At 47.1% G+C, this 1153433-nt stretch overlaps 1 protein-coding gene across 9 annotated transcripts; it reads right to left on the reverse strand.

Annotated features, from left to right (window-relative positions):
• Positions 1-117416: 117416 nt before the first annotated feature.
• Positions 117417-784549, reverse strand: HAO2 (hydroxyacid oxidase 2). 9 transcript variants are annotated; one of them, XM_069635748.1, is made up of 10 exons: positions 723175-723294; positions 674534-674663; positions 457414-457567; positions 336931-337008; positions 260070-260221; positions 258217-258500; positions 246533-246751; positions 221175-221333; positions 199416-199485; positions 117417-117630 (listed from the first exon to the last, which is right to left on the reverse strand). In XM_069635748.1, exons 5-10 carry the CDS (start codon positions 260200-260202, stop codon positions 117575-117577), a joined length of 921 nt encoding a protein of 306 aa, XP_069491849.1. In that variant the 5' UTR covers positions 260203-260221; positions 336931-337008; positions 457414-457567; positions 674534-674663; positions 723175-723294; the 3' UTR covers positions 117417-117574. The 9 variants fall into 9 exon arrangements, with proteins under 9 accessions (XP_069491849.1, XP_069491842.1, XP_069491850.1 ...); XM_069635741.1 differs by lacking the exons at positions 336931-337008; positions 723175-723294 and adding an exon at positions 784421-784536; XM_069635749.1 differs by lacking the exon at positions 674534-674663 and having other exon boundaries at positions 723175-723297.
• Positions 784550-1153433: the final 368884 nt, after the last annotated feature.

The following is a 1153433-nucleotide window of genomic DNA, read 5'->3' on the forward strand; positions in this document are numbered from 1 at the left end:
GCGTGGAGTAGCCCAATGGATGTATACTGCACCAAATCACCGCTTTAATAGTATAAAATGCCCTGGGATTATGCGTGGAGTACCCCAATGGATGTACACTGCACCAAATCACCACCTTAATAGTATAAAATGCCCTGGGATTACGCGTGGAGTAGCCCAATGGATGTACACTGCACCAGATCACCACCTTAATAGTATAAAGTGCCCTGGGATTACACGTGGAGTAGCCCAATGGATGTATACTGCACCAAATCACCACCTTAATAGTATAAAATGCCCTGGGATTACACATGGAGTGGACCAATGGGTCCCCGCCACACGTATCCAGCCCTTAGTCTGTGTCTGCCCCTATTTTCCTCTCCCAAAAACTCTTCAAAACCAACTCGCCTTCGCTTACTCACATCGGCCGATCACCCCAAAATTGATGAGAACACTAGTGGGCGGGACGAGCTTCCCGTCATCGCCACTGAGAACTGGAACACTCCCCAGCGCTGAGATCAGAGCAATCCTACGGGACCTTTTGGAAACACCTAAAGGCACTGCTATTCTCCCAGGGCCCTTTGCAGGACTGATCAGCGACCCCTGACCTTTGACTCTATGTAACAGACTTTGTTGATTAACTTGTAACCAGTGCCTGGATGCCCACGGGTTTAGTGTGCTTTATAAATGCATAAATAAAATAAATAAGTAAAAATAAAGAAGGAATATGAACAAGGGGAAGATAAGAGGATGAGGAAGCGGGAAGTAGATGCTACAAACACAGGGAGGGAGGAGAGATGCAGCTGGGGAAGTATGCATTGTGATTGCATGGGTGCATGCCAGTCCTGTCAGATGGACTGCGGTTCAGCAGGGAAGGATCCATTGTGATAGCATGGGTGCGTGCCAGTCCTGTCAGGTGGACCGTGGTTCAGCAGGAGAAGAATGCTTTGTGATAGCATGGGTGCGTGCCAGTCCTGTCAGATGGCCCGCGGTTCAGCAGAAGAAGAATGCCTTTTGATAGCATGGGTGCGTGCCAGTCCTGTCAGATGGACCACTGCTCAGCAGGAGAAGAATGCTTTGTGATAGCATGGGTGCGTGCCAGTCCTGTCAGATGGCCCGCGGTTCAGCAGAAGAAGAATGCCTTTTGATAGCATGGGTGCGTGTCAGTCCTGTCAGGTGGACCACGGTTCAGCAGGGAAGGATCCATTGTGATAGCATGGGTGCAGGTCAGTCCTGTCAGGTGAACCGTGGTTCAGCAGGAGAAGAATGCAATGAGATAGCATGTGTGTGTGTCAGTCCTGTCAGGTGGACCGCGGTTCAGCAGAAGAAGAATGCCTTTTGATAGCATGGAGGCGTGTCAGTCCTGTCAGATGGACCGCAGATCGGCGGGAGAAGAATGCATTGTAATAGCATGGGTGCGTGCCAGTCCTGTCAGATGGACCACTGCTCAGCAGGAGAAGAATGCATTGTGATAGCATGGGTACGTGTCAGTCCTTTCAGGTGGACCGCAGCTCGGCGGGAGAAGAATGCATTGTGATAGCATGGGTGCGTGCCAGTCCTGTCAGATGGACCACTGCTCAGCAGGAGAAAAATGCATTGTGATAGCATGGGTACGTGTCAGTCCTGTCAGGTGGACCTCCGTTCAGCAGAAGAAGAATGCATTGTGATAGCATGGGTGCATGTCAGTCCTGTCAGGTGAACCGTGGTTCAGCAGGAGAAGAATGCAATGAGACAGCATGGGTACGTGTCAGTCCTGTCAGGTGGACCGCGGTTCAGCGGGAGAAGAATGCAATGAGATAGAATGGGGGCGTATCAGTCCTGTCAGGTGGACTGCGGTTCAGCGGAGAAGAATGCAATGAGATAGCATGGGGGCGTATCAGTCGTGTCAGGTGGACTGCGGTTCAGCGGAGAAGAATGCAATGAGATAGCATGGGGGCGTGTCAGTCCTGTCAGATGGACCGCGGCTCGGCGGGAGAAGAATGCATTGTGATAGCATGGGGGCGTGTCAGTCCTGTCAGATGGACCGCGGCTCGGCAGGAGAAGAATGCATTGTGATAGAATGGGTACGTGTCAGTCCTGTCAGGTGGACCGCCGTTCAGCGGGAGAAGAATGCATTGTGATAGCATGGGTGCGTGTCAGTCCTGTCAGGTGGACCGCCATTCAGCGGGAGAAGAATGCATTGTGATAGCATGGGTGCATGTCAGTCCTGTCAGGTGGACCACGGTTCAGCGGGAGAAGAATGCAATGAGATAGCATGGGTGCGTGTCAGTCCTGTCAGGTGGACCACGGTTCAGTGGGAGAAGAATGCAATGAGATAGTATGGGTATATGTCAGTCCTGTCAGGTGGACCGCGGTTCAGCGGGAGAAGAATGCAATGAGATAGAATGGGGGCGTATCAGTCCTGTCAGGTGGACTGCGGTTCAGCGGAGAAGAATTCAATGAGATAGCATGGGGGTGTGTCAGTCCTGTCAGATGGACCGCAGATCGGCGGGAGAAGAATGCATTGTGATAGCATGGGTGCGTGCCAGTCCTGTCAGATGGACCACAGCTCAGCAGGAGAAGAATGCATTGTGATAGCATGGGTACGTGTCAGTCCTGTCAGGTGGACTGCCGTTCAGCGGAAGAAGAATGCATTGTGATAGCATGGGTGCATGTCAGTCCTGTCGGTGGACCGCAGTTCAGCGGGAGAAGAATGCAATGAGATAGCATGGGTGCGTGTCAGTCCTGTCCGGTGGACCACGGTTCAGTGGGAGAAGAATGCAATGAGATAGCATGGGGGCGTGTCAGTCCTGTCAGTTGGACCACGGTTCAGTGGGAGAAGAATGCAATGAGATAGCATGGGTGCGTGTCATTCCTGTCAGATGGACGGCGGCTCAGCAGGAGAAGAATGCAATGTGATAGCACGGGTGCGAGTCAGTCCTGTCAGATGGACGGCGGCTCAGCGGGAGAAGAACGCAATGTGATAGCACGGGTTTCCTGTCAGTCCCGTCAGGTGGACCGCGGTTCAGTTGGAGAAGAATGCAATGAGATAGCATGGGTGCGTGTCAGTCCTGTCCGGTGGACCACGGTTCAGTGGGAAAAGAATGCAATGAGATAGCATGGGTGCGTGTCAGTCCTGTCCGGTGGACCATGGTTCAGTGGGAGAAGAATGCAATGTGATAGCACGGGTGCGTGTCAGTCCCGTCAGGTGGACCGCGGTTCAGTTGGAGAACAATGCAATGAGATAGCATGGGGGCGTGTCAGTCCTGTCAGATGGACCGTGGCTCAGCGGGAGAAGAATGCATTGTGATAGCATGGGGGCGTGCCAGTCCTGTCAGATGGACCGTAGCTCAGCAGGAGAAGAATGCATTGTGATAGCATGGGGGCGTGTCAGTCCTGTCAGATGGACCGCGGCTCGGCGGGAGAAGAATGCAATGAGATAGTATGGGTATGTGTCAGTCCTGTCAGGTGGACCGCCGTTCAGCGGGAGAAGAATGCTTTGTGATAGCATGGGTGCGTGTCAGTCCTGTCAGGTCGACCGCCGTTCAGCGGGAGAAGAATGCATTGTGATAGCATGGGTGCGTGTCAGTCCTGTCAGGTGGACCGCCGTTCAGCGGGAGAAGAATGCATTGTGATAGCATGGGTGCATGTCAGTCCTGTCAGGTGGACCACGGTTCAGCGGGAGAAGAATGCAATGAGATAGCATGGGTGCGTGTCAGTCCTGTCAGGTGGACCACGGTTCAGAGGGAGAAGAATGCAATGAGATAGCATGGGTGTGTGTCAGTCCTGTCAGGTGGACCGCGGTTCAGCGGGAGAAGAATGCAATGAGATAGAATGGGGGAGTATCAGTCCTGTCAGGTGGACTGCGGTTCAGCGGAGAAGAATTCAATGAGATAGCATGGGGGTGTGTCAGTCCTGTCAGATGGACCACAGATCGGCGGGAGAAGAATGCATTGTGATAGCATGGGTGCGTGCCAGTCCTGTCAGATGGACCACAGCTCAGCAGGAGAAGAATGCATTGTGATAGCATGGGTAAGTGTCAGTCCTGTCAGGTGGACCGCCGTTCAGCGGGAGAAGAATGCATTGTGATAGCATGGGTGCGTGTCAGTCCTGTCAGGTGGACCGCCGTTCAGCGGGAGAAGAATGCATTGTGATAGCATGGGTGCGTGTCAGTCCTGTCAGGTGGACCGCCGTTCAGCGGGAGAAGAATGCATTGTGATAGCATGGGTGCGTGTCAGTCCTGTCAGGTGGACCGCCGTTCAGCGGGAGAAGAATGCATTGTGATAGCATGGGTGCATGTCAGTCCTGTCCGGTGGACCACGGTTCAGTGGGAGAAGAATGCAATGAGATAGCATGGGTGCGAGTCAGTCCTGTCAGATGGACGGCGGTTCGGTGGGAGAAGAATGCATTGTGATAGCATGGGTAGACTGCAGTTCTGCAAAAGGGCAGATATGTCCTGAAGTGTAGAACATTGGGGTGTGTTTCCGACAAAGATTCGGAGAATTGTACGTTCCTACACATATAAAGCTGATGCGCAGATTTGGGCATGGCGTTGGTAATCGAGGGTAGTGAAAAAGGATGCAGAATTGCCACAGACTAAACTCGTACCTTTACCTAGTTCAAGCACCACTGGGAAGCTAATGCTGGCGGAAGATCTGGCGAGTGCGTTTGGACATTATCCCACTGCTAGCCAAACTGGTCAGGTTCCCCACACTCCCAGCCATCCATCAATGCTCTTCGAATTTACAGCCCCACCGACTGCTGTTGCACGCTTCTTGCTGGCTCATACATACGGTAGAACCACATGTGGAAGCCGCTCAGCAGGTCGAGCAACATGCAGTAAGAACTTTCAAGATACCTCCTCTGAAGCGCAGGGTCTCGACACAGCCATTGAAGCCAACAGGGTCTTGCATAATCACTGCCCAACAGTGCCTCCAGTGCCATCTTGAGTTTCGTCACCCCCTCACATCTGTGGCACTGCCCATCTTTGCACACAGCTGCTGCACTCGAATGAGGCTATCGAGTGTACGTTGATGCTGTTAGGCAGAATTATATGCAGTACCCATTGGGAACACCACATATAATTAAGACTACAAGTGACAGTACAAATTCACCTTTGGTACACGCCTGTATTACACAGTAAAGTGGTAGTGATGGCTGAGCAGCCAGACTTGTCTCAAGAGTAAAGTTAGCAGTATCAATAGTTACACAAAGGACAGCAAATACTATGGTTCAAACAAACACTGACTCAAGGTTTCTGAGTAAAAGAATGTACATTCATTTACACATCAGTTGTAAAACATTTCACTAAAGTAAAGTAGTTGAAAAATCACACTCTTAATACACTACACCACACCCAATAGATTCTGGACACATTAGGCTCAAAATGAAGTGTGAGCAAAATGGCACTCCAGCAATTTAAAAGGGAGGGAAGGAAAGTTAGGCAAGAATTGAATACACCAACAAGTAAGTAACCAGAGCAATCTAGAAAAAGGAACTACAGTGAGGAAATCATATTAAAACAGGGCCTGGCCCAAAGTAAAGGGGTCAGAGTTGTTTGCTCAAGATCACACGGTTCAGGGTAGTTCGCGGTTAAGTCTTTGGCAAGAGTTCAAGACGAAGTTGGTTGGCAGAAAAGTTCATTTAAAGGGTAGAGAAGGACAAGCCCTCGGATTGGCAAAAGGTTTCACACACTTTCACTGCAGCTGAATGAACCGGACAACCGGAATTTAACAGTACCTTAAATGGAGAAGGCGGCTGTAGCTGAGGTGGACGTTCCTGGCAGGTCCTGCAGGCTCACGGTTCCTGAAGCGACGGTCAGACTGACATTAAGTAGGAAGACTGGAGGGTCCTGCACTGCCAGGGAAGAAACCAGCAGCAGAGCAAAGCAATGAATAAAAGGTGCACTCCTTAAAACGCAAGCAGTGTCCGTTCCTCCTGGCTATCCGGTTCACTGTAGCTCTGTACAGTAAATTCGACCAGAGAAGGGAGACCTGACGAGCAGTTTGGTGAACTGGTTGTTCCCACCAGCTCAAGGGGAGAAGATTCCTTGAAGATCTTCCCTGTCGATGGAGTATGAAGATTGACACCTGTAGCAGGGCTTCACCGGGCGGTCAGTCGTTGTAGGGGCCCTCTTCTGTCAGCTCCTTTTCGGTTCTTTCGTTCCAGTGGTGACTCTGCCTTTCCAGACCCAGAGACCTGCTTTTTCTGCAGCTTTCCCCCATTCACACAGCCTGGATGTCATGCACACAGCAGGGTGGCTGTCCCGCTGGGACAGTCACCACAGCCAATCAGATCAGAGTGCGACATGGGTCTCCAAGGAGACCCTGAGCAGGGATTCCTAAACCCCTCCCTCACATCCTGTCCCCCCAGACATAGAGGCACCTAAGGAGGGCTTCTGTGTAGAAGCTCGCGAAAGGACGGTGAACAGGGGAACCAAACCTGGTTTGACACGCAGAGAAAAACATGAGAAAGACTTCCAAAAAGAAATGACAGATTAACCCAGCCGGAACTGTATAAAAACGTATATGGTCTAGCAGGTTTAAGTTCGAGGCTACCAAGATAGCCTAAAACAATACCAGGGCTATTTAATATAACCGCGGTAGGAAAAATAGGCTATTTACCACTGCCACCAGCCAAGTCTTAATGAAAAGGGAGCAAAACAATGCTCCAAGAGAAACAGACAAAAAGGGATAAGTATTAACCCTTTCCAGAACTCTATTTAAGATAGTTTGTACTGGGTCTGTGAGTTTTAAAAGATACTAATAAAGTCAATGGCAACTTTACATGTTCTGGGAGACAGTAGTCAGTCCCAGAAAATGGAGTCGGATTTGGGAAGCCAAAAAGACAACCCCGTGTCACTGCACTGAAGGTGCTGTGTAACACACAGATGAAAGGTGATGCCTATGGAGTAGGTGAGCTCCACAGTCTATGAACACAAGAACATGTTAAATACACACAGCAAAACACACGTAAGAGTGGGGAAAAAGGCGTACACTCTTACCAGGTGAAAAAATAAAATCCTTGAAATCCAGCAAAGCTGCTGAAGGACTCAGTAGGTAAGGGAAATTCTGAAGAATTCTCCCTAACACTTGCCCCCCCCACCCAGACTAAAGGACAGGAGGATTTAATCCACTCCTGGATGTATCTCTATGTTTAGTTGGTTAAAAACATCCCAGAGAGACCATCAGCATTTTGGTGGTGACATCCTTCTCTGTGCTCAATGGTGAAATCAAACCCTTGCAGGCAGATTGACCATCTCAGAGGTTTTGGGTTCTCCCCTTTCATTTGCATTAACCATCTCAAGGGTTGGTGGTCAGTTTGAATCACAAAAGTAGATCCATACAAGTATGGTCTAAACTACTTCAAAGACCACACAATGGCAAAACATTGACGCTCTATGGTTGCCCACCTTGTTTCTGGTTCCTTCAGTTTCCTACTGATGAAGCAAATGGGGTGTTCCCTACCTTTCTCATCCAGTTGACTAAGGACTGCACCTATACCTGTATTGGAGTCATCTGTCTGCACAATGAAGGGTTGGTGATAATCAGGAGCTCTTAGGACTGGAGCTTGACAAAGGGCTTTCTTCAGGATTTCAAAAGCTTGAGTGCACTCCTTATTCCATCTAAACTTTTTTGGGCATTTTGGAGAGGAGATCACATTCAAGGGAGAGGCTATGGTCCCATAGTTCTCTATGAAATTCCTGTAGTACCCAGTGAGACCTAGGAAAGCTCTGACTTGGGTTTGAGTAGTAGGGGTGGCCCAGTTTTGTACAGCTTGTACTTTGTTAGTCAATGGCCTTATTTCACCTCCTCCTACCTCCTGACGTCAGGTCAAATGTACTGAGGTACTTGGCTGGCCCAAGTCTATCCACCAGTTCATCTTTCCTAGACAAAGGATGGGAATCAGTCTTTGTAACTGCATTTAGGGCTCTATAGTCCACATTCCTTGGATTCTGCTTTTGGTACTAGAACAACTGGACTAGACCATGGACTTGAAGAGGGCTCTATAACCCCGAGAGCAAGCATCTTGTTGACCTCTCCTTTGATGTGGGATCTCACATGTTCTGACATTCTGTAACCTCTGCTTTTCACAGGTAGACAGTCAACAGTGAGAATGTCATGCTGGCCCCAAAGGGTCAGCCCTGGTGAAAGTGAAAACAGGGAGGCACTGATTTAACAGAACATTGCACTCCTCCTGCTGTTCAGATGTCAGTTGAGAAGTGAGATTGCCTCCTTCTATTCTCTCATCCAAATGCTGGCCTCGGAGGAGGTCAGGCAGAGGTTCACTCTCCTCCTCCTCTTGAGCTGAAGCTAGAAGCAAAGCTCCCACTTCTGGTCTCGAGACATATTCCTTCAAACGGTTGGTGTGAAAGACTCTGGGAGCCTCCTTAGGTCTGCCTAAATCCACCAAATAGTTCACCTCTCCAAGTTTGCCCACAACTTTGAAGGGTACTATCCATTTGTCCTGCAAGGCCCTCTGCCTTGTTGGCACAAAAATTAATAAAAGCTGGTCTTGAGTAAACTCAACCATGCTGGCCTTCTGGTAATGCCAATGTTTGACCAGAGCCTGACCTGCTTTTAAGTTATCACTAGCTTCTGCCATCATGTGTGACATTCTCCTCCAGAGACCTATCACATAGTCAGTAACTCTGATTGGCTTGGGGGAAGGAGCACTCTCTAACCCCTCCTTAATCAGGGCCAAAGGGCCTCTGACTGGATGGCCATAAAGAAGTCAAAGGGACTGTAACCAACTCCCTCCTGAGGGACTTCTCTATATGCAAAGAGAAGGCATGGCAGTAGAAGGTCCCACTTTCTTTTAAGGGTTTCCACTAAAGCACCTATCATGCTCTTCATAGTTTGATTAAACCTCTCTACCAGTCCATTGGTCTGTGGATGGTAGGCGGTAGAGAACGTGTAAGTGACACCACAGTTTTTTCACATGGCTTGCATGTAGTGGGACACAAAATTGGATCCCCTGTCGGATATCACTTCCTTTGGAAACCCTACTCTGGTAAAAATACCAATCAGAGCCTTAGCCACAGCTTGAGCCGTAACAGTCCTCATGGCTATTGCTTCTGGGTATCTTGTAGCATGGTCTCCTACAACCAGGATAAACCTGTTCCCTGGAGATGTGGGAGGGTCAAGGGGACCAACATTGTCAATGCCCACCCTCTCAAAAGGAACTCCCACCACTGGGAGAGGCACCAGGGGTGCCACATTCTTGGCTCCACTCTTGCCAGATACTTGGCAAGTGTGACTGCTCCTGCAGAATTTGTCAACTTCTGAACCCATCTTAGGCCAGTCGAAGTATAAGGAGAGGTTTTCCTTGGTCTTTTTGAAACTCAAATGACCATCCAAAGGTATCTCATGGGCCAACTCTATGAACTGGAGTCTGTTGGCAAGGGGCACTTCAATTCTTTTTCAGTCCCCAGGGATGACTCAGTCGGTTCACTGTAGAAGAGGCCATCTACCCAGCTTAACCTATGCTTTCCAACTTCTCGCTCATCAAGTTGGTTAGCAGCCTGTTGCCGAAGACCTTCGAGAGTAGGACACTCTCTTTGTCTTCTGCTAAAGCATGCCCTGTTGGATCCACCTTCTGCCAGTAAAGACTGCAGCTCAGGATGGTCAACAGGGTCAAGATCTCCAACCAAAACAGTGTCTTCCTCCAGGTCTGATTCCTCAGAAACTGGATCAACCACAAATGATGGTACGTCACACTCTGCCTCAGCAGGTGGAGGAGAAACAGTTGTGACTTTGGACAATATTGGGGATGTCCTTGTTGGTAGCACATGGGTGCTGTCTGACTTTTTCCTTGAGGTCGTGGGTTTCCCCTTTGCCTCTGACTTTCCAGAAATAGCAGTGAGCAACTCCTGTGGAGTGGGAGTGATCGTTTCCTCTATCAACTCCTCTGAGAGCCTCTTAATGTCCTCTGCTTTGCAGGCCTAGTGAGCTTCTGTTTCCTTTTACTGGGAGACCTGGGGGTGCTTGACACAACTCCAAGAGTGTTCAGGTCATTACCCAACAGGACTCTCCCAGGCACGTCACTCTGCACACTAACAGGTATCTTGACAGTCATATCATTACACTGGATGAGAGCTGGTAACTGGGGAAGCATTTGCACAGGGCCTCCAGCTAACCTGTTGAGGCATTTGGGTGCCTTAGCAACATCCTCCACCTTGAAAAATGATTCATCCACCACAATTATGCTGGCTCCAGTGTCTTGGATGGCAGGAGTCTCCTGGCCATTCACAAGAACACTATCTTTATAATACTCTTTAGTATTATCTGGGATGGAATTATAGACATCTAAATCTAAATTCTGTTGTTCCCATAAACCCAGGGACACTAAAGAAACACTAGTTGAGACTCTCATGGGTTCATCAGTCAGTAGGTGAAAGTTTCCACTTGCCATAGGTACTTCTTCCTCTGGGGAGAAGGCTAGGGAGATAGTGTGGACCCCTGAAGGTTTACCCTTACATCTGAGATCCCCTTTCACATGGTCAGTTGACCCACAAACATAACATTTCCCAAATGTCTTGATGAATGGGGTTTGTTTTGACCTCCATCTGGTTTGGGTCCAGGTGGTGCACTAGCCTGATTCGGTTTCCCTTGTGGTTTACCCTTATGTTGCTCTTTGTGGCCCTCTTTTGGATTGGAGGTATTAGAATTCTCCTTGTTATCTTTCTTGGGCTGCTTTCCCTCATCCTTCTTCTGAGTTGCCACAGAATCCTTGTGAGTAGCCCTGTTGGCAACCCACAAATCAGCAGCCTTTGCTAACTTCTTGGGATCCTTTGAATCAGCCAAATGCTGTCTGACTCAGGAGAGCAGGCATCATAAATTGACTCCAACATAACAAGATTTCTCATACCTTCATAAGTGTTCACTCTGTAACCCTTAACCCAACCATCTAACAGGGTAATTCATGGAGTTAATGTGCGCTGAAAAGGGGAGCGCAAGCGTGAAAATCGCAGCGCCTGCGTGCTAAAGCCACGCACGCCTCCATTTGTCGATTCATGGAATGCACTGCGCATGTGTTCCCCAGGATGTGCGCCAAATCTGTGGGTGGCACACACGAGCAAACACGTCACTAAACGCTGTGCGTGACGCGCACAGCGGAAGTGCACAACGTGTAGCGCACAGAACAAAAGGGGGCAGAACACGTGGCAGAACACACGGAATGGGGAACAACGCGTGAAAATGTGGGGGAAGTAAAGCAGCTGAATCCACGCAACACCCACATGCGCGCTAACAACACATATTCATGGAATCGAACAGGAGAAACCTGCGCGCCACAAAAGACTCGCTAATGCGGAAACATGTATGCCAGCAGGAAGCAGGCGTAAGTGGCCCCGCGCAGCATAAAATTGCGCGCAAAGAACAAACAAGCTCATATGCTACGATGAATATACCGTTCCTCGCAGCAGTTTTCGTGGGACACCGCAGGAGGAAGAGGATAGCCAGGCCCTGCATTTTTGTACCCAGGCCACGCCTTTTTGGGATGCCTGATGACCAGGTCTATGGGAGGCACAGGTTTCCACCACAAATAATCCTAGAACTGGTTGCTAAGTGGGAGGATGACATCACCCACCCTGTGCTCCCAAGCACTGAGTCCCTTGGAAAAGGTGTTCAATGTACTGCATTTCTTGGCTACTTGGTCATTTCAGCCGACAAGTGCCATAGTTGGGGGTGTCTCACAGGCCACGCATTCACGCTGCCTACACCAGGTGTTGGCGATCATGACTGCACGCCCCTCAGTCCGCAGGCACAAATACATGCCCAGAACACCTTCAGAAAGTCAGGCCATGGTCCAGGACTTTTACGGGGTGGCACACTTCCCCAAAATGCTAGGTGCCATTGATTGCACCCATGTAGCTCTACGCCTTCCCAGGGCCACTGAGCACATCTATCGAAACCGCAAGCACTGGCATTCCATCAACGTGCAGGTTGTATGTGATGCCAAGGGAATCATCACCTCAGTATATGCCAACTTTCCAGTGTCCAGCCATGATTGTTACATATTCAGAATGTCACCCCTAATTCGGGACCTGGAAGCTGGGAGGCATGGCGAAACATGGCTCATTGGTGAGTACAAATGCCTTTGCACATGCATGCATGTCAGACACTGAGAAATGGGAGAACCCAACTAATGATAACCATTATCACCTCCCCAGGGGACAGTGCCTACCCTCTGAGCACCTACATGATGATGCCAATACGGAACCCCACCACACCACCCGAGGTAAGATACAACACAGCCCATATTGCAACCCGGGGCATAGTGGAGCGCACACTCGGGGTGCTGAAGTCACGTTTTCGATCCCTTGACCACTCTGGTGGCCAGCTGCTATATGTGCCCCCAGTAGTGTGCAGGATCATTGTGGCAGCATGTGTCCTGCCCAACGTTGCAACCCAGTGGGGCATGTCAGTGGACATGGTGGTGTCCCCACATCCCCAACCACATGCACGCCCACTGCGCATGGGAGGGGAAAGGGCACATGGTAAGTCAGCCCGTACCCAGCTTGTGGCAAATTTCTTCACCCCACCCCTGCGGAGTGCACACAGGCCTGGCACATACCAGCTGACAAGTGACGATGATGATTACAAAAGGGACAGTCTACTGTCACAACCATACAACCCTGAGATTGTTTTCCTGGAAGTGCTACATTGTGTGCATCCCTAGCTACTTAAACAGACCCAATGCTGTGTCAGTAAAAGGCACACATTCATGCAGCATGAAGGACTACCCCCTTGAAAAATTTTACACCCAAATAGTGTCATGTCACCCAACCCCTCCCTAACCCCATCTCAGCTACCCAACATACCTTGGCATGGCATGCTATTTGAAAGCAACCGAATGAATGCACAACACATGACACAAGTGTCACAAATGCACCGTCCCAAATGGAAAGAGGCCAGAGACAATTCCCTCTCACTAATGAAAAAGAAACAGCACACATGAACAAATACTTACCAGCATGGCAATACATTAGTACAGGACCCAACAGTCACAAAGTATGACAGTAAAAAATGAAAATAGTGCAAGTGCCACAACCTGACAAAGGCAGCACATCGACCCCTTCCATCTCCAGTGTGTTGCTGGTATGTAAATGCAGCAGGGTACTGCATACAACATGAACTGCATCTGCAATGGAGACTGGCTTGTTAAGGCATGAAGAAGCTACATGCATATATGCAAAATGTCCTGCATGTAATACAATGTACAAATCAACCATGCAATGGAGAAATCATCACCAATCCCCACTAGGGGTGTATACCCAGTTTGGACTGCAGACTGCCCACACAACTCATGGGAGCCCAATGCCTCTGTGTAAGTTACTGTCACTTGGCCACACCCTTGTGAGCCCATGGAAAGGGGAAGCAGAAGTGGCATGTGTGTCAGGAACCCAAGTTTCAAACCCAAACACAGGACAAGCCTGTATGTGCCCAGCTGGAACACACAGTGGATGCCTACGGGAGCCACACAAAGCAACACATTGTACCATGAATTTTCAATCTGAAAGAAAATAGTTATCAACAAAAAAGGAAATACAAATTGAAAGAAATGAAATTAAAAATAAGAAAAAAATGAAAATGAAAAGTAAAAAAAACAAATCAAATAAAAAATAAAAAATCAAAATACTGATTAAATTAAAAAATAAAAAAATAATAAAAAAATGAAAAAATGAAATGAAACATGAAATGAAAATGAAAATAATAAACTGAAAAAATCAAAATAAAAAATCAAAATCCAAAAATGAAATTCTAATTGTAATTTACAATTCGTAATCAAATATGAAAAACCAAAAACAAAAATAAAAATAAAAAAAGTCAAAAAGAAAAATGAAAAATAAAAATAAAAAATGGCCATGTGTCGATTGAGGGGGGGGCGCAGCCAGGAGGAAGGAGGTGCAGGGTGCACCCCAACACCCACATGCGTGGATGTTGAGAAAAAAAACATCCCTCCATGGGCTCATGGCCTGCACGGCTACCCTATAGTGGGAGAACTGCCATCGCTGTCATCACCCTCTGGTGGTACATTAGAAGGTGCGTGTGGTATGTGATGCAGTCCATGCAAAGCCCTGGCATGCTCCTCCATGGCAGCAAGCATGCAGGTCTGAAAGGTTTGGTTCTGCAAGATGATGGTATGGAGATCCCCATGCAGCACCTCATGGGTAGCACGGTTTTCTGCCTGCAAGGCCTTGCGTGATGCCCGTATCTCCTCACGGGTTGTCTGGAGCTCAGCTGAGATTGTGCACGTTAGCTGCTCCAGCTGCTGTTCTGACCTTGTACTCTGGGACACCTCAAGTGCACCCAGAGTATCTCTGAGGGACCTGTGTTATAACCTCATGGCATCATCTCACATGATTCAGCCTGTTGTGCTGCAATAGTATAAATGGAGATCTCCCACACAGTATTGCCTGGTGGCGCACGGCCACTGCATTGGCAGGCACCACACCTGTTTGGGGCAAGGTGATGTGCACCTTGCTGTGCTGGCACTGCCTGAGGCTGCAGGACTGCATTTCTCCTTTGATCTGCTGGCCCAGGAACAGGAGCAAATATAGTGGAGTGTGACCCTGCATCCGTAACCGCCACAGGCGGACATTCCAACACTGAATGCCCCATAGAGGGGTCTACCCCCAATGCTGGTGGGTTGGACAGAACAGCATCCCTGCCAGAAACACTCACCTGCGACAGGACATTTGTCTCAATTTCAGATTCAGCACCTGAGGCATAGAGGTCTTCGGAGGTGTACCCAGAGACACCCGTGGACAGGATGGTCTGTAAGACTAATGGATTTTCATCCACCACCACCCCACGTCGTCCATTGGTGCCTGGTTGGGGCTGTGAGTATTCCTGCCCCTGCGCCATCTCCTCCTCAACAGCATCTAGTGCCTCATCACCTGCAAAAACATAAAACAAAAGTAATGAAGACAGGCATGAACAGCATAGCCCACACACATAGGCATCACAATCTACACATCGAATACATAAATGACACATGTCACACATGGCACTAACTCTGGCATGCATGCACTGGCAATGAAGTGGAAGGGGAGCCTAAAAGCAGACACTGAGGACTCCAAGATGGAAAAGAAACACATGTGCTACATGCTACATAGCACCTGCATCGCACATTAGCCTGTGAGTGGCATGGACAATCCACAACCTGACACATGCCAGCACACAGATGGCACATAGCATAGCCATGGCAGATTTGACAAGGACACCCAGATGGTATCAAATCAGTACCGTCCCCCATCCATGTGAGATGGACATCATGAAATAGAACATGCAAAAGAGTGTGACAAAACATGCATATGCCACACGATGCAACAAAGCCAGTGTTTACTAATACAGTGATGGCAGGCACATGGATACATCAATGGTTGGTCACTCGGGCATGACAGAAGTCAATTGTCATGTTGAACATTCAAACAGGGCCCCGAAGTGATTGTGTGCAGAGCATGTGTAAGTGCACAATAGTCAATCAGCCTGATTGATGAAATTATTCCCATAATAAGTAAACAAATGTGGGGCATTGTGGGGTGAAATCTATGTCTGAAGTATGGTGAATTTGGGCCAGAACGACACAAAAATGTGTGTTAATCATGCAAAGGATTCCATCAATCAGGCAGAATGAACAGGACAACAGTATCAACAATGTTGTGGCATGATGCCAGTTGAAGGGCAAGTGCAGTAATCAGGTGCAAATTGTTAACTGTGGTCAGAAGGGATACTGTGAAACCCAAACCCAAGGCCGGGGGATGGTTTGGAGGCACCACATGGGTGACCCATAGCAGTCATGACTACACAGCATCACCTGGCACTCAATCAGAACACATCACCCAAGCAACCTACACATGGTTTGCACACACATGAATGGCCACTCACCAGACATGGCCTCAAGATCTGGTAGGTCTCCCACGGCTTGGATCTGATCCTCTGTGATGAAGCCTCCAGTGATTGACTCTGTTCTGTGAGTACTTCCTCCTCTGGTGGAGACCCACTGCCAGTCACCAGAGTAGAGGCATGATTGGAAGCCAGCTTGTTTTTTGCTTTGCGTTTGAGGTCATTTCACCGCTTTCAGCAATCATCAGCTGTGCGCCTCACGAATCCAAGGGAACTAATTTGGTCCGCGATGCACTGCCAGTGGGCCCGACGTTGAGCAGCCATAGTCTTACACCCTGCAGTCACAAGCATTTCGCGGCCATGGGCCGACACGTAGCCTACAAGTGCGTCTAGTTCCACATCATTGAAACTCTGCTTCCTTGACGTGCCAGAGAGGTGAGCCGTGTCTGGGGTCCCAGCCTATTCCGCAAGAGCACAATTCTTCCACCTGAGAGGTGGTGCGGACCCTGAGTGGCTTATGCCGCTCTGGTCAGTAGGGGCTGAAGCGCAGGCGGACTGGGCACTGGAAGTAGGCAAAGGCACGATGACCAAAGGTCTCACTGAAGGCATTGACTGCTGGGTGCTGTTGGCAGGACCAACCTTGGTGTGATGGTCTGGGACCAACACTGTCCCGGCTGGGTGACTCAGAGCTGGGGTGGATTGAGCTGCAGCTGCCCCTGCAGCCTCCTCACCCTGGCTACTTGGGGCAGCAAATGACATTGCTGTCCCAGATCCACGTGTCCTCGTGACAGCAACTTTCACCGGCACATGTGGCATTGACTTTGTGACAGGGAAGTCGGCCTGTGAGTCATCCCGTGCCAGTTCGGTGAATAATATGGGCCGGGTTAACAGGGCCTGAGCTGGGATGGTGTCAGCTGCATCTCCCCGACCCATTGGGGGGGCATAGGTGTCCCTGATTGGTCATCCACACACTGGGCTCTTGGGCCACCCTGTACATCCTGGCCATGTCCCCTATCGCGGACACCTCTTGGAAGTCGGCCATCTTTGCCTCCCAACCATGGCACTGATGTTCTTGTGCGAATGGGAGGTGTAGTAGACAATTATCCTGAGCAATTGGAGTGAAGGGGGCAGGGTACTAGATGGAATACGTACCCCTGTACTCTAGCAAAGCTGCCTGTAACCCCTGGGGGAAGATGACGGGTCACGAAATGCTCAGGCACCCTGAAAACAAAATGTAATGTGCACACGACCTCTGGTAGCCCACGTGCATGCAATTAAGGACCCGCGCTACGCTATGGTACCCAGAAACACAAAAATAAGCGTACGCGTGGTACACGCAGGCTACAATGACCTCTGAATGGGTACGTGACACACGGGGGCAACCACAGTTGAAAAATGCGTGCGCGACTCACCGTCTGCCTGGAAAAAGAAAGTGAAAAAGACAGGCGTGGGCGCGTTGGCAACACCCCCGCCAAAAGAAGAATTGAACGCTGTCTGAGTAAACAAGGAGTACGAACTGCAACCGTTATGAAGTAATCGCGTGTGAACTGTCAAGAAGTACGAGAATCACTCGCTCGCTCTCCACAAAAAGCACGTACAAGAAAATGGCATCCTACACATACCTTTTAACCCTGCCCCATGTGCCATGTCGCTTACGCGCTCAGGGTCTTTCCTACAATTACACGCAGTGACACCCGGACATGCAGTTTTTGCACGTGTGGAATCAGTATGCACCCGTGTGGAGGGAAACGCCCGTGTGCGTTACGTCACAGAATCGCTTACGCACTAAGGGCCTTTCCTCGAATTACATGCTGGCGTGCTGTTTTTTCACATGCCAAATCACTCCATATCAAGCTGGCCACGCAACAACACACGGAAGACCATGCTCCTGCCCAGAAGGCCCTTTTCCTGCCCCGCAGAGCCCCGAGCCGACTCCCACCAGCCATCTGCTGCTGCCTGCCTTCTAGCCACGTTCCTTGCTATTTGGTGCCTGCATGTCAGCCATCTTCAGGGGTCCAGTTGCAGTGACAACCCCTGCTGGAACAGAAGACTCTCGACTGAAGTTCCAACGCTCCACAGCCCAGCACCAGGAACCAGTTGCCCACCCACACCTGCCTCGGGGTTGCCATGTCGGGGGAAACAACATCAGAGACCTCTGGCAACCCCCAGCCAGAGAGGCAGAAGACTACCAACTTCAGTGCCGCAGAAGTTGGTATCCTGGTTGAGCAAGTCCTGGTGCATTATGATGCCCTCTTTGGAAGACCACGTGCCGACAATGAAGGACGGAATAGGATCTGGAAGGACATTGTGGCTGCCATCAATGGGGAGGTGGGTGGCAGCCCCCGACATAGCATACGTCTGGCAGCGCTGGGAAGACTTCAGGTCCATGACCCTCAGCAAGGCCTGGCGCCTCTTGGAGGCAGCGCATACAGAGGGGTGTCGGGTCCACCTTACTGACAACCAGATGAGGGTCCTGGAAAGTATACGCCCAGCGCTCCACCTCCAGGTCCTTGAGAGGCAGACCCGTCTGGAGTCGAGCGGTAAGTGTCCATGTTTACTGATGGGACGCAGTGCATGTTGAGGTGTGCCAGGAGTGTGCAGCTTGGACATATGTCTGGAAAGGCCCATGTATGGATGTGTATGTGCAGGCAAATGAGCCTGCCACATGTGAGTCCAGTCATGTGTGGGGCACTTCAATGGTGTATGTGTTCTAATGCATGATGGCCAAATGGATATGGGGATTGCCACATGTTAGCATTTCTGTGTATATACTATGGCCTGGTTGGGGTGTGACACATGGATGCTGGTTCCACCTTCATGTACGTGCATGGTGTACACGTGCGTGTGTGTGTATTTGACATGTGTGCAACTGTGATACACCATGGATGCATGTGACACCGACATGTAGGAGGCTGATTGGCAGATGTGACATAGTTGCCGATGATTTCACTGTGACAGGTGGTGGAGATGTACAGATGCATGTATGTCTGGTGGCGTGTGTGCATGTGTTCGGCACCCCCCGTGTTGCATGTGACGTCAGGCTAACCTTCGGATGTTCATGATGTTGTATGTATATGGATGCTGCTGCCTGCTGCAACAGTCCTGTTAACCTGCACATGTGTGTGGGTTCAAATGATATGTGTGCTGGGGAGTGTGATGCCATCTGTGAAGTTTGACACTGCCACTCATGTGCAAATGTCATGTGTGTGTCAGACCATTGTACAGTGCCCTGATGCCTGTGTTCTGTCTCTCTCCCTGTCTGCAGCGTCAACTGATGAAGAGGGCGGAGACGGTGCTGTGGAGCATAGCGGCAGGGATCCCACCGCCAGCCGGAAACGCAAGGCCCAGCTCCCCTCCCAGGTTGACATCTCTTTGGGGAGTGAGGAGTCTGGTGCCGCATCCGCGGCAGCAGCTGCCGAGGGAAGGTCCAAGAGGTAGAGGTCGGAGGTGGACTCCTTGGCAGCAGAAGGGGCAGCTGAGCCCCCACAGGGGGCTATGGAGGTAGATGGCACGTAGTCATCCAGATTGGTGGGGGGTTCGGTTGAGGAGGAGGCCGTGGAAGGCCCACGCACGGGGCCTGGAGGGGGGGATTCCACTGGTGCTAGTGGTGCAGTCCAGGGGCAGGAGGCAGCACAGGCCGCCGCAGAGGTGCCTGTGTGTAATCCTGTCCCCGATCCTGTGACTGCATCATCCCACACCAGCAGGGATGCCTTCGTCCAGACCCGTTCTGAGTGAGGGGATACACAAACAACAACTGGCCTTCCTCTCCCTGCGGATGTGGCAATCCATGACCGGGTTGAGCCTGTCCTAGCTAGGGTGGCGTTGGGTCAACATGGTATTCGGGATGACGTGCGGACTTCTCGTGAGGTGAATGCACGTCATTTTGAATACCTCATTGACCGCGTCGACCAGGTCAGAAGAGCTGGGTTCCGTGTGCTGGATCTTCTACCAACCCCCTCCTCAACTGCACCCCCTATGCACCAGTCGTCCTCTGTGCCATCTAACTGCCCAATAATCACCTGGGAACCCTGTGGAGCTTCCCCTGACCTAGAAACCAGGATGGTGGAGGACACATCCCTGCCACAGTCGGGAGTGGCCACCCCAACAACTGGACCCCAGCAGGAGGAGGACGTGCAGGCATCGACAGGCAGGGCACATGCACGGCAGCAGCAGGGTCAAGGTGGGAGCGATGATGGCTCGGGGCCATCAACATCACAGGGACAGGAATCGGCCGGAGGGCAGGAGGACCCTGGATTGGGAGTGTCTTCCGTGTGGCAGCGGTTGGGCCAGCGAATAGATGCGGAGCAGCGGCGGGCGGAGGAGGCACGGCTCACTATGGTCAGGGCGGAGAACTCCATGTGCAGGGCATTGAGGTGGGCTGAGTGCCTCAAGGCATGTCGCAGGGAGTTTGAGACCGCCATGACTGCATCCCTGCGAGACCTTGAGGCCAGGGAAGAGGCCCACCTCCGGGACGTTGAAAAGGAGTTCGATGATGCCCTGGCCCGGAACATCAAAGAGTGAGCCATAGGACTTGCCAGCCGCCTTTGAACATAGTTCATTAGTGTTAGGTTTCCTTTGTTTTTTCTTTTTTTTTTGGAGTTAATGGACTTTGCTGTACTTTATGTATATAGTTTTTTCTTCCTAGGGCTTTGTGGTAGATTTCATTTGTTTTGGGGATCGTGGACCCTTTGGACTTGGTTTGTACATAGTTGAAGAGTTATATATACTTTCTTTATGGACTATTACCATGGATCAAGGGTTTTATTTTTTTGGGATTATGTTTTTCATATTGATATTGGCGATGGACAACTTTTCTTTTTTCATGCTGAGGATTTTTGTTTTTCATTGGATTTTCATTATTTTTTGTTAATATCTGTCATTATTTATCGATTTTCAAGTTTGATTTTCTTTATGTAATTTCATTGGGATCTTAATATATTCATTCCGAGTTCATGATTGGTGTTGTGTACTATCATTGGTTTTGTGCATGTCTCAATGAACATTGCCTCAGTCATGTGTGCCACTGTGTGGTTCTGTTGTGAATTTATGCATGGGCATGCTGGTTCTTTTAAGAGTGTCATGCCATGGGTCATTTGGGAGTGGGTGCTGTATAGGTTGCATGCTTGTACTGGGGGGGCAAGCGGGATTTGGGTTGGCATTAGGGCCATGGGTCTGTTTTGTTAGGACATGTTGTTTGGTGGGCCATGTGTCGGGGCCTGCTAGCAGGTGCCTGTCAATGGGGGTGGGGCGTGGGGGGACATGAGTCGGGGCCTGCTGGCAGGTGCCCATCAATGAGGGTGAGTGGGGGGTGGGTGGACATGAGTCGGGGCATGCTGACAGGTGCCCGTCAATGGGGGTGGGTGGGGGACATGAGTTGGGGCTCCCATGTGCATGGTGCCATGTGGCCTGCCTGCAGGGCATGGGCAGGGGTGATAGGCTGCCTGCGGGGCATGCCCCGGGTGATGGGCTGCCTGCGGGTCATGGACTGGGGTGTGGGCTGGACCCCTATGGTGTGGGCTGCCAGTGGGGCATAGGGTGGCACACCCGGTAGGGCACAGACAGCCAGATCTCGTGTTAAACTCCCCGGTACCCCCAGAATACACATACCCGGCTCACGCCAGGCCTATCGCGTGTGAAACTCCAGACGCACCCCCGAAATACATGTACCCCGCTCGCGCCCAGCCTATCGTGTGTAAAACTCCCCACATACCCCCAGAATACATGTAACCAACTCGCGCCACGCCTATCACGTGTGAAACTCCACGCGCACCCCAGAAATAGACGTACCCCGCTCGCTCCAGCCCTATCGTGTGTAAAATTCCCTGCGTACCCCCTGAATACAGGTACCCCACTCGCGCCAGGCCTATCGCGTGTAAGACTCCCCACGTACCCCCAGAATACACGTACCCGGCTCGCGCCAGGCCTATCGCGTATGAAACTCCAGGCGCACCCCCGAAATACATGTACCCGGCTCGCGCCAGGCCTATCGCGTGTGAAACTCCAGGCGCATCCCCGAAATATACATACCCCACTCGCGCCAGGCCTATCGCATGTAAAACTCCCCATGTACACCTGGAATACACGTACCCCGCTCGCATAAGGCCTATCGCATGTGAAATACACGTACTCCACACGCGACAGGCCTATTGCGTGTAAAACTCCCCACGTACCCCCGAAATACACGTACCCAGCTCGCACCAGGCCTATCGCATGTAAGACTCCCCACGTACCCCTGGAAAATGCGCAGGTAGCCCATCCACCCTTGGCATGCCCCGCAGGCAGCCCAGTCTCCCTCCCCATGCCCCGCAAGAAGCCCATCCACCCTGGCCATGCCCCACAGGCAACCCATCCACCCTGGGCATGCCCCACAGGCAGCCCATTCACCCTCCCCATGCCCCACAGGCAGCCATTCACCCTGGGCATGCCCACAGGCAGCCCACACCACATGGGGGACTTTTTCTATGCAATTTATCTGGCGTGAGCGGGGTACGTGTATTCTGGGGGTGCGCAGGGAGTTTTACATGCGATTTCACTGCATGAGCGGGCTATCCGTATTCTGAGGGGGTGCACTAGTACATTTTCCCATGTTTTGGCTGCGGTGAGCGGGGTACGTGCAGTATTTTCACACAATTACAGTATAGTGGCCCTGTTAGCTGGTCAGGGTTAGCGCGGCCCTTTGCGCCGTATTTGGGATTTCGATGGCTTTTCCTTGCGCAAGGAGCATTCTTGGGGGCGTAACTGGCGCTGCGGGATGTTCGCTGCGCCAGGGCTCAAAATGGCTTGGGAAATTTGTGAATACGCGGTGCGCCAGAATGCTGTTTAGCGCACACGGCTGGCGCATGCTGGCACATGCTCCCTCTCTGTGCTGCTTGCATGCGCTGCCTCTGCGCTGAAATCTATGAATTACCCCGCTAGTTTTTCAAACATTCACATACCCAGGTAGCCTAAGGGGTACCATCATGCTTTTTGAGGGTCCTAAACCTCTTACGGTACTGGGAAGGGGTCTTCCCAAATCTAGCAATTAAAGCTAGATTTACACACTCATAATCCCCATCCTATACACCTCCCCCAACTCCATCACAACATCAGCTGCAACAGTGGATAGCCTAGAGAAGAGCCAGGGAAGCAACTGATTCCCTGTAAGACCTTGAATCCCACGGTTATATTCAAACATTGCCAACCAATCCAAAATATCAAGCTTAAACTCATACATAACCACCATTTATTTAGGCATATGGGGTCTCTTGGGACTGGAAGACCTAGAAGACTCTGGGAGAGAAGGATTTTCAATAGACAATCTTTTCATTCCTAAGGCATGGTTCATCTCCATTTCTCTGAGCTTAAGTTCTTGATGCTTTTCTTAAGTTTGAGCATGTAAACGTTTATATTCCAATTAAAGCCTCATCTTTTCTAGAGCAATGAATTGAGGACTGAGTGTAGGACCTGTAGGGGTCCCAGTGGACAAAGGTTGAGGTTGCTGAGCAGGTAAGGGAGCAGTGAGGCCTACATTATGGGACCCACCTGCCTCATCTAACTCATCAATAAAAGACACATTATCATCCTCATCATTTTCCACATTTGCTGAGAGGTCAGGTATTTCAGACATTCCCTCCAAACTTTGTTTCTCCAACAATGTTTCAATCAATTCAGACTTCTTGCCTTTGGCAGAGAGATTCCTTTCTCTACACAGATCGTTCAGATAATCCACAGTGTAGCTAAGGAGGGTCACCTGACTGTAGCTTTCCATATCAGACATGATTAATATTGCATTTTCGTGACGTTTAGCCTTGTGGTTAGTTGATCCAAGGTAATAGCAGCACTCTAAGTGTAATCACTATACTTGATCCTCACCACTGTACACCAGTGTTAGGCAGAATTATATGCAGTACCCTTTGGGAACACCACACACAAGACTACAAGTGACAGTACAAATTCACCTTTGGTACAAGCCTGTACTACACAGTAAAGTGGTAGCGATGGCTGAGCAGCCAGACTTATCTCAAGAGTAAAGTGAGCAGTATCAATAGTTACACAAAGGACAGTAATTACTATGGTTCAGGCAAACACTGACTCAAGGTTTCTGGGTAAAAGAATACACATTCCTTTACATATCAGTTGTAAAGCATTTCACTAAAGTAAAACAGTTGACAAATCACACTCTTAATGCAGTACACTACACCCAATAGATTCTGGACAAGTTAGGCTCAAAATGAAGTGTGAGCAAAGTTCCACTCCAGCAATTTAAAAGGGAGGGAAAGACAAAGTTAGGCAAGAATTGAATACACCAACAAGTAAGTAAGCAGGGTAATCTAGAAAAAGGGACTACAGTGAGGAAATCATATTCAAACAGGGCCTGGCCCAAAGTCAAGGGGTCAGAGTTGTTTGCTCAAGATCACATGGTTCAGGGTAGTTTGCGGTTAAGTCATTGCCAAGAGCTCAAGACGGAGTTGGTCGGCAGAAAAGTTCATTTAAAGGGTGGAGAAAGACAAGCCCTTGGATTTGCAAAAGGTTTCACACACTTTCACCGTGGCTGGACAACCGGAATTGAACAGTACCTTAAATGGAGAAGAAGGCTGTAGCTGAGGCGGACATTCCTGGCAGGTCCTGCAGGCTCACGGTTCCTGAAGCGACGATCGGACTGACACAAAGTCGGAAGACTGGAGGGTCCGGCACTGCCCAGGGAAGAAACCAGCAGCAGAGCAAAGAAACAAATAAAAGGTGCTCTCCTTAAAATGCAAGCAGGGTCCGTTCCTCCTGGCTATCCGGTTCACTGTAGCTCTGTACAGTAAATTCGACCAGAGAAGGGAGACCTGATGAGCAGTTTGGTGAACTGGTTGTTCCCACCAGCTCAAGGGGAGAAGATTCCTTGAAGATCTTCCCTGTCCTTGGAGTATGAAGATTCGGACCTGTAGCAGGGCTTCACCGGGCAATTCAGTCATTGTAGGGGTCCTCTTCTGTCAGCTCCTCTTGGGTTCTTTCGTTCCAGTGGCGATTCTGCGATTCCAGACCCAGAGACTTGCTTTTTATCCAGCTTTCTCCCATTCACACAGCCTGGCTGTCAATCACACAGCAGGGTGGCTGTCCTGCCGGGACAGTCACCACAGCCAATCAGATCAGAGTGTGACATGGGTCTCCAAGGAGACCCTGTGCCGGGAGCCCTAAACCCCTCCCTCACATCCTGTCCCCCCAGACATACAGGCGCCTAAGGAGGGCTTCTGTGTAGAAGATTGCGAAAGGACGGTGAATAAAGGAACCAAAACTGGTTTGGCGTGCAGAGAAAAACACGAGAAAGACTTTTACAAAAAGAAATGGCGAATAAACCCAGCCGGAACCGTATAAAAAAGTATATGGTCTAGCGGGTTTAAGTTCGAGGCTACCAAGATAGCCTAAAACAATACTAGGGCTATTTAAAACAACCGCGGTAGGAAAAATAGGGTAGTTACCACTGCCACCAGCCAAGTGTTAATGAAAAAGGAGCGAAACAATGCTCCAAGAGAAACAGACAAAAAGGGATACGTATTAACCCTTTCCAGAACTCTAAGATAGTTTGTACTGGGTCTGTGAGTTTTAAAAGAGACTAATAAAGTCAATGGCAACTTTACATGTTTTGGGAGACGGTAGTCAGTCCCAGAAAATGGAGTCGGAGTTGGGAAGCCAGAAAGACAACCCTGTGTCACTGCACTGAAGGTGCTGTGTGACGCACAGTAAAAAGATGATGCCTATGGAGTAGGTGAGCTCCATAGTCTATGAACACAAGAAAATGTTAAATGCACACAGCAAAACACACGTAAGAGTGGGAAAAAGGCTTACACTCTTACCAGGTGAAAAAAATAAATCCTAGAAATCCAGCAAAGCTGCTGAGGGTCTCAGTAGGTAAGGGAAATGAGCCATTATGGAGAATTCTCCCTAACAGATGCGTCCCGGCATGACACTAACCCGCAGATTCACAATGTTCCACCATACAACAGCATGATAAAATGTCGCCATTCCATGTCATTGCCTTATGTTTGTGTCATAACATTATTTACTGACCCGGCCTGTTGAGTGAACCATACTCTAAGTCGGGGACAACCATTTCTACGCTAGATGGCCCAGTCCCTACAAACAGCTGAAGTTCAATGACAGACCAGCGTTGGGGTGTCAGGTGCCTATCGTGAAAAGGAAAAGACCTCAAAACGGAAATGTACCACTCCAAGACAAAGAAATGTCCAGTGTCTTAGAGGAAAAACCAAGTTCTTCTAATCTCTGAAGGTACTTTACTCTGATGTACAGTGGCGCCATTTCCTGCCCTTGCTGTGGACATTCTTTTGGGCGTTCAATAATAGCAGGATGAGCGGTACAGTAATCACATATTTCGATTTTTGAAATCCCAATTTGTTTTTTGCTGATCCATGAAGGGACATACACATCACAAATCCTCCCAGAGCCCTCGAACCTTCTACTCTTGCTTAGTGTACTGTGCCAGAGTTAATACTGTACCACAGTCATTAATATGCTGTGTGCTGTACCAGAAAAAAGGCTTGGAGGAGGAATTGCAGACTAAGACACTGAACGACACTATCGAGGGGGAGACAGTAAAGGGGTCACAACAGCATGAATAAGAAACTCCATGATGGTGCATAGGTGCAAGGAGTGCAGCAGGAGCAGGACACAGACACTGAGGAAGAGAGCGATTCCAATGCAGAAATGGGACTTCTGCGTACCTGCAAAAGAGCCCGGAACCGGCAGTTCTCCCCTACCATCTCAGCGCTACGGGTGCAAAGGACGCACAAGGACTTGGCCAGAAGCTGCATTTGCTCCTCCTGAGAAACAGTGTGTGCATCTTGATGGAGGGTTTGTGGTTTCTGGCAGGGGTAACCTCTTTTCATATCCATTGAATCATTGAGGGAGGACTGGGGTAAGGGCAACTCATGCCTCATACCCAAGCATCCATGTTTTCTTCCATAGCACCCTGATAGATCACTGCCAGTGATCCGAGTACTGCCTTATCCCCCACACCTTTGGCCGTATGGCACTCCTTTAATATACATCCACAGCCTGACCACACAACTCGATTGTGCAACCTGCTGGCATCAATGCAATAACCCCCGCAGCCCCAATCCCTTGACATGTCCTACACAGCACCAGCCTCCTGTGCTCTAGACTTGGCACGCTGTTAACTCAGATTCCTCCTTACAGCCCCCTGTCCTGGCTGCTGCCATGGTAGCACACATCCCTTGCCCCCTGCCCATGGCTCTAAGAAAGAAGGCATTGGTGCCCCATTGCCCAACAGCCCTTTGAGGGCCATTACTCTTGAGGGCGGGCAGGACATGGTTAGCATCTGCAAACGCTCTATGATAGGTCCTGATATCTTTATTTAATAGTTTTTTTTATAACACGCTTAGTTAGGTTTCTAAGCGCGGATTCGGGATTCGAACCTCTGTTGGTATGTGTGATCTTGCTTCCAAGACCAGCGCGTTGCCCCTGTTTTTGGTCACTTTCAAAGGCAATCGATAATAGCGGACAAACGTTAACTGTATGGATCGCACAACAGGGCCTCTTAATTTGAGGATGGCCGCTCTATGGGCCTCATTACACGGTAGGCGGTGAGCCATGGCGCTATTAGCGCCATGGCTCATGCCGGTAAAATACCGGCACCGCCTTGGCAGAAAGGGGATTTACTGCCCCATCCCAAGGTTGGAGGGCGGTAAATCCCCCTTCCGCCATTGCCCTTCCCCATTCCCATTTCTGCCCCATAGGGCTCTATGGGAATGGGGAAGGCGCTAATTACGACACCGCAATTTTGCGGTGCCGTAATTAGCTCCGAGGTCCCTTAGCGGGTTGGTATTTAACGCCTGCAAAAAGCAGGCGTTAAAACTCCAACCCGCTAAGGGACCTCGTAGTAAGGCGGCAGAGATTTACCGGTACCAGTATTTTACCGGTGCCGGTAAATCCCTACCGCCTACCGTGTAATGAGGCCCTATGTCTTGGAAACGTAAGATCATAAGTGACCACACAACCAGCAATAAAAAGATAAAACAAAGGGGCTCTTGGGGAAGGTAAGAGGTCATCCTTGCCACGGACTGCCCTACACCAGCCCACCGTCTTAGTCCAGCAAGATACTATCTCATCCACCGCCACCCCCCCCATCCAAACCCCTTACAAGCAACACACATGGCCAGGATTCTACACTGCCTCACACATGGCCAGGATTCTACACTGCCTCACACATGGCCAGGATTCTACACTGCCTCACACATGGCCAGGATTCTACACTGCACTGCCTCTTCAGAAACCTATTACTAGAAAACAAAGCAGCATTCCCCTAGCTGAAACCCAGGGATGTCATTTAGGGGTCGCCAGGGGGACCTCGTGTCATTTAGGGGTGGCCAGGGGGACCTCTCAGGTCTCCCTTGTGACCTCTGTTCTCTCCCTTGAGACCTACAGAAGTGGCTCTTTAATTCTGGAGTGGCTGGCTTTCTTGTTCAGGCCCCTTAAACCTTAAAAAAGAAGGAAAATAAGAACAGGAGTGACACAAGTCTAACACTTTCAGCACTGACCCTAAATAAGAAAGAATAGGAATACGTGTCTCTTTCTAGAATTCTATACAATAATTGCGAGACTCATTAAAGGTTTATTTCAGGCACACTTCAGGGAGTGAGTCACTGATTTAGTCTGTTCCTAAACACCTCAACTCAGCCTTTCATCCTTCTGTGGTCGATAAATTAGTACCAACAGAAGTTGGGTGATATTGGGTGTATATTTTTTCTATATAAAGCGCTTAAGCATAAGTGCTATATAATAACACATCATTACCATTTGGTCATGGACGTCTGCTTGCATTCACAGTAATTTGATAATATGGGCCTATACACACTGATCTTAACGCTACATAAGGCGATCCATTCTTGTATGAAATGTACATCACATTATAGTGATATCGTAACCATATTTTTCGTAGTGTACAATGCTATGTGATGGCACTTCATGTTTTGCCAACGGGTGAAAGGTCGTGTTCCATCCCTTCTCGCGATATCACTTAGGGGTGGGGTCAAATGACATCACTTCCTGTGATGTTGTCAAGGGTCATGTGATGTCACTTCCGCTACCCCTGGCATTTTGGTGAAATGACGTCCCTGCTGAAACCCCGCACTGACAAACTATTGCACAACCGTTATGTGAGGTGTTATGTATGGTAAAATTGATGTCTATTCAATAAAGGTACATAAAGTGTCAAAGAAATGATGAAATTGAGTGTTTACTCACACTTTCTGTGTGTATGAATACTTCAAGTCAGAATCAAATGGGGGCCGAACACTTGACATTAGATGTGGCCATCAAAATCCCTAATGATCTAAAGATGCAGTGCTCTGGCCAGACCCCTCCCTCGCGCCCCCCCCGCTCTGCGCCATCCATGCTACTTCCTGTAGACTACAGCAGTATCGTCTACATCCACACTTGACTGCTCTGAGTTCCCCGAACTCTATTACCGCCACCCCCAAAGTGTTACATGGATAAAGACTGTACACCCAGGTTCTAAGGATAATGGTAGACTAAGGATGTTGCTCATCATGAAAGGGACGGCTGGTGGGCAGATTTGCCTCCGGCCACCCACTCTGTGGAAGACTGATGTGTTTCTCAGCCAGAGATGTAAAAGTAACAACAGGAAGAGAACACATCACAAGTTATGAGAATGCTTCCTGTAAGAAACCCATGGTGGCAACAGTAAAAACAGACACAAGTGATCACAGTTCAAGGGTGTTTATTAAACTGAGTCTGCAGGTTGGATAAATGCCTAATCTAAACCTAAAGCTAAGACAGAAGCAAGCTACGTCCATCAAATGAAAAATAAGGAAGTCCTAGTGGCGTTGTGCCAAAATAAAAGGGCCTATACTAAGAAACACCTATTGACAATCCTTACACTAATACAAAAGGGTGTGGGATAAGATTTAAAAGAAAGAAAGAAGTGTTCATAAATGATAAGTCAGGATGTGTAGCCAGGGTCTTCCTTCTCCATGTTTTAAGCACAGGATAAGGTGGGACTTCTGAGCACAGCACACATTCCAGCTTTACCAGCACGAGAAAACAGTTCCGATTCAAGTATCAGGGATGTCAAGGGTCAAGTCTCTTTTCTCCTAAACGTCTCTTGCCTTCGAGGACATGAGGCAAAACAAATTTTAAAAAGTTCCTTCCAGACCGGTAAGGGGCACAGCACAAGATGGCTGCAGGCTATTGGAGCTCCAGCCAACCCGGGGACGGATCCGCTAAATCATGCCAGAAATCGCAAGATGACAGCAGCACAGATGAGAAGATTTTAAAATGCATCCTCACATGATCCAGAGGTCACAATCTGCAAGAAAATTGGTGCTCGGGAACCGAAGCTTCCAAGAGGTAACCCCGCCAAGTGGGAGGCTAAAGCAAAAGCCTGCCAAAGTCACCTTGCCCAATGGACAAGCGAAAGGGCCATCGGCAGCGTACCACAGTGACAAGGCACTGATATGCGGCGGCCGAGAGGAGCAGACTGCCAGCCCCATCTTCTAAACTGTTCGGGGCTCACCAGGCCACGTGGCTCACCCCCTCGATGAGCGATCAACCCATAGCAGCGCCGACAGCTGTAAGTCAGAGCGGGCAAATGCTGCAATAATCCCCCCGGACGAAAGCTGGGGGAAGAAGAGACACCGACCGCAACATAACCACACTGTGGAATCTCCCCGGTCTTCCACCACCGGGGCTGGAAGTGGAACGCCACCGCCAAACCACCTATGGAGCCGGCCAAAGCGCGCATCAGCCAAGTGTACGGACCAGCGATAGATGAGCCCACACAACGCACCAGCACAAGTCAGACCCTTCGAGCCACAAGTAAGCAGAGTTTGGGGGGTATCGGATCTGGCCAGTGAGGGACACCCTCGCTCCAAATATCAGTAAGGATGCTTACAAGCGTGCATAAGTGTGCTGCTCTCATACGCCACATGATCTCTCCCCTATATCCCTGCATGAAGACCAACATTGCACCGAGGGGGACCTGGGAGGGCAGCGCACCCAACAATCAAACTCCCCCAAGACAACTGCCCCCACAGATACTGCCCCGCCAGTAATGAACACACAGCCCATGAACCGGCACCCAATGTCAGAACGCAAATGAAATTAGCTGGGCAAACCTCACGAAACGCCAGGAAAGGTCGAGGGCCAGACAGGCCAAACCCGCCCAACTAAGGGCTGCAAACAAAGACCACCATCAGTGGACCCTACACAAACCACACACTGCGCAAGCACAGCGGAGAGAAATCACATAAAGCAATCAGCACGGCGCACTCCTGGTCCCAGCAAGTGCACTGATACCCCTGGCTAAGAGCATCTCCACCACCTCACAGTCGAAAAGGGAGAGACAGGACCCTTACACGGTGGCAAGTGCGCATTCACAAAGGCACCAGCCTAAAATCAACACGGAACCCTCCACCACCCACAACAACCTAAACTGAGATCAACTTTGATCGGGGAACAAGCCAATCCACGGACCATAACCGCGCAGCACATAGGGCGCCTGGCCCGCTTTGGAGCACAACACCCCCATGGCAGGTTCTCCTTCAGACTAACCCCCCCACCACAACCCGGAGGGCATTCACCCTCACAGTGGCGCGCTGAAACACAGTGGCACACAAGGAACACAACAATAAGTCTGCTACTCAGCAGACCTACATGCGCACACGGATCTCACCACAATCCCAGGACATATGTGCCAACAGACTAAGGGAGACGCAGGGGGAAGTACCACAAAAGACACCACATAAAAGGCGGCAAGGCCGCCCATCAACCCGAGGACCGGGGGAACGCACACCAGACAGGTACAACCGGAACCCACTATGACACTACAAACTATTAAAAAGTCTGGGCGGTCTGCACAGAGCATAGATGCAAGGCGCCCCGGGCCGACGACTCGACAAGCATTTCTAGGAAGAGCAGGAACAACAGACCGTATGGGTATGAAAAAGAAGGACGTGCCCCAAAAGCAGAAGAGTCAACGGACCTCGTACCATCCAGTCAGCCGCGGAGATCCAACCGCAACAAGGCAGAGATGGACGTCCAGTCGCAGCTAGAGGCCATCCTGGCAGAAATGAGGATCATCGGTCAAAGGACACAGGAAACAAATAACACTGTGCTGGACATTAAGCACAACCTTCAAGACGTTCAAACCTACCTGACCGCTCAGGTAGAGCGCATCACAGACAATGAATAGCAGATCCGCACACTTAAGGACAACCAGATCACAACGGAAAATTATTTAGACAGGGTCATCAGAGAGGTCCAAAGACTGGGGGAAAAAAATCGACGATCAAGAAAATCATTCCTGACGGAACAACCTACGGGTGGTGAGCCTACCTGAAAACATGGAGGGAGCGAACCTCGAGACATACCTATACAACTTCCTACGCGACACCCTCAAAATTGAGAACCCACGAGAACTTACAATTGAGAGCGTACACTGGGCACAATACCGAAACCAGCACTGGACCAGCACCCCCGAATTAAAACGATGTGCTTCCTCAACTTTCAGCACAAGATGGTGATCCTGAAAGACTACAGAGCGGTAAGCCCCATCATAGTACAATCAGGATACATTTGGATATACATTGATTACTTGATGGCAGTCTCCAGAAGACGCAAAGGGTTCAGCCCTTTCTTCGAAGCGCTGAAAACCTTGGACGTCCGCCACTACTTGAAATTCGCAGTGACATGGTACGTACAAATGGACAAACAATGGCACAACTTAGAGGACCCGGCAACAGCGTGGCGCTTCCTCCAGCAGTGTGACATAGTCACCACAGACTTTGAACAACCGCTGTCGGAATCCCAGCGTCCAGATCATCAGCCCCCCAACCAAGAAATATCAAACACAAGCGGGAAGTGGCATAAAAACAACCGACGCCCGAAAGGCTGGGGGCCAAAGTGCAGAAAGTAAAAGGCCATGCCACGCCAATGGGCCGCATAATGCCCTCACAAAACAAGCATGTATTTAGGCCCCATGATGGGCCAGACCCGCTACTAATCTCTGGATCAATGCGTACGGCGCAACAGAAATTTATTCATCAGACAATCTAGCAATCACTAATTTGACTCTTCAGCAACCGTCCCCGGCCAAAGGAGGCAAGTGGCTGCCTCGACAGGAACACATGGCAGCGAAAAGCACCCGATGCCAGGTGCAGCAAGAGGGGTGGGGGGGCCACCCCGAACACGGCTCTCCAAAACCTCTTGCCTGGGCACAAGTACCACCTGTTGGAGATAGGCGATTGGTTCAGCCTACCCAACGTTGGAATCAAGTTGTTTGGTTAAGGGTTGTTAACGGCTCATGTTGGAACCAGAATGAGTTTCTAATCCCCAGCATAACCCAGCGGTGGTCCTACCAAGCTACCAACACAGACACATACCCCTCACGGCAAACCAAATCACCTACCGGTAACATGCAAAGACACATACACACACATTATGGCCCTCGATATCACCCTAGTGACACTTAATATTCAGGGCCTGGGCCACCCTATAAAGCGCAGAAGAATGCTCAATAGCATAAAGGATCTCCAGGGGGACATCATATTCCTTCAAGAACCCCATGTAGGAACCGCAGAATCAGGTAAACTGCAGCAGGGATAGGTGGGTACTGCGATCCCCTCTCCATACCAAGGGAAAAGAGGTGTGTCCATACTGATTAACAAGCAGGTCCCATTCCAGGTCAAACAAACAATCACTGACAAGGAGGGCAGATACATACTCGCTCATGGCCAAATACACCAACACCCCATCACACTCCTCCACCTCAGACACTCCATCCTTTTTCACTAAGATGTTTGTGGCATGTGCGCAGTACATGGGCAATATCACACTCATAGGAGGCAACCTCAGTCTAGCCCTCGACTCCCTCCTTGACCGCCAATGCACGACAACAGGGGGCCCCTCCACATTAAATGAAGGACCCCCGCCTAGTCGACATATGGAGAAACCCACACAGGAAAAGTCAAGATTTTACATTTTACTCACACCCTCACGATAGCTACTCCCACCTGGACTACTGGCTAACCCCAGCGAACACACTCTATATGGTGTCAGAATGTACAATCCTCCTGACCACCCTTTCAGACCATGCCCCGGTCTGTCTATGCATCCCCCTCCCAGACACTGCACGCATCCCTAACCCCCATGGAGAATAGACCTGCGCATGCTCCAATACCCGGAACTCTTATATATCAGCTTGTTGCAGACACGGAGGGGTTCTGGGAAAACAAACTTGTGCAGAGTTGCACAGCCCAAAAGTGCTGGGATGCCTGCAAGCCTACATAATGGGACAATGTATCTCGCACTGGGAGTACAAGTGCAAAACGTGGGGGGAGGAAGTTGCTCGCCTAATGGTGGAACTGGATACATTTGAAAGGGACCACAAACGCTCCAGAAACCAATACCTAAAACAAGTTCAAAACAAACTTTGCGCCAAGATTGGCTAGATAACGGCTGACAGGGCACACAAATCATACACCAGCTGGTCTCAGTCATACTATATAGAAAGCGACAAGCCCCAAAGGTTGATGGCCCTGGCACTGAAACAAAGACAAGCTGCGCAAACAATAGCCACCATACGGGATAAGGAAAGAGAGCGGCTGGTGGGAGACGCACAGATCAATACATGATTTGCAGAATTCTATAGCGAGCTATATACGGCCTCAGACGCTTCCACCACCCAAGATATCCAACTCTTCCTAGACTCCATAGAGATCCCTAAAATCCCCTCTGAACAAAGAGCCGCCCTTGATGCTCGCATCACAGTGGCGGAAATATCAAACATCATAACCGCATTGTCAACAGGGAAAGCAGCAGGGCCCGACGGGATCCCAATAGATCTCTACAAAGAACTAGGAGAAGAATTAGCACCCCGGCTAGAGGAGGTTTTTAATGAAGTAATCTCCCGAGGCCGTCTCCCTCAATCCATGCTCGCTGCGAACATAATAGTCTTTCACAGGGGTGGGGGGCGGGATCCCGAAGTATGCAGCCCTTATAAGCCCGTTTCTCTTATAAATGCAGATGACAAAATTCTAGCCAAGTGCCTGGCCAGACATATTGAAAATAATCTCCCTAGCATCATCCATAAAGATCAAACTGGATTCACACGGCACAGACACTCTAGCGACATCATCAGACGACTGCTGCATATGGTAGCAGGAGATAGAGACCCAGAAGACCTAATACTGGCAGGAGATGCAGAAAAGACTTTCGACAAGGTGCAGTGGGAGTTTATATTTAGAGCCCTATCACACTACGGCTCCCCCCCTCACCTTGTCCAACTGATTAAGCTATTATACACGGGCCCTACCGCCACGGTCGTAGCCAAAGGCACTACCTCCCCCGCCTTCGAACTGCAATCAGGCACACGTCAGGGGTGCCTGCTGTCGCCTCTACCATATGCCCTCTTCATAATAATTTCATAGAAACTATCGCGATCAAGCTCCGGACAGACAAGGGATGGTCAGGCATTGTACAGGGGGGCGAGAAACACCACTTGTCCCTCGATGCAGATGACATGCTGCTTTACATTAGCAAAGGTCCCACATCCCTCCCACACATCCGAGTGCTACTACTTGACGTAGGCCCAATGGTGGGATACAAAATTAACTGGAGCAAATCTGAGGTCATGCCACTGCGCCCAGACATCCCATGGGATCCCGGGGGGTAGCCCCTTTCTCTTTACAAATGCTACATATCAAATATCTGGACATTAACATAGGCGCCTCATTCAATAACATCAGGGACCTAAATTATCCACAGAAAATAATGAGTATTTTCCAGAATCTCAAGAGATGGTATACCCTAACCCTCTCCCTGACTGGACAGATAAACGCCCTGAAAATGAGCTAACTTACGTAGCAATGATGATCCCAGTCAGCCTGTCACACAAGTACTTGACAGAGCTTGACAAAGCAATCGCTAAATTTATCTTGCAAGGCAAAAAGGCGAGAATCTGCCTACAATCCTTCAGGCCGCCAAGGCAAACAGCAGACTAACGGCCCCTTCACTCAAAGCATACTGCCAAGCAGCTCAGCTGTGCTGGATAAAACTCTGGCTAGACACATCAGGCGACCCCAGCTGGAGGACAATGAAACCACTCAACACAATGGAAATCAGGGCTAGCCCCCCAAACATGCTCCCGCCACACAAAGAAACACCCAGTAATAGTGCCCACAATCACCCAGTTGCACAAACTCAGGGCCGCTCAAGCGGTCCAAACCCAGTACGCACCACCATGGTCCAATATTGGGGTCCTATTGACCTACGGACTAACACAGACAATACACCACAAGTAAAACCAAGAATGGGCCAACATACGACAGAAGGATATATGCGACAATGGGAAACTACAGGCGTTCCAAGACGCACTCACAAAACTGAGCCTGAACAATGGCGACAGGCTTACATACCACACAATATGTACCACGATACGCCACCACACAACACAGCCCCCACACATACCAACTCCAGTCCCCTGTGAGATGGAGATGGAGCATCCCCTAGAATCATTCCCACACCTGTGTACATTCTACCAAATAGCAATACAGAATAACCATGGTCAGAAGAATACACTAGCATGCATCGGGTCTGAGGACCTAGGGGCCCAAATCGGGATATCAGACATCCAGGAATACTTCACGGCCATACCATTCATCTCCATGGACCTCAGAAACAGAGATCCAATTTAAAATTCTACAAAGATTATATTACACCCCCTCAACACTACATCGGATGGGTATCACACAATCAAACGAATGCTGGAGGAAATGCGGCGAAACAGGCACTATGGCACTGTCCCAAGATCTCCCCATACTGGAGGGAAGTGCATAGGCAGATAGGGGACATCAACAGGGCCACCGTCACCTTCACAACCGTGGTGATGCGACTGGGGGCCGAGCGCAACGACTGGCATGATGACATGGGCCTATTATTATTCACGGCAAGGAAACTCCTCACCATCCACTGGAAAGCCAAGACCCCTCAATCCCAGGCTGAGAGAACGGAACTCCTCTCAAAAGCTTGCAGAATGGAACTAGCGGCGATGACGAGAAAGCAGACATAATACCACAAGAGCAATACAATTCCGAGAACTAACAGACCCATACATATAAGGGGCATAAGAAGAAGGGTGACAACCGACCGCAGAATTAAGGAAGCAACACATGGAAGGTCTTACTGCTAAGGGGAAACCATACAGCAGGCATCAAGCCATGGAGGACAAACGCATGGGAGCAACTCACAGTTCGGGAGTAAGGGGGGGAACAACCGTTGTTGTAGTTAATGCAAGGGCATTATTAGGGGGAGGTATGGGGGGAGCAACAAAGAGAAGTGTGTGTAATGTTGTCAGACATCAATATAAGCAATCGTGATGCATGCAACATGAACTACACTCCAAGCACACACCATTTATGTGTAGCGCTCATTACTGCAATGTATTGTACTTGGCTCCAAGATGCTAATAAAAAGATGTTTTAAAAAAAAAACGTTCCATCCAAATCGATGAGGGCCGATTGCTTTTGACCCCCCGAATCACCCTCTTCACCCTCTTCTGGTTCTCAGATGCTAAATGAGTTCTAATCGCTATCAGAACCGTCAGTGGTTGACTTTCATACTTCCGAGGGCCTGATAGATTTTAATATAACAAACAAAAAGTTCCTTTTGGATTACTCTTGAGGTGATGATTCTTCACCCCTGGGTCCCCCTCTTCTGGAGACAGACCCCTCTTGAATATCGGCTTCCCTCCCATTGTGTTCACTCTGGTGGCTTATACTCAATAGTGCCTTTTAAAATGTACACTGGGTGATACCTTCATCCATGGGTCCGCCTCTTCCGGACGCAGACCCCTCTCGACTGTTCGTCTCCCTCTGTCAGATTCACTCATGCTTTTTCAAAGATATTTTTTCACCTTGCGTTCACAAATCTTAATGTCTTTTTAAACAGTTCTCTTGGACATCCCTCTGCCGGGTTCACCTTTGTCAAAACACTGTTTCTTGGGACTTTGGACTTTGCCCCTCTTTACTGGCACCCCTCCGCTGGGTTTACTCTTGCCACTTTACAATTCCTTTTGCTGTGAACAATTGAGGGATTCATTTCCCGTGCTTTCTCTTGTTGCGGAATTCACTTCCCTTGCTTTCTTAACAGTTTGTCGGCTCTCCTACAGCCTCTGGTATCAGTAGTTTCAATCAATATAGGATTACCCAGAGTTTCTCGAGACAGCAGCATGCATGCTGTTGCCCTCTGCAGCTGATCTTCCCTTAACAAATTTACAATTCTTTGAACTCTTCTCAATATGCCACTTTGCAGCTTTCATTCAACACAGTTCGGTTGATTATCGACTCTCCCCTCGTCTCACCGGCTGTGATGAACTTCTTGGCTTTCTCTTTGGAGTCAAGATTGGTACCACAGAGACAAGCGTCTCTCCCTGGCTTGGTTATCAGTGGAGGAGGGTCTCATGTACCATTGACATCTGCTGCAACACACGCTGGCTATTGTTTGCAGTCTTACAATTCCTTATGCAGAGGGTTCACAGGCCTTGGTCGGAAAGGGCAAGGTCGCTTCTCTCCTTGTCCTCCTACTCTTGAACTGCTCTGCTGAATTAGCTCTCATGTTGTGCAGTCTGCCTTGCTCGTACTGTGCTCTCTTGCTCCACCTTTTATCCCTGTGGGGAAGGGAAAGTGCCATCAGGTGTGTGTGATTTTGGTCAATTGCCTGACTTTGCCTGACCCTTGTATGGGACATGTCGGGTAAACGGCTGTGGTGTTAATCCGTTCTCTTTCGTGTTGTGCAGCAGTGTTCCTGTCGGAAAAGGGGGTGGCAGTGTTTTTGAATGTCCTACATAGTAGGAAGTGGAAAAGGTGTTGGAAGAAGGGGGATACCGCATCTCACCCATCGGTGTCCCACTCCCACTCCCCAAAGACCCCATGCAGGTGATCCTCCCTCATTTGTCCACCCCAGGAGCTGGTTCCAATAGCGATGGCCGTGTCCTGATGACAGATCCCCGGTGACTAGCTAGGGAGACACCTTCAAGTTTCTCACAATTGCAACTGGTACACTATCAGTCACAACTATGAAAAGATCAGACAGTTAAATACATTTTTTTCACAATACTGAGCACCCCCTTAAAGACGTGTGCACTTTACAGCAGACAAAGCATGTACTACCAAGTGAAAATGTCATGCTGGCGTAAATGCTGTCGCATTTGTATGTCGGAGGCAGTAGTGGAAAAAGTAATTCTGTTCCATGCCCTCTCTCGACCATTCAAATGGATGAAAATATGACGCGAAATAAAAAGCATTTTACACATTTTAAGCATGCTTTTTACCCATGGCTTTTACGCTATGCAACAGTGAACATCACCTCGCCCGCATTTTAGAATCCCAGCTGTTTTACCACTCCAGCAAATTCTGGTAAATATCGGCAAATGAGTTTGATGGTATTATGAAAGGTTATACCGTCAATTCCATAATCTGGATCTTCGTCTTCATTCCTGGTAAACAGGGCAATCTTTTCAAGTAGTAACCTTGTTGGCTGTGTAAATTCTGAAAACCATTTTACAAATGTACTATAAAACTCTGGCAGGCCCGGAGTTGATCTTGATTCTGGGGCTCCGGCATAGCTCTACCGGCCAACACCATGCTTTTTTGGTAACAAAGCATTTCCTATTATTAGATCTTACGTAGTCTACAGTACTTTGTTGACTGTGAACTTACACTTGCCTGCCTCTATGTTGAGACCTTTGCTGTGTAATCGTTTCTTCTAGCGCCCGCTTCAGTTTATTATCATATTTGCTGATGGTAGCATTGTAGATAAGCCTGCAGGCTTCAAAGCATTATTCCCTTCCACACTCTTGAACACAATTTGCATTAACATTTGAAACACAGATGCAGCTGAGGCAAAACCAAAGGACACACATATGTATTGAAAGAAAGGTGGCAAAGCAGCGCCTGCCTGCCTGCCACTCCACACGGCTGCATTCGGACAATCAGATGCTCGGTTCGCAGCATGACCACCATGTTAGAATCCACAAACTGCCTCTGCATTCAATTGCCTGCTTTCCTAGTGCAATTTTGGACCAAACTCATCCCATGTTTAGTTCCAGGTCTTGGGTTAATCTGCGAGGTACATTCTGGTAGAGGTATGCTTTCTAGGGGTCAAGGAGCTAGAGGAAAAACTTTAGTGCCTCAGGCTGTTCAGAAGTGCAGAGACTTGGCTTCAGTGCTCAACTGCTGTGGCTGAGCAATGGAGAGGTAAACTTGATTGCTCTCAGCTACCTCTGGTTGCAACCTGCCCGCCCTGGGTGGTGTGAGCTGGAAGGACCCTGTTAAGCGGCTTCACTTCAACACTACAGCTAAGTCAATGCCTAGTCTGGGATGCTGAGGGAAACCCTTATTGATATATTTTTAGGTCCAGTTCATGTACTCTGGATGACCACCCTTAAATAACACCCCTCTCTTAGAATCCCCCTGACCCCACTGAGCCAAGAAATAGTATAGAGGATGAGGTAGCTGAAATGCTTTATGGTTTCAAGGAAATGCAAGGTGGAATAAATGCAGTACAGAAAATAAACTGATATGGTTTCACAAGAGATAATATGTTCACTTTTCCCCTGGTGGCAATTCACCCCCCCTATATGCAATGCAAGGAGATGGAAGTAACACACACAGTCTTCAGGAATACAATCAAATACAATACGGAATTCAGTTCCCCCCAGCAAGCTTAGACAACAGGTATGCTTTTTAAAACACGGGCAAGAGTGCTTTGTAATGTGGTGGCAAGGAAGTGAAAAATGCTAAATTGCTTTTAATTCCCTCTAGAGATTCAGGGTGGGTGATATCTAGTTTATATTAGTTCAGGCTCACTTTAGCAATGCTCTATGAATGATTGTCAGGTTGCACACGAATTTCAGCAAGCAAAGCAAGGACAAATATTTTTACGCGTGGCTGAAATTGAGCAAAATGTCAAATCGCGGTAAAATTCGCGAGTGAGTGAATCGTGATTGCGGCAAAAGTTTAAGGAGTAGTAGGCTTGTTGGAAAGCTTAGATTCTAAGCTTTCAGAGGAAAGTTAAATCTCGTTCCTAGGACAAACGGTTCCAGAGATATGGCCGATTTAATAAAGGTAGATTTTCGGATTTAAAGTAAAAACTCAAAATGACAGGTGACAGTTTGCAGGGTTTAGAATGACAGATGACAGCTTGCAGCTTTAGAATGACAGATGACAGGATTACTAGGAGGCAGTTCTACTTAGGTTAAAATAGTTTGGATTAGATTATTTTAACTAAGCGATTGGGTTCTGGACAGTTCTGGCGGATAATCACTCCTAATTTTGAAATGAATGGGCCTCGTCACGGATCTGGTCAACACGTCCAGTGGCGGTTCTCTCTGCTCGGTGGGTCAATCAGGCACCGGTTCTGCTCACAGCGATCTGGATCTCTGGTTCTGCTCACAGCGGTCTGGGTCTGGTCTGCGGTTCCGGCGAAGGTTCTTGGCAAAGAATTCAAACAGCTCGCCCGGCTGTTGAATAGTTTGCAAAAGATTTTGAGGCCTGCTGACAAATACCGTTGCTTGCAGTGGGCCTTCTTGGTTCAAAGTTCTGTAGTTTCTGTTTAGCTTGGAAGTCTAAGTGTTGGATCTCTGGATGTGAAGTCGTCGGTCAGCATGCTCCGCAGCAAATGGAATTGAATGTCTACCTGTCCCAGCAGTCTCTTTTTATGTGTTTAGAAAGTGGGTGGAGAGGCTAGCTTCACTAAGCCTGCCCCTCTCTTAATTTGATAGGTCAATAGATTCTTTGGTCCCTGATTTGGGAAGGGATAGTGTGTCAGAGTGATGTCATTTTTATGACCTGCAGAAATGACACTCCCCTGGTCAATGTGCACACAAATCTATTTCTGATCCAAATACATATTTCCCAGGTACACAAGTGGTTGACATTACATGTACATATTACACTTTGCTTAAGGTAGTCTCTGTCCCGACTCTGTTGTTTCTAGGAGCTTGCATTCAAAAAAGGCAACTTATTTTCGATTTTAGTGGGTTTTGCAACATGGGATTTTCATCAAAAATTATACAAAGGTACATTTCCCTTCCACATATAGCTCAGTAACTTTCCATGTCTCTAGCTTAAATAAAGTGTCTACAATATTCATAATTAGCGGGGTTTTGTCCCAGGACATGGTACAAATTGGAGTTTGGACTCAAATCGTGAGGGCATTTTCCATACTAAGACTCTCAAAGTTGTACATTCCTGTCATTTGGTTACAATAAGTTATCACTGTTTCTATAAAATATATATTTGTTGCAATTCAACTCCCCAAACTGTTTGGGTCTGCCTCCAGAAGTCTGGGTGGGTCAGTGATCACATGTCTCTCCTGGCTGGCAGAGGGCTGTTGACAGGGAACACTCAAAATTAACATACCCCATTCAACTGAAAGGGGCTATTGTCTCTCTCCTCCAGGCTAAAGGGGAAACCCCCTCCCTCTCACTCAGAAGGGCCATGTGATATCCTGCCTCCTGTTGTGAGTCTCTGGGGTGTTAAGAGTTCTCAGCCTCTTGGCCTCTGGGAACAGCAGGTGGCTAAGACTTTTTTTAATTAACCCACAGGCTTTGAAGTCCAGTTGACTCAGGTCCCTTTGTCAGCCAGTTCTCCTGTCAGAGTTTAAACCGCTAGCGCCGCCTTGTGGAATTTGACGGTACTGCATTCATTTTTGAGTTGTCTTGAATTTGACAGGAGATTTTTGCTATTATTTTGATAGGCATCCATACATTAGAGTGGTTATGTGGAACCCCCCACAAGAAGGTTGTATCTTTGGAGTGGTCTTGTGCCAACTGCACAGTTCTCCTGGACTCTGGGATGGAATGATGGGCGGCGGCAGCTCATCCCCACATCTACCCAGTCTATTGATTCAGCATGGGTCAAAACCCTTCACAACCCCCCCGCCCGACTACGCTTTGATTCAAGTCGAGGGGAAGTCGGGTGCAAAGGATGTTTTGAGCCCTTGCGCTGTGATGTCCACATTATCTTCTTCCAATTCTGTAGATGGCACAGTTCAGCATCTTTTCCTCCACCCAGTTGGATCAATCAGTTCTCCTTGCTGGTCCTGATGGGAGGATTGGGCGGTACCCCGGGCCCCTCGGATCTTCGCTCCCGGTCCCCAGGTCGCCTTCCGTGGTCAGTCTCCATGGTTTCATCTCTCCTAGGATGATAAAGCAAAGCGGCAATACACATTCTTAGACATTTTTCCACCACTATTAATGGTCTGGCGAACATATACATTTTATAAATCAGAAGATATGAACATATACATTTTCTTTTTTAAATTAGGAGACAACAACATATATATATACAAGAATCACAGAATTTTATATGCTATATGTGGAATATTTTAGGGTTGGAACTGAATTACTCTGGAGCGGTCCCCTCTGGTATTGCAGAGGACTCCTCCAGTTGTTGCAGAGTGTGCCTGGGATGGCAACACTTCAGCTGATTTATATGTACCCACTTGTCTTCCCCTTCCGCCAAACTGCCTTTGGGGATGTGGATCTTGTACGCTACAGGGGAGATCTTGTCTATAATTTCAAACGGTCCCTTCCATGTAGCCAAACATTTTCGCTGTTTGTCCTGGTCCTTTGGAAATTGTATAGATAGACCCGGTCCCCCACAGTATATTCCTTCCTGGTGGTCTTCAGGTCGTAGTGGGTTTTCATGCTATCAGCTGATCTTTCTAGATTCCGCTGAGCATAGGCAAAAGCATGCTGAAGGTGTTTCCTTAAATTCTCCACATACTCATGAGTTGTGGAGGCATTTATCAGTGTCTGCTCTTGGGTCCCGTAGAGCAAATGCTGAGGAAGCACCATCTTGCGTCCGGTCATCAACTCAAATGGTGACATTTTAGTTGCAGATGAAGGGGTAGATCTGATGGCCATTAGGACCAGAGGTAGTCGGATATCCCAACTTGGCCCAGAATCTGCCACAAACCTTTTTAAGATTCTCACAATGGTTCAGTTGTATCTTTCTACTGCTCCAGAAGAAGCTGGCCTGTAAGCAATATGTAGCTTCCTTTTGACCCCCAGTATCGCCCACATCTTTGTCATTACTTCACTGGTAAAGTGGCTACCTCTGTCTGACTCAATCCTTTGAGGTAGACCAAAACGGGAAAAGATGTGATTGATCATCAGGGCAGCTGCTGTTTCTGCCTTGCAGTTTGGGGCTGGGAGACATTCCACCCACTTGGTAAACAAGCATGTAACGGTCAACATGTACTTGTTTCCTCTGGACGTGCGAATTACAGGGCCTACAAAGTCGATTTGCAAATCTGATCATGGCAGTGTCATCCCCCTCTTTTGGAGAGGCGCACAGTGTGTGAGGGATGATGGCTGAAATTGTGCACACACAAGACACCCCTTCAAGTATTGGTCGAGGTCCTGCCCCATGTGTGGCCAGTATGCAACCTCTCTTAAGATTTCCAGTTTTGTGTGAAACCCCCTATGACCGGCGGTGGCCGCATCATGGGCGTGACTTAACATCAGGCTTCGGAATGAGGTAGTGACCACCCACTGATCATGGCCAGCTTGGGATTTCCTTACCAACAAACCGTCTTGGATTCGGAACCTTTTTGGACATTTCATCAACACTCTTAGGTCCTCTTTCCCAATGTAATCGGTATCCGTCAGGGGAAAGTTCTCAGGGTCCTCAATGTGTTGGTAAAACTTACCAATTATTGGATCCCCCTTCTGAGCTGTAATCAAATCAGCATCAGGGGTCTCCTTTACTCTATTGTGCAGTTGAAAGATCATTGTGAGCATTTGTCTGGGACCTAGTGATAGCAGTGACCTGGATTTCCCCCAACAGGGACTCTATTTCGATTAGATCCCCTTGGATGGCCCCGGTTTTGACCAGCTGATCAGCTAAGTCATTTCCAGTTTTGTCTGGCCCCTCTACATTGGAATGACCCTTGATCTTTTTCCAGTAGATGGCCATCCCATTCGATGTGACCAGATCATCAATATTTTGGATTAACTTCCCATGTTTCAAGGGTTTGTTATTAGCACATAACATGCCTCTGGTTTTCCAATTAACCAGGTGCTCCACGAACCCGTTCCGTACCTAATCCGAGTCTGTGATTGTGACCAGTTCATGGAGTTGATGTTGGACAGCGGTGAGGATGGCCTGATGCACAGCCATCAACTCTGCCACCTGACTACTTCGGGGACCAATTTTGTATCCAGCGGAGGGTTCTGGAAACTCCTTCACCCATGCATTCCCTACGCCGGCCACCAGTTCTTTCTCCCTGTTGTTGTCAACATGGTAAGAGCATCCATCCACATAGACAGTGGGCATTCCCTCACACTTGTCTTCTTCAAAGACTTTGTGTGGGGAATTAAGGTATGCCTCCATGTTGTCCTTCATTTTTAGACTTTCGTCCTCGAGACAGTTTTCTCTGGCACAATCATGCAAGTCAGGCAGACCTTGCGCGAGGGGACTGTTCTTGTTTTGGCCATATCTGACCTCCACAGGAAAGCCTTGCATTGACAGAATCCAGGAAGTAATTTGGGAATTACTCACATTTCCCGCCCGGATTCTGTCACTTTGGAGGTAATGCAGAGGCTGGTGTGGAGTCTCCACTATGATGTGTTCCCCCTGGATGAACGGGTGGTAATTCCTCAATGCCCACACCGTTGCCAGGAGTGCCTTTTCACAATCGTTGAATTTTTCCTCCACAGAGGATAAAGTTTTGCTCGCATAGGAGATTACTTTATTGACCTTGTCATGCTTTTGGTATAATACTGCCATCAAGAACGTATTAGAGAACCCTGTCTCCAGGAAGAACTCCTTGTTTCTGACAGGGTAAGCTAGGCAAGGCGCTTGTGAGAGGCTTCTCTTGAGTTGTCTTACTGCCTCGGATTGTTCTGGACCCCATTCCCACTTGACCCACCCCTTCAAGAGATGAATCAGGGTTGTAGCCCTCAATGAACTTTCTGCTGTAATTAGTCAGTCCAAGGAGGCTCCTTAGTTCCCGCAGAGTTGTGGGATCCTTCAGTTTCTGGAGTGCTTCCACTTTCGTTTCCTGGGGACAGAGACCCTGAGGAGTAATCTCATGCCCCAAGAAATTAACACGGGTTCTACACCACTGTGCTTTCTGAAAGGAAAGTTTTGCTCCGGCGGCCCTCAACTGCGTCAGAACATAACGGATCTCCGCTATGTGTTCTTCCACAGATGAACTTTTGATGAGGACATCATCTACATAAGCCAGGTTACCCCTCGCACCCAGGTCGGGCATGGCCTTATGTAGGAAAATGTTGAATTCATTGCCGGAGTTGAGGTACCCGAAGGGAGTCCGGGTCCATTTGTACTGCTGGCCCCCAAAGGTAAAAGCCAGTTTGTATTGGTCCTCCCTACTGTACTGACAGGCACGGTCCTGTATCCATTGGTCAGGTCTATTGCTGTGAATACCTGTGACCCCTGAATCTGGGCCAGCCCTTGGTCAATGTAGGGCAGAGGCCATCGGGAAATATGGACCCGTTTGTTGAGCTCCTTAAGGTCGGCGCAGAGTCTCCACTGGCCGTTTGGCTTCAATATTCCCAGCACCGGATTATTGAAGGTGCTGTGTACTGGACGGATTATTCCCCGGGACTCAAGGTTCTTAATTATTTCAGTAAGGGACTCCATGGATGCGAGAGGCAAACGATATTGCTTCACAAACACTGGAGTCATTCCAGGGTCCTTGGGAATTGTTGTGGTGTGGATGTCGGTGCGACCACAGTCATATGAGTCTACCGCAAAGAGATCTTGGAAATCCAAGAAAACCTGTTTCAACTTTTGCTTCTGTTCCAGAGTCACGCAGGCATCAGCTAGGTTGACCCTCTCTTCCACCATCTGCCTGAAGGCTGGAAAGACTTCTGGTTTGGCTATCTCAGCGGCCTCCTCCAGCTGGGTGGAGAGGTCCCTGGTCAGAGTGTTGATTTGGACTGGAGGCTTCAGGTGGGAAAGGCAGCCCTCATGGACCTGGAAAATCACCTCATCCCTCCTGAAGTCACAAGTCACATCTTCCTTACCATAAGGGCAAGAAGTGTACACCAGGAAGTTCCCTCCATGCCGGGTGAAAATCCTGTCTGGTGTTGTATTGTTCTCACTGTCACTGTCAAAACAGTACTTGGGGATTGGTCCTAACAGTTAATTTCCTAAATCAATGGAGAAATGTCGGTCATCAACCGCCATTCCAATAATGGTGCCTGCGGCTAGAGTAATACTCCGTAAGTCGCTGTTATCCACCTCTATTGGAATGGTGTCATGTTCTATGTTGACTAATGGTGTTGGGGTTTACCCCTAACCCTTGCTGTTGGAGAGAAGCATTTAGATAAATATAAGCATCAGGGTTTTTCAATTTTTGTCCTCTTTTAACTTTCACTTCCAGGGAGAATTGTCGGGTCCTTTCTGGGATGGTGACTTCCTCTTTAAGCTGAATTTCAACTGCATAAGGTAGCAATTGAGCTGACCTAAATGATTTTTCTGGATCATCAAAGCCCATGGGATTATCCGCTAATCGGGACCAAGCTTTGAAGTTTATTAGGTCCAAACTAATGGCAAAGCGATTGAGAATGACACTGCCTAAGTAAAAGGCGGCAGTGACGTCTCGCACGACCCAACAATTATGGACTATGCTCTTGTTGCCAATGGAGATTTTGAGCATACACCTGCTGGGCAGGAGATGTTTGGAATTAGGTGCTTCCAGGTCCATTTCCCATTTGTCTATCAGTTTGAATGTGGGAATGGCTGGATCTTTTGGGAGTTGGCGGAACATGGCTTCGCTAATGAAGCTCTTACCGTTGTTCACACACACTCGAGCGAGAACAGAGTCCTTCCCATCATTTAACTGAACAGGGATGAACAACTGCTCTCCAATTTGCTGAATATCAGCCAGGCTCTGAGCTGATTTCACATCTTTCTGGACTATAGGAGTGGGAGTGTCTGATTGTGGATTGGTATAGAATTTCAGAGTGTTTCCTTCCAGTGTGGAATACCACCTTAAACTGGAAGGAAGGTTGATTTTCAGAAATAGAGAAGACCCCCCCACCACCAGTCTGTTGTCCTACTGCTATTACTGTCACGTCTGGAATTTGGTTGTTCTGGAAGTGAAATTCTACTTGGTCAGATTTTTGTTCAACCATGTGGCAGGTGCCATTTAAACTAACATGGTTGACACTCTGTTTTAATTTTATTGGTCGGCTAGTCTGGGTCCAGAGGACCTTGCTTTCACAATCTATTAGGGGTGACAATCTTCTCAGGAGGTCGTTCCCTAGTAAACAAAGGGTGCCCTCTGGAGTCACTACTATGACCGGGTGTTTCACCTTGTGTCACCCAATTTTGATGTCCAAATCTGCAGTCCCCTCGACAGGAATTTCCTTCCCGTCAAAGTTCTGCAGTTGTCCAGGAAGAGAGGTGAGAGGAATACGGTAATTCTCCCTCCTTCCTGCATTTAGTTCATCAAAGGCCCTTTTGGACAGAAGGGTAGCTTGGGATCCAGTGTCCACCAGTGCCAAAATTGTATCCTGCCCCTGTACTTGTACCGGGGCATAGTATCTTCCCTCCATCTCCTCAAGGGGGCACAGATAATGCACATTTTTTGGACAACTGGTGGGCTAATTTTCTGGTTTTGAACATGGCGAGAGAAGAGATTTGGGCAGAATTCTGTGGAGAGTCTTGGGAATCTGAAAGAAAAATTTGGCAACTGGAGATCAGAGCCATTGTTGGTTCCCCTGGTTCCGGTTCTGGGCCGCCCCCCCCCCTTTTTGGAGGCAGTCACCAAGATGGGTTTGAACCAGGGGATTTCGGTATTGTGGTTTCTGGGATGAGATGATGGGCGGCGGTAGCTCAGTCTCCATATCTTCCCAGTCTGGATTGGAATCCCTTGGGACCCATCTTTCCTTGGGAGGAGTTCCCCCATCTCTGAAGGAGACGATCCTTTTCCCAGGATCTTCTGAGGATCCCTCTCCCTCAAATTGGAAGACCTGTACCTCCTCCACAAAGTGGATCTGTTTGGGTCCTTTGTTTCTCCTACCCCCCCTCTGCTCCTTGGGAGGCAGGCTTTCAGGGGCAGGAGATTTTGTTTCCGGTTCCTGGTTTTCCAGGGGCTGTTTACAAGTTGGGAAGGAAGCTTCCTCCAAGGCTTTACACCCCCTTCCCCTTGTGCCTCCTCACTGGGAACCGGTGGGTTATCGGGGTGCTGCCCCCGTCATTGTTCTGGAGCACCAGGTCCAGAGTTTGGGGCATTCTGCGGTGGCATGCTCATCTGAGGGTTCTGTTGAGCCCTCAGTATGTGACCCAAATCTCGTGCCATATTTTGGACCTGGCGCTCAAGTTGTGAAACCCGCTCAGGCTGATACGGGGCTCTATTTTCTCCCCTGGGCTGATCCCCGGAAGGGTAGCTATCCCTTCTCTGGTAGTACCCCTGGTTGGGAAGATTTGGGTACCCCTCCACCCTTGGCCTCCCATCTCCCGGATTAGGTTGTCTGGGCTCAGGGAATTGGGGAAAGAAGGATGGATGGTTTTGGGGCTGGAAATTGGGTGGATACCTGGGGAAAAAGTTCTGCCCAGGATTTGGTGAATTTCTGCCATCCTGGGGGACGTTAGGAGGGACGTTCCCTGGGTCAGGTGCTTGGCTGGACCCCCCCTTGGGCTGGAGGAGTCCACACATAACCCAGGATGGGTCGGTTTCCCTTGTAGCGGGGACTTACATAGTCAGGGGAGCGGGGGACCCCATTTGTGGGACTACCTCCTCGACTCCCTGTCTATGACTGGCCCGAGGGCCTTCTGGGCTGTGGATTATTTGGTGCGGGCAGGTTTTTAGGCCCCCCCATCTCCAAATCTAAAATGGGGGCAACCTCTGCCACCTTGGCAGCAGTAGGGGTACTGTTGGTTTTGGGGTTTTTCTGCGCACTATTTTTATTTTCGATGGGCTTCTGCACCTCATAGATCCGGGTAGCCTGTTCAATGACCCAGTCTAAAGATCTTTTCTCATGAAAATCTCTCACGAGCTGGGTCATTATGTATTTGGGTAAGGCATGGAAAAACGTATTGATAAATTCTCTGCTATCCGTGCTTGTGGGCTGTGGCCTGATCCTCCCCACATTGCAAATTGTAGGCTGCCTTGCGAGCCTCTTGAGGATTTCTGTGCACAGAAAAATGTTTCAAGATCGCCACCCTGTATGTGGACCACCTTGAATGGTTTTGATCCTCCAGCCCTGCAAAGAAACTGGAGTATTCTGGTGAGAAGGTCCATTTGACGTACTGGATGCAGCTACTGCTGTCCTTCAAATGGAAAGTCTCCATCATTTGCTCATAGAGCTCCAAGTGTTCCCAAATAGAATACTTGCCGTTCTTATGATAAGGTGTGATGACACTCCTTATTGCCTTTATTTGTTTCAATGGGTCCTTAAGCAAGTCCCTTTTTGCCTTATTGGCCTTTTTGGTTCGGGTAACCCTGGTCCATTCATCCTCTGACTCAGAAGCACTGCTCCCAGAGGTGCCCGTCTGATCTTCCAGGTTATCCCGGATTCTGTGAGCCTGGGAATGGCTGGCAGAATGTGGGGACCTGGTCTCCTGTGTCCTGTAATGCTCAGAGGAGTCTTCAGATCCCTCCTTGCTGCCAGGATTTGATGGGTACCCCCCCACCGACATAACTGGGCAGAGGTTTTCAGGATGCCCTTAGTGGGCCTACTCTCCTGGGGTTCCCCACTAAATTGCACTGTACTTAGGTGCCCATACCCGGATGCCCGCCCATCCATTCCTGGGTGGTACTGGCCTATGAGCCCCAACCTTTTGGCTGGATAGTAATCTGCCATCCCTATGGCCCTGTGCTCATGTGCGCCATGGGACATGGGGGTGGCAGAATCCAGGGACTGGGAGAGATGAAGGCCTCTGGTACTAGGGCTCCTGAGGTTATGCTCAGGCGTTTCCCTTTCCCAGCGAACCTCATCTCTATCAGCCCCTGCTCCCTGTTGCAATGCAGGAGCCGGCGCTTTCAGTTCCTCAGTTAAGGCCTTACTAGACTCTATCAGTCTCTCCTGCATGGCTACCTGTTGTTGGAGCCTATCATTGTGCTGGCAGAGAGCCTCATTCTCTCTCTACGTTTCCTGATTGGTCCTGGAGCACTGGGCCAGTCTTTGCTGCAGGAGGGTTACCTCCTGAGCTGTGTCCCTATTGGCCTGCTCCTTTCTTGCCATGGCATCCTCCACCCTCCTGGTGTGCTCTAACAAGTTCTGGTGTTCTTTTTGGAGGTCACCCAGTCCCTGGAGGGCCAGGTGATTTTCTTCCATTTTCCTTTTTAAGTGGCAGACTTCCTGGCCTAAGGTGTCCCTTTCCTGACTAAGAGTCTGCATCTGTGCCGCCAGGTCATCCCTTTGCCTTTGGAAGGCACCAGCTTTCTGGCGCTCCTGGTCAAACTCTGCCTGGGTATCCAGGTCTTTCAAAATCAGTTTATTGCTCTCTGCCTTCTCCCTATCTAGGTGGCTTTGCAGGGTGACTACCTGCTCAGCACATGCCCTATTGAAATCTAATTGTTGCTCCAGCTTTTTCTGGCTCTGCAGTAGGGAGTCCAAACCTTCTTGGTACTCCTTCTGCAAGGCCAGAAATCGGGTATCCTGGTCAGCCTTTTCCTGTTGCAGCACATCCATATCCTCCTTTATTTTAGTGATGTACTGTCTGCTGTCATTTTCTGACTCCTGGCTCCTGAGCAGCCTCTGCTCAGAAGAGTCCAGATCAGATTGGGCCTTCTCTAACGCCATCTGTTGCCCATTTACCAGATCTTGCCTTCAGCACATTTATTCTGTATGGCTCCCATATATAGGTAAAAATATGCCGCTATCCTGGCAATCTTATTATGTTCATCTTTGGCTTTAGGGGCCATATATAGTTCACTCAGGGCCACATGTAGGGGACCCTGATCTCTCCATTTATCTGACCCTGTTTCAGTGACCTGTTGCGCGATTGCCTGCAACCAGACCGTTTGGTCCTGATGAGTCCACTCACCTCTCACAAATAGCTTATGTAAGAAGTGCTCTCTGGCTATTTTGATGTCTACCAGTGTCGTCATTCTGGAATTTGAGTTCCTTCCTGACTTACAGAAGTTTGTATTTTATTTTTGCAAAACAGACCGTTTCCTTAGAGCGTTCCTTTGAGGAGTGCTTTACAGCATAACACAGCGTGGTGATCCGACCGGATGTATGTCTCCTGTCAGTTAGCACACTGTATTAATCTGCACAAGTGATAGATCTAACCCAGAATCTCCGGCTACGAGCCCCCACTTTGTTAAGCGGCTTCACTTCAACACTACAGCTAAGTCAATGCCTAGTCTGGGATGCAGAGGGAAACCCTTATTGATATATTTTTAGGTCCAGTTCATGTACTCTGGATGACAACCCTTATATAACACCCCTCTCTTAGAATCTCCTTGACCCCACTGAGCCAAGAAGTAGTATAGAGGATGAGGTAGCTGAAATGCTTTATGGTTTCAAGGAAATGCAAGGTGGAATAAATGCAGTACAGAAAATAAACTGATATGGTTTCACAAGAGATAATATGTTCACTTTTCCCCTGGTGGCAATTCACCCCCCCTATATGCAATGCAAGGAGATGGAAGTAACACACACAGTCTTCAGGAATACAATCAAATACAATACGGAATTCAGTTCCCCCCCCAGCAAGCTTAGACAACAGGTATGCTTTTTAAAACACGGGCAAGAGTGCTTTGTAATGTGGTGGCAAGGAAGTGAAAAATGTTAAATTGCTTTTAATTCCCTCTAGAGATTCAGGGTGGGTGATATCTAGTTTATATTAGTTCAGGCTCACTTTAGCAATGCTCTATGAATGATTGTCAGGTTGCACACGAATTTCAGCAAGCAAAGCAAGGACAAATATTTTTACACGTGGCTGAAATTGAGCAAAATGTCAAATCGCGGTAAAATTTGCGAGTGCATGAATCGTGATTGCGACAAACGGTTCCAGAGATACGCACGATTTAATAAAGGTAGATTTTCGGATTTTAAGTAAAACTCAAAATGACAGGTGACAGTTTGCAGCTTTAGAATGACAGATGACAGCTCGCAGCTTTAGAATGACAGATGACAGGATTACTAGGAGGCAGTTCTACTTAGGTTAAAATAGTTTGGATTAGATTATTTTAACTAAGAGATTGGGTTCTGCACAGTTCTGGCGGATACTCACTCCTAATTTTGAAATGAATGGGCCTCGTCATGGATCTGGTCAACACGTCCAGCGTCGGTTCTCTCTGCTCGGCGGGTCAATCAGGCACCGGTTCTGCTCACAGCGATCTGGATCTCTGGTTCTGCTCACAGCGGTCTGGGTCTGGTCTGCGGTTCCGGAGAAAGTTCTTGGCAAAGAATACAAACAGCTCGCCCAGCTGTTGAATAGTTTGCAAAAGATTTTGAGGCCTGCTGACAAATACTTTTGCTTGCAGTGGGCCTTCTTGGTTCAAAGTTCTGTAGTCTCTGTTTAACTTGGAAGTCTAAGTGTTGGATCTCTGGATGTGAAGTCGTCGGTCAGCATGCTCCGCAGCAAATGGAATTGAATGTCTACCTGTCCCAGCAGTCTCTTTTTATGTGTTCAGAAAGTGGGTGGAGAGGCTAGCTTCACTAAGCCTGCCCCTCTCTTAATTTGATAGATCAATAGATTCTTTGGTCCCTGATTTGGGAAGGGATAGTGTGTCAGAGTGATGTCATTTTTATGACCTGCAGAAATGACACTCCCCTGGTCAATGTGCACACAAATCTATTTATGATCCAAATACATATTTCCCAGGTACACAAGTGGTTGACATTACATGTACATATTACACCTTGCTTAAGGTAGTCTCTGTCCCGACTCTGGCGTTTCTAGGAGCTTGCTTTCAAAAATGGCAACTTATTTTCGATGTTAGTGGGTTTTGCAACATGGGATTTTCATCAAAAATTATACAAAGGTACATTTCCCTTCCACATATATCCCAGTAACTTTCCATGTCTCTAGCTTAAATACAGTGTCTACAATATTCATAATTAGCAGGGTTTTGCCCCAGTACATGGTACAAATTGGAGTTTGGACTCAAATCGTGAGGGCATTTTCCATACTAAGACTCTCAAAGTTGTACATTCCTGTCATTTGGTTACAATAAGTTATCACTGTTTCTATAAAATATATATTTGTTGCAATTCAACTCCCCAAAGTGTTTGGGTCTGCCTCCAGAAGTCTGGGTGGGTCAGTGATCACATGTCTCTCCTTGCTGGCAGAGGGCTGTTGACAGGAAACACTCAAAATTAACATACCCCATTCAACTGAAAGGGGCTATTGTCTCTCTCCTCCAGGATGAAGGGGAAACCCCCTCCCTCTCACTCAGAAGGCCTTGTGATATCCTGACTCCTGTTGTGAGTCTCTGGGGTGTTAAGAGTTCTCAGCCTCTTGGCCTCTGGGAACAGAATGTGGCTAAGATGTTTTAATTAACCAACAGGCTTTGAAGTCCAGTTGACTCAGGTCCCTTTGTCAGCCAGTTCTCCTGTCAGAGTTTAGACCGCTAGCGCCGCCTTGTGGAATTTGTCGGTACTGCATCCATTTTTGAGTTGTCTTGAATTTGACAGGAGATTTTTGCTATTATTTGGATAGGCATCCTGACATTAGAGTGGTTATGTGGAACCCCCCACCAGAAGGTTGTATCTTTGGAGTGGTCTTGTGCCAACTGCGCAGTTCTCCTGGACTCTGGGATGGAATGATGGGCGGTGGCAGCTCATCCCCACATCTACCCAGTCTAAGGATTCAGCATGGGTCAAAACCCTTCACAACCCTCAGAAGCCCACTTGCACCAGTAGCAGTTGTTCTACCAACTGTCTTCACTTGAATTTCTAGATTTTTGCTCTTGTGGCCTAACCCGGCTCCAGGAATTTTCATCTGGGTGGGCCAGGTTTGTGATCAGGGTGGCCCACATTCCATTGGGTGTGGGTATAGGAGTACCCTGAACAAAGTGCTGGCGTTGATCCAGATTTCCCAGATCCGTGATCCAGCAAAAAATGTCAAAAATACATTTTCACCCCTCTATAAAAAACTGTAAATAGCAAAAGAGACGCACAGAAAATAGTGCTGCAACATCAATCTACCGATCTTCCCTTCCCATCTGCTCTCCCCTTTCTGTTATATCTGATCCGCCTTCACCTTTCACCCTCCAGTCACCTTCCTTCAGCTGCCCTAACCACCATTCCCAGTTACCTCCCCTCCCACCTATTCATACCAGCACCCAGCATGCCTTTCCTGGACTGGCTTGGAAGGATTGAGGGTGATGCCTCCTCCTCCTCCGCTAAGAAGAAATACTCCATAATGTCACCCTCATCTGTGCGCCCCCGCGGGGGCACACAAAATTCGGACTCCCTTTAGTGCCCCCAAGCAGAGCAGGGATTGCAGGGGTGGCCCCCCTCTCCTTGGGGGCAGTAACAGGAGTCAGCGGCTGCGGGGGTGTCCCCCGTTTACCATTGTGGTGAGCAGGGGGACAACAAAGTAAAAAAACAAAATGGCACCTGCAGCGTCAGCTCTGACCCACGCAAGTGGGAGGACCCGACGCTGCTGTGATAGCAGGGAGTCGGCGGCGCACACAGAAGTGTACCGCCATGAAGGTAAGTGGGGTGGGGAGGTGGGGTATGGGTATGCTGGGTGGGAGAAGTGGGTAAAGTGATCTATTTGATCACTGTGCCACGCCGTAAATGGTGTTGACACAGTTATGGGTGGCGCAGTGATCGCATAGATTGTTCTGAGAGGGCTAAGCAGTGAGGCCCCCAGTCTTTGTACATCGCAGAAGGTGTATGCTCAGCAATACCTTCCTGAGCACTGCAGCTACTCCCTGCAGGCCCCGGAGGAGATTCTTGTGGTCCCTCCATCTTGTTCTGAAAGATAGACCCCCGACCCAGAATATTGAAGCAAGGAATAGGAGATTTTGTTTCCTACAAAATTACATTTTTTTCAAACTTCTTTAAATTTCAAGAACAGAACATACCATGTCCAATCAATACAGGTAGTCTTGTTGATCTTAACAATATTTCGAGCACAACAACATATCCTCCAATAACATACACATGTATACAATCCTCCCTTAACCCACCCATTCCACAACCCCCTCCCGTCCTCCTTTCCAACTGAACCCCTACAGTAGTCCCATTATGAATGTCTCCCATCAATGTTTCATGTCCAAAATTACAATTTAATTTTATTTTTCATTGCATTTTTGCAGCACATTTTAATTGAGTTGAGAGTGCAAGGGAGTGCTAGTGCTGTAAGGTCTGCATCAGGAGGCAGACATTGCTGGTTGAGGGGTTTGTGGCCTCCTGGTATTTCTCCTGGTGGGGCGTGCCCCTGTACATCATTGTCTGGTACATACTGTTTATATACTGGTTATAATATGCAATTGTCCGAGATGACTCTTTGTTTGATGTGTGTACTTTGATTTGCTATTGAATGCCACAATTGTGTTCAATAAATGTGGCCTGGATATTTTCAAAGTTAGATGTGTGTGTGTCCTAATCCCTGTGCTGCCATCTATTAAACCATGAGTGAGGCTTTTTGGAATAGCATATAATGCGAAATTAATCACTTCTAGGGGCACCTAATTTTAACAGATAAGGCATAGAAAAATTTAAAAATATGCCCAGGGTCACACACATCGGTCAAGTGGTAAAGCCATAATTTGAGCCTAGCCTGAAATTTAGATACTTGACCACACATCTTCTGAGCTCAGGTTGGTACAAATATGTCTTGAACTTTGGCTTTGAATACCTAAAATAATACTAAATTATATACGTACTGTCAGGATGCCTGCTCCCGAGGAGCCAGGTCAGGCCCAGCGTCCCCGGAAGCAGACTTCATACTCACCAAGCAGGACCCAGCAAACCCCTATAGGGGCTCTTTGGACCTTGTCCTGGCGCCTTTGGCGCCAGGCTCATAAAAGGCATCTGTTCTGGCGCCATAGGCACCAGGCTCAACATGGCAGAACATATGGTAATGCTTGGGTGAACTCACCTGAGGCAGACCATGCTGCATACTCACCCGAGGCAGACCATGCTGTCTGAAGCTCCAAAACAACTAAGGCTGGGGAGGAACTATTTTCTTTCAGGAACTCTTTTCTTACTCGGGTGGGGCCAGTGGAAGAACACTCACCTGAAGCTCTTCCAAGGCTATTTAAACCACGCCCGGATGGCCACACGTGCTTCGCGTTATTCTGCATCTGCAGCAGGATGCTCACCGAGTCGGCTCCTGCATCCTGGCTCCTGTCACGCCCGCCAGCACCTGGAACACCTGCAAGGAGAGAAAGGCAAGCATTAGAACATTACCTACCTTCATCCAGCCTCCGGATTCTTCACTCTGTCGATCCTGCAAAAGAAAGTCAAGGGTTAGAAACGCATCTCATTGCTCGCTGCAGCGCCACTTCCACTTAACTTCACGTGGTGCTGTCTAGCTCTTCAGCGGTCATAGGCGACATCGGCCGCATCCCAGCACCTACGGAAAAGAAAGACAATAGTTAGAAGCGCTCTGCTTCTCACGCAGCCGCGCCGCTTCCACTTACCTTCACATGGCGCCGGCAACCTTTTCAGCACCCATAGGCGACATCGGTCGCATTCAAGACCTACGGAGAAAAAGGACAAAACAAGGTGAGCAACGAACTAATTGCAAAAGGACAGATTACTCACCTTAAGTCTTACCTGAATTTTGTTGGGACCTCAGTTCCCTTTTCGGGTCGGAGCGGCTTTTCTGGCTTTTCCGTACCCCGGCCCCTATGGGGAAATAAGACACACTCATTAAGGTGTCGGAGCAAACCACAACGGCACACCTTCATTAAAAGTACTCACCTGAGCTTACCTCGGCGAATCCATTCCTCCACACGGATTCCTCACCTAGTCCCTGAAAATTAAACAAAGGCCAAGGGACAAATAAGACTTGATCTTTTGAACTATATACTTACGGCAGCATTTTGGTAAAGGCAAGCAGACATCGAACCCTCGCCAAATCCGAGATCCAGTGAAGTAACTGGAAATCTACGCGCCCCTGCGTCAGAAGCAGGATGGAGAGCTCGTCCATACAGAAATTAAGGTGAGAGTCTGTGGAAGGCACAGCTAGGGTTCGAGGAGGGTGAGAAGGGGAAAAAGGGGGGAATCTCACACACAATATAGCAGACAGTTAACTCCCTTTTCCCATATACAGAAGGATTATTCTACGGGCCAGACAGATGAGGTTCGGGGGTCCCGTCCAGTCCATCTTCCAAGCACTACGCTTTACCGTGGAAGAAGTTGTAGCAGTCCAGAACGGGTCGGCGCCTCCATGGGAATCAGGTGAGCGTTACACATATCACTTTAAAAATGCACAAGTCACATGATAAACCAACCTGACAACATATTCATCATTGTAGAAACATGTTGATGAAAAGATTAAGGGGGGCATTTTGTTTTGAATCCTAAATTGCACATGTCGGAATTCTCCTATTTGTATTTTTTTGCAAAATGGGCCAGTCATTAATTTTAATTGTTTCCACCAAGTACTGGAAATGTAAAGAGTAAAACAGAGGCAAAAATTGCCTTTGCTCTTTGCTTTACCACTGCATGTCTGGAAAAGTTTAAATCACATCCACAATTAATAATTGTGGGAGCCATCCACAATGAATTCCTTTGGACTCTGTCTGCTTTTTCCAGGTGTAAAAGTCAGGCAGGTCCCATAATAATCTATTGGTTTTCCGCCAACGTAAAAATACATGCTGGTGGAATACCAATTGGCTTTGGCAGGGGGACCTTGTTAAGTCCGATCTGCCCTCCAAATTCACCTGTCAATTCATACAAAATCCTGCAGCTCTTAAAAAGTGGATCTACGTGCATTTAGCGCCACTTCTTCCACTCCACTTGACCTGGAAAATGATCCTCTATGACTGTAGCTTTATTTTCCCCATCCTGAATGAAAGCCTACAAGCTCCAGCATAGCAATTAATGAGAACTTACAAAAAATCTCATACAGACACAAAGTGAAATGAAATGCATGACAAGGTTATTGTTTCACACAGCTTGTTCTGTATCCCCTTACTTACTAATCACCCAACAATCACACTTACATAGCTTCTTAAAAACCCATATAATTTTATTTTTTATAATGGCCACAGCAATGTTCACTGCCTTTTTATCTTTTCTCATCTCTAATCACTTCCTATTGTAAATAATGTGCCTCTGAGGCACGTTAAAAAGATAAGATCTCACTGGTAGGGCCTGATCAGCCTGCTGTTTGTATTCGAGAAGAGAGGGGAGAGCAGGGGGGAGGCATTGGCATTTGCCCCTTGTTCAATCCACCTCTGATTGAATTCTTTAGAAAATATATAAATACTGCTTTTTAGTTATAAAAGATGTGACCTTTCATACTTTGCCCAAAACATTATAGAAAATGCTCTTCGTTTTTGTTATTTTACGGGGTATTAATGTTTCATTTTCAGCACTGCCTAAACACCCAGCACCCAGGATTTACATCATACTTTCCAATCAAGACGCACACTACATATGATGAATTCTGTTTACATGCAAACTCTGTAAAGTTACTCAAACAGAATGAGGTTATGAAGTTAATACTTATCAGTTTGAATCATGAAACATTCTGGCAGAGTAGACTAGGCTTCCAAACAAAGATACATTCTATTTTGGTCAGATCCCCACTAGTAAGTATGCATGAGAAGACCTGAAACTGGTCAATGCTTGACATCCTAGCCTTATCATGTTCAGTTATGGCCTTGTTGGACCAGCTCAGTGAGGTGCAGCTTGATTCCCTAGAGTAGCAAGCAAGACACCCACATATGGGCATATGCACTTTTACTTACGGAGACAAACGGAAGCCAACATGCATTGGCAAAGCCAACTGCTTGGGCTTTTTATCAGGCATGGATAGGCATTTGCTGGGCACTGCCATAAGGGTACCACCTGGCCATAAGATGGGAACAGCTGGAAAATGGTGCCTGTAACTGGGCATATGATGGCATTGCCTGGCAAATGTGTGCCAATACCTATATGCAAGCCAACACTGCTGGCTTTGTGATTACTTGTTCAAGACAAGACTTCAGTGCAAGTCACAGAGACATTGACAAATATATTGCTTAGAAAATCAACTGGCTGAAGACACACATTAAGAGAATTGTACTACACCAGGAGCTCATTTACAGAGGAAATGAGGTAATTAAACACTCAAAAGAATGCTTAGATGTAACACTGGCAGGCCCTATACAGCAACACTTTTGATGTTACTTTGTGATAGAGCTTGCTTAACGAGTTCTAGAAAGGTTAGGTTTTGGTGGTGAGGGATTGACATAGCCATGGCTAGTCGTTAGGTGGGTAAATGACCAGACACACACATTTTATTGCCATCCTATCTGTGTTCCACAGCATTTGTGCGTGTTGTACCTAATAGGTAAAAAGTCTCTGAATCAATTAGAACCACTGTCATTGCTCTGGCCAGCTTTCCATAGGAGTATTTGCAGATCAGCCTTGGCTCTGTTAATAATGTCAGAAGTCCTTCCCAAACTGCTAGACAACAGGGCCTACAAATGCATGTGGGTACTTGTGTTCCAGTGCAGATGAAACACAGCCTAGCAATTGAGACTGAACTGCACCTTTTTCTGCACGTCATTTGCTAATTCCTTGTCCCCTTCTCTAATGGCACAGACATACTACAACATTATGGCATGGAATGTTGTGCAGAGCAACAGTAGTGGTCATTTTTAATTCAAAGCCTTGCCTTTATCACTTTTTGATTTGACTACACTCTCCGCTCCAGAATTACATTGTTGTTACTACCAACCTTATCTTTTCATGTATACTCAAGTAGTTAATGCAGCAGAATATATATGTTGTATGTATTTTGTAAGAGCCCCCAGTCAGTTGATGTACATTCTGCAGAAATCTGTGTTCAAGCAACTTTACCTGTCATTTATTGTTTGAAATAGTTAACCATTTTATTAAGCATGATGTGAAAAACCACTATATTTCCACAAAACATAAACATACTTTAAATTACAGAAACCAAAATTGTGATTTTAGGTTTGAGGAAATAGTTGTAGGCAGCCTACTTGAGTAAGTGCTACCTCACCTTAGAGATGTGAATGGCCCTCCATCTCGCTGGTCATTTGTGCTTTCATGGGTGTAGGGCATAAATCGTTGTCTAGGGCAAGAAAACAAATCCTGGCCGGGCCTCCTGCAAATCAGCCTCTCAGAATGATGTCTCTGAGGTTGCTGCAGAATGTTTAGCGTGACATCCATCCCCCACTCCCTTGGTTACCAGTGGTGTATGAAACCACTGACATGGCCTCCTTTCTAGGGGGGGGCACGGGCTGGCCCTGGGGGGGGGGGCTGGCTCCCCTGGCCCCCCTGCTGGAGCCGGGCCTGCTTGTGGCCAGCATTTCCTAACCTTTGTATGAAATCCTGTATCTGCTACTTGAATCTGGGCTGCTTTGTGAAGAGGTGTGCCCTGTTTGTGGTTACAGCCAAGAGTTCCCTGTTGGCATTAGTGCTGCATTTCTGTCTGTCTTCAAACATTTTGTTTTTCTGTGAGCGTTCCAACCTCACAGAATCCCCTTGTTTTGCTAGTGCTGTTTCATGTGTTTTCCTCCCTCCATCCTATTTCTAGCGTTATTGTTGTTTAAGCTTTATTCGGAATAGTCCGTTAGCACAGTACAACACAATCACAGTTAATAGAGTCACTTTCAATTGCATTAAGTGCAATAAGACCACAAGCCTGTTTCTTACTTTGCTGTCATTTTCTCTTGTTTGCATATTTCACATATTTGGTGAGTTAGCAGCAGTCTTTTGTACTAAACGTTCATGTTTGTTTCTCGCTTTACTCCTAGACTTCTGTCTATAATGGAATGTGCCTGTTCTTCAGCGCTCTGAGTTACCTGATGATTTAATGTATTTGCTGAGTTGGCAGGGACCTAGTGCCTTGTCTGTGACTAGTGCCTTGTGTTTCCTGATACTCCTAGATGGATAGCATTAGGAGTTCCTGTGGCAGCTTTCCTTGCCTACCTCCCTGTTAGTTACTAATATCAGTTACTATTCTTAACCCATGATTTCCTGGTATAGCTCCTGTCTTTAGCCTCTGTCTACAGTTTTTCCATTTGGCTTCATTTCTCTGCTTATCATTCATCTGGTTATTTCTATCAACTCTGTTTTTTCACCTTCATAGAAAACTGGTCCACTGTTGTGCCTTAAATTGGTATGTGCATCCAGTGTAACTAATGGGCTAGTCTCTTATGAGATCAGATAAGGGAAAGAGCTCTGATGCTATCACCTAATCCTCTCTGGAATCATACCTGTCTTAGTGTACAGTCTCCAGCTTTACCCTTACAGTGAGTGCAGCAGTCTCTTCAGCACGTCCAAGTGAGGACTCTGCTATATGACAGGGAAGAGTAATCTTCTGGCATCCATTCTAAGAGTTTTCCCTAACCTCCCAGGAAACCCCGAATCACATTCCAGTTCACCCTTTATTCTGATCAATCCTTGTTGCTCAGTATATTTGCTTCCCTTCCCCTCTGTTTCCCTTTACTTACAGCAAGCTCCTGTCTTTGCACTTCCTATGATCGGCATAGATCAGCACGGGGCCTGCTGTATTTCTGCTGCATGTCGAAACCCTCTAACCTGCAGACTTACGGTAACATATGAGCTATTTCCCAATGCTCTCCTTACAGACTACTGACAGATTATTGCAAATGGTGTGAACATTGATTTGAAAAAGGTGTCCACAAATATAATGCTGTAAAGATCTTTTCTCCTTTATTGGGGCTGGAATATCACTCATGTTTGGTGAAGGAAACCTCTAGACCCCATACGTTGTTAGTGAAATCACATATGTCTATGCGAAGACATGGGCCTCACTACGAGGTTGATGGTAACCCACTGGTGCCACCTGCGGGTTGCCACCAACCCTGCAACACCGTTTCCACCACCTGACTTCCCGGTGCCACCGGTACATTACAAGACCTGGCGGCCCGGGAGTCAGATGGCAGAAAATGTTAGTCCCCATTCCCATGGAGTCCCATAAGGCTCCACGGGAATTGGGACTCGGAAGCACCGGAAGCGTTGCTAACAGTGCCGGTGCTTCCATGACAACTGTGCCTACTGGGGCCGCTGCGCTCGGCAGGTCAAACTTGCCGGGTGCAGAGGCCCCGGGAGGCACAGTTGTAGTCTGACGGTCCAGAATGGGTGCCGTTACGTTGCTACCGGCACCCTTCATTCCGGACTGGTAGACTTGTAATAAGGCCCAGAGTTTGCGATTGTCTTTCCTTGCAATGACAATAGGGTCTTAATTCACCATCAACCCTCTCGAGACAATCCTCCTTGGTGAGTGTAATTTCAGCCTCACATTCTCCTTTCCCAATAGGGGAAATGCCCTTGACTTGGCTGTAATTATCACTTCATCACTTGCTTAAAATTGTAATTACATATTCTCTGGGTCAAACTATTTTCCCTCGAAACAGTGAACAGCTTCGGAAATCATTTCCTTATCATGACCTGCCCCACTTACATTGCAATTGTCATTATTATCCTCTGGGACAGCTAGACCTCGCCTCATACCGTCTGCATCTAGTTTGATGTTGAGGGCTCTTTAGCCTCTCCATCACATAACTGGTGAGAATATTTGTGGCATAAAGCTCAAGAGTGGCCGTTTCTCCTTTGCACTCACATAGTACTTCAGTTTATACATCCATTATGATTTGGGACCCCCCTCTAAGGCACCCAACGGATTACCAGATGCTAGGAGTTGGTACAAAACCCCTTATGCGTATTAATTTCCACGTAGTGGAGGTCCCCATTTCAAAAGTATTATTTCATGCCAACTAAACTAAGGGAAACAAGCATGTTCCAAAAGGGATACTTCTGCGCCTATTTTTGCAATGCCATCTGGGATATCTCTGTTACTACTGTTCGCCGCCGGCATTTGTTGCTCTCCAAATCTCCTTACCACTCGATTCCCATATGCTCCAGATTTGTTTCACCTGTTTGCATACTTCGGAGAATTTGAAAGTGTTATGACAATTCTTGCATCTTCAATTGCTAACAGGATTTGTTTAAAATTAGCAAAATGTTTACTGCGATCACAACTATAATACTACACCTTAGGATTCTCAATACCTTCTGCTTCATAATCTTTGCTCCCCTTCGAGCTTCCTCGTTTATCACAAACGCCTTCTTTGCTCCCACCATCTTTTTTCATTTTGGCCTGGAATGATCTACTTTACAACAATAGTGTGACAATTCGCAAGGTGTCGTCACTTCTCCCAAAGGGGGGGCCCTTTTCCATGAAGGTAGGGAAGTGTGTCCGGTAGCCAATAGTCCCCGTAGGAGTGGTTTAATGCTGGAGGACCTCGTGGGGAGGGACTCCCGCTCTGGAGGCACGGATGATCACCTAGGGTACAGTCCTTTGAGCCACATCACTCCCTAACTTCCCTAGCCTCTCTTTCTATACCGAGCCATTTCATCACGGGGAAGCCCATGTATTTGTGCAGCACATGTGATATTATCAGAACAGAACATACTGATATGAGGAAGAACACAGCAACCATGAAGAGTAACCAACTCATAAATACTGCCACGAGGTGGCTCACCGGAGGCATGAGGAATGCCAAAGAGACATTGGGCCTCATTACAAGTGAGGCGGTAAGGGGTTAACAGCGCTGATAAAGGTGCCGGCACCATTAACCCCGTACCGCCGCATTATGAGGTGCCCTCGCGGGATGCGCTCTGGACGTCTGGTCAGACCAGACGTCCTTTACGGGTCCCGCTAGGGGACCAGCATGCTAACAATGGGCCCGTCATTAACGTCCCGTTGTTAGCATGCTCCCCATTCCCATTGAGCCCTATAGGGCTATGCAGAACATCAGATTGAAGTATCCAGGCGAGCTAGGGTGAGAGGGAAGAAATGGGTGCATTATGTGGAAGATTTGGGTTTTCATTTTGTTAAATGTGCTGATTCTACTCTCAAATACACATGGACCCATGGAGAGATGTACTCAATGATTTACTTTTTTTGCATATCTCAGTCACTTGAACATACAGTGAAGCCAGTGATTGTTCACAAGATCATGCATAGCGATCACGCATCTATAGAAATTACTATAGGTATACCGCACACGGAACACGTAGTTGATGCACTACTACAATTACCAGACATTGATTGTGCAAATGTATCCCTTAGATGGAATCTTGTCAAAGATTAGTAAATCGGGTCCATTCCAAACTAGAGGAAATTACTGATTTAATATCCCTTCCGGGATTCCCTTCTAATGAGAAGGAAGTGATTGTATCCAACATTGTCAACACAGCTTTATCTGAGCTTATTGCAAGGCAGAAACCACCTTGACCACTATTGAATTATTAGTTCGATCATAATGTTGTGTTTTTAAAGTGAGTTAGGATTAGAGCAAAGAGAACATTAAAATATGACAATCTGAGCATCCCCGAGTGTTTGTATAAAAAAAAAGCGTATTTTACAGGACTATAAAAATAAAATTAGAGGAATTAAGGTCGTAACTTCTAACAAAGTAAACTATGATTTAATAGGATTGATTTGTAAACACGACACGAGACGTATCTGATCATTCATTAGACATCCGGACTCTCGCACTAATGACTTCTCAGCAGATATAATTTCCCCTGAGGTCTGGGAATTGCATATTGCAAACAAGTTTCAACTACCGGCGCGCTTTGCGGAATGTAATTACCAGCCACTGATAGGCCTAGACCGGAACACATTCAACTGGTCAACACAGGATAAAGTGTGGGCTATTGCCAAAGCTAACCCACTCTAGAGCAGCAGGGCCCGACGGCATCCCGCCTTGTGTATATAAGACTGATCCGCTATTATGGGCAGGAATTCTTAAAATCAAATTGTACGCAATTCTGTGTACTCTTAAAATACCACAAACTTGGGTGATATCGATAATTGGACCTATTTTTAAAAAGGGGGACCCAGGAAAACCTGATAATTATCGCCCTATATCCCTTATGCATGCGGCTGCTAAGCTTTTCGCCATACTGATTTTGCACGATATGGAAAAGTATATTGCTCTTCATAACATCTACTCAAAATTACAAATTGTCTTCCGAAGAGGGATGAGCACTGTGCGAAACGCTACCACCCTATCTCACTTATTAGGAGGTACTAAAATAAAAAGAGCGTGCCCAGTCTACATGGTATGTATTGATATGTCCAAAGTATTTGACACTGTAGTAAGAGATATGCTATGGAGGAAGCCGTCTGCCCTCGGCATTCCGGCGTTCCTGATTTTTTGGATTGTTCAGCTCCACACAAACACTGTATATAAGATTAGATTAACACTAGTAGGTGCAATGACACAATCAGTGCCAACACAGCTTGGATTGAAGCAAGGCTGTAAGTTAGCTGCAGCCTTATTCAACCTTTACTTATGTGATTTAGAGAATATCTGGTCTGACTCAAGGGTGTTTGCAGCAAGAATTGGCACACTGAGGCACACTGAGGCTCCACTGGCTAGCATTTGCAGATGACATCATCTTGTTCGACCTCACACTGTCTGGGTTACAAATGAAGTTACATCTGTTTGAGAATTGTGCATATGCGCATAATATGAGACCTACTGCAACCAAAAAAAATGAAGATGGTCTTCGATGCTGGGAAAAAACTAAAACAGTATAGTTGGAAACTTAACGTAGTCTCCGTAGCACCATCTGTGAGAGATCATCTATCTCGGCTACTTTGTGACTAACGCATCATCTATCAGCCTATGGAATGACGGACTTAAGGAAAACAAGACCACTTTTGAGCCAAATGAAGTTCATCTTTTCCAAGTATTGCACATTTTCATTTGGTACTGTTGCTTGAATGTTTAAATCTTAAGGTTGAGCCAGTGATCTTGTATGCACTTGATATGCGTTTATATCATTTCATTAAAGTACTTGTCATACTGCAGGGGCGTTTAATGAACGCTGTTCTGCATCTCTCTTTAGCCATTCCGAACTGTATAATTATACACAAGTTCGGACTAGTGTCATTGTCATGTAGAGGGGAATGGCATGCGCCAACAAATTATGCCAAAATGCTGGACCCACCTAAGAACTCTCTCCATCAGGATTATCATGCAATCTTACTGAGTAATTGTACAGGTTCTGTTATACAGTACCATAGGAGGATGCATAGTATATTGACAGAACTGGAGGTGACGTCCAATGATTTATGTCTTAGACCTGTTTATGTTAAAAATAAAAATATTCAAAAGAAATTGGATTTGAACATTGGAAGGAATGACAAGATATTCTACGTATATTGAATATGCAAAGTTTATGCAGAAAAGAGACCTACGTGGCACATACATAGTTACGTTTGCTTGTCATTTGATGCGCATGTACTATATACAATTTAAATTGAACCAGTTTCACACCAGGGAACGGACTAAGTATTGGGGTGACTCAATGGGTAATAAACAAGAGTTAAAGTGTTGTTTCCCTGGCTGTGAGGAACCTAACTAAACTTTAAAGCACTTAGTGCTTGAATGCATGCTGTTTGAGGTTATCAGAACAATATTACTTGTGAAATTTGTTTACATTGAATTTGAGGATGCACTCAAATTTCTTTGGAATAGAATGATGCTAGGAAAACATATGTCATGAACCGGCGATATCAACCCTTCTGGTCTGCCTGGTCCCTCAGTCAATAACCACTACTCCGTTCACCTTCAACATGGCCGACGCCATGTTGAAGGTGTGGTCTAGTCTTCTGGGTGGGTCACATGCTCCCTTGAAAACAGACACGCCGCCACACCTCCGCGCGTCTCAACGATTTGCTTGCCTGCGCCTCATCCGGCAATTTGTGTTCTAGTGTCAAACTAGAAATTATATCGTGAATCCTATTGCTATGAATATATGTATATTGGCCTACGCCAAGCTGCTAACAAGCTGCTTATAAACTACATGTTAATAAACTCGCATTGCAAGGTCCTGACCTTAGAAACCATGTAAACTGTCATTTTGGGTCAAGCCGCCATTTTAGGTTTTCTTGCTCTATAAAGTCACCATGTGAGCTAAAATGGTAGCCTATGTTATTCAGAAAAGAACTTGATTGTCATGACCTCTGTACAGCCAATGTATAACTTGCCTGCAGGCCACTTGTTAGGGTCATGAGCTGAGACATTGTCCTTCTGCTGACCTGTGTGTAATGGATTACCTGTATCACCGAAACTGATCTATAATTGAATGAGAACACCTGCTTAACTATATTGTATAAATTAAGTCCCGCATTGTAATGTTAGGCCTAGAGCATACATTATTACCATTTCTTCTTGTTAATGTATAAACCTAAGATGAACTAGATTTGACCTGGCAAGGGACCCTAGAGCAGTAACTTATTTATGGAATGGTTAACCCAAAGGAGGGCTGAACAGCAGGCTTGAAATGTATAAAAGCCTGACTGTTTCAATGAATATTTGCACTCACTGAGCACACCGAACCACGCCGGAGTTCGCTGTGTTGTACTGAGGGTCGATAGCTATCTGAATTTTGTTCTGTTCTTTTGTAACTGGATTCAGTATAAAATAAAGTACTTTGTATGTTCCTTTGTAACCTGTGTTTGGTGTGTTTCATTTTTGGTTACCCTGCCTCATATTATTTCCTTGTTTTCACAGTTGGCGCCCGGAATAGGGACCCTCAAGATTGATGCCGGATTTTTGAAGGTTGACGCACGCTATCGGACCGGGATCGGACGGTGTGACATAATGGGCCCGACTGAACGAGACGCGACACCTCAACAGCGCTGCACGATCCGTTCCCTGGACGATAGCCGTGTGGTCTGAGACGGCATCTTGACGAGGGTCAATTTTTTGAGGCGGGCAGATTTGCCGAAATCACCATACACAAGGTAAAATTCGTTAGGTAAGTCCTTTGTAAACCGATCGGTCCTCCTTAGGTTTGGTCAGGTGAGTCGTTACCCGACTCTTAATTCAACCCTGACAATTTGAATTTGGCGCATTGTATCTGCAGACACAATTATTGACCAGGTAACACCGAGTATTTGAGAAATGCCTGGGAAATTGTCTAGCTGCTTTAGGGCATTATTCCGCAGCGATAGACAATCTTTGGAATTTAGCCGTCCGGCACCAGAGGAGGGGTCACCGGCATGTACTATGTACTGTAAGCATGGCATTGGAAGTGTAGTATTTAATAAAATTTGGCACAGACAAACCAGACATGCCTCTGAACTTCAGTGGCCAGTCAATGGTAGTTTTGAGATCCCTCGTATTGAATATTTAGAGTCAGTCTTGTTAAAAAAAGAAGGCCAGACCTGCAGCATTTGATGTTTTGCAAAATTGGAAAAGAGAAGCGTTGCAGCAGCTTAAAAGTAGGGAAAAACATGTGCGCCGTCATAAAACAAATGCTGAAAAGGCGTTGTTATATGATCAGGACAAACAGTCTGAGTCAGTTAGGAATATGGACAGGGCTTTCTCACTCGGTATTCAGAAAATCTATCCTTCTAAAGATCTTCATGTTTCTGATGAGTTTATCGACAAATTGTTAAATGAACGAAGGCCTGGTGCCTCTGCACCACCTCCGTATGTTCCTCTTCCTCCTGCTGTACCTCTTCCTGCAGTTATTCCTGCTCTTCCTGCTCAACCTGTTGCTCCTATTCCTCAGGTTGTTGTTCCTCCACCTGCTCCTCTGCCTCTTCCCATTGCACCGGTAATAGTACCTCTATTGAATTTGCCTGCACCCTCACTCCCAAGTAGTTCTGTACCGCTTGTAGTTGATCAGGGTGCGGGGTCGAGGATTGTTACTCGTAATACTGTTCCTACAGAAAAGAAACAGGATTTGTTTGCATGGGCTAAGCATTGTATGAAGAGAGATGATCGAGCTAATGTTCTTGCCACACTTTCTAATATGGATAATTTTCCTGAGAAAAATGTTTTCATTGAAGGTTTAGGGATTCATTTATGTGTAATGTGGGGTAAATTAAATAATGCAGACCTCTCACAAGGGTTGGGGGACCTGAATACTTTAGCGTTTTCAAGAGACACTGTGGAGAAGGTACATGAGCATGTTGAGAGGATATTTGAGTATAGAAAGGAGTTGGAAAGGTTACGGAATGAGGATGACGAAGAAGAAAGTATGTATGTACAGAAACGATTTCTTCCGTGTCGCAAATCGACATCTGAGGAGGCGCGAATTTGTACAAAAGATGCGATTAGATGGATTTCAGACATATCGATAACTCCAGTTGAGGTATATGACAAATACAGTCAATATACGCTAGAAATGCAGAGGAAAGTGATACAGGTAATGGTAGAGTACCTGCAGGATGAATGTTTAAAGAGAAAGGTTAGTTGTCCCACAGAGTTATTGAGCATTTATAAGAGAGCTTTTTCACTTGACACTTCTTCAACTGCTTTAGCGCTAGACTTAGCTCTGTTGCTTAGTAAGCGTTCGGAGTTGCCTACATCTCAGTTGCCTATGAGAGAGGTTCCTCCGACATTTGTCCCAAAGGTTGAGATTCCTGCTAATGCTGCAGCAGGTACACCTGCTGTGGACATTCCTGCACATTATGTATCGCAGTTTGTTCACGTCCCGTTTTCACGACAGGAAGTGAATACTATTAGACAAACTATTCCTGACATTAGGAAAAATCCGACAGGGTTCTATAAAGAGATAGAGTCCGTTTTGCAGTCCTCAGTCTTTACCCTAGGCGACATTGATTTGCTATTCCCTGTACTCCTGCCTGTAGATTTGTGGAAACAAGTTAGAACTATAGACCATGTACCAGGGTTGGGAGATACATGGGCTAACATAGTTAGGCTTGATGGGGAAAGGCCAGCTGGTGAGAGACCACCTCAGGTGATACTAACTTTGCCTGACAGAATCATTGCAAAACTGAAAACTATAATCCCCGAAAAGAGAATTATTTGGGACAAGCTTATGGCCTGTGTCCAAGGAAAATCTGAGGGTGCTACCGAGTTCTTTAATCGGTTCGAACAGGTATTCTCGGATTTCAGTGGACAAGACTTAGGCACAGAGTCTGGGAAAAGATTATTTGTGGACAAATTTGTACGTGGATTGCTGCCTGACATCCAGTCACAAATTATGTCTTCTGAGAGCGCTTGGCAGGTGAAATCCCAATCAGAAGTACTGCACATGGCTCAGTACTACGAGAACCATGTCAATAATGAAAAAGATAGAGTCGAGAAGAGAAAAGGTGATTTGAAGACTAAAGTATTGTTACAGCAAATTGTTATGGGCCCCAGAGGGGGTAGTTCGCAGATTAGAGGTCAGTATGTTCCACAAGGGAATGTGCCCTTGGGTCCTGTGAATATTAACCAGTGTGCCTATTGTCGCCAGGAGGGTCATTGGCGTGCACAATGCCCCATCCTTCGACAGAGGTCGAATAACACATTTGGAAATATGGGTAGACGATCCAGAGGTCGCCCGGGTGTAGGGGGCCCTGGTAGAGGCCAGTTTTCGCAGGATCCCCAACAACCTTTTTCACAGGATAATCAGACTTCGAGTGTGGATACTAGAAACATATTTGATCATCCTTCTGCTGCATATCTATCTGAAGAGCTTCCTTTTGATGATATTTTGTTTCGTTAGGATTGCCCGAAGCAGGGTTTGGAACCTACACCTATTCCTGTTAATCAGAAAGGTCCCTACGTTGAAATGGTAGTGGGAAATAGGAAACATCAATTTTTGATAGACACTGGAGCACAGAAGTGCTCCATTGATAATTCTCAGGTTCCAAACATTCCACTGTCAAGGCAAACCAATGTTTCTGTAGGGTTTTCTGGCACACCTGTTGTTTGTCCGGTTTCTTCACCGGTACCTATTTCTTTGGGTCCCTTCACGGACCACTGTCCATTTCTCTTGACTTCGAATTGTGGAGAGAATTTGCTGGGGTTGAATCTGTTGAAGGAATTAAATGCGGTAATTCATTGTTCTTCTGATGGAGTGCGTTTGACGATTTCACCACAGCAATATTCTGTTTCGCAATTCTTGACTAGACCTTTGCCGCCAGAATTCAGTAATGTACCAGAGTGTTTGTGGGCAGTTGATGACAATGATGTCGGTGTTTTGCAGATTGAGCCTGTTAAAATAGTTTTGAAACATGGAATTAAGCTGCCCCGTATTCCACAGTATAAGATCTCAGTTGAAGGCGAGCGAGCTTTGAAGAGCATTGTTTCCGATTTTGTGCATCGTGGGGTGATTGAGGAGATTGCAGGAAGTTTGTGCAATAGTCCGATTTTACCCGTGTACAAAAAAGGTGATAATGCAATTCCATTTCATTTTATAATTGATTTACGTGCCATTAATAAAGTCATCGCTCCGCAATTTCCAATTGTGCCTGATGTGACGACAATATTAACCATGATTCCAGCTACGGCTACTCACTTCAGTGTTGTGGACCTAAAGAATGCTTTCTTCAGTATTCCTATACATGAGGATAGTAGATACTTGTTCGCGTTCACCTTAGGGGGACGCTCATTCACATTTACTCGTGCACCTCAAGGTTATACTGAGAGTCCTAGTATTTATAGTAGGGCTTTGAAAGAGCAGCTTGATACCCTTGGATTGCCCCCTACTTGTACGTTGCTTCAATATGTTGATGATTTGCTTTTAGCCGCTGACTCTGAGAGCTCTTGTAAAGAGGGCACTGTGTTGTTGCTCATCCATCTAGCTAAGCATGGTCACAAAGCTTTGCTTAAAAAGTTTCAATATTGTTGCCAGGAGGTCGCCTATTTAGGCTATCTCCTGTCAAAGGAGGGAAGAAGATTGACACCTGAAAGAATAAAACACATTTCTGGCATGTCTGTCCCAAATACACAAAAGGAAGTTAGAGCCTTGATAGGTATGGCTTCTTACTTTAGGTTATGGATCCCAAACTTCTCACTAGTGATAAAACCGATGTTGGCCTTGACGAAGAAGGGTATTTCTTCGCCATTGCCATGGAATACGGAGCATCAACATTCATTCGAGTTGCTCAAGACTGCATTATGTTCGGCACAAGTTTTGGGCACACCGAACTAGGAGAAGGCCTTTGTGTTGTTTGTGCATGAATGTGATGGATGTGCTTTGGCTGTATTAACGCAGGAACATGGAGGGAAGAATATGCCATGCGGTTACTACTCTTCCGCCCTTGATCCTGTTGCATGCGCTTTGCCAAGATGTTTGCGCGCTGTCGCTGCTGCTGCTGCGTCTGTAAAACAGAGTGAGGGAATGGTCCTAGGCCATGATTTAACCCTGATGGTGCCTCACTCTGTAGATATTCTATTGAACAAAACCCAAACGCAACACCTCACTTCCGCACGACTGACAAGATATGAATTAATCTTGTTTGCTCCCCACATTCAAATTAGGAGGTGCTGCGTTCTTAATCCGGTTGAACTCCTACCTTTCCCGCAAAATACTGTTTGCGGTGACGAAGAGTCACATGACTGCCTGTATACTACTGAACAAGATACAAAAGGCAGAGTTGATTTGAGGGACACTCCTTTGGATAACCCACAAGGGGAGCTGTTTTGTGATGGCTCCGGCTTCAAACTCCTGGATGGTTCATCCACAGCTGCTTATGCAGTCACTACATTGAGTACGGTTGTGGAGACCAAGAGAATTACGCATAACTCTGCGCAGGCCGCAGAGATTATAGCATTGACTCGAGCTTGTGAGCTTTCCGAAGGGCTAACAGTAAACATATATACTGATAGCCAGTATGCCTTTGGGGTGGCTCACAACTTTGGGAGACTTTGGTCAGAGAGAGGGTTTTTAACTTCGCATGGCACCAAGATCCAACATCGCTCCCTGATAGTACAATTGCTTTCAGCGCTTGCGCTCCCTAGTCAGTTAGCAATCATTAAGTGCGCAGCACATCGCAAGATCATAGATGATGTAGGGAAAGGGAATGCTTTCGCTGATCAAATAGCTAGACAAACTGCCTCTGATCTCTTCACGGAGATGTATGTTTCAAGGGAGACTGTAGATGCCTATGCAATGGATGAGAGTGTTGTGTCTGTCCGGGATATCCAAACCGATGCCACATTAGAAGAATCCAAGAGGTGGGCTGAGGGCTTGGGGAAACTCGATGATGATGGGTGTTGGGTGGACATGGTTGAAGGGAAATGGTTGCTTCCTAATGGCTATATAGTAATGATGGTTACCATGGCACACGGTCCCACACATGTGTGCGCTCAACAGATCACGAGAATGTTAGAGAAAGTCTGGGTAAATGATAAGATTTCAAACATTGCCCAGCCTTATGTCCAAAATTGCATGATTTGCCTACAACACAATGTGGGAAAGGGGACAGCAACTCCAAGAGGTAGCTTTGGGCCTCCTTCTGTCCCGTTTGAAGTGATTCACTTTGACCTTATTGAAATGGAGCGATGTAACAATCTAAAATATGTCCTTGTGGTCATTTGCGCCTTTAGTAAGTGGGTTGAGGCTTTCCCTGTTAAAGACGCTACAGCCATGACCACTGCAAAGACCATGTTAAAGGAATTCTTCCCACGGTTCGGTTTGCAGAGAGTTATCTGGTCGGATAATGGTCCGCATTTTATCGCTGCTGTAATTCTACAGATATGTACGGCATTGCAAATTGACAAACGATTCCATTCGGCCAGACATGCTCAGAGCGCCGGATTAGTGGAAAGACATAATGGTATCTTAAAGAATAAGCTTGCAAAAACATGTGCCGATACCAAACTGAAATGGCCAGATGCCTTACCTATTGTATTATTGGCCATGAGTACCACACCTCAAACTAAGACTGGGCTTTCTCCATTTGAGGTGGTGATGGGGAGACCTGCTAACATTTGGGGTCTCCCAAAACCTAAAGCCCTGAGAGAGGTGGAAAATGTATTGCTTGTAGACTACTGTAACCAGTTAACTAAAAACCTGTATTTCATTTATCACCAGGTATATTCAACTTTACCTGTACGGTTCACGGGCCCAGGACACGATATACAGCCTGGAAGTTGGGTCCTAGTGAAGGCCTACGAAAGGTCTTCCTGTCTCGCTCCTCGTTGGAAGGGACCCTACCAGGTGCTGTTGGTCACCCGGACAGCAGTGCGGGTGGCTGGGAATAAACACGGGATCCACGCGACGCATGTCAAGAAACTTCCTCACCCGATGCCACACGTTACAGAAGAAGCAGATCCCCTCGTTGATGCTACAGTCCCTGATCTTGGAGTAGCAAATAGCGCTGTGAGTGCGTCAGAGAATTTCTCTGAGCCCGTGGAGCTTGGGGAACAGTCCATTTCGTCTCCGCACTCTTTTGAAAAATCACTTCCGGAAAACACTGTTTCAAGTTCTGCGACTTCCGTCGCCTCCGACACGTCGCTTCCCTCAGGAAGTGACGACGCCTTGTTTTCGGATCAAACAATCTTGGGTACCACCAGGTACAACCTTCGACGAAGAAAATAGAACTACGGCACGGGTTTTTCCGTGCATTTGGGAAAGAGAAGTGATTGAAAGTTTTCTTTTGTTTAAGAAAGTTTCTGTTGAACAACAGGAAGAAAAAGGGATTCTGCTGGCTAGGGTTGGGAAGGACTAAGAAATCGCGCGATCGTAGCGTCGCCAGCAACGAACATTGGGGTCGTCGATTGAGGAACTACAATGCCTGCCACCTCCACTGCTGCTCCCCGCACTGGACTTGTGAATAAGGGGGTGACAACTTGGACAATGAACAATGTGCCTGGGCCCCGAAAACGTATTGCTGTGTTTTGATAATGATAATTGTTATTTTTGCAATTACTGCTGTAGGACTTTGGTACTTTGAAGAAATCTATCCTCTAAAACCTCTACTACCGAGCGAGATTGTACCGACTGCTTTGACTCCCTCTGTACACCTTCACACTCTGTCCCCTAGAGACTCCCAACATAGACAAAAGTATCATAATAACACTCTACTTCTAATTATGAATGCTACCCATGCAATCTTTAACAGAACCAATTGTTGGATCTGCTCGCATTTACCGCAACATGGGGATAAGGGGCTAGGTTGGTATATTCACCCTTTACCTTTGACAACTGCTTTTTATGCTTCACTTAGAGCACTGTTCTTTGGCCGATGGAACGATAGCATCTTAGGGAACTTTGATGGCACTAATTTGAATAGTTTTGAGAAACGTGTTCTGACTCCCCTGGGATGCTCGCTTTTCGCAAATAGGAGTAAGCTTAATATTGCTTCTATAAGGCCTTCTGATAGACTGTCTCGTCCTTTCCAATCTTTGATTTCCTTTAAAATGGCTCCGATAGGCAATAAGGATGCCGTGCCTCCTTCTTATATTGTTAACCATAGCCCCGATTCAGTTTCTTTCTGCATACAGAGGAATGACACCCGGTCAATGGGAGATTTTAAAGGTTGTGCCAACGTTGCAAATTTGACTGGGGAAGACAGACCTTTGTATGTAGGCGAACCTATCTATTTTGTTTGCGGTAATGTGGCATTTCCATGGTTGCCCAGGGATTGGCAGGGAACTTGTTATCTAGGAATCCTGTTACCTGGGGTGTTTATAGCAAGTACTGTAGGGGTTTCGAAGGCTCGTCCACAGCGGGACGAGAATGGCGACACTCCAGCACAGGTTTTAGGAGATGTAAGGAGTATGTACTGAAAGGAAAGAGATCTTAGTAAAAGATCTAATGGCGATAGATATTTCTGACAGCTATTCAGGGTGTATGGACGATGACACATGGAGTTATTTGCACGGAGATCAGAAGTAGTTTAGCACTTGACATAGGCCAAAAGGAGGGTTTGTCAAACTAGAAATTATATCGTGGCTCCTATTGCTATGAATATATGTATATTGGCCTACGCCAAGCTGCTAACAAGCTGCTTATAAACTACATGTGAATAAACTCGCATTGCAAGGTCCTGACCTTAGAAACCATGTAAACTGTCATTTTGGGTCAAGCCGCCATTTTAGGTTTTCTCGCTCTATAAAGTCACCATGTGAGCTAAAATGGTAGCCTATGTTATTCAGAACAGAACTTGGTTGTCATGACCTCTGTACAGCCAATGTATAACTTGCCTGCAGGCCACTTGTTAGGGTCATGAGCTGAGACCTTGTCCTTCTGCTGACCTGTGTGTAATGGATTACCTGTATCACCGAAATTGATCTATAATTGAATGAGAACACCTGCTTAACTATATTGTATAAATTAAGTCCCGCATTGTAATGTTAGGCCTAGAGCATACATTATTTCCATTTCTTCTTGTTAATGTATAAACCTAAGATGAACTAGATTTGACCTGGCAAGGGACCCTAGAGAAGTAACTTATTTATGGAATGGTTAACCCAAAGGAGGGCTGAACAGCAGGCTTGAAATGTATAAAAGCCTGACTGTTTCAATGAATATTTGCACTCACTGAGCACACCGAACCACGCCGGAGTTCGCTGTGTTGTACTGAGGGTCGATAGCTATCTGAATTTTGTTCTGTTCTTTTGTAACTGGATTCAGTATAAAATAAAGTACTTTGTATGTTCCTTTGTAACCTGTGTTTGGTGTGTTTCCTTTTTGGTTACCCTGCCTCATATTATTTCCTTGTTTTCACACTAGTACCTAGCCCCCTTTTCTTCACGAATCCTGCTAACCATCCATCCTTCCTTCCTGGTCCCCCCTTCCTACTCCTTTCGCATGCTCTATTCGGATCCTAGTTGCCCTGTCTTCCTTATCCTGGTTCCGTCCTGGACCCATCCTGGAACATTGAACGTATCCCGAGCCCCGGCACCGCCGCGACCGGGAGTCACTGACCTGCACGCTCACTGAAGCCCAGCAGACTGGATTCAGAAGACTCTAGAGTTTACCTTTATAAGGCACGCTCGTTCAGGAAAAAGAAACCCGCAAACTCAAAGAAGAAATCCTCAAGAAGCAAACAGGTGAGTCACGAATCCGAGGACTCAGATTCTACCAGTTTGAGACACCAACAGACTACAACTGTTTCCGCCATGGAGGCAGCCGTTCAAGACCTAATGAGAGGTATGCAGGAACTCACTACTGAAGTGCAGAATCTTAAGGCTGAAAATGCTGCCTTAAAACAGCTTGTTTTATCCAGGGACTCAGCATATCAGGAAAGTGCATCAGTAGGAGGCATTGTCGAAAAGTTGTCAGGCTGAGAGGTCCTGTGTCCGCGGAAGCTGCTGAACCCCCAACGATCCCCCTGAAATGTAATTCCCAGAACTAGATTTCAATTCAGCTCTGTAAACTACACACCAAAGGGAAAGGGGGAAGTGGATAACAAAACAACACCAGGCAGACTGCGTCAAGGCTAACCAGAGCTGAACCTGCAGAGGATATAAGAAAAGCAGATACAATTCCTTTATTTACTTACTTAACCTTAGGAATGGGAAAGACTTTAAATCCTTAACTAATAATTAAGAATCATACCTGGCTCTTCTCTTGAAATTTCTTAGAGAAGCTTGTAAAGAAGCTGAAAATCTCTCTTACTTGAGACTCTTGAAATTCACAGCAACTTCTTACTTTGGGCAAATCTGGAAAGTTTAGTTCTTTGTCTCTTTTCCAAAATGCACTAGATGTCCAGTTAAATTGTCTTTATTTATTCTTTCCTTTTCTTTCAAACTTTTCTTTTGTTTTTTCAAACTATTTACAATTCAATTGAGTTTGTGAATTCTTGAAAAAACAAGTGTTAAACTCACACGCGGGTTATTTCCATACAGATGAAGTTCACGTTGAAAACTTCCTGCGTTGAAGAACACACGCACGGAAAGCAAAATCCACGCGCAGAAAACACATGCGCTTGCCTAACCGCGTAAAGTAGAATTCACGCGCAAACGAGAATCTACGCGCAAAAAAACACACCTGCTAAGAAATTTCTGTGTTGATGAACTACCGCGCCTATTCACAAGCGCCTTATAATCCACGCGCAATGAGTTCACTCGCGATCGAATACACGCATTTAAAAAGACACGCGCAAGAAACCATACGTGCAATTGAGTTCTAGTGCTGAAGCACGCGCGCTTGAAAACACACGCGCTATAAAGTTCTCACGCGGCAATCAGATTATCGCGTCAGGAAGCACACGCGCTGGAAACACACATGCTTTAAAGTTCTCGCGCGACGAATGAATCTCACGCTAGGAGCACCCGCGCTGGAAAACACACGCGCTCTTGAGTTCTCACGCGACGAACAGATTCTCGCGCTAAGGAGCACCCGCGCCTGAAAACACACGCGCTCTTGAATTCTAACGCGACAAACAGATTCTCGCGCTAAGGAGCACACGCGCTGGCAAACACACGCGCAGTTGAATACACTCGCACGCGCAAAGGTTCAACGATATTTTCAGATTACAAATAGTACGCGTATTTTCAAATAGCGTTCAAGCGCACTCAGGGAGTTCAATAGTACAAGTACAAAGATAACTTTTTACGAATTTTCAAGGAAATGTCATTAAGATGAACAGAGCTGCAGTACAAACAAAGTCACTTATCTCCAGAGCGAATTCATAAGGATCTTCAGAGTTTCCTGTCTTCAAAAACGAATTCCTGACAACTGATAGCTTCTCCAGAAACCCCCAAGAAAGTAGCCGCTCAACTGCTAACGCCTGAAGGATAAAATCCACCAAGCCCAAGTCTAAAGCAGGAGCAGCCACTAAACACGTCCTCTCAGCTGGGGTTTAGATGATGAAAGGCACAGAGTGACAGTTTAGAATGTTCATTGTTGTTCTGCAGTGTCTTCTAACCAATCAGAGCTGTCACTGTGAGACTCCATTTTGCCTTGGGTCAGAACCAGGATTCTGAATCAACAAGTTAAGGCCAAACCAACTACAATAGAAAAATTCCCACCCACATAAGGCTAATCTAAAAAGGATTAATAAAGAGAAATAATGAGAAGGAAACTTGAATAAGGGAAAATAGCCTGAATAGGGGAAGGAAACCTGACACAAGTATGATGGGAATCCAAAAACCTTGCGTTCTTTCCTGGACTCTTGCTTGGTTCATTTCACCTTTAAATCATACTACTTCTCTACCCCCAGAGCTAAGGTGGGGTTCATGATTTCTCATCTATCCGGCAACGCACTGGCCTGGGCTACTCCTTTAGTCTCCGCTGGGGATTCGGTACTTAACAATTATGATGAATTTGTTTCTGCCCTCAAGGTCATGTTCGACCGCCCCGAACAGGTGTATTCCGCCCAGGAGAAATTGTTAGAATTCCGGCAGGAAAATCAGGATATGTTGACATATGTTACCCATTTCAAACAATTGGCTAAGGATGCTAACTGGACTCCAGAAGCCTGTTTTACATTGTTCAGACGCGGATTAAGCGAAGAAGTCAAATACTTAGGGTTTGTATTCAGTCCTCAAGGGGTAGCCATGGATCCATCTAAAGTGGAAGCAATCCTTTCTTGGCCGGCCCCAACCACAGTGAAACAGGTGCAATAATTCATAGGGCTTGCTAATTTCTACAGGAAATTCATCCCTTCGTTCTCAGCTATTGTTCAACCCATCGTCCGTCTGCTAAAGAAAGATACTCTCTTCCAACGGACTGCCAGCCAAGAAACTGCCTTTCAGAAACTCAAACATCTGTTTATTAGCAAACCCATCCTGGCCCAACCAGAGTATACCAAACCCTTCCTGGTAGAAACTGATGCTTCCGAACATGCTATCAGGGCAGTCCTTAAGCAAGAAACCGAAGACGGATTGGAACACCCAATTGCTTATTTGTCAGCAATATTACAGCCTAGCGAATCTCATTACTCAGTCCTGGAGAAAGAACTACTTGCCATCAGACAAGCCTTCACAGATTGGCGCCACCTCCTTTTGGGCGCAAGATATCCGGTCGTGGTAAGGACCGACCATCAGAATCTCCAGGTTTCACAGGCCATGGAATGCCGCAACAGTTGCCAGGCAAGATGGGCCTACTTTTTTGCCCAATATCAATTCAGCATTCAACCTGTTCCTGCCAATGTAATAGCAGATGCTCTTGCCCAAAGATCGGATTACATAAAAGAGGATGTACCACTCCTTCCCAAGATGTTTCCCGACAAGGTGTTCATAGCACAGGCTAACTAACGCTTAGAATCGATACGTGAATGGACTGCAACATCGGACATTTGGAAGGAGTATATTACAGACAATCCCTGGACTCTCTCAATCAAGGATGGATACCTCTTTAAGGACAAGTGTTTGGTTGTTCCTACCAGAAATTTCAATCCAAGATTATGAGTCTCTGTCATGACACGTTTCATTCCGGGCACCGTGGCATCATGGCCACTTATCAGACAATCAGAAGAAACTTCTGGTGGCCTCAGATGCGCTCTGACTGACGTACGCGCCTATATACAAGCCTGTTCAGTCTGCAACCAGGAAGCCAGTAGGTTTGCTTCATCAACCAGAATTACCATCTCGATCATGGGAAATCATTGCCATGGACTTTATTGTGGACCTTCCTCCCTCCAGAGGATTTACCACCATAATGGTCACAATAGACCTCTTTTCCACATGGCTCATTTTACCCTTTTAACCAAACTACCTTCAGCGCCCGAGATGGCATGGATCTTTGTAACTCAAATATTCCGGTTGCATGGACTACCCTCCAAAATCATCTCTGATCGCAGATCACAACATGCTTCCAGGTTCTGGAAGCATCTATGTCGACAATTGGTTATTCAACGTGCATTGTCATCAGGTTACCATCCACAAACAAATGGAATTACTGAGAGAGTAAACCAAACCCTGGAACAGTATCTACGTTGTTTCACATCTAAGGTACAAGATGACTGGTCGCTCCTGATTCCTGTAGCTGAATTTGCCTACAATAATTCAGATCATTCCACGACAAGGATCAGTCCGTTTTTGTGTAACCAAGGGTTCCACCCTTCAGTATTACCCACACGCTTGCCACCACCCACATTGACTCCTTCAGTAGATGCTTGGATTGCTGAACTAATCTCCATTCACAAGCAAGTTAAGGACCATCTAGAAAAGGCCAGGATGGACATAAAGAGGTTTGCGGATACCAAAAGGCTTCCCGGGCCTTTTTACTCTGTCAGAGATAAAGTTTGGCTCTCATTGCATTATCTACCCAGACATCTGAGACCCAACAAGTTGGCTCCTCGTTTCTACGGACCCTTCACAGTAATAGAGATGATCAACCCAGTCGCCTTTCGACTCCAATTACCTGCCACTTGGAAAAAGATCCACCCTGTTTTTCCTACATCACTGCTGAAACCCTTCCACCAGTCAACCAAACCAAGTCCTCGACCTCCTCCACTCCTTCATGACAGTCAAATCGAGTTCGAAGTGTCCCGGATCTGTGATTCCAGATAAAGAAGGAGTCGTCACCAATATTTGGTGGAATGGAAGGGCTATCCACCTAGCGAACGAACTTGGGAACCAGTCTCCAATATGAATGCACCACGCCTATTGCAATGTTTTCATTGGGCTCATCCATGCAAGCCGAGTGGACTGGAGTTTAGGAGGAGGCATGCTGTCATGAATCAGCGATATCGACCCTTCTGGTCTCCCTGGTCCCTCAGTCAATAACCACTACTCCGCTCACCTTCAACATGGCCGACACCATGTCTTCGGTGCGGTCTGCTCTTCTGTGTGTGTCACATGCTCCCTTGAACACAGACACGCCCCCGTGCCTCCGCCCGTCAACGCTTTGCTTGCCTGCGCTTCTCTCGGCAAGTTGTGTTCTAGTACCTAGCCCACCTTTCTTCGCGAATCCTGGTAACCATCCATCCTTCCTTCCTGGTCCCCCACACCCTACTCCTTTCACGTGCTCTATTCAGAACCTAGTTGCTCTGTCTTCCTTATCCTGCTTCCGTCCTGGACCCTTCCTGGAACATTGAACGTATCCCGAGCGCCGGCGCCGCCGCGACCGGGAGCCACTGACCTGCGCGCTCACCGAAGCCCAGCAGACTGGATTCAGAAGACTAGAGCTTACCTTCATAAGGCACGCTCGTCCAGGAAAAAGAAATCCGCGAACTCAAAGAAGAAATCCTCAAGAAGCAAACAGGTGAGTTACGAATCTGAGGACTTGGATTCTGACAACATAATCCCTTGATTTTTTCATTGGTTCGTCTTTTAAAAGTAATAGAAGTCAAATTGGGGAAAGTATGACAGTTGAGTGATGGAGAACTATGTAAATTACAAATATGATGCAGTGTGACAGTACAGTACTGTTAGAATCTAGAACACATATATAGGTACTGTTCCATTGTGTAACAATGGTATACTTCCCAGATAACAACTCGGGTGAGATTGCAAACAACTTCATCGATATCTTTTAAACTGATCTTATTGTAAGACTGATTGTTTTAAGTGTCTTTTAAATGTAAATAAGGTAATTTTACACCACCATCTTGGATGAACTATTGAAAAGATTAATGTAATGTATTTTCTTTCTTTTTAACTGTGTATACAATGTGTATTTTGTAAGAATTTTGTAAAGGTTTTTTGGAAACCATGAAGAAAAAACAAAACAAAAAGTAGCTACTGGACACTGGAAGACTGAAGAGTGCATCAGAGAGCACTCCCTCATCCCAGTAGTAACAGAATAGCTACTCAACACTGGACGAGTGAACCAAGCATCCGAGGAGAACTTCATCGCAGTGGCAGCAATAAGTCCACTGGCTACCAGAGAAGGGTCTAGAACACTACCGAGAGTGAACCAAGCATGTAAGGAGAACTTTGTCCTCCCAGTGGCAGCAATAAGTCCACTGGCAACCAGAGAAGGGTCTGAGACCCTACCGAGAGGGAACCAAGCAGCCAAGGATAACTTCATCATCGTAGTGGCAGTAATAAGTATACTGACCACCAGAGAAGCGGTTGGGTCCCCAACAAAAAGGAACTGACCATCTGAGGAGGACTTCCTCGTTGCAGTGGCAACCACAAGCCCACTGACCACCAGAGAAGATTCTGGTACCCCAATACTAGAGATCAGAGAACCCTAGGAGAACTTCATCGGCTTAGTGGCAAAGATAAATCCATTGACTAGCAAAGAAGGGGTTTGCTTGTACTGAGAAAGAGTGGAAAAACATACAGCAAGTTGAAAGACACAAACATTTTTTTCAAATGCCAGGAGAAGCAAGTCATTCTCCTGGGGATAACATAAAAACTCACGGGACATAGTCAAAAGATGCCAGTGGAAGGTAGCCATTCCCCCTGGCCTTACTGTGAACTGTATAAACCAGTACAAAGAGAAGGGGGTAATTCTTCAGGTCCAGAACATGGAGTTGTGCAAAGATTATGTGGAACCTGCAAGTCAGGGGAAGGGAGTCATTCCCCTGACAACCTTTTTGCAAGAGAACATTCTTTTGAAAACCACCTGAATACCAGAAGGGAGTCATTCTCCTGAGGAAGGAACCTTCTGTTGGATTATAGTAGTCTTTAGTTCTACTGTAAGGGACAGAGGTAGGTTGTCACACAGGACGGTGGACTTTGATTTTGACGGGCATTCTGACTGATCCTTTAGTATTAGTTTGAGGCAGTGAAACCCCTCTTAGATAACAGGGATACTGAGGGTCTTTTTTCATAAATAAAAGTCTATAACTGCCACCATGCCACCTTTGTGTCAGCTTCCTTCTTCAACAACCTTACAATATATCATATATATGATACGATATTTTATGCATAGCGTGCCTTACACAAGTGTTTCACATTTCTATACAAATTTCTCTTTGATGAATCCTAATCCTAAGGCCTGTTCTCAGCCCTTTCATGGAGCTGGAGCTCCTTAGACCCCTGCAGGAGCAGTGGGCATCTGTGCCTCACCTTCGTGATGTCCTGCAACGTTGTGCGGAAGATCGCAGCACCTAAATTGAATTTTAGCGCATCCCGCAATTTTGACTGCACTTCCGACGACTTTGTGCCACAATTATCCTTTTGTGCTGAATAGCACTTTGTTTCCCTGCATGAGGCTCCGCTAGCCTACATTGGCAGGATTCACTACCTGTGTCCAGGTAACTCCATTACCCGACACGAGGAGGAAGGCTCCTCCAAGATGGCCACCCGCCGAGAGGCATAGCCATTTCCAGCCCATACGATTGCAGCAGGCTGCCGATTGGTCCCCAGGCTCCCCTTAAGAGCGTATCCCGTGAGCCGGCAGGCGAAGCCGGCCCACATCAGCAAGGCCGAGGAGACAGGGCTACCTCCTGTTCCCTTGCCTGTGGTGCATCCTGTCCTCAGCCCTTCCATGGAGCTGGAGCTCCTTAGACCCCTGCAGGAGCAGTGGGCATCTGTGCCTCACCTTCGTGATGTCCTGCAATGTTGTGCGGAAGATCGCAGCGCCTAAATTGAATTTTAGCGCATCCCGCAATTTTGACTGCACTTCCGACGACTTTGTGCCACAATTATCCTTTTGTGCTGAATAGCACTTTGTTTCCCTGCATGAGGCTCTGCTAGCCTACATTGGCAGGATTCACTACCTGTGTCCAGGTAACTCCATTACCCGACACGAGGAGGAAGACTCCTCCAAGATGGCCGCCCGCCGAGAGGCATAGCCATTTCCTGCCCATATGATCGCAGCAGGCCGCCGATTGGTCCCCAGGCTCCCCTTAAGAGCCTATCCCGTGAGCCGGCAGGCGAAGCTGGCCCACGTCAGCAAGGCCCAGGAGACAAGGCTACCTCCTGTTCACTTGCTTGTTACCTGCCGGAGCTGCCATCTGCCTGTCCCCCTGGCCCACACAGGCTAGCTCCAGCATGAAAGCCCATCGCGCGCCATCACCAACCAGCTCCTGAAGACCACGGGTAAGCTAACCAACAGCATACTATTTGCGCTAACCCTGCCCTCTGACTGCCGCCCCAGACACCCGATTGCCACTGGCCCTAGAGCCCACAAACGCCTCAGCAGTGCTTCCCTTGTACACACAGGGGCCCTGTTAGACCACTGAGCTCATAGTAGCGGCACCAGCCTCACGTGACTATTGTATTATATTATGAACTTACCACTAGCAGACTACATTTTGACTGCGCTGTGCCTTATGGTCTAGTAGACCACATTTAACTGTGTGGTGCCTTATGGTCATTAGTAGACCACATTTTAACTGTGTTGTGCCTTATGGTCACTAGTAGACCACATTCAACTGTGTTGTGGCTTATGGTCACTAGTAGACCACATTTAACTGTGTTGTGCCTTATGGTCACTAGTAGACCACACTCAACTGTGTTGTGCCTTATGGTCACTAGTAGACCACATTTAACTGTGTCGTGCCTTATGGTCACTAGTAGACCACATTCAACTGTGTTGTGCCTTATGGTCACCAGCAGACCACATTTAACTGTGTTGTGCCTTATGGTCACTAGTAGAATGGTCACTAGTAGACCACATTTAACTGTGTTGTGCCTTATGGTCACTAGTAGACCACATTCAACTGTGTTGTGCCATATGGTCACTAGTAGACCACATTTAACTGTGTTGTGCCTTATGGTCACTAGTAGACCACACTCAACTGTGTTGTGCCTTATGGTCACTAGTAGACCACATTTAACTGTGTCGTGCCTTATGGTCACTAGTAGACCACATTCAACTGTGTTGTGCCTTATGGTCACCAGCAGACCACATTTAACTGTGTTGTGCCTTATGGTCACTAGTAGAATGGTCACTAGTAGACCATATTTAACTGTGTTGTGCCTTATGGTCACTAGTAGACCACATTCAACTGTGTTGTGCCTTATGGTCACTAGTAGACCACATTTAACTGTGTTGTGCCTTATGGTCACTAGTAGACCACACTCAACTGTGTTGTGCCTTATGGTCACTAGTAGACCACATTTAACTGTGTCGTGCCTTATGGTCACTAGTAGACCACATTCAACTGTGTTGTGCCTTATGGTCACCAGCAGACCACATTTAACTGTGTTGTGCCTTATGGTCACTAGTAGAATGGTCACTAGTAGACCACATTTAACTGTGTTGTGCCTTATGGTCACTAGCAGACCACATTTAACTGTGTTGTGCCTTATGGTCACTAGTAGACCACACTCAACTGTGTTGTGCCTTATGGTCACTAGTAGACCACATTTAACTGTGTCGTGCCTTATGGTCACTAGTAGACCACATTCAACTGTGTTGTGCCTTATGGTCACCAGCAGACCACATTTAACTGTGTTGTGCCTTATGGTCACTAGTAGAATGGTCACTAGTAGACCACATTTAACTGTGTTGTGCCTTATGGTCACTAGCAGACCACATTTAACTGTGTCGTGCCTTATGGTCACTAGTAGACCACTTTTTAACTGTGTTGTGCCTTATGGTCACCAGTAGACCACATTTTGACTGTGTTGTGCCTTATGGTCACCAGTAGACTACATTTAACTGTGTTGTGCCTTATGGTCACTAGTAGACCACATTTAACTGTGTTGTGCCTTATGGTCACTAGTAGACCACTTTTAACTGTGTTGTGTCTTATGGTCACTAGTAGACCACATTTAACTGTGTTGTGCCTTATGGTCACCAGTAGACCACATTTTGACTGTGTTGTGCCTTATGGTCACCAGTAGACTACATTTTGACTGTGCTGTACCTTATGGTCACTAGCTAACATTAACATGCCTCATGCTATGCTTCGCCTAATGTTGCTGGCCATATCACGCTAGACACTCCCAGTTCTACCCACCTATCTGCTCCATTTAGTGGTAACGGAATCCCCCACCTCTGATACTTTACCATCCTGATACTGGAATTGGAAGGATGCTAAACTTAGCAATACTGCTCTGTACCATGGCTGTTGCCATACAGGTGGACTCTAGTAGCCAAGAATACATTGGTCAGTCACCAGTACCTACTTTAGACCTTAGCCTACTAACCCCTTCAAATACTGTGCAACCAAATCTCTCCATACACTACAAGGCCTGAGAGACAATACCCTACGCCTCTTTACCATGTGCCATGTCCAATAGAAATAACAGACTTCGCGCCAGACTAGCCAAATTATATGAACCACTGAGAAGAGCCCTTCCGGCCACCAACCTCAAAACTAATTACCAACCTAACCTACGACCGCCTAGCCACTCTAAGTTGCCTCCTCCAATGTCCATCTCGGACGCGAATACCCTTCGGCTCAATAACTATAAGACTAAAGTCTGCAATATCTCCAACAAACTTACCCAAGTCAACAAAACACCTGAGCCCCCCCCTCTCAAAGGAGCGCTTCTCAATGCAAGATCACTAGTCGCACACGCCACCGATATTGCCGACTTAATCACTGAAGGGAACCTGGATTTCCTCGCAATTACGGAAACTTGGCTCCATAATGCAGCAGGACCTGCTCTTATGCTAGCTGTCCCTGATGGCTACACCATAGTCAGACAAGACCGAGATAATGCCCAAGGTGGCGGTATTGCTATTATCTTTAAAACTGCTCTCGGCCTCAGACTAGTCCCTACCCAGCTATCACAATCAAGTGACACCATCACTGCCAAAATTCAGATAAATAACTCGCAATCCCTTACTATACACCTTATATATAGACCGCCTGGCCCTCTTGGTACCTTTGAGGAAGACCTGCAGAATATAATTATGAATAACCTTAAACCCACCACGCAACTACTCCTATTAGGTGACTTTAACCTAGGCTTTAATGACCAAATGGACAAAAACGCGACTGAAATAGCCAATACGATCAAAGCACTAGGCCTCACCCAAAAAGTCAATAAACCCACCCACCTTAAAAAGGGAGAATATTGGACTGGATAGCGGACCTTAACTGCTCAGCCACTATCTCATCCATCCTGCCATTAGCCTGGACAGACCATTCTCTGATCTCCTTTCACCTATCCACTATCAGACCTACTCCACTGGCTCAACCACGAGCGCCACCATGCCCAACCAGAAGCAATAAAAGTATCACGGTAGAGAGAGTTATCCCTGCCATTCTGCCCACACTTAACGCACTGCCTGAAAATCTTGACCCTACCAGCCTAGTTCAAGAATTTAACAACATTATGCTCACCAAACTGGATAAAATTGCTCCCATCAAACTTAGGCCTAGCAAACCAATAGCCCACTTGAAAAAATGGTTCACTCCACAACTTAAAGACCTCCGCACATTAAAGAAAAAAAGTGAAACTAATTGGAGACTTTGCCCTTCTAGCGAGAACAAAGCCAAATTAACCTCACTATCCTCACACTACAAGAAGAAAATCTGCCTGGCAAAACGCAATTCATACGACGAGCGTATTGCTAACTCAATTTCAAGTATGAAAGAACTCTTTTGCATACTCAAAGAATTAGAGTCCCCAATTGTTATTCCTGATGTCTGCACTAAGGACAAATCCTGGTGTACAGACATCCAACATGCCCTAGCGAATAAAATTGACACACTCCAGAATAAAGTTCAACAAAAAAAAGAAGCTCTGAACTTACAGCACCCGCCTGACACCCTCTTGTCTAACGAATCACCATCGGCACACAATACTACCTTATATTTTGCTAAAATGTCTACCCTAGAGGTAGAAAAAATTATCCTATCTTTGAAGCCCTCGAACTGTAAAGGCGATATTTGCCCAGCACAGCTAATAAAAGATGCTGCTAGAAAACTCTCCCCATTCATAACTAAACTGATAAATGCCTCATTTGCTACAGGTACCATACCTGCTAACCTCAAACAATCTTGGGTGTTACCCCTCCTCAAGAAACAGTCACTAGATCTGCTGATTCCCACTAACTACCGGCCCATTACCACGGTCCCATTTCTACTAAAAATATTGGATAAAGCCACTTACATTAAAATTCAAAAACACTTGGAATTGCATAAACTTCTAGGCAACAGACAATCTGGTTTCCGTCCACTACACGGAACAGAGACAGCCCTAATTGACCTAAAATCCCAAATAGACGAGCTGAGAGACAAAGGAAGGACAGTACTCTTGCTCCTACTTGACCTCTCTGCCGCATTTGATCTGGTCAACCACAAGGTCTTATGCCGGCACCTTGACTCTGCAGCCCACTTCTCCATGGGCGCCATCAAATGGATTGAGTCCTTCCTGAGCAAGAGAACCATGACAGTCTTCTCCCCTTCAGCAGCTGCCGACCCTACACCTATCCTATGCAGTGTTCCCCAAGGGTCCTGCGTCTCGCCCACCCTTTACAACATCTTCACTAAGCCACTGTTCGACGATCTGGACCAGCTGGGTATCACCTACACTAACTATTCAGATGATACTCAGATTCTCCTCCCACATTCCGGGGATTACGGTATGGACATGGGTTTAGTGAACAAAGTTTACGTTATCATCCAAGCATGGATGGCCACTCATGGCCTGTGCTTGAACGATGATAAGACTGAACTTATAATTCTGGGTTCGCAGGCTAATATCAAAAAACTGAGCCAAGAATTCTCATCATTCAATATTGACGGTAACACCATTAAAGTTTCCAAGGCAGTAAAAAACCTTGGATTCTGTTTGGATTCCACACTGTCCTTTGATAAACAGGTCAAATCCCTTACCTCTGCCACGGCTTACACCTGCAATTTACTCAGAGCTGGTAAACCATTCCTCTCCGACAATAGCTGTCTGATCCTGGCTAGAGCTCTAATACTCTCCAGAACCGACTACTGCAATGCCCTCTACAGTGGTGCCAATAAATCTACCATTCAAAAGCTTCAAACACTACAGAATAACGCCCTAAGAGCAGCCGTAGGCATAAATAAGAAAACTCACATCTCCTTGAGACGTCAACATAAATGGTTATCTACATCTAACAAAATACTACTAAAAACGCTCTCCTTGACACATAAAGCCCTTAACAACGCAGCCCCCAGCTACTCCATAGATAAACTCCAGAGAAGAACTTCTCTCAGACCTACCAGAACTGGGAATACAAATTGCCTGACTATCCCCAAATATAAGCTCACTACCATTGGAGGTAATAGCTTTACTGTTAAGACAGCTAAAAGTTGGAACTCATTGCCTCAGGAGCTGAGAGCAGACCAACCCTACTTACATTTCAGGAAAAATGTAATAAAACATATCACTGCTACGGATCCTTAGTCTCCCATTACCCTCAGAGGACTTGCCCACTCCCACAGAGACTTGGTAATCCTGCAGTAACAGCGGACTACCGTATTACTTCTGAGTTTTGCATTAATCTCTAAAGACCTCGTTCATTGTGATCCATTCGGGAGCCTAGTATTTTACAAAGGGCCCCACGTGGCACATTCATCCTTTGTACAGTGCCTATTGTTCATTTACTTAATTTCATTGGCTATTTTTTTTCTTCGCCCTATTTTGTACATTGTATATATCCTGTATTCATGTAAAAAACTGTATATTTTGCTATCATGTAAATATTGTAACATGTGGATACGAAACTATGTAAGTCTTGCATTTCCATTTTGCTGTGCCCTTTAACTCACGAGTCTGGTGCGCTTAACAAACAAACAAACAAACAAACCAACCTTCATCGAACTACTGCGGTGTGCTCTATAATCTGTTCCCGAATGTGTTCATCCAATTGAATTTCTGTGCCTAAATTACAAGAGATCTATAAGTTATCTAAGGCAGCTACATACATATCAATGCTTTGGTTTGCTTCCTGTTTTCTCAATTGAATGTTATGGTGCTTTTATATTCCCATTGGTTTGTGGAGTATATCATTTCTGAAGTTTGATATTAGCCGACACTTTTCCATCAAGGCTAGCTCCAAAGCTATTGGAACTGAGATCATCAAGTTACTCAAAGGCAGGGTGAGCAGCAAGGATCCCTTCTTCTAGGAAGAAAGAACTTATTTCTGCATAATCAGCTCACTCCACACCCTCCCAAACCCCGGTAGCGTGCCGACACTGAGGCAGGACTGCAGCTTTGCTCTGTGTGGCCAGGATCTAGTTGTTGAGACCTAGTAATATGTGGTAACAGAACTACAGGTGAATGATAACATGTGGGTGGAAATGTGGCAAACTACAGTTATACCAACAGTCATTATTTTACCTTAGATCAGCAGAGGGTGAGAAGAGGCAGCCCTTTAAAACCACTGCAGCTTAATAGTCCATGGATGCAGTGTGTGTGGTGTTTGCTTTGCGATATGCGTGTGGGGGGTCGTGCATCTATGACCCGGCGACGGTGCTCCTTAGAAAACCAGGAGATGTTTCTGCAGAATGAACCAACATACAGAGGTGCAGAAACTGTGTCAATAGGAACAAATATCATGTTGACGTGGAGCAGTGATGAGGATGCAGAAGCCGCAATACAAGTTAGTGTTGTTTCATGTATTGTACCACTAAAGGTCACGAACGCATCTAGCGCAGTGGTAGGCGGAGAGGTGGCTGCAGATGTGTTGGTTGGAATTACGAGTAAGGGAAACTGGATTATTGTGAAGAAGCTCTAGCAGACATGCCAGGCTGCTTGTCACCCTGCTTGAGCTATTGTGTCAATTTCTGTGCTCCTGATGAATTTCTCAAAATATATATATTTTTTATTAGCAAGTTTTTGATCCTAATACAGAAAAGAAGCATTTCTATAAGTCACATAAACAATGCAATTAGACACGGGTTAGGGTAAAGGTCAGAGAAAAGAACATTCTCAAAATTAACATCAGAGAAAGAAACATGTAAGAAAGTGCATGTTTTTATGCGCAGTATATATATATGTATCGAGGCTATGTAGCTAGTCAGAGAGGTAACATTGGTATGCATCGTGTACATATGTCTCTGTATGCAATTATGCCATGTAAAGTTTTGCTTGATAGGTGTATGCCAGGCCTGTTTATTTGTAACAGAATTATACAACATATCTGCATGCGCTATGCAATAAATGTGAGTGTTGAGTTGACAGTGAATAACTAGAGAATATGTGTGTGGTGGAACTGACTCCAATGTCGTTTATAAACTTCAGTAACACACTGCAGGGACCAAATAGAATTGAGTACCAACAATCCAGGTGCAGTAATGTCAAAACAAATCTTGGATGCAGTATAGTGCTGGTGTCCGTTGCATGGATCCTGGGTGCAGCAACATGAGGCGCCTTAATCCAATGCTAGTATTCCAATCTTCCGAGCAGCAGCCAAACAGAACACATTCCACACTGGACATGATGGAGGGCGAAAATTCCATTCAAACTCTGGGGTCGAAGCCTCCTGTCGGGAGATTGGCAGAGACATGGCAGTCCAAAACATTTGGACGCTTGCGTGCAAGAGGTCTGATGACACATTGCGGCCACATTTGATTTTGCAGCTGCAACACAGCATGTGCACTGAAGGCAACTGTTGTGGCAATAAGCCACGAGACTGCGGGCCAATGCCGCCCCAGGTAATGCCCCCGGGGCCCTAGTAAATGAAGCCCCGGGGGCATTACCACGGGCGGTATGGGCCCGCAGTCGAGGGGCTTATTGCCATTAGTACCCCGGCTCGTTAGACCGGGGTACTAATTGCTTTTTTTTTCTGTTCCGAAACACGTTTTGGAACAGAAAAAAAATAAAATAAATAAAAGTAAAAGAAAATGGCCGCCGGGAAAGGGAAAACGTAGTCCGTTTTTCCTTTCCATGGCGGACATCGGGAGCAGGCGCGCTGGGAACGCTCTGTTCCCAGCGCGTCCGCTCCCGAGAAAAAAAGAAAAAAGAAGGTAAGTGGGGTGGGGAAGGAAGAAAAAAAAAACGAACCGCGGCCTCCGGCAGGAGACAATGGCAGCCTCCAGCCATGTGGAGGCTTGGAGCGGGGATGGCCCCGCTTCGAGTCTCCACATGGCTGGAGGTTTCCATCATCCCCCACCGGAGACTTTGAGATAGAAGGTAAGTGGGGTGGGGTGGGAGGAGGGAGGAGGAAAGGGGAAACCAAAAAAAAATAATTCTTACCTGAGTCCCCGGAGGGGGAGGAGGGAAGGCTCCAGCCATGGGGAGGCTCGGAGCGGGGATTGCCCCATTTAAAGCCTCCTCATTGGCTGAGGGGCTGCCACGCCCCTTGCCAGGAACATTGTAGCCGGCACGCACTGCGTAAAAGGGAATACCGTGAGGTATGGCTCGCAAATGAGCCAATCACCACGCTGTATTCCCGTTGCGCCGCGCGTGCCGGGTACTAATGTAGGTGAAGGCAGGCAAAGTGATGACTCATGCAATAACTCAATACTTTAAATAAAACAAGGAGCCGGTATTTGTGCTTACAACTCTTTACTTATTCAAGCGCGAACTGTCTGGCGGGCGGTAGCTCTGCCCACCACTAACACGTGGGTCGTAGCCCCCTGAAACCAGAACATTAGAAAGGAGACTCAGCTCCTCACAACAAACAATAAGAAAGGAAATGGGACATCATATCTCCCCCTTCCTTAACATATGAACTGGGTTTGCTAGATCATCCCTTCTAGCCATCTTGATGGCTTGCGTATTGTCCTCCGCAACGGGTTGCATGCAGGCGGATGTTCACTTGTGTTTAGGTTGTCACTTTCATCAGCGTCTCTGTCCTCTTCTCTGTATTCAGAGTCTATATCTGAAGACTTGTCTGCCATGGTCAGTGCAGTACTTGCTGGTTCTCGGTCGCCTTCAAAAGTCTAGAAGAATGATGAGTGCCTTGTTGGCTTGCAGCAGTTATCATTGACCTGTGTATGTGAGTTGCGGTCATTGGCTCTGGCGTTAAAGCTGGGGTATCTTTGGCATTTTGGTTTTGTCGGACCAGGACCTGGTCACCTACTTGAACGTAGTTTGGTCTCGCTGGTCTCCGGAGGTCCGCATATTCTTTGTTTTACTTTCCTTGTCTTTCGCTCTTGCGGTGATGACATAGGTGTTGGGAAGAGTGGCATGGGGGTTGTGTGGTAGCGTAGTCCTTACTACTCGTCCAAACATCAGGGCTGACGGACATTCCCCTGTTGAGCTGTGAAGTGTGTTCCTGTATTCTCGTAATAGTGTGCAGATGGCCTTCATGAATGATCCGTTGGTGATGGAGCAAACTTGGAGGGCACATTTTAGATTGCTCTTGAATTTCTCTGCCATTCCATTCGCTTGTGGCCACAGTGGCGGGATCTTGTGATGCTGGAACCCCAGGTGTTCTGTGAACATGGCGAAATCATGTCTGCTAAATGGTGGGCCATTGTCCGATTTTACTATAGATGGGATCCCATAGTCTGCAAAGGTTTTGTCTAGGGCTGGTATTACTGCCTGTGCACTTGTGGAGTGGATGAGATGCACTTTGGGGAATCGAGACAGCTCGTCGACAATCACTAGCACGTACTTGTCATTTGTCAGGGGCCCAAACATGTCAATGACCACTTCGCCCCATACTTGCAAGGGCATTAATGATGTTTTGAGCAGCTCTGGGAATGTATGTGGGGCAACTGCCTAACATGCGAGGCACTTACCCAGTAGTTGTTCCACCTTTTCGTCCATCTGGGGAAACCACACTTTGGTCCCGAGTTGCTGTTTGGTCGACACTATTCCCATGTGTCCCAATCATGCAAGGGCTAGGACTTGTTCCTGCGGACTTGCTGGAATGACGATTCTGTTTTCTTTTAACAGAAGGCCTTCCGGTGATGTTGATAGTGTGATGAGTTTGACGGCGTGAAAGTGTTTTCTTCACTCAGAGATAAGAGTTTGTCCGTGATTGTGTCTGTCGTGCCACTGACCAGACCTCAGACACTCTTGTATAGTTTGGAGTAGTTGGTCTTTCTGTATGGCTTCTATTAATTGAGCTGTCGTTACGGATTTGGGGAGCATATTTCTTATCAGGTAGTTTATATATTGATTGACTTTGGCCGACTGACGTTCGTCGTGAGCTGGAAGTGGGTACCTGGATATAAAATCCGCCGGGTTGTTGTCCTTTCCCGGGTGATGTATGATTCTGAAGGAGTACTCTTGTAGCCTTAGTCCCCACCTGGCGATACGTGGTGCTATCTTGGCGGTTGGTTTGCCGTATATTGTACTGAGGGCCTGGTGGTCAGTGATGATTGTAAATGGGCGTCCATACAGAAATAGGTGGTAGTGTTCACATGCCCATACAACCGTTAGGCTTTGCTTCTCGGGTTGTGAATATGCACATTCAGTTGCTGAAAGACTGCAGCTTGCATAGGCTACAATGCGTCTCTGGGTGTCTGGTGACGCTCCTCGCTTGGATTATGCCATTATCGCTCCTAGCCCCTCTGGGCTGGCCTCTACCGTCAGTTCAGCGTCAAGGTCCGGATCATAGTAGGCCATGCACAATGATGATGCAACGCACTTTTTAATTTCCTGGAAGGCTTCCTCGCATGCGCTTGTCCAGTGGAATTCTTGGTGTTTCCCTGTGAGTAGTCTGAGAGGCGTGCTTACTGATGCAAAGTCTTGGATGTAGCACGTGCAGTAACTTGCCATTCCCAGGAACAAGCGTACTGCTGATACGGAGGTAGGCGTAGGGGCCTCCACCAGCGCTTGCACTTTTTCAGGATCAGGTTGTAGGCCTTTGCTCGAAAATATGTGTCCAAAGAAATTTAGCGTTGATTTACTGACACTTGTCTGGATTGAGCGTGAGATGAGCATTTTCAGCTTTCCCAAGTCCTTGAAGAGGACCGGAAACATTTTCTGTATTATGTAGCTGGTGGTGTATGCAGACACGATTAGATACATAATGTGAATGAGGCCCATTTGGATGGCGGGCTCCAAGCTCAGTATGCTTCCTCCTGGTACTTGACCTTCTATGACGTAGATTTTGACTCTTTGGATTTTATCTTTATATTGCCATGTGACTGTGAACATGCCTCGACAATTGAGGGGTTTCTTTGACCCGTAGAAGTAGATCAGGGTGCTGCTTCTTTTTACTCCTTTTTTAAGGCGAGAGATTTGTAGGTGTCGTCATTAATTACATTCACTGTTGCACCAGTGTCAATTAGAAATTCTTGACTTTGTCCGTTTAATTGTAGCAGTAATGTTGGACTATATCCTGTGGCTATGCTGTTACCAATGGAATGGACGTACCCTCTCTTGCGGCCCCAACTGGATGAGGATGAATGCAAGTCACGTCTCCGTCGTGGCGAATCATCCAGGTATCTAATTTTCTGTCTCGTTTTCCTTCTTTGGGAGTCATGCCTGCTCCTGTAGCGACTGGAACTGTCTCTCCTTTCCTCTTGCCATCTGTCATTGCGGGACGGCTCCCGTGATGTGCTAAGGGAATGGCGCCTGCTGGCAGTTGGTGATCGCCGCATGTGGGGTCATGGACTTTCCCGCCTTGAGTTGTGGCCATCTTGTCTCCAGGAGTCTCTGCCGGTTTCAGCTGATTGGAAGAATTTAATGTTCCTGCAAAAGGACTGGAAATGGTTTTCACCACCACATTTGTCACAATGATGTCCTATTGCTGGGCATGGACCAACATGGGGAAATGTGAATCCGCATCTATAGCATTTTTTTTGTTCCGCTGTGTCTCCTGTCGTGCGAATGGGGCACACCGTTGCTGCTGAGGTGGACTGTGTGATCTTAACGTTTCCGAGTGATTCAGTTTGTAATGCTAAGGCAGAGTCAGCTCTCGCTAGTTGTAAGATTTCTTCTAGCGCTCTGCTTTTCTGGAGAAGTTTCTTGCGGAATTCAGGGGATTCACAGCCAGCTAAGGCTGTGATTTGAGTGCTTCCTCTGCCGAGTATCGATCAAAGTTGCAATATTTTCCCGCTTTCTCAGTCTCATTATGGAATTACCCATGTTTCGGCCCTTTTCTTGTGTGGTTGTGTAAGATATGTCTTTCGTAATCTACATTTCTCAATGGTGGAAAATAGTTGTGTAATGAGTCAATTATGTCTTGAAATGTGTCTGTGTTGGTTTCTGGCATTTCAAATACCTAGTGAATGCATTAGAATACCTTCGTAGTCGGCATTCCTCTCGCACTCCTCATGCGTTGATGTAAATGTGCAATTCTTGGAGCCACCTGGCCCATCTGGGTGCCAGACTGCTGGTGTCTGAGATATCGAAATGCTGCATGGCTTGCAATCGTAGTGAGTCGGTGCCGCCGCCTTCTCTGGGTGTGGGGTGGCGCCGCATGGAGCAGGACTGCAGGCTCTGCATGCTGCTGTCAGCATTGCTTTCAGACATGATTGCACTGGTTTCCTTTAGCAGGTGATGTGATTGTCTGGCTGCTCACTGGCGCAGTGGTGGTGCCCTCGATTTCCCCCAGGCACTGTGGCCTTCTGTCCTTTGAATGAGATATTGTGTTGGGCTTGGCACACAGTACCGTGTGTAGAGGGGCTGGTGCTGTGCTGAGCAGCTATTGGTAGTTTCTCTGGTGCATGCTAGAGGTTGCAGGTATGAAAAGGCAGTGAGCAATGTTACGGCATATTACAGGTGATAATCGTGCACATGGCCGTGTTGAGGCACGTGTCATATAAGGTGCGCGTATGATGTGGATTGATGCAAGTTTCCTCCACGGCTGTGCTGCTTATTTTGGAATATTGCTGCGTTTCTTACTTGTGAATGCGTAGAGCGCCGGGAGGGTGTCCGCATTGGGTTCTGAGGTAGCACCGGCTTGGCAGGCCTCCGGCACCATGGCATCGTCAGAGTGGCCTGCGAGGCAATGGCAGCACGACTGTGTTCGGAGCGAAGGTGCTGCTTAAAATGGTCTTAATCCTCGTTGCCATTGTTGTAGATGAAGGCAGGCAAAGTGATGACTCATGCAATAACTCAATTCTTTAAATAAAACAAGGAGCCAGTATTTGTGCTTCCAACTCTTTACTTATTCAAGCGCAAACTGTCTGGCGGGCGGTAGCTCTGCCCACCTCTAACACGTGGGTCGCAGCCCCCTGAAAACAGAACAACATAAAGGAGACTCGGCTCCCCACAACAAACCATAACAACGGAAATGGGACATTACAGCAACCATGTCTGTAAAAAGTGCTTGCGCATGGGAGGCTGCCAGCATAATCATCAAAGTATCATGCATAAACACACACAAAGAAATCGGCCATGACCACAATCACCCCATGTACAAGGGAGAACACATGAAACACATGGGTCAAGTCCACCCTGGACTCTGTGACACATTCTGAGTATTTGTCCCTTCTCCCCAGGTGGGAGCCACCCCCTGTGAGGCTGGGGAGGTGAGCCTGCTTAGCAAGACCCTTCCTAGGGGTCTGGGCAAGTGGGACCTCACTGGGTCTAACTCTCTGCTAGCGGACATGACTCTCATTCCCACATGGAACGCTCTATGCAAGCAACACTATCTGCATATTGGGATTGCTTGTAATCACAAGTAATGTGCCTTCCTCTTCATTGGCTTCAGGTAATGCTGGATCAAATAAAACACTTGAAGGAAAACGGAATGCCCCTTTGAATGGGGACTTGTATGTAATAGCGACAAACCGGTTGAGAAAGGAGAGAGAGGGCCATACGCAGGGAAAGCCCCCTGACATAGTCACGTCTTGGAGGGGCCGAGCAGTGTGGAGCAGTGGAACCCGTGGTAACACACAAGGGATAGACTGCCAATGAAGGACGCCGGAGGTCCGGCATAACAAACAGTGGAGAAACCGCTCTCAGAACGAAGTCCCGTAGCCTATCCTTTGTGGTGGCGTGACCATAGGAAAGCCGTGGTGGGCCGGGGCTTGATGAACAATGCCAAAAAAAAGAAGGAATTGGAGGAACACAACTTATCAATGGCAGACCTATGCTGAGCATGCAGACACACGATACACCGCGAGCGACTCCGCGCTGGGGCTGAGAAATCAGAGACATAGCCTAGAGGAAGCAAATCTGTGAATCCATCCATGTCAACTGAAGGTACCACAGTAGAGAGGGGGAGGCAACAGGGGCTATATGTATTACATGAAAGGAACTGCAATATTGACTGTGGGTCATGGAGCAAGCACAAAACTATATTGTGAAGCACTAAGAAAGTTTCCAAGTATAACTGGTAAAGAACTCTAGAATCTATTAAAAGACTTTGAGAACCCCTCCGAATTAAGTTCAAGTACGAATCCCTGAGAATGAGAAGGGTAACCAGTGGAGATGCCCCCAAAGTGAGGGTACTACACCTTATGAACACTGGAATCTTTTACAGAGAGCCTTTTGAGAAACTCTCTGAAGGACCCATCCCAGAGAAAGTAAGAGGAACCCTAGAGACAAGGCCCCAGGAGTGGTGGCACAACACCTATAACAAGGGTATACTGAACCCCAACAGAGACAGAGCCAAATGGCAGAAAAAACCCAGAGCCTCCAACTCTTCTGAAGACAGTCTGACCATTGGAATACTTGGACTGACGCAGCTGCAAACTGCACTTGGGAAAGGTGCTGCACAGCAACCCAGTATGGGGGAGCTAGTGCAGTAGGACCTTTTGGCACACAAACTGTGGTGCTACTGCTACCTGAAAGCCGATTGTTTACATAGTTTTCCTTTACTGCTCACGGAAGCACCACTCAGAAGCTCTGAACCTGCTTGCTTAAGTGGAGTTAAGTTCTATGTTCATGCAAACAGAGTGTAGCAGCCCAGAAACTACTCGATAGTTTAGAATCACAAAGAACCGTAACCTTACAGACAACTGACAATTCACTGTGCCCTTTGAATATACAAGTGTTGCTTCAGTATCAGAGAGTAGCAGAACGATGTGCAGTGCACGCGCCATGGCTCCTAATTCCCAGAGACGGGGTGTTTCCATCCTACAGGCCATCGAAACCAAACATAAGGCAATCAGGATTATCGTAGTCTACCACACCAGGTGTTGGGAAGGATATCAACCTGGGTCTAGGTGCTGCCACTTTACAGCCCATCGAAACCAAACATAAGGCAATCAGGATTATCGTAGTCTACCACACTGGGTCTTGGGGAAGGATATGAACCTAGGTCCAGGTGCTTCCACATTACAGCCCATCGAAACATAAGGCAATCAGGATTATCGTAGTCTACCACACCAGGTGTTGGGAAGGATATGAAACTAGGTCCAGGTGCTTCCACATTACAGCCCATCGAAACATAAGGCAATCTAGATTATCGTAGTCTACCACACCAGGTGTTGGGAAGGATATGAACTTGGGTCTAGGTACTTCCACATTACAGCCCATCGAAACATAAGGCAATCAGGATTATCGCAGTCTACCACACCAGGTGTTGGGAAGGATATGAAACTAGGTCCAGGTGCTTCCACATTACAGCCCATCGAAACATAAGGCAATCTAGATTATCGTAGTCTACCACACTGGGTCTTGGGGAAGGATATGAACCTAGGTCCAGGTGCTTCCACATTACAGCCCATCGAAACATAAGGCAATCAGGATTATCGTAGTCTACCACACCAGGTGTTGGGAAGGATATGAAACTAGGTCCAGGTGCTTCCACATTACAGCCCATCGAAACATAAGGCAATCTAGATTATCGTAGTCTACCACACTGGGTCTTGGGGAAGGATATGAACCTAGGTCCAGGTGCTTCCGCATTGCAGCCCATCGAAACCAAACATAAGGCAATCAGGATTATCGTAGTCTCCCACACCAGGTTTTGGGGAAGGATATCAACCTAGGTCTATGTTCTCCCATTTTACAGCCCATCGAAACATAAGACAATCAGGATTATCGTAGTCTACCACACCAGGTGTTGGGAAGGATATGAACCTGGGTCTAGGTACTTCCGCATTACAGCCCATCGAAACATAAGGCAATCTAGATTATCGTAGTCTACCACACCAGGTGTTTGGAAGGATATGAACCTAGGTCCAGGTGCTTCCACATTACAGCCCATCGAAACATAAGGCAATCAGGATTATCGTAGTCTACCACACCAGGTGTTGGGAAGGATATGAACCTGGGTCTAGGTGCTTCCGCATTACAGCCCATCGAAACATGAGGCAATCTAGATTATCGTAGTCTACCACACCAGGTGTTGGGAAGGATAAGAACCTAGGTCCAGGTGCTTCCACATTACAGCCCATCAAAACATAAGGCAGTCAAGATTATCGTAGTCTACCACACCAGGTGTTGGGAAGGATATGAACCTAGGTCCAGGTGATTCCATATTACAGCCCATCGAAACATAAGGCAAGCAGGATTATCGTAGTCTACCACACCAGGTGTTGGGAAGGATATGAACCTAGGTCCAGGTGCTTCCGCATTGCAGCCCATCGAAACATAAGGCAATCAGGATTATCGTAGTCTACCACACCAGGTGATGGGAAGGATATGAACTTGGGTCTAGGTACTTCCGCATTACAGCCCATCGAAACATAAGACAATCTAGATTATCGTAGTCTACCACACCAGGTGTTGGGAAGGATATGAACCTGGGTCTAGGTACTTCCGCATTACAGCCCATCGAAACATAAGGCAATCTATATTATCATAGTCTACCACACCAGGTGTTGGGAAGGATATTAACATAGGTCCAGGTGCTTCCACATTACAGCCCATTGAAACATAAGGCAATCAGGATTATCGTAGTCTACCACACTGAGTTTTGGGGAAGGATATGAACTTAGGTCCAGGTGCTTCCACATTACAGCCCATCGAAACATAAGGCAATCTAGATTATCGTAGTCTACCACACCAGGTGTTGGGAAGGATATGAACCTAGGTCCAAGTGCTTCCACATTACAGTCCATCGAAACATAAGGCAATCAGGATTATCGTAGTCTACCACACCAGGTGTTAGGAAGGATATGAACCTGGGTCTAGGTGCTTCCGCATTACAGCCCATCGAAACATAAGGCAATCTAGATTATCGTAGTCTACCACACCAGGTGTTGGGAAGGATATGAACCTAGGTCCAGGTGCTTCCACATTACAGCCCATCAAAACATAAGGCAATCAAGTTTATCGTAGTCTACCACACCAGGTGTTGGGAAGGATATGAACCTAGGTCCAGGTGATTCCATATTACAGCCCATCGAAACATAAGGCAAGCAGGATTATCGTAGTCTACCACACCAGGTGTTGGGAAGGATATGAACCTAGGTCCAGGTGCTTCCGCATTGCAGCCCATCGAAACATAAGGCAATCAGGATTATCGTAGTCTACCACACCAGGTGATGGGAAGGATATGAACTTGGGTCTAGGTACTTCCGCATTACAGCCCATCGAAACATAAAACAATCTAGATTATCGTAGTCTACCACACCAGGTGTTGGGAAGGATATGAACCTGGGTCTAGGTACTTCCGCATTACAGCCCATCGAAACATAAGGCAATCTATATTATCATAGTCTACCACACCAGGTGTTGGGAAGGATATGAACATAGGTCCAGGTGCTTCCACATTACAGCCCATTGAAACATAAAGCAATCAGGATTATCGTAGTCTACCACACCGAGTTTTGGGGAAGGATATGAACCTAGGTCCAGGTGCTTCCACATTACAGCCCATCGAAACATAAGGCAATCTAGATTATCGTAGTCTACCACACCAGGTGTTGGGAAGGATATGAACCTAGGTCCAGGTGCTTCCACATTACAGTCCATCGAAACATAAGGCAATCAGGATTATCGTAGTCTACCACACCAGGTGTTAGGAAGGATATGAACCTGGGTCTAGGTGCTTCCGCATTACAGCCCATCGAAACATAAGGCAATCTAGATTATCGTAGTCTACCACACCAGGTGTTGGGAAGGATATGAACCTAGGTCCAGGTGCTTCCACATTACAGCCCATCGAAACATAAGGCAATCAAGTTTATCGTAGTCTACCACACCAGGTGTTGGGAAGGATATGAACCTAGGTCCAGGTGATTCCATATTACAGCCCATCGAAACATAAGGCAATCAGGATTATCGTAGTCTACCACACCAGGTGTTGGGAAGGATATGAACCTAGGTCCAGGTGCTTTCACATTACAGCCCATCGAAACATAAGGCGATCAAGATTATCGTAGTCTACCACACTGGGTCTTGGGGAAGGATATGAACCTAGGTCCAGGTGCTTCCACATTACAGCCCATCGAAACATAAGGCAATCAAGATTATCGTAGTCTACCACACTGGGTCTTGGGGAAGGATATGAACCTAGGTCCAGGTGCTTCCACATTACAGCCCATCGAAACATAAGGCAATCTAGATTATCGTAGTCTACCACACCAGGTGTTGGTAAGGATATGAACCTGGGTCTAGGTACTTCCGCATTACAGCCCATCGAAACATAAGGCAATCTAGATTATCGTAGTCTACCACACCAGGTGTTAGGAAGGATATGAACCTAGGTCCAGGTGCTTCCACATTACAGCCCATCGAAACATAAGGCAATCAGGATTATCGTAGTCTACCACACTGGGTCTTGGGGAAGGATATGAACCTAGGTCCAGGTGCTTCCACATTACAGCCCATCGAAACATAAGGCAATCTAGATTATCGTAGTCTACCACACCAGGTGTTGGGAAGGATATGAACCTGGGTCTAGGTGCTTCCGCATTACAGCCCATCGAAACATAAGGCAATCAAGATTATCATAGTCTACCACACCAGGTGTTGGGAAGGATATGAACCTAGGTCTAGGTGCTTCCACATTACAGCCCATCGAAACATAAGGCAATCAGGATTATCGTAGTCTACCACACCAGGTGTTGGGAAGGATATGAACCTAGGTCTAGGTGCTTCCGCATTACAGCCCATCGAAACATAAGGCAATCAAGATTATCGTAGTCTACCACACAAGGTGTTGGGAATGATATGAACCTAGGTCTAGGTGCTTCCGCATTACAGCCCATCGAAACATAAGGCAATCAAGATTATCGTAGTCTACCACACCAGGTGTTGGGAAGGATATGAACCTAGGTCTAGGTGCTTCCGCATTACAGCCCATCGAAACATAAGGCAATCAAGATTATCGTAGTCTACCACACAAGGTGTTGGGAAGGATATAAACCTAGGTCCAGGTGCTTTCACATTACAGCCCATCGAAACATAAGGCAATCAGGATTATCGCAGTCTACCACACCAGGTGTTGGGAAGGATATAAACCTAGGTCCAGGTGCTTTCACATTACAGCCCATCGAAACATAAGGCAATCTAGATTATCGTAGTCTACCACACCAGGTGTTGGTAAGGATATGAACCTGGGTCTAGGTACTTCCGCATTACAGCCCATCGAAACATAAGGCAATCTAGATTATCGTAGTCTACCACACCAGGTGTTGGGAAGGATATGAACCTAGGTCCAGGTGCTTCCACATTACAGCCCATCGAAACATAAGGCAATCAGGATTATCGTAGTCTACCACACTGGGTCTTGGGGAAGGATATGAACCTAGGTCCAGGTGCTTCCACATTACAGCCCATCGAAACATAAAACAATCTAGATTATCGTAGTCTACCACACCAGGTGTTGGGAAGGATATGAACCTGGGTCTAGGTGCTTCCGCATTACAGCCCATCGAAACATAAGGCAATCAAGATTATCATAGTCTACCACACCAGGTGTTGGGAAGGATATGAACCTAGGTCTAGGTGCTTCCACATTACAGCCCATCGAAACATAAGGCAATCAGGATTATCGTAGTCTACCACACCAGGTGTTGGGAAGGATATGAACCTAGGTCTAGGTGCTTCCGCATTACAGCCCATCGAAACATAAGGCAATCAAGATTATCGTAGTCTACCACACAAGGTGTTGGGAATGATATGAACCTAGGTCTAGGTGCTTCCGCATTACAGCCCATCGAAACATAAGGCAATCAAGATTATCGTAGTCTACCACACCAGGTGTTGGGAAGGATATGAACCTAGGTCTAGGTGCTTCCGCATTACAGCCCATCGAAACATAAGGCAATCAAGATTATCGTAGTCTACCACACAAGGTGTTGGGAAGGATATAAACCTAGGTCCAGGTGCTTTCACATTACAGCCCATCGAAACATAAGGCAATCAGGATTATCGCAGTCTACCACACCAGGTGTTGGGAAGGATATAAACCTAGGTCCAGGTGCTTTCACATTACAGCCCATCGAAACATAAGGCAATCAAGATTATCGTAGTCTACCACACTGGGTCTTGGGGAAGGATATGAACCTAGGTCCAGGTGCTTCCACATTACAGCCCATCGAAACATAAGGCAATCAAGATTATCGTAGTCTACCACACCAGGTGTTGGGAAGGATATCAATCTGCGTCTAGGTGCTTCCGCATTACAGCCCATCGAAACATAAGGCAATCAAGATTATTGTAGTCTACCACAGTGGGTCTTGGGGAAGGATAAGGACCTGGGCCTGAGAACAGATTTAACCTTCTTTTTCACAGTTGTACATCTACAACGGTGCAGCTATCTCTGTACCGCCCATGCCACCTTCCCACAGCACCCATTATAGTGCTGAGCGGTTGGTGACATTTTGGTGAGTGGAGACGAGAGGCTGATGATGCAATGCTTCTCCTGCAACCTATGGGGGCGACAGTGTCTTCTGCACTCTACACGCTGACCATGAACTGTGGCATGCACTCTGGCGCAACACCACCTATGCATGCTTTGCAAGTGATGTGTGGGGACCCACAAGGTAGGTGCTGCGGAAGGAGTGCTTGCGCAGCACACCCATAAACAATACAAGCATTTGGGGGATGCTTCACCCGCACCGTGTGAGTCCGGGAAGAGCATAGGTGCAAATCTCCCTGCAGTGCATAGCAAGCCAAGCTCATCCCTCACGTATTCATGGTGGCCTTGAATCATGCTGTGCCCGTCTATGACTTGAATCCTGGCTTTCACTTGTTCTCTTGCAACATTATGTGTTCAGTACTTACTCCGCAACTTGATGGGCTCTCCCCACTTTCTTTTCCATTCTATATCACTGTATTTACACTCAGCCTTCTCTTCCTCTCCCTATCTTTTTTCTCCCTCTCTCGTCTCCCCCTCCCCTTACTATTTTCTATGCATGTCAGACCTAGTACGATAGTAGCCTGTATGTTACTTCTCCTCCCGCACTTGTTTCTTCCTTACCTTCCCCCTCCAGCACTACCTGAAATGTCATCAGATCTAGTACGATAGTAGCCTGTATGTTACTTCCCCTCCCGCACTTGTTTCTTCCTTACCTTCCCCCTCTAGCACTACCTGAAATGTCGTCAGGCCTAGTATGATAGTAGCCTGTTTGTTACTTCCCCTCCCGCACTTGTTTCTTCCTTCCCTTCCCCCTCCAGCACTACCTGAAATGACGTCAGGCCTAGTACGATAGTAGCCTGTATGTTACTTCCCCTCCCGCACTCGTTCCTTCCTTCCCGTCCCCCTCCAGCACTACCTGAAATGTCGTCAGGCCTAGTACGATAGTAGCCTGTATGTTACTTCCCCTCCCACACTTGTTCCTTCCTTCCCGTCCCCCTCCAGCACTACCTGAAATGTCGTCAGGCCTAGTACGATAGTAGCCTGTTTGTAACTTCCCCTCCCACACTCGTTTCTTCCTTCCCTTCCCCCTCCAGCACTACCTGAAATGTCGTCAGGCCTAGTACGATAGTAGCCTGTTTGTTACTTCCCCTCCCGCACTCGTTCCTTCCTTCCCTTCCCCCTCCAGCACTACCTGAAATGTCATCAGGACTAGTACGATAGTAGCCTGTATGTTACTTCCCCTCCCGCACTTATTTTTTCCTTCCCTTCCCCCTCCAGCACTACCTGAAATGTCGTCAGGCCTAGTACGATAGTAGCCTGTATGTTACTTCCCCTCCCGCACTCGTTCCTTCCTTCCCGTCCCCCTCCAGCACTACCTGAAATGTCGTCAGGCCTAGTACGATAGTAGCCTGTATGTTACTTCCCCTCCCGCACTTGTTCCTTCCTTCCCTTCCCCCTCCAGCACTACCTGAAATGTCGTCAGGCCTAGTACGATAGTAGCCTGTATGTTACTTCCCCTCCCGCACTTGTTCCTTCCTTCCCTTCCCCCTCCAGCACTACCTGAAATGTCGTCAGGCCTAGTACGATAGTAGCCTGTATGTTACTTCCCCTCCCGCACTTATTTCTTCCTTCCCTTCCCCCTCCAGCACTACCTGAAATGTTGTCAGGCCCAGTACGATAGTAGCCTGTATGTTACTTCCCCTCCCGCACTTGTTCCTTCCTTCCCTTCCCCCTCCAGCACTACCTGAAATGTCGTCAGGCCTAGTACGATAGTAGCCTGTATGTTACTTCCCCTCCCGCACTTATTTCTTCCTTCCCTTCCCCCCCAGCACTACCTGAAATGTCATCAGGCCTAGTACGATAGTAGCCTATTTGTTACTTCCCCCTCCCGCACTTGTTCCTTCCTTCCCTTCCCCCTCCAGCACTACCTGAAATGTCGTCAGGCCTAGTACGATAGTAGCCTGCATGTTACTTCCCCTCCCGCACTTGTTCCTTCCTTCCCTTCCCCCTCCAGCACTACCTGAAATGTTGTCAGGCCCAGTACGATAGTAGCCTGTATGTTACTTGCCCTCCCGCACTTGTTCCTTCCTTCCCTTCCCCCTCCAGCACTACCTGAAATGTCGTCAGGCCTAGTATGATAGTAGCCTGTATGTTACTTCCCCTCCCGCACTTATTTCTTCCTTCCCTTCCCCCTCCAGCACTACCTGAAATGTCATCAGGCCTAGTACGATAGTAGCCTGTTTGTTACTTCCCCTCCCGCACTTGTTTCTTCCTTCCCTTCCCCCTCCAGCACTACCTGAAATGTCATCAGGCCTAGTACGATAGTAGCCTGTTTGTTACTTCCCCTCCCGCACTTGTTCCTTCCTTCCCTTCCCCCTCCAGCACTACCTGAAATGTCATCAGGCCTAGTACGATAGTAGCCTGTTTGTTACTTCCCCTCCCGCACTTGTTCCTTCCTTCCCTTCCCCCTCCAGCACTACCTGAAATGTCATCAGGCCTAGTACGATAGTAGCCTGTTTGTTACTTCCCCTCCCGCACTTGTTCCTTCCTTCCCTTCCCCCTCCAGCACTACCTGAAATGTCGTCAGGCCCAGTACGATAGTAATTTGCCTGTTCTCCTCTCATACCACCACTGCTTCCCTTCCTCATCATTGTGAAAGCTCTTACACTACCTGAGATGTCGCCTGACCTAGTACGATACTTACATTTCACATTCCTATTGTTTCATGGCATTGTATGAATGTCATTGTATTTTTCCTTGCTCCCTCCCTTGCCTTGGAGCGCTTTGAAAGATGTGTGTAGAGGCGCTATATAAATGCACTATCAATCAATACCTTTGTGAGTTTAGCTGGCAATTCATTGCAGGGGCGGGTGGGGGGGATACACCTGTTCCCTGTAAAGATAACCCAAGGGCGTGATAAGAAGGATTTTCAGGCTGCAGAAAGCAGTTGCAAGGATGGGAGGTTTCTCACCATCAGGCCAGAGGGGTGTTTGTGTGTGTGTGTGTGTGTGTGTGTGTGTTTATGCGTGGTGTGTGTGCAGTACCTTCTACAATATCTTTTGTGGAGTAACCTACCGTTGTGATGCTGTTTTGCTGGGTGACATTACTATTTGTTTAGGTTTCCTAAGCTACTGCATTTCTTGCTGTTTGTCTTTATTATGCCATCGTGTATATGCTCTGCCCTGCGTTGAACTACTACCCTCTCTTAGGTAGGATATGGTACACTGTGTTATTTAATGCTACGCCATGTTGTGTTTTGAAGGTTTAGAAACATGTTAGGTTTGCTGTTACGATCTGTGTGTTTTCTTGTTCTTCACTTGCGTTCTTATGCATTTTTTTCACCCCTTCTTTTTTGATCTTTTGGGACATGATGCCAGTTTCCGTTTATGACAGCTGGTAGGTCACGTTATACTATGAGATGTTTCATTATGTCATTTTGCATTAATATCTAATGTTGGAGCACCTTAAAGCAGCTGTAAGGTGGCAGGCAAGCACCTCCCAAAACATAAACACAGGAGTGTAAAGTAGACCTGGAAAGGCTACCTGGTAACCACACATACTGTTATATTCTTCGCCCCTAAGATTCCCCCCACTGCCCCCCAATACGAGACGAGACCCTGCACAAGAGGATTCCACCCAGACACACTGCTATTGCCACAGGATCCAGCAGTCCTCAAGAACCTCCAAGACGCCTGCTCCGGTGCTTTGCTTCCAGGGCCGCCATGGTTTTTTTGATTGATTGATTGATATTTTATTTATATCGCTCATACACAAGTGTTTCAGAGCGCGATAAGGCAAGGGAGGGGAACAGGGGAGAACAAAACAGCGATCTTACTAGGCCCAGTGACATTGAGAACGCGCAAGTGCATGGGAGAGGAGGAGGGGAAAAGTGCATGGAGTGAGAGAGAAGTGGAAAGTGCGAAGCAGAGGAGAAACAGATAAATAACAATAAATAAATAATAAAGGGAACAAACAGTGGTAATGCAGCCAGCAGTTTGCAAGTGCTAGGTTTAAGGCAGCAGACAGGGTAGGCCTGATAAGTGCAGGAAAAAAGGGGGTGGGGGCTGTCTGGGTAAAGATACAGACCCCAGTGCAAGGGGTGGCCCGGAGGCAGTGCGGGAGGGTGGCAGGGTGAGCAGGTACCTGGGCCCGAAGGGCAGAGGGTGGCCAGGTGCACAGAGAGAACAGAGAGAACAGATCAGCAGGGGAGAGGGTGAGCGAAGGCAGAAGAAAAGAGGAAGGTCTTGAGGTGCTTCCGGAACCGGAGATGGTTCTCCTCAAGTTGAAAACCCACCCTCATTTCAAAGTACACATGTTTCCTTCCATGTTTCCCGACAATAGATCCTGGATTTTTGGGACGTAGGACAGTAAGCAAAAGGGCTCCAGCCTCTGTGTTTTTTAGGCATGGCTTCAGCATGGCCAGGCTACGAATGACACCCTAGCATTGTCGTGGACTTAAAAGGCCGGCTACTGCCACACCAACGACCATATTCGGGCCCTGAAATGTTTTGCATGAAGGGAAAAGCCTATGTTGTTGTGCGACTATTGTGGCGGTGAAGTTATGTAGTAAAACATCTTTGGTGTTAACATAGCAGAAAGGGGAACAACATGCAAAAAGGGACAGCTTTGTCATATTCACAATTTGGCGTACAACTTCTCCCAAATGTTATCAAAAGAGTTTTCAGGTTTACAAGCTGCGCAGATCACGATTTCACTTGACTGTGCGACCGATTTGGGGCACTTTCACTTCTATTTCACATGAATTCTCCCCACTGTGGCTGGCTGATGGGCACCTCAATGCTGATGTCTGGGTGCACCGTAAATGCGCAGGATACTGGCCGACCTTCCATTGGGCCTCCCTGTTGAAACGCCATGTGTGACGTAATGCAATGCTCGCTTGAGCCTCCATCCCCTGTATAATAGCTGCATATCAAGGCCCACTGCGGCCAAGCCCAGGCAGGCTAAGGGTGCAATGTTGTGGGCTGCAGGTGTTAGGCGCTGATGGTTTGGCGCCTCAGAACTCCTCGCCTGGACACTGATGACCCTGACCTCACAGCACACTGTCAAATTCAACCAGATCACACGCAACTCCAGATCCCAGAACTGCCTTCAAGACCAGAGATGCCTGTCGTCGCCCACCTACACGAGCTAGGCCGACCGCCCTACAAGCCACTAAGGTATGTTAACACATCCACTTACGCCGTGTATCCCTCTTTACCCAATCCTCTTTCTAAACAACTGCGTTTGTTTCCCTGCATGCATCTGAAAACCTGTCTTTCTACTCGGGCTCCCCCCTGGGACGCTTCCCCATGAAGATGTTCCACCATTCCTACAATTGCAGACTCAATACCGCTCTAGGGACGCTACATCTCGCCAAACTAGACTCCGTTGCCCCGCACAGCCGATGTAGCCCTCAGCCCCACTGGATGAGGCTTTGTCGGCGTGCGCCCACTGCAAACTGTTCCACATTTTGCCACTGTGATCCCGCACGCCCCCTGTGCTAATATGGACCCAGTAAGCAGGGGAGGCCTCGATCGACTTTATTGGCTCTCATTGCACTTTCACGCCCTCTCTGTAACCTTCTTGTTACTGTGTAACTTACTATCCTTGTGTAATTGTACTACTTGTCCCCATCTGTATCTACATAACTCACAACCAACGGCAAGGCACAACTTGCTTCCATCAGGGCTACGTAATCTACAGCCTGTGTGTAAGGCTACAACTTGCCTCTGTCTGTTACTATGTAACTCGCAAGCTGTGTTTGTTCTCCATCTCCAATTACACAACTCGCAACCTGCGTTTACATTTTGCAACTCATCTCCGTCTGTAGCGACCTAATTCGCAACCTGCGTTGTTAATCATGTAACATCTCGATCTGTTACTATGTAACTCGCAACCGGTGAGATATTGGGCACCCGATATCCGTTCTGTAGCTACATAACTCGCAAGCTGCGGGTATACGTACAACTTCTCCATCTGTAATTTATGCAACTCGCATCCTGCGACGCCCACGGGTTAAATGTGCTATACAAATGTATAAATAAATAAATAAATAGCCTCATGGTGAGGGTGAAGGTCACAGGATAGTAAGATGACATGAGAGATGGATGCCAGTCTGTCACTTCATACAGAAGGAGACAGCTGGTCCTCCTCTCCCTACCCACCCTTTTTAGTCGCACATCCATCTCAGCTTTTCATATAGTCTAATGAATGCATTCTGCACAGGGACCTATAGTCAATAGAACCCTAAGTATTACTATACTTTGATAGTCTACTTTGAAGTAGGCCACCACTCTGTCTCACAGCAAATTATAATAAACTCTAGTAAAAGAGGTAGGGGCGCTACTCTGCGAGAATGAACACGGATATATGACCTGTTCTATGGGAAGGTACCCACTCGAGAGTCCGCAGCCACATATTAGCTCACTGTACCTTTCACAAAGGAGGAATATCCATTTGCACATCAGTCTTTGTCCTGCCCACTTGAACAGTCCAGCACCGAAGCGGTCGGCAATCCTCCTTTGAACAAGAGTACCACCAGCAACCCCAGACACGTGTTTCGGCCTAGTCAGGCCACATCAGTGAGGTGGAGCTTGGCCTCTCTGAGCACAGTGAGCATGGGGTGCAGGTCTGGGTAACCCTAGGTAACTTAGAGTGACCAACCCTAAGTTCCTTAACCATAGAAAAAGAGGCCACGCTAGAGTTTATTACAGAGAAAAGAGGCATGGGCGCCCCTCTGCAAGAACTAACACAGCTTAATTACGTGTTCTATGGTAAGGTGCCCACTCGAGCGTCTGCCGCCCCTGCTCTCAGGTGGGCACCTTCCCACAGAACAAGTCATTAAGTTGTGTTCGTTCTGCCAGAGGGGCGCCGTACCTCTTTTTTCTATAATAAACTCTAGCATGGTGTGAAGAAGAACAAACACTGAATAATAATTTATTTGACATCAAGGTGCCCAGGCCTTTGTACTATTATCGTGCCAGTTTGACCACTCCAATCCCTTACCTTCTGCTACCAACATCATTCACCTTCACAAACAGTCTATGTTTGACTGTGCCACTCTTGGCTCAGGCTTGGCAGTCACACGATTAACATTCTGCAGTTTGACCTGGGAGCACAAGGTATAGGGACGCAGGAGCAAATAAGCCACCACGCTTCCAGGATTGCTTCTGCACGCTTGCGAGCCCCTCATGCATCCAACATTACATTGTGCACTAGCTTACATTTCTGCAAACCTGCCTTGGAAACCCAATCCAATTATCAAAGCACTTAGATTATACCTGCTTTCGCCCTTTTGCAGAACTCTGGTCCACCTAACACGACTGACCTGCACCCATGTTCTCACACAACATTAGTTTAATGCTTTATCCCCGATACCAGTGTTTACAGCATGGAGTTTCCACTTGCCCATTCCCTTATTTTCCCCAGGCTCATTTCTCTTCTTCCAGCAGATGAAGCTCGGATGGAGGTACATGATGCCACCCTATAGACACGCTTGGGTGCTCTGATACTACTGCAACACTGATTTAAAACCATCTAAATATAACATAATGTACACCTTGTTGAGTCGTGTGCGCCCAACAAGCGATCAGAAGTAACATACGGCATCTGATTGGCTGGCAGCGTGGCTAAGCAATTATACACAAATATTCATTAGAAAAGCAATCATTTTGACTGTGCCAAATGAAAAAATATATTTTTATTTTGCAGTTAAGTTATTCATTTTGGGCAAGTGGCTGTGTCCAATTAAAAATCTGTGTCACGTTGCTGCAGCGGTAGTCATGTTCACAGGGGAACCTTGCACACATTGGTGGACATCTGTACAATGTGACATCTTTCAATTTTCAGGTGTGTTTTATTTTTCTTGTTGCATTGAATGGCTGATAAATCCTTCGCTGTTAGTTTTGCTGAACCAGATGAGCTGCAAGGAGCATTAATGGTAGCGGATGACGTTCCGTCGTCTTGATTGAGGAGGTGGCTCATATGGCCCCGCCCCCTCCTCGCGCCGCTCTGAAGTTCTGTGACGCGAGCAGTGCTTCAGGACATAGCGCAGTGAAAATAAAAAGGCATCTTAATGTATTATGTATTCTTCCCTTCCTGCTATGAAAGTCATGTAGCACATGTTTTATTTTATTTAAAACCTTCTGGCTTGCATAGCGGTCTGTTACTTTTGTATCAAAGTACAAGAACAAAAGTACCACCAGCAACCCCAGATATGTGTTACGGCCTCGTGGGGCTTCATCAGTGAGGTGAAGCTGAGCCTCTCTAAGCACAGTGAGCAAGGGGCCAAAACACGAGGGGATCCCCTCTCCATGAATGAACAATGGGACACCATCACACACCACACTCTGGTACAGGCAATCGATTAATCTCTCTCTACAGGCAAATCCCCATGGAAGGCTGGCTCGTGCACCCTACCCCAACACCCCTCTGTGTGAGCAGGGGTCATGAATGTCTGGAGCAAGATTATGGTTGGTGATACATGCTGCAGAGAAGAAAGTAACTGTTTTTTCCGCATCCAAGCTGGCTGACCTAGAAGGGTTTGCCATGGTATGATGCCATGAGTATGCTAAGGTAAAGTAAGGGTGGCGAGTGTGCATGGTGGGGGTGAAATGGGGCCGTACATACAAGTCATTTTCTAAAATATTATTGGTAGGGGATATAGTCAGGCATACAGTAAATGGTGCAAGAGGGATCATTAGAAGTAATTGTCTCTTGTGAAATGGGTGGGGTTAGTATTGTGTGGTGTATGAATGGGTGCTTCCTCAGTAAGGTGGTGGGGGGCAAGGATGTGACTGGTGCGTGAGGAGTACTTGGGAGTTGCTGAATGCTTCTGAGCACTGTGGTATGATGGAAACATCTGGATAATGAATGGGGGTAAATAATAGATGCACATCTGTTGAATAGGGTGCATCTTCGACGAGTGGGGCAACAGGGAGTTGAATCCATCAGGCCCTGAGTGGTGATCAAATATTTTGCCTTTTAGCGGAGGAGACGTTGCAATATCAGTCCAATGGTATTCTACAATTGCTTCGCAGAATATTTCAACAAAGCCCATTACATTGAATTTTCTTTTAACAAGCCAACCTCTCAGCAATTGGCTCTGTCTGTCAGGTGTCTCTTTGCCTCTGTCGTGGTTGCTACCTCTGCCTGTTCTCCATCCCTGCCTGAATGCAATCTGTAGTCATCCTGCACAGAGACCACTTGGGTAAGTAGTCTTAGGGCCTGTCTGATGCTTGGTGGGTGCCTTTCCTCGATTATGGTCGGTTTTTAGCTTGGTTTTGGGTGCCTTTTAGAGGGATTTGTATGCATTTTGCAATTTTTCTTTTAGCTAAAACTTTGTTTTCTGAGGGATTTATTTTGTGTTTTCTGAGCTGGTCAATTCCAGGAGTGGCCTGCCTTTGTGCTGGAGTCTTTTGTTGGTTTCTGGCTTTTCTCCTTCACCCAGCAATTGGCTCAAGCAGTCAGGTGTCTCTTTGCCTCTGTCCTGGCAGTTATCTCTGTCTGTTCCCCCCTCCCTTCTCCCATCGCTTTGAAACAGTATTTGCTTCCTGTATAAGCACCTAACAAGCAAACAATAAATAAATAAAATAAATAAATCCATCCTCTTACCCTCCCCTCCCCAATCCTCCCCACCAATTCTTTTGGTTCTCATTGGTTCATGCTCCCCGTGACTGGTACAGCAGCATTTCAGAGGCCCTTCCAGGGCAGTCTTGCCCAGGCAGCCACCGGCTAAGGGCCACAAAGCAAATGGCAGCTACTATCTAAGCAGCTCCACTACGTATTTGTCCATGTCCACCTGTGAAGCCTGCCACAGTCAACCAGCAGCTACTGATAAGGGAAGTGTGGTCTGGGCGGGGAGCACAGCCATTACTGTACTCCAGTAAAACCCCACCACTCTTACTACTGAATATCGTATACATATGCATTTGGTCCAAGTTGTAATAAGCATCCAAATCTTGCATTTAGGGGGCAGGAAATGTGTTACAATAGACACATTGCGAAGATTAGCATTGTGTCTCATTTAGATAGAATTCTGAGGTTTAGCCACAGAGGAGAACATTGAAAGTACCCAATCTACTAACCACCTTGCTACTGCTCCCCTCCTACACACACACCCCCCCCGGTACTATACACACCCATGGGCTAGCCAAACTACACCCAAACACACATCCAACATATCTAACAATTGCATATAACAATCCCATGCACTGGACCTTACCCCTACGGACACAACAAGCCAGCGCGCTCAACCACAACCTTAAATACCTGCCAATTTACATATAAAACACACAAACACACACCCAACAAAACAGACATTCACATACAACAAACAACCCAGGCATTGAGCCTTTTATGGATACAAGAAGCCAGTGCACACAATCAACCCACTGACAACTTAGAACACACAGATGCCAGTTTCTCCTGGTTCTGGACCTATCCTATCCCTCTAACCTCACTAACTTGCCCCGTCCTCTTTCTTGCAGAACCATGTGAGGGCCGGGAGCCTGCCCCTGGGTGGTAGCAGTGCACGGTACAAGTCAACATAACGTAATGTAGATGGGGGTTGGGTTACGGTATTAATTAAGGTGGGCGGGATGGGGGAGTTACAGGGAGTATCCCTGCATTGGTTTGTGGTAGAATGTGTTAAAAAAAAGAAAATTAGATGAAGTGGGCTTTGAGGAAATATTCTTGAAGCAATCACATAGCTCCAGTCCAAGTACCAGCATCAAGGCAGGGGTAGAATGTCTCTGGAGCAGAGGTAAGAGTTACTTTGGGAAAGTGATTTTGCTCAATGACCTATCAACGTAGGTGCCGGTTGTGGATGTCCGTGTGTTGAGGGTAGGCTACGTACAATACAGTTTGCACATTGGGGCGAGGTGCTACGTGTGGGTGGGTGATTGTGAAGCAGCGCCTTTGTGCTGTGCACGTAAATCAAGGCAGAAGTGGCTGATGCAGGGGTCCCTTCTATCGCAAGTAACCATGTTCCCCTCCATTTCTGTCAGATAGACACATTCCGAACACCAGGCATTCCACCAAGTACCAGAAGGCAGCTGCATCCTTCAGGAATGAGCTGCTCAAGGCCTGCATCATGCATGCATGCTACTCATGAACCAGCTTCACTGTGACACCTTGGAGACTTACAGTCCCCTCTTAGATGCGTGCAGTGCTCTGGTTATTTCTTCCTAGTAATGATGCGCAGCGAGCCACAGCTGTAGGAGGTGTCCATTTTATTGAGGAATAGCTAGCCCACTACCAGGGACACTCATGCACCATGCCTCTTTAGCATAGTGTGACACCTTGAAATAGGGAAGTGGAGCTATGGGCAAGCGACGCGGGTGGCCCCCGACATGCTGCCAGATTCCCCTGGAGGATCTGCACTCAACATCTTCCCATCATCAATTGGGTCTAACTGAAAAGACACCACGTGACTGGAGAGCTTTGGTAACATAAGTATCTTTACTTTGCTGAGGTCAGGTATCTTTGTACAGATTAAAAAGCAGTATGTGTAAATGCTGGGTACAGTATCCATTCTCCCCTTCTGACGCGGTTCCCTTTATCCTTGGCAATCTCGCTGGCAGCCCGACGGATTCTCTCTCTACAGCTTAGAGAACTGGATCAAGTTTCGGTTAATTTCTGAGATATTTTTGCAGCCTGAAAATAGATGCATTTTTGTTAGTTTTCTGTAAAGGTGTCTAGTTGTAGGCAATACAATACATATTCCACAGCAACACACAAGCATTACTGTGATATAACGTATACATCACGTATTTGTATTTATTTGTGTTTTATAAAGTGCCTTAAGCCAAGGCACTGTACAGAGAACAAGGAACAGTACAATAAAATGGATAAGCAAAAAATACAGAAAACAATCAATCAAGGATGTTGCACAAAATGAGACTTCAGTGACCTACGGAATAAAGAATAAAAAGAGATAGAACGAAGAGTGTAAGGAAGAGAGTTCCAGTGAAGAGGGACTAAAAGAGTGAAAGTACGAAAACGAGATTGACCACAAGGGGGACGAGGTGCCACCAATAGAAACTGAGAAGAAGAGCGGAGAGAGTGGAAAGGGGTACCGAAACATACCAGAGCAGAGAGATAGTCTGGAGCAAGACCATAGAGGCATTTAAAGACGAGGCAGAGACAATTAAATGCAAGTTGAGTGTGAAAGGATAACCAGCCAAGAGTGGTAAGAGAGGAGGAGATAGATTGAAAGGCTGCGCAACCCTGCAATGCCCCATGCAACAGGTGCGCCTCCCTATCGCGACCCTAGCATGCCATAGAGAGCCTCCTGCAACACTGCAATATCGCTTCCCACTGCCAAATATTTCTCATGAAATTCTGCATTTGACCAAACCACTTGCAATGGTTCTGTGTTGTACTACATGCATCAATCACTCTGAATATTGAATGGAGACTTAACTCCACTGCAGGGTAGTATTCAAACAATGTGACATTGAATTACCATAGGAAGTTTTTTTTATTATTATTTTCAAGCAGGCATCTTTCCCAGCGCTGCCAGAAATGCCCACATCTTGGCAACGGGTAAACATGGGAGTGTAATAACACTGCCACGAAAAACAATAATAGGCGATGTCGTCAATAAATCTGAACCACCCCAATTGGTTCGGAGTGTTTATAATGTAAGTGTCAGGTCAACTCTTACTATCAAGGCGTGCCAACACTTGATACAATGATGGTTTAAACACAAACAAGTTACCAACAAAGAACTATCAATAAAAACAAGCAGCTATTTAACACACATCTGCACACGCGTCCACATAATTCGATGTCCGAGTATAAAATAATCATCACTTTGAGCAACTCGCTATTCGCCGGTTCGGCAACTTTGGCACAGAGAGCTCTACAGTGGTTCATGTCACCGCTCTGTCAGTTCCGGGGGCTGAACCCCAAGTCTACTTTCTCTTGGGCTCATTGAGAGAAGTCACCCATACTCTACGCCTCCTCACCCCCTTATCAACATTTACATTCGCCAAACTCTGCAACACATTCCCAACTTAATGTAATCCTGGTTCCTACAAGGAAGTAGTTGGCGTATACAGGTCCCTTCTTTTAACAGGGTCCAGAATATTGTTTACTAAGTATACATTTGAAAACTGTCCCAATGTTGCTAGGACGTCTGATTCACTCGCTGGCGCACTGTATATCAGTTCATGCTAGTCTTGTCATTTCCTCCTAGCAAAGGTCCACAGCGGAGGAGGCGGGCGGATTCCTCTTCCCCCAGAGTCGTAGCTTTCCATTATTGCCCCCATCTGTCTTCCGGGCTTGCCATACCTACCACAACAGCCATGTCCTCAAGGATGCACCCATGAGGCCTGCCCAGGATTGTGTTCCCTATTGCAACCCCTTCATCCATTCTCTCACAGCGATCCGGTATTGCTTCAACAAAGGGCTCTCCCATAAAATGTGTAGGATGTCACAGTTTCTAGTGATAATAGAGAATACAACTACAGAGAATGCACTAACAGAGAAACATAGAAAAAACCTCGAGCATTTTTTAAAATAGATATGGGGGTAGGATAATGGGATGAAAAGGGTTGGAATGGGGTTGGTTTAAGCACATAGAGAAACGGGGCATTTGGGGAGGACCCCCAAAACAACAAAATAAAATGGGATGTTTTTTCACTGTGCTTGTTTTGGCAGACAACGCATGCTCTGTTATGTATTATCTGTAATCACATGGGACCGGACGTCGCAATCTCGTGCAGGGCAGTGCCATTATGTAGCCTCACCCGACAGTCCCGTCCTTTGGAACTTGTTTGGTGACCAGTGCCACCCATGGAGAACTTTTCCCAACATTATCCGTGATTCTTTCCCAGTTTCCATCAAGCAGGGATTCAATGAGGGTCATATTCAACCTGTGCGGAGTGGCCCACTGACCTGCCTCTGTGTAGAGTGAGTCTTTGCGAGTGGCTCACAGAGTTCAAACTAAACCCCAGTAATGCCCCCAACTAATGAGGCTCACAGCCACTGGGGGATGTTTGAGTTGAGATACACATTTGCACAGTTCAAGTTGTGTGTGAGGTGCATGCCTCGCCATATTTCTGAGGCTTTAAATTGTATATTCTTGAAGCGTCCTTAGACAACCCACCACCCCACCCAACTCTTTGCGGTGGATGGAAGAGGCACTGCCACTCCATGCTGCCAAACACCTTTTCAGCTTCTAATGATACGTCTACTGTGGGGTGTAAGCTGTCCTTTGCTGATCTTTTGGGCATAAACCCTACTTGGGAGCCATGTGCTATTACGGATACTGCTCCCACAAGGCCTCTTGGCTAGGATTTTGTTATCGACATTAATTACGTAGATGGGCTGAGGGTTGCCACAGTGAGTGAGGGTTCTGTGCCACTTTGCGGCTGATGGTTATGAGGGTCAGACTGAACTTTGCCTCGAGTGACCCAAACGTGGTCCACAGTATAACGTTTTGGTTACTAGAGTTGGCCCTCATATTCTATAAAACCCCACCCTGAATCCTTCGTCTTGGGGAAATTCTCTCTGCTTTCATCTCCCCAATCACATGATAGACATCTTGTTCCATGATCGGACTCCGGAAGGTCAATCTGTCTTCAGCCACCAACGTAGGACGCTGCAATTCGCTCACAATGGATTACTACATTTTTACATACTCCGGTTCTTTTGAAGTAGAAGTGTTCATAAAAATCCCTAAATTCCCAGGCTATAAGTGCAGGTTACACCACCATCCCATAACCCATTTTGCTCTGAAACGTTGCTATACCCATTGGATATTCTCGCCATTTTAATTGCGCTGCCAAAAGCCTACCCACTGGTTCGCCCTGCGTGTAATGCGGGGGTGGGTAGTCTGAATGAGGCATATTGAGCTTTTGGAGAGGATTAAAAGTGCAACCTGTATCTTGCATTCCTGAGTGCCCTGAGGTTGAGATCAGTCTCACACTTCAGATACTTACCTCTGCTGCCCTGGACTGCGGGCTCTTGGGGTCCTCTGTTCTCCAACCACAGGCTCACGGTATTATGATCCCTGTAAACGATACCTTGTCTGCGGCTCACTGACCCCCTTCTGTTTCCAATGAACTCTTGCTATGGGACAGGGGTGCCTTCATTTCACCCCTCAAGCTTTTCTTCATCATCTGTTTGCAGAAAAGTGTGTTATCGCCAGGTCCACCTCTAAGGATACAGGACAATGGGGATTATTCTGAGTCGGACGGTCCAGTAAAAAAGTGTAGGTATCCACGGATACTGGCACTTTACCGGACTACCCGACTATGGGTTTGCCGGTGGCACACCCTGGTTTACCTCCAGCTGAATGCTGGAGGTAACCCAGGTGCCCTACCGGCAATAAAAGCCCTCATTACTGCCACCAGCAATGCTACCCGCCAGACCGAGTGCTGGAAATGGTCACAGTCTTTGACAGTATCCTGGCAACTCTACTGCCTGGATACCGGCAAGGTTGTAATGATATCATATGGCATTTATAACGCGCCTATACACAAGTGTGTCAAGGTGCGACATGGCAAGGGAGGGGGAACAGAGGGAAGACAGACAACAATCCTACTAGGCCAGGTGTCATTCTGACCACGCAAGTGCATGGGAAAGGGAAGAGGGCAGTGCAGTACATGGCGAAAAAGAATAAATAACAATAAGTAACTGTAAGGCCAGCAGGTGGCAAGTGCAGGGGTAAGTGCAGGCATCAGGTGTCAAGTGCTGGTAGTGGGACTGTAGGATACAGAAAACAGTCCCCAAGTGCAGGGGTTGCCAGGAAGGCAGTGCAGGTGTGCGGCTGGCAGGGGAGGGGACCTGGGCACGGAGTTCAGAGGGTGGCCAGGTAACCAGTGCAGTTTCAGCCAAGAGGTCAGCAGGGGAGAGGAGGAGAAAAAGCAGAAGCAAAGAGAAAGGTTTTGAGGTGCTTCCGGAACCGGAGATGATTCTCCTCAATTTTCAGGGAGGCATGGAGGCTGTTCCAGAGGGAGGCCCCAACTGAGGAAAGAGCTCTCGCACCAACTCGTTGCTTAGAGAAGCGACTGACCCTGAGGGAGTTGGAGGCGGATGACCGAAGAGTTTGAGAAGGGAGATATTTAGGAAGAGAGAGTTGAAGGTATTGAGGCCCCAAAACCCAGAAGGCCTTGTGAACAATGCAGAGGGTTTAGAACTTGATCCTCGCAGCCACTGGGAGCCAGTGCAGAGATTTCAGTCCTGCAGAGATACAATCCCTGGGCTTGAGGCCAAGGACAAGTCTCGCAGTCCTGTTCTGGATGAGTTGCAGAGGGCGGAGAGTAGAAGCAGGCAGATTTAGAAAGAGGCTGTTGCAGGAGTCTAATCTAGAGAGAACCAGAGCTCTGGAGAGAGTGAGCTTCTGGGGGAAGGAGAGGAAAGGAAGAATCCCTCTGAGGAGGTGCAGCTGGTAGTGTGACTTCTTAGAGACGTCATAGATGTGAAGAGAAAAGGAGTGTGTGGAGTCGAAGATGACCATGAGGTTTTTTGCCTCACAGGTAGGAGCAGGAAGAGGGCTGAGAGAGGCCGGCCAGAGAGTGACAGGAAAGGAGGGAGCGGTTAATGATCGGAAATGCCTCCAAGGAGGCTGTCTCAGCCCAAGAGATTGCACAACATTGATGCAGAGGATGAAAGGAAGTCTCTTCTGGATTGCATTCCAAACACCCAGAAAGGTAAAGTGTCATCTCTGCCACTTGGCTGGCAAAGCCCCTGGGGATCAAGTAATCCCTAATCCACTTGGATAAAGCACCAATAAAAAGGAGATTGTGCTACACTTTCCCTCATCATTGCTCAGGCAGTTTTCTTGCAAGCCCCTCTTGTGAACTAACAACCACTAACCCTAACGTGGGGTAAAAGCCCCAACTAAGCTAAACCCCTCTTAAAGGTAGGTTACGGGAAAGAGTAGTCTGGCTGAACTCTCGGGAAGGGAAGTCACACAAAGGGCCACACACGTATCCTTAGAAAATGCACCACACTGGAACAATGGAAAACATACACAATTATCTTGTTACACATATAGACGTCAGTCAAAGTAAGTACTTTAGCAAGTAACACACATTTTATAAAAAATACTATACTCTTTATAATATATACTATATTATAAAGACAGTAAATGTGATGTGTGGACAGGCAGACAACATATACCGACATGGTGTGAGAGAACAAATGGAAGCAGACATTCAAACACACAGTTAAAAAATACCTAGTGCCAGCCCAAAAAACAGTACACTGTCCTACAAGACAGAACTCACTGGTATATTATATCATATGGCGGCGTGTTCCAGATCAGGGGGGGGACGCGCCCGGGACAGAAGTGTACCCACTGCGTCCACTCCCGAAAAGGAACAAAAAGGGGAATGTAAGTGGGGCGGGAGGGGGAGGGAAATCTGTGAAAAAAGGGGACTGAGGGAGGGAGGAGAGGGCACTTGGCTTGTTCCCCAGCAGTGAAGATGGAGGCCTCCAGCCCTGAGCAGGCTTCAAGCGGCGGGATTAACGTCTGGCAATGCCCCCGTTCCGAGCCTCCTCATTGGCTTGGATATCGCCAACCCCTCCCCCCTCGCAGGGTACTAATTGGCAACAAGCACACACAACATTTAAAAACAAGGGGTGGGAATATAAGTGAACCAGACATTAAAACATAGTAACAAAGTGATTAAACTACGCTAGTGCCAACACAAACAAGTCTGCAGTATTTCCTCCCCTCACCTCACACATCCCTGATACTGAAGGATTCAGAGGTGGGGGAGGGCGGCACTGCAAAGAACAGGCAAAAATCCAGATACATTTTAGGAAAAGTTACCAATGCAATTCCCTTCAGGGAAAATAGTTAGACTGTTATCAAGAAAAGACCCAGTACAAATGTGTACTCACAGGTAGAGAAGCAAAGAGCAGGACTTTAAAAATGCATTAAAAGTCTGGTAAGAACACTAATTCTTCTCCATCTTAAATTAGCTGGACCAAAACACGGTACAGGAAAATGTCCGGGGGCAGGTAACAAACTACCTCTAAGCCCACTTCAGGAGAATGTTAAGGCTGGTAAAGTGTTCAATTGAAACAAGTGGGACAAAGTTAGTAGGCAAATGCAGGTAAGTCCCAGTGGTACCCTATGGGTGCAGATATGGTACAGACAACCACAGTAGGACCAGAGGAGACCCCACATTCCAGAGGTGGATTTGAGATCTAAGAGCCCCAAAAGAAATGTCAGCACGGTAGGAAGACCCCCAGAATCATCCAATGGGAAATGGGACCAAAACCCTGTTCTGAAAAATCTCGACCATGGAGCAGCGGGGACCCCTGAGCGTGGGTGTCAAAACCCACCAGCACATAATCCAGAGGTTATTAGGGTACTCGCTGGATTTGCTTCTAGAAAGTCGGTTCTTGGAAGGCTTAGCAACACGGGGAGTACAAGGCTTCTTTTCTAGGGGTGGTTTGCAGAATCCAGTTGCCAGGAACCTGAACTCTGGGCCAATGATGGAAAAGAAAACTATGTGGCTTTGCCACGAGGGAGACCCTGAAGTCAGAAGATAAAGTGTTGTTAAGGAAGACTGTGGGACAATGGTCGAACTAAGGAAAGCCGGGTCCGACGACTCGACGGGCAGAAGGAAACAACATCCCAGCATAAGAAGGTCCCGGCACAGAGGACATGCTGGGGGTATCCCAGCCTGGTCCAAAGCGGGACATGAGGCAGGGCAATGGTGAGTCAATACCCTAGCAGGCGAAGACAGCAACCAGCACCAAGGTGGAGACCCTGCTGGTAACCAGCGGGAAGCAAAAGTAAAACAGCCTGAAGAAAGTCCAAGCAGCACAGAAGTGGGGTCACTAGGAGGAAAGAGGAGCCCCACCACAGAGGACATGCTGGGGGTATCCCAGCCTGGTCCAAAGCGGGACATGAGGCAGGGCAATGGTGAGTCAATACCCTAGCAGGCGAAGACAGCAACCAGCACCAAGGTGGAGACCCTGCTGGTAACCAGCGGGAAGCAACAGTAAAACAGCCTGAAGAAAGTCCAAGCAGCACAGAAGTGGGGTCACTAGGAGGAAAGAGGAGCCCCACCACAGAGGACATGCTGGGGGTATCCCAGCCTGGTCCAAAGCGGGACATGAGGTAGGGCAATGGTGAGTCAATACCCTAGCAGGCGAAGACAGCAACCAGCACCAAGGTGGAGACCCTGCTGGTAAAGAGCGGGAAGCAACAGTAAAACAGCCTGAAGAAAGTCCAAGCAGCACAGAAGTGGGGTCACTAGGAGGAAAGAGGAGCCCCACCACAGAGGACATGCTGGGGGTATCCCAGCCTGGTCCAAAGCGGGACATGAGGTAGGGCAATGGTGAGTCAATACCCTAGCAGGCGAAGACAGCAACCAGCACCAAGGTGGAGACCCTGCTGGTAAAGAGCGGGAAGCAACAGTAAAACAGCCTGAAGAAAGTCCAAGCAGCACAGAAGTGGGGTCACTAGGAGGAAAGAGGAGCCCCACCACAGAGGACATGCTGGGGGTATCCCAGCCTGGTCCAAAGCGGGACATGAGGCAGGGCAATGGTGAGTCAATACCCTAGCAGGCGAAGACAGCAACCAGCACCAAGGTGGAGACCCTGGTGGTAAAGAGCAGGAAGCAACAGTAAAACAGCCTGAAGAAAGTCCAAGCAGCACAGAAGTGGGGTCACTAGGAGGAAAGAGGAGCCCCACCACAGAAGTAAACCTGCTGCTCCAGAAATGTCAGCAACAAGAGAGGCTGTAGGTTCAGGGTTTCCCCTAAGTACCAACACTCACAAGGGCTCACCAAAGGGGTTAGGTGTCCAAATAATCTGGTGGGCCCCTAGAACTATCAAGCACCCCAGACTACCCCCACAGGATGTGATATGCACAGTCCAGGGCTATATCATTGTGTAAACCAGTCACACACAACATAGAGTCTGCCACGTGGGCTCACAAAGAGCTCACGTGTGCAGAACGACCATTTAAGACCTAACTCATGGTTCCTTAGTATAAAAGAAGCCCCAGAAACAACATGTCAGAGAGGACGACTTGTACCGGGAGGATAGCTCAGCAGCAACGTATTCACCTTGGAAGCAAAATGACACGGAGCGACACAGGTTCGATCCCCGGGTCCGCATTTAGAAACCTCTGGGTATTAAGCGTGTTATAAATAACCTATCATATCATGTCACAGAGGAGGACTTAAAACAATACAATAGTTCCACAATAGCTACCAAAACTGTACAATGCTACCAAGGTGGTAAAATGGCTTTCACCCTGCTGCTACCAGCCTACACCCTAAAATCAATTTAGGGAGGATATAATCGTCCTAGGGAACAAATTGGGAGGTAAATAAATACATCTGGAACTGGGAGCCTAATGGGCACCCCAGGACCATATACTCGTAATGAGGCAGATAGAGTTGCAGTGGCAGTGGGAGGTTCAGTAGAAGTCTCTCTGACCACCAAAGAAACAAACAAAAATTTAAGAGGCCCTGAAGAATGGCCCTAGAATCCCCAAAATGGAAATTCTGTCTCAACAATCATCCAGTTGTAAAATGGGCCAATATTCCTTCACAATGTTCCCAATCTGCGGTGCCCCCGGGGCATATGGTGTCTGACACCTATGGTGTTCAATACTTCTCATCAGGCTTCCCGTCTACGTAGGTCACTGAGTTTTTTATTAAGATACTGGTTACACCCGCTCTGAAGGCCCCCCTCAATGCATTCCTGTGACATTCCCTACATTTCTAACTTGATCAGTAAGACTGCATCTTGATCAGAGAAATTGAGAACATGGCAAAGAATAGCTTATCCATTTTGGATGTTGTGATGTTCTTACCAGTCTAGAATTGCGATCTGTGGTTTTTCTCTGGTATTTGAAAATTCTCTAGTATTGGAAAATTGGGCAATCACTTTATATTTGTATCCAAATGTGTGCATGTGTGTGATATGATATGTGTATCCAAATCGGATACGTTCTTTGGATCACGTGTAGCCTTCATGGATTACCAAACAAATGCAATAATGGGAGCACTCAAAGGCAACAACAATTTGCTATAACTGTGAATTCTGCAATCGGGGTTGAGTCCGCACCCTGAGATTTAGACCAGGAAGAGGTCTGGAGAAGTCGAAAGTGGTGGTTACTGCTGTTTTAATTAATGCAATCCTCTAAAGAGTGCCCGAGGGCCCTATCCTCATCAGTGCGGATTGTCTGCTCTTGACACACAAGGAAAGACATCAAAGGGAAGAGAAAGGCTACATTGAGACGCAGTCAGGACCCTCTAGAATGGAACCTGCACAGACTCTCTGACACCTCCAGACAGTAACTCTCAGCAAAGGGGAAATGGACTTCCAATTCCCAGATTGAGACCACGGTCTGGGATCATTTCTCTCGTCTTCGATCCACCATCCAGCATGAATGTCTGAACCACGCAACTCTGCTGCAAGAAGGGTGGCGTCAAGAGTGGAGATGGAGGTCAGCTAAGGGAGCAAGGGACCTCAGCTGCAAGAAGAGTGGTGTCAAGAGTGGAGATGGAGGTCAGCTAAGGGAGCAAGGGACCTCAGCTGCAAGAAGAGTGGAGATGGAGGTCAGCTAGGGGAGCAAGAGACCTCAGCTGCAAGAAGAGTGGCGTCAAGAGTGGAGATGGAGGTCAGCTAGGGGAGCAAGGGACCTCAGCTGCAAGAAGTGTGGCGTCAAGAGTGGAGATGGAGGTCAGCTAAGGGAGCAAGGGACTTCAGCTGCAAGAAGGGTGGCGTCAAGAGTGGAGATGGAGGTCAGCTAAGGGAGCAAGGGACCTCAGCTGCAAAAAGGGTGGCGTCAAGAGTGGAGATGGAGGTCAGCTAAGGGAGCAAGGGACCTCAGCTGCAAGAAGAGTGGCGTCAAGAGTGGAGATGGAGGTCAGCTAAGGGAGCAAGGAACCTCAGCTGCAAGAAGAGTGGAGATGGAGGTCAGCTAGGGGAGCAAGAGACCTCAGCTGCAAGAAGGGTGGTGTCAAGAGTGGAGTTGGAGGTCAGCTAAGGGAGCAAGAGACCTCAGCTGCAAGAAGAGTGGAGATGGAGGTCAGCTAAGGGAGCAAGGGACCTCAGCTGCAAGAAGGGTGGCGTCAAGAGTGGAGATGGAGGTCAGCTAAGGGAGCAAGGGACCTCAGCTGCAAGAAGGGTGGTGTCAAGAGTGGAGATGGAGGTCAGCTAAGGGAGCAAGAGACCTCAGCTGCAAGAAGAGTGGAGATGGAGGTCAGCTAGGGGAGCAAGGGACCTCAGCTGCAAGAAGAGTGGCATCAAGAGTGGAGATGGAGGTCAGCTAAGGGAGCAAGGGACCTCAGCTGCAAGAAGAGTGGAGATGGAGGTCAGCTAGGGGAGCAAGAGGCCTCAGCTGCAAGAAGAGTGGTGTCAAGAGTGGAGATGGAGGTCAGCTAAGGGAGCAAGGGAACTCAGCTGCAAGAAGAGTGGCGTCAAGAGTGGAGATGGAGGTCAGCTAAGGGAGCAAGGGACCTCAGCTGCAAGAAGAGTGGAGATGGAGGTCAGCTAGGGGAGCAAGAGATCTCAGCTGCAAGAAGAGTGGCGTCAAGAGTGGAGATGGAGGTCAGCTAAGGGAGCAAGAGACCTCAGCTGCAAGAAGAGTGGAGATGGAGGTCAGCTAGGGGAGCAAGGGACCTCAGCTGCAAGAAGAGTGGCGTCAAGAGTGGAGATGGAGGTCAGCTAAGGGAGCAATAGACCTCAGCTGCAAGAAGAGTGGAGATGGAGGTCAGCTAGGGGAGCAAGAGCCCTCAGCTGCAAGAAGAGTGGCGTCAAGAGTGGAGATGGAGGTCAGCTAAGGGAGCAAGGGACCTCAGCTGCAAGAAGGGTGGCGTCAAGAGTGGAGATGGAGGTCAGCTAAGGGAGCAAGAGACCTCAGCTGCAAGAAGAGTGGAGATGGAGGTCAGCTAAGGGAGCAAGAGACCTCATCTGCAAGAAGAGTGGAGTCAAGAGTGGAGATGGAGGTCAGCTAAGGCAGCAAGAGACCTCAGCTGCAAGAAGAGTGGCATCAAGAGTGGAGATGGAGATCATCTAAGGGAGCAAGAGACCTCAGCTGCAAGAAGAGTGGAGATGGAGGTCAGCTAGGGGAGCAAGAGGCCTCAGCTGCAAGAAGAGTGGCGTCAAGAGTGGAGATGGAGGTCAGCTAAGGGAGCAAGGGACCTCAGCTGCAATAAGAGTGGAGATGGAGGTCAGCTAGGGGAGCAAGAGACCTCAGCTGCAAGAAGAGTGGAGATGGAGGTCAGCTAGGGGAGCAAGAGGCCTCAGCTGCAAGAAGAGTGGCGTCAAGAGTGGAGATGGAGGTCAGCTAAGGGAGCAAGGGACCTCAGCTGCAAGAAGAGTGGAGATGGAGGTCAGCTAGGGGAGCAAAAGGCCTCAGCTGCAAGAAGAGTGGCGTCAAGAGTGGAGATGGAGGTCAGCTAAGAGAGCAAGGGACTTCATCTGCAAGAAGAGTGGCGTCAAGAGTGGAGATGGAGGTCAGCTAAGGGAGCAAGGGACCTCAGCTGCAAGAAGAGTGGAGATGGAGGTCAGCTAGGGGAGCAAGAGACCTCAGCTGCAAGAAGAGTGGCGTCAAGAGGAGATGGAGGTCAGCTAAGGGAGCAAGAGACCTCAGCTGCAAGAAGAGTGGAGATGGAGGTCAGCTAGGGGAGCAAGAGACCTCAGCTGCAAGAAGAGTGGCGTCAAGAGTGGAGATGGAGGTCAGCTAAGGGAGCAATAGACCTCAGCTGCAGGAAGAGTGGAGATGGAGGTCAGCTAGGGGAGTAAGAGACCTCAGCTGCAAGAAGAGTGGCATCAAGAGTGGAGATGGAGGTCATCTAGGGGAGCAAGAGACCTCAGCTGCAAGAAGAGTGGCGTCAAGCGTGGAGATGGAGGTCAGCTAAGGGAGCAAGGGACCTCAGCTGCAAGAAGAGTGGAGATGGAGGTCAGCTAGGGGAGCAAGAGACCTCAGCTGCAAGAAGAGTGGCGTCAAGAGTGGAGATGGAGGTCAGCTAAGGGAGCAAGGGACCTCAGCTGCAAGAAAGGTGGCGTCAAGATTGGAGATGGAGGTCAGCTAAGGGAGCAAGAGACCTCAGCTGCAAGAAGAGTGGAGATGGAGGTCAGCTAGGGGAGCAAGAGACCTCAGCTGCAAGAAGAGTGGCGTCAAGAGTGGAGATGGAGGTCAGCTAAGGGAGCAAGAGACCTCAGCTGCAAGAAGAGTGGAGATGGAGGTCAGCTAGGGGAGCAAGAGACCTCAGCTGCAAGAAGAGTGGAGATGGAGGTCAGCTAGGGGAGCAAGAGACCTCAGCTGCAAGAAGAGTGGAGATGGAGGTCAGCTAGGGGAGCAAGAGACCTCAGTTGCAAGAAGAGTGGCATCAAGAGTGGAGATGGAGGTCAGCTAGGGGAGCAAGAGACCTCAGCTGCAAGAAGAGTGGCGTCAAGAGTGGAGATGGAGGTCAGCTAAGGGAGCAAAGGACCTCAGCTGCAAGAAGAGTGGAGATGGAGGTCAGCTAGGGGAGCAAGAGACCTCAACTGCAAGAAGGGTGGCGTCAAGAGTGGAGATGGAGGTCAGCTAAGGGAGCAAGGGACCTCAGCTGCAAGAAGAGTGGCATCAAGAGTGGAGATGGAGGTCAGCTAAGGGAGCAAGGGACCTCAGCTCCAAGAAGAGTGGAGATGGAGGTCAGCTAGGGGAGCAAGAGACCTCAGCTGCAAGAAGAGTGGCATCAAGAGTGGAGATGGAGGTCAGCTAAGGGAGCAAGAGACCTCAGCTGCAAGAATAGTGGCGTCAACAGTGGAGATGGAGGTCAGCTAAGGGAGCAAGAGACCTCAGCTGCAAGAAGAGTGGCGTCAAGAGTGTAGATGGAGGTCAGCTAAGGGAGCAAGAGACCTCAGCTGCATGAAGAGTGGCGTCAAGAGTGGAGATGGAGGTCAGCTAAGTGAGCAAGAGACCTCAGCTGCAAGAAGAGTGGAGATGGAGGTCAGCTAAGGGAGCAAGAGACCTCAGCTGCAAGAAGAGTGGAGATGGAGGTCAGCTAGGGGAGCAAGAGACCTCAGCTGCAAGAAGGGTGGCGTCAAGAGTGGAGATGGAGGTCAGCTAGGGGAGCAAGAGACCTCAGCTGCAAGAAGAGTGGAGATGGAGGTCAGCTAGGGGAGCAATAGACCTCAGCTGCAAGAAGAGTGGAGATGGAGGTCAGCTAAGGGAGCAGGAGACCTCAGCTGCAAGAAGAGTGGCATCAAGAGTGGAGATGGAGGTCAGCTAAGGGAGCAAGAGACATCAGCTGCAAGAAGAGTGGCGTCAAGAGTGGAGATGGAGGTCAGCAAAGGGAGCAAGAGACCTCAGCTGCAAGAAGAGTGGCGTCAGGAGTGGAGATGGAGGTCAGCTAAGGGAGCAAGGGACCTCAGCTGCAAGAAGAGTGGCGTCAAGAGTGGAGATGGAGGTCAGGTAGGGGAGCAAGAGACCTCAGCTGCAAGAAGAGTGGAGATGGAGGTCAGCTAAGGGAGCAAGAGACCTCAGCTGCAAGAAGAGTGGAGATGGAGGTCAGCTAAGGGAGCAAGAGACCTCAGCTGCAAGAAGAGTGGAGATGGAGGTCAGCTAGGGGAGCAAGAGACCTCAGCTGCAAGAAGAGTGGCGTCAAGAGTGGAGATGGAGGTCAGCTAGGGGAGCAAGAGACCTCAGCTGCAAGAAGAGTGGAGATGGAGGTCAGCTAAGGGAGCAAGAGACCTCACCTGCAAGAAGAGTGGAGATGGAGGTCAGCTAAGGGAGCAAGAGACCTCAGCTGCAAGAAGGGTGACATCAAGAGTGGAGATGGAGGTCAGCTAGGGGAGCAAGAGACCTCAGCTGCAAGAAGAGTGGAGATGGAGGTCAGCTAGGGGAGCAATAGACCTCAGCTGCAAGAAGAGTGGAGATGGAGGTCAGCTAAGGGAGCAAGAGACCTCAGCTGCAAGAAGAGTGGCGTCAAGAGTGGAGATGGAGGTCAGCTAAGGGAGCAAGAGACCTCAGCTGCAAGAAGAGTGGCGTCAAGAGTGGAGATGGAGGTCAGCAAAGGGAGCAAGAGACCTCAGCTGCAAGAAGAGTGGCGTCAAGAGTGGAGATGGAGGTCAGGTAGGGGAGCAAGAGACCTCAGCTGCAAGAAGAGTGGAGATGGAGGTCAGCTAAGGGAGCAAGAGACCTCAGCTGCAAGAAGAGTGGCGTCAAGAGTGGAGATGGAGGTAAGCTAGGGGAGCAAGAGACCTCAGTTGCAAGAAGAGTGGAGATGGAGGTCAGCTAAGGGAGCAAGAGACCTCAGCTGCAAGAAGAGTGGAGATGGAGGTCAGCTAATGGAGTAAGGGACCTCAGCTGCAAGAAGAGTGGCGTCAAGAGTGTAGATGGAGGTCAGCTAAGGGAGCAAGAGACCTCAGCTGCAAGAAGAGTGGAGATGGAGGTCTGCTAAGGGAGCAAGAGACCTCAGCTGCAAGAAGAGTGGCGTCAAGAGTGGAGATGGAGGTCAGCTAAGGGAGCAAGGGACCTAAGCTGCAAGAAGAGTGGCGTCAAGAGTGGAGATGGAGGTCAGGTAGGGGAGCAAGAGACCTCAGCTGCAAGAAGAGTCGAGATGGAGGTCAGCTAAGGGAGCAAGAGACCTCAGCTGCAAGAAGAGTGGAGATGGAGGTCAGCTAAGGGAGCAAGGGACCTCAGCTGCAAGAAGAGTGGCGTCAAGAGTGGAGATGGAGGTCAGCTAAGGGAGCAAGAGACCTCAGCTGCAAGAAGAGTGGAGATGGAGGTCAGCTAGGGGAGCAAGAGACCTCAGCTGCAAGAAGAGTGGCGTCAAGAGTGGAGATGGAGGTCAGCTAAGGGAGCAAGGGACCTCAGCTGCAAGAAAGGTGGCGTCAAGAGTGGAGATGGAGGTCAGCTAAGGGAGCAAGAGACCTCAGCTGCAAGAAGAGTGGAGATGGAGGTCAGCTAGGGGAGCAAGAGACCTCAGCTGCAAGAAGAGTGGCGTCAAGAGTGGAGATGGAGGTCAGCTAGGGGAGCAAGAGACCTCAGCTGCAAGAAGAGTGGAGATGGAGGTCAGCTAGGGGAGCAAGAGACCTCAGCTGCAAGAAGAGTGGAGATGGAGGTCAGCTAGGGGAGCAAGAGACCTCAGCTGCAAGAAGAGTGGAGATGGAGGTCAGCTAGGGGAGCAAGAGACCTCAGTTGCAAGAAGAGTGGCATCAAGAGTGGAGATGGAGGTCAGCTAGGGGAGCAAGAGACCTCAGCTGCAAGAAGAGTGGCGTCAAGAGTGGAGATGGAGGTCAGCTAAGGGAGCAAAGGACCTCAGCTGCAAGAAGAGTGGAGATGGAGGTCAGCTAGGGGAGCAAGAGACCTCAACTGCAAGAAGGGTGGCGTCAAGAGTGGAGATGGAGGTCAGCTAAGGGAGCAAGGGACCTCAGCTGCAAGAAGAGTGGCATCAAGAGTGGAGATGGAGGTCAGCTAAGGGAGCAAGGGACCTCAGATCCAAGAAGAGTGGAGATGGAGGTCAGCTAGGGGAGCAAGAGACCTCAGCTGCAAGAAGAGTGGCATCAAGAGTGGAGATGGAGGTCAGCTAAGGGAGCAAGAGACCTCAGCTGCAAGAATAGTGGCGTCAACAGTGGAGATGGAGGTCAGCTAAGGGAGCAAGAGACCTCAGCTGCAAGAAGAGTGGCGTCAAGAGTGTAGATGGAGGTCAGCTAAGGGAGCAAGAGACCTCAGCTGCATGAAGAGTGGCGTCAAGAGTGGAGATGGAGGTCAGCTAAGTGAGCAAGAGACCTCAGCTGCAAGAAGAGTGGAGATGGAGGTCAGCTAAGGGAGCAAGAGACCTCAGCTGCAAGAAGAGTGGAGATGGAGGTCAGCTAGGGGAGCAAGAGACCTCAGCTGCAAGAAGGGTGGCGTCAAGAGTGGAGATGGAGGTCAGCTAGGGGAGCAAGAGACCTCAGCTGCAAGAAGAGTGGAGATGGAGGTCAGCTAGGGGAGCAATAGACCTCAGCTGCAAGAAGAGTGGAGATGGAGGTCAGCTAAGGGAGCAAGAGACATCAGCTGCAAGAAGAGTGGCGTCAAGAGTGGAGATGGAGGTCAGCAAAGGGAGCAAGAGACCTCAGCTGCAAGAAGAGTGGCGTCAGGAGTGGAGATGGAGGTCAGCTAAGGGAGCAAGGGACCTCAGCTGCAAATAGAGTGGCGTCAAGAGTGGAGATGGAGGTCAGGTAGGGGAGCAAGAGACCTCAGCTGCAAGAAGAGTGGAGATGGAGGTCAGCTAAGGGAGCAAGAGACCTCAGCTGCAAGAAGAGTGGAGATGGAGGTCAGCTAAGGGAGCAAGAGACCTCAGCTGCAAGAAGAGTGGAGATGGAGGTCAGCTAGGGGAGCAAGAGACCTCAGCTGCAAGAAGAGTGGCGTCAAGAGTGGAGATGGAGGTCAGCTAGGGGAGCAAGAGACCTCAGCTGCAAGAACAGTGGAGATGGAGGTCAGCTAAGGGAGCAAGGGACCTCAGCTGCAAGAAGAGTGGCGTAAAGAGTGGAGATGGAGGTCAGCTAAGGGAGCAAGAGACCTCAGCTGCAAGAAGAGTGGAGATGGAGGTCAGCTAAGGGAGCAAGAGACCTCACCTGCAAGAAGAGTGGAGATGGAGGTCAGCTAAGGGAGCAAGAGACCTCAGCTGCAAGAAGGGTGACATCAAGAGTGGAGATGGAGGTCAGCTAGGGGAGCAAGAGACCTCAGCTGCAAGAAGAGTGGAGATGGAGGTCAGCTAGGGGAGCAATAGACCTCAGCTGCAAGAAGAGTGGAGATGGAGGTCAGCTAAGGGAGCAAGAGACCTCAGCTGCAAGAAGAGTGGCGTCAAGAGTGGAGATGGAGGTCAGCTAAGGGAGCAAGAGACCTCAGCTGCAAGAAGAGTGGCGTCAAGAGTGGAGATGGAGGTCAGCAAAGGGAGCAAGAGACCTCAGCTGCAAGAAGAGTGGCGTCAAGAGTGGAGATGGAGGTCAGCTAAGGGAGCAAGGGACCTCAGCTGCAAGAAGAGTGGCATCAAGAGTGGAGATGGAGGTCAGGTAGGGGAGCAAGAGACCTCAGCTGCAAGAAGAGTGGAGATGGAGGTCAGCTAAGGGAGCAAGAGACCTCAGCTGCAAGAAGAGTGGCGTCAAGAGTGGAGATGGAGGTAAGCTAGGGGAGCAAGAGACCTCAGTTGCAAGAAGAGTGGAGATGGAGGTCAGCTAAGGGAGCAAGAGACCTCAGCTGCAAGAAGAGTGGAGATGGAGGTCAGCTAATGGAGTAAGGGACCTCAGCTGCAAGAAGAGTGGCGTCAAGAGTGTAGATGGAGGTCAGCTAAGGGAGCAAGAGACCTCAGCTGCAAGAAGAGTGGAGATGGAGGTCAGCTAAGGGAGCAAGAGACCTCAGCTGCAAGAAGAGTGGCGTCAAGAGTGGAGATGGAGGTCAGCTAAGGGAGCAAGGGACCTAAGCTGCAAGAAGAGTGGCGTCAAGAGTGGAGATGGAGGTCAGGTAGGGGAGCAAGAGACCTCAGCTGCAAGAAGAGTGGAGATGGAGGTCAGCTAAGGGAGCAAGAGACCTCAGCTGCAAGAAGAGTGGAGATGGAGGTCAGCTAAGGGAGCAAGGGACCTCAGCTGCAAGAAGAGTGGCGTCAAGAGTGGAGATGGAGGTCAGCTAAGGGAGCAAGAGACCTCAGCTGCAAGAAGAGTGGAGATGGAGGTCAGCTAGGGGAGCAAGAGACCTCAGCTGCAAGAAGAGTGGAGATGGAGGTCAGCTAAGGGAGCAAGGGACCTCAGCTGCAAGAAGAGTGGCATCAAGAGTGGAGATGGAGGTCAGCTAAGGGAGCAAGAGACCTCAGCTGCAAGAAGAGTGGAGATGGAGGTCAGCTAAGGGAGCAAGAGACCTCAGCTGCAAGAAGAGTGGCGTCAAGAGTGGAGATCAGCTAAGGGAGCAAGGGACCTCAGCTTCAAGAAGAGTGGCGTCAAGAGTGGAGATGGAGGTCAGGTAGGGGAGCAAGAGACCTCAGCTGCAAGAAGAGTGGAGATGGAGGTCAGCTAAGGGAGCAAGAGACCTCAAGCTGCAAGAAGAGTGAAGATGGAGGTCAGTTAAGGGAGCAAGGGACCTCAGCTGCAAGAAGAGTGGCGTCAAGAGTGGAGATGGAGGTCAGCTAAGGGAGCAAGAGACCTCAGCTGCAAGAAGAGTGGAGATGGAGGTCAGCTAGGGGAGCAAGAGACCTCATCTGCAAGAAGAGTGGCGTCAAGAGTGGAGATGGAGGTCAGCTAGGGGAGCAAGAGACCTCAGCTGCAAGAAGAGTGGAGATGGAGGTCAGCTAAGGGAGCAAGAGACCTCAGCTGCAAGAAGAGTGGAGATGGAGGTCAGCTAAGGGAGCAAGGGACCTCAGCTGCAAGAAGAGTGGCGTCAAGAGTGGAGATGGAGGTCAGCTAAGGGAGCAGGAGACCTCAGCTGCAAGAAGAGTGGCGTCAAGAGTGGAGATGGAGGTCAGCTAAGGGAGCAAGGGACCTCAGCTGCAAGAAGGGTGGTGTCAAGAGTGGAGATGGAGGTCAGCTAAGGGAGCAAGAGACCTCAGCTGCAAGAAGAGTGGAGATGGAGGTCAGCTAGGGGAGCAAGGGACCTCAGCTGCAAGAAGAGTGGCATCAAGAGTGGAGATGGAGGTCAGCTAAGGGAGCAAGGGACCTCAGCTGCAAGAAGAGTGGAGATGGAGGTCAGCTAGGGGAGCAAGAGGCCTCAGCTGCAAGAAGAGTGGTGTCAAGAATGGAGATGGAGGTCAGCTAAGGGAGCAAGGGACCTCAGCTGCAAGAAGAGTGGAGATGGAGGTCAGCTAGGGGAGCAAGAGACCTCAGCTGCAAGAAGAGTGGCGTCAAGAGTGGAGATGGAGGTCAGCTAAGGGAGCAAGAGACCTCAGCTGCAAGAAGAGTGGAGATGGAGGTCAGCTAGGGGAGCAAGGGACCTCAGCTGCAAGAAGAGTGGCGTCAAGAGTGGAGATGGAGGTCAGCTAAGGGAGCAATAGACCTCAGCTGCAAGAAGAGTGGAGATGGAGGTCAGCTAGGGGAGCAAGAGACCTCAGCTGCAAGAAGAGTGGCGTCAAGAGTGGAGATGGAGGTCAGCTAAGGGAGCAAGAGACCTCAGCTGCAAGAAGAGTGGAGATGGAGGTCAGCTAAGGGAGCAAGAGACCTCATCTGCAAGAAGAGTGGAGTCAAGAGTGGAGATGGAGGTCAGCTAAGGCAGCAAGAGACCTCAGCTACTAGAAGAGTGGCATCAAGAGTGGAGATGGAGGTCATCTAAGGGAGCAAGAGACCTCAGCTGCAAGAAGAGTGGAGATGGAGGTCAGCTAGGGGAGCAAGAGGCCTCAGCTGCAAGAAGAGTGGCATCAAGAGTGGAGATGGAGGTCAGCTAAGGGAGCAAGGGACCTCAGCTGCAAGAAGAGTGGAGATGGAGGTCAGCTAGGGGAGCAAAAGGCCTCAGCTGCAAGAAGAGTGGCGTCAAGAGTGGAGATGGAGGTCAGCTAAGAGAGCAAGGGACCTCAGCTGCAAGAAGAGTGGCGTCAAGAGTGGAGATGGAGGTCAGCTAAGGGAGCAAGGGACCTCAGCTGCAAGAAGAGTGGAGATGGAGGTCAGCTAGGGGAGCAAGAGACCTCAGCTGTAGGAAGAGTGGAGATGGAGGTCAGCTAAGGGAGTATTAGACCTCAGCTGCAAGAAGAGTGGCATCAAGAGTGGAGATGGAGGTCAGCTGGGGAGCAAGAGACCTCAGCTGCAAGAAGAGTGGAGATGGAGGTCAGCTAGGGGAGCAAGAGGCCTCAGCTGCAAGAAGAGTGGCATCAAGAGTGGAGATGGAGGTCAGCTAAGGGAGCAAGGGACCTCAGCTGCAAGAAGAGTGGAGATGGAGGTCAGCTAGGGAGCAAAAGGCCTCAGCTGCAAGAAGAGTGGCGTCAAGAGTGGAGATGGAGGTCAGCTAAGAGAGCAAGGGACCTCAGCTGCAAGAAGAGTGGCGTCAAGAGTGGAGATGGAGGTCAGCTAAGGGAGCAATAGACCTCAGCTGCAGGAAGAGTGGAGATGGAGGTCAGCTAGGGGAGTATTAGACCTCAGCTGCAAGAAGAGTGGCATCAAGAGTGGAGATGGAGGTCAGCTAGGGGAGCAAGGGAACTCAGCTGCAAGAAGAGTGGCGTCAAGAGTGGAGATGGAGGTCAGCTAAGGGAGCAAGGGACCTCAGCTGCAAGAAGAGTGGAGATGGAGGTCAGCTAGGGGAGCAAGAGATCTCAGCTGCAAGAAGAGTGGCGTCAAGAGTGGAGATGGAGGTCAGCTAAGGGAGCAAGAGACCTCAGCTGCAAGAAGAGTGGAGATGGAGGTCAGCTAGGGGAGCAAGGGACCTCAGCTGCAAGAAGAGTGGCGTCAAGAGTGGAGATGGAGGTCAGCTAAGGGAGCAATAGACCTCAGCTGCAAGAAGAGTGGAGGTGGAGGTCAGCTAGGGGAGCAAGAGACCTCAGCTGCAAGAAGAGTGGCGTCAAGAGTGGAGATGGAGGTCAGCTAAGGGAGCAAGGGACCTCAGCTGCAAGAAGGGTGGCGTCAAGAGTGGAGATGGAGGTCAGCTAAGGGAGCAAGAGACCTCAGCTGCAAGAAGAGTGGAGATGGAGGTCAGCTAAGGGAGCAAGAGACCTCATCTGCAAGAAGAGTGGAGTCAAGAGTGGAGATGGAGGTCAGCTAAGGCAGCAAGAGACCTCAGCTGCAAGAAGAGTGGCATCAAGAGTGGAGATGGAGATCATCTAAGGGAGCAAGAGACCTCAGCTGCAAGAAGAGTGGAGATGGAGGTCAGCTAGGGGAGCAAGAGGCCTCAGCTGCAAGAAGAGTGGCGTCAAGAGTGGAGATGGAGGTCAGCTAAGGGAGCAAGGGACCTCAGCTGCAATAAGAGTGGAGATGGAGGTCAGCTAGGGGAGCAAGAGACCTCAGCTGCAAGAAGAGTGGAGATGGAGGTCAGCTAGGGAAGCAAGAGGCCTCAGCTGCAAGAAGAGTGGCGTCAAGAGTGGAGATGGAGGTCAGCTAAGGGAGCAAGGGACCTCAGCTGCAAGAAGAGTGGAGATGGAGGTCAGCTAGGGGAGCAAAAGGCCTCAGCTGCAAGAAGAGTGGCGTCAAGAGTGGAGATGGAGGTCAGCTAAGAGAGCAAGGGACCTCATCTGCAAGAAGAGTGGCGTCAAGAGTGGAGATGGAGGTCAGCTAAGGGAGCAAGGGACCTCAGCTGCAAGAAGAGTGGAGATGGAGGTCAGCTAGGGGAGCAAGAGACCTCAGCTGCAAGAAGAGTGGCGTCAAGAGAGGAGATGGAGGTCAGCTAAGGGAGCAAGAGACCTCAGCTGCAAGAAGAGTGGAGATGGAGGTCAGCTAGGGGAGCAAGAGACCTCAGCTGCAAGAAGAGTGGCGTCAAGAGTGGAGATGGAGGTCAGCTAAGGGAGCAATAGACCTCAGCTGCAGGAAGAGTGGAGATGGAGGTCAGCTAGGGGAGTAAGAGACCTCAGCTGCAAGAAGAGTGGCATCAAGAGTGGAGATGGAGGTCATCTAGGGGAGCAAGAGACCTCAGCTGCAAGAAGAGTGGCGTCAAGCGTGGAGATGGAGGTCAGCTAAGGGAGCAAGGGACCTCAGCTGCAAGAAGAGTGGAGATGGAGGTCAGCTAGGGGAGCAAGAGACCTCAGCTGCAAGAAGAGTGGCGTCAAGAGTGGAGATGGAGGTCAGCTAAGGGAGCAAGGGACCTCAGCTGCAAGAAAGGTGGCGTCAAGAGTGGAGATGGAGGTCAGCTAAGGGAGCAAGAGACCTCAGCTGCAAGAAGAGTGGAGATGGAGGTCAGCTAGGGGAGCAAGAGAACTCAGCTGCAAGAAGAGTGGCGTCAAGAGTGGAGATGGAGGTCAGCTAGGGGAGCAAGAGACCTCAGCTGCAAGAAGAGTGGAGATGGAGGTCAGCTAGGGGAGCAAGAGACCTCAGCTGCAAGAAGAGTGGAGATGGAGGTCAGCTAGGGGAGCAAGAGACCTCAGCTGCAAGAAGAGTGGAGATGGAGGTCAGCTAGGGGAGCAAGAGACCTCAGTTGCAAGAAGAGTGGCATCAAGAGTGGAGATGGAGGTCAGCTAGGGGAGCAAGAGACCTCAGCTGCAAGAAGAGTGGCGTCAAGAGTGGAGATGGAGGTCAGCTAAGGGAGCAAAGGACCTCAGCTGCAAGAAGAGTGGAGATGGAGGTCAGCTAGGGGAGCAAGAGACCTCAACTGCAAGAAGGGTGGCGTCAAGAGTGGAGATGGAGGTCAGCTAAGGGAGCAAGGGACCTCAGCTGCAAGAAGAGTGGCATCAAGAGTGGAGATGGAGGTCAGCTAAGGGAGCAAGGGACCTCAGCTCCAAGAAGAGTGGAGATGGAGGTCAGCTAGGGGAGCAAGAGACCTCAGCTGCAAGAAGAGTGGCATCAAGAGTGGAGATGGAGGTCAGCTAAGGGAGCAAGAGACCTCAGCTGCAAGAATAGTGGCGTCAACAGTGGAGATGGAGGTCAGCTAAGGGAGCAAGAGACCTCAGCTGCAAGAAGAGTGGCGTCAAGAGTGTAGATGGAGGTCAGCTAAGGGAGCAAGAGACCTCAGCTGCATGAAGAGTGGCGTCAAGAGTGGAGATGGAGGTCAGCTAAGTGAGCAAGAGACCTCAGCTGCAAGAAGAGTGGAGATGGAGGTCAGCTAAGGGAGCAAGAGACCTCAGCTGCAAGAAGAGTGGAGATGGAGGTCAGCTAGGGGAGCAAGAGACCTCAGCTGCAAGAAGGGTGGCGTCAAGAGTGGAGATGGAGGTCAGCTAGGGGAGCAAGAGACCTCAGCTGCAAGAAGAGTGGAGATGGAGGTCAGCTAGGGGAGCAATAGACCTCAGCTGCAAGAAGAGTGGAGATGGAGGTCAGCTAAGGGAGCAGGAGACCTCAGCTGCAAGAAGAGTGGCATCAAGAGTGGAGATGGAGGTCAGCTAAGGGAGCAAGAGACATCAGCTGCAAGAAGAGTGGCGTCAAGAGTGGAGATGGAGGTCAGCAAAGGGAGCAAGAGACCTCAGCTGCAAGAAGAGTGGCGTCAGGAGTGGAGATGGAGGTCAGCTAAGGGAGCAAGGGACCTCAGCTGCAAGAAGAGTGGCGTCAAGAGTGGAGATGGAGGTCAGGTAGGGGAGCAAGAGACCTCAGCTGCAAGAAGAGTGGAGATGGAGGTCAGCTAAGGGAGCAAGAGACCTCAGCTGCAAGAAGAGTGGAGATGGAGGTCAGCTAAGGGAGCAAGAGACCTCAGCTGCAAGAAGAGTGGAGATGGAGGTCAGCTAGGGGAGCAAGAGACCTCAGCTGCAAGAAGAGTGGCATCAAGAGTGGAGATGGAGGTCAGCTAGGGGAGCAAGAGACCTCAGCTGCAAGAAGAGTGGAGATGGAGGTCAGCTAAGGGAGCAAGAGACCTCAGCTGCAAGAAGAGTGGCGTCAAGAGTGGAGATGGAGGTCAGGTAGGGGAGCAAGAGACCTCAGCTGCAAGAAGAGTGGAGATGGAGGTCAGCTAAGGGAGCAAGAGACCTCAGCTGCAAGAAGAGTGGAGATGGAGGTCAGCTAGGGGAGCAATAGACCTCAGCTGCAAGAAGAGTGGAGATGGAGGTCAGCTAAGGGAGCAAGAGACCTCAGCTGCAAGAAGAGTGGCGTCAAGAGTGGAGATGGAGGTCAGCTAAGGGAGCAAGAGACCTCAGCTGCAAGAAGAGTGGCGTCAAGAGTGGAGATGGAGGTCAGCAAAGGGAGCAAGAGACCTCAGCTGCAAGAAGAGTGGCGTCAAGAGTGGAGATGGAGGTCAGCTAAGGGAGCAAGGGACCTCAGCTGCAAGAAGAGTGGCATCAAGAGTGGAGATGGAGGTCAGGTAGGGGAGCAAGAGACCTCAGCTGCAAGAAGAGTGGAGATGGAGGTCAGCTAAGGGAGCAAGAGACCTCAGCTGCAAGAAGAGTGGCGTCAAGAGTGGAGATGGAGGTAAGCTAGGGGAGCAAGAGACCTCAGTTGCAAGAAGAGTGGAGATGGAGGTCAGCTAAGGGAGCAAGAGACCTCAGCTGCAAGAAGAGTGGAGATGGAGGTCAGCTAATGGAGTAAGGGACCTCAGCTGCAAGAAGAGTGGCATCAAGAGTGTAGATGGAGGTCAGCTAAGGGAGCAAGAGACCTCAGCTGCAAGAAGAGTGGAGATGGAGGTCTGCTAAGGGAGCAAGAGACCTCAGCTGCAAGAAGAGTGGCGTCAAGAGTGGAGATGGAGGTCAGCTAAGGGAGCAAGGGACCTAAGCTGCAAGAAGAGTGGCGTCAAGAGTGGAGATGGAGGTCAGGTAGGGGAGCAAGAGACCTCAGCTGCAAGAAGAGTGGAGATGGAGGTCAGCTAAGGGAGCAAGAGACCTCAGCTGCAAGAAGAGTGGAGATGGAGGTCAGCTAAGGGAGCAAGGGACCTCAGCTGCAAGAAGAGTGGCGTCAAGAGTGGAGATGGAGGTCAGCTAAGGGAGCAAGAGACCTCAGCTGCAAGAAGAGTGGAGATGGAGGTCAGCTAGGGGAGCAAGAGACCTCAGCTGCAAGAAGAGTGGCGTCAAGAGTGGAGATGGAGGTCAGCTAAGGGAGCAAGGGACCTCAGCTGCAAGAAAGGTGGCGTCAAGAGTGGAGATGGAGGTCAGCTAAGGGAGCAAGAGACCTCAGCTGCAAGAAGAGTGGAGATGGAGGTCAGCTAGGGGAGCAAGAGACCTCAGCTGCAAGAAGAGTGGCGTCAAGAGTGGAGATGGAGGTCAGCTAGGGGAGCAAGAGACCTCAGCTGCAAGAAGAGTGGAGATGGAGGTCAGCTAGGGGAGCAAGAGACCTCAGCTGCAAGAAGAGTGGAGATGGAGGTCAGCTAGGGGAGCAAGAGACCTCAGCTGCAAGAAGAGTGGAGATGGAGGTCAGCTAGGGGAGCAAGAGACCTCAGTTGCAAGAAGAGTGGCATCAAGAGTGGAGATGGAGGTCAGCTAGGGGAGCAAGAGACCTCAGCTGCAAGAAGAGTGGCGTCAAGAGTGGAGATGGAGGTCAGCTAAGGGAGCAAAGGACCTCAGCTGCAAGAAGAGTGGAGATGGAGGTCAGCTAGGGGAGCAAGAGACCTCAACTGCAAGAAGGGTGGCGTCAAGAGTGGAGATGGAGGTCAGCTAAGGGAGCAAGGGACCTCAGCTGCAAGAAGAGTGGCATCAAGAGTGGAGATGGAGGTCAGCTAAGGGAGCAAGGGACCTCAGCTCCAAGAAGAGTGGAGATGGAGGTCAGCTAGGGGAGCAAGAGACCTCAGCTGCAAGAAGAGTGGCATCAAGAGTGGAGATGGAGGTCAGCTAAGGGAGCAAGAGACCTCAGCTGCAAGAATAGTGGCGTCAACAGTGGAGATGGAGGTCAGCTAAGGGAGCAAGAGACCTCAGCTGCAAGAAGAGTGGCGTCAAGAGTGTAGATGGAGGTCAGCTAAGGGAGCAAGAGACCTCAGCTGCAAGAACAGTGGAGATGGAGGTCAGCTAAGGGAGCAAGGGACCTCAGCTGCAAGAAGAGTGGCGTAAAGAGTGGAGATGGAGGTCAGCTAAGGGAGCAAGAGACCTCAGCTGCAAGAAGAGTGGAGATGGAGGTCAGCTAAGGGAGCAAGAGACCTCACCTGCAAGAAGAGTGGAGATGGAGGTCAGCTAAGGGAGCAAGAGACCTCAGCTGCAAGAAGGGTGACATCAAGAGTGGAGATGGAGGTCAGCTAGGGGAGCAAGAGACCTCAGCTGCAAGAAGAGTGGAGATGGAGGTCAGCTAGGGGAGCAATAGACCTCAGCTGCAAGAAGAGTGGAGATGGAGGTCAGCTAAGGGAGCAAGAGACCTCAGCTGCAAGAAGAGTGGCGTCAAGAGTGGAGATGGAGGTCAGCTAAGGGAGCAAGAGACCTCAGCTGCAAGAAGAATGGCGTCAAGAGTGGAGATGGAGGTCAGCAAAGGGAGCAAGAGACCTCAGCTGCAAGAAGAGTGGCGTCAAGAGTGGAGATGGAGGTCAGCTAAGGGAGCAAGGGACCTCAGCTGCAAGAAGAGTGGCATCAAGAGTGGAGATGGAGGTCAGGTAGGGGAGCAAGAGACCTCAGCTGCAAGAAGAGTGGAGATGGAGGTCAGCTAAGGGAGCAAGAGACCTCAGCTGCAAGAAGAGTGGCGTCAAGAGTGGAGATGGAGGTAAGCTAGGGGAGCAAGAGACCTCAGTTGCAAGAAGAGTGGAGATGGAGGTCAGCTAAGGGAGCAAGAGACCTCAGCTGCAAGAAGAGTGGAGATGGAGGTCAGCTAATGGAGTAAGGGACCTCAGCTGCAAGAAGAGTGGCGTCAAGAGTGTAGATGGAGGTCAGCTAAGGGAGCAAGAGACCTCAGCTGCAAGAAGAGTGGAGATGGAGGTCAGCTAAGGGAGCAAGAGACCTCAGCTGCAAGAAGAGTGGCGTCAAGAGTGGAGATGGAGGTCAGCTAAGGGAGCAAGGGACCTAAGCTGCAAGAAGAGTGGCGTCAAGAGTGGAGATGGAGGTCAGGTAGGGGAGCAAGAGACCTCAGCTGCAAGAAGAGTGGAGATGGAGGTCAGCTAAGGGAGCAAGAGACCTCAGCTGCAAGAAGAGTGGAGATGGAGGTCAGCTAAGGGAGCAAGGGACCTCAGCTGCAAGAAGAGTGGCGTCAAGAGTGGAGATGGAGGTCAGCTAAGGGAGCAAGAGACCTCAGCTGCAAGAAGAGTGGAGATGGAGGTCAGCTAGGGGAGCAAGAGACCTCAGCTGCAAGAAGAGTGGAGATGGAGGTCAGCTAAGGGAGCAAGGGACCTCAGCTGCAAGAAGAGTGGCATCAAGAGTGGAGATGGAGGTCAGCTAAGGGAGCAAGAGACCTCAGCTGCAAGAAGAGTGGAGATGGAGGTCAGCTAAGGGAGCAAGAGACCTCAGCTGCAAGAAGAGTGGCGTCAAGAGTGGAGATCAGCTAAGGGAGCAAGGGACCTCAGCTTCAAGAAGAGTGGCGTCAAGAGTGGAGATGGAGGTCAGGTAGGGGAGCAAGAGACCTCAGCTGCAAGAAGAGTGGAGATGGAGGTCAGCTAAGGGAGCAAGAGACCTCAAGCTGCAAGAAGAGTGAAGATGGAGGTCAGTTAAGGGAGCAAGGGACCTCAGCTGCAAGAAGAGTGGCGTCAAGAGTGGAGATGGAGGTCAGCTAAGGGAGCAAGAGACCTCAGCTGCAAGAAGAGTGGAGATGGAGGTCAGCTAGGGGAGCAAGAGACCTCATCTGCAAGAAGAGTGGCGTCAAGAGTGGAGATGGAGGTCAGCTAGGGGAGCAAGAGACCTCAGCTGCAAGAAGAGTGGAGATGGAGGTCAGCTAAGGGAGCAAGAGACCTCAGCTGCAAGAAGAGTGGAGATGGAGGTCAGCTAAGGGAGCAAGGGACCTCAGCTGCAAGAAGAGTGGCGTCAAGAGTGGAGATGGAGGTCAGCTAAGGGAGCAGGAGACCTCAGCTGCAAGAAGAGTGGCGTCAAGAGTGGAGATGGAGGTCAGCTAAGGGAGCAAGGGACCTCAGCTGCAAGAAGGGTGGTGTCAAGAGTGGAGATGGAGGTCAGCTAAGGGAGCAAGAGACCTCAGCTGCAAGAAGAGTGGAGATGGAGGTCAGCTAGGGGAGCAAGGGACCTCAGCTGCAAGAAGAGTGGCATCAAGAGTGGAGATGGAGGTCAGCTAAGGGAGCAAGGGACCTCAGCTGCAAGAAGAGTGGAGATGGAGGTCAGCTAGGGGAGCAAGAGGCCTCAGCTGCAAGAAGAGTGGTGTCAAGAATGGAGATGGAGGTCAGCTAAGGGAGCAAGGGACCTCAGCTGCAAGAAGAGTGGAGATGGAGGTCAGCTAGGGGAGCAAGAGACCTCAGCTGCAAGAAGAGTGGCGTCAAGAGTGGAGATGGAGGTCAGCTAAGGGAGCAAGAGACCTCAGCTGCAAGAAGAGTGGAGATGGAGGTCAGCTAGGGGAGCAAGGGACCTCAGCTGCAAGAAGAGTGGCGTCAAGAGTGGAGATGGAGGTCAGCTAAGGGAGCAATAGACCTCAGCTGCAAGAAGAGTGGAGATGGAGGTCAGCTAGGGGAGCAAGAGACCTCAGCTGCAAGAAGAGTGGCGTCAAGAGTGGAGATGGAGGTCAGCTAAGGGAGCAAGAGACCTCAGCCGCAAGAAGGGTGGCGTCAAGAGTGGAGATGGAGGTCAGCTAAGGGAGCAAGAGACCTCAGCTGCAAGAAGAGTGGAGATGGAGGTCAGCTAAGGGAGCAAGAGACCTCATCTGCAAGAAGAGTGGAGTCAAGAGTGGAGATGGAGGTCAGCTAAGGCAGCAAGAGACCTCAGCTACTAGAAGAGTGGCATCAAGAGTGGAGATGGAGGTCATCTAAGGGAGCAAGAGACCTCAGCTGCAAGAAGAGTGGAGATGGAGGTCAGCTAGGGGAGCAAGAGGCCTCAGCTGCAAGAAGAGTGGATTAAAAGAGTGGAGATGGAGGTCAGCTAAGGGAGCAAGGGACCTCAGCTGCAAGAAGAGTGGAGATGAGGTCAGCTAGGGGAGCAAAAGGCCTCAGCTGCAAGAAGAGTGGCGTCAAGAGTGGAGATGGAGGTCAGCTAAGAGAGCAAGGGACCTCAGCTGCAAGAAGAGTGGCGTCAAGAGTGGAGATGGAGGTCAGCTAAGGGAGCAAGGGACCTCAGCTGCAAGAAGAGTGGAGATGGAGGTCAGCTAGGGGAGCAAGAGACCTCAGCTGCAGGAAGAGTGGAGATGGAGGTCAGCTAAGGGAGTATTAGACCTCAGCTGCAAGAAGAGTGGCATCAAGAGTGGAGATGGAGGTCAGCTGGGGAGCAAGAGACCTCAGCTGCAAGAAGAGTGGAGATGGAGGTCAGCTAGGGGAGCAAGAGGCCTCAGCTGCAAGAAGAGTGGCATCAAGAGTGGAGATGGAGGTCAGCTAAGGGAGCAAGGGACCTCAGCTGCAAGAAGAGTGGAGATGGAGGTCAGCTAGGGAGCAAAAGGCCTCAGCTGCAAGAAGAGTGGCGTCAAGAGTGGAGATGGAGGTCAGCTAAGAGAGCAAGGGACCTCAGCTGCAAGAAGAGTGGCGTCAAGAGTGGAGATGGAGGTCAGCTAAGGGAGCAATAGACCTCAGCTGCAGGAAGAGTGGAGATGGAGGTCAGCTAGGGGAGTATTAGACCTCAGCTGCAAGAAGAGTGGCATCAAGAGTGGAGATGGAGGTCAGCTAGGGGAGCAAGAGACCTCAGCTGCAAGAAGAGTGGCGTCAAGCGTGGAGATGGAGGTCAACTAAGGGAGCAAGGGACCTCAGCTGCAAGAAGAGTGGAGATGGAGGTCAGCTAGGGGAGCAAGGGAACTCAGCTGCAAGAAGAGTGGCGTCAAGAGTGGAGATGGAGGTCAGCTAAGGGAGCAAGGGACCTCAGCTGCAAGAAGAGTGGAGATGGAGGTCAGCTAGGGGAGCAAGAGATCTCAGCTGCAAGAAGAGTGGCGTCAAGAGTGGAGATGGAGGTCAGCTAAGGGAGCAAGAGACCTCAGCTGCAAGAAGAGTGGAGATGGAGGTCAGCTAGGGGAGCAAGGGACCTCAGCTGCAAGAAGAGTGGCATCAAGAGTGGAGATGGAGGTCAGCTAAGGGAGCAATAGACCTCAGCTGCAAGAAGAGTGGAGATGGAGGTCAGCTAGGGGAGCAAGAGACCTCAGCTGCAAGAAGAGTGGCGTCAAGAGTGGAGATGGAGGTCAGCTAAGGGAGCAAGGGACCTCAGCTGCAATAAGAGTGGAGATGGAGGTCAGCTAGGGGAGCAAGAGACCTCAGCTGCAAGAAGAGTGGAGATGGAGGTCAGCTAGGGGAGCAAGAGGCCTCAGCTGCAAGAAGAGTGGCGTCAAGAGTGGAGATGGAGGTCAGCTAAGGGAGCAAGGGACCTCAGCTGCAAGAAGAGTGGAGATGGAGGTCAGCTAGGGGAGCAAAAGGCCTCAGCTGCAAGAAGAGTGGCGTCAAGAGTGGAGATGGAGGTCAGCTAAGAGAGCAAGGGACCTCATCTGCAAGAAGAGTGGCGTCAAGAGTGGAGATGGAGGTCAGCTAAGGGAGCAAGGGACCTCAGCTGCAAGAAGAGTGGAGATGGAGGTCAGCTAGGGGAGCAAGAGACCTCAGCTGCAAGAAGAGTGGCGTCAAGAGAGGAGATGGAGGTCAGCTAAGGGAGCAAGAGACCTCAGCTGCAAGAAGAGTGGAGATGGAGGTCAGCTAGGGGAGCAAGAGACCTCAGCTGCAAGAAGAGTGGCGTCAAGAGTGGAGATGGAGGTCAGCTAAGGGAGCAATAGACCTCAGCTGCAGGAAGAGTGGAGATGGAGGTCAGCTAGGGGAGTAAGAGACCTCAGCTGCAAGAAGAGTGGCATCAAGAGTGGAGATGGAGGTCATCTAGGGGAGCAAGAGACCTCAGCTGCAAGAAGAGTGGCGTCAAGCGTGGAGATGGAGGTCAGCTAAGGGAGCAAGGGACCTCAGCTGCAAGAAGAGTGGAGATGGAGGTCAGCTAGGGGAGCAAGAGACCTCAGCTGCAAGAAGAGTGGCGTCAAGAGTGGAGATGGAGGTCAGCTAAGGGAGCAAGGGACCTCAGCTGCAAGAAAGGTGGCGTCAAGAGTGGAGATGGAGGTCAGCTAAGGGAGCAAGAGACCTCAGCTGCAAGAAGAGTGGAGATGGAGGTCAGCTAGGGGAGCAAGAGACCTCAGCTGCAAGAAGAGTGGCGTCAAGAGTGGAGATGGAGGTCAGCTAGGGGAGCAAGAGACCTCAGCTGCAAGAAGAGTGGAGATGGAGGTCAGCTAGGGGAGCAAGAGACCTCAGCTGCAAGAAGAGTGGAGATGGAGGTCAGCTAGGGGAGCAAGAGACCTCAGCTGCAAGAAGAGTGGAGATGGAGGTCAGCTAGGGGAGCAAGAGACCTCAGTTGCAAGAAGAGTGGCATCAAGAGTGGAGATGGAGGTCAGCTAGGGGAGCAAGAGACCTCAGCTGCAAGAAGAGTGGCGTCAAGAGTGGAGATGGAGGTCAGCTAAGGGAGCAAAGGACCTCAGCTGCAAGAACAGTGGAGATGGAGGTTAGCTAGGGGAGCAAGAGACCTCAACTGCAAGAAGGGTGGCGTCAAGAGTGGAGATGGAGGTCAGCTAAGAAGAGTGGAGATGGAGGTCAGCTAGGGGAGCAAGAGACCTCAGCTGCAAGAAGAGTGGCGTCAAGAGTGGAGATGGAGGTCAGCTAAGGGAGCAAGGGACCTCAGCTGCAAGAAAGGTGGCGTCAAGAGTGGAGATGGAGGTCAGCTAAGGGAGCAAGAGACCTCAGCTGCAAGAAGAGTGGAGATGGAGGTCAGCTAGGGGAGCAAGAGACCTCAGCTGCAAGAAGAGTGGCGTCAAGAGTGGAGATGGAGGTCAGCTAGGGGAGCAAGAGACCTCAGCTGCAAGAAGAGTGGAGATGGAGGTCAGCTAGGGGAGCAAGAGACCTCAGCTGCAAGAAGAGTGGAGATGGAGGTCAGCTAGGGGAGCAAGAGACCTCAGCTGCAAGAAGAGTGGAGATGGAGGTCAGCTAGGGGAGCAAGAGACCTCAGTTGCAAGAAGAGTGGCATCAAGAGTGGAGATGGAGGTCAGCTAGGGGAGCAAGAGACCTCAGCTGCAAGAAGAGTGGCGTCAAGAGTGGAGATGGAGGACAGCTAAGGGAGCAAAGGACCTCAGCTGCAAGAAGAGTGGAGATGGAGGTCAGCTAGGGGAGCAAGAGACCTCAACTGCAAGAAGGGTGGCGTCAAGAGTGGAGATGGAGGTCAGCTAAGGGAGCAAGGGACCTCAGCTGCAAGAAGAGTGGCATCAAGAGTGGAGATGGAGGTCAGCTAAGGGAGCAAGGGACCTCAGCTCCAAGAAGAGTGGAGATGGAGGTCAGCTAGGGGAGCAAGAGACCTCAGCTGCAAGAAGAGTGGCATCAAGAGTGGAGATGGAGGTCAGCTAAGGGAGCAAGAGACCTCAGCTGCAAGAATAGTGGCGTCAACAGTGGAGATGGAGGTCAGCTAAGGGAGCAAGAGACCTCAGCTGCAAGAAGAGTGGCGTCAAGAGTGTAGATGGAGGTCAGCTAAGGGAGCAAGAGACCTCAGCTGCATGAAGAGTGGCGTCAAGAGTGGAGATGGAGGTCAGCTAAGTGAGCAAGAGACCTCAGCTGCAAGAAGAGTGGAGATGGAGGTCAGCTAAGGGAGCAAGAGACCTCAGCTGCAAGAAGAGTGGAGATGGAGGTCAGCTATGGGAGCAAGAGACCTCAGCTGCAAGAAGGGTGGCGTCAAGAGTGGAGATGGAGGTCAGCTAGGGGAGCAAGAGACCTCAGCTGCAAGAAGAGTGGAGATGGAGGTCAGCTAGGGGAGCAATAGACCTCAGCTGCAAGAAGAGTGGAGATGGAGGTCAGCTAAGGGAGCAGGAGACCTCAGCTGCAAGAAGAGTGGCATCAAGAGTGGAGATGGAGGTCAGCTAAGGGAGCAAGAGACATCAGCTGCAAGAAGAGTGGCGTCAAGAGTGGAGATGGAGGTCAGCAAAGGGAGCAAGAGACCTCAGCTGCAAGAAGAGTGGCGTCAGGAGTGGAGATGGAGGTCAGCTAAGGGAGCAAGGGACCTCAGCTGCAAGAAGAGTGGCGTCAAGAGTGTAGATGGAGTTCAGGTAGGGGAGCAAGAGACCTCAGCTGCAAGAAGAGTGGAGATGGAGGTCAGCTAAGGGAGCAAGAGACCTCAGCTGCAAGAAGAGTGGAGATGGAGGTCAGCTAAGGGAGCAAGAGACCTCAGCTGCAAGAAGAGTGGAGATGGAGGTCAGCTAGGGGAGCAAGAGACCTCAGCTGCAAGAAGAGTGGCGTCAAGAGTGGAGATGGAGGTCAGCTAGGGGAGCAAGAGACCTCAGCTGCAAGAAGAGTGGAGATGGAGGTCAGCTAAGGGAGCAAGAGACCTCACCTGCAAGAAGAGTGGAGATGGAGGTCAGCTAAGGGAGCAAGAGACCTCAGCTGCAAGAAGGGTGACATCAAGAGTGGAGATGGAGGTCAGCTAGGGGAGCAAGAGACCTCAGCTGCAAGAAGAGTGGAGATGGAGGTCAGCTAGGGGAGCAATAGACCTCAGCTGCAAGAAGAGTGGAGATGGAGGTCAGCTAAGGGAGCAAGAGACCTCAGCTGCAAGAAGAGTGGCGTCAAGAGTGGAGATGGAGGTCAGCTAAGGGAGCAAGAGACCTCAGCTGCAAGAAGAGTGGCGTCAAGAGTGGAGATGGAGGTCAGCAAAGGGAGCAAGAGACCTCAGCTGCAAGAAGAGTGGCGTCAAGAGTGGAGATGGAGGTCAGCTAAGGGAGCAAGGGACCTCAGCTGCAAGAAGAGTGGCATCAAGAGTGGAGATGGAGGTCAGGTAGGGGAGCAAGAGACCTCAGCTGCAAGAAGAGTGGAGATGGAGGTCAGCTAAGGGAGCAAGAGACCTCAGCTGCAAGAAGAGTGGCGTCAAGAGTGGAGATGGAGGTAATCTAGGGGAGCAAGAGACCTCAGTTGCAAGAAGAGTGGAGATGGAGGTCAGCTAAGGGAGCAAGAGACCTCAGCTGCAAGAAGAGTGGAGATGGAGGTCAGCTAATGGAGTAAGGGACCTCAGCTGCAAGAAGAGTGGCGTCAAGAGTGTAGATGGAGGTCAGCTAAGGGAGCAAGAGACCTCAGCTGCAAGAAGAGTGGAGATGGAGGTCTGCTAAGGGAGCAAGAGACCTCAGCTGCAAGAAGAGTGGCGTCAAGAGTGGAGATGGAGGTCAGCTAAGGGAGCAAGGGACCTAAGCTGCAAGAAGAGTGGCGTCAAGAGTGGAGATGGAGGTCAGGTAGGGGAGCAAGAGACCTCAGCTGCAAGAAGAGTGGAGATGGAGGTCAGCTAAGGGAGCAAGAGACCTCAGCTGCAAGAAGAGTGGAGATGGAGGTCAGCTAAGGGAGCAAGGGACCTCAGCTGCAAGAAGAGTGGCGTCAAGAGTGGAGATGGAGGTCAGCTAAGGGAGCAAGAGACCTCAGCTGCAAGAAGAGTGGAGATGGAGGTCAGCTAGGGGAGCAAGAGACCTCAGCTGCAAGAAGAGTGGCGTCAAGAGTGGAGATGGAGGTCAGCTAAGGGAGCAAGGGACCTCAGCTGCAAGAAAGGTGGCGTCAAGAGTGGAGATGGAGGTCAGCTAAGGGAGCAAGAGACCTCAGCTGCAAGAAGAGTGGAGATGGAGGTCAGCTAGGGGAGCAAGAGACCTCAGCTGCAAGAAGAGTGGCGTCAAGAGTGGAGATGGAGGTCAGCTAGGGGAGCAAGAGACCTCAGCTGCAAGAAGAGTGGAGATGGAGGTCAGCTAGGGGAGCAAGAGACCTCAGCTGCAAGAAGAGTGGAGATGGAGGTCAGCTAGGGGAGCAAGAGACCTCAGCTGCAAGAAGAGTGGAGATGGAGGTCAGCTAGGGGAGCAAGAGACCTCAGTTGCAAGAAGAGTGGCATCAAGAGTGGAGATGGAGGTCAGCTAGGGGAGCAAGAGACCTCAGCTGCAAGAAGAGTGGCGTCAAGAGTGGAGATGGAGGTCAGCTAAGGGAGCAAAGGACCTCAGCTGCAAGAAGAGTGGAGATGGAGGTCAGCTAGGGGAGCAAGAGACCTCAACTGCAAGAAGGGTGGCGTCAAGAGTGGAGATGGAGGTCAGCTAAGGGAGCAAGGGACCTCAGCTGCAAGAAGAGTGGCATCAAGAGTGGAGATGGAGGTCAGCTAAGGGAGCAAGGGACCTCAGCTCCAAGAAGAGTGGAGATGGAGGTCAGCTAGGGGAGCAAGAGACCTCAGCTGCAAGAAGAGTGGCATCAAGAGTGGAGATGGAGGTCAGCTAAGGGAGCAAGAGACCTCAGCTGCAAGAATAGTGGCGTCAACAGTGGAGATGGAGGTCAGCTAAGGGAGCAAGAGACCTCAGCTGCAAGAAGAGTGGCGTCAAGAGTGTAGATGGAGGTCAGCTAAGGGAGCAAGAGACCTCAGCTGCATGAAGAGTGGCGTCAAGAGTGGAGATGGAGGTCAGCTAAGTGAGCAAGAGACCTCAGCTGCAAGAAGAGTGGAGATGGAGGTCAGCTAAGGGAGCAAGAGACCTCAGCTGCAAGAAGAGTGGAGATGGAGGTCAGCTAGGGGAGCAAGAGACCTCAGCTGCAAGAAGGGTGGCGTCAAGAGTGGAGATGGAGGTCAGCTAGGGGAGCAAGAGACCTCAGCTGCAAGAAGAGTGGAGATGGAGGTCAGCTAGGGGAGCAATAGACCTCAGCTGCAAGAAGAGTGGAGATGGAGGTCAGCTAAGGGAGCAGGAGACCTCAGCTGCAAGAAGAGTGGCATCAAGAGTGGAGATGGAGGTCAGCTAAGGGAGCAAGAGACATCAGCTGCAAGAAGAGTGGCGTCAAGAGTGGAGATGGAGGTCAGCAAAGGGAGCAAGAGACCTCAGCTGCAAGAAGAGTGGCGTCAGGAGTGGAGATGGAGGTCAGCTAAGGGAGCAAGGGACCTCAGCTGCAAATAGAGTGGCGTCAAGAGTGGAGATGGAGGTCAGGTAGGGGAGCAAGAGACCTCAGCTGCAAGAAGAGTGGAGATGGAGGTCAGCTAAGGGAGCAAGAGACCTCAGCTGCAAGAAGAGTGGAGATGGAGGTCAGCTAAGGGAGCAAGAGACCTCAGCTGCAAGAAGAGTGGAGATGGAGGTCAGCTAGGGGAGCAAGAGACCTCAGCTGCAAGAAGAGTGGCGTCAAGAGTGGAGATGGATGTCAGCTAGGGGAGCAAGAGACCTCAGCTGCAAGAACAGTGGAGATGGAGGTCAGCTAAGGGAGCAAGGGACCTCAGCTGCAAGAAGAGTGGCGTAAAGAGTGGAGATGGAGGTCAGCTAAGGGAGCAAGAGACCTCAGCTGCAAGAAGAGTGGAGATGGAGGTCAGCTAAGGGAGCAAGAGACCTCACCTGCAAGAAGAGTGGAGATGGAGGTCAGCTAAGGGAGCAAGAGACCTCAGCTGCAAGAAGGGTGACATCAAGAGTGGAGATGGAGGTCAGCTAGGGGAGCAAGAGACCTCAGCTGCAAGAAGAGTGGAGATGGAGGTCAGCTAGGGGAGCAATAGACATCAGCTGCAAGAAGAGTGGAGATGGAGGTCAGCTAAGGGAGCAAGAGACCTCAGCTGCAAGAAGAGTGGCGTCAAGAGTGGAGATGGAGGTCAGCTAAGGGAGCAAGAGACCTCAGCTGCAAGAAGAGTGGCGTCAAGAGTGGAGATGGAGGTCAGCAAAGGGAGCAAGAGACCTCAGCTGCAAGAAGAGTGGCGTCAAGAGTGGAGATGGAGGTCAGCTAAGGGAGCAAGGGACCTCAGCTGCAAGAAGAGTGGCATCAAGAGTGGAGATGGAGGTCAGGTAGGGGAGCAAGAGACCTCAGCTGCAAGAAGAGTGGAGATGGAGGTCAGCTAAGGGAGCAAGAGACCTCAGCTGCAAGAAGAGTGGCGTCAAGAGTGGAGATGGAGGTAAGCTAGGGGAGCAAGAGACCTCAGTTGCAAGAAGAGTGGAGATGGAGGTCAGCTAAGGGAGCAAGAGACCTCAGCTGCAAGAAGAGTGGAGATGGAGGTCAGCTAATGGAGTAAGGGACCTCAGCTGCAAGAAGAGTGGCGTCAAGAGTGTAGATGGAGGTCAGCTAAGGGAGCAAGAGACCTCAGCTGCAAGAAGAGTGGAGATGGAGGTCAGCTAAGGGAGCAAGAGACCTCAGCTGCAAGAAGAGTGGCGTCAAGAGTGGAGATGGAGGTCAGCTAAGGGAGCAAGGGACCTAAGCTGCAAGAAGAGTGGCGTCAAGATTGGAGATGGAGGTCAGGTAGGGGAGCAAGAGACCTCAGCTGCAAGAAGAGTGGAGATGGAGGTCAGCTAAGGGAGCAAGAGACCTCAGCTGCAAGAAGAGTGGAGATGGAGGTCAGCTAAGGGAGCAAGGGACCTCAGCTGCAAGAAGAGTGGCGTCAAGAGTGGAGATGGAGGTCAGCTAAGGGAGCAAGAGACCTCAGCTGCAAGAAGAGTGGAGATGGAGGTCAGCTAGGGGAGCAAGAGACCTCAGCTGCAAGAAGAGTGGAGATGGAGGTCAGCTAAGGGAGCAAGAGACCTCAGCTGCAAGAAGAGTGGAGATGGAGGTCAGCTAAGGGAGCAAGAGACCTCAGCTGCAAGAAGAGTGGCGTCAAGAGTGGAGATCAGCTAAGGGAGCAAGGGACCTCAGCTTCAAGAAGAGTGGCGTCAAGAGTGGAGATGGAGGTCAGGTAGGGGAGCAAGAGACCTCAGCTGCAAGAAGAGTGGAGATGGAGGTCAGCTAAGGGAGCAAGAGACCTCAAGCTGCAAGAAGAGTGAAGATGGAGGTCAGCTAAGGGAGCAAGAGACCTCAGCTGCAAGAAGAGTGGCGTCAAGAGGTAGGGGAGCAAGAGACCTCAGCTGCAAGAAGAGTGGAGATGGAGGTCAGCTAAGGGAGCAAGAGACCTCAAGCTGCAAGAAGAGTGAAGATGGAGGTCAGTTAAGGGAGCAAGGGACCTCAGCTGCAAGAAGAGTGGCGTCAAGAGTGGAGATGGAGGTCAGCTAAGGGAGCAAGAGACCTCAGCTGCAAGAAGAGTGGAGATGGAGGTCAGCTAGGGGAGCAAGAGACCTCATCTGCAAGAAGAGTGGCGTCAAGAGTGGAGATGGAGGTCAGCTAGGGGAGCAAGAGACCTCAGCTGCAAGAAGAGTGGAGATGGAGGTCAGCTAAGGGAGCAAGAGACCTCAGCTGCAAGAAGAGTGGAGATGGAGGTCAGCTAAGGGAGCAAGGGACCTCAGCTGCAAGAAGAGTGGCGTCAAGAGTGGAGATGGAGGTCAGCTAAGGGAGCAGGAGACCTCAGCTGCAAGAAGAGTGGCGTCAAGAGTGGAGATGGAGGTCAGCTAAGGGAGCAAGGGACCTCAGCTGCAAGAAGGGTGGTGTCAAGAGTGGAGATGGAGGTCAGCTAAGGGAGCAAGAGACCTCAGCTGCAAGAAGAGTGGAGATGGAGGTCAGCTAGGGGAGCAAGGGACCTCAGCTGCAAGAAGAGTGGGTTCAAGAGTGGAGATGGAGGTCAGCTAAGGGAGCAAGGGACCTCAGCTGCAAGAAGAGTGGAGATGGAGGTCAGCTAGGGGAGCAAGAGGCCTCAGCTGCAAGAAGAGTGGTGTCAAGAATGGAGATGGAGGTCAGCTAAGGGAGCAAGGGACCTCAGCTGCAAGAAGAGTGGAGATGGAGGTCAGCTAGGGGAGCAAGAGACCTCAGCTGCAAGAAGAGTGGCGTCAAGAGTGGAGATGGAGGTCAGCTAAGGGAGCAAGAGACCTCAGCTGCAAGAAGAGTGGAGATGGAGGTCAGCTAGGGGAGCAAGGGACCTCAGCTGCAAGAAGAGTGGCGTCAAGAGTGGAGATGGAGGTCAGCTAAGGGAGCAATAGACCTCAGCTGCAAGAAGAGTGGAGATGGAGGTCAGCTAGGGGAGCAAGAGACCTCAGCTGCAAGAAGAGTGGCGTCAAGAGTGGAGATGGAGGTCAGCTAAGGGAGCAAGAGACCTCAGCCGCAAGAAGGGTGGCGTCAAGAGTGGAGATGGAGGTCAGCTAAGGGAGCAAGAGACCTCAGCTGCAAGAAGAGTGGAGATGGAGGTCAGCTAAGGGAGCAAGAGACCTCATCTGCAAGAAGAGTGGAGTCAAGAGTGGAGATGGAGGTCAGCTAAGGCAGCAAGAGACCTCAGCTACTAGAAGAGTGGCATCAAGAGTGGAGATGGAGGTCATCTAAGGGAGCAAGAGACCTCAGCTGCAAGAAGAGTGGAGATGGAGGTCAGCTAGGGGAGCAAGAGGCCTCAGCTGCAAGAAGAGTGGCATCAAGAGTGGAGATGGAGGTCAGCTAAGGGAGCAAGGGACCTCAGCTGCAAGAAGAGTGGAGATGGAGGTCAGCTAGGGGAGCAAAAGGCCTCAGCTGCAAGAAGAGTGGCGTCAAGAGTGGAGATGGAGGTCAGCTAAGAGAGCAAGGGACCTCAGCTGCAAGAAGAGTGGCGTCAAGAGTGGAGATGGAGGTCAGCTAAGGGAGCAAGGGACCTCAGCTGCAAGAAGAGTGGAGATGGAGGTCAGCTAGGGGAGCAAGAGACCTCAGCTGCAGGAAGAGTGGAGATGGAGGTCAGCTAGGGGAGTATTAGACCTCAGCTGCAAGAAGAGTGGCATCAAGAGTGGAGATGGAGGTCAGCTGGGGAGCAAGAGACCTCAGCTGCAAGAAGAGTGGAGATGGAGGTCAGCTAGGGGAGCAAGAGGCCTCAGCTGCAAGAAGAGTGGCATCAAGAGTGGAGATGGAGGTCAGCTAAGGGAGCAAGGGACCTCAGCTGCAAGAAGAGTGGAGATGGAGGTCAGCTAGGGAGCAAAAGGCCTCAGCTGCAAGAAGAGTGGCGTCAAGAGTGGAGATGGAGGTCAGCTAAGGGAGCAAGGGACCTCAGCTGCAAGAAAGGTGGCGTCAAGAGTGGAGATGGAGGTCAGCTAAGGGAGCAAGAGACCTCAGCTGCAAGAAGAGTGGAGATGGAGGTCAGCTAGGGGAGTAAGAGACCTCAGCTGCAAGGAGAGTGGCGTCAAGAGTGGAGATGGAGGTCAGCTAGGGGAGCAAGAGACCTCAGCTGCAAGAAGAGTGGAGATGGAGGTCAGCTAGGGGAGTAAGAGACCTCAGCTGCAAGAAGAGTGGCGTCAAGAGTGGAGATGGAGGTCAGCTAGGGGAGTATTAGACCTCAGCTGCAAGAAGAGTGGCATCAAGAGTGGAGATGGAGGTCAGCTAGGGGAGCAAGAGACCTCAGCTGCAAGAAGAGTGGCGTCAAGCGTGGAGATGGAGGTCAGCTAAGGGAGCAAGGGACCTCAGCTGCAAGAAGAGTGGAGATGGAGGTCAGCTAGGGGAGCAAGAGACCTCAGCTGCAAGAAGAGTGGCGTCAAGAGTGGAGATGGATGTCAGCTAAGGGAGCAAGAGACCTCAGCTGCAAGAAGAGTGGAGATGGAGGTCAGCTAGGTGAGCAAGAGACCTCAGCTGCAAGAAGAGTGGCGTCAAGAGTGGAGATGGAGGTCAGCTAAGGGAGCAAGGGACCTCAGCTGCAAGAAAGGTGGCGTCAAGAGTGGAGATGGAGGTCAGCTAAGGGAGCAAGAGACCTCAGCTGCAAGAAGAGTGGAGATGGAGGTCAGCTAGGGGAGTAAGAGACCTCAGCTGCAAGAAGAGTGGCGTCAAGAGTGGAGATGGAGGTCAGCTAGGGGAGCAAGAGACCTCAGCTGCAAGAAGAGTGGAGATGGAGGTCAGCTAGGGGAGCAAGAGGCCTCAGCTGCAAGAAGAGTGGCATCAAGAGTGGAGATGGAGGTCAGCTAAGGGAGCAAGGGACCTCAGCTGCAAGAAGAGTGGAGATGGAGGTCAGCTAGGGAGCAAAAGGCCTCAGCTGCAAGAAGAGTGGCGTCAAGAGTGGAGATGGAGGTCAGCTAAGAGAGCAAGGGACCTCAGCTGCAAGAAGAGTGGCGTCAAGAGTGGAGATGGAGGTCAGTTAAGGGAGCAATAGACCTCAGCTCCAGGAAGAGTGGAGATGGAGGTCAGCTAGGGGAGTATTAGACCTCAGCTGCAAGAAGAGTGGCATCAAGAGTGGAGATGGAGGTCAGCTAGGGGAGCAAGAGACCTCAGCTGCAAGAAGAGTGGCGTCAAGCGTGGAGATGGAGGTCAGCTAAGGGAGCAAGGGACCTCAGCTGCAAGAAGAGTGGAGATGGAGGTCAGCTAGGGGAGCAAGAGACCTCAGCTGCAAGAAGAGTGGCGTCAAGAGTGGAGATGGATGTCAGCTAAGGGAGCAAGAGACCTCAGCTGCAAGAAGAGTGGAGATGGAGGTCAGCTAGGGGAGCAAGAGACCTCAGCTGCAAGAAGAGTGGCGTCAAGAGTGGAGATGGAGGTCAGCTAAGGGAGCAAGGGACCTCAGCTGCAAGAAAGGTGGCGTCAAGAGTGGAGATGGAGGTCAGCTAAGGGAGCAAGAGACCTCAGCTGCAAGAAGAGTGGAGATGGAGGTCAGCTAGGGGAGTAAGAGACCTCAGCTGCAAGGAGAGTGGCGTCAAGAGTGGAGATGGAGGTCAGCTAGGGGAGCAAGAGACCTCAGCTGCAAGAAGAGTGGAGATGGAGGTCAGCTAGGGGAGTAAGAGACCTCAGCTGCAAGAAGAGTGGCGTCAAGAGTGGAGATGGAGGTCAGCTAGGGGAGTATTAGACCTCAGCTGCAAGAAGAGTGGCATCAAGAGTGGAGATGGAGGTCAGCTAGGGGAGCAAGAGACCTCAGCTGCAAGAAGAGTGGCGTCAAGCGTGGAGATGGAGGTCAGCTAAGGGAGCAAGGGACCTCAGCTGCAAGAAGAGTGGAGATGGAGGTCAGCTAGGGGAGCAAGAGACCTCAGCTGCAAGAAGAGTGGCGTCAAGAGTGGAGATGGATGTCAGCTAAGGGAGCAAGAGACCTCAGCTGCAAGAAGAGTGGAGATGGAGGTCAGCTAGGGGAGCAAGAGACCTCAGCTGCAAGAAGAGTGGCGTCAAGAGTGGAGATGGAGGTCAGCTAAGCGAGCAAGGGACCTCAGCTGCAAGAAAGGTGGCGTCAAGAGTGGAGATGGAGGTCAGCTAAGGGAGCAAGAGACCTCAGCTGCAAGAAGAGTGGAGATGGAGGTCAGCTAATGGAGTAAGGGACCTCAGCTGCAAGAAGAGTGGCGTCAAGAGTGTAGATGGAGGTCAGCTAGGGGAGCAAGAGAACTCAGCTGCAAGAAGAGTGGAGATGGAGGTCAGCTAGGGGAGCAAGAGACCTCAGTTGCAAGAAGAGTGGCATCAAGAGTGGAGATGGAGGTCAGCTAGGGGAGCAAGAGACCTCAGCTGCAAGAAGAGTGGCGTCAAGAGTGGAGATGGAGGTCAGCTAAGGGAGCAAAGGACCTCAGCTGCAAGAAGAGTGGAGATGGAGGTCAGCTAGGGGAGCAAGAGACCTCAGCTGCAAGAAGGGTGGCGTCAAGAGTGGAGATGGAGGTCAGCTAAGGGAGCAAGGGACCTCAGCTGCAAGAAGAGTGGTGTCAAGAGTGGAGATGGAGGTCAGCTAAGGGAGCAAGGGACCTCAGCTCCAAGAAGAGTGGAGATGGAGGTCAGCTAGGGGAGCAAGAGACCTCAGCTGCAAGAAGAGTGGCATCAAGAGTGGAGATGGAGGTCAGCTAAGGGAGCAAGAGACCTCAGCTGCAAGAATAGTGGCGTCAACAGTGGAGATGGAGGTCAGCTAAGGGAGCAAGAGACCTCAGCTGCAAGAAGAGTGGCGTCAAGAGTGGAGATGGAGGTCAGCTAAGGGAGCAAGAGACCTCAGCTGCATGAAGAGTGGCGTCAAGAGTGGAGATGGAGGTCAGCTAAGTGAGCAAGAGACCTCAGCTGCAAGAAGAGTGGAGATGGAGGTCAGCTAAGGGAGCAAGAGACCTCAGCTGCAAGAAGAGTGGAGATGGAGGTCAGCTAAGGGAGCAAGAGACCTCAGCTGCAAGAAGGGTGGCGTCAAGAGTGGAGATGGAGGTCAGCTAGGGGAGCAAGAGACCTCAGCTGCAAGAAGAGTGGAGATGGAGGTCAGCTAGGGGAGCAATAGACCTCAGCTGCAAGAAGAGTGGAGATGGAGGTCAGCTAAGGGAGCAAGAGACCTCAGCTGCAAGAAGAGTGGCATCAAGAGTGGAGATGGAGGTCAGCTAAGGGAGCAAGAGACATCAGCTGCAAGAAGAGTGGCGTCAAGAGTGGAGATGGAGGTCAGCAAAGGGAGCAAGAGACCTCAGCTGCAAGAAGAGTGGCGTCAGGAGTGGAGATGGAGGTCAGCTAAGGGAGCAAGGGACCTCAGCTGCAAGAAGAGTGGCATCAAGAGTGGAGATGGAGGTCAGGTAGGGGAGTAAGAGACCTCAGCTGCAAGAAGAGTGGAGATGGAGGTCAGCTAAGGGAGCAAGAGACCTCAGCTGCAAGAAGAGTGGAGATGGAGGTCTGCTAAGGGAGCAAGAGACCTCAGCTGCAAGAAGAGTGGAGATGGAGGTCAGCTAGGGGAGCAAGAGACCTCAGCTGCAAGAAGAGTGGCGTCAAGAGTGGAGATGGAGGTCAGCTAGGGGAGCAAGAGACCTCAGCTGCAAGAACAGTGGAGATGGAGGTCAGCTAAGGGAGCAAGGGACCTCAGCTGCAAGAAGAGTGGCGTCAAGAGTGGAGATGGAGGTCAGCTAAGGGAGCAAGAGACCTCAACTGCAAGAAGAGTGGAGATGGAGGTCAGCTAAGGGAGCAAGAGACCTCAGCTGCAAGAAGAGTGGAGATGGAGGTCAGCTAAGGGAGCAAGAGACCTCAGCTGCAAGAAGGGTGACATCAAGAGTGGAGATGGAGGTCAGCTATCGAGCAAGAGACCTCAGCTGCAAGAAGAGTGGAGATGGAGGTCAGCTAGGGGAGCAATAGACCTCAGCTGCAAGAAGAGTGGAGATGGAGGTCAGCTAAGGGAGCAAGAGACCTCAGCTGCAAGAAGAGTGGCGTCAAGCGTGGAGATGGAGGTCAGCTAAGGGAGCAAGGGACCTCAGCTGCAAGAAGAGTGGAGATGGAGGTCAGCTAGGGGAGCAAGAGACCTCAGCTGCAAGAAGAGTGGCGTCAAGAGTGGAGATGGATGTCAGCTAAGGGAGCAAGAGACCTCAGCTGCAAGAAGAGTGGAGATGGAGGTCAGCTAGGGGAGCAAGAGACCTCAGCTGCAAGAAGAGTGGCGTCAAGAGTGGAGATGGAGGTCAGCTAAGCGAGCAAGGGACCTCAGCTGCAAGAAAGGTGGCGTCAAGAGTGGAGATGGAGGTCAGCTAAGGGAGCAAGAGACCTCAGCTGCAAGAAGAGTGGAGATGGAGGTCAGCTAATGGAGTAAGGGACCTCAGCTGCAAGAAGAGTGGCGTCAAGAGTGTAGATGGAGGTCAGCTAGGGGAGCAAGAGAACTCAGCTGCAAGAAGAGTGGAGATGGAGGTCAGCTAGGGGAGCAAGAGACCTCAGTTGCAAGAAGAGTGGCATCAAGAGTGGAGATGGAGGTCAGCTAGGGGAGCAAGAGACCTCAGCTGCAAGAAGAGTGGCGTCAAGAGTGGAGATGGAGGTCAGCTAAGGGAGCAAAGGACCTCAGCTGCAAGAAGAGTGGAGATGGAGGTCAGCTAGGGGAGCAAGAGACCTCAGCTGCAAGAAGGGTGGCGTCAAGAGTGGAGATGGAGGTCAGCTAAGGGAGCAAGGGACCTCAGCTGCAAGAAGAGTGGTGTCAAGAGTGGAGATGGAGGTCAGCTAAGGGAGCAAGGGACCTCAGCTCCAAGAAGAGTGGAGATGGAGGTCAGCTAGGGGAGCAAGAGACCTCAGCTGCAAGAAGAGTGGCATCAAGAGTGGAGATGGAGGTCAGCTAAGGGAGCAAGAGACCTCAGCTGCAAGAATAGTGGCGTCAACAGTGGAGATGGAGGTCAGCTAAGGGAGCAAGAGACCTCAGCTGCAAGAAGAGTGGCGTCAAGAGTGGAGATGGAGGTCAGCTAAGGGAGCAAGAGACCTCAGCTGCATGAAGAGTGGCGTCAAGAGTGGAGATGGAGGTCAGCTAAGTGAGCAAGAGACCTCAGCTGCAAGAAGAGTGGAGATGGAGGTCAGCTAAGGGAGCAAGAGACCTCAGCTGCAAGAAGAGTGGAGATGGAGGTCAGCTAAGGGAGCAAGAGACCTCAGCTGCAAGAAGGGTGGCGTCAAGAGTGGAGATGGAGGTCAGCTAGGGGAGCAAGAGACCTCAGCTGCAAGAAGAGTGGAGATGGAGGTCAGCTAGGGGAGCAATAGACCTCAGCTGCAAGAAGAGTGGAGATGGAGGTCAGCTAAGGGAGCAAGAGACCTCAGCTGCAAGAAGAGTGGCATCAAGAGTGGAGATGGAGGTCAGCTAAGGGAGCAAGAGACATCAGCTGCAAGAAGAGTGGCGTCAAGAGTGGAGATGGAGGTCAGCAAAGGGAGCAAGAGACCTCAGCTGCAAGAAGAGTGGCGTCAGGAGTGGAGATGGAGGTCAGCTAAGGGAGCAAGGGACCTCAGCTGCAAGAAGAGTGGCATCAAGAGTGGAGATGGAGGTCAGGTAGGGGAGTAAGAGACCTCAGCTGCAAGAAGAGTGGAGATGGAGGTCAGCTAAGGGAGCAAGAGACCTCAGCTGCAAGAAGAGTGGAGATGGAGGTCTGCTAAGGGAGCAAGAGACCTCAGCTGCAAGAAGAGTGGAGATGGAGGTCAGCTAGGGGAGCAAGAGACCTCAGCTGCAAGAAGAGTGGCGTCAAGAGTGGAGATGGAGGTCAGCTAGGGGAGCAAGAGACCTCAGCTGCAAGAACAGTGGAGATGGAGGTCAGCTAAGGGAGCAAGGGACCTCAGCTGCAAGAAGAGTGGCGTCAAGAGTGGAGATGGAGGTCAGCTAAGGGAGCAAGAGACCTCAACTGCAAGAAGAGTGGAGATGGAGGTCAGCTAAGGGAGCAAGAGACCTCAGCTGCAAGAAGAGTGGAGATGGAGGTCAGCTAAGGGAGCAAGAGACCTCAGCTGCAAGAAGGGTGACATCAAGAGTGGAGATGGAGGTCAGCTATCGAGCAAGAGACCTCAGCTGCAAGAAGAGTGGAGATGGAGGTCAGCTAGGGGAGCAATAGACCTCAGCTGCAAGAAGAGTGGAGATGGAGGTCAGCTAAGGGAGCAAGAGACCTCAGCTGCAAGAAGAGTGGCGTCAAGAGTGGAGATGGAGGTCAGCTAAGGGAGCAAGAGACCTCAGCTGCAAGAAGAGTGGCGTCAAGAGTGGAGATGGAGGTCAGCAAAGGGAGCAAGAGACCTCAGCTGCAAGAAGAGTGGCGTCAAGAGTGGAGATGGAGGTCAGCTAAGGGAGCAAGGGACCTCAGCTGCAAGAAGAGTGGCATCAAGAGTGGAGATGGAGGCCAGGTAGGGAAGCAAGAGACCTCAGCTGCAAGAAGAGTGGAGATGGAGGTCAGCTAAGGGAGCAAGAGACCTCAGCTGCAAGAAGAGTGGAGATGGAGGTCAGCTAAGGGAGCAAGGGACATCAGCTGCAAGAAGAGTGGCGTCAAGAGTGGAGATGGAGGTCAGCTAAGGGAGCAAGAGACCTCAGCTGCAAGAAGAGTGGAGATGGAGGTCAGCTAGGGGAGCAAGAGACCTCAGCTGCAAGAAGAGTGGCGTCAAGAGTGGAGATGGAGGTAAGCTAGGGGAGCAAGAGACCTCAGCTGCAAGAAGAGTGGAGATGGAGGTCAGCTAATGGAGTAAGGGACCTCAGCTGCAAGAAGAGTGGCGTCAAGAGTGTAGATGGAGGTCAGCTAAGGGAGCAAGAGACCTCAGCTGCAAGAAGAGTGGAGATGGAGGTCAGCTAAGGGAGCAAGAGACCTCAGCTGCAAGAAGAGTGGCGTCAAGAGTGGAGATGGAGGTCAGCTAAGGGAGCAAGGGACCTAAACTGCAAGAAGAGTGGCGTCAAGAGTGGAGATGGAGGTCAGGTAGGGGAGCAAGAGACCTCAGCTGCAAGAAGAGTGGAGATGGAGGTCAGCTAAGGGAGCAAGAGACCTCAGCTGCAAGAAGAGTGGAGATGGAGGTCAGCTAAGGGAGCAAGGGACCTCAGCTGCAAGAAGAGTGGCGTCAAGAGTGGAGATGGAGGTCAGCTAAGGGAGCAAGAGACCTCAGCTGCAAGAAGAGTGGAGATGGAGGTCAGCTAGGGGAGCAAGAGACCTCAGCTGCAAGAAGAGTGGCGTCAAGAGTGGAGATGGAGGTCAGCTAGGGGAGCAAGAGTCCTCAGCTGCAAGAAGAGTGGAGATGGAGGTCAGCTAAGGGAGCAAGAGACCTCAGCTGCAAGAAGAGTGGCGTCAAGAGTGGAGATGGAGGTCAGCTAAGGGAGCAAGGGACCTAAACTGCAAGAAGAGTGGCGTCAAGAGTGGAGATGGAGGTCAGCTAAGGGAGCAAGGGACCTAAACTGCAAGAAGAGTGGCGTCAAGAGTGGAGATGGAGGCCAGGTAGGGAAGCAAGAGACCTCAGCTGCAAGAAGAGTGGAGATGGAGGTCAGCTAAGGGAGCAAGAGACCTCAGCTGCAAGAAGAGTGGAGATGGAGGTCAGCTAAGGGAGCAAGGGACATCAGCTGCAAGAAGAGTGGCGTCAAGAGTGGAGATGGAGGTCAGCTAAGGGAGCAAGAGACCTCAGCTGCAAGAAGAGTGGAGATGGAGGTCAGCTAGGGGAGCAAGAGACCTCAGCTGCAAGAAGAGTGGCGTCAAGAGTGGAGATGGAGGTAAGCTAGGGGAGCAAGAGACCTCAGCTGCAAGAAGAGTGGAGATGGAGGTCAGCTAATGGAGTAAGGGACCTCAGCTGCAAGAAGAGTGGCGTCAAGAGTGTAGATGGAGGTCAGCTAAGGGAGCAAGAGACCTCAGCTGCAAGAAGAGTGGAGATGGAGGTCAGCTAAGGGAGCAAGAGACCTCAGCTGCAAGAAGAGTGGCGTCAAGAGTGGAGATGGAGGTCAGCTAAGGGAGCAAGGGACCTAAACTGCAAGAAGAGTGGCGTCAAGAGTGGAGATGGAGGTCAGGTAGGGGAGCAAGAGACCTCAGCTGCAAGAAGAGTGGAGATGGAGGTCAGCTAAGGGAGCAAGAGACCTCAGCTGCAAGAAGAGTGGAGATGGAGGTCAGCTAAGGGAGCAAGGGACCTCAGCTGCAAGAAGAGTGGCGTCAAGAGTGGAGATGGAGGTCAGCTAAGGGAGCAAGAGACCTCAGCTGCAAGAAGAGTGGAGATGGAGGTCAGCTAGGGGAGCAAGAGACCTCAGCTGCAAGAAGAGTGGCGTCAAGAGTGGAGATGGAGGTCAGCTAGGGGAGCAAGAGACCTCAGCTGCAAGAAGAGTGGCGTCAAGAGTGGAGATGGAGGTCAGCTAAGGGAGCAAAGGACCTCAGCTGCAAGAAGAGTGGAGATGGAGGTCAGCTAGGGGAGCAAGAGACCTCAACTGCAAGAAGGGTGGCGTCAAGAGTGGAGATGGAGGTCAGCTAAGGGAGCAAGGGACCTCAGCTGCAAGAAGAGTGGCATCAAGAGTGGAGATGGAGGTCAGCTAAGGGAGCAAGGGACCTCAGCTCCAAGAAGAGTGGAGATGGAGGTCAGCTAGGGGAGCAAGAGACCTCAGCTGCAAGAAGAGTGGCATCAAGAGTGGAGATGGAGGTCAGCTAAGGGAGCAAGAGACCTCAGCTGCAAGAATAGTGGCGTCAACAGTGGAGATGGAGGTCAGCTAAGGGAGCAAGAGACCTCAGCTGCAAGAAGAGTGGCGTCAAGAGTGTAGATGGAGGTCAGCTAAGGGAGCAAGAGACCTCAGCTGCATGAAGAGTGGCGTCAAGAGTGGAGATGGAGGTCAGCTAAGTGAGCAAGAGACCTCAGCTGCAAGAAGAGTGGAGATGGAGGTCAGCTAAGGGAGCAAGAGACCTCAGCTGCAAGAAGAGTGGAGATGGAGGTCAGCTAGGGGAGCAAGAGACCTCAGCTGCAAGAAGGGTGGCGTCAAGAGTGGAGATGGAGGTCAGCTAGGGGAGCAAGAGACCTCAGCTGCAAGAAGAGTGGAGATGGAGGTCAGCTAGGGGAGCAATAGACCTCAGCTGCAAGAAGAGTGGAGATGGAGGTCAGCTAAGGGAGCAGGAGACCTCAGCTGCAAGAAGAGTGGCATCAAGAGTGGAGATGGAGGTCAGCTAAGGGAGCAAGAGACATCAGCTGCAAGAAGAGTGGCGTCAAGAGTGGAGATGGAGGTCAGCAAAGGGAGCAAGAGACCTCAGCTGCAAGAAGAGTGGCGTCAGGAGTGGAGATGGAGGTCAGCTAAGGGAGCAAGGGACCTCAGCTGCAAATAGAGTGGCGTCAAGAGTGGAGATGGAGGTCAGGTAGGGGAGCAAGAGACCTCAGCTGCAAGAAGAGTGGAGATGGAGGTCAGCTAAGGGAGCAAGAGACCTCAGCTGCAAGAAGAGTGGAGATGGAGGTCAGCTAAGGGAGCAAGAGACCTCAGTTGCAAGAAGAGTGGAGATGGAGGTCAGCTAGGGGAGCAAGAGACCTCAGCTGCAAGAAGAGTGGCGTCAAGAGTGGAGATGGATGTCAGCTAGGGGAGCAAGAGACCTCAGCTGCAAGAACAGTGGAGATGGAGGTCAGCTAAGGGAGCAAGGGACCTCAGCTGCAAGAAGAGTGGCGTAAAGAGTGGAGATGGAGGTCAGCTAAGGGAGCAAGAGACCTCAGCTGCAAGAAGAGTGGAGATGGAGGTCAGCTAAGGGAGCAAGAGACCTCACCTGCAAGAAGAGTGGAGATGGAGGTCAGCTAAGGGAGCAAGAGACCTCAGCTGCAAGAAGGGTGACATCAAGAGTGGAGATGGAGGTCAGCTAGGGGAGCAATAGACATCAGCTGCAAGAAGAGTGGAGATGGAGGTCAGCTAAGGGAGCAAGAGACCTCAGCTGCAAGAAGAGTGGCGTCAAGAGTGGAGATGGAGGTCAGCTAAGGGAGCAAGAGACCTCAGCTGCAAGAAGAGTGGCGTCAAGAGTGGAGATGGAGGTCAGCAAAGGGAGCAAGAGACCTCAGCTGCAAGAAGAGTGGCGTCAAGAGTGGAGATGGAGGTCAGCTAAGGGAGCAAGGGACCTCAGCTGCAAGAAGAGTGGCATCAAGAGTGGAGATGGAGGTCAGGTAGGGGAGCAAGAGACCTCAGCTGCAAGAAGAGTGGAGATGGAGGTCAGCTAAGGGAGCAAGAGACCTCAGCTGCAAGAAGAGTGGCGTCAAGAGTGGAGATGGAGGTAAGCTAGGGGAGCAAGAGACCTCAGTTGCAAGAAGAGTGGAGATGGAGGTCAGCTAAGGGAGCAAGAGACCTCAGCTGCAAGAAGAGTGGAGATGGAGGTCAGCTAATGGAGTAAGGGACCTCAGCTGCAAGAAGAGTGGCGTCAAGAGTGTAGATGGAGGTCAGCTAAGGGAGCAAGAGACCTCAGCTGCAAGAAGAGTGGAGATGGAGGTCAGCTAAGGGAGCAAGAGACCTCAGCTGCAAGAAGAGTGGCGTCAAGAGTGGAGATGGAGGTCAGCTAAGGGAGCAAGGGACCTAAGCTGCAAGAAGAGTGGCGTCAAGATTGGAGATGGAGGTCAGGTAGGGGAGCAAGAGACCTCAGCTGCAAGAAGAGTGGAGATGGAGGTCAGCTAAGGGAGCAAGAGACCTCAGCTGCAAGAAGAGTGGAGATGGAGGTCAGTTAAGGGAGCAAGGGACCTCAGCTGCAAGAAGAGTGGCGTCAAGAGTGGAGATGGAGGTCAGCTAAGGGAGCAAGAGACCTCAGCTGCAAGAAGAGTGGAGATGGAGGTCAGCTAGGGGAGCAAGAGACCTCAGCTGCAAGAAGAGTGGAGATGGAGGTCAGCTAAGGGAGCAAGAGACCTCAGCTGCAAGAAGAGTGGAGATGGAGGTCAGCTAAGGGAGCAAGAGACCTCAGCTGCAAGAAGAGTGGCGTCAAGAGTGGAGATCAGCTAAGGGAGCAAGGGACCTCAGCTTCAAGAAGAGTGGCGTCAAGAGTGGAGATGGAGGTCAGGTAGGGGAGCAAGAGACCTCAGCTGCAAGAAGAGTGGAGATGGAGGTCAGCTAAGGGAGCAAGAGACCTCAAGCTGCAAGAAGAGTGAAGATGGAGGTCAGCTAAGGGAGCAAGAGACCTCAGCTGCAAGAAGAGTGGCGTCAGGAGGTAGGGGAGCAAGAGACCTCAGCTGCAAGAAGAGTGGAGATGGAGGTCAGCTAAGGGAGCAAGAGACCTCAAGCTGCAAGAAGAGTGAAGATGGAGGTCAGTTAAGGGAGCAAGGGACCTCAGCTGCAAGAAGAGTGGCGTCAAGAGTGGAGATGGAGGTCAGCTAAGGGAGCAAGAGACCTCAGCTGCAAGAAGAGTGGAGATGGAGGTCAGCTAGGGGAGCAAGAGACCTCATCTGCAAGAAGAGTGGCGTCAAGAGTGGAGATGGAGGTCAGCTAGGGGAGCAAGAGACCTCAGCTGCAAGAAGAGTGGAGATGGAGGTCAGCTAAGGGAGCAAGAGACCTCAGCTGCAAGAAGAGTGGAGATGGAGGTCAGCTAAGGGAGCAAGGGACCTCAGCTGCAAGAAGAGTGGCGTCAAGAGTGGAGATGGAGGTCAGCTAAGGGAGCAGGAGACCTCAGCTGCAAGAAGAGTGGCGTCAAGAGTGGAGATGGAGGTCAGCTAAGGGAGCAAGGGACCTCAGCTGCAAGAAGGGTGGTGTCAAGAGTGGAGATGGAGGTCAGCTAAGGGAGCAAGAGACCTCAGCTGCAAGAAGAGTGGAGATGGAGGTCAGCTAGGGGAGCAAGGGACCTCAGCTGCAAGAAGAGTGGGTTCAAGAGTGGAGATGGAGGTCAGCTAAGGGAGCAAGGGACCTCAGCTGCAAGAAGAGTGGAGATGGAGGTCAGCTAGGGGAGCAAGAGGCCTCAGCTGCAAGAAGAGTGGTGTCAAGAATGGAGATGGAGGTCAGCTAAGGGAGCAAGGGACCTCAGCTGCAAGAAGAGTGGAGATGGAGGTCAGCTAGGGGAGCAAGAGACCTCAGCTGCAAGAAGAGTGGCGTCAAGAGTGGAGATGGAGGTCAGCTAAGGGAGCAAGAGACCTCAGCTGCAAGAAGAGTGGAGATGGAGGTCAGCTAGGGGAGCAAGGGACCTCAGCTGCAAGAAGAGTGGCGTCAAGAGTGGAGATGGAGGTCAGCTAAGGGAGCAATAGACCTCAGCTGCAAGAAGAGTGGAGATGGAGGTCAGCTAGGGGAGCAAGAGACCTCAGCTGCAAGAAGAGTGGCGTCAAGAGTGGAGATGGAGGTCAGCTAAGGGAGCAAGAGACCTCAGCCGCAAGAAGGGTGGCGTCAAGAGTGGAGATGGAGGTCAGCTAAGGGAGCAAGAGACCTCAGCTGCAAGAAGAGTGGAGATGGAGGTCAGCTAAGGGAGCAAGAGACCTCATCTGCAAGAAGAGTGGAGTCAAGAGTGGAGATGGAGGTCAGCTAAGGCAGCAAGAGACCTCAGCTACTAGAAGAGTGGCATCAAGAGTGGAGATGGAGGTCATCTAAGGGAGCAAGAGACCTCAGCTGCAAGAAGAGTGGAGATGGAGGTCAGCTAGGGGAGCAAGAGGCCTCAGCTGCAAGAAGAGTGGCATCAAGAGTGGAGATGGAGGTCAGCTAAGGGAGCAAGGGACCTCAGCTGCAAGAAGAGTGGAGATGGAGGTCAGCTAGGGGAGCAAAAGGCCTCAGCTGCAAGAAGAGTGGCGTCAAGAGTGGAGATGGAGGTCAGCTAAGAGAGCAAGGGACCTCAGCTGCAAGAAGAGTGGCGTCAAGAGTGGAGATGGAGGTCAGCTAAGGGAGCAAGGGACCTCAGCTGCAAGAAGAGTGGAGATGGAGGTCAGCTAGGGGAGCAAGAGACCTCAGCTGCAGGAAGAGTGGAGATGGAGGTCAGCTAGGGGAGTATTAGACCTCAGCTGCAAGAAGAGTGGCATCAAGAGTGGAGATGGAGGTCAGCTGGGGAGCAAGAGACCTCAGCTGCAAGAAGAGTGGAGATGGAGGTCAGCTAGGGGAGCAAGAGGCCTCAGCTGCAAGAAGAGTGGCATCAAGAGTGGAGATGGAGGTCAGCTAAGGGAGCAAGGGACCTCAGCTGCAAGAAGAGTGGAGATGGAGGTCAGCTAGGGAGCAAAAGGCCTCAGCTGCAAGAAGAGTGGCGTCAAGAGTGGAGATGGAGGTCAGCTAAGAGAGCAAGGGACCTCAGCTGCAAGAAGAGTGGCGTCAAGAGTGGAGATGGAGGTCAGCTAAGGGAGCAATAGACCTCAGCTGCAGGAAGAGTGGAGATGGAGGTCAGATAGGGGAGTATTAGACCTCAGCTGCAAGAAGAGTGGCATCAAGAGTGGAGATGGAGGTCAGCTAGGGGAGCAAGAGACCTCAGCTGCAAGAAGAGTGGCGTCAAGCGTGGAGATGGAGGTCAGCTAAGGGAGCAAGGGACCTCAGCTGCAAGAAGAGTGGAGATGGAGGTCAGCTAGGGGAGCAAGAGACCTCAGCTGCAAGAAGAGTGGCGTCAAGAGTGGAGATGGATGTCAGCTAAGGGAGCAAGAGACCTCAGCTGCAAGAAGAGTGGAGATGGAGGTCAGCTAGGGGAGCAAGAGACCTCAGCTGCAAGAAGAGTGGCGTCAAGAGTGGAGATGGAGGTCAGCTAAGGGAGCAAGGGACCTCAGCTGCAAGAAAGGTGGCGTCAAGAGTGGAGATGGAGGTCAGCTAAGGGAGCAAGAGACCTCAGCTGCAAGAAGAGTGGAGATGGAGGTCAGCTAGGGGAGTAAGAGACCTCAGCTGCAAGAAGAGTGGCGTCAAGAGTGGAGATGGAGGTCAGCTAGGGGAGCAAGAGACCTCAGCTGCAAGAAGAGTGGAGATGGAGGTCAGCTAGGGGAGCAAGAGGCCTCAGCTGCAAGAAGAGTGGCATCAAGAGTGGAGATGGAGGTCAGCTAAGGGAGCAAGGGACCTCAGCTGCAAGAAGAGTGGAGATGGAGGTCAGCTAGGGAGCAAAAGGCCTCAGCTGCAAGAAGAGTGGCGTCAAGAGTGGAGATGGAGGTCAGCTAAGAGAGCAAGGGACCTCAGCTGCAAGAAGAGTGGCGTCAAGAGTGGAGATGGAGGTCAGTTAAGGAAGCAATAGACCTCAGCTCCAGGAAGAGTGGAGATGGAGGTCAGCTAGGGGAGTATTAGACCTCAGCTGCAAGAAGAGTGGCATCAAGAGTGGAGATGGAGGTCAGCTAGGGGAGCAAGAGACCTCAGCTGCAAGAAGAGTGGCGTCAAGCGTGGAGATGGAGGTCAGCTAAGGGAGCAAGGGACCTCAGCTGCAAGAAGAGTGGAGATGGAGGTCAGCTAGGGGAGCAAGAGACCTCAGCTGCAAGAAGAGTGGCGTCAAGAGTGGAGATGGATGTCAGCTAAGGGAGCAAGAGACCTCAGCTGCAAGAAGAGTGGAGATGGAGGTCAGCTAGGGGAGCAAGAGACCTCAGCTGCAAGAAGAGTGGCGTCAAGAGTGGAGATGGAGGTCAGCTAAGGGAGCAAGGGACCTCAGCTGCAAGAAAGGTGGCGTCAAGAGTGGAGATGGAGGTCAGCTAAGGGAGCAAGAGACCTCAGCTGCAAGAAGAGTGGAGATGGAGGTCAGCTAGGGGAGTAAGAGACCTCAGCTGCAAGGAGAGTGGCGTCAAGAGTGGAGATGGAGGTCAGCTAGGGGAGCAAGAGACCTCAGCTGCAAGAAGAGTGGAGATGGAGGTCAGCTAGGGGAGTAAGAGACCTCAGCTGCAAGAAGAGTGGCGTCAAGAGTGGAGATGGAGGTCAGCTAGGGGAGTATTAGACCTCAGCTGCAAGAAGAGTGGCATCAAGAGTGGAGATGGAGGTCAGCTAGGGGAGCAAGAGACCTCAGCTGCAAGAAGAGTGGCGTCAAGCGTGGAGATGGAGGTCAGCTAAGGGAGCAAGGGACCTCAGCTGCAAGAAGAGTGGAGATGGAGGTCAGCTAGGGGAGCAAGAGACCTCAGCTGCAAGAAGAGTGGCGTCAAGAGTGGAGATGGATGTCAGCTAAGGGAGCAAGAGACCTCAGCTGCAAGAAGAGTGGAGATGGAGGTCAGCTAGGGGAGCAAGAGACCTCAGCTGCAAGAAGAGTGGCGTCAAGAGTGGAGATGGAGGTCAGCTAAGCGAGCAAGGGACCTCAGCTGCAAGAAAGGTGGCGTCAAGAGTGGAGATGGAGGTCAGCTAAGGGAGCAAGAGACCTCAGCTGCAAGAAGAGTGGAGATGGAGGTCAGCTAATGGAGTAAGGGACCTCAGCTGCAAGAAGAGTGGCGTCAAGAGTGTAGATGGAGGTCAGCTAGGGGAGCAAGAGAACTCAGCTGCAAGAAGAGTGGAGATGGAGGTCAGCTAGGGGAGCAAGAGACCTCAGTTGCAAGAAGAGTGGCATCAAGAGTGGAGATGGAGGTCAGCTAGGGGAGCAAGAGACCTCAGCTGCAAGAAGAGTGGCGTCAAGAGTGGAGATGGAGGTCAGCTAAGGGAGCAAAGGACCTCAGCTGCAAGAAGAGTGGAGATGGAGGTCAGCTAGGGGAGCAAGAGACCTCAGCTGCAAGAAGGGTGGCGTCAAGAGTGGAGATGGAGGTCAGCTAAGGGAGCAAGGGACCTCAGCTGCAAGAAGAGTGGTGTCAAGAGTGGAGATGGAGGTCAGCTAAGGGAGCAAGGGACCTCAGCTCCAAGAAGAGTGGAGATGGAGGTCAGCTAGGGGAGCAAGAGACCTCAGCTGCAAGAAGAGTGGCATCAAGAGTGGAGATGGAGGTCAGCTAAGGGAGCAAGAGACCTCAGCTGCAAGAATAGTGGCGTCAACAGTGGAGATGGAGGTCAGCTAAGGGAGCAAGAGACCTCAGCTGCAAGAAGAGTGGCGTCAAGAGTGGAGATGGAGGTCAGCTAAGGGAGCAAGAGACCTCAGCTGCATGAAGAGTGGCGTCAAGAGTGGAGATGGAGGTCAGCTAAGTGAGCAAGAGACCTCAGCTGCAAGAAGAGTGGAGATGGAGGTCAGCTAAGGGAGCAAGAGACCTCAGCTGCAAGAAGAGTGGAGATGGAGGTCAGCTAAGGGAGCAAGAGACCTCAGCTGCAAGAAGGGTGGCGTCAAGAGTGGAGATGGAGGTCAGCTAGGGGAGCAAGAGACCTCAGCTGCAAGAAGAGTGGAGATGGAGGTCAGCTAGGGGAGCAATAGACCTCAGCTGCAAGAAGAGTGGAGATGGAGGTCAGCTAAGGGAGCAAGAGACCTCAGCTGCAAGAAGAGTGGCATCAAGAGTGGAGATGGAGGTCAGCTAAGGGAGCAAGAGACATCAGCTGCAAGAAGAGTGGCGTCAAGAGTGGAGATGGAGGTCAGCAAAGGGAGCAAGAGACCTCAGCTGCAAGAAGAGTGGCGTCAGGAGTGGAGATGGAGGTCAGCTAAGGGAGCAAGGGACCTCAGCTGCAAGAAGAGTGGCATCAAGAGTGGAGATGGAGGTCAGGTAGGGGAGCAAGAGACCTCAGCTGCAAGAAGAGTGGAGATGGAGGTCAGCTAAGGGAGCAAGAGACCTCAGCTGCAAGAAGAGTGGAGATGGAGGTCTGCTAAGGGAGCAAGAGACCTCAGCTGCAAGAAGAGTGGAGATGGAGGTCAGCTAGGGGAGCAAGAGACCTCAGCTGCAAGAAGAGTGGCGTCAAGAGTGGAGATGGAGGTCAGCTAGGGGAGCAAGAGACCTCAGCTGCAAGAACAGTGGAGATGGAGGTCAGCTAAGGGAGCAAGGGACCTCAGCTGCAAGAAGAGTGGCGTCAAGAGTGGAGATGGAGGTCAGCTAAGGGAGCAAGAGACCTCAACTGCAAGAAGAGTGGAGATGGAGGTCAGCTAAGGGAGCAAGAGACCTCAGCTGCAAGAAGAGTGGAGATGGAGGTCAGCTAAGGGAGCAAGAGACCTCAGCTGCAAGAAGGGTGACATCAAGAGTGGAGATGGAGGTCAGCTATCGAGCAAGAGACCTCAGCTGCAAGAAGAGTGGAGATGGAGGTCAGCTAGGGGAGCAATAGACCTCAGCTGCAAGAAGAGTGGAGATGGAGGTCAGCTAAGGGAGCAAGAGACCTCAGCTGCAAGAAGAGTGGCGTCAAGAGTGGAGATGGAGGTCAGCTAAGGGAGCAAGAGACCTCAGCTGCAAGAAGAGTGGCGTCAAGAGTGGAGATGGAGGTCAGCAAAGGGAGCAAGAGACCTCAGCTGCAAGAAGAGTGGCGTCAAGAGTGGAGATGGAGGTCAGCTAAGGGAGCAAGGGACCTCAGCTGCAAGAAGAGTGGCATCAAGAGTGGAGATGGAGGCCAGGTAGGGAAGCAAGAGACCTCAGCTGCAAGAAGAGTGGAGATGGAGGTCAGCTAAGGGAGCAAGAGACCTCAGCTGCAAGAAGAGTGGAGATGGAGGTCAGCTAAGGGAGCAAGGGACATCAGCTGCAAGAAGAGTGGCGTCAAGAGTGGAGATGGAGGTCAGCTAAGGGAGCAAGAGACCTCAGCTGCAAGAAGAGTGGAGATGGAGGTCAGCTAGGGGAGCAAGAGACCTCAGCTGCAAGAAGAGTGGCGTCAAGAGTGGAGATGGAGGTAAGCTAGGGGAGCAAGAGACCTCAGCTGCAAGAAGAGTGGAGATGGAGGTCAGCTAATGGAGTAAGGGACCTCAGCTGCAAGAAGAGTGGCGTCAAGAGTGTAGATGGAGTTCAGCTAAGGGAGCAAGAGACCTCAGCTGCAAGAAGAGTGGAGATGGAGGTCAGCTAAGGGAGCAAGAGACCTCAGCTGCAAGAAGAGTGGCGTCAAGAGTGGAGATGGAGGTCAGCTAAGGGAGCAAGGGACCTAAACTGCAAGAAGAGTGGCGTCAAGAGTGGAGATGGAGGTCAGGTAGGGGAGCAAGAGACCTCAGCTGCAAGAAGAGTGGAGATGGAGGTCAGCTAAGGGAGCAAGAGACCTCAGCTGCAAGAAGAGTGGAGATGGAGGTCAGCTAAGGGAGCAAGGGACCTCAGCTGCAAGAAGAGTGGCGTCAAGAGTGGAGATGGAGGTCAGCTAAGGGAGCAAGAGACCTCAGCTGCAAGAAGAGTGGAGATGGAGGTCAGCTAGGGGAGCAAGAGACCTCAGCTGCAAGAAGAGTGGCGTCAAGAGTGGAGATGGAGGTCAGCTAGGGGAGCAAGAGTCCTCAGCTGCAAGAAGAGTGGAGATGGAGGTCAGCTAAGGGAGCAAGAGACCTCAGCTGCAAGAAGAGTGGAGATGGAGGTCAGCTAAGGGAGCAAGGGACCTCAGCTGCAAGAAGAGTGGCATCAAGAGTGGAGATGGAGGTCAGCTAAGGGAGCAAGAGACCTCAGCTGCAAGAAGAGTGGAGATGGAGGTCAGCTAAGGGAGCAAGAGACCTCAGCTGCAAGAAGAGTGGCGTCAAGAGTGTAGATGGAGGTCAGCTAAGGGAGCAAGAGACCTCAGCTGCAAGAAGAGTGGAGATGGAGGTCAGCTAAGGGAGTAAGAGACCTCAGCTGCAAGAAGAGTGGCGTCAAGAGTGGAGATGGAGGTCAGCTAAGGGAGCAAGGGACCTAAGCTGCAAGAAGAGTGGCGTCAAGAGTGGAGATGGAGGTCAGGTAGGGGAGCAAGAGACCTCAGCTGCAAGAAGAGTGGAGATGGAGGTCAGCTAAGGGAGCAAGAGACCTCAGCTGCAAGAAGAGTGGAGATGGAGGTCAGCTAAGGGAGCAAGGGACCTCAGCTGCAAGAAGAGTGGCATCAAGAGTGGAGATGGAGGTCAGCTAAGGGAGCAAGAGACCTCAGCTGCAAGAAGAGTGGAGATGGAGGTCAGCTAGGGGAGCAAGAGACCTCAGCTGCAAGAAGAGTGGCGTCAAGAGTGGAGATGGAGGTCAGCTAGGGGAGCAAGAGTCCTCAGCTGCAAGAAGAGTGGAGATGGAGGTCAGCTAAGGGAGCAAGAGACCTCAGCTGCAAGAAGAGTGGAGATGGAGGTCAGCTAAGGGAGCAAGGGACCTCAGCTGCAAGAAGAGTGGCATCAAGAGTGGAGATGGAGGTCAGCTAAGGGAGCAAGAGACCTCAGCTGCAAGAAGAGTGGAGATGGAGGTCAGCTAAGGGAGCAAGAGACCTCAGCTGCAAGAAGAGTGGCGTCAAGAGTGGAGATCAGCTAAGGGAGCAAGGGACCTCAGCTTCAAGAAGAGTGGCGTCAAGAGTGGAGATGGGGGTCAGGTAGGGGAGCAAGAGACCTCAGCTGCAAGAAGAGTGGAGATGGAGGTCAGCTAAGGGAGCAAGAGACCTCAAGCTGCAAGAAGAGTGAAGATGGAGGTCAGTTAAGGGAGCAAGGGACCTCAGCTGCAAGAAGAGTGGCGTCAAGAGTGGAGATGGAGGTCAGCTAAGGGAGCAAGAGACCTCAGCTGCAAGAAGAGTGGAGATGGAGGTCAGCTAGGGGAGCAAGAGACCTCAGCTGCAAGAAGAGTGGCGTCAAGAGTGGAGATGGAGGTCAGCTAGGGGAGCAAGAGACCTCAGCTGCAAGAAGAGTGGAGATGGAGGTCAGCTAAGGGAGCAAGAGACCTCAGCTGCAAGAAGAGTGGAGATGGAGGTCAGCTAAGGGAGCAGGAGACCTCAGCTGCAAGAAGAGTGGCGTCAAGAGTGGAGATGGAGGTCAGCTAAGGGAGCAATAGACCTCAGCTGCAAAAAGCTCAACACATCTAACTGTACTTGCTGGCCCTAATGCGATGCGTACCCTCCTTACCGCAGTGACCTCAGCGAGTTAGGTGCTTGCCTCCAACAGTGGTAAAGGAGAAAGAGGTGGCAGATAAGATGAGCTCAAATCAGCACGCAATGACGTTGACAATACCAGCAGACTCGCCAACCTTCGCTTTTTTGACTTTTCAAAGAAATTGGAGGAGATTAAAATTGTGACTTTCCGAAGGTTCTTCAGATCAAATTGAACATGGCTAATGGGCCTTCAATAGCAGAGAGTTAGATGGTGAGATGGAAACAATGAGAAGAGTCGCAGAACAACAATCGCTTGCTTCCTAAGACGGCAAAAGGTTTGGTAAATGCTGGCGGTGCATAGGAAGAAATGACCTGGTACCAATACATCACTTGTTTGACAGTTCACGTGGTTTACAGTCTCAACTGTGCCTGTGGGAAGTCATACATCACCACTTAAACACCACAAAGCCACTAAACTAAGAACAACTGCCAACACAGAAAACGGACATAAGAACAGAAGGTCAGGTCAAGTGTAGCCAGACACTTCATGAAGGAGGAACACACAGTCAGGTAAGTGTCCAGGGCTGGAACAAGTGTCACCACAGCCGGGGAGGTGAGACGGGGGAGGGTGGTTGGGGGTCAAACTGAGAATCAGGAAGATTATTGGATGTGCGTTTTATGCACCTGTGAACCCCGGTGGTGAGGAGGTCGAGTGAGAGTTTGGCTTGGAACATTTCTTTGTCATGAAATTAAAGAACATTACTTTTTAAAACAAACGTGTTTCCATTATTATTATTTTTTTTAAATCTTCAGTCTAGCTCAATGCACAACACCCTTTTTGAGAAGATTTTCTGAACATAAAAAAGTTTTTATTTTTCATTTTCATGTGCTGCATACGAAAGAATAAAAAAAGTATTTTTCCAAACGTTCTTTAATACAGTTTGCAATATCAAGAGCGATCATTCTTTTAAGTATCAGAAGGTGTGTTTGTTCGAAGGCAATATTCTACTGCTTAAAGCAGAGATGAAAAACACCACCCCTTTTTATAATATTCTAGATCATTACATTAAGAAAAAAGTAAAATCCGTCAGTCCATACTAAGTAAGGGTCCCATTAACATGCTGAGTGGAGGCTTGAGAAATGCACACCGTTAGGAAGGCGCATTGTTTGAGGAGGTGGCCTTTTAATATAGTTTTAAACTCCTTTCATTACATAATATGTATCTTTTAAAATAATTTTAAAGAAGAATATGTTCATTCAAGGATATAGTAAAACAGAGTCAAACACAAATGTATACACAATGGATTTTTTAAATCATATATAACTTGTGGGTTCTAAGAAGCTATTTGTGCATTTCTCTTTTTCGTGACAGAGTAGAAGCTATTTGTGCGTTTCTCTTTTTTCGTGACAGAGTAGAAGCTATTTGTGCGTTTCTCTTTTTTCGTGACAGAGTAGAAGCTATTTGTGCGTTTCTCTTTTTTCGTGACAGAGTAGAAGCTATTTGTGCGTTTCTCTTTTTTCGTGACAGAGTACTAGTAAGAAGCTACTTTAGGGTCAGTATCAGTGTGTGGTACAGAGAAGTCATTAGGTAATGGCGAGTCTTTCCACACTTGCAATAAAGTCAGGCAAGTGGTAGGACAGAGATAACGGCTCAAGGTCAGGGGCGAAAAATGAGGATAACGGGTCATAGGGACTTCTGTCCATTATTCTGCTTTCAGGGGTTCGTGAGCGAAGTACAGACAAGGGTATCCCATTTTGGGTCCAAGGTATGATATGTGGCAGATCGCAGCATGTGGTTAATGGCGCAGGTTTCAGATACCACCAAGTTGAGCAAAAGTGAATTTGTGTTGAGAATTTAAAAAAGTGTGTTTAAAATACACTCCTCTGCCTTAATCCTTAGTAAATCTCACACAGCCACATGGCAGGACATAAAAAGCTCATTATTGTCATGACTATACGTCGAAGATATAAAGCCAGTGCTGTGTCAATTTCTGGGACAATTTATAGTTGAGTCTAGACAGGAAGTGTTGGGGGCCGCCGTATCTACAGTCTAGACTGAAAGTGCTGCAGACCACCTTATCTACAGTCTAGACCGGAAGTGCTGCAGGCCACCTTATCTAGAGTCTAGACCGGAAGTGCTGCAGCCCACCTTATCTAAAGTCTAGACTGGAAGTACTGCAGACCACCTTATCTAGAGTCTAGACTGGAAGTACTGCAGGCCACCTTATCTAGAGTCTAGACCGGAAGTGCTGTGGCCCACCTTACCTAGAGTCTAGACCGGAAGTGCTGTGGCCCACCTTATCTAAAGTCTAGACCGTACGTGCTGCGGGGCACCTTATCTACAGTTGTTGGGTGTCCTGACCCACGTTTGGACTATTAAGCTGCAACATTTGATGCTGTGGGCTTAGAAAATCCAAGATGGCGGAAAAGCCCACAGTTGCGCCAGAATCCGTGAAAACTGCGCAGTTTGTGCGCACACCAAAATGGTTGCCTAACCTGCCACCCACCAGTGCAAGCATGATGGGCCAGGAGTGCCATGAGTGAAATGTGTGCCAAAGGAAAAACAGCAGTGCCGGTTGGCTAAAAAAGCGCTTTAAAATCACCTTTGTTTCCCTGAATGCAAGCTCAAAATGCCTATTTCAAACATTGCAGGATATTCAAAAATCTTACTGAACACCAGCAGACATCTGGCAGAATGAAGTTTTGTGTGCATACAAAATCTGGAAAGAGAACGAGCCCAAAACAATGTTTATCACAAAACTGGCTGAGCTGTGGATGTCAGCAGCTTAACTGAAATTGGATTTAAAACCACTAAAATCGAAATGTTTAAATTAAATGAGTGACCTACTTTTGAGTGTCACATAGTTTGCAACTGTTAAATGTCATAGTTTTGAACTTAGAATCAGCATTCTAGCTGCATGTGTAAAAATTGTGAGTTTGATTTGAACGAAGAAAAACTGGGAACAAAAGTGACATTTAGCTGAAGCCTGGCTTAATGAAACTGGATTCTGTCTGACAACTACCCACGACAGGAGAGGGAATTCAGCAGCTGTGTTCCCAGGCCTGGCTGCATCCTGCTGCCCCTGCCAAAAGGAGATGACACCTCTCTGATTGAATTAGGAAGTGGTACCTGCAGACTGCAGGAAATTGAACAAAGCCCTGTCATGGACTCAGGCAAATGTTATATTGGGGGGGTCGTAAAATGGCTTCCTCTTGGGGAGAAACTGGGAGGGGCACTGCATCTGTGAGCAAGCTGAGCTTGGGGGAAGTGGATAAACCAGAAATTCCACCATGTGCTTTGGAAAACCACACCCCTTTGGGGCCAGAGCATAATTTTAAAAAGATGGATAATTCATAGTGCGGACTTGTAAAAATTATATAAATAACATCATCATTCTTGTGATTTTTCTGTGCACATTTTAAGAGGTGTTAGGACCCTGTGGTATGTTCTTGGGGATAGTAGCGGAAAAAAGGGTTATTACTCCAAATGTATGCATGTTAAAAATCGGACACTTTATCATCTGAAACCCATATCCCTGGTGCACATTTGGGTAAAATCTGGAAAGGTTTAGAGGTCGTGATCTGGATGAAAAGGGCAGAATTCTGTCATAAGTGGACACAACATCTTACAAAGACAGGGATCAGATGGTTTGGTGCTACAGAAAATATGTTAACTCGACGTATAATATTAGAAAAATGGTACATAGATAAATATGTATTCGGATCAGAAATAGATTTGTGTGCAATTTGACAAGGGGAGGATCCTCTGACCATAAACCTACCTCATCACTCTGACTCACAACCCAGTTCCCCCAATCAAGGAAGAGAGGAGGAACTGACCAATGATAAGTTGAGAGGGTTGGGCATGCAGAATTAGCAGACCCACCCACTTTCTAAACACATAAAAAGAGCCACTTGAAGCCAGATAGGACTTTCTTTTTCACTTTCTGCGGAGCATTTTGACTTCAGACTTCACATCCAGAGATCCAGACTTCACATCCATCAATCTCCAGAGACCAGAAATTAACTCCAGAATTTGTAGCAGAGAGGCCTGAATCCACAAGCTGAATACTATTTCAGCAGGTCTCCAAATCATTTGCAAACTATTCAACAGCCGGGCGAGCTGTTTGAATTTTTGCCAAGAACCTTTGTCAGAACCAGAGACCAGACCGCCGTGCAGTGCCGAGAACTTTTGTCAGAACCAGAGATCCAGATCGCTGTGCAGTGCCACTAGCAGAGCTGACCCAGAAGGTAGAATTATCCAGTGAGCAGAACCAGGCAGAGACCGTCCGTGGTGAGGGAACCGCAGTCCAATCCTGACCTGATCCGTGACAAAGTCGCATTCCTGTCCAAAATCAAGTGTGAGTACCCAGCTAGCACTGTGCCAAAACCAATCTCTTAGTTTAAAATAATCTAATCCAAACTATTTTAACCCATTTAGAACTGCCTCCTAGAATCGTGTCATTCTGTCATCTTTAAACCTGAAAACTGTCATCTGTCATTCTGAGCTTTGAAATTTCAAATCCGAAAAACTACCTTTACTAAATCGGCCGTATCTCCGGAAGCGTTTGTGATAGAAGCGAGACTTTTATTTTGAAGCTGAGATTCTAAGCTTTCCAACAAGCTCTAAACCGACTTGCTACTCCTCATACTCCCTCCGTAATTGCGATCAACGGACACGACTAAATTTGCAGCGATTTGACATTTTGCTTAATTTCAGCCACGTGTAAAAAGATTTGTCCTTGCTTTCCTTTGCTGAAATTCTTTTGCAACCTGACAATCATTCATAGAGCATTGCTAAAGTGATCCTGAACTAATTCAAAGTATCTATCAACTACCCTGAACCCCCTATAGGGAATTGAAAGCCTTTTTAGCATATTTTTCACTTAATTGCAACTACATCAAAGTATATTGCCTGTGTTTAAAACTCCTACCTGTTTTCCTCTAATCTTGCTAGGGGGGAACTGAATTATATTTGATTGCATTCCTGAGAACTGTGTGCTTTCCTTCCATCTCTTTACATTGCATAAATGGGGAGGGGGGTGAATTGTCAAAGAAAAGTGATTACATTGTCTTTTGTTGAAGTCACATCAAGTATATTTTCTGTACTGCATTTTCATTCATCATTGCATTGTCCTTGAAGCCATAAAATCATTCTCAGCTACTTTATCCTCTCTATATCACTTCTAAGCCATCAAAAAGAGTGTACCACTGTAACATTATCCATTGTTGATCACTATCATTTTCACAAGTGTGCTATCAAACATTAATTTATTATAAAAGTGTGATATATATATATATATATATATATTGTTTAATTTTCAAATAAACCTTATAATTTGCAAAACAAACCTACTTCTTGGCTCAGTGGGGTCAGGGGGATTCTAAGAGAGGGGTGTTATATAAGGGTTGTCATCCAGAGTAAACGAACTGGACATAAACATATATCAATAAGGGTTTCCCTCAGCATCCCAGAGTAGGCTTTGACTTAGCTGTAGTGTTGAATTGAATCCGCTTACAAAGTGGGGGCTCGGAGCCAGGATATTCTGGGTTAGTTTTACCACTTGTGCAGCTTAATACAGTGTGCCAACTGACCGGATACGCATATCCGGTTAGATCACCACGCTGTTTTACACTGTGAAAGCACCCCTCAAAGGAACGCTCTAGGAAACGGTCTGTTTTGCAAAATAAAATACAAACTTCTGTAAGTCAGGAAGGAACTCGAATTCCAGAATGACGACATTGGTAGACATCAAAATAGTAGAGAGCACTTCTTACATAAGCTATTTGTGAGAGGTGAATGGACTGAGCAGGGCCAGGATGCGTGGTTGCAGGCAATCACACAACAGGTCACTGCAACTGGGTTAGATACTGGAGAGATCAGGGTCCCTTACATGTGGCCCTGAGCGAACTATACACGGCTCCTAAAGCTAAATATGAACACGACAAGATGGTTAGGAAAGCGGCATATTTGTATCTATATATGGGAGCCATGCAGGACAAATGTGCTGAACGCCAAGATCTGGCAAGTAGGCAACTGTTGGCATTAGAGAAGGCCCAATCTGACCTGGTCTCTTCTGAGCGGAGGCTGCAGAGGAGCCAGGAGTCAGAAAATGACAGTAGGCAGTATATCACTAAAATAAAAGAGGACATGGATATACTGCAACAGGAAAAGACAGATCAGGATACCAGAATTCTGGCTTTGCAGAAGGAGCACCAAGACAGTTTGGACTCCTTACTGCAGAGCCAGAAAAAGCTGGAGCAACAGATCAATTTCAACAGGGCATGCACAGAGCAGGTAGCTCTGCAAATCCAACTAGACAGAGAGAAAGAGGAAAGCAATAAATTGATTTTGAAAGACCTGGATACCCAGGCAGAGTTTGATGAAGAACGGCAGAAAGCTGGTGCCTATCAAAGGCAGAGGGACGACCTGGCGTCACAAATGCAGGCTCTTGGTCAAGAAAGGGATACCTTAGGCCAGGAAGTCTGCCATTTAAAAAGAAAAACTGAAGAAAATCACTTGGCCCTCCAGGGGCTGGGTGACCTCCAAAAAGAGTATCAGAACTTGTTAGAGCACACCAGGAGGGTGGAAAAGGCTCTGGCAAGAAAGGAGCAGGCCAGTAGGGATGGGGCGCAGGAGGTAACCCTCCTGCAGCAAAGACTGGCCCAGTACTCCAGGACCAATCAGGAGGCACAGAGAGAGAATGAGGCTCTCTGCCAGCACAATGATAGGCTCCAGCAACAGGTAGCCATGCAGGAGAGACTGATAGAGTCTAGTAAGGCCTTAACTGAGGAACTGAAAGCGCAGGCTCCTGCATTGCAACAGGGAGCAGGGGCTGATAGAGATGAGGTTCGCTGTGAAAGGGAAACACCTGAGCATAACCTCAGGAGCCCTAGTACCAGAGGCCTTCATCTCTCCCAGTCCCTGGACTCTGCCACCCCCATGTCACATGGCGCACATGAGCACAGGGCCATAGGGATGGCAGATTACTATCCAGCCAAAAGGATGGGGCTCATAGGACAGTACCACCCAGGAATGGATGGGCGGGCATCCGGGTATGGGCACCTAAGTCAGTGCAATTTAGTGGGGAACCCCAGGAGAGTAGGCCCACTAAGGGCATCCTGAAAACCTCTGCCCAGTTACGTCAGTGGGGGGGTACCCATCAAATCCTGGTAGCAAGGAGGGATCTGAAGACTCCTCTGAGCATCACAGGACACATGAGACCAGGTCCCCACATTCTGCCAGCTATCCCCAGGCTCGCAGAATCCGGGAAAACCTGGAAGATCAGACGGGCACCTCTAGGAGCAGTGCTTCTGAAGCAGAGGATGAATGGACCAGGGTTACCCGAACCAAAAAGGCCAATAAGGTGAAAAGGGCCTTCCTTAAGGACCCCTTAAAACAGATTAAGGCAATCAGGAGTGTCATCACGCTTTATCAAAAGAATGCCAAGTATTATGTTTGAGAACACTTGGAGCTCTATGAGCAAATGATGGAGACTTTCCAGTTGAAGGACAGCAGTAGCTGCATCCAGTACGTCAAATGGACATTCTGCCCTGAATACTCCAGTTTCTTTGCGGGGCTGGAGGACCAAAACCATTCAAGATGGTCCACATATAGGGCTGCCATCTTGAAACATTTTTCTGTACATAGAAATCCCCAAGAGGCTCGCAAGGCAGCCTACAATTTGCAATGTGGGGAGGATCAGGCCCCACAAGAATTTGTGCAAGAATTGAAGCGTGCCTTTGCGCAGACCACCAGAAGGGTCGCACGGACAGCAGAGAATTCATCAACACATTTTTCCATGCTCTTCCCAAGTACATAATGACCCAGCTCGTGAGAGATTTTCACGAGAAAAGATCTTTAGCCTGGGTCATTGAGCAAGCCACCCGGATCTATGAGGTGCAGAAGCCCATAGAAAATAAAAGTAATGCGCAGAAAACCCCCCAAAACCAACAGCACCCCTGCTGCTGCCAAGGTGGCGGAGGTAAAGGTTGCCCCCGTTTTAGATTTGGAGATGGGGGGGGCCTAAAAACCTGCCTGCGCAGAATAACTCGAACACCAGAAGGCCCTCGGGCCAGTCACAGACAGGGAATCAAGGAGGTAGTCCCATAAATGGGGTCCCTCGCTCCCCTGATTATGTAAGTCCCCGCTACAAGGGAAACCGACCATCCTGGGTTATGTGTGGACTCCTCCAGCCCAAGGGGGGGGATCCAGTCAAGCACCTAACCCAGAGAACTTCCTTCCAAACTTCCACAGGAGGGCAGAAATTCACCAAACCCTGGGCTGAACTTTTTACCCAGGTATCCACAAGGTTTCCAGCCCCAAACTCATCCATCCTTCTTTCTCCAATTCCCTCAGCCCAGACCACCTAATCCGGGAGAGGGGAGGCCAAGGGTGGAGGGGTACCCAAATCTTCCCAACCAGGGGTATTACCAGAGAAGGGATAGCTACCCTTCCCGGGATCAGCCCAGGGGAGAAAATAGAGCCCCGTATCAGCCTGAGCGGGTGCCCCAACTTGAGCGCCAGGTCCAAAATATGGCACGGGATCTGGGTCACATACTGAGGGCTCAACAGAACCCTCAGATGAGCATGCCACCACAGAATGCCCCAAACTCTGGATCTGGTGCTCCAGAACAATGACGGGGCAGCACCCCGATAAGCCACCGGTTCCCAGGGAGGTGGCACAAGGGGAAGAGGGGTGTAAAACCTTGGAGGAAGCTTCCTTTCCAACTTGTAAACAGCCCCTGGAAAACCAGGAACCGGAAACAAAATCTCCTCCCCTGAAAGCCTGCCTCCCAAGGAGCAGAGGGGGGGTAGGAGAAACAAAGGACCCAAACAGACCCACTTTGTGGAGGAGGTACAGGTCTTCCAATTTGAGGGAGAGGGATCCTACAAGGATCCTGGGAAAAGGATCTTCTCCTTCAGAGATGGGGGAACTCCTCCCAAGGAAAAATGGGTCCCAAGAGATTCCAATCCAGACTGGGTAGATGTGGGGATTGAGCTGTCGCCGCCCATCATCCTATCCCAGAACCAACAAAACCAAAACCCCCTGTTTAAACACATCCTGGTGACTGCCTCCCAAAAGGCAGGGGCGGCCCAGATCTGGAACCAGGGGAACCTAAAACCGAAGCAATATACTGGGTAGATGTGGGGATTGAGCTGTCGCCGCCCATCATTCTATCCCAGAACCAACAATACCAAAATCCCATGGGTCAAACCCATCCTGATGACTGCCTCCAAAAAGGGGGGGTGGCCCAGAACCCGAAACCATTTCCAGTTGCCAACGTTTTCTTTCAGATTCCCCAGGCTCGTCACAGAATTCTGCCCAAATCTCTTCTCTCTCAATGTCCAAAACCAGAAAGTTAGCCCACCAGTTGTCCAAAAATGTGCATTATCTGTGCCCCCTTGAGGAGAAGGAGGGAATATACTATGCCCCGGTACAAGTACAGGGGTAGGGTACAATTTTGGCACTGGTGGACACTGGATCCCTAGCTACCTTTATGTCCAAAAGGGCCTTTGATGAACTAAATGCAGGAAGGGGGGAGAATTACCGAATTCCCCTCACCTCTCTTCCTGGACAACTGCAGAACTTTGACGGGAAGGAAATTCCCGTCGAGGGGACTGCAGATTTGGACATCAAAATTGGGCGACACAAGGTGAAACACCCGGTCATAGTAGTGACTCCAGAGGGCAACCCTTATTTACTAGGGAATGACCTCCTGAGAAGGTTGTCACCCCTAATAGATTGCGTAAAGAAGGTCCTCTGGACCCAGACTAGCCGACCAATAAAATTAAAACAGAGTGTCAACCATGTTAGTTTAAACGGCACCTGCCACATGGTTGAACAAAAATCTGACCAAGTAGAATTTTACTTCCAAAACCACCAAATTCCAGACGTGACAGTAATAGCAGTCGGACAACAGACTGGTGATGGGGGGTCCTCTCTATTTCTGAAAATCAACCATCCTTCCAGTTTAAGGTGGTATTCCACACTGGAAGGAAATACTATGAAATTCTTTACTAATCCACAATCAGACACTCCCACTCCTATAGTCCAGAAAGATGTGAAATCAGCTCAGATCCTGGCTGACATTCAGCAAATTGGAGAGCAGTTCTTCATCCCTGTTCAGTTAAATGATGGGAAGGACTCTGTTCTCGCTCGAGTGTGTGTGAACAACGGTAAGAGCTTCATCAGCGAAGCCATGTTCCGCCAACTCCCAAAAGATCCAGCCATTCCCACATTCAAACTGATAGACAAATGGGAAATGGATTTGGAAACACCCAATTCGAAACATCTCCTGCCAAGCAGGTGTATGCTCAAAATCTCCATTGGCAACAAGAGCATAGTCCATAATTGTTGGGTCGTGCGAGACGTCACTGCCGCCTTTTACTTAGGCAGTGACATTCTCAATCGCTTTGCCATTAGTTTGGACCTAATAAACTTCAAAGCCTGGTCCCGATTAGCGTATAATCCCATGGGCTTTGATGATCCAGAGAAAGCATTTAGGTCAGCTGAACTGCCACCTTATGCAGTTGAAATTCAGATTGGAGAGGAAGTCACCATCCCAGAAAGGACCCAACAATTCTCCCTGGAAGTGAAAGTTAAAAGAGGACAAAAATTGAAAAACCCTGATGCTTATATTCATCTAAATGTTTCTCTCCAACAACAAGGGTTAGGGGTAAACCCAACACCATTAGTCAACATAGAACATGACACCATTCCAATAGAGGTGGATAACAGCGACTTAAAGAGTATCACTCTAGCCGCAGGCACCATTATTGGAATGGCGGTTGATGACCGACATTTCTCCATTGATTTAGGAAATGAACTGTTAGGACCCATCCCCAAGGACTGTTTTGACAGTGACAGTGATGACAATACAACACCAGACAGGATCTTTACCCGGCATGGGGGGAACTTCCTGGTGTACACTTCTTGCCCTTATGGTAAGGAAGACATGACTTGTGACTTTAGAAGGGATGAGGTGATTTTCCAGGTCCATGAGGGCTGCCTTTCCCACCTGAAGCCTCCAGTCCAAATCAGCACTCTGACCAGGGACTTCTCCACCCAGATGGAGGAGGCAGCTGAGATAGCAAAGCCAGAAGTCTTTCCAGGCTTCAGGCAGATGGTGGAAGAGAGAGTCAACCTAGCTGATGCCTGTGTGACTCTGGAACAGAAGCAAAAGTTGAAACAAGTTTTCCTGGATTTCCAAGATCTCTTTGCGGTAGACTCATATGACTGTGGTCGCACCGACATCCACACAACAACAATTCCCATGGACCCTAGCATGACTCCAGTGTTTGTGAAGCAATATCGCTTGCCTCTCGCATCCATGGAGTCCCTTACTGAAATAATTAAGAACCTTGAGTCCCGGGGAATAATCCGTCCAGTCCACAGCACTTTCAATAATCCGGTGCTGGGAATATTGAAGACAAACGGCCAGTGGAGACTCTGTGCTGACCTTAGGGAGCTCAACAAACAAGTCCATACTTCCCAATGGCCTCTGCCCTACATTGACCAAGGGCTGGCCCAAATCCAGGGGTCACAGGTATTCACTGCAATAGACCTGTCCAATGGATACTGGATCGTGCCTGTCAGTAGGGAGGACCAATACAAACTGGCTTTTACCTTTGGGGGCCAGCAGTACACATGGACCCGGACTCCCTTTGGATACCTCAACTCCGGCAATTAATTCAACATTTTCCTACATAAGGCCATGCCCGACCTGGCTTATGTAGATGATGTCCTCATCAAAAGTTCATCTGTGGAAGAACACATAGCGGAGATCCGTTACGTTCTGATGCAGTTGAGGGCTGCCGGAGCAAAACTTTCCTTTCAGAAAGCACAGTGGTGTAGAACCCATGTTAATTTCTTGGGGCATGAGATTACTCCTCAGTGTCTCTGTCCCCAGGAAAAGAAAGTGGAAGCACTTCAGAAACTGAAGGATCCCACAACTCTGCGGGAACTAAGGAGCCTCCTTGGACTGACTAATTACAGCAGAAAGTTCATTGAGGGCTACGCAGAGATCACCAGACTCCTGATTCATCTCTTGAAGGGGGGGGGTCAAGTGGGAATGTGGTCCAGAACAATCCGAGGCAGTAAGACAACTCAAGAGAAGCCTCTCACAAGCGCCTTGCCTAGCTTCACTCCCCACCCCCCCTTTATGCAATGTAAAGAGATGGAAGGAAAGCACACAGTTCTCAGGAATGCAATCAAATATAATTCAGGAATGCAAACAAATATAATTCAGAAACAAGGAGTTCTTCCTGGAGACAGGGTTAATAATACGTGCTTGATGGCAGTATTATACCAAAAGCATGACAAGGTCAATAAAGTAATCTCCTATGCGAGCAATACTTTATCCTCTGTGGAGGAAAAATTCAACGATTGTGAGAAGGCACTCCTGGCAACGGTGTGGGCATTGAAGAATTACCGCCCGTTTATCCAGGGGGAACACATCATAGTGGGAGACTCCACACCAGCCTCTGCAATATCTCCAAAGTGACATAATCCGGGCTGGAAATGTGAGTAATTCCCGAATTACTTCCTGGATTCTGTCAATGCAAGGCTTTCCTGTAGAAGTCAGATATGGCCAAAACAAGAAGAGTCCCCTCGCGCAAGGTCTGGCTGACTTGCATGATTGTGCCAGAGAAAACTGTCTCGAGGGCGAACGTCTAAAAATCAAGTACAACATGGAAGCATACCTTAATTCCCCACACAAAGTCTTTGAAGAAGACAAGTGTGAGGGAATGCCCACTGTCTATGTGGATGGATGCTCTTACCATGTTGACAAGAACGGGGAAAAAGAACTGGTGGCCGGCGTAGGGAACGCATGGGTGAATGAGTCCCCAGAACCCTGTGCTGGATACAAAATTGGTCCCCGAAGTAGTCAGGTGGCAGAATTGATGGCTGTGCATCAAGCCATCCTCACTGCTGTCCAACATCAACTCCACAAACTGGTCATAATCACAGATTCGGATTATGTACGGAACGGGTTCGTGGAGCACCTGGTTAACTGGAAAACCAGAGGCATGCTATGTGCTAATAACAAGCCTTCGAAACATGGGAAGTTAATTCAAAACATTGATGATCTGGTCACCTCGAATGGGATGACCCTCTGCTGGAAGAAGATCAAGGGTCATTCCAAAGTAGAGGGACCAGGCAAAACTGGATATGACTTAGTTGATCAGCTGGCCAAAACCGGGGCCATCCAAGGGGATCTAATAGAAATAGAGTCCCTGTTGGGGGAAATCCAGGTCACTGCTATCACTAGGTCCCAGACAAATGCTCACAATGATCTTTCAACTGCACAATGGAGTAAGGAGACCCCTGATGCTGATTTGATTACAGCTCAGAAAGGGGATCCAATAATTGGTAAGTTTTACCAACACATTGAGGACCCTGAGAACTTTCCCCTGACGGATACCGATTACATTGGGAAGGAGGACCTTAGAGTGTTGATGAAATGTCCAAAGATGTTCCGGATCCAAGACGGTTTGTTGGTAAGGAAATCCCAAGCTGGCCATGATCAGTGGGTGGTCCCTACCTCATTCCGAAGCCTGATGTTAAGTCACGCCCATGATGCGGTCACGGCCGGTCATAGGGGGTTTCACACAACCCTTGAGATCTTAAGAGAGGTTACATACTGGCCACGCATGGGGCAGGACCTCGACCAATACTTGAAGGGGTGTCTTGTGTCTGCACAATTTCAGCCATCATCCCTCACACACCGTGCGCCTCTCCAAAAGAGGGTGATGACACTGCCATGGTCAGATTTGCAAATCGAGTTTGTAGGCCCTGTAATTCACTCGTCTAGAGGAAACAAGTACATGTTGACCGTCACATGCTTGTTTACCAAGTGGGTGGAATGTCTCCCGGCCCCAAACTGCAAGGCAGAAACAGCAGCTGCCCTGATGATTAACCACATCTTTTCCCGTTTTGGTCTACCTCAAAGGATTGAGTCAGACAGAGGTAGCCATTTCACCAGCGAGGTAATGACAAAGATGTGGGAGATACTCGGGGTCAAAAGGAAGCTACATATTGCTTACCGGCCAGCTTCTTCTGGAGCAGTAGAGATACAACCGAACCATTGTGAGCATATTAAAACAGTTTGTGGCAGATTCTGGGCCAAGATGGGATATACGATTACCTCTCGTCCTAATGGCCATCAGATTTACCCCTTCATCTGCAACTAAAATGTCACCATTTTAGTTGATGACCGGACGCAAGATGGTGCTTCCCTTGCATTTGCTCTACAGGACCCAAGAGCAGACATTGATAAATGCCTCCACAACTCATGAGTATGTGGAGAATTTAAGGAAACACCTTCAACATGCTTTTGCCTATGCTCAGCGGAATCTCGAAAGATCAGCTGATAGCATGAAAACCCACTACGACCTGAAGACTACCAGGAAGGAATCTACTGTGGGAGACCGGGTCTATCTATACAATTTCCAAAGAAACCAGGCCAAACAGCGAACATTTTTGCCTACGTGGAAGGGACCGTTTGAAATTATAGACAAAATCTCCCTTGTAGCCTATAAGATCCGCATCCCCAAAGGTAGTCTGGCGGAAGGGGAAGACAAGTGGGTCCATATTAATCAGCTAAAGTGTTGCCATCCCAGGCACACTCTGCAACAACTGGAGGAATCCTCTGGAATCCCAGAGGGGGTCGCCCCAGATCAATAAAAGCTCCAACCCCAAAATATTCCTTATACCAAAAATATAGTAACCTAATGTCAATATTTCCTGTTAGATCTTGTTCTTTTAAAATAATACTGCAAAATGTATTCGGATGTAAACCATGGACACCGACCAAGGAGGACGACCCAGGGACCGGGAGCAAAGATCCGAGGGGCCTGGGGTACCGCCCAATACTCCCATCAGGACAGGCGAGGAGAACTGATCGATCCAACTGGATGGAGGAAAAGATGCTGAACTGTGCCATCTACGGAATTGGAAGAAGATGATGCGGACATACCAGCGCGTGGATCAAAACATCCTATGCACCCGACTCCTCCTCGACTCGAAATCAAAGTGCAGTCGGGCGGGGGTGCTTGTTGAGTGTCCTGACCCACGTTTGGACTATTACGCTGCAACATTTGATGCTGTGGGCTTAGAAAATCCAAGATGGCGGAAAAGCCCACATTTGCACCAGAATCCAGGAAAACCGCGCAGTTTGTGTGCACACCAAAATGACTGCCTAACCTGCCACCTACCATTGCAAGCATGATGGGCCAGGAGTGCCATGATTGAAATGTGTGCTAAAGGAAAAACAGCAGTGCCGGTTGGCTAAAAAAGCACTTTAAAATCACCTTCGTTTCCCTGAATGCAAGCTCAAAATGCCTATTTCAAACATTGCAGGATATTCAAATATCTTACTGAACACCAGCAGACATCTGGCAGAATGAAGTTTTGTGTGCATACAAAATCTGGAAAGAGAAAGAGCCCAAAACAATGTTTATCACAAAACTGGCTGAGCTGTGAATGTCAGCAGCTTAACTGAAATTGGATTTAAAACCACTAAAATCGAAATGTTTAAATTAAATGAGTGACCTACCTTTGAGTGTCACATAGTTTGCAATTGTTAAATGTCATAGTTTTGAACTTAGAATCAGCATTCTAGCTGCATGTGTAAAAATTGTGAGTTTGATTTGAATGAAGAAAAACTGGGAACAAAAGTGACATTTAGCTGAAGCCTGGCTTAATGAAACTGGATTCTGCCTGACAACTACCCCAGACAGGAGAGGGAATTCAGCAGCTGTGTTCCCAGGCCTGGCTGCATCCTGCTGCCCCTGCCAAAAGGAGATGATACCTCTCTGATTGAATTAGGGGAGTGGTACCTGCAGACTGCAGGAAATTGAACAAGGCCCTGTCCTGGACTCAGGCAAATGTTATATTGGGGGGGTCGTAAAATGGCTTCCTCTTGGGGAGAAACTGGGAGGGGCACTGCATCTGTGAGCAAGCTGAGCTTGGGGGAAGTGGATAAGCCAAAAATTCCACCATGTGCTTTGGAAAACCACACCCCTTTGGGGCCAGAGCATAATTTTAAAAAGATGGATAATTCATAGTGCGGACTTGTAAAAATTATACAAATAACATCATCATTCTTGTGATTTTTCTGTGCACATTTTAAGAGGTGTTAGGACCCTGTGGTATGTTCTTGAGGATAGTAGCGGAAAAAAGGGTTGTTACTCCAAATGTATGCATGTTAAAAATTGGACACTTTATCATCTGAAACCCATATCCCTGGTGCATATTTGGGTAAAATCTGGAAAGGTTTAGAGGTTGTGATCTGGATGAAAAGGGCAGAATTCTGTCATAAGTGGACACAACATCTTACAAAGACGGGATCGGATGTTTTGGTGCTGCAGAAATATGTTAACTGGACGTATAATATTAGAAAAATGGTACATAGATAAATATGTATTTGGATCAGAAATAGATTTGTGTGCAATTTGACAAGGGGAGGATCCTCTGACCATAAACCTACCTCATCACTCTGACTCACAACCCAGTTCCCCCAATCAAGGAAGAGAGGAGGAACTGGCCAATGATAAGTTGAGAGGGTTGGGCATGCAGAATTAGCAGACCCACCCACTTTCTAAACACATAAAAAGAGCCACTGGAAGCCAGATAGGAATCTCTTTTTCACTTTTTGCGGAGCATTTTGACTTCAGACTTCACATCCAGAGATCCAGACTTCCAATCCATCAATCTCCAGAGACCAGAAATTAACTCCAGAATTTGTAGCAGAGAGGCCTGAATCCACAAGCTGAATCCTTTTTCAGCAGGTCTCCAAATCACTTGCAAACTATTCAACAGCCGGGCGAGCTGTTTGAATTTTTGCCAAGAACTTTTGGCAGAACCAGAGACCAGACCGCCGTGCAGTGCCGAGAACTTTTGTCAGAACCAGAGATCCAGACCGCTGTGCAGTGCCACTAGCAGAGCTGACCCAGAAGGTAGAATTACCCAGTGAGCAGAACCAGGCAGAGACCGTCCGTGGTGAGGGAACCGCAGTCCAATCCTGACCTGATCCGTGACGAAGTCACATTCCTGTCCAAAACCAAGTGCGAGTACCCAGCTAGCACTGTGCCAAAACCAATCTCTTAGTTTAAAATAATCTAATCCAAACTATTTTAACCTATTTAGAACTGCCTCCTAGAATCGTGTCATTCTGTCATCTTTAAACCTGAAAACTGTCATCTGTCATTCTGAGCTTTGAAATTTCAAATCCGAAAAACTACCTTTACTAAATAACACTGTATCTCCGGAACCGTTTGTGATAGAAGTGAGACTTTTATTTTGAAGCTGAGATTCTAAGCTTTCCAACAAGCTCTAAACCGACTTGCTACTCCTCATACTCCCTCCGTAATTGCGCTCTACGCACGCGACTAAATTTGCCGTGATTTGATATTTTGCTTAATTTCAGCCACGTGTAAAAAGATTTGTCCTTGCTTTCCTTTGCTGAAATTCGTTTGCAACCTGACAATCATTCATAGAGCATTGCTAAAGTGATCCTGAACTAATTCAAAGTATCTATCAACTACCCTGAATCCCCTATAGGGAATTGAAAGCCTTTTTAGCATATTTTTCACTTAATTGCAACCACATCAAAGTATATTGCCTGTGTTTAAAACTCCTACCTGTTTTCCTCTAAGCTTGTTAGGGGGGAACTGAATTATATTTGATTGCATTCCTGAAAACTGTGCGCTTTCCTTCCATATCTTTACATTGCATAAAGGGGTGGTGGGGGGTGAATTGTCAAAGAAAAGTGATTACATTGTCTTTTGTTGAAGTCACATCAAGTTTATTTTCTGTACTGCATTTTCATTCATCATTGCATTGTCCTTGAAGCCATAAAAGCATTCTCAGCTACTTTATCCTCTCTATATCACTTCTAAGCCATCAAAATGAGTGTACCACTGTAACATTATCCATTGTTGATCACTATCATCTTCACCCGTGTGCTATCAAACATTAATTTATTATAAAAGTGTGATATATATATATATTGTTTAATTTTCAAATAAACCTTTTAATTTGCAAAACAAACCTACTTCTTGGCTCAGTAGGGTCAGGGGGATTCTAAGAGAGGGGTGTTATATAAGGGTTGTCATCCAGAATAAACGAACTGGACATAAAAATATATCAATAAGGGTTTCCCTCAGCATCCCAGACTAGGCATTGACTTAGCTGTGGTGTTGAATTGAATCCGCTTACACAGTCTAGACCGGAAATGCTGCAGGCCACCTTATCTAGAGTCTAGACTGGAGTGCTGCAGGCCACCTTATCTAGAGTCTAGACTGGAGTGCTGCAGGCCACCTTATCTAGTGTCTAGACCAGAAGTGCTACGGGCCACCTTATCTACAGTCTAGACTGGAAGTGCTGCAGGCCACCTTATCTACAGTCTAGACCGGAAGTGCTGCGGGCCACCTTATCTACAGTCTAGACCGGAAGTGCTGAGGGCCACCTTATCTACAGTCTAGACCGGAAGTGCTGCAGGCCACCTTATCTAGAGTCTAGACTGGAAGTGCTGCAGGCCACCTTATCTAGAGTCTAGACTGGAGTGCTGCAGGCCACCTTATCTAGAGTCTAGACCGGAAGTGCTACGGGCCACCTTATCTACAGTCTAGACCGGAAGTGCTGCGGGCCACCTTATCTACAGTCTAGACCGGAAGTGCTGCGGGCCACCTTATCTACAGTCTAGACCGGAAGTGCTGAGGGCCACCTTATCTACAGTCTAGACCGGAAGTGCTGTGGCCCACCTTACCTAGAGTCTAGACTGGAAGTGCTGCAGACCACCTTATCTAGAGTCTAGACCACAAGTGCTGCGGGACACCTTATCTAGAGTTTAGACCAGAAGTGCTGCAGGCCACCTTTTCTACAGTCCAGATGGACATGCTGCAGTCCACCTTATCTAGAGTCTAGACTGTAAGTGCTGCAGGTCACCTTATCTAGAGTTTAGACGGGAAGTGCTGCAGGCCACCTTATCCAGAGTCTAGACCAGAAGTGCTGCAGGCCACCTTATCTAGAGTCTAGACCGGAAGTGCTGCAGGCCACTTTATCTAGAGTCTAGACCGGAAATGCTGCAGGCCACCTTATCTAGAAGTCGAGACCGGAAGTGCTGCAGGCCACCTTATTTAGAGTCTAGACTGGAAGTGCTTCAGGCCACCTTATCTAGAGTCTAGATTGGAAGTACTGCAGGCCACCCTATCTAGAGTCTAGACCAGAAGTGCTGCAGGCCACCTTATCTAGAGTTGAGATCGAAAGTGCTGCAGGCTACCTTATCTAGAGTCTAGACCGGAAGTGCTGAGGGCCACCTTATCTACAGTCTAGACCAGAATTGCTGCCGGCCACCTTATCTAGATTCTAGACTGGAAGTGCTGCAGACCACCTTATCTAGAGTCTAGACTGGAAATGTTGCGGGCCACCTTATCTACAGTCTAGACTGGAAGTACTGCAGGCCACCTTATCTAGAGTCTAGACCGGAAGTGCTGTGGCCCACCTTATCTAGAGTCTAGACTGGAAGTGTTGCGGGCCGCCTTATCTACAGTCTAGACTGAAAGTGCTGCAGGCCACCTTATTTAGAGTCTAGACCGGAAGTGCTGCAGACCATCTTATCTAGAGTCTAGACTGGAAGTGTTGTGGGCCACCTTATGTAGAGTCTAGACCGGAAGTGATCTGGCCCATCTTATCTAGAGTCTAGACTGGAAGTGCTGCAGGCCACCTTATCTAGAGTCTAGACCGGAAATGCTGCAGGCCACCTTATCTAGGAGTCGAGACCGGAAGTGCTGCAGGCCACCTTATCTAGAGTCTAGACCAAAAGTGCTGCAGGCCACCTTATCTAGAGTCTAGACTGGAAGTGCTGCAGGCCACCTTATCTAGAGTTTAGATTGGAAGTGCTGCAGGCCACCTTATCTAGAGTCTAGATTGGAAGTGCTGCAGGCCATCTTATCTAGAGTCTAGACTGGAAGTGCTGCAGGCCACTTTATCAAGAGTCTAGATTGGAAGTTCTGCAGGCCACCTTATCTAGAGTCTAGACCGGAAGTGCTGCAGGCCACCTTATCTAGAGTCTAGACCGGAAGTGCTGCAGGCCACCTTATCTAGAGTCTAGACTGGAAGTGCTGCAGGCCACCTTATCTGGAGTCTAGATTGGAAGTGCTGCAGGCCACCTTATCTAGAGTCTAGATTGGAAGTGCTGCAGGCCACCTTATCTAGAGTCTAGACTGGAAGTGCTGCAGGCCACCTTATCCAGAGTCTAGACCAGAAGTGCTGCAGGCCACCTTATCTAGAGTCTAAATTGGAAGTGCTGCAGGCCACCTTATCTAGAGTCTAGACTGGAAGTGCTGCATGCCACCTTATCTGGAGTATAGATTGGAAGTGCTGCAGGCTACGTTATCTAGAGTCAAGACCGAAAGTGCTGTGGGGCACCTTATTTAGAGTCTAGACCGGAAGTGCTGCAGGCCACCTTATCTAGAGTCTAGACCGGAAGTGCTGCAGGCCACCTTATCTAGAGTCTAGACTGGAAGTGCTGCAGGCCACCTTATCTAGAGTCTAGATTGGAAGTGCTGCAGGCCACCTTATCTAGAGTCTAAACCGGAAGTGTTGGGGGCCACCTTATCTCAAGTCTAGACCAGAAGTGCTGCAGGCCCCCTTACCTACAGATCAGATGGGAGTGCTGCAGTCTACCTTATCTAGAGTCTAGACCGGAAGTGCTGCAGGCCACCTTATCTAGAGTCTAGACCGGAAGTGCTGCAGGCTACCTTATCTAGAGTCTAGACTGGAAGTGCTGCAGGCCACCTTATCTAGAGTCTAGATTGGAAGTGCTGCAGGCCACCTTATCTAGAGTCGAGACCAAAAGTGCTGTGGGGGCCACCTTATCTAGAGTCTAGATCGGAAGTGTTGGGGGCCACCTTACCTAGAGTCTAGACAGGAAGTGTTGTGGGCCACCTTATAGTAGAGTCTAGACCGGTAGTGCTGCGGGCCACCTTATAGTAGAGTCTAGACTGGAAGTACTGTGGGCCACCTTATCTAGAGTCTAGATCGGCAATGCTACGGGCCACCTTATCTACAGTCTAGAACAGAAGTGCTGCAGACCACCTTATCTAGAGTCTAGACTGGAAGTGCTGCAGACCCCCCTTATCTAGAGTCTACACCGGAAGTGCTGCAGGCCACCTTATTTAGAGTCTAGACCGGAAGTGCTGCAGACCGGAGTCTAGACCGGAAGTGCTGCAGACCACCATATCTAGAGTCTAGACTGGAAGTGCTGCAGACCACCATATCTAGAGTCTAGCCTGGAAGTGCTGCAGACCCCCTTATCTAGAGTCTAGACCGGAAGTGCTGCAGACCGGAGTCTAGACCGGAAGTGCTGCAGTCCACCTTATCTAGAGTCTAGACTGGAAGTGCTGCAGGCCACCTTATCTAGCGTCTAGACTGGAAGTGTTGCAGGCCAGCTTATCTAGAGTCTAAACTGGAAGTGCTGCAGGCCACCTTATCAAGAGTCTAGACCGGAAGTGTTGGGGGCTGCCTTATCTAGAGTCTAGACCGGAAGTGTTTTGGGCCACCTTATCTAGAGTCTAGACCGGACGTGCTGCAGACCACCTTATCTAGAGTGTAGAATGGAAGGGTTGCGGGCCACCTTATCTAGGGTCTAGACCGGAAGTGCTGCAGGCCACCTTATCTAGAGTCTAGATTGGAAGTGCTGCAGGCCACCTTATCTAGAGTCTAGACCGGAAGTGTTGGGGGCCACCTTATCTAGAGTCTAGACCAGAAGTGCTGCAGGCCACCTTATCTACAGACCAGATGGGAGTGCTGCAGGCTACCTTATCTAGAGTCTAGATTGGAAGTGCTGCAGGCCACCTTATCTAGAATCTAGACCGGAAGTGCTGCAGGCCACCTTATCTAGAGTCTAGACTGGAAGTGCTGCAGGCCACCTTATCTAGAGTCTAGATTGGAAGTGCTGCAGACTACCTTATCTAGAGTCGAGACCAAAAGTGCTGTGGGGGCCACCTTATCTAGAGTCTAGACCGGAAGTGCTGCAGGCCACCTTATCTAGAGTCTAGACCGGAAGTGTTGGGGGCCACCTTATAGTAGAGTCTAGACCGGAAGTGCTGCGGGCCACCTTATCTAGAGTCTAGATCGGAAGTGCTGCAGGCCTGCTGTTTAGCTTGGACTATGCTGGGTATGTCTGATATCTTTGTGTCATGGTACAGACCGATTCCTTGGGCATGCTCCCATTTGCTCTAGGAGTACTAGTTATCTGAACAAAAAGACATGTTTTCTCTTACACAAACGCTTTCACAATGTTGCTACAGTGGCCAAACCAAGAAAGTCACCTTACCAGAAAGGGCCATGGAGAGGCGAAACTCGTCGGTTAAAATCTGCAGAACTCCACGTACGCCTTCTTCACCCTGTCAGGGAACAGGAAATACCTTAGATGGGGACTGAAGGCAAGAGAAACAGGGAGACATCATGCTATGGGCTCGCTCAACCATGCTGATTATGCATGTACACAAGGGTCTCCCGCTATCTCTGCAATGCTGATTGTGCACATATGGAAGGTATCCAACTATTACTGCAGCGCTGATTACACATCTGCAGTGAAAATAATGTATGCATACAAGGGCCTCTCTACCATGCCGATTACACAGGTACATGTGTGTATAACAGATGTACCCCAACTGTATTAATCTAACTTTGCTATGCTGATTAAACAGGTACCCCAGAGTCTTCCTTTTCCCCTTTCGTGTCTATTGCACATGTACAGAAGGGTCTCCCTCCACTCTGCCGAGCTGATTATTCATGCAGACAAGGGTCTCCCTCCACCTCTACAGAGCTGATTATTCATGCAGACAAGGGTCTCCCTCTTCCTCTGCTGTTCTGATCGCACATGTACCCAAGAGTCTCCCTCCACAGCCTAAGTGTAAGTTATGTGTGGTCAGAATGGTCTTCCTTCACCTCTGCGGTGTGTGTACAAGGGTCTCCTTGCGTCAGGGCAAGAATGTAGTGAGAATTGGTCTTGTATAGCTCACATCCACCATTGTGATGTGTGCTTTATTGCGGCACTGCAGGAAAAGAGGAAGCACTAGGGTGATAGTAGGATAGATCTGGAGGTAGGTAGGAGTATTGGTGAGTGCAGGCTGGAAGTGTCCGAGCCCTGAGGGCTGTTAGCATATTCTTGAATTGTGGCAGTGAGACTTGGGGGTGTGAGCCCAAGATCAATGGAGAGACAGTGCAGCGAGACCAGGGTAGCCTCTGGCATGCAGGGTGGTTGGAGAGCCAAACATGTATGCAGTGGCATTGGTCCGCCAAGGTTAATGTGACATTAGAAGGTGGTCTGTCTGAGCAGTGTAAGGTGGTCAGAGATGGAGAGGTGAGCCGAGGGTAAGAGAGCGTGGTTTGCAATTTGTGAGGACTTCCCTCAGTGGCACTGATTAAACACTCACCTCTGCAGTGCTGATTACACGTGTACAAAAGGATCTTCGTTCACCCCTGCCGTCCTGATTACACACGTGAAAAAGGTTTTCCTCTACACCTCTGCTGTGATGATTATTCATGTACATAAAGGACTCCCTGCATCAATGCAGTGCTGGTTTTACATTTGAACAAGGCCTTTCCTCTATCACTGCAGTGCTGATTATACAGGTGCACAAGGATTACCCTCTACCTTTGCAGCGTTCCCTCTATCCCTGCAGTGCTGATTATAAACCTACATTAGACATTCCCTCTATCCCTGCAGTGCCGATTACACATGTGCACAAGGCCTTCCCTCTATTCCTGCAGTGCTGATTATACACCTACACTAGACATTCCCTCAATCCCTAGAGTGATTATTACACATATGCCCAAGGCCTTCCCTCCATTCCTGCTGTGCTAATTATACACCAGCACTAGAACTTCCCTACAACCCTGCAATGCTGATTATACACATGCACTAGACCTTCTCTCTATCCATGCAGTGCTGATTACACATGTGCACAAGGCCTTCCCTCTATCCCTGCAGTGCTGCTTACACATGTGCCCAAGGCCTTCCCTCTATTCCTGCCGTGCTAATTATACACCAGTACTAGATCTTCCCTACAACCCTGCAATGCTGATTATACACATGCACTAGATCTTTTCTCTATCCATGCAGTGCCGATTACACATGTGCACAGGCCTTCCCTCTATTCCTGCAGTGCTGATTATGCGCCTACACTAGACATTCCCTCTATCCCTGCAGTGCTGATTTCACATGTGCACAAGGCCTTCCCTCTATCCCTGCAGTGCTGATTATACACCTGCACTAGACATTCCCTCAATCCCTGCAGTGCCGATTACACATGTGCACAAGGCCTTCCCTCTATTCCTGCTGTGCTGATTATACACCTACACTAGACATTCCCTCTATCCCTGCAGTTCTGATTACACATGTGCACAAGGCCTTCCCTCTATTCCTGCTGTGCTGATTATACACCTACACTAGACATTCCCTCTATCCCTGCAGTGCTGATTACACATGTGCACAAGGCCTTCCCTCTATTCCTGCTGTGCTGATTAAACACCTACACTAGACATTACCTCTATCCCTGCAGAGCTGATTACACATGTGCCCAAGGCCTTCCCTCTATTCCTGCCGTGCTAATTATACACCAGTACTAGATCTTCCCTACAACCCTGCAATGCTGATTATACACACACACTAGATCTTTTCTCTATCCATGCAGTGCTGATTACACATGTGTGCATGGCCATCTCTCTATTCCTGCCGTGCTAATTATACACCAGTACTAGATCTTCCCTACAACCCTGCAATGCTGATTATACACACACACACACACTAGATCTTTTCTCTATCCATGCAGTGCTGATTACACATGTGTGCATGGCCATCTCTCTATTCCTGCTGTAATGATTATACACCTACACTAGACATTCCCTCAATCCCTGCAGTGCCGATTACACATGTGCACAAGGCCTTCCCTCTATTCCTGCTGTGCTGATTATACACCTACACTAGACATTCCCTCTATCCCTGCAGTGCCAATTACACATGTGCACAAGGCCTTCCCTCTATTCCTGCTGTGCTGATTATACACCTACACTAGACATTCCCTCTATCCCTGCAGTTCTGATTACACATGTGCACAAGGCCTTCCCTCTATTCCTGCTGTGCTGATTATACACCTACACTAGACATTCCCTCTATCCCTGCAGTGCTGATTACACATGTGCACAAGGCCTTCCCTCTATTCCTGCTGTGCTGATTATACACCTACACTAGACATTCCCTCTATCCCTGCAGAGCTGATTACACATGTGCCCAAGGCCTTCCCTCTATTCCTGCCGTGCTAATTATACACCAGTACTAGATCTTCCCTACAACCCTGCAATGCTGATTATACACACACACTAGATCTTCTCTCTATTCATGCAGTGCTGATTACACATGTGCGCATGGCCTTCTCTCTATTCCTGACGTGCTGATTATACACCTACACTAGACATTCCCTCTAGCCTTGCAGTGCTGATTACACATGTGCCCAAGGCCTTCCCTCTATTCCTGCCGTGCTAATTATACACCAGTACTAGACCTTCCCTACAACCCTGCAATGCTGATTATACACACGCACTAAATCTTCTCTCTATCCCTCCAGTGCCGATTATACATGTGCACAGGCCTTCCCTCTATTCCTGCAGTGCTGATTATACACCTACACTAGACATTCCCTCTAGCCTTGCAGTGCTGATTACACATGTGCCCAAGGCCTTCCCTCTATTCCTGCCGTGCTAATTATACACCAGCACTAGACATTCTCTCTATCCATGCAGTGCTGATTGCACATGTGCCCAAGGCCTTCCCTCTATTCCTGCCGTGCTAATTATACACCAGCACTAGACCTTCCCAACAACCCTGCAATGCTGATTATACACACGCATTAGATCTTTTCTCTATCCATGCAGTGCTGATTACACATGTGCACATAGCCTTCTCTCTATTCCTGACGTGCTGATTATACACCAGCACTAGAACTTCCCTACAACCCTGCAATGCTGGTTATACGCATGCACTAGACCTTCTCTCTATCCAAGCAGTGCTGATTACACATGTGCACAAGGCTTTCCCTCTATCCCTGCAGTGCTGATTACACATGTGCCCAAGGCCTTCCCTCTATTCCTGCCGTGCTAATTATACACCAGCACTAGACCTTCCCTACAACCCTGCAATGCTGATTATACACACGCACTAGATCTTTTCTCTATCCATGCAGTGCTGATTACGCATGTGCGCATGGCCTTCTCTCTATTCCTGACTTGCAGATTATACACCAGCACTAGACCTTCCCTACAACCCTGCAATGCTGATTATACACACGCACTAGATCTTTTCTCTATCCATGCAGTGCTGATTACACATGTGCGCATGGCCTTCTCTCTATTCCTGACGTGCTGATTATACACCAGCACTAGAACTTCCCTACAACCCTGCAATGCTGATTATACACATGCACTAGACCTTCTCTCTATCCATGCAATGCTGATTACACATGTACACAAGGCCTTCCCTCTATCCCTGCAGTGCTGATTACACATGTGCCCAAGGCCTTCCCTCTATTCCTGCCGTGCTAATTATACACTAGCACTAGATCTTCCCTACAACCCTTCAATGCTGATTATACACACGCACTAGACCTTCTCTCTATTCATGCAGTGCTGATTACACATGTGCGCATGGCCTTCTCTCTATTCCTGACGTGCTGATTATACACCAGCACTAGACCTTCCCTACAACCCTGCAATGCTGATTATACACACGCACTAAATCTTCTCTCTATCCCTCCAGTGCCGATTATACATGTGCACAGGCCTTCCCTCTATTCCTGCAGTGCTGATTATACACCTACACTAGACATTCCCTCTAGCCTTGCAGTGCTGATTACACATGTGCCCAAGGCCTTCCCTCTATTCCTGCCGTGCTGATTATACACCAGCACTAGACCTTCCCTACAACCCTGCAATGCTGATTATACACACGCACTAAATCTTCTCTCTATCCCTCCAGTGCCGATTATACATGTGCACAGGCCTTCCCTCTATTCCTGCCGTGCTAATTATACACCAGCACTAGACATTCTCTCTATCCATGCAGTGCTGATTACACATGTGCCCAAGGCCTTCCCTCTATTCCTGCCGTGCTAATTATACAGCAGCACTAGACCTTCCCTACAACCCTGCAATGCTGATTATACACACGCACTAGATCTTTTCTCTATCCATGCAGTGCTGATTACACATGTGCGCATGGCCTTCTCTCTATTCCCGACGTGCTGATTATACACCAGCATGAGAACTTCCCTACAACCCTGCAATGCTGATTATACACATGCACTAGACCTTATCTCTATCCAAGCAGTGCTGATTACACATGTGCACAAGGCCTTCCCTCTATCCCTGCAGTGCTGATTATACACCTACAATAGACATTCCCTCTAGCCTTGCAGTGCTGATTACACATGTGCCCAAGGCCTTCCCTCTATTCCTGCCGTGCTAATTATACACCAGCACTAGACCTTCCCAACAACCCTGCAATGCTGATTATACACACGCATTAGATTTTTTCTCTATCCATGCAGTGCTGATTACACATGTGCACATAGCCTACTCTCTATTCTTGACGTGCTGATTATACACCAGCACTAGAACTTCCCTACAACCCTGCAATGCTGGTTATACGCATGCACTAGACCTTCTCTCTATCCAAGCAGTGCTGATTACACATGTGCACAAGGCCTTCCCTCTATCCCTGCAGTGCTGATTATACACCTACAATAGACATTCCCTCTATCCCTGCAGTGCTGATTACACATGTGCCCAAGGCCTTCCCTCTATTCCTGCCGTGCTAATTATACACCAGCACTAGACCTTCCCTACAACCCTGCAATGCTGATTATACACACGCACTAGATCTTTTCTCTATCCATGCAGTGCTGATTAGGCATGTGCGCATGGCCTTCTCTCTATTCCTGCTGTGCTGATTATACACCTACACTAGACATTCCCTCTATCCCTGCAGTTCTGATTACACATGTGCACAAGGCCTTCCCTCTATTCCTGCTGTGCTGATTATACACCTACACTAGACATTCCCTCTATCCCTGCAGTGCTGATTACACATGTGCACAAGGCCTTCCCTCTATTCCTGCTGTGCTGATTATACACCTACACTAGACATTACCTCTATCCCTGCAGAGCTGATTACACATGTGCCCAAGGCCTTCCCTCTATTCCTGCCGTGCTAATTATACACCAGTACTAGATCTTCCCTACAACCCTGCAATGCTGATTATACACACACACACACACTAGATCTTTTCTCTATCCATGCAGTGCTGATTACACATGTGTGCATGGCCATCTCTCTATTCCTGCCGTGCTAATTATACACCAGTACTAGATCTTCCCTACAACCCTGCAATGCTGATTATACACACACACACACACTAGATCTTTTCTCTATCCATGCAGTGCTGATTACACATGTGTGCATGGCCATCTCTCTATTCCTGCTGTAATGATTATACACCTACACTAGACATTCCCTCAATCCCTGCAGTGCCGATTACACATGTGCACAAGGCCTTCCCTCTATTCCTGCTGTGCTGATTATACACCTACACTAGACATTCCCTCTATCCCTGCAGTGCCAATTACACATGTGCACAAGGCCTTCCCTCTATTCCTGCTGTGCTGATTATACACCTACACTAGACATTCCCTCTATCCCTGCTGTTCTGATTACACATGTGCACAAGGCCTTCCCTCTATTCCTGCTGTGCTGATTATACACCTACACTAGACATTCCCTCTATCCCTGCAGTGCTGATTACACATGTGCACAAGGCCTTCCCTCTATTCCTGCTGTGCTGATTATACACCTACACTAGACATTCCCTCTATCCCTGCAGAGCTGATTACACATGTGCCCAAGGCCTTCCCTCTATTCCTGCCGTGCTAATTATACACCAGTACTAGATCTTCCCTACAACCCTGCAATGCTGATTATACACACACACTAGATCTTCTCTCTATTCATGCAGTGCTGATTACACATGTGCGCATGGCCTTCTCTCTATTCCTGACGTGCTAATTATACACCAGTACTAGATCTTCCCTACAACCCTGCAATGCTGATTATACACACACACTAGATCTTCTCTCTATTCATGCAGTGCTGATTACACATGTGCGCATGGCCTTCTCTCTATTCCTGACGTGCTGATTATACACCTACACTAGACATTCCCTCTAGCCTTGCAGTGCTGATTACACATGTGCCCAAGGCCTTCCCTCTATTCCTGCCGTGCTAATTATACACCAGTACTAGACCTTCCCTACAACCCTGCAATGCTGATTATACACACGCACTAAATCTTCTCTCTATCCCTCCAGTGCCGATTATACATGTGCACAGGCCTTCCCTCTATTCCTGCAGTGCTGATTATACACCTACACTAGACATTCCCTCTAGCCTTGCAGTGCTGATTACACATGTGCCCAAGGCCTTCCCTCTATTCCTGCCGTGCTAATTATACACCAGCACTAGACATTCTCTCTATCCATGCAGTGCTGATTGCACATGTGCCCAAGGCCTTCCCTCTATTCCTGCCGTGCTAATTATACACCAGCACTAGACCTTCCCAACAACCCTGCAATGCTGATTATACACACGCATTAGATCTTTTCTCTATCCATGCAGTGCTGATTACACATGTGCACATAGCCTTCTCTCTATTCCTGACGTGCTGATTATACACCAGCACTAGAACTTCCCTACAACCCTGCAATGCTGGTTATACGCATGCACTAGACCTTCTCTCTATCCAAGCAGTGCTGATTACACATGTGCACAAGGCTTTCCCTCTATCCCTGCAGTGCTGATTATACACCTACAATAGACATTCCCTCTATCCCTGCAGTGCTGATTACACATGTGCCCAAGGCCTTCCCTCTATTCCTGCCGTGCTAATTATACACCAGCACTAGACCTTCCCTACAACCCTGCAATGCTGATTATACACACGCACTAGATCTTTTCTCTATCCATGCAGTGCTGATTACGCATGTGCGCATGGCCTTCTCTCTATTCCTGACTTGCAGATTATACACCAGCACTAGACCTTCCCTACAACCCTGCAATGCTGATTATACACACGCACTAGATCTTTTCTCTATCCATGCAGTGCTGATTACACATGTGCGCATGGCCTTCTCTCTATTCCTGACGTGCTGATTATACACCAGCACTAGAACTTCCCTACAACCCTGCAATGCTGATTATACACATGCACTAGACCTTCTCTCTATCCATGCAATGCTGATTACACATGTGCCCAAGGCCTTCCCTCTATCCCTGCAGTGCTGATTACACATGTGCCCAAGGCCTTCCCTCTATTCCTGCCGTGCTAATTATACACTAGCACTAGATCTTCCCTACAACCCTTCAATGCTGATTATACACACGCACTAGACCTTCTCTCTATTCATGCAGTGCTGATTACACATGTGCGCATGGCCTTCTCTCTATTCCTGACGTGCTGATTATACACCAGCACTAGACCTTCCCTACAACCCTGCAATGCTGATTATACACACGCACTAAATCTTCTCTCTATCCCTCCAGTGCCGATTATACATGTGCACAGGCCTTCCCTCTATTCCTGCAGTGCTGATTATACACCTACACTAGACATTCCCTCTAGCCTTGCAGTGCTGATTACACATGTGCCCAAGGCCTTCCCTCTATTCCTGCCGTGCTAATTATACACCAGCACTAGACATTCTCTCTATCCATGCAGTGCTGATTACACATGTGCCCAAGGCCTTCCCTCTATTCCTGCCGTGCTAATTATACAGCAGCACTAGACCTTCCCTACAACCCTGCAATGCTGATTATACACACGCACTAGATCTTTTCTCTATCCATGCAGTGCTGATTACACATGTGCGCATGGCCTTCTCTCTATTCCCGACGTGCTGATTATACACCAGCATTAGAACTTCCCTACAACCCTGCAATGCTGATTATACACATGCACTAGACCTTATCTCTATCCAAGCAGTGCTGATTACACATGTGCACAAGGCCTTCCCTCTATCCCTGCAGTGCTGATTATACACCTACAATAGACATTCCCTCTAGCCTTGCAGTGCTGATTACACATGTGCCCAAGGCCTTCCCTCTATTCCTGCCGTGCTAATTATACACCAGCACTAGACCTTCCCAACAACCCTGCAATGCTGATTATACACACGCATTAGATCTTTTCTCTATCCATGCAGTGCTGATTACACATGTGCACATAGCCTACTCTCTATTCTTGACGTGCTGATTATACACCAGCACTAGAACTTCCCTACAACCCTGCAATGCTGGTTATACGCATGCACTAGACCTTCTCTCTATCCAAGCAGTGCTGATTACACATGTGCACAAGGCCTTCCCTCTATCCCTGCAGTGCTGATTATACACCTACAATAGACATTCCCTCTATCCCTGCAGTGCTGATTACACATGTGCCCAAGGCCTTCCCTCTATTCCTGCCGTGCTAATTATACACCAGCACTAGACCTTCCCTACAACCCTGCAATGCTGATTATACACACGCACTAGATCTTTTCTCTATCCATGCAGTGCTGATTACGCATGTGCGCATGGCCTTCTCTCTATTCCTGCTGTGCTGATTATACACCTACACTAGACATTCCCTCTATCCCTGCAGTTCTGATTACACATGTGCACAAGGCCTTCCCTCTATTCCTGCTGTGCTGATTATACACCTACACTAGACATTCCCTCTATCCCTGCAGTGCTGATTACACATGTGCACAAGGCCTTCCCTCTATTCCTGCTGTGCTGATTATACACCTACACTAGACATTACCTCTATCCCTGCAGAGCTGATTACACATGTGCCCAAGGCCTTCCCTCTATTCCTGCCGTGCTAATTATACACCAGTACTAGATCTTCCCTACAACCCTGCAATGCTGATTATACACACACACACACACTAGATCTTTTCTCTATCCATGCAGTGCTGATTACACATGTGTGCATGGCCATCTCTCTATTCCTGCCGTGCTAATTATACACCAGTACTAGATCTTCCCTACAACCCTGCAATGCTGATTATACACACACACACACACTAGATCTTTTCTCTATCCATGCAGTGCTGATTACACATGTGTGCATGGCCATCTCTCTATTCCTGCTGTAATGATTATACACCTACACTAGACATTCCCTCAATCCCTGCAGTGCCGATTACACATGTGCACAAGGCCTTCCCTCTATTCCTGCTGTGCTGATTATACACCTACACTAGACATTACCTCTATCCCTGCAGAGCTGATTACACATGTGCCCAAGGCCTTCCCTCTATTCCTGCCGTGCTAATTATACACCAGTACTAGATCTTCCCTACAACCCTGCAATGCTGATTATACACACACACACACACTAGATCTTTTCTCTATTCCTGCCGTGCTGATTACACATGTGTGCATGGCCATCTCTCTATTCCTGCCGTGCTAATTATACACCAGTACTAGATCTTCCCTACAACCCTGCAATGCTGATTATACACACACACACACACACTAGATCTTTTCTCTATCCATGCAGTGCTGATTACACATGTGTGCATGGCCATCTCTCTATTCCTGCTGTAATGATTATACACCTACACTAGACATTCCCTCAATCCCTGCAGTGCCGATTACACATGTGCACAAGGCCTTCCCTCTATTCCTGCTGTGCTGATTATACACCTACACTAGACATTCCCTCTATCCCTGCAGTGCCAATTACACATGTGCACAAGGCCTTCCCTCTATTCCTGCTGTGCTGATTATACACCTACACTAGACATTCCCTCTATCCCTGCAGTTCTGATTACACATGTGCACAAGGCCTTCCCTCTATTCCTGCTGTGCTGATTATACACCTACACTAGACATTCCCTCTATCCCTGCAGTGCTGATTACACATGTGCACAAGGCCTTCCCTCTATTCCTGCTGTGCTGATTATACACCTACACTAGACATTCCCTCTATCCCTGCAGAGCTGATTACACATGTGCCCAAGGCCTTCCCTCTATTCCTGCCGTGCTAATTATACACCAGTACTAGATCTTCCCTACAACCCTGCAATGCTGATTATACACACACACTAGATCTTCTCTCTATTCATGCAGTGCTGATTACACATGTGCGCATGGCCTTCTCTCTATTCCTGACGTGCTGATTATACACCAGCACTAGACCTTCCCTACAACCCTGCAATGCTGATTATACACACGCACTAAATCTTCTCTCTATCCCTCCAGTGCCCATTATACATGTGCACAGGCCTTCCCTCTATTCCTGCAGTGCTGATTATACACCTACACTAGACATTCCCTCTATCCATGCAGTGCTGATTGCACATGTGCCCAAGGCCTTCCCTCTATTCCTGCCGTGCTAATTATACACCAGCACTAGACCTTCCCAACAACCCTGCAATGCTGATTATACACACGCATTAGATCTTTTCTCTATCCATGCAGTGCTGATTACACATGTGCACATAGCCTTCTCTCTATTCCTGACGTGCTGATTATACACCAGCACTAGAACTTCCCTACAACCCTGCAATGCTGGTTATACGCATGCACTAGACCTTCTCTCTATCCAAGCAGTGCTGATTACACATGTGCACAAGGCTTTCCCTCTATCCCTGCAGTACTGATTATACACCTACAATAGACATTCCCTCTATCCCTGCAGTGCTGATTACACATGTGCCCAAGGCCTTCCCTCTATTCCTGCCGTGCTAATTATACACCAGCACTAGACCTTCCCTACAACCCTGCAATGCTGATTATACACACGCACTAGATCTTTTCTCTATCCATGCAGTGCTGATTACGCATGTGCGCATGGCCTTCTCTCTATTCCTGACTTGCAGATTATACACCAGCACTAGACCTTCCCTACAACCCTGCAATGCTGATTATACACACGCACTAGATCTTTTCTCTATCCATGCAGTGCTGATTACACATGTGCGCATGGCCTTCTCTCTATTCCTGACGTGCTGATTATACACCAGCACTAGAACTTCCCTACAACCCTGCAATGCTGATTATACACATGCACTAGACCTTCTCTCTATCCATGCAATGCTGATTACACATGTACACAAGGCCTTCCCTCTATCCCTGCAGTGCTGATTACACATGTGCCCAAGGCCTTCCCTCTATTCCTGCCGTGCTAATTATACACTAGCACTAGATCTTCCCTACAACCCTTCAATGCTGATTATACACACGCACTAGACCTTCTCTCTATTCATGCAGTGCTGATTACACATGTGCGCATGGCCTTCTCTCTATTCCTGACGTGCTGATTATACACCAGCACTAGACCTTCCCTACAACCCTGCAATGCTGATTATACACACGCACTAAATCTTCTCTCTATCCCTCCAGTGCCGATTATACATGTGCACAGGCCTTCCCTCTATTCCTGCAGTGCTGATTATACACCTACACTAGACATTCCCTCTAGCCTTGCAGTGCTGATTACACATGTGCCCAAGGCCTTCCCTCTATTCCTGCCGTGCTAATTATACACCAGCACTAGACATTCTCTCTATCCATGCAGTGCTGATTACACATGTGCCCAAGGCCTTCCCTCTATTCCTGCCGTGCTAATTATACACCAGCACTAGACCTTCCCTACAACCCTGCAATGCTGATTATACACACGCACTAGATCTTTTCTCTATCCATGCAGTGCTGATTACACATGTGCGCATGGCCTTCTCTCTATTCCCGACGTGCTGATTATACACCAGCATTAGAACTTCCCTACAACCCTGCAATGCTGATTATACACATGCACTAGACCTTATCTCTATCCAAGCAGTGCTGATTACACATGTGCACAAGGCCTTCCCTCTATCCCTGCAGTGCTGATTATACACCTACAATAGACATTCCCTCTAGCTTTGCAGTGCTGATTACACATGTGCCCAAGGCCTTCCCTCTATTCCTGCCGTGCTAATTATACACCAGCACTAGACCTTCCCAACAACCCTGCAATGCTGATTATACACACGCATTAGATCTTTTCTCTATCCATGCAGTGCTGATTACACATGTGCACATAGCCTACTCTCTATTCTTGACGTGCTGATTATACACCAGCACTAGAACTTCCCTACAACCCTGCAATGCTGGTTATACGCATGCACTAGACCTTCTCTCTATCCAAGCAGTGCTGATTACACATGTGCACAAGGCCTTCCCTCTATCCCTGCAGTGCTGATTATACACCTACAATAGACATTCCCTCTATCCCTGCAGTGCTGATTACACATGTGCCCAAGGCCTTCCCTCTATTCCTGCCGTGCTAATTATACACCAGCACTAGACCTTCCCTACAACCCTGCAATGCTGATTATACACACGCACTAGATCTTTTCTCTATCCATGCAGTGCTGATTACGCATGTGCGCATGGCCTTCTCTCTATTCCTGACTTGCGGATTATACACCAGCACTAGAACTTCCCTACAACCCTGCAATGCTGATTATACACATGCACTAGACCTTCTCTCTATCCCTCCAGTGTCGATTACACATGTGCACAGGCCTTCCCTCTATTCCTGCTGTGCTGATTATACACCTACACTAGACATTCCCTCTATCCCTGCAGAGCTGATCACACATGTGCCCAAGGCCTTCCCTCTATTCCTGCCGTGCTAATTATACACCAGTACTAGATCTTCCCTACAACCCTGCAATGCTGATTATACACACACACTAGATCTTTTCTCTATCCATGCAGTGCTGATTACACATGTGTGCATGGCCATCTCTCTATTCCTGACGTGCTGATTATACACCAACACTAGACCTTCGCTACAACCCTGCAATGCTGATTATTCATAACGCACTAGACCTTCTCTCTATCCCTCCAGTGTCGATTACACATGTGCACAGGCCTTCCCTCTATTCCTGCAGTGCTGATTATACACCTACACTAGACATTTCCCTCTAGCCTTGCAGTGCTGATTACACATGTGTGCATGGCCATCTCTCTATTCCTGACGTGCTGATTATACACCAACACTAGACCTTCCCTACAACCCTGCAATACTTATTATACACACGCACTAGACCTTCTCTCTATCCATGCAGTGCTGATTACACATGTGCCCAAGGCCTTCCCTCTATCCCTGCAGTGCTGATTACACATGTGCCCAAGGCCTTCCCTCTATTCCTGCTGTGCTGATTATACACCAGCACTAGACCTTCCCTACAACCCTGCAATGCTGATTACACACATGCACTAGACCTTCTCTCTATCCATGCAATGCTGATTACACATGTACACAAGGCCTTCCCTCTATCCCTGCAGTGCTGATTACACATGTGCCCAAGGCCTTCCCTCTATTCCTGCCGTGCTAATTATACACTAGCACTAGATCTTCCCTACAACCCTGCAATGCTGATTATACACACGCACTAGACCTTCTCTCTATTCATGCAGTGCTGATTACACATGTGCGCATGGCCTTCTCTCTATTCCTGACGTGCTGATTATACACCAGCACTAGACCTTCCCTACAACCCTGCGATGCTGATTATACACATGCACTAAATCTTCTCTCTATCCCTCCAGTGCCGATTATACATGTGCACAGGCCTTCCCTCTATTCCTGCAGTGCTGATTATACACCTACACTAGACATTCCCTCTAGCCTTGCAGTGCTGATTACACATGTGCACAAGGCCTTCCCTCTATTCCTGCTGTGCTGATTATACACCTACACTAGACATTCCCTCTATCCCTGCAGTTCTGATTACACATGTGCACAAGGCCTTCCCTCTATTCCTGCTGTGCTGATTATACACCTACACTAGACATTCCCTCTATCCCTGCAGTGCTGATTACACATGTGCACAAGGCCTTCCCTCTATTCCTGCTGTGCTGATTATACACCTACACTAGACATTCCCTCTATCCCTGCAGAGCTGATTACACATGTGCCCAAGGCCTTCCCTCTATTCCTGCCGTGCTAATTATACACCAGTACTAGATCTTCCCTACAACCCTGCAATGCTGATTATACACACACACTAGATCTTCTCTCTATTCATGCAGTGCTGATTACACATGTGCGCATGGCCTTCTCTCTATTCCTGACGTGCTGATTATACACCAGCACTAGACCTTCCCTACAACCCTGCAATGCTGATTATACACACGCACTAAATCTTCTCTCTATCCCTCCAGTGCCCATTATACATGTGCACAGGCCTTCCCTCTATTCCTGCAGTGCTGATTATACACCTACACTAGACATTCCCTCTATCCATGCAGTGCTGATTGCACATGTGCCCAAGGCCTTCCCTCTATTCCTGCCGTGCTAATTATACACCAGCACTAGACCTTCCCAACAACCCTGCAATGCTGATTATACACACGCATTAGATCTTTTCTCTATCCATGCAGTGCTGATTACACATGTGCACATAGCCTTCTCTCTATTCCTGACGTGCTGATTATACACCAGCACTAGAACTTCCCTACAACCCTGCAATGCTGGTTATACGCATGCACTAGACCTTCTCTCTATCCAAGCAGTGCTGATTACACATGTGCACAAGGCTTTCCCTCTATCCCTGCAGTGCTGATTATACACCTACAATAGACATTCCCTCTATCCCTGCAGTGCTGATTACACATGTGCCCAAGGCCTTCCCTCTATTCCTGCCGTGCTAATTATACACCAGCACTAGACCTTCCCTACAACCCTGCAATGCTGATTATACACACGCACTAGATCTTTTCTCTATCCATGCAGTGCTGATTACGCATGTGCGCATGGCCTTCTCTCTATTCCTGACTTGCAGATTATACACCAGCACTAGACCTTCCCTACAACCCTGCAATGCTGATTATACACACGCACTAGATCTTTTCTCTATCCATGCAGTGCTGATTACACATGTGCGCATGGCCTTCTCTCTATTCCTGACGTGCTGATTATACACCAGCACTAGAACTTCCCTACAACCATGCAATGCTGATTATACACATGCACTAGACCTTCTCTCTATCCATGCAATGCTGATTACACATGTACACAAGGCCTTCCCTCTATCCCTGCAGTGCTGATTACACATGTGCCCAAGGCCTTCCCTCTATTCCTGCCGTGCTAATTATACACTAGCACTAGATCTTCCCTACAACCCTTCAATGCTGATTATACACACGCACTAGACCTTCTCTCTATTCATGCAGTGCTGATTACACATGTGCGCATGGCCTTCTCTCTATTCCTGACGTGCTGATTATACACCAGCACTAGACCTTCCCTACAACCCTGCAATGCTGATTATACACACGCACTAAATCTTCTCTCTATCCCTCCAGTGCCGATTATACATGTGCACAGGCCTTCCCTCTATTCCTGCAGTGCTGATTATACACCTACACTAGACATTCCCTCTAGCCTTGCAGTGCTGATTACACATGTGCCCAAGGCCTTCCCTCTATTCCTGCCGTGCTAATTATACACCAGCACTAGACATTCTCTCTATCCATGCAGTGCTGATTACACATGTGCCCAAGGCCTTCCCTCTATTCCTGCCGTGCTAATTATACACCAGCACTAGACCTTCCCTACAACCCTGCAATGCTGATTATACACACGCACTAGATCTTTTCTCTATCCATGCAGTGCTGATTACACATGTGCGCATGGCCTTCTCTCTATTCCCGACGTGCTGATTATACACCAGCATTAGAACTTCCCTACAACCCTGCAATGCTGATTATACACATGCACTAGACCTTATCTCTATCCAAGCAGTGCTGATTACACATGTGCACAAGGCCTTCCCTCTATCCCTGCAGTGCTGATTATACACCTACAATAGACATTCCCTCTAGCTTTGCAGTGCTGATTACACATGTGCCCAAGGCCTTCCCTCTATTCCTGCCGTGCTAATTATACACCAGCACTAGACCTTCCCAACAACCCTGCAATGCTGATTATACACACGCATTAGATCTTTTCTCTATCCATGCAGTGCTGATTACACATGTGCACATAGCCTACTCTCTATTCTTGACGTGCTGATTATACACCAGCACTAGAACTTCCCTACAACCCTGCAATGCTGGTTATACGCATGCACTAGACCTTCTCTCTATCCAAGCAGTGCTGATTACACATGTGCACAAGGCCTTCCCTCTATCCCTGCAGTGCTGATTATACACCTACAATAGACATTCCCTCTATCCCTGCAGTGCTGATTACACATGTGCCCAAGGCCTTCCCTCTATTCCTGCCGTGCTAATTATACACCAGCACTAGACCTTCCCTACAACCCTGCAATGCTGATTATACACACGCACTAGATCTTTTCTCTATCCATGCAGTGCTGATTACGCATGTGCGCATGGCCTTCTCTCTATTCCTGACTTGCGGATTATACACCAGCACTAGACCTTCCCTACAACCCTGCAATGCTGATTATACACACGCACTAGATCTTTTCTCTATCCATGCAGTGCTGATTACACATGTGCGCATGGCCTTCTCTCTATTCCTGACGTGCTGATTATACACCAGCACTAGAACTTCCCTACAACCCTGCAATGCTGATTATACACATGCACTAGACCTTCTCTCTATCCCTCCAGTGTCGATTACACATGTGCACAGGCCTTCCCTCTATTCCTGCTGTGCTGATTATACACCTACACTAGACATTCCCTCTATCCCTGCAGAGCTGATCACACATGTGCCCAAGGCCTTCCCTCTATTCCTGCCGTGCTAATTATACACCAGTACTAGATCTTCCCTACAACCCTGCAATGCTGATTATACACACACACTAGATCTTTTCTCTATCCATGCAGTGCTGATTACACATGTGTGCATGGCCATCTCTCTATTCCTGACGTGCTGATTATACACCAACACTAGACCTTCGCTACAACCCTGCAATGCTGATTATTCATAACGCACTAGACCTTCTCTCTATCCCTCCAGTGTCGATTACACATGTGCACAGGCCTTCCCTCTATTCCTGCAGTGCTGATTATACACCTACACTAGACATTTCCCTCTAGCCTTGCAGTGCTGATTACACATGTGTGCATGGCCATCTCTCTATTCCTGACGTGCTGATTATACACCAACACTAGACCTTCCCTACAACCCTGCAATACTTATTATACACACGCACTAGACCTTCTCTCTATCCATGCAGTGCTGATTACACATGTGCCCAAGGCCTTCCCTCTATCCCTGCAGTGCTGATTACACATGTGCCCAAGGCCTTCCCTCTATTCCTGCTGTGCTGATTATACACCAGCACTAGACCTTCCCTACAACCCTGCAATGCTGATTACACACATGCACTAGACCTTCTCTCTATCCATGCAATGCTGATTACACATGTACACAAGGCCTTCCCTCTATCCCTGCCGTGCTGATTACACATGTGCCCAAGGCCTTCCCTCTATTCCTGCCGTGCTAATTATACACTAGCACTAGATCTTCCCTACAACCCTGCAATGCTGATTATACACACGCACTAGACCTCTCTATTCATGCAGTGCTGATTACACATGTGCGCATGGCCTTCTCTCTATTCCTGACGTGCTGATTATACACCAGCACTAGACCTTCCCTACAACCCTGCGATGCTGATTATACACATGCACTAAATCTTCTCTCTATCCCTCCAGTGCCGATTATACATGTGCACAGGCCTTCCCTCTATTCCTGCAGTGCTGATTATACACCTACACTAGACATTCCCTCTAGCCTTGCAGTGCTGATTACACATGTGCCCAAGGCCTTCCCTCTATTCCTGCCGTGCTATTTATACACCAGCACTAGACATTCTCTCTATCCCTGCAGTGCTGATTATACACCTACAATAGACATTCCCTCTAGCCTTGCAGTGCTGATTACACATGTGCCCAAGGCCTTCCCTCTATTCCTGCCGTGCTAATTATACACCAGCACTAGACCTTCCCAACAACCCTGCAATGCTGATTATACACACGCATTAGATCTTTTCTCTATCCATGCAGTGCTGATTACACATGTGCACAAGGCCTTCTCTCTATTCCTGACGTGCTGATTATACACCAGCACTAGAACTTCCCTACAACCCTGCAATGCTGGTTATACGCATGCACTAGACCTTCTCTCTATCCAAACAGTGCTGATTACACATGTGCACAAGGCCTTCCCTCTATCCCTGCAGTGCTGATTATACACCTACAATAGACATTCCCTCTATCCCTGCAGTGCTGATTACACATGTGCCCAAGGCCTTCCCTCTATTCCTGCCGTGCTAATTATACACCAGCACTAGACCTTCCCTACAACCCTGCAATGCTGATTATACACACGCACTAGATCTTTTCGCTATCCATGCAGTGCTGATTACGCATGTGCGCATGGCCTTCTCTCTATTCCTGACTTGCGGATTATACACCAGCACTAGACCTTCCCTACAACCCTGCAATGCTGATTATACACACGCACTAGATCTTTTCTCTATCCATGCAGTGCTGATTACACATGTGCGCATGGCCTTCTCTCTATTCCTGACGTGCTGATTATACACCAGCACTAGAACTTCCCTACAACCCTGCAATGCTGATTATACACATGCACTAGACCTTCTCTCTATCCATGCAATGCTGATTACACATGTACACAAGGCCTTCCCTCTATCCCTGCAGTGCTGATTACACATGTGCCCAAGGCCTTCCCTCTATTCCTGCCGTGCTAATTATACACTAGCACTAGATCTTCCCTACAACCCTGCAATGCTGATTATACACACACACTAGATCTTTTCTCTATCCATGCAGTGCTGATTACATATGTGCGCATGGCCTTCTTTCTATTCCTGACGTGCTGATTATACACCAACACTAGACCTTCCCTACAACCCTGCAATGCTGATTATACACACGCACTAGACCTTCTCTCTATCCCTCCAGTGCCGATTACACATGTGCACAGGCCTTCCCTCTATCCCTGCAGTGCTGATTATACACCTACACTAGACATTTCCCTCTAGCCTTGCAGTGCTGATTACACATGTGCCCAAGGCCTTCCCTCTATTCCTGCCGTGCTAATTATACACCAGCACTAGACCTTCCCTACAACCCTGCAATACTGATTATACACATGCACTAGACCTTCTCTCTATCCATGCAGTGCTGATTACACATGTGCCCAAGGCCTTTCCTCTATTCCTGCTGTGCTGATTATACACCAGGACTAGACCTTCCCTACAACCCTGCAATGCTGATTATACACACGCACTAGAACTCTCTATCCATGCAGTGCTGATTACACATGGGCACAAGGCCTTCCCTCTATTCCTGCAGTGCTGATTAAAAACCTACACTAGACATTCCCTCTATTCCTGCCGTGCCGATTACACATGTGCACAAGGCCTTCACTCTATCCTTGCAGTGCTGATTACACATGTACACAAGGCCTTCCCTCTATCCCTGCAGTGCTGATTACACATGTGCCCAAGGCCTTCCCTCGATTCCTGCCGTGCTAATTATACACTAGCACTAGATCTTCCCTACAACCCTGCAATACTGATTATACACACGCACTAGACATTCTCTCTATCCATGCAGTGCTGATTACACATGTGCACAAGGCCTTCCCTCTATTCCTGCAGTGCTGATTATACACCTACACTAGACATGCCCTCTATTCCTGCCGTGCCGATTACACATGTGCAGAAGGCCTTCACTCTATCCTTGCGGTGCTGATTACACTTGTACACGAGGCCTTCCCTCTATTCCTGCCGTGCTAATTATACACCAGCACTAGATCTTCCCTCTATCCATGCAGTGCTGATTAGACATATTACACATGTGCACAAGGCCTTTCCCTGTAGCCCTGCAGTGCCGATTATACACCTACACTAGACATTCCCTCTATCCCTGCAGTGCTGATTAGACATATTACACATGTGCACAAGGCCTTTCCCTGTAGCCCTGCAGTGCCGATTATACACCTACACTAGATCTTCCCTCTATCCATGCAGTGCTAATTACACATGTTCCAAGTTATCTTTGTATTGTCACACATATGCACATGATCGTCCTCTGTTCCTGTGAGGGGGGACATGCATATACCCAGAGTTTGATTGTGCTGCCATGAGAACGGGTGTGTGTGTGTGTGAGAGAGAAGGACCAAAGGTGCAGGATCTACTTTTCTCAAAAGAAGGCAAACAGGCGTCTGCCCTTCTCAAGACACACAATTAGATATAGAACTGCAGAACTGCCGAACTGCAGAACTGCCGAACTTCCGAACTGCAGATCTCACATGGTGCTTTTAGTCACCCATCCGGAAATCATGCCCTTGTTGCGCTATTCGACTGCCACTTGTAGCCTTCTATAATTTCACGTCAAGCGCTTGAATGAATGTCACCTCCTCTCTCCTTTTCACGTTGAAATCTAAAAGAAAGTGTCAGTCTGAGAAAAAGGCAGCCATGTCTAGCGCAGTTTGTCAAAGGAGAACAGAAGCGTTGACTCTCCTCTACCCTCGTGTACACTCCACCTGAGAACACACACACACTTCCGCATCAATAGGCAGAAGTTACACATGTGTGCAACAGCACGAGCAAGACACACTCCTCGTTGATCATAGTGTGGGGGTGCACCCACCCAGTCTTACCCATCACAGTGAGCCAATAAGCTCAGGACACAGCATACTTGGGCACCATCAACAATTTCAATTCAGAGGGCATTCATGGGGGGGGCGGTCTGGGGGGTCAAACTTTTTCATGGTGTGTCCATCTTGAGCCAAATTAATGCTGCCAGTGCCCCACCAAATGCTAGAACTGTTTAATTTGGCATTAAACGCAGTCACCCCCTCCTTTTTAAAAGAACCTGCACCCCAACCTTCCCACGGACATCCTGTAGGACCGGGGTGGCGTGTGGGGCAGTGCCAGACTTTTAAGATCTCTTGCGTACACTGATGTTCCTTCTTCACCCTACCTTGTAGGCAAGGCCCCATACGATAGGCCGGCCGATGAAGACGCACTTTGCCCCCAACGCCAGTGCCTTCAGGACGTCACTTCCTGTTCGAATGCCTCCGTCTATGTAGACTTCCATCCGGCCTTGGACGGCCTCCACTATCTCCGGCAGGGCGTCTATCTGGAGACGAAGAGAGCTGTTAACAGGGGCATGGGTAGAAACGCTGAGCTGGGATCCGTTTCTAGACATTCCTCACTTGTAAACTGCATAAACACACACTTGATATACTTTAATTTATATATGTCAAATTATAATCCTAAAACACATTGGATCAATTCAATATTATAGATCGCCGGTCCACGCTGCCCTAAATATTCAGTTAATCAGATTCACTTCAGTTTAAGGAAACAACCCTTTCTTAAAGACAAATAATCCTATTCCTCACAGAAAAAGGGCCAACACACAAAGCAGGTTCTGCTCTACAGAAACCATTTCACCAACAGATCTGTGACTCGTAGTGCCCATTTAGAATCCAGATACAGATAAAGTGGTATGTGCCGACTATAAAGTGCCTGAAGATGACTTACGCCTACCAAAACCTCATCAATTCCCATAATCTAAAGATGGCCAACAAAGATTTCAATATAGGGTCTTTACAGACAGGTGGTGCTATGTTTGTTAAGTACATGAACTTAATTAGATCTGCAAAATATTCTCATGCTCACGGGCCAGACAGCCTTAGTTTAGTTTAGTTTTTTATTTCTATAGCGCACTTAACACTCAGGTATCAAAGCGCCTTAGCTAGGTTACATAGTTACAGATACATAACAATTAACTGTTCGAGTAGTTACAGTGTATGGACAAGAGATTTACAAGGGCCATTAGCAAAAGAAAGTCAGTAAATATGCAATTACAGTAAACAATCAAAAAATGTACAAAGAACATGAGCTTTAAAACCAGTACCTAGGCAAGACAGTTTCCTGTGTAGTCAGTGTGCGTTCAATAGATTATTACAGAATATACAGTTACTGCTAGAGGTCTAGCGGAAAGCTTGAGTTGTAGTGCTAGTCAGAGGATCACGTAGAGAGGATCTGGTGGCAGTTAAAGGTATATTGCGGCCAGTCATGCAATTAGAGAGCTACAGTTGTTGGGAGAGGAGCCATGTTTTTACCCTAGATCTAAAGGTCCAGAAGAAGGTTTGGCTCAGATGTAGGTGGGGAGGGTGTTCCAACATTTGGCTGCAAGTACAGCGAAGCACGAGTCCCCTGCAGTTTTTAGATTATACTTAGGTATTTTGAGGCAGCGTAGGCAAGATGATCTAATGGGTCTGGTAGAGGAATGTCTGGAGAATTTGTTAGTTGGATATTGGGGGCTGTATTGGCCAAACATTTATGAGTAATGACGAGTGACCGTAGTTTGATTCTGTAATGTCTTGTTAAACAGTAATCCACAATGGTGGCCACAAGTCCTGCATACTCTCTGTACGTTCATTAGTCTTTGGGGTCCCTTCCCTTCTACTTTGGTGAAAGCATCTTTGTTCCCGTGTGCAATAAGAGCCCTCGTTCTAAACCCAAAAACTATCACATCTTGGCAATGATGGACGCCCCTTACAAAATATTTGCGCATGTTCTCTTGAAATAACTGAACTGTTGGGCCTCGTCTGCTAACATCGCACTGTATAATTGAACAGAGTTTCACAAGGGAACTGGGATATACGTTAACTTGTTGGCATTGGTATCTTTAGTATAATATTCCTGGGAAAACATACAGCAAACCTTCGATGCGGTCTATGCAGACTTCAGTTCTGCATTTGACACTAAGGTGGGACTTGCTCTGACAGAAATTGCTTGATTGGGGCATATCACGCGGCTTACTCAAAATTATCTTATCGCCAACACAAAGCTCTAATTCAGGGTCAGCATGAACAGCAAGGTCACTAAATCTATGTCTACGTATGTGGGCCTTAAGCACGGGTCCATTCTCACAGCTGCCTAGCTAAACTTGTACCTCACTGGCCTCAATGATCACATAACTAGACTTGCCTGCCCACCAGCTCAACTGTTTAGAGCAATATTCCAGGAAAAATGGCTTCACCATCAACATCTCCAAGACAAAGGTTGTGGTCTTTAACCCCCGCTAGGGGACAAATGCATGTGATAACGGTTTGTGGGATGATTCAACCCATTTGTTTCTCTGCCATGCGGCATCCCTGTGTTCTGATGGTGCCAGAAACATCAAAATGGCCGCAAAACCCTTGTGTGCGCCAAAACCTCTGAAAATCGCGCTTTGCAAAGCACAAAAAGATGGCTACCCAATCTGCCATGTATGTAGTCAGTGGTGGAACAGAGATCGCACTCCTGAAATATGTCACTGGGCTGCACAACATGAGAAGATGGAGTACAGAAGGAAAAGCAGTGCTTTGCTGAAGGAAACCCCAAAATCTTGCTTTAAATCATTTTTTCTTTGTTGCTGAAACTGCAGAATGCCGGTACAAAACACCCTCAAACATCCAGAATTTTTGCTGGGTGCTACAATTCACTTAGTGCAAGAAACCATTGTGAACTTACAATGTCCTGAAAAGCTGAAAGCATCAAGGGATATCCACAGCAAAAGTGGCTTTGTGGATCTGTCAAAATCTGGGCGCAGTACCCTCGGCCGCCTGAATGACAGCTGTCAGGGGCCTGCAGGATTAAAACTTTAAACATGTATAAACTAAAATCAAATGTTTGCAAGCTAAGAGGCCTGTTATTGAGAGTAACCCATCTTGTAATTATTTTGATTCCATGGTGAATCTTAAAGAAGTATTTAGCTGTGATTTGATCCCACAAGTTTGTTGTAAGCTAAGGAAAAATACAACAGAATTAACATTTAAATTTAAGCCTGGCTAAAGCAACCGAACTGGAATAACAGCTTTTCTCACAGAGGCAAGGCCTCCCCCTCCAGCTCTCTCCACCAGGAAATCACATCTAAATGATAATTATAGGGTGTGGGAAGAACCCGGTCTGCAGTGGGGAAGGAAACAATGAACAGCTGCAAAGCAGGAAAGGCTAGGTGTGAAGACCGTCGTAAAATGGCCTCTGCCAAGAGAACAGAGAGGAGACTACTTCTGAACTGCAGGGAGACAGAAGGAGGCGGGGACAAACAACCATCTGTGGTTAAACATTCACAAAGGACATTTTGTTTAAATACTTATAACTTGCCACTTAAAATTGTCAAAAACACAAAAATAACAATTGTAAATCTAATGTTTGGCTGCACATTTCAAGAGGCGGCAAAATCGTGTGACATAATTTAGAGGGAAATGGCAGAAAATGTGATTTTACACCAAATGTATTTCTGCTAGGAGTATGAAACTTTATACATGTATGCCCATTTTATACGCGCACACTTGTAGATATTTGCTGATAAATGGTACATTGTGTTCCTGATGAAAAGGGCGAAATTCTGGGAAAAGTAGACACAAGATCACACAGCTACAGGGTTTGGGGGAGTAGCTGTTGTACAAAATATGTAATCTGTACATGGGGTTGTTATAGAGGTTGCACATGTGGAAATATGTATTGTGTCAAAAGTAGATTTTGTGTTCAAGAGGCTAGGGGTGGACTCTAAGCCTCATAAACCCACATCATAAAGATGACACAGTGTTTTTCTCCTCCTATCAAGGCAGAGAGGAGATTCTGACCAATCCCTGTCAAAGGGGCGAGCTTCACACACACACACCCTTCATCATAGCATAAATACAGAAAGCAGAGGGCAGAAAAAGACAGACAGATTCACCCACTATCCGAATGCTTGCGGAGCACCGTGCTGCAGAACTTTCCATCTTCCTTGCTCCAGACTCCAGAAACTTGGCAAAGCAGAACCCATTGCATAGCTGAACCACTTTCAGCTAGGCCAGAATTTCCAGAACCAGAACCAACCCCACAAACCTAAAGGGAACTAAAATACAGCCGGGCTGCACTGTACTGCTTGCCTGCTAAAATAATTATCATCAGAACCAAAAAGGGCAGATCCAATCCAGTCCTGTGCCGTGCTGTGACCAGAGTGCATTGCAGATCAGATCCAGTCCTGTGCCGTTCGGTGTCCAGAGCGCCTTGACACTGCCCAAATCTGATGTCCCCAGTAGTCTGTCCTGACCAGAATCCCTGACCAGAATCCCGACGGTTCTGTTTGAAACATATCTAGTGAGTATCTATAGATAGAACTGTGTCACTAGCATATGTACCTTGCTTAGGTCAATCCCTATCTTAAATCCATCCTATCTTATCTTCGGAACCTGTGTTGTTAGAAATATTTTTGAATTGCCTGAACACTCTATCCGATCCCTCCCACCTTCCTCCTGTGCTAGTTTTGTTAAGACTATCTCTGCACTGATCTTTTCTCATCTGAAGAAGGCGGGACCACTGCAGGCAGTCGCCCTGATCAAGTGGCTGTGTTCCTGTGTGGTATTTGTTGTCTTCATAGTTATCCCCTAAGGTAAGAAATCCTTTGTCATTTTAAAAGTGCATTCCTGTTCTCCATTCTTGCGCCTATCTCAAAAAAACAACCTTCACTAAAACGTCCATAACTTCCTCTGTTTTTGTGCTAGAAACAAAATTCCAACTTCTGCTTGTAGCTAACCTCCACAACTTTAAATCACATATAAACCCGCATCCCAAATCCTTACATTTATCCCGTTATTGCAATTATCACGCAGTGAAAAGTTTGCAGCGAATTTCGTTTTAGGGAAATTCTGACATGGATAAAACAGATTATGATTGCTCCCGACCTTAATTTTAAGATTTCAAATTGTTTCTTGGTATTGGATCATTGCTAGTGTTTGTGTGCAACTATCCAAAGCGGCTCCCAAAAGAATAACAATTTCATCAATTTAAACCATATTTAGTGTTTTACCCAATCCATTCCCAGATAACTTTAAAACCATTTTGACAGTTTGCCAATCAGTTCTGTTTCTCTCTTGTGTTTGCTGGGGGGAAATTGGGATTGACATTTCGTTGAATTCTGCATTCCTGAAACCTGTTCTCTCTCCTCCTATCTCGTTACATTGCTTGTTGGGGGTTGAGGGATGTGCAGGGGGAAATAGTAATTATACTGCTATCTGTTCTGAACACACACAAACATATTATTTCTGTGCTGAATTATTTTGCTCATTATTACTCCTTGTGATTAAAGAGATTGCTTAATGCGACATCACCCCATTGGCGATTATTGTATAACCATTAAACATAGTGTAATTATATTGCAAACTACATAATACATATTTTAACTTTGCAGCCTGATTCCTGGTTTAGTGTGACCGGGGGGAGGGGGGGGTCGTTCCAGGAGAGGGGCGTGATATGAGTGGTACATAGTTCAGAATGAAATAACATTTAGGCAAAGATATATGAGGATTTCAGTTGTGCATTACATGCTAGGCATTGACTTGGGTGTGTGCCGGATTGAAATCACTTACAGGTTGGTGGTTTAGGACTAATAGAATAGAAGTTGTTAGCACCTACGATTATCCCAGGGTGACTATTGACAACAAATTGTCCTGGAAACCACAGATGGATGAGCTTGAGAGCAAAGCATTACAACATCTACGGGCTACACGTATGTTTGTAAAGAAGCACCGTGGTTACTCCTTAGGCACAGGTTTTCAAGTCTATAGAGCTATAATCCCTATGTTACTGCTTTATAGTGTGGATGCCTGGTAGACAAAACACATTGATTGTCTAAAGAAAATAGAGGGGATATCTCTCAAGCTCTAGGCGCGATGTCCTATTAGTCTTCCAGTAGAATATTTACGTAGTGAACTAGAAATTCCTAGTGAGTCTATACTGGAAGATGGGTAATGGCCAGGATACCTCCCTGTTGAGTATAAATTTTCCTGCAAGCTAAATCACTAAGTGAGGATCTGATAGTACAGTTCTAAAGACACAATTTCTAGAGTCAGAAAAAAGGCGCCTTAAATATTTGAAATGTCTTGAGATGCATCTTTAAAGCATATATCAGACGCCTTAGCTTCCTCATTACCAGCTGGGATTGGGCCTTTGACCATTGAGGGGCTCTATACTGAGGGGTGACGTTTGTGAAGCACTATCTGCCAACTCCTTTTGCACTGTAACTTGACAGACAGAGTCCACTTTGAATGGTATTTCCGCCACGGATGGACTAGGGAGCACGTCTGTATGAGAGGCCGAGCTCCCTCTAGCCAGATGTAAGTCCACCGCCCAGGCGCACAAAGCCTCCACCAGGACCCCTAGGTCAAAGGGGCTAGTGCATCGTAGCAGCTCTTTGGCAATATTCGCCATAAGAAGGGGCCAATGTTCTACTTGAGCGGGGGTAGGCAACACTGAAGGGGAGATTGACTCCACTGAGCCCACAGCATCCGCCATGCCAGATCCTCGTGTATTGCCATGTAAATCATCAGACTTTAAATTCCCCACCATAAGAGCAGTCACGCCACTTTTCTCACTCGTCTCACTTAAATATGTTAAAATCATGGCCTTTGATATGGATATACTATAGAGTTAGGGAACCTGGCACCTTTTGTCAACAGGTAAAACCAGGCTAGTTTCTGAACAATGGGTCTTTATGTGCAAAATTGCAACAACTAGTCCCCTTGTTTAATTTTATAAATATTAAAAAAAGGAAAGTTTGGTCTACGTGATGAACTGTACCTGGAAACAATGGAGGCTTTCAGTGGGCAATTGTTCTGTTTTCTAAATATTTTGTTTAGGAATGTTACCGTTAGTTGATTATGCAGGTAAGTGCTCAAAGATTCTGATGACAAAGGCAAGTTCTCTATTTCTCAGTGCAGGGATATTTGTCATTTTCTGGCCGCATTACGCATCTGTCAGAAGGAGTGGGCGTTTTCCTTTGTTTAAGAATAATGTAAGAATGGTGAAAGAGGCTGTAGCGAAGTAATGGTTTTATGACTTGAATTTTAATTATTTATGTATGTTGTTTTTTTAAATTATTTATTTTGTTCTTATGCTGAAATGAAACTATCAGCTACTGCTACTACTGTCTTCTGAATTATTTTTTAAAAATCCACACTATTACTATTGTAGGGGGAAAAAGAGCAATGTTACTAACCTCTGGTCCAGCAGTGATCTGGCCGTGCCTGAGGGTATAAGGCCTACTTTCAGCCGAAGACACTCGCGCATTCCGGACAGAGCAGGCATACGCAGCGTGATGACTGCTGTTGCGTGGCAAGGAGACCGCGATGAACTGAAAGACCCAGCCCTGGAGCCAAAATAGTGGTGATATGCCGTGGTCTGCCCACAATTTCAAGAGGGGAGAGCGGTTCACATTTTTTTGGGCAGGGGGGCAAGACTGCAGTTTTTCGAGAGCAAAATGGCACTTTGTGAAGCACTTGGTTGGAATAAAACGACAGGGTGATGGGTCATGCATAGGAGTTCTGCAATGTGTGTCGGTGAAGCAACTCCATTTTAGGTGGGAAAAATAGACCTGTGCAAACGTCACTCTCAGATAGACTACTGACTAACCAGAGCCTAAAGTCAGCCACTCACAATGGACTCCCTTATAGAGATGCACATTTTGGTGTCACATTTTGGTTTCAGAACATGGCACAACCACACCAAATCCCTTTTGAACTCTTGCACCTCAATGCTTCGTTGAGAGAGTGTCTTGAGCAAATTATGGAAAAGTCTCAAAATATACCGTAGCTCTTCTGGGAGCCATATAGCGCATCAAGCCCATGGCTCAATGTGACTCAAGCCCTAGTTCTCTCTAGACTTGACTACTGTAACAGCCTCCACCTGAACCTTCCTTCCTCCACTCTGCGACCCCTGCAGCTTATCCAGTATAGAGCAGCAAGACTCATCCTTGGCCTTAAGCCCAGGGACTGCATCTCTCCTGCACTAAAAAGTCTTCACTGCCTCCCGGTTGCTGCATGGATTAAATTCAAATCCCTCTGCATCATCCACAATGCTGTCTGGGCCCGGGATCCACACTATCTTCAACTTTACCTCTCTAAATACTCTCCCCCTAGACTACTTCCTTCCTGCATCTTCGGGGCCTTGACCCCCCCCACACCAAGTCCTCCCAGCTCCTGTCTTTCCACAATACTTTGCATCTGCACGGCCTCTGCTCCGGAGACTCACACTTACACCTCTTCTGCCCAGGACGTGTAGCACTCAACTTTCTCTCCTGCCTTTCAACAAGCTGGTAAGATAGATGAGCTGGTTGAGCAGCCCCTACTCGGATCTGTGTGTGATCTGCAGGTTGCAGGTTCGAATCCCAGCAAGGACAAAACATTCTTCAATCCTTCCACGATGGATAAATGTGTAACAACTTCGGGAGGGGATAATACTTGTATGTACATGTTCTCTGAACAGCACTATGGCGAAAGTGCTGTATACATGATACATTATATGAAGCAGCTGAAAAGCAGTGTTACAAATAAATAAATAAATGAAATTACCCAATCATGGAAAATGTTTGTCAAAAAACAACTAAGCACATTATGAGAAATGTCTTAAGGTGAGTTTATGGAAGACTCTGAGTGCCTGATGTACAAAAACATATTCAAAGAGAAAGCTCTTTAAAAAAACACTTTGTAAATTAGGGCCCGCACGTATAGTATGCACAGGGTCTTGTATAGAATTAGTACTGTAGGGGATAGCCATTAGGGACTTGTGTTTAGTCATATGGCAGTAATATAGATGCCACTTATTTATGACATGGGAATACGTGTAAATTGCTACATGGGTATATATCAAATATAACATTTTGATGCTGCTTTTGACCGAGTGGAAGAACCTATGTCTGGTCATTTAGGTGCAGTTAATTCTTTGACCCTAAACTCTTGAACCCAATGCTTACCCTTCTGCGCATGTAATATATGCAGACGGAGTGGAACGAACATGTCTGGGTGAGTTCCATAACAAGTGGTTGCAGGTTTTACTAAAAAACAAATTGCTACTAAGGTGGGGCACTGGCTTTTAGGCTGTAAAGTGACAAAATGACATTGGATGGGCTTGTTTTTAAACTAAGGCCACCGATTTATTTGTTGTTTTATAACACGCCTACTACCATACCTGAGCTCGGTTTCTAAGTGCGGATCCGGGATTCAAACCTCTGTTGCTCTGCGTGGTCTTGCTTCCAAGCATCTTGCCACCAGCGTTTTGTCCCTGTGCTATCCTCCTCCTTTTTCTGAAATGCCAGTCTTGTAAACCCTGATTCCATGCACATACGATATTTAGCACCCTCGGCTGTTCAACACCCGAACACTTGAACCATAGTGTTATACATTTCAAGCAGGGAACTTAAAATATACTATTCACCAAGGGTCAAATTGAGCAGGAACGGAGTTCTAGTGCTTTTATTTTTTCCTGAAAATAGTTCACCTATCAGTGAAAGGGGGGGGGCAATTGTGCATCCCCATTGTTGAGGCCTTTCTGAGGTGCTGAAATTAAGGCCCTCACACATAAGTAGGAGCCAGGACTTAGGGGGAGCTGTTGACCGACACCTCCCCCCTTGCATCCTACCTTCATAGTGCATGGGCCATCCCTGAGACCTGGAGGCGTGAAGTCCTGGGGTGGCTCACAGAGCAGATAAATAAACAAGTAATTCTATATGTGTATGTATGCATTCGCTAACGAGTGAGTCGCCCAGGATTTCAAGAGCAACATCCACCACCTGGATGATGGCTGTCTCGATGCTACACTTTGGGCGGACGTCTGACTGATAGTCATTAAGGAGTTGGAGTTGTTCGATTCTGGTGAGTAGTTGAGCAGCAAAGCCTCTTTCCAAGATTTTGCCAATAAACAGGAGGTTTGTAATGGGCCTGTAGGTAGCCATGTCGTCTGGATCTAGTTTTTTTTTTTTTTTAAAGAGTTCGTATGAGACCAGTCTGGAGGGTGGCCAGAAATGCAAGGAAGGCATTCATGATACTGAGGAGCGCCTTGAGCGTCGGGCCCGTCAACTGTTTAATGATGGAGGCTGGAATTATATTGTCAGAGTAAGAAGTAGGTTTATGAGAGGCAATTATTTTTCGAAGATCCGGAGGAAATAGAGGAGAGACATTGGTCCAGAGGGGCATTGTGCGTGCCGGGGTTCGGGGGATGCCAATGCTGTGAGAGGTTAATAGAATGGTCACTAGGACTTTGTCTATTTTTTCAATAATTAAACATTTGGGGATTCTGTCACATTTTTCCTGAGCTTTTGGTACCTCAGGGTGGAGTGAGAGTTTAGTACAATGCTTTACTACTTCAAAGAGGGAAACAAGGGGGGTTCTGGAAGTCCCTCTACCGGCACAAACATGGCCCATTGACCTGTTCTTGGGTGGAGAGTCTCAATCAGGTCTTTAGAACACTGTCCCTTTCACAGAGGAGAAATGTGCGTGACAAATACCGATGTGCAGGGATATCAGCAGTCCAGCAGCGAAATGCTAGGCAATTCCCCTCTGAAAAAGAGAACCAACAGCATCCCCATACACATGTTTCGGCCTAGTCGGGCCTCATCAGTGAGGTGGAGCTGTGCCTCTAACAACAGTGAGCAAGGAGTCCACATATGGATTCTCCTGGTAACTTAGGGTGAAACCCAAAAGTTAGTTAATACGCAAAACAAGGGGGGCTCTAGGAGTCCCTCTACCGGCATGAACACGGTCAAAGAGGGGTTTGCTCCCGTTAGTGGCTTCTGAAATGGTGCTGGAGTAGTAAGCAGCTATTGCCCCAGTAATCAGAATCTTTCTAACACATTTTAAAACTACAGTCTTTGACAGTGCTTGTTTTTTAATACATTTTATATGTCTAATTGGAGGTAGTAATTGCCAGTACAATCATTTATTTGTCAATGATCAACTAAATATGCCTAAACTATTGGTTAATCCAACAAATGTTATTTTGTGCATTTTTACGCAATTAATGGTTGCAGTAATTGATGCTTGAAGAATTTGTCAATGAACAACTCCAAATGGCAACCCTTTTGGCTTTTCCAATGCTTGTAATATCATATATTTGTACACAAGCGATTGTTCGTAGAATTTAAAACTTTGCTCATTTGTTTGTCAGTAAACAAAAATGGGAAAAATATTGAGTATTTTGAAATGCTTGTTTTTCATACTTTTTACAAAAGTGATGTGTCTTAGTCATTAAACCTATGACCATATGTTTGTCAATTAACAACTACAAACAGCAAAACTTCTGGCTATACCAATACTTGTCACTTCGTACATTTTTATATGAGTGATTGTATAAATTGAAGCTTTGACCATTTGTCACTGAACAACGACAAACAGTAAAATGAAAGGCATTGTCAATACTTGTTATTTCCTGCATGTTTACACAAGTTATATGTCATAGCAACCAAGCTACAACCATTTGTTTGTCAATGAACAACTACAATAGTCAAAACTATGAGCTGTGACAATGCTTGATATTTTGTACACTTTTACACAGTGATTGGTTATCGTAGTTGATTATATGACCATTTCTTTGTCAATGACCAACTACCACTGGCAACACCTTGGAAGTTGCCCGGGCTTATTTTGTACACTTTTACTCCCATGATTGTTTGCAGTATTGAAACTTCAAACATTTGTTTGTCAAATAAAAATTACAAACACAAAAACTATTGGCTGTGCCAATGTTTGTTCATTTAACAAAGTCATAGTAAATGACGCTAAAATCATTTCTTTGTCAATGAACAATTACAAACGGCAAAATTATTGGCCTTGTCAATGCTTGATATTTTGTGCTTTTTTCACTAGTGATTCACGAGTGATTTGTCAAAGTAATTAAAGCTGTGGCCATTTGTCAATGAACTGCTGTGCAGGGAAAAATATTTGGCTTTGCAAATGCTTATTTTGTACATTTACACACAAGTGATTTTATTCGTAGCAAATTGACGCATCGACAATAACATTTGTCAATGAACAACAACAAAAGGTAAAAGTATTGGCTTTACCAATTCTGATTTCATGAATTCTTTAGAATGTGACTGACCATAGTAATTGAATCTACAACCATTTGTCTGTTAATGGCAACTGGTCCCTGGTTTTTAGTGATCGAACCTTGTTGGTTGTGTCAAGTTACTGGTCCAGTAATTCAGTGTCCTTTTATTAAGAATAGACGTTTAGGTATTCAGAGTAGTCTAGTTAGGTAGTACTGCATATATATTTAGGGGGTAAGTCAGCAAACAATTATCAGCGGGATAACTTCAGGATGTCTTAACGCGATCACTAGCATATTAATACTCAATCGCTGGTACCCTTTGATATTTGAACTCAACTCATGGACACTACACTGGCTGGAAAAGAAAGCCATGACCAGTTAGCGCAAATGTACCAGGATCAGTTTTGGTGAAGATCCCAGAACAGGGAAAATGGTGAAGAGTCAGAACCATGGGGTCAAAGACTTCCTCATGCTTTTCTCTGAAGCAGTCAAAGGAAATTACCAAAGAGTTTTCAAACACATTTCCAAGAGAGCAAAAGACAACCTCGTAAATTCAAGGCTTCCTCGTAGCACATTGCATGAAATGTGCCGAAGAATAATTACTGAGAGACTGAGTGAATAATTCCTAGGAAGGTTGTGACTGCCCATTTTTTTATTTCTCGGGTCTCGGGAGCATAGCTCAGCGTCAACGTGCTCTCCTTGGAAGCAAGACGACACGGAGCAACACAGGTTCGATCCCTGGGTCCACGCTTAGAAACCTCTGGGTATTAAGCGCGTTATAAATAACCCATCATATCATATCGTATCATTTTATGTAGTCCCATTCCCCCTTGCCCCACCATTCATTGCAATGACACAGTTCTAAGAGATCCTAGGAACCGTGCTGTGGGGGACTGAGGGGACATAGCTAGAATCTTCCTGGTTTCTGGACATAGGGGTTGTCTAATGGACCAGAGGACCAGGATACATGGTCTACAATTGGATGTTTTGTTTTCTAGTGTTCGTTAATTATTCGTGCTTGGGCACACCATAAACAATGAGTGGGTTCTGAAGGCAGCACAGACAATTAAACATTGCCTTCCTGCTCACAGAATAAATATTGTTGGTTTTAATCTGCTCCTCACCCTTTCCCAGAATGAAGGACATTTTGAGAATCAAAATGCTGTGAATTCCTGGCAAAAGAAACGAATACAAGAGGAACATATTTAAGTGTACTTAAATTGCAAAGTGGCTCCTTTTAAGTTTTGCAATATTTATTTTTAAGGAACACATCCAGTATTTAGTATAGACATATTAATAACATTAGAGTTGTCTAACTGAACAAAGCACAGTATCAAAACCTAGAATAACCATGTACATTGTTTTCTGATAGAAAGATATCAGTCTGACACACTCTGATTGTACTCATGTAAAATACCCCTATGAGAAAGGAGGAGACAAAACAGCACCAACGAGGGCCCCAGGCTGTTTCGCATACAATTAACTACCATTTTGGAAACACAAGAATGACCACATATCTTTATATTTGGAAAATGTGTCTGTGATAAAAGGGTTGCATCCTTGAATAACTAAGCACATAACAGACACTGAGCATGGTGCTTATTCCATTTTTTACAACACTCTCACAAACACTGAACTGTTTATAACCATGAACCATATATACTCTAAGATAGCATCAGGAGTCAGACGGGAGGATAAAATGGCTGCAACATCAGTTACTCTTCCTAGGATTGCGAGCTTCACAGAATGTTAGTGTTTTTCACAAGCCCAGTCCCCAATGCACAGGGACCCTTCCTTTTTTTCAATATTGAAACAAAGACTGCTTTTTTATTTGTTATTCTGAATTGTTGTGGCTTGGTAAATCTATTTGCCAGCCTTAGGTCTAAGGCAGGGTTGCAGTGTCTGGACTCTTTTTGGAAGCAGGGGGTAAAATGAATAAAAACCTTTGTTTGATCTTGTAATGCCACCTCATTATGGCACTGTTTGTAGGAGTGCTTTTACCTCTGGACTAAGCAGCGTATGGTGCCGCTTCTGGATGCGTGATATCCTTGGTAGTATAATGTACAGAGAAATCGCACACAACACAGTAACCGCTTGTCAGGTCAAAACCCAGCAACCCTGAACCATGAATATCGCTGTACGACTGCTGCGCTTGCAGCTCGCCTGCATGCCGGCTACTCAATCGTACTATTGTACATTAGTTGAGCCTTTTGGATAGTTGCTCGAGTCTGTACAAGCCTGTATCCCCGGGTATTAACTTATGGAGTCATAGCAGGTTATCCTACTGTGCCTGGCCATGCCTACTAATGCATGCCTTTACATGTACTATGCATGCCTTGCATGCCACAGTGGATGCTATATTCTTGCCCCTGCAATGCATAGTCTTGCTCTCCTTGAATGTTGGCGCGTCAGTTGTGGGTGCACCGCTGCCACATCACTTTCGTGCAGTTGCTACCACCAGCAAGGAATCTTCTCACGGTTGTCCTATAATCTGGAGTATATCGTGGGGGGATGTTTCACATGCGCGGCTGCTGGTTGTGCCAGCATGGGCTTCTCTAGTTCTTTCTTAATAGAATCATAAAAGGTATACAGTGTGTGATTGGCTTTGGTTCATCCAGTGCCTCGCCAGTGAAATCTGCTACATCCTCCTCTTCCTGCGGGTGGATATTATACCGCGCTGCAGCATGATTGAGGACTGCAATGTACTTGCATTGGTCCTCTGGGAGGGTGGGGAGGTGCACCTTACTGGTTCCTTGTCCACTGGTGAACCCATGGGATGCTCCTGCCCGACGTAACCCAGATCTGGGGGGTCTTCCCCCAAGTCTTCTCCTCTAGTGACTGCTTCATCCCCTTGAGCATCGGCTGGATGCATGTTGGAGTGCAAGGCATCTTTCCTGGGGTTGTAAATAAGCCGATATGAATTTCCCACCCACCATCTTCGAAACGCGTTTCCCGGAACGCCCCTAACAGAGGCCGCCCAGGAAATGATGGCCAAAGAAGACAATGCTACATGAGGAGGGCCAACAGGGGGCATGGAGCGCAGTCAGGGGGGGGGGGTCGGAGGGTGGGGTGGATCACGGAAGATGAAGGTGGCCTGGAGGGGTAAAAGGAGGAAGGGGCATAACCTCAGAGGTTTCGGGAGGAGCATGACGAAGAGACGAGGAAGATAAAATGCAGTGGAAGGGGGCAGAGGTACTTGGCATGTGGGAGTGCAGGGGGGGATACCCCCGATGGGCATACATTCTGCCCACTAGTGCCCACAATTAGGGGGAATAAAAAAGGCGGTCTTTTGCAGCAGTGGCCTTCCTGTAGGCGGGATAAAGACATAGAACGGAATTTCCTCCTGGCTCTTCCTTTCACCCTTGGCGATCCTTAATCAGAAGATCCAGGTTCACCATTGCCTACGCGCAAACCCTGACATTTGGTGGGTTATTAGTTAATGGAGCTCCAATATCAGGAATGTCTGATTCTATAAATTCCTCTTCATCCTCCTCTCGTTGGGCCCCCTATGGAAGGTTGAGTCCCCTCTTTTCAGTGATCATGTGGGTCTTGGCAGTGGAGAGACCCAGTTCCAGTGTCCTGTGCTTCTGTTAATTCCTCTGGAAGGTCTTTGTGTATTTTGATGTTGTGGTAGGAGGGTAGCTATCTGCATGGCATGTCTGTGTGCCTTTTGCTGCGGGTTGGTGTCATGTTTTTTCAGCACCCGAGCTTCAGTTTGCCAGCAGCCTTTCTCTCAGTGTGTGATCTGGTGTTCTGGCTCTGGGCACCATCTTTTTTGGTGCGGTGTGATTCGGTGCTTTCCGAAGCTGAAGCTCCGGTGTTCGCTTTCTTTTGCCCCTGGTGCCCCGAGGCATTTGTGCCGGATGTACTGGTGGGCTTGAGCCTAACTCGCTTCTAGCTGTTCATCACCAATGTATGTTTCAGTGTGGGGCTGGCTTTTGCCACAGTCTTTTATTTATTTGACATTTGTATAGCGCACCCAACCCAGAGGCATCTAGGTGCTGTAATTGACATTGGTTACATAGTTACATCAGTGTTCTTGGTAATAATAGGTACTGTAGTTACAAAGGTACGCATATGCATTGAAAATTACCTTGAAATCGTAGCATTAAGCAGACATTTTAATTTAGACATTATAAAGGTGCAGAATGCTGAAGGACAGTTATTTTAGAAGTGCTTGTGTGAAGAGCCAGGTTTTCAGAAGTTTGCAAAAGGTCCAAAAGGAGGCTTCTGACCTTAGTGCGGCTGGTAGTGTGTTCCATTGTTGGGTAGCTACCACTGGGAAGATACTACGTCCAGCTTTCTGGAGCTTGCAGCGAGGGGTGGAGAGTAAGTGCGCATAGGCTGAACGTGTGGGCCTATTGGACTGTTTAGTAGTGAATTTATCTGCCAGTTATTTAGGTGCTGCCCTATGTAGGCATTTGTGGGTCATAGTGAGTGTTTGAAGAGGATTTGCTCCTGGATAGGAAGCCAGTGGGTGTCTCGTCTAATCGAGAAGATGTTCTTTTTGCTCTTATGCCACCTTTTGGGGATCCAACCAAAGGTGGGGTTCGACTGTGACAGAGCATCGGTGGAGCTGTGTGTGGGACCAGTGGGTTTTACTGCACGTGGGCCTTTTACCCATTTAGAAATCTCCCTATGGCCATTATACCCCCTTACCCAAGTGAGTTGAACTCTGATCTCGAGCTTGCCCCATGCGGGTGTCTGCTTTCCGGGCTCCACGGCATATGCTGCTGAGCGATGCGGTTTGTGAGTGTGTAGCCGGAACTGCCCACAAGTCCTGCACATGATCGTGTGGCAAACCATGGTTGCACACCGTGTGGATCCAGGTGAACTTTGTGTAACAGTGCACTATTAGAACAGAGTTTTATCCATACATCCTGTTGGCACCAGGGGCCTGAGACCATTAATCTCTATATGACCCTACACCCCTGCCGCTGAGCACCTCATATTATGTGAGCCTTACTCGTGTTAGTCTGGTGTAGGGGGCTGTTCTTTCCTTTACAACTATTCCTGGGGCATTGTGGGTACCTGTCCATAAGGGATAGCAATAATATGATCATACCAGGCTCGGACTGCCCTATGGGGCAATTGGGCAATGCCCGAACCAAAAATGCAAAATGCCAGTGTGGAACAGTTTTTTTGGGTCAAAATGGGCCACTTTTTTGGCCAATGTGGACCAGTTTGCAGCTAATAGTTTTGACCATTGTTGCTCAATAAATATTCTTTAAATATCACAATTTGCTTACAGTTTAACAAAAAAAAAACATTGGGAACTATTCAAACAGTCTGTCACTAAAGGAATGAATTGTCCTTTGCAACTGTGGGCAACTTGTTCATTAGTGCCTGAGACAGTATGCTCCAGTCCAAGGATTCTGATCTTTTACTTTTAAATATAGGACTTGTAATACTAAAAGATAACCACTAGATGGCAGTCTATGCATAGCACGTGAAACTACACCACCTTCCCAAGCCCTAGAAAACCAAATACACAGAGTAACAAGCATTGGCAATGCCAATAGTTTGGGCTTTTTGGTATTTTCAGGAAGTGTTTAAATATGATTGGATGCTGGGCACTTTAGCAGACCCTTGTCTGAAAAGACAGGATCAGCGCAATGCATGCAGCGTTAATTGAATCAGTGTCTCAACATTGCGCAACTGTCTACAGTTGAGGGATCAGCTGAACTGTAAATGTGGAGCACATGCATATGTACGTTTTTGCCTGCCTCCACTCCAGAGTCTCTCTAGTCAGATCCCGAACCCCATCCCTTGCGGTGGGCCTCATGAGGCAGCCAGTTCCCCTCTCTCTATTCCCGACCTGTTCTCTTCGTCAATTCACTGGCCCTGGGGAACATTCTTTTCTTAAGAGACTCCTCTGTTGTTGCAACACATCAGAACAAAGTGCCAATGTTGGGGCCCGTTCCACTTAAAGTGTTTTTGATGGGCCTTTAATTGCGGCGGCGGCGGCTAATACTTCAAGTGATAAACTTCACTGCATCTTTGGGAGAAATGTTTTTTTCGTCACACATTTAAACGCATTATCTCAAAGCAGAACGGTTAAGCCCACACGGACCAACGCGAACAGCTAAAGGGCACAGTTGCCAAGTGGCCCAATCTCACGAGGGCTACCGTTTTCCAACGCTGGCTGTTTAGCCGACATCGCTTTGCATGCTGGAACTCGTAGTTGTGATTTTTTATTCCATTAAAGATAATGGTTACGAGTGCAATAATAGAAAGTATTGGGGGCTAAAAGGTCAGAACTGGATAAAGGTGACCCTGGTGACGGGCTAATTACAACTGGCCAAAATGCCCAAGGGCTGCCTGCGCGCTATGCAACTCTGTAACACTTCCCCAGAGTCTTAGCCTGGCACATTAGAACAGTAAACCAGGAGTTTTGCTGTGGGTAGGGGTGGGGCGCAACTTGCTCTGGCTAAATTTCCACCTTAGAACCGATTTCTAGGCCCGGCGTTCCCACATGTGTGATCCTGAGGAAATAACTGTGCTTCATGTGACCATTGTCCCTGCTCTGGAAAAACGGTAAAAAGGATTAAATAGCCAAATATAAGAGCATATTTTCATACAATGAAAACATGTTTTACAGCCACAAGTAGCAAAAAGGTGTGAAGCAGGGACGTCATTTAGGGGTCTGCCTTGCGACCTCTGTGGTCTCACTTGCGACCTCTAAAAAAATAAAAAGCTTTTTGTTTTTTGTAATGCAAGCTCCTGGGCTGTGGCCAGCACCATGTGGCTCTTTACTCCTGGGGTGGCTGGCTTTCTTGTTCGGGCCCCTTAAAAAAGAAGACAAATAAGAACATGAGGGCCACAAGTCTAACACTTTCAGCACTGCCCCTAAATAAGAAAGAATAAGAATGCCAAAAAATGTGTCTTTCTGGAATTCTATACAATAATTGCTAGACTCATTAAAGGTTGATTTCAGGCACACTTCAGGGGTGAGTCAATGATTTAGCCTGTTCTTAAACACCTCAACTCAGACTTTCATCCTTCTGAGGTTGATAAATGAGTACCTACACAGGTTGGGTGATATTGGGGGTATATTTTTTCTATATAAAGCGCTTAAGCGTAAGTGCTATATAATAACACATCATTAGCATTTGGTCATGGGTCTCTGCTTGCATTCACAGTAATTTGGTAATATGGGCCTATACACACTGATCTTAACGATACATATGGCGATCCATTCTTGTATAAAATGTACCTCACATTATAGTGATATCGTAACAATATTTTTCGTAGTGTACAATGCTATGTGATGCCACTTCCTGTTTTGTCAACGGGTGAAAGGTTGTGTTCCATCACTTCCCGCGATATCACTTCAGGGTTGGATCAAATGACATCACTTCCGGTGATGTCATCAGGGGGGTCACGGGTCGTGTGATGTCACTTCCGCTACCCCTGGCATTTTGGTGAAATGACATCCCTGATGTCAAGCAATGCACGAGGTTCCAGCACGGGGACACTGGGCACATGAAGCGCGGGTTAAGTGCCAAGGGGGGCCCCCATGTCACTGTATAATTGTGACATCAGCAAATAGTGGTAGAAGAAAGCATGTCATTGGGTCAAAAGAGAGAAGACGGGGAGGGGTCGGTAGTGATTAAGTGTAATGTACAGGGGTTACGGGGGAGGCAGAGGGAGCGGAACAAAGGGGGTAGAAGGAAACAAGAGTGGAAAAGAGAGAGAGAGAGAGAGAGAGAGTATGAACAGGAAAGAAAGGGGGAGAAAGGTGTTAGAAAAGAGGAGGGGCAAAGGGAAGCAATGGAGACACCATGAAAGAGGAAAGGGGGAGACAGAATGAGAGAATAACAATGTGAAAATAAGAGCTAAACCGAGAGAAAGCGGTGAATGCGATAGAGAGGGAAGATAGGGACTATGAGGGAGCAGAAGAGGGGGGAAAAGGAGGTTGTGAGATTATTACAGTAAGGGAGTAGAGAATAGAAGAAAGAGAGCTGTTAGGAGGATGACAACCATATATAGAGGGAGGTTACTCTGTAGCTAGAGCAGGGGGCTGCAACCTGCGTCCAAAACATATGGACAGCCGCATGCTGCTCATTCCTGATGAGAGAGGCAAAAACAGGGGTGAGGATGAGGAGAGAGTGCCAAGAAAGGAGGGAGAATCAGACTGAGAAAGAGATGCTGGAATGGCTGCTTAAGGGAAAGGCTCCGACCATCATCTCACGCTGCACAAAATAGTTACTGGGAGAAGGATGAGGACTCCCCTTACCCCCCCGAGACAGAGCTAGATATGATGCCCAGTCAACTAGGGAGGTTCTGGGAGAAGAGATGAAAGCTTACCTGGACTGTCTCACATCCAGCGCCACTGTCATTTCAGGCCAGCTGCAGCGACGGTGGAAAGGGGACAGCACAGCACGAACCACTGCAGATAGTGCTGATGCAGGTGCAGCTCTTAGCCTTGGCGCACCCCTTGTCTTCCCTGGAGACAGAGTTCTGGTAAAAAAACTTTACGAGAAAGAAATGGGATGAGCCGAGGTTTAGCGGCCCCTTCATCGTAGAGGACTGCACCCCGTCCGCTGTCGAGCTTGTGGGCAGAAGAGCCTGGATCTTCCTGAACGACATAAAACCCTTTATAGGAGAGAGCACTCCTACTGCATCTATTGCCGGGGAATCCACAGACAACGGGGAAGGAGCGCAGCACGTGCAGACAAGGTCTATGGCGAGGAAGAAGGATGCACGAGCAGAAAACATAAACTAAGGAACTCGCTGTGAAAATTGTGGCTGTGCACTTAACTTCTCCTCCAGGCACTGAATGAGGTACAAGACCTTCAAACGAACGCAAAGTGCAGCTGAACTTGTAGGGTAAAGGAAAAAGTCACATACTGTGAACCTGCAGTGGCACTGATAGCTTGATCACGTTGAGCCACAAAGCATTGAACACGAACTCTCAGGCTCTGATAAACTGTAAAAACAGGACACTCTTGTAAACTAAAACTGGTATCCTGAAGCGTCCAGTATCAAGACTTTGTTCATGGACATATGGTTCAACCCAGCAGAAGTCTCAAGTGGGATGTGCTCACCTATTTTCAGCTAGTAGTACTGTCCTATTTGTCACTCATAGGGAGAGAAACAAGTGTCACAGAATATATTCAAGATCCAGAAAATAAGAAGGTAATCAGGCAACTACTGACTGGCATCGCAGAGGTCTTCGCCGAGTTGCCCGAGCACAGTGAACAAAAGACTAATACTCCCGCCTCAAGCAGTTATTGACGAAGTTACCTACACTTTATTCTTTTGAATCATTCAGGAGTGCCCACAGAACTTGTCGGGAGGACCACAGATACCCTGACTTTCATCAGAGATCTCCGAAATAATCACATCCTGAATCAAATATGGAGTAAACTGAACCATGTGGTAGCAGACCACGCAGGAGTAAAGTGCAAGACCTGTTCATGACAACAAAAAGACTTGTGATCAGGACCCAGCAAAACAAAGCAAATGTCCCTGTCCCCCGTAGACACGCAGCTAGCCCACAACGTCCTGATTAGACTGATTGCAGACTATCCAGAAATGGTGGGAAGGCCTGCTGATGTCGATGTTGCAACCTTCCTTAGAGATCCAGTCAATTTCCCACACATGAAGACCCTTCTCCATGGCATTATGCTCCAAGTGGAACTGTCCAACTTCAAGCGAGAATTCCTAAGGAGATTCCAGTGAGACTATTCGGCGAGGGACAGATCGAGGAGGCAAAGACTGATCACGCTGCATGAAAGGCCTGTGACCTAAGAGCCAAAGAGTCAGAGCAAATGTCATTAACACCCGAAGACAGTCGGTATGCGTTTCGTGTTTTCTTTCATCTCATTGAAAACATTCCAATTACTAGTGGGCAGACCCCACAACATTGATGTGCCCGCTTTTCTTAATGATCCAGCAAAAAATGCCCAATTGAATCAGCTCCTGAGGGCTTTTACATCACAACTAAGAAGCAATTATGGACATCCACTGCTAAGAAGAGCCTTAGAAGGGGGAGATCCAAGATAAAACTTTCCATCATCCCCCAGCTGGGGACAGAGCAAGGAAACAAAGACACAGTTCTTCATGCTTCCAACATAGAATGGACCAAAAAGGCGGAAACAAGGACAACGACATCTTGAACTTCTTTTCCTATTTTTCTTATTTTTTCTATTTTTGCATCATCGTTCCGCAGTGGAGTAAATGGAGGAGAGAGAGACTGTTCACCAACTCAACCTCGAAAGACCAAGTGAAAGGAACAGAGACACAAACTTCACTGCCGTGTTTACCTTTTTCAACCTTTTTCTTATTTTTACCTACCTTCTCATATGTTCACTTTCATTTTTATTTTTATTTTTTCAATATTTTCTTTTTGGGTGATGTGTAACGAATCCATCCTTTCATGGTGTCATGGCAAACAAATTCCTGTATGTCCCCAGGGCCAATGCGAGTTGGAAGAGTGCCCTGGGAATACGTTGGCCATACAAATACAGGATAATTATGATGTGCTGAAAACGATAGTCTAACCTTTTTCCATAGCCTAGCAAAGGAACTGTACTCCATACTCAGAGACTATCTTCATCATCACTCGTAAGAGGGGGGACATTGAACTTCACTTGTCACTTTAGTGTTTACTGAACTTTGAGCGACGAAAACAGAATAAGAAGAAAAATAACCTATTGACTGTGAACGTATTTGAAATGGGGGCCCAAAACAGTGACTTGGTCGTGCCACCAGTGGAAGGACGCCCACGGTTCCCTGGAAGGAGATGCTGCAAGCTGTCTTTCAAGGCCGTCATATGTATATGCACTGTGATTATTGTAGTATTTTTATCATAAACTATTAGAACTGCATTTTGTATTGGTGCACGAAGCATACCAATGTCTGTGCATCTACCCGGTAATGAACGTCTGGGGCCCACAAAAGCACGCAGACCTTATATTGTCACCCCTGTTCCACGAAAAACTGATGATAGAGCAAACGATTTACAGTTGAATGTAATTAGCAGTAATACGTATACACTTGAAGTAATGAATGGTGAGAAAGGCTGGAGACAGGGTCAGCACGGAATGAATGATAACATAGCACTGTCCACGGCACGCACCCATACACTGAGTGCACACGAACAAGGGCAAGTGCCAATGGCTACGAAACCGCAGGCCAAACCAACTGAAAGAAAGAAATCACCTGTGGAACAAGCAGCTCCAGAAAGCAGGGAGCAACGTGAGAAACCGAACCGAAGTGAAAGAGCAAAATCACTCAATAGAACTGAGGAAGCAACGAAAGAACTCACCGAGAAAACACATGTGGTAGTTGAGTATGTGTTTCCACTCACACTTAGAGCAATTAGCTGCATGAGGAGCTGAGCAGGACATCCACCACAACTGTGATAATGAGCACGACAGCTCCAATGCCAGAAGTAACTACCAAGCCTACGACACAGCCACGTGTTGGAAGGATGGTAAGTCAAATGTGGTGGTAGGAGGTCTACAAAAGAAGTCAGGAGGGAAGGAAAAGAAGCGGTACCCTCCCCCTATTACTGCAGGGCAGGAAATGAAATCTGCCCCTCCAAGGATAACACCCGAGAGTCTGCCTGAATGGAAGTACAGTACAGATGCATTCAGAGACATAGTGATAGCCAACTACAGAAAAACACTAAGGATCAAGAGAAGTCCATAAGAAACCGATAATGAGCTAAATGATTACTTGGACAGCACGGCCCATCTTGGAAATAACATATGGTACCAGCACATGAAGGAAGTTGGACGAAGACAATCAGAAGGAGAATGTTTCGTCTGTGCACTCCTGCCATACAGCAGGGACAAGTCCAAAATCTTTGTGGCTGTAGAAATAGATGTCTCCACAGCACACTGCATGTCACATGTGGCGATGTGCAACACCAAAGGACAATTCATGGGGAGAGACACCTCGTTGATATGGGCCAACGAAAAGGACTACCCTGATGAAGACAGATATGTCCAGGACATCAAAACAAGAAACAGGGCACACACCAAGAATCATGTGATTAGATATGAGAACCCTGATGTCAAAGGATCAGGAATAAGGTGGGAAATAAACTGAAGACTGAACGTCCAAGGGCAAACGGCAGAAGAAGCTCAAATATGGAAGAACCGAGGCCAAATGCAGATCTGGGGATCAGTAGTCTCCCCCCGACGGTTGGGAAGAAGGAGTTGTAATCTGCCGAGCTTGGATGGTGCTTGGAGCCTGCCAAGAAGCCATAGAAAACTCTCAAAGACTATGGCCAAAATTGGTAAAGCTGTTAACGTGGGTCGAAGACAGAGGAGGCCCCCTGCAAATAGTACCGCTGGAAAACCCGAAACTGTGCTTTAGTAGTAATGGCACGAGGAAAATGGGGGGAGAATCAAAACTGCGGGCGAATATACGAAGCCCCAGGGATGTCACAAGGGACCGCAGGCTTGATGGACGGATTAAATTCAAATCCCTCTGTATCATCCACAAGGCTGTCTGTGCCCGGGGACCACACTTTCTTCAACTTTGTCTTACTAAATACTCTCCCTCTAGACCACTATGTTCCTCTGGCACCAACTATTTGTGTGTAAAGCATTTCACTAAACAGAGGGTAGGTGGTTGATCACTTTCCTCAACTGGCTCCCTGCCTATGGAACAGCCTTCCCCTGCCTCTGTGACTTGAGCAGGCTTTCCTAAATTCTGGAAGCTCCTCAAGACTTTCCTCTTTACCTTCCCTTCCACTCTCCTCTGCTAATCCCACAGTTGATGTGATTGGTGTCCAGGGCCCTTATGCATCCTCAGTGCCCCTGATGTCTCACACCCAATCGGCCCAGCTTCTGTCTACCCTCAGCACTTGCATTGGCACACCCTCTGCCCTGCAGGTTCACATTTACTTCCAACGTGGCCCCAACCATGTAGCACTCAACAACCTAAGCACTTCATCTTGGCTCACCTATGAACTCGGACTCCCCAGCACAAACGTCCTCTGCCCTCTTCCTTGCTGCACTTGCACGCTCCTAGTATTCACAAGGCATAGTAGGATCGTCCTTTCTTACTTTTCCCTCCACTGCTCCTATTAAATATTGTGTTGTAATGTATTTCACTTCCTTGTTTCCTCCTCTCACCCTGTGGGCACTTTGAAACAGTATTTGACTTGCTGTATAAGTGCCTAACAAGCAAATAAATAAATAAAATAAGAAAGAGAAATGTAGGGATACGTATGGAGAAGCAACTAATTGACTACGTTATTCAGAAAAATCCAGTATGCTTGCAGCAACACAACCACCAGAAATCAGAAAAGACTGACCATTAGGATCAACAGTGATGACTGCACGTCACATGCCGTGGGCGACGTTCTTTCCTGTGAAAAGTGTTCAATGCTTTGCTTCCATCAATTTACCTGTCTACAGGCATCAGCGCGCTAAGCTAATGGGTCTGAATGTATGAAAAGGCGATATCACTGTGGAGCAGCGCTTCACCAGGTAGCTCCCGAGATGCACTTACTGTGGCAGTCTCCCCGTCCAGCTGTCGGCCGCCGTGGTTGGACACCACAATGGCCTGCACACCATGCTCCACAGCCAGCTCTGCATCCTCCTTGGTCAGAATCCCCTTGATGATGATCGGCAGATGGGTCAAGCTCTTCAGCCAAGCAATGTCCTTCCAGCTGACCGAGGCGTCCAGGGTATTCAGAGGAACCCCGTAGTTATCAGGGCCAGTGGCTTCCTACAGAAACAGGAGAGAGAACCAAGACTTGTCACAATCAAACTAGCAAGGTGGCCTACCAATCCCGACTGTCCCTCAATTCGAAGTACATTGATAGGGTTCCATGTGTTAATATCCCCCCAAAAATGTCACCATACAAGAATGGCGCTGTATTCTTGGAGCAATATTAATCCATTGAACCTGAGGGGGACACCCCTGCAACCCTCATATTATTTTAAAGGGAAAGGGGATGCCCCCGCAACCCCGCTCCCATTTACCCCAAAAATGATCCCCACTAATAATATTGCCTAGGGCCATTCCCGACGACCATATATATGGCAATTATTGGTGGGGGTAAGACTAGCTGATACCATGGATAGTTACTGAAGGAGTATCTCTACAACTTACTACAGATGAGATGGTTTTAATTTTTAGATTGTGTGTCCAATATGCTTTATGCTTTTGATTATGGACAATGCTTTAAATGAGAACGTGCAAAAGCAGAAATAGTATAACAGATTTTACAATAACTTGCTTTGCGGAAGTAGGTTTAGTTTTTCTTTTTATGCCACTGTAAGATCATGAACCAGTTAAGGGTTTAAATACGGTTTTATGACGTATGATTGGTCGATGAAAATTCAGAATCACCATGATATGGTGATGATGGCATGCACTGTTTGTATGAACATATATATTGTCACTACTAGAACTGAATTCACATGTGAATGCTCCGCCCGGACACACGTGCACGTTGAATTCTGCATTAGCAGGTAGGAGGGTGTGACTACAGTCATGGCTAGAGCAGGGACTCGTGATTTGAACTATGGAGACTTTGGAGGTCCCAAGAGGGGCGCCACAAGCACACTCCCCACGAGTATTCGGCTGTCAACATAAATGAGGCAAGAAAGGAGATACTAGATGCCTGGGGTGCCTGATAAGTCAGCATACAGCCTTCAGTGTAGACTTCTGCAGACATGTGGATCCAAGATGGCGGATCCGCATCTCAGAAGGGGTTACCTAGAAAGACAGAAGACCTACTAGTTTCCAACTCCAGCTAATCAGCTTAGCTCGCTAGAAGGAGGGAGTCCATGGAAGCAAACCAAAAGGTCACCTGCAGATTTGCAGGAAAGTCTCACAGACGAAAGCCTGGCAGACATGGTGTGTCCATGCACAGAAGCCGGCGAGGTGAACATACAAAGAGGAACAGAATTATTAGCTGCTATTGGCATGAACAAGCACCGGCAGCTTCAATAGGTGGACAGGGGACCCCACAAACTCTCTGGAGTCGGTCATGCATGACTTAATGCACGAAGAACGCAAGAACGCCAACGATCAAAAAAGAAACAAACAAGGCCTGCAGGAGGAACCACAAGTGTATTTCCCTAGGATGGGTTTTCTCAAACTGTCCATCTCACACAACATTTATTTCTATAATGATATGGTGCCCTATTCTGCAGAGGCTGGTCACACTACCCCGGTAAAGACTCAGAATAAGGACCGCCTATCCGCCATCAACAACGCAAGGTGCTAACCTGCTATTGGGCTTTGCTAATGTGGTCCTTTAAGTTCTGTAACTCTGCAGTGGGCGTGTCAGGGAATTGCAACCTTTAGACATTATAGTATTGTTTCTGGGCACAGGCTAAGCCTTTAATGTGGGAACTCATTACAAAGCATAGCCTGTATATTCATTTATTAGAACTAGTTTAGACCGGATTCTTGCCCAGATGAGGCCCTAACAAAGAATCTTCCATCAGCCCCATAACCAAGATAAAGTAATGTCACAATTGTCAAGATGTTAGGTAGAACGTATGGTGTTCTTTTTATTTAAACATCCCCCTAAAAATAGATCAGAAATATGATCATGGTTGCCAACCCAGAGGTGTATAACCCAAGCAATTAGTGCATGGGGAGAACCCATATACACAAAGAAATCTCGAAAGGAATGACATGACAAAAAGTGTGAAGAACTTTAAAAGAATGTAAACAAAACCGAGATACAAGAATCAGACAAGCACATGAACGAAGAATGGATGAGTGCAACATTTAGATCATAGACACCAATTAAGAATGAATTAAAATCATTAAATGAAAACCTGGAAGTGTTTATAAAGGTGCCTCTTATCTGGGAACTGATTGTCATGTGTGGACAAAGTTATTTTGTGCATGACATGACACATTTTTTTTACCCAAAAGTGTTGATCATGTGTCCCCAGTAGAAACCCACGGCCCATCACCAAATAATCCAGTAGGGAGGTAGGCGGCAAAGTCGGAGACCAGGTTGATTTCCATACAGCTCTGCAGGGAAATTGGCATTGTAGTATTCCCATCCCAAAGAATGGGGTACCCTGGGCACAGACACCTCGGAGTTTTATACAGTTTCACACAATCAGTTCCATACAGAAAAGTCAGTGTGCTAGATTTAGTCTGTTACATTAACAATGGACTGCCTACGGCTACACACTGGGTCATGGCATTAGGCGACCATCCGAGCTCGGTGCAATACTGCTTGGCCCACCCACATCATGTAGACCCCCCTCCTTTGCTGCAGCTGCCCATTACAATTAGCAGTACAATGGACTCAGCCTTCACGTGACTGGCGTAATGCACGGCCGGCCATACCCGCCCCTCGGAAGGAGACTCCTCAACAGGTGCAGGTCATGCCACAGCAACAACAGATTTACATGCAGCAGATCCCACATCAGATGCAGGTAATACCGCAGCAACAGCAATTACAAATACAGCCTGAACAAGCTCAGGGTGTTACTACCAAGGGACAAATACAAGCACAGAATGGGGAAATGACGGGAACACAAGGTACAGTGAGCGTACTTCAGACACCAGTAAAGATGCAGATATTGAAAGGGGTACCAATATTGGGGCAGAACAGCATACCCCAATGCACTGGAGTGACAATGGTGGGCGGTAACCCATTTGCATCATCCGCAAACACAATAAGGGTGCCCACAGGGGGTGCAAGTGTGTCCTGTTCTATCAGTAACTGAAGACCCAGAGGATGAACCTGAGGTAGCAGTTCAGATAGGACAGAGGGAATTTTCCCTATTTTACAGATACTGGGGCAATCAGATCGTGCATGAAGGAAGAAGAATTTCTATTATCTAACAACATATTGTAGTACCTCTGCTTTATTCAAAAGACACTCCCATCAATATTCTGGTGAGGGATCTAGTCAGCAAATTGACCGCCACAATTTCAATCTCAGAGAAGGGGATGTGTGCACCACACCCGGAATGTATCCAGCTCGGGTGGCAGTACCGATTCAGGCATACTATTTAGCACAATGCGAGGAATGCCCACACATATAGAGGAGTTTGTGTACAGAGGTCACTTGTTGTTGGGATAGTTCCCAGGTATTGAAGGGAAGGTGTTTTGACTGTCCAACAAGCTTTTGATCATGCCTCATTGTCCCTTCTCAGTTAGCTCAGGCAAACACACTCTACTGTACTTGGAGGAAGTAGTGGTATGAAAAGACATGATTATACTAGTTTCCACTGACGAGAACAACATGGAGTAGTGCAAAATATTATGTATCGATCCCACATTGTCGTTAACAGTAGTGAGACAGAGTTGTTTGCAACAAAAGACAATGAGGAATTAGAGGTAGAGTTCGAACTGAGCCTACCTTCTCCAGTACACATAACAGAAAGAGCGGTGCCCCAGATGATCCTGACAACAAAACAGAAAGAGTATTTGCAGGTAGATTTGGAAAAGGTGCCCAAGAATCTGTGGACAGCAGGACCCCATGATCTAGGAATACTTAAAGGGGCAGGGGTGGTACACATCAAGTTAAAAGAGGGAGCACTGTGGCCACAAGTGAAGCAGTATCCACTCTCAGGAGAAGCAGATGAGGGCATATATGGGACACTGCATGCCCTATGGCAGCAAGGCATAAACCAGTGAGCTCATCACCTTGCAACACAGCCATCCATCTGATTCAGAAAGCAAAGAGAGGGGTGCAGCATTTCATACAGGATCTACCCCCTCTGAACTACATTATTGAGACACAATATCAATTGGTTCGCACCCCTGTGAAAATTCTTTGCAGCATTCCTGCAGAAGCACACTATTTTACAGAGGTTGACTTAAAGAACGCCTTTTCTTCCATTGCACTACACCCAGACTCCAGGTTTCTCACCAGCTTTACGTAACGTGGGATGCAGTTTGAATATACTAGAATGCCTAAGGGTACTGCAAAGTGTCTAGGATCTTCAACAAAGTAATGCAAATGGATTTCAGCAATTTGCAGGTTGCTAGCACAGTAATACAGTATGTTGATTCTTTATTGGTGTGCAGAAAGACAGAAGAGTAGTACAGAGGGGACTCAGTGGCATTACTGACTTTATTAGCAGACAAAGGTTACAAAGTGGACAAAGAGAAGTAACAATAGTGTCAAAAAGAGGTGGTGTACTTTGTGTCAGCAGACAGGAGAAAAATAATGCCAGAGAGTCGAGGCCATACACAAGACCCCACGACCAAAAACAGATTAAGAGATGCAGCAATTTTTGAATTTGTGCAACTATTGCAGAGCACGGGTGTTTGACTACTCTACATATACCAGGCAAGCGCTAAAAGAAGTACAAAAAAAGAAAACACACATAAAATGGATTGGTGAAGCTTTTGATGAACTAAAACATGAGTTAGCACACGCACCAGTGTTAGCATCTCCCAATTACACGTTTCACCTGTTTTCACACTCAGATGGAAAAGTAACGACTGCAGTAATGACACAGAAAAAGGGACGGGGACACAAGCCACTTTTATATTACAGTGGGTCATTGGATGCAGTTATGCAGGAACACTTCCCATGTAGGCAGGTACTTGCTGCTGCATTCACTATTGATAAGCTTCCACAATAATCATGGGGTACCCAGTAGTTTTGTACATGGAGCATGCATTGTTTGCTGTACTGGAGAAAACAAAATCAACACTGACAACTCAGAGGTCTTCAGCGTACGAGGTAATACTTACTAACCCAACAAAAGAAGTGAGAGGTGCAGGACAGTAACCCAGCAGAGTTAATTGCAGAAAAAGGAGAAGAAGGAGACTATGTGCATGACTATGAAGCATGCATTGATAGGAGCGAAAGTAACCCCCTAGTTAAGGAAGAAGTGATTGAAGGGGGGACACATGCTTTTCATTGACAGGAGTTCCAACATTGATCAAACTATGAGGCAAAAGGCACTCAGGGTGCTTAGTGGTGGGGTATGGACAAGGAGTACAAAAAGGGGAGGAATTGATAGTGTACTCACAGACACGTCTACCAAACCATTACTCTGAACAAGCAGCAGAGCTAGTGGCATTGATTGAAGCACTAAACATGTCAGAAGGCCAAGCAGTGAACATCTTCTCTGATTTGGCCTATGTTGCATCTAGGGTGTACTCAGGACTAGCAAGGGGGGAAAGGAGAGGGTTCAAAAGAAGTGATGGCACTCGCGTCCAGCATGCAGCATTACTGAGTGAACTATTAGAAATGTTACACTCCCAGTAGAACTAGCATTAATTAAGTGCAAAGCCCACACAGGAGGGCAGGATGTTATCTCACTAGGAAATGAAAAAGCAGACAGAGCAGTGAAAGAAGCAGCATATATTCCAGAGGGATCACATGTGCTGTACCCTGGCAAGGAATACGAAATACCTCTAAAAGCAGTACTGAATGTGAGCAAAGAGAAAGATGCATTGTCATAATGTTTCAGTGCAATCCCCATATTGCAGATAATTGAGTTGCAGGGAGAAGCATAAGATGCTGAAAAGGAACCGTGTAAAAAGAGAGGATGTTCTCTGTCCCCAAATGATTTGGTTTGGCGACATGATAGCATAGGAAAGGTTGTCATGCCAAAGAAATGATTACAATTGGCATTAGAGCAGCTTCACTATCCTTCCCACATATCGAAAGAGCATGTGGCTGCAGGGATAAGTGAACACTGGTTTGTGCAAAACCTGTCTGAATGTTTTTCGGAGTACGTAATTGTATGATATGCCAAAAGGTTTTTTACCAGGTAACACAGTGTTGTACAGGGATCATTGCATTGACCGGAAGGCCCCTTTCAGAACTTGCATAATGATTACATTGATATGCAAGAGAGGTGTACTTCTTACAAGTACCTGCTTGGAGAGGTGTGTCCATTCACACATTGGCTTGAGGCAGGTCACTGTTCCCACAATGATTCCTGTTCTGTGGCCACTTTTCTGGTGAGGGAGGTGTTCTCGAGGTGGGGGATTCCAGAGGAAATTTGCTCTGATAATGAGCGACACTTCTCTAACGAATTAATAAAGGAAATAACAAGTATCCTGGGGCTAAAACATAACCTATGTACGGTTTACCATCCTCAAGCCAACGGTTTGGTAGAAAAGATGAATGGACTGCTAAAAATGTGATTGGGTAAGCTTATGCAAACACTTGAAAAATCCTGGGTGCACTGCTTGCCGCTTGCTTTATTTGCATTAACAAATACACCTGGGGGAGATCATCATTTGACTCCTCATGGGATTGGTACAGGGAGGAGAGTGCATGTGCCAATTCCACCATCGGGTACAATTTCTGATGCTCACTCTACTTCTGCTATTCTGGATGGGGAACTTGATCTGTATTTGAAAGAAATTACCAAGTCACTAAACAATATATCCTTGCAGAAGAGGCCTAAAAACAAAAGTGGACAATAAGGTGATCACAACGAAAATTTCCCACCAGCAACACCTCTTTTTCCGGGAGACCACCTCCTTGTGTGGACCCACATGAGGAACTGGAAGGAGGAGCATTTTACTGGCCCACATACTGTCATCTACTAGACACCAACTGCAGTGAAATTACAGGGACGGCACAAATGGGCCCACATTACAGATGTTCGCAAAGACAAATGTACTGTCTCGCAAAGCTCAACATGATGGGACGTATTAGCAAGTTTTCTTTTCATTTGCTAACTGTTTTGACATTTTATCAAAAACCAGCAAAAAAGGGAGTAGAAGAAGGTTGAACTGTAAAAAAAGATTACCAGGTAAAAGACATTTTCAGGTTTATGGAGCATTTTATTTTAGTATACTGCTTTTGTTTTATATGTTTTGCAAAGAAAAAAGAAAAACAAAATTGTATGCAAGAAGAATGGGGAGGTTATCCACCATGATGCAGAAGAAGAGCATAGTTCATTGACAGGCAATATCTGGTATGATGAAATGTGTGTGGAAATGGAGAGAATAAATGGCATATGCTACGTGTGTGCTCTCATTCCACACATAGTAGGAATGTCCAAGGTTCTTCTGCCCCAGGCTGTGTGCTATCAGGAGGCGGGATGCTATTGTCTATGTCTATTTGGGTGTGGGTAAGTTTACTTTAAGGGAACTGTAAGACAGGCATGGTATCAACAGTAAGACAGACACAAGTGACCACAGTTCAAGGGTGTTTATTGAACTTCAAAAAGGGGATGATAAACACCTATCTAGTCCTAAATCTACAGATGGGAGCAAGCAACGACCATCAAATAATAATAACGCAGTCCTAGTGGCGTCTTATCAAAAATAAAAAGGGCCAACACTAATAAACCTATTGCCAATCCTTACCTCTAAATACATATAGTGTGGGAAATGTGAGAAACCTGAAGGTGTCTCACCTGCTAGTCCCCGGAGATCTGTCATCCAGGTGGCCAGGACACGGCCATCACTATTGGATCCAGTTCCTGGGGGTGGACCAGTGAGGGAGGATCGCCTGGACGAGGGATCTTCGGGGAGTCGAAGAGGGACACCGAGGGTTGATATGCGATATCCCCTTCTCTGCAACACCTTTTCTCCATCCTACCATACAGGATATTTAGAAGCTCTAACCCCCACCCCCTTACCCGCACAAACACTTGCTTACACTGTAACAGACAGCAGACTAACACCAGAGCCATTTACATGACATGTCCCAACACACGGGTCAGGCCGTGTCAGGCCATTGACAATAACCATGCACACCTGATGGCCTTTTACCTTCCCCACAGGGATAAAAGGCGGAGCATGGAAGCACACTTCGAGCAAGGCCAAATGCACAAGGAGACAGCCACACCAAATCTGGCAGTTCAAAATGAGGAGAAAGGTGGCAAGACCAAGAAGGACGATGAAGGGGGAATTGCCCTTGCCCTTTCCAACTCAGACACGCGAAGCATCCGAAAGGGAGTTTATAAGACCGGGAGTTACAGCTGGCGCGCGGAGCAGCAGATGTCAAAGGTACACATGGGTTTCCTGTGTTGATAACACAGGCGGGGAGGCAACCTGGCAACCGCGGTACTATCCTTGACATCAGAGAAGCCAACGGGTTCAGCACAGCCAGTGAGTCGGAGGAAGCAGATAGAAAACCAAACTGTGCTGAGCCCTAGGTTGCAAGTAGAAACATTTTGAACTTTAAATAAAGGCCATTTGAGGTCCAGGTGCAGAGGGGTCTGGCGTCACGTGGGCACTCATTCAAAAAACTCTGACCAGGGGTCCTGTTTTGAAGCTACAAGAACTAGAAGGCCTTAGGAAAGGGTGGTGTGAGCTGTCATAGGGGGGGGGGGGCTGAGTTCCTAAGTATCCTAACTGGTAGGATGGGGTAAAGGTGTAACAGGGAAGGGGATAGCGTGTTTTGCCATTTTGTGTCCCACTTCCACTTCCTGACGTTCCTCATCCAGATGATCCTCCCACACTGGTCCACCCCCAGGAACTGGATCCAAAAACAACAGCTTTCCATGATCGCACAATACATTTGAAGGTAATTACCTTAGATGTGCTTTTCTTGCACATCAATTTAACCTTTTTTTCAATGTTTTTAAATCTAACAAGCACTCTGTTATGATTCAGAGACACAAAGGTCCATCTATTAGGGTATTGTGTTTTCCAAAGTTATCTTGCAAATGACTGTCACCATGAGCTGCAGCCATACTCTTTATTTTACCTTCTCTCTCTTCCACGGTTTTGCACACACTACATGAATTAATTCAGTATGTATCTAATTTTTGGATGCTGGATTCTGTTGATTTGACCTGAATGATAACGATGTAAAAGTACTTATTTTTACTTTACCTATGCATATAATGTAGTGCTCAGCCCTGAAGATGGACTTATACTCTGAAATGCATTGGCTATGAGCCTTTATCGCTAAGGAAGCTGTTTGCTTCCATTTTGATTCACCTTGTTCGATTACATATCTTTTTGCACAACTAATTCAAAGCATTGGATATTACGTTTACTATACTACAACTTGTCAAGAGAAGAAGGACAACTAAGTAGAACTTTAATGAATGTTTTTTTGAAATACCTATTTCAGCTTCCTTTAGAAGAGCAGTCGGTGAGCATCTGGTTTACTGCATAGTTTTACCCAGTTGTTCTTTTTCGTATCTTTTGGATCCCTGTGTCATAGGATCTTTTTTCACCAGATAGCTCCTACGTAACCTTTTTTTATATTCAATTTAACTGGAACCTGAGCAAGATCTGAACTATTGTGGTGCCCACCTTTTACCTCTCAGACTGAAAGACCACCACTAACACATTAATGATGCAATTTACCTACCAGGTTAAGAAAAATCAGCAACCAATCCCACAGACATGTCACAGATAGCTGCAGTTGGTCAAAACTGCACAAACCCCCCATCCCCCCAAGAAATACCACCCACAAAACTGCACAAAGTAAAATGGCATCCCTCATCTGGCAAAACTGCCAGTGAAAGGTAATCATTGGTCCAGTAAATCCACCTACGACTCACAAGCTATCCTGTCCGCCATAGTGCGGAGAAGTGTGAAGAATACCATTTCATTCCAATGGCCCCAAAACGTCAATTCAGCACCAAAGGAGTCAAACTGAGGACACATAGTGATCCAAAAGTCGATGTCAACCGTAAAAGACAAAACAACCCAGATTAGGACAACGGCAGGAATCTTATATTCTCAATGTACCCAGATGCGACCAAAGGTATGTTCTCAAAAACAAAACTAACATGTATCAAAGAAAAGCCAGGTGCAGGAATGATGTGGTGGCAAACCTCCAGAGTCTATAAAGTCTATATAGCACAGTTGGACCATAACGATCTGTCCAATCGTGTGCTGTGGAGAACAAAATCGTCCACGAACATTAAGGTAATGTGAACTTACTTTAATTTTACATATTTGTACGGTGCACATAGGGGCCTGGAGTCTTATGGCCGCAAGACAGATAACAAAAAGTATAGAGGCAGAGGAAAAGTACAGGCTTCGATAACATCATGCCAACAAAAATGCCAAACTATCTAAATAGCAAAGTCTGTAGTTTCTTCTTAAATATTTCAATATCAATTTCCTCTCTAAGATCTGGTGGGATTGCATTCCACACCTGGGGGCTGCAGCAAAGAAGGCACTCTTAGCAACTGGTGAAAGTATACATCTAGGCTCCTTCAACTGATGTGTATTGTTGAATCTCACAATCCTAACATTCACTTTGGCCGAAAGTGCCCCGCTCAAATAAACAGGACTTGAGCCTGCTAGGCGTGTATGCACAATAACAAGGAGACAAAACCTGGCAACCAATGAAATTCTCTCCGTGCTTTGGCGACATGGCCTCTCCGTCCTAACCCAGCACTCCAATTACACTTGTTTGGATCACCTGGAGTCTGGTGCAATCTGCCTTTTTAATGCCCACTAACAGACTATCACAGTAATCAATTAGATCCCACAATAGCTATTGCTATTATTTTGTAATTTTGCTTTGGAAAACTAGGGGCAAATTTGTGCTAGCAGCTTGAAATAATATGCTGATGTGGAGACTTTACTCACCTGTGCGTTCATATTTAAGTTTTGATCCAAATAAACTCCAAGAGTTTTAACTTTCTTTTTAGTTACTAAATCACCAGAAACATCCTGTACTCAGTTCCAAGCTTTATGATTTTTTTGTGCAGTTTCTACAATCATTAATTTGGTCTTAACCTTACTCAAGGCAAGACCATGTTCCATCATCGAAAAACACGTACAATAACAGGAAAACCCTCTAGCCTAGATGGGCATTTCCGGACCACATCACGTGCTTCCCATTCCTAGAGCCTTTGCCCACACTGCTTATTTTCCTTATGGGGGGTCTGACACAAACATAGTTTCTTTTATATTACACCTCTCACCCCCAGAAAGGTTACTTCCACTTTCGCTCACCCAACTTGGTTCATTCGGCGCATTCACCCAGTCCCTTCCTTCCCCTCTATCTCGCGTAATCCCGCTAAGCACTTACGTATGACGCTACATATGTGTTCGCATATGTCATTGTTATATTGTTTTATTCCGATCCCATCATGTTTTTAATAGATACTTATGTTCACTCTGATTCCGATTTTCTACAGGGAAGCAGTGGAAGTGTGTTAGGAAAACTGCAGTTTGGTGACTCTGAAACAGAGGGATTCTGTTACTCATTGTCCCTCCTTTGGTATAGCTGACCTACTCCTCTCTATCCTATTGTCCCTTCCATATAAAAACTTCTTTCCAAGCCCTTGTCTCTCAACACAAACCTCAAAGACGCCTTCAAAGTTCTTGACTTTCAGATGGGACGGTAGCCGGAAGTTGTTGCGGATGTCGCTCCTCCTCTTCCCAGTGTAAGGCACATCGACGGTGAGCACCAAGGCCTTGAATCCCAGGGCCTCCACCCGCTGCACCAGCTGCTCCGAGAGCTTCCTGTTCCGGTACACGTAGAGCTGGAACCAGCGGAAGCCATTGGGCGCTGTGGCCACAATCTCCTCCACAGAGCAGGTGGCGTAGGTGCTGGCGATGTAGCAAACGTCCATGGCTTCGGCCGCTGCCAGTGAAAGAAATGGAACACAGCAAGTTACTCAAAAGGAAGCAGAACAGAGCTTTCACAGGAACCCTTTTATTAACATGCAATCGTCGACTCATAGTAACAGGATTATTGCAGGCACAGGGCAGCAGAAAGTCCACATGTTTAGCAGATATAGGCACAATCATTCAGCTTGTTTGAATCTTTATATTCATAGGCGATTTATACAGTGCCAACTGCCAGGCAAAGTTACTCTGTGGCACCCTTTATTTGCAATAACTGCAGAAATGTGAGCATGCCAAGCAGAATGCCTGCACATGAGACTGCAGCAGTGGCAGGGGCAATCCCCGGGCATGAGGATAATATGGTGCAAGAGTAAGAGGAAGTGCATTACTTCATGGGGGGTCACAAAGGGGACACAGCCCGTCAGCACCTCCAATAGACGTAACAATGTTGCAGGAGAAACAGATGTTTACGGTAATTAGAGAGAGGGAGAGGAGGAGCTCAGAGGTGGAACTATGAGGTGGATGGGGGAGCTCTGCTGCTTTTAAGAGAGACACAATGGATTTGGAGGCAGAGATTTCAATTTCAGGGGATGGGTGCTCCAGTGAAAGGGGGAAATTGGGGCAACACAGTGGAAACAGAAGGCAGGAGCAGGCACGCGAGGAGCAAAGAGATCGAGTAATGCAATGGAGAGAAGGGTGCGGGTAAGGTCCAGACTATGCCCAGATTTAAAGACTAGGAGAAGACATTTGAAAAGTGATCGGTGGTGCCTCGCGAGTCAGCCAGCATAAGGACTGTGAGCCGAGGAGAAGTAGGAGAGGAGTGGAGTGGGGTTTTACAAAGTGGCTTCACCAGATCACCTCTGTCTCACTTCGTAACCTTTACGTAGATGTCTGTGGTATCACCAAGTCTCTTCCAGATCTCCCTTGTCTCACTTCTGCTCCTGGATGTGCACCCCTGTGGTATAACAATGCCTAGATGAGATTACCCCTGTATTTACACTATCAGATCTCCCCAGTCTCCCATGGACGCCTGGATGTGTACTCCAGTGGTAATGAAAAGTCTCTATCAGATGCTCTCTTCTGGATTCGCCTTCTGTATGTTTACCTAATGGTATTGCACTACCTTTCAGATCCCCTGCCTCACTTCTTCTGCTCCTGTGTTTTCCCCCCTCTGGTAATGAAATGTTCATTCAGATCGTTGCTCTTGCACATTACCTACTAAACTTTGACATCAGTGGTATAACAACGACGTCTCTTTTAGATCTTGCTGTCTCACATCTGTATTCATATCCCTGTCTTAATTAAATGTCTCTATCAGTTCTCTCCTGTATTACTAATCCACCTGTATTTATCATCTCAAAAATTTTAACCTGGAAATTCAGAAAAACCCTTAAAAATCTAGAAACATACTCTAAACCTTTAGAAACATTCCTGAAATGTTGAAGATATGCCAATATTTTATCGTGGTAGACCACCACCACTGGGCAGTTTCTTTCATCTTATGCCAATGGAGAAATAGTTGAGTCCTGTCAATGAACCCAGGTGGAGAATTTGAAGGCCAGGCCTAATGGTTTGCGTACTTCACCTCTAGCTGTGCTCAACTCCCCGTCAGGCCAGGCCAGGCAGTGGAAGGCAGTTGGGGCAATTCCTATGGGACAGCTGATTTCATTGCCCAGGACCGTGGTTCTGGTGTCTATCATGGACACATCGCGCAGCATCCGCGGCCGCAGACGGATTCTGTAATGAAAGGGAGCTCAAGCATCATCTTCACCTCTGACGAGTTAAAAGAGAACAGTGAATGTGAAGAGAAGAACATTTTCATTATTTCAATAATGGCCTTGATCAAAGTTAGCAAGTTTTGGATAAAAGGGTATAACTTTCCTTACTAATGAATCTAAGGAACTTACGTTTCGAAAGCATAACCAGTAACAATATGTTCATTTATAATAAGACACGCACACACACATCATATTCACAACAGTCAAAGGAAAGTAAACGTTCAGGTATAAGCAACAGAACCAATCAACCAAACTTTCCATGGCGCATTGTTCAGGTTTTGAGACATGGGTGGTTCAACTTGCTTGGCAGCAAAAGCGTATTTGCATAGTACAAAAGTAATCCTGTTTTACCAGAGAACCCAGTGCACCATCTGAAGGTTCTGCCTACAAACCGAATCTCTCTGGGCCTACAACACCCAGGTCCCTGCCTGCAAGTGTGGAGGCCATCTGGAACACTGTGTCTGGAGCCCCAGAGGGACACGTGACACACTGCCTCCCTTATTCCGCCTCCCTTGTGTGTCCAGCCCAGGCATCTACAGCCAAGGGCCAAAAGTAGCAAATGTCAGCTCCTAGTTTAGGCCTATGATGCCTGGAAAGGGACTCAAGCCAGAATCCCTGCTCAAACCAGGACTGCACCAAGCACACCACCCTCTCCCCGACTCCTGCTTCCATGCATAGGGATACTTCCACCAATTGACTATGCTTTAACTGCAGAGCTTCTGTTACCAAGGAACATTGCTGTGTTGGGCCTGTTAACTGTGTTTTGGTTAGCTATAGCTCCATTTTAGCCACACTCAGCACCTACACCTGCTTCTTCTCAGCCAACCATCCACCCCTTCCCTCACTTCTCGCTCACCTACCCTCCCGTCTCTCTTGGGCTGCACTCTTTCTTCATTGTGTTCACTTGCCTATTTCTTCTACCCTCCATCATGCAGCTTGATTTTGCCCCATTCCTCCTTCTGCTTCCCCTTCCCTTCTCCAATAGCCTTCAGGCTCAATTTAGACTAACTTCTGCATCTCTCTCTGGCCTCACCTTCTTCCTCCTTACCCAAGGCACCAGTGCCCATCAAATAAGACTCTGTTCCCAGGATCTGCCACTTCATCTATCCCCCTTGCACAACTATCAAGGAGGACGGAGCGCTGGCGCGCACTTGATCTTCATGACCGTTGAGCAGGAAATGCCACAGTGAGTGCTGGACCGGGATTACGCAAAGGTGATGATGAAGCGCCACCTTGCACCCGCCTACCGGGAACTCAGTCCGTTGGAGGCAAGAGGCAGGATAGCCATGAAAGGGCCCCAGATTAACATGGTCCAGGAACAGTGCGAGGCACTGTACTAGGGTGCAATAGATGGTAAGGCCACAGGAACACAGGCTGATATAGATAAGTTGACAATAGCAGATAATAAGGTGCAACAAAACAATAGACTTGAGCAGAGAAGGCAGGGGGACAGGGCAACGGAAAAGCCAAGGCAGAGAAGACAAAAGATAATAAGAGCAGACACACCCAGGGCAAGGACGTCAAGGGAGATAATAAGGACGTGAGACATAACAGACTGCTGCTACTTCCTGCCTTTATACTTGTGGATGGACGCGAGGTTGTTGATCATTAGTTGCCTGGAAACACCGTGCCGGGGTCTTGCATGCATGCACCAGGACAACCAGAGAAGTAGTGCCAGGATGCAGTCATTTTTACATTCTTTTTTTCCATGTACATCGTTTTGGAAAGAACATGGCAGCGTACAGCCTTATGGAACATCTGAAACCAGTAAACCCTGTTGTTTAGGCTCGAAGACAGAAAGACATGCTGCTGCAAGGTCAGAGGCAGAGAAGCCGCTAGACTGTAGGTAAGGATGATGGAATAGTGCACACCGCCATGGCAGATGCTAACAGGAATAGCTCTGGCAGGCTCCTGGACCTCGTCTGAAGACCTGTGATGTACACAGAAGTGTGACAACAACACCTGTTCCTCTCCCCCACCTCCTTTCACTCTTTCACTTAGTCTCTGAAATGCACAAACCTTATGCAACAAGTCTTTCTACATCACTGACCGCTTCGACTTTTATCACCCTATTGCAAAGGGCAGCAGTGTGGGATTCCTTGTCAATGAGGCCCTCAACACTGGCCCTCTATACCCATCTGACATCCACTCTTCCTTTTTTGATTAAGCCACTATTCAGCTCCTGCCACTTACTCCTCTCACTGTTCTGTCGACCCCTGGTCTTCTCGATTCATTCTTCCCTGATCTGACCCTTTTCCTTGAGTCACTTCCTACTGACAACCCTATTGTCATGCTGTGGGACTACAACCTCCCCAAGCCCTCTGCAGCCATCTGCCTTATACTTAAACCCCATCTATCTGGACCCTTCCTCTACTCCCTCCACAACCAGCCTACCGAACCTGGTGGGAACACTCTTGACCTTGTCTTTCTCCTTAATTAACTCTCCTCCTCTGACCTCTCCATTGGCCCCACTCCCTATGATCACTCCATTGTACACTTTAACATCTCGGTCCCTCCATCTTCACTCCTCATCTCCCCTCTCCAATGACTTTCAGGCAGGACTCTCTTGCCCCCTTACCTTGATGATGTGAGGACCTCTCTCCTGTCTCTTTCCCCAATTCATGCCTCCTCCTTTGTTCAGGCTTTCTCTGACTTTCACTATGCACTTATGTCTCAATTTGACCAACACTATTCTGCTCGCACATTCACAACTTCCCGTCCCAGTCCTCATTCCTTTGATCATCTCTGAAATGTAGACCCTCAAAACAAACATGTGCTGTGACCTATGAAGCTGGCACAAATTGCAGACAATTTCTCTACTCCTAGCCTACAAAAATTATTCCCTGGCTGCCCTAACCTTGCACTGAAAAATCATCATACTTCACCAGCCTAATCTCCTCCCTTCACAATCACCCCCACAAACTTTCATCTAGTCCCAATCTTGGCTTGCACCTCCCATGCCAATATCTAACACCTCCTCCCTTTCTGCTAATGACTTTTGCCACTTCTCTTCCTCTACAATTTCAAAAGTTGGTGTCACTCACAGCCCTCCTCTCTCTTCCCCAACCCTCATTCTGTACACTATCTCTCCCCTACCTCTTTTTTTATGCTTGGCCACCTCTACCATACCTCTCCTATTGTATTACCACCCATCCTTCACAGTGCCATCCCATCTTGTGCTCCTTTAAGCCGTTTGCTCCCCAAATGGTCAGACACTTAGTCTCAATCACTTGACCTCATCTCTCTGGGCTCTTTAATCCCTCTCTCTCCACTGGACACTTCCCTGCCTCCTTCAAATCTGCAACTGCCTTATCCATTACTGGAGAAACTCCCTGCTGACCCAAACACATTAGCAAACTATTGCCCAGTTTCTCTCCTTCCTCATTATTCAAAGGTCCATGAACGGGTGGTTTGCGACTGGTTCACTAAGTACCTTGTGGATAACGGCCTTGGCAATCCACTTCAATTTGACTTACATTGTAATCATTATCATCATTAAGTTTATTCGGATTTACATTAGAACAATCCATAAAACCATAACAGGATACATATAATTTATTAAATTAAAACATGCCATATCACGACATAAGGAGGATGGACAACAAAAGGGGAGAAGAGATAAAATTATAAATTCACTTCATCAGTCAGTATGTAAAAACACATTCACAGGATAATGTATCAACCAGTCGTTTCCTGTGACAGACATATGAAAGCAGTGACCAGCCAACTTGTGGTGTATTTTCCCAAAGCATACAAGTTAGGGCTGGCCTATATTGCACAACACCCAATTCCCTAAGAAGTGGTAGAATAAACCTTTTTCTCGCCTTCGCATATGCAGGGCTCCTCATATGGATCAAGATCTATCTGCCCCCCCACACCCCATCTCCGGCCCATGCTGCCACCACAGCTTTTAGAGGGATGCAGGTGAACCTTGCCCTAGATACAAGCACACGATACTTGGGGGATTCTGCCCACAACAAATAATGCTGAATACCCGGGGACATGATAGTCATCAAACCACGGTTGGTTGCCTTCATGATTTCACTGCTTTCCCTACCCAAATGCACTGTCTCGATGACAGAAGTAGTCCAACATTTGATTTCTCCCCTGGAATGCACACAGCTGCTTCCTGATAATAGCCAACCATGGGATCATACCACCGGTGTCCGTGGCTATCAGGAAGGTAATCAGGTGCTGGGTGAGTACCGCCCTGCTATGCCCCACAACCCGAGCCAGTGTAAGACTGGCTTCATTGAGATCATGTTGCTAGTTGGATTACAGCCCAGCTCCATCCATACTCCAAAGTTGGTGGCAGAAGTAGGGAACCGCAGCAAGTTTTTCAGAAATTGATTCTCCAAGGTTTGTACTGCGCCAATATTTGAATACCCCCACAACTATATTCCGAATTTAGCAACAGATGCTGCTTTTCCCTTGTATAGCTGGAGCAGAGGTGCTATTGGCTTTGCTTTAAACATATGCATAGCCCTGGACACCCCACCCAGAGCCTGCTTAAACTGCAGTGCCTGTTTGTTTACATGTGCCAACGCACCCATATTTGCAGAAAATCTGACTCCTTGATAGTCGAAGTGGTCAACCCGGGGGATGACAGCATTCCTACAGTACATAACCCTAAAATTGATCCTTCGATTATGCTTTCAGCAGGGCATCACTGCCGACTTTGCAGCATTTACCACCAGGTTCACATCCTCCAAAAAGGCGGCATATTCTGTAATAAGTGCCTGCAAGGCCCTGGAAGTACGGGCCATCAATAAGGTAATCGTCTGCATATACCAGGACCCGTAGCCGTCCACCCAGCTTTGGGACATTGGGGGTGGAATTTAATAGATATTTGTACAGACCATTTATATATAAGCAGAATAGGACATTCTTTGGAGACTGCGTTCATGCATGCCTCCAACTTTCTCTCCAATCCTCACCACTCCAAACTCTCTCCTATACTCATCCTTTTGGACCTTTCTACTGCTTTTGACACTGTCGACCACTCATCTCTTCTCACTCTCCAGAACATTGGGATTAGTAAATCTGCAGTTGCCTGAATCACCTCCTACCTGGAAGGTCGATCCTCTAAAATCTCTTAGAACTCACAAACCTCTGACCCCCACTCTACCCTCTCTGCATCCTCCAAGAATCTGCCCTTGGACCTCTGCTCTTCACCCTCTGTGCCTCTGCCTTGGGAAGACTTCTCATCATTTGGCTTTCGCAGGCACCTTTTTGCTGATGACATTCACAAATTTTACTCCTTTCCCACCTTCACCCCGGCCATCTCAGTACAGATTACAAACTGTCTCATTGCAATTCGTCACCGGGTGGCTTCCCGCTGCCTCATTCTGAACTCTCCAAAAACAGACGTCTTCTTTCTCCAAGATGCCAATGCCATCCCTCCCCTCCTCTCTCCTATGCCCTTTGCGCCTGACTCGCTTCCTGTCTCACCCAAGGCTCACAATATTGGGGTCCTCTTTGATAGTGACCTGCAACTGCAACAATTCCTCAATACCACTGCCTCTGCTGCTCACATTAATCTCCTCCACAGTTGGAAAATTCATCCTTTTCTTACAAACCACCCTACAAATGCTCCTCTCTAGTGCTCAGCAAACTGGACTACTGCTCAAGCCTATTCCTTGGCTTTCCTTTATACTCCTTCCTCCCTCTAGATCAAGTCCTCAACTTCGCTACCCGCATTCTCTACATCCTACCCAGACCCACCTCCACCTCGTGACACCATGTTGGTTGCCTCTCCATGCACAACCGCATTCTTTTCCAAGTTCCTTCTCCTAGTCTACAGAGCTGTGAAAGGTCTCGCTCCTCAGTACATGCCGGATTGCATCTTAAGTTTAGCACCATCTCGTATCCTCTGATCTTCTCTTCACTCAACCTCACCGTCTCATACCCGCCCTGTGCTTCTGCTGCTTCCGCTCCTTCTCCCTACTTGTGCCGTTCCCGTAGAACCAACTGCCCATAACAATGAAAGCCAGCCCAACTGTGGATCTCGTCAAAGCTCGGCTTAATCTACACTTAACTAGCTAAGGAGGGAGCTCACCCATTCTCTCTACCCGACGCCACCAATGCCTCCAGTGGAGCGCAATAATCTAATTTTGTATATCTAATAAGTACTCCTCAGTTTGAAGCAGTTTCCCCCTTAGGTTAATATTACCTTTGCAAGTTTTCTTATGTGCATGTTGTTTCTGCTTGTTTTATTCTCTCCTTGCTATATGTTGTGCTTCAGTTTGAAGCAGTTTCCCCCTTAGGTTAATATTACCTTTGCAAGTTTCCTTATGTGCATGTTGTTTCTGCTTGTTTTATTCTCTCCCTGCTATATGTTGTGCTTTTTTTACACCTTCATAAACCCGCTCACCACTTGTTCTCATCTTTGTGCATTGTACAGGCTCCTTTTGTGGGAATGCTTCCGCCACCTGCAAATGTGTTATTGTAAGTCATTTCTGATCAGAATTGACATCCCCGTTCTTCAAATAAATACAATTAGAAATAGAAACCACATAGGTGAAAAATACTCACAATAAATGTGTACTTTGAAGGATGCCTTATATATTTCTTGACATTGAGGAAGGCTCTGTGGAGTTGACATAGTGGGTTACAGAGTAGCTCCGAAATTGGTCATTTTTAGCTTTAGCTGATATGCACTGCTTAAGCACCACCGATAAGCCAAACTATTGCATTGAAGTACAGCTAGGAGGGTGATGACATGTGAGGAGGGACCAAAAGCTTGTGTGTTTAATTTTGGCTGTTAGGTGGCGCTTAAACGTCAGCTATAATCTAAAACTATTGCTTTGGAGTGCAGCTAGGAGGTAGATGACATGTGCGAAAGGGCACACAGCTTATGGGAGCTGTTTATTCATCCACCCAGTCACTGCCCATAGCCATGTTAATACTTTTTGCAATTTCCACCGCCTACCTGCCATGCCCTGTCTAAAACTGATGCTCCTGGGATCTGAGCTAGTTCTATCAAGCCGTAACATCAAACCTTGGCCTGCCACTGTTATGTCTAAGCAGTCTGGTGGCGGTTAATGGCTTAATTGCAGCTATAATGTATACATATGTTCCTTGCACTGAAGACCTATTAAAAAATTGACAAAGCCAACAGTTGTGGCTTGTGTATAAGTATTGGGAATGCCGAATCTGTGTGATCACAGCGTTGACTGTAACTGCGTGGACGAAAATGTCGACGCCAATTATGGTGCAGGCCAGCACTGTGTCTGCATCCTCTGGCCTTCATTTCCCTTCCCATCCCCCCCACCCCATTTACCTTTACAGCGACATACTTCTGTGTATGCCGCCTACATCCTGCTATCCCTGCGGCATCAGTTCCTCCCACTAATGTGGGTTATAGCTGATGCCGTAGGGTGCTTTTCTTTCTTTTTTCTTATTTCCTCTTTCTTGACCCCCGCTACTGCCATTACTGCGCCCAAGTAGAGTGGGGACACCCCCACAACCACCGCTCTGCTTTATCGCACTAAATGTCGCCCTCATTTTGTGCACCCCCAAAGTCGCAGAGACTGCGGGGACGCACAAATGAGAGCGACATTTCAGTATGTTTCCGGAATGCCTTATCATATGCCAGGTAAATAAACCCTTCTCCTGTTGTCCTATCATGGCCAGGCAGTTCCATTCTGGCAGTGCCTGGGGAATGCCGAGCCCATGCCTGCACAGATGCCTGGGCAGTTGGCTTTGCCAGTGTTTGTACTCGGTGGCATGCCCCAGTCCTTTGGGAGGTGCAACTTCAGTTCAGTGTCTTCTTTACATTCAGACACATATTGGTAGATGCACACAATGCCTTGATGGCCGTCAGACAATTACAGAATGGAAATAAACACAAAGCGGACTAAGCAACACTCAAACTGACATGGCGCTTGTTGGCATGCATGCAGTAGCACATATATGGCCCATGGAAAGTAAAATGCATGTGCGCAATCAGAACTTAGTGCCTAACCCAGTCGAGCAATTCCCCACCGTCACCCACCCACCCAATACAATCTATACAAAGCCCAGGACTGTTGTAAGGTGTGGCATTGAGGACATTTGTATATCCCTAATTGAAATACTTCTGGGAAACCTAAGCTGCCATTGCGTGAATAAGACGGAGCACTCAGCTGCAGGTAAAACGGCTGTAGAGACCTTTCAAAGACGACGGCTACTTGAGATCCTGGGCATGTAACCATAACATCCCTTTAACAAAGTTTTTTCACTAAATTTCATAGGTTTTTCTTAGTGCAACTTAACCATAATGTCCCTTTCACAATGTTTTTTCATTGAATATATATATATATATATCAGTGAAAACACTTTAATGGTAACAAAAACAAAAAAAATGTAACAAAAACCTATGAAATTCACTGAATAAACTTTGTTAAAGGGATTTTTATGGTCTCAAATAAAACTGAAAACCCAAAGAAATTTGCCAGTTATGGTAAGCTAAGCAACCATAACGCCCACCACCACCGTGGACTGCTAAGACTAACACCCGGGACATCAAAGATGACATCACAAATGTCACTGATGACATCACTGTTGACATCACATATCTAGGGCAATTGTTTTTGTTCACTGACATATTTAGGCCAGGTGTTTTTGGTCAGTGAAAGTCAGAATATGAAAATTCAAAAGGTGCTATATATCTAGACATTAACCTCGTCATATGTTCTTTGAGTACTTTCCTCAGGGTTTGGTCTCAGCTCATGGTGCACATACACAGGGCAATAAACAGGCCTCAAACACACAATTAATTTGCATACATGAAAATTAACTTTAATGTTATTGAAATTTTCTGGTGATATTGTTTGTTTTTCTGTTGTGCTTCTAATTTGTATGCATTGTGGGTCTTCATGTGTATTGTTTGTACTAACACAAGTGTGTAGTTAGTCTTGAATTGTTAGCTATTAATTCCATATTTAACATTACTTAAAACTCTGATAAGGTAACACTCATAATTTTACCATCCAAAATTACCAGATAAAAACATTGTACTTCTACGGGGCATGCTGCAGCCATTGCCTATGTGTATGTATGATTAAGTTCCTGTATTAACCACAACACTCCAATATATTGTTTTGTTTAGATGAGTACATTCTTTAATACTTTAAGTAGTTAATGATAAGTCTCCTGATCACCCGCGAATTCTTGTTACCAACATCATAAACACAATCCCTTGTAGGGAGTGTTCATCAAACTAATTTCATATGTGATGTCATCAGTGATGTCATCAATGATATTTGTGATGTCATCTTTGATGTTGTGGGTTTTAGTCTTAGGAGTGCATGGTGGTGGCGCAAATGATGTTTGCTTAATTTACCTTAACTGGCACATTTCTGGGAGGTTTGGTTTTACCTGTAACCATAACGTCCCTTTAACAATGTTTTTACACTGAATTTCATGGGTTTTTACAAGTGCAGCCTAATTTGCTACAAGTTCCTAATATCATACTTACCTCCAATATAGAAGCATTTTCAGCAGATGTAGAAATTTTGACATTAAAACTGTGCCATTCCCCACCTTCTACCAACATTTTTATAACTTCTAAAAGCTTTTTGCAAAATGTTCCACTGGTTTTTGTGTTCACTGATGTTCACGAATGTCTGACGCCATTGTCGACTTATGGACAGCGTCACGTGACCACATGCTCGTGCGCAGCATGATAATGTGCTGCACTTCACGAACGGGTCTGTGCTTTGTGAACAGTTTGAAGCTGCATTTTTAGCTGATTAGGAAGTTTCAAGCTATTTTTACTAATTAGCTATTTGCAATCTAGGACCGAGCACATGCTTGGAAAAATATTAACAGAACTGCTCTTTATGTTCAAAAATGGCATCAGCTATTGCCATCCCTTCTCTCCAGGAGCCACCACCAACACCACCACCAGCTGGAGGGCCTACAAAACAGAAGAACCGTAATCATGAGAAAACGATCAAGAGCAACAGGAATATGAAGTAGAGGAAATAGCTATCTCTAGCACCCAGAGAGAATCATAGGCCTGGCAGTTCTTTACCACCATTGGGGTTATACCAAAGGCTATGGCTAAGGCTACCAAGGTGAAATTAGCCCAGTGTTATACTCAGTCACGAGCAAACTGGCCAGTACTCCTACGGGACCACCTTCATGCACCCTCACACTAACTCCAACCACTGGAATGCTCTCGGAAAGTCTGTTCCTTTCTCAGGAGGTAGTAGGCTGTCTTCCTCTACTTCATCCTCCTCAACCAATACTACCACCGCACAGGCTACTCCTGTGGGGCAGAAAATCCCACCAGCTACCTTGCAAGCCATAAAGTTATTGATCCATGTCTATCCAAGACAGCAGTGCTATTTATATACTGCAACACACCACTCTGCAAAGCGGAGCTGTTCCTAAGTTCTTTTGAGGCTGTAATCAAGGAGCAAGAGAAACACTGCCCACTACCTTAAAATGAACGCACCCCTGACATCTCCCCCTGTCCACCTGCCCCTCTATATCTGTGGTTGGTGTGCTTTCCCTTATTTCCAATCCCCCAACTTACTTCCTAACCTGTCCTGCAAAAGAAAAAGTACAACATCAAAAAGCACAAAACAAAGGTTCCTTTTGGAACCACCTTTCACAGTTTAAAAATAGAAGTAAAAAATAAGCTGTAAGAGCCTATCTACTTTACATTTTTCAGAAAAGTAGTTAGATTCAATAAGATTCTCCAACATTCCCATTCATATTTTGTACTATGCTAATGGAAATAATGGACAATTGTATATTAGAGAAAAAGAAAAAAAGCACAGGATCTATACTCTGTCCCAAATACTTTTCTCTAGCATACAATAATGACCATAATCCATGGCCCTTCATGACTATCAGCAGCCCCTGCAGTCCCCTCTCTAGGGCATGCATTATTAAAAAATATGGATTGCACGTGCACACCATAGCACAAGACAGCCCTTCTACCCTTTTTACTGTTATGTTTGTAGCACTCCCTCATTGCCTGCTTTCAAACAGTCACACATACATCCACAAATCAATGAAAAAACCTCAAGATAACCCCAAGGTTTTTGGCCTTACAGGATGCTAAGAGTAGAGGGCCCAAAGACAGGGGTTAAAAAGTAAGAGAAAAACAGGGCACAGTTGTCACAGTAAGAAAGATCTCTGTCTTACTGGCATTGAGACACAACACATTGTTAGCCGCACACAATGCCTCAAATGTCGCCAGACAATTACAGATAAAAAACACAGACAACAAATTAGTTCAGGGAAGTTTAAGGAAACCTGTGTGTCATTAACAAAATGCTGGAAATGAGAAAAAAAGAAAAACTTCAGGTGAGCCAGAGGGACGAAATAGGTGTAAGGAAGGCATGGTATAAACAGTAACACATAGAAAAGTGACCACAGTTCAAGGGTGTTTATTGAAATTTCACAAGGGTGTGATAAACGCCCATCTAAACCTAAATCTACAGTTGGGAGCAATCTACGACCATCAAATAATAATAATAATAATGCAGTCCTAGTGGAGTCTTGTCAAAATAAAAGGGCCTATACTAAAAAGAAAACGATTGCCAATCCTTACTGCTAATTTACAAATAGGGTAGGGTAATGTTCATGAAAGAGAAATAAATGTTCACCAAATGAAATGTCCGTGTGGGGAAGTGTGATGGAAATCGGGTGTGTGTAATAATCAGTAATTGCCTGACCCTGCCTGACCATGGTATCGGGACATGTCAGGTCTACGGCTCAGGTGTTAGTCTGTTGTTGCTCACGGTGAACTGTCTGTGAGAAAATGTATGGGTCGGGAAAGGGGGGGTTGAGTTCCTAAGTATCCTACCAGGTAGGATGGGGAAAAGGTGTTACATGGAAGGGGAAACCACATCTCACCGTCTGGTGCCCCACTTCCACTAACCGAAGACCCCTCATCCAGGTGATCCTCCTGTACTTGTCCACCCCCAGGAACTGGAGTCAAAAGGGATGGCTGTGTCCTGGCCATCTAGATGACAGATCTCCGGTGCTGAGCCGCAATCATGGGATAAAACCCTGGGGTACTCTGAAGGTACACAGTGAGGTAGTGGAGTACAAAAAGCCCAGTTGCAGCTGGTAAGGGCAGTTAGTAAGGAAAACAAATATGCCAGTCCAATGCCCGGTCCATGATGCTAATGGTATCATGTAACCGTTTAATGAGGATACAATTGTTGACCGTGTGAAAGATGGAGGAGACATCAAGGAACACTGTCCTCAATTGTACTACAATCATAAATACCATATACACTTTAATTATATCATTCCACCATAGTACAAATACTGTATACTCCCACTACATTACCTATAATTACTATACACATATCTCTATTGTGTTTGTGGCCAGATTCTTGGGGCTATGGCCTACAGCCATGCCCCCAAGAATATGGTGACTGGCTACAACCACCACAATATAATTAAACCATTCAAACAATACACCTGCAAATAAGAAAACTCGCCCTAAACTCTCTGCAATCCAAATAATGTCAGCAGACACCAAAACTGACTGCAGACTCGGTGGCACAGGCACACCCATTTTTCACCTAAAGAAACAGCTTCATATAATCTTTACTCCACTCCCCCACTCTTTCCAGCCCCTCTTTCGACCACCAAATAACCCCAATTCTGTTTTCCAGACCTTTTCCTGACCACGCTATCCACAGACACATGCCGCAGTCTGCTGATCCAACATAGCAACTGTTTAAATAAATATGACACACCTCATGCCTCTTGCCATCCAATCACTATTTTACCTCTATAGTTGTGGACCCCCCCAAACCTTTTGCTTTTGTTCCAGCCTCCTGACCTGACTTTTGCCAGTGCAGCACAACCTTCAGCTGCAGCCCACTGTGCTTTTGCTTATCGTTATGGGGAAAGTGACATGCCCTTCAGAGAGTTAGTACTGACAAACTTTGTTTCTCTTAGTCTTTCCATTTTGTTGCCACTTTTGGCAACTGTATTTCATTTCAGGCTGGGGCCTCCCTCTGGAACAGCCTCCCTGAAACTTGAGGAGAACCATCTCCGATACCGGAAGCAACTCAAAACCTTTCTCTTTGCTTCTGCTTTTTCTCCTCCTCTCCCCGACTGACCTCCTGGCTGAAACTGAAACTGCACTCGTTACCTGGCCACCCTCTGATCTCGGGCCCAGGTCCCTCCCCCGCCAGTTGCACAAACCTGCACTGCCTGCCTGGCAACCCCCGCACTCAGAGACTGTTTCTGTATCCCTACAGTCCGACTACCAGCACTTGACACCTGATGTCTGCACTTACCTTGCACTTGCCACCTGCTGGCCGTTACTTTTACTTATTGTTATTATTCTATTCCCATGTACTGCACTGTCCCTTCCCCCCCGCACGTTCTCCTTCCCCATCCCATGCACTTGCGCGATCTGAATGACACCTGGCCTAGTAGGATCGTTGTCTGTCCTCCCTTGGGTACCCCTCCCTTGCCTGGTCGCGCCTTGATACACTTGTGTATAGGCACGTTATAAATGCCATATCCTATCATATCATATCACAAAGTAAATTACAGAACCATGCAATGGGGTCCTTGCGTTTTCGGGCCCTAGACATCCACTAAGGATTTTTTGGCAACTGGACAATGTGCCTAGGAGTAGACTGGTGGTGGCAGAAACTTTTTTCATGTATTTTTTAAAACATTTACCAAGCCATACCACAATTACCGTGTTTGGCTCATGACTGTGGCTAGTGTCCATCATGGATGTGCCACAAGGTCTTTTGTCTTCTCCTTTGGCCGTTTTGGGGTTCATCAGAAGTTGGCCGGCATCCCAGATGTAAATGCACAGGGATACTGCCCAACACTAATAGCGTTACCGCAACTTGATCCTGAGTTTCGGGGGGGGGGGTCAGGATGTGCCCATTCCCATTGGGTCCAATATATTTGGTGCAATTACTGCAGCGGTAATAGCGCTGCAAATGGTCGGTAACTTGTTCAAGCTGGAGGTAAAGCTGGCTGATTTACCATCCAACTCAAAGTTGGGCGGAGCGGTAATGTGTTACTGCTGCCTCCTTACCGCTCTGCCCAACTACTGATGAGGGCCTTTGTCCGTTGGCCTTCCTCCTGATCTTTGAGACCTGGGAAGTCAATATTTGGGCATGTATTCAACCCTCGAAAGCCGCTGCTTTTTGCGGGCTAATGCATGTCATGCGTGTAGATACCCAGGAAGTGGGCTGTGTAGGGAAGCATGGTATCACAAGTATGACACTGACACAATGGGTACAATTTGTAAAACCTTTATTGAAATTGTTGGGACTGGAAAAACTCCTACTTTGCCCTATTACTAAGATGGGAGTAGTATCGACCATCAAATAATTAATGCAGTACATCAAAATGGCCTATGCTAACAAAACCTAATGCCTACCCTACTCTTGTACACAAACTGTAAAAAAGGGAAATGTATGTAAAAGGAAAAATCAGTGATCAAATGAATAAATGTGGTTGAAACAGCTCGCCTCCCCACATTAGACCGCACGGAATAAGGCAGTCCTTGTAGGCAGGATGATACACTCTGGATCGGTTTCCAACACAATAAACAGTTGAAAAACTTGGACCGAGGCCCGTCTGTCCTTCCACTTTAAAGACTCTTTTCCTGACTTCCCGAATAATGTTTCAACAATAAGTTCACAAAGGCCCCCCTCTGTCAGGCTCAGATCGTTCACAACAAAGTTCATGTAGGTCCCCCTCTGTCGGGCTCAGACATCTCACAACAAAGTTCAACACAACTTGCAAGGGCCCCCACCCCCGCCCAAGCTTATTTTACTTCGGGTCTCCCTCACTTAGGCTCGGACCATTTTCGGATGTCGTAGACTTTCGAATGTGCGTGGCTTTCTTTACAGACCACCGCCGGACCATTGTGACTCAAACTTCACGGTTTAACTTTCACTCTCCCCTTCCCTATGAGTCAATCTTATTTTACTTCACTTTCGCTGTTCATTCGCTTTTTCGCTTCAAACAATGTACCATTCACAGAGATTCTTGAGTGGGTTATTTCCTTTCGTTGCACCACTCCGTTACTTAGTATTGCTGATTTCGCAGCTGTCCTTGCTTCAAAGTTCATTCACAGGTCTGCCTTTCCTCACATCTCATCCACACGTGTGCAGCCTTCACGTGTGATACAATGTTGCTACTTAAAACTTTAACACACACCACTCTCTCAGGCCGTTTGCCAACTCACTGGCTGTGTCTATTTTGTTTGGTTTTGCGATTTCCAATTCATAATTCAAGGTTAGTACCATAGGCATGGCCTCGCCTCCCCAACTCTGCCATTCATTCGGGAGCATCGCTGTCATCCTTGAAACACAATGCAGTCTTCACTTGTGGTATCTGGCCTTTTCCACAGGTCTTCCATGGGCTGTCTGAGTAAACAACCCCCAGTAGGGAACTCTTGGGGTGTTCGGCCCGCTGCTCTTGTCTCTTAGTCCGTCGCTCTGCTCCAGTAGCTTTACCTTCATCGCGGAAGCCCTGCTTGTACTCGTGTTCTGCCTTGCTCAAGAGTGTGTCTCTATGGTCTGCCTTTTATTTGTGTGAGGAGAGCTAATTGGGATCAGGTAAATGCACTTAGAAGTAAGTGCCTGACCTGATCAGCGGGACATGTCCAGTAAGATATGTGAAAGTTAATGTTACTCTCAGTCACCTTCTTCCTCTGCCCAGTTTTTGGCTAAGAAGGGGGCAGGGGTTTGGGATCTAGGAGGATCCTAAAAAATAGGATGGGTCAGATAAACAAAATGGGGGGAGCACCATGTCTCACCATCAGCTGCCTCACCCCCACTACCTGAAGACCCCTCACCCAGGTGATCCTCCCACACTGTTCCACCCCCAGGGTTTGGATCCAAAGGTGATGGCCGTGCCCTGGTTACCTGAGAGAGAGATCTCTGGGGACTAGTGGGTAAGACACCCTCTGGTTTCTCACAGCTGTCTGGTCCCAATCCACACTGTGATGCCAGGATGTCTGGTGTGCACGAGAGCATGAGAACTGCAGCGATTGGACTACTGCTGGCATGCATGAGTGGGGCAGATCTCATTGGCCAGCTGGGTAAGAGCACTTACTTGACCTGTGGATATGAGGAAGGGTCCTGAATGCAGACCCGCCGATCACCCATAGGTCCAAATTTACCTATACACAGAGCCAAGTATCCATAGAGGGAAGCAGACCCAGGGACTATTCGGAACCACGCAGAAAAAGTATTGGCACCCTGAGCCCACTGCTCTCCTGGTAGAGACCTTCTTTGAGCTCGATCTCTGAATGCCTGCAAAGGTGCTTCAACCCCTTGAAGTGGTGAGACCAATCATTCTCAACATCTTGTTGCCCTGCAAAAAAAACTTCTCGGAAATGTCAATGGGCCCTCCAGTGGACTGACCAGCTCGGAACTTGGCACCTGGGAAGGAGCGCTGTCTTGTTGAGTTTTTACCACAAGCTTTGGGCAAATCCTAGTTCGTACTGCAAAGCATCTTCTTGCCGAAATTCGCTGTCCCAGCTGCTTTGGGCCGTGAGAGAGAAGCGTGCGTCAGACCGCAAGACTTGGGTGCCCCCTGTGTGACAGTGGCATTGTTTTTGGTGACTCTCCTGCCTTTCATCAAGTGTCCTGAGACCAGTGGCATCAGTGCTTTCTTTGTCCTGCAATCGCGACGAGAGATACTGCATAAAGAGAAAAAAAGATCCAACAATAGGAAACCTCCTGTACCTCGGACACTGTCAACAATCCACCAGAGAGGTGGTAACTAGTTGTTGGTAAAGATATTCACATATAGAATAAGAGATTCAATGAGTACTGTTCCATGTATAGAGATAAAAGAAAGAATTGCATAAAACATGTATTCTATAAAATACACACATTTTTTTATCACAACATGTAATCATAGGCAAACATGTAATTCATAAGTCCAAGGTATAAGGTACTGTGGCTTTACGCGTTTCGAGGGTCATCCCTCTTCTTCAGAAGCCTAGCTTGAACTGTCGATGATTAGCAATGGATAATGAAGAGTTCAATTGCAAGAAAAAGGGAATAAATTGGCAAAACAATAAATTACCATATGTATCAAGTAAGCATATACTTAGAATAAATTACACTCTTACATTCGAAATGCACATGATTCAATCATCAGGTGGCCACAATGGACACAATCGCGACGAGAGATACTGCTCCAGTTGTAAACGGGACCCGCATCTGCACCGCAGCGCCTGTGCATTTTGACGCCTAACCAAGGGTGGGATTCCGTACTCCAGGCGATACCCTCTAGGCCTGCCACGTTTGGACCCGCAGTGAGCTAAGGGCGGTGATTAATCATATCACTTACCGATTGGCCACAAGTTCATCCATTCCATTTCTACGCACAAAGGATCCCTTGTGGCCCTTGCCCCTTGGATCGGATGGCCTCCGCTCCCTAAAGCCATCCGAAAGTTGGGAATCATTTTGTTCTCCACATCAGATCCTCCCCAGACTCTGGGAACCCGTTATCTACACTTCAGTATCCTATCTCTAACTTTTCCACCCCCGTAAACATTTTATTTTGTGTCTTTATGCACAACTGAGCACTTTTGCGCTCTCATCTGACACTGGGCAGAAGGCTTCAATATTCGTAGGGCTGGACTTATAAAGTTAGGGTTACTCTTATCTGAAGTTTTCCAATGTGTTAAAGTTTGACTGCTTTCCCTCCTTAAAGATTTTGGTGGGATTCCGTAATTTACTGCATTGACCAAAAGTGACTGTACATATATTTTACATAGTGTGTGTTTAAGTAGTGATATTACTGTGTTTGCCATTATTCACTTGTGTTTGTTCTGGGCAAAATAAATTGTATATTTTTGATATACTACTGTCTAAGGGTAATTCTTGTCATCCTACTGTCTGTGCCCATCCAAGACATCAGATCAGTCCCACTACTCCTGAGACTGCGCTCCAAGCTACCTGGATTTGTCCTGGCTAACTTCGCAGAAGTGTTTCCTGTTTCACTAACAAGGGTGGCCTCTTGAACGTCTATTCACCAGAGCAGAGTTTAGAAGTCCATTATAACAACCAGCAATCTCCAAAGGAAAGAGAAAAAAAAAAACATTTGCACCTCGGATAAACCCTTGGGTGAAAACAGCTTTCATGACCCCCGGCAGGGTTGCGGGGGTGGACATGGTCGGTAACGGCTCAGGATGGCGGCCTGTTGCTGGAGATTTCCGCCGCCTGCCGGGGTCATGAAGGCCATATACTTATACACAAGCCAAAACTGTTGGCTTTGCCCATGCTTATTTTTAACAGGACTTCAGTGATAGACACGTATAGTGCTTATGAATCGAGTGGCTGAAGGTTAAGCCATGTTTATTACATCAGTAGTGTTTTTGCAGCTCCAATTAAGACATTAACTCTCAGAAGAACGCTTTGAAAATAAAATGGAGGGCACTTTGAGTGCAAATTTTGAAGTCAAGGTTTGATTAAAGCAAGCTCAAAGAATTCACATGAGGAGGTGTTTGGGACGGGAGGGGCAGAAACTGGGTGGGAATGACCATAGGGATTAGCACAGCCATGGGCAGTCAATAGGTGGGGGCAAATAACCTAACACCACCTAGAAGCTCTGTGCCCCTCCTCATGTGCCATTTCTCACCATCTATAATGTAATGCAATACTTTCGGCTTATAGCAGGTACCAAAGCGTCACTTAATAGCTCAAACTAACAAAACAGGATACTTGCACTAACAGTGTGATTACTAACTACTAACAGTAGGTTGCTCAATGTGATTCAAGGATCAGACTATGTTAATCCCAATCATTTAAAAGATTCCCTAACTAGTATTTAGCAGACTTCTTTTTTCAACTCTTTATTTTTAATTTTTCATTAAATCATTAAATCCATGTAACAACCAAATACTGAGTTTGAACTATGTACAGATACAATAATAAATCATATACCGGTAATGTAGTCACAAAATCAGTTGAATATCCAATACACAAAAACCAAACCCAGATTCTCTAAGACACAACTGAACAGACCATAACAGACAACATAACAAGACAAGACGAAAGACAACAAAAACACCCATTTCCCAGCCCTCCCCCTCTCTTTTTAATAAAATTACACAACACAACCCAATAATCATTTATCAAATTCCATAGAATTCATTGAAAGGTCCCCAAAGTTCTTCATATACTGCTTCTCTATGCTGCTTACATAATGAACATTTCTCATATTTTGAAAGCATCCTCATATCATAAAGCCACTCATCAACCAGAGGCTTTTTTCTCGTTTTCCATACCTTTAACGCTTGCTTAATCACCACCAGTAAACCTCTGTTAATCCAATTTCTTGTTACATAGTCAACATTTCTGCCACATCTTGGAGATTTCCGAATCACAGATGAAGAGCTCCATGGAAAATTGATGCTCCAAATTGCATCAATTCTGTCCAGCACATCCCTCCAGTAGTCCATCACTCTATCACAGTTCCTTTTTCTTTCCAACAACCACAGCAGTAATCATTTTCTACCAATCCTATGCCACACATACGGAGAGGGGTCCAATAAACTCTACCCAACACTCTTTGGTGGATGTAACATCAGTTTAAGTCAATTTTAGCCTTAATCAGGACCTTCCAAAGTTGTTCCCATTACTGCACTGAAATGTCCTTGTCCAGCTCCTCAGACCAGATCATTCTCAGTTTCTCCCATGCGGTTAACCAATTACTCTCCAAAGGTATAAAATTCATGAAACTAGACACTTTCTGCTGCATTGCCGAGAATAACCCACACATTGATGGTTTCTTCGCAAATCATGTATTTAACATCTGTCGCCTTTCAGAAATCAAATCCTTCAATTTTCTATATCTTCCCAGTTCCCTCCCATTCAGCCCATTCTTGTTCCTCAAGCTCTCAAAGGAAACCATCTCATCATCCTCATTCCAGACATCACCAATCTCCAGAATACCTCTATTACGCCAACTCTTCCAAATCAACATATTATTCACCTGCAAACCTGGGTTACACCAGAGCGGTGGGTCTTTATACATATGCAACCCTTGACCGCTGTCCGTTATCATCTAAACTAGTGCATCCTTTGTAACAGCAATCGACTTCAGATTCATAGCTTGTCGGGGCAGTTTTCCAAGGGAGTACAAACTCTTTACATGGTATGGTTCCAACATTTTCTTTTCAATTTACACCCACCAATGCATCGAATCCAGATCATCGTTTGAGAAATTCTTTTTAACAGGAAACCTTTACAATAATTCCCTAGGATAGGATAACCAAATCCACCTTCTTGAACTTTTCGAATCATAATATATTGTGGAATCCTAGCCCTTTTTCCAACACACCACAGAAAATCTTGAGACTGTCAAAACGTCCTAGGACTTTCTTCGTGAACTTTAGAGGAATTGAATGTAAAAGATATAATACCTTCGGAACCAACCTCATTTTAATTACGTTAACTTTAGCCCAGATACTTAAGATAGTACAACAGCATTTCCTAATGTCTTTCTGGAGAATCTCAATTATTTTATTCACATTATATTCAACAAGTTTATTAACATCCCGAACCAAATAAATTCCCAGCTACTTCACACAATCACTTTCCCATTTACAATCCCAGTCTAACAAGCGATTAAAATTTGGAGTAACTCTCACTGGGAAAACAAACGACTAACTCCAATTGATCTTATAACCTGACAACCTCCCCACCTCTTCAATCATATTCTTCAACACAAGGCATCCTTCCACCGGGTTATTCAAGACTATCACAACATCATCCACGTATGCCAAGATCTTAACTTTATCACCTCCTATACATAACCCTCTTACATTAATATTCTGTCGGATATAGGCTGGCAGGGGTTCCAGTGCCAAATTAAAGAGTAGGGAAGATAAATGACAGCCCGGTCTTGTACCCCTATATAATAAAAAAAGAAACCAAACCCCCCCCACCCATTTACCCAGACCCTGGCTAGTATATCTGATTGCAGAGCCCCTATGGCATTAATAAACAGCGGCCCAAAACCCATCTTCAATAGAGTGTAATTCAGAAACGTCCAGTTTACTCTATCGAAAGTATTTAGCAGACTTCTTAACTTCATCATCCTCTCAGACATCTAGCAACCAGCAAACATCTTGATTTTGCCCACATTACTTATTTACCCCGACCCCTTGCCTTTGTGTATTTATCGGGTTCAGCTATCATCACCCTCCTTACCTAGGTAGCCCACCTGCATTTATGACAATATTGTTCACATACAGACACATTTAAGGAAATATTTCTTCCTCATTGTTTGGGTTTTTTAACAGACTATGATAATGTAATTCAATAACCAGTGGTGTGAATTTGTACCTACCCCTATGGGCCTTGCTGGGGGAACCCTTCCACCTGACCCCCCCCCCACCAACTCCAAGCTCCTCGATAAAGGATTCCAGGGTGCTGGAAGGCATGGCATTTTTACTGGCCTATGAAGTTGAATGTGACATGCCTGCCCCTCTTAGCTGGTTGTTTTGCAAACACTGAAATAGACACGTTCATGACTATTAATTTCAACAAGCCAGGGCCCCCGGACAGCCGGGCTCTAAACTACAAGGGCCTTCATGGAAGCTGGAAGGGTTTGATTGGACTTAAACCTCAGAGATTTGAGTCCAATCTCAGGTTATTGGGAGTATGGGTAAACCTTCTGATGGTCACTCATGTATATGCAAAATTCAACAACAAAAGTATAAATTTGGATCATATACATATGATATAGAGGCCCCGATTCATAGAATCCTGCTAGAAAAGGTGCTGCACGCCGAGTAGGAGCGTGTGCCAGCATTGCCGCACAGAAACAATTGGGCGGCATGCGTATTCATGGATTTCCGAAGGCATCAGTAGCCGTGGCGCAAGGAACATCAAGCTGTGCCAGTAACGCCCCCAACATGCCCCCACGCGCAGTAAAAAGCAAGTGAAATGCATAACATGGCGCAAGGCCCTGCGCCAACCCTGGCCCAGCATACAGCCCTCAAAAGCCAAATCACGTGAAAACCCTGTGCGATCCCCACCCCATCCCAGAGTAATCGTGCGAAAACACCTCACAATCCCCAGCCAAACCTCATTCAAATCATGTGAAAACTCTGCGCATACCCCGGTCGCACCCCAGCGTAATAATGTTAAAACTCAGTGCGTACCCCGGTTGCACCCCAGTGTAATCGCGTCAAAGCTCTGCCGTTATCCCAGTCACACCCCATCCAAATCGCGTGAAAACTCAGCACGTACCCCTGTCACACCCCAGCGTAATCACGTGAAAGGTCAGCTCGTACCCCATCCGCACTCCAGTCAAATTGCGTGAAAACTCTATGCGTACCCCAGCTGTACCCCATCCAAATAGTATGAAAAACTGCGTGTGCCCCAGCTGAACCCCAGCCAAATTACAGGAAGACTCAGCGCATACATCGGTCGCACCCCAGCGTAATCTCCCCAAAACACCCTGCGATCCCCGCAGCAATCGACTGGAAGCAGACCTCTCCTGACAGGACACTCACACCCCAGCCCCCATCACCCCACCCTGCAGGCAGCCCCCACCACATAGGATACCACCACCCCAACCCCCATCACCCATCACCCCACCCTGCAGGACGCTGCCTCCACATGGGACACCCCACCCCCATCACCTGTCACCCCATCCTGCATGCAGCCCCCACCACATGGGACACCCCAGTCCCTGTCACCCGTGATGCCACCCTGCAGGCAGCCCCCTCAACATGGGACACCCCAGCCCCCATCACCCATGATGCAACCCTGCAGGCAGCCCCCTCCACACGGGACACCCCAGACCCCATCACCCCACCCTGCAAGCAGCCCCCACCACATGGGACACTCCCACCCCAGCCCCCATCACCTGTCACCCCACCCTGCAGGCAGCCCCCTCCACACGGGACACCCCAGACCCCATCACCCCACCCTGCAAGCAGCCCCCACCACATGGGACACCCCCACCCCAGCCCCCATCACCTGTCACCCCACCCTGCAGGCAGCCCCGTCCACATGGCACACCCAAGTCCCCATCACCCGTGACGCTAACCTTCAGGCAGCCCCCTCCACATGGGACACCCCCACCATGGCCCCCATTACCGTCACCCCACCCTGCAAGCAGCCCCCATGACATGGGACACCCCCACCCCAGCCCCATCACTCATCACCCCACCAAGCAGGCAGTCCCCTTCACATGTAACACCCCAGCCCCATCACCCATGATGCCCCCAGCAGGAAGCCCCCTCCACATGGGATGCCCCATCACCCCACCATGCAGGCAGTCCCCTCTACATGGGACACCGTAGTCCCCATCACCCATAACACCACCCTGCAGGCAGCCCCCACCACATGGGATAGCCCAGCCCCATCACCCGTCACCCCAGCCTGCAGGCAGCCCCCTTCACATGCTACACCCCAACCCCAGCCCCCATCAACTGTCACCCCACCCTGCAGACAGCCCCCTCCACATGGGAAACCCATCACCTATGATGCCACCCTGCAGGCAGCCCCCTCCACATGAGACACCCCAGTCCTCGTCACCCGTGAAGCCAGCCTGCAGGCAGCCTCCTCCACATCGGATACCCCATCACCCATCACCCCAGCCTGCAGGCTGCCCCCTCCACATGGGACACCCCAGCACCCATCACCCGTGACGCCACCCTGCAGGCAGCCCCCTCCAGACCGGACATCACCTGTATGCTGGATGCTGACATAGTGACACATGATCACTCCATTGATGGCGTGTTGTGGGATTGGGGTTGTTTTACCATGGCGGAAAGGTCTGCGAGGGAAATGACTGCATGAGAAATGTACGTTATACATAAATGTTTGTATATTTCTCATGCGGACATTCCTTGTAAATCAACCCCAAAACCTAACCCCTGTACACACCCCCACCCCACTATTTACATTTCACCTCAATGCACTGTGTCCCTGGGACGCTGGTTCCCTTTCACTTCTATGATGAGAATCAGCGTTGCAGGGTCCTTTTCGTTTTAACATTTGTTCATTTCTTTTTGTTGCATGGCTGCGGGGGTGTCCCCCGTAACCCCCACACACTATACTGTATAGTATAGGGAGCAGAGAGTTGCGGGGGACACCACCGCAGCCTTAGTTTTCCTTTTTTTAACCTACCCCACCAAAATATACAAACCACAAAAGGGTCAAACATTTTGTAGTTCGAACCTTTGGTGGTATGTATTATAGGTCTTTTGGTGGGGTAGGTAAATTGGATTCGGTCATTTCGTCTAATTCCATGTCATGCACCTTGACCGCTGTGCAGTGACACCACCCTGAACATCCAGATCAAAATATAACCTGCAAACACAAACAAATGCATACACCTGGGCCACATCCTTGAGTGTGTCAGCTGCTCAAACACAATTGCTGTCTGCAACCTTCTCCCAACATACACATCAGTCAAGTTAATGGTAAAGTGAGGCCCTGCAGCCCATGTGACAAGTCAGGTCAATTATCCCCATGGAGAAATTGTCACACAGTGATGGAATTAAAAGCAGCCTCAACGTGTGCCACATGAACAGAAACTGCCCAGGCATGCCACGGCCTGAGCCTCAATGAGCTGCCATTACCAGAACAGATGACCTAATAAACACATCACTGTTCCTCCCATGTGTGAAGGACATGACGTGAAATCATATCAAATGACATGTCAATCATAATGCGCCCATACACAAGTGTACGAAGGTGCAAAGAGTCCGGGGAGGGGGATGACAGAGACAACAAACTTGGTAGGGCAGGTGACATTGAGATGGATCCAGTGCATGAGAAGCGTGGAAGGAGAAAAGTGATGGGGAAGGGGGGGGGGTGCAGTGCAGTACATGTGAAGGGCAACATAACAAATAAGAAATTAATCAAACTGCGGCCAGCTGGTGGCAAGTGCAAGTAGGGGGCTGTTGGCATACATAAAAACATTCCAAGTGCAGGGGATGCCAGGGAGGCAGTGCCAGTGCAGTGCTGGTGTGCAAGTGGCAGGCGTGGGACCTTGGCCCCAGTTCAGAGGGTAGTCAAGTGACCAGTCCAGATTCAGACAGGAGTTCAGCAGTGCAGAGGAGGACCGAAATCACAAGCAAGGAGGAATGACTTCAGTTCTGATTGAGTACATGGCAATCAGACAGTGCACTAGCCACCAAGACTGCTGCATTGGTCTGCCAGAGTGTAAAAACCAAGTAATGGCAACATTGCCTGCCAGTGCAAGATACATAACACCACCAGAGACAATGATAACTGCACAAACACATGCCGGTGAAGGTCAAATGCACACGTGCACATTTGTGTTACACAGCATCAAGCAAATCCTGGGCAAATATCATGTACATGTTACACTCCCACAGTCACCCCACCCACCTCCCTCACAAACATCTGTATCTTAGCACGTAGTGTATCTGTTTTCATATACAATGCATGTATCTCAATGTACAGTATATACCACTGAGTAAAGAATGCATGTAGGTCATCACGCAGTGTTTCTATTTCAATATAGAATAAATGTATCTCAGAAAACTGTAGATACATCTTAGTATACAATATGTACAATGTGTGCAATGTGTACAGTGCATATGCACACATACTTCAATATATCCTATGTGAATTCCACTATGAAGAATAGAACTCCCAGTACACAATGAACATATCTCAGCATGCAGTTATCTATTTCAATATATAATGCATGCATCTCAATATACAGTATATACCTCTCAGTATAGAATTTATCTCAGCACTGTATGTATCGCAGCATGCAGTGTGTTTATTTCAATATATAATGTATGCATCTCAATATACAGTATATACCTCTCAGTATAGAATGTATTCTCAGCATGCAGTCTGTCTATTTCAATATATAATGTATGCATCTCAATATACAGTATATACCTCTCAGTATAGAATTTATCTCAGCACTGTATGTATCGCAGCACGCAGTGTGTTTATTTCACTGTCTTGAAGCCGCACCTTTGTCTTGGTGTGTTGAGGTGAGTGATAGGAGTTCTGCCAGACTATGCAGCTTCAATCTAAGGTTGTTTGCGCAGGCGAAACAAGCCAGGAGGCGAATAAAAATGTTCTGTAAACATTAAAAAGGAAGACCAGTACCTAATTCACACAGTTCATACGGAGAGAATAACTGTGTCTCGCAAGCTCATCGGGAAGCTGTTTTTTTTCCAAAAGCATTATTTGTAAACAGCTTTCTGAAGACGCACACGCATAATTGAAAAGCCGGCGGCCCTCGTTTTGGGCATTCTGGGAAATGTATCCAGAAAGTGTGCATTTTAGGTATATAGCAGTAAATGAACATTATTACTTTTAAGGTTTTTCTTGAAAACTCATCCCTACCAAGTTGGAAGGCTAGCAATAGGTAGCAAGCTGTGAAGCAACTTAAGGGTTCATCAGTAAAGCAGCACTTGGAAACCCTACTTTTGGAACCAGATGAGATTTTTTGAGTTCTTTAAGTTAAAGGGTGACATTTGAAGAAAGACAGTTGTTTAAAGAAATGTAGAGTTTGAAAAGAGTGCAGAAGTATGAAAATTCCCATTTCCTCCATGCTTGTGGCGAAAGAGTCATAGGTATATTTCAGTTCTAAAATAGAATAGGAAGTGTTACTTTTGAGGTTTATGTCCTATTAGTACCCGGCGAGAGTCAAGCAGAATGCAACACGCATTCTGATTGGCTCTCGCCGGGTCCTTACCCAGCCGAGAATCCTTCGATTCTCCTTCGATTCTCGGCCGGTACTCCAGCTGCCTTGTCCTAGGCGAGGGGCGTGGCAGCCCCTCAGCCAATGAGGAGGCTCGAAGCAGGCCATCCACGCTCCAAGCCTCCCCACGGCTGAGAGGCTGCCTCCGCCCCCCGCTGGGGACTCGGGTAAGCTTTTTTTTCTTTTTTTTTTTGTCCCTTCCCTCCCTCCTCCCTACCCCACCCCACTTACCTTCTTGCTCCTGCGTCCCGGGTGGGGGACGATGGCAGCCTCCAGCAGTGTGGAGACTCCGCACCTCCACACAGCTGGAGGCTTCCATCGTCCCCTGGCAGGGACGAAGGTACGTTTTTTTCTTTTTTTTTTTCTCCCTCCTTCCCCTCCCTCCCGCCCTCCCAACCCCACTTACCTTCTGCTTCCTTTTTTTTCGGGAGCGGACGCTCATGAACTTGTGTTCCCAGCGTGTTCGCTCCCGAAGGCTGCCATGGAAAGAGAAATGGACTCCCGATTTCCCTTTCCCGGCGGCCATTTTCTTGGTCGCTTTTTTTTTTGTTTCTGTCCCAAAATGCTGCGGCATTTCGGGACAGAAAAAAATGCTTTTAGTGCCCCGGTCACGCATATAATGCGGGCCGGGTACTAATAGCAATATGACCCTCGCGGCGGGGGCATTACCGACTCAGGTAATGCCCCGGGGCCTTCATTAAGGCCCTCGCTTCGCTCGGGCCTATAACTATGGGCCCCGGGGCATTACCTGAGTTGGTAATGCCCCCGCCGCTCGGGTCATATTGCTTAATTGTGGTCTGAAACCTTTTAATTCCAATGCAGGAAAGAAGCAAGAAGAGCTCCTGTGTCATTTGTTGTTTTGTCTGATTCCCCTTTCCCACTCTATCTGATCTGGTCCACACTGCAAATCAAAAGTGAGGCACAGAACAGCTGGTGAGGGACTGTGGGGTTCATCAGCTCTTACAGAAGTTTAAACAGGAAGCTGAGAATTCTCAGCACGCACTCTATCTATTTCAATATAAAATGCATGCATCTCAATATACAGTATATACCTCTCAGTATAGAATCTCAGCAAGCAGTGTGTCTATTTCAATATATAATGCATGAATCTCAATGTACAGTACATACCTCAGTATAGAATGTATGTATCTCAGGACGCAGTGTATCTATTTATCATGAATGCATCTCAATATATAGTATATACCTCTCAGTATAGAAGGTATTCTCAGCATGCAGTTTTTCTATTTCAATATATAATGCATGCATAGCAATATATAGTATAAACCTCTCAGTATAGAATGTATATTATATCTCAGCATGCAGTGTATCCATTTCCATATATAATGCATTCATCTCAATGTACAGTACATACCTCTCAGTATAGAATGTAGTCTCAGCACGCAGGATATCTGTTTCAATATATACAGGGTAATCCATGGAATTATTGTGCGCTGAAATGTCTAGCGCAAGCGTGAGAAACGCAGCGCACATGTGCGAAACGCACGCGCGTGCCCATTTACCGATTCATGGAAGGCACTGCGCGTGGCTTACCTGGGAACTGCGCTGAATCCAAGCGTAGTGCACACGTCACTGCGACATCCCGAAAGCTGTGCGCGAGTCGCCCAGTGAAGGCACACAACATCCAGCGCACACACCTAAAAAGGGGGTGGAACACGCAAAATGGGGAACAAAACGCAAAAATGTGGGGGTAACGGGAGAGGTACAGCAGTGAAATCCTCGCAATGCCCACACGCGCACTAACAACAACTATTCATGGAATTGAATAGGGCAAACCCACGCATGCCAAAAGACACGCAAAGCCGGAAACTCGTCCGCCACGCGAAAGCAGGAGGAAGTGGCCTGGCACAGCATAAAAGTGCACAAACAACACGCAATCATATACAGCTACGATGAATGTCCCATTCCTCGCAGCAGTGATAGTGGATACCACAGGAGGAGGAGGAGGATAGCCAGGCCCCTCATTTTCTTGCCCATGACCAACCTTTTTGGGATGCCTGATAACCAGTTCTATGGCAGGTATCGGTTTCCATGTCATATCATCCTAGACCTCGTGACTGAGTGGGAGGATGACCTCACATTACCCACCTTGTGCTCCCAAGCACTGAGCCCCTTGGAAAAGGTGCTCAATGTCCCGCATTTTTGGCCACTGGGTCATTTCAGTGGACAACTGCCATAGTTGGGGGCGTCTCACAGGCCACGCAGTCACGCTGCCTATACCAGATGTTGGAAATCATGACTACACACCCCTCAGTCTGCAGACACATATATATGCCCAGAACATCTGCAGAAAGGCAGGCCCTGGTCCAGGACTTTTACGGGGTGGCACACTTCCCCAAAGTGCTCAGTGCCATTGATTGCACCTATGTGGCCCTACGTCCACCTAGGGCCACTGAGCACATCTATCACAACTGCAAGCACTGGCATTCCATCAACATGCAGGTTGTATGCGATGCCAAGGGAATCATCACATCTGTCTATGCAAAATATCCAGGGTCCACCCATGACAGTTTCATATTCAGAATGTCAGCCCTACACCGGGACCTAGAAGCTGGAAGGCATGGCAACACATGGCTCATTGGTGAGTACAAATGTCTGTGCACATGCATGCATGTCACACACAGACAAATACACAAACCCAACTAATGACAACCATTATCACCTCCCCAGGGGACATTGCCTACCCTCTGAGCACCCACATGATCACGCCAATACGGAACCCCACCACACCACCCCAGGTAAGATACAAAGCAGCCCATATTGCAACCCGGGGCATAGTGGAGCGCACATTCAGAGTGCTCAAGTCACGTTTCCGCTCCCTTAACGGCTCTGGTGGGCAGCTACTATATGTGCCCCCAGTAGTGTACAGGATCATTGTGGCAGTATGTGTCCTGCACAATGTTGGAAACTGGCAGGGCGTACCGGTGAACATGGTGGTGCCCCCACACCCCCAAACAAACGCACGGCCGCTGCATATGGGAGGGGAAAGGGCACGTGGCGAGGCAGCCTGTACCCGGCTTGTGGCTACATTCTTCACCTAAACTCCCCCCCCTGCGGAGTGCAGACAGGCCTGGCACATTCCAGGTGACAATCTATGATGACAAAGGGACAGTCAACTGTCACAACCTTAACACCCTGAGAATGTGTCCTTGGAATTGCAGCATTGTGTGCATCCCTATCCACTTAAACACAATCCTGTGTGACCAAAAGGCACACATGCAGGCTACAGATTCCACCCCAATGATATTGCAGAGTTTGTTTACCATTTTGTTATCTTTCGTATGGTCCCCACTCAGTTCCACTACCAGCTGAGTGTCATCAGCAAAGTTAGTGAAAAAGGCGTTTATGTTGTCTAGGGCTTCACACAGGAGGTGTAGATATAGATTGAAAAGTAGTGGGGAAAGAATAGCTCCCTGGGGAACACCACAGAAAATGTTGAACTCACTAGAGAATTTATCGCCCCAATGTACTCTAGAGATACATATGTGTCCAACCCAAGCCACAAACACAAACATGAGACAAGCCTGTATGGGCCCAGCCGGAACACACAGTGGATGCCATCGGATGCCACATAGCACCACACTGCAACATAAATACACAATAGACAAAAAATAAAAATGGCCATAGTGGACCCCAGGGTGTGGGGGGCCACCCAGGAGGGGGGAGGTGCAGGGTGTACCTCAACACCCACATGTATCGAGGTAGAGACTAAAAAAAGAAATTCCTCCATGGGCTCATGGTCTTCACGGCATGACCCGAGTGAGAAATAGGTTGTCATTGTTGTCGTCGTCACCCCCTGGTTGTACATCAGGAGGTATGCGTGGCACAGGTGCCTGACCACGCATACCCCAAGCAAGCCCCTCCACGGCAGCAAGCATGCAGGTCTGGTGAGCCTGGTTCTGCATGAATATGGCACGGAGGTCCCCATGCACCACCTCAAATGTTACACAGAGTTCTGCCAGGGAGGCCTCATGTGACAGATGGACCTCCTCCTGGCTTGCATGGAGTTGAGCCGAGAGGGTGCGTTCCAGCTGCACCATCCTCTGCTCTGCCTGTGTCTCCTGGGCCATGATGTAAGCAGCCAGAGTACTTCTGAGGGAAGTGTTATCTTCCCTAAGGGCTTCCCTGTTGGCCTGTGCGTCAGCAGAAATAGCGGAGGGCAGAGCCACCAGTTCAGCCCAGCGGGCCCTGTTGGACGCCGCCATGTCCAGCCTGAGTGAGCGGCACGTGGACTGCGTTGCCTGCTGCTGGAGCTCCACCTGGCTTTCAGGGGGGAGAAAAGAATCAGCCACTCATTCCATGCCTTGAGCCAACATCTCAATTGCTCCCCCTGTTGCTGTGCTCTGGCATACATGGCATTCTCCCACCCAGTCTTCCCTGGTGGCGCACAGCCACCACATTGCTGGGCACCATGCCTGTTGGGCCCAAGGAGACATGGTCCTTGCTGTGCCGGCACAGCCTGTGGCTGCAGGACTGCATTCCTCCATCGATCTGCTGCCCCAAGAACAGGAGCAACTGGTGTGGAGTATGACTCTGCACCCGTAACCACCACAGGCTGACATTCCAACACTGACTGGCCCCTTGAGGGGTCTACCCCCACTGCAGGTGCGGCAGACAGAACAGAATCCATTGCAGAATCACCCACCATCAACGGCATGGATTCATGAGCATCCGATTCAACATCAGAGTCAGAGAGATCCTCAGAGCCATACCCAGAGGCAGGCCTGGAAAGGTTGGCCTGGACCACTGAGCGATGTGCGTGGCTGACCACCCCACGACCACCACTGGTGCATGGTTGGTGACCTGAATCCTCCACCCTGTCTGCCATCTCCTCCTCCACTGCTTCCGGTGCATCATCAGCTGTAAAAAAAAAAATACATGAGTACACATGTCAGCAGCACATAATACACACATACACAATACAATATTGAGGGCCAACACATGAGGCATGCATGCAATGGCAATGAAATGGAAGGGGGCCCTGAAACCAGATATGGATGCGTGTCAAATGTGAAACCCACACATATACTGTATGTTGCATATCAACTGCATCACACGCAACCTTCTGGCAGGCATATATCTTAGCCAAAAATTAAAGATGTCAACAAAGAGATGGCACGTAGCATTCCCAAATAGCCACAGCGGTAAGTCAAATAGAAGTGTCCATGACACATGCAAAATGCATGTCAACATGCACTACAAGAATATTAATATCAATAAAAGCACACGTGTCACAGGATGCCTTGAAATCCAGTGAAGGGAGGAAAATGGATACATACATGGCAGGTCACTTTGACAACACACAAGTGAATAGGCATGTTGAAGGGTGAAACATGGCTCAGAAGTGCATGGGTGCAGTGCAGCACATGTGTATGCCCTCAACTATCAACAGAACCAGACATGTAGTGATTTCAATCTTGTGACATGACGGCACTGTAAGGGCAAGTGCAGTGCACCCCTAAACCGCCGGGGAATGGCAGGGAGCCAGTGCATGGCTCTGAATGGCTGACCACAGTACTGGGAAGTTGCAGACAGTGTTTGCAGGTGTCAATTGCATCATCAGTAGATGAGACGGGGACAGAAAGCAGGACACATGAGGAACCATCACAAGTACATCTATGCAGGCACAGTGTTAGGGAGAATTCTCAATATGTGCTAATTTCCCTTACCTTTTCAGACCCCCAGCAACTTTGCTGGATTTCAAGGATTTTATTTTTTTACTCTTCCATGTATTTTGATGTGTGTTTTACTTTTGTGTTCTTCAGTTATGGAGTCTTAAAGCAACTCCATAGGCATAATCTTTTTCTGTGTGTCACACAGCACCTTCAGTGCAGTGGCTCAGGGGTGTCTTTCAGACTCCCCAAGGGTTAAATTCCTTCTCTGGGACTGACTACCGTCTCCCAGAGCATATAAAGTTAAATTGACTTTACTAGTCACTTTAAATGTACTGACCCAGCACACACTATCTTAATTTAGAGAGCTGGAGGGGTTGCCTAGCTTCCCCTGAGTCAAAACCCTCATGTGACAATCAAATGTTACCCTTTCCTACTTTAAATGGCTGGTGGCAGTGGTTTTGATTAAACTACCATGATTTTTCCCGACCGCGAACAACGGTAGCTAAAAATCGGGTCAGCCATGTTTGTCAATATGGTGCCCAAGACCTATCTGTAAAAACAGACTCTGGTCGACTTTTTTCACCATTTCTTTTAGGAAAGGTCATGCTTGTGTTTGTCTCTGCGCGCCAAACCAGGTTTGGTCCCTTTGTTCGTTGGCCTTTGGTGGCATTCAGTGCTGAAGCCCACCTCTGGCGCCAGGGTGTATGGGGTCGGACAGGATGTGAGGGAGGTGCCCGAAACTCCCTGTGCTTAGTCTCCTAGGAGACCTGAATGCACTCTGGCATGATTGGCGGGCTGGCTGTGCGGCAAGGACAGCAACCCTGCTGTGTGAGTGACAGCCAGGCTGGAATGAATGGGGGCAAACTGTTTAAAAGCAGGTCTGTGGGACTTGGAAAGCAGAGTCAAACACTGAAATGAAAGTACCGAAGACGAGCTGAAGGTAGAGGACTGCTGCACCTCCTGGACGACCACTGAAGCCCTCTGCAGGTCTGAATTGCCTGAAACTCCATCGACAGAGAAGCCCTTCAAGGTTAATTTCTTCCCTTGAGTTTGGTGGGAACAACCAACTCGCAAGCCACCTGGACACTGTCCCCATCTGGTCGAATTTTCATCAGTGTGCTGTTGAAAACCGGATAGCCAGAGGGAAGGAAACTAGCTTGTGGACTTTCAGGCAATCACACCTTAAACCGACATTTGAGCCAAGCTTGTGTCCTCTTCCCTGGGCAGTGCAGGAACTTCCATGATGTCCTCTTTCTTGTCCCTACGACTGAAGCTCAGAACTGCGAGGTCTGCTCGAACTGCCAGGAACGACTGCCTCAGCTACAGCTCTTCTTCATTGAAAAGGTACTGTGCAAACGTGGTCCGGAAATCTTTTCGGCCATTGAGAAAGTTTGTGGAACTTGTTTCTTCTTTGAAGGCTTGTCCTTCCCTAAACATTCGTCAAACATTTTGCCCACTCTGCATCAAGCTGGCCACACGACAACACACAAAAGACCACGCTCCTGCCCAGAAGGCCATTTACCTGCCCCCCAGAGTCCCGAGCAGCCTCCTACGAGCCTTCTGCTGCTGCCAGCCTGCCTGCCTGCTGCCAACGTGCCCTGCTATTTGGTGCCTGCACATAAGCCATTGCCGGGGATCCTGTTCCTGAGACCACCTCTGCTGATGCAGAAGACTCACGACTGGTGTACCATAGCTCCACAGCCCACCCCAGGACCCAGTTGCCCACCCACACCTGCCTCAGGGGTTGCCATGTCAGACCAAACACCATCCGGGGCCAGTGGCAACCGCCCGGCAGACAGGCAGAGGGCTGTCATCTTCACTGCAAAAGAAGTTGGCATCCTGGTGGAGCAAGTCCTGGGGCATTATGATGCCCTCTTCACAACATCACGACTCAACAAGGAAGGACGGAGGAGGATCTGGTTGGACATTGTGGATGCCATCAATGCGTAGGGGGTGGCATCCCGCGACTACCAATGCATCCTGAAATGCTGGGAGGACTTCAGGTCCAGGACCCACAGCAATGCCCAGCGCCTCATTGCAGCTCGTGGGGAAGTGGGCCGCCGGGACCAGTTGACCAACATCCAGATGTGGGTCCTGGAGTGCACACGCCCAGTGCTTCACCACCAGGTCCTCGAGTTGCAGACCCGTCTGGAGTCGAGTGGTAAGTGTGCATGTGTTCTTGTCCAGCGTACTGGATGTTGAGGTGTGGCTGGAGTGTGCACGTTGGCCTCATGTCTAGCATGCCCCATGTATGTATGTCTGTGTGCAGGGCCATCACAGTGCTGCATGTGAGTCCACTGAAGCCTGTTCCACGTCAATGGTGTCTGTTGCAATGCATGATGTGCACCAGCATGTGACGACGCACACATGTTTGCATGCCTGTGTCTGGACTTGGCCATGTTTGGGGTGTGAGACATGGATGCTGATGTCATAGTCATGCATGGGGTGCATGTGCGTGTGTCTGAGTAGTGTGTGTGTGACTGGGAAACGGCATGGATGCATGACGCACGACCATCACAATGCGTTATGCGTTAATTGACTGATGTGGCCTAGTTGTCCATGAATCCACTGTGACGGGAGGTAGACATGGCCAGATGCATGACTGTACGGTGGTGTGCGTGCATGTGATCAGCATGTCCCATGATGCATGTGACGTTCAGCCCCCAATCAGATGTAGTAACAGCGTCTTGGTCATGGATGCAAATGTCTGCTGCACGTGTCATGCTTGTATGTGCATGTGTCTTGTTTGCACTGACCTGTGTGTTGTGGGTGGTGATGATGGAAGTGACGTTTGACAGTGCCACTCATGCGCAATTGCTTTGTGTCTAGCAGACTACTGTTCGGTACCCTGATGCTTGTGTTCAATCCCTCCCTATCTACAGCGGCGACTGAGGAAGAGGGCAGCGACTGCGTTGTGGAGCGGAGCGGCGGGGATGCATCCACCAGGCGGAGACGCATGGCCTGGTCACCCTCCCAGGACATGTCATCTTCTGGGAGCAAGGGAACTGGTGCTGCATCCATGGCCGGAGCTGCCAAGGGGATGCCCAAGAGGCCGAGGTTGGGCATGTGCTCCTCGGCAGCGGTAGGGGCAGGTGAGCCCCCACAGAGGCTGTCCAGAGTGTAAGACGGTGTGGAGGCATCCAGGTCGGTGGTGGGTGAAGAGGAGGAGGAGGCCACATTAGACCCACACATGGGGCCTGGTGGGGGTCATTCCACTGGTGCAAGTGGTGCAGTCCAGCAGGGGAAGGAGGCAGCACAGGTCACCGCGGAGGGTCCTGTGCCTAATCCTGTCCCTGATACTGAGACTGCATCACCATGCACTGGCAGGGATGCCCCGTCCCAGGCCTGTGCGCAGGTAGGGGGGAGTTCCACGTCAAATGACACTCCTCTACCTGCAGACGTGGCGGACCGTGACAGGGTTGAGCCCGTCTTAATCGGTATGGCGTTGTGCACTCTGCGATTCGTGATTATGTGCGTGCTTCCTGGGGGACCATGCACGTCATCACGAACAGGTGTGTGCCAACATGAACCGGTTAGGAGGGTTCATTGTTCATTGTCGTGGGTTTCCACCATGTGCTGGGCGCTCTTGGGACCTTCTCCTCCTTTACACACTATGCGCCAGTCGTACTCCATGCCGTCTTCCGGCCCACATGCCACCAGGGCCCACTGTGGACCTGCCCAAGCCACCACACCCAGGCTGGTGGAGATCCCATCCTTGCCACAGTCGGAGGTCCAGCAGAGGTGATCACCCAAGCAACTGGACCCCTGGCAATGGAGGTTGTGCAGGCACCATCAAGCAAGGCACGTGCACGACGGCCCCGGGTGTTGCCATCTTCCCAGATGCAGTCATGGTGGCACAGGCAGATGGCATCAAGGCGGCAGCAGGCTCAATGTGGGAGGCTTTAGATACAAGGGAAGGTAGGATTGAGGTAGTTGTCAACAGTTACTCTCTATCAAGAAGATTGCATACTTTCTTTACAAAATATATTTATTTTTTAATAGTTACTGAATAAAAATTTCATAAAAATAGAAACAGTTTTCATATTAAATGCATTCATCATAATACTCTAAAGATACAATCAGAAATGATAACAAAAAAACGCACAATCAATGTTTTAAAAAATAAAATTATACACATTAATTAATGGGTAAAACAGCCTATAGGAAAAAAGTCCCATTAGGTGAGGATGTTAGATCAATCACAATCTCTAATTATTTGTTATCACCAGTCTAGGATAATTCCTGGACTGTGAACTCAACATGTTTCAGTCCTCTAGGTGTTGGCGGGACTTTCCTCAGGAGTAGTTGTTAACAATATTAGAGTGATGAGAGTCTTCTTTTTTTGAAGTTATAATTCACTGTAAAAGGAGCAGCTGTTGACAAAAACCAGAATGGAAAAGAATCAGCATATCGCTAATATTCTTTAGACACTATTAAGGTATCAGGAACAATTCAAGGTTGCATATGTTACCTGAATTTCCAAGTGTAGTTGGTCCCTCTGAGGAGGAGAAACGTAGCCTTAATAAACAGGCAGTTATATCTTCTAGGGCGACCAGATCTTCCCCAAACTCCTATAATCAAATTAGAAAAATAGAGGGAGACTGTTAGGAAAGATTTCATGATTGTAGGTAATTTTCCTTCCATGTGGCAACCCCCAAACTTTTTGCTGTTGTTTTACATCCTGATCTAGACTTTGCCGGAGAAGCACAGCCTTCCGCCGCACTCCTCTGGGCTTTTGCTCCATTCTTACGGGGAAAGTGACATGCCCTTAAGACAGTCAGTACCGGGAGACTTTGTTTCCCTAAGTCCTTTCCTCATGTTGCAGCTTTTGAGCAACATGAAACAAGAGTGCACCGTAACTTACATTACCGCGCTCTTGGGTCTCTAGTCATTCCAATGGCCCTAGAAACTCTCGCTGGACTTATCATGAAATGTGCAAGTGTGTCACGGACGGGACTGGTGGCAGCTATCGTTTCTTTGTGTTTTGAACCCCTTTTTGCCATGTTAACCGCGCTTCCCGCGTTTGGCCCAAATGGGTTGCCTGGCCTTCAAAATGGTCATGCCACGAGGTTCTTTGTCCTGTCCGCTGACCGTCTTGCCCCTTCACCTTCCCCTAGGTCGAGCCGACCCGGGGCAGTCCTTATTTGGTCATGCACTTTCCTGCGAAACACAACACTTTCGCGGGCTTCTGCATGCCTTGTGTGTGCCTCCAGGATGTAGGCTGGGATGTGTACATCCTGGGTGCCAGGGATTCTAGAGTGTCCTGAATTCCTGGGACCACCGTGGTCCGTGATAGGTCCACGTATGGTGTGAGTGTTTTGTGAGCAGATCTCCCATTGGGTCCTCTCCGTTTTGGCGCGAAGGGAACTCTGGATAAGAGGAGGCTGGAAACACCACTACCAGGTCCATCTCCTGAGTTCTCACGAACAAAGATTAAGGAGCCAAGTATCCTGCAACTAAGAAGCTGAGTCGAGGAATCGCTGGTGACCCGCTGAAGGTTTGGCACCCTGCACTGCTGTCGTCCTGTGAGACCCCTCTGCCTCTGATCGAACCAGAAGGCCTGTACTGGCGCTTCGACCCTTTAGAATAGTGGGAACAACTATTCTCAGCATCTTCACCAAATCCTGTACGTAAGCCTTCGGAAGCATCCCTGGGCCATCCAGTGGACTGACCAGCCTACACAGGAACCTTGCTCTGTCACTGCCGTCTGGCTTACTGCTAATCCCATGTCCTCGGCACTCTCACACGATTCGTACACTTGGCATTCCCAGGTCTGAAGTGAGACGTGTGCTTTGGGACCGGAATACCTGCAGTTGCCGAGTTGCCCTGCTGTGGTAACAAACCTTTGTGTGTTCACTGCATGTGGGACACCCTCGAACCTGACTGTCGCGGAATCTACACGGCGTCGAGACATCCTGCTGATCGCATCTGAACCTGCCAGTACCGAAACGGAACCAGAGAACCCTGGGTCTGCCTGCATCGGGGACCGGTGAGTAGTCAATACCCTAACCGGTAGCCCCCCCGCAGGAGCCTGTGGCTTTCCATCACTGTTGTAAACAGCAACCCTTTTCCGCACTCGCGCCCTGCTTCTGCCCACAAGTGGAGGCTGCGCTTGAGTAGCAGGGAACTGTTCTTCATCGTTTTGTTCACCTCTCTGAACTGCCTGATTTTGCCTGAAGAGACTCTCCTTTGCCCGTTGGCACCCGCGTTTGCAGGTACTTTTGAGCACAAGGCTCCACTCTTCGTAGGGCTCGGACTTCCTTCTAGTTAGGTGACCTCTGATGTCGAACTGGGTCTAACGATTACTTGCACTGCCTGTTTTCCTCCCCATCTAGGTGGTCTGCATATTTTGTGCTTCTAACTCTTTAGACCCCTTGGTCTTGTATATATATTGTATTGCTTGTGATGTGTTGGTTTATTGGAGTTTAACCGTGATTCTTTACTATGGTCGATGTTACAAAGGCCTTGCAATAAATGTGTCTATATTTTTAATATAACACCTGTCTGGAGTAATTTGTAAGAGTCCTTGCTTTGTGTGCTCATTGCGGGCTTTCAGTAACCCTCACCCCTCTTAAGACCTAGTCTTGACCGCCGCCATCGCTACCCTGATTGGTCTGGCTTGTCCAGAGGTTACCCTGTTCCAAGAAACTGGGCTGGCCTTCTGAACCTCTGCCCCTCCAGGACAGAGTTCAGAAATCCATCTTAACAGTGACCATTAGAAATGGCCTTTCAACCCAAGAATCATGAATCAGACTGTGCTGATAGGTGAGTTAGTTATAAATGGGACATTCGGAAATGGCCTTTTCACTCGTTTAAAAAAACCTTTTCTTACCTCTATACTTCGAGGTGTAGTCTTGAGAGGTTGATTTCTGTAAATGATGTTGTCTTCAGCAGCTGAAGACAACATCATTTACAGAAATCAACCCCTCTCAGCAGATGCTGCAAATGCTCCGATTTCTGATCAACTTCGCTGCCATTTTAAGAACCATCCGCCATTTTGATTTCAACTCTTGCTTTGTGTCCTAAAATGGTGGACTGTGTTTTCAACTACAGCCAAGCCGAACGACCGCTGAGTTGTATCAACATTTAGGCTGACTGAGAGCAGACTGTTTGTTCTATGCAAAGAAACCTTGTGACTCGTATGAACTGTAATCCAAGTGTTGTCTGCGCTCACAAGTCTCATCCTCATATAAACAACGGAACAATGTAGAGCAAACTCAAACTGTGTGCTTTGGTCAGGGTGTCCCCCTTATATAAACAACGGAACAATGTAGAGCAAACTCAAACCATGTGCTTTGGTCAGGGTGGTCCCCTGTGGTGTGGGCTGCGTGCAGGGCATGGTCACGGGTGTGGGGGGGGTCCCCTGTGGTGTGACTGCCTGCGGGTCATGGAGAGAGGGTGAGGGGCCTCCTTACAGCCAAATCACGTGAAAAGTGCACTCGTGTATCACGGAATACACTAATCCTGCTCACTGCTGACAAATTGCGTGGAAAGCACACTCACGTACCCCAGAATACACGTACCCCCGCTCGCGCCAGCCAAATCGCGTGAAAAGCGCACTTGTGTACCCAGGAATACACGTACCCTGCTCACGCCAGCCAAATCAAGTGGGAAGCACACTCGCATACACCGGAATACACATACCCCACTCGCGCCAGCCAAATCGTGTGAAAAGCGCACTCGCATACCCCGGAATACACGTACAATGCTCGCACCAGTCAAATCGCGTGAAAAGCGCACTCGCGTACTCCGGAATACATGTACCCCGCTCGCACCTGCCAAATTGCGTGAGAAGCGCACTTGTGTACTCCCTGATTCTTGCACCTGTATGGTGAGGAGCCGCGTGCAACCTGTGCAGGCAGCCCACACCACAGGGGGCCCCCCCTACATCCCTGTTCATGCCCCACAGGCATCCCATCACCCCTGACCATGCCGTGCAGGCAGCCCACACCACAGAGGACCACCCATCACCCTTGACCATACCCCGCAGGCAGCGCATACCACAGGGGACACCCATCACCCCTGACCATGCCCCGCAGGCAGCTCACACCACAGGGGACCCCCCTAGACCCCTGCCCATGGCCCGCAGACAGCCCAAACTACAGGGGACCCCCGTACACCCCTTTCCATCCCCACAGGCAGCCCATCACCCCTGACCTTGCCCCGCAGGCAGCCCGCACCACAGGGGACCACCCATCACCCCTGACCATACCCCGCAGGTAGCCCACACCACAGGGGACAACCCATCACCCCTGACCATGCCCCGCACACAGCCCACACCATAGGGGATTCCCCATCACACATGACCATGGCCCACAGGTGACCCATCACCCGTCACCATGCCCCACAGGCAGCCCACACCACAGGGGGGACACCCCGACACCCTTCAACACACGCACAGCACTTTCCATGCGATTTGGCTGGCACAAGCGGGGTACGCATATTGAAGGGGGTGCGCAAGGAGATTTTCACACATTTTGGCTGCCGTGCGAAGGGTACGTGTATTCAAGGGTGTGCATGGATACATTTTCACACCTTTTGGCTGCAGCGAGCGGGGTACACGTATTCAAGGGTGTGCGCGAGAAGATTTTCACGTGTTTTTGCTGCTGCGAGTGGGGTACGCGTATTCAAGGGGTGCACGGGGAGATTTTCGCACGTTTTGGCTGACGCGAGAGTGGTACGCTCAGTTTTTCACACAATTATGGTGTAGGGGGGCTGTATGCTGGTCCAGGGTTAGCGCGGCCCATTGCGCCGTATTAGGGATTTCTGAGCCTTTTTTGGCGCAAGGGGCGTTCTTGTGGGCGTAACTGACACTGCTGGATATTCGCTGCACATTGGCTGCAAATGGCTAGGGAAATCTATGAATACGCGGTGCACCTAAATCCTGTTTGGCGCTGCGCCTGGCGCACACGCTCCCTCTCTGCGCTAGGCGCGTGTGCGATTTCTGCGCTGAATTCTATGAATTGGCCCCATACTGTATGCATCTCAATATACAGTATAGACCTCTCAGTATAGAATGTACGTATCTCAGCACGCAGTGTATCTATTGCAATATATAATGCATGCATCTCAATGTACAGTATATACCTCTCAGTATATAATGAATTATCTCAGCACGCAGTGTACCTATTTCAATATATAAAGTATTGTTAGGCAGAATCCTGTGCAGTTCCCTTAGGGAGCACTACAGAAGATTAAGACTACAGGTATGAGCAATAAATCCCCTTTGGTATCAGTCTGTACCACAAAGATTTAGTGGGTAGCTGTGGCTCAGCAGTCAGACTTATCTCAAGAGGGAGATGAGCAGTATTCAGGGTTTACACAATAGGTAGTACAGTACTATGATACAAGGAAACACTGACCAAAGCTTTGTGTTAAAAAGAATATATATATTTATTTTACACACTTCTAAGTTAAAACATTAATCACAGTTATTAAAGCAAGTTAAAATCAGTCAAGAAAAATATACACAACTCTCTAGTTAAATTGTAGACAAGTTTGAGTAAGAGTGAAAACTGAGCAAAACGTCACAGTGAAAACCAAACACAAATGGCAGTCTAGCAATTTCTCACAAGGGAGGGAAAGCACAAGTTATACAGGAATATATTCTTAGACACCCTAGCAACCATTCCCATAAGTTTGTGAACAAGTTTAGACAAGGCAGTACTTTAGCATGTATAATACTTGAAAACCGAGCAAAATGGCACTTCACAAGTTTTAAAAGTGGGAAGAAAAAGGTGGTTATAAGACGTAGGTGCACCAACACAGTTCTAGTTGAGAAGCAATCTAGAGAAGGCAGTTCTAACAAATTCAGCCAGTCAATAGAGCTGTGCCAGAGTCGGTGGTACAGGGCAAAGAGCCCAGGAACAAAAATGTTCTTGTAGCTGCTGTCAAGTCTTTGTTAAATAATTCGAAAAGGTGGATGCAGAAGGTGGATGACAATGTTAGAGGATAGGGGCGGCCAACCCAACAGGTAGGTAAAGGATTTTAAACACCTTTAGCACTCCCACGCAAAAAGGGCGGCCTGGCAGAACAAAGTACCTTAAAATGTAGAAGAGGCTCCTGCGGTGGCGGTTGTCCTGGCAGTTCCTGCAGTTCGGGAGATACAGCAGAGGAAGAGAGACTCTCGTCGTGGAAGAAGGTTCGAGTTACTGCACTGCCCAGGGATTAAACCAGCCTTGTTGCTGCCCAACGAATAAAAGGTACGCTCCTTTAAATCGCAGTCCACGTGGACGGGTGCCTGGCTATCCGGTCTCCGAGTGCAGGGCATTGGCGATTCTACCAAGGCAGGTCCAGGAAGGCGATTGGCAAACTGGTTGGCCCCACCAGCTCAAGGGAAGAAGGCTCTTGCAGATGAAGAACTTCTCTTGTTGTGTGGAGAAAAGTGGTGAGATGCTGCAGAAGGGCTTCACCGGTGGTTCAGTCGTTGCAGATGTCTTTGGCTTCTCTCTTCTTCGGCTTCTTAGTTCCAGTGGCGACGTCTTGCTCTTCCAGTCCTCAGGACCCTGCTTTTATGCAAAAAGATCTCCATTCATACAGCCTGGCTGTCACTCACACAGTGGAGTGGGCATCCTGGCGGGAGACCCTCCAGCCTATCAGGGCAAAGTGTGACCTGGGTTGCTGAGGCAACCCTGTCCAGGGGTCCTACTCCCCCTCCCACACAATGGATCCACCCCAGACTCAGTGGCGCCGAAAGGAGGGTTTCTTAGCAGAAGCCCACCAAAAGGACGAACAAAGGATCCCCAACCTGATTTAGGAGTTTAGAGAAAGAATTTATATGAAAGTTCTGGCAAATAAAACCTACTGGAGTAAAGTTAATATAAAAATAAACCGGCGGTATGTTAGAGGCTGTAAGTAAATGTGGTAGCCTCGAACAATGGGAAAATCTCATAGGGAAATATTCGCGATCGAATATTTTTGGTAGTAACCACTGCCACCAGCCAGAAACTTTTGAGAGAGGGACTGTACGGTATCCTCTCGAAAATGAACATAAGGGAAAAATTATCAACCCTTGCCAATACCTCCATAGTAAGTTGGGTTGTACTGGTTTTGTTCATAAAGATTGACTACTAAAGTCAAATGGGACTTTACATGCCCTGGGAGACAGTAGTCAGTCCCAGGGTATGGAGTCTATGTTTGGGGGTCGCTATGACACCCCTGTCTCACTGAACAGAGGGTGCTGTGTAACACATGTGGATAAAGACGGTTCCTATGGAGGTGAGATAAACCCCATAGACATTAAACACAAAAAATAGCCTAGAACACACATAGCAAATATGCCTAAGAGTGGGAAAAAGAGTCACACTCTTAGCAGGAGAAAAAAACAAACCCTTCAAATCCAGCAAAGCTGCTGGGGGACTCTATAGGTAAGGGTAATTAGCCATAGAATGAGAATTCTCCCTAGCACGTTTGCATCTCAATATACAGTATATACCTCTCAGTATAGAATGCATGTATGTCAGGACGCAGTGTATTTATATATCATGAATGCATCTCAATATATAGTATATACCTCTCAGTATATAATGTATTCTCAGCATGCAGTGTATCTATTTCAACATATAATGCATACATCTCAATGTACAGTACATACCTCAGTAAAAAATGTATATCTCAGCACGCATTTCTATTCAATATATAATGCATGCATCTCATTATACAGTATATGCTGCTCAGTATAGAATAATCGTATCACAGCATGCAGTGCATCTATTTCAAGATGTAATGTATGCATCTGAATATACAGTATATACCTGCCAGTATAGAATGCATGTTTCTCAGCATGCAGTGTATCAATTTCAATACACAATGCAGCATCTCAGTGTACAGCATACATCTTTCAGTACACAATGTATGTATCTCTGGACACAGTTTGTCTATTTCAATATACAATGTATGCATCTAAATATGCAGTATATACCTCTCAGTATAGAATGTATTATCTCAGCATGTAGTGAATCTATTTAAAAATATAATGCATGCACCTTGATGCAAAGTATATACCTCTCAGTATAGAATGAATGTTTCTCAGCATGCAGTGTATTTATTGCAATATATAATGCATGCATCTCAATATACAGTATATTGATATTGATATTTTATTTCTATCGTGCTCGTACACAAGTGTTTCAGAGCGTGACAAGGTAAGGGAGGGGAACAGGGGAGAAAAAAACAAACGATCTTACTAGGCCCAGTGACATTGAGAACGTGCAAGTGCATGGAAGGGGGGAGAAGTGGAAAGTGCAAAGCTAAGGAGAAACAGATAAATAATAATTAATAAATAAATTATAAGGGCAACAAACGGTGGTAGTGCAGCCAGCAATTGGCAAGTGCTAGGTTTAAGGGAGCTATTCCTCTCAGTATAGAATGCATGCATCTCAGCACACAGTTAGTCTATTTCAATATATAATGCATGCATCACAATATACAGTATATACCTCCCAGTATAGAATGCATGTATCTCAGCACGCTGTGTGTCTATTTCAATATATAATGAATGCATCTCGATAAACAGTATATACCTCCCAGTATAGAATGTATGTATTTCAGCACGCAGTATATCTATTTCAATATATAATGTATGCATTTCAATATACAGTATACACCTCTCAGTTTAGAATGCATGTATCTGAGCACGCTGTGTGTCTATTTCAATATATAATATACGCATCTCAATATACAGTATACACCTCTCAGTATAGAATGCATGTATCTGAGCACGCTGTGTGTCTATTTCAATATATAATGAATGCATCTCGATAAACAGTATATACCTCCCAGTATAGAATGTATGTATTTCAGCATGCAGTATATCTATTTCAATATATAATGTATGCATTTCAATATTACACAGCCACAGTAGTGGCTGTGTAGTTATGGTTAAGTTGCTGTTTCCATAGGAAGAGCACTTTTTGGGCGGCTTATAACTCCTGGACAAATCCTCACGAAACTTTGCAAAAAATGTATATGGCCCACTCTCAATTTCTTTGTAAAGTTTGGTTATGCTTGGTCCAGGGGGGGAAAAGTTGTAGGGTGGGGGTCCCAAAATGTCTTTTTTTCCCATAGACTGAATGGGGAAAAACTTTGAGCACACTTATAGGCCAAACCGCTGGATGGATCTTCACCAAGTTTGCGGCAGGGGCTTGGTCCCGAAAGCGTGCTTTTATAAATTTGGTGACAATCCGTCCAGTAGTTTCCTTTAAAACCATTGAAAAGTATGTCTCTAAAAATTAGTGATATCCATGTCCGCTCCACGGTCACACTTTCCTGTTCGCTCCGCGGACAGGATAAAGATTGGCTAAGGGGCTGACGTCTTGACCGTGGACAAGCAACGTCTCCGCCGATTGGCTGCAGTGAGCCGTGATTTGCATCAGGTTGTTTGGATGCGCCCAACATCTTGGATCCGCCGACAGCGCGGCTGCGACCAGAGATGAAATGTTGTTTCCGAAACTGTGTTCATGATGTATTCCCTATGCCCGCCTTGTCCGGAATGTTTTTAAGTACTGAAAATGAGGGGTCGCATATGGATAGTATTTCAGTCCATGCTGTGCGCGGGCAATGTTAGTGACTTCAATTCAGCACTCCAACTAAGTCAATGCCTTGTCTGGGATGCCGAAGGGAAGCCCTTATTTATATATTTCTATGACAAGTTCATAAACCTGGATGATAAACCCTTATATAACGCCCCTCTCTTTGAATCCCCCTGACCTCACTGAGCCAAGAAGTAGGTTTGTTTTGCAAATTAAAAGATGTATTGAAAAATTAAACAAGATATATATATCACACTTTTATGAATAAATTAATATTTGATAGCACACTTATGAATATAATGTTGATCAACAATAGATAATGTTACAATTGCACACTCTTTTCAATCAGTGAGGAGTTAGTATAGAAAGGATAAGGTAGCAGAGAACACTTTTATGGTTTCAAGGGAAAGCAATGATGGAAAGAATGCAGCACAGAAATAAACTGATATGGTTTCAACAAGAGATAATATGATCACTTTTCCTTGTGACAATTCACTCCCCCCGCCCCCCTATGCAATATAAAGAGATGGAAAAGAGCACACAGTTTTCAGGAATACAAACAAAATGCAATACAAATTCCAGTTCCCCCCAAGCAAGCCTAGAGCAACCGGTATGCTTTTAAACAGTCAAAAATACTTTTAAATGTGATTTGCAATGAAGCGAAAAATATGCTAAAAATCATTTTAATTCCCTATAGGAGATTCAGGGTAGGTGACAGCTACTTTGAATTAGTTCAGGTCAACACTATCAGTGATGGAATTCAGCAGTTGCAAGCAAAAGACAGCTATTTTTGACAGGTGGAAAAATTGAGTCAAATTGCAATTCGCAGCACTTTTTCCGAGTGCGTCGATCGCGATTACGGAAAAACTATAAGGAGTTGGAATGTTGTTCTGGATTTGGTGGAAAGCTTAGGATCTTGGCCAAAGACCATGCACCCAAGATGAAATTGATAGGTAGAGAAACTATAAGGCACTATGGGTGCGATATGCTGTGGTAGTTGTGGCCAGCACCTAGAGTCTTGGGTGCATGGCCGAAGGCCGTGCACCCAAGAACTAATTTAAAAGCAGTATAGTTATTAGCCACAAAGGTTTTCATACACTACACACCCACACCTTCAACTATTTATGCCCTTACACCGAAGCCTCTGCTGGGCGCAACCACTTCAGCATCTCACAGATACACCAGGCCATGCACCAAACAACAAAGTTATAAGCACAGCAATTATTTGCCACTGCACACCCATACATTAAAATATATATGGACATACACCCAAGACTCTAGGCCCTGGCAACAACCACTGCAGCATATCACAGCTATGCATACACCCGTATTATCGACCATCAAGGAGGTGGTTGTGGGAGGGACGTACAGTCTTGGATGCATGGCCAAAGGCCATGCACCCAAGACCAAACTTGTACGTCGTGCAGTTAAAAGACACATTTGGTGTGATATGCTGTGGTGGTTGCGGCCAGGACAGTCTTGAGTGCATGGCCAAACAAAGCTATAAGCACTGGAGTTATAGGCCACTATGGTTTTTACATACTGCACACCCATACATTGAAATATCTAAGGCTTTACACCCAAGACTGTAGTCTCTGGCCACAACCACTGCAGCATATTACACAGCCACAGTAGTGGCTGTGCAGTTACGGTTAAGTTGCTGCTTCCATAGAAACAGCACTTTTTGGGCGGCTTCAATGTCCACAGACATGTGGCCCTTTACTGATTGGTTGTGGAACAGCGTGAAGTGCGTCAGATTCTTTCGCTGCGGCCGCCATCTTTCGTTCGTGTTTTGGTGTACGCGGACATCGCCCCTAACACATACAAATGCAGCCAACATTGCACTTGTTACACTTATGCAACACTGTTTCAGAAGGTGAGCGTTACTGAGGCTGGGATGGGCTGTGGCAGCAGGAAGTCAAAAAGTGGTGATTTCATGTCACCAAAGTCATACGGTACACTGGCAGTAGATGCTCAATATACGGTGAAGAATCAGTCTGCCTGTCTTGCAACGCTTTAACAATACTATTGCTGTGAGACTGGCGTCCTACATTTTAAAATCTCAGACATTCACCTGCACTATTTGCTGACAACAGTGGTTCAGCACGTGTATGGAAGTAGCGGTTCTTATGAATGGTTTCTAATATGTTGTTGTAAAGTGAGAATGTATTTGCATTCTGAGTGAAGGTCACTTGCTTCGCTTTTTTTGGTTTCCAGCACAGTAGGGCCACGCATCCAACTGTACCCATAAGGGGCCATTGTTTTTTTACCTTGAGCTACAGCGAAAATCAGTAAGAACGAGGGAGTGAAAGTTTGCAACACATACCATTTGATAAGGTTATGTTTGACAAACGTTTGTAAGGCACATGAAATATCACTTCACGAAGATTCATTGAGCCAAAAACATTGCGGTCTGACTTCACCTAAACCAATGGAGGCGGTACATATCATGTAAGTTTAATTTTGACGACTGCACACCGCACTGAGTTTGAATTTTTATATTACCAGACCATTATTTTTGACAATATTACTGATGTATTACCTTTCTATGCAGTTGTTATTTTTCCCCCCTTACCAAGAGTGCAGATTGTCTGAATTCTCAGGCTATGCGTTCATTCACCCTTGTTGAACGCTAATATTTTCACTTTAAAATGTCATGTTTGGCCATATCAGTTGTTGTATCACTTTGCACGTTCAGTTAGTCTTTTCTGAGATCACTAGGAGGCATTTGCAAATGCTTGCACATTACTTTTGCCTTGGTACCTGCAATACTATCTTTGTGTGTAGTTGTCATTTTTTTACACTTATAGAGTGCAAATTGTTGGCATTTGTAGCCTGTCACTAACTATACCCATGTTGAAACCTAGTATTTACTTAACATTTTCTGTATGGAAACTTCGATTTGTGTCTTTGTTCCTACGTTCTTTTTGTCTTTTTTTAAATTGTTTGGTAAAGGTTGGTTATTGATACGTGTTTTCTTTACACTTTTCCGACCAGCTACTTCCTTCCATACTGTGCATGTCATGGTTTCTAGTTGCCGAGTGTTGGCTTCTTCAGCCGCCAAGTGTCTACTAGGAGTAACGTAACATCTTTTACCGTGGTGTAGCCGAAAGCTCATGGTGACGTTTTGGCAATCGTTGCGTAAACAAAGGGGTTGCTTTATCGAAAATGAATAATTTGTGTTTGGAAACAAAACAACGTGTGCTTCACCATTAACATTTTCGATGACGACCAAAGAAACAAATTTATTATGTGATTGACAATGGGATTACTCTGATGTTCTTGCATAGTTTATTGTGAAATAAATGTACTTTACAAATACAAAAATGTTACTGTTTCTTTTAAAAACTAGTTTATTACTTCACAATGTCACGTGCTACATTGTACGTTCCTGTGTGTTAATTTTCAGGTGCTGCGTCACGGCACGTAGGTACTTAAGAGCGCATTTGGCTATGCTGGAGAGGATCGTCAATGAGAAAGGTACTGCATATCACTGGGGTTGGTTATGTGAGGGTCCAGGGCGGCCATTATGCTTTATTGATGTCAGGGCCACTTATGTTAGCCACCTGCAGCAATGGCAAAGATTAGCACAGGATGAACGCGCTCTGCTGTCAGATTTAGTATGTTTGTCAAAGAGGAAAAATGAGGTAAGGTACACTGCAAATGTTTGTGCTACATCAACGTTTCTGCTAGCATACATGGTTGCATCCTCGGAACAATCATATCTTCTGACCTTTCCACCTGGGCACCTTATGAAAATATGTGTACCAAGGTGAGTGTTAATGCTCATGGGTTCAATATGTCTGCCATGATTGCGATTGAGGCCACAGAGTTTGTTGGGATTGTTTTCCACACGTAATGTGACAATTCATTTCGGCAGACATTTGACAGTTTTGGGGGAAAAAACTTGGTGCATTTACTGAAAATGTGTCTGCGGCAGATTGTTAATGCCCAAAAAGACTGGTGTAGCAGATGTTGCGGTGTTGAGGTGTTTGACAAGTGTCGCTCTTTCAATAAAAAACAACGCTACAACTTCAATGGATGAGGGGTAGGCTCTATGGGTAATGGCCACAGTGTTGGGGCCATGGTATAAGGTCATGATGTGCGCAATGTGGCTACTGGCCATGACCAGAACGGAGAACAGATAGCATTACAGTGGCAATGTCCACCTGGGACTGGCTTTGTGGTAAACCTGTTGCACATAACCATACATTTCAATGGGAATAAAAATGTGCTCATGGCAATATGGTCACACAGTTTCCATTTTTTTTTCAGACTGCAATGGAAAGCGAAGAAGGACTATGTATGCAACACCCGGCTTCCCTTTCTATAGTGGTCATTTTTTTTTCTTTTTTTTAAAATTGTTTTTAGTTAAATTAATTAACTTTTACAATCTTAATTTTTTACATAAAAAAAGAAATATAATTCACAAATTCATTTTTCACATTATATGTTAAAAACACACTTACAAAAATTTACAAAATTGCAAGATCAGTGCAAAATTAAATACATGGTTGACTGTGTTTTCATTTCATTTCCTACATGTCTAGTTACATTCACTCCCATAAGTATTATAGATTTAGAGCATTCAAAAAATGAACAGTGCAATTCTGATTCTCACTAGGCGGGCCGAGAAGATTATTTTCCATTGTAACTCTTGATTTACATCCTCAAGAAAACAATACAAGTTTGCAAAGTGTGTTATACTCAATGAAACCAACCGAGAGCATTCAATGATAAGATGTTTCATGGTTTCCTCCTTATCACTCAAATGATAAAATCGACAGATATTATCTGATTCTTTAATTATGCGTCTATCGGCTAGAACCTCCCTTGTTGGCCATAGGTTAAATCTTAGACGCATGATTGCCGATCGAACGGCCAAAGATAGACTTCTCACTAGGCATGGTGTCATGGTTTGGAACTTTTTGTCAATCATGCAGTTGCCATCAAAGCGTTTACAACGCTCTCTTGTTTGGATCCAATTATTGGTAAAGAGCTGCAATTTAGCTTTTACCGGATTTCTTACAAGGAAATCAATTGTTACATTTGCAGTGCCTAATATATGATATATACTTTGCAACCATCTCTTAGCAAAAACAAGATCAGATTAGAACAGGTAAGATGACAATGTCTTTAAAAGAGTTGTAGAATCATTGCATATAAGGCATTTCCTGAATAAAGCGCATAGGCACCGATGATATTGAGCAGCCAATGAAATCAGACCTAATTCGTAACGGATCCACACTACTGGAACCCCTTGAGGTAAGTGTAAACTCTGTCTCCAGAATAAGGCTTCTAGTTTATCCAAGGTATGATCCTCAATTAATTCCAACGCTTCCATACCATAAAGTAACACAGGGGTGCATTTTTGGGTGTAGTAGGTCCAAGCTGGCATGATGGAGAATTTGCTGTACTTCCTCATTATAATTTTGGTTTGGGATATTGATGTTTGCATTTTTTGTTGCAATTTTTCTAGATGGTTTTGATTGCGTTGGCTCATGTCAATAGTGATGCACAGATAAACATATTGGCTTACAACATCAATTTTGATATATTGTATGGTCCAAATCATTGTGTTACGAGTTGTTTTTTCCAGAGCATACATGACAATTTTAGTTTTTCCCAAATGTATGCTTAGGTGATTGATCTGTATGTACTGTGTCAATAGAGTTAGGAGGGTTTGTAGGCCCACCGGACTCTTGGAGCACAGGACTAGATCGTCTGTATAACAATGCTGCTATGGACCTACCATCCAATTTCGGTGCATCTGTTAGTTGATTTACAAATGTTTCTTTGATATCATGGATAAAGAAGCTGAACAACGCAGACGCCATTATGCATCCCTGTTTCAGGCCCTAGCAGTTTTAATTGCTGGAGAAAGTAGCCCTTCTGCGTTAAGTCTAATTTGTATGGAGGTGTGTGAATGTAGAGCATAGATAATGTCTTTAAGTGTGTCTGGGCAGTTTGCTGTTGATAATTTGGCCATTAATAATGGTTGTGATACCGAATCAAAGGCCACGTTAAAGTCAACAAAGGCCAAATAAATTGGCTGTTTGGTGGCTCATGCTTGGCTCTTGATGGCACTTATGCATGTCAGATTAATAGTAGTGCCCATACCCGATACAAACCCAGTTTGATTTGGGTCACGTTTTTGGCAGAATTTAGTCCAGGAGTTAAATTCTTGCAACACAATTCTTGCAAAGATCTTGCCCGGTGCATCTAGCAATGCAATGGGTCTGTAATTACAGGGCTTGAATCTATCGCCCTTTTCAAAGATGGGTACTACAATCGAAGTTTGCCAGGAATCAGGTATGCTTCTGTTGTGCACGGTGGCTCTAAAGATTTTATCAAGGATGATCACCCAAGCAGTTGGATTTGCTTTAAACATTGCATTGCTGAGACCATCAGGTCCTGCCGCTCTGGATCTACTTGATCGTTTTATCTGATCTTCTATTGATGTTAGAGAAAACTTTAAATTCCATATGGTTGCTTTGGGGAAGTCATAATTCAAATGTGATATACTTGTATCGCTGTAATGATCGGTGAAATGGTGTATCCATTGCCATTCCATGATTCCATTAATATGGCTGTGGCTTTGTTTGTCAAATTGCACGTTATTTAATAATGCCCATATTTATGCAGTGCTTTTGTTCTCAATGGTACGCTGCATACATTCACTGTCTGCCGGAAACATGAGGGCAGTTCTTCCACGAGTCCAATTTCTAATTTTGGTTTTAGCTCTTCTTATAGCTTGAGCTTGGTGTTCAATTGGAAGTGACTGAATTGTTCTTTTTTTCTCTTCACAGCTCAGCTTTACGATCTTTCATTTCTTGATTGAATTGATGTTTGTGGAAAAAGGCTAAACACCGTCCTGTATCTACTCATAACTCTTGCATAGGAAATACAGCTCATTTCATGCATGTCTAGATCATTTCCTAACATATATTGGGTCTTATCGGTCCACCTGAATCTGGTTTTTGCATTGTTGACCGTTACGCTTTGTATCATTCTTCTATTAGGATTAGCGGATTGCCATGTGGACCATGACCAGTTTAGCGAGAGCAGAGGATGGTCACGATTAGGTTGCTTCACGATTTTAAACTGGGTTGCTAGATTGAATAAGTTCCCATCTACATAGATATTTTCGTTAATATTACCCGTCTCTCCGCGATGCCAGGTATTATTAGGGGGCACATCCCCTGGGAGCGAACCATTGGCCAATCTGAAATTTCTCTCTGCCATGAACAGAATCCACCTTTCCACTTGCTCGTGACGGCTTTGTTTTTGATTGGAAATGCAATTGAGGTTAATGTCCCCTAGAACGATAGTGGATGAGATGTCTGTTGTGGCCAAAATGAAATCCAAAAGCGTTGTTAAGGCACCGTAGAATGCATCATCTGTGATGCCTGCTGGATTCCTATACATGTTAATTAGTGCAAAGGTCAAGTGTTGCAAGTTGAACCTTACCAGCTGTAGAAAATCATTTGGTGCAGCCCATGGCATGATGGTTAGCCCACTGTTTTGTTTGACTGCCACTAATCATCCGGAGGTGGGTCTGCCCTTTGATGCCTTGGCTGCTGGTAGCAAAGTGACCTCATGGTTATTCCAAAGAGGAGTGTTCCTCAGCCATGTTTATTTTAGGGCTATGATGTCATAGTCTTGCAAGCAATGACCTTTCTCGATCTGTAAGTGGGTATGTCCACGAGTATTCCATGAGGCAAGGCAGATATTCTGTGCCCGAGTAGCTGATTGTTATGCTCTGTAATGCATCGTGCTTTCTGGTGCAGATTTTGGATAGATTTGGGGCACGTGTTTAAGATCCTGGCTAGGTTGTTGATCTAGTTGTCCTTTGGCATGCGGATCTTGTGTGATAATAAATCCCAGCTTCAATATCTCCATCTTCCCTTTCCACAGTGCATTCAGCACAACTTTCGATGGCAACCATAATCGTACTATTGAAAGATCCTCGTCACTCAAGAATTCTATTTGGTCGATGTCTGTGGTTGATATGCCTTCAAAATCAGGAATGTCTCCAAATATGTTCAGAACACTTGTTCTGCACAAGTCGAATGTTGAGTACGGGGCTGCACGACATTTCATGATCAGTGAGTATCTCCTTTCAATTGCCTTGCTTGATGGTTCCTTGTTAATGGCTTTTGGATTACTCAATGTTTTGGCTCGATGATGCTGGTTCTTGTTATTCGTAACCTGTGCACTGTTCTCTTTTGGAGGAATAGAATTAGACCATTCTTCATGATCATGTTGTGTTTGTCGAGACGCATTATTAGTCACGAAAGCTATTGGATTATTCTGATAAGGGCCTTTGGGGCCACTTCTGGGCTCATTCTTCCGAAAGTAGGCATCCAAGAATGATTTTATTGACATTTCAATGTGTGTTTGTTCTTGTAGCAGATCTCTCGAGACTTGTGTTGGGGGGTGTCGAATCGCCCCTTCAGTCGGCGCAGAAATAAATCTCCTCTCTGCAATGAAGCAATCAGGCTGGGGACAAGACTCATTTGCTGAAGTCTTCTTTGTATCAGATTCAAGGTCTATAATCTCAATAGCTGAGTGCTGCTTTCTGATATTTTGTGTTCTAGATAAACTTGAGCCTGTGTTACCGTTGCATTGTGAGTACATTATGGCGGACTCACTTCTTTGTTGGGCGTTCATATGTGCATCACCTGCTTCCCAATAAGATTCTCTTTGTTGAACAAGTTGGGCTTCATTAGGCCTCATTGATGTTTCCCTTAGCATTGTTTTCACTTGATCAGCTGGTTGCAGCTCTTTACACCTTTCACTGTGATTGGGATTATTTTTCCCATTTGTATCACACAATGGGGACTGCTTCTTGCTCAGACATACTGCAAGAGGAGTATCTCTGTACGGCTCAGGCAGCAACAGGTTTGAGATGGTATTATCCTTTGCCTTCAGAATGTTTAAGTATGCTTCAACTTCTTTTCTGATGTCTTGCCTGCATTGCTCGTGAAACATGCCATCCTTAAGACCATTAATTCCTTTATTTCCCGTCACGGAATTCTCTGCAATCTTGTGTTCTTCGGGAGCTTTAAATAGGTTATTTTTTAGCTGCCATTGGAAGGCAATTACTCTCCTGTCCGGGGGGTTGTTCGCATTCATTTAATACATCGAGTAAATCATTTAGGGGAGGATGTGTTAACGTATGAGCTGCATGACGCATGATTAGAGCATTATCACTAGTGATTTCGCGACAGTCTTTGGTTGATTCGGGTTGGTTCACTTCAGCTCCATTTGACACTTATTATGATCATGTTTACCGCTGATAGGGTAATTTCTAACATAGTGGGGGCGTAGTAGTGGGCACTGGCGAAGTTTCATGTGGCTCTGGTCAAGGAGCAGTATTTCTACGTGGGGTAGGGTGCACGAAGGATACCGCTGGTGACCCTGAAATTGCAGAGCCATTTATGCTCAGCGTGGAGGCAGTTTGGACTTCAGAATTGCTTGAAAGATCATAGCCACCAGCATGTAATGATATATCTGGTATTACATAGCTGGTGTCTGGACTTTCATCTACAACTCCATGTGTCAGGATTTCTGCTGGAGGAGGTAATGTAGGGGAGGACTGGTCCAAGACGACCCCCCCTCGCCTGCACTTTCTCCCCAGGTGAGGACTATGGCTCTCTTGGGCGTCCCCTCATGCCACCCGGGCCCAGGTGGTGGAGGGCTCACCCACTCGAGACATTGCCCGCACGTATTAATTGCCCACACGTACTAAAATTTAGCTAGGCCTAGAAACCATTTTGTCTGGTAAAGATGGTGTGAGCTCAGCGCACTGTAGCGCGGCCCCCACCCGTGGAGGGTTTCAGTCATCCTTGTTGCCGCAGCACCCTGGTAGATCCGCTGCGAGCACGTTCCCACGAACCAGACGGACATGAGCTAGTGTAATACACTAACATTGTAACAGTTCACCTCCCGCAGTGTATCGTATCATCGCTCCCAGCATGACCCGGCCAGCAGGCCTAGGCAAATGAAAAGAACAGTAAAATGGTCGTCACATGCCAGACAATATTTGTATATTAATGTTGAGACTACTTGCAAGGAATGCTTTCCTCTCATAAAATCCCTTATATTACAGAAGCCTGTAAGATGTATAATTACAAGAGATCATGCCCCCATGATATAAGCGATGGGGAGCATGTACCATCGCAGTTGGGTACTAATAATAACGGCACGCACCAGGAATCTGGTTGTTACGTGCATGACTGGAAAACTTACACCCCATGGGCTCGTACCATAACTGAACTAATGCTGCTAGAGGAAACAAGAAAACGAATGTAACCATACAAAGAACCTATGTGAAGAATGCATGGGAAGGGCATGTCATGTGTGCATGTTCAGGCCGCACATGTGCCACCACCGTCACGAACAGTGGCGGGTTACTTTCTATGTTCTCCTCCAATCCTAACTCTACCTCACTTACTGCAAATATATATGCATATAACTAAATACTGTACTTGTTAAAACATAATGTATGAATAAGGTGTTCAGACTGGGTATAATCGAGACACATCCAGCAAAGCTTAAATGCATGTTTTGTATTACGCTGGATAAGTATTATAAGAGTGTTCAAATGTTTGTGATGTTTTTACCTAATTCGGCAACACACGAGGGAGATACCTTTGTGAAATACGTGCAAGGCCATTCCCCCTCCCACCCTGCGAAGGCTGCCAAGGCATGAGAGCTGAAGCCGCGCAGCACTGCTTTACCTCCCCCAACCAGACTGGAGCCGCTTCAAAGATTTGTAACCCCCTCTGTAGCACCCAAGGCCACCACCCGCCACCTGCATTATTTACAACACAGCCGTAAACCTCTGCCTGAACACACGCGCCCCCTCGTAAACCTCACAACCCACCGGACCATCACAGACTTATGGCCCTGTGCAATCAAGACACCCAACACTTTGATAACACACAGCGGAACATCCATAACAACTTCTAACAAGGCAGAAAGGCATGTACCGCCCGTCCCAGGCCCCGAAGCTTAGCCCCACGACCTATGGCCCCGGTCAACAGGACACTGGTAACCATGCCCTGACGTATTACCACCAGTCCCCTCACAAGGTGCATTCCTCCTGTGTTGCATTAACCTGTTGTATAACCTATCGAAAGATTTACTAAAGAAAATAATACCAGAATGTTTGGATGACTGCGGTGTGCACGGCTTAGGGCTAACAAGTCAGGAAAAGACATTCATCTCTGCCACTGGCCACGATGGCCCCACAACACCGCCTGGATGAACTCCGCCACCCGGCCAGGCCCAGCCCAACCCACGAGGCTGCCCAGTGACGTCTTCCAGCCAAAGCCAACCACATCACAGCAGCACCTATAGTTAGTCGTCGCCACCCAATCCCCATGAACTTGTGCCCCCTATAGTGTGTAGGTTCTTATGACGTTTTTTGTAAATATATACGCCTGTCTTTGCTATTGTCGGACAGAGCGCTCTCGGAGTTTGCAGAGTTCTTTGCATGCCCTATTCTGATTGATAAACTCCCATTTACGCTCACCCGCACTCTGTCTTGGCCTTATTCCCATCCTGGGAGAGTCCTTCATTGTCTCTCATTGCGGGGAGGATCGTGCTGTTTGGGGACGCTTGCCTTCAGTGGTGACCCCGATAGCATGATTTTATTTCTTCCTAAACCCATTATAACCGTCCCCTTTTTGGCACGAGAATCTCCGGTCGAAAAGGGATACGCACGGTGAGCCGGCTCCGGGAGGCTGCCCGCCAACGGCGACCGGTACACTAAGAAGTGCGCACTCAATAGAGAAAGGGTACGGGATCCCGGTTGAAAAATCCCCTTTGAGTACCGCTCGCCGGAGCCGGGGCTGACTGTTGAGCTGACGGCGACACTGCCTGGACGGACCCAGTTTCGGAGACTATCGGTTCAAGACGGGCACGTGAGTACTGAGTGTGAGCGATTGTAAAGGGAGCGGGGAGAGAAGTGTAGGACAGGGAACGAAAAGGGGATACGAAGAGACACTAAAAGATTATTATAAAATTTCCTTTCTTTTTCTTTGCATATGGCCATTAGGATTACGAGGTGAATAAGAGATAGAAGTGACGGGAACCTAGCTCCGAAAGGGGGTGGAAGGCGGCGCCGCATAGTGCTATATTGACTAGTGCTGGGAATATATGACGAAGTGAAATACAAGGTAAAAGTGTTCAGCAAAAGGGGGCACTGAGAATATATTAGTGATCGCTACTACTTCTTCTCTTTTTTCTTTAGGGGTAGGGGGAGAATAAAAACGGAATTAGCACGAACTTGGGAGAAAAGTTAGAGAACAAGGGTCCTACTAGAGGGGGGAGAGCAGGTTAAAACCTATAAATATATGCATATGTGCTAAGTAAGATAGACAGGGACAGCCGGCTAGGGAGGAAAGGGAGGGCAGCGTGAATGGTGTACTAAGTGTTACCAAGAGGTGTGTGCACCTCGTATGTGTCAAGGGATGACTTTGATGTTGTGAATGTGTAAAACGGCTATAAATGTATAATTGTTAAATGGTCATGGTAAGTGTGACCGGATAAAACTTCTTGAAGGCAACGTTGAGACAGTGACGTGAGTGGGTGCCTTTTGATTTCCGGGTTGATGTTGTCAAAATAAATGATGGGTTGCTGTTGTATGCGTCCCCCAAAGAGAACAAATTAGAAACTGTGTACAGTCTGTTCCGTGTTGTGCAGTAAAGGGAGGGAGAGCCCAACCGAGCATAACATTGAATGTGAAGTAGAATACTAAAAAATAATATCGATACTACATTCACATTGTGGCTGTAGACACACACAGCGACACATAAGCACTAGGAGGACACAGAGATGGGGGCTGAAACACCCTTATTACATATTTGTAAAAATCTTCCAGGGTACGCGGAGCGGATTAAGAAATATCACGACCAATGGGTAACCGAGTTGAAAGGAGAGGGGCTACCCCAGTTATGGCCAGAGGGAGGATCATTTGACAAAAGCATTCTAGATACGGTAATGACATGCATTTTCTTGAAGTACCGAGGGAAACAGCTGCAGAATAGGAGGGAAATATTAGATCTTTGGCGGTTATTTGAAGAGGTACCACTGCCTAAAGCGCCAGCATCAAATCCTGATCTCCCATCTACTACAGACAACCCACTGATGTTACAGAAAGATATCAAAGAATTGCCAGGTGTAGCGCCACCAGTAGAGGTAATAAGTTTATACCCGATATTAAAGAAACCCGTACCCGCGGAAGGATACAGTGATCCAACGTATGTACCTCCCCCGACAACTACTACACCCCACCGGCCCACTGCACCCCCACCATATGAAAGTACAAGGGAGCGAGGCCAGGCGGGTACACAAAGGGTGGACATAGAGAAGCTCACAGATGATCTAGAATCAAGACTGTCGATAGCAAAAGATGAGCTCTCGAGGATAAAAAACATATGCGAACGAACAGCACTGGATACAACTAGAGCTGGACGTACGTCTAGAGCATCGGATGAAAGCAGAAGGCCCGAAGAGGGGTGGAAAAAGGGCGAGATCCTGTTTAGGATTGAGGAAGAACCAACGCGAATAATAGAAGTAGGGACCCGAGAGGAAGATGGTGGTAACGAAGAAAGGCTTGGGGGACTTAGAGAGGAATTACTATGTGATATTAGAGAAGAGCTAGACGAAAGCGACAGGTTGAGTATGGCAATAGGAGGGGGAAGCGAGGGGGAGGAAGGTGCATGTTCTATGAGAACCCTAGATGATGAGTGGGCAGGGCGACTGAGGAACAGAGTGGGGAAGATGGCATCACTGGGAACATCAGCAGCCAAAACGGGTCCGGATGCAACAACGAAAGGAAAGCTACAGCTCCCGTTGATACATAGGGGAGGAGGGAGGCCTAACTATATCCCATGGGCACAGATGGATAAAGCTAATTTATTAAAGCTATTGCCCCCGTTATCAGGAGGGGCAAGTAAGTGGATATACGCCTTTGAAAAACATACAGCTGGGGTACCCCTAGCTGTAGGAGATGTGAAAAGTCTGCTCGTATCAGCGGTGGGCGACCAGGCTGAAAGAGTATGGGTTAAAGCCGGTTTCCCGGGAGTAACATTAGACTGTGACCGCCATGATGGGGCCTCCTTTAACACAGTACGGGCTAGGGTGTGGGACGCCTTACGCGACACATTTCCAGACACACCTGACTTACAGTCCGTGATGCAGTGTGCAATGAATGACGGGGAGGAGGCTATGGATTACATTTTTCGGGTCCAAGAGATGTGGAGAGCGGAAACGGGCACACCCTGGTATCAATCGACATCTCTATTTTACTTCATTATAAAAAGGGGGCTCCCAAAGGAAGTGCAGAAGGCGCTTGACAAAATAGCAGGTATAGAAGCAAAGGGATGGCCGGAAATTCAGAGCATAATAGTACACCATTGTAAACGAATAAAGGAAAGGGAGAAGGAGGTGGCGCAGAAAAGATTGGCAGACGAGGCGAAGTTGGTGCAGACAAAGTTAGTGAAGGTTGCAGCAGCAGTAGCCGCGCTCCCACACAGCAGGGAGGGAGAAGATGAGGAGGAGGGGCTAATAGCAATACAAGGAAGGATGGCAACTAATTGGGCGGGAACAGGACAGCGGCAGTGGTACGAGCAGGAGCAGGGTGGAGGTCCGCAGTGGCAAGAGTGGACCCCTCGAGGGGGACGAGGTGGGTACAGGAGCCGAAGAGGAGGTGGACCACAGGGGTACGGGGGAATGGGAGGAAGTGGATGGCAGGGTCCCAGGGGCCCTCAGGGGAGTTGCTGGAACTGTGGGCGATGGGGGCATTACTCCAGGGAGTGCAGAAGTAGACAAAACAACGGGTTCCAGGAGGTGGAACAGTATGGCCATCCCCACCCGGGAAGCCCATATGGCCTTCCGATGGGACAACAACAACTGAGAGACCCAAGCCAGGGTAACACGAGCCAGCAACAGGGACCCCAGTATAGAACACAGAACCACCCACAAAACATGCCTAACAACGACAGCATGCAATATACACCAGGCAACCCTTTCGCGACAGCAGCTAACGGGGCCCCCGCACCAGCACCTTACAACGGCATGTCAGTGGTCTCAGGTAACGTATTTAATGAAGGGGGGGCGATGAGACACCCCGCATAGGACAGCCCACAGAGAACACTTGCGTGTCCAGTTCTATCTACCACCCACAGTGCAGCAGAGGAACCATTGGTGGGGGCGCAGATAGGAGACAGGCAATTTATATTCATGGTTGATTCGGGAGCGGAGAAATCATGTGTCAGGAAGGGGCCGGTTCCCGTTATCTAACAGGAAGTTAGAGACGCAGGGGTTCTCTGGGGCTGTAATTGAAGTTCCTTACACAGAAGCTTTAGATGTAACCATAGGGGGCAAGACTGTAAAAGCACCCTTACTGTATTATGAACAGTCCCCGATAAATTTGCTGGGGAGGGACCTTATGAGTAAACTTAACATGACCATATCATTTACCGAAGGAGGAATAGTGTGTTCCACCCCCGGGATATGCCCCTTGCGTGCAATGTTGGTAGTGCAAGCCTACACAACCACACAGGAAATACGAGGGCTGCCACAAAAGGAAGAGATGTTTATTGCAGGGCTAAAGACTTTGGCCCTTATAGTCCCAGAGCTAAAAAACATGGATTGGAGGATTCCAGCAGAATTCCTCTTCCGCCCCATAGTGTGTCCAAATGCAGCACCAGGATCAGTGGTGTCGTTGGATTTGCACGCTGTGCAGGTATCAACGAAACGGATCGCTGTGATTGGAATGGACAGAGAAGGATGCGAGTGGCGCACCATACTGTGTACAAACGCAAACCTCGCCCTACGCGAAGTAACAGATGAGGATCTCTTTTTAGACACAGAAGCAGATGGTGAGATAGTAATGGAAATAGCGATGCCCTGTGACATTTTGATCCAAGCCAGAGAGATCCCCGTCCAATTAATGGCAGTGGTAGGAAAACCACCGTCATTTTTTGATGACGACATGAGGTTAATACCAAACAATTTATGGACAACAGGCCCCCATGATGTAGGGCTGTTGCATGGAGTACAACCTGTGATAATAAAACTAAAACAAGGAGCTATCTTACCCCGAGTCAAACAATATCCACTGTCCCGTGAGGCTGAAGAAGGGATAAAAGAAACTATAAATGCACTACTAGCACAAGGGATAATAGTGCCTTCAAACTCACCATGTAACACATGTATTTATCCAATCAAAAAAGCGAAAGGGGGGTCTTGGAGGATGATACAGGACTTACGCCCCCTCAATGATGTAGTACAGAAAGAGTTCCCTCTAGTCCCGAACCCTGCGTCAATACTATGCAGCATCCCAAAAGCAGCATCACATTTTACAGTAGTAGACCTGAAAAACGCATTTTTCTCAATACCCCTGGCTGAAGAGAGTAGATATCTTACAGCGTTCACACTGGGGGGAAGAAGATATGAACACTGCAGACTGCCACAGGGATACTGTGAGAGCCCGAGCATATTCAACCGCATATTGCATGAAGACTTGGGAAACCTATCAGTAGAGAGTACGATTATTCAGTACGTGGATGATTTATTGGTGTGTGCACAAGATGAAGCGACATGTAGAAAAGATTCAACAACGCTCCTGACTTTACTAGCCAACAAAGGATACAAGGTAGACAATGGGAAGCTACAGTATTGCTTGACTGAGGTCCTATACCTGGGACAGCTCATATCAAAAGATGGAAAGAGAATAATTCCTGACAGGGTGGAGGCAATAAGGTCAGTAGGAGAGCCCACGACAGTGAAAGACATGCAGAAATTTTTGGGGATGTGCAATTATTGCCGAGCATGGATACTAGACTATGCAGCATACACCAGGCCCCTCCTACAAGCACTCAAAGAAGCACAACAGGAGAATGGAAAAATAAAATGGTCAGAAGAAATGAGCATATCGTTTCAATCACTGAAAGAGCTAATTTCAAGCGCTCCAGTACTAGCAAACCCTGATTATGGACATGAATTTTACCTATTTTCCCATTGCAAAGGAACACTTATGACAGCAGTACTAACACAAAAAAACATCCTTAGGACACAAGCCCCTGGCGTACTATAGTGGTACTTTGGATGCCGTGATGCAAGGTCATTTCGCGTGCGAACAATCACTCGCAGCAGCCGCATTCGCGATTGAGAAAAGTGCCACAATAGTAATGGGATGTCCTGTGACATTGTTTGTGGAACACTCATTATTTGCAATACTTGAAAGATCGAAAAGCACACTGACCACACAGCGGGCAACAGCATACGAGATCATATTGTCCAGCGCCAACATCCACATAGTGAGATGTAAAACAGTGAACCCCGCCACATTCATTACAGAAGCGTGCACATTAGAGGATATGCAAAATCACGACTGCGCAACCCACACAGGAGAAGGAAGGGATGACACAATGGTGTGTGAAAGCGCTCTCAGCGAGGGGGAAGTGTACTTTGTGGATGGGTCCGCATCAATTGATATGGACACGGGAGAAAAACACGTCGGCATGGCGGTAGTGAGATTAGAGGAAGGTGAGTTTGAAACATTAGTACAGTACCGCCTCCCGTCGCATTACTCTGCACAGGCAGCAGAACTGATTGCGCTCATAGAAGCACTACATGCAGCGAAAGGCTGTGCAGTAACAATATACACAGACTCAGCGTACATGACAACGACAGTACATGGAGGTCTAGCAAGATGGGGCCGTAGGGGATTCAGACGGGCAGACGGAACACCAGTGCAGCATGCAGAATTGTTAAAAGAATTAATTGAGGCCCTACAAAACCCTACTGCTGTAGCAATAGTGAAGTGCCAGGCCCATACAGCCAACACAGACGTTGTGTCTTTAGGGAACGCGGCAGCGGACGCTGCCGCCAAGGAGGCTTCCTATTTTCAGAAATACGACACAGGTGAGTTTATGATCAAGACCACAACAACCGAAGAACTGTCAGAAGGGTACAACATGATGTCCTTATCACAAATACTAGAATTACAGCAAGGAGCGAGTGCAGAAGAAAAATTGACATGGACAAAACGGAGATGCAGCCAATCAGGGACAGACCTACTATGGCGGCAAAATAACTCAGGGAAAGTGGTAATGCCACTGCAGTTACTAGAAGTTGCATTTCAACAGTTACACTTCCCCGCACACAACACCAAGCAGCACATCGCAGCAGAGATACAGGAAGAATGGTTTGTACCCTGTCTCCAGGAGCATGTGTCTCGATTGGCAATGGAATGTACAACATGCCAAATATACAACTCAGGAATGACATTACGCACACTCCGGGGAACAATTCCCAAACCCATTGGCCCCTTCAGAGAACTGCATATAGATTATGTAGACATGGGGGAAAGGTGTAATGGCTCACGGTACATGATCGTGGTGGTGTGCCCATTTTCAAGGTGGGTGGAAGCGGGACCATGTGCGCGACCTGATGCCAAAAGCGCCGCCAAGTTCCTAGTAAGGGAAGTGTTTCCGCGCTGGGGAATTTGTGACGTAATTCGCTCAGACAACGGCTCTCACTTTGTGAATTAACTTTTCAAGGAAGTTACCACGTTATTGGGTATAAAACATAAATTGTGTTCGATTTATCATCCACAAAGTAATGGCGTAGTGGAAAAGATAAACGGCCTGTTAAAGGGCAGGTTATCAAAACTATGCTTCTCATTAAAGAAAAATTGGATTTACTGTCTACCCCTGGCACTATTTGAGTTGAGAAATCAACCAAGTAAAGACCACCACTTGTCCCCACACGAGATCGTGACTGGGAGACGAATGAACACAGCACACTCTCCACTGCGTGAACACTCAGATGCTCACAGAAGCGCCGCAATATTGGGAGATGAGTTCACAGACTACCTAAGGAAATTAACAAGGGCAGCGCGCGCAATATCGAAGCAACTCTCCCCACCCTTCACTAGAGAAGAGGGAAATGTAACAGGATCTGTCACGGAGCCAGAGCAACAGCTACAGCTAATGCCAGGCGACTCAATTTATGTCAGAAGCTTCGTGCGTCGGTGGAATGCACCACGATTCCATGGCCCATACGAAGTAATATTTTGCACGCCCACGGCAGTAAAGGTGAAAGGCTTGAGGTACTGGGTGCACTTGACCGACGTACGAAAAGCATACAGCGATGTACACGAGGAGATAGAGGAGGAGGCACAGACAACAGCAAACAATGCAAATGAGTAGGATGCCTAAATATCAACTTGCGTGAGTGTGTGTGTCAGCACTGGACCTGAATGGAATAATGTCAGCACTGGAATTGAATGAAATAATGACTGACAAGGATATTACAAAAAAAAAAAAAAAAAAGAGTGTGTGTGAGATTTCCTTTTTTCATATTGTTGAGTGGTATATAATTAATGAAATAATACTGTTACAACTTCTATATACCCTTGTCTGTGAATACCCCTCCCCCACATCCCCACCCGCTTCCATTCCCCGTCAAATGTATTGGCACAGATGGTGCCAACAAAACGTTCACATGCATGCACTTAATGCACTTTTATATCTCAAACAGGAGCTTCCATGGCATCTAACGAGCAGCCTGCAAAGGATAGAATTAGTAGAATGAGAGAATTAGTATATGAGAGATGTAGATATTCGTATGAGTGTGGATTATCAGTATGCATCACATTGTTTTTTATGATAATGTTTGGCCTGGTTACATATTGGTTTATAGCGTTCATCTCTATCGAGATGTACGAGGGGGGAGGGAGTAATAACACTACTAGACCAATTAACAGTACCACCGGGCCCGATACAACTGCAGGTGTCAATACCAGGGAAGGTGATTTTTTGGTATGGGACGGAACTAAACTTGTGTGGGGGTATCATACCACACCATCCAGTGTTGTGACCTCACAAAGAGAAAAGCCACAAGGTGGAATACAGAGCAACACAGTGTCTCCACCAGGGGTATCCACTTACAATGCCCACAGTCTCAATGACCGAAACCCGTCTGCCATATCATGGTTATATAACACCCCCACCAGCCAGCTTGCCCCCACCCCAGAAAACAATATGCCAGATAACGTCAGGAAAGAAGACGAAAAGCTACTAGAAATGCACGAAAAATTATATGATGAATGGGCCAAGGGGGGCGGGAATGAGAAAGGGGGGTCTAGTTTGTCCACTGCCCAGGGGGGTGGGAAGTACATGAGCAACAAGAACAACAGACGAAAGAGAGAAGCAGGGAGGAGAAAGTACGATGAGTACTATGGGCTAGGTCTAGATGAGATGGAAGACCCACGACACCCCCATCAAACAAATAAGTGGTATGCAGACATGAGTGCCACAGCTAAACAGACAACAAACGAGAGCTGTTATGTCTGCTCCCTCATCCCCCATGCATCAGGTACACCCAAAGTGTTGTTACCCAAAGAGTTGCCTATTGTGGATGCCCAATGTCTCCTTCATCTCACGCTGTGCAGGATTAAGAACACCTTCCAGGCACACGAAGTGACTTTTCAAATGCTGCAGAACGAGAAAACGTGTTACCCAAAAACGGCAGGAGTAGTATGTTTGAAAGAACCATTTTTTGTGATAGGAGGGACACTTTTTTCTGACAACAAGCGGAAGGATGAAGAAGTACTGTGCAAAGCGGAAGCACTAAGAGGTGTGGCACCGGATAAATTGCAGTGGATAGAGGAAACATGTACACCAGTATGAAGAGAACACATTTCTAAGCTAACTTGGGTAACTGCCATTGAAAAGCCGTTCAAACTGCAGAGCGAAATGGACTATAAACTATGCTTTAAAGGAGAAGGGAGAACCCCCATGGGAACAAACAAGAACTGCAACAAGACCCTCACCATCCCAGACCTAAGAAAAGGGACAGCGGCACTGATGGACACGTACTGGGTGTGCGGCAAACAGGCATACCTACACCTCCCCCAGTCATGGAGTGGCAGTTGCTCAATGGCCACTCTGCACTCAGCCCTAATGGTGATACCAGAAAGCCACGTCGATGGGACACAGGAACGCATGCAGAGTGTGGCTCAACCAACTGCAGAAACACAAATATATGTCCTGTCTTCTGGAAACAAGGAAGAAGTGCTGACCCGTAACAGGCGAGCGTCAAATTACATATCAAAGGCATCATCAGAACTATTGGCTCAGATCCCAGACAAATATCGATTATTCAGCTCAGCAGAAACATTTTTTGCCTCACTCGTCTCAAGTGTCCAAGCACGGGCAAACGCAAAATGGCTCCAGATAACACGCTGGGAATTGATTCAGCTGGCGAACGACACTGAAGAAGAATTCAATATTATCAAAGTTGAACTAAGAGCTTTACGACTAATGACCATGCAAAACAGGTATGTTCTGGACCTGTTGACAGCGATGGACGGTGGTGTTTGCCGAAAAATAGGAAGTGCCTGCTGCACTTTCGTACCTTCTGAAGACGCAGAGAATGGCTCCCTGTCCCATGTGATCGAAGCAGTCCACAACCTAGGAGAAAAAATGAAAATGGAAGGCGGAGCAGAAGCGAGTACATGGTTCGACAACATCTTCTCCTGGGTTCCCTCATGGCTTGGAACAACTGTGAAATTTTTAATACCAGCTGTTGTGTTCCTCCTTCTACTTTTTTGCCTGTGCCAGGTGGGTCTTCGAGTATGTGGTAACGCAGTACCAAATGGTGCAATGATGATGGTGACAATGGGCAACTCACACGGTACAATAAAAACAATGCAAGAAGCACAAGTACAAACAGGGATAGATAATTCGCCCAGGTACCAACTGGTGCCCATATACCACGATAAAGATATTGTAGATAAGTTGTGGCACACCACCATCAAAGAGCCCCGTATACTAGAATGGTATGAGGAAGTTTGGGTAGATTTAGAAGCAGATGGTGGGTGCATATATCTAACGTGTACCCCAGATGAATATGCCCGGAGAGGTGAGAGCTTAAGAGCAGTGTGCAGAGCATGGATGCCCATCAAAGGAACTCCGGCATGGGATGAGGCGGTGATGGACGAGGCAGAATGTAGGAGGATAGAAGATTTAAAGAATTCGTTACTTTAGTAACGAAAGGGGGGAAATGTAGGGGAGGACTGGTCCAAGACGACCCCCCCTCGCCTGCACTTTCTCCCCAGGTGAGGACTATGGCTCTCTTGGGCATCCCCTCATGCCACCCGGGCCCAGGTGGTGGAGGGCTCACCCACTCGAGACATTGCCCGCACGTATTAATTGCCCACACGTACTAAAATTTAGCTAGGCCTAGAAACCATTTTGTCTGGTAAAGATGGTGTGAGCTCAGCGCACTGTAGCGCGGCCCCCACCCGTGGAGGGTTTCAGTCATCCTTGTTGCCGCAGCACCCTGGTAGATCCGCTGCGAGCACGTTCCCACGAACCAGACGGACATGAGCTAGTGTAATACACTAACATTGTAACAGTTCACCTCCCGCAGTGTATCGTATCATCGCTCCCAGCATGACCCGGCCAGCAGGCCTAGGCAAATGAAAAGAACAGTAAAATGGTCGTCACATGCCAGACAATATTTGTATATTAATGTTGAGACTACTTGCAAGGAATGCTTTCCTCTCATAAAATCCCTTATATTACAGAAGCCTGTAAGATGTATAATTACAAGAGATCATGCCCCCATGATATAAGCGATGGGGAGCATGTACCATCGCAGTTGGGTACTAATAATAACGGCACGCACCAGGAATCTGGTTGTTACGTTACGTGCATGACTGGAAAACTTACACCCCATGGGCTCGTACCATAACTGAACTAATGCTGCTAGAGGACACAAGAAAACGAATGTAACCATACAAAGAACCTATGTGAAGAATGCATGGGAAGGGCATGTCATGTGTGCATGTTCAGGCCGCACATGTGCCACCACCGTCACGAACAGTGGCGGGTTACTTTCTATGTTCTCCTCCAATCCTAACTCTACCTCACTTACTGCAAATATATATGCATATAACTAAATACTGTACTTGTTAAAACATAATGTATGAATAAGGTGTTCAGACTGGGTATAATCGAGACACATCCAGCAAAGCTTAAATGCATGTTTTGTATTACGCTGGATAAGTATTATAAGAGTGTTCAAATGTTTGTGATGTTTTTACCTAATTCGGCAACACACGAGGGAGATACCTTTGTGAAATACGTGCAAGGCCATTCCCCCTCCCACCCTGCGAAGGCTGCCAAGGCATGAGAGCTGAAGCCGCGCAGCACTGCTTTACCTCCCCCAACCAGACTGGAGCCGCTTCAAAGATTTGTAACCCCCTCTGTAGCACCCAAGGCCACCACCCGCCACCTGCATTATTTACAACACAGCCGTAAACCTCTGCCTGAACACACGCGCCCCCTCGTAAACCTCACAACCCACCGGACCATCACAGACTTATGGCCCTGTGCAATCAAGACACCCAACACTTTGATAACACACAGCGGAACATCCATAACAACTTCTAACAAGGCAGAAAGGCATGTACCGCCCGTCCCAGGCCCCGAAGCTTAGCCCCACGACCTATGGCCCCGGTCAACAGGACACTGGTAACCATGCCCTGACGTATTACCACCAGTCCCCTCACAAGGTGCATTCCTCCTGTGTTGCATTAACCTGTTGTATAACCTATCGAAAGATTTACTAAAGAAAATAATACCAGAATGTTTGAATGACTGCGGTGTGCACGGCTTAGGGCTAACAAGTCAGGAAAAGACATTCATCTCTGCCACTGGCCACGATGGCCCCACAACACCGCCTGGATGAGCTCCGCCACCCGGCCAGGCCCAGCCCAACCCACGAGGCTGCCCAGTGACGTCTTCCAGCCAAAGCCAACCACATCACAGCAGCACCTATAGTTAGTCGTCGCCACCCAATCCCCATGAACTTGTGCCCCCTATAGTGTGTAGGTTCTTATGACGTTTTTTGTAAATATATACGCCTGTCTTTGCTATTGTCGGACAGAGCGCTCTCGGAGTTTGCAGAGTTCTTTGCATGCCCTATTCTGATTGATAAACTCCCATTTACGCTCACCCGCACTCTGTCTTGGCCTTATTCCCATCCTGGGAGAGTCCTTCATTGTCTCTCATTGCGGGGAGGATCGTGCTGTTTGGGGACGCTTGCCTTCAGTAACCAGGTGGTTCCTAACAAAGTTTCATCCGATACTACTGGTACTTTTTTAGTATCAGTTTCAGAGTCGTGTACATCAAAAACCTGTGACCCCGAAGCAAGGTTACAAGGGGGAACGGCTATTTGTTGGTTAGTGTTAAATGGAGGCACATTCAAGGTAGGTGCTGGTAAAAATGTCTATGAAATAAACTTACGAATGTCACGTGTTGGGGTGAGAGAGGAGCAGCGAGTCTCAGGTGTTAATGTTATTACTTCGCGAGAGACTCGCGTAGCACTACCTCCTTTTATTCCTCCCCCTCCCCTTCTTTGTGATAAGAGTAAGTCAGCTAGCATGTCTGTCTTGAGCGAGTATAAGCGCTGCAACATAAAGTCACCTTGATGTACAAATACTATTTAAGATTGAGCCGTGGTATGTAGCTCGCTTACACAAAGCAATTCTGCTGCTACCAATCACAAGCAAACGCCTATACGCAGCACTTCGACTAAAAATCAGTAACTCAGCATATAAAACAAATAAATATTTGAATGAGGTGCGGACAGAACTCACAAGCACACGACGCTGCAGCGAAGTGGCAAAGTGGTCCTTTCCGGTCCTTGCCTCGGTGCGCGCACGTTCCAAATTTATGGAAATGCAGAAAAAGGGGGCGTGGCCAATGACAATCAACCTTAAACAAGTGAATATAAGTAAATTAGTGACTCTTCTTATGTCTAATACATATATAACAATGGTAGAAGTCTTTTTATATCGTTCACCTCTGTACAGGGCAGCAAATGAGTCCAACAAAAGAAACGCTCAGAAGCAGATGGAAGAGTCGTCTGTGACAGAGTCGTCTGTGGCAAAGTGGTCCGTTCCGGTCCTTGCCTCGGTGCGCGCCATCTTGGAGGAGGATTTTATTTCCTAAAGCAGGACACCAGAGGCGGCCCGCATCAAGACACAAAATCATCTGTGTTTAATACCACGGGTTACTGCGTTGGAAATGTACATTGCAAATGGCTTGCATCCCCCATTTTAGGAGTGAAAGGGGGGGGGATAATGATCCAGAGACCTTGTTGTGCACTTTTGGTTCCATTGCCCTCATAAGTTAACCTGCTGGCACTTTCTCCACGCTCAAGTCCCTGGAACGGAGGATGAACACTACAATATTCCCATTAGCATAACAGAAACTATAAATGGAACTGTTTGAAAATCTTATTGCATCTATGTACTTTACTACGAAATATAAAGCAGATGCAGTGTATGCGTTTTTGTTTTTATTCCTTTTTGTGACTGTGAATGGTGGGTCACAAAGGAACATTTCTTTTGTGTATGTATGGCTTTTGTTTGGAAGGATAGCTAAGACCGAACGTTACGGACGGAACTGAGGAAAGAGGCAGCAAACAGTTATATGGAGGGGTAGGTGGAAGGTGGAAAATGTAATGGGTATGTCATTTGTGAGCTAGGGCCAGTGTTTTTACAGCTGTTTCTTCACAGCACTAGTGGTGTTTGTTTGGGGAGGAGGGATGGCTTTAGCTAATGTCGTTTTAAGATGAATAGCAGTTTTGTTAAAAGTATGTGCTGTGTACTACGTTGTTATAAGCTGTGTACAATTAGGTGTTGGAGTTCTGCATGGAAAATGTTGTGGTTGCATGTTCACAGAGCAGCACAAAATGTACTTCCACACTGTCCACGAGGCACACATCTTATTGTTAATTGTGTATGCGGTTTTCGGACACGTCACCATGCTGTGCGCCAGCATATGATCATGTGGCATTCTTCGGTAGATGTGCAGTGAAGGCAAATGTTCGTAACTGGTATGGTTACATGTCACTACTAGAAACCTATTGAATTCACTAGAAACATTTTGTACAAGGCACAATATGGGTCAGTTGTCCTACTAAAAACCTATGAAATTCAGTTAAAAAATAAACTTTGTTAAAGGGACGTTATGGTTAAGTTGCACTACTAAAAACCTATGAAATTTAGTAAAAAAATCTTTGTTAAGGGCACATTATGGTTCTAGGTAAAATCGAAAAACCCCTGAAATTCGCCAGTTAAGGTAGGCTAAGCAACCAAACCTGCCCGCACCACTGTGCACTGCTAACACTAACACCCAGGACATGAAAGATGGCATCACACATTTCATTGATGACATCACTGATGATATCACATGTGCAGGCCCTTTGTTTTTGTTCACTGCCATATGTATATTCAGTAAAAAAACTTTGTTAAAGGGACGTTATGGTTCAAAGTAAAACCGAAAAACCCTTGACATTCGCTAGTTATGGTGAGCTAAGCAACCATAACTCGGGCCACCTACGTGCACTGCTAAGACTACCACCCAGGACATCAAAGATGACATCACAAATGTCATTGATGACATCACTGATGACATGACATGTCTGGTTCCCTCTTTTTTCCTTTAGTGATATATCTTAGCCAGTAATACTTAGGAACAAAAATAATTCGAAAAGTACTATATTTGTAGACTTACACTTCAAATATTTTCTTACACTAATTCATTTGGGGTTCACTCATAGCATATGAAACATAAACATAGGGAGAATAAACACTTGAAAGATACCAATACTTTCTGTGTATGAAGACAATCAGTAAGGTTATGAACACTTTCTTAGTGGTCTGCTGTTTTTTTTATTACTGTACTTTCTCTGGATGTGCTCATATTTGTATTTGCATTACTTTCTTTAGGGTGCAGTCACATCATGTGATAGCTATTCATAGGGAAGTAGTAGGTTTGAAGCAGAACAATCATTTCTGTGCATAAAAATAATCAGGTAGGTTATGAACAATTTCTGGTTCTACTGCTGCTTTTTTGCGCACTTCAGTTTCACTGTATATACTCATATTTGTATTTGTTGTTATGTCTTTGTGTTTTGTATGTAATGATGAAATTATACAGGAAGTGGGTTTCATTAGCTACTTATAACATGTTGCACAGTACACAAAACTCTAATAAGAAAGCATTTACCATTTCACTATTTAACATGGGAAGATTATGAATATTGCACCTCCATCATGTATGCTGTACACAATGCTTATGTTTATACATGAGTACATTATTATACTGCAAAAAACTTCATAATAGAATGCTATTTATATCAATGCATTGCTTAATGCACCACATAGCTCATGTCATCTATTCCAATGATCCTTGACATTTTTTTATCAACATTATAATAAGACTCCCTTCTGCAGACTTTTCATGAAAAGTACATGCACATGTGATGTCATCAGCGATGTCATCAATGGCATTTGTGATGTCATCTTTGATATCCTGGGTGTCAGTCTTAGCAATGCACGTAGGTGGCGCGAGTTATGGTTGCTTAGCTTACCATAACTAGAGAATGTCAAGGGTTTTTCGGTTTTACTTTGAACCATAACGTCCCTTTAACAACATTTTTTTTACTGAATATACATATATATATATATATATATATATATATGGCAGTGAACAAAAACAAAGGGCCTACACATGTGCTATCATCAGTGATGTCATCAACGAAATTTGTGATGCCATCTTTCATGTCCTGGCTGTTAGTGTTAGCAGTGCACAGTGGTGCGGGCAGGTATGGTTGCTTAGCCTACCATAACTGGCCAATTTCAGGGGGTTTTCGATTTTACGTAGAACCAAAATGCGCCCTTAACAAAGTTCTTTTTTTTACTGAATTTCATAGGTTTTTAGTAGTGCAACTTAACCATAACGTCCCTTTAACACCTTTATTTTTACTGAATACAGTATATAACTCACAGTATAGAATGTATTATCTGAGCATGCAGTCTATCTATTTCAATAAATCATGTATGCATCTTAATATACAGTATATACCTCTCAGTATAGAATGTATGTATCCCAGGACGCAGAGTATCTATTTCAATATATAATGTATGTATCTCAATATACAGTTTATACCTCGCAGTATAGAATGTATGTATCCCAGGACGCAGAGTATCTATTTCAATATATAATGCATGTATCTCAATATACAGTTTATACCTCGCAGTATAGAATGTATGTATCCCAGGACGCAGAATATCTATTTCAATATATAATGCATGTATCTCAATATACAGTTTATACCTCTCAGTATAGAATGTATGTATCCCAGGACGCAGAGTATCTATTTCAATATATAATGCATGTATCTCAATATACAGTTTATACCTCGCAGTATAGAATGTAGGTATCCCAGGACGCAGAGTATCTATTTCAATATATAATGCATGTATCTCAATATACAGTTTATACCTCGCAGTATAGAATGTAGGTATCTCAGGATGCAATGCAACGCATACATTAGTTTCCAAAAATTGAATAGCAGAATTTTCTAAGAAAAATTATTTTGATTAGGAAATGAACTTATTTGATTAGCAATTGTGTACTCATATTTAATGTCAACAGAATTAGTTGTACCCCAAGACAGAGTTATCAAGAATGCAGAAATGATTTCTGTGTACCTCTTAAGTATAACATCAGTGAAATGTCTGTAAAATGTAAAGGTTTGCTGCATGAATGGCCAAACAAATAAATGATAAAGAAAGCTCTAAAAATAAATCAGTTCAAGGTTGTGTGGCTGGTTCAAGCAGTTAGTGTTGCAGCACGCACAGTGCTGTGTCCTTCATTTTGTTAACAAGACATCAATAAAGACTCAATAGTGAGGGCATGTGCAATTTAGCAAGTGTTGGCATAAACGGTCACAAGCAACTTTTACTGCTTGGTTTAAAATTGGGAAAACATTTGAAAATGAATTTGTAGGACTAGGAATCTGGGTCTTGAGGTGTCCTTGAAGTGCATCTGTTCTTTTTGGGGGGAGCTAGGTCTTAAGTCATCATCGGCAACACCGGAACGTCTTGGTTTCATGCAAAAAAATTAATCTACAGCCTTTTTGGATTTGAACTGTGCAGGAGAATGGCCCTGTTTCTTAATACGAATGAGTGTTTCAACAGACTCTTCTGATAGGGATGCCGTCCAGTCAGTTTTAACTTTGTTCATGCAGGAATAGCAGCGTTCTACAACTGCATTGGACACAGGGAAAACCCTCCATATGTTTATGAGCTTCACAAGCTGGAGATATGAAGTGCCATAAAGTTTCACCCAGATCTCTTTTGGTGTCAGTTTACAGATACCTCTTAATTTCAATAAAAAGAAAAAATGACCGGGTGCCCAAGAGATCAGAAATCTGTTCTCTGAACCCATCGGTGACTCCAGAGCATTGTGGGAAGTACCGAGTGGCAAGTTAGCAGCAAATTGTGCATTGTAATGTTTGTCTAGGCAACTCAGTGCTCGAGATAAGATTTGAACGTAGGAGTATTTTACTCCCTATTTTTTAAAGTCAGAGTAAACGTGGAATTCGAATTACCAATGACAGTATTTGATAAGTGAGGCATAATTTGTTTTACTGCAAAATTAAATTGTCTTAGTAATAATATTTCTTTGCACATAGTTATTCATGCTCAATCGCAGCTACAGCTCTACTTTTGATCAGGCTGTTATAACCATAGTTTCTTCCTCTGGTAGTACTTGCATTACTGTTCCAAACATAATATACATGGAGCTGTGTGGGTGAAAGCAGGGGTACACAGCCTTTTCCCATTTATTGTTGGGTGTATTTGCCTTTTTTTAAGGGAGTACAAGTGGCTAAAATACCCCTTATCTGCAGGGCTGAGGCCACTGATGTTGCCTATGGATAAAATGCTAATTTCTGTTCTTGCCAGCCCTGGTGTAGTTGGGTTGGGTCAAATGATTTGCACAGGATCACGTGATTTGATTAAGCAGTGAAGCCAGAATTGCTAGCAATTTAACTTACCTGCCACAAACTTCCAAGCTCTAATTAGCACACATTTGTTTTGGGTTTCAAGAACCACAATGGTCTTGTTTATTTGCAAAGTACACACAAAGCAACCTCCTTGGAGTATTTACACCACCCTGAACCGAAGACTACACATCCCACAATGCAAAAGCATGTTTGATCTCATGGATGAACTCGACTTTACAAAGAAATCGCTTTGAGACACTATCCGTGCAAACGTGGTGTTTAAGGCATCTAACTTCTTTACACGTTGTGGGACTCTTCACAGTTAGTTTTAATATTACATCGGCTTGAACTCTCGGGTCTCTCGTTTCCTCTTGCTTCCAAGCACTATTCTGATGCAAGCGCTAACATCCCATGATCACAAATCTATTATTGCAAGTCGTAGTTGCTGCTGACAAGTTTACTACAGTAATCGCTGGGCCTTTGTTATCTGTGCAGCAGCAACAGGAAAGAACAAATGATTTAGCCTTCTGCAGGCTTTGTTAACAGTGCAAAGCTGCGTCCTAGCAAAGGACTCTGGGACTAATATTTTGCCCACCCAATGCACACAGCCTTTCAATCTTAACACAGCCTGCTGGCAGAAAGCATTCTAATATTCATTAAATTGTGATTGAAAGAATATTTAAAAGGCTCTCTGCCAGCACGGCCGTGCTTTTAGTGTGGGACTGGGCGCAAGCAAGTGGCTGGTATTGCTATTTCTCCCACCCAAATGGGCGGGAGCAAATTAATTCCCAGCACGGCCACCTGCACCAATAACACATCCTGCTTGCAGAAGGCCTTTGAATAGTCTTCAATGCTCGTGATTAAAGTGCCACCTGTGGCACCAGACAAAAAAGATATTTTTAGAACAAAAAGGTGGGCTAGGCTTTGCTTACCTCTCAGGCCGGTGGTTATCAAAGTCACAGTGGGAAGGTCCTCTCTGCCTAATCTTCCTCTACACTGCAGACCAATTCCTACAAAACAGGCAAAAAGCAACTGATTACCCACAACAATGCACACTCACTATGGGGGGGGCTCGAGAATCGACAGGGCACCTCAGCACCTGCTATGGAGTGAACATAATATTTCTCCCACCTGAAAGGTTGGGAGAAATAATTGCCAGCACTGCCACTTGCTAACACCCAGCCCAACAATCGGGGACAGCATTGGGGCCTTTCGTCCTTTGTAAACAAAAGAGGCCTCGAGCCTATAGGGGTACGTGGGTCCATCAACTGCCCCCAATGTTTCCAGTCCGCAGTCACTTAAGCACAGCAAATAAAGTCTCAATTTTCTTTCTGGAACAAAATATGCACTTTGCAGTGCTCGCATTAAAGCTGTAGCTAGTTAGTGTAATGCTCCCTGCTGGATGGCTGCCTGCCTCGTGATATTTGGCAGCTATTAAACTCCATGCACCCCACAGGTGCCTTGCAATGTTTTCGCTCTCAGCAGGTGGGCTGGGGGTGTTAGGCAGAATACTATGCAGTTCCCTTAGAGAGCAATACAGAAGATTAGGACTACAGGTATATGCAATAAATACCCTTTTGGTATCAGTCTGTACCACAAAGATTTAGTTGGTAGCTGTGGCTGAGCAGTCAGACTTATCTCAAGAGGGAGATGAGCAGTATTCAGGGTTTACACAATAGGACTACAGTACTACGGGACGAGGAAACACTGACCAAAGCTTTGTATCAAAAATAATATATATATTTATTTTACACACTCTTAACTCAACACACAAATCACTATCATTAAAGCAAGTTAAAACAGTCAAGAAAAGCATACACAACTCCCTATTTAAATTGTAGACAAGTTTGAGCAAGAGTGAAAACTGAGCAAAATGGCACAGTGTAAACCAAGCAGAAATGGCACTCTAACAATTTCTTCAGAGGGAGGGAAAGGTCAAGTTATTCATGGTTAGACTTCTAAACACACCAGCAACACTTTCCAATTGGATTGTGAACAAGTTAGGCAATGTAGTACTTTAGAATAGGCAATACTTAGGCGAAAACCGAGTAAAATGGCACTTCAACAATATATAAAGGGGAAGGAAAGGTGGTTATAAGAGTTTAGGTGCACCAACACATTTCGTTATGAAAAGCAATCTAGAGAAGGCAGTTGTAACTGAAATAGCCCGAGTCAATAGGCCTGTGCCAGAGTCAATGGTATAAGGCAAGGTGCCCAGGATCAAACGGTTCTAGTAGCTGCAGTCAAGTCTTTGTTTAACGGTTGAAAAGGAGGGTGCAGAAGGTAAAAAGACAATGTTCGATGAAAGGGACGGCCAGCCCAGAAGGTACGTAAAGGATTTAAAACACCTTTAGCAGTACCCAACGAAACGGGAGGCCTGGCGGAACATTGTACCTTAAAAGTGGATGAGGCTCCTGCAGTGGCGGTAGTTCCTGGCAGTTCCTGTAGTTCGGGAGATCCAGCAGAGGAAGAGAGGCTCTCGTCGTGGAGGAAGGTTTGAGTCACTGCACTGCCCAGGGAAGAATCCGGCCGCAGTGATACCAAAACGGAATAAAAGGTACGCTCCTTCAAATCGCGGTCATGGTGGACGGGTAACTGGCTATCCGGTCTCCTAGTGCTTGCCACTGGCAATTCGACCAATGAAGGTCCGGGAAGGCGATTGGCGAACTGGTTGGCCCCACCAGCTCAAGGGAAGAAGGCTCTTGCAGGTGAAGATCTTCTCTTGTCGTTGGAGAAAAGTGGTGAGGATCTGCAGCAGGGCTTCACCGGTGGTTCAGTCGTGGCCGATGTCTTCGGCTTCTCTCCTCTTTGGATTTCTTAGGTCCAGTGGTGACGTCTTGTCTTCCAGTTCGCAGGTCCCTGCTTTTATGCCGAACCCCCCATTCATACAACCTCGCTGTCACTCACACAGCGGGGTGGTTATCCTGGCGGGATAACCCCGCAGCCTATCAGGGCAGAGTGCAACTTGGGTTGCATAGGCAACCCTGTCCAGGGTGCCTATTCCCCTTCCCACACATCCTGTCTACCCCAGACTCACTGGCGCCTGAAGGAGGGCTTCTGTCCAGAAACCCGCCAAAAGGATGAACAAAGGGGCCGACCTCGGTTTGGATTACAGAGAGAGACACGAGAAAGAAATATTATGAAAGATCTGGCAAAAAAAAATGACCGGAGTAAAGTTAATAATAAAATGACCCGGCGGGTTTGTTAAAGGCTATCATAAAAAGTGGTAGCCTCGAACAATTGGGAAAATCCCATAGGAAGATATTCACTGTATTAATGGTAGTAACCACTGCCACCAGCCAGAAACTTTGGAGAGAGGGACTGGACAGTACCCTCTCAAAAATGAACACCAGGGAAAATCTATTAACCCTTCCCAGTACCTCCATAGTAAGATGGTGTGTACTGGTTTTGTTTATAACTATTGACTAGCAAAGTCAATGGTAACTGTGCATGCCCTGGGAGACAGTAGTCAGTCCCAGGGTATGGAGTCTATGTTTGGAGGTCACTATGACACCCCTGTGTTATTGCACTGAGGGTGCTGTGTAACACACATAAATAAGACGATACCTATGGAGTGAGAAAAACTCCATAGCCCATAAGCACAAAAATAGCCTCAAACACACATCAAAAATATGTCTAAGAGTGGGAAAAAGAGTATCACTCTTAGCAGTAGAAAATAATAAACCCTTCAAATCCAGCAAAGCTCTATAGGTAAGGGAAATTAGCCTTATAAGAGAATTCTCCCTAACAGGGGGCACAAATCCTCAGCCGGGAATGTTTGCACATAACAGCCTGCTTGCGGAAGCACTTTTGAAAGGCCTTCTGCAAGCAGCAGGCTGTGTTATTACTGCGTGGCTTTGGTGTTAGAAAGTGGCTGGAAATAATATTCCTCCCACGATGCCACTTTCTAACACCCAGCCCTGCATTCAGGGACTGCATTAGGGCCTTTCTACCCTTACAAACAAAATAGGCCTCGATCCTCGGGGGGAGGTGGCCCAGCAACTGCCCCCATGTTTTCAGTCTGCAAGCACAGAAGAAAAAGTCACAATTTTTATTCTGGGGCTTTTAATAGGCACTTTGCAGTGCTCACATTAAAGTTATGGACAGTGCCTCCTGCTGGCTCTGGCTGCCTGCCTCGTGATGAATTTGTCAGCTAACCTCCATGCACCACTGCAGAGTCGGACTGGCCTATAGGGCAATAGGCACATGGCTTAACCAAAAATGCAAAATACTTTGTGTAGGCCCGTTTTTGGGTCAGAGTGGGCCACCTTTTGTGACAACGTTGGCCAGTTTGATGAGTTACTGGACTAGGTGGCTAATAGTTTTGGCCAGTGTTGCTGAATAAATATTCTTTAAAATGTACAATTTGCATCACATGTTATCAGAAACCTCCCTATTGGGTACTATTCAAACTGCATCACAAAGGAATGAATTCCCATTTGCAACTGTGGGGCACTTATTCGTTGGTGCCCAAGACGTATGCCCCAGTCTGACCCTACACCACTGTTTTCACTCTCAGCATTGGGGGATCAGGGGCCACACTACTTCAGCAGCGTCTGTTGCTGCTCACAGAAGACCTTCTGCACTGCAGGCCTGGGTGTTAGAGCTGCTGGCAATAATAATTCTCCCACCCGTTCGGGCGGGAGAAATATTATTGTCAGCCACATGCTACCCCCCCATCACCCGCAGTAATAACGCAGCCTGCCTGCAGAAGGCTTTAAATACTCTGTAATTCTCATGATAAAATATGTGCTTGTCATGAGAATGAAAGAATAAATCCTTCTACAAGCCCGAACGGGCGGGAGAAATATTTCTTCCCAAGACGGCCACTTGCAAACACCCAGTGCCCCAACAAACACATTTGCTGCAGAAGGGCTTCTCCGCCCAAACCTATCCTAAGCACTCCACCTTACCTCGGTAGAAGCCACAGCAGAGTGTGAGAGTGGGTCTGAGATCCTCCTCGCCACGTGATGACGCTGCATCAGGGATGGGCTCATAACATCGATAGAATGTTTTTAGCCCAGCCCCAGTGCTTCTGCCTCACCTGCAGGGCATACTGTGCACAGAGGCAGACTTTAAAGGCACTATCTTATTGTAATGAGCTGTGGAAATCATATCGCATTTGTTGCAACATGATTGTTTAAATACACAGCAAAAGAGCAGTATTATATCACAAATTGTGATGCGATACCACTTATTTTATGCCTTGCAGTGTAACTATTTCAATATATAATGCAAGCATCTCAATGTACAGTATATACCGCTCAGTATAGAATGTATTATCTCAACACGCAGTGTTTCTATTTCAATATATAATAGATCCATCTGAATATACATATTAACCTCTCAGTATAGAATTTATTCTCATCACGCAGCATATCTATTTCAATAGATATGCATGTATCTCAATGTACAGTATATACCTCTCAGTATAGAATGAGTTTCTCAGCACGCAGTGTATCTATTCCAATATATAACGTATGCATATCAATATACAGTGTATACCTCCCAGTATAGAATGTATGTATCTCTGCATGCAGTGCGTCTATTTCAATATATAATATACACTAACAAAAAAACCTTGTTAAAGGAAAGTTATGGTTAAGTTGCCCCACTACTTTATGGTTACAGGTAAAACCTAAAAATCCCAGAAATTCTCAAGTTATGGTATGCTATTCAACCAAAACCCGCGCTACTACTGTGCACTGCAAGGACTAACACCCATGACATCAAAGATGACATCACACATGTCTCACTCAGAAGCACCCACACTGTCACCACCAACACCTCCTTCTAAAAGTCCTCAACAAATGGACAAGCGTCATAATGGGGAGGTACATCGAAAAGGAAACAAGAGTAAAGTAGAAGGAATCCCCATTGCCTACAGCCAACGGCAATCCTGGGTGTGGAAACTGTTTAGGACCGTTGGAAATGTGCCTAAATTTGATGCTAACCAGGTGCAGTGCACATAACTCAGTTGCGGGAAACCTGGATTGTACAGCTATGGCACCAGTTCCATGCCGCGGCACCTTAAAGCGCACCACCAGGCAGCTATTTGGAGAGTTGTCCCCTTCCAAGCAGGCTGTACCTTATTGTCCACTACAACATGCTCCTCATCTGCTCCTACCACAACTAGAGAGACTCCAGTGGGCCACCGCATCCCACAAGCAACCTTGGAGGACACACACAATACCACAGACCCCTACCTTTCAAATGTCACTGTATTGTGCATATACTGCGACGCGGTACTGTGTAGGGGAGAATATTGTTGAGGTGTTTTTGAGTCAGCGGTCCGGGACCATGGCAAACACTGCATCCTACCCAAGTAAGGTGCACCTTACATCTTGAAATCTCCACTTACCATTTCTTATCCCTGTGCTTGCCGCGCTTTGCGAAATCTCCTTTCCACTGCTGTCTTTTTTGGCGTCTCTTAAAACAACAGGAAAAAAGCTATACAGCCAGAAAGCAGGGTGAACAAAAAGTCTCTTTTCAGAGCCACCTTCAGTGTTGAAAAATAGAACTTCAAATGAAGCATGCAGGCCGTGACGCAACCTATAAGCGCTGCATACAGAGATGGCAACAATTAGCAGTGAGGCGCCGTCAAAAGCACTGTATGCATTTCCACAAAAAAAAGTAGTGGCTCTGAAAAGAGCCTTTTTGCTACTATTTGTATTTTAAACGTTACAATTTGGGAAGGACCATTGGGAAAATGCATCCTACGCATGCAGGAAGCGCTGTATGGCATTTTGGATATTACGTAGAAAGATCTCATTGCCAGCATCAGTCAGATGAACTCCCTCTGAATGAAAAATGTTCCTACTATGAAAGGTTATGTTTTCATTGTGGAAGGAGAACATGCCAACTTTGAGGAGAAAAGTGCACACAGCCTTGTTTACATTGCACTGCACATTCTCCATTTGTGGACCACAGAAGGAAGAATGCAGCCACTTTTGCCTCTGGGCAATGCGAGAAAAGATTATGTGTGAATGTGGAATCATTTCCATTAGTTGGCAAAATGTCTCCTTCATTGCAAACTGCGGTGCAATGCCGATAACATGCCCTAAACTGTTCTCTCCACAATGAACAATAATGATGTCTGGATGAAGAGTCACCGAACTAGCACAAAAAGGACCACATGGACCCTCTGCATTCCACGTATTCCGTACCAGTGCACAGCAACATTATCGAAACCAAGGTGTATTGCTAGTGCACAACGCTCTGCGTAAAGTTGTACCCAATGTATTCAATCGTCGCCCAACACCCATATAGTCCACCTACTTAATGGCACACCCGTCCCCGTAGCTATGTCCACTCCTGTTGGCAAAGAAATGTTATGCCACAATCTGTTCCTACACACCACACCCACAAATTCATATTGACCAATCCCAACTCCTGCATAGTCCTATTTTCATTGCAGCCACTCTCACAATACCTGGATGTAGCACGTGCGCTCCCCCAAAAGGAGCAGCTTTCGCCAACATATTGCCCTGTGTACGGGGCTACAAAAGCACATTTGAAACGTAATAAAAAACCGGCGTCTTCGAAGAAGTTATGCAAAATGTTTATTTCTAATGTTGCTGAAGGGACGTGTCACGAAACACGTTCTTCTGTGCTCCTTGTTATGGGTTGCTCTTGGCTTGTCCTCCGTATAGTAGTACATTGCTAATTGCAATACAGCAACAACAACAAAAAAATCACTGCCACTAACAAACGTCACACTACAAACACTAGCGTTATCATGCCCACAAATCAAAGCCTACCATGGAACACAAAAGCATACATACACGTTAAATCGCTCTACCGTAGTCCCATTTCGATACCAAGCACGTTAAGAAGAACAACATTTAGCATGTGCGATTTCCCCTACTACCACGAGGGCCATGGCCCAGTAGAGCAGGGCCAGTCCTTTTTCCCTTTCAAGTAGTCTTTCAGCAGCACTCACTCATTGGCTACTGTTAAAGTATTACGTACGCATAAACCAATTACAACCAAGAAGTGTGCATTTAATTGTACCACATCTAATGAACAATGCGTAACAGCCATTACTGATGCAGAGGTGACATCTGTTCTAAATGAAAAGCACCTCCATGTGAAATTACCGGTGAACGATGTATGCGTTCTGCACCCACAAAAAATTACCATTGCTACCCATCGGCACACCCAGTAGATATTACCTCGCAAATCACACGCTTTTGGTGGGTGTCATCCGCCACTTATGCAGTTGTCTCACCCACCAAGCTCCCTAAATGGCCATAACAATCAAAGTGCTTTGAAATGCAATTACAACATGAGTTGTTTGCACCAGCCCAAGAGCCATGAAAGGTTGAGATCTATACACCATGCGTGGCACCAGCGTGCCTAGGTGTAAATCTCCATAACGTACTCAAGAAGTGTACTATTGTGCCTTCCATCACATACCATGAAATTGCTCCACTGTAGGTGGTGCCAAAGGTTCAATTTGGCCAAAACACGCATTGGTAGATGAAAAAAGTTACTGTGTTCTTTTGTTACATCTTTTTTACAATTGTTTCCCCCATTACACCACCTCCTAGCACTTTTGTAGAAATCGCAAACACAACTGTCAGGCAGCCTTTCTGACCAAACTATGCAAACGACATACATTTCAAGCATAACAACAGTTTCTACCCGTATGTCATCCATAACAACAGCAGTTAAGCACTAACGAAAGTTATCACCACGTTCAAAACAGTAACATACGTAAATGTACATATTCAAATTAAAACCTGTAATCAATCCCTGCACTCAGCTACTGGACATACATATGCACAGAACTGAATGCAAATGGACGCCCAAAAACATTGTACTTTCCACTCTGTTCATCTTTCCGCACCTTTGTCTCATCCTCCCACACTGCACAGTACTCCATTTGGCAAGTAAATAGGCTTACACTAATGCACACATGTTTTCCATAACGTGTCACACACTAAACTCCCAAGTAAGCCACCTACTCCCTTCACACATATGCTTTTACTCTCAACCGCCCTTAATATTGTAGACCTTCCATTTATACAAACACAGTCCGTCTTCCTACCAAGGCATCCCCCTACAGTTCTCAAAAATGTAATGTACAAATGTAAGCAGTATGTCATGAGCCAACATATTTTCTTACCACCTTCTTATACAGGAGCAATACCCACCAATCTCTGAGAAGCTACTGAAGTGTACACTTCAAAATACAGCCTAGAAGACAGCTACTCTCTGCACTCAACAAACTAAGTACAATAGCAGCATATTCTTCTTTGTCTTACTAAACCAGTGCAATAATATTCCACTGTAGCATATACATATGTGCCCATCCGACAGTATGTACTGCATTGTTACTAATCTCACCTCTACAGGTGGTAGGTGTTTCTCATGTCATCATCATTACAATAATACCCACATACTAACAGTGTCCCCAACCTAACCTCACACACCACTACACACCCACATCCTTGCACTTAAATAGTTGCCTACCCTCCCATTCACCCACTGACGCACATTGTACACATATGCATGTGAAAATGTGCACACCAACACTTCCCTTTCTTTGCCACGCAAGCTATAAATACAGAAAGTACCCACCCACTGCAATCTGAACGTAAACAGAAAGGTTCAGGAGAAGAGTTAATTAACACAGTAAGGAAAGCCAATCCATCCACAAGTAAAGACAGTGTAGGTGATCTGGCAAAATGTTAGAATGTACAGGAAACCACAAAATACAGTCCAACGCAGAGTACTCCTAAAAGATCACGTACAAATAGTAGTGTAATCACAAGCAAGCATTAAAGAAAACTAATTTTACCCAAAAAAATTCCACCACAGAGTCCTTCACAACCTTACAAGTAGATGACAGCAATCACATTCAACCCTCAAAACCTACCGCAGAAAAGTCATCCTGGAAGCTCTTGTAGACACTGCTATAAGTGTGAAGCGGAAATTGTTTATAATAACTTTAAAGAGAATGTAACCACTAACAAGATTAATTGGTAAATTACAAGCAGAACTACGAAACAAACACAATGTCACCATAGATACCTTTGGCCACATATGTGCAGGTGAGTGAAGTCACACCACCAACACAGAGCCATACTTCCATGAAGAATCCTACAAACAACTAACTAACCAAATTGCCTTACATCAGAGTGGACGAGGATATGAAAAGATAGCCAATACCACAATGGAAGAAGAAACGCTTCTTTCACAAATATCCCCATCAAACTTAGATGGCAGTCTCCAATTCATCAACCCAACACACCTCACCTACAAATGGCCTTGCAACGTTCACCCATGCCTAATAAAAAATGTGCAGCAGTTCCTCAATCAGTATGTCAAAGGCACCAACAAAAGAAAAATGAAAATACTACAAGTATGGACTGTCCAGTGCGCAAGTACACTGGTAAACACAGACATTTGTTAGCCTGTATTTGTGGAGCAGCTTGCAAAAGCACCTTCCACTGTATTAAAATGTTAGCAACCCACCATTTAGCATCCAGAAATCTAGTCTACAAACGGTACTATGCAAAAACTCCAGCTGTAGCACTCCAACATTTAAATGACATTCTCCTACACGGTACAGCCAAACAAGTGCGCGATGAAATTGAGCACATCCTAAGGAAATACTGTGAAACTGAAGAGCATCTATTCACTGCAACATTGTCAGCTAACAATACTGACAACAGTGCAGCTATCAACTTTTTTATCGACATACACAAAAGAAATACAAAAGTTCAAAAGCACTTCTGCTGAAATGCTAAATCAAGTATGTGTGTGTTGCCGTAGAACGTTCTATAAAAAGAGCACCAAAACGGTTGATATAATTCAGAATATAGAAGACAATGAGGAATCCCAATGGTAGAAATTAGCTCTGTACCTTGTAGCCGAAAACAAGTACGATATTACCAACACCTCCATACTGTGCACATACTGCACTTCAAAACCTGACAATAACCAAAGGCCTTTACGTGCAATTAGTAATAATTGTGCAATTAGTAATAATTTGGAACTGTTTCCAGGGCCAAACGCACTGCAGCAGCTTAATTTGCATGAGAGCATTATAATACAAACAGTTCACCCATTTTAAGCAATAATACATCTTCAATCAAAACTACACAATTACCTCCCAGCGAATTACTGAAAAGCAAGTAGTTGACTTACCATTAGATCTGAAAAAAAATGTAGACACTCTACGAGTGCAAAGGCCAATAAACGAATCTTCAATTATCCTGGTAAATGGTGTACCTACAGAAGACAAAAATATTTGGCAACACCTAGTGGACTTAACCAAATTCAGAGAGGCGTTGCAGTACCTTAAAGAGAACAATGAATACTACAAGGAAACAAACATAGAAGAAAACCTGAGAGAAACAACCAAAATAATACAGGACTCCTCAGCAAGTGGCCAATTTGAACGTCTAGATTGTAGTGCAGCCTGCAGTATTTTAGACAACTATACCATTCACCCGCTGCACTCCAGAGACACCATAGACGATGCACTAGAAACATATGAAATGCGGCAAGCCAAAGGATCCCCAATCAGTATATGGACAAAAAGTGTGGAAGCACCAGCCTTTCCTCTACTCTTCCCCACTGGAAAAGGTGGAAGATATGATGGAAGAAGCACACAAATAACAGCTTCCGAATACCGCTGTTTACGAATGTATGGTGAAGACCCAAGATTTAGACAGAACGCAGAGTACATATTCCACCTACTCTTTGAAAGTGAACTAGCAACCCTATGTTATGGAGGTGCCCACACATTAAAAACAGGTTCCCATTTCCAAAACATGTCTGCTACACAACTACTTGAAAAGGTGCAACAAAAGGACAGCGTTTTACAAAGTAGGGTTACAAATGTCTTGGCAAATATGTGTGGCAGCAAAGAGTACTGGTTCTTACAGCACACAGATGTACAGCGTATGCTACGCAACCTTGGCCCACCCACATCGTTTGTCACTTGAAGTTGTGCTGAGTATGCATGGGGAGACTTGCACACTTTCCTACGCATAGCAAGCAAAAACAAAACAGGTATAGACATGAAAACACCAGGAGGGCTGTGCTCTCTCGATCGAGTGAATGTTTCACGCTACTTTCATCATCGCTTCCTTGCGATGCTGGACTTCATTTGCAATAAAAAACTGCCTCCCCTTGGGGAAGTACAACACTTCTTTTGGAGAAAAGAATATGAAGCCAGAGGAGCACCACACATCCACATGCTTTTGTGGATTAAAAATGCTCCTAAATTTGGTGAGGAGAGTGATGAAACTGTTTTGGAGTTCATTCACAAATAAGTCACTTGCGAAATCCCTCCGGAAAGTACCCATAGTGACCTACGAAAGTACCCATAGTGACCTACGAGCACAACTTTTGCAATTCCAACAGAAGTGTGACAAGTATTGTCGATGCAAATACAAGAACAGAGGCAAATACTACACCAAATGCTGCTTTGGTTTCCCTAGACCAGTTTCAACAACAGGCCAACTAAACAGCTTCATGTCTTCAGTTTGACACAGTGTGAAAGGAAAATCTCCTAAAACACATACTACATAAAAAGGAGCGAAGCATCCAAGTACATCAATGATTACAATGCAATGATTTCCCTCTTATGGAATGCCAATGTTGATGTACAGTATATTGCAGATAATTCCACCACTGTTGCACGATATGTCACCGCCTACTTAACCAAATCAGAGAAAGCAGAGCTCAAAGACCTCTGGGATCATATATCATCTGATAAAACACTGGCACAAAAACTGTACAGCTTTGGCATTAAAATGCTCTCCCATAGAGAATGTGGGAGCTACGAATCCGCTGACCACTTAACCAGCACAGCCTTGTATGGGAAATCGGACAACATAGTGTGGCTAAGCCTTGGGCCTGCTGCATCCAGTACTTAAAATCACACGAAGGCACACAAAGAACAGCCAAAAGCAATCCCAACAGCCAGGACATTGTGAAGAACAACTTATTGGACACATACTACCCAAACAGGAGTACTACTTTAGAAACCTTGTCCTTGTACCAGTTAGCCCAAAACTTCTCATACAAAAACAACATTAAACCAACTGAGGAAAAAGGTAGATACAGAGTGGAAAGTTGTGAAGGCAGCCTCGTAACACTAACCAAACAAAGCCACATTAATCATTTGAAGTTGTCCTTAAAAACTCCTCAACACAGAGAACTGTGCTACATGGCTCTAGTGCAACTTTTTAAACTATGGAGAAAAGAAGTAGAATTATTAGCCACCTACACGTGCTATGAAGATGCTTTCAAAGCCACTGAAAGTACAATTACTGATGAAAACTTTACACGGTACAAAACCATATTGGACAGTGAATGCCAACAAGAAGAACAACTTCAAGTACAACTAAATGTGAACACTTCTGAAAGCAGTGAACCTTCGCAAACAGGCAGCCAAGAACCACTTGGAGAGCCACTCATAGCAAATGAAGCAGAATTAGCCATGACGGAGGTAACCACCACTATGCTTCAGTACGAGCACTCTACAGAAGAGTTTGGAGTACTGCAATCCCTACTAAACAATGAACAGCATACCATTTTTAGGTTATTTATAACGTGCTTAATACCCAGAGGTTTCTAAGCGTGGACCCGGGGATCAAACCCGTGATGCTCTGTGTCGTCTTGCTTCCAAGGCGAGCACGTTGCCCCTGAGCTATCCTCCTGAGATCAATGCTTCATCTAAGGTGAGAACTTGCGATTTATGATTAGTAACCCGGCGAGAGCCAATCTGAATGCAACAAGCATTCTGATTGGCTCTCGCCAGGTCCCTACCCGGCCGGGAATCCCTCCGTCGGGATTCCATAGCCTTTGTCCCCGGCGAGGGGCGTGGCAACCCCTCAGCCACAGAATAGGAGGCTCGAAGCGGGGCCATCCCCGCTCCGAGCCTCCCCACGGCTGAGAGGCTGCCTTCGCCCCCCGCCGGGGACTCGGGTAAGTCTTTTTTTTTTATTCCCTTAAAACTTACCTTCTTGGTCCTGCGTCCCTGGCGGGGGACGAGGGAAGCCTCCAGCCGTGTAGAGGCTTCCTGTCCCACTCCCGCCCTCCCAACCCCACTTACCTTCTTTTTAATCCTTTTTCGGGAGCAGACGCGCTGGCAGCCTTTACAAACGGGACACGGCAAACAGTTAGAATATGCCGCCTGGTATCTAACAGCAACCTGAATACCACAATGTTATTTGCAGCATCACAACTACCCAACTCAAACTTCAACTACTGTGCTACAAACATTGTATGGACCTCTTCCAAAGTATCAGCAGTTAGAGTACGCCAACAGGTACGTAACTACCGTGCAAAATCTGCAGTAGCAGGAACTCAACCAATCAAGTCCACTATACTGCATACATTAGAAAACAGTGTTCATGGTAGGAATGCAATGAAACTTCCATCAATACAAACCACATACTACCTACAAATCTTGGAAACGCCTACTTAATAATGTGAAACCAAACTTTACTCAGTGATGTACAAACCTACTATACCTTTCTCCCCAGCACCAAGCACTACCTTAATAAGTGGAGAAAAAATATTTTGGCTTCCACACTAGATGCCTAAAGCAACGTACCATACTGGAAAAACATTGATGAAATGCACTACAGTGTGTGTTGGACAATTTTATCCCCAATAAATCTAGGGGGTACAGTCTCGCAAACAGCACTAACACCCTCATATTATCTCCAAGGCACTCCCCATCCCCTACACAGTCTGCCTACAGTGACCAACATATCGTACTTCCCTGTGCAACAACCTACCAATCGAGTATGTCAATAGCTGTGGCATTGGTGCATATCTCCACAGTTTACTGGCAAACATTCCTTCTTTTTCTCCATGTTGTTATGCATTCTCGTGCACCAATGGTGTAAGCAAACTCGCCCGCCTACCTATTACCTCATTGCTCTCCCATGCATTCATACATTCAGTGTTACATTAGGGGGGGTTGTACCCAAGCCGTACGCGCTTTCTGCATGGCATGGGCATGCAGTATGAAGGCTATGCCTTACACAGACCCACTGCAAGCCAAGTTGAAGAAGCAGGTTAATATTTCCTCACAAACCCGCTGCAACAAAACAACTCAAACGCGTGACCGCAACGTAACCGGCAGCCGTCGACTACAGCAGAAAACTTTGTCAATATCTTTGCTGCCCCCTCTTTCACCCAGCCGATCATGCAAATCAGTCTTTCCAGCGCCTTTCGGTGCACAACTATCCTCTGATACTCCATGGCGGCGTCTTCCAAAAACTTTGACACACAGCACGCTTCCCTCCAGCCAACCATCAGCCGCGTCCACTGCTCGCGGACAGCACAGCGTACCGTGACCCAATCACACATTGGTCCGCGCAACGAACTGGGAAATGGGCCCGCGCAGCGGACCCAGAGATCACACATTTTTTGGACGTACATTTCAGTGTTTTGTAAAGAATGTCCGATTTCGACCAAACACACAAAAGCGCGATTTCGGGTCCAAGTCCTCGCTCCTAGCGCAAATTTGGTGAAAATCTATTCAGACGTTCGACCTGTAGCCATGCGCAAAGTTTCAGTCTATGGGGAAAAAAAATGTTGGGACCCTCTTATAACTCCCCCTCCCACATGAAACCTCGCCTAACTAAATTCTGAGCCACCCATATAGTTTTTTTTTGTTGCAAAGTTAGGTTAGGATTCCTCCAGGGGGAGCGAAGTTATAAGACACTGAAAAAGTGCTCTTCCTATGAGTTTAGCACATTAACCATAACTATATGGTCGCTACTGCGGGCCGTGTAATACATCTGAATATATGCATATACCTCTCAGTATAGAATGTATTCACAGCACACAGTGCATCTATTTCAATATATAATGACTACATCTCAATATACAGTATATACCTCTCAGTAAAGAATGAGTGGATCTCAGCACGCAGTGCGTCTATTTCAATATATAATGTATGCATCTCAACATACAGTAAATACCTCAATATAGAATGTAATAGAGCACAGTGTATCTATTTCAATGTATATGCATGTATCTCAATGTACAGTATATACACCTCTCATTATAGAATGTATTATCTCAGCACGGAATGTACCTATTTCAATGTACAATGCATGTATCTCAATGTACAGTATATACCTCTTAGTAAAGAATGTGTGTATCTCAGCATGCAGTATCTATTTTAAAATATAATGCATGCACCTTAATGTACAGTATATACCTCTCAGTATATAAAGTATTATCTCAGCACGCAGTGTATCTAATTCAATATAAAATACATGCATCTCGATATACGTATATGCCTCTCAGTATAGAATGTATTCTCAGCACGTGGTGTATCTATTTCAATATATAATGCATGCATCTCAATATACAGTGTATACCTCTCAATATAGAATTAATATATCTCAGCATGCAGTGTATTTATTTCAATATATAATGCATGCATCTCAATATACAGTATACACCTCCCAGTATAGCATGCATGTATCTCAGCACGCAGTGTATCAATTTCAATATATAATTAATGCATCTCAATATACAGTATATACCTCTCCGTATAGAATGTGTATATCACAGCAGCAGTGTATCTATTTCAATATATAATGCTTGCATCTCAATACACAGTGTAAACCTCTCAGTATAGAATGAATGTATCACAGCACGCAGTGTATCTATTTCAACATATAATGCAGCATCTAAATGTACAGTATTTACTTATAAGTATACAATGCATATATCTCAGCATGCAGTGTATCCATTTCAATATGTAATGTATGCACCTCAATATACAGTATATACCTCTCAGTATAGAATGAATGGATCTCAGCACGCACTGTGTCTATTTCAATATATAATGCATGCATCTGTATGGGAGCGAGGGGTCCTCAGGCCCCCTCGCGTCGTACGCTCCTCAGTACAGGGCTTGGACCACGTGCCTCCGGTAGTGGGATTGCCCCTTGCCCTTATGTGAAGTTAACCACGGCTGACTGCTACATAGATGGGACTACTGAGCAGGACATGGGGCATCCATCTTTTGTGCCCCCTTTCGACTCCATCTTGGGTAAACAGGCATTACTGCGATAGTACAGCAATGCTCAGCTCCCCTTCCACCGCAGCAGCCAAGGACAGACACACACACACAAGGCGTGCAGGCAGCTGGCTGGCCCCCACACTTGCACGCCCCCTGCAAAGGAAAGCTCTGCGCTTCCATTCTCACGCTGAAGCCGGAGAAAGTTGCAACAATCAATATGCTACAGTTTTCTTCCTTTGAGATCACTGTTCGGCTGAGAACCGGCATGTGAACCGGAATGAGCTAAGCACTTTCAGCTCGATTCGTCCTCATAAATGTGCAAGCCACCCACCCCCATTAGAACAATGTATTGCCATCCTGACCCTGCACCCCATGTAAGGTATTTCTTTCAAGTGCCAGACCCTTGCCTGTGCTGCGAAACCCACCCAACACACCCACTACTAACCTTAAGCATTTTTACTACTATATATGTTTTTACTTGTACTAATGAGTTTGAAACCTAGCAGACATGCGAAACACAGCCTGATTCTTCTACATGCACAATAAGGTCAAGGCCTCCAAATAAAGCCACAAATGACCCAATTGTACTGACAATAATCATTGTGTGTGACTTATGTAGAAATGTGACAAGTAGCATAAAATGTTTTAAATAATTTGTTATTTAGTGTGTAACATATTAGCTTAGGTAGTGACCACAGTGACCGGACCCTGACCTGCATGGAACACAAGATGTTTGACGTCCGTCAGCTACTCAGCCAACCAGGAGGAAGAGATGCCACCCACACCTACAGCACCCCACCGCCTGGCCAATCGGGTAAATTTAGCATTTTTTGTTAGAGTTACTTTAACTAATATAAATACGAGCATGATGTAATGAGAGAGTTAGAGTTTTTTGGGTTATTTCCTAGCTGGAGAAATAAACCATCCTTTGAACTCTTGCAGCAGGGTCTCAGTGCCTCTTTCCCCGACAAGGGGTTGTGTTTGCTATTTTATTTTTTCTCTCACATGTTGTAAGACGGGGAAAGGCACCTACATTTTTGGTAACCCCCGCGACGTGATTTAGAGTGGTGCCTTGAGGCCTGCGCCGCCCGGCAGCGAGATCCAGGGTGCCCCCCAGCAGAACCATCGCCTCCGCGGTTGACCAGACAGTGCACACCAAGAAGAAAGGGTCAAGGGTTCCCGGTTGACGAATACCCGATCGAAAAAGCTGCTCGCCAAGGCAGGCCACGGCTAGGTTGGGGGACGGACCTGAGCGAGGTCAGGCCGTGAGCGGCGACCCTCGGAGTACCTGACTGAACACGTGGAGTCCCGGTTGCAAAGACCCCAAAGGAAGGAAATCTGGGAAGAAGGGAATTAGCAACAAGAGGAAGGTAGACAATAATAGGGTCTGCGTCTTGTGGGATGTTTTTACCCATGCATCCAAGCCCTACCTCAAAAAACTGTGCAGTACTGACATGGAAAACATCATGATGGCCAGAGCTTCCCAGAAAATGCCCAGGGAAGTGCATGAAGAATAGGCTGCCACCCATTTTGCCGATGTTATGGGCACAGAAGGGCACTTCCTAAAACCACCATTGGGCTACACACACAGTAGCCTGAAACCATTGGGATTGGCAATGCTGATTGCCAAAAGCAACCCAGAACTGTGGGGAATTAATTTTCTTAATGTCAAAATGGATGCCATACTGGTGCTCACTACTATCAGAAAGCCGGCGTTTTAAAACCACCAGACTTTTGTGTAAAACTGAACAAATGAACCCAAACCAGGCCAAGGAAAGACTTGCTAAGAGGTGGATACAATGTAAAACTATATTCTGAAATGACGTGAAGGAAGTAATTATTTAATGTATATATAAAAAATAGCTGGGGATGTCAGCAGCTTAACTGAATTTGGGTTTAAAGCCACTAAAATCAAAATGTTTAGAATAAATGAGTGACCTACTTGTGAGTGTCACATAGGTTGAAATTGTTTAAATGTCATAGTTTTGAACTTAGAATCAGCATTCTAGCTGCATGTGCAAACATGTTAAGTTGGATTTGAATGTAGAAAACTGGGAACTAAAGTGACATTTAGCTGAATTCTGCCTGACAACTACCTCCGACAGGAGTTGAACTGGCTCAACAACTCTTCACAGGCCTGGCTGCATCCTGCTGCCTCTGCCAAAAGGAGATGACACCTCTCTGATTGGATTAGGGGAGGGGCACCTGGGGACTGCAGGAAGTTGAACAAAGCCCTGTCCTGGACTCAGGCAAATGTTATATTGGGGGGATCGTAAAATGGCTTCCTCTTGGGAGAAACTGGGAGGGGCAGTGCCTGTGGGAGCCAGCTGAGCTTGGGGGAAGTGGATAAACCAGAAATTCCACAATGTGCTTTGGAAAACCACACCCCTTTGGGGCCAGAGCATGATTTTAAAACGATGGATAATCCATAGTGCGGACTTGTCAAAATTATGTAAATAACATTATCATTCTTGTGATTTTTCTGTGCACATTTTAAGAGGTGTTAGGACCCTGTGGTATGTTCTTGGGGATAGTAGCGGAAAAAAGGTTGTTACTCCAAATGTATGCATGTTAAAAATCTGACACTTTATCATCTGAAACCCATATCCTTGGTGCACATTTGTGTAAAATCTGGAAAGGTTTAGAGGTTGTTATCTGGATGAAAAGGGGAGAATTCTGTCATAAGTGGACACAACATCGTACAAAGACAGGGATCGGATGGTTTGGTGCTACAGAAAATATGTTAACTGGAGCTATAATATTAGAAACATGGTACATAGATAAACATGTATTTGGGTCAGAAATATATTTGTGTGCAATTTGACAAGGGGAGGTTCCTCTGACCATAAAACCTACAGCATCACTCTGACACTCCATTTCTTTCCCCCAATCAAGGGAGAGAGGAAAGCTTGGCCAATGATAAGTGAGAGGGGCATGCTTAGCTAGGCCCAGGCACACACCCATTTTCACATAAAAGGAACATTGAAACCCAGGCAGAGACATTCACTTTCCACTTTCTTGCGGGACACTTTGCCGGGAGACTTCAGACTTCACATCCAGAGATCCAGACTTCAAATCCATCAATCTCCAGAGACCAGAAATTAACTCCAGAATTGTTAGCACAGAGGCCTGAATCCACAAGCTGAATCCTCTTCAGCAGGCCTCAAAACCAACCAAACTATTCAACAGCCGGGTGAGCTGTTTGAATTCTTTGCCAAGAACTTTTGCAAGAACCTGTAGCAGTATCCAGAAAGCAGTGCTGTAACCGGAACCAGAGAGAACCAGAGACCAGATCGCTGTGAAGAACCGCTAGCAGAAGTCCAGCCAATCCTGACCTTATCGGTGACGAAGTCGCATTCCTGTCCAAAATCTAGTGCGAGTACCCAGCTAGCACAGTGCCAAAACCAATCTCTTAGTTTAAAATAATCTAATCCAAACTATTTTAGCCTATTAGAACTGCCTCCTAGAATCGTCTCATTCTGTCATTTTTAAAACTGAAAACTGTCATCTGTCATTCTGAGCTTTCAAATTTCAAATCTGAAAAACTACCTTTAAATCGGCCGTATCTCCGGAACCGTTTGTGCTAGGAGCGAGTTTTAACTGTCATCTTAAAGCTCAGAATTTAAGCTTTCCAATGAGCCTAGAACCAACTTCCTTATAATGCCTCCGTAATTGCGCTCGACGCACGCGACTAAATTTGCCGCGATTTGACATTTTGCTTAATTTCAGCCATGTGTAAAAAATAATTGTCCTTGCTTTCCTTTGCTAAAATTCGTTTGCAACCTGACAATCATTCATAGAGCATTGCTAAAGTGATCCTGAACTAATACAAAGTAGCTGTCACCCACCCTGAACCTCTAGTGGGAATTAAAATAATTTTAGCATATTTTTCACTTCTTTGCATACCACCTTTAAAGTACTTTGCCTGTGTTAAAATCATCCCTTTTCCTCTAAGCTTGCTAGGGGGGAACTAAATTATATTTGATTGCATTCCTAAGAACTGTATGCTCTTCTTTTCATCTCCTTACCTTGCATAAAGGGGGGGGGTGAATTGTCAAAGAAAAGTGATTACATTGGGCCTCATTAGGACTCAGGCGGTAAGGGGTTTACGGCGGCGTAAACAGCGCCGACCCTTACCGCCTGATTCCGAGGTCCCTTAGCGCCATGTAGGATTTAACACCTGCTTTTAGCAGGTGTTAAAATCCATGGCGCTAAGGGACCTTGTTGTTAATTACGCCACCGTAATTTACAGTGGCGTAATTATCGCCTTCCCCACTCCCATTATGCCCTATGGGGCAAAAATGGGAATGGGGAAGGGTAAATGGGTTAATGGGGGCTTACCACCCCGCCAACCTCGGAATGGGGCGGTAAGTCTGCCAACCACCATGGCGTAAACGTAGTTTACGACATGGTGGTAAAGGTACGACCCAGGCGGTAACTTAACGCCTGGGTCGTAATGAGGCCCATTGTCTTTTGTTGAAGTCATATCAAGTTTATTTTCTGTACTGCATTTTCATTCATCATTGCATTGTCCTTGAAGCCATGAAAGCATTCTCAGCTACTTTATCCTCTCTATATCACTTCTAAGCCATCAAAAAGAGTGTACCACTGTAACATTATCCATTGTTGATCACTATCATCCTCACAAGTGTGCTATCAAATACTAATTTACTATAAAAGTGTGATAGATATATATTGTTTAATTTTCAAATAAACCTTTTACATTTGCAAAACAAACCTACTTCTTGGCTCAGCAGGGTCGGGGGGATTCTGAGAGAGGGGTGTTATATAAGGGTTGTCATCCAGAGTAAATGAACTGGACATAAAAATACATCAATAAGGGCTTCCATCAGCATCCCAGACTAGGCATTGACTTAGCTGTAGTGTTGAATTGAAGTCGCTTACAAAGTGGGGGCTCGTAGCCGGGATATTCTGGATTAGATTTACCACATGTGCAGCTTAATACAGTGTGTCAACTGACCGGATACACATATCCGGTTAGATCACCACGCTGTTTTACACTGTGAAAGCACCTCTCAAAGGAACGCTCTAAGGAAACGGTCTGTTTTGCAAAATAAAATACAAACTTCTGTAAGTCAGGAAGGAACTCAAATTCCAGAATGACGACACTGGTAGACATCAAAATAGCCAGAGAGCACTTCTTACATAAGCTATTTGTGAGAGGTGAATGGACTGAGCAGGGCCAGGATGCGTGGTTGCAGGCAACTGCAACTGGGTTAGATATCTGGAGAGATCAGGGTCCCTTACATGTGGCCCTGAGTGAACTATATATGGCTCCTAAAGCTAAAGATGAACATGACAAGATGGTTAGGATAGCGGCATATTTGTATCTATATATGGGAGCCATGCAGGACAAATGTGTGGAAAGGCCTAGATCTGGCAAATAGTCAACAGATTGGGTTAGAGAAGGCCCAATCTGACCTGGTCTCTTCTGAGCAGAGGATGCACAGAAGCCAAAAGTCAGAAAATGAGAGCAGACAGTATCTCATTAAAATCAAAGAGGACATGTGTATCCTGCAACAGGAAAAGTCTAACCAGGATACCAGATTTCTGGTCTTGCAGAAGGAGTACCAAGAACGTTTGGACTCCCTACTGCAGAGCCAGAAAAAGCTGGAGCAACAATTAGATTTCAATAGGGCATGTGCTGAGCAGGTAGTCACCCTGCAAAGCCACCTAGATAGGGAAAAGGCAGAGAGCAATAAACTGATCCTGAAAGACCTGGATACCCAGGCAGAGTTTGATCAGGAGCGCCAGAAAGCTGGTGCCCTTCAAAAGCAAAGGGACGACCTGGCGGCACAGATGCAGACTCTTAGTCAGGAAAGGGACACCTTAGGCCAGGAAGTCTGCCATTTAAAAAGAAAAACTGAAGAAAATCACTTGGCCCTCCAGGGGCTGGGTGATCTCCAAAAAGAGCATCAGAACCTGTTAGAGCACACCAATAGGGTGGAAGAGGCTCTGGCAAGAAAGGAGCAGGCCAGTAGGGATGGGACTCAGGAGGTAACCCTCCTGCAGCAAAGACTGGCCCAGTACTCCAGGACCAATCAGGAGGCACAGAGAGAGAATTAGGCTCTCTGCCAGCACAATGATAGACAAAAACAAAGAGGTGATGGCTGGAAGGTTTAGACTTAATCTTAACCACTGGCAATGCTCTGGGCAGCCCTCCAGACCACCGTTCTTCGCCTGCCAAGCCATTACAGAAGGGAAAGACCATATGCAAAACAGGCTTGGCCCCTCCCCAAAAGGGGCAGTCCAGCCCGAACTGCTAGGCCACATCCCTTCTGCACGAGACCACAAGCATCCCCAAACATGTTTCGCCCTTGTTGGGGCTCATCAGTGAGGAGTAGCTTGGGTCTCTAGGCCCAGCAGGCACGGGACCCACGTCTGGGCATACCCGTCCCACTCGGGGTGACATAGCAAAAACAAAGAGGTGATGGCTGGAAGGTTTAGACTTAATCTTAACCACTGGCAATGCTCTGGGCAACCCTCCAGACCACCGTTCTTCGCCTGCCAAGCCATTACAGAAGGGAAAGACCATATGCAAATCAGGCTTGGCCCCTCCCCAAAAGGGGCAGTCCAGCCCGAACTGCTAGGCCACATCCCTTCTGCACGAGACCACAAGCATCCCCAAACATGTTTCGCCCTTGTTGGGGCTCATCAGTGAGGAGTAGCTTGGGTCTCTAGGCCCAGCAGGCACGGGACCCACGTCTGGGCTTACCCGTCCCACTCGGGGTGACATAGCAAAAACAAAGAGGTGATGGCTGGAAGGTTTAGACTTAATCTTAACCACTGGCAATGCTCTGGGCAACCCTCCAGACCACCGTTCTTCGCCTGCCAAGCCATTACAGAAGGGAAAGACCATATGCAAATCAGGCTTGGCCCCTCCCCAAAAGGGGCAGTCCAGCCCGAACTGCTAGGCCACATCCCTTCTGCACGAGACCACAAGCATCCCCAAACATGTTTCGCCCTTGTTGGGGCTCATCAGTGAGGAGTAGCTTGGGTCTCTAGGCCCAGCAGGCACGGGACCCACGTCTGGGCATACCCGTCCCACTCGGGGTGACATAGCAAAAACAAAGAGGTGATGGCTGGAAGGTTTAGACTTAATCTTAACCACTGGCAATGCTCTGGGCAACCCTCCAGACCACCGTTCTTCGCCTGCCAAGCCATTACAGAAGGGAAAGACCATATGCAAATCAGGCTTGGCCCCTCCCCAAAAGGGGCAGTCCAGCCCGAACTGCTAGGCCACATCCCTTCTGCACGAGACCACAAGCATCCCCAAACATGTTTCGCCCTTGTTGGGGCTCATCAGTGAGGAGTAGCTTGGGTCTCTAGGCCCAGCAGGCACGGGACCCACGTCTGGGCATACCCGTCCCACTCGGGGTGACATAGCAAAAACAAAGAGGTGATGGCTGGAAGGTTTAGACTTAATCTTAACCACTGGCAATGCTCTGGGCAACCCTCCAGACCACCGTTCTTCGCCTGCCAAGCCATTACAGAAGGGAAAGACCATATGCAAATCAGGCTTGGCCCCTCCCCAAAAGGCTTGGCAGGCTGAAAAACGATGGGCTTGAGGGTTGCCCAGAGCTTTGCCCGTGGTTATGATGAATTCAAAACCTTCCAGCCATCAACTTTCTGTTTTGCTAAAGTCACCCCGAGTGGGACGGGTATGCCCAGACGTGGGTCCCGAGTCTGCCGGGCCTAGAGACCCAAGCTACTCCTCACTGATGACGCCCAACAAGGCTGAAACATGTCTGGGGATGCTTGTGGTCTCGTGCAGAAGGGATGTGACCTAGCAGTTCGGGCTGGACTGCCCCTTTTGGGGTAGGACCAAGCCTGATTTGCATATGGTTTTTCCCCTTCTGTAATGGCTTGGCAGGCTGAAAAACGATGGTCTGGAGGGTTGCCCAGAGCTTTGCCCGTGGTTATGATGAATTCAAAACCTTCCAGCCATCAACTTTCTGTTTTGCTAAAGTCACCCCGAGTGGGACGGGTATGCCCAGACGTGGGTCCCGAGTCTGCCGGGCCTAGAGACCCAAGCTACTCCTCACTGATGACGCCCAACAAGGCTGAAACATGTCTGGGGAAGCTTGTGGTCTCGTGCAGAAGGGATGTGACCTAGCAGTTCGGGCTGGACTGCCCCTTTTGGGGTAGGACCAAGCCTGATTTGCATATGGTTTTTCCCCTTCTGTAATGGCTTGGCAGGCTGAAAAACGATGGTCTGGAGGGTTGCCCAGAGCTTTGCCCGTGGTTATGATGAATTCAAAACCTTCCAGCCATCAACTTTCTGTTTAGCACAATGATAGACTCCAGCAACAGGTAGCCATGCAGGAGAGACTGATAGAGTCTAGTAAGGCCTTAACTGAGGAACTGAAAGCGCAGGCTCTTGCATTGCAACAGGGAGCAGGGGCTGATAGAGATGAAGTTCGCTGGGAAAGAGAAACTCCTGAGCATAACCTCAGGAGCCCTAGTACCAGAGGCCATCATCTCTCCCAGTCCCTGGACTCTGCCACCCCCATGTCTCCTGGCGCACATGAGCACAGGGCCATAGGGATGGCAGATTACTATCCAGCCAAAAGGATGCGGCTCATAGGCCAGTAGCACCCAGGAATGGATGGGCGGGCATCCGGGTATGGGCACCTAAGTACAGTGCAATTTAGTAGGGAACCCCAGGAGAGTAGGCCCACTAAGGGCATCCTGAAAACCTCTGCCCAGTTACGTCAGTGGGGGGTAGCCATTAAATCCTGGTAGCAAGGAGGGATCTGAAGACTCCTCTGAGCATCACAGGACACAGGAGACCAGGTCCCCACATTCTGCCAGCTATTCCCAGGCTCGCAGAATCCGGGAAAACCTGGAAGATCAGACGGGCACCTCTGGGAGCAGTGCTTCTGAGTCAGAGGATGAATGGACCAGGGTTACCCGAACCAAAAAGGCCAATAAGGTGAAAAGGGCCTTGCTTAAGGACCCCTTAAAACAGATTAAGGCAATCAGGAGTGTTATCATGCCTTATCATAAGAACGCCAAGTATTCTGTTTGGGAACACGTGGAGGTCTATGAGCAAATGATGGAGACTTTCCATTTGAAGGATAGCAGTAGCTGCATCCAGTATGTCAAATGGACATTCTCCCCTGAATACTCCAGTTTCTTTCCGGGGCTGGAGGACCAAAACCATTCAAGATGGTCCACATATAGGGCGGCCATCTTGAAACATTTTTCTGTACATAGAAATCCTCAAGAGGCTCGCAAGGCAGCCTTCAATATGCAATGTGGGGAGGATCAGGCCCCACAAGAATTAGTGCAAGAATTGAAGCGTGCCTTTGCGCAGACCTCTTCCCAAGTACATAATGACCCAGCTCGTGAGAGATTTTCACGAGAAAAGATCTTTAGCCTGGGTCATTGAGCAAGCCACCCGGATCTATGAGGTGCAGAAGCCCATAGAAAATAAAAGTAATGCACAGAAAACCCCCAAAACCAACAGCACCCTGCTGCTGCCAAGGTGGCAGAGGTAAAGGTTGCCCCCGTTTTAGATTTGGAGATGGGGGGGCCTAAAAACCTGCCTGCACCAAATAATTCACAGCCCAGAAGGCCCTCGGGTCCAGTCACAGAAAGGGAGTCGAGGAGGTAGTCCCACAAATGGGGTCCCTCGCTCCCCTGATTATGTAAGTCCCTGCTACAAGGGAAACCGACCCATCCTGGGTCATGTGTGGACTCCTCCAGCCCATGGGGGGATCCAGCCAAGCACCTGACCCAGGGAACTTCCCTCCTAACTTCCCACAGAAGGGCAGAAATTCCCCAAACCCTGGGCCAAACTTTTTTCCCAGGTATCCACAAGGTTTCCAGCCCCAAACCCATCCATCCTTCTTTCCCCAATTCCCTGAGCCCAGAAAACCTAATCCGGGAGAGGGGAGGCCAAGGGTGGAGGGGTACCCAAATCTTCCCAACCCGGGGTATTACCAGAGAAGGGATAGCTACCCTTCCCGGGATCAGCCCAGGTGAGAAAACAGAACCCCGTATCAACCTAAGCGGGTTTCCCAACTTGAGCGCCAGGTCCAAAATATGGCACGGGATCTGGGTCACATACTGAGGGCTCAACAGAACCCTCAGATGAGCATGCCACCGCAGAATACCCCAAACTCTGGACCTGGTGCTCCAGAACAATGACGGGGGCAGCACCCCGATAACCCACTGGTTCCCAGGGAGGAGGCACAAAGAGAAGGGGGGGTGTAAAGCCTTGGAGGAAGCTTCCTTCCCAACTTGTAAACAGCCCCTGGAAACCCAGGAACCAGAAACAAAATCTCCTACCCCTGAAGGTCTGCCACCCAAGGAGCAGAGGGGAGGTAGGAGAAACAAAGTACCCAAACAGACACATTTTGTGGAGGAGGTACAGGTCTTCCAATTTGAGGGAGAGGGATCCTCAGAGGATCCTGGGAAAAGGATCTTCTCCTTCAGAGATGGGGGAACTCCTCCCAAGTAAAAATGGGTCCCAAGGGATTCCAACCTAGACTGGGTAGATGTGGGGATTGAGCTGTCGCCGCCCATCATTCTATCCCAGAACCAACAATACCAAAATCCCATGGGTGAAACCCATCCTGATGACTGCCTCCAAAAAGTGGGGGGGGGGAGCGGCCCAGAACCTGAAACCATTTCCAGTTGCCAACTTTTTCTTTCAGATTCCCAAGGCTCTCCACAGAATTCTGCCCAAATCTCTTCTCTCACCATGTCCAAAACCAGAAAGTTAGCCCACGAGTTGTCCAAAAATGTGCATTATCTGTGCCCCCTTGAGGATAAGAAGGGAAGATACTATGCCCCGGTACAAGTACAGGGGCAGGGTACAATTTTGGCACTGGTGGACACTGGATCCCAAGCTACCCTTCTGTCCAAAAGGGCCTTTGATTAACTAAATGCAGGAAGGGGGGAGAATTACCAAATTCCTCTCACCTCTCTTCCTGGACAACTGCAGATCTTTGACGGGAAGGAAATTCCCGTCGAGGGGACTGCAGACTTGGACATTAAAATTGGGCGACACAAGGTGAAACACCCGGTCATAGTAATAACTCCAGAGGGCACCCCTTGTTTACTAGGGAATGACCTCCTGAGAAGGTTGTCACCCCTAATAGATTGTGTAAACAAGGTCCTCTGGACCCAGAGTAGCCGACCAATAAAATGAAAACAGAGTGTCAACCATGTTAGTTTAAACGGCACCTGCCACATGGTTGAACAAAATTCTGACCAAGTAGCATTTCACTTCCAGAACAACCAAATTCCAGACGTGACAGTAATAGCAGTAGGGCAACAGACTGGTGATGGGGGGTCCTCTCTATTTCTGAAAATCAACCTTGCTTCCAGTTTAAGGTGGTATTCCACACTGGAAGGAAACACTCTGAAATTCTTTACCAATCCACAATCAGACACTCCAACTCCTATAGTCCAGAAAGATGTGAAATCAGCTCAGAGCGTGGCTGATATTCAGCAAATTGGAGAGCAGTTGTTCATCCCTGTTCAGTTAAATGTTGGGAAGGACTCTGTTCTCGCTCAAGTGTGTGTGACAACGGTAAGAGCTTCATCAGCGAAGCCATGTTTCGCCAACTCCCAAAAGATCCAGCCATTCCCACATTCAAACTGATAGACAAATGGGAAATGGATCTGGAAACACCCAATTCCAAACATCTCCTGCCAAGCAGGTGTATGCTCAAAATCTCCATTGGCAACAAGAGTATAGTCCATAATTGTTGGGTCGTGCGAGACGTCACTGCCGCCTTTTACTTAGGCAGTGATATTCTCAATCGTTTTGCCATTAGTTTGGACCTAATAAACTTCAAAGTTTGGTCCCGATTAGCGGATAATCCCATGGGCTTTGATGATCAAGAAAAAGCATTTAGGTCAGCTCAATTGCTACCTTGTGCAGTTGAAATTCAGCTTAAAGAGGAAGTCACCATCCCAGAAAGGACCCGACAATTCTCCCTGGAAGTGAAAGTTAAAAGAGGACAAAAATTAAAAAACCCTGATGCTTATATTCATCGAAATGCTTCTATCCAACAGCAAAGGTTAGGGTTAAACCCAACACCATTAGTCAACACAGAACATGACACCATTCCAATAGAGGTGGATAACAGCGACTTACAGAGTATTACTCGAGCCGCAGGCACCATTATCGGAATGGCGGTTGATGACCGACATTTCTCCATTGATTTAGGAAATGAACTGTTAGGACCAATCCCCAAGGACTGTTTTGACATTGACAGTGATGACAATACAACACCATACAGGATCTTTACCCGGCATGTGGGAACTTCCTGGTGTACACTTCTTGCACTTATGGTAAGGAAGATGTGACTTGTGACTTCAGGAGGGATGAGGTGATTTTCCAGGTCCATGAGGGCTGCCTTTCCCACCTGAAGCCTCCAGTCCAAATCAGCACTCTGACCACGGACCTCTCCACCCAGCTGGAGGAGGCCGCTGAGATAGCAAAACCAGAAGTCTTTCCAGGCTTCAGGCAGATGGTGGAAGAGAGAGTCAACCTGGCTGATGCCTGTGTGACTCTGGAACAGAAGCAAAAGTTGAAACAAGTTTTCTTGGATTTCCAAGATCTCTTTGCGGACTCATATGACTGGTCGCACCGACATCCACACAACAACAATGCCCACGGACCCTGGCATGACTCCAGTGTTTGTGAAGCAATATCGCTTGCCTCTCGCATCCATAGAGTCCCTTACTGAAATAATTAAGAACCTTGAGTCCCGGGGAATAATCTGTCCAGTACACAGCACCTTCAATAATCCGGTGCTGGGAATATTGAAGCCAAATGGCAGTGGAGACTCTGTGCCGACCTTAGGGAGCTCAACAAATGGGTCCATACTTCCCGATGGCCTCTGCCCTACATTGACCAAGGGCTGGCCCAGATCCAGGGGTCACAGGTATTCACTGCAATAGACCTGACCAATGGATACTGGACCGTGCCTGTCAGTAGGGAGGACCAATACAAACTGGCTTTTACCTTTGGGGGCCAGCAGTACACATGGACCTGGACTCCCTTCAGATACCTCAACTCCGGCAATGCATTCAACATTTTCCTACATAAGGCCATGCCCGACCTGGGTGCGAGGGGTAACCTGGCTTATGTAGATGATGTCCTCATCAAAAGTTCATCTGTGGAGGAACACATAGCGGAGATCCGTTATGTTCTGACACAGTTGAGGGCCGCCGGAGTAAAACTTTCCTTTCAGAAAGCACAGTGGTGTAGAACCCGTGTTAATTTCTTGGGGCATGAGATTACTCCTCACGGTCTCTGTCCCCAAGAAAAGAAGGTGGAAGCACTCCAGAAACTGAAGGATCCCACAACTCTGCGGGAACTAAGGAGCCTCCTGGGACTGACTAATTACAGCAGAAAGTTCATTGAGGACTACGCAGAGATCACCAGAGCCCTGATTCATCTATTGAAGGGGGGGTCAAGTGGGAATGGGGTCCAGAACAATCTGAGGCAGTAAGACAACTCAAAAGAAGCCTCTCACAAGCACCTTGCCTAGCTTACCCTGTCAGAAACAAGGAGTTCTTCCTGGAGACAGTGTTTTCTAATACGTGCTTGACGGCAGTTTTATACCAAAAGCATGACAAGGTCAATAAAATAATCTATGCGAGCAAAACTTTATCCTCTGTGGAGGAAAAATTCAACGATTGTGAGAAGGCACTCCTGGCAACGGTGTGGGCATTGAAGAATTACTGCCCGTTTATCCAGGGGGAACACATCATAGTGGAGACTCCACACCAGCCTCTGCAATATCTCCAAAGTGACAGAATCCGGGCCGGAAATGTGAGTAATTCCCGAATTACTTCCTGGATTCTGTCAATGCAAGGCTTTCCTGTGGAGGTCAGATATGGCCAAAATAAGAAGAGTCACCTCGCGCAAGGTCTGGCTGACTTGCATGATTGTGCCAGAGAAAACTGTCTCGAGGACGAAAGTCTAAAAATCAAGGACAACATGGAGGCATACCTTAATTCCCCACACAAAGTTTTTGAAGAAGACAAGTGTGAGGGAATGCCCACTGTCTATGTGGATGGATGCTCTTACGATGTTGACAACAACGGGGAGAAAGAACTGGTGGCCGGCATAGGGAATGCATGGGTGAAGGAGTTTCCAGAACCCTCCGCTGGGTACAAAATTGGTCCCCGAAGTAGTCAGGTGGCAGAATTGATGGCTGTGCATCATGCCATCCTCACTGCTGTCCAACATCAACTCCACAAACTGGTCATAATCACAGATTCGGATTATGTGCGGAACGGGTTCGTGGAGCACCTGGTTAACTGGAAAACCAGAGGCATGCTATGTGCTAATAACAAACCTTTGAAACATGGGAAGTTAATTCAAAACATTGATGACCTGGTCACCTCGAATGGGATGACCATCTACTGGAAAAAGATCAAGGGTCATTCCAAAGTAGAGGGACCAGACAAAACTGGAAATGACTTAGCTGATCAGCTGGCCAAAACCGGGGCCATCCAAGGGGATCTAATAGAAATAGAGTCCCTGTTGGGGGAAATCCAGGTCACTGCTATTACTAGGTCCCAGACAAATGCTCACAATGATCTTTCAACTGCACAATGGAGTAAGGAGACCCCTGATGCTGATTTAATTACGGCTCAAAAGGAGGATCCAATAATTGGTACGTTTTACCAACACATTGAGGACCCGGAGAACTTTCCCCTGACGGATACCGATTACATTGGGAAGGAGGACCTTAGAGTGTTGATGAAATGTCCAAAGATGTTCCGAATCCAAGACGGTCTGTTGGTAAGGAAATCCCAAGCTGGCCATGATCAGTGGGTGGTCCCTACCTCATTCCGAAGCCTGATGTTAAGTCACGCCCATGATGCGGCCACCGCCGGTCATAGGGGGTTTCACACAACACTGGAAATCTTAAGAGAGGTTGCATACTGGCCACACCTGGGGCAGGACCTCGACCAATACTTGAAGGGGTGTCTTGTGTGTGCACAATTTCAGCCAGCATCCCTCACACACTGTGCGCCTCTCCAAAAGAGGGGGATGACACTGCCATGGTCAGATTTGCAAATCGACTTTGTAGGCCCTGTAAATCGCTCGTCTAGAGGAAACAAGTACATGTTGACCGTCACATGCTTGTTTACCAAGTGGGTGGAATGTCTCCCGGCCCCAAATTGCAAGGCGGAAACAGCAGCTGCCCTGATGATTAACCACATCTTTTCCCGTTTTGGTCTACCTCAAAGGATTGAGTCAGACAGAGGTAGCCACTTCACCAGTGATGTAATGACAAAGATGTGGGAGATACTGGGGGTTAAAAGGAAGCTACATATTGCTTACCGGCCAGCTTCTTCTGGAGCAGTAGAGAGATACAACCGAACCATTGCGAGCATATTAAAAAAGTTTGTGGCAGATTCTGGGCCAAGTTGGGATATCCGATTACTTCTGGTCCTAATGGCCATCAGATCTACCCCTTCATCTGCAACTAAAATGTCACCATTTCAGTTGATGACCGGACGCAAGATGGTGTTTCGCCGGCATTTGCTCTACAGGACCCAAGAGCAGACACTCATAAATGCCTCCACAACTCATGAGTGTGTGGAGAATTTAAGGAAACACCTTCAGCATGCTTTTGCCTATGCTCAGCGTAATCTAGAACGATCAGCTGATAGCATGAAGACCCACTACGACCTGAAGACCACCAGGAAGGAATATACTTTGGGAGACGGGGTCTATCTATACAATTTCCAAAGAAATCAGGCCAAACAGTGAACATTTTTGCCTACGTGGAAGGGACCATTTGAAATTATAGACAAAATCTCCCCTGTAGCCTATAAGATCTGCATCCCGAAAGGTAGTCTGGCGGAAGGGGGAAGACAAGTGGGTACATATAAATCAGATAAAGTGTTGCCATCCCAGGCACACTCTGCAGCAACTGGAGGAGTCCTCTGCAATACCAGAGGGGACCGCTCGAGATTAATTCAGTTCCCACCCTAAAATATCCCACATATGGTTGCTAAAATATGATGATTCTGGAAAGAAAATATTTTTCATGTTATATCTTGTTTTAAAATAAGACTGAGAAATGTATCCTGATGTATAAAATGTATATGCTGCCCCACTATATCAATAGTGGTGGAAAAATGTATACGAATGGGTATTGCCGCTTTTGCTTTATCATGCTAGGAGAGATGAAACCACGGAGACTGACCAAGGAAAACGACCCGGAGACCGGGAGCAAAGATCTGAGGGGCCCTGGGTACCGCCCAATATTCCCATCAGGACCAGCAAGGAGAACTGATTGATCGACTGGAGGGAGGAAAAGATGCTGAACTGTGCCATCTACGGAATTGGAAGTAGATGAGGCGAACATCCCAGATCTTGCGAGTTCCATCAGTGAAAGATCAGAATGGCCATTGCAAGAGGAGGGCTTGTGGGATGTTTTTACCCATTCATCCAAGCCCTACCATAAAACTGTGCATTACTGGCATTGAAAACATCATGATGGCCAGAACTCCCCAGAGAGTGCACAGGGAAAACATGAAGTATAGGCTGCCACCCATTTTTGCCTATGTTGTGAGCACAGGAGGGCGCTGCCTAAAACCACCATTGGGCTACACACACAGTAGCCTGAAACCATTGGGAATGGCAATGCTGATTGCCAAAAGCAACCCAGAACTGTGGGGAATTCATTTTCTTAATGTCAAAATGGATGCAATACTGGTGGTCACCACTATCAGAAAGCCGGCGTTAAAAAAACACCAGACTTTAGTGTAAAACTGAACAAATGAACCCAAACCAGGCCAAGGAAAGACTTGCTAAGAGGTGGATACAATGTAAAACTATATTCTGAAATGACTTGAAGGAAGTAATTATTTAATGTATATATAAAAAAATAGCTGGGGATGTCAGCAGCTTAAGTGAATTTGGATTTAAAGCCACTAAAATCGAAATGTTTAGAATAAATGAGTGACCTACTTGTGAGTGTCACATAGGTTGCAATTGTTTAAATGTCATAGTTTTGAGCTTAGAATCAGCATTCTAGCTGCATGTGCAAAAATGTTAAGTTGGATTTGAATGTAGAAAACTGGGAACTAAAGTGACATTTAGCTGAATTCTGCCTGACAACTACCCCCGACAGGAGTTGAACTGGCTCAACTACTCTTCACAGGCCTGGCTGCATCCTGCTGCCTCTGCCAAAAGGAGATGACACCTCTCTGATTGGATTAGGGGAGGGGCACCTGGGGACTGCAGGAAGTTGAACAAAGCCCTGTCCTGGACTCAGGCAAATGTTATATTGGGGGGGTCGTAAAATGGCTTCCTCTTGGGAGAAACTGGGAGGGGCAGTGCCTGTGGGAGCCAGCTGAGCTTGGGGGAAGTGGATAAACCAGAAATTCCACAATGTGCTTTGGAAAACCACACCCCTTTGGGGCCAGAGCATGATTTTAAAACGATGGATAATCCATAGTGCGGACTTGTCAAAATTATGTAAATAACATTATCATTCTTGTGATTTTTCTGTGCACATTTTAAGAGGTGTTAGGACCCTGTGGTATGTTCTTGGGGATAGTAGCGGAAAAAAGGTTGTTACTCCAAATGTATGCATGTTAAAAATCTGACACTTTATCATCTGAAACCCATATCCTTGGTGCACATTTGTGTAAAATCTGGAAAGGTTTAGAGGTTGTTATCTGGATGAAAAGGGGAGAATTCTGTCATAAGTGGACACAACATCGTACAAAGACAGGGATCGGATGGTTTGGTGCTACAGAAAATATGTTAACTGGAGCTATAATATTAGAAACATGGTACATAGATAAACATGTATTTGGGTCAGAAATATATTTGTGTGCAATTTGACAAGGGGAGGTTCCTCTGACCATAAAACCTACAGCATCACTCTGACACTCCATTTCTTTCCCCCAATCAAGGGAGAGAGGAAAGCTTGGCCAATGATAAGTGAGAGGGGCATGCTTAGCTAGGCCCAGGCACACACCCATTTTCACATAAAAGGAACATTGAAACCCAGGCAGAGACATTCACTTTCCACTTTCTTGCGGGACACTTTGCCGGGAGACTTCAGACTTCACATCCAGAGATCCAGACTTCAAATCCATCAATCTCCAGAGACCAGAAATTAACTCCAGAATTGTTAGCACAGAGGCCTGAATCCACAAGCTGAATCCTCTTCAGCAGGCCACAAAACCAACCAAACTATTCAACAGCCCGGTGAGCTCTTTGAATTCTTTGCCAAGAACTTTTGCAAGAACCTGTAGCAGTATCCAGAAAGCAGTGCTGTAACCGGAACCAGAGAGAACCAGAGACCAGATCGCTGTGAAGAACCGCTAGCAGAAGTCCAGCCAATCCTGACCTTATCAGTGACGAAGTCGCATTCCTGTCCAAAATCTAGTTTGAGTACCCAGCTAGCACTGTGCCAAAACCAATCTCTTAGTTTAAAATAATCTAATCCAAACTATTTTAGCCTATTACAACTGCCTCCTAGAATCGTGTTATTCTGTCAATTTTAAAACTGAAAACTGTCATCTGTCATTCTGAGCTTTAAAACTACCTTTACTAAATCGTCCGTATCTCCGGAACCGTTTGTGCTAGGATCGAGTTTTAACTGTCATCTTAAAGCTAAGACACATGCGACAAAATTTGCCGCGATTTGACATTTTGCTTAATTTCAGTCACGTGTAAAAAATATTTGTCCTTGCTTTCCTTTGCTAAAATTCGTTTGCAACCTGACAATCATTCATAGAGCATTGCTAAAGTGATCCTGAACTAATACAAAGTAGCTGTCACCCACCCTGAACCTCTAGATGGAATTAAAATCATTTTCGCATATTTTTCACTTCTTTGCATACCACCTTTAAAGTACTTTGCCTGTGTTAAAATCATCCCTTTTCCTCTAAGCTTGCTAGGGGGGAACTGAATTATATTTGATTGCATTCCTGAGAACTGTATGTTCTCCTTTTCATCTCCTTACCTTCATAAAGGGGGGGGGGAATTGTCAAAGAAAAGTGATTACATTGTCTTTTGTTGAAGTCATATCAAGTTTATTTTCTGTACTGCATTTTCATTCATCATTGCATTGTCCTTGAAGCCAGCTACTTTATCCTCTCTATATCACTTCTAAGCCATCAAAAAGAGTGTACCACTGTAACATTATCCATTGTTGATCACTATCATCCTCACAAGTGTGCTATCAAATACTAATTTACTATAAAAGTGTGATAGATATATATTGTTTAATTTTCAAATAAACCTTTTAAATTTGAAAAACAAACCTACTTCTTGGCTCAGCGGGGTCGGGGGGATTCTGAGAGAGGGGTGTTATATAAGGGTTCTCATCCAGAGTAAATGAACTGGACATAAAAATACATCAATAAGGGCTTCCATCAGCATCCCAGACTAGGCATTGACTTAGCTGTAGTGTTGAATTGAAGTCGCTTACAGACCTAGTATCAACACATTTGTTAGCGTGATACAAAGGGAAACAGTTACAGAACCAGAGAGAAGTGTTAGATCTATGGCGAATGTTTGAGGAAGTTGCCCCCACGGCAGAGGTAGGTTCCTAGCAGAAAAACCCTGAAGAAGTAGGCGGGACACCAAAAGGGGAATGCTCAATAACTACAACCAAAAATGAAGTAACAAAAATCTATCCCTTTATGACTAGGCCAGCGGTAGGGTTTAGTGAACCCCTGTATATACCACCCACAGCCACTGCCCAAGGCGGGGCAACAGCCCTCGAACCTCCACCATATGACAAAGGGGGCCTGTACGTCCCCACGAGCACGCCTCCTGTGGACATAGCACGTTTAACAGGTGATTTGAACCGTCGGCTAGCACACACACAAATGGAAATAACATGGTTAAGAGCTGTATGTGACAAAGGGCAAATGCTGCCAGGGGGAGGGGAGGCACCCCCGCTGTCACTGGCAGATCTCACACCTCCAATCGAAGCATCAAGCAATGCAACCCCAGCAGCTTCGGTATCAGGACAATCTATAGCATCACAAGGGACATCATCACAGCAAAGACAAGACCAAGAGTGGCAGTCAGGACAGTTCCTGTTCCAATTGAATAACAAGCCAGTGAGAATTATACGCCCAGATACACCAGAGAGTCAACAACGTGGAGACCAGGGTGAAAGACAAGGAAGTGAACCCAAGGAAAACTGGGAGGATAATAACGAGCTAGAGTCAGAAATAGAAGAAATATGGGACGATTTAGATGAATACGAAGAGGCAGCTGCTGCGCAGGGTTCCCCACTGCCAAACCGCCATTACCCAGACACACTATCGCCACCATTATGACAAGGTAGATTAAGACAACGAACAGGGAGGATAGGAAACATATTGGTAAGTAAAACAAAAAAGGGAAGACAAGCAGAACAGGAAAGAAACAAAAACTACAAATGCCACTGATACATAAAGGAGAAGGTAGGCCAAACTACATTCCGTGGGCCCAAATGGACAAAACCAACTTGTTAAAACTCCTCCCCCCGCTGACGGTAGGGAGGTAAGTGGATACATGTATTTGAGAAGAACACGGCAGGTGTGCCGTTAGCTATGGGCGATGTAAAAAGTCTATTAGTTTCAGCAAACGGGGACCAAGCAGACACAATCTGGGAAAGGGCAGGGTTCCCGGGAGTAACGATGAGCTGTGACCGACACGATGGATCACCATTTAACAATGTTCGAGCACAAGTGTGGGATGCATTGCAGCGTGCATTTCCAGACGTTCCAGATTTACATGCAGTGATGCAGTGCACGATGGAGGCGAACGAGGATCCTGCGCAATTCATTTTGCGAGTGCAAGATTGGATGGAGATGGAGAAGTGAAACTGGCACGGCATGGAATCAATCAACAGCTTTATTCTATTTTATCATTAAAAAGGTGTTGCCGACAGAGGTACAGAAGGCCTTGGACAAAATAGCTGGGATCGAAGCCAAAGGGTGGCCTGAAATTCAGAGCATAATTGTACACCACTGGAGGAGGATCAAAGAGAAGGAAAAGGAGGTCACGCAAAAGAGGCTGGATGACGAAGTAAAATTGGTACAGACGAAATTAGTCAAGGTCGCCGCCATTACTGCCAGTGCAACAGCAGACAGAGGAAACAAAGGAGAGGAAAACGCGGAAGGAAGGCCCGTTGGGATAGCAGTGCAGTGGGCTGGAGAGGACCAAGGACAGTGGAACGGAGAGGAACAGCCATGCCAAGGATCGCAGTGGCAGAACAGGCCGGCCCAAGGAAGAGGTGGGTACCGCGGGCAAAGGGGAGGATACGGAGGAATGGGAAACAGAGGGTATGGTGGGCAAGGACCAAGGGGAGGACAACAGGGGTCGTGTTGGAATTGTGGAAGATGGGGACATTATTCACGAGATTGTAGAATGCGACCATCAGGGTATTTTCAACAGCAACAACAACAGCCCATGAACAATGAACAGGGGTGGGGCTGCCCACACCCAGGTAGCCCTTGTGGAGCTCCAATGGGGAGGAGGGACAACAGGATCAATACTGCTATGACCCCCAAATGCAACACAGACAGCCAGCCCCACAACAGCAGCAACAGCAGCAGCAGCTACAACAGCAAAACGCACTACAGCCCATGGCGAGACAAAACCCAGTTGGAAACATAAACAATAACCCTTTTGCAGCGGCCGCAAATGGTGCCCCTGCACCATTTCGCGGCGTAACGGTCGTGGGTGATAACGTTTTTTCAATGCCAGGTCAGCAAAGATACCAAGACTAGGACAGACCGCAGGGAGCACTTGCGTGTCCAGTCCTATCCACCACACAGAGTGCAAATGAGGAACCACTAGTGGCGGCAGAGATAGGAAACAAGCAGTTTATCTTTATGGTAGACTCTGGAGCAGAAAAATCATGCCTCACAGAAGGGCGGTTTCAGCTCTCGGGAAGAAATTTGGAGATGCAGGTGTTCTCTGGGGCTATTTTAAAAGTTCCTTATACAAAAGATCTTGATGTAACAGTGGGGGGAAAACCAGTGCGTGCACCCTTATTGTATTACGAAGATGCGCCAATCAATTTGATGGGACGAGACTTGCTCAGTAAGTTAAACATAACCATAGCCTTTACTGAAAGAGAATAGTGTGCTCGATGCCAGGGGTATGCCCCGTTCGGGCACTCTTGATAATAAGCACGATTACAAAGGAAGTTGCAGTAAGAGGGATTCCCATTGACATGGACATGTTTGTCTATGGAATACAGGTATTAGCCCGAGTAGTGCCTGAAATAACACAAAAAGAGTGGAGAATACCATCCGACTTCATATTCCGCCCAATCACACCAACAGATGTAGTGCCAGGCACAATTATGTCTATAGACATTGAGGCAGTACAAGTTTCCAACAAGCGCATTGTGGTCATGGGCCTGGACACGCAAGGACGTGAGTGGAGAAGTGTGCTATGTATAGAGCCAAACATAATGCTAAAATATATTACTGATGAAGAATTGTTTACTGATTACGAAGGGGATGGAGAAATAATAATGGAAATAAGCATCCATGTGACATTAAGATTCAATACAGAGAAATACACAACCCACTCATGGCTAACATAAAGGCCCCACTGACAATATTTGAAGAAGACATGGCTAGGGTAGCACCTAAAATTTGGACTACAGGACCACACGATGTAGGATTGTTGCACGAGGTAACTCCCATAAAAATAAAACTGAAACTAGGTGCCTGCCACCCAGAGTGAAACAATACCCAATATCCAAAGAAGCAGAGGAAGGTATTAGAGAAACGGTGAATGCACTCCTAAGCCAATGTATCTTAGTGCCATCAACTTCCCCATGCAACACAGCGATTTTTCCGATTAAGAAAGCAAAAGGAGGGGCGTGGAGAATGGTCCAGGACCTCCGCCCACTCAATGACGTCATCCAAAAAGAGTTCCCTTTAGTGCCTTGCCCGTCATCAATATTGTGCAGTATACCAAAAGAATTAACTTGCTTCACTGTCATTGATCTGAAAAATGCCTTTTTCTCTCTGCCACTCGCACCAGAGTCGCAGTACCTTACAGCTTTTACATTAGGAAACAAGAGATATGAACATCGCAGACTCCCACAGGGGTATTGCGAGAGCCCAAACATTTTTAACAGAGTACTACGAGAAGACATTGGCAACATAGATGTAGGGAGCACCATTATACAGTACGTAGACGATTAACTCGTCTGCAGCAAAACAGAAGAAGAGTGTAGAGAAGACTCAATAACACTGCTTAACGTATTGGCTGCCAAAGGATACAAGGTGGACAAAGGAAAGTTACAATACTGCCTTGCTGACGTTGTGTATCTTGGCCAGCAAATATCTAAAGATGGAAAAAGAATACTACCAGACAGAGCAGCAGCCATTCGACATATTATCATACCAAAAACAGTGAAGGACATGCAGAAATTTCTTGGCATATGTAACTATTGCCGAGCGTGGATCCTCGATTACGCAGCATACACACGGCCAATGCTACAAGCACTGAAAGAAGCACAAAAGAACAGAGCCCCAATAAAATGGACACAGGAGACAATTGCCCAATTCTCTCGATTAAAAGACCTTATTTCAGACACCCCAGTCCTTGCAAATCCAGATTATGAAAGGGAATTTTTCCTGTTTTCACACAGCAATGGAACATTAATGACAGCAGTATTGACACAAAAGATATCACTAGGCCACAAACCATTGGCATACTACAGTGGAATATTAGACCCAGTAATGCAGGGACATTTCGCTTGCGAACAGGCCCTTGCTGCAGCGGCCTTCGCCATTGAGAAAAGTGCCAGAATCGTAAAGGGATGTTCAGTGACTCTATTTTCAGAACACTGGTTATTTGCTATCTTGGAAAGATCAAAATCTACCCTCACAACACAGAGAGCCTCTGCTTATGAAATAATAATATCCAGTCCAAATGTACATGTGGTCACATGCAAGACAGTGAACCCAGCCACCTTCATTACAGAGCCATGCACAACTGAGGATTTACAGGAACACGATTGTAGCACATATGAGGGAGAGGGCGATGACATTCCCAAAGCAAGCGAAAACGCCCTTACAGAAGGAGAAATTTATTTCATAGACGGGTCAGCATCCATAAACTCAGAGACAGGAGAGAAACATGTGGGGATGGCGGTAGTGTGCATGTAAGAAGACACATACGAAGTGATTGTTCAAAAACGCCTCCCCTCACACTACTCTGCACAAGCAGCCGAACTGACTGCACTAATCAGCGCGTTACACACAGCCAAAGATTGTGCCGTGACAATATATTCAGACTCAGCTTATGTCACCACCAAAGTTCACTCAGGACTATCACGTTGGCGAAGGAGAGGGTTCAGAAGAGCAGATGGGTCCCCTTTACAACATGCCACATTGCTAAATGAACTAATAGAAGCTTTAGCAGAACCATCGGTAGTAGCGGTGGTTAAATGCCAAGCCCATACCCATAACACAGGCGCCGTCTCATTGGGGAACGCAGCAGCCGACGCAGCAACGAAGGAGGCCTCGTACTTCAATAAGACACCAACATCAGAGTATATTGTGAAAACAACCACAGCAGAACAACCAGCAGAAGCATACAATAACACGCCCATAGCACAGTTGATAGAACTTCAGAGAAGGGCCCCACCGGAAGAGCAGGAGTTGTGGGGCAAACGAGGGTGTAAGCAATCATCCACAGATCTCATTTGGAGACAGGAAACGACAGGCAAGGTAGTGATGCCCATAGAATTATTAGAAGTAGCATTCCAACAACTGCATTTCCCAGCTCACGTTGCAAAAAAACACATTGCCTCAGATATTCAAGAGAATTGGTTTGTTCCTAATCTACACAAATATTTGTCTAAATTTGTGATTGAATGTACTACATGCCAAACTTACAATTCAGGAATGACATTACGAACCCTGCGCGGCACTTTGCCATGCCCTACAGGTCCATTTAGAGAACTACATATCGATTACGCCGATATGGGAGAAAGATGTAATGGAGCAAGATACTTGATTGTGGTGCTATGCCGTTTTTCACAGTGGGTAGAAGCGGGCCCCTGTCCCCATCCTGATGCAAAATGTGTTGCCAAGTTCCTTGTGCGAGAAGTATTCTCGCGGTGGGGAATATGTGACGTGATCCGTTCAGACAACGGCACGCACTTTGTGAATGACCTCTTCAAAGAAGTAACCTCCCATCTGGGGGTGAAACACAAACTATGTTCGATTTATCATCCAATGGCCAATGGAGTTGTGGAGAGGATCAACGGGCTGCTCAAAAGCAATTTATCGAAATTATGCAGCACGTTGAAAAATAATTGAGTATATTGTTTGCCCCTAGCACTGTTCCAACTCAGAAATCAACCATGCAAGGATCATAATTTAAACCCACACAAAATTGTGACGGGAAGGAGAATGCACACACCGCTCTCCCCTGTTAGGAGGGCGTCTGATGCGCACAGAGCTGCCACAGTGCTGGGAGAAGAGTTTAAGGAATACTTAACACATCTAACGCGCGCAGTACGCAGCATAGCAAAACAAATTGTTTCACCATTTACTGAAGATGTAGCAACAGACACCTCCATGCCGACAGCAGTCAGCCTGGAGGGGCCTTTAATGCCAGGGGAGCAGATTCTTGTTAGAAATTTTATAAGAAGGTGGAATTCACCAAGATTTCATGGTCCATACACAGTGGTGTACAGCACCCCAACTGCAGTTAAAGTTACAGGGTTAAAGTACTGGGTGCACCTCTCAGACGTGAGAAGGGCACACAGTGTTACACTTCCCCAAAATGAAACCGACTGTGTGGATGCCATCACTGGCACATGATGTGCACATCATGACATGATGAAAACTGCAACTTAGACAGGGAAAGTATAGGGGAAAAGCTAAGGTTTTACATATTTTGTCTCCCTCTCTCTTTCTTTTTTCCCTCATATAAATCGTGTTTTTTTTTCTATTTTTTCCTCATTATTTCCATGATGCAATGAAAAGGAATTATTAAATGCCTAACTGAGTAAAGAAATGAAAAAGAATGAACAAGTGCAATTATGTTTCTTTTCATATGACTTAACGAATTTGTCTCGCCCAGATAGGTTCAACATGAGCCAATGCGACAAAATGGCTGAGCAGGCTGAAATGTTAGATAGAAACAGGGATGCCACTAGGGCCAGTAGATTAAATAATTTGGAATGTGTTATAAAATATGCTGCCATACTATTTGCAATAATGATGTTTTATCTTATTTGGTATAATGTTGTTTTATATGTGGCAAATGAAATTAACAAAGGGGGGAGCGGAACTGATATGACAAAACCAGGGTCTAAACTAATATGGACTGAAGCAACGGCTATTTTGAAGGACACTTATAACATTGAATTGAATAGTAAAAATATAACGTGGCCCCTTGAACAATTGCACATAAACAAAACTGCTATTCCATTGTTGAATCATACTGAAGCCAAGCAAATAGAGCTTGGATGGAATGTAAATGATTACTACTATTGGTTAACTAATTCCAGAAATACAAGCATGCGTACACACACTGCACCAGAAACCACTACTGAACACACACATGTCACCATGAACAATATAGATGAAGCATTGTCTAGAATATTCCAACACACCCACTACTAACCTTAAGCATTTTTACTACTATATATGTTTTTACTTGTACTAATGAGTTTGAAACCCAGCAGATATGCGAAACACAGCCTGATTCTTCTACATGCACAATAAGGTCAAGCCCTCCAAATAAAGCCACGAATTACCCAATTGTGCTGACAATCATTGTGTGTGACTTACGTAGAAATGGGACAAGTAGCATAAAATGTTTTAAATAATTTGTTATTTAGTGTGTAACATATTAGCTTAGGTAGTGACCACAGTGACGGGACCCTGACCTGCATGGAGCACAAGATGTTTGACGTCCGTCAGCTACTCAGCCAACTAGGAGGAAGAGATGCACCCACATCTACAGCACCACACCGCCTGGCCAATTGGGTCCATTTAGAATTTTTTGTTAGAGTTACTTCAACTAATATAAATATGAGCATGATGTAATGAGAGAGTTAGAGTTTTTTGGGTTATTTCCTAGCTGGAGAAATAAACCATCCTTTGAACTCTTGCAGCCGGGTCTCAGTGCCTCTTTCCCCGACAAGGGGTTGTGTTTGCTATTTTATTTTTTCTCTCACACGTAGTAAGACGGGGAAAGGCACCTACACATCTCAATATACAGTATATAACATTCAGTATATGTCAGGGTGCCAACTAATGTGTGTAATGTAACAGGAGAGGGCTGGAAGGGAAGAAAGCCACAAACAAGGCTTTGGAACGGTTATAAGCCCTACAAAAGGCTTCTTTACCCTATTTACAGGAAGAAGCCTTTCCAGACTACAATACCCAGCAGCCCAAGGGGCAGAAACTACTTTCTACATGCCACTTTGGGAGTGGTAAGGCAACGCGCATGCACGAAGCTCCGAGTGCGGGGCTTGTGCTCATAACTCCAACGCGAGTGGTCGCATTCTTCGGAGCTCCAGCTTGAGGGGATTTAGCGAGGGGCCACGCCCCACAGAACACCCATTCCGGCACCTCACATCTCAAAGATAAGTGGCGCATGCTTGGCAGGGGAGCAAGGATGCATATTGCTGGGGTAAGGAGTCAAAGGGGAATCACGCACAGGGGGCAACGTCCCAGGTCCTAAACCCCCCTGCGCTCCGGAAAGATAAGTCAAACATATGTAGTGTTAAACCTGACTGTGCATCGCGTCTGGAGCTGGACCTACATTTTCTCACCTCGTGTGAAAGCCACGCATGTTTACACTAACGCTGCATGTTTTGACTACTAATTAGCCACATGCGGCTTCTGCATATTTCCCACTGCAGGGTTTGGGAAGTCGCAAGCCCCAAAACCACCTGCGGTTCATTGAAACGCTAGCCCAAGGCAAACATTGTGGGCAGCTGCAAGTCGAACCCATGTGCGGTTCATTTAAACGCACAAAAGCGAAAACATTGTGGATTGCTGCATGTAAATAAACACGTGCGGTTCTGGGGAGAAACGCACGTCAAGAGCCACGTGCGGCATGTGGAATTAACAGACACACTGTAGTGCATGAGATAGTTTTTTAGTGAATGAATGTATGTAAAACTGTGGTAAATCAGAACTATGTAGAGCATTCCTAACTTGGGCTCTTGTTGCAGCGTTTGACCGCTTCTGAGAAATACCGGACCTGGAGTGCGCAGGCAGGAGGCCAGCACTCAAACCCAAAGCTAAGCGCCTTTGATATTTTGTCTGGTTTGCTTTGCATGAGTGCATGAATGAGTGGAATAAGAATTTTACCTGCATAACAATTGTGTCTTGCCTAATTACCTATGTCCAATCCAAGACTGTCTCCTGAATCCTCTATCCGGTGTTCCTAATTCCCTGTACCCATCCAATCAACACTCCCTAACCATTTTCCCTGCTGGGGTTGCAGAAGCCTGTGTAAGCTTTTGCTTGCAGATACCATAACCTCAGAGGGGGTGGTTGGTTCCTACCACTCCTGCGCCTGGACTCTGGACGGTGTGACAGTATAGAATGTCTGTATCTCAGCATGCAGTGTATCTATTTCAATATATAATGCATGCATCACAATATATGGTATATAGCTCTCAGTATAAAATGTATCTCATAACGCAGTGTATATATTTCATTATATAATGTGTGCATCTCAATATACAGTATATACCTCTCAGTGTAGAATGTATTATCTCAACACGCAGTGTATCTATTTCAAAATATAATGCAGCATCTCAAGGCACAGTATACACCTCTCAATATGAAATGTATTCTCAGTGTGCAGTGTAGCTATTTCAATATATAATGCCTGCATCTCAATATACAGTATAAAACTCTCTGTATAGAATGTACTCAGCACGCAGTATATCCATACGATATATAATGTATGCATCTCAATATACAGTATATACCTCTGTGTAGAATGTATGTATTCTCAGCAGACAGTGCATCTATTTCAATATATAATGCAGTATCTCAATGCACAGTATAAACCTCTCAATACACAATATATGTATCTCAAGATGCAGTTTGTCTATTTCAATATATAATGCATGCATCACAGTATATGGTATATAGCTCTCAGTATAAAATGTATCTCATAACGCAGTGTATATATTTCATTATATAATGCGTGCATCTCAATATACAGTACACACCCCAGTATAGAATGTATACATCTCAGTATACAGTGTATCTATTTCAATATATAATACATGCATCTCAATATACAGTATATAACTCTCAGAATAGAATGTGTGTATCTCAGCACACAGTGTTTCTATTTCAATATATAATGCATACATCTCGATATACAGTACAGTATGTACCTCAGTATAGAATGTATGTATTACAGCATGCAGAGTTTCTATTTCAATATATAATGCATGCATCTCAATATACAGGTTATAGCTCTCATTATAAAATGTGTCTCAGAACGCAGTGCATCTATTTCAATATATAACGCATGCATGTCAATATGGAACAAGTTACTTACCTGTAACTTGTTCTCCAGCATGGGTCTGGCATGGATTCACATGCTCATGAATATCCCCTGTCCTCAGGCTGGGAATCCTCAGTAAAGAAAAAATCAGTTTTGGTTTTGTTTCTGAACTGTCTTTCTACTAATAACCAATCACTGGTCTCTGGGTCATACTGACCCCAGCCAATGACTGCCCTCCACCTAAGCCCCTCCTCTGGCAGCCATCTTCAGATTTGGTAGCAGTAAAGTGGCAGTATGACCAAGTGACGAGCCGCAGAGGGGTAGGAGGGAGGGTTCGCATGTGAATCCATGCCAGACCCATGCTGGAGAACAACAGTTACAGGTAAGTAACTTGTTCCTTCTCCAGCATGGGGTCTGGCATGGATTCACATGCTCATGAATACAAGAATACATAGCAGTACACACATGCACAACCACGGGAGGTAGCAAGGCTCAACCTTAAGCATTTCATCAACCCAACATTAAGTATCTCTTACCTTCTCACCAAGCTCACCTTCAAGCGAACAGGTTGGGCAGCACTACCTGGCCGACTCTGGACTCTTCCCTGGAATCCCGGTCGACGCAGTAGAATCTCGTGAAGGTGTGTGTTAACCTCCACGTAGCAGCCCTGCAGATGTCCAGAACACCAGACATGAATTGCGTAGTAGTAGTGATCGCTCTGGATGAATGGGCTCTTCGACGCCCGGCCAACGGTCGGTTTGCCAACCGGTGACAGTGCATGATGCAGCGGAGAGCCATCTGGAAATGGAAGCCTTCGAGAGGGCCGTCCCCTGGTTCACAGGTCCAAAGTTCACAAACAGCTGTGACGTTTTCCGAAAACTCTTTTTGCAGTCCACGTAGAACCTCAGCGCTCTAGCCACATCCAGCGAGTGCAAAGTCCTCTCAGCCAGCGACAAAGGTGATGGGAAGAAAACAGGTAATACCAATGGCTCGTTGAGATAGAAGTCCGACGGCACCTTGGGCATGAAGGAGGGGTGCGTCCTGAGCACTACCCTCATCTTGTGGAATGTCAGGGATGGAGGTTTACAGGAGAGGGCCGAATGCAAGGTCTCGAAAAGGGGGACTCATGAGCCTGGTCAGCACCACGTTGAACTCCCACGCCGGGGCCGGAGCCTTTACCGGCAGGAACGAGCGGAATAGTCCTTTCATGAACTCCTTCACCAGGCGGTGAGACCACAGCGACGACCGCCCCAGAGTTCTGGTGTAGCGGGAGATAACCGCTAGGTGGATCTTGATGGAGGCATGCGCTAGCCCCGTCTTGGCCAGCGACAGCAAGTACGGCAGCACTTGATGGGCCGTAATCCGAAGAGGGTTGATCTTCTGTGCACGGCTCCAGACAAAGAACCTCTTCCACTTAGGTCCATAGCACTTAAGAGTCACGGACGCCCTGGCCTTTGCCAGTACCTCCTTGCAGTCCACCGAGATGTCGTAGCCTCCAAACTTTAGTGCTGCAGGAGCCAGGCCTGCAGGTTCAGCGATCCCGGGTCGTGATGTAGGATGGCGCCTCCTTCCCTGGCGAGAAGATCCGCGTCTGTCCACAGTTTGACTGGGGGGACACTGACAAGCCCAGAAGGTCTGGGAACCATATTTGCCTCGGCCACGCTGGTGTGATGAGGATCATCCTGCACCCGGACCATCTGAGTTGACTGATGAGTCGTAGATGCAGAGGCAATGGAGGGAATGCATACAGGAACAGGCCGTCCCAGGGGAAGGAGAATGCATCGCCCATGCTCCCCGGCTGGGGAAACCTGCTGGCGAACTTCCGGCACTTGGTGTTCGCTGCCGTCGCAAACCGATCAATCTGGGGATTGCCACGCCATCAGAATAGGAGATCCACTTGATCCTGCTGAAGTTCCCACTCGTGGCAAGAGCGCAGCTCCCTGCTGAGTGAGTCGGCGACAGTATTTTTCACTCCTGCCAGATGAAAGGGTACCAGGAACATCCCTTGGGCTAACGCCCAGTGCCACAGATCGTGCGCTTCCCTGGATAGGGCTGGGGATCTGGTACCTCCCTGCTTCCGGATATAGAACATTGTGGTCGTGTTGTCGGTGAAGATCCGTACCAACAAGGCCCGGAGCTCTAGGGCGTTGTTGTGCAGGGACCTCTCCTCCAGGAGCCAGGGACCTCTTGCGTGGAGATGTCTAGTGTGTGCTGCCCATCCCTCCAGGGAGGCGTCCGTCGTCACAGTTTCCTGGTGCGCTGGAGTCTGGAAGTGCATGCCCACCACGAGATGCGCGCAGAAGCCCCACCACCGGATCGTTTGACAGAAAGTCTCATTGAGCGGGATCTTGTCTTCGAAGTTTCCTGTCGCTTGCATCCAACGGGTGTCGAGGAACTCCTGCAGTGGCCGCATCCGCAACATGCACAGATGCACTAGGAAGATGCAAGATGACATCATGCCAAGCAGGGATTTGATGGACCTCACCTTGGCTACCTCCATGGTCAACAGCCGTTGTACCTTGCCTAGGATGGCCTTCATCCTTTCCTCCAACAGCGAGGCCAACCGTGCCACCGTGTTGAGTTTGGCCCCCAGGAACAGGGCGTCCTGTGACAGTACCAGGTGGGATTTCGCAAAGTTGATCAAGAATCCCAGTTCCATGAGCAGGCGGACTGTCTTCTCCGTGTGGTCAATGGCAAGTCCTCTTGAATTTGCTCGGATGAGCCAATCGTCCAGGTAGGGGTATACATGGATCCCATGCAGACGCAGCCGCGCCCCACCAGTGCCAGGCACGTGGTAAAGAACCTTGGAGCCGACTTCAACCCAAAGGGCAGGGCTTTGAATTGGTAGTGCTGCCCTTGGACCACGAACTGTAGGAACTTTCAGTGTCCCTTGCGTATGGGGATGTGAAAGTAACCATCCTCCAAGTCCAGCGACAATAGAAAATCGCCTTCCTCCAGCGGTCCCAGCACGTGCTGAAGGGTAACCATCTGGATCTTCTGTGCTTTGATGTATTTGTTGAGACTTCAAAGGTCCAGGATGGACCGCCAGCCGCCGGTTTTCTTTCGGATGAGGAAGTGCCGCAAGTACACTCCAGAGCCCCGGTGCCTCTTTGGGACGAGTTCTATTGCGCCCTTTTTCAGCATGGCTCGTACCTCCAGAAGCAGCTGTGGAACGTGGTTTTCTTTCCTGGCCACAGGTGGGAAACATCCTTTGGAATTCCAGAGTGTGCCCGTGGGCCAGGGCATCTAGCACCCAACGGTTGGTGGAGATGGACTCGCACACGCTGATGAATTTCGCCAGCCGGCCTCCCATCTGGGTGCTTAGGTGGGGGCCCGACGCCACGGCCGTTTCAGTCCTGTTGTTTCGCCGAGGCCTTGCCACCCTGGGCTCCTTGGCGATGACAACGGTATCCACCGGTCTTGCTGCGGCCTCTGTAAGCTTCCTGCGACAAGGAACGGGCAGCTTGTCGGCACGACGATGCACTACCGCCAAATCGTTTGGAGGCACCTTGGGATTTGCCTCTGGAGGTCCGAAAGGATGGCCGTCATTGATGATGAGTGCCCAAAGCACGAGCCGTCTCAGTGTCTGCCTTGATGGCCTGCAGACTCTCGTCCACCGCCTTCCCGAACAGGTTGTTTCCGTCAAAGGGCATGTCCAGTACCCTGGTCTGCACATCTTGACGAAGTCGGTGGCCCTGAGCCAACCATGCCGGCGCTGGCAAATGCTGTTGCCCATCTGATGAAATCCGGTATCAGCGATGTCCGTGGCTAGCGTGATGGCGTGATCCGATGCCACCTCGCCTTCTTGAAGGATTTCCAGGGCATCCGCCCTCTTGTCATCCAGAGGGAAGTCCAGGATAGGGGCGATCTTAAACCACAGCTCCCTATCATAGCGGGCCACGAGCGCAAGGGCATTAGCCGCTTTAATGGTCGTTGCTGCCGACGAGATTACTAGGTCCTATGGCGTCTAACTTCTTTCCCTCGCTGTCCAGCGGGGAGGTGGGGAATGACGCCGTCGCCCCGACACTTTCTTCTTGGCTGCCACAGAGACTCCGGAATCCGGGGTCGGCTGCGCCCCGAGACACATAGGAGCAGAGTCCGGGACCCGGTACTTCTTCTCGTACCGGGCTCTCTTCGCAGGGGCCATGGACGGGTTCTTCAAAAGGGACAGTCCTTCGTCCCATATTTCACCCCACAGCGGGACAGAGTACCGTCTTCTTCTTGGCTTCCCGTCATTGTTAGAGAAATCCCTCCTTCTGTTCCTCGGGCACAGCTGGAAAAGCTCGGAGTTCCTGGCAATCATGGCGTGAAAGGAGCCAATTTCATCAGGTGGGGAAGCCCAGGGGGGAGGTGACGGGAGATCCATTACATTGTCGCCACCATCGTCAGTCCCCGTCGTCGCCATCTCTCTTCCCGTCTACGTCTCATCCCTCGGCGGAAGGGATGGGGTGAAGGCTGGAAGGGAGAGTGAGGATGGACTCGCCTCTGCTTGTTCAGCCGGCTCCCTGGCAGGCCAGGCGCCGCTGGATCGTCTGCTGGGGGTAAGGGCAGCCTTGTCCTTCTCTCCGTGCACAGGGTCTGCAAAGCCATGAGGATTGCTCCTGAGTTGTCCTGCGGTGTAGGCATTGGTTGAGACGGGAGTGTAAGCTGGGGTGGGGGGTCCCCCACCGCCCGCGGTTCCTCGTCGGCTCCATCGTCGCTCTCTATGTCTGCCTCGTCAGGATCCTTCCCGTAGGTCCTGGCCTCCTCGAACTTCTAGTCCAGGACAACTTTGACGCCAGCCAGCCCATCCTCAGAGGAGGTATCTGAGTCTGTTAGGGCCACCGTGCCCCCCCCCCCTTATCTTGACCTGGGATTTCGATGGGGTCTTCTTGATTGGCTGGAAAGATGATTCCCTCCGGGGTGGCAGGGAAACTCTAGGCCCGGAGATGGTCTCCACTGGGGTAGCTTCCATAGGCTTCGCCAGGGTCGCCAATCGAGGCCTTAGCCGGGTTAATCAGGGCCTTTACAACCTTGGGCATGTCCGAGGCCTTCACCTTCGGGGGAGGATCACCGCCTCACTCCCCCTTGGCTTTCTCCATTGGGATCGACCGGGGCTTCTCGAGAAGCTTACCCGGGTTCTCAGACTTTCTCTTCACCGAGCCAGAGCGTTGGCTCATGGATGATGGCGTCGGTGACATCGCGTCCTGCCTGGCAGCCGAGGAGCCCGCACCAACGGCGCTCCTGGTGCTTTGCCTTTAGTTGGGCTCCCATCACCAGAGCACCCTCAAAGGTCTTAGAAGACCACTCAGATTTCTTTTTCGCACCTGCTGCTGGGCTCTTTGCCTCCAGCCAGTGTACGATGGTCCTTCATGGTCCGGGTGGACATGTTCTTGCAGAAAGCACAGTCCTCCTACACGTACAACTTGTCAGCATGTAGGCAATAGAGGCACCGGGAGTGCTCGTCGTCCTTAAAGACGTTCTGCAGTCCACATCCAAGGCAGTGTTGGGTGTCCTGACCCACGTTTGGACTATTATGCTGCAACATTTGGTGCTGTGGGCTTAGGAAATCCAAGAGGGCGGAAAAGCCCACATTTGCGCCAGAATCCTAGAGAACCGTGCAGTTTTGCGCACACCAAAATGGTTGCCTAACCTGCCACCCACCAGTGCAAGCATGATGGGCCAGGAGGTCCATGGGTGAAATGTGTGCCAAAGAAAAAACAGCAGTGCCGGTTGGCTAAAAAAGCGCTTTAAAATCACCTTTGTTTCCCTGAATGCAAGCTCAAAATGCCTATTTTAAACGTCACAAGATATTCAAAAATCTCAATGAACACCAGCAGACATTTGGCAGAATGTATTCTTGTGTGCATACTAAATCTGGAAAGAGAAAGAGCCCAAAACAATGTTTATAACAAAACTGGCTGAGCTGTGGATGTCAGCAGCTGAAGTGAAATTGGACTGAAAGACACTAAAATCTGTGAGTTTGATTTGAATGAAGAAAAACTGGGAACAAAAGTGACATTTAGCTGAAGCCTGGCTTAATGAAACTGGATTCTGCCTGACAACTACCCCCGACAGGAGAGGGAATTCAGCAGCTGTGTTCCCAGACCTGGCTGCATCCTGCTGCCCCTGCCAAAAGGAGATGACACCTCTCTGATTGAATTAGGGGATTGGCACCTGGGGACCACAGGAAACTAAACAAAGCACTGTCCCTGGCTCAGGCAAATGTTATATTGGGGGGGTCGTAAAATGGCTTCCTCTTGGGAGAAACTGGGAGGGGCAGTGCCTGTGAGAGCAAGCTGAGCTTGGGGGAAGTGGATAAACCAGAAATTCCACCATGTGCTTTGGAAGACCACACCCCTTTGGGGCCAGAGCATGATTTTAAAAAGATGGATAATTCATAGTGCGGACTTGTAAAAATTATATAAATAACATCATCATTCTTGTGATTTTTCTGTGCACATTTTAAGAGGTGTTAGGACTCTGTGGTATGTTCTTGGGGATAGTAGCGGAAAAAAGGTTGTTACTCCAAATGTATGCATGTTAAAAATCTGACACTTTATCGTCTGAAACCCATATCCCTGGTGCACATTTGTGTAAAATCTGGAAAGGTTTAGAGGTCGTTATCTGGATGAAAAGGGGAGAATTCTGTCATAAGTGGACACAACATCTTACAAAGACAGGGATCAGATGGTTTGGTGCTACAGAAAATATGTTAACTGGACCTATAATATTAGAAAAATGGTGCATAGATAAATATGTATTTGGGTCAGAAATAGATTTGTGTGCAATTTGACAAGGGGAGGTTCCTCTGACCATAAAACCTACAGCATCACTGTGACACTCCATTTCCTTCCCCCAATCAAGGGAGAGAGGAAAGCTTGGCCAATGTTAAGTGAGAGGGGCAGGCTTAGCTAGGCCCAGGCACACACCCATTTTCAAAACAAATAAAAGGAACATTGAAACCCAGGTAGAGACATTCACTTTCCACTTTCTTGTGGGACGCTTTGCCCGGAGACTCCAGACTTCAAATCCAGAACTCCAGGGATCCAGAACTTTACTTTAGAACTTGTATCAGAGAGGCTAACCTGCAAGCTGAGTTCTCTTCAGCAGGCCTCAGAAATCATTTGCAAACTATTCAACCGCCGGGCTGTGCTGTTTGCTGCTTGCTAAGAATCCACTTGATCCAGACCCGCAGAACCAGAGACCGCTGTATCCGGAACTGCTAGCAGAACCGATAACAGAACCATAGACCCAGAGACCAGATCGCTGTGAAGAACCGCTAGCAGAAGTCCAGCCAATCCTGACCCGATTGGTGACGAAGTCGCATTCCTGTCCAAAATCTAGTGTGAGTACCCAGCACTGTGCCAAAACCAATCTCTTCGTTTAAAATAATCTAATCCAAACTATTTTAGCATATTAGCCTATTAGAACTGCCTCCTAAAATCGTGTCATTCTGTCATTTTTAAAACTGAAAACTGTCATCTGTCATTCTGAGCTTTAAAATTTCAAATCCGAAAAACTACCTTTACTAAATAGGCCGTATCTCTGGAACCGTTTGTGCTAGGAGCTAGTCATCTTAAAGCTAAGATTCTAAGCTTTCCAACGAGCCTAGAACCGACTTCCTACTCCTTATAGTGCCTCCGTAATTACGTTCGATGCACGCAATTAAATTTGCTGCGATTTGACATTTTGCTTAATTTCAGCCACGTGTAAAAATATTTGTCCTTGCTTTCCTTGCTGAAATTCGTGTGCAACCTGACAATCATTCATAGAGCATTGCTAAAGTGATCCTGAATTAATTTAAAGTATCTCTCACTCACCCTTAACCTCCTATAGGGAATTAAAAGCATTTTTAGCATATTTTTCACTTCTTTGCATACCACATCAAAGTATATTGCCTGTGTTTAAAACTCCTAACTGTTTTCCTCTAAGCTTGCTAGGGGGGAACTGAATTATATTTGATTGCATTCCTGAGAACTGTGTGCTTTCCTCCCATCTCTTTACCTTGCATAGAGGGGGGGGGGGTGAATTGTCAAATAAAAGTGATTACATTGTCTTTTGTTGAAGTCATATCAAGTTTATTTTCTGTACTGCATTTTCATTCATCCTTGCATTGTCCTTGAAGCCGAAAAAACATTCCCAGCTACTTTATCCTCTCTATATCACTTCTAAGCCATCAGAAAGAGTGTACCACTGTAACATTATCCATTGTTGATCACTATCATCTTCACAAGTGTGCTATCAAACATTAATTTATTATAAAATGTGATATATATATATATATATATAGTTTAATTTTCAAATAAACCTTTTAATTTGCAAAACAAATCTACTTCTTGGCTCAGTGGGGTCAGGGGGATTCTAAGAGAGGGGTGTTATATAAGGGTGTCATCCAGAGTAAACAAACTGGACATAAAGATATATCAATAAGGGTTTCCCTCAGCATCCCAGACTAGGCATTGACTTAGCTGTAGTGTTGAATTGAATCCGCTTACAGCAGTTCCTGAACAGTTTGTATCCAGTAGGCGTTGAATCTTCCTTGTCCTGGGCCATGTCCAAATCGGGGTAGGCCTCAAAGGTCTTCCGGAAATCTCCAAGAAGATGAATTTGATGAAATTCCCCCCTTGAGGGGCGTAGAAAATTCCAAAACAGGTCCCCGTTGATCGGAAGAAGAATCGGTGGAGCTCGAGGCTCGACTGACAGAAAAAATAAGAGTAAACTCTTTGGAAAAACGCAGTACACAGTTAAAGCTCGAGAGCTACAGCACGAGGACTCCCAACACTTAAACGTGCAGTAAAAATCAGAAGATGGCTGCCAGAGGAGGAGCTTAGATAGAGGGCAGGCATTGGCTGGGGGCAGTATGACCCAGAGACCAGTGATTGGTTATTAGTAGAAAGACAGTTCAGAAACAAAACTAAACAGATTTTTTCTTTACCGAGGATTCCCAGCCTGACGACGGGGAATATTCATGAGCATGTGAATCCATGCCAGACCCCATGCTGGAGAAACAGTATATACCTCTCAGTATAGAGTGAATGTATATCAGCATGCAGTGTGTTTATTTCAATATATAATGCATGCATTTCAATGTACAGTATACATCTCTCAGTATAGAATGTATGCATCTCAGCACACAATATTTATATATATATTCAGTAAAAAAACTTTGTTAAAGGGACGTTATGGTTAAGTTGCGCTACTAAAAACCTATGAAATGCGTTAAAAAAAACGTTGTTAAAGGAACGTTATGTTTCAAAGTAAAACCGAAACCCCCCTGAAATCGGCCATTTATGGTAAGCTAAGCAACCATAACTCACGCCACCACCGTGCACTGCTAAGACTACCACCCAGGACATCAAAGATGACATCACATGTCTGGCTCCCCCTTTTTTCCTTTACTGACATATCTAGGCCACACGGTTTTCTTCAGTAACAGTCAGGAACTAAAAATTGAAAAGGTACTATATTTGTAGACTTATCCTTCAAGTATGTTCTTACAGTAATTCCAGTCACATCATATGAAACATATACATAGGAGAAGACACAGGCTTGAAAGACAGCAATCCTTTCTGTGCATGAAGATAATCAGTAGAGTTATCAGCACTTTCTGATAGTTCTGTTTTTTATTACTGTACTTTCCCTGTATATGCTCATATTTGTATACATTGTACTCACACTACTTTGCTTAGGGTCTAGTCGCATCATGTGATACGTATACATAGGGTAAGTAGCAGCTTTGAAACAGAGCAATCATGTCTCTGCATTAAGATAATCAGTTAGGTTATTCGTGCCTTGAAACACTTGTGTATAGGCGCTTTACAAATGCCATATCATATCATATCATATCATGAACACGTTACTCTGCTACTACTGCTGCTTTTTTGCTTGCTTCACTTTCCCTGTATATACTCATATTTGTATGTGTTCTTTTCTCTTTGTGTTTTGTCTGTAATAATGCAATTATGTAGTAAGTGGGTTTTATTAGCTACTTATCACATGTTTCACAGTATGCAAAAGTCTAATAAGAAAACAGTTATCATTTCACTATTCAACATGGCAACATTATGAATATTCCACCTCCATCATGTATGCTGCACACAATGCCTATGTTTCTACATGAGTAGCATAGTATACCGGATATAACTTCTTAATAGAATGCTATTTATATCAATGCATTGCCCAATGCACTAATTAGCACATGATATCTATTCCAATAATCCTTGGCACTTTTTTTGTCAACATTATAATAAGAATCCCTTGCACAGAATGTTCATGAAAAGTAAATGCACATGTGATGTCATCAGTGATGTCATCAATGACATGTGTGATGTCATCTTTGATGTCCTGGGTGGTAGTCTTAGTAGTGCACGGTGGTGGCTCGAGTTATGGTTGCTTAGCTTACCATAACTGTCGAATTTTAGGGGTTTTCGGTTTTACTTGGAACCATAACGTCCCTTTATCAATGTTTTTTTACTGAATTTCATAGGTTTTTAGTAGTGCAACTTAGCCATAACATCTCTTTAACAAAGTTTTTTTTTTACTAAATATACATTTTCATAGTGTAAATTTGATAGATGTGTACTAGGGTTCCCTTACTTTATATACAATTAACTTATAACATACTGAACACCCCACTAATGATTTTGATGTCCGAGGACAGTCACGGACGACATCAACACTACCCAAACACGGAGGGGGTATCTGAAATTGTTCTATGATACCATATAAACACTACGCAAGTTAAAAAAGCAGCACATATACACATTATATATATTAATAAGCAGTGAAACCTACATATTTAACACATCAATCAGCCATTGAAGTACGATATGTAATAAAATGGATTATACCATAACAAAAAAGGTATACCTCCAACATAATGACCTCACAGAAACTGCAGACCTAGAAGCAACAGTAGACCTACACAACACAACGAATACAACTTACCAGAAACTAGTAAGTAAACTTCATTTTTTGTATATATTGCTCTACTTTTTTTATGAGGTACAGTATAATTAACATATTTTTGTTTTTCACACAGAAATGTGCAGTACTTTGGAGTGGCTGGAAGAACATTTTCCACATGAGGAAATGTCTGAAGACAGTGATAATAATGGTAGACCCTTGTCTATACAAGGAAATTAATAATCATTACCTAATGTGTACTTAACATATATATATTTATTTTTTACAGACCATAATACAAACATTGAAAATATTACTCCAAAAGACACAATGGAAAAGACTCTTGAACGCATTGAACAGAAAGTAGACATGCTGAAAGAAAATTTCAATAGTTTGAAACAACTAGTAGAGGACCACATCATAGAAAAAATTAAGTACCACTGTCCCACCTGTACCTGTGGCCCCTCTCCATGTCCCAGTGACCTATCCCCAAACCGTGAACAACAAGATAAACATTTTGATGAGACTTCCATCCCTTCATCTCCTCCCATCCATCCTCTCCAAACCCCTAATTCCCCTGTTTTTGCGTCAGTTTCTGCTTCCCCCTCTCTTTCATAATTTGTGTATATGTATATAATAAAAAAAATGTTATGTTTCTTGTAATGAAATTCTTTGTGTCTTATTTTTTTTCTTTTAAAGAAGTTAAAATGTCCGTGGGCAGCACGCCTGTCCGGCCTGTCCGTAATTAACAAAATGTGGATGTCCCAAGGACACTACACCTGTCCGTACCATTCGCAACCAAGATGGAACTGTTCTTAGAACACACCAGCTGTCCGGGATGTCCGTAAATCAACAAAATGGGGGTGTCCTAAGGACACTATACCTGTCCGTACCGTTCACAACCAAGATGAAACTGTCCGTAGAACAGACGCGGTGTCTGGGATGTCCGTAGGTAAACAAAATGGAGGTGTCCTAAGGACACTATACCTGGCAGTACAGTCTGCAGAACATCTACGCACATGCGCACCATACCTGTAAGTCCTGCGAACATCGCGCCTGTCCGTAACTGTCCGTCTCACTTGTGTCGCACTTTTAATTAGTTTCAGGACCCGAACACTGCCTGTAGAACACCCGCGCGCATGCGTACGACCGCTCTTGTGCATTTGCTGTCCTGCGGACACCTGCTCCCTTCGCGGACGTGTTCCCAGTGTCATCATGTGACCACACCCACGCTGAGCGTGTGTCCTAATTTGTGGACACTGTCCGGGTGCCCAACATTTAAAAAAAACTTATTTAGACAATCCAAATTATTTTACAGTAAAAAATCACCATTTCACATGTCCCAGAAAATGGCCCTGGCTTTCCACATATTTTTTGTAATTTTTTGAAGGCTTTTGAGTGTTCGATATGTTCTCGAGGCGCTCCCCTCCACACCTATAAAAGGCCACACCCTAGAGCTGATCTTCATTGTACTTCTGCCTATTGCAGATTGACTTTTGCTGCCTTTAGTGTTCTAGCTGAGATTACCTCATCAACCCTAATGGCATCCATGGCTGCTGTTGCTATATCAGCCTCAGCACCACCCCCAAACCCTCCATCACCACCACCTCCCCATGGGCCTGCAGAGGGGAACACGCGTGAGGATGTAGAGAACGAGGATGAAGAGAATGAGGTGGAGGAACGCCCTACTACCAGCACTCATCGGGAGTCTTGGGTGTGGCGGTTGTTTACCGTTAATGGTAACGTACCAAAAGCACGTGCAAACAGGGTCACCTGTAACAAATGCAAATTGGTGCTGAGTCGTGGGAGACGAGGTTCGTACAGCTTTTGTACGACATCCATGAAACGACACCTAACTTCGTTCCATGGTGCGGACATTCGCAAGGTTGTACCTTGTAATGAACGTAGTAGGTTGAGTTCCTCCACAACATCCTCCGTTTCCGCTCCTCTCACCACAATAGACACTCCTGTGGGAGAGCGCATCCCTCCAGCTGCTTCACAGGCCATTCGTGATGCTGTTGACCCTTACCTTTCGAGGGTCACAATATTGTGTATGTACTGCGATGCAGTACTCTGCAGGGGGGTGGGTCTTTGAAGTGCTTTCGAGACTACAGTCACGGACCACCAGAAGACCTGCTACCTAACTAAATAAGGCACACCCTACATCTTCCCCTCTCCACCTGCCCTTCCTTATCTCCGTGGTTGGTGTGCCTTCCTTACCCTCCTTGCCCCTCCTCTCCTAGTGTGTCATGTGTAAAAAAAACAAAAAACATATAAAACAAAAATCCCCCCCAGCAAAAAGGCTCTTTACATAGCCGCCTTTCTCAGTTTAAAAAAAGAACTACCAAATAAACAGTGCAGGTCCATGCGCATTTTTTAAAAGTCCGCGGACAGTCCTAGGACAGATAAAACTTTGGGGTGCTGCCCAAGCAAAACCAATGCACTTTTCTCTGGGAGTAAGTGGTGGCTCTGAAAAGAGCCTTTTGGTGGTGTTTTGTGTGTTTGAAAAACTTGGATTCGTCAACATCTAATGCAAAATAGATGACTAATTCCAAAAAAGGTCGCAATGCATTTTGTACATTTCTAAGAAAAATCTGATTGCCAGCATATGTAAGATGGACTCCATCTCTGCAAAAAATGAATGTGCTACGAAACATAATATTTTCATTGTGAAAAGAGGACATGCCAACATCTCTTAGAAAGGCACAAACAGCCTTATTGAAATTGTGCCTTGCTTCCTCCATTTGTGGACCAAATGAAGAAGAACGCAGCCACATTTGTCTTTGTGCAATACGAGAAAAAATTACTTGGGAATTTGGAAACATGTCCATGACCTTCTCAAGTCCTTATTTCATTGCAAATGGCAAAGAAATTCCAGACACATGTCCTAAACTGATCCCTCCACAATGAATTATAATTATGTCAGGATGACGCTCTGTCTGTAAAGTAGCACAGAGAGGTACCAAGTCCAGCCACTTTATTCCATGCACTCCATGCCAGTACACTTCCATATGAGGGAATCCAAGATCTGCAGATGCACCACTACATTCTGCAAGCACCTCCAACCAATGGATACATGAGTCTCCCAAAATCCAGATAATCGGTTTTCGAAAACACACAGCCATAGCTATCTGTTCTTCTCTCAGGAAAAAGACGTCCTCACTAAATCTCCCCTTACACAACACACCCACTAAACTTTACTGAACAATCCCTAGCTCCGCTCATTCTCATTTGCATGCCTCTCCACCCCAGAATCCCTGTATGCAATACGTGCTGTCCGCAGACTACCGCCATGTCCGCGGACATGTAGAAGATCTGAGTGTGGTGAATGTACATTTAAATAGTGTTCCCCATTTCCCCTTTAAGGTGGGCTCTGAAAAGAGCTGCTTTTTTTTTTTTGCAGATGCCTGACAGACACCTGTTATTTTGTATTTTTTGGGGGGTTTTTTCTTCTTATTTTACAACTAAAACCTTCACATAACCTGTTCCAAAGCAACCCTTACATTCCAAAAGAACATGGCATTTCCCAAAAAAAGCTAAAGAAACACAATCTGCTTCAAAATAAGCAGCATTACTCGAAACAATATTCTCGTTGTTACAGAAAAACATACCAGTTCTTAGCATGAATGCACGCATGCCTCGATTGTTTGCACACCTAGCAATATTTTGCTGAGGACAAAGAACAGAACTATTGTCCCATATTGCTCTAGGTAGTAATCCAGAAAAAAATACTTTCGCATTTGGAAGGATGTTGATTACTGCTTGAACCAACGGTTCCAAATCTGCCAACAAAGTAGGGGAACTCACATAGCCCAAATGGAAAGCAACATAGTGCAAAACTACCAGATGGGGACTGTTCATCCTACGCATATCTCTAGAAACTTGGAGAATTGCCTCTACATTGCAGTCAGTCACAGCGCTCCACACCACCTCCACTCCTCTAACATTGAAATTGTTTGCCACATGCCTGCATTGAGAATACTGCTGTAAACCATGGACAGACATATCTCCGAGCACCAACACCCAGACTTTCTCCACCTCTGCCATCTTCACTACACACACTCTCTTTCTACACAAATCAATAATGTCAACATCTGATTGGCTGATCCCTACAGTCCCCTTTCCATGTTGGATTTGCTGGAAAACCTTGTATGTGGCACGCCCTACCCACGGACAGCCGCGGTGTCCGCACGGCACGTAACTCTTAGCCAGCCCTTCTACACTTTCCACATCACTCTCGGTTCCATTCCCTCATTGGATACAGCTGAGCAGTCACACAACCATCCACCAATCACATCCAAGACCTCTACATCCAACTCCATCATTAGAGTTCCGCACTTCAAATGTACTGTTGATCACTATGAATACAAGTCTCATATCATTGGAAAACACCTACTATAAAAACTACTGTACAAGTCTCGAAGATTTCTACTTACAGCTCCATGCATATCCACATGCATGATTACAAAGTACAGATATGCACATTTTATTCAGAGTACATGCACAACTCTTATGATTCCATATAAACAGAGTAATGCCACTAAATCTGCACAGCCAATAGCTACATGCCAACATTCCCGATTTAAGCGCGAGACTCCTGATTTTTCATTGAAAAATCACACTATTTTTTAATGTCTCCTGCATAACCTATCCATACATGCCAACCCCCCCGATTTACGCACGAGACTCTTGATTTTTCATTGAAAAATGTCACCATTTGTTACTGTCTCCCACCTAAATTAATGCTAATCCCAATGCAATTCTTTGAGAAAAATAAATGTTCCCGATTGCTGTGGTGAAATATCCCTATCAGGTGCTCCCAATATTTTGCATGTCTAGTTATAATATGAAATTATTCAATTTTTTCCATCTACTATAATGAACTACCACTTCCAAACCTCTCTGCTATCTACAACACAGCTGTAAAAAAAACAAGTGAATATCATGAACTTAAAATTCTACTCATTTGCAAACCATGTTGAACTTACATACTGTAAATAACATATAAAGGCTGCACATAGTCAAATGAAATGCATGCATACACTATGTTCAGATATCAAACAAGAATACTACCACAAAAACATAAAAATCAATGTGTACATTAACATCAGTGCTATAAACACACACAATTACTAACTTCTTCCTTTTACAATTGCAGTGAAGACCACTCTTCTGAAAATCAGCAGGATCTAAACTACAAACAACATATCCGAAGAAACCTGCTAATTCCACAAATAAAGTAAGTACAATACTACCTATATATTCTTACTGTTCCTCAAAGACACTGTGTGGTTCATTCATGTAATTTGCGCACCAAAAAAACATCGATTTCTGACACATTCTGCCCACATATCCCAATTTATTAAACAGAGATTAACAGGCAGAATGGCACACAAATTCCTGTTTTTTTGGCACACAAATAACATAATCAACCCTTAGAATGTTAGTACTACAAAACAAAGAACTGTTTTAATTTTATACCATTACATTTACTGTTAATGCTTCTCCTCACCACTAGCTCACTTTCTACTCTCATCTGAACCGCAGTATAGTAACATACAAACAGAAGAATAGCCTTCCCAACTCATTGTAACTGCCCAATGCACAATCACACACCACCACATACATCTTTCCCATCAAACTCATAAACGCATGCACACAGCACACATACATTGCAAAATAGACCAGCCCATACCTTCTTTTTTTCAACAGACCCCAAAGAATGCCTACCAAAAAGCAAGTCCGTAGAAAGCAACTCAGAAATAGAGCAAATGAAAATAAAAGTGTCCAAAATAAGCATACATCTCTACCAGAGTTTGTACAAGACATTCAAACAAAACAGCTAATGCGGTCATTTAACAAAACAAAAGAAGCTTCTAGTACAGAAACTTTGCCTCCTCTATCAAAATGTAAAACGAAACAGAAAATGCTTAACAAGAATTCAGCTAGCATTACTGCCAAAACTGCTCCTATAAATCTTCATATACTAGCAAGTAACCATACCAAAAAAAGTATTTTAGCAAAAATGTTCTGCCACAGAGTCCTTCTGAATCTTATAAAAACAGGAGCGAAATCATGAAACCCTTAAAACCTACCGTAGAAAATTAATCCTAGAAGCTCTCGTAGACCGTGCAATCCTTCTGAAAAGGAAGTTATTTTATTTTTAAACAGGATGAAACCACTAACAAAACTAAGTACTAAACTGCAAAAAACGTATCAATAAACGCAATGTCAACAAAAAAAACTTCTTAAATAGCTGTGGAGGTGAATGGAGTCACACCACGACCACAGAACCATATTTTAATGAAGAAGCATACAAACAAAATCAAACAAACACAATTGCCATCCATAGCAGTGGACGAGGATATGAAAAAATGTATAATACCATCATGGAACAAGAAACACTGCTTACAAAAATATCCCCAGAAAACTCAGAATTACCTCTCCATTCGACTGAACCAGAACGTCCAGTATACAAATGGCCATGCACGTCAATGTGTAACATTCCCAACAAATCTTTCAAATCTTTACGCCAGTTCCTCAATCAGTATGTAAAAGGTAAAGACAAACTCAAAATGAAAGTGCTGCAAAATATGGATACCTGTCCAGTGCGCAAATACACAGGACTACAAGGACATTCATTAGCCTGCATTTCAAGACCTATTTGCAAAGCACCTTCCATGATATCAAAATGATATCAACACATCATTCAACTGTAAGAAATCTAGTCTATAAACTGTACTATGTGAAAAGTCCTTTGTTAGACCTAGCCAATTTAAATAACACTCTTCTACATGGTACACCCAAAGACCTACAAGAAGAAATCAACCGTATCCAGAGAAAATATTTTGGAAGTGAAAGCCACTTACAAAATGCAATAGCTTTAGAACAGACTAGCAACAATTCTGCCAATGGCAACCTTCTGCTACACACATGCAAAAAAGAAATACTAAAATTTAAAAGTACATCCGCTGAAGTACAATACCATGTGTGTGTGTTGCCGCAGAACTTTTTACAAAAGTAACACAAAAACTATAGACGTAACATACAAAATAGAAGACAATGAAGATTCCAAAAACAAATACGAAATAAGTGACCCCTTAATACTTTGCAGTTACTGCACTACGAAACCTGAAAACAACCAAACTCCTTCACGTGCTATCACAACTAACTTGGAATTATTCCCACTACCAAAACCTCTGCAACAACTCAATTTATATGAGAGCATCATAATTCAAACAATACACCCATTTCAAGCAATATTACGCCTTCAACCAAAAACAGCAAAATTACCTCCCTCTGAATTGGTGAAAGGCATTCGTGGCAAAGTAGTTTATTTACCATTAGATCTGACAGAATATGTGCACACTCTAGGAGTGCAACGTCCAATAGAGCAATCTTTAATTGTCTTAGTAAATGGTGTATCAACAAAAGACAAAATAATTTGGCAACAACTCGTGGACTTACATAAAAGTTAGACAAGCCTTGCAATATCTAAAAGACAATAATGAATACTACAAAGAAATAAATATTGAAGAAAACTTAAGGGAAACAACTGAAATGATTCAAGACTCACCAGAAACTGGTCAATTTGAACTTCTGGATCCTGCTGCAGTATCCAATATTTTAAACCATTATAAAATTCATCCATTACACTCTAATGACACCATAGATGATGCACTAGAAATGTACCAAATGTGACAAACCAAAGGATCACCAATGAGCATATGGGAAGAAATTATAGAAGCATATGCTTTTCCTCTGCTATTTCCTACTGGCAAAGGAGGAAGGTACGATGATAGACCCACTCAGATAACAGCATCAGAATACCGCTCATTAAGAATGTATTCTGAAGATCCCAAATTTAGACAACATGTGGAATACATATTCCACCTACTCTCTGAAAGTGAATTAGCAACTCTATGTTAGGGAGTTGCACACATATTGAAATCAGCAACCCACTTTCAAGATATGTCAGCTACGCAATTAATACAAAAAGTTCAAGAAAAAGATGAGGTTTTACAATCAACCATTACAAATCTGTTTGCAAACATGTGTGGTACGAAAGAATACTGTTTCCGACGTGACAGAGATGTACGTTGTATGATCAGAAACCGTGACCACCCACCTGGTTTGTTACATTAAGTTGTGCAGAATATGCATAGGAAGATTTACATGATTTCCTATGCATATCAAACAAAAACAAAACAAACATAGATATACTAACACCTGGAGAACTTTGCTCTCTAGATCCTGTAAATGTTTCAAGATATTTCCACCATCGTTTCATTGCTATGCTACACTTTATTTGTAATAAAACTGTTCCTCCCCTCGGAGAAGTGCAACACTTCTTTTGGAGAAAAGAATACCAAGCCAGAGGAACACCACATATCCTCATGCTTTTATGGATTAAAGATGCTCCTAAATTTGGTCAGGACAGTGATGTCACTGTTTTGCAGTTCATCCAGAAATATGTCACTTGCGAAATCCCTTCACAAATGAGACATAGTGATCTTCATGCACACATTTTACAATTTCAAAGACACAAATGTGGCAAATATTGTCGTCGCAAATACAAAAACAAAGGGAAATACGACACCAAATGCCGCTTTGGTTTCCCTAGACCAGTTACAGAAACATGTGAAGTGAACAACTTCAAGTCTTCAGTTAGACATAGTGTTAAAGGTAAATCACCTAAGAACACGAATTACATAAAAAGAACAGAAGAATCAAAATATATCAATGTTTACAATGCAATCATTGCCCTCTTATGGAATGCGTACATAGATGTGCAGTACATTGCAGACAATTCCACTGCAGTTGCACGATATGTTACAGCCTACATAACAAAAGCAGAAAAAACAGAGCTTCAAGACCTCTGGAATGACCTATCATCAGACAAAACACTGTCTCAGAAATTGTACAGCTTAGGCATAAAAATGCTCTCATAGAGAATGTGGTGCCTACGAAGCTGCAGATCATTTAACCGGTACTGCTTTGTATGTAAAATCTGAAAATATATTATGGCTAGATCTTGGTCCTGCTAAATCTGGAAAAAGAGTTCTCAAATCATATGAGGACATAAAAACAATAGCTAAAATGATCCCAACAGCCAAGACATTTTGAAAATCAATTTACAAGACACATACTACCCGAACAGGAGTACCACTTTGGAAACCATGTGTCTATACCACATAGTCCAAACTTTGCATACAAAAATAATATAAAACCTGATGGAAAAAAGGTAGATATAGAGTGAAAGATTGTGAAGGCAGCTTAGTGAAACTTACCAAACAAAGCTTAATTAATCATATCAAATTGTCATTAAAAACTCCTCACCCGAAAGAACTGTATTACATGTCCCTGCTACAACTTTTTAAACCATGGAGAAAAGAAGAAGAGATACTAGATAACTATGACTGCTATGAAGACACTTTCAAACCAAATGAAAGCACTATCACCGACGTGAACTTTACGCAGTACAAAAACACGAAGAACTCCAGGCCCAACTAGATAAGGACACTTCCGACAGTAGTCAACCTTCTGTAACAGGAAGCCACGAACCACTGGGACAGCCACTAATAGCAAATGAGGCAGAATTAGCTATGACAGCTATGACAGAAGTAGAAAACACCATGTGTCACTATGAAGAAGATACAAAAGACTTAACTGTACTACAATCAAAACTTAACAAAGACCAGAGCATCATTTTTGAAGAAGTAACAAAAGAAATTGCACATGGTGTACCACACGAAAATAAAGAATGCACCTGCCAAAATTACAAACCTATACTGCTATACGTCAGTGGTGACGCTGGTTCAGGCAAAACATTCTTAATCAAAATCATCAGCAAGTTCCTTCAACAATTCACAAACAACAAACTGTCAGCTGTTGTAACTGCCCCCACAGGTTTAGCTGCCTACAACATAGGCGGTGTCACTTTACACCGATTACTACTCCTTCCAGTAGAACACCAAAACAAATGAGACTATTACAAACTTCTACAGAAGCTGCAATGGAACTACGCACAGTATTAAAACAAATGAAAATGCTACAAATAGATGAAGTGAGCATGGTCTCCAACCTAATGTTGGCTTTGATTCACCTCAGATTGCAAGAAGTACTTAAAACAAACTACGACGAACTCTTTGGAGGAAAACATTTTTGTTTTCGGAGATCTTCTTCAATTGACACTAGTGAAAGGTGAACCTATTTTTAAAATCTTAGGACACAAACTCTGCTGTAAAACTGTCGCCAGCATAGGAAATGGCAACCTTTGGCAACATTTCCAATACAGAGAATTAACAGAAAACATGCGCCAATCTGCAGACCTCACCTACGCCAACATTTTAAAAAGTATTAGAGTTGGTGTACTATCTTAAGAAGCACAAGTAATATTAAAAACCCGGCACATCCATGCACTTTATGGCGATAACTCATGTGCTACTGATGTTATGGAACAATTAGCGCACAAAAATGTCAATTGTATGTTTTTAATGTCAACTCTTGCAAGCTGTTCCAAATTCAATGAAACAATGTTGAAAAAAGAAATGCAACCAATAATTGAAATTTGCTCCACTGGACGTACATGATATGACACTACCCATGTGTCAACAAGCCACAACAAGCCTAACTACCTTAGAAAATTCTATCTCCAACACAGCTGGGCTGGAGAAAATATTAAAATTATCCTTAAACTGTAGAGTAATGCTTAAACGTAACCTTGAAGTGGAGCAAGGACTAGTTAATGGAGCACTGGGTACAGTTGTTGGCTTTCAAACATACCCACGTGACAACAACATTCAGTTTGTCAATGTAAGAAGTAAAAAGGATAGGGCGCTCAACAGCTCGATTCCTTCTCTTCATAGACATGCATCTATGCAGAGAACAATTTTCTCTAACTCGTGCATATGCAGTCACCATTCATATATCCCAAGGTCTTACCCTAGACAAAGCATTGATAGATATTGGTAACACAGTCTTTAAAGAAGGCATGAGCTATGTAGCACTATCACGCGTACGTACACTTGATGGTCTAATTCTAATCAACTTTGATGCAAGTAAAGTAAACACTGATATTCCTTGCATTTTAAAATACAGTAGACTACGTTCACTATACACCCCCCATCTAAAATCATATCCTGTTCCACAAAAAGGAAAACGTTGTAAAAGAAAACTAATTCAAACTGAAATGAAAAAGAGAGTAAAAGAAGCTAATACTTCATCAATTACCACAACCAAAGAAGAACCTATTAGTCAAAGTAACTCAGGTACTTCTTCAAAGAAGCAACACACATTCCGAAAAAAATGACTTGGACACAGAATTATCTGGTCCATTCAAATTTTCTAATATAACTGGTGTAAATTGCTACCCAAATGTAGCAATGAACATTCTATTTCAATTGCCACCAATTGTTGACAACATTTACTTACACAGTACCAATTGTGTTTACAAATGTTAGTCCTTCATAGAAACGCAAACGACAATCCTGACAACACGTATAGTGTTCACGGAATAAGACAAGAATTGGACTACTGTGCTGGAATGGTGAAATTCACTATAAACTCACAAGAAGATCCACAAGAATTTCTAATGTACTTACTACAAGTACTGGAAAACAAAAACATACCTATAAAAGAAATCTTCCAGATTTCATACATGTGGAAAACATACATGCACTCTGCAATAATGTGACACGGGAAAAAATCCCTAATGAGCGCTTCGTGTATGTATCCATACCTAATTGTGAATCCATTCCATTTCAGCAACTTGTACAAAATGCAAACCATGGCAGATTATGTACTACCTGCAATTCAGATAATCTCTCCACCTTACTAATACAAACACATAGTAACTACGTAATACTAATGCTTCTATGTTACAATGCAGATGGTACCAAAAACAACTGCAAGCAGACTGGATTCACACACGGTCAAGTATCACTTGATAAGAAAACCTTCACAACAATAGGTATAATCTACCACGCAGGAGCCACAACCAATGCAGGTCACTACACTGCATATCTTAAAAAGAAATGTGGATGGGTCGAATGTAATGATAGTACCATTACTCTAAAGCAGAGATTACCAGCAAATCTTACAAATGCTTATTTAATCTTCTTAAAACCAAAATTTAATAACTAATCTGTACTTCAGCATTAACAAAAATTCAATTAAAAAACTATAAACAGTTGGAATACGCCAACAGGTATCTCTAACTGGCCCAAGATTCTATAACAACCAAACAGATAAATGAATACCACTAAATTGTAACAAAAAATAGACAGTTAGAATACACCAACAGGTATCTAACTGCTTCAAAAATCTGCAACAAGCCAACAGATAGAACATTAACCAGAAACAACAAGTGAACACTGAAAGCAAATAAACAAATAGACTGTAGCAAAACAAAAAAGGGTTTTTTAATCCGACAAGGATTTTCTTTTCCCACAGACCCAATGATTTGAAAAACAAACACAGAAACGGAACAAAATGCACAGTATTCTGGTTTGTAAACTAAATATGAGGGTTGAAAAAAAGCTACATGTCTATTATGCAATGTAATAAGTCTTTATAAAATACATACACTAACATGCTCTTTTCTTTTAACACAGAAATTGAAAAAGAATATTTCCTCCAGGTACCAAACTCATGTAAAAAATATATAAAATCTCAACAAATCAAATAGTAAGTATAATTTCAAACATTTGATAGATATTCAAATCTATAGGTGTTATTGATGGCTGCGATATGGTGCAGTGATTGTGGCCAGGGCCTAGAGTCTTGGGTGTATACCCTACAGCCTATGGCCTGCGGCCATGCACCCAAGACTCTAAGCCCTGGCCACAACCACCGCAGCATATCACAACCACAACCACTTTCCCAAGACTCTACGTCCTGCCCACAACCACCACAGTGGTTACCTCGAGTGCAGCCAGTGTAGTGCTGAGGGACGTATACTCTTCCCTCAGGACCTCCCTGTGGGCACAACCCTCTGCAACCAGGGATGCCTGCAGAGCCCCGAGTTCCGCCCATAGGCTCCTGTTCCTGGCCTCCATGTGCAGACTGTGTGAGTGGCATGTGGATCGCAATGCCTGCAGCTGGAGCTCCACCTGTCTATCTGGGGGGATCATGGAGTTGGCCACCCTTTCCATGCCCTGAGCCAACATCTCATAGGAAGCCCCCTGTTGCCGTGCAATACCATACATGGACTGCTCGCCCACAGTATTGCCAGCTGCTACACGGCCACCGCGTTGGCAGACCCCACGCCTGTGTGGCCCGGGGAAACCTGGTCCTTGATGTCATGGCCCCATCTGTGGCTGCAGGATTGCATCTCTCCCTTGATCAGCTGTCCCAGGACCAGGACCCAATACTGTGGAGCATGACCCTGCATCAGTAACCACCACAGACGGAGGTTCCAACACTGACTGGCCCTGTGAGGGGTCTTCCCCCCACTGCAGTCGTTTGGGGCACAACCGCACCCATAGGTGATGCACTCACCTTTGACAGTCCAGAGGATTCCATGTCTGGTTCAAAACCAGAGCCAAAGAACTCATCAGAGGCGGACTCATACTCATTCGTGGCCCGGATGGCCTGTAGCACCAGCGGATCTTCATCGGCCACCACACCATAACCTCCACTGGTGGATGGTTGTCGTTCAGTAACCTGGGCCTCCTCCACCTCCTCCTCCTCCTCTGCATCAAATGCCTCCTCACCTGCACATGGACAGAAAAGAACATGGAGACCCATGTAAATAGCATGCCCCCCACACACACACAATGTTGTCATGCAATTCATTAACCTTCCAGGTCAGTCATGGCTCAAAAACAACACATGTACGCAGTGCAAATATAAGTGAAGGGTAGTATTAATTCAGCAAATGACATGTGATCAAGGGCAGAACAACACATGTAGTGCATGGTGCAGAGCACCCGCTTCACACACAAGCACCTGACTGGCATTGTTAACTCAATACAAGATGCCACGTAGCATAGCCATGCCTGAACTGACAAACAGCATGAGATGTAACCTGATGTGTACTGTTCCAGAGCCATTAACAAAAGTAGGGCCATGACATAACATGGAATTTACGTAATCAAAAAACCCAAGTGTCACAATACGCAATGATTCCAGGGTGTCAGAATAGAGTGAAGCCAGTAACCCTGATACCATGAGGCAAGATCTCATTGATATCACGCCAGCGAACAGGCATGTCGAAGGGGATACCTGGGTTTGGAAGTGATAGGGGGCAGTGCAGTACATGTGAACGGCCTCAAATTAAAACATTACTATGTCACGAGGACTGTCATGGTGTGCAGCACATGTTTTGCATGCAGTCTGCAGGACAAGCACGTCTCAGTCCACCATGACATGGTTCACCCATGGCAGTCATGCAAATGCAGGCAGAACTGCCAGACAATCATAACACTCCATCCAAACAACATACACATGTCGTGGACGCACACGTATCTCCACTCACCGGACATCTCCTCATAATATGGCCGGTCTCCCACACCTTGGATCTGCTTCACATCAATCAGATCACCGACTTGCTCTTCATGTGGAGTAAGTTCCATCGTCCTCACGTGCTGACCCACCTCCAGTCACCATAGTTGAGGCGTATGCGGCACCCACCTCATCTTTGGCTCGGCGTCGAAGGTCATTTCACCACTTCACTAACTCAGAAGCTGTGCGCCTCTCATTGCACAAGGCGTTGATTAGATCTGTGACGCGCTGCCAGTGGGCCATACGCTGAGCAGGCGTATGTCTGCTACCTGCCCGCACAAGTATGTCAAGTTCATGTTTCTGCACGTAGTCCAGGATGATCTGGAATTCCTCATCACTGAAGCTCCTCTTCCTCGATGTGTGGGTCTCCTGTGTTGTGCCTTGGGTTGAAGCCTGTCCCGCTAAAGCACCATATGCCTTTTTGCAAGGTGGTGCAGACCCCGAGTGGTTGCAATCACTTGGGTCAGTAGGGGCAGGAGCACTGGTGGGCGGGCCATGGCATCACCCACCGATGTTTGGACAGCAGGTTGCCTTGCAGGTATCCATACCTGGGTGCTGGTGGCCGTAACTTTCCCGACACGTCCCTTTCCCTTGGAGACAGGGACATCTGCACCTGGGTCCCTGTGGACCTGTACCTGGAATACTATAGGCCTGGCTGTGTGACCCTGAGCCTTGGCGGCGGGTGCTGCAGTTGCCCCTGCAGCTTCCTGACCCAGGCTAGTGGGGACAGCAGATGACACTGCTGCCCTTGAATCCTGGGTGTTGGGGACGTCAGCTGCATCTCCCTGACCATGTTGGGTGGGTGGGCACAGCTCTCCCTGCATGGCCCTGGGTACCTTGGCCACGTTGCCCAGCTCGGCCACCTCGTCCAACATTCACACTTGTTGCCCTCCCACTCATGGCACTGATGTATTGGTGTAATGGGATGCACAGATATCAATTGTCTTGGCCAATTTCAGTGAGGGAGTCAGTGTACGTGATGTTAAACGTACCAGTGTGCTCCAGCAAGGCTCAATTTAACCACCGGAGAAAAAATAAATGGGCCGTGAAACGCACAGGCACCGCCAAAATGAAAAATATGTTTCCGCAACCCATCGGTAGCCCACGTGTAAAGAAAAAAGTTACGTAGTATGCTGTGGCACCCAGCAGCACAACAAATGCATACGCGAAGGACACGTAGAGTACTATGACCTCGAAAATGGGGGTACACGACATACAGGGGAACCCACAGTATGCAAAATATGCACGCGACTCACCGTCAGCCTCAAAAGCAAACATCTAAATACACACGCATGTGTGCAGAGGCAAATCCCCCACCAAAAGAAAAAGCTTGCACTGTCGCTGTAGGGAAGAGATCGAGAGGAAACGCTTGAATTGCAGAAGTCCACACGCCTGTCTGCTATCACCAGCACAAGCATGTGATGGTCTCTTATGCACTGATTTATCCCGATACTGTAGGTAGTGCCCAACATTCAGCGCGTGTCACGTAACTTACGTGCTTAGGACCTTTCCTCTGATTTCATGCTAACGCGCTGATTCCGCAAGTGCGAAGTCACTCTGTTTCCGGCTGCCCACACGAGTAACACGGAAGACCCATGTTCCTGCCTCCAATTGCCCCGAGAGGCCTCCTATGAGTCATCTGCTGCTGCTTGCCCACTGTGTGAGCCTGCTGCCCATGTGCCCTGCATTTTGGTGCCTGCTGTCCAGCCATTGCCAGTGTTCCTGTCATCAGACCTGTGACCACCTCTGCTGATCCAGAAGACTCCCGACATGTCATACCACTGCCCCACAGCCCAGCCCCAGGACCACCTTGCCCGCCCACACCTGCCTCGGGGGTTGCCATATCTGAAGCAACATCATCAGAGGCAAGTGGGAACCCCCCGGCAGCGAAGCAGAGGGCTGTCAGCTTCTCAGCCAGAGAAGTTGACATCTTGGTGGAGTAAGTCCTGGGGCAATATGATGCCCTCTTCCACGGACCATCGCAAGTCGGCAAGGAAGGACGGAGGAAGATCTGGGCGGACATCGTGGGTGCCATCAACACGGAGGGGGTGGCATCCCGCGACTACGACCATGTCCACAAGTGCTGGGAGGACTTCAAGGCCAAGACCCACGAGGCCCAGCGCTTCCTCCATGCTGGTGAGAACCAAGGGGGGCACCGGGGCCAGTTGAGCACTGACAACATTTGGGTCCTGGAGTGGTTCTACCCAATGCTGCATGCCCAGGTCATGGATTTGGATCTCCGTCTGGAGTCGACTGGTAAGTGTGCATGTGATGTTGTTCTCCATAGTGCATGATGATGTATTTTTGGAGTGTGCACCTTGGCCTTATGTCACGTATGCCTCTAGACAGTGCTGCATATGATTCCATTCAAGCATGTGTGGCAGCTACAGTGTTTGTATTGCAATGTGTGATGCGCGGCAGAATGCAACAATGTGCACATGGTTTCATACATGTGTCTGGACAAGGCCATGTGAGAGGTGTGTCACATAGCCGCTTATGGCAACATCATGGACATGCATGGTGTACATGTGCATGTGTCTGGGAGGTGAGTGTGTGACTGTCCAACACTCTGGGATAGATGTTACTTGAGCATTTGAATGTGTGATTGACTCATGCTGCAAAATTGACCTCGAGTTCACTCTGATGTGATGGCTCAATGTCCGGCTTCATGACTGTCAGCTGATGTGTGTGAATGAGATGTGTATGTCCCATTATGCATGTGAGGTGAAAGCACAATTTTGAGGTGTTGACAGTGCTTGTCCAAGGATGTGATTCTCTGTTAATGACAGATATGACTGTGCATGTGTGTTAATTGCACTAACGTGTGTTGTGGATGGTAATGATGGTTGTGACCGTCGACAGTGCCACTTATGTACATTTGCTTTGTGCAAAACAACATATTTTCAGTCCCCTGATGTTTGTGTTCTAGGTCTCCCTATCCACAGCGATGGTGGAAGAAGAGGGCGGAGGAGGCGCTGTTTAGCAGGGCAGCAGGGATACTTCCACCAGTGTCAGACGCAAGGCCCAGTCACACTCCCAGGTCATTTCATCTACGGGGAGTGAGGAGACTGGTGCCGCGTCAGAGACAATGGCCGCAGAGGCTGAGGGGAGGCCCAAGAGGGTGAAGTTGGTTGTGGGCTCCTCGGCAGTGGGGGGGACAGGTGAGGCAACACAGGGGCAATCAAAAGCAGAAGACGGTGGGGAGGCATCCAGGGGTTTTGCTGCACGTGGGGGCGTGTTGGGGGCATTACTGGTGCAGCTTGATGTTCCTTGCACCACGGCTACTGATGCCTTGGAAAATCCATGAATAAGCATGCTGCACAATTGTTTCTTTGCGCCACGGCTGGTGCAATCTCTTTCTCGGCACGCGGTGCATACATTCTTTGCTTTTTCTGCACTGGATTCTATGAATCAGGCCCATAAACATGGATCTCAAAATACAGTATATGTCTCCAGTATATAATCTATGCATCTCAGCACACAGTTTGTCTATTTCAATATATAATGAATGCATGCATCTCAATGTACGGTATATACCTCTCAGTATAGAATGTATTAATCTCAGAACACACTATCTATTTCACTATATAATGTATGCATCTCAATATACACTCTATACCTCAGTATATAATGTATTATCTCAACACTCAGAATATCTATTTCAATATTTAATGTATGCATCTCCATGTACAGTATACACTTCTAAGTACAAAATGCATGTATCCCAGGACACAGTTTGTCTATTTCAATATATAATGCATGCATCTCCATATACAATATATACGTCTCATTATAGAATGCATGCATCTTGTATCGCAGCATGCAGTGTTATCTATTTCAATATATAATGCATGCATCTCAATATACAGTGCATACCTCTCAGTATAGAATGTATGTATAGAATGTACTCTCAGTGCACAGTGTATCTATTTCAATACATATGCATGTATCTCAAAGTACAGTATATACCTTACAGCATAGATTGTATTATCTCAGCATGCAGTGCACCTATTTCAATATATAATGCATGCATCTGCATGTACAGTATATACCTCTCAGTACACAATGCATGTATTAGTCTCGGGAGGATAGCTTAGGGGCAACATGCCCGCCTCGGAAGCAAGACGACATGGAGCAACACAGGTTCGATACCCGATCCGCGCTTAGAAACCTCTGGGTATTAAGCGCGTTATTTATAACCTATCATATCATATCTCAGGACGCAGTTTGTCTATTTCAATACATAATGCATGCATCTCAATATACAGTATATACCTCTCAGTATAGAATGTATTCCCAGCACGCAGTGTATCTATTACAATATATGATGCAGCATCTAAACGTACAGTATTCACCTCTCAGTACACAATGTATGTATCTCAGGACGCAGTTTGTCTATTTCAATATATAATGCATGCTTCTCAATATACAGTATATACCTCTCATTAGTACCTAGCACGCGCGGCTGAACAGGAATACTGTGTGGTGATTGGCTCATTTGCGAGCCATACCACATGGTATTCCCGTCCACGCCGTGCGTGCCGGCTACTCTGTTCCCGGCGAAGGGCGTGGCAGCCCCTCAGCCAATGAGAAGGCTCGAAATGGGGCAATCCCCGCTCCGAGCCTCCCCATGGCTGGAGGCTTCCTTCGTCCCCTGCCGGGGACACAGGTAAGATTTTTTTCCCCCCCAGCCTTTCCTCCCTCCTCCCTCCCCACCCCACTTACCTTCTATCCCGCCGTCTCCGGCGGGGGACGATGGAAACCTCCAGCCGTGTGGAGACTTGGAGCGGGGCCATCCCCGCTCCAAGCCTCAACACGGCTGGAGTCTTCCATTATCCCCCGACGGAGACCGCAGTACTTTTTTTTTTCTTCCTCCTCATCCCCTCCCTTCTGCCCTCCTGATCCCACTTACCGTCTTTTTTCTTCTGGTCTCGTAAGCGAACACGCTGGGAACACTTCTGTTCCCAAAGTGTCCACTCCCGATGGCCGTCATGGAAAGAGAAAACGGGCTACGTTTTTCCTTTCCATGGCGGCGGCCATTTTTTAAAATTATTTATTTATTTTATTTTTTTCTGTTCCGAAACGTGTTTCGGAACAGAAAAAAAGCAATTAGTACCCCGGTCTAACAGGCCGTGGTACTAATGGCAATAAGCCACTCGGTGGTGGGCCAATTCCGCCCCGAGGTAATGCCCCCGGGGCACCGTTAAGCCCCTCGCTCTGGCCTATAACTCACCCCGGGGGCATTACGTAGGGCGGTATTGGCCCGCCACCTTGTGGCTTATTGCCACAGTATAGAATGCATGCATCTCAATATACAGTATATAACTCTCAGTATAGAATGCATGCATCTTGTATCTCAGCATGCAGTGTATCTATTTCAATATATCATGTATGCATCTCAATATACAGTATCTACCTCTCACTATAGAATGTATGTATCGCAGCACGCAGTGTTTCAATATATAATGCAGCATCTCAATGTACAGTATACACCTCAGTACACAATATATGTATCTCAGCATGCAGTATCTATTTCAATATATAATGTATGCATCTCAATATACAGTATATACCTCTCAGTATAGAAAGTATGTATCTCAGGACGCAGTGTATCTATTTCAATATATAATGCAGCATCTAAATGTACAGTATTCACCTCTCAGAACACAATGTATGTATCTCAAGACGCAGTGTATCTATTTCAATATATAATGCATGCATCTCAATATACAGTATATACTGCTCACTATAGAATGTATTCTCAGCACACTGTGTGTCCATTTCAATTTATAATGTGTGCATCTGAATATATAGTATATACCTCAGTATAGAATGTATTATCTCAACACGCAGTGTATCCATTGCAATATATAATGCATGCATCTCCATGTACAGTATAGACCTCTCAGTAAACAATGAATGCATCTCAGTACGCAGTTTGTCTATTTCAATATATAATGCATGCATCTCAATATACAGTATATACCTCTCAGTATAGAATGCATATACCTCAGCATGCAATAACTATTTCAATACATAATGTATGCACCTCAATATACAGTATATACCTCTCAGTATAGAGTGCATATATCTCAGCACGCAGTGTATCTATTTCAATATATATTGCAGCATCTCAATGCACAGTATACACCTCTCAGTACACAATATATGAATCTCAGGATACAGTGTATATATTTCAATATATATTGCAGCATCTCAATATACAGTATACACCCCTCAGTATAGAATGTATGTATTGCAGCATGCAGTATCTATTTCAATTACTAATGCATGCATCTCAATATACAGTATATACCTCTCAGTATAGAATGCATATATCTCAGCACGCAGTATCTATTTCAATATATAATGCACGCATCTCAATGTACAGTGTAAAACTCTCAGTATAGAATGTATTATCTCAGCACGCAGTGTACATATTTCAATATATAATGCATGCATCTCAGCATACAGTAAATACTGCTCAATATAGAATGTATTCTCAACGGACATTATCTATTTCAATATATGTATCTCAATGTACAGTATATACCTCTCAGTATAGAATGTATTATCTCAGCACACAGTGTATCTATTTCAATATATAGTGCATGCATCTCAATATACAGTATATACCTCTCTGTAAAAAATGTTATTTCAGAACACAGTGTATCTATTTCAATATATAATGTATCCATCTCAATATACAGTATGTACCTCTCATTATAGAATGCATTATCTCAGCACACAGTATGTCTATTTCAATATATAATGTATTCACTAAAAAAAAACTTTGTTAACGGGACGTTATGGTTCGCAGTAAAATCGAAAAACCCCTGAAATTTGCCAGTTATGGTAAGCTAAGCAACCATAACTCATGCGACCACCGTGCACTGCTAAGACTAACACCCAGGACATCAACGATGACATCATTGATGACATCACTGATGACATCACATGTCTAGCTCCCTTTTTTGTTTTGGTCACTGACATATCTAAGCCAGGTGGCTTTCTTCACTGTCAGTCAGGAATTTAAAAAAATAAAAAGTACTAGATTTGTAGACCTTACCCATCTCATATGCTCTTACAATACTTCCTTAGGGTTAAGTTACAACATATGATACATATACATAGCGAATGAAGGAATCCTGAAACACTAGAATCTTTTCTGTGCATGAAGTTAAATAATTTGGTTATGAACACTTTCTGGTAATACTGCAGTTTTTTTTGCTTACTTTATGTTCCCTGTATAAGCTTCTATTTGTATGCATTGTGGTCTTGTTATGTTTTGTGTGTAATAGGACAATTATGCAGTAAGGGAAGCATTTGTAGGTAATTACGTTTCACAGTATGAAAAATTCTGCAATGGAAGCATTTGTCATTTTACTATTCAACATGGCAAGATTTGGAATATTGCACCTCTATGGCTCATGCTGCAGACAATGCCTACGTTTCTTAATGAGGTCGTTCATGTACTGAAAGTACTCATTAATGCAATGGAATTTATATCAATGCATTGCTTAATGAACAATTTGGCATATACTTTTCTGCCAATATTATAATGACAATCCCTTGTGGAGGCTGTGCATGAAAACTAAATGCGCATGTGATGTCATCAGTGATGTCATCAATGACATTTGTGATGTAATCTTTGATATCCTGGGTGTTAGTCTTAGCAGTGCACAGTGGTGGCGCGAGTTATGGTTGCTTAGCTTACCATAACTGGTGAATTTTGGGGGTTTTTCGATTTTACTGCGAACCATAACGTCCCGTTAACAAGTTTTATTTAGTGAATTTCATAGGTTTTTAGTAGTGCAACTTAACCATAACGTCCCTTTAACAAAGTTTTTGTTTTACTGAATTTCAAAGTTTTTTAGTAGGGCAACTTAACCATACCGTCCCTTTAACAACGTTTTTTTTTTGTTAAAGGTCATCGTTTTTTAGTAGTGGCACGGAACCATAATATAAAGTAACTTCGGACTAAATTGCATACCTATTAGCTGTTCTTTAAAAAAAAAAAAGCCACCCTTAAACAAAGTAAATTTTCCTGTAACAACCACCTTTCACACTTTAAACATATAAAAAAAATCCCATACACTCCATCTACTTTATATTTCTCAGTAAAGGACATAGACACAATAAGATTTGCAATTAACAATCTAGATTTGCAAAGTAGTACTGTGTGCTACTAAAAAATAGGATTTCGCGTTATCAATCGGAAATCCTGTGGCGTCCGTATTTTAAAACAAAATCCTTTTCCAAGATGGCCACCATAGAAAGGGAAGGCGGCTGTTCCATACATGGCTCCTCTTCACTTTCCATGGCAGCCTGCAAAAAGCAAAACTTCGTGCTGTGACGCAGAACCTGAAAATGAACACACAGCGACGTACAATGTTGCACGTTACATTTTGAAATAATAAACTGCTTTCTAAAAGAAAACATTAACATTATAGATTTTGTAAAGTACTATGAGAACCACCTGTCACAGTGTAAACACATTTAAAAAAAAATTCCATACACTCCATCTACTTTATATTTGTCAGTAAAGGACATAGATGTAATAAGATTTGCCATTAACAATCTAGATTTGCAAAACAGTAACGTGTGGTACTAAAAAGTAGGATTTTGCTTTATAATTCGAGATGCCTGTGGTGTCCCATATTACAAAGCAAAATCCTTTTCCAAGATGGCCACCATAGAAAGAGAAGGCGGTTGTTCCATACATGGCCCCTCTTCGCTTTCCATGGCAGCTTGAAAAATGCAAAACTATGTGCCGTGACGCAGAACATGAGTAATTTTATTTCACAATAAACTGTTCGACACCATCTGACTATTCCCATTTTCAATCAATTAACTTTGTTTCTTGGGTCGTATTCGAAAATGTCAATTGTGATGCACACGTTGTTCTTTTCGCATGCGCAAAGTTTTTGCTTTCGATAAAGGAACCGCTTTGGTCGCACAGTGATTTCCAAGACATTGGCATGCACTTCGGCCTACAACACCATAAAACATGTTATGTTACTACTAATGGCCACTCCAGCGTATGGACAAATGGGTCCAGGCCTGTCGTCCCACAAAACCGTAACGGTTAGGCAGCCGGTCACGAGTACATGCATCTGGCGTGGAAAGAAACCATCACTTGGCATTTGGAATCCATGGCAATCACAGTACGGCAGAATGTAGCTATTCGGAAAATGTAACAGAAAATGCGTATCAATATCCAACCTTCATCATACAATTTAAAAAAAGATAAAAATAACGTGGAAACTGCTACACAAATCGATGTGGTCATACATGACATTTTAAAGAAGTGAACATGAGTTAACCTAGTGATGATAGTCTACAAATGGCGGGAATCTACACTCTCCATAAGTAAAAATAAAGAAAAAAAATGCCAACTACACAGAAAGATAATACCTCCGTTAAAAGAAAAATTATTGTTGTGGTAATAAAAAATTAAAACTTGCTTCGGTGTAGAGTCGTCAAAAATAAACGTACGCAATATTTACCATCTCCATTGTCTTTGTTAAACCCAGACAGCAATGTACGTGCACCAAAGATTCTTTTCAGAACTGATATTACATGAGTCTTACAAACGTTTTGAATATGTAACCTTATCAAATGCTATTTTTTCCAAACTTTCACTCCCTGCATTCTTACTGAATTTTCCCTCTGGTTCAAGGTCAAAAAACAATTGACCCTTATGGGTCCAGTCGCATGCGTGGGCCTACTGAGCTCGCAACCAAAAAAGCAAACCAAGTGACCTTCACTCAGAATGAAAATACATTCTGATTTTGTAACAGCATATCTGAATGCAGGCATGAGAACTGGTACTCCCATACACTTGCAGACCCGCTGTTTCCATCAAACAGTGCAGGTGGCTGCCTCAGATTTCAAACTCTAGGACGCCAGTCTGTCTGCAATATTATTATATTATTATTAATATTATTATACAGAATGTGTGTATCTCAGAAAGCAGTGTATCTATTTCAATATATAATACATTGTAACACAGACGCACTAATCCTTTGCCTGTACTTAGTGGACACTAAATGGAGCAGCAACTTCCAATTTACCATATGACTTTGGTGACAAAAAGCCCCACTTTTTGACTTCCTGCTGCCACACCCCATCCCAGCCTCATTAATCCTCACCTTCGGAAACAGTATTTCCTAAGGTTAACAAGTGCAATGGTGTGTTGTTTTATATGTGTTAGCGGAGGGGTCCGCTTACACCAAGACACAAATGAAAGATGGCGGGCGTAGCGAAAGAATCTGACGCCGTTCAACATTCAATCAGTGAAGGTGCCACATGTCCGTGGACATGATGCTATGGATTAGCCAATCGGTATCTGGTCCGCGGAGCAAACAGGGAAGTGTGTCCGCGGAGCGGACATAGATATCACTAATTTTTTTAGACACACTTTCTGGTCGTTTTAAAGAAAAATACTGGATGGATTGGCACCAAATTTACAAAAGCACGCTTTCGGGACAAAGCTGCTGCTCCTGCCGCAAATGTGTTGAAATTGCGTCCAGCGGTTTGGTCTGTAGGCGTGCGCAAAGTTTTTATCCCATTCAGTCTATGGAAAAAAAGACGTTTTGGGACCCCCCTATAAATTTTACCCCCCTGGACCAAACATCACCAAACCTTGCAAAAAATTTTACAGTGGGCCATATACTTTTTTTTGCAAGGTTTGGTGTGGATTCGTCCAGGGGGAGCGGAGTTATAAGCCACCCAAAAGTGCTCTTCCTATGGAAACAGCAACTTAACCATAACTACACAGCCACTTCTGTGGCTGTGTAATGCATTTCAATATACAGTATATACCTCTTAGTATAGAATGTATTATCTCAGCATGCAGTGTATCTATTTCAATATATAATGCATGCACCTCAGTATACAGTATATACCCTTCATTATACAATGTATGTATCGCAGCATTTCAATATATAATGCAATGTCTCAATGTACAGTATGCACCTCTCAGTACACAATGCATGCATCTCAATATACAGTATATACCTCTCAGTATAGAATGCATGCATCTTGTATCTCAGCATGCAGTGTATCTATTTCAATATATCATGTATGCATCTCAATATACAGTATCTACCTCTCACTATAGAATGTATGTATCGCAGCACGCAGTGTTTCAATATATAATGCAGCATCTCAATGTACAGTATACACCTCAGTACACAATATATGTATCTCAGAATGCAGTATCTATTTCAATATATCATGTATGCATCTGAATATACAGTATATACCTCAGTATACAATGTATTATCTCACCACACATTGTATTTATTTCAATATATAATGTATGCATATCAACATACTGTGAATACCTCTCAATATAGAATGTATATATAGAATGTATTCTCAGCGCACAGTGTATCTATTTCAATATATAATGCATGCATCTCAATGTACACTATATACCTCAGTACAGAATGTATGTATCTCAGGATGCAGTGTATCTATTTCAATATACAGTAAATACCTCTCAATATAGAATGTATTTCTAGCGCATAGTATATCTATTTCAATACATATGCATGTATATCAATGTACAGTATAAACCTCTCAGTATAGAATGTATTATCTCAGCACGCAGTGTACCTATTTCAATATATAATGCATGCATCTCAATATACAGTATATACCCCTCAGTATAGAATGTGTGTATTTCAGCACGCAGTGCATCTATTTCAATATGACATGCATTACTTACCGTAATAGCATTTCTGGTGATTGTATCTGCTTAGATTCACATGCTGTGCATATGGTCCGACATCCAGCGGTAACCGCAGATTATTGCATCTTGTCTTTCGGGGACCGAAAGGGGACGTCGGCATAGACGTGTCTGTAACACTATCCCTATTGTGATGTGTAGTGTACCCAAAATCCCTCAAGCACCGAGGTCCCTCTGATTGTGCCATTTCTGCCATGAGGAAGCCCAAGGCTATAGTGAGTGAGTACATAAAGAGAGAAAGTAGTATGAAGTCTATGTTCCTTCCACCCCGAGCAGGGAGGTAGGGAGGGCGCATGTGAATCTAAGCAGACATAATCATTACAAATGCTATTACGGTAAGTAATGCATGTCTTCTGCTGCTTGTTAATCTGCTTAGAATCACATGCTGTGCATAGACTAGCGAGCAGTACCCGGAGTTGGAGGTGGGTTGTGAGAAGGAACAGTAGAGAAAAGATGTCTTAGTACTGCTTGTCCCACCTGGGAATCAGACCTAGAATGAGTGTCTAGGCAATAGTGTTTTGTAAAGGTGTGTACAGAACTCCAGGTTGCCGCTTTGCAACTGGACTCAAGGGGAACATTTACAATGAATGCTATGGATGCCCCAGTGCCCAGAGTCGAATGTGCTCTAGGCTTGAAGGGCAGTTCTCTCTTAGCAAGAGTGTAACAGTGTGATGCATTTGACAATCCATCTTGAGATAGCTGATTTAGAGACAGGATCCCCTTCTCTACCAGCGGCCACTGAAACGAAGAATTGTTTTGTTTTCCTCAGTGGTTTAGTTCTTTCCAGGTAGAACATGACTGCCCTGCGCACATCTAGTGTGTGTAGGCTTCTTTCGGCCATGCTAGTAGGGTTCTGGAACAAAGTGGGTAGTTCGATTGATTGGTTCACATGGAACTTTGAGATGAATTAAGGCGCAAATCTGAGATGTGTGCGCAGAATTACCTTATCTTTGTGGACTGTAACAAAAGGGTCTAAAACAGAAAGTCCCTGTAGTTCGATAACCTTTCTGATAGAAGTGATGGCCACTAGGAAGGCCGTTTTATAAGTCAGGTCTTTCAGACTTGCTTTATGCGTAGGCTCAAAGGATGATCCCATGAGCCTGGTCAAAACCACATTTAGATCCCATCCAGGGGCCGGGTGAGAAATGGGAGGATAAATCCTCTTAACCCCTTCCATAAAAGCTTTAATCACCGGTATTTTCCACCACAACACTTTTTGTTGTGATGTGGTGTAGGCTGACAGAGCAGCCAGATGAACCTTTAGGGAATTGAAGACTAACCCCGAGTCCAACAGGTGGGTTAGATACAGTACGATGTGTGAGGGTGAGCAATCGATGGGATTGACACCCTTGGACTTACACCAGATGACAAAACGTTTCCATTTGCTGGCATATCAATAATGTGTGTTCGGTTTCCTAGCTTCCCTGAGTATGTCCATGCACCTCTGAGGGAGTTGTAGGTGCCCAAACTCTATGACCTCAGGAGCCATGCTGCTAAGTTCAGAGTTTGGCGGCATGGGTGTAGGGTCTCCACCCTGTCCTGAGACAACATTTTGTACAGGCGGGGTAGTTTCACTGGTGGGGAGAGGGACATTTCCATCAGGTGAGCGACCCAGGGTTGGCGCGGCCACCAGTATCATGGTAACTGGTTCCTGGTGCACTATCTTGTTGAGAAGGATAGTCGGGGGGGGAAAGCATAGATAAATTTCCCTGACCATGTTATCCAGGGACCGTTCCCCTTGGATCGGTTCTGGGGTACCTGGAGGCGTAGTCTTGGCATTGGGCGTTCTCCTGAGTTGCAAACAGGTCGATCTCTGGGAAGCCCCATTCTGCAAAGACGGTGGACACAATATCTTTGTGCAGCCTCCATTTGTATTCTTTGAGCACGTCTGCCAGAAGATTGAGTTCCCCTGGAACATGTTGGGACAACAGAAACATCTTGTGTTTGAGAGCCCATATCCAAATGTTTTGGGATAGCTTGGATAGCCCTGGAGAGTGATTGCCCCCCTGTTTGTTCAGGTAATACATGGCTGTAGTGCTGTTCATTAGAATCAGCACTGTCTTCCCTTGCACCTGCAGTTAAAAGGCCTTCAGAGCCTTGAACACCGCTAATAGCTCCAGAAGGTTTATATGGTTGGATGCTACTTGAGGGGACCAAACTCTATGGGCTGTCTGCTGAAGCAGGTGAGCCCCCCACCCTGTGAGAGATGCGCCTGTAGTGAGAGTGGCTTCCACTGCAGGGGTGGTGAAGGTCCTCCCCTTCAAGCGGTTTTCTCTTGACCACCACTGCAGAGAGAGAACCAGGGCTGGCCACACAACTACCAGATATTCCCACTGTCCGCTGTCCTGACACCACTGGCTGTTGAGCCACTCTTTCATGGGACGCATGCACAGCCGCGCGTGGGGAACCAAGTATATGCATGACGCCATCATTCCTAGCAAGCGCATGGCCTTGCGCAACGTCACCTCCTGACTGGCTACATATTGAGGGATCTGAAAAAGCATGTTCTGAACCCTCTCGTTGGGAGGTAAGACGTACCGTCCTTCGTCCGAATTAGAGCTCCCAGAAATTGTTTTATTTGACTGGGGACTAGACTGGATTTTTTTTCGTTGATTGAGAAACCCAGACTGAAGAGGAGAGCTACTGTTTTTTGGATGTTCGAAAAACATGGTCGAATGACTCCCACGTGATGAACTAGTCGTCGAGGTAAGGGTAAACTGGGACCGACAGTCTGTGCAGGTGTGCTGCAGCCACTGCCAGGACTTTGGTAAACACCCTTGGCGCTGAAGTGATGCCGAAGGGGAGTATCTTGAATTGGTAATGCCTGTCCTCGATCATGAACCTTAGATATTTCCTGTGCACTGGCAATATTGAAATATGAAAGTATGCATCTTTCATGTCCAATGTTGCCATGTAGTCCCCCTGTTTCAGCAATGGGATCACCTCTTGTAGTGTTAACATTTGAAACTTCTGGGGTTTTATAAACTTGTTTGCTGGGTGCAGGTCTAGAACAGGGCGCATGGTGAGATCCTTTTTGGGTACAAGGAAGTACACTGAATAGATACCCTTGTTTACCTGAAAAATAGGGACGGCTTCTATGGCGTCCTTTCCCGGCAGTGCTTCCACCTCTTGATTCAGGATCTGCAGATGGTCCGGTGAGAGGCGCCGTGAGCGCGGCGGTCTGAATTGTGGAGGTCAGGCGAATTCCATGCAGTACCCGTGGGCGACCGTCTTTTTGACCCACTGGTCTGAAGTTATCCCCTCCCATGCCATGAGGAAAGATGTTAATCGCCCTCCGACCAGGGTGTCATGGGAGGGGACCTGGATTTGGTGGTCATTTCTGACCAGAGGCTGTGGCTCCTCTGGGATTGGGGCCTCTACCTCTGCCTTTGCCGCGTTTCTGACCCCTTGAAGGTTAGTATGCGGGGCTTCCTGAAGTTTGTTCTGAGCTGAAGTTCCCCATGCCGCAGTTGTTTTGACCAGCACGGGCTTGCCCTTGAAAGGACCGCCGAGAGTTATTGCCCCTCTGGGGGGGAAGGTTTCTGTGTGATCTGCTGCAGAGACTTCAGCGTCTCATGCTCCTTCTTGGCAGTTTCCAGGGCTTCATTAACCGCTTTCCAAAGAGGTTAGATTCCTCAATGGGCTTATTGATGAGGGAGGCTTGGGTTTCCAGTTTAAAACCTGAGGTACGCAGCCAAGCGTGTCTTTTAAGTAGGGTCCTTGGGCAAGAGACCTGTCTGCTGTTTCCGCAGTGTTCAGGGTTTTTTGATCACATGCTGGTTAACTTGTCTTCCCTCCATTACAATGCAGAGAAGCTTTGATTTGGTGGGTACAGGAACCTCTTGGAGGCCTTCCTGGAGCAAGTTCCATTGAGCGTCGGCATAGCTTGCCAATAGTGTGGTATTATTAGCAATCCGCGTAGTGTATGCGGCCGCCGAAGTGACACGTTTGCCTAGAGCATACAGTCGCTTGGATTCCTTGTCTGGCGGTGATTCCCCTATGGCAAGGGGTACCCCTGCCCTTTTCTGAGTGGTAGTCATTAAAAAAGAATCTGGGACGGCGTGCCCTCTAATGTATAGTGGGTAAGAAGGGGAAGGGCGAAATAATTTTTCGACTCTTGGGTTCACTGCCCGAGTTTGAGCTGGTGATCCCAATGAGGGGCCTCCCTTCTCTTAATAGAATTAAGGAGGGGGATGGTCTGCCTAGATTGAGGCTTCTCCTTAAGGATATCCTCTACAAAATCCTGCTCAGGCACAGCCTCTTGAGTGGACATTTTAAAGTATTCAGCTGCTTTTTTCAACATGGAGTTGAATGCCATTTGGTCATCTACAGGTGAGGCCTGGTGAGCCGGAGTGGACGGAGGAGAATCCAGGCACAAAACATCAGTGTCCTGATCTTGCAGTGTCCATGGGTCCTGACCTTCCTGCTGTGTCCATGGGTCCTGACCTTCCTGCTGTGTCCATGGGTCCTGACCGTCCTGCTGTGTCCATGGGTCCTGACCGTCCTGCTGTGTCCATGGGTCCTGACCTTCCTGCTGGGTCCATGGGTCCTGACCTTCCTGCTGTGTCCATGGGTCCTGACCTTCCTGCTGTGTCCATGGGTCCTGACCTTCCTGCTGGGTCCATGGGTCCTGACCTTCCTGCTGGGTCCGTGGGTCCTGACCTTCCTGCTGGGTCCGTGGGTCCTGACCTTCCTGCTGGGTCCATGGGTCCTGACCTTCCTGCTGGGTCCGTGGGTCCTGACCTTCCTGCTGTGTCCGTGGGTCCTGACCTTCCTGCTGTGTCCGTGGGTCCTGACCTTCCTGCTGTGTCCGTGGGTCCTGACCTTCCTGCTGTGTCCGTGGGTCCTGACCTTCCTGCTGTGTCCATGGGTCCTGACCTTCCTGCTGTGTCCATGGGTCCTGACCTTCCTGCTGTGTCCATGGGTCCTGACCTTCCTGCTGTGTCCATGGGTCCTGACCTTCCTGCTGTGTCCATGGGTCCTGACCTTCCTGCTGTGTCCATGGGTCCTGACCTTCCTGCTGTGTCCATGGGTCCTGACCTTCCTGCTGTGTCCATGGGTCCTGACCTTCCTGCTGTGTCCATGGGTCCTGACCTTCCTGCTGTGTCCATGGGTCCTGACCTCCCTGCTGTGTCCATGGGTCCTGACCTTCCTGCTGTGTCCATGGGTCCTGACCTTCCTGCTGTGTCCATGGGTCCTGACCTTCCTGCTGTGTCCATGGGTCCTGACCTTCCTGCTGTGTCCATGGGTCCTGACCTTGCTGCTGGGTTTCTTCCCAGTTGTCCATAGTATCCTGTTGTTCTTCCTCATAACTTTGTAGAAATGAAGCTTCTTCCTCTTCATTATAAATGTCCCTATATGTGTCCGTGTGGACAATGTCTTCCTGCTGAACGAAGGCAGAAGACTGATCCTCTTGAATTTGAGAAGGAAATTGGAGGTTAGGGTTTACCCGAGACCTTTTTGGGGGAGGATGATCAGAAAATCTGATAATCTTCTCCAGCCGATCCATACACCCTTTGAACTTCTCTGTAGTCCATTTAGTGGACCCAATCGGGCCTACGGGTGGCAGAACAGCATTCTCCGCCCTTCGGCGTGGAAAAGAGTCTCTTAGGGTGTCGGAAAGAGGCTCTTGACTATCTTTGTAATTATCGTAAGAATCGGGATCCCAATCTGCATCTGAAACTTTTTCTGCGGCTTGCCCCATAACTTTAGGCGGAACCGGGTTAAGACCCACCGCCGCCATAATTCTTTTGATGCTTCTTTCGATAGTCGGCGAATCGGCGTGATACAGTAGTTCCAATGGTCTATCGGTAGGTGTACTACCTTCTGTGGTACTAGAGGGCCTAGCGGTTGGTTTTCAAGGTAGAGGCCCAGCCGTAGTTTTCGGGCATACCACGGCCTTCAGGACCATCGCAGCGTCGGATTTCTGCGCTTTGATGTGTGAAACTTTTGGAGTGGCGCCCTTACTTGATTTTGATTGCCCAGTCCCAAGACGCTGCTGCGGATACGGGGAAGGCTTTGGATCTGAACGATCCGAGGAAACCGGCGGCCCTGTTGGTGCTTTCACCTTTTTCAATGAAGACGTTGAAAACGGTGTGGGGGTTGTCTGCTTAGTGTGATGCGTTTGCACGCCCATGTCACCAGGTGTTGTACCTGTAGCGAGAACAGAGTCAGGCCTTAAAGGGTCGAGGACAGGCGTGGCGGACCTAGAAGTGTCCGCCTCGAGGTCTATAACATCAACAACGGATGTTTGGTCATCTGAGGTACCCCCGTCACTCTCAGCGGGTGTGGCGGTTGGGGAAGGAGGTTCCACCCGCGACATACCGTACGCAGCCCACCGCTTTACATGGCGCTCCTTAAGGTTCTTAGGCCGAAGGAGTTTTCAGGTCGCACACCGCTTCTCGTCGTGCTCTAGGGGGAGACAGGCGTTACACGTCCTGTGTTCGTCCTTCCAAGGATATCTGACCCTACACTTAGGGCAGAATCTAAAAGGAGTCCTTTCCATAGCTAAAGGGAAGGATGACCAGACCAAAAGGGAAAAGAGGGGAAAGGAGGAAAGACATACAGACAATATGGCCACCCCAACCCCACTCTCCCTACTGTATAGGTCGGCCAGAGGGCCCGACCACGTGGAAAATCCGGCCGCCGGATTTTAGGCGCCGAAATCCACAGCCATAGACCAATCCCCCGTAGTCTTCGTCGCAGATGTTCTTGTGATCGAAGTGACTTAACGGGGAATAACTGACAAGTCGGTAAAGATAAACACTGGCCCTCATTACAACCCAGGCGTTAAGGGGTTAACGCCGCCATAAAAGGTGGTGGCGCCGTTAAACCCTTAACGCCCGATTACGAGGTTCCTTTGCGGGTGGCACTAGCAGGCGTTAAAAAACCAACCCGCAAAGGGACCTTGGTGCTAAGTACGGTGCCGCAATTTGAGGCACCGTACTTAGCGCCTTCCCCATTTCCATTGAGCCCTATGGGGCAAAAATGGGAATGGGGAAGGGCCATGGCGGCATGGGGAATTACCGCCCCACCAACCTCGGAATGGGGTGGTAATTCCCCATTCCGCCATGGCGGAGTCGGTAAGTTATCGGCATGGACCATGGTTCTATTAGCACCATGGTCAAATGCCAGGGTCATAATGCGGGCCAATGTCTCTTGTAAGAGCTCCGCTATAGGGCGACTAGTTATCTGGGTGGAAAAAAACAATCTGAGGGACCTCGGCACGTGAGGGATTTTGGGTGCACTACACGTCACGATAGGGATAGTGTTACAGACACGCCTATGCCGACGTCCCCTTTCGGTCCCCAAAAGACAAGATGCAATACTCCTCGTTACCACTGGATGTCGGACCATATGCACAGCATGTGATTCTAAGCAGATTAACAAGTATCTGAAAAAATGCATGCATCTCAATATACAGTATATGCCTCTCTGTATAGAACGTGTGTATCTCAGCACGCAGTGTATCTATTTCAATATATAATGCATGCACCTCAATGTACACTACATACCTCAGTATAGAATATATGTATCTCAGGACACAGTGCGTCTATTTCAATACATAATGCATGATTTTCAACATACAGTAAATACCTCTCAATATAGAATGTATTCTCAGTGCACAGTATATCTATTTCAATACATATGCATGTATCTCAATGTACAGTATATACCTCTCAGTATAGAATGTATTATCTCAGCATGCAGTGTATCTATTTCAATATATAGTGCATGCATCTCAATATACAATATATACCACTCAGTATAAAATGTGTATATTTCAGCACACAGAGTATCCATTTCAATATATAATGCGTGCATCTCCATATACAGTATATACATCTCACTATAGAATGTATCTCAGCACGCAGTGTGTCTATTTCAATTCCTAATTGTTGCGGTTTATTATACGGTCACATGCAAGTCAGGGATCTCCTTCCCCTACAATGAATGTGGCGCACAATGAAATTGCTTTTATTTATATCATTCAGGTCCTTTTTGATAAGGCCTCCAACCCGTCTAACACACAACCCCAACAAATACCTGGTGCCACAATGGACTAGGAACCAGGCAGGTGTGTGTTAATAAGATATTTATTAATTAATGTTTTTAAGTCAAATTAAAAGAAAGGGATTAAATCAGCCACTAATGTGGCAACCACAAAAATGAAATAACCTTGGTAAATTATCCAGAAAGAGATAGCACTAGAATATGCAGTGACAATAGCTTCCTCTACATCACACCCGCCAATATCAGCAAAAACAGTTCAACGCGCACAATGAAAATCCATCCAAACCGGGCTATACTTTGGTCCCAACAGCCCTCACCCTCCAAACATCCACTAGGCTTGACTCCTTTGAAGGGAAGGCAGTGGCAGGGAGTGGGAGCGGAATGTGAAATCGGATTGAGGTATGATTCTCAGAAAGAATATGACAGGAAGAAAGGTAAGGGGAAGATGTGTTTTGCTGCGCTCGACAATAACACACAGGGTTTTAGGATTATGGTCAGAACAGAATGAGAAAATTGGTTTTAAATTACATAGCACAGTTGCAATGCGAAAGCATAGAAAGAAATGGGAAATTTGTTTTTGTTACACCTAACGACAACACACAGACCTTTAGGATTATGAATAGTACAGAATGGGAAAATCAGTTTTGGGTTGAGATGACAGATGCAATGCGAGAAACAAATCCAAAGGGAAATTTGTTTTTCAGAGCACAATGGGAACGCAGGGACAATTTCATTTTGCAGATCACAATGGACACACAGGGACAATTTTGTTTTGCAGATCACAATGGGAATAAAGGGACAATTCTTTGTTTTACCTTGCACAATGGGAACACACGTGGAAACAGGGCTTTTTGGGATTAATTATTTTGGCAACTCTTTATGACTATACCGGCTCACAAGACAATGGAAAAAGACTGTTGGTTTCAACTGCCAACAATACAGATCCTGTGAATGCAATTGGGGAATTAATTAATTTACTTAGAAATATGCTAAGGATCTTCACAGGCAAACAGAGGATTTTACAATGGGGAATAACTAAAACAATGCTAAAAGAAATGAGTGCTTTTACAATATATGGCTCTGGGTAGGTCTACTTACAGGAGAGGTCTGGACTGAGCATGAGGGAGCGTCAGGACACACTGCTAGGTCAGCCAAAGGGGTCAGTCAAGGGTCTCCTCTCTTTCCTCCAAAGGGCCCCAAACAGCTTCTATGTCTCCTGGCTCCTGGCTCCACTGCAAGGTTAGGCCTCTCTCTGCTGGGATGGTCATGCCAGATTTCGGCAGCAGGTCACCTTATGGAATTAGTGGGAGAACTCCAGCTCAGAGGCAAGCTGGCTTAGTTATAGGGCAAATGACATCATTAACTTGTCAAAATTCCCACAAAAGGGATTGGCTAGCCACCACTAACCCACTCCCACCTGTGTGCTGATAGAACAAGGGGATGGAGGAGTACGTTGGGACAGTTAGGGGAGGGAGAGCTTCTTCATCTAATTTAGACATGTGGGCTTAGTCTGCATTAAGATTGAAAAATCTCACTACATGGCAAATACCCTTAAATTTCACATCTTGACATTCATCAATACATTTTTTAGCACACTTTTTTTATTTGCATTTGTTAAACATTTGAAACAAACCTTAGGGCAGTCCCACCAGATATGTGACCAGTCCCCCACAACCCCTCCAGCATTCCTCTGATGAAGACCTGAACATCTTCTGCAGTTCACTGGGGGTGTAATTCCACTGAGTCATCATTTTGTACGATGCCTCACTGAGTTGTAAGGACTTCGTCAAATTTGGTATGTTCCTCCACAGTTCTACCCAGTGTTCCGGGGTTATGTCCCCACCCAATAGGTCCTCCCATGCCTCTTGATACGACCATTGTGTTGGGGCGTGGGGGAATTCTTGTAATAATCTGTATATAGCTGCCACTAGGTGTTTGTCCCCAGACTGAGAAGTAATGTATATCTCACATTTTGTCAATGGATTAATTGAAGCTTGGTAGGTCTCCTTCTGTCTCAACCAGTGTCTCAATTACGAGTATTCATATCTATCACCCTCCCCCGCCCACAGCTGTCTTTTTGCACTCTTCGAATGACATTACCGACCCCTCCAAGATCATATCTCTAATCTTTACGCATCCCACTTCCTTCCACCTTTTAAAGGATCCCTTTACCATTCCCGGGTGAAGTTGGGATTGTCAAAAATTGTAGTGAAGGGTGAGGGTATTGTGGATAGCTGCGATTTCTTACTCCTCCTGTCCCAGACATCACAAGTTGTGTGTCGAACCTTACTGCGCATGTCAGTCAGAGGTCTCTCATTCCCTCGCAGCCAAAGCAAGCCTGACAGGGGCATCCCAGCCACTGCTCTATCCACTGAAGCCCATATTTTGTCCGTACTTCCCGAGAACCGCTCCCTAACCACTCTAAGCTGGGATGCTTCATAGTATTGATATATATTAGGGAGCCCCGTTCCACCCTTGTGCCCATTGTTACTCTCGGGGGTTTGTTCTGCCATATGAACCTAGAGCGTAATGTGTTTAGTGAAGTAAAGAATGCCTTCGGAATCGCTATTGGGAGGGTGCGAATCCTATAGAGAACCCTCGGGAGGGTCACCATTTTCACTGTGTTTATCCAGCCTAGCCAGGAGATGCAGAGTGGGGACCACTTTGCAAAGTCAGTCTGCGATTTTTTGATTAGGTCTGGAAAATTAGCTTTATGAAGCCTAGCCACTGTACTAGTCAATTTTATACCCAAGTATGCTAAGCATGCCCTGGCTGACCCGAATGTGGAACTGTTCAGTACTCGACCGGCCACCTTCTTCGAGAGTCCCACCTCTAATATCTTGGATTTCCCCATGTTTATTTTCAAACCGGACAGCCCTTCCTGTTCTTTGAGGGTGGCCACCAACGCTGCAATAGACCTCTCCGGGTCCCCAAGTGTTAGTAGCATGTCGTCTGCATACGCAGCTGTTTTATGTATTTCCCTCCTGAAAGGGAATCTCTTGATGCCTTGATTCGGTCTGATTATTGCTAGCAGTGGTTCTAAGTAGATAACGTATACATGTGGAGATAATGGGCATCCCTGTCTCGTCCCCCGTTCTACCCATATTGCTTCCGAGGTTTGATTGTTAACGTCCAGGCAGATCAGTGGGTTAATGTAACTGGCCTTCACATGGGCATATATTTGGACCCAAAGCCCATTAGGGTCATCGTCTGAAACCGGTACGGCCACTCCACTATATCAAAAGCTTTCTCAGCGTCCAAAGAGACTGGAGTGGTTGGAATCTGCCTGATTTCTTATGTTTCCAATAGATGGAACACCCTTATGGTGTTGTCCAAGGTTTGCCTCCCTTTTATGAATGCTGAATGGTCTTTCCCAATGACCCGGGGGAGAACCTCTTTAATTTTATCAGCTGGTATCCCAGTTTAGATTTTAGCATCTGTATTCAATAGTGCAATAGGTCTGTAGGACCCGCAATTGGTGGAGTTCTTGTTTGGTTTCCAAATAATACCACTCTCTTCCGTCATTGAATCCGTCACCCTGTCCCCATCCCTAAATGTAATAAACAATTTGGTCAGGGGCCCTTTAACCGCTTTGCAAAAAGCCCTGTAGAAGCCCCCACTGAAGCCATCTGGCCCTGGAGCTTTGTTGATCGTCATGTTTTAATTCGCTCTTTCCACTTCTTCCCCTGTAATTCCCCTGTGCAGCCCATCACTTTCCTCAACTGTAATTTTTGTCAGTTCTACTCCTGCCAGGTAGATCATTATTTTTTGTGCATCTGGGTTCCCTGTAGAGTAAAGCTCCTTATAGTATTCTGTAAAAACTTGCGTTATCACGCCTGAATCCGTTATTCGCTCCCCATTCGCTAGTTTTATTCCCTCTACATGCTGTTGCCCCTTCTGTTGCTTCAAGAGCCTGGCCAGCAATTTGTCTGCCTTATTTGCAGCCACATAATATTGCTGTTTAAGCCTTAACAGGGCGGTCTCTGCCTTTGCAGTATTAAATAATCGCAGTTGCCTCTGTGCTTCCTTCACTTTATTATAGTTCTCTTTTGTCTTCTGGCCACTAGGAGATATTGTGCCTGGGTCCACGCTTCCTCTACATATTTCTCCATCCTATCTCTTTCTTTACGCCTTTGGGCTCTAATTGACATGAACTCTCCACTCAGTACTGCCTTAAAGGTGTCCCAGACAAACCTCAACGGGGCATCATTTGTGGAATTTAATTCAAAGTGTTCTATTATTTTGCCCCTCACCATACCCTGTATCACTGGGTTGCTCAAGAGGTCCCCTGGAAACCTCCATGGACATAAGTGTCAGGTGAGCACAACGGCAGTGAATATGGCAATAGAAATATGCACAAGATCACACAGTGAATAGCTTTGAGTCAAGCAACATGCACACAGGAACCAAGACACATGTATACTAAAACCCAGGAGTGCAAATAGAGTGTGACAACAATACAAATATATGAAAAGGGTTGTGGGGTAAGCGCTTAGAAGCTACTTATGAATGCAAGGAAAATCGGCAAGCGCCTTATCCCCAATTACTGTTACAGGTACTGACAGCGCTAAGCCCACGTAGAGGGCAAGCAACGACAGGGTCTGTAAGCTAACAATCTTGATGGTATTGAATAAGGAAACTTAAAACAGTACTCATGAAGACGAGAAATACCACTTGAATGTCAGCAAGCCCACGAACCCTGTTGATCAAACAGGGACCCAGAACGGCTATACCAGCAATGGGAGGATAACTAAATACATAAGACTCAAGACAAGGGGCAAGTAGGAATAGTGATTACAGAATAGTGAGGAAAACATAGGCATTCACACAGGAGCTAGCTACAACAGCACACCACACCTAATAATCAATGGGAAATAAATGCAGAAGTGCAAGGGAAAACATGGAATGGATTTCAAGAGAAAGTGAAGGAACAGGAGCAGGGAAAAACGAAATTACAAAGTCAAACTTCCCCCACCCATCCAAGGAAAAAGGCAGGAAGCGAAATCTATAAAGAGTAAGACTAAACCATCAAGGTTTACAGCAGCAAGGGATAAAGTCAAAGAAATATAGAACACAGGCAAACTGGGCTGCACCAAAAAGGAAAGCACTGACAAATGCTGCCTGCAAACAGAGGAACACAGAAAGGGAATCTAGGAAGCATAAATCAATTAAGCACATTAAATTCGAAATCCAGGGAAGAAGGAACAGGAAATAGAAACGAGGAACTAGGCACAAAGCTAAGAACCAGGAACAAGGGCCCAGTCACAAACAGGAACACTGCATCAATGACCAGCGCTCAACTGAAGCAAACTGAGGCTTTTAAAGCTGCTAAATGAGCACACGCCTCAGGTGTGCTGCTTGTTGCAACTGCAGCCACAGGTGTTGCCTATACTCCACCCTACATTGTCCTGCAAGGGTGGAGATGAAGCAGTGGCCCAGGCATTCTGGGAAGCATAGTCATTTGATTAAAGAAGCATGCTGGCTGCCAAAAACCTGGAATGGATCCGGAAGGGAAGTAGCTTGGAAAATAAGGATTTAGGGCTCCCAATTCATCACAGCACTGTAGCATAAGGTTCAGAAGGAAAGTCCAGTAGGGAATAAACCCCAAAACATGCCCCCAAGTGGTGGGAATGGGAGCAAAGGGAGCAAATCGTGACAATAAATGATTGCGTGGCTTTGGGTCCCCAAGTTGTAGCCTCATTGGCGCATGATCCGATATGGAGATTGGACCTAGTTCTCTATACTTTACCGTGCCTCGTCTTCCGGGGGTCCCCCATGCTAAATCTATTCTAGAGTTTGAAAGTATATGCGGTGCACATGTGAGAAGCATGTGTACCCCGTCTCCTGTCCCTTTCTCGCACTCCATAAGTCTTTTAACGCCAGGCCTTCCATTCTATCGCGCAATGTCGCTGATGGAAGTATGCCCCTGATCAGACTCTCTCCGCTCCTGTCAACCTTTAGGTCCCATGTCATATTGAAGTCTGCTGTGATTAAAATGTCCCCTTCGGCGAACTGCCCCAGTTTCCCCATAACTTGATTTAGAAAAGGGTATTTTCCTATGTTTGGGGTAGATATGGTGGCAAAGGTAATAACTCTTTCACCTATCTGTGCCTGATCAAAAACGTATCTCCCATTCCGGTCTACTAGCGTGTTAGTCATTCATGCACCCAGTGTGTTCTTCAATCCCAACATTATCCCTGCTGTCTTACTATGGGCATTTGCCTGGTACAATTATGTGAGTTTGGTATCTGTATCTTGTGTCTGTCCTCTTTCCTAATATGTGTTTCCTGTAGTAGGAGTATGTCCGCATTATATCTCTGTGATAACACCTTCTTCCAATTTATTGGGGTGTTCAGGCCCCGTACATTATGGGAGTAAATCCGCAATGACCTTGTCATTAGCCTTCTATCCTATTCCTCTCTCAGACCTTGTGTTCCTAGTATGAGCTACCCATTTCATTAGTGTACTTCCATGAATGTGGCTCCTCTTCCCCTCACCCTTCCCCCTATATCTACCCCCTACATCTACCCCCCCACCCTCATCCCCTTCCGGGTCTGACTCAGTATCCAAAGTTACTTCCCACCATCGTGGGCACCGACCCATGTTTCACCTGGACCCCAAGGTTAACCTAACCTTTTAGATTTCAAATGGAGCCTCCTCTCCTCCTGATAGGGCCTCAGTTTTAGAGGGATCAACTCTGTAATGGATGGAAATGCACTGTTACACTCCCTTCCGTACTCCGTGGGCTGCAGCCTTGTCTATTCCTTCTCCCACTTGAAAACCTCTTGTAGCGTAGATGGAACTCTGCTTCATTTCCTGGGTCTTGAGACTTTCAATTTCTCTCCCCTTGTCCCTTGTGCCATTGTCCATTCCCAGGGCTTGTGTCCTCCCCCTCGTGTGTCTCTGAATCCCTCCTCTAGGAGCACGACTTCTGCTCCCAGCCCAAGCACTGCCATTCCTTCATCGCATGATGTCACTCTCTGCTGTCTCCCTTTCCAGGGAGAAAAAGTAATCAGAAGGGAAATGTCAATTTATAGGGCACTTTCTTTTCTTGCAGTTTCCTTGTCAGCAGTCCCTTCACTCTCCTCTTTTGCAGGGTGGACATCGCCAGATCTTGAAATAGGCGTACCTCTGCACCATTTATTGCAATTGACTCTTGTCCTCTTGCCGCTCTTAGTATTTTTTCCTTCGCCTCATAGGAGGCTAGGGCTGCCAGGATGTCCCTGGGCCTGTTCCCTTCTCCACTCCTCTTCGGGCCCACTCTATGTACCCAGTCTATCCAAATCTATTCGGGTACGCTATTCGTCAGCAGGGTGGAAAAGTATTGTTGTACGGTAGATCTCAATTCTGTGTCTGGGTTTGCCTCCAGCAAGACTTTAATCCTGATGTTAGAACGTCTCAATCATTTTTCCAGGTACTATGTTTGTATTTCGAGGTTTTGTGTGGCAGAGGCAATGTTTTCAAGGACGCCCGAGTTCTGGCACACCTCCTTTTCATTTTCGGACAACCCTTGTTATGACACATCCTGAAGGAGTTAATACAGTCTATTATTTCTTTAAGTGAGCCCTTCAGTTCCTCCTTTAAACTTCCAATCTGCCGTGATTCTCTCCTCCATGCCGAGTAGGCACTTTTGCAGGTCTTCTTTATTTAAGACCATCGCCTCTGGGCCCCGTGTCTCTTCTGCGGCCCAATCTCCCTGACAAAGGTCTTCTTGACATGTCTCCATGGGGGCCTTTTCCAAGTATCTCTCCAATTGGCTTTTCTTGGGACTTTTCTTGGACGGCTGCTGGCCATGGGTGTGTTTACCCTTTGGGCCAGGCCTCTGCAAGTGGAGGCATTCCTCTATGTCTGTGTTCCCTTTGGTTCACCCGGCAATTCCTTTGCTGGTGCTTATGGGTTTTCCCCACCTCTCTCCCAGATTCAGCTCTATGTTCCAATCTTGGCTTGGCCTCCTATATTTCTAGCATTGCTCCCGGGGCGCAAACTTCCCCTCGGCCTGCTTCCAGCCAATCAGTCCCCCTCACGGGAGTCTGCCAGGCCTTTTCTACTTCTGGTTCCTTTCCTTTCCTTTTCTTTTTATTAGTCTTATTGCCTCAGTTCAACGTATGGGGCCCCTCCTCCCACTGCGCTGCTTAAGAGCATGACTGTCTCCTATATTGTCCAACGGGCCGACTGATTGTGTTATTCTTCCCCCAGGTTCCAGCTGATCTGTGTGTGCATGTTTATTCCCCATTATGTGTCCTCCTGACAAATCTGTTAATGGGGGAAATGCTAGCTGGCTTCCAATCATTGCCTTATATTTTTTGCCATGTCCGTGGCTTGTCCATGGCTCCATCGGCTTACCTCTGCCGGGGCCTCATTCAGGCACTCTACTGCTGGGCACACTGCAATGCTGTGTGTTGTGGATGTGGCCTGTCCCGTGCTACTCAGCTCTGTCTGCCTCCTTGATATTGCCGCGTGCTGTGGATGCAGCTTCACCAATGCTGCCTCTGACACTGCATGTCTCAGTGGGTTTCCCCCTGCAGTGCTTTGATGCCAGAGCTATGTTGGATCCCCAAAGGTCTGTGTCTCCCCCGGGGGTCCACCACACCATTCCAGCTTCTTTTCTGGATGTCCCCACCGTGGAGTTCCCCCTCGCTCTCATTTCTCGCGTCGCGACTTCTGGCAGTTTCCTCGCTGCTCCCCATTTACTATACCCAGCGATTCCTTCCGTCTGCCCCCTAAAGGGGTCCACTCTTCAGGCTGGGTTCTCCGTTCCTCTCTCCTGCTAGCCAGCTGCAGCACTGCACTGCTCTTGCCCAATCTCAGGTGGGTCCGTCGGGCACACTGTTCCTAGTCTCAGCTTCACCCCTCTGCAGCCAGCAACAGTCACACTTTCCACTGCTACTTCTTTCGTTTTGCTTCACACCTTGAACGTTTAGTATTTCAGGGTGTCTTTCCTGGCTATGTAGTCCACCTTGCCGAGAGCTCTCAGGAGTCACTACTCGGCTGCCATTTTGGTATGAGCACTACATTTGAACACAAATCAGATGAGACTAGTCAGAAGTCTGTATGTCATTCCTGTGCAGAGATACAGTTTTTCTTAATTTACTATGGAACCTTATCAGTGAAAAATATGCAGTTTTACAGGCATCATATCATTCATAATTGGCATGCTTTATCAACTTTTTCGCCTCTCTGGAAAACACAAGGAGGGCCACATCACATTTTCATGAATACCTTTAGCTGTGTTTAGCCCACAAAATCATTTTCGCATGGTTAGAAGGGATTAACTTTCACCTTTAATAAAATCCTAGAATTACTATTGAGCTAGGTACACTGTCCAATTTACACGATAATATACATGTCTCCCATTGAAAATCAATGTGCAGCTCCACCACTCATTTGCTTAGACCCCCACCTTTCTTTAAGTTTCACTCTGTTGTTCAGGCATATGAGGTCAAGAGAGGGATCTGTGTTTAGATTAGGCTACCCCTTCAAGGGCTAATGACTAAGCTAATGCACTTTTTATGAGACTAGTGACCTGCAGGTCACAAAGGCTGCAGAACAGACGCAGCCTTATCTGGTTCCACCGCATTTCCCATCTAAGAGTATATTATTTCCTGTATTTAGGCTTGTATTTTTAAGACATAGTTCTGATTGATGATGACACCCGAGGCCTGTCTTGAGGATAACAAAGGGGAGGTCCTGGAGCTCATGTTGGGAGAATCACAGTCCCTGAATCCTGCAGCAAATAGCATTTCACCTTGCACCTAATTGTAATTTTAAACAACAGCTATCTAGTTTCAACTATATGTGCATATTGTTTCTGAATGGAACATGTACATGAGAACACCATGCACAGGCTTGCAATTCTGGTGGGCATCCTGCTGAGCATATTATTAGTCTAGAGAGAAAAAACAAAATTACCTCACTTTATATAATGTACATGAAGAAAATGCTCCGATTCCCTGCAGCTGCTTGGGCACACAATTCTGGTATTTCCTTTAAGATACTGTGCACTGTGGTTTCATGGAATAGGAGTACAGCTCTACATGGACTTGTCCAAATGTTCTTTCTATGTATCTTTCACTTTCTTCATTAAAGGAATTGTGCATCTCAACATATTTTGCAATTTAGGCACCTTTTCCTTCCTTTTGATTAGAATGTACAAGGTCTTATGTCGGCCTTCATTTCTGTGCAGTCCTTGCATTTTGGTGAGTCCTCATAACTGACACTGGCCTCTTTATTTCTCGCATCCGGACTATTTCACCTCACAAGATTCATGCATGCATCTAATATACAGTATATACCTCTCAATATATAAGGCTTTGCATGTGCCCCCTTGGCAAATGCAAAGCCAAACCCAAAGCCCATATCAATCACTGGTTCACCTCAGAGCTTAAGAACATGTGCAATAGAAAAAGAAATGCAGAATCCAACTGGAAAAAAACCACAGCCACAACTACAAACTTCAATCTGCCACCTTAGCCTCAGAATATAAAGAAGCCATCTTTCAAGCTAAAAGCAACACATGCATCTTGAACGCCAAGTTTGGCACCAAAGAGCTAGTCTCTGTCCTGCGAGAATTAGAATCACCCCTCCTGGCCCCTGGCACTGTTATCAAAGATCAGGCGTGGTGCGAAAGCATACAAAAAGCACTCCTAGACAAAATCACATCCCTACAATAGAAGATTAACCTAAAATAACGGAAACTCACCACGTCAGCCCAACCACCTACCGCAGAACTCAACCCCCCAAAATCACACCCCAGGTTTGAATTCTCTCCTATTACGGTAGATGAGACCATCAAAATCATAAAAGGCAGGAAACCCTCAAAATGTCAAGGAGACATCTGCCCGGCCATGTTGATCAAAGACTGCGTCAACAACATAGCCCCATTTAACACATCTTTAACTAACAACTCCTTTACCTCCAGCAAAGTAACGGAAAACCTGAAGGAAGAGTGGGTACTTCCCCTATTGAAGAAAACCCAGTCTGGACCCTAATGTGCCAACCAACTATAGGCCCATCACCACAGTGCCCTTTCTATTACACATTTTAGATCACGTGGCTTATGTACAAATCCAGAACTATCTTGAAAAGCACAATCTTCTTGGCCTTCGCCAATCAGGATTTAGACCTGGCCATGGCACCGAAACAGCCTTGGTAGATCTTAAAATCCAAATAGATCCCTTCAGAGACAGAGGCAACCTTGCCATCCTCCTCTTACTGGACCTCTCGGCAGCCTTTGATTTGTTGATTCATAACATCTTATGCCGCCACCTAGCCAATGATGCCCACTTCTCAAACAATGCCATAAGCTGGATCGAATCATTCCTGTAAAATCGATCCATGACAGTCTTCTCCCCGACAGCGGCAGCACCCCTTTCCCCAGTCATGTGCAGAGTTCCACAAGGATCTTGAGCCTCCCCACGCTTTACAACGCATTCACGAAACCGCTCTTTGACCGACTAGACAAACTATGGTGACGACTCCCAGATACTCATACCTATCACAGGCAATTACGACGTTGACGCTGACGCCAAATCCCTGAACGTCATCTACTCTGCCATTCAAGCCTGGATGGCTCAAAATGAACTGTCTTAATGAAGATAAAACAGAGGCTGGTTAAAGAAGAGTGGGTCAGCACTAGGCCATGAATGCAGTTTAACTGAACTAGCAATGAAATCGAACAGCAGTGCTTTCTGTCAATACTTGTTTGACCAGGTCTTGAAACCTCAATACATTATGGCATAGCCAAGCCCAAAAAGACGTTGTCATTATTTGTTGATGAAGTTCAATGACAGCGAAGCGCTGGAACCAAAAGGTGTGCAGGGAGGCCTGCCTAGATCAATGCGTATGTGCCACTTATGCGGCAATGAGGTAGTGGAGTCCCTTGAACACTTGATGATGCAACGTGATAGCCTGTTGGAACTGCGATTAAAATATCTCAAATCCTTTGACAATATGTTAGATATTAATAACCTTTCCAATATATGACAAAATTGTATGAATGGCAATGATTGTAATTTGATTTATTTCATGGCGTTATTATATTTACGTATAGTGGATATTTTAACTGTTTTTAAAATGTGAAATTTTGTTTAACTGTTGTATGCCGAGACCCACGTGCTGATTTTGTACATGTGATGTCTAGGCTTAGAGTTTGAAAATGTTGATGTTGCCTAGAAATAGAATGTTGAAACTGCGATAGGAATGTCGCATACTCTTTGATATTATGCTAGATACTAATGATCTTTTTAACAATAGGTACAAAACCCATGAAAATGACTGCTTGTAAATTGAATTATTTTATGGAATTATTTTATGACGAATAACTGATACTATTAATCGTTTTAGCAATAGTCAATCCCTGACTAAAAGCTGGTATAACCAACCTTGCTCAAATTTATTGAGGTGTGTTGGTATTATAGAATGTCACGTAGCTACTCAGATTTGTGATCTCCTCGTACCGCATGAATTGAGAGAATGTAAAGATGTAATAATGTAGGGAATCTAATGTATGCAGGAGCATTGATGCATTTTGTTTTATCCAGTTGCAACCAGTAGGCATGGTATAGGCATGGTATAAATGGAATTTTAAAGAAATATTTATGTTGTCTTTGTAATGTTTTAATTGTTGTATATACACAGTGTTTATGGCTATTAAGTATATATATTAATAAACAAACAAACATAAAACTGAGATTCTGATAATACACAGTCCATCCAGGTTGAAGAACCTCCCATCCACTTGCATATCCTTTGACATTGACAGGAACAAAATCACATTGGCCAAAGAAGTCAAAAACTCTAGGGGTTTACCTAGACTCAGCAGTAATTCTTACCCGACGCCATAAAATCAGCCTCTGCATACAATGCAAAACGTATTACTGCATCCAAGCTTTTACTAACCGTAGAGAACCGCATCACACTTGCCAGAGCCTTCATCCTCTCCAGGATCGATTACTGTAACGCCCTCTTTGCAGGCTCCTCAGCTAAAATCACCACCAAACTTCAGATTGTCCAAAACAATGCTAGCCGAGTGGCACTCAACATCCATAAATCAGCTCACGTAACTACCACCAGAAGAAATATCCATTGGCTACCAGTCAGAGACCCCATCAAATTCAAAATACTCTCACTTACACACAAATGCATGTCCAACACTGCCCCTCGCTACCTCTCTAATTAAATAACTAAAGCACAACCATCTAGACCTACCAGATCAGCCTATCAGCCTATCTGGGTCAGCTGACCACACAGAGATACAAAAGACAAAAGGCTGGTGGCGCTACCTTTCTGGTTATCACAGCCAACTACTGGAATGCCATGCCCTCAGAGCTCAGGATCGACCCTTCACTTTGGTCATTCCGCAAAAAACCCAAAACATGGCTCTTCAACCAAGATATCAAAAACTACTGCTAGTCCATTCCGAATCCTTTGTTAGCCACCTCAGACGAGGCAAACCTAGGGTCCTAGAAAACCACTTTACTACGTAACTGCCACTGTACGCACATCTTGCTGTTCGACCAAGATGAATAAGCTTATGAATGTAACATCTATGTATTCGTACTCTGCATTTGACTAAGATTGTAAGTAAATGGATATAACCAATTCCGTATGCACAAGATTAAGACAAAGCTCGAAAGTAACTGGATGTAACCAATGTCTTTATGCACAAGACTAAACTGAAACAGACTGTAACCATTTTCTTAAGCTCGAGCGCCCAGATGCCCAAGGGTTAGGTGCGCTATATAAATGTAATAAATAAATAGAATGTATGTATCTCAGCATGCAGTCTGTCTATTTCAATATATAATGCAGCATCTCCATATACAGTATATACCTCCCAGTATAGAATGTATGTATCTCAGGACGCAGTGTGTCTATTTCGAACTATGCTGTGCCCTGTGGCCACTGCGTTTCATCTGCTCTGCCACATTTTCAAACTGTGCTGCGGCTAGTGACCATCGTGTTTTACCTGCTGTGCTTTCCCAATTTAGCTCTCTTTTTTGTCTCCTCTGCTTGCACCCCCTGTGTCTCCATTCCCCCCTCCTGTCTTCCCTCACTGCCCACTTACCCCCCCCCCCCCGCTCTCCACCTCCGCTGAACTTCAGTTATGGTGCTCTCTGTCTCTCCTATCTTTTCCAACTGTTTCTCTATCGACTCCCCTTCCCATCTCAATAAGTCTGGTAGGAAGACGTTCAAAAAGGATATCCTGGTCTCCAACCCAGGCCTTCCCATCACTGATACCTACACCAGCACTTCCTCCAGACAGACCCTCACTGACATCCTCTTGGCTTTTCCTTCACCAGACCTATGGACTCTTCATATGGTCTCTGTGCTCTCGCCTTACTTCTCCTCTCCCATTAATGGTGGCACATGGTGGGAGGCCCTCGTCTCCTTCCACTCCTCTAAGGTCATCATTAATGTTTACTTGTATGGCACCGTCTTGGTCCAAGGCCCCTAGGCCAACCTCCTCTTCTTAGATAGATGCTTCCCGCGCCTTATCAATTTTCTTCCCTCTCCCACTCTCCCTTCTCTCCCTTCTTTGGCTTCATTCCCTCCACCCTCTGTCACTTCTCTGGTGCCCTCTTCCTCCTCCTCAGCTACCTTTCCCTCTCCTCCTGCCTCATCTGCCCTCCCTCAGGTTCATTCTACACCTCTGCAGGGAGTACCTCGGATGTGTACCCCTCCCCAGAAGTCTTTCAAGTATGGCAACCTTCTCCACCTCGCCACTCTCATCTGTCGTTCAGCTGTCAAACACTCCTCTGACATCTGCTGTCTCCTGGAACAACTCAACCTTGATGTCCTTGGTACATATTTTATAAAGGATATATTTCCTTTTGAGAGAATGAAGGCTCTCGATAGCATAATGCAACTGGCTGTCATTAAGAAAGGTTTGCATGCATGTATCAACTTGCAAGTGTAGGCGGTTGCTGAGGCCGTAGTGTTGACTTGCTTATGCATGTTTAAGGCTGCGTCAGGGTAACAGCCCCGCATTTTGACCTCATTTGCCACTTTGATAACAATGCAGTCGATATTGAAAGACTGGAATTGCGTGCTAAGTTTAAGATTGGCAAGAGCTCCTAGAAGCAGCAGCTGAGTCTTTTCATCATGCAGACATAGGCCATGGGAGGCCATCCATGCCTGAATGATGACATAGATTTGATTGACCAGAGCCCTGTCTGTGTCATAATCACCAGTTAGGGGGATGAGGATATGGGTGTCATCTGCGTAATTAGTATAGTTGACACCCAGATCGTCTAGATCATCGAAAAGTGGCTTGGTGAAGATGTACATGGTGGGCGAAACACATGAGCCTTGCTAAACTCCACAGGTGATAGGTGTGGGATCCACTGACGCAGATGGTGAGATTACCCTCATAGACCGGTTATTAAAAAATGATTGGATCCAGGCCGATGCTTCAGAGAGAAATGGGCAGCTGTAGACAGATGCTTAAAAAGCACTTTGTGGTCTACCAGATCAAAGGCGTCTGAGAGGTCTAATAAGAGTAGAAGGGCCAGATTTCCCTTGTCCTTAAAATCGTCAAGTTGGTTCTTCAGGTCAATCAGGGAAGTTTCTGTCCCATGCCTGGGTCTAAAACCAGACTACATGTGTCCTAGTAGGTTATTGCACTCCATGTATGACTGTATCTGGAGGTATGCTGCTTTATACATTATTTTTAAGAGAAAGGGGACTGTAGTTATTGGTCTATAGTTAGTTGGGATATTTGGGTCAAGTGTGGGTTTCTTTAAGAGACGTCGGACCCCAGAATCCTTACGGTTGCCAGGGACAGTACATGATTTAAATGAGGAGTTAATGAGAGTGGTAATGAAAGGGGCTTCTTTAATAATCGGGCCGGACAGATATCACCCTGGCATCTGGAAGGTTTGAGTGAAGTTATAATGTCTACCACTTCTTGGGTGGAGAACTGCGCACATTTTAATTGCTGGAGAGGTTTATTGGGATGCGGTTGAATCCTTGGAATGGTAACAGTGTTGGGAAGGTTATGTTTCTTCACTTCTATTTTATTTTGCAGGAGAGTGATTTTATTTGATAGTGCATTTTGAGTATTAGTACACCAGGATTTGTCCTTGGTGCAAGTGTCCGCAGGAGGGACATGGGATTCCATTTCTCTAAGGATGACAAATAGTTCTCTGGTGCTAAGACTTGCTTTGTTCATCCTGTCATTGTATGTATCCCGTTTAGTTTGCAGGATCTCTGTTTTGTATTTGGCTGTGATTTTCAGTAGGTTCTCTTTGTTAAAGGCTGTAGGGCAATTTTTCCATCTGGCTTCTGGTTTCCTTTTTTCCGTCTGTATGGTTTTGAGGTTAAGGATAAACCATGAGTTAAGGTGAGTTTTGGTTTGCTTTTACGCATTTTTAGGGGTGTAATATTATCTAAGGCAAAGGTGATGGTAGTAACTAGTGACTAGTAACTCTGGGTCTGAGTTATCAGGCAATGGATTTAATTAAGGAATGAGATGAGGGAGTATCTTGTTCACAGTAATATTACGTTTATTCCTCGCGAGATGGATATTTTACTGTATATTGAGATGCATGCCTTATATATTGAAATAGACACACTGCGTGTTGAGATACATACATTATATACTGAGAGGTATATACTCTATGATATGATAGTTTATTTATATAGCGCCTATTCACAATGTGTTTCAAAGCGCTTCAAGGCAAGAGAGGGATGAAGGGAAAATACAACAACATTCTTACAGGCCATGAACAGTAAGGATGTGAAATTAACTATCGTACTCGGCCTGACGACATTTCAGATAGTGCAAGAGCTAAGACATAGATGAGGAAGGGAGGGGGAGAGTGGGAAGGAGATGGAAACAGACGGGCGACTACCGTACTAGGCCTGAGAACCTTTCTGGAAAAGGTGAGCGAGAGGGTGCAGGAAGGGAGGGGAGGAACAAAATAAGCGACTATAGTACTAGGACTGATGACATTTTAGACAATGCTGGAGGGGGGTCAATTAAGGGGAGGAGAGAGACGAGATTGCTATCATACTAGGTCCAGGGGCAATTCTGATAGAGTAATTATATAGAAGAAAGGAAGGGGAGGAGATAGGAAAAGCGAGAAAGGGTGAGGAGGTGAGAATGGTGATTAAGCAGTCAAAAAGAGTGGAGAAGCAAGAGGGGAGAGCAAATACAATTGCAGAAGTCAGTAGTAACACATAATGTTTCAAGCCAGGATACAAGATAACGATGGGAACAGCATGATTCAGGGCCACCATTAGTACAGAATGCAAAGGAAGTCCAGCATGAGAGTTGAGAAAGGGTGACACACCGTGAATAAGTATATTTATATTCATGCATTATATATTGAAATAGACACACTGCGTGCTGAGATACACACATTCTATACTGGGAGGTATGGACTGTATATTGAGAAGGATACATTATATATTGAAATAGATACTCTGTGCGCTGCCTGCGGGATAGAGAGGGAGCGATGGGAGGAAAGGAGAAAGTGATTGCTCCAGGAGAGAGGAGTGGTGAGAGGGTTAGAGAGGGGGAGGTCAGAGGAGATGGGCGCATGCAGAGTGAGTCTGACCAGAGGGAAGAATAGAAAGAGAGAGAGCATTGCGGAGGTTGCGAAAGAGTCCAGAGGAGTGACAGGAGGCATCCAAATATATCCTTATCTTACATAATAATGCACTAAGAATGGCACTAAATATTCCGAGAAGACAACATATCTCAGAGGCTAGATGTGACAACAAGTGGCTGTCAGTCAAGGACAGGATCCAGTTCAAAGTTGCATTCCTCACACAATAATCTTTAACTAACTCTGCCTCAGTTTATCTTATGAAGAAACTTGTCAAAAATTCTTCGACATGTCCCACTAGAACCCAACATTCTTTATTCTCCCTAGATATACCTTGAAAAAAGCAGGGTGTAGTAGCTTTCCAGTCATGGCAGCCAAGCTGTGGAACTCCTTGCCTACCACTCTAAGAGTTGACCAGTCCTTCTACAGCTTTAGGAAAAACACTAAGAAATGGCTCATTGCTAATGACCTATGACTTGCTCTAGCAGCCTTTTACTAGTACTAGCCAACATTTTACAATACTTGTATGTATGAAAAGTGATATGTATATTGTCTATGTATAATGCTGCTATCTGATGTGTATATTGTTTATGTCTAAAAATGTTGTTTTCACTGTGTTAACATTGTAAATAATGTAATGTAACTTTCACTCCCTGTACTATATGTAACTGATAACTGCAATACGTGTAGCGCCCAGATACCTCAAGGCATGGAGCGCTATATAAATAAATAAAAACAAACAGTAAATGCCTCTCAGTAGAGAATGAATGTATCTCAGCACGTGGTGTCTATTTCAATCTTGTGTGTGAAGATAGGGTTAATATTTGAAACATCCAGTTCAGCTTGTCAGAGTGCGTCTGAATTGTCGACTGCTGCCTGACACCTTTTCTACTTTGTGCTGGGCTATTGCGCCTTGATAGGCTTGTTTAGAAATGTACCATGCCTATTGTTTAATTCCTACAACTTGGCATTTAAATTGCTTACCATGCCAGACTAGAACATCTGAATTGATTTCTAGAATTGTAAGACACTTCGGAGGGAATTATCCCCTTTGTAATTCACTTTGTACCTTAGCAAGGTTGACTCTCACACTCGGGCATTTTGTAGTTCTGTAAACTACATTCCCCTGTGAGCGCGGGATCTATATTTTCATCTGACACATTTGGGCTGGCCTGGGATGTACTCTGTGAAGCGGTGCCAGGAACCCGACTCGCTCTAGGTAAGGCCAGTTTTTTACACACCATTTGTTGTTTCCCTGCCCTTCTTACATGTGTTTCCTCCACGGAAATATGCCTAATTCGGCAGTATGTGAATTACAAGGATCCACACTGCCTGCTGTAAAATCGATTCCTACAGCAATCAGCATTGCGATTATTAACATCCCGGAAGACAAGTTAGGAGCCCCTTGCTCAGCACCACACACCACTAATGCGAAACTAATGCCAGACAATCTAAAATTGCCCCTACTTAACACAAGGTCCCTACCTAAACATTCTTTGGACATACACAACTACATCCTTGAAAATAAGATGGACATATTATGTCTCACTGAGACTTGGCTGCAAGAAAGCAGTGGCCCCTGTATTGAACTAGAAACTCCACATGGCTACAAAATGATAAACAAAAACCGCTCAGAAGGAAAAGGGGGTGGAGTTGCTATTATTACTACAAAGGAAATTGGTATCTTTGAATGCGCAATCGAATGTTCGGGATGCGAAGCTCTCCAAACAACTGCATCAATATGTGCCTAATCTATAGGCCACCTACCGATGTGCCCTCATTTAACGATTTTTTTATTTTTATTATTTATTACGCATACCAAGTAGACTTAACTGCATTCGGGCGCAGCTGGTAACTATATTTCGCAATAATACTATCAGGTGTTACAACTGGTCTAACACTCGGTGAGTTCATGTGAGTTCATGTGAATAAGAACATTTTTAAAAGTTTTCTGAAACCCTTGAGCGATGGGCAAGCCCGGATTTCGACTGGTAACTAGTTCCACATTTTTTTTGGGGCCAAACACAGAACATCTTCTGTCACCTTTGGAAACCCGTGTTGTCCTGGGTACGCATATCAGCAGTTTCTCTCCAGACCGGACATCTCTTGTTGGCTGATGACAGCATACCCTGGCACTCAGGTATTCAGGTGCAAGATCATGAAAACATCTGTACATCAAACAGGCCACCTTAAATTGAACACAATCTTCCACCATAAGCCAGAGGAGAGATCTGCGGAGGGATGAAATATGGGCCCACTCCCTGAGGTGGGCAATCAGCCTAATCGCTGCATTCTGGGCCCTCTGAGGTCTCATCATCTGGTTGGCTGGGATCGCAGCCAAAAGCCTATTACAATAGTCAAGATGGGAATTGGTCAGGGCCCCTACTACCACTGCATGATCTTAAGTTGCAACAAATGGGAGCACATTCCTGAGCATGCATAGTGAGTAATACACTGATTTTACTTTAGCACCCACCTGGGCTTCACTGCCCAGGTTTTCCTGCCAAAAGCACCCAAGATTTTTGAGTTTCCTCGAGAACTGTAATTCCTCGCCCAGGATCAGAGGGGAGTGCTTTGTCTTTCACTCACCATTTTACTCCCTGGTCCAAATAAAATCACCTCGGTTTTCGCTGCATTAAGCTGTAACTGATTACAGGCCATCCACCTTTTAACTTCTTCCATACATTGGTTGATCTTCTCAAAAGCCTCAGCAATGTTCGCCGTCTCTATATAAATCTGAGTATCGTCAGCACAGGAGTGGAAACTTAGCCATGGCTTGTCAGAATATTAAGTAACTGATGATTATATAAATTGAAGATCAAAGGTGACAGTGCGGAGCTCTGTGGGACACCACACCTTAGCCAGAAAGAAAGCCTCCCAATGTCACCCATTGTGTCCTATCTTTCATGAAAGACCCAAAGCAGTCCACCACTGTCTTTGAGGCCCTCCCAACATTTTCAATTCATTGAGGATGATCTTATGATCCACTGTATCGAAGGCTTTGGCTAGATCTAGCATCAGCAATACGGTGGATCCCCTTTATCCACTGCCCCCAGTAGATCATCCTGGACCACCACTAAAGCTAACGAAGATCTCAGTCCCTTCCTTAATGCCTCAACCCGCCCAAGCTCCTCAATGATACTTCTAGGAGATTTAAACCGTTGGCAAGGGGATAGCAAGGATAATGAAGCCACTGAGCTAGAACAACGTCTCACAAATGCAGGATTAACTGTTCATAACAATAACACAACCAATATCGGAGGCCACATTTTAGATTGGGTTGCAACTCAAAACATCAATATATGTAACCTTTCTACTAACCCATGTATCTGGTCAGACCATTGTAAAATGGAATGTACAATCTCACTGCCTGTACCAAAAAAACTGTTTCGCGAACCACCCAAAAAATTCTTACATTGAAATTTCAATAAAATCAGATTTAGAAGTTTGTATGCAAACAATCATGAATAAATTCAGATTCAGACTCCCCAGACAGACTAGCAAATCCCGAATCTCCAAACTGTTCAAAGAATCTGCGCCATTAAAGTTAAAAAACATCAGTGATCGACCTAAACAGCAAATTGGTTTACCCCCCCGAGATAAAGATCCTAAAACAGGAAAAAAGACAACAGAATAAAATGGAAAACTATTGAAAGGGAATACAAGAAAACGATTCTAGAGGATAAAAGAATCTACTGTGCTTCACAAATTGAACAGGCAGGACACAACACTAAAAAGCTCTATGAGCTCTATAGATCTTGTGAAAAACCTAGTGCTGTCACTCAATGCATCACTCCTAATAGGGAAGACTGCGAAATTGTATAAAAAGCATTTTAAAAAAAGGTTGTACTAGCTCGTGACAAAATCAAAAAGTCACAAAACATGACCAAGAAACCTACAGATCAAGAGAAAGAAACCCTATAAGGAGAATACTAATACAAAGGTGAACTTCAGCTCTCAAGCGATAACCACGGGCGATACCTTGCTTATGCTTGCAAAGATCAGACCTACCTCCTGTATTGGAGACCCCCTTCCATCGAAGTTTATTCTTAAGCACAGCAGCATCTTTTCACCTTTTCTCCCACGTTTCATAAATTCCCCTTTGCTCCATAAGAACGTACAAATCTCTATAAAGGAGATGGCTGTTAGTCCTAATGTTAAAAAACCAGAGCACAGTGCTAAGGACCCTTCTAACTTACGGCCAATAACAAATACTCCTTTTCTATTAAAGATATTGGATAAGGCAGCTACTATCCAACTACAGACCCACTTTGAATCTGCCTTCGTGTTTTATCGCAAGCAATCTGGCTTCCGTAAAAATCACAGTACAGAGAGTGCATTGTTAGGTCTGCAGACGCAAATGCTAAGATGCATGGATGAGGGTCAAACGGGTCCCCTTATTTTATTGGATCTTTTGGCAGCGTTTGATCTTTTTGATCACGTCGGGTTACTGGAAACACTGGCTGACGTCGGAAAATGTGCAAGCCAGGCCATGGAATGGATTGGTTTGTTCTTGTGTGAAAGAACATCCAAGATATGTTGGGGTATGGAGTGCTCAGACCCTATTGCCATCAAATATGGGGTATCACAGGGGGCCTGTATTTCCCCTATTTTGTTTAACATCTACATAAGACTCCTATGCGACAAACTGGAGAGGATGGGCTTCCATTTCACTAACTACACCAATGATTTTCAACTGGTCATGGACCTTAGTGGTGACCATGCGAAAGACACAACAACTCTTAATCACATATATTCCATTATCCAGGAGTGGATGACTGAAAGCTGAATGGGTTTAAATAGCTCTAAGACAGAGCTCATGGTATTTGGATCTAGTCAGGACAGAAAAGAGCTGGACCAAACCTATACAAACTTCTCGATAGACTCCTGTACCATCAAGGTGGTTGAAAAGGTAAAAACCTTAGGCACTATATTCGAGGCCACCCTAAATGCGGACGCACATGTCAACTATGTGACAAAAGCACACACATTACTACCTTAAAGTCCAGAGACAGATTAATCTTTTGGTGTCACGCAAAAATTGCGAAACATTAGTTTGAGCTCTAATCATGCCCCGGCTGGACTACTGTAATGTCTTACTATGTGAAGGGAGTAAAAAGGACATCCAAAGGTTGCAGACAATCCAAAATGATGCCATTAAAATAATTCACAACGTAACTAGGAAGGTACATATTTCACACTATAGAAGGGAGCAGCATTGGTTGCCGATAGAAAAATGAATCAAATTCAAGACGATGGCTGTCACTCATAAATGCCTCTACGGAAAGGCTCCACACTACTTGAAGCAGACCTTAAGGAAATACGCTCCAAACAGGGGCTTGCGCTCAAGTGCCACACACCTCTTAACTATTCCTCATGCCAAAAGGAGCTTGAGGATCAGGAAGAGCTGCAAGTAACTGGAATAAACTACCTGCATCAACGCGATCAGAAAAGAGCTACACTCTATTCAGAAACAATCTGAAAACCACCCTGTTCTAATAAATCATTCTGCGGGCTATGGCGCAGTATAAATAAATAAACAATAATAAAATAATTCAACATATAATGCATGCATCTCAATATACAGTATATACCTCTCAGTATAGAATGAATGCATCTCAGCACACAGTGTGTCTTTTTCAATATATAATGCATGCTTCTCAAGGCACAGTATACACTTCTCAGTACACAATATATGCAACTCAGGATGCAGTTTGTCTATTTCAACATATAATGCATGCATCTCAATATACAGTATATACATCTCTCAGTATAGAATGTATGTATCTCATTGTACAGTGTGTACATTTCAATATGGAATGTATCCATCTCAGTATTGAGAGAAATCTGAAGGTACTCTCACATCTACTCCCGGGGATCTTCTGTTCAGGTGGCCAGGGCGGGGCCATCGCTTTTGGATCCCAACCCTGGGGGTGGACAAGCGAGGGAGGATCACCTGAGTTGCGGGTCTTTGGGCATTGGAGAGAGGGTGCCTGAAGCCGAGACATGGTATCCCCTCTTTCCTGATAGTGACCTACCATCACATCCCTTAACCTTTATGGGCTATTGCCAATCTCATCCCATCTTCCCTTGTATTATCCCTTTAAGTACTGGGAAGAAGAGGAAACAACTAGGAGTAGTACACCACTCTGGTACTGGGACAAAGAACATGGCATGTAGTAATAAAGATCAGTCATGTCACACAAATAGGCTTAAGCAGGGTCAGGCAATTGAGTATACCTTGTTACACCTGCATCCTGTTAGTAGTAGAGAACAGTATACAAGGTGGAAATCAGAAGCACCTGAGAGTTAAAGTTGCAGAAGGAACAGAGAACCGAGGAGTTGCTGTGCTGAGAATTGAGAAGCCGAAATGCCAACGGAGATCCTGAGAATCTTGCCGAGGTGACTCCACGAATGGGAACCCCTCTGAAGGAAGGTGTACAGCAGGAGCTGCCAGGGAGCAGAGGTGGAACCAGGCACGAAGGCCGGCATGTGCAGAGTGGAGCACCCGGCAAACTGGCGAGCTGGTTTTCCCGCTTGGGGAGAAGCCACCGAACAGAGGGGCAGACACCTGGTTAGTGTCGGGAGACACTAGGAATGCCAGAGCGCTCCAAGGCACCATGGAAATGGTTACAGTCCACAGAAGAAATGCAAAATAGCACTTTTTGAATACCGAACTAAATGAAAGTTGTTATTTACAAAACCTACAACTTAAAACTGCATTTACTAAGTACCGAACTGTATGTGCTAATAAAGCCTGCACTACTTAAACTGCATTTATTGAATATCAAACTAGATTAAAAGCGCTAAACAAGTCTGCACAACTCAAAACTACATTTATTAAATAGTGCGCTCAATGAAAGTGCTATTCAAGTCTGCACAACTCAAAACAGCATTTATGGAAAACTGAATTGAATGAAAGGTGTAATCCTGACAAATAAATGCAACATTGCATTTGCTGAATATTGGGCGATAGGAAAGTCGTCGTTTGAGTGAAACCAAGTAAATGCTGCAATTATGAAGAATTGAAGGAAAATAAAGTTGTTACTTGATCACACTATAAAATGCTAAAGACTACACAAACATTCTGGGACAATCAAGCGTATCAAGTAACACACTTCCAGAAAAAACACTTTAAGAATAATGGGCAAGACATATAAGGACATTGAAGAGTTGTCTTGAATATCACTGAACAATGACCTTTGGGGAAACCTATGGTTCCGTGACCTGTGATGGGTGGATCGTGTGGTCCGACAACCGCGTCTAGACCAGAAACCACTAAATATTGGAAAAGCAGCAAAGAGGTGTGTGTCTTTGGTGAAGCAAACCAAAGGACGAATCAAGTGAACCGTGTATTTGCTTGTAAACAGAGGAAACAAGTCAACTGCTCAGTGTCAGTCTTGGGGAAGGGAACCCGGAGTACCAAAGAACTGGACAGTGTTTATCGTGGGGAAGCGAGTCCCAAGATCACTGTATTGTACTAACTCGTTATATTTGAACTTGCGGAAGGGAAACCCAAGACCCTATTTTGATGTGAAATGTTATACCTGTGAATCTACAGGCGGTAGCTTCAGAATGCGATCAAACCACTTTGAAACGAAAATACGCTGGAACTGCATTGTAGTTGAACACTTATATTTGGTCGAGAACATTTCCCCCAACTGTTGTTGTAGTTAAGAGGAGAAGCATAGGTTTTGACACAGACAGTCTTTTGATCTGAACTTGTAGACACTGACGTACCTAAGATTTCTTTAGGAAGGGAAATCCCACCATAGCCTAGGGTTAGTTGGGCGCTACACCATCCGGATCATTAATAAAGGTTGGTTTAGAAATATATATCTGTTGTCTGTGTCATCTCTCATGATACCATGCCTGTCTCACATTATGTAATATATACATTTCAGTGTTCAGTATATACGTTTATCAAAACAAAGGGGGTTCTGGGAGTCTCTCAACCAGCACAAACACAGCCCATTGACCTGTTCTTGGGTGGATGGCCCCCAGGGGAGTCACAACCAATTCTTTAGCTCACTGTCCCTTTCACAGAGAAGAAACTTCCCTGTATATCAGTCTTTGCCCTGCCCAGGGGCAGTCCAGCACCGAAATGCTATGGCAATTCGCCTCTGAACAAGAGTAACAACAGAAACCCCATACAAGTGCTTCAGCCTTGTTGGGCATCATCAGTGAGGTGGAGCTGTGCCTCTCTGAGAACGATGAGCAAGGGGTCCACGTCTGGATTCCCCTGGTAACGTAGGGTGAGACCCAAAGATACTTAATATGCAAAACAAAGGGGTCTGGGAGTCTCTCAACCAGCACAAACAGAGCCCATTGACCTGTTCTTGGATGGATGCCCCCGGGAGAGTCTCAAACAATTCTTTAGCTTACTGTCCCTTTCAAAGAAGAAATATCCCTGCATATCAATCTTTGTCCTGCCCAGGGGCGGTCCAGCAACGAAATGCTAGGCAATTCTCCTCTGAACAAGAGTATTTTTTATATATTTATCAATCTTGAATTAGGTCCCAAACAGCCCTTGATGAGGAAGTTGTAATCTGCAAAGAACAAGGGCCAATACATCAGCCAGGGAGGCCTTTGAAATGTTGACACCACGGTTCCCAGTGTGAAGTTCTTCTTTGAGTGTTTACTTTTCATCAGTTCTCATCTGTTGAAATGTACTGTAGAGGAGCAGTTAAAGGCCTCTGCAGGAGATCCACCTCCCCTGCCTCCTATATTTTGGAAGTGTGAGATTGTGCCATGTTTGACACCACCAGCAGCTGTGCCAATACCGCACATTATATTCAAAAGAAGATACCCATTGAGACAACTCTATCGAGTGTAACCCCAAAGGGACGACAATCTCTGAGGGAGGAACTCCCTGAAGGAATATGAAAAAGAGCGAAGAGAGGAGCTAGTGACGTCAGAAAAGACATGTTTGATGTCTCGAGATACTGGCTGAAGAAGATGCATGGATCCAATGAAAAACGAATAATGAAGTAAAGAATCGAGAGAACTCAAATATGAAAAAGAAGATTACACATGGACGAAGTGCTGCAGAGAATCAACCGTTCAATAATTGTGCAGATGGTGATACGCAAGGTAGATTAAGTCATCATAAAAGCCGGCTGTATGTAGTGATAGATACAAGTAGAGCCACCAATGTCCAGGAGCTGGACATCGGTGGTATGAATTTAGTAAGCCAGGACCCATGAAGAGAAAAGGTCAGGATTTTGTCGCAGCAAGAATAAGCTGAAATCGGGGAGCTGCAGACTTAGAGAGGCACAGCTCCACCCTACTGATGAGGTCCAACCAGACTGAAACACATGTCGGCTAAGATTGGGCCTATATATCTCCTAAACTGTGTTGAATAAAATGGTTGGGCGAGATTGGGCTTCATTTGCTTTCATAATTATGATGAACTATCGTGTCTCTTTTGGTCAAGATTGACCCTATGTCATTCTCCAGTGTTATCAATGAACTATTATCTACTGCAAGCACTAACTGAGGTGGACAGTGCAATTCCTATATACATACCTAAGTCCATTTGCATGGTTAGGCTGTCTGGCCTGGTATCAAAGCTGAATCAGCCAAGGTCGGTTATCTATTCTTGAAAGCAGTGAATTTGCGAAGGATGAATCATCTCTTGTTAAGGTGCAAAGAAAAACACCAAAGGTGCCAAGTTTTATTCATGTAAGATATTTAAAAACCTGCAAATTTGAGCAAATTGTGGTCTCCTGTCACGTGAGCCAAGGATGAAAATAGAGTTGAACTTGGAGTCCTAGAACAACGATAGTGAGTTCCTGCACTCCCGTGTATTCCCAGAGACAAGGATACTTTTCAAGGCCAAGTTCAAAGACAATCTTCATGGCAGAAGGCATGGGCGATGGGCTAATTGGGTGAGGCGGTAGAGTCAGGCGCACCTCCTTGCATCTGGGTCTGGGCTTACGTGCTGCTAATTCAGCCAAATGTTCCAGACATGGCACAAGCGTGCCAACCAATTGTAGAATTCTGTATAACGAAGGACCTTATAGTTTGAAGACCAATTGAAAACAGTGTATTTAATGATTTTGAAGATGACATGTTTTAGAGGTAGGCATATATTGTCCACCTGACAGCGGGCAGCCAATCACAATCCCAGTCCCTATGTAATGTGTACTTAGATGTTCCCCTTACGCCAATTACAATCCCTAGTAGGTTTTTCATTATTTGCCACGTAGTATGACGTTACCTGTGATGTATTTTTAGTATAAATGTATGTTTTATGAAAAGATCGAGAGAGACTGAGCGAACGTCCATTGATGTTTGTTGTAATCTCCCTGTTTTAGATAATTGATAATAAAACAGTATCTTTGCCATCTTCCTGAGTTGGTTTGGTTATTTGGACTCAGAGTTATTCATTGTGTGCACATTCCTAAAACTCAAAGCTCAGTACCCATATTGTGTGTGTGGTGGATGCTTGCACAGCCTGCACTACAATGTAACAATTCCATGTGTATTGTGGAAGCTTGGGACAACTCCTTAATGACAGTCATGGGAACTTTGTTAGCTAGATCAAAACTAAATTTAACTAATGTAAACAAGCAAAACCTAACATGAAATGTTGCAAAGAGGCTTCCTTTGTTAGTCATTTCAGATGTCTAGCATGGAAGGACACTTAGAGCAGACATTGCCAGAGGAAATGTTTATCTTGCCCCGGGAGGATAGCTCAGCAGCAACGTGTTCGCCTTGGAAGCAAGACGAAACGAAGCAAAACAGGTTCGATCCCCGGGTCCGCGCTTAGCAACCTCTGGGTATTTAAGCGCATTATAAATACGCAACTAAGATACACACAAAAAAAATAAATACAATTACGTGTCTAAAAAAACAATACTTCCCATAACAGCGCCTCGATGCCCGCGGGCTATGTGAGCGCTTTAAAAATGCAAAAAATAAATAAAGTTCCTGCGCTGTCTTGAAAGAGAAAAACCTATGTATTACAATAGGAATGTTTTTACAACATCAGTTCCAGCTAATCTGATCTGATGTCTGTGTGCACCAGCCCCCTTTGTTGAGGGCACTTATGGTCTTAGCTGGGTCACACTGTGAGATGGGGCCACCATTGAAGCAGTGTTCACATGTTTAGGGTGGTTCCTGAGGGCAGAATATAGGGGAGGGGGGCTAGGCAGAGGGTCTGTAAAGGAAGGGTTTGGGGAGGGGGGGCTCCTTCCATCACTACGCGGTGAAGTTTGAGCCACGATTTGAAGAGTTCCACTGAAGAGATAGATTTTAAGGTCGGGGAAGGTCATTCCAGGGGAGTGGGGCAAGATGAGGGAAAGGAGCAAAGGTGCAAGGAAGCACAGGGGAAGTGGGGACTGATAGTTTGAGAAGAGACAAGGAGAAGAGAGTTTGGGAAGGAGAGTAAAGGGAGATGCAGTGAGAAGGGTCGTGGAGGGGCAAGACCATGGGTGGGGCCATCCAGCGTGGTGATGGTAGGCAGAGGTGGAAGAGGATCAGGGGAGGTTGTGAAGGGTGTGCATCACAAAGTTGAAGACGCTGAGGCAAGCAACAGATTAGAGCAGTAGCCCCATTTGCAAAGCGGGACGTTTTTTGGGGTCCCGAGAACTATTTTTTGTTCCAGTATGATCCAAACCGTCACTGATGCGGAGTGTCAAGGTATGAAAATCTCCTTTAGTCACAGTTTTTCTGTACATTGGGGAAGGCAGAGTCTTAAAGTGTTAAATGATTAAGATCAAATGTATCTATGTTGTTAAAGGGGTGCCATAAAGCAACAGAGGACTAAAAGACGTGCCTTCCTTCTAAGGGTTAGACGTGGAGGCGTGGCTGTGCATGCATACATTAGGGCAGGGGTCTGCAACTTGCACTAAGCTATGCAGACTCGCCATGTGTTTTGAGCAGATGGGAGTTGTAGTTCGACACATCTGTCGAACCAGAGGTTGCAGATCCCTACATTGGGGGCAGTGAAGGGAAGCCTCTGGCTGATGCAGTGGTCATTGCATACGTTGTTATGTATTTTTATTTCTCTTTCCTGTGTCACATCTTGAAGTGAAACTTAAAGCAAGCCTGCCTTCCCCACCTGCATTTCACCTACAGTGTTTTCGACCAAACCCTGGTATTCCTTTAGTGCCTTCCTTTGGCTTAATGCCCAGCTCATTCTTGGGTTTTAAGCCCATCTGAAAGCATGCTCAATACCTCTTGAAGGCCAGGAGGTTGTCATCCCGCGTGCAGCAGTCGTCTGCTCCTGCAGCATAGTACTCCCAGGTGGCCTTTGGGAGGTGGTCCTTGGCGTAGGCTTCGAAATCGGACAGGCATATCAAAGACATCGCAGAATGCTGCACGTGGACACCTGTAAAGACAAGAGAAGAGTGAGCAAGTAGCAGGACGGGTGAGCAAGGAGCAGGACGGGTGAGCAAGGAGCAGGACGGGTAAGCAAGGGGCACATCTGGTTGCTTCAAACTGTTCATTGTCAACTATAGGGATGGGTACGCTCTAACTGTCCAGGCAAAATATTCAAGGGAAATAAAATGCCCTCTAGATGTAGGGGCCGGTCCAGAGGGAGTTTCTGTCACTGATTGTAGGTGACATTTGGGCAAAGTGGTCTTTTTACTCACCCAAAACGGCTGTTTCGCAAACACATTTTGGCCCGATAAATATCCCAAGTGCAAGGTTGAAAGATGCGATATAAGGTTTTGCCACTATGTCTCCCTGTCATTCAACATGGCCTGCACATGCATGCTTTGTTCACAATACGCCCAGTAGTCTGGGGTTGCAAGAGGTGCACATGCTTTGAGGCAGGCGTCATGGCCAAAGCATTGGTGCATCATCGATTAACACACACACACACCTGGGAAGTGAGCATCTGCAGGAGATGTGGGTGTGATCTTCTCCACCAAGGATCTCATATCATTAAATCTCCTTCCCCATCATTAATTATAAGAATTCCTTAGCCAATATAAACACACATGCTGAGAGAGAGAGAGAGAGAGAGAGAGAGAGAGAGAGAGCGAGAGAGCGAGAGAGAGTGTGTGTGTGTGTGGAGATTCTCAAACTGTACTGTAAGACTGTAAGTAACTTAGTTTACTACCAAATGCAATATATACGCTTCTGTTTAGCGCAACCTGCACAATGTATTAACCCTAGCACTGCTGACCACTTCCTGAATTACTCATAAAATACCACTTTATAATGTTTGTCATCCTACCGTACTTGACTGCTCTTAGGCCTATGATGACCCTTGCGAGCCCACCCTCCCAAGACATGACCTCTAAAAATCATAACTGCATTACTGGACTGGACATGCCAACTCTAGGAAAGATACTGTATCCTAACCCTACTATAACCAATATTCCTTGTGGCCTCATACAAAGGAACTCCAAACTGCGCACAAGACTACCAAAAATATATAAACCATTAGCCAGGCACATTACTGGATGTACCTATATTAGAAGTCTTCAAAAGGACATAACCAAAAATCGCTCCTCACCAAGTGACCCCACTAACCATAATAAGCTAGCCAAACCGAATAGACCTGCCAAACCCATACTGCCCACAGACAGCCCTACCATCATAGGAACACTTATTAATACCAGGTCATAAATAGCTCATGCTACTGAAATTGACGACATTATTCAAACAGGCAACTATGATTTCCTAGCCATTACAGAGACTTGGCTACATCAAGCGGCTGGCCCAGCCCTGATGCTTGCAGTGCCGACCAACTACACCATCTTCAGAGAAGATAGAACTAATTCCCGCGGAGGAGGCCTAGCCCTCATCGCCAAAACTAATCTCTCTATATGTATAGAAGCACCTAGGCATACAGAATCATGTGAGTCCCTAATGGTCAAGCTCACAAATTATCAACTTAGACCTCATCTATCGACCACCAGGACCCATTGGTACCTTTGAGGAGGACATATCCACCATCGTCTCAGATGATCTAAAGAAACTCATCACAAGCCCTCTTATTAGGAGATTTGAACCTAGGCTTTCAATGATCACAAAGACGTACAAGCCACTAACATTGCCAATGTCCTATCAGAGCTCGGCTTCACCCAAAGAGTGACACAGCCGACCCATGAGAAAGGGCCGCACACTCGATTGGGTGGCGGACCACAATTGCAACACAACCATCACCTCCGCCTGCCCACAAGTGGTTATAGCTTTCTCAGTAAACGCTAAAATCCTCCAACCTCAAAATAATACTCTACCACCACCTACGCTAACAAGAAACAAATAAAATATAACAACAGACAGGCTATTACCACTAATCCTTCCAACTTTAAACTCACTGCCAGACACATTAGATCCCTTATCTCTAGTCAACAAATGTAATACTGTCATGGCCAATGCCCTGGACACCATCTCCCCACTAAAAATGAGAAACAGCAAACCTAGAACACACCAAAATGCCTGGTTTACCCCTCACCTAAAATCACTAAGGATAGAAAAACGCAAGTGCAAATCTGCCTGGAGGCTACTACCACTAGAGACCAATAAAGCCACCCTTATCAGCATCTCCACAAAATACAAACTTGAAATAAAACGTGCCAAAAAGGAAAGTTATGACAACAGAATAGCACAAGCTAAATCAGGAACTAAGGAGCTCTTTACAATATTGAAAGAGCTAGAGACATCCCAGCACCTGATAACTGTGACAAAAAAAAAAACATGGTGTTCTAACATTCAGAAGTCCCTTAGTGATAAAATTGCCACACTCCAATTCAAAATGGACAAGAAAAAACTAAATATTCCCTCGGCAACTAGCCAATCTAATAACTCACCTACCAACGCCAAACCTGAACAAAGATTTAACTTTACTAAAGTTTCCATACTGGAGGTAGAAAAAATAATCCTATCTTTGAAACATTCAAACTGCCGAGGTGACAACTGCCCGGCTCAAATAATAAAAGACGCGGCCAGAGACCTAGCCCCGGTCATCACGAAATGAATCAACTCCTCATTCACCTCAGGCACTACACCCAGAAACTTTAAGGAATCGTTGGTCCTTCCCTTCCTTAAGAAGCAAACACTGGATCCGGCGATACCAACAAATTACAGGCCGATCACTACAGTGTCCTTTTTACTAAAGATCCTAGATAAAGTGGCCTACCTACATGTCCAAAAATTCCTGGAGCTGCACCAATTCCTAGGTACTAGGTAGTCAGGTTTCAGACCGCAACACAGTACTGAAACAGCACTTATCGATCTCAAAGCCCAGGTCGATGAGCTGAGAGACCAAGGAAAACTGCCTTGCTCCTCCTTCTGGATCTCTCATCAGCATTTGACCTGGTGGATCACAGAGTGCTCTGCAAACATCTAGAATCAGCAGGACACTTTTTGACACAAGCCATGGCATGGATTAATTAATTCTTAAGCGAGAGAACAATGAGGGTCTTCTCTACTTCGGCAGCTGCTGACCCTGCGCCGATCACATGCGGCGTGCCCCTGGGATCGTGTGCGTCTCCCACCACGTATAACATTTTTACTAAGACCCTGTTTGATGATTTAGACTATCTGGGCGTCACCTACACTTACTATGCAGATGACACCCAGATTCTCATCTTTCTGGGGATTATAAACAGGATTTGTCCTTGGTGAACAAGATATACCTCATCATCCGGGCATGGATGGCACGTCGTGGTCTAATGCCTGAATTATGACAAAACGAGACTCATCATACTGGGGACTACACACAACATCAGGAAACTTAGTCAAGACTACTCATCCTTCATCATTGATGGCCACATCATTAAAGTGGCTAAGAAGGTAAGAACACTAGGTTTTTACCTCGACTCTAGCCTAACTTTAACAAAAACAAGTGAACGATATGGCTTCTTCCACAGCCTACACTTGTAAGCTAATCCGATCAGCTAAACCTTACCTGTCCTCAAACAGTTGCACCACGCTGGCACAAGCACTCGTGTTATCCAAACTGGATTATTGCAATGCTCTCTATCTAGGTGCTAATAAATACATCATGCAGAAAATCCAAATTCTACAAAATAATGCCCTTAGAGCGGCACTAGGAATCTCGAAAAGAGAAATATCACAACATTCAGCAAGCAATCCAACTGGTTACCCACAACTGACAGAAGTAAACTTAAAACTACTTCCCTTACATTTATAGGCCTTAATAACCTAGCACCTAGCTACCTCACTGAAAGGTTCAAATGAAGAACTACATTAAGACCCATGAGAGCAGCCTGCATGAAACTGCCTAGCTTTCCCCCCCATTCAAAATGACTACAACTGGAGGGAACAGCTTCTCTGTCAAAGCTGCACAATTGTGGAACTCCCCCCCACGAACACTAGACGGTCGGTACTTCAAGCCAGGTGTGCAGATTCTGGAAGGGCGACCATAGTCTACGAGAACTGGCTGAACCCTTAAGTCCCTACATTTACCCATGACCTTAACTAATGCTCACAGAGGACTGGAAAACCGAGGCACTATAATCCCTCAGCTGCACAAATGACAGCCCCAGTTCTATAAAAGTTAATGTTCTGCCCAAATGAACAATTTACCTTTCCTTTAATTTTGTGTTACTCTGCCTCTCTGGCCATTAGTAATGGGAAGATGGGGGTCAGCGGAGGCGGCGTGCACTTCTGGATACAATCCGTCCTTTGATCCTTTAAATGGTGTGCGGTATCCTAATGTCACCGGTGATCTTATCCTGACAGTTACTACAGCATATTTTGTAACTTTTATGGTGCTCCAAAACCTGGAAGTGCCAGAATAGACCTGGCAAACAGACGCAGGAACACAAGATGGGGGACAGTGGGCTGAGGTACGTGACCTGCTAGGAGGAGGAGTGGAACGGTACAAGTGCGGCAGCAGAGTAAAGGCCCCTGTGGTGCCTAGATCAAAGTAGGTGGTGGCGCCTGATCTCCCCCTCCTACCCCGACCAACACATTGTGATCTTAAAGGCAGAGTAGAGCTGCGGTAGGCTACGTTGGTGAAGGCAGTGGGACGCATGCTTGAAAGACGGCGGGTAGCACTGATCTCATTGTGCCAGGTCGGCTATTGACAGCGCTGTGTGGCGGGAGACCGGAGAGGCTTTTGGACGCGTTCATTGAGAGGATGGCCAGCTGCTACGTTGGATTGAGGCACACACGAGTACTGGATCAGCTATGTGGACCGCTATGATACAAGGGATGAAGGCTGGTGCAGCGGCCCATATACGCAATTGGTAAATTTGGTTACACGTGGGGCCCCTAGATGGTGTTAGATGTAGATTTGCCCCGGATGGTGTGTCCCTGAGAGTATGTACCAATGTTCCTCCTTTGGAAACCTGGAGAAGGGGTGGGATTTGAGCATATTTCTGACAATAACTATTACATCCAGGCTGAGATACCACAACAAGGAAAACCCTGTGCTGTTACTCTGTAACACAGTGATTGTATTCAAACACAGATTGAGACACTGAGCTTGGTGACAGACCATTTACAGTATTAAGGTATCCTGGTTGGCTCGGAAGATAGAACTGCGTGCACTGCGATTGGCATGTGACCTCTGGCCTCAACTCTCTCGCTCTCCCAGGGTGGACTCACCCGGAGGCTCGGCAAAGGATCAAGTCTCTTGACCTCTCTGGCGAGCATGCTCTCCACCAGCCGCAGGACTCTCTTCACTGGTCTGACTTCACTCCCATGCACCTGACTTGTCTGCCCCTGTCTTGCTGCTAGGACGCCTGGTGAGGTATTTTTTTCTCTCTCTCTCTCTCTCTCTCTCTTCTCTCTCTCTCCTCTCTCTCTCTCTCTCTCTCTCTCTCTCTCTCTCTCTCTTCTCTCTCTCTCTCTCTCTCTCTCTCTCTCTCTCTCTCTCTCTCTCTCTCTCTCTCTCTCTCTCTCTCTCTCTCTCTCTCTCTCTCTCTCTCTCTCTCTCTCTCTCTCTCTCTCTCTCTCTCTCTCTCTCTCTCTCTCTCTCTCTCTCTCTCTCTCTCTCTCTCTCTCTCTCTCTCTCTCTCTCTCTCCTCTCTCTCTCTCTCTCTCCTCCTCTCTCTCTCTCCTCTCTCTCTCTCTCTCTCTCTCTCTCTCTCTCTCTCTCTCTCTCTCTCTCTCTCTCTCTCCTCTCTCTCTCTCTCTCTCTCTTTCTCTCCCCTCCCCCCCCCCCCCCTTCATGGTGCTTACCATCTCCCCATCTACTCCTAACTGCTACTCTATCACCTATCCTATCTACTCTTCCTAAGTGTGGAAGGAAAAAGTTCGAGAAATATCTCCTTGTCTCCCGATCCAGACCAACCCATCGCTGACACCTATTGCATTGCTTCTTCCAGGCAGACTGTCACTGACATCCTCTGTCGTTCCCTCTCCGGACCTTTGGATTCCTCATATGGTTTCGGTCTCTTCCCCTTTCTCTTCTTCGCCCATTATAGGTGGAGCCTGATGGGAGGTACTCTTGGCGTAATTCCCATCCTCAAGAAGGACCTTTAGCCCAACCTCCTCCTTCCTGATAGGTATCTTCCGCCTCTCATCAAATCCCTCACTTCTGCTGCCACTCCTCCTTCTGCCACCCCTCTGGGCCCTTCGCCACCATGGCAGGCATGCCTTATTCCTGTACCCCTCATCAGAAGACCTTCAAAAGGTGGCAACCAGCTTCACTCTGGTTAAACACTCATCTGACATCTGTCACCTCCTTGAAGACTTCGTCTCACGAGATGTGGTTCACTGCTAGGCCTTTCCCTGTCTTTGACACACTCCTCCCAGAGGGATACAAGATCCTCTTTAAGCCCAGGCCTAACCGGGCTGGGGCCGAGGGGCCACAATCTTCCCTGAATGGGTTCCTTCTACTATCATACCCACTCAGACCTACTCTTCCTTCGACAGCCTCGTCTGCAGGCTTGGTGTCTCTCCAATCCTCTTGCTGACTTTTGCCACCATCTATAGGCCCCTTGTCCGGTTCTCCCTATTCCTTTCGGAGTGGTCAGATGGCACCTCTTCTCTTCTGGCCTGCACCCCCAAGCTTCTCTTCCTCAGCGACTTCAGAATTCACCTAGACTCTCTTGACATGGCCTCTGGTCTCTTCCACAACCTCTGGAACTCTCTTTTTCCTCACTATTATGCCCTCTGGTCCGACGCACTCAGCCCGACACACCTTGGATGGTCTCATCTCAGCAGACATCCCCATCTCTGACCCTCTCCTATAACCTCTCTCCTGGTCTGATCATGCACCTGTCCTCTCACCTGGATCTCTTGGGTCCCTGGCTAAGTCTCTGCCCGCCACTTTCATTCCCCCTTCCACTCTGGCCACTGACTCTCACTCTGACACAGCCGTTGCAAACCTTCACCTCTCCATCTCCAACACTCTCAGACATTCCTGCCCCTTCATGAGGATCCGCATATAACCTACCACCAAGTCCAACACCTGGTATGATTCTGACCTAGCCTCTCTGACAGGCAAGTGCAGAGGCCTGAGCCGGAACTGGCAGGCTTTGAGTACATCCTCTGACAGACTGGCCCACTGCCTGCTCCAAAGGCAATACAGACTCTCCATCTGCCCGAAGAAGAAGGACCATCTTCAAGACTGCATCTCTGAGGCCACCAACACGGCTGAAATGTTCAAAATCTGCAAGGAAACTGCCAATCCCCCTGCACTCTCCACTTCTCCTTTTGCCATCCCTGACCTTCTGCACGGCACTGGCCTCTCAATTCAAAGCCAAAACTCAGCACATCCTGTCCTCACTCTCCTCTACACCCCCTCCCTTCTCCCTCAACCTGCTATCAGGCCTCCCCTGGCCACCCTCTCCCTCCCTCCTTCCTCGCCTCTTTCACACCATAGCACCGGATAAGGTCTCCAGACAAGTCCTCTCTATGAAATTCTCCTCGAAACAGGTGCTCCCCGGCTCCTCAGAACTATCAAGGACGTCTTTGCCTCCTTCTCCAGCTTTGGCTGATATTTGCAATCACTCCTTTGCCACTGGCTCCTTCCCGCCTACCCCTCAAGCACTCCCTTGTGCATCCAGGTTCCTTCGGAGTCCTAAAGGGTACCAGGCCCTCCTCACCCAGTCTACCCCATCACCTCGGTCTCCCCTAACTCCTCATTCTGCATATGCCCTTCCGGGTTCCCCGCCCCTGTACTAGCCTGGAGGGAGGGCTGCACCGCTTCTGAGCCTGGTCCACCCCCTCCTTGCACTTAGCATGTGGACCTTCATTCCCTGCACTCTCCTGGCACTTGTCCACCCGGCCTCCCCTTAGCACTTGCATAGCCCAGGGGCCCTCTTTCCCCTCTCCTCCTCCCCCAGCACTTGTGCGCTCTCCACTCTGATCTGCACTTCCCTTCCCACCTTAGCCTTATCGCATTCCACTCTGACCTGCCCCCACTTCCCTGCCTTCTTATTAGTGCACTTGCATGGTCCGAATGACACAAGAGCTACTAGGACTGTGTTTTGTTATACTTCACCCCTGTTCCCCCCTTTTTGTCTTGTGGCACCTTGAAACACAATTTGCTGTATTGGCATATTATAAATGCACAATAAATAAAATAATTATTCTGTATGGGGCATAGTGGCCATGTGGCAATAGTGTATGATGTACTGGGATAATTTCACACCTGGTTGCATTGCATCGTTACTTTTAAGATGCAGGAAAGTAGTGAGAGAGGATAGGGTCAGACTCTTGACTATCTCTCACCCTAGACAGGCGTAATAATAGCACACCCTTGGGTTATCTTGCCCATCCAGAGAGATAGATAGAGACTCTTTACAGGGACAGTTCATTTGTAGGATTCAGAAAACAGGAATAACTTTATAATTAAACAGTTCTGTCTACATGGTGTTATGCATTGCAGTGTGCAATGAGACTGCACAGCGTGCATACATAGGACATGCAAGGTGATTCTGAAGGAATGACACTTGCCTGGATAGCGTGCACTGTCCCAAGGCGTCACGTGCAAGATAAGACCATGTGCAAATAGGCCATTTGCATTGGGGAAGGTTTGCCAACGGTGAAGCCCATTTCACTTCTCTGCAATTTGCCCCCATAATGCCTGGCCGGACTGCGGAGACTGATTGAAATGACGCGGGGATCGCCACAACCCACAATGCAGCATTGGACAGGCACCCCAGGCACTACGGACAAGGTTAGAGGAAAGTACTGTCTTATGGATTCCTATGGATAAAGTCAGGATCTCTGGTCAAAGGACAACCTCAAGGCTCAAATGTGCCCTCGCCACAGCCCCCTGGATAGAGACATCTGAATCCTGGCGAGTAAGAAATAGTGTGTGTGTGGAATTGAGGTGGCAAGTGACTTTTTATGTCTGGCTCGCAGCTTGCAACTTGAAATTCGTACCCCTGATTAAACTTGTAACTAGCTGCAATATTTGAAAAGAAACCTAACGCAGAGGAACGCATAGGATTGGGCCTGGGAGAACCACAGTGAGGCGCAAACCACCACAGGTATCCTTTCTGCGACACTGCAGTGAAAAGGGAAACCTCAGGGTCCAGAAATGAGGCCTGAGCAAAATGAGAGCAAACATAGCCTGTACCACATGCATGACTGCTGGCTAGTCACCACTTTAATATTATCTGGGACCCTTATGTCAAGTTGCAGAGAGCAAAGGCAGCCCTTGCTGCCTTTTGTAGGCAAAAACGGGTGATGTTTGCGTAGTGGAAGTGAATTAAAAGTAGTACATGACAGCAAAACAAGCAAAAACCAAATATTGAAAATAAATCTTTGCAAAGGAAGCGCAAGAAGCCACAAAAAAATGGAGTAGGGTAACACTCCAAAAGGCAGCCCAAATGTGACAGAAGATCACCTACAATTCAGAAAGCTAAGAATAAAATGGCTCTTTAACGCACCAAGCTGAAGTAAAACACCGGAGAGAGAAACCCCATCACAGCAAAGCAAGAAAACACTAGGAAACTGGAGCACCAAAACAAATACTCGACCATAAACCGAAAAGGAATAAAAGTAAGCCGCAGCATTAGCCCAACACAAAACACTGAAGCCACAGGCGCGCTACCAACTCTCCACCACACCCAACATGAAACACCCACACACAACCATCCACAAAACATCACAAACACGCCAATCCACATAACCATACCAGCACGCAGTGACCAGTGTGTCCGAACAGAAGCTACCAACAGCACATCAAAGTCACCTTTCAACCCTACTAACTGACTAACCATCGCAACCCCCTTCCTTTTCAGATCCGCCATAGCGCCTGGAGGCCACAGAAAATGGCAGCGGTGCGCGGTACAAGACACAATAACATAACATCTGGTGTCCGCCAGACCCGCAGCATAGGAACGGCTCAACTTGTACCTGCCAACACTATGTATCCAACAAGTTTCAATTCTAGTAATTGAGAGAAAGATATCATCAAATACAATGGCATAATGTAGCCATTGGCCATTTGATGACCTCACAGGACATGACATGTGACTGAGCAGATTACAGGAAATGAATGGCCGACCTCTGAGCCATCATGAGAAATGACACAAGCAACGGATCCTTCCTAAAAGAAATGTTAATCTTCATACGTACCTGCAACAATGATACAGCGGTCCAGATGTTTACTTGGACGTTTGTAAACACCTGGTAAGCGCGGTGTTACCCTACCAAACATAGTAAAATTATTTTATACTAAACCAGTGTATCCCTTTTCTTTTTTTAGAGCTGTAACATGGCCTGCATGTGGACACAGGTAAATGTGTCAAGTGTTAATTTCCCTCCTAGTGGCAATGTATAATTATTACCCAGGCTGGCGCCAGGGTGTCTTCTCACACTGGAGACGGAGCTGAACGCCGGAACCATCTCAGTGAAGAGACGACCCCAGCACACCATCTCACTGAAACCCAGGAGGGGCAAGAACGTACAGTCCCCTGGCTCAGAGGTGGAGTGTCCGCCATACTGCTCGGCAGCATAGTCAAACAAGTGCAGACACACGAGCCCAGCTGAACTGTGCACTTCCCACAAGACACCCGCTTTGCGCAGTGCTGGAAATTGACCACATTTACTGGGGGTCCCCTTAGTGCCCACAGGGGATGGGGGTATCAGGGGAGACAAGGGGTGGATTATCAGTGATGTGGGTGGGAGTAAGGGGTGGAGCTAGGTGTTGAATAATGTGGGTGCCCTGCATATAGGATGCTGGCTACTTTGCATAAAAACAAAGTGCATTTTGGGAACATAAGAATGACCACCAATGTATCAAACATGTCTGTGATAGTAATTGAAACGTGCATTCCCTTCTTAAGTTTCAATGCACACTTGCCCTGATGCTCATTTCCTGTCGGAATGGTCACCATGACAGTAGAATGTGTGCAGAACATGAGATGCATAAAGCTTTGACTTTCATTGTTGTGCTGGTGAGCAAAGGACGACTTTCAGATGCAGTTTGTGAAGTCATGGCACAGTGCCGCATGCATGGACACTGTCCAAATGCACAGTGCTCTAGAGAGTGCGGGGGCACTCGGGGGCAGAGAGCTTCCTCAACTTGGTGGGGCCTCAGGTCTACATGGAACAGTGTCCAGGGAAAACAGTTTTAGCAGGCGCACAGCTCCGTCTTGTTCCAGTCCAATTCCTTCCCTGGCTGTGTGTCGATCATTGAAGCTCCTTGGAGCTGGCAGTGGAGGGAGGGAATACGATATAGATAGGGTTTCCTGTTGTCATGGTTTGGTTGCCAAATTCCAGTCAGGTTTTCCCGTCTTTTACGCCAAAAAATGTGGACAACTGTATTTATACCAAAACACGGTGAGTTCATTGTTGCATCCATAATTCAAAAGCCCAGTAAAGCAAGCAGTGCTCGCAAACCCATGCCTGCCCACTTCTCACCTAAAGTCACCAAGCAGTGAAGCTGGGCTTTTAACACACTCTGCTAGTTATGCCCTTCACCGTATACCTTCCAAGATCAGGTTTGTACAAACATTTAAGTTGTTGCTTTCAAGAAGTACGATAATACTGTCTTTTAGAGGTTGCAGGAAAATCATATAGAAAACAATCTGACAAAATATAAATAAAAGCATATTAATCCAAATGAGTATGATTGTATCTTTATTTGACATATACTGAATGGAATGGAAGACTACAAGTCCCAGAATGCAAAGTTACTCTAGACCAGCAATTGGCCTCTTCTTGACATATACTGAATGGAATGGAAGACTACAAGTCACAGAACACAAAGTTACTCTAGACCAGCAATTGGCCTCTGCTTGACATATACTGAATGGAATGGAAGACTACAAGTCACAGAATACAAAGTTACTCTAGACCAGCAATTGGCCTCTGCTTGACATATACTGAATGGAATGGAAGACTACAAGTCACAGAATACAATGTTACTCTAGACCAGCAATTGGCCTCTGCTTGACATATACTGAATGGAATGGAAGACTACAAGTCACAGAATACAAAGTTACTCTAGACCAGCAATTGGCCTCTGCTTGACATATACTGAATGGAATGGAAGACTACAAGTCACAGAATACAAAGTTACTCTAGACCCCTGCCCGATTCCTGTGAGGGGGAATTCTCCTGTAAACCCCTATACCTGGCCTTGTTCATCTGGAGGTGGTGGCTAGGGGGTTCCAGCCGTCGCTGCCATAGCCCCTCTACCACTTACCACAATCACGACGTCTGTGCGCTGCATCCTCTCCAGCTGTGCCCACATGACGTCAATGCCCCCGAGTGTCCTGATGCACTTTTTGCACATGCGCACACACACGCACACACACACACACACACACACCATTGTCGCACTTATTTATTGTGCAATGATTCGTGTGTGGTAAAGACTGGCACCGCAATTTCTGCACAGTAAAGATGTGTCACCGACTAAATAGACTGTGTACTGTACATCATAAGACTACTACTGGGAGGGCCAATGGCCCCATACAGGTCCAGCTACACGCTCTAGTGAATAGGTCGTGCTGCACCAACCCCAGACCACCAAAGGTCATGGGTCTCATTACATATTTGCTTGTGCGGTACTAACGTGCTGGTAATACCGTTAATGGGCAAATTACCACACCGGCAAACTACAGGTTCGGTGGTGAGGTGGCTGGATTTACCTGCAGCTCAGAGCAGACGGTAATCCCGGCACCACACCACCAAAGAATTCTAGTATTACTGGCACCTGTATGGCCAGTTCCGGTAATACCAGCAATTCTCCCCCATGGAGTCCTCTCCATGGATTGGGGAATTCCAGTACTTAGTGGCACTTGGAATCTGCTGGTAATTCCGGCCGACCAAGTGCCTGTAATTCCACCCAACCAAGTGCCGGTAATGGCAATACCGTCTGGTGGTTTCCCACCGGATATTCCAGTGGGATATCATAGTCTGCGTCATCATTTGTGAACCGGAAACATAGTACGCTGGAGTGTTTCTAGGTCTGTCTGGGAACACAACTGATACATCGTCATGGAGAGGAAACCGCTCAGTAAAATAAGGGTGGGATTAAGATCGGAATACAAGCAGAAAATAGGCATTTAGTTATTCCTCCTAATGCAAAGCGCTATCATTCAAAAGGGTGTTGTGTGACATCTACACCACAAAAAAAGAGGGAACGGGGTCTATTGCTGGTGAAATGGGTCAGCCAGGGCAAAGAGAATAACCACGTTCTCTCTCCGGAAGCCCAGAGCTCCCATTAGGTTCCATCACTCAACATGGCTCATGGACAATAAAAGTACATCAGGCCAGATCCCTGTGATTGTAACGAAATTTGTAATGATGAAAAACCTTTTTACCATACCGATAATATTGAAAGAATACTGGATTTGTTATTTTTTATTTTATTTGGGGGTCCCCCCGCAAGCCACCCATTTCCCTAGGTTTAGAACCCCAACCGCTTCTGTTAGGCAGTATCACCTGCAGTACCCTTTGGGAACACTACAGGCAATTAAGACTATAAGTGTAAGCACAATTTCACCTTTGGTACAAGCCTGTACTACACAGTAAAGTGGTAGCGATGGCTGAGCAGCCAGACTTATCTCAAGAGTTTAAGTGAGCAGTAGAGCAAGTTACACAAAGGACCAACTAATACAGTGATTCAAACAAACACTCAAGGTTTCTTGGTAAAAGAATATACATTTCGGACCTGCAGCAGGGCATCACCGGTCGTCCAGGAGTTGCAGCAGTCGTCTTCCTTCAGCTCTTCTTCGGTTCTTTCGGTCCAGTCGTCGACTCTGCTTTCCAAGTCCCAGAGACCTGCTTTTAAACAGTTTTTCCCCATACATTCCAGCCTAGCTGTCATTCACCGAGCAGGGTGGCTGTCCTTGCCAGACAGTCAGCCGGCCAATCACGCCAGAGTGCATTCAGGTCTCCTCGGAGACTAAGCACAGGGAGTTTCGGGCACCTCCCTCATATCCTGTCCACCACAGACACTCATGCACCAGAGGAGGCCTTCAGCACTGAAGCCCGCAAAAGGCCAACGAACAAAGGGACCAAACCTGTTTTGACGCGCAGAGACAAACACAAGAAGGACTTTTCCTAAATGAAATGGCGAAAAAAGGTGACCAGAGTCTGTTTTTACAGATAGGTCTTGGGCGCCATACTTAAAAACATGGTTGACCCGATTTTTAGCTACCGTTGTTCGCAGTCGGGAAAAATCAAGGTAGTTGATCTAAACCACTCCCACCAGCCATGTAAAGTAGGAATAAGTAACATTTGACTGTTACATGACTGTTTAGACTCAGGGGATGCTAGGCAACCCCTCCTGCACTCTATAGGAAGATAGTGTGTGCTGGGCCAGTAAACTTACAAAGACTAGTAAAGCCAATTTAACTTTAAATGCTCTGGGGGATGGTAGTCAGTCCCAGAGAAGGTATTTAAACCTTGGGAAGTCTGAAAGACATCCCTGTGCCACTGCACTGAAGGTGCTGTGTGACACAGAAAAAGATGATGCCATGGAGTTGTTTTAAAACTCCATAAACAAAAAACACAAAAGTAAAACACACACAAAATGAAAAGTTCAAATCCCAAAATATAGCAAAAGAGCTGGAGGGCTCTAAGGTAGAGGGAATTTAGCACCTGTGTGTGAAATCTCCCTAACAGCTTCCCCACCCGATTTAATCCTTTACCCCACCCCCATACATGTTTTTACTAAAATATGCTGTATTTTTCAGTTTTTTGGGTTCGGTAAAAATGTATTTTGGTATTAGCTATTAGGTAATATTACTGGATACCCAGCAGGCCTTCAATATCTGTGTTATTTATGAACGGATTGCAATATGGACTCACTGGGAAGATGCGTGCAGGTTTATAAACGTGTTCCTAACAAAATGTACTCTTAACTCAATAGTGTGTCAAAAAGGCGTGTTACACATTTGTTGCCTCATTTTTTTCGGTGGCTAATTTTTATTATCTATTTCAGGCTGGACTGGCGTTAAGGACGGTGAAAATGCAGAAAGATCAACCATTCTCATCCAAACAAGAGCGCTCGAGTGGTGCAGGCTTTCCTCTGTGTTTATTGTGTCAATGACTGCAAAAGGAGTCTTTAGAAAACCTACTGAAAAACCGATTGATGGTGTAAGAATTTGAACCGAGAATGAATAATCCATCACCTGCATGTCAAAGGCCCTTTCAGGGGGTACGGTTGCCATAACTGCAGATGCTGAGTGACAGTACAAGGAAACCCGTCACTTGGAGTGGAAGACACGATCAAATGTCATCATATTTACATACTTGCATAAATACACAATCTTAAACCTCGCATCTTAAACATTCCTATGAATTAAATGAAGTCATCATATCACCAATTCATTATAGCAATCATACTCAGTCTAAAACCTATAACTCACATAACAGTCCACAAGTGTTCATTGTTATCCAAACATGATCCAATTTTTATAATCAAAATAAAATTGGTGTTTCGCCCTACGAATATGGCTTCAATCCTTCTCCACGCATTACACAGAGCAATAGTGATGTGGGTCACCCCCCCCAACACACATCATCCAGATGAATTCCTCCTTGATGTGTTTGGGAATGTGCTTAAGGGACATTTCAAGCTTCAGGGATCAGGCATGCCGGACACAAAGCTATATTTATGTTTATTTATTTATTTGTTTATTTCTAGCGCACCATAGCCTGCAGGCGTCACATGTTGCCTCTTATGAGGAAGTGAGATATGGACTAGAACCTGGAACTCCAGAGGTAGCTGCTGCCTGCCAAGTGTTGCCCAATGCCCAAGGGACGATTTTAGCTCGTGCTCATCAAATGCTTCTTTCGTTCAAGTGATGCGAAATTACATGGCAATTATGGAATCTTTGCAGTACATAATGAGGTTAATTTTGCTGCGGTGACTGGAATGCACACATTTCATCAGTGGTAGCAATCAGTGGGTGTTTCATTGCACTGAACTCTGGGACGATGACAGACTATCTCGCAGAGACGTGTGTTTTGAAAGAGACAGATCCTGCAATAGGGGGAAGAGCTTGAAAAGAGAAACCGGGTTGTGAGAAACACTCATGTTTCTTTCTGTGCTCTGGGAGCCAATGAAGTGCTTGACCATCAAAATGAAGCTCTGAAGGTTTAAGGAGGCTTAGTGGCCTGAAAGCAGCTCCTGGGAATCCGCATTAACCAGTCAGCAGGAGCTACCACTGGGAAACCAGAAGCTACTGCCTAGCGTTCCACACATCGAACTTCCACGTAAGATACAAACTTAGGATTCTGTCCTTTATTTAGGACCCCTTATGTTTTTAATATCAGATGTGTCCTCATGCTTATTTATAGATTGTCCCAAATGCACAAAGTTAATGTCGCATAGGTGTGTTTCTTTGGTAGCAGTTGGCTTGGGGGCCAAACGTAGCTCCTGGTAGCTGCGGGAGTCAGGCTAATCAGGCTCTTACAGGCTACAAACAGGACCTAATGGCTCATAGCTCTCCTCTATTTCGAGCCATGCTATGGCACGCACAGCACATTTTTTTTCTCAACACCAGTACTTGACCATACGTCTTAACTGGCATCCGGCAAGGCAGAGCAATCAGCAGTAATCAAACGACAGTATAATTTTAAAGAAGCAGGAAACAAGGACGATGTTGCAATAAATACTTTTCTTGTTGAAATAAACAGATTGAAAATCAATTTTTTCATTATGGTTCTGCAATTCGGTATATGAAAAATATATTCTGCGAAATCCACTAGATGGCAGCACTGACCTACACAACCTATGAAGAGTGCACACTGTGCTACACAAGTGATACCTTTCATCGGAGGTCCCATGGTAGGAGAGCATGTGTACGTTTGTGTAAGTTTCATGGGAGGAAAGGATGGGACTGGTCTTGCATCATCAGAAAGTACCAATAGATGAATAATTGACATTGTGCCACTCTGTGGGGTATGGCATGTAGGATTGAGGGCATCATTTATATGGCTGCCAGCGAAGTTCATAAACTCTTCAACATCTGCTATTTAGGCACAGATTGTAATTTCTAAGCTCTCCTCTGAAAGATCGAATTTTCGGACTAAAAAAGTAGTCCTAACAACGTTTACTTAGAAGTCGACGCCGGCTCAAATATTTCCATAGTCCTATTATAAGAACTCATTTGTACTTTGGAAGCTCCAGGGGAAATATAAACTATCAATATGATATTTGAGCAACGACTACTTTATTTTAACTTGTAAAATATGATTATATACTAGGACTTAACTGTTGGAATTACCTTGAAATAACGTAATTATATAGCATCTGTCAGTAAGTCACTCATTGCGATCAGTAACATTTTTAAAGAACTCCTCTCCAATGTCAGAGTCTGCTCATTTCCGTAAAGTGTGAGAATCATTGTCCCATAGTTCCTTGTGTTGCGCGCACACACACACGCAAACACGCAGCGTTTCTACGAGGTCAGGAGTTTGTTATACATTTATGTGGAGGACTGAATCTGTTAGTCACACATGAACATCTTCTAAATTGCAGAATGAAGTCTGGAGCACATGGCATTTCACAGAGAATGAGGGCCATTTCTCAGTCCTCCATGTTCTGATGGCATCCCACAAGAGATGAAATAGTTGGACATGGTTGGTCAATTTGATTCTAGATCATGACCTGATATTTCAGTCTCTTTACTGCAGCTATGAGCACGTAACTTGTAGCCTGTAATCCTCCCCAGCTCGCCCAGTTCTTGGAAAAACGTAATCCACCTCAACTCTGGAAGTTATGCAAATCTTTGTGATCACTGCGCCGCCCGTAACTGCGCTGATGAAAATTACGGCTGAGAGCAGTGATCAAATAAATCACTTTGTAGGGGTCTGCCAGCCTGCATTCCCTTAACAGAGCCCCCATCTCACTACCTTACTTCTGTGTGCGCCCCCGACTCCTCGCTATCCCTGCAGCGTTGGTTCCTCCCACTTACGTGGGTGGGAGCTGACGTTGCAGGGTGGTTTTTATTTTGTTTTTTTTACTTTCTTGTCGCTTACCACAATGGTAAGCGGGAGACACCCCCGAAACAACCGCCTCACGTTACTGCGCCCAAGCAGAGCGGGGGACACTGCTGCAACCCCTGCTCTGCTTTGGTGCAGTAATGGGAGTCCATATTTTGTGCTCCCCCAAAGTCACAGTGACACTCCGGACGCCGGATTTGCCACCGTGAATCAACCACATATTCACAAGCTGCTAATGCATCTAGTCAACAGCTCGTCTGTTAAGAGCAACCTCTGTTGATGAAGCAAACCTCCATTACCATCTACGAGGTTTCACCATTACAAGATGGCCGCCTGCCGAAATTGACGACCACCAGCACTCTGTTTACCAGTGCTATCAACCTTGTGCCTGCTGATTGGCTGCCGACCCGTTATTGCAGGCCAATTGGAACCAGGAGGCGAGAGCCGGCCCTTTCCACGAAGGCACGACCCACAAAGGCTCCCTGTCCCAAGCCTTCCTCGCCGTTCGCCCGGACTCTATGCCCTTTTTACCCCCTGCTACCTCGACTACCATCTGGATCATCGTGCACGGAGTTGTCACCAGTGTTGCCAGGTCCGCTTATTATAAGCGACTTTGGGCTTGTTTTTGCCCAAAGTCGCTTATAATATTTGGAGGTCGCTTGTCGTGGTTTTTGTCCGCTTGTTGGACCGTCTGTGCACGTGTAATTGGGCTTGTTTATTTGCAGTTAAGCCCATTACACGTCGCACAGAGCGTCCTGCACTGGGCTGCTGGCAGCACTTGACAGCAATTGCTGCTTTGTCTTGCTCTCGGGTGCGCCCTGTATTTTGCATATGCTTAGGTGTTTGGCACTGATGGGATCGTTACTTGCCCACCAGGTGGCCCATCAATGCCAAATGCCTAAACATATGTAAAAAGAAAGCGCACTTTAAAAGTTTTGTCATGCAGACAGACACACTGACATGTAAAGAAGGGGATTGTTTTAGTTTAGCAAGCGTCACTCTATAGCAATATTATCTTGGTGATATCCCTAGTGCTGACGCATTATCCACTAACATCCTTTATTTATTTATTTTTTAAAAACTTTTTTTGCAAGACTGGGTTAGAGGATTATTGGAATCTACATACAACATTTTCTCAGACAGATGTATTCAGGAAGGCCATGTTTCTTTTCAGCTTCCAATTGGCCATGTTAAGATATTATATAGCACCTTGGATTAAGGCGCTATATAAAACAATAAATACAAATACAAGATACAAATACAATGTATTTCAGGGCCGTATTATTTTGCAATCTGGGACTTCTAGTCACCATGCAATAAAATATTGTTGTTCTAACACACTATGTAGTGTTCTGTCTATGTATGTTTTTCTTGTTGTGTTATGTTTCTTACTTTTGAGACCTTTCCATAACTTTTTAGGTGCACGCTTGTTTCTTCAGTTTATTTGGATGGGAGTCAGCTTGTTTTGGGCTTGTTTTGGAAGGGCATTCAGCTTATTTTTTCCTTCCGACCTGGCAACACTGGTTGTCACCAAACTGGACTGCCCATTACTCATCAACTTGATCCTGAAACCGTAAGACTTTCTAACGCTCCAAGCATTGCTTACCTGCAGTTATATTACCTGTATGAATTGTTGCTTCCGGCCTTCCGATAGGAGCTATTCTCCTTGCGCCCCCCCACAGATGCTACGTATGCCTGCTCATGTCCTGCCCGCCCATTTACTGCGCATGATCGCGCCCTTCTCAGCCCCGTGCACATTGCAACGCTCACTGCACCATCCTGTATAACGGCCCATGTCTCCATGTCGTGCATTGCCTTGCTGTTGCACTGTTGGTAATACTCGCGGCCACGCTTCTTGCTTGGCCACATACACTTGTGATCTGCCTGACCCTTCCTCCTCACTGCCGTGCCTCCCTCCTCTCTTATTGTGCTGACTTTTGTATTTATGCCCGCGGATTAGCCAGTGTAGCATACTGTTTTTCTGCCGCATGTGTGCTCTGTGATCCATGCTCTGCCTGTCACCCCCACACTATTTTTAACCGGACCGGCTCAGCCCCTATAATGGTCTATGGTTCTTTCTGCTAAACGTGCTGACCCTATGATTATGCCTATTGTGTAGTCTTCCAAACATACTGTCCAATGTTTTTTTGCATGTATGCTTCGAGTACTGTGCCTAGCCTTTTCCTCCAATACTGTGCCTAGACTGCCCTCTTGTTTTAAAAAAAGAATCATTGCTCACCCTAGATGCTACTCCATCCTGCGCTCCTGATCCTCCTGATGGACTGCATAACTGATAGCTGACCTTCCCTAGCTAATTTATTCACGCAATACCACCTACCACTCTCCACAGGCTCGACACTGCAAGCCTCATCTACCTGCTTCTATGCTCGCCCAGAGTTCTTCCTTTGCCTGTTTCCAACTTGCACTATGTCTCACAGTTAAACTATCAGCACTGTTAGGACCACTATTACTCTGTTACAACACCCCTACCGCAGCCTCACCACTGACCTGCCCACACGTCTTCTCATCTTCCTGTGCTTCACAACTTGCACCCAACATGCATCCCACCCCTCACGTGCATTGCCTTAGCGACACTTCGCGTAGCACACAGCAGCAACACCTCACACTGTCGACTACAGTCGACCCTCCTGCCAACCCATACCTTAACTCTCCATCTCTTTGGCTCCAACACTTCGCCATGAAGCCCACACCCAACCAACCTTGCACTGTGCCCGTGAGAAATCTTAGACTAGGATCCAGACTCCCCCACATCTCCCACCGTCCCACTAACACCAACTTGCCAGCTAAACCATCTCGCACTAAGCCTACAGCATCTGCCCAACACCACGTACACACACCCATATTGGACTTCACTCCTGATTCGAGCACCCTACCGCTTAGCCCCACAACCTGTCTCAAGGCTGCATTGATTAACACTAGGTCACTCACGGCTCACGCACTCGACATGGCTGACATCCTCACCACTCATGACCTGGACTTCATAGCCGTTACTGAAACCTGGCTCCACGCTGCCTCAGGACCTCTTCTATCCCTAGCTTTCCCTGAAGGCTACACTATTATTAGAAGTGACTGTAATACTGATCAAACTAAAGGAGGTGGTGTTGCCATTATACACAAAACCTTGATCAATCTTTGCCTCACCGCTCCCTGCAAAATTACCTCAGCAGAATTACTCACAGCTAAGCTGGCCATCACCCCCAACCAGACTATCACACTCCACAATATATACAGACCTCCTGGCCCACTATCCACGTTTGCTGAGGACCTCTCCCACGTCCTCGCTGGCATTACCAAGACCAAGTCTCAAATCACTGTATTAGGTGATTTCAATCTAGGCTACCAAGACCCTAATGATGCCCCTGCCCACAAAGTCAACAACCTACTACTCACCCTAGGCTTCACACAACGGGTCACTACGCCAACTCACTCCAAGGGTAGGACTCTCGATTGGATAGCTGACTTAAATTGCGACGCTAATGTCAATTCCAATCAACCATGTGCATGGACCGACCATCACCTAATCACCTTCAGTATCCCCACTAAAATCATCCAATCTATCCCTAATATCGCACCCGCCACCACCACAAGAAATAAGCGCAACATAACCTGCGCCAAACTACTCCCACTCATCCTCCCCTCTCTCAATGATCTCTCTTCCTCATGCTCTGATCCCACAGTCTTGGTAGGCACACACAATCAGACCATGCTAAAAGCGCTTGATCTCATCGCGCCCTCCAAATTACGAAAACCCAAACCTCGGGCCCACCTCAACTCTTGGTTCATGGAAAAAAGGACTCTTGAAGCACGTTGGAAAACCCATCCAGGGGAAGCCGATAAAGCAAGTATTGCCTTAGCTACCCTAAATTACAAAGAAGCCATACTTTCTGCTAAAAAGAGACATACAATAAACGCATTGAACTAGCCCAATCCAACACCAAGGAGTTATTTTAAATTTTAAAGGAACTGGAATCCCTGCCACTCCCCCAGACACCTGCTCCAAAGACACCACCTGGTGTGCAAACATTCAAAAGGCCCACTTGGGAAAAATCGTAACCCTCCAAATTAATATTAATGCAAAAAAAAAATCTTGCACTCGAGTCTATCACATAATACCCCTCAGGCTAATATCAAATCCAACATTGAATCCTTGCAACCATTTAGCTTCTCACCACTCTCCATCAATGAAGTTGAACACATCATCAACAACCTTAAACCCTCCAATTGTCAGGGGGACCCATGCCCTGCCACCATTATTAAGGAGGCATCGCATAATTTAGCACCCTTCATCACCACACTCATAAACTCCCCCTTCATCTCTGGGATTTTCCCAGACAACCTCAAGGATGCCTGGGTTATTCCACTCCTGAAAAAACCCACCTTGGACACTAACATACCCTTTAACTACAGACCGATCACAACGGTCCCTTCTCTTCTAAAAATTCTTGATCGTGCTGCATACCTACAGATCCAAGAGTATTTGGAAACCAATAATCTCTTGGGATTGAGGCAATCTGGCTTCCGCCCACACTACGGTACAGAAACTGCACTTTTAAAGCTACTAAAAACTCAGATTGAAGACCTAAAAGATAAGGGGAAACTGGCCCTCTTACTCCTCTTAGATCTCTCTGCTCTGTGGCCTTCGATTTAGTAAATCACCAAATACTATGCCGCCACCTCAAAACTGCCGCCCATTTCTCGAACAAAGCTACACCTTGCATCACCTCCTTCCTGGATAATAGATCCATGAGGGTCTTCTCCCCCACTGCCACAGCCAAACCCTCTCCAGTCACTTGTGGAGTCCCTCAAGGATCATGTGTATCCCTGACACTTTACAATGTATTCACAAAACCCTTTTTTGACATCTTGGATCTATTGGGTGTCACGTATACCAACTACGCCGATGACAACCAGATACTTATCCCCATCACAGGAGACCACAAACCCGACTCTCTAGCCATCAACGCCATTTATCAAGTCATCGAGGCCTGGATGGCGCAGCACGAATTGTGCTTAAATGACGAACAGACTGAGCTCCTCATCCTTTGGTCCCACCAAAGACTTAACAAGCTTGACCCATCGTTTAAATCCTTCACCATTGATGGTAAAACCATCAACGTGGCTAAGGACACTAAAACGCTTGGGATCTACATAGATTCCACTCTCTCACTATCCAGGCAAACTAATGCAGTATCCTCGGCAGCATCTTACACCTGCAAGCTCATCACAGCATGCCGCCCTTTCCCATCACCAGCCAACTGCACCACACTAGCCAGGACCCTGGTCCTATCCAAAATTGATTATTGCAACACCCTCTATCTTGGCACCAACCAATGTAATATTAACAAGTTAGAAATCATTCAAAATAATGCCTTCAGAGCGGCTCTATACATCCCCAGGAACCTCCACATCTCCGACTCTAGACGGAGTCTTCGCTGACTCTCAATCTCCCAAAGAGTCTCTCTTAAAGCACATGCGCTCACACACAAAAGCCTTGCCAACCAAGCTCCTAGCTACCTAGCTAGCAGATTCACACTACATACCACTGCAAGACCACTCAGAAGTGCCCAAACCAACTTCCTCGCTATCCCGCATTTCAACCTCCAGAGATCTGGTGGACGTAGCTTCCCAGTCCTAGCAGCGAAGCTTTGGAACTCGCTACCTAATCCTCTTAGAGCTGAATCCTCCTTCCTGGCCTTCAAGCGTAAAGCCAAAGCCTGGTTGTCTGCCCATGACTTACCGTGACTCTGCCCCAGAGTCATAAGCTATAGCATTAACTGCCAATTGTTATAACCTGCTATTGTACATTTGTATATTTCCTGTTTAACTTGTATATTTATGTATATTCAATTCAAATGCTTTGCCTGTACCATGCCTGTAACTAAGTGATGCACCCGGATGCCCTTGGGCCTGGTGCGCTATATAAATAAAATAAATACAAAATACACACAAACGAGGGCGACATTTTTTGTAGGATTCCCGTTACGCTAGTCTCTTCCTGGGCTGATAGCCCTGCCAAATGAATGCTTCTAGTTTATCTAGTACCTGATTTGGATCAATTCCTTGTGTTCCAAGTGAATTAAGTGCCAAACGAATGCTTTCCGGTGTAACATTTTAGCTTTCCCTAACAATGTACCGGCGCAATCAGATCCAGACAAGGCATAAAATGAAGATAATGCAGATGCCTTCCAGGACACAGAAGAAACTGGCCAGCCTAAACTCAAACCATGTACAGGATACTGGATAACCCTACTTTACCAATGACTACACCAATTCTCCTACACGTAAGCAAAGTCTGCAGACCAACTCCCAACCAAGACCGCGCCCAAGTGAGACAAGACCGCAGAAGACATCATGCACATACTATCTTGTAAAGAGATACTTAAGGCCCATAGAAATATGCCCAACAACGCAAGCAGAGCAGAAATGGGGAGGAGACCCTTTTACTAACCATTAAAAAAAATCAATCAAACAAATTGTGTAGTAATCGCAAAGAAAAATGTTACATTGTATCACTGTACAGCAAATAATGAAGCAAACACCAGACAAAAGTAAACACACATAAACACAGCAAACAAACACATGCCACCTCAGTCTAAGGAACAACACACAATACTGTGAGGGGTCAGCAATGCGAGGTGGACAACTGTTTGATATGTGTTCAAAATGTGCCATTTTATTTGAATAGAATAGAAATAATATCAAAATGCCTCACTCGCCCTACTCTACTGTGGGTTTCTCTACCTGACAAAACTCAGGGGAAAAGTTCTTTCACAAGACTGTTGGCCCTCACACTAAACATCAAATACACAGATAAATATATGGCAATACAATCAACATAAACCAGGATAGGTACAGTCACTTGAAAACCTTTTCAGTAACCTGGGTGGTGCCCCTTCCCTGGGATTCAAGGTTAGTAAAGCTCCACTGTTCATCAAAAGAAAATAATCCATATATGTAGAAAAGTCTTCATTCCGTTCTTGAAATTCCAATAGCAAGGTAAAGGTTTGTTAACCAAAGTTCCAACACACAAGTTCTTCTTCCTTAGAATGGCATCAGTTATTCCCAGCCACAATGCATTTTCACCACTTCCAAGAAGACTTGATACAGTTCAAATGAAATACAACTTCTAGAAAGTTAGTGGAACATGAGTCTTGGTTGACAGTACTTATTCTTCGTTTCAAATTGTGATACAACCACAGATTCAGCACTTTGTGATACAAAGCTTCAGTCTTGTAACTTTGCAAGAGGTATATTTGTCAGGATGACTTCACAATGCTGCTACTTCACTCCAGCAGGGTTCACTATGAGGACATTCTCGCTTGACTCATAGCATTCCACTTCACTTGGGTCACAGAAGGTTTGCATCCACTGACAATCAGATATAACACAACTGCTTCAGTAGGAGTAAAGCTCAAGACAGATGTTGACAAGGCTCCCTTCATGGCACTTCAACACTTTAAGGCACTCTTTGTCTGAATTTTTCTCTTGAAAAGGGGTGGCCTATTTGCCTCTCTTGTCTGTCTACCACAGTACCAACCGAAGTTTGCCTTTATGACCCACTTCTCTCTCACAGTCTTTGGCAATATAGGTTGTGTCAACTTCAACAATCTTTATGAGCAGCAAGATCCCCCTCCCCAACTTTGCCTTCAATTTATGTGCCAACCGTTAGCCAAACAATTGCCCAAAGGGCTTAGTGCCACTATCTTGGCTTCAGGTAATGCTTGCACATTGATGCCTTAAACAGGATTGAACTTCTATTGGCCTCACAGTATGAATAAGATTGCGCTCTGGCTCTGAGAAAGGCTGCTTTCAGGGACAAAGAGGGACAATCTCTTGGCTTGGGCAATGCTTGCTCTTTTCCGTCAGCTGCATATGCAATGATACAATGTTTAACCACTTGACTTTCATGAGTTGCGATTGTTCATGTTAATAAAAGGTTATAGTTCAGTATGCCTTTGGAAATCAAAATTAGGCACGCAGGTCCACTTCTTAATAGGTTTGACAAAAGTTAAAGGTTCAACAATGTCTTTTGCAACATTACTCTGGATAATGGAAGACACGCAACCACTTCTTAATAACGCTCACAAGCTACAATGGTCTTGGTAATGTTTGCTCTCCACACGCGTGAAATGTAAATTACTCAATCACACACGAGTGCTACTTTCCCATTGTCTTCAACTCACTTTAGCTTTTACGCGCTTGAATATTAGAAGCGGATACTGTTGCTGGCAATGCTCACGCAAGGAATCAGAAGGCCAGGTTTGACTCACCGGCTTCTGTGATCCTTGTTCTGCGGATTGCCCAACATCTACGACATCAGGCATGACTTCTACTGCTTCTGGCTTCTCAGGAACCCGCACCCTTCCTCGCTGAAGGTGTCTTTGGTCCAGCCACTTGGATTTGGAGCCCCTCTCGCTCCTGAGACCTGCGACTCACCCACATCTACTCGCTTCGGTCTCTAACACAGCTCCTGCACAGCAATCACAGCAATCAGGCTCACATGAGGAAAGACACACCCCCTGCACTGTGCAGCCTCTGCACTTTAAAGTTTGGGAAAACAGGACCCTCTAAGGACAAGAAATTGAACTCTGCTGCATCCACATTCCGGCGTATCTCTGTTTCTCCCACTCCTGCTTGATTTGCCAGCACTGTGTCTTATTCCTTCTGCCTCTGCTACTACAGTGCTCACTCCAGCTCCCTCGCATTGCCTGCACCTGAGGGGGCCTTTTATGCCTCCCAGGTTCCTGCAGGTGTGGGCTGTTAGGGTTAATTGCCTTACTACTGCTACTGCATGCCTCTTCAGCCCTCTTCCTCGTCCAAGTATTCTTGGAATTATGGGATGTGTAGTCCCTAACAACAAAGTTAGTTCTTTTCACTTCTGCTGTTTGGCAAACAGCCATCAAAAGGGTAGAATTACGGGGAAAGTTAAACAGGGTGGTTTACCAGTCTTTCTGGTCTGTTCCCTCCCATTCCCATGTGATCCTCCCACAGTACACCACCCCGAGGGTCGGTATCAGGAAGCGTCTGCCTGTCGCTGGCCACACGAGAAGGATCCCAGATCAGGTTTCTGGGAGGACCCATCAACGATTCATCACAATACACTTGCAAACGCAGCGAGAGACTCAACAAAATGAAGAACTACTGAGCAGAGAATAAAACCTTGCAGAACAGTTAAAACAAGCAATACATACAAATAATGACCAGATACAGGGTATTCCAGCGCGGCTGGAGTTGAGGGCAAACTTGAAAAACAGAGAAAGACCATATCTGTAGCCTGTGCAGCATGTAACGTAGCAATGACAAAACCCACTTTCTCCTTCAATGCACGAAATGGGAAGAGAAAAGGTGTCATGTGGAGAGAGACTGATAATATGATCACAAACTTCCCAAAACTAAAAAGACAAAGAGTAAATTCAAATTCTCCTGGATGAAAATGGTGAGACTGTAGAAATAGCAGCTTAATACCTCAAAGGATGTCACAACACAAGACACCCAAATGCCTTAAACCATCCAGAAGGACCCGACACCAAGTGGATGCTTAGACCTTAATCAAACACATGGACACAATACAACCAAATCAGGTCAATTCAACTGCTAGTACTACTGTATTTGAACAATAGTCACCAAATATATGTTAGATATGCTTAATTTCAGGCAGTGTATGAGTGGTTTAAGAGGATGTAGATCTTCTGGACCACAATTTCTGCCTCATCAAGTGGAGGTGTGACGATTCACGGGATCTCGTCAATTCTCCCCAGGGGAGCCCTTCCCTGTGAGGCTATGGCGGTGAATCTCCTACCCAATAGTCCCTCTAGGGGGGGGGCAGTAAGCGGGAACTCACAGGGTGCAACTGCCCTCTTGGGGATAGGGACACCCTAATCCTCTTTCCTATGAGACCCTGAGGCCGTTATTTTCTCAAGACGTCCAACTGGAAGAAGCTACTGTTCGATATTGTAAGATCTCTTCTTTTACTCAGTCAAGACCTGAAACCACAGAGAAGAGGAAGAGTAAAAGACATGAAGAATGGCAAGAGGTTGAAACCAAATGGTTCTGAGAAGAAAAAGAGTGAAAGAGCAGTAACAACTACTCCTTCAGTGTAGCTAGCCAGTATTGGGAAGAGTTGGCCCCAAGGAGGCATAAAGAATACCTCTTGGAAGGACTCTGATCCTACGCTGGGGAGGATCCAGCAACAGGGGATAAGCTGACGTCAAGCCTGCACAGCCCAGGAAGCTCAAACCTGGGAACGTGAAGGTTGTCGAAAGAAGCTGGTCCTCAATTGAGGAGACGACATGGAACGGTTGGAGAAGTACTCCATGAGCCGACCAAAGAAAAAAAACATTTGGAACCTGGAAGTAGGCAAACGGTGACGTGACCTCTGGGAGGTGGACCGTGTGGTCCCTAAACTACGCCGACACCGACAAGCTAAAGGCTGTGCGGAGCCGCAGATGCACCCAAGAAAACAGAGAGAGAGAAACGCTGGGAGCGTTTACCGAGAACGAACCAGCCTGCAACCCCAGGAAAAACCAGTGAGGCTCCCCCATTAAATTCAAGGTAACAGTAGTGGCAGGAGCCCCGGTAGGCGTTCAGGGTGAAGTAAAGATTGCTAGGGGTAATCTCCCTCGTCACAGTGATTGTGAGAACCACAACAGAAGTAAAGATTGCTACGGGAGTAATCTCCCTCATCACAGAAATTGTGAAGGCCATAATAGAAATAAAAAGAAGAGTGGTACTGGAGGAATCTCCCTCGTTGCAGCGATTGTAAAAATTATAAGAAAAGTCAAGAGTACTATGGGAGTAATCTCCCCTGTTACAGTTATTACGAAAGACCTAAGGCAAGTCCATAGTACAATAGGAGTAATCTATCTCACAACAAAAATTGTCAAAGCTATAAAAAAAAAAAAACAACACAAGAGAACTATGGAATGGATTGCCCTTGTCACAGTTATTGGGGAAAACCTTAAGAAAGCCAAGAGTACTACAGGAGTGACCTCCCTTGCCCTAATAGTGGGAAGAACAGGTTAGTGTATGCTTGATAGAGACCGAGAAACCAGGAGAGAGGGAATATATGAACAACGGTTAAGGAAAGAACTGTTTTGGACATTGAGAGGCATTAATCATTGGACCCTTGAGAAAAACCAAAGAAGTCCCTTTTTCGGAACTGTCGCAAGAGACGATTAGAAGGTCAGTCTGTGAGTCATTCTCCCAAGTCCCTTTTTGTTTTCTGAATTCTTTTTTCTTTTTTGATTAGTGGTAGGGTCAGAAGCTGGTCTGGTTTTGGACAGAGGGCAGAGTTTTTGCTTTGGCCAAACCACCCTGATGATGGACACCCCAACTAGAATTCTGTTTGGCAAGCAACCCCTATTAGTGTAGGGAAAGCTGGGCGTTTCTCTTATTATTTCAATAAAGGCTTTGTATAGGATGCCACCCCTTTGTCCGACTCTTTCTTCTGACTTACCACATGGGGTTAAGAAGTCGGGACTACAAGATGAAGGACATGGGCAAAGCAGGGCACATGAATGGTTTTGCCTATCATCAGGACAGCTAGACCATTAAACCCATCATCAACTACCAAAAATGCCCTAATTAAATCACGGGAGAGTGCCGCTGTGTGCCAATCCCTTTTACTTTCTCCCAGAGAACAACCTTCTGTGGGACTTGCTGTCAGGCCTGTCCATACACAAGGTGGCCTACTGGAGATTGGTATTCTGCGGTATCTGCACAATGCTTTTTTGATGACGAGTGAGAGGAAAGGTGTCCCAGTGTCTGGTGGTAGCCATGTAATGCTTGCCTTATGCACTGGTTCACATGTGCATTGCCAGGTGGACTTTCTTACGTTCAAAGTGGTCCCATGCAATCCCCACTGGTTTTAGAACGTGGTTGTAGAGGCGTGTAACTGAAGTAGTAGAGCCTCAGAATTCCCCAACTAGAATCAACAAGGCCAAGGAACTTCTAGATGAAAGTAGTAGGGTATCAAATCGTTGCCCAAGTGAATATGTCATGTGTTAAGTGCTCAACACTCACACAAGGGCAGTCTGAACTTTGCAAGCTTGAATCCCAGTGTAGGCCTTTTATCCTTCCGAGTTTGACAAATTGAGTACCCTAATTAAGGTAATAACAACACCTGGTACTACAGAGCTTAGAAGCTGTGCAAATCTGGCGTGGAGCGTTTTGACATTAATGTTGTCACTGGAGAGGCAAAGCTTTTCCTGTCTTTTATCATATTTGTTAACACACTCAAAATCCTCCTTAAGGGTGGACTTGCGCACCGCGAGGGAAAGAGGCTGAAGTGGGATCTCCAAAAGGTCTTAATGAGTCTGTGAATCTGCGAGAATCTCTGGTATAATGGGCTAGAATGTCGGTGCAAATGTGCCCCCGCCCTGCAGTAGAAGGATGAGAGCCTGACCTGTCTAATTTTGCAAAGTATATGGATGATGTCATCTCATATGAGCCCAACAGGAAGAGGGGACCACATTGGGTCCTGGCTTCCACTGCAAGACCCTTTTGCATATAGGACAGGTTCTCTAAATGTGGTTGTTGTTTTCTGATGCAAAAACAAAATGACTTCACTACGTGCTCAGTTTTATTTGGGACACGATGGACAACCTCTTCCGTTCTTGGGGTCTACTCAGTGTACTTTGCAGTGGATGCTGTATGAGTGCTGGAGACAAAGGTGTGGTTGACTTCAATGATATATTACCATATATTTTTTTTTAGACAGATTTTGGAAAAGACTGTTTCCTGAGCACAGTGATTTCACATGAAACCAGTGCCTGCACCCTCGTAGTCCGTCTCGCTCGTTATCTGGGTTATCCTCAAAGTAGACGCGCCTGAGCCTCAATCAGGAATGAGACGATGGAGCATAATCTTGGTAATGCTCTTCGTTGTCATCTGGAAAGCATTGACAGAGAATTGCAAGGAATCACCCCTTCTTCACCATCTGTTGGTTACACCCGCGGTCGCTGATGTAACGTCAACTCTTTTCTCTTTAGTGCCTCAGAAGGTGGTGGCGGATCTTCCTCCTCCTCCCAAACTTGATCCTCTGACACCAAATGGAAGTGCGACACAAGTGCATGCATGGTTCCTACTGAACCCGCTAGACTTGAGGCAGATGTCCATGTTCTTTGCACAGGACGAGACCTGCGGCTACCGATTGGTTCATGTGGCTGGCACACGGTCCCGCGTACTATCTGGGCTTCTCCAACGCACACAGCTACTGCTTTAGCAGGTCACAAACACTGAACCGTTACACTAAACCCACGCCCGCTACGCAGTCCCTTACTAAATTTGGTTTATGTTAATTTTATTTGCCTCTGCCCAAAAGTTAGCAGATGGCCCAGCACTGCTGTAGTGAACCGGCCATTTCTGGAACTTGGAGGGTTGAAACTGTGTGGAAGGCTTTTTGAGGAGCTACTTATTGCAAGTTGTGGTGGGTTATTTTTTTCAATTCTTTTTCCACTAAATCATAGGGCATATTGGAATAATAAACGAGGAAATATTTTCGTTCCTACAAACATTTTGTTGCTCAAATTGCAATGAGAAAATAAGGGACAGTGTTGGGGCTCTGGGTAGATGGAACCGGTCGAAGATTGTTTTGTATATATTTGCACGACTGTCGGGTCACAATAATTCCAGGGTAAGAAAGTTGAAGCCTCTTGTTAACTTTTCTACACTATATACACTGGGGTGTTTGGAGCACCACTTGGACCGGAGCAAAGGGGGTGGGGGGGTCTTGCAAGGCTTCTGCAGCGATCTGTCTCGGAGTTGTTTGTTGCTGAGAATAGGGTTCCCCAGAGGCTGACTGGCCCTTGTAGAGAAGTATAATTCCATCTTCATTGGTTACACATTATTTCTGTTTTTCTTCCTTGTTTATTTTTTTCTCATGCTAAATCGGAAGAGCGAAGGCCGGCAACAGGGGCATCGCAGGTAAGTGCATGTGAGGGGAGTGTGGTTCAGGGGACAAGTTTACGATGCGAAGGAAAGTGGGCCAGTGTGGGGGACAGGCCGAAATGTTGGGAGCGGGGAAGTGTGGGGGAAACGGTAGGTCAGTGCTTGCTTAAGGCGAAGAGAGCCAGGAGTGGAGGATGGGTATGGGAGCAGCACAAAGCTGGGTTCGGGGAGTGCAATACCCCTTGATGGAATCAAATCCTGCTCTTTGGAGGCCGTTCTGGGACGGCCAAGAAGGAGCGGTCCTTTGGATCCTGCGAGATTATAACACAGAACCTTTTACTCTGCATATTGTCGCCTGGGAAGTGTGAAACTAATCAGATTGCAACAACTGCATTGGACTTCTTCTCCGCCATTGGCTTTATCCTTTCTATTAGCCAATAAAAGACATGTGTGCATAACACTACTTTGGCCTTCTTGAATGTCAAAAGAATTTTCCATTTCATTCGCCATCAATCAGGAGTGTGTTGCTGATAAACAGTGCTGTACTTTCCCTCTCAACATTTAATAGTGTGACTCCCACTGGTTTGGTGTACTTCAATCCCCCCGCCCAATTCAACCACATGTCTTGTGCCTCCTTAACTCTGCTGTGAGGGAAAGAGTGTGCGCCTTTATGGGGGAGTGTGACGGAGGAGGAAGAGGAGGAGCCTCGAGGGAGGAAGAGGCAAGCTAATTCATTAATAAAGAATGGTGAAGCATCGAGACGGGTCTCTGTATCATCCTTTGGGTGCAGGTCCAACCCTTAACAACTGACGACGAGGATAAACCAGACACGAACGGAACGGTATCAGTAATAAGCCGGTCCGCTCGTTCGTGTACCGGTGCCCGCACAGGCAGCTGCCCTTCTGTGCCGCGGGAAGACACTCCTTCCGGCTCACCATTGCGACTGGTGTCACTGCTTCCTTATCAGCAGCCCAGCAAGGCAGCTGTCCTTGCCTGCATACAGCGGCCCAAGCCTTTGCCTCCATTGCCAGCAGCCCGACGAAGCAGATGTCCTTCAGGGCCATGGAACCTCTGGCCCACGTTCGGACACCCGGCAGATTACAGCAAAGTGCAGCCCATCGTAGTGGCGGCACAGCAGATTGTAGCAACAAAAAAACATCTTTTTCTCAAATACACTACGGCTATGAAGCCACACAAACTGCCAACAGGAGACACACCTGCACCACAGCACCTGGACATATCAGCACATGCAAAAGGTGGGTAACGCACCACCACCAAGCAGCACACTATGCCTGGGAAAGGCAGCAGAAGTGGCATGGCACACACGTCAGTCCAGTGGCTCCAGAACCCCACAAGAAAATGCAAGACCACCCCTACCAACGGCAAGAAGGGTGAGAGGCCACACACCACACCAAACAGTCTGACCAGCCAAGAGCTGCAACGGTGGGAGACCAAGAAGGCGACCAGCAAGGTGGGGGGAAGAGTAGCCCTCCTGCGAAAGCCCAGCCCATTCAACCTACTGCTCCAGCATGGCAGAGGCCCGAGATGGACCGAGTAGATCGAAGATTTTGATGGATTCATCACAGCACCAGATGAGGACAGATCACCAGTCCTGAGGGACATTTCCGTCAACCTTCCTGAGAAGTAGATGAAAAACATCATTGAAACAATACTGGCAGGTGAGAGGACCACGTACGATGACCTAGGGACTGCCCTCAACAGGAAACTCGCAATTGAACCAAACACATACTATCAGGGGTACGTGTTTAATCATTGCCAACAGGCAGCCCACGAACGGTGGAAGAGTTTATCACCCGCCTACTCCAGAATCTCATTCATTGTCAATTCTCTGCATACTTGGACGACAAAGCTATCCGCCTTCGTGTTATCGAGGGATGCATGTCCCCCGTGTTATGGAAACAGCTCCTAAAGAAACCCCTCACCATCGATGAAGTGATTGGCATGGCGAGGGTTGAGAAAAAATTACTCAGTTGCAGCACTCTCACATGTCAGAAATACAGGTAGGAATGCACACGTCAATGCACCCATGCCGACAACTCCACAAAAGGAGGGTTATGGGCAGACGCAGACTATGTTACAGATGTGGCCAGCTCTTCCCACACACAGGGCCCTGCCCAGCCATGACTCAACGGTGCACAAGATGCAGGAAGAAGGATACTTCTAGGCAGTCTGCAGGGAGGGGATACCATTTCTCCCGGGACGCTGGCCACCATTGGCGCCCATGACCAGGCAACAGCCCTACAGACCCAACTCTCAATCACTGCCGTGGAGACATCCGCAATCATATCCACAACCACCAAGAAGGATGGTTAGAGCCATGTAACAAGGGCCCGACTATAGAGAGACATTCAACGATGACCAACCACTCACCACAGGTAACTACCAAGACCAATATGCCTACCCAGGCGACCTGTATGCCTACTACGACTATGCCCAGGGTCAAGACCCTGACTTCCTAGACGAGTTTGTCAACCTGATGCAAGGCTACTCTGAGTGCAGCGAAGCCCCAACGATATTGGTGCAGATGGGAAAAGTGAATTACTCTTTCCTGATAGATACGGGGGGCTACGGCCAACATCATGGCGGAGCAGTAATTCTGGTAGTACCCAAAGACGGCAACACAATTCAGCAGTGTGTCGAGAGAGAGAGGCACCCTGGACCTAAATTGGAAGACATGATTGTGCAGCTGAACTGTGCTACTAAGTTCTCCAAAGTAGGCCTTAACCAGGAATACCACCAGCTGGAGCTACACCCCAAATCCCGAAGAATCAAAACTTTCACTACACACAAGGGCCTATTTCGTTATAAACACTTGAACTTTGGGATCTCCTCCGCCATGGAAGTCTTTCAGGAGACCATTAGACCTCTGCTACTCCCAGTCAAATCAACATTTAAATATTCGGACAACATCGCAGTATTTGGCACATCCCAAGAAGAATATGACCAAGCCCTCCTGGAAGAATGCAAGATACTAAAAGAAGCAGGACTCACCCTGAACTATGAAAAATGCAACATCAGCAAAGATCGACTACGGGTGTACAGCCACATCTTTACGAGCAAGGGCATGCAGCCCAACCCAGACAAGATACGGACCATCAGTGGACTGATGGAGCCCACACACTTGGGAGAGGTCAGATCATTCCTGGGCATGGCGGGATACTTCACCCGGTACATACCGAGGTACTCAATCCCAACCGAACCACTACACAGACTTCTACAGAAAAAAACACCTTTCCAGTGGACGCCAGATTGTCGGAGGGCATTTGAAACCATCAAATGCAAGCTCACGAACACCAAAAAAGCAGAAGACCAGGGGAACGTTGATTTCCTTTTTTCGGTTTCCCTGTGAAACAGATGCGGCTACATTGCAAAGGGGAAGGGCATGTGTTACGCTCACCTGGTCTCCACAGGGGCGCCAAAAGGAGCTGGACGGTCCGGTGTTGAGTGGTTCCTTGTGTCCTCCTCTGATTCCCCTTTTCGTCACAAAAGCAGGTTGCCTAAAAGGTTAAACCAAATGTTACCCAACCATAAAGACGAGGGCAACTCCTGCCTCCTGTGACCTCTTCTTGCACCCCTCTGCTATGTCTCACCTGTATTTTATGAATGGCGGACTCTCCATCCTGCGACTGTGTGCAGGGGTGTGTAGCAGTTCAAGGATCTAGTTACTTCACTGATCCCGCAGAGTTCCAGACAACTGTGACTCAATTGGTAAGTCTTTATTCCAAGGTATGGATTGCTTAAGAGTTCAAGTTGCCAAAGGTTCACTCCTGTGCCTCTTCCTTACAGGTTTCCCCTCGGTACTTAATATGGAGCGGGGTCCCTTCCAGAAATGGTAGCTGGCTTCCAAGGTAGGTCTAGCAGCAGCGTTATGCAATAATCTTTCCACACAGTATTGGTTCTCTGCGCACCTAACCTGCTGTTCTTGTATTCTGCAGGTGCGGTATATCCAAGGCGGAGAGTGCGTGGTGATGTCTTGCGGGACCGCGAGGAAGGGCTGCCTTCAGGTGAGTAGCGGTGCTGCGCAAGATTTTAAAGTCTGAATAAGGCCTTTCCCCCACTGCGCGGCTAACCTGATGTCTTCGTTTGTCTTCTACAGAAGCGGCAGCTCCAGAGCAGCGACCGGATGATGGAGCGGTGATCGAGTGATGGTGCTTCTATGGATCGCTGGAATGAGCAGCCTTCTGGTAAGTATTAGCGTTGCGCTGCTAACCTGGTGTCTTTTCCTTTGCAGCTCTGCAGAAGCGGTTACTCGGAGCGACCGAGATGGAGCATCAGGTAAGAGTCTTGTTCTGTTCTCTTCTCTCTCTTTCATCCTTGCAGGTAACTCGAGACGACAGGACGGGCGTGGCTGAAGACAGGCCTCGTGGCTGAAGACAGGCCTGGAGTTTGCAGACACGGTGAGAGTTACGCTGCAGGAGTGCAGAATAACGCGAAGCGTGTTCTGTACTGAAGGTGTGGTTTATATAGCCTTCAAGAAGTAGTTCCCAGGTAAAGTAGTTCCTCCAACCACACCCTAGCAAATAGTCCCATGGTAAAGTAGTCCCTTCAGCCTGCCTCGGACTGGTCTGCACGTGGGTTTCTCCCTTTGAAACCTGCCTTACTTGAGATGGCAGCATGAGCCTGGCGCCGTTGTCCAGGAATCCCTTAGGGAATCCTTTGGGACCTTGAAGGTCCCCATGGGTGCCAATACCCTGGGCTGGTTGGTCTGTTCCTGGTGTCTGGGGGAAGGTACCGTGACAGTATGTGAGAAACAAGAAGGTGTATCAACTAGTCCCCATGTATCTCTCTCTCTCTCTCTCTCTCTCTCTCTCTCTCTCTCTCAGGTGGCCAGGGGCATGGCCATCGCCTTTGGATCCAGACTTTGGAGGTGGACCAGTGCGGGAGGATCACCTGGGTGAGGGTCTTCGGGGAGCGGGGCACCAGATGGTGAAATGCGGTATCCCTCCTGTTGGAACACCTTTACCCCATCCTACCAGGTAGGATACGTGGGAACTTTACCCCCCACCCCCTCCACTCCTTTCACAAACACTTCCACAGGGACAGCCCGCTCTGGGAGTAAATTGGGAGTAAACAGACGCACACCCAAGAAGTGTACCTGACATGTCTTGCTACTATGGTGAGGGGAATTACTGGCAATTACTGGCAATCACTCACACCTGACTTCCATTAAACTTCCCCACATGGATAAAAGGCACACTTTGAGTGAGGCAAAGCACAGGAGGAAACAGCAGTTTCAAGTCAGCAGCTGAACGAGGGGAGAAATATTGAAAACCAAGAAGGAGGGAAATACCCTTGACCAGATCGGCAAGAAAACATTACTTTCAAGAAAGCTTTGAGCCAAAAAGCGTAAGGCCAGGAAACCAGACTGAGGGTTGACAACCAAGGCAGGGAGGAGCAGTAGCCGCTGTGGTATCAAGAACAACGAAGCAGCAGAGAGATCAACACAGCCGGTGAGTTGGGGAGACTGGTCTGTGTTGAAGTCAAGGTTGCAAGCGGCAACATTGTATAATGAGTGCTGGAACGAACATTGATAAACGTGTGTGATGAAAGATGCAAGTAAAGCTAAACGGCTGATGAATGTTTGAGCTTGAGAAGGAAAGATAAGATACCGTTGACCGAGTGGTCCGGCACCGTGAATGTGCTTAATTGAAGGTCTCTGGAAGGTATCCCGCCAAGAAGTGGTAGAAACGAAAGAAGAAGATTGATCCAAACATTGTGTAAAGTGAATTGAAGTGGTCCTGTAACAGTTTAAGCAAAACTCAAACATTCAAAAGACTTCAATTTTGATATCCAGAGGAAAACATAGAAAGTGAGATTGCATGGTCGAGCCGGAACGAGGGAGCCCAAACGTGAATAGTGTGCAAAAGGGATCTGAGCCCGAACGACGTAGATCCATGATTCGAGCCCCAATGAGGGAGTGCAAGAGTAAACATTGTGGTAAAAAAGGGGTCCAAGTCCAAGGAGGGAGAAGTATGATGAACACTGGAAGCGAGAACTTGTACATGTGAAAATCCTGATAAGACTGGAACTTTGATATTGGTTTGTTACAACTTGCTGTCCACAGTAAGAGACTGTTATTGGAAAAGAGGCTTTGACAGAACGCCCTGATACTTCTGCTTTGAACTGTATCCTTGATGCAGAGAAGACGGAGTGTGTGCAAAGTGTGAACGTGCCTCCTTGCCCCGTGCTGATAACGTGCGGAAGGGAAGCCAACTGCTCAACCGTCCAGACATATTATTTCTTCAACACTTTTCTTTTTGCATACACACTTGTTCCACGCCCTTTTGTATTTTAGAAGTAAGGATTGGCAATTGGTTTATTAGTATAGGCCCTTTTATTCTGACAGAGACTCGACTGGGACTGCGTTATTATTATTTGATGGTTGTAGCTTGCTCCTATCCTTAGATTTAGCTTAGATAGGCTTTCACCCAACCCATTGAAGTTCAATAAACACCCTTGAATCGTGATCAAGTGTGTCTGTCTTCACTGTTTGATACCATGCCTTCCGTACAGTGTGCAAGAATGAATGAATGCAGTGTGCATGGGTGTGAGGGAGCGTGTGAATGACAATGCTGTTTGAATGTTGTGGGTGCAAGTGGGAATCAGAGAAGGTTGTATGAGTGCTTGACTGGTGGATGGGTGTGTATGAATGTATGTTTCTACATGCAAGTCTGGTGTCCAGGGGGCACTGAAGCATGACAATTTTCTTACAGGGATATGGCATGTTTTACTGGCATTTTTGGGCAAAGGGTACTAAAATGGGGCTGACAACCTGACCATTTCTTAATGTGGCATTACTTTGTATTTACTGGCATTAAGCGCAAAGCCAACTTGATTAGTGTTCTTGCATAGGGGCAGGAAGGACATGTGTCAAGTTAGCAAGGACATGTTTTCTAAATGAGGAACGGCATTAAGAGCAAAGCCAGCATGGTTGTTTTTATATGGGTGTTTGGGGGGAGCAATTGTGCAGCACACAAGAACATGTTTTCCTAAAGTGGCAGGGCATTTTTTACTAGTGTTTGGGGGGGAATACATCACAATACGTGTTCTTATATGGGGGTTAATTTGAGTAGCCAGCAAGGACATGTTTTCTTACTGTGGCATAGCATTTTTTTCTGACATTAAGGGCAAAGCCACCAGGAGTATGTTCTTACGTGGCGATGCTAACATGTGTTGGCAGGGCCAGCATGAACCTGTTTTGTTATAGCACCATTACTGGGTTTATGCATAAAGGGCAACGCAAACTTGATAATGTTCTTGTGTGGGAATACTAGCATATACATGTACACCAGCATGGACATGTATGGGCACAATCAGCACATTACACTTGCATACAGTGGGAAAAGGTATCATGCAAATATTTATTTATTTAATGCGCATACAGCTTAAAGCTTTGCATATACAACATTTAAAACATACAATAATAAATACATCATTTAAAATTCCATGTAACAAATTTAAAAACAGAACTGATAAAACAGAATTAACACTTATAAAATGATCTTATTACTCAAGGAGAAATAACCTCTATAATGATAAAATCTCAAATTAATATCACAGCCTTTAAGAAGCTCCGACCATTTCTCAGACAGATCTTCCCTATTGATGGCATTATACCCTTTCAGATGGTTACATCGTAAACCTGTTAGACTTTCACATTCAAGTAACTGGTGTTCCAAAGTCTCCATGCATAGCGTACAGTAGCGTCTACTGCGCTGAATTCCCAACCGGGCACCCTGAGTCATTGAAGCAATACTTACAGTAAATTTCAGCCTTAAATATTGTTTGGCTATTGCACTACTGGGAAATGCCACCATATATCGGGGTTTAGCGTCTCTACTTTAATATAATCAGAAAAAACGGTGTGATTTTTACCTGAGAACAGATTGACTAAATACTGTTCCTTACTGCAGTCTAATATTTTTTTGTTTGTTTTATATAGACTACACCGTCCGGTCTCACACCACAGCACCCTGCATGCCATTACATGCAGGGTGCCCAGTGTGTGATAGGACTCAAGCGCACAAAAAGCATCCACAAATGGAGCCCATCATGGTATCCATTTCTAATTTGATCAATTTATCACAAAATAGAATAGTTTTCCTGATTACATCGTATTGAATTCAAGAAAGGTCAAACTCCAGGTCGGTGGAAGCCCAAATAACTTGTGAAGTATAGTTGCTTCATATCTTCTCAAAGCAGATGAAGAATTTCCGCCCCATATTTCAAAAATGATTGAACAGACGTTCCTGTGATAAAGCAACAGCACTGTCTCAAATGACATACCTGTCTGTCTGCTTGCAAAACGATTTATCGCGTTACCTGCTTGGTTGCATTTACCCGTAGTCACATTCCAATGCATGTCCCATTTCAGGTTACTATGGAGATGGAAACCCAGATACTCATAAGTACCAACATTCTCCGACATCAGTAGTACATCAATAAATTCTAGCTTTTCAGACGGTTGGAGTAAATACCATGGTCTTACTCTTCTCAATATTTATCTCCAACCCATTGTGTTGTGCATAAGTTCCTAATGTTTCAACCATGTTTTGGAGACCTTTTGGTGTATGGTTGACCAACACCAATTCAACAGTGTAGGCTAAACAACTTGTGAAGTGGCAACCTACTTTAACAGGACATAGTGTTAAATTGACAAAGTCCAGACCCAAATCAGATAGGTACAGATTAAAGAGGGTGGCTGCAACCACACACCCCTGCTTAACTCCACGTCTGGTAGTAAACCGGCCAGTCAGGCTACCCTCGCCATCCAACCTAATCCTAGCAGACGTATCCGAGTATAAAAGCAATATCATCTTCAAGAGTCCTGCAGGAATGTTCCACGCCACAAGCTTCTTCTAAAGGCGACTTCTAATGACGGAATCGAATGCGGCTGAGAAGTCTATGAATGCTGCATAGACTTTAGCATGCCTTCCTTCCCAAGCATATTCTATGCAAGATACACGTACCAGCAGATTGTAAGCCGTGTTAGAAGGTCTAATAAACCCCATCTGGCTTGGGGGAAGGATTTTGTTTACCGCAATCCAATCATTAAGTTCAATCAACTGGACCTAGGCGAATACTCTGGAGGGAACATCCAGCAATGCCAGCTTGCAATAATTAGCGGCCAAATTCCAAGCCCCTTTTTTATGCACTGGCAGAATTTGCCTCTCCCTCCAGGTCGGTGGTATTATGCCAGAGTTTCCAATGTGAGAGAACAGGAAATATAGACTGTGTGCCCAGAGATCAGGATTTAGTTTAACCACTGCATTACAAATGCCACCTGGCCCAGAAGCTCTAGATTTCTTTAAATGTCTGATAATATTAGCAATATCAAATGACAGATTGACAGGTCCATATCTCTTCTATTGATATATCAGGGATACTGTCAATCACATCGAGTCCCAGGGTTTTGGCAAAGTATGTATTTCCCCATCAGTCTCATTTACACAAATGGTCCAATATCCCTGTGCATTGTTGGTGACTTGGCACCTAAGAACGTGTTTCATGCGTCACCCTACAAAACCGATTGCAAACTGTGTGGCTTTTTACTGAATTTTCATAGAAAGCGTGCTGTAAAATGCACCATTCTAACCCATTATTTTAAATTGTAACCCAGGCCTCTAGAGGCTGTCTTAGTTGGTTTGGGATGCTGCGCCGATCTCGGTCGCTCCTACACATTCAGCTGGTCTGGGAGGAAGGGGGGGGGCTCCCTATACGGGCTACCCTTGCGACGGGCCCTATTTGCTGATGATCCAGTGATCCTAAACTGGACAAAGATCAGTCTAACCAGGAGGATAATGTAGAGAAAAGATTATCTCCAGAGAAATGCCTTGCTTAACCTGTAAAAAAATAAGATGGTCATCTTTGGAGGGCAAAAAGGGAAAATAATTCATTCTCTATTGAGGAAAACAAAGATGGCGTACAAAAAAGATATAAGTACCTTGGTAGAGCAAGTCGGGGGCGTCACATGTGAAAGAGGCTGCAAATAAGATGAAAATGCTGGCATTGGGCATTATGCTAAGAGGTACGTACGGTGGAGAGTGGTTACCCGGCACCCTCAACGTATATGATGCGTATGGTGCCGCAATGTGGGGAGTGAACAGCTTTCATACCCTCACTCTGGCTGAAAAGGCCCCACTGCGGTCACTAGCGCATCTTCCATCGTCTTGCCCGAGGGCACTTCTATATATTGCTAACTTCGAGTCTGGCAATTTCTGCAAAGAGTCTTGTAGTCCCCGTTCTCTACTGTATAGTTAGAGCTAGGAGAAACGCCGATATCAGAACGTCAAAAGAGAACTCAGTGGGTTCGGTTATGCATCTGTACTGTTGTATACCTCTGTAAAGCGCTCCGTTGTGTATCTGTATTGTTGTATACCTCCGTAAAGAACTCCATTGCTTCTCGAAGCTCGGTCCACGCTCAATAAATATTATTATAATAATCCACTTTTCAGAGTGTCCTAATAAAGCTGGATTTGCGACATCCAAGCATCACCGTCTCAACAGTGAGTTGTAGCCAGCTCAAGAATTAAGTGATAGACGGTCAGATCTAAGGAACCTCTAGTAACTGGATTATAGGGCACCCTGGGAAGTGATAAGAGGGCCGATCGAAGGAACATCTAATCACAGGATTATAGGGCACCGTGGGAAGTGAGAAGGGCCGATCTAAGGAACCTCTAGTAACTGGATTATAGGGCACCGTGGGAAGTGATAGAAGGGCTGATCGAAGGAACATCTAATCACAGGATTATAGGGCACCCTGGGAAGTGATAGGAGGGCTGATCGAAGGAACCTCCAGTAACTGGATTATAGGGCACCGTGGGAAGTGATAGGAGGGCTGATCGAAGGAACATCCAATCACAGGATTATAGGGCACCCTGGGAAGTGATAGGAGGGCTGATCGAAGGAACCTCTAGTAACTGGATTATAGGGCACCCTGGGAAGTGATAGGAGGGCTGATCGAAGGAACCTCTAATCACAGGATTATAGGGCACCCTGGGAAGTGATAGGAGGGCTGATCGAAGGAACCTCTAATCACGGGATTATAGGGCACCCTGGGAAGTGATAGGAGGGCTGATCGAAGGAACATCTAATCACGGGATTATAGGGCACCCTGGGAAGTGATAGGAGGGCTGATCGAAGGAACCTCTAGTAACTGGATTATAGGGCACCCTGGGAAGTGATAGGAGGGCTGATCGAAGGAACCTCTAATCACAGGATTATAGGGCACCCTGGAAAGTGATAGGAGGGCTGATCGAAGGAACATCTAATCACAGGATTATAGGGCACCCTGGGAAGTGATAGGAGGGCTGATCGAAGGAACCTCTAGTAACTGGATTATAGGGCAACCTGGGAAGTGATAGAAGGGCTGATCGAAGGAACCTCTAATCACAGGATTATAGGGCACCCTGGGAAGTGATAGGAGGGCTGATCGAAGGAACATCTAATCAGAGGATTATAGGGCACCCTGGGAAGTGATAGGAGGGCTGATCGAAGGAACCTCTAGTAACTGGATTATAGGGCACCCTGGGAAGTGATAGGAGGGCTGATCGAAGGAACATCTAATCAGAGGATTATAGGGCACCCTGGGAAGGGATAGGAGGGCTGATCGAAGGAACCTCTAGTAACTAGATTATAGGGCACCATGGGAAGTCATAGAAGGGCTGATTGAAGGAACATCTAATCACAGGATTATAGGGCACCGTGGGAAGTGATAGAAGGGCTGATCGAAGGAACATATAATCACAGGATTATAGGGCACCATGGGAAGTGAGAAGGTCAGATCTAAGGAACCTCTAGTAACTGGATTATAGGGCACCGTGGGAAGTGATAGAAGGGCTGTTTGAAGGAACATCTAATCACAGGATTATAGGGCACCGTTGGAAGTGAGAAGGGCCGATCTAAGGAACCTCTAGTAACTGGATTATAGTGCACCGTGGGAAGTGAGACGGGCCGATCTAAGGAACCTCTAGTAACTGGATTATAGGGCACCATGGGAAGTGAGAAGGGCTGATCGAAGTAACCTCTAGTAACTAGATTATAGGGCACCGTGGGAAGTGAGAAGGGCTGATCGAAGTAACCTCTAGTAACTGGATTATAGGGGTACCTTGGGAAGTTATTATGCACTTAGAGTTTACCTGGTTCTGAAACTCGCTTTGGGGTATGAATAGTTGTCAGAGCGATGCAGCACAGATTTTTAGAAATCTATATATGCCAGGGATTTTAAATCCGCTGAGAAAGGGCAATAGATGTCGAAATGTGCCCTTTTAAACCCTAAAATATTTCACTGTATAAAAATCATTCTAAAGGATCACTGGAAATTGATTTGTAACTTTTTATCTGAGGCACAGGGAGAACTGACTGAAAACTCTTTGAAAAAATAAGTGATAAACAGTCAGCGGCCCCGGCAGTGCTCCATCTCCTTTGGGGAAACAACCTGACAGTATCTAAATGTCTAATAGCTTTCAACTTCAACGCGGACTGATGCCACTCGAATCAAGTTGGTTCTGGCTTCCCTTTTGCCTTCAATACGACTTGAGATGGTTCTAGGCCATTGGGTATCAGAGGACTGGGCGTTTACTTTAACTTCCCATATACTTGTGTGGAACAATAAATCATCAGTCATAGCAGAACACAGCCGAGAAATGATACTCTTAAAACAGCTCTACATCATTATAACAAATTAAATTACTTTGTGGTAATTTACTATTGATAATGATATTTTATTTCTATTGCACTCGTACACAGTGTTTCAGAGCACGACAAGGCAAGGGAGGGGAACAGGGGAGAACAAAACAGTGATCTTACTAGGCCCAGTGACATTGAGAATGCACAAGTGCATGGGAGAGGGGGAGACGTGGAAAGTGTGAAGCAAAGGAGAAACAGATAAATATAAATAAGTAAATAAATAAATAAATAAATAATAAAGGCAACAAACAGTGGTAGTGCAGCCAGCAATTGGCAAGTGCTAGGTTTAAGGCAGCAGACAGGGTAGGTCTGATAAGCACAGGAAGAAAATGGGGGGGAGCTGTATGGGTACAGATACAGACCCCAGTGCAAGGGGTGGCCCGGAGGCAGTGCGGGAGGGTGGCAGGGTGAGCAGGTACCTGGACCCAGAGGACAGAGGGTGGCCAGGTGCACGGTGCCAAGAGAGAACAGATCATTAGGGGACTGGGGAGAGAAGGCAAAAGAAAAAAGGAAGGTCTTGAGGTGCTTCCGGAACCAAAGATGGTTCTCCTCAAGTTTTAGAGTGGCAGGGAGGCTGTCCCAGTGGGAGGCCCCAGCCGAAGATAGAGATCTCCCCCAGCTCATTTCTTTGAAAAACGACTGACCCTGAGGGAGTTGGAGGTAGAGGAGCGAAGAGCTCGAGAGGGGAGGTATTTGTGGAGGGATAGCTGAAGGTATTTTGGACCCAGGCCCCAGAAAGCCTTGTAGCCAATGCAGAGGGCTTTGAATTTACTCCTTGCATCCACTGGGAGCCAATGGAGGGATTTAAGAGCTGGAGAGATACAATGTTGTAATTACTTCGAATGGTTTTCAAATTTTTGTATGCGGTTCCCTTGCTTCCCCTTTTCGACCCTAACTATTACCTCTTCCCATCACGCTTGTATACCCTACACAATTACTTTCCCACAAAGTTATTCAGAGTAATGACAACTAAGTAAAATACCTCGAAGTAATTTACTTTGTGAAAACAGCAGCACACCCATAAGGCTTCTACTGTTACTAGTTTCACAATTATATAGGAGTGAATTTTGGATTTCATGGAATTGGAGACCTTCCTGAAACAAGTGTTCAGCTCTCTGTCACTCCAAACATCAAGAATATGGAAATAGACCAGAAGAATAGGATATACACTGTAAGTGCCTTTTCGATCTAAACTTCCTTTTGAAAGATGTTCTCCTAAACTGGACCTTGAGATTATTCCAGAAAGTAGATTCCAGATACAAAGGAATTCCCTCATCTAGAGGGTGGTGATAATAACATTTACACCACCAATTCACTGAAAAACCGCTGGAGAAGCGGCGGTAGAGAGAACGCCAGATCTCCACTGATAAAGAGTTTGGCGAAAGCGTTGTTCCAGGAACCGACGGAAACAACCCCAATCTACCAATCGTGCTGCCCCAACGCTGACGAAACACTGGCACTGCGCCACCGGAAAAGAAATTCATCAGCGTACATCAAAAAGGAGCAGCCGCTACGCCATAAAATCGCCAGGAATTCCACAAAAAAAAGACTGGCATAAATTGGATAAAAACCCATGGATAATTTGCTTGTCCACCCACAGGAGCACGATGGCTCCCTTCGCGCGATGGATACTCCTTCTGCCGCTCCCTGAAGACTCATCTTTTCTAAATCACCTTGATCCTGTATCCGCTGGCTACTTTCAATCTCTAGCGCCAAGATGCCCTCGGGAGACCGTCGAGTTTAACAAGTTCTATTAACATAACATGGCTAATGCAGGGGCACACCTATAATTAGTGGCATGCATCTACACACAGGAAGAGGACAGCAAGCAAGGTAAGCAGTGAGACTGGCAGTGCTGCGGGGAGATGGGACGTCTGCGGACGGAACAGAACAGGGCGGACCCTGAAGCACAGAACGTTCACATGTTGAGCTAGTGTGCAAAATGTTGGATGTGTGTGATCCCATCTCGACATGGAGATGCGTGGTAGGACAGGAAAATGGATATTGCTCATGCAACATACCAGGGCAGCCACCACACATCACCAGTGCATGCGCCACTGTGGCATTACTGTGCCGTAAAGCCACGATGGCTGGATCATGCAAAACAGCGGGGTGTGCTGCAGCAGCTCAGGGCAGCGCGTTTGTCTCGGAAGCAAGAGAACGCATAACAACACAGGTTTGAATCCCGGTCTCGAGCTTAGAAACTGGTCTCCGATATTGAGCGCGTTATAAAAGAACAATTATCATTATAATTACATGCATGTGCACGGAACACTGGATATTGACATACATTGCCACCTCCTACAGACCGCATCACAGACACAGGTGAAGTTCCAATACCTATCTTTCAAGGGCCTGTCTCTAGGAGATATCTACAAAGCACACACTTCACATCTAGAGACTCCACCAAAGGAACAACACGGACCCAAGAGATGCCACCATAGCTGCAGACCTTGAGCTCCAGAGCAACATTGTGGCAGTCATTCCACCAACATTGAAGGTGAGGAGTGTCTTGCATCTTTGTGCCAGTGGATGTTTCCAGAACTCTGTGGTATGGGTTGCCGGCATCTGCCAACCAGCATTATCCCACAGGGGCTGGATGCCATTGCCTCACGTGCGGGGTGCGGGGGACATCAAATTCTCAACATTCTCAACAGATGAGAACAGCATCATCAGTCTGAATTCTACATTGTGGCAAGCCTCCCCAATGCTGTGGGTGTCCTTGATGGGAGACATGTGGGCTTCATACCCCTGAAGACACTCGAACAGATGGAGTCAACATGGAAGAAGGATTTACAGAATCACGTGTCTGTGTGTGATGCAAGCATGGTCTTCACACATATATGGGCCAATTGCCCGGGGAATGACACATGACGCCATGGCAGGGGTCTGCAACTTGTGGCTCGCCAGATGTTTTGGACTAGAATTCCCGTAATCTCTCAGTGTTGGTTATGCTGGTTAAGGCTGATGGGGTTTGTAGACCGAAACATGTGCAGAGCCCAAGTTTGCAGACCCCCGTGCCATGAACATGCAGAAGAGCAGTGTGACATGATTCATGTGAAGTATGAGCAACATGAGATTGGCAGTTGCCTGAACACATCAAGCAGAGCAAACGTATGTTGGCAAACAGCATGCGAGTGTCACATCTGTAGTGACCATTCCAAGGTGTGCCCCTCTATTCCCACATTTGCTCCTGCTTATCCAGGAAGACCATGCCTTCTGACCCCGGTGCCCAATCCTCAAATGGCAGCAGACCACCCCTGCAACCGGACCCGCGATGTGTTAGAACGTGCCGTTGCAATGTTGAATAACGGACAGCAATGCACAGGAGGCGCTCTCGTGTATGCACCAGTCCAGGGGTGCAGTATGATTTTGATAGGTCATTTATAACGCGCTTTATACCCAGAGGTTTCTAAGCGCGGACCCTGGGATCGAACCTGTGTTGCTCTGCGTCGTCTTGCTTCCAAGGCGAGCACATCGCCCCTGAGATATCCTCCCAATTCTGCTCTGCCGCGCATTACAAAGCATTACCATGCGCAAGGGTGTGTCATTACCACAGGATGAAGACAGAAACAAGGAGGATGAAGAAGACAACACAGAGGACACAGCAGATGAGGAATCACCCAGATGATGGCAGGACCATGAGACAAGTCTTAATCTGTGACTACCGCTGAAGGGGGTCGTGTCACTCATACAGTTGGCACCCAGGTACTTGAGCATCGTTTTAAGCTACACGTGTGCTTAATGAGGTGCCAGGCATCACACACCACCCCCATAACACATTTGCAAATTGTGAGTGGGAAATTACCACATAGAGGGATCTGCATAGCAATTGATGCGCCCTCCCTACTCGCCTGCCCGGTATGTAGACATGTGGGCAATACTTCATATCATGTGGCCACATCGGTAGCCAGATGGGGGTATCCGCTGGATACAGGACCATGTTCCCATGGAAGACAACATACTTCTCAAAAGTGCATGGGACCATCCAGTGATGTTCCCCATCCACATCAGACATTGTGAGGGGGAAATTCCCCATACCCTCGGAGTGAACAAGCAGCCTCATCGGGTGCCTTCACAGATACTCAAAAAAGGTTCATGGTCCTGGTAGCCAACACATTACGGAACATACAGCTTGCTAGGGTTCCCAACAGGGCTCAGGATCCTGGCAGGCTGAGGAATGATGGTCTAGAGAGTGCCCAGAGCTACGCGAGAGATGAAGTCTCACCCTTTCAGCCATCGCCTCATTTGTTTTGCCTTAGTCACCCTGAGTGGGACGGGTATGCCTAGACGTGGGTCCCGTGCCTGCTGGACCTAGAAACCTGAGCTACACCTCACTGACGATGCTTGTGAGGCTGAAGCGTGTCTCTGGATGCTTCTTTTTGTCTCAAAGGGATGTGGCCTAGCAGTTTGGGCTGGACTGCGCCTTTTGAGATGGGACCAAGCCTGATTTGCAAATGGCTTGGCAGGCTGAAGAAGGATGGCCTGGAGGGTTGCTCAGAGCTTTGCCAGCGGTGAAACCTTCCAGCCATCAGCTCTTGTGTGTTGCTTCTATCCCTGCGTATCGGCTGCTGAGGCAGGCACACGTGTATGCGTGCTTGGTTGGATATTTTAGTGGCTTGCTCATCTGTGTGATGTCCATCCTCTAGCTCAGCGACACTTTTCAGTCTGTGAGATGTCCTTCCTCTAGCTCAGCGACACTTTTCAGTCTGTGAGATGTCCTTCCTCTAGCTCAGCGACACTTTTCAGTCTGTGAGATGTCCAACCTCTAGCTCAGCGACACTTTTCAGTCTGTGAGATGTCCTTCTTATATCTCAGCGACACTTTTCAGTCTGTGAGATGTCCTTCTTCTATCTCAGCGACACTTTTCAGTCTGTGAGATGTCCTTCTTCTAGCTCAGCGACACTTTTCAGGTCTATCAGGGGGAGCAATTTGGCTGGCAGGTGGTCCATGCTATGGCCTCTGGTTCATCCCACCCTTGCTGTATTTGGCTTCCTCTGCCTTTGATATTTTCTTCTGCATGGCACATTTGAGGTCATTCCACCTAATGAATACCTTATCTTGCTTGTGTGGTCACTTCCTTCACCGGTGTTGTCCACATGTCCCCGTTACCTGAGCCTTTCTTGCCTGTTCCATCTAGGGTTTGGATGGCCTCCGTCAGTGCCTTCAAGGATGTTGTTGTGGAACTCTTGCAGTGGTTGTGGCGGGGTGACTTCCACCAGCAGTAGGACCAACGCCAGAACGTGCTTGACATCACTTCCTTGATGTTGCAATGTCCTCCATCGGACACGGGTCCACGGTCATAACATGCGCGGATATTCCGCTGCTGCCGCACAACGGTTCGGGTGCTATTCTGCTTCCTCCAGCGGCTTTCTCTGGCCCCTCTTTCCCCTACCACCTCCCTGTTTGCACGCCCCGCTTGCCTGCTCCCAGAGCTTATACCATCCGCGCATGGCCGGCTGCTAATACCATGATTACCTGGACCCCCAAGAGCCTGCAACCCCATTATGCGCCCTACCTTCGCTTGGGCCGATAGTTTGGGCGTCCAGACTCCAGACTCTTAGCGAGCACTATTGCCCCGGGCAATAGTCCAGAATAGATCCTCCACCCCATCATGACTAAATGGCACCTCTCTAAATAGCATGAAATAGTACTAGAAGGAAATGCCAAATGTACCGCAATAGCGCGGAGCGTGCGTTTGTACCCCTTTCTCCAATTGGACATATATATTTAAGTACTGAGAAAATGCCGCCCCAGCAAGAAAATAAGGCTGATTAAGGACGGTTGCTTACATCATGTACCCTTCCAGCCCACACGGGCCCCACAGATAATGAAAATTCATGGGATGTGTAGGGGGTGCTCTCCACTTCTACAGTCTCTTCCTAAAGGGAAGAACAGGTCAGTCGCCTATAGACACGCATGCGTGCATATGGAGCAATTTGCACTATCATGACAGATAGTTACTTAGTGGTAGGTCAATATAAATCAGACCGATCCCCAGTGTCTGCCCAATGGTCCCAGTGTGGGAAGACCCAGCACATCACTTGGGAAACAAATAGACCGATCTCCAGTGTCTGCCCAATGGTCCCAGTGTGGGAAGACCCAGCACATCACTTGGGAAACAAATAGACCGATCTCCAGTGTCTGCCCAATGGTCCCAGTGTGGGAAGACCCAGCACATCACTTGGGAAACAAATAGACCGATCCCCAGTGTCTGCCCAATGGTCCCAGTGTGGGAAGACCCAGCACATCACTTGGGAAACAAATAGACCGATCTCCAGTGTCTGCCCAATGGTCCCAGTGTGGGAAGACCCAGCGGATCACTTGCGAAACAAATAGACCGATCTCCAGTGTCTGGTCCCAGAGCGGGAAGACCCAGTAAATCAGCTGGCAGAAGAATAGACTTCCAACCTCAAGACGGTGACAGTTCTCTAGAGCAGCTCCCAACGGCTCACTACTAGTTGGAGGTCTACAGGTCCTCCAAGGAGTGTTAATACATCCAATCCATTGTTGTCTTCTGTATTGGCTTGTCGCCATTCTGTAAATTTTCGCATTAGGAAATGACAATTGTCATTCCAGGACTGTTGCCTTGGTGATTTCTGGACAGCTTTCCTGGCAAACACATCCAGTTCGTCATTACCAACATTTATGATGTGAACACTGGCTTCATATTCTGTTCCCGGCGACTGGGATCCGATGTCCTCAGGACTGGTAGGTCAGTTACTATGGCTCAGTATCATGAGGAGGTATGACAGTAGATAGTAGAGTAGCCTCAGGCTACTAGCGTTTTTAGAGGTAAGGGTAATTTCTCAAACACTACGGCATTCTAATTTGGACATCGACCTCCAAGAGTAAGTCTCGGGTAATAATATCCCTATATATATGGTCGCCGTATATAATGTTGTGACGACATTATATAGGTCACCATATATATAGGGACTGGGGGGCGGGGGTGCCCCTGCTCCCCTTGAAAAAAAAGTTTTTGGGGGTCCCCCGCATGTTCCATGTAACATTGTCCCCTCATAAAACGGCAAATTCTCTGCCATTTTTTTGCATGGGGATATCTTTGAGGGGACATTTTTACATGGAACCCAGAGTACAGATGATAATTGCGTACACATTTGCTCCCATCAAGAAGTACCTTGGGTGAATCCAGGCTCATCGTACAATGGGGGGGCTGTCAATGGCAGCTCAACTCTCAACGACCTGGCTCACACATCCTTCTCGTGGTAACTTTGTAAGGGATGCACATAGACAGTACATATCGGAGTAGGGTACCCCTTACTAACTTGTGAAAGACTATAAAGGCACCGCCTTATACATCTTCATTAGTAAGGAATGAGACCGGACTAGGGAGGATGGAAGGTAATGTCTGATTGCATAGGGTAATCGCTATTACTCCTAGACAACCGGTTTTGTCACGGTCCCTCCCTACGTCCCTCCTGTATTATTCTGCCTTTTCTAGGGCTAATAAAACCACAGGCAGAAGACAATCAATGAGGATGAGGTTCTGCACTCCCCCTTAGATAGTAGGAGAGCATTCTGGTAAATATTAGATTTTGTTGGTTTCTGGTTAGAAGGCAAAGCCTTCCTTAGTAAGGAATGTGACGAGACATGCCGGGCGATTCATCCAGGTAATTTGACATTATATTGCATGCTGGTAATCGCAGGCATCCATTGAGGATGTGGAAAATAAAGCCACAACTGTATTCTCATGGCGCAACATGTTATTGTGAGTATTTATATATTGTCCGGTTTGTTTATTATAGGCTTTGGGCACATTTCAAGTTAACAGAACAGTGTATTATTGTCACACTGTGTTTTTAACACGTTTTCGAAGCCCATCACCTGCCTGCCATGCCTGAACCCATAACCCTGCCCCCATTGCTTGCTACCACTCTCCCCCAGATGAAACCCAAGAGCATTATTGGCCATTTGTAGCACCAAGCAACATTGCCATAACACAGCAGTGTATGTTAACAAAACAGGGCATAGGAAAATTCCCCTTCACCCACCCAATACACTTCACTCCCATAAAACATCAGGGAATTGAACTCAGTGCTTCAGCTAAGAACTTTGTTGATGTTTTTAAGGCCCAAAAAGGCCAACGTAGTTCCAGAAATCAGAAAAATGGAAGTCAACTAATTGCACTGGAGGTCCCTTTCCAAGTCCAGGAGCGTAAATAAAGGTGTTAATGACAGGCGTAAAGGGGTTCAGCCCATCTTAACATCTTCTTGTCATTTCTGTTGTTTTTAAAGATGGGAGCGGGGGCCAGGGGGATTGGATCAAGAGTTACGCTTCCATCTTCCTTTTCCCCTCCACCTCCAGAAACATTCCCTTTTTACGACACAATGTTTTCATGCTGGTCAAAACCAATGGATTCCTATGGAATCGGCTTGCTTTTTACGCCAGCAAAAAGCAGGCGGATTCCATAGAATCCATTGTAAATGCTGCTTTGGACGTATAAATGCCAGGCAGGCTTTACTCAATTTGCTCTATGCTTTCGCCACAATTGTACAGCTCCCTTTTGCAGTACGCACTGGACAGGGATTGGGCCGGGCCAAGAGGAACCTGTACTCCTGCATAAACTAGCTTGGCAGAGGACTGTTCCGTGCAGGACCAAGGCTCAAACTCCCACATGGTGAGGAAGCTGTCTGCCCCTGACTGTATTTATCATGTGCACTGTCAGAACACACACATACAACTGATTGTATAAGCTGCATTAAAAAGTGGTCTATTGCTCACCAGGACAGCGCACACATGAATGGTAAAATGGACAAAAGGAGTATATGCATCATACTGTGTATACATTTTACTATTAAGGTGTGTGTGGTGACAGATTCAATGAGCACCACGACCAGTGTGTACATTATGTGTTCATAAAGAATGCATGCTTGAATTACTATCATAGACATATTTGTAAATCGGTGGCCGTTCTTATCTTCCCAAAATGCATTTTGGGTTCATGCAAAGCAGCCGGCCCCCACCCCCGACCACAACACTTTAACAATACCCTGGACCCGGTCCATGAATGGGGATTGGAAGTAGGGAGTTCCCACAGTACATTTTGTCAGTCTCTAGCACTGACGCAGGAGTCCTGTTTGCACATAAGTGTAAAGGTAACAAGTCCTCTCTATGCACTTTACTTTCAAGAGCAAAATGAGCACCACTGTGTTGAAATATGACTTTAAAAGCCCTTATTCTGAGCTTCATGTAAAATAAGAAAAGTGTCATTCCGCGAGGGAAGAACACTTTTCCGATTTGCTCCATGGTGCAGCAATGTATACATGTAGGTGCATAGCACACAGAAAATAAGAAAAGTGTCCTCCCATTAGGAGGACACTTTTCTGATGTTACCTGGAGCTCAGAATACGGCCCTCAATTGCGGAGCCTCTGTGCACTCACCGATGGTGTATTTTCATGCCTCCCTGCTCTCTCCCCTTCACCCTCGAAGGCCTGAACAGCAGGAAGAGCGCTCTACCTGTCACCCTATCTAGCCATGTACTTCCAGTTTCCTGCTATGAAAGTCATTTACTCCCTAGTTTTAAGCATGTTAGTATTTTGACTTCCAAAGAAATGGAACGCCTTCCATCATTTTAGGCTTCAAATTGAACGACTTTCTTACACGAAAAAGTGGACAGAATTAAGCATTGGTTGCACTCCCTAAATCAACGCGCAAAAATGAGTGCTTGGTTGAGCGGCGGCACGCATGCTATGCCCTTCCCAGGGCAGCAGATACAGACCTGGCAGCCAGGGGGCGTTGCCCAAGGGGATGCTGGGAGTCCCCGCTTCAGCCTCACTGGGCCCCACCTGTGAAGGCGCTGATGAGCTGCACTGCTCCCCCTGCGCAGGAAGTGCAGCGGTGACTCAGCCACAGTGCCACACACACTTCCCAACTTCCCTCTCTCCCGAGTACCGCCTTCTTGCCGGAGGGTCTGGGTGCTGTCTGTGTGCATGAGTTTCGGAAAGGGGCCTTGTGATCGGGAGAAGCCTTCCAACTCCTGCTGGGGGATGTTTGGAGAGGCATGAGGCGTAGTGGGATATTTGTGTGCTTCCTACCCCCCCCCCCCCACGCCAGTATTAATTTGCTTATTCTCACATTCGCTCTCAATCTGCCACTCTCACTCTCATTCTCTCCCAACTGTAATGAGGAAGTGGGCTGCATTGAAATGTCATTTGAAAGGTAAAATACAGTTTTCTAATAACAAAAATTGACAAAAAGAACTTGGTGTCATTAATTAAGGTGACCAGACGTCCTGGTTTTGAAGGAATGCCCCGGAATTGAGATCGGTGTTCTCTGCCCCAAGAGTTTTAAAAACACTGACCTGGTTTTGGGGACAAATGGGGTGAGCACTGGCACAATCCCATACCACTCAATGTTTTGTGGGCCCAGGTCAGGTGAAAACATCCGATTTTGTTTTTGGCAGGTGAAAGCGCCTTAATTTATATGAGCGAATAGTGAGCTTGGCGGGTGAGAGCTGCTGAGCAGGTGACACCCGCCAAAAGCATGTCAGTTGAGAGGTATGCAATCCCAACTCGACCGAAGAAGGAAATTAAGGCACTCATTACGAGTTCCCCGTTAACAGTCACGCTGGTAATACCGTCTCCGGCAGACAGACTGCCGGAAATACCAGCGCATTACAAGTTCTCGAGTGCGCGCACACCTCCCAGACGGAAACGTTAATACCGTGGTAGTATTACCAGCGTCGGCATCAATCCAGCAGTATTACCGGCATAAATGTACCAGTAATACTGATACCGCACCCAAACTGCCGGAATTAGCGTCACTGCCGGAACGGGAAGTTCCCCGGCGGCCATGTTTAAAACGCAATCCACTTTGAATGTCCCATTTCCTGCTGCCCTCCACTGTGACTGAAGCTTGGAAACATTTCTGGGAACAAAAAGGCGCGAGTCGCTGACATCTGCACGCTGAAACCCAAGAACTCAGCGGCAGAGCTGACTGCACTGGTCAACAGTGTGGTGCAGCATGCTGAGACACTCTTTGGGGCTAGCCACAGAAGGACCAGCCAGAAGAGGAAAACGGCCACCTGGAAGGAAGTGACAGAAAGGGTCACGGCCGTGGGGACTGACCCCCGCACGCAGAGGGACTGCCATAAGTGGCGGGATGACCTGCGCCCGACGGTCTCGAACCTCATTTCGACACACAGGAGGGAATTTGCTGGCTCAGGAGGAGGGATGGCGGCACCCCTCAATCTCATGCCCTGGGAGGAGAGGTGCAGCTCCATCCTGCACATGGAGGGTATAGCGGGAGTCTGGACCACCGAGTAAGTACAACAAACCCCATGTAAAGGCAAATGTTGAGTCCAAACACATGCATCCCCAGGCAGAGAAACACCAAATGGGCAAGAAACAGGTCCAACATGTGTGAGTCACAGCAAAAGGCCAAATCACGCGCACATGCCAGGGGATGTAGGTAGATGTAGCAATGCACAAGCACTGTTGCCAAATGTTTCAGTGCCACACACGAACATATGACGAGCACCCATGTTTGCCAAGGGAGAACAGGACAGGAATCATACGCCCCACCGCACACACAACAACAAGCCACCTTGGCAGACCAACAGTCAATGTGCACTCTCACCACCCACATGTAGAAGCACACATCGGAGCCAAAAGACCAAAGAAGCCGCATGTCAAGAGCAGGGCACACACAATGTAGCATGAGTGCAGAAGACCAACCTCGACTGACCTCAGTTGACGGGTGTTACCTACCTCCTACTGGTATTAATCACTAGACCTTCACTCTACACAGCTGTAATTCTGATTGACCTACTTGAACCTGTATATTTTGTAATTATTTGTGTGACCTTATTGTATTTTCTAATGTACATTTTGCTATGATGCAACCTTGTAAGTTTTGCATTTTCTTGGCACTGCGCCCTGCTACCCCTGGGTCTGGCGCGCACAAAAAACAAACAAACAAACAAACAAACAAGCATGCTCATCTCTCCGCAACAGGCACACAGTCCTCTGACAGTGATGTACCTGGACCATCATCCAGCCCAGCAGCTGCAGGCAGACCTGTGAAGTTCACACCACTCGCCAGCAGGGCAGGACTACTGGTCTGTCACAGCCACAATCATCCCCACCACCTCCAGCTGTGTCATCCCCACCACCATCCCCAACGCCATCCCTATTTCTCCCACCACCATCATTCCCACCCACAACTGGAAGTAGCACATCAGCAGCAGTGCATGTGGCTACTGCCATCACCACACATGTGGTCAGTTGCCCCACTGTCCTTCCTTTGCCCTCCACACCACTACGGGCACAGCAGCCACCAGGCCATCGTGACAGGTCACCAGTGATGAGGAGGAGCGGACAATGACATGCCCTACCGGTAGCGTGTTACAGCCCCACGACACCACACAGTCCCCCTACTCTGCCACTGCCTAGCATCCGTTCCCTTGATGCAAGCATGTGTGTAATTGAGGATCTCCACAGTGAACGCTCTGTAAAAGCAGGGCAACAGCTGGAAGAGATGAGACTCGTACGCGAATGCATGCAGACCTCCACCCGCAGGAGTGGCAAGTCTCGAGGCCATGGCACCGTCGCCCTCCTCACTCTTGCCCAAAGAGTGTGTGAGGGCAATGAAATTGCCTCTGTCATGGCTGAGGCCTTAAACCATTCCATCCAATTGACCCAGGAACACATGCGAGGCAGAGGATCTGAACCATCGGCATTGGTAACCACCACTAAGAGCTCCCAGCATGGAAGCCCAAGGCACCCGCTCACAGCGACTCAGCACCCCAAAGGAGTCTGCTACGATCCCCATGCCAAAGAGGGACCGCAAGTGACACTGAATACTGACTGGGTGCTTCACTGGGTGTGTTTGGGGAGAGGGTGTTTGAGAAGCAGGATGGAAAGGGTGTTTAGGGAGGGGGGTGCAAGGCTTGTGGGCATTTACGTTAGTAATGAATACTAACTTTTCACCTGAAGCACTGGCAGGACATTCCTTTTTTTCCAAACAAGTGTTTACTGTGATGGTGCATGATAAAGGTGCAGGCGGTGAGGAGAGTAGAGGGGAAACTGAAAAAAAAGTTCTCAAGCAGTTCTTGCCGGGGCATGCGCCCATCCCTGGCCTCAATGCACACGTGCATGGGCCCGGCTGACGCTGCATCATCATCCTCCTCTGGTGGAGGAATGTCCAGTTGTGGGTGCCGGGGTAAGTTGCGTCTGACGCAGATGTTGTGCAACATTGCACAGGTCAGGACTATCTTCCCCACCTTCTCTGGCCTGTACATGAGTGCACCCCCACACCGGTGTAGGCATCTGAAAGGTGCATTCAAGCATTCAAGATCCCGAAGGCCCGCTCGATGGTCACGCTGGTCCTCACATGGGCCCTGCGTTAGGGAGAATTCTCAAGAATGTGCTAATTTCCCTTACCTTTTGAGACCCCAGCAACTTTGCTGGATTTCTAGGATTTTATTTTTTACCTGGGATGAGTGTGAGCCTTTTTTCCCACTCCTCCATGTATTTTGATGTGCGTTTTACTTTTGTGTTCTTTGGTTATGGAGTTTTAAAACAACTCCATAGGCATCATCTTTTCATGTGTGTCACACAGCACCTTCAGTGCAGTGGCACAGGGATGTCTTTCAGACTTCCCAAGGTTTAACTACCTTCTCAGGGACTGACTACTGTCTCCCAGAGCATGTAAAGTTAAATTGAATTTACTAGTCTCTTTAAATGTATAGACCCAGCACACTATCTTCCTATACAGTGTTGGAGGGGTTACCTAGCATCCCCTGAGTCAAAACACTCATGTAACAGTCAAATGTTACCCTTTCCTACTTTAAATGGCTGCTGGCAGTGGTTTAGATCAATCTACCATGATTTTTCCCGACCGCGAACAACGGTAGCTAAAAATCGGGTCAGACACGTTTTTACAGATAGGTCTTGGCCGCCATATTGAAAAAGAGACTCTGGTTGACTTTTTTTGGCATTTCTTTTAGGAAAGGTCCTTCTTGTGTTTGTCTCTACGCACCAAACCAGATTTGGTCCCTTTGTTCGTTGGCCTTTGATGGGCTTCAGTGCTGAAGCCGTCCTCTGGCGCCTGAGTGTCTGGGGTGGGGACAGGATGTGAGGGAGGTGTCCGAAACTCCCTGTGCTTAGTCTCCTAGGAGACCTGAATGCACTCTGGCGTGATTGGCTTGCTGGCTGTCCGGCAAGGACAGCAACCCTGCTGTGTGAGTGACAGCCAGGCTGGAATGAATGGGGGAAAACTGTTTGAAAGCAGGTCTATGGGACTTGGAAAGCAGAGTCGACCACTGGAACGAAAGAACCGAAGACGAGCTGAAGGAAGAGGACTGCTGCAACTCCTGGATGACCGGTGAAGCCCTGCTCCAGGTCCGAATTGCCTGAAACTCCATCGACAGAGAAGCGCTTCAAGGTTAACTTCTTCCCTTGAGTTTGGTGGCAACAACCAACTCGTAAGCCGCCTGGACACGGTCCCCTCCTGGTCGAATTTTCTGCAGAGTGCTGTGGAAAACTGGATAGCCAGTGGGTAGGATACCAGTTTGTGGTCTTTAAGGCACTCACACCTCAAACCGACGTTTTGCCAAGCTTGTGGCCTCATCCCTGGGCAGTGCAGGAACCTCCCGACGTCCTCCTTGTCCCCACGACTGAAGCTCAAGAGCAGCGTGTTAGGGAGAATTCTCTGTTTAGGCTGAATTTCCTAACCCAGTGAGTCCCCCAGCAGCTTTGCTGGATTTCTGGGGTTTATTTTTTTCTCCTGCCAAGAGTGAGACTCTTTTACCCTCACTCTTGGACATGATTTGAGTGTGTTCCTTTGACTCTAGATGTGTTTAATGGGCTATGGGGTCTTTTACTCCATAGGGCTTCATGTGTTTTTGTGATGTGTGTTACACAGCACCCTCAGTGCAGTAACACAGGGGTGTCATAGTGACCCCCCAGTATAGACTCCATACCCTGGGACTGACTACTGTCTCCCAGGGCATGTAAAGTCACCATTGACTTTACTAGTCTTGAATTCTGAACAGAACCAGAACAAACCATCATATTGTGGACGTACTGGCCGGGGCAATTCGATTGCGCCGGGGTCTGTTAGTCGAGGGGGCACGTCTCCGTCCCCCCTGATCGAGTTTTGGCTGGTGGCAGTGGATACTACTTTTTATATTCAACCGCAAATATTTCTCAATGGGATTTTCCCATTGTTCGAGGCTACTATCTTTATTTATTTAATTACGATAGCCTCGAACATACCGCCGGTTTATTTAATTATTATTAATTCTCCGGTTGGTATTTTTTGCCAAAACTCGGTTCTAAAATGGCATTTGTGTTCTCTTCTGTGACCCCAACCCAAGTCGAGCCCTTTGATCCACTTTTTGGCGGGCTTCTCCACAGAAGCCCTCCAAAGTGGTGCCACTCTGTCTGGGGTACTTAGGAGGGGTGGAGGGGGATTTAGGCACCCTGGACTGAGTTGCCTAGGCAACTCAAGTCGCACTCCGTCCTGATTGGCCCAAGTGGTGAGCCGGCCGGCTCACCACTTAGCATGTTTGAGTGACAGCTAGGCTGAGTGAATGGGGGTTTTCTGCATAAAAGCAGGGCTTTGGGGACTGGAACTTCAGAAGTCGCCACAGGACCTAAGAATCCGACGAGGGAGAAACTGAGCCGACCTGCTACGACGACACCACCGTTGGAGCCCTGCTGAACCGTCTCACCACTTTTCCCAACGACAGAGGAGATCTCCCGCCGGAGAGTCTTCTTCCTTTGACTGGTGGGGATAACCAGTTTCACAGTCTTTTTGCCTTCCCGACGCATCTCATGGCCGCCTTGTCTGTGCAACCGGAATACCACGTTTTACCACGACCGCGAAATAAAGAGTAATACCTTTAACCGGAAAACTCTGTGGCTGGTTTCTTCCCTGGCAGTGCAACGACCTTCATCTTTCCTCCAAGTCGAGATCTTCTCTTCCTCTGGACGACGCCAAGACTTGCACCCACTGCCAGGAACAACTGCCACCGCTGGAGGATCCTTCCCACTTAAGGTACAGTGTTCCGCCTGGCTTCCCTTGCCACCGACTGTACGGGGTAGATTTAGCCCCCGGCTTTCGAACCTGGGTTAGCCTGGGACACCCTGGCTAAACTTTTCTGAGCCTCTCTAAACTCTTTTCGAACTCCCTGCAAGACTTTCAAAGCCTAGTGTAACTGTGTGATCTTGGGCGCATTTGTGCTCTGCTCTCTCTAAGAGTGGGCCCAGCCTATGGACATTCGCTCACAGGTGACTTTTGCTCTTCTGCCTTGCTAAAAGTGTTCCTAAATCTTAGAGTGGTGTATCTTCACATATTCTGCCTTTTTCCCTCCCTTTTTCATGAACTTATTGGAGTGCCATCTATAGTTAAGCGCTCACCTCTGTCGGGAAATAAGTGGTGTTAACTAAGACTTGTCTGATAAGGAATAAGGGTTGTATATATCATAATAGTAACTGTGTTTAGAGTGTTTTACTAATAAGAGTGCTGGAGTGTTTCAAACAGTGTGTTTTTAAATAAATAATTATATACTTTGATACCAAAGCTCTGGTCAGTGTTTGCTTGTGCTATTGTATCTGAGTGCCTATTGTGTATACTTTGCATACTGCCTAACTCTTCTTGAGGGAGGTCTGACTGCTCAGCCACAGCTACCAGGTAAATCTGGGTGGTACAGACTGCTACCAAGTGGGTTTACTGCTAACACCTGTAGTCCTAAATCTTTTGCAGTGTTCCCAAAGGGAACTGCACAGGTTTCTGCCTAACACAGCGAGATCTGCTCGAACTGCCAGGAGCAACTGCCTCAGCTACAGCTCTTCTTCACTTTAAAGGTACTGTGCAAACGCATTCCGGAAACCTTTTCGACCATGGTGAAAGTTTGTGAAACTTTCCCGACTTCAAAGGCTTGTCCTTCCCTAAACATTCATCAAACCTTTCGCCTAGCCAAATTCTCCTAAGATACGTGGCAAAGACTTAACCATTTACTACCAAAACTGTGCTATCCTATACAAAGACTCTGAACCATTGACTTTGGCCCAGGCCTATGAACTGAATTGCTGGTTGTAGTTTACTGAAACCCTTTGCCCTGCCTATGAAAGTATTTGTGCTGTGGATTCCAATAACCTTGCCTTTTTACCCCTTTTGAAAGTATCTGAAGTGCCATTTTGCTCCCACTTCATGGGAGCTGAACTTGTTCAGTAGTTATCGGTTGTGTTTTTGTAGTATAGTAGTGTGTGATATTGAGCTGCTCTTCCTAGTGTAATGTTTTCAAACTGACTGTGTAAATAAATGTATATTATTGTACCAAGAAACCTTGAGTAAAGTGTTTGTTTGAATCACTGTATTTGTTGGCCCTACGTGTAACTTGTTCTACTGCTCACTTACTCTTGGGATAAGTCTGGCTGCTCAGCCACTGCTACCACATAACTGTGTAGTACAGGCTTGTACCAAAGGTAACATTGTACTGACACTTGTAGTCTTAACTGCATGTAGTGTTCCCCAAGGGTACTGCAGGTGATTCTGCCTAACACCCTGTTGTATGCCACATCCTGTGGCGTATGGGGAATCCACAGAGGGGTCTTCAGCCTCGGAAGCAGCGGGTATCCAGAGTCACCTACAAGGGGTAAGGACACAGGTGTGAGTAATGATGCTCGGCAGTGGTGTTTCCTGTGACGGCGCAATATCAATGGTCAGTCTGTGCATGCATGTCCCATGTCTCATTGTTCCACACTGTTTCACGTTACAGTCCTTGCAAGCGTATTGCACTGCTCGGTGAGTGTGGGGGGTGAAGTCTGAGCAGGAAACACCTGCACACAGCTCTGACTCCAACAGTGGCATGCCATGGGGGTAGGGGGTCTGGGCCTGTTCATGGCCACCATGTGTGGTGCCTGATAGGAGTCTGGGGTGCATGTGCAAATGGTCTGCACAGCATCCATGATGCTGTGTGTCATTACTTGTGGATGGAGTGGCTGCCAGGTCTGATGGCAAGGTAGTGTTCCTCAGTAGTTGTTTGGTAGTCCCTCATCCTATGTATGGGGGGGGGGGTTTGGGTGCCTCATCTAACGGCAACATCATGGGCAACATTGTTGTTTGTGGGCCCGGCAACTTACGCCAAGTGTGTGTGGGCCTGGGCCACCTGTTCTGGTTATGCATGTGTCATTGGATAGGTACGGCTAATTGTGCATCCCTGGGCTGTGTTGGTCTTCGTTGTTGCTGCATGTCATCTACAGGCTTGCCTCCGGGCTCTTGGAGTGACCCAGGACATACATTTGGTGACCCTAGGTTGCCATGTCTATCAATTCACTGTCACAGTATGTAGCCTTTTGAATTCTCACTCTTAGGCTACACGCTCACTGTATCTCTGAGCTTTCTTTGCCTGTAACTAAGACACTTTCATGCAATGGTGCCTCAATGCCAATGGGCTGCTAGTGCGCTTTACAAATCCAAAAAATAAAAATAAAATAGCATGGGGGAGGTTGCATTCTGGTATCTGTAGTGCATTGCGTGTGGATGCCCTGTTCGGTTTGAAAATGGCCTGGTCTGTGACTGCTACATCTCCAGTAATGTGCTACTCCTGTGCGTTGTGGCCTGTCAAATGATGAGTGCACTCGTGGGTCCTCAATGTGCAGGGTGCTCACCAGACATGTATTTGGACGTTGTTGCCTCACCCCTTGCCTGGTACTCATGTTGCAAGGTAGATGGCATGTACTCACCCAACATCCAGGTCCTTTGTCCCCTGTGATGTTTCATGTAGGCTGGCAGCGTGCTGTTCTGCAGGACCATTTGCTGTGGGTCGATCCTGGGAATCGTGCACAGCAGTGCGTGATGGTTAGGTCTGCAACACAGGTGACCTGGACATTCAGGCAATGGACCTGCTTCCGGTTCCTGTAGACCTCCTCTGAGGCGTGAGGGGGATTCCAGCTCAACATGCGTGCAGTCCAATGCTGCCACCACATTGGGAATGCCAACAATTGCATAGAAGCAGGCCTTGGTGGCGTTGAACTGTGCCTGCATGGTGGGGAGGGCGATGTGAGGGTCCACATGATGCAGGAGGGCCTTCAGTACCTGCAACAGCACTCTGAAGAAGGCAGGCTGTGAAATGTTGTGCCGCTGGCTCACAGAGTGCTGGAACGTGCCACTGGCCAGGAAATGCAGGACCGACACCAGCTTTACCATTGGTGGCATGCCTGACCTGAATCTGATCCTGGTCCCAATGTCCTCCTGGATGTGTCTCAGGAAACCAAGTTTGGCGGTACAGGGTTAGTATCTGCCTGTCAGAGAGGGGCCCATGGTGTGACCCTTGTGCGAGGGATCACTGTATGCCTCCGCCTCACCACCTGCATCCCCTCATCCTCCTTCTCTGCCTGGCCTCCTGTTGAATCTGCTGGTTCTCCAGCCCCTGCAGCTGTCGATTAGCATGCCACACCTCCAGCTCCATGTCTGCAGCAATGACTGGCAGCATGGTTGTGTTGGGAAGTGTTTTTGGGGTAGGTGTGGCCTTTTTGTACTCTTCCTGTGTGCCTTTTTTCCTGAACCTGTGTCCATTTACTGGCTGCTCTGAGGTGTTATCACCACCTCGGTTTTACTGTATTACCAGCAAATACCAGCTGATATTACCGGCAAATCCAATCTTGTAATATGCTGCTGATACCATTGTGCCGGTATTACCGGTGCAGGCTTCCAGTCCATCCTTTAACGGCGCCGGTAACTCTGGATGATGGGATACTAGTGCCAGTAATTCCAGCAACTGTGTTCTGGGAAGCGTGTACTAGGCTGGACTGGTAAATAGCATTACCAGTACTTTTACTGTATTCCAGAAAAATTAAAATGAGCCTCTAAGTCTTCATCAATGTGAACAATTAAACATAATATTTATAAATGAAATAAACATTTCATTCACACCACATCCCATGCTGGACTTGTAGCGCTAACTTTTTCAGAAAACAGCCACGTGCATGAACCGATTGTGCCACACAGACAGGCTGGGAAACAGATATATAGAAAGGTCTGTAATAGCTTACATTTACAGCCAAATCCACACCATGTATATCCAGGAACAGTGCTGGAAATGGACATTATTAATTGTGCGATCCCACCAGGGACGGAAGAGGGGGCATGGGGAGAGTTTGGTGTCCTACTCTTATATTTGTGGCTGTCCCTTATTATTTGGAAAATGTGGTCACACTGTGATTAATGGACCAACAACCACCCATATGCATTTAAGATCTTGAGGTACATCTATTTGATGCTCACAATTTTGCAGGTTCTATCCGATTGCAGCTGCACAAATTTCACCAAATGTATTGTCCACAAAATATTTATTGCGGTGTCAAACCACCAGTTTTAAAAAATGAAAACCATAAAAGAATGAATACTATTTCTTAAACTAACTAAAATGATTTCATTGAAATTAATTGTGCATTAGCTTTCCAAGCCACAAAGACCTTCTTCATCAGATGGTAATAAACAAAAGCGAGGCAATAGAAACCATTCCCGCTGGCATAAAAGTCTGAAGCGCTGTCAGACTTGACCGACAAAGCGTTATTGTGGGATCCAGCAGTATAGTTAAGCGGCGAATCCACGCGCAAGAGGATTGTACGAGTAACAGGAAAGCTACATGCCGACAAACCGCTCCGGAGCGCTGTCGTACTTAACAAGCGAAGCGTCACAGCAGGATTAAACAGCAGCAAATCAATGTGCAAAGAATAAGTAGAAGGGCAGACATACCTTTTTTCAAGACACATTGCTACTTTGAATTGTCTACGGGTAGACAGAGGACTGAGGCACACATACCGGAGCCATATTATTCATCTGTTTCTCCATGAGGCAAACTTGTTCTGCATCTGTCAATACGTATATATGGTACAGATCCAGAGATATCTTAGACTTTGTTTCACCCAGCACGCATAAATGGTGCAGACTCTGTAGGCTTCCCAGACTCTGTGTTCAATTTACACAACATGATATACACCACAGGCAGTAGGCAACACTTTCACTTCTCCCGTCCTGATGAAGGCCATCACAATTGGAGCTAATAGAATATCATAGGCCAAAACACAAATTGTCGACTTGTTTTTGTTTGAGTGTGCCAAAAGTGGCAAAAAAGACATTATTTGTATTGTATACTTAGTTATCGTAAAAACCTTGGGATTACAAGGCTCGTCGGTATAAATCTCAAGATGTCGTTTTATATGTAATGAACTGTGAAAAATGTGTAGGTTTTTTTATGGGATGGTCCGAGACTCACTATACCTTGATGGTGAAGTATGCTTTTGTATAATTGACATAAAATTATGCAATATTTGTGATAAAAAAAATTGTCCAAACAGAATTATTCTTCCACATGTATTCTTGTCCAGATACGCCCTGATCAATTATGTCCTTTGATGTACTGCATAACACCTGGAATGGTCAGGGAATAGCTAGGTGCCCCTTTTGTTTTATATAGTACCAAAATAAAAGAAATGCCCAATTAAGTTCTATACCAATACCTCTGTCTGTCCTTTTAGTTTCATCTATTAAAACACTAACAACTCCACCCTGTAAAGAAATACACATTGAATGCAGCCCTCGAGAGAAAAGAGCCCCGTGGGTATTGAAGAACAAGGGTCTGCAAGTAAATAGTCTTGCAGGAAAGTTAATACATTTCAAGAATATGTCTTTTGAGGTATAAAGTAGACCCTTAAATGTCACTAAGGCCAATAGAACAAGGCGCAGGGTACAAAACCATGGTTAGATTCCTTACTCTCTTTCAGGAGGTCAACTGCTTGAATCTTGGTTTCTGGGCACTTTCCAGTGCGTCAAATTGAGTTCTTAACCGTCAAGCTGACTTGACAGGGTTGGGGCAATTCAGCATGCGGCAATGGCTTGAGGTTGAAAGAAGCTTTGGACAAGCAGTGATGTTCAAATTCATCTGGCTCGAAGGTTTTACTTGGTATCGATGCATGAAAGCAGTGATTAGACTAGAGCGGCATGTGGCGTGACTGAGTTCAACTACTCAGTACTATTCATCCAGGGGAAATGGCTCGAGGCCTACAGAAGGTTGGTACACAGAGACGATGTACGAGTGGGCGCGGCTCAAAGTGGTTTGGAGTGTTGAGTGTCAAAGACACCTCTTTTGGGTTTTAAAGGGGCTCTATGGCTTTAGCAATGGCTCAAATAGGCTTGATATTGCAGACCGAGCCAAAGGCAGCTTCTTTTAGACCTTTAGATGTTGTGAGACCTTCCACTGGGTCTCTGAGGAAAGGCAAGCCTGTCTTTTACCCTTCTTGCACTTCAGCAGACAGAGTCCTCAGTACCAGTGCCAAGCTGCAGTTGGGCCTTGAAATGTCCCCCTGAAGTGGTTGGGGAGAAGGTCTGCACCCGTCTTGAATGGCTGAGACTTTGGCCAGACTTTACCCCAGCAAGGTTTCTTTCCTTCCATACAAAAGTGTCACAAAGGGTGGCCGACGGTATTTGCCACTAGTAATATTCAAGGAAACCACATAAGATGGTCCACAGCAGATGTAATTAGAGTCAATACTATCTTCACCTGAATTGTTATTAAAGGGGATCAAACATCTAAAAGGTAGTTTTCCTAGTTGGAATATTGTTGTAAAGAGCATTATTGAACCCCTAACGCAGTGTAGATGGGTGTATAATACAGAGGTGAGACACTGGGCTGTATTTGACATCGAAATACACAATGCCAAGAAAATGTACTGTAAGAACATCCGTAACATCAAAGCCAGGAATCACCTTGATATTCAAGGGAAAAAGAATACGATGAATAAATATAGATCCAATTACAATCAATGGTTGACGACACAAAAAATAAATAAGAATTTGGGTAATTGGAAGATGGTTTACAGGATGATTGGCACATATATCGAACATACATATCCGGGCTTCCTCCTAAAGAAATTAACACCATTTCGATGGAGTCCGGGTGCGAATAGATTGGCAGGTTGTATTGGGATCAATTAAGAGAGGCGAAATGCAATGTAGAAAGGGGTAAGGAATGGAGTGTGAGCAATATCGCATTTGATGAAGACTATATATAGCGGATAATTATTAGACTTAAACCATCTAGAGCACCTGGACCAGACAACCTGCCAAATATAGTGATCAAAGAAAACCCGGGCACATGGGAAAAAATACTGTAGCATGCGTTTAGGCGGATTCTAGAATGCGGACACATCCCTGACAGCTGGCATCATTCCATCTAAATACCAGTACACAAAGGAGGCCCTTTAACAGAGCCCAGCAACTTCAGACACCCGGCAATGCTGGATTCCAGCAGTAAAATCTCTGCCACAGTTTTGTCAAAACAGCTTAATAAAAAGGGATCGAGGAAAAGGAGTTGCAGAGCCCGTTGCAGACGGGCTTCAGAACAGGATGCAGCACCATGCAGAGTGCGCGGGCCCTTCAGCGGCTGGTGGCAGATGCTGGCTGTAGGGGAAACATCTGCCTATACACATGTTTTATAGACTACTCTTGTGCATTTGACTGTGTCACACGGGATCGCTTCTGGGAGAAGCTAAAGAGGTGGGGCATTGACCCGACCTTGTTATACTATATCCGGGTCATATATACCAGCACACGTGTCTCAGTTAGAGTCGCTCAGGATGGAGCGTTAGCCAAGTATATGAACACAAATGTGGGCCTACCACAGGGCTGTGTCCTTGCCCCCGTCCTTTTCAACTTATATGTTTCGGATCTGAGAACTCATTTGGAAAATTGTCATATTTTCCCTCCCAGACTTGCATGTGGGCCTGTGGGGTGGTTGTGCTATGCAGATGATAGAGTCTTAATTGGCTGAACCCCCCTGGGCCTCCAGCGATCAATATCTTGTTTATATAAATACGCGAAAGCGAATGTGTGAGGGTCAATCGGACTAAAACCAAGGTTATGGTTATGGCTAAAACCTCGGGCTAGCAAGCATCACAGTTTACCTTTCAGTTGGCATATTGGGGGGTGGGAGGTGGTTAGAGGTCATCAACTCTTACATCTACATAGAACAACCTATTTTTTGTTTCCCGGCAATAACCTATTATAAAGACATAACACATGCTAAAGTAATGGGGTGTTGGCTGGTCACTACAAATTACATCAACCGCAAATGTGGAGGCTCGTTTGAAGTTTTACTGCAGGTTTACACAAAGAGTACTGCGCGTTGCCTTCTGTATGCTCTACAAACTTTATCGGAGAGATATGCAAGTTGGATCACGGCCTTGGAGGAAAACTCCTCCGATCTGGGACTGCTGTTAGAAACCAGAAAGTGGCTCATCCACTAATCCTCAGGGATATCAGGGATCTGTCATCTAGGTGGCCAAGACACGGCCATCGCTTTTGGATCCTGTTCCTGAGAGTGGACCAGTGCGGGAGGATCACCTAAGTAAGGGGTCTTCAGGGAGTGGGACACCCGATAGTGAGATGCAAAATCCCCTTCCCTGTAACACCTTTACCCCATCCTACCAGGTAGGATACTGTGAGAAACCTGAAGGTGTCTCACCCGCTAATGCCCGGGTATCCGTCATCCAGGTGGCCAGGACACAGCCATCACTTTTGAATCCAGTTCCTGGGGGTGGACCTGTGCGGGAGGATCACCTGGGTGAAGGGTCTTCGGGTAGTGGAAGTGGGGCACCGGAGGGGGAGATGCAGTATCCCCCTCCTTGTAACACCTTTTCCCCCTCCTACCTGGTAGGATACCTAGGAACTCAACATCCCCCCTTTCCCGACAGGAACACTTTCTCACAGACAGTTCAATATGAGCGACAATGGACTAACACCAAAGCCGTATACCTGACATGTCCCAACACCATGGTCAGGCAAGGATCATTACACACACCTGACTTCCATTACACTTCCCCACACGGATGAAAGGCGGAGCCCAAAAGCACACTCTGAGCGAGTAAAATCCACGAGGAAACAGCAGTTTCAAGTGGTAGTTTAATAGAAGGAGAAAGACAGTGAGACCAGAGAGGGTTACAAGGAGGGAAGTACCCTTGACCGTTACTTCCGTGAGCCTTGGAAAGCAAGAAACGGAAGACCAGGAACTAAGGCTGATCAAACCTGCACAGTGTGTCGGAGGTACCCAGGACTGTCCCACAATGATAATCAAAGCAGGGAGGAGCGATTGCTCTGTGGTACTGTCCTTGGCTTCTACAACAAATTGGCGTCAGAAAAGACAGCACGGTCAGTGAGTTGGAGAGACTGATATCAAACCAGCTTGTGTTTTGAACCAAGGTTGCAAGCAGCAACATTGTATAAAAGAGAATAGTGTGTGAGACATTTGGGATCAACAACACAAATACAATTGGAAGCCAAAGGAAGTAGTTGAACTTTATAATTGAACTTTGGCAGACCAAGAAAAGATGCTATACACAGATTGGTGCAGCGCCAAGTGGGTGCTCATTCGAAAGTCTCTGTTAGGTATCCAACTGATGCCGAGTGTGAGAGAAAGAAATATTGATATCGAAGTGGCCATGCAACAGGTCTAGCTAAACCCTGTGCACATTCGAAAGTCTTCAATAGTTTAAGGTACATTACAATTTGTCTGAGCCCGGCTGAGGGAGACTAAATAAATGAAAGAAAGGGATCTGAGCCCGGAAGAGGGAGATCCAACATTGAGCTTTTGTTTTGAAAAGGATCTGAGCCTGGCTGAGGGGGATCCAGGGTTTACAACCAAGCTGAATACTGGTGAAGGGAAAATAATGTTTTTGGATGTTGTTTTTGGTACAACAGTCCCTCTGCACCAAAATACTTGCAAGAAGTAAAGCGACTTGGACACAGAAGGTCTTGAACTGGGAAAATAGAACTGTATCCTCATGCCAGAGTGTGTGCTTTGCTCGCGTGACCCGCCTTGCCCCATGCTGAAGACATGGAGAAGGGAGGCCAACAGGCCGAGCATCCTGAATATTATTTTGTGAACACTTCCTTCTTTTTCATGAACATTACCCCACATTATTTGTAAATTAGTGGTAGGGATTGGGAATAGGTTTTTGTGAGTGAGTAACTTTATTCAGCATTGGGCCATCACAGCACATCCTGTCAATACATTTCTAAACATTTCAACCTGGGAAAAAAAGAAAACATAAAACATCATTCGTAACTAAAGATGCTTAGAGCCAGATTGATTCCCCAGTACCCTCATTCCCAAGGGGGTGAGGTTTGCACCAGATAAAACATTATTACTTGGAACAGTTCCAGGAGGGCCAGTTAATCCCAGATAGGGGTGTGTACTCATTACAATCCCACTGTTAGGTACCACTCCATGGCACTCGGTTCTTCCCAAGGCATCCCTAGCCGCTTGTTCGTCCCTAAAAACCAGTAACACCATGGCTTCCTTGATCACAGAGGCACATTTCCCAACAGAGCGAAGTCAATGAAGGCATTTGCTTGCAATGGTGTCCCTTAGTTCTTGATGGTCATGAAACGGCTTTGGTACCCTGTGGAGGAATGCAGTTGTGTTTCATAGACTCCCATATGGGTGGCGCTTGGGCATGCAATCCCTTGGTCGAAAACTATGTGTGTTACTTTCACTTACACCAGGGCAATTTGTTTTCTGTGCGTTTGGGGCACAGCCCACCAGCGTTGTTGAAATAGTGCACAGGGTGGGAAGACCTCCATCTTTTTTGGGTTGTTAAAGCTGCTCAGCCTGAGGCTGTCTCATTAGTTTAGGGGCGTTGGTTTCACAAGGGTTGGCACAAGGAGTCGGGCCCCATGGACTCAGGCAAGGTATTGGCGAGCTCCCCATGCAATAGGCTTTTTAGTCTGGGCCCTTTTATTTTGACAAGACTTCACTAGGACTGCATCATTATTATTTGATGGTTGTAGCTTCCTCCCATCCTTAGATTTAGATTTAGGTTTAGATAGGCGTTTTTCCAACCCAATTGAAGTTCAGTAAACACCCTTGAACTGTTGTCACATGTGTCTGTCTTACTGTTTGATACCATACCTTGCTTACACTGCCTACTGCAGTCCCGCTGAGGTAATGTGCTTGGAACTGGGGTTGCCCTCTCTTCTTATGCAAGTTGTAAATTGTATGTAAAACTCCAAAGCAGGGACGTGTCTAGGGGACCCTTAATGTCCCTTATGGCTAAACATGTAAACGCATAGGAAAACAGTAACAATGGCCCACATAGAAACGTGGCCTATAGAGAACTTGCCTTGACTGCTCAGCAACATCTAGATGAGCTGGGCTTGGATATGCCGAGAGACAGTCTGTGAACTTGGCATTTTCTGGAAAACGCAAATCGCTTGATAGGGACAGAGTGCATAACAGTAATGCACTAACGAGGAAAAAGCGTTATGCAGAGTACACCAACCAGGGTCATCTGCCAGGCGTTCCTAAAAGCTATCTGACCAAGTTCTGCCGTGCCAGACGGCACCATATTATCATCCAATTAAGATAGAGTACATTACCAGTATTTGAGTATACGGGGGGGGGGCCTGGAGTGGGGTTGAGAGCAGGAAGCGACTCTGCCGGTTATGCAACCTGGAAGTAGAAACACCCAGACACATCCTTACGGGCTGTCTGGAATTGAGAGGGTATTATTGGAGGGGCTACGGTACATTATGTAGTGCAGTAAACAGTATGCAGACTGACCAGTTCTGGTCCTTCGGAATCTTTAGTCATTGCTGCTGCGGCCTACCATGCCTGCTCACTTGCGTAACAAATAATAACCTTTATACCATTGCAGAGACCTAGAAAACAGGGATTAGCGTTGGCCTGTTTAGTGAATGTGAACTTTAAGTATAAATAATGGTGAAATTATTCTGATATGTTTTTTCTTTTATACTGTTTTATATTGTTTGATTTTATTATCCTTCTGTATTTTATAGTGCAAAAAGCTTTTTTTAGCTACATGCACGTATAATACATTTTCTTTCTCCAAATAACCTGTCCTCTGCGCAGGGTTATAGTGCCCAGATGCTTAAAATAACCACCCCTCTAAACATGGTTATAGTGCCGAGCTGCTTCAATAACCATCCCTCTAGACAGGGTTATAGTGCCCAACTGCTTCAATAACTGGTCCTCTGCATAGGGACATAGCATTCAGCTTCTTCAATAACCAGCCCTCTACACAGGGTTATAGTGCCGATCCACTTCAGTAACCACTCCTCTACACAGGTATATAGCGTCCAGCTACTTCAAAAACTGGTCCTTTGTACAGGTACATAGTGATCAGCTGCTTCAATAATGAACGTTATGCACCAGGACATACCACCCAGTCGCTTCAATAACCAGTCCAGTGAACAGGGTTATAGTGCGCAGCTGCGTCAATAACCAACCTTCTTAAGGGGATTAAAGATCCCTGCTGCTTCGGGGGGCGCTGTGACGCGCTGAACAAGATGGCTGCCTGACCTGGGAGCTCCGTGGCTACAAAAATCCTGTAAAGAGAATTCTGCAGATTGACGTGACTTTTGGCATTTCTGCGCGACCCTACAGGAGCATTAACACCCCCAGAACAACCAGGGGTAATTATAGAGCTGCCGCAGCTTCACCGAGTCCAACCCTGAGAGTTTCACCTGGCTGCCGCGCACCTTCATGCCAAAAATCCTCCCGTGGCTGGAGCCCCTGTAACGGGTCTCACGCCCGTGGGCGGTAGACTCCATCCTCTGCCGTGGCTGCAGTACCCCTTGCATGCTCTCCTGACACTGCCGTGCCGGGACCGAACTCCACTGCTGCCTGCCACCGCAGAGACCTGGCCACCAAGGGACAAACGCTGGCGTGCTGCAGATACTATCCCGGACTATACCGCAGACGACCACCATGATCATCGCCCCCCCGGGTCGAAGCGGGCCCCTAGGGCTAGACCAGGCTTATTACTTGCGCTCTGGTCGATCCACTCCCCGAAGGTCGGAAGGAATAACACGCTGCAGAGGTCGACTCCTGGCTCAGGCAGAGCCATTAAGGTATGTGGGTGAGGGAGGACAACACTGCAGGCTCCCAAAGGAACACGGACTGCGGTCCACCCTTCCCCCAATACACGATCCAGATTGGCAAGCAAGGGGACAATTGTGAGCCCACTCACACCAACTGCCACCTAGCCCTGCACACACAGCTTGAAACACCAAGGCAGATCCAAGGGGCATCCTCCACACTGGACACACACTCAGGACATCAGTGGACAACCCGGCTGCAATACATGGGCTAGTCTGTCCATAACATTATGAGTAACTAAAAGACCAGGCACATAGCGCCACCAGCAAAGGAGTATAACCGCCTGCATCGTCCCCAGTCCAGAGCCCATAGAATCCATACAAAAGCTCTGATCCGTGAAGCAAAGGGCAATAGGTGAACTCCCCATAAATCCTTCAATCATACCCTGCAACACCAGGAGGCGAACATCTAGTCGGACCTCTCGGCACCAGAACCGAATTCTGATCACCGAAGTCAGGGCACCAACTCCCCTTCGAGCTCAGCCCTTGACCCACAGGTCTCAGTGTCAAAAATAAAACAACCCAAACCCAACGCATGAACATGGCAGGCAGCGGCAAAAACAAGGAAAAGAAAAGGGGACCTATGGATGCATTTGCAAACTCCTCCAATCAAGACCACTCCTCTGAACCCACTGAAACACCCGACAATCCTCCCTCTGACCCCTCAACACAAAGTATGGCCCCATACATGGCTGCTATGGAAAAAGGATTTACATTCATTAATGCCAAACTAGACGAAATAGGTGACAACATCGCCTCCATCCGCACAGATATAAAAACACTCAACACAAGGGTCACAGAGGCGGAAGACTGGGTATCCACATTGGAAGACATGCCAAGCTCCCAAAGCAAAACCATGGATAAGATTCAGAAAGATGTCAAGACCCTCCAAAGCAAATGTGAAGATTTAGAATCTAGATCAAGACGGAATAACATAAGAGTGGTCGGGGTGGCAGAACGCAAGTCCAATGTGCCCATGGAACAATTCCTGGAAGATTTACTCCACTCACTATTCCCAGAAACACAATTCTCAAAACAATTCCTGATAGAAAGGGCACACCGGGCACCAGTTCCTCCGCCCAAGCCCGGAGCACCACCAAGAACTATTATAGCCAGACTACTCAGCTATAGAGACCAGGATCTTATCCTCCGCCTGGCAAGAGAACAAGGTCCACTGTCATTCGAGTCTAACCAAGTCCATATTTACTCGGATTTATCAATGGGAGTCCAAACTGTCCGAAGATCCTTTGACCCCGTGAAAAGAACATGCAGAGAACGCAAAGTAATATATGCGATGTTGTTCCCCCGCCAAGCTACGCATCCAGCATGCAGGTAAACACAATTTTTTGAATCACCAGAGGACGCTATGGCATTTATCGAACGCCACATTCCATAGCCACCCAAAGGGACCTGATGCAAGTACCTCTACCCCAAAACAGAAGAAGGGCAATGATAGCCATAAAGTCCAGAACACATTAAACAACAGCATGTTGATCTACAAGACACTTGAAGCCGTGGCGCAGTAACGGTGTAGGCCACACGAGCCCCCTGCCTCCACCAAAGTCAAAAGTTTTTTGCTTGCAAGTTGCATATGGTTTTGAGGGATAGACCGCCCGATTGGGGGTAAGGATAGGGGGAGGTAAAGTCACTGGCCAGTTGCCAGTACAGGACGAAGTTATGTCATCCAAATGTTCATAGAGTTAATAAATGTTGTTACAAAAAAAATGAAAACCCTGGCATGGGAGCAATGCGAAGAAGACTACCATGAACTGAACTAAACAGTTATCATAATACAATCACCCCACGAATGGTACACCAACAGTGGAACGTGAGGTATCTTCTGAATCCGAATCCAATCAAAGTTAGGAAAATAATCGCATACGCCAATAGACACAGAATCGACACCCTTCTGCTACAAGAAACGCACATCACGGAACGGATGACCAATTCATTTGGCCGGGCTTGGGATCCACAACAAACTACTCGTCACAATCACGGGGAGTCCTAACATTGATTCTGACCGCAGAAACAAGAAGAATATGGGGAGGAGACTTCAATACCATTCTAGACCCCTTGCTCGACAGGACATCCACAACGCCGCGGCCAAATTCCAAATCAGCACTCGCCAAAAAGCAAGCCATGTCATCCTTACCGCTTGCTGATGCCTGGAGAGAAATGCACCCTGACACCAGAGACTATACGTTTCACTCGTACATCCATGGGTCGAGCTCCAGAATGGACTACTGGCTCTGCTCCACCAACTACACCCCAAGACTAAAGGCATGCATCATACTGCCTAGAACACTCTTGAACCACTCACCAGTGGTACTTGAAATCCAGATTGGGCCTCCCACACCAGAGCACCAACTATGGTGAATGCCTCCAGACCTTCTACGAGATGTCTCACTACATGAAACTCTACGAATCGATGTGCAAGACTACTTCGGCTGGAACCTAAACTCAGTGAAATTACACCAAATAGTCTGGGAATCCTTCAAGGCCTGGCTAAGAGGGCACCTAATCTCCAAGGTGCATGGCACGCTGAAAGACATACGCACCCAACTAACCCTAACAGAAGGACGCATTAAAGAATCCGAAACCGAATATACAAAAACCCCAGAACCAGCTACATTAGCCAGGATGCAAAAAGCCCTTACTAAAGTCACAACACTAGCAGAACAGGAGGTGTGGTATACAGCACAACCAATCAAAGCTAGGCAGTATGGAGAGGGCAATAAATCCGGAAAACATCTGGCTAACCTCATCAAGACTGAACTGGGACAAAGACAAATCACCAGCATCATGGACGATCAAGGTATAACCCATGTAGACCACCGGGAAGTGAATGAGGTGTTCCGAGAATTCTACAGCAAGCTCTAAACAAATGCAGACCAAGTAACAACAGAAGTACTGCAAGAGTACCTGAACTCCTTTCCGCTCCTCAGACTCACTGGAGAAGAAAGTGCCACCATTGATTTGCCACTAACCCTGGAGGACCTGCAGCAAGCAATAAAAGACTTAAAGGTGGGCAGAGCACCAGGGTCAGACGGCCTGCCGGCAGACCTCTACAAGATCCTCAGTGACAAACTAGCCCCACGACTGCTGGAGGTATGGGAGGAATCCCTTGAATCTGGAACGCTCCCTCCTACAATGAGAGAAGCCATTATCACAGTCCTGCTAAAACCAAACAAGCCAGCATGCTCTCTGTCATCATACAGACCATTATCCCTCATCAACATCGATGCAAAAATCTTTGATAAGGCCCTAACCAACAAACTGAACCCCTATATGACCAAACTGGTGCACCCGGACCAATCAGGGTTCATTCCTGGGTGCTCCACTGCCCTGAACCTCAGGCGCTTCTTCGCCATCACCTCCCAACTAGACCACCGGGCACAAACGTGGCAGTCACACTAGACGTAAAAAAAGCGTTTGACTGTGTTGTGGAGGTTCACGTTTGGAATCCTGAAGAAGATGAGTTTCGGCGCAGGCTTCCTCCGGTTCATACAAATACTGTACAACAACCGCACGGCCAAAGTAAGAACCAACAAAACACTGTCGCCCACCTTCACACTACAAAAAGCGGGGATTATGTGGCTCTTAAGCTCTCACGTACAATGCGAGCGGCGCAAGTAACATCTTTAATAGCCAACTTTACCAATAAGCAAGGAGGATTTTCGCTTTGGGGTACGCGCCAATTATACATGCAGGTATTCATCCCTATGATGACTTATGGTCTAGAATCACTTCTAGACTTAGATCTCAGCTGGCTTCAAATCATCGAGGGGAAGTTCTGGCGTCGTATACTTGGCCTGGGCCCGGGAGTTCCGATGGCAATTATTCGATTAGAATTAGGACTACCCTCTATGAAGGCCATCGTCATGAAAAGGAGATTGGGGCACTTCTTGAAAATGCGCAGTACAACATCTAACCCTCTCCTGCTTACTATCTTCCAAGAATTGTGCAAGAAACAAAATCCTCAGTCACCATCTGTGATGATGATAAAACTTCTTGCTACAATTGGATGGACCTGGCGAGAAGGTCCATATTCTAAGCAAGTTCAAAATGCACTTGATAAGCGGGTAGAAATGTGGGATTGGCTAGAGAATTTCGCTCACCTTAGCGCGTTGAAAAGCTACGCATTTGTACAATACAGGTTGTACTCATTCTTGCAACCCCAAGGGTATCTCAATCTCTGCCCTTCAAAAAAACTGCGACGATTTATCCTTCTATTAAGGATGGACCAACTGCCTATCCTGTTGGTCACGGGCAGAAGATTGCAGTTGCCATTGGAACAACGCACCTGTCGGTTGTGTGAAGGAAGCAATGTATTAGAGTCAGCAAGACATGTTTTGACAGAATGTGGCACTATGATTGATGTAATCCACTGTCATCTGGGGAAGTTCTCCCATAATCTAGCATCAATCGGAACGTCATTATTCTGGCATCACTGCATGAATTCTGAGAGTATGCGAGAAATGTTAGCTCTCTTCAACATCTGGATTAGGATAGAAGAAATATTGAATATTCAGATTTGAAATTAGTACTCGTATCCCAAAACAGTCACTGCCCCGGCCCTAGGAGGAGGTAAACGGCCGTGCTGTGAGTGCCCTTGGTATGGTAGTTATGAGAAATGAACTAAGTATAGTTTACCGCTTCGTATTGCTATCCGTATATTATAGTGAGCATTGTGGATGTTATTGTATAAATATGTAATGTTTTTTTTCTTTATACTTTTCTTATTTACATGCTATTTGAGCTTTTAGATTGATTTTATATGTGTAAATAGTTCATTATTTAACATATTGTTATATTGTTATTATTCTGCTCATGGAAGTTTAGTCTATATATGTGCTTACTTATTAATATGTGTAAAGTTTATTAAATAGACTGTATCACATTAAATAAATAAACTACAAAAAGCAACCAGACAGGGATGTCCACTCTCCCCACTGATATTCGCACTGACGATGGAGGGAATGGCGGCAGGTTTGCGACATAACCATGCCTGGAGAGGTATCCGTATAATGGGATCCCCACAGTTCATCTCCCTCTACGCGGATGACACAATGCTATACATCAGGAACCCAGACACCCACCTCGCCCCCGTGTTGCGAGATATAGCTGAATTCACCAAACATTCCGGTTATAAAATCAACCAAGCCAAGTCCGAAATAATCCCATTGACTGTCTCCACTATCCAGACCGTAGCCATTGAGGGCCTGCTGCGTTGGTCTCCCACCACTGCAAGATATCTGGGCATCATAATAGCGCCGGACATACAAACCTTATTTGCCAATAACTATGCCCCCTATGTCACGCACTTGGAAAGCAAACTCAATGCATGGACAAGGCTGCCGCTGTCCCTCTGCGGTCGCATAGCCCTACTGAAAATGTTGGTAGTACCAAAACTACTATACTTATTCAACGGAATACCGATCTGGCCGGGCAGGAAGTTCTTCGACACACTACAAAAACTCGCCACACACTTTGTCTGGGAAGGACAGAGTCCCAGAATGAGCCGGTCCAAACTATGTGAAAATTACAACACTGGTGGCCTGGCAGCCCCAGATTTTCAACTATACTATTACTCGGCGCAGGCACACTTTGCAAAATACAGGTCCAATACTGTAGAAAAATTTGCACACATACATGCAGAAAAATGTGCTGCATCTCCCCTAGAACTCCAAAGTATGTTTGCCAAGGGACCTAGAGAAAAAACACTTGCCGACCCAATGGAATCGATAGTCCAAGATTGGGCACAGATCCTTGGACGAGTAGGATGCAAAATGCCATACTGGCCACACTCACCCCTATGGCACTACCCTGGGCTGGAACCTACAATGGACTGTACTATACAAACATCCTGGGACCCTGGAAAACAAGCCAAAGTTGGAGACCTCTTCCCAGAGGGTCGCTTCCTCAAGCTGTCAGAAAATCCAAAACAGGACAAGGAAAGGCCTATCCACAACTCTGTATTGCCAACGATTAAAAGCCGCCTGCAAGAAGAAATGGCCAACCTTCCCAGAGGCACCTCCTACCCACAAGTTCCTTACGGAAATCCTCACTGAAGAAGCCTTCACGGGCAGCGTTTCCACGTTATACAGGATAACACAGGCCAACACACCATCCAAGAACGATATAATAACTAAATGGGATAAAGACTTAAATATTCAGATTGAAGAGCAACAATGGACAACCTATTGCAGATACACCAAAACCATCTCCTTCTGCGCAAACTTTAGACTCATCCAATTCAAAATCCTGAATCATCTACACATCACTCCAAACAAATCTCCAAGTACGACCCCTCCAAGCCACAGACATGCCCTAAATGCGGCTCACCCGAGGCCACTTCCTTGCACATGTATTGGGAATGTCCCCCAATTAAACACTACTGGAACGAAGTGGCAAAGACAATGAACTCGATCTTAAACACAAACATTACTTCCACCCCATTGAAGTACCTACTGGGAGACATAGAGAATGCATCGACCAAGACCCGCAGACTTTTCACAGTGGGGGGGGCAGTAGCCAAATGGAACATCCTCAGAAAATGGAAAGCAAAAGACCCCCAACACACCAGTGGTGGATGCGAGACTTGATCAGCACACAAGAATGTGAAGTAACTTACGTTAGAGGGGTCCAGCCCACCTCGAGACCCAAAGACATATGGGCCCCCCTCAGATCATACTTAATGTCGGAGGAAGACAAGACAAGGGACACGAAGACTGGAACCCCTCCCTAAAGTGACCTATTAAGCTCCACCTATTTCCCTATCTTCCTCCTCCGTGCCTCTTCCCCCCAATGCATCCCCAATGTTGTAAATGTTGTCGCACTACATACCTATGAAATGCCTGATAATGCATTGTTTTAAATAAAATAAGATCTTCCCGTAATGTCAACATGCCAGTATTAAATAAAGTTGAGAAAAAAAAGATCCCTGCTGCTTCGATAACCAGTCCGCTGCTCATCGATATAGTGTCAACCTGCTTCAAACACCAGTCCTCTCCACAGGGTTATAGTGCCCAGATGCTTCAATAACCAGTCCTCTCCTCAGGGTTATAGTGCCCAGCTGCTTCAACAACCAATCCTCTGCACAGGGTTATAGTTGCCAGATAAACCAATAACCACTGCTATTCTCAGGGATATAACACCCAGTTGCTTCATAGCCAGTCCTCTCCACGTGGTTATAGTGCCCAGCTGCTTCAACAACCAATCCTCTGCACAGGGTTATAGTTCCCAGATGCTCCAATAACCACTGCTATTCTCAGGGATATAACACCCAGTTGCTTCATAGCCAGTCCTCTCCACGTGGTTATAGTGCCCAGCTGCTTCAACAACCAATCCTCTGGACAGGGTTATAGTTCCCAGATGCTCCAATAACCACTGCTATTCCAGGGTTATAACACCCAGATGCTTCATAGCCAGTCCTCTCCACAGGGTTATAGTGCCCAGATGCTTCAATAACCAGTCCTCTCCTCAGGGTTATAGTGCCCACCTACTTCAATAGCAAGCCCTCTACACAGGGTTATAGTGGCCAGCCGCTTCATTAACCAGCCCTCTGTACAGGGTTATAGTGGCCAGCCGCTTCATTAACCAGCCCTCTGTACAGGGTTATAGTGGCCAGCCGCTTCATTAACCAGCCCTCTGTACAGGGTTATAGTGGCCAGACGCTTCATTAACCAGCCCTCTGTACAGGGTTATAGTGGCCTGCCGCTTCATTAACCAGCCCTCTGTACAGGGTTATAGTGGCCAGCCGCTTCATTAACCAGCCCTCTCTACAGGCTTATAGTGGCCAGCCGCTTCATTAACCAGCCCTCTGCACACGTTTATAGTGGCCAGCCGCTTCATTAACCAGCCCTCTGTACAGGGTTATAGTGGCCAGCCGCTTCATTAACCAGCCCTCTGTACAGGGTTATAGTGGCCAGCCGCTTCATTAACCAGCCCTCTGCACAGGGTTATAGTGGCCAGCCGCTTCATTAACCAGCCCTCTGCACAGGGTTATAGTGGCCAGCCGCTTCATTAACCAGCCCTCTGTACAGGGTTATAGTGGCCAGCCGCTTCATTAACCAGCCCTCTGCACACGGTTATAGTGGCCAGCCGCTTCATTAACCAGCCCTCTGCACAGGGTTATAGTGGCCAGCCGCTTCATTAACCAGCCCTCTGTACAGGGTTATAGTGGCCAGCCGCTTCATTAACCAGCCATCTGTACAGGGTTATAGTGGCCAGACGCTTCATTAACCAGCCCTCTGTACAGTGTTATAGTGGCCAGCCGCTTCATTAACCAGCCCTCTGTACAGGGTTATAGTGGCCAGCCGCTTCATTAACCAGCCCTCTGTACAGGGTTATAGTGGCCAGCCGCTTCATTAACCAGCCCTCTGTACAGGGTTATAGTGGCCAGCCGCTTCATTAACCAGCCCGCTGTACAGGGTTATAGTGGCCAGCCGCTTCATTAACCAGCCCTCTGTACAGGGTTATAGTGGCCAGCCGCTTCATTAACCAGCCCTCTGTACAGGGTTATAGTGGCCAGCCGCTTCATTAACCAGCCCTCTGTACAGGGTTATAGTGGCCAGCCGCTTCATTAACCAGCCCTCTGTACAGGGTTATAGTGGCCAGCCGCTTCATTAACCAGCCCTCTGTACAGGGTTATAGTGGCCAGACGCTTCATTAACCAGCCCTCTGTACAGGGTTATAGTGGCCAGCCGCTTCATTAACCAGCCCTCTGCACAGGGTTATAGTGGCCAGCCGCTTCATTAACCAGCCCTCTGCACAGGGTTATAGTGGCCAGCCGCTTCATTAACCAGCCCTCTGCACAGGGTTATAGTGGCCAGCCGCTTCATTAACCAGCCCTCTCTACAGGGTTATAGTGGCCAGCCGCTTCATCAACCAGCCCTCTGCACAGGGTTATAGTGGCCAGGCGCTTCATCAACCAGCCCTCTGCACAGGGTTATAGTGGCCAGGCGCTTCATCAACCAGCCCTCTGCACAGGGTTATAGTGGCCAGCCGCTTCATTAACCAGCCCTCTGTACAGGGTTATAGTGGCCAGTCGCTTCATTAACCAGCCCTCTGTACAGGGTTATAGTGGACAGCCGCTTCATTAACCAGCCCTCTGCACAGGGTTATAGTGGCCAGCCGCTTCATTAACCAGCCCTCTGCACACGGTTATAGTGGCCAGCCGCTTCATTAACCAGCCCTCTGCACAGTGTTATAGTGGCCAGGCGCTTCATTAACCAGCCCTCTCTACAGGGTTATAGTGGCCAGCCGCTTCATTAACCAGCCCTCTGCACAGGGTTATAGTGGCCAGGTGCTTCATTAACCAGCCCTCTGCACAGGGTTAAAGTGGCCAGCCGCTTCATTAACCAGCCCTCTGTACAGGGTTATAGTGGCCAGTCGCTTCATTAACCAGCCCTCTGTACAGGGTTATAGTGGCCAGCCGCTTCATTAACCAGCCCTCTGCACACGGTTATAGTGGCCAGCCGCTTCATTAACTAGCCCTCTGTACAGGGTTATAGTGGCCTGCCGCTTCATTAACCAGCCCTCTGTACAGGGTTATAGTGGCCTGCCGCTTCATTAACCAGCCCTCTGTACAGGGTTATAGTGGCCAGCCGCTTCATTAACCAGCCCTCTGCACACGGTTATATTGGCCAGCCGCTTCATTAACCAGCCCTCTGCACACGGTTATAGTGGCCAGCCACTTCATTAACTAGCCCTATATACAGGGTTATAGTGGCCAGCCGCTTCATTAACCAGCCCTCTGCACAGGGTTATAGTGGCCAGCCGCTTCATTAACCAGCCCTCTGCACACGGTTATAGTGGCCAGCCGCTTCATTAACCAGCCCTCTGTACAGGGTTATAGTGGCCAGCCGCTTCATTAACCAGCCCTCTGCACAGGGTTATAGTGGCCAGCCGCTTCATTAACCAGCCCTCTGCACAGGGTTATAGTGGCCAGCCGCTTCATTGACCAGCCCTCTGCACACGGTTATAGTGGCCAGCCGCTTCATTAACCAGCCCTCTGCACATATGTGTTTGGAGCACTAGAAATGCGGGACACTGCACTCAATTTAGTGGTTATGGTATACCCTTCTGTGTGCGGATGGGTTTGCGTAAGACAGTGCCCTACTGTCCTAGATCATTATATAGATCGTTTAAATATACATGTAAACTGAAATTAAACGTTCTTCCCGATACAGATACCATGAAATCCACCTCCAACTACCAACCCAGTAATAAGCGAAACCACCATTGAGAAACTGAATCACACCCACCTTCTCCTATCCATAGGGGACAAAGACAACACCAGCAACATCTCCAAACAGGAACTGACACATCACCTAGAAAGTGAAGAACAATATATCACTACCAAAGAACTGACAAAGAAGTCCAGATTCACCCCCAACCTGCAGGGGGACAATGCAATCAACATTTTTTCAGAAAGCTGTGACCCTTGAACTACACAAATTGGAAGACAGAACAAAGAAAAACAGATAGACCCTTCAGCTCAATCTCAATCCTATGGAAAGAAAGGCTCTAGACAAACTTAAAGATGACAGTAACATCATAATAAAAGTAGTAGATAAGGGTGGAAACATTGTCCTGATTGAGACTATGTAAAGATGGCACCCACCTAGAAACACCTGAATGCTATGAACCCCTTATACTGAATCCCAGCAAAAGTATCAGCATTGAAGCCAAAAGGGTGATTGAGAAATGGCACAGGAGCGGGTTACCGACTGACGAGGAGGCTCATTTCTTGGTGGTGGAACATCCTCCAATGCCCACCACATCTTTTTTTCCAAAGGTGCACAAAGAACATACTCCTATCCCTGGATGAAGGCCTATCCTAAGTGGCATGGGCTGGGTTACAGAACCAATAGACCAATAGATCAATTATATCATACACAAGGAGGTCACCAAAATCCCCACCTACATACATGACATGATGCACATCCTCCAAAACCTACAGGAATTGGAGTGGCAGTTCGGCTACACGCGTGTGACACTCCAAGCCTCTGGACTCCACATATGCCAATGAATCTGCATCCTCCCACTTGGAAATATTGAAGGAGGTGTTACTCTTCTATCCAACAATGTGCTCCATTTCAATGGACAATACTATAGACAAAAGAAGGGGGTCACCATGGGAGCTACCTATGGCCCAGCGACAGCGAACCTATTCACAAATCAATTCAAGCAGGTCCATGCTCTAGCTGAGGCTAGATTCAACAAGAACATTGTGGAATGGTACTGCTACATCGATGATGTTATAATGATATGGTCTGGTACAGAAGGGGAACTAGACCAACTCAACACTTATCTCAACTCTAACATGCAAGTGCAGCAACACAACCATAGACTTTCTAGAAATCTGTATCAATGTGACTGAAGGACAAGTTGATACAAGGACATTCTGCAAACCCACAGAAGTCAACTCCTTGTTACACACCAACAGCTGCCACAAGAAGAGCATAATACATAACATTCCAAAAAAAAGAATATATAAGAGCACGTACAAAATTGCAAAAATTAGCCAGCATTCCAGAAAGAATGTCAATTGTCAATAGAGAGATTCAGGTAGAGACGACCCAACCAAGGTAGTAACTAAAGCGGAAAACCAAACAAGCAAAATCAACAGGACTTCGCTCCCAACACCCAAAGTAAGGAACAGGGAATCAGAGGACACCTTAACAAGATTCCTGACAAGATACAACGAAGACAGCCACAAATTCCAACAGATTATCAAGAAACACTGCCATCTTTTTCAGATTGACCAAGATATCAAACCATGGGTATCGGACATTCCACTATTCTCTTTTATGAAATCACCCACATTTAAGAACATCCTCAGCCCTTCATTCATGGCACTGACCGCCACCTCTAAAACGAACTGGCTACTAAAAGCTCAAGACAAAGGGTTTCACAAATGTGGCACCCCTACCATGTGCCCATATGCCTGCACCACCAACACAATCATGTTCGAAGGCACAGACCAACACAAGATAAAACATTGCATCAACTGCCGCTCCAAGTTTGTGGTCTATGTGATTATTTGTGTTTGTGGCCTGAAACCCATAGGCAGCACAATAAGAGAGCTGTGAACCATGATCTGGGGGCACCTGAACCTGCTAAGCTCCCAGGACACATAGTATCTCCTTGCCACCCACTGGCAGGAACAACACCAATGGGACAACAAAAGGAGCATACGCTTTGCAGGACTGGAAAGGATAGCGCCCATCATCAGAGGAGGTGACGGAGAACTTCACCTCCGACAGCATGAATGTAAAACTAATCTGCAGACCCAGATTAGTGACCACTGGATTGAATAAGAAACACAAATTCAATATTTTCTTGTAAATCCCTTCCTAAATCCTCTTATGAATGCTTTCTTACACACAACATGTTGATATCCCCCATCCAAGTCCGCCCCATATGCATACAAGATATGGCCTTTTTGTTTGACTGACACCTTGGTCTTATAGCAGTCCACAGCTAAATGGATACCACTCAGCCCTACATAGCTCCCTACTGTGGAGACACCCATCAGGGTCACCAGCCTCTCATCTGGAAAGCTCAGACCACTGCCACTCCCACCCACAACTGAGGACATATCAGCTCACCACAAGTGCTCTCTAATTGCCTTTATCAGGTCTGCGGGCACCCATCCAGACAGCCCAGTCTGCTCATTGTATACGCCTGTCATGAGATGATCACAGGCGTATTCTTACACACCACTCACCCACTAGAAGGGGCCACGATCACACCTGGGCTCTCAAAACACACAGACCTTGCCCTTCAAATACTTAATTGGCCTGAACTCCATGCCTCCAAACCTCATCACGCAGGACGTTTTTCGGCACCATAGGTTACGACCTCCAACATGGTGGCCACCACTGTATCCAGTGCAGCCACCCGGCATACTGACTGAGCCCCACCAGGCCCATCAGGAAAACATCCTACTCCCTGCACTACGCACGGCTTATTCCGCACCAATGCTCTTTCGTGCTTCAGCATGCTCCTCATGCCCGTCACCCCACATGGCCGGCCCGGCACAATGTGCCTCCATCGCTGCACTTCCCCACCGTGACCACCATGTCAGACACTGCCCTAACCTTTTTCAGAGCCCAATATGTAAGGACACTCTGACTGTCCGAGCTGGGCATTTTGCGGCGGATGCCTCATCCAGCCTTGCAGCCATCTACCAGGGGCATACAGGCCCCGCCACGTCCGCAGCCACTCACACCAATTATTTGGGGCATAGCCCCCTTGCAGCACACCCAGCATCTATTAATTGTGTCAGCACACCAGGTGCACTGACACCATGGCGTCCTTGCTAATTACCCACTGCTTCCACGAGCCCCAGCCACCAGGATTAGCTCACATGCACTGGCAGCCTCCTAACAACACTATTAACACTGTGTGCATGGCAGCAAGCCACTACCTAGCTCTCTGCACCATATGGCCACTTCACACGCGACCAGCTTATACTGCTGCACTCCCCTTAATGGCCTGCATGGATGACCATCTCTCAAAACGCACGGGACAACAGACCACAGTATGTTAAACACCAGCCTCGCAGAGACCAGCTGCATCAAGCAGACCCCCACTAGCACTACGAATGCCCCCACGTGCCAACCCTTTCCTCTTCACTGTACCACCAACACATACTGCCCACCCTACTAGTACATAGCCCTCAACATGGGCGCCTAACAATGCCTTACCTCCTTATTCTTCCCATAATCACAGGCTAACCCTGCTTCACAGAATTTGCCGATTAACCACTTGTAAATTATTCAGGGAACCACCTCGGCCCGTCCTCCTGACCACCAAGGACAGTGACCCACAGCCAAGGACCAATTGTCCAGCTATACCCACTCTTTACCGGTAAGCTAACCCTTCCATGTTCATCAAGAGACCACCCGTGCGCCCTCAACCAGGGGGCCCTATTCCAACACACTTAACTTACTGTCTCTCCTTCTCCCCCATTTCCCTCTTCTCCCCCTCCTCAATACCAAGGTCTCATGCAACTGTCTGAAATGCATTGATCAGTTGCTAGCACTGTTTATTTATTTCTTGCATTTGTAGCAGCGCACTGAACCCTCCGGTATCTAGGGGAAAGGATAAGGGGTGAACAGGTAAATGTAAAAGGGGAAAGTAGGAGGCATACATTCAAGGCGTTCAGCAGTAATACAGTTATTTACTTCATTATATTTTTACTTATCATGAATTCTCGTTATTTCTTGACCTATTGTTCCACCCATGATTGCCCGAATGCAATAAATGAACTGCACTCCAACTGCCAACCACGATCACACTGCGTTAGGCTTATCCATGGAAACTCTCCCACCACTGGGCAAAACTCACTATCAGGGGATTCACCATAAATTGTATGATCATTTCTTTGAATTTTTCTAGTTGGACACGATGAGGTGAAAAGCAATACACACCAAAAAGTTTAATAATTCCATCGATGTAACAGTTGACCTAAAAGGATTCACTAATACACCAATTATAACATTGCACAATGACAAAGGTCAACGAAAAGAAAACATCTTTTGGAAGCATTTCCAAATTTGGGTCCAAGAGCAAAAATACATATTTGCAACTAAAGACTGATTTAATAAAATCTGTGGTGGGGGAGAGACACGACCAACATAAGCTATCATTTGAGTTAGTCATTTTGGCAACTCGGTGATGTGTTAGATATGCTTTATGTTATATGAAATAATGTGATTGAGTAAGAATTGCAGCTACCAAGGTGGAAAGGTATTGTTCCCAAATTTTAATCCAAATCCCGAGTAATTTACACATCCCAATCAGATTCCCAAAGCATAGTAAGTTTAAATGCGACGTCAGTGAGCTGGTTAAGTTTGAGGCTTTCGTAGAGATTAATTCAATATATTTTGAAGGGGAATTCTGGGAGTAATATGGGATGGCTATGGTAATTAGGTTTATATGAATAGTATACATTTTGAGATCGGTTTCATTCAGATTATATCAGATGCAGAGTTCATTAAAAGAAATGAGCATGTTATTATTGAATAAATGTTTGACAAGAAAGATTCCTGCAGAGTACCCTTTATGTAAAATGTCATGTTTAGGTCTGAACAGGAAGGATTTATTAAACCATAAGAAGGCATTAGAGGAGCCGTGGCTAATAGGAGAGGATAGAATTAAGCAATTCCATGCCTGTTTGAGAGAGTAAAGGAGTGGATTCTTTTTAATACCCGACCAAGAGGAAAATCTAAGAAAATGAGAGCAGAATAGAGGTGCTATATATTTTGATTCTAATATAATGCAAGAGGATTCCTTAATGAATGGGGGTTCTTAAGATAAAAATAGATACATTTGTTGCAGTCAAAAGGATTTTTGATATTTAAGAAAATATGGAAATTTTACTCCACCAGAAGATTTACAGGTTTTAAGTTTATTCAGTGCAATTTTGGGCGTTTTATTTTTCCAAATAAATTGGTTAGGAGATTATCTATTTTTTTAAAGTGGGAAGTAAAATTTGGATCACGGATAGATGGTAAAGAAAAATAGGTCCAAGAGTCATTGCAATGGAATCTATTCGGCCCAACCATGAAAGGAATAAGGGAGATCACCGATTTATGGAAGAATTAATTTGATCTATAATTGCATTCTGATTAAGACTTAAAGTGGAAGCAGTAACTGTAGCAATAATGATACCTACGTATTCAATGGAAGTAGTGCACCATTTCATACCAAAGAGAAGGGTATCAGATAATATACAGAAGTTAGTGAGAGGTAATATTTCTGAATTTTTGTAATTTTATTTGTATCCAGAGAATGAAGTAGACATTAGTGCAGGAAGATAAGTAGCCGCGTCTGAAAGGTAGAGTCAAATATAATCTGCATAAGCAGAACATTTAATAGAAAACTCTTTAATGAATAATGCCTTTGATGCTATTATTAACAGAGATATGCAGAAGAGGTTCTAAAGCTAAGATAAAAAGAAGTGGTGATAATGGGCAACCCTGTCTGGTTCCACATGATATAGGAAACGATTTAGAAAAAGCCTTATTGATAAATATTCTGGTTGAGGGTGTCAAATATAAGAGGGAGATACATTTGGAAAAGGTAGGACTGAACCCAAGCCAACGGAGTGATTCAAATAGAAAGGGCCCGAAAACTCTGTCAAATGCCTGCTCTGCATCTAACCCACAATAAGCATGAGGGAGGAGGCATTTTGTGCATATGGAAGGGTGTTAAAATGGATTCTAGTATTGGATGAAGCATATCTTCCCTTAATGAAACCAGTTTGGTTGACATTGACTAATTTTGGAATTATACAATTGAGTCGATTAGCAATTACTTTGGCTACAATTTTTGAGTCTGAGTTAATTAGTGAAGTGGGGCAATAATTTGGAACAAATGAAGGGTCTTTGTCTGGTTTGGGGAATAGAATTAGCAAGGCTTATCCGAAGGATATGGTACTAGATCCTAAAGCAATGGATTGTTTAAAGAGTTCTAGGGGTCAGCAAGGTGGAATAGAATTGATGAAATTAATCGGGGAACCCGTCAGGTCCCGGGGCCTTGCTGATTTTAAGATAAGAAATGGCTTTTGCGTGGAGTGTGGAGGTAGAGTGTGGAGTCTGCTGGAGTCAAGTCTGTTTTCCGTGTCTATTGCTGGAGGAGGCAACAGAGAACTGTATAACTACCACTCCTGGCCGTGGAGCGGGCCGCGGAGTGTGGAGGTAGAGTGTGGAGTCTGCTGGAGTCCGCGGGATCAGCGGATCGGAGGACACGACCCACTCAGGTAAGAACAGCCCTGTGCGCATATACAACTTGAAATATATGGTGCGCACATAATTCCACGTGTGAAACGTGAAAAATTGAACTCTGAACATCGAACACTAATATAAACTTTATTAGGTGAAATAACACAAATACAAGCCGAAACGAGAACACGTCCTTGTACTTTACACCAGCAAAAGTGTAAAAGAGATCAGCTGACCGAATATAAGACGTTATCACGGAGAATTAAGAGCACGGAAGCCCGGTAAATCTTAGAAAAGGCGCAGCGTGGGGGGACTGCGGGAAGTGTCCTTTGACCCCCGCGCTGCAAAACTGAGAAACCTCGAAAATAACGCAGCCGAGGAAAGAACACCATAGTGTTCCCTTTTTGCCTTTTATTTTTTGGTTTCACTTTATTTATTTATTTCTTTATTTTTTTGAAACCTAAGGCATAATAATCAACGAATTTGCTGCACAAAGAGAGCACCATAGAACTCGCACCCAAGTCAAGGTGTGGATCACACAATAGAAGGAGAACTGTGTGGGGGGACTGCGGGATTAGGTCCTTTGACCCCCACATGCAGACAGAAACAACAATCATCCCCCGCCCCCGACACTGACCCCGACCTACCTAGTGCTGAGGCTGGCAAGTCCATTCACGGCGCGGTCGCGCTTGCAGGGAGAGCAGGCTCCTGTGCCGAGAGAGAAGCAGGGGACGCGAACAACGCCCACAGCGCGCTAACAGCATAGGGCTGAACGCGGAGCGGGCAGCAGCCAGTGGGAGAATGGAGAGAGAGAGCGGGGAGGATCGGAGCAAGTAAAGCTGATGCCAGAAAAAAACAAAGTAAAAAACAAAGTGAACTCCATATTCACCAAACAAAAGAATCTAGAACAACTGATACATAAAATACAAGAACAGCTCAGCATAGAGGCAGAAAATAGTTATATATGGCAACAACGTCTTGCAGAGATAGCATGACAGGACAGAATGGATAAAGCTGGACAGGACAGAATGGATAAAGCTACGCTCATGGAAGCCTTAATCTCATTTACAAAGACATCACTAACGAGGAATAACATCGAAGGAAAAAATCAAAAGGAGAAAGATCATATGTCTGGAGCATCAAAGGCAGGTCCCGCTAAGAAAAGGGGGGACAGCGCACAGACCATGAGGGAGAACCACCACAATGACGAAACATGAGAGATAATGACATTCTCCTAATAGACTTGTCACCTGAAGAACTAAGTAAAAAGCCTACAAATCGGATTGTGGAACCAACCACACATATTATAGATCCTCACACCGAGACAACACAAGGGAATGTGAATTATAGCATATTCGAACAACAGTCACAGAATAATTCAAACAAAACAAAAAAGTTAGCGGCAAAAAAACTGACCAAAACACAACAAAGAGGATCTAGAGCATTCCTCAGGAACCTAGCTCAAAGTGCTAAGGATACCACCAAAAAAATCGCAGCCCCAAAAACACAAAGAAATGAGCACAGCGGGCCCAGTAACAAAAGAAAGTGACACTGGAACCAGAGGAATAGAAGAATCCACCAAAACCCAAGAAATAATAAGAGTGGGCGATAACACCCAGTCCGTTAGTGTTTTAACAAGTGAAGAAGGAAACATTGAATGCCTGTTGAACCTTTCCACATATTCAATACATGAATCATAGAACGTTCAAAACGAAGACAAAATTGGAAACGAGCAACATGAACCACAACCAAATCCCGCATCTATGATTGTAATTGACTGTTATGAGGAAACCATCACAGGATCATATATATCAATTGAACTATCCTGTGAAGAAATTTCAGACAGAGATCTGTATTCAGGAAATAGCACCCTGAACACGACAAGACTAGAGAGATCAGAACAGGAACAACAGCCTGAAGTAACAAACATACACAGTTATGAACGATCTGACCGAAGAAAGAAACAAGTCAGGAACGAAGAAAGATCGCAGCTAGAACAACCACAATTTGTAGACCCTTACTACAAAGAAAGTGTAATCAGACTGAAGCTGGAAGGAAGATCGGAAAAAGAGGCCAACATTGTGATGAATATAACCAATCTATTACGCCTCTTTAAGGCAATTCCAAAATTGAAAATGTTAAAATCAAAAGATCTGAAATTAATTGAATTTAGAGATGAACAAAGATTGGATAAAATCTGGATATATTGTTGCTCAAGGGAATTGCAGAGTTCAATAGCATCATGTGCCGAAGAACTTGAATCCAGAGGATTCAGCGTGTCAAATGATGACAAATTGGACAATGAGATGAAAGAAATATCCATCATGACTCAGCAAGAGAGTAATAGAACATACTCTGACATCACTAGTGCTGTAAGCATTTCATACAATGAAAACAAAGGATGGAATGAAAAAGAGGAAGAAAGATGGCACAAGGATGATAAAAAAAGAATGAATCCAAGACAATACAACGACAAAACACCTAACAGATGGAATTTTGAAAAATCACCCTTCTGGCGGGAAATGAGTATGGAAAAGAGTAGACACGAGGAAACAAAAAACCGAGGCAATAACAACGAACAGGAAACAACAAACAAACAGTAACAATATGCTCATGGAATACTAGGGGACACTCATATCTTTTCCAAATGGAACAACCTGAGTTGAACGCAGTAGAGGTGATATGCCTACAGGAGACATGGCTACCAGCTCCGCCAGTATGCGCAGGACTTATTACCCTAATCAGTCAAGACCTGGCAACAGAAATTATTGAATATCAGAATATAGGAAATTGGGCGCAAAACACCCTAGTCAAAATGCAAACGATAACACAACCACAGAGTAATAATGAGACTACAAGGACCCAACACTTAAACATCACCAATGTATATTGGAATCCAAGGAAAGTGCCAGAAGAAACGGTAATAGATACTATCTTTACTAAGATGGATAACATTGCACAGGGGCATCAAGATGTCGAATTCATAATATGTGGCGATCTCAACTTGCATCTATTTGACGATAAAGGAGAACGAATAGAAGAGCAACTGCTGGAACATAGAGCACGAAGATGGATAACAGAGACACGCAATAGAAACTTTGAAAGATGGGATGCCCTTACTGTAGCAACAAAACAGATACCAACATGGTCACGAGGGAAAACCAAATCAATTATCGATTATATTTATACTAGTAAGGGAATTACTCAAACTAAAATCGAAGCCAAAAAATCTATTTAGTGAACATAGTGACCACTATATACTAAAGCGTTCATGGGAAATGAACAAAGGAGAACGACTCAAAATAAATCTACCCAATCTGACGCTATCAAATAGAATGAACCGTTTGAGAATTCCACATAACAGACTAAATGAAATCACAGAAACATTAATGAATTCAAAGAAAGAAGATTCCAATAAAATTAATTAGGGATGGTTAACCAACCAATTCCAAATGAAGCAGCGATTGAATAATCAAGCAAAGCCAGAACGAAAATATATTTATAACAAAGCTATTGCTGAAAGAAAAAAATGGAAAAAAGCGATCATTAAAAAAGCACAAAAGGAATCTCCACAAACCAAAAAAAGAATAATTGGCCAAGCAAAACAAAAATTAAAAAACTGGCATAAAAATGCTAAAATGATGCAAGAGCAAGGAAACGCTGAATCTATTATGGCTTCCCTGAAAAATTTTAACACCAGACGTCTATGGGAACTCTTGAAATCGAATAAAAACTCAGAAGAGGCAATAGTAGTGGATGTCCCAGAAGCAGCGTGGCTAGAGTACTTCATAGCACTCTACGAAGAAAGATCAACAGTAATGAATAAAAGCCAGCAACACACGCAAAAGTCATGGAACATAAGATACGATATTGGTGAAATTACCAACAGAATAAAAAAATTAAACACATCAAGGGCCCCGGGCCCGGACGGCATGTCAAATGCCACATTTAAACAAAACCCTGAAGTTTGGGCACAATTCTGTGGTAAAATAATAGACCTGATTAACCGTACAAAAAATGTTCCTGATTCCTGGAAAATGGCAACACTAATCCCAATATACAAACAAGGATCATCCAAAGAGCCAAAGAAGTATCGACCGTTGGCGCTCCTGGATCTGTTAGGAAACATTTTTGCCAACCTCATACTGACCAGATTAAACATTTGGGCTAAGCAAACAAACCATCAAGCAATGCGTCAAACAGGATTTGTCGGTACAAATATAAATCTGATGATCTTAAACATGATGAAAAAGGAAGCTGAAAGAACAAAAACGAATACAATAGTAGCGTATGTCGACCTGAGCTTAGCCTATGATAAAATCAATAGAGACTTGCTTTGGAACAAACTTGAACAATGGAGATGCCCTAGCGACATCCTAGAACAAATCAAACTCTTGTATACTAACACAAAAATACAAATGAGAATGACATCGGATGGAATAATAACAAAACAAATCAGCACCTGGCACGGCCTAAAGCAAGGGTGTCCGCTTGCGGCTGCACTGTTCAGTCTTTTTACGTCGGATTTTGAAGAGTCCATAAGTACATTGAGCATTAATCCGCCGAAATTAAATGTGACTGCAGTCCCTTGTTTGATCTATGTAGATGATATAATTCTATTAGCAAAAACTCTGTGCGGATTACAAAAAGCCCTCAACAAAACTCATGAATACATGGAAAAAAATGAACTCACAATAAACATCAAGAAAACAAGAATTATGTATCTGAAAAAGAAGAAATCAAAATGGAATAAAGCCTTCAATTATTACCTTCAGGAAGAAAAATTGATCCAGGTCACAACCTATACATTTCTAGGGATATGGATCAATCAATCACTGACAGAAGCGCCATGGGCAGAACAGTTAAAGGCTAAAACCAGAATGCTGGCCAGACAAGGTCTGTCAATACATAAGAAATTCGGGACATTTTCTCTCATACCAGTTGTAACATTTTACAAGCAAAAGGTGACAGCGATCCTTGCATATGGTGCTGAAACTATGATCAACCATGACAGAACCATATGGATGAAACTGGAGGCGATTTATTGGCGGAAAATACTAAGTCTACCCCAGAACATGCCAATGACACGTATTCGTTATGAACTGGGCCTCCAATCACTAGAATCAATAATAGAATGGAAAATATTAGATCTATTCAGGAAAATGAACAGCGAAAGAAAAGATACCGGCATTGTAAATACTAAGAACTTCACAAGAACACGTTAATGATGCTACATTAAACAAATGGAAAGAAGCGTCTATAAGTATATGTAACAAAAAAGGAATTACACTGGAGACGTTGACGAAAATGCCTCAAATCGCAAAAAAGAAGCTGAGTCGAACTGATTGGATTGAGACTCAAGAGCAGAAAGACCGATATAAAATGACTCTGAAATGTGAGGGAGAGGCAAGATCACTCAACCAACTTCCATACTATCTAAAACTATAGCCAGATCGAAGAATCAGAGACATGTTCTTAAGATTCAGACTAAACCTACTACCAACAAGAGAAGTCCTGGGGAAATGGAGCCAAAATAAAAGTGCAAATAGCGACTGCAGATCCTGTCAAACAATAGGAAAAACAGAAACTCTCTATCATGTGATTATGGAATGCGAGGCACTAAATCAAAAAAGACTGCTCTACAGCGCCAAATATTTTAGTGCCACAGTAGAAATGGAAAAAGAAAAGAAGAAAGATGGAGCCAAATCCTGATGGGAAATAATAGAAAGATGGTTGCAACCATAGTTCACTTCTGGGAACTATTACGTTGGAAAACAGTAGCAGTAATGAAGAATAATAAAAGTCAACGATGTTAACGTTTTTAATAAGGAGAACAATGTAAATCGAATGCGAATGATAAATGTAAGGTTTAAGATGTAAACCAAATGCATTTTAATAAAAAAAATAAAAAATAAAAAGAAAGAAATAGGGTTCTTTTTTATTAAATGACTCACACTTCGTCCAGTACTTTTTTCACTGAATTTTTTTACCTTTAATTATCCCTTAGACACCTCAATAGGCATGTGTGATGCATTTAAAGCCACCTTGAACGCAATTCCCAAGAACTACTGCGCTCTGTTAAATCTTTAGATGCAGCATATTTTAGCAACCCAACTGAAGACTTGTTTAAATCTCTATTGTCAAAACGATTAGAATTCAACACGTGTAACACAAGCAAAGCCTGCTCAGCTTTCTTAAGGTCTAAAGCAAAGTTGTATGGTGGATCCAATAGATCGGGTGAATTATTAGCTGCTTTTCCTAACCCCTTAAGTGCCAAGGACAAGGTATCTCGTCATTGGAATTACCTCCCTGTTGCCAAGGATGAGATTGCTCGTCCTTGGCACTTAGGGGGTTAATGAAGTAGAAACCGTTAGAAGGCATTGAATGGCGAAATACCGAAATCACCAAAAAAGGCCTTGGCACTGGGGGGGAAAACCCATGGCAGTTAAAAGGTTAAAAGAAGGAAAGAAACATTTATTATCACTTCTATTGTTATCCAGCAAGGTATAAGAGTTACCAACTCACAACAAATGAATGTCCATTTCTTTGGATCGTATTACCAATGATATTCAGGTGATCAAACCATTCTTATTGATAATATTCTTAATTACCTTTGCTTGAACAAATAAATCACCCTTTACCCAATTGATCTATCCTTGTTGGAGACTTAAATCTTCATTGGGAAGGAAGGGTAGGTTGAGGTTCCCACTCTATGATAGTGAGGACTAAGGCATGATCTGATTGGATAATAGGACTCATTTCCGAGTGAAGAATACCATTTGAAACCGTGGAATTGATAAATATATGTTCTTATCTTGATAAGGATTTGTGAGAGGTGACAAAAAGGTAAATTCTTTGGCATCAGGGTGACAAAAACATAAATTATTTATGAGATTTAGAGTCAATTAATTTGGTTTCTGATTTTCGGTCTAGGGTGTAGTCACAGATTTGATTACAATCTCCACTAAATAATAAGTCGGCCGTAATTTATGTTGAAAAGAGATTGCTTTAAATTGATCCAAAAGGAAGGGTCAGGGGCATGGGGACCATAGATATTAAGGATAGTAACAGTCAATTTGTTGATATTTGCATCAATAATAGACTAACTCCCAGAGGGGTCATTCAATTCATTAATCAGTTGAAAGGCAGTTCTCTTATGAATGAGGATACTAACTCCACCCTTTTTCCAAATCGATGGTGCAATAAAAGCATGTTTTACCCAACATTGATCCAGTTTATTATTGTCTTCAATGGATTCCAAGTGAGATTCCTGGATGCATGCAATGTCAGGACTGCTTTTCCCCAAATGGTTAAGAGTTCTTTGTCTTTTAATAGGGCTATTAAGCCCTTTAACATTCCAAGTCATCATTTTAAGACTCATTAGCACCAAAGCCTAAAAATATGATAACCAAAGGAATTATGTAAAAGCAATAAAGGAGTAAATATTTTGCAGAAATGAATGCTGGGTAGCAGTTCTTCTAGGGTAATGAAAATAGAGTAATTTGCCACATGAATGGAGTGAGATGGTTGCCTGGGAAGGGTAAGGAATACAACAAGGAGAGGGGACAATAGTACAAAAGTACAGATAATGATTATAATCATGACTCATGCATAAGGATTCTAGATAAATAAACAGCAATACATAAGCATAACAAGTCAAGTAATTATTAGGAGCTGCAAAAGGAAGGAACAAGGCCGTCCATTATGAATCAATGAACAAGATGGAGCTATAAAAAGAAACATGGATAATGAAGTAAGGACATAATATAGTAGAACTTATCAAAGATATAACCAGGATGAATATGGGATGGTATTTATGTAAGACAATCTAGAATTATTTGGTTGGGGTGTATCTTCAGGCTCAATACGCTTAATAAGAGCTCTGGATTTATCTCTGTGTTTCTCTGGGTTCTCAAATACCCCAGTAGTAGGGTTAAGATCGGTTCTGCTTCTGGAGTAATGGGGTTTTCCAGGTTCAAAGGTGCGCCGGCCAGAAGGTGGCTGAGAAGATGAATTGGAAGCATGAGATACTGACTGATCGGGAAAAGTATCCATCTGTATGATATGATATGATATGGCATTTATAACGCACATATGCACTGTGAGGATGGAAGAGACTTCATGAGAGCATCAAGGTCATTTGGATTTAGGAATTATGTGGCTAGGCAGCCAGGCGGGGTGATACACATTCGTGCTGGCTCTAACAGCCCATATTTAATATCTAGGCTCTTTAGAGCTGGTCTTAAGTCTAAGAATGTCTTCCTTTTATCTTGTGTGGCTTTGGAGAAGTCTGAGGTAATTAATATTTTGTTGCTTTGGAAGCTGAGAAGTGTGATTTTTTTTGCAGCAAATAAAATCTGCCGTGCTTTCTGATGAGGTAATAGGCAGGCTTTCAAGGGTCTAGGCAAGCTGCTGCTGGAAGCGAAACACGGTCTGATTCTATGTGCCTTCATTTAAGAGAGGTGGGAAAGAAATATTCAGAGTTTTGGGGCGCCAATCTGTAAGAAATGTAATGGGATTATTGTGTTCAGCACGCTCAGGAATTCCGTACATTCTTATATTGTCCCTTCGATTCCTGTATTCCAAATGTGTAATTTCAGCTTCTGAGTGGTGAATTGTATTATGCATTTGTTCAAGCCTTTCCATTCTTCTGAGAATGGAACACGTTCCTCAACTTCAGCCAGTCTGGCACCAATTGTTTTGATGTCATTTTTAAAGGAGTTGATATCATCTTGAATAAATAGGGACCTGGAATCTAGCACAGAGATGGATGACTGAATGGTGGGGAGTTCAAGTAAAACATTTTCCATGCTTTTATTAATGGCAGATCAGTCTCCAGAAGGGGTTAACAGAGTTCTGCGCAGCCATTTTTGACCAGATAAAGCTTTTATTTTAGAATTAGTTTGCAAATGGAAGTCCTCCCAGACTTGTTCCAGTAATGTGCAGGCTGAGGTCCCTCCCAGATCCACTCAGAGTAGCCCCCTTGCACTTTGACATGCAGGTTCTGAAGCTGCCAAAGTAATATTAAATTAATGTATTGACCTAGAAATAATCTTCACAAATATATCTTTGCCGGAAATAAGGCCGAAGACTCCTTACTCCTCAAAAGACACTCATTCTAGCTTCTTCCTCTCCTTTATATGATGGACGTTGGAATACTCACTCTCCTCATGAGCACTCATAATCCTTAAGAATTCCACAGGTGGAGAGGCAGTTTTTGAAAATCTAGGGAGTGTAAATAATTTATGTCAGAGTCCTGTACTGCTTGTATAGCAAAGCAAATTAATGGGAATTGAATTAATTAATTTTTAGGATCATTTGCTGTGAGATGGGGCTAAAAAGTCAGGCTTAACAGCAAAAGGAATACTCTCCTATGGACTACCAGCATGTCAGGAAACGCTCCGCTCATCTTACTACACATTCTCATGTTCGTAAAATGTGTGAACCTGGTACACCATCAAGTGGCGGTACGGCTGTCACACATCAGCATTGTGACCCTAAAACACTCACTGCTTCTCCGGAAAATATTTAAACGATCACGGGTGTTTCTTACTGGGCGGGCAAGACTGATTGAGCTTTGGAGGTTTCCATGGAAATTGGCTTCCTTGGTATGCTCACGCTACGCGTCACACGTTTCTTTCTGATCACGTGAACATGCTATCCGATAAGAGCGCTACTATTCTTGTGACCAGTGCTTCTGATTACTGTTTCCACTGAAGTACTTCTTGTTCCTGTTGTTTCCTGATTCTTGGTATCTTCATTGCCAACTTATTTCTTGTTCTACGGATTGCTCTCGTCTAGCCCCTTGCTTGTATCACCTCTACGTTGCCAACCTTGGACGGCCTTGGATTGCTTCCACCTTACGAATTTGGTGTTGTTTGCCCTGTCATTGCCTTGACCTGGATTTCTTCACGGACCTCTAGCTGGATCACGTTTTGTCATTTGCTGATCCGCTCGTTGACTGTTTGGAGCTCTTACTGGACTGCTTTGGATTAAGTTTTGGATCTTGGTACCTGGATACCGTTTCCCGTTCTGGTTGTTGGTAGCTCTTCAGTGTTTTCACACAGAGACTTGAGACTGCTGGTAGTGTGCGTCGCATCCTTCTGGGCATCTGCATGCCGGCGGGTCCGGTGATCCCACCTGGAACTAGAGACTGGGTCACCTTGGTTTAGGCGTCTGCGTGCCGTCGGGACAGCCTCTTCTTCTTAGCTGCCAACAACTGGACACTTCTGGATACTCTTCTCCTGTGGTAAGTCCGGTCCACTATTCTCCTGATATTCCTTGTTCCTATGTCTGGGTATTGACGGGTAGTGACTTTGTTTCTGCAGGGACGCCAATACACTGTAACAGTTTTCCTCCTGGGTTTACTCTCTTTCCAGAGTTCTGTTTTCTCATTATAGTAAGTCCTTGTCCCTTTTGAGTTTATTCCTGATTCATGTACTCTGGATACTTATTGCCTGTTATTTCCTTGTTGTAGTCTACGGCTGACCTTCACCGCTGTCATTATTCACGAACGACATCTGGTGGTCTACCCAAGGAAGAATTCTCCGACCTGCGGCTGGTGTTCCCTTCTTCCTGCTAATAGACTCCTCTGCGTGTTTTATCACTCAGAGGGGTACATTGGTCAGACGAACTCGTCAGCTACTCTACGCGAGCAACTCTGGTGTTGACGGGTTCTGACACAGCATAAGCCAATGGGTGTCAGCCAAGTTAGGCATTTTCATTTCCTAGAAGCTACATTGTAACGTATCACGTGACACTATTTACAAACCAATGGGCCCCCGGCCTGAAGCATAGAGAATGCCCGAGAGATGACGGGTTCGGAAGGTTGATGTCAAGCTGGAATAAAGAGGGGAAACCTGGTCTCCCTTTCACAACCATTGTAAAGGGGGACCAACGGAACAACGGCAGCACCAGAGATTGCTGGATCTCTGCGTTTTCAGTCAGAGAAGAGCACCAGTGTCCTTCAGGATCGAGCCTGTTCATAGATTTGGCCCTTCACACGGAAATGGGAAAGTGCTGGCTCAGGGCAGTACCCTCCCTGTCCACACCAACCTCATTACTGAAACACGCAAACTTTATGACCCGGTATATGCAGGAAAGGCAGTTATAAATGCTCCGTCTTAGAGCTCATGAATCATGCAGCCATCTTGTTTGGCTGCCGACCACGCCACCCCCAACATACTCTCATTCTAATGTACCTAGTGCAAGTAAGTGTAAAGGGTTTCAAACACCAATTGCCAAGTCCTCTGCACATGGTACAGTACCCAGCTGCATCAATACCCAGGTCTCTGCATGGGAATATAGTGCACAGCTGTTTCAATAACGAGTCCTCTGCAGAGGGCTATAGTGCCCTGCTCCTTACACAGCCAGTCTGCTGCAAAGGGTTATAGTGTCCAGCTGTGTAAACAACCGCCCCTCTGCACAGGGTTATAGTGCCCAGCTGCTTCAATAACCGTGTTACTGGACCTAAAAAAACAGATGGATGAGGCTAGGGACTTCGTCAAACAGGCCCTCCTCTTCCTCCTAGATCTCTCAGCAGCATTTGACCTTGTTGATCACAAGGTCTTATGCCACCACCTAACCAACACAGCCAAATTCTCACCAGAAGCCACCGCATGGATATCATCCTTCCTGCCAGGAAGAACCAAGCAAGTCTTCTCAGACTGTGCCTCGGACTCACCCACCATCATCCAGTGTGGTGTACTACAAAGGACCTGCATCTCGCCCACCCTCTACAATATTTTTACGTGCCCCCTCTTCTTCATTCTAGACGCACTGGGTATCTCGTATACTAATTACGCCGACGATACCCAGATCCTCCTTACCCTAAAAGGAGACTATGACACCGACTTCATGACCCTAAATGACATTTATAACACAATCCAAGCCTGGGTGGCTGTAAATGGACTATGCCTGAACTCAGACAAAACTGAGCTACTCCTAGTTGGCACCAGCGAAACACTCAGGAAGCTTGACCCTAAGTTCAGCCACTTCAGCATCGACAATAAAAGAATCCCAGTTGCCAGCGCAGTAAAAACTCTGGGAGTTTACCTTGACTCTAAACTATCAATGACCAGGCATGTCAATGCTATCGCTTCTGCGGCAGCCTACCACGCTAAACTCATGACAGCAGCCAGACCATTCCTATCAAAAGAAAACTCCATTACCATCGTACGAGCCATTACTGGATCAAGATTGGACTACTGTAATGTCCTCTTCTTAGGAACCTCCACAAAAAACTTGGCTAAACTACAGGTCATTTAAAATAATGCCATACAAGCAGCCCTAGGCATCCCTAAAAGAAAGAAGCACATTGGCTTCCTACGAAAGAGAGAGTTATTTTCAAAGCCCTTGCACTGACACACAAATGTATACACCAAAGCGCTCCCACCTACCTCTCTGAAAAAGTCCACCTTATCTTCACAAACAGACCTACTAGAACACCTTATGCGAACAAGCTCACAGTGCCCAAATTTAAGAGAGCTCAAGCTGGTGGCACCAGCTTCCCGTACCTAGCAGCTACGCAATGGAACGCCTTACCACCCGCACTCCTAGGTGAAAGCTCACACCTACCCTTCAGAAAAGCTGCCAAAACACTACTTTTCACATAACCATGCCACACTTTAGCTACCTAACCTACACCTGCCTAAATGCATAATGTAATGTAATGTTTCACCTAAATGCATAAGGTATTGTACTGTTCCTGTAACTAAGTGTAACTACAAGTAACAGTGCTGCGATGCCTAGGCGCTGCCTTGTGCGCTATACAAATGTAAAAATAAATAAATAAAGTACTCTGTAAATGGTATAGTACCCGGCTGCTTCAGTAACCACCCCTCTGCACAGGGCTATAGCACCCAGTTGCATCAATAGCCATTCCCCTGCATAGGGAAAAAGTGCCAAGCTGCTTCAATAACAAGTCCTCTGCACATGGTATAGTACCCACCTGCTTCAATAACGAGTCCTCTGCACAGAGATATGGTCTCCAGCTGCTTCAATAACCAGTTTTCTGCATAGGGATATAGTGACCAGCTCCAATAACCAGTCCTCTGCACAGGGTTTAGTACCCAGTTGCTTCAATAACCAGCCCTCAGCACATGGATATAGTGCCCAGCTGCTTCAATAACCAGTCCTTTACACAGGGTTATAGTGCCCAGCCACTTCAATAACCAGTCCTCCACACAGGGTTATAGTACCCAGCTGTTTCAATAACCAGTCCTCTGCACAAGCTTATAGTGCCCAGCTGTTTCAATAACCGGTCCTCTACACAAGGTTATAGTGCCCAGCCACTTCAATAACCAGTCCTCTGCACATGGTGTAGTACCCAACTGCTTCAATAACGAGTCCCCTGTACAGGGTTATAGTGCTCAGCTGTTTCAATAACCAGTCCTCTGAACAGGTTTATAGTGGTCAGTCGCTTTAATACCCATTCCTCTGCACAGGGTTGTAGTGCCCAGCTGCTTCAATAACTAGTCCTCTGCACAGGGTTATAGGGACCAGCCACTTCAAAAACCAGCCCTCTGCACAGGGCAATAGTACCCAACTGATTAATAACCAGTTCACTGCACAGGGTTATAGTACCCAGCTGTTTCAATAACCAGTGCCCCACACAGGGATATAATGCCCAGATGCTTCAATAAGCTGCCCTCCACACAGGGATATAGCACCCAGCTTGTTCATTAACCAGCCCTTTGTACATGGTTATAGTACCCAACTGCTTCAATAACCGGTCCTCTGCACAGTGACATAGTGTTCAGCTGCTTCAATAACGAGCCCATTGCACCGGGACATAGCGCCCAGCCACTTCAATAACCGGTCCACTACGGAGGATTATAGACCCTGCTGCTTTGATAACCAGTCCTCTACTGAGGGATATAGTGCCCAGTTGCTTCACTAGCCAGTCCTATGTTCAGGGATATAGCATCCAGCCACTTCAAAAGCCACCCCTCTGCACATGGTATAGTACCCAGCTGCTTCAATAACCATTCCTCTGCACAGGTTTATAGCACCCAACTGCATCAACTGCCAGTCCTCTTCATAGTGTAAATGGAGGCAGGGTATCACTAGTGAAGATAGACACAAGAGATGCAAGGTTCAAGGGTGTTTACTGAACAACAAGGGTTGGAAAAACTCTTATCTGGCCCTATATCTAAAGATTGGAGCACGCTCTACCATCAAATAATAAATAACACAGCCCTGGTCATTCTGTCAAAATAATGTGGGCTATAGTAAATAAACCTATGGCCTGCCCTTACGCTATTACAATAAATGGGCGCGTGGAAAAAGGTGTATGTAAAGGAAAATTAGTGTTATAACAAAGGATCAAGATGGCTGAGTCAGCTCTCCTCCCCACGTTGGACAGCACGGAGTAAGGTGCCCCTCATAGACAGGATGACACACTCTGGCACAGGTTCTCAAAACAAAGGCAGTTCAAAACATGGATCGCGCCCATCTGGCCTTTATTTGTCGCTTGCTCGCTTCAACTCACCGGCTGTGTTGGTTTCTTTGTTCGTATCCTCGATTTTGGAGGCAAGGACGATTCCACAGCTGCGGCTTCACTTCCCAAACCCGGCCGTCAACCCAGGAGGGCTGCTGGTATCTTTTGAATGCAATGTTGGAGGCACTGTTCTCTTTTGCTCTGTCCTCTAAGGGATCTCCCTAGCCGGGCTCGGACACCCCTTGATTTGCAAAGTGTTAAAGTCTTTGGAATTCAAGTCCCAGAATGCACTCTTCTTATTTTGCTCCCAGTTCGTCAGCTCCCCTATATAGCATTACAGGGCCTTGGTAGCTGCAGGAGGTAAAGGGGATAAATTGTTGAGGCCAGGGTCTCGCCACCTGCCCCTCAAAGGCCTGGGCTTTCCGGTTTTGCCCAGGGGAGGAGCTCTGGTGTGGGCACTGCCAGGTAAGTCCCAGCTGCCCCTGGTTTGGCTCCCTGGAGTTAGAACTCCCTTGCCACACTGCAGCCTCCCCTGTACTCACAGGTACAGCAATTAGGCAGTCCTTCTTCCTCCTGGCCTTCCAGGACTCTCCAGCTCGAATTCTCCCTTCTCTGCCTCTGTGCGCCATCCAGCATCCCCAGCTCACTCAAAGTGTGTCTGTGTGCTCCACCTTTGTACTGACTGGGAGGCTTAACAGGTTTCAGGTGGGAATAATTGAAAAGGGAGGCCTGACCTTGCCTTTACCAGGACAAAATGGTGACTTGCCATTGAATCCCTGGTGTATTGTTTTCTATGGGTAATCTTCATAGCTGCCTTTCACCTCTTCTTCTTCCCAGTGGTTTGGTACATGGGATTTCTAGAATGGAGGTAGGTATTGTGGGAGATATCGTTTTTGGGAAGTGGTAAAAATATCAGTAGAAGGGGAACGTTTTTGTTGTTGTGAGATATAGGGTGTTGTGTTTGTTCTCCTATGCCTCCCTTTGATGTGGGTACCTATTGGAATTGGGGAGGGGCAAGGGGACAAGACTTACAATCATCTATAAAGGTGGAGGAAGTGTTGGGCAGGGGTGTGTTGTGAAGAGGGGCATACCGTGTCTTGCCATCATATGTCTCACTCCCACTTCCATAGAACCCCTCACCCATGTGATCCTCCCATACTTGTCCACCCCCAGGGTCTGGAACCAAAAGCGATGGCCATGCCCTGGCCACCTGAGCAAGAGATCTCCGAGGTCTAGATAGTGAGACACCCTTTGGTTTCTCAGAATAGGGATATAATGCTCAGCTGCGTCATGTAAGGGGGGGCATGGCATCACAAATATGACATTGATACAAGAGGTACAATTTGTAAAAACTTTATTCAATTTTCGGGGTTTGGAAAAACTCCTGCTTTGCCCTATAGCTATCACGGGAGTAGTCCATACCATCAAATAATAAAAAAACACAGTCCTAGTCAGTCTCTGTCAAATCAAAGATGGTTCCCCTACAATTTATGGGTAGACTCAGCCGGTGTTTGCGAAGTTGCAACTCCGGAAAGGCTTCTCCGGCTTTGCTGATGCTCATTTGGTTCCAGCATCAGCTCCGCATTCGTGTGTTGGTGAAATTGAAGGACCTCTGCAAGAGCACGCTTCCAACAGCCTCGCCATTGCTTTTGACCTTCTAGTGGTCCCTTTGAAGCATCCATGGCACTGTTCCCGGTCTCACGGCTCTCTTAGTAGGTGTGCTTCCAAGCAGGTGCTTCACCCAGCACGGTTCACCTTCTCACGTCTGCTTCTGTTGTCTGTGCCGCTTCCCGCTCTGCAGCTTCCTTCTCCTCTCCTGAATGAGAGGTTTTCATCAGATTTAAATGTCCTATACAGCTGATTTCTATCATGGTAACTAGTCCGCACATTCAGTTTGAGGTTTCCTTCATTCCTCATTAACTCTTCCTCGTCTCAGTACTTGAGGCTTTGTGGGATTTGAAGTCTATAGGAGTTTTAGGCTTTTTAAGGCTGTTTTGTATTGTAGGGTGCTCGGCAAGAAGGGGTTTCAAGGTTTTACAACCAGAGGAATTTGTATAATGAAAATATGTCATTAGAAACTCTGCAATTATAGGTTCTTCTTTTCTTCACATGAAAGGGAAGAATACCACATCTCCCCGACAACCATCTCCTCCCATGTGATCCTCTCTCATAATACCACCCTCAGGTTCAGGATCAGGTAGCGGCCGTCGTCCCCTGGCCACATGGGAGGATACTGCAGTCTGGGAATCAGATATGACTGCACAGGATTCATCAGAACAGGGATATAGTGTCCTGACACTTCAATAACCAGTCTTGCAGACTGGAATATAGTTCTCAGCAGCTTCAATAACCAGCCCTCCACACAGGGATATAGCCCCTAGCTTCTTCAATAACCACCTGTCAGAAGGGTTGTCATTTGGGAGTCACCAGGGATTGCACCTGCGACCCCCGAGGTCTCCCTTGCCACCCCTAAGAAAACGTAATTTTTCTTTTTTTTTTAATTAGCGCTCCTGGGCTGTGGCCAGTGCCCTGTGCCTCTTTGTTTCTGGAGTAGCTGACTTACTTGTGCAGGCCTCTTAAAAAAAATAGGGGTTTCCACAAGTATAACACTTCGAGCAGTGAACCTAAATAAGAAAGAATAGGAATAAATAGTGTGTCTTTCTGGAATTACAATTATTGCAAGACCCATTAAAGGTTTATTTCAGGCACACTACAGGGCGTGAGTGACTGATTATGTATTTTGCTTTTCGCAATTATCAGTTATATCATGTTTTTTCTGCTGTTGTATCCGTTACGATCATTATAAGACATTCCATCTCGGTTTCCTCGTTTACTTGACAAAATCCTTGTGCCTAAAAGCTTGTTTCCAGTGTGGAATGTTTTGACCATAGCACATCAAGTGACCCTTGATTTCATTGTGCCACTATTAATGCTTGGTTGTAATGTGTCTATCTTTCCCATCTCCATGGCATACTGTTCAGGATGTTTGTTTGCATGTATGAGGTAACGAGTGCCAAGGGCACGGAATGTCATGTGAGTGCGCTGCTTTCCCTCCGCTAGTCTAAATTCTTTAAGACACAGTTAAGAACCCTCCCAATGGTATGCATTTTGCCAACCTCTGAAGCCTGAAAAGTAGATCCCTGCAGGCTTGACCTGTGGCCAACTTTGCACTAGACCTGCAGATGAACTGGCCAGGTGTTGAATCTCAGTTACCAGTTTAATGGTATCCACTACGGAGTAACCAGATTTTTCGTAGTGTACTTAGAAACAATGCTATGTGATGCCACTTCCTGATTTGTCAAGGGGTGATGAAAGGTCAAATCCCATCGCTTCCTGCGATATCACTACTGCTACCCCTAGAATTTGGTGAAATGACGCCGCCTACCTGTCAGCACATATTATAGAGTACCAAGCTGCTACACTAACCAGTAATCTATGCTCAGGGATATAACACCCAGCCACTTCAATTGTCAGTCCTCTGCAGGGGTATATAGCATCCAGCTGCTTCAATAACTGGTCCTCTTTACAAGAAAATAATGCCATCTACTTCAATAACCAGTCCACTGCAGAGGGTTATAGTGCCCAGCTGCTTCAATAACCAGTCCTCTGTACAGGAATATAGTGTCCAGCCTCTTCAATAACCAGCCCTCTTCACAGGGTTATAGTTCCCAGCTGCTTCAATACCCAGTCCTCTGCAAAGGGATATAGCACTAGGCCAGTACACACACTGGTACTCTGCACAGGGATATAGCACCCAGCTGCTTGATAACTAGTCCTCTGCATAGGGTTCTTGTGCCCAGCCGCTTCAATAAGCAATCCTCTGGAAAGGGTTAAAGTGCCCAGCAGCTTCAATAACCAGCCCTCTGCACTGGGTTATAATGCAGAGCCGTTTCAATAACTGGCCTCCTGCACAGAGTATAGAACCCAGCCGCTTCATTAACTAGTTCTCTGAAAAGGATTATAGTGTCCAGCTGCTTCAACAACCACCCCTCTATACAGGGCGATATCGCCGAGCCGCTTCAATAGCCAGCCCTCTGCACAGGGTTACAGTTCCCAGCTGCTTCAATAACTACCCCTCTGCATAGGGTTATATTGCCCTGTAACGTCAATAACGGGTCCCTTGTAAAGGATATAGTAACCAGCTGCTTCATTAACTAGTCCTCTGCATAGAGTTCTTTTGCCCAGCCACTTCAATAACCAGTCCTCTGCACGTGCTATAGTACCCAGTTTAACTCGACGCGCTCCCGTTGATGTCCCCCATAATGCCATTTTCTATGCAATTGTGAATCCCTTCTCTTAGAAGGCACCGAGTTAAGCTGGTCAGGACATCCGCTGAATTTTAAGGGTTTTGTTGCATTAAATCTGGTCAACTTGCCTGCACGTTAACCAACATTTTTTCAGTGAATTTCATGGGTTTTGTTATACCATAGTTGTTTACGGCTCACTAGCCATGGCCTTCGGCCGTGTCTACTGTATACGCTCCCCCAATATGTTTCTTTTACACACACTGCGTGGCCAAAGCCTTTAGCCTTGGCCACGAAGTTGTCTTTCGGGCCCACTAGCCAGGGCCTTTGGTCCTGGCCAGTGACAACGGCCTTTGGCCGTGCTCACTGTATATTTTAAATCACTACCGGGCTACTAGCCATGGCCTTCGGTCGTGTCGACTGTGCATGTACGTCCCATATGTTTCTTTTGGACCCACTAGGGGACATGATCAATATATATGCCATGGGCACTACACTGCATTCTAAATAACATTTTCATTTTTGGACTAATTGTTCACGATTGTTTGTATTGTTTCACGATACAGCTGTTCAAACACTGCACATTTTCCTCTATGGGAAAATGATGGGCTGAAAACTGTGTCGTTTTCTTGGTAACTTTTTCATTTTAGAATGTATGGTTCCCACAATTTGCATTACGGGGGGCCCTTAACCAACTTCATGTTTTCAAAATTTCATCCAAATCCATCTAACAAATCAAATGTTATTAGCAATAGAATTCTGGGGGAAAATGGCTGATTTTTCATTTTCTGCAAATCTGGTCAGCCTCTCTGCTGCAAAGCACCATGGGAGATATCACTATAATTTTGGGAAAAGGGGGCACTCCCTTCTATGTCAAATATTTTTAAAAAACAACTGTATGCAATCCCCACCCACTGTAAATCGGGTCAACGCTTCGTGCCCAAGATGTTTTGTACCTGGTCCAATTCTGTCCAGTGGTTTCTGCTGTAGGCTGCACAGAAATCTGGGAAAATAAATGGAGACTAGGCCGAAATATACGACAGAATCGATGAAAAGTTTAGGCAGCAAACTAATCCCCTTCCAGGAGAAGTCATTCAGATGAGTAGAGTCAATGAAAGGACCCAAAGATAACTCAAGGGGGGACGGAGATGGGGGCTGCTGGAGGAGGGGTTCAAACTTATTAGGACATGATAGGGCGTCACTGGACTGGAAACAGGAGGTAACAAGGGCTTAGGTGGAGATTCAAGGTGCCCGAGTGTTGATGGAATGGACGAGTGATCGTTTGGATAAACGTTGGCTGCCGTAATATACTGCTTTCCACCTTCTCAATGGAGGGGGCTCAGTACCCCTGAACATTGTTCATTGGATGATAAAGAATTGAGGTGAGAACAGACTTCTATCGATTTATAAGGTAATGTAGATTGCACTAAATATTTAGGGGTCAAGGACGACTTGTTGACTTTTCTATTTTGCAGCATTACTTACAAGGCCCACACAGCTCCCTCCCACACCAGCTACCGCTAGCCTAGAATTCCACAATAAATGTTCTCTTATCTCGAACCCCCCAAAAAAGTGGCAAAACGACCGTTCACCCAATGCAATAAAATGGCTGCGAGGATGTGGGCGGGTTCGAGGTTGAATGGGTTCCACAGTCCTATAAGAAATGCCAAGTGATATTAAAATCTTGGAATGCTTTTTCCTGGCAGCAGTAGGTTTATCCTTCCTCTCCCAGATCACGCGGGAAAATCGTAATCTCGTTCCTGAGAACCTTTGCGTGGTTTAGTGGCGTTCATTTGGCCCTTGTCCTGGGGTGACGTTCCAGATGCGTCTTGGCAGTTTGTATCTGTAAGAGGGTGCGCCAGACTGGCTTCGAGAGTGACCAGAGTCAGACCACTCCCCTACACCCCCACACTATCAGTTAGTGCTTCCATGAGACCAGCAGTGTCATTATAGAAATAAAAGTGTGAACTTGCTTTTACGCTTTCATTTTCCGCTCCAGCTCGTTTCTAGGAGGGCAGACGATTGAATCTCTGCTTTGCTTTCCTCCTCTGTCTCAGGAGAGCACTTTGTTTTGCTCCTGCCGGAAAAATTGCAGCCAACATTAACAAAAAAAGTCACTTCCACTTTTTGGGCACAGTACGGCACCCGGTTAGGCGCAGGGATATTAAATTCACTTTGAGCTGGTAAATGTTTGCACATTCATTCTCTTGCTGGCACAGGATTACGCAAAGTGGTGGGGTGACCTGATAGTGAGCTTCTGTAAGCAAGTTAATTGTAAATAAACTAAACTCTCACATTCACGTTCTTGGTTTGGAGAGGGGCGGGGGGCGAGAGGGGTTGCAGAGTAGGCGCTCCACACATAAAACCTCCTGATGGGTCGCGCATAATTCAAAGAACTGATGGCGCCATTTACTGGGCTATGTCTCAATTGCACGGACGGTTACCAAGCAAATGGCGGTGCAGGGCAAGCACGGGCAAGTGCAGCCTTGTAGTCGCTGCCCGACAAGCGCAGGCAGTAGACTGCTCTTTGCCACGGGTTCTGGTCTATTTCTATAAGGGCCTGTGGCTCCTGGCACGCAAGACTTCTCCTCCTACCACCCCCAGGAAACGTTTGAGGTTCAACAGAAGGAACTAGGGGGGCCAGAATTAGGGCAGGAAACTCAACAATTAACCAGTCGCCATCATGCATTAAAACAGCTGAGAGCAAATAGGCTCCTGGAATCCCACCCCGGGCAGGGTTGGCCATGACCCTCAGAGAGGGGGGGGGATTACCAAGCACCAAGACCCGCATTAGAACTGGAAGCCGTCTTGATGGGCGAGGTCCACCAGTCTATCCCTACACACAGTCCTGCCAAACCCAACATTTCAAAACCACAAGCCAAGGATCACAAGGAGCTATTTTCCGCTATTAGAGAAAGTGGGGTCCCAGTGCCAGCAATCATTGACATTCTAAGGCCGTGTAGGGGAGGTTATGCCGGTAAATTATGTGGTTTATGCCGATCTGACCCACATCCTTATGCCCTCACCGAATGAGAACGCCAATACGAAGGGCCAACCAATGGGATTAGGAATAAGGGCCACCCAGCAGGATCGGGAATGTTGACCAGTAGGTCGGAGATGCGGAATAAGGACAGAAATCGTGGGATTACCAATCACAATATCAGGGGGGCTAGCATTCCTGAGGAGCATCACCCGGCATGGGATTAGCAATGAGAAGAGGTCTGGCGTTAACAATGCAGACCTTATGAAGACCACTCTGGATTAGTCGCACGGATATCATGCAGAACTAGCAATAATGGAAAGAGAAAACAGACCGCTGAAACATTGTGTTGCTCAGGTAACCCTAATCCTGCCTCGCTCATAGAGCGCCCAAACCTCAAAAGCACACATCTGCCTTCATCCACAGACCAGGGATATCCAACCAAGTATACCAAGACACACAACACTCTACCCACACTCCCACAGGAAGGTCCCCCTGCCTGCTCACCCCATCTGGCATCGCTCGATCCTCCAGTCAACCCCCCCTATCGGTGCATCCCCATGTGCACCCCAAAATATCACCCTCCACCCCGCTCCCATCGGCCCATTAGATGCACATCTCCACCCTTAAACATCAAACGAAATCAGCACCACCTTTCATCCAGACCATCACAGACATGAGCCAATTTCATCCCCACACTACCTACTCAAACACGGGCACAAGGGATGACCGGAAACAGAGTGGAGTGGAAGGGTAAGGAGGGAGGAGAAGGGGGAACGGAGGGATGAGAGGACAAGGAGGAAAGGGGAGTTGGGAGGGAGGAGAAGGGGAAAAGGAAGGAGAGGAGAAGGGGGAAAGGAAGGAGAGGAAAAGATCTAGTGGACACATTGCAGACTTTAGAACCAGAAAATCTCTGTTCTCATATGACTTCTCCCCTGTCCTAAGACTCTGATCTTGGGCAAATCATTGTATGTCCCTGTGCTTTGGTTTGCTTATCTGCTAAAATGGGGTGGGAGGGGGCAAAGAAATGGAATTAACATTACTATAAATCACTGTATGCAATCAAAGATACTTCATATGAATTGAAGGGTGTGGTTCAGAGGCTACACTGCAGATTCGGATCAAGGTATGTATTTGAACTGTACATGTGGTGCCTAGAGCAGGGGTATAAGGCAATAACCAGCATTAGAAGCACTTTCTGCCACATCGGAGTCTGCACTTAGCACACAGTGGCAGCACCTGCATATGTGAGGCTGTACAATGTGTATAGTGACTCTCTCAGGCCTAGGTGGCATTAGATGGCATTACTAGGGCATCTGAGGTCCCACTTGGCATAACTCGGCGGTACCTGCGCATGGTCTCATGTTGATACTGCAGATGTGACGTATTAAGTGGCTTTAGATAGTGTTACTGCAGCACCAGAGGCTGCACTCGACATCCTGTGGCGGGCAGTGCCTGCATGGGCGAGCTTGTGCTGGCCACATGCTACTGAGACGAGCGAATCTGCACTTGGAATCGGCCTGCAGGAGGCACATAGGAGGCTTCCCGTGAATGAAGTGGTGTCAAGGTCATGAGGTAGTGCTTCCTGTCATGTCATTTGATATGGCTCATGGGCCCACCGTTTCAGTTCACCATTTGGCGCCACACTTGAAACATTGCTCAAGGCTGATCAGTAAGGTAATTAACTGTTGAAAGGTCACTTGCTCACAAATGAAAAGGTCAGGTGGAGGGCAATAGACATTACCTATCCCAGGCACGCCAGGAGGGGCAAATTGCCCCGCACCTCACCGCATAAACAGGGTCTTGAAACAGCAGAAAGTGAACATTAATAACAGCAATCCCCATTCCATGTACTACGATAGACTGCATGGAATGGGGAATTTACCGGTATTCTCTCCACCTGGTGTATGCCAATAGTTCCGGCATATCATGCAGTGGGAACAGTAATACCGTTTGCCGGTTTCCTGCTGGAATTAACAGTGCGATATCAACAGTGTGTGCACCAGCCACTAGGAGACTTACGCAGACCCTCGGAAGTAGCAGTAGAGGCTTTGAAGCCCAGTGAAATATATTTGTTTCACAAAGGCTCTTCCTGGCAGGACTCAAGGAAACAAGACTCTGCTGCCATCTAGCATTCAAGAGTAACATGCGGTTCAATGCCACTTACTGAAAAGGAACTACAGCTAGTTACCAAGCAATTTAAAACCCACCAAGCAAATCTCTCCTTAGGAAAGAGAGTTTTTCAATAGAACTTGAATATATAAACATATTTTACAAAGACTGCGGTAGCAGCCCTATAGTTATGGTTAAGTTGCTCAACTCATAGAAAGAGCACTGTGTTTGGGTGGCTCATAACTTTCCCTCTCTGGACAAATCTTCACCAAACTTTGCAAAAAAAGTATATTGTCCCCTCGGAGTGATTCTACAAAGTTTGGTGTGATTTCGTCCAGGGGGCAAAGTTAAAGGGGGGGTTGTCAACATTTGGTCAAGACGCAATGTAAAAAAAAAAGTTGTGCGCGTCTTCACCCCAAACCGCTGGATGAATTGTCACCAAATTTGTGCCAGGATCAGCGTCTCAGTCCCAAAAGCAAATTTGGTGTATATCCATCTAGTAGTTTTTTGAAAAAAAAATGGCCAAAACATACAAACACAAAAATTAGTGATATCTGGGTCCGGTCCGCAGACTCATTTCCTGATTCGGAGTCCGGGAACACCCCTGAACCAATCAGAGAGCACCGTGATGTTCGTGGACATCATATGCACCCACTGATTAGATGTTCAAAAAACGTAAGGTACGTTATATTTTTTGAAACAATCACTATATTGGATCCGCAGACAGCTGCCGTTGTCCACAGACATCGCAGTAAAACATATTAAAAAACACAACATTGCACTTCTCTGGGGATGTGAGACGTGATGAGCATGGAATATGGCCATAAAAAGTCAGAAATCAGGTGTTTTTTCATCTACATAGTCTACGAATATCTCAAATGTTCAGCGACATTCCTGTGGTGTTCACAATCATCAAACATCTCAGATGTTCGGGGACATCCATGCATATTTCAGTATTACAGGATTGGTGAAAAGCAGTTTTTGGATGCCTTATAACTTGGTGCCACTCAATGAAACTGCAATATCATTTTAGACGTGACCCTGAATGGTTCTGCAAAGTTTGGTGCTGTTTCGCCAAGAGGGAGCAAAATTGGAGGGGAGGTCCAAAAGTATTTGAAAGATTTATAATTGAAAGATTTATAAATTCGGTGGCTTTTGACGAATCCGCACAAACCTTTTCAGAAAGATTATAGACCCAATCTTGAATGTTTGGGCAAAGTCTGAATAGATTTAGTAAAGTGGAGGCTAAGTTATATGACTATTGTTTGTACGCACATTTTGACACTTTTCAAAATATAAAACATGGACGGATTTGCAGCAAACTCATGCATGGAGCACTGGCAAGGACCCGAAAGCATTGTTTTGCAAATGTGTCCTTGTTTTATTTTTAGAAAAGTAGCACAATGCAGGTAATAATGTTTTGCTTAGATGAGTACATTCTTTAATGCATTAAGTAGTTCATGATGGGTCTCCCGATCATCCCTGAGATTTTGTTACCAACATTATAAACACAACCCCTTGTAGGGACTTTTCATCAAAATAAATTTAATATGTAATATCATCGTGATGTCATCAATGACATTTGTGATGTCATCTTTGATGTCCTGGGTGTAAGTCTTAGCAGTGCACAGTGGTGGCGCGAGTTATGGTTTCTTAGCTTACTATAACTGGTGAATTTCTGGGGTTTTTCGGTTTTACTTGCAACCATAACGTCCCTTTAACAAAGTCTTTTCACTGAATTTCATAGGTTTTAATTCGTGCAACTTAACCATAATGTCTCTTTAACAAATTGTTTTCACTGAATATGAGTATATATATATATATATATATTTTGAGAAAACCAGAGGAGAAGGGACGGACCGCACTCTCCGTGGACCCAAGGAGGTCCTACAATCCCAGATGGGAAGAGAACCCAAAAATATATGATGCTCACACGGTAAGAATAGGAAGTTTTTAATAGTAAAAAACTGCACGGTTGTACAGAGCAAAAAGGCTGGGGAAACAGCAAGACAAACAGAGGCAGGACGCCTGGTACACGGCCCACCTACAACGCGTTTCACGCTCAACTGAGCGCTTGATCACGTAGCACAACAGAGGACAAAGACACAATTAAAAATAACATGTAGTCCATCATCTATGTTAGTTGGAATAGAGGTACACAAGAGGACTGATTCCATGGCGGCCATGTTGGAATGGAGATTCAACAATAAGCCAACAGTGTAACACTTATACCGACCTAAAGTAAAGTACAGAAATAGAAGAAAAATTCTATACAGACAGCCATGCGAGTCAAATCCCTTGTACCTGGAATTCCAACGTATATAACTGGTTTTAAAAAACAAGATATTACAATGCATATTTAAAGATTGAATAAGTGCACAGTGCACTTAAAATAAATTATAAGATTGCAGCTTATAAAAGTCAATCAATTAATCTTAAAACAAGCTAAAGAAGCTAAAAAAGCAACACGATACCATGTGCAATCAGGCTTTGTGCAAATCCACAAAATATCAGCATAAATATGCAAGATTTGGCTTTGTGCAAATGAACAAAATAGCAGCATAGCCATGTGCAAAATAGCAGACATTGCAACACGTTGTCATAGTAGACGGTTCAAAAGGCTCAGTGCCAAAAAAATAGTCATGGAGGAACCATCAGAGTTGTAAGATGATCAGAATACGAAGATATGTAAAAAATGATCAGAATTAGAATTCTGATCGTAAAATACAAGGCAACAATGATTGTAATAAATCAATCAAAAAGCATTACATATTCTGACCAATAATGACAAAGTGCAGGTGCAAGTCGGTTAAGAGCAGCATGAAAAAATGTGCAAACAGGCAAGATCGTATCGGCCATATTGACATAAAGTGCAAGTGCAAATCAATCAAAAAGCAGCATAAAAGTTGTGCAAACAGGCAAAATCACGTAAGCAACTATAATTAGCAGCAATTTGGCAGATTAATAGGCAGATGGTATCACAACTAACAAAGATGAACACTTTTGTAAGACTAGCTGAATACCTCGACTGAAGCATGTAAATTTGAAATGATCTTGTACAACCAGATAACCAAAATAGAGAAGGTGTTAAAAAGCACCAACTGTTAAACATGAAAGACTACAACAAAAAAATATAGACAAAAAGTGTCAAATGTCCAACTAGGTCATGAAGATAACAGCTTGAAAAATAAGACTAAAAGTAAAACCAATCCCATTTATAAACCTTAGTGGTAATATAGCCATCGTAGTGGTAATGGGGAAAAGATGAAACTAGACCACAGGTCAGGGACTGAAAAGTGAAAAAGGAAAAACATGTTCATTCCAGAAAACAAAAGAAACGAAAGCAACAACACTCGTAAATGAGAAAGCACAATCCCATCATCTGAATATAATCAGAAACGAATCGATAACTTAAGGAAAACCAATCCAAAGCAAACAATTAGCAAACAAAGGTCTCTTATGTGCCTAAAAACGTATAAAGCTCCTCGTCAAGATTGTGGCCATTGGGGAACTTGGTGTCGAAATCCAAAATAAATCTGGTCTCTAGCTGTCTTAGTTTCAGCACACGGTCCCCACCTCTAGGGTGGATCGGAATGTGCGCCACTGCGAAGAATTTAAGGAGAAAAAGGTCATTGTTGTGTTTTTCTTTAAAGTGCTTGGCCATAGGGTATGCGGGATCAGAGTTTTTGATTGCCCTGAGATGCTGTAATATTCTGAGCTTAAGCTTACATGTGGTACTCCCGACATACCATCTCATGCATGGACATGAGAGCACATAAAAGTGGTATCACAATTCATTGAATGTTTGATTAACTGGTTGCATTGGGTAACCGGATGCAAAAAGGATTTGCATGTAATGGCACGAGCACAGGCCTTGCATTTGCAGCATTTAGTAAAGCCTATGGGGGATTCCATCAATGATTTCATGAGAGATGGGTTGGTATTGATAGGTGGCAAGAAGCTAGAGACCAGTTTATCCCTGAGCGAGGGTACACGCTTGTACGTGATAGTAGGACGTTTGGAAAGCAGAGGACATAAGTCCTTGTCAATGATGAGAATACGCCAATGTCGCTCTATAATTTTGCGAACATGATTGGAAGCATTGTCAAATGTGACAATCAGATGGGGTTCATCGTTGACAGTAGTTCTGGCAGGCTTAATGCCATACAATAGGCGGTCCCTAGATAGTCCACGTGCTTTGGTGTAGGCCAATTCTATGATTCTGCGCTCATAGCCTTGCTTAACAAAATCTGGAGCCGCCAGGGCACAGTGATGATCAAAGGATGCTAGATCTGTGCAATTCCTACGATATCTAATAAATTCCCCATATGGAATACTGTGTTTACATGACGTAGGATGACAGCTTGTGGCATGTAAGGGCAGACCAGTGTTAGATGGTTTTTTGTATAGTGCTGTACGAAGGCCAGATCTTTCAAGAGTCACCACTATATCAAGATAGACAATTTCAGTCGTGCTGTTGCATTCTGTGAAGCTCAGATTAGACATGTTGGTATTGATCTGTTTCACAAATGATTGCCATTCAACTTCGGTCCCCTTCCATATGACGAATAGATCATCAATATATCGCCACCAGGCGACAATATGTGTGGCAAAGCTAGATGCAAGTAGATCACTAAGGAAAGTAGCCTCCCACCATCCCATTGTCAGGTTTGCATATGAAGGAGCAAAAGTACTGCCCATGGCAGTACCCCTTACCTGACGAAAAAAAGAACCCTCGAACAAGAAGACATTGTTGTTTAGGCAGAAAGAGAGCATTTCAAGAATCATGGAACTGTGGCTGTAGAAATTCAATGAGCGGGTATCGAGAAAATATTTGCAGGCACCCATACCAACTTGATGGTCAATGGAGGTATAGAGAGAGACAACATAAAGGGTTGCTAAAAGCAACCATCCTCCCAATGTATGTTTGAGATATGTTGTAGAAAATCTTTGGTGTCCCGTAAATAAGAAGGAAAACTGACACAAGGGGAAATAAAGTTTTGTCAACAAACTGGGCCAAATGCTCAAGGAGAGAAGTACACAGAGTAACAATAGGCCTGCCCGGTGGATGTACAAGAGATTTGTGAGTTTTGGGTAAAAAATAGATTGTAGGTATAGTGAAACAGGATGGAGCTAAAAATTTTACAAAATCATCATCTATGAGGCCAATGTCAACCCATTTAGTACATACATTTTTGAGTTCAGACTGTATGTCATCGAAGGGATTTTTCGAGAGTTGGGCATAACACAGTCGATCTTTGAGTTGACGGTTGGCCTCCATTACATAGTGTACTCGATCTTGAATTACAATATTAGAGCCCTTATCGGCCGGTTTAATAATAATGTTCGGCAAGCTTTGTAGTTCGCCGATGGCCGCGAGTTGGGCAGAAGTGAGGTTGTGTTTGCTCTTGATGGTACTGCTTCGTAGTTTCCTAAAATCACTAATGCACAAATCATAGAATGCTTCAATACATCCACCAACAGGAAACTGTGGATTAAACTTGGATTTATCCTTGAGTTTGGTGCGTACATCCCAATCAGGGTCAATGCCAAACTCAGCGAGACAAGCATTTGACGGATCATAGTCAGTCTTCAAGATAGGCCAGGTCCATAAGAGATGGAATATCAGAGATCAGAAGGTTGGTATGACCAGTACGGGATGTTGATGGTTTTGGCACAGTTGTATTTAAAGAAAAACATTTCTTGAGTCTGATCTTTCGAATAAATGTATCCAGGTTAATGCGTGACTGGACATAGTCAAATGCTTTAGTGGGGCAAAGGTTAAGGCCAAGTGAAAGGACCGAGGCTTGGGCTTTGGTGAGGACATGAGAGGACAGATTGATAATTTGACACAACTTCATATTGTCACTGGTTATTTTTTGGTTCCAGAGCGCGTTGCTCTGCTCTCTTGGCATGCTTCTGGGCCCTTTCCCACACTGGCCTCGCCGAGTTGTTTTCCTCCTCGTGATTTCTGTTCCCTTCCTCTTCCTTTTCCTCTGCCTCGCCCCCTTCCCTGTTGCTTCTGATTCTTCCCATCCTGGCATAGCAGTCTTATCTCGTCTAAAAAATTTAGTCTGACAGAGGGCTCCTCATTTTCAAAGACTGAGACATCTGATTCAGACGAGATAGAGCCAAGGTCACCACCAGCTGTGGGCTGGATTGTTGGTTTTTTGCGTAGTAAATCAAATCTTCTAGCAAACGTGAAGATCCTGCCTGTTTCATAGTCAATTTTGTCCCTGATAAACTTTCGATGCTTTCGTTGTTTAATATCATCTTCATATACAAGTAACAATTTGTTGATTTTGACACGAAGTTGTTTCCCCTCCTCAGAGTTCGACAATTTATTAAGTTCTGTTTCCCTTTTCGCAAGCTCTTCCAATGCCTTTGCTCGATCTGATTTAGCATATTTGACTAAGATGGTAAGGAAGTGTGCTGAACACCCTTTACTGGCATCTCCCCATTCCTGGAGCATGTCAGGATCCTGATCCTCAAAGGACGGCATTGTCAGAATTCGAATTCGTAGTCCTCATGGTATGCGCCCGACGTCCAGATAGTTTTGTAGAGAGTGTTCCTCCCACCATTTGGAGATTTATATATATATATATATATATATATATATATATATATATATATATATATATATATATAGTTAGGAACCGGAGGGCGTCCTCACTTCATTTTCCCCCCAACATCCTCCGCTTGGGTGGCCAGGGAAAGGCCATTGCTTTTGGATTGTGACCCTGGGGATGGATATGCGATATGCGATGGAGGATCACCTGGGTGGAGAGAACTTGGGAGTGGGAAAGAGGACATCCTTAGGTGAGACATGGTATCCCCCATTCCCATTTCAGAATGAACCCTCTGTCCCTCAAGCCTTTGAAGACTACTGTCAGCACCTTCCCTTTTCTTCCCTCCAAAGTATCTCCCAAAACCACCACTTCAACACTGGAACGAGGAAGAGACCAACTAGGAGGATACATCCTCATTTGGGTGAGATAAAGCCATGTCAGCCTTATATTGTTAATAAGTACCAAGATGAGGAAGAATCAACACAGAGTTATTCACACTTTCTTTCACTCAGATAGCCCCATACAACACTCTGGTACTGCGACGAAGAAGAGAGCTATGGAGTTGTACCCGTGGAACAGCCATGCATGTCCAGTTACACTATGATCAGGCAATTGAACTTGATGTAATCAAAATGTAGTTATTGGCGCCCATCTGTGAGAATGCACATGGCTGTACCCACTCTTTAGCTCACTGTACCTTTCACAGATGGGAAAATATCCATTTGCATATCAGTCTTTGTCCCACCCACAGCCTTACGACTATTCACCCTTTACTCTGAACCCTCACTCTGCCGTCAAACAATCTTCTGGCATCTGCCGACTGTTCAAAGAACTTGATCTGGATGTCCTCCGTCTCACCGAGACATGGTTCATGACCACCTCTGTCACAAGTTTTGATACTCTCCTCCCTGATGCCTACAAGATCCTCTCTGAGCCCAAAACCAACTGTCCAAAAGGTGGAGTAGCTCTGATCATTCTGGAGTCGATCCCTGCTTCTGTTGTTCCTATGTAGGACTACTCCTCCTTTGAATTCCTGGTCTGCAGGCTCTCTATCACTCCTGGCCTCTCTCTTACTGTGGCCACCACACCCTCTTCCTCTCCGAGTGGTCCGGCCTCTCCTCTTCTCTCTTCACCTCTACCTCTGAACTGCCTGCCTCTGCTCTCCGTCCTCTACACCTCATCCAAAACAGGACTGCAAGACTTGTCCTTGGCCTCAAGCCCAGGGATCATATCTCTCCAGTGGCAGCAAGGATCATGTTCAAGACCCTCTGCATTGTCCACACGCTCTTCTGGGGCCTGGGACCACAATACCTCCAACTCTCTCTTTGGAAATATCTCCCAACTCAAACTCTTCGCTAATCCACCTCCAACTCCGTGAGGGTTAGTCGCTTCTCGAAGCAACGAGTTGGGGGTAGATCTTTTTCTTAGGCAGCCATCTCCCTCTGGAACAGCCTCCCGGCCTCTCTAAACCTTGAGCAGAACCATCTCTGTTCCGGAAGCACCTCGAGACCTTCTTCTTTGCTTCTGCCTTCTCTCTTCCTCCCCCCAGCTGATCACTTGTCTGACACTGCACTAGTCACCTGGCTACCCTCTGAACTCGGGCCCAGGTCCCTGCCCACCCAGTTGCACTCCTGCACTACCTCCTGGCATCCCCTTTACTTGTGGTCTGTATCTGCCAACCTACAGTCCCTCTACCTGCACTTATTGACACCTATTGTCTGCACTTGTAACACTGGCACTTCCAACATGTTGGCTGCACTTCTTGTTTGTGATTCCATGTCTGGCACTTGCCTATCTCCTCTCCCAACCCCTGGCTCTTCTCCAGTCCCCTCTCCCCTGCACTTGCACAATCTCAATGTCACTAGGCCTAGAAAGATCGTTTTTAGTCCTCCCTCCCCTCCCTTGCCTCATCGCACCTTGAAGCACTTGTGTATAGGTGCATTATAAATGCCATATCATATCATACCATAACCCCTCCTCTGGGCTCTTTCACAACCTCTGTGACTATCTCTCTCTATTTCTATTTTACCCTCTTGCCCGACACACTCTGCCGGGCACACCCTGGATGTTCTCATCTCTTTACACATCCCCCTCTTTAAACCTCTCACCACTCCTCTCGCTTGGACGGACCACTTTCTGCTCTCCTTCCACCAGACTCTCTCTGTCACCCAGGTGAAGCGGACCCCGGCACTGCCACCTACCATCTCGGTCATCCGGGCCATGAAGTGTGCGTCAGTGGAGGCTTTTGCTGCTATTTTCTCTCCTCCTCCTATGCCTGCAACTGACTCACACTCTGGCACAGCCCCCTCTCACCTGCACATCTCTATCTCTAACACTCTTGATGTCCTTGCCCCTGTCATGAGGATCTGTTTGAAGCCCGCATCCAAGTGCAGCTCTTGGTATGATTCCGACCTTGCCACTCTCAAACGCACGTGCAGGGTGGTTGAGAGGAAGTGGGGGGCATCGGGCACATGCTCTCACAAACTAGCCTGTTGCCTACTCCAAAGGCAATACAGACTATCTGTCCTGTCCAAGAAGAGAGCCTACATCCAAGCCTGCATCTCTGTGGCCTCTAACAACATGGCCAAACTCTTCAAAATCTGCAAGGAGCTGGCCAATCCTGCTGCAGTCTCCCCTTTCCCGTTCCCTGCCAGGATCCTCTGCACGGCACTGGGTTCTCACTTCACCACTAAAACTCAGGACATCCTGTCCTCTCTCTCCTCTTTCTCTCCCACTAACTCTCTCAGCCCCTTTCTGGCCACCTCCCCCTCTCCTCCTCCTTTCTCCTCTTTCCCTGTGTTCACTCCTGAGGATGTTTCTAGACAAGTCCGATCTATGAAAGTGTCGTGCAAACAGGTGCTTCCCTGCTCCTCCAGAACCATCAAGGACCACATTGACACCCTTGCTCCAGCAATCACTCTTTTGTCACTGGAACTTTCCCCTCCCCCTAAAGCACCCCCTAGTGCCTCCCCCTAAACTACCCCCTCGTGCACCCCATCCTTAAGAAGACTTCTGCCGATCCTTCCTCTCTGGAAAACTACTGCCCAACCTCTATCACTCCTTTCCTTGGCAAACTCCTGGAAAAGCTGGCCATATCCCAGCTTACTCTCCATAAGGAATCTGTTGGTTGTCTCTATGACCATCAGTCTGGCTTCAGAGCAGCCAGAAGCATGGAAAATGTTCTCCTGAACACCCGTGAAGACCTGCTCGCTAATCTCGACTCTAGCCTTCCTTCTGTCCTCATCCTCCTTGATCTTTCCGCTGCTTTCGACACATTTAACCACACTATCCTGATCAATCGTCTCTGTGACAACCTTGGCATCTTGGTCAGTCCCTACCCTGGTTGACCTGCTTCCTCCTGGATAGACCCTCCCAGGTCCAACTTGGGTCCTTTCTCTCCACCACCTCTCTCTCCACATTTAGTGTTCCCCAGGACTCCAACCTCTCACCCTGGCTTTTCAACGTTTACTTGGCACCTCTGGCCCACCTCATCTCTACCTTCTCTTCTAACTTTCAGTGTTATGCGGATGACACTGCGCTCTCTCTTTCAGGCTCCTCTCAGCCTCCTCTTCTCTCTCACTCAATTCTGGTTGTTTATCCGCGATTCAGGAGTAGTGCACCTCCAACGATCTCTGCCTTAATGCCAGCTAGACTGAGATCCTTCTCATTGGGACCCCTGCTCCCACTTTCCCTCTTTCACTGTGGCTGCCCCTCTTGGGCCCTCTCCCTGTGCCTTTCAGAATGGCTGAACTATGTCTGGTAACCCTTAACGCCCAGCGATTGGGACATCCAATTAAGAGACGAGGAGTACTTAATTATTTACGAGACACACAATGCAACATCGCATTCCTCCAAGAAACACACCTCTATGCCCATGAATTGGGAAACTAGGCCAGGGATGGGTTGGGGCATCAATTCACCCATCACATAGGGGAAATGGGGGCGTTTCTAATCTGATACACAAACCCCTCCCGGTCCATACAATACACACCATCTCAGACAAAGACAGAAGATACACTCTGTTCCAGGGCATGCTTTGGCAACAACCTATTACCCTGTTAAACATCTACACTCCCACCAGAGACACACGCACGTTTTTCAGACGTTATCGCAAAATGTGCACCGTTTCTGTGAAAACTCATACTCATCAGCGGGGACTGGAACATAATCCTGGATATGACAATGGACCGTCAAGGCACAATATTATCGTTCCTCCCCAACCCACGCAAACATGCCACCATACTCACACTCATGGCTGATCTGAGACACACAGACATATGTAGACACCTCCATCCCCTACGCCAAGATTTCACATTCTCCTCTAACTGCCATAAGTCATATTCCAGACTAGACGTCTGGTTGGCCCCAACGAATATTCTTCCACACGTGCAATATTGTGCAATTCTCCCTATGACAGTACCAGACCATGCTCCTGTGCTCCTCTCAATTAAGATAGCGGATACACCCCCGGTCAGGCTACCCTGGTGCCTGAAATTTAGAGCACTGACATATCCAGACTTCCCTAAAATGCTAGAGGAAGACATAGACCTGTTTTGGCGTACTAACCTGACCCCTGACCACACCCCTGCCACCTGCTGGGACGCTTTCAAATCTTTCCTTAGAGGGCAATGCATATTGGGTTGGGCCCACAAACTAAAGGGGGGGAGGGAGCGAGAAACCCTATTGGGACAGACATTGCATCTGCAGAAACACTAAATAAACAGACCTGCGACCCTGCCACATACACGCGACTAAACATGCTTAGAGGGGAAATCAAACAGATTACAACTCAGCGGGAGCAAAAATCAATCTCTAGTTGGTCACAGACCTACTACTAGGATGCTGACAGACCTCTACACCTAATGGTGCTCGCCCTTCGCACCATTCAGGCCTCCCAACAAATTCTCAGCATCAGAGACAGGGATGGGAGGGTACTAACCAACGAGAAAGGCATCAATAGTCGCTTTGAGGAATTTTATTGTGAACTATATGCCGAACCAAGACCAATTGACCCCGAAAATATAGAGGCGTTCCTTGCCATGCTCCACCTAAACATGATCAGCGACTGATAAAAGACAGAATTAACAAAGCAAGTAAGGATGGAGGAAATCACCCAAGCCATTGCCTCACGATCCAGGGGGAAGGCATCAGGACCTGATGGCATACCAATAGATTTGTATAAAGTAATGGCAGACCGTAAGGCCCCACTGCTCGAGTATGTTTTCGCCAAAGCAGCATCAAAAGGTCTTCTCCCTGAATCGATGATGGTGGCCAATATAGTCATCTTTCATTAACATGGCCGAGACCCTGAAGACTGTGGATCCTACCGGCCAATCTTACTTATCAACGCTGATGCCAAAATATTGGCTAAGTGTTTAGCTCGTAGAACCGACAGGATACTCCCACAACTAATCCATAAAGATCAGACCAGATTTATCCGTAGAGTCAACGTCAGGTGGCTCTTACACGTGCTCGCTGGACGCGACAGTCCGGGCAAATTGTTATTAACAATTGATGCTGAGAAAGCTTTTTTTTATTGAAACTTTAGCGCAGCGTACCCGTTAGCAAACCAACAAGTTGCCAAGCTTTTGTTACAACACATCATCATATATGTCTTGTTATCCATTACAATTTAAAAACCAATCAACAATCCAGCATATAAAATTGCATCATATCATAACAGTTTAAGAATTCCATGCGACATAATTTTTCAGTTAAATTTAGAGAGTCCAAGAAGTTCACGATTGCGCAGGTCAACTTAATGTTATGTCCGGCAACCGCATAAGACCACCAATTTTGATTGTCTGATTCAACAGGAGTAAAGTGACATAGACGACGTGAGCTTAGCGCAGGGCATCCGGTAATTAGATGTTCGATGGATTCAATTTGAAGATTGCAGAATCTGCAAAGATTGCCGTTTGCTTCATTAATATGTTGTAGGAATTGCATTTCCCTGGTGTTTAATGCGTTCAAACGCAGCCTAAAAAATTGGTCACGATGATGTTGCGAGGGGCAGGTTACCAAGTAGCGACAATAAGCATTGAGTTTGTGTTCGCCTATTCCCGATCTCAAGAATGTAGGCTTCGTTTTCAGCAGATCGTAATTCTGGATCCAACACCATCGGTCAAATTTCTTTTTTACACACTGAGGTGGCTGAGCAAGTCAGCTATGTTCAAAGTGGCATTGTTTAGAGTAGCTTCTAGTAATTGCTGCCAGTCTCCAAGAAGTCACCAAGAAGGCTGAGAAAGCATTTGACAAAGTAAGGTGGGAGTGTACTCCGAGACCCCCGGCCGGCCCATAGAGCCGAGGTTTCCTCAGAAGTACTTCAAGACCAGATAGCTGCACCCTTGAGATGAATGGGGGTGCAGATTCATTACTCTAACACAAATCAATAAGGACAACGCAATGGTTTGGCAAAGGGAGTCCGTTTAATGACAAGTACCAAAAACGGGGAGTCATGTATATCAGCAGTGATGCGATTGTCCTTCTCGCTTCAACTCCAACGAACTTCATACAAGTTGCAACATTTATACTCAAAACTCATCATAATTGACGTGTAACACTCAAAGGTTAACATGCAATTCTATTGGTTTAGGGAAAGGTAACTTTAATATAGGTACTATATCTGTATATGGTAACAGAGTGAGGGGATTTGGTAAACACTGTCAGGTGGGCGTCTAAGCCCTTCCTTCAAGAATGACTACTGTAGACGTCACTAAAAGTACAACATCTCATTGGTTCTACTAACTATAGGACCCTAGATTATTTGGTCCATTGTGATTGGGTTGGCACCAACCCCATGCATACTGTTCCACTTCGCTTAGCAGCACGCAGAATCGTCCACCAGGTGCGGGATGCCGCTTAGTTACCTGGCCTTCCTCCAATTATGGTTACAATCAATCATCACTTTAGTAGCCATGTGTCAATTAGTTCACAGTGGTTGGCCTAGAAACTAGATCTTCTGTCTGGAAAAGTTCTGATATCTTCACCTGGTCAGGTGCCAAGCGTAGGTGTGAACCCTCGCTGCTTCTTGCTCGGCTGGACACGTGATTCCTACACTGTGAATTTGTCTTGTTTCTCTCAATTTGTGTATTTGATTCTTATTTCCCATGCCACCTGGCTTCGCCTTCTTATCTCGACCTTTCAGAGACAGGATATTCTGTTCTTAGTTTCAATTAAATGTAGCTACTGTTCGCTTCTTTTATTAGTATGACTTTGACTTCCCTGGCACGAGTTGCATCTGCCGAGTTTCGATTCAGCCGTCTCTTCTTGTTCTTTTAGATATGAATCTTCTCGTGTTTGGCCTTTAGTAACCTGGGTTGATTCTGCTTTGTTTGCAAAGTGGAAATATACTTATTCTAAAGTACTTTGTTTGAGGTAGATTAATGTATAATGGCGCTTGCCGCACTAAGCTTCTACTTAGCATAGCAAACCACACTGTTTTCTTAGCTTTCTTGCAGTTCCAAGCATATTTACAGGTGTAAACAGGTCGACTGTCTTCATTTTGCTTACAGATTAATTCTCGTACATTTGGACATCATTCTTTTGTTTTAGGTTCATGATATCCTTACTCGTGGCGTTTCATCTCTTTGTGTCATTCTCAGGTCATCATTTCTTCTATCTGTGAGTCTGTCCGGGTCCTCGTGACGTCACCATTCGTCTTCCATTAAGACCTTTTTGGTTTCTCCCAGGACTGTACTTAATCAATCTTCATTTCGTCTCATTTGCTGGTAGGGTTTCCTTAATGGATACCTTACTGTCCATGGTTTTCTGGGTATCGGTACTTCAATAGGTGTTGCTCTTCTGATAGGCACTGGGCAGATACCTACTGTGGCTCTCTGCTGGTTTAATTTCTCATCATGCATCACATATTTTGGTGTGAACGTTACTGGTACTTCAAAATGGGCGACTGGAGTGTAGGTTTTATTTGGGACCTCCTCTACAGGACTTTATGTTCAGTGAACTCACGACCTATGGGTTCCACGGCAGCGCTACTGAGGCTCATACACTTGTTATATACCAATCCCCAACGTGTCTGTAACCAGGAATGTAAATGCCTCCTACAAATTCAACCTGTACTCGGACACCAGACAGGGCTTCCCCATCCCCACTCTTTTGTGCATTGTCCATTGAACAAATAGTGGAAAAACTCTGCAATGACCCATTCTGTAATGTTGTGATGAGGAGTCCCCGCCCCATTTCGTCTTCAGCAACACTCCATTAAATACCTGGGAATTCATATCCCCCTTCTATTCAGGAAATCACCAACCTAAACTACCCATCTACCCTGGCGAAGATCAATGCTAATCTCGCTAGATGGAACACATTACCAGTATCATTAGTAGGGCATATTAACGCTTTCAAGATGCACTCGCTCCCAAAACTAATCTATCTTGCACCGATGCTCCCATGTGCTCCCTCACTGAAAATGTTAAAGGATCTGGACAAGCAGCTGTCCAAATTCATTTGGAAAGGCCAAAAGGCCAGGATAAGGCTTGCAATTCAACAAGCCTCCAAAAGTGATGGCGGCCTACTGGTACCAGTGTGGCGAACCCATTACCAAGCCGCCCAAATATGCTGGCCAAAAGATGGCTCGACATATCCGACTCAGCCAGCTGGCAACAATCAAACTCTCTCTGTCACTATTTATGCTGGCGGAAGTTCTGGCCATTCCCCTGAACGAACTACCAGAAAGCATCCGAACACACCCGCTGTTAGGCTCAACATTAACGCAATGGCCTAGGATGAGGGGATTATTGGGGTCCGACACTAGGGCTGCTCCTGTGTGGATCAGTGTTCATGCAATTCTCTCAATAGGCCTAGACCACACCTTGCACAAACATCAAAACTCCCTGTGGCCAGAAATCAGGGTCACAGTCCTGTATGATGGGGACAAGATACTTGAGTTCCCGGATGCCAGCAGAATACTCCGACTTCAGTGTATGGAGAGGATACACTGCCACACCATACAAGATGTGATTAAAATCAAACACCACCAGACATACATTACAAGACACCCCCTTAGCAGGCAAACAGAAAATGATATGAAACCCCACTGAATATCTGAGACTGTGCTCGTTCTACACCATATGCACTCTGAACAATACTGAAGAATCGGTGCACAAGGGTAGGACTTAATTGTATATTTATTAATATACATTTATTTACTTATCAACTTTGTTTAATCTGGTTCAATATACTATATAACAAGGGACATGAACAAAGAGTCTTCTTGTCTTCACTTCTCCATCTCTCCAACTGTCATTTCCTTCCCCTCGTGTTCCAAACCCCCTCTCTCTGTGTTACGTCATTACTCTCCGCAGCTCGTGCCTTCATCCCGCGCCGGGTGTACGGGCTGTATGCATGGGCTACATGATGCTCAACACTACACATCCCCCTTCTTTATAGAACATAGACTTGAGTCTATTCATATAATCTAGTACACATAGTCATATAGATATTTCGGTGGTTTGTAATTTCTCCCTGTTCTAGATCGCATCATTTCTTCTCTGTCTTTTCCTTCTGGCTGGTTATCTGTGCACGTTGGCAAGGAAGACACACTCAAAGAACTTCTGTTTCTACCACTATTCCTACCACTTTTCTCTTCCCATCTGCGCTCATCATCTCTGTTTAAGACTTCACTTCTCTTCTTTCTTTCTCTCTTCCTCTCTCTGCTCATTTCTACCATATCACTATTTCTATTTTTCACACTCTCATCTCTTAGTATCATTACTCTTTCGTTATTCCAGACTCTGCCATCCTGTGTTTTGACTGCATGAGAATACACATTCACAACTCTAACTGGTCGGGACCATTGACATCCATTTTGTCTCAGATTTACTGGCAGATTTATTCTGACCCAACTTCCCTCTCGAAACTCAGGCTTCTTCCGGAAACATTTCCTGTCATGCAATCTTTTATTATTCATCTGTCTCTGCATAATATTCTCTTTTACCCTTTCTACATTAATTACTTTCTTCACAAGTTCACTCATCCATCCTGGGTACATTTTTGTGTGGCCTTTCCTCCCCCTACTTAATTCAAAAGGAGTAACTCCAGTGGAGCTGTGAGGGGTAAATCTGTGGGCTATTAAAGTCTCCTTAACAACTTCTTTCCACTCTCTCCCATTTGCCCATGCTAACTTGATAGCATCCTTTATCACTCTGTTAAAGCGCTCTACAATCCCATTGGTCTGTGGATGGTAGATGGCACAAAATGTATGATCAATGGCTCTGTCACTCAAATATTTCTCCATTTCCCTGGATTTAAATTGGGACCCATTATCTGTGAGAACCTCTTTTGGATAACCTTCTCTTTCACACAGTGCTTCTATGAATTCTATAACATTACGTGTAGTAACTTGTGGTAAGAAAGCAATCTCAACCCATCTGGTTAGCATATCAATGACTACTAAACAATAAGTTGAACACCCATCACTCCAAATTGGGCCAATCACATCCATAGCAATTTTGCTCCAGGGACTCTCAGGGATCTCTCTCAAAACCATCGGATAACTAGCACCCCGGCATATTTTATCACTTTTTGAACAAAGGATACATTTCTTGACTTGATCTTCAATTTCACGATCACATCCAGGCCACCAATAGGTATTCCTAATCCTCCTCTTTGTTTTTACAATCCCTTGGTGTCCTTCATGGCCCATCTCTATAATTTTCTTTCTCAAGCTGGTAGGAGGAATTATTTTGTCACTTTTCATTAAATATCCACTTTGCAGGTATAATTCTTCTCTTACGTCCCAAAATGCTTTGACACTAGTGCATATCATCTCATTCTTTCTCCACCTTCCTTCTTTGACCATTTCCACTATTTCCAGTAATGTTTCATCTTTTTTCATTTCATCATTCCATTCTTTTTCAGTCACGGCTTGACTTTCTACTGCACAAACTAAATCTTGTTCTTCAGCTATGTCTTCAGCATCCTCAACATCATTTAAGTTAGTCAGTCTTGATAGACAATCTGCTGTAACATTTTTTGTACCAGAAATATGTTCAATTTTTCTCCATCTCTCCAACTGTCATTTCCTTCCCCTCGTGTTCCAAACCCCCTCTCTCTGTGTTACGTCATTACTCTCCGCAGCTCGTGCCTTCATCCCGCGCCGGGTGTACGGGCTGTATGCACGGGCTACATGATGCTCAACACTACAAATACCCAATGCAACATAACTCTCTCAACAAAATGGTCCAGCGACTTAAATACCCCAGTCTACATCTACAAATACTTTGAGAAGATACCTTCCATGTCATGCAATATCCGCATCGAGGAAATTCAATATAAGTTTATTCAAAAATTGTACTACACCCCCTGCAAACTATACCGCACAGTCCTGATATGCCCCCCCCCGCGTGTTTGTGCCAATGCGGGGGACTGAGCACATTGTGCCTCATTGCGGGTCGTGAGGTAGCCGTGCCAGTAAAACTGGCAGGTAGCTGCCAGACCTATAATAAATTACTGGTGCCCGACTTCCCGGTGCCACCGGGCTATTCCAAGTCCGGTGGCCAGGAAGTCAGGCACCAGTAATTCTTTTAATCCCCATTCCCATGGAGTCCAACAGGACTCCATGGGAATGGGGACATGGGAGCACCGGCACCATTAACAACAGTGCCAGTGTTCCCGTAAGAACTCTGAGCGGGTGCCATCCCGCCCGGCAGGTCTGACCCTGGTGTGCAGGACGGCACCCGCCCTCAGAGTTGTACTGTGCCGGTCCGGTAACAACGGTGCTGGTAGACTTACCGGCACCGTTGTTACCGGACCAGCACAGTTAAAATGAAACACATTAGGACACATCATGTGGTCATTCCCTGCTATACTAAAGCATTGGAGGAGAATACACAATTTGGTTGCTCGTGTCCCTGATAACTCCATTGATTTTGCCCCCGGGCCCATGCTCTTTGGCACAGATGACACAGACTGGCATACAGACTCCACTGCAAGGCCATTCATACACACACTCCTGTTCTCTGCACGCCAATTATTAATCATTTATCGGAAGGCTACTAAAACTCCTACTCAACGCGCTTGTCTCCGTTTGAGCATTAAAAATCTGTACACCAGAATGCGTGGTAATGAGGAGGAGAGGTAGACCTACTCAGGCAGACCAATTAGGGGAACTTGTTGACGTGTACATAAAGTGTGATCTCTGAAGGTACATAGTCTAACATGATAGTGGCACTGTTTGAGTGGTATCTTGTGTGTGACTATTTTTGGGATATTGGTTAACTATAAGGGGGGTAGGTGTGTAACTTAAATGCACTGGGCCAGGAAGGGGTGGGAGGGTGCGGAAGTTGATGAAGGAGGGGGCCTGTTATTTACCTGACCCAAGGTCAGCCAACGGGTCATGTAAACTGTTGATTTCCTGTTTTGCAAAACTCCATTAAAAATAAAAGAGAACATGTACGAATGGTTCTTCAGCGTTTGCAAGAAAATCACTTGTTTGCCAAGTTAGAAAAGAGCCAATTTCACACAACTGTAGTCGAGTTTCTGGGATTCATAATCTCACCTGAGGGGTTGGAAATGGACACCAAGTAGGTAGAGGCAGTAAAGACTTTGCCAAGCCAACATCTTCAGTAATTAAGGATGTACAAAGCTTTTTGGGATTTGCCAACACTTATAGAAGGTTCATTAAGAACTTAACTCTAGTAACACCCCTTTCCATAGAAGACGTGTAATGGGTAACATTTGCATGGACTTCAGAAGCAGAGGAAACGTTCAAAAGACTAAGAGAAACGTTTTGTTCAGTACCCATTTTAATTCACTCCGATGTGGGACAACCTTTTTTTGTAGATGCAGATGCCTCTAATACTGCAATAGGAACGGTGCTTTCCCAAAGACATCCTGCTACAGGCAAACTCTATCCGATTGCCTTCTGTTCAAGAAAACTCTCGACTGCAGAAATTAACTATTTCATTTCAGATTGAAAATTGTTGACAATAAAGGCAGCATTCCAAGAGTGGAGTGTGAGCAACCTGAGGGCGTCCTCACTTTTTTCCCCAGCATCCTCTACTCAGGTGGTCAGTGAAAGGGCATCACTCTTGGATCCTGACCCTGGGGATGGAGATGTGAGGGAGGATCACCTGGGTGGAGGGAACCTGGGGAATGGGGAGAGGATGTCCTTGGGTGAGGCATGGTACCCCCCATTCCCTTTTCATGTTGAACCTTCTATCTGAACCACCTTTATAGGTTACTGTCAACCTTTTCCCTTCTTTTCCTTTCCAAACGGATCTCATAAATGCCATTTTAATACTGGGACAAGGAAGAGACCAACTAGGAGGACACACCCTCATTTGGGCCAGGATCAACACATATCAGCCTCCTTTTGTTTTACAGAAAATTTTCAGCTTAAAACCAAATGGAGAAATCAACAACTAGGGGTTATGCGCACACTTCCCTGCAATCACACCACTTTGGTACTGAGGCGAGGAAGAGGGCTTTTGAGGAGTTCCACTACAACAGCCAGGCATGCTCCACTAATAGGCTTCACCAAGGTTAGGCAATTAATGTGGAGGACTTGCACCTGCAGCCTGTTAACAAGCCCCAGGTGTATAAGAGTGAGAGGGAAAGACAGCAGAGAGAGAGAGAGCCTGATCTGAGGGACGCAGCGTATGGAAGCGGGGCGGGCTGGAGAGGAACCAGATGGAGGGAAGCCGGGGTAAGCAGGAGTGCAAGGGAGATGCTGGGGTCAAGACTAGCCATGAGAGGGTCAAGACTCCTCCAAGGTGCTGCTGACCGCGGAAAGAGCAAGAGAGGCCCTCCACAGCTCCCACTGTGGAAGAGTGGGGCTGCAAACTACCCAGAGTAGCAGGCGCTTCTACAGGAAGGCAGAGCAACGAGGAGTGAACCGAGAAGCCCGAAGGAGAGAACATTTACCGGTGACTGCAGCAAAGGAACCACTCACACAGGGGTGCTCCGGTGCTGGGAGACTGAGATACCTGAATGCCGAACAAACTGAATCTTATTGTACATGCTACTGAAGGTCAAGTGAAAGGACTGTTAATAGCAAACAAGCTACCAACTATAATAAGTACTTTTGAAAGGTGCAACAGTCCTCATTGAATACCAAACTAACTGAAAGATATGATGCATATGTGTAAAAGTATGGAGTACTGTTGAAAGGTGCAAAGAGCATTATTGACTAACAAATTAACTAAAGGATACAATGAGTATGTTTGGAATACAGCAACAAAGCAAGAAATGAAGCATTAGGAGCATTTATGAAGGAAGTGAAAGCAAGGTGGTCAGAAAGGATAAAATACCACTGAGTGAATTGTATGGGATACTGGTTGTGGCAAAGCCTAGAAGACTGCCAAGGTAAAAAGGGCTGAAATACCAAAGAGTAAATTGCCGGAGATGCTAATTACTGTGGCAAAGTCTAGAAGACTGCCAGGAAGAATGTGAAATAAGTAATGATCCAAGATACAAAGGTTCACAGGACTACAGGTTGAGAGACTTGGCTAGAAACTGAAGAATACAGAAGTACCGCAAAGTACACGTTACTGGTTGCCTAACCCTTACATATGCAATAAATAAAAATATAAATAATGGCTGGTCTGTGTGGTCCAACAACTGCGCCTACACCGAGTAACCCCCATGTGAAAAGAGCCAAGGAAAGGGTTATCAGTTGCGTGACCTGTAATGTGGACCACGTGGCCCCACTGGGAATGAACAAGGAGTTGATCTGGTATTATTTGGAGCCAGAGGATTTGAACTGACTTTTGGGTTTTGCGAACTGAAAGAGTTGCTGTCTTGGGGCAAGGATCCCATGAGACTTTATGAACTGTGTTGAACCCTTGGAGAAAGGAAACCCTAGACCTTTGAGGAACTGCTGAACTGTGTTGAACCCTTGGAGAAGAGAAACCCAAGGCCTTTGAGGAGCTGTTGAACTCTTGGGGAAGGGAATCGCATGGTTAGACATCTGTGCTCAGACCGAGTGACTCACTGGGAATGAACAAGGAGTTGAACTGGTACTGTTTTGAGCCAGAAGATTTGAACTGACTTTTGGGTTTTGCGAACTGAAAGAGTTGCTGTCTTGCGGGAAGGAAGCCCTGAGACTTTATGAACTGTGTCGAACCCTTGGAGAAGGGAAACCCTGAGACCATTGAGGAATTGCTGATGTGTGTTGAACCCTTGGAGAAGGGAATCCTGATACCCTTGACGAGCTGTTGAACTCTTGGGGAAGGAAACCCAAAGGCCTTTGTGTAACTGTTTTCAAATTGGGGAAGGGGACCTGAGAGAAAGCCAAAGAGCTGGAAGAAGCTCAGAACCTTACTTTTGAACACCAATTATGTTACTGCTGACATCCCAACACATAGTGGGACTGATTCATGTAATTTATTGCGCTGAAAATAGACTACTTGCGGCCAATCTGCGCATGCAACGCTGTTGATTCATGGAATCGAATGCACTGCACTTTTCTTTGTTCTTGCATGGAATTTGTGCTATCCTGGCACGCCTTTGCGAGGCGTTGAGGGGACTCCAAGCACAGGGTGGGCATGGCCTGAGCAGAGGGCTGGGAAGGGGGCAACACCAGAAATGGGGAATAACTTGCAAAGAAGTGGCCGTTCCGAGGGACAGCCTGCAGACTGTCCCTCGCACACCCACTATTGCGTGGCAAGAGACATATTCATGGAATCGATCGCGCAACGTCTCAGCTGGGAAATGCCCATGCAAGTCCTATGAAGCAAGGATCTGCCACCCAAAGGCTGGCATAAGTACACTTACACATAGGATTTTCAGTTTACAGATGGGCTTGCGCGTCAGATTTTGGGGTGCATGCACTCAATTGTGGTTCTGATGTAATGTAGGGATGAGTGTAAGCTGTTTAGTGGGGTGCAGGAACATTTTATGTTGGTTTTCACACACATTCCCTGAGTTATTGGCGAGTTATGAATTTTCATACGCATGTTGTCTGGGTTACGGATTCAGTTCCACGGCTCCGCGCAGGCTTCCAGAGTCGCAGGCCTGCTTACGGGGGACCCCAAGCACTGTTTGAAGGGTGCGTGTATTCGCTCCTGGAGGAGCGTGCAAAGGTAGCTAGCTGATCTGGCAGTTCACTGCTTTCCGTGTGCGCGTGTCAGGGACGTTACAGCCGTGACTTGCAAATATGGTTACTTTGTATGAACAATTCCATGAATACGCGTTGCACACAGATTTACTTGATTGCACAGTGGCCTTTTCGGTGCGCATCCCTTGCACGATTTCTGCGCCTAATTCCATGAATCAGCCCCTGTATAGATTTTGTTGTGAGGGTACGTATAGGTTTTGGACACAGACTTTTCATTTGAACTTACTGACTATCCCTCGTTTTCTTTAGGTAGGGAAATCCGACCTTAGCATAGGGCAAGTTACTCCATTCTGACATTTAAAGTGAATATTATTTTGTCATCACTTTCGGCCCAGGTTGTTCAAAGTCAAGACAGATGCATTGTCTACAGTTTCCTGGGAGTGAGAAGACTGAACAAATATCGAAGAACCAGTCATTCCTGAGGATCATTTTTTTTATTGGAGTTACCAACAAGGAGGTAGAGAATCTAAAGCAAGAAATTTGACAAGTCATGTCTGAAGAACAGTTACAGTTATGGGTCAGTAAGGACCCAGTGCGGCAGGGGAAAAATTGTCTTCCCTATCTAGATACAAGGCTTTATATTCCTATAGAAGCAAGACGACAATCCATCCTACATGATTGCCAGGATTCCATTGTAGCTGGTCATCCCAATAACTACAAGACATTAGAACTTTTAAGAAGAGCGTTAGGGGGGAAACCATGCAAGTTGACACTTTACATTTTGTCAGACCCTGTCAAACCTGTGCAAGATCTTAGTTTGAAAATCAACTTTTGTCTGGATTGCTTACATCCGTGCCTATTCCTCCATGGCCTTGATATGATATGATAGGTTATTTATAACGCGCTTAATACGCAGAGGTTTCTAAGCACGGACCCGGGAATCGAACCTGTGTTGCTAAGTGTTGTCTTGCTTCCATGGCGAGCACGTTGCCCCCGAGATATCCTCCTGAGGCATGCTTTGTCTATAGATTTCATAGTGGAACTTCCGCCTGATAAGGGAGCAAGCACCATCCTGGTGGTAGTAGACGTGCTTACCAGGGCTGGTCATTGTATTCCAATTGTCAGAAAAGCTTCTGCTGAGAGTCTAGCACAAAGCTTTTTGCAAAATGTGGTTCACCTGCATGCCTTCAAGAATAATTTCTGATAGAATGTCACAATTCATTTCTAAGATTTGGCAGGCTTTCTGTAAGCATTTGGGAATTGAATAAGGTCATTTTCTAGTTACCATACTCAAACCAATGGGCAAACTGAGCGGGTGAACCAAGAGTTTGAAAAGTACTTAAGATGTTATCTTCAAACTGGGAAAGGTTGGGTGGTTTTGTTGTGGTTGGCAGAGTTCAGATAGAAAAATTCCAGTAAGGATTCAACTTCTTTGTACCCATTTTATTGCAATCAAGGTTACTACCCTAGGTCTTAGAGAGAGAACTTGAGAAGGGTGCTTTTGGCTTTACAGTCTAGCAAACAGAAATATAAAAGATTTGCTGACAAAACTAGATGTACAGGTCCAGACTATGAAGAAGGAGATCAGGTGTAGAGGAGTCCTGCAGGTGGCACACAGATTGGTCCTTTTCAAGCACAGCACTGCCAACACGCTGAGCATGCCCTTAAAAAAGGGGCCCCACAGCCTCACACTCTGGAGAGAACTCAGTCCAGTGGAAGGCATTTCTGGCTCTTCCTATATAAAATATGCATCTGATGTGGACCTGAATTCCGAAGTTTGTCAACCTTCATTTTTTAAAATGTATATTAGTGTTGCATCATGTGGAATTTCCCTGCTAAAAAGGCACGTTAGTGCACAACACATTTCACTGTCACATGTTTCTGACATTCCCTGCCCCATAAGCCTACCTGAGTTACCAGGCTGACTTCTCTGGGAATAATCTTTCCTTTGCTCTAGGACAGAACCAGAATAACCCTCGATTGTATGCCAGTGCACAGCTGTGAGTGCTTGGGCATGGGCGAGGACTTGCCTTGCACAGTGACCTGCTGGTGCCAAGTCAAAGGAAGGGTCTGGGTTTCTCACTTGCATGTTGTTTGCTATATTTTTTGTGCTAAATGTGCAAGACAATGGAAATAAGGTGTGCCATCTTGAGGTCAGGCTCAGAAGACATCTCCTCAGCCATCTGCAAAGGACTGAAGCAGGAACGGATTCAGTACTTACAATATGAAAGCATTTCAAAAACTAAAGTGAGATTGTGCTCCAGAAGCAGGGGGGCTAGACATGGGCACCACAGAGGAATGCAGAGACATCAATGTGAGCTTCTACCTGCTGGCCCACAGGTCATTTCACCACTTCATGTGTTTACTTCATTTAAAAGCACACGCGATGTCTGCAATTACACTTGATTGCCTGCCGCCGCCCTGCCGGCAGAGGCTCGAAGTGCAGCAGAAAGCAGAGGCACCTATGATGTAACCTTGTGCAGACCTTACCTTATCAAAATGGGATGTTCGTGTTATCACCTTCCAGCCAGACCCTGACTGTGCTCTGGCACAAAAACAGGCACCAATGATAGGTGGGCTTGCTTCCACCGTCATGTGGAGAGAGGAGAGGGAGTCCTACATATTTGATGCCTGGTGTTTTCTTTTTTGTAGGATCAACAATTTTCCTCACAAGTATGCAGAGCAACTGAACGAAGCAAGGGAGGCTCAAACCAATTGGGTGGGGTTTCTCCTCTGCAGAAAGTATTTTAGATAATGGGTTACAATGGTGCATTGTACTTTCTGTGATAACTTTCATAAAAAGCCACACAGTTTGCAATTGGTTTTGTAGGGTAACACATGAAAACAATGCATTAGATGCAAGTCCCCAACAGTACACAGGAACGTTTTCCAACATATTTTAAGGTACCTTTTCCCACAGTATATGCCAGTATAAAAAACATGTTCAGGTTGTCTGTGCCCATACATTTATATGCAGATTGCAACAATATATGCCAGTATTCCCATATAAAACATATTCATGTTTGCTTTACGCGTAATGACAGTCATAATACTATAAGAAACCATGGTCATGCTGGCTCTGCCAATATATGTTAGCACAAATGTCATGCAACAATAAAAAATAAAAATGTCCAGACTGGCTGCACCAATGTGGGCCAGTATGGTCACATAATAGCACTTATAGTGTTTACTTTATGCTCAGTAAGACATGACATGCCACAATAAGACACTATTACCATACTGGCTGCACCAACGTAGGCTAGTGTAGCCACGCAATAACCCTGAACATGTTTGCTTTACTCTTGGTGGCATTAATATAATCAGTACTATGGAATGTGTTATTTATTTAGAGACGAAGGGCTGCTTGGAGCCCTCCAGCAAACAGGGGGCACACTCCTGCAGAGCTCACCATTGCAGCTTGTCCTTTCTTGATGAGTGACCAGTGAAAGCACGCAGCGCTCCTCCAGCTGCAGCAAGTGGCTAAGGGAGCGCTCCTGGGCTGGCTTTAATTGTCAAAGGGAAACAACGTTTTTCTTTATGTGGCATGGCCTTTTTTACTGCAAATTCATGATAAAGCAAATTTAAGTGTTATTACTTGACACGACTGGCCTACTTTGGTGGTGCCAGTTATAATATACGTTCTTACCATAGCTGCGAGGAGCCCCTGCTGGCGGCACTAGGCAGCAGACTAGTTTGTCTAGTGCTTGCACCTGGTCTGTACATAGCTGAAGAGCAAATGCCACCGGTGTGTTTGCTGTCCTTATAAGAGGAACAGGTAAACAACCTCCTAAAAGGCTTCCACGCACGATGACAGCAAACAAAGGCACATGCTGTCATGCAGCCGCTCCGGGGCCCGGGATTACATGACATTGCAAGCAGATCAGCGAGAAACAGGGGGGTTGGTTTCATCTGCGTACACGAACTGAACCCCCAAATAGGGAAAGCAGGACTGGGACTGTGAAATGGGGACCAGACTACTCCCTCCCTGCTCTTCTTTGCTATTGCAGATAAAACATAAGCACTTAAGAAACAGACGGGACCCCGCAACCCCCACTGGCTTTATGGGGCTGCCTCGAAGTAGCAAGTTGGGTGTTATTGTGTGCCAGAGGTTACGATAGCAGACAGGATAGTAAAAAAAAAAGGCGCGGAATAAACAGAGATATAATACCGAACAGGGAATCACACCATGCTTTGATTAACATAGGCCCTTATGAGGAAGGTGTACCCTACTCTTAAGCAGGCGATAAGGAAGCCCTGCACGTCTTCATGGCCCTGGGTGAGGCCTGAGGGGCGCGTTCATGTATAAATTACTGAAAGTACTGATCGTGCTTAGTGTGTGACCCCTCCCACCCGCCACCACGCAGTGGGCTACTGTGTGTACATTAGAGGCTGTTAATACATCACTTAGTCCAGTGAGTGTTGGCTTTTGGAAGTGGCATGGAGGGGTCATTAATCAGCAGGTGCCAGGCTGGAGGCGAAGGGCGCCAGCCTGTTGTTTTGTAGCTGTGTTTCTTGAGAAGTTATTCAGCACTCATGGACATTGATTGCAAAAGGCTGTCCATTTCATGTGTCGCTGAAACATATGATCCATTTCATGTGTGGCTGAAACAGAGGATGCCAATGTCATGATGACAGGGAGATTGCAACTGACATAATGGTTTGTTCTTCAAAAAGCGGACAAGGAATCCATTTTCAAAAAAATGTTTTCCAAAAGGTTACTCGATTTCCATTTACACTGGGTTACAAGGAATATAGCGGGTGATGGCGTGGAGTGCGTTAAGCGGAAGAGAGCACAGCGTGGGTAAAAGATACACACAGTGGTTGAAGGAACCCGGGTGGCGCAAGGAGGCAGAATCGTGCAGGCGGCCTAGTGTGGGTGGAAAGGCTCCCCAACATTCCTTAGAGAGAATATGGGAAGGGGGGTCACAAGTTGTTTTGATCAGAACCCCACCACTCACAATTGGAAGTGTTACAAGGTCTCGTTCTACAGGCAGGAGAACGTATGGGGACCACCGTCGGCTATGTTGGCCCCAGAGCTGTTGTATTGCGGATTGCCCAGAGACGGTGTCCCTTCACTAGGCGCGTTTGTTAAGGTGCCTGAGACTACCAGAGATACCCAACCAAGGCTCCAAAGTGAAGATGTGCAAACAGGAGGAGGAGAAAATGGTGGAGAACTGAAGAGCCTTGCTCGCAAGCCCACAGTCAGATATCCCCACGAGCTGCGGGACGCCATTTATTAAAATCAGCTCGAGAAACAAACATGGTACATGGGACGTTCCCACAAGTTGGCTACTGCCAAACATGGGGAAGCTTGAGGTCTTTCCAAGAAATTAGCAGATTGCACAGAGAGGAGGTTGGACGAATTGTGCATCACTGTAGCACCATCCTGAAGTCAGGCAAACAGAAAGCAGATCCTGCCTGACTCCAAGATGGCATCAAGGCTCTTTATATCCTCGCTATGCAAAGCCACGTGGAGAAGCAGTTTCCGGTGGGGGAATCGTGTTCAGCATAGTCCTGGCGAGTACGAAAGTCTGATCCCAAGTGAAGCACAAGTGATGTGGGTCCCCCACTTAAGATCTCATTTACATGCACAAAGACTGTGTAAAACTGGGGCCCACAGAGAGGGTGGTGGAGGAGTCGGGGAGTCGAGGTGCAGGAGGGCCAGAATGAGGGCGAGGGGGACTTGACTGAAGAAGAGAATTAGAGAGAGAGGACAGTAAGAGGCAGACAAAGTTCTTGGCTGCCCGTGGTCCGTGGTTGATGGTCGACTGGCTTGCTGGTTGGACAATCTGTGCTTTGGGCTGCTGGAACACTCTGCTTCCTACTGTCCTCTCTCTCTAATTATCTTCTTCAGTCTCATCCCCCCTCCTCTCCATTCTGACAATCTGTGCCCTTGGGCTGCTGGAGAACAGCAGCCGAAAGGCACAGATTGTCCAACCAGCAAGCCAGTCACCCATTAACCATGGGCAGCCAAGAATCCATTTAGCCTTGAGAAAGACCCTGATGGGTCGAAACACGTGTCGCTGACCTACTTAAATCACTAATTAAATCCTGTATATGAAAAACTAGAAACACGTCATCTTCCTAATTATCAGCACAAGCATTATGGGGTCCAACCCTTTCTCTGTAAAATTGGGGCTCATGCAAGGATTGGTAAGGATTCTAAAGGGGCATCACACACCAGACCAGGACTCTGGCCTAGGATGCACTGCACAAATAAAACACTTTTACTTTATTTACTAAGAATTCAGATTGAGATGGCACCCAACCCGTCTCACAATCCCTTTAACAAATGCCCCGGGCCACAAAGGACCATGAACCAGCCCAGTGGATAGTAATACAATATTTATTTTACAATATTATAGGGTTTGAACAAAGGGCAAGGTATCAGAATGGGATATCCTACATTTTGCTATGGGATGGGGTGATACTTACAATAAGCACTTTAATATGGAATTCTGGTCTGCCAACCGGTTATCTGAACAACGGGGTAAGGGTCTGGTCACGACACAGCGGCACATCAGCTGGATAAAGCAGGTCACAGGGCAAGCAGGTAGCACTGGATAATCCCAATGAGGATTCAGCCACCTTTCCCCTTTCTCCCTGAATTAGTGGGATTGTGGTGGGGTTTAATTCTGACGGGTGGTTCTGCCTAGATAGGAGGGTCTGGATCAGCTATCCCTTTCCTGGCAGTGTAATCTGGAATCTGCGGGCTGAGTATGAAATGTCTGGAACTCTGGATATGCTAAAGCTGGAAATCAGGAGAGTCTGTCCTTTGTCTCTCTGAGCCTCCACCTTTTATAAGGAGGATGACATCACAGGATTATACTATGGGGTCAGACTTTGGCTGGACATTCCTCTAACAACTGGATTGGTCCGGGGTGGCTGTCACTGCCTTCCCGTCAGCTGGTTGGACTTCAGGGACATGACATCAGTTTTATGGTTTGTGCTTACAATGCGCATGGCCCTCCCACAGTTATTTTTTGCCAAAATCAGTTATGACAAGAATTACACATTTTTACAGTTGTGGCGCTTTTACAAATCACATAGGCAAAGGCCATATTTTACACAGATCCTGTCATTCCAATTCCCACGTTTGTACAATGTTGTTTAGTCCTTCTAATAATCTTTCACAATTTCTAGTGGGAACCGTTTCACTTAAAATTCTACAATTGTACATGTGTACATATTATCATAGAGCATGTTTGCATTAATTTCCAAAGTTATACCATGTATATTTTTCCCATGAATTACATTTTTCTGCCGTTTGCGTCCCCAACATGCTAGGAAAAGCTACAATGTCTTATTTTAATGCCACAAAAATTACATTTGAACTGTTAAAATGTCTGCGCTTTCCGGTTGCATATATAAAGGTTTATTAAATAAGAAAAGTCTTTTGCCCCAGATGGGCTGGCTTTGTCTTCCAAATAAGGGCATGCTATCCAACCCAGAGCCAAATGTCAGGCTCTTGTCATCCTTAGTCCAGTGTTGCCATGCATTTGCCTTTGAAGTTCTTCAGTTTGAGTTGAGGGGAGGTGCCACCAGAAAGTCACACCTATGTGTCCTGGAAATCCATTGTCCCAGGCTGGAGCAGTGCCGCTTTGTCTGACGAGGGTGCAGGATTCTCCACCCTTGCCTATTCATATGCCCCGCAGGCTGGTCCACTTAGGTGGGGTTGGGGGGGTAGATCCTGTTCCCAGGAAGCAAGGTCCTTCAAAGCCAGGGCCTGCAACAAACCTGTTCTGCTGGCCTCACAGCAAATGTGTTTATTTATTTTACTTTCCTGAACCAGAAAGCAAGTCTGTTGGTAATAAATATCCTATATATGTTTTAAAACAAACCCCCATCACATTTCTATGCAAGGGCAGGGCCTTAATGCAACGTTTCACTTTTAAACGGGCATTGTCTTGTTTGAAAAAAGCATCATTTTACACGTGGGTTAATGTTCCTAGGCTGTCACTTTACAATGCGGCCTTCCTCGCGTTCATTTTCTAAACCTTTCCAAAGCCCTAGTCATGTTTCTAATGCACAGGCATCTGTTCAAATAAAAGCTTTTTTGAAACTGACATGAGCTAGGAGAGAGAGAGGGCTTTTTGGAAGAGGATGCCTGTGATTTCTTGTCGCAAAATAGTAAAACTGTTGCATGGCTTGTAGTGCAGTTCTTTGCTATTTCAGAGATCCTGCCTGACACAGCCTGTCATTCAATGAGGAATGCCTCCATTTGCTGGAGCACAACCTGAAGATGGATGAACATAGCTGGGCCTTACTGGAACCAAGTTCTGTTCAGTTGAAAGGATGGACAGGGAATCAGTGCACAGTCATTTTTAAATGCAGAACGCTGCCTTTGACTCCTTTTCTCTGGTGCAAATGAAGAAGTTACTGCCAGCAATTCTCAAGGTGTTCTGCGTTTCCTCTTGCCCCATATGTGAGACAGCCATTATTTTGGTAACTGTAAAACACAGTTTTAGGGCAAGGCGATAGTGCGCAACAGAGCCAGCGCAGCCATTCTGGTGGTAACTGCTGAAATGTAGTTTGGTGAGGTAGGGAATTCTGCTGGGCTGGTAAATGTACCCCAAAGGATCACCTTCCTTAATTCCTTCTCTTGAGCTTTGCGCTGTGCCTGGATCTGCCCTTGTACCACCATCTTAGATTGTTGACCTAGAAACTTTAGGGCTCTACTACCCCTTCATTCTATCAGGAGCTTGCTCCTCTTCACTCTCCATGCTGGTCTTTTTCTCCCACCACTGTCTGCTGTCCATCTCTTCCTCACCTTCCGAGTTCCTTTTCTCCTTTACATTCTTGAGGTTTCTCCTCCTTCCCGTCCTTCAGATGTAGATGTTCGCCGTTCACCCCTTTCCCTCCTAGATCCTCACCTTCTCTTCATCTGACCTACTTAAATCACTAATTAAATCTTGTATATCAAAAACTAGAAAAACCTCATCTTCCTAATTATCAGCGCAAGCATGACAGGGTCCAACCCTTTCATACTAATACAAGAGGTGTGGACAGCACCTCTCGCTCCCGTGAACTTGCTGCTAATCCAAATATCAAAACCTAAAACAGACCATATAGCTAAAGACCCGGTGCTGCGCATGTTGATTCAGTCTCTATTGGCCACTTTCACCCAGCAAATTTTAGGGAGCAGCCCTGAGACCAAAGACCAGAGGAGGGGCAGAAGTACCTCTGGGTCCGTTACAGCATCTGACACGTGGCCCCTTGATAACCTAAAGATACCAGGTGGCAGTACCTGGCAATAGAGTCCAGGAGGATTAACCTGTGACCCTGATGACCTCAACAGTGTCCAAGGAAGAAGTGTTCCAGACACTATACAATCCCTGAACTAGGGGAGAGAGGAAAGACTGAGGACCACACTCCTATAGCTCAGTGGCAACGCGCTCATCTTGGAAGCAAAACGACGCAGAGCAACACTGGTACGAATCCCGTGTCCGTGCTTAGAAACCACTGGGTATTAAGTGCATTATAAAAAAAACGATTATTTTTATTATAACCCAGATGAAGACAAGGAGGCACAGCAAAGTGCTTGTTGTGCATTCCGGGACACTATTTTCATTGCCCGAGTCAACCCCAATCGCATTTACCACTGAAAATGAAGCCAAAGCTGAACCGTTATCAGTTCGACCCAGAAGCCCACAATGTTTGGGTCTAGTTGCAGCCCTAGCAGTGGTCCCACTTACACCCAAAGGTGGGCTGCCTGTGTGCCAAGTCTAGCAGTACAAGGCAGCACACTGGCAGGGTTGGCATCCCTTTCCCAAGAAACTCAGGCGCAGAAGAAAAGCGAATCCACAGGAAATACATAAAGCGGTGTCCTGCGAAGACGAAAACCAAAGCCCTCTACCCAAACCAAAGTGATAAACCAAAACCACAAAGCCCTGCCCCGGGAGATGTTGCCATGTGAAGAGGAGGAAAGATAAATAAAGGAGTAGCAGTGGCCTCCAGCTGTGCAATTCAGACACAACAAGCCAGCCCTGGATTTACATTTCGGTAGCTGTCGTTTTTCTTGCTCCTTAAACACAAGACTACAAGTACCAGAATGCAAAGCGCGATCCAAAAAGCCAGGACTGTCTGACCATCTGACACATACTCGCCTGAGATCTCTGCTTAGTATGTCTCGCACCAGAGAGAACTCCTGCTTACGTCCCTTTAAGCTTCTTCCCAGCATGCTCCAAATGTTTTCATCCCTCCAAAATCTTTGGGGTGTCTTTTACCGTTTTGGTTGTAAAAAGGGGGCTTTTGACACCCGAGGTGGAAATTCCAATTCACCAGTTATAAAAAGGTTTCGACTGGACCCAGTTGTTTAAGGGGTTTTGGACAGTGAACTAGATATGCATATCCAAAAAAATACCAGGAGGAACCAGTAGGCGCAATTAGACAACCATGCAAATAAGTCATGAGACGAGCTACTATTCATTTTTAGTTTTTAGGTAGCGATGTAAGCAGAAACTATTGTCATCGGAAGTGAAGATAAGAGAGAGAGAGATGATAAGTGAGGCGGGGGCAGACGCCACGTGGGTGTTGTTTGGTTATTTACCCACCCATTAGCTGTCAGGTCCTGTAAACCTAGGGTTGTTAGAGGTATGAGACAGGCAGTGGTGGTGCAGAAGGGGCGGGGATTCACTCACAGGAGGGCGCGAGAGCAAGAATCTGGCTGAGAGCGCTTGGATGACTGTGTGAATTGACAAGCTTGCCGTTCCGGAAACAACGGTACCGGTAAGCTGGCCGGTACTGTTGTTTCCGGACGTGCGAACTACGAGGTCTGTGAGCGGGAGCCTTACAGCCCCGCAACCGCTCGCAGACCTACACAGTAGCACCGGCACCGGACCCTATGGGGCTCAAGTGTGAATGGGGACTAATAATTACCGCCACACAGCAATGGGCAATTACCGGGTCCGCCAGGGGGTGAATGCCCTGGTAATTGGCCATTGCCGGGTGCCGGTAAAAAAATGACTCCTGCGGCAGCCGTGCCGGTTTTACCGGCAAGGCTGCCGCTGGACTCATAATGAGACCCGTCTTATAAATCCATGTCATGAACTGGGTTCCTTTCACAGCAGGTGAAACTTCCCCATCCTAAAATGGAGGATGGATTCAAAAGGTCATGAAGGGACTGCGATGCCAGCATCTAAAGTAGTTAGAATCTCCAAAACGGTTCTGTAGCAGCCTGTTTTTATAAAAAAATACATTCAGGATCGGCACGTTTTATAAAGATCTGGCTGGCCACAGTGAATATCCAGTTAGAATTAGTGCAGCGTTTTACAGTAAATTTCAGTTGAAAAATTCAAAGGTTAAAAGTCAGGAAACCTTTCTGGAAGAGCATAACCTGTGTGCTCAACAAGAACTGGGAGGAACTCCTTTTAAGTTGAATGCATAATAAACTCCTGTTATTGCGCGCAGCGTAAAAGAGAGATATTTCGTGCGCACGTTGGAAGGCAGGAACTTGTTTGGGAAAAGAGACTTGAATCTGCCTTTTCCCGTTGGTGAGACCTTGTAAGGCAGGCACCGGCATCGAGGGTCGTGTGTTGCATGCTACGAGCAAGAGCTAAAACCAGCTCCGGGGCGTCAGCATCATCCAACAGCCAGGATCTAGCGCAGAGGAACCAGGGCCGAGTGCACAGTGCACTGCAAATCTAACATCCACATGAGACCTCCACCCCCATTATGAATGATCCATTATGTTTAAATGTGTGCTATATGCCTCCTAATTCTTATTTATTAGCATTCTCAAACACTCAAAGTTAATGTTGGTACTGCACCATTTGGCCTGGGAGCCAAAAAGTAGCTCCTCGTAAGTGTTGGTTTCAAGCTAACCAGGATCTCCGAAGTTAGAAACAGGCCCTAAACAGCTCCCAGCAATTTCAAACCCGGTTATTCCTTCTCGCTGTGGGAGGTCACAGGCAGCGGACAAGTCAGCCAATGCTCATTCCTCATAGCTCTAGGATGGCAGGGACCCGAAAGCGCGCGTGCCAGGTTGGAGGGTGTTGTACAACGAGCGCGCATCCCGCTCACTGAAATCGCAAGCTAAAGGTTGGTGCTTTGTGCACATACTCGTCAGCGACATAGCACGTACTTCCTGAGAGGATTGAGGAAGGACTCAGCAATAACTGCTTGACAAGTGGAATGCTAATTGAGTAACTGCACACAACATGTTAAAGACGTTGCGGAAAGCTTGCATGCACTAGAAAGATTGTCACGCCTTGAGACACATGTATAGGCACGTTATAAATGACCTATCATATCACTATGAAAATGTAAAGGAGTGCATACCAGTTCCACATGGTTTTATTTTCAGTCACAAGAAAAATGTAAATAATATATGTTTATCATAAACAACTGTATATGGTTACAGGGGAATCCCTTGTTACCCAGAAAAAGACAGAGAACAGACTGACCAGTCACCAAAGTGCAAAAGCAAAAGTACTCCGGACTTTCTGCAGTTCAGTGTTTAGATTTTTCTTAATCCTAACTGAAATATCAATTGAATATGCATAAAGTCCACATCTGATGGGGCAGACGTTTGCTAGGGTTGCATGTAAGAATTTAGCAGAGGGAATCCAGGTACACAGTGTTTTATTGATGATCGGTGTCAGAAGGACGTTCCGTGTCGGGACAGAGTCTCATCAACGCTGTTGTGGAGTCTCCTCTGCAGGGCTCCAGTGTCGGAAGGGAGCAGCTGGTGTTTGTTGGTGTGTCCCTTTCCCTTGAGAGGCATCCCATGGTTTCAAAGATGATGATTACTTCGAAGTAATTACTACCACGCCCGGCTCCAGAATGTATCATCTAGGTGGGCCAGAGGTGTTATTGGGGGGGTAGGCAATTTCTAGTTGGTGTGAGAGTAGCCTAACCCACCCAGGAGCTACTTTATATAGTTCTACAAGCCTCGGGCACAAAGACACGGGTTGGATTCTGTTTCCATACAGACACTACGGACAATTACCCAAACTGCATGAGGTAATGAAGATCAGTACTTTATAAACAGTCCCAGCCATGACATCCTCTGGCCTGTAAAAGCATATTTTGTATAATAGCACCTGATAATGAATATTGGCCTAAGAGCATTCGCATCGTACTGTAAATCGCATTTAAATGAACTTGCAATAAGTTGTCTATGCCACCATCTTAAAGTTTCCGCCATTTTGATTAACTCCTGCTTTCTGCCCCATGCTAGAAATTGTGTTTTTGGCTCAAGCAGAGCAAAATGTACTTTGTACTATGTCAACGTAGATAAGCATGTTGAGGCTGCTGAAAGTCGATTGTTTGTTCTACACTAAGACACCTTGGAGCTAAACAAGAGCCGTATTTAAACAGTAATCTAGAGACCATCTGTATCAACAGTGTCTTCTCCATTCATACAGCAATACCTGAAACCTAGTGTATTAGACTAAGCAAATTGGGAAATCGAATTGAAATTGAAATCACAGAAACCCGATTGTATGCCAGCATTTTAGTTGAAATATAAGTTGAATTGAGCTGCTACTGAATTGACCGTTAAGTGTATTTTAGTTTCAGCTGCCCTTGAAGTCTTTTGGACATTCAAATATATAGCGAAACCAAATCTTTGAATTTGGGAGCTTTTTGCACTTTCCGGCATCTCTTGCCGATGCAGGCCCACAAGCACACACATCTAGGAACTACTGTTCCTAGAGTTCCCTAACGTCGCCTTAAGGAAACATCAGGCGCTTTAGCGCCGGCGCTTCCGTGATGAAGCCGGTCTACACCTGTCCACGGCGTCCTACTGCACACAGCACGAAACGCTGCTGGATTACCCACAAAGCCCCCTACCATCTAACTCACAGGTATGGGCTATCCAAATCTTTGCGAGTTACTGTCCCAGGCCACTAAACTACAGCACCAAGGGATCGTCCAAGACTTTATTAGATCCAGACCTGACTTACCTGAACCAATCGCCATACAGAATGGAAGCATACCATCTACAACGGACCCCCATAAAACAACAGCACAGGAGATAGTATCAGAAAACGCAAACCTTAAAATTGCATTACTTAACACCAGCTCAATGACAAAACATGCACAGGAGATCCACGACTACATTGTAGATGAGAAGCTAGACATTTTATGTCTAACTGAAACATGGTTACAAGAACAAGTGGGCCCTGCCATAGTAGTACCACCTAACTACAATATCTATTCTAAAAACAGAGAAACTGGAAAGGGCGGAGGAGTGGCGATAATTGCCAAACAAACCGTCAAACTCTTTACCACCCCGATACAGTGCACAGGATGTGAGGTTATTCACCTCAAATTGACACCCACCTATAACAACTGCACAAACATAATAGTCATATACAGACCACCGTCCCTAACATCCGATTTTAATGATGAACTAATTACCATTCTTAATAACCTCAAATCACCCAACACGGAGACCATACTGTTGGGTGATATAAACAGATGGAGGGGGAATCAAAACGACCAACAGGCCATCACCCTAGAAGAGGATTTAGAGAACCATTCCTTTACTATAATCAACAAGGGCCCCACGGCAGTCACAGGGAACCAGCTTAATTGGATTATCACAAATAACTCAAAAGTGACTATGCTAGAAACTTACCCATGTATTTGGACAGATCATTTCAAAATTGAAATCTCCCTGACTCTGAAACAAAGAAGGAAAAAATAAAAAACACACCTAAAACTGTACTTGATAGGACCCTGAAAAAAATCACCAGCAATATGCTCTTAGAAGGAATGAACAAAATCATGAATAACAGTAAAGACGAAGATTCATGCGAACACATCATATTGATGTACAATCAAGGCATGAAAAAAACTACTCGATCTCCAAGCCCCATTAAAAAACAAAAAAGTTAGGCCCAACACTAATCACCAAAATTGGTTCAATGCCGAAGCTATTGATCTTAAAAAAGAAAAACGGAATCTTGAAAGGAAATGGTTAAAAGAACCCACAGAAACAAACAAAATGAATTGGAAGAATGCCGACCGCAGGTACAAATCCAAACTTATCGACCTCAAGAAAAACTATTACAACAAGCTTATTAGCATTGCGGCTAACTCCACTGGAAAGCTCTTTCAGATTCTTAAATCCATAGACAAACCCAAAGCACTAACCCCACCTTTCCAGCCCACAGAAATAGACTGTGAGAAAGTCCAAATGGCCTTCCACAACAAAATCATTAAAGCCAGAGAGACCATTCTTAATTGTCAGACCACCAGACCACTAGCATACTGACTAAGATTGAACCAACAGAAAAGACGACTGATTTAGGAAACCCTAAATTTCAATTCAGGCCCATAAAACTGAATTCTCCATACTCCTCATTCTGCATCAAAAACACCCAAATCCTAATATCTGAGAAAGTGAAGACCCTGGGAGTCTATCTAAAAGCCTCCTTAGGAGCAGAGGCACACACAGCCTACTTAAAAAGAAATTGCCAGTACCATCAAATACTCTTGAAAAAAAAATAGACCTTTGCTCGATCACAAGAACAGTACCATCATAGCCAGAGCAACAATACTATCCAGACTTGATTACGGAAACTCCCTGCTCCTAGGAGCAAACAGTAAATGTCTGAAACAATGCCAGGTGATCCAAAATAATGCCATCAGGACAATCACAGGTAGGTCAAGAAGGGAACACATCACAGGAGACAGAAAAGATCTACACTGGTTGGCCATGGAAGAGAGAATTATCTTTATGTCCTTCTCCATGGTCCATCGATGCCTATATGGCAAAGCCCCAGCTTACCTAAAGAAACAGTTCAAGTGGCACGTGTCACCAAGATGCCTAAGATCATCCAATGAAGGCCTACTACAAACTATATCAACGAAAAAGCAAAATGGCTTAGGCAAGGCATTTCTGACTAGAAGTATCCAAAAATGGAATGAGCTACCCATATCACTGAAACTTAAAACCAACTATATTCAATTCAGAAAGAAATTGAAAACACTGTTATTCAAATAAATCTTTGAATTACGACAAGTCTAGCAGTGACAAAATGACCGCTCTGTCCACACCGTTGTCCCGTCTTTGCACCTATATGTCTTGTCTTTTTTTAATGCGCTCCGATGCCTGCAGGCTTTAGCGCTATATAAATAAATACATAAAAAATAAATAAACCAGAATGTTGAATAGCTGAATGTGTGCTTTTGCAGAAATCTGTTTTTGCTCCTTGAAACTAAGCTGACGTTAACTTAAGAACAAACAGTAGACAAATATGAGTAAATGAAACAAGGACTATTACCATTGTGTTTTATGTGCAGAAAAACATATCTATTGTTTGAGGAAAACATTGAACAATATATAGTTGTTTGAATCTGTATTAGTTATGTGAACTGGCCACGAACAATAGTGAATGGGTAGCTCAAAGATGGACTGGACGATGTGTCCAGGATTGTGAGAGAAATATATAAATATACATGCTTTGTAATGTCCAGCACTCTCTCATCTCACGGTGTCCGCTACCACACATTGTGAGGTGTTGAGACCAGACAGCTGTTCTGCAAAATAAAAAGTGTACTTGTACCATTGTACTCGTGCCTGGCGTATTTCTATTAAGTGGTATTAAGCCTCAATATTCCTTTAATCTTTCAGATGGTGCCCGAATTGGGACCCTCAGGACTGATGTCCGATCGCTAAGACAAGGACGAGGCTGCCGGACCGGGATCGGAGAGTGAAGTGGCCCCTGCAAAGTGAGACGCGATTCCTCCGCAGTACTGCACGACCCTATCCCTGGATGGTGAGCAGCGTTTAGCGTGACATCACGATGAGGGTCCCCGTATCGAGGCCCGTTTTGCGAAAACGACAGGCACGATGATTTGTAATCCGATCTGACCCCTTTGTTTGAAATCAGGTGAGTCATACCCCGATTCCTATGAATCCTGATATTGTTTGCAGATTTGTATTTGCAAATACAAACGACGCCAGGTAACAACAGTGATCTGATATGTCCGGGAAATTGTCATCCTGTTTCAGGGTATTATTCCGCAGATATAAACAATCTTTGGAACAAGGCCAACCGGCGCCACCCAATGGGTCACCAGCTTTTTTAATGTACTGGAAGTATGGCCTAGGAACCATTTTATTTAATGAAATTTGGCACAGACAGACCAGGCATGTTTCCGAACTTTAGTGGCCAGTTTATGGTAGCTTTGAAATTGCCCACCTAGATCATTTAGAATCTGTATTATTGTTGAGAGAAAAAAGCTAGGCCTGCAGCATTTGATGCAGTTAAAGATTGGAGAAAGGAAGCTATGCAGCAACTTAGAAGTTAAAAAAAGCATGCACGTAGACACATGACGAATGCTGAGAAAGCATTATTGCCTGATCAGCAGGTACAGTCAGAATCCATTAGAAGTATGGACAGGGCTTTTCAACTAGAAGTGCAAAAGATATATCCCTCTCAGGATTTTCATACATCAGATGAGTTACTTAATAAATTGTTAAATGAACGTAGAACTGTTTCAACTGCACCCCCTCCTTATGTACCTCCTCCCGTTCCCCTTGTAGTGCCACCTCTTCCCATTGTTGTTCCTCTTCCTGTTGTTGTTGTTCCCCCTCCTGCACCTCCACCCTTGCCGACAGTTGCCGTCCCCATAATTCTGTCTGCACCGCCAGTGGTATTACCTCCGCTATCTATTGATTCTTTACCAGGTGGTTCTGCTCCGCCTGTAGTGGTTGAAGGGGCGGGAGCTGATTCAAGAATAATGACTCGCGGTACAGTATCTAAAGACAGAAAGAGGGAATTGTATACATGGGCTAAAAAATACATAGAAGAGGGTGATGAATTGGCTGTTTTAGTTGTGATTTCTGTCCAAGGGGGTATTCCTGAACAGGCTATTTTGATCGAATGGATGGAAATGCATTTAGTTGATATATGGAGTGATTTGACGGACATGAATGTCCCACAGGAGTTGAGGGATTTGAATGTCCTCGCCCGCTCAAGGGACACTGCAGAGAAAGTACATGAGCATGTAGAGAAGGTATTCAAGTTTAAAAGGGAGCTAGATCGGTTACAGAAAGATGAGGTGGATGGTAATGAGCGGCAGGCTTCATATGTGCAGAAGCAATTTCTTCCTCCATTGAAATCAATGAGTGAAGAAATGCGCATTTGCACAAGAGATGCTCTTAGATGGATTTCGGATGTTTCAATTTCTCCCATTGAAGTGCATAACTCGTTTAGTCAGTATGCTCCAGCAATGCAAAGGAAAGTGTTACAGGTGATGGTAGAGTATCTACAGGATTAATTTATGAAGAGAAAGATTTGTTGTCCAGCACATTTGATGGTCATTTATAAGAGAGCATTTTCGCCTGATACTGCTTCGACTACTTTGTCACTTGATTTGGCTTTGTGGCTCAATAGACGTTCAGATTTGCCTACTTCACAATTGAGGGAGGTTCCTCCGACATTTGTCCCAAAAGTAGAGATTCCAGCTGATGCCGTAGCAGGAACACCTGCTACTACTATTGAAGCACATTATGTCTCACAATTTGTTCATGTTCCATTTTCTAGACAGGATTTGAATACCATTAGGCAATCAATTCCAGATATTAAGAAGAATTCAACAGGATTTTATAAAGAAATTGAATCTGTCTTGCATTCGTCAGTTTTCACGCTGAGTGATATAGATTTGTTGTTTCCCGTGATCCTTCCTGCTGATTTGTGGAAGCAGATTAGAACTGTAAATGATCAGGCAAGGATGGGTGATACATGGGATGCCTTAGTACGAATAGATGGGGAAAGAAATGCTGGTGAGAAACCGCCACAAGTGATACTAATGTTGCCAGACAGGATAGTGACTACATTGAAAACTCTGGTTTCTGAATAAAGAATCATATGGGATAAGCTTACGGCTTGCATACAATTGAAGTCAGAGAAAGCAACAGAATATTTTAAAAAGATTTGAGCAAGTATTTTCAGATTTTAGTGGGCAAGATTTAAGTACAACACCAGAAAAGAGGTTGTTTGTAGATAAGTTGGTGCATGGATCATATCCTGAAATCCAATCACAGATCATGACTTCTGAGAGTGCTTTGCAAGCGAAATCACAATCTGAAGTGTTACATATGGCTCAATACTATGAGAATAGGGTTAATACAGAGACGGAGAAGGTGGAATAGAAGAAGGGAGACCTGAAAACTAGAGTCTTGTTGCAGAAAATAGCTAGAGGAGCCCGAGATTTGAATACACAGTTTAGAGGCTGTTATGACCCGGTCTGGGTCATAGTGATATAATCAGGATGCAGTTGCAGGTATGCTTAATGGTTGCTTTTATTCAGGTTCTTCAGTTACAGGTACAAAATCAGGTCTCATCAAGTCCATAAGAAGATAGGAGGAAATCATGAGGGAAACCCACTGGCTCCCACCACCCAGGCTTCCTTAGATCAACTGCCTGGGTTAGAACCCATTCATACACAAACACTCCAAGATACCTCATACATTCCACAAATGACATCACCACATACAGCATTCAGAAGGTGAAACCATAAGAAAGGAAGGCTGATCCTAACACCTCCTTCCCTTATAAACCATAGAAGGGAAGGCTAATCCTAACACCTCCTTCCCCTACAATCCCAACCAGTCCAGTGTCACACCTCAAACACACCATGACCTGAAGCCGTCATCACACCTAACCATCAAAAGGCCTCAAGCACGAATACTCTGCCAGTCACTCTAAAAGACCAAGAATATAACAGCTGGACAACCAGGCGTAACTAACAATCCAGTAACGGCACCCCACCATCTAAACAACAACAACTTCTGTCCTTCAAAAAATCACGCATCACCTTCCACCCATCGCCGCCACCAACGGGTCACCAGCCTGCCACGCTGGAGCACAGACCTGCCCCTCTGGGCTACTAACCAGCATGCCATACGCAACCTGAGGAAAACAAACCACCTCCCGTCCACCACTGCCACTGGTAGACCTCAGGGCTGCCACACCTGAGCACAAACAGCCACCTATACGGGCTGGCACGAAGTCCGCTACACACCTACAAGGAACATGTCTAACCTACTACACCAGACCATAGACTCATGGCAACTGAAGAGACAGGCGCCTCCAATCAATTAAAACACACTCACCTGACTCATCCTCCACCACTCAACATTCATAGCAACACTCACAACAGAGGCAACTGGTGGAGAACCAGTCAACCATACCACCATACTTCCTCGATGTGTTGGCCAGACACCTCGAGCCCTCATTGCTACTAAAAACCACCAGGTAACCCCACTACCAAGATGTTCTGTTGCCAAGCTCCCAGAACCACCCAGAAGAAAATCCAGGATGACCCTAGAAACAACACTTCAAGTAAAAACAATAATAATGAATCACTCACCATCATGGCTCAGCACAAAACACTATCCTGACTCCTCTGAGCCACACAAATCACTACCCTGACTCCTCTGAGCCACGCAAATTACTATCATGACTCCGCAGAGCCACACCAATCACTATCAAGACTCCTCTGAGCCGCTTGACCAGACTACCACTGGTCACACAATTCACTACCACAACTCCGCAGAGCCGCTTGACCAGACTACCACTAGTCATACAATTCACTACCATGACTCCTCTGAGCCGCTTGACCAGACTACCACTGGTCACACAATTCACTACCATGGCTCCTCTGAGCCGCTTGACCAGACTACCACTAGTCATACAATTCACTCCCATGACTCCGCAGAGCCGCTTGACCAGACTACCACTAGTCACACAATTCACTATCATGGCTCCGCAGAGCCTCTTGACTAGCCACAACCAGTCAGTGCACGCACACGTCACACTGGTTACATGCACCCCATGCAACCTCTCACAGTTGTGTAACTTAATCACTCAGACAATCAAGCAACAACATCTTAGTTACAACCGGAAGTAACTTGAGGGGTGTGGGCAGGGCCCTACCCACACTCCAAATCAAATCACGTGCTTAATAAATCAGATAGCAATATAACATTTCAATAACCATAACATTTCAATAATGACATGCCTCTGAAACAACTGTAGAGACACCATCTAAAAGTCCATGCTGCCTTTTCATGTACAACTTTAAAAGCTGCAAATCCTCAAGATGGTTAAAAACTAAAACAAGTCAGGAAGCATAAAATGAATATCACCAAAAAAATGGAATCACATCATGCTGCACGCAACTCCATTCATCCCGTGTATAAACAACATCACTGTATATATAACCCTGTAATAAAAACTTCTTGTAGCATTCTAAAAGTCTCTGTTGCCGCATTGCAACATAACCTTCCTGCACCTTCAAAAGGTTATACTAATGGCTTTTTAAAACAAGATGTTAGCACTCCATCACATCCTTGCCTTCTATCTTTCATCCATCCATGCTGTTTCACCATGCATTTATGTACGAATTTATGTACCCATTAATCTTTGTTGTTTCAAATCTAGTACACAGACTGAACATATTTGCAAAATGCATAATGCCAAGATAAACAGCAGGCTAATGTGAGCAACCCATGTCCATTTTTTTTTTTCTTACAACGCAGCAGCTTTTACTCTTTCCCAAACAAAATACACAACCATGGCATTAAATTCTCTATCTCAGCTCAGCAATGCTTACTATTTTCTGCAGCTCCGTACTTGACTCACATGAAACATTATGTGATTACACTATACGAAGCTATGAATAAATGCACATCTCATGCGCGCCATACCAATGAAGCTGGCACTGAGACACGAGTCACACGCTGACAAAAAACCAGCACTATGAAAACTTCAAACGCTGCGTGTGAGATAAAAACTTTTCCTCTTCTTCTTTCTTCTTCATGGACACATCCATCACAATACCGAAGCCTGAGCAATGTAAACAAAGGATGTTCCGAAGTCGGAACTGAAAACGGCTCCCCAGTACACGTCATAACGTTCACCACGCTGCTGGGTGCATTCCTCTGATGGTTAAACAACAGCATAAGCGCTTCCCTTGAAACGCTCTGGATGGACGTTCTACTCATCCGCCATACCTCACAGCAGTCCAATGACATCATCAGTGCCACTACGAGCTCAGGAGCACACGGACCTCTCCGGCCAACTGTCACTGCAGCTAGCTGAGGTCATTGCCCAAACCGGCGCTGCACAACACCCATTGTGAAGCACTCCCAATGCTTCACTCGAAAATCATAATGACAGAATTCCTTCTATCAGCTGGAGTAGTGTAGCTCAGGCGACCCCTGGGACTTCACAGATATGGCGAGCCAACAACTCACACTAGATCAGTCTTTGGGCACATCGAGCACCTCGATGAGGTCCTCCCTTTCTCAGACCACACCACGTTAAAGCACATCCATGAATGCATAGGCGAGCTGCCTCACAGAACTGTCTCTCTGAATTCTCCCTGGGTGCCACCGTTTGTTGCCCCTGCGTGCCTCAGCAGGCAGCCTTCTGTACCCCGCACAGGGTGCTTTGCCTTGCTCCTCCCAGTGCACCAACAGTTCCTCAGCCCTGGGTGCCTGTCCTTGCGCCTACCAAGGCACTGTCACTTTCTCAGCCCTGGGTGCCTGTTCTTGCGCCTACCAAGGCACTGTCACTTTCTCAGCCCTGGGTGCCTGTCCTTGCGCCTACCAAGGCACTGTCACTTTCTCAGCCCTGGGTGGTGGGACTCTTCCTGGACCATGGGAGGCAGTGGGTTCCCTCTCCTTGTACAGTCTCTCACTTGAGCTTCCCTCCTGCTCTGCACCCCCCACAGCAGTATCTCCTTTCTCTTTATCCTGGACCACACACACAGGTACCTGTTGCCTTGTTGCCTTCAGGGTCCATCCATCTCCAGTCCCCTCCAAGACCAGACCTCGTCGCCAATGTTATGACCCGGTCTGGGTCATAGTGATATAATCAGGATGCAGTTGCAGGTATGCTTAATGGTTGCTTTTGTAGGGGAGGACTGGTCCAGGAGACCCCTCTCGCCTGCGTTTCTTCCCCAGGTGAGGGCTATGGCCCATTGGGCGTTCCCTCATGCCACCCGGGCCCAGGTGGTGGAGGGCTCACCCACTGGAGACATTGCCCACATGTATCGAATGCCCACATGTATTGATTACAACACAAATTTAGTTAGGCCCAAAAACCATTCTCTGTCCGGTAAAGATGGTGTGAGCTCAGCGCACTGTAGCGCGGCCCCCACCCTTGGAGAACATCCCTGTTGCCGCAGCACCCTGGCAGATCCGCTGCGAGCACGTTCCCACGAACAAGACGGACATGAGCTAGCGCAATACGCTAACATTGTAACAGTTCACCTCCCGCAGTGTACCATCACTATCAGCATGACCTAGCCAGCAGGCCTGAACAGTGAAATGAACAGCAAAATGGTCCTCTGATGGCAGACAGTCTTTACATATATATGTATATATGAATGTCAAGTCCTCTTGCATTATTTCTTTCTTCCACAAAATATACACGCCTGTAGAATGTATTAAAATGAGAGAGTATGCTCCCATGATATAAGCTATAGCGAGCCCGCACCATTACAGGTGGATGCTAATGATAAAGGGACGCTCCAGGGATCTGTTCGTTGCGTGTATCACTGGGCAGCCTACCTCACATGGTTTCGCGCCATAACTAAAACTAATGCTGCTAGAGTACGCGAGAAAGCGGATGCAACTATACTATGAACTCATGTCAAGAATGCGCAAGAGTGCACTTATCATGTGTGAATGTCTGAGCCCCTCACATGCTACCACCGTCACGTACAGGGGCGGATCGTTTTCTATGTACTCCACTGATCTAACCACTACCTCATTTACTGCAAATATATATGCATGTAACTAAAACACTGTAGCTGCTAGAATATAATGTACAAAAATGGTGCTCGGACTGGGTATAATGGAAACGTACCCAGCCAAGGTTAAATGCATGTTTTGAAGTGATTTTAAATGAGTATTATAGAAAGTATTCAAATGTTTGCGATGTCTTTACCTATATTTGGCAACACACGAGGGAGATACCTTTGTGAAAGCGTACAAGGTCTCGATGTATCCCCCTCCCTCCCTCAGAAGGCTGCCAAGACATGAGAACAGAGCCCCGCTCTGTGCTATCACGCCTCCCCCGACCTGACTGGAGCCGCTTCAAAGACTTGTAACCCCACTGCAGCACCCAAGGCCGCGGCCAGCCACCTGCATTATTTACAGCATAGCAGTAAACCTTAGTTTAAATTCAAGCGCCCCTCCTTGTAAACCCCACAACCCACCGGACTGTCTCAGACTTATGGCCCTGTGCAATCAGGACACCCAACACTTTGACGACACACAGCGAAACATCTATAACCACTTCTAACAAGACAGAAAGACCTGTACCACCCGCCCCCAGTCCCCGAAGCTTAGCCCCTCGATCTACGGTCCCGGTCAACAGATCACAAGTAACTAGGCCTCGATATATTATCTCCAGACCCCTCACAAGGTGCATTCCTCCTGTGTTGCATTAACCTATTGAAAGATTTACTAAAGAAAATAGAACTGTAAATGACTGAATGACTGCGGGGTGCATGACAGAGGGCAAGTAAGTCAGGAAAGGCATTCATCTCTGCCACAGGCCGCCTCAGCACACCAACACCGCCCGGATGAACTCAAGCCGACCTGCCAGGCCCAGCCCAACCCACGAGGGTGACCAGTGACGTCCTCCAGCCAAGACCAACCACACCGCAGCAGCACCTATAGTTAGTCGTCGCCACCCAATCCCAATGAACTTGTGCCCCCTATAGTATGTAGGTTTTGATGACGTTTTTTGTAAATATATACGCCTGTCTTTGCTATTGTCAGACAGAGCGCTCTCGGAGTTTGCAGAGTTCTTTGCATGCCCAATTCTGATTGATAAACTCCCATTTACGCTCACCCGCACTCTGTCTTGGCCTTATTCCCATTTTGGGAGAGTCCTTCATTGTCTCTCATTGTGGGGAGGATCGTGCTGTTTGGGGACGCTTGCTTTCAGTGGTGACCCCGATAGCGTGATTTTTATTTCTTCCTAAACTCCTTCTAACCGTCCCCGTTTGGCACGAGAATCTCCGGTCGAAAAGGGATACGCACGGTGAGCCGGCTCCAGGAGGCTGCCCGCCAACGGCGACCGGTACACTAAGAAGTGCGCACTCAATAGAGAGGGGGTACGGGATCCCGGTTGAAAAATCCCCTTTGAGTACCGCTCGCCGGAGCCGGGGCTGACTGTTGAGCTGACGGCGACACTGCCTGGACGGACCCGGTTTCGGAGAGTATCGGTTCAAGACGGGCACGTGAGTACTGAGTGCGAGCGATCTTAAGGGGAGCGGGGAGTGAAGTGTAGGACAGGAAACGAAGAGGGGGTACGCAGATCTACTAAAGATCATCTTAAAATTTCCTTGCTTTTTCTTTGCATATGGCCATTAGGATTAAGAGGTGAATAAGAGATAAAAGTGACGGGAACCTAGCTCCGAAAGGGGGTGGAAGGCGGCGCCACATAGTGCTATCTTAACTAGTACTGGGAATATATGAAGAAGTGGAGTATAAAATAAAAGTGTTCAGCAAAAGGGGACACTGAGAATACATTAGTGACCGCTATTACTTTTTTCCTTTTCTTAAGGGTAGGGGGGAGAATAAAGAACTGTGATTAGCACAGACTTGGGGAGACAGTAAGAGAAACAAAGTCCTATTAGAAGGAGGGGAAAACAGGTTAATATCTATATATATATATATGCGCATCTAGATACTGAAATAAGGCGATTAGGGACAGCCGGCTAGGGAGGAAAGGGAGGGCAGCTTGAATGGTGAATGGTGCCAAGAGGTGTGTGCACCTCGTATGTGCTAGAGGAGATTTTGACGTTGTGAATGTGTGAACGATTAGAAGTGCATAATAGTTAAATGGTCATAATAAGTGTGGTCGGATAAAAGTTTTTTCTCTCTTCAGAAAACGCCAATATAGTGGAGTGAGTGAGTACCTTTTTGATTTCCAGTCTGACATTGTCAAACCAAAGGATGGGTTGCTCTTGTATGTGCCCCTCAAAAAGAACATAATAGACATTGTGCACGGCCAGTTTTGTATTGTGCAGTCAGGGAGGGGGAGAGCCCAAAGGGACCCAGCATTGAATGTGAGGTAATATATAAAGAATAATATTGATACGACAGTTACATTGTAGTTGCAAACACACGAGGCACATCAGCACTAGGAGGGCACAGAGATGGGGGCTGAAACACCCTTATCACATATTTGTAAGAATCTCCCGGGATACGTGGAGCGGATTAAAAAATATCATGACCAATGGGTGACCGAGCTAAAGGGGGAGGGGTTACCTCAGATTTGGCCCGAGGGAGGGTCGTTTGATAAAAGTGTCCTGGATACAGTGGCCACATGCATTTATCTAAAATACAAAGGAAAGCAGCTGCAAAATAGGAGGGAAATATTAGATCTTTGGAGGTTATTTGAAGAGATACCACCGCCTAAGACACCAGTACTAAATACTGATCTCCCGTCCACCACAGACAATCCACTGCTAATACAAAGAGATGTCAAAGAAGGCTCAAGTGTAGCGCCACCAGTAGAGGTAATAAGTCTGTACCCGATAATAAAGAAGCCTGTGCCCGCAGAGGGGTACAGTGATCCCACTTACATACCTCCCCCGAGAGATACTACACCCCTCCGGCCCACGGCACCTCCGCCATACGAGAGCACGAGGGAGCGAGCCCAGGCAGGCGCACAAAGGGCAGATATAGAGAAGCTCACAGATGATTTAGAATCAAGACTGACGATAGCAAAGGATGAGCTCTCGAGGATAAAAGACATATGCGAACGGACAGCACTAGATGCAACTAGATCAGGGCGTACGTCCAGAGCGCTAGGTGAAAATAGAAAGCCTGAAGAGGGGTGGAAAAAGGGCGAGATTTTGTTCAGAATTGAGGAAGAACCAACGCGAATAATAGAAGTAGGGCCCGGAGAGGGAGATGGTGCAAGCGAGGAAAGGCGGGGGGGAATTAGAGAGGAGTTGCTGTGTGATATAAGGGACGAGGTAGAAGAAAGTGACAGGTTGAGTATGGCAATAGGAGGGGGAAGCGAGGGGGAGGAAGGTACGTGTTCGCTGAGAACCCTGGATGATGAGTGGACGGGCCGACTAAGGAACAGAGTGGGAAAAATGGCATCACTGGGGACATCAACAGCTCAAACGGGTCCGGACGGAACGACAAAAGGAAGGCTACAGCTCCCGTTGATACACAGGGGAGGAGGGAGGCCTAACTATATCCCATGGGCACAGATGGATAAAGCTAATTTATTAAAGCTATTGCCCCCGTTGTCAGGAGGGGCAAGTAAGTGGATATATGCCTTTGAGAAACATACTGCCGGGGTACCCCTAGCCATAGGAGATGTGAAAAGTCTACTCGTATCAGCGGTAGGTGACCAGGCTGAAAGGGTATGGGTTAAGGCCGGTTTCCCGGGAGTAACGTTAGACTGTGACCGCCATGATGGGGCATCATTTAACACGGTGCGTGCCAGGGTGTGGGATGCCTTACGCGAAACATTCCCAGACACACCGGACTTGCAGTCAGTGATGCAGTGTACAATGAATGACGGGGAAGAGGCTATGGATTATATTTTCCGGGTCCAAGAGATGTGGAGGGCAGAAACGGGCACGCCCTGGTATCAATCGACATCTTTATTTTATTTTATTATAAAGAGAGGGCTCCCAAAGGAAGTGCAGAAGGCGCTTGACAAGATAGCAGGTATTGAAGCAAAAGGATGGCCAGAAATTCAAAGCATAATAGTACACCATTGTAAAAGAATAAAGGAGAGGGAGAAGGAGGTGGCGCAGAAAAGATTGGCAGACGAGGCGAAGTTATTACAGTCAAAGTTAGTGAAGGTTGCAGCAGCAGTAGCCGCGCTCCCACACAGTAGGGAGGGAGATGAGGAGGAGGAGGGGCTGATAGCACTCCAAGGAAGGGTGGCAACTAATTGGGCAGTACCAGCACAGCGGCAGTGGACTGAGCAAGAGCAAGGTGGAAGCCCGCAGTGGCAAGAGTGGACCCCTCGAGGGGGACGAGGTGGGTACAGGGGCCGGAGAGGAGGCGGACAGGGGTATGGAGGAATGGGAGGAAATGGATGGCAGGGTCCCAGGGGCCCCCAAGGGAGTTGCTGGAACTGTGGAAGATGGGGACATTACTCCAGGGAGTGCAGAAGTAGACAAAACAACGGGTTCCAGGAGGGGGAGGCTTATGGTCATCCACACCCGGGAAGCCCATACGGTCTCCCAATGGGACAACAGCAGCTAAGGAACCCTGGCCAGGGTACCACGGGCCAGCAACAAGGACACCAGTATAGGACACAGAACCACCCCCAAAACAATGACAGCATGCAATACACGCCAGGCAACCCTTTCGCGACAACAGCAAACGGGGCCCCCGCGCCAGCGCCTTACAGCGGCATGTCGGTAGTTTCCGGAAATGTCTTTAATGAGGGAGGGGCGACGAGATACCCCGCATAGGACAGCCCACAGAGAACACTTGCGTGTCCAGTTCTATCCACCACCTACAATGCAGCAGAGGAACCATTGGTAGGGGCGCAGATAGGAGACAAGCAATTTATATTCATGGTTGATTCGGGAGCGGAGAAATCATGTATCAGAGAGGGCCGATTCCCGTTATCTAACAGGAAGTTAGAGACGCAGGGGTTCTCTGGGGCTGTAGTTGAAGTTCCTTATACAGAAGCTTTGGATGTAACAGTGGGGGGTAAGACTGTGAAGGCACCCTTATTGTATTACGAACATTCCCCAATTAACTTGCTAGGGAGGGATCTCCTGAGTAAACTCAACATGACCATATCATTTACCGAGAGAGGGATAGTGTGTTCCACACCCGGGATATGCCCCTTGCGTGCAATGTTGGTAGTGCAAGCCTACACAACCACGCAGGAAATACGAGGACTGCCACAAAATGAGGAAATGTTTATCAAAGGGCTGAAGACTCTGGCCCTCATAATTCCCGAGCTGAGGAGCATGGACTGGAGGATCCCGGCGGAGTTCCTCTTCCGCCCCATAGTATGCCCCAACGCAGCACCAGGATCAGTGGTATCGTTAGATTTGCACGCTGTGCAAGTGTCAGCAAAAAGAATAGCTGTGATCGGAGTGGACGAGGAAGGGTGTGAGTGGCGCACAGTGCTATGCACAAACGCCAACATCGCCCTGCGAGAGGTAACAGATGAGGATCTCTTCTCAGACTCAGAAGGGGATGGTGAAATAGTGATGGAAATAGCGATGCCCTGTGATATTTTAATACAAGCAAGGGAGACTCCCGTCCAATTGATGACAGTGGTAGGAGCACCACGGTCGTTTTTTGATGACGACATGAGGCTCGTACCAAACAACTTATGGACGACAGGCCCCCATGATGTGGGACTGTTGCATGGGTTACAGCCTGTGGTAATAAAGCTAAAGCAAGGAGCAATTTTACCACGAGTTAAACAGTATCCTCTGTCTCGTGAAGCTGAAGAAGGGATAAAAGAGACAATAAATGCCCTACTAGTACAAGGGATAATAGTGCCTTCAAACTCCCCATGTAACACTGGCATTTATCCGATCAAAAAAGCAAAAGGGGGGTCGTGGAGGATGATACAAGACCTACGCCCCCTCAATGATGTAATTCAGAAGGAGTTCCCTCTAGTCCCGAACCCCGCATCAATACTATGCAGCATCCCGAAAGAGGCATCACATTTCACAGTAGTGGATTTGAAAAACGCATTTTTCTCTATACCCCTGGCTGAAGAGAGTAGATACCTTACCGCCTTCACACTGGGGGGTAAAAGGTATGAGCATTGCAGATTACCACAGGGTTACTGCGAGAGCCCGAGCATCTTCAATCGTGTATTACATGAAGACCTAGGAAACCTATCAGTTGAGAGCACCATTATTCAGTACGTAGACGATTTACTAGTCTGCGCACGAAACGAAGAGACATGCAGAGCAGATTCCGTAACATTGTTGACCTTGCTGGCCAACAAGGGGTACAAAGTGGACAAGGGAAAGCTACAGTACTGTCTGACAGAGGTCCTGTACCTAGGGCAGCTGATTTCAAGAGATGGGAAAAGAATAATACCAGACAGGGTAGAAGCCATAAGATCAGTACAAGAACCCACAACAGTAAAAGACATGCAGAAATTTTTGGGAATGTGCAATTATTGCCGAGCATGGATATTAGATTATGCGGCATACACCAGGCCCTTATTACAAGCATTAAAGGTGGCCCAACAGGAGAACAGGAAGATGGAATGGACAGAAGAGATGAGTTCCTCCTTCCAAACACTAAAAGAGTTGATTTCAAGCGCCCCAGTACTCGCAAACCCTGATTATGGACGCGAGTTTTACCTATTCTCACACTGCAAGGAAACACTGATGACAGCAGTCCTGACACAAAAAACATCTTTAGGACACAAGCCATTGGCTTACTATAGTGGCACTTTAGATGCCGTGATGGAGGGCCATTTCGCGTGCGAGCAATCGCTCGCTGCAGCCGCGTTCGCGATCGAGAAAAGTGCCACAATAGTAATGGGTTGCCCTGTGACATTGTTTGTGGAACATTCATTATTTGCAATACTTGAGAGATCAAAAAGCACACTGACCACACAGCGGGCGACCGCCTACGAGGTTATACTGTCCAGTGCCAACATCCATATAGTGAGATGTAAGACAGTGAACCCCGCCACATTCATTACAGAAGCGTGCACGCTCGAAGACATGCAGAACCACGATTGCGCAACCTACACAGGAGGAAGCGGGGAGGAAACAGTGGTGTGTGAGAACGCTCTAAGCGAAGGGGAAGTGTACTTTGTGGATGGGTCCGCATCAATTGACGCGGACACGGGAGAAAAACACGTTGGCATGGCAGTGGTGAGGTTAGAAGACGGTGAGTATGAAACACTGGTACAATATCGTCTCCCATCACATTACTCCGCGCAGGCAGCAGAACTGATTGCACTCATAGAAGCACTACATGCAGCAAAGGGTTGTGCAGTGACGATATACACAGACTCAGCTTACATGACAACGACAGTACATGGAGGACTAGCAAGATGGGGGCGGAGGGGCTTTAGGAGGGCAGATGGAACACCTGTACAGCATGCAGAATTGTTAAAAGAGTTAATTGAGGCCCTACAAAACCCCACTGCAGTAGCAATAGTAAAGTGCCAAGCACATACGTCCAACACAGATGTTGTGTCTTTAGGGAACGCGGCAGCGGACGCGGCCGCCAAGGAGGCTTCCTATTTTCAGAAAAATGACACAGGTGAGTACATGCTTAAGGACAAAACAAACGAAGAGCCCCCAGAGGGATATAATATCATGCCCATACCACAAATAATAGAATTACAGGAAGGAGCCAGTGCAGAGGAAAAACTATTATGGACAAAGCGAGGGTGCAGCAAGTCAGGAACAGACCTGCTGTGGAGGCAAAATAACTCGGGAAAGGTGGTAATGCCAATTCAGCTACTAGAGATTGCATTTCAACAGCTACACTTCCCTGCACATAACACCAAACAACATATCGCAGCAGAAATACAGGAAGAATGGTTCGTGCCCTGTCTTCAGGAGCATGTGTCTCGATTGGCAATGGAATGTACAACATGCCAAATATACAATTCAGGGATGACATTGCGCACTCTCCGGGGAACAATCCCTAAACCCATTGGCCCATTCAAGGAACTACACATAGATTACGCAGACATGGGGGAAAGGTGTAATGGTGCACGGTACATGATTGTGGTCGTGTGCCCTTTTTCAAGGTGGGTGGAAGCAGGACCCTGCGCGCGACCCGATGCCAAGAGCGCCGCCAAGTTCCTAGTAAGGGAAGTATTCCCGCGCTGGGGAATTTGTGACGTGATCCGCTCAGACAATGGCACTCATTTTGTGAATGAGCTTTTTAAGGAAGTGACTACATTGCTGGGAATAAAACATAAATTATGCTCAATTTATCATCCTCAAAGTAATGGCGTAGTGGAAAAGATGAACGGACTGTTGAAGGGCAGGTTATCAAAACTATGCTTCTCATTAAAAAAGAATTGGATTTACTGCCTACCGCTTGCGCTATTTGAGTTGCGAAACCAGCCAAGCAAAGACCACCATTTGTCCCCGCACGAGATCGTGACTGGAAGACGGATGAACACAGCACATTCACCACTGCGCGAACACTCAGACGCTCACAGAAGCGCCGCGATATTGGGAGATGAGTTCATACACTATTTAAAGAAACTGACAAGGGCAGCGCGCGTGATAGCAAAGCAATTGTCCCCACCCTTCACTAGAGAAGAGGGAAATGTAACAGGCGCTGTCACGGAGCCAGAGCAACAACTACAGCTGATGCCAGGCGACTGGATATATGTCAGGAGTTTTGTGCGTCGGTGGAATGCACCACGATTCCATGGCCCATATGAAGTAATATTTTGCACGCCTACGGCGGTAAAGGTGAAAGGGCTGAGGTACTGGGTGCACTTGACCGATGTACGGAAGGCATATAGCAACATACAAGAGGAGGTAGATGGGGAGGCACAGACAACAGCAAACGCTGCAACTGAGCAGAATGACTGAATATGAACTTGCGTGTATGTGCTGGTACTGAATTTGAAGAAATGCACAACTGATAAAGATGCAAAAAAAAAAAAAAAAAGGGGGAAAATTTTGTTTTAACTTTGATCTTGTTGAGTATGAATATATCATATATATATATTAAATGGGATGCCAAACTATGAGCGTGTATACACCCTTGTCTGTGAATACCCCTCCCCGTATCCCCACCCGCTTCCATTCCCCGTCACATGTATATTGGCACTGATGGTGCCAACAAAAATGTTTACATGTATGCACTCAATGCACTTTTATATCTTAAAACAGGAGCTTCCATGGCATCTAACGGGCGGCCTGCAACGGATACATTTACTAGAATTAGAGAATGGTTAACTGTGAAATGTATATATTCGTATGAATGTGGACTATCTGCGTGCATTATATTGTTTTTTACATTATTATTTGGTCTGGTTACATACTGGTTCATAGCGTTCATCTCTATCGAGATGAACGAGGGGGGAGGGAGCAACACAACTATTGGGACCAATACAACTGCAAGTGTCAACGCAACTACAAGGGAAGGTGATTTTTTGATATGGGATGGAACTAAACTTGTGTGGGGCTACTATACTACGTCACCCAATGTTGTCATCTCACACAATGGAGGGCCAAAAAGTGAAAGACAAAACAACACACTGTCCCCACCTGAGATGTCTAATTACAATTCTCACAGTTTAAACGACCGAAATCCCTCTGCCATATCATGGTTGTATAATACCCCCACCAGCCAACCTGCCCCCACGACCATAGAGAATCAAAGAATGAGAGAAACACATGAAATATTATATGATGACTGGGTGAAGGGGGGCGGGAATGAGAAAGGGGGGTCTAGTTTGTCTCGTGCCCAGGGAATCGGGAAGAATATGAGGAATAAGAACAATAGACGGAAGAGGGAAGCAGGGAGGAGGAAGTATGATGAGTACTATGGGCTAGGCCTAGATAAGATGGAAGACCCACGACACCCCCACCAAACAAATAAGTGGTATGCAGATATGAGTGCCACAGCTAAACAAACAACAAACGAGAGCTGTTATGTTTGCTCCCTCATCCCTCACGCATCAGGTACACCCAAAGTACTGTTACCCAAAGAGTTGCCGATTATAGATGCCCAATGTCTCCTTCATCTCACGTTGTGCAGAATTAAGAACACCTTCCAGGCACATGAAGTGACTTTTCAAATGCTGCAGAACGAGAAAACGTGCTACCCAAAACCGTCAAGGGTTGTATGTCTAAAAGAACCATTTTTTGCAATCGAAGGGACACTTTTTTCTGATAACAAGTGGAAGAATGAAGAAGTAATGTGTAAAGCTGAAGCACTGAGGGGTGTGACACCGGAGAAATTGCAATGGATAAAAGAAACATGCACACCCGTATGGAGAGAACACATTTCAAAACTAACCTGGGTCACGCCCATCGAAAAGCCTTTCAAGTTGCAGAATGAAATAGACTATGAACTATGTTTCAAAGGCGAGGGGAGAACGTCCATGGGAACGAACAAGAAGTGCAACAAAACCCTCACTATCCCAGACCTAAGAAAAGGGACTGCGGCCCTTATGGACACGTATTGGGTATGTGGAAACCAGGCATACCTACACCTCCCCCCGTCGTGGAGTGGCAGCTGCTCAATGGCCACTCTGCACTCAGCTCTAATGGTGATACCAGAAAGCCACATCGATGGAAGCAAAAGGACACAGGAACGCACACAACAGAGTGTGGGCCAACCAACTGCAGAACCACGAATGTATGTCCTGTCTTCTGGAAGCAAGGAAGAGGTGCTGACCCGCAACAGACGAGCATCAAACTATATATCGAAGGCATCATCAGAACTATTGGCCCAGATCCCAGACAAATATAGATTATTCAGCTCAGCAGAAACATTCTTTGCCTCGCTCGTATCAAGTGTCCAAGCAAGGGCTAACACAAAATGGCTCCAGATAACACGCTGGGAATTAATTCAGCTGGCAAACGACACTGAAGAAGGTTTTAACATAATAAAGGTCGAACTAAGAGCCTTGCGACTGATGACCATGCAAAACAGGTATGTCCTGGACCTGTTGACGGCGATGGACGGCGGTGTTTGCCGAAAAATAGGAAGTGCCTGCTGCACTTTCGTACCTTCTGAAGACGCAGAAAACGGCTCCCTGTCCCATGTGATCGAAGCAGTCCACAACCTAGGAGAAAAAATGAAGATGGAAGGCGGAGCAGAAGATAGTACATGGTTCGATAACCTCTTCTCCTGGGTCCCCTCATGGCTTGGAACAACGATGAAATTTTTGATGCCAGCTGTGGTGTTCCTCCTATTGATTTTCTGCCTATGCCAGGTGGGTCTTCGAGTCTGTGCTAACGCAGTACCAAATGGTGCAATGATGATGGTGACAATGGGCAACTCACACGGTACAATAAAAACGGTGCAAGAAGCACAAGTACAAACAGGGGTAGACAACACACCAAGGTACCAACTGGTGCCCATGTACCATGACAAGGATATTGTAGATAAGCTTTGGCACACCACCATCAAAGAGGCCCGCATACTAGAATGGTACGAGGAAGTGTGGGTAGATTTGGAAGGAGATGGTGGGTGCATATATCTTACGTGTACTCCAGATGAATACGCCAGGAGAGGTGAGAGTTTAAGGGGGGTGTGCAGAGCATGGATGCCTATCAAAGGAACTCCTGCATGGGATGAGGCGGTGATGGACGAAGCAGAGTGTAGGAGGATAGAGGAGTTAAAGAATTCGTTACTTTAGTAACGAAAGGGGGGAAATGTAGGGGAGGACTGGTCCAGGAGACCCCTCTCGCCTGCGTTTCTTCCCCAGGTGAGGGCTATGGCCCATTGGGCGTTCCCTCATGCCACCCGGGCCCAGGTGGTGGAGGGCTCACCCACTGGAGACATTGCCCACATGTATCGAATGCCCACATGTATTGATTACAACACAAATTTAGTTAGGCCCAAAAACCATTCTCTGCCCGGTAAAGATGGTGTGAGCTCAGCGCACTGTAGCGCGGCCCCCACCCTTGGAGAACATCCCTGTTGCCGCAGCACCCTGGCAGATCCGCTGCGAGCACGTTCCCACGAACAAGACGGACATGAGCTAGCGCAATACGCTAACATTGTAACAGTTCACCTCCCGCAGTGTACCATCACTATCAGCATGACCTAGCCAGCAGGCCTGAACAGTGAAATGAACAGCAAAATGGTCCTCTGATGGCAGACAGTCTTAACATATATATGTATATATGAATGTCAAGTCCTCTTGCATTATTTCTTTCTTCCACAAAATATACACGCCTGTAGAATGTATTAAAATGAGAGAGTATGCTCCCATGATATAAGCTATAGCGAGCCCGCACCATTACAGGTGGATGCTAATGATAAAGGGACGCTCCAGGGATCTGTTTGTTGCGTGTATCACTGGGCAGCCTACCTCACATGGTTTCGCGCCATAACTAAAACTAATGCTGCTAGAGTACGCGAGAAAGCGGATGCAACTATACTATGAACTCATGTCAAGAATGCGCAAGAGTGCACTTATCATGTGTGAATGTCTGAGCCCCTCACATGCTACCACCGTCACGTACAGGGGCGGATCGTTTTCTATGTACTCCACTGATCTAACCACTACCTCATTTACTGCAAATATATATGCATGTAACTAAAACACTGTAGCTGCTAGAATATAATGTACAAAAATGGTGCTCGGACTGGGTATAATGGAAACGTACCCAGCCAAGGTTAAATGCATGTTTTGAAGTGATTTTAAATGAGTATTATAGAAAGTATTCAAATGTTTGCGATGTCTTTACCTATATTTGGCAACACACGAGGGAGATACCTTTGTGAAAGCGTACAAGGTCTCGATGTATCCCCCTCCCTCCCTCAGAAGGCTGCCAAGACATGAGAACAGAGCCCCGCTCTGTGCTATCACGCCTCCCCCGACCTGACTGGAGCCGCTTCAAAGACTTGTAACCCCACTGCAGCACCCAAGGCCGCGGCCAGCCACCTGCATTATTTACAGCATAGCAGTAAACCTTAGTTTAAATTCAAGCGCCCCCCCTTGTAAACCCCACAACCCACCGGACTGTCTCAGACTTATGGCCCTGTGCAGTCAGGACACCCAACACTTTGACGACACACAGCGAAACATCTATAACCACTTCTAACAAGACAGAAAGACCTGTACCACCCGCCCCCAGTCCCCGAAGCTTAGCCCCTCGACCTACGGTCCCGGTCAACAGATCACAAGTAACCAGGCCTCGATATATTATCTCCAGACCCCTCACAAGGTGCATTCCTCCTGTGTTGCATTAACCTATTGAAAGATTTACTAAAGAAAATAGAACTGTAAATGACTGAATGACTGCGGGGTGCATGACAGAGGGCAAGTAAGTCAGGAAAGGCATTCATCTATGCCACAGGCCGCCTCAGCACACCAACACCGCCCGGATGAACTCAAGCCGACCTGCCAGGCCCAGCCCAACCCACGAGGGTGACCAGTGACGTCCTCCAGCCAAGACCAACCACACCGCAGCAGCACCTATAGTTAGTCGTCGCCACCCAATCCCAATGAACTTGTGCCCCCTATAGTATGTAGGTTTTGATGACGTTTTTTGTAAATATATACGCCTGTCTTTGCTATTGTCAGACAGAGCGCTCTCGGAGTTTGCAGAGTTCTTTGCATGCCCAATTCTGATTGATAAACTCCCATTTACGCTCACCCGCACTCTGTCTTGGCCTTATTCCCATTTTGGTAGAGTCCTTCATTGTCTCTCATTGCGGGGAGGATCGTGCTGTTTGGGGACGCTTGCTTTCACTTTTATTCAGGTTCTTCAGTTACAGGTACAAAATCAGGTCTCATCAAGTCCATAAGAAGATAGGAGGAAATCATGAGGGAAACCCACTGGCTCCCACCACCCAGGCTTCCTTAGATCAACTGCCTGGGTTAGAACCCATTCATACACAAACACTCCAAGATACCTCATACATTCCACAAATGACATCACCACATACATACAGCATTCAGAAGGTGAAACCATAAGAAAGGAAGGCTGATCCTAACAGAGGCCAATTTACACCACAGGGTAAAGCACAACTGGGTCCTGTACACATGAACGAATGTGCATATTGCAGACCGGAGGGTCATTGGCGAGCACAATACCCGACCCTACAGGAGAGATCAAATAGCACATATGGTGCCATGGATAGACGATCCAGAGGACATCCTGGCATAGGGGGTCCTGGTAGAAGTCAGTTTGTACAAAATCAACAGACACCTTCACAAGATAGTCAGCAACAGAATGTTAATAGTGGGAACATTTTTGATAATCCTTCTACTGTCTATTTTTCTGAGGATCTTGCATTTGACAATATACTGTTCCGTTAGGACAGCCCGAAGCAGGGTCTGGAACCAGTACCTATTCCCATTGATCAGAAAGGGCCCTACATTGAAATGAAGGTGGGGAATAGGGAGCATCGATATTTTGATAGATACAGGAGCACAGAAGTGTTTTATTGATCATTCACAGGTTCCAGATATTCCACTGTCAGGGCAGGGCAACATTGCTGTAGGGTTCTCTGGATGCCAGTGGTAAGTCCGATCTCTCGGCCAGTACGAATTTCACAGGGACCATTTACTGATTCTTGTCCATTTATTATTTTTTTATTTTTTATATGGTTTATAATAAACCTTTAAAAACAGAAAAGGAAAGTAGAAACCATCAGACAAACACAAGCGGATTACAAAACTTCACAATCGATCGATCCAAACTTCATACATCAAGTACGACCACAGGAGCATAAACTTGGAGCAGTGATTAGTCACAAGGCATGATCAAAGTTTCTAAGTTGTTTGTTCTTACATCCTCAAGATATTCAAGTCGTGAGGCCATTGCTTCCAAGAAAAAAGTTAGCGCCAAAATTAGTCTTTGATCAGTTGCATCGAACATTAGTTGCCACCAGTCTTTTCCACGATAGGTCGATCTTTCCGACACGATACTTCCAAATTGACGAGTTCTATCTTCAGTGAGACCCACACAGAATAGAACAAGATGTTGTAAAGTTTCTTTCGTTTCGTTACACAATCGACAAAGATCGGAATGCGACTCATTTTTTGCCCAATGGTTAGTTCTTTCGCGAGTTTTAAAGATATTGAGACGAAACATCATATAAAGTCTTCTTTTCCTTTCATCAGGAAATTGTTTCCAAGGAATGTTTTTGACATGATCAGGATTAATATGTAGTGTTTCGAGGTCTGTGTCTAGTTCTGTAAGCACGTTTTTACATCATTGCACCCATAAATACAGTACAGAGTTTTTGTTGTTTTCTCCTGGATTTGAAAGAATTTTAAACTGCAAGGTGAGATTTTTAAGAGACATTTTACGAAACAAGGTCAATGTATTCCAGGTCACTCTTGCATTGATAGATGTTAAACTCAGCTCATACCGTATACATGCAGAGGGAGTGCTTCTAGGTAAACCAAGGACTTTAGTCCAAACGATGTTTTCGATCGAGTTCCACAAATCGGCTGAACAGCCAAAAGCACATTCTGCCCCATAAATGAAGGCTGGGGTAGCTTTTTGTTTGAAAAAAGATATAACTGGAAGCATGGAATACCGGCCATATTTTTTATGTAAAACCATAGCCTGTGTAGCCAGTTGTCGGCTTTTCAGTTTTGTTTGTTCGACCCATGGAGCGTCGTTCAAAACTGGAACTAATCCTCATACCTAGGTATTTGGTATCAGTGATAGAGTGAAGTTGTATTTTTCCTATATGCCATTTAAAGGTGGACTGCGTGATGGTTTTTTGACCCCGCAGATCTCTTAATACAAGGATTTCCGATTTAGCAGCATTTATGCATAGTTCATTTTTTTCAACATAACGTACCAATGCTGTTAATTTCCGTTGTACACCAATTGGAGTTAGGTCTAACAAAATTAAGTCATCTGCATAAAGTAGATGACTCACATGTGACCCGTTAACTTTTGGTGAAAATGATCCCTCTCTGTTAATTGTTTGGTCAATATCATGAAGAAAGAAGTTGAAAATAATGGCGGCAAGTGGACATCCTTGTTTTACACCTCGAAAAGTCAGGATTGGTGTTGACAAATTCCCTTGGCAATCAAGTCGTATTCGGACATTTGTCTCAGTGTGCAGATCTTTTACTGCAGCAAGAAGGCTTGGAGGACACATTGTTTTTTCAAGTTTTGCCCATAGTATTTCCCTATCTATACGACTCTTGTCCATTTCTTTTGATGAGAAATTGTGGGGAAAATTTGTTGGGATTGAAATTATTAAAGAAATTGAATGCTGTGATTTACTGTTCCCCAGATGGAGTATACTTAACGATTTCGTCCCAACAAACTTCCCTTCCGCAATTTTTGTCTAGGCCTTTACCAACTGAATTGAATAAGGTTCTGACATGTTTATGGGTGGTTAATGATGATGACGTTGGAATTTTACAAATTAAAACCAGTTAAAATTGTGTTGAAACCAGGTGTTAAATTGCAACGTTTTCCACAGTATAAGATTTCAGTTGAAGGTGAACAGGCTTAGAAGAGTATTATTTCTGATTTTGTGCACATAGTTGTGATTGAGAAAATTGCAGGGAGTGTGTGTAATAGTCCGATTCTACCAGTTTATAAGAAAGGGAATAATGCGCTTTCTTTTCGTTTCATTATTGACTTGCGCGCCATTAATAAGGTTTTTGCTCACTAATGCTACTACAATATTGACTAGGATTCCAGCTACAACTACACACTTTAGTGTTGTAGATTTGAAAAACGCTTTTTTCAGTATTCCTGTACATGTTGATAGTAGATATTTGTTCGCGTTCACCCTAGGGGGACGCTCGTTTACATTCACTCATGTGCCGCAAGGGTACACAGAGTAGAAGCATTTATAGTAGAGCACTGCAAGAACAGCTTGAGTTACCTTCCACTTGCATGCTGTTGCAATATGTCGATTATCTACTTCTAGCTGCCGATTCTGAAGTTGCTTGCAAAGAGGGCACTGTGTTGCTGCTTATTCATTTAGCAGAGCATGGGCATAAGGCTTCAGTATTGTCAACAGGAGGTTGCCTATTTAGGCTATCCCCTGTTGAAGGAGGGAAGAAGACTGACACCTGAACGGATTCAAAGCATCTCTGATATGTCTGTCTCAAATACACAGAAAGAGGTCAGAGCTTTAATAGGCATGGCCTATGTTTGCACTGACAAAGAAAGGTATTGCTTTGCCTTTAACATGGAACATGGATTGCTAGAACGCTTTTGATTTGCTCAAGGCTGCGTTGCGTTCAGCACTAGTTTTGGGCACACCAAATTATGAAAAGATCTTTGTTTTGTATGTGCATGAATGTGATGGATGTGCTTTGGCTGTTTTAACACAGGAACATGGGGGCAAGAATAGACTGTGCAGATATCTTTCCTCCACGTTAGACCCTGTTGCATGCGCTTTATCAAGATGTTTGCTGTAGCTGCTGCATCCATGAAACAAAGTGAGGGTATGGTTTTAGGTCATTCTTTAACTGTGATGGTACCCCACTACGTAGAAGTTCTATTAAACAGAACACAGATGCAACATCTTACATCAGATCGACTAACAAGGTACAAGCTGATTCTATTTGCTCCGCATATCCAAATTAAGAGATGTTGCTCATTAAATCCGGCTGAACTATTGCCTCTCACACAAGAAACAGACTGTAGTGGCAAGATGTCACATACCTGCCTCTATACTACAGAGCAAGAAACAAAAGGCAGAATTGATCTAGTTGATACACCTTTAAAGAATGCGCAAGGGGAGCAGTTCTGTGATGGCTGTTCTTTCAAACTTCTGGTTGGTACAACCACTCCTGCTTACGCAATCACCACATTGAGTACTACTGTGGAAACTGAACAAATTCCTCATAATTCTGCGCAGGCCGCAGAGATTATTGCGTTAACTAGGGCTTGTGAAATTTCTGAAGGGCTTAGTGTAAATATATACACAGATAGTCAATACGCATTTGGGGTGTTTCATAACTTTGGCCGACTATGGACTGAGAGAGGATTCTTGACCTCACATGGAACAAAAATTCAGCATGGTACTTTAATAGTCTGGTTGCTTTCAGCACTTGCGCTTCCTACACAGTTAGCAATAATGAGGTGTGCCGCACACCGGAAAGTGACGGACAATGTGGGAAAAAGAAAAGCTTTTGCTGACAGAATAGCCAAACAGACTGCTACTGATTTTCACTCAAAATTGTACGTGTTGGATCCAAAAAAAGGGGTCACTGACACTTGTATGATAGATGAAGGGATTAGCTGTATAACAGAAATTCTGGCTGAAGCTACTCCAGAAGAAATCAAACGGTGGGCTGAGGGTTCAGCGGGTCTAGATGATGAGGGTTGTTGGGTGGATAGTGAAAAGCAAAGATGGATGCTACCTAATGCCTACGTCACTGCTATGGTTACCATGGCCCATGACCCAAAACACATGTGCCAAAAAGATTTGCAAACAGTTAGATCCTGTCTGGTATAATACTAATATTCAGAAAACTGCTCAACGTTTTGTCCAAAGTTGCATGATATGTTTGCAACATAACATTGAGAAAGGAACACTGACACCAAAGGGCAGTGGTCCCCCTATGAAATTATAATGGGAAGACCAGCAAATATATGGAATGTTCCAAAACCGAAGCAGTTGAAAGATGTCGAGTATCTGCTTTTGTCTGATTATTGTGACCAGTTGACTCAAAACTTGCGTTTGATTCATCAACAGGTGCGAGCAGCCCTCCCTGTAAAATACGAGGGTCCAGGTCATCGACTTCGACCTGGCCAGTGAGTCCTTCTGAAGAATTTTGAGAGGGGCACCTGCCTTGCACCTCGTTGGAGAGGACCACATCAGATCCTTTTGGCTATGCAAACTGCCATACAAGTGGCTGGAAAGAAGCACTGGATCCACGCGACACATGTGAAGAGGATTCCTTTTCCTCTGCCCTATGACAAAGGGGGGGAGAAGGGAATTGATGATCCCGATGCTCACAATGAGCCTGCTTTGATCGACCCTTAGGGTGTCGCGAAAGTTATTCCTGAGCCCGTGGGGCCTGGGCAGATTGTTGTTGCTTCTTCGGAAATCCTTCCTGAGCCTGTGGGGCCTGGGGAGATTATTGCTTCTTCTTCAATTTTTTCTTCACCGTCGACTGATCCTGTTTCTGCTTCTTCATCTTCTTCAGGACACAACAATGCTTTGTTCACTCATCATTCCGTACCTGGAGTCACAAGGTATGATCTGCGACCACGGAACCGGATTTAGATTTAGATTTAGCTGACATTACATTAATGTAAATAGGATAGGAAAGTGCAGCTAGGCTGTGCCCACTAGAAACCCACAAGAAACCTCCGTTGAGCCAGTCCCTCGTCATTCCTCTGCTGCATAAAATAAGAGGCAGGGACCGGAAAAGTTACCTTTAATCAACATAGGCCACGTGGTCAGGTGCCACCCATGGATGAACTAAAAAAAGCCTAACAGTGAGGCTTCTTAACGGATGCTGAGAAACTATGCCTGTTTTACAGGCCACTCATACTAAAAAGGATCTTGATCGTTTTGTTGATAATGTATCTGTTCATCGAGAGTCATGATCCCCTAGGATAAAATGGACACTGGTCACAATAGCAGCATGTATTACAATTGCATTGACATTTGGGTTTTGGTATCTGGAAAATGCACATCTGCTTGATGTATTATTGCCAAATGCAAGTATCTCCACTGTGTCTCCACCTTATGTTCATTTGCACATTCTCCGTCCTCGAGACCACCAACATAGAGGGGGGTTATCATGACAATACCCTCTTATGATTATGAATGCAACCCATGCCATTTTAAATAAGACCAATTGCTGGGTATGTTCACATCTGCCACAACATGGGTAAAAGTGACTGGGCTGGTATATACATCCTTTCCCTTTAACTATTGCTTGTTATGCTTCGCTTAGGGCGTTATTCCTTGGCTGATGGAACGATAGTGTCACTGGGAATTTTGATAGAACTAATCTTAATGAATTTGAAAAATGAGTCTTAACACATTTAGGATGTTCTCTGTGAATAGGAGCAACCTAAATGTTGCTTCTATTAGGCCTTCTGACAGACTCGCTAGACCTTTCCAATAAATAATTACCTTCAAAATGGGTCCTGTAGGTAATAGGGATGCCATGTCTCCCTCCTATACCATCAACCATAGTCCAAACTCTGTTCCTTCTGCATACAAAGAGAAGGTTCCCACCAAATGGGCACATTTGAGGGTTGTATGAATGATGTTCAGACGATGAGATTTGGTTTTTGGATGATGTTAATGTTTAATGCTCTTGGCTTAGGCCAAAAGGAGGGTTTGTAAAAGCATATTTTGCATAATACCGCCTGATAATGAATATTAGCCTAAGCGCATTCGCATCGTACTGTGAATCGCATTTAAATGAACTTGCAATAAGTTGTCTACGCCACCATCTTAAAGATATCCGCCATTTTGATTAACTCTTGCTTTCTGCCCCATGCTAGAAATTGTGTTTTTGGCTCAAGCAGAGCAAAATGAACTGTGTTAATGTAGATAAGCACGTTGAGGCTGCTGAAAGTGGATTGTTTGCCCTGCACTAAGAAACCTTAGAGCTAAACAAGAGCCGTATTTAAACAGTAATCTAGAGACCATCTGTATCAACATTGTCTTCTCTGTTCAAACAGCAAAACAGAGTGTTGCATAGCTGAATATGTGCTTTTGCAGAAATCTGCGTTTTTTCTCCTTGAAACTAAGCTTACTTTAAACTTAAGAACAAACGGTAGACAAATATGAGTAAGTGAAACAAGGACTGTTACCATTGTGTTTTATGTGCAGAAAAACATGTCTAGTGTTTGAGGAAAACATTGAACAATGTATCGTTGTTTGAATCAGTATTAGTTATGTGAACTGGCCACAAACACTAGTGAATGGATAACTCGAAGATGGGCTGGACGATGTGTCCGGGATTGTGATAGAAATGTATAAATATGCATGCTTTCTAATGTCCAGCACTCTCTCATATCACTGTGTCCACTACCACACATTGCGCAGTGTTGAGAGACCAGACAGCTGTTCTGCAAAATAAAAATTCTACTTGTACCATTGTACTCGTGTCTGGCGTATTTCTATTAAGTCGTATTAAGCTTCGATATTTCTTTAATCTTTCAGGCCGGGCAGTCTTCCACACTTGTTTGGTCAGAAACCCTTCACGGCCCATACTCACCATGTTGATCTAGGGGTGTGTTTGTAGGCGCAAGCATGTTTTGTGCATCCATGGCATATCATATGTCCGAACCTAGCAGTACACTAGTCTGGTTCTCTCCCTGTTCTATACCTCTCCCTGCCCACTTCTTCCTGCCTTTCCTGCACCATCTGTCGCTTCCTACTTGTCCCTTCTCCTCTGTCCCTGTCTTCCTGGCTGTTCCGTCTGCTTTTTGACTGCCCATCTCCTCCTATCCTGCTCTTCCTTTATATTCATTTCACTCAGCTCTAACCCTCACGTCCTGCCTATCCTTTCTTCCTTCTCTGTCTGCCCTGCACCTCTCCTTCCATCCTTCGCATCCTCAGTGCCTATTCGCTCTAATCTCCCCCACCCCTCTATTACTGCTTGTTACTTCTGTTATCTTCCTGCCCACATTCATCCTTCTCTTCATCGTGTCCCTCTCTCGTTCTGCCCCCTCATCCCTGTACTCGCCATTGCCTGGCTCATCCTTGTACTCGCACATCTCGCCCCCTCATGCCTCCTTCCTGCCCATTCTCTTGGCAGCCTCTTTGGAGATTGACTGCGACAACCCTGATGCCCCTCAATGCAGGAGTGCTGGAGCGCATGGGCCTAAGGATCAGTGGAGGGCAGGAGTGGGTTCGGGGCACACTGAAGTGTGTTCCTATAATAGAAGGGATGCCCCTCTGCACCCCTCAAATGTTAGGGCCTTATGCCTCTTCTCCAAAATTGATTGTGCATCGCATCTGCTGCAAGTGTGGCCCCGGTACCCCTTCCCCATCCCTGGATATGCATGCACCCCCCTCCACCAACATGAATAATGGAAGAAAGTGGCACAGGCAAGGTGCAAGGGGGGTGGCATGACAGGGTGAACAAGAGTCCAGACAACACAGGGATAGCAGGGATAGGAAGAAGGAAAAGCAGTATAGAGGGGCTGGTAAGGCAACAGGAAGCGATCACAAACATGGGTACATGTGGGGGTGTGTAGGGTGGAGCAGGGAGAGACAAGCTGCAGTTGCTAAATGTATGAAGAGTTTGGGGAAATATCTTGCAGCCACAAAAAGAGACTAAAAGAGAGGCAGGGAAGGAAAAGTGACTGAGGCTGGCTGGAAGGACTGGGGGAGCTGAGGAGACTGAACAGGGTGATCATGCGATTGTCGGAGAGAGCGCAACTAAGGTTGAAAGTATGCTGCCAATCCATTGCAGTGTTGCAGGGGCTTCTTACACCACCACCCCCAGTGTTGCAGACAGTGCCTACGCCCTACAGCCAGTGTCGCAGATGGTGCCAGCTCCCCCACTCGGGCTGTGAGTAGTGACTGTGCCCCAACTGTGCCAGCAGTGGGTAAATCAACCTCTGCTGACATAATCAGCCGGTGCGAGGAGTCACTACCATAGATACAGTCGGATGCAGTATGGGATTTCATCAAACACCATGCAACAAGATGGAAGCCTCCATGGCTCACTCAGTGAGCGAGGGATTAATCAGTGTCAGTACAGCTGGGTGGACATTAGCCACATCGCTGCTGACAAGTACTTAAAGGTTTCCATGAGCCCAGGAGTTTTCCAGCAAACCAGCATATATTTTATAACACCGTGCAGAGCGCGGGAGCCAGAGTGCAGTTTTCTCTGCAGCTCGTCAAGGGAGACCCAGACTGAAGCTGGTAAGCATCTCATATTAAACTACGCAAATCACAGTTATCGGACATTGAGCCCCAGGCATCCAGAGCCAATGGCCTGAAACTACCCATTATTCGTTTGCCTGTCACTTCGAGTGTGCTTTCAATCAAGCGAACTTAGCAACGTGTATAAGCAAAATGCTTTGCTTGCGATGTCGCAGACAATCCAAATTCGAATGAGAACACATACAAAATACTATTTTCCACTCCTGCCATGCCACGTGGGATCAGTGGAAAAGGGTATTTTGTTCTTATGTGTTCTCATTCCAATTTGGGTTATCTGTGACACCGTAAGAGAAGGATTTTATCAATACTCATAGAAGTGCCAGCCAATTAAAAAAGTAAGCTAAACATCAAAGTCCCGTTTTATCACCTCGGGGCTAGGACCGATTGGCCTTTGCCTCCTCCACCTACCTGCAACTCCTACTCCACCATTGACCAAGTTCCAAAGTAAAGTGTAGGCCTTGCAGCTGCCTCCGTGACTGCATGCAGTGCAATATTTTTCCAGCAAGGGTGTTTAGGCTTTGCCGCTGCCACTTGGCCCACGCCTGCGCATAGTGAGGGCATGTGCAGAAATTACAGAATGTCACTGATCAATCATTGCGCAGGTGTGGGCCAAGACTGTGCAATCCAGCCGCCTCGCTGTATGTGTTGCTCTGCGTTGTCTTACTTCCATGACAAGCGCATTGCACCTGAGCTATCCTATTAGTGCTGCTCATTTTTTGGTACAGCACAGTGACAAAGTACGGAAGTGCTACCTTAAAGATGTCAGTAATCCCCAAAAGTGTGCATTTCCTCTGCGCCCAAAATCTGCTATGCTTAGTCTCATTGCAAATGCATACGTAGCCAACTGCGATTTTCAAAAGAAAGACTTCACATTTCAAATAGAGCGCAAGACTCTCTTCAGCTCACCTGTACCCTGCACCACAAGTCTCAGAGCCCTAGAAAATCATGAGCTCCTCTACAGCATGCAGGATGTCACAGTGTTCTGGTGACACTGTGCGTGTGGGGTAAAATAAAATATGGTGACCATGTGTGTGTGGGGCGAAATAAAAATAACTACTGGGGGAGTAACTACGTGGGCGCGTGGTTGTAAAGCACCCAATGACATTGACAGGCCTGTGACAGGCCTGATTACACAAAAGTTCGGACTTGCGCAAATGACTGGTCCAGATATAGAAGCACTGTGGAGCGTCATTCCACATGGCACTGTGCAAACTCTGCACCACAGGGTGCCTTGCCAATCAATTGAAAGACAAAAAAAGAAAAGCGATTAGCAAATCCCCTGGGCGATGGAAAGCGGGTCCAAAGCAAAACAAGCACTGGCAATACGAACAGTTTGGGCTTTTGTGCAGGCATGGAAAAGCATTTGCCAGACACTGCTGTAGAGGTATTAACTGGCTATCAGGTGCAAAATGGTACAAGGCCATTGATATCTAAAAGCACACCTGTATACCTCCTAATTAACCCAATACAAAGCTGTTGACCACTGTGCGCGCCGTCTGCAGTATGGGTACCATTTTCTTTGAGTTCATAAACGGAATGAAAAGAAAACTGTACACAAGCAACTCTTGGTCAGAAGCCTCCTTTCTAGGGTGGGGGGGGCAGAGCAGTTTCCTGGGGGTGGCCTGGCCTCTACAGCCCCCCTCCTGGAGCCGGGCCGGATTACTATGAATTAATTCGAAATACATATATTTAATTGTAGGTTAAGGATTAAGAAGGGGGTGGGGAGGGGTTTGGTGTAGGGCTAGTATTGAAGGGGAAGGGGGTGATGGAGGAACCCCCAAAGTTTAAAAAAAAAAATCAAAGTAACATTTCGAAGTAAAATACATCCAAGTCATTTTTTTCCGGCAAATTAACATGGCACCAAATTGGTAACCCAGACACTGCCCAAGGACCTGTTAGCCTCCGCTGATGCTGACTGCCCCTGGGGGGAGGGGAACTCATGATATGATAGGTTATTTATAACGCGCTCAATACGCGGACCCAGGGATGGCACCTGTGTTGCTCCGTGTCATCTTGCTTTCAAGGCAAGCGCGTTGCCCCTGAGCTATCCTCCCAAGACCTCCTCATGACGTGTTTGGATGCAGAGGACCTCACATGATGTAAGCTATTCTGAAGTGCGGGAGATGAATGAATGAGACTGAGGGGGTGAAGCAGGATATCCATCGGTGCCCCAAGTATTGGTTATTTGCATTGTACTCCGCGTCCTGTCTGCCAGAATGGTTATTATGTTTCTATAAATCATAGAGGGCGTTTGTTAGCGTATTGCCCATCTATTGACTAAAGCCAATGCTTGTTCCCAGGAGTCCTAAGGAGGGCATGCGCAGTATGAGACTGGCAGAGTTAGTGGGTGAAGGCTGTGCAGCCGTCATTAGGGGTGTTGCTAGGTCTGGAAAGGATCCGGGGCTATGCTAATTTTGTGACGGTCGGGACTGGGGGCTAGCTGGCCTTTTTGGTTGTAACCCCTGAGCTTCTATCCGGGGCTACAACAAAAAGACCCGGGGCTATAGCCCCCTCAGCACCCCCTCTGGCCATCGTCATTGGAATTAGGCAGTTCATACCGTTTACCATAATGGAGTATTATTTCCAGACAGAAATACGTGAGCAGCGGTGGCCCAACACCCCACCCCTCACATGAGAAGGCAGAACTGGAAGCTGTTGGGTGGAGAGCATTGACCCGGAAGGTGAACCACACGTGACTGACTACCCGTGAGCGACTGGAAGTAGAGGACAGACTAGAACTGAGCATACAGTCCCCCCTGAATTCCTTTGCCAACACTTTCCCTCGGGCTCCCTTTCCTGGACTAGCCCCACTTGTCCTCCCTGCTCCCCCATTTTCCCCCTTGCACTTGCCTTCTGTCCCCCCAGCACTTCCCTGCAACTTTTCCTGGAGGCCCCCCACTGCTGCTCTTCTGCCTCTACCACCTCACCCTATGCACTTACCACCTTCTCATGCCCTTGCGCGGTAGGATTGTCACAAGGCCAACATAACCGTCTTTTGTTTTTTGTTGTTATTCCCTTGTGCCCCCACACACCATCTTGTCTTGTAGCGCCTGGAAAGACGTGCGCGTAGGCGCCATACATACAATAAGCAAACGCTGGGCTTTCAGACCAGCCTTCTAAAAGGTAAGGGCTTAGTTGCTGCTGTAAAGCAGGTGTGCCTCCAGCTCAGCCAGCACATTATCATTCACAGATGTTGCCTCTGGCCTCATCCAGCACCCTGTTTTTGTTTGTAGGATCTACATGTTCTCAGCTACGCTTGATCCTACCTTTCATGGATCATTAACTACCAGCCCCCTCTGAACATCGCATCTGTTTGCTCCTTTTTCGCACTGCACACGTGGGTCCCTTTTTAGTTTGGACTATTAGGTTGCGCTTGCGCCACCTTGAAGTTGAAACTATTGCATTATGGTACAGATAGGAAGAAATGGCATATGTGGAGGGACGCACAGCCTGTAGGTGTTTGGTTATTTGCCCACCCATTGCCTGCCCATGGCCATGCTAATCCCTATGGCAATTCCTACCTAGTTCCTGCCCCTCCCCGCCCAAAACATGTCCTCCTGGGAAATCTTTGAGCTAGCTTTAATCAAGCCTTAAAATCAAACTTTGCACTCGCAGTGCCTGCCATTGTTTTTTTTTTATTTTTCAAAGCAGTCTTGAGAGTGAATGACTTAGTTGGAGCTGTTAACCCGGCACTGGTGTAATAAAAATGTCTTAACCAGGTCTGCCTTCAGCCACTCGATTTATAAGCACTGTGCGTGTCCTTCATTGAAGTCCTGTAAAAAACAAGCATTGGCAAAGCCAACAGTCTAGGCTTGTGTGTAAGTATTAGGCATTTGCTAGGCAATGCTACGATGGCAAGGTACTCACGCCATTTTGCACCCGCTACCATCAATGGCCAGTTAATACCCCTACGGCAGTGCCTGGCAAGTGCCTTTCCCAGGCCTACACAAAAGCCCAAACTGTTGCCATTGCTAATGTTTGTTTGGGAAATGAAAATGCATGGACTGTTTAGGGTCTTAAAAAACCCAATCAATTTGCTGACTCAAAACAAAAGATCACATACACCAGAAGGATTTTTTCAAGATGCGCATGGATTGTTTTCAATAACATTTCATAGGATGCCCAAGACCCCATTTCCTAAGCTGGATCCAGTAGAACTGCTTTGTAATTGTTTAGCCTGCAGCTCGCACCAGGGCACAACACTCTCCAACCCGCAGGGCCGCCTGCTCGCAAACATGACCCATGATACAGCTGCTAACCCAATCCTACTTCTTTCTTTACATCCTGCGATTTACAGTCCTGCTAGCCCCCATACTAAATCCAGGACTACAATTCCCAGAATGCACAACTGGGCCAGCAGCTTTCAATGGGCGTGCTTGCATGCTAACGTTCATCAACGAAGTGCGAATCATTTCGTGCAGTACTATTCTTAAATGAAAACAACCGTGGACGTGTGTACAATCACACACAGGCTCGCGCAGCGGATTACCAGGAAAGGCCTGCGTCTTCAGCTCGGTGCCCAGGCTAGGGTGGTCCTCTCGCCCACCTGCTTCCCGGGACGGTGAGTGCCTCGGTCCTCAGTGCCCACAGAGAGGCGGCTCCCGGGTAGGCAGGTTACACCCGACCCTTGACCCTGAGCTCGGGTTAATGGTTACTCGGGGATCAAGGCCACGTGTTCCTCCACATCTTCGTTCATGAGTAGACCGCCGGATTCTTCCAGAGTGCCACTCAGGGGAGGGTAGTTAAGTTAAGGAATGAGTTCTCGAACAGCCGAAGGTTCCTGCACAGTTAAGGGAATGTGGGGGCGTCGTATGTGTGCATTCGACTCCCCGGGGCGGTTTCCCTCCAGCTGCAGGGCTGCTCAGGGGGGAACACACAGGGTCGCCTCCACTCAGTCCCACAGCCATGTGAGCCGCTACCCACTGCCTGTCATAGACCATAACCCTGCTAGCCAGTGCGAAAAGTCTCCCTTACTAAGCCAACGGTGTCTCCTTGTTACAGCACAGCTGCTGCTGAGCACTGTTGTGACTTCGCAGCGCTGTATCCGTGTGAGAACTCGAAGTCACTGCCCAGCTCAAGTATCCCTCAGCCCAAAGTCTACTGTCTGGATGAATGGGATTGGATGTTCATTTCCTGTGAGGGTCGGCTGCGATATTTGAGGGCCCCCTTCCCTACAGCTTGGAAAACCAGTCGGAGGCACCTGTGGGGCGCCGGGATTATAATACAGAGGTAAAGGAACGCAGGGACGCGGTGAATGGCTGCAGATTATCTCCTACTCGCAGAGTGGAGGATGTGAATGGGCAGGGTGCCTTTCTAGGTACGGAAGGGCCAGGGGAAGTGTAAATGGGCCAGAGTTGCAAACTGGCTCCATGCCTTCAGTCAACCTTTCCCAGTCCTGATGGTTCAGCCATCTGTGATCTCCTTAGGGCCATAACCATAATGAAAACCACAAGTTCCAGCATTCAACTGGCCATAGGTTCAAAAGCCGCTCTGGGTATATGGTTGACTGGTGACATGGTGTTCAGGTCGAAGACATGGCTGGCAGATCGTGCTTTAGTTAACCTTTTGCGGACCAGACACTATTTGGCGACAGTCCATGGCAAACGGCATAGCTAGTGTTTGGTGGTATTGCCTTTGGAAATACCGTCAAAAAGTCATGCAAACCGAATGCGGACATTTTAATGGTCTTCGTGATTCCGAGTCAGGTGGACCCTTAAAATATTCTCCATTTTGGAGCCCGAGAGGACTCTGGGAATTGGTCCTCACCGCGTGTGGTAAATGTTGCCTGCAGTAATGCTTCTGTGTGGCGGTAATTATTGCCGCCATAGGAAAACAGATGGGAGTGAAAGAGTCTCAAGGATGAAACTGAGGGGCCTCCCTTCACGCCACTTTGTCAACGTGCGAAATCAAGCAGGTAACCTGTAATGTAACAGCGCCTCGATGCTCTCGGGTTCAGTGCGCTTTATACATGTACACATGAATAAATAAACTCAGAATTTGGAGGAGCGGTAAAGCAGCTCCTATTCTGAAATACTGAACGTTTTACCGCTACTGTCAAACCTATCATCAGACCCAAGTCTATTCTTTTTTTTTTCTTTGAATTCTGGTACTTTTGGTCCTGTATTTATAGACGGAAAATAAAAACTACCAGCACAAAAATTGCAAAGGAGAACATAGGAACGAAGGGGCACTTGCTTCTGTCTTACCTGGGACTTCTTGAGGACTCTGGGGAGGTCTCAGCAAGCCCGACGTCATTCAGGAGAGGCTCACGCCCAGTGGTGTTTTGCATACTACAAGTCCCAAAATAAAAATTTAAAAAACTTAAAAAACAGGACTAGGAGCGCATCTTCAAAAGGACACGGGGCATGTCAGGTAAGCTTATTAACAAGGGGGGTCCTGGGATATTTCTTCTCTGTGAAAGATAGTGAGCTAAAGACTCTGGGTAAGTCCCTTGTAACCAGGACTAATGTCTGGCAGAGGGACTCCCAGGACCCCCCTTGTTAATTTGCATATTCAAGTAACTTTGGGTCTCACCCTAAGTTACCAGGGGAATCCAGACGTGGACCCCACATGAGCTGATCTAGAGAACATTTCAAACGAGGGGTGGTAGGAACGGTCATAGCTCACAACAGTAATGGGGGTTGACAAGCAAGTTATTCAGGTTGCCCTCCTTCAAGTGGTACTGTGTAGTGCACCACTGTAGGCCACGTGTGCAGGGAAAGTATTGGAAAATGTACATGATAGAGTAGTGGTAAATGCGAACAGTATTTTGTACCTAGGTTCAAGAATATGGCATGAGTGCATGATCAATATCGGAAAAGGTGCATATAAAGTATTGGTAAATACAGTACCCCAGTTTGAAGAGGGGGTACGAAGGATGGCTGCCTATTATGGTGTTTAGTTGTATGACCGCACACCAACCGAGAGGCCTTTTAAGGGAATGGGTGCAGGAGAGGTCAATGTGAGCAAACAGGGTATCAGGCATGGCATATCGTTCCCGCGGGATGGGGTGACTCCAGGGAGAGCAGCTTGAGGAGGAAGGTTTGGTTAGTCGGTTCACACAGGTCGAGGTACCCAATGTAAGTGCAATCTTGCTCCTCCCCGTGCACGTATGGTACCCCTCCCATTGCCTGGCCTAGTTGGGTAACCACAGGATATGCATGTGCTGGGTGAGGAGCTGCTGGCGGGAGACGGGTCCAGGTGCTATTAAGGAGGCTCAGGCGGCTATGGGGGTCAATGCTAGTGGAAACAATGGCTTGGCAGTGCAATGTTTCGTTGGACCAGGCTTATTTTTCGCGCCATATGTTATGTGGTGATGGGGCAGTTATAACTCCCCTACAAGTGTTTCAAGGCTGCCTATGGGGTGGCGCGGTTTGCTTCAATGTACGGTGGCAGGGGGGGTTGAGTTAAGACTGTGTGGGGTGTCATAACTACTTGTAAACTAGCTTGTCGCACAGCCGGCGCTACGACAGCTGGGGCTACCCATCAGGGAACCAACGACATTATACAGTATGACGCCAGGCACGCACAAAGACAGCAGGCGCTTTCAAAGGATTTGTGACAGGCACTACATGGCAAGATGCAGGGTATTAACAATCCAGGTGCCTTTTTGAGAAGGAAAAGCTTCTCAGTTCACGCCTCAGATTATGTTTGGTTATGGCAGTTGTAACACATACTTTTAATCACTTTTTAGGTCATAATTCTATTAAATCTGATGTTTATCATTTTAACCACGACTGGTCCCTCTGTGGCTCTCCCAATGGGAGCTCTTTATATGTGTGGCATCTACATTATAGCTCTGTCTCCTCTTTAAACACGGATCAGAAGTCCCACCAGGAATCCTATTTAACTTGCCCCTGTGCTGAGGCTAATCTTGAATATTTACAATGTTTCTTTATCGCTGGACCCTCCAGCTTGGATCCATTAAAGGGACAGGCCTGCTTTTTGATCACAGGTGACAGACTTTGGGTGATTGGGAGGGACAACCTCTCTGGAATCAATTAAGGATGGATAGAGGCACCTGCCATGTCTATAGGGGGAGCCCCTTCCCATACACCTCAATGGGGTCCCAGTAGGTAAAGTAGCTCCCCCTGGGAATGCAGAAAGGGTGGTCTGTTGATGCCCCGTTTACCTCCTCCAGGGTCCGCATCCACTATCGCGTGTTGGCGCCCGGCCTCTATAACGACCCTGCTCCCAGTTCCCAGGATGAAACCTGTGTTGAGGACTTTTGGGATGCTAATAATTGAGAAGGTTTCAAAAACACCATCTGAACAGACTGACCTTCCAAAGCGCTATGCTACCCTACCTCTGCTCATCACCCGCCGGCGGCCCCTGACACTTGTGCGATGGAGCCATGCCGACGAAGGGTTCTAGGGAATGGCACCTCAATCTAGTCCACCATTCCTGCTGACAAATCCATTGGATGTCTCTCTAGGGCTGCATATCTCTGGCACACAAACCTGCCATTGTCATTGCTCCACTAAAGTGGACAGACCTGACATCACTGACCCACCTTCAACACTCAGAGTTTGGCCGAGTCATTGCATGCTTAGTCTACAAACGTCCCTCAACACACTTCAGTGAGGCTTCAGGCATCGACGCGGCACTGACCAGGCGCAATGGGCATGCACCACATCTGATGCATCATCGGTGCTGGCGTTGCTCTTCCTCACTAGAATTTTACACCCTGAAACAACTGTTGCATTATTCAGAACATCCAAGGTAACTCTGGGCTATCTGGCCCAATACAAGGTAGCACTGAGCTATCTGGCCCAATCCAAGGTAGCACTGAGCTATCTGGCCCAATCCAAGGTAACACTGGGCTATCTGGCCCAATCCAAGGTAACTCTGGGCTATCTGGCCCAATCCAAGGTAACTCTGGGCTATCTGGCCCAATCCAAGGTAACTCTGGGCTATCTGGCCCAATCCAAGGTAGCACTGAGCTATCTGGCCCAATCCAAGGTAGCACTGAGCTATCTGGCCCAATCCAAGGTAACTCTGGGCTATCTGGCCCAATCCAAGGTAGCACTGAGCTATCTGGCCCAACCCAAGGTAACACTGGGCTATCTGGCCCAATCCAAGGTAACTCTGGGCTATCTGGCCCAATCCAAGGTAACTCTGGGCTATCTGGCCCAGTCCAAGGTAGCACTGAGCTATCTGGCCCAATCCAAGGTAACACTGGGTTACCTGGCCCAATCCAAGGTAACTCTGGGCTATCTGGCCCAATCCAAGGTAGCACTGGGCTATCTGGCCCAATCCAAGGTAACACTGGGTTATCTGGCCCAATCCAAGGTAACTCTGGGCTATCTGGCCCAATCCAAGGTAACTCTGGGCTATCTGGCCCAATCCAAGGTAACACTGGGTTATCTGGCCCAATCCAAGGTAACTCTGGGCTATCTGGCCCAATCCAAGGTAACACTGGGTTATCTGGCCCAATCCAAGGTAACTCTGGGCTATCTGGCCCAATCCGAGGTAACTCTGGGCTATCTGGCCCAATCCAAGGTAACACTGGGCTATCTGGCCCAATCCAAGGTAACTCTGGGCTATCTGGCCCAATCCAAGGTAACACTGGGCTATCTGTCGCTCTGCAGGTGCATCATTCCAGAGACACCAATGTATGTATGTATTCATTTTATTGTATGTTATTGGTTATTTGTAAGGCACCTATACAACAAGTGGTGTTTCAAGGCGCTACAAAACAGAAAGGAAGGGAACAAGAGAAATATAACAATAACAGTCCTATTAGGCCTTGTGACATTCGGACGTGCAAGTGCAGAACAAGACGTGCTAGGTGCAGGGGTGTGGGTAAAGTGCCAATCTGAAAAGAAGGGCTAAGGAGGAAGGGGAATGGGAGAAGAGGAGGAAGTGCTACCAGAAGGCAGTGCCAGGAGTGCAGATAAGTGCAGGGACTAGAAGAGGTTGGTGGCTGGAGCCCTGAAGTACTCTGAGGGAGCCAGGCACTCAGTCACAGATGCTGTAAGAAGGTGTTATCAGAGGAGAGTGAAGGAGGAGGAAAAGAGCAAGGTTCTGAGGAGCTTCCGGAACTTAAGGTGGTCTGGCTCAAGCCTGAGAGGAGCAGGGAGACCGTTCGGAAGGAGAGAGATCTACTCCCCACTCTTTGCTTAGAGACGCATCTGGGAGCATAGAGTTCGAGGTAGTTGGGCGAAGGGCTCTATTAGGGACATATTTAGTAAGAGAGAGTTGGATGCAGCGATGTCCCAGGCCCCAGAAAGCCTTATGGATGATGCAGAGGGCTTTGAATTTGCTCCCTAGCAGCCACAGAGAGCCAATGAAGAGAAGATGAGGCTGGAGAGATGCAGTCACTGGGCTTGAGGCCAAGGATTAGCATTGGAAGTGAGGAGAGAAGGAGGTGATCAAGTGGGCCAAAGGGGCAAGGTAAATGTTAAAAAGCCAAGGTGAGAGGATGGAGCCCTGAGGAAGGCCACAGGTGGAAAGAGAAATGGGGCAGAGAAAAGGGCTCAGTTTGACCTGGGAAGGTCGGTTGGAGAAGAAAGAGATCAACCAATCCAGTGCCGGCCAGTGATCCCAACAAAGTCACAGAGCCGATCAATCAGAATGGAATGATTGTCCGTGTCAAAGGCAGAAGAAAGATCCAGGAAGATAATAACGGAAGGAGAGTTGGAGTCAAGGTTAGAGAGCGGACCTTCACGGGTGTTCAGAAGAGCAGTTTCCGTGCCTCTGGCTACTCAGAAGCCAGACTGGTGATCACGGAGGCAGCCAACAGATTCATTGTGTTGGGTCAATTGGGAGACGGCCAGATTCTCCAAGAGTTTATCCAGGAAGGGAGGAATGGAGATAGGGTGAAGGTCAGCAGGGCAGGAGGGGTTGGCAGAAGGCATTTTAAGGAGGGGATGCACAATGGAGTGCTTGAGGGCAGACAGGAAGGAACCAGTGGCAAAGGAGTGGTTACAGAAGTCAATTATGGAAGGCACAAGGGAGGAAATGTTGTCCTTAATAGTCCTGGAGAGGAGCACCTGTTTGGAGGAGACTTTAATTGAGAGGACTTGTCTAGAGACCCCATCCAGTGCTATAGGTGAAAACGAAAAGAGAACTAGAGAGGGAGGTGGGCAAGCAAGGCAAAGGAGCCGGGGAGGCAGGAGGAGGGGGGCAAAGGCTAGTGAGGACAGAATGTCCTGGGTTCTGGAAATGAAATGGGAGGCAAGGGAGGTAAAGAGGTCCAAGGAAGGCACAGGAGAAGAGGAGACTTCAGAGGGATTGGTGAGTTCCTTACAGATTTTAAACAGTTCTCCAGAGTTATTAGTTGCCCCAGAGATACGGGCCTGGATGTGAGCCATCTTCTTGGAATGGATAGAGAGTCTGTATTGCCTTTGGAGCAGGCGACAAGCTGGTTTGTCAGCAGATGAGTTATAGGCCTGCCACTTCCGCTTAGCCATTCTACAGTTGCGTTTTATGGTGGCTAATTCATAGTTGTTCCAGGTGTTACGCTTGGAGGCAGGCTTGCTACCGATCCTCATGACAGGGGCAAGGATATCGAGGCTATTAGTGATAGAAAGGTGAAGATTAGCGAGAGCAGAGTCAATGAGGGAGTCCGGGGCAGGAGTGGGAGGTGGAATATAAGTAGAAGCAAAGGCATCAACTGGCCTTTGCTTCATCGGTCTAATGACGGAGACGGAGGCAGGCAGTGAAGTTGGAGGATTAGCTAGGGGACCTTAGAGATACAGATGAGAAGACAGGAGGGAATAGTGAGAACAAGAGAGGGGGGTAGTGAGAGGGTTGGAGAAAGGCAGGTCCAGGGAAATGAGGGCATCAAGGATATGTCCGGCAGAGTGCGTCGGGCCAGAGGGATGAACGGTAAAGGAAACAGCGTCACAAAGGTTACAGAAAGGTCTAGAGGCCACCTCAGGCGAGTCAAGGTGAATGTAGAAGTCACCAAGGAAGAGAAGTTTGGAAGTAGAGGTAAGAAGCGCATCAGTGAGATCAGACCACTCCGAGAGGAAGAGGGCGACCGGACCAGGGGGTCTGCAGATAGTGGCAATATTCAAAGAAAGTGTAGGGGAGACGCCAAATCTGCAGACAAGTAATTCAACAGAGGAATAGGACAGGGTAGGAATGATAGTTGAAGGGATCCACTCAGGGAAGATCAGGACCACCCCGCCACCAGGTCTGTCAGGTCTGGGCTTGCAGAGGATCTTGTAAACCTCAGGGAGTAGAGTGTCAAAAGCAGTGACATTTCTGGCTGTGAACCACGTCTCAGAGCGGGCGAGAATGTCAAGGTCACAGTCTTCGAGGACGAGACAGATATCAGAAGCATGTTTGACAGTGGAGCGAGAGTTGAGGGTGACTGGGGGGAGCAGGTTACCACATTTAAAGGTCTTCTGATGAGAGGTACAGGGACGTGGTACACCAGTGAGAGATAGAGAGGGGGAAAGTGGAAGGCCACAGAAGGAGTGGCAGGAGAAGGAAGGAAGTTGATGAGAGACAGAAGACACCTGTCAAGAAGGAAAAGGGTGGGCTGAGAGCCCTGGGCCATGACAGTGCCATTGTAATAGATGTTAATGATGCAGCTAGAGGATGAAAAGCCGGCCAAGCGTACATCCCATCTGGTGCCACCAGTGATCGGAGACGAGGCGAAAGGAGAGAGGACAGAGATCAAATGTGGAGTCCATAGGACCGGAGAGAGAACAGTAAAGAGGATATCAGTGACCGTCTGCCTGGAAGAAGCGTTGACGTAGGTGTCAATGTGAAGGACTGGATTAGAGGCCAGGAGACCCTTTTTGAACTTTATTCTTCCAGACTTAGAGAGAGAGATAGGATAGCTGATAGTAGCAGTTGGAATAAATAGGTGAGATAGAGAGCACCATAGAGGAAGGATAGACTGCAGAAAGAAGGAGAGAGGAGACAGGTACAAGGCATGGCAAACTCACCAGACGGCTTAGCAGCAGAAATAGAGGTGGTACAAAGAAAGGCAGAAAGGATCCAGACTTTTCAGGGTCTCCACAGAAGTCAGGCCAGCCTTTCAGCTAGAGAGGAACTGAGTAACATGCAGGTCAAGGACGGGATGGATGCCAGCAGCCAGAGGAGAAGAAGATATTGTGAGTCATCTAGTGGGGTGCCCCGCCATTAGCGCCTAACACCTGTGGCGCAGAACACTGCGCCCTTGGCCTGTGACCCATCATTCTGTAAATAGGGAGGATGGTGTCAATCCAGAACTCTTCAGGGCCACCCGGCCAAGTCAGGCCCTCCTTTAGACGCGACAGATGGAAAGAGGATGTGGGAGATGAAAGTCATGAAGTTTTAAAATCTTCAGCTAGATGAAACTTCTTCACCAGGGAGAGGTCACACAGAAAGGGCAGATTCTTAATTAGGTGATGCCCAACAGATCATAATCAGGGGGGCAAACAAAAGCCGACATAAAGGCAAAGCTTGCGCCAAAGTGCTACATCACACAGTCACAGCCTAGCAAATGTACTGACTGGGCAATCCCTGTCTCTTACAGGCTGGTTTGTTACCTCCTCATTGCCATCCCCTCTCGTTTTCATGGCAGGGAGCACACCAATGGCTGCTACTACCTCCAGTCCTGCGTCCGAGCTGATATCGATTAAGATGTCAGCCATCCAGTGCACCACTCTTCCCGGGGCTCCAGCGAGCAAGGTGCCCTGTGCCGTTGCTCCGTACACTCTGGGCCTCATTACGACCCAGGCGGTAAGTTACCGCCTGGGTCGTACCTTTACCACCATGGCGTAAACTACGTTTACGCCATGGTGGTTGGCGGACTTACCGCCCCATTCCGAGGTTGGCGGGGCGGTAAATCCCCAATCCCCATTTACCCTTCCCCATTCCCATTTTTGCCCCATAGGGCATAATGGGAGTGGGGAAGGCGTTAATTACGCCACCGTAAATTACGGTGGCGTAATTAACATCAAGGTCCCTTAGCGCCATGGATTTTAACACCAAGCAGGTGTTAAAACCTCCATGGCGCTAAGGGACCTCGGAATCAGGCGGTAAGGGTCGGCGCTGTTTACGCCGCCGTAAACCCCTTACCGCCTGAGTCGTAATGAGGCCCTGTGTGTCCTCCTCCTTGTGCAGTCTCTAAATCGTAGTCCGCACCAGTCCCCACACTGCCCTGTGTGCAGCCCGCAGCAACCTTTTGCTTTCCGGGGGCAGGAATCACAGTACCCTGATCGCTCCCACATGCGGCGGCTCAGTTCACCTCCATTCCGTTTTACTCCAAGTTTGGTTTTCTGCTGGCCGCCGTGTCTGCGAGGATCAGCACCAGTCCACAACAGTTGCCGCTTCCACTCCACGTCGGTTCAGTGATTTCAGCAGCATGCGAGTAGGTCGCCAGGTTGCCTCTGGCCTCCGCCACCTTTCCCAATTTGCAAAGGAATGCTGCTGCGACCAACAGAACACTTGATATGGTACAGGCATAGCGGGGCTAACACCGACTATGGCCCCCTGCCTAGTAATACATCATATATAGTGTCTACATATAATGAGCGGAGACAGAGAGCTTTTCTGAATTTTGAAAAACATATGACATTTTTTTTTTAAACATATTTTTATTGTTTTTTAACTTAGCAATATACATCATCACATGTGTACTCCCCAACATTCCTCCCACCCCCCATCCCACCCCCCCACCCCCGGAAGAGATCAGATCCTGAGAGAGTCCAGTTTCGGGAACTTTACATGCTATATATGTCCGAAATGTTTACGTTGTGTGGACACCATTGGTCCATGTAGTCTGATTTCAGGTATTCCAACACCATTCCCCATTCCATCGTGAAGGAGTTATGTTGGGCCTGGAGCTGATTCGTGATCTTTTCCATGGTCATTTGGGACCACACCTTTTGCAACCAAGTGTACGTCAGTGGTGGGTCTCGTTTTTTCCAATTTTGGGCTATCGTTGCCCATGCCACTATAACCAGGCCCATGAAGCTCCTCCATTGTGCTTTGCAAAGTTTCTTGGCAATGGGGTCTTTGAATCCGCACATCCACACTCCTTCCCCCATTTGGCCCGCTTCGGGAAATATTTTTGTCATTTCCATTTGCACTTCCTTCCAAAAGCTCTTCACTCCCTGGCATTCCCACCAGATGTGCCTCCAGGTTCCCTCAGCCTGGCACCCCCTCCAACATTGGTTTGACGCATCAGGGTACATCGATCCAAGCCTCTCTGGGGTGTAGTGCCATTGGGTGATAATTTTCAGCCACATTTCCCTGGTTCGGACAGCCCTGGTGAGTCTGGGGATGCCTGCCCACAGTTCCTCCAATTGCTGTCTGGTAATTTCTTCCCCTAGTGTGACTTCCCATCTTCTCATATAAGTCAATTTGATTTCCTCTTCTGGTGTGCATATAAAGCTACACAGTGTGGACTCCAACTTTTTGTCACCTGGGTTGGTTATTAAGTACGTCTCGAATGGTGTGAATGGTGTGAGGTCCCTTGTAGCCGCCTGATAAACCTCAGGTGTACTCAGCCAATGTTTTATCTGTTCGTATTTGTATCTGTTCGTTTCGGTTAACTTCCACATTGTTTTGCATTCCTTGAAAGATCATATTTCGTTGTCATGGATCAGTTCCCCTATCTTCCTACATCCTGCTTCTTCCCACTTCTCAAAGCCGCTGGGGTCTTGTCCTGGAGGGAACTGTGGATTCCTACAAATGGGCGTGAAGGGAGCCAGTGAGGTGGTCATGATCCCCTTTCTGGTTTGGCCATCCCAGGCGTTTAGCATAGTTCTCATAACTTCGCTTACTTGAAGGTTCTGGTGTCTATGTTGTTTATTCTTCCACAGTAGGTCCTCAAGAGGGGTCCTAGCAACCGCCCTATCTTGCTTTACCCAGATTGTCTGTTGATTCTCCCCCAACCACTCCTTCAGGACCCATAGTTGGGCAGCTTGATAGTATTTCTTAAAGTGGGGAAGGGACATTCCACCTGCCTTAGTTGGGGCCGTGAGAACTGCCCTTGCAACCCTCGGGGGTTTCTTGTTCCACACAAATCGTGAGATGGCTTTGGTGAGAGCTTTGAAAAAGGGGTCGGGGACTGAAATTGGAAGGGCGTGGAAATAGTAAAGTACCCTGGGGAGAATGTTCATTTTAACAGATTAGATTCTTCCCCACCACGAGACCCTAAGTGGGCACCATCTTTCAAGGTCGTTTTTGACTCTAGCCAGTAGTGGGGTGTAATTACTCTTCAACATCTTGTCCACCCTTTTTGTGAGTGTCACCCCTAGATATTTGATGCCCTCCTCTACTGTTTTTAGATTGAGCTGGCCCGCCGGTGTTTCTAATGATTCCTTGCTTCCGGCTAGGAGCATAATCTCTGATTTTTTCCTATTGATCTTCAAGCCTGAGATCCCCCCAAAGTCCTTGAGTGCCTCCATGGCCCTTGGTAATGAGTTCCCTGGGTCCTCTAGCGCTAGCAGCATATCATCCGCATACGCTATAACTTTATGTTGCCTGCCCGCCATTTCTATACCTCTCACCTCCTCGAGTTCCCTTATCTTGATTAGAATGGGTTCCAGGAATATGGCATAGAGCAGATGCGAGAGGGGGCAGCCCTGCTTCGTACCCCTAGAGATCCGCACCCTATCTGTGACTTCCCCATTTATGGCAATTCTAATCTCTGGAGTGTTACAATTAGCTCTTATCATATGCTTCAGCGTTTTGAAGAGGATAGACCACTCTACTCGGTCAAATGCCTTCTCGGCGTCCAAGGAGAGTCGTACTGCCGGTGTTTGGGTAATGCCTATTTTTTCTATCAGATGGGTTACTCTTCTTATGTTGTCGTGTGTTTGCCTACTGGGGATAAAGCCTGATTGATCAGTGTTTATTAGGGTCGTGAGGAGGGGTGATAACCTGGTCGCCAGTACCTTTGTGTACATTTTTTCATCCAGATTTATTAGGGCAATTGGGCGATATGAGCCCGGGAGAGTCGGGTCTTTACCTGGTTTGTGGAACACAAGAACTTTCGCTTCATTCATGGAGGGAGTTACGTTACCATTGTCTTTAAATGTGTTAAGAAGCCTAGTCAGGACCGGAACCAGAATATCTGCATATTTTTTATAAAATTGGGCCGTGAAGCCGTCCGTGCCGGGTGCCTTTGAGATTGGGAGGCCCTTTATTGCCTTGCTGACCTCCTCTTCTGTGATCCTTGATTCCAGGGCCAGCCTGTCTCCCTCTGTTATAGTCGGGATGGGGATGGAATGTAAAAACCTGTCTTGAAGCTCTTCATTTGGGTGTTCTGTTGTATACAGCTCGTGATAGAATGCTTTAAACACCTCCCCTATGGCTTTAGTGTTTGTGTGGGGTATTCCTTGTGCGTCTTTGATATTCAGTATCGTCATTGTTTTCTGCTTTTCCCTGAGCTGTCTCGCAAGGAATTTGTCTGCCTTGTTGGCCCTGATGTAGTACCGTTGTTTTAAATGGAGGAGTGATTTCTCAGCTTTTTTGTTGCGGAGCATCTCTAATTGTCCCTGAACATGTTTCATTGCCTTCTTGAGGCTCCTTGTGGGACGTATTATGAGCTCCCCTTGTATTTCTTCTAGTTTCTTCTCAAGTGTTCTTTCCCACTCCTGATGTTGTTTGTCTTTGGTGGCTTTTAGCGCTATCACATTACCCCTGGTTACTGCCTTGAAGGCCTCCCATACTGATCCCAGCGGGACTTCTCCATTGTCATTTAACTCAAAGTATTCCTCAATTTTGACCCTTAACTCCTCCCCCAATACTTGGTCCGTTAAGATGTCGGACGGTATTCTCCATCTCCAGAGGCTTCCCCCCCCTTCTAGGAGTCCGTATGTCCAGCCATAGCGGTGCATGATCTGACAGCGCTATCGAGCCCTTTTCCATTCCCTCTATCTTTCCCAGCAGACCCATTGATACCCATATATAGTCAATCCTTGACATCGTGTTGTGCACGTGCGAGAAGTATGTGAGCCCGCTGTCCTGTCCCTTCAGTTCTTCCAGGCGTCCCGCAATGCCATTTGTTCCATCCTCTGTCTAAGTTGTTTAGAGGGGGACCCATACCCCTGCGTAACCCCCCGCACTCCTGTCCAGATTGGGTTGCCAGGCCATGTTCAGGTCTCCACCCAGAATGATCTCCCCTTTTGCAAATTCCTCCAGTCTCCCCAGGGTGTCTCTAAGAAATCCATCTTGCCCCGTGTTCGGGGAGTAGATTGCCACTAGGGTAAAGTTACGACCATCTATTGAAACATTTGCAAAGGCGTACCTCCCTTCCTTTTCCACTCAAGTATCTAAGAGGTTTGCCACTAGACCCGCTCTTGCTTCTATCATTACCCCAGCTCTTTTTTACCCCGCATTCGCCTGTGCCCAGATGGTAAATCCTCTGAGGAGTACCTTCTTTCTGTCTGCGGATTTAATATGTGTCTCCTGAAGGAGGAGAATATCCGCCTTTTCCCTTCTCACCAAGGTCTCCACCTTTCTCCTTTTCACAGGTGAGTTCAGCCCCCTTACGTTTTGTGAGTAGATTCTGAGCACCCCCATCCCGTCTAATCTATTGCTTTAGCTCTTGTTCCCGTTTGTTGTGACCTCTTCCCTCTTACGGAGATTCCCACTCCCATTCCCCCCCAACCAATGAACTCCCCCCCCAACAATAAACCAAAATCCAACTTTTATCCTGAGGAGGGCCAGGGTCCCTATGGATGCCTGGGCGTTCCGCCCTGCGCTCCGCCCTGCGCTCCCTGCCCTCTCATGTCTCTGGATTAACTGCGGGGAGTCCTAAAACCCGCGCCACCCTCAGACCACCGTGTTGATTTTCCTGGTTCCTCACCGGGCCACTAGCTACCTGGTATTCCGAGGGTAACTTTAACTTCAACCTTCTTTATGTCCCTCTGACGGACTAGTCGCCATATTTTGTTGTGTCTATTTTCCAGACCCCTATGGGGTTACACCGCTTTCCCCCTTCCTGTTGATTTCTTCTTTTGACGCACCTCCTCCCATCCTCTTGGCCTTTTGTGCTGATCCCCTTTCAACCTGCCGGATCTCATATCTGTTTCATCTGTTTGCATGTCCATTATTCGGAGGCCTTCCTCACAGGTGGTCACTCTGCTTTGTTTGCCCTCCCACTCAAATAGTAAGCCAAAGGGGAATGTCCATTTATATCTAATTTCTTTCTTCACCAGTTCCCTCACCAGCTGGCCTATTTCCCTTCTTTTTAGGAGTGTTGCTGATGCCAGATCTTGGTACAGTTGGATTTCGACTCTGTTCATCCTTATGTGATCAAGTAGCCTCGCTCTCCTGAGTATCTGTTCCTTTTGCGGATATGATGTTAGGGCCGCAAGCACGTCCCTTGGTCTCTCCCCTGGGGCACCAGTTCTCTTCGGCCCCACTCTATGGATTCTGTCAATCCCTATGTCCGCTGAGTCTTGTGCCTCGATTATATCTCTGAATACCTCCTGTATCGACACCTTGAGAACTTTATCTACCACCGTTTCCGGGACAAACTTAATTCGGATGTTAGATCTGCGAGAACGGTTTTCCAGATCCTCACACTGAATTTCAAGGTTATGCGTCAGTCTAACCAGCTGTTCTTGTGTTTCGCTGCTTTGTTTCACCTCCTCTTCCATATTTTGTACTATTCTCTCCACTGTGTCTGTCCTTTCCTCCAGTTTGGCCACATCTGCTTTTAACTCTTGCACCACCTGCTTCATCTCATTTCTCATAGTGGCAAATTGGTCCTGGACTGTGGACAGGAAACTGTCCTGTAGTTCTGCGAACCAAGACCGCATATCGTCCTTTGTGGGCGGTAGAGCGTTCTGGCTCGGGGTGTTTGCGTCCAATGGTAGCTCTTCACTTGCCCTATCTTTTAGGTTCGCCCCTGAATCCGAGGACCACATCTGGAGTAAACTCGTGTCCTGTTTGTGTGATTGCGGGGTTGGCTGCGTGGCACCCCCTTTCCCCTTTGCCCTTGACATTTTCTTTGCTTATGAGGGGTCTGGTGCTTATGAGGGGTCTGGTGCCCCCCCCGCGTGCTTCACCAGGGGGCAGTGGTCTGATAGTTCACGTGTCCCTCTTAACGTCTTCCGGTAGTGATTTCCCCGGAGTTGAGGTTCCTCTCTAGGCCCCTGCACCCCCTAAAGGAGGTTATATATGGCTCCCATGGGGTTGGGTAGGGTGTCTCTCCTGTCGTCTCCCGTGTTGGGGGGGCTACCCACTGTCTTGCCAGTTCCAGTGTAGCCTCTGACCCCTTTTCTGCCTATTTCTTTAGTAGATGCGGTGTAAAGATGGGGGGGGCAGTGCCTGTGCTTGCTCTCCTGTCTCCAGCCCCGTGCACTAGGTTAAGTGGGGGGGATTCATATCGCCGGCCCTCTCACCTCTGTGATCTTCGCCGCCCGTGGATGATCGGGCGGGAGCCCCTCCTCCTCCCGCGCTCCTTCCCCGGCCCGGCGGGGCTCCGCTTGTCCCTCCGCCACCCGCTCACCAGACTGCGGTGTGGGAGGGGGGTCCGCTGGGTCTCCTATCCAGAGGGTACTGCCTTGGCTCCTCCGTCTCCGTCTGTCTGTTGCTGCCCCTCCTGTTGCTTGCGCGGCGATCGCGTGCTCTGCTGTCCCTGGAGCCGCTCCGGAGCTCCACACCCACAGCGGGGGAAGGGGCGGATGCCTCTCCAAGGCCCCTTGGCCCTCAGCACCGCCGCCGGTGCTCCGCGTCGTCTCCCCGGTTGGGCCGCGGTGTCTGTCTTCAGAGGGGGAGGGGCGACCACTTCTTTCGGCGGACTGTCTCCTAGGGGAGGAGGTTGCCGGTCTTTCTCCCCCCCCGCCGATCCACTGGTACTGGGGTTCTGCGGAGGTAGGCTCAATGCTTGCCCCCTCAGAATTGCGCAGTTGAAGTGCTTTTTATGTCGGGCCCGGCGGGAGCGCGATCTAGACGCGACCTCCACCGCCGGCGGCCATCTTGGAATCCAACATATGACATTTTATTGGAAAAGCACATAGTCGCTTTCTTAGAGTCATCCTATCGGGCGGTACCAGCCTATCTCAGGCAATAAGTATGCCTGGCCCAAAAACATCATGCTTTCCCGGGTGGCTCCGCCAATCTTGTATTACATAGACTGATTCCAAACGGGTGAGCCTTTCTCACTTCCATTTCCGCTCTTGTGAGAACCGCCCGCCATGGTATCTGACTGCCAGTTCAGTCACTCCCATTTAGTCAATGGAGCGACCAAGGCCATTACATCAGTGCTGATGACTGGGCTGGAAGCGAGACCTGGCCCTCTCAGCCCAGGCTATTTAAGGGCCTCCCCCGACCAGGGTGTTTCCGGCCAGACCATAGGGGGGCACGCACTTCCGCCCCCTCGGAGAGACGAGCAAGTCCACAGAGGGGGTGGCTAGAGAGGTGGGCCGCTATGCCAGCTGCCCCTCTAGCGCCCCCTGCTGACTTGTATTCTTGCCTGGGTAGGTGATGGGGTAACCACCGATAGGTCACCCTACACATGGAAAGGGTGTTTATCTCTTAGAACAATCTAACTAAAGGTGTAGGAAAGGTATACATTATAGTGTGCTAGGATCAGTGGAGTAACTTTGCTGAAAATATTGGGCGGACATGCCATCTAAAGGAAAAGGGCCGTTGCCAAATGAGGAGCACAAAATGGTGTGCCACAAAAGTTGGGGGGGCACCCTTATCCCCCCTAAAATGATGCCCATGACTAGGAGGGGCAAATCTGATTCAGACACTGGCCTCCCTCAGCTTCTCTGTCAAATCACTCTCTCAAATGTATAACTGCACCATGGTACCCCAATCAGTGTCAGGGTCATAGTACCCAGCACACCATACAAAGGTAAATACAGAGATATATGAGCCAACGCGTGTTTCGACCTCTGGGGTCTTTCTCAAGGCAAACAAAGGTCCCAATGCTTCTTCTGTTTCAACAGATTATTTTGTGGCACTGCTTCAAGGTTATTGATCCGGTCTGATCACTTCCCAATGTGCACTTATTCTTTTGTAGAGAGTTATTCTTTTCCTGCTGTAATGATGTATCGTCTCAATGTATTGAAGCTGCAGCGGGCATATTCTCGAGTGGTGTGTTCATGCTTTGCTAAGCAATCTGTCTGACCATTCCGGACTCACACAGATATATAAGAATGATTCAATATTCTTTCAGAATTGTAAAAAAGAGGATGAATTCATCCCTGCCGTCATTAGCTCTTACTGGCGGGCCGCGTGCACAAAATAATCTATTGAAACAGAAGAAGCACTGTACCTTTGATTGCCTTGAGAAAGATCCCAGCAGTTAAAACACGTGTTGGCTGAGCTATCTCTGTATTTACCTTTGGTCTAATTGGTGCAATTGATTGCCATATTAAGCCTGGAAGTGATATTACTGGTTTTGATATTTAACTTCAATATTCAGAAATGACTTAATTAGACACGTTTTTAGTGACAATATCAAATAGCTTCATTCTGGTCTCTTTCTAATGTGATTTGACTTGAGTATGGCTTTGATTATTATGAATTATTAGGTTGACATAGCGCGATTGTGCCACAGTACCTTTGCACGTTTTTGTACACTTTTGGTGACGTAAGGGCATCACCACCCCTCACTGGTGCACACACAGCTTAGTCCGCTGAAACCTATATTGAAATATTTGGCGTGGTTGGACTAGCCTTATAGTGCCCCTGCTCTAGTCTACACACAGGCTCAGGGGCACAGCATTCAGCATGCTTCTTGCCACTCTCAGGCACCCTCTCAGGGGTACTGTGCCCAGCTCGCTTTTCGTAAATTCGCAGGGGTATAGTGAACAGCTGACTTCCGGGGATTGGTTCCCCAACCGACCTTTTGATGCATAGTGCCAGCTCACTCTCTCAGGCAGCCCCGTGTTCTCCTTACCCTCTCGTTGGGTTGACTCTCCTGGGTGAGTTTCTGGTCTTCGGCTTTCAAAACCCATCCACCCTTGTGTTCATGTGATTCTTGAGTTCCTTTGATTTGGGTGGTGCTTCTAGGTGTGTCTCCAGCTCTTTCTCTCCTTTCACCTATTCGGCTAGTCCCAGTACCGCCAGGTGGTTGAAACAAGTGTGTCCTGCACATATGTATCCCTTGAAGCCCTCCCCTGGTGTGGCGGTTCTCGCGGCCCTCGATGGAGTCTTGCTTTTTCTTTGTAACTTACACACATATGGGCCTCTTAGATTGAGGCTATTTTGTAGTGTTTTGTACACTATTGTTTCATCCACTTTTCATCAAGTTTGGCTTTGGCAATATTCATTTCCACTTGCTTGGACCCCATTAATTTGCTAATAATTCCACACTGAGAAAACCTTCCACGCCATGCTGCTTTGTATCACTGAGTCTTGAAAAGGATTGCGGCCATGTTGAGGTCAGGCAAAATTCCCGCCTTCTCTGTGTTGCTCTGCGCCCTCACTCAGTGTGTCTCTGATCACTCTGGCGGTTCCGTGTCTCTCAGTGCAAGGCTTCCCCGTGGCACTTCTGCTTCAAAATAGTAAATGGGTTCGTGCAAATAGATGCTGGGTTAGTGTCTTGGTCCCCAATCAGCGAGCAGGATCTCATACAGAGCCTAAACTTTGCATTGGTGAGAACCAGCCATTCTGTCGATCGTGCATATCTCACTATTTCCTGGTTTCTCTGCGGGACAAAGTGTAGCTGTTACTGGCCTTATAAAAAGGTGGGCAAACACAAAATAGGAGAGAGAGAAAGGAGACGTTGTGGGTTCAGGGTGTGCAGCTTCCCCAATTCATTGAGTAGGGGGTTGATTGGAACTGGGACAGAGACTTGAGGATCCCAACCATGGCCTCCAACAGGTAGCTCAAAAGCTAGGGTTTCCTCTTTTCAGTGTTCTTTTTCTTTTCTCTAGCAGTGTTTTTCCAGTGCTTCCCAAAAACGACACAATCTGTGTTTATCAATGTTTTCCAATTTATCCCCTTAAAGAATGTGCATAAAACAGTGTGTCCACTGTAAAAACATTTTGCTTACCTTCTTGCTGCATGTATAGCATGTTAAAGCAGCAGAGTCGGAGGGTATGTAAAAATATTCAAAGCAGAAATATGTTTGCACAAAAAGTGGCTTTTAGCAGAAGTATGAATTCTCATTTGGTACTAGCTTCCCAATCCTAATTTGCTTGTATTCTCTTCATTACTTAAGATAGTCCACGGACCTGCTTTACTGCAAGTTTAAGGAAAGGCCGGTCTCTAATAGTTTTTTTTAACACTGCAGTGAAAAAAAACAGTTGCCGGCAAGCCTTTCCTTAAAAATATGGTGATGCCACCACTGTCTCTGTGAAGTTAAAGAAAACTGTGTAGAGCATAAGGTATGCATCGGAGGAATGCAGGGCTGAGCGTGGTGGGTGCATTGCTTGCAATGGGTTGGCTGGAAAATGTGCATGCCCTCGCAGGACAAGGCCGCATTGTTGAACGACGCAGGTTCACAGGAGACGCTGCCGATATCCACGTAACACGTTTGTCACGTCCACGCTACCGAGCCTATAAAATCTGAGGTTCGGACCATCTGTGGCAAAACCCTCACAAGACAAGGCCGCAGTGTTGAACGACGCAGGTGTTTGGTGATGAAGGGGTCTGTGGCGTAGACAGTGAGTGCGGACGATTCACCCTCCTGTCTGCGGCCACCAGTTAAGAAGTTGGGGAGTTTGCTTGCCTGCTCTGCGCTTCTTAGCCCTTCCAACTGCACCTCATCTCTGATTGACTCCCTGCCCCCTGCAACCTACGCCTCTCCTCTGCCCCTACCTGGTGCTACCTTTCTCCTGTGAGTCTTAACTTGCTGTCCCCTCCAAACCTCCTGAGCCCCCCTCTCGCCCTTCCTTCCTGTCCCCCCTGTGCCCTTCACGGCATTGCCCCCCACATTCCTTGTTCACGCACCATTCGCGCCCTCTATCCCTGCTTGTTACAAGTGTGCCCAAGCCACCTCCATCCTCACATCGCTCACGCCTCCCCTACCTGTGTGGCCCCTCGCAATCTTCCATTGCACTGCCTCTGCGTGCTCTGCGCTTCCCCTGACTGTGTGATCCCTCGCAATCTTCGATCGAACATGCCTCCACTCCCTCTCCTTCCTTCATCCTCCTCCCTTCCTGTGCGCCCCAATTTGCATGGTCCCTCGCAATCCCACGATCCGGTGTATTCTAGCACCCACTTCATCTTTGGCCACACCCAGTCAGTGCACTCCTCTGAACTTCCGTGATCGTTGTGCGTCTTTGCGCCCTTCCATCCTCGGCCTCACTCGCGCCTGCGCACTTTGCCCGCGTGGTCCCTCACAATACCTGATAGCGTGGTTCCTCCCATTTCCACCCTGGTTTTGCTCGCAGCGGCGGGTCTGTTATCGCGTGGTTCCTCGCAATTCCCTGACCACGTGCTCCTCCCAACTGCTTACTGCGTGTTCCTCGTGCCCCCCTTCTATCCTCCTTTTACCACGCGCCCCCCTTCTGCTCTTCCTCACTGACTGCCCTGCCTTTTTCATTGTATTCTGTGTTCTGCTGTATCTTTCCCTCCCCTAGGTTATCTTTTGTCGACTGCGCTGCTCTTTGTACGTTGTTTTGTGTTTTCCTCACTAACTGCCCTGTTCTACATTGTACTGCATTGTGTTCTGTTGTATTCTTCCCCCCTCTAGGTCACCATTTGTCGACTGCTCTGCTTTGTATTGTTTTTGTGTTTTTCCTCACTGACTGCACTGTTTTGCATTGCATTGCTGTGTGTTCTGCAGCATTCTTCCTTCTTACAGCTTTACATTAGTCGACTGCTTTGTCCTTTTGCATATCGTTCTGTTTTCTGCTGTGCTCCACCCTCCTCTAGGTTCTCTTTTTAGCTATTACTCTGTTCTTGATTCCCTGGTAACCTGATTGTTACCGGACTGCCTTGTTTCTGCCTGCTCTTTCATCTGAGCTGTAGTCTTCTTAGTTAAATCGTCTACTATTGTCTGGTACCTCTCTGTCTCGTCTCCTTGCACTCCTCCTTGTGTCCTCCTCTAGTGACTCCCCCCTGCATTCCCCTCCAACACTCTTCATCTCTCCTCTTCCCTCACCTATTCTATGGTGCTCTCTGTTTCTCCTATCTTTTCAAACTGCTTCTCTATCGACTATCCTGCTCTCCTCACTAAGTCTGGTAGGAAGACGTTAGAAAAGCATATTCTGGTCTCCAACTAAGGCCTCCTTATCGCTGACACCTATACCAGTGCTTCCTCCAGACAGACCCTCACCAACATCCTCTTTGTCGTTCCCTTGCCAGACCTATGGACTCTTCATATGGTCTCTGTGCTCTCTCGTTTCTCTTCTTCTCCCATTAATGGTGGCACCCGGTGGGAGGCCCTCATGGCCCCCTTCCACTCCTCTAAGGTCATCAGTAATGTTTACCTGAATGGCACCGTCTTGCTCCAATGCCCTCAGGCCATCCTCCTCCTCTTTGGTAGATGCTTCCCACACCTCATCAATTTCCTTTCTTCTGCTGTCCCTTCTCTCCATTCCTCGGCTTCCTTGCCTCCCCCCTCTGCCTCCTCCTTGGTTCCTTCCCTTTCTACCCCCACTCAGGCTCCTTCTGCACCTCCGCAGGGCGTTACTCTGATTTGTACCCCTCCCTGGAAGTCTTTCAAGGATGGCAAACTTTTCCATATTGCCACTCTCAACTCTCGCTCGGCTGTCAAACACTCATCTGACATCTGCCGCTTCCTTGAAGTACGTGACCTTGATGTCCTTGGTCTCACCGAGACATGGTTCACGGCCAGCTCTGTCACAAGCTTTGACACTTTCCTCTGTGATGGCTGCAAGATCCTCTCTGCTCCCAGATCTAACCGTTCCAGAGGGGGTGTAGCCTGGATCTTCCCAGAGTAGAGTCCTGCCTCTGTCATTCCTATGCAGGCCTACTCCTCTTTCAAATACCTCATCTGCAGGGTCTCTCTCTCTCATGGCAACTCTTACCTTGGCTACTATCTATTGGCCACCTGGCCAGATCTCCTCCTTCCTCTCTGAATGGGCGGACCTCTCCTCCTCCCTGGCCTCGACCACTCAACTCCTCCTGCTTGGAGACTCTAACATCCACTTGGATGCTTCCTGTGTCTATCCTCTGGACTCTTTCACGACCTCTGCGACTCTCTCTCACTCTCTATTCTCACCTCTAGCCCGACTAACTCTGCAGGGCACACTCTGTTCTGATCTGCTCAGACCTTCCCCACTCTATCCCTCTCACCACTCTTCTCTCCTGGAGTGATCACTTTCTCCTTTCCTCCCATCTCTCCCTCTCTACCTCTCATGCCAAGCCAACTCCAGCACTGCCACCTACCTTCTCTGTCATCTGACCCATGAAGCGTGTGTCAGTTGAGGCTTTTGCCACCACTTTCTCCCCGTCCTCCTCCTCTGACTGACTCACATCCTGACACAGCCCTTTCCATTCTCCATTCTTCTCTCTCTGCTACTCTTGATTTTCTTGCCCCTGTCATGAGGATCCGCTTGAAGCCCAATGCCAAGTGCAACTCCTGGTACGACTCTGACCTTGTCACCCTTAAACCCATTTGTAGGGTGGCTGAGAGGAAATGGCTAGCTTCTTGTGCATCCTCTGACAAAGTGGCCTGTTGCCTGCTCCAAAGGCAATACCGGCTCTCTGTCCGCACCAGGAAGAGAGCCCACATCCAAGCCTGCGTCTCTGCGACATCTAACCACTCGGATAAACTCTTTAAAATCTGCAAGGAGCTGGCTAATCCTGCTGCAGTTTCTACCTCTCCTGTCCCCTCCCAGGCCCTCTGCATGGCTTTGGCGTCTCATTTCATCTCTAAAACTCAGGAAATCCTGTCTGTCCTCTCCTCCTCCTCCTACTACTCTCTACTCTACCTCCCCCCCCCACCCCTGTGGCCAACTCTCCTCCCCCTTCTTTGCCTTTCCTCTGTTCTCCGCAATGAGGTTTCTAGACAAGTCTGATCTATGAAAGTCTCGTCAAAACAGGTTCTTCCTTATTCTTCCAAAACCATTAAGGACCACATTTACACCCTGGCTGACATTTGCAACCACTCCTTCATCACTGGAGCCTTCCCTTCCCCCAAAGCACTCTCTTGTGCACCCTCTTCTCAAGAAACCCTCAGCCGACCCCTCCTGCCCGGCTAACTATTGCCCGATATCCATCCTTTCCTTGGCAAACTCCTGGAAAAGCTGGCCATCTCCCAGCTTAATCTTCATACTGAATCTGTTGGTTGTCTCTATGACCATCAGTCTGGCTTCAGGGCAGCCGGAAGCACAGAAACTGCTCTCCTGAACATTCATGAACCTCTAACCTCGATTCTAATCTCCCCTCTGTCCTCATCTTGCTTGATCTCTCTTTTGCCTTTGACACGGACAATCATGCCATCCTGCTCAATCGTCTCTGAGATAACCAGTATATCACCTATCAGGCCCTGGCGTGGCTGACTTCTTTCCTCTCTGATCGACCCTCCCAGGTTCAACTTGGGTCCTTCCTTTCCTCCATCTCTATTACTACCTGTGGTGTTCCCCTGGGATATAACCTCTCACCCTGGCTTTTCAACCAATACCTGGCACCTCTTGCCCACCGCATTGCCACTCCCTGCTCCAACCTTCAGTGCTATGTGGATGACTCTCAGCTCATTTTCAGGCTCCCCTCTGCCACCTCTTCTCCTTCTTTCTGACTGTCTGTCTGCTATCCAGGAGTGGTGTGCCACCAGTGATCTCTGCCTTAATGCCAGTAAGACTGAGATTCTCCTCATCGGTACACCCACTCCCTCCTTTCCTGTAGCTCTCTGGCTGGCCTCTCTTGGCCCTCTTCCTACTCCCACCTGCAAGGCAAAAACCTCAGGGTCATCTTTAACTCCACACTCTCTTTCACTCCTCACATCTCTGACATCTCTAAGAAGTCACACTACCAGCTGCACCTCCTCATACGTATTCTTCCCTTCCTCTCCTTCCCCCAGAAGCTCACTGTCTCTAGAGCGCTGGTTCTCCCTAGGCTGGACTACTGCAATAGCCTCTTGCTAAATATGCCTGCCTCTACTCTCCTCCCTCTGCAACTCATCCAGAACAGGACTGCGAGGACTTGTCCTTGGCCTCAAGCCCAGGAATCGTATCTCTCCAGCACTGAAATCCCTGCACTGGCTCCCAGTGGCTGCGAGGATTAAGTTCAAGACCCTCTGCTTTCTCCACAAGGCCTTCTGGGGCCTGGGGCTTCAATACATCCAACTCTCCATTCAGGGGCAGTCGCTTCTCCAAGCAACAAGTTGGTGGTAGATCTCTCTCTTCAGCAGGGGCCTCCCTCTGGAACAGCCTTCCTGCCTCCCTGAAACTTGAGGCGAACCATCTCCAGTTCTGGAAGCACCTCAAGACCTTCCTCTTTGCTTCTGCCTTCTCTCTTCCTCTCCCCTGCTGATTCCTGTCTGATACTGCACTGGTCACCTGGCTACCCTCTGATTTCAGGTCCAGGTCCCTGCCCGCCCAGTTGGGTCTGTATCTGGGTCTGCATCTGTAACCCTACAGTAACCCTACAGTCCCCCTACCTGTACTTTTGGACACCTCCTGTCTGCATTTACCCTTGTACTTGCCACCTGCTGGCCGCAATTCTTGTTATTGTTTTGATCCCATGTACAGCACTGCCCCCTCCCCTTCCCCTGGCACTTTTCGCCTCCCCTCTCCCTTGCACTTATGCAATCTCAATGTCACTTGGCCGAGTAAGAGCGTTGTCTCTGTCCTCCCTCTGTCCCCCTGCCTTGCCTCGTCACGCCTTGAAACACTTGTGTATAGGCGCGTTATAAATGCCATATCATATCACATCATGTGAATTTTTGCAACCGCGAAAAAATATGGAAACTTCATACAATAAAGGCAAAAGAAAAACACAACAGGCTGCCTTTACAGACAAGCTGACATGTGTGCTGACAAACTTAAAAATAGCTGCATTCAGCACACAATATCACTCATTTAAAGCACATAAACAGTACAGCCAATAAACATAACAATGGCGCTTTTTATGTTTCCACTGAAAAGCACATTTTATTTTAATTATCGCTTGTCGTTTTTAAGCAAGAGTCAAGAATGGGATGAAATCGTTCGCAGATTTGAGGCTCGGAAACTGATCGATGGGAATAGAGTTTAGGGTAGGACCCAGAGTCGGTCCTCGGAAGTCTGAATCTAATTGAACTTTGGTGTGTCCTCGACCCGGGTGGACAAGCTCTGGGGATTCTGTCCATCATCACTGAATTCTTCCTCTTTGATGGTATAAGTGGAGAAATGTAGGTGATCCGTCTGTCTGATCCAAGTTGTCGCTGGGCTCTTATGTAGCGGCATTCTCCCCGTTCCTAAACCTGTCGACTGTACCCACCATTTCATGACCGCCTTCCAAGGGATCCCTTTTCACTGCCTCCTGAGGAACACTGTCATGTGGAATCTGGAGATTTCTGACGAATGCACCGGGCATTGCTAGAACTCCGATTTCTGGGCGTCTGCAGCGTTTTCAATGTTTTAGTTCTAGACATTTCTTTCGATAGCACTCTGGTAATTTTCCTTTTTTTTCTATTCTGAAATATGAGAAAAGGCTGTGTGATAGTTGTAGTATCTGGGCCAGAGGGCCCCTGAGGCTCAGAAAGGTTAGGATGCAGTTCCGACATCTTCATCACCTGGTTCACAGGACCATCGAAAGACTAGGTTTTCGGCTCATTTCCATGCCTATTTATATTTGCAGTCAGCGTAAATTCAAGGACACCGTAGAGTGCACTTTTCCATTAATCGGTGGCGTGCCAGAAGTGACATGGATTACTCAGTTTAACCTGGGATGAAGAACCTTCTATACAATCATCACTCGTTGAGACATTAGAATCCGAAGAACCTTCTATACAATCATCACTCGTTGAGACATTAGAATCCGAAGGACCTTCTATACAATCATCACTCGTTGAGATATTAGAATCCGAAGAACCTTCTATACAATCATCACTCGTTGAGACATTAGAATCCGAAGAACCTTCTATACAATCATCACTCATTGAGACATTAGAATCCGAAGAACCTTCTATACAATCATCACTCGTTGAGACATTAGAATCCGAAGAACCTTCTATACAATCATCACTCATTGAGACATTAGAATCCAAAGAACCTTCTATAAAATCATCACTTGTTGAGACATTAGAATCCGAAGAACCTTCTATACAATCATCACTCATTGAGACATTAGAATCCAAAGAACCTTCTATAAAATCATCACTCGTTGAGACATTAGAATCCGAAGAACCTTCTATACAATCATCCCTCATTGAGACATTAGAATCCGAAGAACCTTCTATAAAATCATCACTCGTTGAGACATTAGAATCCGAAGAACCTTCTATACAATCATCACTCGTTGAGACATTAGAATCAGAAGGACCTTCTATACAATCATCACTCGTTGAGATATTAGAATCCGAAGAACCTTCTATACAATCATCACTCGTTGAGACATTAGAATCCGAAGAACCTTCTATACAATCATCACTCATTGAGACATTAGAATCCGAAGAACCTTCTATACAATCATCACTCGTTGAGACATTAGAATCCGAAGAACCTTCTATACAATCATCACTCATTGAGACATTAGAATCCAAAGAACCTTCTATAAAATCATCACTCGTTGAGACATTAGAATCCGAAGAACCTTCTATACAATCATCACTCATTGAGACATTAGAATCCAAAGAACCTTCTATAAAATCATCACTCGTTGAGACATTAGAATCCGAAGAACCTTCTATACAATCATCCCTCATTGAGACATTAGAATCCGAAGAACCTTCTATAAAATCATCACTCGTTGAGACATTAGAATCCAACCTCAGCGCCATCAGCTCCCAGCTTTCCGATTTTGAACCAAAGACTTTAATTGGACCAGTTCCAATACTGAATTCAATCTGCTCATTCCAGATCCAGAGCCTCTTGAAGCTTCTTTTGGATCACTTTCATACATTCCACCTCGTGATCAACTCTTGATTGTAAAGATGTAACGAATGATTCAATAAATATACTTTTCGAAGGAATCATCGGGAGGAGAGTGGCCTGATCTTTTGCGTTTTCTTTCATAGTCTCGTATAGCTTCTGAAACGGGGCCAGCGAGATTGTAACCGCCGCCATCATATTGCATCGTGATGTGAATGCAGTGGGGTATGCAACCTGGCTAGGCTCACCCGATGGTTTGGGCGAGAATACCGAGTCATCCAAGGACAGTGTCGCAGTAGAGAAATTATGATCTTTTGGTGTGTGATGTGGACCTCGGCTTTCCAGGGAAAAAGCAATTAAGCACTGGGAAGCTTTAGGTGGAGACGACACCTCTTCATAAGAGATTTCTTGACCCAACACAGTAGACAAGTTATCCTCGTTTTGCACCGGAGACACCGGTAACAATGGCAGAACCTTTCTAGCCACAGCAGTTTGATTTAAATTCATTTGTTCTACCGTGTCCACGGGACCTCCCACCTGGGCCTCTTTGTTTGGTGCTCATTCAGCCCCTTACTCATCCTCTGTTTCTATACGGCTGGTCGTTGTCTTTACATAGGTGATGTTATTTGGCATGAATCCAAACAAACTCGTTAATCCCAAGGGAGTTGTTAAAGAGAAGTACACTAGTCCTGTTGTTGTTTCAAAGATATGGATTTAGTGTGAAGCATCCTGTCTCAAGAAATCAGTTTGGGCAACAGAGTCGTTCATCTGGGTTTTGTATGGCACCGGATCTTCCGCGTCCCGGTTGAGTTGAACATGTGCAGGACTTTGGGTTTGTATCCGTCTCCAGCTCGTTCAGTGCTGTATCTTTGGCATAGCTTCACTTTGCAAGATTTCTGCATCTGTGAGGGCAAGGGAGACCACAGGCAGGAGCAAAGTTCTCAAAGTGTTTGGCGGGGTCTCAGCCGTTCATACCAAGTTCTTCACACTCAATTTCAAAGTGAAGGGATCTTTCATAGGCAGCATCACAGTGTTTACGTTTGGTTTAGGTGTTTTGTTTCAAGGCGTGTGCAAGTCCCAGCCATTCCACCCCACCCTTAGAGTCCTGGAACCAGGTTTTAGCATCTTTCATTGGTGGCGTATGGGCCTGCTTATGAGTTAGCTCACAGTGGGGGGGTGAATGCTGTATTTTGGGGTTTAGTAGTAAATCCGCTCACCTGTGATTTCAGCTGTTGCCTGGTATATGGCATAAGGAAATATCTCATTGATTCCACAGGAGGGGGGGGTTCATCACAGGGGGAAGCCCAAATGGGCAAAGAACTTGTCCCTTGGTCTCCAAGGCCGCCCAGGCAACACAGCCAGCACTCCTGCGCACTCCGAGCAAGCATTTGATTTTGGTGGGATTTTATCAGGTTGTATTGGTTTAAACCTAAATAGGTCAAGCCTACTCCCCCCAGAGTGTGCTGGTATGATGGCTTTCTTGGTGCTCAGAGTCGCTGCTTATTCCTGGGAGAGAGTCAGGACCCTAACTTTACCAAAGTGGCTTTGGATGCAACCGAAGATCGATGGGAGGGATGGGCCATGACTTCATGGTGTTCCACATCTTGTAGAATCACCTTGAGGCCTACTAAATTATATAGAAGAACACCCACACCCAGATGTGCCCACTGATCTCTGCAAACAAGCCTCTGTACTCTGAAAGCACCTACACTGAACAATAGCAAAAGGATATTCCTTTCTGCTAACCCCCAAGTTGGAGGCATCACCAACCTTCAGGAAACATCAAAGCCCTACTAGGCACACATCCCTCGCTCCCTACCAACACAGACTAACTCTGGAGCATGTGACTCATCTAGGTGAGCGCTCAGAGATCTGCCTCCCCGGGCCTCAGACTTCCAATTCCTGGTGCAAATTCCCCCCTCACCTACTCTTTCCCTGGACTACAGCCCTCTTGTCTATGGGTGTTTCCCCTAAGGACAAAGTGCAGGCACTTTTAAATTATCCAAAACAATGCTGCTGGCTGCTCACCGGTTTCTGATGTTGGGCCAGAGCCACATTCATCCTCTGTATTCGCCATCGGCTCCTACGTCAGGACAGAATCGGCGTCGAGGTGCTAGTCACACTCTTCAGAGCCATTTTCGGACTGCGTCCCCTCTTCCTGCAAGACAAAATCTCCATTCACTAACTGAGCAAGAGCCACCAGCTTCAGTAACACACTATCTCCTCTCTCTCAAGCACATACTTTCAGGACTGATTCTTGATTTGGTTGCGCACTTCCAGGGGCACCCACAATATGAATAAGCCCTTTGCTTTCTTCATTCCTCACTCTGCCATTGTTAACTATTGGATGTATTGCTCATGCTTCCGTTCAGAATTTTAAAGGAACATTATAGGTTTTCCCTTGCCTGCACTACTACCTAAATAAAGGGTTATGACATCATCTGTCAGAATCGAGCACTTGGCCATTGGGGCGGGGTAGCTACTATGCACAAAAACACCTGAGATTATTTCAAGCACCATGTGCCTAATCGAGTGGCGAATTTCCTCAGGTAATGTTGTAGTAGTCTATCGCCCTCCAACTGGCACGCCAAATTTCAACGAGGAACTTACCCTTATCTTAAAAGAGTCAGATGGGCCAAACTGTTCCACCCTATCAGCTGGTGGTTTCAACCAGTGGTACAACAGCAACACCAATCAAAAAACTGCCCTGAACTGCATTGACCATCATGTCATTAATAACACATCGACCCATGTCAAAGGGAACACCCTAGACTGGATAGTGGCGAGTACAGATGAAAAGCACCACTCCCTGCATCTGGTCAGACCACCACTCCATAGTTTTCCAGCTCTTCTTACAAAACCCTTGTGTTAAAAAAAAACAACACACTGAGAGAACAGAGATACACATGCAGTGACAGCAAGAATTCAAATGGAATCAAAGGAGAACTCACAGATGTCCAGGCCCTTTCTGAAATAAAATATAATCAAAGGCCTTAATGTAACATCAGGCCAAACCCCTTCTCACTTGCATGACCCCCAGCACATGGCCCACAATACCTAAATGAAGTACATATCCCTAGGTACCACCTAAGGGAAGGAGAGTCGAGAATTTAAAAGAAATAGCCAGTCCAGTCAGTCAGAGACATTCCCCAGGAGAACTGGAAGAAAGGGGACAGCAGACCCTGGGACACCTCTGTCCAGGAGACCCTGAGTGAGCTTGACAGCAGAGACCTGGAAGGATACACTTGTGTGTGGTAAGGAGGGATCAGTGGGGAGAAGAGAGTATGGAGAGATTTTGGTGGGAATGGAGTCTTTTTAGTTAGATGTGGGGAATAGTAGTAGTGTGGTACAGAAGGGAAATTCTGGTTTGTTGTCTGCAGAAGGAGATATTGCTGTTGATGGATATTTGGTTTGCTTGAAGGTGGAAGACTGGGGAGTGAAAACATAGGGGAAGATACTACTTTGTTAAAGGAGAGATATTGGGAGCAGAGAAAGAGGGACATCACATTAGAAATGGAAGCAAGGGGTACAACCTTTTAAGTGGCAAACAGAGATATTGTGCAAGAGAAAAATATTGGGATGGAAGCAAGGAGAAAGATACTACCTGGAAGGCGACGGTGGAGGGTATCGTTGTGCTGCAGTAGGCAGGAGACACTATCCTGAGGAACCAGGAAGGTGATACAGTTAGAGAGGAAGGTGGAAGGAACCATATGGGAGAAGGATGAAAGCGATATTGACCTGGCTAGCACAAAAGAAGGCATCATCTTAGAGGAGAGAGGAGAAGCAGACGCTGCTGGACATTGGTCTAAGGGAGAAAGAGGAGAGGCGAGGAATAGGGAGAGACTAGAGAGAAGTCAATGAGGAAGAAGAACATTGCATTGATAAGAGACGTTCCACTGCTGGCAGGAGGCAGGAAAGGGATCACATCAGGAGAGCAAGGAGGAGATTGGATCACTAGTGAGAGGATAGAGCTAGACCATCTTCTCATCATTATCTAGTCAGTAAGATAGTTCAGTGGGTTGAGCGCTCGCTGCTGCGATATGTGTGTGATCTGAAGGTCACAGGTTGGAATCCCGGCAAGGCCAACTCAGTTTTTCATCCTTATTAAGTCGATAAATGAGCACCAATGATTTTGGTGAGATTGTATGTATATATCTTCAGCACTTAGGTGTAAGTGCTATGTAAATAACACTTCATTATCGTTACCATCTTAAGAAGAACCAAGAAGGAGAACCATCCCTATAACCAGAGACACTAGAGATGTTCCAAAGTCACATTTTGGCCATGGGGAGGCTGTAGAGGCCAGTGGAGCAATGAGGCCACATCACTATGCAGGGAGGAAGCAGGAGATCATAGGAGTAGTGAGAACAGACAAGGGGCGGTGATCAATCCGATGGTGCCATGACTCCTTTCCCAGCGGTGACCTCTCCCCATGTTGTCAAGGGACAGAAGCCACTGCCTTATCCTGACCCGGGGGCGGCTATATGAGGGAGGATCACATGGGGAAGGCAACCCTCAGGAGAGTGAAATGGCATCATCTGACGAGACATGGTATCCGCCTTTTCCTTCCAGGGGCAGCAGCTCCATTCTCATGCCTTAATGGCATATTGTCAGGACTCCTCTCATCCCCACCTGGAAACTACTGAAAATACCTTCCCAGACTCTTTATACAAGTCATCAAGAACTGACTTCTCTTTCCCTGGATGCAAAAGTACTGTGACGAGGAAGCTGAGTGGAATAATGAAGATCAATAGATGCCAGAAGCACAAGGTACCCTCTAGTGGTTGTGAGCGCATACTTGATGCCGTGACATTTAAACCGCAGAGTTAGCTGACTAAAGAGAGACGCTGGCTGGGAGAACCTTGTCCTCTCAGTATTGTGAGGAGCCCAGGGTGGCAACACTAAAGACAGATACAAGTGATCACAGTTCAAGGGTGTTTATTAAACTGTATAGGTAGGTTAGAAAAACACCTAATCTGAACCTAAATCTAAGATGCGAGCAAGCTTCCACCATCAAACAATAATAAGGCAGTCTGAGTGGCGTCTTGTTAAAATAAGAGGGCCTATACTAAAAACCATATTGCCAATCTTTACGCAAAATACAAAAAGAAGTGTGGGATAATGTTCTTAAGATAGAAGGAAGTGTTCACATATAATAAGTCAGGATGCTGTAGTTGGCGTCCCCCTTCCCCACGTTTTCAGCACGGGACAAGGTAGGATTCTGGAGCACAGCACGCGCTCGAGCTTTCCCAGCACGAGCCAGCAGTTCCGTTTTCAGAAATCATGGCCTTCGGTGGTTAAGTCTCTTTTCTACCAAAAAGTCTCTTTCCTCCGAGGACCTGATGGGTTTTAAAATAAACAAAAGTTCCTTTCTCTTTGTGCTTCAGGTGATGCCTTTTCACCCTTGGGAGGCCCTTCTCGAATGTTAGTTTCCCTCTGTGGGTTCACTGCTGCTTCCAACACCATGTCTTCTGTATCATTCACAAATTTCAATGTCTTTTTGAACAGTTCACAGTGGACATCCCTCTGCCGGGTTCACTCCTGTCAACACACTGTATATCGGGACTTTAGACTTTGCCACCTGCTTATCGGCATCCCTCCTTCTGGTTCACTCATGCCAACTTTATCATTTAGTTCTCATGATGTGGGATTGGGTTCCCCTAGCTTCACAATCTTCTGTCGGTCAAAGACTTTCGACTGTACAGATGATTTTACTGTACAACTGTATGACCACTTTGACCCTCTTTGCGCCTTTCCCAATGCCTTCTGGTAATGGTAGTTTCAACAATCGGGTGATTGCCCAGGGTTTCGTGAGAGAGAACCCATGTGGTACCGGACTCCTCTGTTGCTGGTTTTCCCCCTTGTAGTATCAACAGTTCTTTGTATTCTTTCACAATTCTATTAGCCATTTGCTACTTGCGTTCAATACAGTTCGGTTTCTTATCGCTCTTCCCTAAACTCACCGCCTATGATGAAGCGCTTGGCTTTTCTTCTCTCTGGAGTCAAGGTTGGTACCATGAAGACAAGAGCCTCTCGCCAGCTTGTTTATCAGCGGAAGAAGGTCCTGTGTACTGCTGACATCTGCTGCAACACAAGCTGGCTATTGCTCGCCGTCTTATGATTCCTTCTACAGAGGTTTCACGGACCTTGGTCAGAAAGGGCAAGGTCGCTTCTCCCCTTGTCACCCTCTCGGTTCGTGCCGTCTTTCTCCTCCTCTTGAATTGCCGTGCTGAATTAGCTCTCTCGACGTGCGGTCTGCCTTGCTCGACTTGGGCTCTTGTGCTACACCTTTAATCCCTTTGGGGAAGGGAAAGGGATGTCAGGTGTGTGCGGTTTTGGTCAATTGCCTGACGTTGCCTTACCCTTGTGTTGGGACATGTCATGTAAATGGATTGGGTGGTAGTCCATCGTCCTTCGTGATATGCGAAAGTGTTTGCATTGGAAAAGGGGGGAGGTAGAGTGTTTGAGTATCCTACGTGGTAGGTTGGGGAAATGGTATTATAAGAAGGGGGATATCATGTCTCACCTGCAGATATCCCACTTCCACTTCCCGAGTACCCCCCATCCAGGTGATCCTCTGTCACTGGTCCACCCCCAGGAACTGGATCCAATAGCGATGGCTGTGTCCTGGCCTCCTGGTTGACAGACCCCATGGGACTAGTCAGGGAGACACTTTCAGGTTTCTCACAGTATCGACCGAGGAGCCACTGTGCTGTTGAAAGGTTTGTGGAGCTACCCATCTCACGGAAGAGGCCGAGGAGAGCCGACTGCAGGAGCCGGTCCACTGCAATGACGCCATGAGAGAAAGAGAAGGGAAGACTTCCTGGCATATGCAGGCACTGAAAAGTAGCCTCCACACTGCTCAAGAACAGAGAAACCCAGAGCAGGTAGGCAAGAGCCGGCATGCAGAGGCCACAAAGCCACAGTGGCAAACCCAGGAAGAAGGAACCACGGTATGCTCACTGTGGGAGAACCGATGCACAGCACAGAGAGCTGGTGAGTCCACTCAAGGGAAGCTGGGACAAAGGGGCATTTCAGCAACCCTACCAAGGGCAAATAAGAGTAAGTGAAGCATATGAGAGAGAATGGGAAACTCGTTATTTCCTAAAGAAACATACCGGAATTAACACAAAATATTGACAAGTTTGCAAGTGTGCCTGGTAAACATATAAGAATGTCCTGGCAGGAGAGTATACCGGGCAGATTCAAGTTACAAATGTGTTAAGTGAAGTACATGATAAAGCCCTGGCAGGAGAGTACACCAGGCAGATCCAAGTTGCAAACTTGTTAAGTGAAGCACAGAAGAAAGTCCTGGCAGGAGAGTATATCAGGCAGATTCAAGCATCAAGAGTGTTAAGTGAAGCATAAGAGAAAATACTGGCAGGAGAGTATAGCAGGCAGATTCAAGTTGCAGGTATATTGAATGAAGTATATGAGAATGCCCTGGCAGAGTTAAGTTGGACAGTCTGTAAAGTAAAGCACAAGAGGGAGTTCCAATAAGGATACATCAGGTATAGCCAAAGACTGTGTTTAAATTATACTAAAGAGGAGAAGAAACATGGCAGGAGAGTAGACCATGTATCCAACCAAAATGAAGACTAACAGTCAAGTGGTTTTGCATATAAGTTATTTTTCTGACCAAAAGAAGCCCAAGGAAAACTCATACCCTTAAAAGTGTAAAGTACAGTGAAGAGAAATCCAGTAGACGGGAATGTATCCATCTGGATCTTTTGTGTTGAAGTATGCCTTTCCTTTTTGAACACTTGTACACTTTTCAAGGCCAAAGACAGAAAAGTGTGAGGACCAGGATAGTACTTCGGACGCAGGACATTTTTGCTTTATACATCTTGACATTTGACAGACGCTTAGTTTAAAAGATTTCATGGTTTGTGGCTAAAACCATGAATACTCTTGTGTCATTGTATTATTCCTGGCTCCTCACAGGGCCCTGAGTAGAAACCTGGGTGAGTGCAATTTTAGGACTATGCTCCTCTGCCAAACCCCACCAGTGTGTGCAAGAACTTCCCAAAGTTGCCAAGCTTAGACCCTGCTTGGCAGGAGGTCCTTTCTTGTCTAAAAAGAGAGCCCTGAGGAAAATCCCTGGAAGTAAATTATCTGGAGAGCCCCAGAAACATTTATCTGCCAGGGGAGTTGTGCTGCTGTGGTTGGTAAAACTTCCAGCCTGAGAAGCGGTTTGATGGATGGCACGATTCCCTTCTGGCCAATTTTAAGGAGTAACAGCACCCACCTTGAGGAAAGGAACACTTTATTTTGGGACTCAGAGGATCTTTGGAGCACTTTGATTTTCACTTGTCACCAGACTTGGGTTGTTTTTTTCAGAAGTATGAGACACTACACTTAACATTCCTACTATGGGCCTCTTTGGAGTAAGAAGGGAACTCCTCGATTCTGGTGATCCCATAACTGAGAGACACTGGTCTTCCCCTGGTCCTACTCAGAGTGTCATCCTGACCCCCTTATCTTTTATTAGTTGCTACCATCCTGATGCTTATGCTTATTTCTATAGTGTTACACTCATTGTGACATGTATTATAATAACACCCCTTGAAATATACTCTTGTCTCAGGTCTGGAGCATCGTGACAGACTGAACAGGCCTGTCACATGTGATGTGAGATGCAGAATGACTTGCCTAGGCAATCAACTCGGGGACAACGGAACCAGACACCCTCACATTCACATTTGAGTTATTTTGGGAAACCTTCATATCTGGAGTGAGGGAACCACACTGATTGACTCCTATTTTGAGATTTAATTCATGGCTTATTAAAGCAGCTGCCATTTAGTGAGAAGGAAGCTGGCCACCCAACAACTCAGGGTGCAGAGTAGTTAAAGACTGAACCTATGTTATGGGAAGGGTGCTGGAAATGGTCATTGACAGGGGCCTAGATGGTGCTCAGAGAAGTTCAGTGATTGGCCATCAATTCTGCTCTTCCCACAGATGCTGCCATGTTGGGGAGAACAGTACTGGACGTACCCGGACCTAGAAGATCTGGACTAGGCAAATCTTTGCTGAGCGATGGAGCAGAAAGAGGATGGTCAAAAACGATTTCCTGGAACAAATCATCAAATGGATGGAGAGCAAAGCTGCCCGCACAGAGCAACCCACTATGAAGTCCATGGGAAAACGCAGGCTTCAAGATGAGCTCTAGATGGTTCTTCGCGCCAAGCCTGTACATGCCTGTATAAGCCTGTACATGCGATTCCTACGCCCACGCCTGCTGGGACTTGAGCCACTTCACCTCCTCTTGGTCTCTGTTAGGCTCCAGGAAAGTGATGGGAAGTGTTACACCATCCAACCATGTGTTTTTTTTTTAATCTGAAAAAAGGTCGATTTAGAAAGACTGCTCACGCCCCTGCCGGACACGAGTGCTTGCAGGGTCTGACAAGCTGGGGCGGGAGAGGAAAGGGGAATCCAGGGAGGTAAGTATGTTTGATTTGTGTGTTTGTATGTGTGTCTGTGTACCTATGTGTGGGGAGTAAGTGTGTGCTGTGCTGGGCAGGTGGTGGTGGGTGGGGTAATAGGGCGTTTTGAGGTGTTTAAACCCCCTGATTAACAAGACAACCTGCGGGAGAGGGTGGGGAAGGGATCCCCTTTGCGATGGGCAGGGGGGCACTATGTGATATTTCAGCATTTTAAACTCAACACAAAACGGGTGAAAAAAATCAGTCTTATTAGTGTTCAGTCTTTAAAATGCGGAAATATCACATAGAACCAGGGGAACTCTGTCGAACCGGAAGAAGTAGTTGGACTAAGATGTGCGAGGTTCAAGGGTGGTTATTCAAATAATAATAAAACTCAAGTCTGGGCACAATAGATGGTGGAGGCCTTGGCTCAAGACGAAGCTGAAACCCTGGCTTGCACGAAGGCTAAGCCATGATTAGAGAGGAGGCAGAAGTCCTCACTCAAGAGAAAGTGGAAGTCCGCCCATGACAGGAAGCTGGTGGAGAAGTAGCTGAAGCCCTGAACAGGGAGCAGGCAGACGTCCTTGCTCCTCCCATGACAGGAAGCTGGTGGAGAAGTAGCTGAAGCCCAGATCAGGGAGCAGGCAGAAGGTCTCACTCAAGAGAAAGTGGAAGGCTTCCCATGACAGGAAGCTGATAGAGAAGTAGCTGAAGCCTTGAACAGGGAGCAGGCAGAAGGTCTCACTCAAGAGAAAGTGGAAGTCCTCCCATGACAGGAAGCTGATAGAGAAGTAGCTGAAGCTCTGAACAGGGAGCTCTGAACAGGGAGCAGGCAGAAGGTCTCACTGAAGAGAAAGTGGAAGGCCTCCCATGACAGGAAGCTGGTGGAGAGGTAGCTGAGGCCCTGAAAAGGGAGCAGGCAGAAGGTCTCACTCAAGAGAAAGTGGAAGTCCTCCCATGACAGGAAGCTGATCGGGAAGTAGCTGAAGGCCTGATCAGGGAGCAGGCAGAAGGTCTCACTCAAGTGAAAGTGGAAGGCCTCCCATGACAGGAAGCTGGTGGAGATGTAGCTGAGGCCCTGAACAGGGAGCAGGCAGAAGGTCTCACTCAAGAGAAAGTGGAAGGCATCCCATGACAGGAAGCTGATAGAGAAGTAGCTGAAGCCCTGAACAGGGAGCAGGCAGAAGGCCTCACTCAAGAGAAAGTGGAAGGCCTCCCATGACAGGAAGCTGGTGGAGAAGTAGCTCAAGCCCTGGACAGGGAGCAGGCAGAAGTCCTCGCTCAAGAGAAAGTGCAAGGCCTCCCATGACAGGAAGCTGGTGGAGAGGTAGCTGAGGCCCTGAACAGGGAGCAGGCAGAAGGCCTCACTCAAGAGAAAGTGAAGGGCCTCCCATGACAGGAAGCTGGTGGAGAGGTAGCTGAGGAACTGGGAGCAGGCAGAAGTCCTTGCTCAAGAGAAAGTGGAAGGCCTCCCATGACAGGAAGCCGACACCTTTGGTGGAGAGGTAGCTGAAGCCCTCAACAGGGAGCCGGCAGAAGTCCTTGCTCAAGGGGAATTCATGGCCAATGAAGAAATGGAAGCACTAGAAAGAATGGAGCATCCAACCCAGGGAAAAATGGAGGAAGCTAATGTGGGGAGACGGAGACTCAGGAACACCAAGAGACTCAAATTGGGTTTAATCAATGGGGAGAACCTACTGAGGGTCTGGAGGGGACCTTGGCTACCCTCAAGGGGAATACAGAGATCAAGTCTCATTGTTTCTCCTCCTAGGAGCCTATTAGGCCTACAGTCAACTGGGGCAAATGGGTAGAGACCACAGGCTCCGCTCACCTAACGGAGAAGGATGTCTTAGGGAACTCTCCAGCAGCAGAGCTCCCATAGGCTTAACATTGTCTGAGCGGTTGCTATTAGGAGTAATACCTTTGCAATTGACCTGTCCCACCCTCCAGGGGGAGTGGCACAAGGAAGAGAGGAGGATGTGTAATGAATCCCCTTCCTGTGTGCAGGGGAGAGTCACGGGCAGGCGGCCCCAAGAGCCCAAGCACATAGAGAGCCCCCATAGTATCGAGAGAGACTGAAGCTTCCTCCAGCCAAACCCAAACACCCAGCATAGGAAACAAAGCCTTCCCCTTCAGGAAACAACGCTGCACATTTTACAGTCACCAGAGAGCAGGGAAATACATTTCATTCTGAAGTACAGATGATGAGGGAAATATTTCTCAGTATGAATCATACTCGGCCCCAATGTTAAGGTTCTGTAGCTAAAGGGTTGTGCTTGAAGAATTGGAAACTTGAATTGAGTTGTCGGTGTAAGGAAATAACTGCTCCTGCTAGCATCAGAGGAGATGCAAAGTTGCAAAATCCCTGTGTCGAAGGGATTACAAGTACAATTAATAATGTAAGTGTCACTGCATTCTGCGGTGAAATGTAACCACCTAACTGGTCGGCATCATCCCAGAGTGTGAGGGTTACATATATCAAAACATAATGGCAATAGAAGGACCGATGTATTTATTAATTGGAATTTTCATGTGTACCTCTTTGTGTATAGAGAGAACCACTTTACACTGCTGGTAAGGGATGGGGAGGACTAAGGTGTTGTGGATCGCCCCCGGATCACCGGAGCGGGCCACCGCAGATGTCGGGATCACCCGATATGGACTGTAAAGCTGTCACACAGCACGAACACAGCAGGGGACACCCTGCATGCTCCGGATCACCGGTGCAGGACATCGGGACTAGGGGCACCCAGCACACTGCAGCCCCAGCTCTGGGAGCACCCAGGCCAGGGTTGCTCCAATAGCCGTGGTCACACGGCCAAGACATTCAGGTGGGACGGTGTTGCCCAGCAGAGGCACCGTGCTGCTGCGGGGCCATGCCAGTGGGCCTGCTGCATGCAGCGTGGCACCAGCATGGTGCTATCAATAACACACCGGAGTCAGTTCTTTGTTCGACTGACGAGCCGGAAACGGCTCATCCTTATTATTAGGTGGGTCACATGGTTAGCAGCATATGACCCAGGCACACATCCTGGGAGCTGCCATGCTCCCAGGAGGGGTGGCATGCAACACTCCTCCTTTTCCATAAAAAAACAAACAACGCTTAAAACATTACATCACACCACAATACAAACAATGACACTAGGAATATGTATGCAACTCATTTTCACACACTTAGGAGCCCAGGTTGCCCGCGCCCACTAGGCCAGTACCCATGGGGATGACAGTCAGGGTTAGGGATCACATGTTGGAAACTCCACATGCAAGCACACCCTTTATTAACCTGGGTGAGTGGAACTTGCACCACTGACAAAACACCCTCACTCGCGCCTGGCACCCCTCACAACACCACCCAGACCTGCAGGATACCAGTTCAACTTCCCTGGACATCTTTTCAGGAAAGTTCAAAGCTCAAGGGCTGGCAAAGCGCACCTGGGGCACCAGGGGCCACATCAGCCTAGTCCTCAGCTGGTGGGCACAGACCGTGGCAGGATTCTAGTGATAGCCGGATGACTGCAATATTCAGGGGCCAGCAAAGCCACACCTGGGGTACCAGGGGCCACATCGGCCTAGTCCTCAGCTGGTGGGCACAGACCATGGCAGGATACTAGTGATAGCCGGATGACTGCAATATTCAGGGGCCAGCAAAGCCACACCTGGGGTACCAGGGGCCACATCGGCCTAGTCCTCAGCTGGTGGGCACAGACCGTGGCAGGATACTAGGGATAGCCGGATGACTGCAATGTTCAGGGGCCAGCAAAGCCACACCTGGGGTACCAGGGGCCACATCGGCCTAGTCCTCAGCTGGTGGGCACAGACCGTGGCAGGATACTAGGGATAGCCGGATGACTGCAATGTTCAGGGGCTGGCAAAGCCGCACCTGGAAGCACCAGGGGCCACATCAGCGTTGTTCATAGAAGGTGTAGGCTCGCCATTGCAGGGTACTGGTGGCGGGATGACAAGCCACTGCTTTCACTGCCCCTTCCACCCAGGGGCTGCTGGCCGGGAGACGCTCACTGCTTTCACTGCTGGCCGGGAGACACTCACTGCTTTCACTGCCCCTTCCACCTAGGGGCTGCTGGCCGGGAGACACTCGCTGCTTTCACTGCCCCTTCCACCTGGGGGCTGCTGGCCGGGAGACACTCACTGCTTTCACTGCCCCTTCCACCTAGGGGCTGCTGGCCGGGAGACACTCACTGCTTTCACTGCCCCTTCCACCCAGGGGCTGCTGGCCGGGAGACACTCACTGCTTTCACTGCTGGCCGGGAAACACTCACTGCTTTCACTGCCCCTTCCACCTAGGGGCTGCTGGCCGGGAGACACTCACTGCTTTCACTGCCCCTTCCACCTGGGGGCTGCTGGCCGGGAGACACTCACTGCTTTCACTGCCCCTTCCACCTAGGGGCTGCTGGCCGGGAGACACTCACTGCTTTCACTGCCCCTTCCACCTAGGGGCTGCTGGCCGGGAGACACTCACTGCTTTCACTGCCCCTTCCACCCAGGGGCTGCTGGCCGGGAGACACTCGCTGCTTTCACTGCCCCTTCCACCTAGGGGCTGCTGGCCGGGAGACACTCACTCCTTTCACTGCTTTCACTGCCCCTTCCACCTAGGGGCTGCTGGACGGGAAACACTCACTGCTTTCACTGCCCCTTCCACCCAGGGGCTGCTGGCCGGGAGACACTCACTGCTTTCACTGCTGGCCGGGAGACACTCACTGCTTTCACTGCCCCTTCCACCTAGGGGCTGCTGGCCGGGAGACACTCACTGCTTTCACTGCTTTCACTGCCCCTTCCACCTAGGGGCTGCTGGCCGGGAGACACTCACTGCTTTCACTGCCCCTTCCACCTAGGGGCTGCTGGCCGGGAGACACTCACTGCTTTCACTGCTTTCACTGCCCCTTCCACCTAGGGGCTGCTGGCCGGGAGACACTCACTGCTTTCACTGCCCCTTCCACCTAGGGGCTGCTGGCCGGGAGACACTCACTCCTTTCACTGCTTTCACTGCCCCTTCCACCTAGGGGCTGCTGGCCGGGAGACACTCACTGCTTTCACTGCCCCTTCCACCTAGGGGCTGCTGGCCGGGAGACACTCACTCCTTTCACTGCCCCTTCCACCTAGGGGCTGCTGGCCGGGAGACACTCACTGCTTTCACTGCTGGCCGGGAGACACTCACTGCTTTCACTGCCCCTTCCACCTAGGGGCTGCTGGCCGGGAGACACTCACTGCTTTCACTGCTTTCACTGCCCCTTCCACCTAGGGGCTGCTGGCCGGGAGACACTCACTGCTTTCACTGCTTTCACTGCCCCTTCCACCTAGGGGCTGCTGGCCGGGAGACACTCACTGCTTTCACTGCTTTCACTGCTTTCACTGCCCCTTCCACCTAGGGGCTGCTGGCCGGGAGACACTCACTGCTTTCACTGCTTTCACTGCCCCTTCCACCTAGGGGCTGCTGGCCGGGAGACACTCACTCCTTTCACTGCCCCTTCCACCTAGGGGCTGCTGGCCGGGAGACACTCACTGCTTTCACTGCCCCTTCCACCCAGGGGCTGCTGGCCGGGAGACACTCACTGCTTTCACTGCTGGCCGGGAGACACTCACTGCTTTCACTGCCCCTTCCACCTAGGGGCTGCTGGCCGGGAGACACTCACTGCTTTCACTGCCCCTCTAGGGGCTGCTGGCCGGGAGACACTCACTGCTTTCACTGCCCCCCTAGGGGCTGCTGGCCGGGAGACACTGGTGACAGGGTGTCGGGGCCACATATCCAGCTCCGCTCCCCCAGGCAGGAATCTCAGTGTCATGGGAGGGCGCACAAGCACTCATAAGAGCGGCAACCCCCATTTGCCTTCTCCTTTTCAACAGTCCCTGTCTTTGGCGGGCGGCCCTCGAACGCAGGCGGACACACACTTTCTTTTTTTTTCGCTTCTCTAGTGTACACTTAATCACCGCCTGTCTTCCCAGGATCATCGCAAAGGGCATATCAAGGTTGTTTTCCTGACTGTGGAGGACTCCCAAACTTGGGTCACCTTAGTTGTTATCACTGCTGGGCCCGGGATCTTTAGTTGGGGCCCACCCATTCACTTCTGCCTACTGGCAGTGCTTCTTGCTCTTTCCGACAGCAGCCACCGCAGGGGAAGCAGCACACCTCCCTGCCTGCACAGGTCTTCTCCTTAGAGCCATGCACAAATAGCTCTCCACTGTGGGTGTGTGTTCCGATCCGGAGCACCTATGTGTTTATCTCATCCTCCACTGTCTGCAGGTGGTGTGCGATGGCCTGTGCCCAGCTGGGCCAGGGCACGCCGCACCATCCCCGCCACAAGCCTGGGATTTCCCCTGGGCCACGCCCCCTTTTTGTTTTTCTTCCGGGGACTGTGTTGGGTCCCCGCTTCGTGCTGAAGCGGGCCCAAGCAGCTGATCCGGCGCACGCCGGAATAACACGCAGGAGCCAGTCTACTGCACAACCTTCTTTATTGACAATGCCGGCGGAACCGCCGAAACTTCCCTCGTCCCTTCCCCTGACGTCACGTCCGGGACGTCATGTCCCAACCGGGGTCCGCCCACACAACGATGTGGGCAACCTGACATCTCCCCCATTTTTAACACGTTAGTTGAAGGGCCCCTCTCTTACCCCATCTCCTCGATGAGTCGCATCGGTTTCATGAGACTCCTCTGCGGTCGGATTGTCTTGCTCGGGGTCGACTCCTCCCTGGCGGGTGGGGAATGGGGCGCTTCGCCTTCTAACTCTTCTCCGTCTCCCTGATATGCTTCTTCGCGTGGTCTGTCCTCATCACTGTCTCGGTCCCATGTCCATTGGCCTGCTGGCGTCAGTCTGACTCGTTTGAAGTGCGAGCTGTTCCAGGTTATTGTTGAGTGGTCATTCCTTTGTGCAGTGACCATAGAGCCCTTCTTGTGTGTCACGACCAGCGGTGTGGGTGCGAAGGTGGCTTCCTCTTTCCTGTTCTTGGGTTGTTTTAGCCATACTTCGTCTCCTGGTTGCATTGTGTTCTCCCGAGCCCTCCTTTTCCTGTCCGTGATCTCCTTTGTTTTCGCTTTGTTCGCGGTGTCATTTGCTTGCGCTTCTTGTTCCAGCGGTGTTGGGCTTTGTGGTCTCGGGTCCTCGGGTAGTCGTGTGACGATCGGTCTTCGGAACATTAGGTCTGCCGGGCATACACCCGTGGTGCTGTGGGGGGTGTGCCTGTATTCTCGTAGAAGTTGATTGAGGGCCTGTTCGAATGGCTTGTTCTGTACATGGGCTATTTGTAGGGTCCTCTTTATGTTGGCCATAAATCTCTCGACCATGCCGTTGGCTTGTGGCCACCGGGGGGTTATGCGTCGATGTTGAAACCCCATGTATTTGGCGAATTGTTGAAAGTCTTGACTGATGAAAGTGGGACCGTTGTCGGACTTTATGATCTTGGGGATACCATAGGCAGAGAGCATCCTGTCTATAACTGGGATGACACACGTCGTGGCGCTGCTCTCTACTATCTGAGCGTCCGGGTATCTTGAGTGCTCGTCCATGAGTACAACCACGTGTGTCCCATTGTTCAGTGGTCCGAATAGGTCTATTGCCAGCTCTTCCCACACTTTACTGGGCAGCGGTGAGGGTTGTAGGGGGTTCGGGTGTGGCGGGGGTGCCACTTGTGCACAGACGTGGCAGTTGCCCACTATGTTTTCCACCAGGCGATCGCGTTGGGGGAACCAGACTTTCTGGCGCAGGAAGCGCTTTGTGGCGACTATGCCCCTGTGTCCTTCGTGGGCTAGGTGTATTATCCTTTCCCGGAGAGTTCTCGGGACGATGACCTTGCAGCCTTTTAGTATGACGTTATCCTCCACCACGGTCAATTCGTCGCGGACTTGATCTAGCCACTTGATGTCTTCTTTCGTGGTTTCCGCTTCATCTCTGGCCTGCTGTCTCATGAGGGCCGTCTTGTCTACCTGAAGGCAGTGCCGGGCGATTCGCAGTGCTGGGTCTGCTTCTGATTGTACGGACAGCTCCAGCCATCCTACCGGAAGTGGTTGTAGGTGGTGGATGATATAGTTGATGTACGCGTCCGCTATGGACGGTTGGGACGCCGTCGTGGGCATGGGATGTCGTGAGAGATAATACGCAGGGTTTTCCTCTTTTCCTGGCCGGTGTTGTATGGTAAACTTGTAGTCCTGCAAGCGGAGTCCCCACCTGGCAATTCTTGGTGGCATCCTGGCCTTCGGGCTGCCGTAAATGGTGAGTAGTGCCTGGTGGTCCGTGACGATAGTGAACTCCTTGCCAAAGAGGAATAGATGAAAGTATTCGCAGGCCCAGACAACCGCGAGGCTCTCTTTTTCCGCCTGAGTGTATGCCTGTTCTGTGGTCGTCAGGCTCCTACTGGCGTATGCTACCACGTGTGTGGACCGTGGTTCCATGTGGTCTTTTTGCGTCAATATGGCTCCCAGTCCCACAGGGCTGGCGTCCACTATCAGCTCGGTATCACGGTTGGCGTCAAAATATGCCATGTCCTCTGCCTGTGTGATGGCTCTTCGTATCGCTTCGAATGCTGCTTGGCACTCCTTTGACCACGTGAACGGCGTGTCCTTCCTGGTGAGAAGTCGTAGGGGATTGCTGACGGTGGCATAGTCCTTCAGGTATCTGGAGCAGTAGCTGGCCAGCCCCAGGAATGATCTGAGGTCGGTAGTGTTGACGGGGGGCGTGGCTGAGTTGAGGGCCTCCACTTTCTCCGGGTCAGGCCTCATGCCTTTATCTGAGAAGATGTGCCCAAAAACCTCAGCGATCCTTTGGAGAATTCGCACTTAGCTTTGTTTAGGGTGAGCCCTGCGTCGTCTAGCGCCTGGCATACTCTGTGCAGTGCCAGGTCATGTTCTTCCTGTGATTTGCCGTATACCAGGACGTCGTCCGAATAGTTTAGACAGTTGGGAACGTGCCTGATCACCTTGTGGATCTCCTCCTGAAAGATCTCAGCGGCCGAGGATATGCCAAAACTGAGCCTTTTGTATTGAAACAGGCCGAGATGAGTGGCAAACGTGGTGATGTAAAGGGATTCCGGTGCTATTTCGATCTGGTGGTAGCCTTTCGTGAGGTCTAATTTGAAGAATATCCACGCCCCGTGGAGTAGGTGAATCATGTCCGTGATTCTCGGCGCTTGATGTCGCTCCCTTTCGATGGCTGTGTTGGCTCTGCGCATGTCGACGCATAGCCGTATGGATCCTTCTGGTGATTTTTTTGGGACGGGGACGATGGGTGAAACCCCTGGTGTCGGGCCTGAAACGGGTTCTATAACGTTCATCTTGATGAGCTTGTCCAATTCCTCTTCTACTTGTCTTTGGATGTTGAACGGGATGCCTAGGTAGTGTTGGGCTACCGGTTTGACCTGAGGGTTGATGTGGAGGTGCACTTTTCGGTTGCGTAGCTTGCCTAGACCTGTGAAGAGTCTGGGGAATGATTGTTCAATTGAGTCCGGTTTGGCGAAGTACTTGTGGGCCATCAACTGGTATAAGATGTGTACCAGTCCCATGTCAACTGCTGTCCGGAAACTCAGTATGCACCCGCTGTTGGCTTCGGTGTCTAGGATGTATAGCGGGATCTTCGCCGAGTGTCCTTTGTGTGTGCATGTGGCCGTGATCATGCCTTTGCATGGCAGGGGTGTCCTGGACCCGTAGGGGTATATGTCCACTGTGGCTTTTCGGATCTTTGGTGGGGCGGTTAAGGACTGATAGGCGCTTTCGCTGATGATGTTGACCGTCGCTCCGGTATCCACGAGAAACTTCAGTGGAGTGTCGTTCACTTGGAGTGTCAAAATGGGGCTGTGTTGGGTGGCCGTCGTGTTGTCCTGTAGGGCCCACACGTACCCTTTTCTTCTCTGATCTTCTTCTGACGAGAGGGTATCAGTGCTGGTGGGGGATCGGGTCTCCACGTACCTTACGAAACGCCGCCTGTGTGATCTTCTAGTGTCCTCGGATGACCTTTTGTCTTCGCGTGTGTAGCGACTTCTGCGGTCTCCTTCGTCTTTCCTGGTACGCCGCCTTTCGCTGTCCGCTGGCGGCCTGGGCGGGCTCTGTGGTGTGGGCCTGCGCCTTTCCTGGTATCAGTGTTTGGGCGTTGAGTGGGTCGGGGCGTTCTTGCACATGGCGCTGTAATGGTCCATTCCCCCGCACGCGGCGCACTTCTGCCCTATGGCCGGGCATGTGCCAGAGTGTGGATATTCGTAGCCGCATTTGAAGCACGTGGCATCGGGGTGTTTGGTGGTCTGACTTGGGTGGGTGTATATCTTGTTGATTACTTCTGCGTTGTCGCTGGGTTGGTGAATGGACACCTTGCCGAGGTTGTCCAGTTGCGAGTCCACCGCTGCTTCCATGCGGGCCAGCGCCAGGATTTCTTCTAGTGACCGTTGTTTCTGTAACAGTTGCTTGCGAAAAGGCTGTGAGAGGCATCCAGCTATCACTTGGGACCTGAGCGCCTCTTCGTTGGAGTATCTGTGGAATTCACAATGTTTCAGTTTGATGCGCAGTCGCATCACAAAACTGTCTATGGACTCCCCTTTTTCCTGTCTTGTTGTGTGGAACATGTGGCGCTCATAATCCACGTTTGTATGCGGTGCGAAGTATTCAGACAGTTTGGCATGTAGTTGGCCATATGTGACGGTGTCTACATCCAGCAACTCCCCCGCAATGTCTCGTACAGCCGGTGCCACTGCCATGATCAACGTGTTGTTCAGCATCGTGTCGTCCATCAATCCTATGGCCCCTGTGTAGAACTTGAAGTCTCGTAACCATATGTTCCATCTGTGCCCTAGGTTGGAGGTGTCTCTGATTTCAAATGGGTTGGGCATATGCATGACTTGGGCTGCACCTTCCTGGTGTGCCTGCAGGTTGTTGTCCCGCGCAGTGTCGGCGCTTCCAGATGCCTGTCCTGCTCCTACTGAGGAGGACGCCGGGGTGGTCGCGGTGTCCGACATGACTGTGCCGCCGTGAGGGTGTGGTGGCGCTGACTTTTGTGCAATGTGAGATGCACTGTGGGCACCTACGTTGGTGCTTCCTCGTGGTGTGGCCTTTGGCCTGTGCTGTGGCCTCTGGCCTGTGATCCTGCTGGGTGCTGGATCCTCGCACGTCTTCACTTGAACTCCCACGTGTGGGGGCGGGGCCGCTTGTGGCGGGGTGCCTTCGCGGGTTCAGAGCGCCCGTGTCCTGTGGGCGTCTCTGCGCGGGTGTTTGCCGTGTCACGCGGGGCCGGGGCCGCGCTCACGCTGCGCTCACGCTGCGCTTATAGTGTCGGGGACGGGGCCACTCGTGACGAGTGCCCGGCGGTGCCGGAGCGCCTGTGTCTCGGCTTGCAAAATAATGTCACGCGGGAGCCGGGGCCGCTCTCACACGGTGCACCCGTTGTAGCAGAGGGTGACGGGCTGAAGGTGAGGCCTCGGTCACGCGGGAGGCGGGGCCTTGGCGGGTGGGCACCCGTGCCCGAGGCGCGCCGACGCGCTAAACTGCTCGGCTGCAGACCTCGGCACGGTGCCTGCGGGGTCCGCGCCCGCTCGTCGCCAGTGTTGGGTCTCCGCTTCGTGCTGAAGCGGGCCCAAGCAGCTGATCCGGCGCACGCCGGAATAACACGCAGGAGCCAGTCTACTGCACAACCTTCTTTATTGACAATGCCGGCGGAACCGCCGAAACTTCCCTCGTCCCTCCCCCTTCCCCTGACGTCACGTCCGGGACGTCATGTCCTGAGGACCCAACCGGGGTCCGCCCACACAAAGATGTGGGCAACCTGACAGACTGCTGCGGGCCTCCATGTCTCTTCGTTCTTTTCACTGGAGGCCGACCCGGGTCATGGCAGGCCACGCCCCCTTTTTTCCGGGGCTGCCGCGGGCCTCAACACTCCATCTCTTCGTCCTCTTTTTATTTTTTTATTTTTTCGTACTCCAATCCGGAGCACTTTTGAAAGAACAAAGAAAAGCAGACAAAAGCAAACACACTGTTGATGCACCCCAAGATGTTGTGAGGTGCATTTGCATCGTCCTCCAGTTGTGGGCACGTGATGACCTGTGGCCCCTTTCTATGTGGCCACCGCAGGCCTTCTCTTGTTGGGGGCAATCATCAGGGCTGTTGGTGCTGCCCCTCATCGAGGTCACGGGGCGTGCTCGAGGACCCGTAGCTCCACCCGTGTTCTCTCCCTCCAGCATGGCTCTCAACCATTTGTATCGCAAAGGCGGGTGAAAACACCCGATTTTATTTTTGGCGGGTGAGAGGCCCATTGAAATGAATGGGCGGGCTGGAGGCTTGGCGGGTGAATCGGCTGTTTACAAGGCGGGTGACACCCGCCAAAAGCGTGTGAGTTGAGAGCTATGCCTCCAGGCTACCGCCCACATGCAGTTTCACCCACCTTAGGGCTAGAGCATGTGTGCAAAGACCCGGGGCACCTCAGGCAGCCGCCGGCCAGGCCGCACCACCATGCCGCTTCACCGCTGCGGCCAAGCGTTCACAGGCCACGCCCCCTCCTCTCATCTGTTCTTCGTTTCACAGCCACTGCCGCCTCTCCTCATGGGCACCAGGTGGCCCGTGCTATAACCAAACACGGGGCCCTGGGCCACTCACAACACCAGCGGCCGACGCCGCTTCTTGGGGTCGTGGGCACCAGGCAGCGTGCACTCTAGCAGGGTGTGGCCCCTCGACCGCCCATCCCATCCTCATCGCCATTGTTGTGGCCCACTCCTGGATCACCGGAGCGATCCACCGCAGATGTTGGGATCGCCCGACATGGACTGTAAACTTGCATCCACGCAGCACGAACACAGCAGGGGACACCCTGCATGCTCCGGATCGCCGGCGCAGGACATTGGGACTGGGGGCACCCAGCACACTGCAGCCCCGGCTCTGGGAGCACCCAGGCCAGGGTTGCTCCAATAGCCATGGTCACACGGCCAAGGCATTCAGGGGGGACGGTGTTGCCCAGCAGGGGCACCGTCCTGCTGCAGGGCCACGCCAGTGGGCCTGCTGCATGCAGCGTGGCACCAGCATGGTGCTATCAATAACACGCCGGAGTCAGTTCTTTGTTCGACCGACGAGCCGGAAACGGATCATCCCTTTTATTAGTTGAGTCACATCGTTAGCACCATGTGACCCAAGGACAAATCTTGGGAGCTACCATGCTCCCAGGAGGGGTGGCATGCAACAGAAGGGAGGGAAAGGTGACACAGCAGGCATGGCAGAATTGGTGAAGGATGGGTAGGAAAAAGATTGGATGGGGAGGAGAGAAGGGTTGGGAGATCACAAATACCCGAATCCTGAGCTGCAGTCCAGCACCAGTACAAGGCCAAATGCTGTTGACCCTGGTCCGACTGTTGAAATGACGATCAGACTTTGGGGCAGTGTTGGGGAGTGAAGAGAATGTACCCCATTGATGGATGAGATATCATCTAGTTGATAGAAGATTTACTGTTTTTATTACGACTTCCATGCATGTACCTGTGGCGAGCTATGCAGATTTCTGCAAATGAAGCTCCTAGAGGTTGTTAAAATATACTGCCATGTGCATTCAATTAAAACGTGTCATTCCAATCCAGTTGATGTTAAGATCATGTGTTGATGCAAAGAATTAAGTGAGAACAATGTATTGAATTTACCTGTGTAGGTCCAATAATTTAGGATAATCACATGGGCCGTTATTACTGTAGGTGATGATTTTATTTTTATTTATCTATTTTTGCATTTATATAACGCACATACAGCCCAAAGGCATCGCAGTACTGTTACGTGTGGCAATCTTAGTTACAAAGGAGTTACATACATGTGAGGATAGGTGTCAGGGCATATGAGTACCATCATTCAGGTACACAAGAGTACAGAATCAAGGTTATAATACATTATGCAGGTGCCTAAGTCTGCTCATCCTAGGTGTGTGAAAGATCATGTTCACATCTTGGATGAGTTTTAGTTGAAGAGCATAGTTTTCACCGCTTTGCGGAATGCTAGGTGGGAGACTTCTGCTCGCAAGGGTGGTGGTAGGACATTCCATTGCAGCGCTGATAGGTATGGGAAATTAGCGCCTCCCACTCTGGCTCTCTTGACTCTGGCGATCGTGAGCATCTTTGCATCTTTGGTCAAGAGGTCCACCTAACTGTCAGAGACACTCTGCTGCACTGAGTTGGATTTTGGACCATTCTGATTGGACCTTAATGTTAAGCATTGCCCAGTGGGTTCAAACTATAATTATTTCTGTATCCAGCCACTGCATGAATGCCAGGAAGTATGCCATGATATGAAATGTGGCATAACAATAAAAGCAGAAAGAGGCAAAGCAAGCAAGAAAGAAACCTGAGCAAAGTGGAAGGAAGAGTACATCTAGAAACCGGTCCTACAGCAAGAGATCCAGGGACCAGGACAGAGGACCTCTCATGCTGAGAATTAGAGCTGAAATCAGATAGACACTAGTGAGAAACCAGAAAGTGTCTCACCCACTATTCCCCGGGATCTGTCATCCAGGTGGCCAGGACACGGCCATCGCTTTAGGATCCAGTTCCTAGGGGTGGACCAGTGCCGGAGGATCACTTGGGTGAGGGGTCTTCGGGGACTTTGCGAATGCCACCCTAGTTAGTTACCTGTGTACACGGGGATAACAAAATATACCCTAAAATACCCATCTGTATTAACATCAGAGACGAATCATGTCTGATATCATCGGCCATCATTCCTGGGCTCCCCGAAAAAGTCATTGTGGGAAGGGACTTCCCTGCATTCTTCACTCTTTTGCATGAGTCTCCAACTCCCCATAGAGAATTTATGCCTCAAGACTACTGTCACTCTAACTGATACCCCAAACCTCTCCAATATGGGATTGGAAGGAGACAGAACACGATGAACCTACCATTTGCCAAGAACCTTTCACGAGACATAAGGAGCACATAAATCCGGGGTCACCCACTGGAGGCCAGTTTATGGAATACCTTTGAAAGAACACCCCGCCTCTGCCAGCACAGAGGAAAAGAAACCCATGGAATATGCAAGAGTCCTTGGATATATCTTGTTCTTGTTCTTTCCAAGGTCTTCAAATTGATGGACCTAGACAACAACCAAGTATATCCACCTCTCATAGGGGAGGGCAAGTGAGAAACCAGAAGGTGTCTCACCCACTAATCCCCGGGGATCTGTTATTCCAGTGGCCAGGACACAGCCATCGCTTTAGGATCCAGTTCCTGGGGGTGGACCAGTGCCGGAGGATCACCTGGGTGAGGGGTCTCCGGGGAGTGGGAGTGGGACACTGGATTGTGAGACGTGGTATCCCCTTCCCTGTAACACAGTTGCAATGCCGCGAGCGCCGGGAGCGGAATGGCTATATGCTCCCGGCGACAGCCATGACAGCAAACGACTAGACCGCTGCAGAGAAACGGAATAAGAGCGTGGCAGGACGTTCAATGGCGGAGTAGTCTCCATTGATCCCAAAGTCGCTGGTAAAGTGGGCGCATGATACAGAGGGAGATCAATTGAAAGGTTTGTTTTAAAGCAAGTTTGTGTTAATGTAGATACATTGGTCTGAGCCTGGCACAGGGAGGCTGATTGAAGATTTTATTGTTAGAGTTGATCTAAGCTCGGCAGAGAGGGATCTAGGGTAAACCGTGAATCACCCGAGAAATTGGATACGTGAAAATCCTGCGATCATTGTGTTAAAGTGGATCTGATCCCAGCTGAGGGAGATCTGAGGTGAATAGTAAATCACATATAAAAATTGTGTACATGTGAAATATATAAAGGAAAGGACCTTTATTACATGTTTGTTGCATCAGGCCCTCTGAAAGAAGAGACTTTGAAAGGCAAAGAGACTTTGCCACAGACAGCCATGATGTTGAAGTTTTGAACTGCATCCTTGTGCTGGAGAAGCCAGAGAGTGTGCTAAGCCTGAGTGCGCCACCTAGTCCCGTGCTGAAAATGTGGGGAAGGGAAGCCGACAGCTTGAATATCATGACATATAATTTCTTGAACACTTTTCATTTGCATAACGGATGCAAACGGTAGGCAATTGCCTTGGTGCTTTTATTTGTGTTCTGCTTTTGTTCTAGTTTGTTTATTTTCATAATTTTCATCATTATTTTCCTTTTAGCCACAGGTTTCACCTGGGCCACGACAGGTGACTGACCACTGCATACTGCGTATGCACGCAGTGTTAGGCAGAATCCTGTGCAGTTCCCTTGGGGACCACTGCAAAAAGATCAAGACTACTGGAGTAAGCAGTAAACCCAATTGGTAGGAGTCTGTACCACCCAGATTTACCTGGTAGCTGTGGCTGAGCAGTCAGACTTCTCTCAAGAAGAGTTAGGCAGTATACAGAGGATACACAATAGGGCCAAAAACACAGTAGAACAAGCAAGCACTAACGAGAGCTTTGTATCAAAAGTATATACTTATTTATTTAACACACTTTAGAAAATACACTAGCACTATTAATCAAAAGCAAGTTAAAACACAGTCAGAAAGGTAGTTACACCTCCCCTAGCAATTACTAGACAAGTCTAAGTTAAAACACCACTTTTTGTCAAAACAGAGGTGAGCGCGTAACTTAGATGGCACTCCAATAATTAAGTTAAAGGGAGAGAAAAAGGCAGGTCATGAAAATAAAACAGTTCCCAACAATTTTAAGAGACAAAATCAAGTTACTGAAGGCAGGGTATACTGTAGAGCCAAAGTTCATAGGCCAGGCCCACTTTAAATGGATCAAGGCAAAATGTGCCCAAGATCACACGGTTTAGCAATGCATTCAAGTCTTTGTAGAAATGTTCAAAAGAGGTTGGGGTGGTTCCAAAGACAAAGTTAGAAGGTCTGGGGGCCAACCCAGTTGGAAAGCCAAGTATTTAAGGGTCACTTTGGGCAAACCGAAGAAAGGGAGGCCAGGTAGAACACAGTACCTTAAAGAGTGAGGAAGCTCCAGCGGTGGCAGTTGTTCCTGACAGCGGATGAAGTTCATGGTTTTGACCAGTGGAAGAGAGGATCTTGTTGAGAACGAAACTTGGAGTCATTGCACTGCCCAGGGAAGAAACCAGCCACAGAGTTTGTCGGTGAAAAGGTGTGTTCCTGGTATTCGCGGTCACAGTGGTGCAGCTTGGCTATTCGGCTGCCGGGGTGCTTGGCACGGGTGATTTGACCAAGAGATGTCCTGGAAGGCGAAATGGCGAACTGGTTGATCCCACCAGCTCAAAGGAAGAAGACTCGTCCAGCAGAAGATCTTCTCTTGTCAGGAAAGTGGTGAGGTTGTTGCAGCAGGGCTCCACCGGTGGTGTCATCGTTGCAGATGGCTCAGCTTTTCCCCTCTTTGGATTTCTTAGGTTCTGTGTCGACTTCTGAAGTTCCTGCTTTTATGCAGAAAAACCCCCATTGAACAGCCTAGCTGTCACTCAAACATGCGAAGTGGTGAGCCAGGCGGCTCACCACTGGTCCAATCAGAACAGAGTGTGACTTGGGTTGCTAAGGCAATGCATTCCAGGGTGCCAATTCCCCCACCCACACATCCTGTGGAACCCAGACAGAGTGGCACCAGTTGGAGGGCTTCTGTGGAGAAGCCCGCCAAAAAGTGGAACAAAGGGCCGACATTGGTTGGAGTTATAGAGACGGACACGAACGCCATTTTAGAAAAGAGTTCTGGCAAAAAGACCCAACCGGTGATTTAATATTCAATAAATAAACTGGCAGTATCTTTAACATTGCACCAAAAAGTGGTGCGTTTAAAATCAATGGGAAAATCCCATAGGAAATATTCTGGTGGAATATTTTGCGTGGTAACCACTGCCACCAGCCAGAAACTCGACAACGGGGGACTGGACCGTGCCCCCTTGAAAACAGACCCAGGGGCAATCGAATTAATCCCTTCGAGTACTTCCACAATATGATGGTTTGTATTGGTTCTGTTCACAATTTTGGACTAGTAAAATCAATGGTGACTGTACATGCCCTGGGAGACAGTAGTCAGTCCCAGGGTATGGAGTCTATGTTTGGGAGTCACTATGACACCCCTGTGTTACCGCACTGAGGGTGCCACGTAACACATACACAAAAACAGATGATACTCTATGGAGTAAAAGACCCCATAGCACATAAGCACACACAAAGTCAGACATACCTCAAATCATGCTTAAGAGTGGGAGGAAAAGAGTCTCACTCTTAGCAGAAGAAAATAACAAACCCCAAAAATCCAGCAAAGCTTCTGGGGGACTCACTAGGTTTGGGAAATTAGCCTTATAAGAGAATTCTCCCTAACACTCGCTCCCCCCGCCCGACCAAGAGACAGGAGGATTGAGTCTACTCCTGGATGAATCTCATACCTCTAGTCGTTTACAAACATCCTAGAGAGACCATCAGCATTTTGGTGGTGACACCCTGACCTGTGCTCAATGGTGAAATCAAACCCCTGGATGCAGATTGACCATCTCAAGGGTTGGTGGTCAGTCTGAATAACAAAAGTAGAACCATACAAGTATGGCCTATACTTCTTCAGAGCCCACACAATAGCAAAACACTCTTTCAATGGTTGCCCATCTTGTCTCAGGTTCCTTCAGTTTTCTACTGATGAAGCAAATGGGGTGCTCCCTACCTTTCCCATCCAGTTGACTAAGGACTGCACCTATACCTGCATTTGAAGCATCTGTCTGTACAATGAAAGTTTGGTAGTGGTAGTCAGGAGCTCTTAGCACTGGAGCTTGACAAAGGGCTTTCTTCAGGTTTTCAAAGGCCTGATTGCACTCCTCATTCCATCTGACATTTTTAGGGAACTTAGGAGAGTAGATCACATTCAGTGGAGAAGCTATGGTCCCATAGTCATCTATGAAATTCTTGTAGTACCCAGTGAGGCCTAAGAAGGCTCTCACCTGGGTCTGAGTAGTAGGTGTTGTCCAATTTTGCACAGCTTCAATCTTGCTGGGCAAAGGCCTTATTTCTCCACCTCCTACCTCATGTCCAAGGTAGACCACTTTACTCTGTCCAATCTGGCATTTACTTGCCTTTATGGACAGATTGGCCTTCTCAAGAGCCTGCAAAACATGTCCCAGGTGGTCAACATGCTCTTCCCAGGTTTGGCTGAACACTGCAATGTCATCTAAGTATGCCATGCAGAAGTCCTCCATCCCAATCAGAACCTGATTTACCATCCTTTGGAATGTAGCAGGTGCATTTTTCAGTCCAAAAGGCATAACCTCAAATTGGTATAAGACAACTGGGTTGAAAATGCAGTTTTCTCCTTGGCATGGTCTGTCAGGGCTATTTGCCAATAGCCTGACGTCAGATCAAATGTGCTGAGGTACTTGGCTGAACCAAGTCTATCCACCAACTCATGTCCTTGGCAAAGGATGGGCATCAGTCTTGGTGACTGCATTAAGAGCTCTATAGTCCACACAGAATCTCAATTATTTGGATCCTGCCTTTGTTAATAACACAACTGGGCTAGACCATGGACTATTAGAGCGTTATATTGCCCCGAGGTCAAGCATCTTGCTGACCTCTCCTTTGATGTGGGTTCTTACATTCTCTGACATTCTGTACCCTCTGATTTTTACTGGCAGACAGTCACCAGTGAGTATATCATGCAGGCCCCAAGGGGTCAAGCCTGGTGAAAGTGAGAACAGGGAGGCAAACTGATTTAACATAGATTTGCACTCCTCTTCTTGCTCAGGTGTCAGATGTGAAGAGAGATTAACTCCTTCAATCTTTTCATCCAAAGGTAAGCCTCTGAGGAGGTCAGGGGGAGGTTCACTCTCTTCTTCCTCTTCTGCTGAAGCTAGAAGCAAGGCTCCTACCTCAGGTCTAGAGACATACGCTTTTAGTCTGTTGGTGTGGAAGACTCTGGGAGCCTCCTTGGGATTGCCCAAGTCCACCAGACAGTTCACCTCTCCAGGTTTGCCCACAACCTTGAAGGGTCCCATCCATTTGTCTTGCAAGGCCCTCTGCCTTGTTGGTATCATAACGAGAACTAGCTGGTCTGGAGTGAACTCAACCATGTTGGCCTTTTGATCATGCCAGTGCTTGACCAAAGCTTGACCAGCCTTCAGGTTATCACTAGCTTGTGCCATCATCTGTGACATTCTCCTCCGGAGACCTATCACATAGTCAGTCACTCTGACTGGCTTGGGGGAAGGAGCACTCTCCAACCCCTCCTTAATCAGGGCCAATGGACCTCTGACTGGATGGCCATAAAGAAGTTCAAAGGGACTATAACCTACTCCCTCCTGAGGGACTTCTCTATAAGCAAAGAGAAGGCATGGCAGTAGAAGATCCCACGTTCTCTTAAGGGGTTCTTCTAAAGCACCTATCATGCTCTTCATGGTTCTATTAAACTTTTCAACCAATCCATTTGTCTGAGGGTGGTAGGCGGTCGAGAACTTGTAGGTAACTCCACAGTTTTTCCACATGGCTTTCATGTAGTGGGACATAAAATTTGACCCCCTGTCAGAGATTACCTCCTTAGGAAACCCAACCCTGGTAAAAATACCAAGATGGGCCTTAGCCACAGCTTGCGCTGTAACAGTCCTCATAGGAATTGCCTCAGGGTACCTAGTAGCATGGTCTACTACAAGGATAAAACTGTTGCCTGAGGAGGTTGGAGGATCAAGGGGACCAACAATGTCGATCCCTACTCTCTCAAATGGGACTCCCACTACTGGGAGAGGCACTAAAGGTGCCACATTCTTTGAACCAACCTTACCAGAAGTTTGGCAGGTGTGGCAGCTCTTGCAGAATTTATCTACTTCAGCCCCCATCTTTGGCGAATAAAAGTAGAGAGAGAGCCTTTCCTTGGTCTTCTTGAAACTCAAGTGACCAGCCAAAAGAATCTCATGGGCTAGTTGCAAGAACTGGAGTCTGTTTTCTTGAGGCACTACAAGTCTCTTGTAGTCTCCAGGTGCAGACTCAGTCGGTTCACTGTAGAAGAGGCCATCTTCCCAGTGCAACCTATACTTCCCAGGCTCTTGCCCATCAGCCTGAGAAGCTGCCTGATGGTGAAGACCTTACAGAGATGGACATTCTCTTTGTCCCTTACTGAAGTCTGCCCTGTTGGGTCCACCTTCTGCCAGTAAAGACTGCAGCTCAGGATGGTCACCAGGATCCAGATCTCCAATAAGTTCTTGGCCTTCTACTAGCTCTGTCTCTTCAGAATCTAGTTCAACCACACAGGGTTGTACCTCCCTCTCAGCCTCAGCTGGAGGTGGAGTTACGGACAACCTAGGGGAAGTCCTAGTTGAAGCACTGGAGTGCTTGCTGCTGGTTTCCTTCTAGAAGTCTTGGGTTGCCCCTTTGCTTCTGGTTACTCAGATATAGCAGAAAGTAGCTCCAGTGGAGTAGGAGTGATTTCTTTCCTCATCATCTCCTTGGGAGTACCTCTCATGGCTTTCTCCCTTGCAGGTCTGGTTAGCTCCTGTACACTTTTACTAGGAGGTATGGGGGTATGTGGCACTACTCCAAGAGTTTTCAGTTCATTTCCCAACAGAACCCTTCCTGGTACCTCACATTGTACACTGACAGGTATATTCACAGTCATATCATTGCACTGGATGAGAACTGGTAACTGGGGAAGCATCTGCACAGGCCCTCCAGCTAACCTGGTGAGGCGTTCGGGTGCCTTAGCAACATCCTCTGCCTTGAAAAAAGATTCATCCACCACAGTTATACTGGCCCCAGTGTCACTAATGGCAGGAGTCTCCTGACCATTCGCCTGGACACTGTCCTTATAATACTCTTTAGTATTCCCACAACCCCAGGGACACCAAAGAAACACTGGCTGAGACTCCTGTGGATTCATCAGCCAGTAATACAAATGTTCCACTGGCCATCTGTACTTCCTCCTCTGGAGCGAAGGCTAAGGAGACAGAGTGGACCCCTGAAGGTTTACCCTTACATCTGGGATCCCCTTTCACATGGTCAGAAGAGCCACAAACATAACATTTTCCAAATGTCTTCATGAATGGTGGCTTGTTCTGACCTCCTTCTGGTTTGGGACCAGAAGGTACACTAGCCTGATTTGGTTTACCATTTGGCTTAGCCTTACGGTTCTGTTTGGGGCCCTCTTTGGAATTTGAACTATTGGAATTCTCTTTGGAGTCTTTTTTAGGTTGTTTCGCCTCATCCTTTTTTTGAGTTACCCCAGAATCCTTGTGAGTGGCCCTGTTGGCAACCCACAAATCAGCAGCCTTAGCTAGCTTCTTGGAATCTATTTCCTTTGAATCAGCCAAGTGCTGTGTGAGCTCAGAAGAGCAGGCATCATAAATTGACTCCAACATAACAAGATTTTTCATTGCCTCATAAGTGTTCACTCTGTAACCCTTAATCCATCCCTCTAAGTTCTTCAAACTTTCACTCACCCAGGTAGCCCAAGGAATACCATCATGCTTTTTGAGGGTCCTAAACCTCTTAAGGTACTGGGAAGGGGTCTTCCCAAATCTAGCTATTAAAGCTAGCTTCACACATTCATAGTCCATCCTATCCACCTCCCCCAACCTCATTACCACATCAGATGCAACAGGGGAGAGCCTAGAGAACAACCAAGGAAGCAACTGATTGCCTGTGATGTCCTGGAGCCCATGATTATACTCAAACATAGCCAACCAATCCAACACATCCAATTTAGGTTCATACATACCCACAATCTCTTTAGGCATCCAGGATCTTTTGGGACTGGAACTCGTAGAGGATCCGGGGAGAGAAGCATTTTCCACAAAAAATGTCTTCATCTCTAGCTCATGTTTGAGCTCCATTTCTCTGAGCCTTAGTTCTGGTGCTTTTGTTCAGATTGGGCACTAATTCTTTTGAACTCTAATTCAAGCCTCATTTATTCTAGTTCAATGAATGCAGGACTTAATGTGGGACCTGACAAAGGTCCAGTAGACATAGCTTGAGGTGCTAGAGCAGGCAGAGGGCCAATAGGGACAGTTACATTGGCCTCACTGTCCTCATCTGACTCTACAACAATATTATCAACACTTTGATCCATATTAACTTCATCACTGTTGTCTAAATTTGCTGGGGAGGTAGGCTCATTTGAACCACCACCCAGACTTTGGTTTTCTAACAATCTTTCTATCAATTCCATTTTCTTGCCTTTTACAGGAATATCCTTATATCCTTATGCCTACAAAGAACTCTTAAACAATCAACAGTTTTTGCTGAAAGGGACTCCTCGCTGTAACTTTCCATGTTAGAAAATAAACCTTTTCTAGTGCTAAGCTTTGTGGTTAGTTGCACTAAAGTATTAGAAGCACTCTACAATGTATCCTCAATACAAATCCCACCGCTGTACACCAGTGTTAGGCAGAATCCTGTGCAGTTCCCTTGGGGACCACTGCAAAAAGATTAAGACTACAGGAGTAAGCAGTACACCCAATTGCTAGCAGTCTGTACCACCCAGATTTACTTGGTAGCTGTGGCTGAGCAGTCAGACTTCTCTCAAGAAGAGTTAGACAGTATACAGAGGATACACAATAGGGCCAAAAACACAGTAGAACAAGCAAATACTGACCAGAGCTTTGTATCAAAAGTATATAATTATTTATTTAACACACACTTTAGAAAATACACTGACACTATTAATGAAAAGCAAGTTCCAACACAATCAGAAAAGTATGTACACCTCCCCTACCAATTACTAGACAAGTCTAAGTTAAAACACCACTTTTTGTCAAAACAGAGGTGAGCGCATAACTTAGATGGCACTCCAATAATTAGGTTAAAGGGAAAGAAAAAGGCAGGTCATAAAAATAAAACAGTTCCCAACACTTTTAAGAGACAAAATCAAATTACTGAAGGCAGGGTATACTATAGAGCCACAGTTCATAGGCCAGGCCCACTTTAAATGGGGCAAGGTGAAATGTGCCCAAGATCGCACGGTTTAGCAATGCATTCAAGTCTTTGTAGAAATGTTCAAAAGAGGTTGGGGTGGTTCCAAAGACAAAGTTAGAAGGTCTGGGGGCCAACCAAGTTGGAAAGCTAAGGATTTAAGGGTCACCTTGGGCAAACCGAAGAAAGGGAGGCCAGGTAGAACACAGTACCGTTAAGAGTGAGGAAGTGGTGTCGGAATGGGGACTCACAGAAAATGTGATTGTCCAAATGTGCCCCCTCAATAGGGTCAGCCCGCAGCCCAGTCCTCCAACAAACATACACGCAGCTGAGCACAGCTTGGCATTATGTAATGAGACAGCGCGGGCCTGGCTGGGTACCTCATGATCTTGATGAATGAATGCAGTGGCCACAACACCACTTCCCTGGCCCTCCCACCAAAAGATGGGGGAGGGGACAAAAAGGCATGCCACAAAAGTTGGGGGGACTTGTCCCCTCCACCCCCCTATAATTACACCCAATGGTGGGTCCCCAGATGAGAAGCAACTGGTGGGTGTTTTCAATTTTAAATAATTGTGTGGTGCTATGAATTTATCTGTGCAGCAATTATATTACGTTATGGTGTTTTTTAGATAATAAAAACTATGGAGGTGTCTTGGGTATATTGAAAGAACCTTTCCCTTTGTGCATGCAGACCAGCCTAATAGGTTTCTTCTATCATAGTGATAGCTGAATCATATATACATTTATAACCACAGAATTGTGCCGATACCAAATCCTGGTCAATGATTTAATTTTCAGGCCTTGCTCTTACAGCATTTTTCTCCTGGTCAAACAGCAGCGCATGCCTCCCCAGGTCAGTGCTTTTTTGGCTTGTTTAACACAGCAATGCCACAGATAACACGTACTTCTGTGTCCATTGATCTATAGATGTTTCATACACTAGTTGTAGCCTGCGTTACAGATTTCGGTTACCCTGTCAGAAATACTGCATTATGTGTGTTTTTTATATAGACCCTACGTCGAATCTGGAAAATGGCATTCCTCAAAAGTGTGTTCGTGGACAAATCATGCTTCCCTCTGTGCCTTGGTTCTTATATCTCGCTGAAATGAGAGCACCAGGACAAAACGGGTGCTAGATTCATCTAAAAAAATCAGAAGGTCGTTTGCCATCACTTCCTGTGAAGTCACTTGGGGGCAGGGTCAAATTGCATCACTTCCTGTGATGTCATTAGGGGGTCAAGGGTTGTGTGATGTCACTTCTGCTACCAATGTGTTTACAACAAAGCGAAATCCTGGTGTATCAAAGGTTGGCCCATATGGGGTGTGAATGAATTAAAGTTATTCATCCGGTCCCAAAACCTTTATATCTAGTATAATTCATAGATATTGCATGCAGTCAGAAATTAAAGTCATTCCTTCAAAATGAGACATAAACATTATGGAAATTGCAAATTAAAAGCTTTATATCAAAGGAACAGAAAATGATATACAAAAGTGAGGTCTAACATGTAACAGCATGTAAAAACAATGGTTTAAATGGTACATACACAAATTAGGTGTAGAATCATTAAAAAAAATTTTGAGAATACGTAATGAAAAAAAAAATTTTTGAACATAAGTTAGTTTACAGTTACAGTTGGTTGACAAATGAATTCTTAACAAGTGAAAGTATGAAATTGAAGAAAATGAATTGAAAAAACAGTAATATTCATCGTAAGCTGTAACCTTATTGAGGAAAACACGAGCCCCTTGTTGTGGGGCAATTGTGAAGAAACAAATAAGTTAATTATTTTTCGTATCCCAAAATCGAAAATTATTATGTATTGGGATTGGGTCTGCTACCAATGGCATATTGCTGAAATGACACCCCCGACTTTAGCTCCTCTTCCTAAAACCTCATCGTTTGGCACCATCTTACCATTCATCGCAAATTCTATATTGTAACTCCTGGTTGGAAACATTTCTCACTTCTCCTTCCTTTCTTATGGTTTGTGTCGTATTTCATTTGCTCTGTCTTTGACCTTATGAGCTGGGGGCTTAGGTGCTTGTCAACTTTATTCTCTTTCAATGATACGTGTATATGGGTTTATAGTCATAATATCGAAAAAATAATGTTGAATTACAAAAATGTCGAATTCAAAAATGTCGAATTCAAAAATGTCAAACACATACATATAATAGAAAAAGTCATTATTTCGAAAATAAAATGTTGAAAAAAAAATCGAAAAACCAATGTTAAAATAACTATGTAAAATGTCACACATACTAACGTTTTTTAATGGGGGGGTCCCCCCCCAAACCCCCCATCCCAAAACCCTACCCCAACCCTCCACTCCTCCCCATCCCCCCCAACACCCCCCATGGATATACCTTTAATTTTTTAAAAAAAGTATTTAATAAAACATTAATTAAATAATTATTAAAAAACCCCATCCCAAACCCCTACCCCAACGCGCCCCTCCTCCCCATCGCCCCCACCCACCATGGATATACCTTTAACCATTTTAAAACATTTTGTTTCATACACTATAATTAATTAATTATTTATTTAAACATTAATTTGAAAAAAAATCGAAAATAATTCGACATTTTTGTAATTCGACATTTTTATTTTCGAATAAATGGTTTCGACATTTTAACTTTCGACATTATTGTATTCGACATTATGACTGGACACCGTGTATATGTATGTAGCTTGCAATATTATAAACATTCATTGGTACCTAATTAATTCTACTCTGTGTGCAATGATATTTTCTATGGTTCCTATCTTAGCAATTGGATATCTTTCAGTAAGATTTGTTCCTCGAGAGGGCAGTGTTGCTCCTTGGTTATTCTTCCTGAACGTGTACACTCTGCTATGCTCATTGTTTCATCCTTGCCCAATTGTGACCTTCTCTGTGATATGCTTCGATGTACTGACTAGGAACATACGTTGTTATATATCTTTTTAACACAGGTTTGGGAGCTCAGCTAAGCTGATGAGTCTCAGCCAATCTATGTGCACTATTTGTCTCGTAACTCTTGGGTCTGTTACTTCTTTGTTGCTTTTGCTTGATCTCACTACTGAAATTCAGGCTTGAGAATGTGTTTTCCCCCTGCCTTGACCAATCACTGCACGGTATTCAGTCATGATGTGGGAAGGTTCAGCTTTATGTATGTGTTCTTCTTTGTGGGGGCCATGCTGATATTCTATGTAGAGGGGATGAGGATTGTTATGCTTCTGAGATGACTGAATGTGTCTCGAGACTACTTGTGTTCATTCATTTCGTGTAAAGGTTCACTGCTGTTTATTATGAGCGCCCCAAAGGATTTCCTGACTAATGTTAAATGCCACTATACTTGTTAAGGATATGTGGCTATACTCGGGCAAAAGGTCTGCACTTTATGGCTTACTTGTCCCTCAGGGATACAGCTTACTAACACATGGTTACCTGTGCATTTTTGGGCCTACACAGGGAATTCTACATGCATGCGGCTTCTTTCTTTATGCTCTGTGCTTCTTCACAGAGACTTTCAAAGCTTATATTTGTGTGCACTTTGGGGGCATTGGAGGTACTCCCCAACAGAAGGACTATTTCTCCTATGATTTCAAATAGTCTCTCATTAATCTAGTCAATTAAGAACACAAGGACCACCCCAAAACCTTTCAGTAGTCCTAAAGGGGACCATTTTCACTATACGTTGAAAAACCATCAATGGAGCCTTCAAATGTTTGGACTCACAAGTTCAAGACATGTCTTAGTATGGGAGAAAAGGGTGTTGTAGATGCACTGCTTTGAAGGTCACACAGCCAAGTGTAAACAAAATGCAGGCCTCAAAAGGAAGCCTAAGCCAATGTGGAGCCATCACAATTGGTGCAACATAATCACATTTCCGTGCTCCGTTAATTCATTTAGTCAGGTAGGTCCAGGTTTACCTGCGCTACGTACGGTAGGCCCAAAAACCAATAAAAAAAATCAATCCAAGGAAGCAACGACGGAGGGCACGATTTGCAAGAAAAACTTCTTTAATACATGCAAATTACGGCCACGAGGGTCAGTCAGTGCCGTAGAATTGAAAATGCCCTCAATCCACCCACAATGAATTTCAATATTTAAAGACAACAACTACAAAATGTTAATACATTACAAGTATTAATTTCCCTATCCCCATTGACTCCCACCTTTATAAAAATGAAACACACAATACATTAGTGTGCCCTATTTGTTAGTACAGTACCCGTGACCACCCTCAATGCAGCTCGCTAAGGACGACTTAATTGTGCAGACAGTAGAAAGTACTCCATTCTGATTGGCTTAAGTTATAAATGTAATCTTTACTAAAATGCCATACCCTTATTGGTCAAAATAAATGCATGTAACCTGTGATGTACAGTCCCACTGAAATGACCCAAACATTTAGTGAGTGTGTACAGTCAGCAAATTAGACAGAGCAATATCCTCTCCCTTGAGCTCAGCCAATTTGGCAATCCAGACAGTTCTCAGGCTTTGTAGTAGATTACTCTGCAACACAATTTGCAACTCCCATTTTGAAACATGTGGCTATCCCTAACACACACTGGGGTTCATTACGAATCCAGCGGTAGCCGTGCCAGAAAAGCATTACAGCCCCGGTGGCCGGTAAATCCGGCGCCGGCAATTATGTTAATCCCCATGCCCGTGGAGTCCCATATGACTCCAAGGGAATGGGGACCACAGAAGCATCGGCACTGTTTGCAAAGCTGCTGGTGCTTCCGTGAACTCTGCGACGTTAGCCAGGTTTCCGTAAGATAGAGTGTATCTGGATCATGTGTATCTCACAGGTAACGTTGTAAACATGATCAGCATGTGCGACCAGGGAGCGTGCATTATGCAACAAGGCACTCATAGGTGTGTTAGAGCTAGAAGAAATCAAAACAGGAGCGCAACATGCCGAATAAAGATTCTGGGGGAAAACAGAACCTGCCGGTGCCATATCTAACAAACATGAGCACGAGTAGTGGGGGGAACACATAGGAGGCCAGCCCCGGGACCCGCCCGTGACTCAGATGGGCCCAGACAGGCTTAACTGTGGCGCAACTTTGGCACGATGTGCCCTTTCCCGCTGCGCCCAAACGCTGAGCTGTCTGTGTACTGCTTTCCTATATAGGCACATTGTATAACCCTAGCCAATCCCCTCCCACTGCTATGAAAAGGGAAGAGGGACTCCCTCCCCAGTGAGTGTGGGTAGGAAATTAAAAAAAGGACTGCCGGTTCCGAGCACGAGCCTCGGGGTCCTCAGTGAGACCAGGCACCAGAGCCAGGTTACAAGGATATGAATGCAGGATTAAAAGCAGGTAAAACAAATGAATTAAAATAATAAAACGCTAATCCAGTTAGCGTGTGTTAGGTTAATTCTCTTATAAGGCTAATTTCCCAAACCTAGTGAGTCCCCCAGCAGCTTTGCTGGATTTTTGGGGTTTGTTTTTTTCTCCTGCTAAGAGTGAGACTCTTTTCCTCCCACTCTTAGGCATGATTTGAGGTATGTCTTTGACTTATTGTGTGCTTATGGGATATGGGGTCTTTTACTCCATAGAGTATCATCTGTTTTTGTGTATGTGTTACACAGCACCCTCAGTGCAGTAACACCGGGGTGTCATAGTGACTCCCAAACATAGACTCCATACCCTGGGACTGACTACTGTCTCCCAGGGCATGTAAAGTCACCATTGACTTTACTAGTCCAAAATTGTGAACAGAACCAGTACAAACCATCATATTGTGGAAGTACTGGAAGGGTTTAATTTGATTGCCCCTGGGTCTGTTTTCAAGGGGGCACTGTCCAGTCCCCCCTTGTCGAGTTTCTGGCTGGTGGCAGTGGTTACCACGCATAATATTCCACCGGAATATTTCCTATGGGATTTTCCCATTGATTTTAAACGCACCACTTTTTGGTGCAATGTTAAAGATACCGCTGGTTTAATTATTTAATATTAAATCACCGGTTGGGTCTTTTTGCCAGAACTCTTTTCTAAAATGGCGTTCGTGTCCGTCTCTGTAACTCCAACCAAGGTTGGAGGGCTTCTCCACAGAAGCCCTCCAACTGGTGCCACTCTGTCTGGGTTCCACAGGATGTGTGGGTGGGGCAATTGGCACCCTGGACTGCGTTGCCTTAGCAACTCAAGTCGTACTCTGTTCTGATCGGGCCATGCCCGGCTCACCACTTAGCATGTTTGAGAGACAGCTAGGCTGTTGAATGGGGGGTTTTCTGCATAAAAGCAGGGCTTTTGGGACAGGAACTTCAGAAGTCACCACAGGACCTAAGAAATCTGAAAAGGGGAGAAGCCTAGCCATCTGCAACAACAACACCATCGGTGGAGCCCTGCTGCAACAAGCTCACCACTTTCCCGATGACAAGAGAAGATCTTCTGCTGAAAGAGTCTTCTTCCTCTGAGCTGGTGGGATGAACCAGTTCGCCATTTCGCATTCCAGGACGTCTATGTCGAATTGCCTATGCCAAGCACCCCGACGGCCGGATAGCCAAGCTGCATCACTGTGACCGTGAATACCAGGAACACACCATTTCACCGACGAACTCCATGGCTGGTTTCTTCCCTGGGCAGTGCAACAACTCCAAGTTTCCTCCTCAACGAGATCCTCTCTTCCCCTGGTCAAAACCATGTACTGCACCCGCTGCCAGGAACAACTGCCACCGCTGGAGCTTCCTCACTCTTAACGGTACTCATTTTTTCAAGAGAGACAAATTCTAGACACAGTACTGGACCTGGTAGGGCCCCTGTGGCTAAAGGTTGAGGCCCAAGAGCTTGTTGAGGTGCAGAGGGGCTCACATCCTGAGACTCCTCCAACTCTTCTTGCCCATCAATGATATTAGAGTTAAACTCTGAATCATTATCATCCTCATCAATATTTCCCACATTTGCTGAAGGAGTAGGTGTAACAGACCTACTTCTCAGACTTTGCTATTCCAACAATTTTTCAATCAATTAATGTTTCTTTCCTTTAACAGGGAGATTCCTGACCGTACACATATCTTTCAGTTGATCTACTGTTAGAATGATCAGGGCTTCCTGTCTGAAGTTATCCACATTGGGCATGATAAAATTACTTTTCTAGTGGTGCTTAGCCTTGTGAAGGTTACTATTTGAGCAAAAGTAAAGCCAAACTCTCAATGTACAACTATACAATTGATCCCACTGCTGCCACCAGTGTTAGGAAAAGTTTGCATGCAGTACCCTTTGGGACCACTACACACAACTAGGAATACAGGTGTAAACAAAACCAACCTTTGATATAAGTCTGTACTACACAGTTTTGTGGTGGCGTTGCTGAGCCGCCAGGCTTATCTCAAGAGGGAATGTGAGTAGTAAGGATGTTACACAGAGGTCTATAATTACAAGTATTCAAATAGACTCCTATACTCAAGGTTTCTTGGTAAAACACTTATTAATTTATTTCACAGTCAGTTATAACATCTATATCATACAAAAATATACTATAGGACCAAAATGGCATTCAGAGCATTTGAAGTAGGAGTAAAAAGGCATAAGTTAAAAAAAACAAATATTACATTTACTCTTAAACAGTGCAAATAGTTTGAGTTCACCAGAAGAGTTGATTCAATGCAATAGGTTAGGCCAAAGTCAATGGGCTAAAGTCTTGTATAGGATAAAGCAGTTATGGGAGTTAAACGGAAATGTATTTGCCAAAGTTCTTAGAAGTAGTTTGTAAAAGAAAGATTCATATGTTGGGTCACAAGATGACTAGGCCTGCAAGTTGCCAAAGTTTCAAGCACTTTCACAGTGAGAGGTAAATTCTCTCGGTCGGGTTTTCACAGTACCTTACAATGAAGAAAAAGATGCAGCTGAAGACGTCTGTTCCTGGCAGTTCCTGCAGATCTCGCTGTTCCTGAGCCTCAGTCGTGGGGACAAGAGGGGGGGCTTCGGGGGACTCCTGCACTGCAATTGGAGTGGTCAAAAACCTGGCAAAGGCAAATCTTCAATTCCGATAGCTGTAGTCAAGCACACAAACTGGTGTCCTTCTCCTTGGCTATTCTGTCTCCTGCAGCACTCTGAGGAAAATGCAACCAGCTCCGAGAATGGTATCCAGGTGGTTTATGAGTTGATTGGTCCCACCAACTCAAAGGGAGAAGTCGTCCTTGAAGGGCTTCTCTGACGACATGAACTTGGCAATTCAGACCTGCAGCAGGGCTTCACCGGGCAAAGCAACGGTCCAGGAGTTGCAGCAGCTGTCCTCTTCCAGCTCGTCTTCGGTTCTTTCGTTCCAGTGGTCGACTCTGCCTTCCAAGCCAAGAGACTTGCCTTGTAAACAGTGTTCTCCCATTCATTCCAGTCTGCCACTCATCCAGCAGGGTGGCTGTCCTTGCTGGACAGTCAGCCAGCCAATCACGCCAGAGTGAATTTGGGTCTCCTAGGAGACTAATCACAGAGAGTTTCGGGCACCTCCCTCACTGCTTGCCCACCCAGACACTCTGGCGCCAGAGGTGGTCTTCAGTCCTGAAGCCCGCCAAAGGTGTAGGAACAAAGGAACCAAACCTGGTTTGGCACGCCGACACAAACTCTAGAAGGACATTTCCAAAAAGAAATGGTGAAAAAAGAAGACCGGGACCCGTTCGAACAAAGGAAGCTCAAATGCTATTGTGTAAAACATGGTTCCCGCGATTTAACACTACCGGTGTTCGCGGTCGGGAAAAATCATGGTAGTTCATTGTCACTGCCACCAGCCATTTCAAAAGGAAAGGGTAGCATTTGACTGCTACATGAGTTTCTAGACATAGGGGATACTAAGTAACCCCTCCTGCACCCTATGGTAAGATAGTGTGTGCTAGGTCTAGGAATTTGGAAAGACTAGTAAAGTCAATTTTACTCTACTTTCACTGGGAAACAGTAGTGTATCCCAGAGAAGGTATTTAAACCTTGGGACAGCCTGAAAAAATGATGCCTGTGGAGTTGTCTAAAACTCCATAATCAAAGAACACAAGAGTAAAGCACACAACAAAATACATGAGAGAGTGGGACAAAAGTCTCACATTCGCTCCAGGTAAAAAAATCAAGTCCTCAAAATCCAGCAATGTTGCTGGGGGTCTCTGAGGTGAAGGGAATTAGCACATTTATGAACATTCGCCGTGACAACGAACATCAACAGACGTTTGCTTGGTTTCTCTCAACAACCTTTTCACACAACATAGACGTTATCCTAAAAACATGTCAGAGGTGACGTCATTCTATGTGACAAATAATAAAAAACCTACTGGGGATTGGGATTGGCTTAAGAGGAACATCAAAGAACACAATATATACGGACTAGTATTGTGATTGGCTGCCCACTGTCAGGTGGGCAATAAAGTCCTACATCTACAACATGTCATCTTCAAAACCATTAGATACATGGTTTCTCATTGGTCTTCAAACTACAAGGTCCTTCGTTATATGGACCAATACAATTGGTTGGAATGCTTGTGCCATGTCTGGAACATTCGGTTCCTTTAGCAGCACTTAAGCCCAGACCCTGGTGTAAGGAGATGGGGCATGCCACTACCTCCCCACCCAATTAGTCCAGCATCTCTCGTCACCCAAGCCTTCTGCCATGAAGACTGTCTTTGAACTTGTCCTTGCAAAGTATCTTTGTCTCTGGGAATACATTGGAGTGTGGGCACTCTCTATCTTGTTCTGGGACTCCAAGTTTGACTCTATTTTCATCCTTTGCTCATGTGACAGGAGACAACAATTTGGTCTATTTTGCAGGTCTTAAATGTTCTAAATGAATAAAACTTGGCACTCTTGGTGTTCGTTCTTTGAACCTTAACAAGGGATGATTCATTCTCTGCATGTTCACTCCTTTCCAGAATAGATAGCCAACCTTGGCTGCTTCAGTCTTGACTCCAGGCCAGACAACCTCACCATGCAGCTCCACGATTTCAGATTATTCTTGCTGCGACACAATTCTCCCTTTCTTCTTCATGGGTCCCGGCTTATTAAAATTCATGATACCAATGTCCAGCTCTTATACAATGGTGGCTTTGCCTGCATTTTATGCACTACGTTTAGCCAGCTTCTATGATGATTTAGTATACCTTGTGTTTCAGCGTCTGTACAATAACTGAACGGGTGATTCTCTTCAGTACTTTGTGCACGTGTAATCTTCTTCATATTAAAAAGTTCACTTGACTCTTTACTTTGTCATTAGTTTCTGTAGAATCCATACATCCTCTTGAGCCAATATCCTGAGACGTCCTTCATACCCTCTTATGATGTCACAGACTTCTTTCTTTGCTCTTTTTCACATTCCTTCAGGGAGTTCCTCCCTCAGATTATTGTCCCTTCGGGGATACATTTGATAGGGTTGTGTCAATGGTTACCTCCTTTCGAATATACGCTGCGGGATTGGCACAACTGCTGGTGTCAAACACAGCACAATCTCAGGCTTCCAACATATAGAAGTTAAGGGGGTGCTGGATTTCCTCTAGAGGCATGCAGCTGCTCCCCTACACCTCTGTTACTTCATTTTGGTGAAGATGCATCGTGGATCCCCCAGACCCACGCAGGAGGTGACCGCCGCGCAGACAAAACTGCCTCGACTGTAAAGAAGTAACGGGTGAGCCACAGGTGACCTGCATCATTCCTGGGTCATAGGAGTAGCTAAGGAATAGCTCAGGAGGGGCTGCAGAGACCCCGTGGCATGTCTACAGTGGCAGCTGTTGGTGTTTCCAGGGTTCAGTCCACAGAAGAGAGTGAACATCAGTGAGCTTGCAGGTTAGTAGAAATCACTGCGAGCATCGGAATATGTGATGGCCCTCTTGGTTGCCAGAGCAACCAGCAGTATCAACAATGCTGTAGCCAGAGCAGAATCTCACATCTTCCTTGTCTCAGTACTGAGGAAGTAACACAACAAATTGTTGGGGGAACTTCTCAAAAAAGAAAGGAATAACAATAAGCAAGGAAATGTGACAGTAGGGCTTCAACAGAGTGCTTTTGGTCCAGTGTGCCCGAGCGAAGCAGCCCTGGTATTGTCTGCCCCAGCATGCCCCCGTGAGGTGAGCTTCTACAAAGTGTTTTTGGTCCAGTGTGTGTCAGCGAAGCAACTGTGGTGTTGTCTGGTCGAGCGTGCCCAGTGAAGCAACCGTGGAGTGTTTTATTTTCTGGACCTACTCCTGAGTCTGTAAAGGATCATTACCGTTGGATTGCAGTGGAATTAGGGGGAGGATGTCAGTGACAGTGCATCCTCCTGAGAGTTTCTTGCCAAACCCATGGGCACCCAATACACCATGGTGTGATTGGAGACAATATTGGAATAACTACTTGGGCGCAGTGGAGTATGAAGGGATGACCCCTATGAAGAAAAAGATGTTCCTCTTGCACTCTCTTGGTCAAAAAGGGCAAAGGAAATCCAGAGAATTGCCACCAATAACAGATGCTCAAGGAGGAGGTGACTTGGATGAGTATCAGAAAGTTCTCCTTCAGTTGGAGATGTATTATGCACCCAAGATGAATATAGCGATAAATCGTTACAATTTCTACACTCGTAAACAAGAAGAAAGTGAATCTGTTAGTGCTCCAAAGACACTTGCAAGCAAATGTGAATTCACTGTCAGGATGGGAACAGATGAACTTATAAAGGACCAAATTATTATACACACAAATAACCCAGTAGTTCAGGAAAGGTTATGGATGTGTGGGAACCCCACCCTCAAAGAAGCAATTGCGATTGCGAAAAAGGTAGAGCACACACAGTTGTGCTCCTGAACGATAAAGGAGAAGAAAAAAGGTGATGTTGCAGAAGCATGTAAAACTGGCCCAAGTAAAGAACAGAGTCCAGTGAATGTAAATACGAAGCGCAACAAAAAAGGTAGCACGAAAAAGGAAGACCCCAAAAAAGAGAACGAAACAAAAGGGGGGAAAGAAAATGTTGTTGGTGCTCTCAGATGAGGAGAAGAGTAGATGCTACAGGGGTGGTCGAGTTGGTCATTTCACCAGCTCTAAGATATGTCCTGTCCTCAAACAAAAGTGTTTGAATTGTGGCCTAAAGGATAATTTTGCAGTCATGTGCCGAAGGAAGTGTATTGCATTCAAGAAGGTGAAGACCAGAGTTCAGATGATGAGGACCGCATGGTGGTCATGCAGGAGGCTAGAGAAGATTACTCTCAAATGAAGTGCCCAAGTTGCAAAATCAGAATTGATGGCTTTCAAGTGAAGGTTATGATGGATAGTTGCTTGCCTTATTTGATTTTGTCTGAGGACAGGTGGAGGAAACTTCAAGAGGCGGGACTGAATAGTACGCTCAAGAGGTCCAACATCAGGGACCCTAGAGGATATGAAGGGTCTAGGTTTGCTGTGAAAGGGATGTGTCAGGTCATATTAGAGTATAAAGGAAGGTTAATAGTGATCAATGTGTATGTGGCAAAGAAAGGAGTGGACATTTTAGGGTGGCAGAATCAAGCAGTTTTAGGAATCAGGCTTGATCCGAGAAGTGTTGAACCTGTGTTTTTTGTAGAAAACAATGCCACCTAGGAAGAACATTTTCTAGAAGTATACACTAATAAGGTGGGATGCTTGTGGGCATTTAATCACAGGATTGTATTGAAGTCATAAGAAAAACATGTGTGCCACAAGCTAAGGCATATTCCCATATCGATCAGATGACAGGTGGAAACTGAACTGGAGAGACTTCTGGAAGGGGGCATAATTAAGAGAGTGGAGGTGGCCCCATCGTTGTGGCACCTAAGAAGAATGGAAAGATTGGAATGTGTGCAGACCTCAGGGATGTTAACAAGAACATATTAGTTGACAAATTCCTACTGACTATGATCACAGAGATGTTAAACAGTGTCAGAGATGCAGTGATGTTTACAAGCCTTGACTTATCAGCGGCATATCATCAGATACCTCTCACAGAGGATTGCCAGACTTTGACGACATTCAACATGCTGAGGCCGTATTTCAGAGAATCATGTAAAAGATTTTATAGGGGATTGAGGTTACGCTGGTGTACCAGGATGACATTTTGGTGTATGGGTGGAATGCGATAAAACATGATAAGAGACTGCATGAGGTATTAAGCAAATTAAGAGATAAGGGGTGGTTGAACCAAGTAAGTGCCATTTCAGCGTGAGAGAGGTAGAATACCTTGGCCAGGTGATGAGTGGGAGAGGATGCCATGAAAGCACTGAGAGAGACACTCGTACCCAGAAACAAGGATGGGGTCAGGGCATTGTTAGGACTCACAGAATTTTATAACAAGTTTGTCAAAGATTTTGCTGCATTATCAGAACACATTTGCAGACTATTGAAGAAAGGGGTAGAATTTCAATGGGATGCGAAGTGTCAAGAAGCTTTGGGGTTGATAAAAGAAGGGATTTGTAATGCCAAGAATCTGGGTGGGTTCAAGGGGGAGGAGGAGTGCATCATCACAGTAGATGAGAGTGTGGAAGTGTTAGGAGCTCTCTCAAGCTGTTTGTAAGGAGGAGAAGACTATTTGTAATGCATCCGTAGCCATAACAGACTGATAAAGCATGTATTCTGCAATCCAGAGGGAGCTGCGGCATGTGTGTGGGGAATTGAGTATTTTAGGAGGTATGTGTGGGGTAGGAGCTTTGGTTGAGGTGCTTTCTGTAAATGCTATGATAAGGGCTACACCTAATAATTTCACAGTGTGTTTAAGACTGCAGGAGTATGATTTCAGGGTAGAGTATGTATCCAGAATTAAGAATCGTGTTGCTGATTTTTTGTCCAGCGCTCCACTGGAAGAGAAAAGCGACATGGTAGCTGTGGAGGAAATAATGGCCTTTCTGGAGGAGGTGTTCATGGATGGATATGCAGTTGTTAAGAAGGAAGACTGCAAGAATGGCTTGGAAGGGGATGCTGTCCTCAGTAGGGTGGGTGAGTGGAGGATGTTTGCATGGCCAAACAAGAAAGGTGTTTCGGATGAGTTTAAGGGATTCTGGGAGATCAAGGATCCATTGACGTTAGAAGATGATCTTCTATAAAGAGGAGGAGTCTTGGTGGTGCCTATGTGTTTCATGAAGAAATTGGTTAACAAAGCCCATGAGGGCAGTGAGGAATTACGAGTACCAAATTGAAGTTGAGAGAGAGGTATTGGTGACCTGCAATGGATGTCATGGTGGAATGAGTGATTAGGGAGTGCAGCACGTGTTGCAATTGTGACAACGTGTTAAAGACTCATAGACAAGAAATGTTGCTGGCTCCCTTGAGTGAGGGTGCGAGGTCACGTGTGGCGATTGACATTTTGGGATCATATGATATTTTTTGTAAAGCAATGTAGGTATTTGATTGGATTGGTCGACCATTTTTCTAGATGGCCAGAGGTAAAGTGGGTTAAACAGATCGCGAGTGGGGAAGTTATTAGGTACCCAGAGCAAGTGTTCAGGAGAGAAGGTTATCCATTGGAAATGTTGAGCGGCAATGGTATGCAGTTTAGGAGTGCGAAATAACAAATTATGCAGAGAAAGGAGATATTAAGTGGAAGTTCACGTCATTGTATAGACCGCAGTTGAATGGTTTGGTTGAGCGTGTCAACAGCATGTTGATGGGTGTGATTGCACAGGCAGTGAGGAATGGCATAGAGGTGAAGGATGCAGTTCGGAAACTGCTATGGAATGTGAGTGTATCTCCCAATGGGTTCACTAACGTGTCGCTGGTTAGGATGATGAGGGGTAGGGCGGCCAACACTGGTCTCAACCCACCTGGGTCAACTATGTGGCCAAAAGTGGTAGAGAAATGGAAGATTGGGACGTGTGAGGAGAAACATGTGTAAGGCGCAGTGGAAACGTAAAGTGAAAATTGATGCCAGGTTGAGAAAGAGGACCATACCGGGTGTGGAAGTGGTGGAAGGTTCATGGGCGAGGGAACAGGAAGGGTACGCGCAAGATCAAACTTTTCAGAAACAGAGAAGGTCCTTGAATTGCTGGCTAATGCTGTGAGAGTGGAGGATGGGTACATTTGGAATTTGGATAGAGTGGTTGCAGTGGAGGGTGTGAAGGATACTAGTTCAGCGACGGAATGTCCCGGATTGGTGGATGTGTATGGTGATGACCGTGAAATGGCGTGGCATGGTAACGGCTTTGTAAATGAGGTAGCTGATGTGACCTTTTCAGGGAAAAGTCAAGAAACAGCTCTTGTGTAGGCGGTATCGTGAGGAGGAGGAGAGAGCAGGTGTGGTTCAAGGATTATGTTAGATAATGCGCTTCTGGTAGGGGTGTGGTTCAAGGATTATGTTAGATGATGCGTTTATGGTAGGGGTGTGGTTCTAGGATTATGTTAGATGATGCGCTTCTAGTAGGGGTGTGGTTCTAGGATTATGTTAGATGATGCGTTTATGGTAGGGGTGTGGTTCTAGGACTATGTTAGATGATGCGCTTCTGGTAGGGGTGTGGTTCTAGGATTATGTTAGATGATGCGCTTCTGGTAGGGGTGTGGGTCTAGGATTATGTTGGATGATGCGCTTCTGGTGGGGGTGTGTTTCTAGGATTATGTTAGATGATGCGCTTCTGGTGGGAATGTGGTTCTAGGATTATGTTAGATAATGCACTTCTGGTAGGGGTGTGGTTCTAGGATTATGTTAGATGATGCGCTTATGGTAGGGGTGTGGCTCTAGGATTTTGTTAGTTTATGCGCTTATATTAGACAATATCTTAGCAAACTGTTCGCGGCTTTTTCATGTTGTGAATTTACATTTCATTGCTTGCATCTCTGTTTTCTGTTTCCTTGTTTTTTTTAGAGTTTGGGGGGAAGGTGTGTGGTGGCTGGCTCGGGCTCCGGCCTGTGCCATTCTAGAAGTGGAACTGGGAGTGTGGAATGGGAGGTGGGTGGGAGTTCATTTAGTAGCCGTGGGGAGAACTTGTTCTTTGCTCTGGGGTCTCTGCAATAAACTAGCCTACCTATATCTCCTTTTCGCCTCTGTTACTTTTAGGCCAGTTTAGGCCAGGTGCCTGAGGCAACGACCCCCCAGAGAGCAAGCAACTTCATTCTCTTCCGACTTCCTCTCCTTTCAACTGTTAGATCAACGTATTTTTCCCGAACATTCTCTTCCCTGGTCAGGCCCACTCTTGGGAAGAGAAGGCATTGTTGTTTCTCTTTTTCTTCTCTACAATATACCCAGCCCCTTAGTCGGCTGGATGGTATAGACTAGTGCGCCCCACTCTGGCGTGTGAGGCTGTATTTCCCACAGGGGACCGGCATGTTGCCCTAACTAGCCTGGCCATAATTGGGCCAGGGTCTACACACAGTTATGGTGGATGGTGGTGAGGCACACGCAAGTGCACATACATGTAATTAATGTGTTATTTACAGAAATGTATACATAAGAATGTACTTGTAGCAGTGGCGTCGCCAGGAATCAAATTTAGGAGGGGCACAGAGGGGGCCAAAGACACAAGTAGGGGGGGCACCTATGAAAGGTAATGTGTGACGTCACAAGCACTCCTGCACAGAGGCTTTTGTGCATGTCAACTACCCACAGCCCACTGCACCTTCCCTCCATCAGAATGCAGGCAGGAAACCATTCAGTGACTAATGACCCATCCTTAGCAGTTTCTGCACACTATGGAGGTGGCTGTGCAGAAGCCAGCAGGAGCACCTGAGAAGTGGCTCGTGCGCATGTTCATACCCATGCCAGAATGCATGCCAAGATCACGGCTCACTGTGAGACAAAAGGAGAGGATGTGTCGTGTGCTATGCAGACAGTTGCCTCCGTGAGTGTCACAAATAACAGAGAACACGGTCACTGCTTGCCTTAGTTAGGGAGGGCACAAGGGGGGGAGGGGAATGCTCTCTCCCAACCCCCGCCCAGGTCCCCCCTGGCAACGCCACTGACTTGTAGGACTGCACTTGTGTTCTGCTGTCTTAAAGCACCTCTCACAAGTACGAAAATCGACACATAAGAAAAGATGTAACACAAAAAAACGGTTGCCCTGCTGCTCCTATCTTGTCATCAAATGATCGTGGCTCACTTTGTGTCTTTTGCTAAATTGTTAGTAAGGACGCAGTTGTCCATTTAAATACAGTGAGGCTTCGCTGGATCAAATGTTCGATTAAAAGTATCCTGCGAAAACATAAGCGGGGTCTGGGGTTATACTGCAGATGACAGGGTTCGGGTGCGTGTGTGTGTGTGTGCGCGTGTGTACACTGTGGGTAGGCTGTCACCTTCCACCTTATAGAGCATTAAGCGCTACGTTGCAACCATCCCCTCTTCTCTCCCTCGGCCCCTCCCCTCCCATCGATGGTATTGTACCCCACCCACACCGGTCCTGCACAGTGCAGCTCTCTCTGCTTCATGCCAGCTCGGTTTGCGATATAGAAACCCCTCCACACACGTAGATCCGTGTGGAACCAATAGTTGGATGGGTTCCCCGAGCTTTAGTGCAGTGTGTACCTGGGTATCACCTCTCCCCCCACCAGGAGCGTGCAGAGCCGACCCCCGGGCGTTAGCAAAGCGTCATCACACTCACTTGAGACAGTCCCAAGGTCGGAAGACCCATGGGGGCACCTGTGCCCCGCCTCCTAGACCCCACCATGGCAAATCCCGGCCAGGAACTGGTCTGCAGGTTGCTTGGCAGAGGGGCTTCAGTGATGTCACTAGTACTGGAAGGTACTATGATGTCATAAACCAGGTCTCCTGGAAGTTCTATGAGACCCTCTGAGGGAAGAGGTTCCCGTGGGCATGCCAGGAAATCTTGGATTGAGTGCCCTTGGGTGGCAGCGGCGCGTGGCATACATCAACATAACATAAACGCGTGCCAAGGGCGGGGGTGGCTGGATGAAAACACACGGGGGAGCACAACGCACTGTGGGTAAAAGGAAGGGGAGAACTAAACAGGCAGAGTAAACGGACTTCCAATATGTGATACATGATCTAATGAATGCTGGCAGAGCAGGGGGGGGGGCTGAGGGCGGGGCGAGCCGGGCGATCACCCAGGGCGCCACGCCCCCCAGGGCGCCTTTTGCCCCCCCACGCCAGTGTGGTGTGTGAGGAGAAATAGGCCTGGCTTATTCCTGTGACGCACCTAGCATCACAGTAAACAAAGACACCAGACGCTGCGTATGTAGTTAGAGCGGGAACTGCCGTTCGGCGGGCTCCACGCTTATATTTATTAACTTGTCCACGTGACCGCGGTCACGTGGACATCACATTCCTCATCAATTCTTCTTGGATAACTAATCAAACATAAAGGATGGCCAGTATTCAAACAAATACTTAAAGTTAAGAAAACTTTTAGACAAACTGTTCAAACATAAACAACATATGTGTTAATGACGGACATTCACAACATGAGAACATAGTCTATTAGTCTCTGTTATCCTCAGACATGTTCTTCTTCAATTACCACCGTGACCTCGTGTAGACACTATTAAGAACGTAGTCTTTCAGCCTCGTCGACGGTAGTGGTTGTCTCCTTAGTGTGTACCGCTCACTCCTCTCTCGTGGAGGAGTGTGAGGCGTGTCTTCACGCTCTTCTTCTTTTTTTAGACAGGCTGGAGACCTTAAGTTTATCTCTTCACTCTGCCCTTCTTGAGAGTTGTTGGTCTGTGTTAGTTGATTTTCACTGACACTGTTTTCTCTGTTTCCTTCCTCCCACAGTATTAGCAGGATTTTTTGGAAGTGGGAGGCATTTCTTGACACTGACTCTCACCCTTGCGTGGCTGACACGTGCCCGTGCTTTCGTTGGGTTACTGTCCAAGGTTCTGATTCATATGGTAGTGACATTTTCCCTTTTCGATTTTGAGTTTTCACTAGTACTGTGTCACCAACTTGTATTTTACTGGTCACTGCTCTCCTGGTCCTCTCTTGCATTATGTAACCGCCTCCTTGACTCACTGTTGTCCCAGTCAACTGGGGTCGGTTTCCAAGAGTGGTGCAGGGGCAAACCTCCTTGCAAAGGGACTTGGAACATCAAGTCCGCCGGTCTAACGTGTGTAGAAGAGTGTGGCATGAGACGGTACGTGCGTTGAAATCTGCAAAGTTCAGGGAACCACCTGCAGCCTTTGTCCTTTGCAATCGGATAGTTTTGTTGATAGACACCATGAATCGTTCCACATCTCCGTTTGCTTGAGGCCAGTGTGGTGTAATATGATGATGGGGTATCCCCATTTCTTTCACAAAGCGGTGACATTCTTTACTTGGAAACTGCGGGCCATTATCACTTTGAATCGCTGATGGAATGCCATGTGTGGCAAAAAAAAAATCTAGAGCTGTGGTGACCTCTTCTGCTTCTGTGGAGTAAACCAGTTCTATTTCAGGATACCTAGTGTGCTCATCAATTGCCACTAACAGGTGGCTTCATTAGCGACGGTGCAAAAGTCAATGCTGATAGACTCCCACCTACGAGTGCTTCTTGGCAGGTATTCCATGGGTTCTGGCGATCCTGGGCGACGAGAAGACCGGCAGGCACTGCAGGTTTCTACAAGGGCCAATACTTTATGTTGCATGTGAGGCAGCCAGATGCGTGACTTTGGGTATGCCAACGTTTTGGCAACACCCTGGTGTCCTTCATGTGCCAGCTGGACTGCTCTCTCTTGTAGTGACAGCGGCAGCACAATTCTATGTCCTTTTCGGATTAGCCCTTCTACTGATATGGATAGTTCATGGCGTATCCCAAATAGTGCCTGTAAGAATTCCTGTGCTGACTGTGTTCTTCCGGTGACTGCCGATGGTAATGTCTTCCATTCCCCTGTCAAAGTAGCAGTTTTCACAAGCTGTAGGCATGGATCAGCTTCTGTTTCAGACTGAATTTCCTCTAGCGTCATGGCTTTTGGTCTGGCAAGCTCAATAATTTGGCAGACATGTTCTTCTGTAATTTTTGCAGCTTCCTATTCAGATGCTGTGGCTGCTCGTGGGTGGCATGATAAGTAATCTACCGGGTTGTCGGATCCTGCACGGTATTGTACATTCAGGTCGAACTGTTGCACTTGCAGTAGCCACCGTTCAATTCATGCAGGTGGGTGTGGAGCTGTGCCTCCGGAAATAGGGATAAGTGGTTTATGATCGGTGAGTATGGTTACCGGGTGTCCTAGGATATACACTTGAAAATGCTTACATCCCCAAATAATGTCTAGTGCCTCTTTTTCTATTTGAGCATAGTTTTTCTCTGCCGGTGTAAGTGCTCTGCTTGCGAATGCAATAGTGTAGACTATTCCATTCTTGTCTTTTTGTGTCAGCACTGCTCCTAATCCAACAGGACTAGTATCCACGAGCAGTTCCGTGGGGCGATTAATGTAAACAAATGCCATAGTGGTATCACTGGAAAGTGACTCTTTTATTTTCAGGAATGCTTGTTCTTTCTCTGATGCCCCATTGCCGTGCAGTTTTGGCTTTTGTGAGTTCTCGCAGTGGAGCAGCAACTGTTGCAAGATCTGGGATGAAACGGCCACAATAAGTAGCCATGCCTAAGAAACTTCTTAATTCCGACACAGTCAATGGTGCTTTTGTACTTTTGATGTCGCTTACTTTACTGGGATCTGGGGAGACACCATTTTCATTGAATACATATCCAAAAAAACTCAGTTACTTCTTTACAAACTCACATTTTTCAGCATGGAGTGTGAGTCCTGATTTTTCTAGTCATTGCAAAGTCGCTGCTAGCTGAGCTGTATGTTCCATTTCTGTTCTTCCATAGAATGAGATATCATCGCTAATATTAGTGACACCTGGCAGATCCTCGAGCACTCGTCGAATCTCATTCTGGAAAATCTCCACTGCTGAGGGTATCCCAAAATTGAGGTGACAATATCGTCAGAGCCCTAAATACGATGAGAAAGTGGTAATGTAGCATTATTCCTTGGCCAAACGAATCTGATGATAGCCGGATCGAAGATCAAGTTTGCTAAACACAGTTGCGCCAGTGAGGTCTACGATCAGTTCATCAATTGTTGGCGTAATGTGTCGTTCCTGACCAATAGCTGCATTTGGAAGACGCATATCAATACAGATGCGCACAGCATTTGGTTGTTTTGGTTTTGCCGTGACTACCATGGGAGAGACCCATGGGGTAGCTCCTGTCGTCTTTTCGATGATTTTCTGATCTTCCAATTTCTTCAGTTCGGCTTCTAAGGCAGCTCTCATATGAAAAGGGACCCTCCTGTGCCTCACCGCTCGGGGTTCATTGGTTGGGTCAATGTGTAGCTTCACTGAACGGTCTTTGAGACACCCAATGCCAGTGAAGAGTTTTTTGTGTTTCTTTAGAAGGGTCTCAATGTTCTCAGGCTGGATTGCAAGATTGAACTGTATTACTTCTAGGCGTTCAGCCGTGGTGCAGCTGAGCAGGGTTTCAATGCCAGCATCTACAACATGGATCCGAGTTTTGCAGCTGATGACACGATGTGAAAGTTTGTTTTAAAATATCCTGTTACTGGGAGAGGCTTCTTGCACCCATACGCATACAACAGGACTGAGCGCCGTCTGAGCATCGGCTGTGGTTTTAACTTGTCGAATCTGGAGACTGGCATAACATTTACACTGGCTCCAGTGTCTATCATCATGGTAACTGGAATATCATCCACTAGCACTGTACATTGTTGTGACTTGGCACCACTGTGATCGTTAGTGTTTCCCGGTTTCACAGCTGATATCATATGTGCTTTCTCCCTTCTCTGATTGTAGTTCCATCTCGTGTTGCTTGGGGATGTCCCCCTGCTAGATTGACTTTCTTCACTGCTACTAGCACTGTCGGACTCTTCACCCCCAATGGCACGTGCGCGCCCACTTTTGCTTTGCCGGGGCTTCTCTTTTAGTCTTTCCCGACGGTGCTGCTGCTTCTCTCGACGCGAGGCAAATCCTCAGGTTCCTACACTATCTCTTTGTCGTGGTGCCCTTTCCCGGCCAGTAGTATCTCTAGTTGACTTTGAACTTAAGCATACTGATGCTTAATGATTCTCTTTCCCGCACTTATGGCACGTGGTGCCTTATGCAGGACATGGTTCGTTTCTGCTGTGTTGTCCTCCACACCATATGCAGTGTTTTGACTTCTTGTTGGATGGTTTTCCTTGTGGCCTCTGGTGCCACAGGGCACTGACAGTTGAGGGATTGCTCTTTGGCAGATCAGCGTCTTGTGGTAAGCGGCTAATCTGCTCCATCTCAGCCGCGTGTTCCTCTGTCCTTTTCACGTAATAGTCCCATTGTCCGAATAGTGTCAAGCGGGAGGTCTTCTTCAGCTAGGACTGCACGCCTTAACTTGTCTGAAGACAGCCCATGTATGACTTGTTGCCGGACTGCAAACTCCTCATCTGGGAAGTCACATGACAGTGCCACATCTCTCAGCCGACTGTGAAAATCATCTGTTTTCTTGTGGGCATTGTCTTGCTTTACTCATCTTGAATCTTTCAAAGTCATGGCTGGCTTTTGGTTTAAATTTCTTCGTGAGGACGTCTCTAGCAGTTGTATAGTCATCATCTGTACCTCGGTTTGGTAGGGCATTGAAAATGCGAAGAGCCATTGTGCCTAGGTTAAGCATGAGAAATGCTCTCTTCATCTCCTCATCTTCAATCTTGCGGGTGTGGAGAGAGAGTTCAAACTGTTGTATCCACAATTCCCACCGGAGGCCAGTGCGAGCACCAAATGGTTGAAAAGGCTGCATGAACGTACCCTGTGTGGTATCTAACCACGTATTGGTGTCGGGGGGCCGGCTTTGGCTTTGCACCCTCTGTGGCATCGTGATGTCATCTGCCATGTTCACACTTAGTCCTTGCCACCTCCTCTTGTCAATGCACAGCTTGGTTGTGAATGAGTCAGTGAGGTCACCACGTGTATGGTTTCTCTAGTGTGCTTTTTCTCCCAAGCAGAAATGCTCCTGATACTGTGTTTACGCTTTAGGTCTGCAACACCATAGGTTTCATATGGCGACTACAAACTGTTCAAATATTCACATATGCTGTATTGTTAATTACAGCTGTGGTGGTAGGTTTATGCCTTTTAATTGTGTCCCTGTCCATGTAGGTGCATACTTATTGCTAGTATGTGCTGTACTGCTGCTTTTAGCTATGTCAGTATTTCCTCTAAGCTTGAGAACAGGTTCCCTGTTTATGCCTTTATTTTGTTATTAGAGGTGCCTTGAGTGACAAAAATGTTCTTTTAGTCTTTGTAAATTGACTCATCAAAGAGCGTTTTTTTTTTCTTTTTCCTTCACATAATGTCTATATGTGATTTTGTGAAACTGGTCTCTCATTTTTTTTTTCAGGTCTCTCCCGCTCTTATGGCATTATGTGGGCATACTGTGGGACAATTGAGGCCGATGTTGTGGCCATCGATCGTTGCGCGGGACGCTAGAAGCGCAGCACTTACTGTAGGAGTCTGCGACGGCGGGCTTATGTCGTCGTTTTTTTTTTTTTCACACGCTCCCCAGCTTTACTGCCTGGCGCGAGTAACTCAGCGAGCCTGGGCTGCCGGGGAAGCGTTATCACCTCAACATCTCTGACGGGTCCGCAGGAGATCCCGTTCCTTGTCACCAATGTGGTGTGTGAGGAGAAATAGGCCCAGCCTATTCCTGTGACGCACGTAGGATCATAGTAAACAAAGACACCAGACGCTGCATATGTAGTTAGAGCGGGAACTGCCGTTCGGCGGGCTCCACGCATATGGCGTTGTGGGAGAAGGTGCAGCAGGCAGCCTTTTACTGTAAAATGTGCCCGCGGCGGTGTGTGCATTTAAATGAGCCCCTCCGCCGCGGCCACTTTTCACAAGAAAAGGCACCATTAGTCCCCCACCACGCCAGCTCCGGGGAGTCTTTCAAGAGCTCCTCCGAGCTGGCGTAGTGACAGGTGCCTCATTGCCATTGAATGAACCCGCGGCGGCGGCTCTTTCAATGGCAATGGAGTGCTAACGCGCCCTATTTAACCTCCTCGACGGAGTGGCCCCTCCTGGCCCCACCCCCTTCTGCCCCGCCCCCTGTTAACCCGGGGGTTGCGGTGGGCGAGGGGGGGCGTGCTAATTCGGCCAGGGCGCTGCTGCCCTTAAGGCCGGCCCTGAATGCTGGTTTAAACAAGCATTGGCAGGAGCCAACAGGTTGTGGCTGTCATATGTTCAGTTCAACCTCAAATGTCACAATGTTCACCATGCCATGACCAAGGGTCTATGGTGTTTCCCCACAGGCCGATTTTGCCAAAACTCGTTCTCCCAAGTCCGGGTTCAGCACTGCAGTGAAACATCATTGCCTCTCAGACCCCCCTCCGCTGTTATTTCCCAATGCGGAGGGCCCCCGCAACCCATCCCCCATGCTCTCCTCACCCCACACCATGCCATCTGCTCCGTGGGTAACCCTTGCATTTCCTACCCACCCTCACGCTCCCAACATGTTACACATTCCTACACACACACACACACACACTCATGTACACATACCCCTCCACAAACAACTACCTCCTTACCTCACCGCTCACGCAACCACCGCCTCGGGCAGCCACGCTTCCTGGAAGCGCATGCATTGTTCCCCGGCTGTATGTGGCGGTCAAGGGATTGTATGCGGCGAAAGTGTGTAAGAACACATCAAGGATACAAATACAGTTCACAACATTACAAGTGATAAGGACAGATTGCAAAACAGGCACACCTTCAAAGAAAAAGGAAGTACAAAAGCATAACTTTTCTATCAACCCTTGGACATCATGGACTCTTTCAAATGAATGAACTGGCGAGACAACTGACTGCAACTAAGGCACACAGAGCATTTGCCTTTCAGCAAATCACGAATTCTGGAACACATTAAATAAAGTGATATGAAACATGCTGAAGGGAGATGTCTGTTCATAACCATTTGCTATCTAGCACTAGCAATGCCAATAGATTGCGAGCCACTCGGAGTCGCTGTGAACCAAGGTCTGGGAAGGGGACAGCCTAGCGACAGTGATGAGTGGGTGCTGAGTGCTGACCATTGATTGATGGCTGTGCAGTATGATCTGCTTCGTGATTGGTGGCTGCGGATGACGGCGGTCTGTCCATCATATTTCCACAGTTTTTCCTCACTGTGGAGCAGTGAACACCGCTAAGGGCCCAAAGAGTGGCTTGCCAATTATGCTGCTGGCAGCAGAGAGGGTGGGAAACTAACGAAAGCAGGGCCACGGTGGTGTACCAACCACCGTTTCCCAGAGCCACACCTCGCGTTGCGCACATGCCATCCAACACACACAGCCCCAACCGCTTTCTAGCCTCACAGTATAGGCAGGCGCATCCTTCTCACTAGCAACACAATGCGTAGACAACACAGCTTCCAACGGCTGTGCTCGGCGGATCGCTCAGCCTGATGAGGCCGTCACCCGGCTACACTGATGCCATCTCCTTCCTGCACCGCCTGGGGGCCTACTGCCCCAGCAGCCACTGCACAGTGAGATGTCCAGGCTCCATCCACCACCTTGACGAGCACAGTGGTATTCAGCACCGGCCATAGCTTTCAGACTGGCACCATGTAACAACGCTGCCATGAACGCATTGGCCATCCTCACGTTCGCAGCACCACGCTCTTACATTCCTTTTCTAATTAAAAACGTGTGCACTGTAAAGATATGACCAACTCATTTTGTTTTGACATAAGCGCAGTATATAGCAGATAAAATCTCAGTATTGGACTCAAAATCCAAAACAAATATCTAAACATTGTCAAGGAAAATGCAGATACTTCCGTGAATGGAACGCTGAGAATCTAGGGATTCAATGTGTGTGGTATGCTAAGTGCATTAAATGAACAGGTGGAATGCCAGCAGGATGTGGAACCCGGAGACTGTAGGGATTGCAGGTGGGTGTAGTATGCTAAGTGCATTAAATGAACTGGTGGAATGCATGCAGAACATGGAAGATGGAGAATCTAGGGATTCCAGGTGGGTGTAATATGCTAGGTGCATTAAATGAACTGGTGGAATGCATGCAGAACATGGAACCCAGAGAATCTAGGGATTCCAGGTCTGTGTAGTATGCTAAGTGCATTAAATGAACTGGTGGAATGCATGCAGAACATGGAAGCTGGAGAATCTAGGGATTCCAGGTGGGTGTAGTATGCTAGGTGCATGAGATGGACTGGTGGAATGCAGGCAGAACATGGAAGCCAGAGCATCTAGGGATTCCAGGTGGGTGTAGTATGCTAAGTGCATTAAATGAACTGCTGGAATGCATGCAGAACATGGAAGCTGGAGAATCTAGGGATTCCTGGTGGATGTAGTATGCTAGGTGCATGAGATGGACTGGTGGAATGCAGGCAGAACATGGAAGCCAGAGCATCTAGGGATTCCAGGTGGGTGTAGTATGCTAAGTGAATTAAATGAACTGGTGGAATGCATGCAGGACATGGAAGCTGGGGAATCTAGGGATTCCAGGTGGATGTAGTATGCTAGGTGCATGAGATGGACTGGTGGAATGCAGGCAGAACATGGAAGCCAGAGCATCTAGGGATTCCAGGTGGGTGTAGTATGCTAAGTGCATTAAATGAACTGGTGGAATGCATGCAGAACATGGAAGCTGGAGAATCTAGGGATTCCAGGTGGATGTAGTATGCTAGGTGCATGAGATGGACTGGTGGAATGCAGGCAGAACATGGAAGCCAGAGCATCTAGGGATTCTAGGTGGGTGTAGTAGTCTAAGTGCATTAAATGAACTGGTGGAATGCAGGCAGAACATGGAAGCTGGAGAATCTAGGGATTCCAGGTGGGTGTAGTATGCTAAGTGCATGAGATGGACTGGTGGAATGCAGGCAGAACATGGAACCCAGAGAATCTAGGGATTACAGGTGGCTGTAGTATGCTAAGTGCATCAAATGAACAGGTGGAATGCAGGCAGAACCTGGAAGCCAGAGCATCTAGGGATTCCAGGTGGCTGTAGTATGCTAAGTGCATTAAATGAACTGGTGGAATGCATGCAGAACATGGAAGCTGGAGAATCTAGGGATTCCAGGTGGATTTAGTATGCTAGGTGCATGAGATGGACTGGTGGAATGCAGGCAGAACATGGAAGCCAGAGCATCTAGGGATTCCAGGTGGGTGTAGTATGCTAAGTGCATTAAATGAACTGGTGGAATGCATGCAGAACATGGAAGCTGGAGAATCTAGGGATTCCAGGTGGATGTAGTATGCTAGGTGCATGAGATGGACTGGTGGAATGCAGGCAGAACATGGAAGCCAGAGCATCTAGGGTTTCCAGGTGGGTGTAGTATGCTAAGTGCATTAAATGAACTGGTGGAATGCATGCAGAACATGGAAGCTGGAGAATCTAGGGATTCCAGGTGGCTGTAGTACGCTAAGTGCATCAAATGAACAGGTGGAATGCACGCAAAACATGGAAGCCAGAGCATCTAGGGATTACAGGTGGGTGTAGTATGCTAAGTGCATTAAATGAACTGGTGGAATGCATGCAGAACATGGAAGCTGGAGTATCTAGGGATTCCAGGTGGGTGTAGTATGCTAGGTGCATGAGATGGACTGGTGGAATGCAGGCAGAACATGGAACCCAGAGAATCTAGGGAATACAGGTGTGTGTAAAATGGTAAGTGCATCAAATGAACAGGTGGAATGCAGGCAGGACGTGGAACCCAGAGAATCTAGGGATTACAGGTGTGTGTAAGATGCTAAGTGCATCAAATGAACAGGTGGAATGCAGGCAGAACATGGAACCCAGAGAATCTAGGGATTCCAGGTCTGTGTAGTATGCTAAGTGCATTAAATGAACTGGTGGAATGCAGGCAGGACGTGGAACCCAGAGAATCTAGGGATTCCAGTTGGGTGTAGTATGCTAGGTACATGAGATGGACTGGTGGAATGCATGCAGAACATGGAAGCTGGAAAATCTAGGGATTCCAGGTGGGTGCCGCATGCTAAGTGCATTAAATGCACTGGTGGAATGCATGCAGAACATGAAAGCTGGAGAATCTAGGGATTCCAGGTGGATGTAGTATGCTAGGTGCATGAGATGGACTGGTGGAATGCAGGCAGAACATGGAAGCCAGAGCATCTAGGGATTCCAGGTGGGTGTAGTATGCTAAGTGCATTAAATGAACTGCTGGAATGCATGCAGAACATGGAAGCTGGAGAATCTAGCGATTCCAGGTGGGTGTAGTATGCTAGGTACATGGGATGGACTGGTGGAATGCAGGCAGAACATGGAACCCAGAGCATAGGGATTCCAGGTGGGTGTAGTATGCTAATTGCATTAAATGAACTGGTGGAATGCATGCAGAACATGGAAGCTGGAGAATCTAGGGATTCCAGGTGGGTGTAGTATGGTAAGTGAATCAAATGAACAGGTGGAATGCAGGCAGAACATGGAAGCCAGAGCATCTAGGGATTCCAGGTGGGTGTAGTATGCTAAGTGCATTAAATGAACTGGTGGAATGCATGCAGAACATGGAAGCTGGAGAATCTAGGGATTCCAGGTGGATGTAGTATGCTAGGTGCATGAGATGGACTGTTGGAATGCAGGCAGAACATGGAAGCCAGAGCATCTAGGGATTCCAGGTGGGTGTAGTATGCTAAGTGCATTAAATGAACTGGTGGAATGCATGCAGAACATGGAAGCTGGAGAATCTAGGGATTCCAGGTGGGTGTAGTATGCTAGGTGCATGAGATGGCCTGGTGGAATGCAGGCAGAACATGGAAGCCAGAGCATCTAGAGATTCCAGGTGGGTGTAGTATGCTAATTGCATTAAATGAACTTTGGAATGCATGCAGAACATGGACGCTGGAGAATCTAGGGATTCCAGGTGGTTGTAGTATGCTAGGTGCATGAGATGGACTGGTGGAATGCAGGCAGAACTTGGAAGCCAGAGCATCTAGGGATTCCAGGTGGGTGTAATATGCTAAGTGCATTAAATGAACTGGTGGAATGCATGCAGAACATGGAAGCTGGAGAATCTAGGGATTCCAGGTGGGTGAAGTATGCTAGGTGCATGAGATGGACTGGTGGAATGCAGGCAGAACATGGAACACAGAGAATCTAGGGATTACAGGTGTGTGTAAAATGATAAGTGCATCAAATGAACAGGTGGAATGCAGGCAGGACGTGGAACACAGAGAATCTAGGGATTAAGTGTGTGTGTAAGATGCTAAGTGCATCAAATGAACAGGTGGAATGCAGGCAGAACATGGAACCCAGATAATCTAGGGATTCCAGGTCTGTGTAGTATGCTAAGTGCATTAAATGAACTGGTGGAATGCAGGCAGGACGTGGAACCCAGAGAATCTAGGGATTCCAGTTGGGTGTAGTATGCTAGGTGCATGAGATGGACTGGTGGAATGCATGCAGAACATGGAAGCTGGAGAATCTAGGGATTCCAGGTGGGTGTAGTATGCTAAGTGCATTAAATGAACTGGTGGAATGCATGCAGAACATGGAAGCTGGAGAATCTAGGGATTCCAGGTGGGTGTAGTATGCTAGGTGCATGAGATGGACTGGTGGAATGCAGGCAGAACATGGAAGCCGGAGAATCTAGGGATTCCAGGTGGGTGTTGTATGCTAAGTGCATTAAATGAACTGGTGGAATGCATGCAGAACATGGAAGCCGGAGAAACTAGGGATTCCAAGTGGGTGTAGTATGCTAGGTGCATGAGATGGACTGGTGGAATGCAGGCAGAACATCGAAACCAGAGAATCTAGGGATTACAGGTGTTTGCAAGATGCTAAGTGCATCAAATGAACTGGTGGAATGCATGCAGAACATGGAAGTTGGAGAATCTAGCGATTCCAGGTGGGTGTAGTATGCTAGGTACATGAGATGGACTGGTGGAATGCAGGCAGAACATGGAAGCCAGAGCATCTAGGGATTCCAGGTGGGTGTAGTATGCTAAGTGCATTAAATGAACTGGTGGAATGCATGCAGAACATGGAAGCTGGAGAATCTCGGGATTCCAGGTGGGTGTAGTATGCTAAGTGCATCAAATGAACTGGTGGAATGCAGGCAGAACATGGAAGCCTTAGCATCTAGGGATTCCTGGTGGGTGTAGTATGCTAAGTGCATTAAATGAACTGGTGGAATGCATGCAGAACATGGAAGCTGGAGAATCTGGGGATTCCAGGTGGATGTAGTATGCCAGGTGCATGAGATGGACTGGTGGAATGCAGGCAGAACATGGAAGCCAGAGCATCTAGGCATTCCAGGTGTGTGTAGTATGCTAAGTGCATTAAATGAACTGTTGGAATGCATGCAGAACATGGAAGCTGGAGAATCTAGGGATTCCAGGTGGCTGTAGTATGCTAAGTGCATGAGATGGACTGGTGGAATGCAGGCATAACCTGGAAGCCAGAGCATCTAGGGATTCCCGGTGATTGTAGTATGCTAAGTGCATTAAATGAACTGGTGGAATTCATGCAGAACATGGAAGCTGGAGAATCTAGGGATTCCAGGTGGGTGTAGTATGCTAGGTGCATGAGATGGACTGGTGGAATGCAGGCAGAACATGGAAGCCAGAGCATCTAGAGATTCCAGGTGGGTGTAGTATGCTAAGTGCATTAAATGAACTGGTGGAATGCATGCAGAACATGGAAGCTGGAGAATCTAGGGATTCCAGGTGGCTGTAGTACGCTAAGTGCATCAAATGAACAGGTGGAATGCAGGCAGAACTTGGAAGCCAGAGCATCTAAGGATTCCAGGTGGGTGTAGTATGCTAAGTGCATTAAATGAACTGGTGGAATGCATGCAGAACATGGAAGCTGGAGAATCTAGGGATTCCAGGTGGGTGTAGTATGCTAGGTGCATGAGATGGACTGGTGGAATGCAGGCAGAACATGGAAGCCGGAGAATCTAGGGATTCCAGGTGGGTGTCGTATGCTAAGTGCATTAAATGAACTGGTGGAATGCATGCAGAACATGGAAGCCGGAGAATCTAGGGATTCCAGGTGGGTGTAGTATGCTAGGTGCATGAGATGGACTGGTGGAATGCAGGCAGAACATCGAACCCAGAGAATCTAGGGATTACAGGTGTTTGTAAGATGCTAAGTGCATCAAATGAACAGGTGGAATGCAGGCAGGACGTGGAACCCAGAGAATCTAGGGATTCCAGGTGGGTGTAGTATGCTAGGTGCATGAGATGGACTGGTGGAATGCAGGTCGAACATGGAACCCAGAGAATCTAGGGATTCCAGGTGGGTGTAGTATGATAAGGGCATTAAATGAACTGGTGGAATGCATGCAGAACATGGAAGCCAGAGCATCTAGGGTTTCCAGGTGGGTGTAGTATGCTAAGTGCATTAAATGAACTGGTGGAATGCATGCAGAACATGGAAGCTGGAGAATCTAGGGATTCCAGGTGGATGTAGTATGCTAGGTGCATGAGATGGACTGGTGGAATGCAGGCAGAACATGGAAGCCAGAGCATCTAGGGTTTCCAGGTGGGTGTAGTATGCTAAGTGCATTAAATGAACTGGTGGAATGCATGCAGAACATGGAAGCTGGAGAATCTAGGGATTCCAGGTGGCTGTAGTACGCTAAGTGCATCAAATGAACAGGTGGAATGCACGCAAAACATGGAAGCCAGAGCATCTAGGGATTACAGGTGGGTGTAGTATGCTAAGTGCATTAAATGAACTGGTGGAATGCATGCAGAACATGGAAGCTGGAGTATCTAGGGATTCCAGGTGGGTGTAGTATGCTAGGTGCATGAGATGGACTGGTGGAATGCAGGCAGAACATGGAACCCAGAGAATCTAGGGATTACAGGTGTGTGTAAAATGGTAAGTGCATCAAATGAACAGGTGGAATGCAGGCAGGACGTGGAACCCAGAGAATCTAGGGATTACAGGTGTGTGTAAGATGCTAAGTGCATCAAATGAACAGGTGGAATGCAGGCAGAACATGGAACCCAGAGAATCTAGGGATTCCAGGTCTGTGTAGTATGCTAAGTGCATTAAATGAACTGGTGGAATGCAGGCAGAACGTGGAACCCAGAGAATCTAGGGATTCCAGTTGGGTGTAGTATGCTAGGTACATGAGATGGACTGGTGGAATGCATGCAGAACATGGAAGCTGGAGAATCTAGGGATTCCAGGTGGCTGTAGTATGCTAAGTGCATCAAATGAACAGGTGGAATGCAGGCAGAACATGGAAGCCAGAGCATCTAGGGATTCCAGGTCTGTGTAGTATGCTAAGTGCATTAAATGAACTGGTGGAATGCATGCAGAACCTGGAAGCTGGAGAATCTAGGGATTCCAGGTGGATGTAGTATGCTAGGTGCATGAGATGGACTGGTGGAATGCAGGCAGAACCTGGAAGCCAGAGCATCTAGGGATTCCCGGTGATTGTAGTATGCTAAGTGCATTAAATGAACTGGTGGAATTCATGCAGAACATGGAAGCTGGAGAATCTAGGGATTCCAGGTGGGTGTAGTATGCTAGGTGCATGAGATGGACTGGTGGAATGCAGGCAGAACATGGAAGCCAGAGCATCTAGAGATTCCAGGTGGGTGTAGTATGCTAAGTGCATTAAATGAACTGGTGGAATGCATGCAGAACATGGAAGCTGGAGAATCTAGGGATTCCAGGTGGTTGTAGTATGCTAGGTGCATGAGATGGACTGGTGGAATGCAGGCAGAACTTGGAAGCCAGAGCATCTAAGGATTCCAGGTGGGTGTAGTATGCTAAGTGCATTAAATGAACTGGTGGAATGCATGCAGAACATGGAAGCTGGAGAATCTAGGGATTCCAGGTGGGTGTAGTATGCTAGGTGCATGAGATGGACTGGTGGAATGCAGGCAGAACATGGAAGCCGGAGAATCTAGGGATTCCAGGTGGGTGTCGTATGCTAAGTGCATTAAATGAACTGGTGGAATGCATGCAGAACATGGAAGCCGGAGAATCTAGGGATTCCAGGTGGGTGTAGTATGCTAGGTGCATGAGATGGACTGGTGGAATGCAGGCAGAACATCAAACCCAGAGAATCTAGGGATTACAGGTGTTTGTAAGATGCTAAGTGCATCAAATGAACAGGTGGAATGCAGGCAGGACGTGGAACCCAGAGAATCTAGGGATTCCAGGTCTGTGTAGTATGCTAAGTGCATTAAATGAACTGCTGGAATGCAGGCAGAACATGGAAGCTGGAGAATCTAGGGATTCCAGATGGGTGTAGTATGCTAGGTGCATGAGATGGACTGGTGGAATGCAGGCAGAACATGGAACCCAGAGAATCTAGGGATTCCAGGTGGGTGTAGTATGCTAGGTGCATGAGATGGACTGGTGGAATGCAGGTCGAACATGGAACCCAGAGAATCTAGGGATTCCAGGTGGGTGTAGTATGATAAGGGCATTAAATGAACTGGTGGAATGCATGCAGAACATGGAAGCCAGAGCATCTAGGGTTTCCAGGTGGGTGTAGTATGCTACGTGCATTAAATGAACTGGTGGAATGCATGCAGAACATGGAAGCTGGAGAATCTAGGGATTCCAGGTGGATGTAGTATGCTAGGTGCATGAGATGGACTGGTGGAATGCAGGCAGAACATGGAAGCCAGAGCATCTAGGGTTTCCAGGTGGGTGTAGTATGCTAAGTGCATCAAATGATCTGGTGGAATGCATGCAGAACATGGAAGCTGGAGAATCTAGGGATTCCAGGTGGGTGTAGTATGCTAGGTGCATGAGATGGACTGGTGGAATGCAGGCAGAACATGGAACCCAGAGAATCTAGGGATTACAGGTGTGTGTAAAATGGTAAGTGCATCAAATGAACAGGTGGAATGCAGGCAGGACGTGGAACCCAGAGAATCTAGGGATTACAGGTGTGTGTAAGATGCTAAGTGCATCAAATGAACAGGTGGAATGCAGGCAGAACATGGAACCCAGAGAATCTAGGGATTCCAGGTCTGTGTAGTATGCTAAGTGCATTAAATGAACTGTTGGAATGCAGGCAGAACGTGGAACCCAGAGAATCTAGGGATTCCAGTTGGGTGTAGTATGCTAGGTACATGAGATGGACTGGTGGAATGCATGCAGAACATGGAAGCTGGAGAATCTAGGGATTCCAGGTGGGTGTCGCATGCTAAGTGCATTAAATGCACTGGTGGAATGCATGCAGAACATGAAAGCTGGAGAATCTAGGGATTCCAGGTGGATGTAGTATGCTAGGTGCATGAGATGGACTGGTGGAATGCAGGCAGAACATGGAACCCAGAGCATAGGGATTCCAGGTGGGTGTAGTATGCTAATTGCATTAAATGAACTGGTGGAATGCATGCAGAACATGGAAGCTGGAGAATCTAGGGATTCCAGGTGGGTGTAGTATGGTAAGTGAATCAAATGAACAGGTGGAATGCAGGCAGAACATGGAAGCCAGAACATCTAGGGATTCCAGGTGGGTGTAGTATGCTAAGTGCATTAAATGAACTGGTGGAATGCATGCAGAACATGGAAGCTGGAGAATCTAGGGATTCCAGGTGGATGTAGTATGCTAGGTGCATGAGATGGACTGTTGGAATGCAGGCAGAACATGGAAGCCAGAGCATCTAGGGATTCCAGGTGGGTGTAGTATGCTAAGTGCATTAAATGAACTGGTGGAATGCATGCAGAACATGGAAGCTGGAGAATCTAGGGATTCCAGGTGGGTGTAGTATGCTAGGTGCATGAGATGGCCTGGTGGAATGCAGACAGAACATGGAAGCCAGAGCATCTAGAGATTCCAGGTGGGTGTAGTATGCTAATTGCATTAAATGAACTTTGGAATGCATGCAGAACATGGACGCTGGTGAATCTAGGGATTCCAGGTGGTTGTAGTATGCTAGGTGCATGAGATGGACTGGTGGAATGCAGGCAGAACTTGGAAGCCAGAGCATCTAGGGATTCCAGGTGGGTGTAATATGCTAAGTGCATTAAATGAACTGGTGGAATGCATGCAGAACATGGAAGCTGGAGAATCTAGGGATTCCAGGTGGGTGTAGTATGCTAGGTGCATGAGATGGACTGGTGGAATGTAGGCAGAACATGGAACACAGAGAATCTAGGGATTACAGGTGTGTGTAAAATGATAAGTGCATCAAATGAACAGGTGGAATGCAGGCAGGACGTGGAACACAGAGAATCTAGGGATTAAGTGTGTGTGTAAGATGCTAAGTGCATCAAATGAACAGGTGGAATGCAGGCAGAACATGGAACCCAGATAATCTAGGGATTCCAGGTCTGTGTAGTATGCTAAGTGCATTAAATGAACTGGTGGAATGCAGGCAGGACGTGGAACCCAGAGAATCTAGGGATTCCAGTTGGGTGTAGTATGCTAGGTGCATGAGATGGACTGGTGGAATGCATGCAGAACATGGAAGCTAGAGAATCTAGGGATTCCAGGTGGGTGTAGTATGCTAAGTGCATTAAATGAACTGGTGGAATGCATGCAGAACATGGAAGCTGGAGAATCTAGGGATTCCAGGTGGGTGTAGTATGCTAGGTGCATGAGATGGACTGGTGGAATGCAGGCAGAACATGGAAGCCGGAGAATCTAGGGATTCCAGGTGGGTGTTGTATGCTAAGTGCATTAAATGAACTGGTGGAATGCATGCAGAACATGGAAGCCGGAGAAACTAGGGATTCCAAGTGGGTGTAGTATGCTAGGTGCATGAGATGGACTGGTGGAATGCAGGCAGAACATCGAAACCAGAGAATCTAGGGATTACAGGTGTTTGCAAGATGCTAAGTGCATCAAATGAACTGGTGGAATGCATGAAGAACATGGAAGCTGGAGAATCTAGCGATTCCAGGTGGGTGTAGTATGCTAGGTACATGAGATGGACTGGTGGAATGCAGGCAGAACATGGAAGCCAGAGCATCTAGGGATTCCAGGTGGGTGTAGTATGCTAAGTGCATTAAATGAACTGGTGGAATGCATGCAGAACATGGAAGCTGGAGAATCTCGGGATTCCAGGTGGGTGTAGTATGCTAAGTGCATCAAATGAACTGGTGGAATGCAGGCAGAACATGGAAGCCTTAGCATCTAGGGATTCCTGGTGGGTGTAGTATGCTAAGTGCATTAAATGAACTGGTGGAATGCATGCAGAACATGGAAGCTGGAGAATCTGGGGATTCCAGGTGGATGTAGTATGCCAGGTGCATGAGATGGACTGGTGGAATGCAGGCAGAACATGGAAGCCAGAGCATCTAGGCATTCCAGGTGGGTGTAGTATGCTAAGTGCATTAAATGAACTGTTGGAATGCATGCAGAACATGGAAGCTGGAGAATCTAGGGATTCCAGCTGGCTGTAATATGCTAAGTGCATCAAATGAACAGGTGGAATGCAGGCAGAACATGGAAGCCAGAGCATCTAGGGATTCCAGGTCTGTGTAGTATGCTAAGTGCATTAAATGAACTGGTGGAATGCATGCAGAACATGGAAGCTGGAGAATCTAGGGATTCCAGGTGGATGTAGTATGCTAGGTGCATGAGATGGACTGGTGGAATGCAGGCAGAACCTGGAAGCCAGAGCATCTAGGGATTCCCGGTGATTGTAGTATGCTAAGTGCATTAAATGAACTGGTGGAATTCATGCAGAACATGGAAGCTGGAGAATCTAGGGATTCCAGGTGGGTGTAGTATGCTAGGTGCATGAGATGGACTGGTGGAATGCAGGCAGAACATGGAAGCCAGAGCATCTAGAGATTCCAGGTGGGTGTAGTATGCTAAGTGCATTAAATGAACTGGTGGAATGCATGCAGAACATGGAAGCTGGAGAATCTAGGGATTCCAGGTGGTTGTAGTATGCTAGGTGCATGAGATGGACTGGTGGAATGCAGGCAGAACTTGGAAGCCAGAGCATCTAAGGATTCCAGGCGGGTGTAGTATGCTAAGTGCATTAAATGAACTGGTGGAATGCATGCAGAACATGGAAGCTGGAGAATCTAGGGATTCCAGGTGGGTGTAGTATGCTAGGTGCATGAGATGGACTGGTGGAATGCAGGCAGAACATGGAAGCCGGAGAATCTAGGGATTCCAGGTGGGTGTCGTATGCTAAGTGCATTAAATGAACTGGTGGAATGCATGCAGAACATGGAAGCCGGAGAATCTCAGGATTCCAGGTGGGTGTAGTATGCTAAGTGCATCAAAGGAACTGGTGGAATGCAGGCAGAACATGGAAGCCTTAGCATCTAGGGATTCCAGGTGGGTGTAGTATGCTAAGTGCATTAAATGAACTGGTGGAATGCATGCAGAACATGGAAGCTGGAGAATCTGGGGATTCCAGGTGGATGTAGTATGCCAGGTGCATGAGATGGACTGGTGGAATGCAGGCAGAACATGGAAGCCAGAGCATCTAGGCATTCCAGGTGGGTGTAGTATGCTAAGTGCATTAAATGAACTGGCGGAATGCATGCAGAACATGGAAGCTGGAGAATCTAGGGATTCCAGGTGGCTGTAGTATGCTAAGTGCATCAAATGAACAGGTGGAATGCAGGCAGAACATGGAAGCCAGAGCATCTAGGGATTCCAGGTCTGTGTAGTATGCTAAGTGCATTAAATGAACTGGTGGAATGCATGCAGAACATGGAAGCTGGAGAATCTAGGGATTCCAGGTGGATGTAGTATGCTAGGTGCATGAGATGGACTGGTGGAATGCAGGCAGAACCTGGAAGCCAGAGCATCTAGGGATTCCAGGTGAGTGTAGTATGCTAAGTGCATTAAATGAACTGGTGGAAAGCATGCAGAACATGGAAGCTGGAGAATCTAGGGATTCCAGTTGGGTGTAGTATGCTAGGTGCATGAGATGGACTGGTGGAATGCATGCAGAACATGGAAGCTGGAGAATCTAGGGATTCCAGGTGAGTGTCGTATGCTAAGTGCATTAAATGAACTGGTGGAATGCATGCAGAACATGGAAGCTGGAGAATCTAGGGATTCCAGGTGGGTGTAGTATGCTAGGTGCATGAGATGGACTGGTGGAATGCAGGCAGAACATGGAAGCCGGAGAATCTAGGGATTCCAGGTGGGTGTCGTATGCTAAGTGCATTAAATGAACTGGTGGAATGCATGCAGAACATGGAAGCCGGAGAATCTCAGGATTCCAGGTGGGTGTAGTATGCTAAGTGCATCAAATGAACTGGTGGAATGCAGGCAGAACATGGAAGCCTTAGCATCTAGGGATTCCAGGTGGGTGTAGTATGCTAAGTGCATTAAATGAACTGGTGGAATGCATGCAGAACATGGAAGCTGGAGAATCTGGGGATTCCAGGTGGATGTAGTATGCCAGGTGCATGAGATGGACTGGTGGAATGCAGGCAGAACATGGAAGCCAGAGCATCTAGGCATTCCAGGTGGGTGTAGTATGCTAAGTGCATTAAATGAACTGGTGGAATGCATGCAGAACATGGAAGCTGGAGAATCTAGGGATTCCAGGTGGCTGTAGTATGCTAAGTGCATCAAATGAACAGGTGGAATGCAGGCAGAACATGGAAGCCAGAGCATCTAGGGATTCCAGGTCTGTGTAGTATGCTAAGTGCATTAAATGAACTGGTGAAATGCATGCAGAACATGGAAGCTGGAGAATCTAGGGATTCCAGGTGGATGTAGTATGCTAGGTGCATGAGATGGACTGGTGGAATGCAGGCAGAACATGGAAGCCAGAGCATCTAGAGATTCCAGGTGGGTGTAGTATGCTAAGTGCATTAAATGAACTGGTGGAATGCATGCAGAACATGGAAGCTGGAGAATCTAGGGATTCCAGGTGGTTGTAGTATGCTAGGTGCATGAGATGGACTGGTGGACTGCAGGCAGAACTTGGAAGCCAGAGCATCTAAGGATTCCAGGTGGGTGTAGTATGCTAAGTGCATTAAATGAACTGGTGGAATGTATGCAGAACATGGAAGCTGGAGAATCTAAGGATTCCATGTGGGTGTAGTATGCTAGGTGCATGAGATGGACTGGTGGAATGCAGGCAGAACATGGAACCCAGAGAATCTAGGGATTACAGGTGTGTGTAAAATGGTAAGTGCATCAAATGAACAGGTGTAATGCAGGCAGGACGTGGAACCCAGAGAATCTAGGGATTACAGGTGTGTGTAAGATGCTAAGTGCATCAAATGAATAGGTGGAATGCAGGCAGAACATGGAACCCAGAGAATCTAGGGATTCCAGGTCTGTGTAGTATGCTAAGTGCATTAAATAAACTGGTGGAATGCAGGCAGGACGTGGAACCCAGAGAATCTAGGGATTCCAGTTGGGTGTAGTATGCTAGGTGCATGAGATGGACTGGTGGAATGCATGCAGAACATGGAAGCTGGAGAATCTAGGGATTCCAGGTGGGTGTCGTATGCTAAGTGCATTAAATGAACTGGTGGAATGCATGCAGAACATGGAAGCTGGAGAATCTAGGGATTCCAGGTGGGTGTAATATGCTAGGTGCATGAGATGGACTGGTGGAATGCAGGCAGAACATGGAAGCAGGAGAATCTAGGGATTCCAGGTGGGTGTCGTATGCTAAGTGCATTAAATGAACTGGTGGAATGCATGCAGAACATGGAAGCCGGAGAATCTAGGGATTCCAGGTGGGTGTAGTATGCTAGGTGCATGAGATGTACTGGTGGAATGCAGGCAGAACATCGAACCCAGAGAATCTAGGGATTACAGGTGTTTGTAAGATGCTAAGTGCATCAAATGAACAGGTGGAATGCAGGCAGGACGTGGAACCCAGAGAATCTAGGGATTCCATGTGTGTAGTATGCTAAGTGCATCAAAAGAACAGGTGGAATGCAACAGGATGTGGAACTCAGAGAATCTAGGGATTCCAGGTCTGTGTAGTATGCTAAGTGCATTAAATGAACTGCTGGAATGCAGGCAGAACATGGAAGCTGGAGAATCTAGGGATTCCAGGTGGGTGTAGTATGCTAGGTGCATGAGATGGACTGGTGGAATGCAGGCAGAACATGGAACCCAGAGAATCTAGGGATTCCAGGTGGGTGTAGTATGCTAGGTGCATGAGATGGACTGGTGGAATGCAGGTCGAACATGGAACCCAGAGAATCTAGGGATTCCAGGTGGGTGTAGTATGATAAGGGCATTAAATGAACTGGTGGAATGCATGCAGAACATGGAAGCCAGAGCATCTAGAGATTCCAGGTGGGTGTAGTATGCTAAGTGCATTAAATGAACTGGTGGAATGCATGCAGAACATGGAAGCTGGAGAATCTAGGGATTCCAGGTGGTTGTAGTATGTGTAGGGGAGAACTGGTCCAGGAGACCCATCTCGCCTGCGTTTCTTCCCCAGGTGAGGGCTATGGCCCATTGGGCGTTCCCTCATGCCACCCGGGCCCAGGTGGTGGAGGGCTCACCCACTGGAAACATTGCCCACACGTATCGAGTGCCCACATGTATTGATTGCCACACAAATTTAGCTAGGCCCAGAAACCATTCTCTGCCCGGTACAGATGGTGTGAGCTCAGCACACTGTAGCGCGGCCCCCACCCTTGGAGAACATCCCTGTTGCCGCAGCACCCTGGCAGATCCGCTGCGAGCACGTTCCCACGAACAAGACGGACATGAGCTAGCGCAATACGCTAACATTGTAACAGTTCACCTCCCGCAGTGTACCATCACTATCAGCCTGACCCGGCCAGCAGGCCGAACAATGAGAAGAACAGTAAACTGGTCCTCTGATGGCAGACAGTCTTTATGTATATGTATATATTAATGTCAAGACCGCTTGCATTATTTCTTTCTTCCACATAATACAAATGCCTGTAGAATGTATTAGAATGAGAGAGTATGCTCCCGTGATATAAGCTACGGCGAGCTCGCACCATTACAGGTGGATGCTAATGATAAAGGAACGCTCCAGGGATCTGTTCGTTGCGTGTATCACTGGGCAGCCTACCTCACATGGTTTCGCGCCATAACTAAAGCTAATGCTGCTAGAGTACACGAGGAAGCGGATGCAACTATACTATGAACTCATGTAAAGAATGCGCGAGCGTGCACTCATCATGTGTGAATGTCTGAGCCCCTCATATGCTACCACCGTCACGTACAGTGGCGGGTCGTTTTCTATGTACTCCACTGATCTAAACACTACCTCATTTTCTGCGAATATATACATGCATGTGATTAAAACACTGTAGCTGTTAGAATATAACGTACAAATATGATGCGCGGGCTGGATATAATCAAGATACATCCAGCAAAGTTTGAATGCATGTTGTGAAGTGATTTTGAATAAGTATTCTAGAAAATGTTCAAATGTTTGTGATGTCTTTACCTATATTCGGCAACACACGAGGGAGATACCTTTGTGAAAGCGTACAAGGTCTCGATGTATCCCCCTCCCTCCCCCAGAAGGTTGCCAAGACATGAGAACAGAGCCCCGCTCTGCGTTGTCACGCCTCCCCCGACCCGACTGGAGCCGCTTCAAAGACTTGTAGCCCCGCTGCAGCACCCAAGGCCGCGGCCAGCCACCTGCATTATTTACAGCACAGCAGTAAACCTTAGTTTAAACTCAAGCACCCCCTCGTAAACCGCACAACCCACCAGACTGTCTTAGACTTATGGCCCTGTGCAATCAGTACACCCAACACTTTGACAACACACAGCGAAACATCCATAACCACTTCTAACAAGACAGAAAGACCTGTACCACCCGCCCCAGTCCCCGAAGCTTAGCCCCTCGACCTACGGTCCCGGTCAACAGATCACGAGTAACCAGGCCTTGATATATTATCTCCAGACCCCTCACAAGGTGCATTCCTCCTGTGTTGCATTAACCTATTGAAAGATTTACTAAAGAGAATATAACTGTAAATGACTGAATGACTGCGGTGTGCATGGCAGAGGGCAAGTAAGTCAGAAAAGGCATTCATCTCTGCCACAGGCCGCCTCGGCAGACCAACACCGCCCGGATGAACTCAAGCCGACCTGCCAGGCCCAGCCCAACCCACGAGGGTGACCAGTGACGTCCTCCAGCCAAGACCAACCACGCCACAGCAGCACCTATAGTTAGTCGTCGCCACCCAATCCCAATGAACTTGTGCCCCCTATAGTATGTAGGTTTTGATGACGTTTTTTGTAAATATATACGCCTGTCTTTGCTATTGTCAGACAGAGCGCTCTCGGAGTTTGCAGAGTTCTTTGCATGCCCAATTCTGATTGATAAACTCCCATTTACGCTCACCCGCACTCTGTCTTGGCCTTATTCCCATTTTGGGAGAGTCCTTCATTGTCTCTCATTGCGGGGAGGATCGTGCTGTTTGGGGACGCTTGCTTTCAGTGGTGACCCCGATAGCGTGATATTTATTTCTTCCTAACCTCCTTATAACCGTCCCCGTTTGGCAGGAGAATCTCCGGTCGAAAAGGGATACGCACGGTGAGCCGGCTCCGGGAGGCTGCCCGCCAACGGCGACCGGTACTCTAAGAAGTGCGCACTCGATAGAGAGGGGGTACAGGATCCCGGTTGAAAAATCCCCTTTGAGTACCGCTCGCCGGAGCCGGGGCTGACTGTTGAGCTGACGGCGACACTGCCTGGACGGACCCAGTTTCGGAGAGTATCGGTTCAAGACGGGCACGTGAGTACTGAGTGCGAGCGATCTTAAGGGGAGCGGGGAGTGAAGTGTAGGACAGGAAACGAAGAGGGGATACGCAGATCTACTAAAGATCATCTTAAAAATTTTTCCTTGCTTTTTCTTTGCATATGGCCATTAGGATTAAGAGGTGAATAAGAGATAAAAGTGACGGGAACCTAGCTCCGAAAGGGGGTGGAAGGCGGCGCCGCATAGTGCTATCTTGACTAGTACTGGGAATATATGAAGAAGTGGAGTATAAAATAAAAGTGTTCAGCAAAAGGGGACACGGAGAGTACATTAGTGACCGCTATTATTTCTTTCCTTTTCTTTAGGGTAGGGGGGAAGAATAAAGAACTGTGATTAGCACAGACTTGGGGAGACAGTAAGAGAAACAGAGTCCTATTAGAAGGAGGGGGAAACAGGTTAATATCTATATATATATGCGCATCTAGATATTCAAATAAGGCGATTAGGGACAGCCGGCTAGGGAGGAAAGGGAGGGCAGCTTGAATGGTGAATGGTGCCAAGAGGTGTGTGCACCTCGTATGTGCTAGAAGAGATTTTAGCGTTGTGAACGTGTGAGCGATTATAAGTGCATAATAGTTAAATGGTCATGATAAGTGTGGTCGGATAAAAGTTTTTTCTCTCTTCAGATAACGTCAATATAGTGGAGTGTGTGAGTACCTTTTTGGATTTCCAGTCTGACATTGTCAAACCAAAGAATGGGTTGCTCTTGTATGTGCCCCTCAAAAAGAACATAATAGACATTGTGTACGGCCAGTTTTGTATTGTGCAGTCAGGGAGGGGGAGAGCCCAAAGGGACCCAACATCGAATGTGAAGTAAAATATAAAGAATAATATTGATACTACATTCACGTTGGAGTTGCAAAAACACTAGGCACACCAGCACTAGGAGGGCACAGAGATGGGGGCTGAAACACCCTTATCACATATTTGTAAGAATCTCCCGGGATACGTGGAGCGGATTAAAAAATATCACGACCAATGGGTGACCGAGCTAAAGGGGGAGGGGTTACCTCAGATTTGGCCCGAGGGAGGGTCGTTTGATAAAAGTGTCCTGGATACAGTAGCCACATGCATTTGTCTAAAATACAAAGGAAAGCAGCTGCAAAATAGGAGGGAAATATTAGATCTTTGGAGGTTATTTGAAGAGATACCACCGCCTAAGACACCAGCACTAAATCCTGATCTCCCGTCCACCACAGACAATCCACTGCTAATACAAAGAGATGTCAAAGAAGGCTCAAGTGTCGCGCCACCAGTAGAGGTAATAAGTTTGTACCCGATAATAAAGAAGCCTGTGCCCGCAGAGGGGTACAGTGATCCCACTTACATACCTCCCCCAAGAGATACTACACCCCTCCGGCCCACGGCACCTCCGCCATACGAAAGCACGAGGGAGCGAGCCCAGGCAGGCGCACAAAGGGTAGATATAGAGAAGCTCACAGATGATTTAGAATCAAGACTGACGATAGCAAAGGATGAGCTCTCGAGGATAAAAGACATATGCGAACGAACAGCACTAGATGCAACTAGATCAGGGCGTACGTCCAGAGCGCTAGGTGAAAATAGAAAGCCCGAAGAGGGGTGGAAAAAGGGCGAGATTTTGTTCAGAATTGAGGAAGAACCAACGCGAATAATAGAAGTAGGGCCCGGAGAGGGAGATGCTGCAAGCGAAGAAAGGCGGGGGGGAATTAGAGAAGAGTTGCTGTGTGATATAAGGGACGAGGTAGAAGAAAGCGACAGGTTGAGTATGGCGATAGGAGGGGGAAGCGAAGGGGAGGAAGGTACGTGTTCATTGAGAACCCTGGATGATGAGTGGACGGGGCGACTAAGGAACAGAGTGGGAAAATTGGCATCACTGGGGACATCAACAGCTCAAACGGGTCCGGACGGAACGACAAAAGGAAGGCTACAGCTCCCGTTGATACACAGGGGAGGAGGGAGGCCTAACTATATCCCATGGGCACAGATGGATAAAGCCAATTTATTAAAGCTATTGCCCCCGTTGTCAGGAGGGGCAAGTAAGTGGATATATGCCTTTGAGAAACATACTGCCGGGGTACCCCTAGCCATAGGAGATGTAAAAAGTCTACTCGTATCAGCAGTGGGTGATCAGGCTGAAAGGGTATGGGTTAAGGCCGGTTTCCCGGGAGTAACGTTAGACTGTGACCGCCATGATGGGGCATCCTTTAACACGGTGCGTGCCAGGGTGTGGGATGCCTTACGCGAAACATTCCCAGACACACCGGACTTGCAGTCAGTGATGCAGTGTACAATGAATGACGGGGAAGAGGCTATGGATTATATTTACGGGTCCAAGAGATGTGGAGAGCAGAAACGGGCACGCCCTGGTATCAGTCGACATCTTTATTTTATTTTATTATAAAGAGAGGGCTCCCAAAGGAAGTGCAGAAGGCGCTTGACAAGATAGCAGGCATTGAAGCAAAGGGATGGCCAGAAATTCAGAGCATAATAGTACACCATTGTAAAAGAATCAAAGAGAGGGAGAAGGAGGTGGCGCAGAAAAGATTGGCAGACGAGGCGAAGTTAGTACAGTCAAAGTTAGTGAAGGTTGCAGCAGCAGTAGCCGCGCTCCCACACAGTAGAGAGGGAGATGAGGAGGAGGAGGGGCTGATAGCACTCCAAGGAAGGTTGGCAACTAATTGGGCAGGACCAGCACAGCGGCAGTGGACTGAGCAGGAGCAAGGTGGAAGTTCGCAGTGGCAAGAGTGGACCCCTCGAGGGGGACGAGGTGGGTACAGGGGCCGGAGAGGAGGCGGACAGGGGTATGGGGGAATGGGAGGAAATGGATGGCAGGGTCCCAGGGGCCCCCAAGGGAGTTGCTGGAACTGTGGACGATGGGGACATTACTCCAGGGAGTGCAGAAGTAGACAAAACAATGGGTTCCAGGAAGGGGAGAGTTATGGTCATCCACACCCGGGAAGCCCATACGGTCTCCCAATGGGACAGCAGCACCTAAGAAACCCCGGCCAGGGTACCACGGCCCAGCAACAAGGACACCAGTATAGGACACAGAACCACCCCCAAAACAATGACAGCATGCAATACACGCCAGGTAACCCTTTCGCGACAACAGCAAACGGGGCCCCAGTGCCAGCACCTTACAGTGGCATGTCGGTAGTTTCCGGAAATGTCTTTAATGAGGGAGGGGCGACGAGATACCCCGCATAGGACAGCCCACAGAGAAAACGTGCGTGTCCAGTTCTATCCACCACCTACAATGCAGCAGAGGAACCATTGGTAGGGGCGCAGATAGGAGACAAGCAGTTTATATTCATGGTTGATTCGGGAGCGGAGAAATCATGTATCAGAGAGGGCCGATTCCCATTAACTAACAGGAAGTTAGAGACGCAGGGGTTCTCTGGGGCTGTAGTTGAAGTTCCTTACACAGAAGCTTTGGATGTAACAGTGGGGGGTAAGACTGTGAAGGCACCCTTATTGTATTACGAACATTCCCCAATTAACTTGCTAGGGGGGGATCTCCTGAGTAAACTCAACATGACCATATCATTTACCGAGAGAGGGATAGTGTGTTCCACACCCGGGATATGCCCCTTGCGTGCAATGTTGGTAGTGCAAGCCTACACAACCACGCAGGAAATACGAGGACTGCCACAAAATGAGGAAATGTTTATCAAAGGGCTGAAGACTCTGGCCCTCATAATCCCCGAGCTGAGAAGCATGGACTGGAGGATCCCGGCGGAGTTCCTCTTCCGCCCCATAGTATGCCCCAACACAGCACCAGGATCAGTAGTATTGTTAGATTTGCACGCTGTGCAAGTGTCAGCAAAAAGAATAGCAGTGATCGGATTGGACGAGGAAGGGTGTGAGTGGCGCACAGTGCTATGCACAAACGCCAACATCGCCCTACGAGAAGTAACAGATGAGGATCTCTTTTCAGACTCAGAAGGGGATGGTGAAATAGTGATGGAAATAGCGATGCCCTGTGATATTTTAATACAAGCAAGGGAGACTCCCGTCCAATTGATGACAGTGGTAGGAGCACCACCGTCGTTTTTTGATGACGACATGAGGCTCGTACCAAACAACTTATGGACAACATGCCCCCATGATGTGGGACTGTTGCATGGAGTACAGCCTGTGGTAATAAAGTTAAAGCAAGGAGCAATTTTACCACGAGTTAAACAGTATCCTCTGTCTCGTGAAGCTGAAGAAGGGATAAAAGAGACAATAAATGCCCTACTAGCACAAGGGATAATAGTGCCTTCAAACTCCCCATGTAACACTTGTATTTATCCGATCAAAAAAGCAAAAGGGGGGTTCTTGGAGGATGATACAGGACTTACGCCCCCTCAATGATGTAATTCAGAAGGAGTTCCCTCTAGTCCCGAACCCCGCATCAATAATATGCAGCATCCCGAAAGAGGCATCACATTTCACAGTAGTGGATTTGAAAAACGCATTTTTTTCTATACCCCTGGCTGAAGAGAGTAGATACCTCACCGCCTTCACATTGGGGGGTAAAAGGTATGAGCATTGCAGATTACCACAGGGTTACTGTGAGAGCCCGAGCATCTTCAATCGCGTATTACATGGAGACTTAGGAAACCTATCAGTTGAGAGCACCATTATTCAGTACGTAGATGATTTACTAGTCTGCGCACGAAACGAAGAGACATGCAGAACAGATTCAATAACATTATTGACTTTGCTAGCCAACAAGGGGTACAAAGTGGACAAGGGAAAGCTACAATACTGTCTGACAGAGGTCCTGTACCTAGGACAGCTGATTTCAAGAGATGGGAAAAGAATAATACCAGACAGAGTAGAAGCCATAAGATCAGTACAAGAACCCACAACAGTAAAAGACATGCAGAAATTTTTGGGAATGTGCAATTACTGCCGAGCATGGATATTAGGTTATGCAGCATACACCAGGCCCTTATTGCAAGCACTAAAAGTGGCCCAACAGGAGAACAGGAAGGTGGAATGGACGGAAGAGATGAGTTCCTGCTTCCAAACACTAAAAGAGTTGATTTCAAGCGCCCCAGTACTCGCAAACCCTGATTATGGACGCGAGTTTTACCTATTCTCACACTGATGACAGCAGTCTTGACACAAAAAACATCCTTAGGACACAAGCCATTGGCTTACTATAGTGGCACTTTAGATGCCGTGATGCAGGGCCATTTCGCGTGCGAGCAATCACTCGCTGCAGCCGCGTTCGCGATTGAGAAAAGTGCCACAATAGTAATGGGCTGCCCTGTGACATTGTTTGTGGAACATTCATTATTTGCAATACTGGAGAGATCAAAAAGCACACTGACCACACAGCGGGCGACAGCCTACGAGATTATACTGTCCAGTGCCAACATCCATATAGTGAGAGGCAAGACAGTGAACCCCGCCACATTCATTACAGAAGCGTGCACGCTCGAAGACATGCAGAACCACGATTGCGCAACCTACACAGGAGGAAGCGGGGAGGAGACAGTGGTGTGTGAGAACGCTCTAAGCGAAGGGGAAGTGTACTTTGTGGATGGGTCCGCATCAATTGACGCGGACACGGGAGAAAAACACGTTGGCATGGCAGTGGTGAGGTTAGAAGACGGTGAGTATGAAACACTGGTACAATACCGCCTCCCATCACACTACTCCGCGCAGGCAGCAGAACTGATTGCGCTCATAGAAGCACTACATGCAGCAAAGGGTTGTGCAGTGACGATATACACAGACTCAGCTTATATGACAACGACAGTACATGGGGGCCTAGCAAGGTGGGGGCGGAGGGGCTTTAGGAGGGCAGATGGAACACCTGTACAGCATGCAGAATTGTTAAAAGAGTTAATTGAGGCCCTGCAAAACCCCACTGCAGTAGCAATAGTAAAGTGCCAAGCACATACATCCAACACAGATGTTGTGTCTTTAGGGAACGCGGCAGCGGACGCCGCCGCCAAGGAGGCTTCCTATTTTCAGAAAAATGACACAGGTGAATACATGCTTAGGGACAAAACAAACGAAGAGCCCCCAGAGGGATATAATGTCATGCCCATACCACAAATAATAGAATTGCAGGAAGAAGCCAGTGAAGAGGAAAAACTATTGCGGACAAAGCGAGGGTGCAGTAAGTCAGGAACAGACCTGCTGTGGAGGCAAAATAACTCGGGGAAGGTGGTAATGCCAATTAAGCTACTAGAGATAGCATTTCAACAGCTACACTTTCCTGCACATAACACCAGACAACACATCGCAGCAGAAATACAGGAAGAATGGTTCGTGCCCTGTCTCCAGGAGCATGTGTCCCGATTGGCAATGGAATGTACAACATGCCAAATATACAATTCAGGGATGACATTACGCACTCTCCGGGGAACAATCCCTAAACCCATTGGCCCATTCAAGGAACTACACATAGATTACGCAGACATGGGGGAAAGGTGTAATGGTGCACGGTACATGATTGTGGTCGTGTGCCCATTTTCAAGGTGGGTGGAAGCAGGACCCTGCGCGCGACCCGATGCCAAGAGCGCCGCCAAGTTCCTAGTAAGGGAAGTATTTCCGCGCTGGGGAATTTGTGACGTGATCCGCTCAGACAATGGCACCCATTTTGTGAATGAGCTTTTTAAGGAAGTGACTACATTGTTGGGAATAAAACATAAATTATGCTCAATTTATCATCCTCAAAGTAATGGCGTAGTGGAAAAAATGAACGGACTGTTGAAGGGCAGGTTATCAAAACTATGTTTTTCATTAAAAAAGAATTGGATTTACTGCCTACCGCTTGCGCTATTTGAGTTACGAAACCAGCCAAGCAAAGACCACCATTTGTCCCCGCACGAGATCGTGACTGGGAGACGGATGAACACAGCACATTCACCTCTGCGCGAACACTCAGACGCTCACAGAAGCGCCGCGATATTGGGAGATGAGTTCACAGACTATTTAAAGAAACTGACAAGGGCAGCGTGCGTGATAGCAAAGCAATTGTCCCCACCCTTCACTAGAGAAGAGGGAAACGTAACAGGCGCTGACACGGAGCCAGGGCAACAGCTACAACTAATGCCAGGCGACTGGATATATGTCAGAAGTTTTGTGCGTCGGTGGAATGCACCGCGATTCCATGGCCCATATGAAGTAATATTTTGCACGCCTACGGCGGTAAAGGCCAAGGGATTGAGGTACTGGGTGCACTTGACCGATGTACGGAAAGCATATAGCAACGTACAAGAGGAGGTAGATGGGGAGGCACAGACAACAGCAAACGCTGCAACTGAGCAGAATGACTGAATATGAACTTGCGTGTATGTGCTGGTACTGAATTTGAAGAAGTGTACAACTGATAAAGATGAAAAAAAAAAAAAAAGGGGGGAAAATTTTGTTTTACCTTTCATCTTGTTGAGTGTGAATATATGTACATATATTAAATGGAATGCCAAACTATGAGCTTGTATACACCCTTGTCTGTGAATACCCCTCCCCGTATCCCCACCCGCTTCCATTCCCCGTCACATGTATATTGGCACTGATGGTGCCAACAAAATGTTTACATGTACGCACTCAATGCACTTTTATATCTTAAAACAGGAGCTTCCATGGCATCTAACGGGCGGCCTGCAACGGATAGATTTACTAGACTTAGAGAATGGTTAACTGTGAAATGTATATATTCGTATGAGTGTGGACTGTCTGCGTGCATTATATTGTTTTTTACATTATTATTTGGTCTGGTTACATACTGGTTCATAGCGTTCATCTCTATCGAGATGAACGAGGGGGGAGGGGGCAACACAACGACTGGGACCAATACAACTGCAAGTATCAATGCAACTACAAGGGAAGGTGATTTTTTGATATGGGACGGAACTAAACTTGTGTGGGGCTACTATACTACGTCATCCAGTGTTGTAAAACAAAACAACACACTGTCCCCACCTGAGATGTCTAATTACAATGCTCACAGCTTAAACGACCGAAATCCCTCTGCCATATCCTGGTTGTATAATACCCCCACCAGCCAACCTGCCCCCACGGCCATAGAGAATCAAAGAATGAGAGAAACACATGAAATATTATATGATGACTGGGTGAAGGGGGGCGGGAATGAGAAAGGGGGGTCTAGTTTGTCCCTTGCCCAGGGAATCGGGAAGAATATGAGAAATAAGAACAATAGACGGAAGAGGGAAGCAGGGAGGAGGAAGTATGATGAGTACTATGGGCTAGGTCTAGATAAGATGGAAGACCCACGACACCCCCACCAAACAAATAAGTGGTATGCAGACATGAGTGCCACAGCTAAACAAACAACAAACGAGAGCTGTTATGTTTGCTCCCTCATCCCTCATGCATCAGGTACACCCAAAGTACTGTTACCCAAAGAGTTGCCGATTATAGATGCCCAATGTCTCCTTCATCTCACGTTGTGCAGGATTAAGAACACCTTCCAGGCACATGAAGTGACTTTTCAAATGCTGCAGAACGAGAAAACGTGCTACCCAAAACCGTCAGGGGTTGTATGTCTGAAAGAACCATTTTTTGCAATCGAAGGGACACTTTTTTCTGATAACAAGTGGAAGAACGAAGAAGTAATGTGCAAAGCCGAAGCATTGAGGGGTGTGGCACCGGAGAAATTGCAATGGATAGAAGAAACATGCACACCCGTATGGAGAGAACACATTTCAAAACTAACCTGGGTTACGCCCATCGAAAAGCCTTTCAAGTTGCAGAATGAAATAGACTATGAACTATGTTTCAAAGGAGAGGGGAGAACGTCCATGGGGACGAACAAGAAGTGCAACAAAACCCTCACTATCCCAGACCTAAGAAAAGGGACTGCGGCCCTTATGGACACGTATTGGGTATGTGGCAACCAGGCATACCTACACCTCCCCCCATCGTGGAGTGGCAGCTGCTCAATGGCCACTCTGCACTCAGCTCTAATGGTGATACCCGAAAGCCACATTGATGGGAGCAAAAGAACACAGGAATGCACACAACAGAGTGTGGCCCAACCAACTGCAGAACCACAAATGTATGTCCTGTCTTCTGGGAGCAAGGGAGAGGTGCTGACCCGCAACAGACGAGCATCAAACTATATATCAAAGGCATCATCAGAACTATTGGCCCAGATCCCAGACAAATATCGATTATTCAGCTCAGCAGAAACATTTTTTGCCTCGATCGTATCAAGTGTCCAAGCAAGGGCTAACGCAAAATGGCTCCAGATAACCCGCTGGGAATTAATTCAGCTGGCGAACGACACTGAAGAAGGTTTTAACATAATAAAGGTCGAACTAAGAGCTTTGCGACTGATGACCATGCAAAACAGGTATGTCCTGGACCTGTTGACGGCGATGGACGGCGGTGTTTGCCGAAAAATAGGAAGTGCCTGCTGCACTTTCGTACCTTCTGAAGACGCAGAGAACGGCTCCCTGTCCCATGTGATCGAAGCAGTCCACAACCTAGGAGAAAAAATGAAGATGGAAGGCGGAGCGGAAGATAGTACATGGTTCGATAACCTCTTCTCCTGGGTCCCCTCATGGCTTGGAACAACGATGAAATTTTTGATGCCAGCTGTGGTGTTCCTCCTTTTGATTTTCTGCCTATGCCAGGTGGGTCTTCGAGTCTGTGCCAGCGCAGTACCAAATGGTGCAATGATGATGGTGACAATGGGCAACTCACACGGTACAATAAAAACGATGCAAGAAGCACAAGGTACCTAGGTACCAACTGGTGCCCATGTATCACGACAAGGATATTGTAGATAAGCTTTGGCACACCACCATCAAAGAGCCCCGCATACTAGAATGGTACGAGGAAGTGTGGGTAGATTTGGAAGGAGATGGTGGATGCATATATCTTACGTGTACCCCAGATGAATACGCCAGGAGAGGTGAGAGTTTAAGGGGGGTGTGCAGAGCATGGATGCCTATCAAAGGAACTCCTGCTTGGGATGAGGCGGTGATGGACGAAGCAGAATGTAGGAGGATAGAGGAGTTAAAGAATTCGTTACTTAAGTAACGAAAGGGGGGAAATGTAGGGGAGAACTGGTCCAGGAGACCCCTCTCGCCTGCGTTTCTTCCCCAGGTGAGGGCTATGGCCCATTGGGCGTTCCCTCATGCCACCCGGGCCCAGGTGGTGGAGGGCTCACCCACTGGAAACATTGCCCACACGTATCGAGTGCCCACATGTATTGATTGCCACACAAATTTAGCTAGGCCCAGAAACCATTCTCTGCCCGGTACAGATGGTGTGAGCTCAGCACACTGTAGCGCGGCCCCCACCCTTGGAGAACATCCCTGTTGCCGCAGCACCCTGGCAGATCCGCTGCGAGCACGTTCCCACGAACAAGACGGACATGAGCTAGCGCAATACGCTAACATTGTAACAGTTCACCTCCCGCAGTGTACCATCACTATCAGCCTGACCCGGCCAGCAGGCCGAACAATGAGAAGAACAGTAAACTGGTCCTCTGATGGCAGACAGTCTTTATGTATATGTATATATTAATGTCAAGACCGCTTGCATTATTTCTTTCTTCCACATAATACAAATGCCTGTAGAATGTATTAGAATGAGAGAGTATGCTCCCGTGATATAAGCTACGGCGAGCTCGTACCATTACAGGTGGATGCTAATGATAAAGGAACGCTCCAGGGATCTGTTCGTTGCGTGTATCACTGGGCAGCCTACCTCACATGGTTTCGCGCCATAACTAAAGCTAATGCTGCTAGAGTACACGAGGAAGCGGATGCAACTATACTATGAACTCATGTAAAGAATGCGCGAGCGTGCACTCATCATGTGTGAATGTCTGAGCCCCTCATATGCTACCACCGTCACGTACAGTGGCGGGTCGTTTTCTATGTACTCCACTGATCTAAACACTACCTCATTTTCTGCGAATATATACATGCATGTGATTAAAACACTGTAGCTGTTAGAATATAACGTACAAATATGATGCGCGGGCTGGATATAATCAAGATACATCCAGCAAAGTTTGAATGCATGTTGTGAAGTGATTTTGAATAAGTATTCTAGAAAATGTTCAAATGTTTGTGATGTCTTTACCTATATTCGGCAACACACGAGGGAGATACCTTTGTGAAAGCGTACAAGGTCTCGATGTATCCCCCTCCCTCCCCCAGAAGGTTGCCAAGACATGAGAACAGAGCCCCGCTCTGCCTTGTCACGCCTCCCCCGACCCGACTGGAGCCGCTTCAAAGACTTGTAGCCCCGCTGCAGCACCCAAGGCCGCGGCCAGCCACCTGCATTATTTACAGCACAGCAGTAAACCTTAGTTTAAACTCAAGCACCCCCTCGTAAACCCCACAACCCACCAGACTGTCTTAGACTTATGGCCCTGTGCAATCAGGACACCCAACACTTTGACAACACACAGCGAAACATCCATAACCACTTCTAACAAGACAGAAAGACCTGTACCACCCGCCCCAGTCCCCGAAGCTTAGCCCCTCGACCTACGGTCCCGGTGAACAGATCACGAGTAACCAGGCCTTGATATATTATCTCCAGACCCCTCACAAGGTGCATTCCTCCTGTGTTGCATTAACCTATTGAAAGATTTACTAAAGAGAATATAACTGTAAATGACTGAATGACTGCGGTGTGCATGGCAGAGGGCAAGTAAGTCAGAAAAGGCATTCATCTCTGCCACAGGCCGCCTCGGCAGACCAACACCGCCCGGATGAACTCAAGCCGACCTGCCAGGCCCAGCCCAACCCACGAGGGTGACCAGTGACGTCCTCCAGCCAAGACCAACCACATCGCAGCAGCGCCTATAGCTAGTCATCGCCACCCAATCCCATTGAACTTGTGCCCCTTATAGTATGTAGGTTCTGATGACGTGTTTTGTAAATATATACGCCTGTCTTTGCTATTGTCAGACAGAGCGCTCTCGGAGTCTGCAGAGTTTTTTGCATGCCCTATTCTGATTGATAAACTCCCATTTACGCTCACCCGCACTTTGTCTTGGCCTTATTCCCATTTTGGGAGAGTCCTTCATTGTCTCTCATTGCGGGGAGGATTGTGCTGTTTGGGGACGCTTGCTTTCATATGCTAGGTGCATGAGATGGACTGGTGGAATGCAGGCAGAACATGGAACCCAGAGAATCTAGGGATTCCAGGTGGGTGTAGTATGCTCAGTACATTAAATGAACTGGTGGAATGTGTGCAGAACATGGAAGCTGGAGAATCTAGGGATTCCAGGTGGGTGTAGTATGCTAAGTGCATTAAATGAACTGGTGCAATGCATGCAGAACATGGAAGCTGGAGAATCTAGGGATTCCAGGTGGGTGTAGTATGCTAGGTGCATGAGATGGACTGGTGGAATGCAGACAGAACATGGAACCCAGAGAATCTAGGGATTACAGGTGTGTGTAAAATGGTAAGTGCATCAAATGAACAGGTGTAATGCAGGCAGGACGTGGAACCCAGAGAATCTAGGGATTACAGGTGTGTGTAAGATGCTAAGTGCATCAAATGAATAGGTGGAATGCAGGCAGAACATGGAACCCAGAGAATCTAGGGATTCCAGGTCTGTGTAGTATGCTAAGTGCATTAAATGAACTGGTGGAATGCAGGCAGGACGTGGAACCCAGAGAATCTAGGGATTCCAGTTGGGTGTAGTATGCTAGGTGCATGAGATGGACTGGTGGAATGCATGCAGAACATGGAAGCTGGAGAATCTAGGGATTTCAGGTGGGTGTCGTATGCTAAGTGCATTAAATGAACTGGTGGAATGCATGCAGAACATGGAAGCTGGAGAATCTAGGGATTCCAGGTGGGTGTAGTATGCTAGGTGCATGAGATGGACTGGTGGAATGCAGGCAGAACATGGAAGCCGGAGAATCTAGGGATTCCAGGTGGGTGTAGTATACTAGGTGCATGAGATGGACTGGTGGAATGCAGGCAGAACATCGAACCCAGAGAATCTAGGGATTACAGGTGTTTGTAAGATGCTAAGTGCATCAAATGAACTGGTGGAATGCAGGCAGAACATCGAACCCAGAGAATCTAGGGATTCCATGTGTGTAGTATGCTAAGTGCATCAAAAGAACAGGTGGAATGCAACAGGATGTGGAACTCAGAGAATCTAGGGATTCCAGGTCTGTGTAGTATGCTAAGTGCATTAAATGAACTGCTGGAATGCAGGCAGAACATGGAAGCTGGAGAATCTAGGGATTCCAGGTGGGTGTAGTATGCTAGGTGCATGAGATGGACTGGTGGAATGCAGGCAGAACATGGAACCCAGAGAATCTAGGGATTCCAGGTGGGTGTAGTATGCTAGGTGCATGAGATGGACTGGTGGAATGCAGGCAGAACATGGAACCCAGAGAATCTAGGGATTCCAGGTGGGTGTAGTATGATAAGTGCATTAAATGAACTGGTGGAATGCATGCAGAACATGGAAGCCGGAGAATCTAGGGATTCCAGGTGGGTGTAGTATGCTCAGTGCATTAAATGAACTGGTGGAATGCATGCAGAACATGGAAGCCGGAGAATCTAGGGATTCCAGGTGGGTGTAGTATTCTAAGTGCATGAGATGGACTGGTGGAATGCAGGCAGAACATGGAACCCAGAGAATCTAGGGATTCCAGGTCTGTGTAAGATGCTAAGTGCATTAAATGAACAGTTGGAATGCAGGCAGAACATCGAAGCTGGAGAATCTAGGGATTCCAGGTCTGTGTAAGATGCTAAGTGCATTAAATGAACAGGTCGAATGCAGGCAGGATGTGGAACCCGGAGAATCTAGGGATTCCATGTGCTTAGTATGCTAAGTGCATCAAATGAACAGGTCGAATGCAGGCAGGAAGTGGAACCCGGAGAATCTAGGGATTCCATGTGTGTAGTATGCTAAGTGCTTCAAATGAACAGGTGGAATGCAGGCAGGATGTGGAACCCGGAGAATGTAGGGATTCCAGGTCTGTGTAGTATGCTAAGTGCATTAAATGAACTGCTGGAATGTAGGCAGTACGTGGAACCAAGAACCTGCTAAGTGCATCAAATTAACTGATGGAATGCATGCAGAACGTGGAACCCAGAGAATAAATTAAGCAGATTTTATAGAGGCCCACAGAGGACATTCTTCTTCATGATAAAGGAACATTAGCACCGCGACTGGTGAACAAATTGGTTCCAGAAAGCAGCTAGTTGATCGAGGACGAATGCTGAAAAAGACAACAGCTTCCAGATGCAATCTAAAAAAATACAGTGTCATTAAAAAGTGTTTTTCCTTCCTTAGCATCATATGATCGAGATGGGGAATCAATGCAGCAATTTTGTGTTGCCCCAAGAGGACAGGCGTAAATACTGTCCCAGAAGCAGATGCTGCAGTCTTACTTATCACTGCATCCTCTACACATGTATTATATTCATCCTTATATTGCTTTCACTGACAGTTAGAACTGCTTTCTATATAGGAGCACAAGATGCAAAAATTCCTGTATATGTTTCTGAGCAGAAGGAAAGTGTGAGCGTGGCAACTACAAAGCAGCCTGGGCCATATATAGTCATTCCTGTCCCTAGAAAAAATGGGCAGATACCTGAGCTTGAAAAGGATGTTATTAGTAATACATCACACACTGCACTTGCTTCAAGCACTACGCCGGAGACAGGGTCGGCGGAACAGGCAAAATAAGGGGTTGACAAAGGTTGGGCCCACACAGATAATGCATGCAGATACACCTGATCCAGTAACAAGAAGCCGAAGCACAAGTCCCACAGAAAGATTACGTGCAGAGATGATAGCAGAACCTATATGGCCGTTCTCAGCCATTGCCAGAAGAAGGCAGAGGGATAAAGAAAGACCTGCTGAACTTTCTTCAACACAGGGAACCCGGATGGATGTTCCTGCAGACAAACCAGCCAGAAGAAGTTATATGGATGCATTCAGGGATGTGGTTATAGAAAACAACATGAAGACTGTAAGAATTAAAAGAAGCACCCAAGAAGACAATTATGAACTGAATGATTATCTAGACAGCACAGCACACCTGGGAAATAACATATGGTACCAACACGTGAAAGAAGTTAGAAGAAGGACGTCAGATGAAGAATGCTCTGTATGTGCACTCTTGCCATACAGCATGGGGAAGTCCAAGATCTTCATTGATATTGAAATAAATGTTCAATCAGCACATTGTCTTTTGCACATAGCACTTTGCAAAAGCAGAGGTCAATTTAGGGGAAGTGATGCTTCTCTCAAATGGGCAACTGAAAAGACAGATCCAGATGAGGATGACTATATACAAGATATAAAGACAAGAAACAGAGCCAATTCAAGAAATCATGTGATCAGATGTGAGAAGCCTGGAATAAAAGGAGCTGGAATCAGATGGGAGGTGAATAAGAAATTGGAGGTCACAGGAAAGTCTGCAGAAGAAGCTCATAAATGGAAGGACAGAGGTCAAATGCACATCTGGGGAACAGCACTGTCACCCGACGGATGGTACCATTGGAAAGCTCTAAATTATGCTTCAGGAACAATGGTACAAGAAGAATGGGGGAAAATCAGAACTGTGGACGAATCTTTGATGTACCAGGGATGGTGCATGGAACAGCAGTGTTCATGGATCACTATTGGGCTTGTGGATCAAAAGCCTACTTCAGACTGCCTAACGATTGGGGAGGAATTTGCACATTGGTGAATGTCCATGTCCCTACATTGGTGATTCCTAAAGGTGACCTGAACATTGACAGTTTTCCAAAAGCAGATGCTCATCTAAGAAAGAAGAGATCTGTAGAATTGATAAATCGAACAAAGAGAGAGAACTACTTCTATACCAAATCAATAGAAGCCTTTGATGCCATCCCGTATGAATACAGGCTGTTCAGCCAGACCTCATCAGTGTTCACCATGATCTTTATGCCAAGAATATCCAGGTTGGAGCAAATACCAAGTGGCTTCAAATTACCAGATGGGAATTGCTGCAGACAATGAACACAACTATAAAAGGTGTCAATGCAATCAGAGAAGAACTGAGAGCTGTAAGACTAATGGCTCTCCAAAATAGATACGTCCTGGTCATGATCACAGCCATGGATGGAGGTGTTTGTGCCAAAATTGGAGAATCATGTTGGACATTTATACCTTCTCACTATGAGAACAAAACCTTGACAGAGGCCATAGACTATAGGCTGACGAAACTCCATGGCCAGATTTTAGAAGAGGTAGAAGATATTGCTGATGACAGATGGATTGGATCACTCCTCTCGTGGGTTCCACAATGGAAGGCAGATATGTTCACATTTCTTGGAGTTTTGCTATTATTAGTGATGCTTGGATTCTGTGTGATCAAGATAATAATCTCACAATGCAAGAAGACAGCCAAGAAAGCCAAAGGGATGAAAATTATGATTGATGTTGAACCAGGATGGAAGCCTAAAGACCTGACTGATGAAGAATTCAGAGATTTTGTGAAGGCCAGTATTCAAGCACCTGAGGGAACAAAGTTCCTGTACCCAAAGGACCATAACAAGTATGTAGGAAGATGGATCTATTGCAGTCCAAGTGGACAGTGCATGCTCATGTTGTGGAACAAGGATGAGCATGTGAACTCAGCTGGCTGCTTGAAGGAAGTCATAAAAATATGGATCCCTAAGAGGCATTTCTTCAGACAAGGATGTCTAGGTATAGAAGATGATGAGAGAGTGGTCGATAAATCACCCACAGTGTAGAGGAGGAGCCAAGTACCCCCACTCCACCTGCCCCGCCTGCATTACCTGAAACGTATGAACCAAAATATGTGACGTATACTGAACAAGTAAACCAGCAAAGAGAAGAGAGAGGTATCTGTGCAGCACCCATAAGAATACCTATACCTAAGAGAATATGGGAGGTGAAGTACCCATTGAGGAAACCATACTTGCATCCAAGACAATATTATGGCCATTTGAACGAGATTCCTGATGAAGCAAAGAAACTGAAAGACCAGGATGAATGGTGACGTCATACAAAGCTAAATCGACTCCATATAGAAAGATAACCGGCCCAGAGAGGCAGACGATTTATGAAAAACGAAGAAATACCAAGGAGAAGTGACATCTTGGGATTAAGATAAAGAAACATATGCCACAAACATGTTGAAGATACTTAGTTTAAACGTGTACAGATGCAATGAAACGGAAGCAGCAAAGCAATCATGAAGCTAGCCAAATGCTTTTAAATAAGTTAGACCATGGCAAGCGCCAACATATACAAATATACCCCATAGATTCATATGGATTAAATAAAGAATGAATGTTTCCACTACATATAAAGCAGTCTTGAGCAACAAGGAAGGCCTCAATTCATTGTTGCAGTTACAAAAGCAATTGAATTTCAGCTAAGAATTGGATGAGCCAAAGAGCCAAGGTCCTATCAGAACTGGAATTGGCTGACATTGGATACAATTAAACATGAAAGAACAGAAACTCCTGTTCATGAAGGTCAAGCAGAGCAAAGGACGTCAGAGGACTATTGAAGAATAAAATCAAATACACGGAAAGGCTCAATTCGTGGTGTCCAGTCACGTGATGGAAGAAAGTTAGACGGATGAGAAGATCACGCCTACGCACGGAAGCCAGAGAGTACCCATGCTCCTTAAAAAGTTCCAGAGAACAGTACAGACTCAAGGCCAACTTCAAAGTGCTAATTGACACTGAACCATTGAGGTGATGATGGATTGTATTTTGAATTGGTGGGAAGCTGGTATCAAGACAAGTTTTAGCAAGGGTGGAGTGAATCGTGGCGGGACTCCCTTTCTTCTGCGCACCTCCTCTTTTCTTATATCCGAATTTGACCAGCAGCCTGGATCCTGGTTTGTCAAGGAAGCAACTCTGGGGTTCCCATTTATTTGTAAGAATTGTGGGGATGACAAACTCTGGATCAGTTGGGCGCTGGTAGGGTGTGGTGGTCCAATGGTCGCTGTTGTGCGATTTGATCAATTATATGGTCCAGTCAGGTCATAGTCATTAATTTGTTTATTTTTGGTTAGTTAGCACCAAAGAAAACATCATTGTAGAAATTAATGACAAGTTTTTGACATGGTAACTCTCTACACAGCCGACGCGCATTTCAACCTAAGTCATTTTCAAGGCTGTGATTTGGTGATGTTGTGATGTGCACCGTGAAGTGACATAGTGATACCCATTGTTATTTATACCATACATATTGCCATTCAATAAGCATGTATTTATTAAATAGTTTCAGTAACGAGGAATGGAAGCACATTTGTGTCAACAGATTGGTAATTAACAAAACCCGTGATCGTGAGTGGTGGTGACGGGATGAATAACAGGGTAGACCATATAATTGATCAAATCGCACAACAGCAACCATTGGACCACCACACCCTACCAGCGCCCAACTGATCCAGAGTTTGTCATCCCCACAATTGGTATCAAGACAAGCTCACCCGCACCTGGTTTGTTCGGTCTGCGTGCTGCTCACGTAGGTGGAAAGTTACTGACGGGGGTTAGAAGCCAACCAATTGCAGGGGACCACGTAGTTGGGGGTCCTATAGTTTGTGTAGCCAATGGGATGTCGTACATTTGGGGACGTTCCTAGGGGCCATTTTGAAGGGAGGGCTTAGTTGCCCCACCTGATGTTAAATATCCAATACTTTCTGTCTGTTACTCCATACAGATATAACACCTATATTTAGTCATTCACTCAGAACCAATCCCGCTTCCCGATAGGTTTTAGAAGTTTTGCCACGTAGCATGACGTTGGTAATGACGCTGGTCAACACGTCAGCTATGACCCATTATGGGTTTAAGAACCCAGCTTTTTTATGAAATGAGTGAGAGTTAGAGTATCGAGCGATTGCTGATGTTCGTTGTGCTCCCTGTTTTAAATACTTGCATTAAAACAGACAAACTTTTGCCAAGCTATTTGTGTCGTCTGAATTATTGATGTTTGATTAAAATTGGCATCCCCATCTATCTCCAGGGTATTGCTACTCATCTTAAAGGGCTGGAAGCCTCCAGTTCAAGCAGTTGGTGTGTGTGTGCCCGTACTGTTATTGCCTTAACTAGTCTGCAGTGCATGTATGTCGCTGCACAATAGATATCTTGTCCAGAAACGTTCATTCACCAAATGCCTGGGGTAAAGGAAGCAACATCACACATAGGATGATGTCACGGCAAGGGATGCTATATGACTTATGGCCGAGTGATCTCACAGGAAGTGACATAACATATATAAACAAAACACATCTATGCTTAAGAGGAATAAAATAACAGAGTTGCTAAAGAAGGCCAATGACTATTTTAGTTGCCAACCACATTTTATCTACAGGGCTGAATTGATTTGCCACAGGGGGTGCCATTACAAGACAGACGCGCACCCAGCACAATCAACATAGGCTAAGGGGCACCTTCTTCATATCCCAGTACATCCCCGGGGGCCAATTACTGCCATCCTATGCCAGTTACATCATGCTGTGCCTGGGGAAGTCATTCCCAGGGGCAAATTACTGCCACCCTATGCCAGTTACAGCATGCTGTGCCTGGGGAAGTCATTCTCATTACTGCTATCCCATGCCAGTTACAGCATGCTGTGCCTGGGGAAGTCCTTCCCAGGGGCCAATTACTGCCATCCTATGCCAGTTACAGCATGCTGTGCATGGGGAAGTCATTCCCAGGGGCCAATTACTGCTATCCTATGCCAGTTACAGCATGCTGTGCGTGGGGAAGTCATTCCCAGGGGCCAATTACTGCCATCCTATGCCAATTACAGCATGCTGTGCCTGGGGAAGTCATTCGGTACACACCTGGTAACACGAAAGGTCTGCATGATTTAGAGTCATACACACTCTTCGGTTATTCCCTATTGTTGACTCTGATGGGATAAGGATATACCTGATAAGAACAGAAAGAGAGAATGAACGCGCACCGTGTGCTGCAGCGCGCGCTGTGCCGCGCAGACCTCGGTAGCACAGGGGGACCACGGAATGCCACGCAATCATCCTACAGCAAATAAAAACGTCCAAAATGCCACCAGGCACTAAAAGAGGCTTATAAAACCTTCACAACGCTCAATTCAGGCAAGTCTATACAGTAATTAACCAATACCGGAGACACACTAATATTGTAATAATGAGAATAATTAGAAGCACACAAGAGAATAACAAACCATATTTGAGCATTCAAACACGAATAGGGACTACATTATGAGAGTAACACCACCCCAGTCTATCTACTATGCAAAGCACAACAAGGGGTCAGTAGGAGAGAGGTGCCCCCTGCAGTCAGGCGTGCCAGATCCGGCCCCCTTGATAGAAGGGAAGGGCCTTGGAAGCCAAGGCCAGGTGAGGAATGATGAATGGAACAGAATAAGGAATCTTGGACCTGGCACCAAAAGACCAGGGTGGTAGTTGTCAGCCTGGAGACCCTGGAATGAGCACGTTACCAGGGTGGTAGAGAAGTACTTGCCTAACCTTGAGGGTATTGGAGCCCTCAAGCCAGAGACGATCCTCCATTGACCTCATGGGAAACACGGCAAGACCTGTCCAGTGGCAGGAGTGTGTCAAAACTTCAGCTATCTGAAAAGCATCACAGGGGGGAAAATACTCATCTCTGCGACTGTGAAGCCTGAAATCCAAGAACCAGGAGGGGTGTGTTGGGTTCCTGAGATCTAGAAGGGACCTGGTGTGAACCCTGAGAAAGCCGTAGAAATCCATGGTCCAGGAGGGCCATGTTGTAAAGCTTGGCAAAGCCCAGGCCCAGGAGTGACCTGTTGCCAAGCTTGAAAGCAAGGTTCAGGAGGGACCTGCCGAAATGCCTGGAAATATGGTCCAAGAGAGACCTATTGTGAGACATGATAGTGAGGCCCAAGAGGAGTCTGGAATTATGCCTGAGGCCAAGGCCTAGAAAGGACTAGTTGTAATGTCCGAAGACATCCGCTCAGGGCGTCACCTGCCTGAGATACTCAGGTCCATACCTCAAGATCCAGAAGTGACCTGTTGTGAATCCTGAGAGAGCCATGGTCCAGCAGGACTCTGTTCTGAATCCTGAGAGAGCCAAGGTCCAGCAGGACTCTGTTCTGAATCCAGAGAGAGCCAAGGTCCAGCAGGACTCTGTTGTGAATCCTGAGAGAGCCTAGGTCCAGCAGGACTCTGTTCTGAATCTGGAGAGAGCCAAGGTCCAGCAGGACTCTGTTCTGAATCCTGAGAAAACCAATGCCCAGCAGGACTCTGTTGTGAATCCTGAGAGAGAATAGGTTCAGCAGGACTCTGTTGTGAATCCTGAGAGAGCCTAGGTCCGGCAGGACTCTGTTCTGAATCCTGAGAGAGCCAAGGTCCAGCAGGACTCTGTTCTGAATCCTGAGACAGCCAAGGTCCAGAAGAACGCTGTTGTGAATCCTGAGAGAGCCAAGGTCCAGCAGGACTCTGTTCTGAATCCTGAGAGAGCCAAGGTCAAGCAGGACTCTGTAATGAATCCCGAGAGAGCATAGGTCCAGCAGGACTCTGTTCTGAATCCTGAGAGAGCCAATGCCCAGCAGCACTCTGTTGTGAATCCTGAGAGAGCCAAGGTCCAGCAGGACTCTGTTCTGAATCCTGAGAGAGCCAAGGTCCATCAGCACTCTGTTGTGACTCCTGAGAGAGCCAACGTCCAGCAGGACTCTGTTCTGAATCCTGGGAGAGCCAAGGTCCAGCAGGACTCTGTTCTGAATCCTGAGAGAGCCAAGGTCCAGCAGGACTCTGTTGTGAATCCTGAGAGAGCCAAGGTCCAGTAGGACTCTGTTCTGAATCCTGAGAGATCCAAGGTTCAGCAGGACTCTGTTCTGAATCCTATGAAATCCAAAAGATTAAGAAGAGCCTGGAACCAAAACTCTCAAGCCCCGTGAGAGGACTTGGGATGCCAGGTGAAACCAGAGAAGCCTAGGAGGGAGGCCAGATCGTGAGCAACTGTACAAAAGCCTTCACAGAAGATCACTCATATTTTGTTGTCAAGAATAAGGGTGGGTTTTTTAGGAATAGGTTGTGGTGTTTGCTTCGAGACACACTTTGGAACATTTCATTTATTAGCTAAAGTTTGCCTGGAGGCTGAAGACTTATAAAGCTCTCTAGGAGACAGTAAGGGAGGTTTCGGCACATTGGCTTGATGCAAAGGTATCCATTGCCGGCAGTCAAGGGGTGGGAGTCTGCCCTGTCACCCTTTCTTCTTCTTGTACAAAGAGCGGACAATGAGTACATACTTTATGCATTTCTATGAGCACTGAGTGCAGCTAGTTCAGGACAGCACCACAGACAGGATTACTGTTCTGACATGGTTGAGCCGTGAGAAGCCGCCATTAGTTGGGATTCATTTTATAAGACCAGAAGGCTTTGCATCTGTGACGCAAACTACTGCTCAGAACATAGCCATTCCCCGTGATTGGTGACACGCCACATATGAGACACCTGTCTGATACTGCACTGGTCACCTGACTACCCTCTGATTTCGAGCCCAGGTCCCTACCCGCCAAGTTGCACACCCGCACTGCCTCCTGGCAACCCTTGCACTTGGGCCTGTATCTGTAACCCTACAGTCCCCCTACCTGCACTTTTGGACAGCTGCTGTCTGCACTTGCACCTGATAACTGCTGGCTGCACTTCTTGTTATTATTTTGATCTCATGTACATTACTGCCCCTGCCTGTATGTTTCTGGTTGTTGCTGAGTTGACATCACCTCTTCACATAGCAGCTCTCGTTTGTGGCTTGTTTTGCTGTTGCACTCATGTCTGAATACCATTTATTTGACTGGTCTGGGTGGCGGGGGTCTTCCATTTCATCTAATCCCAGGCCATGGTAAACATTGTATCTTTTCCCCCTTTCCCCCCTTTTCCGTCTCCTTCTCCCCCCTTCCCTATCATCTATTACTATACTATCAAGTTCTTCTCGATCTACAAAATGCACATGGAGTTGTCAGTACTTTGGCCTGATCCCCTGCCTACAAATCGTCATGGGGTTCTCAGTGCTTTGGCCTGCTCCCTGCCTACAAATCCTCATGGGGTTCTCGGTGCTTTGGCCTGCTCCCTGCCTACAAATCCTCATGGGGTTCTCAGTACTTTGGCCTGATCCCCTGCCTACAAATCCTCATGGGGTTCTCGGTGCTTTGGCCTGCTCCCTGCCTACAAAACCTCATGGGGTTCTCGGTGCTTTGGCCTGCTCCCTGCCTACAAATCCTCATGGGGTTCTCGGTGCTTTGGCCTGCTCCCTGCCTACAAATCCTCATGGGGTTCTCAGTGCTTTGGCCTGCTCCCTGCCTACAAATCCTCATGGGGTTCTCAGTGCTTTGGCCCGCTCCCTGCCTACAAATCCTCATGGGGTTCTTAGGGCTTTGGCCTGCTCCCTGCCTACAAATCCTCATGGGGTTCTCAGGGCTTTGGCCTGCTCCCTGCCTACAAATCCTCATGGGGTTCTCAGTGCTTTGGCCTGCTCCCTGCCTACAAATCCTCATGGGGTTCTTAGTGCTTTGGCCCGCTCCCTGCCTACAAATCCTCATGGGGTTCTCAGTGCTTTGGCCCGCTCCCTGCCTACAAATCCTCATGGGGTTCTCAGTGCTTTGGCCCGCTCCCTGCCTACAAATCCTCATGGGGTTCTCAGTGCTTTGGCCTGCTCCTCTGCCTACAAATCTTCATGGGGTTCTCAGTGCTTTGGCCTGCTCCTCTGCCTACAACTCCTCATGGGGTTCTCAGTGTTACAAATCCTCATGGGGTTCTCAGTGCTTTGGCCTGCTCCTCTGCCTACAAATCCTCATGTGGTTCCCAGTGCTTTGGCCTGCTCCTCTGCCTACAACTCCTCATGGGGTTCTCAGTGTTACAAATCCTCATGGGGTTCTCAGTGCTTTGGCCTGCTCCCTGCCTACAAATCCTCATGGGGTTCTCAGTGCTTTGGCCTGCTCCCTGCCTACAAATCGTCATGGGGTTCTCAGTGCTTTGGCCTGCTCCTCTGCCTACAAATCCTCATGGGGTTCTCAGTGCTTTGGCCTGCTCCCTGCTTACTAAGTGCACTTGGGGTTCAGAGAGCAAAGATCTTCTCACAAGCCTACAAAATGCATATGTGGCTCACAGTGCTTTGGCCTTCTCCTTCATCTACTAAATACATGTTTGTGCCTCAGTGCCTTGCCTAATCCTCTGTGTGTCAAATGTAATAGGCGTTCTCACCGATTTGTCCTTCTATTCTGCCTAGTAAATGCATATTAGATTCTCAGTGCTTTGGCTTTCTCCTCTCTGCCCACAAAATGAATGTGGGGATCTCAGTGCATTGCCCCTCTTTGGATACCAATGGCATGTGGGATACTCTGTGGTGCTTTAGACTTCTCCTCTGCCTACTGAATGCATAAAAGGTTCTCAGTGCTCTGACCTCCTTCTTGACCTACCAAATGCATGTTGTGTTCTCAGTGCTTTCATCTTCTCGTCTGCCTAATAAAAGCATGTGAGGTTCTGAGGGCTTTGGACTCCTTCTCCATCTACTAAATGCAATTGGGACTCCCAGTGCTTTGCCCTTCTTCTCACCCTACTGCATCCATGTGGAATTCTCAGTGCTTTGGCCATCTCCTAAACTTACAAAGTACAAGTGTGTCTAACACGGCTTTGCTCCTGTTTTCTGACTACAAAATGCATGTGGAGTACTCTGTGCTTTTGCTATCTCCTCAAACTGCAAAATGCAATCCCTGTCCTTCTCAGCTGCCCACTAAATGCACATGGGTTCTCATTGCTTTGGCCTTCTCCTCTGTCTTCTAAATACAAGTGGATTTGTTTGTGCTTTGGCCTTTTTCTCGGCCTGCAAAATACAAGTCTGCCTGACACTAGATTAGACTTCTCTTTCATACTACATGCACGTTGGGTTCTGAGTGCTTTGGTCTTCCCCTTTGCCTACAAAATACAAGTGGCGTTATTAGTGTGTTGACCTTCTCCTGTGCCTCCGATTGCATATGGGAGTGTTAGTGTTTTTGCATTCTCCTCTGCATATAAAATGCATGTGGGATTTGCAGTGCTCTGGTCTTCTCCTCTGCATACTAAATGCCCATGTGCCTATCAATACGTTGGCCTTCTTCTCCACCTACTGAAAATACGCAGGGTTCTCATTTCTACAGCTTTCTCCTCAGCCTTCTAAACACACAGGGCTTCTCCTCGCTTTTACCTTCTTCTCTACCTAACCTCTTTGTGCTTTGGCCCCCTCCTCCACTTATGTAGGGTTCTCAGTGATTTGGCCTCCCGCATACCAAATTTACTTGATGTTTTCAGTGCTTTGGCCTTCTCCTCTGCCTACTAAAATGCACTTACGGTTCCCAGGGCTTTGGGCTTTTTCTGTGTTTGAGAAATGCACCTAGGTTTCTCAGCACGTTGAACTTTTCCTCTGCAACAAAATGCAAGTATTATTAAGGCTGCTTCTTCTTTTCCCCCAAAATGCATGTGTGTTCGCAGTGCTTTGGTCGTCTGCTCTGTCTACTAAATGCAGGTGGGCTCCTCATTGATTTGGCCTTCGCCCCACCTGTTAAATGCACCTGGTGTTCTCAGTGCTTTGGCTTTCCTATTGGCCTACTGTATAGACCTGTAGTTCTCAGTGTTTTTGCCTTTTCTTGTGCTCGCTGGATGCACTACGACGTTCCCAGTCCCTTGGCTTTCTTCTCGGCATACAACGTGCACCTGGAGTTTTCAGTGCTTTAGCTTTCTCCTCTGCCTCAAAAACGCAAGTGTGCCTAATACTGCTCTAGCCTTTGCCTTCTGCTACCAAACACATATGACATTCTCATTGCTTTGACCCTCTCCTCCTCCTACAAAGCTCACCTGGGTTCTTAGTACTTTGGCATTCTCCTGTGCCTATAAAGCGCAAGTAGGTTTCTCAGTTTGCTGGTCTTTTAATATGCCTAGAAAAAACATGTGGGGTTCTCAGTGTTTTGGCCTTCTTCTCGGTCATACTACATGCACTTGATATTCTCAGTGTTTTGTCCTTGTTCTTGGACTGCCAAATGGATATGGGGTTCTCATTGATTTGGCCTTCTCCTCCGCCTGCAAAATTCACATGGGTTCTTAGCGCTTTGGCTGTCACCTCCATCTACAAAATTCAAGTGGGCATCTCAGTGTTATGGTCTTCTCAAATGCCTAGAAAATGCACAGGGGATTCTCAGTGCATTAGCCGTCTCCTCCATCTACTAAATGCATGGCTTTCAGTGATTGGGCCTTCTTCTCTGTCTACTAAATGCACATGAGATTTCAGTGATTGGGCCTTCTTCTCTGCCTACTAAATGCACATGAGATTTCAGTGATTGGGCCTTCTTCTCTGCCTACTCAATGCACATGAGATTTCGGTGATTGGGCCTTCTTCTCTGCCTACTAAATGCACATGAGATTTCAGTGATTGGGCCTTCTTCTCTGCCTACTAAATGCACATGAGATTTCAGTGATTGGGCCTTCTTCTCTGCTTACTAAATGCACATGAGATTTCAGTGATTGGGCCTTCTTCTCTGCCTACTAAATGCACATGAGATTTCAGTGATTGGGCCTTCTTCTCTGCCTACTAAATGCACATGAGATTTCAGTGATTGGGCCTTCTTCTCTGCTTACTAAATGCACATGAGATTTCAGTGATTGGGCCTTCTTCTCTGCCTACTCAATGCACATGAGATTTCAGTGATTGGGCCTTCTTCTCTGCCTACTAAATGCACATTTGAATGCTTTCCCCTTCTCCTCCACTTACTTAAAGCAAGTGCACGTCATACAGATGTAGCTTTCTCCCAAACCTACAACATGCACATGGGGTCCTCAATGTTTTGGCCTTATCCCAAATCAACACAATGCATGTGGGAATCTCGTAGGATCGGCATTCCCTTGGCCTACAAGGTGAAATCTCTGCTAACAAAGCCTTGGTGTTCCTCACTGCTTTCAAAACTCCTGGGGTTCGGTGTTTTGCTGCTCCACCCACAAGTCATGTGCCCCATAATTCCTGCAAAATTATACCCTGTTTCCCTAACTCTGCCTACTCCTTATCATTGATTTAATTCTGCTCTAAGGTATATCACAATTGCTACTCATATACTAGCCCAAGCTGCAATTCCCTTCCCCAACTAGCCAGAGCTGTTCCTTCCTTCTCAAACCCCACCCACTGAACGTACCATGTTTCTACTTACCTACCACAATATAGATATGGGTTGGAACCCATTGGAACCTTTTATCTCTAGCCTTGTGAAAAAGCTGGATCGTTCATCCTTGCCAAACCCTTGGAAATTCTAGGGGTTACAGTTTTTCATGACCCATTCCACCCATGACAAATTGCGAACTACCTAAAAGTACATTTGACTCAGTGAGTGTAAGTTCAGAGTATGCTGAATAGACTCTTTACCCCTCAGCAAGAAGCAGTAGGGGACAAGGAGGAGAAATGATGGAAAAGCAGAGATAGAGAGTTGCATTTCATAATGTCTCAGGGTCGGGGTTATTCTGTCTGAACTGGAGACCAGTTATGAAGAGTTGGAAACATAATCTAAGTAATCAGATATCGCGGGGTACAGAGAATAAATGGTTAGATGATTAATGCCGCTGGCCATTCAATCATTTCATTTAACCCATGCAGGTGGGAGTTTAGACAAATGATCCAGAGTTGTTCATAGCTTGTCAGTAGTGTATCTGTACGGGTCTGCCAATTATCATCAAGAACTGTTTCAAGAATCCACCATGTGAGATCTGATTCAGAGTGTGTCTTTTCAAGGAACCTTGTATATCTCGGAAAAATAGTCCAACTCAAAAGAGCACATAACATTCCAGGAGAGTCCCCTCTAACACTTATCAAATGTGACCAAAAGACAAATCAACTGGTACATTTCTTTTAAAAAGAAAGCCAACAAGTACAAAAATCATCTTGAAGTACAGGCCACTAATAAACCTGAGACTCTAAGAGGGAACCACTGTTGTGGCTCTTGTGCTGTATGTAATTGCAAAATGAAAAGGGCCCTTGATTGTATTCAGTGTCCTTGTCTAAGTATACCATAATCTGTATTGATAATATAGCAGGTTTATATAAACCTTACAATTTCAGTCATCTTTTCACATAAAAGATATATGGTACTAATATATATCAAATGATTAATTACAGTACCTATTTGTAAAGAATGTTCTCTTTCGGTGTCCGTTCCTCTGCAGTTTATCCTCTGGCCTCAACTAACACTAGGAATGTGCTAAAAAGAAAATCCAAATTATATCCTGAGTTCAACAATAAATAGATAGCTTCATTATCGCCGTAATTCTTCTCATCCCCAACCACATTTCAGAACACCCTTTTAATACGTCATCATGGTTCCATTAAATCCTAACAAAATGTTCCTTAAAATGTAAAAACACATGTGCTAATGATTCCATCACAATATTATATAATCTTTCCACTCTGCCAGTAACCTTGCTTCCCAGCTAGGCAGGAACCCCCATCTTAATTGAAGAATAAAAGACATGGTAGTTAACTTTGGGGGTAGATCATGAATGTAGACTTGCATAATCCGCAGGACGAAAGATGTACCAATACCATGTTTTATAAAATATGGGATGAGGTGCTTATAATAGCACTCTGTGCCAACCTCCTTCATCTATTTAGGACTCATTTCGAGTTGGATGGTGCGAGAAAAAGGAGGCGGTAATACCGTTACTGCCACATTACCGCATTGCCCAACTTTGAGTTTGGCAGAAAGTTGGAGGATTCACCTTCAGCTCAGAGCTGGAGGTAAATCACCACATGTTTGCTTAATTTTGGCTGAATTACCACTGTAGTAATTCAGCCAAAATCCCCCATGGAGTCCTATGGACCCCAATTAAATGGGGACTAACACCGCCACTATCACTTGCAATCTGGCGGTATATTTTTGTTCAATCTCGACATCAAACTAAAAGGGTACATAACAAGAGATTTATAAACACTGGCCGGTATCAAGGTACGGCAAACATCACCATTGTGTACAATTGAAAACAATCTCTGCCTTTTAAACAGTGCTGGCGCTCTCCAATAATGTTTTTCAAAGTGCTCCGTTGTGTAGAGACACAAGAAAAGTCTGCACCCTATACTTACTCAGAGGCTGGCCTGAGCTATATACACATGCAAAAGAAAGTCTTTGGGTTTGCGCTCTTTCTTAAATGAATACAGTGCAAGTCTTTGTGGATGCTATATTTTAATCATTATCTGAGAAAAAGGAAAATAATGTTCTATATTTTGCTTATTTTGAACAGTTAAAGATACATTGGTTTAACTGATTACGTGACTCTCTTAAGTCTTGATTATCAAAATAATTAAGTTACATTTCACTGATTGTGTAACTCACTTGAGTCAGTCCTCAAAACAATTTAGTTAGGATTCACTCATTGTTTGTTGATTGCACTTGGATCCTTGTTAATTTCTCTTAGGTCCTCTTTGTTCCACTTCAGAACTCTTAAATCTATTTGGTCGTAAAAACAATATAATAACAGTTCACTAATTATTTGTTGAATCCTCTTAATTCCACTTTAAACTTTTTGAGTCCTCTTTGTTCCACTTTAGCGCTCAGACCTCGACACGTGTTTCCCCGTTCTGTGCAATGAACGGTTCTTCAGGAGGTTTACTGGTCACTAGAGTTTATCGTCCAGATGTTATCAGTTGATCATTTGTTATGCTTAGTTATTGCAGAAATTCCTTGAGCCATACAGACATGTTTTGTTGCCCATTCGCTATGTTCCTCCCTTTTTTTTAAAGTCATTGTTATTGTTGTACCTTTAGTGATTGTTCTTGACGCTCCTTAATTGCTATCTAAATGCTCAGGAAAAGAAAGAGTAAAAATACAACTCAGATCATTCTTCTTTTCCTCCTTAAACTGCTATGTTGTTTAGAAGGCTCAACATTTCCTCGTTTTGGGGAGCGGTTTACAAAACGATGTTGTCCGTGGTATGGTGACCATTAAACCAATGTATCTTTAAGTGTTCAAAGTAAACAAAATATAGAACTTTGTTTTCCTTTTTCTCAGATAATGATTAAAATGTAGCATCCACAAAGACTTGCATTGTATTCATTTAAGAAAGAGCGCAAACCCAAAGACTTTCTTTTTCTTTTGCATGTGTGTATAGATCAGGCCAGCCTCTGAGTAAATCTAGGGTGCAGCCTTTCTTGTGTCTCTAGACAATGTAGCACTTTGAAAAACATTTCCTCGTTTTGGGGAGCGGTTTACAAAACGATGCTGTCCGCGGTATGGCAATTAGGAAATGGATTAGGAAAACGCAACGTTGTTATAAAACAAGACAGAAGTTACATTTTAATGACTGTGGGCCGCATCCCGAGTTGGGCAGTAGCCCGGCAGTAGTACTGGCCGTGCTAATAGCGTCACCGCCAACTGGTCCAGCGTTATTAGCGCCGGATCAAGGGTTGGGCAGTAATGGATATTCCCCATTCCACATTGGTGAGCATTTTCAGCACAATTAGCGCACACTAATAGCGCCACACTAATTGCACCCAAAAATAGGAGTTAAATTGGTGCATTTAACCCCAGTTTAGAGTTGGGGGTAAAAGCTGCCAGACCCGTGATTGGGCGGACCGTTAAATGCAGCGGTAATAAAATTGCCACCCCATTTAAGGGCTACCGCCCAGCTCGTGATGAAGCTGTGTGTGTTATGTTAGAGCAGTTCAAAGCACTCGGGTGCTTGTGATGTGCCAACGGCCCCCTGGTGATGCGTCTCCCCCTATTCAAGGGGGGAGCGCTTGCCCCCAGGAAAGGTGAATTACTGCCCGTGTGGAGTTCATCATTGCCTGCTCTATTGCCGGGTACCCAGAGGCTTCTCCCCACTTCCCTGACACCAACAGGTGCTGCTTCCTCACTCACCTCTGCCTGCATAGCGCCTAGAAGAAAGAATGCTGGTAGGCTGTACACATCATCGCCAGCCCTTGTCTCCTGCAAGTGGCCCAAGCAACTGGACACGTGCCAGCCCCGCCCTCAGGCCAGATGACCGGAACCTACCACTTCACTTGGACTAATCCCATTTGGCAAAGTGCTGCAAACCAGTACAGTATTCACCTCCATCTTTGCGTTCCTTCTTCGGGGCGCTATAATCTCAGCAACCGACGGTAGAGCGAACATGCACCAGGCCAAGCCTGCCACAAACAATGGATTTGGAGGTTGAACCCAGAGCAGGGCAAGCTTTAAACATGGGGTCCATTGAGAGTGTGGCAGGAAATCTGCGGATTTATCACCAAACCTGTTTATCGTTACTGCCACTCGGTCCCGTGGGTTTACCACAGGATTACGAGTGGTGTTAATGAATCCCCATTTCTGGAGTCCAAAGGACAGCACAGGGATATTGGGGGATTTACCGTGAGCGGTAATACCGCACAGATTTTTCAAAGGTTACGTGGAGGGTTCATTTGCGGCATTTTGCCAGAGGTGGACCTTCCACTTTACCTCCAAAGTCGGATTTCAGATGTGTGGTAAAAAGGCCAGTAATGATAATGATAATGATGTGTTATTTATATAGCGCCTTAATCCAAAACGCTTTACAGAGCACATATTTTACATACAATATCACGCAACCGAAATTGGTACGAAATTGGTATTACTTGGTACAGTAATTCCGCTACTTCCCAAAAAGTGGCGGTATCACAATTACTGCCACATTCGTACTGCACCGCAGAACGCATAATGTGGCTCTTGCTGTTCGCACCACGCTGGCTTCACACCAGTCATCCACTGGCAGAAAGCTGCAGGGAATTCTGTCTGTCTCCACGCCTGGCATGAGTGGATAAACCTTGAAAAAACACTGTTTTTTTGCTCTATTGTGGCTAAGATTATAGCAATGTGCAGCTACTAAACGCACTGCAGCTCAATATCAATGAGCCTGCAACGGGAATCTAATGCACAAAAGCTTTTACGCACTAGATTCCCGTCACTGCTCATTTTTTTTGCAGAGAGGAGGAGTGGATGATAGTTTGTAATCCCACCTCTCCCTTCCTCCCTGAAATGTAAATACCGCCGGCATGGATTTTCATGCCGGCCCAAATGCTGTGGATTCTTATGGAGTCAGCCTGCTTTTTACACCAGCAAAACGCAGGCGGATTGTGTTGCAATCCAGTGCAAACGCTGCCTGCCGTTGACGTCATTTGCACGGGGGAGTGCAAAAGGGCAGTTTGCAAGCATGTGCGCCACCTTTTTATCCTCCCCTTTTGCATTCGGTCATGCGAACGAGGATAATTTGGTGGCAGGGACCTGCGCACGCTGCCGCCGAATCTGTCCTTCAGGCCCAGGTTCCTGCTCACCCTGCCGCCCTTCTGCACTGCCTCTGGGCCACCCCTTGCACTGGGGTCTGTATCTGTACCCATACAGCTCCCCCCTTTTTTTGTCTTCCTGCACTTATCTGACCTACCCCGTCTACTGTCTTAAACTCAGCACTTGCCACTTTCTGGCGGCACCACCACTTTTGTCGCTTTTTATTATTTATTTTTTTATTAATAATTATTATGTTCTCCTTTTGCTCCACACTTGCCATCTCTTCCCCCCTCCTAGCACTTTTTCCCTCCCCTCCCCCATGCACTTGCACGTTCTCAAGTAAGATCATTGTTTTGTTCTCCCCTGTTCCCCTCCCTTGCCTTGTCGCGCTCTGAAACACTTGTGTATCAAAGCGATATAAATAAAATATCAATTCAATTCAATTAGGGGGACTGAAAGAAATGAGGCCCACTGCAAGACACTGTGCGGGCCTGATTAAGTGTCTGGAAAGGGCTATTTTAGACGAGTGTCATATGATTGCAGATCAATTTATCATCTTCAAAAGGAAACACACCCTTCATGACCAGAACCAAGGCAGCCCAGGGAGATTTAGTGTCACTCTAGTCGGTGAGTGTACCCTACGTCCGCCGCCGGAGCCTTGTCCTCGCCGCAACTGTAACAATGGCCAAATATACTCATTAAAATATTAGCCACACATTTTTTTAATGAGACAAGTAGATTCTCTGCGTACACAGCAAGAACACCAGGTTGGGCTGGGAGCCAGCATGGGGCAGCCTTCTTTCTGCCCCAGGCATGAGTCCATGGAACAACGGGCTCCCGTGCCCTACGAAGGAGGGCCCCTCGGCGGGGGCCCCCCTTAGTGCCGACTTCCTCATGAGGCACGGTGGGAGGGGGAGTCGGGGGGGGGCATGGAGCCAAACACCCCCCCACCCAGGAGGAGGGCGGGGGGGTGACGTCATCCCGAGCGCGCCCAGAGGCGCTATAAAATACCTGGGTAAGCGTAGCTGGGTCTCTCTCAACCGACTCCCAGCGAAGTTGCCCTCCCACCCTCCCTTTGCAATGTTGTACTAACGTGTGATGTTTCTCTTGCAGACAAGCCCAGCGGATGTTACCTGGTGTTCCCGTTAGAAAGTACTGGCAGATACCACAAGGGGAACTGCACAGCCATCAGTTTATTATGAACGGCGCCCAGGAGTATTAGACTCAGGGGAGGCCCACGTTAATGGGGAGGGTTAGGGGGCTTGGAAGACCTTCTAACTCCAAAAGTGGGTGGGGGAAATGGGAAGTGCATCGTTGGAAACAAAAAATTGGAAAGCAACAATGAAGTCAGCAAGGGGGGGTGAATTGAAAGATTTCACTGTAAACGGGGCTCCGACAAGTAGGTTGGAAACGAGGGGAAGGGGGGCCCATGGGAGATTGGGGATTGGTAAGGGGGGGGTTCAAGAGAAGGGGGGCATTCGAGATTGGCAGCTCAAGCAGATCTAAAAGAAACATGGGGGAGGGGGGGTCTTGGAATGCGGGGGGTAGGGGCCAGGAGGAGCAGGGGGGATAGTTGGGGAGGACCCCTCTTTAGCGAAAGGCAGGGGAAGAGGATGGGGATAAGAAGGATGCTGGGCTCTGGGGGGTAGTTAGCGCTGGATGGATAGGGGCTCGCTAGAACAGGAGGTTGTGATGGGGGCCGGAGGGGATGGGATAACTGAGACGGGGAGAGCTAGGGCAGATCGGGGTATTGGCGGAAGGGGGGAGGGGGGCTCCCTGGCAGGACGGGCTAAAGGGAGACCTGTTGGGGGAGAGAAAATTAACAAAGAATAATAAGCCTACCCGGGGAAACGGGAAGAGGGAATCCAGGGGAAAGAGAGACAAAAGGGGGAAAAGGAGACCGGAACGCATCCTTTAGAAGGAGCCTAAGCGGAAATGGAGAATGGAAAGAAAGTAACACATGGAATGAAAATTGCACTTAAATAGCGTTGGGGAAAGAAAAATGAAAAGAACAATTGCAAAATAAAGAAATGGCCAAAGGGTAGAGAGGGACAGCTGAGGAAGGGACTGGACGCCTGCGTCGGGTCCCCCAAGGACCCGAAGGGGTGGGGGGGGCAAAGTTGCTTGCTCTCAGCGCAGAATCCTGAGCGTGAACGGAACACCTGTAAGCTAACTCCTGACTTTATGTATGAAATAAAGTTTGCTGTGGCAATTTTTTCTCCCACTCATCCAACTGGTCATGCCTCTCATTTGGTTTGGAAGGGGGCTGGGCTCCTTGGGAGGAGGGTAACCGGGTAGGAGTGAGAGTCTGAATGAGAGCAGGGGGGGCATTGGGAGCAACGAGGGCTGCCACCGTGCCACCCCACTGAGGGTGTCGGCGCTAAGTGACTGACAAAGAGTGAGGAGGGGTGAGTTGGATTTTCACAGAGGCCTTCGATTGAGCAAAATGTGTACACAAAGTTGTATATGGCTAGAAAACATGGATGCACAGGTGTGTCCTGGTGAGACTCGGGGCCTGACTCGCAGAACGTTTTCCTATGGGATTGCGCCATTATAAAACACCTCCATCAATCAGGCCCTTTGTGTGGTCTAGGGTTTCCAGGACCCAGCTCATACGAAGAATATCGGCTGTGAATATTCCTTCCCACATGCCCCACCACAAACACATTGTCTAACATCACAATTGTACTTGAGTTTGTTTAAAAATATTCCAAGCCTAATGTGTGTTGACAAAGAGGCCGCGCAAAGCCCCAGCTTTGCCTCTGACCGGCCCCTTTTAGAAAACGTTCAAATGCTGATCCTGCAGGACGATGGGATGGGAACAAAAACGACACTGGCTCCGGCTCTTTGAAGCCCGGCCGGCTCCACCCACCGCCCGCCCATAGTAGAGCCAACAGGAGCAGAGCGTCACGTAGTCAACCGGCGTGGGATCCGTGCAGTCAACTGATATCCAATGCAAAGCCTTGACCATCAAGCTGCACCACTTGACCTCTCCTCCTCCATTGGGCCCCCAGAGGACCCCAGGTCATCAGATGAATAACAAAGTGACCCACCCTGGGGGTTGAGCCTTGGTTAACTTCAAGGGTTCAGGAGCTCAACAGCAATGATTGGCAAAAGGTCTAGACAAGAGCTGTTCCGCTGCCATGGACCCCTCGCTCACCGTAGCCTGCCCACTTTGGAAATAAGTCCAAGTGGGAAATGGTGGCTTGGCACATTTGAATGCCCGAGGCTCGGTTGATTGGTACTTTAGACAGTAATGGGACTTGCGAATGGCTGCGCTGCCCCAGGCCAGATGACCTAACGCTAGCTTGCATGGGGGCTGGGCACCGAGCATGCGCACTGCGCGGCAGTGTGGCTGCTGGGTGACATGGAATTGAAGCTTCTGCCGCAATGCATTGCATGCACACATGTGTGCGATGGCGTGACATGCGGTTAACCTTGCTTTCTGCAGGCGTCATCAGGAATAGGGCAAACAGGACGTGCTCCAAATTCAGTTAGGACTCTTATTGTACAACATTTTGGACACATTGTGGATAGGCGTATTATTAATAACCATTACATAAATGAAATACATAAAACTGAGTATAAAACCGATTTTTTTTTCAAAAATGTGTTTAGGTAAACAGGGAATTCTGTTTATGCAACACAGCAAACAGAACAAACACCAGACAGCTTCATGTCTGCCCACCCCCCGCCCCCAACAATCTATGTGTGATGTGTGTTATGGCAAAGTATGTGTGTCACACAAGCTGCAAAACTGGTGCCTGTCGGTTGTGGAGCAAACGTTAGATATTCTGCCCCTCCCACCCCCAGTCTTCACAGGAGGTATTCCCCGAATAGAAGATGACATTTAGTGAGCTAACATTTCCATTTAGTTTAGTTAAACCAGTTGGACTACAGTACCAGATCCAGATGTTTATAAAGGCCGCGCGGAACCGGAAACACGGGGCCCACAGTGAGGTGGCGCCATCTGTTAGCCAAGGTCAGCATCACAGTGCACAACCCATTCCAATATGTATTCCTTAATCAGTGTCCTCTCTAAAGAGGGGCGCCTTTACAGAGTGAAGGGGGGGCGGGGGGGGGGGGCACTCACCTCTCCTCCCGAATAGGATCCACCTGTGGTGTCCTGCAGTCGGTGGCGCCCCCTCGCGCGCCAGTCGCCCTCCTCCAGCAGTAAACGTGGGCTCAGAGCCAAGTGGTTTAGTGTCCAGCTCCCAGCGAATCCCCCTTTCCCCAAAAGACAGCTTTGAAATAATTGTTCCCTCTTTTTAAAGGGGGAGGGGCTCGGGCGCAACCTTTGGCGACCCGCTCATTGTCTGCCCTGCTTCCTGGTTTTTGCTGATGGTGGGTGCTGCCAAACAACTTTGCCCGCGGCAGAGCGCTCCTCGGTGGGGGATGGGCTTATGCAAGGGCAGTGTGGTCTGCCCGGGTGAGTTGCACCGTCAGCACCTGACGCCCACCCTCCCCACTGCACCCTCCCCTTGCTCGCCTCCCCGGTGGTAGAGTCGTGCCAACAGGTTGGAACAACGTAGATTCTCCTTCATTTAATTGTGGAACAGAGAACACACGTGCCACAAAGTCACCTGGGCAGCACCCAGCCAGCCTGCCAGAGGGCCGCACCAGCCTTCTACCCTTTCCAGGGAGTTATTTGTGGTTTTGTAACTCTTGATGGAGGTAGCCTCATGTCACATTCAATTATTCGAAGCAAAAGCTCCTTTTAAACTCACAGATACCTCCCCTGGAAGAACAAGAATTCTTGTGGCATCTCCCACACGCCCCCAATCACCCCAGAACACAGTCACCATAGAAGAGAAGTCATAAAGACTGCTCCTTCCTTCCTTCCTTTCTTTCTTTCTTTCTTTCTTTCTTTCTTTCTTTCTTTCTTTCTTTCTTTCTTTCTTTCTTTCTTTCTTTCTTTCTTTCTTTCTTTCTTTCTTTCTTTCTTTCTCCGTTTCTTCCCCCATCCTCCCTCTGCTTTTCTTTCTTTCTTTCTTTCTTTCTTTCTTTCTTTCTTTCTTTCTTTCTTTCTTTCTTTCTTTCTTTCTTTCTTTCTTTCTTTCTTTCTTTCTTTCTTTCTTTCTTTCTTTCTCTTCCTTTTCTGTTTCTCTCTTTACTACTCCCTTCTTTCCCTTCCTACTTCTTCCATTCTCTTGTCTTTCTTCCTTCTCTCCTTCTTTGTGTTTTGCCCTTCCGTCCCTCTCCCACCTCTTTCATTTTCTTTGCTCCTTCCTCCGTTAGTGCTTGTCCCTTTCCCGATTTCGTGCTCTTTCCCACTTTCTTTATCCCTCTCACTTTTTAATTTCTTTGTGCCCCTTTTCTCTCTCGTTTTCTCTCTTAATCATTTAGTCCCTCCCACCCGCCTTCCTCTGGTTGCAGCAGAGCAGCTGTATAAGCCTGTCTAAGTGGAGGCCAGTTCAGTTTGAGCTCGACTTAATAGAACGATAGCAAACACTTGTAAAGTTCATGGAGTGCTCCTCGAGGTCTCACCTCTCAGCGTCTTACATTTGGTTAGATTTTCTGTCGCGCCCCACTCTCCCCATCACCTGAGACTGGGTGATCTGCGGCCCCAGCTGTCTCCTCTCCTGGTTGCTTGTAGACCCCTTGCTGCCAGGTTCCCCCCTCTTTGTTATTATCTCCCCGCTCCCTTGTATTGATTCCTTGTAGCGCTGCTTCCCTCGCGGTGTACTTCCTGAAGCGGGGTCCACACTCAATAAATACCTTAACAACAATAATAACAATAATGAGCCCTTTTCAGCCCAACACACATCCCAGTGCAAGATGTTTATCAATCACACAAAGTGAAACTACTCAAAGGTGAATTCTAAAGGTCCTTTACTCAAATATTGACTATCAGTCTGTACCAGGGGTCTGCAATGTTGGACTCACCCAATGTTTTGGACTACAACTCCCATCAGACCCAACCTTTATAGTCAATGACGAGGGACCATTGGAGTGATAGTCAAAAACATCTGCAGGGCCAAAGGTTGAAGACCCGTAAACATCGACTCCTACAAATCGATCTTTATTATTATTATTATTATTATTATTATTATTATTATTATTATTATTATTATTATTATTATTATTTCTATTAATAATAATATTATTTAATTTATAAAGTACTTGCACCAAAGCACTTTCCATAAAAATGTTTACATACAATTATTATTACCCAAACAAACGTCATGCATAATTGAACTAAGATCATCCAACGAGGACTGTCAATTGGCTAAAATCAAAGTAAATGCCACTTTAAACATTGCTCTTCCCTCATTATTACAATTGAAAACAAATTACAACTGTTAAATATATTTTTACATAAAATATTTTAAAAATTAAATGTTCATAACACGAATGAACAAAGCAATCATTGCGAAAAGAACAGGTAAAATGCTTAACACAAAAAGCAGGATGAAAAAACTCTTCACTGGTGGGTATTCCACTCTTCCCCCTTACTGCCTCCCTCTCTACAAAACAGATACGTCTCCATGAAGCTGGATCGCAAACACATTTAAAAACTCTGGAAACACTCCACCCCCAATTCTTATTCTATGTCCAAAAAATAGAATGAAAAACTCATCAGATAAACTGCGATTGGAGAAAGAGTTTGAGATTACGGAAATAGGGTCAGATTACAGGAAAAAAGTGAGATTATGGAAATAGCGTGAGATTGGGGAAAAGGTTGGCATTGAAACAGTGAGATTATAGCAACAAGGTGAGATTATGGAACTAGTGTGATTTTAGGAAAACAGGTTGTCATGAAAACAAGGTGAGATTATGGAAATAGCGTGACGTTATGGAAACAGGGTGAGATTACGGAAATAGGTTGAGATTACGGAAACTGGTTGTCATGGAAACGGTAAAATCATGGAAATGGCATGAGGTTAGGGAAACAGGTTGACATTATGGAAATAGGTTGAGATTACAGAAACAGGTTGTCATGGAAACAGGGTGAGATTATGGAAACAGGGTGAGATTATGGAAACAGGTCAAGATTACGGAAATAGGTTGAGATTACAGAAACAGGGTGAGATTATTGAAATAGGGTGAGATTGTAGAATGGAATATTTTATGTATATTGAATTATTATAGTCTCTTTTGACCTTGGCCAGATACATTAAAGTAGTTTCCGATCCGAAAAGGATTTGGCCTTGGTGAACAAGGTTTATCTGATCATCCAGGCATGGATGGCCACCCATGGACTATGCCTGAATGATGACAAGCCTGGGATCATCATACTGGGCACTCCATCGTCCCTCAAAAAACTGAGCCCCAAATACTGAGCTTTTAATATCGACCATAACATCATCACAGTCGCCAAGGAAGTAAAAACCTTGGGGTTCTACTTGGATTCCACTCTCTCCTTTAACAAACAGGTAAATGCCATGTGCTCGGCTACAGCCTACACCTGCAAACTGATAAGAGCAGGCAAAGCTTTCCTTTCTAATGACAGCTGCATTACCCTTGCCAGAGCACTTCTACTATCAAAGCTCGACTATTGCAACGCCTTGTACATAGGGGTGAACAAACAAATAACCAAGAAAATCCAATTCCTGCAAAATAACGCTCTTAGAGCTGCACTGGGAATTGCAAGGATAAACCACATCTCCGAGACAAGAAGAGCCAACAACTGGCTGTCCACATCTTACAAAATCAAACTAAAAGTTGCCTCGCTCACTCATAAATTCACAAATAAGGCAGCTCCACTTTATCTATCGGACAGAATTGCCACGAAAACTATGACAAGAACAACCAGACTCTCCAATATGAATTGCCTTCTGATTCCCAGATTCAAATTGACCAGAGTAGGAGGCAGTAGCTTCCAGGTTAAGGCAGCCCAACTCTGGAACTCGCTTCCCTCCCCCCTTAGAGTGGAGCAGCCATACCAATAATTCCGACAGAGTATAATAAAGTGGCTTAAAGACACTGACTGCTAGCGGACCCATAACACCCAGACTAACTATTTGCCCACTCCAGTCACTGGTCACTGCATACACTCCAGCAAACTTTGCTTTTTTCTATAGAGTACTCTTGCCTGCTATCGGCCTGAATCTGAATCCCACCCTTGTAAATATATTGTATATATGTAACTTTATGAATTGTACTATGTGTAACTCTACTGTAAGTGTATTTTTATGTGTAACTAAGCTTTGAATGATCTTATGCAATGCTCCCTAATACCCTTGGGTCAGGTGCGCTATGCAAGTAATTAAACAAACAAACAAACAAAAACCCAAGATTACCAACTCATACAAACTTCTCAGATAATGAAACATTCTTCCAAAGGCCTCTAATAGTCACCTATTTTTTCCACTTAGATGCATCTAGCTCTACTCTGCCTTCACAATCCAGGGCAAATGACGCAACTAGCATGCGGCTCAGCACTCATTCCGTTTGTGCATGCTTGCAATTCATGGAAGAACATCCAAGCCAACAGCGTAAATTCTCACCAATTCTGTTGGAAACATGGGCACCAGGTGGAGGCCGTCCTCCAGGACCTGTTTTCGGAAGGCCTTCCGAAGTCCCACTTTGGCAGCCCCCAGTTCTGTTTCTTGGCCGCCATCTTGTCCTTCTTTCATGTCTGCTGCCATTCGTTTTTTCCAGTGTCGGCTTCCTGTGTTCTGTTTGACGGTTTGCTCTTCGCAATCTCTTCTCAGCAATCCAGGCTCTCCAGCGATGTTAAGATGGATTCTCTCTCCGCTGTGTTTAGGGGAAAAGGGGATGAGGAGCTACTGAGCTAGACATCATGGTATCCCCAAGCTTTCCCAGGTTCACTTAGAGGTAACTTGGCTGAGCAGTCCAGGGTATCTCATAGGACGCCAGTGGGGGTATCGAGCTGCAGTTTAACACACATATAGCATTCAATAAGAGATGTCCACACCATAGGCCTTAGGCAAATAGGCGTGTGACGGTATCTTCATTGGTGGCTACAGGTAAGTACACTTTAATAGAAGAGTAATTTATTGTTACGAGGTCATGACTATGGCAGTAAGGGTCACTCACAATGTCCATTATCCTGTGCATCGTATGTGGATCCAATCTGCTAGTCCAGACCCCTGTGATACGTAGGAATCGGCAACATGGTCAGCCAGGGTTGGCCACTGCTGGTACTCAAGGTGCGAGTTTGATGGTCTTCGGATTGGCTGAGCAGGATGTGGTCCTGATGTTGCAGTACCCCTCAATGTTAAAGGTGAGCCCAATATTAAATGTAAGCACTTGTGCTAAGATAACGCTAGCTACTGACATTTCTTTTTACCCATGGTAGTGCCAGTCTTCAGTTCATCAGTGGTGTTCCCAAGAGCGACCACGAGTTGCTGAAGGCAAGCAGACCAGATGCTGGCCCAATGGAAGATATGCTGAAGCATGGGAAGGATGAACTCTTAAGCTTGTGCCCAGTGAAGCTGTGCTGGTTGCAGATGGTACGCTTCCAGTAACGGGCAGATGCGGGCAGGCTTCTCGGGTCAAAGCTTAGGTATGTGGTAGACTCCTTGGAGTAACAAGGAAACGTCTAAAGTTCTTTGGGTTTATAGTGATAGGCCTTGAGTCCTCACTTTTACCAGTGTTCATGGATTTTCAGGGGTACCCCCTCTTTCTGATGGATCCCTGAGCCTCAAGAGTTCTTAGGGAGCAGGGGTACTTCGAGGCTTCCACCTCAGTTGTACCCAACTGGTTAGGAAAAAGGGGAATGATCCGTTGGTACCCCCTGGTGCCCCGAGAAGTGCGATGACTTCAGACACGGGCAGAGCTTCACCATGAGCATGACCTGGTCAAGGTGCAGCCCCAGGGTTTCCTTGTGGGCTCCTTCTATTTGGCACCCTCTTCCGTGCTTCATAACTCACCCCAGGGCTAGATGGCTGCATGCATGTCATACTACTGAAATTGGCATTTTGATGAACTGGCAGAAAAGGCCCCTTTAACAACCTGTTTTTTTGAAGAATTGACTTTTCTTTTTTTTTCTTTATCTAAGTTGGGGTTTTTCACAGCTCCATATAAAATGTTAAAGAAGGAATACTTTACTCCCTATTTTTGGAAGTAAAATGATTTTTGAGGGAGTAAAATGTTCTCATTCCCAATAGTGTTATTTTTTTGGCGAGTACAACTATACTGTACTTCCCTATTTCTTGTTTGGAGTATTTGTAGTCCCTCTTTTGTTTATGTTTGGAGTATTTGTAGTCCCTCTTTTATTTATGTTTGGAGTATTTGTAGTCCCTCTTTAATTTTTGTTTGGATTATTTGTAGTCCCTCTTTTATTTATGTGTGGAGTATTTGTAGTCCCTCTTTTATTTTTGTCTGGAGTATTTGTAGTCCCTTTTTTATTTATGTTTAGAGTGTTTGTAGTCCTTCTTTTATTTTTGTTTGGAATATTGGTAGTCCCTCTTTTATTTATGTTTGGAGTATTTGCCTGATTTTAATAGAGTAGGAGATTCTTTGCTACTTATCTATAGAGCCAAATCCTGACACCAATGTCTTACTTTTCTCCTCCTCTGTCTCTCATGCTTTGCTCTTTTTGCTACTTCTTCCTTTCTTTTTAAATTTCTTTTGTACGTTTTCCATCTTCTGCTGGCTTTTCTCTGATCCATTATTTTTCTATTGGCATCAAGAAATTTGTCAAGGAAATGGTTATCAGTTGGTATTGTCACAGAACACTTGAGACACAAACACTAGCACAACACCTTTATTCTTCCCTCAGGGAAAGGGTAGAGTAATGCCTCTCAGGCTATGGGAAACACAAGAGGTGATGGCTGGAAGGTTTGGAATCAATCCTACGCTCTGGCATTGTTTTGGCCAACCCTCCTCCAGACCATTGTTCTTCAGCCTGCCAAGCCATTACAGAAGGGGAACGACCCAGGCTATGGGGGCAGTCGTCCAGAACACAAAGGAGAGTCTCTAGTGGTACTAGGGTCTGGATGGAGGATTACATGAACAGAGTCCATGGGTCTAATCGTAGGGACCAAATGTCTGTGTTGCAGATGCAAACGTTGTATCTACACTGTCATTAATAAAACAAACTCAACTTGTTTCACATTCCCTTAATATTACAGGATTCCATTAATCGGCCCTAAACTGGAATATGATATCGCTGGCGATCATCTTGTTATTACAACGCATCTGAAATATGGTCAATTGAATCGGCGATCCGCAAAGGCGTATACCACCCAGCTGGCTGTAAGTATTAGGGATGGGAATCTGGGTGATTTACTGATTACACAAGCCTTGTTTAATGTTCTCTATGGCTATGTTTCTTTTAAAATGTCTGAACTATTCAATACTCCATCTGGACTATTAAAAAGACAAGGCAGTGGTATGGTGAAGGTTTATAAAACACATCAGACATTCATTGAGCCAACAGTACCCAAGCCAAACGATTGGAAGAACTTAAGATAAAGTGGATTTCAAATCCTACACAATCATTGTTTTATGTTTGTTTTATTATTTATGGTGCGTGCCTAACCCGGAGGTAGCAGGGCGCAAAGGCAACAAGAGGATTATATAGCTTAAGTTACATAGGGAACAGCAAATAGAGGACAGCTATGGTTACAGTGCTGGACACTACAACATTAGACCAATGTGCAAAGTTACATATTTACATACATACAATATTTATAATTACAAGTTACATGTTATATCAGCAAGTATGGGGGAAGCATAGGAAATACCACGAATATAGGTTATTTGTCGTGCTCCTTAATCCAGTGGATGAGGTTAGATCTGAATTGTGGATAGGGGAGGTCTTCCCTTAAGGATGGAGGAAGGGAGTTCCAATGTTGTGCTGCTTTGACAGGAAAGCTACTTCCCCCTGTGATGGAGCGTTTAAATCTGGGAACCAGTAAAAGGTTGGAGTTGGCCTTTCTTGAGGGGCGGCCAGATGCTTGTCTAGTGAATCACGCTATGAGGTATTGAGGGGCAGATTGGTGGAGACATGTGTGAGTCAGTGAGGCTTGTTTAAGGAGAATCTTGTCTTTTGTAGAAAGCCGATTGACATATCTTCTGATGTCTGAGATATGGGCTTTTTTCGGGAGATTTCGGGCTGCTCTTAAGGCATTATTTTGCAAAATTTGAATCTTGTTCATAATGTACTTGTTACTGCCTACGTAAAGCGCATTACAGTAGTCCAGTTTAGACAAGATTAGGGTTATGGCTAGGGTAATGCAGTTGGTGGGTGAGAGGAATGGTTTAGCTGCTCTAATTAATTTGCAGGTATATGAGGTATCAGAAGCCATAGCATTTACTTGTTTTTTGAAGATTAATGAGGAGTCTGGATGAAAACCCAGGGTTTTAACCTCCTTGGCCACAGTAATGATGTTATTGTCAATTTTGAGCGAGGAGTAGTCTTGGCTTAATTTGTTGAGATTAGAAGTAGTACCCAATATGAGGAGTTCCGTTTTGTCATCATTCAAGCATAGACCGTGTGAGGCCATCCATACCTGGATGATGAGGTACACTCTATTCACAAAGGCCAAATCCTCGTCATAATCCCCCGTCAGCGGGATGAGGATCTGGGTATCATCAGCATAGTTAGTGTAGGTGATACCCAGGCCATTAAGATCATCGAAGAGGGGCTTTGTAAAAAGTTGTACAAGGTAGGGGAAACACAAGATGCCTGAGGCACCCCACAAGTGATGGGCATAGGGTCCACAGCAGCTAGGGGGGAGAAGACTTGCATTGTTCTGTTGTTAAGGAAAGACTGAATCCAGTCAACTGCCTCTTGGAAGAAGTGGGCTGCAGACTCTAAATGGTTACAAAGGATCCCATGGTACAACCAGGTCGAATGCTGCTGAAAGATCAAGGAGCAGCAGTAGTGCAGTCTTGCCCTCATCTCTCAGAGCGTCTATTTGTGCCTTAAGGTCTACAAGCGCAGTCTCAGTTCCATGTTGGGGTCTGAAACCTGACTGCTGTGCTCCTAGAAGGTGGTTATGTTCAAGATGGTGTTGGATTTGTAGGTAGGCAATTTTGTCAAGGATTTTAATTAGGAAGGGCACTGTGGTGATGGGGCGGTAATTAGTTGGGATGGAGGGATCTAGATTTTGCTTTTTGAGAAGTTGGAGGACCCAGGATTGTTTCAAGTTGTTGGGTATAGTGCCTGAGGTAAAGGAGGCATTTATAAGTTTGGTAATGAAGGGGGAGAGTTCACGAACTGCGTCTTTTATGAGTGTGCTGGGCATGGGTCACCATGGCAGTTCGAGGGTTTAAGAGTCAAGATAATTTACAACTTCCTTGGTAGATACTTTGTGGAAGTTAAAGTGGAGAATAGGCAAGAGGTGTGGCGTCGGGATGATTTGACCTGATTTGATTTGGGGCACCGGCGTAATAGTGTTATTTGACTTAGAAGTTGTAAGGAGAGTTTTTTTTGTTGTTGATTTTGGACTGGAGTGTAATAATTGTATTGGCCAGAGCATCTTGTATACTTGTGCACCAGTGTTTATCCTTTAGGCAGGAGTCTGGGGATTGAATAGGAGATTCCACTTCTTTCAGGATTGCAACCAACTCTTTGGTGTTGGACTTAGCTTGAGAAATTCGGAGGTTGTAAGAGGTTGGTTTTGCTAGGACAATTTATGTAGATGGAAGCTAATTTACTCAAGTTATTCTTGTTGAACTCTGAGGGGTCTAATCTCCAAATTTTTTCACTTCAGCGTTTCTCTTGTCTGAGTGCTTTTAGATGAGGGGAAAACCAGTTATTCACATGTTTCCGGGGTTTGCTCCTTCTAATTTTCAATGGTGCTATGGAGTCAAGGGATGCTAGCATCACTTTGTTGTACATGTCTACCATAGTGAAGGGGTCTGTATGGTCTGAATTCAGAGTAGGTAGAATCAAAGGGATGAGGTTTTCAAGAGATATGTTTCTTTTGTTCCTAGTGGGGACAGCTGGCGCTGTGCTATCAGTATACAGGGGAAGAGAAGCCTCTAGAGAAAATGAGATCAAATAGTGATCGGACCAAGGCTGAGGCATTACAGAAGTAATGGTTGTTTGACAGTTATGCTCGGCAATCCAATCAAGGGTTCTTTGATGTGGGTGGCACCTAAGATCTTTTGGGTGAATCCTAAGGAGTTTTTGATCTGGATGGCATTAGAGTCTAGTGGGTCTCTGAAGCCCAAGTTGAAGTCTCCTAGAATGAGGCTCTGAGAAGAGTTCTTAAGGTTGTTAGAGAGGATGTTCGTAAGGTCTTCTTCAAAAGAACTTAGGGGGCCTGGTGGTCGGTATATAAGGTGGAAAGATACAGAATGGGTGTTGGAAATGGTTAACTTGGCAGTGAGGGCTTCACATGAGTCTGTATTATGGGGTGGAGTGAGTCTCAGAGTTAAGTTGGTTTTGGCGATTATAGCAAGACCTCCGACTCGAGAGGTGGTGCGGTCAAGTCTTAAGAGGGTGTAATCATCTGGAATGGCTAGCATAATTGCTGGACCAGCTGCGGGGCGGAGCCAGAATTCCATAATGGCTAGGAAGTCTATGGTTTCACTTTGAAGTAAGTCTGCTATGTCAGTTGCGTGGGCCACCATTGAGCAGGCATTTATAAGTGCTCCTTTTATTCCTGTCTGAGCCAGTTGAACCTCTGGTAATTGTACCTTAGGTTGGTGTTTCAGGGTAGTGATGGGCTCTCGGAAGAGTCTACTATTAATCTGTAGTAGGTGTTGGGGGTGTACAGATTTGCAAGCGGGGGTACTGACGTTACGTGACACTGTTTTAATTAGAGGGTGTACAGTCTAGGAAGTGTGGCACGCAATTTAAGGTTTCTCTGTAGAAGGGTGCGAGGTCTAGTAATCATGTCGACTTTCTTAGAAGATGCGTGCACAGGTGCTTGTACCGGTGATGGTTGGAGCACGATAAGGTCTTATTTATATGTATATATCTCATGGATTTTATGTTAGAATTATAGGCCTCCGTATGCTAACACATCTGATTTTTAAATGATTTAATGAAATTGTTATTGGAATTATACTCCACTACCAAACAATGCTTTGTACTGGGTTACTTCAACCTCTGGGCCAATAACAAAAAGATAGATTTGCTCAAGAGGCACACAAACAAGCAGTGGGACTAGGATTTAGATATCCTGTGTCAGGCCCAACTCATCAATGAGGTCATCCATTGTCCTGGATTGTGAGAAGCGTCTTGATCTTGACTAACATTATTATACAGAGACTGGACTGGATTAAATATTATGAGATACACTTTTATGTAAATATATAAAATGTTCGCTGCAACTCCAGCAGATGTGAAGCTCTTAAGGTTAGCAGGCCTGCTAAATCATTAAAAGCACAATATTTTCAAGCACAGATACAAGCAGTTTTTCAATGTATTTTATTTTTTATTTATGAAACATATATGGCATTTATTAAATGTGTAAGTGCAACCTGACCCAAAAGTAGCAGAGTGGCGTGTACTAAAATTACAAAAACAACACTTGGACATAGCAACAACTGCCTAAAATCAAACCAGTGATAATAAAGCCATTGGTAACCGTGGCAAACAGCAAAGGACAATAATGAAACCAAGAAGAAGGCTAGAAATATGGAAACACATCTCTAGGTTAGGACAATTGGGAATAAGCAAGTAAAAAAGGATGAGTTTCAAGGGTTGTGTGCCAGTCAAGTGGGGAGCAAGCAAGTCGAGGGGGGTAGGGCCTTCATGCACGGGGCATGGCATTATAAGAGGATTAGGGAAAATAACAGGACTGTTTTAGGAAGCAAATAGTTAGTCCTAAAATGTTCGAGCTATGAATCCTGAGGCGCTGGAAGTTGGGGTGCTGCAGCACCCCTTGAAATAACTTCAGCAGGGAAATGAGTAACAAAGATGCCTTTTGAAGTGTTTTATCCACTCTAATTGTAGACTGTTTAAAGCATAGGGTAGAGGTCATCAAGCAGAATTCAGGGAACATTGTGTTTACCGTCAACACTCTGTTTCATTTTTTTGGCTACAAAGTGAGTAGTAGTAAAAGGGATCCCCTTTTCTCTCGATTCAAACTTTTGACAGGTGGGAATGCCCCGTTTGTGTCTTTAGTCCCGCCCTCTTTTGATATGGGTTTGATTTAAACTTAATATAAATGTAATCTAAAAATATATCATCTTTGATATACATTTTATATCAAATGTATATTTTTAAATAAAGTATTTTATAATTTTATATCTAAAATGATATAAAGTGAATATAAAATGTATATACAAATGTGGCTGGGAGAATGCATCTGCGCTGCTGCCTGTTTGAGGGTTGAGGGTGAAGTTAGTTGTGTAGAGAGAGACTGTGAATCTTTGGGTTTTGCGTCGTGATGCGTTGATGGCACAGGAGTGGGTTTGGCTTTTAAAGCTCTAGGAACCGGGTATGAATTTCATAATGATAAGACCTTTAAAGTATTTGATATTATATTTATTGAATTTTAATAATTGTTTGTTATTTTTAAATAAAGCTGGCAATTTTTTTGATAAGACCTCTAATTATTTTTATATACATTTTAAATATTTTAAGAATTTCAGGAATGTTTGATATACATTTTGATTGATAGGGGCAGCTTGATGCTATGTTGACGGCGGGGGAGGGCTTTACAACCCGGATATATAGCTTTTGCAGTGGGATTGAAAACACGGGTGCTTTTTCAGCTATCCAGGGGCTATTCAGGAAACAAGGATTATGAACAGCTACAGTTACTATGAGGGAAAAACACCCCATGGAAGCCCAGGGGGGTATGCGGATAGCTGGACCCCTTATTGCTTTATGGAGAATGATGAGCTGAAAGATGCACATGATTTCATGGCTAACTATTAACCCAAAGAGTTTTGGTAAAATGACCATGAGGTTTTGGAGAAACCATCCAAGGCCTATGCAAGCTCTGAAGACAAGGACTGTGAATCGATTACTTTGCAGGCTGGATGCAGTGATAATGCTGGAGACTGACCCCGCGTCCCGGGGCCCTGATGAAAAACAGGGTCATGTTTGCGGGGGTTAGGAGAAGCAGGCTGCAGCAGAGACTATTAATATTTACTGCGCTTGCTGTTCCAACCAACTTGAAAACCCGGGGTATTTTGAAAGTAGCCTGTGTAAGGCCTATCTTTCGCTGATGGAGACCGATAGCGTTAAAGACACTGTTATTATTCATTGTGCTTAATGTTCAAACCAACTTGAAAACCCGGGGGAAAACAGCCTGTGCAAGAAATGTATCACGCTAATGGAGCCTGCTATAGACACTACGGCTCCTCTGATATTCGCGCCAAACAGGGTATTACGGCCATAGTGACAGAAGCACATTTAAAACAACTCGTTTGCAGGTGCTTCTACAGACATAAAACTCATGATCGGCAGCAGGATGCTCATGAATGTTTTGCAAAAGCTTGCATGGATAATTTGCTATATAACAAAGGCAGATGGAACCGACATTGCGGTTACAGCAAGAGTGGGCTCGATCCCTTATTCGATAGCCACCATGTTTAACCAGGTGGATGTGACACTGAGCAATCGAATGATAACGCAGAGCGATAACATGTACGCCTACAGGGCCTATAAAGAGAGCCTGTTAAATGATGGCCACAGTGTCCTGGATAAGCAGCTCTCGGCGTGTCTCTTTTATCGGAACAATGCAGGGCATTTAGACAACACCTATCTGGACGGTGATAACAAAGGATTTTTGAGAAGAGCCCTTAACGTCAGGACCAGTAGAGTATTTGATATACTAGGCGGTCTACACGCTGACCTTTTCTTTCAAGATAAACTCCTGATTAACAGTGTTGATCTTAAAGTGAAACTATCCAGAAACACAGAAGCTTTTTACCTCATGAGCAGAGATGCAGAACAATACAAACAAATCATCAGATCAGCGAGTTTATTTGTTAAATGTGTAAGCGTCTCTCCGACTATTAGACTGCAAATATCTAACGTAAAGTATCCTGTGGAGAGAGACGCCCTTAAAGTCTTCAGCATTCCTACTGGTAGCCGTGGTAAGACTCAAGACAACCTGTTTATGGGATAGCCCCCAAAAATAATCATCCTGGGTATTGTTGAAACAACTGCGCTCAATGGGGCATACAATAAAAGCCTATTTGAGACACTGTTTTAAAAGAAAAAATGTAATTTTTTTTATTCAAACCGTTGTTTGTAGTTTGATTAGCAAACATTTACAACTTTCATTTCTTTTTTTCCTTACGGTTTTCAGTTTCATATCCTCACTACTACATTTACATATAAAATGCAATTTTCCACAAAACTCTTATAAAATTTCTAAAATCTCAGATGGTATCTCATATAATTAATCCTCATAGTTCCTATGTTGTCAACTTCTTAATGTAATTCAATAAATGCAGCCCCTTACATGTATGCCCATAAATCTTTTTCATTTCGCAGTGTTACATTTCCCTCAACATAAACATGTCTAGCAGAATTTCATCAATTAACAATCGGTAGATGAGGTCAGAATTTATATTTACAATGGTTCATTCTCTATTTGCCTCAAGTACATTTTCGTAGTGAGCGGTTTGTTTTTCAAGTTCAAAATTCAATATAGATAGAAAACGCGTAAGCCGTAAAATGGCTTTAGTAGTAGAGCCCCACATGCATGCTAGCCATAACCACTCGCTTAAAGTAACCCAAGTACCCAATGTTTAATTTCCAAATATTTCTTTTCGTTGCACTCCAAAGTAAGCACAATCCGTGATCAGGTGCTTAAGCGACTCCTGCAAGTTGGGCACCTTGCAGAATCTGCAGTTATCCCCCGATATTACCTCGTTAGATTTTATCCAACTTTTTGACCGTTCTAAAGTTGGAAACTGGTTTAATTTAAACCTCAAGTATAGATCCCTGGCTTTTGGACAGGGAAATTGTAATAAATAAGGTTTGTGCGGTAGGCGTACTGAAACAAATTTAGTCGCCTCTTTGTAGGTTTTAAATTTACCCAAGGCGTTTATGGTTTTGCACCAGTGGTGCGCTAATAGGCGAAGTTTCACGTGCGCTTGGTGAAATTCCAAATCCGCAGGAGTGAGTGCTAGTTCTTCCATTATAGCCCCCATTTTCTTGCAGTAGATTTTAAATGATGGGGGATTAGAAGCATTAAGCATCAACCCCAAATCTTCATATAGGGAGTTTTTGGGGGCGAATAGCATCTTGCCAAGATTTGTTAATTGGCGCCAGTTGTATCGAGCGCACAATGATGTTAATCCCAATTCCTGCTTGAGAACCGCATTTGGAAGCGATCTGGACAGGCGCAGCATGCTTTCCATAATAGACCTTGAAGTTGGTCCAGGAATTGATCTATATATGCCAGGCACATATCGAGGGCGTACAATAGAATCGCCTCCACTTTGAGAGTGTAGAATTCAAAAAGTGGAAGCAGCGAAGCTTGCAGTATTAAGTTAGTACCACACGCATTTGGGTGGAAAGGATTTTGATCTTTTGGTTGAGATTGCTCTTCCACATAGTAATTGAGTTTGAGTCGGATATCAAATAGCCCAAATATCTAATCGTAGATGTCCTAGAGATGGGCATGCTGCCTATGGTCCACTTCCATGGACAAGGTCGTCTCTTTAGGTTCTTGAATATAAAGATGCTAGATTTAGCTGCATTAAAGTCAAGGTTTTGCAAAGAACAATAGTCAGCAAATATGGAGAGTTTTGTTTGCAGACCTGACAGTGTACGATCGAAGATCACAATGTCGTCAGCAAATGCAAGCCACTGGATTTTTAAGTGGCCTAATCTGGCAGGATAGCTGATTTGTTTCAGTCAGATGTCATTCATGCCACAGAAGTATAGATTAAACAAAGTGGCTGCCAGGTTACAACCCTGTTTTACACCAATTGCAATCGGAATTGGGCTCGTGGTTGCTCCAGATTGGTTGACTCTAATATAATAGACAGTGTTGGTATGCAATTTGGATATTAGGTAAATGATGTGCACGGGAATACCTAGCATCCACATTTTTTGGCAAAGAATTCCCCGCACCACGCAATCAAAGGCAGCTGTCAAGTCCACCGATGCCATGTATAGTGGGTCAGAGTCAGATGTCTTTGATTTCGCAAGTAAATGCGCCATAAGTGTAGCATTAAGGGATGTCCCCATCTGGGCCCGAAAGCCAATCTGAAAACACGATAGAGTATTGTTATTTTTCAGAAAGGTCTGGAGTTCCCTTAGTATTAGAATTGCAAACACTTTGGCTGTTGTGTCTAGAAGTGCAATGGGCCTATAGTTTGTGGAGTTGTCCCTGTCCCCCTTTTTGAAAATGGGTACGATGATTGAGCCCAACCATGATTCAGGGATAACTAAGGATGTTAAAACCTTGTCGAATTGAGATTTCAAAAGTTTAGCCCATAGTATGGGATTCCGCTTTAAAACACAGGGCGGAATGCCATCCGGGCCGGCTGCCTTAGAATAATTTAGGGCATTAATAGCACACTCAATGTCTTGCAATGAGCACACAGGTATTGGTAGTCGGGGCGGAGTAGGTTCCTCTGCATTTGTAATGTGATATCGCACTGGAAGCGCACATTTGTTCCCATAAAATTCAATCCATGCTGCAGCAGATATCGAGGAAGACTGATTTGTAGTTAATTTTACAGCATCCGATCTGAGAATTGCCCATGTCGAACGCCGGTCGTTGCGGCATAGGGAGGTTATGATCTTTTGATTATCAAGATTGAATTTGTGAAGTTTTAAGTTTTTACATTTATTACGGTAAACGATACAAATCATTCTTTTGTGCTTGGCATATTCGTCTGTAGAACAGAGTTTGTTTTTGAGCTTACGTAATTCTGCGTTTTTGAATCGTTTGGCATGGAGGAGTTCGGGACAGCCAATCTGAGAATTTAAAGCATGTATAGTAGTGTTTTCGTTTTTTATTATCCCCATTATAGCAGCCAAAGTTTCCAAGTATTTAGTTGGTTCTATGTTAGGTTGTAGTTCGGAGTTAGTGCTGTCTGGAAGGCCACCCAGCCATTTGTCAAAACGAGCATTGATCCTATCGCATAATCAGTTAATCCATCTAATGGAGATCCCTGGACGGTCACCTTCCAAAAAAGCTTGGTGCGGATCACAATTGAGTGCATGAGCAGTTAAAGAGATGGACAGCTTATTTAACAGGTGGTCACCCAGAGACGGATCCACGGTTACGATGGCTTTGCAGCAGTCTTGTAATTTTAGCGGAATTGCAAAATGATCAATACGGGACGTTAGGAATCCCCTCTTCCAAGTGTACCTTAATCCATAATTCTGAAATGACAAAAAGGCTAAGTCCCACATTGAAAAGTGTGCATTCCACATACTGCCTCTACCAGCAGATGTGGATGCGAGCTCGTGAACCGCGTTCCCATCGATGGGTTCCAAACATTCCGCATTAAAATCACCTCCTATTATTATCCGGCATGCTGGGTAGTTTATCAAAGTTTTATCAAGAAGCATGTCGAGTAAATCAAATGCACAAGCAATTTTCAATCGGGCAGGGTTGTGATATAGGGATATTCATAAGTAATGCTCTGGAGTCAATACCTGAAAGGATATTAAGACTGCTATGAACAAGGTTGTTTTAACAACTTCGTGGGTGATAGTGCTCAGATTCGTATTTATGCAAATGGCAGTTCCGCCATGTGGGCGGCCTCTTGGGCCGCGTTCCGCTTAAGTTTGATGAACAGTGAAACCAGGTAGTATGATTTATGTAAAGCCATGGTTTCTTGGCAGAAGAGTATGTCGCACTTATCAGCATCGCACTTGTTATTGAACCATGTGTACAGATTTTTGAATCCACATGAATTCCAGGAGAGAATCGACAATTTTTGTAAGTTGTTAGGTAGGTATGTTATCCATTGCAGGGTTCAGTGTGGAGGCCAGTGAGGTCAACCATGACCAGTCCTTACTGACATTGGAAAGAGAAACCAAGTGGTTTATTACTTCCAATTTGAGCCCGCCTTGAATGCTGGGGGTTGTTGTGCTAACGCAGTCCCTAATGGTGCGATGATGATGGTGACAATGGGCAACTCAGGTGGTACAATTAAGGCGACACAAGAAGTACATGTACAGACAGGACCGGATAATACTCCCAGATACCAGTTAGTGCCTATGTGCCGTGATAAGTACATAGTAGACAAACTATGGCACACCACTATCAAAGAACCCCGAGATGTGGAACTGGAATGGTATGAGGAGGTCTGGGTGGACTTGGAAGAGACGGGTGACTGTATATATTTAACCTGTACCCCAGATGAGTATGCTAGAAGAGGTGAGAGCTTGAGGGGGGTATGCAGAGCCTGGATGCCTAGAAAAGGAACACCTGCATGGGATGACGCAGTGATAGAGGAGCAGGAATGCAGAAGATTAGAAGAGCTAAAGAATTCGTTACTTTAGTAACGAAAGGGGGGAAATGTAGGGGAGGACTGGCCGCGAGGCCCTCCTCACCTGCAGCCTTCTCCCCAGGTGAGGACCATGACTCGGTGGCCGTCCCCTCATACCACCCGGGCCCAGGTGAAGGAGGGGTCACCCGCCGACGACATTGCCCACACCTATCCGTTCCCTGCATATACCCAAATTCAGTTAGGCCTAGAAGCCATCTTGTTTAGCAAACATGGCGTGAGTTCAGCACACTGTAACGAGGCCCCCACCTTTGGAGGACCTTTCATGCATCTCTGCCGCCGCAGTAGCCTTGGTAGATCCGCTGCGAGCGCGTTCCCATGAGAAAGTCGGATATGAACTAACCCGAGATGCTAACATTGTAACATTATTCTCATCCACAATGTAATATCGCACCCTGCATGACCTGGTCCGCGAGGCCGGGGTGACGGGAAAAAAGCTGAAGCATCACTATCTGAAGAAAGTAGAAAATAATTCAAGTATTGGTATTAACGAACTACCTCGGTTTAAACAAATCCTGTAAACTGTGAATAAACCATAAAGATGTAACGTTACATGATACCACCCCAGGTCTGGACTAGTGCTGCTACAACCACAGAGAAAGATGTCGGCCAAATGTATAGCCTTTACTTACTCATATACGTTTCCTTAATCACCTAACGCAACGAGCATCAATTTCTGTAGGCCATAACCTAGAACGACCTCGTGTAACGTATAATGTACATAAAATAATCACATCATGTAGTAAATATAATGTTAGGTAACGAAAAGGTACTCGGACCGACTGTATTAAAGAAATGTGTAACGAAATGGAAATATATATGTGTGTTTAAATGACATCAAAATAAGGCGGAACAGTATAAAAGTTCTGCATTTATAAGTTAGCAACGCACGAGGAAAAAACCTTTGTGAGTATATGCAAGGCCATTCTCCCTCCCACCCGGCCAAGCCTGCCAGATAAGGAAGCTAAGGCCTGTGCCGCGCTCCCTCACCTCCCCCAACCAAGCTGGAGCCGCTTCAGAGAGTCAGAGGCCCCGGTACCGCACCCAAGGCCACAGCCCACCACCTGGGTTATTTACAGCACGGTAATAAACCCACGTTTTGAATCCTCTGATCTACCAGCACCCTCTCGTAAAGTCCACAACCCTCCCCCCTAGACCACCCCAAGAACGACCCCCATCACTGGGACAAGACACAGAGACCCATTTGTATAATAACTTCTAACGCGGCAGACAGGCATGTACCAGTCGTCTCAGGCCCCAAAACTCAGCCCCTCGACCTAGAATACCGGTCAATAGGACACAGGTAAATCTCACCCTAACCGACAATCACCGGACCTCTCAAGAGGTGCATTCCTCATGCGTTGCGTTTATTGTATAAGACAAACTGCTGAGCGATTTATTGATGGACTTAGATGTCGTATCTTGAATAACTGCAGTGTGCATGGCCTAGGGCAAACGAGTCAGGAGAGGTATTCATCTTTGTCACAGGCTGCCCCAGCATACCAACACCGCTCGGATGACCTCAAGCTGGCCTGCCAGGCCCAACCCAACCCACGAGGCTGACCAGTGACGTCCTCACGCCAAAGACCAACCGCGCTGCAGCAACACCTATAGTTAGTCGACGCCACCCAATCCCAATTAACTTGTGCCCCCTATAGTGTGTAGGTTCTGATGACGTTTTTTGTATTAGAAATACGCCTGTCTTTGCTATTGTCAGACAGAGCGCTCTCGTAGGTTGCAGAGTTCTTTGCATGCCTTATTTTTGGATAAACTCCCACTTACGCTCACCCGCACTCTGTCTTGGCCTTATTCCCACTACGGGAGAGTCCTTTATTGTCTCTCATTGCGGGGAGGATCGTGCTGAATTGGGGGCGCTTCCTTTCAGTGGTGACCCCGATAGCGTGATATCTCCAAATTATTTTTCCTAACTCCTTTCTAACGACCCCCTTGTGGCACGAGAATCTCCGGTCGAGAAGGGATACGCACGGTGAGCCGGCTCCGGGAGGCTGCCCGCCAACGGCGACCGGCACAATAAGAAGTGCGCACTCAATGAGAAAGGGTACGGGATCCCGATTGGAAAAAAATCCCCTTTGAGTGCCGCTCGCCGGAGCCAGGGGCTGACCGTTGAGTTACCGGTGACACCGCCTGGACGGACCCAGTTTCGGAGACGATCGGTTCAAGACGGGCACGTGAGTACTGAGTGCGAGCGATCGTAAAGGGGAAGGGGGGGGAAACGGTGAACAGGAGAACGGGGACAGGTAGAGGAGAAGAATATCGGGGGTCTACTAAAGACGGGTCTTGAAACTTTCTTTATCTTTTCTTTGCATATGGCCATTAGGAGTAAGAAATAAGTGAAGTGGTAGAAGTGACGGAAACCTAGCTCCGAAAGGGGGTGGAAGGCGGCGCCGCATAGTGCTATCTAAACTAGTACTGGGAATATATGAAGAAGTAAGAAATAAGTTATTGGTGTCTGGCAAAAGGAGACACCGGGAATATTTTTTAGTGATTGCTACTCTCTCTATTTCTTTTTTCCAATCCACGGGGCAGGGGAAGAAAGCGAAAAGGGTATAAGATAAATATACTTGTAGAAGGGCTATAAAATAGGGAGCACATTCTGACGAGTGGGGGCTAAGTAGTGGCACGTACAGACGTGAACGGAGCAACCTTAGCAGAAAAATAGGGACAGCTGGCCAGGGAGGAAAGGGAGGAAATAAGAAGAAGTGTGAGTGGAAAGGCATTGTGATGGGTGCGCGCACCGTGTGAGTGTTGGAGACGATCGGTTGACCGCGAGGTGGCGCCAGAGAGTGTTGACCATAACTAGTACTTGATCAGTTGTGAGCGGAATCACACGAGAGTGTATGGGAATGGAAAGGAAATGAGCTATGGTAAGTGCGAAAGGATTTGTGCAGTAAATAAACTTGGGTGATAAAATTTGAGACGTCCGCTCTTGTCTGTGCCATAAAGGTATACATACATAGATCTACACCTAACTAAACGTAAAGAAGGTGGACACGGCTGTGAGAGTGATTTAGAAGATGGGGGCCGAAACTCCCTTGTCACATATTTGTAAGAGCTTACCGGGATACGCTGAACGAATAAATAAATATCACGATCAATGGGTAACAGAATTGAAGGGGGAGGGTCTGCCCCAGATTTGGCCCGAGGGAGGGTCTTTTGACAAAAGCGTTCTTGATATGGTACGAACATGCATTAGCCTCAAGTATAAGGGGAAACAATGGCAAAATAGGAAGGAGATATTAGACCTCTGGAGATTGTTTGAGGAGGTACCCCCACCCAAAGCTCCGGCACCAAATATTGATCTACCTTCCACCACAGATAATCCATTGATGATCCCAAGAGAGGACAAGGAACAGCTAAGTACAGCACAACCTGCGGAAGTGATTAGTTTGTACCCGATATTACCTAAACCAGCCCCCGCAGCAGGATACAGCGACCCTACGTATGTGCCTCCCCCCACAACTGGTACACCACAAAGACCAACAGCCCCCCCGCCATACGAAAGCACCAGAGAGCGAGCCCAGGGAAGCACACAGAGGGTGGATATAGAGAAATTAACGAGTGACTTAGAGTCGAGGCTTACTGTGGCAAGGGATGAACTCTCAAGGATAAAAGACATATGTGAGCGCACAGCGTGTGCCCCCACACAATCAGGACGCACGTCTAGAGCGTCGAGCGAAGGTAGACAGATAGAGGAAGGATGGAAAAAGGGGGAAATACTGTTCAGGATTGAGGAGGAGCCGACACGAATAATAGAGGTAGGAGCAGTAGAAGGGAGCATTGGTGATGTATCACGAGAGAGAGGGATCAGAGAGGACTTGTTATGTGATGTCAGAGGAGGATTGGATGACAGTGATAGGTTGAGTATGGCAGTGGGAGGGGAAAGCGAGGAAGTGGACGGTGCATGTTCACTAGGGACTATAGACGACGAATGGATGGGACGACTAAGAAATAGGGTGGGGAAGATGGCGTCATTGGAGTCAGCAGCGACTAAGGAAAGGGAGGGTGCAACTGCAAAAGGGAAGTTACAACTTCCATTGATACACAGAGGGGGGGGGAGACCAAACTATATACCATGGGCTCAGATGGATAAGGCTAATTTAATGAAATTATTGCCCCAGCTGTCAGGAGGGGCGAGCAAGTGGATATATGCATTTGAGAAACATACCGCCGGCATACCGTTGGCAGTAGGCGATGTGAAAAGCCTACTAGTCACCGCAGTAGGAGATCAAGCGGACAGAGTATGGGCTAAGGCTGGTTTCCCGGCCGTGACGTTAGATTATGATCGTCATGATGGAGCTTCCTTTAATACAGTACGAGCAAGGGTGTGGGACGCGCTGCGGGAGACATTCCCAGATACCCCTGATTTACAGTCAGTAATGCAATGTACAATGAATGACGGGGAGGATGCTATGGATTACATTCTCCGGGTGCAGGAGATGTGGAGAGCGGAAACGGGCACGCCCTGGCACCAATCCACATATCTATTTTATTTCATCATTAAGAGAGGGCTCCCAAAAGAGGTGCAGAAGGCACTCGATAAGATAGCGGGCGTTGAGGCGAAGGGGTGGCCAGAGATCCAAAGTATAATAGTGCACCATTGCAAAAGGATCAAAGAGAGAGAGAGGGAAGTAGCACAGAAAAGGTTGGCAGACGAGGCAAAGTTGGTACAATCAAAACTAGTGAAGGTTGCAGCAGCGGTAGCAGGACTCCCACTCATGAGGGAGGGAGAGGAAGGAGAGGAGGGGCAAGTAGCAATACAAGGAAGAATAGCAGCAAATTGGGCAGGACAAGGACAACGACAGTGGACTGAGCAGGAGCAGAACGGAGGTCCAATGTGGCAAGAGTGGGCCCCAAGAGGGGGAAGAGGTGGGTACCGGGGCCGAAGAGGAGGACAAGGGTATGGAGGAATGGGAGGTAATGGGTGGCAGGGTCCCAGAGGTCCACAGGGGAGCTGCTGGAATTGTGGGAGATGGGGGCACTACTCAAGAGAGTGCAGGAGCAGACAAAACAACGGGCTCCAGGAGACAGGACAGTACGGTCACCCCCACCCAGGAAGCCCCTACGGCCTCCCCATGGGACAATATCAACAACCAGAAAATGTAGGACAAAGAAGTAACGCACAGCTACACGGACATCAGTACAGGACACAAAACCACCCACAGAATAATGACAACATGCAATACACGCCAGGTAACACTTTCGCCACAGTAGCTAACGGAGCACCTGCTCCTGCACCTTACAGCGGAGTGTCAGTAGTTTCGGGGAACATTTTTGATCAAGGGGGGGCAATGAGACACCCCGCATAGGACAGCCCACAGAGAGCACTTGCGTGTCCAGTACTATCTACGACCCACAATGCATCAGAGGAACCATTGATAGGAGCGCAGATAGGAGACAAGCAGTTCATATTCATGGTGGATTCGGGAGCGGAGAAATCATGCATTAGAGAGGGCCGGTTCCCGTTATCTAATAGAACGTTAGAGACGCAGGGGTTCTCTGGGGCTGTAATTGAAGTTCCTTACACAGAAGCATTGGATGTGACAGTGGGGGGTAAAACAGTGAAAGCACCCTTACTGTACTATGAACACTCTCCCATTAATTTGCTGGGGAGAGATCTCTTGAGCAAACTAAACATGACAATATCATTCACAGGGAGCGGTATCGTATGTTCGACGCCAGGCATATGTCCTCTCCGCATATTAGCAGTAATACACGGCCACACAATTATGCAAGAGATCAGAGGGTTACCAAGAAACGAGGAGATGTTTGTTGAGGGCATGAGAGCATTGGCTCTCATAGTACCAGAACTAAAAAGGATGGATTGGAGGATTCCAGCCGAATTCCTCTTCCGCCCCATAGCAAGCCCCGACACTGCTCTAGGGTCAGTGGTATCGTTGGATTTACACGCAGTACACGTGTCAGCAAACAGAATATGTGTGATTGGCGTTGACATGGAAGGATGTGAGTGGCGGACAGTACTGTGTACAAATGCAAATATCCCACTGAGGGAGCTCTCGGACGAGGAGCTATTTTCAGACACTGAGACAGATGGCGAAATAGTGATGGAACTAGCAATGCCGTGTGACATTGTAATTACAGCCAGAAAAACTCAAGTTGAATTAATGGCAGTGGTAGGAGCACCACATGCATTTTTTGATGATGACATGCGGTTAGTACCCGATAACATATGGACAAATGGCCCCCATGACGTGGGGTTATTACATGAGGTTCAGCCTGTGGTAATAAAACTGAAACCGGGAGCAATTATACCCCGGGTAAAACAATATCCATTGTCACGCGAAGCAGAAGAAGGGATCAGAGAGACACTAGATGCACTGCTAGCACAAGGAATAATAGTGCCCTCAAACTCCCCATGCAACACGTGTATTTACCCGATTAAAAAGGTGAAGGGAGGTTCATGGAGGATGATACAGGATTTACGCCCACTCAATAATGTGATTCAGAAGGAGTTCCCTTTAGTCCCGAACCCATCAACAATACTGTGCAACATTCCAAAAACGGCATCCCACTTCACAGTTATTGACTTAAAAAATGCATTTTTCTCGATTCCCTTAGCTGAGGAGAGCAGGTACTTAACAGCATTTACACTAGGGGGGAGGAGGTTCGAACACTGCAGACTACCTCAAGGGTATTGCGAGAGCCCAAGCATATTCAACAGGGTACTACATGAGGATCTGGGGAATTTGTGTGTAGAAAGCACAGTGATTCAGTACGTTGATGATTTATTGATCTGTGCACAAACTGAGGAAGAGTGTAGAAAGGACTCAATAACACTCCTGACATTATTGGCCAATAAAGGGTACAAGGTGGACAAGGGGAAGTTACAATACTGTCTGACCGAGGTCCTATACTTGGGACAGCTGATATCAAAGGACGGCAAGCGGATCATACCCGACAGGGCACAGGCGATTAGAGCAGTTGGGGAGCCCAAAACAGTAAAAGAGATGCAGAAATTTCTGGGTATGTGCAACTATTGCCGAGCATGGATATTGGATTATGCAGCATACACAAGGCCCTTGTTACAGGCACTAAAAGAGGCACAGCAGGAAAACAAACACATAGAATGGACAGAAGAGATGAACACAGCATTTGACTCACTAAAAGAGCTGATATCAAGCGCTCCAGTACTGGCAAATCCAGACTATGGACGCGAATTCTTCTTATTTTCACACTGCAAAGGAACACTGATGACAGCAGTATTGACACAAAAGACATCATTAGGGCACAAACCACTGGCTTACTATAGTGGCACCCTAGACGCAGTAATGCAAGGTCATTTCGCGTGCGAACAATCTCTAGCTGCAGCCGCGTTCGCGATTGAGAAAAGTGCCACGATAGTGATGGGCTGTCCTGTGACACTGTTTGTGGAACACTCACTCTTTGCAATATTAGAGCGATCAAAGAGCACATTGACGACACAACGCGCCACAGCATACGAAATAATATTGTCCAGCGCAAACATCCACATAGTAAGATGTAAAACAGTGAACCCAGCCACATTCATCACAGAGGCATGCACCGTAGAGGATATGCAAAACCACAACTGCGCTACGTTCACAGGTGACGAAGGTCAGGATCAAGTGATTTTTGAGAATGCCCTGAACGAGGGAGAGGTGTATTTCGTAGACGGGTCAGCATCAATAGATATGGAGACAGGAGAGAAACATGTGGGTATGGCAGTTGTACGATTAGAGGAAGATGAATACGAGACACTAGTACAACACCGCCTCCCATCCCACTATTCAGCCCAAGCAGCAGAACTAATTGCGCTAATAGAAGCATTGCATGCCGCCAAGGGGTGCGCAGTGACAATATATACCGACTCAGCATACATGACAACGACAGTACACGGCGGGTTGGCACGGTGGGGGCGGAGAGGGTTCCGACGAGCAGATGGAACACCAGTTCAGCATGCAGAACTATTGAAAGAACTGATTGAGGCTCTGCAAGACCCCACGGCAGTGGCCATCGTAAAATGCCAAGCCCACACCACAAATACAGATTTTATATCTTTGGGGAACGCGGCAGCAGACGCCGCTGCCAAAGAAGCTTCGTATTTACAGAAAGGTGTAGTAGGAGAATACATGTTGCACCACACAGCACGCCAAGAGGTCCCCACAGGATACAACATGATGCCCACACAGGAAATAATAGAGCTGCAAGAGGGAGCTAGTGCAGAAGAAAAATTGCTGTGGACTAAAAGGGGATGCAGCAAGTCGCCGACTGATTTGTTATGGCGACAAAAAAGTTCAGGAAAAGCGGTAATGCCAGTCACATTGTTAGAAATAGCATTTCAACAACTACACTTTCCCGCACATAACGCAAAGCAACACATAATGGCAGAGATACAAGAAGATTGGTTTGCACCTTGCCTCCATGAGCATGTCACAAGACTGGCTTTAGAATGCACGACATGTCAGATTTACAACTCAGGCATGACATTGCGCACACTGAGAGGAACGATACCCAAACCAAATGGCCCATTCAGAGAGCTCCACATTGATTATGTAGACATGGGAGAAAGATGTAACGGGGCTCGCTACATGATTGTGGTTGTATGTCCATTTTCGAGATGGGTGGAGGCAGGCCCCTGTGCGCGCCCTGATGCGAAGGGTGCCGCGAAGTTCCTAGTGCGGGAAGTGTTCCCGCGCTGGGGGATTTGCGAAGTTATTCGCTCAGATAACGGCACGCATTTTGTTAATGAACTATTCAAGGAAGTGACTACCCTATTGGGAATAAAGCACAAATTATGTTCAATTTATCATCCTCAAAGTAATGGCGTAGTGGAAAAAATGAACGGTCTGTTAAAAAGCAGATTGTCAAAACTGTGTTTTTCCCTTAAAAAGACCTGGATGTACTGCCTGCCTTTGGCCTTGTTCGAGTTACGAAATCAGCCAAGTAAAGACCACCACTTGTCCCCGCATGAGATCGTCACGGGAAGGAGGATGCACACAGCGCATTCACCTCTCCGTGAACGTTCTGATGCACACAGAAGCGCAGCGATATTAGGAGAGGAGTTCACAGAGTACTTGAGAAAACTGACACGGGCAGCGCGCGTAATTGCAAAGCAACTAGCCCCCCCCTCTACAAGAGAGGAGGGGAACACAACAGAAACAGAGACAATGCCTGAAAAACCATTACAACTAATGCCTGGTGACCTTATATATGTCCGAAGTTTTGTGCGAAGGTGGAATGCACCACGTTTCCATGGCCCTTATGAGGTAGTGTTTTGCACACCCACAGCAGTAAAGGTAAAGGGCCTACGATACTGGGTGCATTTGACAGACGTACGCAAAGCTTATGGCGCCGCGGAAGGTGAGGTACAGGACGAGGCACAGACAACTGCGGACAATGAAATTGTGCAGAATGGATGATGAGAATTTTGCGTGCATTAAGTGCTAAACACTGAACACGAATGGCGCACGACATGCGTACTGAAATGAACATGTGTATATACATATATATATATATAATTTTTTACAAGTTTTTAAGTTTTTTTTTGGTCGTTTTTGGGTTTTGGAGAAGTTTTCTTTTCTCTCTCTCTCCCTCTCTCTCTCTCTCTCTCTCTCTCTCTCTCTCTCTCTCTCTCTCTCTCTCTCTCTCTCTCTCTCTCTCTCTCTCTCTCTCTCTACTTCTCTCTTTATGTATGAAATAATGTACTGATAGTAATATTTGTAAAGTTACCTTGTCTGTGGACATACCCCCTCCTTCACCCACTCCCATACTTTGCCGAAAAAACTTCACAACGTTCAAAATGTTTACATGCGTGTACTTAATGCACTTTTATGTCTCAAACAGGATTTACTATGGCATCGGATGGGCAGCCTGCAACTAATAGATTTGTTAGATTTAGAGAAATGTTAGTGGATAGATTGACATATTCATACGAATGCGGTTTATCAATGTGTGTTATTGTGTTCTTCATCTCAATATTCTGCCTAATGACACATTGGGTCATAGCGTTCATCTCTACTGAGATGAACGAGGGGGGAGGGGGGAATAACACCACCCTTGCCCCTGGCACGAATTCAATTACAAATATGAATATTAAAGAAGGTGATTTTTTGATCTGGGATGGATCCCGCCTTGTATGGGGTTACTACACTGCACCACCCACTGCTGCCCCGTCACGATCAAAAGACAAAGGTATGAAAAATGACACAATGTCCCTACCTGAGACATATAACAGCCCCACTACCCTTCCCGCCCCGATACAAAACAGCGACTTGTTGTTTATTGAGGAAAATGGAAAAGTAATTACAATGACAGAACACAAGTCCCTACATGAAGAATTGGAAAAGGGGGGAGGGAATGAGAAAGGGGGGCCTATTATTACATCTATCGGAACTATAAGGTATAGGAGGGGGGAGAGAAGTAGGCGAAGAAGAGAGACAAGCAGGAGGGGGTATGATGAGTATTATGGGTTAGGATTAGACAAGATGGAAGACCCACGACACCCCCACCAAGCAAATAAATGGTATGCAGATATGAGTACAACAGCTAAACAGACAACTAATGAAAGCTGCTATGTCTGTTCGCTCATCCCCCATGCATCAGGTACACCCAAAGTGTTGTTGCCAAGAGAATTTCCCATTGTGGATGCCCAATGTCTCCTTCATCTCACACTGTGTAGAATAAAGAACACCTTTCAAGCACACGATGTCTCTTTCAAAATAATACAGGACAACAAAACGTGCTATTCAAAAGCGTCTGGAGTGGTCTGTCCTAAAGAACCTTTCTTTGCAATACAAGGGACGCTGTTTTCAGAAAACAAATGGAAAGATGAAGAAGTACTGTGCAAAGCGGAGGCACTGAGAGGTGTCCAACCAGACAAGCTGCGATGGATGGAAAAAACGTGCTTACCAATATGGAAAGAACACATCTCTAAACTAACATGGGTAACAGCGATGGAGAAACCCTTCAAGCTACAAAGTGAAATACAAAACGAACTATGTTTCAAGGGAGAAGGAAAAGTGGCAATGGGAACGAACAAAAACTGTAACAAAACTCTCACCATCCAAGACATGAAAAAAGGAACAGCAGCACTAATGGACACATACTGGGTGTGCGGGAATCAGGCTTACTTGCACCTTCCCCAGGCATGGAGTGGCAGCTGCTCAATGGCCACTTTGCATTCGGCCCTAATGGTGATTCCAGAAAGCCACGTTGACAAAAATAAAAAGACGCAAGGAAACATGAACAAGGACGAGACGTCTCCCACTGCAGAAGCACACCTCTATGTCCTGTCCTCCGGAGGGAAAGAAGAGGAGCTATCACGGAACAAGCGAGCATCAAACTATATATCACAAGCGTCATCCGATTTATTGGCACAGATCCCAGACAGGTATCGCCTGTTCAGCTCCGTGGAAACATTTTTTGCCTCACTGGTTTCAAGTGTCCAAGCAAGAGCAAATGCAAAATGGCTTCAGATCACACGGTGGGAATTGATTCAGCTGGCCAATGACACTGAAGAAGGATTCAACATAATAAAGGTGGAATTACGAGCTCTGCGACTAATGACCATGCAGAACAGGTATGTTCTGGACCTGCTAACAGCAATCGATGGAGGTGTTTGCCGAAAAATAGGAAGTGCGTGCTGCACGTTCGTACCTTCTGAAGACGCAGAAAATGGGTCCCTGTCCCACGTCATTGAAGCAGTCCATAACCTGGGAGAGAAAATGAAGCTGGAAGGTGGGGCTAAAGATAGCTCATGGTCCGACAATATCTTCTCCTGGGTTCCCTCCTGGCTTGGAATGACGATGAAATTATTGATACCGGTTGCGGTGGTCCTCCTCGTGGTGTTCTGCCTGTGCCAGGTGGGCCTTCGATGTTGTGCTAACGCAGTCCCTAATGGTGCGATGATGATGGTGACAATGGGCAACTCAGGTGGTACAATTAAGGCGACACAAGAAGTACATGTACAGACAGGACCGGATAATACTCCCAGATACCAGTTAGTGCCTATGTGCCGTGATAAGTACATAGTAGACAAACTATGGCACACCACTATCAAAGAACCCCGAGATGTGGAACTGGAATGGTATGAGGAGGTCTGGGTGGACTTGGAAGAGACGGGTGACTGTATATATTTAACCTGTACCCCAGATGAGTATGCTAGAAGAGGTGAGAGCTTGAGGGGGGTATGCAGAGCCTGGATGCCTAGAAAAGGAACACCTGCATGGGATGACGCAGTGATAGAGGAGCAGGAATGCAGAAGATTAGAAGAGCTAAAGAATTCGTTACTTTAGTAACGAAAGGGGGGAAATGTAGGGGAGGACTGGCCGCGAGGCCCTCCTCACCTGCAGCCTTCTCCCCAGGTGAGGACCATGACTCGGTGGCCGTCCCCTCATACCACCCGGGCCCAGGTGAAGGAGGGGTCACCCGCCGACGACATTGCCCACACCTATCCGTTCCCTGCATATACCCAAATTCAGTTAGGCCTAGAAGCCATCTTGTTTAGCAAACATGGCGTGAGTTCAGCACACTGTAACGAGGCCCCCACCTTTGGAGGACCTTTCATGCATCTCTGCCGCCGCAGTAGCCTTGGTAGATCCGCTGCGAGCGCGTTCCCATGAGAAAGTCGGATATGAACTAACCCGAGATGCTAACATTGTAACATTATTCTCATCCACAATGTAATATCGCACCCTGCATGACCTGGTCCGCGAGGCCGGGGTGACGGGAAAAAAGCTGAAGCATCACTATCTGAAGAAAGTAGAAAATAATTCAAGTATTGGTATTAACGAACTACCTCGGTTTAAACAAATCCTGTAAACTGTGAATAAACCATAAAGATGTAACGTTACATGATACCACCCCAGGTCTGGACTAGTGCTGCTACAACCACAGAGAAAGATGTCGGCCAAATGTATAGCCTTTACTTACTCATATACGTTTCCTTAATCACCTAACGCAACGAGCATCAATTTCTGTAGGCCATAACCTAGAACGACCTCGTGTAACGTATAATGTACATAAAATAATCACATCATGTAGTAAATATAATGTTAGGTAACGAAAAGGTACTCGGACCGACTGTATTAAAGAAATGTGTAACGAAATGGAAATATATATGTGTGTTTAAATGACATCAAAATAAGGCGGAACAGTATAAAAGTTCTGCATTTATAAGTTAGCAACGCACGAGGAAAAAACCTTTGTGAGTATATGCAAGGCCATTCTCCCTCCCACCCGGCCAAGCCTGCCAGATAAGGAAGCTAAGGCCTGTGCCGCGCTCCCTCACCTCCCCCAACCAAGCTGGAGCCGCTTCAGAGAGTCAGAGGCCCCGGTACCGCACCCAAGGCCACAGCCCACCACCTGGGTTATTTACAGCACGGTAATAAACCCACGTTTTGAATCCTCTGATCTACCAGCACCCTCTCGTAAAGTCCACAACCCTCCCCCCTAGACCACCCCAAGAACGACCCCCATCACTGGGACAAGACACAGAGACCCATTTGTATAATAACTTCTAACGCAGCAGACAGGCATGTACCAGTCGTCTCAGGCCCCAAAACTCAGCCCCTCGACCTAGAATACCGGTCAATAGGACACAGGTAAATCTCACCCTAACCGACAATCACCGGACCTCTCAAGAGGTGCATTCCTCATGCGTTGCGTTTATTGTATAAGACAAACTGCTGAGCGATTTATTGATGGACTTAGATGTCGTATCTTGAATAACTGCAGTGTGCATGGCCTAGGGCAAACGAGTCAGGAGAGGTATTCATCTTTGTCACAGGCTGCCCCAGCATACCAACACCGCTCGGATGACCTCAAGCTGGCCTGCCAGGCCCAACCCAACCCACGAGGCTGACCAGTGACGTCCTCACGCCAAAGACCAACCGCGCTGCAGCAACACCTATAGTTAGTCGACGCCACCCAATCCCAATTAACTTGTGCCCCCTATAGTGTGTAGGTTCTGATGACGTTTTTTGTATTAGAAATACGCCTGTCTTTGCTATTGTCAGACAGAGCGCTCTCGTAGGTTGCAGAGTTCTTTGCATGCCTTATTTTTGGATAAACTCCCACTTACGCTCACCCGCACTCTGTCTTGGCCTTATTCCCACTACGGGAGAGTCCTTTATTGTCTCTCATTGTGGGGAGGATCGTGCTGAATTGGGGGCGCTTCCTTTCAGGGTGACGGCCAGTGGAGTGACGGCGGCAGGTTGGATGATTGGGGTTTCGTTGAAGGCTATGGCATCATCTAGCACTTCAAATGAAACCGGTGTTAGCCCAATCATATGAAGTTCACATCTGTGTTGCCATACCAGTTCAGTTATAATGCTAGTTTGCACTTTGCACACCATCCTATGGTTTTGGGTATGAGGAAGTGTGATCCATTCAATGTCGTCTGAATGGAGGGTCCGAAGTGCCGGAATTTGCCTAAACGCCTTTAACAAGGCTGAGCGATTCAGCCGTTTGTTTCCATAGGTTTCTGGGTCAGATTCCCATCCCAGTATAGTAGAGAATGGTGAAAACCCTTTCCATTTGTAACTTTGAGCAGATGAGTGCTCTTGAAAAATGTCTGCTTCCATCGAGTCTGCCAATTGGACAACCTCCCGATGACTTTCGGATTCTAGTTGGTCAGGGCTAGACAATGCTCCGTGGGGAAAATCAGATTGAGAACAGCCTATTGGTTGTGTCTGGGGCTGAGGTTTGGAATTTTGCAAAAGTTCATTGTTAGTAGGGACTTGGCTTACCACTTTCCCTGCTTGTATAACTTTATGTGCTATAGGCTTAAAGAAAGCTTATAGCTGGATTTGGGCATTACTAGGTGCCTTGACTTGTGTCTCAGGGAGCACACCCAAGTTGGGTGCTATGGAATCTTTTGGGTTCTTCAAGTTGCTCTTCCCTTATTGCTTTTGCAATCCAGGTCCTTGCCTTTCATACGGGGGAGAGACTGATGGTCTTTTTTGGTGACCTTGAGAGGTTCCTCTGAAGCAGGTTCTTGTTCATGCTGTGCAACCAATTGCTCAGCCTGAGGAGAGGGATGGGTTTCATCAGTCTCAATTTTTTTTTTTGGTGTTTGTTTTTTTACTTGTTTTGTTTAGTTTAAGTTTGAGTGGATTAGCCACTGCTTGGGGGGGGGGTTTCTGTCCGCCTTCCTTTTGAGAGCTCTAAGAAAAAGGCGCTTCTCCTTTCGGGAGGCAAAAAATTGGCCTGCGCCAGCAGAATACTCACGCTTGGCTTTGACCTTGCCTGTCGGAGAGGTTGTCACACTCCTGGGCTCCAGAAATAGATCAGTAAGGGCCGATGGACTACCAGGATGGAATATTGAGTCCACCTCAGCGTCATCTTGTTGATCGTCGGCATCAATCAGATACTCAGATGGATTGGCCTGAGCAACAAAGAGTAATTGGTCAATCTTTTTGGTGTTTGTGGTGACCATTTGGCATAATTGCGCATGCGTAAGGATCTGATGATGAGAAGAGGCCGAGGGAGCAGCCACCGTTTGTGCAAAGGATTGCAAAAATGAATAGGTATTTGTCTGGGGTGGACACTTCGATTCAGTGGGAGCCGCCTGTTCATTAAATTCAGTTTGAGTGGCACTGCTCACCAAACCGACCTTGGCATTTGCATCATTGTCCACGGGTGCCCTCCCCCTAGTTAGGGGCGCTGCACCATCAACCCGAATGGAATCAGCAAAGATATACCCTTCTAATTTATTAAGTTTGAAAATAATTTGATTCAGAGAGGACTTACAATCTTTGAGTTCATAGGGGGTATAATCATGTCCTCGGTCCAATAAGTTTAAAATCTGTGATAGAACCGGATGCCTCTGGGGTCTGCATATCGTCTGCTGGATCCAGAAGTTCAAAACCCAGAGGAGGGACCAGAGGATTAGGAGTAGGCGAGGAGGCAACTCCTGAAATCAGTGGGGTCTGCTCCGACTTTTCAGAGAAGGGGACCTCTTTGACAAAGTCCATTGTGACAGTGGGGTTTTATTGGACATTGAATTGGAAGAAATGTTAGAAAGTTCTAGCGTGATACTTTCGTTACAATGTATGTGAACGTCAGCCCTTTTAAATGTGGGAACTGTCACCGGAGTAGATGGACCATTCGATAAGCGCACACGTTTTTCAAGGGCTGCAATCACCGCCGAAGCGAGTATCGAATTATCAGAGGGAGAGGTATTCAGAAGATCTGGGTTGCTCTCTCCTGAAAGGGGGGGCTCGTCAATCCTCATACTCAGAAAGCTGTTTCGAGAAGCAGACGAACACGCCGAACCCCCTAGAGTAACGGCAGCGTACAAACTAGGGAGAGTTGTCACTGGTAATTCTGCTTGTGTGCGTGCATATGCAAAGGCCACTTCGTGGCAGATTATGTCATTTACAGATGCCGAGTTCGAATGAGCTATGAGGCTTTGCCCCCCCTGAGTAAGTTCCATATTAGCAGATTCTACAATAGGGGACAGGGTAGTACTTTCTACCTTGATTGCTTTTTTGCAATGTGTGCGTTTCCCCTCAGTTTTACATGGAGGACAACCACTGCGCAGAGAGTAGATCATTAGTACAAAAAGTGGTAACCAATCCAGTACTTTGTGGGTGCTAAGCCAAGAACCTATGCGCGAGCCGCACTTACATTTTTAGTTAACTACTTATATTACCCTAGTTATCTATGATTCAACATTTGGTGCCAAAGAATAAGTATGAACATCAACCGCATTTATATATAAGGGCTTTTGTTGCGGGAGTCCCCACTTTGTCTGCAAGACGCTTAGTGCTACGGATCGTCCAGCACCCTTTTAGAATGCAATAATAATAGTATACACCATAGCGCCCTCATGAATAAGTAGCAAATTCAGCCCCCATATTGTGGCAGATCCATTATCCGCTGTCATCATTTTTCCAATTGCTTTCCACAATTACCTGATTTTGCTAAGGGTGCATTCCAAGCACAATTTCCTCAGAAGCTAAACCAGGCCAGAGAGAAAGTGCGCCTCAATTCGGGGTATGCACGCACCCCACGCTCCCGCGCACCGCGAACAGTCAACAGTACTTCTTGGTACTTCCATGATGTACGCGCGTGTGCGCCGGGTCAACGTATTTTATGCTACCCAAGGAGGCGTCACCACACCAGGGGGGCGGGGTCAGGTATGAAGGGCACACCTTCAAAAAGAAGAAACAAAGAGCGTATGAGTGCACGTTGTGTTAGATATGTGCTACAAACAGTATGATCAGATGAGGGCCGTGACACGTACAACCAACGTGGGCACAGCGTGTAAGTACAACAGGCACAACGTGCACACGTCATATGAGTTCAAAGGATATATTCAGTCCGGGGCAACGTTCCACTCGTATGCACCCGTGTTAAAAAGTCACCTCTGTTTCCTTTTTAAAGGCCAGGCAGTTGGTGTTCCTTAAAAGGACGTCCTGACAGCTTCAGGCTTTCAAGTAAGCGATGTGAAACCCAGCATTCTCGCGAAGTTCCAAATTGCAGCTTCGGCTCCAGCGGCACCCGCACACAGTCAACAGTACTTCTTGGTACTTCCACGGTGCGCGCATGGGTGCGCTGGGTCGACGTATTGTATGCTACCCAAGGAGGCGTCACCACACCAGGGGGGCGGGGTCAGGTATCAAGGGCACACCTCTGTTTCCTTTTTAAAGGCCAGGCAGTTGGTGTTCCTTTAAAGGACGTCCTGACAGCTTCAGGTTTTCAAGTAAGCGATGTGAAACCCAGCTTTCTCGCGAAGTTCCAAATTGCAGCTTCGGCTCCAGCGGCAATGCACACAGTCAACAGTACTTCTTGGTACTTCTTGGTACTTCCACATGACACTGTAACATGAACTATGCAGCGCTGCGCTGCATAGGGATGGTGTTTGGATTCCTGCCAAAGCATACACTCCTAACTTTGGAGTTCCAAACATAATCAGGGAATATATGCGGCTGGTGGCTGTCACGGGAATGCACATGTGTTATGCAGTGGTTTCAATCATACCCTGTCAGCTATACCCTGCTGGCCTTTGACCTAAGAACTCGGAACATATCAACAGGGCATTTCAACCTTCTGAGGAGCAGAAACGTACGCGCTGAAATAAAGTTTGAAAGAAACCTAATATCCACACACTTGCATTTTCGATAGCATTCTCGAGATCAATGTACAAAGAAAAATACTCTTTGATATTTAATGGATACAGGTAAAAGGATTTCTGTGTAAACATAGACATGCTCAAAAAACATTTCACATTGTGTATGCCAGCGATACATGTCCCAAGCGCCTTCCCAGAAATCGCCCGGTTAGCCCAATGGTGAACACTGATACGCAGGCCCAGGGTGGAACACACTGTATAGCTTTGTGGCTAGAGGAGGATGCGCTAATGATGTTTGATAGTTTGGTGCACTTCCCACAACAACCCATATAGGCCAGAGATTTAATGAACTATGTGAAAAGCACTGCAGTATTTAAGTTATGTCACTGTGCCGGTTCAAGACTCTAAAACCATGACCTGTGGTCAACACTGTATATTCTTTATCAGTTAAATGTCAGAATGGAGATCGCTGTTGGCTGTTTTGAAAATGTATTCAAACAATCGCATGCAAAGTGATCAAATGGTAACCAGATTTGTTAACAAGACATTACCTAATGTGTATAGATCTCACAAAATGTTTACAGTGTGTCAAAAATGTAAATGTGGATTGTCTATACAGTGGTACATGTTTTTAAAAAATAGCTTTTTAAAATTCAACAAGCATCATGCGTTATTATACATAAATAATAAAAAAGACATATTTATTACAGAAAGAAATATTTTTATACCACAGAGATCTCAATACAAATAGAGAATAAAAGTATACATTCAACAATGGGCGCCCCCACCTCCTTCGGATAACGATATAGGTCTGACGTGTTTTCGGCATGGCCTAGACATTTTAGAGGCATGCATGACGGGGTGGGTAAAGATTCTTTAAAGCAGCTGCTATTCCATTCATTTTCAGGGCTGGGGTAGCAGGGACTGTTTAGAAGGGAAACTAAAAGGCTGTTTTGTTGGAGAGGATTTGCAGGAGCAACAGTTTTTAGCTGCTCCAGAAGGCGTCGTAGGGTGACATTACCCACAATGGAAGTCAAAATATTAAAATCAGCGCCTGCTTGCATAAACTCGTTCCAGCCGATGGGGGCATTTATTATAGCAGTGGGGTGTTGATTTGCAACACCCTGCACTAGATCATGCAGGTTTGAGCCCCTGACAACCGTGACTACATAAACTCTCCCCTATCAGTCCATGCGGCCACATCCTTTGCAAGTTTCATCTAATGTAACAATAGTTCTGCGTCAGGTTTAAAGCGTTGGCTAAGAGTGTTCACCACGTCAGCCGCAACCAGATCTGCCTCTGGTGGAGCCTTCACACTGCTAGATTCTTCGGGCAGTATGTATAAAGTTAGTTTGTTTTTTTCTGCATTGCTGTGCTGGGCGTGATTTATGCAGAATATTCGTGTATAGGGCCACTTTATCATGCGCGATAAATCAGGTCTGTTTAAAACATCCTTCATTTCCAAGTTGAGACGCATGGTAACAACCGTTTGTGTATCCCAATCCATTGCAGGTGTGTGAGACGCTTGTGCACCAAATGCTTTATATGGGTGTGCACCATTACTGCCCCCCGAGGAAGCTCGTGATTAGCGGTAGCGGTATGCCTATGAGCGATCCTATTAAACCGCCGGCCTGTGAGACCACTTTTCTTTTAGCCCTTAGCGATATTTGCTTATTGCCCCATTTCTTGATGACGTTCTGTTTCCTTTTCCCCACACTTATTTGACGGTTTATTTTTTATTTATGTATTTTCTTTATTTTGGCATTTGTAAAGCACACCTAACTATGGGGCATCTGGGTGCTGAAAAATCTTGACAATTACATGCATATATTTTGCTGACATTATGTATCATACCTCTAGGTTTGTTACATTCAGGTAGTGGATTGGATACTTTGTGCATTTATAGTGGTATCATTGGATTACATACAAGTATTGAGCAGTCATATACAGTGGGCTAGATATGATATGATATGGTATTTATAACGCGCCTATACACAGGTGTTTCAAGGCGCGACGAGGCAAGGGAGGGGGAAACAAAGGGAGGACAGACAGCGATCCTTCTAGGCCAGGTGTCATTCAGATCGCGCAAGTGCATGGGAAGGAGGAAGGGAGAAAGTGCGGGGGGAAGGGACAGTGCAGTACATGGGCATAGAATAAAAACAATAGGTAAAAGTAATGGCCAACAGGTGGCATGTGCAAAGGTAAGTGCAGGCATCAGGTGTTAAGAGCTGGTAGTGGGACTGTAGGGATAAAGACATTTTAGGGATGAGGAGAAATGGGACCATTGTTATAGGCCGGTAATTTGTTGGGATGTTAGGGTCCAAGGTGGATTTCTTCAAAAGCGGGAGGACCCAAGTGCCTTTGAGATTGGTGGGGACAGTGTTGGTGTCGGAGGAGGTGTTAATTAATGATGTAAGGAAGGGTGTTAATTCAGCTGCATATTCTTTAACAAAAGGAGCTGGACATATGTCATCTTGACATCTAGAGGGTTTAAGGCTGTTAATGACATTCAGCACTTTGTTGATGAGACTGGGGAGAAGTTGAAGTAGGAGTTAGAGTTCTGAGCTGAGTATATAGGGATCTCAGCAGGTTGGTTGTGTGTGAGATACAATTTCTTTCATTCGATTTTAGTTTGAAGTGTGGCCATTTTGCCGAGGAGGGCATTTTGTTTATCAGTGCACCAGGCGGTGTCTTTAAGGCATGCTTCTTGTGGAGGTACTGGTGACTCAAGCTCTCTTAGTATCGTGAATAGTTCTTTTGAGCCTGAGTTGGCATTGGTGATTCTATTGTTGTAGGTGGAACCTTTAGTCAAGAGGGTAGCTTTCGTATACTTTTTTGCAATGCTAGTGAACATGTCTTTATTGAGATCTGTAGGTGATTTTAACCAGTTGCACTCTGTAGTTCTTTTGGCACTGCATAATGTTTTGAGTTCAGGGGTAAACCAGGCCTTAAGGTGTGCTTGTGGTTTGGCTTTGTGCATGCTTAGGGGTGCAACCTCGTCAATGGCAGCGAGGAGGATTTGATTGTAAACGCTCAACCATGGCAGAGGGATTGTTACTGGTGTGATTCTGAGGGTCAGTTATTTGAGTCAAGAGTGGCAGAAGTTTCTCTGGCGTTATATTACAGGAGTTTCTTGAAGGCGCTGCTGGTGCTTGGGATGGCTGATTGTCCTGGGTCTTGTTTTTAGGAATGATGAAGGAGATGATATGCTGGTCTGGCCATGGCCAAGGGACATTCGAGATTTTCTTTGTCTGGCAGTTGTGGTCAGCAAGCCAATCCAGTGTTCTGCCTTTGTTGTGGGTAGGACTGGCGATGCAGTGGGTGAAGCCAAGCTTCAATGGTGCTGGCAATGGTGATGGCATGGTCGTCGTTTGGGTCACTGAGGCCCAGATTTAGGTCGCCTAGCAAGAATATTTGTGAGGATGGCTTGGTATTTGTGGATAGAAGTTGAGCTACGTCTTCTTCGAATATTAGGATAGCTCCAGGGGGTCTGTAAATTAGGTGGATAGTCACTGAATTGATATGGGTTAGTGATAATTTAATGGAGAGAAATTCTCCCTAGTGAAATGCTTGATGGGGTGTTTCTCTTATTAGAAGGAGTTTTTTGGCGATGAAAGCTACTCCTCCACCTTTGGCGCCCTGCCTATGTGATCTGAAGATAGTATAGTCGTCACGGATGGCAAGTGAGAGTGAGGGTCCTGCTGCGTTGTGGAGCCAGGTTTCTGCTATGGCTAGGAGGTCCAAGTTATTGGTTGTGATTAGGTCAGTGATGTCTAGCGCATGGGCTGGGAGTGACCTGGTGTTGATTAGTGCACCTTTGAAAGTTGGAGCTTCCTCACTGAAGGGGACATCAGGTGTTGATTTGCTTGCTGTGGTTACTGGTAGGGAGTGAGAGATGGGCTTGTTCGCTGCGATAGGTGTGACTTTCCAGGCGGCCAAGTTTCTGTTGCGTTTGGTAACTGTAGGATGTGGAAGGTGGAAGGCTTTGAAAATGGGGGGAGGGGTTTTTGTGGTGAGATGTGTATGTATCCATGTGAGGGTGGGTACTGTGGTTTGTAATGGTAGTGCTAAGTATGATATAGGTGTATGTATGCCTAATGTGAGTAGGTGTGTCTGTCCAGGCTCGTCAGTGTGTTAGGGGGACCTGTTAGGGGGACTTGTCCCTTTAAAGTGTTCAAAGCATTCTTTGAATTAGTGACCACCAAATCGTCAGAGGCCACGGCTAGAATGACCTTGCGTTGTGGAGGGGTGGCATATTCAAGCATTTTCAGCAGCACCATGTTTCTCCATTTGTGTGTCGACATGGTGAAAGCGTGACTGGCTACTGATGCAATATTGTGCTTAATGTTGTTTTTTATATGTCTTTTTTGGAATATAAACAGCAGGTAACCCTGGCGGAAATATATTGGTGCACAATCTATAATCCTCTCGAGTGGTTGTTTTTAAATCAACCAGGAGATATCCTTAGGGCTTACTGGTCCGGTCTTCAAAAGCCTCCATGAAAAAACACATTTTGGCCGGATACATCTGGCGGGCTAGTTGTTGTTTATCATGGGGGGGAGTTTAAATAACACTATATAACTAGCATTTAACATTACAGATCTGTCGCTCTTGCCCTTGTTAAACACGTTTTGCATTATATAACACATGTTTAGATTGTGGTGTTCGGAATATTAAGTAAAGAGTTTTTCTAATTTAGCATTCTGGCCCCCCTCGGTCATCAAATCATCCACAATAATTATATTCACCATGCTCTGTGGCAGTAAACGATAGTGGTTTAGACTGTCGGGCATACCCTCTACAAACCAAAGGTTCTTAAACTGCTGTTGCAAAGTGTTATAAAGAAGTTGACAGCAGCTGTAGAACCAGACAATATTATCGTGGACATTTGTTATCGTGGTGTGGGTGTTTCTAAACGTTTCTTGACATAATAACCATTGACCCAGCTGAAGGCCCAGTCAGCACACACAGGAAGGGATGTTGTAGCTGAGATCCATAACAACAAATACCTGAGCATCAACAAACCATGTACAGATATCTATGCACGAACACCTCGGGTGAGGTTAAATTACAGTAGGTGGTTAGCCTTTCAATATTCTAGGGCTTGGTAAAACAAACAGCACTATATTTTTTCAGCTATATCTTGAATTTAAGTGCTACGAGAAAACCTACAAATGAAATGCATGGCCTTCTCTACCTCACCTAGAAGCTGTGAATAAAAGACATGTTACAATACACCTCTTAAAAACTGTATAAAACCCATGCATTCTATATCACACACTGCACCCAAATATTTGGTGTGCCCGTGGTGAGGAGTAGCAGACTCGGGCACAAAATAAACTGATACAAGAAAAGGTAGTACTGCTACTGAAAAAGGTTCATCCTGAATATTGTCACTGAATAAAGCATGACCAATTTGTAATATCAAGGAACCTTAGTTGGTTTTACTAATAGAGTATATCTTAAAAAAGATTATCCCAAGGAAAATGTCCAGAAGGAAAACCCACATACACACAAGGGGCTGTGAAAATAAATAACTTGTATTGAAACATACACTTACAAATATGTAAAAAACATTTTTTCTTGGACATGTAAACAAAAGCAAATTATAGTGTTTTCGACAAATCCATACAGCTTAAACATGGTGTTTTTGAAAGAAATTCTGAAATGGAACATATAACATAAAAAAGGCAAAAAGGTGTTGAGAATGTGCAAATGATATAGCACATATCTCTGTTTATCGACAACTTATGTTCTTTGATACGGCCTAGGTTCAGATACCGGGTGCGTGTCTCGAAACCTTTGTTTTAGGAATATATTTGTGAAAAAGTACCTAGGTAGTTCCAGTAGTCTTAGAACTGTCTAATTTAAAAGGTTCTACCTGAAATGAGTAATCCCAGTGGTTGGATGTCTATTTTAGTAAGTTCTATTGGGAAAGGGTGGTTCCAAATAGTTATATGCCATATATCACACACAACATTTATAATAAATCATTCAACATATAGGGCCTCATTACGAGTCCGGTGGTAACTGAGGTGGTAAAACCGCCTGGTTACCGCCGGACTCGTATTACCATTCCGCCTTCGTGACTCCCGGAAATACCAGGGCATTACAACCCTGGTGGCCCGGGAATTCCAGAGGCGGAATGGTGTTAATCCCCATTCCCATTGAGTCCCATAGGACTCAATGGGAACGGGATCATGGAAACACCGGCACCATCTCGTGATGGTGCTGGTGTTTCCACGTCCACCTGCAAGCGGGCAGTGTTAAACCCGCCAGGTCAGACCTGGCGGGTTTGACTCCTCCGCCTGCATGAGTTGTGATCGCCCGGCATGGAAACAACGGTGGCGGTGAGTTTACCGCCACGGTTGTTTCCATGCCGGGCGATTTGTAATGAGGCCCATAGTGTTCCATCCCATCACCCCTGTAAAAAAACAATGGGTTGCCGTTTGTCAGACACCCCATGATACCTGTTCTGGAGGCCTGTTGCTAAATCAAAAGAACAACTCGGCTTGACAGAGCACCCAGACATTCCTCTGCCCTTTGATGATTCACAAAAACATGCCCCATTGCTGAATAAAAAAAAAGATCCACTCCACTAGTCGGGGGCCCCCAGACATTCCTCGGCCCTTTGATGATTCAACAATAACATGCAACATTGATGACTCCAAAAACAGAACGACACTCGTCGGGGCCCCCAGGCATTCCTCGGCCCTGTGATGATTCGACAAAAGCATGACCCATTGATGAATTAAAAAAAAGACCAACTGCACTCGTCGGCATCTCAGGCATTCCTCGGCCTTTTGATGATTCGATAAAAACATGCAGCCCCATCCTCGGGCCCTCAAAACAGTGCTTCACAACCTGTTTTGCCGGTTCTTGAAAATCATAACCACTATCCGTAGCATCCAATGATTGATATCTTGATAGCAGTAGCTCCTCTGCTGTATACCCCCTTTCCAAGACACTTGTTGCTGGGGCTCCTTAAACTACCCCAAAAGTCATTCTCCATTGTCTGTGGCAAACCCAGGCCTTTGTGATCTGAAGCCCCCGGAAATACAGCCCCTTCTGGTAACACATTCCACAAATCCTTGCTACCCAGATCCATCCTCGATCATTGCGTAAACCTGACAGCCACATTCATGGGAATCCCTAGATCCATTTCCCCATGCCTTGATGTTTGCGAGATTGCACAATCCGCGATACACCCTAGATCCATGGCATCAGCATCCGGTGGTTGAGAGAGGCCAAATGCCACACACAGTGCTGGAACAACACAGGGACCATGATGATTTGTCGGACCCCTAAACACCATTCTCAGGCCCTTAAAACATCCAGAAATCAATTAATTGGGTGTAGAAGAAATGTTCATAAATTCAATGGGCATTGAATGATGAGCTAAGAAGGCTATTTTTCCGGGGACGGCCTTCTGTAACGTCCAGTTTTTGGAAGACATTTCTATAAAAAATGGAAAATATAGAATCAGAATAGAGCGCCTTTTATACAATGAGCATCAGCATATTTCAATGTCAACATCTTAACCCCATACAACAACCAAGCACATGAATCCTAAGAATAAAATTCAATCTGATTATATAAAGATTCTCGGCTGCACCACTTCATCAAATGTGTTATATCTGACAAAGTTGGCAAAAAACCTGTCAGGCCCAGCCTGCCAAACAATAAATTCACACTGTCAGCACTGTTCAAATTGTGAAAAAGACTGAAGTTATAATTGTATTTTGAAATGATAGCACACAGCATCACCTATCTAGCTCATAATTAATAAACCAACATTGCAGCTTTCACAGTTTAATAATAAGTCCTAGCATGTGTCAGGTGCAGCGCTGTGTCCAGGCCCAGAGTCTAAATAAAAAATGTAGCCTTTGTATTTTTATGCTATTTAATACATCAACATAGAATGGAACAGGGCCAAATCAGTTAAGGCACGTTATAAATTACACTTTCCAACCTGGTCCTGAGTCAAATTTATAAATATTGCATTTTTTTGTGCTACTTAATACATTAAAAAAATAGGATTTTGGCTGTGAACAGAGCTTCTCAAAACTTTCAAAAAGGTTTTTTCCGCTCACCATATGTTCAAATTCAAATCTCTAGCATGAGTCAGACTATTCTCCAAAAAAGCACTACATTATTCAAACATTACTTCAAAACACATTTGCTATCAAATAAATAAAGACCCGGGTGTAAGATATAAATAGAAATGTAACAGCACCTATTAATTTGTGCTCGCTTTATTCAACCCTCACCATCAAACACTAACTTCACTATGCCTATATAAAAGCCAGGGCTATCAACTTTGTCAATGCCTGATATCTGAAAAACACTAAAATCTTAAGCTATGTTAAAACAAGGTCCAACTCTGAATGCGCTTCAACACCCTGGCACTTGTAACATTTTGAAAATCAACATTTCCATCCACTTGTGTGAAAGAAAAATGGGCTGCACTTTCTCTGCAAAATATGCACTGTTTACAGAGACTCAAATTCACCGTGTACTATCTGCCAAACTGGGACTTCACAATGCCCCTATAAATTGTATACACATTGGTACCACAGGCCCCAACGCAGAGTGCACAGTTACAGCCTTAAAGGCCGGATCATTAAAAAAAAGAAACATTGCTGTAGGTTTAAATAATTGCATAAAGCCACACACTCTAAGCAAATACTGGCTAGCTAACATTTCCTTTTGCATACTGAGTTTGTCACATTGTTTTAAAAATGTATATTTAAAGAAGCTTGCATTTTAAAAGTTGTGTTAATACATACACTTTGCAGTCGGCTTTTAACAATGGCTATTTAGTGCTGTGCACTATAACACCCAAATACATCTAAAAAATAAGTCCTAGCACTGAGTTTTCATTTGCACATAGAATGACTTCCCTATTTGTGGCAGGCTTCGAAAAGTCTTTCCTGAGCACATTATCTCCAAACAAGTATGATAATAAATACATACTACAGAAACCCCTATAGTGAATAAGTAAATAAGTAAGTATAAGTATGAGTATGAGTATAAGTATGAGTATGAGTATGAGTATAAGTAAAGATTATGAACCTTTCTTATCTCACAACACACATTCCACAGGCAGCTTTAACATTAGGTAACATTTCCTTTGCATACTCAGTTTGTCATTTAGTTTAACCATGCCATAACAATGTTTTGTTTTATCTCACAATTAACAAAGAGCACCTTCATTAAATATAAAACAGTGTTGCTCAGATCTAACAAATATAATTTTGGTTTGCACGTGAAATGTGCCCTTGCACAATGACTTATCTCTCACAGTGCACCCTTCCCAGTCATTCAAACATGCATGTAATATAAATGTTACAACCTCAACACACTTTATGCATCAAACATATCATAAAGTCTATACATAATAACAATTAAAACTCACCTATACTAAGCTTAATTTGGTGTTATTAGAAAAAGCTGTCTTCATAAAAGGCCTCAGGCTGGATTGGCTCTCAAAATTGAACTCCAAACACCAAGTTCAGACGGGTCTCCCGTCTCGCTCAAAATTAAGGCTTTTAAGCAACGCCATTCAGCCCCACACCCACTCCTAACACTGTCAGCTGCTGAGATAAGAAGCCTACACAAATAGAAATATTCACCAGATATTATGCAGCAAAAAATAACTGTTCTATCGCCAGTCCTAAAATATTCCACCTGTTCAATATTTGTTTCATAAACCTCTGCTGCCTTTAGATAAGCAAATCCAAACACACATGTCTCTGTTATCAATAGGAAAAAGCTGTCATTCTTGCAAAGTCGGCAATTTCCACATAACGTGTGTGCATGCACTGCTTAAAATATGTTCTGCTGGCTGACAACACAGCTGATTGGCTGAGTGAGTCTGCAAATTCCTAGTATTTCACAGCTGATACAAGAGTCAATGGCCCTGATTACTGGAATTATCTGTGACGGACAAAAGGGTACATGCACAAACAACTGCGCTCAAATCCGCCTTTGTCGATTCATGGAACCGACTGCGCAGTTCTTTCCTGGACTTGCATGGAGTTTGCACCGGCTCGGCACTTGTGTGCGAGCAGTCGAGGGCCTTGCATGAGATTCCAAGTAGAGTGTGGGTGTGGCTTGCACCGAGGGCTGGAAAGGAGGAGGAACACCAAGATTGGGGAAGAACTTGTGAAATATTGGGCGTTCGGAGGGATGGCCTGCAGGCATTTCCTTGCACTCCTTGTGTGGCATCAGATGTATGCATGGATTTGATTGCACAATGTCTCGACTGGGAAATGGCCATGCAAGTCTTTCATATGATTTGCCACCCGAAGGAAGGCGTAAGTGCAATTGCGTGTAGGATTTGCAGCACACAGGTGGGGTTGCATGTTGGATTTCGGGGTGCGTGTACTCAATTGGGATTCCGATGTAACTTAGGGGTCCTTGTAAGCATTTTAGTGGGGTGCAGGAATGTCTTACTGGGGTTCACATGCAGATCTCCTGAGTAATAGCCGAGTTACGATTTTTAATACGCATGTTGTCGGGTTAATGGATACAGTTACGGGGGACCCCGGGCAGGGTCCCTGAGTCACAGGCTTGCTTACAGGGGACCCCACACACTGTTTGAAGGGTGTGTGTATTCGCGACCGGGGGAGCACGCAAAGGTAGCTGTACTTGCTGTGTAGGCTTTGCGTGTGTGCGTGTCTGGGTAGTTCCAGGCACAACTTGCGAATACGGCTGTCAATTCCATGCATACACGAGGCGCTCATTTTTCTTCCTGCTCACAGGCTGTGCAGTGTCCTTTGCAGCGTACGGCCCTTGCAGGATTTCTGCGGTCATTTCCATGAATCAGGCCCAATGTGTCTCTCCACAGCCATAGCTTTGTAAATAAAGTGTACCTCAGCTGCTTCAGCTCTCTGTTTTTCTCTGCTACAGCGTCATGAGTTTTATTAAGAGTGAAGCAAGCATTGCCAAAACCAGTATTTGTTGTTTTTGTACAAGGTCTGAGAAACACACATTGTCAAAGTGCCTAGTTGTTTAGGTTAATGGTTTACTCTTTCTTTTTAAATGACAAACATTCAATGTGTTTTAAAGGCTACAAGCAGGGGCGTTGCTAGGGGGGGCTAAGGGGGCTATAGCCCCTGATCTTTTGGTTGTAGCCCCGGATAGAATCTCAGGAGCTACAGCCAAAAGACTGGCTAGCCCCCAGTCCCAACAGTTCCGACATCAGCTTAGCCCCGGGTCTTTTCCAGACCTAGCAACTCCCCTGGCTACAAGCATTGTCCAGACCCATGGTTGGTTGTATTGTCTTCATTTAACTGAAGCAAGCATTGTTAAAGCCATTAGTTTAAACTTTTGTTTAGGCTCTGTGAAACCAACTATTGCTCTCTATCATTTTGTATCTGGCTGTACATGAATTGTGTTTTAAAAGCCAACAATCATTGACAAAACCCCTAACTTTATTTAAATGTTTCACTCTTCATTTTCAAAAAGGCGAAACACTTCTTGTTGGCTAACATGAGCTTGTTCCGCTGCTAATATTCTTTATCCGGCAAATAATTGCCTGCGCTGCCCCATGCATTGGTCTTTCCCATTGGCACTGTAAACCACACTTTACATATAAAAAGGCAACTTGTTCTCAATATTCTTTTAAAACGACCATTGCCAAAGGCAATAGCTTGAAAACCTTTGTCTCAGCCCTGTATAATGCACTTTGCCTATTTACATAGGGCCAGTGTGAAAGCACTGAAAGCACTGGAGACCTTCCTCTTTGAGTAAACCCTTGTGTTACCATTATAAAGTTGTCTTCATCCTGTAATTATGTTGTCCCATGTGAATTTGTGAGGCCTGATGCCTTCTGGGTTTTAGTGCATTATAAATCTGTAAATTGAATAAATCAAAGTGTGCCAACCTCTTTTTTGCACCATAGTAAGTTTAAACTTTTGTCTTAGCCGTGTTACTTGCCGTTGAAGCTATAGCCCAGCAGTTTCTATATTTTTAATGACACTATAGAACTTAGATGTTTTTATTTTATTATTTATGAATATAGCTCTTGACACCTCCTTTGTCATAATATATTACAGCCAGCTTCATGCCCGGATATGGGACGAGCATGCTGCTCGGGCTCAATCTAAAACCACAACCAACTATTATAAAAACGTTTTTTTATTCACATTTATACATTTTTATTCAGCTTTTACTCACATTAAAATACCAAAACCCTCCAAAACCGATTGAGAGCTCAATCCTATTATATTATATCTTTATAAAAATCTATTATAAAATCATGACGTCAGCTATAAAAATTCATACCTGGTTCCTAGTCCCTTGAAGGCCAATCCCAATACCATGTCATCAATGCGTCGCAACGTAAAACCCTAAGATTCACAGTCTCTCCCCTCGCAACTCACTTCACCCTCAAGCAAGCAGCAGCGCAGACACATGCTCCCAGCCACATTTTTATATAAATATAAAATGTATATTCACTTTTTATCCATTTTGATATAAAATTTGAAAACACTTTATATAAATATATACACTTGATATCAAATTGATATCAAAGATGACATCTTTTTTATATTAAATTTATATTAAGTTTAAACCAAACCTATATCAAAAGGGGGCAGGGCTAATGACCCAAAAGGGGTGTTCCTACCTGTCAAATGTTTGAATGGAGAGAAAACGGTGTCCCTTGTACCACTAATGTGAGGACATTCTGTGTGTAAATCTAAATAAAAATGTATATTCACTTTATATCCTTTATGATATCAAATTAGAAACCATTTTATATAAAAATATACATTTGATATTAAATTGATATCAACGATATCTTTTTTATATTGAATTTATATTAAGTTTATATCAAAGCCATATCAAAAGGGGGCAGGACTAACGACCCAAAAGGAGCGTTCCTACCTGTCAAATGTTTGAATGGAGAGAAAAGGGGGTCCCATCTACTACTAACGTGAGGACATTCTGTGTGTAAATCTAATGGCACTCTTGGAAGAACCATCAGAGCATGACAGGAAAAGGCTCCTAAACACACTTTCCTAATCATCACAAAGGCAAAACTCTTGAGTTTCTTAAACTGAGCCTCCTTTTTTGAGTATGATGATGTGCTGAATCCATACTCTCATGTGTTGAATCCATACTCTCATGTGCTGAATCCCTACTCTTAATAGAATTCTGGCTGCTAAAGGATAAGGGCTCTGTAACCTCTCTACCTAGAAGTTAAGGATGGACTAGCCATGCAGTCAGACATCTCTTTGTACGGTCCTGACTGGGTATATAGTACACTAGTGAGCAGCGTGGCAAGCTAGAAGCACTTCTTGGGGTTCGGGCGTATTGTTAATGGCACAGTGGCCACATTTTTGATTAGTGCTGCTTTGCCTTCATTTCGTTTAAATGTGTTGCTACTTGCATTTCTCAGCAGAGCACATGCACTGGTAATTAAACTTTCCCACCACTCTTTAGAAGAGTTCCGATAATTTTGGGCATTAACTGGGAACCATTTTGGGAACAGTATCTCCACTTTTTAAAATAGCTGCCATACGTTAAATGGTACTAATCCATCCCAGCAGTGAGTGAAATGACTAAATAGTCCTTGGGGTAGACCCCTTACCTTGAGACAGGTATTGCACCTTTTCACCCAAACATAATAATAATCTATTTCTTATATAGCGCTACACGCCCATAGGATTCATAGCACTAAAATAATAGAAGACATTATTATCCCTCACAGCGGTACTCAATGTATCGACCTTGGAAGGATGAAAGGCTGAGTTGACCCCGCCGGGATTCGAATCTGCCACAGTAGGCTCTGCACGGATATCAGGGGTGAGTGCTTAGCAAGCTGTGCTATCTGACCGAACATAGACATCTGTTCCACGGACCAACTGCTTCTAAATCTAAAAGTTCCCACATGCGTTAGCTATGACTGAGGTGACAGGAGGTTTTCACAAGTGTCCCCCATTAATTGACACAATCTACTTATGTACATCTGCCAACCAACAACTCTGCTCCAATTCATAACATTTTTAAATATCTGGATGTGTTTCTATTGCCCTTGCGGCATTCAACTCAGTACCTAGCAGCACTTTGTTTTATGGTGCGAGCATGTACACAAATAAATGAATGGAATGGAACTCCCATTCGTGAGGATAATCTATGTACTAATAGCAAGACAAAACTCACCCTCCTCAGCTGGGAGGGTGTACTTTATTTGGAAATGTAGTTTAGCTCACTTCGTTTTTATATACCAGCCCATTGGTCCTTCAGGGATCTGTAAATGCATCTTTTAGAAGAGATGCAATGTGGACAATGGGACAATGCAATCACTTCTCAACAGGCCAGATGTATTTAATGTCTTCTATTTCATCAATGGGCCAGCATCATGGCTTCCCTGCAAAGCTGCTCAGCCAGTACCTCCTCCTCTCAGAAGGTGGATGTCCCAGCTGGGCTGCTTGACTCTCAGTTTACTTGACCGAGCCATTGTTTGCGGCCTGAGCTGGACGGCCAATAAGTAAATCGCCATGAACAGCTTACTCGACTCCTACTACCTTTTTTTTAACATATCTTTGTATTAGTCTTCATAGAGGGTTAAACAACAACCAACCACTGGACATCTCTCTGTGGGTATCACCATCAACGACAGATACCGCATGTAACTATTCAGGAACTCAACATGCCCAGACTTGGTACTGCAACCCTTCATTATTTCCGTTTCCATGTACCCGCAAAACTATCGCCATACAGAAATATTGCCATATTTTTGAAGCAATATTAAGGCATGGAACCTGCGGGGGACACCCCTTATTATTTTTAAAGGAGCGGGGCCACCCCCGCAACCCCTGCTCCCAAAACCCCCAAAAATATCGCCTATGGCCGTTCTAGACGACCATATATATGGCAATATTGTTGGTGGGGATAATATGTAGTGATACCTTATTTCCACCATTGGATACCACCCTTGGCTACTGTACCATGGAGGATAACCCACTGCCAACCGTGTCTGTGCATACCCAAGGATGTCCAACTTTTGATGACATGGAGACCTTCGCACATAGTGAGTCCTGGAAGGATACACATTTGAACCGGTATCAAACACACCAGTGTGCACACTGCCCAATCAAGTCCTGGTTGTCCTGCCCCGTTCCTCCACATCTGCCCATCTGGACCAAATTTTATTGTGCTTTTGCTGATAGCCCCTTGCTCTGTAGACCCACTCTTCCAGGGACACGTCTGTTTTCCATTTAGAAATGAGGGGTGTCCACTCCGTCCCCCAGTATTATGTTGGGCGGGCGCACGGGCCACTGCAAGGAGCACTGTTTCGTATTTCCTCACCTGTGTCTCTCCCCAGATGCCCAGCAGCAGTAACTTGGCGTCAGTCGGAATTTGTTTCTCCAAGACCCTGGACAGAAGTTTCTCTCCTCTGGACCAATATCTCTGTATTACGCGACATTGCCAAATTATGTGTGTGTAAGGGCCAATAACCACTGAAAGGGATATGGGATTTGGCCCCATTATGGAATTTGTCGCTAGCATAATATATTCTCTGTAAGTAAGTATAGCGGAGTGTACGGCTGCATCCAACTGCATCCAATCTTAATTGTGTTAACCACGATGTGGCAGGGATAATGTACTCCCTGGCATGTGTTAAAGCTTGCACCCATTCCTCCTCCTCCAGGGGGCCCAGATCTGTGACCCATCTGTCTCTCATGTTGAGTCTTGGGAGGATAGCTCAGGGGCAATGTGCTCGCCTTGGGAACAAGATGATGCCAGAAACGCGGGTTCGATCCCCCGGGTCCGTGCTTAGAAACCTCTGGGTATTAAGTGCATTATAAATAACCAATTCCTACTGCTGGTTAGTGAAGGAGGTTATAGCGTGATACAGTATGGAAACCACTTTTTGTGGTATTTCTTCCACAATAACATGCCCCACCCTGAATCCATTCACTATAAAGGTTTTCAATATAAAATATTCGATATACGGGTATTCTGTATAAAAGATTCGATATAAACACTGTATACCAATAACATGAGCTTCCAGGGGGATTGAGTAGGCCCTGCTCCTAGAGCTGAAGGACAGGTGTCAGCTGTGTGTACCTGTAGAACCCCTCTGCCGTGGGGCATACCTCTATTCTAGCCTGTCAAATGGGATGATTGCTCCTTCCTCAACCATGCCCTTTAAGTATTGCCCATTATTGTCCACCCAGCCCTGGCCCACACCGGTTTTTCCAACTTCTGATGAGGTCCCATTTTGCGAGTGCCGCGCATCCATAGTGTTAACTTGTTTCCAAACCATTTTTTAAATAGCGTTTCTTTGATATGAAGTACTCATTTTGATGCCGTGGGCAATGCGTCCATCCACCCGCCACTGTATAGGAACTGGAGCGGAGTGTACGGCTGCATCCAACTGGTATCACGTCTAATATGTGGTAGCAAGGTTTCCAAGTGCAGCCAGTCATTGGTGATGGTTCAGTGTGCCGCCCAATAATATGCCTGAATATTTACCAGCCCAATACCGCCATCCCAGCCAGACCATTAGAGCGTCTGCAAGGCAATACAAACCTGAGAATTTTGTTACAGTAGCTTCCGTAAGTAAGTGTTAATCATATCAAACGCAGCAATAGGGATGTTACATGGAGTATTCAGCAGGACATGTGGGTATCTTGGGAGTGTCAGCATCTTGAAGAGAGTCGCTCCTCCCAATATTGATTATCGGAGAGACGCCCAGTGCAGTACATTCCCCTGGAAGTATCTGGTGATTGGTTCTAGGTTTTATCTGAGGAAGTCATCCCGTGTCCTACAGATCTGTATCCCCAAGTATTTGAAATAGTCCTGTTAGACCCGCATACCTTATCTCTTTATTGAGTCCTGTGTGCCCGCTTGGGTTGAGAAAATAATAATTTTTGTCTGCCAAGCTACGCATGATTCTAGTTATGGATATGGCTAGTTCCTGCACGACCAATAGTAGGTCATCGCAAAGAGCGTCATTTGGCCGAGTGCCTGTCAGGTCATCTCATGCATTTCAGATCTGAATGTAGCCAGATTGCCAGAGGTTCCACTGCGAGGGTAAACTCTAATGGGGATAGGGGACAGCCCTGTTGCATATCCTGATTCAGCGCTAATGGGCGGGAGGTCTGTCCATTGACATTCACTGCCAAACAGAAAGTGGAAAGAGAAAGGGTAGAAACCCTGGCCAAAGAGAAAGTGGAGAGAGAAAAGGTATAAGCCCTGGCCAAAGAGAAAGTGAAGAGAGAAAGTATAGAAACCCTGGCAAAAGAGAAAGTGGAGAGAGAAAAGGTAGAAACCCTGGCCAAAGAGAAAGTGGAGAGAGAAAAGGTATAAGCCCTGGCCAAAGAGAAAGTGGAGAGAGAAAAGATAGAAACCCTGGCCAAAGAGAAAGTGGAGAGAGAAAAGGTATAAACCCTGGCAAAAGAGAAAGTGGAGAGAGAAAAGGTAGAAACCCTGGCCAAAGGTAAAGTGAAGAGAGAAAAGGTATAAGCCCTGGCCAAAGAGAAAGTGAAGAGAGAATGTATAGAAACCCTGGCAAAAGAGAAAGTGGAGAGAGAAAAGGTTGAAGCACTGGCAAAAGAGAACATTCAGGGGAAAAGGGTAGAAACCCTGGCAAAAGAGAAAGCTGAGCGAGAAAGGGTAGAAACCCTGGCCAAAGGGAAAGTGAAGAGAGAAAAGGTATAAACCCTGGCCAAAGAGAAAGTGAAGCGAGAAAGTATAGAAACCCTGGCAAAAGAGAAAGTGGAGAAAGAAAAGGTAGAAATCCTGGCCAAAGGGAAAGTGAAGAGAGAAAAGGTATAAACCCTGGCCAAAGAGAAAGTGAAGAGAGAAAGTATAGAAACCCTGGCAAAAGAGAAAGTGGAGAGAGAAAAGGTAGAAACCCTGGCCAAAGGGAAAGTGAAGAGAGAAAAGGTAGAAACCCTGGCCAAAGAGAAAGTGAAGAGAGAAAGTATAGAAATCCTGGCAAAAGAGAAAGTGGAGAGAGAAAAGGTAGGAATCCTGGCAAAAGGTAAAGTGAAGAGAGAAAAGGTATAAGCCCTGGCCAAAGAGAAAGTGAAGAGAGAAAGTATAGAAACCCTGGCATAAGAGAAAGTGGAGAGAGAAAAGGTTGAAGCACTGGCAAAAGAGAACATTCAGGGGAAAAGGGTAGCAACCCTGGCAAAAGAGAATGTTGAGAGAGAAAGGGTAGAAACCCTGGCAAAAGAGAAAGCTGAGCGAGAAAGGGTAGAAACTCCAGCAAACGGCATAGTGGAGAGAGAAAAGGAAGAAGCTCTGGCAAAGAGAAAGTGGAGAAATAAATGTAGATGCCCTGCAAAGAGAAAGTGGAGAGAGAAAAGGTAGATGCACTGGTAATAGAGAACGTGGAGAGAGAAAGGGTAGATGCACTGGTAATAGAGAACGTGGAGAGAGAAAGGGTAGATGCACTGGTAATAGAGAACGTGGAGAGAGAAAGGGTAGATGCACTGGCAAAAGAAGGAACGTGAAGAGACAAAGTGTATAAACCCTGGCAAAAGAGAAAATGAAGAGAGAAAGTGTAGAAATCCTGGCAAAAGAGAAAGTGGGGATAGCAAAGAGAGAAGCCATGGCAAAAGAGACAGTGAATAAAGCACATTTAGAACCCCTGCCAAAATAGAAAGTGGGGAGAGAAAACGTAGAAACCCTGGCAAAAGAGAAAGTGGAGAGAGAAAAGGTAGAAACCCTGGCCAAAGGTAAAGTGAAGAGAGAAAAGTTATAAGCCCTGGCCAAAGAGAAAGTGAAGAGAGAAAGTATAGAAACCCTGGCATAAGAGAAAGTGGAGAGAGAAAAGGTTGAAGCACTGGCAAAAGAGAACATTCAGGGGAAAAGGGTAGAAACCCTGGCCAAAGGGAGAGCTGAGCGAGAAAGGGTAGAAACTCCAGCAAACGGCATAGTGGAGAGAGAAAAGGAAGAAGCTCTGGCAAAGAGAAAGTGGAGATAGAAAAGGTAGAATCCCTGTCAAAAGAGAATGCGGAGAAATAAATGTTAGATGCCCTGCAAAGAGAAAGTGGAGAGAGAAAAGGTAGATGCACTGGTAATAGAGAAAGTGGAGAGAGAAAAGGTAGATGCACTGGTAATAGAGAAAGTGGAGAGAGAAAAGGTAGATGCACTGGTAATAGAGAAAGTGGAGTGAGAAAAGGTTGAAGCCGTGGCAAAAGAGAAAGTTGAGAGAGAATACGTAGATGTACTTCCAAAAGTGAAAGTTGAAAGAGAAAAGGTAGATGCACTGGCAACGGAGAATGTGGAGAGAGAACGGGTAGGAGCCCTGGCAAAGGAGAAATTGGTGAAAGAAAAGGTAGAAGCCCTGGCAAAAGTGAAAGTGAAGAGAGCAAATGTATAATATCTGGCAAAAGAGAAAGTGAATAAAGAAAATTTAGAACCACTGTCAAAATAGAAAGTGGATAGAGAAAACATAGAAACCCTGGCAAAAGAGAAAGTGGAGAGAGAAAAGGTACAAGCCCTGGCGAAAGAGAAAGTGGAGAGAGAAAACACAGACCATGGCAAAAGAGGAAGTGGATAGAGAAAAGGTAGAAGCCCTGCAAAATACAAAGTGGAGGGAGAAAAGGTAGATGCACTTGTAAAGGAGAATGTGGAGAGAAAAAAGGTAGGACCCCTGGTAAAAGAGAAAGTGGAGGCAGAAAAGGTAGGAGCCCTGGCAAAAGAGAAAGTGGAGAGAGAAAAGATAGATACACTGGCAAAGGAGAAAGTTGAGAGAGAAAAGGTAGATGCACTGGCAAAGGAGAAAGTTGAGAGCGAAAATGTAGATGTACTGGCAAAGGAGGAAGTGGAGCGAGAAAAGGCACAAGAGAGGGGTATACAGTGCCCAGCTCACTCATCCAAAGGGGTATACAGTGCCCAGTTCACTCTTGGGGATATACAGTGCCCAGCTCATTCCTCATTGATAAACAGTGCCCAGCCCACTCCTGAGGGGTATACAGATCCCAGCTCACTCTTGGGGATATACAGTGCCCAGCTCACTCCTCGGAGGGTATACAGTGCCCAGCTCATTCCTCATTGATAAACAGTGCCCAGCCCACTCCTGAGGGGTATACAGTGCTCGGCTCACCCCTCAGGGATATACTGTGCCCGGCTCACTCCTTGGGGGTATTCAGTGTCCAGCTCACTCCTCAGGGTTATACAGTGACCCCTTTTGTCCAGTCCTGGCCTTTTAGCCAACAGCACTGTGCCTTCTGGGACTTGTAGGCCTATACATATAATGTCAAAATCTAGCCTACAGGTCCCAGGAGGCAAAGTAATGTAGGATATGAAGCTAGAACCAGCTGAATGGTTTATGCTTGACATGATGTAATTTACCAGATAATGGCTTATCATTCTACAAATAGCCTTTTTGTACCATATTGCATGTTTAAAGGAGCAATGCACCTTGGAAAATTAGGGTTCATATATGTCATATGTATCAGTTGTGTCTTTGTCAAGAAGGTGTCATGAGGAGACCTGGATTCCTTCAGGAGTCAGCCTTCCATCTTATTACTAGCTCTATTTGGTGTTCTGGAGACTGGTATCTGTGGAGGTCATTGCTTCAATCGTTTTTTGGGGAGCATGGGTCTTGGGGTCCTTGAATTTTCAGATGGAAGTGGGCTATGGGGGGGCTCCACCATGTTGGAGATCTTTATATGGCAACCATTGATGCAGGGTATTCATCCCCTCCCCAATTAAAAGCGCCACACCAATAATCCTTTTATGTTCAATCTAGCCCTGTCTCTGATTCATTTAGAACCATCTAGGGGCTCACCCTTTAACAAGCAGTAAACCAAGAACAATCCAGTGTACAGAAATAATATATTTTTATTACAAAAAAGGAAAATTAAAATCACAGATAACGCCCCTCACTCCATGGCCCAAATGCTTTTCTTTCTTAATAATTATTTTTTATTAATGAATTGAAAACACTAGTTGGTTTAGGATGACACAGATCAAAGCCTCTGCAGCCCCACAGCATGCACAGTCAAAACCCTTTGCCTGGGGTTTACTTTTAATAGCAGGTAGCACCTGGAAACATGGTCTAGATCATAAGCTTGGCATGCTACATGAAGTTTAATTTCAAAAACACGCAACACTTTTCTATTGACAAAAAAAACATTCACACATGCAGCGCACTGTATTTTTAATCTCCCTGATAGCAGTGTAGGAGCACCACAGACTTTTAAAAACAGAACACTTTTTATGTATCTAGGACCCTTCTTCCTTCACCAGAATGTAATCAACATGTTTCCTTCTCTCAGAAGCTACTTTCTCACTTTCAGTAGAAGGTATGCATTTAAAGCAATGATTCCACTCGGTTTAACTTTGGGAAGACACTTTCTGACCCGGCACACAAACCCATATATTCAGTTTACATTCGGCACCCTTGTGTTTTAAGGCAGTGTCTGAGAAATGGTGAACAGTTGAGAAGTTTGCTTTTTATGCACCCCTCCCTTTAGGAGAGTGAATTAGAATTAGAGAAAAAGACAAGGTCAAAAGAGTTCCCACCGGAGTGAGTAAGCTGCTCGTGAAGAGTGTAGAAGGAGAGGAACAGGCACAGAAGAAGGGAACACGAGCCAAAGAGGAAATCAGAGCGCTACTCGACTGTCTGAGAACTGGCAGGCACAAAGAGCATTAAGAAGCACTGTGTCAGAGCAGCGTTTTCCCTTTTATGGAAAGCCACCGCTACAACGAGACTGTGGAACTGCGGAGCATTGTCAGCAGGCCGCAACAACGTGGCACCATACACTTTGCCGATGACATGCTACATGCATTCAGGCATCATGGCAGTAGTGTCCGACCTGCACCAATGTGTGCACAGACGCCACCCTGGAGGACGGTGAGTGACACAGTAAGACCAAGTTGAGGATGAAAGCTATGAAAGAAGTGAAGGAGAAGAGCGAGTAGAGGAGGAATGGAGTGAAATCAAGATGTAACATGAAGGTCAGAAGAAATAGGCAACTGAAGACAATGAAGGAAGGGAGCCGGCCAAAAGAGAGAGAGGAGTGTAGGCGGGTGAACGGGGAAATGGAAGGGGTGGATCGTTGACTGAGAAGAAGCAGGTGTGAGTTCAGATTTGGACAATAGATACCCATAATGCAGTTTACAGACACAAAACCGCAATGTCGCTTGGTCCTGAGAGGTAACAGAAGCTCTCCAGTGAATGGATAAACAATGGATGGTAGGAAGCCTAAGCGTGGAAGCAGGAGTCGGGTAAAGGGTGAGCTCAGCAAAGTCCTGGCTTGAACACAGGTTCTGGCCCTAGGACCTTCCCAGCTCCAGCAAGCCCACAATGAGCTGCCCTTTGATGCTTTTGGCTCAGGGCTGCAGACGCCCTGGGCTGGACCCTGAGGAAGACTGAATAAGGGAGGCAGTGCATCACATGTCCCTCTGGGAGACTCGGAGGCAGTCACAGTGCTCCAGATGGTGCATTCACTTGCAGGCAGAGTCCTGGGTGTTGTAGGCCCAGGGGGTTTAGTTTTGTAGGCGGGACCCTCAGATAGTGCACAGAGCCTTGTTACTTCACCAGAGATTTCGGAGTCTCCAGCTTCGTTGGGCCATCAAGCACCTTTACGCCTCCTAGCCTTCTGCCTATAAGCTGCCCTGCCCCCACCTTGTAATTCTCGCCATGCTGGCTACTGATTCTGCTCGTCTGACTGCTTCCCTCTCCCCAGTTGTATATTGCCCCCTTTCTATGTCCTGATCAACCCAGGCCCCTGATTTAATGGGACCATTCTCCGCTTGGAGAGGCTCTGACTCGAATACCCTCCATTTGCCTCAATGGATGCTGGTCCACGGGGACCTAAGGCTTTGAAGGGTTAGTGCCCATCTTTGTTCAAGGTGAACGTCCCACCTTCAATCCTCAGCTGCACTCGGGCAGGTCACAGTCTCTCAGTGGCGTCCTACCCTCCAGCCCTACTGCTGCCTTCCAACTCATGGCTCAGCGAAGTGCTTGCGTGGATCCTTGCAACCCTATGGTCTCCTCCGGAACTGCTTGGTGTGGACCTCGTTTACCTGCTCTTGTTTATTGCCTGCAGGTCTTCACTCCTTTGTCTCACAAGTGTTCCTCTGGGGGACAGCACCCCACTTGCAGCCTGCAGGTAAAATGGATGCCTCTCTGCTAACACTTCAAGACTCTCCTTCAACACAGGGTATTCTGCTGAGAGGGAGGGTGTTCCTTGTTCTGGGGCGGTCTCCTCCTTGGCGCTGAAGCTTATATGAGTGTGTCTAAGCCTGACTGGCATTATGACCCTCTACCTCTGGCCCAATGCACAAACAGGGCACATTTATTTCACCCCAGCAAGAGAGAGTTGGTCCTAAGGGAGGGGATTGGAAGGAAGAGAGGATCCTACAGCGCCCACCCTGTAATACCTGAAGGTAGGTCACGGCTCCGGCATCAGGACCCTGATAGGCAGACCTTCCCGGGGTGCAGAGTCACCATTGTGTTTCGGGCTGGGGTCAGTCACGTGTTTTCCTAACAGACCTAATTCGCCCGATGCACAACCGTGTTGTGAAATGGACTAGACATACAGCTGCACCCAATGTCACATCCTCTCCTGACAGTTGGCCAACCCAAATCACTCTCCACATATCAGTGGCATAGCAGAAAATGTGGGGGTGGGGGGCTTTGTGAGCCATGCTGAGACCCACTCCAAGCTCCTACTATACAAGGCAGGAACTGCGCCACACTCTGGGCCGGCCTGGACCACCACGCATGCAAAATGCCCATGATAATGATTCTGCTGTAGGGGCATGCCGCGCACTGCACTAGGTGAACCATGGAAGTAGCATTTTTAATCAAACCTTAAATCTTTCATCTTGCATTGAAACAAGGTGGCTGGTCCTGGCCGCTAAGCACCCGAATGGCGGCTGGTGAATTTTTTTATTTGAGGGGCGTGAATAAATGCCACAAACATGCAAGAGCGACCGAGCGTAGCTGAAGCCAGACCATCCAATGGGGTTTTGGGGTTGTTCTTCTTCTTTCTTTGGGAATAATTGTTCAAAATGGTGCATTTTACATCGGTTTTGAGGGGTAACTCATGGAAAACATCCAGTAGATGTAAGTCACCAACAGTGCAACAGTGCATTTCCATGTGTTTCTCCACAACATATGCCAGTTTGAAAAACATTGTTATACTGGCTTTCCCTGAGTGGGATTATGGGGGATAGCTCAGGGGCAACGCGGTTGTCTTGGAAGCAAGACAACGCAGCACACCACAGGTTCAAATCCTGATCCCGCGCTTAGAAACCAATGCCTGGTATTAAGCACCTTATAAAAGAACTATTATTATTATAATACATTTCCATGTGGACTGCACCAATATATTTAATTATTACCATACAAGAACATACGTGTGTTTGCTTTGCACATAATGCCAGTAATGATACTATAAGAAAAAAAGCAAGACTCTGCCAATATATGCCAGTACCTCACGTAGGAACATACTCCTGTTGGCTAAGCCATGAAAAATGCCATGTCACAATAAGAAGTATCAACAAATAATGACCCCACAGGGTGTAAAGTACAGATGATGTGGTATACCAATTACTGATACTCACCTCACTTTTTCTAACCTCAAAAAGCAAACAACTAATGTACAACACTGTAGCATACAAAAAAATGCCACAGACTAGTAAACAGGTCTAGCACAAGGTTCCCTTAAAGGATCACTCTCAATTGGGCATACTACTTTCTAGTTCCAAAGAGTGTCCTAATTGACTCTGGCTCTATGTATTTTACCTCTGGTTAGCATGTGGTCATGTCATAGCTGTTTTCAGAGGATCATTGCTATGAATTTAACACTTGAATATTGACCAAAATCTTGGCTATAATTCTCATTATTTTAATAGAAAACATAAAACAACTTTTGGTGCAAGAGCCTCAGTGACATTTTACACAAAAATTATTGTTTTTAAAAAAAAAAAAAAATACATTAATTCGAATATAATCTTTCGATCAAAGTGTCTGCATTTGAATTAATCATGCACCATGGAAAGCAATAAAAGTTAAGTACAAGTAAAACAAAGAGAACGTACAAACATTTTTTACAAAAAAAAACAATAAAAAAAAGTTTTCATTTGGACAAGAACTATGAATAACACAGAAAATAAATTCTATTCCTATGACAGAGGGATATTATGACATTACTTGGTTTTCACCCTATTTTGGTTTGACATTCCTTAGTTTTCACCCTATTTTGGTTCTGGAAATCCACATATGTGTTCGCCAAGGAACCCCAGACCAAGGAAAACAAGAGCCAATTTTTGTTCCTTATGGGGTTTTTTAGGAATAGATGACTAGTGTCAACTTGACTTATGTATTCACACTAGACTACTGCTTCTTACAGTACTGCTCAGGTCTACGTATATGCAAACTGGCCTAGCTGATGTAAGTCCAGTAGTCAACTCTGTCAGCCAAAGAAGGTCAGGCAGATGTAGTTGAAATACGTTTCGGCGTAGTGATCTGGACAGAAAACGCCTTCCTCAGGACCAAAAGTCAGATGTGTAAGAATTATAGCCCCTCAAATTGGGCGATCGAACAAAGGTCTGGAGCCACATGCAGTGTTACCAGATTGAATAGTATCTGTATTCTGGAAGGTATTGATGACCAGAAGACCCAGTAACGTGTGTACACACTTCACTTATCTGAAATCATGGGCTTATCTGGGCACTGAAGGCAGCACATGTCAAAGTCAGCATGCCGCAGTTAAATTGCTGGTTACTCGTCGGAGCTATGTGTCTCCGATGCCCTTGGGCAGGTAAGACAAGGGAACTCAGGTCTTCTCTGCAGGACGGGCATACGGGTCAAATAGAAACAAGAAACGGCAAATGCCGTCTTCGTGGCCGTTGTCGGTCTGCTGGGTTCATTTGCGACCGGCAAGCGACTCTCTCAATAGTGCTCGCCACACGCAGGGTGAAAACTAAGCAATGTCAAACCAAAATAGGGTGAAAACCAAGTAATGTCATAATATCCCTCTGTCATAGGAATAGAATTTATTTTCTGTGTTATTCATAGTTCTTGTCCAAATGAAAACTTTTTTTATTGTTTTTTTTTGTAAAAAATGTTTGTATGTTCTCTTTGTTTTACTTGTACTTAACTTTTATTGCTTTCCATGGTGCATGATTAATTCAAATGCTGACACTTTGATCGAAAGATTATATTCGAATTAATGTATTTTTTTTTTTTTTTTAAAAACAATAATTTTTGTGTAAAATGTCACTGAGGCTCTTGCACCAAAAGTTGTTTATGTTTTCTATTAAAATAATGAGAATTATAGCCAAGACTTTGGTCAATATTCAAGTGTTAAATTCATAGCAATGATCCTCTGAAAACAGCTATGACATGACCACATGCTAACCAGAGGTAAAATACATAGAGCCAGAGTCAATTAGGACACTCTTTGGAACTAGAAAGTAGTATGACCAATTGAGAGTGATCCTTTAAGGGAACCCTGTGCTAGACCTGTTTACTAGTCTGTGGCATTTTTTTGTATGCTACAGTGTTGTACATTAGTTGTTTGCTTTTTGAAGTTAGAAAAAGTGAGGTGAGTATCAGTAATTGGTATACCACATCACCTGTACTTTACACCCTGTGGGGTCATTATTTGTTGATACATGTTGAATCTTTTCCCCAGACCTCCACGGAGTAGGGGATCTACCCTTCAGTATATATATGTCACAATAAGAAAACATGTGAAACCAGCTGCACCTATGTAGACTCATAATAACATTTATCATGCTTACTTTATCATAGATGCCTAGTAAAAAGAAAGCTATGCAACAGTAAGATATTATAGCTAGTCTGGTTGTACCAAAATGTCAGTCAAGCAATGGAATAATATTTATGATGCTTGTTTTATCGTAGATGCCCAGAGAAAAAGGTTGTGCCACAGAAAGAAATAGCTGGACCGGCTGCAATGAAATGCCCGGGCAGCCACATAATAACACCTATTATTTTTGCATTATCTTAGATGCCAAGTAAACTATGACATGCCTGCCTCCTAGGCCCCCCAGCCCCTCAAACTCACACATAATTCCCCCTGTCCTTTGGACAAGATCATTAACTTTGCTACCAGGACTCTCTTTATAATTGTTCTTTTATAACGCGCTAATACCAGCAAGTCGTTTCTAAGCACAGGATCGGGATTCAAATATGTGTTGTACTGTGTTGTCTTGCTTCCAAGATGAACGTATTGCCCCTGGACTATCCTTCCTCCATCACTTCTCGCCTACTTCATCGTACCATCACCAAGCTGGATGGCTGATGATGCAAAACAACTGCCGGTTAGCTAACATTTCTCCCTTGCCTCTACCTCACTTCTTCGGCCTCCACTCTTGCACTTTACCAATCATGGTCGCATCTGAGCACAGCTGGCCGTACTGCCTGCCTGCACTTAAAATGTCCAATGTTCATTGTCCTTAATCTTAATAGTCCCCAGTGACTGCTCCATTTACTCCCGTTCACTGCCTGATCATGGATCAATGACTCTCAAACTCACCCCATTGTAAGAAGCTCACTGCTTCCTGTCAAACCTGATTCCTCGTCTAGTGTACATTCTTTCGGGATCAAAAAAGCATTGTTCCTCCTTTATATAAATGAATAAATATTCACATACAAATTAGATATATTCCATAAATTAAAGTAATAACAAAACATTTGCCATGCATTCTAACATGCCCCATTCCAATTGATAGATCCAGGTCTAGTCCTAATTTTTGCGTTGCATTCTGGGACTTGTAATCCCAGATTTATAATTAGACAAGAAGAAACACAAGCAAAAGAATGCAAGTAGAATGGGGCATGCTGGCATTTATGTATTTGCAAAAGTACCCTGAGGTCCCTAGGGCGCTGATAGCTGTGAAAGATTATCACACTCTTAACTTCTAGGATCTGTGCTTCCTGCAAGTCACTCGCTGCCCTTCATCTGTTCACATCCATTCATTGTGTGCATTCTGGGGCTTGTAGTTTTGCCTGTCTCATGATAAAGCAATCATTACATGTCCCAAAATACAAAGAATAAAATAAGATCACGTGATCATGGAGCATATTGGCATGTATGTTTCAGTTGCCAGGCAACCCAATCCTGGAAACAGTCGTTTCGGGTGCTCTCGAAATAAAGAAGATACACTGGTGTGTTCAGTCAGGTCTGTCATGATGGCCTGCACAGCCACAGCAGGATATCAAACATCTGTGTTTATCTTCCTGACCTTTCCCTTGCCACCTAAATACCCTAAATCGTCTCTCATTATGGCCACCTTTTATTGGCCACCAGGTCAGTCCACTCTCTTTCTCTTGGAATGGGCTGACCTGGCCTCCTCCCTACTCTCCTACTCCTCTCAACTCCTCCTCATGGGTGACCTGAACATCCATCTGGACTCTCCTGCCTCCTCAGGTCCTTTCCACAACCTTTGTGACTTTCTCTTCCTCTCCATCCTATCCTCTGGTGCCACGTACACTGCGGGCCACACCTTGGATGCTCTTATCTCTACTGACATCCCTCTCTCTACCCCTCTCACTACCTCCCTCTCTTGGACTGACCACTCTCTGCTCTCAACACACCTGAAACTGTCCTCACCTCTTGCAGCAACTCATCTGGCACAACCACTCGGCTTCAAAGTCACCAGACCCATGAACAAAGTGACAGTGGTTGCCTTTGCCTCCACCTACTCTACTCCACCCATTCTGTTGGCTGACTCCCACCCTGACAAAGCCCTCGCTACCTCAATCTCTTTATCTCCAACACTCTTAACACTCTTGCCCCTGTCATGAGGGTCCGACTGAAGCCTTCCAAAAAGTGCAACTCTTGGTACGACTCTGAGTTGGCTGCTCTTAAACGCAAGTGTAGGGCAGCTCAGCAGAAATGTAACGCGTCAGGTGAACCATCTGACAAACTGGCCTGCCACCTCCTTCAAAGGCAATATCGACTCTGCATCCGCTCCAAAAAAAGAGTATTTTTTCAAGCCTGCATCTCTGCGGCATCAAACAACACGGCCAAACTTTTCAAAGTCTGCAAGGAACAGGCCAATCCTGCAGCAGCCTCTTTTTCTGTCACACCCACCAAGGACCTTTGCTCGGCCCTGGTTGCGCACAACCACAAAAACCCAAGACATCCTTTCGACCCGTTCCTCCTCACCACAGCATACACCAACACCCGAGCCTCCCTTAGCCCCCCCTCCATTTACCCTTTCTTCTCTCTCTCCCATCACACCTGATGAGGTCACCAGACAAGTGCGATCTATGAAGGATTCATCAAAACAGGTAGACCCCTACCCTTCTACAACCATTAAAGACAGTATTGACACCCTTGCCCTAGCCTTGGCTGATCTCTGCAACCCCTCCTTTTTCACTGGAGTTTTCCCAACTGCCCTTAAGCACTCCCTTGTGCACCCTCTGCTCAGAAAGCCCTCTGCTGACCCCTTCATTCCAGCAAACTACCACCCTATCGCCATCACTCCTTTCCTGGGCAAACCCCTGGAGAGGTTGGCTTTCTCTCAGCTGACCCTCCACACTGAATCTATTGGCTGCTTCCACGACCATCAGTCTGGCTTCAGAGTATCCAGAGGCACGGAAACTGCTCTTCTGAACACCTGTGAAGACCTGCTTTCAAATCCTGACACTAACACTCCCTCTGTCCTCATTCTCCTTGGCCTCTCCTGTGCCTTTGACACGGTAAAATACAACATCCTTATTGCACGTCTCTGTGACAACCTGGGAATCACAGGTCAGGCTCTGGCGTGGTTAACCTCCTTTCTCTCAGACCATCCAATCAGGTGGAACTCGGAGTCTTTCTCTCGACTATAGCTGCACAACCTGTGGTGTTCCCCAGGGATCTAACCTATCCCCCTGGTTCTTCAACATCTATATGGCTGCCCTGGCATGTGTGATTGCCACTTTCACCTCTAACTTCCAATGGTACGTGGATGACACGCAACTAACTTTCAGGCTACCTTCAGCCGCCTCCTCCTCGCTCACATCTGACTGTCTGTACGCAAGTCAGTCATGGTGTGCTGCAAACGACCTCTGCCTCAACGCTAGTAAGACTGAGATCGATCGCATTGGGACCCCTGGCCCCGCTTTCCTACTTTCACTCTGGCCAGACTCCCTTTGCCCTGCGCCTGCACCCATCTACGAGGCAAGAAACCTTAAGGTTTCTTTTGACTCCACTCTCTCCTTCCCCTCTCACATTTTGGACATCTCTAAAAAGTCTATCAGCTACACCTCCTCGGAGGTAGTCTAACTTTTCTCACTTTCCCCCAGTGGCTCACTGTCGCCAGAGCCTGGTTCTCTCTAGGCTGGACTACTGCAACAGCCACTTCCTCATCCTCCCCTCTTCTGCCTTGCGCCCTCTGCAACTCACCCAGAACAAAATCGAGAGACTTATGCTTGGCCTGAAGCCCAGGGACTGCATCTCTCTGGTGCTGAAATCCCTTCACTGGCTCCCCGTGGCTAAAAGGTTCAAGTTCAAGACCCTCTGCATTGTTCACAAGGCCTTCTGGGGTCTGGGGTCTGGGGCCTCAATACCTGTTATGCTGCCTCCCTAATTGCTATCCCTCACGAGCCCTCTGTTCTTCTATCTCCAACCTTCTGCGAGTGAGTGAGCCGGTCCTCAAGCAGAGATTTGGAGGGAGATCTTTATCCTCACAGGTGCCTCCACCTGGAATAGCCTCCCTGCCGCCCTCTGTCTTGGGTCTCATCTTCTTAAGTTCCGGAAACTCCTCAAGCCTTCCTCTTCTCCTCTTCCTTCTCTCTCCCTCTACCCTGCTTACCCAGTTCTCTGCTCTTGCCCTCTCTCCCTTCCTTACAGCATGGTGACTGGCCGGCTCATGTACCTCAGAGTCTCACAGTCCCCGGCACCCCCGCCAGTCCTCTTGCGCACTTGCCTCAGGGCCCGACCCCCACCCACACTCACTGCACTTGAGAAACAACTCAAGAGAGTGTCTCTCTCTGCACTTACCCCAGTCTCCCCACACCGGGTGCACTTGGACCTCCCCTCTCTTTGACCGTCTGTGTGCTTGCACGGTGTGTATGCACCGTGCATGAAGCATGTCTGTCTGTTCCCCCTTGTCCTCACCCCTTAATTGCACTGGTAAAACTGCAGAATCGCTGTCAGGCCTATTTGCTGCTTCTAAAACTGTTTAATGAATTTTGCCTGTGCACACTATTATCGTCTCTGCATTTTAAAGGCTCTTAGCGACTGTTGTTTTTTCCCCATGTTCCCACCCTGCTTGAGTGCTTTGAAACACTGCCTGTGTATAGGTGCTTTATAAATAAACAATACCATACCTCTGAGCCAGGGGTTACAAGGGCAGTGCCAGGAGTCCCCCAAGCTCTAAATGACGCCATTATTTAGTAGTTCATGTTGCTCTTCTAATGTTTTCCACCCTGAGTATTTCTTTTTCGGAATTCACAGAATAATAACAGTCAGACAGCAATCTCATTAGCTTGAGTATGAAATGGTAATACACATTTTCAGAAGATTATAGTGGAAAAAATGTGCCTAAGTTGTAGGACGATCTATGGCCACTAGATGACAGTGCAAAACCAGAAATGGCTGAACAAGACGGTGTCACATTCTGGCTGCAGAGTTGAAGCGGCGCCTTGGGGCAGAATCCAGTTCCAGGTCATTGGCTGTGAATTGGAGAAGGGACTCTTCTCAAACCTGTAAAAGTGGAAGCCGATGGAGTGAGTGTGCAAGGCGATAAACAGAAAGAAGGCGTGAAACGCCATTATCTTCACAGGCGTGCGGGCATGCATCGGGCCGTGGGCGTGTGCTGCTTTACTCTGCTCGGCGAGGACACACTACTGCAGACCAGTGCCGGTTCTCACCGCGCTACGAAGCCGGGCATTCAGGCGCAGTGGGCACAGGCCTCGTTTAGCCACACCCTGTTGTTTGCAGGCAATGCCCAGCGAGATTTACTTTGGTAAAGCAGTTGCATCTGGGATCCTTTCACACACGCTTCCAGTGCGTTGCTATGCATTGTGTTAAGAAAGTTTGGATATCCATAAAACATGGGACTGTCGTTTTTATGCAACAAACCAGCAAATATCAAAGCTGAAAACTAAGCTTTAGAACAGCCCGCTTTCATTGCCTAAGAAATTCGGGAGGTAACTGGAGCTGTGTACCAGTTTTCAGTCGAAAATGGTCCACCACAACTCCAATTACTTAGAAATGTACATATTAGAATAGGCACTTCTAATAACAAAGAAACACCTTTAAAAGTAATTTCCCAGGCTTCCCAAATCCATTCCTGCTCCATCAAAGGACACCAATGGTTACAGGTGAAGAGCACTTACCTAGAGTGCTGAGAGCGCAGTAGCAGCATGTTTGTCTCTCCTTTTGATCTGCAGGGGGTGCGTGGGGGGGGGGCTGAAGGAGACACCATGGGCACTGCGGGCACTGTGTCCCCCAGCAAGGGATGCAGAAGTGTAGTGCTTTGAACTGCGATAAAGTGAAATTAAACACTCTCATTTTCACCTTGCAACATAGTTGAGTACCGGTACTCTCTTTAAGCATTGAGAAGTGCAGGTACTGAGGGCCGGGTAGGCCTGGCCTATTAATAGCAATGCCCTAGATAGGTTTCTAGGTGGGCTCAGGGTGAAGTGGATAGTCGCAAAACATAATACCAGCGCCAACAGCAGAGAAGATCTCTGAGGCTCCATCACCTCGGAAGGTTAATAGACTGAGCAACCCTTCCAAGAACCAAAGGCTGACAGAGCATTAACCCCCTGAGATAGCTTGGCAGATAACTTTGATATTTTTAGTTGAATGTCCACCATTCCACCATCCCCCGCCTCGCCAAGATCCTGGAGAGTTTGACCGTACCCCACCTGACGGATTGCAGGACATTACCCTCAGCAAGTGCCCCATCAGCGGGTCGCCAAGAACCCGGCCGGAAGGTGGGCCTTTTTCTCGCACTCACTGGAGGGAAGGGGGCTTGATGAGGCTATTGAGCTCGGTCTGGCTGGGTGTAACCACAGCTAAGCACAGGCACACTTCTCAACCAATGACCTTTCATCCACCCCAACACTCATAAGAGAAAGCCGGGGCCATCTTCACTCACCAGGCTTCTGTACAAGATTGCGGACCTGCCGGACCCGCGACAAACTAGCAAACTGGAGAAATACAATTGCCAATAAACATGAAAACCCACAGAACACAGGTCATGAAAGAAAACATAATAAAGTGACATATTCACTCATGACAGTAACATTACGGAAATGGAACAGCCAGTGAACCATGTGAAGAGATCGGCTGTTATAAGCTGCAAAAGAGGACAAAGGATTAGGAACCCCGCTACTGGAGGGGGGTCATGACCTTGCGTTGCAAACGTTATTTTTAGGAACTGGATGGGGCGTTGTCCCTTTAAGAATATGTGTCATGACTTCGTCATAACTGGATGTCAATAAAAAGAGCCTCAGACAGCACGTGCATCTGAACGGAGGCAGACCCCATGAATGCCACTACCACCTCATGTCTCATGTATCGGGCCTACAGGCTGGTGCCATGTGATAACAGCCCTGCTACCCTGGCCTGCGGGCTGATACTGTGTTATCACAGCCCTGCTACGCTGGCCTACAGGCTGGTGCCATGTGATCAGAGCCCTGCTACCCTGGCCTACAGGCTGGTGCCATGTGATCACAGCCCTGCTACCCTGGCCTGCAGGCTGACCCTGTGTGATCACAGCCCTGCTACGTTGGCCTGCAGGCTGACACCGTGTGATCACAGCCCTGCTACCTTGCCCTGCAGGCTGATGCCGTGTGATACAGCCCTGCTACCTACAGGCTGGTCCCATGTGATCACAGCCCTGCTACCCTGGCCTGCAGACTGGTGCCATGTGATAACAGCCCTGCTACCCTGGCCTGCAGGCTAATGCCTTCAGGTCACAGCCCTGCTACCCTGGCCTGCAGGCTGGTGCCATATGATCACAGCCCTGCTACCCTTCAGGCTGGTGCCATGTGATCACAGCCCTGCTACCCTGGCCTGCAGACTAATGCCTTGAGATCACAGCCCTGCTATCCTGGCCTGCAGGCTGGTGCCATGTGATAACAGCCATGCTACCCTGGCCTACAGGCTGGTGCCATGTGATCACAGCCCTGCTACCCTGTCCTCCAGGCTAATGCCTTGAGGTCACAGCCCTGCTACACTGGCCTACAGGCTGGTGCCGTGTGATCACAGCCCTGCTCCCCTGGCCTGCAGGCTAATGCCTTGAGGTCACAGCCCTGCTACCTTGGCCTGCAGGCTGACGCCAAGTGATAACAGCCCTGCTAACCTGGCCTACAGGCTGGTGCCATGTGATAACAGCCCTGCTACCCTGGCCGACAGGCTGGTGCCATGTGATCACAGCCCTGCTACCCTGGCTTGCAGGCTAATGCCTTGAGGTCACAGCCCTGCTACCCTGTTCTGCAGGCTGATGCTGTGTGACCACACCCCTGCTACCCTGGCCTGCAGGCTGATGCCTTGAGGTCACAGCCCTGCTACCCTGGCCTGAAGACTGATGCTGTGGGATCACAGCCCTGCTACCCTGGCCCTCAGGCTGGTGCCATGTGATAACAGCCCTGCTACCCTGGCCTGCAGACTGACCCCATGTGATCACAGCCCTGCTACTGTGGCCTGCAGGCTGACGCCATGTGATCACAGCCCTGCTACCCTGGACTGCAGGCTGATGCTGTGTGACCACGGCCTGCAGGCTGGTGCCATGTGATCACAGCCCTGCTACCCTGGCCTGCAGTCTGGTGCCATGTGATAACAGCCCTGCTACCCTGGCCTGCAGGCTAATGCCTTGAGGTCACAGCCCTGCTACCCTGGCCTGCAGGCTAATGCCTTGAGGTCACAGCCCTGCTACCCTGGCCTGCAGGCTGGTGACATGTGATCACAGCCCTGCCACCCTGGCCTGCAGGCTGGTGCCATGTGATCACAGCCCTGCTACCCTGGCCTGCAGGCTAATGCCTTGAGATCACAGCCCTGCTATCCTGGCCTGCAGGCTGATGCCATGTGATCACTGCCCTGCTACCCTGGCCTGCAGGCTGACGCCATGTGATCACTGCCCTGCTACCCTGGCCTGCAGGCTGACTCCGTGTGATCACAGCCCTGCTACCCTAGCCTACAAGCTGGTGCCATGTGATCACAGACCTGCTACCCTGGCCTGCAGGCTGACGCCGTGTGATCACAGCCCTGCTACCCTAGCCTACAGGCTGGTGCCATGTGATCACAGCCCTGCTACTCTGGCTTGCAGGCTGACGCCGTGTGATCACAGCCCTACTACCCTGGCCTGCAGGCTAATGCCTTGAGATCACAGCCCTGCTATCCTGGCCTGCAGGCTGGTGCATGTGATAACAGCCCTGCTACCCGGGCCTACAGGCTGGTGCTGTGCAATCACAGCCCTGCACCCCTGGCCTGCAGGCTAATGCCTTCAGGTCACAGCCCTGCTACCCTGGCCTGCAGGCTGGTGCCATATGATCACAGCCCTGCTACCCTTCAGGCTGGTGCCATGTGATCACAGCCCTGCTACCCTGGCCTGCAGACTAATGCCTTGAGATCACAGCCCTGCTATCCTGGCCTGCAGGCTGGTGCCATGTGATAACAGCCATGCTACCCTGGCCTACAGGCTGGTGCCATGTGATCACAGCCCTGCTACCCTGTCCTCCAGGCTAATGCCTTGAGGTCACAGCCCTGCTACACTGGCCTACAGGCTGGTGCCGTGTGATCACAGCCCTGCTCCCCTGGCCTGCAGGCTAATGCCTTGAGGTCACAGCCCTGCTACCTTGGCCTGCAGGCTGACGCCAAGTGATAACAGCCCTGCTAACCAGGCCTACAGGCTGGTGCCATGTGATCACAGCCCTGCTACCCTGGTTTGCAGGCTAATGCCTTGAGGTCACAGCCCTGCTACCCTGGCCGACAGGCTGGTGCCATGTGATCACAGCCCTGCTACCCTGGTTTGCAGGCTAATGCCTTGAGGTCACAGCCCTGCTACCCTGGTCTGCAGGCTGATGCTGTGTGACCACACCCCTGCTACCCTGGCCTGCAGGCTGATGCCTTGAGGTCACAGCCCTGCTACCCTGGCCTGAAGACTGATGCTGTGGGATCACAGCCCTGCTACCCTGGCCCTCAGGCAGGTGCCATGTGATAACAGCCCTGCTACCCTGGCCTGCAGACTGACCCCGTGTGATCACAGCCCTGCTACTGTGGCCTGCAGGCTGACGCCATGTGATCACAGCCCTGCTACCCTGGACTGCAGGCTGATGCTGTGTGACCACGGCCTGCAGGCTGGTGCCATGTGATCACAGCCCTGCTACCCTGGCCTGCAGTCTGGTGCCATGTGATAACAGCCCTGCTACCCTGGCCTGCAGGCTAATGCCTTGAGGTCACAGCCCTGCTACCCTGGCCTGCAGGCTGGTGACATGTGATCACAGCCCTGCCACCTTGGCCTGCAGGCTGGTGCCATGTGATCACAGCCCTGCTACCCTGGCCTGCAGGCTAATGCCTTGAGATCACAGCCCTGCTATCCTGGCCTGCAGGCTGATGCCATGTGATCACAGCCCTGCTATCCTAGCCTACAAGCTGGTGCCATGTGATCACAGACCTGCTACCCTGGCCTGCAGGCTGACGCCGTGTGATCACAGCCCTGCTACCCTAGCCTACAGGCTGGTGCCATGTGATCACAGCCCTGCTACTCTGGCTTGCAGGCTGACGCCGTGTGATCACAGCCCTACTACCCTGGCCTGCAGGCTAATGCCTTGAGATCACAGCCCTGCTATCCTGGCCTGCAGGCTGGTGCATGTGATAACAGCCCTGCTACCCGGGCCTACAGGCTGGTGCTGTGCAATCACAGCCCTGCACCCCTGGCCTGCAGGCTAATGCCTTCAGGTCACAGCCCTGCTACCCTGGCCTGCAGGCTGATGCCATGTGATAACAGCCCTGCTACCCTTGCCGACAGGCTGGTGCCATGTGATCACAGCCCTGCTACCCTGGCGTACAGGCTAATGCCTTGAAGTCACAGCCCTGCTACCCTGGCCTGCAGGCTGACACTGTGTGACCATGGCCCTGCTACCCTGGCCTGCAGGCTAATGCTGTGGGATCACAGCCCTGCTACCCTGGCCCTCAGGCTGGTGCCATGTGATAACAGCCCTGCTACCCTGGCCTGCAGGCTGACCCCGTGTGAACACAGCCCTGCTACTGTGGCCTGCAGGCTGACGCCGTGTGATCACAGTCCTGCTACCCAGTCCCGCAGGCTGACGCCATGTGATCACAGCCCTGCTACCCTGGCCTGCAGGCTGATGCTGTGTGACCACGGCCCTGCTACCCTGGCCTGCAGGCTAATGCCTTGAGATCACAGCCCTGCTATCCTGGCCTGCAGGCTGATGCCTTGAGGTCACAGCCCTGCTACATGGCCTGCAGGCTGATTCTGTGGGATCACAGCCCTGCTACCCTGGCCCTCAGGCTGGTGCCATGTGATAACAGCCCTGCTACCCTGGCCTGCAGGCTGCCCCCGTGTGAACACAGCCCTACTACTGTGGCCTGCAGGCTGACGCCGTGTAATCACAGTCCTGCTACCCAGGCCCGCAGACTGACGCCATGTGATCACAGCCCTGCTACCCTGGCCTGCAGGCTGATGCTGTGTGACCACAGCCCTGCTACCCTGGCCTGCAGGCTGATGCATATGATCACAGCTCTGCTACCCTGGCCTGCAGGCTAATGCCTTGAGATCACAACCCTGCTATCCTGGCCTGCAGGCTGGTGTCATGTGATAACAGCCCTGCTACCCTGGCCTACAGGCTGGTGCCATGTGATCACAGCCCTGCTACCTTGTACTGCAGGCTAATGCCTTGAGGTCATAGTCTTGCTTTCCTGGCCTGCAGGCTAATGCCTTGAGGTCACAGCCCTGCTACCCTGGCCTGCAGGCTGGTGCCATGTGATAACAGCCCTGCTACCCTGGCCTACAGGCTGGTGCCATGTGATAACACCCCTGCTACCCTGTCCTCCAGGCTAATGCCTTGAGGTCACAGCCCTGCTACCCTGGCCTACAGGCTGGTGCCATGTGATCACAGCCATGCTACCCTGTACTGCAGGCTAATGCCTTGAGATCACAGCCCTGCTATCCTGGCCTGCAGGCTGGTGCCATGTGATAACAGCCCTGCTACCCTGGCCTACAGGCTGGTGCCATGTGATAACCACCCTGCTACCCTGGCCTACAGGCGGGTGCCATGTGATCACAGCCCTGCTCCCCTGGCCTGCAGGCTAATGCCTTGAGGTCATAGCCCTGCTACCCTGGCCTACAGGCTGGTGCCATGTGATCACAGCCATGCTACCCTGTACTGCAGGCTTATGCCTTGAGGTCACAGCCCTGCTACCCTGGCCTACAGGCTGGTGCCGTGCAATCACAGCCCTGCTCCCCTGGCCTGCAGGCTAATGCCTTCAGGTCACAGCCCTGCTACCTTGGCCTGCAGGCTGACGCCGTGTGATAACAGCCCTGCTAACCTGGCCTACAGGCTGGTGCCATGTGATAACAGCCCTGCTACCCTGGCCTACAGGCTGGTGCCATGTGATCACAGCCCTGCTACCCTGGCATTCAAGCTGACGCTGTGTGGCAATGGCTTCCTACCCTGGCCTGCAGGCTGATGCTGTGTGACCACGCCCCTGCTACCCTGGCCTGCAGGCTGATGCCTTGAGGTCACAGCCCTGCTACCCTGGCCTGTAGGCTGATGCTGTGGGCTCACAGCCCTGCTACACTGGCCTGCAGGCTATTGCCTTGAGCTCACAGCCCTGCTACCCAGGCCTGCAGGCTGGTGCCTTGAGGTCACAGCCCTGCTACCCTGGCCTGCAGGCTAATGCCTTGAGGTCACAGCCCTACTACCCTGGCCTGCAGGCTGATGCTGTGTGACCATGGCCCTGCTACCCTGGCCTGCAGGCTAATGCCTTGAGGTCACAGCCCTGCTACACTGGCCTGCAGGCTAATGCCTTGAGGTCACAGCCCTGCTACCCTGGCCTGCAGGCTGATGCCATGTGATCACAGCCCTGCTGCCTGGACTGCAGGCTGACACCGTGTGATCACAGCCCTGCTACCCTAGTCTGCAGGCTGATGCTGTGTGATCACAGCCCTGCTACCCTGGCCTGCAGTCTGATGCTGTGTGACCAAACCCCTGCTACCCTGGCCTGCAGGCAGATGCCTTGAGGTCACAGCCCTGCTACCCTGGCCTGCAGGCTGACACTGTGTGACCATGGCCCTGCTACCCTGGCCTGCAGGCTAATGCCTTGAGGTCACAGCCCTGCTACCCTGGCCTGCAGTCTGATGCTGTGTGACCACAGCCCTGCTACCCTGGCCTGCAGGCTGACACTGTGTGACCATGGCCCTGCTACCCTGGCCTGCAGGCTGATGCTGTGTGACCACAGCCCTGCTACCCTGGCCTGCAGGCCAATGTCTTGAGGTCACATCCCTGCTACCCTGGCCTGCTGGCTGACACTGTGTGACCATGGCCCTGCTACCCTGGCCTGCAGGCTGATGCTGTGTGACCACAGCCCTGCTACCCTGGCCTGCAGGCTAATGTCTTGAGGTCACATCCCTGTTACTCTGGCTTGCAGGCTGATGTGTGTGACCACGGCCCTGCTACCCTGGCCTGCAGGCGAATATCTTGAGGTCACAGCCCTGTTACGCTGGCCTGCAGGCTGACACTGTGTGACCACAGCCCTGCTCCCTTGGCTTGCAGGTTTATGCCGTGTGACCACGGTTCTCTGGTCACCACTGATATGGCTGCCCCCAGATCAGCATGTGTAACCTGGGAGCCCCCAGGGCACAGTCATGCTGTGTGACCACAGCCCAGTTGGGAGCCAGTGAGCCCCTGGCAACTGATGTCAGCCATGCCACACTACCAGCTGCACCTCCTCATATGTATTCTTCCTTTCCTCTCCTTACCCCAGAAGCTCAATGTATCTAGAGCTCTGGTTCTCTCTAGGCTGGACTACTGCAACAGCCTCTTTTTAAATCTGCCTACCTCTTACTCTCTTCTGTATGCAACCCATCCAAAACAGGACTGGGAGACTTGTCCTTGGCCTCAAGCCCAGGGATTGTATCTCTCCAGGACTGAAATCTCTGCGCTGGCTCCCAGTGGCGGCGAGGATTAAGTTCAAAACCCTATGCATTGTCCTACAGGCCTCAGGGGCCTGGCGCCTTGATACCTTCAACTCTCTCTTCCTAAATATCTTCCTTCTCGAGCTCTTCATTCATCCGTCTCCAACTCCCTCAGGGTTAGTCGCTTCTGCAAACAGCAAGTTGGTGGTAGATCTCTTTCTTCTGCTGGGGCCTCCCTCTGGAACAGCCTCCCTGCTTCCCTTAAACTTGAGGAGAACCATCGCCGGTTCCGGCAGCCCCTCAAGACCTTCCTCTTTGCTTCTGCTTTCTCTCCTCCTCTCCCCTGCTGATCTCCTGGCTGATTCTGAAACTGCACTGGTTATCTGTCTTCCTTTCGGTTCTCTGGGCCAGGTCCCCTCTCCGTCAGTTGCACACCTGCACTGGCCCCCTGGCAACCCTTGCATTCAGGGGCTGTTTCTATATCCCTACAGGCCCTTCTAGCACTTGACACCTGATGTCTGCACTTACCCCTGCACTTGCCACCAGCTGCCCGCACTTTTAGTTATTATGTATTGTCTTTATTTACTGTTATCCCATGTACTGCACTACCCCTTCCCGCCGAAATTTTCTCCTCCCCCCCCCACCCCTGTTCTTGTGCTATCTGAATGTCACCCGGCCTAGTAGGATCGGTGTATCTGTCTTCCCTTTGTTTCCCCTCTCTTGCCTCATTGCGCCTTGAAACACTTGTGTATAGGCACATTATAAATGCCATATCATATCATGTGACCATGGCAACTGTAAGTGGCTGCTGGATGCCCTCAGCACCCATCGGGCTGGCCTGTGTGCCTGTGTGCCAGGCCACAACAACTGCAACTGAAAATGATGCTGGGTGCCCCCAGCAGTGAGGAGGATGGCCCGTGTGCCCACAGACCGGCCACCACAACACTGGAGTTTGTTTGTTTCTTTTCTGCTGGTGAGAAAAGTAGCAAATACACAATAGGAGGCCCCTAATCTTGGACTCACGACTCTCCCTTTCCAACTCGTGCCATCAGATTGCTTTCTCCTGTTCGGCTGGTGCCCACCTGCTGTACCCCGAAAACATATTTGGAACCAATATTTTGGCCCGAGGATTATAGCTAAATTCTGTCGAGGTTCTTTTACTTCATTCTGATCGGATGCGTGCAGCAACCCAGAAAGGCGAGGAAATGAGGCGATAAACATGCCCAGATTGTTTGATGCAAGAAAAGGAGCTTCTTGCTCAGGTGCTGCTTTTAGTGTGCCCACTGCTGGTAGTCATGTATTGCAGAAAAGGACACGAGTCACTTCTTCCGGGAGTCTGACTCAGCTGTTCATTAATACGGTAGCCATCTTGCAATAGGAACTGCTTTCATACATAGAGCACACAATATGAGCGCATTATTTTCATTGATGTGTTCAAACTTGTGAAATGAGGTTAAATCATGAATACTTATTATCAGGAAGCAAAATAGTTCCACCAATCAACTGAAAGGAAAACCATGACTGTACATTTTGTAGTGCTTTCCCTGTTTTTGGAAAGTAGCAGTGGGAACCTCATCCATCTTGCTCTTTTCATGAGATACGGGTCTGATGGCCTCCATAACTGGGCATTTGGAAGAGGGCATTAAGAAAGGACCACACCTTTGCCAACGGCTGGAACTGTCACCTGACTTGCCGGGCACCCAAGAATAAGACCCAGCACTCACTTACGATCGAGTGTTAGTCGCCACCTCCTCAGATCGCCAATAGATGTTGATCATCTGCTCCTACTGACTGTAACCCTTAGTGAACTCTTGACCCGCACCTTCCATAATGCCACTGGCCGGTCTGCAAACTATGTGGTGCACATTAGCTCACCGTTGCGGGCATACTGCTATTGGGCACCACTGGTACGTTCCACCGCAGCAATCATATTTGATCAATGCATCTGTCTTTGACTTCACAAAGCCAATCCTTGCCCTTTGCATTTGGTAGGGCCTTTGATGCTATTGACAAGAGAAAGTGGTGGGGTTAGTGTAGACAGGGGGCGCTCTGTCCTGTGGGAGGAAGATTCCACCATCTTGTATCTCTCTTTGTCTAGCCTCCCTTCCTGTCCCCTCCACTTCCTTTAGCACAACACACTTTGGGTGTGAGGTTAAAAGTCAAAGACCACTTGTCTCAAGGCCAGGGATTGCACCAGTTCAAGCAGAATTGCTTTAGTCCAATCACCATACTCCTTCTTTAATTCATCTCTGGACTTCAACCCTTGAAAAATAATTTGTCTGCGCCCTGTTGGGAGAGCAGCTCTTTCCAAAGTCCTCCAGTTGTGAGGTGAAGGCAGAAAGTCCAGTGCAGAGACACGCCCTGCTCCCTGAGCCTCCCCAAGGCACAATGAGGGTGACCTGCTGCTGGAGCAAGACTACCTCTCAACAGCCACACTGACACCAGAACCTCCCCGTGCATGTGTTTGCCAGCTTCCCCAATTACTCCTTTTGAATGAAAAGCAGCTCTGGAGCTGGCGTTGGCATTGGCTGATTTTCAAACTGCAGTACCGCATATTTGAACAAGATTGCGGCTGCACTGTGCCAGCTGAAGCACTTTGCTACCTCTGCTCAAACGAAGAGTCATCGCTGCACCTGAAACGCTCGAGCCATTGTTTGAACCTCCAGCCTTTTCATCGCCGATCTAATCGACAGTTGAACTGATCCTGGTGTTCTGCCTGAAATGTGACTTTGGAGCATAGCACCAAACAAACTTGCCTTGTGCATCATGACAACGGCTTGTCTGTGTCGCACCTTGACCGTTCAACTGAAGCTGGTGATCTCTGTGACGTCCCAGTCAGTTGTAGCGCATGCGCGAGCCTCGTTCGGGACCCGCGCATGCGCAGGTTAATAAACCGCGTCGTGCGGGCAGTTGCCGCCGGGATGCGTAGCAGGCAGCATCACGTCCCGTGTCTCTCTGAGTGTGTGCGTGCGTGCATGTAGGCGTGTGAGCCACCCGAGGCACGGGTGGCTATACAACAACTGGCGATGAAGCGGGATGCCATCGCAACATTCGCTTGATGAACACGGCGTGTTTTACATCGGCGACGCTACACGGTGGTGAGCCACGGACCCGGCGGGAACAAATCCATGGTGCCCTAGCGTCTGGTATGCAGCAGTAGCGGCCTGAAAAGGTGCTCCTGCGCTGCTCATACCACATTCACAGAATTTTTGGAACTCTGGCAGTCCTCTACAACCCAGAGGACAGCCAACATCGCATAGCTATCAAACAAAAGGTGGCTGGAAAGCACAGCTGGCAACAAGGAAGACAAACAAAGCTGGAGGGGAGCAATGGCATGCTGAATTCCACCGTACAGTAACGTGAGGTACGTGCACTGCCCACCCAAGTCAGGTTTGCAGCCTCTGAGCCATAAGGAGGTGCCTGTGCGACCTGTAAACATGGCGGAAAGTGACGGAGAGGCGGAAGCTGCGACTGTGGTGGTGAAAGCACAACAGGGGTCGTTGTTACCCATGCAGGAGTTTGATGTGTCTGGTCCCCCTTCGAAGTTGGGCCCAAGATGGTTGCTATGGATTAAAAAACCTGATATGTACTTTACAGCGACTGGGATAACCAATGACGATGCGAAGTGGGCCACTCTTTTGTAATCGGCCGGCCTGGATGTCATACGCATATATGAATCCCTGAACCTGCAGGTGGTCACCTATGATGCCGTCAAAACTGCTCTGGAAAATCACTTTATACCACTCTCTAACGTCGACTACGAGAGGTTTCTCTTCTGTGGCGAAAAACAGCGGGAGGAGGAGTCACTGGATCAGTTTTGCGCTCGACTGCGGCTCATGGCCACCACATGCCGATGGGACAATGAGGAGTCGATGATTAGGAATCAAGTACTTCAAGGGTGTAGCTCAGGAAAACTACAAAGGCAAGTTTTGAGGGAACCGGGCTGGACCCTGCAACAAATCCTAGACAGTGATAGAACCTATGAACTGGTGGAGTCGAGAGGTGCCAAGATGGACGCAGCAGTGCGCCCTGGGAAATCGGAAGAGGCATTTGCTATCAATAAACAGACTGCGTCGAAAGTCAAGTGGGGTCAGAAACGACAGGAAACTCGTTCCCCGACAGGGTCTGGATCTATCTGCCAGTATTGCGGATATGATTTGCCCCACTCTGAAGAGTGTCCGGCCAAATCGAGGTCATGTGGCCAGTGCAACGGACCAGGACACTACGCCCGTATGTGTCGTGCCCCAGCTCCCGTGTCAATATAGAGGGGCGCAGCCAGGGTACGAGGGGGTGGTTCGAGAAGGCAGAGGAGCATTGCGGCTTTGGAGCAAGAATTGCAGAGACTTCAGCTAGCTGAGGAGGAAGAGGAGGAGGAAGACGAAGTATTTTTCATCTCGAGAATCGCTACTGGGGTGAAGAGTAAAAGACAGCCCAAATGTGTTGTGAACATTCAAGGGATGCCGACGCAAGTGCTAATTGACACAGGGGCCTCAGTATGCGTGCTGGCCTTGGAACATTACCAGAAGATTCCTGGCCCTCGCGCGCTGGACATTTCGACGGCGAGGATTTTCACGTTTGGCGGAGACACTCCGCTCCCCATCAAGGGTGTGTTTGTAGCGCCCGTATCCAGGGGCGGAAAGACCATAAAGGCCCGATTTTTCATTACAGATGTGAGTCCCCACTCTCTACTCAGCTGTGCGGCATCCGAAGCCCTGAACCTGGTTCACTTTGCACTAGAGGTCTATCAGGTGGATATTGAGACACTGCTGGACAGTTTTGCAGGCATTTCTGAAGGTGTCAGGAAGTTGAAGGCGCCCCCGGTCCGTCTGCACATTGACGACACGATCAGACCAACAGCTCATAAGCACAGGCGAATTTTGTTTTATCTTCGAGAGAAAGTAGAAGAAGAGCTCCGGTCGCTTGTCAGTATGGACATTATCGAGAGAGTGGAAGGACCGACGCCCTGGGTCTCGCCCATTGTGGTGGCGCCCAAACCGAAACAGCCTGGGGCGTCTCCCCAACGCCGCAATTAAGAGAGAGAGACACTTAACGCCGACCATCGATGATATCATTGGGGAGTTGCAGGGGGCGAAAGTTTTTTCGAAATTGGATCTAGGGGCGGGCTATCACCAGCTTGAGCTCCACCCAGACTCTAGATTCATCACAACCTTTACCACACACGAAGGCCTTTATCAATTTAAGCGCCTGAGCTTCGGCATTTCATCGGCCGCCGAAGTCTTCCAGAACACTATTAGGGGGGTGCTGGCAGGCCTTAAAGGCGTCTTGAATATGAGTGACGACATTTTGGTGTTGCCCCACTCGGAAGCCGAACACATGAAGAGGCTCGAGAGCACGCTGAAAAGGTTGAGTGATCTGGGATTTACCCTACACCGTCAAAAGTGTGAATTCTTTAAAGACCGGATAGGGTTCTTTGGATTTATTTTTCACGCCGCTGGAGTGTCACCGGATCCAGCTAAGATCAGAGACATTCGAGAAGCTGCGGCACCATCATCCCCCACGGAGGTAAGGAGCTGCTTGGGGATGGTGAATTACTGTGGGCGCTTCATCAAGGGTTTGGCTTCCTTGTCTGAACCCCTCAGGGGGCTGACGAGGAACGGCACCGTGTGGAGGTGGGAAAGCAAGGAACAGGAGGTATTTCAGGCCCTCAAGAATGCTCTGTCTGATGGGGACACCATGGCATACTTTAACCCTTCCGTGGAATCGGAGATTGTTGTGGATGCCAGTCCGTGGGTGTTGGGGCAGTACTATTGCAGCCTGATGAAAGGGGGGACATGCGTCCCATCGCGTACGCGAGTATGGCTCTCTCAAACACTGAAATGCGATATTCGCAAATTGAAAGGGAGGCGCTAGCCATTCTGTGGGGCTGTCACCATTTTCGACTGTACATCCTGGGCAAGCCTGTCGTAGTGGTGATGGACCACAAGCCGCTGCTGCCCATATTGGCGGGGGTGTCTTCGAAGCCGCCGCCCAGGATCGAGAGGTGGATGTTAGCCCTAATGGAGTATGGGGTTCGACTCATATACAGACCGGGAACCAACAACCCGGCGGACTATCTCTCACGACACTCCAACACAGAGAATACGGACAAGGACGGTGGCCTGTCCGACTGCCAAGGATTGCTCTGTCACGTGGTGGATGGGGCGCTACCGGTGGCGCTGTCGAGGCTGGCTATAGCGACGGAATCATCCAAGGATGAGGTGTTCAGCATCATCAAGGCGGCCGTGAGAAGTGGCGACTGGAGAGAGGTGCTGCGTAACAATTCAAGGCGACAGTCAGATGCCCAAAAGGACCTGCAGGCACTCTGGAAGGTACGGGACAAACTGTCGGTCTCAGATGATGGGTTGATTCTAAGAGGGAGGCAGATTGTGATCCCGCAGGCGTTAAGGGGGCGCGTATTAGAGCTGGCGCATATCGGGCATCAAGGGGTCGTCAAGACCAAGGCGAGACTTCGGCCCAAGGTCTGGTTTCCTGATTTGGAGGGGATGGTGGAGAGTTTCGTGAAAAAGTGCTTGTCGTGTCAGGCAGCTAACCCAGGAGACAAGGCCCCACCTATCAGTTCTATGGAACGGAGTGAAAAGCCGTGGGGAACCGTCCACGTGGACTTTGGCTCGACTGGTCGGGGCATGTATCTTCTGGTGGCGGTGGATCAGTGGTCGAGGTATCCGGAGGTGGAGGTAGTGGAGTCCACAGCGACAGAGTTTACCACGAGGGCCCTAGACAAAAAGTTTGCGACACATGGATTCCCCGAGATACTTTGCTCGGACAATGGACCGCCATTTACCGGCAGCCAGTTTGCCCAGTATCTCCAACATAGGGGGATCCGTCACCGCAGGGTATCCCCGCTGTGGCCTCAAGCGAATGGAGAGGCCGAAAGAAGGATGCGTACCTTGAATAAGGTACTGAGGATTTCCGCCAGTGGGGGTGAAGACCTTCTGAAAAAGCTCATGGAGTTTCTGCGAGAATATCGCACCACGCCTCACCAATCGACGGGGGTTGCCCCTGCGGAGGCGCTGTTCGGGTGTTGCCCTCGGGGAATGATACCAGAAGTAGAGGGCAGGAGACCAGGTGTCATAGACAATGACAAAGTTCGAGAGGAGCGCGCAGTGCGCAATCAGAAGGAGAGCGAGAGACGAGGGCTGCACGACACCGAGGTGTGTGTCGGGGACTTCGTGTTGGTTCGGAACCGACACCCCGAGGGCAAACTGTCTCTACCATACAAGCCTCGCCGTGGAAGGTCACCCACGTGAAAGGAACTATGGTGACAGCGGCCTGTGACCGCGGCACTGTCACCCGCAATAGGTCTTTCTTCAAAAAAGTGGACACATCACCAGAGGCCACAGGTCTAGAGGAAATGCCACACCAGGACACTATCCCCGAGGCCCCAGTCGAGGATCCCACCAGGGCCATCGCCCCTGCGGGCGTTAGTAACAGTGGAACTGTGCCGGGAACCTCGAGGTACCCCGTGCGGAGGGACCGGAGATTGCCGGCTCACCTCAAGGACTATGTCCTGGAATCAGGGGACTGAGCAGAGGTCTCCACGGGCTGTCCCCAGTGATAGGAGTATCCAGTTTGTGTTTACCAGTTTTGCGTTGTTAGAGCACCATACTGTTGAACTGTTGTTGATGGAAAAAATAAGGGATGTGACGTCCCAGTCAGTTGTAGCGCATGCGCGAGCCTCGTTCGGGACCCGCGCATGTGCAGGTTAATAAACCGCGTCCGTGTGGGCAGTTGCTGCCGGGACACGTAGCAGGCAGCATCGCGTCCCGTGTCTCTCTGAGTGTGTGCGTGCGTGCATGTATGCGTGTGGGTGGCTATACAAAAATCTCCCCCATCACCATCGTTGAAGCATTGCTTTGAACAGCAGTAACCATCAGTTCAGACTTGTCTGGACTACCAAGACTGTGAGATTCAAGCCTGAATCGAACAGCCAGCACTGTGCTAAGAAGCCTGGGGCGCTGTTGTTGAACCGCCAAGACATTCCAAATATTACTGCCTGATAACGGCCCCTCCCACCCTGTCCAGTTTTGGGCCCTAGAAACTGACTAGGTTACTTTAATCCCATTTTCATTCAAGAACATATCCTTTTCAAAGAACATTGGGGTTTTTAATTGCCTTTTCTCCACCTGTCTCATTACCCAGACTGCTGCAATCTGCTATCCCGCATATTCCCTGTTCTGTTAGTTATTAAGGCATATTGGGTCTCATTACGAGCTTTGGAGGTAGCTATGCCGTTTTTAGCGGCATGGCTACCCACAAACCGGGTACCGGGTCCGGGTCCCGAAAATAGGGAATTACCGGCCCATTCCGACCTCGGAGGGCCCGGTAATTCCCTTTCGCGGGACCCGGACCCGGTACATCCCCATTCCCATTTGAGCCCCAATAGGGCTCAATGGGAATGGGGAGGATGCTAACAACGGGCCGTTAATGACAGGCCCATTGTTAGCAGAGACGTCATTTCACCAAAATGCCAAGGGTAGCGTAAGTGACATCACACGACCCTTGACCCTTGATGATATCACAGGAAGTGATGTCATTTGACCCCACCCCGAAGTGATATCGCGGGAAGCGATGGAACACAACCTTTCACCCGTTGTCATAACAGGAAGTGGCATCACATAGCATTGTTTACTACGAAAATTATGGTTACGATATCACTATAATGTGATGTACATTTCATACAAGAATGGATCACCATATGTATCGTTAAGATGTAGAGGCCCATATTACCAACTTAATGCGAATGCAAGCAGAGACCCATGACCTAATGATGTGTTATTATATAGCACTTACGCTTAAGCGCTTTATATAGAAAAAATATACACCCACTATCAACCTGGGTTGGCACTCGTATATCGACCTCAGAAGGATGAAAGGCTGAGTTGAGGCATTTATGAACAGACTAAATCAGTGACTCACCCCCTGAAGTTTGCCTGAAATAAACCTTTAATGAGCCTAGCAATTATTGTATAGAATTCCAGAAAGACACATTATTTGGTATTCCTATTCTTTCTTATTTAGGGTCAGTGCTGAAAGTGTTAGACTTCTGGCACTCTGTTCTTATTTTTCAAGGGGCCTGAACAAGAAAGCCAGCCACTCCAGAAGCAAAGAGCCACATGGTGCTGGCCACAGCCCAGGAGCTTTCATTACAAAAAAAAAACATTTCGTTTTTTATAGAGGTCGCAAGGGAGACCACAGTGGTTGCAAGGAAGACCACAGGGGTCGCAGTTGTGACCTCTGGTGACCCCCTAAATGACATCCCTGGTTGTTAGCATCCCGGTCTGCTAGCGGGTCCCGCTCTGCACGTCTGGTCTGACCAGGCGTGCAGAGCGGGGCCCGCTGCAGAACTCATAATGTGGCGGCCCGGAATGAATGGTGCTGGTAAGGGACCGGCACCGTTCATTCCGCCCACATTGTAATGAGGCCCATTGTGTGTTTAACTAAAGTGTATATATTTAAAGAAGCGTCATTGGACATTCCTTTATTTTGGGCTGTAATGTTTTGCTTTTGGGTTGCTACTGAATCACATTCACACCCCCCTTTAGAGCATAGCCTTCCCTCGGCCCACGTTACCACAAAAGGTGAAGGAGGTACATCTCTCATCTGTGCCAGTTTCACCTTCGTGATTGGGATCACTCTTGTTTTGTGGAAGTGTAAGGGCCATGCAGGCGCTTTAGCCTCTACTTATCCTTGTTCTCCTGTGGGGCAGAAGTCAATTTGTCACAAACATACCAAGCAGAGCCAATAGAATTAGGAGCAGAAACAAGAGCGTGCAGAGAGGTGGCGATTCTGAGAAATATCAGAGTGTCTTGCAAGACAAGAATTATGTTTCTTAATAAAATAGACAGGACCAATCTCTTTCTGGCTTTGTTGAATGAAGTGCTTGTCACTTTCCACCGCAGTTGGGCAATCGCAGCACTTCTCTGATTAATTAAGGTGTCATTTAGAAGTAAAAGATGGCAGTAGTAAAATGTTCATCCTGCAGCTTGTGAATAACGTTCTCTTCCTAGGGTTCAGCAACCAGCGCAAGTGAGCTTTGCACCCTCGTACTGCTTTTATTGTTCAATACTGGTTTTAAGCAAGCCTTGTGGGAAAAGAGTTACTGCCACCAATGGGAGCAGCCCTGCCCGAACTGCTAGGCCAGGTCTCCTCTGCACGGAAGCACAAGCAACCCCAGACATGTTTCAGCCTTGCTGGGCCTCATCAGTGAAGTGTAGCTTGGTTCCCTATGGCACAGGGAGCAAGGGGCCCACATCTGGGCATACCCTCTCTCACACAGGGAGACAAACTGAAACCAGAAAAGTGATGGGTGGAAGGTTTTGAATTAATCTGAACAACTGGTATTGCTCTGGGCAACCTTCCATGCCACTGTTTTTTAGCCCGTCTGCGCCATTGCAAAACAGGTCCAGGCAGATCTTTATGTTAACATGCAATAATTTAAGGGCTCCTGTCCTGGCCAAGAAACATTCACAGTCGGCCTAATCCCAGGATAGTCAAAATGGTTCACCTGTTTGATGACCTCCCTGTTAAGTGTAAATGGAAGTTAAGCTGATTTGGTAGGGTGGTCAGACATAGCCAATGTTCCAGCCATATTGACATTGAAAGCTGAGATCAATGCTGACCATAGTTTGCTTCTTAGTCTCAAAAGGGGATTGAGCGATGAATGCACAGAGGAGTACCCTTGTTCCTGAGCCAACTGGCCTGTTGGCTCAGGAACAATAATAATTTGCTGAAATATATGGGTCCTTAAGTCTAAAAATATCTGCAAGATCTTTTTAAGTCCTGAACAACACCCCCTAATGTGCCAGATCCAATGGACCCCTTTGTTTCTCAAGCCATCTCAGTTCTCTCTAGCTCTAGGGTCCATTGTTGGAGCATTTCTCATAAAAATAATGAGGCAGCATATGTGGCGGAATGCTGTGAGCATCTGCTGAAGCACCCAGGCGGTGAGCCCTGTAGCTGGTGGCAGCATTTCACATACTTATCAGAAAGTAATTCAAACAGGTCCACATGTGGCCTTACTACAGAGACTAACAAAGGAGAGAGGAAATCCCAACAACATTTCATGCACAACTGTGTCAACCTGATGCCAGGTCCCACACTCAGTATCTATTGACAGTGAAATGCCATGTCTGGCACTTTGTGTTTACAGTAGTCATCCCCGCAGGAGTACCCCATTCAGAAGTTAGGAGTATGTGGTTTGACGGAGCCAGAAAGGCTGGTCCCGCTGCAGCTACAAGGGAGACTTGCCGCTTTAATCATGAACCATAGAGAACTCCATTAACCAAAGGGACCTTTTGATCCACAACAGTCAAGAAGATGGGTGGGACTTAGTATTACATGTTTTCACCCCTTTCCCTTTTCTGTTGCAAAGCACTCTGGTTATGACCTCACGCATACATGACATTGTTGGTGGGGACCCAGAATTGGCTCATTAAGGCAGGCTTAGGCTACACCAATCCGTGTGGTCCATTTGGATTTAAAAGAGGGCCGAGCCCCTCTTTTGGCAGATCATCTGAAGATTTTGCAAGGAGTAGGAAGAAGAACTCATCATTGGACCCTGGCTGAAGGTACAGTCTGCCTTACATCTTCTGCCAGTGAAGGAAAGGTAGGACCTTCAAAGGCGGAAGCAAGATCCCTCCCCTAATCATCTCCTAGGGAACAGAGGGAGAGACCCATTCCAGAGGAGCCTCCAGCCGCTCCACAACCAGTACCCAGCCAGCACGCAGCATGCCCTGCTAGGTTCTGCAGCAAACCACCTAGGTAGGAAGTACCAGAAGGTCTTTGAACCCGAAACCAAAGATAAGGCAGCTGCCTGCAACACGATCCTCAGCTTTGGGCCGTCTGCCTTGAAGGACGAAACAAACCTATTGAAGAAGCTGGGAGAAGTGCCTCGACAAGCATCTACTGACATCTGCCTTAAGGACATTTTCGAGCCAGTCAAGCTCCTCGAGCTGCAACCGACTGCAACGCTGACTGGTGTCAAGCCGCAGTTGCTTAAAGACATCCATGACATCTCCTCCAGTGCTTCATAACTGCCGACCAGCACTGAGACACTGATTCCTGACCCCAAGCTGCCATGTAGGCCAGCCTGCAGCCGTTCGTACAACTTTGCTGTCCGAACTGTCTTGCGGTCTGATACCCACAGCTGTCTCCAATCTTTAACTCTGTCACAGAAGCCTGCAAAGTGCCCTGAAGCTCACTCGACTCTGTCGAGCACCAAGAACACCTACAGCACAAGGTACATTGTGGTTCAGTCCCTTTGGGCTTTCCCGGAAGGTCCCATGAGACATATTAAGACCCATTTTTCCCTTTGTGCTGAAGCAAAATAACCTTAAACTGTTGTGATTATTATCCATACCCACTACCATCCTGTCGGTATCCAGAGTCCATCCCTTGTCCTGCTTTGAAACTGTCTGTCCTCTGCATTCCTTTACAGGGTGGGTAGTACTTAGTAGTGTTGCTATGACTGTCGGTTGTGATAATTATAACGTAGATATTTTTATATAACCTTGACTAGATAGTCCCTTTTATCATTGAGTAACAATGGTATTTTCCCTGTGTTGCAACTAACCAATGATCCACAACCTTTCAGAGATAAGTCTGCCATTCTGTCCATCTTACCAAAATGTAACATGGAGGTTAATAATTTGCTTGTTATTCCAATCTGTTCGATCTCTTCTGGTGTACTAGAGGTGTGGGGCTAATTGATGGTTTAGAAACCAATATTCATCCCTGGTCCACTGTTGATTTGTCACATTGGTGGCAGATGGTAGGATCTAGAAGGAGCCTTACGCACAGCTTAGTCACCCAACGATAAATGTACAGGTATTTGTAATGATCATAAATCTTGACATAGAGACTGGAAGGCATAGCCAAGGATGTCCTCTCCGTCCTATGTCTAGAAAGGGGACTTCCCCACAGCACTAAGGTTAATAAACTTGAGTTGCTGACCAGCCTCCAAGCTTGAGTAGAAGCAAGTGTGTCTGGGGAGAAGACTCCAGGGGACGGCCTAGGCCCCATGTTCCTGAATGAAGGAGACCTTCCGGGAGGGCTATTGGAAGGTGATGAGGAAGACACCATGAGCACTGTTTCTCGCCAAACATCCCTCTAGGGGGCAAGCATGGCTTCTCAACTCTCTTGAGTGCGAGTGTTAGGGTGGTCAGGGGCTAGTGCGGCATCCCACAGGTCCCAAGCATTAGCACAGTCTCTATGTGGCCCTGTAATTGTTCCAGCTGTTAATGAGGAGGTGGCTAGAAAGCTCCTGCTGGAGGAACAGAGACTAGCGCTGGAGGAGCTGGCACTTAACGAGAAGAAGGAGGCCAACAGATCCACCTCTAGCAAAAGTAGCGGTAGTGCCTCAAACCAGGGTGCCCTGGATAAGCGCCGGCGACACATCCCCAAACACATAGTCCAGGCTTACAAAGTGGGGAAGGATATATTTGACTGGTTTGAAGCACTCCAGGTTGCTTTTCAGCTACAGGAGGTGGATGAGGTACTGTGGGGTGCAGCCCTGGTGAGTCGCTTACCGACACCAGGGACTGATGCAATTCTTCAGTTAACTCGAGAGGAAAGGCCTGTTTATGCGAGCATGAAAGCCACCCTCCTCAGGACGTTCTGTATAACCCTAGAACAGTATCTCAAAAGCTTCAGAGAACTCAGAAAGAAAAGAAAAGTGGGCAGATATTTGAAGCGTTCACACACTTGTTGAAATATCTGAGCGGGTGGATGCCTGGTAACAAAGTTGACACATTTAAAGGGGTGCATAATTTAATTGAGTGTGGGCATATATTGATGAATTGTGATGTTGAACTACACCAGCATCTTGTGGACAAGACTATCAAAGACCCTATGGAGCTTGCAAAGGCTGCTGGCAGGTTTGTAAGTACTCGAGTACAGAAAAAGGCTCAGGCAAGCACACCTAACCCAGAATAGAAATCTTTGGACAAGAAAGTTAACATGTTTGGGAAGGACAAAGGTCTGACTCGCTCCTCTTTGAAGTCAGGTCCCCAAAAGAATGAAAGGAAATCCCAAAGCTTTAGTTGAGCCGTAGAGACTTTTTTTTAAGCATTTAGTTTCAATTGAAACTTTTTAGCTGTTACATATAAAACATAATAAAAATAGAAGAAAAAGAAAGAGAAAGAGGAAAAGAAAAAAAGCAAAGGAAGAGAAAACCAAGAATAAGCCCTAAAACATTCAAACAGAAGTACATTTTAAGTTTCAGCATTAGCAGATCAGTTCAATAAAACATTAGTCTTTCTTTTGCTCCTCAAGCCTTTCAAAAATTGCTGAGACAAATTCTAACAAAGCAAATGTTAAATATAGCCTCATCCCTTGCAACACGAGTTGCCAAATGTCCCCTTTAGTCAGCGCTTGATTTTCGACAAAGAATTTTTGAAGCAAGTTATATCTAATATGATCAAATGCAGAGCAGTTCATTATCAAATGGCGCAACGATTCCAGTTTATGGCCGCATAATCTGCAGCCATAGTCTCTAAGCTTCTTTGGTTTCCTTGCTTCCAAAATTTCCTTTGTGGGATACAGATGAAAGCATTGTCTTAAGACCTGGTGTCGCAATGTAGCAGAGGGGAATTTCTTCAAGTATAAGGGAATGATTCCTCGTTTACTTGCAGCTGTACAGTATTTCCCATAGAGTTTTTAGGTAGACACGAGACCTAAAGTGTCAATCCAGTCTTTGTCGTGCAGTCGCCGTTTCACCTGGTCTGGGTTTTCCATAAGAGATTTTTCTGTGGCACCAATATATGTTAACAATTCCTTGCATTTTATGCTCCATTCTACTAATATCGACTCCCTTTTCATCTTGATTGCTTGGCTGAGTAAAGTAAAGCCACCTTCTGGTGGGGGCAGCAGGCACTTTTGGTAGAAAGATAGTGTCTTCCAGATAGTGACTGTAAGTAGTGAGGTGAGACTTAGTTCTTTTCAGATCACTGCTACTGGCATGCTACTGGCATGCAATTCGAGAACCAGAGTACATTTCTCCAGAATAGACCCTCTAGAACTTGTCACACCTTCAAGCTCAGTTCCACCCCATAGGTCAAAACGGGAATTGTTTTCATGCGGTAAGATGGTATTAGGGGGACCAATGAGAATTTGCAATATTTGGCTTTGATGGGTTTTGCCTATGCTGATAACATCTTCACTTTCCTTCATAATGCAGCTTCTCTTGGAGCATCATTGCTACTCGCATTTATGGATGTCCCTAAGTATGTCATTTGAGTGGTCTCTTGGATTCTCTCTCCACTTAGGTACCATCCCTTAACTTTAGCAGCTTTCCCTGTTGGCCTTCCCAAGACCAGCACGGCATATTTAGTTGTGTTAATCCGAAGGTCATTCGCGACTAGATAGGAGGCCAAGGCGTTTTATTGGCACTGAAGACCGATACTTGTTTCATCAAGTAGTATAACATCATCAGCGTACAGTAATGTATTTATTGGTGTGCCAGAAATAATAGGTGGAAAACATCTAATCTCTTTGAATGTCTCTCCCATATCTGAGGTATATAAGTTAAAAATGGCAGGAGCGAGGCGGAAGCCTTGTTTAAGGCCAACAGATGTCTTTACAGGGTTTGTCAAGACTCCCAGTTTGTTCATCTTTATTTGTATAGTTGTAGTGCTTCAATAGCTTCTTGCAAGTCGGGCGGGCATCCCCATGATTTTAACTTAGACCACAGGGTCTGCCTATTACTGAGTCAAAGACTTGGGACAAGTCCACAGAGGCTAAGTATACATTTTTGTTGTTCTTTTGAGCAGCTCTCGGTTTCATGTAGTTGATTAGGACTAAGTTCAGGGCTGTGTCAATGTCTTTCTCAAATCCCGCTTGCCGATGATCCCGATGATTTGACCCCTTGTTCCAGTCGGCAAGATGTTCCAGTAACAATGCCGCAAAAAGTTTACGTATTACGTCCAGAAGGGCGATAGGTCTATAATTTGTTGGAAGAGACGTATCGCCCTTCTTGAAGATTGGAACCACAATTGAAGTAGTCCAGGTGGCCAGTATTTTCCTCCTCAATTTCACTAATGTTAGCAAATCGTATATGAACGATGGCCATTCCTTCGGGTTCTTTTTAAGGGTCAAATTGGTCAGGCCATCTGGGACAACTGCTCTGGAGTTGCTGGAGTTTTTAATCAGTGCCAGGATATCATCACGTTCAGTTCTAAATTGCCAACAGTGTGAGTGTGTCTCTGGTTTTATTCTTTGATGCCCTCGCCTGTTGGAGAGGAGAGTTGGAAAATGTTCTATCCAATATCCCGCTGTGATTGAGCTAGTCAGAATGCTCTGCTGTGGGGCATCCATTGAATAAAAAATGTGCCACGTCTCGCTGGAGTTTTTAGTCGCAATAAGCTTTAGCATAGGCTCAGCGTCATGTTGATTTAGGGTGTATCTATAATCTTTCAACCAATTGTGATAAACAGACTTAAGTTTCTTAACTGCGTCCTGAGATTACTGGGAGGGGTGTTTTTTATAAGCTCTTATTAGGTGATTTAGTTATTTTTTCCTCAAGCGAACTGCTGAGTCAAATTTTTGGGTGAAGCAAAGGTTTTTCTTCCTGCCAGAAGCTGGCTTTTCTGTATATACCAACAAATATTCAGTGTAGTTTAGGTCAGCTGCTTTCTCTGGATCGCTCAAAATTTTAGTCAGAGCGATAAAATCGTCGTGAGACAATCTCAACCTGTTTCTCCCAGGTTGGAGTTCAAAGCTGTTCGTAACCATCTCTGGCTCCTTCATAGCCTCAAATGTGATTCGCAGATTTAAGATGTTATGATCACTCCGATCAGTTTTTATAACAATCATGTCCTTTATGTTTCCCTATAAAAAGTCTGAGAGAAAGAAGTAGTCCGATATTTGGGTATCCCCCCCTTCTCTTCCACGTGGGATTTGGAGGATTACCACCTGTGGCTGCTCCATTTAGTATTGAGATGTTTCTTGGCAAGAGTTCCTTTCTCCACAACAGGCCTCTCAGTTCCGTGTTCTTCATACTGGTTGTAAAGCGGTTTATGAGGGTCAACGCGTTGTTAAAGCAATGAGTATTTAAATCGCCGCATAATATGATGTTCACATTTGGCCTAGAAATTATTGCGTTGTCAATCTCTTCCATAACCTTTTCCATAAAGTACTTTGATGTTATTGCCTTGATGTTCCAGTACAGGTTACAGAGTAGGATTGACCCTTCATTGACAGCCTTGAAGCTTCAACTTTCCAAAAGAACACCTTGAATTAGGGGAGGAGGATGTTCCTTGCCCATATCACCCTGAGCCCACTGCTATCTTTTACAAGAGTTAGAAGGCCAGCCATAGGTCTGCCCGTCACTCCTTTTATTGCTGGGTTTAAAAAAACGGCAAACCCTTCAAGGTGAGGTTGATTGCATAGCCACGTCTCCTGGAGACAAATCACATCAAACTCTTCAAGCTGCAGACTCCCCTGCCCTAGCCGGTGCTTAGAACCTTGCGTGTTTCAAGAGCCCAGTGTGACATAGGGCTTGGAGGTTTCCCTGCACGGTTTTTGGCATTATGACTTCGAGGATAAGGCCTCAGCCAGCCAGTCCAAATATTTGTCATCCTTCGTCGCATATTTTCTCCTTTTAGGGCAAGGTTTGGCCATAGTCTGGTTCTCATTGTCTATCACAACTTTAAGTTGTGAGGATTGCAAAGGCCCATCTTCGCCCCATTGGCCACTTGTGGTTTGAATACGCTGAATTTGCCTCGGTCCTGTAGTATTAGATTTGCTATGACTACATTTGCAAGATTTTGCCAGAGTATATGCTGGATTATCATCCTCATTGTTACTTCCGGATTTGGGGTTTGTTAATAATTTTAGTGAAAACCCCATGGTTCTTAGTTGATGAGTTTCCTGCATCAACAACTCCATAATTTTTGTGGAGGCGAGGTGAATTAGCACCATATCCTTCCTTGGTTTCTCCGAAAATCAATCAAGACCAGGTCCTTAGAATTGATGTTAGAAAGTGAGCTAATGCTGCAGAAGAGCCTTAAAATATTTGCCCTATTAAGGATAAGATTCTCTTGGATGTACAAGGTTCTCTCCAGCTTCATATGAATCACATCCTTTTCTCTTTGTTCAAATGTTCTCTTCAATTCGTTTGGTGTATTTTGTGTATAAACCCTAGGTTCACGATGTTTGTCAGACCAACTGGGCCGCTCATTTACGGCCCTGCTTCTTTCTTCTAGTGTCTTGACATTTCTTAATGGGCTGGTCGGCTCATCTACTCCTATGAACCCGGGGCACTGCCCTTGTCCTAGCTCGAGGGGTTGGAGTTGAGATCTGGGGTGGTGACCTTTCTTCTGGGTCCTTGTAGTCCGACGGATACTCCATATCATCAGCAGTGTCTTGGGAGTCCACTTCGTCTGGTGTAGAGCCAGTTGAAGCATTATTAATGGTACATGTTATCAAAGCTTTTAAGCAGTCTTCCAATGAGTTTTGGTCCAATAGGACTTCGTCCCAATCCTGGGAATATATATAACGATTCATCAAGTCCTCTATGTCACTTGTGTAGTCTTTTGAACACATTTTATTTTTCTGTCTTAAAAGGCAGGTCTCCTCTGGATTCGACAGAGTGCTCTCTGAGTTGCTATCTGAGTCTAAATTTATATGGAACTTCTCATCAGGTTTCTTGGTGGTTTAGCTGTCGGTAAACAGTCCTGATTGTTTGGGGAGCACCGTGTCGGTTCCCTGATGTTCCTTAGTGCCGTGACCTGTCTTCTTTGTTTCAGAGACACTGGCTTTATGGCAAAATGAACTGGCTTTAATTGCTTATTATTCCCAGGGACTTTTTTCACCGTTGGGTCTCCTTAATAACAATTTGACAATTTGACTTTTTGACATAATGTCATATGTTTTTGCAGATGGTGATGTTATTTGCAAAATGGCCGGGAATTTGTTAAATAAGTTTCCAATTTGTCAGGCCCCAATGGTGTCCTTGCGTCTTTGTTGCTGGATCTAATGACATAATGGGTTAGAGGTATATGGATGGTTCCTTGAGCCTGACTATCCTCCAACCTGTTAACAGTCTGGGGTACATGCTTAAGAGCTGGAGCATTCGAAGAGTCAATGCTTTGTTGGCAAGGTTTAGGTTTCGGGGTCACAGTATTAGGATCCTTTGGGCAAGATGACAGCTCCACTTCTTGCCTGTCTTCCGCTATAATGATAGTCTGTATGTCTACGTTGATAGGATAGGAATGTTGGTATTCCCAGGAAGGTACTCGTTGAGTATTGGACATTCAATATGTTATTTTGAACTAGAGGTCAAGGGAAGAACATTTTGATTGTTATGTGACATAGATTGTCTTCTTTTTTCTTTATCCTTTATTGTAGATTCCAAAATACTCTTCAGGAATTTAGTAGTGTTTTCTTCATGCTTATCCATGTTCCCTTGAAGTGCTGAAATAAACCCTTCGACAAAGACCATTTTCGTGTGCAACATTGACAGAAGGGTTGATTGATCTTTTGGTTGATCTGGCATGTTCTCATGCAACTTCATGGATGGAGTCATTGAGCCTCATTACAAGTTTGCCGGTCCACGACCTATGGTACCAGTAAGAGTTCTGTGGGTGGGCGCCCTCCTGCCCAGAATGGCACCCGCTCGCAGACCATGTCGGATGCACCGGCAGCGTTATAAACGGCGCCGGTGCATCCGACCTCCCCATTCCCATTGAGCCCTATGTGGCTCAAATGAGAATGGGGAGCATTTTTTTTCTGGTGCCCCCGAAAGGACAATTACCGGGTTCGGCGGGGCCGTAATGACCCAGTAATTGCCCATTCGCGGATGCCGGAAATAAAATGAAACCGGCGGCAGCCGTGCCGGTCTTTACCGGCACGTCTGCTGCTAGGGTCATAATGACCTCCACTGTCGCTGAGAAAGCTGTCATCATATTGGCATTGAGTAAAGGATTTGGCGAGGACTGCTTCTCCACCTCCACCACCACTAGGTCCAGTAGGAGGTCCTCATCTGATAGAGCAGGATTAGCTGGCAAGTCCCTGTCCTCTTGACCTGTAGACAATCTGCAACGTTTGCGAGAAAAGTGAGGCCGATCCTCAGAGTCCAGTTGCTCAATTTTTGATCGTGGAGAAGCCCTAAACATACAGTTAGTAGACCTGTCTTTCGGTCTCTACATTATTTGGGCAACTGCCCTCCACTTGGCTGTTTTCCAGAGCCTGAAATGTCCCTGATGTTATGCCCAGATCCGCACTTTTCTCATATCCCTCCTGTTCTTTACTTTTGACCCTCCCCTCACCCAAATGTTGTGTTGTCTGGGACTTCTGGATGTAGTCTTTAAACTGTTAGGTACTGCGTGGTTGAAAATCGTAGTTTATTTTGTTCGAACAGGTTGTTGAGTTGAATATATTTGTGTTACTGTCCGTGATTGCGTCATTGGGAGGGTCTTGCCTTGCTGTTTCTGTTTGCCACCACCTATAGGGGGGGCTGATCTCCAAGATGGCAGGATGAGTGCCCAGCAGTGAACTGGTATTTGTACCACTACAGATCGAATGTTGCTTAACTTGGAGAGAGCTGAAACGAAGCCATCTTGGTTTCCATGGTAAGCGACCAGGCACATTACTGTAGAAGGTATTACAAGTGTTGGAATTAGTAGATCCAAAAGTGTAAGACTCCTGTGGAAACGTAAAGTTTTGTCCGTGACTTGTGAGGCCATATGGGGTTACAGACTGGTGTTTTGGGGTGTGGTTTCCCCAAGAAAAGAGTAAATAAATAATAAAATAAAATAAAGAGAGAACCGTGCAAACGTCTGGCCCTTGAGAGACTAAAGGAAGCGGATCAAAGGGCTTTTTCCCCAGCAGTCTCCGCTACGTGATTGTTGACTGTCCCCAGAGCACCCAAATCTCAAAAGGCGTCACCCTACAGTCTCAGCTCTCTACTCGCACAGCCCAGCACAGCACTTTGCCACGCGCTTGCCGTTATCCTTCTTACTTGCTTTCTGTGGCTCGCGTGGGAGAAAAAAAGGATTGTCCACGCACACTGAGCTTGGGAGACTTGTGAGCCTGTGGCACACATGGCGGGAAATGGGATAAGGATAGGGCAGGGTGATGCCAGATAGGGATTCGATGTGGAATGCAATAGAGTTTGAGGCAGATTTAATGCAAGTTTAATGTAGGTTCAAATGCAATGAAAAATGCAATAAAGAATGCTGGAAAGAGCTGACGTGAAAGAAAACACAACACGCGGCTCAACTGGAGTTCCAATCGAAATTTCTTGTGCAGTCAGATGAATGAAAGGATGCTTACTTTCGCTTGCTGCAGTATGCTGTACGCTGTACTTTCGTCTGCTGCAGTATGCTGTATGCTGTACTTTTGCCTGCTGCAGTATGCTGTACGCTGTACTTTCGCCTGCTGCAGTATGCTGTACGCTGTACTTTCGCCTGCTGCAGTATGATGTATGCTGTACTTTCGCCTGCTGCAGTATGCTGTACGCTGTACTTTCGCCTGCTGCAGTATGCTGCACGCTGTACTTTTGCCTGCTGCAGTATGATGTACGCTGTACTTTCGCTTGCTGCAGTATGCTGTACGCTGTACTTTCGCCTGCTGCAGTATGCTGCACGCTGTACTTTCGCCTGCTGCAGTATGATGTATGCTGTACTTTCGCCTGCTGCAGTATGCTGCACGCTGTACTTTCGCCTGCTGCAGTATGATGTACGCTGTACTTTCGCCTGCTGCAGTATGCGGCACGCTGTACTTTCGCCTGCTGCAGTATGATGTACGCTGTACTTTCGCCTGCTGCAGTATGCTGTACGCTGTACTTTCGCCTGCTGCAGTATGCTGTACGCTGTACTTTCGCTTGCTGCAGTATGCTGTACGCTGTACTTTCGCCTGCTGCAGTATGATGTATGCTGTACTTTCGCCTGCTGCAGTATGCTGTACGCTGTACTTTCGCTTGCTGCAGTATGCTGTACGCTGTACTTTCGCCTGCTGCAGTATGATGTATGCTGTACTTTCGCCTGCTGCAGTATGCTGTACACTGTACTTTCGCCTGCTGCAGTATGCTGTACGTCGTTGTCAGCTCCCAACAAACAGCCGGCCAGTGCCAGACACGGAGCTACGGAAACATGGCAACAGACTCCAAGTCACTCCGCTAGTGTAAGGGGTTTTTGATGAAATGAACCGCCTCCAGGCAATGGAAAGAGGGAAAAGACTGGAGAAATCAGAGCTCCCACACTGCAACACACTCCAAGTCACTCTGCCGTAGAGACTGAAAAGAAGAGTGCAGGCACCCCTTTCACTGGGACTCCTACGTTCTCACCACCCAAAGGATGTTTAATGTGCAAGGAGCTAAGCCATAGGAAAGGGGATCCTGATGCAAGGGTTTACCCAAGCAAGCCATGGTGAATGTTGGACTCATAGAGCTGGCCATCATTAGTGTGGGCCTCATAGAGGAGGACTTCCCACTAGGCCAAGGAGTGGCCGGATGTGGATTGGTTACACTGGGTGGAAACGGTAGCGGGTCTCCAGAAGAGATCCCAGTTCCCATAACACTCAACTCTATCTAGAACATGTGTATATCAATGGACACAAAACTCCTGCGGTTCGAGACACCCCAGCTGCCTTCACTCGGCAGTGGGTACAGCCAGGCCAGTATATTGATGGGCCTGATTGTAGCATCAATGGATTTGACAGAAAGAGTAATTTCCCCTTGGCAATAGTAGAGTTCATCTGGCAAGGTGAAACAACCCAGTGCTGTGTAGTGGTGAAAGACTCCATCCCTGTCCCATGTCTGTTGGGTAATGATCTTCCTGATCCCGAGATAGTCACAGCGGCTACCAGATCGAAGGCCAAAGAAGTCACCAGATTGAACACTCTCAGAGCCTTAGGGCCTGGAGTGCTTCCGTAGGGCTTGTTGGAGAGACCGATTCGGCTCGTAGCCCTTGGTCCAGTTCTGCAGACTGCTGAGTCACCTACTCCTGCAGGAGAGGGGCTACTAGTCACGTAAGACCCCACCTGGTAGCAGGGGACTCAGTGACTTCAGGGTTGCCTGGCACAGCGCAGGAACCTGAGGTGGAGTACCAGGTGAGCTCAGAGCTAAAGGGCCTGCCCAAGCTGGATGAGTTTGCATTAGCTGGGAGCCCAGATCAGACTGACCTCTTTAAAGCCCAGAAAGAGTATCTCACTATGGCAAGCCTGTAGAAGCAGGCAGATCAGCAGGCTAATGGTGAGACCCCTGGACTGTTCAAAGTGTACTGGGAGGATTGACTCCTGTACAGTGAGCCAAAGATTCTGAGGGCGAGGGCACCAGAAGGTTGGTTATTCCCCAGTGCTACAGAAAATTCCTTTTGGATTTGGCTGACCAAATTCCTTTAGCGGGTCACTTGGGAGTGACTAAGACATTTGACTGGTTGTCTGTGCACTTTTACTGTCCGCAGTTCAGTGTAACAGTTTAGAAATGTAGCCAGAGCTACCCAACTTGTCAGGCTTCTGGCAAGTCAGGTGGTGGCACAAAGGTCTTAATTCCACTGCCCATAGTTGGGCAGCCTTTCAAGAGAATAGGCATGAACATTTCAGGTCCTTTGGATCCTCAAACCAGCTCAGGGAACAGATACATCTTGGTGGTAGTAGACCATGCCACAACTACCCTGAGGCCGTTCCTCTGAGGAATATCAAAGGGCCCATGCTTGCCAAGGCTCTGATTGGGATATTCTTCCATGTTGAATTCCCCAAGAAAGTCATTTCTGACATGGGATCAAACTTCATATCAGCATATATGAAGGCTGTGTGGGAAGAGTGTGGAGTCACCTACCGGTTCTCCACCTTCTTCCATCCACAAACCAATGGGCTTGCTTAGTGGTTCAACAAGACCCTGCAAGACCCTGGCTTAGAAGAGCACCTGAGGAGAAAATGGGATATTCTCCTGCCATGCCTTCTGTTTGCCTACAGGGAGGTGCCACAGAACGGAGTAGGGTTTAGCCCCTTTGAGCTTCTGTTTGGACACTCTATACGTGGCCCCCTCAGTCTAGTGAAAGAGGGATGGGAGGGCAACCCCTCATCCCTTACACAAGATGTGGTGGACTGTGTACTTGGCCTTCGGTCTAGAATGGCAAAATACATGGAACAGTCAATGAAAAACCTAATTGCCAGTCAGGAGCTGATGAAGCACTGGCACAACCAGAAGGCCACAGTGACAGTCTATGCTCCAGGCCAGTGGTTGTGGATTAGGGAGTCTGTCAAACCCAGTGCCCTTCAGGACAAGTGGACTGGGCTGTACTGGGTGCTGGAAAATGTCAGTGACGTCAATTAGCTCTTTGACTTAAAAGGACCTAAACAGATGTGCAGGGTCTTTCACGTCAACCGGCTAAAACCCCATTATAGCTGGGATGACTTGGTCACAGCATTAGTGACAAATGGAGAGAATGAGGAGGAGACTGATCCCCTCCCAGCCCTACTGCACACTGAAGCCACATATGGGTCAGTTGAAGGTGTCAACCTTGCAATGGACCTGTCAGAACAGCAAATGAGAGACTGTTGCCATTTACTGGGACAGTTTGCCGGTCTGTTTTCGCTGCCTTCCAGTCACGCAGATTGGTGCACCCATGATGTGGACACTGAAGACAGTAAGCCAGTGAAGTGTAAGATTCACTGGATGTCTGATAAGGTCAGGGACACCATCAAGGAGGACGTTTCCAAGATGTTGTCCCTAGGAGTGAAAGAGCCATCCCACAGCCCCTCAGCTAACCCAGTGGTACTGGTCCCTAAAAAGACCAGTGGTGCAAAGACTGAAGTCTTCTTTTGCGTAGACTATAGGGGGCTCAATTCTGTCATGACGACAGATGCTCACCCCATTCCTCAGGCAGATGAGCTAATTGACAAGCTTGGCGCTGCCAAGTACACAAGTACCTTTGACCTCACTGCAGGGTACTGGCAGGTCGGCTTGACAGATGGATCAAGAGAGAGGTCAACATTCTCAACCCCAGAAGGACATTATCAGTTCACTTTTATGCCCTTCAGATTGAAGAATGCCCCTGCCACTTTTCAGAGGATGGTTAACCAGGTTTTGTCTGGACTGGAAAACCTCAGTGTCACCTATTTAGATGACATTGCTGTGTTCAGCCACACCTGGGAAGATCACTTATCCCACCTGAAACAAGTGCTTCAGGCGCTGCAGAATGCAGGTCTGACTATCAAGGCCACGAAGTGTCAGATATCGCAGGGCACAGTGACTTACCTAGGCCACCTGGTCAGTAGAGGTAAGAAACAACCTCTTGAGGCAAAGGTGCAGGCTGTGAAGGATTGGAAAATCCCCACCACCAAGACATAGGGGAGAGCCTTTCTAGGTGTCAGCGAGTCCTACCGGTTGTTCATCAAGGGGCTATGGGACCATTGCCATGCCCCCGATTGATGTAACTTCCAAGCAAATGCCAAAGAAGCTAACTTGGACCCCCGCCTGTCCAACCTCCATTCAGGATGTGAAGGATGGATTGTGCAGGGCCCCAGTTCTGACGGTACAACGTCCTTTCGTTGCAGGATGTTTTTTCGCTGGGATTTTTACAGCAGATTTTTTTCTGAAATAACCCATTGAATTTTTTTGAAAATTTGAAAATGGGGGGGTTGGGATGGGGACTCCCCCCAAAATAGAATTTCAATGGGGTTTTTCCGAAAGAAAATTGCAGTAAAAAACCCCACGAAAAAACATCCCGTGATGAAATGACATGGAACCGTTCTGACAATGCCAGACTATGGTCATGAGTTCATTAGCCAGACAGACGCCTGTGATTTTGGGATTGGAGCAGTGTTAGCACAGCCGAACTCTGAAGGGGTAGAGCGACCTGCCGCCTACATTATCAGTCGATTGGCAAAAAGCAAAAGGAACTGGCTGTCGTTGAAAAAGAGGCTTATGAGGTTATGTGGACCATAAAGAAGCTGAACCCCCCTACATTAATGGCCATGCAAAGGGAGAACCCTAACCTTCTGCGTTGGGCCATATCCCTACAAGGACTAGATACGGACATCCAGTACAAGCCAGGCTCCCAGCATGGAAATGCAGATGTCCTCAGCAGGTACTTTTGCCTTAATGGCGAACCAGACCCACAATAGGGTGGTGGTTCACATGTTAAGGCTGGGGGCATGTGAGGGATTTGAACATCCGTACGGTAGGTGTGCGCTCGCCTGGTTTTTTAAAAATGTTTAAATGAAATGTAGTGATGGTAGATCAACCTCTGGAAAATGTGTGGGGCTAACCCACACACATTTTCTATTTTCCTCGCGCCTTGAAACACTTTTGTATAGGCACGTTATAAATGCCACATCATATCATATCCTATCCTGCTCACCGCATGACAAACGTATAGACCTGTGTACTCTGGGTAAACACAGCCTACCAGCGCCGTCTCCCATGTCATATTTAGTTGGGATATGACAGGAGGAGTACACAATGCATCTTCAGAAGTGGGAGGGCCAAACCATACCCCTGTCTTGGCCAGCCTTATTAAATAACAAAGGCTCCATGGCTCCGTCATGTACTTTTGTTGAGCCCTGTGGCAGGAATGTGCACACTTATCAGAAAGTAATTCCAGCAGGCCCACATGGGGCCTGGCTATAGAGGCTAACAAAAGAGACAGGAGATCCCAACAGTCGTTCATATGCAACCGTGTCAACCTGATGCCAGCTCCCATTCTCAGTATAGAATAACAGTGAAATGTCATGTCGGGACTGCGTGTTTACAGTAGTCATCCCCGCAGAGGGACCCCATTTAGAAGGTACGAGTATGTGGTTTGATGGAGTCAGAAAGTCTGGTCTTGCTGCAGCTTCAAGGGAAGCTTGCTGCTTTAATCAGGAACCACAGAGAGCTCCATTAACCAGAGGGACCTTTTGATCCACAACAGTCAAGAAGATGGGTGGGACTTAGTATTACATGCTTTCACCCCTTCCTCTTTTCTGTTGCAAAGCACTCTGGTTATGACCTCACGCATACAGGAGATTATTGGTGGGGACCCAGGATTCGTTCATTAAAGTAGGCCTAGCCTACACCAATCGCTGTGGTCCATTTGGCTTTAAAAGAGGACAAAGCCCCTCCTTTGGCAGATCATCTGAAGCCTTTGCAAGGAGTAGCAAGAAGAACTCATCATTGGACCCTGGCTCAAGGTACAGTCTGCCTTACATCTTAGGCCAGTGAAGGAAGGCCAGGACCTCCAAAGAGGGAAGCAAGATCCCTCCCCTAAACATCTCCCGCGGAACAGAGGGAGATACCGAATCCAGAGGACCCTCCAACCATAACAGAACTGGTACCCATCCAGCACGTAGCATGCTGTCATGCATCGGGGCTGCTGGCGTTTGTAACCGTGGTGGCGAATATCCCAACGGCCGCTCCTTCATTGAACGTTCCATCACGTATTCCATTCAACGTGAGGTACTGGTCTAGTGTTGCACAAACATGGCTGCCGCTGGGAGGTACTTAGTTTCAGTACTCCAAGCGGTCGGCGCGTTGCAACCGTTTTGCCGTGTTTACTCTCCTTCTGGTTAAGGCGCTAGTTTTCTCTCTTTTCCGCTTCACACGGAGGCCCTCCTTCTTCCTGTTCCTTTCACAGGTTGTTCTTCCAGCCTACCTTCTACCGGTTCCCGGCCCCCGCTTTCAGGGGCATACTTTTCTCTTTCTTCCTGCTTGTCTGTTTTCTTTCCTTTTTTCTCCACTTTCCTTCCCTGTGCAGCGCTCCGCTGTTAAGTGTATCCCAGCCTTATACTTGCTCCTCCTCATTTTCTACTGGCACCCGTATTCCTACTGTTGCCTACAGTGCTCCCTCTGCTATTTCCGGATCACTCATACCAACTTACCTGTGAAATTGGACCCTCCTCGGCAGAACTTCCCGCACTCCACTTCAGGTTGGACTTCATCATCCACCGCCCACCACATACAGGTTTTTTTTTTAGCCTTCAGGCTTTTTTCCCCTGACTCTTGGTCTGTCCTCGGGAAAGGACACAAGTATGCAGATTACTTGCAGCCACTGTGGCTTCTCCTGGAGGCAGACATATTCCTCCTAAAAAAGAAAACGATTACCTCCTGCGACATAATCTACACTCCGGCCACTCGGATCCAAACAGTTCAGGTGAGGAGAGTAACGAGGGAAGGGGGTCGGAGAAAGAATGTGAATTGGACACATTCCTTCCTAGGAAGGAAGTGCCGGAGAGTCTCTGAACCCAAAACCAAAGGCAAAGGCAGCTGCCTGCAACATGGTGGTCAGCTGTGCGTTCTGCCTTAATGGCCGACACAAGCCAATTGAAGAAGCTGGGAGAAGTGCCTCGACGAGCATCAACCGACATCTGTCTTAAAGGATGTTTTCAAGCCAGTCGACTCGAGCTGCAACCAACTGCAACGCTGTTCGTTGCCAAGTAGCTGTCACTTAAAAACATCTGAGATGTCTCGACCAGTGCTTCAGAACTGCCGACCAGCACTGAGACAACAACAATTCCTGACTCCTAGCCATCAGGTAGGCCAGCCTGCAGCCATTCGTCAAGTTGCGCTCGCCGAACCGTCTTGTCGCCTGATACCCGCAGATGATTCCATTCTTGAACTCTGTCACAGAAGCTGTAAAGCACCCTGAAGCTGACTTGACCCTGTCGAGCACCAAGAACAAATACAGCACAAAGTACATTGTAGTTCTGACCCCCTGGTCCTTCCCAGAAGGCCCCTCGAGACATATTAGTACCCATTGCTCCCTTTGTGTTGAAGCCAAGTAACCTTAAACTGTTGTGATTATTAACCATAGCAACTACCCTCCTGTCAGTATCCAAAGTGCATCCCCTTTCCTTCCTTGAAACTGTCTGTCCTCTGCATTCCTTTACAGGGTGGGTTGCATTTCGCAGTGTTGCTAGAACTGTCTGTTTTGATAATAATAAAGTAAATATTTTGATACAACCTTGACTAGACAGTCCCTTTTATCATTGGGTAATAATTGTATGTTTGATGTTTTGCAACTAACCACTGATCCACAACCTTTCGGAGATAAGCCTGCCATTCTGTCCACGTTACCAAAAATTGGACAAGGAGATTTATAATGTTCTTGTTATTACAATCTGTTCGGATCCCTTCTGGTGTACTAGAGGTTTGGGGTTGACTGATGGTTTACAAACCGATATTCATCTCTGGACCACTGGTGAACCGGAAGGTGATTCGTCACACTTCTTTAGTGGAGCAATCCAATTCCCATCTCAAATTCTTTATATGCTGATCTTTATGTCAAGCACACTGTCTTACCAGGAACCGTAAAGCAACATCACTGCACACGCCGATGTCATCAATTCATGCACAACTTCACTATTGTCTACAATACGGAGCACCCTGAATTAAAGACTTACGGTTACCACCTGTCTGTCAAGGCAACGTGTGCTACTCCTCTCAATAACTTGCCACTCCATCTCAGAAGCAAACATGCCATGGTTGCAGAGCAAACTGGACATATCTGTAAGATAAAGCAAGATGTCTATCGAAGGAACGATCTTGACCAAGCCCAAAGTCCCACCCATTATACCTGGCTGTGATTGATCCAGGTCACATTCCAAAAAGGCCACCATGGGATCATGTAACTCTTTCACCCGAGAAAGAGGTGGAACTGAATGACCTCAGTTCTTTAAGATTAGCAACAATACCCTTGGAATGGATGGGGATGCAGAATGTATTCATACATCAATCATCAAAACAACTCAGGTCGTTGGCAAAAAAGATAACGGTTATAATATCAATGATCTAAAACAAGGAGTACAACAGACATCAACGGATATCTCCACGCAAATTCTCTCAATGCATCTTTTAAAAAAAGCATCCTTTTATAACAAGAATTTGTCATAGATAATTTTAACCTACGTACTTAATAACGTCATCCTACGTGGCAAACTACAAAAACCTACGAGTAACGGTGATAGGCTCTCAGAGAACATCTAAGTATACGTTCCATACTAGTCTAAGAAAATGAGAATAAATGATTGGTTTCTTAACATCAGGTGGGTCAACTAAGCCCTCCCCTCAAAATGGCCCCTATGAACGTCACTAAATATAGGACCTCCCATTGGCTACACAATCTATAGGACCCTTAATTACGTGGCCCCTTACAATTGGTTGGCACTCTAACCTTCGTCTGTACCTTTCCACCTACGTCAGCAGCATGTAGGCTGGACTTCCAGGTGCTGGTGAGTTCGTCTTAACCATAGCCACCAATTAGTGTACTCATCTATCATCACCTCAATGGTCTGCTGTCAATTAGGATTTTTAACATGTCCTAGGGAATGTTCTTTGCTCTTGAGAATTCAGGGGAGTGAAGGCACGCTCTGCCTTCATGTGTAGGTGTGGTCATCATGTTCGTCCATTTTCATCCTTCCACGTGACTGAAAACCGTGAATTTGAGCATCTAGTGCATTTAAAATACTATTTTCTAATAGGTCTCTGCATCTTCCTTGTTTTGTTCATGCCTTCTGAATAGGAGTTTTGTTCTTTCACACGATTTGTATCCAATGTCAGTTTACTCCAGTCTGATAAGACCTTGGCTTCCTAGGCTCAACCAGCCTTGCCTTTCTGAGATTCACTTTGTAATTCAATTATTTTTAACTGGTACATACTGAAAAAGTGGCCTTCCTTTTGTAGTCCAGCACTGCTATAATACATAGTGAAAACATCCATCCTTTACTTATTCATGTACATATATATACGTTGGCGCTTGCCGCAATCTATTCACTATACAGCTAGCCTCAAGAATACTTTGTCTGCTTGCGTTTCTTTGCATCTCTACACATGTAAAATGACTTGATGTCTTCATCAGTTCTCTAGCATAAGCTTCTTCACCTTGATCCCAAGATGCCAGTTATCTTTGATACTTTCTTGATGCCTTATAGAATGTCTTCATTCTCTTGTCTCTGCATCTACTTCATGTACGTCAACTCGACTCTGTGTGACGTCGCCATTCATCTTTGCCATTCATTCTCTCTGCTTCTTCCGTGATTTAATTCAAATGGCCATCATACTTTCTCGTATGCAGGTGTGGTTTTCTCAATGGGAACCTTGCTTCCAGGATTCCTCTAGGTGTCAGTATTCTCAATGGTACTGCACATATCTCACACACTGGTTCCCAACATATAGGCAATATGGGCAAAGTGGTTGAGGTGGGGTACTTGGCTCCTCCTCTAGACTCCTCCCTCTGGGAGATTCATCAACCACTCTCCCATCATCCCTCATATCTAGACATCCTTGTCTGAAGAGATGCTTCCTCGGGATCCATATCTTTATGACTCCCTTCAGGCATCCATCTGATTTCACATGCTCATCTTTGTTCCAAGTCATAGGAATGCACTGTCCACTTGGACTGCAGTAGATCTATTTCACATACTTCTTATGATTCTTCGGATACAGGAACTTCGTTCCCTCAGGTGCATGGATGCTGGCCCTCACAAAGTCTCTGATTTCTTCATCTGTCAAGTCTTTGGCCTTCCATCCTTGTTCAACATCGATCATGATCTTCATCTCTATGGCTTTCTTTACAGTCTTTTTGCACTGCGAGATTATTATCTTGATCACACAGAATCCAAGCAATATGAGTACTATCAGGGCTCCAAGGAACCTGAACATGTCTGCCATTCATTGTGGAATCCATGAAAAGAGAGATCCAAACCAACTGTCCTGTCTTCCACTTCGTCTATCTTCTGGACATGTAGCTTCATCAGCATCAGCATCTGCAACTGGGCCACTCTCACCGACCTCGGTCCTGGGCCCAGTCACTCTTCACTTGCACTGCCTCCCTGGCAACACCTGAACTGCGGGACTGTCTCTGCATCCCTAAAGCGCCCCCCCCAGCACTTGTCTGCACTTACCTTGCACTTGCCACCAGCTGGCTCTATTTATTTATTATTTTATTTCTATTCTACTTATTTGTACTGCACTTCCCCCACTCCCCCTTCCCCTTGCACTTTTTCCCTTTCCCCTACCCCTGCACTTGCGCGGTCTGAATGACACCTGGCCTAGTAGGATCGTTGTCTGTCTTCCCCTTGTACCCCCCCCTCCCTGCCTCGTCGCACCTTGAAACACTTGTGTATAGGCGCGTTACAAATGCCATATCATATCCTATCTCTAATTCTCTCTCTTCATTTTTCTTATCAGCTGCACAGATCTCTTCTTCCTCAGCTGCGCATCTGCTTTTGCGAAAACTATCAAGATTCAGGTCACTCTTAGGAAACACCAACACTGGAACATGAACATTCACTATTGAGCAAAGTCCTTCCCAATCTGTGGACAATCTTATATAAACTCTGGCTCCACACGCCCAATAGTGATCCATGATCACTGCTGTCCCAATGTTCATTCCTGGTGCATCAAAGATACGATCAAAGTTATGATTCTCTCCAACCTTTCTTGTGCTATTGTTTCTGAAGCACAACTTTGCATTCTCCTAAGGCACTATCTGCAAGGGCCCTCCTCTGTCTTTGACCCAGGTCAGCAAATTGGCAAGACTCTGCCAAAGTGGCTTTCACAGCACTTGTGCATTCCAAACAATTGTTTCAATTGTTTCAGGATGATCATACACCATCCAGGCTGTACAGATAACTACTCCTTCTTCCCATCCATCTGGTGATAACACTGATCCCCAAATCTGCATCTGGCCTCTGCATTTCCGATGTCAAATGTCTTCTTCAGTTTTTCCTGGACTCACAAGTCTTTTGTTTACTTCCCTTCTGATGTCAGCTCCTTTTACCCCAGGCTTTTCATATCTGATCACGTGATTCTTGGCATGTTCTCTGTCTCTTGTCTTTGAGTCTTGCACATAATCATCTTCGTCTGGATATGTCCATTCAGTAGCCCATTTGAGATAGACATCTCGGCTCATGAACTGGCCTCTTGTGTGGCAAAGTGCTATGTGTGAAAGACAATGTGCTGTTAGTGCGTTTCCTTCAATAGCTATGAAGACCTTAAACTTTCCCATGCTATAAGGCAGGAGTGCACATGCAAAGCATTCGTCCTTCGAGGTACTCCTTCCTACCTCTTTCACATACTGGTACCATATGTGATTCCCCAAGTGTGCTGTACTAGCCAGGTAATTATTGAGCTCATGATTATCTTCCCTAGCATTTCTCTTGGATCTCATTCTTCTCTTGCGACCCTCTATAATTATCTCATGAAGTATGTCAGCATAACTTCTTCCTAGTGGATCAATCAATGGAACATTCGTCAGTGGACTGGGTGCGTTTACATGTGATATCTGTGTAGGTACACCCTTTGACAACCTCTTCCTTTTTCTCTCCTTTCGAGCCTGTTTCTGATGTCCAAAAAAAACATCTACAACATTTCTTTCAAAAGAGCGATGTCTGGTGACCTTTGACACAGACTCGGGTGATGTTTCATCATTTACTGAGACAGGGATGACTACATAGGTCTTGGCTGCTTAGTAGTTGCCATATCTGTACAGGAAGATTCACAGGAGTCTTTGCTACATTATGGAAAGGGATGGAGTCAAAAGCTACCCTTGTCATTGACGCTCTGGTGGTCACCTTTTATAAGCAGTGGAGCTAGTATAGCATGTATCAGCTAGCTCTTAAAAAAGGAACACAGAGAAGTGGGAATGTTTACAAACAAGAACAAGGCATTTTATTTACACATATAAAACTTTTTTTTTAAAGAAAAAATGACATATGCCACCATAGGCACAGAAAATATGCATTACATGCACTCAAAAATTGATTGTGCATATAGGGGTGTTAGTAAATCGTAGGTGACTTTTATTTCATGTATTGCTAAGAATGCGGCAATACGCAGATATTGTCGACATACAAGGTTGAGGTGTTTCTGGTTTGGTGGATTGATGGAGAGAAAGAAACAGGGGCTGTGAAATCTGGCCTTACTGCATGTGGCACCGAACTGTCTTCAGAACTATGGAATCTTGGAAAACGATGTTGCTTTAGAGAGTGCCAGGCACCTAAGGTAGTGGGAGCGTCCGGATACAGGAATACAGCTTGTAAGCATAGAAGGCCCTCGCGCCAATCCATGGTGACAGATAGTGACACTTTCTACACTACATAATACCTGGACTCCATTTCTGCTACACCAGAGACCTTCTGCCCGGTCCTCGGACACAGACCTAAGCCAGACATATGATTGAAACATGGCAACCAAACAATGTCTAAGCCATGACCACCTGAGCAGTTTCGGGTTTTCACCCTTCAACTGTATAAGCCATTTTAAGGGCTTATGGTCTGTTTGGACCTTGACGGTAGACCCTGTAAGGTAGGGCCTAAAACGCCTAAGGCTCCAAACTATACTAAAACATTCCTTTTCAACAGTAGCCTACCTAGGTTCAATACCCTTGAGTTGTCTATTGATGAATATGATTGGATGTTCTCTTCCTTTGTCATCTAACTGGGACAAGACAGATCCAATTCCGGTGTCGCAAGCCTCAGTTTGAACGATAAAGGGTTTGCTGTGGGCAGGCGCACACAACACAGGGGCCCTACAATGACATTGTTTCAAGCCAATAAAGGCCCTCCGACAGTCTTCTGTCCAATTAACCTTCATCAGTTGCTGGGGCAAAGTCAGAGCTGTCAGAAGTGCAGCTATGGTTCCATAGTCTGCCACGAAGTTGCCGTAATACCCAGTGAGTCCCAAAAAGGCTCTCACCTGGGTTTGAGCAATGGGAGTCTCCCGGTCATATACATCCTGTACCTTACTGGGGAGAGGTTGGATTTGACCCCCTCCTACCTCATGACCAAGATAAGTGACTTTCCCCCTGAGCTATCTGGCACTTGGTGGCCCTGATCGTGAGGTTAGTCCTTTTCAAGGCCTGCAACACCTTATCCAGATGAGTCAAATGCTCTTCCCAGGTGGAACTGTAGACAGCAATGTTTTCTAAGTAGACCACACAAAAGGCCTCCAGCCCACTGAGTGCATGATTGACTAATCTCTGGAAAGTGGCAGTGAAGGTGGCAGGGGCATTCTTCAACCCAAAAGGCATGACTCTAAACTGGAAGAGTCCCTCAGGTGTCTTTTTCTTGGGATGGTCTGTCAGAGCTATTTGCCAATAGCCCGAGGTAAGGTCGAAGGTGCTCACAAATTTGGCAGCACCTATGGTGTCCACAAGCTCATCAGCCTTGGGCAATGGGTGCGCATCAGTTTTGGTGACGGCATTGACTCCTCTGTAGTCCACACAGAACCTCCAATCCTTGGTACCTGCCTGGTAACTTGCCTTGGGGACAAGGACCACTGGACCGCACCAGGGACTGGTTGAGGGTTCAAGAACACCCAGATCTAACATCTTGGCGACCTCAGCCTAGATGTGGTTCTTAACCGTGTCTGACATCCTGTCGCATCTACTTTTGACAGGTATGCTGTCACCAGTGTCAATTTCATATCTGCACCATGGAGTGCGGCCTGGTGTCCGCGAGAACAGAGGGGCATACTGCTGGAGCAAAGCCCTGCAGGCCCTCTGCTGCTCTGTTGTCAGATCAGGAGAGAAATGCACTCCCTCCACTGAGCCATCTTGAGGGTTGCTATGCAGAAAATCAGGAAGGGGCTCATTCTCAACCTCTTCTTGCTCGGAAGCCAGCAAGAGACATGAGACTTCTGCTCGACTATGGAAAGGCTTGAGCCTGTTGACGTGGAATACCTGAGGGGCTACCCCAGGAGCTCCCATGTCAACCAGATAATTGACTCTGCCCATCTTGGAGATTATCCTGAAGGGTCCAGTCCATTTCTCTGCCAAAGTTCGAGGCTTGGTAGGCTCCATCACAAGGATCTCCAGTCCTGGAGTCCAATCCACTTGTGATGCTTTAAGGTCATGCCAGTATTTGCTCAGTTCCTGACTTTCCTTAAGGTTTGCTGTCACCTGGCCCATCATCTGTGCCATCCTCCATCTGAGGCCTAACACATAGTCCCCCACTTGCTTGGCAGGACCTGGAGGGGTGGCTTCCAACCCTTCTCTGATCAAGGCAAGGGGCCCCCTCACGTGATGTCCAAAGAGTAACTCTAAGGGGCTGAAACCAACGCCCTCTTGAGGTACCTCTTTGTAAGCAAACAGCAGGCATGGTAAGAGGAGATCCCATTTCCTCCTTAGGGGCTCTTTCAAAGCGCCTAGCATGCCCTTGAGAGTTTTGTTAAATCTCTCAAATAGACCGTTGTTCGAGGTGGTAAGAGGTGGAGAACTTGTAGGTTACCCTGCACTCTTTCCACATCGCTTTCATATAACTCGACATGAAGCTGGACCCTCTGTCAGAGACCACCTCTTTAGGGAATCCAACTCTGGTGAAAATAACCGGGAGAGCCCTGGCAACCACCTTGGCAGTAGCTGTCCGAAAGGGTATAGCCTCAGGATACCTGGTGGCATGATCTACCAAGACCAGGATGAACCGATGTCCACCTAAAGTGGAAGGGTCAAGGGGACCGGCAATGTCGATGCCCACCCTCTCAAATGGTGTGCCAACCACTGGCAATGGCTGCAGTGGGGCAATTACACTGCTTCCAGTCTTGCCAGACAATTGACACGTGGGGCATGTCCTGCAGTGGGACTCCACTTCTGCTCCCATCCAGGGCCAGTAGAAATGTGAAGAGAGCCTCTGCGTTGTCTTCGTGGTACCAAGATGACCAGCCAAGGGCACCTCATGCACCAACTGCAGCAGGAAGGGCCTGTAAGCCTGCGGTACAACCAACCTCTTGAGGGCACCAGGTTCAGGTTTAGTGGGATCACTAACAAGGAGCTCACCCTCCCAGTAAATCCCGAAAGACCTAGGCACTTCTCATTGTGCCTGGGCCAGGGCCTGTTTCCTCAGACCCTCAAGAGAGTGGCACTCCCTCTGACCCTTACAGAAGTCTCCCCTAGAGGGTCCCCCTTCAGCAAGCAGTCATTGAAGGTCAGGGTGATCCTCTGGGTTTAGTACCTCTCCCGCAGGAGGGTCTTCTGACTCTTCTCCCACAGGAGTTGAGTTTGGGTTTACCACTGGACTCAGCCCGTCCGGAGCATAAATCCCAGTGGGTGCTACAGCAGCAGCAGGGAGAGAAGGAGCCCCCTCAACAGATGTGGCCTTCTTTCTTTTCCATCTTCTTGCCTTAGGCCTCAGCTTTGGCTTGGGTACCTGACTCACAGTTAGACCTTGTGGTGCCTGTGACCTAGTGACTGCAGCAGCAGTCAGGGGGAGACCATCAAAGATCAACCCCAACTCCACTAGATCATTGTCTAACAAAATGTTAGCAGGTACATTGTCCTGAACCAGGACAGTAAGCGTAGTAAGCGTTGCTGTCTTGTCTCCTATCATGATTGTGACTAAGGCTACAGGCGATAATTTGGGAGGCCCACCAGCTAACCTGGTAGTTCTCAGAGGAGCACCTACATAGTCCTCTGGCTTGAGCAGGGTCCTGTCCACCACTGTCATACTTGCACCAGTGTCTCTCAAGTCAGTAGAAGACTGACCATTCAAAAAGACACTTCTCAAAAACCTATGAGTGTTCTATGGGATTGAAGCCAGTACTTCTGCGTACTGGTCCCAGGCCCCAAGTGACACTAGGGAAATCTCTGCAGGAGCACCAAATGTGATTCCTGCAGAGGAGGGGAGGACATTGGCCTTCACCTCAGACATGGGTAAGGGTAGGTCAGGCTGACAGCCTGGACTCCAAGTGCCTTACATTTACACTTGGGGTCACCCCTCTGGTGGTCCAGAGCCCCACAGTCCCAACAAGTGCCAGGAATGCGGGGTACAGTACTGGAGACACTGGCACCCTGCTTTGCGGTAGGCAGACCACTTCTCTTACACCCAATCACAAAACACTTATCCCCACTAGATTTTTGGGTCTTAGGAGAGGAAGGTTTTGGTTTAGTCGACTGTGACTGCTTTTGGGACTCCTCAGCCTTCTGAGCATCCCTTTCTCTTTGTCCTTGTCCTTCCCACTGGATTCCTTAGGAGACAGCCGGTGAGAGACCCACTTGTCAGACAGCCTGGCCAGCTTAAAGGGATCCGAAATGTTCTGGTCAGCAACATACTGACGCAGCTGTGGTGAACAGGCTTCAGAAAAATGCTAAAAAAACAAAAGGTGAGACAATTCAACATACGTTTTCACTTTGTAACCGTCAATCCACCTCATCATGTTCATATGTGCAGCACTCACCCAGTCAACCCAAGACACATTGTCTCTTTTCTTAAAATCTCTGAACCTTTTAAGGTATTGGGTAGGTGTCTTGCCAAATTTGGCAATCAAAGCAGATTTCATGCACTCATGCTAAACCCTTTCTTCCACACTCAGTTTCATAATACAGTCATATCCAGTCTGAGGCACTCTGCTTAACAAAAACGTAGTCCAATCTCTCTTATCATCATCATGGATTCCACAAGCCATTTCAAACGCTTCAATCCACTGGAGGATATCAGAATCCTCCACATACAAACCAACCAAATCTTCATTAAGAGCTTCACAATCAGTATGGTAGTCCACCAGAGCAGCTATTAGCTCCGCCCTCGACTTATCCTCAAAGTCTAACTCCCTGGCTTCACAAGCACTCTGGAGAGCCTCTAAGCTCAACTGGGTCAATTTACCATTTGAAATTGATTCCATTGCTTGTAATGTAGTTATCTAGCACACACTGATTCTTTAAACCATTAGCATGCCACCTCTGCTACCAGTGTAAAGCACCAGATGGGTGGTGTCTGTACTCCTTCTCTCTATATGGCAGAGAAGAAGCACAGAGGACCCCAGCCAAGATTCTCTATATGGTAACGTAGTCGAGCAATAAAAGGCATCAGCTCTCAGGAGATGATGCGGGCTGGTTCTTAAGAACAGTGTAGTCCCCAAGAACACACAAAGGAATGTCCACAACTATGTTAGTGAAAACACAACTCTTTATATAAATAAGGTTCACGTTATGTACCCAATTACACTAACACACTTTGTACGCTGGTAATACTAAAATGGCAAATATATACAACTCTACGTGGTACCACTATTAACAATCGATTCCCTTGAAATGCATCAACTGCTAACAGTTCAAATGGCATACAAATCAAATTATAAGATGAATCAACGATAGACACAGAAAGAATGAAAGTTAAATCAAGCACTGGCAGAATAGTCTATCCCATTACCATGAGTACGTTCTGTGCGAGGATCCCCCCACCTGGGCAACCTGTAAATAAAGCGTATTTGACAAGCCCAGTCCAGTTGTACTTAATATTTTCTCGGGTCTTTCTAATAGTTATGCAACTCCAAAGTACAGGGTGTTGTAGAGTTCTTCGTCGGGTCATCGACGGGCCCTTCTTGAGTGAGCACCCTTTAAGGAAGGAGCCACTGGTCAACGAGATTCCTGGGTGAAGAAATGTTGAACGGTGTCATTGAGGCAGCAGCTTTGGTCCTTGCGTTGCTCGTTGACGATCGGTCAAAAACATCCTGCAACAGATGAGGCGTGCGGTGCACCTCGACAATGATGGTTAGTTGCTGAAAAGTGTCAACGAAGAACTTTGGGCCAGCAAGGGCATCGGGTCATCGCCGTCTCGCATCGGCGAATGGGACGGGACCACGGCTGGCATCTGGATCTTCTATGGCGTCCTTGAGGTCTTTGGGTGGCGGGAAACCCACCAGCGGATTCTCCTCGGTCATCAACGACCTTGACTTTCTCCGGCAGGAGGGAAGCCTTCAACAGTGATGACAAGGGAGTCCTTGATTCAAAGTGTTTCCCAGGTAATAGAGCACAGTGGCTCCGGTCGATGATATAACAGCGGTACCTCGGTCAATGGTAGACAGATGTCTGGGTGCTTCTCTTCAGATTTCTTGGTGGTCCCCGTCTCTGATTGATAGTCTTTTGTAGGCTAACTTCCAGGGCGCTTCAGCGAAGGTTAGCGGTGCGTGATGGTGCCTCGTAGCTTGGGAAGAGGTCTCCTTGCCAGGTCCTCTCTTGGATCAGTTCTTGGAAACATGACAGCTCTCAGATCAACGAAATAGAGCAACAGCAATTCTTCTCTTCCAACTGTGCTTCAAGCTTAAGAATTAAGTATCAACTTCAGCTTCTGAACGGCGTCAGTTTTGATTCCAGTTTCACTTTAGCTTCTGAATGATTTCTAGCAGTGAGAGGCCCCGAGATATACTGTTCTGTCTCTCATTCACACTGCTGGGCCAAGCTCAGAAGCCAATCATTGCAGAAGGGCATTCAGGCAGGTAGGCAGGCAGCCAATGAGGAGCACAGTGCATTCAGGCCATTCTTCTCCATTCCAGACACTCACAACACAGAATGTTGATTCGGAAAAGCACCCATCCTTTCAGCACTCCACACTGCATTTATAACAGTATCGGGCAGGGTTGTCTCAGTCTTTGTGTCACATAACAATACTAGATACCCATAACATTAAATGTGTATTCGTCATACACCCCATTCACCGAAGTCCCTCCCCACGGACCTACCCAGAACATACAGTTATTTGGAAGGCTCCAGCCGGTCTGACCTGGACTTCCCCACACTATCATATATGGAACTTCCACCCAACAGCCAGTCAGGGGACGGGACATAGTCAGGGCTTCCCGGGACTTCGGGAAACAAGGCAACAGGCGATGGAAACCAAGAGGCCACAGGGGCCATCTTGTCCCCATCAGGCATCACGGATTCCAATGGCAGGTCCTGGGTATCCCAAAATGGAGGACACTCAGAGCACCTGTCAATTCAGCACATAGCTGCCACAAGCCCGTACCCTGCTCTGTGGGCCACACACAGGTGCCTAAAAACATACACCAGGAGTACAGGGTTGTACTCCCACCCATGGGTGCCATAAGGGTATCCGAAGGGTCTGTTCACCAAACCAAAAAGAGAGAGCTGCACCGCCAGGAGTCCCACATGAACTCCTGCATGAAAAACACAACAGAACACACAATAAAAAGCAATAAAGAACAAGGATGTGGAGGCCCTGTCCCTCCGATGCACTCACGTAGGCTGAGTCACTGTACACTGTTTTGTCCTGGTCTGCATGATTCTTGAGCGTGACTATCAGTGCCACTAACTCTGCAGCCTGTGCCAAATAGTAAGATGGTAGTCGTGTACTTACAAGTACCTGAAACTCCCCATCGGCCGTGTGCTCCACCACAGTGCCACCTGTATATCTCTGTCCATCAGTTTGATCGATCCTTGAAGAACCGTCAATAAAAACAAATTCTCCACCTGCCAAAGCATTTTCTTTTATCCTAGGGATTTCGTCATAAAATTCTTCATAGTTCGAACAATTATGTGCTGCTCATCCTCTGCCAGTGGTTCTGCTTCAAACATGGCAGGATTAATTATTCTGCATCAGACTGTTTTAATTGCCGGATTCAATATGACTACTTCATGGGCAGAAGCCTTTGAGAAGTCAACATGCCTTTCGTTTTTTCCAAAATGGCAAACAACGCATGTTTAACAAATAACGTCATAGAACACCCCATCACTATGCTGTCAGCTTTCTCAGTGGCGAACGCGGCAGCTGCCAAAGATTATTTGCAAGGAAAATGACCCCTCATTACTGGGTCTAGAATCCCACTGTAATATGTAAGGGGCTTGTATCCCAAAGTGGTTCTCTGCGTGAGGACTGCTGTCATAACAGTGCTATCCATATGTGAGGACCAAAAGAATTCCTCAGCATAATTGGGAACCCCTCAAATTGGAGCTGTGCAAATTGCCTTTTTTAATTCATCAATCTCTTCTTCCATTTCCTCAGTACAAATGATGTTCTCTTGCATTGCCTGTGCCTTCTTCAGAGCTTGCAATAAGGGCCTTATGGAAGAACTATAATTAAAGACCCATGCTCTCACATAGTTACACAGTCCCAGAAATCTTGGCATTTGCTGTATTTTGTGTGGCTTTACAGTTTTCAAAATAGCCTCAGCCCTTTCAGGAGTAACTTTCTTTCCTTCATGTGAAATCAATTGGCTTATATACAACACTTCTTGTTGACAATATTTCAATTTCTCTTTACCAACTTTACAACCTTTGTCAGCAAGAATAATCATTAGCTGAACAGAATCGTGTCTGCACTCTTCCTCTACAGACTCATATGTCATCCACGTATTGCAATACAACACTTTCTAAATAGATATTACTTAAATCCATCTGCAGGACCCTATTGAAAATCGATGGAGACTCACAGTACCCCTGTGATAAACGAGTACTCTTCAGCCAACTCTCTCTGAATGTAAATGACATCAGATCTTGCGAGTTTTTATGCAATGGGATTGAGAAAAATGCATTTTTCAAGTCAATCACAGTAAAATATTGTGCTTCAACAGGGATATTGCATACGATTGTAGCAGGATTACGAACTAGAGGGAACTCGGCCTCTACAATCTGGTTAATCGACCTTAACTCTTGAATTAAACACCACAACCCCTCTTTCTCCTTTTTTACAGGATAAATTGCAGTATTACACAGTGACTCTGACATCACTAAGATACCTTGTTCCATCATAGCAGATATCATCTTAAAAATACCTTCATCTGCTTCTTGAGACATAGGATACTGTCGTGCTCGAGGTAAAATTGCTCCTGGTTTCAATGTAATCTTCACTTCTCCAACCCCCTTCAAAGGCCTACGTCATAGTGGCTTGTTGCCCATAATGAAACTGGCACTTTCACCAAGTCTTCATCAAAATACTCTGGGCATTTTTGTGCTAACATCATTTTCTGTGGAACCTCGCGTTTAATTGCTCTCACCCAATAAGTAATACTCTTCTCAAATACTTCGTCGTCAGATGGATGATCTCTAAACGTGTCCTCATCAGTGACATCAATCAATCTGTAACCTTCTCCAATGACAATCACTGTGCACCATCGCCTGCCTTCATAGTCAATGGCATCAAGCAAAGCCATTTATCCTCGCACTATGGCTGCTTGCAATTCTAAGGGAAAGACTCATCCCTTTTCCTCAAGCATAGGTTTCCTTGGTCTAAATAAGAATTCATCAGGAAGTCTCATAGTTCTACCCTCTAAGCCTGGGAGCCATGTTAACAGAATGCGTACCCCATAGTGAAAAACCTCTGGTTCTAATGGAACACCTCGTATGGTCAATTGTCCCGCAAATGCCATAATAAATTCACTCGCGTTTAAATAATGCATTCCTGGTGGTGAGCACACTATGCCTTCATCAGTGAATGAAATCATCATGTTCAATTTGGTCATTAAATCTCTACCTAATATATTGACAGGTGTCTGCCTTGAATATAACAATGGCACCAACATGTCACATTCTCCTATAGAGACTGGTAATTCTTCAGTGAAAGGAACTTTTCTTGTAGCTCCTGTGAAACCTTGAGTATTCATGGCATTTCCAGACATCGAAAATGTCCACTCTCGTATACATGAGCGTGTTGCACCCCTGTCTACTAAAACCAAACAAGATTTGCATCCTATACTGACATCAACCCTCTGGTTCCTCTTGAAGATTAGGCATTAGTGATAGTATTGAACACATCAAGTCTCCCAGTGAGCTGTCCTATTGTGGATACAGTCTCATCCCTATACCTGTAAAAGGATTCCCTCCATCGACAGTAACACCCCCTATTCTAGGAGTCATTAACTGTCCCGTGCTTGTGCTTTGCTGTATCTGCATGGGTGAATGCTGTGACGGCCCTTGTGGCAGATTCATTGCTGTCTGCTGTGTTTTTAAATCTTGCTGCATTCCTGGCGTTTGTGTCTGCTGCACTGTTTGATTCTGTGCAAACCCATCTCCATTCTGCTGCGAATATGCAGGCGGCTTTGAAGTCCCCATCTTGAATATTGACTATACTGCACACATCCTTGACTTCTATATGTGCTAGCAAAGTGTCTTGTCATACCAGACGTCCAACATATAGGAGGAGGTCTCCTAACCTGCCCATCCTGCATGCCTTGATTAACATTTTGCATGTTTTGAAACCCACTTGATTGTTCTGGAAGTTCCCCTGATTATTCTGAAAGCTCCCTTGATTATTCTGAAAGCCTCTTCCTCGAAAGCCTCCCCTTTCCCATGGTGCAATCCCATTATTACCTTGGTCAAATTGCCTGTGGTTATTCATCTGTTGCATGTTTGCTAATTGCTGTGAGCTTGATCCGTCTCCACTAGTCAGAATTGCCCCTTCAATGACGTACTTGGATAATTTCTTCTGCACTATCTACACCTTTCCTAGCATCATCTTTCTTGCAATTCTTTTCTTGCAAGAGTCTACAATAATGTGAGATGATCAGCTGAATCTCTGACCATGGTTTCGCTTCCATGCCCACTAACTTCTTGAGCTGCTTCTGTACTGGGTCTGGCAGCCCTTGGCACAATATGATAAAACACAGCTATAGTTTTCCTGCAAGCTTCGCGTGTCTCCAAAGCCCACTGCTCTTGGAAATTCTAAATGTAAACAAGCGGATCATCCCTTCTTGCATCTTTTTCGTCACGATAGTTCCCATATCTGATGTGTCCGGATACAGTACTCTAAGCACTTTCCAGACTGACACTGTACAGTTATTGAATGGTGCTCCATCAAGAGCAGTGTTTACCGTGGTAACACCAGGATATCCTGCTCTCGACCAAACGTCATCAGCTCGTTCCCCAAGAATAGCAATTAGGAGACCCTTAATATCCCCTATAGCTAACGTATTTCCTCCAGTCATTTTCTCTAACTTGTGTGTCCATTTGCCAGCGCCAGAAGTTAAACTAAGGAGTTTGGACCTTAAATTATCCTTATCCATCTGTGGCCAAGGTACGCACTGTGGTCTGGTGCCTCCTTTCTCTTACAAGGGAAACTGTGAAACCTCAAACTTACTCTCATCTCTCATCGTTTGTCTAGCTATAGCAGGGACAATGGTTCTGTATCGCCTTCTTCCTGGCAGCGACCTTAACCTGTTCACATAAATTGGTGAGTCCCCCCTCTCACCATGGGTTCGCCGTTTAGGTCAATCTAGCTACATCAATGATTCTGACGCCCAAGATATAGGTAGGTCTAAATCTGACCATCTTACTTCCTTATCCATCAAAAAAACATCCCTCAGGACCCCATGCATTACTTCCCTCCTCCCCACGGAAGGTTTCTCTATCTTCGTCTGACATATCCTGTCCCCAACTCGTGTGACTTCTCTCCTCTTCGTCTCTATTCAGAGTCAGTCTATCTAAAGACAGCTGCTTGGGCTCGAAACTACATGAGGCTTCCTCTTTGTCGTACAACTGCTTACTCTCGAGTCAATCATTTTTAGCCTTTCCTTTCAATTCTTTCTTATTCCTCATGCCATGATAGACCTAGTCGATCACGTCCCCAATACTTCTAGAGTCTAACTCATCCTCTAGATTTGCTCCAGACAGACCTGGTATTTGCTTGAGTTCTGGGAAGAACTCTTCTAAATCCTCCCATGCCACTACTGGATTCAGATTCATTTTTTCCTTCTCCATGCGATCTATGGCGCATGCTCTCTACTTTCTCTTTTGTTCTAGTTCATTGTCAAACTCTCTTTGCTTCCTTGCTTCCTCCCTTACCTTGTCTTCCTCTTTTGTTTTCATATCTCTCCTTTCATTTGCCATTTGTATCTCTTCATCCTTTGTATCCTTTTATCCCTTCATTTCTGTTCCTCTTCTTCCATTCTTTTCCTTTCTAATCTCTCTCATTCTTCGATTGCCCTCTGCCTGTTGTCATACCTTCTTTGCTCCTCCGCTCTTTCCTGCTTCTTCAGTTGCTCATCTTGATACAACTGTTCCGTCTTTCTCTATCCTCCTTTTTTGCCCCATCGTCTTTCAATCTTTCCTCCCTCTATTTATTCTTTTTGTCCTGTTCGTCTCGATCTTCCCTTTGCCTCACGCCCTCGATGCTCTTACCATTGAGTTTGAGCAAAATCTGACGACCCATCGATTTGTTCTGTATAAGTGCTAATTCATCAGTCTTATCTCTTTCTCTTTCCACCACTTCATCTCCCGTCCTATATCTACAGATGTACTTGGTCAATCACTGCTCTCCTTGTTGCATCTCTCCTTGTCCCTAGGGACCTTAGAGATTACATCTCTCTCAGTATTTTTCTCTGGGCCCTCGTCGCTGCTTTGCACAGGCGACTCATATGCCGGGTTGCTGTATCCTGCTGCTGCCTTAAGCTCCCTCAATGGGTACAACCTATCATCTTTCTTACTATCGCCGTCTGCTTCAGGTGCGGCAGGGGGAGCAGAAGGATCCTCACCTCCCTCTTTTGCATATATTGAGAATCCAATCTACAGGAGGCGGCTCTCCTCTCTCCTCCTGGTACATCTTCCAGAGCTCTAAGCTCGCTAGTCGTTTGTTTAACTTTTTTCCTGTGTATGCGGCATGCAAATATGTCATCATATGCTGCAATACTGCCTTCGATAGTGATCTCCCTTGAAGCCATGGCATGAAAATTTTGTCTGCAGTTCCTTTAACCCAATTCGCACTCTACTGTCTAAGCTTGGGTGCTTGTTTCGGCAACTGCTTGTAGAGCCGTACAAGTGGAGTAATATCCTCCATTTTGACTTGTCACTCTTGATTGTCAATACTCACTTTTACTCTTTGCAGATTAAATATGTTTCAGAAAAACAAAACAATATGAGCGTGCACCAATTGTTGCAGGCTCCAAACCCTCTTTATTACGTTTTTCACTTTAATCTATTGTTTTTCATTAAAAACACCATCAAATTCAAGTTCATCAAATAAACAATTAACTTTTAAAAACTCATTATTTCCTCTTCACGTTTATCAATTTCTCTATTGTTTTTTTAGTCATGCACGATCACATAAAACAAACAAACGGACATACTCGAAAGGCCACATATATCTCAGTCTTTTCTCTAAGACTTATCCTGCCCCTAAGACATACTCCTACAGAGTTTGAACTGTCCTCTTTAAACTTGCCTTTAACCAAGTTCGTCTGTTCTTTAAACGCAGGAAAATGGGCGTACTGTATATCGTGGTCTCTCCTCACGATACATCTTAATTGCTTGGCCTCTCCTCAAGTCAATTACTTAATATTTAACACTCATTATTCTCAAGTTACTTTACCCCAGCCTCCCTCCGTTACTCATTTTCCCCTTAACACTTTTCTTCACTCATTGCCCATGCACAATTTTGCCACCTCACTTAGTTTTACTCACCATTTGTGTTTTCAGCTTCCGACTCTCGGGATCGTCTGCCTCTTTACCGCCTCTTCAACTTTCCATTCGTTCAGCTTCCTGTAGACACCGGGAGGGGATTCCGTGGAAACCGGGGACCCATCTCACCATTGCTCGCAAGACTAAAGTTTAAAAACTGGTACCGTTATCTACAGAGACCTTCATGTCCTTTCAGCCGATTGGCAGAGGTTGTGCGATATTGTCAGGACCCCAAAGCTTACTTTTCTCAATGGATTTTTTAAACCATCCTCTCCGCTACCACATGAACTGGATGACCGCAGCTCTTTAATATGAGTAGCAATACCCTTGAGATGGATGGGGATGCAGAATTTATTCATACATCAATAATCGCAACGACTCAGGTAGTTGGCAAAAAAGATAACTGTTTTAATATCAATTATCTAAAACAGGGAGAACAACCGGCATCAATGGATGTCTGAGTGCAAATTCTCTCAATGCATCTTAAAAAAAGCATCCTTTTATGACAAGAATTCGTCATAGATGACGTTAACCTACGTACTTACTAACGTCATCCTACGTGGCAAAGCACAAAAACCTAGGAGTAACGGTGATAGGCTCTCAGTGAACATCTAAGTATACGTTCCATACTAGCCTAAGAAAGTGAGAATAGATGATTGGCTTTTTAACATCAGGTGGTGCAACTAAGCCCTCCCCTCAAAATGTCCATTATGAACGTCACTAAATATACAACATCCCATTGGCTACACAAACTATAGGACCCTTAATTACGTGGCCCCCTACACTTGGTTGGCACTCTAAGCTCTGTCAGTACTTTTCCACCTACACTAGGAGCACTCAGGCTGGACTTCCAGGTGCTGGTGAGCTCATGTTAACCATAGCTTCACACCAATTAGCATACTCATCTATCATCACCACAGTGGTCTGCTGTCAATTAGGACTTTGAATTTGCCCTTGGGAGTTTTCTTTGCTCTGGAGAATTCAGGGGAGTGAAGGCACGCTCTGCCCTCATGCGTAGGTGTGGTTGTCATGTTCGTCCAATTTCATCCTTCCACGTGACTGAAGACCATGATTTCCAGCTTATACTGCATTTAAAATACTATTTTCTAATAGACCTCTGACGTCTTCTTTGTTTTGCCCATGCCTTCTGAACAGGAATTCTGTTCTTTCACATGATTTGTATCCAATGTCAGCTTACTCCAGTCTGATAAGACCTTGGCTTCCTAGGCTCAACCAGCCTTGCCTTTCTGAGATTCACTTTGTAATTCAATTATTTTTAACTACGAAATACCAGAAAAGAGGCCTTCCTTTCTAGTCCAGCACTGCTATAATACGTAGTAGAAACATCCATCCTTTACTTATTCATGTACATATATATACGTTGGCACTTTCCGCAATCTATTCTCTATGAAGCTAGCCTCAAGAATACTTTATCTGCTTGTGTTTCTTTGCATCTGTACACATGTAAAATGACTTGATATCTTCAGCATTTCTGTGGCATAAGCTTCTACACCTTGGTCCCAAGATGTCACTTATCTTTCATACTTTCTTGATACCTTATAGAATATCTTCATTCTCTTGTCTCTGCATCTACTTCATGAACGTTAACTTGACTCTGTGTGATGTCACCATTCATCTCTGCCATTCATTCTCTCTGCTTCTTCTGGGATTTCATTCAAATGGCTATCATACTTTCTCATATGCAGGTATCGATTTGGCGATGGGAACCTTGCTTCCAGGATTCTCCTTGGTATCTGCAGTTTCAATGGTACCGCACGGGTCTCATACTCTGGTTCCCAACATATAGGCAATATGGGTGAAGTGGTTAAGGTGGAGGTACTTGGCTCCTCCTCTACAAGATTTTGACAGTTGTGGCTAAGTTCCTAACAGCTTTCATTCAGTAGCTTGTTTAATTTCCGAAACTCTTCAATTTACCATCAATAGACATGTATAATAGATTTGCCACCTACGCTGGAGTCACAAAATCAACCAAGATGCAGCGGTTAGTTCTGATTGCCCATGCACAATTTACAAGACATGGCTTCATCTTGATGTCAGGCCATCTGACATCTTTGAAGTATCCATCACTAGACCTCTACAGAGACACCTAATCCAGCACAACGGAAGTAGTTCAAAGACCTTGGGAACCCACTCAAAAGTTCAGAAGTTAGATTACCCATGCAGTATTTTCATTGAGGCCGATTCTTTGACTGCTCAGCCTCTGAATCCACTGGTGCTCCAGTTTTTCTAGTCTGGCTGCAGCGGGAAACAGACGTAAATCAGGTTTGGCAGTGCCTACGGTGGTTCACTGTAAATCACCCTCTGAATAATCTTTCTTAATGAAATTAAGTGCCAAAGCTGCTTGAACCATTTTATTATGAAGTTTAATTCATACATGCCAATCTTACAAGTAGGAAAGCGTTTGAGTGGCCAACAACATGTCTCATGTAGTAACTCAATTTGTTTGGATGTGAATGAGCACGCATTGCCCCTCTCATAGCGATAGTGAGCTTTCAGAGTGCAGCGGTATTCGTTGATGCAGGGCATGGTAGTATTAGGGTCACTGGTATTGCCACATTTGGTGATTACTAATGGGTCCATAGCTTTCTTCCACCTTTCGTGAAAAACATTTGTCTGGCAATGTGGGATTCAATCAGTCAAATTATTTTTCAAATATTCCTAATGAAGTTTTTTAAATATTGTAACATTAAATTGAGACAAAGTAGTCGCACAAACTAGAGTTACTCCCAGGAGTTTTTATCTCTCTTTTTGTGGAAACAGAGCTTTGCTATCCATGAACCAGGCTCTTTTAGATGTCTCTTTCAGTAAATGTCTTTTTGAGTAAATGTCTGGGGAAGCCTCTCCCCAGCAGCCAGGGAGTGAGAGCATTAGCATGTTCTCTGAAGTTTCTTTTAAAGTACAATTAGGATGTAACCTTAGAAGCTGGCCACAGGGATGGTTATCTTCCTGTGTTTTGAGATGCTGGCTTGCTCAATGCAGGATAATGTTACTGGCGGTAGTCTTACAATATAAAGTCATGTAACGTTTACCCTCATGATGTTTCATGGTGATATCAAAATATGGTATTTCATTAAAACGTTCTTGACTCCAAATTCTAAATTTTCATTTGGTGTATGGAGCCAGGCACTGAAATCATTCGGGGACTTTATTTCGCCGCTCCAGGTCACCGCAATGTCATCGATGAATCATTTCCAGATTATGATCTGGTTTCCATAGCGACGAATCAAGAAGATATGTTGCCATGTACATGCTGGCTGGACTTAGGGACAGCAAAGCGCCCATTGCAGTCGCCGTGATTCAACAGTAGAATTCATTTCTGAAAACAAAGTAATTCTAGTTTTAACTATTTAAAAAATACAGCACCCCTCTCCTTTAGATATCTGCTTTCCTCCTACGGTCGTCCTCCTAATGTGGCCCATAGAGTGAGATAGAGAGGCAAAGAGACAAAAGATAGAGAGTGAGTGAGGGAGACAGAGACAGAAAGAGAGAAAGAGGGAGCCAGAAAAAGCTAAGTTGCTTTATGATACACTGGCACAGCTAGTTGCTTTAAAAGTTTAAAGACACAAAGGCACAAAGGGGCTAATGTTCAAGTTCCCCATAATTTAAACCAAGGGGACTTGTTAAGTTTACACTTTGGTCATGAATCCAAAAGGGAGGTGTAAAGTGTAGGTGCACACACTTTTACATTTCCCTTTTACACTCTGCCATGCAAAGGGAGTAAACACTGCCTACCAAGTATGCATTTCAGACAGCGTTTACAATGGATATCAAGGGAATCCACCTGCTTTTTGCTGGTGTAAAAAGCAGACGGATTCCATAGGAATCCATAGCATTTATTCTAGCATGAGAATATCATGCTGGTGTAAATTCTGGAGTATTTGTATGGCTTAGAGGATGGTGAGGCAGAATCGTAAGTTACGATCCATGACTCCTCTCCCTCATACAAATGAATGCAAACATAGTGTTGCCTGAAAAGCATGTGTAAAACCTTTACGCGTGAATTTTACGCATGTATCTCACGCTTCACCTCCATGAGCATGATCCTCAAAGCATTCGTAATAGACATAGTAAAAAGACTTCTGTACACTGCAATGCCTTTTCGATATGCATGTTTATAGCAGCAAACGTTGGTTCTCTAACCTTCCATCTTAAAATTAAATATGAAAGAGATCCCGGGAGATTGTTTGGGTGGGGACAGGTGGGCATTGCAGTTGAGAATCCATAACTAATGCCATGGCATGAGTGTCCAGTGATTGGGAGTGTATTCAAAGTATGCCTGTGCGCCTCTACATTCAAGTTCCTCCTCTCCAGGCCATCTCCTCCTATCCCTAAACACACCTACCTATTCTCTAATTGCAAGAAGCACTGAATTCTTTCTTGGCATGAAAAGCGCAAATCCATTCAGATAGTGGCTGAACTTTCCATTAAAACATGGCGGACAATGTTTGAAAAGATTGCTGTTTCTGGTATTTGCGGCAGCGGGGGCATGGGCAATAGAGAAGAACGGGAGTGTGTGGCGAGCAATATGCAGAAGCTTATGCCACTGTCAAACACATCTGTAATGTGCAACCCCTGGCATCGGTGGTAGGTAGAGTACAGGAAAGACAGCTGCCAAGTGCGCTTCTTAGCAGGTAGTAGCATAAATGACCTAACAACATTTGACCTAAACCATTTGATCAAATTATTTTGAAATTGTTTTCGGTATTGGGGTGGGTAAGGGTATAGATTAGGGGAGGTGGGTGCGGTTGCAGGGGTCTCCCCCGCATTTTAGATCAAACAAAAAGTCAAATAAATTTGATCAAGAGCAATTTGGTCAAATAGACCCAAACCTCCTAGGACTGGCCCAATCGGATGCTCCCCTCCTCTCTTCTGTACCCAGATGCCATCCAGAGCCAGCACGCCTTAAGGTCCTGTGGTCAGAGCCTGATCTTAGAGCTGCTTCTGGTGGCAATATGTTCTCAGTACCAACATAGTCTGGTGCTACAGCAAATACCTTGAAGAATAATTCTTCCAAGGGCTGGTTTGTCTGTTTAGGGGGGGGGTTTGTTTAACCATAATCTATTTGTGAGATCAATACAGCCATCTCCATTCAAGACATTCTACAACCTTTTAAGAAGGCCTCTGTTTCCCCCGAACCCGGTTAAATGTAAGCAATTAACGTTAAGAATAAGTATAAATCTTGGCTATTTTTGGGAATGCTTTTTTCGAGTTCTAAATATGCAAGAAGAAGCTGTCTGAGAACCGCAGCCATTGTTGTTATGACACACCAGGCAATGTTCGGAGATGTGTATCTTTACCAGTCGCTATAAGGCATCAACAGAATGCACAAGACCAAAGTGAAGTCCAGCACCTTTATTTGTACACAAAAGGTGGACGGAAACAATACCAACAGGTCTAGGGGATTTAAAGGAAGCGGTTATGAAAGTGTTAGGATGGGGTTGTCTTGCAGTCTTCAGGATACAGCATCCACCTTGCTTCCTTCCCAGCGTTTAGTTCCCATCATGCTACTTGGCAAAGTAGAGATCGAGTGCCCTGATAGCTCCTTGACGCGTCCATCAGCAAGTGTTTCCTGTCCCACTCTTTAGGTCATTACGTTGACAACCTCTTACCAGCAAGTGGTTCTTCCCCTTTGTTTATGAGGTTTTTATCAGGCGGTCGCAGTCTCACCCACCAGCCATTTGATGCCCTCCTGGGCCAATGCCTTCAGCTCCTTTTTGATCTCCATCTCCTATGATGGTCTGGATGCAGCCCTCAGGAAGCTTGCAGCCCCCAGGAAGCTTGCAGCCTCGGGAAGCTTGCAGCCCCCAGGAAGCTTGCAGCCCTCAGGAAGCTTGCAGCCCCCAGGAAGCTTACAGCCCTCAGGAGGCTTGCAGCCGCCAAGAAGCTTGCAGCCCCCAGGATGCCTGCAGCCCCCAGGGAGCATTCAGCTCTCAGGAAGTTTGAAGCTCCCAGAAGCTAGCATGCCCTCAGGGAGCTTGAAGCCCTCATGAAGCTTGCGGCCCTCAGGGTGTTTGGAGCCCACAGGTGCTTTGCAGCCCCCAGGAAGCGTGCAGCCCTCAAGAAGCTTGCAGCCCTCAAGAAGCTTTGAGCCCTCAGGAAGTTTACAGCCGCCAAGAAGCATGCAGCCCCCGGGAAGCTTGCAGCCCTCAAGAAGCTTGCAGCCCCCAGTAAGCCTGCAGCCATCAGGAAGCTTACAGTCCCCCGGAAGCTTGCAGCCCTCAGAAAGCAAGCAGCCGCCAGGAAGCTTGCAGCCCTCAAGAAGCTTGCAGCCCCTGGGAAGCTTGCAGCCCTCGGGAAGCTTGCAGCCACCAAGAAGCGTCCAACCCCCAGGAAGCTTACAGGCCTCAAGAAGCTTTCAGCCCCCTGGAAGTTTGCAGCCCTTAAGAAGATTGCATTCCCTAGGATACCTGCAGCCCCCAGGGAGCTTGCAGCCCTCAGGATGCTTGCAGCGCCCAAAAGCTTGCAGCCCTCAGGGAGCTTGAAGCCCTCATGAAGCTTGTGGCCCTCAGGATGCTTGTAGCTCGCAGGTACTTTGCAGCCCCCTGGAAGCTTGCAGCCCACAAGAAGCTTGCAGCCCTAAAGAAGCTTTCAGCCCTCAGGAAGCTTACAGCCACCAAGAAGTGTGCAGCCCCCAGGAAGCTTGCAGCCGCCAAGAAGCGTGCAGCCCTCAAGAAGCTTACAGCCCCCAGAAAGTCTGCAGCCATCAGGATGATTGCAGTGCCCACAAGCTTGCAGCCCTCAGGTAGCTTGCAGCCCTCAGGATACCTGTACCCCACAGGTACCTTGCAGCCCCCAGGAAGCTTGCAGCCCTCAAGAAGCTTGCAGCCCTCAGGAAGCTTGCAGCCCTCAAGAAGCTGGCAGCCCCCAGGAAGCGTGAAGCCCCCATGAAGCCGGCAGCCCTCAGGAAGCTTACAGCCCCCAGGAATCTTTCAGCCCCCGTGAAGCTTGCAGCCCCCCAGGAAGCGTGCAGCCCCCATGAAGCCTGCAGCCCTCAGGAAGCTTACAGCCCCCAGGAAGCTTTCAGCCCCCCATGAAGCATACAGTCCCCAGGAAGCCTGCAGCCCCCAGGAAGCTTTCAGCCCCCGTGAAGCTTGCAGCCCCCCATGAAGCGTACAGTCCCCAGGAAGCCTGCAGCCCTCAGGAAGCTTGCCGCTCCCGGGAAGCTTGCAGCCCCCCAGGAAGCTTGCAGCCCACAGGAAGCTTGCAGTCCCCAGGAAGTGTGCAGCCCTCGGGGAGCTTTCAGCCCTCCGGAAGCTTGCAGCCCCCCAGGCAGCGTGCAGCCCCCAGGAAGCTTACAGCCCTCAGGAATATTGCAGCCCCAGGGAAGCATGCAGCTCCCAGGAAGCGGGCAGCTCCCAGGAAGCTTGCAGCCCCCAGGAAATGTGCGGCCCTCAGGAAACTGAAAGCCCCCAAGAAGCTTGCAGCCCCCGGGAAGCTTGCAGCTCCTGGAAACCTTGTAGCCCCCCAGGAAGTGTGCAGCCCTCAGGAAGCTTGCAGCTCCCGGGAAGCTTGCAGCCACCCAGGAAATGTGCAGCCCTCAGGAAGCTTACAGCCCTCAGGAAGCTTGCAGCCCCTGGGAAGCTTGCAGCTCCTGGGAAGCTTGCAGCTCCCCCAGGAAGTGTGCAGCCCTCGGTAAGCTTGCATCTCCCGGGAAGCTTGCAGCCCCCCAGGAAGCGTGCAGACCTCAGGAAGCTTACAGCCCCCAGGAAGCTTGCAGCCCTCAGGAAGAATGCAGCCCTCAGGAAGCTTGCAGCCCCTGGAAAGCTTGCAGCTCCCGGGAAGCATGCAGCCCCCCAGGAAGCATGCAGCCCTCAGGAAGCTTGCAGTCCTCAAGAGGCTTGTATCCCCCAGGATGCCTGCAGCCCCCAGGGAGCTTGCAACTCTCAGGATGCTTTCAGCGCCCAGAAGCTTGCAACCCTCATGTAGCTTGCAGCCCTTGGGAAGCTTGCAGCCCTCAGGATGCTTGTAGCTCACAGGTACCTTGCAGCCCTCAAGAAGCTTGCAGCCCTCCGGAATCTTACAGCTGCCAAGAAGCATGCAGCCCCCAGGAAGTTTGCAGCCCTCAAGAAGCTTGCAGCCCCCAGAAAGCCAGAAAGTCTGCAGCCATCAGGAAGCTGACAGTCCCCAAGAAACATGCAGCCCACAGGAAGCTTGCAGCCCTCAAGAAGCTTGCATCCCCCAGAAGCTTGCAGCCCTTGGGAAGATTACAGCTCTCGGGAAGCTTGCAGCCCCCCAGGAAGCATGCAGCCCCCAGGAAGCGTGCAGCCCCCAGGAAGCTTGCAGCCCCCAGGAAACATGCAGCCCTCAGGAAACTGAAAGCCCCCAAGAAGCTTGCAGCCCCCAGGAAGCGTGCAGTCCTCAGGAGGCTTGCAGCTCCTGGGAAGCTTGCAGCCACCCAGGAAGAGTGCAGCACTCAGGAAGCTTACAGCCCTCAGGAAGCTTGCAGCTCCTGGGAAGCTTGCAGCCCCCCAGGAAGTGTGTAGCCCTCAGTAAGCTTGCATCTCCCGGGAAGCTTGCAGCCCCCCAGGAAGCGTGCAGCCCTCAGGAAGCTTACAGCCCCCAGGAAGCTTGCCGCCCCCCAGGAAGCATGCAGCCCTCAGGAAGCATGCAACCCTCAGGAAGCTTGCAGCCCCTGGAAAGCTTGCAGCTCCCGGGAAGCATGAGCCCCCCCAGGAAGCATGCAGCCCTCAGGAAGCTTGCAGTCCTCAAGAAGCCTTTATCCCCCAGGATGCCTGCAGCCCCCAGGGAGCTTGCAGCCCTCAGGATGCTTTCAGCGCCCAGAAGCTTGCAGCCCTCAGGTAGCTTGCAGCCCTTGGGAAGCTTGCGGCCCTCAGGATGCTTGTAGCTCACAGGTACCTTTCAGCCCCAGGAAGCTTGCAGCCCTCAAGAAGCTTGCAGCCCTCAGGAATCTTACAGCCGCCAAGAAGCATGAAGCCCCCAGGAAGTTTGCAGCCCTCAAGAAGCTTGCAGCCCCCAGAAAGACAGAAAGTCTGCAGCCATCAGGAAGCTGACAGTCCCTAAGAAACATGCAGCCCCCAGGAAGCTTGCAGCCCTCAAGAAGCTTGCATCCCCCGGGAAGCATGCAGCCCTCGGGAAGATGACAGCCCCCGGGAAGCATGCAGCCCCCCAGGAAGCATGCAGCCCCCAGGAAGCATGCAGCCCTCAGGAAGCTTGACACCCCCAGAAAGCTTGCAGCTCCCAGGAAGTGTGCAGCCCACAGGAAGCTAGCAGTCCCCAGGAAGCGTGCAGCCCTCGGGAAGCGTGAAGCCCTCAGGAAGCGTGAAGCCCTCAGGAAGCGTGAAGCCCTCAGGAAGCTTGCAGCCCCCCAGGCAGCGTGCAGCCCTCAGGAAGCTTGCAGCCCTCAGGAAGCTTGCAACCCCCAGGAAGCGTGCAGCCCTCAGGAAGCTTACAGCCCCCAGGAAGCTTGCAGCGCCCGGGAAGCTTGCAGCTCCTGGGAAGCTTGTAGCCCCCCAGGAAGCATGCAGCCCTCAGGAAGCTTACAGCCCCTGGAAAGCTTGCAGCATCCGGGAAGATTGCAGCCCCCCATGAAGCGTGCAGCCCTCAGGAAGCTTGCAGCCATTGGGAAGCTTGCAGCCCCCAAGAATCACGCAGCCCTCAGGAAGCTTGCAGCCCCCCAGGTAGTGTGCAACCCTCAGGAAGCTTGCAGCCCTCAGGAAGCTTGCAGCCATCAGGATGTTTGCAGCCCCCAGGAAGCATGCAGCCCACAGGAAACGTACAGCCCCAGTAAGCCTGCAACCCTCAGGAAGCTTGCGGCCCTCAGGAAGCTTGCAGCCCCCAGGAAATATGCAGCCCTCTGGAAGCTTGCAGCCCTCAGGAAGCTTGCAGCCCCCCAGGCAGCGTGCAACCCTCAGGAAGCTTGCAGCCCTCAGGAAGCTTGCAGCCCCCAGGAAGTGTGCAGCCCTCAGGAAGCTTACAGCCCCCAGGAAGCTTGCAGCGCCCGAGAAGCTTGCAGCTCCTGGGAAGCTTGTAGCCCCCCAGGAAGCATGCAGCCCTCAGGAAGCTTACAGTCCCTGGAAAGCTTGCAGCATCCGGGAAGATTGCAGCCCCCCATGAAGCGTGCAGCCCTCAGGAAGCTTGCAGCCATTGGGAAGCTTGCAGCCCCCAAGAATCATGCAGCCCTCAGGAAGCTTGCAGCCCCCCAGGTAGTGTGCAACCCTCAGGAAGCTTGCAGCCCTCAGGAAGCTTGCAGCCATCAGGAAATATGCAGCCCTCTGGAAGCCTGCAGCCCTCAGGAAGCTTGCGGCCCTCAGGAAGCTTGCAGCCCCCAGGAAATATGCAGCCCTCTGGAAGCTTGCAGCCCTCAGCAAGCTTGCAGCCCCCCAGGCAGCGTGCAGCCCTCAGGAAGCTTGCAGCCCTCAGGAAGCTTGCAGCCCACAGGAAGCGTGCAGCCCTCAGGAAGCTTACAGCCCCCAGGAAGCTTGCAGCGCCCGGGAAGCTTGCAGCTCCTGGGAAGCTTGTAGCCCCCCAGGAAGCATGCAGCCCTCAGGAAGCTTACAGCCCCTGGAAAGCTTGCAGCATCCGGGAAGATTGCAGCCCCCCATGAAGCGTGCAGCCCTCAGGAAGCTTGTAGCCATTGGGAATCTTGCAGCCCCCAAGAATCATGCAGCCCTCAGGAAGCTTGCAGCCCCCCAGGTAGTTTGCAACCCTCAGGAAGCTTGCAGCCCTCAGGAAGCTTGCAGCCATCAGGATGTTTGCAGCCCCCAGGAAGCATGCAGCCCACAGGAAACGTACAGCCCCAGTAAGCCTGCAGCCCTCAGGAAGCTTGCGGCCCTCAGGAAGCTTGCAGCCCCCAGGAAATATGCAGCCCTCTGGAAGCTTGCAGCCCTTTGAGACACTTTATTTTTTGATTGTTTTGTGAGGAGGGCTCTTTGCCACATCTAGCTTCTACTTTTCTGTCAAGTGATTTGTTAGCCGCTATGGCATGGGTGAAGCAGGTGCCGGGAGAATCACTTGATTTGGGTGCCCAGGTGTCAATGGTGGCCATGGTTTTGAGGGTGTAAAGGAACAAGGGAGCTGAGAAGTGCTTGGGGAGTAAAGCTGATGATTTTTTAAGAGCATTTATTTTACATCTTGTATAGAGTTTATCAAATAATAGGGTCCAGAAGACAGAGAGAGAGGTGACATTGAAGAGAGAGATGTGCCACTAACAAGGTCCTTGAGATGTGTTGATGTGGGGGGAGGGGTTAATGGGGATTTTAAAGTCTAGGGAATCACAGATTATGGCCAATTCTCTGGTGCTGTGTTCTGGCCTAAGAGGCATGTAAAACATGGAGGCCAGTACCATGTGCAATGGTCAGCTCCTGGGCAGAAACAGAGAAACATGTCGACCGCAGTGACAAATCACAGTTTCCATAGGGACCTTTAGGTGTCACGGGAAATGGCGAGGCAGAGATGCAGAAACCGAAAAAACACCTTGACAGCTGGGTTTGGTTTTGTCTTCCAACTGTTGGCTTGAGTTACACAATATGAGGATGGATTTGGATGAAGAAAACAGGGATGCAAAGGGGGCGGACAAGGAGTCCTTGAAAGGTTTGGAAGCTCCAGCAGGAGGAGCAGAGTAGACAACATTGATTTGAATGTCTGGTCCTCTAGGAGAGTTGAGGAGGATGTTTAGGGATCCAGGGCTTGCTACATGTTGGGTAGGACACTGGCCGTGATGGTTGACAGAGGTGCAGGGCCACCACAAGGTGAAAGCTAGATTTGGAATTGGGATTGAACCAGGTGTCAGTGATGAAGATGCAGACCAGAGTGACGCTGACGATGATATGATATGGTAGGATATGATATGACAGCGCATTTGTAGACATGTTGCGGATGTTATGTTATGTTATTGCTTCTTTCGACAGCGCCCAAACCCTGAGGCGTGAGGGGGCTTGCGGTGGAGCTGAGGAACAGACCTGAGTGGGTCCAGGAGGATCAATGCACTGGGAAAAGAAAGGTTTTCAGTTGTTCCTTAAAGGATCGTATGTTAGGAGCAGTTCTAAAATATTCAGGTAAGGAATTCCACAAAAGAGCGGCTTTTCAGGGGGAGCTCCTCCCACCGGCAGGCTTTAAGATACATTTGGGAGGCATCGCCTCTGTGCAGAAATATGAGCATAGGCTGAGGGAAGGTTTATGAAAATCGATCCGCGAACTCAAATACGAAGAAGCTGTATCATGTACATATTCATCATGTGGTCATTTCCTATTTGCCATTGACTCCCACCAGCATGATATGATAGGATAGGATAGGATAGGATAGGATAGGATAGGATAGGATAGGATAGGATAGCATATGATAGGATAGGATAGGATAGGATAGGATAGGATAGGATAGGATAGGATAGGATAGGATAGCATATGATAGGATATGATAGGATATGATAGGATAGGATAGGATAGGATAGGATAGGATAGGATAGGATAGCATATGATAGGATATGATAGGATATGTCATCCAGTGAAGGCGATGGAGGATCACTGTTTAGGCTGCGCTGTTTTGTGCCTCCTGGATTCAGTGAAGCAGATATTCGGGGGATCTCATATAAGTGATGGATACGTAGTCGAGCTTAGCACCAACAATAGCCCCGGCAATTAGGCCAAGGAGTTCCTTTGGTAGGTACTGACGAATTTGGCAGAATAACCAAACGGGATCCGCTGACAATGACATTGGTATGATAGCTCATAGTGAGTGAAGGGCCGATAGTACGCCTTCTGAACCAGTGGAAGACGTTGAGAGTCTAAAGTCATAGTAGTGGGGTGGATTGAGCTATGTTGTCCTTTCATGAGCGAATAAATGTAAATTGGTTAAATTTTTTGGACTGTTGAGACGCAACCAATTAGTGTTCATCCAGACCTTGAACCTGTAAAAAATCCTCTTTAGACAGGAGTTACCGTGACTGAAATTCTGTTGGAGCTTAACAAAGATCTGAGAGTCGTTGGCATAGCCATGAAATTCAACATCCTAGGACTTGAGTAAATCATGAAAAGGTTTTAGATCTATACTGAACAGTAGCGGAGAATGGGAAGAGCCCTTCTGGATGCCGAATTGAGATGGGGTGGGTTGACTTGTAAAATTGGTTAGTGTAACATGGTTGGTGCAATTAGATCCAATCGGGTTGAACTATCGGGTGACTTTGTCTGAATTCAGGATGTCTCATTGAAGTCTAGGTTTGCTGAAGCATTTGTCCCCAGGCCCGGTTTTCACAAAGCAATGAGACATCATTGGCCATCTGCCCCCCTCTGATACCTTCTCTAATCTGAGGGGCACCCCTACAACTCCTGTTCGCTCCCCCACCCATAACCATCCCAACCCCATCTCCCTCATCTTCTGCAGTGGACATCCTACAATCCCTGGTCTCCTGGAAGGCCCTGCTCTGTTCCCCTTCCTCATTCACTCTGCTTCTCACCCCATACACCACATCTGCATCTGAAACAAGCCCCCTTTACTTCTCCCATTGCACTGCTGCACCTTCCGCTTGCCACATCTGTATTGTCACTATCCATGTGGCAGCTGTATGATGTGCAAGGAAACTACACTAAATAAATAATTGGAAAAAGGCCTTCCAGCCAAATGGAAACAAACACTTTAAACAAATTCAAATAGTAAACAAGTAGCTTATATTAGCACTGGGCCTGCGGTAGTGGCACTGTAGTTATGGTTAAGTTGCTCAAGTCATAGAAAGAGCAGTTTGGTGCGGTTTCGTTAAGGAGGGGAAAAGGTATAGGGGGGGTCCCACCTTTTTTGAAATCCTCATAGACACAATGGAAATAAATGTTTGCTTGCGCCTACAAACCGCTGGACCGATTTGCACCAGACCTCTGCAAGGAGCAGCGGCTTGGTCCCGAAAGCAAATTTGGTGGAAATCTGTCCCGTAGTGGACAAAAAGTAGAAAAATAATATGTGATATCTGGGTCCTGTCTTATGACACAATTCATGATTCAGAGTCCGCGGACACCCCCTGGAAAAATCAGAGAGCGCAGTGACGTTTGCAGACATAATAGGCGCCCACTGAGTGGTCAATTAAAAACGTGAGGTGCATCAAAACGGACATTGCAGTAAAACATATTAATACACAACAGTGTCAAACAAATAAAAAAATCTCAGGGGAGTTGAGGGGTGATGAGAACGGGATGGGATATGATCATAAAAAGCAAGAAATCTGGTATTTTTTCTTCTACGAAGTCCGCGAACATCTCAGATGTAAGGGTGCATCCATTCTTATTTCTGCATTACAGGGTCAGTGATGCCCTCAGTGTTAGTCTTAGAAGAGCCCAGTGGTGGCGCCTGGTACCATTGCTTAGCTTACCATAACTGGTGAATTTCTGCAGTTTTTTGGTTTATTTGGAACCATTATGTCCCTTTTGCAACTCTTTTTCACTGAATAACTTATAAATGTGGTCTACAATACATAGGAACGGCAATTAAAACAAATAAAGTGTGCTTAGGAGAACACAGGGCTGCATTGAAAATAGGACTAAAACTGCACCTTTGCTCAATAATTTCATTGAAGCAGGACACTCGGACTTGGATTTTAACTGGTCCATTTTATCTACCCTCACAGGAGGAGAAAATATTGAAGGAAAAATTGTTTTTTTTGGAACAAACGACTGGTCTTCAAAAAAAGAATCTATGAAATAGGACTGAACTGAGAAATCATTTGTTTATTAATCGGAAAGGAGTCTTTTCTTCAACAGTATCCAGTCATTGGAGAAATATTAGATATTCTGCATTGCTAGTCCTATGATTAATATCCGGGTACTTTTTTTCCTTTGTTTCTCATAACAAAAGTGTAAATATGATTTCACATTAAATTGAGACAATAGGTGAATCACCTCCATGCCCCAATAAACCTCACCTCACATTTACATTACGCGGAACAAATATACGAGTGGCTGCAGTGCCATAGAAGGATGCCCAGTGTGGTGACGATTACACTCGGTTTTGGTGCAGCTTGGCATGTAACTTTCTGGCATCAGCTCACTGTTTGATACATGCCTGGAGGTCAACCCCCATACAATAATGTAGACCTGAGACAGGAAGGTATATGAAAAAGGTCAGTACATACTGGCCGGTTGGCGACCATATGGCTATGCCATCCGCATGATTGCATGCAGATATTTGCCATCCGTTTCTGTGTCAATCTTTCAAGAAGTATGAACTGACCTTTTTCATGTACGATTGTGGTCTTTTTCTTCATTGGACATATGTGTGTTCATTTCACTTTTGATACATTTTGTGATTCATCATTCAGGTACTTTGTCAGTATTTTTGTGAGTTTTGATGTTTGTAAGAAACAATTATGTATTTTGAACACTCATCTCCACGAATCTGTTTATAATTTTGCAGGTTTTGCATTGCCACTAACTCGAAAAACGATGTCTGTTTTGATGTAATGATTCAGTTTACGTCTTTTGTGGGTTTTTTTTCCTAGTTGGCAAAGAGCAGGTTCAGTGGTGGCAGGTGGCCTCTTGACAGCTGCAGTGACATCCAATTCTCTGGAGCACAGGGGCTGCATTTAAAATATGCACCCCTGTTCCAAAACCCTACAATTATGGTATATCTTCTGGTGGCAGAATAATCTTTACACAGAAGCCACATCTGAGGTAGGGTATGGTGGATGGTGGGGATTCTCATAATTATCACAGCCACAGCCACTTTGATTTTGCACACGTGTCAGCCCTGTAGGCGCAATTCGGCTGTGGCAGTATTATGTGTGTTCCTCACAGACGAGGCCCATCCCTGTCCAGTGACAGGACTGTAGCCTTGGGGAATTGCTTCTCTTTGTTGCTTTGTAAGGGCTGGCAACACCCTTTGCCCTAGGACAACCACTACACATGACCCTGGCCTGGAGCAGAAACCAAGAGGCACACCCATTCACAGAGAGCCGGGACTCGAACCTAAAGGCTTCATTTCTAAAGGCCTTTGTTTCTATTTAAAAGGAAAGGGGTGGAGTTAATGTAGTCAGGGAGTGATATGTACAGTTTGAGGTGAATTCTAAATTTGGTTTCTCTCTGCTTCTCTTTCCTGTCCCCTCCACTTCCTGTAGCACATAGCACTGTGGTCAGAAGGGCACAGTCCACAGATTTCAAGAGCAGGGATTGGATTGGACCCATAAAGCAGGCTAGCTTTAGTCCAATCCCTGGGGACTTTGCCTATAAAAGGAGGGGTCACCCACCACTTCTTTGAATCATCTTGAAGAAACTTTGCATCATCACTTGAAAAGATTTCACTGGAATCTCCTGAGAGAGCAGATGTTTCTAAAGTCCTCCAGTTGTGAGGTGAAGGCAGGGTTCCAAGGAAGAGACCAGCTCTGTCCCTTAACCATCCCCATCGACCATTGGGGGTGATCTGCTGCTGGAACAGGATCTTCCTCTCTGTCAGCCATAGCGGTACTCCTCGGGTTTGGGAGCCCAAGACCAAGGACCCATCTAGTCCCTGCAGTGGGACTCACAGCAACCTAAAAAGAAACCTACTGCTGGAGCAAGACTGCCTTTCTGCCAAGCACAGCAGTATCCAGTACCTCACGGTGTTGAAGGACCCTTGCAGTTTTGCACCAGCCTCCCCCATGTTTGGGAGCATGAGAAAAAGACTCATTGTGACCCTGAGCCCCTGGATCGGGACTCTCAGCACTGTGTAAGTCAAGACAGACGGGATCCTGGTGCGTTTTACCATTGAACTGCTTGGAGCGTGTTTCAAGATCTGTTCAGCACATATGACCCTCCGTTGCTGCAGTCTCCTGATCTTCGCACAGTGCCAAGAAGTCTGGTTTGGCACTGACGAGCCACCAAGATCTGCATAGAAGATACTATTAACTGCTAACAGCCCTCTTGGTCCATTTCTGGTGTCTAGAGACTGATTTGGTCACCTTGAACACTTTTTTTCTCAAAAGTACATATTCTATTTCAAGAACATTGGTGCTTTTGTTTGCCTTTCATCCCTGATTTGATACCCGGAGTACTACTTTGCTTATTTTGTGTTCTTTCCTTAAGGGTGGGTTTTGTGTAGTGTTTTTCTAGTTAGTTATTATTGTGCATGGTGTTTTTAATTAAAGTGTATATATTTGTATAGAACCTTGATTGGACATTCCTTTATTTTGGACTGCTATACTTCACTCTTTGGATTCCTATTGAACGACATTCACACCCCTGTTAAGGGTAAAGCCTTCCCTCGGCCCACGTTACCACAAAAGGCGAAGAAGGGATCTCTCTTGACTGTGTCCGTTTTAGCTTTATTATTGTATTGGCTCTTGGAAGTGTGAGGGCTGAGTGGGAGTTTTAGCCTCCACTGATCCTTGTACTCCTGCAGAGCAGAAGTCATTTCATCACAGTTGGAGTGAAGAGAGATGGGTGTCCTAAAGAGAATCTTTATGCTACCGAATAGTACCACGTCAATATCCCCTTGCATAGAATTAGGGTGAATGGGGTAGCATGTGAGGATTAGTTAAAACCCTATCTTTATTGCACAAGATTATGACATCCGATTCTCTATCTTCTTACTGATTAGTGCATCAGGGGTCCTCCAATAGCTGGAATGTCAGAAACACCAAATTAAACGAAAAGGAGTGCACACCAGGCAAGAAGTAACACTGTTTATTGCGGGCTCAGACGCAGCCGGGAGAACACAATTCAATCAGCACAGAACAGGACTGAAAGGAGAGAGCTGCTGGAGCCGCCCACTGTGGTTAAACTTTTTATCCAGTTTCACATTATTAGCATAGACAAAGTTTGCAACACTGTTAAATCATGCTACAAAACATATTGGTGAGGCTATGCCAGCACCCTATTTGTTACTCATTCATGATTGGTGAAAATGATCTTGACTCTCTCTGTCCAACACCTCCCTACGTGACGTCATAAAACTTCCCACACCACCCCACAATGACAGACATTGCATGACATAATCCTGCTAACCAGCAAAACTTTATTCAACTGTCAGTGGCCCATTGTCACGACAAACATAAACCAACCTGGGTTTGGCAACGAAGAGACATTCACACAGCATCTAACCAGTGAGGTGCCCAGCTGACATCGGCAAGGATACAAAACTCTAATGCACCCTTGCGACATCAGAACTCTCAACATGATTGGTCCCCTCCTGGCTCACAGTAAATTCATGTCTGCCCTGAGATACGGGGTGCGTCCGTGTGAAAAGCCAAGTGACTTGCTTACCTGCATCCTATATGTCAGGATGGCTGTGACATGGTTCACGTTATGTTCCCCTTTCCCAATCACTCCTGCAACTGCTAAGCACACCCCCCCTTGGCAGTGCTGAATTGCACCTTTAGTGCCTTAACATCAGAGGACGTATTTGCACAAAGTGGAGTAAAATATCCAGTATGTTTATGAGCTACAAGTAAAATTGGGCTTTGGCCTAACGGCCATGACCTTAACTTTAGGGCACCTAATTGCTTACTTCACACAGAAATACAAAGATTCAAACTATCGCGCAAAGTAGTCTGATTTAGACACCGCTGATATAATAGCGAAGAATTTTGCGTTTAAATTTCAATTTTGACCGGAAAGGTATCTTAACTCTTTGGAAGATAAGGAAGCAAAGATTCTTTACCTGAGAGCCAGACTGGTTGTTCTACCATTGGCAACCATCGCAGGGAATTGGTGTGTGGGTAAAACTGATAGATGCAGGAGGTGCCAAACTGAAGAGAGGATTGACTGCATTTTTTTATATTTTGTCCTTTATATAATAAAATGAGACCAAGGTAGCTTTCCCCACAGAAAGGGATCAACAGATTGTGACAACTAATCAGGGCATTCAAAATGTTATGTCTACGCAGTATTCTGGGCGCAGGGCCAATATTTGGAGAACGCATGGTGATTAAGAAGAAAATATATGGGCATTTAGCATTCTGGTTATTGAATTCTGTATGACACCAGCCGTACATTCAGTTCAGTCATCCGCCATGCCACTTGCCAAAGGCCTCAATGGGCTCTTTCCCGCCGAATACAAAATCCTCCTGTTTCACCCGCCTTCGCAAAGCAGAAGGTTGACAGGTATGTGGTATATCCCCAGAAGCATGTTTTTGGCAATTCAGTCGCATAGAGCCTAGAAGTGGCAGCACGGTGTAATACAGGCCCATAAATGGCCTACGATAAAAAGCCTACAGAAACGAACCCACCTCCCATCACAAATGCCTTCCTTCCACACTCCTGCATGACTCTACCCGAATTCCTAAAATGTCCACCCCCTGGTCTGAGAGTATGATTTATACTTAAGATAGTTCTACCGTAAAGTTATAATAACATGCTCTCTCCTATTCCAATTTCAACTTTAACCCATGTGTCCTTCTTAGCAGTGTTTGCTTATCCTTAACCGCCATTAAAGTGTACATCATATGTTGTCCTGTGCTCCATGATATTAAGATGCATGGTTCTATCAGCTCAGTTTTAGAGCACAATTAATTATGACTAAATGGACAGCTCTCATAGCTATGTAATGTTTCACTTTCCTAATGACGTACATAACGACATAACTGTTTCTCAGCTATTGTTTTTCATATGGAGGAAGTAGTAGGTACACATCTCCATTCATCTGTATTCTTACATAATTAACCAGTTCCCCATCTGACCACTATAAGATGGTTCCCTGGATAATTACTGTTTTCTAATAGGCTTTCACTTTAGGTTGAACTGTATATATTAACAATGATGTTCTTAACTTATGTAGACTTTCCATACATTAATGTCATTTACATAATGGTATCCTTAATGAATAGGACATTACAGGTTCTCACAGAGTCAATTGATCGGGGTGGTGTGATTAACCATGTCAAAAGTCGAGGAAAAGTTAAGAATGATGAGGACAGAGGGAGAGCTGGAATCAAGATTCGAGAGAAGATCTTCAGAGGTGTTCAGGAGAGCAGTTTCCATGACCCTGGCTGCTCTGAAGCCAGACTGATGGTCATGCAGACAACCAACAGATTTGGTGTGGAGGGTCAGCTGGCAGATGGCCACCTTTTCCAGGAGTTTGGGCAGGAAAGGAGTGATAGAAAGTGGGTAATAGGCGGACAGTTAGGATCGTCAGAAGGCTTTTTAAGGGGGGGGGGTGCACAAGGGCGTGCTTGAGGAGAGAGGGGAAGATCCACTGGTGAAAGAGTGATTGCAGATGTTGGCCAAGGCGAACTGGAATTACCACCACCAACAAGGGGAATGCACATGCATAAAATGACATCGACACTTAGTGGATGTCCAGTATCACTAAAGGACTAAGGAATGTGTGCACTCTCTCCCCACTGGACACGCGCTACATGCATTGAGGAGAGACGCCACCACCATCCCTTGTGAAGGTGCGCGTGCACATTTGCGTGTTGCATGGCTGGTGTCCCACACCATGTCCCTAACCTTGCTTTAGGTTTTGATTTCTGAGAAATGGTCTAGGAAATTGACATCAACGATTCACTCTAGATTCATAACATTTTGCAATTAGGATCCTTTTGATGCATCTATTTTGATGTTTTTATTGAACCCTTATTGGCTGTGAAAGTGGGTTGTTATTGCAGTATAACACCCCAAACCCGGAAGCGAAGGGCAATGAGCTGGGGAAGAGCATTATCCCAAGCAATAACGACCTCTGCCAAGTGTTCTAAGTCAGGTAGTACTTTGTGGTAATATAAGGTAGATTGGTTTGTTTAATGTCGGTTTCCAGAATGCCCATGTTTTACTGACAGCGGTGGACTTGCCTTTGTTTTGCTCTGACATGTTCTGCCATTGGCCTGCTGCAGAATTCCACAATACGATGAAGGTCATGGCTTCCGTTGTTGTGAAGGTCACCTTTGCATGGAAGATGAGGGTCACTGCCCTGTGTGACTTTGCAAGCTGTTGATGAAGTCTGAATGTTTGGATCGAGATCAATATTGGTAGGTATTGACTGCATTCTAACCACTCTGATTGGCTGAAAGGCCACCAATAATGGGGCCCATGTGCTAATTATACAGTAATGATGAATTACTGGGTGGCAATGGGTCGCCACTCAAGTTAAAGCAGACCGTGGATTATTACCACCCAATACGGACCGCCAATTGAAAACGATTTAAACAATAAGCCGCGAGCAAGGGGGGGGCATTAGCCCTCCAGGTTTTGCTCCAGGCCCATAGTTACCTGATGTGGTAATGCCCCCATGTGAGGGGTGTATTTTTATTAGTACCCCAGCCCATAAATAAATAAAACAAATAGGATAGGCTGGCCAAGGACGGACTGAGCGCCCGGGTGAGCAGGCAAATTGCAGCCCTGGTTGAAGCCACTGGCCATTAGGATCAAAGGCAGACTTCTGAGGCACTTGATTGGCTGGCGCGGAAACTCCAGGCGTTATTATGTCATAGCCCACGCTTCTGTGTTTTCAGCCCTGTTTTGTGGCTGTATTCTCTTTCATCTCATCTCACACACATATTTCTATGTGTAAGGCGTGGAGGCGCGGCCAGTGGGCGCGTGTAAAATGGTCGTGTGTAAGGACAGAAGCTAATTTAATGGGAAGGCCATCATCTAGGGGGCACTCCTCCCCTCCCACCAGAGGAGCGGCACACAGGACACACTCCAGACTTCCATGTGGATGGCGCCTGCAAAGTCCCCGACGCGTTGGATTCATATGTAAATTGCCAAAATGTGTTGTGCAAACATTTAATAATAGCTGGCAAGTTAATTGCAGCAGAAACGCAGTACTTTGGGTTTAATCAGCGGGGCAGCTCCCCGAGGGCTTGCAGACTCGGCCTTTCTCATATTCAAGGACCGGCACACAGGCTAATACTCTGAAACTCGAACCCCACTGCGCTGACTGACGCTAATACATGCTGATGGAACTTTCAGCTCGCCCGGCTTTCGAACACGGCCTGGACCCCAGAGATGGACTCAGGAAAACTTGGGAAATGTTAGCCTTTGATCATGGCGACCCTCAGTAGCCTTTGGTTTTTAAATGAGAGCCAACTCTTCAACAACAGTCCCAGGAGTTGAGGAAGTCCTGTGTGGTGAACGCCGAGCGTGCCCCTTCACTTGCATACGTATTGACATCGCCGGAAGTGACATCAGGAAAGTGATATGAATCGTGTAGGCTCCAGGGCATCATGGGAAGTTACATTACAAAGAGCTGCCATGTGCAATCTTCAGAAATATAGATCACTGAGGATCCACTTCAGGGGTGTGTTCCACAGAGCGGTTCCGGGGGGCCTCTGATAGACAACAGAAGCAAAGGTGTCGCTCAGAATCCAAGGGGAGAGCCCCATAGTTGAAATGGTTATATGTGATTTTACCGACTACAATTACAGAGTGGTACATTTCATTGCAGTCAAAACACAGAAAACAACCAATTCTTTTTTTGTGTTGCCCCCCCTCCCAAATCCCCCTATTTTCCACCCTTATAACACCACCCCCATCCCGACCCATTTTAACCCCTCACCCCGCTACCCTTTATATATTTATTTAATATTTTCTGTGTTTTTCGGTGTTATTGTCCGCTCTGTTATGTTCCACTCTGTTTTGTTTGAAAAAAAGCAGGTCAAGTGGCACAGGGAGTAAAGGGCTAGCTTTGGCATCCGTGCAGAGCCTGCTGACGCAGGTTCGAATCCCGGTGGGGCCAGGCGGGGCCAAACTCAGCCTTTCCTCCTTCCGAGGTCGATAAATGAGCACCACACACTGGGGGTAATTAAGCAGCGCTCAGATACCTGAGGGTTCGTAGTGCTATATAAATGCCTAATTATTATTATAAAATGACTGGACCCGTTGAAATCATCCATGTGTACTTACATTGTGTACAGCCCACCTGCCACCATTTTCCAACCTCTGGGTTGTCCCCTATTGACCGACATTGCATGGGAAGTGAGGGACTATATACAACATACATAGTTACACCCTCTTTACCAGTTTGTTGGTGCAGAGAAAAATGGCATTAAAGTCACAGTAATCTGATTTCACTACTTTGCCACCAATTTCCCCCACCGCCAAATTCCATGTTTGGGGGTAAAGTGGAGGAAACGCCTTCAGAAAATGCGCAAGTTTTTCTCCATTTTGCCTCCAAAAATGGAGGACTTGTGACTGACAGAAATACCGCCGGCGGTGCATCCTTGAAATCCCCTACAGATTCCAGGAACTGACATCATTCTGCCACTCATAATCACGCGTTTGCTTTTGAGTTGTGGAAATGGTACTTCCCCAGGAAATACCACCAAACTTTTAATGATGCCCCATGTTCCCCCTCCCTTGTGATGATCGGAGGGCACACGGTGGTGGAGTGCGTGCCCTCCGGTATCTGGGCCCTGCGCGCTGCTGCGCCGCGCAAGAACCCACAACGGAGACGTCCGATTGCTCCGGCGCTCCGGCTCCAACTGCCGCCGGCCGCCGCCTTTATTTAACAGCTGCGCATGCGCCGGCTCGAGGGCCGCGCATGCGCATCATGTGTATCACGTACACAACATCCCTCCTTTTTCCCCTCAAACAACAAAACATTAAACATGGGGGCCAACGTGGCTCAAAACATTTTATACTTAACAGACTTTGTTGCTCATGTCGCTGAGTCCATAATGAAGTCTTGGAACCTTTGCGGGGGGCGACGCCCTTCCCTGCGGGGATACCGGGGCGGGCCCCTTTCGAGGTTCTCTGGCCCCTCAGGGTCTCCGGGCGGCTCAACGCTCTCCGGCGGCGCTTCTGCCGCCTGCCTTTGGCTGGGGTCCGGTTCTTCTTCAGAGGCTGCTGGTCCTATGCGTTTGAAGAAAGACACATTTCTGGTCACCGTCCCTCGCGCGTTCGCCGCCGTGATCATGGATCCCTTGACGTGGGTAACTCCCATCGGGTGTGTTTCATAAGTCATTGAGCGTTTCCCCTCTGGCTTCCTGTTTCGGACCAGGACGGTGTCACCTACTGCTATCTCCTTTTCCGGCAGCTTCCGCCTCATTGTCTCCTTCTCGTTTCTCGCGGCCCTGTCCGCTGCCACTTGTGCGTCATCAATCACCCCTGGGCGCCGTTCACCTGCTTCCGGTATCAATCCTCTGGGTATACGTTTGAACAGTGCTTCGGCGGGCGCGATTCCGGTGGACTGATGTGGGGTGGACCGGTACTCACGGAGGAATTCGATCAGGTTGTGGCGCAGGTCTTCCCCACCATTGACAGAGATGCGAAAAATTTTGTTAAGTGTCCGCATGAAACGCTCAACCTCTCCATTGGCCCTTGGCCACAGCGGGGTCACTTTACGGTGCTTGATGCCTCGTTCTGCGCAGTACCTGGCAAAACGCTGCCCTTGGAACGGGGCACCATTGTCTGAGCATATCTCGAGCGGGAAGCCGTGATCATGGATCCCTTGACGTGGGTAACTCCCATCGGGTGTGTTTCATAAGTCATTGAGAGTTTCCCCTCTGGCTTCCTGTTTCGGACCAGGACGGTGTCACCTACTGCTATCTCCTTTTCCGGCAGCTTCCGCCTCATTGTCTCCTTCTCGTCGCCAGTGTGATGATCGGAGGGCACACGGTGGTGGAGTGCGTGCCCTCCCGGTATCTGGGCCCTGCGCGCTGCTGCGCCGCGCAAGAACCCACAACGGAGACGTCCGATTGCTCCGGCGCTCCGGCTCCAACTGCCGCCGGGCGCCGCCTTTATTTAACAGCTGCGCATGCGCCGGCTCGAGGGCCGCGCATGCGCATCATGTGTATCACGTACACAACATCCCTCATCCCACAGCACCCTGAAAAGGAAAAGTAGTAACCGGCAGAAAACATTCTGTATCCCTCTGCTGTGACGTGATTGCAGTTGACTATGACTTCTATAATCCTCTGCTGTGACGTCACGGCAGGAGGATAAAGCATTTGGAAATGGAAATCATTGCAATCGCTTCCAATGGAAGCCACACACAATAAATGAAAAGTCACTGTGATTATTATACATAGAGACACACCACTGTTTAACTATAACTGAATGTGTTGTTTGTTTGTGCACATGATGAAAATGATGGCATTTTAGGTTGCCCCTATTCAAGCAGCTAAGAGAAGGTGAGATTGAATGAGTTGGCCAGGATCACACACTTTAGTTAAATAGTGTAGCCAGGGTTTCAGCCCTGTCTGTGATTTTGGCACTTATATCTTGTAAAGCGCTTTGGATTAAGGCGCTATATAAATAAACACATCATTATCATTCGTTATCATCTTCTTCGCTCTTGTTGGGACACGTATGCATTAACGTTGGCTTTCAAAAGCAAAAAAAAATGTAGTGTTTTAGAGGATTGACTCAGTAAGCACACAAATCACATATTAAACTAAACAGCCAAATATACAAATCCTTATAGAAACACCTAGACAAAGTGTATTGTTGCAGTTGTCATCTTCCAGTCAAGATGGGGAAAATAATGTGAGCCTTAAAAATCTCTTTAGTTTTACAACTGTGCTTGTAAGACTTGGACATCCTCAAAATAAGCAGTGCGATATCATGAACTGTGTGTAGCGATTATTTGGCACAGCTATGCAAACTGTCACTAAGCAAATGTGAAATTCTATTTTAAAAAAAGTATGTGTGCAAGCCAACAAGCATACAACATTGGAATAAAATATGGGGTTTAAAAAGCAGGTTAACCTTGTGAAGATCCGGTGGAACTGGGTTGAGGAATGGAAGACACTTGAGTAGCCTGCTTCATCTATGCGAAGCTTTCACGAGCAAATGGTAGCATTGCTATATTTTGCACATGGTTGGACCATATATTGATTGCTTTCTACACCCACTTATACAGAAACCATCCTCATACATCAAGGAGACAATACATATTTGATAGATACTCAAATCTTTCACACGGGAGGAGGAGGACATTCTTTTGACAATTTACGTGAACCGTCTTTACACCTCAATATCACATTCTTTGGGTCTCGAAGCAGTTGGATGGAGACTACTATATGAGAGTCAAATAGGATCGACAGAGAGTTTATGATACTGCTTGAGTTTATCTCGGAGAACTTATATTTCAATTCAAGAATCATTATTACATCAGGATCGTGAACCACTTCGTCCCCAATGGAAGCCTGTAATTTTATGCATGAATTTGAATCGGCCCGTATCATTGATCCTCTGATATGGCATAAACGTGAAATATTGGGAGCGTTACATAGACGACGTCTTTGCCATTTGGCATTCTTCTAGAGAAACTTTACGTGGTTTCTTAGGCTTTCTAAATGCCATAGACGAACGCATCAATTTGACTTTCAACTTAGGAATCCAGGAGCACATTTCCTAGTTGTGGATATGGTGCAAGAATAATTACAAATGTTTACCAATATTTCCCATAAACCAACTGACAGAAATAGCCTTTTACATTGCCTCAATTTTCATCCTCCAAATACATCAACAAGTTGACCCCACGACAATTCCTAAGGATGAAGAGCATCGCTCAATGTCGTAATGCATTTGAGAAACTATTGGAGTCATTTCTTGCCGACAGGTTATTCACAAGAGGAGCTAAATGAAGCACAAGCAAACCTGGCTCGTCGTAAGACAAGAGAATCTGCTACTGACAATAAAGCCAACTGTCCTCAACCTTCTCTGCTCTATGGGCCTCATTACAAGTTTGCCGGTCCACAATTAAGGTGCGGTAATTCCGTTTACTGGCACGTTTCCAAACTTTGCTGGTGAGGTGGCCTGACTTACCTCCAGACAAGAGCTGGAGGCAAGTCAGGCATCGCTCCGGCAAAAAACAGCCAGTATTACCGGCAATCCTCCCATGGAGTCTTGGTGGACTCCATGGAATGGGGATTTAATCAACCTTGATGGTACCTGCAATTCTGAAAGATCAGGCGCCAGTAACATTATTACCGTCTGGTGGTATCCTTCCAGATTTACCAATGGGATCCCACCAGACATGTAACGAGGCCCTAAATGTGTATAAATACTGCCTGAAGAGCAATACAATTAGGAGAATCGTTTATGAACACAGGGACATTTTAAAATATGATCTCTTTTCAACCCCACCTGTATTTGCTTATGAAAGACGTAACAATTTGAGGGATGGATTGATATGTACCAGTCCTAGTGGCCATGTTAAATCTAGCACAGGAAGAACAGGCACATATCCACGCCTGCATTGTGGCAATGGTAACAACATCATAAAAGGTGACAAAGGATTACAGCGACATTGTTATCTGTAAATGAGCGATGTACGATGATATAATATGATATAATATGTTGATATTGGATATTAGCCACTATGTGTGGAACATACTAACATATGTCGGGGGCTAGCCTTGACTTTTATTCCTCTTTCATTAATGTTAGTGCAATTCTGAGTGTGAGTGTAAGATATTCATCGTACACATTGGATCATGGAATGATCACTAATTGCATGTTTATAGCATGTCTATTATGTGAATTTGAAATGTTTTGGGATTATTTGTTTTTTATAGCTTGCAAGTGTATGCCTATTGTTTTGTTATATTAAAAAAAAGTCTCTTTTTTAACATTTTGGAATATTTAAGGTATTATATTTTTACTTTTGTCTTCTAGATTGTGAGTAAGAAATGTTGCAGTACATCTGGGAAAATCTTCCTCGCATGAATATTTAGGTTGACTCATGTTTTGGTCTTGATTTTCTCTTTTTTCTGTATTCATTTGAATGTGACAGATTACGGCGTCATCATGTTTTCGTGCATTGTTACGTCACTGCACGCTTTGAGCGAGTTCCTAGCAGCGATGCTTTGCCGCATTGTACTGTCACCTGCCATGCCCGATTTATTGACAGCAATTTGTTGTTAAGTGGTGCAAGTCCTCATTATCTCACACATTGATGGGGAAAATGCCCTCCTTACTGGGCTTGAAGCCACACATCTCGCCCCTCATCAAAGCAGCACAGCACACTGCATCCTGCCTCATTACAAGTTCCCGTACAATTTGACCGTATCTTTCTTACACTGCGCACACTTCACTGTCTCCCCCCCACCAGGATCATATTCAAAACTGCATGTATCACCTACATAGCTATTTCAAATGGAACGCTAATATACTTGGCGGCTAAACTTCACACCTCTGGTGGCTCTCGAATCTCACGCAGCAAAACTATCAAAACGTTGGCGTCAAAGCTAGCCCGCAAAGAGACCAGCGAGCTGTCCCACTCCTGCCACGCCCCAACCATCTGGAACTCAAATCCGGTAGTGGCTGAAAATGCCCCTACCATCCTCCAGTTCTGCAAAGCACTAAAAAAGAACTCTTTCAACAATACCTGGCAGACGGATAAAAATCCCTCTCTCTCTCCACCAACAGTTCTGCATTAATGTATAAAATGCCAACCCCAATTCTGGAACAATTCTGTTGTAAGGTGCTCCACTGCTCTTGAGCTAGGTTGCGCTATAAGAAATACCAATAAAAATGATATAGGTTTCACCTACACTGGCTAAATAAGAAAGGAAGAAAGAAAACTGTCAAATAGAAAGGAAAGGAAAGAAATGGAAAGAAAGCTCAAACAATGGAAATGCAGAAGAAAGAGGGGGGCTATGAGGAACGGAAGACATGAAAAGTAAGCAAAAGAAACAAGGAAAGAGAAGACTGAAGAGAAAAAGAAGGCAGAGGGTACTGCAAACCTGGTGGGAGGTAATGAAGCAGTTTAGTTGGAAGAATAATTAATCATTGACAGCCCACTTTTGGGACAATGGAGATCTGCCCGAGCTATGGGAAATCCCTGGCATCAAGGGCAGGGACATCATTTGGGGGTCAGCAGTGGTCGCATCTGCGACCCCTGGGGTCTCCCTCGCTAGCCCCCCAAAAAATATATTATTATTTTATTTGTGTTATTTTCAATGGAAGCTCCTGGGCTGGGGCCAACACCATATGGCTCTTTGTTTCTGGAGTGACTGGCTTTCTTGTTCAGGCCTCTTAAAAAAACAGGCGGTTCCACAGGTGTAACACTTTGAGCACTGACCCTAAATAAGAAAGAATAGGAATAACAAATAATTTGTCTTTCTGGAATTCTATACAATAATTGCTAGACTCATTAAAGGTTTATTTCAGGCACCCTTCAGTGGGTGAGTCACTTATTTAGTCTGACATTAAACACCTCAAATTCACAATGCAGACAAAAACGTCCAAAAAGCATTTAGAATAATTAGCATTTAGTAGAATAAGGATCCATTTCCGACTATGCATTTTGCTTTTCACAAGTTGCAGTTATAGCATGTTTTTTTTCTGCCGTCCTCTCTGTTACGATCATCACAAGACATTCCATCTCGGTGTTCTCGGTCATGCGACAAAATCCTTGTGCCTACAAGCTTGTGTATAGTGCAGACATTTTTGACAATAGCACATAAAGATGCCATTGATTTAATTGTGCCCCAATTAATGCTTTGTTGTAATGTGTCTATCTTTCCTATCTCCATGGCATGCTGTTCAGGATGTTTGTTTGCATGTAGAATGTAACGAGTGCCCAGAGTACGGGATGCCATGTGAGTGAACTGCTTTCCCTGTGCTACTATAAATTCTTTAATACACAGTTATGAACCCTCCCAATTGTATGTATTTTGCCAATCTCTGAAGCCTGAAAAGTAGATCCACACAGGTTTGACATGTGGCCAACTTTACACCAGACCTGCAGACGAACTGGTCTGCTGTAAAGTCTCAGTTACCAGTTTAATGGTATCCACTACAGAGTGTAATTTGTTTTTTGACTTTGAGAACAGTCAGACATGCAATTGCTCATTTTACTATACCCGCTAAGGTAGCTATAGTCGGTAAGAAAGCTCGGTGGGTTGAGCTCTCACTGCTGCAATGTGTGTGTGATCCTCAGGTTGCAGGTTCGAATCCTAGCAAGGCCAACTCAGTCTTTCACCCTTCTGTTGGGGACGGACCCCCAGGTATGCCAGTGGGACACTGGAAGTCTGCTGACTTGGAGAGCCCAACTCCCTCCTTCCCGAAAAACACAGAGGACTCAGTCAATGGAAAGTTCAAACTGTGGTTTATTACAGGCAAATCCAACAGGGATATCACAGGAATAGAGAAAATCCATGCACATCTCCCTCTCCCTCGGCTCGCAGGTTGGTTTTACAACACAATTATGTCAGGGTGATGTCACAACCTGGGCCCTTCGCCAGGAAACCTATCGGACCAGAGGATTGGGTACTGAGTATTATGCTACCTATAATGGACTATATAGATGTTACTCTGCTGGCTCTGGCATGTCTGGTGACTGGCATGGTCCATCGCCCACTCACTACCTATACATTTGTTGCAGTGTAGTGAAATTACCATTGGTTCTTGCCCGTTGCTACCCACCCCTAGGGCACTAAACTGTGATTGGCTGAATCTGACGTTCACCAGGCTTGGGACCCACAAAGGTTCTCAGCTCTCTGTGTACCTCTTCAAGGTAACAAGAATTACTATGTGTGTTTATTGTAACTTCTGTGTACCACCTTAGCTCATGAGAGTGCTCTCCGGTCCGGCGCAACACTTGCAGAAAATTGTTGCTTACTCGTGTCTGGGGAGCCTGAGACCAGCTCATCTTTTCCACCGCTGATCGTAGTCCATTGTCTGCTTCGGCCGTGTCACATGTTCAGACACCACAAATGTGAGATGTGGAACTCAGAATTATGAGGATGTATTGGTCTTCTATGCAGCTGGTCCCGTTGTCGCCTGGGGATTGGACTGTTATCTGTGTCTGTTGGCCTTGGTTGTGGGCCCTGTCTCACACGGCTTGCTCTCTGTCCAGCCTGAATCACCTTAGCTCGTCTCTTGCTCAGAGGCTTGGGGCCTGCTGTAATTTTCATAAACCTTAGAATGTGGTCTCTACAGTGTCCATTCTATACTACATTTCCATAGGTTAGTCACACTTGGCTCTGCCAGGTCCCATAGGTGCTCCTGCAGTTCCATAGGGTAATTCGCGGGTAAGCATCTGCGAGCTGTGCTCAGGATCTCTTGTCTCTTGCGGTATCTGCAGTGCTGCGTTTGGCTAATGGCAAAATAATAAAAGCAATGTCAGCATGTATATGTATCTGTCCTCTAACTATAGAAGTGTATGTTTGTTGTTTGTGTTCTTTATGTATTCAAGTGCGTGTTTGTGTCCCGAAGTGAGGATGGCACGTGTACTTCATGTCTAACGTTGCTATGTTGTGGTGTCTCTAACGACATCAGCAACATGACTTTGTGGAGTCTAGTCCAAGCTGTCCATACAGGTGTCCTTAAACATGACCTGTGGCTCTTCATCCACAACATGGATAGGTCTGTACGTACCTCAAACGGTATGTCTGGCTGACAGGATACCTCTCAACATATTTGTCAATCATTTGTCCATTGGGGATTCATCTGATATAAAATGGGTGATTGCAGTGCTTTCTGGCCTTCTTCCTTGTCATGAATTTAGTAGGAGGGGGAGGGGGCAGTAAACTTCCCCATTCATCTTCACTTCTGAGGTTGATAAATGAGTACCAACACACGTTGGGTGATATTGTATTTATATTTGTTCTATATAAAGCACTTAAGCATAAGCGCTATATAATAACACAATAAATGCCTTGAAACTCTGCTTGAATTCACAGTAATTTGGTAATATGGGCGTATACACACTGATATTAATGATACATATGGTGATCCATTCTTGCATGAAATGCATATCACATTACAGTGCTATTGTAACCATATTTTTCGTAGTTTACATAGGAACAATGCTATGTGATGCCACTTCCTATTCTGTCAAGGGTTGAAAGGTCATGTTCCATTGCTTCCTGTGATGTCATTTCGAGGTGGTGTTCAAATGACATAACTTCCTGTGATCAAGGGTCATGTGATGTCACTTCCCCTACTGCCTGGCATTTTGGTGAAATGACCCTGATCAGAGGATAGGTGAAGCATGGAACTCTCAAGTTGGCTGATCTTCTCCATCACCAGTCTTCTAGAACTTTCCAGGAAACATAAGAAGAATTTAAAATGCATGGGACCCGGTTTTCCCAATACCTGCAGCTCCGGCACACTGTCACGCGGCAATAACATGTCCGTTATGACTTACATGAATCAACAGACATGGAAAGGGGTATAGCAGAAGCTCTGGTCTCTCAGGAGTTCATTTCCACAATGGACACAATTATTGTCAACATCACAATGATTTTGCTGCCTGGTTTGAGAGCTAGATGGAAGAAAGACCTGTGAGCACTGGACAGGGGCCCTATGTGCTCCCAGGGATATTGCCATCAGTGCCAGAAGAGCTGGAGTGCACGGAGACCTGATGCGGACCTAGGGAAGTTGACTTCAGCGCCAGATTCAGAAGAGGTGGAAAGCACAGAGGCTTGATGCGCACCTGGGGAAATTGCCATCAGCACAGGATACGGTGGAGGAGGAGTACTGGACAGACGCCCAATCTGCACCTAGGGATATAGCCATCAGCATCAGAAGAGGTGGAGTGCATGGAGGCCTGATGAGCTTTTAGGGATATTGCCATCAGCGCAGGATTCAGAAGAGGTGGAGTATTGGACAGAGGCCTCATGTGCACCTAGGGATATTGCCATCAGCAGCAGATTCAGGAGAGGTGGAGTTTGCAGACCCTATGTGCACCTCGGGAAATTGCCATCAGCATCAGATTGAGTGCATGGAGGCCCAATATGCACCTAGGGAAATTGCTATCAACTGTAGATCATAAGAGGTGGAGTGCATGGAGGCCCTATGTGCACCTCAGTAAATTGCCATCAGCAGCAGATTCAGGAGAGGTGGAGTTTGCAGACCCTATGTGCACCTCGGGAAATTGCCATCAGCAGCAGATTCAAAAGAGGTGGCGTACACAGGCCCTATGTGCACCTCGGGAAATTGCCATCAGCTGCAGATTCAGAAGAGGTGGCGTACACAGGCCCTATGGGCACCTCGGGAAATTGCCATGAGCAGCAGATTCAGAAGAGGTGGCGTACACAGGCCCTATGGGCACCTCGGGAAATTGCCATCAGCTGCAGATTCAGAAGAGGTGGCGTACACAGGCCCTATGGGCACCTCGGGAAATTGCCATCAGCTGCAGATTCAGAAGAGGTGGCGTACACAGGCCCTATGGGCACCTCGGGAAATTGCCATCAGCAGCAGATTCAGAAGAGGTGGAGTGCACAAGCCCTATGGGCACCTCGGGAAATTGTCACCAGAGCTAGATTCAGACTTATTCAAATGAAGATTCTCCACAGATTCTATTACTTCCCTGATAGACTGTATAAAATAAGCAGGAGAGGAGATGACTCATGCTCCAAATGCAAACTAAGTGCGGGCACCGGCGTTCAAATGCACCGCACGTGTCCCCATATTCAACTCTATCGCTGAGAAACTGGGGGGAACTTGCGAGGGCTTTGGGGTGGTCTCTAGAGATGACACCTAAGTGGGGCCTTGTGCAGTGACTTTGCCTGCTCCCCTTATGAAATGTTACTCGTAGCTATGACCACCGTGCTGGGTAAAGGGGACGTAGCTGAATGATGGGGTGCTTCTGAATCGCCCACAATTAGAGAGTGCAGAATGTGGATGGACAGCCCTCTGCCCGGCAGCCCCCGCGGCTAAGGGCCCCAGGCCAAGGGCGACTCCTACAGTGCGGCTCCCTGTGTGTCTGCAGGTGTCCGCAGGGGACGCCAGGCGCCAGTTCCACCTGTTCTCCGTTCCCCGGCCCACCCCTCCTACTCCTGGTTACATCCGCATGGGGCCTTGCCTCACTGTATTCACAGTTGAGGTTAACTAGGGTGTTTTTCTCCCCTCGCAGGATTCTCAAACTTAGGTGGCCCGGTACCTAATACGCTTTACTGTTTGCTCTGAACTGTGGTAAACTAGGGTGTTTTTCTCCCCTCGCAGGATTCTCAAACTTAGGTGGCCCGGTACCTAATACGCTTTACTGTTTGCTCTGAACTGTGGTAAACTAGGGTGTTTTTCTCCCCTCGCAGGATTCTCAAACTTAGGTGGCCCGGTACCTAATACGCTCTACTGTTTGCTCTGAACTGTGGTAAACTAGGGTGTTTTTCTCCCCTCGCAGGTTTCTCAAACTTAGGTGGCCCGGTACCTAATACGCTTTACTGTTTGCTCTGAACTGTGGTAAACTAGGGTGTTTTTCTCCCCTCGCAGGATTCTCAAACTTAGGTGGCCCGGTACCTAATACGCTTTACTGTTTGCTCTGAACTGTGGTAAACTAGGGTGTTTTTCTCCCCTCGCAGGATTCTCAAACTTAGGTGGCCCGGTACCTAATACGCTTTACTGTTTGCTCTGAACTGTGGTAAACTAAGGTGTTTTTCTCCCCTCGCAGGATTCTCAAACTTAGGTGGCCCGGTACCTAATACGCTTTACTGTTTGCTCTGAACTGTGGTAAACTAGGGTGTTTTTCTCCCCTCGCAGGTTTCTCAAACTTAGGTGGCCCGGTACCTAATACGGATTACTGTTTTGCTCTGAACTGTGGTAAACTAGGGTGTTTTTCTCCCCTCGCAGGATTCTCAAACTTAGGTGGCCCGGTACCTAATACGCTCTACTGTTTGTTTGCTCTAATTGTGGTAACTTGTGCTTGCCGCTCACTTCCTGTCTGCGTGCTCTCGTTTCGTCTGTCTCCCCCCCCCCCTCCTACTCCATGGTGCTCTCTGTCTCGCCTATCTTCTCTAACTGCTTCTCCATTGACTATCCTGCTCTCCTCACTAAATCTGGTAGGAAAAAGTTTAAAAAGGACATCCTGGTCTCCAACCCAGGCCTCCCTATCGCTGACACCTACACTAGTGCCTGCTCTAAGGAAACTCTCACTGACATCCTCTTTTTCGTGCCTTCGCCTGACCTATGGACCCTTCATATGGTCTCTGTGCTCTCTCCTTTCTCCTCCTCTCCCATTAATGGTGGCACCCGTTGGGATGTCCTCTTGGCCCCCTTCCGCTCCTCTAAGGCCATCATTAATGTCTACCCTAATGGGACCATCTTGGTCCAAGGCCCTCAGGCCAACCTTCTCCTCTTTGATAGACGCTTCCCACACCTCATCAACTTCCCCTCCTCTCCTGCTGTCCCCCCTCCTCTATCCTTGGCTACCTTGCCTCTACCCTCCCTCCCTGCCCCCTCTCGTGCTCCTTCTTCACCTCCTTCTTCAACACCTCTGCAGGGCATACCTCTGATCTGTACCCCTCCCCGGAAGCTCTTCAAGGAGGGCAACCTTCTCCACATTGCCACTCTTAACTCTCGCTCTGCCATCAAACATTCCTCTGATATCTGTCGCCTTCTTGAGGAACTGGACCTTGACATCCTCGGTCTCACTGAGACATGGTTCACGGCCAGCTCTGTCACCAGCTTTGACACACTCCTACCTGAGGGTTACAAGATCCTCTCCTTGCCCAGGCCTAACCGTGGAGGGGGTGGTGTTGCCCTTATCTTCCCTGAGTGGATTCCTGCCAATGTCACTCCTACGCAGACCTACTCCTCTTTTGAATGTCTTGTCTGCCGACTCTCTCTCTCTCCTAGCCATTCCCTTACCGTGGCTACTATCTATCGGCCACCTGGTCAAATTTCCTCCTTCCTCTCTGAGTGGGCGGACCTCTCCTCCTCACTCCTGTCCTCAACCACACAACTCCTCTTTCTTGGAGACTTCAACATCCACCTGGATGCCTCCAGTCCCCCCACTGCTCTCTTTCCTGACCTCTGCGACTCTCTCTCACTCTCTATTCTCCCGTCTGGGCTGACCCATTCTGCAGGGCACACTCTTGATACTCTGATCTCTTCTGACCTTCCCCTCTCTGTCCCTCTCTCCACTCCTCTCTCCTGGAGTGATCACTTTCTCCTATCCTCCCACCTCACCTTCCCTATCCCTCAGGCAAAGCCACCCTCATCACTGCCACCCACCTTCGCGGTCATCCGACCCATGAAGCGCGTGTCAGTTGAGGCTTTCGCTTCCACCTTCTCGCCCTCCCTCCCCCTTCGGCTGACCCCTACCCTGACACAGCCCTCTCCATGCTCCACTCTGCTATATCTGTTACTCTTGATATCCTTGCCCCTGTCATGAGAATCCGCCTGAAGCCCAAAGCCAAATGTAACTCCTGGTATGACTCGGACCTCGTCACCCTAAAACGCAAGTGCAGGGTGGCAGAGAGGAAATGGCGTGCTTCATGTTCATCCTCTGACAAACTGGGCTGCCACCTGCTCCAAAGGGAATACCGTCTCTCCGTTCTCACCAAGAAGAGAGCCCTTATCCAAGCCCACATCTCTGCGGCATCTAACAATTCGGCCGAACTCTTTAAAATCTGCAAGGAGCTGGCCAACCCTGCCGCAGTCTCCACCTCTCCTGTCCCCTCCCAGGCCCTCTGCACGGCACTGGCCTCTCACTTCATCTCTAAAACTCAGGACATCCTGTCCTCGCTCTCCTCCTTTCACCTCCCTCCCTCCCTTCCCGGCTCTTCGTCTGGCCCTTCTGCAGTCACCCCTCCTCCCTCTTTCTCTGCCTTTCCACTTTTCTCTGTTGACGAGGTTTCCAGACAAGTCCAATCTATGAAAGTCTCGTCTAAACAGGTTCACCCCTGTTCCTCCAAAACTATCAAGGACCACATCGACTCCCTGGCTCCTGCCCTGGCTGACTTTTGCAACCACTCCTTCGCCTCTGGAGTCTTCCCTTCCCCCCTCAAGCACTCCCTTGTGCACCCTCTTCTCAAGAAACCCTCTTCCGACCCCTCCTGCCCGGCTAACTATCGCCCTATCTCCATCACTCCCTTCCTGGGCAAGCTCCTGGAGAAACTGGCCATCTCCCAGCTTAACCTCCATGCTGAATCTGTTGGTAGTCTTCATGACCATCAATCTGGTTTCAGAGCTGCCAGAAGCACGGAAACTGCTCTCCTGAACATCCGTGAAGACCTGCTCTTGAACCTCGATTCCAACACTCCGTGTGTTCTCATTCTGCTCGATCTCTCCTCTGCCTTTGACACTGTCAACCATGCCATCCTGCTCAACCGTCTCTGTGAAAACCTGGGTATCACTGGTCAGGCTCTGGCGTGGCTGACCTCTTTCCTTTCAAATCGACCCTCCCAGGTCCAACTGGGGTCCTTCCTCTCCGACATCTTTTTCTCCACCTGTGGTGTCCCCCAGGGATCTAATCTCTCTCCCTGGCTGTTCAACCAGTATCTGGCACTCCTTGCCCACCGCATCGCCGCTCTCTGCCCTAATTTCCAGTGCTATGCGGACGATACCCAGCTCATTTTCAGGCTACCCTCAGCCTCCCCCTCTCCTTCCCTCATCTCTGACTGTCTGTCTGCTATCCAGGAATGGTGTGCCGCAAATGACCTCTGCCTTAATGCCAGTAAGACTGAGATCCTACTCATCGGTACACCCACTCCCTCCTTCCCTGCAGCTCTCTGGCCTGCCTCCCTTGGCCCCCTCCCTGCAATGCAAAAAACCTTGGGGTCATCTTCGACTCCACACTCTCCTTCTCTCCTCATATTTCTGACGTCGCTAAGAAGTCACACTACCAGCTGCACCTCCTCAGAGGTATTCTTCCCTTCCTCTCCTTCCCCCAGAAGCTCACTGTCTCCCGAGCCCTGGTTCTCTCGAAGCTGGATTACTGTAACAGCCTCTATCTTAATCTGCCTGCCTCCACTCTCCGCCCTCTGCAACTCATCCAGAACAGAACTGCGAGACTTGTCCTTGGCCTCAAGCCCAGGGATCGTATCTCTCCAGGACTGAAGTCTCTACACTGGCTCCCAGTGGCTGCGAGGATAAAGTTCAAAACCCTCTGCATTGTCCACAAGGCCTTCTGGGGCCTTGGTCCTAAATACCTTCAACTCTCTCTTCCCAAATATCTCCCTTCCCGAGCCCTTCGCTCATCCGCCTCCAACTCCCTCAGGGTCAGCCGCTTCTCGAAGCAACGATCTGGGGGTAGATCTCTCTCCGCGGCAGGGGCCTCCCTCTGGAACAGCCTTCCTGCCTCCCTGAAACTTGAGGAGAACCATCTCCGGTTCCGGAAGCACCTCAAAACCTTCCTCTTTGCCTCTGCTTTCTCTCTCCCTCTCCCCTGCTGAACAGCTAATATTCCTCACTGAAACTGCACTGATTCTGCAACTGGACCACTCTTAACGGCCTCGGTCCTAGGCCCAGCCACTCTCCACTTGCACTGATGCCCTGGAACCCCTCTGCACTGCGGGACTGTCTCTGTATCCCTACAGCCCCCCCTTTTCCAGCACTTGTTCTGCACTTACCTTGCACTTGCCACCAGTTGGCCCTATTTATTTATTACTTTACGCCACTTACCTTGTACTGCACTTCCCCCCTCCCCTTCCCCTTGCACTTTTCCCCCTCCCCCACCCTTGCACTTGCGCGATCTGAATGACACCTGGCCTAGTAGGATCGTTGTCTGTTTCCCCTTGTTTCCTCCCCTCCCTACCTCGTCGCGCCTTGAAACACCTGTGTATAGGCGCGTTACAAATGCCATATCATATCATATCATATCATATCATATCATATATCATATCAATTCGAAAAGCTGGTATATAGGCCAACAGGCTGTGTCTGAGGCGAATGTAACGATGGCTACCAAAATAAGGCCATTCGAAATGACCACTATATCGCAGTAAAGGTTTGGAGCCAGGGACGTCATTTCACCAAAATGCCAGGGGTAGCGTAAGTGACATCACACGACCCTTGACCTCTGCTGACATCAGAGGAAGTGATGTAATTTCACCCCACCCGAAGTGATATCACAGGAAGTGATGGAACACGACCTTTCACCCCTTGACAAAACATGAAGTTGCATCACATAGCATTGTTCCTAAGTACACCCCGAAAACATGGTTACGATATCACTATAATGTGATATACATTTCATACAAGAATGGATCACCATATGTATCGTTAAGATCAACGTGTATAGGCCCATATTACCAAATTACTGTGAATGCAAGCAGACATCCATGGCCAAATGATAATGATGTGTTATTATTTAGCACTTACGTTTAAGCACTTTATATAGAACACATATGCATACCATATCCCCCAACCTGTGTTGGTACTCGTTTAGTAACTTCAGAAGAATGAAAGGCGGAGTTGAGGTGATTAGGAACAGACTAAATTAGGGAATCACCCCCTGAAGTATGCCTGAAATAAACCTTTAATGAGTCTAGCAATTAGTGTATAGAAGTCCAGCAAGACACACTATTTGTTATTCCTATTCTTTCTTATTTAAGGTCACTGCTGAAAGTGTTAAACTTGTGGATTTTCTTTTTAAAGAGGCCTGAACAAGAAATCCAGCCACTCCAGAAGCAAAGAGACACATGATGCTGTCCACAGCCCAGGAGGTTGCATTTAAAAAAAAACAAGTTTTCCCCTTTTTTTAGGGGTAGCAAGGGAGACCTCAAGGGTCGGTCTTGCGACCCCTGCCAACCCCTAAATGACGTCCCTGTTTGGAGCACAGTGGGATTCCCAGTATCGAGGGGATGCAGAGGGGTGATGTCACTTAGCTGGAGTTAATCCTATTCCTTAATGTTTTCATTTTTGTTAGTGGTAAGAAATGTCCGTCGGATCTTCATGCAAAGGTTTTTTTGATTTCTATTGACGCAAAATAATAAAAAAAGTTTTATAGAAAAAGGAGACAGATGGATAGAAAAGATGAAATCAGGAGTTAAAGACTGACAGGTTTAAAATATCACTGCAAAATAGCACTATACGTGTGCAAATTGTGAGTTAGTCAAGTGCAAAATTGTCTCATTGCACTCTGGAGTTGAACATGCATTCCTGAATTCAAGGGCATGTTTGATCATTTGCATCAGCAACCATTGCATTTCAGTTTTCGAAAGAGTCCAGAAGTCAAACGTCAGGTGCATTCTGTCTCTTTGCAAAAGCATCTGTTACCTGCCAGAGTTATACAAAGTCTCAAGCAGTGATAGGTTGGTTAATAATGCTTGTTTGTGTCAGGAGATGTAGAGCCATGAGAGGCAGTGGGCAAGATGGCAGCCATAAGCAATCAGTTCAATTAAAGACCCCAGGTATGGGTCTATTTAGCTTATTTGCACAGCTATGTTGCTGTTCTCCAAGGTGCCACTAGAGATTACTTCAATGTTTACAAATAATGATTCGTGACAGTGCCCCTTTAAGAGTCACAAACCTACTAACGGAGGTAGTCAGGGGGGCCCCAACAAGACGTTACATAGCTTGGCTGACCCCAGATTTACCTGACATTGGGAGGCAGTCTACAAAATACAGACCTCAAATGCCCCTTCATACTGGCAATAAAAAAAAAAAACACAAACAGATGAATGAAGGAAACGCACCTCTCTCCAGTCACACGGGCGCTTTGAGGTGGGAAGGAACTAATATACCAAATACTGGCACTAATTGATAAGTGCAGAGATACACTTCATTCTCAGGGCAATAGTCTCCTAATTCATAAATGCCAAGTCGCTTTCCTCTAACTACCACTTTTATGTCTGCCCAAAAGAAATAAAAATAGTTAATGAGTGGGCAAAGCGCCTAACAGGCAGTTTCTTTGAGCTCAATCCAACTTTCAATAAATCAATTCAAGATTCCTTTTCTAAAAACACGATTTTGTATTAGTGTTTTTTTGTGATTTATATCTTCATAGCCAGAGGAAAGAGGTATGCAGAGATTTCTTAAACCAGATTGTGGCCACCTGCTCGGTGGGTCCCTTTCATGAATCCAAATTGAACACGATTGTCTTAAATTTAAACAGCACCGCTACACGTGTTTCGCCACCCTTTGTGAATCCCTCAGGAGGGGTTATGAATTGAATAATTAAGCCGGTAAAGAAATCTGTCAAATAACAAAAAATCTGAAAAATAATCGAAATTAGAAATTTTCCTAGGCTCCATAATCACAAACTATTTTTTAGAAAGTACTTTCATTATTGTACAGTGTTTTGGACAATAAATGTTATTCTGACTCACCATCATCTATATCCGTAATGGGGACAGTGCTCACTAGGGAGCCGTGTGATATTTTCAAAATCCGGAACGCATACAATTAATAAGATGTCTCAGTAGATATGTCCTTGCTTAGTAACCTCATTAATTTTAGAAATTTAGAGTTTGAATCTATTTTGTTCACACTGCGTATGAATTCCTACCTTAATTTGAATGGTTACTGGATCTGATAGTCCAGGGATAACCCTTCTGTTTTGCCGCATGGTTTTCAGCATTCCAAAACTGCACCTGTCATTTATTTATGTATTGACGTCATTGCGCATAACGTTCTACATGATGATGTCATCTCTAGTGTCCCCTGCGGCCATTTTGGAAATTGAAAATGAGCTCTGTTTGTTTTTAAGACAAAATCTGTTTGAATATGCCTAAGGCATCTATTTAAAACACTCAGCCATAATTTAAAGGCAGGAATGCTATTATTTATTAAAAGTCACATAGATTATACACATCTTGTGATTTATGGCAAAGATTCTACCCAACAGAATAACTTTTCTATATCTTTGCAAGTTTTTCCCTTTCTCCGTCTGTTGATACTTCTTAAACACTTGTGTAAACACAACTTCAACATTCAAAAAGTGTTCATGCATTGTAAAAAAGGGATAAATAAAACGAAAACTCCTTAAATTGAAAGCCTAAATCAAAATAAGGGATACTTGACCTTTATGGTGTCTCGCAGTTATGAGCAGAACTCGTTGTCCTGATTGAGTCCAGTGTGGCGCGCGTCCATGCATGTGATCCACTCCACTTCTTCCTGCCATGAGCAGAACTCGTTGTCATGGTTGAGTTCAGTGTGGCGCGCGTCCATGCATGTGATCCACTCCACTTCTTCCTGCCATGAGCAGAACTCGTTGTCCTGGTTGAGTCCAGTGTGGCGCGCGTCCATGCATGTCATCCACTCCACTTCTTCCTGCCATGAGCAGAACTCGTTGTCCTGGTTGAGTCCAGTGTGGCGCGCGTCCATGCATGTGATCCACTCCACTTCTTCCTGCCATGAGCAGAACTCGTTGTCCTGGTTGAGTCCAGTGTGGCGCGCGTCCATGCATGTCATCCACTCCACTTCTTCCTGCCATGAGCAGAACTCGTTGTCCTGGTTGAGTCCAGTGTGGCGCGCGTCCATGCATGTCATCCACTCCACTTCTTCCTGCCGCAGTCGTCGCTCTCTCTTGCCTCCTCTTTCTACCATATTGACTGAAGTCAGAGCCATGAGTTTGAGATGCTCCATCGGTCAGTAGATCTGAATACTCCTTTTGATGGTGAACAGCCATCGGATACTTCTGATCCCCATTTTTGATCGCTGTCATATGCTCCATAAACCTGACTTTAAGTTTCCGATTCGTGCTGCCTATGCACCATTTGCTGCAACGGCATTTGATCCCATATATTACAAACTTGGTATTGCAATTGATAAAGCATGTCATGTTTAGCTGTCATCCATGATATGATATGATATGATATGATATGGCATTTATAACGCGCCCATACACAAGTGTTTCAAGGCGCGACGAGGCAAGGGAGGGGGAACAGAGGGAAGACAGAGACAGCGATCTTACTAGGACAAGTGACATTGAGATCGTGATAGTGCGGGGGAGGGGGAGAGCGGAAAGTGCGGGGGTAGGGGGAATCCATGGGGGAATGTTGCTGAGTCCACATTGTCCATCCTTTTCCGCATATGTCCAATGTCTGCATCTGTGGTCGCCTGTTATTGGGGGTACATTCCAGTGTGAATGTAAGGGGCCCAATGCCCACTGCTTTTGACGTTTCTGGTTCCAAAAAGCAAGGACTAGTTATCGTTTTGATTGTCGCAGCTTTTCTAAAGATGATGGATGGTTTATTGAAAGTTGAAATTGAGCTAAAAGAAACCGCCTACTTGGTGCATTTCCCACTCATTAGGTACATATGTTTTACATACCAAATAGTGAGACTGGAATATTAGGCAGGAAGCATTCCTGCATAGATAGACATTGCAGCTTTCCGTTAGGTAATGCATGCTTTCACACACTGCAGTGTAATAAGCATTGCACCCATAGGCTCGCCAGAGGCTTGCAGACAGGTCCACAAGCAAGGAGTGGTGATGTGCGGGTCAGGATTCCCAAATCCGTTTGCCAAACGCGAAGTCCACTCCATGGTTTCACGAAATTTACACCAAGTCCCTTTGAAAACAGTCCCTCTAAATGGAAGCTATTTGTAGAGTCACTGGCTATCCTGAAATCCTGGTGCGGTTGAGGCTCTCATGGACTGGACTTGCAATACCCTGGCATAGAGAGTGAGTTTTTGTGCTGAGGCCCCATTGGCTGTGAAGGCCCCAGCACAGTATTTGGAGGCAGAGAGCTGTTATGTTCAGTCATACATTTAGACGGCTTCCTGCTGCCAAATCTTTGTCATTTGCAGGTGGAGTGCGAGTGTTCAGGGCAACTTTTTCCCTGCACATTTACACTCTGCCATGAAAATGAGTGAACACTACCTACCATGCTCGCATGGCAGGCAGCATATACAATTACAATTAACCGCTGCCTGACCTTGCCGCATGTTAGGCAGAGTTTAATTGTAATTGTAAACTCTGCCTGCCATGTCAACATGGCAGGCAGCATGTACAATGGATCCCTATAGAGTCTGTCTTCATTATGCTGCTGCAAAAAGCTGCCGGGATCCGTAGGGCTCAGCAGCATTTGCATGGGCATGAAAATGCGTGACAGTGAATATGTTTTGGCATGTTTTTTTAAGATGGAGAGGGAGGGTGGCGGCGGAAACGCAAGTTGTGTTCTGCTCCACTTCTCTGCCATACAAATGATTGACAATGGGACATGACGTAACAAACATGCGTACATGCTTATTTTACGCCGCAGCAAACATGAGCTCCTATCTGCTTTACTTATGCAGCGCCCCACTGTCTGTGCTTGAGTTGCTGCTGCTAAAGTCAGTAAAAGACGGAACAATTTGCATTAATTTGCATTGAATAAAATACTCTGGGGCTTAGACTTGAGGTCAGGAAACATGCATTATTCTGGAGCGTGCATTAATGTATATTTCAGTAAGGAGAGTGAGTATACGGACTTCCCCCGGAGCCTGGACTTTGTATCAGATATGCGCATAATATGAATTATAGCAAACCCAGGCGCCACTTCTAGACAGTCAGCAGCCGTCCTCTGTCTTGGCATCATTTGCTTGTAAACAATTAGAGCCAAAGCAGCGCAGTGGTACCGTGTTTCATCTGTTCACAAGACCTGGCGACAAAGTCGTTTATTTTCCATGTCTTTGTTTTGTGCCTCTGTCCCACGACTCAGCAAGAGTTTATTTTTGAAAGCCTAAGCTTCCCAAACATTTGCTCAACAAAATGATCACAGCCTCTGTGCAATGTGTTGAGGTGATGAAGAACTATTTTATGTGCAAAAATGCCTTCCGTGTGTGAAAAAAAAACTTCAGAAGGAACCCACGGCCCTAGTGTGTTAGGTGGGTAACTCTGAGCAGTAGCATGGAGTGCTCTCCCAGCTGCACCCCCCCCCCCCTCCACCTCTAGCGGCATGAATTAGAGAGACCTGCTGATTCGAACACACAGGGTCCAGACCCAGGAGGTGAGTGTCCTGCATTGATTAAGTTTCAGGAACCCAGTGCCCACAACGGTTAGTATGGGGTGGTGGCTCTGGGCAGACTGATGTGGGAAGCCACCCCGTGTGAGGAACAAATACCCCCAAAAAACGCCAAAGGGGTATCCATGAAAAAGGAGGTGAATGTGTTCTTCACACCCCAGAATGATTTTGAGGGGGTTGTGATGACTCAGGGGGAATGAGCTGCCTGCATCACTAGAGGCGCTACTGAGGACATCTTCCAACTTCGAGGTGTTGGGGACCATGATGGACAGCAGCCTACAATCCCTCTCCAGGAAGGGGGCGTGGACAGAGCAGGAAAGCCTAAGTATCCGCTCTGGACCCAAGTCTAGAGGAAATAGGAACACCTGCAGGGGCGTCTAGAATTGAGGGGCTGGCTCCACAGCAACTCCTGAGGCCACCCCAACTACTGAGGTCACACCGACTCCTGAGGCCACACCGACTCCTGAGGCTACACCGACTCCTGAGGCCACACCGATTCCTGAGGCCACACCGATTCCTGAGGACACACCGACTCCTGAGGCTGCACCAACTCCTGAGGCCGCACCAACTCCTGGCCACACCAACTCCTCCACCAACTCCTGAGGCCACACCAACTCCTGAGGCCACACCGACTCCTGAGGCTACACCAACTCCTGAGGCCGCACCAACTCCTGAGGCCGCACCAACTCCTGGCCACACCAACTCCTCCACCAACTCCTGAGGCCACACCAACTCCTGAGGCCACACCGACTCCTGAGGCTGCACCAACTCCTGAGGCCGCACCAACTCCTGGCCACACCAACTCCTCCACCAACTCCTGAGGCCACACCAACTCCTGAGGCCACACCGACTCCTGAGGCTACACCAACTCCTGAGGCCGCACCAACTCCTGGCCACACCAACTCCTCCACCAACTCCTGAGGCCACACCGACTCCTGAGGCTACACCAACTCCTAATGCCACATCAACTCCTGAGGCCACACCGACTCCTGAGGCCACACCAACTCCTGAGGCCACACCAACTCCTGAGGCCGCACCAACTCCTGAGGCCGCACCAACTCCTGAGGCCGCACCAACTCCTGAGGCCGCACCAACTCCTGAGGCCGCACCAACTCCTTGCGACACCAACTCCTCCACCAACTCCTGAGGCCACACCAACTCCTGAGGCCACACCGACTCCTGAGGCCACACCGACTCCTGAGGCTACACCAACTCCTAATGCCACATCAACTCCTGAGGCCACACCGACTCCTGAGGCCACACCAACTCCTGAGGCCACACCGACGCCTGAGGCCGCACCAACTCCTGAGGCCGCACCAACTTCTGGCGACACCAACTCCTCCACCAACTCCTGAGGCCACACCAACTCCTGAGGCCACACCGACTCCTGAGGCCACACCAACTCCTGAGGCCGCACCAACTCCTGAGGCCGCACCAACTCCTGAGGCCGCACCAACTCCTGAGGCCTAGTAGAGAATGAAATCTTCAGAGAAGTGTTCCGTGATGAGTGGCTGCCAAAAACAAGAGCTCAGACCAAATTGGGGTTTCAGTGCCTGTTTGATAGAAAAATAAACTTCTTTGCTTAAGGCAGCTCCCACAAACTTACTATCAACTTCTGGGAGCATTAATATGATGAACAACCTCTCAGAATCTTACTATCGATCTAGTGGTACCTTGGAATGAAGCATGGTCTCTCCAGGGACTTTCATCAGCCCTTGTTGGTCTTAGAAGGTTTTGGAGGTTTACTGTTAGTTTCTGGTGGCATTAATAAGATGTAAAGTCTCTCAGGGGCTTACGGTTAGCCTCTGATGACCTTAGTATGATGCATAGAATCTCAGGGGCTTGCCATCAATCTTGTGTGCCCTTAGAATGATGGAACTTCTCTCAGAGGCTTACTGTGACCCTTGTGTGACCTTAGAATAAAGAACCATCTCAGAGGCTTATGATCAACCTTTTGTCATCTTAGAATCTTTGCACAGTCTCTCAGGTGCTTGCTTTGCCTTGCAGAATACACAATCTCTCAAAGGCTTATGTCACCTTATAATGAAGCACAGTCTCTCAGAGGCTTTATGTCAGCCTCTGGTGTCCTGGATCAATACACGGTCTCCCACAGCCTTACCCCTAGCATGCTGTCCTCATCAACAGCATGGACATGTCTCAGAGACATACCATCTCTTGCCTTTGTGAGATGCTTGATCCATTCTCAGAGGCTTGCACCTAGTCTCGTGGCATTGTCAGCAACTTTAACAGTTCTCAGAGGCTTACATACCCTGTCAGCTATATGTTATGATGTAGGCATTTGGAGAGCACATGTTTGCCATCAAGGCCTCTTGTCACTATCAGTAACCCTCGATCCAACTGATAGCAGAGTGCATATAAGCGCCATGGCCTAGGGTTCTAACTACAATGGACCAGATAGGCTTAAAGTCCCCTAAAAGAAGACAGGTGCTGCTGATCTGCATGGACCCTCAAGCGCAATGCATTCTAAAAAGCTACTGCCGGAAGAGAGAAGGTTCTACCTCCAGTTCTTTTCCATTTGAATTGAATAGGGAAGAGAATCTGTGCTTGACAGAAACAGCTTGAACAGTTTCCAGAGGTATATCTTGCCTCTTGGCTTTGTCAGTGGCATGAGTAGTCCCCAGAGGCATATACCTTGCATATTGGCTTCGTCTTCAGCTTGAACAGCGTTTCAGAGGCATGCATATCCTCTTTGCTTTGTCAGAGTCTTGAACAGTTCTCAGAGGCATACACCTGGCATCTGGGCCCTGACAGCTTATTGGATAGTTCTCAGAGGCATGCATATCCTCTTTGCTTTGTCAGAGTCTTGGACAGTTCTCAGAGGCATACACCTGGCATCTGGGCCCTGACAGCTGATTGGATAGTTCTCAGAGGCACGCATAGCCATTTGGCTTTAACATCGGCTTGAATATTAGCAGCAGAAGTAGTCAGACATCCTCTTGCCCTGGTGTCATCAGACTCCCATCAGCAATGTTTGTGAATCCCCTCCTCTCGTCTTACAGGGGGTCTGCCATTTCTGCATGTTCAGTGGTCAGTCTTTCCCCAGCTCTGGAAGGCCTCTGCCTATTCATTGGCCACTCTCTCCATGTGCAGCCCTCAGCGTGTATGCTGATTGGTGGGGAGTTTCCCTCTCATCATTCAGTCTCATAGTTGATGAGAGGGCCTTCAGTCCATCCTTCTTTCTAATGATTCCCTCTGTCTTGGTCCCGGCCACATAACCTGGGTCGCACAGGACAGGAAGGTTTGGCAGCCATCTTGGAACCCCCATTCATGTGAAACACTGGCTGGTCTCCATTCTCTTTCCTACTTGATGTCTTGGAGTTGCTCTACACAGCGAATTTCGTGGTATCCTCTTGTATTTCATTGCAGACCATCCCGGGAAACACCACTGACCACCATGTAACTCGACACACTCTCATGTGGAAATGGCACTCAAACACCAGGCACCCAAACACCAGGGTTGACATATGTAAGCAGTGGGTTCATTGCAATATCTGATACAGGTATTTGACCACAGATAGGGTGACCAGACGTCCCAGTTTTGCTCGGACTGTCCCGGGATTTGCACCTCGGTCCCGGCATCCCAACAGTTTTTTCACTTTTAAAACCCGTCCCGGGATTGGAGGGATGAGTGGCTACTTTCCAGTTTTTGCCAGAAACCGATGGACAAACGCCAAAATTGGACCAGCGCTGCTCTCCCTGCTCGCTTTTTACTACTCCTTCCTCGTGGCCTCTCTCCTCCAATGAGAGTTCTATGCCTTTGCACACACCCCCGTAATTTGCGCCGTAACAGCCCGACATAGAAGTAGGACTACAGTTTTATCTGAGTCCTACTTGTGTTTTACTCCTTCTTTTTTGTTTATGTCCGTTAAAACTGCAGTCCTGCTTCTATGTCTACCACTCGTCCCGCTTTTTAAATTATTTTTATTTGGTCAAAATGAACACAGGCCCAAGACCCCGCACTTGGCAGCCAAGAAAAGGTCCTTAATATTCAGAGGACTCAGGGTGCAGGTGTTACTTGCCCTCAGCACAGAGACTCCATGGCAGGCAGGCTTTTTCAAATGTGTAAATATTAGTGAACAACTGTGAAAGATAAGACTGTAGAGTATTTCTGTGATTTTGTATAGTGTGCAAATTACAAAAGAACATGCGTGGTTTATCTACAGTATGATTCCAAGCATCCCAGTACATACCTGAACATAAAAGCAACAGGGACACCCCTGCATAGTATACCACATTCCATGACAGCATCCCAGTTCATACCTGAACATAAAAGCAACAGGGACACCCCTGCATAGTACACCACATTCCATGACAGCATCCCAGTACATACCTGAACATAAAAGCAACAGGGACACACCTGCATAGTACAACATAAAAGCAACAGGGACACACCTGCATAGTACACCACATTCCATGACAGCAGCCCAGTACATACCTGAACATAAAAGCAACAAGGACACCCCTGCATAGTACACCACATTCCATGACAGCAGCCCGGTGCATACCTGAACATAAAAGCAACAGCAACACCCCTGCATAGTACACCACATTCCATGACAGCAGCCCAGTACATACCTGAACATAAAAGCAACAGGGACACACCTGCATAGTACACCACATTCCATGACAGCAGCCCAGTACATACCTGAACATAAAAGCAACAAGGACACCCCTGCATAGTACACCACATTCCATGACAGCAGCCCGGTGCATACCTGAACATAAAAGCAACAGCAACACCCCTGCATAGTACACCACATTCCATGACAGCAGCCCAGTACATACCTGAACATAAAAGCAACAGGGACACACCTGCATAGTACAACATAAAAGAAACAGGGACACACCTGCATAATACACCACATTCCATGACAGCAGCCCAGTACATACCTGAACATAAAAGAAACAGGGACACCCTGGCATAGTACACCACATTCCATGACAGCAGCCCAGTACATACCTGAACATAAAAGCAACAGGGACACACCTGCATAGTACAACATAAAAGCAACAGGGACACCCCTGCATAGTAGACCACATTCCATTACAGCATCCCAGTACATACCTGAACATAAAAGCAACAGGGACACCCCTGCATAGTAGACCACATTCCATTACAGCATCCCAGTACATACCTGAACATAAAAGCACACCACATTCCATGACAGCAGCCCAGTACATACCTGAGCATAAAAGCAACAGGGACACCCCTGCATAGAACACCACATTCCATGACAGCAGCCCAGTACATACCTGAACATAAAAGCAAGAGGGACACCCCAGCATAGTACACCACCTTCCATGACAGCAGCCCAGTACATACCTGAACATAAAAGCAAGAGGGACACCCCTGCATAGTACACCACATTCCATGACAACAGCCCAGTGCATACCTGAACATAAAAGCAACAGGGACACCCTGCATAGTACGCTACATTCCATGATAGCAGCCCAGTACATACCTGAACATAAAAGCCACAGGGACACACCTGCATAGTACAACATAAAAGCAACAGGGACACACCTGCATTGTACACCATATTCCATGACAGCAGCCCAGTACATACCTGAACATAAAAGCAACAGGGACACCCCTGCATAGTACACCACATTCCATGACTGCAGCCCAGTACATACCTGAACATAAAAGCAACAGAGACACCCCTGCATAGTACACCGCATCCCATGACAGCAGCCCAGTACATACCTGATATGATATGATATGGCATTTGTAACGCGCCTATACACAAGTGTTTCAAGGCGCGACGAGGCGGGGGGGACAAGGGAGACAGACAACGATCCTACTAGGCCAGGTGTCATTCAGATCGCGTAATGGTAGGGGGACTGGGAAAAAGTGCAGGGGAAGGGTAGAGGGGAAGTGCAGTACATGGTAAGTAGAATACAAGATAAATAATAGGGCCAGCTGGTGCCAAGTGCATGGAACGTGCGGTACATGGTTAATAGAATACGAGATAAATAAAAGGGCCAGCTGGTGGCAAGTGCAAGGAGAGTGCAGTACATGGTTAGTAGAATACAAGATAAATAATAGGGCCAGCTGGTGGCAAGTGCAAGGTAAGTGCCGGGAGAAGGGGCTGTAAGATACAGAGACAGTCCCGTAGTGCAGGTGGTGCCAGGGCGGCAGTGCAGGGAAGAGTGGTTGGGCCAAGGACCGAGATTGGTGAGTGGCCCAGTTGCAGATTTAGTGCAGGTTCAATGATTTTAGCAGGGGAGAGAGGGAGAGAAAGCGGAGGCAAAGAGGAAGGTTTTGAGGTGCTTCCGGAACCGCAGATGGTTGTCCTCAAGTTTCAGGGAGGCAGGAAGGCTGTTCCAGAGGGGGCCCCCTGCTGCGGAGAGAGATCTACCCCCAGCTCGTTGCTTGGAGAAGCGGCTGACCCTGAGGTAGTTGGAGGTGGATGAGCAAAGAGCTCGAGAAGGAAGATATTTAGGAAGAGAGAGTTGAAGGTATTTTGGCCCAAGGCCCAAGAAGGCCTTGTGGACAATGCAGAGGGTTTTGAACTTAATCCTCGCAGCCACTGGGAGCCAGTGCAGAGATTTCAGTCCTGGAGAGATACGGTCCCTGGGCTTGAGGCCAAGGACAAGTCTTGCAGTCCTGTTCTGGATGAGTTGCAAAGGGCGAAGAGTAGAGGCAGGAAGATTTAGATAGAGGCTGTTACAGTAGTCCAGCTTCGAGAGAACCAGGGCTCTGGAGACAGTGAGCTTATGGGGGAAGGAGAGGAAAGGAAGGATACCTCTGAGGAGGTGCAGCTGGTAATGTGACTTCTTAGAGACGTCAGAGATGTGAGGAGAGAAGGAGAGTGTGGAGTCGAAGATGACCCCTGAACATAATAGCAACAGGGACACCCCTGCATAGTACAACATAAAAGCAACAGGGACACCCCTGCATAGTACACCGCATTCCATGACAGCAGCCCAGTACATACCTGAACATAAAAGCAACAGAGACGCCCCTGCATAGTACAACATAAAAGCAACAGGGACACACCTGCATAGTACACCACATTCCATGACAGCAGCCCAGTACATACCTGAACATAAAAGCAACAAGGACACCCCATGCATAGTACACCACATTCCATGACAGCAGCCCAGTACATACCTGAACATAAAAGCAACAGGGACACCCCTGCATAGTACACCACATTCCATGACAGTAGCCCAGTACATACCTGAACATAAAAGCAACAGGGACACCCCTGCATAGTACAACAGAAAAGCAACAGGGACACCCCTGCATAGTACACCACATTCCATGACAGCAGCCCAGTACATATCTGAACATAAAAGCAACAGGGACACCCCTGCATAGTACACTGCGTCCCATGACAGCAGCCCAGTACATACCTGAACATAAAAGCAACAGGGACACCCCTGCATAGTACACTGCATCCCATGACAGCAGCCCAGTACATACCTGAACATAAAAGCAACAGGGACACACCTGCATAGTACACCGCATTCCATGAGTAAACAGTGTGAGTATGAGAGCTCGACAACTAGTGCTCCAGACAAGATTTGGAAGTGAGGGTATTTTACCCTTTTTCTAAAAGTTGGGAGTAAAACACATTTTTAGGGAGTAAAAATATATGTCCAATTCCCAATGAGAGTATTTTATAAGTGACTACAAATCTGTTTTAACTGAGTAACGAAAATGTTTTTGTAATAATTATTTCTTTGCTGCTAGTTATTCATGAACATTAAAATATACAAGGTTACTTCTTCCAATCAGGCAACTATAATAGTAGTTTCTTCCAGCGGTGCTACGTGCACTACTGCTCCGAAAATATCCATGGAGCTTTGAGAGTGAAAGCAGGGGTGCAAGATTCTACATGTCTTTTTCCTATTTTTTGATGGGCGTGTTTTTACTCCCTATTTTTATTTTTCAGTATATTTGCCAATTATTAGGGTGTAAAAGTTGGCGATACACCACTTATCTGTAGGGCTGTCTACAACATTTGTCTGATACATTTTAGAATCCGATAACCCAGTGAATTAATGGGGCCACATGCATTTTCCGTTTGGGCTGTTAGATGGCAGAGCCCTCTATAAGCCAATACTTTTGCATTAGAGTACAGATGGGGAGAAATTACACATGAGGAGTTACACAAAGCTTGAAGGTGTTGTATGGTTATTTGCCCACCCATTGACTGCTCATGGCCATGTTAATCCAAATGGCCATCCCCACCTAGTTCCAGCCCTTCCCCGCCCAAAACACCTCCTGATTGGAACTCTGTCAGCTTGATTTAATCAAGCCTTACCATGAAACTGTGTACTCAACGTTCCTGCCAGTGTTTTTTCAAAGCAACCTTCTGAGAATGAATTACTTAATTGGAGCAGTAAATGCCACTGGTGAAATACACATGTCTAACTAAACCAGGTCAGGCTTCAGCCACTCGATTTATAAGCAGTATGCTTGTGCTTCACTAAATTCCTGTTAAATATAAGCATGTGCAAAGCCAACGGTCTAGGCTTGCGTATGAGTATTAGGCAATTGCAAGGTACTGCTATTGTATTCCCAGGTACTCTCACTATTTTGCAGCTGATACCATCAATGGGCAGTTAATACCACTATGTTACACATCGGTTCCCCGCACAGCGTCTTTTGCACTCCAATGATCGGCATGCTCCTCTGTGGAGTCGGTATCGGTTACCATGGCGCCTGCACAAACAAAGGCAGAAATCGTGTCAGCTGACACGACTCGTACGCGAGAGACGTGCTACTAGACACGCCCCCATGCGGCTTTAAAAAGCCGTCTTTCACAGACTTTTGTTTCTGCTAATTAGCGTATACTCGCTATCACGGTTCCGTCCGTATTGTTGTTTTCCTAACGCTATCCTGGTCTCGACCCTCTGCCTGGCTACTGGATTGTGACTCTTCTCCCTCATTGGATTTGTTTGTTTACCTACAGCTTTCGACCCGGACTGCTCCTGACCTGCTCCTCCCGCTCCTCTGGTCTCCGTTGTACCTTCCTGGCTTTGACGCGGAACGTCTTTGGATTTCTTCTTGTCGCTCCAGCCTTACGTGGCTCCTTCCCGGCTCCTGCTTCAGATGCCGCTCCAGCCTTATGTGGCTCCTTCCCGGCTCCTGCTTCAGCTGCCGCTCCAGCCTTACGTGGCTTCTTCCCGGCTCCTGCTCCAGCTACCTTCTGCTCTCCACTGCGAGCATTCAGCCGAGCTGCACCCGCTACGCCGCTCCCCGTTCTGAGATCCTATAAGAAAGGAGAACGAGTGAGTGTTTACATCTTCCTCTCTGCTCTCATATTGGTGACTCTGTGCTCTCATATTGGTGACTCTGGGAAGCAAGTGGAGTTAGAGACTTGGGAACTTTACCATCCCAGTGCAGCCAAACGCTTTCCTGATTCTGATTCTGCACCAACCCGTCACTAGTGCGTCCCTCGTGCCGCCCGGGTTATTTTCCCATTACTAACATTCCTGTTTATTATTTTATCCTACCGTTGACTCCAAAGGATTCCTTCAACCTCATATTCTACTATTCAGGTCTGTGCTTCCACGTTATATATATATATATATATATATATATATATATATATATATATATATATATACATTAGGGCCCCTTTCACGGTTCCAAACACTTAGTCTCTCCTTATTCTTTGTAGATCCATTCCGGGGAAACTCCATTCCGATACCTATTTAGGTAACCCAATGCCCTTTTTCTGCTGATTTGGTACTTAGAATTTTCAACCATTGTCTAAACTTCTTGTTTTCCTTTTTAGCATTGGTATTGGCGGTGCGAGTTCTCCCCGCTCTTTTGTCCAATTGACATCTCTGTCTGTCCCAATAGAAACAGCAGAGAGGTATGTTGTCGAAAAGAGCCCCTCTTTGAGGAAGCCTGAGTCTTGAACTCGGGGGCTGGAAGTTAAGGCCGAACATTGATTCCTTGCACACCTGTCTTCTCCGGGTCGGCTGACTACTTCCCTGGTCTAACGAAGTGGTGAGTTACACACTACAGGGGTTCCTGGCAAGTGAATTTATGCAGTCTGCGATTCCCAGGGCTATCGCTGCTCTAAACAGTGAGCTGTATTGGTCCGCGAAGACCCCAGAGAATAAATGTAAGGTGTGTATTATTTTCTTTTTTTGGTAAACGCATGGCAGGAGCTTGAAATAATTTCTGGATGGTTCATCCTTTGGCTGTGGATCAAGTGCGACTAGCCAACACACACGTGTCCCCTGCCCTACACTAAATGCAGTTCACTGGGAGAGAGCCATATACTGTACTTGAGAGAGACTCTTGGGGGGGAGGGCCATATACTGTACTTGAGAGAGACTCTTAGGGAGAGAGCCATATACTGTACTTGAGAGAGACTCTTGGGGGGGAGGGCCATATACTGTACTTGAGAGAGACTCTTAGGGAGAGAGCCATATACTGTACTTGAGAGAGACTCTTGGGGAGACAGCCATATACTGTACTTGAGAGAGACTCTTGGGGAGGGAACCATATGCTGTACTTGAGAGAGACTCTTGGGGAGACAGCCATATACTGTACGTGAGAGAGACTCTTGGGGAGAGAACCATATGCTGTACTTGAGAGAGACTCTTGGGGAGGCAGCCATATACTGTACATGAGGGAGACTCTTGGGGAGACAGCCATATACTGCACGTGAGAGAGACTCTTGGGGAGAGAACCATATGCTGTACTTGAGAGAGACTCTTGAGGAGACAGCCATATACTGTACTTGAGAGAGACTCTTGGGGAGACAGCCATATACTGTACTTGAGAGAGACTCTTGGGGAGACAGCCATATACTGTACTTGAGAAAGACTCTTGGGGGGAGGGCCATATACTGTACTTGAGAGAGACTCTTGGGGAGAGAGCCATATGCTGTACTTGAGAGACTCTTGGGGAGACAGTCGTATGCTGTACTTGAGAGAGACTCTTGGGGAGGGAGACATATACTGTACTTGAGAGAGACTCTTGGGGGGGCATATACTGTACTTCAGAGAGACTCTTGGGGGGGAACATATACTGTACTTGAGAGAGGCTCTTGGGGGGGAGGGGCAGGTACTGTACTTGAGAGAGGCTCTTGGGGAGAGAGCCATATGCTGTATTTTAGAGAGGCTCTTGGGGGGATGGCCATATACTGTATTTTAGAGAGGCCCTTGGGGGGGAGGGCCATATACTGTACTTGAGAGAGACTCTTGGGGAGGGCACCATATACTGTACTTGAGAGAGACACTTGGGGAGAGAACCATATACTGTACTTGAGAGAGACTCTTGGGGGGAGGGCTATATACTGTACTTGAGAGGGACCCTTAGGGAGAGAGCCATATACTGTACTTGAGAGAGACTCTTGGGGGGGAAGGCCATATACTGTACTTGAGAGAGACTCTTTGGGAGGGTGATATATACTGTACTTGAGAGAGGCTCTTGGGTAGAGAGCAATATACTGTATTTTAGAGAGGCTCTTGGGGGGGGGGCTATATACGGTACTTGAGAGAGGCTCTTGGGGAGACAGTCATATGCTTTACTTAAGAGAGACTCTTAGGGAGAGAAACATATACTGTACTTGAGAGAGACTCTTAGGGAGAGAGCCATATACTGTACTTGAGAGAGTCACTTAGGGAGAGACCCATATACTGTACTTGAGAGAGACCCTTGGGGGGGAGGGCCATATACTGTACTTGAGAGAGATTCTTGGGGGGAGGGCCATATACTGTACTTGAGAGAGACTCTTGGGGAGGGGGACATATACTGTACTTGAGAGAGACTCTTGGGGGGGACTTATACTGTACTTGAGAGAGGCTCTTGGGGGGAGGGGCATATACTGTACTTGAGAGAGGCTCTTGGGGAGAGAGCCATATGCTGTATTTTAGAGAGGCTCTTGGGGGGATGGCCATATACTGTATTTTAGAGAGGCTCTTGGGGGGGAGGGCCATATACTGTACTTCAGAGAGACTCTTGGGGAGGGCACCATATACTGTACTTGAGAGAGACACTTGGGGAGAGAGCCATATACTGTACTTGAGAGAGACTCTTGGGGGGGGGGGCATATACTGTACTTGAGAGAGACCCTTAGGGAGAGAGCCATATACTGTACTTGAGAGAGACTCTTGGGGGGGAAGGCCATATACTGTACTTGAGAGAGACTCTTGGGGAGGGAGATATATACTGTATTTTAGAGAGGCTCCTGGGGGGGCATATACGGTACTTGAGAGAGGCTCTTGGGGAGAGAGCCATATGCTGTATTTTAGAGAGGCTCTTGGGGGGAGGGCCATATACTGTATTTTAGAGAGGTTCTTGGGGGGGAGGGCAATATACTGTACTTGAGAGATACTCTTGGGGAGGGAGCCATATACTGTACTTGAGAGAGGCTCTTGGGGAGAGAGCCATATACTGTATTTTAGAGAGGCTCTTATGGGGGAGGGCCATATACTGTACTTGAGAGAGACTCTTAGGGAGAGAGCCATATACTGTACTTGAGAGAGACTCTTGGGGGGAGGGCCATATACTGTACTTGAGAGAGACTCATGGGGAGGGAGACATATACTGTACTTGAGAGAGGCTCTTGGGGAGAGAGCCATATACTGTATTTTAGGGAGAGAGCCATATACTGTACTTGAGAGAGACTCTTGGGGGGAAGGCCATATACTGTACTTGAGAGAGACTCTTGGGAGGGAGGGCCAAATACTGTACCTGAGAGAGACTCTAGGGGAGGGAGACATATACTGTACTTGAGAGAGGCTCTTGGGGAGAGAGCCATATACTGTATTTTAGAGAGACTCTTGGGGAGAGAGCCATATACTGTACTTGAGAGAGACTCTTGGGGGGAAGGCCATATACTGTACTTGAGAGAGACTCTTGGGGGGGAGGGCCATATACTGTACCTGAGAGAGACTCTAGGGGAGGGAGACATATACTGTACTTGAGAGAGGCTCTTGGGGAGAGAGCTATATACTGTATTTTAGAGAGGCTCTTGGGGGGGAGGGCCATATACGGTACTTGAGAGAGACTCTTGGGGGGGAGGGCCATATACTGTACTTGAGAGAGACTCTTGGGGAGAGAGCCATATACTGTACTTGAGAGAGACTCTTGGGGAGACAGCCATATAATGTATTTTAGAGAGACTCATGGGGAGGGAGCCATATACTGTACTTGAGAGAGGCTCTTGGGGAGAGAGCCATATACTGTATTTTAGAGAGGCTCTTGGGGGGAGGGCCATATACTGTACTTGAGAGAGACTCTTAGGGAGAGAGCCATATACTGTACTTGAGAGAGACTCTTGGGGGGGAGGGCCATATACTGTACTTGAGAGAGACTCATGGGGAGAGAGCCATATACTGTATTTTAGAGAGACTCTTAGGGAGAGAGCCATATACTGTACTTGAGAGAGACTCTTGGGGGGAAGGCCATATACTGTACTTGAGAGAGACTCTTGGGGGGGAGGGCCATATACTGTACCTGAGAGAGACTCTAGGGGAGGGAGACATATACTGTACTTGAGAGAGGCTCTTGGGGAGAGAGCCATATACTGTATTTTAGAGAGGCTCTTGGGGGGAGGGCCATATACGGTACTTGAGAGAGACTCTTGGGGAGAGAGCCTCTTGGGGAGACAGCCATATAATGTATTTTAGAGAGACTCTTGGGGGGGCATATACGGTACTTGAGAGAGACTCTTGGGGAGGGAGCCATATACTGTACTTGAGAGAGGCTCTTGGGGAGAGAGCCATATACTGTATTTTAGAGAGGCTCTTGGGGGGAGGGCCATATACTGTACTTGAGAGAGACTCTTAGGGAGAGAGCCATATACTGTACTTGAGAGAGACTCTTGGGGGGGAGGGCCATATACTGTACTTGAGAGAGACTCATGGGGAGGGAGACATATACTGTACTTGAGAGAGGCTCTTGGGGAGAGAGCCATATACTGTATTTTAGAGAGGCTCTTGGGGTGGAGGGCCATATACTGTACTTGAGAGAGCCATATACTGTACTGGATAGAGACTCTTGGGGGGGAAGGCCATATACTGTACTTGGGAGAGACTCATGGGGAGGGAGACATATACTGTACTTGAGAGAGGCTCTTGGGGAGAGAGCCATATACTGTATTTTAGAGAGGCTCTTGGGGTGGAGGGCCATATACTGTACTTGAGAGAGCCATATACTGTACTGGATAGAGACTCTTGGGGGGGAAGGGCATATACTGTACTTGGGAGAGACTCTTAGGGGGGAAGGGCCATATACTTTACCTGAGAGAGACTCTAGGGGAGTGAGACATATACTGTACTTGAGAGAGGCTCTTGGGGAGAGAGCCATATACTGTATTTTAGAGAGGCTCTTGGGGGGGAGGCCCATATACGGTACTTGAGAGAGACTCTTAGGGAGAGAGCCATATACTGTACTGGAGAGAGACTCTTGGGGGGGAAGGCCATATACTGTACTTGGGAGAGACTCTTGGGGGGAGGGCCATATACTGTACCTGAGAGAGACTCTTGGGGGGAGGGCCATATACTGTACTTGAGAGAGACTCTTGGGGAGAGAGCCATATACTGTACTTGAGAGAGACTCTTGGGGAGACAGCCATATACTGTATTTTAGAGAGACTCTTGGGGGGGGGCATATACGGTACTTGAGAGAGACTCTTGGGGAGAGAGCCATATACTGTACTTCAGAGAGGCTCTTGGGGGGGAGGCCCATATACGGTACTTGAGAGAGACTCTTGGGGGGAGGGCCATATACTGTACTTGAGAGAGACTCTTGGGGAGAGAGCCATATACTGTACTTGAGAGAGACTCTTGGGGAGACAGCCATATACTGTATTTTAGAGAGACTCTTGGGGGGGGCATATACGGTACTTGAGAGAGACTCTTGGGGAGAGAGCCATATACTGTACTTCAGAGAGGCTCTTGGGGAGAGAGCCATATACTGTATTTTAGAGAGGCTCTTGGGGAGAGAGCCATATACTGTAATTGAGAGAGACTCTCGGGGAGAGCCATATACTGTACTTGAGAGAGGCTCTTGGGGAGAGAGCCATATTCTGTACTTGAGAGAGACTCTTGGGGAGAGAGCCATATACTGCACCTGAGAGAGACTCTTGGGGAGAGAACCATATGCTGTACTTGAGAGACTCTTGAGGAGACAGCCATATACTGTACTTTAGAGAGACTCTTGGGTAGACAGCCATATACTGTACTTGAGAGAGACTCTTGGGGAGACAGCCATATACTGTACTTGAGAGAGACTCTTGGGGGGAGGGCCATGTACTGTACTTGAGAGAGACTCTTGGGGAGAGAGACATATGGTGTACTTGAGAGACTCTTGGGGAGACAGTCGTATGCTGTACTTGAGAGAGAATCTTAGGGAGAGAGCCATATACTGTACTTGAGAGAGACTCTTGGGGGGGGGGGCCATATACTGTACTTGAGAGAGACTCATGGGGAGGGAGACATATACTGTACTTGAGAGAGGCTCTTGGGGAGAGAGCCATATACTGTATTTTAGAGAGGCTCTTGGGGGGGAGGGCCATATACGGTACTTGAGAGAGACTCTTGGGGGGGAGGGCCATATACTGTACTTGAGAGAGACTCTTGGGGAGAGGGACATATACTGTACTTGAGAGAGACTCTTGGGGGGGACTTATACTGTACTTGAGAGAGGCTCTTGGGGGGAGGGGCATATACTGTACTTGAGAGAGGCTCTTGGGGAGAGAGCCATATGCTGTATTTTAGAGAGGCTCTTGGGGGGATGGCCATATACTGTATTTTAGAGAGGCTCTTGGGGGGGAGGGCCATATACTGTACTTGAGAGAGACTCTTGGGGGGGAAGGCCATATACTGTACTTGAGAGAGACTCTTGGGGAGGGAGATATATACTGTATTTTAGAGAGGCTCCTGGGGGGGCATATACGGTACTTGAGAGAGGCTCTTGGGGAGAGAGCCATATGCTGTATTTTAGAGAGGCTCTTGGGGGGAGGGCCATATACTGTATTTTAGAGAGGTTCTTGGGGGGGAGGGCAATATACTGTACTTGAGAGATACTCTTGGGGAGGGAGCCATATACTGTACTTGAGAGAGGCTCTTGGGGAGAGAGCCATATACTGTATTTTAGAGAGGCTCTTATGGGGGAGGGCCATATACTGTACTTGAGAGAGACTCTTAGGGAGAGAGCCATATACTGTACTTGAGAGAGACTCTTGGGGGGAGGGCCATATACTGTACTTGAGAGAGACTCATGGGGAGGGAGACATATACTGTACTTGAGAGAGGCTCTTGGGGAGAGAGCCATATACTGTATTTTAGGGAGAGAGCCATATACTGTACTTGAGAGAGACTCTTGGGGGGAAGGCCATATACTGTACTTGAGAGAGACTCTTGGGAGGGAGGGCCATATACTGTACCTGAGAGAGACTCTAGGGGAGGGAGACATATACTGTACTTGAGAGAGGCTCTTGGGGAGAGAGCCATATACTGTATTTTAGAGAGACTCTTGGGGAGAGAGCCATATACTGTACTTGAGAGAGACTCTTGGGGGGAAGGCCATATACTGTACTTGAGAGAGACTCTTGGGGGGGAGGGCCATATACTGTACCTGAGAGAGACTCTAGGGGAGGGAGACATATACTGTACTTGAGAGAGGCTCTTGGGGAGAGAGCCATATACTGTATTTTAGAGAGGCTCTTGGGGGGGAGGGCCATATACGGTACTTGAGAGAGACTCTTGGGGGGGAGGGCCATATACTGTACTTGAGAGAGACTCTTGGGGAGAGAGCCATATACTGTACTTGAGAGAGACTCTTGGGGAGACAGCCATATAATGTATTTTAGAGAGACTCATGGGGAGGGAGCCATATACTGTACTTGAGAGAGGCTCTTGGGGAGAGAGCCATATACTGTATTTTAGAGAGGCTCTTGGGGGAGGGCCATATACTGTACTTGAGAGAGACTCTTAGGGAGAGAGCCATATACTGTACTTGAGAGAGACTCTTGGGGGGGAGGGCCATATACTGTACTTGAGAGAGACTCATGGGGAGAGAGCCATATACTGTATTTTAGAGAGACTCTTAGGGAGAGAGCCATATACTGTACTTGAGAGAGACTCTTGGGGGGAAGGCCATATACTGTACTTGAGAGAGACTCTTGGTGGGGAGGGCCATATACTGTACCTGAGAGAGACTCTAGGGGAGGGAGACATATACTGTACTTGAGAGAGGCTCTTGGGGAGAGAGCCATATACTGTATTTTAGAGAGGCTCTTGGGGGGAGGGCCATATATGGTACTTGAGAGAGACTCTTGGGGGGAGGGCCATATACTGTACTTGAGAGAGACTCTTGGGGAGAGAGCCTCTTGGGGAGACAGCCATATAATGTATTTTAGAGAGACTCTTGGGGGGGGCATATACGGTACTTGAGAGAGACTCTTGGGGAGGGAGCCATATACTGTACTTGAGAGAGGCTCTTGGGGAGAGAGCCATATACTGTATTTTAGAGAGGCTCTTGGGGGGAGGGCCATATACTGTACTTGAGAGAGACTCTTAGGGAGAGAGCCATATACTGTACTTGAGAGAGACTCTTGGGGGGGAGGGCCATATACTGTACTTGAGAGAGACTCATGGGGAGGGAGACATATACTGTACTTGAGAGAGGCTCTTGGGGAGAGAGCCATATACTGTATTTTAGAGAGGCTCTTGGGGTGGAGGGCCATATACTGTACTTGAGAGAGCCATATACTGTACTGGATAGAGACTCTTGGGGGGGAAGGCCATATACTGTACTTGGGAGAGACTCTTGGGGGGGAGGGCCATATACTTTACCTGAGAGAGACTCTAGGGGAGTGAGACATATACTGTACTTGAGAGAGGCTCTTGGGGAGAGAGCCATATACTGTATTTTAGAGAGGCTCTTGGGGGGGAGGCCCATATACGGTACTTGAGAGAGACTCTTAGGGAGAGAGCCATATACTGTACTGGAGAGAGACTCTTGGGGGGGAAGGCCATATACTGTACTTGGGAGAGACTCTTGGGGGGAGGGCCATATACTGTACCTGAGAGAGACTCTTGGGGGGAGGGCCATATACTGTACTTGAGAGAGACTCTTGGGGAGAGAGCCATATACTGTACTTGAGAGAGACTCTTGGGGAGACAGCCATATACTGTATTTTAGAGAGACTCTTGGGGGGGGCATATACGGTACTTGAGAGAGACTCTTGGGGAGAGAGCCATATACTGTACTTCAGAGAGGCTCTTGGGGGGGAGGCCCATATACGGTACTTGAGAGAGACTCTTGGGGGGAGGGCCATATACTGTACTTGAGAGAGACTCTTGGGGAGAGAGCCATATACTGTACTTGAGAGAGACTCTTGGGGAGACAGCCATATACTGTATTTTAGAGAGACTCTTGGGGGGGGCATATACGGTACTTGAGAGAGACTCTTGGGGAGAGAGCCATATACTGTACTTCAGAGAGGCTCTTGGGGAGAGAGCCATATACTGTAATTGAGAGAGACTCTCGGGGAGAGCCATATACTGTACTTGAGAGAGGCTCTTGGGGAGAGAGCCATATTCTGTACTTGAGAGAGACTCTTGGGGAGAGAGCCATATACTGCACCTGAGAGAGACTCTTGGGGAGAGAACCATATGCTGTACTTGAGAGACTCTTGAGGAGACAGCCATATACTGTACTTTAGAGAGACTCTTGGGTAGACAGCCATATACTGTACTTGAGAGAGACTCTTGGGGAGACAGCCATATACTGTACTTGAGAGAGACTCTTGGGGGGAGGGCCATATACTGTACTTGAGAGAGACTCTTGGGGAGAGAGACATATGGTGTACTTGAGAGACTCTTGGGGAGACAGTCGTATGCTGTACTTGAGAGAGAATCTTAGGGAGAGAGCCATATACTGTACTTGAGAGAGACTCTTGGGGGGGAGGGCCATATACTGTACTTGAGAGAGACTCATGGGGAGGGAGACATATACTGTACTTGAGAGAGGCTCTTGGGGAGAGAGCCATATACTGTATTTTAGAGAGGCTCTTGGGGTGGAGGGCCATATACTGTACTTGAGAGAGCCATATACTGTACTGGATAGAGAATCTTAGGGAGACAGCCATATACTGTATTTTAGAGAGACTCTTGGGGGGGGGGGCATATACGGTACTTGAGAGAGACTCTTGGGGAGAGAGCCATATACTGTACTTCAGAGAGGCTCTTGGGGAGAGAGCCATATACTGTATGTTAGAGAGGCTCTTGGGGAGAGAGCCATATACTGTAATTGAGAGAGACTCTCGGGGAGAGCCATATACTGTACTTGAGAGAGGCTCTTGGGGAGAGAGCCATATTCTGTACTTGAGAGAGACTCTTGGGGAGAGAGCCATATACTGCACCTGAGAGAGACTCTTGGGGAGAGAACCATATGCTGTACTTGAGAGACTCTTGAGGAGACAGCCATATACTGTACTTTAGAGAGACTCTTGGGTAGACAGCCATATACTGTACTTGAGAGAGACTCTTGGGGAGACAGCCATATACTGTACTTGAGAGAGACTCTTGGGGGGAGGGCCATATACTGTACTTGAGAGAGACTCTTGGGGAGAGAGACATATGGTGTACTTGAGAGACTCTTGGGGAGACAGTCGTATGCTGTACTTGAGAGAGAATCTTAGGGAGAGAGCCATATACTGTACTTGAGAGAGACTCTAGTGGGGATGGCCATATACTGTACTTGAGAGAGACTCTTGGGGAGACAGTCATATGCTGTACTTAAGAGAGACTCTTAGGGAGAGAAACATATACTGTACTTGAGAGAGACTCTTAGGGAGAGAGCCATATACTGTACTTGAGAGAGTCACTTAGGGAGAGGCTCATATACTGTACTTGAGAGAGACCCTTGGGGGGGAGGGCCATATACTGTACTTGAGAGAGACTCTTGGGGAGGGAGACATATTTGGGAGAGACTCTTGGGGGGGAGGGAAACATATACTGTACTTGAGAGAGGCTCTTGGGGGGGGGGGTATATACTGTACTTGAGAGAGGCTCTTGGGGAGAGAGCCATATACTGTACTTGAGAGACTCTTGGGGGGGGAACATATACTGTACTTGAGAGAGGCTCTTGGGGGGGGAGGGGCATATACTGTACTTGAGAGAGGCTCTTGGGGAGAGAGCCATATACTGTATTTTAGAGAGGCTCTTGGGGGGAGAGGGCCATATACGGTACTTGAGAGAGACTCTTGGGGGGAGGGCCATATACTGTACTTGAGAGAGACTCTTGGGGAGACAGCCATATACTGTATTTTAGAGAGACTCTTGGGGGGGAGGGCCATATACGGTACTTGAGAGAGACTCTTGGGGAGAGAGCCATATACTGTACTTCAGAGAGGCTCTTGGGGAGAGAGCCATATACTGTATTTTAGAGAGGCTCTTGTGGGGAGGGCCATATACTGTACTTGAGAGAGACTCTCGGGGAGAGCCATATACTGTACTTGAGAGAGGCTCTTGGGGAGAGAGCCATATACTGTACTTGAGAGAGACTCTTGGGGAGAGAGCCATATACTGTACTTCAGACAGGCTCTTGGGGAGAGAGCCTAATACTGTATTTTAGAGAGGCTCTTGCGGGGGGAGGGCCATATACGGTACTTGAGAGAGACTCTTGGGGAGAGAGCCATATTCTGTACTTCAGAGAGGCTCTTGGGGAGAGAGCCACATACTGTATTTTAGAGAGGCTCTTGGGGAGAGAGCCATATACTGTATTTTAGATAGGCTCTTGCAGAGAGAGCCATGTCCTGTATTTTAGAGAGGCTCTTGGGGGGGAGGGTCATATACTGTACTTGAGAGAGACTCTTGGGGAGAGTCATATACTGTACTTGAGAGAGACTCTTGAAGATATCAATCTTTCTTCTCACCAGAAATTGATATTTTACTAACACTTATCACCACCATTTTGCTTCTAATCTCCCCAAGATGCAACCGTTCAAAGCCTTCCTGATGCCCAGCATTCATAAGCAAGGATATGATATGATATGATATTTTATTTGTATCGCACTGGTACCTAAGTATTTCAGAGAGCGACTCGGCAACGGAGGGGAACAGGGGAGAACACAAAACAACAACGATCCTACTAGGCCCAGTGACATTGAGAACGTGCAAGTGCATGGGAAAGGGAAAAGGGAAAAAGTGCATGGAAGAGGGAGAGTGGAAAGTGCAGAGCAGATAAATAAATAATAAATAAAAATAAATAGAAAATGGAGGCAATAAACAGTGGTAGTGCAGCCAGCAAGTGGCAAGTGCTGTGTTTATGGCAGCAGACTGGGTAAGTCTGATAAGTGCAGAGAAGAAAAAGGGGGGGCTGTATGTGTACAGATACAGTACACCAGTGCAAGGGGTGGCCAGGAGGCAGTGCAGGAGGGCGGCAGGGTGAGCAGGTACCTGGGCCCAGGGGAAAGAGGGTGGCCGGGTGCAAAGTGCCAAGAGCGAGCCAGTCAGCAGGGGAGAAGGGGAGAGAAGGCAGAAGCAAAGAGGAAAGTCTTGAGGTGCTTCCGGAATCAGAGAGAGTTCTCCTCAAGTATTAGAGTGTCAGCGAGTGTCAGGGAGGCTGTTTCAGATGTCAGAGGGCTTGATTTCCTGTAGTGGGGAGAGAGTGGGGGTGTTTAAAGACAGCGGGAGGCACTGTTCAGTGCATTACCGAACAATCGACATAAGGGTCTATTTATTAGCAGTTATTTATTTGACAGTGGTGATGAGCATGACATTTTGAAGTTTGAACACTTTGCACTAGTTCTCCTGTTCATGTCTAACGTGGAGAAGTGGAGTGATGGCGGTCCAGGCCACATGTTCATTGCAGCCGCCTTCTGTCTAATGATCACTGGAAGATACGTTTTCACACGGCCAATTGTCCTGCAGCAAATGTTTTGGGAAAGTACTTCCTCACAAAACATGTCAATGCAGTGCATTGGCTCACCCTTGTGCATGGTTTTGTGGACATGCTCCAAACAGACCTTCTGCTGAACCCAGGCCATGTGAATCAGCTTCTTAGGAATTGCTCTGCTTTCGGGGTGTGTTCCCCTGCACAGCGCGTCTATTTGACGCGCTCATCCTCCGGTTCAGCTATTACCATATAATGCAAAGTTTTGGGTCTGGAGGGTTCCAGCAGAGTCCATACCCAATGAAGCCGCAGGGTCTCCATGAATGCCCTCGCTGAGGAATGGTTTTCATTGGTCAGAATTATCCAGAGATGTTGGGTGTCTTGGGCATGAAACATTTGTGCCTGAGGCACCAGCGCCCCCTAAACCAATTTCTCCCTGAAGAAGGCTGGCTCCATTATTCCTTCAAAGATGGCCTCGGTCCTGTGCAGTGTTTGGTGGGCCACTCAGATATGGACCTCCATGGTCAGTGTCCACCAGATGTTTTGGTTTCTGCTTCCTAGGGCCATGTCTATTCTTCAAAAACACAACTCTGTAGGAAAGGTCAAGAACACTGGATGTTTTCAACAGTGATTGGCATGTCTGTGAAGTCCTGTCTCTAGCATGCACCACCCACTTGTCATGTTGCGGCATGATTCAGAGATTAGAACCTCTCAAATCCCATCATGCATTACTTGATGTAATTGATTCTGACTGTGGCGCATTATAAATAAAGCTTCCACTTTTATGGTATTTATTTCGCCGCCATTTCCGTCTGTATTTATCCATATTTATTTTTGGGTCTTTTTGTCTGTATTTATATTTATTTTTTGTCATATAAAAAGATAATTCACATCCAATATTTTTCTGCATTCATTCAAATAAAATGCATTTATTAAAGCACACATGCAGCCATATAGGTACGAAAGGCTAGATCCATGTTTACATAACAAACGGTTGCTCCTGTGACTACAGCTGCCTTAAGATATATGCTGTCAGCATCTGAAGAATTGTAATGCTATTTTTATGCAATTTTTACACTCTCCATAGTGCCAATGCGATGTGATTGCACTGCGGTGTATGAGTGACATCACAGAGAACCAGACAGAAAGACCTGTTTTTCCGTTTTTTGTCTCCATTTTTATAAATAGTTACAGACAGAAAGTAGATTCATTTCCGTCTGTATTTACGTGTAAAAATCAGTAAAAATGGAAAACTGGAAGCCTTCATTATAAATGATCAATTACAATCACTGCACTATTCATTAACATTGCACAAAAAATACATTTTCTCCCCCTCCATGTTGAACCACCACTACCTCATCAGTCTACCTGTGCAGTTCTTATCGTGGATGATACAAGTTGTGCTGTTTGCTACAATCTGCTATCCCAATTCTCCATTAATTACCTCTCACACTGTAAAGTTAATGTTTTTCTCCATCGTAAAATATGACCTAAATTCAACACTGGTACTTGGAATGAATTCGGAGTAAGAATCTGACACAGGGGTTGTTCACATTTCTTTAAGCCTTTTATTAAAGTAGGGGAAGGCTTGGAGAATGAACTGTCCCGCCCCAAAACTGTAAGGGGGATCCCTGCCTCAACGAAACTAAAGGAAGTCAGTGTCAGAATATCCAAAAAAATAAAGAGTTTTCTGTTCCGTGTCCAAAACCCTATCCTAACCTTTACAAGCTAAACCTAAGAAAATGTGCAAAGGGTTAAAAGGCTTTCAACTGGCCTTCAAAGTGTTCTTTAATGTTTCAAAGTGAAGTTCCAGAAAAAGGTGCACAAATGAATAAATGATTACGGTTCCATAAGGTTTCACAGATCTCAAAGATGTGGGTGGGGGCTCCCCTTTTTCTTCGTTGGTGTCCTCGGTTTCTTCTCAATTTAGGATTATCAGTTCTTCTGGAAAAGGTGCTCCTCTCTCCCAATGGTTGCCCTTTCCCCTTGTATTTTATATATACCAGAAGTTGATTTCCCCGGTCTCTTAATCTTCTGACCACCAGATCGAGAGTTTCTTTATTCAACTCTTCTGATTCAACGTCTGTTGATCCACGGGGTTTCACAACTCTAAGAACGACGAGCGAAGGTTTTCCCTTCCCTTGAAGTTCCTGCTTTTCCTCAGCTTTCAATCACAGTTCTTTTCCTTTGCAAAGGATAATTTTCCTATCAAGCGGGTATGGCGTCCTTCCCCTAGACTCACACACTCAAGGGTTCTTCCCTATCCCTTGATTGACTTATCTCATCATAGTTCAATCACTTCTCCAGTCCAGGGGGAATTAATCCCATCCCCTAGGTGTTCACACACATTCAAGAGGGTGTCTTGAATGTCTTAATTTATGATTGGACGAGTGTGGATGACTCCCAATCCTCTTGCCTGGTCTACTCTCCTTCCAGGACTTTGCAGCATTCAACTTTCCTTCTGGGTGCGGGCCTCCAAACTCTCAATCCGTTGCGCCTATCTACTCTCCTGCCGGGGCTTACTTTCAATGTTCTCTTCTCTTTGGGGTGCAGGACTCCAGACTTGCAGTGGACTGCCTGGTACACTCTCTTGCCAGAACTTATTCTCAATTTTCTCTCTTTCTTTGGGTTGCAGGTCTCCAAACTCGCAGCCGGTTTCCTTGTCTATTCTCCTGCCAGGACTTATTCTCAGTATTCTCTCTTTCTTTGGGTGCAGGTCTCCAGACTCGCAGCAGGCTGCCTGGTACACTCTCCTGCCAGGACTTATTGTCAATATTCTCTCTTTCTTTGGGTGCAGGTCTCCAGTCTCGCAACAGGCTGCCTGGATAACTCTAATGCCAGGTCTTATTCTCAGTATTTTCTCTTTCTTTGTGTATGGGTCTCCAGACTCACAAAAGGCTCCCTTGTCTATTCTCCTGCCAGGACGTATTCTTTATTTCTTTGGGTGAGGGTCTCCAGACTCATAATGTGCTGCCTGGTATACTCTCCTGCCCGGTCTTATTCTCAGTATTCTCTCTTTCTCTGGGTGCAGGTCTCCAGACTCACAAATGGCTGCCTGGTCTACCCTCATGCCAAGACTTATTCTCAGCATTCTCTCTGTCTTTGGGTGTGGATCTCACAACAGGCTGCCTTGTCTATTCTTCTGCCAGGACTTACTTTCATATAACCGTTTAGTTCTGTCCTACGTTGTGTCTGTGACCCTCTTTGCTTTGCCTCTCTCTCAAAGGCACCCAGCATCCTAGCTCCCCTGTTCCGGTTCACCCGGTAAGTCTATATTCTGTTGCTGTGCGGCACAAAAAAAACGCAAAGCGCCCCAGTGTCCCACATCCCTTCTCTCGGCTCACCGGTATTGCTTGGCTGCTTCAGCATCCTCCGCACCTCTCCCTCTCTCCAGCGGGTCGTCTTTCCTTCGGTTGCCATCTCCTCGCCCTCCAGTGCTCGACGTGCAGAGACCGCCCTTCATCAGTCTTCCTTGCTGTCGGTGTGCATGCAACAAACTCTCCCCCTCTTGATGTCTCAAGACAGTGCCGGTAAAAGTGCTTCTGCTTCCTGCTGCAGCTGCTCTGCTTTTGGTCTCCCGACCCATGTCGGCAAAAGTAGGACTCCCTCTTTCTTGCAGTGATGGGATTTTAAATGTTCCGGCACCACCTGGATGTTTCCAACCAGTAGAGCTGCTTCGGATTCAAGGACCTTAGTGCTCTGCATTACTCCCCTGCTCCTCCTCGTCTCAGTGTTTTGGCACAAGTTGTCAAAAGGAGGTCTGCTGTCAGTAGGAGGGGCTTGAACTGATTCAACATCAAGATAGGCCATCAAAATGTGTGCACTCAGTGGGATGTCATACCCCACATTGTCCTCCCTCGGACAACCACCTCCAGGGTTGGGATCAGGTAGCGACTGCCCTTCATTGGCCATATGTGAAGAGAGTTTCACCAGAGAAGGAGTGATGACATCGCTGGATTCAGCACGTACTGTACAACATCATATCTTCTGTGTTAAACTACAGTACAGACTGGCTTACATTGCATTAGGCCATTACCTACCCTGCACTCACCTGTATGGTATATTACTCAACTTTTTGGCTTCTAACCTATGACTTGAGGACAGCAGGGCTTTATTTATTTATTTATTTATTTAGATTTGTAGAGCGCACATCAGCCCTTGGGCATCATGGCGCTTGTTACATATATATCTTAGTTACATACATAGCTTAGTTACATATACAAGGTGAGGCATAATCTTACAGTAGGTCTGCTATTTTTACATATTTACATATGATGTATACATATTTACAGATATAGGTACAGTTTACTGCGCAAGGAGTTGGGTCTTGAGTTTCCTGCGGAATGCCAGGAGTGAGTTTTCTGCTCTGATGTCTGTGGGTAGTGCATTCCAGAGCTTTGCAGCAATATATGGGAAGCCTAAGCCACAGGCTTTGGCTCTGTTAATACGTGGGATGTGGAGTTGGTTGGAGTATTGTGTCCTGGTGGGGCGTGTGGAGGAGGGCTTGAAGATGGTCTCAGATAGGTATGAAGGTGCGGAATGTGTGAGGCATTTGTGTGTGAGGGTGAGGATTTTGAAAGTGATGCGTTTTTTGACCGGGAGCCAGTGAGCTGCCTGTCGGGCCTGGGAGAACTGTTCCCTTCTTGGGATGCTGAGGGCTGCCCGGAGAGCATTGTTTTGCGTGACTTGAAGCCTATTTAAGTTTTTTTCGGATGTACCTGCCAGAAGGGCATTACAATAGTCTAGTTTAGCACCAATGGTTGCTCTGGCTATTGATAGGCAATTGGGTTTTGATAGGTAGGGTTTAATGGCGTTTATTAGTTTGGTGGTGTGTGCATAAGTGTCATGATCCCTGCTTCCAAGGGGTCAGGACTTGCCCCACGACCTTGGAAGCAGGCCCATGACTCTGATCCCAGGAACCAGCCAGTCCCTATAGGGACCCTCTGGACCTTGTCCTGGCGCCAGTGGCGCCAGGCTCATGATGGTGACTGGTCCCGGCACAGGAAGCGCCGGGCTCATATTAGATAAGAGTGCTTGGTGGACCTACCTGTAGCAGACCATGCTGCTTACTTACCAGCTAACTGGTCTCCTGATCCTTCTCTGCCTGGAACTACTTTTTCTGTCTGGGTGGAGCATGAGCCACTCCCTGGAAGCAGAACACAGGAACTCTTCTAGAAATCTGGAACTCTTTTCTTACCTGGGTGGGGCCGTGGAAGGAGACGCCTAAGCACTACAGAAGGCTATTTAAACCACACCCGATTGGTTTCACGTGCTTCGCGTTATTCTGCATCTGCAGCAGGACGCTCACCGTGTCAGCTCCAGGAAACCTCCAGCTCCAGATCCTGTGAACACGAAATAACCTGCTGGAATCCAATCTTCAGTCTTCTTCAGTCTTCTGCAGCTCCTGCAAAACAAAGGCACAGGTTAGGCTAAAGTAAAGGCAGCGAATCTACTTACCTAATCCAACGGCAGCATCCAAGGCGCCTTTTTCTGCCTTTCTCTTCCGGCATCCGACATCTGCAAAGAGAGAGAACATCGGTCAGTAATATTCAACTACAAGTTCTGCTTACCTGTGTTACGCCCGTTCCAACTCAGCTCGCGCTGCATTCCGGCACCTGCAAGGCAAGATACATCGGTTAGTAACGCTTAGTTACAAGACTGCTTACCCGTCGCTTTCAATCTGTTCGCGCTGCACCGCAGCACCTGCAAAGACAAAAGAGACATTACGGAGCATTCTCCAGCGCTAGTGCAGTCTTTCTACTTACGTGCCATTAGAAGGATAATCTTCATCGTCACAGCATCTGAAAAAGGAAAGACATAGACTTTACAGACTTAAGACTTTTGAAGGAGAAGAGAGCAATGCAAAAGGAACTTTAATACTTACAAGGCACGCTCGTGCATTAACGGCGTCTTCGCTCTCAGCAAATCCTCTGCTATCAAGAGGCAGAGCTCGCATCCAGTGAAGCAACTGGATCCAGCGCCCCTGCACAAGACGCAGGATGGAGAGCCCGGCATTTACCTATATAAGGTAAGCGCAATATCAACCCAGTTCCACGGGGAAAGAAAGGGCGAGAGGGGCTAGGAACTTTCCGAATCTTCCAAACACTAATACCTTGGTTTACCCTTGCAGACATCTCACTCTTCAGCTTAAACTGTCGGTGGGAAGGGGGCCCAGTCCGGGAGCAAAACGAACCCTGCGCCTAACACTGAAGACAGTATCCTCGCCAGATCAAGACCGGCGCCTCCGGGGGAAATAGGTGAGCGTTACAGAACGCGAAGCCTTACCACAAAATTCCCGCCCAGGCGCAATGGAAACCTCAGACACAGACCAGTTGGCCCAATTACTCGGGGAGTTGAGGGCGGAAGTACACGCTGCACGTCAGGAAACAAATGCCCTAAGGAGGGAGTTAGTGGTCTCCAAAGAGCGAACAGACGATTTGGCTAGACAATTGCTGCAAGCCCAAGCTGGACAAATTCCTCTACCAACCCCAAGTGGGGGCCACGCTCCTCCAGCTTCCTCGAATCCAGTACAAATCAATCTACCAGGAAATATACCTTTGGCTCCGCCCGAACGCTTTTCAGGTGATTCAAAAAGGTTTGCTGTGTTCTTCAATCAATGTCGCTTGCACTTTTTGTGCAGACCCGCCGCTTTTCCAACGGACCAGGCTAAAGTGGCCTTCGTGCTCTCTTATCTCAGTGGCAGTGCCGCAGATTGGTCTGTTCCTTTAGTGTCTCAAGATGACCCCATTCTCCATAACTTCCAGGACTTCCAAGCCAGTATGGAGAAACTGTTCGCAAGGCACTATCAGGGACAGGCCTTGGACAATGAACTTCTTTCGCTACGACAGGGCAATCAAGATCTTCTGACTTATATTGCATCATTTAACAGACTAGTGGTGGAAACCAGATGGCCGGAGGATAAGAGGATTACACTGTTTTTGCATGGGGAATTAAAAGACGTTCTGGCTCAAGTGGTAAATCCTCCACAAGACTGTTCCGAATATATCGATCTGGTAGTGCAATTGGATCATCGACTTCAGAATCGGAAAGCCGATCGATCCAGATTTGAAACCCGACTTTTTTCAAGGCCACAAAGTTCTACGAAAGGAACTGATTCCGTGGAACCCATGCAAATAGGGGGTGTAAAAGGACCTTTAACCCAAAAGGAGAGGGAAAGGAGGAGACAACTGCAATTATGCCTCTATTGCGGAAACTCAGGGCACTTTCTTCGAGATTGTCCAGTGAAGCCCAAGAAGAAGATAGTAGGGGCGTCTGATAAAGGTACCGAGAATTCTGAGCCGGGAAACGACCTCGCCCGGCAAGTGTAGAGGTCCGCTTGCCGAGCGTTAAAACCAGTTCTTTGACCTCGCATTTCATCATGCCCATGGTCCTCGTGAGTCCTGAACAACCTAATCGTATGCATGCCATTAAAGCATACATTGACAGTGGCGCAATCGGGAATTACTTGGACTGTGAGCTGGCCGCCAGGATGAATCTGTCTCTTTGTCCAAAGACGGTGAAAGACGTCATTACCACCGTGGATGGGACGGAAATAGCTTCCGGACCCGTAACTCACACCACCATGGAAGTAACGTTAGTAAGCCAAGATGGGCATCAAGAGAAGATTGTGTTTGATGTGATCAAGGCCCCTCAGTTTCAAGTCATCTTGGGAGTTCCTTGGTTGGAGAAACACAATCCTCAAATTGATTGGCGAGCAAAGACAATACGGTTTCCAGAATGCGCTTCTACCTGCTACCCTCAGCTCTCCACCAAACTAGCTGCAACTGTTTCTGAGAGTCCGCAACTGCCTCCTGAATACCAGGAATTCCAAGATGTCTTTCGGAAAGACCAAGCTAATTCTTTGCCTCCTCACAGATCATACGACTGTCAGATAGACCTGATTCCCGGATCCACTCCTCCGTGCAGTCGGATTTATGCCCTTACTGAACCTGAAAATCTCCACCTAAGGCAATATTTGGACCAGTACCTGGCTAACGGATTCATCCGTCCTTCGAAGTCCCCGGCCTCCTCAGCTCTGTTCTTCGTGCCAAAAAAGGAGGGAGACTTAAGAACGTGTATAGACTACCGTGCCCTGAACCAGATTACAATTAAGAACAGGTATCCATTGCCATTGATCCCAGAACTACTTGACCAAGTCAAAAACGCCTGCATATATACTAAGTTAGACCTCAGAGGAGCCTACCATTTGGTGCGAATAAAAGAGGGCGATGAATGGAAGACGGCCTTTCGTACCAAGTATGGACTGTTCGAGTATCAAGTGATGCCCTTCGGGTTGTGTAACGCACCGGCCGCATTCCAGTTCTTTATGAATGACGTGCTCCGTGAACTCATTGATGTGTGTGTAGTTGTATACATTGACGACATTCTGGTTTATTCGTCCTCTGAGGCAGAACACCGAAAACATGTAACCGCAGTACTGGAGAGGCTCCGCAAACACAAACTTTTTGCAAAATTAGAGAAGTGCGTCTTTCATGTTACGGAGGTCGAATTTCTGGGATTTATTTTGTCACCTAACGGAGTTCACATGGACTCGAGGAAAGTAGATGCAATAATCAAGTGGCCCTCACCATCATCTGTAAAAGGGGTTCAAAGTATGTTGGGCTTCGCCAACTTCTATCGCAGGTTTATTCCAGACTTTTCTCGGGTAGTCCAACCCATCACAGCTCTCCTCAGAAAAAACAAACGTTTTGAATGGTCTACCGAGGCAGAACAAGCCTTTCAGGAGCTAAAGACTAAATTTACCTCTGCCCCGATTTTAAAACATCCCCGCCCGGAACTACCTTACATCGTCGAGACCGATGCCTCCAGCCTTGCTATGGGAGCAGTGCTTTCACAAAGAGATCCAGAAACCAACCAGTTGCACCCCGTGGCGTTTTGGTCTCGTAAATTATCAGCCCCAGAAATCAATTACACCATTACCGACAAGGAACTGTTGGCTATTAAGTCCGCCTTTAAGGCCTGGCGGCATTATCTCTGAGGAGCCCGACACACAGTCACTGTCATTACTGACCATCGTAATCTACAGTATCTTAAATCAGCCAAAGCTCAATCCTCCAGACAACTTCGCTGGGCATTATTTTTTGCCGAATTTGATTTTATAATCACCTACCGACCAGGCAATAAGAATGGTAAAGCGGATGCCCTCTCTCGAATCGGAGTAGAGGAACACATGGTTAACCCTGAGCTCGTACCTATTATTCCTGAACAAAGAATCCTGGGTTTGATCAGCATGCAATCCATTGAAGAAATTGAAACCCAGGTTAAACAACTTGTAACTCCAACGGACATACAAAAATGGCAGCTTCGGGGGGAAGACTTCACAGTAAAGAACGACTTATTATACTTCAAGGAACGACTTTATCTACCCTGTACCAGCTTACAAAATCAAGTCATCTCTTGTTATCACGACTCCTTAATGGAAGGACACCCGGGTATGGCCAAGACCTCGGAAAAGGTCAAGCGTCACTTTTGGTGGCCATCTTGGAGAAAAGACATCAGAAACTTTGTCATGTCCTGTGGAGTGTGCGCCCAGAACAAGAGTCCTAAGGAAAAACCAGCAGGCCTCTTACAACCACTTGAAATCCCACCTCATCCCTGGCATACCCTTTCCATGGACTTTATCACCGACTTACCTCCCTGTTCCGGATACAATACAATCCTGGTAATCGTAGACTTATTTTCAAAAATGGCACATTTCATCCCACTAAAGGGGTTACCGTCAGCAGCAATCCTGGCTCGAGAATTTCTTGAAAACATCGTTCGGTTGCACGGCTTTCCTTCAGTTTTAATCTCAGACAGAGGAAGTCAATTCATCTCCCACTTCTGGTGGAGTTGCTGTCGGTTAGCTCAAATTGATGTGAGGCTTTCCACCAGTCACCACCCACAAACCGATGGTCAGACCGAAAGGACCAATCAGACTTTGGAACAGTACCTACGCTGCATGCTGCAACAGACAGGAGGAACTTGGAAGGACATCCTTTGGATAGCCGAGTACGCTTACAATAACTCAGTCCACTCTGGAACCGGAAAGACCCCGTTTTTTCTTTTGTATGGTAATCATCCTCGAACCTCTAACCTGGATCCACCTCAGGATCTTGGAACACCAGCAGTTGACCACCTACATTCAACCATCACCCAAGCCTTCAAGGAAGCTACTAGCCACCTTCAAAGGGCCAAGGAACAATACAAGAAAGGGGCAGATCAACATCGAAAGGAAGCCCCTCAATACCAAATTGGAGATCAAGTCTGGTTATCTACCAAATATTTACCCCTAAAGGGACCACGCACCTTTAACCCAAGATACCTGGGACCCTACTCTGTTACTGCCATAATACATCCAGTAGCGGTCAAGTTGGATTTACCCCCTCGCATGAAAATGCACCCAGTCTTCCATGTTTCACTACTAAAACCAGTTCAACCGGAAACCCGATTGACTAAATCTCCTGAACCTATCCTAGTTGACGGAGAACTTGAGTTTGAAATCAAAAATATCCTGGATTCCAAGATCTCCAAATCAAAACTACACTACCTGATTGACTGGAAAGGCTACGGCCCCCAAGAAAGATCTTGGGAACCTGCAGAACATGTACATGCACCCCGACTAATCAAGAAATTTCATCGGACATTTCCTAACAAACCAAGACCTCCGGAGAAGACAACCTTGGGAGGGGCCTTGAGGGGGGGTGCTGTCATGATCCCTGCTTCCAAGGGGTCAGGACTTGCCCCACGACCTTGGAAGCAGGCCCATGACTCTGATCCCAGGAACCAGCCAGTCCCTATAGGGACCCTCTGGACCTTGTCCTGGCGCCAGTGGCGCCAGGCTCATGATGGTGACTGGTCCCGGCACAGGAAGCGCCGGGCTCATATTAGATAAGAGTGCTTGGTGGACCTACCTGTAGCAGACCATGCTGCTTACTTACCAGCTAACTGGTCTCCTGATCCTTCTCTGCCTGGAACTACTTTTTCTGTCTGGGTGGAGCAGGAGCCACTCCCTGGAAGCAGAACACAGGAACTCTTCTAGAAATCTGGAACTCTTTTCTTACCTGGGTGGGGCCGTGGAAGGAGACGCCTAAGCACTACAGAAGGCTATTTAAACCACAACCGATTGGTTTCACGTGCTTCGCGTTATTCTGCATCTGCAGCAGGACGCTCACCGTGTCAGCTCCAGGAAACCTCCAGCTCCAGATCCTGTGAACACGAAATAACCTGCTGGAATCCAATCTTCAGTCTTCTTCAGTCTTCTGCAGCTCCTGCAAAACAAAGGCACAGGTTAGGCTAAAGTAAAGGCAGTGAATCTACTTACCTAATCCAACGGCAGCATCCAAGGCGCCTTTTTCTGCCTTTCTCTTCCGGCATCCGACATCTGCAATGAGAGAGAACATCGGTCAGTAATATTCAACTACAAGTTCTGCTTACCTGTGTTACGCCCGTTCCAACTCAGCTCGCGCTGCATTCCGGCACCTGTAAGGCAAGATACATCGGTTAGTAACGCTTAGTTACAAGACTGCTTACCCGTCGCTTTCAATCTGTTCGCGCTGCACCGCAGCACCTGCAAAGACAAAAGAGACATTACGGAGCATTCTCCAGCGCTAGTGCAGTCTTTCTACTTACGTGCCATTAGAAGGATAATCTTCATCGTCACAGCATCTGAAAAAGGAAAGACATAGACTTTACAGACTTAAGACTTTTGAAGGAGAAGAGAGCAATGCAAAAGGAACTTTAATACTTACAAGGCACGCTCGTGCATTAACGGTGTCTTCGCTCTCAGCAAATCCTCTGCTATCAAGAGGCAGAGCTCGCATCCAGTGAAGCAACTGGATCCAGCGCCCCTGCACAAGACGCAGGATGGAGAGCCCGGCATTTACCTATATAAGGTAAGCGCAATATCAACCCAGTTCCACGGGGAAAAAAAGGGCGAGAGGGGCTAGGAACTTTCCGAATCTTCCAAACACTAATACCTGGGTTTACCCTTGCAGACATCTCACTCTTCAGCTTAAACTGTCGGTGGGAAGGGGGCCCAGTCCGGGAGCAAAACGAACCCTGCGCCTAACACTGAAGACAGTATCCTCGCCAGATCAAGACCGGCGCCTCCGGGGGAACCAGGTGAGCGTTACAATAAGAGGATGTGATGGCGCTAACCTGTCTGGTCATGGTTAGTGAGGAGTCTAGGTATGCTCCTAGCGTCTTGACTGCTGTAGAAACGGGGATCGTGGTGTTGTCAATGGTAAAGTTGGCATATCATTTGTCAAGTTTGGTTAGGGTGTTCTTTTGGCCCAGTATCATGATCTCTGTCTTTTCCCCATTTAGGCAGAGGCCATTAACTGCCATCCAAGCCTGGATGGTGGTGTAGATCAAGTGGAGTGCCTTGGCGTCTTTCTGGTATGAACCAGAGAGTGGTAGAAGCACTTGGGTATTGTCAGCGTAGTTCATATACGCGATACCAAGAGAGTCCAATTTGTCGAAGAGGGACTTTGTGAACAGGTTGTATAATGTGGGCGCTGTGCAGGATTCTTGAGGGACTCCGCAGTGGATTGCGCTGGGTTTAGCGTTTGCTATATCTGAGAATACCTTCATGGCTCTTCCTTCTACGAAAGAAGTGACCCAGAGAGCTGCTTCTTTGGAAGTTAGCTGAGTGTGTGAGGTGTGATGTGAGAGTCTTGTGGTCAACCAGTTCGAAGGCGGCTGAGAGATCTAGGAGCAGCAGCAGGGCAGGCTTGCCTTTTCCATGATTTGGGTGATCTGGTTCTTTAAGTCCACCAAGGCTGTCTCAGTGCCATGCCCTTTTCGGAAACCCAATTGTCTGGTTCCTAGGATGGAGTGGGTTTCAAGAAAATGTTGGATTTGGCAGTGGGCAGCTTTATCCAGTAATTTCAGGAGGAAAGGCACCGTGGTTATTGGTCTGTAGTTGTTGGGTTGTAGAGGGTCGAGGGTAGGTTTTTTGAGGAGTGGGCAGACCCAGGCCTATTTGAGACTCTTTCAGCTGTGATACAGTTCTTTCCTCGAGAAATAAATCAATTATCTTACAGAGGCTTCTCAGAGTACAGTAAAGAAAACATAAAGAGAACATTAGTGTTCAGAGCCACACAAGAGAGTTGATTTCTAGTTTTCAGTACAGCCTCTGCCCCTATAGCACACACATTGACACATACTTTTCTTGATACTAAGTTATCCTTTTATGAATGTGTGCTTCCACACTGGTGTGCTGGATGTCCAAGATTATTTCTAATACAAACATTTTGAAGACGAAAATGTTGAATTCTTAGTGTTTGGATTCGAAATAGGAACCCGACAGCTAAATGGACTTTGTAGACCCTGCTCCCCCCGCCCCCTTACTTACCTTTTGGTGGCACACTTCGCTATGTGCTGCAGAGTCCTTGCAGCGCCAGTTCTCTTCACTTACGTGGATGGGAACTCGTGCTGCAGGGTCCTTTTCTTTTTTTCTCTTGAAAACGTTGTTGTTTTGGATGCGGGGACACCCCTTATTCCATTATAGCGAACAAGGGTCCAGGGGACACTCCCACAAGCCCTGCTTCCCTTGTTCGCTATAATGAAAACCGAATGGTTGAAATGTTCGGCATTTTCGGCTGTACGTAATTTTGGTACAGCCGAAATCCGATCATTATAACCATTTTTTTTTAATTATATTGTCGTGCAATACCTGGTGTGCTAACTCAATGAACGTCACGTGGATGAGCTTATGCACATGAGCAAGCATTGTGTATTTTGTTAACAGCGCACCCAGTGCAAAGTCTTTTCTTTCGGATTGGCACTCATCTTTCGACCAATGATTGGAGTCATTGTTTAGTACCAGGAACTGGAAATAACATCAAGGTTAGGAAGTTCATGAAAGAATGTGGCCAACGAAAGGGTCCTTTAAAAGCCCTATGCGGCAGAAGGATATTGTCCAGCGGCACTCTAATGTCTGGAGTTGAGGTTGCGGCAGAAGGATGCGGTCCAGCAGCACTCTAATGTCTGGAGTTGAGGTTGCGGCAGAAGGATATTGTCCAGCGGCACTCTAATGTCTGGAGTTGAGGTTGCAGCAGAAGGATATTGTCCAGCGGCACTCTAATGTCTGGAGCTGAGGTTGCAGCAGAAGGATATTGTCCAGCGGCACTCTAATGTCTGGAGTTGAGGTTGCAGCAGAAGGATATTGTCCAGCGGCACTCTAATGTCTGGAGTTGAGGTTGCGGCAGAAGGATGGGGTCCAGCGGCACTCTAATGTCTGGAGTTGAGGTTGCGGCAGAAGGATGCGGTCCAGCGGCACTCTAATGTCTGGAGTTGAGGTTGCGGCAGAAGGATGTGGTCCAGCGGCACTCTAATGTCTGGAGTTGAGGTTGCAGCAGAAGGATGTGGTCCAGCGGCACTCTAATGTCTGGAGTTGAGGTTGCAGCAGAAGGATGCGGTCCAGCAGCACTCTAATGTCTGGAGTTGAGGTTGCGGCAGAAGGATATTGTCCAGCGGCACTCTAATGTCTGGAGTTGAGGTTGCGGCAGAAGGATGCGGTCCAGCAGCACTCTAATGTCTGGAGTTGAGGTTGCAGCAGAAGGATATTGTCCAGCGGCACTCTAATGTCTGGAGTTGAGGTTGCAGCAGAAGGATATTGTCCAGCGGCACTCTAATGTCTGGAGTTGAGGTTGCGGCAGAAGGATGGGGTCCAGCGGCACTCTAATGTCTGGAGTTGAGGTTGCGGCAGAAGGATGCGGTCCAGCGGCACTCTAATGTCTGGAGTTGAGGTTGCGGCAGAAGGATGTGGTCCAGCGGCACTCTAATGTCTGGAGTTGAGGTTGCAGCAGAAGGATGCGGTCCAGCAGCACTCTAATTTCTGGAGTTGAGGTTGCGGCAGAAGGATATTGTCCAGCGGCACTCTAATGTCTGGAATTGAGGTGGCGGCAGAAGGATGTGGTCCAGCGGCACTCTAATGTCTGGAGTTGAGGTTGCAACAGAAGGATGTGGTCCAGCGGCACTCTAATGTCTGGAGTTGAGGTTGCGGCAGAAGGATGTGGTCCAGCGGCACTCTAATGTCTGGAGTTGAGGTTGCGGCAGAAGGATGTGGTCCAGCAGCACTCTAATGTCTGGAGTTGAGGTTGCGGCAGAAGGATGCGGTCCAGCGGCACTCAGTTGAGGTTTTTCATTGAGGACAGGCTAGATCACAGTGTTTAAGGTTGGATGTCTCACTAATCAGGGCCTCTTGGCTTGTGAGTACCATGTAGACCGGAATCTCCAATGTAAAATGTGTGAATCCACACCTGGCAAGAGGCTGGAAGCTGCGCAACCTCAGCACGGTGCCTTGGACTATGCCAGAGGTACACAAAGGAATGCGGAAAAAGGCAGTATTGCAAGACCACCATACCTGAGACCACACATTGCGCAGACCAGTCATGCATGACGTTTGCCCCAGCCTTAGGAATTAAACAGCGCAGCACTGGCAGGGATGTCTGAACTCCAATGCAAAATGACTTCATCCCTCCCCCCCCCCCCACCCCTGGGTGAACATGTGATTCATGAAACACATTTACGGGAGAGCATTCTTCTGCTGTCCAAACAGGTGCAACAATGTACATGTCAAATGTGTAATTGAAACTCAGAGCACTAGTGGAGAGAGTCAAACCCACTACCAAGCCTCTGATTGGGAAGCACATGCAAGTACATTTTAGCTACAGAAAGCACAGTAGCTTACTTTGCGTCAGGCGCCATCTTGGCTGTGGCATTCAGTGTCTACACTGCTGGACAGTAGATAATGTGAGATGCGTGCACATGGGAAGTACATGTTGCATACAGCGCCATACAGTGGAGCGAGTGGAGAGGTGCTGCTAGTTTTCTTGTAGATGTATCAGCAATGGGGGTACATACATGTGTGGGAAGTGGTTTAGGATTCAGGGTACTGTATTGCGTAAAAGGGCATATACATGTCGGCCGAAATGACAAATGTTAGTGACTGGTCCTGACAGCGATTTATCCTGTATTAGCCCAGGCTCTAGCCTAAATGTGAGAATACAATATGTAATATTGTGTTCTTAGTAAGCTGGAGAATTGTTTACAGTGGGAACAGTCTTTGCTCAGGATTTCATCCTTGGGACAGACTCATAATTACGTCATCCATGTGCTATGTTCTGTGCCCAAGGCTGCCACTTGTGTGCTGAGTGGAGGTGGCACTGAATGATCACAGAAGTATGCTTTGCCCTGCAATGGGTATCATGAGCCAGTTTGTGCAGGGCTTGACCTCATTTTTAGCACCTTAGTTGCACCCATAACGCCAGAACTATTGAGGTAGGAGTACAGACAGGAGGGGGTGGGATGTGAGGAAGTAGACAGCCTGTGGATGTTGTTTGGCTTTTTACCCACCCATTGATGTCCATGGCTATGCTAATTCCTGGGACCCTTCCCACCCTTTATCCACCCTTCCTCACCCAAAACACACCTTCTTGGCATCCTTCATAGTTCACTCTTTCATACAGTTGCATCAAACTATGGGCTGTTATGGGTCTGCCATTGTTATTACTAAGCGGTCTTCTGAAAGTTAATGGGATTCATTACAAGCATGCTGGTCCGGAAACAAGGTGCTGGTAACAACGTATACTGGACCCTTTTCCAGAACGGCATACTCAGAGTCTGCCGGCAGGGGCAGTGAACTACTGCAAGGCCTGACCTACTGGTAGTTCAGGCCTCTACAGGCAGATAATTCACTGAATAACTGGCACTGTTGACAACGGTTCTGGTGCCTCAGTGGTTCCCATCCCATTGAGCCCTATGGGTCTCCATGGGAACAGGAAATTACCGTTACTCCGCCGCCAGTAATATCGGCGGCAGAAACGGTGAGCGGAGATTGCTGATAATATCATAATGACCTCCAATGTCTTAATTGAAGCTGTAAATCAGTTACAAGTGTGACATCAGATGCTTGAGTCATAAGCAATATGTGTATCCTCACATCTGCTCCTTGCATCGATTTCCTCTTAAAACAAGCATTGCCAAAGCCAACAGTTTTGACTCTTATATAGGAATTGGGTATTTACCAGGTGCTGTCACCATATGCCCAGATACGCACACCATTGGCTAGCTGTTGCCATCTTATGGGCAAATAATAACACTATGGCAGTGCCCGGCAAATGCCTATCACGTGCCTACACAAAAGCCAGAAGTGATGGCTGTTCTACTGCTTGGTCTCAGGCGCTGCCTGGCCCAAGAGAAGTACTTCTGTACACCGTCCAGAAGGAGGCGCTGTATTGCACATGTAAGTCACTGGCGCAGAAGCCCTGACTCCTTAGAGCCGAGAGGAAAAGCAGCGGGCGCTGGGGCTCGTCACAGGCAGCCTTGGGCTTTCCATCAGCCATCCGGGGCAATTAAGAGGGGCGCTCAATGATGTGTCTGCTGGGCACCCTTTCCCCCCCCACCCTCCAACTCTTGGATCTTAATTAATCAAGTTTGCATCTGGTTCCAAGGCCAGGATGTGTTTCCACTTAAACCCTGGAACCGCAGAACAAAGGGTCCGCTTCGATCAGTTAATAGTGGCTATCGTTTTTCATACTCTTTTTTCCCTCCAAGCCATAAATATTTTAATATCAAAGCTCTGCGTATGTATCTATTTCTCTTAAGTACATGCGGCTGATGGCTCCCTGGTCCCCCCACTCAGCTCCTCCCACTCCTTGCCAGCAAGGCCTCGTGCGTGAGGGGAGCTGAGGCCGTCTAGCGCCTGCCGCCGTGGTCCAGGAGGCGCTGTGGGCCGCTGGCCGTCCCGGCCCACACCCTGTCGCCACCCCAGAGGTCGTCCTCTGTGGGTGACCCCTGAAAACAGGCGGTGGCACTGCCCACAGGAGGTGTGAACTCTGCGAGGGTACTCACTCACACATATTATTTTAGTTCAATGCCCAACCTAATGGCATCCTGTCTGCGGCGCGCCCCATCACAGATGAGCTAAGACAGGTGGTCTTCACCGATGCAATATTGTGGCCACTTTTTGGAAGTTACCTCTTCATTGGGTTGGAGGAAATCTAGTTTTGGAATTGGAAAAGGAGTTGTTTTATATCAATTTTACTTGGAAGGGTCTGGAGTGTCAGTTGGTGACCCCCACTCTTCCTAATACTCATTTAATTACTTCCCCATCTACAGAGCTCTCAGGTTTCCTGTGGCCATGCATAAAAAGGCCGCATGGGCCTGTTTTTGCTTGGAATTCTGGGACATGTAGGTTCACTGAATTTCCAATGGGAAAGTAAAAAACTGCAATTCCCAGAATCCCAAGAGGGAAACTACAGGACTGGATGGCTTAACATGTGGCTGTGGTGAAATGAGTACTTGGTGTTCCAGCTATTGGGGGTCGATGTAGTGTGAGAAACGTTAAGTTCTGCAGCCATTCCAATCTTAGCCTCTCTCTGGGTGGGCTCCAACCTGAGTAACCCATATATGATTCAATTGTTGAAGAGGGGGTGATCCATCCCAGGCCTCTGTCTGGCAGTGACCGCCCCCGTGGATGGAGTTGGGGGAAAGTTGCTTTGCTTCACCACCCTCCTGCTAGCAGAGGGTGGGGGTCTGATTGAGGGGACTGAGCCCCATAGCTTGCCCTTCTAGGCCTACATCTTCGCGGTGTGGTGGGTGGGGCACAGGGCGATGGGCCAGAGTATTGCCTACAATCACAGCCTTGTCTACCCCTGAAGCAACATCTCAGCCAGACATGGCACACCTCTCATGCCAACCTTCCTTGCTGTTCTCCTGCCTGCGCCCCACTAGGGTGCAGACCACGTGATTTCAGAGAGATAGGCTTGCTCAAAGTATGTGTGAGGTTGTATAGTTTTCTGGGGATGAAGGAGGGGCTTGTTTCTTTATTAATTTTATAATTAACTCTTCATCCACCGTTTTATGTTTTTGTGCAGAATACCCACACTGTACTTCCAAGAACACTGCACAGTTATACACAATGGTCATACAATGTACTGTACATGTTGTACAAGTACAACTTGCAATTAGGATTACCTAAGCAGGGGTCTGCACCCTTCGACTCTCCAGATGTTTTGGACTACAACTCCCAGGATTCCTCCAAATTGACCCTGTTGGCTAGGGCTGATGGGCTATGTAGTCCAAACGGCATGGAGTGGCAAAGGTTGCAGAATCATGATCTAATGTTTAATTCAGACCCCGAAGCAAAGGTGAATTTCAGAGTCTAGCCCCTCAGTGCCTCCTGCAGCCAGTGGCTAATATGGCAGGTCTGGCACTGTCATCAGATGCTTGGACAGCAGAAGGTGTGCACAAACGCAGGTCTGAAAATCAGCCGGGGTCTTAAAAGCAACTGAAATGGTAGAGGCGCCCAGGGCAAGGCAGTAGAAATGGAGCGCTTTACGGAAAGGCACCCTCTGCTCCTCAAACATGAATAGACATTGTTATTCGACTAGGGGAAGAAACTGCGGTTCTAGCATTCCACGTTCAGCTTTTTTGTATTCAAGATTACACGTTCTATCCTTTTGCTTTCAAGATTTTGAAATCTAGAACGTAGTGAGACTAGTTTGGGGCTAACAAAGGGACCACGTGATAGCAGTATTAGTTCTCATTAAAATCCTCGAATAGCAGTTCGATTTTCTATGGGGTAACAAACATCAGGTCAGCAATGGAGTGGCAGGCCTGCCAGCAACGACCTGGCATAGACATGTATCCATAACCCCCCCAGTATCTGCAATGGGAAGGGGCTGCTTATGAAAATACGCAGCACCTGAGCTCCTCGGTGGCGTCGGGAGCTTCACTATTTAACCACAAGAGAGCCAGCTTTGCATTTAAGGGAGGAAAAGCTTTCACCAGACGGGGGTAGGCTCCCCAGCTGCCACTCCACTCCCCACCTAGTACTGGAGTCCATAACACAACCAAAGACTTGTATCTAGTACAATATTACTGGACGAGGCACTGTAGCAGCGCCTGGAGGCCTGTAGAGCACTACACGCGTGTTTTCAGTCCATTAGCCAGCCAGCGCTAGGGCTGGAGCGTCATCTCTCCAAATAAAACTCTCTGCTCACTTGCCTTACAACTCTCCAAACAAAACCCCCTGCTCCCTTGCCTTACAACTCTCCAAACAAAACTCCCTGCTCACTTACCTTACTACTCTCCAAACAAAACTCCCTGCTCACTTGCCTTACTACTCTCCAAATAAAACTCCCTGCTCACTTACCTTACTACTCTCCAAACAAAACTCCCTGCTCATTTGCCTTACTACTCTCCAAACAAAACTCTCTGCTCATTTGCCTTACTACTCTCCAAACAAAACTCCCTGCTCACTTACCTTACTACTCTCCAAACAAAACTCCCTGCTCACTTTCCTTACTACTCTCCAAATAAAACTCCCTGCTCAGCAGCGCCTGGAGGCCTGTAGAGCACTACACGCGTGTTTTCAGTCCATTAGCCAGCCAGCGCTAGGGCTGGAGCGTCATCTCTCCAAATAAAACTCTCTGCTCACTTGCCTTACAACTCTCCAAACAAAACCCCCTGCTCCCTTGCCTTACAACTCTCCAAACAAAACTCCCTGCTCACTTACCTTACTACTCTCCAAACAAAACTCCCTGCTCACTTGCCTTACTACTCTCCAAATAAAACTCCCTGCTCACTTACCTTACTACTCTCCAAACAAAACTCCCTGCTCATTTGCCTTACTACTCTCCAAACAAAACTCTCTGCTCATTTGCCTTACTACTCTCCAAACAAAACTCCCTGCTCACTTACCTTACTACTCTCCAAACAAAACTCCCTGCTCACTTTCCTTACTACTCTCCAAATAAAACTCCCTGCTCAGCAGAGCCTGGAGGCCTGTAGAGCACTACACACGTGTCTCCAGTCCATTAGCCAGCCAGCGCTAGGGCTGGAGCGTCATGTCTCCAAATAAAACTCCCTGCTCACTTGTCTTACTACTCTCCAAATAAAACTCCCTGTTCACTTGTCTTACTACTCTCCAAATAAAACTCCCTGCTTACTTGCCTTACTACTCTCCAAATAAAACTCCCTACTCACTTGTCTTACTACTCTGCAAATAAAACTCCCTCCTCACTTGCCTTACGAATCTCCAAATAAAACTCCCTACTCACTTGTGTTACTACCCTGGGTCCTCGTATTGATCACACATTTCAAAAGAACACTTCTCACGTTGAAACACTTTAATCAGGTTAATGGAATGGGGTTTACTGGGGAGATGGCTTAATCTCCATTGACACTGGGCAAAGGTCGGTATTTGCAGGAAAACAATGAAAAAATTACTTTAAAAAACTTTTTTTATTAGTTTTGACAAATAGTCAACAAAATACATTAATAGGTAACTTTGTATCCAACAATCTAACAATGATACTAATGTATACAGTGAGTTACTAGTGAGTACAATTCCTAGAGATCATACATATCCAACACGGGTAAAATAATGGAATTATCAACACTAGACTGCTACCAACTTTCAAAACTCAATTACCATAGATGCAACTATATTTTAAAAAGGAATTTGAAAGCTTTTCTTTAACCCTCCCATGGATGGATTGGGGGGTGTCCAGGGTAACAGGAGAGGACGTGCAATGCACAGCAAGGGGGATACCCCCTGAGCACTTTGGTGCCTGGCACATGGAGGTGGGTGATGTCCCTCCACCTAGTCCAATTGGGAACGAATAGGGAAAGCCCTGAGCATAACTGGTGAACAGCCGTGCACAGCATGCATGTGGCACACACAATCAGTGGAGAAACGCGCACACGCGGTAGTGATATTCCAACCACTTTGTGTGGATGAGTGGGTGAATGGGAAATGCGCTCCTGAACTGTAACAGTGAGCCTCACGTGGTTAGTTTAGTTTTATAGTAGTTGTAGAACGCAAAATTAATCTTATCACTAGGAGGTAGAGTATTGGGGTGGGAAGATTATTACAGCAACTGGTGAGTTTTTAAATATTTCCGGAAAGGCAAATGGTCCTGTCCCGATACTTACCAGCAGGGAGTTTCCAAATGCCACCTCTTGAGCTGACAAAGATTGGCCCGCAGTGCGATGGGCGCATTTTACGAGGGGTGAAGAGGTAGGTTTGTCCGAGCGGAGTGAGAGATTAGGGCAGTATTCGATAAATGTATTTATTTAGGCTTCAAACAATTGGCTAGAAGATCTTGTGACCAAATCATTAAGTCTTGACATTGATGTGTTCCATAACAGGCAGAGGGTGCAATTGCATTTGAGCAGGCGATCGATTGGTGGGCCATGCTAGGTATTTTAAGAAGGACCTTGGTGAGGGACCTTTGAATTCTCTGTAGTTTTAAGAAGGACTTTGGTGAGGGACCTTTTAATTCTCTGTAGATTTAAGAAGGACCTTGGTGAGGGACCTTTGAATTCTCTGTAGTTTTAAGAAGGATCTTGGTGAGAGATCTTTGAATTCTCTGTAGTTTTAAGAAGGACCTTGGTGAGGGACTTTTGAATTCTCTGTAGTTTTAAGAAGGGCTTTGGTGAGGGACCTTTGAATCCTCTGTAGTCTTCAGTAGGACCTTGGCGAGGGACTTCTGAATCCTCTGTAGTCTTTAGTAGGACCTTGGCGAGGGACTTCTGAATCCTCAGTAGTCTTCAGTAGGACTTTGGCGAGGGCTTTCTGAATCCTCAGTAGTCTTAAGTAGGACCTTGGTGAGGGACTTCTGAATCCTCTGTAGTCTTATGTAGGACCTTGGTGAGGGACTTCTGAAACCTCTGTAGTCTTCAGTAGGACCTTTGTGAGGGACTTCTGAATCCTCTGTAGTCTTCAGTAGGACCTTGACGAGGGACTTCTGAATCCTCTGTAGTCTTAAGTAGGACTTTGGCGAGGGACTTCTGAATTCTCTGTAGTCTTAGGTAAGACCTTGGCGAGGGACTTCTGAATCCTCTGTAGTCTTCAGTAGGACTTTGGCGAGGGACTTCTGAATCATCTGCAGTCTTCATTAGGACTTTGGCGAAGGACTTCTGAATCCTCTGTAGTCTAAAGTTGGACCTTGACGAGGGACTTCTGAATCCTCTGTAGTCTTTAGTAGGACCTTGACGAGGGACTTCTGAATCCTCTGTAGTCTTTAGTAGGACCTTGACGAGGGACTTCTGAATCCTCTGTAGTCTTAAGTAGGACTTTGGCGAAGGACTTCTGAATCATCTGCAGTCTTCATTAGGACTTTGGCGAAGGACTTCTGAATCCTCTGTAGTCTTAGGTAAGACCTTGGCGAGGGACTTCTAAATCCTCTGTAGTCTTCATTAGGACGTTGGCGAAGGACTTCTGAATCATCTGCAGTCTTCATTAGGACATTGGCGAAGGACTTCTGAATCCTCTGTAGTCTAAAGTTGGACCTTGACGAGGAACTTCTGAATCCTCTGTAGTCTTTAGTAGGACCTTGGCGAGGGACTTCTGAATCCTCTGTAGTCTTCAGTAGGACTTTGGCGAGGGACTTCTGAATCCTCTGTAGTCTTCAGTAGGACCTTGGCGAGGGACTTCTGAATCCTCAGTAGTCTTCAGTAGGACTTTGGTGAGGGACTTCTGAATCCTCAGTAGTCTTCAGTAGGACTTTGGCGAGGGCTTTCTGAATCCTCAGTAGTCTTAAGTAGGACCTTGGTGAGGGACTTCTGAATCCTCTGTAGTCTTATGTAGGACCTTGGTGAGGGACTTCTGAAACCTCTGTAGTCTTCAGTAGGACCTTTGTGAGGGACTTCTGAATCCTCTGTAGTCTTCAGTAGGACCTTGACAAGGGACTTCTGAATCCTCTGTAGTCTTAAGTAGGACTTTGGCGAGGGACTTCTGAATTCTCTGTAGTCTTAGGTAAGACCTTGGCGAGGGACTTCTGAATCCTCTGTAGTCTTCAGTAGGACTTTGGCGAGGGACTTCTGAATCATCTGCAGTCTTCATTAGGACTTTGGCGAAGGACTTCTGAATCCTCTGTAGTCTAAAGTTGGACCTTGACGAGGGACTTCTGAATCCTCTGTAGTCTTTAGTAGGACCTTGACGAGGGACTTCTGAATCCTCTGTAGTCTTAAGTAGGACTTTGGCGAAGGACTTCTGAATCATCTGCAGTCTTCATTAGGACTTTGGCGAAGGACTTCTGAATCCTCTGTAGTCTTAGGTAAGACCTTGGCGAGGGACTTCTGAATCCTCTGTAGTCTTCATTAGGACTTTGGCGAAGGACTTCTGAATCATCTGCAGTCTTCATTAGGACTTTGGCGAAGGACTTCTGAATCCTCTGTAGTCTAAAGTTGGACCTTGACGAGGGACTTCTGAATCCTCTGTAGTCTTTAGTAGGACCTTGGCGAGGGACTTCTGAATCCTCTGTAGTCTTCAGTAGGACTTTGGCGAGGGACTTCTGAATCCTCTGTAGTCTTCAGTAGGACCTTGGCGAGGGACTTCTGAATCCTCTGTAGTCTTAAGTAGGACTTTGGCGAGGGACTTCTGAATCCTCTGTAGTCTTTAGTAGGACCTTGACGAGGGACTTCTGAATCCTCTGTAGTCTTCAGTTGGACCTTGACGAGGGACTTCTGAATCCTCTGTAGTCTTTAGTAGGACCTTGACGAGGGACTTCTGAATCCTCTGTAGTCTTAAGTAGGACCTTTGTGAGGGACTTCTGAATCCTCTGTAGTCTTCAGTAGGACCTTGACGAGGGACTTCTGAATCCTCTGTAGTCTTATGTAGGACCTTGGTGAGGGACTTCTGAAACCTCTGTAGTCTTCAGTAGGACCTTTGTGAGGGACTTCTGAATCCTCTGTAGTCTTCAGTTGGACCTTGACGAGGGACTTCTGAATCCTCTGTAGTCTTCAGTAGGACCTTGACGAGGGACTTCTGAATCCTCTGTAGTCTTCATTAGGACTTTGGCGAGGGACTTCTGAATCCTCTGTAGTCTTAGGTAAGACCTTGGCGAGGGACTTCTGAATCCTCTGTAGTCTTCATTAGGACTTTGGCGAAGGACTTCTGAATCATCTGCAGTCTTCATTAGGACTTTGGCGAAGGACTTCTGAATCCTCTGTAGACTAAAGTTGGACCTTGACGAGGGACTTCTGAATCCTCTGTAGTCTTTAGTAGGACCTTGGCGAGGGACTTCTGAATCCTCTGTAGTCTTCAGTAGGACTTTGGCGAGGGACTTCTGAATCCTCTGTAGTCTTCAGTAGGACCTTGGCGAGGGACTTCTGAATCCTCTGTAGTCTTAAGTAGGACTTTGGCGAGGGACTTCTGAATCCTCTGTAGTCTTTAGTAGGACCTTGACGAGGGACTTCTGAATCCTCTGTAGTCTTCAGTTGGACCTTGACGAGGGACTTCTGAATCCTCTGTAGTCTTTAGTAGGACCTTGACGAGGGACTTCTGAATCCTCTGTAGTCTTAAGTAGGACCTTTGTGAGGGACTTCTGAATCCTCTGTAGTCTTCAGTAGGACCTTGACGAGGGACTTCTGAATCCTCTGTAGTCTTATGTAGGACCTTGGTGAGGGACTTCTGAAACCTCTGTAGTCTTCAGTAGGACCTTTGTGAGGGACTTCTGAATCCTCTGTAGTCTTCAGTTGGACCTTGACGAGGGACTTCTGAATCCTCTGTAGTCTTCAGTAGGACCTTGACGAGGGACTTCTGAATCCTCTGTAGTCTTCATTAGGACTTTGGCGAGGGACTTCTGAATCCTCTGTAGTCTTTAGTAGGACCTTGGCGAGGGACTTCTGAATCCTCTGTAGTCTTTAGTAGGACCTTGGCGAGGGACTTCTGAATCCTCTGTAGTCTTCAGTAGGACCTTGGCGAGGGACTTCTGAATCCTCTGTAGTCTTAAGTAGGACTTTGGCGAGGGACTTCTGAATCCTCTGTAGTCTTTAGTAGGACCTTGACGAGGGACTTCTGAATCCTCTGTAGTCTTCAGTTGGACCTTGACGAGGGACTTCTGAATCCTCTGTAGTCTTTAGTAGGACCTTGACGAGGGACTTCTGAATCCTCTGTAGTCTTCAGTTGGACCTTGACGAGGGACTTCTGAATCCTCTGTAGTCTTTAGTAGGACCTTGACGAGGGACTTCTGAATCCTCTGTAGTCTTAAGTAGGACCTTTGTGAGGGACTTCTGAATCCTCTGTAGTCTTCAGTAGGACCTTGACGAGGGACTTCTGAATCCTCTGTAGTCTTATGTAGGACCTTGGTGAGGGACTTCTGAAACCTCTGTAGTCTTCAGTAGGACCTTTGTGAGGGACTTCTGAATCCTCTGTAGTCTTCAGTTGGACCTTGACGAGGGACTTCTGAATCCTCTGTAGTCTTCAGTAGGACCTTGACGAGGGACTTCTGAATCCTCTGTAGTCTTAAGTAGGACCTTTGTGAGGGACTTCTGAATCCTCTGTAGTCTTCAGTAGGACCTTGACGAGGGACTTCTGAATCCTCTGTAGTCTTATGTAGGACCTTGGTGAGGGACTTCTGAAACCTCTGTAGTCTTCAGTAGGACCTTTGTGAGGGACTTCTGAATCCTCTGTAGTCTTCAGTTGGACCTTGACGAGGGACTTCTGAATCCTCTGTAGTCTTCAGTAGGACCTTGACGAGGGACTTCTGAATCCTCTGTAGTCTTCATTAGGACTTTGGCGAGGGACTTCTGAATCCTCTGTAGTCTTAGGTAAGACCTTGGCGAGGGACTTCTGAATCCTCTGTAGTCTTCATTAGGACTTTGGCGAAGGACTTCTGAATCATCTGCAGTCTTCATTAGGACTTTGGCGAAGGACTTCTGAATCCTCTGTAGTCTAAAGTTGGACCTTGACGAGGGACTTCTGAATCCTCTGTAGTCTTTAGTAGGACCTTGGCGAGGGACTTCTGAATCCTCTGTAGTCTTCAGTAGGACTTTGGCGAGGGACTTCTGAATCCTCTGTAGTCTTCAGTAGGACCTTGGCGAGGGACTTCTGAATCCTCAGTAGTCTTCAGTAGGACTTTGGTGAGGGACTTCTGAATCCTCAGTAGTCTTCAGTAGGACTTTGGCGAGGGCTTTCTGAATCCTCAGTAGTCTTAAGTAGGACCTTGGTGAGGGACTTCTGAATCCTCTGTAGTCTTATGTAGGACCTTGGTGAGGGACTTCTGAAACCTCTGTAGTCTTCAGTAGGACCTTTGTGAGGGACTTCTGAATCCTCTGTAGTCTTCAGTAGGACCTTGACGAGGGACTTCTGAATCCTCTGTAGTCTTAAGTAGGACTTTGGCGAGGGACTTCTGAATTCTCTGTAGTCTTAGGTAAGACCTTGGCGAGGGACTTCTGAATCCTCTGTAGTCTTCAGTAGGACTTTGGCGAGGGACTTCTGAATCATCTGCAGTCTTCATTAGGACTTTGGCGAAGGACTTCTGAATCCTCTGTAGTCTAAAGTTGGACCTTGACGAGGGACTTCTGAATCCTCTGTAGTCTTTAGTAGGACCTTGACGAGGGACTTCTGAATCCTCTGTAGTCTTAAGTAGGACTTTGGCGAAGGACTTCTGAATCATCTGCAGTCTTCATTAGGACTTTGGCGAAGGACTTCTGAATCCTCTGTAGTCTTAGGTAAGACCTTGGCGAGGGACTTCTGAATCCTCTGTAGTCTTCATTAGGACTTTGGCGAAGGACTTCTGAATCATCTGCAGTCTTCATTAGGACTTTGGCGAAGGACTTCTGAATCCTCTGTAGTCTAAAGTTGGACCTTGACGAGGGACTTCTGAATCCTCTGTAGTCTTTAGTAGGACCTTGGCGAGGGACTTCTGAATCCTCTGTAGTCTTCAGTAGGACTTTGGCGAGGGACTTCTGAATCCTCTGTAGTCTTCAGTAGGACCTTGGCGAGGGACTTCTGAATCCTCTGTAGTCTTAAGTAGGACTTTGGCGAGGGACTTCTGAATCCTCTGTAGTCTTTAGTAGGACCTTGACGAGGGACTTCTGAATCCTCTGTAGTCTTCAGTTGGACCTTGACGAGGGACTTCTGAATCCTCTGTAGTCTTTAGTAGGACCTTGACAATGGGACTTCTGAATCCTCTGTAGTCTTAAGTAGGACCTTTGTGAGGGACTTCTGAATCCTCTGTAGTCTTCAGTAGGACCTTGACGAGGGACTTCTGAATCCTCTGTAGTCTTATGTAGGACCTTGGTGAGGGACTTCTGAAACCTCTGTAGTCTTCAGTAGGACCTTTGTGAGGGACTTCTGAATCCTCTGTAGTCTTCAGTTGGACCTTGACGAGGGACTTCTGAATCCTCTGTAGTCTTCAGTAGGACCTTGACGAGGGACTTCTGAATCCTCTGTAGTCTTCATTAGGACTTTGGCGAGGGACTTCTGAATCCTCTGTAGTCTTAGGTAAGACCTTGGCGAGGGACTTCTGAATCCTCTGTAGTCTTCATTAGGACTTTGGCGAAGGACTTCTGAATCATCTGCAGTCTTCATTAGGACTTTGGCGAAGGACTTCTGAATCCTCTGTAGTCTAAAGTTGGACCTTGACGAGGGACTTCTGAATCCTCTGTAGTCTTTAGTAGGACCTTGGCGAGGGACTTCTGAATCCTCTGTAGTCTTCAGTAGGACTTTGGCGAGGGACTTCTGAATCCTCTGTAGTCTTCAGTAGGACCTTGGCGAGGGACTTCTGAATCCTCTGTAGTCTTAAGTAGGACTTTGGCGAGGGACTTCTGAATCCTCTGTAGTCTTTAGTAGGACCTTGACGAGGGACTTCTGAATCCTCTGTAGTCTTCAGTTGGACCTTGACGAGGGACTTCTGAATCCTCTGTAGTCTTTAGTAGGACCTTGACGAGGGACTTCTGAATCCTCTGTAGTCTTTAGTAGGACCTTGACGAGGGACTTCTGAATCCTCTGTAGTCTTCAGTTGGACCTTGACGAGGGACTTCTGAATCCTCTGTAGTCTTTAGTAGGACCTTGACGAGGGACTTCTGAATCCTCTGTAGTCTTAAGTAGGACCTTTGTGAGGGACTTCTGAATCCTCTGTAGTCTTCAGTAGGACCTTGACGAGGGACTTCTGAATCCTCTGTAGTCTTATGTAGGACCTTGGTGAGGGACTTCTGAAACCTCTGTAGTCTTCAGTAGGACCTTTGTGAGGGACTTCTGAATCCTCTGTAGTCTTCAGTTGGACCTTGACGAGGGACTTCTGAATCCTCTGTAGTCTTCAGTAGGACCTTGACGAGGGACTTCTGAATCCTCTGTAGTCTTCATTAGGACTTTGGCGAGGGACTTCTGAATCCTCTGTAGTCTTAGGTAAGACCTTGGCGAGGGACTTCTGAATCCTCTGTAGTCTTCATTAGGACTTTGGCGAAGGACTTCTGAATCATCTGCAGTCTTCATTAGGACTTTGGCGAAGGACTTCTGAATCCTCTGTAGACTAAAGTTGGACCTTGACGAGGGACTTCTGAATCCTCTGTAGTCTTTAGTAGGACCTTGGCGAGGGACTTCTGAATCCTCTGTAGTCTTCAGTAGGACTTTGGCGAGGGACTTCTGAATCCTCTGTAGTCTTCAGTAGGACCTTGGCGAGGGACTTCTGAATCCTCTGTAGTCTTAAGTAGGACTTTGGCGAGGGACTTCTGAATCCTCTGTAGTCTTTAGTAGGACCTTGACGAGGGACTTCTGAATCCTCTGTAGTCTTCAGTTGGACCTTGACGAGGGACTTCTGAATCCTCTGTAGTCTTTAGTAGGACCTTGACGAGGGACTTCTGAATCCTCTGTAGTCTTAAGTAGGACCTTTGTGAGGGACTTCTGAATCCTCTGTAGTCTTCAGTAGGACCTTGACGAGGGACTTCTGAATCCTCTGTAGTCTTATGTAGGACCTTGGTGAGGGACTTCTGAAACCTCTGTAGTCTTCAGTAGGACCTTTGTGAGGGACTTCTGAATCCTCTGTAGTCTTCAGTTGGACCTTGACGAGGGACTTCTGAATCCTCTGTAGTCTTCAGTAGGACCTTGACGAGGGACTTCTGAATCCTCTGTAGTCTTCATTAGGACTTTGGCGAGGGACTTCTGAATCCTCTGTAGTCTTTAGTAGGACCTTGGCGAGGGACTTCTGAATCCTCTGTAGTCTTTAGTAGGACCTTGGCGAGGGACTTCTGAATCCTCTGTAGTCTTCAGTAGGACCTTGGCGAGGGACTTCTGAATCCTCTGTAGTCTTAAGTAGGACTTTGGCGAGGGACTTCTGAATCCTCTGTAGTCTTTAGTAGGACCTTGACGAGGGACTTCTGAATCCTCTGTAGTCTTCAGTTGGACCTTGACGAGGGACTTCTGAATCCTCTGTAGTCTTTAGTAGGACCTTGACGAGGGACTTCTGAATCCTCTGTAGTCTTAAGTAGGACCTTTGTGAGGGACTTCTGAATCCTCTGTAGTCTTCAGTAGGACCTTGACGAGGGACTTCTGAATCCTCTGTAGTCTTATGTAGGACCTTGGTGAGGGACTTCTGAAACCTCTGTAGTCTTCAGTAGGACCTTTGTGAGGGACTTCTGAATCCTCTGTAGTCTTCAGTTGGACCTTGACGAGGGACTTCTGAATCCTCTGTAGTCTTCAGTAGGACCTTGACGAGGGACTTCTGAATCCTCTGTAGTCTTAAGTAGGACCTTTGTGAGGGACTTCTGAATCCTCTGTAGTCTTCAGTAGGACCTTGACGAGGGACTTCTGAATCCTCTGTAGTCTTATGTAGGACCTTGGTGAGGGACTTCTGAAACCTCTGTAGTCTTCAGTAGGACCTTTGTGAGGGACTTCTGAATCCTCTGTAGTCTTCAGTTGGACCTTGACGAGGGACTTCTGAATCCTCTGTAGTCTTCAGTAGGACCTTGACGAGGGACTTCTGAATCCTCTGTAGTCTTCATTAGGACTTTGGCGAGGGACTTCTGAATCCTCTGTAGTCTTAGGTAAGACCTTGGCGAGGGACTTCTGAATCCTCTGTAGTCTTCATTAGGACTTTGGCGAAGGACTTCTGAATCATCTGCAGTCTTCATTAGGACTTTGGCGAAGGACTTCTGAATCCTCTGTAGTCTAAAGTTGGACCTTGACGAGGGACTTCTGAATCCTCTGTAGTCTTTAGTAGGACCTTGGCGAGGGACTTCTGAATCCTCTGTAGTCTTCAGTAGGACTTTGGCGAGGGACTTCTGAATCCTCTGTAGTCTTCAGTAGGACCTTGGCGAGGGACTTCTGAATCCTCAGTAGTCTTCAGTAGGACTTTGGTGAGGGACTTCTGAATCCTCAGTAGTCTTCAGTAGGACTTTGGCGAGGGCTTTCTGAATCCTCAGTAGTCTTAAGTAGGACCTTGGTGAGGGACTTCTGAATCCTCTGTAGTCTTATGTAGGACCTTGGTGAGGGACTTCTGAAACCTCTGTAGTCTTCAGTAGGACCTTTGTGAGGGACTTCTGAATCCTCTGTAGTCTTCAGTAGGACCTTGACGAGGGACTTCTGAATCCTCTGTAGTCTTAAGTAGGACTTTGGCGAGGGACTTCTGAATTCTCTGTAGTCTTAGGTAAGACCTTGGCGAGGGACTTCTGAATCCTCTGTAGTCTTCAGTAGGACTTTGGCGAGGGACTTCTGAATCATCTGCAGTCTTCATTAGGACTTTGGCGAAGGACTTCTGAATCCTCTGTAGTCTAAAGTTGGACCTTGACGAGGGACTTCTGAATCCTCTGTAGTCTTTAGTAGGACCTTGACGAGGGACTTCTGAATCCTCTGTAGTCTTAAGTAGGACTTTGGCGAAGGACTTCTGAATCATCTGCAGTCTTCATTAGGACTTTGGCGAAGGACTTCTGAATCCTCTGTAGTCTTAGGTAAGACCTTGGCGAGGGACTTCTGAATCCTCTGTAGTCTTCATTAGGACTTTGGCGAAGGACTTCTGAATCATCTGCAGTCTTCATTAGGACTTTGGCGAAGGACTTCTGAATCCTCTGTAGTCTAAAGTTGGACCTTGACGAGGGACTTCTGAATCCTCTGTAGTCTTTAGTAGGACCTTGGCGAGGGACTTCTGAATCCTCTGTAGTCTTCAGTAGGACTTTGGCAAGGGACTTCTGAATCCTCTGTAGTCTTCAGTAGGACCTTGGCGAGGGACTTCTGAATCCTCTGTAGTCTTAAGTAGGACTTTGGCGAGGGACTTCTGAATCCTCTGTAGTCTTTAGTAGGACCTTGACGAGGGACTTCTGAATCCTCTGTAGTCTTCAGTTGGACCTTGACGAGGGACTTCTGAATCCTCTGTAGTCTTTAGTAGGACCTTGACAATGGGACTTCTGAATCCTCTGTAGTCTTAAGTAGGACCTTTGTGAGGGACTTCTGAATCCTCTGTAGTCTTCAGTAGGACCTTGACGAGGGACTTCTGAATCCTCTGTAGTCTTATGTAGGACCTTGGTGAGGGACTTCTGAAACCTCTGTAGTCTTCAGTAGGACCTTTGTGAGGGACTTCTGAATCCTCTGTAGTCTTCAGTTGGACCTTGACGAGGGACTTCTGAATCCTCTGTAGTCTTCAGTAGGACCTTGACGAGGGACTTCTGAATCCTCTGTAGTCTTCATTAGGACTTTGGCGAGGGACTTCTGAATCCTCTGTAGTCTTAGGTAAGACCTTGGCGAGGGACTTCTGAATCCTCTGTAGTCTTCATTAGGACTTTGGCGAAGGACTTCTGAATCATCTGCAGTCTTCATTAGGACTTTGGCGAAGGACTTCTGAATCCTCTGTAGTCTAAAGTTGGACCTTGACGAGGGACTTCTGAATCCTCTGTAGTCTTTAGTAGGACCTTGGCGAGGGACTTCTGAATCCTCTGTAGTCTTCAGTAGGACTTTGGCGAGGGACTTCTGAATCCTCTGTAGTCTTCAGTAGGACCTTGGCGAGGGACTTCTGAATCCTCTGTAGTCTTAAGTAGGACTTTGGCGAGGGACTTCTGAATCCTCTGTAGTCTTTAGTAGGACCTTGACGAGGGACTTCTGAATCCTCTGTAGTCTTCAGTTGGACCTTGACGAGGGACTTCTGAATCCTCTGTAGTCTTTAGTAGGACCTTGACGAGGGACTTCTGAATCCTCTGTAGTCTTAAGTAGGACCTTTGTGAGGGACTTCTGAATCCTCTGTAGTCTTCAGTAGGACCTTGACGAGGGACTTCTGAATCCTCTGTAGTCTTATGTAGGACCTTGGTGAGGGACTTCTGAAACCTCTGTAGTCTTCAGTAGGACCTTTGTGAGGGACTTCTGAATCCTCTGTAGTCTTCAGTTGGACCTTGACGAGGGACTTCTGAATCCTCTGTAGTCTTCAGTAGGACCTTGACGAGGGACTTCTGAATCCTCTGTAGTCTTCATTAGGACTTTGGCGAGGGACTTCTGAATCCTCTGTAGTCTTTAGTAGGACCTTGGCGAGGGACTTCTGAATCCTCTGTAGTCTTTAGTAGGACCTTGGCGAGGGACTTCTGAATCCTCTGTAGTCTTCAGTAGGACCTTGGCGAGGGACTTCTGAATCCTCTGTAGTCTTAAGTAGGACTTTGGCGAGGGACTTCTGAATCCTCTGTAGTCTTTAGTAGGACCTTGACGAGGGACTTCTGAATCCTCTGTAGTCTTCAGTTGGACCTTGACGAGGGACTTCTGAATCCTCTGTAGTCTTTAGTAGGACCTTGACGAGGGACTTCTGAATCCTCTGTAGTCTTAAGTAGGACCTTTGTGAGGGACTTCTGAATCCTCTGTAGTCTTCAGTAGGACCTTGACGAGGGACTTCTGAATCCTCTGTAGTCTTATGTAGGACCTTGGTGAGGGACTTCTGAAACCTCTGTAGTCTTCAGTAGGACCTTTGTGAGGGACTTCTGAATCCTCTGTAGTCTTCAGTTGGACCTTGACGAGGGACTTCTGAATCCTCTGTAGTCTTCAGTAGGACCTTGACGAGGGACTTCTGAATCCTCTGTAGTCTTCATTAGGACTTTGGCGAGGGACTTCTGAATCCTCTGTAGTCTTTAGTAGGACCTTGGCGAGGGACTTCTGAATCCTCTGTAGTCTTTAGTAGGACCTTGACGAGGGACTTCTGAATCCTCTGTAGTCTTAAGTAGGACCTTTGTGAGGGACTTCTGAATCCTCTGTAGTCTTCAGTAGGACCTTGACGAGGGACTTCTGAATCCTCTGTAGTCTTATGTAGGACCTTGGTGAGGGACTTCTGAAACCTCTGTAGTCTTCAGTAGGACCTTTGTGAGGGACTTCTGAATCCTCTGTAGTCTTCAGTTGGACCTTGACGAGGGACTTCTGAATCCTCTGTAGTCTTCAGTAGGACCTTGACGAGGGACTTCTGAATCCTCTGTAGTCTTCATTAGGACTTTGGCGAGGGACTTCTGAATCCTCTGTAGTCTTTAGTAGGACCTTGACGAGAGACTTCTGAATCCTCTGTAGTCTTAAGTAGGACCTTTGTGAGGGACTTCTGAATCCTCTGTAGTCTTCAGTAGGACCTTGACGAGGGACTTCTGAATCCTCTGTAGTCTTATGTAGGACCTTGGTGAGGGACTTCTGAAACCTCTGTAGTCTTCAGTAGGACCTTTGTGAGGGACTTCTGAATCCTCTGTAGTCTTCAGTTGGACCTTGACGAGGGACTTCTGAATCCTCTGTAGTCTTCAGTAGGACCTTGACGAGGGACTTCTGAATCCTCTGTAGTCTTCATTAGGACTTTGGCGAAGGACTTCTGAATCATCTGCAGTCTTCATTAGGACTTTGACGAAGGACTTCTGAATCCTCTGTAGTCTAAAGTTGGACCTTGACGAGGGACTTCTGAATCCTCTGTAGTCTTTAGTAGGACCTTGGCGAGGGACTTCTGAATCCTCTGTAGTCTTCAGTAGGACTTTGGCGAGGGACTTCTGAATCCTCTGTAGTCTTCAGTAGGACCTTGGCGAGGGACTTCTGAATCCTCTGTAGTCTTAAGTAGGACTTTGGCGAGGGACTTCTGAATCCTCTGTAGTCTTTAGTAGGACCTTGACGAGGGACTTCTGAATCCTCTGTAGTCTTCAGTTGGACCTTGACGAGGGACTTCTGAATCCTCTGTAGTCTTTAGTAGGACCTTGACAATGGGACTTCTGAATCCTCTGTAGTCTTAAGTAGGACCTTTGTGAGGGACTTCTGAATCCTCTGTAGTCTTCAGTAGGACCTTGACGAGGGACTTCTGAATCCTCTGTAGTCTTATGTAGGACCTTGGTGAGGGACTTCTGAAACCTCTGTAGTCTTCAGTAGGACCTTTGTGAGGGACTTCTGAATCCTCTGTAGTCTTCAGTTGGACCTTGACGAGGGACTTCTGAATCCTCTGTAGTCTTCAGTAGGACCTTGACGAGGGACTTCTGAATCCTCTGTAGTCTTCATTAGGACTTTGGCGAGGGACTTCTGAATCCTCTGTAGTCTTAGGTAAGACCTTGGCGAGGGACTTCTGAATCCTCTGTAGTCTTCATTAGGACTTTGGCGAAGGACTTCTGAATCATCTGCAGTCTTCATTAGGACTTTGGCGAAGGACTTCTGAATCCTCTGTAGTCTAAAGTTGGACCTTGACGAGGGACTTCTGAATCCTCTGTAGTCTTTAGTAGGACCTTGGCGAGGGACTTCTGAATCCTCTGTAGTCTTCAGTAGGACTTTGGCGAGGGACTTCTGAATCCTCTGTAGTCTTCAGTAGGACCTTGGCGAGGGACTTCTGAATCCTCTGTAGTCTTAAGTAGGACTTTGGCGAGGGACTTCTGAATCCTCTGTAGTCTTTAGTAGGACCTTGACGAGGGACTTCTGAATCCTCTGTAGTCTTCAGTTGGACCTTGACGAGGGACTTCTGAATCCTCTGTAGTCTTTAGTAGGACCTTGACGAGGGACTTCTGAATCCTCTGTAGTCTTAAGTAGGACCTTTGTGAGGGACTTCTGAATCCTCTGTAGTCTTCAGTAGGACCTTGACGAGGGACTTCTGAATCCTCTGTAGTCTTATGTAGGACCTTGGTGAGGGACTTCTGAAACCTCTGTAGTCTTCAGTAGGACCTTTGTGAGGGACTTCTGAATCCTCTGTAGTCTTCAGTTGGACCTTGACGAGGGACTTCTGAATCCTCTGTAGTCTTCAGTAGGACCTTGACGAGGGACTTCTGAATCCTCTGTAGTCTTCATTAGGACTTTGGCGAGGGACTTCTGAATCCTCTGTAGTCTTTAGTAGGACCTTGGCGAGGGACTTCTGAATCCTCTGTAGTCTTTAGTAGGACCTTGGCGAGGGACTTCTGAATCCTCTGTAGTCTTCAGTAGGACCTTGGCGAGGGACTTCTGAATCCTCTGTAGTCTTAAGTAGGACTTTGGCGAGGGACTTCTGAATCCTCTGTAGTCTTTAGTAGGACCTTGACGAGGGACTTCTGAATCCTCTGTAGTCTTCAGTTGGACCTTGACGAGGGACTTCTGAATCCTCTGTAGTCTTTAGTAGGACCTTGACGAGGGACTTCTGAATCCTCTGTAGTCTTAAGTAGGACCTTTGTGAGGGACTTCTGAATCCTCTGTAGTCTTCAGTAGGACCTTGACGAGGGACTTCTGAATCCTCTGTAGTCTTATGTAGGACCTTGGTGAGGGACTTCTGAAACCTCTGTAGTCTTCAGTAGGACCTTTGTGAGGGACTTCTGAATCCTCTGTAGTCTTCAGTTGGACCTTGACGAGGGACTTCTGAATCCTCTGTAGTCTTCAGTAGGACCTTGACGAGGGACTTCTGAATCCTCTGTAGTCTTCATTAGGACTTTGGCGAGGGACTTCTGAATCCTCTGTAGTCTTTAGTAGGACCTTGGCGAGGGACTTCTGAATCCTCTGTAGTCTTTAGTAGGACCTTGACGAGGGACTTCTGAATCCTCTGTAGTCTTAAGTAGGACCTTTGTGAGGGACTTCTGAATCCTCTGTAGTCTTCAGTAGGACCTTGACGAGGGACTTCTGAATCCTCTGTAGTCTTATGTAGGACCTTGGTGAGGGACTTCTGAAACCTCTGTAGTCTTCAGTAGGACCTTTGTGAGGGACTTCTGAATCCTCTGTAGTCTTCAGTTGGACCTTGACGAGGGACTTCTGAATCCTCTGTAGTCTTCAGTAGGACCTTGACGAGGGACTTCTGAATCCTCTGTAGTCTTCATTAGGACTTTGGCGAGGGACTTCTGAATCCTCTGTAGTCTTTAGTAGGACCTTGACGAGAGACTTCTGAATCCTCTGTAGTCTTAAGTAGGACCTTTGTGAGGGACTTCTGAATCCTCTGTAGTCTTCAGTAGGACCTTGACGAGGGACTTCTGAATCCTCTGTAGTCTTATGTAGGACCTTGGTGAGGGACTTCTGAAACCTCTGTAGTCTTCAGTAGGACCTTTGTGAGGGACTTCTGAATCCTCTGTAGTCTTCAGTTGGACCTTGACGAGGGACTTCTGAATCCTCTGTAGTCTTCAGTAGGACCTTGACAAGGGACTTCTGAATCCTCTGTAGTCTTCATTAGGACTTTGGCGAGGGACTTCTGAATCCTCTGTAGTCTTTAGTAGGACCTTGGCGAGGGACTTCTGAATCCTCTGTAGTCTTTAGTAGGTCCTTGGCGAGGGACTTCTGAATCCTCTGTAGTCTTCAGTAGGACCTTGGCGAGGGACTTCTGAATCCTCTGTAGTCTTAAGTAGGACTTTGGCGAGGGACTTCTGAATCCTCTGTAGTCTTTAGTAGGACCTTGACGAGGGACTTCTGAATCCTCTGTAGTCTTCAGTTGGACCTTGACGAGGGACTTCTGAATCCTCTGTAGTCTTTAGTAGGACCTTGACGAGGGACTTCTGAATCCTCTGTAGTCTTAAGTAGGACCTTTGTGAGGGACTTCTGAATCCTCTGTAGTCTTCAGTAGGACCTTGACGAGGGACTTCTGAATCCTCTGTAGTCTTATGTAGGACCTTGGTGAGGGACTTCTGAAACCTCTGTAGTCTTCAGTAGGACCTTTGTGAGGGACTTCTGAATCCTCTGTAGTCTTCAGTTGGACCTTGACGAGGGACTTCTGAATCCTCTGTAGTCTTCAGTAGGACCTTGACGAGGGACTTCTGAATCCTCTGTAGTCTTCATTAGGACTTTGGCGAGGGACTTCTGAATCCTCTGTAGTCTTTAGTAGGACCTTGGCGAGGGACTTCTGAATCCTCCGTAGTCTTTAGTAGGACCTTGACGAGGGACTTCTGAATCCTCTGTAGTCTTAAGTAGGACCTTTGTGAGGGACTTCTGAATCCTCTGTAGTCTTCAGTAGGACCTTGACGAGGGACTTCTGAATCCTCTGTAGTCTTATGTAGGACCTTGGTGAGGGACTTCTGAAACCTCTGTAGTCTTCAGTAGGACCTTTGTGAGGGACTTCTGAATCCTCTGTAGTCTTCAGTTGGACCTTGACGAGGGACTTCTGAATCCTCTGTAGTCTTCAGTAGGACCTTGACGAGGGACTTCTGAATCCTCTGTAGTCTTCATTAGGACTTTGGCGAGGGACTTCTGAATCCTCTGTAGTCTTTAGTAGGACCTTGACGAGGGACTTCTGAATCCTCTGTAGTCTTAAGTAGGACCTTTGTGAGGGACTTCTGAATCCTCTGTAGTCTTCAGTAGGACCTTGACGAGGGACTTCTGAATCCTCTGTAGTCTTATGTAGGACCTTGGTGAGGGACTTCTGAAACCTCTGTAGTCTTCAGTAGGACCTTTGTGAGGGACTTCTGAATCCTCTGTAGTCTTCAGTTGGACCTTGACGAGGGACTTCTGAATCCTCTGTAGTCTTCAGTAGGACCTTGACGAGGGACTTCTGAATCCTCTGTAGTCTTCATTAGGACCTTGGCGAGGGACTTCTGAATCCTCTGTAGTCTTTAGTAGGACCTTGGCGAGGGACTTCTGAATCCTCTGTAGTCTTTAGTAGGACTTTGGCAAAGGACCTCTGAATTCTCTACAGTCTGAGAATTAAACACTTGGGTAGACAGAGGTCTATATCATTATCATACTTTATTTTGTCAGTTTCCATAAACGTGCTTACAACAAAACAATTCTCTTTCAATAAAATACAAATTGCAGGCAAAACATAAACTAGAAAAATACATTTAAAACGATGGAGCTCCATTGCGATTAAGGTACTGCTTGGAGAAAAACATTACATGAGAACCCACTCGTGCTCAACAGTACACATAGTTATATGCACAACTTCATAAAATAGCATTTGCCGATGATAATCGATACAATACAAGTACTCATTGCAACCCAGTTCATTGTATTTAAACATTCCATATGGTGAAATATGTGTACATGCTGGCGTAGAATCCATGAAGTGAAGCCTAACGCAAAGCATTGGGTGCGACGCCTCGTGTTTAAGAGCTGATTGTGGCTCTCTAGCGATCGCAATTATGACTGGTGGGATTGCTGCACTAGATTAATGATTGAAGGAGAAATGCCAGAGCATCATTGGTTTTCCTCAAGACATGCTTTCCTGGCAATGCAAGCGCGCAAGATATCATTAGACTCAGGTAACGGAAATGTAGCATCGATGGCTCTTCTGCAATTGTGACGGCTGTTGTGGGAGGTCGTGTGTTACTTTCAATGAACCTGGGCTTAAGGATATACTTTGCTGAGCTATCAAACAAGGGGCAGAACAACAGAAAGGAGCGTCTGACTTCCTTGTGTTCAACAGGCGAAAAGGTAGGTATACACTACTAGACTACAAGGCGTGCATGATAAATATGCCTAATTTAATACAACTGCCGGCGCTCTGGGGAAATCCTGCGCTAAGGGCCAGATAACAAACTGGAACAAATAACTAAGGAAAGCATGACCAGCTCATCAAAGCACGATTAAAGTCTTCTTTTTACACATGATGATTAGTCAACGGAAAAGGTACCAAATAAAAAAGTTGACAGGCCCCGTCGCCGTCCCTGTCTCCCTCATTCACTTCTCATCCGCTTCTTTTCTATACCTTCTCTTTGTCCGCACATCTCCTTCCCCGCTCCACTCTTGTGAGCAGCAGGATGACTGCACTGCATCTGATCCAGCAGCATCATCACAGGCAGAAGGTATCACCATGGCAGCAGCGCCGCAGGGACAGCAGCCTGGCAAAAACAGAGAGAAGATGGGGTCTCCAGAGCTCACGGCTCAGACCGAGGAACAAGGTGTCGGAGGCTCCACCGCATCCACACGCGGCCATGCAGGTGTCAGCGAGGGTGCACTCGGTGGCGGTGGTGGCAGTGCAGTGCATGGTGGTGATTGCATCGATGCGACTGAGAGGACCCGCAAGGAGCTGCACTGCAGCCAAGTCCTGGTACTAGTCGTCCCTCACCTTGCCACCTCAAATACCAGCACCATTCATTGCAAACATAGGCGTCCCCAGAGAGGAGCAAAGGGGGGTAATTGCCTGCCCCCCTTAATTGCTGCTTTGCCCCCCTAATTGGTGGCCTGGCCACCGACTGGCAGAGAACACTTACAGCAGTTAATCGTGCGTGTTTACAGGCCATTCGTTTGCTGAGCCTGTTCTTTCTTCTCGGCTGAAGCAGAGACCATGGGGGTAGATGGACCATGCATACCATTAGGGTGGGGCCATCACTGTTAAAAGCCAACTTCCCACCTGTTGGGCTCACTGTTGTTTGCTTGAAGCTGTTTACAAATTAGTATGCAACAGTATGGGGGCAGACATTTCCCAGACCCTCTCCCTTAATATGAGTACGCGTAATTTGACACCACCTATGTTTTATGCGGAACTGTAAAAAGCCATAAGATTTACAGCCGGCTTTGAACATACAAAAACTCAGCAACAGTAACTCAACCTGCTGAGCTACGCTGGTAGCTTTGTACTTTAGGACGTGCTACTCTACCTTCAAAAAGTTCATCATAGGCTATGGGTGCCTGATTGCGCTCAAAATTACTCCATCACCAACAGGGCAGCTCATGTGCGTGACTTTAAACCCAACCGTGTTTCATCGGCAGTCACATTGACACTGCGCACAGTCTCATTTAGAACGTACAAGCATAAACTGAAAACAGTCAACATCACTACCAGCGAAAGTGAGGCTCATGACCCCCTTGCTAGAGAGCTAAGGGGCACTTGCCCCTTTCTCCACCTTGGCTCCTTTGGGTGCTATCTCATCTGTTAAACGGACTGTCTTAGACTGCCTATCGTTTGGAGCTGTGCAAGGAGTGATATCTCTTCTAATAAAATGGACTGTTTATGACTACATACAGTGAAACCTGTGAAGTGAAGCTGGCGAATTGTGAATTGTGCTAACGTGTGGAAAACTTTCATTCGAGCAGCACTGCACTGCGAGCGAGGGACGCTCTTGCAGTGCTGGAACTTGGTTCCTGGAGGGGGCTGGTCCTGTAAAGGGCACGTGACTGCTCACGTGACTCGGCTCGAGTTTTTTACCGGAATACAGCCGCCCGAGCGGCGTAAAGCCCTCTGGAGTTAAGCCCTACAGCTGTTGTGTGGCTGTTTGGTGGCGTGACTGGCTGGGAGACTGCGGAGGTTACCCTCTTTGATCCCCGCCGTGTGTGCGCTGACCCATGAACATCCATCGTTAATTACGAAAGGACTGTTTGACTGGTTGCTGTACTGATGTTAATATACTGAGAGCGAGAATATAATATTGCTCTGTGACACAGGGGAATAATCTCTAGAAAAATCGAACTTTGGTGAGTGTAATCCCCCTCCTTTTTTTTTTTATATATTTATTTTCTAGTGCCCCTGTTGCTTTCTAGCAAAATGGCATTAACCTTGAAAACTGGAATGCCACCCCAGGAGAAAATTAAAGCTTGTGTTGCTACGGCCATCCAAACCCCGAAATCTTCCACACGTTGCATTCAGCTGGTACGCGCGTCTAAATCTGCTTCTAACATAAGGTCTTGTACCCCCATAGCGGATATACGTAATTTCTGTGAATGGGGCACTAAAATGGGTGGGGGGGTTGAAAAATTGCAAGCCTCTGTATCTAATAAGGGGCTATGTTCCAACAATGTCGAAGAAAAGGAAATAAACAGGGAGGTAGTTGATCTGGGAGATACACCCATTGATTCCTTAGTGGCCGCTGGTGCTTTGGCCATTATTGAGAACCAAGTGGAATCAAGAGGTGAGATGAGTGAAGGTGAAACTGATGACGGTGGCGAGTGTATTCCTTCTGATCACGAGGAAGTGGTTGATTTGGTGACTGGAACTAGGGAGAGTTCTCACAACCTATCCAAATCCCCAATGATGTTTTCTCCGTCGCCTAAAGAATCGTCTGTGTTGTCTTGCTCCTTTATGAACCCTACTCCACGGCGCAAGCAAACTGCCCCAAATTTAAGCAATCATCCCTCTCAAGGGACGTTCATTGTAGGTGTAGAGACTTCTCTACAAACAATGAACGCAGCCTTATTTTCTCTAACACGCCTATATGATTCTCTAGAATCAAAAATGAATGAGCAACAGGTGCTACTAGTTAAATTATTACAGAATCAAACAAAAAATACTAAACCTCTATGCGGCTGTCTTAAAAACAAATGTGAATGCGACCCATGTGTGAATGAAATGTGTGAAAAGATAGGGGGCAAAAAGTATGCTGAAAATGTACAAACTTCTGATGTACTTCTAATTGATTGCTCACAGAATCAACAAATTGTATTACAACACCAGACAGGGAAAGCAAAAATACCTGTACAATCTAATGGAATGGTGGGAAAAACTGATATAAAAGTGACAGAAAATGAGTGTGAGATGTCTAAACCTAGTTTTGAGTCAAGAAACAACAAAAAGGAGAATTGTATTGCTGGACAGAGATGTTCTAAGAAAAGCAAGTCAAAATTGAAGCATACTAATACTTTACCCCCTTCCTCTTGCGAGGTCTGTCAACCACTTAAAGATGCTGAAACTGTAAAAGACCCTGTTTCAGATAGTAAGGGGTCGACCTATCCTATATTTGAGAAACAACCTAAAAAAGCACACATTCTGATACCAAATGCTGAAAAAAAATCCAAAAATGTTAAATCCATTCCTAATTCAAAGATTACTGGAATTAGACAATTCATACAATCATTATCTAAACCAAACTCTGCAATCACCTTGGCTCGAAAAAACATTGCTAACAAATATCGTGATATGCTACTGTTCAAAGCTAGTCAACCCAAAATGGCCAAAACAGCGTCCTTGACGTACGAACCTTTGGACAGTCTGGTTTTGATGAGCGAACAGGTTAATAAAAATGTCTCCATGCAGAAAACAGTGGCACCAGCTCCTTTGATGAATGACATAGATTCCCAAGAGGATGACTCGATAACCAAACCAAAATCTGTAGAAATGAAATCTTGCGGAGAACTCTTGCCAGAAGAGCCTGCAAAATTGAAGAGTGTAGACACATTAGTATTGAAAGAATGGAAAGAAGACATAGAGAAATCGATTCAAAGAATTGTTTCCATGGTAAATAACACAAATACTAAGGTCTCTATGGAAAAAAACATGTTGAACACAATGGGTGCTTCTGCCTATATCAATAAACCAGCAAATCAAAAAGATCTTAAGTCGAATTCACTTATAAAAGGGGCCTTGAGAACTCCAATGAAAACTGTGACAGCACACCACTTAATCTTGCAGTGCCGCTCGCATCCGTTCCATGCATTTAATCTTAATAGACAATCAGTCATGAATATCCTTGCAGATGTACCGGCTCTAGAAGGTATATGCTCAGCAGATTTTGAGCAAATAGAGTTCCTACATCCAACTGATCTTTCTGTCGTAAAGCTGTGGATGAAGTCAGGCTTTATAAAAAATGCATTATGGCAAGCAAGATTAGATGTATATGAATTGGGCTTCATCCTGATAAATGACACATTGACTGATCCTCCACAAATATCTGCAATCAGAAATCAATATCAATCCAAATCCGGTGTAGATGTGCAATATCATTCTAGAAAGTGTCAATCAGAGACAGTCTTTGATAATGAAAGAGTACAAAATGATATAGAGGAGAGACCATGTAGAAACTAACTATGCCAGCAATCAATCTCTCTCTCTCTCTATCATCATGGAACACGAGAGGGTTCAATCACTTGATAGAAAGCAAAGACAGCATATTGGAAAAATTTGACATCTTGGCTTTCCAAGAGATATGGCTAGAATATGCGCCTATCTGGGATAATCACACGATAATCTTAAATCCAGCAATTGTACCTGCCAAGGGTAGACCCATGGCTGGTCTAATGGTAGCAATAAAAATCAATCCGTACATTCAATTAGAATCATGGGTTTCCCCCAATAGCTTTTTGCAGTTGGTGAGGATAATAATTGACTTCAAAGTTATAGGATTGATAAACATTTACTGGAACCATGCAGCCATCACTGATTATGAATTTTTCACGGCCCTTGAGAATCTTTTGAATATAATCTATCTAGATCCTACATGTGATCATGTTATTGTAACGGGGGATCTTAATATAACATTTCATGCGCGAGGGGGGAAATGCATATCCACAGCTGCCCAAAAATGGAATGCTTTAATGGAAGAACGTCTCCTATGCAAGTTAAACGGTGCCATAAGGGGGGATATTCCCCAACACATCACCTGGCACCGAGGTGCGCAATCAGCCATGATCGACTATACATTTGTAGACGAGCAATTGTTCAAGAGCATAACGAATTTTTCTATTTTCCCCCAACACGTTAGTGATCACGATATTCAATGCATGAGATGGTCATGGTCCGTCCTTGAGAAGCACTATGAAAAATCCCTAGCAACGAATATATCATTGAATTATGGGATGACTAGATTCAAATGGTGTCCAAAATCCTTACACATGCTAAATTATAACTTGATCACGAGTGAGCTGAAGAGAGTGAAGAATTGTCAAACAGATACTCAGTCCTATGTGGAAGAAATGCAAATGTTTGTTGTTAAAAGAAACAATACAAAAACAAATGGTATCAAGTTTATGCACACATATGATCATGAAGTTGCAATTCGGAAGGCACAATATAGAAAAGATAGAAGGCATGTGATGAATTCAAACCATTGTGATAGGAGTAAAATACTCAGAGCTTTAAAATGTAAATATAAAAACTGGCTGAGATCGAAACATGCGATCTTATATCAGAAAGATGCGGAAAACATGCTAGACAAATTAAAATCTAAGAACTCATCCAGAATTTGGTCCTTATTGAACTATAAGCAGTATAAACAGCAATTTATACATCAATTAAATCCAATACCTCAGGAAGTATGGGCGTCCTTCTATAAATCCCTGTATGCTGACACAAATTTTAAAGGGGAAATCGCGGAACCTGCCAAATCTCACGTTAAGGACCTCTCCTTTGACATCGATGACATATTGTTTCAGATCTCTAAGCTGTCAATCTCTCGTGCGCCAGGGCCAGATGGTCTGTCGAACTTTATGATAAAGCAGCATCCTATGGCGTGGGCCAAAATTTTTCTAACTATTTTCTTGAAAATAATACGGACGCGAAATTTACCTTGCTCTTGGAAAAAAGCAATAACCATACCTATTTATAAAAAAGGGGATCATGAAAAACCAGCCAATTACAGGCCCATTTCTTTATTAGATATTCCAAGCAAAATCTTTGCAAGACTGCTGTTGAGAGATCTGAATATATGGCTGAATGAGGGACAGTTGAGAGACCCTTATCAAACGGGATTTAGGCCGGGTATGGGAACGGCAATTAACCTGCACATATTAGAAAAATCATAAAAAAAAAAACTACATATTATTAGAAGTTGGGCTGGAAGTGATGTCTCTTTTGCTAAATACCACCTCCAACTACGCATTATTTGAAGCTGAACCCGGAGTGATGTCTGTTTTAGTGGGTGTGTACGTTTTGGCCGTGGCACAATTGTTTGCGGCCTAATTGACCGGGGACACCCCTGCAAGCCTTGCTACCCATGTTTGGTAGTGATTACCCAAATTTGTTGTTTCGAAACGACCAAATGGTACTGGCCGAATTCGGCCAGTTGTACCATTCGGATAATTTGAAACAACCAATTTGGGTAATACCGTTTTAGTTACAAGCACACCTGGGTCTTATTATGCGTTTGCTGGAAATTCAGAAGTAAATCCACAAAATTACTGCCAAGCTCGATTACTGTTACCGCCACTGGGTCCAGCTGATTTACAGCAGGATTACAAGTGGGGGCAGGGCGGTGTTCTCCCCCATTTGTGGAGTCCTTAGGACTCCATGGGGATGTCAGCAGAATTACGTCAGGCGGTAATTCTGCCGATTGTTATGATTTTCGGTGGTATAAAGGAGGATTCACCTCTAGCTTTCTGATAGAGATAAATCCAACACTATACCACCAAACAGGGGCGTTGCTAGGGGGGGGCTAAGGGGGCTATAGCCCCTGATCTTTTGGTTGTAGCCCCGGATAGAATCTCAGGAGCTACAGCCAAAAGACTAGCTAGCCCCCAGTCCCAACAGTTCCGACATCAACTTAGCCCCGGGTCGTTTCCAGACCTAACAACTCCCCTGCCACCAAACTTGTAGTAAGGTGCTGCATTAATGTGTCGGTATTGGAATTATTGCTGCATTACTGCCATTTTCCCAGCACTGCCGTACTTGGGTATACACGCATTTCGCCGACCTATTTTTGGTCGTGGTACTTTTCATCGTACATTTTACATCGCCAGAAACCCCGTTTTAAAATTTTTACATTTTTTTATTTTGGGGGGTGTTTTGTTGGGGTTGGGGTATTATAATAATAGTAAGGGGGGGTCTGGGGCAGGGCGAACGCCCCCCAGAATAAAAAAAAAAACAAAAACAGGGTTTCTGGCGATGTAAAATCTGGCGATGAAAAGTACCGCGACCAAAAATAGGTCGGCGAAATCACGTAGAACCCGTGCTTGTAATGAGGCCTGTGTCTCTTGCTGAGTACTTGTAATGAGGCCTGTGTCTCTTGCTGAGTACTTGTAATGAGGCCCGTGTCTCTTGCTGAATGCATACGATTAAATGAAGTAGGGGTGTTGTTTTCCCCTTAGATGTATTCTGTCTCCTGCTTGTTGGCACATCATGCGTAAACTGCACGCCTTCATCAAGCGACAACTAAGTGTGCAGGTGGCTATCACACCTATAACCCAGCGGGAAGATCACAGACATCTCAAATTAGAGCAAGTCAGGTGTGAGATGATAAACAGTTATCATCACACAGCATTCTATGACTTATAAACCAGTCTTTATATATCTGAAACGAAAACTAAAATGACAGTACAATAATGCTGAAGGAAGTGTCCAGAAAGCAAACACTTGAACTTCTAAGCCAAGGTGGTCCAACTCTACACCTCGAGGACAGGATCCATGTCGAGTTTTCAGGATACCCCTCATTAATATTCATGAGATAAATTTGCATTCAATGATCACACTTTTTTTTGTCCTTTTATTGTGCATTTAGTTTATAAATGATTTTACACGTATGCACATTTCTCTTCATGAATATTAATGAGTGGTATCCTGAAAACCCGTCAGGATCCCAGCCCTCGCGGCCTGTAGTTGGAAGCCGTACAGGACACATCTCAAGAGCTTTTTTCCTGAATATTATTACGCATTGGAAGCAGCAGTGGGTCAGTGGCACATAGTTATTTGTCCATATTGTTGGTAAATTTCCAGGACTAAAAAAGGACAAATGTGTCTCAGTGACATTTAATTATGTGGTCACTCTAGTCGGCCCCTTCCCCTCCCTTCCGCTGACTTACAACTAAATATATGTTATAACAATCACTATGCACATAAAAAAGCAAGATGAAACCTTTAAAGGTAGTCTGGGGGTAGAAGGGCCTGGCTAACAAATGATAATAGTCACTGCTGGATAGACCGCTATACTGGATGTACTGCTGCCCAAGCCTCCACCAGAGAAAATGAGGTTCAGTGCAGCACAGTCAGCATGAGTGCCTGGGCAGTAGAGGTAAACTCGTCCCTCATACAAAATAGGGACAGAAATTGAAACTACACCTTCCTACCCGCTCTCCCCCTACTCTCACTGACCCAACTCACCTCTATTGTAATTTGAGTATTTGGTAACAATTTTGTTTCCATGCAGCTAACTACCTACACCCAAGACCTAGCCTCCTAAGTGTTTATGCTTGAACGATGCCTGAGTATTTTCTCTCCCGAAGTGGACCTCAGGTTCTGGGACAGGTTGGAGTTTCCGTAGGTATTCGGTGCCCTGAGCATAGTATTATTACCTGAGGGTTAGCTAAGCCCAAAGATGGCGCTTTACTCAGGAGTCAGAATAGGGATTGCAGTCCTAGGGTAGTCTGACCAATTTGTTTTCAAACCAAGGATCTCTAGCTGCATTATTTCAGCCTAATTAAGCACTCATCTCTAACATCTGAGTGTAACCTAAAGTGACATATTAGAATTCTGGCAGGGTGAATTGGCCCTTGGATTCTCCCGAGGCCGGCCAGTTCATTACCTTGAAGTTTCCTCCTTCTCTTTCTCATCAAGCAAACTATGTAACTCAGTGCCCAGGTGGCTCCGCACAGTGGACGATCGCCTAGTCTTCGGAAAATCTATCAAAAACCTGGCTATTCACAAACTGCAAAATACAAGCTAACACCCTGAAAGACCGGACTAAGGAGCACTTTCACCCTGTAACTACCCCAGGTTGGAACTCGCAAGACGCAACAGAACCGCTCAGATAAACCAGCAGTGTCCCGCTACTCCCTAAGTGAGGAGCCACTTGGATTCTAAAAACATAATAGCCTTCACAAATCTGGCACACGACTTATCAGAGCACCACCCCCCACATTCGGGACCAAATGCAGACTGAACCGTCTGCCTCACTGACATGTGCAAAACTCCTGTACACAACATCACGTTGCGGATCGGAACCCAGTCTGGTCATTGTTTCCCCAACCTTTTCTCCCCATCACACATAAGACTCTGACACCACCCCGCAATCACCATAAAACAGAACCCAGAACAGTAACAAAACCTCATTAAGATGACTAGGAACAAAACTTGGAAGTCTACCGATTCAGTATAACTCTAAAATTCTAAAAATTCTAATGAGACTCCTCAGGAGTGCCCAAGCACCTGCCACTTCTCTAACCTTTCAGTCTACTAGCACCTTTAAATTACACATAACGACTATAAGGCACACGGCAGATGTATGCCTGCTAGCACCCCCATCCCAACTGCAGGGACCCTGCGGAGCAGCTCAGAGATAATAGTACAGCCTGCTGTAGCTCTATCACACACTCTGTTCTTCCAGGGTCTCTCGCAGTGACCTAGTGCTGTCATCCCATGAAGATAGAAAACATACTCAGGTGTCAATGCCACAAATAGCACAGAACCACACCAGCACGTAATACTCTGCTTCTACCGGCCACCACTCATGAACACTACAGTACCCGCCTCAGTCTTATAACCAACCCTGCTTTTGTTTTAGCAAAACCATATGACACATGGCCACCACAAATGTTAGGGATGCACTACACAACAGCACTTTATATTACATTACTATTAATTTAGATCATTGTAGCACTTATTACAGCACTTAGATGAGGGAGATATCTGCAATGAAAATCTTGATTATTATTATTATTATTATTATTATTATTATTATTTAACTTGAAATAATGGAGAACAGCTGGATTGAACATTGTTACTGTTTATCGGTTTAAAGCACTGAGTGGGAACTTTAGGGAAGACCATTGGCTGTCATTTGTCTTTGCAATATGTACGTTTAGAGGGGTGCCATTCAAGGTGGTGTAGGTTGGGCCTTGGAGACACCTGATGAAAGGGAAGAGTGGGGGGGTGATTGCAGTGTATAGGAGGTAGTCCCCACCCCTCAAATGGAGTGTATAGCAAGTAGACCCCAACCCCGTCAAACTGAATGCAAATAACTTGTCGGGTTCATCAATAGCTCCAGTAGTGCGAAAATCAGAAATGTAGTGCCTTGTAGGTCAAACAAGCACATTATAGGGTGACATACATTTTTGGGGTCAGAATGCCTTACGCAGTGAAGGGCATCTCAGGGAGCACACATTTATTATGGATACCAACAATCTAGGCTGAAAAGTGAACAGAAAAGGAGTTCTGATTAAAAACAGATTGGTCAGCCATTTTGATTGGTTCAGATAGATCCTAAGATGGTTGCCCGAACACAAAATTTTTGAATTTTACAAAGTCATGAGGATGTAATTCAATAATGACCTCATAGCAGTTAATGGAAAGTTCAGTAGAGGAGAACATACTGTCTGGACCTCTTGGCAGCAATTTTGATAGTGACATGCCTGGTATACTGCAAAGGTAATAATTAGAGTAGGCAGTTGTTGAGTTCAGGGGCAGTCCACACAGCTGATGCCCATATTTAGACCTCTTTGACAGGAAGGCATGGTGTTGCCTGCCAAAGGAACCTTGAGAAGGCTGCCAAGAGTGTTCTTTCTCTAGGCATCAAAGGATTCATATTAAAGGTCAAGAGCATCTCACATAAATTTAATTTGTTTGCATGCATAGTTGTGACATAGGAACCTGATGAGAGGCAGTCAAGGCAACCGACCCTGGACTAGAGAGGGGTTTGTCTTAAGTTATCAAGTTCAATTAAAATGTGTTGTGTATTAAATGATTAAATTACATCAGCCTTGAAACTATATATAAGGAACTAATGCTGAGAGAGCACTCAGAGTGCTGTTGGTTTTCTGGTGTTTGCTGTTTTGAATCCTGTGTCCTGAGAAGTATTAAAAGATGACTTCAGTATCCAGCCTGAGTGTCTTGGTGTCTACCTGCTTGATTTCCAGCCTGCCTTCCATGATCCAGGGATGCCAGAAGCCCAGAGAGGGCATTGGGCCCTGCTCTTCAGCAGAGTGTTCATTTTTCATTCCTTTATTTTAAACCAAGAGCAGTAATAAATGATGATAACATGTGTTCAGTGAAGAACACACAGTGCAAACCTTGCAGACTAAAGGTCTTCAGAGTTTTTTTTTTTAATGTCTTTTTGCAACTGTTGAACATGAGTTCACAGTGTATATTAACTTGATTTACAGATGTTTTTATATTAAACCTACTCTGTCTCCTTTTTAACCAGCGTGTTAAAGGAAATGTGTACTGGCCTGTTAAACCCTAATTTGATGGGTCACAACTAAACCCTAATTTGATGGGTCACAACTCCACCCCCCCCCCCGTTCTATTTGTGTCCCCTGGTTTGCCCCCCTGATATTGATTTCTAGAGACACCACTGACTGCAACCACTGAAACACTGAGATTAAAAGTAAAAACTAAGGTTTGGAAAAGCAAGCGAGTGACTTACACATTCCAGTTGGGGCCAAGTCAGTCTTTAAATGACACAAAGAATGATGACATGAGTACCACTAGGGAGCATATGGCCCTTTGGGTATCCTGCATGCAATGGATGGGGATGCAGAAGAACTCTGAGACCAAATAACCAAACCAACTCAAGAAGATGGCAAAGGTGCTGTTTTATTAACAATTATCTAAAACAGGGAGTTACAACAGACATCAATGGACGTTCGCTCAAGCTCTCAGTTTATTTCTCATAAAAACAGCCTGATATACAAAAAATATATCAGACGCAACATCATACTACATGGAAAATAAGAAAAACCTAAGAGGTATTGTGATAGGTTCAATGGGAACATCTAAGTATACTTTCTATAAGGGGTGGGATTGTGATTGTCTGTCTACTGTCAGGTAGACAACTTATGCCTACCTCTAAAACATGTCATCTTCAACACTTTTAAGAACACAGTATATTGTTGGCTCTCAAACTATAAGGCCCCTCGTTATATGACCCTCTATAATTGGTTGGCATGCTTGTACCATGTCTAGAACAATCGGCTCACTTAACAGCACATAAACTCAGACCCAGGTGCAAGGAGGTGGACTTGACTTTAGCCCCCCACTCAATTAGCTCATCATCTCTCATCACCCATCCCTTGTGTCATGAAGATTGTCTTTGAACTTGGCCTTGCAAAGTATTCTTGTCTCTGGGAATATATGGGAGTGCGAGCACGCACTATCGTTGTTGTAGGACTCCACGCTCAACTCTATTTCCATCCTTGGATCACGTTACAGGAGACCACGATTTGGTCCATTTTTCAGCATTTAAATGTCTTAAATGAATAAAGCTTGGCACGCTTAGTGTTCTTTCTTTGGACCTTAACAAGGGATGATTCAGCTTCTCACGTTCACTGCCTTCTGGAATAGTTAACCGGCCTTGGCTACCTCAGTTTGACTACATGCCAGACAGCCTCACCATTCGTTTCCACAATCTCAGCTTATTCTTGCTGCAACACAGTTCTCTGCCTTTCCTCTCCATGTGCCTGGGCTTACTAAAGTCATGACACCATTGTCCAGTTTCTATACAATGGCGGCTTCGCCTGCAGTCTATTGACTACATATAGCCAGCTTCTAAGATTACTTAATCTACTTGCGTTTCAGCATCTGCACAGTTATTGAACCACTTGCATTTTCTGCAGTGATTTGCACACGTGCAGCCTTCTTTTCGCAAATGAAAGTTTGCTCAATTCTTAACTTCGTCATTTGCTCCTGTAAGATCCTTGCATTTTCTTTCAGTCAGTATTCTCAGGGCGTCGCGCTCGTCTTTCGTGACGTCACCAGCTCCTCTCCTTTTCATATTCCTTCAGGGAGTTCCTCCCTAAGATTGTCATGATATGATATGATAGGTTATTTATAAGGCGCTTAATACCCAGAGGTTTCTAAGCGCAGAACCGGGGATCAAACCTGCAGTGCTCCGTGTCACCTTGTTTGCAAGGCGAGCATGTTTCCCCTGAGCTATCCTCCGAGTCTTCTCTTCAGGGATACATTTGATAAGGTTTTCTCAGTGGGTACCTTCTTTCGAATACTCGCTGTGGTACGGTCACAACTGCTGGTGGTAAGCATGGCACAATCTCAGGCTACCACCATATAGGAGGTAGGGGAGTGGAATTTCCTGCAGAGGCACGCAGCTGGTCCTCTACACTAGGTTGCAGACCTGTGAATAATGTGTGCTGCCATTTTATATTTCAATGTACAAACATCATTAATCAAACTGTTTCATTGTTTAGGAAATGTAACCAGAAAACACAACCTCAATCACACGAGGCAACACCAGCCTCGTGTGGCACCACAATAGGCATCTTGGCATAAAGGGAAACAGGACGGGCTCCAGCAGTGGCCCCAATATGAACTCAGTATCAGCAGCACCAACACAAGACCCTTTCTGCCCCATCCCACTGGACCCTATCGGCAACTTCTCTTGTTGGGACCAACACTCCACTCAACAGCTTTCATAAGCAGAATTGAGACTCCATCCTCGCCCTCCTAGCCCGCCTGGCAGGGGATTCTGAATTATGTTTAGGGACAATGGTGGTCATTATGAGTTTGCCGGTATCCCGCAGGTAATTCTGGTGGGATACCGACAAACTGATCCTACCGTTTCCACCGCGTGATACCCGGGTATTACTGGGATACTGCAGGGGGGCGAAAAGGCAACTAAATCCCCATTCCATGGAGTCCTTCGGACTCCATGGAGGTAACTGTGGCATTGTTTTTGCCGGTAGGGCTCCGATTTACTGGTAACTCAGGGCTGAAGGTAAATCAGTGCCTTCACCGGAAAACACGTGTTTCTCCAGTTGGGAAAGATTGCCGGTGCCAGAATTACCAGCAATTTTACCAGCAATTCTTTCCAGACCGGGGAAACTGTAATGAAGCCCAATGAATTGTTGTTTTTGTTTTCAATAAATAGGTAAAGAGAGAGCAGTACTTGAGTGTCAGAGAGAGCGCACATCAATGTCTCCACAATCATCATGGAGGACAGGAGAAGAGGGGGGAAGAGGTGCAACGGGGATGAGGTAGAGGAAGATGAGTAAGAACATGGAAGGAGGAGAATCTTAATTCATGAAGTAGTAGTGTGAAGTGCCTGCATATGGCCCACACTATGGAACCACAACCCCACCTGACACACACACACGCACACACACAGGTTTGCACGTTTCAACATGGCAATATTGTTTCTCCATCTGTCTCTTCTGCACCTCCACAATTCCTCTTTCGGTTTTAGAAAGACTAAGGACGTCCAAAGTCACTTATAGCTGAAACACTTACCCACCACATATTTAGAAGTTAAAGTGCATGTGAATTACCAGGAACTGAGGTCCACTACTTGAAATGTTTAGCTGTTTATAGTTCCACTCATTTTCCATTTTACTTTGATCTTTGACAACCATTTTCTACAGTCCTAGAAATGTTCTTTGTTTACAGCTAAAACAAACCTCTGTATTGTACTTGATTGCCTCTTCATTTATTTTAATATTTATAACGAGCCACATGCCTGTGGGCCTCAGAGCGCACATGGAAGACCAACGGGGGTCAGGAGCAGAGGCTGATCAGGAGGGTGAAAGGAAAAACTGCGTTCAACCTGGTTTGAGGTTAAACAAGTGGGTTTTTATTTTCTTCTTGAATAGCGCCAGGTTGTCAGCCAGGCGTATATGCCCAGGGAGTGAATTCCATTGTAGTGGTGCCTGAGTATCAAAGGAGGTCCCTCCAAAGCGCTACAGCTTGTGTCTGGGCTGAGCAAATGTAGGATAAGCGGAGGAGCGGAGCTGTCTCCCTCCTACATGGAGTTTCACTCGAGCACTAAGACATATTGGGCAGGTATTGGAGTGACCTTGGAATGACAGTGTCAGGATCTTGTGAGTGATCCATTGCTGGATAGGCAACCAATGCAGGGCCCGTCTAGCATCTGAGATGTGTGCTCTCGATGCCACCATTAGAAGCTCGGTTTTATTACAATTCAAGGCAAGAGAATTGCTTGCCATCCAAGCTTGGATGGCGTTATACATTTTGTTTATGGCGGCCAACTCCTGTTCATACTTCCCGCTGAGCTCAAGGACGATCTGTGTGTTGTTGGTTTTGAGCCAAGTGCTTGACTTGGGCTCAAGAAGAGGGGGTGGGGTGGGAGGTACGCGGTAAAACAATGGAAAGCAATGCAGAGGTTGTGTTGCAAAGGCACACTTTGGGGAGTACGATGTCAAAGTGGAGGCCCACATAGGGTATAGATACTACTCTTCTTAAAAGGCAGAGCAGAAACATATTGGCTTAAAGAAGGAGCTTATTTGCTGGTGCTCTGCAGCATGTGGGTATTAATGCACATGCCTGTTAGGTTTGTGTTGAGCCCAAGGTGTGCACAGATCTTCTTCACATCAACACAACTTCTCTGCAACCCCCTTTGGGTCTTTTTCAGCATCCCCCAGAAGCTGTGGAGAAGAGGGCAGATTTGACGCAATCGCTGCGCTCCACTACAAGCTCTGCACCGCCGCCCCCTCTCTTGGATGTACATGCCTTTTGAGAACAGAGGGCAGTGACCCACTCGATTTCTTTACACTGGAACTACAATACATTGGAAGAGTCTGTACTTCTTTGTAAAGCACATGTACACAGTGGACATGATAATGAAAGAAACCACCTACATGGGCTTTGCGTCCATGAAACCTCGACAAGAGGACTCAATGGGAAGCCTTCCAGGAAGACCCCCTTATTTGGACCCTTCTAATCAACTAGGTCTGTTGGGCCTCTGCCTAGAGCCCAGACCGGTCTGGATGAGATGAAAGTGGTTGCAGCTGAGCCAGGGAAAGGTCGATTGCAGGCAACTGTCTCCCTCTCTTCATCTGCCCCCATTCCTGTCCACTGCATCTAGCTCTGCAGCCCAGGCCCAGCCTAGTCCTGGCCAAGGCCGGGCTGCCATTGTGGAGGCCCTCCTGAACTCCTGCTTGCTCCCTTGCAGCTCACCATGACTAGGCCCTGCCATGACCTGCAGGTCGAAGATGCAGTGGGTTCAGAATGAGGCTAGTGCTGGACTCCATGAACGGGACCATACCACAGGCACTCGCAGGCCCCCCATTGGCCTTCCATTGGCTGGATGTTAAGAATGTCATGATTTTCAGAATCCTCTGCCTTGTGCGTAACTATTTCAATACCCGAGCTGTATGATTCAGTGACACCCTTCCCCACCCAAAATCCTCAAGCTCCTCCATCCAGAGTCTGCTGACCATCCCCAGAGTACATTGGCCTACTCTGGGTGGCCGTGGCTTCGCCATTTGGGGACATAAACAATGGAACACTCCCGCTACCCTCTTCAGGCTGGAGCCGAACCATATGTGCTTCAAGGCACTTCTGGGACTTCTGTTCTTTTTTCAGGTAAGGATTGGCTGCCTCGTGTCTTCCCAACTGTGATCATCAACATCAGAAGGTAATTTGGTCTGCCGTGTGTGCTAAAGAAGTCATCCCACTCACTCACGGCTTCACACATATTTCTTTCTCCTACCTACTCTCACGTCACCACTCACAGGTACCCTAAGCCCGCCTACCTGGTGCCTTCCTGCTTGCCACTCTTTTTCCCTACTTAAGGAGCCCTGCAGCCTCTTTTCCTTTGCAGATGGGGAGCAGGTGCAAGTGAATCTAGGTCACCTGGCCTAAGCCCTGCCCACCTGGTGCCTTCCTGCCTGCCACTCTTTTTCCCCACTTAGCAAGCCCTGCCCACCTGGTGCATTCCTGCTTGCCGCTCTTTTTCCCTACACAAGGAGCCCTCCAGCCTCTTTTCCTTTGCATTCTGTACTCATGGTGGCCCTGAATCATGCTGTTCCCATCTTCATCTTGTATCCTGGCTTGCAACATTATGTGTTACTACTGACTTCTGCAATAGTATTTGCTCTCCCCTCTTTCTTCTCCACTGTTTTTGACTGCTTACTCTCTGTTTACTCCTCCTCTTCCATTCTCCCTTTTCCTGTCTCCTCCCCTCCTCCCCTCCTCCCCTCATCCCCTCCTCCCTTCCTCCCTTCCTCCCCTTACATTCTTCTATGCACTTATTCTATCAGAAGTGTTCCTGGATCTAGTATGATAGCAACCTTGCCCTTACCTCCCCCCTCCCCTTACTTGTAATTTTTACCTCCAGCACTATCTGAAATGTCGCCAGGCCTAGTACAATAGTCACTTGTTTCGTTCCTCCCCTCCCTTTCTGCACCCCCCTCCCTCACCTTTTGTTTTCTCCGGCTCTGCCAGAAATGTCGTCAGGCCTAGTACGGTAGTCGCCTGTCTGTTTCCATTTCCTTCCCACTCTGCCCCTCCCTTCCTTATCTATGTCTTAGCTCTTGCACTATCTGAAATGTCGTCAGGACGAGTACGATAGTTACTTTCACATCCTTACTGTTCATGGCCTGTAAGAAGGTAATTGTATTTTCCCTTGTTCCCTCCCTTGCCTTGAAACACATTGTGTATAGGCGCTATATAAATAAACTATCATATCATAACAACACACACTTCCACATTCACACTTTTTGTTCCACTTCTTCTGCACCCTCTCTCCACTCTGTTCAGATCGCCACTTGCAGCTGTGCTCTCTGCTAACCACTCTTCTCCACTCAATTGTCCACTCACGTCTCTTCACTTACATGTGCACCTGTACATCTCCACTCTCCAGTCACATCCTCACCCATGGCTAAACTCAGATCTCCACTCACAGTCCCACTCACACAAGCTCCACTTCTCTGATCATCCCTCCACTCACACCTCCACTCATGTCTCCTTCTGCATCAATCATGAAAAGGACTCCATTCACAGCCACACACTACCCTTGAGGACTGCACATCAACTCCCCTCATATCGCCACACCCCAAATGATATGGCTGCTATAGAAAAGTTGTTTAACACTTCTAGAACTATAGGAAAGTTGGTCTGGAGGTTTTTGTTCTGCATTTACAACACAGTGCTTGCATTCACCTCCACCCAAACAAGCACACCCATTCTCCTGTACTGCAAACACACACAAACAAACACACATTTTCTCCTCCACCCAAACACACATACACCTTCAACTCCACCCAAACAAGCACACCCATTCACCTGTACCGCAAACACACAAACACACACACACTTTCTCCTCCACCCCAAACACACTAACTCATTCACCTCCTCCCCAGCCGCACACACTCAGGCATCTCCACCACAAACGCAATCACTCATTCACCTCCATCCTAAACGCACTCATTCATTCACCTACTCCCCAAACACACTCACTCATTCACCTCCATCCCAAACCCACTCACTCAGTCACTTCCACTCCTAAGGCACTCACTCATTCACCCCACCCCAAACTCACTCACTCTTTCACCTCCATCCTAAATGCACTCACTTAATCACCTTTACTTTACTTTATTACATTTGTACTGCACAGTCATAGACCCGTGGGCGTGAGGTCAGAGACAAGACTAACAAAACAGAAACAGACACAAAGTTGTCCCGAGAAATCATGGAGACAGAAAGATGAGAAGCAGGGAGAGAGGACTAGTTAAAAAGGAAGATTTTGAGCCCTTTTTTAAAAATGCTCAGAGACAATGAACGAGCTCCTCAGATGAGTTGGCAGAGTATTCCAGAGCCTACGGGGCGCACAGAAAAAGGCACCCAATTGTGCTTTCTTAGTTTAAGATCTAGGCTGGTAGACGAGATTTTGGTTATTAGACCACAGGTTTCTATGACAAGGCTTTTCCCCAATATACCTCTGTAAATATGGGGGCATAGTTCCCATACAACATTTAAAGGTGATGACCAGAAGTCTGAAGGAGATACGAGCCTCCACAGGGAGCCAGTGCAATGCCCATCGTGCTTCGGTCACATGGGAAAGAAATGAGAGGCCAGTACGACTCTAACCGCTCCATTCTGGACTACTTGAAGTCTGCTAATGGTGACTTTGCTAGCCCCCGCCAGTAGACTGCAGCAATAGTCTAATTTAGCGCCTATAATGGCTCATGCATTCGCCTCTGCATTCTGTTGGGAGATGAAAGGTCTCAGATGAGCCAGCAATTTGATGTAGTAGGAGGCGGATGCAACCGTGCTACCCACATAGGCCTTCATGTTTAGCGACTGATCCAGTACCACTCCCAAGATTTTTACTTTTGGGAGGGTGGGGATTTGAACGTCCCCCAACTGAAAGCGCTTATAAGCCGGGTCAATTTTCGCTAGCATGCCCTCAGAACACACTACCATGAGTTCAGTCTTTCCCCGGTTAAGGGCCAGATTGTTTTGCATCATCCAATGCTCGATGATGGAGAATATACGGTTGAGTTTGATTTCATCCAGATCATGCTGACCAGTGAGTGGGATGACACACTGTGAATCATTTGCACAGTTAGAAAAGAGTATACCCTCATGAGCGAAGAAGGGAGCCATAAAGTTGTTATAGATACAGGTTAATAGGCTAGCTCCTGGCGGAACTCCAAAAAGCACCGGAATGGCAGGTGCCTCATTAGCACACACCCTACTAATTCTGTAATTGGTAGCAGCCTGGGAACAATTAGCTACAGACATGAGCCTCCTCCCCAAACACACTCACTCATTCACCTCCTTCCCAAATGCACTCTCTCCTTCGCCTCCACCCCAAACGCACTCACTCATTCACCTCCACCCCAAACGCACTCACTCATTCACCTCCAATCCAAACACATTCATTCATTCACCTCCATCCCACACACACTCATTCACCCCATCCCAAACGCACTCACTCATTCACCTCCATCCCAAATGCACTCACTCATTCTCCTCTATCCCAAACACACACAGTCATTCACCTCCACCCCAAAGGCACTCACCCATTCACCTCCACCCCAAAGGCACACACTTATTCACCTCCACCCCAAAGCACTCTCATTCACCGCCAACCCACACGCTCTCATTCACCTCCATCCCAAATGCACTCACTCATTCACCTGCACTCCAAACACACTCACTCATTCACCTCCACCCCACATGCACTCACTCACCTCCATCCCAAATACACGCACTCATTCACCTGCACTCCAAACCTACTCACTCATTCACCACCAACCCACACACACTCATTCACCTCCATCCCAAATTCACTCACTCATTCACCTGCATCCAAAACACACTCACTCATTCACCTCATCCCCAAATGTACTCACTCATTCCCCTCCACCACAAAGGCACTAACTCATTCACCTCCACCCCAAAGGCACACACTCAATTGTCTCCACCCCAAACACACACACCCATGCACTCTTTCTTCTCCACCCCAAATGCATTTACTCATTCACCTTTTACCCAAACATACTCATTCCTTCACCTCCATCGCAAACTCATTTACCTCCATCCCAAACACATTCACTCACTCACCTCCAACACAAGCACATTCACTCATTCACCTCCATCCCACATGCACTCACTCATTCACCTCCGTCCCAAATGCACTCATTCACCTCCATCCCAAACACACTCACTCATTTACCTCCATCCCCAATGCACTCATTCACCTCCACCCCAAATGCACTCACTCTTTCACCTCCTCCCCAAATGCACTCAAATATGCACCCCCTTCAACACGCACTCATTCACCTCCATCCCACACACACTCACTCATCACCTCCTCACCCAAACGCACTCATTAAACTCCTGACCCAAATGCACCCACTCATTCACCTCCATCCCAAACTCATTAATTTCTATCCCAAACACATTCACTCATTCACCTCCATCCCAAACACACTCATTTAACTCCACCCCAAATGCACTCACTCATTCACCTCCATCCCAAACGCACTCACCCATTCACCTGCATCACAAACTCATTCATCTCCATCCCAAACACACTCACTCATTCACCTGCAGCCCCAACACACTCACTCATTCACCTCCATCCCAAATTCATTCACCTCCATCCCAAACACATTCATTCATTCACCTCCATCCCAAACGCACTCATTTAACTCCACCCCAAATGCACTCACTCATTCACTGCCATCCCAAATGCACTCACTCATTCACCTCCATCCCAAACACTCACTCATTCACCTGCATCCCAAACACTCTCTCATTCACCTACACCCCACACGCACTCACTCATTCGCCTCCATCCCAAACACACTCACTCATTCACCTCCACCCCAAATGCACTCACTCATTCTCCTCTATCCCAAACACACACAGTCATTCACCTCCACCCCAAAGGCACTCACCCATTCACCTCCACCCCAAAGGCACGCACTTATTCACCTCCACCCCAAAGCACTCTCATTCACCGCCAACCCACACGCTCTCATTCACCTCCATCCCAAATGCACTCACTCATTCACCTCCAACCCAAATGCATGCACTCATTCAACTCCGCCCCAAAGGCACTCACTCATTCACCTACACCCCAAATGCACTCACTCATTCACCTTCACCCCACACACACTCACTCACCTTCATCCCAAATACACTCACTCATTCACCTGCACTCCAAACCCACTCACTCATTCACCACCAACCCACACGCACTCATTTACCTCCATCCCAAATGCACTCACTCATTCACCTGCACTCTGGACGCACTCACTCATTCACCTGCATCCAAAACACACTCACTCATTCACCTCATCCCCAAATGTACTCACTCATTCCCCTCCACCACAAAGGCACTCACTCATTCACCTCCACCCCACACGCACTCACTCACCTCCATCCCAAATACACTCACTCATTCACCTAGCCAGTAGTTACCAATCTTAACTCCGTTTTTAAGCTGAAGGAAATTCTTTACTTTTTATAACTCTAAATAAGAGCTCTTATGTGGGGGTTTATTATTCGAAATATAACAAATGCGAACTTCAAATGTTTTAAATGTTTGACATATTTTCGCCAGTCAACATTGATTCGCCTTTGTCGCCTTTTGGCCAGTAAACATAGTCCATCTGTTTTAATTGCCCTTTCTTCCTGGTGCAAAGAAAAGATAATTGTGCTTTAGGAAGTTGTCTGTTGCCATTGTGCTTACAACACGTGAGTGAATAGTGGATTAGGTCTGTTGGGGGGCCACTTGGACTCACCCCACCGAGTTAAACCCACGAGCTGGACTGTGCAGTTGTGAAATTTCACATCAATGACGCATCAAAATAACCAAGTACAGCGAGGTGTGGCAGTGGTAAGATAGTTCAGCAGGTTAACCTTCCTGCAGTAAAGGAACGAGTGCTCCCCCTGCATGTCGCGTGTTCAAACTCCACCGGGGCTGGCTCAGCGTTAGAAATCGCTCCAGGTCGAGGCAGCGCTCCATTGAGTAGGACTAAAGAACTAGCTACGTGCGAGCTGTTAGAGTGAGTTGCTGCATTTTATTGGCTGGTATAGCTGTAGGTCCTGGAATGACTATGACACATATCAGTGACAAAACAATATGGCGATAACCCTGCATTGACAATGGCTGAATTGTTTCTTGGCACTGAAATGATGGGTGTTTTGATGGATCTGGTACATTCCATTATGAGGACATCGCGCCTCACACCCTGTGGGGTGAGGGGGGTGGGATGAAGAGGGTCCCGCTGGCAAAGCCTGGATTCGAAATCGGGGCAGCAGAACCAATGGTAAGAGTCTTACTCACTAAGCCACTGGGCATCGGATTGGAAAACTTGTGAATGTGCCTGTTAATGTCTGCATAAAAAATTCAAGTACAACTTGTTTACGTTTAAAAGACGTGCACCTTTTATAATTTGATTGCAAATAGGAAACACTCCTCCTTTCTTTGGTTAGTTTCCAATTATTAATGAGCTATTAGCTAATGTCATGATATGAAAATGTTTATTTATTGGGTGGTTGAGAAAAATCTCCTTAGTCATACTCGCCTGCCTTCCCCCGGGAACCCCCTCCTAAACCGCTTCTCCTCCATACCATGTTCCTACCACCTCCTTTACATGGCCACCCTGAAATTCCCCTTTTACATTCTTCCTGGCACGCCCCTCCAAATCAAAAGAATTCCACACAAAAACTGCCATACTTGTCCTCCTTCAAATGCACTGAAACAGCCGCCGTGAGTTGCGAGAGACCTCATTTTGAAGGCCATAGTTGGATTTGATCCTGTGACCTGCAAGTTACAAAAAGATCTCTGCAGAAAGGTGAGGAAAGGTCCCGGGAGGATAGCTCAGCGGCAACGTGCTCGCCTTGCAAGCAAGACGAACCGAAGCAACACAGGTTCATCCCCGAGTCCGCGCTTAGAAACCTCTGGGTATTTAAGCACGTTATAAATACGCAACTAAGACACAAAAAAAACAATCACGCAACTAAAAAGCTATTCCTGTAACAGCGCCTCGATGCCCGTGGGCTGTGTGAGTGCTTTGAAAATGCAAACAATTATAAAAAATAATAACCATTGGCCTCCCCCAGTCACTGCAAACCTTTATGCATGCTTGCACCGGCTCAAGCAAATGTCAAACTCCTGATACTCAGTGAGTCCAACCTGGTGCGATTTCTCAAATTTATAAGGAAACGGAGAGGGAAAAAAATGTATCACTCTGGTTTAACAGTTAAAATGTTGTGCGCAAGAGGTGAAAATATCAGGGGAGCTCAATCAAAAGAAACAATGACAGTTGGTCTAAGAGAAGAGGACAATTTTTAAGTGGTACTCATTTCATCAACTTCAGAAAGGTGAAAGTGTGACTATTCCCTGCTCAAATACGAACCTGTGATCTCTGGTTCTAACACAGATACCTACAGCAGGTCTGTTAACCGACTGAGCTAACTAAATGTGCTCTTTGGACCGGAAGAGTACCTCTAACATTCCTTTCTGTTGTTGAAATCACCCCCAACCTCTCCGTCTGCCGTAGCCTTCCCTTGAGGGTGAAGGACTGTAGAGCAATTCGTGGAGGTTCAAGGGCTGTCACAATGGCCCTCAAACCCCTCCAACCTCCTTCAAATGCTGTGACAAAAATTCAAAGGGCTTGTGAACCACCTTTGGGGAAGTTTGCTAAAGACTTCCTGATTTCAAAGGGTTTGTGGAGGTTAAAGGTAGCCCCAAGACAAAAGGAAACTGCATTCGGCTTAAAATGCAGAAATACTGTCCTGGAATTTGAAAGCACACTTTTGACTTGCAGACTGATAGACCAGCATGGAAAGTTCCACACTGCCAAATACACAACAGTGTTTTCAGAAACATCAAGACTAAAATTAAGTGTGCCATGTGCAAGGCTGAAAGAAATTAAGCCTATTTTACACTGCAGGCTATGGAGACACTGAAACGCATTCTTCCCAAATAGGAAAACTGCCACAAAAATGGAGACAGTTGCATCTGGATTGAAAAAAACTGTTTACCAGTGAAACTCCAGTGCCTGAGTCAGTTTAATATGAAGTATAATTTAAAGATGGGCATGGCATAGCACAGGATAAAAACGAATTGTGTGTGGTGTAAGATCTGTATGCAGGCCTCTTGTATAAAGAAAGAAAGGGTGCCATTTAAAGTATGGCTTTCTGTTCATTAGAGCTGACTTTAACACTGAGGTTCAAAGCCCAGGAACTGCACACCTTCCCCCATCAGATGCAAGGCTCCAGCTCTGCTTCCCTGTTCATTTAGAAATCTTGTTGAAGCTTACAGGTTGAGATAGGAGCCAGTACTCATGAATGACCAAGGAGTTTATTGGGGTAAAGTAAAAACAGCTGTGTAAACACAGAGCCAGCCCTTTATTGGTGGAACTTTCTAAAATACTTGGAATTAAAACTCAAATTTGTGATTCCTCTCAGTGACTTGATGACATTTGACTGGCACCAGATGGTGTTACATGAGAGAGTGGGTGGAGTTGTCTTCATCTGCATCAGGAGATAATCAGACCCATGGCCCAGCCTTTTACTTGGCAAGAATGTTAATGGGTTTTATACCAGCCCAGGTCAACAAAAAGAAACAGATGGCTGGACCTACATCTAAGTGTACTGTTTATGAAACTAACAATATGTATAATTAAGAGATGGCCATAGGTTTATATGGACAATCATATTTTGTTCATTATGTCAGGAAGCATAAATCACACAATAATGGTTCAGGCATCATTAAAAGTCTTCTGAACATACCTATCTGTATCATTGATTGGGTGACAGACCAAGTTAATCCTTAGCATTGTTACTAAATAATAATTTAATTAACTGCCTTATAGCCAACTAACACAGGGTGATTTTGTTGAAATTCTAAATCAACATTGCTTCCAGTGTGGATAAAAATGTAGTCTGTTAAAGTAATTGGGTACTCTTCTTTCTCATTGCCATCCCCATAATTACCTAAAGAAAAGGGGTGAACTTGTCAAAACAAAATTCTTAACTGTTCACCATTCCTCAGACCCTGCCTTAAAGCAGAGCAGTGCTGAATGTAAACTGAATATCTGAGTTGTTGTGCAAGGACAATAAAGTGTCTTGCCAAAATGATATAAAGTGATGTCCCTGATTGAAAAGCACACCCTCTACTGAGAGTGGGAAAGTGACTCCTGATAGAAAAGAGATTCATCATGACATTGTGGTGAAGGCAGAAGGGTTCTATATAAATAGAAAGTGTTTTGTTTTTTAAAAGTCTGCTGTGCTCCAACACTGCTAGCATTGCCTAGTGTACAGGGAGAATAAAGATACAGAGCACTGCATGTGTGAAATTACTTTTGCAAATAGAAAAGTGTTGTCTATTATTTAAATTAAACTGCATGAAAAGTATAGTGCCAAGCATATGATCTGGTCATGTTTCAAGGTGCAACATGTTATTAAAAGTTAACCTCATGGAACGTATTTTGTCCAATTAAATTGTTCTGTCAAGTCCAGGGTGCTGCACGATTTTGTGAATTAAGAGTATTTTATGAGTGAGCCGTGTATTTGAAGTACCCTGTATACCTGTGTTTCTATGTGACTGGGTGGAAATAACCAAAGAAGGAAAACTGTATATGTTGTGGGCTAAAGAGACTGTGATCTGTGTTATCCTAACCCGACTAGTGTTTGCAATTTGCGTGAACGGGGAATGGTTAGGAAAGAAAAGCATTTGGGCCACAAAGTGCGGTGGCGTGATTTGTGATTTTGTAGATATTCAATGTCGTATCCATTAATACATATTTATTGCCGTGAGGGATCTACATGGTTATATGAGTCCAAGGCAGGGCTAGATTAAATTACATCCCAGATATATTGATGTGTCACTTTGGATGGGGGAGGGGGTGGAACGCTAACATTGTTGTCCATACGTATACCCAACAGGTTCCATGAACTTAACCCTTATTGGCTAACGTAATGTGTGCTTTATTGTGACCCTATAACACTTCGAAAATAGTGTTGAGAAAAATGTAATTAAGCTAATTCTCCCTAAAGCTACAAAATTTCCCCCATCACTCCTGAAATGGGTGGAGAATATTGACAGTGAGGACGTCGGTAATTGTGGTAAAGGTATTTTAGCAATAATATTTTGTAAACGTTGTTTCAATGAACCCACATCACTGGTAAACACAATTCATATATAAATGTGTGACTATGAAAAGCTTATATATTTGTGTGGACTGTATTGGAATTTACTGTGTGTCTATATTGTCATGTGTGCTGTCTTGCAGTCTCTTGGTCCCACTCTCCTGGGCAGTCCCTGCTCTCACCTCTGTCTGCGAACAGAGTGCAGTTCTGTGCTATGAAGGTAAACACAGCTCTACTGGGTCATCATGTCCTCATAAAATAGTTCAACCTGTAAATCATTTCACAGTGATCCTTTCTGCCTAAATAGTGTCGACCTTTGCCAACATGTCTCCTGCCTTGATTTGTAGAGTGTTTCTTTTTCTACATTATTCTGTAGCCTGGAACTTATTTGGGGGTGATTTAATTAACATCCTAGCTGGGGTCCAACAGTATTTTTGGGTGAGTGGAAGGGCTGGACAAAGGGTCATACCATGCCGAGGGAGGCAGTTCAGGGGCAGTAATGCCCTCTGTGGAGACTGTGGAGGGGCCATGTTCAGTAATACTCTGTCTGGAGAAGGCCTTGGGAGGGGAGTAGGGTGTGGGCAGCCTGGGGAGCGCTAGAAGGCTAGAGCACTCTGGCGCTCCTTGTGTTGCCACGCAGAGAGGCAGTCACCAGTCAACTGTAGACTGCTCCCATTGGTGCTCGAACAAGACTGATTTGCATAAAGCTGGTCCCCTTGTGAGTGGCCTGCGAGGGCTAAAATACAATGGCATGGAAGCCTCCCATTGGTTAAGAGCAATTACAAACCTGATAGCCATCGCTTTTTAGTCTTATCTACAAGGTGGTGCTTCAGCACCACCTAGAAGCCGAAACTATTACATTAGACTCCACATAGGAGGGAGATGGAATGGAAGAAGAAGCATTCGGCCTTAGGGGGTTGTTTGCCCATTTACTAGCCTTGGAATGCTAACTCTGATAGCCATTACCACAAACTATCTGCCTCTCCCTGCCCAAAACACAAGCCTGTGTGTTCTCTTTGAGCTAGCTTTAGCAGTTAGTGATCAAGGTTTCTGCTGTACGGGGTTTAATAGTGTCATTTCTAAGCAGTCGTCTGCATTATGTAAATGAGCTACTGGTTTAATAACCAAGTGTGCCTTCAATCACTTGATTTATAAGCAATATGGGTGTCCTTGCATCTGTTCCTTGCAGTGACGTCCTTAAGAAACACGCACTGACAAAGCCAACAATGGTGGCTCACATATAGGCATTAGGCTTTTGCGAGGCACTCACATCTCAGATAATATTCCCAGCCTTTCACACCATTTTCCAGCTGTTGGCACCTAATGACCGTGGACAGTGATGTGGGCACGGTCAGTGGTCAGTGATGCAGGCAGGGTCAGTGGGCAGTGATGCGGGCAGCGTCAGTGGGCAGTGATGCGGGCAGGGTCAGTGGGTAATAATGCAGGCAGAGTCAGTGGGCAGTGATGCAGGCAGGGTCAGTGGGCAGTGATGCGGGCAGGGTCAGTGGGCAGTGATGCAGGAAGGGTCAGCGGCCCATGATGCGGGCAGAGTCAGTGGGCAGTGATGCGGGCAGAGTCAGTGTGCAGTGATGCGGGCAGGGTCAGTGAGCAGTGATGCGGGCAGAGTCAGTGGGAAGTAATGCAGGCAGAGTCAGTGGGCAGTGATGCGGGCAGGGTCAGTGGGCAGTGATGCGGGCAGAGTCAGTGGGCAGTGATGCGGGCAGGGTCAGTGAGCAGTGATGCGGGCAGAGTCAGTGGGCAGTAATGCAGGCAGAGTCAGTGGGCAGTGTTGTGGGCAGGGCCAGTGGGCAGTGATGCAGGCAGAGTCAGTGATGCAGGTAGGGTCAGTGGGCAGTGATGCAGGCAGAATCATTGGACAGTGATGCTGGCAAGGTCAGTGGGCAATGATGCAGACAGAGTCAGTGATGCAGCCAGGGTCAGTGGGCAGTGATGCAGGCAGTGTCAGTGGGCAGTGATGCGGGCAGGGTCAGTGGGCAGTGATGCAGGCAGGGTCAGTGGGCAGTGGGCAGTCATGCGGGCAGGGTCAGTGATGCGGGCTGGGTCAGTGGGCAGTGATGCGGGCAGAGTCAGTGGAAAGTGATGCAGGCAGGGTCAGTGGGCAGTGATCTGGGCAGGGTCAGTGGGCAGTGATGCAGGCAGAGTCCGTTGACAGTGATGCGGGCAGAGTCAGTGGGCAGTGATGCAGGCAGGGTCAGTGGGAAGTGATGCGGGCAGGGTCCGTTGGCAGTGATGCGGGCAGAGTAAGTGGGCAGTGATGCGGGCAGTGTCAGTGGGCAGTGATGCAGGCAGGGTCAGTGGCCAGTGATGCAGGCAGGGTCAGTGAGCAGTGATGCCGGCAGAGTCAGTGGGCAGTGATGCTGGCAGAGTCAGTGGGCAGTGATGCGGGCAGAGTCAGTGGGCAGTGTTGCGGGCAGGGATGCAGGCAGAGTCAGTGATGCAGGCAGGGTCAGTGGGCAGTGATGTAGGCAGAGTCATTGGGCAGTGATGCAGGCAGGGTCAGTGGGCAGTGATGCAGGCAGAGTCAGTGATGCAGCCAGAGTCAGTGGGCAGTGATGCGGGCAGGGTCAGTGGGCAGTGATGCCAGCAGGGTCAGTGGGCATTCATGTGGGCAGGGTCAGTGGGCAGTGATGTTGCCAGAGTCAGTGGGAAGTGATGCGGGCTGGGTCAGTGGGCAGTGATGCGGGCAGAGTCAGTGGACAGTGATGCGGGCAGAGTCAGTGGACAGTGATGCGGGCAGGGTCAGTGGACAGTGATGCGGGCAGGGTCAGTGATGCAGGCAGAGTCAGTGGACAGTGAAGCGGGCAGGGTCAGTGATGCGGGCAGGGTCAGTGGGCAGAGTCAGTGGGCAGTGGTGCAGGCAGGGTCAGTGGGCAGTGATGCGGGCAGAGTCAGTGGGCAGTGATGTGGGCAGAGTCCGTTGGCAGTGATGCGGGGAGAGTCAGTGGGCAGTGATGCGGGCAGGGTCAGTGGGCAGTGATGCGGGCAGGGTCAGTGAGCAGTGATGCGGGTAGAGTCAGTGGGAAGTGATGCAGGCAGAGTCAGTGGGCAGTGTTGTGGGCAGGGTAAGTGGGCAGTGATGCAGGCAGAGTCAGTGATGCAGGCAGGGTCAGTGGGCAGCGATGCAGGCAGAGTCATTGGGCAGTGATGCAGGCAGGGTCAGTGGGAAATGATGCAGGCAGAATCAGTGATGCGGACAGGATCAGTGGGCAGTGATGCGTGCAGAGTCAGTGGGCAGTGATGCGGGCAGGGTCAGTGGGTAGTGATGCAGGCAGGGTCAGTGGACAGTCATGCGGGCAGGGACAGTTGGCAGTGAAGTTGCCAGAGTCAGTGGGTAGTGGGGCAGTGTCAGTGATACGGGCAGAGTCAGTGGACAGTGATGCGGGCAGGGTCAGTGATGTGGGCAGTGATGTTGCCAGAGTAAGTGGGCAGCGATGCGGGCAGGGTCAGTGAGCAGTGATGCAGGCAGAGCCAGTGGGCAGTGATCCTGGCAGGGTCACTGGGCAGTGATGCAGGCAAAGTCAGTGGGCAGTGATGCAGGCAGAGTCAGTGGGCAGTGATGCAGACAGGGTGTGTGGGCAGTGAGGCAGGCAGAGTCAGTGGACAGTGATGCGGGCAGAGGGTCAGTGAGCAGGGATGCAGGCAGAGACAGAGGGCAGTGATATAGGTACGGTCAGTGATGCGGGCAGGGGCAGTGGGCAGTGATGCAGGAAGGGTCAGTGGCCAGTGATGCGGGCAGAGTCAGTGGGCAGTGATCCGGGCAGAGTCTGTGGGCAGTGATGCGGGCAGAGTCAATGTGCAGTGATGCGGGCAGGGTCAGTGAGCAGTGATGTGGGCAGAGTCAGTGGGAAGTAATGCAGGCAGAGTCAGTGGGCAGTGATGCGGGCAGAGTCAGTGGGCAGTAATGCAGGCAGAGTCAGTGGGCAGTGTTGTGGGCAGGGCCAGTGGGCAGTGATGCAGGCAGAGTCAGTGATGCAGGCAGGGTCAGTGGGCAGTGATGCAGGCAGAATCATTGGGCAGTGATGCTGGCAAGGTCAGTGGGCAGTGATGCAGGCAGAGTCAGTAATGCAGGCAGGGTCAGTGGGCAGTGATGCAGGCAGGGTCAGTGGGCAGTGATGCGGGCAGGGTCAGTGGGCAGTGATGCAGGCAGGGTCAGTGGGCAGTCATGCGGGCAGGGTCAGTGATGCGGGCTGGGTCAGTGAGCAGTGATGCGGGCAGAGTCAGTGGAAAGTGATGCAGGCAGAGTCAGTGGGCAGTGATGCAGGCAGGGTCAGTGGGCAGTGGGGCAGGGTCAGTGATGCGGGCAGAGTCAGTGGACAGTGATTCGGGCAGGGTCAGTGGGCTGTGATGTTGGCAGGGTCAGTGGGCAGTGATGCAGGCAGAGTCCGTTGGCAATGATGCAGGCAGAGTCAGTGGGCAGTGATGCAGGCAGAGTCAGCGGGTAGTGATGCAGGCAGGGTCAGTGGGGAGTGATGCGGGCAGAGTCCTTTGGAAGTGATGCGGGCAGAGTCAGTGGGCAGTGATGCGGGCAGAGTAAGTGGCCAGTGATGCAGGCAGGGTCAGTGAGCAGTGATGCCGGCAGAGGCAGTGGGCAGGGTCAGTGGGCAGTGATGCAGGCAGGGTCAGTGGGCAGTGATGCAGGCAGAGTCATTGGGCAGTGATGCAGGCAGGGTCAGTGGGCAATGATGCAGGCAGAGTCAGTGATGCGGGCAGGGTCAGTGGGCAGTGATGCAAGCAGAGTCAGTGATGCAGGCAGAGTCAGTGGGCAGTGATGTGGGCAGGGTCAGTGGGCAGTGATGCCAGCAGGGTCAGTGGGCATTCATGTGGGCAGGGTCAGTGGGCAGTGATGTTGCCAGAGTCAGTGGGAAGTGATGCGGGCTGGGTCAGTGGGCAGAGTCAGTGGACAGTGATGCGGGCAGGGTCAGTGAGCAGTGATGCGGGCAGGGTCAGTGAGCAGTGATGCGGGCAGGGTCAGTGGGCAGTGGGGCAGGGTCAGTGATGTGGGCAGAGTCAGTGGACAGTGATGCGGACAGGGTCAGTGATGCGGGCAGGGTCAGTGGGCAGAGTCAGTGGGCAGTCGTGCAGGCAGGGTCAGTGGGTAGTGGTGCGGGCAGAGTCAGTGGGCAGTGATGTGGGCAGAGTCCGTTGGCAGTGATGCAGGCAGAATCAGTGGGCAGTGATGCAGGCAGGGTCAGTGGGCAGTGATGCAGGCAGGGTCAGTGAGCAGTGATGCGGGCAGAGTCAGTGGGAAGTGATGCAGGCAGAGTCCGTGGGCAGTGTTGTGGGCAGGGTCAGTGGGCAGTGATGCATGCAGAGTCAGTGATGCGGGCAGGGTCAGTGGGCAGTGATGCAGGCAGAGTCATTGGGCAGTGATGCAGGCAGGGTCAGTGGGTAGTGATGCAGGCAGGGTCAGTGGACAGTCATGCGGGCAGGGACAGTTGGCAGTGAAGTTGCCAGAGTCAGTGGGCAGTGATGCAGGCTGGGTTTGTGGACAGTGATGTAGGCAGAGTCAATGGGCAGTGATGTTGCCAGAGTCAGTGGGCGTGATGCGGGCTGGGTCAGTGGGCAGTGATGCAGGCAGAGTCAGTGGGCAGTGATGCGAGCAGGGTCAGTGGGAAGTGATGTGGGCAGGGTCAGTGGGTAGTGGGGCAGGGTCAGTGATACGGGCAGAGTCAGTGGACAGTGATGCGGGCAGGGTCAGTGATGCGGGCAGGGTCAGTGGGCAGAGTCAATGGGCAGTGATGCAGGCATGGTCAGTGGGCAGTCATGCGGGCAGGGTCAGTGATGTTGCCAGAGTAAGTGGGCAGCGATGCGGGCAGGGTCAGTGAGCAGTGATGCAGGCAGAGCCAGTGGGCAGTGATCCTGGCAGGGTCACTGGGCAGTGATGCAGGCAAAGTCAGTGGGCAGTGATGCAGGCAGAGTCAGTGGGCAGTGATGCAGACAGGGTGTGTGGGCAGTGAGACAGGCAGAGTCAGTGGACAGTGATGCGGGCAGAGGGTCAATGAGCAGGGATGCAGGCAGAGACAGAGGGCAGTGATATAGGTACGGTCAGTGATGTGGGCAGGGTCAGTGGGCAGTGATGCAGGAAGGGTCAGTGGCCAGTGATGCGGGCAGAGTCAGTGGGCAGTGATCCGGGCAGAGTCTGTTGGCAGTGATGTGGGCAGAGTCGGTGGGAAGTAATGCAGGCAGAGTCAGTGGGCATTGATGCGGGCAGTGTCAGTGGGCAGTGATGCGGGCAGAGTCAGTGGGCAGTGATGCGGGCAGGGTCAGTGAGCAGTGATGCGGGCAGAGACAGTGGGCAGTAATGCAGGCAGAGTCAGTGGGCAGTGTTGAGGGCAGGGCCAGTGGGCAGTGATTCAGGCAGAGTCAGTGATGCAGGCAGGGTCAGTGGGCAGTGATGCAGGCAGAATCATTGGGCAGTGATGCTGGCAAGGTCAGTGGGCAATCATGCAGGCAGAGTCAGTGATGCAGGCAGGGTCAGTGGGCAGTAAAGCGGGCAGAGTCAGTGGAAAGTGATGCAGGCAGGATCAGTGGGCAGTGATGCAGGCAGGGTCAGTGGGCAGTGGGGCAGGGTCAGTGATGCGGGCAGAGTCAGTGGACAGTGATTCGGGCGGGGTCAGTGGGCAGCGATGTGGGCAGGGTCAGTGGGCAGTGATGCAGGCAGAGTCCGTTGGCAGTGATGCAGGCAGAGTCAGTGGGCAGTGATGCAGGCAGAGTCAGCGGGTAGTGATGCAGGCAGGGTCAGTGGGGAGTGATGCGGGCAGAGTCCTTTGGCAGTGATGCGGGCAGAGTCAGTGGGCAGTGTCGTTGGGCAGTGATGCGGGCAGAGTCAGTGGCCAGTGATGCAGGCAGGGTCAGTGAGCAGTGATGCAGGCAGAGTCAGTGGGCAGTGATGCGGGCAGAGTCAGTGGGCAGTGTTGTGGGCAGGGTCAGTGGGCAGTGATGCAGGCAGAGTCAGTGATGCGGGCAGGGTCAGTGGGCAGTGATGCAGGCAGAGTCAATGTGCAGTGATGCGGGCAGGGTCAGTGAGCAGTGATGCAGGCAGAGTCAGTGGGCAGTGATGCAGGCAGGGTCAGTGGGCAGTGATGCGGGCAGGGTCAGTGGGCAGTGATGCAGGCAGGGTCAGTGGGCAGTGATGCAGGCAGGGTCAGTGGGCAGTCATGCGGGCAGGGTCAGTGATGCAGGCTGGGTCAGTGGGCAGTGATGCGGGCAGAGTCAGTGGAAAGTGATGCAGGCAGGATCAGTGGGCAGTGGGGCAGGGTCAGTGATGCGGGCAGAGTCAGTGGACAGTGATTCGGGCAGGGTCAGTGGGCAGTGATGTGGGCAGGGTCAGTGGGCAGTGATGCAGGCAGAGTCCGTTGGCAGTGATGCAGGTAGAGTCAGTGGGCAGTGATGCAGGCAGAGTCAGTGGGTAGTGATGCAGGCAGGGTCAGTGGGGAGTGATGCGGGCAGAGTCCTTTGGCAGTGATGCGGGAAGAGTCAGTGGGCAGTGTCATTGGGCAGTGATGCGGGCAGAGTCAGTGGCCAGTGATGCAGGCAGGGTCAGTGAGCAGTGATGCAGGCAGAGTCAATGGGCAGTGATGCGGGCAGAGTCAGTGGGCAGTGTTGTGGGCAGGGTCAGTGGGCAGTGATGCAGGCAGAGTCAGTGATGCGAAGAGGGTCAGTGGGCAGTGATGCAGGCAGAGTCATTGGGCAGTGATGCAGGTAGGGTCAGTGGGCAATGATGCAGGCAGAGTAAGTGATGCAGACAGGGTCAGTGGGCAGTGATGCAGGCAGAGTCAGTGGGCAGTGATGCAAGCAGAGTCAGTGATGCAGGCAGAGTCAGTGGGCAGTGATGCGGGCAGGGTCAGTGGGCAGTGATGCCAGAAGGGTCAGTGGGCATTCATGTAGGCAGGGTCAGTGGGCAGTGATGTTGCCAGAGTCAGTGGGAAGTGATGCGGGCTGGGTCAGTGGGCAGTGATGCGGGCAGAATCAGTGGGCAGTGATGTGGGCAGAGTCAGTGGGCAGTGATGTGGGCAGAGTCAGTGGGCAGTGATGCAGGCAGTGTCAGTGAGCAGTGATGCGGGCAGAGTCAGTAGGAAGTGATGCAGGCAGAGTCAGTGGGCAGTGTTGTGGGCAGGGTCAGTGGGCAGTGATGCAGGCAGAGTCAGTGATGCAGGCAGGGTCAGTGGGCGGTGATGCAGGCAGAGTCATTGGGCAGTGATGCAGGCAGGGTCAGTGGGCAATGATGCAGGCAGAATCAGTGATGCGGACAGGGTCACTGGGCAGTGATGCGGGCAGAGTCAGTGGGCAGTGATGCGGGCAGGGTCAGTGGGCAGTGATGCGGGCAGAGTCCGTGGGCAGTGTTGTGGGCAGGGTCAGTGGGCAGTGATGCATGCAGAGTCAGTGATGCGGGCAGGGTCAGTGGGCAGTGATGCAGGCAGAGTCATTGGGCAGTGATGCAGGCAGGGTCAGTGGGTAGTGATGCAGGCAGGGTCAGTGGACAGTCATGCGGGCAGGGACAGTTGGCAGTGAAGTTGCCAGAGTCAGTGGGCAGTGATGCAGGCTGGGTCAGTGGACAGTGATGTAGGCAGAGTCAATGGGCAGTGATGTTGCCAGAGTCAGTGGGCGTGATGCGGGCTGGGTCAGTGATGCAGGCAGAGTCAGTGGGCAGTGATGCAGGCAGAGTCAGTGGGAAGTGATGTGGGCAGGGTCAGTGGGTAGTTGGGCAGGGTCAGTGATACGGGCAGAGTCAGTGGACAGTGATGCGGGCAGGGTCAGTGATGCGGGCAGGGTCAGTGGGCAGAGTCAATGGGCAGTGATGCAGGCATGGTCAGTGGGCAGTCATGCGGGCAGGGTCAGTGATGTTGCCAGAGTAAGTGGGCAGCGATGCGGGCAGGGTCAGTGAGCAGTGATGCAGGCAGAGCCAGTGGGCAGTGATCCTGGCAGGGTCACTGGGCAGTGATGCAGGCAAAGTCAGTGGGCAGTGATGCAGGCAGAGTCAGTGGGCAGTGATGCAGACAGGGTGTGTGGGCAGTGAGACAGGCAGAGTCAGTGGACAGTGATGCGGGCAGAGGGTCAATGAGCAGGGATGCAGGCAGAGACAGAGGGCAGTGATATAGGTACGGTCAGTGATGTGGGCAGGGTCAGTGGGCAGTGATGCAGGAAGGGTCAGTGGCCAGTGATGCGGGCAGAGTCAGTGGGCAGTGATCCGGGCAGAGTCTGTTGGCAGTGATGTGGGCAGAGTCGGTGGGAAGTAATGCAGGCAGAGTCAGTGGGCATTGATGCGGGCAGTGTCAGTGGGCAGTGATGCGGGCAGAGTCAGTGGGCAGTGATGCGGGCAGGATCAGTGAGCAGTGATGCGGGCAGAGACAGTGGGCAGTAATGCAGGCAGAGTCAGTGGGCAGTGTTGTGGGCAGGGCCAGTGGGCAGTGATGCAGGCAGAGTCAGTGATGCAGGCAGGGTCAGTGGGCAGTGATGCAGGCAGAATCATTGGGCAGTGATGCTGGCAAGGTCAGTGGGCAATCATGCAGGCAGAGTCAGTGATGCAGGCAGGGTCAGTGGGCAGTAAAGCGGGCAGAGTCAGTGGAAAGTGATGCAGGCAGGATCAGTGGGCAGTGATGCAGGCAGGGTCAGTGGGCAGTGGGGCAGGGTCAGTGATGCGGGCAGAGTCAGTGGACAGTGATTTGGGCGGGGTCAGTGGGCAGTGATGTGGGCAGGGTCAGTGGGCAGTTATGCAGGCAGAGTCTGTTGGCAGTGATGCAGGCAGAGTCAGTGGGCAGTGATGCAGGCAGAGTCAGCGGGTAGTGATGCAGGCAGGGTCAGTGGGGAGTGATGCGGGCAGAGTCCTTTGGCAGTGATGCGGGCAGAGTCAGTGGGCAGTGTCATTGGGCAGTGATGCGGGCAGAGTCAGTGGCCAGTGATGCAGGCAGGGTCAGTGAGCAGTGATGCAGGCAGAGTCAGTGGGCAGTGATGCGGGCAGAGTCAGTGGGCAGTGTTGTGGGCAGGGTCAGTGGGCAGTGATGCAGGCAGAGTCAGTGATGCGGGCAGGGTCAGTGGGCAGTGATGCAGGCAGAGTCAATGTGCAGTGATGCGGGCAGGGTCAGTGAGCAGTGATGCAGGCAGAGTCAGTGGGCAGGGATGCAGGCAGGGTCAGTGGGCAGTGATGCGGGCAGGGTCAGTGGGCAGTGATGCAGGCAGGGTCAGTGATGCAGGCAGGGTCAGTGGGCAGTCATGCGGGCAGGGTCAGTGATGCAGGCTGGGTCAGTGGGCAGTGATGCGGGCAGAGTCAGTGGAAAGTGATGCAGGCAGGATCAGTGGGCAGTGGGGCAGGGTCAGTGATGCGGGCAGAGTCAGTGGACAGTGATTCGGGCAGGGTCAGTGGGCAGTGATGTGGGCAGGGTCAGTGGGCAGTGATGCAGGCAGAGTCCGTTGGCAGTGATGCAGGTAGAGTCAGTGGGCAGTGATGCAGGCAGAGTCAGTGGGTAGTGATGCAGGCAGGGTCAGTGGGGAGTGATGCGGGCAGAGTCCTTTGGCAGTGATGCGGGAAGAGTCAGTGGGCAGTGTCATTGGGCAGTGATGCGGGCAGAGTCAGTGGCCAGTGATGCAGGCAGGGTCAGTGAGCAGTGATGCGGGCAGAGTCAGTGGGCAGTGTTGTGGGCAGGGTCAGTGGGCAGTGATGCAGGCAGAGTCAGTGATGCGAAGAGGGTCAGTGGGCAGTGATGCAGGCAGAGTCATTGGGCAGTGATGCAGGCAGGGTCAGTGGGCAATGATGCAGGCAGAGTAAGTGATGCAGACAGGGTCAGTGGGCAGTGATGCAGGCAGAGTCAGTGGGCAGTGATGCAAGCAGAGTCAGTGATGCAGGCAGAGTCAGTGGGCAGTGATGCGGGCAGGGTCAGTGGGCAGTGATGCCAGAAGGGTCAGTGGGCATTCATGTAGGCAGGGTCAGTGGGCAGTGATGTTGCCAGAGTCAGTGGGAAGTGATGCGGGCTGGGTCAGTGGGCAGTGATGCGGGCAGAATCAGTGGGCAGTGATGCAGGCAGGGTTAGTGGGCAGTGATGTGGGCAGAGTCAGTGGGCAGTGATGCAGGCAGTGTCAGTGAGCAGTGATGCGGGCAGAGTCAGTAGGAAGTGATGCAGGCAGAGTCAGTGGGCAGTGTTGTGGGCAGGGTCAGTGGGCAGTGATGCAGGCAGAGTCAGTGATGCAGGCAGGGTCAGTGGGCGGTGATGCAGGCAGAGTCATTGGGCAGTGATGCAGGCAGGGTCAGTGGGCAATGATGCAGGCAGAATCAGTGATGCGGACAGGGTCACTGGGCAGTGATGCGGGCAGAGTCAGTGGGCAGTGATGCGGGCAGGGTCAGTGGGTAGTGATGCGGGCAGGGTCAGTGGACAGTCATGTGGGCAGGGACAGTTGGCAGTGAAGTTGCCAGAGTCAGTGGGCAGTGATGCGGGCTGGGTCAGTGGACAGTGATGCAGGCAGAATCAGTGGGCAGTGATGTTGTCAGAGTCAGTGGGCAGTGATGCGGGCTGGGTCAGTGGGCAGTGATGCAGGCAGAGTCATTGGGCAGTGATACGAGCAGGGTCAGTGGGCAGTGATGTGGGCAGGGTCAATGGGTAGTGGGGCAGGGTCAGTGATACGGGCAGAGTCAGTGGACAGTGATGCGGGCAGGGTCAGTGGGCAGAGTCAGTGGGCAGTGATGCAGGCAGGGTCAGTGGGCAGTCATGCGGGCAGGGTCAGTGATGTTGCCAGAGTAAGTGGGCAGCGATGCGGGCAGGGTCAGTGAGCAGTGATGCAGGCAGAGCCAGTGGGCAGTGATCCTGGCAGGGTCCTTGGGCAGTGATGCAGGCAAAGTCAGTGGGCAGTGATGCAGGCAGAGTCAGTGGGCAGTGATGCAGACAGGGTGTGTGGGCAGTGAGGCAGGCAGTGTCAGTGGACAGTGATGCGGGCAGAGGGTCAGTGAGCAGGGATGCAGGCAGAGACAGAGGGCAGTGATATAGGTACGGTCAGTGATGCGGGCAGGGTCACTGGGCAGTGATGCAGGCAAAGTCAGTGGGCAGTGATGCAAGCAGAGTCAGTGGGCAGTGATGCCGACAGGGTGTGTGGGCAGTGAGTCAGGCAGAGTCAGTGGACATTGATGCGGGCAGAGGGTCAGTGAGCAGGGATGCAGGCAGAGACAGAGGACAGTGATATAGGTACGGTCAGTGATGCGGGCAGAGTCAGTGGGCAGTGATCCGGGAAGAGTCTGTTGGCAGTGATGCGGGCAGAGTCAATGTGCAGTGATGTGGGCAGAGTCAGTGGGAAGTAATGTAGGCAGAGTCAGTGGGCAGTGATGCGGGCAGTCAGTGGGCAGTGATGCGGGCAGTCAGTGGGCAGTGATGCGGGCAGAGTCTGTTGGCAGTGATGCGGGCAGAGTCAATGTGCAGTGATGCGGGCAGGGTCAGTGAGCAGTGATGTGGGCAGAGTCAGTGGGAAGTAATGTAAGCAGAGTCAGTGGGCAGTGATGCGGGCAGAATCAGTGGGCAGTGATGCGGGCAGTCAGTGGGCAGTGATGCGGGCAGAGTCAGTGGGCAGTGATGCGGGCAGGGTCAGTGAGCAGTGGTGCGGGCAGAGTCAGTGGGCAGTGTTGTGGGCAGGGCCAGTGGGCAGTGATGCAGGCAGAGTCAGTGATGCAGGCAGGGTCAGTGGGCAGTGATGCAGGCAGAATCATTGGGCAGTGATGCTGGCAACGTCAGTGGGCAATGATGCAGACAGTCAGTGATGCAAGCAAGGTCAGTGGGCAGTGATGCAGGCAGAGTCAGTGGGCAGTGATGCAGGCAGGGTCACTGGGCAGTGATGCGGGCATGGTCAGTGGGCAGTGATGCAGGCAGGGTCAGTGATGCAGGCTGGGTCAGTGGGCAGTGATGCGGGCAGAGTCAGTGGAAAGTGATCCAGGCAGGATCAGTGGGCAGTGATGCAGGCAGGGTCAGTGGGGCAGTGTCAGTGATGCGGGCAGAGTCAGTGGACAGTGATTCGGGCAGGGTCAGTGGGCAGTGATGTGGGCAGGGTCAGTGGGCAGTGATGCAGGCAGAGTCCGTTGGCAGTGATGCAGGTAGAGTCAGTGGGCAGTGATGCAGGCAGAGTCAGCGGGTAGTGATGCAGGCAGAGTCAGTGGGGAGTGATGCGGGCAGAGTCCTTTGGCAGTGATGCGGGCAGATTCAGTGGGCAGTGTCATTGGGCAGTAATGCGGGCAGAGTCAGTGGCCAGTGATGCAGGCAGGGTCAGTGAGCAGTGATGCAGGCAGAGTCAGTGGGCAGTGATGCGGGCAGAGTCAGTGGGCAGTGTTGTGGGCAGGGTCAGTGGGCAGTGATGCAGGCAGAGTCATTGGGCAGTGATGCAGACAGCGTCAGTGGGCAATGAGCAGGCAGAGTCAGTGATGCGGGCAGGGTCAGTGGGCAGTGATGCAGGCAGAGTCTGTGGGCAGTGACGCAAGCAGAGTCAGTGATGCAGGCAGAGTCAGTGGGCAGTGATGTGCGCAGGGTCAGTGGGCAGTGATGCCAGCAGGGTCAGTGGGCATTCATGTGGGCAGGGTCAGTGGGCAGTGATGCAGGCAGAGTCAGTGGGCAGTGATGCAAGCAGAGTCAGTGATGCAGGCAGAGTCAGTGGGCAGTGATGTGGGCAGGGTCAGTGGGCAGTGATGCCAGCAGGGTCAGTGGGCATTCATGTGGGCAGGGTCAGTGGGCAGTGATGTTGCCAGAGTCAGTGGGAAGTGATGCGGGCTGGGTCAGTGGGCAGTGATGCGGGCAGAGTCAGTGGACAGTGATGCGGGCAGGGTCAGTGGGCAGTGATGCGGGCAGGGTCAGTGGGCAGTGGGGCAGGGTCAGTGATGCGGGCAGAGTCAGTGGACAGTGATGCGGGCAGGGTCAGTGATGCGGGCAGGGTCAGTGGGCAGTCAGTGGTGCAGGCAGGGTCAGTGGGCAGTGGTGCGGGCAGAGTCAGTGGGCAGTGATGTGGGCAGAGTCCATTGGCAGTGATGCAGGCAGAATTAGTGGGCAGTGTTGTGGGCAGGGTCAGTGGGCAGTGATGCAGGCAGAGTCATTGGGCAGTGATGCAAGCAGGGTCAGTGGGCAATGATGCATGCAGAATCAGTGATGCAGACAGGGTCAGTGGGCAGTGATGCGAGCAGGGTCAGTGGGTAGTGATGCAGGCAGGGTTGGTGGACAGTCATGCGGGCAGGGACAGTTGGCAGTGAAGTTGCCAGAGTCAGTGGGCAGTGATGCGGGCTGGGTCAGTGGACAGTGATGCAGGCAGAGTCAGTGGGCAGTGATGTGAGCAAGGTCAATGGGCAGTGTTGTGGGCAGTGATGCAGGCAGAGTCAGTGATGCAGGCAGAGTCATCGGGCAGTGATGCAGGCAGGGTATGTGCGCAATGATGCAGGCAGAGTCAGTGGACAGTGATGCGGGCAGGGTCAGTGGGCAGTGATGCGGGCAGAGTCATAGGGCAGTGATGCAGGGAGGGTCAGTGAGCAGTGATGCAGGCAGAGCCAGTGGGCAGTGATACGGACAGAGTCAGTGGACAGTGATGCGGGCAGAGTTAGTGGGCAGTGATGCAGGCAGGGTCAGTGGATAGTGATGCAGGCAGGGTCAGTGATGTGCCAGTGTGGGCAGTCAGGGGCAGCGCCGCCTTCTTTGGCAAAGGCTGGGGAGACATACCAGCCACTCGCCTGGTAGATGGAGTCAGGGTTTTCAGGACTGCTGCCCTCTGCCCCAGCCGGGCCCCGCTCAGACGGTCCACAAGGCAGAGCACTTCTGTTTGGTTTAGGCCGCATACCTGCAGAGCTGTTCAGCTCGACTGCTCTTGTTCGGGGCTTCTTGGCAAGGCAGCTACTCCAAGGGGTTCTCGCTTCACCTGCCTTCACAGGCCAGTCCAAGCCACATCCGAGCAGGCTCGGCTGGGGAGGGGAGTCTGAGCCACGGAGTTCTCGCTGGTTCTGTGTGCCAGGACACCCGCTGGGGCGACTGAACGGGCTGGGCACCTGGGGAGCAAGCCACAGACAGTGATCGATGGGCCGGCAGTGGTAGCCAGACAGCTATGTTTAGGGGGCGGGCTGGGCCGGGGGCTCCCTGGCCTCTTCTTCTGTGGGTCTTGGCCAGAGGTTTAGATCGGGGCGGCCTCGGACCAGTTTTGGGTGGATTTTAGCCATCCTCTGATTGTGTGTAAGAGGGGAGACACCTCTCACCTGATTGTAGGGGCAATAGTCACTCTATCGCCTGTTGCTGCTTTGGGAGCGAGTGGCTCGACGCGGACAATCCACGTGTCCGTTGTTTGTGAGGAGTACTCTTACTCAGCTCCACACTACTAGCAGAATACCAGAGGTCAGTCAGAAAGGTGCCACATGTGTGATGCGCTGCCATCGATGGGTCTCCTTGACCTGCAATGCTAGAAAGGGTTCATCCGCGTGACGTCAGCTCCCAGAATGCCTTGCCTGTAGCTCCTTAGGAGGGGTATCCGGAAGGGAGTGGGGCCTGGCTCCTGGGAGAGGTGTCTAAGCTTCCCGGCAGAGAAAAAAGAGCACCCAGGCATATGCTGTGTGCGACAGTTCCACACCAGGTGCAAAGCATATGGTTCTGCCCTGCAGGTCACGTGGAAACCAAGCAACAATCATAAGTGACCCGTTTTGGAAATTTTAACGGAACTTGCTCATCTGGCACTAAACCAGACCTGGACATCATATTTATGTTCAAGCAAAGCTCTGTCACCAAACGAGGTTCTGCTGTTAAAGTGTTCTGCGCCTGGGTGCCAGTCTTTGTAAAGGTAGCCCGTGGCTGTCGGAGTGCGTTGGGTTCCAGCAGGCTGTTTCAGGAAGGCACATGCCACGCTGCTGTACCTGCCATGTTGCATAGTCACGTCAGAGCCGGTGCGATGCCAGTAGACAGAGCGCAGCAAAGTACACATGCATTTTGGAAATAAGGCCTGTTCAGCAGAGCCCTCTTTCCAACCGAGAAAACCACCATCATTTTGCACAGCAAAAATCAAAGGCGCTCAGCAATGCCCACTGTAGCAGATGGCATCCGGTAACTCTTGCAAAATCTGAGTCCTCAGCCCCATCACTTCACATACTAAGACGTCCTAGACCATGTTCTGTTACGTTTCCTACACCACGACCGCCCTCTAAGAAAAGCCTCAACCCTCCATCAATGGCCGTTTGGCTCCCCCTCCAGACCCCTACTGGTTCTTCCAACACTTCACGCCTACTTTGACCCTCTGGTTCCCTTTATGCCGCTCAAGTAATAATAAAAATGGTTCAGCATTTATATAGTGTTACCAACCCTCAGGTATCTGAGCACTGCTTATTATTACCCACGTGTGTGGTACTCATTTATTGATCTCGGATGGATGAAAGGCTGAGTTGCTTACCCCTGCCGGGATTCGAACCTGCATCAGCCGGCTCTGCACAGCTGTCAAAGCGAGTGCTCTACTTGCTGTGCTATCAGACCGGTTCATTTCTCTCCCCGGGGATTCCAGCTACCCATAAACCTGGAATCATCTTGCAAATGTACGACTGCTGTTGCACCTCGGACCTAACTATCCCCATGCAACCCCTGCTGCCCCCCCCCCCTCATACTAGGGGGGTTCTATTTGCCATTCCGCAGTTTACTGTTAAATTAAGATGCAGGTGACCCTCCACCTCACTTTATCTTTCCAAGGCCTCCTCAGAAATGCAACTACACAGTGTACAGACAGATAATATCAGTAGTAGACATAGTAAAAAGACGGAGGTTCACAGTGGTGCACGAACGTCTTTTTTAACAACTTTGTGTGCTTACAAGCAGTCACCTGGGGTCATGTTAAGAGCGTTTAACATAATTGCTGTCGATGTAGAGCTTGTTTAAGTGATTATGGTGAGTTAAGGGGTGAGTATGGGTGGGGGGGCATCGTGGGTTGGGGAAGGTAAGCCTGGTGTATGATGGGTGAGTGCAGGTGTGTGGTATGGTGGTTGGGATTGGTCAGGAATGAGGTAGGGAGTAGGAGGGTGAAGGTAGGTATGTGTAGGGTAGGTTGGGTGGGGATAGGCAGGCATAAGGTAGGAAGTAGGAGGGTGAAGGTAGGTATGTGTGGGGTGGGTTGGGTGGGGCTAGGCAGGCATAAGGTAGGGAGTAGGAGGGTGAAGGTAGGTATGTGTAGGGTAGGTTCGTGGGGATAGGCAGGCATGAGGTAGGGAGTAGGAGGGTGAAGGTAGGTAGGTGTGGGGTAGGTTGGGTGGGGATTGGCAGGCATGAGGTAGGGAGTAGGAGGGTGAAGTAGGTAGGTGTGGGGTAGGTTGGGTGGGGATAGGCAGGCATAAGGTAGGGAGTAGGAGGGTGAAGGTAGGTATGTGTGGGGTAGGTTGGGTGGGGATAGGCAGGCATAAGGTAGGGAGTAGGAGGGTGAAGGTAGGTAGGTGTAGGGCAGGTTGGGAGGGGATTGGCAGGCATGAGGTAGGGAGTATCAGGGTGAAGGTAGGTAGGTGTGGGGCAGGTTGGGTGGGGATAGGAAGGCATGAGGTAGGGAGTAGGAGGGTGAAGGTAGGTAGGTGTAGGGTAGGCTGGGTGGGGATTGGCAGCAATGAGGTAGGGAGTATCAGGGTGAAGGTAGGTAGGTGTGGGGTAGGTTGGTGGGGATAGGCAGGCATGAGGTAGGGAGTAGGAGGGTGAAGGTAGGTATGTGTGGGGTAGGTTGGGTGGGGATAGGCAGGCATAAGGTAGGGAGTAGGAGGGTGAAGGTAGGTAGGTGTAGGGTAGGTTTGGTGGGAATTGGCAGGCATGAGGTAGGGAGTAGGAGGGTGAAGGTAGGTAGGTGTGGGGTAGGTTGGGTGGGGATAGGCAGGCATAAGGTAGGGAGTAGGAGGGTGAAGGTAGGTATGTGTGGGGTAGGTTGGTTGGGGATAGGCAGGCATGAGGTAGGGAGTAGCAGGGTGAAGGTAGGTATGTGTGGGGTAGGTTGGGTGGGAATTGGCAGGCATAAGGTAGGGAGTAGGAGAGTGAAGGTAGGTATGTGTGGGGTAGGTTGGGTGGGGATTGGCAGGCATAAGGTAGGGAGTAGGAGGGTGAAGGTAGGTATGTGTGGGGTAGGTTGGGTGGGGATAGGCAGGCATAAGGTAGGGAGTAGGAGGGTGTAGGTAGGTGTAGGGTAGGTTTGGTGGGAATTGGCAGGCATAAGGTAGGGAGTAGGAGGGTGAAGGTAGGTATGTGTGGGGTAGGTTGCGTGGGGATAGGCAGGCATGAGGTAGGGAGTAGGAGGGTGAAGGTAGGTATGTGTGGAGTAGGTTGGGTGGGGATAGGCAGGCATAAGGTAGGGAGTAGGAGGGTGAAGGTAGGTAGGTGTAGGGTAGGTTTGGTGGGAATTGGCAGGCATGAGGTAGGGAGTAGCAGGGTGAAGGTAGGTATGTGTGGGGTAGGTTGGGTGGGGATTGGCAGGCATAAGGTAGGGAGTAGGAGGGTGAAGGTAGGTATGTGTGGGGTAGGTTGGGTGGGGATTGGCAGGCATAAGGTAGGGAGTAGGAGGGTGAAGGTAGGTATGTGTGGGGTAGGTTGGGTGGGGATAGGCAGGCATAAGGTAGGGAGTAGGAGGGTGAAGGTAGGTATGTGTGGGTTAGGTTGGGTTGGGATAGGCAGGCATGAGGTAGGGAGTAGGAGGGTGAAGGTAGATATGTGTAGGGTAGGTTGGGTGGGGATAGGTAGGCATAAGGTAGGGAGTAGGATGGTGAAGGTAGGTATGTGTGGGGTAGGTTGGGTGGGGATTGGCAGGCATAAGGTAGGGAGTAGGAGGGTGAAGGTAAGTATGTGTGGGGTAGGTTGGGTGGGGATTGGCAGGCATAAGGAGGAGTAGCAGGGTGAAGGTAGGTATGTGTGGGGTAGGTTGGGTGGGGATTGGCAGGCATAAGGTAGGGAGTAGGAGGGTGAAGGTAGGTATGTGTGGGGTAGGTTGGGTGGGGATAGGCAGGCATAAGGTAGGGAATAGGAGGGTGAAGGTAGGTATGTGTGGGTTAGGTTGGGTTGGGATAGGCAGGCATGAGGTAGGGAGTAGGAGGGTGAAGGTAGATATGTGTAGGGTAGGTTGGGTGGGGATAGGTAGGCATAAGGTAGGGAGTAGGAGGGTGAAGGTAGGTATGTGTGGGGTAGGTTGGGTGGGGATTGGCAGGCATAAGGTAGGGAGTAGGAGGGTGAAGGTAGGTATGTGTGGGGTAGGTTGGGTGGGGATTGGCAGGCATAAGGAGGAGTAGCAGGGTGAAGGTAGGTATGTGTGGGGTAGGTTGATTGGGGATTGGGAGGCATAAGGTAGGGAGTAGGAGGGTGAAGGTAGGTATGTGTGGGGTAGGTTGGGTGGGGATTGGCAGGCATAAGGTAGGGAGTAGGAGGGTGAAGGTAGGTATGTGTGGGGTAGGTTGGGTGGGGATTGGCAGGCATAAGGTAGGGAGTAGGAGGGTGAAGGTAGGTATGTGTGGGGTAGGTTGGGTGGGGATAGGCAGGCATAAGGTAGGGAGTAGGAGGGTGAAGGTAGGTAGGTGTGGGGTAGGTTGGGTGGGGATTGGCAGGCATGAGGTAGGGAGTAGGAGGGTGAAGTAGGTAGGTGTGGGGTAGGTTGGGTGGGGATAGGCAGGCATAAGGTAGGGAGTAGGAGGGTGAAGGTAGGTATGTGTGGGGTAGGTTGGGTGGGCATAGGCAGGCATAAGGTAGGGAGTAGGAGGGTGAAGGTAGGTAGGTGTAGGGTAGGCTGGGTGGGGATTGGCAGGCATGAGGTAGGGAGTATCAGGGTGAAGGTAGGTAGGTGTGGGGCAGGTTTGGTGGGGATAGGAAGGCATGAGGTAGGGAGTAGGAGGGTGAAGGTAGGTAGGTGTAGGGTAGGCTGGGTGGGGATTGACAGGCATGAGGTAGGGAGTATCAGGGTGAAGGTAGGTAGGTGTGGGGTAGGTTGGGTGGGGATAGGCAGGCATGAGGTAGGGAGTAGGAGGGTGAAGGTAGGTATGTGTGGGGTAGGTTGGTGGGAATTGGCAGGCATAAGGTAGGGAGTAGGAGGGTGAAGGTAGGTATGTGTGGGGTAGGTTGGGTGGGGATTGGCAGGCATAAGGTAGGGAGTAGCAGGGTGAAGGTAGGTATGTGTGGGGTAGGTTGGGTGGGGATAGGCAGGCATAAGGTAGGGAGTAGGAGGGTGAAGGTAGGTAGGTGTAGGGTAGGTTTGGTGGGAATTGGCAGGCATAAGGTAGGGAGTAGGAGGGTGAAGGTAGGTATGTGTGGGGTCGGTTGGGTGGGGATTGGCAGGCATAAGGTAGGGAGTAGGAGGGTGAAGGTAGGTATGTGTGAGGTAGGTTGGGTGGGGATAGGCAGGCATAAGGTAGGGAGTAGGAGGGTGAAGGTAGGTATGTGTGGGTTAGGTTGGGTTGGGATAGGCAGGCATGAGGTAGGGAGTAGGAGGGTGAAGGTAGATATGTGTAGGGTAGGTTGGGTGGGGATAGGCAGGCATAAGGTAGGGAGTAGGAGGGTGAAGGTAGGTATGTGTGGGGCAGGTTGGGTGGGGATAGGAAGGCATGAGGTAGGGAGTAGGAGGGTGAAGGTAGGTAGGTGTAGGGCAGGCTGGGTGGGGATTGGCAGGCATGAGGTAGGGAGTATCAGGGTGAAGGTAGGTAGGTGTGGGGTAGGTTGGGTGGGGATAGGCAAGCATGAGGTAGGGAGTAGGAGGGTGAAGGTAGGTATGTGTGGGGTAGGTTGGGTGGGGATAGGCAGGCATAAGGTAGGGAGTAGGAGGGTGAAGGTAGGTAGGTGTAGGGTAGGTTTGGTGGGAATTGGCAGGCATGAGGTAGGGAGTATCAGGGTGAAGGTAGGTAGGTGTGGGGTAGGTTGGGTGGGGATAGGCAGGCATGAGGTAGGGAGTAGGAGGGTGAAGGTAGGTATGTGTGGGGTAGGTTGGGTGGGGATAGGCAGGCATAAGGTAGGGAATAGGAGGGTGAAGGTAGGTATGTGGGGGGTGGGTTGGGTGGGGATAGGCAGGCATAAGGTAGGGAGTAGGAGGGTAAAGGTAGGTATGTGTGGGGTAGGTTGGGTGGGGATAGGCAGGCATGAGGTAGGGAGTAGCAGGGTGAAGGTAGGTATGTGTGGGGTAGGTTGGGTGGGAATTGTGAGGCATAAGGTAGGGAGTAGGAGGGTGAAGGTAGGTATGTGTGGGGTAGGTTGGGTGGGGATTGGCAGGCATAAGGTAGGGAGTAGGAGGGTGAAGGTAGGTATGTGTGGGGTAGGTTGGGTGGGGATAGGCAGGCATAAGGTAGGGAGTAGGAGGGTGAAGGTAGGTATGTGTGGGTTAGGTTGGGTTGGGATAGGCAGGCATGAGGTAGGGAGTAGGAGGGTGAAGGCAGATATGTGTAGGGTAGGTTGGGTGGGGATAGGTAGGCATAAGGTAGGGAGAAGGAGGGTGAAGGTAGGTATGTGTGGGGTAGGTTGGGTGGGGATTGGCAGGCATAAGGTAGGGAGTAGGAGGGTGAAGGTAGGTATGTGTGTGGTAGGTTGGGTGGGGATTGGCAGGCATAAGGAGGAGTAGCAGGGTGAAGGTAGGTATGTGTGGGGTAGGTTGGGTGGGGATTGGGAGGCATAAGGTAAGGAGTAGGAGGGTGAAGGTAGGTATGTGTGGGGTAGGTTGGGTGGGGATTGGCAGGCATAAGGTAGGGAATAGGAGGGTGAAGGTAGGTATGTGTGGGGTAGGTTGGGTGAAGATTGGCAGGCATAAGGTAGGGAGTAGGAGGGTGAAGGTAGGTATGTGTGGGGTAGGTTGGGTGGGGATAGGCAGGCATAAGGTAGGGAGTAGGAGGGTGAAGGTAGGTATGTGTGGGGCAGGTTGGGTGGGAATAGGCAGGCATGAGGTAGGGAGTAGGAGGGTGAAGGTAGGTATGTGTGGGGTAGGTTGGGTGGGGATAGGCAGGCATAAGGTAGGGAGTAGGAGGGTGAAGGTATGTAGGTGTAGGGTAGGCTGGGTGGGGATTGGCAGGCATGAGGTAGGGAGTATCAGGGTGAAGGTAGGTAGGTGTGGGGCAGGTTGGGTGGGGATAGGAAGTCATGAGGTAGGGAGTAGGAGGGTGAAGGTAGGTAGGTGTAGGGTAGGCTGGGTGGGGATTGGCAGGCATGAGGTAGGGAGTATCAGGGTGAAGGTAGGTAGGTGTGGGGTAGGTTGGGTGGGGATAGGCAGGCATGAGGTAGGGAGTAGGAGGGTGAAGGTAGGTATGTGTGGGGTAGGTTGGGTGGGGATAGGCAGGCATAAGGTAGGGAGTAGGAGGGTGAAGGTAGGTAGGTGTAGGGTAGGTTTGGTGGGAATTGGCAGGCATGAGGTAGGGAGTAGCAGGGTGAAGGTAGGTATGTGTGGGGTAGGTTGGGTGGGAATTGGCAGGCATAAGGTAGGGAGTAGGAGGGTGAAGGTAGGTATGTGTGGGGTAGGTTGGGTGGGGATTGGCAGGCATAAGGTAGGGAGTAGCAGGGTGGAGGTAGGTATGTGTGGGGTAGGTTGGGTGGGGATAGGCAGGCATAAGGTAGGGAGTAGGAGGGTGAAGGTAGGTAGGTGTAGGGTAGGTTTGGTGGGAATTGGCAGGCATAAGGTAGGGAGTAGGAGGGTGAAGGTAGGTATGTGTGGGGTAGGTTGGGTGGGGATTGGCAGGCATAAGGTAGGGAGTAGGAGGGTGAAGGTAGGTATGTGTGGGGTAGGTTGGGTGGGGATAGGCAGGCATAAGGTAGGGAGTAGGAGGGTGAAGGTAGGTATGTGTGGGTTAGGTTGGGTTGGGATAGGCATGCATGAGGTAGGGAGTAGGAGGGTGAAGGTAGATATGTGTAGGGTAGGTTGGGTGGGGATAGGCAGGCATAAGGTAGGGAGTAGGAGGGTGAAGATAGGTATGTGTGGGGCAGGTTGGGTGGGGATAGGAAGGCATGAGGTAGGGAGAAGGAGGGTGAAGGTAGGTAGGTGTAGGGCAGGCTGGGTGGGGATTGGCAGGCATGAGGTAGGGAGTATCAGGTAGAAGGTAGGTAGGTGTGGGGTAGGTTGGGTGGGGATAGGCAGGCATGAGGTAGGGAGTAGGAGGGTGAAGGTAGGTAGGTGTGGGGTAGGTTGGGTGGGGATAGGCAGGCATGAGGTAGGGAGTAGGAGGGTGAAGGTAGGTATGTGTAGGGTAGGTTGGGTGGGGATAGGCAGGCATAAGGTAGGGAATAGGAGGGTGAAGGTAGGTATGTGGGGGGTGGGTTGGGTGGGGATAGGCAGGCATAAGGTAGGGAGTAGGAGGGTAAAGGTAGGTATGTGTGTGGTAGGTTGGGTGGGGATAGGCAGGCATGAGGTAGGGAGTATCAGGGTGAAGGTAGGTATGTGTGGGGTAGGTTGGGTGGCAATTGGCAGGCATAAGGTAGGGAGTAGGAGGGTGAAGGTAGGTATGTGTGGGGTAGGTTGGGTGGGGATTGGCAGGCATAAGGTAGGGAGTAGATGGGTGAAGGTAGGTATGTGTGGGGTAGGTTGGGTGGGGATTGGCAGGCATAAGGAGGAGTAGCAGGGTGAAGGTAGGTATGTGTGGGGTAGGTTGGGTGGGGATTGGGAGGCATAAGGTAGGGAGTAGGAGGGTGAAGGTAGGTATGTGTGGGGTAGGTTGGGTGGGGATTGGCAGGCATAAGGTAGGGAGTAGGAGGGTGAAGGTAGGTATGTGTGGGGTAGGTTGGGTGAAGATTGGCAGGCATAAGGTAGGGAGTAGGAGGGTGAAGGTAGGTATGTGTGGGGTAGGTTGGGTGGGGATAGGCAGGCATAAGGTAGGGAGTAGGAGGGTGAAGGTAGGTATGTGTGGGGTAGGTTGGGTGGGAATAGGCAGGCATGAGGTAGGGAGTAGGAGGGTGAAGGTAGGTATGTGTGGGGTAGGTTGGGTGGGGATAGGAAGGCATGAGGTAGGGAGTAGGAGGGTGAAGGTAGGTATGTGTGGGGTAGGTTGGGTGGGGATAGGCAGGTATAAGGTAGGGAGTAGGAGGGTGAAGGTAGGTATGTGTGGGGTAGGTTGGGTGGGTATAGGCAGGCATGAGGTAGGGAGTATGAGGGTGAAGGTAGGTATGTGTGGGTTAGGTTGGGTGGGGATAGGCAGGCATAAGGTAGGGAGTAGGAGGGTGAAGGTAGGTATGTGTGAGGTAGGTTGGGTGGGGATAGGCAGGCATGAGGTAGGGCTAGGCGGGTGAAGGTAGGTATGTGTGGGGCAGGTTGGGTGGGGATTGGCAGGCATAAGGTAGGGAGTAGGACGATGAAGGTAGGTAGGTGTAGGGCAGGCTGGGTGGGGATTGGCAGGCATGAGGTAGGGAGTAGGAGGGTGAAGGTAGGTATGTGTGGGGTAGGTTGGGTGGGGATAGGCAGGCATAAGGTAGGGAATAGGAGGGTGAAGGTAGGTATGTGGGGGGTGGGTTGGGTGGGGATAGGCAGGCATAAGGTAGGGAGTAGGAGGGTAAAGGTAGGTATGTGTGGGGTAGGTTGGGTGGGGATAGGCAGGCATGAGGTAGGGAGTAGCAGGGTGAAGGTAGGTATGTGTGGGGTAGGTTGGGTGGGAATTGGCAGGCATAAGGTAGGGAGTAGGAGGGTGAAGGTAGGTATGTGTGGGGTAGGTTGGGTGGGGATTGGCAGGCATAAGGTAGGGAGTAGGAGGGTGAAGGTAGGTATGTGTGGGGTAGGTTGGGTGGGGATAGGCAGGCATAAGGTAGGGAGTAGGAGGGTGAAGGTAGGTATGTGTGGGTTAGGTTGGGTTGGGATAGGCAGGCATGAGGTAGGGAGTAGGAGGGTGAAGGTAGATATGTGTAGGGTAGGTTGGGTGGGGATAGGTAGGCATATGGTAGGGAGTAGGAGGGTGAAGGTAGGTATGTGTGGGGTAGGTTGGGTGGGGATTGGCAGGCATAAAGTAGGGAGTAGGAGGGTGAAGGTAGGTATGTGTGGGGTAGGTTGGGTGGGGATTGGCAGGTATAAGGTAGGGAGTAGGAGGGTGAAGGTAGGTATGTGTGGGGTAGGTTGGGTGGGGATAGGCAGGCATGAGGTAGGGAGTATGAGGGTGAAGGTAGGTATGTGTGGGTTAGGTTGGGTGGGGATAGGCAGGCATAAGGTAGGGAGTAGGAGGGTGAAGGTAGGTATGTGTGAGGTAGGTTGGGTGGGGATAGGCAGGCATGAGGTAGGGCTAGGCGGGTGAAGGTAGGTATGTGTGGGGCAGGTTGGGTGGGGATTGGCAGGCATAAGGTAGGGAGTAGGACGGTGAAGGTAGGTATGTGTGGGGTAGGTTGGGTGGGGATAGGCAGGCATAAGGTAGGGAGTAGGAGGGTGAAGGTAGGTATGTGTGGGGTAGGTTGGGTGGGGATAGGCAGGCATGAGGTAGGGAGTAGGAGGGTGAAGGTAGGTATGTGTGGGTTAGGTTGGGTGGGGATAGGCAGGCATAAGGTAGGGAGCAGGAGGGTGAAGGTAGGTATGTGTGAGGTAGGTTGGGTGGGGATAGGCAGACATGAGGTAGGGCTAGGCGGGTGAAGGTAGGTATGTGTGGGGCAGGTTGGGTGGGGATTGGCAGGCATAAGGTAGGGAGTAGGACGGTGAAGGTAGGTATGTGTGGGGTAGGTTGGGTGGGGATAGGCAGGCATAAGGTAGGGAGTAGGAGGGTGAAGGTAGGTATGTGTGGGGTAGGTTGGGTGGGGATAGGCAGGCATAAGGTAGGGGGTAGGAGGGTGAAGGTAGGTATGTGTGGGGTAGGTTGGGTGGGGATAGGCAGGCATAAGGTAGGGAATAGGAGGGTGAAGGTAGGTATGTGTGGGGTGGGTTGGGTGGGGATAGGCAGGCATAAGGTAGGGAGTAGGAGGGTAAAGGTAGGTATGTGTGGGGTAGGTTGGGTGGGGATAGGCAGGCATAAGGTAGGGAGTAGGAGGGTGAAGGTAGGTATGTGTGGGGTAGGTTGGGTGGGGATAGGCAGGCATAAGGTCGCGAATAGGAGGGTGAAGGTAGGTATGTGTGGGGTGGGTTGGGTGGGGATAGACAGGCATAAGGTAGGGAGTAGGAGGGTGAAGGTAGGTATGTGTGGGGTAGGTTGGGTGGGGATAGGCAGGCATGAGGTAGGGCTAGGAGGGTGAAGGTAGGTATGTGTGGGGTAGATTGGGTGGTGATAGGCGGCAGCAGAGCTTTTTCTGCTGGGTCTGCCAGCCCCAACTTTTTAATGGAGGAAATCCAAGCCAAAACACAAATGAAACTACAATTCCTAGAATTCAAGACTTGCTTGACCAAAAACGCAGCACTTGACATAGTTCTGCCATATGTGACATGGGTCCCGTCGCAGCTACGGCCACTCAGAAGCGGTGGAGCACTAGCGTGGCCTGCGGAAATGGTGGAAACCGATGGAGCCGTTTCAGTAAAGGTCCCTTGCAATCTCCTTAATGAATCCGGATCATTTCTTGTTATTACTCATATGATATGGCATTTGTAACGCGCCTATACACAAGTGTTTCAAGGCGTGATAGGCAAACAGTAGTTTTTAACTACTGACTACTGCCTACATGCTGTCACTGGGGTCACCTCCTCGAACCAGTCCCGCTGGCCGGAGCCTGTAGGCCCATGTTGATAATGGCGACACAAACTCAAACTACAAGTCCCACAATCAAAGGGGTGGTTGAATAAAAAGCCAGGCCTAGCTACTGGTGGACCTTAGTCTGGTGGCTCCAGACTCCTCCCAATGAGTGGCCAGAATATACTGGCCTGGAATGGAGGGATCGGGACAATCCCAGCTTCCTCTACTGGGAGTGTGAGTGTGAGTGATGAAAGAGAGCTAGAGCATGATTCTGGAGGGTTAGGACACGGACTATCAAGTTAATAGACCTGTCTACTGGACTATTAAAAAGCTTCTTATCAAGAGAACATATGCAATAATAGGTGGTTTGGATACCTTTCTGTCTAAAAGTGTTACTGGACACATTTATAGTAGTACCTTGGTCAATCACCCATTATTCATAGCTAAAATATCTCCTGTCACGGTATATTCTGTCCTAAAACTAACACGTGTCATGTCACCCGACTCCCACTCTGATGTGCCAGACCAGACAGCTATCAATCCCAGCCCCGAGGTTACCGCAGGGGCAGGACCTTTACACCCCTCACCTCACAAATGCCTCAAAGTGGGACAATGTAAACACACGTGTACACTGAACCACGTGATGTCAAACCTCCGGCCAAGTCAACAGCCAATCCCGTGGAGCCAGCCCCTACAGACATATATGTGCACCTCCTTTCTAACCAATGAAACTGTAGCTTGTAGCCTGTATAGAAATCATCACTGATGACCCTGTAACCCTTTAAAACATATTGGGCCTCATTACACGGTAGGTGTTAAGGGAAAAACGATGCCAGTAAAGGATTATCGGCATCGCTAACCGCACCTGCCAATTACGACCCGCCTACCCGCTATTAGAGGCACCGGTAAGTAAGGTGCCTCTAATAGCGGCACGGTCACGGGCGCGCGACCCTTCATGGTGGCAATAGCGGCATGGCGGAAATATATAGGAGTCGATTACAAGACATGCGAACATGCTAATAGCGGCATGGAGCAGTCCCAAAAAGCCCATACCGGCATGGCGGAAATTCCTGGCATCGTGAACCACCCATGAAGGGCCATGTGCAGTGTTCCCAACCACCACAGTTCCCACAATCAGCACAGGTGGAGGCAATGGAGACTGGGCCAGCACAAAAGGAGCACACCACACCCCTTCCCACACCCATTCACACACCAAAATGATTCCAATACTAGCAGCATTACATGGGCTGGAGGACATGATTGCATTGCAACAGCAACAACAACAGGCAGCACAGAGGAGACACAGGAGGAGGAGGAGGAGGGTGAGACAGGCACAGCAAGCCCCATCAGTGCATCTAGTTGTACCACAGAGGCAGCCACGAATCCCCAGGATCAGAGCCAGTCCATTCAACCTAACCCCTGAGCAGATATACAACCTGTACCGTCTGGCCCGGGATACCATCACCACCATTGTGGACATGGTACACAACGACATTGCCAGCCTCATAGACAACCGTACTGCCATCCCCCCTCTACTGAAGGTGGTAACTGTGCTCCACTTCCTGGCCACAGGCACCTACCAGCATACGGTAAGGCAGATGCATGGCATATCACAACCAGTATTCTCACGCACGCTGAACCAGGTGCTCAATGCCCTCCTGAAGCACACAAGTGAACACATATCCCTGCCACGGACTGCCCAGGAGATCTCTAACACCAAGGTTGGCTTCCATTCACTGGCAGGCATCCCAAGTTGCATCGGGCCATCGACTGTACCCATGTGGATTGGTTGTCCCACATGCCAATGAGGCAGTGTACCGAAACAGAAAGCAATACCACTCCATCAACGTCCAAATGGTATGTGACTCCAACAAGATCGTCACATATTGTTGTGCCCGCTATCCCGGATCAACCCATGATTCAATGGTCCTGCGGAACTCAACGATACCACACTACATGGAGCGACATGCTGGACAACGTTTGTGGCTACTTGGTGAGTAGCATGGCAAGCACTTGGCATTGTGATGTGGGCAGTACATTTGGGGGAGAGAAGCATACTCCAACCGGGTGTGATTGGGGGGGGGGAGAAGCATACTCCAACCGGGTGTGATTGGTGGGGGGGAGAAGCATACTCCAACTGGGTGTGATTGGGGGGGGGGGAGAAGCATACTCCAACCGGGTGTGATTGGGGGGGGGAGAGAAGCATACTCCAACCAGGTGTGATTGGGGGGGGGAGAGAAGCATACTCCAACCGGGTGTGATTGGGGGGGGGGGGAGAAGCATACTCCAACCGGGTGTGATTGTGGGGGGGAAAGCATACTCCAACCGGGTGTCATTAGTTGTCAGGGTCAACTATGCCCATACAGAATCACACCACTGTCCCCCGAGGCAGCCCACACTGGACCTGACACATGGAAACCACATGCAAGTAGTAAGCTGCACAACAAAGAAATGAACCCATTACCCCAATCATGCCATATCCATCAACATGCACATTGCACATCAGACCATAACCCCTATAACACAGCTACATGCAGCCAATATGGACAATGGAAATGTCCGCTGAACAGCATCACAACGGAAATGCGACCTTGAGTGCATACAAAGGGATTACCTCTATCCATTAGACTGATTCACACCCGTACACCACTGCTGAAGTGCCGCATGACAGCATGGGACATCAACTTCGCAATGGCAGTTCACTAGCAGTGTGGTCCAAACGGTGCCTGCACCAAAATACACGAATGACTGGACGCATCAACTGTCGTAGGCATGCACGGTGCATGTTCACTTGCAAGGACTACATCACCATCCCACATTGCAGTTACTTTGATTACCTCCATGCATGCAGGAATTTGTGGATGTCATTCACAATGCTAAATTGATTTGTGTGATATGTACAGGTTCCACTTGATGTAATCACTTACACATACCCATTGTTGCACCCATGCAGGTGATGCTGGCTATCCCCTGATGAGGTGGCTCCTTACCCCTGTACGGAACCCTCAGAACAGGCATGAAGAGGAATACAATTGTGCATGTACCCGTGTGGCAATTGAGCAGACCTTTGGCCTTTTGAAGACACGGTTCCGGTGCCTCAGCAGGTCGGGTTGGGCATTCCTGTACGGGCATGAGAAGGTGGCCAAGATCACCATGGCATGTGTCATGCTGCACAATATGTGCATCAGACGGAATGTGACACTGCCCCCTGACATTGAACTGCAACCACTTGGTGAGGATTATGATGGGGATGAGGAGGGACAAGATGGGGCTGCACGTCATGCAGGTGGCGATTCCCAGGAGGGACGTGCTGTGCACCAGCATCTGATAGACCAATATTTCTAATACACATGGATGAAGAGTGTTCAATGGATGTGGGTATTTGGGCCCTGGGTTTTGTGGTGAAATGCACACTGTGCCCTGTCCACCAGTAAAGCACACATATACAAAGAAAATTATCCACTCCTGTGATTTGTCATGTCACCAGTGTGTATTAAGTATTGTAAGTAAAAGAAGTGCATGGACCCAACAACACAAACACCCTTTCCCCTCACCCCCCCACAACACTCCCAAAAACCCTTTCCAACCTCGCCCCACAACACTCCCAAAATCCCTTTACCCCCTGCCCCCACAACACTCCCAAAACCCCTTTCCCCCTCCGCCCACAACACTCCCAAACATGGCTTGCACATCAGTGCTGCATAGCTGTACACGTGTCAGCAACATCTGGCTGGCCCTAGTTCCCACCCCCTCTGCCACCATTGGGGGGTTGTGAGGTTGTGTGCCGCATAGCCCGCAAGGACCTGCGCAGGGGGCTGGTCTGCCTTGAGCCGGCAGAGGAGAAGGTGCATAGTTGGTCCTGTGCCGGTGGGGGGTTCTGCCTGTCCATCGCTTCTGCTATGCGTGTGAGGACCTGCCTCACAAGTGACATTTCCTCACATAGCTGGTTGGTGCTGGCTTCTATGGCTTGTCTGATGCCCCTTGCATGCTCCCTGCACTCCTCGCTTGCCAGGGCAGCCTCGCCCACATGCTGGCCAACCAGCGCAGTGATGTCCTCCTGCCGCTGTCTGATGATGGCCATGTTATGGCCTCTGTGTCTGCGTTGTGCGGTGGGTGCCGCACCTTGTGGTATTTGCCCAGCATCAGGTGATGTCACCGGTGGACTCCAGCACCCTGCCACAAATTCATCCCCAGACTGCTCATGGCTGCTGGAACGTGATGTGGGGCGTGGGCTCGGTTGTTTTGACTGCATGCGGGCTGGGTGTATGGTGTTGAATGGGCGAGTTACAAGTGTCCTCCACATCGGACATGGGTGCCGTGGCAGCTGCCTCGCCGAAGGAGCTATTAGCAGCGGAGAGTGTCCCTTCTGCGGGAGGATCATGCGTGGGGGGATTGTTGGAGTGGGTGTTGCAATTGCGTCTGGCGGATTTACACGTCTTGGTGACGTGGGTGGATTTGTGGTTTTGGTCCTCTGCGGGAGTGCACTCTTTCCAGTGCCCCTCGACGTGCTGGCCATGGTGCCTGCTTCCATTCCACTGGCCTGTTTCTTAGCAGGTGGGGCCTGCGTCGCAATGTCCTGCTCATCGCTGTCAGTTTGTGAGCCTGTGGGGGACAAAGAGAGGGATGGCATTGGTGATGGGTCAACGTGCTTTATGCAGATGCTGTTGTTCCTGCTGTTCTATGCATTTGGACTTCATGTTTGGCCATACAGGTCGTTAGACAGTTGGGTGGTTCATTCATGCATGAGTCTGGGTGACACGTGTCTGTGGTGCTGCATGCATGTGTTTGTGTCGGGATGTGCACCGCATATGGGCAGGATTGTGTGCATAAATGTTTTATAGCCCCATTCATGAGATGATTTCAGGGTCACATTTGGGGGATTACCTCACGTTTCACAGTGCATTGTTTTGTGTGGACACTCACCTCCATCTGACGATGTCGGCATAGCGCGCTCCATTTCGCCTACTCCCTTGATTAATTTGACCCCAATGGTGCTTTCACAGGTCTCCTCCCACTCCTGCAGTTTTATTGGGGATCCTCCACCGCCTCCTGTGCCCATGGCCAGGCTCCGGTTGGCAGCCAGGATGCTGCGTACACAGAGGCGTAGATCATCCCACCGCTTCTGTACATCCTTCACAGTGCGGAGGGTGGAGGCCACCGCACTGACTTTATGGGCCACCTCTGCCCAGATCTCCTTCTTGATTAGGTGTGGGACGCTGCATGTCATTGGCAAACACGACCTCTGCGTTGGCAGCAAGCGTGTCGGATAGCATTATGAGCTCTTCATTTGAAAAGTGCTCCTTGCACTGCCGCGCAGCTCCTTTTTTATGGCCTTAGGCATTCTGAGTGGGTCTGGGGGTGATTTTGGAAAGCTCTGGTGTGGCTGCAGGTCCTGGGGGCAGAGGATGGCAATGGATTGTGTTTTTAAAGATGGCCGCCGTGCTCTTTCCCGTTCCTGTGCGATGACGCTACTTTCGGTTCTGCTTATTTACGGTCACCGCCATTAGCGGTCACCGTTTTTGGCGGTAACCGCTAATGCCGTGTTGTAGGACGGAAGAAGTGCAATCAGCACTTTCCTCGGTGCTGCTAAGGGACTTTTCGGGGCCTTTTACGGTATGGCGGTAGGGTCCTTATCGACATGGCGCTAAGCTCGTGCCCGCGTACTCGTGATGCCACGCAATTAGCAGGCTGCTTCCTACACGGACACGTTATTAGCGCCATGCCAGTAAGGACCATTACTTACCGCCTACCGTGTAATGAGGCCCATTGTATTTGTATTGTTTGCCAGAGCGCTCTCGAGGCAGCAGAGTTCTCTGAATGCTGAATTTTTATATAAAGCTTTGATAACTTGCAACCCAATCTCTTGGGCTCATTCCCTACTGGGATGTGTCCTTTATTCTGAGTTTTGTTGATGGAGTGGGAAGTGAGCGCCTTCACTTGGTGACCCCAAGGGCGTGATCGGAGGGTGCACCGAGAGACACACCTGTGTCGTGCGTCGATATCCGGGACACCCCCAGCAAAACCATTGCCTCTTGAGGCTGACCAGTGCGCACACAAAAGAGAGGTTCTAAGGGTCCTGGTCATTGCAAATACCCGACTGTTCGCCGGGGGGGGGGGTCACGCTTGGTTGAGATGTGGCCCCGATTGTGGATAGACCGTGAATGGAGGCTCTCCGGTCACCTCGGACACGTGAGTATTTGTTGCGTGAATCTCAAAGAAGAGGAATTAAAAAAGGTAATGGGTGTAAGGATAACGCTGAGAAACTAGTGGGGAGTCAGATTTAGGGTCTAGTGCATGTGTCAGTGTAACTGGTAGGTTTTTTCTTCTCTGTTCTTCTCTGTTCTTTATATGGACATTAGGTTGTGAATACAGAAGTAACGGAATACGGAAAGAGTACGGTAACCTAACTCTGATAGGGGGTGGAAGGCGGCGCCGTGTAGCATTGTCTCGACCAGTGCAGGAAATAAGTAGAGATAAAATAGAAAAAATGTTGGGAGTCTTGCGTAAGTTACTAGACTCGGGAGATTTTAGCAAATTATTTTTCTTGTGGGCATAACTCTTTTAGAGGTTAGCCTGAAGGGGCTCAGGGGCTCAGGGGCTCAGGGAGTCTGTTTTTGTTCATGTGGAGTCGAGAAGGTGTAAGTGAAAAAAAGTTTTTAACTAGTAATATTGCACAGTGGTTATTAAGGTGTTACAAAGCTAGACAAAAGTTTTTTTCAATTACATTTTTGACACACACTACATACACAAGTGCATTTGAAGGTAAGAAGGGGAGCCATGGGGAGAGACACATCATTACCTCATATTTACCAGCACCTCTCCATGTATAGTGAGAAAATACAAAAATATCATGATCAGTGGCTCACCGAGATAAAGGGAGTGGGATCATCCCAAGTGGGGCCAGAAGGAAGGTCATTTGATAAGCAAATATTAGATCTTGTGACAACCCACCTGCTAGCAAAGTATCGGGGAAAGCAGCTCCAAAACAGACGTGAAGTATTAGATCTTTGGGGAATGTACGAAGACACATCCCCCGTTAATGGTACAGTGAAAGAGGTATCATCAGAAGTGGTGTCAGCCCCAACAGGGGTGGAAGAGAAACGGCAGAGGGAAAAACGGTAAAAGCAGGGGACGAAGAACTTACTAGACTATATCCACTGTTAACTAGGCCCGCTGCGGGGTACAGTGACCCATCTTATTTACCTATACCAAGTGCACCTTCCACCCATGCAGCCACAGGCCCGCCTCCCTACGATCCTAGAGGGTTGTGTGGACCTACGAACGCCCCTCCAGTAAACCTTGAACGCCGCACTGGTGATTTAGAGGGGCAACTCGCCTCAACACAGATGGAATTGACACAATTAAGAGCTTTATGCGACAGAGGCCAAATGTTGCCCGGGGGAGGGGAAGCACCATCACGATCAGCAGGCGGGCCAACACCATCTCCACTCCCGTCAGGGAATGCATCTAGTAAACCGGAAGATGAATGGAAATGTGGGGAGTTTTTCTTCCATCTTAACAATACCCCTATAAAAATAGTACGGGTAGAACAAGAAAGAAGTCAAGCAGGAGAGGAAGTGGAGAACCGGACAGGGAAATATAGGAGGTTTGGAGTGATCTAGATGACTATGAGGAAGGGGCAGCAGCGGCAGGAATACCCTTGCCACTACGAGAGGAGCCGGAAGATGGGGTGGTACGACAAAGATGGCAGGGGAGGTGAAGAAGTAGGTTGGGAAATATGTCACTGAGTAAAGCAAAAGGAGTAAAAAAGAAAGGAATAAAGCAAAGCTGCAAATGCCTCTCATCCACAAGGGAGCAGGGAGACCCCATTACATACCATGGGCACAGATGGACAAGAATAATCTGCTGAAGTTATTGCCCCCACTCTCGGGAGGGGCGGGAAAATGGATACGTGCATTTGAAAAGAACACTGCAGGGCTACCGCTGGCTATAGGGGACGTAAAGAGCTTGTTAGTACCCTTGGTGGGAGATCAAGCAGATGGGGTGTGTGTGAAGGCAGGTTTGCCGGGAGTAACAACAATTTGTGATCACCATGATGGGTCGGCCTTTAACAATGTAAGGGCCCAAGTGTGGGATGCACTGCGGAGAACCTTACCTGATACCCCAGATTTACACTTGGTAATGCAATGCACCATGGGGGAGGAGGAAGAGGCTGCGCAGTACATTCTTCGGGTGCAGGACCTGTGGTTTTGAAACGGGCAAGTCTTGGGACCAATCAACCTCCCTTTTTTACTTTATCATAAAGTGAGGCCTCCCAAAGGAGGTACAGAAGGCCGTGGATACAATTGCTGGGATAGAAGCCAAAGGGTGGCCTAAAATTCAGAGCATTATAGTACACCACTGTAGAAGGATCAAAGAAAGAGAAAAAGAAATCGTGCACAGGAGGTTGGCAGATGAAGCTAAGCTTGTACAGAATAAATTGGTTAAGGTCGCTGCGATTAACGCAGCCCTACCCACTGAGAAACAGGGAGACGGGGAAGAGGTGTCAGGAGGCTCACTGACAAGGATGGCAGCAACCTGGTCTGCAGACGGACAGGAACAATGAGCTGGCGATGAACAATATGAGGGCCGCCAATGGCAGGGAAGGCCTACAAGAGGACGAAGTGGGTACAGGGGGCAACAAGGAGGTTTCGGGGGTCAGGGAGGTAGGGTCTTTGGAGGACAAGGGGCTCAGGTAGGGGGCCAAGGGTCATGCTGGAATTGTGGGAGATGGGGACATTTTTCCACAGGAATGCCGCGCCCGACCCACGGGATACTATCAAGGCTCCTCACCCCCTGGAAATGAACAATATTTTGGTCAACCCCATCCGGGTAGCCCCTATGGATTACCAATGGGTGGTCATGGGCAACAAGAGCAATATTATAATAATCACCAACAAGGGACACAACAAATTCAACAGAGACCACAATCGCCACAGCAGGGTATGCAGCCCCAGGTAGCATGCCAAAACACTATGGGAAACGGCAACCCAAATATCTCCGCTACATCCGCCAATGGTGCGCCTGCACCATTCCGCAGAGCGGCAGTAATAGCAGACAGTGTTTTTCTGTCCAAGAACAAACACATACCCAGATTAGGACAGCCCACAGAAAGTACTTACGTGTCCAGTCCTATCAACTACCCTACGTCCAGAAGAGGAACCACTGGGCGGAGATAGGAAACAACCAGTTCATCTTCATGGTGGACTCAGGAGTGGAAAAATCGTGCCTTATGGAAGGACGGTTTCCTCTCTCGGGATGAAATTTGGAAATGCACGTATTTTCTGGGGCAATTTTGAAGGTTCCTTACACAAAAGATTTGGATATAACGGTGGGAAGAAAAACAGTGCAGCCACCCCTGCTATACCACAAAGATTCACCCATTAATTTGCTGGGGAGCAATGTAGCGCAGACTCAATAACATTGCTGAACCTACTAGCAACAAAAGGGTACAAGGTGGATAAGGGAAAACTACAATACTGCCTAGCGCCTAGCAGAAGTACTGTATCTAGGGCAGTTAATTTCAAAAGATGGTAAAAAGATTGTACCAGAAAGAGCAGCAGAAATACGTCACACCCTAATGCCCAAAACTGTGAAAGACATGCAAAAGTTCCTCGGCATATGCAATTACTGCCGTGCCTGGATACTAGTCTATGCTGCATGCACATGCCCTCTTCCCAAGCACTGAAACAAGCTCAAAAGGACAGCGCCTCCATAAAATGGACACAAGAGATGATCACACAATTCCTTCAACTACAAGATCTCATCACAACAGGACCCGTCCTAGCGACCCCAGACTATGAACAGGAGTTTTATTTATACTCACATTGCAATGGAACACTAATTACAGCAGTATTGACACAAACAACATAATTAGGCCACAAGCCATTGGCCTATTCCAGCAGCACATTAGATTCGGCGATACAAGGGCACTCCGCGTGCAAACAAGTCCTCGCTGATGCAGCCTTCGTGATAGAGAAAAGCACCACCATAGTGATGGGCTGCTCTGTAATACTGTTTGTTGAACACTCTCTGTTTGCCATACTAGAGAGGTCAAAGTCCACACTGACCACACAGAGAGCACAGCATGAAAATCATGGTTTACACATTTGGTAAACTGAATGCAAACTTATGCAAACTACAAGTTCACAAAGGTTTACGAGTGTTTGAAACCTTTTTGTAAACGTTTGGTTTACATTGTGTTTACACATAAGCAAACCATGTAGTTATGCAAGTCCATTTGGACGTAATGTTCCAGAGATTTGTAAACACCAAGTTTGCCATGGTTTACAAATCATGAATACTTTGTAAACCTAATGTACACTTAAAGTTCATGCACAATTGAACATTTCGTTTACAAAGAAAAACATATTTGCAAACCTAGTGTACACCTCAAATGTGTCAATGTTCATAAACATTTAGTTTACAGCACTTACTGTTATTTGTAAAGCTAGTGTACACCTCAAAACTGTCATTATAAGTAAACATTTAGTTTACACAATTTGTAATGTTTGTAAACCTTTGTTCTTTCTTTAGAGTGCACTTTTACTTTACTAAATAGTAATGTTGTATACTCCTTAAAATACAATGTTTTTAATGTTGTGTTTTATGAGTTTACTAATGAAACTCGTAAATACAGACCTGGGACCTCATTACGAGTCACCCGGTATGAAAATAACGGTGGCGGTAAACCTGCTGCCACCGTTGTTTCCATACCGGGTGATCTCGAGTCCTGCTGGCGGTTGTGTCATTCCCACCAGATCTGACCTGGCGGTTTTAACACCACCCGCCTGCAGGCGGACGTGTAAACACTGGCACCATCACAAGATGGTGCTGGTGTTTCCATGGTCCCCATTCCCATTGAGTCCTGCTGGACTCAATGGGAATGGTGATTTACCGAATTCCGCCTCCGGAATTCCCGGGTCACCGGGGTAGTAATGCCCCTGTAATCCCGGGAATCACAGAGGCGGAATGGTAATACGAGTCCGGCGGTAACCGAGCCAGAAAAACCGGCAGGTTACCGCTGGACTCGTAATGAGGCCGCTGGAATCTACTGCAGTAGTTGTTCTCCCTTCTCTGTAGTGACTTAGAAAAGGCACATATGATTTGAAGCTTGATTGTGCATCACTATCAGCAGACCTAAAAAAAGGTTATACAAATATTTAAAGCCTCTCAGCCGTGGGATTGCATACCAACATTACACTGCAGACATCACATAAGATGCAGATCCATACAAAAACATGTAAAGAAAATAGCAGGGTTCGAAATTGCAAGGAATCATTTATCTCCCGGTTATAGCCATGGAGAACTGGTTACCTCAAAACCAAGAGCTCTCAGGAGCTACTTCTGACACAAGGCAAGTGGTGCTAGGCAAACACGGTTATGTCATATTAACTGGGTAGGTTTGGGTATGTGTATAAAAAGAGAATTATGGACACACTTCATTTAAAGCATATTGGAGAAAATATACATGGACAAAAAGAGTTTGTGTGTTACGCAAATATTACATTTGCTGTGCTCTATGCAGTAGCTCCTGGTTCCCCCAGCGTAGCTCCTGCCTAAATGGCGATGCCCCGATACACAGAAGCAGAATTTTGGCCTTTGTCAAAAAATCCTGATTTGGACCCCTGAAATTATAACCACCAATTTATCTCCAGGACGTTAGATTCTTGCTACACCACACCTACATCACCCACATGTCTTATGAATTGTTGGTTAATTATCCAGTTATGGCTCCCTACTTGTCTTTTTTAATCTAAATTCGCCAGTCGCTCAAATGTCATAAATGTCCTCAGTGTGCCAGAATATCAAAAATAACTTTCACAGGGCAAATGAATGTAAGCAACAGCTACAAATCAGGTTCATGGGTTTCAAATTTAAAGAAACTGTTTTATGCCGACCATTAGGCATATAGTGGCCACTGGCAAATGTAATTAAAAACAATTTAAAAAATAAAAAAACACAGGTGAAGCCATATGAGGTCCTACAGCACATAGAAGTGAACTGTAGGTGAAGCTAATTTATGCAATATTGGAAACCCACAATAAAAGCATTTTGAAAAAGAAGGTCCTACATTTACACATGTCCAGCATATGCTTCTCCTAGCCTGCTAAAAAGTCCTGGTGTACACCTCAACCCTGCTTTGATGCAGAGCACCAGCTCTCACCTCCAAGAGGTTTCATCAAAATCACAATTTTAATCTCAGACAGTATCCAACATGATTTCACATCCTTTGATTGGAGTAGGGAAATCTGACTAAAATGCAAGCAACTTACAAGGCACATGCTTTCAAAACAGAATAATGGCAATTACAATGTGTGTGACTGGTCAAGTAGTTGTAGAAATTAAGCCTTCCAGGTATTGGGGCATGTTGAATGTGGTCATTAGAAATATAGAAACACACCTATGGGCAGTTAGACACATCTGCTTTGCCAATTCCCTGCTGCAGCAACAATATTGTCATCCTAGCTTCTACGTCAGCCACTGATTACTTGACAGAGTTCATAAAATAGTAATATTCACCACTTACAAAGTGTATAGTATATGATTTCTTTTTCGGAATAATGTCTCCTTTTGGAAAGCACCATAATTTGTGGCATAAATGGCATTAGAGAGAGTGATTTGGCCAAGATCTGAGTTTTGTCAAGTGGGGGACTTAATAAAGTCTGCTAAATCTCCAGTTTTTTTAGACGTCACTTACACCTTCAGAACCAGGTGTCCACAACAATGTGTTTCCCCATACCCACTTTGTAAAGTTTGACTCCCCATTGTAAAGGTTTTACTTCTCTGGGCCCTCATCATGGAACTATGGTTCCCTTAGCCACTTGGTGAAGCCCTGTATCCCCTTATGAACGTGGGTATGAAATTAACATGGTGTTAATGACCACATACACATGCATAACTCAAATCCTAAAAAAGCAAAAGGAGGACCATTAGCTAACTGTGACTTACTGCTTATAATGAAAAGGAAGGAAGAAAGAGAGGGAGAAAGAGAAAAAGAGAGAAAGAACAAGGGAGAGAGAGAAAGACAACCATTAGCAGAGAGTGGCAGACCGCTTATAGCGAGCACCTCCTCCATGGCAGATTGTAAGAAAGTAGGCAAACCATTAGCGAGCGCCTCCACAGTGCCTCTGATTCAAAGAAAGGAAGAAGATGACCATTAGAATAGTGTGATACTGCTTAGAGATAGATATTTACTTAGGATCCAAAGGAATGGAGGGAGGACAGAGAATCCCATGCTGGAGACGAGAGAGATTTGCACAAGGAGGGCACAAACAAGACCAAGCTTTAACTGCTGGTCTAAAAATGTCCACAATCTGGGACATTGGTGCAGTTTACATCGCTAAGCCTAAATGCCTATGCATTGCTAGACATTGAGCAGTCTTGTATTACAGTAGCCGTTTATTACTTTGCATGTGTGTGAAATCTAAAATCGTCTTTCCCGGTCGGCCCCCAGGGGGCGCACGGATGAGTCCTTCTTCCGTGTGAGCTCCCGTCCTGAGGTCCAAAAAAGTGGAATGAGCCCCCGCTTTTGGACACCCCGGGGAAGAAATTCGCAACACTGATGTGTGAAGGTCTCCGCTAAACACAGGAAAAAACCCGGATGAAATTGGCCCTGGCTTCCCATTAATATCGTCGTGGGACTCTCGAACGAAAACAAAACTAGATTTTGTTTCGAACGCGGCCTGAAGACGAGATCGCCGGGAATAGCAGCTGAGCTGCTAATCCTCAGAACGAACATTGAATGCTGTACCCGTGTGTCCGCCCAATAGTATTACCGAACACCGGGAACTGGTGGAGTAAGGAAACAAGTGCAGAGGGGAGGTGAGAGAGCTCCGGAGGCTCCTAGCGCCCACACCGCAGCAGCCGCAGCATTTCTCCCGACGCCCTGTACCGCCGTGACATGCGGCTCTAGGAGGAAACGAAGATACAGATCCTTCCCTGCATTTGAGAGAGGAGCCCCGCTACGAGACCAGTGTGCCTCTCCTGGCGGATCGAACCAAAGGGCGATTGCGCCGGACTGCGGGCGCTGCCCAGGAGACACGAGAAGCGACGCTAACGCTCCCCTCGGAGCACAGAAGTAAGTGGCGGCCAACAACACCTCCCCACCACCGTATATTATAAAATGGACCCACTCCTAGGCCCCGCTCCTGCCGGATGATACACCGCCTCCACCCTGGGTCCCAAAACAACACCCCCGAAAGCAGGCGATCAGGGGCACAGCCATAACCCAGCTCATCGGCAATTACGTATCACGCGTATGGTTCCTCTGTGACAGGAGACAACTCGACTTGTGCAGAACCTGCAGGCCCGTTAGGTGATTGTCAAATGTACTTCTGACCAAAGTCATCGGGTACGCCACACGGGAAGGCCGAAAGATGTTACATAAAGTTCTTTGGGCCCTCCCCATATAAGAAAAGCGTAAAGCCTCCTGAGGGAGGGGGGAAAATAAAATAAAAAGAGACATACGAAAAAGGAGATGCAACCAGCTGCACGCACCTTCTGACCTTAGCCCGCAGAGCACAAGCATAACACTGCTCTATCCCGGCGAGGAGGAGGACGAGGAACAGATTTGCCCACCTTCCATGGTAAGTCATCCCAAGGAGGTCATATAACCTCCCATCAACCCACCTTCCCAGACTTACCATCACCCTCCGTGAAAGTCGAGGACCCCACTCCAGAGCCAAGGGGTCAGTGGAAGGCAAAGGGTACGAGGAAAGGGACCCGTAACAGGACTGTGACCCCCGCTGGGGGACCATTATAAGATATTAGGGGAGCCTCCGGCAAGCCCATCCACAGGTCTACCCATAGGGAGGGTAAGGCCCCCTGGGACCAAAGAAAAAGAACTACAAAAAAAGGATAACAGAAAAAAAAGGGGGCATGTGCCTCCTCGGTGGTAGTAATATCCCTGAAATCCCCATCACTCAACACGCTGAAAACAGGGAATCAGGCGTATGAATGCGCAACAGAAGCTTGCAATCTACGCATACGACCCGACAGCCCCTAACCCCGTCGACCCCAAGATGGCATCAGCACCAACCACGAATGCAGGAACTGTTGCCACAAAAGGAGATATAGCAGCTTTATTGATGTAAATAAAAAACAAGGGAGCCAATATAGGGGGAAAAAATCGACAAACTCACACAGTGCCTAGATAACATAGAGGACAGGGTCGAAGCAGTTGAGAACAATCAAGCATCAATAGACATTCTGGAAACACAATTGGCCCACCGAATAACTGAACTAGAACAGAGAAAAGAAGAGTTCAAACTTAAGATGGATGATTTGGAAAATCGGGAAAGAAGAAACTATTTGCGCTTTTTCGGGATTCCGGAGAAAGAAGGTGAAACGGAGGAGGACCTCAAAACAACACTCCATGACATCATCAAACTACTAGCCGCGGACGAGAACATTGATGAACCCAAGACGGAGTGCATCCATAGAGCAGGAGGCCCACCTGGAGGCCCGAGATCAGTTCTAGTGTGGTTTCATCGATATCAAGATAGAACAAGAGTGCTGGAGAAGGCGAGGAGCGGGGACACCATTACCTTAAGCGGAGCACAAATAACGATATATCAAGACCTCTCTTCCCTGACTTTGGCCCTGAAGAAAATGCGTAAACCTCTCACGACATGGCTGAAAACTCGGGACACTCGCTACAGATGGGGATACCCCTTCTCCCTTTCTTTCGGACATGAAGGCACAAAGATCAGGCTGAACTCGGAGAAACAAATTAGAGCGTGCATATCCGATTTGTTGGGTCTGCAAGAACAGGAGGAAGATCAAGAAGACATTCCGAAAGATGGGAGGGAATGGCGCATTCAAGGCCCAAAGATAAGGAAGATGAAGGGTTCGAGGAAATACCGTAGAGGCAACCTCTCTCCTGAAGGGCGTTACTAACCCTGGACAAGTATGGTACATTTTGCTTAATTGTCATTCTATGGCAGGGGACACAAGTGCTGATTGTTGAACTGTGATAGAAACCTCTATACATTTTGAAGACATGTGCTAACCCCGGGAGGTGGTCAGCGGGGGCTCATTAGTTATGTTGACAATATTCTTGTAAAGGGACCGTGAGGTAACGGTCTCCACTGGTGGTTTGAATCTGGGCTTGTGCTTTCAACTAAGCTCGATCGGACGCCACCAAACTCAGGGAGGGAGAGGGGGGGGGGGTTGGGAAATAGGGACAAGGGAATATGTTATTGCAAGAGCTAATTCAGGAAATGGGAAAAACAGATCGGTAACATGCTCAATTCGTAGACAGATACGCTGGTTGAAATGGTCAAATACTATGTGTAACCTCAGATACCACAGCTATGATGACCGCTGAAACTCACAGCAGGGGCTCCATAAGGGTGGGTATGCTGAATGTTAAAGGCCTCAATTCACCGACAAAGAGATTCCTTGTGTTCAGAGAATTCCTTAGATCGAAAGTTGACATTCTTCTATTGCAAGAAACTAAATATATGAGGGGCAATGAGAGGGCGGTTCTAGGGAAGCGGACAGGGACAGAATTCTGCGGTTCGGGCCCACTGAGAAGAGGAGGAGTGGGAATACTCATCAGAAAGGGGATAGACTTCAAGACTACCAAAATTTGCTCAGATGCGGAAGGCCAAGCCTTACTAGTTTCAGGATCCATTGGGAATGTGTCCACTACGATTGCCACAATCTACTCTTCCAATGTCGGTCAAGCAAGATTCCTTTCCAAAACGATTCCCAAAATCATGTTAGAATCCTCTGGCCATGTCATCCTAGGAGGGGATTTTAATATATGGGCTGACCCCACAATAGCTCGGAAACCTCGTAACCCAGAGACACGAGACAGGGCTGGAGAAGATCCCACTCACTTTAGGGAGATGATGGAACTGTATGGAATGAATGATGTGTGGAGACGAATGCATCCAGAGGAGAGAGGTTACACCTTCTTTTCAGCCCCACACAACACACTTAATTGCATCGATTACATTTCCTTCTATAAAGACTTATACAACACAACTTCACATACGGGGATCACTCCGGTCACATGGTCGGATCATGATATGTTGACTGCTGATATACAATGGGAATCCTTGTTAGGGGAGGGAAATGGAGATGTAACGAGACCCTATGGAAAGATCCCGACTTTAAGTCTGAGATGGAAACCGAAATCACCAAATATTTTCGATTGAATGACACCGGGGAGGTCTCTAAGCAGGGGTTCTGGGATGCGGGAAAAGCACCTTGGAGGGGGATCCTCATGAGGGAGGGAGCCAGCAAAAAAAGGGAGAGAGCCCTGATCGAAAACAAAATCTGTGGAGAAATTACACAACTAGACAATGAGGCACGAAAAGGAGACACGTTAGACCCCATAAAAGTCAGCGAAGCTAGGAAAAAGAGGGAAGAACTCTGCCTCCTAGAAGATGGCCAAATAGTCCGCAAACTTCTATTGTTGAAACAAAAATTCTATGAGAAAGGAGATAAAACGGACGCACTGCTTGCGGCTAGGTTGCGAGAACAGCGGGCAGAACGAAGGGTCCAGGAAATAGTAGATGGAGGGTCCAATAGAGAGATAAGTAAGACCACCATCCCCGAAGCCTTCGCAGACTTCTACGAGGCATTGTATACCCCAGAGACAGACCCAGACCTGCCTAATATTGAGTCCTATTTAGCCAATATCAATATGCCCAAATTAACAGGTACTGAATCAGCGAACCTGGACACTCCCATAACTGGGGAGGAGATACAGGAAGCGATAAAAAGACTCACCATAGGCAAATCCCCGGGAGAAGACGGCTATACGGCTGGTTTCTATAAGACATTTAGCACATAACTCACACCCTTCCTGGTCGAACTGTTCAATGAAATCCTAGAAACAGGAAAACCCCCAGACTCCTTTGTTAGAGCCCTCATAACGGTCCTCCCAAAAGAGGGGAGGGACCCCAAAAGATGCGGAACATGTCACTCCATATCCCTGCTGAACGTAGATGCAAAAATGTACACAAGAAGAGGAATTCAGGCAGTCGACACCCAAAACCTCGGTATTTGTAAATGGGGAATACTCCAGGTGGTTTCAACTAAAGCGAGGTACCAGGCAGGGATGCCCCCTGTCGGCCATTTTGTTTGCTCTTTCACTTGAACCACTGGCACAAAATATAAGGGCAGACACCCAAAAAGAAGGAATGCACTTAGGACAGACAGAGTACAAAATAGCATTGTATGCCGATGACATACTCCTGCATGTGGTCAACCCAGAAAGATCCATCCCTCGAGCCATATCTCTATTGAGGAATATGGTCAGTTATCTGGATTTAAAGTCAATAGAACCAAATCGATATTGTTTGCCCTACAAGGGTCCGCAGAAATAAATGAAACCAAATACACCTTTCTTGGCCTAACACTTGAACACGACACCCTACGATACTTAGGGATGCAAATCACGAAACAAATAGAAACCCTATATGAAGCCAATTTCCCAAAACTCCTTGAAAAATTTCATGCAGACCTGGCTAGATGGAGCAAATTGACAATATCATGGCTCGGGCGACAACGCAATAAAAATGACCTGTCTTCCGAGGTTTTTGTACCCCTTCCAGATGCTTCCCATCAAAATACCAGAACACTATTTCATAGAAGTCAAAAATGCGACCTTAAAATTCCTGTGGCAGGGGAAAAAAGCCAGAATTGCCACAACACTTTGACATTGCCCCAAGACAAGGGCGGGGTGGGCCTTCCAGACCTCAAGAAATGCTATGATGCTACCCAATTACGGGTACTCATTCCTCACAGGCGCAATCAGAAGGAGACAGAGTGGATAGCAATGGATAATCACTACCTGAATCCGGCAACAGTCTCAGAGTGGTTATGGGCCCCACGGAAGAGAATATTAAATAAGTTAAAGGCATATCCGATCTTAACAACCATATGGAGGTATGGAGAGAGGGTCCAGGGAGGAAGAAGATTACAACATGGCCGTCCCTATTAAGCCACTTATGGTCCCCGGGCATAAATAATCACATCTCCAACGTCGAGAGATTTCAGGCGTGGTATGAAGCGGGACTGGAACGGGTAGGCCAACTCCTCCGAAGCAATTCCTTTATTACACTCCCAGAATTAACAGATGTCCTAAAGATAGGTGTACTGTACACATTCCACTACTTACAGATTAAAGGAGTCTTGGCGAAACCAGAAACTGAGTAGAGAACTCACCCCTTTTGAAAACTTGTTAGACTCCAAGACTGTCAGGAAGGGCCTTGATATCTGCCATGTATAAATTGTTGATAGACACCAGTAGAGGAAATACGGATAATCTCAGAGCAAGATGGGAGAAAGATATGAGGACGGAAATAGATAAAGAAACATGGGATAGAATGTGCGGTATGGCAACACGAACTTCCATATTATGCCAATACAAACTCCATGCCATCAGGCTTCTACACCGATGGCAGTATGACCGCTACAAACTATCTATAAGGTATCAGTCATCTAGCCCCTTGTGTTGGCGTGAATGTGGACAAACTGCAGACTATTGGCCAGAGAGCAACAGAACCCCATCTTGTCCTGTTCAGCCTTGAGAGGCTCGAGGATGAGTGGAAGAGAGTCCAAGGACTGGCTCCTCATCTTTTGCTCACCGCCCGAGCTCTCCTGGCCATGAAGTGGAAATCAATACAACCCCAACTGAGAATGAATGGGTTAATGTTGCAATGAACATATGCACCATGGAAAAAACTACTGCATTCCTTCATGGCAAAGCGACCCAATGTGACATCCTATGGACAGATTTCCTAGACAAACACATGTCAGAGCCAATGCAGTAAGAGTATCCAACACGTAGAGAGTTTAAATAAGATCCCCCCCCGCCCATGAGTTCACCCCCTTTTATGTTCTGATCCGACTCCCCGATATTTTATAGGTTGTAGGTGAAGCATAATGAAGCACCCCCCATTAAAAGGAGACCCTGAAAATGTTTAAAGGAAAGCCATCAGCCCACGGAAATACGAGCAACAGCATGAAACCACAGTATCCCGGGGGGAGGAGGGGGGGTAGAGGGTATAACCAAATACAGGGGATGAGAAAAGTGTTTTCTTTTTTTTGTGGATCTCTTTGGTATTCAAATATGTTTACAAGAATGGACTCAACAGAAGTACATTGATGTTATCAAATCATTTGAAGTGGCTTTTTTTTCATTTTATGAACAATGCAGACATGTATGTTTTCTTTTCTCTCTTGTCCTCGAGAGAACTGTTATGTGTTAAAACGTAATAAAATCAAATTTAAAAAGACAAATCGTCTAACCCTTCAAACAAATTCCCCTTAGCCCCTTAATTTCAAGAAGTTAAACATTCTTCAGTGAAAGATGTCTATATTGTGCTTTTAATCAACTAGCAATAAACTCATACCCAAATTCGAACAGCCATCCCAAAATAAAGAGGTTTATTTATTACCAATCCTGGTTAGCATAAAAATCCATCACCAACATAAGTCTGTGTGGTGCTGTAGTTCCCTCAGGCCTAATCAGATTTCCAGAAACCAAACTCATGCTTGAAAACGCAGCAGGCGAAAACCCTGGCGTGCAACTATATTTAATCCCTTTCCAAGTACCCCTCCTTACACTAGAAGTTGTCTAGCTCTCTTACCCGGAAGCTGGAATGGCAGAGAAGTAACTCTTGGAACACAGACTGGGTTAAAGGCAATCTGGCTTGTAACTCAAGTCATCTGACTATCTTCTACCTGTTATTACCAGCAATGGGGTTATGAGAATGTAAGTGGGGACATGTTCCTACTAATCAAAATAAAGATTTAATGAGCAGGATCACGTAGGAGCAGCTCCAAGTATCTGGCATCACCTAGTATACAGGAAACATATCTGGAGAACTAGCAGCTAGTAACATGGCATACCACAAATGTAACTTTCATTTGAGATCCAAACTATTGTCATTATATATGCCTCATTATAATGTGATTGGAATTGTGTTTGATAATGTTTTTCTTTTTGTTATGGTGTGATAGTTTTATGGAAAGTTTATTTTAAGCTGTACTCTTGGTTTAATTACCAATATGCTGCATTTTACTTTTAAATGTCGTATATGTGTCATAATGCTCCTTTATACACATTCCCAAAACTGGTTATTTTCACATAGGTATATTTGAATGACACTGGTTCCGACTAGGAAGTGAACGGTAGCTCCAGGTATTGCTTGGTGTCAAGCTAACTGGGCTCTTTGAGTCTACAAGCATGAGATAAATAGCTCCCAGCAATTTCACTTGCTGCATTCTATTTGAGGAGGACAAAAGAGAACAAAACAGTCTGTCTTGCACATGGTGCCAACATTTTCCATATGGCTCAAAGGTTTGCACTTTCCACAATGCAAAATACATATTTTATTTATGTATTGCTTATTTATATAGCGCCTATACATCAAATGGTGTTTCAAGGTGCCACAAGACAAAAACGTGCGTGTGGGGGGAGACAGGGATGCAAACAACAATAACAGTCCTACTAGGCTTTTCCTTATGTCATTCGGATCGTGCACGTGCATTAACAAGGAGTGCATGGGGTGGAGAGTGGGTAGGGCGGCAGGTAAGGGGAAGAGAACATTCTATGGCGGGAGGGAAGTACGGTGTAGAGTGGTGTCATACAATTACAGGGGGGAGGATGGGAATAGGAGGGCCGATTGGGCTAGGCAAGTGCCAAGTGGAGGCCAGGTGGGAAAGTGCCAGGGGATGCAGGGAGTGAGGACCACATGCTAAGTGCGAGGACTGGGGTGGACCAGGCTTGGTAGGAATGCACACCTTGTCAGCCTAGTGAGGGGAAGGGGGCCGGGGAGGGCAAGTGCAGGTTTGGGAGACCGGAGTGCTGGCGAAGACCGGGCGAAGAGGGCCTAGTGCCCTATAGGACTCAGAAGGGACCAGGCAGTTAGTCCTTGAGGCGGGGGGCGGATTAGCAGGGGAGGGAGAGAGGAAAGAAAGAAGGGAAAATGAGGGTCTTGAGAAGCTTCTGGAACTTAAGGAGATACAGCTCAAGCCTGAGAGGGGCAGGGAGGCCATTGACCAGAGAGGTTACTGCCGAAGAGAGATCTACCCCCACTCTCTGCTTAGAAAAGCATCTGATCTGCAGAGAATTGGAGCTAGAAAACCAAAGGGCTCTATTTAGGGAAAGAGATTTGGATATATCGAGGTCCCATGCCCCAGAAAGCCTTGTGGATGATGCAGAGGGTCTTGAACTTGAACCTTGCTGCCGCAGGGAGCCAGTAGAGAGATTTTAGGACTGGAGAGATGTGGCCCATGGGCTTGAGGCCAAGGATAAGTCTCACAGTCCTATTCTGGATAAATTATAGGTGGTACGGTGGATGAGGAAGAGGCTGTTGCAGTAGGCCAGTTTAGAGAAGACTAGAGCTCTGGAGACAGAGTTTCTGGGAAAAAGTCAGGAAAGGGAGAATGCCTCTGAGGAGGAGCAGCTGAAAGTGGGCCTTCTTGCCAAGGTCTGCGATGTGACGAGAGAAAGCAAGAGAGGAGTCGAAGATGACACCAGGGTTTTTAGCCTCACAAGAGGTTGAGGGAACGGGACTCATGGAGGGTGGCCAGAGAGAAGGAGGGAGCATGGGTCCCAATGAGAAGGATATCGGTTTTACTGCCATTAAGTCAGAGATTGTTAGCAATGCCCCATACCTGAATAGCAATCAGACAGTCAGGAATGAGAGTGGAAGAAGAGGAGGAAGTGGGGGGAAGCTTGGAGGAGAACCGTGTGTCATCCACATAATGGAAATGAGGAGAGAAGGTGGAGATCAGGTTGGCCAGATGAGCAAGGTAGATGTTGAAGAGCCACAGCGAGAGGATAGAGCCCTAAGGGGCACCTTAGTTGGAGAGTGTGGTGGAGGAGAGGAAAGGGCCAGTTGAACCTGGGAAGATCAGTTAGATAGGAAGCTGATTTCTAAGGGTGGCATGATTGAACATGTCAAAGACAGAGGAAAGTTCGAGAAAGATGGGGATGGAGGGAGAGTTGGAATTGAGATTTGAGAGCAAGTCTTCATTTGTGTTAAGGAGAGCATTTTCCATGCCTCTGGCTGCTCTGAAGTCAGACTCGTGGTTGTGGAGACAACCAACAGGTTTGATGTGCTGGATAATTTGGGAGATGACCAACTTCTTCAAGAGTTTGCCAAAGAAGGGGTAAATGGAGATAAGGCGGTAATTAGCAGGGCAGCAAGGGTTGGCAGAGGAATTTTTAAGGAGACAGTGAACGAGTGAGTACTTTAGGGGTAGTTGGAAGGTGCCAGTGGCAAATAAGTGACTGCAGAAATCAACCAAGGCTGCAGCAAAGGAGGCCATGTTGTCCTTAATAGTTTTGAAGGAGCAAGGGAGCACCTGAAGAGACTTTTATAGCGAAGACTTGTTTAGAGACATCATCCGGTGCGTGCTATGGGCGGGAAGGAGGAGAGTAGGAGGAAAGGTGAAAGGGGGCCAAAGGAGGCCTGAGAGCGGGTGAGACAAAAGTGAGGAGAGTAGAGGGAGCACAGTATGTCCTGAGTTTTGGTTGTGAAGCGAGAGGCCTGTGCAATGCAGAAGGCCTAGGATGGCAGAGCAGAGGTGGTGACTGTGATTGGTGAGTTCCTTGCAGATTTTGAACAGTTCAGCCAGGTTTCTGGTGGCCCCAGAGATGCAGACTTGGATATGGGCACTCTTCTTTGAATGGATTGAGTGTCTGTATTGCCTTTGGTGCAGGAGGAAAGCCAGTCTGTCAGTGGATGTGCTTGAAGCCAGCAACTCTGAACTTGAGTTTGAGAGAGGCTAAATCGCAATCATACAGGTGCGGATCCTCATCCTTCATCCAAGGTGTGTCCGGCTGAGTGTGTCAGACCGGAGGGTTGAATGATGAGGGAAAGAGGCACAGGGACTGCGGAAGAGTCCAGTGGCTACATCAGGAGAGTCAAGGTGAATATTGAAGTATCTGAGGAGGAGAAGCTTGGAGGTAGAGGCCAGGAGAGAAGAGGTGCAGTCAGACCACTCCAAAAGAAGTGGGAGACCGGGCCAGGAGTCCAGTTGATGATGGCGAGAGTCAGTGAGAGGACTGAAAAGACACCAAGCCTGCAGGGGAGGGAAGAATAGGACTGGGTGGGTATGATAGTAGCAGGGATTCATTCAGGAAATATCAGGGCTACTCCGCCTCCAGCCTGGTTAGGCCTGGGCTGAGAGAGGATCTTGTGGCCCGCAGGGAGGAGTGTGTCAAAAGCAGTGACAGAGCTGGCAGTAAACTATGTCTCAGTGAGAGTGAGAACGTCAAGGTCAAAGTCTTCAAGAAGGTGACAGATATCAGAGGAATGTTCAACAGCAGAGCGAGAGTTGAGGGTAGCTAAGTGAAGCTGGTTGCCACCTTTGGTACAGGGATGCAGTAAACCAGTCGGTGGTGGCAAAGGTGTCAGGGGGGTGGCAGAAGGAGGAGTGGCAAGAGAAAGGAAGTTGATGAGAGATGGAAGACAGCTATCAAGAAGGAGGAAAGTGGGCTGAGAGCCCTGGGCCATGACAAGAAACATTAATGATGCACCTAGAGGATGTGAAGAGTGCCATGAGTATTTCCCCCATCTGGGTCCACTATCAATGAAGAGTCCAAAGGTCTGGAGATGGAGCGACAAAGAGGAGGTCAGTGACAGTCTGCCTGGAAGAAGCGCTGACGTAGGCGTCAGCGATGGGCAGGCGTGTATTGGAGACCATTGGGACCAGGAGATCGATCTTGAACCTTTTTCTTCCATGCTTCGGAAAAGAGGTAAGACAGGTGATGAAGTAGCTGTTAGAGTAAATAGGGGAGATGCAGAGCACCACGCAGGGAGAGGACAGAGATGGAAGCAGGGTAGAGAGACAGAGAAACTGCACAATGCACTCACCAGGCGGCCAAGTAGGCGGACAGGTACAGACAGATCAAATGCACGAGAAGAAAGTCCAGGACAGAGAAGAGGGACCTCAAGGCACAAACACGAGGGTGGAGTGATCTACAGCATCACCAGATTCCGGTGACGTGTGGTTCAAGAGAGGCAGCATGGTCGTCATGCTGCTCATGTAGCAGATGGGGGAACAGCATCAATTTCTTGTTTGTTTGCTATGGTGTCGCTGGGGTCTTATTCGTTTCCAGCAAGTGTTACAAAGCCCCTGACATTTGGCGGCAATATTGACATACTCAGTTGCCTGCTGATGCTTCTTCAGGTTGGGGGCTCCTGTGCAGACGGATGGCCTCATTGATGGATAAATGACAATATAACAACTACTTTTTGTTGTCGGAACACTTCAAAAAACACCACAACAACCAGATCATTGGCTGACCCCCACTCAGGTACTTGATCCTCTTGTGCAGATGTTCAATTTGCTCAAAGGTATCATGCCCAGATGTTAAGGGTAAGGGTACCTATCCATTGAGCCTGTTTCCTTCATGACATCTCCTACCCCCAGTGTCCTCCTGTCATGATTCATGGTTGGCTGGGAGGCCAGGGGTCATCAGTATCAGCTCCCCCTGAACACTGCATGTATTGGATGCTGTACTGTGCACTATGCACTCCCCATGGCTATCCCACTTTTGGCTGTGATGTCCCGCGTGTTGCTCAAGTTCCAGACTGCTATAACAGTCAGTAGCTACACACTCTGATGCGCCTCTCTTCCCTGCATACCCGCTGTGAGCTCCCTGGCTTCACACTTACTCACCACGTTGTCCTGCACATGACACCCATCTCCAAATCTTGCCGAAGGCACCGTTGTCCCGTTAGGCAGTTATGAAGAAGGCTGAACCTCTGGTGCTGCCACTATTTGAAATGGTGGGTGTGACTGGTCCATGCAGACTTCTACTGAGCGTTTGTCCCACTTGCCACTCTCTCCTGGTGCAAGCTGGAGCAGTTTCAATTGGTACCATTGCTTACCCTGAGGCAGGGCACTCATCCGCTCATATAGGCAAGCCGAGAACACTGATTGTGAGCGGTACAAAAGCCCCTGTGGCACCCGACCCTGCATCCACTCTCTCCTATGTTTTTATGGAAAGCCGTAGCCTCCCCCTGTTCCTTCGGCAGTCACTGCCTTCCACCAGGGATCTGAGCGCCGCTCTTCACTCCGCCTGCACTACTGCACCAGGCTCAGGCACCCAACCCCCCACCCCAAAGTCTTCTTGGTCACTCTGACGCAGCACTCTCGATGTCCTCGCCGCTTACCAGGCCCCATGTTGTTGTGGCAGCCAATTGAGCAGAGCCCCACACACGAAGGACATTGGGGGTTCTAGATTGCGACTTCGCTTTAGATAGCTGTTCCGATTATCAGCTACATTATTTTGGAGTGGCCGCCGAAGTAATAACAATAGTTTTTATTAGATTCTCGTGCCTCCGAGCAGAGCTGTGTAGCAAGCAGCCATGTTCGCTTAATCTTAAAATGATGATTGTATTCTGCTGCTAATACTGGACTATCTGGTGCACATTCCCTCCCCCACTCTTGTTACATTACATATGACCCGTGCACATATACAAATCTTCGCCAGTTGCCAAGATAAACTCTGTGTAAGGCTCAGGCCACACACTATGCAGTTGGTCTCACACTATTGTGTTCCTGGTGCCACACCAAACTGCAGCCTCCTTGGCACAGCCTGACACAAATGCCAAGCAAGCACCATTATTACCAATGATGGCAGCAAATCATTTGCATTTGGAAATAGAAACATACCCACACAGACTGCCTGATATCTAAAAAATGCAGATAATACATACATGACTAAATAATGTACACACACCTCACATTGCACATACAGATACAAAAATACCCTCATGGCACCAATCTACTTCTCCTGCCACAGCATGGGTAAATGCGTGGATGGGTGACTGTGTTTATCAGTGCACAGAACAGTGGTAGAATTGCATGGGGTTGTATGGATGGAAGACAACGGATGTTAAGTTTAGTACCCAAATCCAAGTTTAACTGTAATGCCCACGGTATTTGCAAAGGGGAAAAGATATATTATTTTAAACATACCAAAGATGTCAGGGTCAACAAGAGAGTCCTTTGTTGGCTGTTCTTCTATTTAACCTATAAGAAACACAAATAAAGAAAAGCTTTTCACCGTGCAGCTGCATGGGCATTCGGAAGTAGTGATTTAAGCGAGGAAAAGTGTTAAAAGGACTTTTTACTTATCTGATGGGAGCTTGGATTTGTAACACCGTCATCTCTTTGATAGTCAATAAATGTATGGGATTTGTAACCTGTAGGGGTAAAAATGAATAAATTAGCTTGGATTCCATGATATACTTAACATGCGTATATCTTCTAACAATGCTCAAATGGCAATGGAACTTCCATCAAGTATTGGCTTGGCTATGGGCATTCATCATGGCAGATGCCAGAGTCTGGTGTCCACAGGGAATATTGAAGAGGAGCTAATAGGATGCAGGAGGTGTCACTGTACCAGAATATCTGTGGTGGCCACAGACCTCCATTACCAGTAGTCATGCATGCAGCACTGTAGCTCCCTCCTCTATATTCAGTGGTCTCTGCAGCCACGCTGCTCTAAAATACCTCCAGAACGTCTCCTGCTAAGTCACTTATGTCACCAAACATCGAGGCTCACTCGCAAGCAGGGATAATAGCAAAGCAGACATACTGTAATCAACACTGTGTAGGAAGAAAATGACACCATTCGTTTTCATTCTTACTTGGCACTGCTGTGAAATTACCATTTTGCTACTCACATCTCTGCATCACTCATCTACCATGCAGTTTCCCCACTTTTTCTGTACATTTCCAAAATATCCTTTTGAATTTGCATATGTTTCGTTGACATCCCACCCCATAGTTTTCTTTAGACTGCATCCTCTAACTTCTTAGCTCTGTTCTCAGTCTCCCGGTGTACACCCATGCTTTTCCCTGCATTGGAGTCCCCCTGTCATCTACTTTTGTCAAGTTCTGCCACCTCTGTGAATAGACGACGTGTGGGGGATAAGGGGTGTCATATCCACATTCATTGCCAATCAGACTCAATAGAAGCAAATAAGTCCACATTTATGCACCCAAGAATGTCTTTTTTCACAGCATCGGAAAACCCAGTTTGCAATGAGATCATGTTAAGCCAAGTATTCCATTATGCACGTCAATGTTGATGTTCACTCAAAACTCAAACATCTGGTCAACAGCATGACCATCAGTCCACCATCTAAATTCCTATTACATAGTTTGGTCTTCATCCTCCGGCTCCTGCAACAGCAGTTGTGCCAATGCTGCATTACCCAAGGGCCGTGTCATATAAAAATAGGATGTTATGGGAGGAAGACAGGATTCAAATATTGTGGGCATAACAAGGGTGTGGGAAATTATTCTCATGTTGGCTGCACCTAAGGAGCTGGTTGTCTCAAGAGGTAAAGGTCTCACATAGTAAGAAAAGTAATCAGGAGAAGGTAGAGTGCCCTGAATTATAGCCAGATGAATTCAAAATTGCATTAAGAAACCTGCACATCTGAAAAGTGTTCTGTCGTTAGAATAAAAGTACCTTAAAAAGGACCACTGGAACCCAGACTCTCTTCATCACAGTGCACTTTAAATTGTAATTATAAATCTGTCTAGAGTTACACTGTGCACATTCAATATCCATTATACTCCTTACGCAAACTCTAAATGACAATTAATGAATAACCCCAGGCCAAATTAGGCCTTGGCTATTATGTGCAGACTAACGCCTGCATGGGGTAATAAGCAATACTTGCGATGTATGTTGAGGTATTGGTTCTTCTTTAATGCTTCACTTCCATAGGGTGCTTTTTGAGTTTTCAGGGCAATTGTGCTTTTTGAGTCTTCAGGGCAAAGGACAAATACAAAGGGCAGTTCCCCCTTTTCATAGACAGTGGACTGTCCCTCTATGTGAGGAGGAGAAGGAGCACTGAAAAAGGCACTGATGTGTTCTGGGGATAAAACAAAAAGAGACACATGGAGAAGCTGATGGATATGCTTTCCTGAGGTGCTGTGGCATGAAGCAGCATCACAGGACATGGCAGCGTGTGAGCAAAGCACGAAGAGACGAGTAAATTTAACTGGACACATGGGCCACAACATCAGTGTGGTCCAGGTGAAGGTGTTGAGACGGCCAAGTAAAAGGACACCAGAAAGAGGCAGGGACAATGGTGCAGAAGTCCTGGGTGGCTTGGGTGAAGATGGTTTTCAACCATCCTGCTGAGTCAGAGACCGAGCCAGTGCTAAAAGGATCAATAACAGGTCAGTTCACCACAGCACTACCACAGAACGAAGCCATAGGAGAGGAGGCGTAAAAGAGGATTGTGCTGTAGGCTGTCAGGGGAGCATCCTGGGGAACAGCGGTGGTTCTCGGTGGAATAACAGGTTATGGCACAGGCGTCCAGCATCAAAACTGCCAAAGGGTGGGCTTGCCCACCCAGGCACTGTGTCAATGGGCAGGTGGTCACCATCATCTGAAATAAACCTATGACACCACTGTGAGGCTGGCCTGCACATCCTGAGCAGGATGAGACATGCTGTGAGCATTCCATGACAAGGTTGGAGTATAAAGGGCATGTCTGTCTGAAAGGAGTGGGTGGGCCCTGTCCACTGGGGGAGGTGAACAGGTCAGTCAGATGCTTTGATGCGAGTGGAAAAGCTCAGCCCCGTCAGTGGGTTGTTTTTTATTGTTTATTTATTTATTGTGCGCGCCGGACCCTGAGGTAGCAGGGCGCAGGTGAAAAGAGGGCTTATAGCTTAGTTACAAAACTTACAAGTTACAAAGCAAAGGTAAAATCGACTTTCTTAGGCGCAACAGGATGAGGGTAAGGCAGTAAAGTACATGTACAGCGGTATGTAGACAACATGTCATCATCTAGCTGACTTTTACATATTGGCAAATCTATATCAGGTACATTGCATGCAGGCGTACTAGGTTGGTACGTGAGGAGAATGTGGGTTACATATCATTCTCTGTGAGCCATTTTATTGTGTTCTTTCTGAATTTGTTGAACGTTTGGTCAGATCTAAGTACGTGAGGTAGGGAGTTTCACAATTCAGCTGCCCTAACTGGGAAGCTGGACCCTCCAATAGTGGTCAGTTTAAATCTGGGCTCTAGAAGGCAGCTGGGGCTGACTATTCTTGTTGGTCTAATGGAGTTTTTTCTGATAAATCGTTCTGTTAGATAACGAGGGGCTTTGTTGTTTAAGCATTTGTGGATGAGGGAGGCCGATTTGAGGTTGAATTTTTCCTGGGTGGAGAGCCATTTGTGTTTCCGTCTTATTTCAGAAATGTGTGCTCTTCTAGGAATATTTAGGGCAGCCCTGAGAGCATTATTTTGGAGCACTTGCATTCTGTTGATGGTTTGTTTGTTTGCCCCTATGTAGAGGGCATTACAATAATTGAGTTTTGGTAGGATGAGGGCTCTGGATAGGATTAAGCAATTGTCAACTGATAGCACTATCAGAAGTACAGATCTAGAAATCAACTGAAGGTATTGTGTTTATCAGGATAGCCGTGGGCCCCAACAATGTGCACAAACTGTATTAGCTGTCTTCAGCTGCTTTTTGGGTTACTTATGCACTTGGTTACAGAAATAAAAGTGTTCCGCTATTTTTACGGGGGGTGGGGGGGAGTGACAGTGAGGTGGCCAGGATATGGGAGGTGAACTGCTTTAGGCCCCACTGGTTGATTGGGTCCACAGAGAGGCACGTCCTAGCTCAAGGATCAAGGTTAAACAAGAGAGAGGGTGATAGAATTGGAGCGGGCAATGCTCAGGTAGGTGATCTAGGGAGTCGTCCATGTGTCTTCCTTGAGGAAGGTGTGGGTAGGCAGAGGAGGACTAGCAAGTCTGATTAGTGCAAATAGCCCTTAGGTGCATGCAGAATTTATGTCCACGTGCACATTTCTAACAATTCAGTATTATAAGTCATCAACTCTTGTTTTAAACTGCTGTAGCTCTTGCTTTAATAAATTATATGACCCCTGTGACATCGCAACAGAATGCAAAATTATTTTGCGCCACTTTATACTATGGCTGCTGCTACTCCCATCACACCTAACAACACTAACTCCTCGGGGTTGGGAAATGAGGGAAGCTGGGAGCTTTTTAGCTCCTACATTTAGCCTAGAACCTGGTTATCATGACTCCAACGCTACCAGGACCTACATTTGGCTGCCCAAGCCAACTGATGCTGAACATACATACCTATGTGATGTTAAGTTTGTGCTTTTGGGACATTATATAAATAAGCATTAGAACACAACTATAAGACATTTAAAGAATAATGAGTCAAACTATTGACTGAAATGCTTGGTTTGCATTTTATGTGGCAGTTAGACTTGTTGAACACTATGTTATAGCTTCTCGTTCCCCAGTGGTAGCTCCTGCTCACTGGTTAACACTGGATACCCATTCCCTGTCTCCTCACAACATAATGACCTCCAACTCACACGACAATGAGACCAGCTCCTACCAATACATCCCCTACCATCAATTCTTACTGTCATCAAACACTACTTGCATACATTTGGCTTCTCCTGGTGAGTGCACCTCCTGGATCACTGTGACTTTTGCCTTTGTTGTGTTTCAGCCATACTATGGCTGATGCTAGTTACCACCTTCCAAGATGGCGGTCGATACCAACATTCCCTTTGTCTCTGCCTGCCCAGCTCTTGCCGTAATACAATTGGTCCCTGGCCTGTACTTATGGGCCAATCCCATGCCGGCAGGTGGATGCCGGCCCTCCTCCCCAAGGCACGCCTTCTAAGGCCCTGTTTGTTTTCCCTGTTCGTTTTAACGGTGAGTCCCTCCCTTTTCATTTTTCCTGCTCCGTATTTCCTCCCCTGCCCCCCCTCTTTGCTCCTTCGTTTCTCCGTGTTGCTCCCCTGTCCCCCCACAGCCCCTCCATGATCTGTGTTGCTCCCCTGTCCCCCCACGACCCCTCCATGCTCTGTGTTGCTCTCCTGTCCCCCCACCCCACCTGAATTGTCCCCTTACCCCCTCTCCTCCTCTCTCCCTTTTCTTCTCCTACCCCTCCATATCCCATGCCCCTCCCCTGTTATTTGTCTTACGACCCTCTTGCCCTCTCTCCCCTGTTCTCCTTTGGTGTGGTCTCTCTCCCTCTCTGCACTCTGCTACCCCATATCCTTGCTTAGACATGTTCGATGGCTGCATGTCTTGTCCCCCCCCTCTATCACCCCTCTCCCCTCTTCCCCCCTCTTTCTGTCCCTCATGCCATTGGCACTTATTCCTATCATGTGTCCCTTGACCTTTGATAGCAGCCTGTCTGTCCATCCTCCCCTCCTCTTGTTTTTCACTTGCACTACATTGTCATCATGCATTAATGTTCCTGCTTGTTTGTTCTCATGTTCTTTCCCTGCCCCTCCCCTCCATAAATGTTTCAGCACTTGCACTATCAGAAATGTCGCCAGGCCTAGTACGATAGTTATTTTCACATTCTGAATTGTTTCAAGGACTTGTAAGAATGTAATTTTGTTTCTCCCATGTTCCCTCCCTCCTTCAAGCGCTTTGAAACACATTGTGTATAAGCGCTATACAAATAATCAATCAATCAATCAATCCTACCCAAACACCTACTTACACCATCAACATAAATATAGCACTTGGCTCTCTCACCTTGCCCCATTCTGCTAAGAACCTTTCCCCATTCTGCCAGCATCTGCCATCACTATGACTCAGATCACATGTCCTTGCTTCAGTCAATTATCCCTTCATTTCCTGCCTCCTCAATCCTTTCTAAACCCGGCAAATGCAGGAATCTGACTCATGCCACTTTGTTCCACTCCACCACCATCAGTACGCACTCACATCCACACATCTAGGCCCAATTGCACTACACCACCAGGAACACCATTTGATAGCTACAGCAATGCCACTCCACCATACCACACTGGCTTACACCAGTCCTTGGCTACTTCCACGCCCGACAGCACCTTCTCCAAGGTCATACCATACTAACACCTCAACATAAGTATGCTTGCCTCTTGCTTGTCACCGCCACTCACCTCCTGCTCACTTCAATACCTAGATTTATTTCTCCTTTCCCATCAAAACACATCAGCACCAGCACCTAGCCTCAGCTGTCAATCACCCTCCCCAACTCCTTTAAACCCTGTCCCTTTGCTTGAGAACACAACAGCAAGCCTACCAGCCCATTCCTCTCCGCAGAAGGAGAGGACCTAATTTCTGCATCCTTGCAGCACAAACAAGAAGCCAGACTCCTCTGTATACCACCCACTAAAAGCTAGTTGGTGTGCCCTTGTTACATAGAATGCAAATCCACCCCTCCCCAAAATTGATAGAGGTTTGGAGAACAGTCTTTTGAAATAAAGCCAGTTTGCACAGACATGACCCCTCCATAGACTCTGTACATCCTGCCTTTCCCTGGCAATCTTGATTGTTTCATTCTAAACACACATTTAGGTGGTTCAGTTCTATAGATTCTTTATCAAGTTTGTGTTGATTTAGGGCCTGGCAAAATGCCAGGTCTTGAGTGTTTTCTGAAAAGCAAGGCGGTCCTGAAGTTTAAGAATGTCTTTCAGTTGAGTGATCTTGTTTGGTGGTCATAATTGTGAGCAAGGAGCCGCCATATTGTTTCTTGAAGTAGCAAGGTAGTGTCAGGAGTGTGGTATTGTCAGAACAAAAATACCTTATTGGGTGATCTTCTTTTGGATTCATTCTGCCCCATTCTTTGCATGTGTTCCTTACATCGAGTTCATGTTAAAAACAGCCTTGGCCCTTGAATAGACTTTGTCAGGCACTGACAAAACCTTGCCAGGTAATAACACCCTTTGCTAGTCGTTGACATCTTATAGCCGTGCAGTACCATTATGGCAGTCCATGGAAACTACAGATCTCAGGTCTACACAAAAACGAAACATTTGATTTGTCAACCCTTGTTTGACTAGATCATGTATTTGAGGTTCTAAGGTAGAAATCCATTATTAATCATGATTCTAGAGTTTGACCAATATAGAAATGTGTTGTATGGAGATCTAGGGGTCGTAAGGAGACAGTGCGCTTGTTGATACCGCAAAAGGTTATATAATAACGTAATTAGTACAGATAGGATCTGCTGCGTTGGCACCCTTCCACTGGTGCCCCCTAGAAAGTACCAGGACAACTTAAACTAGAATATGGAGATTGAAGGTAGATCCAATGCGCAAATCCAGAAAATGTATAGTCCAAGTTGAAAAAAATATATTCCTTCACATCATTTCATATGGTATAGTAAATCTAATCTTTTTATCGGTTACAAAGAACAGCCGACACGTGTTTCGACCTTCCAGGTCGTTATCAAGGCTGTACAATAACAAAAATAATATCTGAGACATGAAAATGTGAACATTTGACATGAGAAATGAAAAGTGCCATCATTTAAAACAGGCAAAACGAATTCGATGGTATTTTGGCAATTTGAACAATAAATCATAAACACATAACATCCAAAATTAAATTTAAATAGAATTTCATACCAAGATTCAGTAGTTGGTTTGTAGATATGAAAGCAACATTGGTGATAAAAAAAGGAGACAAAATCAACTAAGAAATATTAATTGGCACTTTGGTCCGTTAAAAATAGGTAACAAGAATAGGAAAAAGGTTAAAAATGTGCATGTGGGAAAATATGAAATGAGGCCTGATAATATGCCGTATGTCCAGGTAAGTGGAAGATACATGTTGTAGAGTGCTGGCTGGTGATGCAGAAAGGCCACCTGGGAAGATAAAGAAAACCCTGGGTTGAGTGTGAAGTTAGTTATGTATGCGCACTACAGTGAAAAGGAGGGTGCGTAATGTAGCAAACAAACTTACACTGAGATTCAATTCAAGTGATCAGAACGTGTGCATGGGATGTGTAGGTAAAGTAGTAAGTATTCAGATTCTAAAAGAAATCAAGACCATAGTAAATATGTTGCTTTAAAAGGATGCATTAAGTGCAAAGGAAAATGTACCTGTATGGCAATAATTGCAATCCTGCAAAGTTAAGGGGCCCAAGCCCCATGTAGAATCCTATAAGTGCACCCAGTCTGTGGCAAGTAAAAGGAAGTGGTAGCTTAAGACAACGCAGACCGCATTGTTTTGTGGCATTTGCGTCGCGCGCGTGACATCACGCGCACGTTTTGCGGGTGACGTCACGTCATCTCTTTGATGTAGCAGTGGTGGGATCCCTGCCCATGGGCCACCCTCGATTTCCCCTCGTATAACTAATCCTGAGCAAACATATATTCTCCATTCACTAACAAGTTCTGACACTTGTATAATTTCTTGTTCAACTAAAACAATGAAATGAACTCTTGTAACCCTTAAAGAACATGTCATAGATGACACATTTTGGAAATATAAGCTGATTTTTCTGTGTTATTGGCAGAGCGCTCTCAGAGCAGCAGAGTCCTCTGCAGGCCTCATCTTATTATTTTTTTTAAATTCGATTTTATTGAAGTATTTAGGTTATGGCAAAACAACCATACAAACACAAAAATTAGAATCAAATACATTAACAACCTTTCCCCCTTTAAACTCCCCACTCCCTCTCCCTTGTCATGATTCCATAAATAACAGTTACGGCAAAGGTCCAACATACTATAATATAACATATTACAGATAGTAGGTAGTCCTCTTATAGGCACTCAGAACGTAGGGCCCGGTACATCGGATTGAGTCGTCCTCCTCGTCATGCCCCTCCAGTACTTGGGGCGGGGTCCAATAAGGCCGATAACCAAGTCGGATGATCATTCTGGAATGATTCTTAGTACTCAGGCCACCCTCCCATATTTATCAAAGAAAGGGAGCCACGGGCCCTCAATATTTTTTTTTCGATTTGTCAATTAAGTGGGTAAGGAATTCCATATCGTATATAGCGCAGAGTTTGACAACCCACTCCTTTTCCCCTGGAGGTTCGGCAGCCTTCCATCTTTGAGCCCAACAACACCTGGCCACCACCAGCATGACCTGTAGCATATGGTCATGTGTTACATTTGGGCCTCCCTCAACCTCAATGCCAAATAAGACCAACCAGGGGGATAGAGTTCTTTCAATTCCGTCTACCTCTTTTATCCAGTACAGAACCTCACTCCAGTAGGTTTGTGCCACATGACATTTCTACCACATATGTACATAGTCACCCCGTTCAGTGTGGCACTTCCAACAAAGCCCTTCCACATCTTGGCTATCCTTTGTGGGGGGTAATGCCATTGGTGGATCAGTTTCAAGGCCTGGTGGCGATATTGGGGTGCAGCTGTAGAGCGGTTGGCTTGCCTGCACATTTTGGTCCACCTCCTATCGGTGATGAACATACCAAGGTCCTTCCCCCACTGGACCTGGGTGGGAGGGGGATCCCTCAGGGTGGACAACAACAAGAGGCCACAGAGCCTGGATGTTACCCCCTTGGTTCCCTTGTGTGTGATCAGGAGTTTCTCGATATCTGTTAGGTCCCTCCTAAGCGTATCTCCCCATCTGCTTTCTGTGAGGACCCCTTTCAGCTGCAAACATTGAAACGGGGAGAGGTTGCTCAAGCCCAGGAGGTCTTGGAGATCTCCGAGGGATATGAATGTTCCATCCACCCAGAGTTGCCCTGCCCTGCTCAGGCCCGCTTCGTACCATTGTTGGAAAGCTAGTGGTTCGTCGATCCCATCCATAAGTGGAGGGGCCCAGATACAGCTCAAAGGTGAGGGCCATGTCGTGAGCCATCTAAAGTAACCCCCCCTCTTTCCACATGGACCACAGTACCCCCAGGACTGGGTGATTCAGGGTACTCCTCGGAATGTGTGCTTTGGGGACCCACAGCCATTCGTCGAGGGTAACTGGGGAGAAGAGTTTGTTGTCCAGTGCTACCCATTGTTTCTTTGTGCCTTGTGCAAAATGATCAACCAGAATCCTCAGTTGGGCTGCCTTATAATATGTGTCGAGGACTGGGAAGTTCACCCCCCTCGTCTTTGGGTCTTGTAAGTATGTCATAGGCAATTCTGTGAGACTTCCCCGCCCAAAGGTAGCGCTGAAGGGCGCGCCTAATCTCGAGGAAAAATAGCTTCGGTATCTGGGTTGGGAGCATCTGGAAGAGGTACAGGAACTTAGGAAGGATCACCATTTTAATTGAATTAAGTCGAGCCATCCAGGATAAACCGGATTTCGCCCATCTTTCCATATCTCGTTTGATTGCGGACCACAGGGGTGGGTAGTTGGTTGTGAAAAGGTCGGCTAGGTTTGGCGGTATCTGCATCCCCAGGTGACAGAAGCCCCCTACACGATTGCAAAACGTGAGATCCGCAATGTATTGTCTCTCTACCTCATTGAGCTGCCCTGCCACAAATGCCACAGCACATCGTATGCAAATAGACTCACTTTACAGTTCATTTCCCCGATCCCAACACCTTTGATCTTCTCATTCCCTCTAATCGCTGTGGCCCACGGTTCCATCACTAGTGCATATATGAGAGGAGATAGGGGGCACCCCTGCCTGCTGCTCCTCTCCAGTGGAAATGCTGCCGATTCGCCGCCAGTGACCACTACTCTCGCTGAGGGGTTGGAGTAAAGAGCAGAAAGCCACCCCCGCCATCTCGGCCCCATGCCCAGAGACGACACACCCCCCTCCATAAAGGACCAGCTCACCCTATCAAACGCCTTCTCCACATCCAAGGATAGGAGAAGGGCGTCCTCCGTTCTGACCTCCCTCGAGCTCAGTATGTGCAAGGTTTTGCGCATACTATCGGTGCCCTGCCTGTTGAGCACAAAGCCTACTTGGCCCAGGTGGATCAATCGGGGGAGGCACTTCTCAAGACGCGTGGGCAAAATTCTGGTGAATATCTTTGCATCGACATTTAGAAGCGAAATGGGTCTATAAAACACACATTCTGACGGGTCTTTAGCGGGTTTTGTTATGACCATAATCAGAGCTTGTAGGAATGTTGGTGGGATGATCTCTGGGGTCCTAATCTGCTTGAATAGTTTAGTCAAGGGTTGTATCAGGACCGACAGGTCATCCTTGACTTTAAATACCTTGTGTATAAATTTGACCTGGCCGGCGTTAGGCGCGTATAAGGTGGCCAAAGTGATTCGCCTACCCTGAGAGAGCCCCTTTATCCCAAGAAATCTGCCCCCAAAGCCCCTTTTCATCTCCATATCGGTGAGATACATTGATTTACCCAGGAATAGGGGCACCCCCTCTTTTTTGAAAGACTTATGGGAGGCCCAGAAGTTCCTGCCTATTTCCTTCCCTTTTATCGTCGACTCAGCTCCCCACCTATAATGAGTTTCCTGCAAGAAAAGGACTAGTAGTTTTTGCTTACAAAATATATTGCTCGTAAGGGAGTGCTTGTTCTGAGAATGTAGGCCCTTTACGTTGAGTGTGCTGATTCGACCCTCAAACATGGTCGTCGCTACCCATGTCCCTTGAAATACCAGTGTGGATCCCCTGATCCGTTTCCTCGCATAACTTGTTGTTCCATGACGTGTTGTTCCTGTTGTCCTTTTCCCTCTCCCCTCCCCTCTTCCCTACCTCCCTCTCCTTACCCATCTAACAAAGTGTTTGTTTCCTTCGCTCAACTTGCGCTGGAGCTAGTCAACGAACCACCAGGGCTGCTACCCTGGCCCCAGAAATTTCCTTAGCTACGAGATATATATTCTTGCATCTCTGGCTCGGGGATGGCCCAAGTATCAGTCGATCTCAGGGTTCCAACGAGGGCCCCTTGCCCTTATTACCCTTCTCCCGGATACACCAAAACCATTCGGCCCACCCATCGTGAGTCCCTCAGTGGGGCGGCGCTCCTTGCGGATGCCAAAACGCCCCCCAGAACCTGAAGGTGAAGTATGGAAAAATCAAGCTACCTAGCTTCCCGTGCTTCCCTCCGAATAACTTTGCACCTTAATATCTCACCTTTATAAACCAAAACAACTCGCCAACCATGGCTACATGCGAGATAACCTTCATCCTCCCCCCCCCCCAGGTCCTAAGGACCCCAGAGAGGTCACAAGAGCAATTTTGTTACAGTAGGTCAGCTCTTAACCTTCCAAGTGTGTTCATGTGGGGCTCCCACGGTCCATCGGGGTGCCGAGTTTTCTGGAACTTCCATGCACCCTTCACCTTGAGCTTCCCCTGAGTTGGGTCGGGCCCCGTGGAGCACGACTGTGGTCCCTATCACCTTCACTTTGATCTCGAGATGTGCTCAGAGCTCCCACTAAGTCCTCAGTGGCTCTCTGGATGTCTTCCTCAGTCACAAGTTGATACCTCTCCCCCTGCCACTCAAAAGCCAGGTGGAATGAGTACCCCCAACGGTAGCAGACTCCCTTCCCCTGCAACCTTCTGGTGGTGGCCCCACATTTTCTCCTCATCTGAAGTGTAAGTGCCGAGAGGTCCTGGAAAATTGTCACTCTTGAGTTCCCATATTGGATGTCTTTCAAGTTCTTTGCCCTTTTCAAGATCTTGGCCTTGTCCCTGTAGTAGTGGAATCTCACCAATACAGAACGCGTGCCTCTTCTGCCTCCAACCGCTCGGTGAGTCCTTTCAATCAAGACCGTTTCCCCAGAGTCAATTCCAATGACAATCCTGATGATATCTTGTACTTTGCCCTCCAGACCCTCCTGAGTCTCTCCTTCCGCCTCCACCAAGCCAAAGATCCGTAGGTTATTTCTCCTCTCACGATTTTCCATGTCATCAACTCTCAAACGCAGGTCTTCTTTGTGACGTCGTATCTCCTTGAATCTAGCCTCTGTCTGTGTTTCAAGGAGGTCGGTGGAAGCCTGATTGTTTTCAACCCCCTCAATTCGGTCCTCCAACGTGGACACCGTTGTGGTGAGGTTGGCCAGCTTAGCCCCTATGTCGGACCTCATCCCTCTTATTTCATCAAAGATCGTTTGGATACCCAGGATAGCAAGCACGTCTGGGGTTGGAGTGGAGGATGGACCGGTCTCCATATCTAGGTGCCCTTGTGTAAATTGATATTTTGCCAGAGTCTCCTTCCAACTCATGGGGCACCGTTCACCCCAGGCGGCTGTGGTTTCCTCCCGTGTTTTATGATGTCTTCCCACCTCCAAGGGCTGCTCTCCCGCCACAGCCACAGGTGTTCCCCAGTGTCGTGCAGCTGGTGTGCCTTCGTGTATGCCCCAGGAAGGTCGTGGTCGGCGGCCACCCTCGGGCCTTACTTTGCCACTGCTCCTGTTCCCAACCTCTCCAATAATCGAGGTATAAACGCCAGAGGTGCTATTGGGTTCAAAGCGAGGTCCGGGATGACGTGATGAGGATGGGTTTGGGGTCCGCTTCTTGTACTCAGGAACTCTACCGATCTCTGGGGTCAGCCTCTGCGCTGCACATCTGTATACCTCTGGGCCTAGCTGTCTATTGCACTCCGAGGTCGGGTTTGCACCTGAGAGGCACCCCGGCCCACCACGATTCACCAGAATGCAGAGTCGGGTGTCTCTCTTTGTTACAACATTTCCCTGTGTACCACCTGTGTGTTTCTTGGGTGTAGGAAGGGGTGGGGTGGTATCCCTATGAAGTGCTCCAGGCTACCCCCCCCTGCAGTCTCTCCACAGTTTTTCCAGTGAGGCCACCGTATGTATGTGGGGCCAGATGTTGGTCCCTCTGGTGTGTGAGGTTGCTTGCCAGAGTTAGGGTGCGGTGCGGGGGCAAAGAACCCCCTCCTCTGCAGGGCTTCTTGTGTGGCACCCAGGGGGGGATCAAACTTCAAACCCTCCCCCTCTCCGGCGGCAATCTCTCCCTGCAAACCTTGTTTTTGAGCGTAGGCAGGTGGAGAGGGGTCCGGGCGCGCTCCAGCGTCGGCCCAGGCCTGCTGATGGGGGAGGTGGGAGAGCGCGGTGGCCACAGAGCAATTATCTCCACAGCGCCGCGTCTCCTCGGGTGGCACCCAGTTGGTCTCGTGGGGTCCAGGCGAGTGGGCGCTGGGGGGCCCGGGCACACTCCCGCGTCCGCCCAGGCCCTCTGGTGAAAAGGCTGAGATCGGTCGGCGGCCGTGGTGCAATCAGCTCCGCAGCGCCACAGCTCCTCAGGCAGCACCCCGTTGGTCTCGTGGGGTCTGGGTAGGCGGGCGGAGGGAACCGGGCATGAGCAGGCGTCAGCCCGGATAGGTCCGCTGGGCGCTGGCAGAGGACGAGGAGAGTCCCGCAGTGTAGCCCGGCCACGCCGATCGCGGGGTTTGAGAGTGCGCTGGGCGATCCTGCACCCTGGTCCGCCCCCCCCTCTCAATGAGGCACGGAGCCCACCAGGGCCAAGGAGCGGGCAACACCCTCCACACGGCAGTCCTCTGTAGCTCCTCTCAGAAGGACTCCACTACCCTGTAAGGTGTCCCGGTGGGGTCGGGGTAGGCTGGGTGGGCAAAGTCAGGAAAGCGCCCGTCTCCGCTCCGTGCGGCGGAAGGCCGCCTCGCCTTCTCTGACGTTGCGAGGCCGGGTGGGGGAAGGGAAGCCCGCACCTCTCTCGATGGATATCTCCGGAGCGGGGGCACCCTGGAAGCTCGTTCAGGTGTCTATAAGCTCCAAACACCCTCACGGGGCCGAATCTCGCGGTGGAAATGGGTAGCGTCCCTTTTTATTGCATTTATTGGCATTTATCCCGGGGCCATGTAGGGAGCATAAAGATCAGGCGGCCATATTGCCTGCGCCCCCAGGTGGCCTCCGCCTCATCTTATTTTATATAAAGATATCTTTGACTCACTCGCAATCTCTCCTGGTCTCATTCCCTACTGGGGTGTGTCCATTAGTGTCTATTTCTTTGGGATGTTTTAATTGTAATTTTGGGGAATGACCACTTTCAAGACCCAGCAGGGCCCAGAGTGAGACCAATTTCCGGACCATTCCAGAGCGAAGCCCTGGCCCACCTAAACCCTGGGTTTGTTAGTACGTCTACTTCTTCTTTCCATCTAAAGCAGTGGCTGCCCTCATACATCCGGCCAATCAAACAATCGTTCCAGTGCCAGAAACGGTGGGCTTGGTGTATAGTGGGGGGCCTTTGTCCCTTTATCATCCTCAAAGTAATGCGTATAGATAGGGGCCCGGATCAACAGAAGTACAGAGCCTACAACACTTCCCCAGTGGGCACTAAAAGCACTCAACATTGAAACCTGTACCCTTGCATGATTCGCAGGGAGACCCCCTGAAGCTCTCGCCTCAGATGTGTCCCACCCTACCCTGCATTAGCCACACATTCAGATGCTGCATGCGCCCCCTCGCCCCCTTCAGCGGGCATTTCAGCCACAATCTTGTAGACTAGAGCCCAGAGCTAGCGCCTCGCCTGTGTCACTTCAACGCCAGCTCCGCTGGCCGCGCTTTGCAACGCCTGCAAGGACACTCCAACAAAAGTGTTTCGCATGCTTAAATTCAAATGTCATTAATAACGTGATAAAATGTGCCACTCCCAGACCTGAGCCTAGAAGGGCTTTTTGGAAATATGTCTCTGGACAAACCTGACACAACCAACTTAGTAAAACTGCCAGCCTCTTGCTGTCTAAGTATGTCTCCTCAAACAGATAAGAATGCGGCTGCTTCTGTTCCAGGTCCAAGATGAAAGCCTGACTGCAAAGGTTTCAAAACAGAATTAGCTTTGACAAAATCCTGCAACCGGGGGGACAGCACCTGCTCTAGGAATTTGGCAAGCCATGGAAGTCCTGCCACCGTCTATAATTGCTCGAATCGTGAGGATCTAAAAAAGGCTTTTTTAACAGAGGGGAGATAATAGCTGCTTTCAGCTGAACCGCCATTAGGCCCTCTTCTAAAGATTCATTAGCTATATTCATAATTAATTTGCCCGTTACATCGGAAAAATATCTCGCCGTTAACGCTGCCAGGGCGTCCTTGCTACGCACCATGGTCTTCTAACTCGGGCCGGGAGGGAGGATAGCTCAGGGGCAACGCGCTCACCTTGAAAGCAAGACAACGCAGGGCAACACAGGTTCAATCCCTTTGTCCGTGCTTAGAAACGTCTTGGTATTAAGCTTAAACGCGTTATAAATAAACAATTACAACTTCATAAAATAGTCGTAATTTCATTACTGGACCGGATTTAAAAATGTCAGACTCTTGTTTTCCCTCAAACTGCACAGGCTGTCTTAATGTACAGTTCTCTGATGATTCTTGACTGCCAGTCTGTGATGTTGCTCTGATGCATCAAAGGCACCGGAACCCCATTTAACAGCACCCACCCACCCATCATCCACTGCATGCAAAGTACCCCAATAAGCAGGAGAGGTAGGGCCCCTCTAAGCCCTCCTACAAAATTAGCTGTCTGGAATTATGTTATGCCAGAAAAGAAACCAGTTCATGTTCTCACCAGCAATCTATGCAAAAAAAAAGTGTCTTGCAAAAAAGCTGCGTACTGATTTGGGTAGTTCTTCAGAGCTTGCAAAATCTACTAGCCCGCTTGCATTGGTGAGTAGTTTTTTATGAAGGGTGAGCGCCATTTGCAGGATACCCGACCTTGCTGCATAGTATGGGGATGTTAGAAACTTATTCTGCATTTACTGCAAACACACTGTGTTACAGAAACAGCAATAGCCAGAAGTTTCACTGGGCATGCTTGCAAGCATTGCACCAAATATGAAGTGTGCTTATGACATCATGCACCTTTTTACAAAAAGCACTGATAAATATTTCGTCACCAGTCATCTTGTGGCGAGTGCATTTTTCTTAAGTCGAGTATGTAAACTAAGGAAGTCGCCCTGCAGGTCTTGTGGGATTTTTTATAATTTGCATGGCCTGCTCTTCTATGTAGTTGTAGACCCACATGAGAAGGCATCATTCGCTAACTTGGCAAAAGGAAAGGGGGACAAGCCATCTGCTCACCCAGAGGTGTTTGCAAGTCTGGAAAAGATCTGGGGCTATGCTAATGTTGGGACTGTCGGGACTCAGGGCTAGCTAGTCTTTTGGTTGTAGCCCCTGAGCTTCTATCCGGGGTTACAACCAAAATTCCAGGGGCTAAACCACCTCAGCCCCCCTAGCAACGCCTCTGCTCCCACCTCTCAACTACAGGTTGAAATGGATACATTTGTGCCACCATCCCCACACCACTAAACCAAAGAATCTTGCTTATTCACTGATTTTCACGAGACCTGCCCAAACACCATCTGATGATTATGATGATTGCTCATTTGTAACGCGCTTAATACGCAGAGGTTTCTAAGCGGGGACCCCTGTGTTTCTCCGCGTTGTCTTGCTTTCAAGGCGAGCGTGTTGCCCCTGAGCTTTTCTCCCGAGATCTTTCCTGCAGATTCGACAGCAAGCAGGCAACTTATTTCTCCCTCAATGTGCCAGTCTACGATTGCTGAGGCTTTTCAGTGTGTCGCAAAACATCACAAAAGACATGAAAAGCTTCGTCTATTCAATGGCCACTTTGCTGGGACTGTGAAAATAGGGTTACTGCCCTATTCCTTTGTGTAAAAGCATGGATTCAGATGGCTCCTTGGTCTTGTTGATTCTCATTGGGAAATTGCAAGTCGGCCCTACCTCTCAGAAACGTCAGTACCACTCCTCTCTGACCATGTCCTGGAAGCAGTGGGAATGGCACTGGAGCACTCTGAGGGCGAAGAAGCCCACCTAACAATGAACATGTACACCTGGCCTCAGGGTACATATTTCATGGTCATCACTAGGCACAATGACACATTCCCCTGTTCTATTCATCAGCAAAGACACGACAACAGCCGCCAAATATTATTGGCCAGCAGTCCACCATGTGTACGGAAGGGTTTGACAGCGGTTCCTACGAGGTGTTGATATCTGGGAGAACGTAAAGCAGGTTGTGGCATATTGGCTCACTCCTCGTGGTTTACAATGTGCCTATGCCTTCTTCTCCACCTTCTAAATGCATGCAGGAAACTCAGTGCTTTGGCTTTCAAGGGGGCTTTGTGGCAGCTGAGAATAGCCGTAACGTTGTAGCTGCCTTGAGGCGAGGTGAAACCATGTGCATGCCCAGCTTTGCCCATGTCCTTCACCTTCTGGTGGTCTACTTCATAAGTCGTTATCTGACACTAGATGAGATGATAGGTGCAGCCCAGATGATCGTGCCCACTTTATACACCCCTACAATGCCCAGAACATGTTTCAGTTGAGCACCCAGCTCCCTGACAATCAGCTATAAACTGCAATGCCGACCCAGTGGAATTCACCCCTTCATAGCTAGGCTGCATCATATGTGAGAAACGTGCCATGCAGTGACTGACTACAGCAATAGCCAGATCCGGCAACTGAATGGGGTCTACTAGACACAGATACCTTATTAAATGCTGGTGACGCCTCCTGGCGAGTTAGCCTGTCTAGGCGCTGCCACTGGTGTGTCTATTGGAGTTAGAACTATCCAACACAATACATGAACATGACCCATCTGGCAGTGTAGGCACAGGGCACCTGGCTAAGAATCTTCTCTCGACTTTCAGACAAAATCAATCCATTGCTCTGATGATGTGGACTGAGGTGTAGCTCCAGGCATATTTTTCTGACCCACGGTTTAAAGTCAAGGTGTCAACTTTTAAACAGCATGTGCGTGTGGATGTCGCACACCCACTCCTTGCGCAACCTCGCCCCTTACCCAGGCTCCCACTTACCTGTCAGCATCCATTGTCCTGGGACCTATACAGGCACTGGCTTTGGTCCTTCCGGTGATGGACGCCTCATCCTGGCACTGAAGGCCGCATCACTATGGGCGCTACCATTGTCGTCCTATCGCGCATGCGTCAGGACCCGGCTCACGTGTTTCGCGCATGCTTTGTATGGCGGCAATGGTTGGCATAATCTGCCAACCAGTCTCAGGAAAGCCTTGCTTTCCTACCGCGGGCTTATTTAAGCCCATGGGTACAGTTGCATAGCACATCTAATGTGCTCCGGCAGATACCTAGGCTCCTGATGTTTCTTGTCCCAGTTCCCCGGTCCTTGCCTCTTGCCTTGCAGCCTCCTTGCCTCTTGCCTTGCTGCCTACTCACCTCTTGCCTTGCTGCCTCCTTGCCTCCCTTCTGCCAGCCTGGGTCCTCTGCCTGTTTTACCTGACTTCCTGCCTTATCCTTTCTTCCTGCTGGGTCACAACCTTGCCTTCCTTGGCTATTGACCATCATCTGGAAGCGCCATTACATCACCTTGGCTGCTGTTATCGTCTGGGGTCCCTTGTCACCCTCCTATCGGACCAGCATTCCTGTCAGTGCCTCCCCTGGCAGTGTTCACACTCTCCTCGCAACACACAAATAAGTGAGAGGCCTTACGTGGTGTTGAGAGTTGGGCGGGCAAACCTAGGTACCAGATCCCTGGGGTTTTTGTCAAGCCGGTTTCCCTCATCGCCAACGCAACACGTCTGTATATGTCGCAACGGATCACCACACCAAATCAGGTACGAAACTTCAGTTGGACGCCGCCCTTGATAGAGGATGAGAAAAATATTGCCATTCAAGAGAGCATGCTAGCCATGGGTATGGATGCACTAAAGCAACTTTTGAAAGCCTCTCCAGTAGAAAAAAAGAGAGCCAAATGTCAGAGTTCAGCAACACAGTGCATGCCTCCATCACTGCTAAGAAGTTCATCATCTGATGTGCACAATCCTTCTCCACAACTCCTCACACTAGATTCCGATGCAACAAGGTGAGCTTTCAGAAAATGTAAACAATAAGAGTCTGTGTAGTCGACTTCTGCTCAGTCTGGGTTGCAATATGCATTGTGTTCATCATGGTATATCAGTGGGCCCACTGCACATCGGATGGCATATGCCCATACTTCTGACACACATGCCAACTCGGTAGTGGTGAAGTTCACTGGAATTAAGGCTTGACAAGTGGTCCATGTGGTCTCCCATGGGCTGTGGCACATTGGAGACCACATGGACCACTACACTGCATCCCGGCTGTTGTGCAGTGAGGATTTGTTTTAGTACTGCTGGGGCTATTGTCTCAGACCACCGGAGTTGTCTCAATGAAACACACATAGGACCGCTTACTTTCCTAAAAATGAACAAACATCTCGTCTCCCAAGACTGCAGTGGGAGAAAACACAAGTCCTACCACTTGGAAGACCACAGAAGAGACACTTCAGATAATGCATATGTGTGTGCAAGACAGCTACAGTATCACAGATCGAGTGGCACGAGGAAAGGTTCTGGAGATTTAGACTCTGACCGAACTGGTGGAGTGCATTGCAACACAACATCTTTTGTTTACCCATCATCCTAAATGTATTTGGCTCTACACTCAGAGCATTCTCTGAATCCCATTGCAACACTCACAAACTGAAGATTCGACCTCAATTTGTCTGGCTCTGCCAACCAGTGGAGCCTCTCTCAGAACCCTATGACCACACTCACAAACTGGAAGCTCTGCTCAATGTATTTGGCTTTACTAACTAGCTGAGCCACTAATGCCTTTTTCCAGCACTTCCCCAGTGCAGGCTGTTGCAGGAGCGTGTGTTTGTCCATTTCAATCCCCACTACCTCATCATTCAGCTCCCAGAGACTGACAGGGGACAGCCAATGCACACAGTATGAGCCTGCATTTCAAATCGCTCTGACTTGCCTGTTCTTTCCAGATGGCACCACACCCCGAATACTGTCACCACCAACAGGAAGCTGCACCAACAGGAAGTTGCACCAACAGGAGGCTACACCAACAGGACGCTGCGCTGCTGTCGTGGTGAAGGGACTCTACTAGCCACTGGTGACACTGGGCCAGACTGTGCGAGGCCAGACATAGGGGTTCAGGGAGACAGTGGAGCTGGCCCAGAGTCAAGCAAGACTGGGGCCGCTTGCTAGAGCGTGGCCGGTCGTGAGCTGGCATGTCATCTGGCATGCCACTGATGCCACCAACACTTCTCTAGGAGGGTGCCAGACTAGTTACATCTCTGGTATGTGATGTGCGCTCCTTTATCACCTCATTGGACCACAGCCTACTCTGCTTCCACATTGAGGAGTTGCACAGGGCACTCCTGATTGGGCTACCCAGATACATTGACTTCTGGCAGAGATTGCATAACACACTGCCTATCTTCCCCCTGACAGTCACACCCTCCAGTTAGCTGAAGTCCAACACCCATGACTAGATGGGTGATGCCGCTGCAAAGGCATCTAATGGTGTAGTGGTCCTGATCTCTGCCGAGGGATCATCCCCCACCCTACTGCCTGGTGCAGATGTCTGCAACACCATCACATCATCTCTCTTCTGCCCCTTGTCCTCCTGAACCTCTATGGCTACTTCTCCCCACTACTCTAGGAGTGCCTCCTCCTCACCGAGTCCAATGTATTCTCTCACCTTCTCCAGGTACGCCTTGACCGACTCTGTCTCTCACTCAACCTCCTCCGGATTGGTAGCCACATCCCCCTCCTCATGATCCGTCTACTCCTCCTCAACCAATGCCTCCACCATCTCACGTTCCGTCTCAACCTCCATCTGCCCTCCTTCTTGGGCTCTGTCTCCCCCCTTCTGGCTGAATCCTTCCACCACTGAAATGGAGGAAGAGCAGTCCAGCTCCTCATCTTCCTTCCCCCCAGCACTCCCTCCAAATAGGACACATTGCCTAAGGTTCCAATTTGCAAATTATAAATGTGCCTAAGAGTCCCACAGGCCGATTCATGGAATTAATGTGCGCTGAAAATATCGGCGCAAGCATGCGAAAACGTGCGATTCGCAGTGAAAGAGCGGAAATCGCAGTGCAAGTGCGAATATCGCAGGGAAACCAGCGCACATCTATTCATGGAAGTCGTGCGCAAGTACAATCTGTGATGTGCGCTGAAAAAGTGTGCGGCGCAGGCCGGCGCACAGGTCATATAACGGCGTGCGCTAAGGCCACAGCAAAAGCGCACATAGCGCGGCGCACATAGCAAAAGTAGGTGGAAAATGGGGCGTGACACGCGGAATGGGGAACAACTCGTGCAAATGTGGGCGTCACGGGGGAAGTACAGGAGGCAAGTGCGCGGAACGCCCACACGCTCGCCTACAACACGTATTCATGGAATCGAATAAGGCAAAACAGCGCACGGGCAAAGATGCACACAGACCTAAACACGTCCGCCACACGAAGGCAGGCGGTCGCGTCCCTGCGCATGAAAAAAATGTGCGCCAAAATGAGCGCCCACAAAAAGCAGGTACATACAGCTATGTAGAATGTCCCATACTGTGGGCATCTCGGACAAATGACGTGCAAAGGGGTACGTGACAAACACGGACACCCGCTGTTTGAAAAATAGCATGTGCGTGTATTTCGGGGGTGCGCAGGAAGTTCTACACGCAATTTGCCCTGGGGGAGTGGGGTACGTGTATTACAGGGGTTCGCGTGAAGTTTCACACGCGATTGGCCTGGGTACGTGTATTTCAGGGGTGCGTGTGAAGTTTCACACGCGATTGGCCTGGGTACGTGTATTTCAGGGGTGCGCGTGAAGTTTTACACGCGATTGGGCCTGGGCGAGCGGGGTACCACTCACCGTCTGTCTTGCGTGTAGAAGAACGCGTAACCAACACCCACCCGCTGTGAAGTAATAGCGTGTGAACCCCAATGCCTGGAAAACACACGCACCACACCCCACGAAAAGCACGTACAGGCCAGTGCGCGATACGTCACAGATGCGCTTACGCACTGAGGGCCTTTGGTCCAATGAAATCGCGTATGCGTGCTGACCCGCCTACGCACTAAGGGACTTTCCTCGAATTACACACTGACGTGGAAGAATTTCACGTGCCAAATCACTCCGTATCAAGCTGGCCACGCGAAAACACACGAAGACCACGCTCCTGCCCAAAAGGCCGAATTACTGCCCCCCAGAGCCCCGACCAGCCTCCCACGAGCCATCTGCTGCTGCCTGCCTCCCTGCTGCCATCGTGCCCTACCATTGTGTGCCTGCACATCTGCCATCTGCAGGGGTCCAGTTGCTGTGTCCACCCCTGCTGGAACAAAAGACTCCCGACTGGTATACCATCACTCCACAGCCCAGCCCCAGGACCCAGTTGCCCACCCACACCTGCCTCGAAGGTCGCCATGTCAGGGCAAACACCATCTGAGACTCTGGCGACCCCCAGCCAGAGGGGCAGAGGGCCACCAGCTTCAGTCAGAAGGAAGTTGGTGTCCTGGTGGAGCTTGTCTTGGGGCATTATGATGCTCTCTTCGGATCATCACGCGCCAACAAGGAAGGACGGGACAGGATCTGGGACGACTCTGTGGTTGCCATCAACACGGAGGGGGTGGCAACCCGCAACATCAAGCAAGTCAAGAAGTGCTTGAGGTCCAGGACCCTCTTAAAGGCCCGGTGCCTCGTGGAGGGGGGCCGGGGCCGCATGAGTACCATCCAGCTGAGGGTCCTGGAACGCGTATGCCCAGTGCTCCACGCCCAGATCCTTGAGAGGCAGACCCGTCTGGAGTTGAGCGGTAAGTGGCCAAGCATTGCTGTGTGAGACAGGGCATGTTGCAGTGTGCTGGTTGTCTGATACTGGCCTGTATGTGTGACATAGGCCATGTACGTATGTGTGTGTGCAGGGACATCATGGTCATGCATGTGAGACCAGTAATGTGTGAACCACATGGTTGGTGCATGTGTTGAAATGCAACATGGGGAGCTCTATGTGGAATGGACACATGAGAGCATGCCAGTCTCTGTTCCTGGACATGGGTGGGGGTGAGGGATGGGTGCTGATGCCATGTACATGTATGGTGTCCATGTCTGTGTGTCTGGCCTGCGTATCTGTGACTTGTGAATGCCATGGATGCATGACACATGTCTGTGACAATGTTCAGATTCACTGATGCAGCCTAGTCATCCTTGTATCCACTGTGTCTGGGGTGTACGAGGCCAGATGGATGAAACTACGGTGAAGTGTGTGCATGTGATAGGCATGACCCATGATGCATGTGAGTTTCAAACCAACATTGTATGTTTCAAGAGTCCCTTGGACATGTATGCTAATGTCCATAGCATGCGCCATGCCTGTTAACGCATGTGTTTTACCTGCACTGAGCCATGTGTTGAGGAGGGACATGATGGAAGTGATCTTTGACAGTGCCACTCATCTGCTATTACTTCCTGTCTACGTGACCATTGTACAGTACCCTGATGCTTGTGTTCTATGTCTCCCTCTACACAGCGGCAAGTGAAGAAGAGGGCGGAGACGGCGCTGTGGAGCAAAGCGGCGGGGATGCCCCCACGACTGCAGCGGAAGGGGTGGGTGAGCCCCCACAGGGGCTTGCAATGGCAGAAGACGGTGTGGAGCCTTCCAGGTTGGTGGTTTCCACAGAGGAGGAGAAGGCCGCTACTGAGCTGCACATGGGGCCTGGTGGGGGTGGTACCACTGGTGCAAGTGGTGCAGTCCCAGGGCAGGGGCAGGAGGCAGCACAGGTCGCCGTGGAGGGGCCTGTGCATGTCACTGTCCCTGGCACTGTGACTGCACCACCATGCACCAGCAGGGATGCCCCATCCCAGGCCCGTCCGCAGGTAGGGGGGATGTCCATGTCATCTGACACTCCTCTACCTGCGGACGAGGGGACCCCTTGCTGTATGGAGAAGGTCCTGATTGGTGCCGCGTTGCGCACGTGTGACATTCGTGATGACGTGCGTGCTTTCCGGGGGGAGCACGCACGTCATCACGAAGAGCAGCGTGCCAACGTGGCCCAGTTGGGAGCAACCATGGTCGGGGGTTTCGTACATGTGTCGGCCACTGTGGCGACCCTCTCCTCCTCTGTGGAGGCTATGCGCCAGTCGTTCTCCATGCCGTCTTCCGGCCTAGATGCCACCAGGGCCCCCTGTGGACCTGCCCCGACCAACGCAGCCAGCTCGGTGGGGCTCCCATCCCTGCCACAGTCGGGAGTCGGAGGTCCAGCAGGGGTGGACACACCAGCAACTGGACCCCAGCAGATGGTGGATGTGCCGGCATAATCGGGCAGGCTACGTGCACGACAGCGTCGGGGGATTCCATCAGCCTGGATGCTGTCGTGCTGGCAGAGACAGTTGCGTCGGAGGCAGCGGCAGGCTCGACGTGGGAGGCATCATGGCTCTGGGCCATCTACATCAGAGGGGCAGGCATCGGCCGGAGGGCAGGAGAACCCTGGAATGGGAGTGTCTTCCGTGTGGCAGCGGTTGGGCCAGCAGATAGGTGCGGAGCGGCGGCGGGCGGAGGAGGAACGGCTCACAATGGTCAGGGTGGAGAACTCCATGCGCAGGGCGCTGAGGCAGGCTGAGTGCCGCGAGGGTATTCGCAGGGAGTTGGAGCTGGACACCGCATTATCCCTGTGAGACCTCGGGGCCAGTGAACATGCCCGCCTCCAAGCCATTGAACAGGAGTTCGATGATGCCCTGGCCCATGACATCAACCAGTGAGCCGTTGGACTTGCCCGCTGCCATTGTATATAGTTCATTAGTGTTAAGTTTCCTTTCTTTTTTTCTTCCCTTTGGGGCGCATGGACTATGCCCCACATTTTTGTATGTAGTTGTTTATTCTGTAGGCTTTTTTGTAGGTTTCCTTTGAACAGTTGGGCTCATGGATCCAGGATTTCATCCTTGTAAATAGTTGGAGTGTGGATTTGTCGGCTTTTTCTTTTTTGATTTTTCCATGGAGCAATGGATTTTACTTTTTCATTTCGGTTTGGATTTGCTTTGTTGGAAGGAGACTTTGGAGACATTTTTGATTTCATATATTTTGGATTCTGATTTCCTTTTTTTATCATTATGTGACATTCTGCATTGTTTTCCTTATGTCCATTGTTTGGTATTTGATTTTCTTTCACCACATTCTTTGTTCAATACATTTGTTCCCGTACTTCAATGTGTGTTATTCTCTCATTGGTTTCATGCATGTCACGATGTGGGTGTTCACATTCACTGGCACCCACTGTGTGTGTGTGACGGACATGTGCTGATGTACATACATGACATTTGGGTTGTTTCATGTAATGGCCATTTCAATGTGGGGTGTATGTTATGCTTGGTTGGTTATTTGGGCAGGGGTGGCGTGCCATGGGATTTTGGTGGACATGAGGGCCATGATTGTGGGTCATGTTGACATGTTGGGGGGGACATGAGTGGGGGCCTGCTGGCAGGTGCCCCTGACTGCTGGGTGGTGGGGGTGCTGGGGGACATGAGTGGGGGCCTGCTGGCAGGTGCCCCTGACTGCTGGGGGGGTGGGGTTGCTGGGAGACATGAGTTGGTGATCATATTGCAACGTGACATGTGGCTTGGCTGAGGGGCATCCCCAGGGTGGATGGGCTGCCTGCGGGAAATGACCAGGGGTGCAGGGTAGTCCCCTGTGGTGTGGGCTGCCTGCAGGGGCCGTGGAGGGGGTAGAGGGGACACTTGGGAGGACCCACACTGTCAATTCACGCGTGAAACTTCCTGCGCAATCCTGAAATACACGTACCCAGGCCAATCGCGTGTGAAACTTCCCGCGCACCCCTTAAATACAAGTACCCAGGCCAATCACGTGTGAAACTACCCGCGAGCCCCTGAAATACACATACCCCGCTCCCCCAGGCCCAATCGCATGTGAAAATTCCTGCGCACCCCTGAAATACACATACCCAGGCCAATCGCGTGTGAAACTACCCGCGAGCCCCTGAAATACACGTACCCCGCTCCCCCAGGCCCAATCGCATGTGAAACTTCCCACGCACCCCTGAAATACACGTACCCAGGCCAATCGCATGTGTAACTACCAGCGCACCCCTGAAATACACGTACCCAGGACAATCGCGTGTGAAACTTCCCGCGCACCCCTGAAATACACGTACCCAGGCCAATCGCGTGTGAAACTTCCCGCGCACCCCTGAAATACATGTACCCAGGCCAATCGCGTGTGAAACTTCCCTCGCACCCCTTAAATACACATACACAGGCCAATCGCGTGTGAAACTACCCACGCACCCCTTAAATACACGTACCCAGGCCAATCGCGTGTGAAACTACCTGCGAGCCCCTGAAATACACGTACCCCGCTCCCCCAGGCCCAATCGCATGTGAAACTTCCCGCGAACCCCTGAAATACACATACCCAGGCCAATCGCATTTGAAAGTACCCGCGAGCCCCTGAAATACACGTACCCCGCTCCCCCAGGCCCAATCGTGTGTGAAACTTCCCGTGCACCCCTGAAATACACGTACCCAGGCCAATCGCGTGTGTAACTACCCGCGCACCCCTGAAATACACGTACCCAGGCCAATCGCGTGTGAAACTTCCCACGCACCCCTGAAATACATGTACCCAGGCCAATCGTGTGTGAAACTTCCCACGCACCCCTTAAATACACGTACCCAGGTCAATCGCGTGTGAAACTACCCGCGCACCCCTTAAATACACGTACCCAGGCCAATCGCGTGTGAAACGACCCGCGAGCCCCTGAAATACATGTACCCTGCTCCTCCAGGCCCAATCGCATGTGAAACTTCCCACACACCCCTGAAATACACATACCCAGGCCAATCGCGTGTGAAACTTCCCGCGCACCCCTGAAATACACGTACCCAGGCCAATCACGTGTGTAACTACCTGCGCACCCCTGAAATACATGTACCCAGGCAAATTGCGTGTGAAACTTCCCGCGCACCCCTGAAATACACGTACCCAGGCCAATCGCGTGTGAAACTTCCCGCGCACCCCTGAAATACACGTACCCAGGCCAATCGCGTGTGTAACTACCGGCGCACCCCTGAAATACACGTACCCAGGCCAATCGTGTGTGAAACTTCCTGCGCACCCCTGAAATACACGTACCCAGACGAATCGCGTGTGAAACTTCCCGCGCACCCCTGAAATACACGTACCCAGGCCAATCGCGTGTGAAACTTCCCGCGCACCCCTGAAATACACGTACCCAGGCCAATCGCGTGTGAAACTACCCGCTCACCCCTGAAATACACGTATCCAGGCCAATCGCATGTGAAACTTCCCGCGCACCCCTGAAATACACGTACCCAGGCCAATCGCGTGTGAAACTTCCCGCGCACCCCTGAAATACACGTACCCAGGCCAATCACGTGTGAAACTACCCGCGAGCCCCTGAAATACACGTACCCCGCTCCCCCAGGCCCAATCGCGTGGGAAACTACCCGCGAGCCCCTGAAATACACGTACCCAGGCCAATTGCGTGTAAAACTTGCCGCGCTCCCCTGAAATACATGTATCCCGCTCCCCAGGCCCGAATGCGTGTGAAACTTCCCGCGCACCCCTGGAATACACGTACCCAGGCCAATCGCGTGTGAAAATTTATGCGAACAACAGTTATACACGTACCCCACTCGCACAGGCCCTTTCGCGTGTGGAAGTTACAGCGAAACCCGTAATACACGTTCCCCGCTTGGCGTTTGCTGTTTGGTAGTCCGGTAAACTGGTCCAGGGTTGGCGCAGCCCTTTGCGCTGGATTGGGGATTTTAATGGCTTTTCCTTGCGTGAGGGCGTTCTTGGGGGCTTAACTGGCGCTGCTGCAGGGTCGCTGCGCCACTCTGCGCCACGGCTGCTTTTGGAGGCTAAAATCCATGAATACGCTGTGCGCGGAAATCCATTTTAGCGCACGCGGCCGGCGCAGACATTCGCACGGGAACACTGTGCGCCAGCCGCGTGCGCCACTTTTGAGCGAATTTCTATGAATTACCCCCTTAGTGTGCCAAAGGTGTTACTGTGCAAAACACAAAACAAGTAAAGCTGGTCCGATAGCACAGCGAGTAGAGCGCTCGATTTGACATCTGTGCAGAGCCTGCTCATGCAGGTTCGAATGCTGGCAGGGTCAAATTCAGCATTTCATCCTTCCGAAGTCAATAAATGAGCACCACACACTGTGGGTAATAAGCAGTGCCCAGATACCTGAGGGTTCGTAGCGCTATATAAATGCTAAATTATTATTAAGTGCTAAAGACAAAGATAGCGATTTTTGCAAGACTCACTCAATAGGAAATGGTTCACGAAAATCTCAAACAGTAAGTAGGGAAGGCGGCGTCCCAGAACACTGGAAGACTTCTCAGGTTCACACACAAAGCTTTCTCTACAAACACAGGAAAGGTGTTAGAACATCGTTGAACAAACATTTTTGGGGTGGCACAAATTAAACAATGAAACATAAAAGAGGAAATGTGTTTGAATTTTAAAAATTAGTCTTAAAAGGAGTAAGGGTAGAAAAGGGAAGATTAAAAAAGGAGCCTGATGAACCCACATAAAAACACAAAAGGGGATTAAGCAGGCATCACCAAACACAACTAACACACTCCTCCAAAACACTCGAAACTCTCCTAAACTCGCCAAAAGGACTACAAAACTTCTCCAAAACCACCTGTCCGGTCCACTCCTAACTTGACAGCCAAACACAATCCACAAAACAAGCAAGACGCATGCTCCATCGTTTTACAATGGCTGAGGGCCTCTGATTAGCTTTTTGGACTCCCCTCTCGAGTCCTGCAATTGAACTGCGGGCCTCAAAACCCGGCCATGAGATTCAGCCATCGTGAAATCCTTCAGCAATACCGCAGGGCGGAGTCCCACCAGCTCAGAAAAGTTCTACTTTCCCATGGGGTACATTTTGGGAAATTCAAGCCGCATCCCTTCTGAATGTCTTAGTTACTCGCCACTTATCCAGTGGATTCTCGTCCATCGAATCTTGACGTTGAATCTCTTTGCGTCTAAAAGAAATGATTTCCTGTTCTTGTTCTTCTTTCGCTTTCTGCTCCCCTCCAGTGGTATTTATTACTTGAAATGCTCAGAATGAAGGATTTGTGTCTGATTCCGCGCTGTTCTTTTTGGGCTCTCCTCTAACATCCCCCCATATCTTGCCCTCCTTCGTTGGCTTCCTATTGCTTCTAGGTGTGAATTTGATTTTATCTGTATTATTTTTTAACATGCTCCTTGTCTTGTTCCTCTCATGTCATCAAGTTGTATCTTCCTTCTAGGCAACTACGTTCATCTACCCAAGACTTGCTCCTTTGTCAATGTTCTTCCTCTGCTCCCTCTTGTCTTTCTGACCTCATCAAGTTGTATCTTCCTTCTAGGGAGCTACGTTCATCTACCCAAGACTTGATCTTTTGTCAGCACCCTTCTTCTGCTCCCGCTTGTCTTTCTGACCTCATCAAGTTGTATCTTCCTTCTAGGCAGCTACGTTGATCTATCCAAGGCTTGTTCGTTTGCCAGTGCCCTTCTTCTGCTCCCGCTTGTCTTTCTGACCTCATCAAGTTGTATCTTCCTTCTAGGCAGCTACGTTCATCTACCCAAGACTTGCACTTTTGTCAGTGCCCTTCTTCTGCTCCCTACGGAGCACCTCTTCCATTTTTGTGGTGGCCTGGAGGGAGCGCAGCAGCAGCGGTGGCGGTTTCCTTCCTCCGTGGAAACAAAAGGTAGGTGGGTGGGAGGAAGTAAAAAAAAAACTTAAAGGACGGTAGGGCGGGGCGAAAGATGGCGGTGCGGGGGAAGCAGCCAGCAGGCGGCTGGGAACGTGGGCTGAGATTAGCAGTTTCAGCCCATGTTCCGAGTAACCTGATTGGTTGGCTCCTCCACCCCATTTGCTAATGTCATTTTGTTCATGAATTTGGTTCTGTGGCCAGGCTCAGACTGCCCAGATGCCTTCGGGCCATGGTTTTTGCACTTTATAAATTGTATTACATTACATTACATTACAATACGGCCAAGCTGCAGGGCTGACCAGACCTGCCAATATGGGACAGTTGTTAGAGTGATGTGGGATGACTTTCATGACCTTGTGCACCGTGCAGTTTCTCTTTTTCTTGTCGTTACCAATGTTAATGATGCATTGCGACATAAAATGCACCATGTCTTACATATGTTCCTGAAAACTTGCCCACCATGAGTTTGCTTTGAAAAGTGATGAATTGTGATTTTTGCTTACCAGCACCCCTATTTCCAGGCTGCCACACTACAAGTCTGCTTGCAGGGCCAGTCGCGCCCGGCAGGTCTGATCCTGCCGAGCGCAACGGCCCTGGTAGGCAGAGTTGTCACAGAAGCACGGGCACCATTATCAACACTGCCAGTGCTTACGCTTCCCCATTCCTGTGGAGTCCTATGGGACTCTACGGGAATGGGGACTTACCAAATCCTACACCTAACTCCCCACGCTGCCGGGACTTGAAATGTCCTGGTGGCATCGGGAAGTCAGGCACCAGAAAAGATGTTTCGGGATCGGCGGCAACCCGCCGGTGGCTCTGACGGGTTACCGTCGACCTCGTGATGAGGCCCACTTTGTGTCCCCACGTTCCACCCTCCGACTCCCTGTGGCCTAGTAACATATAAACGCTTGCCGTTGTGCACAGCAAATTGAATATCAGCGCAGAGCGTGTGTAAACTCACAGCTAGCATCTGCTCCCTCCTCAACAAAATAGTAGGATCACCTTTGCCATCCCAAATCAGTGCTAATCAAACACTTTGGCAGTGAATATTTATATATAAAAAAACACACAAAAACGGAATACACAACTGCAATGTTGATCATACTTACAAACTGCAAGCACTGCATGTGGAAAGTGTATTAAAAAAAATATATAAAAGGGGGCATTTTGCCAAATGCAAGTACTTATCTAGAGGCATACCATCATTACAGCGCTTCCTGTACTTACCAATTGTTTTGACTCACACATCAAGAGTGAAGTTGAGTGATGTCATAGCAGCATTACCAAGAGACGCGAGGTGGAACACTCTGCTCCTGTAAACATGAGAAGAAAATGGGAAGGGCACAATAGAAGCATACTAGTCGCTCCAGGTAGTAAGAGCCAGTAAAGACAGCCACACACACAGATTCAGGATGCAGTAGGAGATCACTCCAACTTCGAGATGATGCAAAACAGTGCTTCGCCTTTCACATGTCTTCCCAGTCCTGGGGATCCTCCTGTTCCATAGAAGCGCTGGAAGAAATCCTTCGAGCATTACGCAGCGGCTGTGTGTGACACAAAGGTCAGTGCAGATAGGAAGGAATCATTGTTGGTGCATTGCCTGGGGATGCCAGGACAAGAGATATTTGACGATTTACCCAAACTGCATGATGAAAAGGCTGGAGGCCTCAATGAATATGAGAAATACATTGTAAAATTGGATAAACATTATGAAACAAAACTCAGCATTATATTGGAATGCTACAAGCTTGGGAAGAGATCAAAGAAGGAAGAAGAGACTGTTGAGACATTTATCACAGCACTTAGAGGTTTGGCGAGAACATGTCATTTTGGTCAGCAAACCGATGAAAGTTTATAGGACCAATTTATACTGGAATGCTGGGATGGCAAGATCAGAGAACGATTGTGGGAAAAAGGAGACCCTCCATTGGAAGAAGTCTTGCGCGTTGCCAAGGAAGTAGAACATACCACCAAGTGTGTTAAAGTCTTAGAAAAAAAGGTACAGCAGACCAAGCTAGTGCAAAGTACAATGGAGAATGCTGCAGCTGTCTCAAACAGCAAACAAGTGGTCAAACCCAAGAAGATGTTGAATGCACTAGAGCAGTCAAAAACACCTCCTCAAGAGCATTTTTATAGATGTGATGGTACAGGACAACTCGCCAACAGCACATATTTTCCAGCTAGAGAAGCGAAATGTACTAAATTCAAATGCATTGACGAAATCCTATAGATCCCACACCATCAACATGATTTAGAATTGTATGAGAACAAAGAGGATGCTCTATTCTCTGTCGATGATGAAGGCGATGAAGATCTACATGGGCCTAAGGACTTAGTTTACATCATTGGGTTTCCAGTTAAAATGATGATAGACTCGGGCGCGAAATATACTTTGCTTCCCAAGAAGTGAGGTTGACATAAAACGGTGAGCACATGGAGTTGCCAACTATGTGCTTGGGTGGTTCAAAGGGAACTTTCTGTTCAAAGGTAGATCAGTACCAAGAAAAGTATATGTTACTGAGAAAGGGAGTGTGCCATTATTGAGTTGGCTACAACAGAAAAGATGGAGCATCAAACTGGACTCCAATGTGGATGATTGTGTACTTCAATGTAAAGCTGATGAATTACACAAGCAACTCTTTTCTGGAAATATAGGGTGCCTAACTGGATTTGTGCATAAAATACGACTAATGTGAGGGTCAAAACCAATTGTGCATAAAGTAAGATCTATTCCCATGACCCTGAGAGATCAAGTATAAAGGGATCTATTCAAACTGGAGCAAAATGGTATGATTAAAAGGATTGAGTCATAATAATGGGTGTCACCACTGGTGGTTGTCGCCAATACCCAATGGCAAGTTGAGCCTGTGTGTTGATCTTCGGTCCCTGAACAGGTATGTCATACCTGACCGTCATCCGCTTCCAAATATTGTGGAAACACTTACAACTTTAGGTGACGCACAAGTATTGTTCTCACTAGACCTTACATCAGCGTACCACCAGATAAAACTACACCAGGAGTGCAAACAACAGCTTTTATTACACCAGAAGGACTTTTACAATTCGTTAGGATGCCGTTTGGTTTAGGCTAAGCTGCGTCCGTTTTTCAAATAATTATGCACTTTAAGAGGAGCAAGGTGTGATCTGCTTCCAGGATGATATACTTATATTTAGTCCTAATCAAGAGACCCATGACCACAGGTTAAAAAAAGTGACGGTTATGTTAATAGAAAAAGGCCTCACTTTGATTAAGGAATAATACAAGTTCAATAAAGAAGAGACTGAATATGGTGAGACACAGTCTCAGACAAAGTTGTCAACGTTAAAAAAAAATTGGTGGATAGCATTAAGAGTATTGCAGAACAAAACAATAAACATCAAGTATGTTATTTTCTTGGAATAGCACGATTATATTCGAAATTCATTCAGAACTTTGCTGACAAGATGGTCAACATGAGATCATTATTGAAAAGTATGGCTCTTTTTGATTGGACAGAACAATGTGCCACTGAATTTACTAGCATCAAAGTGGCTTTAGAGAACACTACATAATTATTCTCTCCACTGATGCAAGCAGTACAGGATTGAGAATTGTTTTCACGCAAATGGAAGGGGTGAAGAACACATCATTGCCTTTGCTTCACGCTTACTGAAAGGTGCTGAACTCAATTATTCAACCATTGAAAAGGAGCTGTTGGACATAAAATGGGCTGTCGGGAAGTTCAGAACATTCTTGTGGGGTGCAAGCTTCACAATACGGATGGATCATAAGTCTCTAAAAGAAACTTTGCAGAAGAAAGGGGTGGGTGGAGTCTCATCCAGGATAAGGAGATGGGTTGTGGCACTCCAAGACTATTGCTTTGAAGTGGAATATGTTCTGGGGAAAAAGAATATTCTGACGGATTGTCTATCCCACCTTACTATGGGTAAAGATGATGAAAAGGATAACAGTGAAAGTGATTGTGTGCTGTTGGTGGAGCAAAAGATGTTTGGGAAGAAAGAATGTGATGATGGTATGGAACAGGATGTAACTCTTAATAATGTGAAGGATGCACTTAATGAGAATGGAATGATTATGAAGGAGTGTGATGGGTTTAGATTCCGAAGGATTGCCGATGGTGAGGGATGAATTACATGTAAATGATGAATATGTCATGAGGGGCAACAGAATTACTCCTCCAAGTGGAGTGAAAAAAAGAATTGTCGTAATTGCTCATAAAGGGCATCAAGGTATTACCAAAAGTAAACAAGCAGTCTGTGCAGAGTATTAGTGGCCAGGATGTGATATAGAGGTTGAGCAGGCTGTAACAATCTGTGTGCCGTGTACATTGAGTGAAAAAGGTTTGGTGACCAGAGAGAGTCCCATGACTTTGGTCTCTGTACCTCAAATGCCATGGGAGAAAGTTGGGATGGACATTCTGGCACCCATTTGGAGCAAGGATGTACAGAAGTACCTCAAGGTTTTGGTGGATATACTGTCTGCATGGGTTGAAGTGAAAATTACCATGAACAAAGCCCTCAAAACCTTGATATTCAAATAGACTGTCTGCTACAACTGTATTTTCTAGGCAATTGCACCAGTTTCTACTGGCACAATGTTCTTTGTTGAATGTGAGTAACTGGTTTGTAACAGCGCTCGATGCCTCTGGGCTGTTTGTGCACTTTATAAGTGAAATAAATGTTATGATGATGATGCGGAAGCAGGTAAGTCATATAATTGGGTTTATTTAGGTTAATAAACAAGAAAAGAAGACCCCACATCTCATGGGCTCCCTTCCCTTCAGTTCTCTCCTCCAACTGCCCAACTTAGAACCAAACAAGCAAAACACACACCAACAATTCATGACATCATAATGTATGCTCCCTTTCCCTTCACTAGAGAGATCTCCTCCACAAAGGAGATGCACTAAAGGAGATGCACTACAACACATCTCCCCTCGTTTTTTTTTTTTTTTTTTATATATATCGTCTGATCACCTTTTTCTTTTCAGCATGTTACAATAACATCTAACATCTACTTGATCTAAAACAAGCATATTACCCTAACTAAGTCACAACTTAAAACTGACCTAAAACAATTCCCCATGAGCGGCTCAGTTGCCGTTTCCTTGCTTTCCCTCCTGGTCATTTTCCCGCATGTGACTTTCACACATTTCCTCTCCTCACAGAGGCAACTCTATCTTTATTCCACACTTGCCCTCCAGCAACACGCACTGCCCCTTTCATAACTGCCACAACTCTGACAGGATCCGAATAAATGGACTCCCCCTTCCTCCTTATCACCGCTTTCCTTATCCTAATCCAGTCACCACACTCCACACGCAACTCCTTTTTTCCTCTCCTCAAATGTTCACGCTTGACCCAATCTGACTTCTTCCTCACTAATGACCTTCTCATCTCATCCACAACAAGATCAGTCTCTCTACATCTTCCCAACCATGGCGGACAAGCCATGGAATATGGCTTCCTTCCCCTCATGAGTTCAAATGGGCATAGACCGGTCGTAGAATGTGGCGCCATCCTCAGAGCCCACATTCTATTTTGTATTAGAGCTAGCTTGTCTAAACCACACTCCTCTCCCATACGTAAACTCTCCATTACACACCTATTCATTCTCTCAACCACACCATTTGACTCGGGATGGTATAATGAGGTTCTTTTGTGACCAACTCCGCACTTCCTCAAATAGTTAGAAAATCTTTCTCCAATAAACTGGGGCCCATTGTCGGTCAATATGGTCTCAGGCAAACCCTCACTTGCAAAAATTTCCTGTAGAACCTTTATCATACATTCACTCGTGATATCCCTCATAACCTTAAAATCCACCCATCTGGAAAACAAATCCACCACCACAACTATATACTTTCCCCGAGCATAACCAAGTTCCACGGGACCAAGTATGTCCATGGCTATATCGCACCATATCCTGGACGGAAGACCAACATCCACTAAAGGTTGCTTTCTGGCCGCTATTCCCTTTCCACTCTTAACACAAAACTGACAATTTGCCAAACGATCTTCCACCTCCTTGTCAAAACCCGGCCACCAATAATCTTCTCTTAACACTCCTTTAGTCTTGGTAATCCCAATATGACCACTATGTGCTAAATCTACCACTTTCTTCCTTAATCCTATCGGAACCACTGCCCTATCCCATCTGAACAAATATTATCATTCACGGATAATTCATCCTTCACCTCCCAATACGGTTTCACTTCTTCCGCCAATTCCACTTTATTTGGCCATACTGCCGATTCAACATATGTGATTACCCTCCTTATGATGTCATCTCTCTCCATTTCATCCAACCACTCCTGCTTGGATACTATGCCATCGGTGTTGACAAACACCAATTCCATTTCCTCACTTTCCGTACTTTCAGGTGCTGCCACCCTTATCCTTGATAGACTGTCGGCTAAAACATTTTCCCTCCCGGGTATGACCTCCATCCTAAAACAATGTGTCTGCATCCTGGTAACCCACCCTGCCACTCTCCGAGATACTTTGTCCAGTCCCTTATTCTCAAAAATGGCCTTTAAGGGTTTATGATCCGTTCGCAACACAAATTCTACTCCCCACACAAAATTCCTGAAATGTTCCACAGCCCAAAAACATGCCAAAGCCTCCTTCTCTAAAACAGAATACCTTAACTCTGCTCCCTTGAGACCCCTTGAGGCATGGGCGATTACCTCCTCAGAACCATCTTCCTGCTTCTGTGATAGCACAGCTCCTAGTCCACTCTCACTAGCGTCAACTGTGATCATGGTTAGCTTCCTCGTGTCAAAGCATCCTAATGGACCAGCCATATTTATTTCTTCCTTTATCCTGTTAAACTCCCTGTCACACTGGCTATTCCATACAAAATCGGCGCCCTTCTTGAGAATCTTTCTCATCTCCTGTACTTTGTCAGCATAATTTATCACAAATATGTGATAAAATTCTGTCATTCCTAGAAAAGAGCGTAGCTCCTTCTTGCTTCTCGGTTTCTCAACACTCTTAATGGTATTAATCATACCTTTCTTGGGTTTAACCCCATCGCCTGACACTTTATGTCCTAGGTAATCTACTTTCGTCACAGCAAACAACATTTTTCACCCCTCAAAGTAATACCTCTTTCCTCAAATATCCTCAAAACCTTTTGCAGGTTCCTGTCATGTTATTCCATTGTTACACCACTCACCAACACATCATCCTGAAAACAGAACACTCCCTTTAATCCCTTCAACAAACGATCCATGATCTTCTGAAATACTGATGAAGCGGACGCCAGCCCAAATGGCATTCTCCTAAATTGAAAAACACCTTCATGCGCTACAAAAGCAGTAACCTTCCTACACTCCTCCACCAATTCAACCTGATGATACGCTGACGTCATATCTAACTTAGAGAAAAATCTTCCTCCGCCCACCATGGTCAACAGTTCACCCATGTTGGGCAGAGGATGTCTGTCCACCAACACACACTTATTTAACTCACGCATGTCAACACACAACCTTATGTCACCTGAACTTTTCTTCACAATCACCACTGGGGATACCCACTCAACCCCTCCAGCTCTCTCAATCACACCTGACTCCAACAACTTCTATAATTCCTTTTGTACTTTCTCCCTCAAAGCTAGGGGCACAGGCCTGAGCCTCGCCACGATTGGCACACTATTCGTTTTCAATGTTATCTGATGCTGAAACCCTCTCACCCTTCCCAACCTCTCATCAAACACTTTCCCAAACTCCGACATGTATCTATCAAGGCTCGCAGACACTTCGGAAATTTGCAGCACTTGCTCTGGATGATTTGGATCGAGCCTGATCCCTAAATTCTTTTGTTCTCTCCACCCTAACAAAGATTGCCCCTTCTTCGTGACATACACCTTGCCCTCACAGCTGCGTCCCTTGAATTCAAACTTACTCACACATAACCCAATAAATCAATACGATCCTGGTTGTATCCTCCTGGACTTATGTCGGGCTCTGATAACTCAGCTACTACCCCTTTCATTTCGCACTCAAAGGCAACCCTGGATATTAAAGTTATTTTCGACCCTGAGTCAGCCATCATTGACACCTTACGCCCATTGACCATTACCACAGCATAAGGTCGTTCACAATCCTCCAGATCCCCACCATTCGTAACAACATTAACAGTATTCACGATAACATTTTGTAACGGCACCACAACTTCGTCTTCTGATGACCTTCCATCTTCTTCCTCATTTACATACAAAACCCTCCGTTGGCTTGTCTGTCCAAATTGGTAGTTCTTGCAGCACGATGCTAAATGCCCTCTCCTTTTGCATTTTGAGCACGTACTTTTCCGTCCTGGGCACACAACAGAGGATGCGAAGTGTGTCGCACTAGCACACCGATAACATAGCCTTTCGTCCTTCCTAGCCTCCTTTTTTTCAAATCTCTGTATATAATCTTGACCCTTCCTTTCTTCCGGATTATTCTTCCCTGCCTGTCTGTTTCTTCCTTTCCTTTTGTTCTTTCCCTCAGCTACGGACAACACCTCCGGTTTATTTTCTTTGGGCTCCCCTCCTTCAGTTTTGGAAAGTTTGGCCACACATGCCAGAGAATGCTCCACACGTTTCACCAAGTCCAATACTTCATCTAAACTCGGCTCATCCTTTAGCCACAACTCCTCTCGTATCTTGTTGGATCGACAGTGTGTCATGAATTGATCACGAATATGTTCGTCGAAACTTCCTTGAAATTTGCATGTAAGAGCCAGATGTCGCAATGCAGTCACATAATCCTCCACAGATTCATTTTGGGCTTGTGTGCGCATCCGGAAATTGTACCTTTCCAGAATTGTGCTCCTTTTTGGGTTAAAATGCTTGTCTAGCTTCACTAATGCAGACTCGAACTCATTTAATTCATCCCCGCTTAAATTACTCACTAGTTGCGGTAGAGTTTCAAAAATTCTTTGGCCCTCGAAACCCAAAAAGTGTAACATTAACGCCAACTTCCTCTCGCTGGAATAGGCTGACCCGCCGGCTGCCTTCATGTAGTGCAGAAAACCCTTGCGCCATTGGGGCCACGCAATTCTTGCCGCGCCTGGGGCTGGCATAAAAATGGGGGGACCTGATATCCCTGGCAAGGCTGCCATACCCTGATTGCAAAATGTCTCTTGGTTGTGCTTTTTATGTTCTCCCTGTTCAATAGAATTTCCACGCTTCAGGTGTCTTCTTTAAATGTTAAGTAATTTTGAAGTTCCCTAACACTTCAGTTATGTACTTGTTACTTTGCCAACAAGTACACAATTGAGGGGATCAAGCTCCTCCTTAAATGTGAAATGCCCCTCTATTATAAAGTTCACGGTAGTCTTCTGCTCACAATGTCCCTCCTTTAGGAGGAATACGGTACCGCTCCCCACGCCTTTCCTCAGCCGTCTATCACGGGCTACACAACGCACGCTGCGCCGGAGCTAATAAACAAGATCTGGCACTTACTTTACGTCGGAGAGGTGCGTTGGGGAGGTGCATACGCGCAGGCCTGCACGCGGTGGCGACTCAACGCTACAGGGGAGCGGAGCGGCCAACGCTAAGACCTCCGCACAAATGGCCGCTCAACGCCACGGGAGAGCGGAGCGGCCCTCCCAGAAGTTTTCCATCGACGCCGGCAGTTTCTTCTCAATGACAGCCCCTGTCGGGCTGAAACGTTCGCGTGATCAGCTGGCTTCCTCAGCTCTCCGCGCGGCTGGTACCCTGGACAAACGACGCGGACACTTCTCTCAGCAATCGTCGTGTGGGCAGCGTTCCACTTCAGAGGCCGCTCACGGGAGGGAAAACGAGCTGGCCCTTTCACGCCGTGCCGGCACAGGCAGTATAAATACAGAAAGCGCGGCCGGCAGCAGGAATGCGATCCAGTTCATGAAACGCCTCTCTCAACACGGGGCTCGCCAAAGCAGCGTATCTCAGCTGGGGTCTTCTCTTCACCTGCTTTCCATAGCCATTCATCCCATCCTCGTCGCCATTGTTATGATGATGATGCGGAAGCAGGTAAGTCATATAATTGGGTTTATTTAGGTTAATAAACAAGAAAAGAAGACCCCACATCTCATGGGCTCCCTTCCCTTCAGTTCTCTCCTCCAACTGCCCAACTTAGAACCAAACAAGCAAAACACACACCAACATTCCATGACATCATAATGTATGCTCCCTTTCCCTTCACTAGAGAGATCTCCTCCACAAAGGAGATGCACTAAAGGAGATGCACTACAACAATAAATAAATAAATATAAACACCAAGGATGTTATCAAATGAATGGAACAAGTGTTTAAGCGTGAATGATACCTGTGTGTGGTGATCACCAACAATTGTGTCCATTTCAAGCCTAAAAAATGTGTTGGTATTTGCTAGAGAATGGAGTTGAACATAAATGCACAGCCATATCTGATCCTCAAGCGAATGGCGTGGCTGAAAGAATCAACAAAGTGATAAAAGATTGCAAAAGGTGGTCTTGGGCGAATGGAGCAGATTGGGAAAGACTGGTGGAAAGTAGGATTGAGGCACGTCAATTTTCGCTAAACATGGAGGGACAGGTGTATCTCCTTTCGAGTTCAGTAGGGGAAGGAAAGTGAATTGTAAAATGTGTCCCCCATGAATGAAGAGAGCGAGGTGGAGTTGGGAGTATTTGCAGGGAGCTAGGGCACATGTTAAAGAGAGGCAATTGCCTAACAAAATCAACTATGACAGAAGGAAAGCACAAAGAATGCTGTTTACGCTCTGGTGATCTTGTAAGAGTGAATTTACCTGAGGCATTGAGGCAAGAACCATTGAAGTGGTTGAAACCGTGTAGAATCAAAGATATTTTTAATAAAGCTGTCAGGACTGAATATGGTAGGACCTGTAATGTGAGTAGAGTAGCGAAAGTAGGAGTTCAAGGTGTTCCTGCTAGTCCCACTGGAGGAAGGAGCAAAGAAATGGTTGAAGTGGTGAGAAAGTCAGGAAGGTTAACAAAGCATCCTGAAAGATTCAAATACTATTGGCATGTGCAACAATAATGAACACAAGTGTTCAGATAATGGCTGTTCATTGGTATAATGTTCTGTTTCTTTTTTTCTTTTCCTTTATATCCTCCCTACGTTTTTATTCTTTCCTATATCCCTTTTTCTATGTCTATTGGTTGGGGGTGGGAGATGTGTAGTATGCTCGATGATGTGAGTGTGTGGAAGGTGATGGGTGGAATGTGATGGTGGATGCATGGAATGTATGTTTTTGAGTAAGTGCTAGATTGAGAATGCATGAGTGACTTTTAGAAGAAAAGCTGTTGAGAGGAGGACGCTCTGCTGGTGGGCAGCTGTACTGAGACTTTAATCTTTACATATAAAGCTGAATGTATGTATGTGTGTATGTATGTTTGTCCGGCTATACAAATCCACACCGTTAAACCCACTGCTACCACATTTTGCATGGAATCCTCATTTGTATGGGGCAAGATTGTACTATGTTTGGATACAAAATATTCACTCCGTCGACACCCTCATTTACTGATGCTGACCCCAATTCAGTACAGTAGGTAGTAGAAGGAGGCAAAATTTGGAAGTGTCTGAAGCAAAATGTTAGATGTGTTGGTTATTCCTTTGAAATGTAGTACTAATGTGCACAGTTCAAAAGTGTTTATTAAAGCATTTTTAAAGGGAATTTAAAAAAGAAATGTAAACATTTTTTTTACCACGCCACTAAAATATGGTAAATAGCAAGGTTACAGTTTACTTAAGTTCATTCACAAGAAGAGAGAACAATCGATCTTTTTTGGACATTTTCTCAAATGTGCTGACGCCATTGAGTGACTAAAACATGACGCACAAAACACGAACATCACTTGGAAAAGCTCCATCTGATGCAAAGCGAAAATCCATACCAAGAACTTCATAAACACAGCAACAAACAGCAGCACGACTTGCCGACCAGAGGACAAGAGCAACATTCTCCAGGACAAATGAGATGCCAGAGCAAACTGAAGCAAGACTTGCTGACAAGAGGACAAGAGCAACATCCTCCAAGGCAAATGAGATGTTAGAGCACACTGAAGCAAGACTTACTGACATTAGGACAAGAGCAAACTCCTCCAGGGCACATGAGACACCAGAGCAAACTAAGCAAGACTTGCCGACCAGAGGACAAGAGCAACATTCTCCACGGCAAATGAGATGCCAGAGCAAACTGAAGCAAGACTTGCTGACATGAGTACAAGAGCAACATCCCCCAGAAAGCATGACACACAAGAGCAAACTGAAGCAAGACTTGCTGACATGAGGACAAGAGCAACATCCCCCAGAACGCATTAGACACAAGAGCAAACTGAAGCAAGACTTGGCAACAAGAGGACAAGAGCAGCATCCTCCAGGGGACATGAGACACCACTCGATCAGGACATGGACAATGCCGGGTATCCCAGCAAGTAAACATATAAGTCTTACCTAGTACAGTTGAGTCTGCTTATTAGGAGCAGAGGGAGTAGTGCATGGTTGCTTTGTTGATGCGTTACTACGTGCAGCCCCTAAGCAGACAAGTTCTGTGTGTGGAGTGAACGTCTAGATATTTTTGGGCGCATGATGTTGCGCACTGGGTTGAATGTTCTCTAACTCAATGCCATTGTTGGTGTGTAATGGTTGCGTTGGGTGCTCTATGGGCTGGTGTCCATAGCTTGAACTGTGGGTTAGTGTGATGACCCCCATGACAGCATGCTTGTCGGGTCAGCGCTATGTGGTGGCTGTTGTTGCTGAGAAAGATTGCTAGGCGGTGTCATGTCACTTGGGATTGGAGATTGGGCAGGTTAGTTGGGTGTGGTTTAGGTACCAAACACGAAAGAGGAGCATAACATTACAAGGTGCAATAAAAGGAGAACATGAGAATGGGGAGCCGCGTGATGCAGGGTGACATCATGGAGCAAAATACTAACCAGGAGCCCAAGGATTCAGACTTCTAAGAGGAGCAAAGCCCTGCAATGTGCAGTCCCGGAGCAAAGCTTTGTCCAAGGGTGCATTATGAGACGTTGCAATAAATTAAGCAGACGTTTAATGGGGAGCAACCTACTACGTGGCAGGTTTAAGGTGCAAAGGTGACGCAGGAGCAAGCACTAATGAATGGAAAATAGCGCCAGACCAAGGAGCAGAGTATTTGGGTGTATATGTGCTTTGTGTTGTTATTGGCTGCCGGGTGCAGAAGGTATTATTGTGACTGGGTGCCAACGGTTTGGAAAATTGCCAAGTCTTCCGTGATTTACGGAACGTGAAGTGCTCCTGAAGTGGGGGTTCCACAGTTTGGTGGTCACGTTTGGTTAAGTGGAGGCCGTGTGCGCTTTCTGACGTGGCGTGGGATTGGTGGGTCTTAGCATTCTAGTTGAGTGGGAAATTGGCTGGAAAAGGAGCAACACCAAGGAGGGGGGCGAGGAGAAATTGGAGGCGTGTCCTACAATTCTTTATTGTCGGAGCTCGGGCTGGGGGCTAAAGTGTCCCCCAAACAGGATTTTAAGGTTTACACTGAATAACATTTGATACAAGGATGAACACAGTAGCAGTTCCTAAATCTGTCTTTATTTACAGCTAGAGACTTTAGTTCTGGTTCTTAGAGCCACATGTATCCTCTAGTAGTCTCAGTGTCATAGAAGGTTGCCGCGTTTGGGAAGTACATAAACAACATATTTATTTATTTATTAATTTATTTATTTATTTATTTATTTATTTATTGAGATTCAGGTTGAAACCAGTCAACCTTAGACAAACTATACACACACATTCACAACAATCAATACAACATATGCCAAGGCCTCCTCCCTTTAAGTCAGGTGTGCCCATAGAAAATTCAAACTCCTGTCCAATGAATATTATTATTATTATTATTATTATTATTATTATTATTATTATTATTATTATTATTATTATTGTATTTATTGATATTGATATTGATATTTTATTTCTATCGTGCTCATACACAAGTGGTTCAGAGCGCGACAAGGCAAGGGGGGGGACCAGGGGAGAACAAAACAACGATCTTACTAGGCCCAGTGACATTGAGAACACGCAAGTGCATGGGAGAGGGGGAGGGGAAAAGTGCAAGGAAGGGGGGGACAAGTCGAAAGTGCGGAGCAAAAAGAGAACAGATTAAATAATAATAAATAAATAAGTAATGAAAGCAACAAAAGTGGTAGTGCAGCCAGCAAGTGGCAAGTGCTGAGTTTGAGGCAGCAGACAGGGTACGACTGATAAGTGCAGGGAGAAAAAGGGGGGGACTGTATGGGTACAGATACAGTCCCCAGTGCAAGGAGTGTCTTGGAGGCAATGCAGGAGGGTGGCAAGGTGAGCAGGGACATTCTCCAAGACATCTCATTTGTCCTGGAGAATGTTGCTCTTGTCCTCTGGTCGGCAAGTCGTGCTGCTGTTTGTTGCTGTGTTTATGAAGTTCTTGATATGGATTTTCGCTTTGCATCATTTGGAGCTTTTCCAAGTGATGTTCGTGTTTTGTGCCTCATGTTTTAGTCACTCAATGGCGTCAGCACATTTGAGAAAATGTCCAAGAAAGATCGATTGTTCTCTCTTCTTGTGAATGAACTTAAGTAAAATGTAACCTTGCTATTTACCATATTTCTAGTGGCGTGATAAAAAAATGTTTACATTTCTTTTTTAAATTCCCTTTAAAAATGCTTTAATAAACACTTTCGAACTGTGCACATTAGTAATACATGTCAAAGGAATAACCAACACATCTAACATTTTGCTTCAGACGCTTCCAAATTTTGCCTCCTTCTACTACCTACTGTACTGAATCGGGGTGAGCATGGGCTCGGACAGAGGGTGGCCAGGTGCATGGTGCCAAGAGAGACCAGATCAGCAGGGGGGAGGGGAGGAGAAGGCAGAAGCAAAGAGGAAGGTCTTGAGGTGCTTCCGGAACCGGAGATGGTTCTCCTCAAGTTTTAGAGTGGCAGGGAGGCTGTTCCAGAGGGAGGCGCCAGCCGAAGACAGAGATCTACCCCCAGCTCGTTTCTTTGAAAAACGACTGACCCTGAGGGAGTTAGAGGTAGAGGAGCAAAGAGCTCTAGAGGGGAGATATTTGCAGAGGGAAAACTAACTGTGTGAGTCAGACTGAGGTGGAGGGGGCGAGAGAAGGTGGCAGCAAAAGCCTCACTGACACGCGCTCCATGGGCCGGATGTCCGAGAAGGTAGGTGATAGTATTGGGGTAGGGTTGGCTTGGGGGCAAGAGTGAGAGACGAGAGCAGAGGAGGCAGTGGTCACTCGAGGAGAGTGGAGTAGTCAGAGGGATGGCGAGGGGGAGGCCAGAGGAGATCAAGATATCAAGTGTGTGACCTGCAGAATGCGTCGGACCAGAGGGGAGGATAGAGAGAGAGAGGGAATTGCAGAGGTCGCAAAAGAGCAAAGATGAGGGATAGGGAGAATCGAGGTGGATGTTGAGTGGTTGAGGCCAGGAGGGAGGTGGAGAGGTCAGCCCGCTAGGAGAGAAAAGAGGTGATTTGACCAGGGGGCCGATAGAGAGTAGCACCAGTAAGATCTAGAACACAGATCTAGCTTCAAGAGGTTCACAACAATACAAATACACAGAAGAACACTTTACAGAGGTGTACAACAATATGGATGCATAATGGAGCGCATTTCAGAGGTAACACAGAACAGATATAGAGTGGGGGTTAGGATACACAGGGGCACAGAGGAGGGGTGCAGCTGTACAGGGTGGCGGGAAGGAGAAGAGTGGACAGCATATAGCGAGTCTGATGTTGACGGGGAGGGGTTTCCATAGTCTTGGGGCGTAGGCACAGAAGGCTTGTTTTCTGGACCTTTCCTTTTTGCAGTTTTGGATTTCAAGTCTGCACGTGTCGTGACTTCTGGTGATGCGCTGTCTGCCGGAGATGTTTAGTTTCTCAGCAAGGTGGCTGGGTGAATTGAGGGCAACTGCCTTTTAGATGATGCAGCAAGATTTAAAGGTGATTTGTGCGTGCAGTGGGAGCCAGTGAAGGGTGATGAGGGGCGGGCGATGTGGTCGTATCTGTTTTGACCCTTGATGAGGCATGCAGTCGTGTGAAGGACACTTCTCGGGCAGAAGGGAGGACAATGGGAAGCCTTCAAGGAGGGCATTGCCCCCATCCAGGTGCGATAGGACCAGTGCTTGAATGGTCGATATTAAGCTGTCAGGAGGGAGGAAGGGCTTGACTTTTCGCAAGAGTAAGAGCTGATCACAAGCAGTCTGATTTTTTTTTTAGCTATGTGTGTCTTGAAGGGGAGGTGTTTGTCGATGTGGAACCCGAGGGACTTGGCTCAGGAGGTGAGCCCTCAGGGTTCATGGTTGATAGCCAGATCTGTATGTCTGGGTGTTCGTGTTATTGTTGGTGAGGAGTAGGCATTCGGTTTTGGAGGGGTTGAGCTTCAAGTATGCACTGGACATCCAAGACCGGATCAGCGAGAGGCAGGTTTTGAGCCTGCGGATGTCCTTGATGGAGTCAATCTTCAGGTATAGCTTTGTGCCATTGTATTGGTCGATGCAGATTTTGTGTGTGGCTAGGAGGGCTCACAGTGGCTTCATGTATAGATTGAAGATCACTGGGGAGAGGAGGCAACCCTGCGGGACTCCACAGGTGATGGGTAGTATTGATGATCTCGAGGATTCCATCTGAAATAACTGCTGGTGGTTGATGAGGTAGGTCTTGAGCCAGCGTAAAACAAGGTTGTTGATCTCCATGCGCCGATCTAGGGTTTCCGTGAGCGCCTGGTGGGCTACTGTGTCGAAAGCCAACGAGAGGTCGAGTAGAACTAGGAGGCAGGGGTGGCCATCATCAATGTTGTTGACGGCGCTTCGACGGCCACTTGTATGGTTGCTGTATCTGTCCTGCATCTGTGTCTGACCATGGATTGGTAAGTTTGGAGGAGATTGTTGGTTTCAATTTGTTGATATATGCTAGCATTGACACTGTAAAACAGTTTCATGCTGGTAACAGTGTTAGCTGCAACTAGATATGAGAGTGATAAAGAGATGGATAGAGTGAGTGATGGAACAGGAAAGCACATTTGCTACAACTGGAGAACCATTAGTGCCTCTCGAATGTGTGAGGTCTTATCTAATGTTTGTAAACCCCAATCCCTTAACCTTACTTTTGCACACTCTGGGAAATGTTTTCATGTATTTGATGCCCCCTAAAGGAGGTATATTCTGTAAAATGTGTGCATAGCTGCCTAATGGGCCCCACTTTCAGACAGTCCTGGATTTGAATATTGCATGCTGGCACTTCTAGTAGGGGAGTGTAACTTAAACACAGGAGACTCTGGAAGACTCTTCAATATGTTTGATAACTGTGAAACGATGGTTATCTGTGATTCCTCTTTGGTGTCTGTTGCCCGAATGAAAAATAAGTAAAGTATTAATATTATTGTGGGGGTTGTCTTTAAAACCAAATGTGAGCACACCTTTACGAAAATCATTATTTTAAAAAACTAAAATGCATTGGAAAACATGGGAGGAGAAGCAAACACAAGTGAGAGGAGATGAAGTAAGACTTTGAGGGTTACCCTGCTGCTGCTACTCTTATTTGAATTCATGGGCATGCCTTTCAAGGCACATTCATGTTGGCAAATTGAGTTTCTTTCCTCTGGGCTGGTTTTCTAACAATGAAAATGGGCAGCAGCAGTCTTTCTCACCACGTTCATTGATCTGTGCCCCAGTCCTTACTTGGCACGAAGTGCTGCTCCACCCCAGTAATGGAGGCAGCTTTTGGTGGCGGGAGTGCGGGCGGCTGGGGATGCTGTTGAGGCACTTCCATTATAAATGATATAAGGTTAGTGATGGCTGTAGATCTTTTCATTGGAGGAGAGTGAATGTTTTCCCTGAATGTATGTGAATAACCAAGAGTAACCTGGGAGTCTGAGGCGATGTTACAGGATTAGTGGGGGTCCGCACCCCCCAAATATTGTTTTGGAAATAATGAGTTGAAATGGTGAATTTTACACACAAACACTTGTTATTTAACACTTGGTTAAAAAAAATCAAATTTATAATTGGTTCTGTGAAAAAGATCTAATAAATGAAATCCAGGTCGCAAACAGTACTCAGGAGCACTGTACGGCATTTCATGATGCCTGTGACTACAATATATGCTGACCTTGCCACTGTGATGTATGTGTTTCTTTGCGTATGTCTATGATATATACCACCTTTGCCTTGTAAAACACCTACATATGTTGCCTGTGACCATCAAATATATGGCAATATTGCCACAGTAAAACACTCTCATGATGCTGATCAGTCTGCAATATTTGCCAGCACTGCTACTGTAAAGCACATTTACATGATGCCTGTTTCTACGATAAATGCCAGCACAACCCTGTAAAACATTTTGCATTCTGTCTCTGCCAAAATAAATGCCAGTATTACCACTGTAAAACAATAATGATGGCGGTAGAGTATAATCCATTATGCTACGGTAAATCCTATTCCAGGTGTGGGTTCTTCAAATTCATGGTGCCTGTGCACCACCCACTCAACACACATGTAGAAACACACACACACACTCATTAAATCTCTCTTGCACACCCAAACACACATTGCAATCACCACATGCAAACACACAAAACAATGTTGCCCCTTTTAAAAAAAATAAATGTACCTTTTCAGTGTGGTGAGACATTGTCCTTGTTAACTCTGGACGAGGCACCAGCCAGTCCAAACCAGTGAGGCAGGCAGCAGAAGCTGCAACATAGGACCAGGGACGGGGAGGGGGGGCTTAATAAGACAGCATCTACTTCATGTCCACGTAGGTTTGCTGGTACAGATGCGATTGGGCATTTACAGAAAGTAAATAGATAAAAATAAAAGACATTACTAGAGATTTCCCAATTCAGCAGCAACGTTCTTTAGGCTCCAGCCCCAATGAAGGTAAAGGGCCTAGCGATCGGCAAATGCAAAGAGCATGTCACAAAGTTCCACTGGCCATGCTTGACTTGCATGCATTGTAGTGTGCAAAAGCGCTTGGGACCGTCCTGCATCTAATTGCAAACTTCAATGGCAAAAAAAGTCAGTGACTAAGCAGCACCAGGACACATGGAAAGAGCTTGGATGGGTGATCACCCTCCTTCCACTGAGCTCCGCCACTGCTCCTCTGACAGGCCATATACCTCCACTTTAAGAAGAAAAGAAAAAGCTACCTTCAAGAAAATGCCTAAGGAAATCCTGTTGTTAGTTCCTGGGGCATGTCCAGCTGCATCGTACCATAATCCCATATAAGTCTGAATGGCGCTATTGTGGAAGTGTCTTTGAGGTGTCAGTAGTCCATTAGAATTGAGGGTTCTGGCAACTGACTGCAAAGTGTGGGCCCTGAATTTGTGCACCAGCATAGCATAGCTTGAAAATGCATGATTTAACCTAACATTGACAACCACATAAACATTTTGAATAACCGGGAGCGTACACTAAAAACTGCTTCAGACAACTTGAAACATATCACACACAATCCACACTGAGACCTACCTATACAGAATTGCGCACATTAACATTGCAATAAAGCAACCTTACCCTGCTCCTTCTCTACCTACATTTGTCCCATACCCACCCCCTTGCAGATACTGAAGCGCCAAATGTCAATGAACGTGCAGTTACTTGTTCTACAAGACACAATGTTTTTTCTTCCTAATACTGGTGTGGGGAAGAGCTCTGCGCGGCCCAAGGTACTCTGGCGACGGCCAGCAGCAGTGGAGGTTGTGGACTGTTCATTCTCCTGCAGTCCATCCACATTTGTAGAATCTTTGGTGACCTGACGAGCTGTTCAGTATATATATATTTGCTGAAAAAACGTTAGTTAATGGACAGTTAAGCTGATCAGATTTAACGCAACAAAACCCTTGAAATTCAGCGAATGTGGGAAGTGATGATCATTGTAACTCGGTGCCCCCCCTGTTGCAAATCCCATGAGCACACGCATAACAGATGGGATTCACAATGACAAACACAATTAAACGCCGGCAAGATAGTTTAGTGGGTTGAGTGCTCTCTGCTGCAGTTTGTCTATGAATACATCATTAGATTCTAGAGGTTATCTCTTCCCCCATCCACTGAATTTTAAGGGTTTTGTTGCTTATATTCACTGAAAAATCATTGTTAAAGGGACGTTATGGTTAAGTTGGACTAATAAAACCCTATGAAATTCAATTAAAAAACTTTGTTAAATGGACGTTATGGGTACGTTGCACTAATAAAAACCTATGAAATTCAATGAAAAAACTTTGTTAAGGGGACATTATGGTTAGGTTGCACTAATAAAAACCTATGAAATTCACTGAAAAATCTTTGTTAAAGGGACGTTATGGTTAAGTTGGACTAATAAAAACCTATGAAATTCACTGAAGAAAATTTTGTTGAAGGGACGTTATGGTTAAGTTGCACTTATAAAAACATATGAAATTCCGTAAAAAAATGTTGTTAAAAGGACGTTATGGTTACAAGTAAAATCGAAAAACGCCTGAAATTCGCCAGTTATGGTAAGCTAAGCAACCATAACTCGCGCCACCACCGTGCACTGCTAAGATTAACACCCAGGACATCAAAGATGACATCACAAATATCATTGATCCCTTTAATAACATCCCTTTAATAAAGTTTTTTCAGTGAATTTCATGGGTTTTTACCAGTGCATGCAATTTTCCTACAACTTACTAATATCATACGTACCCAATATAACAATATTTGTGTCCAATTTACAAAGTGTCACCTTAAAAATCTGCCATTTCCCACCTTCTAGAATAATTTTTAACACTTCTATACACTTTTTGCAACTATTTCAACTAGTTTTGCATCCGTAGACGTCTACGAACATCTGACTTCCTTGTGGACCTTCCGGATAGTGCCACATGACCATACGCTGGCACGCGGCATGATGACGTGTCCGAGAACCCGTCCGCACTTCACGATAAGATCCATCCTTTGCGAACAGTTCGGAACTGCATTTTCTACTGATCTAGGAACTTTCAACTTCAAAATTTCCCTTGCACACCTCCTACACCTTTTCATACTCGTTATCCATTACCAATCTAGTACACAGTACATACTTGGAAGAATTTTATCAAAACTGCTATTTATCTTAAAAATGGCATCAGTTATTGCCATCCCTCTTCCCCAAGAGCCACCACCACCACCAGCTGGAGGACCTTCACAACAAAAAAAGCGCAGTACTTCCAAAGACAATGAAGAGGACCAAGAAGATGAGGTAGAGGAAGTGCCTACTTCTAGCACCAAGATCAAATCATGGGTGTGCCAGTTCTTTGCTACTGTTGGGAGTGTACCAAAGGCTAAAGCTACCAAAGTGAAATGCACTGAGTGCAATTTTGTACTCAGTCGCAGACTACCTGGACAGTACTCCTACGGGACCACATCCATGCACTGCCACACCAAATCCAATGATGGCAATGCTCTCAGAAAGGTTGTTCCTTTCTCAGCAAGTGGTAAACTGTCTTCCTCCACCTCATCTTCCTCAACAAATACTGTAACCACACAGCCTGATGTCTGCGGGCATTGGTGCATTATAAATAAATAAATAAATAAGGAGGGCTATGGACCATTATCATTCATTGCAGCCCCTGAAATGGGGGATAAAGGACATTAACACCCCTGGTTCCCAAAGTGGGAACCCAGGGTGCTAAAACATAGATTTTTCTTCCTATAGCGGGACGCCTGGGGTGTCCCGCTGTAAGAAGGAAGGATTATTCTTCCTACAGCGGGACACCGGCGATGTCTCGCTGTAGGAAGGAAAATCCTTTTCCAAGACAGCCAACATGGAAAGAGAAAGCGGGGCTCCTACAGAGCCCCTCTTCCCTTGCCATGGCAGCCTGCAAAACCCTATGAACATGTTAACACAAGCACTTTTTGTTCTCTTTCCAACCTATCCTACCTTCAAATAACTTTACCACATAGCCGGTCCCAGTTAGACATAGCCACTTTAAAAAAAAAATTCGTCCCTAGGGGTCATGGCCAGTAGCCAGATTGTCCGAGTCATGACCTTATGCAATGACCCAGACAATCTGGCTACTCCCCACGGCCACAGGCTATACCTCAGTCACCAAAGGTATGTGATTTTTTTTTTGTACCTACATTATTACACTTGTCAAAAAATAAAACACGGCACATTTGCAAAACCATGCTTTAATGTCCTTGCCAATGCTCCTCACAAGTTTGCTCCAAATCCGGCCATGTTTTATTTTTTTTAAAGTGTCAAAATGTATGTTATGTTATGTTACTTTGCATTTATATAGCACCTTATGTACCATTGGTAAAGTCTCAAGGCGCTGGTAGGTTGAACGCCCTCGGGAACCGAAGTTCACTTCAATAGAGAGAGTAGAGAGAGTCAAAAGGTGCGTGTGAGCACCGGATATGTGTGCAGCTGGTGTGGCATTTGTGTGATAGCTGCTTCTTAGCGGTAGGTGTGGTGGTTGAGAGATCAGGAGTGTGTGTTTGTTCTGGCAGGTTGTAATCCAGACCGATTCTGGCTGCGTTAGGGCTGAGCAGAACACCTAGGCTGGAGGGTGTATAACCAGCAGTGTTTAGTTAGGGTGATGGGGAGCATGAGGCAGATGATGGTATGAGAACAGCTATACCGAATGGTGTCATAGTATCGCTGTGTTCTATTTGAGTGGTGGTGTAAAGAAGAGAGTAAGCGTGGAGATGTGAATATGGTGGTTTACCTTAGGTGCTTGAGATCGAGCCCACTCCAATAGTTCCATGTACTTCATCCGTTCCATGTACTCCGACTGTTCCGTGCATTACGACCGTTTCAAGCACTCAGACCATTCCTTTCAATGCTCTTTCAGACGTTCCATGCCCTCCAAACCATTCAATGTAAGTCACGCCATTCTATGCACTCCAATCCGTTCCATGCACTCCAATCCGTTCTATGCACTCCAATCCGTTCCATGCACTCCAATCCGTTCCATGCGCTCGTATCCGTTCCATGCACTCCAATCCATTCCATGTCCTTCAACCATTTTATGCACTCCAACCATTTTATGCACTGCTCCTTTCATTCGTTCTACCCACGTTATCCTTTCTCCTTGCATCATCCATCCACATACGTCATCTTCACATGTTTCATTCACTTAACTGGTTCCACCCACTTCACTAATTCAATCCACTTCACCGAATCCAAACACATCACCCATTCATTCACCTACTTCATCCGTTGTACCCTTTCACCTGTTCCACCCACTTCACCCATTCTACATCAGTTCATCCGTTCCATCCACATACTTCACCCATTCCTTCCACATATTTCACCCGTTCCTTCCACATATTTCACCCGTACCATCCACATACTTCACCCGTTCCATCTACATACTACACCCGTTCCATCCACATACTTCACCCGTTCCATCCACATACTTCACCCGTTCCATCCGCATAATTCACCCGATCCATCCACATGCTTCACCCGTTCCATCCACATACTTCACGCATTCCATCCACTTACTTCACCTTTTCCATCTACATACTACACCCTTTCCGTCCACATATTTCACCCGTTCCGCCCTGTTCACCCATTCCACCTTGTTCACCCATTCCAACCTGTTCATCCGTTCCACCCAGTTCATCAGTTCTACCCAGTTCATTCATTCCACCGAGTTCATCCGGTTCACCCAATTCATCCGTTCCACCCAGTTCATCCGTTCCACTCACATAGTTCACATGTTCCAACCTCATACTTCCTCCGTTCCAACCACATTTATAATTTGAACCATCCACTTCACCCGTTCTATTCACCTACTTCAATCGTTCTATTCAATATATTTGACCCATTTTGTCCTCATACTTCACCTGTTCCTTCCTCATGCATTACCCGTCTCGTCCATATACATCACCCGTTCTTCCAGATCCATCCTCCGTTCCTACCACCCACTTCATCTGTTTCTTCCCCTTACTACACCCGTTCCTTCCAACCACTTCAACCATTCCTTCCACATACATCACTGTTTGTTCCACACTCGACATCCGCTCCGCACTCTACACCTGCTCTGCACTCTACTCCCGTTCCGCACACAACACCCGCTCCGCACTCTACACCCACTCCTCACTCTGCATTCTACATCCGCTTCGCACTCTACACCCGCTCTGCATTCTACACTCGCTCGGCACTCTACACCTGCTCCGCACCCGCACCAAACCCTACATCCGCTCAACACCCTACATCGGCTCAACGCCACTGCACCCTACACCTGCTCAACACCCTAAACCCTGCTCAACACCTTACATCTGTTCCTCACCATCATGCCCTACCTTCGCTCAACACCCTAAATCTGCTCAGCACCCTACATCCGCTCCACACTATTATCCACTCACACCCTACATCCGCACCACAACCTACATCAGCACCACGCTCTTATCTGCTCCACGCTCTCGTCCACTCCATTCCCTCAGTCATTCTGCGCTCTCATCCACTATACGCACTCATCCGCTCTACGTACTCATCTGCTCTATGCACTCATACACTCTACGCACTCATCCGCTCTACGCACTCATCCGCTCAACGCACTAATCCGCTCTACGTGCTTCATGAACTCCACCGACTTCATCCGCTCCCCTCACTTTGTTCATTCCTCCTGCATTATCGGTTCAGCCCATGTCACTTGTCGCATGCACTGATCCATTCCATGCTCTCCATCTGTCCCATGCACTACCCCGTCTCATGTACTCGAATTGTCTATTCTGTACTTTCCATTTATACCATGCATTCATACATTCCATGCCATCTGTCTGTGCACTCATCCATCTCCTGTGTTCATCTTTCCATCCTCTTGACTTTATTCCTTTCGTCCATTTTGTTCCTTTCGTCCATTGCAATCGTTTCATCCATTTCATTAATTTCAACTGCTTTACTGCTTTTGTACAATTTATTCTTTTATCTACTTTGATCTACTTCATTCATTCTATTCTGTTTGTCCTTTTAGTTTACATTTGAGGTTATTAGTTTTCGATTTCTCGCTTGGATCTTGATGTTGTGGTGTTATTTGTTTTATTGTTATTTAAGGACTAGTTTGGGTTAGTTGAATTGTTGTTATCCACTTTATTCCTCACGTCTACATTGATCCTCTTGTCCATTACATTTATCTCGTCCATTTAATTAATTTCAGCCACTTACTGCTCTCGTACAACGTATTCTTTTTGTCTACTTCGCAGGTTTGACCCTTTTTTACTCAATCTATTTTGTTTGTCCTTATTAGCTAACCAATAGAGGTTATTAGATTTCGATTTCTCGCTCGGATCATGATGCTGCATTGCTATTTATGATCTAGCATTTGGCAAAGTCACTGCTATGCTCTTATCCAGTTTGAGTTAGTTTGAGTTCAGAGTTGGTTTTAGGGGAAGAGACAAGTTTTCAATAATTTACAGAAAGCCATGAGGTCTTCAGTGAGTCGGTTGTGGGGTGGGAGTGTGTTCCACAGCGTGGCGGCCAGGGCTGAGAATGATGATCCGCCTAACCTGACAGAGTTTGTTTTTGGAATAACTAGGAGGACGGCTGAGCTGGATCTTAGAGTACGTGCATGGTGATAGGGTTTTAGTTTCTCTTGAAGATATTGAGGTCCGGTTTTATGCAGCGCTCGGTGAGAAATGCATAAGGTTTTGAAGGTCACCCTTCGGGCTACCGGAAGCCAGTGCATAGTTTTGAGGCCTGGGGAGATGTGGTCTCTCGGGCCAAGCTCTAGTAGCAGTTTGGCTGCGGCGTTTTGTGCTCTTTGTAGTTTAGTCAGTTGGCATGCATGGACTCCGAGGTAGAGGGGGTTTGCGTAGTCCAGTCTTGATATGACAATTGATTGACCCCGAAGAGTCTGTTGGGAAAGGAGAGGTATGGAAAGATGCGCCTAAGAGTTTTAAGGTGGTAGTGGCAGGACTTTGAGACGTTGTTGACTCGGGGGTCGTTTCCGATAGACCTTTATGGATTGGGTGCACTCATGGTTAGTAACTGTGATATAGGTGGGTTGGAAGATTCGTTCACAACATCCCACTTTAGCTATTACACCGGATGTTAATTGATCGTTCTTTCTATGATTAACAGTACCACTGTAGTACATGCTATTAGGTACAGTTTCAGATGCAAATTACACTTTATATTTGGATTTTATAAGTTCAGCTATACCACTGGGTGAGATTATTCAAGGTTTCTGGGTTGAGCTAAGCAGGGTGATATTATTCACGTATACTAAGTTTTAATGTTCTAATTGCAAACTAGGCTGCAGATAAGCCTTTAGGCAATTTTGAAATGTGGCTAGACCATAGAATATGCTATAGGTCAGACTATCTATTTGCAACTACGGCCCAGTTACGCTGTTAGGTAGACTTTCTTCTAGCAAGCTGGGATACAGGTATGCTATTAGGCAGAAATTCGAATGCGACAACATCACAGATAAGCTTTTAGGTGGACTTTTAAGTGCAATTTAGGAGGTCTTTCTAAATGCAGATATGATACAGATATGCTATAGGGTAAGCATTCTAAATGCAACTTTCCAATGCAATTATAACACAGATATGTTATGGGGCAGAGTTTTTGATTGCAATTATGACATAGATAAGCTATAAGGCAGACTTTGTAAATGTAATTATGCCACAGATATGCTATAGGGCAGGATTTCTAAATGCAATTATGACACAGATAAGCTATAGGGCAGACTTTCTAGACTTTGGCACAGTGACATTATTGGGGACACTGTCAAATTCCGCTATGCCAGTGTGGTGTTGTTATATACACTTCTAAATTCAACTTTGCACCAAGAGGATATTAGGCACACTTCTAAATTCAGCCAAGGCACGCTAATAGGCACACTTCTAAGGTCAACCAGGGCACGCTATTAGGCACACCTCTAAATTCATCAAAGGCACGCTAGTAGGCACACCTCTAAGGTCAACCAGGGCACACTATTAGGCACACTTCTAAATTCAACCAAGGCACTCTAATAGGCACACTTCTAAATTCAAGCCAGGCACGCTATTAGGCACACTTCTAAATTCAACTTTGAACAAATAGGATAATAGGCACACTTCTATATTCAGCTTTGCACAAAGAGGATAATAGGCAACCAATTCAACTTTGCAATGGGGTTGATATTAGGCAACCACATTAACAGGCCGATTCATGGAATAATTAGCGCGGCGCAAGTGGGCAAAAACGTGCGAATCGCAGTGGAATAGCGAAAATCGCAGTGCAAGTGCGAAAATCGCACGAAAAGCAGCGCACGTCCATTCATGGAAGTCCGTGCGCGAGAAAACCAGCGGATGTGCGATAAAAAAGTGCGCGGCGCACGTTGGCGCACAGGCCACAGCGAAATTCGCACATAGCGCGGCGCACGCAACAAAAGTAGGCGGAACACGGGCGTAACACTCGGAATGGGGAACAACTTGCCAAAACGTGGGCGTCACGGGGGAAGTACAGGGCACAAGTGCGCGGAACGCCCACACGCTCACCTACAACACGTATTCATGGAATAGAATAGGGCAAAAAAGCGCACGCTCAAACCAGCGCACAGGCACAAACACGACCGCCACAAGAAAGCAGGCGGTAGCGTCTCTGCGGCTGTAAGAAATGTGCGCCAAAAGGTGCACCAACAAATAGCACCTATATACTGCCATGATGAATGTCCTATACTGTGGCCCTCCAGGACAAATGACCTGCAAAGGGGTACCCACAAACACGGACACCCGCTGACAAAAAATACGTGTGCGTGTATACCGGGGTGCGCGGGAAGTCTCACACGCGATTTGGCCGGGTACGTGGATTTCAGGGGTGCGCGGGAAGTTCCACACGCGATTCCAGCAGGGTACGTGTATTTCAGGGGTGCGCGGGAAGTTCCACACGCGATTGGCCCAGTGCGAGCAGGGTACGTGTATTTCAGGGGTGCGCGGGAATTTCCACACGCGATTTCAGCAGGGTACGTGTATTTCAGGGGTGCGCGGGAAGTTCCACACGCGATTTCAGCAGGGTATGTGTATTTCCGGGGTGCGCGGGAAGTTCCACACGCGATTTCAGCAGGCTACGTGTATTTCAGGGGTGCGCGGGAAGTTCCACACGCGATTGGCCCAGTGCGAGCAGGGTACGTGTATTTCAAGGGTGCGCGGGAATTTCCACACGCGATTTCAGCAGGGTACGTGTATTTCAGGGGTGTGCGGGAAGTTCCACACGCAATTTCATCAGGGTACGTGTATTTCAGGGGTGCGCGGGAAGTACCACACGCGATTGGCCCAGTGCGAGCAGGGTACGTGTATTTCAGGGGTGCGCGGGAATTTCCACACGCGATTTCAGCAGGGTACGTGTATATCAGGGGTGCGCGGGAAGTTCCACACGCGATTTCAGCAGGTTACGTGTATTTCAGGGGTGCGCGGGAAGTTCCACACGCGATTTCAGCAGGGTACGTGTATTTCAGGGGTGCGCGGGAAGTTCCACACGCGATTTCAGCAGGGTACGTGTATTTCAGGGGTTCTGGGGAGTACCACACGTGAATTGGCCGTGTGGGCCCTCCCAGGTGTACACTCCACAACCTCCACGGACCCTGCAGGCAGCCCACACCACGGGGGACTACCCTGCACCCATGCTCATGTCCCGCAGGCAGCCCATCCACCATGGGCATGCCCCCCAGCCAACCCACATGTCACCTTGCACTACTGATCAACAATGCATGTCTCCCACCACCCCCTGCCACCATGGGCAGCCTCCACCAGGCCCCCACTCATGTCTCCCACCAACCCCACCCCCTGCCACCATGGGCAGCCTCCACCAGGCCCCCACTCATGTCTCCCACCACCCCCACCCCCCAGCAGTGCAGGGGCAGCCTCCACCAGGCCCCCACTCATGTCTCCCACCACCCCCACCCCCCAGCAGTGCAGGGGCAGCCTCCACCAGGCCCCCACTCATGTCTACCACCACCCCCACCCCCCAGCAGTGCAGGGGCACCCTCCACCAGGCCCCCACTCATGTCTCCCACCACCCCCACCCCCCAGCCACCAGGGGCACCCTCCACCAGGCCCCCACCCATGTCTCCCACCACCCCCACCCCCCAGCAGTGCAGGGGCAGCCTCCACCAGGCCCCCACTCATGTCCCCTATCACCCCCACCCCCCAGCAGTGCAGGGGCAGCCTCCACCAGGCCCCCACTCATGTCTACCACATCCCCACCCCCCAGCAGTGCAGGGGCACCCTCCACCAGGCCCCCACTCATGTCTCCCACCGCCCCCACCCCCCAACCACCAGGGGCACCCTCCACCAGGCCCCCACCCATGTCTCCCACCACCCCCACCCCCACCCCCCAGCAGTGCAGGGGCAGCCTCCACCAGGCCCCCACTCATGTAGCCCACCGCCCCCACCCCCTAGCCACCAGGGGCACCCTCCACCAGGCCCCCACCCATGTCTCCCACCACCCCCACCCCCACCCCCACCCCCCAGCAGTGCAGGGGCAGCCTCCACCAGGCCCCCACTCATGTCCCCTATCACCCCCACCCCCCTGCCACCAGGGGCACCCTCCACCAGGCCCCCACCCATGTCTCCCACCACCCCCACCCCCCAGCCACCATGGGCACCCTCCACCAGGCCCCCACCCATGTCTCCCACC

The sequence above is a fragment of the Ambystoma mexicanum genome, chromosome 7p (genome assembly GCF_040938575.1).
Source record: "Ambystoma mexicanum isolate Mex_15411 chromosome 7p, UKY_AmexF1_1, whole genome shotgun sequence".
NCBI lineage: Eukaryota > Metazoa > Chordata > Amphibia > Caudata > Ambystomatidae > Ambystoma > Ambystoma mexicanum.

Excerpts from the sequence above, each read along its gene's own strand:
- HAO2 (XM_069635741.1), bottom strand. The coding sequence starts at position 674,582 with ATGGCGAATACAGAGGATGAATGTGGCTCTGGCCCAACATCAGAAACC. Across the intron at positions 246,752-258,216 it reads ACTTTGAAGGCGTCTTTGAG|GAAGCCACTGGCCCTGATAA; the intron begins GTTTGTGTTGAG and ends CTGTTTCTGTAG. Across the intron at positions 221,334-246,532 it reads TGGACGGGGAGACTGCCACA|ATAGACGCCCTGCCGGAGAT; the intron begins GTAAGTGCATCT and ends CTTCGTCTCCAG.